The 1,073,757-nt window shown below is 52.6% G+C and overlaps 338 protein-coding genes across 338 annotated transcripts in view, besides 1 other annotated feature; 174 read left to right on the forward strand and 164 right to left on the reverse strand.

Annotated features, from left to right (window-relative positions):
- Positions 1-999: 999 nt before the first annotated feature.
- Positions 1,000-3,144, reverse strand: CABS01_04502 (uncharacterized protein; the record flags this gene model as incomplete). The annotated part of the gene is made up of 1 exon (XM_060537873.1): positions 1,000-3,144. One exon carries the CDS (start codon positions 3,142-3,144, stop codon positions 1,000-1,002), a length of 2,145 nt encoding a protein of 714 aa, XP_060389535.1.
- A 4,734-nt stretch (positions 3,145-7,878) lies between these two features.
- CABS01_04503 (profilin) lies at positions 7,879-8,702 on the forward strand (the record flags this gene model as incomplete). Its single annotated transcript, XM_060537874.1, has 5 exons — positions 7,879-7,891; positions 8,057-8,072; positions 8,170-8,254; positions 8,340-8,486; positions 8,568-8,702. The coding sequence occupies 5 exons, from the start codon at positions 7,879-7,881 to the stop codon at positions 8,700-8,702; spliced, it is 396 nt and encodes a 131-aa protein (XP_060389536.1).
- Positions 8,703-9,249: 547 nt separating this feature from the next.
- Positions 9,250-10,021, reverse strand: CABS01_04504 (Got1-like family protein; the record flags this gene model as incomplete). Its single annotated transcript, XM_060537875.1, has 5 exons — positions 9,250-9,546; positions 9,633-9,648; positions 9,720-9,768; positions 9,865-9,891; positions 10,000-10,021. The coding sequence occupies 5 exons, from the start codon at positions 10,019-10,021 to the stop codon at positions 9,250-9,252; spliced, it is 411 nt and encodes a 136-aa protein (XP_060389537.1).
- A 1,345-nt stretch (positions 10,022-11,366) lies between these two features.
- CABS01_04505 (uncharacterized protein) lies at positions 11,367-12,005 on the reverse strand (the record flags this gene model as incomplete). Its single annotated transcript, XM_060537876.1, has 1 exon — positions 11,367-12,005. One exon carries the CDS (start codon positions 12,003-12,005, stop codon positions 11,367-11,369), a length of 639 nt encoding a protein of 212 aa, XP_060389538.1.
- A 398-nt stretch (positions 12,006-12,403) lies between these two features.
- Positions 12,404-12,719, forward strand: CABS01_04506 (uncharacterized protein; the record flags this gene model as incomplete). Its single annotated transcript, XM_060537877.1, has 3 exons — positions 12,404-12,496; positions 12,552-12,636; positions 12,691-12,719. The coding sequence occupies 3 exons, from the start codon at positions 12,404-12,406 to the stop codon at positions 12,717-12,719; spliced, it is 207 nt and encodes a 68-aa protein (XP_060389539.1).
- A 602-nt stretch (positions 12,720-13,321) lies between these two features.
- CABS01_04507 (actin) lies at positions 13,322-15,768 on the forward strand (the record flags this gene model as incomplete). Its single annotated transcript, XM_060537878.1, has 4 exons — positions 13,322-13,505; positions 13,569-13,889; positions 13,943-15,666; positions 15,736-15,768. The coding sequence occupies 4 exons, from the start codon at positions 13,322-13,324 to the stop codon at positions 15,766-15,768; spliced, it is 2,262 nt and encodes a 753-aa protein (XP_060389540.1).
- Positions 15,769-16,597: 829 nt separating this feature from the next.
- Positions 16,598-18,540, reverse strand: CABS01_04508 (bZIP transcription factor; the record flags this gene model as incomplete). Its single annotated transcript, XM_060537879.1, has 3 exons — positions 16,598-17,044; positions 17,266-17,720; positions 18,492-18,540. 3 exons carry the CDS (start codon positions 18,538-18,540, stop codon positions 16,598-16,600), a joined length of 951 nt encoding a protein of 316 aa, XP_060389541.1.
- Positions 18,541-21,840: 3,300 nt separating this feature from the next.
- Positions 21,841-23,139, reverse strand: CABS01_04509 (amidohydrolase; the record flags this gene model as incomplete). Its single annotated transcript, XM_060537880.1, has 1 exon — positions 21,841-23,139. The coding sequence occupies one exon, from the start codon at positions 23,137-23,139 to the stop codon at positions 21,841-21,843; it is 1,299 nt and encodes a 432-aa protein (XP_060389542.1).
- A 1,275-nt stretch (positions 23,140-24,414) lies between these two features.
- On the forward strand, positions 24,415-25,246 carry CABS01_04510 (pterin 4 alpha carbinolamine dehydratase; the record flags this gene model as incomplete). The annotated part of the gene is made up of 2 exons (XM_060537881.1): positions 24,415-24,747; positions 25,019-25,246. 2 exons carry the CDS (start codon positions 24,415-24,417, stop codon positions 25,244-25,246), a joined length of 561 nt encoding a protein of 186 aa, XP_060389543.1.
- Positions 25,247-25,811: 565 nt separating this feature from the next.
- On the reverse strand, positions 25,812-26,976 carry CABS01_04511 (fatty acid hydroxylase; the record flags this gene model as incomplete). Its single annotated transcript, XM_060537882.1, has 4 exons — positions 25,812-26,465; positions 26,530-26,673; positions 26,745-26,856; positions 26,963-26,976. The coding sequence occupies 4 exons, from the start codon at positions 26,974-26,976 to the stop codon at positions 25,812-25,814; spliced, it is 924 nt and encodes a 307-aa protein (XP_060389544.1).
- A 2,744-nt stretch (positions 26,977-29,720) lies between these two features.
- CABS01_04512 (ATP synthase regulation protein NCA2) lies at positions 29,721-31,742 on the forward strand (the record flags this gene model as incomplete). The annotated part of the gene is made up of 1 exon (XM_060537883.1): positions 29,721-31,742. The coding sequence occupies one exon, from the start codon at positions 29,721-29,723 to the stop codon at positions 31,740-31,742; it is 2,022 nt and encodes a 673-aa protein (XP_060389545.1).
- Positions 31,743-33,296: 1,554 nt separating this feature from the next.
- Positions 33,297-34,237, forward strand: CABS01_04513 (Ras family protein; the record flags this gene model as incomplete). Its single annotated transcript, XM_060537884.1, has 3 exons — positions 33,297-33,326; positions 33,503-33,770; positions 33,927-34,237. 3 exons carry the CDS (start codon positions 33,297-33,299, stop codon positions 34,235-34,237), a joined length of 609 nt encoding a protein of 202 aa, XP_060389546.1.
- Positions 34,238-34,898: 661 nt separating this feature from the next.
- On the reverse strand, positions 34,899-36,560 carry CABS01_04514 (uncharacterized protein; the record flags this gene model as incomplete). The annotated part of the gene is made up of 1 exon (XM_060537885.1): positions 34,899-36,560. One exon carries the CDS (start codon positions 36,558-36,560, stop codon positions 34,899-34,901), a length of 1,662 nt encoding a protein of 553 aa, XP_060389547.1.
- Positions 36,561-37,403: 843 nt separating this feature from the next.
- On the forward strand, positions 37,404-39,930 carry CABS01_04515 (ATPase; the record flags this gene model as incomplete). The annotated part of the gene is made up of 2 exons (XM_060537886.1): positions 37,404-37,875; positions 38,051-39,930. The coding sequence occupies 2 exons, from the start codon at positions 37,404-37,406 to the stop codon at positions 39,928-39,930; spliced, it is 2,352 nt and encodes a 783-aa protein (XP_060389548.1).
- Positions 39,931-41,927: 1,997 nt separating this feature from the next.
- Positions 41,928-43,427, forward strand: CABS01_04516 (squalene epoxidase; the record flags this gene model as incomplete). The annotated part of the gene is made up of 1 exon (XM_060537887.1): positions 41,928-43,427. The coding sequence occupies one exon, from the start codon at positions 41,928-41,930 to the stop codon at positions 43,425-43,427; it is 1,500 nt and encodes a 499-aa protein (XP_060389549.1).
- Positions 43,428-44,455: 1,028 nt separating this feature from the next.
- On the reverse strand, positions 44,456-44,740 carry CABS01_04517 (uncharacterized protein; the record flags this gene model as incomplete). Its single annotated transcript, XM_060537888.1, has 2 exons — positions 44,456-44,550; positions 44,677-44,740. The coding sequence occupies 2 exons, from the start codon at positions 44,738-44,740 to the stop codon at positions 44,456-44,458; spliced, it is 159 nt and encodes a 52-aa protein (XP_060389550.1).
- Positions 44,741-45,708: 968 nt separating this feature from the next.
- Positions 45,709-47,263, reverse strand: CABS01_04518 (glycosyl transferase family 2; the record flags this gene model as incomplete). The annotated part of the gene is made up of 4 exons (XM_060537889.1): positions 45,709-46,110; positions 46,167-46,886; positions 46,981-47,090; positions 47,260-47,263. The coding sequence occupies 4 exons, from the start codon at positions 47,261-47,263 to the stop codon at positions 45,709-45,711; spliced, it is 1,236 nt and encodes a 411-aa protein (XP_060389551.1).
- A 3,720-nt stretch (positions 47,264-50,983) lies between these two features.
- On the reverse strand, positions 50,984-52,414 carry CABS01_04519 (uncharacterized protein; the record flags this gene model as incomplete). The annotated part of the gene is made up of 2 exons (XM_060537890.1): positions 50,984-51,858; positions 51,919-52,414. 2 exons carry the CDS (start codon positions 52,412-52,414, stop codon positions 50,984-50,986), a joined length of 1,371 nt encoding a protein of 456 aa, XP_060389552.1.
- A 512-nt stretch (positions 52,415-52,926) lies between these two features.
- CABS01_04520 (uncharacterized protein) lies at positions 52,927-53,619 on the reverse strand (the record flags this gene model as incomplete). Its single annotated transcript, XM_060537891.1, has 1 exon — positions 52,927-53,619. One exon carries the CDS (start codon positions 53,617-53,619, stop codon positions 52,927-52,929), a length of 693 nt encoding a protein of 230 aa, XP_060389553.1.
- A 7,204-nt stretch (positions 53,620-60,823) lies between these two features.
- On the forward strand, positions 60,824-64,620 carry CABS01_04521 (uncharacterized protein; the record flags this gene model as incomplete). The annotated part of the gene is made up of 8 exons (XM_060537892.1): positions 60,824-60,846; positions 60,950-61,066; positions 61,506-61,830; positions 61,942-62,078; positions 62,140-62,196; positions 62,260-62,312; positions 62,373-63,686; positions 63,740-64,620. 8 exons carry the CDS (start codon positions 60,824-60,826, stop codon positions 64,618-64,620), a joined length of 2,907 nt encoding a protein of 968 aa, XP_060389554.1.
- Positions 64,621-65,503: 883 nt separating this feature from the next.
- On the reverse strand, positions 65,504-68,719 carry CABS01_04522 (uncharacterized protein; the record flags this gene model as incomplete). The annotated part of the gene is made up of 1 exon (XM_060537893.1): positions 65,504-68,719. The coding sequence occupies one exon, from the start codon at positions 68,717-68,719 to the stop codon at positions 65,504-65,506; it is 3,216 nt and encodes a 1,071-aa protein (XP_060389555.1).
- Positions 68,720-70,028: 1,309 nt separating this feature from the next.
- CABS01_04523 (aldo/keto reductase) lies at positions 70,029-71,491 on the forward strand (the record flags this gene model as incomplete). Its single annotated transcript, XM_060537894.1, has 6 exons — positions 70,029-70,153; positions 70,210-70,376; positions 70,427-70,748; positions 70,805-70,923; positions 70,977-71,014; positions 71,075-71,491. 6 exons carry the CDS (start codon positions 70,029-70,031, stop codon positions 71,489-71,491), a joined length of 1,188 nt encoding a protein of 395 aa, XP_060389556.1.
- An 815-nt stretch (positions 71,492-72,306) lies between these two features.
- CABS01_04524 (uncharacterized protein) lies at positions 72,307-73,739 on the forward strand (the record flags this gene model as incomplete). Its single annotated transcript, XM_060537895.1, has 2 exons — positions 72,307-72,667; positions 72,715-73,739. The coding sequence occupies 2 exons, from the start codon at positions 72,307-72,309 to the stop codon at positions 73,737-73,739; spliced, it is 1,386 nt and encodes a 461-aa protein (XP_060389557.1).
- Positions 73,740-74,066: 327 nt separating this feature from the next.
- CABS01_04525 (WD domain-containing protein) lies at positions 74,067-75,310 on the reverse strand (the record flags this gene model as incomplete). Its single annotated transcript, XM_060537896.1, has 4 exons — positions 74,067-74,776; positions 74,835-74,917; positions 74,977-75,229; positions 75,301-75,310. 4 exons carry the CDS (start codon positions 75,308-75,310, stop codon positions 74,067-74,069), a joined length of 1,056 nt encoding a protein of 351 aa, XP_060389558.1.
- A 575-nt stretch (positions 75,311-75,885) lies between these two features.
- On the forward strand, positions 75,886-77,009 carry CABS01_04526 (eukaryotic translation initiation factor 2 alpha subunit; the record flags this gene model as incomplete). The annotated part of the gene is made up of 3 exons (XM_060537897.1): positions 75,886-75,972; positions 76,098-76,468; positions 76,532-77,009. The coding sequence occupies 3 exons, from the start codon at positions 75,886-75,888 to the stop codon at positions 77,007-77,009; spliced, it is 936 nt and encodes a 311-aa protein (XP_060389559.1).
- Positions 77,010-78,444: 1,435 nt separating this feature from the next.
- CABS01_04527 (uncharacterized protein) lies at positions 78,445-79,063 on the forward strand (the record flags this gene model as incomplete). The annotated part of the gene is made up of 2 exons (XM_060537898.1): positions 78,445-78,704; positions 78,784-79,063. The coding sequence occupies 2 exons, from the start codon at positions 78,445-78,447 to the stop codon at positions 79,061-79,063; spliced, it is 540 nt and encodes a 179-aa protein (XP_060389560.1).
- Positions 79,064-79,806: 743 nt separating this feature from the next.
- CABS01_04528 (uncharacterized protein) lies at positions 79,807-81,127 on the forward strand (the record flags this gene model as incomplete). The annotated part of the gene is made up of 2 exons (XM_060537899.1): positions 79,807-80,347; positions 80,406-81,127. The coding sequence occupies 2 exons, from the start codon at positions 79,807-79,809 to the stop codon at positions 81,125-81,127; spliced, it is 1,263 nt and encodes a 420-aa protein (XP_060389561.1).
- A 783-nt stretch (positions 81,128-81,910) lies between these two features.
- CABS01_04529 (SPRY domain-containing protein) lies at positions 81,911-83,689 on the forward strand (the record flags this gene model as incomplete). Its single annotated transcript, XM_060537900.1, has 2 exons — positions 81,911-82,347; positions 82,402-83,689. 2 exons carry the CDS (start codon positions 81,911-81,913, stop codon positions 83,687-83,689), a joined length of 1,725 nt encoding a protein of 574 aa, XP_060389562.1.
- A 439-nt stretch (positions 83,690-84,128) lies between these two features.
- Positions 84,129-85,603, reverse strand: CABS01_04530 (uncharacterized protein; the record flags this gene model as incomplete). The annotated part of the gene is made up of 2 exons (XM_060537901.1): positions 84,129-84,430; positions 84,511-85,603. 2 exons carry the CDS (start codon positions 85,601-85,603, stop codon positions 84,129-84,131), a joined length of 1,395 nt encoding a protein of 464 aa, XP_060389563.1.
- A 707-nt stretch (positions 85,604-86,310) lies between these two features.
- Positions 86,311-87,306, reverse strand: CABS01_04531 (RING-like domain-containing protein; the record flags this gene model as incomplete). Its single annotated transcript, XM_060537902.1, has 1 exon — positions 86,311-87,306. One exon carries the CDS (start codon positions 87,304-87,306, stop codon positions 86,311-86,313), a length of 996 nt encoding a protein of 331 aa, XP_060389564.1.
- Positions 87,307-89,724: 2,418 nt separating this feature from the next.
- CABS01_04532 (uncharacterized protein) lies at positions 89,725-91,309 on the forward strand (the record flags this gene model as incomplete). Its single annotated transcript, XM_060537903.1, has 5 exons — positions 89,725-89,851; positions 89,918-90,106; positions 90,159-90,380; positions 90,432-90,657; positions 90,757-91,309. The coding sequence occupies 5 exons, from the start codon at positions 89,725-89,727 to the stop codon at positions 91,307-91,309; spliced, it is 1,317 nt and encodes a 438-aa protein (XP_060389565.1).
- Positions 91,310-92,509: 1,200 nt separating this feature from the next.
- CABS01_04533 (uncharacterized protein) lies at positions 92,510-93,004 on the reverse strand (the record flags this gene model as incomplete). The annotated part of the gene is made up of 2 exons (XM_060537904.1): positions 92,510-92,823; positions 92,911-93,004. 2 exons carry the CDS (start codon positions 93,002-93,004, stop codon positions 92,510-92,512), a joined length of 408 nt encoding a protein of 135 aa, XP_060389566.1.
- A 1,430-nt stretch (positions 93,005-94,434) lies between these two features.
- CABS01_04534 (uncharacterized protein) lies at positions 94,435-94,728 on the reverse strand (the record flags this gene model as incomplete). The annotated part of the gene is made up of 1 exon (XM_060537905.1): positions 94,435-94,728. The coding sequence occupies one exon, from the start codon at positions 94,726-94,728 to the stop codon at positions 94,435-94,437; it is 294 nt and encodes a 97-aa protein (XP_060389567.1).
- A 1,394-nt stretch (positions 94,729-96,122) lies between these two features.
- CABS01_04535 (methyltransferase CmcJ) lies at positions 96,123-97,186 on the forward strand (the record flags this gene model as incomplete). Its single annotated transcript, XM_060537906.1, has 4 exons — positions 96,123-96,467; positions 96,533-96,714; positions 96,802-97,031; positions 97,080-97,186. The coding sequence occupies 4 exons, from the start codon at positions 96,123-96,125 to the stop codon at positions 97,184-97,186; spliced, it is 864 nt and encodes a 287-aa protein (XP_060389568.1).
- Positions 97,187-98,381: 1,195 nt separating this feature from the next.
- On the forward strand, positions 98,382-100,514 carry CABS01_04536 (uncharacterized protein; the record flags this gene model as incomplete). The annotated part of the gene is made up of 2 exons (XM_060537907.1): positions 98,382-98,619; positions 98,674-100,514. The coding sequence occupies 2 exons, from the start codon at positions 98,382-98,384 to the stop codon at positions 100,512-100,514; spliced, it is 2,079 nt and encodes a 692-aa protein (XP_060389569.1).
- Positions 100,515-103,556: 3,042 nt separating this feature from the next.
- On the reverse strand, positions 103,557-104,765 carry CABS01_04537 (uncharacterized protein; the record flags this gene model as incomplete). The annotated part of the gene is made up of 3 exons (XM_060537908.1): positions 103,557-103,809; positions 103,860-104,507; positions 104,599-104,765. 3 exons carry the CDS (start codon positions 104,763-104,765, stop codon positions 103,557-103,559), a joined length of 1,068 nt encoding a protein of 355 aa, XP_060389570.1.
- Positions 104,766-105,810: 1,045 nt separating this feature from the next.
- Positions 105,811-106,874, forward strand: CABS01_04538 (uncharacterized protein; the record flags this gene model as incomplete). The annotated part of the gene is made up of 3 exons (XM_060537909.1): positions 105,811-106,041; positions 106,235-106,361; positions 106,426-106,874. The coding sequence occupies 3 exons, from the start codon at positions 105,811-105,813 to the stop codon at positions 106,872-106,874; spliced, it is 807 nt and encodes a 268-aa protein (XP_060389571.1).
- A 3,984-nt stretch (positions 106,875-110,858) lies between these two features.
- CABS01_04539 (uncharacterized protein) lies at positions 110,859-111,589 on the reverse strand (the record flags this gene model as incomplete). Its single annotated transcript, XM_060537910.1, has 2 exons — positions 110,859-111,042; positions 111,393-111,589. 2 exons carry the CDS (start codon positions 111,587-111,589, stop codon positions 110,859-110,861), a joined length of 381 nt encoding a protein of 126 aa, XP_060389572.1.
- A 2,190-nt stretch (positions 111,590-113,779) lies between these two features.
- CABS01_04540 (uncharacterized protein) lies at positions 113,780-114,148 on the forward strand (the record flags this gene model as incomplete). Its single annotated transcript, XM_060537911.1, has 1 exon — positions 113,780-114,148. The coding sequence occupies one exon, from the start codon at positions 113,780-113,782 to the stop codon at positions 114,146-114,148; it is 369 nt and encodes a 122-aa protein (XP_060389573.1).
- A 1,508-nt stretch (positions 114,149-115,656) lies between these two features.
- CABS01_04541 (uncharacterized protein) lies at positions 115,657-117,120 on the forward strand (the record flags this gene model as incomplete). The annotated part of the gene is made up of 5 exons (XM_060537912.1): positions 115,657-115,776; positions 115,865-116,220; positions 116,374-116,430; positions 116,859-116,894; positions 116,931-117,120. 5 exons carry the CDS (start codon positions 115,657-115,659, stop codon positions 117,118-117,120), a joined length of 759 nt encoding a protein of 252 aa, XP_060389574.1.
- Positions 117,121-123,634: 6,514 nt separating this feature from the next.
- On the forward strand, positions 123,635-127,231 carry CABS01_04542 (F-box domain-containing protein; the record flags this gene model as incomplete). Its single annotated transcript, XM_060537913.1, has 2 exons — positions 123,635-124,040; positions 124,098-127,231. 2 exons carry the CDS (start codon positions 123,635-123,637, stop codon positions 127,229-127,231), a joined length of 3,540 nt encoding a protein of 1,179 aa, XP_060389575.1.
- Positions 127,232-128,339: 1,108 nt separating this feature from the next.
- On the forward strand, positions 128,340-128,771 carry CABS01_04543 (cyanamide hydratase family HD domain-containing protein; the record flags this gene model as incomplete). Its single annotated transcript, XM_060537914.1, has 1 exon — positions 128,340-128,771. A coding segment is annotated over one exon (432 nt), but the record flags the coding sequence as incomplete, so codon positions are not given.
- Positions 128,772-134,991: 6,220 nt separating this feature from the next.
- Positions 134,992-135,186, forward strand: CABS01_04544 (uncharacterized protein; the record flags this gene model as incomplete). Its single annotated transcript, XM_060537915.1, has 1 exon — positions 134,992-135,186. The coding sequence occupies one exon, from the start codon at positions 134,992-134,994 to the stop codon at positions 135,184-135,186; it is 195 nt and encodes a 64-aa protein (XP_060389577.1).
- A 4,041-nt stretch (positions 135,187-139,227) lies between these two features.
- CABS01_04545 (uncharacterized protein) lies at positions 139,228-141,668 on the reverse strand (the record flags this gene model as incomplete). The annotated part of the gene is made up of 3 exons (XM_060537916.1): positions 139,228-141,258; positions 141,322-141,536; positions 141,599-141,668. 3 exons carry the CDS (start codon positions 141,666-141,668, stop codon positions 139,228-139,230), a joined length of 2,316 nt encoding a protein of 771 aa, XP_060389578.1.
- An 879-nt stretch (positions 141,669-142,547) lies between these two features.
- Positions 142,548-143,356, reverse strand: CABS01_04546 (uncharacterized protein; the record flags this gene model as incomplete). Its single annotated transcript, XM_060537917.1, has 3 exons — positions 142,548-142,716; positions 142,919-143,087; positions 143,224-143,356. 3 exons carry the CDS (start codon positions 143,354-143,356, stop codon positions 142,548-142,550), a joined length of 471 nt encoding a protein of 156 aa, XP_060389579.1.
- Positions 143,357-146,272: 2,916 nt separating this feature from the next.
- On the reverse strand, positions 146,273-146,572 carry CABS01_04547 (uncharacterized protein; the record flags this gene model as incomplete). The annotated part of the gene is made up of 1 exon (XM_060537918.1): positions 146,273-146,572. A coding segment is annotated over one exon (300 nt), but the record flags the coding sequence as incomplete, so codon positions are not given.
- Positions 146,573-148,996: 2,424 nt separating this feature from the next.
- CABS01_04548 (eukaryotic aspartyl protease) lies at positions 148,997-151,758 on the forward strand (the record flags this gene model as incomplete). Its single annotated transcript, XM_060537919.1, has 4 exons — positions 148,997-149,088; positions 149,145-149,272; positions 149,358-149,711; positions 149,759-151,758. 4 exons carry the CDS (start codon positions 148,997-148,999, stop codon positions 151,756-151,758), a joined length of 2,574 nt encoding a protein of 857 aa, XP_060389581.1.
- A 910-nt stretch (positions 151,759-152,668) lies between these two features.
- CABS01_04549 (flavodoxin) lies at positions 152,669-155,613 on the reverse strand (the record flags this gene model as incomplete). Its single annotated transcript, XM_060537920.1, has 4 exons — positions 152,669-154,424; positions 154,951-155,049; positions 155,152-155,327; positions 155,434-155,613. 4 exons carry the CDS (start codon positions 155,611-155,613, stop codon positions 152,669-152,671), a joined length of 2,211 nt encoding a protein of 736 aa, XP_060389582.1.
- A 3,960-nt stretch (positions 155,614-159,573) lies between these two features.
- On the forward strand, positions 159,574-161,201 carry CABS01_04550 (RNA recognition domain-containing protein; the record flags this gene model as incomplete). The annotated part of the gene is made up of 4 exons (XM_060537921.1): positions 159,574-159,788; positions 160,196-160,487; positions 160,539-160,781; positions 160,836-161,201. The coding sequence occupies 4 exons, from the start codon at positions 159,574-159,576 to the stop codon at positions 161,199-161,201; spliced, it is 1,116 nt and encodes a 371-aa protein (XP_060389583.1).
- A 1,207-nt stretch (positions 161,202-162,408) lies between these two features.
- On the forward strand, positions 162,409-163,681 carry CABS01_04551 (uncharacterized protein; the record flags this gene model as incomplete). Its single annotated transcript, XM_060537922.1, has 3 exons — positions 162,409-162,456; positions 162,530-163,267; positions 163,358-163,681. 3 exons carry the CDS (start codon positions 162,409-162,411, stop codon positions 163,679-163,681), a joined length of 1,110 nt encoding a protein of 369 aa, XP_060389584.1.
- Positions 163,682-164,254: 573 nt separating this feature from the next.
- Positions 164,255-165,257, forward strand: CABS01_04552 (electron transfer flavoprotein domain-containing protein; the record flags this gene model as incomplete). The annotated part of the gene is made up of 3 exons (XM_060537923.1): positions 164,255-164,305; positions 164,415-165,057; positions 165,175-165,257. The coding sequence occupies 3 exons, from the start codon at positions 164,255-164,257 to the stop codon at positions 165,255-165,257; spliced, it is 777 nt and encodes a 258-aa protein (XP_060389585.1).
- Positions 165,258-166,467: 1,210 nt separating this feature from the next.
- CABS01_04553 (uncharacterized protein) lies at positions 166,468-167,468 on the reverse strand (the record flags this gene model as incomplete). Its single annotated transcript, XM_060537924.1, has 2 exons — positions 166,468-167,232; positions 167,310-167,468. The coding sequence occupies 2 exons, from the start codon at positions 167,466-167,468 to the stop codon at positions 166,468-166,470; spliced, it is 924 nt and encodes a 307-aa protein (XP_060389586.1).
- Positions 167,469-169,187: 1,719 nt separating this feature from the next.
- Positions 169,188-171,214, forward strand: CABS01_04554 (major facilitator superfamily transporter; the record flags this gene model as incomplete). Its single annotated transcript, XM_060537925.1, has 5 exons — positions 169,188-169,444; positions 169,579-169,662; positions 169,758-169,941; positions 170,070-170,462; positions 170,612-171,214. The coding sequence occupies 5 exons, from the start codon at positions 169,188-169,190 to the stop codon at positions 171,212-171,214; spliced, it is 1,521 nt and encodes a 506-aa protein (XP_060389587.1).
- A 2,734-nt stretch (positions 171,215-173,948) lies between these two features.
- On the forward strand, positions 173,949-175,383 carry CABS01_04555 (carbamoyl-phosphate synthase; the record flags this gene model as incomplete). Its single annotated transcript, XM_060537926.1, has 2 exons — positions 173,949-174,137; positions 174,202-175,383. 2 exons carry the CDS (start codon positions 173,949-173,951, stop codon positions 175,381-175,383), a joined length of 1,371 nt encoding a protein of 456 aa, XP_060389588.1.
- Positions 175,384-175,435: 52 nt separating this feature from the next.
- Positions 175,436-175,570, forward strand: CABS01_04556 (uncharacterized protein; the record flags this gene model as incomplete). The annotated part of the gene is made up of 1 exon (XM_060537927.1): positions 175,436-175,570. The coding sequence occupies one exon, from the start codon at positions 175,436-175,438 to the stop codon at positions 175,568-175,570; it is 135 nt and encodes a 44-aa protein (XP_060389589.1).
- Positions 175,571-175,969: 399 nt separating this feature from the next.
- CABS01_04557 (uncharacterized protein) lies at positions 175,970-177,124 on the forward strand (the record flags this gene model as incomplete). Its single annotated transcript, XM_060537928.1, has 1 exon — positions 175,970-177,124. One exon carries the CDS (start codon positions 175,970-175,972, stop codon positions 177,122-177,124), a length of 1,155 nt encoding a protein of 384 aa, XP_060389590.1.
- A 108-nt stretch (positions 177,125-177,232) lies between these two features.
- On the forward strand, positions 177,233-177,580 carry CABS01_04558 (uncharacterized protein; the record flags this gene model as incomplete). The annotated part of the gene is made up of 2 exons (XM_060537929.1): positions 177,233-177,294; positions 177,355-177,580. 2 exons carry the CDS (start codon positions 177,233-177,235, stop codon positions 177,578-177,580), a joined length of 288 nt encoding a protein of 95 aa, XP_060389591.1.
- Positions 177,581-178,865: 1,285 nt separating this feature from the next.
- On the reverse strand, positions 178,866-180,845 carry CABS01_04559 (SAP domain-containing protein; the record flags this gene model as incomplete). Its single annotated transcript, XM_060537930.1, has 1 exon — positions 178,866-180,845. The coding sequence occupies one exon, from the start codon at positions 180,843-180,845 to the stop codon at positions 178,866-178,868; it is 1,980 nt and encodes a 659-aa protein (XP_060389592.1).
- Positions 180,846-181,841: 996 nt separating this feature from the next.
- On the forward strand, positions 181,842-183,150 carry CABS01_04560 (uncharacterized protein; the record flags this gene model as incomplete). The annotated part of the gene is made up of 2 exons (XM_060537931.1): positions 181,842-182,322; positions 182,378-183,150. 2 exons carry the CDS (start codon positions 181,842-181,844, stop codon positions 183,148-183,150), a joined length of 1,254 nt encoding a protein of 417 aa, XP_060389593.1.
- A 1,109-nt stretch (positions 183,151-184,259) lies between these two features.
- CABS01_04561 (uncharacterized protein) lies at positions 184,260-185,294 on the forward strand (the record flags this gene model as incomplete). The annotated part of the gene is made up of 3 exons (XM_060537932.1): positions 184,260-184,576; positions 184,739-185,097; positions 185,164-185,294. The coding sequence occupies 3 exons, from the start codon at positions 184,260-184,262 to the stop codon at positions 185,292-185,294; spliced, it is 807 nt and encodes a 268-aa protein (XP_060389594.1).
- A 2,130-nt stretch (positions 185,295-187,424) lies between these two features.
- CABS01_04562 (GATA zinc finger) lies at positions 187,425-189,328 on the forward strand (the record flags this gene model as incomplete). Its single annotated transcript, XM_060537933.1, has 3 exons — positions 187,425-187,795; positions 187,855-188,444; positions 188,496-189,328. The coding sequence occupies 3 exons, from the start codon at positions 187,425-187,427 to the stop codon at positions 189,326-189,328; spliced, it is 1,794 nt and encodes a 597-aa protein (XP_060389595.1).
- Positions 189,329-190,871: 1,543 nt separating this feature from the next.
- CABS01_04563 (COPI associated protein) lies at positions 190,872-191,720 on the reverse strand (the record flags this gene model as incomplete). The annotated part of the gene is made up of 6 exons (XM_060537934.1): positions 190,872-191,044; positions 191,120-191,188; positions 191,240-191,254; positions 191,330-191,373; positions 191,539-191,610; positions 191,701-191,720. 6 exons carry the CDS (start codon positions 191,718-191,720, stop codon positions 190,872-190,874), a joined length of 393 nt encoding a protein of 130 aa, XP_060389596.1.
- A 743-nt stretch (positions 191,721-192,463) lies between these two features.
- Positions 192,464-195,101, forward strand: CABS01_04564 (translation elongation factor G; the record flags this gene model as incomplete). The annotated part of the gene is made up of 3 exons (XM_060537935.1): positions 192,464-192,643; positions 192,700-192,760; positions 192,886-195,101. The coding sequence occupies 3 exons, from the start codon at positions 192,464-192,466 to the stop codon at positions 195,099-195,101; spliced, it is 2,457 nt and encodes an 818-aa protein (XP_060389597.1).
- Positions 195,102-196,703: 1,602 nt separating this feature from the next.
- CABS01_04565 (uncharacterized protein) lies at positions 196,704-197,325 on the forward strand (the record flags this gene model as incomplete). The annotated part of the gene is made up of 2 exons (XM_060537936.1): positions 196,704-196,838; positions 196,903-197,325. The coding sequence occupies 2 exons, from the start codon at positions 196,704-196,706 to the stop codon at positions 197,323-197,325; spliced, it is 558 nt and encodes a 185-aa protein (XP_060389598.1).
- A 760-nt stretch (positions 197,326-198,085) lies between these two features.
- CABS01_04566 (uncharacterized protein) lies at positions 198,086-199,651 on the reverse strand (the record flags this gene model as incomplete). Its single annotated transcript, XM_060537937.1, has 9 exons — positions 198,086-198,328; positions 198,385-198,552; positions 198,619-198,827; positions 198,881-198,958; positions 199,012-199,071; positions 199,120-199,140; positions 199,197-199,311; positions 199,370-199,526; positions 199,581-199,651. 9 exons carry the CDS (start codon positions 199,649-199,651, stop codon positions 198,086-198,088), a joined length of 1,122 nt encoding a protein of 373 aa, XP_060389599.1.
- A 1,026-nt stretch (positions 199,652-200,677) lies between these two features.
- Positions 200,678-201,136, reverse strand: CABS01_04567 (uncharacterized protein; the record flags this gene model as incomplete). Its single annotated transcript, XM_060537938.1, has 1 exon — positions 200,678-201,136. The coding sequence occupies one exon, from the start codon at positions 201,134-201,136 to the stop codon at positions 200,678-200,680; it is 459 nt and encodes a 152-aa protein (XP_060389600.1).
- Positions 201,137-202,494: 1,358 nt separating this feature from the next.
- Positions 202,495-204,125, forward strand: CABS01_04568 (uncharacterized protein; the record flags this gene model as incomplete). The annotated part of the gene is made up of 9 exons (XM_060537939.1): positions 202,495-202,565; positions 202,676-202,778; positions 202,844-202,958; positions 203,090-203,149; positions 203,207-203,284; positions 203,339-203,541; positions 203,605-203,637; positions 203,693-203,827; positions 203,889-204,125. The coding sequence occupies 9 exons, from the start codon at positions 202,495-202,497 to the stop codon at positions 204,123-204,125; spliced, it is 1,035 nt and encodes a 344-aa protein (XP_060389601.1).
- Positions 204,126-205,069: 944 nt separating this feature from the next.
- Positions 205,070-206,059, forward strand: CABS01_04569 (uncharacterized protein; the record flags this gene model as incomplete). Its single annotated transcript, XM_060537940.1, has 3 exons — positions 205,070-205,462; positions 205,524-205,540; positions 205,909-206,059. 3 exons carry the CDS (start codon positions 205,070-205,072, stop codon positions 206,057-206,059), a joined length of 561 nt encoding a protein of 186 aa, XP_060389602.1.
- Positions 206,060-206,455: 396 nt separating this feature from the next.
- CABS01_04570 (cupin) lies at positions 206,456-207,265 on the forward strand (the record flags this gene model as incomplete). Its single annotated transcript, XM_060537941.1, has 2 exons — positions 206,456-206,598; positions 206,665-207,265. 2 exons carry the CDS (start codon positions 206,456-206,458, stop codon positions 207,263-207,265), a joined length of 744 nt encoding a protein of 247 aa, XP_060389603.1.
- Positions 207,266-208,678: 1,413 nt separating this feature from the next.
- On the reverse strand, positions 208,679-210,217 carry CABS01_04571 (beta-glucosidase; the record flags this gene model as incomplete). The annotated part of the gene is made up of 3 exons (XM_060537942.1): positions 208,679-209,513; positions 209,567-209,799; positions 209,852-210,217. 3 exons carry the CDS (start codon positions 210,215-210,217, stop codon positions 208,679-208,681), a joined length of 1,434 nt encoding a protein of 477 aa, XP_060389604.1.
- A 3,811-nt stretch (positions 210,218-214,028) lies between these two features.
- CABS01_04572 (uncharacterized protein) lies at positions 214,029-214,430 on the reverse strand (the record flags this gene model as incomplete). Its single annotated transcript, XM_060537943.1, has 1 exon — positions 214,029-214,430. A coding segment is annotated over one exon (402 nt), but the record flags the coding sequence as incomplete, so codon positions are not given.
- A 2,364-nt stretch (positions 214,431-216,794) lies between these two features.
- Positions 216,795-218,709, forward strand: CABS01_04573 (major facilitator superfamily transporter; the record flags this gene model as incomplete). The annotated part of the gene is made up of 6 exons (XM_060537944.1): positions 216,795-216,953; positions 217,034-217,510; positions 217,605-217,928; positions 218,023-218,206; positions 218,275-218,391; positions 218,471-218,709. Coding segments are annotated over 6 exons (1,500 nt in total), but the record flags the coding sequence as incomplete, so codon positions are not given.
- A 799-nt stretch (positions 218,710-219,508) lies between these two features.
- CABS01_04574 (uncharacterized protein) lies at positions 219,509-221,263 on the reverse strand (the record flags this gene model as incomplete). The annotated part of the gene is made up of 2 exons (XM_060537945.1): positions 219,509-219,807; positions 219,877-221,263. 2 exons carry the CDS (start codon positions 221,261-221,263, stop codon positions 219,509-219,511), a joined length of 1,686 nt encoding a protein of 561 aa, XP_060389607.1.
- A 709-nt stretch (positions 221,264-221,972) lies between these two features.
- CABS01_04575 (leucine carboxyl methyltransferase) lies at positions 221,973-223,114 on the reverse strand (the record flags this gene model as incomplete). The annotated part of the gene is made up of 2 exons (XM_060537946.1): positions 221,973-222,796; positions 222,850-223,114. 2 exons carry the CDS (start codon positions 223,112-223,114, stop codon positions 221,973-221,975), a joined length of 1,089 nt encoding a protein of 362 aa, XP_060389608.1.
- Positions 223,115-223,547: 433 nt separating this feature from the next.
- CABS01_04576 (uncharacterized protein) lies at positions 223,548-223,805 on the reverse strand (the record flags this gene model as incomplete). Its single annotated transcript, XM_060537947.1, has 1 exon — positions 223,548-223,805. The coding sequence occupies one exon, from the start codon at positions 223,803-223,805 to the stop codon at positions 223,548-223,550; it is 258 nt and encodes an 85-aa protein (XP_060389609.1).
- Positions 223,806-224,339: 534 nt separating this feature from the next.
- Positions 224,340-224,750, reverse strand: CABS01_04577 (uncharacterized protein; the record flags this gene model as incomplete). Its single annotated transcript, XM_060537948.1, has 1 exon — positions 224,340-224,750. One exon carries the CDS (start codon positions 224,748-224,750, stop codon positions 224,340-224,342), a length of 411 nt encoding a protein of 136 aa, XP_060389610.1.
- A 638-nt stretch (positions 224,751-225,388) lies between these two features.
- On the forward strand, positions 225,389-226,578 carry CABS01_04578 (ubiquitin carrier protein; the record flags this gene model as incomplete). Its single annotated transcript, XM_060537949.1, has 2 exons — positions 225,389-225,529; positions 225,622-226,578. 2 exons carry the CDS (start codon positions 225,389-225,391, stop codon positions 226,576-226,578), a joined length of 1,098 nt encoding a protein of 365 aa, XP_060389611.1.
- Positions 226,579-227,585: 1,007 nt separating this feature from the next.
- Positions 227,586-230,555, reverse strand: CABS01_04579 (kinesin heavy chain; the record flags this gene model as incomplete). The annotated part of the gene is made up of 3 exons (XM_060537950.1): positions 227,586-227,832; positions 227,940-230,362; positions 230,433-230,555. The coding sequence occupies 3 exons, from the start codon at positions 230,553-230,555 to the stop codon at positions 227,586-227,588; spliced, it is 2,793 nt and encodes a 930-aa protein (XP_060389612.1).
- A 1,423-nt stretch (positions 230,556-231,978) lies between these two features.
- Positions 231,979-232,944, reverse strand: CABS01_04580 (ubiquitin-conjugating enzyme; the record flags this gene model as incomplete). The annotated part of the gene is made up of 5 exons (XM_060537951.1): positions 231,979-232,102; positions 232,184-232,408; positions 232,473-232,537; positions 232,596-232,652; positions 232,807-232,944. 5 exons carry the CDS (start codon positions 232,942-232,944, stop codon positions 231,979-231,981), a joined length of 609 nt encoding a protein of 202 aa, XP_060389613.1.
- Positions 232,945-233,792: 848 nt separating this feature from the next.
- CABS01_04581 (acetyl-CoA acetyltransferase) lies at positions 233,793-235,194 on the forward strand (the record flags this gene model as incomplete). Its single annotated transcript, XM_060537952.1, has 3 exons — positions 233,793-233,951; positions 233,993-234,937; positions 234,997-235,194. The coding sequence occupies 3 exons, from the start codon at positions 233,793-233,795 to the stop codon at positions 235,192-235,194; spliced, it is 1,302 nt and encodes a 433-aa protein (XP_060389614.1).
- Positions 235,195-235,523: 329 nt separating this feature from the next.
- Positions 235,524-237,532, forward strand: CABS01_04582 (PCI domain-containing protein; the record flags this gene model as incomplete). The annotated part of the gene is made up of 3 exons (XM_060537953.1): positions 235,524-236,098; positions 236,204-236,507; positions 236,567-237,532. 3 exons carry the CDS (start codon positions 235,524-235,526, stop codon positions 237,530-237,532), a joined length of 1,845 nt encoding a protein of 614 aa, XP_060389615.1.
- Positions 237,533-239,177: 1,645 nt separating this feature from the next.
- CABS01_04583 (AP-2 complex subunit sigma) lies at positions 239,178-239,770 on the forward strand (the record flags this gene model as incomplete). Its single annotated transcript, XM_060537954.1, has 3 exons — positions 239,178-239,209; positions 239,290-239,359; positions 239,441-239,770. 3 exons carry the CDS (start codon positions 239,178-239,180, stop codon positions 239,768-239,770), a joined length of 432 nt encoding a protein of 143 aa, XP_060389616.1.
- Positions 239,771-240,657: 887 nt separating this feature from the next.
- Positions 240,658-242,856, reverse strand: CABS01_04584 (uncharacterized protein; the record flags this gene model as incomplete). Its single annotated transcript, XM_060537955.1, has 2 exons — positions 240,658-242,162; positions 242,226-242,856. 2 exons carry the CDS (start codon positions 242,854-242,856, stop codon positions 240,658-240,660), a joined length of 2,136 nt encoding a protein of 711 aa, XP_060389617.1.
- A 916-nt stretch (positions 242,857-243,772) lies between these two features.
- Positions 243,773-244,751, reverse strand: CABS01_04585 (uncharacterized protein; the record flags this gene model as incomplete). Its single annotated transcript, XM_060537956.1, has 2 exons — positions 243,773-244,645; positions 244,728-244,751. 2 exons carry the CDS (start codon positions 244,749-244,751, stop codon positions 243,773-243,775), a joined length of 897 nt encoding a protein of 298 aa, XP_060389618.1.
- Positions 244,752-245,320: 569 nt separating this feature from the next.
- CABS01_04586 (spt3) lies at positions 245,321-247,361 on the reverse strand (the record flags this gene model as incomplete). The annotated part of the gene is made up of 3 exons (XM_060537957.1): positions 245,321-246,328; positions 246,396-247,031; positions 247,311-247,361. The coding sequence occupies 3 exons, from the start codon at positions 247,359-247,361 to the stop codon at positions 245,321-245,323; spliced, it is 1,695 nt and encodes a 564-aa protein (XP_060389619.1).
- A 600-nt stretch (positions 247,362-247,961) lies between these two features.
- CABS01_04587 (uncharacterized protein) lies at positions 247,962-249,835 on the reverse strand (the record flags this gene model as incomplete). The annotated part of the gene is made up of 4 exons (XM_060537958.1): positions 247,962-248,619; positions 248,667-249,090; positions 249,144-249,587; positions 249,781-249,835. The coding sequence occupies 4 exons, from the start codon at positions 249,833-249,835 to the stop codon at positions 247,962-247,964; spliced, it is 1,581 nt and encodes a 526-aa protein (XP_060389620.1).
- A 131-nt stretch (positions 249,836-249,966) lies between these two features.
- Positions 249,967-251,607, reverse strand: CABS01_04588 (citrate synthase; the record flags this gene model as incomplete). Its single annotated transcript, XM_060537959.1, has 1 exon — positions 249,967-251,607. One exon carries the CDS (start codon positions 251,605-251,607, stop codon positions 249,967-249,969), a length of 1,641 nt encoding a protein of 546 aa, XP_060389621.1.
- Positions 251,608-253,424: 1,817 nt separating this feature from the next.
- CABS01_04589 (uncharacterized protein) lies at positions 253,425-255,033 on the forward strand (the record flags this gene model as incomplete). The annotated part of the gene is made up of 4 exons (XM_060537960.1): positions 253,425-253,469; positions 254,215-254,367; positions 254,425-254,592; positions 254,644-255,033. The coding sequence occupies 4 exons, from the start codon at positions 253,425-253,427 to the stop codon at positions 255,031-255,033; spliced, it is 756 nt and encodes a 251-aa protein (XP_060389622.1).
- A 712-nt stretch (positions 255,034-255,745) lies between these two features.
- Positions 255,746-257,588, forward strand: CABS01_04590 (cytochrome P450; the record flags this gene model as incomplete). The annotated part of the gene is made up of 2 exons (XM_060537961.1): positions 255,746-256,837; positions 256,896-257,588. 2 exons carry the CDS (start codon positions 255,746-255,748, stop codon positions 257,586-257,588), a joined length of 1,785 nt encoding a protein of 594 aa, XP_060389623.1.
- An 845-nt stretch (positions 257,589-258,433) lies between these two features.
- On the reverse strand, positions 258,434-258,841 carry CABS01_04591 (uncharacterized protein; the record flags this gene model as incomplete). Its single annotated transcript, XM_060537962.1, has 1 exon — positions 258,434-258,841. The coding sequence occupies one exon, from the start codon at positions 258,839-258,841 to the stop codon at positions 258,434-258,436; it is 408 nt and encodes a 135-aa protein (XP_060389624.1).
- An 814-nt stretch (positions 258,842-259,655) lies between these two features.
- On the reverse strand, positions 259,656-261,468 carry CABS01_04592 (uncharacterized protein; the record flags this gene model as incomplete). The annotated part of the gene is made up of 4 exons (XM_060537963.1): positions 259,656-259,804; positions 259,939-260,925; positions 260,997-261,166; positions 261,368-261,468. The coding sequence occupies 4 exons, from the start codon at positions 261,466-261,468 to the stop codon at positions 259,656-259,658; spliced, it is 1,407 nt and encodes a 468-aa protein (XP_060389625.1).
- Positions 261,469-262,347: 879 nt separating this feature from the next.
- CABS01_04593 (uncharacterized protein) lies at positions 262,348-263,061 on the reverse strand (the record flags this gene model as incomplete). The annotated part of the gene is made up of 1 exon (XM_060537964.1): positions 262,348-263,061. The coding sequence occupies one exon, from the start codon at positions 263,059-263,061 to the stop codon at positions 262,348-262,350; it is 714 nt and encodes a 237-aa protein (XP_060389626.1).
- Positions 263,062-263,482: 421 nt separating this feature from the next.
- Positions 263,483-265,289, forward strand: CABS01_04594 (uncharacterized protein; the record flags this gene model as incomplete). The annotated part of the gene is made up of 2 exons (XM_060537965.1): positions 263,483-264,668; positions 264,730-265,289. The coding sequence occupies 2 exons, from the start codon at positions 263,483-263,485 to the stop codon at positions 265,287-265,289; spliced, it is 1,746 nt and encodes a 581-aa protein (XP_060389627.1).
- A 1,211-nt stretch (positions 265,290-266,500) lies between these two features.
- Positions 266,501-270,132, reverse strand: CABS01_04595 (PDZ domain-containing protein; the record flags this gene model as incomplete). The annotated part of the gene is made up of 4 exons (XM_060537966.1): positions 266,501-266,742; positions 266,771-269,098; positions 269,156-269,352; positions 269,420-270,132. 4 exons carry the CDS (start codon positions 270,130-270,132, stop codon positions 266,501-266,503), a joined length of 3,480 nt encoding a protein of 1,159 aa, XP_060389628.1.
- A 1,130-nt stretch (positions 270,133-271,262) lies between these two features.
- Positions 271,263-272,934, reverse strand: CABS01_04596 (uncharacterized protein; the record flags this gene model as incomplete). The annotated part of the gene is made up of 5 exons (XM_060537967.1): positions 271,263-271,414; positions 271,478-271,609; positions 271,663-271,849; positions 271,920-272,025; positions 272,759-272,934. The coding sequence occupies 5 exons, from the start codon at positions 272,932-272,934 to the stop codon at positions 271,263-271,265; spliced, it is 753 nt and encodes a 250-aa protein (XP_060389629.1).
- A 1,246-nt stretch (positions 272,935-274,180) lies between these two features.
- Positions 274,181-276,991, reverse strand: CABS01_04597 (DnaJ domain-containing protein; the record flags this gene model as incomplete). The annotated part of the gene is made up of 3 exons (XM_060537968.1): positions 274,181-275,778; positions 275,829-276,857; positions 276,910-276,991. The coding sequence occupies 3 exons, from the start codon at positions 276,989-276,991 to the stop codon at positions 274,181-274,183; spliced, it is 2,709 nt and encodes a 902-aa protein (XP_060389630.1).
- A 3,081-nt stretch (positions 276,992-280,072) lies between these two features.
- Positions 280,073-281,348, reverse strand: CABS01_04598 (Cdc73 family RNA pol II accessory factor; the record flags this gene model as incomplete). Its single annotated transcript, XM_060537969.1, has 2 exons — positions 280,073-280,720; positions 280,779-281,348. 2 exons carry the CDS (start codon positions 281,346-281,348, stop codon positions 280,073-280,075), a joined length of 1,218 nt encoding a protein of 405 aa, XP_060389631.1.
- A 441-nt stretch (positions 281,349-281,789) lies between these two features.
- CABS01_04599 (uncharacterized protein) lies at positions 281,790-283,678 on the reverse strand (the record flags this gene model as incomplete). Its single annotated transcript, XM_060537970.1, has 6 exons — positions 281,790-282,248; positions 282,301-282,338; positions 282,389-282,665; positions 282,716-283,177; positions 283,409-283,493; positions 283,548-283,678. 6 exons carry the CDS (start codon positions 283,676-283,678, stop codon positions 281,790-281,792), a joined length of 1,452 nt encoding a protein of 483 aa, XP_060389632.1.
- A 435-nt stretch (positions 283,679-284,113) lies between these two features.
- CABS01_04600 (bystin) lies at positions 284,114-285,686 on the reverse strand (the record flags this gene model as incomplete). The annotated part of the gene is made up of 3 exons (XM_060537971.1): positions 284,114-284,534; positions 284,591-285,019; positions 285,073-285,686. 3 exons carry the CDS (start codon positions 285,684-285,686, stop codon positions 284,114-284,116), a joined length of 1,464 nt encoding a protein of 487 aa, XP_060389633.1.
- Positions 285,687-286,074: 388 nt separating this feature from the next.
- Positions 286,075-287,375, forward strand: CABS01_04601 (uncharacterized protein; the record flags this gene model as incomplete). The annotated part of the gene is made up of 4 exons (XM_060537972.1): positions 286,075-286,095; positions 286,160-286,309; positions 286,362-286,475; positions 286,551-287,375. 4 exons carry the CDS (start codon positions 286,075-286,077, stop codon positions 287,373-287,375), a joined length of 1,110 nt encoding a protein of 369 aa, XP_060389634.1.
- Positions 287,376-287,972: 597 nt separating this feature from the next.
- On the reverse strand, positions 287,973-288,457 carry CABS01_04602 (uncharacterized protein; the record flags this gene model as incomplete). The annotated part of the gene is made up of 3 exons (XM_060537973.1): positions 287,973-288,004; positions 288,089-288,169; positions 288,265-288,457. 3 exons carry the CDS (start codon positions 288,455-288,457, stop codon positions 287,973-287,975), a joined length of 306 nt encoding a protein of 101 aa, XP_060389635.1.
- Positions 288,458-288,932: 475 nt separating this feature from the next.
- Positions 288,933-292,932, reverse strand: CABS01_04603 (uncharacterized protein; the record flags this gene model as incomplete). Its single annotated transcript, XM_060537974.1, has 2 exons — positions 288,933-292,551; positions 292,604-292,932. 2 exons carry the CDS (start codon positions 292,930-292,932, stop codon positions 288,933-288,935), a joined length of 3,948 nt encoding a protein of 1,315 aa, XP_060389636.1.
- Positions 292,933-295,890: 2,958 nt separating this feature from the next.
- Positions 295,891-297,346, forward strand: CABS01_04604 (uncharacterized protein; the record flags this gene model as incomplete). Its single annotated transcript, XM_060537975.1, has 3 exons — positions 295,891-295,933; positions 295,992-296,192; positions 296,259-297,346. 3 exons carry the CDS (start codon positions 295,891-295,893, stop codon positions 297,344-297,346), a joined length of 1,332 nt encoding a protein of 443 aa, XP_060389637.1.
- An 854-nt stretch (positions 297,347-298,200) lies between these two features.
- Positions 298,201-298,581, reverse strand: CABS01_04605 (uncharacterized protein; the record flags this gene model as incomplete). The annotated part of the gene is made up of 1 exon (XM_060537976.1): positions 298,201-298,581. The coding sequence occupies one exon, from the start codon at positions 298,579-298,581 to the stop codon at positions 298,201-298,203; it is 381 nt and encodes a 126-aa protein (XP_060389638.1).
- Positions 298,582-299,818: 1,237 nt separating this feature from the next.
- On the forward strand, positions 299,819-300,328 carry CABS01_04606 (uncharacterized protein; the record flags this gene model as incomplete). Its single annotated transcript, XM_060537977.1, has 2 exons — positions 299,819-299,992; positions 300,110-300,328. 2 exons carry the CDS (start codon positions 299,819-299,821, stop codon positions 300,326-300,328), a joined length of 393 nt encoding a protein of 130 aa, XP_060389639.1.
- Positions 300,329-302,186: 1,858 nt separating this feature from the next.
- CABS01_04607 (homogentisate 1,2-dioxygenase) lies at positions 302,187-304,307 on the reverse strand (the record flags this gene model as incomplete). The annotated part of the gene is made up of 10 exons (XM_060537978.1): positions 302,187-302,305; positions 302,369-302,440; positions 302,501-302,572; positions 302,633-302,753; positions 302,813-302,996; positions 303,069-303,147; positions 303,208-303,339; positions 303,396-303,481; positions 303,536-303,819; positions 303,915-304,307. The coding sequence occupies 10 exons, from the start codon at positions 304,305-304,307 to the stop codon at positions 302,187-302,189; spliced, it is 1,542 nt and encodes a 513-aa protein (XP_060389640.1).
- Positions 304,308-306,741: 2,434 nt separating this feature from the next.
- Positions 306,742-306,987, reverse strand: CABS01_04608 (uncharacterized protein; the record flags this gene model as incomplete). Its single annotated transcript, XM_060537979.1, has 1 exon — positions 306,742-306,987. The coding sequence occupies one exon, from the start codon at positions 306,985-306,987 to the stop codon at positions 306,742-306,744; it is 246 nt and encodes an 81-aa protein (XP_060389641.1).
- A 54-nt stretch (positions 306,988-307,041) lies between these two features.
- Positions 307,042-307,278, reverse strand: CABS01_04609 (uncharacterized protein; the record flags this gene model as incomplete). Its single annotated transcript, XM_060537980.1, has 1 exon — positions 307,042-307,278. One exon carries the CDS (start codon positions 307,276-307,278, stop codon positions 307,042-307,044), a length of 237 nt encoding a protein of 78 aa, XP_060389642.1.
- A 3,323-nt stretch (positions 307,279-310,601) lies between these two features.
- CABS01_04610 (riboflavin biosynthesis protein RibD domain-containing protein) lies at positions 310,602-311,408 on the forward strand (the record flags this gene model as incomplete). The annotated part of the gene is made up of 1 exon (XM_060537981.1): positions 310,602-311,408. The coding sequence occupies one exon, from the start codon at positions 310,602-310,604 to the stop codon at positions 311,406-311,408; it is 807 nt and encodes a 268-aa protein (XP_060389643.1).
- Positions 311,409-311,788: 380 nt separating this feature from the next.
- CABS01_04611 (NCS1 nucleoside transporter) lies at positions 311,789-313,513 on the reverse strand (the record flags this gene model as incomplete). The annotated part of the gene is made up of 4 exons (XM_060537982.1): positions 311,789-312,485; positions 312,534-312,935; positions 312,997-313,164; positions 313,227-313,513. The coding sequence occupies 4 exons, from the start codon at positions 313,511-313,513 to the stop codon at positions 311,789-311,791; spliced, it is 1,554 nt and encodes a 517-aa protein (XP_060389644.1).
- A 4,047-nt stretch (positions 313,514-317,560) lies between these two features.
- On the reverse strand, positions 317,561-319,687 carry CABS01_04612 (cytochrome P450; the record flags this gene model as incomplete). Its single annotated transcript, XM_060537983.1, has 10 exons — positions 317,561-317,642; positions 317,705-317,998; positions 318,083-318,163; positions 318,229-318,395; positions 318,450-318,593; positions 318,645-318,760; positions 318,825-318,973; positions 319,027-319,215; positions 319,284-319,416; positions 319,480-319,687. 10 exons carry the CDS (start codon positions 319,685-319,687, stop codon positions 317,561-317,563), a joined length of 1,563 nt encoding a protein of 520 aa, XP_060389645.1.
- A 1,027-nt stretch (positions 319,688-320,714) lies between these two features.
- CABS01_04613 (uncharacterized protein) lies at positions 320,715-321,032 on the forward strand (the record flags this gene model as incomplete). The annotated part of the gene is made up of 1 exon (XM_060537984.1): positions 320,715-321,032. The coding sequence occupies one exon, from the start codon at positions 320,715-320,717 to the stop codon at positions 321,030-321,032; it is 318 nt and encodes a 105-aa protein (XP_060389646.1).
- Positions 321,033-322,086: 1,054 nt separating this feature from the next.
- Positions 322,087-323,076, forward strand: CABS01_04614 (ribokinase; the record flags this gene model as incomplete). The annotated part of the gene is made up of 1 exon (XM_060537985.1): positions 322,087-323,076. The coding sequence occupies one exon, from the start codon at positions 322,087-322,089 to the stop codon at positions 323,074-323,076; it is 990 nt and encodes a 329-aa protein (XP_060389647.1).
- A 251-nt stretch (positions 323,077-323,327) lies between these two features.
- Positions 323,328-324,704, reverse strand: CABS01_04615 (uncharacterized protein; the record flags this gene model as incomplete). Its single annotated transcript, XM_060537986.1, has 3 exons — positions 323,328-324,222; positions 324,272-324,371; positions 324,422-324,704. The coding sequence occupies 3 exons, from the start codon at positions 324,702-324,704 to the stop codon at positions 323,328-323,330; spliced, it is 1,278 nt and encodes a 425-aa protein (XP_060389648.1).
- Positions 324,705-324,897: 193 nt separating this feature from the next.
- CABS01_04616 (ubiquitin-conjugating enzyme) lies at positions 324,898-327,197 on the reverse strand (the record flags this gene model as incomplete). Its single annotated transcript, XM_060537987.1, has 6 exons — positions 324,898-325,167; positions 325,251-325,610; positions 325,881-325,919; positions 325,993-326,879; positions 326,969-327,063; positions 327,151-327,197. The coding sequence occupies 6 exons, from the start codon at positions 327,195-327,197 to the stop codon at positions 324,898-324,900; spliced, it is 1,698 nt and encodes a 565-aa protein (XP_060389649.1).
- Positions 327,198-327,885: 688 nt separating this feature from the next.
- On the reverse strand, positions 327,886-328,739 carry CABS01_04617 (uncharacterized protein; the record flags this gene model as incomplete). The annotated part of the gene is made up of 2 exons (XM_060537988.1): positions 327,886-328,402; positions 328,582-328,739. The coding sequence occupies 2 exons, from the start codon at positions 328,737-328,739 to the stop codon at positions 327,886-327,888; spliced, it is 675 nt and encodes a 224-aa protein (XP_060389650.1).
- Positions 328,740-334,353: 5,614 nt separating this feature from the next.
- Positions 334,354-335,013, reverse strand: CABS01_04618 (uncharacterized protein; the record flags this gene model as incomplete). The annotated part of the gene is made up of 1 exon (XM_060537989.1): positions 334,354-335,013. One exon carries the CDS (start codon positions 335,011-335,013, stop codon positions 334,354-334,356), a length of 660 nt encoding a protein of 219 aa, XP_060389651.1.
- Positions 335,014-335,455: 442 nt separating this feature from the next.
- CABS01_04619 (uncharacterized protein) lies at positions 335,456-335,752 on the forward strand (the record flags this gene model as incomplete). Its single annotated transcript, XM_060537990.1, has 1 exon — positions 335,456-335,752. One exon carries the CDS (start codon positions 335,456-335,458, stop codon positions 335,750-335,752), a length of 297 nt encoding a protein of 98 aa, XP_060389652.1.
- Positions 335,753-341,629: 5,877 nt separating this feature from the next.
- Positions 341,630-342,094, forward strand: CABS01_04620 (uncharacterized protein; the record flags this gene model as incomplete). Its single annotated transcript, XM_060537991.1, has 2 exons — positions 341,630-341,679; positions 341,770-342,094. The coding sequence occupies 2 exons, from the start codon at positions 341,630-341,632 to the stop codon at positions 342,092-342,094; spliced, it is 375 nt and encodes a 124-aa protein (XP_060389653.1).
- A 1,712-nt stretch (positions 342,095-343,806) lies between these two features.
- CABS01_04621 (uncharacterized protein) lies at positions 343,807-344,139 on the forward strand (the record flags this gene model as incomplete). The annotated part of the gene is made up of 1 exon (XM_060537992.1): positions 343,807-344,139. One exon carries the CDS (start codon positions 343,807-343,809, stop codon positions 344,137-344,139), a length of 333 nt encoding a protein of 110 aa, XP_060389654.1.
- A 471-nt stretch (positions 344,140-344,610) lies between these two features.
- On the forward strand, positions 344,611-346,642 carry CABS01_04622 (major facilitator superfamily transporter; the record flags this gene model as incomplete). The annotated part of the gene is made up of 6 exons (XM_060537993.1): positions 344,611-344,713; positions 344,786-345,095; positions 345,158-345,216; positions 345,268-345,307; positions 345,389-345,880; positions 345,937-346,642. 6 exons carry the CDS (start codon positions 344,611-344,613, stop codon positions 346,640-346,642), a joined length of 1,710 nt encoding a protein of 569 aa, XP_060389655.1.
- Positions 346,643-346,954: 312 nt separating this feature from the next.
- On the forward strand, positions 346,955-347,371 carry CABS01_04623 (uncharacterized protein; the record flags this gene model as incomplete). Its single annotated transcript, XM_060537994.1, has 1 exon — positions 346,955-347,371. One exon carries the CDS (start codon positions 346,955-346,957, stop codon positions 347,369-347,371), a length of 417 nt encoding a protein of 138 aa, XP_060389656.1.
- A 3,385-nt stretch (positions 347,372-350,756) lies between these two features.
- Positions 350,757-354,009, forward strand: CABS01_04624 (fungal specific transcription factor; the record flags this gene model as incomplete). Its single annotated transcript, XM_060537995.1, has 4 exons — positions 350,757-351,118; positions 351,240-352,115; positions 352,176-353,109; positions 353,170-354,009. The coding sequence occupies 4 exons, from the start codon at positions 350,757-350,759 to the stop codon at positions 354,007-354,009; spliced, it is 3,012 nt and encodes a 1,003-aa protein (XP_060389657.1).
- A 1,546-nt stretch (positions 354,010-355,555) lies between these two features.
- On the reverse strand, positions 355,556-357,184 carry CABS01_04625 (uncharacterized protein; the record flags this gene model as incomplete). Its single annotated transcript, XM_060537996.1, has 4 exons — positions 355,556-355,962; positions 356,057-356,299; positions 356,396-356,547; positions 357,147-357,184. 4 exons carry the CDS (start codon positions 357,182-357,184, stop codon positions 355,556-355,558), a joined length of 840 nt encoding a protein of 279 aa, XP_060389658.1.
- A 1,083-nt stretch (positions 357,185-358,267) lies between these two features.
- On the reverse strand, positions 358,268-358,828 carry CABS01_04626 (uncharacterized protein; the record flags this gene model as incomplete). The annotated part of the gene is made up of 1 exon (XM_060537997.1): positions 358,268-358,828. One exon carries the CDS (start codon positions 358,826-358,828, stop codon positions 358,268-358,270), a length of 561 nt encoding a protein of 186 aa, XP_060389659.1.
- Positions 358,829-360,128: 1,300 nt separating this feature from the next.
- CABS01_04627 (uncharacterized protein) lies at positions 360,129-361,583 on the reverse strand (the record flags this gene model as incomplete). Its single annotated transcript, XM_060537998.1, has 4 exons — positions 360,129-360,366; positions 360,421-360,782; positions 360,836-361,219; positions 361,287-361,583. The coding sequence occupies 4 exons, from the start codon at positions 361,581-361,583 to the stop codon at positions 360,129-360,131; spliced, it is 1,281 nt and encodes a 426-aa protein (XP_060389660.1).
- Positions 361,584-365,118: 3,535 nt separating this feature from the next.
- Positions 365,119-366,316, forward strand: CABS01_04628 (glutathione-dependent formaldehyde-activating enzyme; the record flags this gene model as incomplete). The annotated part of the gene is made up of 5 exons (XM_060537999.1): positions 365,119-365,355; positions 365,464-365,523; positions 365,603-365,649; positions 365,725-365,923; positions 365,993-366,316. The coding sequence occupies 5 exons, from the start codon at positions 365,119-365,121 to the stop codon at positions 366,314-366,316; spliced, it is 867 nt and encodes a 288-aa protein (XP_060389661.1).
- A 91-nt stretch (positions 366,317-366,407) lies between these two features.
- CABS01_04629 (GRF zinc finger) lies at positions 366,408-367,715 on the reverse strand (the record flags this gene model as incomplete). The annotated part of the gene is made up of 1 exon (XM_060538000.1): positions 366,408-367,715. The coding sequence occupies one exon, from the start codon at positions 367,713-367,715 to the stop codon at positions 366,408-366,410; it is 1,308 nt and encodes a 435-aa protein (XP_060389662.1).
- Positions 367,716-368,316: 601 nt separating this feature from the next.
- On the forward strand, positions 368,317-369,503 carry CABS01_04630 (WD repeat domain-containing protein; the record flags this gene model as incomplete). The annotated part of the gene is made up of 3 exons (XM_060538001.1): positions 368,317-368,489; positions 368,569-368,794; positions 368,859-369,503. The coding sequence occupies 3 exons, from the start codon at positions 368,317-368,319 to the stop codon at positions 369,501-369,503; spliced, it is 1,044 nt and encodes a 347-aa protein (XP_060389663.1).
- Positions 369,504-370,455: 952 nt separating this feature from the next.
- CABS01_04631 (DEAD/DEAH box helicase) lies at positions 370,456-372,493 on the reverse strand (the record flags this gene model as incomplete). Its single annotated transcript, XM_060538002.1, has 2 exons — positions 370,456-372,067; positions 372,132-372,493. The coding sequence occupies 2 exons, from the start codon at positions 372,491-372,493 to the stop codon at positions 370,456-370,458; spliced, it is 1,974 nt and encodes a 657-aa protein (XP_060389664.1).
- Positions 372,494-373,600: 1,107 nt separating this feature from the next.
- On the reverse strand, positions 373,601-374,653 carry CABS01_04632 (uncharacterized protein; the record flags this gene model as incomplete). The annotated part of the gene is made up of 2 exons (XM_060538003.1): positions 373,601-374,172; positions 374,227-374,653. The coding sequence occupies 2 exons, from the start codon at positions 374,651-374,653 to the stop codon at positions 373,601-373,603; spliced, it is 999 nt and encodes a 332-aa protein (XP_060389665.1).
- Positions 374,654-378,759: 4,106 nt separating this feature from the next.
- CABS01_04633 (CUE domain-containing protein) lies at positions 378,760-379,535 on the reverse strand (the record flags this gene model as incomplete). The annotated part of the gene is made up of 2 exons (XM_060538004.1): positions 378,760-379,086; positions 379,266-379,535. 2 exons carry the CDS (start codon positions 379,533-379,535, stop codon positions 378,760-378,762), a joined length of 597 nt encoding a protein of 198 aa, XP_060389666.1.
- A 794-nt stretch (positions 379,536-380,329) lies between these two features.
- On the reverse strand, positions 380,330-381,910 carry CABS01_04634 (NOT2/NOT3/NOT5 family protein; the record flags this gene model as incomplete). Its single annotated transcript, XM_060538005.1, has 6 exons — positions 380,330-380,389; positions 380,449-380,590; positions 380,638-380,841; positions 380,889-381,210; positions 381,263-381,729; positions 381,843-381,910. 6 exons carry the CDS (start codon positions 381,908-381,910, stop codon positions 380,330-380,332), a joined length of 1,263 nt encoding a protein of 420 aa, XP_060389667.1.
- A 1,534-nt stretch (positions 381,911-383,444) lies between these two features.
- CABS01_04635 (CobW/HypB/UreG) lies at positions 383,445-384,805 on the reverse strand (the record flags this gene model as incomplete). The annotated part of the gene is made up of 5 exons (XM_060538006.1): positions 383,445-383,780; positions 383,833-384,346; positions 384,393-384,489; positions 384,541-384,552; positions 384,610-384,805. The coding sequence occupies 5 exons, from the start codon at positions 384,803-384,805 to the stop codon at positions 383,445-383,447; spliced, it is 1,155 nt and encodes a 384-aa protein (XP_060389668.1).
- A 687-nt stretch (positions 384,806-385,492) lies between these two features.
- Positions 385,493-387,195, forward strand: CABS01_04636 (Mob1/phocein family protein; the record flags this gene model as incomplete). The annotated part of the gene is made up of 2 exons (XM_060538007.1): positions 385,493-385,708; positions 385,783-387,195. 2 exons carry the CDS (start codon positions 385,493-385,495, stop codon positions 387,193-387,195), a joined length of 1,629 nt encoding a protein of 542 aa, XP_060389669.1.
- An 882-nt stretch (positions 387,196-388,077) lies between these two features.
- On the reverse strand, positions 388,078-390,432 carry CABS01_04637 (uncharacterized protein; the record flags this gene model as incomplete). Its single annotated transcript, XM_060538008.1, has 5 exons — positions 388,078-388,315; positions 388,404-389,206; positions 389,264-390,006; positions 390,059-390,086; positions 390,136-390,432. The coding sequence occupies 5 exons, from the start codon at positions 390,430-390,432 to the stop codon at positions 388,078-388,080; spliced, it is 2,109 nt and encodes a 702-aa protein (XP_060389670.1).
- A 1,715-nt stretch (positions 390,433-392,147) lies between these two features.
- CABS01_04638 (uncharacterized protein) lies at positions 392,148-392,729 on the reverse strand (the record flags this gene model as incomplete). Its single annotated transcript, XM_060538009.1, has 1 exon — positions 392,148-392,729. The coding sequence occupies one exon, from the start codon at positions 392,727-392,729 to the stop codon at positions 392,148-392,150; it is 582 nt and encodes a 193-aa protein (XP_060389671.1).
- An 861-nt stretch (positions 392,730-393,590) lies between these two features.
- CABS01_04639 (uncharacterized protein) lies at positions 393,591-394,194 on the reverse strand (the record flags this gene model as incomplete). Its single annotated transcript, XM_060538010.1, has 2 exons — positions 393,591-393,783; positions 394,163-394,194. 2 exons carry the CDS (start codon positions 394,192-394,194, stop codon positions 393,591-393,593), a joined length of 225 nt encoding a protein of 74 aa, XP_060389672.1.
- Positions 394,195-398,362: 4,168 nt separating this feature from the next.
- CABS01_04640 (uncharacterized protein) lies at positions 398,363-399,148 on the reverse strand (the record flags this gene model as incomplete). Its single annotated transcript, XM_060538011.1, has 2 exons — positions 398,363-398,498; positions 398,976-399,148. 2 exons carry the CDS (start codon positions 399,146-399,148, stop codon positions 398,363-398,365), a joined length of 309 nt encoding a protein of 102 aa, XP_060389673.1.
- Positions 399,149-401,392: 2,244 nt separating this feature from the next.
- Positions 401,393-401,809, forward strand: CABS01_04641 (uncharacterized protein; the record flags this gene model as incomplete). Its single annotated transcript, XM_060538012.1, has 1 exon — positions 401,393-401,809. The coding sequence occupies one exon, from the start codon at positions 401,393-401,395 to the stop codon at positions 401,807-401,809; it is 417 nt and encodes a 138-aa protein (XP_060389674.1).
- Positions 401,810-403,005: 1,196 nt separating this feature from the next.
- Positions 403,006-404,736, forward strand: CABS01_04642 (MOSC domain-containing protein; the record flags this gene model as incomplete). The annotated part of the gene is made up of 4 exons (XM_060538013.1): positions 403,006-403,932; positions 404,075-404,186; positions 404,307-404,418; positions 404,499-404,736. 4 exons carry the CDS (start codon positions 403,006-403,008, stop codon positions 404,734-404,736), a joined length of 1,389 nt encoding a protein of 462 aa, XP_060389675.1.
- Positions 404,737-405,279: 543 nt separating this feature from the next.
- On the reverse strand, positions 405,280-409,051 carry CABS01_04643 (RecF/RecN/SMC N terminal domain-containing protein; the record flags this gene model as incomplete). Its single annotated transcript, XM_060538014.1, has 5 exons — positions 405,280-405,544; positions 405,609-408,694; positions 408,760-408,880; positions 408,934-408,974; positions 409,025-409,051. 5 exons carry the CDS (start codon positions 409,049-409,051, stop codon positions 405,280-405,282), a joined length of 3,540 nt encoding a protein of 1,179 aa, XP_060389676.1.
- Positions 409,052-409,575: 524 nt separating this feature from the next.
- CABS01_04644 (inner centromere protein) lies at positions 409,576-413,867 on the forward strand (the record flags this gene model as incomplete). Its single annotated transcript, XM_060538015.1, has 4 exons — positions 409,576-409,751; positions 409,805-409,895; positions 409,950-413,192; positions 413,250-413,867. 4 exons carry the CDS (start codon positions 409,576-409,578, stop codon positions 413,865-413,867), a joined length of 4,128 nt encoding a protein of 1,375 aa, XP_060389677.1.
- A 649-nt stretch (positions 413,868-414,516) lies between these two features.
- CABS01_04645 (PHD-finger domain-containing protein) lies at positions 414,517-417,298 on the forward strand (the record flags this gene model as incomplete). Its single annotated transcript, XM_060538016.1, has 4 exons — positions 414,517-415,965; positions 416,017-416,178; positions 416,236-416,664; positions 416,720-417,298. The coding sequence occupies 4 exons, from the start codon at positions 414,517-414,519 to the stop codon at positions 417,296-417,298; spliced, it is 2,619 nt and encodes an 872-aa protein (XP_060389678.1).
- A 3,812-nt stretch (positions 417,299-421,110) lies between these two features.
- Positions 421,111-422,226, forward strand: CABS01_04646 (uncharacterized protein; the record flags this gene model as incomplete). The annotated part of the gene is made up of 1 exon (XM_060538017.1): positions 421,111-422,226. One exon carries the CDS (start codon positions 421,111-421,113, stop codon positions 422,224-422,226), a length of 1,116 nt encoding a protein of 371 aa, XP_060389679.1.
- A 415-nt stretch (positions 422,227-422,641) lies between these two features.
- On the reverse strand, positions 422,642-423,937 carry CABS01_04647 (uncharacterized protein; the record flags this gene model as incomplete). The annotated part of the gene is made up of 1 exon (XM_060538018.1): positions 422,642-423,937. One exon carries the CDS (start codon positions 423,935-423,937, stop codon positions 422,642-422,644), a length of 1,296 nt encoding a protein of 431 aa, XP_060389680.1.
- A 3,130-nt stretch (positions 423,938-427,067) lies between these two features.
- CABS01_04648 (uncharacterized protein) lies at positions 427,068-428,126 on the forward strand (the record flags this gene model as incomplete). Its single annotated transcript, XM_060538019.1, has 3 exons — positions 427,068-427,406; positions 427,475-427,547; positions 427,630-428,126. 3 exons carry the CDS (start codon positions 427,068-427,070, stop codon positions 428,124-428,126), a joined length of 909 nt encoding a protein of 302 aa, XP_060389681.1.
- Positions 428,127-429,694: 1,568 nt separating this feature from the next.
- On the forward strand, positions 429,695-429,946 carry CABS01_04649 (uncharacterized protein; the record flags this gene model as incomplete). The annotated part of the gene is made up of 1 exon (XM_060538020.1): positions 429,695-429,946. One exon carries the CDS (start codon positions 429,695-429,697, stop codon positions 429,944-429,946), a length of 252 nt encoding a protein of 83 aa, XP_060389682.1.
- Positions 429,947-430,277: 331 nt separating this feature from the next.
- Positions 430,278-431,174, reverse strand: CABS01_04650 (uncharacterized protein; the record flags this gene model as incomplete). Its single annotated transcript, XM_060538021.1, has 1 exon — positions 430,278-431,174. The coding sequence occupies one exon, from the start codon at positions 431,172-431,174 to the stop codon at positions 430,278-430,280; it is 897 nt and encodes a 298-aa protein (XP_060389683.1).
- Positions 431,175-435,049: 3,875 nt separating this feature from the next.
- CABS01_04651 (uncharacterized protein) lies at positions 435,050-435,706 on the forward strand (the record flags this gene model as incomplete). Its single annotated transcript, XM_060538022.1, has 1 exon — positions 435,050-435,706. One exon carries the CDS (start codon positions 435,050-435,052, stop codon positions 435,704-435,706), a length of 657 nt encoding a protein of 218 aa, XP_060389684.1.
- Positions 435,707-439,059: 3,353 nt separating this feature from the next.
- Positions 439,060-439,128: a sequence feature (Short protein (CABS01_04652, KAK1472009.1) was converted to a misc_feature.).
- Positions 439,129-444,169: 5,041 nt separating this feature from the next.
- CABS01_04653 (uncharacterized protein) lies at positions 444,170-444,337 on the forward strand (the record flags this gene model as incomplete). Its single annotated transcript, XM_060538023.1, has 1 exon — positions 444,170-444,337. A coding segment is annotated over one exon (168 nt), but the record flags the coding sequence as incomplete, so codon positions are not given.
- Positions 444,338-447,709: 3,372 nt separating this feature from the next.
- CABS01_04654 (uncharacterized protein) lies at positions 447,710-448,069 on the forward strand (the record flags this gene model as incomplete). Its single annotated transcript, XM_060538024.1, has 1 exon — positions 447,710-448,069. One exon carries the CDS (start codon positions 447,710-447,712, stop codon positions 448,067-448,069), a length of 360 nt encoding a protein of 119 aa, XP_060389686.1.
- Positions 448,070-451,866: 3,797 nt separating this feature from the next.
- Positions 451,867-452,619, forward strand: CABS01_04655 (uncharacterized protein; the record flags this gene model as incomplete). The annotated part of the gene is made up of 1 exon (XM_060538025.1): positions 451,867-452,619. The coding sequence occupies one exon, from the start codon at positions 451,867-451,869 to the stop codon at positions 452,617-452,619; it is 753 nt and encodes a 250-aa protein (XP_060389687.1).
- A 2,229-nt stretch (positions 452,620-454,848) lies between these two features.
- Positions 454,849-457,269, forward strand: CABS01_04656 (domain found in Dishevelled; the record flags this gene model as incomplete). The annotated part of the gene is made up of 3 exons (XM_060538026.1): positions 454,849-455,610; positions 455,738-457,072; positions 457,144-457,269. The coding sequence occupies 3 exons, from the start codon at positions 454,849-454,851 to the stop codon at positions 457,267-457,269; spliced, it is 2,223 nt and encodes a 740-aa protein (XP_060389688.1).
- A 1,849-nt stretch (positions 457,270-459,118) lies between these two features.
- On the forward strand, positions 459,119-459,910 carry CABS01_04657 (uncharacterized protein; the record flags this gene model as incomplete). The annotated part of the gene is made up of 2 exons (XM_060538027.1): positions 459,119-459,340; positions 459,425-459,910. 2 exons carry the CDS (start codon positions 459,119-459,121, stop codon positions 459,908-459,910), a joined length of 708 nt encoding a protein of 235 aa, XP_060389689.1.
- A 1,405-nt stretch (positions 459,911-461,315) lies between these two features.
- On the reverse strand, positions 461,316-464,107 carry CABS01_04658 (uncharacterized protein; the record flags this gene model as incomplete). Its single annotated transcript, XM_060538028.1, has 5 exons — positions 461,316-461,361; positions 461,610-462,714; positions 462,763-463,137; positions 463,222-463,605; positions 463,981-464,107. The coding sequence occupies 5 exons, from the start codon at positions 464,105-464,107 to the stop codon at positions 461,316-461,318; spliced, it is 2,037 nt and encodes a 678-aa protein (XP_060389690.1).
- Positions 464,108-464,338: 231 nt separating this feature from the next.
- On the forward strand, positions 464,339-468,716 carry CABS01_04659 (beta-tubulin cofactor d; the record flags this gene model as incomplete). The annotated part of the gene is made up of 3 exons (XM_060538029.1): positions 464,339-464,500; positions 464,584-467,630; positions 467,909-468,716. 3 exons carry the CDS (start codon positions 464,339-464,341, stop codon positions 468,714-468,716), a joined length of 4,017 nt encoding a protein of 1,338 aa, XP_060389691.1.
- Positions 468,717-476,724: 8,008 nt separating this feature from the next.
- CABS01_04660 (uncharacterized protein) lies at positions 476,725-477,184 on the reverse strand (the record flags this gene model as incomplete). The annotated part of the gene is made up of 2 exons (XM_060538030.1): positions 476,725-476,971; positions 477,039-477,184. The coding sequence occupies 2 exons, from the start codon at positions 477,182-477,184 to the stop codon at positions 476,725-476,727; spliced, it is 393 nt and encodes a 130-aa protein (XP_060389692.1).
- Positions 477,185-478,481: 1,297 nt separating this feature from the next.
- Positions 478,482-480,301, forward strand: CABS01_04661 (uncharacterized protein; the record flags this gene model as incomplete). Its single annotated transcript, XM_060538031.1, has 2 exons — positions 478,482-478,948; positions 479,098-480,301. Coding segments are annotated over 2 exons (1,671 nt in total), but the record flags the coding sequence as incomplete, so codon positions are not given.
- Positions 480,302-482,842: 2,541 nt separating this feature from the next.
- Positions 482,843-483,703, reverse strand: CABS01_04662 (RNA polymerase Rpb5 domain-containing protein; the record flags this gene model as incomplete). Its single annotated transcript, XM_060538032.1, has 3 exons — positions 482,843-483,368; positions 483,426-483,508; positions 483,620-483,703. 3 exons carry the CDS (start codon positions 483,701-483,703, stop codon positions 482,843-482,845), a joined length of 693 nt encoding a protein of 230 aa, XP_060389694.1.
- Positions 483,704-484,489: 786 nt separating this feature from the next.
- On the forward strand, positions 484,490-486,137 carry CABS01_04663 (nuclear segregation protein; the record flags this gene model as incomplete). The annotated part of the gene is made up of 3 exons (XM_060538033.1): positions 484,490-484,645; positions 484,786-485,943; positions 486,009-486,137. The coding sequence occupies 3 exons, from the start codon at positions 484,490-484,492 to the stop codon at positions 486,135-486,137; spliced, it is 1,443 nt and encodes a 480-aa protein (XP_060389695.1).
- Positions 486,138-487,765: 1,628 nt separating this feature from the next.
- Positions 487,766-488,673, reverse strand: CABS01_04664 (uncharacterized protein; the record flags this gene model as incomplete). Its single annotated transcript, XM_060538034.1, has 2 exons — positions 487,766-488,411; positions 488,471-488,673. The coding sequence occupies 2 exons, from the start codon at positions 488,671-488,673 to the stop codon at positions 487,766-487,768; spliced, it is 849 nt and encodes a 282-aa protein (XP_060389696.1).
- Positions 488,674-490,162: 1,489 nt separating this feature from the next.
- On the forward strand, positions 490,163-490,711 carry CABS01_04665 (uncharacterized protein; the record flags this gene model as incomplete). Its single annotated transcript, XM_060538035.1, has 1 exon — positions 490,163-490,711. One exon carries the CDS (start codon positions 490,163-490,165, stop codon positions 490,709-490,711), a length of 549 nt encoding a protein of 182 aa, XP_060389697.1.
- A 565-nt stretch (positions 490,712-491,276) lies between these two features.
- On the forward strand, positions 491,277-493,092 carry CABS01_04666 (obg family GTPase CgtA; the record flags this gene model as incomplete). Its single annotated transcript, XM_060538036.1, has 2 exons — positions 491,277-491,312; positions 491,422-493,092. The coding sequence occupies 2 exons, from the start codon at positions 491,277-491,279 to the stop codon at positions 493,090-493,092; spliced, it is 1,707 nt and encodes a 568-aa protein (XP_060389698.1).
- A 658-nt stretch (positions 493,093-493,750) lies between these two features.
- On the reverse strand, positions 493,751-495,169 carry CABS01_04667 (glucan 1,3-beta-glucosidase; the record flags this gene model as incomplete). The annotated part of the gene is made up of 1 exon (XM_060538037.1): positions 493,751-495,169. One exon carries the CDS (start codon positions 495,167-495,169, stop codon positions 493,751-493,753), a length of 1,419 nt encoding a protein of 472 aa, XP_060389699.1.
- Positions 495,170-497,398: 2,229 nt separating this feature from the next.
- CABS01_04668 (uncharacterized protein) lies at positions 497,399-499,436 on the forward strand (the record flags this gene model as incomplete). Its single annotated transcript, XM_060538038.1, has 3 exons — positions 497,399-497,439; positions 497,498-497,588; positions 497,670-499,436. The coding sequence occupies 3 exons, from the start codon at positions 497,399-497,401 to the stop codon at positions 499,434-499,436; spliced, it is 1,899 nt and encodes a 632-aa protein (XP_060389700.1).
- A 221-nt stretch (positions 499,437-499,657) lies between these two features.
- Positions 499,658-503,754, reverse strand: CABS01_04669 (ABC transporter; the record flags this gene model as incomplete). Its single annotated transcript, XM_060538039.1, has 4 exons — positions 499,658-499,684; positions 499,754-501,988; positions 502,068-502,844; positions 502,909-503,754. The coding sequence occupies 4 exons, from the start codon at positions 503,752-503,754 to the stop codon at positions 499,658-499,660; spliced, it is 3,885 nt and encodes a 1,294-aa protein (XP_060389701.1).
- Positions 503,755-505,708: 1,954 nt separating this feature from the next.
- Positions 505,709-508,970, reverse strand: CABS01_04670 (uncharacterized protein; the record flags this gene model as incomplete). The annotated part of the gene is made up of 4 exons (XM_060538040.1): positions 505,709-505,851; positions 505,940-508,286; positions 508,342-508,882; positions 508,966-508,970. 4 exons carry the CDS (start codon positions 508,968-508,970, stop codon positions 505,709-505,711), a joined length of 3,036 nt encoding a protein of 1,011 aa, XP_060389702.1.
- A 1,326-nt stretch (positions 508,971-510,296) lies between these two features.
- On the forward strand, positions 510,297-511,352 carry CABS01_04671 (uncharacterized protein; the record flags this gene model as incomplete). Its single annotated transcript, XM_060538041.1, has 3 exons — positions 510,297-510,432; positions 510,557-511,058; positions 511,121-511,352. 3 exons carry the CDS (start codon positions 510,297-510,299, stop codon positions 511,350-511,352), a joined length of 870 nt encoding a protein of 289 aa, XP_060389703.1.
- A 1,230-nt stretch (positions 511,353-512,582) lies between these two features.
- CABS01_04672 (ribosomal protein L23) lies at positions 512,583-513,342 on the forward strand (the record flags this gene model as incomplete). The annotated part of the gene is made up of 2 exons (XM_060538042.1): positions 512,583-512,659; positions 512,775-513,342. 2 exons carry the CDS (start codon positions 512,583-512,585, stop codon positions 513,340-513,342), a joined length of 645 nt encoding a protein of 214 aa, XP_060389704.1.
- Positions 513,343-513,501: 159 nt separating this feature from the next.
- Positions 513,502-514,710, reverse strand: CABS01_04673 (uncharacterized protein; the record flags this gene model as incomplete). Its single annotated transcript, XM_060538043.1, has 1 exon — positions 513,502-514,710. One exon carries the CDS (start codon positions 514,708-514,710, stop codon positions 513,502-513,504), a length of 1,209 nt encoding a protein of 402 aa, XP_060389705.1.
- Positions 514,711-515,662: 952 nt separating this feature from the next.
- CABS01_04674 (uncharacterized protein) lies at positions 515,663-516,856 on the forward strand (the record flags this gene model as incomplete). Its single annotated transcript, XM_060538044.1, has 2 exons — positions 515,663-515,836; positions 515,906-516,856. 2 exons carry the CDS (start codon positions 515,663-515,665, stop codon positions 516,854-516,856), a joined length of 1,125 nt encoding a protein of 374 aa, XP_060389706.1.
- Positions 516,857-517,199: 343 nt separating this feature from the next.
- On the reverse strand, positions 517,200-518,332 carry CABS01_04675 (uncharacterized protein; the record flags this gene model as incomplete). The annotated part of the gene is made up of 3 exons (XM_060538045.1): positions 517,200-517,244; positions 517,309-517,887; positions 518,084-518,332. The coding sequence occupies 3 exons, from the start codon at positions 518,330-518,332 to the stop codon at positions 517,200-517,202; spliced, it is 873 nt and encodes a 290-aa protein (XP_060389707.1).
- A 2,442-nt stretch (positions 518,333-520,774) lies between these two features.
- On the forward strand, positions 520,775-522,428 carry CABS01_04676 (3-dehydroquinate synthase; the record flags this gene model as incomplete). The annotated part of the gene is made up of 4 exons (XM_060538046.1): positions 520,775-521,107; positions 521,161-521,207; positions 521,262-521,702; positions 521,762-522,428. The coding sequence occupies 4 exons, from the start codon at positions 520,775-520,777 to the stop codon at positions 522,426-522,428; spliced, it is 1,488 nt and encodes a 495-aa protein (XP_060389708.1).
- A 1,245-nt stretch (positions 522,429-523,673) lies between these two features.
- On the reverse strand, positions 523,674-526,482 carry CABS01_04677 (NOL1/NOP2/sun family protein; the record flags this gene model as incomplete). Its single annotated transcript, XM_060538047.1, has 3 exons — positions 523,674-526,083; positions 526,160-526,392; positions 526,465-526,482. The coding sequence occupies 3 exons, from the start codon at positions 526,480-526,482 to the stop codon at positions 523,674-523,676; spliced, it is 2,661 nt and encodes an 886-aa protein (XP_060389709.1).
- A 1,254-nt stretch (positions 526,483-527,736) lies between these two features.
- On the forward strand, positions 527,737-528,809 carry CABS01_04678 (class II Aldolase and Adducin domain-containing protein; the record flags this gene model as incomplete). Its single annotated transcript, XM_060538048.1, has 3 exons — positions 527,737-528,018; positions 528,098-528,236; positions 528,310-528,809. The coding sequence occupies 3 exons, from the start codon at positions 527,737-527,739 to the stop codon at positions 528,807-528,809; spliced, it is 921 nt and encodes a 306-aa protein (XP_060389710.1).
- A 1,594-nt stretch (positions 528,810-530,403) lies between these two features.
- On the reverse strand, positions 530,404-535,425 carry CABS01_04679 (ABC transporter; the record flags this gene model as incomplete). The annotated part of the gene is made up of 4 exons (XM_060538049.1): positions 530,404-531,381; positions 531,459-532,354; positions 532,412-535,056; positions 535,340-535,425. 4 exons carry the CDS (start codon positions 535,423-535,425, stop codon positions 530,404-530,406), a joined length of 4,605 nt encoding a protein of 1,534 aa, XP_060389711.1.
- Positions 535,426-537,583: 2,158 nt separating this feature from the next.
- Positions 537,584-537,733, reverse strand: CABS01_04680 (uncharacterized protein; the record flags this gene model as incomplete). The annotated part of the gene is made up of 1 exon (XM_060538050.1): positions 537,584-537,733. One exon carries the CDS (start codon positions 537,731-537,733, stop codon positions 537,584-537,586), a length of 150 nt encoding a protein of 49 aa, XP_060389712.1.
- A 197-nt stretch (positions 537,734-537,930) lies between these two features.
- CABS01_04681 (endomembrane protein 70) lies at positions 537,931-540,284 on the reverse strand (the record flags this gene model as incomplete). The annotated part of the gene is made up of 3 exons (XM_060538051.1): positions 537,931-537,949; positions 538,020-540,102; positions 540,203-540,284. 3 exons carry the CDS (start codon positions 540,282-540,284, stop codon positions 537,931-537,933), a joined length of 2,184 nt encoding a protein of 727 aa, XP_060389713.1.
- Positions 540,285-543,480: 3,196 nt separating this feature from the next.
- On the reverse strand, positions 543,481-544,968 carry CABS01_04682 (arrestin; the record flags this gene model as incomplete). The annotated part of the gene is made up of 1 exon (XM_060538052.1): positions 543,481-544,968. The coding sequence occupies one exon, from the start codon at positions 544,966-544,968 to the stop codon at positions 543,481-543,483; it is 1,488 nt and encodes a 495-aa protein (XP_060389714.1).
- A 267-nt stretch (positions 544,969-545,235) lies between these two features.
- On the reverse strand, positions 545,236-545,706 carry CABS01_04683 (uncharacterized protein; the record flags this gene model as incomplete). The annotated part of the gene is made up of 1 exon (XM_060538053.1): positions 545,236-545,706. A coding segment is annotated over one exon (471 nt), but the record flags the coding sequence as incomplete, so codon positions are not given.
- A 15,935-nt stretch (positions 545,707-561,641) lies between these two features.
- On the reverse strand, positions 561,642-563,186 carry CABS01_04684 (ZIP Zinc transporter; the record flags this gene model as incomplete). The annotated part of the gene is made up of 4 exons (XM_060538054.1): positions 561,642-561,827; positions 561,918-562,227; positions 562,309-562,931; positions 563,043-563,186. 4 exons carry the CDS (start codon positions 563,184-563,186, stop codon positions 561,642-561,644), a joined length of 1,263 nt encoding a protein of 420 aa, XP_060389716.1.
- Positions 563,187-563,959: 773 nt separating this feature from the next.
- Positions 563,960-564,292, reverse strand: CABS01_04685 (uncharacterized protein; the record flags this gene model as incomplete). The annotated part of the gene is made up of 1 exon (XM_060538055.1): positions 563,960-564,292. The coding sequence occupies one exon, from the start codon at positions 564,290-564,292 to the stop codon at positions 563,960-563,962; it is 333 nt and encodes a 110-aa protein (XP_060389717.1).
- A 1,347-nt stretch (positions 564,293-565,639) lies between these two features.
- Positions 565,640-566,344, forward strand: CABS01_04686 (uncharacterized protein; the record flags this gene model as incomplete). The annotated part of the gene is made up of 1 exon (XM_060538056.1): positions 565,640-566,344. One exon carries the CDS (start codon positions 565,640-565,642, stop codon positions 566,342-566,344), a length of 705 nt encoding a protein of 234 aa, XP_060389718.1.
- Positions 566,345-567,364: 1,020 nt separating this feature from the next.
- Positions 567,365-568,279, forward strand: CABS01_04687 (uncharacterized protein; the record flags this gene model as incomplete). Its single annotated transcript, XM_060538057.1, has 1 exon — positions 567,365-568,279. The coding sequence occupies one exon, from the start codon at positions 567,365-567,367 to the stop codon at positions 568,277-568,279; it is 915 nt and encodes a 304-aa protein (XP_060389719.1).
- Positions 568,280-568,450: 171 nt separating this feature from the next.
- Positions 568,451-569,521, forward strand: CABS01_04688 (uncharacterized protein; the record flags this gene model as incomplete). The annotated part of the gene is made up of 3 exons (XM_060538058.1): positions 568,451-568,811; positions 568,860-568,973; positions 569,352-569,521. The coding sequence occupies 3 exons, from the start codon at positions 568,451-568,453 to the stop codon at positions 569,519-569,521; spliced, it is 645 nt and encodes a 214-aa protein (XP_060389720.1).
- A 423-nt stretch (positions 569,522-569,944) lies between these two features.
- Positions 569,945-571,600, forward strand: CABS01_04689 (uncharacterized protein; the record flags this gene model as incomplete). The annotated part of the gene is made up of 2 exons (XM_060538059.1): positions 569,945-569,962; positions 570,020-571,600. 2 exons carry the CDS (start codon positions 569,945-569,947, stop codon positions 571,598-571,600), a joined length of 1,599 nt encoding a protein of 532 aa, XP_060389721.1.
- Positions 571,601-572,632: 1,032 nt separating this feature from the next.
- On the forward strand, positions 572,633-575,010 carry CABS01_04690 (Spc97/Spc98 family protein; the record flags this gene model as incomplete). Its single annotated transcript, XM_060538060.1, has 2 exons — positions 572,633-573,259; positions 573,310-575,010. The coding sequence occupies 2 exons, from the start codon at positions 572,633-572,635 to the stop codon at positions 575,008-575,010; spliced, it is 2,328 nt and encodes a 775-aa protein (XP_060389722.1).
- A 9-nt stretch (positions 575,011-575,019) lies between these two features.
- Positions 575,020-575,857, forward strand: CABS01_04691 (uncharacterized protein; the record flags this gene model as incomplete). The annotated part of the gene is made up of 2 exons (XM_060538061.1): positions 575,020-575,643; positions 575,801-575,857. The coding sequence occupies 2 exons, from the start codon at positions 575,020-575,022 to the stop codon at positions 575,855-575,857; spliced, it is 681 nt and encodes a 226-aa protein (XP_060389723.1).
- Positions 575,858-576,698: 841 nt separating this feature from the next.
- CABS01_04692 (uncharacterized protein) lies at positions 576,699-578,123 on the reverse strand (the record flags this gene model as incomplete). The annotated part of the gene is made up of 1 exon (XM_060538062.1): positions 576,699-578,123. The coding sequence occupies one exon, from the start codon at positions 578,121-578,123 to the stop codon at positions 576,699-576,701; it is 1,425 nt and encodes a 474-aa protein (XP_060389724.1).
- A 10,799-nt stretch (positions 578,124-588,922) lies between these two features.
- On the reverse strand, positions 588,923-592,599 carry CABS01_04693 (SH3 domain-containing protein; the record flags this gene model as incomplete). Its single annotated transcript, XM_060538063.1, has 3 exons — positions 588,923-590,589; positions 590,646-590,720; positions 590,772-592,599. Coding segments are annotated over 3 exons (3,570 nt in total), but the record flags the coding sequence as incomplete, so codon positions are not given.
- A 2,146-nt stretch (positions 592,600-594,745) lies between these two features.
- Positions 594,746-595,645, forward strand: CABS01_04694 (Rtr1/RPAP2 family protein; the record flags this gene model as incomplete). The annotated part of the gene is made up of 1 exon (XM_060538064.1): positions 594,746-595,645. The coding sequence occupies one exon, from the start codon at positions 594,746-594,748 to the stop codon at positions 595,643-595,645; it is 900 nt and encodes a 299-aa protein (XP_060389726.1).
- Positions 595,646-596,104: 459 nt separating this feature from the next.
- Positions 596,105-596,750, reverse strand: CABS01_04695 (40S ribosomal protein S17; the record flags this gene model as incomplete). Its single annotated transcript, XM_060538065.1, has 3 exons — positions 596,105-596,200; positions 596,266-596,466; positions 596,604-596,750. The coding sequence occupies 3 exons, from the start codon at positions 596,748-596,750 to the stop codon at positions 596,105-596,107; spliced, it is 444 nt and encodes a 147-aa protein (XP_060389727.1).
- Positions 596,751-597,461: 711 nt separating this feature from the next.
- Positions 597,462-598,835, reverse strand: CABS01_04696 (uncharacterized protein; the record flags this gene model as incomplete). Its single annotated transcript, XM_060538066.1, has 1 exon — positions 597,462-598,835. The coding sequence occupies one exon, from the start codon at positions 598,833-598,835 to the stop codon at positions 597,462-597,464; it is 1,374 nt and encodes a 457-aa protein (XP_060389728.1).
- Positions 598,836-599,446: 611 nt separating this feature from the next.
- CABS01_04697 (queuine tRNA-ribosyltransferase) lies at positions 599,447-600,815 on the forward strand (the record flags this gene model as incomplete). The annotated part of the gene is made up of 3 exons (XM_060538067.1): positions 599,447-599,509; positions 599,588-599,838; positions 599,900-600,815. 3 exons carry the CDS (start codon positions 599,447-599,449, stop codon positions 600,813-600,815), a joined length of 1,230 nt encoding a protein of 409 aa, XP_060389729.1.
- Positions 600,816-601,584: 769 nt separating this feature from the next.
- On the reverse strand, positions 601,585-602,550 carry CABS01_04698 (uncharacterized protein; the record flags this gene model as incomplete). Its single annotated transcript, XM_060538068.1, has 2 exons — positions 601,585-602,013; positions 602,095-602,550. The coding sequence occupies 2 exons, from the start codon at positions 602,548-602,550 to the stop codon at positions 601,585-601,587; spliced, it is 885 nt and encodes a 294-aa protein (XP_060389730.1).
- Positions 602,551-603,326: 776 nt separating this feature from the next.
- Positions 603,327-603,615, forward strand: CABS01_04699 (uncharacterized protein; the record flags this gene model as incomplete). Its single annotated transcript, XM_060538069.1, has 2 exons — positions 603,327-603,375; positions 603,431-603,615. The coding sequence occupies 2 exons, from the start codon at positions 603,327-603,329 to the stop codon at positions 603,613-603,615; spliced, it is 234 nt and encodes a 77-aa protein (XP_060389731.1).
- A 1,064-nt stretch (positions 603,616-604,679) lies between these two features.
- On the forward strand, positions 604,680-608,302 carry CABS01_04700 (histone deacetylase; the record flags this gene model as incomplete). The annotated part of the gene is made up of 3 exons (XM_060538070.1): positions 604,680-606,696; positions 606,772-607,121; positions 607,175-608,302. 3 exons carry the CDS (start codon positions 604,680-604,682, stop codon positions 608,300-608,302), a joined length of 3,495 nt encoding a protein of 1,164 aa, XP_060389732.1.
- Positions 608,303-609,184: 882 nt separating this feature from the next.
- CABS01_04701 (histidinol phosphate phosphatase HisJ family protein) lies at positions 609,185-610,316 on the forward strand (the record flags this gene model as incomplete). The annotated part of the gene is made up of 3 exons (XM_060538071.1): positions 609,185-609,346; positions 609,433-609,978; positions 610,092-610,316. The coding sequence occupies 3 exons, from the start codon at positions 609,185-609,187 to the stop codon at positions 610,314-610,316; spliced, it is 933 nt and encodes a 310-aa protein (XP_060389733.1).
- A 1,992-nt stretch (positions 610,317-612,308) lies between these two features.
- CABS01_04702 (lysophosphoplipase A) lies at positions 612,309-614,540 on the forward strand (the record flags this gene model as incomplete). Its single annotated transcript, XM_060538072.1, has 3 exons — positions 612,309-612,452; positions 612,513-612,835; positions 612,914-614,540. 3 exons carry the CDS (start codon positions 612,309-612,311, stop codon positions 614,538-614,540), a joined length of 2,094 nt encoding a protein of 697 aa, XP_060389734.1.
- Positions 614,541-614,796: 256 nt separating this feature from the next.
- CABS01_04703 (fungal specific transcription factor domain-containing protein) lies at positions 614,797-616,966 on the reverse strand (the record flags this gene model as incomplete). Its single annotated transcript, XM_060538073.1, has 4 exons — positions 614,797-615,142; positions 615,196-616,647; positions 616,700-616,824; positions 616,892-616,966. The coding sequence occupies 4 exons, from the start codon at positions 616,964-616,966 to the stop codon at positions 614,797-614,799; spliced, it is 1,998 nt and encodes a 665-aa protein (XP_060389735.1).
- Positions 616,967-617,650: 684 nt separating this feature from the next.
- Positions 617,651-618,611, forward strand: CABS01_04704 (uncharacterized protein; the record flags this gene model as incomplete). The annotated part of the gene is made up of 2 exons (XM_060538074.1): positions 617,651-617,683; positions 617,742-618,611. 2 exons carry the CDS (start codon positions 617,651-617,653, stop codon positions 618,609-618,611), a joined length of 903 nt encoding a protein of 300 aa, XP_060389736.1.
- Positions 618,612-623,369: 4,758 nt separating this feature from the next.
- CABS01_04705 (MOSC domain-containing protein) lies at positions 623,370-624,503 on the forward strand (the record flags this gene model as incomplete). Its single annotated transcript, XM_060538075.1, has 1 exon — positions 623,370-624,503. One exon carries the CDS (start codon positions 623,370-623,372, stop codon positions 624,501-624,503), a length of 1,134 nt encoding a protein of 377 aa, XP_060389737.1.
- Positions 624,504-629,380: 4,877 nt separating this feature from the next.
- Positions 629,381-629,748, reverse strand: CABS01_04706 (uncharacterized protein; the record flags this gene model as incomplete). The annotated part of the gene is made up of 2 exons (XM_060538076.1): positions 629,381-629,553; positions 629,625-629,748. 2 exons carry the CDS (start codon positions 629,746-629,748, stop codon positions 629,381-629,383), a joined length of 297 nt encoding a protein of 98 aa, XP_060389738.1.
- An 11,077-nt stretch (positions 629,749-640,825) lies between these two features.
- Positions 640,826-646,207, reverse strand: CABS01_04707 (histidine acid phosphatase; the record flags this gene model as incomplete). The annotated part of the gene is made up of 5 exons (XM_060538077.1): positions 640,826-641,144; positions 641,212-644,628; positions 644,859-644,880; positions 644,992-645,138; positions 645,202-646,207. The coding sequence occupies 5 exons, from the start codon at positions 646,205-646,207 to the stop codon at positions 640,826-640,828; spliced, it is 4,911 nt and encodes a 1,636-aa protein (XP_060389739.1).
- Positions 646,208-647,964: 1,757 nt separating this feature from the next.
- CABS01_04708 (WD domain-containing protein) lies at positions 647,965-651,262 on the forward strand (the record flags this gene model as incomplete). The annotated part of the gene is made up of 3 exons (XM_060538078.1): positions 647,965-648,087; positions 648,150-650,850; positions 650,937-651,262. 3 exons carry the CDS (start codon positions 647,965-647,967, stop codon positions 651,260-651,262), a joined length of 3,150 nt encoding a protein of 1,049 aa, XP_060389740.1.
- A 1,734-nt stretch (positions 651,263-652,996) lies between these two features.
- Positions 652,997-655,009, forward strand: CABS01_04709 (rhamnogalacturonate lyase; the record flags this gene model as incomplete). Its single annotated transcript, XM_060538079.1, has 1 exon — positions 652,997-655,009. The coding sequence occupies one exon, from the start codon at positions 652,997-652,999 to the stop codon at positions 655,007-655,009; it is 2,013 nt and encodes a 670-aa protein (XP_060389741.1).
- Positions 655,010-658,507: 3,498 nt separating this feature from the next.
- On the forward strand, positions 658,508-659,201 carry CABS01_04710 (uncharacterized protein; the record flags this gene model as incomplete). The annotated part of the gene is made up of 2 exons (XM_060538080.1): positions 658,508-658,631; positions 658,837-659,201. 2 exons carry the CDS (start codon positions 658,508-658,510, stop codon positions 659,199-659,201), a joined length of 489 nt encoding a protein of 162 aa, XP_060389742.1.
- A 717-nt stretch (positions 659,202-659,918) lies between these two features.
- Positions 659,919-661,106, forward strand: CABS01_04711 (glycosyl hydrolase; the record flags this gene model as incomplete). Its single annotated transcript, XM_060538081.1, has 1 exon — positions 659,919-661,106. One exon carries the CDS (start codon positions 659,919-659,921, stop codon positions 661,104-661,106), a length of 1,188 nt encoding a protein of 395 aa, XP_060389743.1.
- A 2,159-nt stretch (positions 661,107-663,265) lies between these two features.
- CABS01_04712 (uncharacterized protein) lies at positions 663,266-664,837 on the forward strand (the record flags this gene model as incomplete). Its single annotated transcript, XM_060538082.1, has 1 exon — positions 663,266-664,837. One exon carries the CDS (start codon positions 663,266-663,268, stop codon positions 664,835-664,837), a length of 1,572 nt encoding a protein of 523 aa, XP_060389744.1.
- A 931-nt stretch (positions 664,838-665,768) lies between these two features.
- On the forward strand, positions 665,769-667,378 carry CABS01_04713 (uncharacterized protein; the record flags this gene model as incomplete). The annotated part of the gene is made up of 2 exons (XM_060538083.1): positions 665,769-665,817; positions 665,931-667,378. 2 exons carry the CDS (start codon positions 665,769-665,771, stop codon positions 667,376-667,378), a joined length of 1,497 nt encoding a protein of 498 aa, XP_060389745.1.
- A 719-nt stretch (positions 667,379-668,097) lies between these two features.
- CABS01_04714 (uncharacterized protein) lies at positions 668,098-668,772 on the reverse strand (the record flags this gene model as incomplete). Its single annotated transcript, XM_060538084.1, has 1 exon — positions 668,098-668,772. The coding sequence occupies one exon, from the start codon at positions 668,770-668,772 to the stop codon at positions 668,098-668,100; it is 675 nt and encodes a 224-aa protein (XP_060389746.1).
- Positions 668,773-670,187: 1,415 nt separating this feature from the next.
- On the reverse strand, positions 670,188-675,006 carry CABS01_04715 (lysophospholipase NTE1; the record flags this gene model as incomplete). The annotated part of the gene is made up of 3 exons (XM_060538085.1): positions 670,188-671,548; positions 671,732-674,655; positions 674,714-675,006. The coding sequence occupies 3 exons, from the start codon at positions 675,004-675,006 to the stop codon at positions 670,188-670,190; spliced, it is 4,578 nt and encodes a 1,525-aa protein (XP_060389747.1).
- A 578-nt stretch (positions 675,007-675,584) lies between these two features.
- Positions 675,585-676,759, forward strand: CABS01_04716 (uncharacterized protein; the record flags this gene model as incomplete). The annotated part of the gene is made up of 3 exons (XM_060538086.1): positions 675,585-675,648; positions 675,711-676,036; positions 676,091-676,759. 3 exons carry the CDS (start codon positions 675,585-675,587, stop codon positions 676,757-676,759), a joined length of 1,059 nt encoding a protein of 352 aa, XP_060389748.1.
- A 6-nt stretch (positions 676,760-676,765) lies between these two features.
- On the reverse strand, positions 676,766-677,385 carry CABS01_04717 (Rpp14/Pop5 family protein; the record flags this gene model as incomplete). The annotated part of the gene is made up of 2 exons (XM_060538087.1): positions 676,766-677,115; positions 677,175-677,385. 2 exons carry the CDS (start codon positions 677,383-677,385, stop codon positions 676,766-676,768), a joined length of 561 nt encoding a protein of 186 aa, XP_060389749.1.
- A 355-nt stretch (positions 677,386-677,740) lies between these two features.
- On the forward strand, positions 677,741-679,914 carry CABS01_04718 (molybdenum cofactor synthesis domain-containing protein; the record flags this gene model as incomplete). Its single annotated transcript, XM_060538088.1, has 3 exons — positions 677,741-678,016; positions 678,076-678,154; positions 678,203-679,914. The coding sequence occupies 3 exons, from the start codon at positions 677,741-677,743 to the stop codon at positions 679,912-679,914; spliced, it is 2,067 nt and encodes a 688-aa protein (XP_060389750.1).
- Positions 679,915-680,352: 438 nt separating this feature from the next.
- On the reverse strand, positions 680,353-681,160 carry CABS01_04719 (ATP synthase subunit C; the record flags this gene model as incomplete). The annotated part of the gene is made up of 4 exons (XM_060538089.1): positions 680,353-680,461; positions 680,522-680,830; positions 680,903-681,029; positions 681,103-681,160. 4 exons carry the CDS (start codon positions 681,158-681,160, stop codon positions 680,353-680,355), a joined length of 603 nt encoding a protein of 200 aa, XP_060389751.1.
- A 402-nt stretch (positions 681,161-681,562) lies between these two features.
- CABS01_04720 (transcription initiation factor IIA) lies at positions 681,563-682,160 on the forward strand (the record flags this gene model as incomplete). The annotated part of the gene is made up of 3 exons (XM_060538090.1): positions 681,563-681,609; positions 681,679-681,826; positions 682,008-682,160. 3 exons carry the CDS (start codon positions 681,563-681,565, stop codon positions 682,158-682,160), a joined length of 348 nt encoding a protein of 115 aa, XP_060389752.1.
- Positions 682,161-683,494: 1,334 nt separating this feature from the next.
- Positions 683,495-684,594, forward strand: CABS01_04721 (uncharacterized protein; the record flags this gene model as incomplete). Its single annotated transcript, XM_060538091.1, has 4 exons — positions 683,495-683,778; positions 684,010-684,106; positions 684,157-684,192; positions 684,250-684,594. 4 exons carry the CDS (start codon positions 683,495-683,497, stop codon positions 684,592-684,594), a joined length of 762 nt encoding a protein of 253 aa, XP_060389753.1.
- Positions 684,595-686,433: 1,839 nt separating this feature from the next.
- Positions 686,434-689,016, reverse strand: CABS01_04722 (voltage gated chloride channel; the record flags this gene model as incomplete). The annotated part of the gene is made up of 1 exon (XM_060538092.1): positions 686,434-689,016. The coding sequence occupies one exon, from the start codon at positions 689,014-689,016 to the stop codon at positions 686,434-686,436; it is 2,583 nt and encodes an 860-aa protein (XP_060389754.1).
- A 1,097-nt stretch (positions 689,017-690,113) lies between these two features.
- CABS01_04723 (histone-like transcription factor and archaeal histone) lies at positions 690,114-690,946 on the forward strand (the record flags this gene model as incomplete). The annotated part of the gene is made up of 4 exons (XM_060538093.1): positions 690,114-690,177; positions 690,236-690,321; positions 690,395-690,485; positions 690,612-690,946. 4 exons carry the CDS (start codon positions 690,114-690,116, stop codon positions 690,944-690,946), a joined length of 576 nt encoding a protein of 191 aa, XP_060389755.1.
- Positions 690,947-691,473: 527 nt separating this feature from the next.
- CABS01_04724 (U2 small nuclear ribonucleoprotein A) lies at positions 691,474-692,580 on the reverse strand (the record flags this gene model as incomplete). The annotated part of the gene is made up of 5 exons (XM_060538094.1): positions 691,474-691,719; positions 691,796-691,930; positions 692,036-692,296; positions 692,379-692,419; positions 692,502-692,580. 5 exons carry the CDS (start codon positions 692,578-692,580, stop codon positions 691,474-691,476), a joined length of 762 nt encoding a protein of 253 aa, XP_060389756.1.
- Positions 692,581-693,196: 616 nt separating this feature from the next.
- On the reverse strand, positions 693,197-697,849 carry CABS01_04725 (uncharacterized protein; the record flags this gene model as incomplete). The annotated part of the gene is made up of 2 exons (XM_060538095.1): positions 693,197-697,575; positions 697,636-697,849. The coding sequence occupies 2 exons, from the start codon at positions 697,847-697,849 to the stop codon at positions 693,197-693,199; spliced, it is 4,593 nt and encodes a 1,530-aa protein (XP_060389757.1).
- A 2,689-nt stretch (positions 697,850-700,538) lies between these two features.
- CABS01_04726 (SH3 domain-containing protein) lies at positions 700,539-702,515 on the reverse strand (the record flags this gene model as incomplete). The annotated part of the gene is made up of 4 exons (XM_060538096.1): positions 700,539-701,858; positions 701,914-702,076; positions 702,129-702,212; positions 702,265-702,515. Coding segments are annotated over 4 exons (1,818 nt in total), but the record flags the coding sequence as incomplete, so codon positions are not given.
- Positions 702,516-706,139: 3,624 nt separating this feature from the next.
- On the reverse strand, positions 706,140-706,406 carry CABS01_04727 (uncharacterized protein; the record flags this gene model as incomplete). Its single annotated transcript, XM_060538097.1, has 1 exon — positions 706,140-706,406. The coding sequence occupies one exon, from the start codon at positions 706,404-706,406 to the stop codon at positions 706,140-706,142; it is 267 nt and encodes an 88-aa protein (XP_060389759.1).
- A 3,300-nt stretch (positions 706,407-709,706) lies between these two features.
- CABS01_04728 (uncharacterized protein) lies at positions 709,707-711,158 on the forward strand (the record flags this gene model as incomplete). Its single annotated transcript, XM_060538098.1, has 2 exons — positions 709,707-709,736; positions 709,833-711,158. The coding sequence occupies 2 exons, from the start codon at positions 709,707-709,709 to the stop codon at positions 711,156-711,158; spliced, it is 1,356 nt and encodes a 451-aa protein (XP_060389760.1).
- Positions 711,159-711,754: 596 nt separating this feature from the next.
- Positions 711,755-713,112, reverse strand: CABS01_04729 (serine/threonine-protein phosphatase PP2A catalytic subunit; the record flags this gene model as incomplete). The annotated part of the gene is made up of 6 exons (XM_060538099.1): positions 711,755-711,827; positions 711,885-711,957; positions 712,012-712,545; positions 712,602-712,707; positions 712,760-712,828; positions 712,954-713,112. The coding sequence occupies 6 exons, from the start codon at positions 713,110-713,112 to the stop codon at positions 711,755-711,757; spliced, it is 1,014 nt and encodes a 337-aa protein (XP_060389761.1).
- A 1,213-nt stretch (positions 713,113-714,325) lies between these two features.
- CABS01_04730 (uncharacterized protein) lies at positions 714,326-716,555 on the reverse strand (the record flags this gene model as incomplete). Its single annotated transcript, XM_060538100.1, has 4 exons — positions 714,326-714,674; positions 714,727-715,996; positions 716,047-716,266; positions 716,343-716,555. The coding sequence occupies 4 exons, from the start codon at positions 716,553-716,555 to the stop codon at positions 714,326-714,328; spliced, it is 2,052 nt and encodes a 683-aa protein (XP_060389762.1).
- A 740-nt stretch (positions 716,556-717,295) lies between these two features.
- CABS01_04731 (MAS20 protein import receptor) lies at positions 717,296-718,089 on the forward strand (the record flags this gene model as incomplete). Its single annotated transcript, XM_060538101.1, has 4 exons — positions 717,296-717,356; positions 717,477-717,722; positions 717,804-717,904; positions 717,973-718,089. 4 exons carry the CDS (start codon positions 717,296-717,298, stop codon positions 718,087-718,089), a joined length of 525 nt encoding a protein of 174 aa, XP_060389763.1.
- A 435-nt stretch (positions 718,090-718,524) lies between these two features.
- Positions 718,525-720,980, reverse strand: CABS01_04732 (wyosine base formation; the record flags this gene model as incomplete). Its single annotated transcript, XM_060538102.1, has 2 exons — positions 718,525-720,851; positions 720,935-720,980. 2 exons carry the CDS (start codon positions 720,978-720,980, stop codon positions 718,525-718,527), a joined length of 2,373 nt encoding a protein of 790 aa, XP_060389764.1.
- Positions 720,981-721,669: 689 nt separating this feature from the next.
- Positions 721,670-722,947, reverse strand: CABS01_04733 (uncharacterized protein; the record flags this gene model as incomplete). The annotated part of the gene is made up of 4 exons (XM_060538103.1): positions 721,670-721,816; positions 721,884-722,481; positions 722,539-722,668; positions 722,722-722,947. 4 exons carry the CDS (start codon positions 722,945-722,947, stop codon positions 721,670-721,672), a joined length of 1,101 nt encoding a protein of 366 aa, XP_060389765.1.
- Positions 722,948-724,055: 1,108 nt separating this feature from the next.
- On the forward strand, positions 724,056-724,818 carry CABS01_04734 (cysteine dioxygenase type I; the record flags this gene model as incomplete). The annotated part of the gene is made up of 3 exons (XM_060538104.1): positions 724,056-724,328; positions 724,394-724,643; positions 724,694-724,818. 3 exons carry the CDS (start codon positions 724,056-724,058, stop codon positions 724,816-724,818), a joined length of 648 nt encoding a protein of 215 aa, XP_060389766.1.
- Positions 724,819-725,586: 768 nt separating this feature from the next.
- On the forward strand, positions 725,587-728,750 carry CABS01_04735 (SNF2 family domain-containing protein; the record flags this gene model as incomplete). The annotated part of the gene is made up of 8 exons (XM_060538105.1): positions 725,587-725,869; positions 725,925-725,983; positions 726,099-726,191; positions 726,240-726,653; positions 726,773-727,353; positions 727,413-727,685; positions 727,737-727,835; positions 727,886-728,750. 8 exons carry the CDS (start codon positions 725,587-725,589, stop codon positions 728,748-728,750), a joined length of 2,667 nt encoding a protein of 888 aa, XP_060389767.1.
- A 1,184-nt stretch (positions 728,751-729,934) lies between these two features.
- CABS01_04736 (uncharacterized protein) lies at positions 729,935-730,234 on the forward strand (the record flags this gene model as incomplete). Its single annotated transcript, XM_060538106.1, has 1 exon — positions 729,935-730,234. The coding sequence occupies one exon, from the start codon at positions 729,935-729,937 to the stop codon at positions 730,232-730,234; it is 300 nt and encodes a 99-aa protein (XP_060389768.1).
- A 449-nt stretch (positions 730,235-730,683) lies between these two features.
- Positions 730,684-731,105, reverse strand: CABS01_04737 (uncharacterized protein; the record flags this gene model as incomplete). Its single annotated transcript, XM_060538107.1, has 2 exons — positions 730,684-730,900; positions 730,963-731,105. The coding sequence occupies 2 exons, from the start codon at positions 731,103-731,105 to the stop codon at positions 730,684-730,686; spliced, it is 360 nt and encodes a 119-aa protein (XP_060389769.1).
- A 1,847-nt stretch (positions 731,106-732,952) lies between these two features.
- Positions 732,953-733,252, forward strand: CABS01_04738 (uncharacterized protein; the record flags this gene model as incomplete). The annotated part of the gene is made up of 2 exons (XM_060538108.1): positions 732,953-733,105; positions 733,184-733,252. The coding sequence occupies 2 exons, from the start codon at positions 732,953-732,955 to the stop codon at positions 733,250-733,252; spliced, it is 222 nt and encodes a 73-aa protein (XP_060389770.1).
- A 1,711-nt stretch (positions 733,253-734,963) lies between these two features.
- Positions 734,964-736,555, reverse strand: CABS01_04739 (endoglucanase B; the record flags this gene model as incomplete). Its single annotated transcript, XM_060538109.1, has 2 exons — positions 734,964-736,291; positions 736,378-736,555. The coding sequence occupies 2 exons, from the start codon at positions 736,553-736,555 to the stop codon at positions 734,964-734,966; spliced, it is 1,506 nt and encodes a 501-aa protein (XP_060389771.1).
- A 3,254-nt stretch (positions 736,556-739,809) lies between these two features.
- CABS01_04740 (uncharacterized protein) lies at positions 739,810-740,001 on the reverse strand (the record flags this gene model as incomplete). Its single annotated transcript, XM_060538110.1, has 1 exon — positions 739,810-740,001. The coding sequence occupies one exon, from the start codon at positions 739,999-740,001 to the stop codon at positions 739,810-739,812; it is 192 nt and encodes a 63-aa protein (XP_060389772.1).
- Positions 740,002-742,977: 2,976 nt separating this feature from the next.
- Positions 742,978-743,843, reverse strand: CABS01_04741 (chaperonin 10 kDa subunit; the record flags this gene model as incomplete). The annotated part of the gene is made up of 4 exons (XM_060538111.1): positions 742,978-743,005; positions 743,115-743,173; positions 743,450-743,677; positions 743,841-743,843. The coding sequence occupies 4 exons, from the start codon at positions 743,841-743,843 to the stop codon at positions 742,978-742,980; spliced, it is 318 nt and encodes a 105-aa protein (XP_060389773.1).
- Positions 743,844-744,501: 658 nt separating this feature from the next.
- Positions 744,502-747,466, reverse strand: CABS01_04742 (uncharacterized protein; the record flags this gene model as incomplete). The annotated part of the gene is made up of 4 exons (XM_060538112.1): positions 744,502-745,148; positions 745,199-746,543; positions 746,904-747,205; positions 747,412-747,466. The coding sequence occupies 4 exons, from the start codon at positions 747,464-747,466 to the stop codon at positions 744,502-744,504; spliced, it is 2,349 nt and encodes a 782-aa protein (XP_060389774.1).
- Positions 747,467-750,596: 3,130 nt separating this feature from the next.
- CABS01_04743 (50S ribosomal protein L11) lies at positions 750,597-751,190 on the reverse strand (the record flags this gene model as incomplete). Its single annotated transcript, XM_060538113.1, has 2 exons — positions 750,597-750,932; positions 751,059-751,190. The coding sequence occupies 2 exons, from the start codon at positions 751,188-751,190 to the stop codon at positions 750,597-750,599; spliced, it is 468 nt and encodes a 155-aa protein (XP_060389775.1).
- A 473-nt stretch (positions 751,191-751,663) lies between these two features.
- Positions 751,664-752,992, forward strand: CABS01_04744 (uncharacterized protein; the record flags this gene model as incomplete). The annotated part of the gene is made up of 4 exons (XM_060538114.1): positions 751,664-751,686; positions 751,750-751,965; positions 752,028-752,829; positions 752,888-752,992. The coding sequence occupies 4 exons, from the start codon at positions 751,664-751,666 to the stop codon at positions 752,990-752,992; spliced, it is 1,146 nt and encodes a 381-aa protein (XP_060389776.1).
- Positions 752,993-753,779: 787 nt separating this feature from the next.
- On the forward strand, positions 753,780-754,820 carry CABS01_04745 (histone H4; the record flags this gene model as incomplete). Its single annotated transcript, XM_060538115.1, has 6 exons — positions 753,780-753,919; positions 753,989-754,020; positions 754,095-754,110; positions 754,394-754,481; positions 754,560-754,622; positions 754,713-754,820. 6 exons carry the CDS (start codon positions 753,780-753,782, stop codon positions 754,818-754,820), a joined length of 447 nt encoding a protein of 148 aa, XP_060389777.1.
- Positions 754,821-756,294: 1,474 nt separating this feature from the next.
- On the reverse strand, positions 756,295-757,864 carry CABS01_04746 (acetyltransferase; the record flags this gene model as incomplete). Its single annotated transcript, XM_060538116.1, has 2 exons — positions 756,295-757,190; positions 757,750-757,864. 2 exons carry the CDS (start codon positions 757,862-757,864, stop codon positions 756,295-756,297), a joined length of 1,011 nt encoding a protein of 336 aa, XP_060389778.1.
- Positions 757,865-762,175: 4,311 nt separating this feature from the next.
- On the reverse strand, positions 762,176-763,071 carry CABS01_04747 (uncharacterized protein; the record flags this gene model as incomplete). The annotated part of the gene is made up of 2 exons (XM_060538117.1): positions 762,176-762,489; positions 762,570-763,071. 2 exons carry the CDS (start codon positions 763,069-763,071, stop codon positions 762,176-762,178), a joined length of 816 nt encoding a protein of 271 aa, XP_060389779.1.
- A 1,185-nt stretch (positions 763,072-764,256) lies between these two features.
- Positions 764,257-764,553, forward strand: CABS01_04748 (uncharacterized protein; the record flags this gene model as incomplete). Its single annotated transcript, XM_060538118.1, has 1 exon — positions 764,257-764,553. The coding sequence occupies one exon, from the start codon at positions 764,257-764,259 to the stop codon at positions 764,551-764,553; it is 297 nt and encodes a 98-aa protein (XP_060389780.1).
- Positions 764,554-767,470: 2,917 nt separating this feature from the next.
- On the forward strand, positions 767,471-770,570 carry CABS01_04749 (uncharacterized protein; the record flags this gene model as incomplete). Its single annotated transcript, XM_060538119.1, has 4 exons — positions 767,471-767,670; positions 767,731-769,418; positions 769,473-769,747; positions 769,803-770,570. 4 exons carry the CDS (start codon positions 767,471-767,473, stop codon positions 770,568-770,570), a joined length of 2,931 nt encoding a protein of 976 aa, XP_060389781.1.
- A 2,933-nt stretch (positions 770,571-773,503) lies between these two features.
- On the forward strand, positions 773,504-775,708 carry CABS01_04750 (uncharacterized protein; the record flags this gene model as incomplete). The annotated part of the gene is made up of 2 exons (XM_060538120.1): positions 773,504-775,250; positions 775,305-775,708. The coding sequence occupies 2 exons, from the start codon at positions 773,504-773,506 to the stop codon at positions 775,706-775,708; spliced, it is 2,151 nt and encodes a 716-aa protein (XP_060389782.1).
- A 2,123-nt stretch (positions 775,709-777,831) lies between these two features.
- Positions 777,832-791,000, forward strand: CABS01_04751 (dynein heavy chain; the record flags this gene model as incomplete). Its single annotated transcript, XM_060538121.1, has 2 exons — positions 777,832-790,500; positions 790,551-791,000. The coding sequence occupies 2 exons, from the start codon at positions 777,832-777,834 to the stop codon at positions 790,998-791,000; spliced, it is 13,119 nt and encodes a 4,372-aa protein (XP_060389783.1).
- Positions 791,001-792,008: 1,008 nt separating this feature from the next.
- CABS01_04752 (uncharacterized protein) lies at positions 792,009-792,332 on the reverse strand (the record flags this gene model as incomplete). The annotated part of the gene is made up of 1 exon (XM_060538122.1): positions 792,009-792,332. The coding sequence occupies one exon, from the start codon at positions 792,330-792,332 to the stop codon at positions 792,009-792,011; it is 324 nt and encodes a 107-aa protein (XP_060389784.1).
- A 482-nt stretch (positions 792,333-792,814) lies between these two features.
- CABS01_04753 (uncharacterized protein) lies at positions 792,815-793,706 on the reverse strand (the record flags this gene model as incomplete). Its single annotated transcript, XM_060538123.1, has 2 exons — positions 792,815-793,340; positions 793,438-793,706. The coding sequence occupies 2 exons, from the start codon at positions 793,704-793,706 to the stop codon at positions 792,815-792,817; spliced, it is 795 nt and encodes a 264-aa protein (XP_060389785.1).
- Positions 793,707-794,252: 546 nt separating this feature from the next.
- Positions 794,253-795,298, reverse strand: CABS01_04754 (ATP synthase F0; the record flags this gene model as incomplete). Its single annotated transcript, XM_060538124.1, has 4 exons — positions 794,253-794,480; positions 794,537-794,939; positions 794,991-795,207; positions 795,268-795,298. 4 exons carry the CDS (start codon positions 795,296-795,298, stop codon positions 794,253-794,255), a joined length of 879 nt encoding a protein of 292 aa, XP_060389786.1.
- A 488-nt stretch (positions 795,299-795,786) lies between these two features.
- On the forward strand, positions 795,787-796,005 carry CABS01_04755 (uncharacterized protein; the record flags this gene model as incomplete). The annotated part of the gene is made up of 1 exon (XM_060538125.1): positions 795,787-796,005. The coding sequence occupies one exon, from the start codon at positions 795,787-795,789 to the stop codon at positions 796,003-796,005; it is 219 nt and encodes a 72-aa protein (XP_060389787.1).
- A 3,654-nt stretch (positions 796,006-799,659) lies between these two features.
- On the forward strand, positions 799,660-801,270 carry CABS01_04756 (uncharacterized protein; the record flags this gene model as incomplete). The annotated part of the gene is made up of 3 exons (XM_060538126.1): positions 799,660-799,748; positions 799,816-799,868; positions 799,922-801,270. 3 exons carry the CDS (start codon positions 799,660-799,662, stop codon positions 801,268-801,270), a joined length of 1,491 nt encoding a protein of 496 aa, XP_060389788.1.
- Positions 801,271-804,077: 2,807 nt separating this feature from the next.
- Positions 804,078-804,734, reverse strand: CABS01_04757 (uncharacterized protein; the record flags this gene model as incomplete). The annotated part of the gene is made up of 1 exon (XM_060538127.1): positions 804,078-804,734. The coding sequence occupies one exon, from the start codon at positions 804,732-804,734 to the stop codon at positions 804,078-804,080; it is 657 nt and encodes a 218-aa protein (XP_060389789.1).
- A 3,728-nt stretch (positions 804,735-808,462) lies between these two features.
- Positions 808,463-809,317, forward strand: CABS01_04758 (uncharacterized protein; the record flags this gene model as incomplete). The annotated part of the gene is made up of 1 exon (XM_060538128.1): positions 808,463-809,317. One exon carries the CDS (start codon positions 808,463-808,465, stop codon positions 809,315-809,317), a length of 855 nt encoding a protein of 284 aa, XP_060389790.1.
- Positions 809,318-810,822: 1,505 nt separating this feature from the next.
- On the forward strand, positions 810,823-813,210 carry CABS01_04759 (fungal specific transcription factor; the record flags this gene model as incomplete). Its single annotated transcript, XM_060538129.1, has 1 exon — positions 810,823-813,210. The coding sequence occupies one exon, from the start codon at positions 810,823-810,825 to the stop codon at positions 813,208-813,210; it is 2,388 nt and encodes a 795-aa protein (XP_060389791.1).
- A 2,436-nt stretch (positions 813,211-815,646) lies between these two features.
- Positions 815,647-815,904, forward strand: CABS01_04760 (uncharacterized protein; the record flags this gene model as incomplete). The annotated part of the gene is made up of 1 exon (XM_060538130.1): positions 815,647-815,904. One exon carries the CDS (start codon positions 815,647-815,649, stop codon positions 815,902-815,904), a length of 258 nt encoding a protein of 85 aa, XP_060389792.1.
- A 257-nt stretch (positions 815,905-816,161) lies between these two features.
- On the forward strand, positions 816,162-817,773 carry CABS01_04761 (serine carboxypeptidase S28; the record flags this gene model as incomplete). Its single annotated transcript, XM_060538131.1, has 2 exons — positions 816,162-816,534; positions 816,596-817,773. The coding sequence occupies 2 exons, from the start codon at positions 816,162-816,164 to the stop codon at positions 817,771-817,773; spliced, it is 1,551 nt and encodes a 516-aa protein (XP_060389793.1).
- Positions 817,774-821,266: 3,493 nt separating this feature from the next.
- On the forward strand, positions 821,267-824,870 carry CABS01_04762 (uncharacterized protein; the record flags this gene model as incomplete). The annotated part of the gene is made up of 13 exons (XM_060538132.1): positions 821,267-821,503; positions 821,572-821,690; positions 821,750-821,988; positions 822,048-822,162; positions 822,217-822,230; positions 822,290-822,311; positions 822,362-822,648; positions 822,938-823,631; positions 823,681-823,756; positions 823,806-824,296; positions 824,354-824,610; positions 824,664-824,745; positions 824,801-824,870. 13 exons carry the CDS (start codon positions 821,267-821,269, stop codon positions 824,868-824,870), a joined length of 2,703 nt encoding a protein of 900 aa, XP_060389794.1.
- Positions 824,871-826,464: 1,594 nt separating this feature from the next.
- Positions 826,465-827,810, reverse strand: CABS01_04763 (initiation factor 2 subunit family protein; the record flags this gene model as incomplete). Its single annotated transcript, XM_060538133.1, has 4 exons — positions 826,465-826,566; positions 826,645-827,515; positions 827,573-827,639; positions 827,732-827,810. 4 exons carry the CDS (start codon positions 827,808-827,810, stop codon positions 826,465-826,467), a joined length of 1,119 nt encoding a protein of 372 aa, XP_060389795.1.
- An 858-nt stretch (positions 827,811-828,668) lies between these two features.
- CABS01_04764 (uncharacterized protein) lies at positions 828,669-829,547 on the forward strand (the record flags this gene model as incomplete). The annotated part of the gene is made up of 1 exon (XM_060538134.1): positions 828,669-829,547. The coding sequence occupies one exon, from the start codon at positions 828,669-828,671 to the stop codon at positions 829,545-829,547; it is 879 nt and encodes a 292-aa protein (XP_060389796.1).
- Positions 829,548-830,134: 587 nt separating this feature from the next.
- Positions 830,135-831,160, reverse strand: CABS01_04765 (uncharacterized protein; the record flags this gene model as incomplete). Its single annotated transcript, XM_060538135.1, has 1 exon — positions 830,135-831,160. One exon carries the CDS (start codon positions 831,158-831,160, stop codon positions 830,135-830,137), a length of 1,026 nt encoding a protein of 341 aa, XP_060389797.1.
- An 822-nt stretch (positions 831,161-831,982) lies between these two features.
- Positions 831,983-833,161, reverse strand: CABS01_04766 (radical SAM superfamily protein; the record flags this gene model as incomplete). Its single annotated transcript, XM_060538136.1, has 2 exons — positions 831,983-832,773; positions 832,867-833,161. The coding sequence occupies 2 exons, from the start codon at positions 833,159-833,161 to the stop codon at positions 831,983-831,985; spliced, it is 1,086 nt and encodes a 361-aa protein (XP_060389798.1).
- A 1,708-nt stretch (positions 833,162-834,869) lies between these two features.
- On the forward strand, positions 834,870-837,166 carry CABS01_04767 (GMC oxidoreductase; the record flags this gene model as incomplete). Its single annotated transcript, XM_060538137.1, has 7 exons — positions 834,870-835,053; positions 835,120-835,412; positions 835,484-835,613; positions 835,665-835,930; positions 836,001-836,214; positions 836,280-836,366; positions 836,421-837,166. 7 exons carry the CDS (start codon positions 834,870-834,872, stop codon positions 837,164-837,166), a joined length of 1,920 nt encoding a protein of 639 aa, XP_060389799.1.
- A 924-nt stretch (positions 837,167-838,090) lies between these two features.
- On the reverse strand, positions 838,091-841,090 carry CABS01_04768 (ATPase; the record flags this gene model as incomplete). The annotated part of the gene is made up of 2 exons (XM_060538138.1): positions 838,091-838,547; positions 838,614-841,090. The coding sequence occupies 2 exons, from the start codon at positions 841,088-841,090 to the stop codon at positions 838,091-838,093; spliced, it is 2,934 nt and encodes a 977-aa protein (XP_060389800.1).
- A 544-nt stretch (positions 841,091-841,634) lies between these two features.
- CABS01_04769 (HIT domain-containing protein) lies at positions 841,635-842,484 on the reverse strand (the record flags this gene model as incomplete). The annotated part of the gene is made up of 2 exons (XM_060538139.1): positions 841,635-842,186; positions 842,368-842,484. 2 exons carry the CDS (start codon positions 842,482-842,484, stop codon positions 841,635-841,637), a joined length of 669 nt encoding a protein of 222 aa, XP_060389801.1.
- Positions 842,485-842,883: 399 nt separating this feature from the next.
- On the reverse strand, positions 842,884-844,253 carry CABS01_04770 (ferrochelatase; the record flags this gene model as incomplete). The annotated part of the gene is made up of 2 exons (XM_060538140.1): positions 842,884-843,948; positions 843,999-844,253. 2 exons carry the CDS (start codon positions 844,251-844,253, stop codon positions 842,884-842,886), a joined length of 1,320 nt encoding a protein of 439 aa, XP_060389802.1.
- A 568-nt stretch (positions 844,254-844,821) lies between these two features.
- CABS01_04771 (ATP-dependent DNA helicase II) lies at positions 844,822-846,877 on the forward strand (the record flags this gene model as incomplete). The annotated part of the gene is made up of 3 exons (XM_060538141.1): positions 844,822-844,893; positions 844,942-845,559; positions 845,609-846,877. The coding sequence occupies 3 exons, from the start codon at positions 844,822-844,824 to the stop codon at positions 846,875-846,877; spliced, it is 1,959 nt and encodes a 652-aa protein (XP_060389803.1).
- Positions 846,878-847,098: 221 nt separating this feature from the next.
- CABS01_04772 (uncharacterized protein) lies at positions 847,099-849,652 on the forward strand (the record flags this gene model as incomplete). Its single annotated transcript, XM_060538142.1, has 3 exons — positions 847,099-847,311; positions 847,621-847,884; positions 847,940-849,652. The coding sequence occupies 3 exons, from the start codon at positions 847,099-847,101 to the stop codon at positions 849,650-849,652; spliced, it is 2,190 nt and encodes a 729-aa protein (XP_060389804.1).
- Positions 849,653-850,870: 1,218 nt separating this feature from the next.
- Positions 850,871-851,857, reverse strand: CABS01_04773 (uncharacterized protein; the record flags this gene model as incomplete). The annotated part of the gene is made up of 1 exon (XM_060538143.1): positions 850,871-851,857. One exon carries the CDS (start codon positions 851,855-851,857, stop codon positions 850,871-850,873), a length of 987 nt encoding a protein of 328 aa, XP_060389805.1.
- Positions 851,858-852,611: 754 nt separating this feature from the next.
- Positions 852,612-854,576, reverse strand: CABS01_04774 (major facilitator superfamily transporter; the record flags this gene model as incomplete). Its single annotated transcript, XM_060538144.1, has 4 exons — positions 852,612-852,727; positions 852,789-854,167; positions 854,236-854,309; positions 854,388-854,576. 4 exons carry the CDS (start codon positions 854,574-854,576, stop codon positions 852,612-852,614), a joined length of 1,758 nt encoding a protein of 585 aa, XP_060389806.1.
- A 3,647-nt stretch (positions 854,577-858,223) lies between these two features.
- Positions 858,224-860,632, forward strand: CABS01_04775 (myb-like DNA-binding domain-containing protein; the record flags this gene model as incomplete). The annotated part of the gene is made up of 2 exons (XM_060538145.1): positions 858,224-860,227; positions 860,300-860,632. The coding sequence occupies 2 exons, from the start codon at positions 858,224-858,226 to the stop codon at positions 860,630-860,632; spliced, it is 2,337 nt and encodes a 778-aa protein (XP_060389807.1).
- A 244-nt stretch (positions 860,633-860,876) lies between these two features.
- CABS01_04776 (major facilitator superfamily transporter) lies at positions 860,877-863,218 on the reverse strand (the record flags this gene model as incomplete). The annotated part of the gene is made up of 5 exons (XM_060538146.1): positions 860,877-861,519; positions 861,611-861,797; positions 861,871-861,895; positions 862,017-862,302; positions 862,440-863,218. The coding sequence occupies 5 exons, from the start codon at positions 863,216-863,218 to the stop codon at positions 860,877-860,879; spliced, it is 1,920 nt and encodes a 639-aa protein (XP_060389808.1).
- Positions 863,219-865,120: 1,902 nt separating this feature from the next.
- Positions 865,121-866,827, reverse strand: CABS01_04777 (uncharacterized protein; the record flags this gene model as incomplete). The annotated part of the gene is made up of 3 exons (XM_060538147.1): positions 865,121-866,219; positions 866,339-866,742; positions 866,798-866,827. The coding sequence occupies 3 exons, from the start codon at positions 866,825-866,827 to the stop codon at positions 865,121-865,123; spliced, it is 1,533 nt and encodes a 510-aa protein (XP_060389809.1).
- Positions 866,828-868,775: 1,948 nt separating this feature from the next.
- On the forward strand, positions 868,776-871,874 carry CABS01_04778 (uncharacterized protein; the record flags this gene model as incomplete). Its single annotated transcript, XM_060538148.1, has 4 exons — positions 868,776-870,181; positions 870,345-870,388; positions 870,646-870,951; positions 871,012-871,874. The coding sequence occupies 4 exons, from the start codon at positions 868,776-868,778 to the stop codon at positions 871,872-871,874; spliced, it is 2,619 nt and encodes an 872-aa protein (XP_060389810.1).
- A 271-nt stretch (positions 871,875-872,145) lies between these two features.
- CABS01_04779 (uncharacterized protein) lies at positions 872,146-873,957 on the reverse strand (the record flags this gene model as incomplete). Its single annotated transcript, XM_060538149.1, has 4 exons — positions 872,146-872,304; positions 872,360-873,410; positions 873,472-873,513; positions 873,566-873,957. The coding sequence occupies 4 exons, from the start codon at positions 873,955-873,957 to the stop codon at positions 872,146-872,148; spliced, it is 1,644 nt and encodes a 547-aa protein (XP_060389811.1).
- A 998-nt stretch (positions 873,958-874,955) lies between these two features.
- On the reverse strand, positions 874,956-876,449 carry CABS01_04780 (uncharacterized protein; the record flags this gene model as incomplete). Its single annotated transcript, XM_060538150.1, has 1 exon — positions 874,956-876,449. One exon carries the CDS (start codon positions 876,447-876,449, stop codon positions 874,956-874,958), a length of 1,494 nt encoding a protein of 497 aa, XP_060389812.1.
- Positions 876,450-877,977: 1,528 nt separating this feature from the next.
- Positions 877,978-879,831, forward strand: CABS01_04781 (uncharacterized protein; the record flags this gene model as incomplete). Its single annotated transcript, XM_060538151.1, has 5 exons — positions 877,978-878,032; positions 878,155-878,242; positions 878,299-878,457; positions 878,518-878,815; positions 878,884-879,831. The coding sequence occupies 5 exons, from the start codon at positions 877,978-877,980 to the stop codon at positions 879,829-879,831; spliced, it is 1,548 nt and encodes a 515-aa protein (XP_060389813.1).
- Positions 879,832-880,210: 379 nt separating this feature from the next.
- Positions 880,211-880,819, forward strand: CABS01_04782 (carboxymuconolactone decarboxylase; the record flags this gene model as incomplete). Its single annotated transcript, XM_060538152.1, has 3 exons — positions 880,211-880,362; positions 880,426-880,487; positions 880,572-880,819. The coding sequence occupies 3 exons, from the start codon at positions 880,211-880,213 to the stop codon at positions 880,817-880,819; spliced, it is 462 nt and encodes a 153-aa protein (XP_060389814.1).
- A 56-nt stretch (positions 880,820-880,875) lies between these two features.
- CABS01_04783 (uncharacterized protein) lies at positions 880,876-882,040 on the reverse strand (the record flags this gene model as incomplete). The annotated part of the gene is made up of 3 exons (XM_060538153.1): positions 880,876-881,398; positions 881,468-881,763; positions 881,858-882,040. 3 exons carry the CDS (start codon positions 882,038-882,040, stop codon positions 880,876-880,878), a joined length of 1,002 nt encoding a protein of 333 aa, XP_060389815.1.
- Positions 882,041-883,139: 1,099 nt separating this feature from the next.
- On the forward strand, positions 883,140-884,326 carry CABS01_04784 (PAF acetylhydrolase; the record flags this gene model as incomplete). The annotated part of the gene is made up of 2 exons (XM_060538154.1): positions 883,140-883,712; positions 883,766-884,326. The coding sequence occupies 2 exons, from the start codon at positions 883,140-883,142 to the stop codon at positions 884,324-884,326; spliced, it is 1,134 nt and encodes a 377-aa protein (XP_060389816.1).
- A 269-nt stretch (positions 884,327-884,595) lies between these two features.
- On the reverse strand, positions 884,596-885,513 carry CABS01_04785 (uncharacterized protein; the record flags this gene model as incomplete). The annotated part of the gene is made up of 1 exon (XM_060538155.1): positions 884,596-885,513. The coding sequence occupies one exon, from the start codon at positions 885,511-885,513 to the stop codon at positions 884,596-884,598; it is 918 nt and encodes a 305-aa protein (XP_060389817.1).
- Positions 885,514-886,634: 1,121 nt separating this feature from the next.
- Positions 886,635-887,474, reverse strand: CABS01_04786 (uncharacterized protein; the record flags this gene model as incomplete). Its single annotated transcript, XM_060538156.1, has 2 exons — positions 886,635-886,769; positions 886,830-887,474. 2 exons carry the CDS (start codon positions 887,472-887,474, stop codon positions 886,635-886,637), a joined length of 780 nt encoding a protein of 259 aa, XP_060389818.1.
- A 4,403-nt stretch (positions 887,475-891,877) lies between these two features.
- CABS01_04787 (uncharacterized protein) lies at positions 891,878-892,249 on the reverse strand (the record flags this gene model as incomplete). Its single annotated transcript, XM_060538157.1, has 2 exons — positions 891,878-892,008; positions 892,072-892,249. 2 exons carry the CDS (start codon positions 892,247-892,249, stop codon positions 891,878-891,880), a joined length of 309 nt encoding a protein of 102 aa, XP_060389819.1.
- A 1,692-nt stretch (positions 892,250-893,941) lies between these two features.
- On the forward strand, positions 893,942-894,531 carry CABS01_04788 (uncharacterized protein; the record flags this gene model as incomplete). Its single annotated transcript, XM_060538158.1, has 2 exons — positions 893,942-893,945; positions 894,050-894,531. The coding sequence occupies 2 exons, from the start codon at positions 893,942-893,944 to the stop codon at positions 894,529-894,531; spliced, it is 486 nt and encodes a 161-aa protein (XP_060389820.1).
- A 1,573-nt stretch (positions 894,532-896,104) lies between these two features.
- CABS01_04789 (ribose 5-phosphate isomerase A) lies at positions 896,105-897,165 on the forward strand (the record flags this gene model as incomplete). The annotated part of the gene is made up of 2 exons (XM_060538159.1): positions 896,105-896,498; positions 896,723-897,165. 2 exons carry the CDS (start codon positions 896,105-896,107, stop codon positions 897,163-897,165), a joined length of 837 nt encoding a protein of 278 aa, XP_060389821.1.
- Positions 897,166-897,606: 441 nt separating this feature from the next.
- CABS01_04790 (FAD binding domain-containing protein) lies at positions 897,607-899,220 on the reverse strand (the record flags this gene model as incomplete). Its single annotated transcript, XM_060538160.1, has 2 exons — positions 897,607-898,090; positions 898,148-899,220. The coding sequence occupies 2 exons, from the start codon at positions 899,218-899,220 to the stop codon at positions 897,607-897,609; spliced, it is 1,557 nt and encodes a 518-aa protein (XP_060389822.1).
- A 769-nt stretch (positions 899,221-899,989) lies between these two features.
- Positions 899,990-901,506, forward strand: CABS01_04791 (uncharacterized protein; the record flags this gene model as incomplete). Its single annotated transcript, XM_060538161.1, has 5 exons — positions 899,990-900,025; positions 900,210-900,525; positions 900,602-900,763; positions 900,819-900,905; positions 900,965-901,506. 5 exons carry the CDS (start codon positions 899,990-899,992, stop codon positions 901,504-901,506), a joined length of 1,143 nt encoding a protein of 380 aa, XP_060389823.1.
- A 692-nt stretch (positions 901,507-902,198) lies between these two features.
- On the reverse strand, positions 902,199-904,049 carry CABS01_04792 (major facilitator superfamily transporter; the record flags this gene model as incomplete). The annotated part of the gene is made up of 3 exons (XM_060538162.1): positions 902,199-902,503; positions 902,563-903,594; positions 903,668-904,049. The coding sequence occupies 3 exons, from the start codon at positions 904,047-904,049 to the stop codon at positions 902,199-902,201; spliced, it is 1,719 nt and encodes a 572-aa protein (XP_060389824.1).
- A 3,599-nt stretch (positions 904,050-907,648) lies between these two features.
- On the forward strand, positions 907,649-909,003 carry CABS01_04793 (WD repeat domain-containing protein; the record flags this gene model as incomplete). Its single annotated transcript, XM_060538163.1, has 3 exons — positions 907,649-907,869; positions 907,922-908,165; positions 908,254-909,003. The coding sequence occupies 3 exons, from the start codon at positions 907,649-907,651 to the stop codon at positions 909,001-909,003; spliced, it is 1,215 nt and encodes a 404-aa protein (XP_060389825.1).
- An 835-nt stretch (positions 909,004-909,838) lies between these two features.
- On the forward strand, positions 909,839-910,945 carry CABS01_04794 (HpcH/HpaI aldolase/citrate lyase family protein; the record flags this gene model as incomplete). Its single annotated transcript, XM_060538164.1, has 3 exons — positions 909,839-910,093; positions 910,155-910,207; positions 910,267-910,945. The coding sequence occupies 3 exons, from the start codon at positions 909,839-909,841 to the stop codon at positions 910,943-910,945; spliced, it is 987 nt and encodes a 328-aa protein (XP_060389826.1).
- A 1,389-nt stretch (positions 910,946-912,334) lies between these two features.
- Positions 912,335-913,840, forward strand: CABS01_04795 (NMD3 family protein; the record flags this gene model as incomplete). The annotated part of the gene is made up of 1 exon (XM_060538165.1): positions 912,335-913,840. The coding sequence occupies one exon, from the start codon at positions 912,335-912,337 to the stop codon at positions 913,838-913,840; it is 1,506 nt and encodes a 501-aa protein (XP_060389827.1).
- Positions 913,841-916,645: 2,805 nt separating this feature from the next.
- On the reverse strand, positions 916,646-917,659 carry CABS01_04796 (RNA recognition domain-containing protein; the record flags this gene model as incomplete). Its single annotated transcript, XM_060538166.1, has 1 exon — positions 916,646-917,659. One exon carries the CDS (start codon positions 917,657-917,659, stop codon positions 916,646-916,648), a length of 1,014 nt encoding a protein of 337 aa, XP_060389828.1.
- Positions 917,660-918,151: 492 nt separating this feature from the next.
- On the forward strand, positions 918,152-920,089 carry CABS01_04797 (aldehyde dehydrogenase; the record flags this gene model as incomplete). Its single annotated transcript, XM_060538167.1, has 3 exons — positions 918,152-918,556; positions 918,713-919,597; positions 919,976-920,089. The coding sequence occupies 3 exons, from the start codon at positions 918,152-918,154 to the stop codon at positions 920,087-920,089; spliced, it is 1,404 nt and encodes a 467-aa protein (XP_060389829.1).
- Positions 920,090-930,146: 10,057 nt separating this feature from the next.
- Positions 930,147-930,518, forward strand: CABS01_04798 (uncharacterized protein; the record flags this gene model as incomplete). The annotated part of the gene is made up of 2 exons (XM_060538168.1): positions 930,147-930,310; positions 930,374-930,518. The coding sequence occupies 2 exons, from the start codon at positions 930,147-930,149 to the stop codon at positions 930,516-930,518; spliced, it is 309 nt and encodes a 102-aa protein (XP_060389830.1).
- A 4,985-nt stretch (positions 930,519-935,503) lies between these two features.
- CABS01_04799 (uncharacterized protein) lies at positions 935,504-935,806 on the forward strand (the record flags this gene model as incomplete). Its single annotated transcript, XM_060538169.1, has 1 exon — positions 935,504-935,806. One exon carries the CDS (start codon positions 935,504-935,506, stop codon positions 935,804-935,806), a length of 303 nt encoding a protein of 100 aa, XP_060389831.1.
- Positions 935,807-937,763: 1,957 nt separating this feature from the next.
- Positions 937,764-941,261, forward strand: CABS01_04800 (pentatricopeptide repeat domain-containing protein; the record flags this gene model as incomplete). The annotated part of the gene is made up of 1 exon (XM_060538170.1): positions 937,764-941,261. One exon carries the CDS (start codon positions 937,764-937,766, stop codon positions 941,259-941,261), a length of 3,498 nt encoding a protein of 1,165 aa, XP_060389832.1.
- Positions 941,262-942,487: 1,226 nt separating this feature from the next.
- Positions 942,488-944,282, forward strand: CABS01_04801 (phosphomevalonate kinase; the record flags this gene model as incomplete). Its single annotated transcript, XM_060538171.1, has 2 exons — positions 942,488-942,753; positions 943,175-944,282. The coding sequence occupies 2 exons, from the start codon at positions 942,488-942,490 to the stop codon at positions 944,280-944,282; spliced, it is 1,374 nt and encodes a 457-aa protein (XP_060389833.1).
- A 1,149-nt stretch (positions 944,283-945,431) lies between these two features.
- On the reverse strand, positions 945,432-946,541 carry CABS01_04802 (IBR finger domain-containing protein; the record flags this gene model as incomplete). Its single annotated transcript, XM_060538172.1, has 1 exon — positions 945,432-946,541. One exon carries the CDS (start codon positions 946,539-946,541, stop codon positions 945,432-945,434), a length of 1,110 nt encoding a protein of 369 aa, XP_060389834.1.
- A 1,892-nt stretch (positions 946,542-948,433) lies between these two features.
- Positions 948,434-950,722, forward strand: CABS01_04803 (DEAD/DEAH box helicase; the record flags this gene model as incomplete). The annotated part of the gene is made up of 1 exon (XM_060538173.1): positions 948,434-950,722. One exon carries the CDS (start codon positions 948,434-948,436, stop codon positions 950,720-950,722), a length of 2,289 nt encoding a protein of 762 aa, XP_060389835.1.
- Positions 950,723-951,169: 447 nt separating this feature from the next.
- CABS01_04804 (uncharacterized protein) lies at positions 951,170-952,417 on the forward strand (the record flags this gene model as incomplete). The annotated part of the gene is made up of 3 exons (XM_060538174.1): positions 951,170-951,356; positions 951,411-951,456; positions 951,511-952,417. 3 exons carry the CDS (start codon positions 951,170-951,172, stop codon positions 952,415-952,417), a joined length of 1,140 nt encoding a protein of 379 aa, XP_060389836.1.
- Positions 952,418-953,006: 589 nt separating this feature from the next.
- On the forward strand, positions 953,007-955,011 carry CABS01_04805 (ubiquinol-cytochrome-c reductase cytochrome c1; the record flags this gene model as incomplete). Its single annotated transcript, XM_060538175.1, has 3 exons — positions 953,007-953,402; positions 953,463-954,283; positions 954,660-955,011. 3 exons carry the CDS (start codon positions 953,007-953,009, stop codon positions 955,009-955,011), a joined length of 1,569 nt encoding a protein of 522 aa, XP_060389837.1.
- A 350-nt stretch (positions 955,012-955,361) lies between these two features.
- CABS01_04806 (peptidase family M28) lies at positions 955,362-957,092 on the reverse strand (the record flags this gene model as incomplete). The annotated part of the gene is made up of 5 exons (XM_060538176.1): positions 955,362-955,511; positions 955,549-956,054; positions 956,122-956,173; positions 956,227-956,896; positions 956,959-957,092. 5 exons carry the CDS (start codon positions 957,090-957,092, stop codon positions 955,362-955,364), a joined length of 1,512 nt encoding a protein of 503 aa, XP_060389838.1.
- A 1,761-nt stretch (positions 957,093-958,853) lies between these two features.
- CABS01_04807 (cutinase) lies at positions 958,854-959,917 on the forward strand (the record flags this gene model as incomplete). Its single annotated transcript, XM_060538177.1, has 2 exons — positions 958,854-959,319; positions 959,382-959,917. The coding sequence occupies 2 exons, from the start codon at positions 958,854-958,856 to the stop codon at positions 959,915-959,917; spliced, it is 1,002 nt and encodes a 333-aa protein (XP_060389839.1).
- Positions 959,918-960,802: 885 nt separating this feature from the next.
- On the forward strand, positions 960,803-961,366 carry CABS01_04808 (acetyltransferase; the record flags this gene model as incomplete). Its single annotated transcript, XM_060538178.1, has 1 exon — positions 960,803-961,366. One exon carries the CDS (start codon positions 960,803-960,805, stop codon positions 961,364-961,366), a length of 564 nt encoding a protein of 187 aa, XP_060389840.1.
- A 721-nt stretch (positions 961,367-962,087) lies between these two features.
- CABS01_04809 (tat pathway signal sequence) lies at positions 962,088-963,310 on the reverse strand (the record flags this gene model as incomplete). Its single annotated transcript, XM_060538179.1, has 2 exons — positions 962,088-962,675; positions 962,741-963,310. The coding sequence occupies 2 exons, from the start codon at positions 963,308-963,310 to the stop codon at positions 962,088-962,090; spliced, it is 1,158 nt and encodes a 385-aa protein (XP_060389841.1).
- Positions 963,311-964,250: 940 nt separating this feature from the next.
- CABS01_04810 (uncharacterized protein) lies at positions 964,251-964,627 on the forward strand (the record flags this gene model as incomplete). Its single annotated transcript, XM_060538180.1, has 2 exons — positions 964,251-964,340; positions 964,421-964,627. The coding sequence occupies 2 exons, from the start codon at positions 964,251-964,253 to the stop codon at positions 964,625-964,627; spliced, it is 297 nt and encodes a 98-aa protein (XP_060389842.1).
- Positions 964,628-965,651: 1,024 nt separating this feature from the next.
- On the reverse strand, positions 965,652-966,236 carry CABS01_04811 (uncharacterized protein; the record flags this gene model as incomplete). The annotated part of the gene is made up of 1 exon (XM_060538181.1): positions 965,652-966,236. The coding sequence occupies one exon, from the start codon at positions 966,234-966,236 to the stop codon at positions 965,652-965,654; it is 585 nt and encodes a 194-aa protein (XP_060389843.1).
- A 3,629-nt stretch (positions 966,237-969,865) lies between these two features.
- CABS01_04812 (catalase-peroxidase) lies at positions 969,866-972,207 on the forward strand (the record flags this gene model as incomplete). The annotated part of the gene is made up of 2 exons (XM_060538182.1): positions 969,866-970,195; positions 970,264-972,207. The coding sequence occupies 2 exons, from the start codon at positions 969,866-969,868 to the stop codon at positions 972,205-972,207; spliced, it is 2,274 nt and encodes a 757-aa protein (XP_060389844.1).
- A 1,357-nt stretch (positions 972,208-973,564) lies between these two features.
- On the reverse strand, positions 973,565-974,468 carry CABS01_04813 (uncharacterized protein; the record flags this gene model as incomplete). Its single annotated transcript, XM_060538183.1, has 2 exons — positions 973,565-974,005; positions 974,427-974,468. 2 exons carry the CDS (start codon positions 974,466-974,468, stop codon positions 973,565-973,567), a joined length of 483 nt encoding a protein of 160 aa, XP_060389845.1.
- Positions 974,469-976,520: 2,052 nt separating this feature from the next.
- CABS01_04814 (uncharacterized protein) lies at positions 976,521-977,310 on the forward strand (the record flags this gene model as incomplete). The annotated part of the gene is made up of 2 exons (XM_060538184.1): positions 976,521-976,760; positions 976,816-977,310. The coding sequence occupies 2 exons, from the start codon at positions 976,521-976,523 to the stop codon at positions 977,308-977,310; spliced, it is 735 nt and encodes a 244-aa protein (XP_060389846.1).
- A 1,830-nt stretch (positions 977,311-979,140) lies between these two features.
- CABS01_04815 (uncharacterized protein) lies at positions 979,141-980,007 on the reverse strand (the record flags this gene model as incomplete). The annotated part of the gene is made up of 3 exons (XM_060538185.1): positions 979,141-979,164; positions 979,223-979,302; positions 979,365-980,007. The coding sequence occupies 3 exons, from the start codon at positions 980,005-980,007 to the stop codon at positions 979,141-979,143; spliced, it is 747 nt and encodes a 248-aa protein (XP_060389847.1).
- Positions 980,008-981,201: 1,194 nt separating this feature from the next.
- CABS01_04816 (major facilitator superfamily transporter) lies at positions 981,202-983,429 on the forward strand (the record flags this gene model as incomplete). Its single annotated transcript, XM_060538186.1, has 5 exons — positions 981,202-981,753; positions 981,814-982,054; positions 982,159-982,227; positions 982,329-982,775; positions 982,846-983,429. 5 exons carry the CDS (start codon positions 981,202-981,204, stop codon positions 983,427-983,429), a joined length of 1,893 nt encoding a protein of 630 aa, XP_060389848.1.
- A 911-nt stretch (positions 983,430-984,340) lies between these two features.
- CABS01_04817 (aminotransferase class-III) lies at positions 984,341-985,677 on the forward strand (the record flags this gene model as incomplete). Its single annotated transcript, XM_060538187.1, has 2 exons — positions 984,341-984,826; positions 984,886-985,677. The coding sequence occupies 2 exons, from the start codon at positions 984,341-984,343 to the stop codon at positions 985,675-985,677; spliced, it is 1,278 nt and encodes a 425-aa protein (XP_060389849.1).
- Positions 985,678-986,318: 641 nt separating this feature from the next.
- CABS01_04818 (asparaginase) lies at positions 986,319-987,413 on the forward strand (the record flags this gene model as incomplete). Its single annotated transcript, XM_060538188.1, has 1 exon — positions 986,319-987,413. One exon carries the CDS (start codon positions 986,319-986,321, stop codon positions 987,411-987,413), a length of 1,095 nt encoding a protein of 364 aa, XP_060389850.1.
- A 660-nt stretch (positions 987,414-988,073) lies between these two features.
- Positions 988,074-989,838, forward strand: CABS01_04819 (major facilitator superfamily transporter; the record flags this gene model as incomplete). The annotated part of the gene is made up of 5 exons (XM_060538189.1): positions 988,074-988,209; positions 988,269-988,416; positions 988,467-988,639; positions 988,693-988,818; positions 988,889-989,838. 5 exons carry the CDS (start codon positions 988,074-988,076, stop codon positions 989,836-989,838), a joined length of 1,533 nt encoding a protein of 510 aa, XP_060389851.1.
- A 252-nt stretch (positions 989,839-990,090) lies between these two features.
- On the reverse strand, positions 990,091-991,965 carry CABS01_04820 (tannase; the record flags this gene model as incomplete). Its single annotated transcript, XM_060538190.1, has 2 exons — positions 990,091-991,848; positions 991,954-991,965. 2 exons carry the CDS (start codon positions 991,963-991,965, stop codon positions 990,091-990,093), a joined length of 1,770 nt encoding a protein of 589 aa, XP_060389852.1.
- A 2,001-nt stretch (positions 991,966-993,966) lies between these two features.
- Positions 993,967-996,140, reverse strand: CABS01_04821 (uncharacterized protein; the record flags this gene model as incomplete). Its single annotated transcript, XM_060538191.1, has 4 exons — positions 993,967-995,274; positions 995,320-995,616; positions 995,841-996,025; positions 996,077-996,140. The coding sequence occupies 4 exons, from the start codon at positions 996,138-996,140 to the stop codon at positions 993,967-993,969; spliced, it is 1,854 nt and encodes a 617-aa protein (XP_060389853.1).
- A 1,639-nt stretch (positions 996,141-997,779) lies between these two features.
- CABS01_04822 (chitin synthase) lies at positions 997,780-1,001,516 on the reverse strand (the record flags this gene model as incomplete). The annotated part of the gene is made up of 2 exons (XM_060538192.1): positions 997,780-998,987; positions 999,038-1,001,516. 2 exons carry the CDS (start codon positions 1,001,514-1,001,516, stop codon positions 997,780-997,782), a joined length of 3,687 nt encoding a protein of 1,228 aa, XP_060389854.1.
- Positions 1,001,517-1,002,780: 1,264 nt separating this feature from the next.
- On the reverse strand, positions 1,002,781-1,004,775 carry CABS01_04823 (ABC transporter; the record flags this gene model as incomplete). Its single annotated transcript, XM_060538193.1, has 1 exon — positions 1,002,781-1,004,775. The coding sequence occupies one exon, from the start codon at positions 1,004,773-1,004,775 to the stop codon at positions 1,002,781-1,002,783; it is 1,995 nt and encodes a 664-aa protein (XP_060389855.1).
- A 581-nt stretch (positions 1,004,776-1,005,356) lies between these two features.
- On the forward strand, positions 1,005,357-1,005,878 carry CABS01_04824 (proteasome maturation factor UMP1; the record flags this gene model as incomplete). The annotated part of the gene is made up of 2 exons (XM_060538194.1): positions 1,005,357-1,005,362; positions 1,005,441-1,005,878. 2 exons carry the CDS (start codon positions 1,005,357-1,005,359, stop codon positions 1,005,876-1,005,878), a joined length of 444 nt encoding a protein of 147 aa, XP_060389856.1.
- A 720-nt stretch (positions 1,005,879-1,006,598) lies between these two features.
- On the reverse strand, positions 1,006,599-1,007,446 carry CABS01_04825 (uncharacterized protein; the record flags this gene model as incomplete). The annotated part of the gene is made up of 2 exons (XM_060538195.1): positions 1,006,599-1,006,753; positions 1,006,807-1,007,446. 2 exons carry the CDS (start codon positions 1,007,444-1,007,446, stop codon positions 1,006,599-1,006,601), a joined length of 795 nt encoding a protein of 264 aa, XP_060389857.1.
- A 4,540-nt stretch (positions 1,007,447-1,011,986) lies between these two features.
- Positions 1,011,987-1,014,295, reverse strand: CABS01_04826 (uncharacterized protein; the record flags this gene model as incomplete). The annotated part of the gene is made up of 4 exons (XM_060538196.1): positions 1,011,987-1,013,454; positions 1,013,505-1,013,869; positions 1,013,923-1,013,998; positions 1,014,054-1,014,295. 4 exons carry the CDS (start codon positions 1,014,293-1,014,295, stop codon positions 1,011,987-1,011,989), a joined length of 2,151 nt encoding a protein of 716 aa, XP_060389858.1.
- Positions 1,014,296-1,015,497: 1,202 nt separating this feature from the next.
- CABS01_04827 (uncharacterized protein) lies at positions 1,015,498-1,016,163 on the forward strand (the record flags this gene model as incomplete). The annotated part of the gene is made up of 3 exons (XM_060538197.1): positions 1,015,498-1,015,626; positions 1,015,682-1,016,037; positions 1,016,091-1,016,163. 3 exons carry the CDS (start codon positions 1,015,498-1,015,500, stop codon positions 1,016,161-1,016,163), a joined length of 558 nt encoding a protein of 185 aa, XP_060389859.1.
- A 67-nt stretch (positions 1,016,164-1,016,230) lies between these two features.
- On the reverse strand, positions 1,016,231-1,016,761 carry CABS01_04828 (uncharacterized protein; the record flags this gene model as incomplete). Its single annotated transcript, XM_060538198.1, has 2 exons — positions 1,016,231-1,016,698; positions 1,016,750-1,016,761. 2 exons carry the CDS (start codon positions 1,016,759-1,016,761, stop codon positions 1,016,231-1,016,233), a joined length of 480 nt encoding a protein of 159 aa, XP_060389860.1.
- A 1,196-nt stretch (positions 1,016,762-1,017,957) lies between these two features.
- Positions 1,017,958-1,019,595, reverse strand: CABS01_04829 (major facilitator superfamily transporter; the record flags this gene model as incomplete). Its single annotated transcript, XM_060538199.1, has 1 exon — positions 1,017,958-1,019,595. The coding sequence occupies one exon, from the start codon at positions 1,019,593-1,019,595 to the stop codon at positions 1,017,958-1,017,960; it is 1,638 nt and encodes a 545-aa protein (XP_060389861.1).
- Positions 1,019,596-1,020,542: 947 nt separating this feature from the next.
- CABS01_04830 (SNARE-complex protein Syntaxin-18) lies at positions 1,020,543-1,021,987 on the forward strand (the record flags this gene model as incomplete). The annotated part of the gene is made up of 4 exons (XM_060538200.1): positions 1,020,543-1,020,676; positions 1,020,735-1,020,861; positions 1,020,928-1,021,655; positions 1,021,747-1,021,987. 4 exons carry the CDS (start codon positions 1,020,543-1,020,545, stop codon positions 1,021,985-1,021,987), a joined length of 1,230 nt encoding a protein of 409 aa, XP_060389862.1.
- Positions 1,021,988-1,023,183: 1,196 nt separating this feature from the next.
- Positions 1,023,184-1,024,167, forward strand: CABS01_04831 (uncharacterized protein; the record flags this gene model as incomplete). The annotated part of the gene is made up of 1 exon (XM_060538201.1): positions 1,023,184-1,024,167. A coding segment is annotated over one exon (984 nt), but the record flags the coding sequence as incomplete, so codon positions are not given.
- A 323-nt stretch (positions 1,024,168-1,024,490) lies between these two features.
- Positions 1,024,491-1,026,199, forward strand: CABS01_04832 (aminotransferase class I and II; the record flags this gene model as incomplete). Its single annotated transcript, XM_060538202.1, has 3 exons — positions 1,024,491-1,024,721; positions 1,024,806-1,024,865; positions 1,025,129-1,026,199. 3 exons carry the CDS (start codon positions 1,024,491-1,024,493, stop codon positions 1,026,197-1,026,199), a joined length of 1,362 nt encoding a protein of 453 aa, XP_060389864.1.
- A 4,648-nt stretch (positions 1,026,200-1,030,847) lies between these two features.
- On the forward strand, positions 1,030,848-1,032,894 carry CABS01_04833 (uncharacterized protein; the record flags this gene model as incomplete). The annotated part of the gene is made up of 8 exons (XM_060538203.1): positions 1,030,848-1,031,058; positions 1,031,112-1,031,291; positions 1,031,350-1,031,470; positions 1,031,523-1,031,663; positions 1,031,733-1,032,002; positions 1,032,066-1,032,234; positions 1,032,290-1,032,674; positions 1,032,746-1,032,894. The coding sequence occupies 8 exons, from the start codon at positions 1,030,848-1,030,850 to the stop codon at positions 1,032,892-1,032,894; spliced, it is 1,626 nt and encodes a 541-aa protein (XP_060389865.1).
- A 533-nt stretch (positions 1,032,895-1,033,427) lies between these two features.
- On the forward strand, positions 1,033,428-1,037,694 carry CABS01_04834 (uncharacterized protein; the record flags this gene model as incomplete). Its single annotated transcript, XM_060538204.1, has 3 exons — positions 1,033,428-1,034,277; positions 1,034,329-1,037,507; positions 1,037,608-1,037,694. The coding sequence occupies 3 exons, from the start codon at positions 1,033,428-1,033,430 to the stop codon at positions 1,037,692-1,037,694; spliced, it is 4,116 nt and encodes a 1,371-aa protein (XP_060389866.1).
- A 2,300-nt stretch (positions 1,037,695-1,039,994) lies between these two features.
- On the reverse strand, positions 1,039,995-1,041,886 carry CABS01_04835 (cytochrome P450; the record flags this gene model as incomplete). Its single annotated transcript, XM_060538205.1, has 2 exons — positions 1,039,995-1,040,747; positions 1,040,801-1,041,886. The coding sequence occupies 2 exons, from the start codon at positions 1,041,884-1,041,886 to the stop codon at positions 1,039,995-1,039,997; spliced, it is 1,839 nt and encodes a 612-aa protein (XP_060389867.1).
- Positions 1,041,887-1,049,026: 7,140 nt separating this feature from the next.
- CABS01_04836 (uncharacterized protein) lies at positions 1,049,027-1,050,451 on the forward strand (the record flags this gene model as incomplete). Its single annotated transcript, XM_060538206.1, has 1 exon — positions 1,049,027-1,050,451. The coding sequence occupies one exon, from the start codon at positions 1,049,027-1,049,029 to the stop codon at positions 1,050,449-1,050,451; it is 1,425 nt and encodes a 474-aa protein (XP_060389868.1).
- A 185-nt stretch (positions 1,050,452-1,050,636) lies between these two features.
- Positions 1,050,637-1,051,936, reverse strand: CABS01_04837 (uncharacterized protein; the record flags this gene model as incomplete). Its single annotated transcript, XM_060538207.1, has 4 exons — positions 1,050,637-1,051,025; positions 1,051,078-1,051,521; positions 1,051,578-1,051,686; positions 1,051,742-1,051,936. 4 exons carry the CDS (start codon positions 1,051,934-1,051,936, stop codon positions 1,050,637-1,050,639), a joined length of 1,137 nt encoding a protein of 378 aa, XP_060389869.1.
- Positions 1,051,937-1,062,199: 10,263 nt separating this feature from the next.
- On the forward strand, positions 1,062,200-1,069,270 carry CABS01_04838 (uncharacterized protein; the record flags this gene model as incomplete). The annotated part of the gene is made up of 5 exons (XM_060538208.1): positions 1,062,200-1,062,204; positions 1,067,898-1,068,082; positions 1,068,142-1,068,740; positions 1,068,818-1,069,016; positions 1,069,080-1,069,270. The coding sequence occupies 5 exons, from the start codon at positions 1,062,200-1,062,202 to the stop codon at positions 1,069,268-1,069,270; spliced, it is 1,179 nt and encodes a 392-aa protein (XP_060389870.1).
- A 1,597-nt stretch (positions 1,069,271-1,070,867) lies between these two features.
- Positions 1,070,868-1,072,155, forward strand: CABS01_04839 (alcohol dehydrogenase GroES-like domain-containing protein; the record flags this gene model as incomplete). Its single annotated transcript, XM_060538209.1, has 2 exons — positions 1,070,868-1,071,103; positions 1,071,381-1,072,155. 2 exons carry the CDS (start codon positions 1,070,868-1,070,870, stop codon positions 1,072,153-1,072,155), a joined length of 1,011 nt encoding a protein of 336 aa, XP_060389871.1.
- Positions 1,072,156-1,072,402: 247 nt separating this feature from the next.
- Positions 1,072,403-1,073,757, reverse strand: part of CABS01_04840 (uncharacterized protein) — a gene marked incomplete at both ends in the record, with an annotated part of 1,662 nt that continues 307 nt past the window's right edge. The window contains 2 exons of the mRNA XM_060538210.1: positions 1,072,403-1,073,193; positions 1,073,248-1,073,757. The exon at positions 1,073,248-1,073,757 is cut by the window's right edge and continues 62 nt beyond it. Coding sequence (XP_060389872.1) covers positions 1,072,403-1,073,193; positions 1,073,248-1,073,757 — 1,301 coding nt within the window. The remainder of the gene's footprint in view (positions 1,073,194-1,073,247) is intronic.

Raw genomic sequence — 1,073,757 nt, forward strand, 5'->3', positions numbered from 1 at the left:
CCCAAACTGGCTTGAACCACATACACCGAGGTCTTTCTAGCTAGTAGGTGCAGTGTTATCTTCCTAAGCAAGAGGGCTACAGCTCTAACCCAGGTGCTTCCAAAAGTCTTAAAAGCCACGCAGAGTCCACGCGGCTATATCTACTGCACAGCCATGGGCTGACTGAGACCGAAACTCGCCGCTGACCTTGAGACTCGAGTGTCTCGAAACCTACATGTGAGCTCCCAACTACGAACGCGAGCAAGGTGTAGACGACAGCCCAAGTTGCCCAAACGTGGTGACACAAATATTTCGACAGCGGCTTCAAAAAAGGATTGAACCTAGAAAGGGCATGTTTATTTTTAAGCTTTAGGGATTATCCAAGGAAAAAAAGGAAGATTTTCCAAGAAAGCTTTCTTCATAAAGGTGAACCAAAGGCTAACAGGTTTGAAAATGCCCTGGCCCTTGCCCGCCGTCCTTCTCCCTTCCTACACCAGATAAAAAAAAAAGAATTTCTCCCCCCAACAGTGGTATCGATTGCGCGCAAAAGAAACGAACCTTCGAGGTCGTATGACAGGAAGATCAGATACTCCATCGGGAATCCTTCTCTGTGTTTTGCTTCTCGGGAAACTCGCTTGCAAGTGACAAAAAAGACCGTTCGAACTTTGCTTTTCTGATAAGGCCACCACACACACATATCCAACCCCCATACAAGAATATGAACTCGTCAAAACCTGAAACCAGAGTGAAGAAGCCCCTCCTTTCACCAAGCGTATGAAATCCCGCTACAAGCATAGTTCGAAATGGTCCTCCAGAATAATAAGGTGAGAGTGATGACAGAAAAAGGTGGAGTAAAGGAACAAATCGGTGGATGAGAAGGTGGTCAAGTAACAAAAGAGGATTGTAAAAGTCTGATGGCGAGTCCGAGCACCATCAGTGTATGTGGACGAAGGGAATTAGAAGAATGTCCGACATGATGATAGGGATAAGAGCCTAGGCTCTAGAGAGTTTCGTGCGAGTTTACGCCAAGTCATCCTCGACGATAATCCGCGAGCTCTTGCGGTTCTGCGCGATTTGCTGCTCGAACGTCTCGCCGTGGCTGATGAGTGTTGGCGTAGAACTCTTCGTCGTGGATAGGCGCTCATTCTTGCCCACTGTGATGGTCGTCACCGGGCTTCTAACGTTGGGGCTGCCACCGGTACGAACAGCATTCGTCTTCAAGGGACGCAGCATTCGGCGCTGCTGCCGGGAAATGCTGATCTGCCGGGCAATCGAAATTTCTACCGCAGCGCGGAGCGCGTCGTCCGGCTCAGACTCGTCGAGGGACGGCTTTGTGACGTGCGTATGGACGGAGGATACCGATGCTGGGGAACGGTCTTTGGCGCTGGGCGCAGCGCTCGACGGGGCGGTGGACTCGCCTGGTGTTGAGATCATCTGCCATGCGGGTTCGTATATGGTTGGCTTCAGTTGCTCTGTCAGGTGGATCTCCTCGGATTCGTTGTCGTCTGTTGGCGAGTCGAGCATGAGGCCGGACTGCTCGGGCCCGAAGACGAAGTCGTGTACATCGGAGGGCTGGGACCGGGCGATCGTCTCGGGCGATAGAGTCTTTTGCTTGATAGACTCAGGGCTACTTTCCTCTGCGGCTGGCTCGAAGCTTGCTCTCTGCGGGGATGACAAGAAAGCGGGTGAGGTATTTGAGCGGAATCTGGGTGATTGAGGCGGGTTGTTGGCCGATTCCGAGGGCGTGGCGGGGAATAGTGAGAGCGAAAACGCCGGCGACTTGGGCGGCTGCGGTGATGTTGCCCTCCGACCCCTCATACGTTCCCTCTCCTCCTCTTCTCTAGTGACCTGATCGTTTATCGTTTTCAGTCTGTCCAGAGTAGCTTGCCGCCTTGCCAGAAGCGAAGATGAAGGCTGTAAACCTTGAGATCCCAAAGTCGAATCTTGTGATCCATGTGGCTGTTGTCCCAGGACGTTGCCGAACATTACACTGTACCTCTCCATCGTGATGCTGGGAATCTCCACGTCCAGGAACCCGCCCGACGGTTTAGGCGGCAAAGCCGGTACTCCCATCGACACATGAACCGGCGCAGAAATGTCCGACTTTTTGACGCTCTTGGTCGACCGTGTGGACGCCATTCTGCTTAGTAGTTTAGGGGGCTTTGAATCTTTCGGGCTCGGCGGGGCCACAGGGCCAGCCGTTTGTGAGCGCTTCATGGCCGGTTTGCTATCCGCTGTTCTCTTCTCAGTATTCCGTCTTCCCAAGTCCGTGGCCTGGTTCGTCGTCGGTGAAATATCGAAGTCCGTTCTCGTCGGTGCCGGATGCTGAAGATTCATAGGTTGTGAGATGGCGACTGGAGACGAGGCAAGTCTCTTGCTTTTAGAACGGCCAAACAATTTCCATCTTCCTGATTTCTGCTTCGGTGCCGGCACGGGTTCCGGTATCTCCTGCGGCGGTTCTGGTGTTGGTGAGGCCCTCATCATGGTCGTGCTGAGGCTGGATGCCTGCGGTTGCCACTCGTCTCTCGGGGCGGGCATCGGCGATGTAAGAAATTCGCGCGACGCTGTGAAGTCCGGAGGTGGATGTGTCGGGCTCCCTATGGCCATGCCTATTGCTATCGTTCCCATGTTGCTGTCCATCGAATCTGGCGTCTGAGTCCTGACTGTAAAGGTGCGCGCCGGTGAGAAGTCGTGTGAGAAGTCGCCAGGACTCTCTACCGGAGATGCTGGATTGTCCCGTATCGGGATGTGATACGACTTGTAACCACCACGTGCTGAAGACTGAGGCCTGATATACAGGTCATCCTTGGACATACGTCTATCAGCAAAGGATCTGAAGCTGGTAGTGCTGTAGTTATGAGGTGAAAGACCTCCGCTAGTGCTGGGCCGCTCAGCCATGGTCGAAGACGCCTTGGATGGAGGTGGTGTAGGCAGCGGGCGATGGCGGTATGTGTTGCGAGTTTCAACGGCAACGGCAGCAGCGGCGGCAGCGTCGGCGGCAGCGTCCTTTGCGAAGAAGGGCACGCTCTCGTTTTGAGAAGCGCTCGAGTCTTCCTTGGTCTGTTGGAAACTTGACACAAGACCCGGCGACCCCAGGACGGGGGACTCTGGGCCGTGCGTCTGCACACCACCGGGGGCCCCTCCACCAGTCCTCATGCTCTTCATAGATCTGGAACGGTTAACCAATTTGAACATGCTCCTCTAATGGCCCGGAACAGGACTTTGCAATGCTAGCGCTTGGCGGATCCTTGTTGACAGGGCTATAAGAGCAAGAACCAGGCGGGATGCCCAGAACGTGGAGCGGGGTGATCGGTTTCGAAAAAGGAGATGATGGGAAGCGGTTGCAGGAACTAGTAGAATCGGAGGACTAGAAGGCCGTCTTCCAAGTTGCGCCAAATGTGGAGGCAAAAGAAGAGAAAATGAGAAATATGGCTGCTAGTAGAAAGGCAGTTGCCGGAAAGAAAGACCAAAGACCCGATGACAGAGAACCCCCCGAAGCCCATATGCAGAGAACAGGAGAGGACCCAGACTGCAGACGGGGGGGACACTCTGACTTAACTCTACTTTGATATCATCCCCTCTGATTTCGCCTCTGCAGGGTCGACCCAGAGCCCAGAAGCCCTCGTTCTTGGTCCCCAGCACGCGACTCGCAACTTTGTCGCCTGTTTGAGATTGATAGGACGGATATTTTAGGGGGGGCTGATCAACACAAGGATGACGAACTTCAACATCCTGTCCTTGGGCCGGTCTGTGGATCGAGGGTCCCGGTCGTTTGTGAACGATAAGTCGCGTATCTTCTGCGGTCGAGTGGAGGTCTTGCGGTTTCGTGTGTCAGACTAGCGAGAACTGTAGGGAAGCACAGCGGCGAAGCATGATTGACGGAGTCGTCATCTGCAGGGTGACCGAGAGGTCTGGAGACTCTGGATAGTCTGATTTCTGTGTTGACACTGCCGTGCGGCGTGGCGGTCAAGGCTGGCTGAGGGGGCTGAGAGTCGAGAGCTGAGTGAGAAGCCTCGGATGACTCCATCGTCAAGCCGCGGCAGCTTCCGGTATTATCGTTCTGGAGCTTCTCGACGAAAAGCTCATAAGAAGCAATTTGACTTCAAATTGACTACGCCCACATGCCTTGTTGTACCCCCCGTCGTATCGTGCCGTACCTTGCCGCTAGAGAGAGCTAAAGAGGGGAGGGATTCGAGAAGGATGAGAGAAGAGGGAGGGTCGCATCCGTGCTTGGTCTGCGGGACATCCTGGAAAGGTTGGGTTACCCCAGCCTGGGGGCAACAAGCCTCAGGGTCGTCCCTGTCATACCGCACGTCCTCTCGCCTTCGTTGTCGTCGGCCCCCCGAGGCCCAAGCCTCGTCCGTCGATGTAATGATCAATTCGCTAATAATCCGAGAAGCCGTCACTGCGCTACAGTAGGTCGCAAGTGGTCGTTGAGGTTATCCAAGAACTGGATTGATCCCAATTGCAAGAAACTGGGTCCGCCGGGATCCGAATCGCCTCTGAAAGATGGGACTGGCCCAGACTCAAGATGAGTAACACGAGGACGTCCCCTCTGATGCCCAGTGCCGCCCCAAGATTTGCCCAACGGTCACCAGGCTGAAAATTGCTTCATTTGAAGTTCAATCTCCCAGCCGATGCGGTCAGCGAATGAGAGTTACACGACGTTGCAGTCGCGGATCCTCTCCGCATCGCTGGGCTAACAACGCCCTGCCCACGCATATACCGATCCCCCACTCTGACATCAAACGGGTCTCTCGTTTTAAATGAAAGGATCAGAGACATCGTTGCTCATCCGGCTTCCCACCAACCATGGTCCACAATCAAGGAAATAACCTTCTCACACTAGGCCTGCTTATCCAGCGTGACGCCAGCGCTGTCCGGTGTAATTTGATCAAATCTTGGTTATTTCCTGGTCCATTTTCCCACCGCTTCTTGGGCCTATTGTCGCACAGGTTTCCGTACGGATACGTTCGTCTCGCAGCTTTGTACGCTCACGGACATGAACACCAATTGTGTTCCCTGATACAACCATGCAACGACATTGCGAAGACAATGCAAGCCGCACACATATCTGAGAAGTTGGTTGACAGACGACGCGCCAAGTAACACGAAATTGGCAGCTTACTAAGGGCCGACGCTGAATAAGTATGCCGCTCGAGGTGTCATCGTTCGGGGGGATCTGGTCGACGACACGCCCTAGTGCCTCGTATGCGTCTGCTGTTGGAGCTTACAGGTTGTCCTGTCAGCCGGAAGAAATCAAACACCCTCCCTCTTAGAAGGTGTCGTATTGAAACAGACTTCCTGGGACACGGAGCGCTGTTGCTGAGGTGGGCGCCGCCGAGCGTTGGAAAGTTTGTTGTTCTCGATTTTTTGTTTTTTTGGGCGTTGCCTGTGTGCGCCTGCGACGTGCTGTGCGCTTGGGCCAGACGCTGACAAGCACCTCTTGTTCCTCTCAGTCCACGATAGGCCCACAGTCAGATCATCCTTCCAGGTCCTGAAATGGCTCCAAAGAATCGTAGGCTATCGAGGAGCCCTGTGTGACAAGGCTGACTAGGTATCAGGGCAAACCAGGAGCTTAGAGATGATGGGAGGATGCGGAAGGCTATCCATCGACGGGGTTTGAACTGTCTCGTCCAGGGTGGAAAGCCGAATGATCGTCTCAAGATTGCAAATCCGCCAGCCAGTGTATCCGTTAGGTGGCCAGAGCGCAAGTAAGAAGTTTACTGACCATCAGGAAGACACCCTGTCGTTTTGATCGCTTCCAAGAGACATCGTCAGTTGAGAGATGCCACGAAGACGCCCCTGAAGAAACCGTCGTCAGATGCGCCCTTGTCTTCTGAACGATAACCTTGTTGCCAGGAGGTGATCGCATTGCTGTCAAAAAGTAAAACTGGTTTGATGAGCAGCATGCAGTATACTCAAAGTTCGTCTGAAGGGATGGCTGGAACCCAATTTCGTGTTCTCTCTTGCTTGTGTGATGTCCACGAATAATGTCATCCAGATGCAGCTGGTTCTTCCCACGGGTTGAGTTTACCAAGTCGCCGTGTAAGCCGAGTCCTCCGCAGCACGTAAGTTTGCGGCAGCCGATCTCAGGCTAAGCAGTTAGTCCCCCGGCTGATTATTCTACGAATAGGATAAAGTTGGGCGCCGGTGTCTGTGTCTCTTCGATGAAGTCTAGCCCTCGTTTAGACTGTCTTCCACAGCCCGTAGATGGATCTGTGAACCCGTGCAAAATCAGGATTCGGAAGCCTGGAATTGTTGTTGAGATGACAAGACGACCAGGGCGATCAATTAGGGTGTGAGACGGCGGCGGATCAAGCGTAACGTAGGCGGTGCCCCGGGTGACGATCCGTTGACAGTGTAGCATCCCGTGAGAGGCATCGGGTGGAAACAACTCTGATAGTTTATCCAGATGATCGGACGTGTACGCTGGTGAGCGAAATTCCATCTGAAGAAGAGAGGCCAAAGCCTGAAAGAGATGCTGTACAGCCTGGACCCCGGCGTGATGGGGACAAGAAGTTCAAAGAGCCGATCGGGTTAATAGACGACTACGTAGTACGACTGTGCAGGACCGAGCTGAAGACGGAAACGTCCCGTCTTTTGGCTCCGAGCTGCGTTGCGGACGGACTTCCGTCAACCAGGCGTCCTCGATGTCGCCGTTGACCGCATGCAGGTGGATAGAGTAAAGATAGAAGACTTCGAGCGTAAGTTGGGCTGTAGTAGCTGCGGTAGCTAACATGGAATATGCGCTCCTTCTTGCATGGACGATCCAAACATATTTAGAAAGCAACTCTTTTCGCTTGATGTTGCCATTCTGCACGTCCGTCCTCACTTCTCATGTGCCGAGCGTCTGTTTCGTTCCTTCGATCCTTCTGGAAACGAAAAGCCATTGATAGCGACGTCGACGAAGACGACGATGGAGATGGAAGGCGGCATAGAGCTTTGCCGGGCCGTCGGCGGAGATGTGTTGGGCTTGGCGAAGATGGGAAACGGGGGTCGCTGCCGTGGCGCATTGAGTGTGGCGAGCTGAGGCGGTGACGGCCCTCAAATGGGTGGGGCCCAACAATGCCGTGTCTGTACTGTGCCTCCTTCCATCATACTCGCACAGTCACCCCGCCATCACGTGACTGGACAAGTGTTTGGCGGGGCACATTCCGGAAGTGGCACCTAGGTGGAAAGATACGTAAGGCGGTAAGGTAAGGTATGGTACCTATTACAAGGTAATAGCTACACAGGCGGTGATGGGAATACCCGGCGGATCGTGTGGACTCGTTGAGTTCTTTCGAGTGGATCAGCTACCTCGGGTACGAAATACAGGTAGGTAGGAAGATAGGGGATTGAATTCGTCAAGACAAGGCTAAGCCGTCGCTGTCGACTAGGAAAGGGAATCAGAAGAAACGATGAGAAACGTTCGGATAAGGTGCAGCAATTCTTTGGCAGTCCCTACCTTAGGTATCTTACTGTGGTAGCTGCATGACATTGCTGGACTTTCCTGAATAAAGCACCTCACAGTTGCCGGGGGGTGGAAGCAACGAGAAACAGAGGTATTCGCCTACGATGCTCGCGATGCTGAAGAAAGTACCCCGCACCGCTACTTTGGCGCCAGCAATGACCTCTCAGCAGGTAGCGTGATACCCCGCCCGGCCCGCTGGACCTAAAAATTGGTTTGCTAAGGTATTCCTCGGAGGAGAGAGGGGCAAACGTCAGGCAGGAAAGAGGAACAAGAAACATCAACAGTCACAAACCGAAATTCCTCCCCTCCATATCCCACACCGCGTCAAAGCTTGAGCTTTTTGCACACCCCCTTTCGACAGAGAGAAGCTTCTTGTCTCTTTTTTGTTAATTTGCACCAGCGAGCACTAGTCTCTTATTTCTTCCCGTCTTCCTTCCTTCATCATGTCGTGGCAAGGTAAGCTCACTCACTTCGCAATCTCCCACCCCCACGAAGGGCCGATGCGGGCGTTGGCAGCTCTCTCCCAAGAGAGACGGAGGGGGAGGGAGAAGCCAAACCCGAGGGGGAAACCCCCCCAGACCTCGAGAATCATCAGGATGAGCTGACAATCTCTCTCTACAGCTTACGTTGACACCAGGTAGCTTTGCACCAGCTTTTTGTTTTCGCGGCTTGCGCATCGCGAGGGATTGTTGAGCTATACAATGGGCCATGGAGAACTGACGTGGGATCTGTAGCTTGGTCGGCACCGGCCACATTGACAAGGCCGCCATCATCAGCATCGCCGGTGACAGCACGTGGGCGTCGAGCGCCGGTTTCACCGTATGTGATCCCGCCTTCAATTACCAACGAATAACTACATTTCTCTATCCGTACCACTACTAACAATATCTCTTGCGCAACATAGCTCTCCGCCACGGAGATGAAGGTTGTTGCCGACATCGTTACCGGAAAGTCGGACGTCAAGGACAAGGCCTTTGCCGATGGTCTGTTCATCGGCGGCGAGAGATACGTCATGGCCCGTGCCGAGGAGGGTGCCATTTACGCACGAAAGGTTGGACGCCCATACACTCTGAAAGCACGAAAAAAACATGGCATTGTCCGCAGAAGGGCTGACTTGAAATCACTTGAATAGGGCAAGGAGGGTATCGCCGTCGCCAAGTCTACCCAGGCCATCCTTCTCGGCCACCACGGCGAGAACGCGCAGGCCGGCAGCGCTACTCTGGCGGTGGAGAAGCTGGCAGACTATCTCGTCAGTGTGAGCTACTAAGAATACCAGCCAGGGTGGAGGAGGTGATGGCGTAGACGAGGGGGCACGCGGGGGGATTTTTGCAACTAAAGGAAACAAACCCCTGGAGTTTACTGTGTGCGAGGCAGGCTGGGCATCTCGCTCCCGCGTACACACGAGGATGTTGACACTACGAATCGACGAACACTAGATTAGCAAGAGTTTACCAATGGCGGAATCTTTGCTTAGCCGCGGCTACGTCCGAGCCCGAAATGCGCCAACCATGTATGTCAATGACATGTCTTTCCGTCCTACGTGTGCCAGATGGTTTCTCAAGTGTGTCTTTCCATTCATTCATTATCCTTGAGCGAGTTTCGTCGTCTCTAGACAAAGGTTTCGCCCTTGCTCTAAGAACCGAAAGCAAATCCGCGTATAATTACAAGCCTTTATCAAATCATAGGTTCAGGCCCCAACCTGCGCCGTTATGGTATACAATCCCGTCTATACGCTATCCTCCTCATTCCAGTGGCTTCCCCGAAAATCATTGATACGTTGATACATCCCTCCCGACCGCCTTCCAATGGAATATTTACACAGGTAACTCAGCGTTCCGGCGACCGACACCAGACCGGTCGACCGCGGTGCCGATATACGGCCCGATGACGGGGATGTTACGCGCAAAAGCGGCAATCGTGCCGAGGAAGTCACCAAAGAGGACCATGATGCCGTAGAGCTCGACGCAGAAGCCGATTAGGGGCCACCGTAGCAGGATCAGGGTAAGACCGCCAAAGAAGGCGGCCGTGCCCTTTGCCTTTTGTTTCCGCGCGAAGAAGAGGAGCGTCTTTTGGGGTCCGATGATGATGGTCAGGCCGATGAGGAAGAGAATCTATTGCATTTCAAGGGTCAGCTACTTTGCGTGTAGGTGGTCGTTGACTCTGTGGTCAGGGAGGAGGGAGGAGGGGAGTTTCGTACGTTTCCCATGGCCAGCCTGAGAAAGGATCGGGTTAGCTCTGTCGCGAAAGTCAAAGGAGGAGAACAAATCCGCAAGGAACGACTTACATTGCTCGGTCAAAGAACAGCATCACTCCACCGATGAGGAAGAAACCTCCTGTCGTAAGCGCAGAGAAGTTAGCCACCGTGAATCCTACTTGCTGTATGTGCTACTCGATGCGCCAGAGAGGTATTGGTGGCGGCGCGAACGTACCTCCGGAGCAGAAGATGACTCCAATTTCTGTAAGAACAAAGGTCAGCTACGGTCCTTGACGGTGGTGTAGAAGCTGCGCAACATGGTTCCGGTGCGGTATTGCCTGTGACGGCTTGGCGGCGCAAAAAGACGTACTTTGAGAGTCGGACATCCACATTGACGCCATCTTGGGTGTATGCTCCTAGCTTCGTTGGAGTTGGGTGGTAGGAAGAGAAGGGAGCTTCGATTCGATCGGATCGTTCGAGGGTAAAGTTTTCTTTCGTTTTCGGTAGGGAGGTAGCTGTACAATCAGAAGGGTCCGAAAAGGGCGTCGTAATCGCGAAAAGAGAGGATGAGAGATACGCGAGAGAGGATTGGCGTACACAGGGCTGTTGGACTGAGCTGCCGTAATTTTTTAGATTAGGCAAAGAACAGATCACCAGGGGGAAAGGTGCCGGCCGCTGGCACGCGAGCAGGGGTCTTTGCTGCAAGTTCCTGTTGCTTGGCCGCGCGCCGTCACACAACGAACCTAACTCTTGGGGGTTTTGGGGGGTGGTGTGCACCAAAAGCCACTAGGAATAATTGGGTCCCTCTAGCAAGGTAACCAATTACAACGTGGGTTCAAATTTCCCACGATGGATTTAACCCGCGCTGTAGTTGGAAAAAAATCAACCTGCTTCTTGTACATCAACTCAGTGTTGAGTTCGCCTTGAAGGGCTCGACGACACGCGTATCAGGACCGACCCGCTGGCGAGCACACGACCATCAACAGTACAGTCAGGAAATACTCTTCAGCCTTTCCTACACGGCGTTCATTGATGCATGGCGCAACTGGTCTCACAAACCGCTCTTCATGAGGTTATCCAGCTGGGCAACTGCGGTATAAGATTTGGGAAGATCTCATGACGGAGTGTTTGAGCTCTACCATGGAAATACATGAGCGTTCCTCTTTTGTGGACACAAGAGGATAGCATCTATACCACCAGCTCCGATATAGACGAGCAAGATCGTCCCCCGGCCGTGGTTCCGGATTCGAGCAAGTCGGAGGCTCGACAACAAAACGGTAAGGAAAACACAACTGCATAGCAGTTCCGCCGCGACGGCTGTAGCTTTAAGCTATGGCAACTGAGTATCGTCTCTCAATACGTTCTCGGTAATCTGTCGATTCACAGGCGAAGAACAACAGTTTATCACGATTAAGCCGGAGTGTCATCTAACACCCTATGCTGAAAGGCGCAGGGCTGCATAGTTGAGATTTGACTTTGTTGGTCGCACATACATAGATTCCCGCACCCTAGTAGCTCAGCCTTATGAAGAACAATCATCGTATTGACTTGAAAACGACTCGTTCCGCTCGACACCCCCAGTAACTCCGAAACTTGGTTCATGACCACAGTTGTTGACCCCCAGTAACGCCTAAACAAGGAAACCTGCAGCATCGTGCCTTATGCCTCCTGCCGCCGCCGTCATTCTCTGTCCAGTCCACAAGATGTATTCGTAAGATATAAGGCAGTAGACACCCCTTATTTGAGAACAGTATGCGCACCACGCGCTTCGAGATACTGCTCAGCCGCGCCCTGCGGCAAAGTTCGAATCAGCCCAAACACCTCCTTGTCGTGATACCTCAGCCGCGTCTTGGGATCGACATACGGCGCCGGGAGCCCCGTGATATCGCAGTACCGCTTCGTGTGCGCCAGCGACGGCGCCGACTCAACGTTGGTGTAGGTAACACTCGGGCCCGAGCCCCCGCCGGCGGCACCACCACCGTTGGGGCGCAGACTCTTTTCAAGAACAAGCTTCGACAGGCTGCGCGAGGCCTGCGCGAGGTTCGGGTTGTTGTCGTTGTTGCCGCTGCCGTTGCCGGCGGCGGGCGTCGAGGCGCCGCTGGTAGAGAGGCCGTCGTCGTCGTTGCCGCCGCGGCCGCCCCGCGTCGTCCGCGCCGGCGTGGCCGCAGCGCTGCCCTCTTCTTGTTGCGGGGTCGCCAGGGCTGAGGCCTCGCGGCGGGAGGCGTCGCCGAGGATGGTCTTGATGTTCTTGTTGCGGCGCTGGTTGGGTTTCCAGGACGGGTTGCGGAAGCTCTTGTGAATGGAGTGGATGTCGAGCTCGTCGAGGAGGGCTTGGTGGGCTAGTTGCGCCTCTGTAGCTTCTTTCGGGGCCGCCATTTTAGTTGGAATGTGGTATCGTGCGGTTTTGGGGTTTCAAATTGCGATGATACGGCTTTGCTGTACCCATTGGAGGCGGATGGCTGGTTGCGCAACAGGAGGGAAGCAGTGGCCGGGTAGCTTATTCTGCCGTTCCTCACCGCTGAGCGGGAGCTCGGTGTGATCGGTGAGTTGTGCCTAGAGCGCTGTTCGAGTTAAGTCATCTACGATTGCGGTGGGGTACATGTAACAGAGTAAACAAACACACCACAACCACAAATACGTGCCTAACAAAATGGTATGATACCAACCGTGGTCACTTGCAGCGCAGACGAATAGACATGTTAACGAATAGAGTAGGAGAGTCCTCACGAACACCAACAGAACCTGCTGCTTTCTCGCATTATTACCAATGTGGTATGTCGCTCTCTAACAACCCTAGGTCATTACGACTTACACAGTTTCAGGAGAAACTCAACGAGGCGGTGATGGTCATGAATAGATCACTGCAGGTAATTTACCCATTCTTATTCTATGACAATTTGCTGTGACTGATGTCGGTTTCAGGAGATCAACATTGAGAACATGAATGTCGAGCTCGTCGCTCAGATGTTCAAGAACTACCAGTCTAATGTCTTGTTCCATCTTGAGGGTACGTTTCTTGTCATTATGCAGACCTTCGTGAAGTAATTTGACACTGGACTAGCTACGGACAACCTGAAGCCGCCTGCATGAACATGGCGGAACTCGTCGTTAGGTGCTGGGTGTATGGATGAGGAATGAGACAAGACTGATGACATTTCCGGCGCACTTCACGAGCCATAGAGCAGATACCCACTGAGAAGCCATAACTGGAGGAAAGCTTCAGAATTCTGAATTGACCGCATTTCCCACCCTTCTTCAAATGGCCATGATTAAAGGCAGTCGCAAGTTTGGCAGACCCAAAAGTGAATGTGATAGTTCCCATTTTGAACAAAACGCCGAGGGGCGAGACGCTGGTTGCACTTGATTCACCCACGTAGTACTATTACCTTTGCTACGCTAAGATCGCGTAGCTGCGCTGCGACCCGAGTAGCACAAGCCGGTAGGGGTCCACTGAAATTTACAGCCTCGCAGCCTCGCAACAACGGCGCATCACAACTTCATCAACCGTAATCAAGTAGACGCATTGAACGCGACGCACGTGACGTAGACGCTCCCTACCTTAACGAACCTTCCCGTTGAAGACGCCACCAGCTATACAGCTTCGGAATCAATCATATACTGCCCGTAAATCCCCGAAGCATGGTCCGTCGCACTGCGACACCCTAAACCTTTCCCAACACACGAACATCGCGATGGCGCCCTCAGCTACGGGCGAGCTCCCTCCTCTGCCAGGACCTCCGGAGAGGACGTATCCTCCAGCCAAGATCTTCCAAGTCAAGGAGGCTAAGTTCGAGAAGCCGATCCCGGTACAGCAGGATGGACGGGAGAAGGCATTGGCGCAGTCCTCCCGAGGCGCGGCCATTGTAATTGACAATGGTAAGCTCGCAGGCGTTCCGAAAACGCATGTGGCGGAGCGGCTGTTTGACTGACTGTCGATAGGATCTTCGGCCGTCCGTGCAGGATGGTCATTTGAAGAGAAGCCGAGGCTCAACATCCCACCGATCATGGCCAAATACCGCGACCGAAAAGCCGGAAAGACGTATTCCTTTGCAGGCAGCGACTGCTATGCCGACACGACTGCGAGGAGTCACACACGTTATGCGCACGAGCAAGGGACGGGTATTGTGAGCAATTGGGATGTCATGGAGCATGTTCTCGACTACATCTTTCTCAAGCTCGGCTTGAACGGAGATGATGCATCCATAGACATGCCCATTATCATGACGGAGGCGGTAGCCAACTTGCCGTACTCCCGGAAATGTAAGCTGGTCTCTCGCAGCATGTGAAGACCAACAGCTAACACATCTATGAAGCCATGACAGAAATCATCTTCGAATGCTACGGCGCGCCCTCCCTAGCATACGGCATCGACTCCCTCTTCTCGTACACACACAACAAGGGAAACACAGGCATCGTAGTTTCGTCATCCTACACCTCGACACACGTGATACCCGTTTACAATCACAAGGCCCTGCTGAGCCAAGCCACAAGATTGAACTGGGGAGGATGGCATGCGGCAGAGTACCTGCTGAAGCTGATTAGGCTCAAGTACCCTGCTTTCAACGGGAAGCTCAACGTGTCCCAGGCAGAGCACATGCTCCGCGACCATGCCTACGTTTCAAAAGACTACAACACTGAGTTAGGAGGCTACTTGGATTGGACAGGCCTTGAAGACCGGGACATTGTCATCCAGTACCCCTTTACAGAGGAGGTCATTGTGCAAAAGACGGAAGAGGAGTTGGCTCGTATTGCTGAGCGGAAGAAGGAGAGCGGCAGGCGGTTACAGGAACAAGCTGCGAAGATGCGCCTCGAGAAGCTGATGCGCAAGGAGAACGAGCTCGAACAGTACAAGAAGCTCCAGATCAAGCTGGAGCAGCAGACCAACAAGAAGGAGGTCAGGCGGCTGCTCGATAGCAACGACCTCAAGGATGAAGCTGCTCTCGAGAGAGCCATCGCCACCCTTGAGAAGGCGGTCAAGAAGGCGCGCACAAAGGACGTTGGCGGTGACCCTGCAGAGGAGCAGCAAGAGCCAGTATTCGACCTGCTCGACGTACCAGACGAGGAGCTCGACGACGCCGGCATCAAGGCCAAGCGCCAGCAGAAGCTCATGAAGTCCAACCACGACGCGCGCGCCCGCGCCAAGGCCGAAAAGGAGGCCGAGAAGGCCCGCGTCGAGGAGGAGAAGCGGCTGGACGTGGAGCGCCGCGAGAACGACCTCGAGGGCTGGCTCGAGGAGAGGCGCCAGGCGCGCGAGGTCACGCTGCAAAAGATGAAGGAGCGCGAGCGCCTCAAGCAGGACCTGGGCAACCGCAAGTCGCTCGCCTCGCAGATCCGCATGAAGAGCATCGCCAACCTCGCGTCCGACAACCCGGTCAAGAAGCGGCGCCGCGGCGGCGACGACGACAATTTCGGACAAAACGACGACGACTGGGGCGTGTACCGCCAAATCACCGTCGGCGACAACAGCGACGACGAGCAGGAAGAAGAAAACCTCGAGGCGAACCTCAAGACGTACGAGGAGGACCTTCTGCGCTACGATCCGGATTTCGGCTACGAGGACACCCACGAGGCCAAGACGGACTGGTCGACGTCGATGCTTCACGCTTTCGCGCGCGGCCCGCGGCCCTTTGACGCCGGCTCCCAGGCCGAGCTGAACCAGATCCACCTCAACGTCGAGCGCATCCGCGTGCCCGAGGTCGTCTTTCAGCCGTCCATCGCAGGCGTCGACCAGGGCGGCCTCATCGAGATTGTCGGCGATATACTCAACCAGCGCCTGGGCGGCGTGTCGAACCGCGAAGATTTCCTAAAGGACGTCTTCCTCACGGGCGGCAACACGCTCTTCCAGGGCTTCGACGAGCGTCTCCGCGAGGGGCTGAGGCCTCTTCTCCCCGCCGGCGCGCCGCTCGCCATCCGCCGCGCCGAGGACGCCCTCCTCGACGCGTGGAAGGGCGCTGCCGGGTGGGCTGGGTCGGACGCCTGGAAGGCTGCTACCATTACGCGGGAGGAGTATCAGGAGAAGGGCTCTGAGTATCTCAAGGTAAGTTCACCCAAACCATTCCCCCCCATTTCTGAAACTAGACAACGGACTGACACGATGTGATTATAGGAGCACGACCTGGGCAATACTTCATATGTATGATTACTTAACAAAAGGGGAGAAAACAGAGATCACGGACGATGCGGGCGCTTTGTAGCAGTGGCGACTTATTTTACGGCTTAGGGAACGGGACGTCTCAAAGGGGTGAGGGCAAGAAAGGATGGGAGAAATTCAAATGCCGGGCCTTACATGTCAACGTATCTTTACATTTTACACGTCCTTCTTGCTAGTATGCCACCAGTCTTATTGACGAGAAAAAGCCAAGCTTTGCTATTTCTTCATGACTTCTTCGACACACTCAGACCTATGTCTGTTTGTATTTCCACGCGAGTGCAAATTGAGACGGGCTCCTTAGCTGCGTGAATGAGGGAGAATCAGAACGATGACATCCATATAAGGCCATGCAAAACAGAATTTCTGCGGAGACTAATCTGTAATGAGACTTTCGAACGTTGCCTAGGTCTTTCCTCGGCTTCATGGCAATGAAGCATTGTCCGAGGTTATGAACAAGGGCTCCTTCCTCGATGTACATTTACGTGTAGAACCGAGGGGGACAAATGACTAAAAATCAAAGACAAAGCCGGAGCTCGCCTCGAGGTTCCTATCAAGTTCCCATCAGGCCCTCGAATCTCCACCCTTTGACACTCTTCACTTCTCGTGTCAATGTTACAAGCACGAATTCCCTACATCATCTCTCTTTTGAAGAACTCAAGCCCGAGGGCATTGCAAACAAAACACCCGCAACGGGTGGATAGAAGCCATGCCGGTAACGCCAGTCCACTAGTAATATCTTGACAAACCATTGTACCGCAACGCCAGCGACGTGAAAACCATGATTCAAATGCGACGCGCCCTCGTTTTCTTGGCGCGCTCACATGGACGCAGTCGGAGCCGGAAGGCCATCCGGTAGCGATGGGTCGACGGGTCCATCAGGCTCACGTTGCGGCTCCTCCTTAGTCACCGCCTCGGGCCTTGTGAACTGATCTCTCTGCGCAAGCTGCTCCTGTGCCTGCAGACCGGCCACTGCCTGCGCAACGGCCTCAAGAGGACCAGCACCCGCATTGCTAGGCGGGGCTTCAGGACCACTTGTCGGGACCGAAGGAGGCGGAAGTGCAGGTTGCTGAAGGTTGACATTGGGCGGCGGCTGAGGGATTTCGGTCTGAAGATCGAGCAAGCGCGACTGGAGGTGAATCACGTACTCGCGCAACGCGTAATTCTCTGACTGCATCGTCTTGTACTGTCCCTCCATTTCCATGTAGTCTCTAACTTGCTGCTCAAGCTTCTTGATGTATCCCTCCTTTCGCTGACGGAAAGCTCTCTGCGGCGCATTCAAGTTAGCTCAAGCTCATCATCAGGTCGCATTGGAGAATCGATTTGAGGTGGGCGCGCCGGATGCAATTGGCGCTGTCGCAGTGATTGGTTGATGAGCCAGTAATAGTGTCCCATGTATCAAGAGCACTGCGACAGTCATCTGCGACACGCGCGAGGCATGATACGCGCCATTGACCCAGCGCACCTTCCCAATTGTTATTATCGTACCTGGGCAGCTCGGTTTTGCGCGGCGCGCTTGGATTGTGACAATTCGCGCTTAGCTTTGCGACCCTCCGCGCCGTCATCCAAGTCCATTTCTGTAGGAGAATGAGTAGGAGGCGCAATGGAAGGACCGGCAGCCGTCACGGGAGGCGCGATTTGCTGCTGCGGTTGAGGTGGTACACCAGCGGGCATCATGTTGACGGCTGGAGCTTGCGTGATTCGAGCTCGGAGGTCAGGGTGGATATGCGCTTCCGGGTCGGCCTGGTTATTAACTATCGGTGGCAAGACGTCAGTGGGCGATGTAGAGCCGTTACTATAGCCATGTGCCGGCGGCGGTGGTGACGCGGTCAAAGGGTTGGGAGCTTGAGGGCGAGCTCCACGAGCTGGGCCGGTCGCGTTGTCTGTCGAGCCGGGCGCGGTATGCTTGCTGAGTAGCTCAAGCTGCGCGCGCAAGTGGGCGTCTATGGACAACACATATCATGTCAGCAAGCAGTGTCCAGGTTCGGTATAAAATCAAAACTCGTCATCAAAGGCAAGTGAGATTCAGGGACCGTTTTGGCTTGAAAAGGTAAGATAAATCGAGGCTTGAAAGACTTGAGAGTTTGGCGTTGTCGCCGGAGCAGCAGGGATATGTGGGGATGGAAGATGCGCCGTGAGACGATGGGAGAAGGTTTGAAAATGGTCCATTCGACAGCCGCATAAGCCGGATTTCTGTCTTTGATTCGGTCTGCCTCTGTTTCAAGCTTCTGTCCATACAGAAACGAACGAGGGCAATCATGTATCTCAGACAGCTGCTGGCCTGCAGTAGTCGCTGATGGACGGAAAGCTGATGGGGGAAGGGGAGTGATTACATATCAACGCTGGCAAGAGGTAGCCAGGCCTCTCCTAGGATATAGCAGGTATTGATGATTGTAACGTAGTTTAGAGTGAGAAAGAGGGTTCGTCTCACTCAAAGTACATGAGATCCGAGCCAAGTACAATGTACTGAGTAGTGAATGAAAGATGAGGTAAGGCAAATGGCTAGGACAGCTGCCGGAGGGCGGATTTGCGAAAGAGGTGGAAGAGGGAGAGAGGGCAAAGGTCAGAGAGGAACGGTACGGGATCGACGGAGTTTGGCAGAGCGCTCGCTGGTCGGGCGAAACGGCGAGTTGGTGGGATGAATAGAACAGGACATGAGGATAGGGATCGGGAAACAGAGGAATGAGAAACGAGGAAGGTGAGTAGTAGCTTACCTGTGTTAGTGGTGGTATTCGCAGAGGACGAGGGTGAAGCGCTCTGCATCTTCAAGCTCCGGTTCTGACTCAGCATGAAGGGAACGGAGGATTGATTACTACAGGCACCCGACCAGGACTTATAAAGAGGGCCCTGATGATGAGACTGGATGAGACGGAGTACCGATGCGGCAGTTCAACGAATGTTTAGGTAATCGTCTGCGACCTTAGCGCGTCGTAGAGGAGGGGAAACCTGACGAGGGTGTGGGTAATCTGTACGCGGTAACGTAAGGTATTCCGTAGGTACCGTACCTGTTCCGGTGAGGTAAGGGCCCAAAGTATGAGGTGAGGCGGAGGTAATGGGAGGTAAGAGAAAGGTCGGGTCGCGCAGCTTGGACCTCTTTTTTTTTTTTTCGTGTGTAATCCGCGGCAGAAGCATGCAATCTGCGTCGGGTCTGATCTGCTGCTGGTCCGCTTTCTCCAGGTGCAGCCAGGTGTACCGTGTGGGAGAAGCTTTCCGAGAAGAGGTGGTTGGAGAGCACGTTCGACGCGTTGAGTGTATCGAGTTGTCCTTGTTTTGGTTCTTGTCTGCCAGTCTTTCTGTCCAAGAAATTGCAATGGGAAAAAAGGATCCAAGGTGTTGGCCGAGTGGAAGAGAGCAGAGACGAAAAAAACCGCGTGGCTGGGAATGAAGGATTCGTTGGTTGTTTGATTGATTGATTGGGAGAGAAAGAAGAGGGACGCGACGAGGAGGAATCTCGGTAGGGCGGAGGCAGGCAGGTGCAGGCAGCTCGTTGCTTCCAGGTTGTCGGGGGAAGGCAAGGTGCTTTGGCGTGTGTACCTGCTTCGAGCTTGCCGTGTTCCTTTCCTCGGTACGTACCTGACCTCACTCCTACAAGTCCTACCCCGACCCGATGTGAGGTAGGTACCTTCCAGTGTGCCGTCAAGCGGGATGAGGAAGGTGACTGAGAGTGCTCCCCGGAGCCGACGGGGCCAGGTCAGGAAACACCCCGACCACCTTAGTCAACACAGGAAGGTCCCATGAGAGCAAGTGGCTTAGCCTTGGAGATGAGGTAAGAACGCAGATAGATTGTCTGTGTTGTAAGTCAAGCTCTCGCCTGATGAAGAAATGAAAAATGTCGACCTCGAGCCATAGGTAAGCAGGCAGGCTAGAGCTGCTTGTGAGTCTGCCAACCTGCGCAGATTGACACTGAATCTACCTTACCTCACATATGTGCTTATGTACCGGGCTCGGAGCTGAAAGTCCAAACTCTGAGCTGAAAGCATATGTGCTCGCACCGCGACAGCTCACTTACATCTGCGGTGTAGCCTTACTTTCTCCTTCGGGTGGCGCTGGCGAAGATGCTGTGTTAGGCAGCACGACTCTGCCACGTGATTCCAATCGGTATGCCTCACTAGGTATTGTCTTCTGATGCTATACTCACCATCCCTATCATCATCTCTCTTCGTACTTCCATCCTATTAGAGTGAGGCGGTCCATTCCCCTAGCTACCTACCAGTGGGTAAACAGCACAAGATACGGAGATAGGAGAAGCAGGGGCGGCAGGAACAAGATTGTGGAAGCACGTTGTGATCAGCTGTTCGGAGTTTGTTGTCAGCCGCGGACCAGCGACAACTCATTCCCCAGAGGATTCATTGCATGTTCAAGTCGATGTCGTTCATGAATCCGAACAGTCAGCAAGTCTGGTTTGTCAGCATTCAGGAAATGGCACGTTCCGAGTTGCGACATTTCATCCACAGACCACAGGGAGGAAGACTATTTGCGGGCCAAACTGGCCTACTTGCGGTCTACGGTAACTTACGTCATCCAACGAATTTCTCCACAGGGACTAACCCGACGGTAGAGGCTGCTTGTGATTGGAAGGGCGACGCGACGGACTTTACGAAATGGCCGATGACAGGCAGGGCGAGACGACTGGAAAAGTCGCCGGAGCCACTCGGCACCCTAGCAGTCCGCAGACAGCAGACCAGAACGATCGTGGAAGAACTTTGCCTTTGCCGAGTACCTTATTCCCGCAAATCCGACTCCTATGAGAGGTGAGTGACTGTGAGTGCAGAAGCAGACTGAGGGAAGGTTGTCAGTCAAATAATTAGCCGACCCCTCAACGGAAGTACCAAGCTTGAGTAGGAAATATCCCGCCGAAGCACGCATGGCTTGCGCCGGGCAGTAAACACTACCTGGAGGGTACGGATGTTTGACTAAGGCCTGGTAGGCAACTCGTACAGTCGTATCCGTACGTACGGAGTATTACTGCCAGGAAATCCCTCTTTTCCTTCCCAAGCGTGCCATGCGTGCCATGCTGAGGTGGAAAGTGGTAGGAAGGGATGGGGGTACTTACGGTATGCGGGCTTTCCTCGGTCAACACGTACCGCGACTCCCGGTGTTTGACTTACATAAGCCCAATGGCTTGGCGCGTCTGGCCTGCGGCGCCAGATGCCCTGTGCTGCAGCTTTGGCGGAGTCTGTGCGCGGTTCTGGAAGACGACCGTGACAACACACACACGGCCCTTTTTTGGTCAACCAATGGCATATTACACGTATGGTGATGCGTCCCATCTGCTGTTGTTCCCGTTTGGATGTGCTGCTGGCTTGTCATCGGCGTATCGAAATTTGGAATTCAAGAAGAGGCGCCTTCAATATTGCGAGTCTGTTCTCTCTTCACTAACGCAAGGTAGGGTTCCTGGTTAACTAGGCGTCTGTCAATATCGCATGATGGAGCGGTAGTCCGCGCGCCCTTCAGTCAGCACCACTGAGTTGACTGTAACGTTGCCCAGTCTCTCTTCTTCGACATCAAGCTTGCATCTCCGAGTGCTCAGTGCGGCTTAACGCAGCTCGACCCGTCGGAAAACATCTAGTGAACATTCCGAAGCTATCGACATACTACGATCAACCTACACCCCTACCTCCCATCCCTCCACAGGTCTGTATTGATGGAATGGGGCAATGGACTGCGGCCTAGAAAGTGCAGCGTGGACTAGGATCGTTACACCGCAGTCAACATCGTTGTGCTACCGAATGCTACCTAGCCGAATGATCCTCCAAATTACGGCTTCTTAGGCGGTTCCTACAGACCATCCATCATATCCTTACTCTATAGAGTATATACGGAAACGGAGAACGGGCGATGTGTGGCTGTGATGAGGCACTTGATCCGGTTGTATCTGGGCTAGCAACTCGTTTACTGAAGCAAAGCCAGCGTATCGATACCTTCAATGAAAAAACAAGGTTTATATATGTATGGTGTCGTTCATGGAGCTATCAGTTGAGCTGACGATCGACTTTTATACTCATCACTAATCAGTGACTGACCCTTACAGTCTGAGATATGCTACAAGCATCCTCCCGACTATCATGAAGACTTGAACAACTTGCCCCCTTTCCAGACGTGGGTAATGTTGTCCTTGTCGGTCAAAATCTCAATATCCTCGAGCGGGTTCCTCGCAACAGCAATCAAATCCGCATCATACCCTTCCCTAACCTGCCCACTCAGCGGCGCCATCCCGCCCAAGACCTCGGGCGCGTTCGCCGTGCCAGCCTCGATAGCCTCGAGAGGCGTCATGCCGTTCTTGACCGCCCAGTGCAGCTCCCGCGCATTCTTCCCGTGCGCCAGCGGCTTCGTCCGGTCGCTGCTCCACGTATCCGTCCCGAGCGCGACCTTGACGCCTCTCCCGATGGCAAGCTGATACGAGTCCGTCGCCCTCTGCACGAGCTTCACCAGCTTCCTCGCCAGCGGCGGCGGCAGCTGCGACGGGTCGGCAGCCAGCGTCATGATGGCGTGCTGCGTCGGCACAAACACGGCGTCCCGCTCCAGCATGAGGTCGACGGCCTCGTCGTCGAGGTAGCACCCGTGCTCGATGCTCTTGACGCCCGCGCGCAGCGCAGCCATGATGCCCGCTTTGCCGATGGCGTGGGCGCCCACCGCGCGCCGGCTGCGGCCCGCTTCCTCGACGATAGCCCTCAGCTCCTCGTCAGAGAACTGCCTGTCCTCCGGGTCGTCTAGCAGGCTGAGCACGCCGCCGCTGGAGCAGATCTTGATGCAGCGCGCGCCGCGGCGGACGAGGAGGCGCACCTGCTTCGTGCAGTCCTCCGGCCCGTCGGCGATGGAGCAGGCGCCGCCGCCGCATTTGGCAAAGTCGAGGACCGTCTGCATGGGGAGGGTGTGCTGGTCGCCGTGTCCGCCGCTGATGGACATGGCGGCGATGGAGGAGTAGACGTTGGGGCCCACGAGGCGGCCCGAGTCGATCCCGGGGCGGAGGTCGCCGGCGTAGCCGCCCAGTTCGCGGACCGAGGTGTAGCCTGCCATGAGGGTGGCCTCGAGGTCCTGGACGATGACGGCGCCGATGAGGGCGTTGGACCCGGGGAGGACGTTGAAGATGCCGTCGCTGAAGCCGGTGACGACGTCGATGCCGAGGAAGTGGACGTGGACGTCCCAGAGGCCCGGCATGAGGACGGGGACATGAAGGGGGGTGAGGGAGCGGTATTTGGAGGGCAGGGTGTCGCGCGGGCCGACGTGGATGATCTTGTCGTCTGAGATGGCGACGGCGGCGTCTTGTACTGGGGTGCCGCGGCCTGGGATGAGGAGGTCGGCGGTGATCAGGGTGATGGCCATTCCTGCTTCTGGCTCGTTCTGTTCTTGTTGTGAAGCCATTGTCTGGGTTTGTTGGGTGTTTAAAGGTGTAGTATCCGTTGGTTTCGGGTTTGATACAGACTGCTGCATCTCATGAGGTCGATGTGGTACACGCATCTTGAACGACTTGCACGGCGTCCAAGGACTATGGCTGTCTAGGTCCCGAGTAGATTTATTCTCAATGAAGAGATATTAGCAGGCGTACGCAATTGAGCTGAATCTGCAAACAATTAGCCAAGTTAAAGCTACTTGAGATGAACTTAGAGAGTTGCGTATCTTACATCATGAAAGTCTATGTTCGGGTCGTCATCATTTAGTCAAGTCTGAACTTGTGTGGTTTGGTGAGCGCGGGGTAGCGAATCCTGACCATTCTGCTATCCACCATGTTACCAACCTCCTCCACCCCGGTATCCGGGAAACAGGCATCGTTTTCCTGATATTGGCGCTTGAGCTGATCAATGGATTGTCGCTGCAGATACATGCAGGGGGATGCGATATAGCGGCGTGGTCTGGTAATCGACCTTCCAAATGTAGGAACGTAGAGGTAACAGCTTGAGACTGATGTATATGCCCTTCGGGTGAGCATGAATCTCATAGAGCTATTCCGTCCGCCTCTATTCTAATCAGCGTCAGTCTTAGCCTCGCGATTTCCTTGACCAACATTGTCTCTGTGATTCTCGCCCTCGCTATCCTTATCCTGCTATCATACTCCGTATCCTCGATAAATGTAGAGTACCTTGGGGCAACCAGGATGCAAGACAGCAATAGAACGCATATCGGAGGTCAATGTCTCTGGCTTTCAATTATGATTTACCCATTGTGGCCTCGTCTCGAATGCCGAGTTCAGGGTACTTTACCAGTAGATTGATCTATCGATCCAACATGTAATCAAACTTGGACTCTGAAGCTACCCCGTCATGAAGTCCGACTAGCACACCTTCGTAGGAATTAAATCCTAGGTCTGGAAAGTACATCTAGTTCCCTGAGTGACCCAGGGCCCCTGAACTGTTTCTGAGCTTCTCGAGAAATACACGAAGTCAATCATCTTGGCCTAAGCATATTGAAGGGCATTAGGGATGGAGTTTACACATCATTGTAGATGTCGAGCAAAATCAACTGCTATGAGGCAACCTCGTCCATCTCATGCGTCTCCACATAAGCTCAACCGCAAGTGCCTACGACAGGGGTACACCTCTAACAACACCTCAAGCTTCAACCACACCATAGTCCTACATCTGCGACTCAACTACAAGAACAACGTCACCCAAGTCCATCGCAACAAACACACCCTCAGAGATGAGCACCCCAGCGCGTACCCTCATCCGCCGCATCGCACACTGTACCCCGCGGCCTCTCACCTCGGCACCATCCCGGCTCTCAAAAACAGCAGCATTCCCATCGCCCTTACAAAACTTCACCCAGCAGCAGTTCGCACCACGATATCAGAGAACAATGTCAACCACAACCACCACCGCCGCGCCCACGCCGCGCTTCTCCAAGGGCTCCGACGAGTCTTCCCTCTCCTCGACGCTCCAGACGCTGCTGGGACAGGGCCGGGGCTGGGCGCTCGTCAACGACGGTGAGGCCGTCGAGCGGAGCTTCAAGTTCAAGAACTTTGCAAAGACGTGGGTGCGTATTATTATCCCATCTCTTTTCTTTACTTGCATGTCTCCGTGTGGCCAAACACCATACCATCATATTTGATGACAATTCGTCTGAGGAAACATGAAATCGACTGCTGACGAGTGAAAAGGACTTCATGACAGCCGTGAGCCTACAATGTAAGATCCACAATCATCATCCAGAGTGGTCAAACGTAAGCCCCAAACACCCTGTCCTTCTCAAGAAAATCGAGCAAGAAGTCTCCGAAACCAGAAAAGAACTAAAAACAAGAGGGCAGGTCTACAACACAACCTTTATCCGGTGGACGACACATGTTCCCAAGGGCCTGTCTGACAAGGACCTCAAGCTCGCTCTCATCTGCGACGTGCTGGCAAAGGACTTTGGCGAGGTCGAGGTGCCGGCTTCCGAGGCAACCACTGGCACAGAGGCCGTGAGCTGCGGCATCCGGGGTTTGGCTGACAAGGCGGCGGGCACGGCTGGGGACTGCTGCACGCCGAAGAAGTGATGCGGCCTCGGATAGTCAGCTTCAATTCGGACCCGAGGGCCCGGGGGGTTCAGCTACTCTCCTGATCACAAAGTCACTGTCACAACAGTCCCGTACAACAACGTGAATACATAAAGAGAGCATGCAAGCCTTACAAACTGGGTATACGAAGAACGAATGTTGTGCTATGATTAAGTAATCTACTACAATGCCAGTTATATGGGCGGCCTTCCCAATATATACGACAGAATTCGCATAAGTGGTTTCGCCTTTTCGCACAACCGTCAATACCTCTTTCAAACGCCGCCCCAATGATAATTACGTGACTTTGATGGTATGGCCTCGGTTGTCCGGGCCCGTGTCGTATCGCTTTCCCTTGCGGTATTCCTTTCCTGCCGCGTTCTATACATCGTATCATGAGACACCACCCCGCGGCCGGTGTGTCCAGCAACGCGCTCTCAACCACAATTCGTGAGCGCGTCCGTCATTCTCTTCTCCCAGGGCATACACACATGGCCATGGTGCTTGGTGATGTGCGTACTTTGTGTCGCAAAAAGGGCTTCGCAGCCGCTGCAAAAAAGCGGCTTTACTGAGACTTTTGCGCCTTGATGGCCTGGATCTTCTTCTCGCGGCGCTTCTTGTGGGCCTCAAGACCGGCCTCGGTGTCGAGGCAGTAGTCCCACCAGCGGAAGCTGGAGGCGTAGTTGCCGATGAACTTCTCGTGGTGAAGATCGTGGTGGTCGGCACCGGCCCAGAAGGGCAAGAAGTGGCGCAAGCTCCAGGGGAAGTCGTAGCCGCTGTGGGCGTCGATGGCCTGGAAGAGACGGAGGACGATCCAGGCGTACATGGTCAGGAGGTGGAGGTCGCCGGTGAGGGTGACCCAGAAGATGGGCGAGCCGACGATTCCGATGCCGAGGAGCATGACTTCGATGGGTGAGGCGTACTCTGCGGCGAGACCGAAAGGCGCGGAGTAGTAGTGGTGAAGCTTATGGATCGCCTTGTAGAGGGGGCCGTAGTGCAGGGCGCGATGGAACCAGTAGTGCCAGGTATCCTCCATGACGAAGAAGATGGAGATTTGCATGGCCATCTTCCAGAGAGGAGGGAAGGGGACGTTGTACTCCATGCCGCACCACGTGGCGAGGGGGTGGAAGAGCCAGATCTGGGGGAGTTCGACGGTGAAATGGCTGATAAGGACGGCCATGGCGCAGTCCCATTGCTCCTTGAGTGTCGGCATTTTTTGCTATTTGAGCGTCAGCGGATATGTCCGGAGTATTGTGATGACAGGGTGTGGAGGATTTGCTCACAGGTTGAATCTTGTACTTGTGGAACCAGGGGATGAGGTCGAAGATGATGAAGGGCAAACTGCGGCCAAAGTAGACGGTCTCGTGCATGACGAAGCTCATGATGCCAGTGGCGAGAGTGTCGTTTTGCATCCAGAGATACCAAGCCTAGAAGGAAGGTGTCAGTCGCATTGTAATGACATTGGTTGGCACAGGCACGCGATGAGGTGTGGACATACGGCCCAGAGGCGCTCAAAGTAGTTGAGCTGGACATTGTACTTAGACACCTCCTCGAGGACACTGAAGTACGGCTGCGTGTGGTTGAAGGCGGTGTTGATGACGGTCGAGTTGCTGTTCCGCACAATACCAGGTCAGTAACTGTTCGCTTCAAGATTGTGTTCGAGGACTATAAAGGGGGCGCGCCGTGGATCGGGGAAAGAAACGGGGCCAGACTCACATGAAAGCGGCCATGATGGCGGGGAGCGCAAGTTTGCGACTTTGTGTGCTTCAACAAGTGCGGAATTACAGATGTGTATGAGGAAAGCCAAAGTTGGCGAAGAGAAAGCTGGGAGGGAAAGAAAAGACAGTCGCAACTCCTTCAACAATGCGCCGAAGGTGGTGTTTAGGTGGCGATGGGAGGTTTAAGGGAAAAAAAGGACGGCGGGCGGCAAGGTCAAGGGTCCAGGGCCGGGTCTTGTTGAGGTTTTATCCATGGATCATTTCGGTTGACGGGGAAAGGAAATGGCACCTGCGTCTCTGGTGCTTGTCACCACATATAGAGAGAGAAAAAAACCTTCCCTTACCTACTCAAGGTGACTTAAGATTAGGTTAGTTCTGGAATTGTGCTAGGTACCTTATGAAAACGCCCCTGTGCATCTCTCACCCTTTCTGGGCGACAGCGTGGGGACGTTTAGTTGCGATTTGCCCATTCTTGTGTCATGAGCCAATGAGAAGCTGCACTTGAACATCGAACCATGCAGCTCGTGGGTCCTTCCGTCTTCCGTGGTGGGTTTTGACCAGTAGGAAGCAGGCGTGCCCTGGCCACTGGGTCGGGCGGTGTGCGAGATTTCGGGAGGCAAAAGGGTGTGTGACAGCTGCACCAGGCGTTGTTGGCTCTGCCACTCTGCCAATCGTAGGGGGGCCGAGGGGGAAAAAAGCCGAACAGGCGGGAGGCACGGGGCATGGAAACATTTCATGGATGGGACAAAGCTCCTTTCTTTCTTATGCTGCTTCTGAGCTTCCATCAAAGCCAGACACCTGGATTAAGGTACGTAGAGGTAAAGCTTCTAACGAAGCCAAGCACTTGAAGTAAGGTGGCGGTAGTCTGATTCAATGTCCACCTTTTCGAACTGGTCAGCTCTCAATTGGAGTTTTGAGTTGTGTTCAACGTCGGCATCATGTTCTCAGAAGAAGCACTTATGCATGAGAATTGCGCCCCGTCGCGGGCAATCAAAGGAGGCCGATATCAGTCATCCTCCAGGTGGGCAGGGCTGTCTTATCGCCCTGCATGGAACGCCTGGCACCTCGCACCTCGACTTTTTGGCTGCTGCGCTCACCTTAGCACTGGTACGTACCCTACCTCAACCCGAATACGATGAAGGAGGGGCACGTTTCCAGGTTGCGCGTCGCACGTCTTTGCCAAAGGAATTCGCTTTGGCCTAACGCTACCCGTTTTGCCCCCATTAGCTCCAACACAGGTGCTCAATTACACAAGCCAGAACAATCTTCAATGACAGTGACATGCTCCACGCCTCCGAATCTGCCACATCCGATTGCCGATGAGATCCATCTGACCTCCTCCACGGCGCAGCCCTGACCTAGCTGTCAAGAGACCCGGCCGTACCCACCGCTGGGACGCTCCGGCAGGGCGAAGCATGGGGTGCCGTGGATGCTCATGTCAAAATGGCGTGTTCCGGTCAAGCTTGATCCGATACGTGTCTACCTCGAAGTCTACCTCGAAAAGCCCAGCTTGGTATTGGCTGGTACTACTTGCCTTTGTATGTTTTCGATTGACGACATTTCAAAAGTCCTCATGATCCTTGCGTGTCAAGCACAGGTTGAGGCCAGGAGCTCTTGATGTCTCCTCGTCCCAAGGTACATGAATGGTGAAGCCAGACTGACAAACCCGTGCTGTTGTATCAAACAAGCCTGTGATTGCCACTGACCTGTCGTCCTTAGTAATGATTCAATAGGACTACTCCAACCTACTCCTATGTTGAACATCTGAAAGCTACTAGATCTTCAGTATCTGATGCCGGAAAGTCCTTTGCGGTCTCATATCATAAACGCAACCAAAGTGCAATATAGCCGGTGACCCCAAATACATGAGATCAGAGATCGGCCTTCCCGGTTCTTGAAAGGAATCAAGAGCCAAACATAGAAGGATGTTGTACAGCTCTTTGCGGCTACACATCAAATTGGTTATTGGCTTTCTTGAGTACAAGGTGAGTTGCGACCTCTCATGACGTGGCGTTCTAATCTCAATGTCAGCGAGGCGTTACACGTGCGAGTGACAAGCGAGATGGCTCCAGGCCGCAGATCGCCATTGCTGAATGGCATTCGTCAAGTATGTCAGTAAAGATGTCTTCAAATTTGGAATTCATATGCTCCAGCATGGCCACTGGCCACGCCTCTTTGGTGTGAAACGATCTATCTGATCTGCAAAGCTAGGCAGACCTACAGTCGGGTCGCAACTGTCTAAACATAATCAAAAGACCTCAAAGAACAGAGATGTCTTTGAAGAGCTCGATTAGCTGAGTTAAACGAAACTCTTTAGCTATATATACAGACTGGGCCTTTTCGTAAGTAAAAGCAGACGTAGGATGATTAGCTCATCCTCAGCGAGAGGCACCATTCCGACAGTCAAGCTCCGTCAGCGGCGCTGGCTGACTAAGTGACCCAAGAGACCCCACCTGTCATCCCACGTTCTCTCCAGTCGCCGCTCACCGCGTTGTCGGCTGCAGGCTCGCCCAAGTTGCCCGGGGCATTCGCTTACCTGATGACGTCTAACCCAAACTTCGACTACTGCATTCTTCCATCAAATCCATCCTCACACGACTACAATCCTCACAGTCTCGAGAGTTCGACACATAACCGATCCATGAAAGTGGAGGAGGAGCGCTCTCTGAGTGAGAAGCTATAATGTCTGTTGTTGCCGAGTCAGTATTCCGTCCCATCTTTCCTTGACTTCCCGTCATCCCAAACAAAATATTTGAATGTTGACATCAACCTTCCCTGCACCTAGCCAAGTCCGCCGCTTAGATGCGCAGCTGGATCGGATTCCACTAGGCCTGAGTCTATCTCAAGAAGATGGCGAGCTGTCTGCCGAAGAGCATGGCATTTTTCACTCGGCCACCGTAGACGCCTTGTCGTCGCCAAGAATTGAGGAGCTCCTACATATTGTTAGGGCTCTGTCCACCACCTCAACTTCGTCATCTCTACTCCCCGCTCAGAGGATTCGTTCTCTACTGCAAGAATCCAAACTTGCCGAATGGGACTTCCAAGCGGAGCAGGATGACGAGGCTAGACGAGGCCCGTACCAGTCGGAGATCGAGTGGCTGCTCGTCAGCAAGGCTACCGTTCAGACTTACGGTATCATTTTGAACACACTTCTGGATCAGATTATTCCTCTCAGTGATGAGATGTGGTACTGGGACGAAGTATTGAGCTCGTATACTTACAGCAGTCTCTACACTGTCCAAACGTCACCATTGCGTTTGTGGGCCTTGACCAAGGATGTTTATCACGAAAGCAAGCACCGAATTCAGAATCTCAGCCAAACGCCAGGCGATATTGTCGCATCCACTCGTACAGGCTTATCGCAACAATGGAAACAGTTTTACGGCATCGTACGGGACAGCATTCGGGACTCATCGATCACGACCCTTCAGCGCAAGGTCCTATCGCCTGTGGCCCTTAGCCGAGGCGAGGCTCGGAGGAAACTGGCACATCTCAGGCGTCTGCGGGATATGATTGCAAGCGGTCTTGGTGTGCTCGTCGACGAAGGTTTGACTTTTGGAGGCGACGAAGACGACGATAAGAGCGAAGCCGGCGTCAACAGCCATGACTGGAAAGGCGTGGTTGAGCGAAGCGTGGCTCTCATGGACATGGTTCTCAAGGAGGCTTTGACTCTTGAGTCTGGCGTCAACGATTTCGAGGACAAGGTGTTCGCTGGAGTCGAGGAAGACCCTGAGCTTAGCATTCACATCGAGGACGCCAACGCTCTGGAGAAGCCCTCTGTGCTCGCTAGACGTCTTCTCAACCTTCTGGATAACGGCCTCCCCAACCACGTCATGTCTGCGCAGCTGCTTGTTCAAGAGAACGGCCGCCCGTCGAGATTCATCCGATACTGGTTGCCTGCAACAGCAGCACTGCTTTCTTCGACGACTGTCCTTCGACTTCTTGCCAATAGGCGCGCAGAAATAATCAGCTGGATTCGGGATATTGGATCTACGGTACGAGACTTTTGGTTCAACTGGGTTATCGAACCGACACGCAAGATTGTTGGAACTATTCGACACGACTCGAGCAGCGAGATCGCCATCATGAGCCGAGACAGCCTGAAGGCCGATCGGGAAAGCTTGGAGCGCATGGTTGTGGACTTTGCTTTGGACAAGCCCCATTTTGCAGGTGACGGGTCCTCCCTTACCGACGCCCAGATCGAGGTTATCCGCACCAAGGTCAGCGAGGGAGATGTCACCCCGGTTTTGCGTGCGTACGAAAAGGATCTGCGGACCCCCTTTGTCGGTGCGGTGAAGGGCGACCTCGTCCGATCACTGCTCATCCAAGTGCAGAAGACCAAGGTCGACCTGGAGGTGGCCATCAGCGGCATCGACTCTCTCCTCAAGAGCCAGGAACTGGTGTTTGGGTTTGTAGGTCTGACGCCTGGTGTGCTTGTCTCTATTGGCATTGTTCAGTATCTTCGCGGCATCTTTGGTGCTCGCAAGGGAGCCCGGCAAAGCCGCAAGACTGGACAGAGCATCAGAGTGCTACGCAACATTGACCGGATCTTTTCAGAGGCGACGCCGTCTCAGAACAACCTCCTCTCCTACAAGGATCACGGCCTCCTGTTGTGCGAAGTCCACGTGCTGCGCAACTTGATGCAGAGAGTGCTACCTCGCGACAGGCAGCGTGAGTTCCTCGAGGATTTGGATGATCTTGCCAACCTGAAGGGGATTCAGGTGCAAGTTAGAGCTTTGGATCGCATTCGCTGGGCGTACGCCAGGTGGCTACAGTAAAACAACGCAGGACGGAGAACCTCGGGCGCAATAATGATTCGCATGGATACACGGTCTTACGGATTTGAGCTTCAGCATTCAGGTTACTTTACTACGCACAGCGGGAACGGCCTTTTTCGGTGGAACCTGTACCACATCTGTACACCACTGGAGGCATTCATGAATTGTCAACGGAGCATCGCACATTGGTACCGGAGCTTAGCAGGCGGCATTTGTCACTAGGAAAGGTGTTTAGACCAAAAGTCGAATTGAAGTGCAATTGAACGGGTGACGTACTGGCCAGCGAGTGAACGTGAGGGAGGCTCGACAATGTCTCTTGTGACCATGGAACGACCGCCACCCAGGATGCTCGGGCGGCGGACGCGTGACTCAGTTCTGGATGGATCTGGACCTGGACCCTGAGGCGAGACAGTGCGATGACGTTTGGTGTGGCTTCGTGGGTAGCCTCCTGAGTCCTGACAAGTCTGGCAAAGGCGGGAGACCGAGCACATTTGGCAGCAAAAGGGGTGTAGTGCCACGGCAGAGACAACGCATCAAGTTTTGAGATAACGACTAGGTTGGCGGACATTTTGTTACCTGGTGGCTGAGGTGTTGTTGGCATATCGCTTCTTTGGTGAGCGAGCCTGGTAATGCCCAGCCAGGACCGTCCACGGATGGTTGCCATCATAGAATTACGCTGAGGTGCCGCCCGTGTATTTGTTCCCCAAAATTTCACTTGGTGTTCTGCAACAGGGTGCCTGGATCGACCAGGGAAGTTTTGCTTCTTTTAACCTTTCGCTCCCCTCCGACGCAGATCCGACGTCGTCGCGTCTTTTCTCTTTGGCGGGCACTGTGCCTTGGGCAGCTTAGTAGACACCGTGAGTCGTGACTACCTTAGCTATCTGATTTCACCGAGGCCTACCTTGCCTAGTGCCGGAAGCAGTTGATTTGTGCCACTCGGGATATCAACAGCGGGCTTGATTAGAACACTTTTTCGAAGCGGGATTCGCATTGCAGCAGGTACCGGCTTTCCAGCCCAAGACCGCTGTTACCTCAAGTAGCCTGCAAAGCCCACCGCCAAGTCACCAAATCCCTCAAGCCCTGTCCCAGCATAAGCACAGGTCAAGTCGGATCGGCCAAGCAAGAGGGCCGGGTCCAGTATCTTACCCCAGACGGCAGGCGCCACACTTGACACCCCCAAAGAGACCAAGCGATTCGACGCTACCTACGTACGGGGATACGTGCCTCTTCACAGTGTGCTGGACTGTACATTGCAGCGCCTCGCCTCGTCCGCAGCCCAGCACTTTACGTGCCTACCTTCACTATTCGTACATACTACTACTATTACCGCCTACCTAACTACGACAAACTACCTAGGCCCATCTCCTACCAACATCTCAATCGCCTCTCCCCCCAACCGCTGCCCGAATCCGACGACAAGATCACGACAATCACCCTCTCATTCGCATCCTCCCGATCTCAACTCGTCTGGCACGTACGTCGCCCGGAGCAGCAATACCGCCCCCTTCAGATCGGCCCCCTCGGTTTAGTCCCCCATCAACATCCGCCGCCAAAATGTCGAGCAACCGCAACTACGACTTCCTTGTATGTGTCGAATGCCGCTGCCCCTCCTTACCATCGTCCCGCCCTTTTCGCTCAAGATGCCCTCACTCTCCTCGAACCCCGTCCTTTCGAACATCCTACTTTCCCCTTCCGCCGTGCGAATCATTATGAAGGGCAAACATGACATCGTGTTCACATGTGGCTGACCAGCACCCCAGATCAAGCTTCTGCTGATCGGCGACTCGGGCGTAGGCAAGTCCTGCTGCCTGTTGCGCTTCAGCGAAGACTCGTTCACGCCGTCCTTTATCACGACCATCGGTATTGATTTCAAGATCCGTACCATCGAGTTGGACGGCAAGCGTGTCAAGCTCCAGATTTGGGATACCGCCGGCCAAGAGCGCTTCCGCACAATCACCACCGCCTACTACCGTGGTGCCATGGGCATTCTCCTTGTCTACGATGTCACCGACGAGCGCTCCTTCAACAGTACGTCGTTTCCCTTCGCTTACATTGGGACTCACTTGCACGATTACTGGCGGTTCTGTCTCGAACCGTGTACTGCAGTTGCCATTGCAAATGGAGCCGTACATGATAGGACAGACATATGAGAACAAAAGACTAATGTGTACTTTTCCCACGCAGACATCCGCACCTGGTTCGCCAACGTCGAGCAACATGCCACCGAGGGCGTCAACAAGATTCTCATCGGCAACAAGTGCGATTGGGAAGAGAAGCGTGTCGTCTCGACCGAGCGCGGTCAGCAGCTCGCCGACGAGCTCGGCATCCCCTTCCTCGAGGTCTCAGCCAAGAGCAACATCAACATCGACAAGGCCTTTTACTCACTCGCCGCCGATATCAAGAAGCGTCTAATCGACAACCAGAAGAACGAGCAACCCGCTGCCTCGGGCGTTAACGTCGGCGAGTCAAGTGGAGCCGGCGGAAAGTGCTGCTAAAGTAACGGAACGGGGCTTGGGCACGGGACCGCTCGATTTCAATGTTGTGTGTATTTTCTGAAAGCAAGATTTGATTACTTTGTGTCGATTCCGCGCTGCCGCCGGGGACAGCGACGTCCTACAGAGGCACATGAAGACGCGCATGGAAGGAGAGAGAGACATTGGCATATGGGGCTTCACAGCGGGTCTGCCCGCCGGAAAGGACACGCAGAGAAACTCGGTGAGAGAGAGGAGGACATGACAGGGGCCAAGCGAGAGGCAGGACCGGGGCTTCCGGCGAGGCAATTGGCCGAGAAAGTGAAAAACTTGGTGATGGGCCCGACCGGCTGGGCGTGCGTTGTGTGTGTGCTCGATGACGAGAAACACCGCGGGCGCTCTCTCGCTCACCAGCCTGCCCTCAAGCCCCCCTTCCTACGGGGAGAAGTATTTGTCATATGGTTTCTTGCCGACAGCGCCTTTTTATCGAACCCCCCTAGAGAGCAAATATCTGGTCTGGAGTTTCGGGATTTTCTTTCTGGGTTTTTATAATACATCGTTTTTTTCCCTCTCCCGTGCTCCAAATATGCTTGTTTGGCCTTTATTGATGTACACATGCTCCCGGGTATATCTTACAAAGAGTTACTATACACTTTTTATCGACGGTCGCTGCTACTTGCGACATTTACCACACTACGTGCGTGTTTACGATTACGCTCTGATCATTCGTCAGGATAAGCTCCTTTTTGTGCCACGCGCGAACGAAGCGCCTCGCTTCGTGCGCGTCCGGGAACGACACCACGAACCGGCCGGACGGGGCCGTTTCGTCCAGCGCGTCGGGGGTGGTGCCTCTCCGTCCCGAGTCGCCCTCCGTCACCGCCGGAGCCGCATCGTCTTCGTCGTAGACGAGGCCCTCCCCGGTCTCCGTAAGCTTTTCCGCCTTCGTCGCGGTTCTTTGGTGCACCTTGGGCGCAAAGTACGGACGCAGGTGCTGCACCGGCCAGCCCAGGTTGCGGTCGCGGGCGTCACGGCGGATCCAGTGGGAGAGGCTGCGCTGGTCGAGGGTGCCGCCGTCGAGGGAGAGGACAACGTGGGCGTTTGCGCGCGGGGGCGGTTCGGGGGTCATGCTGAGGAGGCCTTGGATGCTGAAAGTCTCGAGGCGGGCCTCGGTAGCGCGGTTGAGTTTGTAGAGGTGGAGGTTTAGGGGCGTCTTGGAGGGGGGTGCGAGGCTAAAGACTGATGTTTGGGAGGATGCGGAAGAGGTTTCTGCGGGCGTCAGGCCGGCGGCGGGGGACGCGAGGGCGCGGCCGGCGAGGGCGTGGAGGCGTTGCGCTTCGCGCTGGTACGCTGCTGCCGCGGCGTGGGAGTCAAAGAGGATGAAGTAGCGGTCCATGGGTGCCAGGGTGCCGTAGTCGTAGGCCTGCATGACCTTGGTGATGGAGGCGCTCCAGCCGTCGAGGTGCTGGCCCTGGGGGCCGATGCGGTAGAAGTCGGACTCCATGAGATTCGGGCTGGCGTTGGAGAGGATGAGCATGGCGGAGCGCTCGGCCTTGGCCGCTGCCGCCTCCTCTGGGGATGCTGCTTCCGAGGAAGCGGTGTCGGCGGCGGCGTCGTCTTTCGGAAGGGAGTCGAGCCAGGATTGGAGATCGTTGTGATCTACAGATCGCTCTTCGGATGAGTTCTGGCCGGCCTGAGATTTCCTCAACAAGGCCTCGACGCCACCTTTGCCCAGCACTGCTTCCGCCGCCGACTCTGCTTCTCCCGATCCCGGGGACGAGAAGAGCTCGTTGAAGATGGAGGAGCTCTCTCCGTCGGCGGCCTTGTCCTTTTTCTTCTTTTCACGCGCGCTCAACTCGAAAAAGTCTGCAATCTTGCCGGCCGCCTCGCCTCCTGTCTTGCTGGATTTGTTCTTGCGCTCCAGTTGCCTTAGTCTGTACTCTGTCGCCTCGGACTTTTCCGGGTCGGTGGAGGTCAGGAACCGGACCTTGACCTTGCCCTTGCCTTCTCCATCGTCCTGTTCGCCGGCCCGACGACTCGGGTGAGAGTAAATGTCATCGTTTGGGAATAGCTCCTCGAAAAGCGAAGGCGGCTTTGCCTTGGGCTCCTCTCTCCGTGACGGTTTCTTCTTGCCCCATTTATCGTCGGGTGAGCTGCGCTGGGATTGGGTCGAGAAGAGTCGTTTGCCAGGGCCGTGGTCTGCGCGAAAGAACCGTCGGAGTGTAGGTGCTGGCGTCTGTGGTAACGGCAGCTGCTGTAACAGCGGGAGCCGTCGTCGGGCTGCGATTGTGGTCATCCGGGCAACTCTGAGGGTCGAGCTGCGCAGCCCTCGAAGGTCAGCCCATTGCATGGGCCCGGAGGGACTTGGACTTCGTCGGGTCGGGTTAGAGGATGTAGGGAGAGAGGCTTCACGTATTTCGGTCGGGGTGTGTAGCTGAGACTTCTGTGGTTGAGGTGGTGAAGGCTGCTATAAGTGAAGAAAGAAGTTGAGATGCTGGACCTAACTTTCTTCCGCGCTGCAATGCGACGTTGAACAGGCGTGGCAGGGTAGGTACGTACCATTGACTTGAGCTGGTGTGGGGCCGATGTATGAGGAAAATTGGTCGGGGGTCGGGACCTGGTGGAGGGGAGGGAGGGGTCTTTGAATTTTTCATGGCTCACTTACACGAAATCTTGGGCGATTCACACAGGAAACATATCTTCATACCACGAACTCAAGAAAATAGAGAAAAACCAACAAAATATCTAGGAGATTTCATAGAGACTTGAATATTCTCGGATTACCCGCTTGACTATTAATCGGCATTGTGGCTGTCATAGTTGCTTCTCAAAATCTCATCGTTGCCGGATCTTCTTGTCGCAGGGTTTTCTCGATGCCATACCCCGGTCTGGGCCCTACACCATTGTCAACTCATGTGGGCAGTGACGGATGAAGAATAAACATCGTCTGAACAACATATATACCCCCGATAGGCCACAAGAGACGAAAGATCCAGGAACAGGAGGGTTTCGGTTTTCCCTTTTCTAGATCTGAAGTTTTTCGGTCTCACATCAAATTCGGGTCACACTCAGGCAATCCGCGATTGGATTGTCCCGCGGGCTGAGCACTCAGTGAGAGACTCGACGAAGTCAAGACAACGGCAACCAGGGGCACGACACTACCCAACCCTGCCGCCGGCTAGATCACAAAACTATGGCCAAGACCATCGATGGAAAGGTCCGCCCCCTGGCGCCTTTCGACAAGACGCTCGAAAAGTCGACGCTCAAGGGCGCCTCGAGAATCTATGTCAACCGGGACTCCCTGATCCAGCTCACGGGGAGCGTCGACAACGGCCGGCGCTGCGTCGTCACGAGGACCGCCGCTCAGGATGCGGCCAAGTCTGCGGCGACGACGACGACAACAACGGAGCCGTTGCGCCGAGAGGCCGCGCTCTGGACGCTCGCGGACAAGAATATCAGCCCCAACATCATTCTCATGAGCGAGGCGTACCGCGAGGCTTGCGGGTTCGAGCTGGGTGACCAAATCACGATCACGATGACGGAGACTTCTGCGGTGCCCGACGCTGAGTCGGTTAGTATTCTGCCTGTGACGACGTCTGAGAGGGAAAAGGCCGAGATCAAAGCATGGGAGGGGGCTTGGGTAGGAGTGATTCGGTTCTATCTTGGTGAGTTGCGCAGACCTTCCTCCTTTCAATCAAACCCGGGTGGCTGCCGTCAGCCTCTCTGTGATATTCTACTATGGCTTCTATGGGCAGTATGACATTTACGCCTTATGCTCAGATTTGAGATAGACTCTCTTCACTTCAGACTTGCTGTGAGACGAATGCTGACATATTTCAGGGCGGGCTGAGCAAGTTTTTCCGGGCATGAAGTTTGAGTGCGTGGCACCTGGGTCAAAACAAATATTCAGAATCACATCCGTAGACGGCCAGACACATAATGTAGCCCGCTATGTGGTCTCAACAGTACCCACGATCGTCTCAGGTGAGGAAGAAGAGATAGTCGAGGAAGTTCGCGACGTGACGAAGCTCGTCGTCCCGAATATCCCCGGATTACACGCAGAAGAGAAGAAGCTGCGAAGCTTCCTCCGTGGCTTCAATGCAAAGTTCGTCTACAAGGGCCAACAAAAATCATGCGGAATCGTCATCCACGGCGGACGAGGGACCGGCAAGTCGTACATCCTGAACCGGATAGCGAGCACGGGCTGGGGTCGAGTCTTCCGGATCGAAGAAAACGATAAGTCATCGACCGTTGAGGAGGTCTTCAAGCAAGCGCGGACGATGCAGCCCAGCATCATCCTCATCGATGGCCTCCAAGCTCTGATTGGGAAAGACCGGGCAAACTCCACGGCCATCACCCAGCGGTTAGGCCAGCAGCTCGACCAGCTGGCCGAGGATGCCCTCAAGAATGGCACACTACCAAAGGTCGTGGTCATCGCCACCTGTCTGGACTACATGACGGACGTACCTCCCGAGTTACAAAAGAGAACGAGATTCGAGCGCAACATCCCCCTCTCTATACCCAACGCCGATGGCCGCCTCGAGATTCTCAAGTCCTTTGAAATACCCATCCAGCCAGAGGTCAAGGACGTGATGCTGGCCAAGCTGTCACAACAAACACACGCCTACAACGCAAGCGACCTTGACAGACTCATCGAAAACGCAATGATCATCTCAGCAGAGCGCCTCGACCCCGACGAAGCCGGCTACGACGAGGAGGCACTAGGCACCCCGTACCTCTCCCGCGAGGACCTCGAGCACGCGCTCCGCTCCACCAGGCCGACGGCCATGCACGATGTGAACCTCAAGCCACCCACAATCCACTGGCAGGACGTCGGTGGGCAGGAGAGCCTCAAGAACGCGCTGCGCAACATGATCACCCTCACCACGACAAACGACCCGACGGTCCAGAAGCTCATCCTCACCCCGCCAAAGGGTCTCCTCCTCTACGGTCCGCCCGGATGCTCAAAGACGCTGTCGGCGCAGGCCATGGCCACCGAGTCCGGCTTCAACTTCTTTGCTGTCAAGGGCGCGGAGCTGCTCAACATGTACGTGGGCGAGTCGGAGCGCGCCGTCCGGCAGCTCTTTGAGCGCGCGCGCGCTGCGAGCCCGAGTATCATCTTCTTTGATGAAATTGACTCCATCGGCGGCCAGCGCGCCGGCAATGGGGGTGGTGGTGGTGCCGCAAAAAGTCAGGGTGCCGTGAACATGCTCACGACGCTGTTGACCGAGATGGACGGCTTCGAGGCGCTCTCGGGCGTGCTTATTCTGGCCGCGACGAACCGGCCCGAGGCCATGGACCCGGCTCTCCTCCGGCCCGGCCGCTTCGACCGGATCGTGTACGTTGGTCCGCCGGACGCCGCGGGCCGGGAGGCCGTGTTCAACTTGTATCTGCGCAAGCTCCCCCTCGCGGCGGACGTGGATGTTGCAGAGCTGTCGAGGCTGGCGGAAGGTTTCTCGGGTGCCGAGATTAAGCAGATTGTCAACGTGGCGACGGAGCCGGCGTTGAGCAAGACGCTGAGCAGGACGCATATTGGGGCCACAGAGGAAGGTAGTGGCGGCGGCGGCGTTAGATTGGACGGGGAGGCGGAGCAGGTCACGGTCTGCATGGAGGATATTGTGGACGCTATCAAGTCTGTCCCCAAGGGTATCACGCACCAGATGCTGGATGGCTACGAGAGGTGGTCGAAGCAGTTTATGAAGCATCAGAACCAGAAATAGAGAGTCACGGTTGCTCACAATTTGCGAACTGGGATCACTTCGATTAGCCCTCCTAATGAGTCTGCCGGATGACACTCGACACACAGGTTACTAGTATGTTGTCTCTCGGTAATTCCAACATCAGTGTGAGTGTTCTTTGCGGCTATACCGAGAGAATGGGCGTATGCGGTTCAAAACCAGTTCCTGTCTTGTCACACTTGTCTGGAGCTAGAGAGTGTTCTAAAGATGCTTCATCGACTGATAGGTTCTACAAACCTGCAAAGCTAGGTGACCCGGATCCATCGTCTCGGACCCGAACTGCTTGAAATGCTTTTCAACGGATCAATCTGATTCGCGGCTATGTTTTCACAGAAAATCGCGCCGAGGTTCTCAGTTCGGACCCGAGTTTCCCCTCTGCATTAACCATTGAGTTGTCTCAACATTGCGGTTCCGCAGACTGAACCAGCTGAGTGGTTTACTCACACTGCACCTGTGAGGTTTGCTGAGTTCCGTTTGCAAGACGGAACGCATCTGGTATTATACATTGTACATGCAGCCGCCCGAGGCTGAGCCAGCCGTGATATCAGACCATGCTTCATCTGTATTGGCGAGGCATGAAGCCAGGTATTCTCGCAAGACTCGAACGTGAAAGGCTTTCACATGCTACGATATACTCGCCCAATTGAGAGCAGTGAGACTGAAACTTTTTGGAAGGGTTGGTGGTGCAACTTCTTGAACAGGTGTGTCAGAGCCGTGATTGGCTACCGACAGATTGCATTGAGATGGGGCGACGCAGCGCCCCCTTTTTCCGCGTTAGTCTCTGGAACCCACGCACGGCGGAGTATCAATGGATCATGTCGACCAACATCTGGTGACGGCTACTCTGAGTTCTAAGGTCTTGGAGATGATGGTGTACCATTTAGGTAGAGCAATATCAGGGCGCATCAGCTCACTCACCCCCAAATTGCCAACCCTCCCTACTCGGCCCGGCTGAAGTTGACGAAGGCTTGAAGATGCGAGGTACCTTCGTAGATCTGGGGTCCTGTCAGTGTCACAGAAGCACAGAGCAACAGAAGCGAGCAATAGTCAGGAACAGCTTAACCAAAGGCACAGAGGGTGGAGTCTGAAAGTGCCTGATGTTTGGGCCGAGCAGAAATCTATTACGCATGACCGTGGTTCGACACGTGAAATGGGCGGTGTGTGGGCACTAATTGGAGCGTGGCAATTGGCTCGATTGCAACGGCGTGAGCCGCCATGGAACGACTTGTCGTTGAGATCGCCTTCTGTAATTTTTCTGGATCCTCCGCAACCTTCGCTTTTTGTCTTGATGTCCCAGGGGTTTGTCGTCTGTCTTTGTGCCTCTGAACAGAGGATTCTTGGGTGACCCGACTACCTAGTTAAGAGATTGAGCGCAATGACACCTTGATGTACCTTCTCATGTACCGTAGCTTAATGAGCTCTATACTAGAAATTACCAGACTTATTCCTGCAATGACAAAAGTCAGCGAGGAAACAAAACCAACGCGGAAAGAAACATTTTACTCACCCCCTGGCAAAAGGCTATAGTGCAGGGGCCCCAGCTAAAAGTGAGTCGTCCACTCATCACGCTTCTTTTCCTTCTTTGGATTTCATCTGCCACCATATGGTTCGAGGCGGGACGTGAACGACAAGACTAACCACCTCCCACCCTTCAACCTCTTCCAATCTCGCCTGGTCTTTCATAAAACCCGATAGCGGCAACCAGTCTCACTTTCTCTTTCCCCTCCCCTCCCGTTCTTCCCATCATCCAAAGCCAAACGCTTCCCCCAACGTTCCCAAGCGCAACTCCCAACGACCGAATCCGAGGCTCCTCTCAAAGGTGACATTCAACATCCCTTTTTGCTGCCTTTCCTACCAAAGCGTCCTTTCGCACAGGCCCATCACGACAATCGGCAACACCACGATCTCCCCCGCCACCATACGCTTCAACAGCAACTCAAGCCCAGCCAGATAGACTACCCCCTGAGAGTCGAATTGAAATGATCGAAAGTCCAACAGCAGCGGCCGACGCCCGCGCCGAGCGCCGCACCAAGTACCACGAGGCCGATGTAGTTGTCGTCGGCGCCGGCGTTTTTGGGTGCGCCATTGCATATGCACTGGGCCAGCAGGGAAGAAGTGTACTCCTACTCGAGAGATGGATGAAGGAGCCCGATCGCATTGTCGGCGAGCTGCTGCAGCCCGGCGGCATCGTCGCCCTGCGTCAGCTGGGCCTGGCCGACTGCCTCGAGGGCATTGACGCAATTCCCTGCTACGGCTACAAAGTCAGCTTTCACGGAGACGGAATCGACATCCCCTACCCTTCCTTTGACGAGAGCGGTCGCATGATCCATGCCTCGGAGAGCGAGGCCATATCCGCAAGCGCGAAGCAGAAGGAGGGCAGATGCTTCCACCACGGTCGCTTCATCAACAACCTGCGCAAGGCATGCATGAGACAGGAGAACATTACCGTTGTCGAGACCGAGGTGACAGCCACGATACAAGGCGACGATAAGGATACAGTGCTTGGTGTAAGGTCCAAGACGACAGACGCCACGGGCCAGAAGAAGGACGACTACTTCTTTGGCCAGCTGACCATCATTGCCGACGGTTATGCGTCCAAGTTCCGTAAGGAGTATCTGCCGCAAGAACCCGTCGTCAAGTCAAAGTTCTACGCCCTCGAGCTCATCGACGCCCCCATGCTCTCTCCCGGCTACGGCCACGTCTGCATCGGCAATGCCTTTCCCGTCCTTCTGTACCAGATCGGCACCCACGAGACCCGCGCGCTCATCGACGTGCCCGCCAACATCCCCGAGGCGTCGCCCGCTGCTGGTGGTGTTCGTGGCTACATTAAGAACGTTGTCATGCCCACATTGCCTCCCCAGATGCGGCCATGCTTTGAGGCTGCTCTCGCCGACGGCAAGATCCCCCGATCAATGCCCAACTCCTATCTACCTCCATCCCGCCAGACGGCGAATGGCATGCTCCTCCTCGGAGACGCCCTCAACATGCGTCACCCCCTCACTGGTGGCGGCATGACCGTCGCCTTCAACGACTGCGTCATTCTCTCCGACCTGCTCCATCCCTCGCGCGTAAGCGACCTTGCCGACCCCGTGGCTTTGAAGGGAGTCCTGCGCGAGTTCCACTGGCGCCGTAAGAGCCTCACATCCATCATCAACGTGTTGGCCATGGCACTGTACGCACTGTTCGCCGCAAACGACCGCCAGCTGCGCGCTCTGCAGATGGGATGCTTCTCCTACTTCCAGCGCGGTCACGCCTCCGAGCCCATGGCCCTCATGGGCGGCCTCATGCACCAGCCTGGCAAGCTCGCGTACCACTTCTTCAGCGTCGCCTTCCTAGCCATCTGGCTCAACGCTCTCAACCTCATGAGCGGTAGCGTTTTCGGTTTCTTGAAGGCGCCGCTGGCGCTCATTGACGGCATCCTCATTCTCTGGAGAGCGAGTGTCGTGTTCTTGCCCGTCATGTGGCGTGAGCTGAACTGAGTAGACGCCTATACATGAAGATAAGATCATCATCAGAGTTATTAGACATGAGCAAAGAGAACGTTGGCAGAATGAGTGATGAGCCAACGAAAAGGAAAAAACAAAAAGGGGGTAAATTTCCCCTCCCCACTCGCCCTGAGGTCTTCTGTCAGGAGTACCTCCCCCGGGGCTGTATATATACTCAGTTACGATAAACCATATTTGGGATGGAAGCGGATCATTGGATCACACGAGTGTAGATACAGGTGTATCAGACCATATCATAATTTTAATCATCAAGTTCAAATACGTTCCGCCTTCTGTTGCACTCGTCCATTATGTACAGCAAGCAATCGCATTGTTGACAAACATCCTTTGGTCAGTCTGTAATATAAGTCTGGCTGCGATAATCGATGTCATTGTGCTCCTCAATGGTCTCCAGTCAGGCTGCTCCGTTTGCCATCTACTGCATAAGGGATAGTTGCGAGGCATGGGCTGCTAGTATGTGTGAATGTCCTTTGTTCAGCTAGGCTTTTGCTCGTCCTTGGTCGTCTGTCGTCTTTTGCTGTATATACGTTCGTCTTCGAATACGATGTGAGAAATGTAAAATGTATCAGGTGCTAGTCGGTACGTATACGATCGTTGCAGGATGGGACACTGTTGCCAACGTGGCGGGCGACGTTCCGATCTTATTGTGAATGAGAGAGGACCGGAGCGATGGGCGTGCGGCGAAGGGGAGGAGAAGTTCTCGCTTTGAAAGGGCCCCAGACGGGGAAAGGTGATGCGGACAGAGCTCGTTGCGGCCGTGATATAGGTAGCTAGCCAAGAGGCCAGGCCAAGAACATCATCCGGGCAAAAAGTAGAGGGATTTCCTGGCAAAACTGCGTAACGTACGGATACGGCTGTACGAGTTCCCCTCCATACTTCAGCTAGATAGAGTATCTTACCGTCCCGGTAGTTTTTGATGATCGTATGTTATATGTACCTCATTCCTTCCTAAGGCTTTCCTCCTACTAAGCATGTAACGTATAGGAATGACCGATAGTCTTCTAGACACGGCGGCCCTGGGTGTCATGGAGAAGGCCAAAGTCTCCCTTCTTGATGTCCGTAAGCTCGTGGGCTTTTCTCCGGATCTCCCAAGACCCTTATCAGGTATAGCATCAGTAAAGGGTTTACCACGAGTCGGCACGCAGCAATGGGCGTATGAAGTGGGTTGAAATTGAGCTTGAATCAAACCATGTAGACGAAGAAAGAGCGCCATTCTATATACCGAACGAGTGTAAGGTCGACGCGAAATAGTACATGACAAAGTGCCTCACGAGTACTGATACCATTCTCGTTCCGTGGCAGGATATGAGGTTCGCTGTAACATTACAACAACGGTATCTAAAGCACGAGTATTCTAGAACACGCCATCCTCGTAATTGACATGCTAGGCCCAGACGTTATTAACCCAGTGACATGTGGAGCAGTTCTTGTGAATAATGAGATGGAGGAAGATTTGATCAGGTACTTGCTGGAATATGTTTATTACTTATTATTGATTAATTCGTGTACGCTCGTCCCTGAGTATGGTACGGGAATAGGGCGACGTCTAGTAGCCGTGTTCGTATAGAAGTGTTTGCAGTCTATCTGGCTTGGAGAACCTTCATCGTATCTTCGACTGTGCCTCGAGTAAAGAAAGCCACGAACACGAGCAACGATTAAGAAAGGCAGTCAGTTAGAATAGTCATACCGCGAACGAGGATTCGCAGTGATGGTTATCGTGAGCTTGAGGCTATGGAGTGATAGCCTATTCACTTGGGAGAACGGGTCATCGTAGTTCGCTTTCAGTCTTTGGCCAACCACAAATCATTATTAGTAGAAGTCTTTGACAGAGAATGGCACCACGGACGACGATAAGTAACAATAGAACCCAGGGTTTAGTATTTTGAGAACTTTGTAGCATTACCACGGGGAATCTTGGCTCAACTACTTCCCAAATAAAGGTGGTTAGGGCACATTCTCCTGCTTCTGTCAAACATCTCACGTGTGCATGACCAAGAACCAAGGCTCATGTATGGACCTCCATTGACCTAGCTAGGTTGTCTACCTGACGATGTGATGAAGTGTGGGCAAATCATCCTTGAGCTTTCTATATGCGCAGACTCCAAAGTCTGCATCACAACTTTTTTACCAGCACTTTTGACCCCAATCTAGAATAAGGGGGAACCCTGAAAGCCCTTCGGTCTCCTCCGGACAAGATGATCAAGAGGGCTGAGAATAAAACACAAAAGAAGCGAAACCCCACACAAACATTGCATCACGTCAATCTTCGACGGTAGACACCCATCATCCAGCTACCCCTGAGAATCGCCAGACCGAGGGCCATCTTGATGCTGTCCGAGATGACGCTGAGCTTGCTTCCTGGGACCTCGTGCCAGTCGACGGGCACCTCAGCTACGCGGATTCCGGGACTGGTGCCAATAACACTGCCGTCTTCTCCGAGAACGGGCGCTGGCGGGGCTGATTCGGCCAGCAGGAGCATTTCAATGTCGAAAATCCAGCCCTCGGCATGCATGTACGGGACAATGTGTGGAAGGGCGGCGCGGGTGAAGAGCTTGAAGCCGCACTGGGTGTCGCGGAGGCGGGATGTGGCGGGCGGTGTGAGAATCATAAGCACGAGGTGGAAGGATCGCATGAGGAAGTTACGCAGGGCAGATCGCTTGGTCATGTTAGCATCTTGATCTGGGATTGAGGGGCCTTGCGAGAGGAACATACCTTTACAACAGCCTCGCTGCCTACAAGGTGGGCGCGGCTGCCAATAGCAACACCGCGATGCGAGCCGTCAACAACCTCCTCGCAACCCTGAATCAGACGTCCCAGGTCGCTGAACTTTGTAGCACCGTCGGCGTCGGCAAAGAGCACATACTCGCCACGAGCGTGGCGGAAGCCATGAGTGACGGCGCCACCCTTTCCGCGGTTGCGCTCGAGCTTGATGACGCGTATGACATCGTGGAGCCCCTTCTTCTGCGCAAAGTCGAGGCAGACCTCGACGGTGTTGTCCCTGGATCCGTCGTCCACAATCAGGATTTCATAGCCGGTGAGGGCCTCGGAGGGCGGGTTCTTGTAGCGTCGGCGCGGGGTTGTAGGGCTGAGGAGGGGCTTGGTCGGGGAGGAGGGGCGGCCAAAGTTCTCGTCGAGGTATTCAACTGCTTCCTCGAGGGTTGGAAGAATGCGGGTGGCTTCATTGTAGGCGGGAAGCACGACGGTTAGGCGCACGTCCGCAGGGTCGATTGTCGCACCAGAGTCGGGGACATCGCGAGGATCGGTCAAGTGTGCGCGCGCCTCAGAGACGCTGCGCTCGGCGAACCAGCGGTCAAACCAGGAAGGGGCTGTGACCTGGACTGGCTTTCCGGAGGCAGAGGAGGTGAGGTAGACTTTCTCGGAGGGGAGTACGGCGCGGGGCTTGGGAGCGACGAGGTGGAGGGTGATGAAGATCTGTCGAAGGTAAACTGTCAGCTTCAATTGGGTTCAAATGGAGATATTTGGTTGGAAAGTCGAGCTGTCCATATTGATGGGGGAGCTAGCTTACAGTAAGAAGACCAGCAGCGGCAAGACTAAGCAGCGCGACGCCAAGGGCCGGCCACGAAGCCTGGGTTATCTGATCCATTGTGTAGTTGCGATGTTGACCATGAGCGCTGACTGGTGTCGGAATCGCCTTTGGTCAGTGCCGGCGAGGGAGAGAGTGAATATTGTGAGAATTACAATGAGAAGGAAAGAGGTATCTGTTGCACCCACAACAAAAGAACGAGAAAGAAAATTGCTGCAACTGCCGCAGCTGCAGCTTGAATTCAATGACAATGAGACGAACGCATCGACTGAATTGATGGGTATGTAACATCGGCACCACCGTTTATGGGGTTCTGGGATACGTAATGCGGAACGCGGCAGCTCGCGGGAGCCCCCCTTTTGTGGCTTAACGAGGCTGGCCAATTGGGTTGGACCCCTGGGGACACCTTCCAATGGCAAGAGCCAATTGGCATGGAGGGGTAGGTACCTGTCTTTCCTTAGCGTACCTCTCTACTATGTAGGTGCCTTCTGCAGGCAGGTAGGTCCCCTGAGGGGATGCCCTTGCCCACTATTTTCGGCTTGTGGGGGATAAGGTACACTGTAGCCTCGCATTAGCACCTTCCATTGTAAGTCCAGATGGGCCTGGGCAGCATGTTCGATGCAAATGTGCCTTTGGCATGAATCGCATTCTTCACCTACAGATACCTATTTTTGGGAGCAATATCGTATCTGTTCGGCACCAGCCGAGAGAGTCTTCTCTTGCATTTTATCAGCGTAACCCTACCTATTCGGACTCTTCTGCACATGACTGGCAGCCGAAGCCTCTTCAACGTATTCTCCGAGTCGCTCGACAACATCTCTTCTCTTGACGGATATCCTCACTGAAGTATTGTGTGTAGGGGCAATGGAGAATGGCAACGACGCGCTTCGAGCCGAGCCACAGTCAACGAACATGCTGCGTCAGTTTCCGACCCAAGACATCGCAATGCTGTACCATGAACAGACCCATTGCGGTCCGCGCCAACCCACATTCCAGGACCACAGCTTAACCCTTACCCCACGCTGCGATGAAAGAAAGCCTCAAATCGCCATACCTCTGCGGATGCCATCTCGTATATACCAAATGACGACAGTCGCTCTTAATCTTTTTCCCAATTTCTCTACTCAGGCCACATACGAGATCATAGAAGTCAAGCGTGTTGTCATCAGCGGCACCTGAGCCGCTCGCTGCAAGCCGCCATTACCGGTAAATGCCATGCGTCCCCAAAGCCACGCGACGCCTCATACGCTCGGTCCTGGGAGTGATGTGAAGAGGTGTATCTGGTACCTTTATCCCATCTTACACCGTCGTCACCTCCCGTGCCGTCCAGACAAGACCATAAATGTGGCCAGCCATCAATGGGTCGAATGCTATCCAATGACTACATCTGACAAGCCTCCAAGCGAGCGCCAAAGGACTATCGCCAACTTTAAAATTGAGGAACTCTGGAACCCCAGTCTCGCGAGGAGCGCACGATCAACCAGGGGTCATCCAGAGCCGCCCAGACGGTTCCTTTAAGCCACGGCATACCAGAGCTGAGCGCAAGTCGGTCTTCCTGTGGAAATTGCTAACCAAGCCTTTCCCGTGATCTTCCCCGGCGCCTCTCGAGTTCAGGTCTATCCAGATTCGGTCAAATGCTTGATATAGTTAGTTGTAAGCGAGGAGAGAAGAGAGAAGCACATCTGTTCCAACACTCACTCGGTCCCCGAACGCTCCGCCTGAATTTTCCCCTCCTCGATGCAAGTCAGACAGGTAGCCAAGACTGCCAACGTGAGCTGGGCCGGGCTATACCAAACGAAACGTCCGAGAACCTGCATGCAACCCATCCCAACGGAGCCAATAGACCGGGCTGCATTTGCCCAGCATTACTATCGCTCTGGGCGCTGAGGAACGCCTAATCAATGGAAAGGGGATACAGGATTGAAGCCACCGAGGCAGGGCAAAAGCGTCTGAGTTGCACCGCATATGCCATGCGGCGCACAATCCTCCGCCACCAGTCAATATTCCATCGAACCCTGCATAGCTTTGTTCGGCCGAAGACTGGCTGACAGACAGGTTGACTCAGCCCGATTATGGCCGCTGCCGCTGCCCATGTCAAAACATAGCAATTGCAATACTGGCTTGGACGATAGTATGAGCCTGCAGCTTCGAGGAAACAGAGCATCAGACGAGCATATCGGCATCGTGCATTTCCGTGTCTTTAAAGGACCTCATCCTTGGTTCCCAGTGACGAGTTGGCTTGTCGTCGACCCTGAGACAACAAGAATCCACCTATTCAAGCATCATCTTGCTCAGCCTGCTTCGCCAAACCTGACCCATCACATCTGCGGAGAGGAGCCTACCCTCAAGGCTCGAGCTACCTCTGGCGCATATGCAAGGACCCGATAACGCGTGTGTTGGCGTTGCCATCAGTCTCCACCGCTGTTGTCCAAATCCACGCGAGTGGGGGTTGAGGAGGGGATCGCCCGTTGTATCGACAACTTAAGCAAGACGGCTGGACGCGTCAAACTCGTCTTCGTTATCTACGCTAGACCCATACTCCAAAAGCTCTTCGCTCCTGACGATCCCTGGGCATTGCCTGCCGGCCACGTTCATGTGCGAAACCTCGCGTGGACCCTGACGATCTCTTTCCCTTTTACACGAGACTATTCCGGACAGTGGTATCCGTACATCTTTGACAATCGGCGTGCCCGTGGTACTGGGTCCTGGCCGCTCGGATCAAGCAGTCCGCTCCGGACGGAAAGCGACACCTTTGGCTATTTCTTGCCGTTTGCATTGGCCGAATCGTCAATAGCACCGACGATCGCAATTCGCACACGGCATCGTGATCTAGATTGGCAAAGCTTCCCAAGTTCCAGCTGCTCGTTTGCTGTGCTAACCTTACCATCTAGGGAAACACACTAAAGACACTAAACCTTGCCTCTTCTAGTCCGGTCCCGACGGACGACGGCTTTTGGTTTTAGCTTTATCAAGCTATCAGCCGGGAACAGAAGAGAGTGGGATGGCTAACCTGACGCCACACGAATCAAGGTTTTTCAAAAGCCTGGCGACCGATGGGGAAGAATGTCCATCAAGTCCTCCTGAAGGTCAAGCCTTACTAGGCTGGCTGGTGGACAAGTTAGCAAGCGTAGAAAGTCGGGTCTCTGAGCCTTGTGTCTCTCCTTCTCTTTGCCGTGCCGTGCCCCCGAGACATTCAAATTGTCTCATTCACAGAGGTAGAATTTCCACCTTCCCAGGCACGCACAGCATGCTCAGAGTGCCAATGTCTCGCCCACACGCTGACCATGATGTAAGACTCGCTGTAATGTTGTACTGGGAACGTCACTTGAACTACAAGGGGGCGAGGAAAAGAAAAAATATGAGCTTATTTTTGTCTCCATCTGTTTCTTTTTTCCTCCCGTCTGATCGATGATCGAAGGTCTCTCAACGAGACCTTCCCCACGTGAATGCGGATCTTTGTCTCGAGTCGAAATGAAGCTCGACATCAATTCATGCAAAGTGCAAGAAAAAAAAAAGGTAGACATATTGAGACTTTGTAGATGTAGGCTTCGATATTTCATTTCGCTGGTCGCTATTCTGCCAACATTGTAGTAATGGTAGTAATATGAGAGGTAAGGAAAGTGTCTATGTTATCGGTATAAGTTGTGGTCATGATATGGTCATCAAATAAATAAGAAAACAATTGGACCCGTCCCGGATCCGACCCTGAAGATGTTCAAGTCCCTGTTAAGTATCCAGTGTTGCTGAAGTCCAGCGGCAGCAACTCTGAAAGATGCCCCCTGTCGATTTTTTTCGATCCCAAAGTGTTGCATGATTAAAAGCCAAGAGACCCCGAGTCTCATGGCGTCATTGTAGTAAGACATTATCCTCAGACGCCCGCGCAAGTTTTAGAAAGAGGCTATAGTTTGGCACCCGAATCCATGAGCAAATGTTGACGTAGGAAGGGTGTGTTTGTATGGTGTAAATGGTGGCGTCTTAGTACCGTTTAAACGGCAACGGCGGATGAGCTCTTTGTTGACCAACGGCTCTTCTTAGTCAGCTTGGAGCCGGCTTGCTTCGAAAGGCGCTTTCCGGCCTTGTTGCTAGAAACGACTTCAGACGGCGCGGCGCTGACCATTTCGACGGCGACGGCGTTGTTGATGACATGCGGCGGTGTGGTGTCGCGGCGAGTGTTCTCGTAGGGGATGCCGGCTACGCTGACTGCCTTCTCCGTGTGAGAGTCGATGGTCTCCAACTCGGTGAAACGCGTGACCTTGGACTTGGAGGTGCTGCGACGGTCCTTCTGTTTCAAGGCAGACGGCGCAGCTGCAACGGGTTGCGGGGCGTAGGTGTAGGAACCGCCTTCTTCCTCTTCTTCGACGGACTCATACACTGGCTCGGGCGTTACACAAGCTGCTGGTGTAGTAGCAGCCGACGATCGTCCGGACATGGGCGCCGAGAAGGGGGCGCCGGTGTTGATATTGAAGTTGAATGAAGAGAATCCCGAGGAAGAGCGGACGCTAGCAGTCGAGGCGGCTGACGAGGCAACCATGTTTTGCTGGGTTGCCGGCGAGTTGTTGAACTGCATCGGGGGAAGAGACGTCATTGCCGGGATTGCACTGAATCCACGCATCGACGGCGGCGGCTTGCTTCGGTCTGTAGAAGGCGAAGAGTGCTCGGCTTTCGGGGAGCCATCGGCACGCTCCGATGCATCCGATGCCCGGCGAGAACTCGGGTGAAGACGGTGGGTGTGAACAGCAGCGGCCGGGTTTCGAGGTGCCTGTGAGGCAGCAGGTGGCATGGAAACATGACGAGCGGGCTTCATCTCCAGGTCCTCCTGTGAGCTGGTCGAGCGGCTTGAGCTACCCGTGGGAGATTCGGCTGCTAGGTATTAGTCTCTGGCTCTCTTCCGAACTGGCAAGATCATGTAGTGTGACCTACCTTTGATGGATGACGGACTGTTGCGCCCCGAAGCATACGACCTATCAACCTCTTTGCCCTTGAGTGAACCCTTGAGTGAGATGCGGCTGCCGTCGGGGACTCCGTAGATGGAGCTGGTATTGCGTTCCTGCCAGTAAGGCATCGGGGGCGGACCGCCGCTGTAGCTGTATGCCCTAGGCATAGTGCCCATCGGGCTGGCGTGAGCGGAAGGATAGGTGACGTGCGAGAGACTGCTTGAGACGCGAGGCAGACTTGGGCCGGGCATTCTGCTCAAGCCGCTGGCGGCCATCGCACTTCGCCGTCGGTTCTGTTCCATAATCCTGGGTCGGTCCTCATGCTTAAATGCTGATGGTGCTCCTGCAAGCGCGTCGATGGCGGCATGAGTAGGGATGTGCTTGTACGGCTGTTTCGGTGCCTCTGCGGCCTTCTCTGCCTGCTTTTGCTTGTGCTCCTTGGCCTGTTGTCTAGACTTCTTGAAAAGCGAAAAGACAGCCATCTTGGTCTTTTCTTTGGTACCGTTGGGCCCACGAGGATAATGTTGTTTAGTAGAGACGGTGCGAGCCGTCAATAATGAACCACACTTAGACTAGTAAACCAACAGTATCTCTGTTGGAAGAGAAGAGACGGTAACCGCTACGGCTCCTTGTGGTGGGAGATGAAAAGATAATAAAGGCAACGACCGGGGTACTGTTGTTCTATGACTGGCAGGATTTCGTATAAGTCGAGCCCGGACAGCTGGTTTGGGCTATACTCAGGCCGCACAGGTGAAACTCGGCCGGTACCACAGACCAAATCCCAGCTCGGATGACTCTCTGACTTGGCGATATGGGAAAGGTGTCGGCTTGGCGAAAAGTCGTCCGTTCACTTTCACTAGTAGCGGTCGTTATGGGAGATGGCTCGTGCCTCTCTGGCAGGTGGACGGATGGATGTTGGGAGGTTGAAGCGAGAGTTGGACGAGTATTGTACCACAGGTAGGGCAGGTTGGGGAGGGATATAAGCAAATAACTATCAAGCAGCCTTAGGTAATGCTTGCCCGGAAAAGCGGATTGCAAAAGCCAAAGTAATATGGATAGATGAGCGAGAGTTGGGAGGAACACCAGGCAGCTCAGAAGGGAAGCTGGGTTCGGTCGGGAGCCCAGGTTCCTTTAAGGCGTGGCGGTGGTGTGTGTCTTGGGGTTGGACATGGGATATGCATGGGGGTGGTGGCAGAAGGAGATGGGATGGGTGCATGGACGACGTGGATTGGGACAATTCCCAAGCGGGGGTCCCAGACAACGTGCAGCTCGCTCGTTTTCTCTGCAGCTTCTGGCTCCCGAGGGATCCAATGTGTGTCTTTTCTTGGCAACCAAGGCGAGTCCAGCCTTCAGGACGATCCCGACTAAGACGCTGGAAGATGGCACCGCCGTCAGTCCCGCTTCTTGGGTAGAAGAACCCGTACGATAGTGTCAATGGTGTCGCCGGGCTGCCGTCAGACTTCAGTACGTCTTCGTTCGTCCCGGTCCATCTGTCGATACCCCTGAGTCGCACGGTCAGGTCCAGGTCCAGAAGCTGACTGAGATAGCGTCCTTGGACGACTCGCGGCTTGGGATTCAAGAGAGGACGCGAATGCACCAACAAGAAGGTCACTAGCCTAAGCTTTTGACAGATTTGGAACCAACGCTCGGCACCGGCTTCTGAGGATGTGTAGGACTGGACCGGCATGGGATGGGACCTGTGACCATCGTCTCCGAACCATGGTGATAATCTACTCAGGCTGGTACTGGCCTCGCCTCGTTTCGTGTCATGACCAAAGTTGGGTTCAAGTTTCTTAATGCCTTTTCCCAGCGCCGCGCAGCAAATCACAGGTGCAGCGGCTCAGCAAGGACTGGTCGCCCGGTAAAGATTGGCGGCTGTCTATTCTGCTTGGCTTGATTGGGCCCGTAATACGTGTAGATTTGTGCAGTAGAGAGACGTTTGGCGTTCTGTGCCTTTTTTTTTTGGCTTGACCAAACGGCCCTCGTATTCGAGAGACAGGTAGCGGTACCTTGTTGCAGGGATGCGCCGGCTCCAGCACGAGCGTTGTGATCGTGGCAGTAAAAGAAAGTCTTTGGTTGGAATTCGATAGCGTCGGTGGGAGACAAGCCGCTAGACGACGCCCAGGTACCCAGTACCAGATCATCAGCACGGAAACTCGCGCGGACATTCCAGGGCCCCGATTGATGGCGCTGGTGTCGGCGTTGGCTTCACGTTTAGGTTGTTCCCCATGAGCGGAGGACCCAGCCCAGCCGCACTGGACAGGGGCACGTCGAGCTAAAGTTGCTGGTCCGCTTCAGGGGAATCAGGGCCCGGTGATGGATACTCAGTGAGGGTGGATGATGCCGATGATGAATTGGCGAATTGCTGATGGTGTGCCAATGTGCCCCTCCCCCCGTCCGTCCCGTAAGTCTCGCACTCCCACCACCAATACCGCTACCATGAGCGTGTGCCTGACCACCACCACGCATCGCCCTCGTCGTCGCCGCCGTCGACTAGGCTAGGTCAAGTAAGACCAGCGGTCGACTGTCTGACGTTGTGTCAACGGGTCTTTTGTTCTCAAAGCCGACCATGGCAACGAGCGGGGGAAGCAGAAAGCTACTGCAGCGTGGTCTATCTTTGGGCTTCCATCGTAGATGTCCTACACGCCACTCGGCATGTATTCCCATTACATCAACGACAATCCTCTTACTTGTTACACGAGGCCGAAACTTTGGCTGGACGTGACGATCTTGGTGTTGTTTTGCGTTCTCCGTTTTCTGCCTTCTTCTTCTTCGTCGTTGTCGTCATGCAATGTCGTCAGTCTTCTTCTGTACAATCAAGACTGCTGGCGTTCGAAAAAGGCAGTGAAGCAGTCAGCGACAGCGTCCCGGCGGCAACGAAGTGCTCCTTTGAAAAAGGTTCGGCCCCATGCCGAACCAAGGCCCACAGGTCTCACCCCAGGGCGGGCAGGTCGCAAACGAGACCATGGAGCGGCTGGATATCGCAAATTCCCCTTGGTCGACGGCGGTTTGCCATTTCCTGCTTTTTTGTGGGCATCGTAATTGTTGAAAGTGTTTTGGCGTGGCATGGAGTGTGAGCGTGGGAGGGTATCATGTATGTAAGATTATACCCCTGTCCGAAGCTTGCTTGTGCCGGTGGATAGCCAGCAGGGCTAGGCAGCTGGTATGAACATGGATTGCATTAAGATGTGAGACGGGTTGGCGGTACGGCCACACGGCGAAGAGACATATCGACGATTGTAAGTTGCCAACTTGCTGGGGGGTCGGATGGCGGGAACCATCTGCCGCCACGGACTGCCCTAAGGCAATGTCACAGCTGCTCGTACGTACCTCCGTACAGAGTACCAGTCAGGTAGGTAAGGTAAGGTAGGTACCTAAGGTAGGTAGGCCTGCTGGAGCAGGAAGGCATGAAGGCCAGGCGAACCGAATTTGACCTTGCGAAGGAAGGAATTATCGAATAGCAATCTTGCCTCCTTCCATGTGGTGCTCCTCGCGGGTACGTACTTACCGTATCCTCACTCAATGGAAGGTACCTTAAGGTAGGCAATGTAAGATAAGGTATTATGCATCATTGCGATTCATCCATCGTGCTTACCTTGCCTGTCTTATTGCAAGGTGCCTCATGTTGTGGAACATTCAGGTGTTCGACTCATCTTATCTTTTCATCATCTTGGATCCAGTCTTCATCCAACAAGTTCGGTCAAACGTACATCTGCATATGTACATCTCTGCTCCAACAATTGGTTCGTCTTCTTGCACTCAGAGTCAGTGTGTCTCTCAACTGCAGGGCATACCTCGCCAAAGCGGAACTGACAGCCGGACCATGCGAGGATTCCATGTCCCGTTTTCGACTGTGTACGGAGTATGTCGAGCTCAGTTCAGCCTGGTGAGCCGTGACAACCTATCAACGCGCCTCATATGCCGGCCGTCTTGACTATCAAGAACTAACCGCGGATGGTGCCTGGTTCCTGGTGCCAAGTAACCCGTCTCAAACTCACCTGGATTGTCGCTGTCATTCCCTCGGACACTTTCACAATCCTTGACGCAAGTACCAAGCCCAGCTCATCACAATCGACCAGGATGACTCAATAATTCCGAGCTCGCATGTTAAGCCCTTCATTTCACCTAATGGATTACAGATAACACCAGCCTTTCTTACCGCACAATCTGTATAAACGCCCAAACAAGCCTGCATTGCGTGCTCTCTCTGTCCCTCTTACTCGGCACCGGCACGCCACGCCACGTACATGCACACCGCAACATGGAAAGAGCAAGAAGAAGAAAAAATTCCCCGACCGTCGCCATCATCCTCGTTCGCGTTTCCGACGCACATGCTCTTGCATGATACCTAGTCCAACCCGGTTGCTTGGACCAAAAGCAGACGATACGGACAGACAGCACGCTGAGCCAAGGGTGTGCTCAACGTTCGGCCACCTGAAAGCAGCAGCAGTCAATGTCAAAGTACGTGCAGCGCGCCCGTTTGGGTCCATTCGTAGCTCGCTTTGGGAATATGGAGCTTTTCAGCTCACCTACCTATTTCCCTATCTTGAACACCCCCCCAGCAGCCTGGCCCTAGAAATATTGATTCTTCAGAGTTCTTAGCCTTGTCGAGGTGGGAAACACTGCCCTCCAAGCCTGGCTGGAAACATCCCGCGCTGAGCTTGGCTATCACCGCGAGATAGACTCGTCATGCAGGCTACTGTCGCATCACCGGGCGCCGGATTCAACCCTCTGGTTTACTCCGTACACTACGGAGTACCTCTTCCTTATCTTTGGGATCCCTGCTTCCACGGGGAGTAAGGGTAAAAAGCCACAGGACTCGTGTAAACTTGACTTCCGACGTCGAGAACATGTCCAGTCAAGTAGACTCTAGAAGTCTCTCGGCCTGGGCCTTCGAAGGGTGGCTTTTCAGCCTCACATACAAAGCAGTGTGATCATGAGGGCAGAATCTGTCCTACCAAGCATCCTCGTTACCCATGTGCAACCAAAATCTATAGACTTGTGTGGCTTGGTACCGACAAACTGGTCGGCGAAGGGATTGATACCTTCAGCCAGCCGCAGCCGCAACCAAGCTTGAAAAAGGCCTAGCTTAGCCGTCTTGGTAGAGTTTCGAAAATTGGTGAAGGGGGTTTGATGATCATTTGACGAGTCTAGCTTTGGAAAGCTCTACGGAGTACTATGGAGCTGCCGTGATAATGCCGGACGGGCGACCGAAACCCCCCCCCCCCCCCCCCACAACAACGATAAAAAGCCGCTCTTGTGAGCGTGGTTGGAGTTGTGAAAATTGTGGGGGGGGGTGTTGTGGTCTTTTGACGGGGTGCGGTTTGGAAAGTCCCCCAGGGGATTTTGGGGCGGCCGTGGTAATCCCCGACGGGGCCCCCACCCCCCCCCCCCCCCCCCCCCCCCCCAACTCGCACGCTGCCACGCACTCAGTTCGCAGTCAGCCGCGTCGAAGCCATCCAACCTTGGCCTAGCTATCATGTCTCTCTTCCAGGGTGCGTGGCACGACTGACCGTGGGATTGTGTATCTCTCAGAGGGTCTCAGTCGGCCACGGCTACGGGCCCACGGGGGGGCTATTTCAAGTTCGTGGCTGGACCGTCCCGATCAACGCATGGGTGGGTGGTGCCTATCAATATTCTGCGCCGTCCAATACGACCCTGCCATGGGATAATGTTCCGTTGCATTTCATGCCCCGGGGCCATTCCACACTCACCGAACCGTAATCATGTCAGGTAGCGAGTGTATGGGAAAGGCAAGTCGTATACCACTTTCATCGGCGATAACACGCGAGAAGTAAGGACACATCACATTCGAAAGAGATGAGGTCATTCACGTCAAAGTCAGACTCGCATGCCGCTGCCACGTTCGAATCGCTCTTGTCACACGTGCTTCCGCGACATTTGAACGGCCGTATCGAGTTGTAGAAACACGAGGTAATTTCGTCCAGTCTGACATGCATAGGTAGCAGACCGCCGTCTCCTACACCTATCAGTACGGCACAAGCACCTCCGGAAACCGACGTAGATAAGATGCTGAGTCGAAGCGCCTTTGAATCTCATCCCCTTTTCTTGCCTTCTTCATCCTCCTCGTCCTCGTCCTCGTCCTCCTCCTCCTCCAGGAAGGAAAAAAACTTGTTTGTCCTGCTTCATCAAGATTGTTGGGACTAAACAAGGCGCCGCGCTAGGTACCTGTTCCCATGTAAGTTGACAAGGACCCTGGTTTTTGGCGCGCACCCCCGAAAGGTGGAATTTTTCCGTTCGGCGAGCCTTTTCGCCAGTCAGATGGATGCCAGCAGACAGTTCCCGGCCCGCCCGGGTTGCGGTTCCCACCCCCCTGCTAGGGCATTCAATGATTGTTCCTAGGCTCCGACGCCGGTCGTTAAATAATGATTTCCAGGTTTCCGAGTTGGTTCAGGCTGCAGAGAACCCTGCTCCAGCCTCCGAGTTGTGACTGTGCACAAAGTACTGGATCTCGCTGTAAGAGAGGCCTTGTCGAGATTACCCTACGTGCACTGATGCAGTGGCAGGAGTGAGAACCGCAAAGAGATGCAAAGTGGAAGTGCTGCAACACAATACCAGCCGCTGCGATTGTCCCGTTTCCTCTCGATGCTGTCTAAATTCTTGGCGCAGGCCGATAGTTGTCTCAATTCCCACAACTTTCGCTATGCGAACCCTGACGATCAGGAGCACGCGTCAACCGGTACTTGCTTAGTTTGCTCGAGGTCCCCTGGAATGCAGCGGATCAGAGTTCGAGGGGTTGACAGCTGACAGATTCGGAAGAGTTTCTCGCTTGTAAGGGCCGTAGCTCGCGTACCATCAAGTACGCCGATCCGGCAATACCGGCTGAGCCTAAATCGTGAAACTGTAGGCTGCCGTTGGAATAGACCCGAGTCGTCTATCTTTTCTTTGTCCCCTTCTGCGCCACTGCGCCATCTCCATCTGAGCTGATCGACTTGACGTACTCGTGACTGTGGCATCACAAGCTCGAAGTGGTCCGAAAGGGAACAGTCCATGGAAGGGCTGCTTCGACAACCTTCGAAAGCATTGGGCCGGGCTCAGTGACAATGTCCATGGTCAACATGTACATTGCAATGCGCCGGTTGATTCATGGAGGCAACGATTTGGGCCGTCCAAGACTCGTACGCCAAACCGGTAAACCCTGGATCGTCAAGATCGTCAGTGCAAGGGAATTGCGGCTACGCGATTTCGGACCACTTTCGACTCTTCTGACGACATTGAAAGAAGCTAGCGAGGGCCGAAGTTCAGATTTTCCTCCATCGCAGTGACGATGACGAAAGACCATTTCGTCCAGGCTGGGGCATTGCCGCTGATCAGGCATACGTCGTGGCTTGCCTGATACTTGCATTTGAGAGGCAATACATCCAATGTGTGATAGCCTGAGCGACTTTCGCACTTGGGTTGTTGGGTGACTCGCGGCTGTGCTGTTGTTGCCCAAGAGCTCGTTGTGCGTCGCTCGCACGTATCGTGTCGATCGATGATTAAAAGTCCGCAAAGCGGACTTTTGATATGACATCAAAGCTCCTTCACTCTGTAAGTCGCATCCCTACAGGGCTCAATTAGACTTCGTCATTTCCTGAGGATTGAACAAGCAGCATTGTCAGCCGGAGAGAAAACGAATATATAAGATGCCGGAAGTGGGGGTCGAAAATGTGATATCACGAAGATGGAGCCCTCAATCCCTGCATGAAATTTAATTCTTAATTCTCAGAAAACCCAAGGGCCATTGTTCCGATGCGGCGATGCCCCAATGCCCCAATGCCCCAGTGATGTGGCACGAGCTTCTGGTGTGATCTGCACGGGAGCACCCAAGCAAGAAATGGGGTTTTGGGTCCATTGCTGTAAGCGGGCACGCACTATATCAGATGCGACGCATGCTTGTCTATCAAGACTTGGAACGGCGATGTTTCGAAACGTCGGGTTTTGGAATTGGTACTCTGCTGCCGGCCGGTGAAGATGAGTTCATGGAAGCGCTTGTTGGTATGAGCGGCACGTGGACTCAACGGATTTGCGACAGCAAGATAGCTGAGAAGCCCAGCAAGGCCAGTCAGAAGTTGAGTACCTAGGTGGGTACTCTGGTCGTGTAAGCTGATGATGAGGAATGTTGTCCCCGTCTCCATTCCGGCATTCCGGGTAATTGGGATCCCTACCTCAGGCTTCGATCATCGAACGGATGAGATGCGGGGAAGGAGTCTCTACCTGACGTAGTGGTTCGAGGAACGGCATCTTTGTCCTGGGTCCAACAAACGCTGGTTCCACGGAACAGCCCGGCCTAGCGGCTGATATCGAAAAGCAGAAACGTAGAATGACGAGGATGAGCAGTGAATAGGATAAGGCTAAATGAAGGTGTGTCCCCCGAGCGAGCATACCTAACAAAACCCTACACTAAGGTACCTTGGGCGCGCTTGCTTTCCCGCGCTTCTGCAGGGACCTCACGGTGCCGCCAACCCTTGACTTCTGACTTCTTTCATACCTTGATTTGCCTCGGAAAGGTAGGCGGGTCAGTATCTTTGAATATATGCTTTTAGATACCTTGGATAAGGTGATATGTCTGCGAAACAAGGGATACTAGTTTGACAAAAGTATCCACGATTGACGGCTCCTTGTATGGGAACCTTGAAAAACATGAGGTGGACTGTCGCTTGGTGCCCGATGGGATGTTTAGTCATCTGACCCCGCCAATCGATAAACAGCAGGCGAGCGCCTACCAAAAGCAGATAATTAGACGAGTAGCCGCACGTTGACGCAAGCCTCCCACCTTGCCCGCCCACGCTGCCCCAGTGGTTGTCGCGGGTGCGAGGTGGTAGGTGCGTCGAGTCCACAATCGGCTAGTGCGATGCGGGTACCGAACCAGAAAGCGGCGAGTGGGAGCGATGAGCGGTAGGGTCACAGTGCGGTGAGTGGGCACTTGTGGGGCCTGATCGAGCAACCAGCAAAGCTGCCAGCTCAAGGAATCACGCGCATTGGACTGTCCCGTCCCACCATACACGGCCACGCAGCACGCAGTATCCGTACGCAGAGGTGCCACCCACCTGCACCCAGTGCCAGCGACAGCAGTCCGCGCAGTTTCCGTCCCAGCGTGAGAGGTGCCAGACCAGCCAGCCCAGTCAAGTCCCGTACCCAGTCACCCAGTCCCAGAGTCCCCAGTTTGCCTCCTCTGTCCGACCAACCGACCGACCGACCGACCGAATACAGCCTCAAAGTTCTTCCATCTCATCATCATCTGCCATCCCACGCAACCCAAAAATTTTGCGCCGCGACGCCGCAGTCGACGACATCCAAACTTCAGTCTCGCCGCCTTCCATCCGTGCAAGCGCGTTGCTTATCATTGTCGCCTGCACTCCGCTATCGCTGTCGCGTCAGCCGCAGCATCCTACTTTCTCCCCAACGCATATACCGTGCCTTGCGTTGCTCAAATCCCCGGCACCCGCCAATCGCGCGACCCGACCGCCCCCTCCCATTTTGATGGCTCCCTGATCATCTCGACCCTACGTCACCCGGGCACATCTCGTGGCCACGCATTCATCGACGACGATAAACATCTTCTCGCACGAGCGAGCTCAAGACTTCTCGTCCCCGACCGACCGACCTCTCGCTAGAGAGCCGCGCCCCATTCCAGGCGCGACCGAACGACGGGAAAGTGGCGCTCACCATCCTCACCCAGACCGACGCCGAGCTTTCCCTTCAACAACACCTCGACCTCGCTCCCGATATCCTTAGCTACCCCCGTCTCACTATCGAGGGGGGCACCGAACCATTGATGATGGCACAACCCGTGCCTCATCATGCGACGGACAAGAAACGCGTCAAGGTCTATGAGCTGCGCAACAATGACTGGTTCGATCGCGGCACCGGCTTCTGTACCGCTGCTTTCATGCAGGTATGTCTTGTCACGCGCCTATACATTGTCGCGGCCTCGCCTTCTCCGCCGTCGATGCCTCCTCTATCAACATATCAAAAGTCTTGATGCTAACATAATGATGCTCGTCAGACGGCGGATGATCAGCGCGGAGACCCTAGAGTCATAGTTGAATCAGAAGACCACCCCGATAGGCTTCTATTGGAGACCAAAATTTGCAAAGAGGATGGCTTCCAGAAGCAGCAAGGCAAGTCCCACGGCATCTCAGTGTGCGGCGCAGATAGACTGACTCCTGAAAACAGAGACTCTCATTGTCTGGACAGAACCCAGCAATGGCATCGATATGGCCCTCTCATTCCAGGAGGCGGATGGCTGTGCACTGATATGGTAAGCGCTGGCTTCGTACATCCGCCATTGATGTTCATTGCTCATCACTTTTCTTTCCAATAGGAAATTCGTCAACAGCGTGCAACAGACTTTCCAGAATGGCATGGTCGCTGCCGGTAAGTCGCGTGCTAACGGGGACCGTTCTGGACGACCCCAGTCTAACGTTTTCCATTCAGACGATAGTCTTTCCGACGATCTAGCCATGGAAATGCCCAGCACCATCAGCCTTCCACCAGCCGAAATCGGGAATCTCCAGGAAATTGAGACTAGCATGCGCATAATGAGTCAGACAGTCAATGGACGAGACGCACTGGCTAAGTGCATCATGGGCGAGGACTATATTGGCAAACTGATTCCTTTGGTCGAAATGGCCGAAGATCTCGAGAGCCTATCAGATTTGCACCGACTTTGCAACATCATGAAGACCGTCATTCTTCTCAACGACACCGCCATAATAGAACATGCCGTGTCCGACGACTGCGTTCTAGGCGTCGTAGGCGCTCTCGAATACGACCCCGATTTCCCGAGCCACAAAGCCAACCACCGCCACTGGCTAGATAACCAAGGACGGTACAAGGAGGTCGTACCGATCCAGGACGACCAGATCAGGAGGAAAATCCATCAGACCTACCGACTTCAGTACTTGAAGGACGTTGTACTGGCACGCATACTGGATGATCCCACTTTTTCCGTTCTCAACTCTCTGATTTTCTTCAACCAGGTGGATATTGTCCAGCATCTGCAAGGGAATGGAGAATTTCTTGGTGACCTTTTCGGCATCTTCAAGATAACGCAAACGGATCAGAGACGGAAGAAGGAGGCTGTTCTGTTCATTCAGCAATGTTGCGCCATTGCGAAGAATCTGCAGCCGCCGGCTCGCCAAACTCTTTACAACAACTTCATCGGTCACGGCCTGCTTCAGGTCATCAACTTTGGCCTGCGTCACCCTGATGTGAGCGTTCGGGTGGGCGCTACCGACGTTCTGGTATCCCTGATAGACCACGACCCGCACATGATTAGAGGCACCATTTATCGCCAACTTCATGAAAGGCAACCGCCCTTGACAGATTCGCTCATTGATCTGCTTTTGGTGGAAGTCGACCTTGGCGTCAAGGCACAGATTTCAGATGCCTTGAAAGTCCTTCTTGACCAGGGCCCTCCGCTCCAGTCGCAGGAGGCTTTCGCGAAAGCCAATGGGGAATTCCCAGGCCGACGGCCCCAGGCAATGCAAGATCCTCAGCACGCCAACCTCCTTGACAACTTCTATGCTTCATCAGCAATAAGGCTCTTCAGGCCCCTCACCGATCTTCGAGGCCGCACCAACATGGCATTCCCATTGCAACAAGCCTCAATGTTCACATATCTCATCGAAATACTTTGCTTCTTCATCAGACAACACCAAGGGAAATGCAGACCCTTCGTTCACCAACAAGATCTACTTCGGCGAATTGCCCAGCTGTTTGCCTGCCCGGAGAAGTATCTACGACTAGGTTAGTCATTAGCTTTTCAAACGATCTCGTGCTTTGCTAACCGTAAATGCCAGTTGCCATTCGCTTCTTCCGTAACCTAGCAGGAATGCAAGATGAGTTTTACGATCGACTCATCATGGAACATGGCATCTTGGAGCCCTTGCTTGACATGGTCTCCCAATCTATGCATCGGGACAACCTCCTCAGCTCCGCTTGTGTCGAGTTTTTCGTATTCGTTACCGGACAAGAGCACAGAAAGGCCATGAACAAGTTCCTCGTCCAAAACTATCGGGAACGACTAGTCGATTTGAGTTACATGGAAACTTTCCGCAACGTCCTAGTACTCTACGACCAGACTCAGGGCCACACCGCCGAGTTCTACACGGAATCAGAAGAGGATCTGGCAAGACGGACGGCCGCCAACACCAATCAGAGGATGATGGAACACATCGCCGTAGATCAAGCCGAGGAGGATTACTTCAACACCTCGGATGACGAAGATGGACCTGAGAGCAGGGCTTTTGATAAGGTGCAGCCCACAAATGGCTCAGCAGCGTCAACATTAGCCTCAAAACCGCTGGTCGACTACCCTTCGGATGAAGAGGTGGATGAGAACGCTGATCCTGAGGTGCTGCCAACGTCTGGCGAAAAGCAAGACGGAACGGATGGCGCTTCCGATACGAGCAGTGAATCATCCTCGGTCGCACCGCCAGAACGCCTTTCTGAGAAGAGACGGCGCGAAGAAGATGATGACGATGAGCTCGGGAAGCTGATGCAGAACAAGCGCAGGAACAGTAGTTCTGCGGGGTCGAATGCATCAATGACATCAAGTATGGTCAGGAGAAAGAAAACCTTCGCAGATCGGCCAAACACAGCAGCGCCGAAAAAAATTGCTATCAGTATATCACCCTCAGTGAAGACTGGCGGGGCGGCGAGGTCGGATGATGAATCCTGAGCGTTTACCCTGGCATTCACTGCATGGCAGATTGCAGGTACGATTGGCGATGACTATTTCCATCATGCTTTAACTAGGGACCGGCGAGTTTGGGGGCGGTGAGGCGTTATTATCACAGTTCACGACACGGGAAATCGAGAAGAGTAACCAGAACTAGCTAGAGAGCCAGAAGGTGCGCCGGTGTGAGAGTGGCTAGAGGTTGATGCGAGGATCTGTCGTGCAGGACGGCAAGTTGACATTTCAGAGTGCGCCGACACCAGAAAGGGGCCCCCCTCCACCTCTTGTGGCGGTACCCTTGGTGGTAGGAGAGAACGGGAGTATGGGAGGGAGAAAGACGAAAAGAGGACAAGTCCCACTGTGGTATGTTGGGCTCTGCGGGCTGGAATCGCCAAAGTAGCATCGTGTACCATATTCCTGTTGAAGTTTTCTTGCTTCGACGCCGGGTCCTCTTGCGGGGCCGGTGAGCCTGTTTCTACAAGGCTTTATTTTGCACTCGGGCGCGTTACCGTTCCAACCCATCTCTGAGCAAATACCAATTTGGATTTAACCAATTTTTCGGACTCCTGTGTGCCGTTGTGATCCGGGTGAATGTTCGGCATCACCTGTTCACCTCTTGAGATACATTTTTTGTGCAAGAGGCACTGAAGTAGTCACTGGCCTCCTTGGTTTATGGATAATATGCATTCTATGTTGGCTATTGTTTACATGTACATATATCTATCGACGCCGTGAAGCTTACATTTGTGTGAATACATAGTTTATACGCCACTTGGTGTTGATAAATTCCAACGTTGCGTGGCATCTTACACAGGGGGGTTACCATCATTCGGAACGCAGACCCCCCCCCCCCCCCCCAAACATCCCTCGCCCAAATCTGTCATCTCTATCTAAGTGTAGTCGATCTCCACGAGTAAGATTTCTTGCCTGGCTGCGACTCGGCCCCGTTCAAACCCCTGGGCCTTGCCGAAGAGTCCACAGGCACCTCGCGCTTGCTTTGAACCCTCCTAACCAGGGTCGGCTGTGCGGAAGCAGGTGCAGGCGCAGACGCACCGGTACCGTTGTCTTCGTCCTCGCTCATCGTGGACAGCTCTTGCTCTTGTCCAAAGGCCGCCGGTGCGAGACTATCAGCCTTGCTGGTGGTCTTGGGTTTAGAAGCGGCATGGGACATGGCGTCGACGAGGACCTTCTTAACCTCTGCCTTCTGGTCGAGGTTCTCCTTTCTCAAGGCCGTGCGGACCTCGTGGACAAGGGCCAGTATTTCATTATCGGACTGGATGAGCGCCTCGTCCTTGTCGGCCTCGGCGCTCTTCCGGAGGTACTGCACCGCCCAGTAGAGGCGGTACCTGACCTCCTTGGAGGTGCGGTACTCGCGTTTCATGAGCTCGGCGAGCAGCCAGCGCACCTTGCCATACTCGTGTCGGATCACGTAGGCGGCGAGGAGGTTATTGAAGTTGTAGACGCTGTAGCAGAGGTCACCGCGACCGTTGACTTCGGCCGCGATAATGCAGAATTGGACCATCTCCCGGTAGTTGCGCAGTTTCTCGCAGATGCGAGCGGCGCGATTGAACAAGCCGTCGTCGATGTGGATATCCTTGAGGCGGAGGTCGTCGAAGACGGCCTTGATCTCAGGGTAGACCATACTTCGGCCGTCTTCACCCGCCATCCCGGCGCGGCGCTCTTCGATTTCGGCGAGTTGGCCGTGGACGATGGGATACATGGCCTCGTTGGTGTCGCAACCTTCAGACTGCGCACTACTCAGGAGTGCCATGGCCTGTCTACTTCGAGGGCCTTCGGTTTCAACGACAGCTCTGACTGCCAACTTAAGACAACGACTCGTGTGACCCATGCCGTTGTGCAGCGCACGCTTATAAAGAGCCAGCACACTATTCCACCTCCCAATCTGTGCATCCGCTCTCATGGATTCGAAGGCACCCACCTCGTGGGCAGGGCTTGCCATGTAAGCTCTCAACCGGACTTGTTTGGCCCGGGGGCTTGTGGTATTCGTCAGGTTTTTGTAACATTGATCGAGGCCAGGGAAGGCGGTGCTAATGCCAGCACCTTTCATGGCATGGTACAGGTCGGACAGCTGTTTATCGTTATACTTCCAGTTTCTGCGGCAACTGACCAACATTGCGGTCCAGAATTTGCCGTCGGCGGTGTAGCCGGAATCCATACAGAATACCAGCCATCGCTTCAGCGCCTGCGTGTCGCGACATTTTGCATGTCTGTCGGCAATGAATGTGACCAGGTGGCGGTCAAGGCCTAATCCGAATTCCGAGATGTACGTTTCCATGAAAGTCTCGACCTCGCCCCAAGTGTGAGTCTTCGCATACGTTTCTAGTACGGCCGCAAATACGCGACGAAAGTGCCGTTCGTTGTTAGGGTTGGCCGTTTGCACTGTCTTCATCGCCTCAAATTCGCTGAAGACTCCGAACCAATTCCCCTGCTTGGCGTTTTGAAGGGTGAATTGGCCGAGTATCTTGATATCAGTTTGAGCTTTTGGGTATATAGATATAAGTTCCTCCATGAGCAAATCTGCTCTCTCGGCTTGTTTAGCCTCGATGCAGACTCGCACCATCCTCGATCGAATTTCGAGAGTGTCTTGGATACCGTAAAAATCGTGATCCCTTGCGTCTTCAAAAAGCTGAAGCGTCTCCGTGAAATTGCGTGTCGACTTCCAACTCACCCAGATGAAGTCTTCCAACCATTTCCATGGCACGTCCCATCCATCGCGCTCCCTCAGCAGGTTGAATATCTGAAGAACTTCGCGACACTGGTAGCCTCCAGTTGCAACGACTGAGTTGACAACGTCCATGCAGAGACGCTTAGAGTATGTAGAGGTCTTTTTTAACTTGGCGAAGATTCCGATAAATGTGTCGATGGCCAGTGCATGCTGCTGATGCTCGAAGAGTTGCCTCATGAACCAGACCATGGTTCCAAGCTTGTCGAAACTCCAAATAGAAACTTGTTGAAAGATTTGGACAACGTCAATAGGGCGCGCATCCTCCTCTGCCAAGGCTTGACTGATCAAGTCCTTGCCCACTTTCACGTAGCCAGACCGTATTTTCGATTTCTCCAGCGGCGGCAACAGCAAGTTGCTAACATACAGCCTTGCCGCTGCTTGTAATCGTTCGGTGGCAGTTTCGTCATTTTGAGGTTGGTGCGTCGTTGGCGAGACGAGGGATGTGGCAAACTCAAGAACACACTCCGCCAGCGCGTCGTTCTCAGTGGCCACTTTGTGATGGACCGCAAATTCCAGTATCTTTCCGGCACTTCCAAAATCGCTCCACCGGGAGCAAGCTTTTGATAGCAGCGAAGACAATTCCGAAAACCATTCAGGCAGCATTTTTGACTGGTCCACAAACCGATAGGCTCGAGCAACAAGATTCAGGGCGGCGGGTGGTATGTCATTTTCGCGCCGTATAGACGTCGAGTTGCGAAGCAGTTCCTCTAACCCAGCAGTCTGAGAAATAACACCATGGTGGTTGCTTAATACACGTTCTACCGCCAGATCAATGGCGTTCTTTTGTGCTGGCCCTCCATTTGGTTGGTTTCCACACGACCTTGAAACGCAGTCTCGAGCAGACAAGTCCTGTATCGCAGGGGTTGCGGATGAGAAACGGGACACAAAGGGATCATGCCTATGTCTTTGCGTAGCGTTCAAGGTCGGCCGGCCACTCTTTTGCGTTGTCTCTCGCTTGTCTATCGTCTTTTGTGGAAGATCTCGTTCGCTTGCTGCCCTTGTTGGGCGTCGTGCGTCTGGGCTGGTTTCGTTGACGTGTTGATCCAGATATGAGCTATCGAACACCAATCTGCCGTGTTCGTGTGAGGAGTCGCGACTCCGAGACCGTGTTGGCCAGCTGACGAAATTTGGGTCAGTGGCGACCTCTTCCTGGAGAGCCTCGAGAGCAGCGACGCCACTGGTGCTGTATCGTTTCAAAGACTTCAGTCTTCTGCCATTCTCGACTGCTGATCGTGCTATCTTGATTCGCTGGCGACGCTCTTCCGCTAAGAGGACGAGAGAGCAAGAAGTCCCAAAGAGAAGACCTCGAAGTGCATGAATCGCGGCTTTCGAGGGAACGGGGGCGGGGGCAGACATCGTGCAAGCTCGACAATTGCCATGATCGTTCGCGACTTGACTATCGGATCATTTCGTAGTCGCAAGAGGTCAATCGCTCGAAGGGGGGCTGTCGCAATGTCGGACGTGGTTGCCAATGGGTCGTTGAGACTGTCAGTCAAAAGTTGAAGGACCCTTGTCACATTTACGCCCACTGTCGTACCACCCTCGGCCTTTGCTAAGGTATCTTACCTTATGCAGACGCTTTTTGCCCGCTGACTGGTGTCCCGGCGGGCTGGATTGGGATGAAGAGGAAAAGGAGTTGATCCGTTCCGCCCTCGAGCTTGGCGTCTTAGTCATTATCTGAGCAGACATGCAGGAGAACCGAACCCGAACCCGAACGCCAGCTTCCACTCGGCAGAAAGCAGCTCTAATCGCCCATATCGTGAAATCCATCCACTCCTGTTTCTAGAAGCTCTCGAATTCGAATGATCTCAGAAGCTGTATTGTCATCTTGTCCGCCGCTGATCATCTGTTCTACTTCATGCAGCAAGCCTAGCGCAAATCATGACCCAACGAATAAAAACCAGGCTCACTAGACACGCTGCTTTGTGCGATGCTTTGAACTCGTGGGCAGTCTTGAGGTCAGGTAGAGTGAAGACAGAAAGGGAGGTTTCGATTTCCAATCGTCATCTGCCGTCGGAGAAGAAAATGTACCGTCAGCTCTCAGTCATCTTGTAAGTCCACAGGGCAGACCTGCAAGTCACTGGAGACTTCATTTGGTCCGATTGCTTGACATCAGTACGCCCGGCACCTGCAGCTCGCAACCGGTAGTGCGAATCGTCGGGTTTAAGACTGGTGATTAGGCACAAAGCATCTCTAGTGTGAGCTAAGGTGGGATGCGGGACTCGCGCAGGGTCCTAATGCATGGCACTTCGGCTGGAGCATCACGGACTTGGAGACTGGCGCAGGAGCTAACTCTAAACATCCACATATCCAATTGGACTGACGGCGTCTGAAGAGACTGGAAGAGCTACCTTACAATGAGATCATCTGTGCCTTGATCTACCTACCTTACAGTCTGCCCTGCCAACTGAGGGGGGCCTGCCTGCCGTCCTGTCATGTTGCCTGTCGTACGTCCCGTTTCGTCCGGAGGGGAAAGAGCGGTCGGTATTAGTTGATCCCCCGCCTTCCTCCTCTGAGTCTCACTCTTGGAGAGATATAAATCCCACCTCAGTCAGCTCGCAAATTCGTATTCTGACCGACCTGACGACCTGAATTTATCCTAAATTCTCTTCATTCTGGGCTGCATTCGACTTACTTCCTCATACATCTCACAATACCTATCATCATGTCGGCCCTACCTATGGCAGCTCCGCCCAAGAGCCCCTTGGCTCGTTACCGCATTCTCTCTCCGACGGCTTCCGTTCGCGTGAGCCCTCTGTGTTTGGGCGCCATGAACTTTGGCGACGCCTGGTAAGATTACTTTGAAGAAACCTGTCTCAGACATCCTTTTCTAAGAAGTTTGACAGGAAGGGATACATGGGTACTTGCGATCAAAAGACTGTCGAAGAGATCCTCGACTTCTTTCATGAGCAGGGGGGCAACTTCATCGACACCGCCAACAACTACCAATTCGAAGAGTCCGAAGAGTGGATTGGCGAATGGATGAAGAAAAGAGGCGTTCGTGACCAAATGGGTAGGTTTGAGCATCTAGCCCAGTGGGAGCTGTATCTGAAATGGAGACAGTCATTGCAACCAAGTATACCACAAACTTCCAAGCGGGCCCCAACGCGCCGGGCATCATGGCCAACTTCACCGGCAACGGATCCAAGAGCTTGCATACCTCTGTAGAGGCAAGCTTACGCAAGCTGAAGACCGACTACATTGACCTCGTGAGCAGCTTTGTCTCTTATCTTTCAAGCGATGTCACTTACACAGAGCAGCTCTACGTCCACTGGTGGGACTATTCTACTTCTATTCCGGAGCTGATGCAGTCTCTCAACAACCTCGTCATCACCGGCAAGGTCCTCTTTCTCGGCATCAGTGATACCCCGGCTTGGATCGTCAGGTAAATTCTATCAGGAATCATCCCCATCAAAGGAGCTGGTCTAACCTCCTCATTAGCAAGGCCAATGAATACGCCAGAAATCATGGACTACGCCAATTCTCCGTATATCAAGGTCGATGGTCTGCTGCCTCACGAGACTTCGAGCGAGAGATCATTCCCATGACCAAGGCTGAAGGTTTGCAGCGTCTTTATAGCGAGATTGGAAAATAACTTCTGACACCATATTAGGAATGAGCTTGGCACCCTGGGGCGCGCTCGGCGGTGGCGTGAGTGCTCCTAACTCAATGTTAACTGACCAGAGAAGACAACGACTAACTTGGAAACAGGCTTTCAAGACGGAAGAGCAACGCAAGTCCCAGGAGGGCCGCAAAGTTCAGGCTAGCGAAGCGCAAATCAAGATCAGTCAGGTGCTGGAAAAGATCGCCAACAGCAAAGGGACAATCATCACGAGTGTTGCTTTGGCTTATGTCATGCAAAAGACACCTTACGTCTTCCCCATCGTTGGCGGTCGCACTGTCGATCATCTGAAGCAAAACATCGAAGCATTAGCCCTGGATCTCTCCGATGAAGAAATTCAGGAGATCGAAGGAGCTGTGCCGTTCGATATGGGCTTCCCCCACAACTTCTTATGGGGAGAGAAGGTCCCGTCGAACCCTGGCGAAGTCTGGTTGTTGAACATGGGAGGAACTTTCGACTATGTACCAGAGCCCAAGGCTATCGCACCCAAAGAAGGCGGAAAGTAGTACTATCGAGTGCGGAATCAGTACAAAAGGTGGCGGCCGATGGATTACTGAGAGGCTGTTGAAAAGCGACATGGTTCACAACCGCTGCTTGGCTGCCGTTCAAGTACAATTTCATACACGTTTCTGGCCAGATTCTGATCCAGTTTGCGATGCTGAACTCAAGGCTGGCGCCTGGAAACTCGAAATGGTGTACCCATTCTTGTGATGTCTGCGTGTTTTGCAACATTCCCTCCAATCCGCCAGAGGCAGCGAGCGCATGACAATAGACCCCCAACTACACGAGGGAAATTCACCGAAATCAAGTATACAATAGTACATCGAGAATGTGTGAAGAAAGTACAAGGTGAGTGATCATCCAGCTAGTACAATCAGACGAGCACTACATGGCTGTTTATGGACTTGCTTTCCAAACAATCCCTAGATGGGTTCGAATCAGCACCCACCGTGAGGACTTTGCCACGCGAGAAAGCAATTACTCTAGTGCCTGTTGTCGTAGCACGGGCAAGGGAGGCATAAGGTAACGGGGAGTATCGCAGGAGGTACCTTCCTCACTTTACTTACAAAGCAGGAGCAGTAGCTCCATCACTCGCTCTTTCCTAAGACGAACAACTCATCAGCTGGCAACTACTTGTGAAGCACTCTTGGGCATTTCCTGCCATGATCTGACCCCTGTTTTTCAATTTTTAACAGATTTCCTTCCACTTGTCTTGATTCCCAAGCCGTACGTTGTTTGATTCTTATTCAATTATGTCGCCGTGAGTCTAGAAGCCTGCCTCTCAAAGCTAGCTAATTAAGGTAACAGGCTTCAGGGGATTATGTCGGCTTCTAAGGATATTTTCACATTCGTCAGAAGGCAAACATTCGAATCGGAGCCCCCTAGAACATTGCATGCAGTCAACGACGCCAGACGAAGCCTGCCGGGCTTTCCACAAGACATCAACCCAGACATCCTTGCTGGGGTAACCGTGAAGGTCGAAGAGTCAGACCAGAACTTCGGCACGTGGCAGTCGGTCACTCATGACCAAAGCTCTCCGCTCCCAAGCATCGAGGAAAGCTTGTCAATTGGCGAGTCACCGCCTCAGAGTATGGGTAGCACCATGCCCGCCACGCCCCTCGACGTTGATTATAGTTTTTCGCCTTTCCCAAGATCGAGTAGTCAATTCGATCGAAACGAAGGTAAGTCTCATGCGATGAAAGGCGATTTCTTCTGACAGCTTGACTAGCATGGGACCCCGCAGGAGATGTGCCAGTTCCAAAACAATATCAGTTATCTGCGCCAAAGATATCAAGCCCCCTCAAGAGACAGCGCGGAAGGCCGTCCTTGAGATGCCATACAAAGATGACAATTGATAATTACAAGATGTTAACAGCACCGGAGAGATCCCAGGTGCCGATGTATCAGAGTATCAGGGATGGCTTTGATACAAGAGAGATCAACGGCTCCACCAAGCTACAGAGCACGAGGCGGCGAAAGAGATCACCAGCCCCGCCTGGAATAGGCTCTCTTCCTGTATCTTGCGGCATCAAATCTGCATCATTTGGAAGCAATACAAAGAGTTCGAGGATGCGCGAAAGATTTGTCATCGACTCTGATCTACAAGAAATTACCAGAGTCAGGGCTTCATCTAAAGCAGTCGATCTACCGGCGATGCCAGAGTCCCCAGGAGAGGCAACTTTGAATTACTTCCACCATACCAAGAGGAACAATATCAACGAGGATTCCGGAAGCCCCAGAGTCTTACCATCCCTCCGCACCATCGAAGTATTGCCACGGCATAGAAGATCGAGACACCGTTCCGGTATACTATTCATCTTATCTGATGATGTTGAAGAGATCGAGCCCGCAAGACACGACGCCTTACAGTCGGACCGAGCGTGCGCAGTCTCCCGTGGTGATTCTCACGTAGGCGCATCAAGCCTCTCGCGGGAAGCTTCAGCCACAGCGCTGGTTGGCGACGTTTTTGACGACGAGCTGGGTACGAATCAGCTGGCAGCAACAGACAGTACAACACCGGCCAACACCATGACTAAGATGAAGCCAGATGCCGGACATAAGACCTCCCTTGGTCTCATGAGCACCGGGGAAACATATGCAGATGGAGAAACCCCAAAGGCTTGGCCGGCTGGGTTACAGGGAGAATCGGTTTGGACTGGCGCATTCACAGACCTTAGACCACGTCCCAATGGAACCTTTTCCAGCGAAAGGCAGAGTTATCGAAAACAAGAACAAGGCGCACCTGGTTGCTAAATAGCAACACAATGGAGATGTGGGTATGCACGCGAATTTCAGGAATGCGGAGAATATGGAGGCATGCATGATCATCGTAACTGTGTACAAAGCTTCCTCGCTGGGAGACTCTTGGGAGAATTAGCTTGATGGAGACTATCAAGATTTATCAACAGCCACGCTTCTCACCCAATACCATGGGTATCATCTGATATAATAGATACCAGGCTTTTCCGTTAACCTCCCAGTCCTTTAAAAAGAAATGCTTGCATATGTAAACCACCTCAAACGCCGTGCGCCCACAAGTCTTGTAAGATTCCATCACAGGTTTCTAAAGGCCGTAGTCGATCACTTCGCACCCTTGCCCTTGGCTTCCGTTTCGCCAAGCTCACGGATGAACACGCTTGCCTTGCCTTCAGCGCTATAGTCCTCCATGCCTGTTTCGAAACCTGGGCAGACACCAACGGCGAGGTACTTGCCATCCTTGGAGAAAGCTAGAGCCGCGACGCTATCGGGGAACTTTTGGTACTGCTTCATCCTGCGCTTGGCCTCGGCGTCCCACAAGGCGACTGTCCCATCACCACCACCCGAGGCAAAGGTGCCGTAAACGGGGTGGAACGTCATGGCGTTGACCGGGTACACGATATCGCCCTCGCCATCAGGCGCAGCCGCGCGATGACACTTGAAGGCGTACTTGCGAGCCTGGGACTCAGCCGAGTCCTCAAACCATTCAACGGCGACGCGACCCTCGATACTGCTGGTGGCGTAGCCGGCGTCGTTGGGCATGCAGGAGATGGCGCGGGTGAGGAACTTGAGCGACGACTCGCGCTGCTGCCAGGGCTTGATGTCGTGAGGGCCGGGCTCGGCGAAGAGGGCGGGAATGTTGGTCAGGTCGTAGATGTTGACGAGGCGTGCGGTCATGGCAACGACGACCTTTGAGGGGCTAGCTGCCAAGGCATGGGGCTTTCCGGGCAGCTGGACGGTGATGTTCGTATCAGAGGGCGACTTTGCGTTGTGAATCTGGAGGGTGAGGTCCCAAGAGGCGGAGATGAGGAGAGCTGTGAGGTTGGTCAGAACGGCGCGGCGAAAGGTCGGCATAGCTGAGACATCACTCACAGTGCCCTGGGCTGTAAACTACACATCGTGCAGGCGCACCGTGTTGCGCAATGACTTGCTTCTCTTCTGTCTCAAGGTCGATCCTGAATAGAAAGCGTCAGCTTCGTCCAATGGCCAGTGGGAGCTTCATGATTCGCCATACTTGTAGACGCAGTGGTCTAAACACGCCGCGTAGGCCTCGTTATCTGTCGCGCCAAAGGTTACGTCCAGGACAGGCGCCCGGAACTCAATGGCTTTGATGAGAATGCCTGGCGCATCTTCGCCTCCGCTATGTGTGTCGTAGAGGTAGATCTTCTTGTCCCAGCAGGACACCAGAAGTCTGGTAGGCGACTCGGGCGCATATGAAAGCGAGGAGATGGCGTCGCTAGGCGGTTGCGCCAGCTCGAATTGGGATGCTGCTGAAGTATTAGTAGTTGGTCAATATTGTTGGAGCGAGATTTGAGGTCGAAGTCCCCCGAAAACTCACCGGGTGCCATTTTTGGGATTATTGTTCTGATGTTGTTGAAGCTCTTACGGTGAAGTAGCTCAATGCGCCTCTAACAGCAAGCAGCTCTGGGTGTACCTGGGCGTTAGCTTCTGGGGTCTGTTTACCTGAACAATTTGGTTGGAGGGGCGCTCACGTGGCGATAAGCGAAGCAGAGCTTATCGGTCGAATCAGCACCGATTCTGCCATGGACTACCGCCCCGAAAGCACCCCCCACCATTGTTCGGATTTCTGCGATTTGTGAACCGCAGTAGCAAAATTGTGACTCGATCGCCCAATCACCAACGTAACGCCGCTCACACCCAAAAGGCCGCTTCTTTCGCTTTTCGACGTCGCCCCCGAGCAACTGATCCCACCGCAAGCGATATCAAGACCGACGAGTAGGCCGACTCTCCACCGAGCACAGAGGAAACAAGCTATCCAAAGACCGGAAGGACGTGTAAAAAGCCCGCGCACCTTCTTTCGCACCCCGCCCCTCCACACCTGTTGGCCGACCACCTTCAACAACACCACCCAACCGCCACCACCACCCTTCGTACTCGACGACATCGAGCACCAGTAGCCAAGATGGCGGAACCGAACTACAGTCACTTTCGATACTTCGAAAACAAGTACCCCGAGATCGATGAGTTCGTCATGGTCAACGTCAAGCAGGTTTGTGCCCCGCCGGCCCAACGCACACGGCGAACCGAACCGCCCCAACCCACCCGGTCGCCGTGGATATGAAGGGTACATGAGAGCGAGAGAGAGGGAACATCCGGGTCTGACTGGTGATATAGATTGCCGAGATGGGTGCCTACGTCAAGCTTCTCGAGTACGACAACATTGACGGCATGATTCTGCTTTCCGAACTTTCGAGACGTCGCATCAGAAGTATCCAGAAGCTCATCCGTGTGGGCCGCAACGAGGTTGTCGTCGTCCTTCGTGTCGACAAGGAGAAGGGTTATATCGATCTTTCCAAGCGTCGTGTGTCGCCAGAGGATATCATCAAGTGCGAGGAGCGGTACAACAAGGGCAAGATGGTCCACTCCATCATGCGCCACGTTGCCGAGAAGACCCTTACCCCGATCGAGCAGCTCTACGAGACCATCGCATGGCCCCTCAACAAGAAGTACGGCCATGCGATTGACGCCTTCAAGCTGTCTATCACGTGAGTTGAGGACTATGTTTCGCTATAGCAAGAGGGATTGTGAATACTGATGCGTAAGTAAAGGAACGCCGAGGTCTGGAACGACGCCACCTTCCCCAGCGAGGCCGTCTCCGAGGAGTTGAAGTCATATATCGCGAAGCGTCTCACCCCTCAACCTACAAAGGTCCGTGCCGACGTTGAGGTCACCTGCTTCGGATACGAGGGTATCGACGCTGTCAAGAACGCCCTGCGCACCGCCGAGGCGCGCAACGACGACCAGACCCAGGTCAAGGTCAGACTCGTGTCCCCCCCTCTGTACGTTCTGACCAGCACGTGTCTGGACAAGAACCTCGGTATCACCCGCCTCGAGGAGGCCATTGTCGAGATCCGCAACAGCATCGAGGCTGCGGGCGGTTCGTTGGTGGTGAAGATGGAGCCCAAGGCCGTTACGGAGAGCGACGACGCCGAGCTGCAGGCTCTCATGGAGAAGAGGGAGCGCGAGAACGCCGAGGTCAGTGGTGACGAGAGTGTCTCTGAGAGCGACGACAACCCGGAGGTTTAGATTTTTCCTTTAGAGTCAACGTCATCACAACAAAAAAGGGGCGGCTGGTAGAATGAGCGTACTGGCAGGCTGGGAATCCAGAGTGATTCTAATGAGACGACCAAAAAAGAGTCTAAACATTTCAAAATTATTTCATTCTGGCTGATTGTGAGTGAGCGACGGACTGATGATACGATGAGACGAATGATCCGTTTCAATAAATACGATGTATGGCCGACCTTACCACAAGCTAGGGCACTTAGCGAGAAGACGAATATGTCTATCATAATCAACCCAATTGATGACAGTAGCTTTCCCCGGACACTACCTGACGGCTCATCAAAGAACAAATGTCAGTGACATCCCCCTAAGTAAAGTCGTCCTCCAATAGCCGAATCCGCATAATCCACATACAGTACCGATGCTTGTGGACTTGCCATTTTATCGGCGCGGACGTCGTTGTTGTTGCGGTGACCGAGCGGTTTGATCTCCTGCGTGGAGCAGAATGCTCCTGACGGTTTCGTTGGAGGTTCTCAATCGAGGCGAGATGCTGGGGGCAAGAACAACTAGTTCCTAGATACCTACCTGAGGACTGCTTTGCCAGCCCTTCATCCGATAACTTTCCTATCACCTGATTACACCAGAATATACACAGGAAGCCCATATAGGTAGGTCCCTCCAATTCCATTCCAGTCATCAACCAGAAGGCGCCCGTCTAGGTCGACGGATCAGGTAAAACTGGCTAGGTGGTGGAGAGGTTTATGGTCAACAATCAAAAAATTCAGTCGCGCCAACAGCCTACTCGACGACAGGCTACGAGTTCGACTTCGATTCCCAACATGAAAACCAAGAGAAGTAGCCCCCAAATCGCCACTAAGGGTTGAACTCTTTCCTTTTTGGGCTCACATTGTGATGTTCTTTGTTCGAAGTATATATTGCATGTACTAGAAATTTCGTGATTCTCGTCTCACCCTAGAGATTTAAGAATAAAGAATATTTTGATTCATTGAAGATATATATGACTAGAAGATTGGGCCTGAGCAACAGAACGTAAAGAGACGAATCGGCAGAGGCAACCGTGTCATATGATTACTACACTTCAACTCGATTGTGCGGTTCATTACTTATCTTTAAATGTTCTCTGCTGACCAAGATAAATATAAAATAATCATGATTTTCATACAATTGTCAAATAAAGAGATATCGAATCGTACGATGGAATCTCGAAAGTCCCGCATGTAGGGGGGAGTTGTTAGGCGTACCTTAGTTGATGTTCCCAAAGCTCCAGTACTTTCTGGTGATAGAATTGATAAGATAAGAGATAAGATAACAACATGAGATGATGGCGAGCTCGAAACCTTCCTCGCGACAATTCTACCTGCAACAGGAGAGAAGGCGCTGTTCCCAAGGCACAGCGCGTCAAACCTCCGCGAAAACCTGACAATATCTTGCGCCCATGGCTTCCCGGTCGCTATGGGCGCGCGCACGAGGGAGCTTCCTCGGTGACACCACGCTTCGCCTGCTCGGGCTTGCGACCTGGATCCCGGTCGTGATTACATTCAACGACCATGTTGCGACCATCACGAGCATCAGCGGCGGCTCCATGTACCCCTACTATAACGAGGATCGCAATAAGACGACTGCAAATGATATGGTGCTCAATTGGAGGTGGAAACCCTCCTACGGGCTCCAGAGAGGCATGATTGTCACATTTAGGTGCGTTTTCACTTGCGCTTCGTATCATGAAGGTTGAGAAGCCGAACGGCGAGCTGACCCTTTTGCTTGCTTTTCACAGGAGCCCTTTCCATCCCGAAACCGTAGCGATCAAGAGAGTCGTCGCGCTGGAAGGCGAATATGTCACAACGAGAGCACCGTATCCGGAGAGAGTGGTCAGGGTACCGCAGGGCCATATTTGGGTGGAGGGAGATGGGCCACAGGATCAGACGCTGGACAGTAATACGTACGGTCCGATATCTATGGCGCTGGTGACAGGAAAATGCATATGGAATATCTGGCCTTGGCGCAAGTTTGGCCGCGTGAAATGGGAAGACCACAAATTCAAGGATAGATACTGAAGCGCGAATGGCTTCGTGTATGAATAAGCATGTGAGCGGGACACTAAGAGAGTCCTGGATTTGGGTTACAGGGACATCAAAAGTTTATGTATACCATGAGGTAGTTGGTCAACGACTGGGTACTTTCAACTTCAACTCCCCTCTGAGTATTCAAGATTGTTTCTAATGACGATTGATCTATCTGGTCCTTAAGTCCGGGCATTTCAAAATCCCGCCATCTTTGAAGCGGCGCGGGCTGTCCCGCGTTACAGCTCGGAGCTCTCGGGACCGGGCTTTCAGCCCAGGGCCTTAGGTCCGGCTGATTCAGTCGACACTTGCAGCTGATGAAAGAAAGAGACGGGAGCTCACCCGACGGTGACGCAGCGGGAGTACCTACAGCATTGCATGTGGTCTGTGCACCGCCAACAAAAATTCCCAGAGTCGGGAACCCTGCATGAAATTTCGATATCATTATCTGCAGCTGCTGCTCCTCCTCGCCGCCGCCAAGTTTTTGACAGCGCCAATTAACCCACGCGACAAACAACGACGAGGAGGCATCTCCTTCAATTTCCCTCGAAGCCCGTTTACTGCGTTATTTCTCCTGTCGTCCCGCAGCGGGAACTCACCAGTGCCCAACCGCGAATCTCTCTTCTCCCCTTCGACATCGAAACCGACCGACGTCAGCATTTCAGGACCGAGAGGGACCGAACCCTTGACGCAGACCAGAGAGTGCCTGGTCAAACAACGACAGGCATCACTCGCAAATGTCCGTCGCTGACCGCATCGTCAGCTCCCTAGCTCCGGCCGACAATAACGCGCAAACGATTCAGGGGGGCATCTCGGCTTCGACCCCGGCGGCGGCGGCCTCGTTCGAGGAGGATAGATATGCGGTACAGACGGGAGGACTTTTGCCGGATATCAGAACAGTCGGACAATCTTTTAGACAGGAGGATATGAGTTTACAAGACGACTCTTTCGAAGAGGAGGGCCGCCCGCCTTACCTCCACGCCATGATTGCTGGAGGTGTCGGAGGTTCGACGGGCGACATGCTCATGCACTCCCTGGACACGGTCAAGACGCGGCAACAGGGCGACCCGCACATACCGCCAAAATACACGTCTCTGGGCTCGTCATACTACAAGATACTACGGCAAGAGGGCGTCCGACGAGGTCTTTACGGCGGATGGATACCGGCTTTGGGTGGTTCTCTTCCGGGCACGATGATGTTTTTTGGGACGTACGAATGGAGTAAACGGTTTCTCATCGACCATGGTGTGCAACAGCACCTGGCCTACCTCACAGCTGGTTCGTCGATCCTCGCGCTGTGCTGTCGAGAGACACTAACTAACTGACTGTTTTCAAGGCTTTCTCGGAGATTTAGCCGGCTCCATCGTTTACGTTCCATCCGAGGTGTTAAAGACCCGCTTGCAGTTACAAGGACGGTATAATAACCCCTATTTCAAATCGGGCTACAACTACAGAGGAACCGTTGATGCGGCGCGGACAATTGTCCGTCACGAAGGACCGGCTGCGCTCTTCCACGGTTACCAAGCAACACTGGCCCGTGACCTCCCATTTTCAGCACTTCAGTTTATGTTTTGGGAGCAATTTCACGCCTGGGCACGCACCTACAAGCAGAGCAGAGATGTTGGTGTGCCGCTAGAGCTCCTTACCGGCGGTCTCGCCGGCAGTTTGGCTGGCATTATGACATGTCCTCTGGACGTCGTCAAGACGCGTTTGCAGACGCAGGTGCACCCTGATCTGTTGCCCAAAGAGATGAAGCCGGCGGTCAAGGGCGCTGCGCACGCTTCAACGTCAAAATCTCAGACGCGCAACATTTCAACGTCTTCACCCTCGACGCATACCCCGCGACCAGGCGCGGTCAACTTGCAGACCTCGTCCGTCATCGAAGGTCTCAAAGTCATTTACCAGACGGAGGGGCTCAGTGGATGGTTCAGGGGCGTGGGTCCCCGTGGTGTCTGGACTTTTATTCAGAGCGGCACCATGCTGTTCTTGTACCAACGCATTCTCAAGTCATTAGAGACTTGGGATCCACCAGTGGAAGAGCAGGAGCGTGCCATCTAAGGAGGTTTTGAAGGTTGGGCTGGAAACGGGTGATACCAGGGTTGGATGGAGAAAAAACAAAACATTGTACAAACAACCCCCTCTGTACACTTTGTAAGGATAAACATGGGACTGGCGTTTGACGGCATAGTAGAAGGGGCATGGTGTCCGATAGAGAGCTGATAGAGCGAAAGACAAGTCCCACTTCAAGTGCTGATCTGATTTACAAAAAGCCAGAACCAATGTGTGCGATATGGTGGCCTAAAGTCGTTGTTCTCAAAGAGATTGATTCATCACAAGGCTCACTTGAGGGAAAAGTCATAATAAGGTTCATAGCTCTTGGAGTATATCTCAAAAAGCACCAAACAAAACCTCTTGTGAAAGACATGTGAGAGAGGCTGTAATAAGGTGAGCTTTCCAGGTTGGTTCTCTGGGATGACCAAGCTCCAGCTAGGTGTCATATGCAGCAACCTGCAGTACCTACCTGCCTGCCCCGCCAGGTTCTAGCCCAAGTGCCTATTGATGGCCGGGGGAGGAACTAGACCCCTGGCTACCCGCTAAGACCCCCCTGCGTGACGACAGACCGAGCTTCCATGGCTGACGCGGGGTGTGCTGAAGCTTCCCTGGTGCAACTCCCAAAATTTCGACCTGTGAAACACGCGCCTCGCGACAGGAACCAAGACCTCGAAACTCTTCCATTGTTCACCACTCCTCCACCCACTGCAGCACCCCTCCAACCGCGCACCCACTTTCACGGCTTGAACACACAAGGAAACTTCACGTTCGAATTGAATAGACGTTCCAATGGCCTCTGATTCAGGCACGCCTCCTCCTCCACGGGAGCCGACCCCGGGCGGCTCCCTTCCATCTTCAACTGCGATCCCCTTGAAGAGACCTGCTCTCGAAGAAGACTTTACTCCTTCTGTACCTTCGCCACTCAATCCCGACGTCAGATCTACACCAAAACCTCCAGGCGCCGACGAGATGCCAGCAAAGCGCAACAAGAAGGAGTCGCTGAAGAAGCGCGAATCCAAGGGCGCCTTTGGCGGCGACAGCAACCGCGGCACGCCGGACCCCAAGCATCGCGAACCTAAGCAGTCCGACTACAGTCCGATGCGCTACAAGCTGGCGCCTCCCAAGCCTTCCGACTTTGAACCTGCTCGCGGCGCCAGCTTCACTCATCACCATAACGTCCCTGCTTTGGATGGAAGCGAGATCCAGTTCTACGAGACGTCGGAGCAGTGAGTTTGCCGACAGCGGAGTGCGCCTGACTGAAAATGCTAACAAGACCAAAGTGTTCACAATAAGAAGAGCTACCACTACACTCACTGTATAGCGGACCCCGGATTCCCCTCAGCACTATACTACCGAGGTACCGAAGCAGAGCCGACAGGGCCTCATCTCAGCTTCGAGGACAGCGCAACTCATCTGTTCTTTGACCAGACGGGCCTTCATATTACGACCAACAAGGGTTTCCGCATGACGCGCGCGAATGTCGCTATCCGGGAGGGACGGTTCTACTGGGAGACCAAGATTACAAGAGGAATTGTCGACAAGACAAGCGGAGATGAGAAGCCCGAGTCGCATGGCCACGTGCGCATGGGTTTCGCGAGAAGAGAGGCAACTTTGGATGCGCCAGTAGGATTCGACGCATACAGTTACGGCTTGCGCGACGTTGGAGGCGAGAAGGTTTACATGTCACGACCCAAGTCCTTCTTCCCCGAGGGAGAGGGCATCCGGGAGGGCGATGTCATCGGCCTGGAGATCCAGCTGCCTTCGGAACGCCTGCAGCGCAAGGTCCTGGCTGGCCAGTACAACCCGGCCGTTGATACCGGCTTGGACGATGACAGCACAAATTTCGATGCGCCCAATATTGTCCGTGATCGCATCCCCATTCGCTTCAAGTCGCACATCTACTTTGAGAAGATTGATTACCACACAACCAAGGAGCTCGAGGACCTCATGAACCCTTCGCCCGTCTCCTCCGGCCCGGCCAACTCGGTCGAACCGCCCAACCCTAACCACGTCGTCCCTGCCCTCCGTACGCTTCCTGGATCCTTCATCAAGGTGTACAAGAACGGCGTGCTCATGGGCACCCCTTTCACCGACCTTCTCGCCTTCCTGCCCCCGGCCTCCAAGCCGCAGGGACAAATCGGTGCTCGCGAGGGCCTCGACAATGGTATGCTCGGCTACTATCCCGCTGTGAGCGTCTTCAGAGGCGGTGCTGCCGAGGTCAACTTTGGCCCCGACTTTTGGTTCCCGCCTCCCGGGCTAGAAGAGAGTCCCGACGACAATGAGGTGTCCATGATCGACGCCGGACAGGAAGAATCCAAGAAGGTAGCAGCGTCATCCTCGGTGCCCGCGTACCCTGGTCTGGATCAGGTGCGGCCGGTCTCGGAGCGGTACACGGAGCAGATTGTCGAAGATATCGTCTATGACATCATTGACGAGGTTGACTTTTGGGTCCAGGATGGCTGCAAAGTCATTGATCGTTTCGGTCAGGGGGGCGAGAAGGCTGGTCAGACGGGCAGTCTTGCTGCTGGTGGACGCGAGGAGATTAAGGAGTTGGTTCAGGACGATTAGAAGGGATGACCCTCACGATGGGGGAGGCAATGTTGTGAGACACAGTAGGCAATTCTTTTTCTGTTTTGCGCTCCGGAAGATACCCAGACAGACTTTGCGACTATGAAAGTCTTTGCATTCCAATTCATAGCTGTACATAAAAACTATCACTGGGTGAGAAACATTGAGTAGGGAAAATGTCCTCTCCACATAGAGGGCCCTTAATTTTCCAGAAGGTAAGGATGGTAAAAAAATATATATATAACGAGAATGAATGTATTTCATCTCTCTCATCATGTAGTTCTCATCCTTGCCTGTCCATTTCATTCAAACATCGTTCTGAATCATTCGTCGCAGAGTTCAAGGAGACGCCAGCCGTAAGGGTCATTATAAAAGAAAAGAATTGTGGAAAAGGAAGAAAAGTCGGTCAACTTCCAAAGCACGCGACAGGCCCCCCTATTTACTTCCTTGTCGACCTCCGTCTAGGGGAATCGGGGCCCGGCGACGCCCGTCGCTGAGGCGTCGTCCGTCCGGAGCTGTGTCGGCCGCTCCGCCGGCTTCGTTCGCTGCGCTGGCTGCGCGGACGATCTGACGACCGCACCACCGGCTCGGTGCGCGAGCGGGAGGGACCCGCCATGAGGGCCGGGTCATCGGGGAGTTCTTCGATGCGGCCGGAGCCGTCGATGATTTCGGGCGCGTTTTCGCGCTTGATGCGTTCTTCGCGCCCGCGCTTGTGGCAGTACCACAGGACGAAGAGGAGGACTTTTGAAGGGGAATCATGTTAGCATTCTACTCCTGATTCTGGAAGACGAAGGACTGGTCAAGGGGTAGAAAAGACTTACGGAAGATGGAAACGCTCCAGATGACGTTTGCGCCGATAAAGGCCGGCCAGCGCAGCTTGAGAGCGTTGACGATGGCCTTGAGCATGCCCACGACGGCGCCCGGCTTGGTGACGAGGTCCGCGAGGCTCGTGGGCGTGAACATCTTCTTCGCGGCGCCCTTGATGCCTTCCTCGGCGGCGAATTCCGCGTGGTTGACGCCCTGTGCTTTCGCGGCGGCGGCGAGGACCTCGGGTCCCAGGCTGGCGGTGAACTTGTCCGGGAGCTGGGTGACGAGCTTCTTCATGCTGTTGGGGAGCTTGTCAAACGTCTTTGCGAGGGTGCCGTCGCGGTCCTCGACGAGGGCCTTGAGGTCGTCTGCGGCGGTGGGCACGCCGTTGACGAGGTCCTTTAGGACGAGGGTGAATTTGGAGACGAGCTCGGAGGATTCTGCGGATAAGGGCACGGCTTTGTTGTTGCGCGCCGACAGGTTGAGGTCGTCGAGCACGCGGGAGAGGTCGTCTTCTTCGCGGGCGGCTTCCTTTGGTGGGACGTTTGTCTTTGTTGGGGCGAGCTGCTTGTCCTTGTCGTCGAGGGTTCCTTTGGCCTTGTTGAAGAGGAAGGCGATCTTGCTGGGAATTTTGGAACTGCTGCCCGAGGCATTTGCGTCTTGGGGGTCTACCGCTGCTGTCGCGGCCTTCTTGGGCGTCTGCTTCTCGGCGGCGGCGGCGGCGCGCCGGGACCCGTCAGAGTCCTCCCAGATGTACTCTGGCGTCTTGCTGCGCGGGGGCAGGGCGGGCCGGACGCTCTCGTCGTCCGAGTCGACGTCGTTGGCGTCGGCGAGGATGCGTCTGAAGAAGGCCTCATCTTTGCGGTTGAGGAGAGGCGCGGGGCCTCCGCCTCCTGTCGCTGCGCTTGCTGTTGTCGAGACGGACTGCGAGCTCGTTTGGCGTCTTGTGGCTGATGGTCGCGAGTCTGGGTGAAGCTTGCCTGGTGATGGTAATGGTGCTGGCGAACCGTTGTTGTGTTCCACCTCACCTTCTGCTGCTGCCGCCTCTTTTGCCTCCTTCTCTGTCTTGTACTTTTTGAACTTCTTGTAGCTCAGGTATTCCAACATCTTGGGCAACGAAGTTTAGGTTTCTCTGGGGAGGAACCAACAGAGTCCCAGGGTGGCGTACTGGTTGACAAGTTCTGTGATCCAGTATGCTGTCAACAAAGAATCACGGCAAAGAAAGTTGTAGTTTCCTCGAACAAGATGCAAGAGCGTTGTAGTGAGGCGGTCGGAACAGGTTTATTTTATTACAACGGCCAAGCGCTTGTTCTGAATCACATGCGGTCTGGGTCTGGGCCAGGGCCCTGCGCTCTATCATGCGGCGTCACGTCGTCCAAGTTCATGTGTTAGATTGGTTGAGCGGGCAAGCTGGGGGGTAGCTCACACAGCCACATGTGATGTCACCCTTGCAGCGGCCTCCGATGTGGCGGTGCAATGGACAAGAGTGGAGATCCGGATACAGCTGCCGGTTCGCTTAAGAGCGGTCCAGTTGTTTGAGGTTGCGCCGGAGGCATCCAATGGAAGAGCATGAATGATCACCCGTTCAGAATTCGCCTCTTTTGTTGGGGCTGGTATGGGCAAATGAAGAACCTCTAAGAGCATTGCGGCTCATCCAGTCCCCTTTGACAGTTGTCTGGGCGTTATGTAAGGTATTGTATGCTATTGGTAAATATTGAGTGGTTCGGCTGAGTTAGCCGCCATCGTGGGGTATCTTTTCTGGCAACTGCCCATCGCATCCCGCGGGTAGAGCTTCCACATCTTTCTATGCTTCATCATGCCTCATCCTCGTCTTCTTCTTCTTCGTCTCCATGCTCCCCGTTTTCGTGCATGACTTCGTCTGCCGCATTACTCTTCCTGCCACCTCCACTCCTCCGGCGGCCCCTTTGATATGCCTCTGTGCTGGTCATAGCCTGCTCTCCAACATAGTGTTCACCATCCCAGTCCTTTGAGCACCTGGGACACTTGTGACTCCGTTGAGTGCGCCAGTAACCTTCTTGACATGTATTGTGCAGGCGCGCGTTGCAGTCTCGTTCCGCGCACCGTTGTCCAACTGTGACGATTTCCCTACACGCCTCGCAGAACTTGATGCGCTGCCAATCTTGCGCGGCCGCGTCGGGGTCGTTGAACGAGTCAATCAGCCATGCCCTGAGCTCAAGCAGTGCTCTTGGGCTGAGGCTGTAGAACCCGTCCTTGGACTTCTCTAACCAACCCTGGTTCACTAGGTTCGCCAGCATGTCTTCCACTTCGCTGTGCTTAAGCCCCTTGTCCGAGGAAGACTGCGTCTGCGTGGGTTCTCCGTTCTCGTCGTTATGATTGTTGTTCTGCCGAGGAGGGCGAGCCAGCTTAATAGCCTGCATCTCCGTGATGCACATGAGCTCCATGCGCGGGGAGTTATATGTCTCGAACATGGCGTCCAATAACCTCTTTGTAAAGGCAATCTGTTCTGCGTTGTATGTGGTCGCCAGCTGCGTCATGGGGTCGGAGGCGGTGTTCACGAGAGCGTAGATGCGCTTCTTGGTGACTTGATGGATCGTGCTTCGTATCTCATAGTCAAAGAAGGAGACGCCTTCGGCTGCAGCTTGCAGATAAGAGTCGAAGTCCTCCATCGTGACCTGTTCGGGAGCGACTGGCTCGCCATCTTGGGCTTCGATGGTGAAGATTCCGGCTAGAATGGGCTGTGCGTCTTCGTATGTGAGGGTGCCCCGAGCCAGGAAGGCTTGAAGGAAGGCACGGTTGCCATCGTTGTAGTGTTCTCGGACAATGTTCATTTCGGCGTGGTAAGGCTTAAGACTGAATCGTGTATCTGGGGGTTTGACAGCGTGTCATAACGGCCGTAGTTGGCATGTCCTAGAGGCTTTTGCGAGTCGCTAAGGTTTTCGCGGGGGAATGCCTCTAGACGCGACCGGGACGCGCTTCGCTGGTGAAGAACTACACAGTAATTGAAAGCCAGAGCTTCTGGGGACCCCACCGTACCTTCCACCAAAAGTACATAGAGACCTGAGAGGAAGTTAAAGTGGAGACCTTTGGTGAGCCACAAAGTGGCTGGAAGAAGGCTGCGGTACTTCGCCGGAGAATTTCCATCTTCTTGGAATGAGATCTTCCTTTCCCAAATTGCACTGCGCATCGGCCAGCGGGCAGGGCCTCTCCGTGGCTCTGGGTCCATTCTGGACGGGATCCTCGCTCCGAGTGGAGTTCCAGATCCTCCAACCCCTGAACACCAACCTTCTTGCTGGGCAGCAGGTTGGAGAGTGCATGGTGCGCATGGCTCCTTCGGGCAGCAGCTGAAGTTCATTCCAGCGAACGAACCTTGCTCTCTCTCACAAGCTTACAGGACGAAGACGCCACATGCCGACGACACGGCACTTTGCTGTGACTGCCGATCATACTCACACCCGCCGGGCTCCCTCCAAGGTTCAGCTTTAATACAATCTCGACGACCTCGCACTCGCTCTTTATTGGACCCGGCTCACTCATCAGCACGTGGGAGTGGTCCGACCGTTACGCAGACTCGATATGCCTTAGATCCAAGATTGTGTCGCGGCAGACGTTCAGCAACCTTCCTTCTAGCAGGAATGGCAGGACTGACACCACACGCCGTCGGGCTTTCATCTCAACAATCTGCGCCTCCGCGACTAAACCTGCTTTTTGGTTTAGCACTAGGATTTCGCTGCTTGCCTTCTTGGGTCCAACACCCGAAGCCACGTCCGTCGCTCGGGCTAGATTGGGCAGTGGTGTAAGGCCTTTTTCGTGTTCATTTCTGACTCAGGAGGACCAAGGTTAATACAAAACCACTAGCCCCAATCACCTTCATGGATTCACCCTGTCCCTCTATGAGCCCAAGCACCGAGCACTCGGTAGGCGGCATGCTCCCCTGCCATCGAACTCAGCTCAACAATGAGATGATATGATGAGCATCGTATCGAACTGGTCGAAACTCTGACATGTTCGGACCTTCCTTTAAGGGGAGATTGTCTTCCAGAAGATGGAAACTGTGTTTTCAGCCACCGACTGGCTCGAATTCGCTGTCGACAACAGTGCAGCCTCCAATCAATTCCAATGGCATCGCATTGTTGGAGGTTGCCATACGCGGTATGTTGCCTCCCATCGGCCCGGTCGCCTCTGCCGGGTTGAGGCTGGTCCGGGAGACCCCATCCGCAACGTCCGTCAGTCCACACACCCTCAGTCGGCAACGAATCTTGCCTCGAGAACGCGCCTCCACTTACCAGACATGTTTCGAGCCATCGTTGCCTCAAACCCCAGCGACAATTGTGGTTGGTCTCAATATGGGAGGCGGAGAGTTCGGTCGAACTCGTACGTTGCCATGCCACTTACCCTCTAGCAGCCTTTAGTTTGACACTTGGTCGGCCTATGGACTTGTATTCCGCAACAGTTGCGACGACGCTTGCGCACTGCTGCTTCGGCCTAACCCACGCAAACTAGCGATGTCTTCTATTAGACGGAGCGTGGCGTCCAACGTTTTCATCTCGGGTCAAGCAGCCACCGAGTCTGTGGTCGGCAGATGCCGCCAGAATCGCACCCAGAAGCCAGCTAGAATGCCGTCACAATGTCAATCTGTCTCGCCATGACATATCCGAATGGACAGCCTCCGAAGCCATTTCGACCTGGTTGTAATATTGTTCTGGAGATCGCCTTCGTACACTATCGTGTTTCAACCTTTATTATCCACACTACAACAAGGTAAAACTCTTCATTACCATCCCGAGCGGCCCCGCCACCACCCCCTCGTAGGATCCCCAGCCAAGACATTTCTAGTCCGCCGGCTATACGCTGTAGGGGGGCTTGCGGTTCTCAAGTCGGCCCAAACTCCCTTGCCCTGTCTCTGGAATGCTGGGAAGTCCCATCTCGTCATTTAACCGCCTGCGCCTGCGTAGCACACCTCATATCGTTGCGAGCACCGAACAAGGTTCGTCGGCGCCTATGTCCAAACCGACCGATCTTGGGTTCCCTTTCCATTACTCTTGAGTCGGGTCCGGGGAGACAACCTTGCGTCGATCGCAGGGGGCGGATCGATCTCAGGGCCGCATGATAAACATGGCCATGCCGTTGCTTGCTCCCCAGTTCTTAATTTCTTCTTTCTCCTCGTCCCCCGTCACCTTGTTCCCTGCCTGCGGTCAACAGCTCCGTATTCATGTCTGGCCTGCTGGGCCAACATCCAAGGGGGTGATATGGCCATTCAGCTGCCTCAAGAAGAGCTAGGCACAGCTATAGCAGTACTTTCTTACTCCTTGTTCTGCCTAGCATGCAGTGTTCTCATGGCATGGCTGGTGTATGCCCATCGTGAAGGCCTTAGCTGTGAGTAGTCATGGTTTGTGGATCCAGGAAGTGATTCAGGATACTGACGTGCGCTCTTGTGAACAGATGTCGCCCTGGTATCATACTTCACTGGTTTGTCGACGGCTGCTTCTGTAGCCCAGCAAATTCACACAATTGTACGATGGAGAGACATCAAGCTTGCACAATTCAAGCATTCAAACGCCAACGTCGGCAATCCTGAGCTTGCCATCGCCGGCCAGTCAACTGGCCTGGACCTGGTACTTTTCTATATCCGTAAGATCCAATTCGCCAACAGATTTCATACCTTTCTCTGACAAGCTCCTAGAGTTCTACAGTTACAACGTCGAAGCGGCCCTGACCTTTTTTTGGGCAGTTGCTCTCACGCAATCGATCTTCCAATTGGAGCCCGTAAAGTCGACTCGCAAACGAGTCAACTACTTCGAAAAAGCCATTGCTATCTTGTTACCCGCGATCTTGATGGGAATTCTACGACTCGAGGCTGTCCAGAAGCAGACAGTACCCTTTCTAGTGTTGGCTGATGGCATCAGTAAGTCTCCTTACCCCGTTGTACATCAACTGCATCTAACCCTTTTGCCAGTGGGTTTCTGTCTGAGCGGCAGCGGAGTTCTCCTCATGGTTATTTTGGTCAAATACATCCACACGCGCCGAAACCTTCTTTCTTGGAATGTCCAATATGGTCAACGCTCCAACAGCACGAAAAGCAGCGACACGCTCGTCTTCGACAGCGGAAGCGAAACGCGCCGCCGAAGTATCTACGATCGATGGCTTGTTGTACGATTCAGCATAGCTTTCGTTGCGTTAGCGTAAGTACAGCCTCAAATGGGGGGGTTCCCCAAGCCTCAAAGTCTGTAGTGTGGAGTCGACGAAGCTAACCGGGTGGTTTTTCGTTCTTCTTCGAAAAGCATCTTTCAGGTGGTGACCATTATGTTTCAAGTTTCATCCGCAAAACAAAATTCTCGCGACTCGTTGAGCGAGAGCCCGGACCTCAGCACGGAACGACTGCATCTGGACATCATACTTTTTCTGCCCGGCGTGTCCGCTAGCCTGCTGACGTTTGTCGTTTTTGGCACGACCAAGACGTTTCGAGATTACCTGGTGGCACGGCTCGTTCCGAGGCGGCTCCGCGAGAGTAATAGTAGGAGGATGAGCAACAATAAGCAGCGACGCAACACCCGCACCCGGATGTCACAAGCGTTTTCTTCTTCGAGGATGGGGGGAAGGGGCAGGAGCTTGACGTATCCGCCGCGGATCTCCCTGACGCCCTATGTTGCGGATGACGCCGGCTTGTACACGCCCACGGCTGACGGGAACGGGATTCAGCTGAGGGAGCTGAATATGGACGGGTCGAGAAAGGTCGCCGAGGACGACCAGTGGCCGCTCGTTGGTTCTGATGCGTCTGATACGTCCGAGGGGCCTGCGAAACCTGTAAATGTGTATTTGTACCCGAAGCAATAGTTTTACGAGTTATGATCGAATGATACCACTTGGGTCGAAGGCCCGTATTGATTTCATTTTCTGCGAAAGATCTCCCTGTAGACCATGCACGCTGATAACCAGGTTAAGCTGGGGGAAGGGGACCTCCACGCCAATCCCTCCTCACGAGCCGACATAGTGACCCGGATGACTGCCCAATGGTGCGGGGCTTGAACCTCCGCGTCCTGAATCATCAAGATCTGGGGGTGCCTAGATCTGGGGTAAGAGAGCGCCAGAGACATCATCGACGATCAGGGTCACATCTTCGGCTGTTCTTGCTCAAGCAAGACGCCGGATTCGATACCGTCCCCCAGCCACGGTTACACAGGTATATGACGGATTTCTCAGTGTCTTACATGATACGGAGATTCAAAGGGCCATCCCGACGCAAATCTTTTTGGAAAGGATTTGTTGACTACGATTTAGCGGCCAAGCCATGCCATGGAAAGCAAATAAGCCAATACAACCCCCTTCCATACCGTGTGTGTTGAGGCGACTTTGGAGAGATCATGTAGAGCCAGCCAGCCAGCTCATGGGCCAGAACAGTCGATTCTCCACGAGTCACGAAGCCCGTAGTTTAGTCATCCCGCCGTCGCCTTCCACATTTTGTCAGAATAGGCATGTGTGTGTGTGTGTGTGTGTGCGTGTGTGTGCACGCGTGGTCGTTACATCCGTAGCTTTCAGAAACTGCCCGCAACTGTTGTGTGAATAAAGGTGGTGGTGGGCGTCACGGTCCTTAACCCAGATCTCTGGGTGCTGTACCCAAGTGGCTGGCAGGTAAAGAGGGATGCAACCGCGAGTCAGAATAAGCTTCATTTTGACTCCCTTGAGTCGCCAGTGCCTGCCTACTACGAGAGACATTTACATTATCGCGGTGATTTGAAGTCTGGGAAGTGCCGAGGAATGGAGGAATGTCTGACTCCAATTCTGATTTTATTGGTCTGAGCTTCGATGTCGTCTGCGCAGTGAACGCCCAATGGTCGATAAAGCCACACGAGGCTTCTCAAAACCTTGCCCATAAGTCATCCTGATTTTCATGCTCCTTGCGAAGATTTGATTTCCAGTTTGAGCAACACAGTCCAGAACAGGAAATTCTTCCCCATCGTTGCCTGGAAAACTTCCATCGAGTAGGATGAAGGACGCGGTCACTTTCCTAGCCAAAGGATTAGAACATTCAGCCCTTCACGACCTGGCAACTTGAACCCCCGCAAGGATCGTTTGTATGATGTCCAATATGATACCAGCTCCTCCAACCCACAGGACCGCCCAAAAGGTATACCACTGCAGCGGATTCCTGCGGTCCCTCCACAGGTCCGTCAACCGGCGAGGCTTATGGCGCAGGCTGAACCTCTGAAGGTTGATCAGGCGATAGCCCAACCGCGGGAAGTCGCTCTGGGCGCTGTAGACGTCGCTCTCCAGGAGCTTCTCCTGCTCAAAGTCCCTACATCCCACCGGCCAGATGCCGCGCGGCAGCTTGTCGACCTCTTTCTTGGCACCTCAGAGGGTGTACAGCATCTTATCAATCGACTGCCCGTTGTCTTTCTCGAGCTTTTCGAGCTGCGATTTGATCATCTTTCTCGAACGAGCGCTTTGCCCGAAGAGGAGGCGGTAGGAGACCAAGACTTCCTGTTCCAAGGTGATGTAGTTCTGATACCGATCATTCGTCATAAATGGCATGAAGCCTTTGTCTGTAAGATAGTGGCTGCAGCAGACAGATCAGTATTTACCGTAACATTAGACCTCAGCGCTAAACTCAAGTCAACAGATTGCCAGTGGCTTATGGTATTCGATAATGCTGAGGAATCCGCGCTCCTGCGAGAGCACTAGCCTCTCCCAGGGACTCGGGGGCAAGCACTGATTACAACGCAAAATCGTTCTCTTGCTTCCGATCTAGCTCATGAGAGACTTGAGATTCCCCCATTGAACCCGGAAGATAGTGCCCAATCTCTGTTATCCTTCTTGGCTGATCATGTCAAGGCAGATCTTCTGGAAACCGAAAAGAAGTCGGCATACATCCTATCTGAGATACTTGGTGGTTCGGTCCTGGCCCCTGCGATTGTAGGCGGACTAACTAAGAATCGGGGTCAGACTCTTTCAGAGTGTCGAAGCGCCTGTGAACGCCTGATGCATTCCCAAGACGACCCCAGTATAGTTTCCAAGGCTTCTTACTAGAAGACCTTGAGTACAACCTTCAGGGCTGGCTTCCAAGAAATCAGTCCTAACAGTGCTGCTTTCTTGGACCCGATCAGCTGCTGTACTCCAGACAATTTATTGTCTTGGCTATTTGAGTTGGAGAATGCAAATGACCTCTTCGGCAGTTTACTTCGGGACCTTGGTGCGGATAGGTAAGAAGGCCCTGATGTAACGCAAGCTTCGAGTCCGCCGATATAGTGCCTCGCAGATTTGGCAAAGCAATGGACGAATTTTTGCATAAAAGCCACATTTATCTGAATAATAAAGCCCGGACGCACAATATTTACCGGCTCGTCAAACCTCAATGTCAACTTCAAATGTCGCGGGAAACTCGGAAAAGTCTTTCCTTAGAGGCATCACATCTCATATGCAACACTTTTGCCAGTAGACCTGAAGGCAGTAGAACCTTGGCTTGTACAACAAATCTCGCCAAGAGTGCACAAGGCTCATGCTTGGGTACGTCAGGGTCCACACGTTTATCGGGAGAGAAGTTCTGGCATTGAGTTCACTCTGCCACCTTCCGCTAGATCATCTCTCTACCCCTTATTGCTAGATTCACTGCAATCTGAGAGTTCAGAGAGACTCTCCCGACCCTCTCTGGTCTATACTTACAAGCGCATAGAGAGGCGACCGAGCTCTGACTGAAGGCAAGATACTACACAGGTTCAAGGCAGCAAACCTTACAAGGTTAGTCTACAGTTGTCACTCAGAACCTGGACTGAATGCAAATTGTGCCAAGCCAAACGAATGGGACCAAACCAATTTAATGTTGTTCAGTATGAGTAAGTAGATTCCACTCTTATGCAGTTATCGCCTTGAGAATAACAACCGTCGGCCCAGAATACAAAGTCTCATTCTATCTTCCGCCACCAGCAGTTGCGTTATGTATTACATATTCTCCAGTATCTGACAAACTAAAGACTGCTTGAACCGACCATATCCTGCTCGTCGGAATTATTGCTTGGCTTGGACCGCCCGAGGTCAATGTTGCGTGGAGGGGAAGGTAGGCTTCCGTGACCATCACCGAAGCGGAGTATGATCCGCTCCCTACCATCGTCGGTCGACACTGCTTTCTCAGGAATAAACCATTCCTTCCACGGCTGAACCCTTACTTCCTGCTCTTGGCTTTGGGGAGCTTCGTCGTTGCTGTCGGTACTCATCTTGCGAGCTTCCGCGGGTTCGGTCGGTGAAAGAAAGAAATTGGACATGATTTATTGTTTGGAGTCGATCCCTTAGGGACTTCTTCGTGGTTGTGTTTCCGGTGGCTATGAGATTCGGGAGTTGGTGCTTGACTTGAACATTTTGTCTTGGGGATACTCCTCTCCCTTTATAGGCTTTCATGCTAACGACGATGGAAAAGTCTGTTTCAGCAGTACGCTACCTTGACACATGTCGATATATACTTTCATCTATTCCGTCTTTCGAGCCACAGCTTTACTCAGAAAGAGGTCAGCTCGTTTTCCTCCTTTGAGATAGGGATCCCAAACGACCATCGGGTTTCAGCGTGGCAGCACTCGGGTGCCTGAAGGAGTTTTCAGACGTCATCAAAGCGTGAAGCCGAACTCCTATCATTTGAAAATGGAACTTTACGGGGCATTAGAGATAGCGCTCATATCGCAAGTTCGGTGTTGCACGCACCAATCATACAACAAGATTCGCGGGTACAGCAGCATCGCCTATCCTATTGGCTTTGTGATGATGGTATCGTATGTGACTAAACTGGGAAAGATTCTCCAAAGAGGCAAGTTCCCAGATTTTGTGATCCTATGACACCGGCTATCAGATTTGGATCAATCAATCAACCATCAGATCACGTCTACTTACCACTCGGGCTTGAGCGCAGAGCCTCATGTCAACGTCTGGTCGCCGCATGACGTGTTTCGAGGAGCAACTTAACCCCTGTGATTTGGACTCGCAACACCTCGGGGCACCCTTGGACATGAACCTACGGTGGGTGGTCAGCAGTTCGACATACTGGAAGAGGTCTGATTAGCCCACCACCTCGTGGGTTTTCCGTCACTTTTCATAATAGCTGTGCTGGAAATCAACCCAGTTGAGATGTCGATGACAACGTGGCATAGACCGCCTAGTAGTTCTGCCTTACCCTAGAGCCTGTTAGAAAAAGATCAGGCGAGATATGTGCCTTTTTTCAATCATATGACTATTATATCGTTTAAATGCCGCACACCATGTGCCGCGTGGAGGTCAAATAGTGTTACAACACATTGTGCATCATGACATACCACAAGATGCGCAGCGGGGCTTCAAATGCTACCGAGCACAAGGCTAAGTTGATGATCGGTTACCAACGGCTGTAGACGCGAGATGGCTGTCTCGTCGCCTTGGTGGTCACCTCGGGGTTGGTCTATGTCGGCTTGGGGAAAGATGATTGGTTCTCAGAGCATGCATGTCATAACCAAAACCGCAAGTCGGCAAGCAAGCTGTTTGTTCACAACTCTATGGCTGAGGTTGCGCGGTCAAAGCCGTACAGCCTTGTAAACTCGTTATCTTGATGAGCCTCTGAAGAACAGAACACTGCGAAGAGTTAAATAGGCTGGTCACAGCGGCGAAATAGAAGCATGAAAGCAGACGTACCGCCAAGATGGATTCAACCAAAGATTTCACTACCGAGATACGCTATGTTCACAAAGATCCCCTTTTTAAGAGGGAGAAACCATACAGCGCGGACTTTGATCCTGGAGATGGCAAGCCGCAGACTAACCATGTTTCCAGCTCAACGGCAATGCTGATCCGGCACATAAGCCCTCATGAGTCATTCGATCTCAATGTTCATGGGTTTTGTGTGTTAAAATCTTCATCCACTGTGTCACCGGAGGGTATCCTCATGCGTCCTCGCGAAGTTGAAGATGTATGCTTCAAGGAGGCCGAAGCACTTCTTCAGACACACTTTCCTGAGTACGAGCGGATTGACGCGATGAGTCTCACAGTTAGCATACCGATCCTTGCTGTCTTGGAATACGTTCTAACATTTGCTATTCGACGCCTTCTTAGGTCCGCAAGAGAGACGTTCGATTTCCTGCTATACAAGGTAGCCCAGCTCACCTCGTAACGCACGAACAGCCTGCTACACGCCCGCATTGCGACTACTCGATTCGGGGTGTAGCGACACAGTTGCAAATGTGCTTCCCAGGGCAATTGGAGTTCTTCGATGGTAAAGACTATGATCTTCTGAAGTACGTCGCTCGCGAGCTCGGCAGTGTCCAGCAAGCGGGCTCCTTCGGTACATGTCACTGGGCATTTACTGACCGCGAACCTCATAGCATATGGCGCCCTCTGACAGGCCCGAACGACGATTATCCACTGACGCTTTGCGACTATACTTCAATCGCTCCAGATGATATTTTTGACAGTGATGCCGTTCACCGGGATCGAGTGAGCGAGAATTCGCTCCTTCACCCAAACAAGAAGCACAGATGGCATTATATTGCAGGGCAAATGCCAGATGATATCCTTGTGTTTAGGAACACTGATTCGAAGGGAACGCGGCCTCGTAAGCTATGCTTCATCAGAGTGAGTATTCGATGTTAATGTTGCTTAGGGGCATTTCACTGCGCAGTGAACAATCCGCTGTCCAAATCACCCCTACGCCAGAGCATGGAGATTCGTTTCGTGGCGTTCCGCCGACCCGAAGCAATTGTCTCATGAGATGTTTCTATCGTTATTTTTCCATTGCAGTTCCCATGTGTTCATCTTGTCATCCATTATATGGTGGGAGAAAGCGTGCACTTAATGTATTGGTCATACAATGGGAGGAAGCGGGTTCTTCAGGGGTCGAGGGCCAAGCGCACGCTCAACTCAGATAGTAGATATTTTCATAAGTCTCGCAGTAATGACACAGACAGCACTCACCTTACAAAATGATCACATGGAGAGGAAAACTCTGATGCTGAGGAAATGCCAGAGATATGCACCCGGGGCAACGTGCATGTTAGCTTAAGGGATCCTTGTCTCCCGTTGCAATCGCAAGACTCCATGGCTCTGTCCGTCTCCACTGAGTTGTTTGTCATAATGATTCAAAGCTAGTTGACGCGCGAAACCTCTTGAAGTCAGCTGCCTTTCAGTATAACCTCGCTATGATGAGTAAAGGCTTCATCGACGTATGACGGCAGACAGCGCGAAATCAAGCGTCACTGAGACATACATATGAAATGAAATCGGGCTACATAAGCATGCCTCAGAGATCCCCAGAGTCGTTCTTGAGAGGGGTACACGTCTAGTAGAACTTGAGCAGCATGGTGAAGGAGGCTCCCGGCGGCAGCCGTGCCCTTTCCCGGAGAAGGGAGGTTGGATTAGGCGAGGGACCCATTGCGGTACCTTCTACATGGTGTGGACACGCTGACTAAGAAAACAGGCGTGCACGTTCACCTCTGAGCTCTTTGAACCTTCAACCTCTTTCAACTTCGAAGAGCTCAACTTCACGACAAACAAATACTTGCGACAGACAGCGAATAATTGCACTTTAATCGTACTTGGCTATCTCCAAATATTTCCTGCTCCCGTACAGGATTCGAGTTGGATCGACAACTCAGGCTAATTGGGGCAGGTGCCTACTGTCCTGAGCAACATCGAACGAAGTGAACCCACCACGAGACCAGATCCACTTCATAGCTCACGACGGCCTTCATCAACAAAAGCGCAGTATGTGCTAGCACATCTAGCTTATCCCGCGGTCATCTCAGCTATTAATTCCCCATAAATTTGACTCACGGAATTACTGGCAAGCTGCCTCTGGACACCTAGGAACTGTCTGAGGCGGCCGTTCATCTCATCGGAGCTCTCATTCGGCCCTGGCGCGAACCTCACTGTCGTCGACATCTGAGCAATCACACATCAACCCAAGATGTCCGACTTAGTAGAGTACTCTGTTGTCAACGTGTGTCGAAGCGACGGCCAGGACAATGGAGCGGGTTACTGGCCAACCCCTGCCGATACGGCTGCGAAGAACGCGAAGAAGACAGCACTGGAGAAGGTACCAAGAGCGAAACCTCAAATGGTGCGGTTAGACAAAGATGACGCAAGATTTCAAGAGTGGCGCATAAAGCTGGGAATCTTGTTGAAGCAAGAACTCTCTCCGACAGGTAAGCTCGCCGTCCGCAAATGAGAAGTAGTACATTCACTGATACCCTTCCTAGAGGGTCTCCCCTGGCTCCTGCATTTTCCACGGGGCTACTGGCTGTACGAAAAGTCCAAGCATCTTTGGGTCTCGGGGCATCCAGTGAAGTCGAAGCTTTACAAGAGCCCGCAGGAATTTGGTCTTCATGTCCTATGGCTCCTGTCCGGCTCGATGGACCGAACTGACTGTCGTTGCATTCACTGCAACGTTCGCGAAATGCCAAACATGGAGGATTTGACTGTCTCGGATGTTCCTCGGCCTCTGCCAGCAGCGAACAACACTCAGCCACCGTCCAAGATGCGCAAGATTACACCTCAAATACCGCCAGGCGTTGCGGGGTCCCCGATACCCGCTCCCGCAGCGGCGTCAACGCCTCCCATCGCGAAGAAGGAGACACCTGTGCCAGTGCCCACCCCAATGGCGAAGAAGGAAACTCCAGTTCCGATACCGACGATACCTTCACGTGCGGTGCCAGCCCCCGCCCCGGCGCAAGCCCCAGTTCAGCCTAAGCCTCCTGTGCAGCAACAGCAGCAGCAGCAACAGCAGCAGCAGCAACAGCAGCAGCAACAACAGCAGCAACAACAGCAGCAGCACCCTCCTCAGCCGATCCAGGCAACTCCTGTTCATCCGCAAGCTCAGGCTCCATCACAGGTTCCCGTTCAACCTCAAGTCCAGCAACCAGTCCAGCAACAAATCCAGCAGCCGACCCAGCAGGAGCAGCAAGTTCAGCAACAGCCTGCACCAGCTCCGACCCAGGCTCAACAGCAGGTTCAACCTCAGGTACATGCGCCGGCACCGCCGGTCTATCAGCAACCGCAGTTTCTGCCTTACCCGCCGCCTTACGGTGGAATTGTAGCTCCGGCGCTGTTCCGCGTCGGAGAACTGGTTTGGTTCCAGATATCGTCAGGTTGGCGTTTGGGCATCGTGGCTGCTACAGGTATTATCAACCCTAATACCAACAAAGCCGAGCTTCAGATTCTCCCAATGTCACATGTCAACTTTAATCAGTCGCCCATCCAGACACTGGAAGCGACAACGCGCCCGTTTCTTGCATTTTCGGTGCCTAACGTCAGCATTTCGGATCTACAAAACAAGGCCTACGACGAGGTCGATTGGGATGCCTTCTTCCAGACGATTACTCCGGAAGACACGCACCGCCGCGAGGTTGCGCTACTCGACTCCTCCAAGATGGCCGCCCAGAAGGTTGGCGTGTCGTTCTCTGTTTTCAGCCGACTTTCCGAGACCAATGGAGGGAAGAAGATCGACTACCACGGTATCTTCCTGGGCGCCGAGCGGATCGAACTTGGTGATGTCCTGCGCGTGCGTCTTTCCGCTGAGCAAGGCGTACCTCCCGCGGCGGCGAATCTCCCCGACGCACTCCTCGGCCTCCGTGAGATCTGCACCGCGCCTATCGATTCACCTGGTAACGCATTCTTCAAGGGAGATATATACCAGCCCATCACCGGCGACAACCAACCCGTGGGTGGCATCCCAGTACCGGATGACAAACTCCCGCGCCCACTGCGCGACGAGATTGCGTTCCGCAATAAGTTTGCCGCGAGCGACCGCTGGCGCTGCGTGCTCCTCAAGCAGAACGCTGTCCTTCGTGAGCCGGATCTCAAGGGCCGATTCTACCCCACGCATAAGCTCCTACCCCTGCTCGATGGCCAAGCCAAAGTTCTTGCTGAGGTGCAGAAAGGCATCGTGCGTGACGTGCAGCAGCGACTCAACCAGCGCATCGACACGTTCAAGACGGCGTACATTGGCCAGAAGCGGACCCGCGTCGAGACTTTCGGGCCTGCCCTGCCTCCTGGCAGCGTGATCCAGTTTGAGCAATCCGTACGTGAGGATGGCGCCTAGGCGGGACGCCTACGACGTCGCTGAGGAGAGAAGTGTCTCATTTCTGACGAAGGAACATGAGACGGTACTTGTTAGGATAGACAGGCATCAGAACCCTGTATAGATTGGGAATACTACATAGACGCCGTTAGGATTTGATGTTACCACCCGGTTCTTTGGAGTGTTTAGTCGGACATGAACGTGCCTTTGCATTTCTTGGTATTTCCATGTGAATCATCTAGCCTGATAGGCTGTAGCTGGCTAGAGCACATCGTCATATGAGTCTTTAGCCAATACTACTTGGACAACAAGCCAAGACGGATACGCCGGGCGGCAAGATATGACCAAGATGGTAACATCTTCACTCCCCTGTGAGAGACATTGACTGTCCAAAGAGTAAGTCGACGAGTTAGGTAGGTGACACACATCCAAGCTGGGATCCGCAACATCCACAACCTCGAATGCGAGATATCAGCTAGTCGACGAGTATATCCCAGACACATACACACAGACACACACGTAAACGCCATCATCTTAACAAGAAACAACAACACCACCCAATCAGCGAAGAAGGCCCAGCCACACTCCTTCTCTTCAGCCCCGCCACTCACCTCCCCTCAAGATCATCTTAAACGAACCTCATCCTATGAACATCCTGTAAGCTAAGCTACCTACCCACAGATTAGGTTTCATAACATAGACCACCAAATCAGTGGAACGATCCATGACAGGAGGGGAGGAGGAGGAGGAGGAGGGAGAAAGAGAAGAAACGTTCCGTGGTTCCCCAGCAGCGTAACCAGCCAACCATCCATCAGAACCCAAACTGCCGGACGGGGGACAGACGCGCAACACACACGAACGGGCTGACGGGTTCACCACCACACCCACACCCCCGGCGGATAGGACCGACCGAACAAATCTTGGAAAAAGGGAAACTAAGCAAAAACGCCACCGGATTACCTTGACTTCACTACACACACCAAACCGTTCCCACTCTGTACTGCTGCTACGGTGTAGTCACACACAACCTCCCTCTTCCTATAATTCTGCAACGCTATACCCCCGTACACGTGCAGACACGAACTTTGGCCCCCAAAACCGCACGCAACGCACGTCAGCAGAGCCCGTAACCTAACCCCAAGATTGTATGCACGCTCTATGCCTGGGACCCTTATTCGTCCTACGATAACCGCCCTTTCCCACCCAACGACTAGAATCTCTGGGAGGAAAAAAAAAAAGACAACGTTGTCTAGAACCCCCCTAGGTTCTTCTCGGCCCCTTTTCTAGCTTACCTTCTAGAAGGGGTGTCTGTCATACGGCTTTACGGGTTTTTGGGGCGGCCGGGTCGGCTGAGGTCGCCCCAACCCATCCGCATACACACACACACGCATACACACGAGACCAAGTATGTAGTGTACAGATAGATGCAACTGACAACCAACCAACATACATCTTCCGCAACCACCGTGGCGAAGCCAACCAAGCCAGCGGAAACCCTTTCCAAGGCCCATCAAGAAAAAAGACCGCCCACCCATTGTAGCTTCAGAAACCTTCCATAATTTCTTGTCACGAAAATGAAAAGCCCGAGAAACCGTATCCAATCCGCCCTCACAAACGGACACCGCCCGCCAACCAAGCCCCCAATGGAACACCAACACCCACCTCACCCACACACACACACACCCCTCCATCACACCGCACCCAATGATCCCGATTCCCGCTTCCGCCACCCCCTTTCAAGGCACCACCACCTCCCGGGCTCACGGGCTCGTGGTACCAAAAAAAAAAAAAACACAGAGAGGTACGCAACAACACCACATCAACCTCGAAGGAAAAACCGTTGCCGACCGACTTCCCGGGTTTCGAAGCGGGTTCCAATGGTCCGTCCGTGCTTGGCAAATTGTCTAGACCCGTACCACGGTAGCCGACAACTCAATCAGAACCAAGAATCCCGTTTTCTGTCCAAACTTGCTTTTTTGGCACCTCGGCACGTCTTGACAGTTTTGGAATTAAGACATCCCACAGGTTACGTTACACCAAGTGACATCGTCGGGGGAAGGAAAACCACGACTCAGTCTTCGTCAACTACCGCTAGAAGGAAGAAAAAGGTCAGATGAGATTATTCTCTTAGTGTAGGACCACCCCCGAAGATTCGGGCCGATGATACGTTCTCGGACATTTCACGGTAATAGGTCGATCACAGTCTCATATGACACAATTGGGGAAAAAGGGACAATAGCCTATCCAAAAGCCAAGGTTTGGGGTCGGAAGCCCGTTCTTTGGGTATACTTTGATAAAAAGTACCAAGTAGTAGTAGTATGAGTAAATGATGATTCGTGAGAGATGGCAAGAAGGTGATGATGAGATGAAAGGAGAATAATTCGCTTTCCGCTTGTAGGCTAATCCGCCCACCCTGATTGGACCCGTCTTGTCGGTTCTGGTCCGTACGCCTAGTATCACTGCTCTGTTCTTTGTCGCTGCAATGCAACTCCTCTGCTTCATTCCAAGCCGCCAGACTCCGATTCGTCCCGTCTTCCGCGATTATGGCCTGATCCACCCCCTCCTTCCAATCCAGGTGCGTCAGGGTACGTCTCCTCTCCCTCAATTCTTTCTTTCTTTTCTCTTCGAAACAGGCTAGTTGTATGCAGTAGGTATAGGTCGCTTCGCTCGGCAGTAAAAGGTACTTTTGTTTGGTCGAGACAATGCTGGGTCATGATCGCATGGTGCGTGAATGCTTCTTGTTCATCGTCATCCCTCTGACTGGTGGTCAAGACAGAGGGGTATGTATGGCAGCGGCGGAATAAAAGGTATGATGTGATGCAGATGATGATGGTGGTGGATAGTCGTGTAGTGTCGTTGTAGTGCAAGAAAGAAAAAGATGTTGAATGCATGTGCGACATGAATAAATCGGATGAGGGACTTGTGAAGCGCCGTAGAGATGGAGGTTGACCAGTAAATGCCGTAGGCTCGCTAGTAGAGATCCACCACTCCGCCATATCCAAGAGCCTCCAATCCAACTCAATCAAGTCGGACGGTGTAAAAAAGTGATGGCTGGCTGTGTCATTACTTGAGTTTTAGACTCTCGATCTTGGCCTGTATGCTCTTGAGTATCTCTGGGTCTGGCTCGGGTTCGACCTTGCGTGGCTTCAGACGAGAGCAGTCGACACACTTCTCATGCTGACATTTCTTGCATGCGGTTCCATCTTCCACACCTCCAGGGTATATCGTCTTGCACTTATGGCATTCGTGATGCGGCACAGCATTCGGACCAAATTCGTCGCCAGGGTACCCAAACGGATACTTGTCCTTCTTGGGCCTGATACAATGTTAGCTGTCAGTCTCGGCACACGGAATGGTGCAACATACGGGTCTCTGGGACAGTCAGTGCAGCGGTTGTGGCTGCACTTGGAGCATGTCTTGCTACCAGCAGTGAACAGCGTCTGGCACTCGTGGCAAGTTCTCCTGACCCTCTGACGCGGCTTCTTGTAAATGAGATCCTGTCCTCCGGTCTTGCTGGGGCGCTTGAGGACAATGTCCTTTGCGTTCTTGGCGTCGTAAGAGTAGTCGGGAACAATGGGTGCGTTCTCCTTCTGAGCCTTGAGAATGGCGGCCCGCTTCTCCCGGCTGGCGATGCGCTCGGCCTCGGTTCGCTTGGGCGGGTGGCGGACGCACTTGGTGCAACGAACGTGCTGGCAGCCCGGGCACTCTTTGGCGGCAGCAAAGGTAGCATTGCACTTGTGGCAGGTTCGGTGTACGCGCATGCGAATGGGCTTCTCGACGCGGAGAGCAGTGCCCTCGGTAGAGATCCACTCGCTCTGCTTGATCTCGAGACCGAATCTCTCGCCCAACTTCCTGGCGCGCTCCTCAAACAGCTCGGATCGGGGAACCCTGGTGACGCCCTCGAGATCCTCGTACTTGCTCTTGGGGGCCTCCTTCTTGGTGGTGTCCTTGGCGGTCTCCTTGGTGGTGGTGGCAGCGGCAGGTTGCTCGGTCGCAGGGGCGGCGGTGGATGGGCTGTATGCACGTTAGATAGGTAAAGCAGGCAGGGTACCGTAACACCAAAAAAGAGTTGAAGATGATAAAGCATGCGAAATATCTTGCTTACCCAGGGGTAGCGGCTTGCGCAGAAGACTGCTGTCCAGTGGTAGACAGGGTCGACATGCGCTTGGAGCTATCGCCTCTCTTGAAGACAGTCTTGGCGCGAGACAGAATCTTGCCCAAACCCTTCTTCTCCTTCGGGACCGAAGGCCCGGCCTGTGCTGGCGAACTCATGTTTAGCGATGTAGTTGCAGGTTTGTGTTTTAGTCGGATCGATTGCGAAAACGTGGGATCCCTGGGTCAATTGTGGGCTGCTCTGGGGATAGACGGTAGGATCTGCAGTGCACTAAAATCCAAATGAACAGGACCGGATTGCTGCTGTTGTGGTAGGTTTGCGAGAAGGGACAATTGTATTTGAGGGAAACGAGAGGTCGGTTTATCGTTTTGTAACAAGTCGAGTGTACGGGTGGCGTGGGTGAGGTGTAATGCGAAGATGGGTGGGAGAAATGGTGCTGTGTGGTTGAGCGATGTTGGTACGTGCAGTCTTAGACAGATGGGACTAGGGACCGGAGGCGATTAACTGGGCGTCGATCGTCGGCGGTTACAGCGAAGCGGGAAAGTCGAGATGTGAGTGCTGGCGAAAGCAAGATCCTTCGCAAGACGGTGTTTGTCCTCTTCTTGCCGTGACCTTTTGGTGGGACGGGCGAGAACGAGAGCAGGAGTCGGATCACGAACGAACTGTTCAAGTTGTTCGGAATGAGTCGGCCTGGGAGAGAGGGTGTGGTGTAAGAAGGGGGAAGACGAGGAAGAAGAAGGACGGGAAAGCAAGGTAAGTTGACGGGGACGAGGTGGTTGAAAGGAAGTGTGGGAAAAAGTGGGAAAACAAGGTGCAGCGAGCTAAGAGGCAAGGTTGAGGGAGGCTAGAGTCGAGAAGGGCTAGTGCTGGGTGGAAAGGCAGGTGCCAGGCTTTGGTTTGGTTTTCCTTGGTGACTTCCATTGGGGGGGTGGTGGCTTCTGGACTCTGAGTCTCGTCTTCCATTCTCTATTCGTAAATGTACCTTTACACTACCTTACTGTGTGAGGTACGGGTACACATACCTCCTCTCCGGGCTGTCTGCAACTCCTCTTGCAACATTACTCTATCTACCGTAGGGTAGGTCCCTAGCAGGCCTTGCTCTCTCATTACCGATGGCTCTGCCTCTTTCTTCTCTTGCAGGTTGCGTCTTGCGTCGGGTTGCAGCTCCATGACACGACCAATCCAGTCCACTCACCAACGCCAATGCTAGTTCGGTCCCAGACTTTGCAGCTGTCCTCATCCACGCCCGGTGCAGCGCACCACATGTTGATGTTCACGCCCCATGCTCCATGTTCTCTGTATGCCCGGTCGGTCGGCCGGTCGGTCAATTTGGCGAACTTGATGCAAGATGCAGCGACGTATCTGTGTCTGTATCCGTACCAAGAAGAAACGGCACCACAACACAGCACAGCACAGGGTATCCGTACACTATCCGTACGCAGTGCAGACACAACAGAGGCGTGGGCAGCAGGAAAGAGACCGGGCCAGAGACGGGGCAAGGCGCAAAAGACATACTACGTAGGAACCCACCACAAAAAGACCAGACGGCGGCCAAACCAAACATGGACTCCAATGCAGTGGTAACACTAAAAACCCACCTCGCTGGGAAAGTGGTGACTGGTCACAGCACGGTGGCTCCCATGGCTCGTCGACGAGTGGAATGGCCCCATGCCGGAGACGAGATCCACAAATGGGGCGGGTCCCCCTCCTGCTGGTGCTGGTACTGGTGCTGGTGCTGCTAAAGTGTGAGAGGGGTACGTACCTACCTAGCCGTACCGGAGGGAAGGACACACCAGAATTGCGACAGACACCCGACAGCCCAGAGACACATTCCAGCCAGCCAGCACCAAGCATACCAAGCGTCAGCACAGGCACTGGGACACTTGGGACCGGGGATTGGGACTGCGACTACGACTGCGACCAGGGGTGTGTTGTGTGTGGAATCGCGAACTGTGTGGATGGCGGTGGTCGTGGCGGGTGGGGAGACGACGATACGTACCGCCAGAAACCCATCCCAGCAACAATCCACAATCCATAATCCACCTCAGAGGCTCAGGTTCTCTCTTCCATTGGGAAGCACGGAAGTTGGGTTGGACGAGGAGCCTGCCCGGAGGACGGGAGACGAGGGAGGGGCGGCGAGTGGGCGTGTTGGAAGACAACGACGAACAACAGTAAGGTATGTACATACTCCGTACTGCGTACCCGTCCCGGTCTCTGCTGCGCTCACCTCTCACCTCTGTGATTGTGAGGTGGTCACTGGTGAATGAACCATGGCCATCGGCTGGCACAAAAGGGTGGAGAAGACGAGGCCCAGAGAAGCGGGGGGCCCTGGTACCTTCCAATTGGGAAGAATGTCCGAGCTTTTCTGGGTTCTGCGATGTGCGAATCTCTGGCACTGCGAACACTGGGAGAGCGGGGCGCCCTCTCACTGGGAACAGGAAGACTGGAACCGTGTCCCCCAAGTGGGGTCTGCCTGAGAACCCTGGCAACCCTGTCCAGAACCACCAGGTTGCAGATATCCCTGTCCCAGGAAAGAGGCACGACGGGACTGTGGGAATTTGCTAGAGGTGGGTCTCCAGGCCCCGGGATTCGCACGGAGCTGGCTCTGGAATATGTCCGGAGCTTAGCCCATCGGGGACGAGGGGGGGAAGTGTCTGTCTCCCTTGTCCAATCCCATTCAAAGTCTCTGTCTTTCTCTTGCTCTCCCTCCCATGGGAAGCCGAGGAACCCAAACTCTTTGAAGGTAGTGTTCGTTCCTGAGTCTGACATCCGTGATACACGTCTTAGCTAAGACCCCTCCCCTCATCGTACATACATTGTGCCTCTGCGAACTTGCAGCAGCAGGAAGTAAGATGTGCAGAGTCTGGAACCTGGCTGATTGCATTGCATGTGAGGCTCAGAGACAGACACAGGCACACACAGGGAGTAGGACTTTTTCGAAGCCTGAAGGAAAACGACCTCTCGAAAGACATTCTCGTTGCATCCGCGGAGAAGAAACAAAAACACATGTACCGGTACGCCTCACAAACAAACAAACAAACACCCACCATCCCATCCCGCATCGTCGGGTGCGCTACCTTGGGGGGAGAGGCTCGGCATAGGCATAGGCTATATTAACATGCTCCTTACTGTCTCTCTAACTCAAGCCAGCTCACGCCCCCAGGTCATGGTTGTTGGTTGTCCAGCTGCCCAGGTGGAAAGAAACCTTCAGAAGGGGCGGTAAGCGATCAGCTAGCCTAGCTTGCCTAGAAAGATGGCGCGCGCCATTGCTCATATCCAGGCGTTCCGTAGCGTACTTGTTCCCACCTCGAGTACCTCTGAGCAACCAAGGTGTACTGTATGTACTATGGAAGACTGAGTAGACAGCTTTTTGTGGCTGATGCAAAAGTACCCTACCAAGCCAACTAAGCCCTGGATTACTATAGCCCAGACTCTGCGAATAGGGATATGGGATTGTTCGTTTGTAATTAAAAACTTTGAGGAAAACCCCCCCCTCAACTTTGTGGCTAGGTTGTTAGTTTTCAGCCTTCCCGTCCACATCCCTTCTTAGGCTCTTAGCATTCCAGCCGCTGCTGGACCTGTCTCATTGATCATTTAGATTCCGGATGGGAAAAGGGCGGTAAAGGCCAAGGAAGAGAACGGGCGTACGTGACCCGAGAGAGAGGAATGGGAAGAACGGGGTTGTGTGTTTGTTGGGTTGGGGACCAGAAAGCTGGTGTTGAAGAAAAAGCCGGCAACCAGAACCTCGGATCGAACGAGAAGAAAGACAAAAAAAAAAAAAGGTCGAAACGGATTCGTCAATTGGCTGCACACCTTTTTTTGTCGTAAGCGATGTTGCTACTCCGTACAGTACCTACCATTAGAGATATCATTTGCGGGCTGCGAAATCTAGATCGACGCGGCGCAATCAGAAAAAAAAGGGGAGATTGGAAAAAAGAAAATAAAAAGAGACCAGACCAGACAGCTACGAATTGTACGGAGTATCACCGACCACCTTATTAGTCCTAGTCCCTTCAACCTGCGGTATGTTGTGCACCACTTACTCCGTACCTCATCCCAAGGTACGGATACCTATCGTTCGAACGGGACGGACGGGGGGCCCGCCATCTTTCTGATAGCAAGCCGGACCCGAAATGGTTTAGTCGGACGGGCCTCCCTTTCCCTTCTTTTTTACCTTCCCGCACCGGGTCGCGGATATAAGTGTACTCTTTCTGGGCGTGCTAGCCCAGATACGCAGTAAGGTAGATGCGAGAGGACGCTTTCCCCGGCGCCCCGTTCCTCGGCCCATCTCCATCCTGTGGTTCCTGTGGTTCTCGAATCTCAGAACGGGTTATCCGTACGTACTTAGTTGAGAGGTACGGAACCGGGTACCGCAACGTCCTCCACTTTGTTTGACCGATGCGATATAAGATGCAGGCGCAGGTCGCAGGAAGATACGGGAAAACCCACACCACTACCAAACAAAAAGGGGAAGAAAGAAGCGTATGGGTTGGTCGTTCATTGAATGAGCCGAGGAACCTCCACTTCTTTCGTTGTCCATCCGAGCTTTTCGCGCGACATCTGTTCCCCCTCTTGGTTGAGTCTGGCCTGGGCTGATAATATCCGTTCACGCAACGAACTAGCAACGACACCCAGGAAGTAAATGCAAAACCCCATGTCAACCATCTGACGAGAAACCTGCGTGAGGAGCCAAGAGTGAGCCGCAGCCCGACAGGCCTTTGCGTGGCTTGGGTCCCGTCCTCCCCAAGCTGGAAAGAGTAATCCGCAAGAATCAATCAAGCAATGGGATTGGACACTTCATCGGAGACCAAGGGGAAGGAGGGGGGAGGATTAAAGTAAAGTAAGGCATCACGGCATCTCGCCTCGTTGGAAATCCAACCTCTAAGCTACGTACCCTTGCCCCCCTCCTCTTTCCCTTTGGGAGCCAGGCCAATGGAACGAGATGTCGGACCTAGCGTCCCCAAAGAGGAATACACCGTTCTCCGTACCTGTTCGTACATGTATTGGGGTATCGTGAGGAAGAGGGGAGGACAAGCGCGTGGTCCAGCGATCAAACGTTCAGGTACGGAGAATACGTAGGCACGCCTCTTTTTCGAGGAGAGGCTAAATGCGGGCGGTTGCACCTCGTTCATTTCAATGTGCATCCATCGTACCTTATCATCACCTCTCTCTTCCTGCTTTCCCTCAGTACGCGCGCCAAAGACGATTTGAGCATCCGGGAGACTTTAGAGAGTTGAATTGCAAACGATACGTACTTCGCAATGTAATAAGACTGTTTCCTTCTGGACTACGTACCCAGGCATTGCTCCGTCTATCATCCGAGACTCCGTCCCTTGCTGATCAGGGCAAGTTCTCTTTAGAAGTCCAGAGTCTAGACTTCACAACATGGCCCCATCTTCCAGCCAAACGAAATCTCTATTAGGTTATTAGTGAGGTTCACTTGCGCCGCGATGTGACTTCTAAACCGTTAGGCCTCCCCCTCGTCGCCCCCCTCGCCCCATTCCAATCCCAACTGAACCCCCGGGCGGATGGTATTCCCGTCCATAAACCGACGACGATCCCAGTACTTCATCCCCGAGACCACCCACCCCAGGATCAAGAAAATCCCGTCAAAGGGGAAACTTCACGTTCCACAATCCCGAGGAGAAGGATAGGATGGCAGCAGCGGTGAGGCGAAGCAGCAAGGTAAGGGTTGGGTGAGAAAAAGGAAGAGGGCGAGGAGGGATTGAAATTCCGTTACCAACAGGAAGGATTGGCGAATCCATCTTGGCAAAAGCCCGAAGCCGCAGACCTGCCTGCTGTTCGGCCCTCGTGTTTATTCGTCAGAAGTCTCCGCTTTACCGCTCCTTTACCTCCTCGTTGTCAGCACGTGTCAGATATGAGTCGATCTGGGGTGTGTATCCGTATGTGTGTGTGTGTGTGTGTGTGTGTGAGTGTGTGTGTGGTGTCCTAACGAGCGGGCGGTCTCATGAGCCCGCAGGCGGAGACTGGTTTTCCCCTTGCTCATGGCAAAAGCCCATTTCAGGTTGCGTCCTATTTTTCCTCCAGCGGTTGGGATTGTTTGCTTATTCTTCTCTTGAAATGCTGTCTTGTCTGTCTCACTCTCGTCACAGTTGGTTCTTCTGTCGGACTTGTCTCTGAGCCCACTGAGGTATCCGTAATAACCCCGTTTGCCCATTGTCCGGATACCCGATAGACTGTCCCACGTATCTGGGTGCCCTGCACTAGCCACTTTCTTATGGGTTGGTCTTTTAGGTTGGGTTTTCTCGTCGCCGGAAGGGGGGATTTGCACTGTTGTATCCCTTGGACGGGCTGGTGTGGATTTCACGTTTGGGCGGATAGGACAGGGATTGAACGGGGGCCTGGCATTCGGTACGGTTGGGCCACTTCTTTCCAAAGCTCCCGGTGTATGCGTGTGTTTTTGGGCTGTCTATTCTGTTCCAGTGTCATTTACTACGGAGCAACACTGCTCATACTGTATCTCACTCTCATGAGATTCGTCGGGGGGAACGGGACACGACTCTCTGGGCGCATCGTGGCCCAGGCGCTCTACGGAGACGGAACGAGAGACGAACTCGAGATGTCCCATGGGCCCATCAGAGATTCAGAGCCCAAGCACCGGGGCGATGCAAGCGCACTGCACATTTCATCCCGTCTTCTCCAGCACAAACCAAACATGAGCAGTCGCGGGATTATGTAAGGAGCGATCTGGACCGACCCGTCTATCAACCTTAGTCCTGAGGTAAGAGGAACCTGTGCAAGGTGTACCTGGATACTTGAGGTACCTGCTGCGTAAGGACTGGGTCCAAGCCTGTGTAAACAGCGCTGGAAGGACCGACTTCCCGAGACGCTCTGTCGCTTCATCGCCAGATGCCCCAGAGGTACTTAGCCTGCCCACCTCACGATGTATGGGGCAGGAGCCAGAGTGCGAGAGCAGGCGCAAGAAAAAGAGCAAGAGCAGAACTTCGGCAATCGCCAGCATTGGAAGGAACCAGCAGCAGCGACAAGCCAGGCAGAAGGAGCCACGAACGGTTGAATTGATGAATCACCGCCAGGCCCCTGCTGCGTTACCTCTCGCAGGGCTTGAGTATCGTACGCTTCCAGCCCGGTCATCTAGCCTGATGCTCCCGTCAAATCCCAAACTCCTTTCGACTTCCAAGCTTCCAGCCCCCAACTCCTCGAAAGGCCTTCTCTTTTGGGCCGGCATCCACGCGAACAATAACATGGCCTGCTCTTCTCCCCCACTTTCATCTTACGGCCGCAATCATATCTGGTCACGGTTTGTCTCAAGAATACACATTACACAGTGCCCTCGTCAATCCCAGCCCAGCGGTCACGACAATGCTTTTTTTTTTGTTCGAGAAGCATTGGCACGGGCGCTTAGCTGTCTAACGCGCAGAGATGCCTTCTCTGACCTCTCTCCCCCAAATCGCCCGCCTCTTTCAATGTGACCCCAAGGATCTGGTCCAAGGCAAACAGAGAACCACCGAAGCCGAACCAGCTCGTTGGGATACTCACCCGCGGGAGACGAAAGCAGCGAACGGCACAGCTCGATCAATCAATGCCAATGCACGAGGCGGTCAGTCATCACCGCCCGCAAAGCCTCAGCAGCCAGAAAACGTCAGACCTGCCAGGCCTGTAAGGCTGTCTTTGGCAACCGCAACATGCCCTGTTTGAGCTGCTCTGACCAATGCCTACATACGGACACATACTTGAATACGGAGTACAGATACCTTTGCTGTATTCTATTCTAGCCCCCAACTGCGGATACCTATTCGTTCAGAGCTACGAATATAGACACACGTCCACCGCGGACGGCTACACAGGACACGCCTTTGCTTTCACACGTACTATCTCGGCCGAAGGGGCGCTGGGTTTCTCTCCACCCCTTATTGGTCTCTTGCACCGAAACGACAATGTTCCATGCGTGCTTCTACGCCATCTTTTGCTTATTGACATGCGCACGTTGAACGACGTACCCATATGTCGACTCATCTTTGTGTCACTACCCATCAGGATAGCGGACAGTGTCAAGGTCGAATGTCAAAGTCGCTGTCGACGTTAACCTAGGGTTTCGGCGCCACGCAAACACGAGTACTGACGCATCAGACACGGGTGCAGCTACAGCTACAGGGAACCATCGCCATACACTTTGCCTCGAATTTACATCACATACACGGTAACCCAGGGACAGCCGGTGTCCACAATGCAGCGACCCGGCCAAAGGCAGACATAAAATTTTCTGGGCCAGTCAGGCACTCGCCCACTTGCCTGACACTACATAACTATAGAAGAATCATGCCACCCCGCAGCTGCACAGCGGTGCACCGCATCGCAGGTCCGGAACACCACAAGCTGCATACCGGTGACACCCACTGTTGTCACTCCTCCTGGGCCGGCCTCGGGGAGGCGGGCAATTCACCCTATGGTTGCTCTGGGTCCGCGCTGCGGGGGCGGGATTCTCGCTTGGAGATATGGCTGAATCGGCCGTAAACGATTTGACGGAACCCTGACGCCACGCCACCCGATTTACTTTGCCTCGACACGCGAACCGAAGACGGCCACCTTCTTCTACCCACGCGGCCGGGTCCAATTTCGATATGGCTGCCTCACCAAAAGGCACATTTTGGGCTTGGGGCGTTTGCAATGGATCTTATCCACGAGCTTACCTAGGCCAGACCCGGCCATCATCTCGGCGGACGATTCAAGTATTCCCACTCGGCCGACAGCGACTGACAGATTACGAGCTATATCTTCCAAGTTCCGCCTTTGCCAGACAAAGGGGCAAAGACTCCATGACACGGGAATACTAGCTACTGCCCCTGTTCCCAATCCGGACTGCGAGGCAAAAGTCAAAAGTCAAGATGCAGACCGGCTGCAACAACGTCTTTCAGTGGCAGGTGAGAGATGACACGTCCTGGTGGACGAGTTGCCGCCAACCTGCCTGTATCCAATCAAGCGTGTCGCCGGCGCTGCAGGCGGGCAACTATTGGTGCAAACATCGTTGCAGACGACCAGGACTCTGTAAAGACCTTCTTTCATGGATTAGGTACAGACAGGTGTTTTCGTCATGTGCATCAACCAGCCCCCGACTCAGGGTAAATAGAAGCAACGTGGGATCGTTCTGGCCAACGAGCAGTGACTGTTAGAACCAACCGCATAGCAGCCGCATATGACCCGCCGCCCGCCGGAGTTGGCGATCACGGCGATGATACCCCCCAAAGAAAAGAAGCCCATCTGGCCAGTCGGGTCGTTGAAATCTTCAGCAATCATATCGAAGTTCTGCCAGCCGAGGGACGACCCTCTTAGAGTTAGCGGTCCCAAGCTCTCAAGAAGTTCCCTGAGCCCCGCTCGAATACCACCCGTGGACAGCATCGATGCAACTGGCCTCAAATCCGGCTCCGAGCTTTACTGGAAACGGTTTTCTCTGCATGGTGCGGGGCCCGCGGAAGGACAGCCCTCGACAACTCTACCAGAGAAACCAGACAGAGGACTCAAACAGCTCAACTTTGTGTCGTCACGTCACGCACGACTCGAATGACTTGCAGCGGCTACATCTCCTCGACCCTTTCGTGTGCATGTATTGACCAACAAGATTTTTCTATTATTCTGCAAAGCGGCCGCTTCCCCTCTTTGTTGGTTGCTGTTACAGGATGTTCGAATCGGTTCGGACTTCATGGACTCCGTCTCACTTGTCTGTCCTTGCTCTAATGGGATGGGTCTTGGAGGTCAAGTAATTGACCGGCACCTCGGTCGCACCAAATGGAGCCCCTTTGGTGGCAGATCATACCCGCCGACTAATGAAGTCTGCGGGTTTGAGTGGCGCTACGGAAAGATTGGCTTGGATCGACGCTCCCATGTGTTGATTACCCGTCGGACCCTTTCTCTAATTACGGAGCACGTCTTGGGCATCCTAAAGACACACATCGAATGTGCATGAACTAGGAACGATTGGTATTGAATTGCGTTCTGCCTACGCAGTCGACGTCTTACACTCCATTTGTCACTGTGCCGGGTTCAACCCAGGGCAGCTGAGCCAGAGGGTCGGGAAACCCCAGCCAAGTGGTTGACGGTGTGGGCGGCAAAGGCTTTGTTCGCTCTCTGTGTCTATTTCAATCTCATCTCTCAGATCTGCCAATTGGGGCTTTCGGTGGCTTCGCAAACTCTCTACCTACCACGAAGGAGAGAAGATCTGTTTCCTCTCTCACCGCCTGTCCGAAGCCAATCAGCGGCTGAACCATTGTTTTGGGAGTTCAACTACCTTGGACGAAGGATTCTTACAACCAGGGCATCAGAGGGAGTTGAACCCAAAGAGGCAGCTTCATCCTCGATAGGTTTCAATACGCGTGCCCAGACTTGCAGGCCAGATCCACCTTAACCTCTGGATTGCCCAATTGGCTCCTTTACGTGAGAGGCTTTGTTCCTTATGGTTTTATTGCCACAACCAACACCTCGATTTGGAGATGATCCTTCAGTCAGCTGCAAAATGTTGTTGCCAAGCTCAGCTCAGCTCATTTCAAGGGGGGCCAATAGGTGTATGGAACGGCAACATCAACAAAGAATGCCGATCTAAAGTTGTGGTTTTAGAAAGTCATACCGACCTTACAACCCGACCCATTCTGGAGACCTAGGCCGAATCCTATGGTCTCACAGGGTAGCTAACCCCTACATTCCAAATGCCACGGGATAGATGGAACGTATCGACAACAACAAATACAGCCTTGCAACCTTGGCGGGGCAAAAACGCCGTCACCTCCTGCGTTTCAGGGTCGCAGACTACGGATACGCCGAACCAGGTCGCCGGCGTATCGACAGCTCCCCCAGCCGCCAGTCTCATTAGCCGCTACGAGTGCCTGGCATGGACAGATCTTGCAAATCTGCGGCGCCTTCGCGCCCACCCGCTGTTATTTCCGGAACACCTTACCACCTTAACCTACTGTGTAATACGCCACATGTCAATCCAAATTCCCAAGCAGACGGTGCGCCGCTCTCAACGGTTTCGGTGCGGCGGCTCGAGTTTGGTAGTGATTGGCGTCGGGGGCGTCCGTCATGAGACCTCCCCATACCTCCACTTTGGGATACCGCTTCGTTGCATTGATGACGTCCTCTGCGTGGCTGCGATGGGCTTGGGCGCGTCGATTTGGCTCCATCAGAGCTTCCAAATCACAGGTCAATGAATGCTTCTTCGAGCGCCTCCTGTGACCTGCCGGCTGCGTATCACGTCTGTCCTGGAAAGTACTCTTCCCTTGTTTCCTAGGCCTCTGCCATGAGTTTATGGCTGACAGGCGCAGAGGGTTACAAGTCAGTGACAATTTCCGCAAACCCCATCTATGGCATATGCGAATATCCCATTTTCACAGCAGCATACACAAGAGCGTTTCTTCTCGTGAAGACTACCCGTACTTTCTTCAGCCGTGTCGTTGAACTTGTTGCACGGGTTCCGTCTGATCGCCGCGTCTTCTGGAATTCTCAGCCTCCCCGGTCCCTGTCAAACGGGCCGAGACGAAGCGTCATCTCTACTCATTTTCCCCCTCGGGCCCCTCTCCCTTCCTCTGCGGGGACCGACACGATGAACCGCTATGGAATTTTGACTTCTGACTCTGCTATGGTACGGTAGCATTGAAATTTCGCCACCATTTAGTTTTCAGTCGATTTCTCATTGTTTGCCAATTACCAAGGTCGGGGTGTGGGCAGAAAAAGAAAAACAGAAAAACAGAAAAGATGAGCGGCACGGCGGGTATCCCGCTTGCCGGTTTTTGAATGTAGGTCGTCCCCGGGGTCCTTGTCCTTGTGCCGGCCCGGTTCGCGTGACTTTCCTGACTTGTAGGTCAACGCCGTCCGGTCACAGAAGGACTGCCCCCAAATGGCAAAACTACACAATAAGGTACCAATATCCACCCCCCTGTTTCCTTGTTGGCGATCATTACCGTGGCCGCTGCCAGGTGAGAGCCAGTTGTGAAGCTTTGTATTTCTAATCTGCTGTTTCTTGGGGGCCGTGTTAGATTGTCATCGTCGCTGGGACAGAGGTAAATCGACTCGCAGACGTTGGCGCCCGCTAACCCCGCGAACCCGGACCCGAGTTCTGGTCCGGCTTGACGTTGAGGAAACTTTTTGGTATCCTTGCTGCTCCGGGGCACAAGGCTTTGAACTTAGAGACAGCGTGGCAGCCCACCAGACGCATGTTTTCGACAGCGTGGCTCACAGGGGTCTTGGCGGCTGTGCTTAGAGTTTCCATGTTGCAACTCTATTAGAGTCGTGGTTGTCCCTGATAGCAATCGTCGCAAGGTGTAAGTCAAGCTATCGTGACTATTGTTGTATTCTAGTGGGCTAATTGATATCGAAGACTTGATAAACTCCCATGGTCTTGGCAAGGGGGCTCTGTCTTCCGAGTCCCCTTTCCCCTCGCCGGCTCACGATACTAAACAACTCTACTCTGTACGCGGCGAATATTCGGCGGATGCGATGCGATATCCCCTGAATTATTCGGATCTCGGCCACGCTGGGAAACTTTGAGGTCATCGGCGGACTGATCGGAAGATTGTGGATAATTATTGTCTGTGAAACGGGCGTTTGGGGAGAAAGCGCAATCTTGGTCCATTTCGGCCCCGGATATCGTTCATGTTGACCGCTTCGAAGAGAAGGCCGAGGCGCGCGCAGAGTTCGCAATCGACTTTCTCTTGGCCAGCGAAATTGCCATTGACAAAGTTGTCAGTGCGGTTCACTCTGGGGGGAAAACGAAGCACGCCATCTTCCGTCTCGTGATACGGTGATTGCTGCTCGTGCACCATCACAGGCTGGGTTTCATCCTCGATGCTGACGACGACACAATTTGCAGAGTTGCATGTTGAGTTTTGTTCACAAGTCGGGAATGCTCGCTCTCGCAAAGGCTGCGATCGGGTGCTGAAGAACCCGGACCACGATGGTGACATTTTGCCAGGCATGCTCACCATCGTGACTGGGGTTTGAGGGTCGCGGACCCCCTTTCTTGTCGAAGTCCATACGCGTGATTCAACTATCTAGGTCATAGACCGTAGGCCCTTCTCACCTTATCTGGATGCCGTCCAGCGTTGGTGATGGCACAAACGGAACAGGGGACTTGGTCGTTCAAGAAATAGGCAAGGGGGCTTCCAACAGCCAAAGTCTCTGTACTTGTGTGAAATGCGATAACTGTCGAGAGGTAGTCCAGTCCGCGCTCAGGTCTGCCAATAGCTATGCCGGAGGTGCCTCTAGATAGCAACAAATACGAAAAAGATGCTTAGCTTTTTGGGTGTAGAAACTTCAGACACGATATCCGCAGTCGTTTCCCCCTGAAGCACGAAGAATACTTGAGACCCTTATCAGGGCTGGTAGTGAAGGTATTCGCAGATTCGAGTTTCGAGCAGTCACCATACTGCGTATACAACTGCCGCGAACATCATCCGAACGTGCCTGATCGATAACGTACCTGTATCAAAGTGCCGGGGAGGGAACAGGCATGCGGATGGTGGTGTTCGAAATTCGACGTGCGCTTGTCCCTTGCAAAGCCTGCAAAGGGCCGATTTACTTTGCAACAGCATATCTAAACACCGATAGGCCTGGGGTTTGTTTCCCACCCTCAAACCCCCCCCATCGGCATTGTGTCCGAAGACTCGTTGACTTGGCGCCTTGGTACTCCGTGCTCCGTCCGCAGGTTGTGGTGAGGGTAGACTTTTCTGCCCAGGCGGCAATGGGAGGAAGAATCGGGAGGCGGAACGCATTGGATGACACATACAGACAGACGTGTGCATGTGCGAATCTTGCGAAGAATATCCGAAGTGTCGTCTCGTTGGTGTGTACGCTGTAATGAGGCCTTGACGAGTTTCAAACGAACAGAGAGCGCGCCAATGGGAGGAACGCGGAACTCGACGCGGGCTGGCAACGCCGAACCGGGTAGTCACCACCCACCAACGAGGCAACGACGGCTTCTGTTCCGTAGTCAGGTTCACCGTTCAGGGTGGTTGAGGGCCAATGAGACTTGCGTGCTGTTGGAGCTTGGGTTCAACCGACCCCCCGTTGCCTCGGGGGCTTGTTCCACCGCTTTAGTAAAGATGTCCCGTTTCATGATAGCTGGCCCTTTCTGCAGTGTTTTTTCTTTCTGTGCCAAGAGCGCTGTGGTTCGGGGGGTGTTCCACGGCTTCTGCCCAAGAGGGCAGGTCAGCGTCGGTTGAGGAGTCCTGCGAGGCCCCGAATGGGACATGAGTTCGGGGATGTTGGATGGGGTTTGGCACTGTCCACGTCGGGAGATGCGCCGTAAAGCCGCGGTAGAGGTGGCTCATTTCCAACGTCTTTAGTGGGGTGGTTGCGAACGCATCGTCTCGTCTCTGTCTTTTCGGACGAGAAAAGGACTCTCCCCACCTATCCCACCTATTGTGGTATGTCGACAATCGACGACGACGACAGCTACACGTAACCGTGCTGTACATATGCAGACGAGGACGAAGACGGCGATGGCCGACGGCCGGTGCGGCACTGGCGGTGCGTGGCTTCCCCAGTAGACGCGTTGAATTACGGCCAGGGGTTATGGAAATAGAACCGAGCAGAGAGAAGTTATTGACGCGCTGTATCCGTGCATGTTAATGTCACTAGGTGACTATGAAGCAGATGGAAGACTCTGCTCCGAGCCTCTGATTGCAGAGACCATGCTCATATTACCTCCCTGTCAGAGGGCTGTGATGTCCCGCGCCATCACCCGCTGCGTACGACTATACGCGACCTAGGGTGTAAATTGGCGATCAAGGGCGAGGTTGGGCGTGTTGGAGTCAAATTCTTGTTTCTCTTCCCTGCGTGCCGGTGTGATGAAGAACATGATTCTCCAGTGTTTTCTCTTATTTTTTTCGGGTTCAATGGAGCTCGTACGTTGGGCACCATTGTCGATTGGACCGGCCGGATGGCGGACATTGAGGGTGTTGAAACTCGCAACGGGGTTCCTCCCAGGGAAGTTTGGATGGGCGTTGAGAGGCGAGCGGGAGGGCCCGTGGCGCCGGACCGGGGGGTCGGGTTTTGAAAAATGGAAAATCGTTCTTTCGCTAGGGACACTGGCGTGAGGTCGTTGTATCCTCTGTTTTGAAGCCTGAATAGGGTGTTGTCAACTGCTGATCAACATTGCGAGTTTTGTCTCCTTGCAGTTTTTGCCCCGTTGCAACTCTATGCAATTGCAGACTTGCGGTGATTCGCAATAAGAGTTGACCGGGGTTCCACTTCGGACGAAGCCCCTGAAGGCTGAGTGAGAAGTCCAGTAAAGAAACTTCGGATGAGTTCCTAACTTCTTATTAAGCTGGAGAAGGGGGGGGGGGGGTTAGATTCAGGACTTGGATGCTCTTTGAGACTTGGACCGCGGGAAGACGGAATGCTGCGGTGGCTATGGCAGATACCCAAGATGTGAACAAACAGGATGGACAACGGCATCGGCGGGATACAGCTCATCTCGAATGCCTGTCCTAGGATGAATCTAGGCAGCTTTGCCAGGAATTAATTGGTGGTGATAGCTCGCGTTCATGGTGTATGTTTTTTGGCTTGTTAGAAGGGCTTGGCACATTACTTTGCCCGCGAAATGCCAGAATTGTTTCCTAGAAGGGACGGTAAGTTCAATTGGCCCTGGTTCGTGACCCCTTCATCATGAGACTTTCTCATCAGGGACAACCCAGGAGAGGGAACCCTGAATCTTGGGTCAAGGAGTCGCAGACTGCAGTCTTCTGGGCGTATCGGGAAGTTTCTTAGATGACTTTTATTTTGACTTTTTGACAGCCGTTTTGACAGGGCCCCCGTTCACCGTTGGCTCTACAACGCTAGACCTGGAAGGGAAAAAGGAAACATCCACGGGCAAGACTGGGCCCTCCGTCCGTTCTGGCCCGTACCGTCTATGGGACGTCTAATATCCGTAGTGTTTGGCTAGATGCGTGTATCCGTATGTGAGTGAACTTGTGTGCCGACAACGCCGAGGAATGCTCTCATTACCCATTTTTATTGTGTTGAAGTTTTTCTGCTCATGGTGATTGTTCAGCCTTTTCGAGCGAGTCGAGTCCAGCGCTTGCTATGCGAGGAGCGCGCGGAGTGTGATTAGGTAGCTGTCAGTTTCGTGGTATGCGATATGGGGCCCTGTGCTGTTCACAACTTCACTGTGGGATCCATATCCGCATCCGCAGATATAATGGAGACGTTCTCTTGGCCCCGAAAGAATTGCCTTTCTGTGCTCTGTTCTCCGTCCAAGCGCGGCCCAAGGGAATGGGCGACTGTGCGGAGACCTACGTCACAGGTGGCTCCTTTCTCCTACAGATTTGACTCGGCCGTTTTTCAATGAGGTGGACTTGGGAGGTGGATATCTGTATGGTTACCCTAGGATCCTGGATGTTGTTCTGGGCACCCATGCGATGGGGATGTTCGACTCTTGTGGTTCGGGGCCGGCCCCCGGAAGTCGGGAATTCTTAATCTGTGGTGTGTGCTCAGTTAACCGTCAGTGCGCTACAGTGCACGGTCTTTGTGATAGATGAGAGATCATCAAGAAAATCTGGGAATCGAGGGAAACAGTGACGAGTCCTGACTCGGCGGTGGAAGAAACTGCCTCAGATGCCATGATCTGATGATCGAGAGGGTTTGAGCCGCTTGACACCCCATGATTTGGATGGATAGAGTCGCCGAGGCATACTAGGTATCTGTCGTATCGAACAGCCCGGTAGGTTTGAGTAAGTCTCTGCTGTGCCGCACATGGGTTATTATTATAGCGACGGCTGAAGCGCGAAAAAAACGGAACTGGACCGCACCGATGGGATTTGCCTAGTGTTTGCCCTCGTGAGAAAAACAAGTAACCTGCGAGAATCGGGAGAGTGTGGGAAGAGGACCCTTGACATCCGAACGCACAAGTTCCAGGGGAGGGTTTCCCTTGTTCCACTCGTTCTTCATAGGGCTTCACCGAGGATGGAGATTTGGAGGTGCCACCGTGCCAGGGCCCAGGGACCAAGGTGGGTGCGAAAGAGAGAAGGGGAAATGGGAGGAGACTGTCCTGGTCTCATGGCACCGTTACGCGGCCCAGCCCCGGGGACCCTGTGTGTTGGTAACCGGGCTGAGATTGCCAGATTGCTCTGCCTTGGCCGCGCGACTCATGTTGTGCGGAATTGCGGCAGCATGATGAGTCGGTGTCCAAGATTTGGGGAGCTGGGGGGATGTAAGGCGTCTGTGCTTCTTCTCGTCAAGGTGGTGATGGTAGGCGATGCCGTGATGGCGGTGCCAACACGTCTCCTATGAGCTTGGGAATCGAGCCACTGGAAGTTGACTCTGTGGTGCCGTGGCTGGCGCAAACGCGAAAGGGGGTTCTTGGAGGCCGCTCTGTAATCTTTGAAGAAATACGAGGCCGAACCGAGGTACTGGGATCGGAACAGATCCGTCTTTGGAGGCGTCCCGGAAGTTCATGATACCACTTCGGGCGGCTGTGGTCGGTGGCTGTCACGGTTCAGGCTGACCGTCGGCCGCTTGATGGTGCCAGCGTTGATTTACACTCCGGGGCACAGAGGCCCGGCGCTGTTGTCTAGTAGTACCGTCTCATACGGACAGGGACCTCGAAAAGCAACTTGGTTGAGCAACATCGTAAAGTTGAAATTGTTTCAAGAAGAAGAGGGCCCGATTGTTGAGGTGGACCAAGACAAACGAGAGTAAGTCAGCAGGATGAGGCCGATATTAACTGCCATCCTTACCAACGCGGCGGGCCCTGACTGACGCCGCTAGCGTGGACTCGTTGGTTGCGAACTTGTCGTCAATAATCTGTCAGATTGTTGTCAGCCGTTGTTGTCCCTTGTCTCGGCATATCAAGCAAACTGTCAAACCTGTCAAACCTGCCGCACTCGCACATCAATTCTTCTTGGAAACTTTGGGGGTGCCGAAGGGATTTGGGAGTTGAAAGGGGAAGAAACCAAGACAGCTAGCTGAGGGAGCAGCTGACTGACGAGATAGCATTCAGCCACGCCCCTTGCCCCTTCTTTCCTGTAATTCGCTCTCTTGATCGATGCCACCTGCAGAATGTTTCCTGGATTTCCATCTGCTTCCCTTAGGCACAGCCGACCACCGCCATTTCTTTCCTCTCTCCAATGTTCGGAAGGCAGACTCTGGAGGATCCACTCCAGAAGACCAAGTCAGGGCTCCGAGATTACTCCCCACTTCGAACAGGGACTTATTCCGTTGCTGCCCCGAAGACTGCCATCGCAATTCGAAGATCGTGGCGGACATAGCTCAGTTGGGAGAGCGTCAGACTGAAGTCAACTTCAATCACTTAATCTGAAGGTCGTGTGTTCAATCCACACTGGCCGCATCTTCAACTTTTGCCGTTTGTCCTCAACATCGCATTGGCGATATCCCAACTTTTGGTCCATGCCTGCCTGGACTGCATTGAACTCGGTGCTGTGAGAGTGAATGCAGCTACTCCGTACAGCGTACCGGATTACCGCATCTCAGGAGTGAGTTCCGTTATCAGCGGCCATTGTTCCTTTTTCGTTGAGTCAATGAGGCTAATTAGTGCAGAAAGCCTTGCGAAACACACGGCAGTTGCTGCACCGAGTTGAAGTGGTAGCAGTAGCGAATACATTCGTGACATGATGGCACATGTGTGATCGATTAGCTAGGAATATCAACCAATTGAATGATTTACTGCTTGTTCAATGTGTCCAAGTGGACCTGACTGACAAAACGTTTTGGTGATGATGTTGATGACGGCATTGAAGATTCTGATAAGAACAACCGCTACACCCCGCCACTGATAAGCACCGGCCCGGGGATGTTCCATCGCCACAATCTCCCGCGACTGTAGGCCATTTCGTCACGAAACGCGACCACGAAAAGCTTCACTTAAGCACCATACACGAATTAGACACGTTATCACACCCTCAAGCCGTAATCGATTCGCAATCCTCCCGCATTTCGCGCAAATTTGTTCTCTCGAACATATCAACTTCATCTCCCAAGACTGTGCACATTGTCCTTGCACAGTCGCCCGCCACCTGCCCACGACCTCCCGTTCCACAGCTTTATGCAACATTGGCCGACAGAGTCTTCAGAAACGCAACATCAACAAGATAACCCCTCGGACACCACTACCTCAGTCCAGCATGGCTTTTCTTCGCGCCAGCAGCCCAACGGCGTCGCTGTCCTTCGCCGCGAAGAGACAGGCAGTGCATCTCCAAGATCTGTTCCAGACGGAGGGCGCCGTGACTCATTCGACGCCGTCAGCGCCGCCCAGCTCGACGAGAAGCTTCGCCGGCTGAGTTTTGACGATTCAGCTTCTGTTGATAGCCATTCAGCCGTCGCTGGTCAGCGAGTGATTGATTACGAAAATGCGCAAACCCCGTCTACTCCCCGTCAAGCTTTGGGCTTCAAGGTCATCAAGCGATCTGAGAATCGACCCGATAGCGTGCAGTTGACAGACTTTCCAAATGGTATGCAGGACAAGACAGAGGATCGCAATTGAACCCCCGCTAACGCTATGGTTGTAGAGTTGTTGACCCACGTCCTATCTCACCTACATCCCGATTCGCACTCGGCGATAGCTTTGGTGTCGAAGCGTTTCTACTCGCTCGTTACGACGCCCCATGCGTGGCGAATGGCCTTTTTACGATTCTTCCCGGGTCACGATAGTCTGACTACAAAATCTGGCGAGCAGAATCGCGCAGGGCCCTTGGACCATGACTCTTTCGAATTCGTTCGCTCAGAGTCCCGCTACTTTTCTCGCTTGACTTCTCTTGCGACGTGGCGAAGTGAATATCTACTACGAACCCGTCTTTTGAGGGGCCTCATCAGAGGTAAACCAGGTGCTAAGCCTGGCGGCATTGGAGCATCTGGCCGAAGCAGTAAGAAGACAAGCGCTGTCTTGACCTACAACTCGAAGCTGCCCTGGGCTGTGACCCACATCCATGCCGACTTCACTGTCAAGAAGGCTCCCCGGGTTATTCACGGCACTGCCAACCTTGGTGCCGCGACCTTGAGTGATTCTTTTATTGGCAAGGTGGAGAAATGGGGATTCCGAGACCCTTTCACCATTCTACAGCTGGACGAGGTGTTTCCCAATCTTGAGCCATATGGTGCTGGCGATGGACCCGCCGCTTGCCCAAACGTCATGGATGTCAGCCAGCCCTATGGCATGCTCTCCGGCGAAGGCTTTCCAGGCGGACGTGCCTACTACCGCCCGATCAATGAGATGCATGGTCGGTATCTTGGTAGCGACACTGGCGTAATCGACACCTACCCCGATATTCCCAAGATCCCTGAACTATCAGAAGCGATTTCGGCCGTTTGGGTTGCTAAATCCACTGCTGTACCCAACATTACGCACTCCACGGTCGGGATCATCACCGGCTCAACTCTCGGAATCGTCACTACGTATGCGCTCCACGGAGACGGAAGTGGCCCGCGGCATCCCAACGGCGAGATGACAGCGCGATGGGTGCTCAGCCCCGGTGTTCCGATCGTCTCAATCAAAGTCGACGATCAGTATACCCAGAAGCGCAAGACTGCCCAGCGCGTATGGGCTGTGGCTCTTAATGCCCTGGGAGAGGTGTTCTACCTGGTCGACGTGCCGAAGACAAGTCTGGAGCGATCTAAAGGCGAAGATGTCACCAAGAACGCATGGTTCGCCGGACGCTCAGTCTACTGGCGGCTCATCGACGACTCCCGTCGCCAGGCTCGGCCCGATGAGTTCGACAAGCATGCTCTCCGAGGTGCTTATTCGCCTCGATCTCCCGCAGACGCGATGAACTTGAGTAAAGAGCAACTCGTCGCGGAAGCCCGTGAGATTGAAAAATTCCTCCGTTACAAGCCGTCACATTTCCGGAAGGTCTGTGATGGCTGGGACATGCGAAGAAGACTGGAGGTCGACTTTGCGAACGATGACGCCGGCGGCGCCGGGGAGGTCATTGTCTCTATTCATTGCGGGCTGGAGGAGACACATCCCCCGAGCGTCACTCGCTATGCCCGAGCCATGTCCCAAACGCCGCGACAGACTCCAGACACTGTGGAAGATACTGCTGCAGTCTATCAGGATGTCCCTCCAGTGCAGCAGTCAATATTTGGATCGGGAAGAGACTACAAGCATGAGTCTCAGTCCCAGCCCAAGCCTACCAAGGCTGTGGTTAAGGGCGATGTGACACCCATCTCGTCCGGCTCGCTAACGCCCCAGGCAAAGCTCAATTCCATGGATGAATGGGCCGTTGCTACAATGTCACTCGGCAACTATGGAGGTTCAGAGATCACTGCGTCGGCTCTTGATTTGTCGTCACACGCACTTCTCACATTAACGGAAGACCCTCTGCAATTTGGGTCCAGACCTGCTGCCACTCCTACAATGACACCACAGACTGCCGAATCGTCGACAGAAATTCCTGGTCGGCGAACCCGTATGCTGGCTGTCGGAACCAAGGACGGATCAGTTGTTGTCTGGAACTGTCGCGAGCAGCGCAGTATGTCCACCATCTCCCCTCTTCGCATCATTCAAACAGAGTCTCCCGAGATCAGTTGCCTGGCCTTGACGGCTTTGTATCTGGTACACGGCGGAAATGATGGCTTGGTACAAGCATGGGACCCGCTGGCATCTTCGCTCGAGCCGCTCCGTACACTCAATGGACGTTCCAACGGTCGAGTACCCCGTCACATGATGACGATGAACCCTGCGCTCCCGATCGATACATACTCAGCTGCTCGAGCCATCTACCTCGACCCTGATCCTACTGTGTTGCGTGGTATTACGTCTTTCGGGGCCTTCCTGCGTTACTGGTCTTACAGCGCCACTCACCAGCCGCCTGGTCGTAAACGTCGGCTTCGACACGCCGATGTTCACGGCCGCCTTGCTACTAGGCGCCAGGGCGGGAATGTTTCTGGCTACATTGCCGCAGAGACTGCAGAGCTTCGGCGAGAGGAGGAACAGGACATTAAAGAAGAAGCCTGGTTGCGCAACAGATTTGGCGTTGGCGCTTTTGGCGACTTGACCGAGGAGGAGGCTCTCCAATATGCGGAAATGATATCCCAGGAGACACTGCTGCTCGAGGAGCAGCGTCGCACTAGCGCCAGCGACACTGGTTCTGCCGCCGATGCTAGCTTCGACACGGTATCGTCCTTCAGCGAAAGTACTGTGGACACAGTTACACCGGAGCCCAGTATTACTGGCTTTACCCCCCCGCCTCCCGTCGTTGAGGAAGAAGACGAGTACGAACAGCAGCTCCAGCAAGCTCTTCGACTTTCTCTGATGGAGGCTACCGACGATGTGGCTCAGTCTCCTCGCAAGAACAGCTCCAGTGATTTCGAGTTTGCCATCAAGTACAAGTCCAAACCGGCGAAGAAGACGACAAAGAGAACACCCTCCATGTCTCCCCCAGCAACTTACAAGCCTGTCGCTGGCGCCAAAGCAGGTTCTTCCAGCAAAGCCACGCCTAGGGACGACGACCTTGAGTTGGCTCTCTTGCTCAGTAGTGCTGGATCCGCGAGCCACCCTGCACCACGAGACGATGATTTGGAGCTGGCTTTGCGGCTGAGTCTGCAAGAGAATGGTGCCGGCGATTTCTCTGGCCTCGGTATCCAGCAGGAGCAAGAGGAGTTTCCCATGCTGGAGACTCGCGGGAAGGGCAAGGGCAAGATGTAAAGGCGGCAGTGCCTGTTCGCCGCCATGGTTCAATTGTCTGATTTGATTGTTATTTTTGTACTCTGCCATTCTGTCTCCTGCTCGACTGCGGATAATGCTTCTGATACACTTCTTCTTCATCGCACGCGGGGTTTAGACTCGACGCTTTGAGCCACTGGCATTACCTTAGGGTACTCTCAATCGAGAGTCGTTGAAATATACATTTTGAACTGCGTTAAACCAAATTCGCCTACTTGTAGGCACAAGGTTTGCCACCAATTGCTGACGGGATCTGCTTGCAAAGGGTTGACACATTCACATGAAGAAGTATAAGAGTATTTCCCAGTGCAGACACAATCTCAATGCAAGCGATGACCACCTGCCACAGGATCTCCTTCGCCGGCCTGGCTAACCAGAGCCCATAGAAACAAGGTGCATGCCACATGCCCCCGTCGCCGTGGCCTCATTCTAGGTGTACGCAGCGAGGCCTTGTATGCCCTGTATGTCTAGATCTCTCCACAACAGGCTGTTCTCGCCTACCCTCACGACACCATCATCGGCCCAGCAATGACTGACCTCTTCCTGCCCATGTGCCAATCGAGAAGTCAACTCGCACGCGCGGGAGTAGCTATACGGCATATCATTCTGACTGCAAGTGATCTCCGTTCCTGTTACTGCTCCTTGATCCGGTGCCTTTCCGCTCGCAGGCCATGTCTAGCGGGCGGGAGACCCCGAGTATCTAGACGATGCCTAGCGGCGATCTGAAGCTGGAAGGACGGAGATGTACGTCTCCAGTGGTCACCCAGAGATGAAATTTCTCAGCAGTCGATTCTCATCCCGATGACGAGTGACTTCGACTCATTTGCAGATCCCGAGGTATGATGTGAGGGATCCGGCATGATGTCGCAGCTCCCGAGTCGAGTATGATTCCTCGCCTCGATGACTTCTTCGTTGAATTGTTAGCTTCTCCTCTTCATACATCCTGCCTATATCTTGTACGTAATAATATCAAGCCGAACGCTACGTCTTTGAAGGCTCTTTATTGCCTACCAGCCCAAGATGTGTCAAGGCGGAGTTAGTCTCAGGGAATGTAACATTCTTGCCGCGATGCTCGTCACATTCCACGCCAAAACCTCACCGCAAGTCGCATGTCCTTTGGCATCTGAGGCGGCTTCAGTGCCCTCCAAGCCCTCAAGGACGACGGCGCGTCTGGAAACTAGGGCAAGGTCGTCGCAGAGGCCATCATCCGGCATCAGGACATGAGCGCCGACGGTGCCATTACTATACCGGCCAGCCGATTCATGTCGCGACGCTGTATAATAACCTTTGTAGGCATTCGCTTGCAAGTAGGTTTGAGAGAACGAGCCATGGGAACCCGCGGAGGGAGATCAATGAGGCGTGGCCGAGACTTGGTTGGTTTTTTTTGGTTGCTGGGACTGGGAAGAGGGAGGAGGGGGTGAGGGCTCGGTGCCATTCTCCGCATGTTTTTGATTTGGATAAAGAAACTGAGGGGAACAACCTAATGAGGGGAGTAGATGGTGCGGTCGTTGAGTATAGTTGAATAATCGAGGTAGATCCTTGAGCAATGGTGTGCCATGATGGTGTCCAAGAACCAGGTCTGGCCGCAGTAAAGGGGTACATAACAGACTTATGACAACAAAGGATACCTGTTCAACAAGCCACATCGCTACTTATCACTTGGCTCTTCCCACGTCATTGTCTTCGAATATCATTCATAACGTGTTCCTCCTGCTTTGGTGAGAAAGATAGGACACCTCAATCACCTATGGACGATTTAAGAATCAATCGGAAGTGTGGTGTGCATGTCACCGGCCGAAGAATCGTCCGACAGGAACAATCATTTAGGCGCCTACCTTACCGGAGCTTCACCGCCATCGGATGATCACAGAACACTCTGAAAGGCTTCTTCAAGGAAAAAGCCGTGTTCGTGGGTTTCCCTTGGCTTACGTTCATGTCGGTGCGAGAGCACTTGACAGAAACATCCAGATGAAGGTGGATGACTATTATCCAGGGAGCTCACCCATCCAACTCCTCTGTGAACTCTCGAATTACGTCCTCATTTCAGTGTGCATGTAAATTCTTTGACGCTACTTTTAATGGTTTTCTAGCTTTTAGCTTTCACTGAAAAAAAGCGAGTGGAGTTAGGCAATCTACACTGCCGGTGAAATATGACCCGGGTACTGATGAGGCATCATTCCTTGAAGATGGAGCTGGAATGACTTTAGGAACATGCTTCTAATCCGTTTCATTTTGAGGGTGGTCATGGCTGGGTGGTATTATTTGAGATGGATACGAACATCAGCACTCTCGCTCTTTCAATGTAGAGCAAGAAGCAAGCTTGAGACCACAGAATGAAGGCCTTGAATGCTTTATCAGTGGGTATCTCCAATGTAACATCACTTTTGCCCCTCATTTCCACATGATTCCTCTACCGCACCAAAGCCATGGCCCCAGTTTGCTGTGTAGACAAAGAACACTTCTTAGCTATGAGCCCATGTTTGCAGCAGTCAAAGGGCCTTACCATGAACATTCACCCGGACGCCTTTGCAGTAGTTTCATGGTCTATGCGTGTTTGAATCTAAAATTCCAAGTAAATTCGGTGTGCTTGCTTGTTTCCATTTCGTGGATGATGGTCATCTTTAGGTGACCAGATGCGCCGCACGAACATCAAAGAGCCGCAGTGTGTATTGTACCTGACAGATCCCTCCCTTAGACTTTTCAGATCCACTTACAAACTTTCTCTATCTTTGTTCATGGAACCGCCTTATTCCGCTACCACCGCTCCAGTTCAGCTGATCTAGAATAGCTGTCAACTGTAGACCCTATTCCACAATACCTTGCTCTTAAGGTTCTAGGTTATCATACGATCGACTATAAGGACCTACGAATAACCGCGGTCCATCTTCTGTCGTTGAGATTCTGCCGCACGCGCTTTGAACTCATTATCTCAGATCGTCTACACACAGCCGCTACATCCACGCCCTACAACACTACTCCACACGACATAACTGAACCACATCTACTCATTTCAGCACAACAGCTTGATCAAGAGCAAGGAAGAGCAACAAAAAGTACAAGAACTCCAAGTATAGCAGCTATAAGTCACCAAAAAAGGAAAGGGATAATCACGTCTCCTTCTCCCGCTTATCACTCTCTTACAACCTTGAAAGTCACTCGAGCGACGAAGACATGGCTGGCCCATCAACCTTAGAATTGGACAGACTTTACGACAGAATAAACGACCTTAACGCGGATATTGAAGATGCGCGGAAGGATATGGAGGAAATTAAAGCTAGAATGGAGCGGCTTGAGAAGCAATTGAAGGCGGCGGAGGAAGAAAAGGAACAGTCAGAACTGGCACAGAAGAAAGAATGAAACAGCACATTGGGCAGGAAGCAAATCATTCTGACAGAAAGCCAGGGCATGGTCAGTCAATTCGCTTCTCCACGGCCTGCATTCAAGTTGTCTTGGCCAAAAGAAATCTAGGCCGCTGGGTATCTAGTCTTTATAGCGTGCGCGTACATCAAGTTATTTAGATCTATGCGTTTGTCATGACTACCTTAGACAGTATTTACCGGCATACATCTCTCATAACGCAGTCATTACCCTCAATAACAGTCATTACCTTCACTGAGCTGAAATTTATGCTGTGAAGAAGAAGCGTTTGTATCAGGCGGTTATGCGTCTATGACGATTGACAGGTACACCATGGACATTCTCTTGATTGCTTTGATGGCAATATAGCCGCCTCCGTGTAACCCCAAGATCCATTGGAAAGCTTTTATGAATGAGAATAGACGGTCATCTGGGTCACTTGGGCAAAGGCTGTTCATCTCTGAATAGCACTGTTTTACCGACCTAAATAACAGACGCAAAACGGCGCAGTAAACCTCGAACACTACGCTTGAGGGAATTCTCCTTCACTCTTTATCCTCTGAGGCAACTCCATCTGTCATCGTTTGTCGAATTATCTTGACGGTACAACCACTGAATTCCGAGTCTTATTCGCTTATGGGAGCTTGCCTTCCCCTCCCAGCTGCTCATTCATGATGTTTACCTTGCTGCGAGGTTCCAGGTCTTTAAATTGCCGATTATAAGACCGAGCGTCCGGCCCCGTCCTCCTTGTTCCTATTAACACACTCTCTTCCGAAAAAGTATCATCCTTTTGCTTCGAATCTTCTGCACAGAGACAACGCTATCTTGACACTGCACTTGATGCCACATCTTCTTTACGCTCCAGATTTGGACAAGAGTCTCTAACCACCCGCCAACGTCAAGAGCCCCTGACTACTCCTCCCACGCTACCTCATCCTCTTCAGGAACGACCTTGTTCGTCCCTAGACCGACGACAAACATGTCTGGAAGCAAATCAACCGACGAGATGATTCAGGCTCTCAATGAAATAGCAAATAGAGGGCCCCAACCCTCAGACGCGGCGCAGATCGCGGAGGCAGCGAAGAAACTAGCGCAAATGCAGATCACGATTGACGCGGCGGCGAAAAAGAATTAGAGCCAAATTTGCATACGACTTGGTCAAAACTCCTATACAGAGCAAGACAATGGGCACCCGGCCCTCTGGTTCCTAGCTTGGACTTGAAACATCTGGGAGTCAAGCAATTGCCGGTTATACAAGTATGCGTCATGGCTAGGAAGAATTTGCTCGACATAGTCCCTCACAGCGACTCCGCAACTTTCTTGTCAGGGTCTTCTTGTCAGGGTCCTGTAATTAGCATAATTATGCAGTCAGTTGAAAACCTCTGAAAAAGATCCAAAAAAGTTTATTCTTAACATTCATTCGTACCCGAGGACCTTGATCTGCCCTTGGATACGCGATGCGTGCGTGAGGCGCTGAAGTGGGGAGTGATAAGGCGTTCCCTAGTGCCGAAAAAAGAGTTCGGCATAGCTTGAGAATGTTTCTAAAGACTTGAAGGACCAAATCACGATAAAAGCAGAACTTAAGGATAGAAAATCAGGTACGGAACTGTTGGATTACAGCCACCTTATTCACACAATACCCGAGCCGTTCTGGCAGAAGCAATATAGACTGCTAGCGATCGACGGATCAGACACGGCAAAGATATTGCCGCGTAGAGGAGAACACGGGAGCATCCCTTTTGAGGCGTAATTGAGCCATGTCGTTCCAAGTGTTGCCATGGTCGGGCGAGCTACAAATGTACAGTCTTGTTGGAACGATGTTACAGGAAAAGGGAACTTGGTGCTCAGCAATGCCACTAAGAGCGTCAGAGAGATTCAACGTTGTGGTCTTGTCTCTACATGGAAGAAGAGATAAGGAATCCAACGAGAAGGGCTAGATGCCTGGATCTCAGACCTATCTATGAGTAACATAAGCGCAACTATGGGATGTACCATTTGTTTCCTATCTGTTCCAATACTCGCTGTATTCTATACCGTCAGACTATGCCTGGTAATCAGGGGCTTTTCGTCGTAATCATCCGAATGTGGTGGTTTGAAGAGGCGGTCGATAGACCAAGGGCATCGTCGTAATATTACCGATCTGAACGATAAGCCGTTGCTGGCGTCTACTTACATCTCCCATCATACGAAGCTCGGGGATTCGGAACCATGGAACTGATGGTACCAGCTGCGGAATGCTGAGCATATCAATGAGGGCGTCGTTGTGCCGGCCTTGGCCTGGGCATACCATTGGTGGTGTGGTACCAAAACACAGCACTTCATCACTGCGGTGGCGCCGAGATACCGTACATACCGAGCACGCTGGTGTAGATTCCATGTCGTCGTGATGTCGGGCCTGTCGGTCTTCGCCGACTCTGTGATGCCGTATGTGCCGCAGAGGGGTCTGACGTCGTCGAGAGGGTCTTCCTAGGGGTCAACAGAGGTTCATCACTACCTGCCACGTCTCGTCGTGACGGCTTCTGATAAGGATGATGTCTAGTGTTAAGGTAGAGAACGCAGATTTTTCATTGATATGTAGAGCAAGAAACGGGATTAGATTTGCCATTCAGGTTCCAGAATCGTCCTTTCTGGTCGCCATATTTCGCAACCGATGAGTGACCCCTTACTACGTACACGATTAGCGCTGATCTATTGATACAAGTTCGTGCTGTTCAAAAACAGAGTTCAGTCGTAACAGAAGGCGCTTGGCAATAATTCAGAAGGGGGTGGGAGGTGTCACACATTCAGAAACACATGCTCACCAAGCTGCATTTCCACCGCCCTGGCCCGGGCCACCTCAGTACTAATCTACAAATCTCAGCGAGAATCTATTTCTCTTTCCCTAGTTGTACTAGAAGTAATGGAATTATGCGAGGCTCCAGAGGATGACTTCAGACTCACGGGACAAATGACTTTGTTCGCCAAGAGGACGGTTCGGCGCAATTTGATTACCTGTCCTATTGGCAAGCTCGTGGCTGTCAAACAGCCGTTCGTGAACAGTTGATCGAGCGCTTTCTTCGGTGGCGGTTCAAACATGGCTACGGCATAAAAATAGACTACTTGATGGTGTTGAGCGTGGGTGGTGTGCTGTTCAATGGTTTTTGTTTGGGTAAAAGCTAGGCCTTTGAGTGGCCACGATTCACCGACATGAATACCATGCAAACAGCCACACCAAAGATACTCCGTACTGGCTCTGAGAGGGACCACTGTCTCTATTATTTCCTTCAGTATTCCTTCAGTTTTCCATCGTTGTTCATCGACTCAATTTGTCGTTTATACCGCCACAGTCTAGGTGCCACGTACTTATCCACAGTAGTTGACATCCCTCTTTCTGCCCACTTCCGCAATACCTTTCTACGGGTCAGGAGATTGAACGTGACAGCTCATGGAACATGAGACTGAAGCAACTTTGAGGAGGCGTACTCGACTTGGTTTATTGGGAACTGTCATTGCCTGGGTTGGATGAGCCGGATACCTATTCGCCTACCTACCCATCCGCTTTCCTTTACCAAAGAGCAAAAAGCAAATTTGAGGATCACACGATGAGAGACATTGAATGCTTCAACAGTGGGATCTCCAGACAATAACCTTGCTTCCCTTTTCCACATGAAATGCTTTACCGGCCTCAAGCCATGGGCGCAAGTTGACGTTGTGCAGACTAAGCAGACTAGTCAGGTATAAGCCCATGTTTGCCGTAGTCAAATGCATTTGCCATGGAGGCTCACCCAGGCACGCTTCTAGCATTTTGCCGCCCTCGTACATATTCGCGATACTGCCAAGTGGAAGAGCAAGTGTACTTGCCACTTTCCATTGGGTGGCTGATCATCGTTGTGCGACCAGCTTCGCCGCGCGAACATCAAAGAAACGGGCTGGATTGGGGGTGTTTTGCTTGATAGATGCTACCCTCCCCTGAATTTCTTAGCATCATCTCACAAGATCTATCTATCACTGTTCACTGAATCGCCTGATGTTGCTATCACTGTTCAGGTACGGCTAAGGTACCCAAAGCAAGTGTTCCCCATAGTCTCCTGCCCACAACGCCATGTTGTGATGGCTCAGGTCCAAAGCCTATGGATTATAAGAACCCGCGGATAACCTCATACTATCTATTGTTCATGATTCGTTAGACGCTACCGAACGCTTCAAGATCCCTTATCAGATCGCCTCCATAAACTAAGGAAGTACGCACGCTCAACACATTTTGATCAGCAACAAGAAACAACAACTTGGAGCAAAGGCTGTCTAAAGATAACAACTGTACCATTCTCCAGCACAAAGAACATTCGCGTTTCCTTTCGCCAAAACTCAGTATTCAGCATCTTGAACACTAGTCGAGTACCTGAGAAATGTCTGGAAGTGACAGAAAGCCCGAGTGGAGAAAACAGTTAGAGAGGTTGGTAGCAGAGATCAGCCAAATGAGCCCCGAACGGCAAGCCCTCCCTGAGAACCAAGCTGTGATCGAAAGCTTGAAACATATCGAAGAATTGGAGGACGAGCTAGCATCGCACGAGCAGCGTCGAAGGGATCTTCAGCAACAGTAGAACGCCACAAGGAAACAGAGATTACCGTACGACGATGCCATTTCAAGCAATCTGGTCCGCCAGCGAGACGTGATCAAACACGACCAAGCAACCCATGAAAGGGAGGAGTATTTGATTTATTAAGGGATACAAGTCGTCTCAGCTGATGCTGGAGGAATCTTTTATTCGCCTCATTGAGCGGCAGTTTCTTCGGGCGATCTCTACAACACCACGGTCCTTACCTCCACTAAAGAACGGAAATCAAGTCTTATAAATAGTATACTTACTCAGAAGAAACCTCGAGAAAATAACCAAAAAAAACAATCATCATTATCAAAATGTTCTCAATCACTTATCTTGACATGCCGTTGTATCACCTCAGCAGGAGTGGGCGTGGAAGTGGGGTGAACAGCATCGTGAACCACCAAGATGAAAAGTGTCAAAGTGCATTAACAAAAAACATACAACTCCAGGTATTCGCTGGTCGTCACCGACCCAACTACTAATCCGGCCCTCACTGGCTTGCTTATCTATGGGAGAGCGGACGGGATCCCGAGTTTTCCAATGGGTATGGTCGTATGTGATGGCTTGTTGAGTGCAAGCTGATTATGATCTGGTGGTTCTCCGGAATGGGTCTGGGGATCAGCATCGGCGCCTCAAGTCGCGCCCTCTATGCATCTTGAGGCTCCTACATGGAGAATATGCTTTCCTGTTATGATGTAACACAAGAAATCATGGTCTTGTCAGAGGGTCGGGTCCCGTCATCTACACATCTCGTCATGGACAGCATGACGAATCGCCTATACCGAATCGTCTCACAGGATAACACTACTGCAGAAACACTCTTGAAATCCGGAAGTTGCATGATACAGACTTGGTATTGTAGAGTGACTGTAGCTATTCATACATACTTTGACATCAAGGGCCTGGAGCTTTCCTGCCTCTGTCCCCCGAAATGAGCTATTCTGTGGAATGGGTGAATCGTGAGGTCCAGACAAAAGGCCTATCGCTGAATGAAATTGTTTGAAGTGATTCTTATTTTCTTTAAAGCGTTGTTTCTGGGTATCCGTTACTGTTTGGCCCGTTGAAGGTCACTTGCTCTTCAAGTATGGACTTCCACGCGGCCAACCGGCAGTTGAAATCTTGTCATCAGGGCCCTTGTCAGCCCTCCGCGCTCAAATCGCCTTACTCTGCTAGAATACGAGCCAAAGACACTGGTTTCTTTGAGAGAGTTCTCCTTATCGTCACCACCATTCAAAGAGTTTAGTTGTGGGAGCCAAGGATCCGGACTACGGTAGCTTGGCTTGCTCCAGGGTCGAACGTCTGCGGCTCGGTAGCCAAAGAGGAAGTCATATTAACAGCGCTACAATAGAGGTCAAGAGCGAACACCTTCGCTGAGGAGTCACTCATTGGTTGCGCTAATAACCATTTACGAGTTCGAGCCATTACGCCGCTGAGTGTCATCGGTGTGCTCTCATCATGGTCACATTAGGAATAAGGAGCGGGAGACGAGAAAGTCTGCCAGAAGGCATCAGTGTTAGACATGCATCATCAAACATCTATCATCCCTGCTTCTTCGTACATGATCCAAAGACATGTCCAACAGAAGCTTGTGGATGAAGCAATGGATTTGACTTGATCCAAACTCCGGAGAGCCGATTTCCCTAGCCCCAACCACATCCGTTGATTCGTATACAACGACAGATTACCAACAACACACCGTCCACCTAGCCAAAGACTCATCCTAGCCACCTAGAACCGAAGGGCCGCGGGCACCGAGCCGGGACCGGAAGACACTTTCTTCCGTCCCCCGTGGAATCGGCCCCTAACCTCCCTCCCCGGCCCGAACCTCCGCGCCCGCAAAAGGTCCGATACCCCAGACCCCGGACCCCGTGCTCCCCTCCACTCCCAAGAGAAAATCATCTACTCTAAACCTCTGTAAATTCAGGCACATATCACTCCTACTAACATATCAGTCTTCATAGCATACTGGCCCTCCTAAGAAATGTGGCATGATGGGACGAGCATAGGCGCAGAAAATCAGGCGGTTTGAATGCCTTTTCTTGGAAAAGGGTCCAAATCGGCAGATGCCGTCAAACATTCACCCTCTGCGGTGACACCATCTAAGAAAAGAAGTTCTGGAACCCCTTCTCAGCCTTCCTATTCTTCTTCCATAATGCTCCTGAAGCTGTACTTACATTCACCCCGCAAACTAAGCCTCGTCCAGACGGGAGAGTAACATCCAACAGGAGCCAAAAACAGAAAATAGAACCCCAAACCAACGCCTCAACGTCGCACCTATCCCTCGCCAAACACTAAACACCAAAAAAGCGGATTAAACAAGACCCTCCAAAAAGGGCTGAGAGAATAATCCAATATACACAAAACCATCACCTCCCATCTCGAATCCACCCGCAAGCATGCGGCCGCATAGCGTCCGAGTGGTATAAGTCCAGTCTAGATGCCTTGGCGTTCGAAACCCTCCCCAACCCCACACAGTGAACAGTCGTGAATAGATTAGGGCCGTGTGGGATGCGAAATGCTTCAACGTCGACAGCCTGGTCTTGCGTTCTGATACGCGTCTGGGGAGCTGGCTTCTTCTGTTTCTAGCCCGTGACGTATCTGGAAGAATGGATCGGGCTGATGCAGTAGGCGGGCTAGGTGGAAGACCAGGTCGTGGTTTCAGATACCTGATAGATATTCCGGTCTCAAGATACCCTTCTATCACGACGGACGCGCGCGGGAGCGTGCGGGCGCGTAGAGGTAGGGAAGAAAGCCAGGGGGAGTATGAACGTGTACACTAATATCACGATCCCTATCCCATAGAACCAGATGCCGACCCCATGTCAACTCCACGTCCAAGGCTGAGAGACTCAAACAGCAGGATTACCTACCAACCTGGCCTACCTAACCCAAGAGAGAAGAACTAGACGTAGAGAGAACCACCAAGGCTGAAGAATAACATGGGTGTATTCTTTTTTAGAGCGAACCCACGACCGGCCGCGATGCGGCCCCCCGATTTCCAGGGGGGTGGTCCGCCGGCCAAAACAAGCCGTCGCTCGTCCTCCCCGAGACAAGGGAACCGTGACGTCTGTAAGGCAGCCATGTGAGAATCCCAAACTCGACCCCTCATTCTCTACCCCTCCACGCCCTTCCTGCCCGCACCCAGACTCTAGATCCACCTCGCCTGGAGCACATTCACACCGTGTCTACCGCCCTCCAACCCGCTAAAGAAAGAGGCTCTTTTCTCCCCCATCCTTACGCCTTTTCACCTCCCACCACCATGCGTCCAATCCGTCCGTCATCTGGTCCTCGACTCGCGCAAGTGTATCATCTGAACCACCTCGCCTTCAGCCCCAAACCTCACCAGCAGGCCATGGGCGCAAAGGCGCAGGCGCGGGGGGGATGCGACCAATCACATCACCCGTGCCCCTTTCCAGAAGCCTTCCATCCCAAATCTGGCAGGTTACTCACCCAGGACAGGACGCACAAAGATCGGATGAGATGATGCTGCGTCATATTGATCATTCGGCACTCACCCCCTCAAAAACCTGTCAGCCAGAAAGCCCGTCGGCGCCGACGGAGGCCGGCCCCATCGGCCGCGGGGTGGGGGCTTGGCATTTCATGTAACCCGCATATGGCTGTGCGTCATGTCTGAGTATGTGGCCTCGCTGCCGCTCCTGGTGGTGGCCCTGCTTGCTCTTCTACTTCTACTCTTCGTAGAATGGATTATGTTTACATTCTAAGATGTACCTTATAATAATAATACAGTTCGTCGGCGTCGTCGACGACAGGGTCGCACTGCGTCAGAACCCCGCGTTCCGCTTGTGCCGTTCCCTGCCGTATCGTGCCATCCATCGTGATTCCTTTCACTTCCCCTGGGAGGTGTCAAAAGTTCAGCCCTTCCCGTCGTTGCAGAGCCCCATTCCTGATTCTATACAATGTATGCGACCCTCGCTTATCCCATTGTGCCCTGTTTTGCACTATACCAAAGAGAAAGAAGAACCGTCCGACGCCAGTAGCACACGCTGAACATGCACATGTCATGTCCCCTGGCGTGTCTCAAAACATGTGCCCCAGAACCCAGACGCCGATCGCTATGCAAACCTCTAAATGCAACCCCGTCAATGCCCTCGCCGGCCTGACGGCACCACCGCCATTCTTCTTCGTCTCAGACGGCACCGGCGACGGCGCCGCCGCCGTCGAGGGCACGTCGATTGTCGTAATCACCGTCGGCCCAAACGGGTACGGAAGAGTAATCGTCGAAACGACCACGCCGGACGGACCGATCGTGATGGTCTCGCCGCCAAACACCTTTGTCGTTGTCCCCTTTCCTGGCCCCACGGTGAAGCTTGTGCCGTCTACGACCACCACCGATGCCCCGACTTGCGTGACTGAAGCGCCGCCCACGATCTCGTAGGTGGTGTCCGTTGCCTTTGCCCCAGGACCTCCCACAGTGATATTGCGCACAGAAACCCCCGAGGGTCCTATCGAGATAGTATCGTCATCTACAACCTTTGTGATGACTGTTGAAACTAGTCCGTATGTAAACGTGGTCGACCGGATGACGACCACGGATGGGCCAATGGCAGTAATCATCTCGCCGCCTGCCACGACGATCTCCGTTTGGACCGGGGACGCGCTGCTGATCGAAACGGTTCGTTTGGGGACGGCCACTGCGGATGGCTGGATTGTCGTCTTCTGCCCATCGATCACGGTCGTCAGTGGAGCAGCGCGGCCGGATGAAACAGTTTCCCCGGGGGCACCGGCCGCTGATGGCACAAGTGTGATGGTCTGCCCTTTCACCACTGTCGTTACCGGAGCTGCACCGCCGATTGGAGCCTTTGGATCCGGGACAATGACGGCGGATGGCTCAATAGTGATCGTCTGGCCTTCAACCACAGCCGTTATGGGAGTAGCCTGCACCCCAAACGTCGTCCCACCGACGACAACAACGTTTTGCGTTCCTGCGGGCGCAATCACAATAGGCAAGTCGCCCACCACCGTGCTGGATGGAATCATGGTGCTTCGGCCGACGTTGCCGGGCCGATCGACGACCGTACCACCCCCAATGACCTCGCTTGGGTTAATTGTGAATTCATCGCCGTTCACTGTCACCTTAGTCGTCTCTGAAGGGTCGGTCTGCGTAAAAGTCTGGTCGTTGATGATGATCTTGGTTGGCGCTACGGTAATCATGTAGGTAGCCTTGGGCGGTTCCTTGGCACTTTCACGTGGCGAGCCAGGTGGTCTCGGATCGTTATTGGGTGACTGAGTCGAAGGCGTCGGTTTCGGCGTGGATTCTGCTGTGGGTTTCGCAGATGAGCGCCTGTTTTGCGGGGCTTGTGTCTCAGGATCGTGACCATATCGGGGTGTACTGATAGGTGAGAAGACCACAGAGGGATTTTTGGCCGTAGTGACAAAGGTAACAGTCGTTTCTGGACCAAGAGTTGAACTGAAGGTTGGAAACTGAGGAGCTTCGGTTGCGCAAATATCCACACCATCCTCTGAGGTACACGAAACACTCGCAGACACTTTTGTCTTACCCTTGCCTTCTTCCAGACCTGCAGGACTGCAGGTGATTGGGATCGTGATTTCGGGTTCCAGTGGAGTGTAACCCGTCGGATCCCCGAAGATTGTCGTTGTTGTCGTGTATACTATTGACCAAGTTGTCGGTACGGCGCCTTGTGTAGTCGATATGCAGACAACAGGTGGCTCGTAACCACCCTTGAGTGTCAAAGTCACATAATCCCCCCCGCCGTCGTCTGTGGGCGAGCCGCTATAATTTCCATTCGTGTAGTTCCCGCTGGGCGACGCGGATATTGAAACGTTGCTAATAGGAAAGAATGATCTGACACTCGTGGGAGTTGCCGGTAAAGACGCCGTGAACACAGTACGAGTTTGGTTGCCAGAGGCCGCGATGTTGAGACCTACTGACGTCGAATCTCGAGTAGAAGCAGTGGACGGTGTCAATGCTCCGGTGAATGAAGATGATCTGCTGGGTTGCGAGGTCGTCACATCTGTCGCGGTGACAAGGGCTGTGGTTTGCGTTGTGCCATTGGTAAGGGTCAGTGTGCTTCCTACGGCGGCCGAGATCTGCGAACTGGTTTCGTCTGATGTCGTCGACAATGAGCTGCCTATCCCTGACTCTCCTCTTACCGAGGAGATCCCTATCGAACTTTGAGATCCTGCTAGCTGGTTGATTGAGGTAGACGAGAGTATTTCGGTCCCGACTGTGCTAGTTAACGGGTTTCCTGCTTGGGTGATTGAGCTGGTAGATGAAGACGTAATTTGCAGTGCAGAGCTTGTTGCGGCCGATGATGTCGTGCTGTTAAAGCCGACGACCTGTCTCCTGCCGTGAGGAATATGATTTACTGCCGTACAGTCAGCTTCTCGGTCTTTTGAATTAAAAAAAAATCAACATTCGCCAACTTACCCACTTGAAGGGCTTGGACTGGGTTCGAGAACGCCGCCAGGGAAAGCAACGCGAGCTTGAGGAGTTCCATATCGATGTATCGTCTCGAATCGCAGTCCCGCCTTCTCCCACGCATCCTTGCCCCCTTTGACGGTCAACTCTACTTGTAACCGCGGCGCACGAACTGATACGGCGACAACTACCAAGTACTCGTGGCTCTGAAGCAGTCATGTCAAGCCCACACACTCATTGCACGGTCTGGAATGAAGCGGGATTCACGGGCGATGAAGTTGCGAGGAAACGGCCATGGACGCCGGGCGCCGGGCGGCGATTAGGGCGTAGAGGGGGTTCATATTCTCTGCTGTCTTCGGACCGTAAGGTGGGTGCGCCGACGCGTAACCTGGCAACTTCGGGAGGAAGAACAGGGGAGCCAGCCAGCTAGTTAGTTCACCATGGCACCTTAACTTCCCGGCTTTGTGTGTGCCACTGATGTAGTGTAGCAGTGACAGGAGCCATCTCATTTGAAATGGCCCGCCGTCAATCAAAACCGACGCGGCTGGGCCTCTAGCGTCGCGGTGACCACCAAGAACTACCTTTCAAGGACAAGGGGCCGACGCGACAGAGTGGCACCGGAGCTTTAGCTGCTACCGGCGGCGGTACTGCCATCCCCAAGCTTTTGCTCTAGTTGCACTAAGTAGGAGAGCATCTTTACAGACTCTCGGTCTTCAACTACGAGCTCTGTCCAAGTAGCAAGACTTTGGTGCCAGTGCTCCTTGGAGCAGAAGACAAGAAGACGGTGTGCGGCTGCAAGGGGGAAAATGTTCATCGGAAAGTCCACCATTACTGGTCAATGACGGCTGAAAAGTATTGTCTTGGTTCGCTTCCATTCGTTGATGTTCGAGTCAAGAAACGTGCTGTAGTGTCTCTCCTCTAGTCTTTAGTGTCAACCGAAGGCAGTGCTGGCCGTGAGCTAGAAATGTCTAAGACAATCCGGCCTCCATCGAAGGGAGGGGCCAGCCACGCAGATTTGCTTGATGGCAACTTGCGTCTGTGATTGTGGATTTATGACCATAGGGACGAGCACTCCATAGATAATTTGGGGAGCTGCTTCGTAACGGACAATGAGTACGTGCGAAGACCTGGTAGCAATATAATAGTAGCTATCAGTAATTAGCGGCAGGGGAAATGATCGACATTCTGTCAAAGGCATATGGGAAGATCGCGCAGGCACACCGAGAAACCCTCGCCAACAATGCGTTTGCAGCTAGTGGTTGAAAGGCTAAGCCTATAACACTCTGTCTCCTTAAAGAGGTTGGTTGGTAGTCTCAACTAGCTTCGTACCTCGTCTGCCCATCCTCCCACCAAGACACTTCGGATAGTTGTCGGCGATGACGGTGGGTTAAGACAATTTGTTGTGGTCCGCTTGAGCCGAAGTCTACCTTAGTGTGCACGGGTGCAATCACCGTGCGTCCGGGAGATGTGCGTCTAAATGTGCGGAGTGCAAAAATGTCTAGGACATGCAGACACCTTGAATTGTTTACTACGTATGTCTCCAAAGAGGTTCAGACTTCAGAGAGGCCCGGCCTGAACCTATCCGTCGGGTGAGATTGACTGCCCAACGTGCTGGCCTATTTTGCAGTATTGACGCCGCAAGTCCACTCTATGTTCCGTGTAACGCAGCCAAGCAGCTTCCCATTGACCATTGACACGGCACGCGGATGTCGACATGCACGATAAAGTAATGTAGGGCTGATCGAAAGGTGGCGTGGAGGTAGGCATGGTATGACTATACTCTGATCCTGCGCGTGGCATGAAACTCCGGCGTCAGAGTAGTTGGTTATCATATGTTCTGCCGATTTGGACTTTGAGTATTGATTTCGAGGTCTCGATATGCCAAACTTCGTCACCTGGTGCTCGAAGAACTGTAAACAGGGTCAGCCCAGGTCTATCAAGACAGGTCTAGCGCATTTTCTCCGCTCGGCATATAGTACAGTGGGGTGTCAAAAGTTCGTGTACACCCCACCATTGTCCCCAATTGCCTAACCTCCTGTATTTTCACTACTATACTTCGACTAGCCGCAGAACTATTAATTTTTTGATTTATATAGCGAAAGTATATATAAAAAAAAGCCCTAAGTTCGCTATTTAGTATCGTATATACTAACTATATATATAAATTACTACCATAAGTTAGCGCGGTAAGGAGTTAATTAAATTCCGAATTTTTTTAATAGTATAGCCTCCTATACTACCCTTAATTACTATTTAAACTCTTCTATATCTAACTTATTCTTTCTTAAAGTAAATATTTCTAAGTATAGTTTACGTAGGTTAGACTTTATTATACGCTAATAATACTTAATTAGGTTAAGGTTTAGTAAATATGGGGGCTATTTAAGGTAGGAAATCCTATAGGCTATAAGCTATTCTATCGTCCGCTTTATAATATAAATAGGGGTATTATCCTATATAAAATAACGTATATCGTCTACGTATAGTAAATACCCTTTTTTTAAGTAATTTATATAGCTATTTATATTATACTTTTACCGTTAGGAGCGGTCGTTATAAATAAAAAAGACTAATTTAGAGCAACTATCCCTCTATATTATTACCTATACTATAATAAATATATTCGCTTTAACATAACTAATAAGGTTAATAAATCTCTTCTTTTAGTAGTCTTTTAATAACCTAAAGACTTATTCGGTTAGAGTAGAAGTATTATTTTAATAAGACGATTCGTTAGAGAACTAGTACTAAAACTATTAAGAATTAGTAAATAAATCTTTATATAAGGTCTTCGTATTAAACTATATACTACTATCAATTCTTTTAAGTTTTAGATCTAGTTTCTTATAAATTCGAGCCTTTTAGTTACTACTTTTAGTATTATAAAGGGTCTCTTTATAGCTCTCTATTTACGGTAGCTTACTTTTTTAAAAATATACTTAATAGTATTAAGGCTAGCCTAGCCCTACTACTTAATAGCTAGCTCGAAGTATAGCTACTAGTAGTTAATTTAGGTAGATCTAATTATAAAGCGTTTCTCTTTATTAAAAAGATTCTCTAGCCTTCTTTCCCGGGGTAGGGACTTAAAGTTATTACTTAAATTAAAGCGATAGACTATCTTTTATATAATCGAATATAATAAGCCAAAGAGTACTACGACCTCGCGGTAGCTCTTCTTAGTTATAATAAGTACGGTAATCGTCGCCTACTAGACTTCTATAAGTTCATAGTTAGCCTTATAGCTTCTTATTATTCGAGAGTAAAAAGCTTATAAATTAGCCTCTATTTACTAAAGATGTGGGATGTAAAAGGAAAAGTAATATTGAGGAGAAAACGCGTCGGTACGCGTTTTGGTAGGGTGTACACGAACTTTTGACACCCCACTGTAGGTGTAGGGAGAGAGATTGGATGATACCATCCAATTCTGCCACTCCAAAATGACGAATAAATCGTCCGTAATCGGCCTCCATGTTTAGCGCACCGTTGCGCGTGGGGGCAATGAGTGAACGGGCGCCACGGCATGGAAGGCTTCTCGCCATTTCCGACCTGCGTCTGACAGCTGCGGTGAAGACCGACATCAGGCCACGGCACCGCAGCAACCTGATACGCTGTACCGGTACCAGATGACGCGTTTTGACTTCTCTTCAGTGTATCGCGTTGCACTCTTGCGCGGCACTCAGCCAATGCGACGAGCCAACGCACCTTGATGCAGTTGATCAGTGTCGAGCCATGGCGCTGTGACAGGACTCTTTAGTGGCATGCTGGCGATCAATTTGACCTTGCCGACCGCTGTTTGTATTAAGCACAGACTGCGAGTCAGGGGTGTCGAAATTGGCTCTCTGCAGTTCGTTCTACGGAATTCAGTCTGTACCTTCGTGAGTGGCAGAGGGACAGATATGACACTGGAATTGGACTTCTAACCGTCACTAGTCAATCCTTATGTGAACAGGTGCAAATGGGTCGTTGACGCCGCCGGAGGTTCCAGTTCAGAGGGACGACAAGCGAGGATGTGCCGAAGACGCAGGCCTCGCGCCGACGGAGGGCGGAACAACAGGCTTGGGAATGACAAGCAGCTTTGAGTTCCGCGGCACCCTCTCTCCGGTTGCCTTTGGCTAGCGCCCCTCATGCGGCCAGGTTGTGCATGTGGTACTGTCAGTTCTGTGCCTGGCTAGGCTGATGAGGTGTATCATGTTGATGAAATTCCAACGTTGAAAGTGAAAACCTTGTTTTGTTGATCTCTCTTTCGCACGGCTCTTGACTGTCAGCTATAGCCTTTATTATAACTCAAATTGGCGTTGAGTGAAAGTGAGGTGAGGTCCGAAGAAGCCGATAGATTTTCTAGGTTTGAAGTTATCGACAGCGGGTGGAGCTTGACGAATGACAGATTCAGCGCGGGCGTTTTCCCATATCCCGGCACTGGGCTTCCATCCTGTGGGGAGGCAACGAGCAGTCAACGCACTGTCGTTATCGATGCTGGCAGTCTGAAGGAGGCGGGCCGGTCGGCAGTGGCGGTAGGTGTGGATGCCATACAGTCATCTAAGCGTCTGAGCGGAAGCTGTCAATCCTACAAACATGTCTTGACGCTAGCAGGCAATAGAGGCAAAATGTAAGAGGCGAGGCGAACAGGCGACGAGGATGGCGATGGAGTGAAGCGAAGCACAAAGTCGAAATGGCGATGCGATGTCAGAGGACGCAGGCGAACCCAGAATAGAGGTGTCCCTGGCGATTGGCATATAAGCAGCGTGATAATACGTCGGGATATCGTTCAGCTGTGGCGCAGATGTTTGGCAATGATTCCAATGAATGGCGAGAGCCCGCGAGGGCAATTGAGTTGAAGAAGGGCGCGCATAAAGGATCCATCAGTTGGCCCACGTCACATTGGGGTCGAGGCCAACCCGTCCTTGCGGGACCATGATGTGCAGTTGTTACTACGCCGTGTGGCCGCAACTGTGGTCGGTGGTCCGGGTCGATGTCTGCAAGCCGGGCCAGTGTCGCAGGCCGAATCTCTTAGGATTCGGGAAGAGGAGGAACTTGGAACGGAATGAAAATTCAGTTGCACTCGGCTACTCGTCTCACATCAGCTGTGATTCACGAGGTGTCAATGGCGGCTTGTCCGTCAATTCACCGGTGCCGTTGAGAAAATAGCGTCTTGTTAGTCGTGGTCGATGACGGATGGTTGAATATTGAATATGCAGGAAGAAGGAGAAGAGAAAGGAAGAGACGGAGACTCCGGCCAAGTGTGCTTGACTGGCAGGGCAGACTGAGCCTGTGAAGTGGGTACTAGGCAATCAATGCGGCAGTGACTACCTTCAGGTACGTAGCGACAACCTGCACCTGCTGTAGGTACCTACTACTATGCGGGAGTTTTGAGTGCACGGTTCAACCGATGGCTTGGGTCGCCAACTTCCTTCCTCCTTGAGGTAGAAGAGGCGCCGTTTGGGGTTTGGGAAAGAACAAACCAAAGTTGGGACTTGGAAGTCGCGGAAAGCCCATGGGTCGTTGTTGCTATCTCCCCGGTTTCCCCTTATTATGTAAGATCGTTGGGTGTTCTTTCTCAAGCATCCCAAGTCATGTCATGTATCTGCACCTACCTACATTAAAGGATACTTAAGGTACCTTGGACTGGAGGCCAACGGGGACGAGATCCGGCGGGAGAATCCAGGGACTTCCTCGCTTCGGACCTTCAGCTCCATGCCCCTCCAGGGCTCAGGTATATTGCCTCGCCTTTACGCCCTTGGCAACATGATCACCGTCTTGCAAGGCAAAACGAACACATCGGCATTGTCGGCGACAGTCTGTCGTCCACTGTAAGAAGGGGCTAACTCCCCTCCATCTAAGCTCAGCAAACCTGTGTCATGAACCCGTAGCTCTCTGTTTCAAAGTTGAACAGGCGACTTGATACATGTGACTGGTCATAAACCAAAGCCTGCCATCGCAAACCTTCAACGTCTATCGAGATTGCTACCCCTTGGATCATCCGCTGCAGTGGCTTGTCTACCAACATGCCTGGCTAGCAAACTGCTCGGCCGTCCCGACTGCAGCTTCGTTGGACTCCTGTAGTCTGTCGCATCTCGAGGTGCAACACCACGGATAGAGACAAAGGAGGTCTAGACACTCGAAAAGCCTTCTGTGGCCAAGCTAGCGGGTTTCCTCGCCCTTCTTACCTCACATGGAATCCTTTACCGCTGCCAGACACGCCAAAGTAGCCTATCGAGGCGCTCACGCTACACATGCTTCTTCATCACCGGTTGAGCGTCCCGCTACAGAAATGGCCAAAACTTTAAGAGACTCTGTCATGGAATCGGCAGGCTGAATGCATGCCTGTGCTACCAAGAGAAATGTCAGACCATCGCCAACAGACGAGAGGCGCCCATACTGTATTTGGCTCTTCCGGATTGAAGTGCGAGTCGTCCAAGGTCTCGACTCTCTCCTCGAATCGACGGATGAAGTTCCGTCGCCCTCGCCTACCGCGTCTAATCCCAATCCCCCCTGCTCGCCAGGTAAGCTGATGGAGTTTCTCTCCGTCGTCTCCAGAACCAGTCAACTGACGGATTGCCTCCCATGTCACTGGCCCATTACGCTACCGTGTCGAAAGACCCCTCCCGCCGCCCGCGACGGCAGCCTCATGAAGCCCCGTCGGCCATTCCCTCGGGCCTCTGCTGATTCTTATCGGCGCGGGAGGTCTCGATCCATCTGCGGGGCGGACACATGGTCGTCGATGAGGCGCGACGGCGGCAGCGCCATGCTGAGAAGGGAGGGCTTGACATGGCTCTGCCGCGCTCTGCACTTTTCCTGAAGCGGACAAAAGCACTGTGTGTCGATAAGAAGACAGGGATGCCTGCTTTGTACCCCGGTCTCCAGCTTTCCCAAGAACGACGGGACCACCAGACCGGTGCTGGACGGGGGCCTGGTCCTTGTCTCACCCCTCGTCGTGCCATTTGGCCTTCCGGCTTTCCCTTGCTTGTTGCGGCACAGCCCTTGGCCGTAGTTGGCAGAGCGCGGGCTTGTCCTTGCTTGGATGACCATGGACGCTATCTTGCTTTGGCTGCCACCCACTCAATCCGATGGATGGCAGAAGTTAGTTTTTCCTGTTGATCATCCCGCAGAGTTCAATTGCCCGTGTCCCCCTCTTCCCCTCCCAATTTTTCTGCTCTTCACGGCTGATCACTCGTTCGACCACAAAATTTCTTAGCCTTGGGATCCGTGAGGCATTGGGATAGGCACGCGGCATACGGATATACGAAAGCGTTTCCTAAACACGGTTCGACGATAGGTCTGGTTCATGGAGACGCCCCTTCGCACTGCCAGCCCTTCCCTCGGGACGCTCATGCACATCGCAAAGACGCCTTGGTGACTCGGCGCACCTCGAATGAACCACCCACCGGGTTCCGTCCCAAGATCGACGACATGCTTCCAACAATCTTTGTCGCAACGGCGCTTGCTGGCATCGTTCGCGCACAAAGTCAATCCGCAGTTGCTCTCACTCCTTCAACCGACTGGTACGCTGAGACATTTCCTAAACTGGGCCCGCAATCTCATCTCTAACTGAACCAAGGTACGGCGTCGACGGCAACTGGTCAACAGTGAAGTTCCAAGTCGGCACACCGGGACAGTCTGTCAATGTTCTTGCGAGCACGTCCTTGTCTGAATTCTGGGCTATTGGAGCCGGTGGCTGTCTTGCAAGTAAGTCTTTCAGCTGTCATTCATCAGCGTATAGATGCCAGCTCGCGCTCTGGCCTAGACATGTCAGAACTAATATCTCATGAAGAGGAGCCCTTGTGCAACACCGCCAGAGGCAACGTGTTCACCATTGCCGACTCGAAATCCTGGAATCCGTTGGGCGCATGGCAGCTTGGTCTTGATTACCTCGGCTATGGGGGAAACGGCGACTATGGACTGGACAAGCTTTCAAGCACACTTTTGACTGGGGATGGAATGAGCATGGACAACATTGTGACCGCGTCAATCAACAGCACCGACTACTATCTTGGATATCTCGGACTCGGCATCACCAAGGGCAGTTTTGGCAATCAGGTTGCCGAATCACCCTTAACGCAAGCGGTCAAGAATTACGGATGGATCCCCAGTTACAGCTACGGCTATACTGCTGGCGCCTACTATAGTGAGTGCATGCTATCCGCTTCTTTGGTCGTATACTAACTCTTGCAGTGGGCATGTCTGGCACGCCATGCTCTGTCACTCTGGGAGGCTACGACGCGAGCCGTTTTGTCCCACATAACAACGAATTTTCCCTGGATCCGAGCGATGGTCTGCCTCACGCCCTGGTCCGTGGCGTCGAAGTTACTGTGCCACAAAGCAAGGAGATGCCGAGCGGCTGGGATGCCAAGACGAGAATCTTGTCCAACATGTCCTCATCTTTCAGTGCCATGATCGACAGCTCAACCCCCTTTCTTTGGCTCCCTGACGCTATTTGCGATGAATTCGCTAGTGCATTCAACCTGACCTACAACAACACCTTCAACCTGTACACTCTCACCGATGAGCAGTATGCCAACTTTAAGGCCGGCGCATCTTCCTACTCGTTCACCTTCTCCTTTTCTAGCCATGACAACAGTGACGACTTTGGCCACCCGCTCACCGTACCGGGCGTGGTCAACATCACAATCACAGCTGCAGCTTTTGCGCAAGTTTTGCGATATCCATTTCAGAGCGAGACGATCAAATACGGCGAACCTTCAGTGCCTTACTTCCCTCTTCGAAGAGCCTCCAACTTGACCAATACGTTCATCATCGGAAGGTCGTTTCTTCAAGAGGCTTACTTGATCACCAAGTACGATACAGGCGTGTTCTCTCTCCACCAGGCCCTGTTCCCGGATGCTCCTCTGCAATCCTTTCAGCTGAAGAGTATTGTGCAGCCTAGCAATAGCCCTTTCCCACCGCCGGCCCAGGTAAATTCTCATACAGGTCTCTCGACAGCGCAAATGGGTGGCATTGCGGCAGGCGTGATCGCCGCTTGCCTGATAATGCTTGCTGGCTTCTTTTTCTACCGTCGCCGCCAGCGAAAGACGCAGGAGATGACTAGGTCGTTGGAAGATGGGAAAGATGCCGCGTCGTCAATTATGCCAGAGTCGCCAAGAAGCCCCATGGCCAAGTTCTTCACAAAAGTGCGGGGCAAAAAGAAGACTCAACGCGTATCGACACACGAGGTTATGGGCAGCACGGCCCAGCCTGTGGAAGTTGCGGCTGATGCTAACCACGCAGTGTACGAGTTGCCTGCACCGATAGGTCCGGTCGAGCTGGACGGAGACGACAACAAGTCGGTCCATGAGCACACCGAATTCGGGACGGAAGACACGCAAGATGTGAGCGCGTACGAGCTTGCGAGGAGAAAAGTAGAGTTCCAACTTCAAGGCCCTGTCCCGGCGTACTCCCCTCCAGAGAATCCGGCCGACTTTCCGCCTGCCGAGAAGCCGATGCAGTACACGAGCCCTGTCGCGACTTTCAGACCTGAACAGTTTGGGTTATTGCCTGCTTCGTCTCCAGCATCTGCCTCTTCACCTTCGTCTCCCACAGTGTGCGACAATTCTTCGTCAACCCATGGCTCCTTGCCATCGCCAATGAGCCCCCGCGCTGGAGAATGGACGAACCGCCTATCTGATCTCCCATCACCCCTGACAGAAGGTCCGTCGTACCCATCACCAACCTTCACTGTCAGCAACCCTGGCAACACACTGCCTCAACCTGTGTCCCCCGAGAGTGAGGCGTTCACAGCAACCCGCGCCACCTTCTCACCTATGCCGCCAAACGTTCCTCTGCCTGCCCTTCCTTCACCGCCTTCATCAACTCATCAAAGAGCACCAATCGACCCATCAAACATCGTCTGCTTGGGTCCTTTGCCAGAGAACGTGTCTCTTCCAGAGCCCGAGGTGGTCCCCCCTCCGCTAGCATACTCTCACGGGACCAACCTTGCCGTGCCTGAGGACCTCACTGCTCATCGCCTATCTACCGATACTTTGGGAAGCAACTGGACCGAATTCGAGGAGGAGCTAATGGCTCAGGACAACTTGACGAGACAAGTGAGCCTACCAGATGAGGAGAGGAGTCAGCAAGCGGAATCAACCTCTCTGCGAAGCCTACAACGCCTCGACGGCTCCGAATTCATCCACATTCCCCAGATGGCAGAGCGTCGCTACAGCTGGGAGAACTAACAACATGAAAAGCCTGCCATTCTTTCCAGAAAAATGACTTGATCTTTAAAAATAACCACTTATAATGCACGACTGCAGAGAAAGCGGCCGGCACTATTTCTACTTCTTTCTTTCTTTCTTTTTTTCGACAGTCCGATTTTTTCAGATTTGAATCAATCAAGATAAAGCGAAGGAGTTTGGGATAGGATGTCCCCCTAGAAAGGGGGACACAGGGATATCAGCATGCAGACATGCCGGCGTTTAGGTGCCCACAAAATTGGGCTTGGGAAAGGACTTGATTGATTGCGCGAAGCGGGAACCTTATCCCAGATGGAGATGGAGAGTACAGAGTCTAGCTACGAGCAGATCTGAACCAGGAGCTTGGATTCTGTTTGCGATATGCTCAAAAGGGAGCGAGATAGAGAGGTGGCGAGGCCACCGAAGCTGCCGTGTTCTGGCATCTAGACAAGCCTCACCATCTCTAGTTTCCACTCTCGGCATCGTAGAGAAATAAATGAATAAATCCAAAATAAAATGAATGATCTTTCTCCCCTCACGTATGATTTTCCCGTGAGTGGATTGGGTTCTGTGAAGGTCAGGAAACATCATCGAGGGCTAAGAGTACCGCTGAGTTTGATTCCAACCTCTACTGTGGATAACAAGTGCACGTTTGGAAGACGGATAATTGATGTACGTTGTCTGCTATACGCGATAGCAGGTCCAAGTCTAAGTGATAGGTAAGCCGGAGGGCGACTGCTTTGGAAAGGGTGTAATCTCATTGTCTGATCTATTGCATCTTCCCGCGTTGGGCACGTGAACGATGTGGTATACAAAATCCTCAGCCCAGACCTCCCAACGGCTCCATCTAGGAGAGGTCATCCAAGTACCTCTCCAGCAACGAGAAGACTTTCCGAGGCAGTCTTCTTGCCCGTTACCAAATCTCCTCCCACCAAGTCAGCCTCGCAAAGGCAGCCTCCACGGTCGCGTCGTCCGGGTACCTCGACGAGTCGCCGCGCAGACAGTCCTTGACGGCCTCCTTGACGGCGCGCGACATCTTGAGGCTGCCGCCGCAGACGACGAAGATGGCGTCCGAGGCGACCATGGCGCGGATGGTTTCGGGGTGGTTGCGGATCACGTCCTGGACGTAGGCTCGCGGGACGGACTTGTCGCGAGAAAAGGCCGGCAGAACGTCGAATTTGGGGTTGGCGGGGGTTGCGGATGCGGCGTCGGCGTGGTTGATTGTAGCGGCGGCAGCAGCAGCAGCAGAATCGGTAGTAGTAGTGGTAGTGGTAGGAAAAGAAGGTAGGGTATACTTCGCCTTGAGGTCTTCCCAGACGTCACTAAAGTGGAAATCTGCTTCTCTGCTGCGGCTACCGAAGAAGACGGCGGTATCGCCGACGCTCACACCTGAGGCGAGGTGGGAGAGGCGTTCTTCGATAAAGAGGCGGAGGGGCGCAACGCCGGTGCCTGTTGCGACGGCGCAAAGGGGCCGGCGGGCGTGGATGGGCCCGTGGAGGGATGCGGAGCTGCGGTGGAGGGTTATGCGGAGAGGGGTTCCGGGCGAGGTCAGGGATTCGAGGTAGCGAGAGCAGAGGCCCTGGCGGATTTTGCGGAGGATGGTCTGGTATTTGACGAGGGCTATCAGCAGGGTGATGCTCGTCTTCGTTCCTGTTGTCATTGTCGTAGTCGTCGTCGTCGACGTCGTCTCTTGAGAGGGCGGGAGGCTGGGTTGGTGGGTGATGCTGGCTATGCTAAAGTCTCGGCCGCGCATGACGGGGAACATGTCGAGGACGCGGCTCAGGGGTATCCGGACGGAGGTGAACTCCTCGAGGACCTCGAGGATGGTGCGGCGGGGCCTGGTGGTGTAGTCGTAGAACTCATCCGTGTACTCGCGCATGGTAAACTCAAGGAGGCGCTCCTTGTGGTATTCGTCGTCGGAGAAGTAGTACATCTCTTTGAGGAAGCTTCGGCGCGGGGTGCAGGTGATGTCAAGATTGTGCGTGAGCAAATCACGTAGGGTCGTCGGACGGTCGTGACTGATGTAGAGACCTCGAGGGAGATTGGTGGCCCCAGAAGAAGACCTGAAGGACAGAGGAGAGTCGGCAATGTTGTTCCATTGCATTAGGTCTATGAGCTTTTGGACGTCTTTGGGGAAGTTCTTTGGGTAAATCGTTAGGCTGTCAAACGGGTTTATTGTGGGAGGTCCATTGGCAGAAGGCTCGACGGCGAGGCGTACGAGACGGACGTCTTGGAAGTGTTTCGTAGGTGTCACTCTTTCATTGAGTTCGAGTGAGGCGGCATGGCCGTCAGGGATGGGTAAGAGAGTTGTTGGAGGAGTTTGATTTTGAGACTCGAGCCCGTTTCCCGTTGGCGAAGGTTCGGCAATAGTCATTTCATTGGTCGCATGTGTTATATCCTCGATGGCGCTCATTGTCTTTGAGTTGGGAGAAGTACCATTGGGCTGGTCGTCGTTTCCGATCTCTACCACATGCCCGTTTGTCTTATGCTCGCCACTGCTGCCAGAGGTTCCATTTTGTAGTGTCTCTGTGCTCGTGGCTAGCTCGACGGTGTACCTCGGAGGTAGAAGAGCGCCCTCTGGGATGGGAGAGACCCCTTCTGGCAGGGGGTACAGCTCGAGTAAGCGCTTTTGCAAGTCTGCGGCCCAAGGCATGTATCTTTCGTCCGCTCTGCTCGATACTCAGTAAAAATCATCAGATCAGGTAACAGTTGGGAGAATGGGTTTTATGGTATTTTCAACACGGAGTAAGATATTTGCCTTCCATCGAATGTTCGATAGACGGATACAAATGATGGGGGGAGAATAAGAAAATGTCAACAAGGTCTGAAGAAGGCTTGGGAAGACTGATAGACACACCTATCGCAGGTCGGGGCTGACAAGACGGAATAACTCAAGCACCGTCGAATCAAAAGGTAGACCGTATCGAACGCACTAGCATTTCGATGATTGGACTCTGAATATTCGTTCTCTCATGAGCAGTGTGCTGAGGAGCGAGTCCACTATAAAGCTTGTTGAAGCTCTAGATGAGAAGGATATGCACGATGGGAGAAGCACACAGAGACAAGATCCCAGGAGATGATGGTGGTCTCGCATCTTGATGTTGTGGACAGCTTTGTCACAGAACGGAACGCACAACCACCCGGAATGAAGATGGGAAATGAGGGCGAAGTAAGAGGAAGTCGACAGAAACTTACCCATCCGAGTCTTGCTCGTCTGCTTCGCCTCGTGGATAATACTCTACGGCACCCAGTTGCTCTAGCCGCTTATGCAACTTTCGAGCAGCCCAGTTAAATCTGTGGGAAATGTCAGCCGTTGAAACTATTGCTGATAATAGCAACCGTAGTCCTCAACGAAGGCGAGAAGGGGAAATAACGCCCGAGGACCAAAAGACATACTTGATGTATAGGCTATCGCCAAGTCCAAATGTCGTGAACTTCACCGCGCCGAGGCAGCCAGGTGGTAGCTTCTTCCTCAAAAGGCTTTTCCAAAAGGCAATCGAATTACGAGGCATATCACCTTGGCCCGTCGTTGATATGACAAAGATGACCATCGAGTATTGAAGCAACACGCTCTACCAGAGAAGTCAGCAATGCGTGAGGTATGGTGCCCAATGGCGTGTAGTGAAGTGCATTGGTAGACAGATCTGCAGTAGCACATTCAGGCTTAAGGAGACCTACCAACTGAGCTCCGTTCATCTCATCAACCTTGGTCTTGAAATGCAGGCGCTGGGCATTACGACCAATTTCTTCGGCAATATCCTGAGCATTGCCGGTCTCCGAGCCGTAAAGGACCAACATGGACCGGCCTGGCAGGTCAGCCACCACGGCCGGCTCGGGGCCGGTGATTTCGGTGACCATATTCCTTGAACCGAATTTGAGGCGAGGTACTTGTTGCTTGCGAAAAGCTGATGGCAGGTTCTATCCGGACTTGCTTGTATTGTGAACGTCAACTGCAGCGTGATCCGGGTGGGACCTTTCAAAATCGTGACTCTGACAAGATGTGGCTCTTGGGTCTGCTAGCGCGGGGGTGCAGCTTCTCGGAAATGTTTTTTCTCTGTCTTCCCAGCGGCATCGGAGCTGCAGGAGCCATTCGGACTCTCAAGGCGCGAAAATGCGAAAATGCATGTGCTTTGTTGAGTCACGTGTTAGCGCATTGGCTTGAGATTGAGTTATTCAAGTACAAATAGAAATTTGGGAATCTCAGTCAGACGTAAAAGCTGGAAAAAGAGAAATTCTACGTCGTGATAGTCGAGTTTAGAGACAATCCTCGAAACGTCATTGAGTGCTCGGAATTGTCTGGGGCACATGCTCTTGCGAGCGAGCGTAAGGCAGCCTGTCAAGGCCTGTGTATCGGTCAGCCACAAGCATGGATAACAGCCGACCTCCCCAAGATCCAGGTACGTCTTTTGCATGCGCCACAGGTGGGAGAGAATCCCATCGAAGAGTTGCAGGGCACCAGGACCCAGTGCCGGAACTTAGACAGTCACTAATCCCAACAAGATTAGAGCGGCGATTCATGGGCTGAGACCCCCTAACAACTAAAGATGCGGCGGTGTGCTGCCTTCCATGCAAGGTAACGGTTGGGCGGGCTGGGACCACCTCACGCACGGGAGGTCGGCGCTGGTGTCACTCTCCAGGCAGGGCGAGTAACAGCATGCCCCATACCGAAGAAGCTCCTGTGGAGAAGCTTGAGGCGCTTTACTGCGAGACGACAGATGAGGCAAAGTCAGGGAAAACCTTCACGACTCAGGTCTCCGCCTTACCACGCCTCGAGCTGCTGACACGACTGCTTCCGTCCTCACCGAATCCCACGCGAGCTCAGGATTCTTGCTGACGATGGCGTCCACAAAGCGAAATAGCAGGCGCAGGTCTGAAGACGCGGACTCATCTGTTCTGCCCGGGCAGTTGCTCTTTGCGCTATCCGAACATCCTCAATACTATCCTGGGTGGGAGATTGTCTGTCGATCTGTACGCGCGACAGTCATCCCCTTGCTGATTGGTGTTGGTCGAGCATCGGATATTCGCGCTCGTGTTGACATCAATATCGGACATGAGAGCGCGGGATTGATAGGAGTAGCTGAGTCCAGGACAAGGGACAGAGGGAATCTGCTGCCCTCGTCCCTTCTTTGCACTGTTGGCCGCCCCCCTGCATTGCACCGTTAAGACCCATGGAGCTTTAGCGCGGGTTGCTAGGGGACCCTCACCAAAATCTTCATGCGCTCCGCGAGATCCAGTGGGCCGTGGGAAATTGTATCATTCCGGACGCCAAAGCATCTCTCCGCGGTCCCATAGATACGGGAGGACGATGATGACCAGGGACGGGAGATGGGCCCTGAATTGGCATCCGCCGGAGCCACATTGCTGAACCGGCCGGGCCAGCCGTCGCGTCACTCGCGTGTGTGCAAGCTGCGAATGTCTTGTATTGCCGTAGTTGAGGCTTGGGATTGGCGACGTGTAATTACACTGCCGACTGTGACCCGTCGCTTGCTCTAGGCTCAACGTCCGGTTTGGTTGATAGACTACTGCAAGGTGCAAACCGAGCTAGAAAACAAACTGCATTGATATATGGTTTGGCTAAGATGAACCAGCGTGACCAGGTTCACTGAGGCAAGGTTAGGCAAAACAGAATCCATTCGGTAGACGCACGCATACAGGGTAGTCTCTCGCGATGGACCGTGGATTTAAATATCCGATTCATGTCTCTCGCAGCGTCGCACGAGGCAGTCCAGGAAATAAGATCGAAAAGATTGATCGTGATCGTTGACTGTGGTCATTGATAAAAAAAGGGTTTTTGCGCAATACTGGCTCTGAGAGAAATCAACTCACGTCCAGACAGGAGAGGGTACTTCGTACCAGGCCACAAATGGTGTCAATAAGCAGAGGATGAACGAGCAAGATTTGCCGGCATTAGGCTGATTGCGAGCTTTCAGAGATAATGTTGCACAAGAGCGTCCCATCCGGCTGCTCTCACAGTGTAGACATGAGAGGTTATAACCAGACCATTGCGAGCAATCTTCAAAGAACACAGCCAGCAATATGAAGTAGGAGAGTGTATACTGGGCGAGGTGATTCCTTCCAATTGTTGACAGGCGGATCCCAGGAAAATCGTGTCGTTTGATGCAAGTCTTGCCGATGTTGAGCAGTGAGGTACGAATACCGGCGGCCAATCGGGATCTGTGGATGCGGCAAACGTGGGCAAATCGGGCCAGCAAGCACCTGGGGGCCATCTTGGGGATGCCAAAATATCAGACTTCAAGGTTTGTGGACTGAAAATCGCACGTGAGCAACCACAATGGTCGCGGGTAGCTGCAAACACTTTGGGCCGACACAAAGACAAGTCAGGTCCGCTATCCGTACTCCGTAGAGACCAGACCGTAGCTGCCGAGATCTTTGTCGCATTTCTGGCGGCCGGTGGCTCCACGAACACGCACATCAGCGGGTGGGCACTGGTTCAGGCCTGGCTTGGCTAGGATCCCATCACGACCATTTTGCGGGGGAAGAGTCATACGACCGCCCTGATAGGCCGATGCTGTTGTCACCGCCTGGGCAGATCACACAGGTTTCTTCTCGTGTGAGTTGCATGTTTTTGTTGATGGGTTGCTCAGCATAAGTGTCTTTCAGCCAGTCAGGGCTTATGTTGACGACCGACGTGGCTGATAAGGTCCGATGTATAAATTAATGTTGCGGTACCGGTACTCCGCCCTCGAAAGGTACATCGATGGAAAGGGGGGGAAAGTAAGAAGAAGAAAAAGAAGCAATGGAGAAGCTGCACCTTTCTTCTCCTAGCAGGGGTTGCCGTCTGGCCCATCTCTAAAAGCCTGTGCTCTGTGGCTTGAACAGATGGCCTGTTAGGTACCTGCCATGTCCAACACTATCGTGTGGGTCTTTCCTGGATGGATGGCATTCCACCGCCTTACCTTCCCAGGGTTGGTAAGGGGACCTCCTTCCACTTCAACACTGGCAAGACGACCTTTCATGAAGGTTTAGGTTAATAAGGCACCTAGGCACCTATGGCACCTTAAAGTAGGTAAATAGTTGACGCGTGAGGAAAGAGATGAGGTGAGCAGCTTGATCCCGCCTCATGGTTCAAGGCACTTTCTGACGTGGAACTGAAGCTGTCCCTGCGTGTTTGCACAACAGAACTGTTCTGTCCTGGGTTCCTGTTGATAAATATATCGTAATCATACAAAAAAACAATAAGCCCATCGCGTCATCCGGCGAGAAACATATGGAAAGCTGCTGCGCTGCCGTCATTTCCATTCGTGCCTTCCCCCTTCCCCCTTCTCCTTACCCCATACCCCCTACCCGGCTGCTGCAGACACAATAGGCAAGTACCCACCCACACCCTCGTCTTTCCGCACCGCCACAGCATCCTAGGAGCCCGCTCTTGCCATCCCAAGGTACCCAGAACGTGGGCCGCACCTGCTGTTCGGTGGGTTTGCGCCTCGCTTACCCTCGTCCTCTGTTTCCCCTGCTCACCAGAAAAAAAATATTTGTATTTGAGGTCGCGGCTTGAGCCATCCCTTTCCTCTCTCCTTTCCCTCCACATCACAAATTCAAGATCCTGTGTCACCGCGCAACGCAACGTCGTCTGTCAACTTTTTTCAAGCTTTCTAGGGCACCAAGCTACCCTGAGAAAATTCCCCCTCATTGTTTCAGAGTTTTAATCCACCGAACTTCCATTCTCCATCAATCTCGAATCTTCGTTCCTGCCACCGGGTCCAAGTTCGCACGTCATCTGTTATCACGCACTTCACCGAAACGCAGCCTCAACCTCCACAAACCTCCGTCTCCATCCACCAGACCAACACCGCCAAAATGTCTGCTGCCGTCGAGAAGGTTTCCGAAGCCGTCAATGACGTTACCAATGCTCTGAGCAATGCCACTATCTCCGACAAGGCCGCCGATAAGCCTGCCGCCAACAACGATGCCGTCCTCGCCAGCGCTGCTGAGGGACGCCGTCTGTACATCGGCAACCTGGCCTACGCGACAACGGAGGGGGAGTTGAAGGAGTTCTTCAAGGGTTACCTTGTGTAAGTTGTCGCGAATCTTCTCATCGTCACTTTTGTCGTCACCGACCTTATTGTCGTCCTCAACCTGTCGTCATTTCATCATGGGAGCCTACTGTAGGCGGTAGTGCGAGATTGTTTCCGAGGAAGCTGTACCTTCCCAAAGCACCTGTTCCCCACATATCCTCTACGGCAATGCTTCTGACATCGCATCGATGCCCACTTGCTTGCATCGTTTGCATTTGACTCACGATGCATCGAGGTTGGGCGTCGCTTTGCGTCCGTTGCTGCCCTGGTGCTGCTGTTGCCTAGACCGCTTCTCTCAACTGTCACGATGTTGCAGCGTGGCCTCTCATCCCTCCCCTGCCCCGCAAAATTCCACCCACTTGCGTCACACATGACAACTCATACTGACCCGCCTTTTTCCATAGTGAGTCCGTCTCCATTCCCAAGAACCCTCGCACCGACCGACCTGTTGGCTACGCCTTCGTCGACCTCTCCACCCCTTCCGAGGCCGAGCGCGCCATCTCTGAGCTTTCCGGCAAGGAGATTCTCGAGCGTAAGGTCTCGGTTCAGCTTGCCCGCAAGCCTGAGCCCGCTGGAGAGAAGACCGAGGGTGCCAACGGTGAGGGTGCTGGTGAGGGTAACCGCCGCCGCGCCTCCGGTCGTGGCCGTGGACGTGGCCGCGGCCGTGGCGGTCGTGGTGCCCGCGGTGGCCGCAACGTAAGTTGAAGTCAAGGAATAGTTCGCGAGAAGCTGCTTACAAATTTACAGGAGGATGGCACTCCCATCGAGGGTGCTGCCGCCGAGGTCCCTGCCGGCGCTCCCGCTACCTCTGAGGTTCTGCCTCTGACCGATGCCACCAACAAGGATGCCGCCAAGACCCAGAAGGCCGGCGAGTCCGCTGAGGCTCGTGCCCCCCGTGAGCGTCGCGAGCGTGGCCCTCCCGCCGATGGCATTGCCTCCAAGACCAAGGTCATGGTCGCCAACCTCCCCTACGACCTGACCGAGGAGAAGGTATGATATCATCATTGGCTCTGTTTATTGCCCAGTACTGACACATTTCAATAGCTCAAGGAGCTCTTCGCCGCCTACGAGCCTTCTTCCGCCAAGATCGCTCTCCGCCCCATCCCCCGCTTCATGATCAAGAAGCTTCAGGCTCGCGGCGAGCCCCGCAAGGGCCGTGGCTTCGGCTTCGTTACCCTCGCCTCTGAGGAGCTTCAGCAGAAGGCTGTTTCCGAGATGAACGGCAAGGAGATTGAGGGCCGCGAGATCGCCGTCAAGGTCGCTATCGATAGCCCCGACAAGACCGACGAGGAGGCCAACGCCCCCAAGGAGGAGACCAAGGCCAACGGCACCCAGGAGGCTGCCACCGAGACCGCGGCTGCTCCTGCTGCTGCCGAGACCCCGGCTGCCGCTCCCGCCACCACCGCCTAAATGTGGGCGACCAACCTACAGCCCCGGCAATGCGTCTTGGCTCAACCTCCCGAGCCATTGCCTTTACGAGCTTTACGATGCGGTACCTGTTACGACGATTTCAATTTTTTGGAAGTGCCCACCAAAAAGGTGGCCAAATACATCTACGTCTGCCTTTTTACGAGATTCGCTCTCGGTAGATAGGCCAAATAAGATGTGCAGGGCTGCCACCATCCCTAAACTAATACACATGATCTTACCGGCCACCTCTTCTGTACTTGTTACCTGACCTCGCATTTTCTCCGTCACCCTATGCTGGGTTGTAAATTAGCTTAAGCTGGAGGCGGTCTAAAAGGAAGAGGAAAAGTTTGGCGCAAAACGTTTCAAATCGGGTAGCTTTTTACAGTTAAACAAAAAAATACAAAAGGGCGGTGCAACACCAAAAATCGGTTAGAGAATGCATCATCGTTGAGTGATTTTAAGGTTGCGTACTGTGGTTCGAGTTTGCAGAAATCGTCTGAACGGCTGCTAACAGAGTGCTGCCTTGCACAGTTTGCACATGGACTTCCATGGCCATGCAAATCTAGGAAGGTAAGGTATGTCGTTCCTAGGACCTTGACACTTTTCGTTGAGCATTCGGTGGGAATCAGTGGTTGGTTTCAGTGGTGCATGTATAGCGTTTCGAGGACTATCATTGGGTGGCGGCAGAGCCCCAAAAGCCAAGTGTCCCAGACCAAAGTCTGGACCTTTCCTTGACTGTCGAGTCTCCAGCAGAGCCCCATGGAGTTGAAGGCCCCCTGTCTACCTTACCTTCTTTTTTGCGCCGTGACTACCTGACCGACGTGAGAGATTCAATATGTGCTGCCTCGATTGCTTGAATGAGAATCCATACACTCGAGCATGACGATAACTCCATGGGCCTGGAAGCACAAATTGGCAGGTTGGTGTTACCAGAGACTTGGTAGCTCACGTGTCCGTTCCCTTGGGCCAAGAAACTCAAATACATGGATGAAATTGAGGGCAACGTCAGTCACTAAGAGGTACCCAACCCGACCAGACGCCCAGACTCCCGCACCCTAGTCGACTGCCAGCAAAACCCCTTATCGGCATCGAGAAAGCCCCTCCACAACTCCTCTGCGACAAGACAACCTCCCACGTACCTCAATCAGCTCTCCTTTGCCACGCGTTTCCCCTCATACCCAATCACCAGCCCTAATTCCTTCCCACGATGGCTTCCAAGGCCATGTGGGAGGTTGATCCCGAGACGCGCGCCAAGGTGAGTCTTCTCCCAAGTCGAGTGCCTCGCTTGCGACTTCGCGACTCGCCGCTAACCCAACGTCTCCTCACAGCTAGCCGCGATTCAAAAGGAGGCCAAGAACAACGTCTGCTGCGACTGCAACGCACCATCCCCGCAATGGGCCTCCCCGAAGTTCGGCATCTTCATCTGCCTCTCATGCGCCGGTGTCCATCGCGGTCTCGGTGTGCACATTTCTTTCGTGCGCAGCATTTCAATGGACGCATTTAAGCAGGTCGAGATCGAACGGATGCGCCTGGGTGGCAACGAGAACTGGCGCAACTTCTTCGAACAGCATGAGGACACCAAGATGAGAGGCATCTCGTGGGACGACGCGACGATCGCGGAGCGATACAGTGGCGAGGTCGGTGAGGAGTGGAAGGACAGGCTTTCTGCCAAGGTCGAGGGCAAGGAGTACGTTCCCGGCGAGAAGAAGCCTGCACCAGCACCGGCGGCGAAGCCCGCCAGCCGAACGGGCACACCTCTCAGCAGCACAAACAGCCGCGCCGCCAGTCCCGGCAGGAAGGTCAAGGTGGACGACAAATACTTTTCCAAGCTCGGCGCCGAGAACGCCTCCCGATCCGAAGACTTGCCTCCCAGCCAGGGAGGAAAATACGCAGGATTCGGCAGCAGCCCCATGCCCGAGAAGAAGGAAAGCAGTATCCCGACCGTGGATGATTTACAGAGGGATCCAGTGGCTGCTCTGACCAAGGGGTTCGGCTGGTTCACAACCACCGTCTCCAAGACGGCCAAGACGGTCAACGATGGCTACATTCAGCCCACAGCGAAACAGGTGGGTGACTCTTCTACTTCAATCATATCTCCTCCGGCCCCGGCCCGAACGAAGAACTCCGGACTAATCCGACGTCCTCCTTGAAATTAGCTTGCCGAATCCGACTTTGCAAAGCAAGCGCAGATGGCGGCGGCCAACGCGGGCCGCGTCGCGCAGCAGGGTGCCCGCAATGCCCATGACGGCTTCAACCGCTTCGTCGAGGGCGGTCCCAGCCAAGGGGGCCAGGGCGGAGCGTCGAGACAGGCGCCGTTGGATGAGAGCAAAAAGGACTTTTGGGACAGCTTTAGCAGTCTGGCGGACCAGAGGCAGACGCAGAGCGGTAGTTCGATTGGTACGTCTGCTATGGGCAAGAAGACTGGAGGTGCCGCGGCACCGGCTGCGAAGAAGGACAATGATGGATGGGATGACTGGTGAGTGCGGGCGTTATATACGGTGTCCGGAAAGGAGGGTTTAGGGGTTGTGTGGGTGAGCGGTTGTTGTGCTTTGGCAGGCCTGCAAGTCGAAGAATATCAATTTAGACTGCAATATCACTTGTTTCGACCTTAGAGACGCTATGCACTGGTATGTCTAGTAGGTTTGCAACTGTTAAGCTAAGTGTGTCTCATGCTTTCATGGTGACATTACTCTACTGAGTGGATAGAGTTGAGCGAAGCGAACTTCTCAAAGCCGAGATGCCTTCATGTGAGGGCGGGACTTCCAAACGAGCAATTCGACCAAAAATGGGGAGCTTCGGGATTATGAGCCTGCAAGTCGGCGTCTACGCTCGAATGACCGAAAAGGGCTTACGGTGGGGCGGTGACCCGAGGTTAGCCGGTATCGCTAACGACGGAGGTCCCATTTTCCCCAGTGACGACACGGACCTTGACCATTGAAGACCTCGAGCTCCCACCACACCCTCCAATTCCCATCTGCGCAGTACCACAAGCAGCCCCCCTCCACGCATCAACACCGGGCCATTGAAGAAGCATAACGAGAGAGAGCCCAGTCATGTCCGCCCTCCGCATCCTCGTTCCCGTGAAGCGGGTCATTGACTATGCTGTACGTCTACCAAAGCTCTGCTCACGACCGCACGCAATGGGCACTCCCGCAGAAATTGGCTTGTGATTGTGTGGTCCTCAACTAACATCAATGGTTCCGCAAAACTTAGGTCAAGCCCCGAGTCAACAAGGCCCAGACGGGCGTCGAGACGGCCGGCGTCAAACACTCCATGAACCCCTTTGACGAGCTCTCGGTCGAGGAGTCGGTCCGCATTCGCGAGAAGAAGCGGGCGCCCGGCGGCGTCGAGGACATCACCGTCATCTCGGCGGGACCCCCCAAGGCCGTCGACGTGCTGCGCACTGCCATGGCCATGGGCGCCGACCGCGCGATCCACGTCGAGACCAAGGAGGGCGACGACCTGGAGCCCCTGAGCGTGGCCAAGCTGCTGCGCAAGGCCGCCGAGGAGCACAAGTCCAACCTCGTCATCCTCGGCAAGCAGAGCATCGACGACGACGCGAACCAGACGGGCCAGATGCTCGCTGGGTTGCTGGGGTGGCCGCAGGCTACGTCGGCGAGCGTGGTGGAGTTTGGCGAGGGGGATAGCGTGAGCGTCACGCGCGAGGTTGATGGTGGCGTGGAGACGGTCAAGGCGAAGTTGCCGATGGTGATTACGACGGATCTGCGGCTCAACGAGCCGCGGTACGCGAGCTTGCCGAATATCATGAAGGCGAAGAAGAAGCCGCTTGAGAAGAAGAAGCTGGCCGACTACGGGATTGGTGTTGAGAAGAGGTTGAAGGTTTTGAAGGTTACTGGTGAGTCCTTTTTTGCGCTCTTGGCGAAACCACTGTCTTTTCCCCTACATGCCTGCTCAGAAAACGGACTGGTTATGTTTCCTTCTGGAGAAATTGCGAGCTAACCAATCTTCACAGAGCCCCCTCAGCGCCAGGGTGGCGGCAAGGTCGAGGACGTTGACGGTCTCGTTGCGAAGCTCAAGGAGCTCGGCGCCTTGTAAGGGGCGTGTCATGGCTTGTACCAATACGAAGAGACCCTTTTTTGCAATAGAAACGATTCAAACGCAGGCTCCTCGGATGTTCGGACATGATCGCGGACGCAGTATGCGGAATACGAATGCACTTTCGAGCCATAATTATATCTCGCGGCACATCTTAACCAACGCAATATGTTCGTCATGTTTATTACTGACATTGCAGCTGTTCTACAAAAGCACTAGACTCGCGGTACTGGTGGCCCTCCATTGCGTTAGATCGATGTACCAGGTCCTAGCCCGGGTGTGTCACATGAAGATTTCTTGCTGCCACACCATTTTGTGCGGCTCGAATCGGCTGACTTCTGCCATCTTGAAGTCGAGGGAGAACGATAAGCGACATAATCATCAATTGTTCAGACGGGAAAGCAAGCTGATATACCTTGCCCCCCTTAGCATCTTGGTCGAGAGCTCGGCCCAGGGTAGGTGTTACGCGGTGGTCATCCGCTTCGCTGTCGAACCTTGCAAGATAGTTGTGGACCATAGGCAAGTCAACGGAACGGTCCGGTTAGCGACGTGAAGCCGAGCACGCAATGTACCGCCCATACGGAATCGGCGAGAGTAAATTCAGATTCCGAGGCATCTCGGAGATAGGTCTCGGAATGCGAAGGCACATGGGACGCGGGATGCGGTTAACCAGCATGAACGTTTGCTGCGCTGAGTTTGCTGATTATTCTAGATTGAACTCCGCGACATGCATCGGCTCGTCTGGTTAGGTCGACCTCCAAACGAATGACGTCGAACGTATGCAGAGTTCACCATCGTAGCCTGCCAGTATCTCCTAGTATCAATCACAGAGGGTAAAAAAACAAAAGCTCGGGTGCGAGGTCCGGGAATCGAACCCTGACTACGCTACACCTACGAAGCCCTCCATCTGCTTGGGAGAGCAGACTTCTCAGGGTTTCTCACCAAGTTCGTATCCTAACGTCTCAATGCGCTATACCGCTCGGCCACCGGGCTCGATTGGGCTTGGTTGAGAAAAAGGGCGCTCGATTTGAATATAAGGTAAGGCAAGCACTCCTACGGCAGGTGCTCATCGAGATAGTATTCATAAGGCAAGTAGTCAGCCTAGGTGGGTCGAGTGTATATTCCATAGGAATAAACATGGGACCACAGAGGCCGTCGTCCAATTCTTTATATCGAATACAGTCCCCTGCGGCCCTCGGGAAATCACCCATCACACCTGGCTATACGAGCTTCCACCGGCAGCTTCATCAAAGTCCATCGCCTCCTGCAGCCCAACAATGCTAAATAGCTTCCTCGGCGAGAAATCAGACTTTGTCCCGACCACTCCCGTTTCCTTCAGCCGAGCCAACGAATCGCGGATCGCCTCGTAGGCCGGCGCAATGGCCGCAAACGGCACAATCATCATACGGTATCCTAGCTCCTTGGCCTCGGCCGCCGTCCACGACGGCGTCGCACCGTGCTCGACCATATTCAGCAGCACCGGCGTCGGCGCGAGAGCCTGACACGCCATCCTCGCCTCCTCCGCCGACGTCACGCCCTCGAGGAACGCGACGTCCGCGCCCGCCTCCACGGCCGCCCGAAGCCGGCGCAGCGCCTCTTCGAAGCCGTGCGTCTGGATCGCGTCGGTGCGGGCGATTACGACAATGTCGGAGCCGATTCTGCGGCGCGCGAGGAAGGCGGCTTTGATGCGGGAGACGAAGACGTCTGTGTCGACAACTTGTTTGCCTGTCAGGTGGCCGCAGCGTTTTGTCTGGACTTGGTCTTCGATGTGGAGGCCTGCGACGCCGCTTCGGGCGTATTGGGTCACGGTGCGGGCGACCATGTTGGGGCCGCCGTACCCTGTGTCTGCGTCTGCTACTAGGGGAATGTTAGGGTCTAGGTTGGCGAGCATTTCGGCGTGGGAGCGCATGTCGTCTAAGGTTGCGAAGCCGAGGTCTGGGAGGCCTAGTTTTGAGGCTGATGTTCCTGCGCCGGTCTGGGTTTCGCGTGTTAGTGAAGGGGTGGCAGTGAGAATGAGAGGTTGAGTTTGAGTGTGGTTTGGTAGGCTTTCACCATGTAGAGACCGTCGAAGCCAACTTCGAGTGCGATTCTGGCGCTGAAGCCATCGTATACGCCTGGTAGGAGGATCAGGTCGTCGGTCTCACTGAGGCGTTGCCGCAGCTTTGTTGCTGCCGAGACTGGGGTTGAGGAGCTATCGTTGCTTGATGTCATTTTCGGCTTCGATTGCTAGATCAATTTCACTATGATGGGTAATATCTAGTTATTCTCGACTCTTCAGGCTAGTGATAGAAAATAGTTCGTCAATTAAATGTCGGAATTTGATATCCTTATGAAATTGCGGGTGAATGACAGAGAGACAGAGAGAGAAGAAGGTCAAAGTCCGAGGAAACCCCGCCAAGACGCGCCGAGATAGTGTCCGGGGATTTTCTAACCGACATCGCCTCCCTCATGACGCAACTGCCGTGGATGCAGTTAGGCTAGTGTTGTATTCCCATCCCCACATTCCTGTGATCGTCGCTTTCTTCAACGACTGACCATTCAGAGAGCCTCACGCTCTTGCCGGGTGGAGGGGCATGGCTTGTTCCCGCCTTGTTCGCTGGGCTTTTTGCTGAATAATAAACACGACTTACTACTCACCTACTTGAACCACTGTGTACTGTGTTTGAGCGAGCGCCGAAGTCGGTTTGGTTCTAGAAATTCGGAGCCGTTGCGGCAAGTTTGCTCGGTTGTTATGAGGTTGGAGATGTACACATGTATATGAGCTAGTGAGCCGAATAGTCCCACGGCTCATTGAGCTTCGCACGACGATGGTGTGAGAACGTCATGGGTGGGTGGAATGGGCGGTTAATGTAGGTATAGCAGGCCATCATGAGACCTCTTGGTACAATACCTGCGGCGTTGGGCAAAGTGTCTCAATATCACATGTGTAACATTGGTCGAATATTTCTTAGTCAACTATAGTCAACTATGGTCAACTATAGGCCACTTGCGACGTAACTTCGTTGAGCATATACATCTCCTGTCTTGTTTGAATCTCACAGCATGAGGAACCGCCCAGCATGCTGTATGTGATTATAGCCATTCTCTCTAAATGAGAGAAAAGGATAAATGAAGACCACGATTCTGAAGGACCGTTCCCTACCATAACCCCTCACGGAAGCGCATCGGCCGAGTCAAAAAAGCCCCCGTCCGATCATACGCTCGTCCATACCACAGTAGACAGACGGTATTGGACGAATAGACTTTTCTACAAGCTTGAGCCCAAGCTTTCGTAGATGACCTACCATCCTTACCCTCCCTTCCTCCCCCAACGTCACAGCCGCGACGCGTTGTAGAGTTTGAGAGTTGCATACTTACCTTTACCTGGCGTTGGCAATTTAAGCATTTCGGGGCCGCGGGAGAAGGATCACTTTTTGACTTTGGAGTCTGGAACGTTGAGCAGGAAAGTCGTCCACCCCCCCGCCCAATGTGATGAGAACACACTCGTTATGGTGACATGCTGAGACTCGACTGTGGTAATGATAACCGGCAAAACCTGGAAGCCAAGCTCGTTATCGGGACCTATGGTTTTCGGCTTGTTGATGCCTTGCTGTTTTGCTTTGTTTTTTGAGCCATTTCCCATGTGCTGCCGTATGAGTGATGGGAAAATGTGTATGTTTTAGTGTGTAAGAGGGGGAGAGGAGAGGGGAAAGGAACACAAACCTTCTGGCTTTAACCATCCAGGTCATGTCCACGTCCGAAAGCGAGGTCGACGCCAGCCCGGTTTGACTCGATATATCAAAAGACAAAAGCTGCCACACCCACCCTCAGACCCTTTGGTCAGCGATTCATCTTCACCTCGCATTCTGAACCCCCCTTAACCATCGATTTCTAATCGTTCGCGCTGACAATCGTACACTTGGAAGCTGGAAGGAATCCGAAGTCGCCAAGATGGGCAAAATCACCTCGACGAGTAAAGAGGAGGTCTCGGTCGACACGGTCGAGAAAGGCCCGCTGCCTTCCGCCTCGTCGCCGCCGGCGTCCCCATCATCGCCGCGGCTCGTCCTCGAGACCCCCGATGAAGTGGCCATGGCACACCCCGAGTGGCGCGCGGCGGAGAAGAGCCTGGTGCGGAAGCTGGATGTGACTCTTATGCCGGTAATTTGGACGCTGTACATGTTCAATTACCTCGACAGGAATAATCTCGCGTACGTTTATTTTCCCGTCTCCTTTCCTGGGGATTTTGGTTTCCTTTGACATTGGAGTTGCTGGTCCGCAGTTCCGTAGCAGGAGGAGAGCTTTTCGCAATATGCTGACGTATGATGATCGATCCGCGGTATAGACAGGCCAAGTTAGACAAGTTTGAGGCGGATCTCGGACTCGTGGGGGAGCAGTTCAACACCGCCGTGGCGATATTCAACGTCGGGTGAGTCTTTCCTTTGGGTCATTTGCCGAGACCCTCTCTCTCTCTCTCCGTGTGTATAGGACTGTCGCTGACCCCTTGTCTTCTTGGCGAATTAGGTACATGGTCGCCCAGTTGCCGTCCAACATGCTCATCACCCGCGTGCGTCCGAGCATATACCTCCCGTGCTGCGTGCTCCTGTGGTCCTGTGTATCGGCCTCGACGGCCGCGGCGAAGAATTTCTCAAGCCTTGTCGCTATCAGAGTGATACTGGGTATTGTTGAGGCGCCGTTCTTCCCAGGGGTAAGTGACACAATTCGTGCTTCTTCTCGTGGACATTCCCTCTTTTCGAGAGGCAATCTAGCTTGTTTCTCTCCCTAAAGCGTAGAGAACCCTCGACCTCTGCTAAACCACAATTTCGTGATGGCCAGATCTTCTACGTCCTCTCCTGCTGGTACACCCAAAAAGAAATCGCCCTCCGCACAGCAATACTCTACTCGGGCATGCTCATCGCGACCGCCTTCTCGGGACTCATCGCCGCCGCCGTCTTTGCGCACCTCGACGGCGCGCGCGGGCTCGCGGGCTGGCAGTGGCTCTTCGTCATCGAGGGCGCGGGGAGCTTCGCGTCCGCGTTCGCGGCGCTGGCTTTCCTGCCGGATTACGTCGGGTCCCGGACGGGTATGTGTTCGTGGCTCATGTCAGAGCGAGAGCTGCAGGTCGCGGCGCAGAGGATGGCGGCCGATCGGGTTTCGGTGCCCGAGGAGACGTCGAGTGTGTGGAGGGGTTTGGGGCTTGCTGTTAAGGATGCGAGGACGTGGGCTTTTGTGAGTTTCCCACTCTACCCCCCCACCCCCCCTTCTTCCCTTCTCATTGATCCTGCCGCTGTTTTAAGAATCGCAGCTTCCCCCCGCCCTTTGAGAAATGCATAGTCGAAGAGAGACAGGTTCTCGACTGACTTGGACGGCGCTCGCAGGTCTGCATGATGGCCTTCTACCTCTCCTCCCATGGCCTCAACAGCTTCTTCCCGACAATCGTCCAGGGCTTCCGTCTAGGCTCGAACACAACGACCCTGATGCTCACCGCGCCCCCCTACCTTCTCGCCGCGGCCGTCGCCCTCTGCGTCGCCGTCTCCTCGGACCGCCGCGCTGATCGGGGGCTCCACATTATCGGCCCCGTCTGCGTCGCCATGCTCGGCTTCGTCATCTCGGCGGCGACGACGAACCGGCCGGCGCGGTACTTTGCGAGTTTCCTGTACCTTCCGGGAGCCTTCGCGTCGACGGGATTGATTTTCAGTTGGGCGGCGAGCGTGGCGAGCGAGACGCCCGAGAAGAGGGCGACGGCGACGTCGATTGTGTGTTTGTTGGCGCAGGTTGGGAATATTTGGAGCCCGTATTTTTTTAGGCCGGCGGATAACCCGGGGTATCTGCTTGCTTTTTTGCTTATGATGATGTTTTCCGTCATGTGTATCGGGACGGTGTTTTGGATGAGGTGGTCGCTTGGGAGGGCGAATCGGAGGATGGTGGAGGAGGCTGAGGCTGAGGGGGCGGGGAGGAGGGTGAGGTTGTATATACTCTGATTGAAGAGGACGGAAGAAAAGTGTAATGGTTGGCATTGGGTATTCTGATCTTATGAGAGCGGACCATCACTTGATGTGTGACTTGAAGCTTGTAGAAAATGAAGGGTATTAAACTTGATGGCCAACATCTCAGCAAGGTCAAAATCGTGGTCTTCAGTGGCCTCAAACTGGCTTCAGTAAAAGGTCACCGGCTCGCAGCAATGAAACTGAAGCAGTCTCCATCCTGCTGCAAGGCCATCTCATCTTGAATGCTTCGTGTGGCTTCTACTGCTTACAAGATCACTTGACGGTGAGGCGTCCGTCCCCACTTTGATAGCTTCATATAGAGTTTAAAAGAGTCCCAGCAAACGCGGTATGAGAAAGTCGTGACTTTGCCGCAAAGGTTGGTCTTTCTGTCCACAATGCTGACTTGACGTCTATTGGCGACAGCGCAATGAGAACTCCAGAGTCTCGAACACGAGATGAGGGGTCAGAAGCCAAAGTTCTTGACCGCATCCTTGGCATGTATGTAACCAGACATGTTCGACCAGGCAGCTGCTGACACGGTGAGACCACATGTCGAGGTCGAAGTCGAGGTAGCATTCCGTAGAATCTCGCAAGTCTAAACACAAAAGACGAATGGGACAAAAAGGCGGGAAAAAGAAAAGACGACAAGTACACGAAACCCCCCGACCATGATGGCCCGCTGCGCGTTGTTCGCGTGGTTGCGTGGCTACGTGCTTAGAATCATGTTGTACTAAAGTCATTGGTTGAAAGAGGCAGACCGCCTTGAGTGAGCCGGGGTTTCCGAGCAGATGGGTGCTGCAAGGTCCTGCATCTGTCTTCTTTCCAAGTTCCAAACATGCGCCCCTCCAAGAGTCCAGACAGGAACAAAAAAGGGACGCGGGAAGGCGGGCTCGAGTCGGTGTAGACTGCAGGATCCCGGAGAAAGGGTTGAAAGGGACTCTAATCGAGGGCTTCCGTTTCTGGTTGGCAAGGGAGGACCCGATAGCTTGCGATAGGCCGGCCGCCAATGCGCGTCCCCGTTTGACAGCCCCGTTCCGTTGGAAGAGGCAGGAAGAGTTGTTCAGTTTGGTTCTAGCCCAACCGGGGAGAGGTGAGGATAAATGTACACAGTAATTGCATCTAGACGATTTATGCAGGGAAACCCAGGGCTGTCTACGGTATGCAATGTCAGCAGTTTTAACTCACCCAGTGGGACGGTCACCTCTACATAGTACATAGCTGAAAGTGGGACTCCGAACCCGGCGGCGGGATGGGGAGGGCGCGAGAGAAAAGCAAGACGAGAAAGAGCCCACCAACTCTGATATTGCGTCAATTTTGGGGGAATGAAGCTTTGGAACAGTGTGTCGGGTAGCTGCAATGGCGATCCATGGGTCAAAAGCGTCTTTCCGCAGCCCAATGCCGGCTCAATGGCACGGCGTAGAATTTTTCTAGTGCTGAAGTTGTGAACAGAGCATTTCCGTACATACAAAAGTACAAAGCACGGCGGGCGGTGATGTAATTGTCCAAGAGCACTTTACTGCGTACTGATAGGACCAGTCCAATTCGGCTTCAGCAGGGCTGATAAGAAGCAGGGGCAAAATGATTAAAGGGCGGAATTGCTAAAAGGCTGGGCGAATTATGTAAAGCCCCGCGATAAGGAACGACATCGGCGGGCGGGCGGGCGCCCTTGTGCTGGGGCGGGGAGGTACCTTACCTACCTTACCTTACACTACGGTTTACCTGCCGGCTGTCAGTGCCCGCCCGGTGCTTTGGTGACAGCCCAAGCTTTGGTGCGGCGAGATTTTCCCCTGCAGGCATCCTCACAACGGGGGGCCCGTTGACCCCCCTTCACTGGTTGACTAGCTAATCAGCGACCGATCTTTCCCCAAAGGGTCCAATGACAAGCTCCCCGAAAAAAATTTGCCCAGCCCAAACCCAAGTACTGCTGCTGGCTGTGACCTGCCAGGTTGACCTTGACCTGACGTTGAATACCTGGGACTTGGACGGGGTGAGCGGTGGTGGAGGTGGAGGAAGAGGGGCCCCGTTTGCTGAGGTACCTACTGCGCTCCATCTGTGTGACTCCGTGTGCCGGCGCTCGTGCTTCCTATTTTTCTACCCGATCTCCTCCCACCGCTTCACTTCTCTTTCTTTTCTTTCCCTTTTCCCTCCTCCAGATCCAAAAATCCTGCCGCATCGTGCAACACTCTCGTCACAGATTATATCCAGCCATCATCCCTCCACAACCTCGCCTCGAGCACTTCACTACCCTTCTTCTACTGATTGACCATTTGCAAGCTGCCCTTATGAACGGGCGTCCTTCAGTCTTCACCTCTCAGGTATGTAGATGATTTTCATTCATCTCTCTTATCCAATCCTTTCCTTGGTGGTTCGTCTGAGCTCGCCCTCTTCGTGATACCTCTCGACCCCGCCGCCAAACTCTGTCTCAAGCTGGTGCTCATGGCCCAATCGAAGCTCCTTGGTGTCTAGTCGGCTTGCACTGAAGACGCATTGCTTCCTTTCAATCATTAATATTGCTAAATTTCGGTTGCTGACTCGCTATCTTCAGGATTATCTCTCAGGTTAGCATAATATCCTCGATTGACTCACCGCCCCTCCATAGTGGCACGCGAGACTGACCATGTTTCCCACCCCCCAACAGACCACTTGTGGAAGGCTGCCAGCCCCTAAAGTGTCTATCCAAACCACAAGGAACTTCTTCTACAACACCTTTACCTAAACCACAGCCAACATGTTCTCCCGATTGGCTTCCCTCACCAAGCCCGCGGCCAACGGTGCCGCCGGGTTGAGCTCCGGCCTCCGAGTTCAGACCCGATTCCTCTCCGGCCAGGCCGCTGGTAGCAAGGGCCGCAAGATGCCCTTCACCCAGACCCGTGCCACCAACCCCGTCGCCAACCTCGACGCCACCTTGACCATCCGAGTATGTCGAGAAATATCTACCTACTTCGCGATGATAGAAACAAGCTTGCTAACAATCCCTTCAGGATGGCCCTGTCTTCTCCGGCCGAGCCTTTGGAGCAAACTCCAACATCTCTGGCGAGGCCGTCTTCACTACCTCCCTGGTCGGATATCCCGAGTCCATGACCGACCCCTCCTACCGTGGCCAGATTCTGGTCTTCACCCAGCCCCTGATTGGCAACTACGGTGTGCCCTCCAACCAGCGTGATGAGTTTAACCTCCTCAAGTACTTCGAGTCCCCTCACATCCAGTGTGCCGGTGTCGTCGTCGCCGACGTTGCGACCGAGTACAGCCACTGGACCGCTGTTGAGAGCTTGGGCAACTGGTGCGCCCGTGAGGGTGTCCCGGCCATCTCTGGCGTCGACACTCGTGAGATCGTCACCTACCTCCGTGAGCAGGGTTCCTCCCTCGCTAGGATCACCATTGGTGACGAGTACGACGCCGACGAGGACGAGAGCTTCATCGACCCCGGTGCCATCAACTTGGTCAAGCGTGTCAGCACCAAGGCTCCCTTCGTTGTCGAGTCCCCTGGCGCCCGCTTCCACGTTGCCCTGATCGACTGCGGTGTCAAGGAGAACATCCTCCGCAGCTTGGTCAGCCGTGGCGCCTCCGTCACCGTCTTCCCCTACAACTACCCCATCCACAAGGTTGCTAGCAACTTCGACGGTGTCTTCATCTCCAACGGCCCTGGTGACCCGACTCACTGCCAGGAGACCATCTACAACCTTGGCCGCCTCATGGAGACCTCCCCCGTTCCCATCATGGGAATTTGCCTCGGCCACCAGCTTCTCGCCTTGGCCGTCGGTGCCCGCACCATCAAGCTCAAGTACGGCAACCGCGCCCACAACATCCCCGCCCTCGACTTGACCACCGGCCAGTGCCACATCACCAGCCAGAACCACGGTTACGCTGTTGACTCCTCCACCCTCCCCAGCGACTTCAAGGAGTACTTTGTCAACCTCAACGACGGCTCCAACGAGGGCATGATGCACAAGACCCGCCCCATCTTCTCCACCCAGTTCCACCCCGAGGCCAAGGGTGGCCCGATGGACAGCTCCTACCTCTTTGACAAGTACCTCGAGAACGTTCAGATGTTCAAGGACAGCGAGAAGATCTTCAAGGACAACCGCCCCACTCAGCTCATGCTTGACATCCTCAGCAGGGAGCGTGTTGGTGTCGAGCCCACCACCCTCGCCGCGGCTGCTTAAATGAATCCGCATTGTGTGATCAGAATAGGGGTTACTTGCGTCCTGGTGCAAAATGGGGTTTCTGGTTTTTTATCTTGTAGTTATGGGTATCGCGGCAGTTGATTTGGGGTCTATTTGGACCTTGGGCATACATATCAAGTGGGATTTGATGATTCCTTCTTCGTTTTTTTCACTACACAGTTCTTAGCAGCTGAGAAAGCTACTTTCCAAATTGAAACCCAAAACGTTCATGACATGGAAACATCATTCTTCCCCCAGTTCCTTCTCATGTGACATGAGGCTGAAAAAGCAGCAGCTAACGACCAGTACAACCATGGTGGTAGGCGCCGCGTAAGATGAAGATTGCCATTACCAGAGGGAAAGAAGAGGTGCTGATTATGGCAGGCATAGCAATTGCACAGAACGGCAATGCAAAGGAGTTGACCAGCCTAGGCCTTGACCAGTATCGTTGAGTCCTCGGACGCACATCACTCACCGTACGCACTTCATTTCCACATCACTCTAGCACATACTGCAAACGTATCGACAGCTATCTCGCCGCCTTTTCAGTCTTTCTCGACGCCTTATACCCTTTTCCGTATCCGTAATGACAACTTCAGAAGTCGAGATTCAACCAAAGGACAGCTCTTCAACATCGACCGGCATGGATGATCTCACCTACGATGACTGGGCGGACCTCATTTACGATAAATGGGAGGATCTTCACGCTGCCGACGCCTCGCAGCTGGGTCTGTTGTTCACACCAGAAGAGTCGAAGGAAGTCGACGCCCTGCTAAAAGTCTGGATATACCCAGTCTATGGTCAGCAGGCGGACTTGTGCGCAGCTGACGCCTTGCATGAAGGGCAAAGACCAATTCAAACGCCTTTTGGTAGCGAAGGCGTCTTTCCTCCTAAACCCTTCGTCCAGGCGCCTTTGTACTTTGAGAATTCGGCGCAGAGCTGCAATGTCACTGGGCTCAATTGGGGAGTATTCACCAAGTGGGTGGGCGCCTATCGAAACATCTCGCCATCGGAGTCGTCTTCTTTACCAGTGTTTTACTTTCCTCCGCCGAGCTTCGAATCTGCCTCTCCACCACCGTCTTCGCGTGTACATCTTGCATCGAGCGAATATACTGCAATCGAAGGACAGGCTTCCCACATCCCAACCTACATCGTCGGTATCGGCGGTGGCCCTTCGAGCGGCAAGTCAACACTAGCCTTACATCTTAGCTACGTGTTCAAAAAGCTTGGACAGAACAGCAGAGTCTTCACAATTTCGCAAGACGCCTATATCCTCCCTCCTGCAGATTGTCCGCAAATAACTCTGCGAAGTGGGAAGCGTGTTGTCCACACAAACTGCTTATTTTCAGTTGACTGGAAAGAGATGATCAAAGACGTCAATAAGTTGAGAGCAGGCAACTATAGTTCCCTGTCAGGTCGAACAAGGGAGACATATGCCACTGCAAAGGGTCGCCGTACTCGCATCCCGCACCTGAGAGCAGGGGATGTCACTGACCTTGTTCGTCTAAGGGAGGCCACTCTCTCCACTGCGGCCAAATCAGGTCGTCAGAGCTTCTGGCTAGCTCAATTTTGCTACAAAACACTCACAGACTACCCGGACAACCAAGAGATCTCGACATCCTTGCCATCACAGCTGATCCTGATCGAAGGCCCTCTCATGAACGCTGTTTGCCCTACAGCCTTGCCGCCTCAACAGTCGGGATTTGGAATTTTCCGCAGCGATACGCAGCAGAAGGCCTAGGAAGCTTTACGAAATATAATTGACCTCAACTTGTGTCCCAACGTTTCAGAGCGAACTGCAAGAACTTGGGCATCAGATCGGCAGGAGCAGTACAGTTAGTACCAAGGTATGCCTATGCCTCGCTTTGTCGCAGAGGGCCTCACTGAGGAATACTTTGACGAAGTCGCCTGGTAAGAACACCGCCAATAGTGACGAAAGAAATGTGGAAAGAATGGCTCATGATACGATAGGCCGGCCTACAAGGCGTACCACTCTCACCATGAGCCTGGAGATGATGGCTCCAGGCCCGCGACATACAAGGAGCTCTTGAGATGGGCTATGGACCAAATCTTCAGGGTGAATGGGGTTGTTGGACATCCATACCGGAATGGTCAAGGAGACCAGCAAAGCCAAGGACGAGAGCAAACTAATGAGCTACTCGAGGCAGGTGGGATATTGTCAGGGGGGATTGACTAGACGAGAGGGTGGAAGAGACAACTTGTCACCGAGGCTTGGTCACGGGGCCACTTCATATTGAGTTCTCGCAGTCAGTCAGGACCCTTCTTTTTGTAGGTGGCTTCTCTTTGGTATGGGGACACGGAGTACATTCCAACAGAGACGCAGCTTTTGAAGCATCATCAACCAAGGACTCTCCTTCTTTGCTTGATTTGTTGTCAACTACGCTCTTTTCCAGAATCGAAGCTGGAAGTATCGGGGCTCGACTCTACCGAAGAGTTGCTTCCATGGAGGGCCTCCATTCTGACTGCCGACGAGACGGGTGTCTGAAGAACGTATAAATCCCCTTCGTCGAGTGCAAAGATCGCCATGGATTGATCACGAGCATCAAAACAGGATGGACCTCGACGATGTTCAAGAAGCATCTTCAATTAGCTAGTGGTATCGCAACGTGGAGTTATGTGCCTGTCCCCACGTCTCTCTATGGTTTCGAATTGTCGGTTGGGGGAAAAGAAGAAGAAGAGAATAATACAGTCTAGACCTGATCTATTTTTGTGTGTTTGATCCTTTCCGCGCCCGCCCAACCGGCAGTCTGGGATGTTGTTGAGCATACAGCTAATGCTCCGTAAGTGACGCATTCCCTCGACGGGGTCCCTCGACGCATTCCCTCCACAATGACCCGTTTTCCTTCCAAGTTTTTGTATTGAATACTTGCCATGATATTCCGGTTGGCTCTGAGAAGAGCAGGATAGGAGGAGTACCATTTCCGAGATCATCGTAAAGTTGGGGATGCTCGAAGTAATCGTCCCAGCGCCTCCGCAGCCTGCTGTCTCCAAACCTCTTCACGAATGTCGTTGAGCTCAGGATCATCCTCCACCACCAACACCCCTAGTCGCCTCTGCTACGCGGGTTTCCATGCTGGGGGTGGTGTCATCACCGTCGATGACCCAGAAGGCGAAGAATACCCAGGTCCGCCTGGAATGACCAGCGGGGGCGTCACAGGGCGAGTGCGCAGGGGACAAAAGCATAAAGCATGGCCAGCGGCGTTGCGGCAATGCGGAAAATGGTCCGTAATCTGATTATGGGGATCGCTGGGATTATCGACACGCCACGGACAATTGCAGTAGTCTGTTTCCAAATGGTTGGGACATTCAGACTTGTGAAGTTGCCGTCGATTGGACTCGAGATTGCTAGGCAAACCCACTGGAGGCCTGGACGTGGTCGCGGAAGGCGTTTGGAACGCAGCCATAGGCATGATGGAAGCCGAAGCAGCCAACCGATCACTCTGAGGAGATGATTTGGGCTCCTAGTACCGGCTGCCACGGTCGTCGGAACGGAAACGGCGGCCGCCGTCAGGACGAGAACCACCAAAGTTTCCACGGTCGCCCTGGCGATAAGGGCCGCTCTCATTGATTCCCGGCAGATACCTGTCGCTGACCATGCGGGGGCCGCGACGGCCGTTGCCACCATTGCGTCTACCACCACGGCCTGGAGGTGGTCCCCTCGGCGGCGGCCCTCCGCCGGCCATTTGTCGACGACGCTCAGCCTCTCTGTGTGGGGGTCGGATGCCGACAAAGTTCTCATGGCCACGGTCAACAAACTTGTCGCCTTCTTCGAAGATGTAGCGGTTGATCTCCGTCTCCGGGCCCATGTCTCTATCAACATCTTTGGTGTAGTAAGAACGCATGTTTCGCAGTCGTCTGCTGACAAGATCATCTGAGACGGCCTGGAAGGATACCGGAGGGTGGGCTCGCGTGGTTTGTACAGGGCCTCCAGGAAAGTTTTCTATCAGTCGTGGAGGTCTAGGACCAGGACCACGCTGGGAGTCTCCTCTGGGGCCTAGGGGAGCTCCTTCAAATCCTCGACCGCCACGAGGACCGAGAGGAATGGCGTTGACGTCCTTAACAGCTGGGCCTGCAGGTGCACCCCTAGTTGGCTCGGCCGGTGTTACGCCATTACCAGAGACCAGGCGAGCGGTGACATATCCATCGTCTTCGATGTCGTAACGCACTGCGAATCGAGCGCTTCTGTTGGATTTTCCTTCAGCCTCCTCCTCATGAATCCAATCCCTCACTTTTTCTGGTGGCACAAAGTCCACCGACAGTGGCTTGCGGTTGCTTTCGTCAGGCCAGGTGACGTCATGCAACGCGTTACGGACACGCGAAGCCAAAGTCGTAGTTCTGAACACTGCAAATGCATGAGATTTGATGGAATCCAGGTATACGTCCTCGACATCGTCTAAGTTGGGTTCTGCGCCAGAAGGAGTTGATAGCTCAACAAGACGGTCATGAACTGTGGACTCCTTCAGTGGTCTCATCAAGTTCTTGATGTAGAGAGCCCTGGTAGCAGGGTGGATAGCTGGCTGCACCGTTCTTTCGTACTCCATGGCGTCATTGTTGTCTGCTGGTGCAATCTCGTGTCGCTCCTGGTCAGTGACCGGACCGTCCGTGGGGTGCTCTTGACCGTGAACTGAAGCCTGTCGATGGTCAGGATCGGCGGCAGAGACTGCGTCCACCTTTCCGTTAAGCTCATCCTGCATCTCCATGTCTTCTTCGGCGTTTGCTTCTGTCGTCGGCAGGTCCTGTTCGAAAGTGTGGCTCTCCGCGAGCTCTTCAACGTCTTTCGAAGTGTCCTTTGCCTCCTTCGCAACATCCTCAAGAAGACCGCTACCTCCCTCCAGGCTCTCCTTCAAGACATCCTTCACACCTTCCTTGACTTGGTGTATGATACCCGCAACGCTAGTTGACTCTGAGCTTGGTGCCTCGTCTGCTTTGTCTGCCTCGATACGGTCTTGATCTGCCTTGATGCGCTTGTGAGTAATCGACTCTGACGATTCGGCAGGGCTCTGGGATCGGCGCTTTCGTTTCTGTGCATCTTGTGCTATCTCAGCGGGGGCAGGAGGCGTAGGGTTCGCGGCGGCGATTGATTCCGGAATGGTCGTCTCCGTATTTTGGGTTGAGGGTTCGGCTGCCGATTGCTCGGGCTTGGGTTCAGGGCTTGCCACAGCTGCTTGCGCAGTTGTAGTCTCAGTATCGGCAGCATCTTCGGTGGTGGTATCGATGGGGGTAGGTTCGGTAGGCGCCTCCGCAGATTCGGCGGGTTGGGGCTCAGGCTCTGTGGAAGCCTCCTCCTCTTCTTCTTGTGCCTCTTCCTGCACCTCTTCCTCTACTGCCTCGTCGCTAGTGGTCAGTCGCTCGACGAGCTCCTGTTTGAGACCGGCGGTGGCGAGTCCTCGGCGTTTCAACTCCGCCTTGAGTTGAACGACGGTTTGCTTGCTCCAATTCATGATGAATAACTGCTGGTTTGGCGCAAAAGCTAGCGCATAGCTAGACTGCTTGTAGAAATGTTTTTGTAGCAGGCGCGTGTTCTGGAGGAAGCGCACAGCGTTGGTAAGATGATTTTCGTATGATGGAATAATGCGATGTTGGCCTATTCGGGTTGTAGTTGCAGGACGTGAATGAGCCTAGGTGAAGGCACTTGAGTGCTCTGAGGCGCGTCGTCGCGACCTGAAAAATTGCCCCGTCATGCAAACCAGAGCCTCTCCACTGTAAGCAGGCACGCTAATAAAGCAGGGAAGTCACTAGTGCAGGGGTTCCTTCCCACCTTTAGTGATCGATCTCGTCTGGGTAAGATGTCATTTCTGCCAGCAGACCCACAAGTTTTCGCTAGGCCGGTTATCTGCCGGGAGATCAGTCACGTGGTCTGCACCCAAAAAATATTGGACGACACAAGAGTAAAGAAGGAGCACGGGCCTTTACACTTACTTACACCTTGTCAGGCAAGTGCTGCCTGCCGTGCCTTACCTTACCTTGAGAGCGCCTGCAGCAAGCGCGGCTTTTGTCTCAATTGCCATTGTCTCACCGCGTCGCCATCGACTTTAAACAGAGGACATCAACGGCTTTTTTGTTTGGACGCCGCATCCGTCGTAAACAATACAATAGTTAGGACCTTGCTGCTTTCCTCGAAACTCACGATCAATGCGACTTGAGGGGCGGCTATCTCCTTACTTCCTGCGTATTCGCCGAGTCACTGCAAGTAGGTAGTCAAAATAGAAGTCTCCAGATGAGGACGCAATGAGAGTTGACTTGACAAAGAGATGTATATTTGTAGCTGCCATTCTCACACAGCACCTTCGTGAGATGACAAAAAGCGCGCAACTCTCGCAGCGCCACCATTTTTTGAACTTTATCCAACTTCGACTCCCACCGCAAATTGGCAAAGTGTCATTTGAATCGCACTACTAAGAATCGCGCGCAACCAATATCATTACATTCATTTTGACATGAACCGACAATCATCGGAATCTGTGGGGAGTGCCTCACCGGCGCGCACGCCGCAATTCAGTAGACCACTCGCTCGCAGTCGTCTTAGCGCCACACCGCTCACCGAAACTCCACCGACGAGCACGAGTGCTGGCAGAGACGGCACACCGGGATCAGACAAAATCTTGTCCGGTCGTGTCAAAAAGACACCGCGCAAAGTTTCTAAGAGAAAAGAAGATGTCTTGAGCGAAAAGGAAAAGGACGAGGAGAGGCGGCAGCTGGACGAGATGGACGAGGAAAGGAAACTATTCCCAGGCAGCGACGACTGGACAGACGAAGAGAACAGACTCTTCCAAATTCTGTACATGAGGCAGTACAGTCCTCTACTACCATCGCATTGGGATATGGACTTCCGAGGGATCCCCATCCCGGATGTTCTCTTCGCAAGCTCTGATGCCCACCCGCCCGTCATCAACTCGAGAAGTGGAAATGACTTCAAGGGTGAGAATCCAAAATCGAGAGAACTTAGAAAAGGTTGACGGCTAACAGTCTGAAGCTACCAGAGCACTCGCTCGGCTCATTGAGCTGACGGCGCATGTGCGAGCCTTGTGCCAGACACGCCAAAGACACAGAGCACGCGCCCACATTGAGAAGGAACTCCACGAATATGCGAAATGGGCCGAACAAGACGGGGGATACAACAGTCTCGAGTATCTGCCGAATCTCGTCATTGACATGGTGGACACGAAAGCGTCGCCTCAAGCTATTGAGGAGCACATGCAGTTACGTCTCAAGGCGGCTGCTGCTACCCATCGCGCTCATTGGAGGAATGGTCTAGCGAATCCTGACTCCCGCGAAGACGAGGATGAAAATGCCGAAATCGAGGACAATAGGGTTGTTCTTGTGCCCGACAAGTATCAGACGCCGTCGCCAAAGAAACCTCGCACATTGCGCCGCTCGACATCTCCTAGCAACGGAACCAAACACGACGATAACCAGAAGGACAAGATACCGGGCTGGAACCTCTCCAGTCCGGCAAGTCAGTCTCCGCATGGGCAGGAAGAACAGTACACCCGCCGGCCGCCCGTGATATATGGACTTTTCATCGTTAACACATCCGTCATGGTACTTACCATTGACTCCGCCAAAGAAGGAGACGAGGCCTATGTCAGTTACCAGGTCGAGGTTGGTCTCAGCAAAAACTACCAGGCAGTTTGGAATGCCATTACCATCGCCATTGTGGTATGCCTTGCGAGAGACGCAATGATGGAAATGAAGGTTGACTTCAACACTTCACTCAACGACGGGGACAGCGACCCCGACGCTTGATACGATGGAACGAAGGAATGAGGCTAGCATGCGGTTGCCAGCCGGCCTCGGGCTTTTTCTTTGTGACTCGTACGACGGGGACTTCTTTGAATGCGTATACCCCTTTCACGATTACGGGCGGACTAGATGCAGATACCCATTTACCTAGTTGATAATGACACAAACTTTGCCAAGCTATCACGCTACCTTAGTACTTGAGACCCTCCCGAAGCACAATGAGTCACCTGACGCGCGCTTTACCATTGTTTCTATTTTCAAGTAGATATTCCGCGGGCTTGGCCAAGGAGATAGCAGGCATGATATGATGAATGAAAGGCCCGAGATGACATTTTAGAATTAGGCGATTGGCTAATAATTGTCGGGAGATGGATGCGAGCCTCGGCAAGCTACTCGCCATCTTTTCTGGGCACTGTGGAGGAGAAAAAAAGTGCCCCAACCCACGAGATTTTCAACAAGCCTTGTTTTTTTTTTTATCACCGAACAAGACCGCGTATCTCACCTCGGATCCGGCATTTTGACTTCACCTTAGTTGCTGATGCCCGCTTCGAACGTCTCACCAGTTACACGAAACCTCCGCAAGTAGACAATTTGACAAACGACAGAAAATAAAACCGCAGCAAGCTCGGCGTTAAATTGCATCTCGGAGCCGTGAGACGTTGAGGAGGTTCGGTCACCGAGGGCGGAGGGGTCGTCGATTGGGGAAACGCATCCATGGGATCTCGGACCTTGGAAGGAAGTGGAAGCTCAAGCCACCACATGGCACACACAACATCAAATCACACTGCCGTTGCGGGTTGCATTGTTATCATTGATCATCCGGTCTGATCAATGGCCCTTGCTCCTATCACCGAGGGGAGGTCCCTGCCAGACCTCGGGATTACGTATCTTCTCTCGCAGGAAGGAAAGGAAGAAAAAACAAAAAGGCGTTTTTCGGGGGGTGGAAATTGGGGGAACTGGCATGACCCCCGATTGCCTCATTCGTCACCGCCTTTAAAGGACCCTGTCAGCTTATTCATGTCGATTATCACTGGACGGGAAGGAAGAAGGCTCGCCAGTTACTCGGACCCGGACTCCGGTTCTTGGTCCACCCGCTGCAAGTTTGATGGACCATGGTTCTTGCCTTCTGGGACTTTCTGGAGCCAGGTACGTCTTCTTTTTTTGTCATCTTTTTTCTTTCCGTCTACTTCTTTCGGTACCGAGGCGCTAATGGAGGAAAAAGTCCTACAGCCGACTTTACGAGAGAAGGAAGGGGCACGTGTGACTATTATACCGTGTGGTGGAATGACAGGTCAAGAGCCCAAGTTGAACGAAATCCTCGGGATCTTCGATTTGCCCTTTGTCACAATCGGGGCAACTGGAATCTCGCATCTTCCTCTGCCTGCTTCGGTGTCTCAACTTTTGCCTGCGCTAGCCGTGGCGGAAAGGTGTAAGTCGCATCCCCGGGAGACCTTGCTTCGACAAGACTTGCCAGGGCTTACAGCATCTCACCTGTATTCATACGTCCGCTCAGTGTCGGAGAGCCGACGTCGTCGGGTGTGTTGCATTGCATCTTTGGGGGGCGGATGGCTTACACTACCTACTCGGACAGCCCTGTTTCGATTCCAGAGCACTGGGGGACACATGCCTTACTGCGCACCCGCGGACACAAGAACACATGGGCGAAGTGTCTTCTGGCAATTGGAACCGGAGACCGAGCTGGCGGGCAGGAGATGGCCCCTGGGGCCCTGGGCTGCTGGGGTCGTCGCCTTGGGTTAGGTTGGCCCCCCATTAGAGGTGCTGCATCTCGCTTCGGCCGGCGGAAGAGTGCCGGTGATGTGAGAGATGATGCAGCTGTAGGATGCTGGGACCTGGGTCGACACACCCTCACGAGGTCTCTAGGCACATCTATTTGTACGCCGCACAATGGTGCCTTTTCAGCTGCCATACCGCCTATTCGAATAGGAATAGGTAAGGGAGGGAGGATGATAGATATCCTTTCTTCTTACACGAGCAAAGCTGACGCCTCATACATGGTAGAGCGATGTCAGCACACTGCAGTATCAGTCGGTGAAGCATGTCCTGAAATACGACAGGAAGATGACCTGATGGGACTGGTGCTACGTTCACAAACACGCGCGTGTCAGTCGAAGCCAATGCTGCGCTAGGCAGGGCCGTCACACTCGGCTTTAAGGTTACCGCAACAAATTCTTCGTCAATTCCGTTCTGGTCGCGGGGTGGACAGCGAAGGGCCCCCCCTCCAAGGGTTTGGCGCAGCATTGACATGGAGACGGCGTATGTTCGCCAGACGTGCCGATTGATCCATTCCAGAGTCAAGCAAATCAGAGGAGGTGTCCACCGTCTACTAGATGGAGTCGCAGCGAACCGGCGTCTTCCCCCCTAGTACCCAGTTGCTAGCATCTAGTAGCCAGCACGAGTAGGGAAGTCTGGGCGACGCCAGCCCGGGAAAGGCTAATTACGCCGTATTGTTCGGGACTAGACCTGGAGTCTGGGTACTTATCGTCTCATACGGCCCCTGCCTGTCGCTATCGTGATCCAAATGTTTGGTGACTGGTTTGGGGGGATCTTGGTTGTGGTGTCTTGGCCACGATCTGCTTTCGTCAAAGGATTTGAAAGAGAGAGTGAGATATGGCCAGATGTCGGAACAAGATTCATGGATAAAGAGGCACTCAACCTCCTGGAGCCCGGCAAGATGACGAAACAGCCGAAGCACTATTTTCCTGACATACGCGGAAACCGTAAAAAGTTGATAAGTGCACAGATTGGGTCCTATCCTTGGATCACGGAAGGAAAGAAGTGAAAAAAATAAATGAAAAAAAAAAAAAGTCTCTTGGACCCAAGTGCCATCAATGCCGCGATGTTGGACGCAGCTAGGTGGATTTTTGGACCGGCGGGTGGATTAGAAGACATTGAAGCCCCCTGTCACCCTTGTCGTTGTGCCTTAGCGACATTCCTCATCATGGCCAATCAACGACCACCTGTTGTAATCCGTGACCTCTCAGCTCAGATCACCCACGGTGACCCAGCACCTAGGCTCCGATTTTCCCCCATTTGTCGTCCGTCACTCGTCATTGGGAAGCGAGAGAGGAGAGAGCCCAGACGCGGACGCAGCAGTTCAGTCGCAGGCAGGAGCCGTAGCGTGGGCTGTCCAGTCTGTTCTCGTGATTTTCTGCCACCACCTCACGCACTTCCAGCGCCGCGGTTCCTCCTCGTCCCTCACATCATCGCCGCCCTACGCAAGTACTGGCACACACCTCACATACAAGTGGCTTCGACTACTCTCACACTAGACCAACACCCGCCCCTGTCCAAGATCAACATACGTTCACTACGTTTCCAGCCTGGCTTCCACCGTTCCAGAATTCTGGCCTGCTTCAAGACTTCACAAGCAACCTCCCACCCCCCTTTCCCACCTAACTGTTCCCCCCCAAGAGCCCACCAAACACCTGCCGATACCTCTCAGGCTCTCTCACCGCCCGGTGAACCCTCTAGAGGAACTCGCTACCCTTCACGTCGACGAGGGGCTCTTACATGTCTGCCAACGCCAGCAACGCCGGTTGTTTTCTCCTCAGCATGCACTCGAAATCACCATCATTACCCTCTTAGGCTCCCGTGCGCTCTCTCTCAACTCTTCTGCAACACTCTCACACCCCCCTCTTCCTGGTAGAGCAGAAGAAACCGAATCCGGGGCTGTAGAAGAAACCGACCCCTGGCGTACAGTAGGCCCCTCAGCCTCTCACACCACACTGTGTACCCCGTAAAGAGGCATCAGCACCTAGAGACCTTTCTGTTGCCCTTGATCAACGGTGGCGACCCTCTGGTGCTTGTTTCCTTCCCCCGGCCTCCGATTCCGCCTTCTTGCTCCGTCATCCGGTCTTCCACAGCCACTTCCTGACGTTGTCGTCTACTCGAGGACGGGCCAATTCCATTCCCTGACCCTCTCCTCCTCCGGACTGCCGACCGTCGAACCACCTTTTGCACCGTGGTGGGGTTGTCTAAGTTTGACTCGGGCCCTACTTCTCTCCTACCTACTTCTTTATACGCCATCCTACGACCGTCTCGCCGCTAGTTATCTCCCTCCTCCGAAGCCGTTTCCTTTCTCCGGGCCAAGCATTATCTCTGCCTAGCGAAGTCATCAAATCTCGATACCCCCTTTCCTACTCGTCAAGGTCCTCTTACACTTCGCCTCGACTAGTACGGTACACACGTTTTCTGCTGCTTTCAACACCACCTACGGCTAGTACATCCCACCTCGACCGAAACCACGCTCTCCACGAATGGCTATGGCCGATGGCATGTCGTCGGCGGCACAGGGGACGGCGAAACAGCCCCCCTCGACCATCCGAACCGCTCTCCCATCACGACGCATGTCCCCCAAGGCCCGCGAAGGAGGGCAGTACGCTGCCATGGAGCAGGCGAGAGGCCACAGTCCAGTAGGCCGAGGCGAGAGCCTTGAGGGACCGGCGACCTTGCGGCCAAATTCCCGACGTAGTCCGTCGAGCGACGCCATGTCGAGGTCACAGGCCAGGAGTCCGGTCTCAGTATCCAGTGATGGCTCCCCGAAGGACGTGAGATCAGAACCAAGACCTAGCCCGGCACCGTCAACGGCGACAACGTCTTCTTCAGGTCAGACGGGTCAAGTCTGCAGGTAAGAGGGCGACGGGCTTCTTCCCAACCCCCTGTGGACCGCTTGCTGACCAGCTACAGTAATTGTGGTACAACACGAACACCGTTATGGAGGAGATCTCCCCAAGGAACGACGATATGCAATGCTTGCGGCCTGTATCAGAAGGCGAGAAACGCATCACGCCCAACTAACCTCAAGAAACCCCCGCATCTTGTTGCAGCGGCACCCAGGACGGCTCCCCCAAAGATTGCGCCAGCACCAGGTCCAGGCCCAAAATATCTCAGTGCTCCCGCTCCCACGTATGTGACGGAGGAACAGGCGCCATCAGGCACCTGTCCAGGGGGTGGAAAGTGCAACGGTACCGGTGGTGCGGAAGGCTGCAGTGGTTGTCCTGCGTACAACAACCGAGTATCGAAATCCGCCCATCTGAACGTTCAGGGGCAAGGTGGTTGCGGTGGTGGTGGTGGCGGCGGCGGTTCGTCTAGCCAATCTCAGGGCGAACCCATGGCCGTCGACGACCCCGTTGCTCCTGTCGATATCGCCGCTCTGCAAATACAGCAAGCACAAAACCCAAACCATACCGTTGTGATCGCCTGCCAAAATTGCGGCACTACCATCACCCCGCTATGGAGACGAGACGAAAGTGGCCACACGATCTGCAATGCTTGCGGTACGTGCCGTCTTTTTTCTGGGGAAATCTTTAACATGCTGACATAAACAGGTCTTTACTACAAACTTCACGGAGTTCACCGGCCTGTGACTATGAAGAAGTCGATCATCAAGAGACGGAAACGAGTGATACCATCTTCGTTTGGCGGCGAGTGGACGGAAGAGATGCTTGAGGGTTCAGAGACGCAAAGCGTAGCACCAGAGGGAAGTCCGGAAAGGGGCACGATGAACGAGGACGGATCCATCAATTTGGGCTTTCGACGTCGGGAAGAGAATCCTGCCACCATGCTTCCAGATCCACTTATGCGTTCGAATCGACAAGGCTCGCCGCTGCCTTCGCATGACTTGGCTGCGTATCAATCTTCGGGTTCCCGAACTTCGAACCCCTATCCGGGATCGCTGAATGACGATAACCGCCTTGCTCCGATCACATCGCTCGCCGCCATGGGGGAACGCCAACCCTCTCTGTCACCTGGCTCTTTCTTGTCTCCATCGAGGAAACGATCACTTTCTGCAGAAGGAAATCCGTCTAGCGATGGCGGACCAGACACGTCCAAGCGATTATCGTCCATCAAGTCAATCCTCAACCCGACAACGGCAGATGACAGCCCGGCCTACCACTCGGGTAGCGATGACGCCGCGGAACATTACGCCCGATCTGCCATGTCGCCGGCCGCCTCCGCACCGAGTCCAGGTTCCTACTCGAATGCTCACATGACGCCTCTTCCATCACCTGGACCGAGCAGTCAGACGAGCAATCCGGGATTCAGGCCAGAAAACGAAAGAGTCAAGGCAGAGAAGAGGGCAGCATTGATCCGGGAAGCTGAACGGATGAGGGAGATGTTGGCCGCGAAGGAGAAGGAGCTAGCGGACATGGGAAACTAATGAAAGTTCCATCACGATACAAACGAACCACGGGATCATCGGACAACTGATTTTTTTGGGACAATATGGGCACACACACACACACACATCATGGCTTGGAGTTCCTTTTTGTGCGACGCGATCGGCTGGGGCCGTCTATTCCATCACCAAACAGGTTGAAGCTATCCTTCTTCCATTTACGGTTTCACCAGGGGCGAACGAGAAAAACAAAACGGACGGGGTCTGGCCTTACACAAAATGGGAGAGGATGGTTGTTTTTGGGACGCATTTTGGCGGCCACTCAACAAAAAATGGCATCTTTCTTTACAGGGTGTTTTTCTCCGACTCACGAAGAGGGCGTTTTCTTCTGTTTACAACAAACCGAATGGAATTACAAAATGGAATTTGCGCGCGGAAAGGGAGGGAGATGGGAGGTTTCCCCAAGGGCGGACCAGGAGTTTTTTCTTTCCGTTGTCGTTCAGGGTGGATGGGATTTCGAACGGTGTTTATTGACAGAGTACCCGACCATCTGTAAAGTGGTTATCGGGCGAGTGGAATCGGAGAGGTGAGAGGCATTCGGGAAGAACCAAGCAAGATATTTTCGTGTTCTATGGACGGTATGAAGAGGGGCAAAAACTGGCATGGCACAAGGCGTCTTTGGATGCTGTAGGGTGTATGTAGTAGCCCTTCTTTCCCAATCGGAAGTCTGCGCGTCGAAATATCAAAAGCTGAAGCAATGTATTTTGCTCGCATGGTTTAGTTATCTACCTAAAGCACAATGGGATTGTCCCCCCCTTTCACCAGAAGTCTACCTTTCGGTCACCGTAAACTGCAAGTAACCAACGTTTCGCTGAAACCTTGAACCACCGACAAGGCAATGGTGTAGCACCCGCAGTTACATCACGGAGGCTGGAATCGTCGCGGACATCATGCAAATATGAGGTAGTATGAGTAAGGCTTCTGGAGGGCAAAAATCAGGTCTGTTACGACTAGCCATTGCGAATCCCAAACAATGCCCTACTTTTCCAGGCCTCCCTTTCTCCTTTACACCATCTAAGTAAAAAGTCATACAAAGTGCCACTAGACCTGGCACAGTCTTCCGTCGTACAAGTCGAAATGCAATGAAGCATATGCTCTTTCCCTACACAACACACACACACAACCTTCGTGCCTTGCAGTGGTGAATACACACAATATATAGCCTGCTCGGTGGGGCCAAACATCATAAGGGAGCTTCGCGTCGAAATTTCCTACGCTGTCGTTCCTATCTGGTCGCTTCTCTTCTCGTTCTTTTTGTTCCCCATTGTCATGGATGAAGCTGAGGAATTGGTTGTCGTGATCGTTTTACGCGATGTCGAGTTCCCCGTCTCTTTTCAGTATCTTAAGTTTCGAAAGAAAAAAAGCCTCAGCAAATCCGGTTCATTGTCTTGTTTCGCGAATTGTAAAATGGGGGAAAAGAATCCGTGCCTTTACCTCTCTTCCAACGGTTTCAATGTTGGTAGAGTGCAAAAGGCATCCGAGATGAAATTTGGTTTCTTTGTGTGGTTGAAAAGGGGCTGCTAGCTTACACCTGCTCTGCACCCCAGCCGCCGTCGGCCTCGCGCATGTTGGCTGGCGGCTCGATCTGGGGAACAAACTCGAGGACGACGTAGGCGACGCCAATAAGGCCGACAATAGAGCCGGCAATGATCTTGAAGACACCGTCGGAGAGAAGGATGGAGCCGATGAAAATGTAGACTGCGAGGAAGGAGCCGCATTAGAACCAGTGTGCATCGACTACGAGAATATTCGGAGGGGGGCTTTGAAACTTACAGACACCGCGGCCAACGAAAGAGAAGAGGAATGAAGCGTAACGGGAGACTTGGGGAGGGATTTGGAACTCTGGTACTTTGTTAGAGGAGCTTCAGAGATTGAGGATTCATTATCAAATACCGAGCAGAGCAGTGCCTAATCGAATCGCATTAGCCATGTCACTACCAAGAATGCATCCTATGCAAGCTTCAGGAGGGGGTGAATGCTTACAGAGACCGAAGATGATCACGTAGGCGCCAACAATGATACCCTGGCTACACAGGCAGAGTTGTCAGTATAGAGTCATCAAATCGCTATGCCACCACATGTCTCCTTCGTCACGATGAAGGGGTTTGGCTGTCGCACGAGGAATCCGTGCGCGCGCGCAAGTAGAGGTCGTAGACACGGGAGGTCCGTCGGGGGGGTCGGATAAGACGTACAAGTTGAAGTTGAAGAATTGGGCAATGCCGCCCAGGACCATGATGGTCGCGGTGGCCAAGTTGACGATGCGGCTGATGCGAGTGACGCCTGGTTAGCTTTTTGCGCATGCGCAGGATAGCTACTGGGTAGCTACCGCATCGCAAAGACTAGGGACCACATACAAGGCGTCAGAAAGCTCCATTTTGGCGAGTTGTAGATTGCGTTACTGTCGGGGATGGACGGAGATTCGATGGCGGAGGGCAAGCGAGGTGGATGAGAGAAGAAGAAGAAGAAGGGAAGCTGGCGTGGATGAATTGGCCAGGCAGCTAGATATCGCGGGTTTGGAAGAAGGATGTGTTGTGATGTGGGTGTGGGTGTGAAGAAGAAGCAAGGTGGGTGCAAGGTGTGACGTCCGGACAAGAGGCTGACGAGTCAAGTTCCGTAACTCTTTGGCTCCTGAAGCTCCTAGCAGATAGAAGGAGTGTGCTGGTGGATACTTGATGGAGCAAGTATATCTACCAGGCACAGGTACACGTAGCAAGCGCATATCATAGGTACCATGAAGTCGCAGCGGTTGAGCACCAGCCACACAACCCCCCAGCCTCTTTTCTGAGGGAGGTCACTGACTTGACACTGACATCCGCTCTGGCAGGAACGAGCCAAAGCTCTGTTGACCGCCTTCCTGCTTCGGACTAGATGGGTGTATGGACATCTGCTACGCGGATTGGTTGATTGCCGCTGATCAAAGTGAAAGTGCAGTCAATTAGAGAGCTCTCATGCCATCATGTTGTGAACAGCTTCATCCATGATCTAACTTAACGACATTTGCGACGTCATTTCGCTGTTCGCGCTTATCTCATGGCACTCTAAAATGTGATTGGAGTTCGTCGCCACCTTTCACATTCGTATTTTGTACTACGAAAACCCATATTTGATGGTCTAGTCATGCTGGTCTTTCGAGCTTCAGTGCCTAGGCAAAGCCATGTCGGCCGGTTACCAGGGCGGTCTTGTTTCGCTGGGATTGTGAGCTTCCGAAGGTCAATACACACACCTCCGGTGCAATCGAAGCATCGGTCTCCTATCAAGGATATCAGAAATATTGGGATCATTGCCCATGTCGATGCTGTGCGTATTCAGTCGCTTTTTGAGCTTGAGTGATAGAATGGCTGATTTATTCTCAGGGCAAAACCACAACGACTGAGCGCATGCTGTATTATAGCGGCGTGACTCGCCGAGTTGGAGGTATGCAGGAGCCATTTTACCTTGCAATCGTTTTCATATCAACATTTTGTCTCGCGGAGTTGGATGAGAGCCGTAGCCGCGGCAAGTATGTACCAAGACCCTCTTGGCTGACCACGACACTGTAGACGTCGATGCAGGAAACACAGTGACTGACTTCCTCGACCTGGAGCGGGAACGAGGTATCACAATTCAGTCAGCAGCCATCACTTTTAACTGGCCCCTTCACGAGGAATGCGCCCCAGGCACAACCCCCAAAACGATTAATCTTATCGACACACCGGGTCATCAAGACTTCAGATTTGAGGTCGACAGGTGTCTGCCTGTTCTTGACGGTGCTGTATGTATCATCGACTCAGTGAAAGGCGTAGAAGCTCATACGGAGAGAGTGTGGGCTTCAGCACACGATCACAAGATCCCTCGCATTGTCTTCGTCAATAAGCTCGACCGAGACGGTGCTTCATTTCGAAAATCTGTGTTGGAGATTGGGTCACGTCTGAACGGGTGGCCACTTGTATGCCAAATTCCATGGTGGGAAGGAGACCAGTTTGTCGGTGTCATCGACGTCATTGACCGAGTCGGATATCGGTGGAAGGCAGAGAAGCAGAAGACGAAGTACGAGTTCGCGGAACTGCAAGAGGTGCTCAAGGGCAACTATCTTCTCGATGAAATTGAGACAGCTCGCGAGCGGCTCATTGAAGGCCTCGCTGAATGTGATGAGTCCATTATGGACCTGTTCGCAGACGATCCAAACAAAATCACAGGCAAGATGTTGAAAGACAGCGTTCGAAGCGCCATCCGCAGTGGCGACGGAAACGTTATTCCCGTTCTAGCAGGTGCCAGCTTCCGGCACATCGGTGTCGAGCCCCTGATGGACGCCATCGTTGACTACCTTCCCAGTCCTGACGAACGACCTGATCTTGAGATCCGTGCCGGCCCGGCAAAGCACAACCTCATTACGCTACTCGGTCAGAACTCGAGCAAGAAGCCAGGTCAGCAGCGTGTAGCAGCAGTCGCCTCCGTCTTCAAGGTCTATAATCACCCCAAAGAGGGAATCTTGAGCTTCGTGCGAGTCTACTTTGGCGAACTTCACAAGAACTCGTCCACCTGGAACACGCATAATCAGCAGGCAGAGCGTCCGTTCGGCTTGTTGCAGATATCCGCGGAGAAGACGGAAGATGTGCAACACCTCGCCACTGGCCAGATTGGCGCCATCAAGGGTCTAAAGAAGGCTCGTACGGGCGACACGCTGCTTGCTACTATCGCTCAGAAGCAGATCCCGGATGCCCTCAAGCATATCCAGATCAGGCCCCCAGAAATTCCTCCGCCAGTGGCTTTCCTCGCGATTGACCCCCACGGGCCCACAGCTTCCAAGGAGCTAGAGATCGCGCTCGAAAATGCGTCACGAGAAGATCCCAGCTTGAGATGGAGCCGTGACGAGAAGACAGAACAATTCATCCTGCAGGGTATGGGCAAACTCCACCTTGATATCGCCGTCTACAACCTCAAGCAGAACCCTAAGGTTCAGGCCGACTTCGGTCCTATCGAGGTCGATTACAAAGAGTGCATCACGTCCTCAATCGGACCGCATCATGTCACCTTTGACAGGGTCGTCGCGAGTAAGTCGGGCAAGGTATCATGTACAGCAACTCTGGAACCTCTGGAAGACCACCACCGCCAAGCCGCACTTGAGCCGACTGTCGAACGCGACGGGAACATGATTCACATCATCATCGATCTCCCCGAAGACGGCAACATAGCCTTTGATCCCGAGGAAGCCCGACAGCAACTCATCAATGGCGCCGTCGCAGCCGTGGCCCGCGGCCCGCGCCGCGGCTCCCCCGTCCAAGGTTGCCACATCACCATCACCGTTGACGCCGCAGCCGCCGAGAGCCCGTCCGGTGGACACTTCGCCGGCGCAGCATCTCGAGCCGTGCGCGAAGCACTCCGCGAGGCGCACATCACAAAGGGTGCCGTGGGCGTCCTCGAGCCCGTCATGCTTCTACACATCAGCTGTCCCGAGGCGGCCGCGGGCTTGGTGCAGCATGACATCAGCTCAGGAGCCGGTGGACACGTACTGGAGGTCAATGATAAGTCCGCCGAGTCGAGTTCGCACATCGACGTCAGCAGTATCTACGCGCCGCCAGATCCGTACGAGATCGTGGCTTCATTGAGGGGGAAAAAGTCGTTGGCCAGGACGGTGGAAATTGTAGCCAAGGTGCCGTTCAAGGAGGTCTTGAACTTTGACGAGCAGCTGAGAGGCAAGACTGGCGGAAGACACTCGATGACGATGGCGTTTGACAGTTTCGATCGTGTTGTTGGCCAACGAGAGAAGGCATTGTAAAGATAGAAAGTGTATATGTACTGTGTAAAGATAGAAAGCTTAAGAGGTTACAGGAACTCAGATACCTTCCCCATTTTCCCGAACGTACTGCGCAAATCGTCAGGAATAGCATTCGCATGTACAATACTCATGAATAGCCGGTTAGTGAAATTGCAAGTATTGAATACACGTAGCTCTGATGTTGCTGGACAGGTGCGATAATATCATGACTAAGCAGCGCATAAGTCTTCAGCAGTAGGGGACGCAACCCGACGTTGTTTTTCGAGCCAAAACAAAAGGAAACAGAGAATCTCGCTCCAAAGGAACAAATTGCCATGAATTGCAAAAGATTTATTAGCACAACCTGGTTTCGATCCAGGGACCTCTGGGTTATGAGCCCAGCGCTCTACCCCTGAGCTATTGTGCTCAGGCTTGTTGATGAAAAATTTTGATGGTCTTGTAACCCATATCCCGCTCGGTTGTGGAGCTGTGACTCACACATCCTCAACCAATAGTTCAACACGTCTCTTCAACCACTCGTGTTCTTCATCTGCTCTATTTTATCTCTACTCATAAAAAGCGACTGGTCATTTGTCATGGACTAGCTAGTTCTACTCAACAATCCCTCAAATTCATCCCTGGGATGGCTCGTTGACCTTGCTACTTGAATCAGGTCCAACTATAGGGATATGGGGGTAGATATCCTCGAAAGACTGCACGTCATACGGCTCAGCACCCGCGATCCTCGTCGCATCAACCCAATTCCCATGTACAGCGGAACGAAAACCTTGAATCCACAGTCAGATCGTGGCTGAATGATACGACTAGGTTCTTAGGTAGTAGACGCGCAGCGCAGCTGCGGACTTTATCCGGCTCGGTGGTCTTGTCTCCATGCGCAACGAAATGTGCTTGGGTGGGCTTCGTTCCGCGCAACGGGTTCTACTGGACTTTTTAAGTCTATTGGACGACATGAAGAATTAGCGGATAGCAGACTAGTCACGTCTGCTTTGTATGCTCTGCGAGAGCCCTGGAGACCACTGTTTGTTGATGAGTATCTTGTCAAAGGTGTAGGAGGGATAGTCCAATGACACAACAGAAGACTTCTCTCATACACATATCTCAGACATGACAATTCAGACTGAACTTACCGCATCATCCCTGACTAGAGACACTGCGCCCGAGTTTGGTTTCTTTTGAGAAACGCAAGGCCTCGCTTACGGATACTTGATAGAGAGGACACTGTCTCAGCACTGGGCTGTAAGTCTATATTTTTTCACCAAAGTCTCCTCAATGATACTCAAGACATCATCCGTCGGGCGTCACAATAGTCACCATATATGCAGGAGAGATCAGTTCAGACCTACCACCGGGTAAGATCTCTGCCACGGAGATTCGCCGTCTTCGGGTGAGGGCTGCGGCAAAACTCCGAATCCGTCTCCAGGCCAGTCGAGCCATCTTATCATCATCGTACAATAGAGGTATAATAAATAATATGAAGCTTGTCGACTCTACGGTAAGTAAGTGCATTTTCAAGTTTTTTTTTATCAAGATCCTTATTCCCAGTATTTACTACTGATTTGATGCCACTTCTTTGTCATTGAGCCAAGCAAGAGCCCAATCCCAATGGCTTCAGGAAACTACACGATGGACCTGGCGAGGTTCGCAGCTAGCCTCACTTCTAAAGCGCTGCCAAAGAGCCTATACGGCACTCCTCCTATTCTCGTGATCGACATCATCACAGCTATGCTGACCGACATGGTTAAACCTGTCTATAAGTCTTCGACGGAGGCACTCAACCGTCCACGGCAACGGCGGACCCCAGTCAGTCGCAGCCATAGACGGCTCAGAGACCACAATCTTTGGCGCGATGTATCTCAACGGTATTGCAGCCGGTGCATTACAAATCGAGCACGTCGTGCTGAACGCGCATCCGTCCTCCTCTGTCCTCCCCGCTCTGCTAGTCTACGCCTCCACTCGAAACACAAACACCAGTGGCGAGGACTTCCTCACTGCTCTCGCCGCAGGCTACGAAGGCTGCGCGCGAATCGGCCTCGCATCATGCTCCTCAGTAGAAGACGAACGTGGTTTCAAGAACCCGGCCATCAACGGACAGCTCGCCATGGCGGCGGCGGTCGGTAACCTCCTCAGCTGGGACGCCGCGACCATCGCGTCCGCTATGGGGCTCGCGGCATCAAGTTCAGGCGGTCTCGTGGCTTTCCAGACGACGGACGCCAAGACGAAGTAGATTCACCCGGGCCACGGCGGGCCATTAGGCATCGAAGCTGCGCTCATGGCTCGCGCGGGTGTCACGTGCCCGCCAGATATCTTGGAGAACGAGATGGGCTTCCTGCATGCCTTTTCGCCGGAACCGACCTATACGCAAACTCTGGCTTCCTTGAGGCCCTGGTGGACAAGTACAACCGTACTACCAAAGCTCTTAGTATTGAGGACGATGCCCAGTCTCTGCGCTCCTTAGTTGAGAATATGTGGAAGGAAGCAAACATGTCCCACGTGTATGACGGAATTGTAAAGGTTGGAAAGAGGCCCGTTGGGAATAGGATAGATTAGTATTTGTAAAGCTCACTTGATATCATAGGCCGGGACTTACACGCTCAAAGGTGTGGAGGCAAATCACTAATATCAACCTTGTGATGTTGCAACTTGCAGGAGACTTGACGTGCACCCATCTTCAAGTTATATGCTCCGATAGTTTACACAGCCGAGATACAATATGACTCATACTGACTGCGACGTGACAGCATACACAACTTGGGAATATCTCGACCACTCGGAGTAACAGTCAAAAAGAAGAGACGCATGTGACACCAGGCATTCACCAGGTGCCACCGATCTGATTATTACTCAAGCTATTTGAGGCAATTACTTCTCCTGCATTACTGAAAACTTGAGCCATTTCGCGAAATTGTAACTTCTGAAATAAGATAGGCTTTATCACTCAAAAGGAGCGTCTTTGGACATGGACGCATAATCCCAGCGCCATCGCTTTACTTCGTCTGCTTGAGCGATTCCGCCTTCTCCTTATGTATTCTGATAATGTCCTCTAGCTCAGGATCATCCCCAAGTTTCTGGTTCTGCGCCTTGTCGCCCTCACGAAGCTGGTCAAAGCTAGCCTTCAGGTCTTCACTCGGCACCAGCTTTCTCGACTTAATTACGAACTTGTCAAGCTTCTTGTTCAGCTCCTGGGTATCGTGTTCATCGAAAGCGTCAGCAATATCCTCAATGATGGTCTGTGCGCTCAAAGGTCAGCATCAAAGTCTCTCAAATAGGTCAATGTGGGACTGACAGGTAGAGATGTATAGGCCTGCGCCGTGAGCTTGGCCTGGTGAGCATAGAGACGACCTGTGGCGAGCTGCTGGATTCCGTCCTTCATCTTTTCGGCCATCTGGTGCTCTTGGTACTCCCTATAAGCCCAAGTAGCACCCATGATAACGGCCATTGCGATCAACCCGTACTGGATGCAATCGTATTAGGGTACAACCTCAAGGTCACAGGAAAAACCAGACAATAGAAGACTTACAATTCCACTTCTGACCATCCCCCTGGCCCCAGCTGCCGTTTCAGCCGCGAGCTTCTCTGCGTCACTCAACCCATTCAGTGCGAGCTTCTCCTCGGCTGCAGAAAATTTTGAAAGCTGCTCTGCATCCCATTCGAGCATACGCCGTTCGGCAACGGTTGAGATCTCTTTGCCAGTCTGCTCATTGAACTTCTTGGCGAGGGCCGCGAACGCTATATGCTGTCAGTCAATGTAGTCCACTCCGCCTCAGCTCCCAAAAACTTACCCTCCGTAGTGAGCTTCCCGGATGCAGCCTCCCTAAACGCAAGGGCTGCCTCCTCCGCCATGGCCCTGTTAACGGCGACTTTTGACGATAGTTAGCTCATGAGGTTCTTCCCATAGATGTTTAGTGTTTACCTCTAGAATACGATGGGCCCAATTTCGCAAATGCTTCCGATTCAAGCTGCAATCCGGCCTCTGTTCATCGTTAGTAGATGCCACTTATATACGTAGAGTTGTTCTCACTGATTCTCGATGCATATGAAACTATAATCACTGTCAGACCCATCCATATAATCCACGTTGTAGAAAAGTTAACTCACAGGCTGCCATAGACGCCACGAAGTCTCCCAACCAGATTGCTGCATCAAGAGCGTCCCTCAGTTCCGGATGCTTGATCATGTCCAAGACACCTTTGGGTTTGAGCTCCTCGATTGTCTATCCTTGAACGTTAGTATTCTCCTTTGTCGCTACCAAAATATAGAAGTTGGCTCACCTTTCTGTACTTCTCAGCCTCCTCCTTGGGCAATTCAGCCATTGCCTTATTGAAGAGCTCTTCCATGCTATTCATTCCATTCTTCTTGAGGGTGGCCTCGACCGTCTCCTTGGCAGCACGGCAGAGCTTGAAGAAATTATCCTGGAATCCCTTTACACTAGACATCAAGACGTCAATAATGCCAACAGCAAGAGTCAGGGGACAAGCCTACTCGTCCTGAATAACCTGAGTCTGAACGATTAGGTACAGCGAGCGTTCTTTAGCCTCTTCGTAGCCGAGCATGATTGATGTATGAAAGGTTCTGGGGATGTATTGGTTGAGCTTGAGATTTTGTTCTGCACAGATCAAATCTTGGTGTCAAAGACATTCTGACGGCACGATACGGTTTATATAGTCTTGCTTCGAAGCACGACCGATGCGTCGGCCATTAACGAAGCAATCTTTGAACACGGCGCTTCCAAAGACATCCGGTCTATGGACCAGTATCCGTGACAGCCCTTTCTCGCGTTATGTCGTCGGCCACTGCTTTGCGACTGTGAGCCATTGCGCGTGAATCGACAGGAAATATCCTCACGAGTCACCAGACGGGACGGAAATGTTCTGGGCCTGTTCAGCCGCTCTGAGCAAAGCAACCCTGGTTTTCAGCTCCTCCACTTTGCCCGACGCGTTGCCATTTTTGATGATTTAACTAGGTCAAGACTGCGTAAGCCACCCACCATCCCAACTAAGGCGAGCCTCCCGTCGATAGATCAGTAGTACACGAGGTTTGGGATGGTTCTAGACTGGATACATCCGTGAACGCAAAGAAACCATGTGGCAGAACCAAGACCGCGCGGTTCGTTGGCAATAATCAGGGGACTGGGGCCTGGACCCTGGGGCGGGCCGCGCCGCAGCGGAATGCCGGGCTCCACTTTACGGCGGTTCTCGACATAGTCAGTGCTTTAAGTGTGGAAAATGGCTGCAAACTCACGATTAAGAAGTCTTCAGCGGGGTAGTGTCCCGATACCTCGGCGTTTCTAGGGGTCAAGGTGGCAAACTCCGTCGCAGTCTAGCGGGCGCTAACTTATGTCTAAGGGCAGTGCCCGCTGACTTCTCACTAATGCTCAGCGTATCCTCCAGCATCAAGGCACAAGCTACAGCAAACGACCATCCGGATCACCAGAGTGAACGAAGCACGCCCGCTTATGTCCAGAGATCACTTTCGACACAATGTCATCCTCGGCATTGAATCAGCATATAAGATGCCCCTCGTAGTAGTGACCACAACAAATTTATGAATGTTTTCTATTATGATATCGTGTACTATGACTATTTGTCTGAGATCGAGATGGCCAGCTGCAGGGTCGTATGAGCAGCAGTGGGATGGATTCTGATCTTCCACTTGACATCTGAAGGGAAATCGTAGACGGTAGAAGGGTCGTTGACAGGTGTGAACCAGTCCTTCTTTGAGGTCGATTCGTTGCCAGTCCAGTACGAGACCTGGTAATAGGGTGCGGTGCCGATCATGAAGACCTGGACGGGTGCATGGATCTTGACGCCAAACCACTGGCCAGAGGCCGAGTCGTTCCAGTGGCAGGAGCCGTCATTGTAGGAGACGATGCTCGAGGCAGCCTGGGACCATGAGTAGGTCTCGGTGGAGAATTTGGCGAGTTCTTTGGCCGGAGATTGGTTGATGGTGTCAACGACTGGATCGGCAGGATAGTCCCCTCTCTCGTAACTGAATACGGTCTTGGAGGCGTTGGTAAATTCCATGGAAAAGTCAGGCATGGTGGGCGAATTGAAGAGTGAGTCTTGTTTTGAGTTTCGAAGAGCAGATTGAGGGAGATGTATTTGGGATTGATCTGAGGATTGAATGAATTATGAGGAAATATGAGGAAATATGAGTGCCGAGTCGCAGGCTATATACAACAGGAAGGGATCATGCAATTGCCGTGTTTCGCTCAATCAACCACTTTTGTTCAGCAACAGACCGTCGGTCCCCAGACCATCAACAGACTACCATAGCTCAGCTGACAACAACTCCAAGCTGAAGTCAAAGATGAGTTAGATCGTGTTCATTGCCACGATGCGATTGTGAGTAGTTCGTCCGGTCTAGAACCCGCATGTCGGGCACAGCGATCGGTCTCGAGTTACCTACTGGGGAAAGACAACATGCCAAAAAGGGATTGAATCGATCTGCCTGACGAAGGCCGAAATGGGGTGATGCAGTTGGGGCTTCTAGACTGCCGATTGAACGAACTAATTACCCTGGTTGTGTACCAAAATGGCTAGATCGCCAGCTGAAGAGCATCCAAACCTGGACCCTTGTCGCGGCTGAGCCGCTACTTCAGTTAGTTGGGAGTATTGGTGAGGATAACAGCATGTTGTAGACGGCACCGCCGGTGATCCGGCTCCTTAAGGACAGGGATATCGACAATTTGCCCCCCCCCCCCCCTACAGCTACCTTGACATCACCTATGTAGGTATTGGTAGTGTAAGTGCCTTACTATGGTGAATTGGCGGGTGCGCTGGCGTTTGATTTGCTAAGGAGGGCTACTGAGTGCTCTCTAGTAAGCCCTCGATATCCTCATCCCTTCTCTGCTGGCCGTCTTCAGGTGGCTTTGTGTCATGGGTATCGGAGGCAGGCTTCTACCTTATTGGCTGTACGTGGCCGAAAACCAAAAGGTCTATGTTCCAGACCTCAAGGAGATGGATTCCACGTGCCTCTTTCGGCACTTTCCCATCATCAACTAGAGCCAGCTGAGACTACCTGGCGAGAAATAAGATAGTCTCGTGATAGTACCCTGGCCAATGGTTCGAGCGTTTTGGAGCGAGCCACGGAATATCAGCTTGCTGGCGAAACTTTAGATCACAATCCATCGGAGGTTGTACTCAACAGAAACGCGCATGTACAAGCTGAACCAATGTTTAGACCTGAAAGGACATTGTTGATCTAGACTGTCATAGACCTCTTGTCTATTATTGGATGTTCGTCGACATATCTAGCTGACTGGTCACTGTCGGATCTGCCTCAAAAGCATTCTCACGTTTGTTCGCATCTTCTCGAAACTTCATTCCTGTGGCCAGTGTTCGAGTTGCATACTTTCTCTCTCTATCTGACTAGGGCATTGAAATCAATTGCCAACATGGTAAACAAAGAGAAAGCCGTCAAGCGCTGCGAGACCTTGATCACGCACACTCGGCTGCTGCAACAGACGTACGTTCCCTTTCCTCCTTTGAAGATGCATTGAGTCGAGATTGACGGGACAAAAGTACGGAGAAATATCAGGCAGAGTTTGCAGCGAATGCTAAACAGGCTTACGCGAGCACACAGACTGCGCTCAAGAAAGCAGGTCTCTCCAGCATCGATGATCTGGTGAAACAAGTCACTGCTGAGCTTCCAAAGAAGGAAGCGGATACTTTCCTGGCGGTAAATCAGTGCTACATCACAAGCCGAGTCGGTCTCCAGAAAATACTGACACTCAATCTTACCAGGAGCTCGACAAGATGAAGCCAACCGATGGCATGATAAACTTGCTCACTGGAGGAGCTAAAGAGTTCGTTGACATTGGAATCTACCTCAGCAAGACTGTTTCTTCATTCCTTGCTTGTAAGTCTCTGTTGATAATTGGTGATCGCAAAGGCACATCTAACGGTGTCACAGTACACTATGTATCCCAAATAAGTACACAAAAAGAGGCAACGACCGAAAGAGGTGCCGCAAGACTAACATTACCATAGGGAAGGGATTGGCTTTGGAGTCCAAAGCGTTCACCAGGATTGGCCACGCATACGCCAGGAGTGAGGCACCCGAGACGAAAGTCCTGATACATCATACCTGAGCTGACATTTGTGAAGCGATTGCGCAACGAGCTGTGGCTCTGGAGGCATCCCAAGCTGCGCTGGCGGCTTCGAACAGTCAAATGTCCGCAAGTGGTAAGTAAACACAACCGAATCAGACTCTTTCATAGACTTGACACGGGGAAATAGAGATTGCAAACTTGACTGAGAAGTTCAAGATTGGAACTGCGGAGGAGATCCCAATCATTGAAGAACAAAGCGGAATCGCACTTACCTCTGAGGAAATCGTTGCGCAAGACGCCCTAAGTGTTGTACGGGCGGGCATGTTGGAGGAAGAGATCATCGGGGCCGAGGCGATTGCTGCAGCTCGAGGGCTTGCGCGAGCTGGCATCGTAAGTTTTTGTGAATGGGCGCGTGTTCATATGGCTATGTGCTAATCATATGATGATTGACAGTATGGACTCATCGCAGCGGTGGTTATCTTTGGGGTAAGCATAGCAAATCCTTCCACCATTGTTCACATGCTGACCTTGTTTTCCACAGGCCATGGAACTCTTTTCCAGTCTCAGAGAAGACGCACAGGCTGCGAAACTCAAGGCAATCATTGACAAGACTTCCACTGCTCGGCTCTACGTCCAAGTCGAAGAAAAGACCGCAGTGGCGTATTCGTCTCTAAATGTACGGCTCGATAAAACGTTTTCCCCTGTGGGACAGATGACTAGGACTGACACAAGAACAGGCTGAGATTGAGAACATTGCGGAAGCATACGTTGACAGGGAGGCCAAACCCCAAAAATTCCAGAAAGCACTCGATCGATTCACGAAGTCGGCCGGCAATTTGCTACCGAACGTAGATGAGGTCTACGCCCAGCTCTTCGAGGGTGATGCGCAGGGAGGGTCATGGGTTGGGGATGACCCATCTCTGGAGCAAATGAAGAGTATGCATGATGATGAGATCAAAGTCCGTAATAGCTAGTTTCGGATATCAAAGTGAGCATAAATGTATTCGATCAAACATAGCATTGCAGTACTCGGTATGAAGCTTAGCATATAGGTACGGAGTAGCCGTGACAGAAACTCTAGCAAGAAAGGCTGCATGATTTGAAGAAGTCCCCTGCTCAACTTTCTCTTGTGTACTAAAGAAAGGTTGTATTCGCTCAGTGATGCAGAAATCGCAACACGGAGAGAGGCCTTTTCCCAGAGCACGCTACCTGAACTACATAACTTATCTTCACCAAAAACAAAATCACAAAATACATGCAACACCAGGCATTCGCCAGTCGTCACCGACCTGACTACTACTCTGGCCCTCACTGGCTTGTCTATGGGAGAGCGGACGGGATCCCGAATTCTCCAGTGGGTATGGTCGCATGTGGTGATTGTAGGGTTGGGGACGGGTCATGTCTGCATGAGCGACTTAGGCGTCCTCAGTTGGGGTCGAAGGTGAGTAACACCTAGACCAATACAACTCTCTCTTCGGTGTAGGATTCCATGTCTCGGTCGTACCGGCAAGCTGGTGACCTTACCTTGCTGACCGACGCAGTTATGGAAGTCGATATCCCGAAGGAATTGTGAACCCCTCCCGCTAGGCTCGGAAACCGCCGGTCCCGGACCCAGCCCAGAGGGGATTGGATAAGCTCCAGCTCTTCTCAAGCCAGAGGAACCAATAGGTACGTGGGTGTCTCTTTCCCAGATCACAATGGAGACTCTGTGGGTAGGGCGTCAGATTCTTGTCGGTGAAGGACCGATCCACCGGTCTAGCGTCGTCGTCATCTCGGTGTCGACCGAGCCGACACCACAGGGTTTTGCTGAGGGAGCACTGAAGAACATCCCTCTAATTCAACTCCTAAGTCTGACTGTATTCGGATTCCCGGCTGTTTTCCCTGGGTCCGATAAGCACTATGCTTGTAAAGCTTGGCCATGGTAATTTGTGTAATCTACTGGCTGCTGCCAATAACCCAAAGATCCGAACAAGGACCCAAACACTTAGCATTCACAGCAGGGTCGAGTTCACATCTCGTAGACAGCTGCTATGGAGTCTTGACTCTGGGTGTTGGCCAAGGTGCCCATACCGCAGGTGAAAGCTGCCAACAATCAGAGCTCATAAAAATAACAATATCCGCCGGCGCCGTGCGAAAGGAGACAACAACATATGAACAGCAATCCTGTCCAACATCACAGGTGCCTGTCCAAGCCCACGTGGTCGCATCCCACCTGACCCGGAGCGACACTGATCCGCGAGGCGTAGATCAGGGAAACAAGACCGACCGGCCGGGTTACGACCCTGCTGGACATCCTTCGGTGCAAGGGTATGTGAGGAAACGAAATGGCATTCGTTTCGTGTCAAACAAATTTTCTTGGGATGAATAAACAGAACAACATATGCATCCTGTTTGTCTTCTTCCCCCGTTATTTTTAGGTTGGGACGAGAAAGACAACAAGCGCCGGAGGGAGAGGGTTTGGCGGGTGCACGTTGCACAGCCGACATGTGGGGCCCGGGTAGCGGTCTCCGAGAAGCGCAGCAGCGAATGAAAAGGCATCTTCAGTGGCGCTACTCAGGGCTGAGCCTATGTGTGATTGGATCAGAGACCCGCGGCCGCAGGAAACATTTCTCCCGACTCCCCCAAAAACAAACGTCGACCGGGATTACCAATTCGACATTCCCCATCCTCCATCCTGCTTCTCCAACCTCGTGGCCGATGTACATACCTAGTGCAACGACCCAACTCCGCGCTAGTGCTGACAAGTTGACAACGAAGGAAAAAGAACTCCAAGCCCTGTCAATTCTTACCGGACTACACTGCTCCCGAGGAGGAACTTTGTGAGCCATGGCACGTGGGAGCCGTGTCTGTCCGTTTTGGTCTGGGTCTTGTCATCTTGAAAGGCTACCTTAGCTGGGCTAGCGAGTGAGTTGGTTTTTTTTTGCTGCGGACAGGATGTGAGTTGAGCCGAACGTTGGTCGAGTGCTAAGCCTAGCCATCTTCCAAGACCATGCGGGATGGCTTTTGGTCCACGATGGATGAGACCTGGAAGTTGGAAGCCATCCCAAATTAGACTATGCACACCAAACTTGAATTGTTCACGTTCATCCCATTCAATAGATGGGATGCCAGTATATAACTAGACATCAAATCCCGCTCTGATGATGGCTTCTTCTCTTGCATCTCATCACACAGTGAACGCATAATAACATCATCTCATCTTTCCTTGAGTCTCCTCTACTTTGTCTCCTTTCCCACTTTGACCAGCAATCTTTCGGCATCGTCATCTCTAGCAAGCGTCCAAAGCAACAAGAACACATTCAAAATGTACTTCACAACCAGCTCCGTCGCCCTCACCCTGGCCCTCGCCTCCTCGGCCCTCGCAGCCCCCTACAGCAGCCAGACAACCTCCGCTCCCGCTCCCACTTCCACTCTGTCCCTCACCCAGCAGCTCTTCCTCGCCGACACGTAAGTCCCTTACCCTCATTCTCAACCTCCTCCCCCTCTCCTCAACATACTAACAACTTGAAACAGCGCCGCAGACCGCTTCAAGCTCCTCCCCGACGACAAGCAATTCATCTTCGACTTCAACCAACCCCAACAAAACCCCGGCAAAGGAGGCGAACTCGTCGCCGCCAACCGCAAGACCTTCCCCGCCCTAGTCGGCACCGGCGCGGGCATGGCCGTAGGCCGCGTCGGCCCCTGCGGCATGAACACCCTGCACGTCCACCCCCGCTCCTCCGAGCTCCAGATTGTCGTCAAAGGCCGCCTCATCACCGAAATGACGCCCGAGAACGGTGTCGTCCTCGCCGCCGACGGAAAGACCCGCCGCGCCATCCGCACCGAGCTGGGCCCCTTCCAGATGACCCCCTTTTACCAGGGCTCTCTGCACACGCAGTTCAACCCGGACTGCGGCGACGCCGTGTTCGTGGCGAGCTTCGCTTCTGAGGATTTCGGCACCGGACAAGTTGCGGATAGCACCTTTGCCTTGACGGACGATGTTATCGCTGCTACGTTTGGGCAGAGCATCGCTGGTGCGGATATCGATCGCGTGCGCAAGGCTATTCCTGCTAGCATTGCGCTTGGGGTTGACGAGTGCTTGAAGAAGTGCAACATCCAGAAGCGTGCTTTGTAAGCTGGTAGGAGAAGCACTTGGGGGATAGTAATGGTGTTGGCGAGTGAGCGTTGTTGATTGCTGTAGAGAGCGTGGCATCTTGCGTCTGGCAAGCGAGCATTTGGTTTGGTATTCGGATTATTGCATGGACCCTGGGCGTTTTGCTTTGGAATTCTTTCTCATTCTGTTTGCCCCCCCTTCATCCCCTTAGCTAGCATTTGCGGTTTTGTTTTCGTTCGTTGTATCTAGATTTGGTGAGCAACTCATAAGAAATACGTAGCATCGAGGAAAAAATGAAATACCCTGTATATACGCGGTTGACTAATTGCAACTCTTCTCAAGACAATGCCTTAAGATAGCCAACTAACATCGATTTATGCATATACTGAGATATTATCATCCACATCGTACCTCATGACACCGTGCAAGCTCGCTGCCGTCATGCTCTAGCAAGCATTGTAGTCAGGGCGGCTTGCTGCGCCTGCGTCGCCTCGAGAGGGTACTCTGTTATTGGCAACTGTAGGATGGCGAATGCTAGGGCGGACACATAGAAATGATGACGCGAAAATCGGATCGAGGCATTAACACATCATTGAGCATGAACGTTCGTTGATTGGTTGGACCGGACCGTATAGCAAGTGACAGGCCCAATAACCCCTGATCAAGGTCTGAACTACCCTAGAACAAACATCAACGGACGCTTGAAAAGCCATCGTGTCTTGTCCACATACCACTCTACATCACCTCCCGTTGCTCTCGGGCAATGCTCATACACGCGGTCTCCAAGCACGTTCTCACATAATACAGTTCCCCTCATGGAATAAGATTTTCCGGTCCTAGATACCCCGCTTCCCCTCCATGTCATGACCGATATTCCGTTTCACATAAAAGCTTCCTCCACATGTTCCTCGAATAATATAATATAAGATCAAAATAATACGTGCGTAAATGGGTATAGATGAGAAGCAAGCCGATCCGAAAATATGTAAATGCTCCTCGTCAGAGGAGCCGAGTAGAAGATACCCGAAAGAAAGCTTTGCCTGCTCGTGTGGTCAACACGAGGATGCTAAGATAATAAACACTAGACTGTCGCGATAGTATCGCAGGGATTCGATGTATACGTCCAGATAAGTTATTATGGATGAAAGTGCCATGTGTTACCGGCGTGTACGCAAAATTTGCCGCATGATCGTAAGCGGCGGGTCGAAACGAAGAAGTGCCAGCAGCGCAAAAGTTACATGGCAAGCGAGCTTGCCCAAGGGGTGTGAAGGGTACATCCGATCGAGTGGGCTGGTTCCGAGACAATCGAGGTCGGCTGGTGGCAGCAAAAGGACGGCGCTGCGTCGTGTTGACAAGCATGGACGTGGAAGCGAAGAACGGGCTGCTGCTGCTGGCTATGGCGAAAGAAAGAATACGACTATCAACTGAGCACACTCAGTAGAGGAATGTGGCTGCGACGAAGGCGATGACGAGGCCCGCAATGGCACCACCGCCTTGCCTAACACCTTCGTTCTCCTTGGAGGTTGTGGCGGGTGCTGATTCTTCCGTTTCTGTGGCGGTGGCGGGCTTGGAAGTCGTGCCATCAGAGTCGGAGGACGTGGTTGTCGAATTATCGTTCTCGTGGAACATGCCGGCCATGACAGTGGGGGCGCTTGACGTCGTCGAGGAGGCGGAGGTAGCTGCGCTGGAAGCCTTGGAGCTGGAACTCTTGACAGCCTTGGAGGAAGGCGCAGCAGAAGAGGACGAGGGGGGCGTCGGGGTCGGTGTAGGCGTAGGAGTAGGAGTGGGCGTGGGAGTCGGGGTGGGAGTGGGCGATGGAGCAGCGGAAGACTTGGCGACCTTGATTTCAACCTTGGTATCCTTCTCGTTAGAGTCGTCAGAGTCGCTTCCTCCAGAACCGTCAAGAGGGAAGACGATGATGCGACCCTTCTTTCCCTTGGGAACAGTGACAACGCAGTACTTGGCATTGCCAGCGCCGGTGCCGGCTTGGTTGCTGGTCACCTCCCCAACAGCATTGGCAGAGGGGTCAATAGAGCAAGGAGTGCCATTGCAGCCGCCATCAGGGCACTCGATCCTGACTCCGTAGGTAGGCTTCGTGTTCTTGAGCGCGGAACCCTCCCAGATGGGGTTGTAACCGAGAGTGACGAAAGTTCGGCCCTGGCCGTCTTGGTTGGCTCCCGCGACGTAGGCAGCCCAGTTACCAACTGCTTTGGAGGAGTCGCCCCAGATACAACCCTCATCCGTAACTCCGGGCGGGTTGATGTAGTAGCTAGGCATCATTAGTCTCTTCGTTTTGACCCATGTTCGAGACAGTCAACTCACTGAGCACTGGTGCTGCACCAGTAACTAGGGTCGGGAACAGCAAGGGTGATTGACTTGTCAATGACGCTGGGAATGAGCATAGCCTCGTTGCCCGGCAGAACAGTTTGGCAGAAGGACAAAGTCTTGCCACACTTGTTGTAAACCTCAACGGTACCTGCTCCATCAACGCAGTAGGGAGAGCCCTTGATGGGCTTTGAGGCCTTGCCATCAGAACCACAGTACAAGCCACCGTTCTGAGCTGGTTAGCCTGCGAGCTGCCGTGCGAAAAGTCGGGGGGATTCTTACCATGGACGAGGGATACGTGTAGGTCGAATCGGGCTCCCATTGCGCCATGACTTTGCCGGCTTTGCAGGCAATAGGGCAGTAGCTTCCTTCAACACAGGCTTGATCGGGGCTCATAGCAAAGCCATTGTTCATGGCACCGGGGACCTTGACCAGATCGCCATCGCTGGGCAAACTGCAGATGGCCTTGCCATCAGAAGTTCTCTTGATGACATCCCTCTCAGCAAGCGTCTCGATCTCCTCGTTGGGGCCCAGACCGGACTTCAACTTGTGAAGGTGTCGGTGAGTTCCATCATGAGCCTCGGCGGGTTGGGCAGAGAGCAGGACCAAAGCCGAGCCCACGGCAGCCTTAATGGTAGAGAGCTTCATCTCGGAAGCGGGGTTTCGACAAGAGTCGACGTGGTTTCCTCCAAAGACAATTCAAAAAGAACAGGATCTGATTCCTGGTGGTCGGCACGTCGCGCAACGTGGTGACAATGGCGGTCGGATTTTGGCGTTCGGATTCAATGCTACAACATGGAAATGGCGAAGTGGAATGGCAACAGCGCGTGAGCGTGTTGGATTCGTAAAGAACGTGATGTCTTCGAAAGCGAATGACTAGACAGCGAATGTCGGTGTAAAGAGCGGAACGTCTCAAAGCAGAGACTGGGCAAGGCGTAAGGATGCGGTGCAAGGACAAGAGAAAGAAAGAGGAGAACGAGCGAGGGTGGAGGTGGCAGGATGGGTCGACGATAAAATGAGAGAGAGCAGCAAGGTATCCGGGGTGGGAATCGTTCAGCCTACTGGGCAAGCCGCAAAAGGCAGAGAGGTGCGTTGACAGCAACCTTGCGCGCGATCCTCACGCTGTTGGCCATAACGGGGGGAAACTCGAGGGGGACCTGGGTGGACCAGGGCCCTTTGAGGGGCAGGCGCAAGGATTCTGGCTGGTCATGGCGACATTAGGCAATGGGCAAGCGGTGATGCTTGGCTAAGCCGGGGGGCGGTTGAGGCGGACAAGCGTCGATGCGACGAGCTTGATGAGAATCGCGCAGTTGGAACTCGGAAGAGTCGAAGACTGGCCGGGGGTTAAGGAGACGCAAGGATTCGAGGCCCGGGGGGAAATGAAAATGACATGGCCCCTCGACCTTGGATGAACTCGCCAATCAGACAGGGCCATCATCTCGGCAAAGCTTGACTTGTTCTTGGAAGGAGCCAATGAGAGATGTTGCGCATCCAAGCCGTTGCTGCCGTTTGGAGCCAAACGAAATGAGGGCACTGGTGCACGGTTCCCAACGGGGTCCCAAACTGCCCGGCCGGGGTCGACGAAGCACTCCAGGCTGCTTGATACGTACCTATCTATCTACTTGTATACCTGTCTGTACCTGCATAAGTTTGCATTGTTTCCACGCTCGGCCAATGAAGTCATGCACAATCAGAATGTATCCACTACTCACATCTCAGGCATCATCTCTGATTGGTTGCATGTACCCAAAATTTCCATTGTACGTACCTTTTGCCCTTTTCCCTTTCGCTTGCATTTACTGCCAGTTCCATCGCGTCCTGTCGTCGACTCGTCCAGATGGAAACTGGGAACCATCTCCAGAAAACAGGGGGAAAGAACAGACCGCACCGCTTCGTTGGTCGGCTAGGGAGCGTTGCCTATTTGGGCGATGAATGAGATGAGCTTTCTGGCGCCATTGACAATTCGAGCGCAGAGAGGTGCACTGGATTGACAAATTGGCACTCAGCGACCACCAAAGCTGGTGAGAGACCGCCGCTCGTAATGTCACACGCGCTTCCTGTCATCCAATCTTAACCTTCAAGCTTAATTCCACGTGCTGTCACGGTAGTAAACAGGCTGCAGGCCATCGGTTGCAGTGCACTGTACCTACGGATACTTGTAGTTGTACTCGATCCAGACTCGACAGAATTTTCCTACCTCTTCCTGTCTTTAGCCGACTGACTGTCATTGACTGAGACAAATGCTGTGCCACAGCCACCTCCTTGAACTGGAACCCGCATTCTAGTGCAACGAAAGAATGGGCGAGAAAAGACCGCATGAATCACGTCGTCGGTAGGCAGCGGGCTAGTTCTAGTAGCCTACAGGGGAACACAATGTCTCGGGCGACTCTCAACGGTATCTTTCTGCCGCACTGGAACGCGGCAAAGCGCCTTCTTCAACACACAACGCCAGTAACGCCACACGACCCAGCGGTCTTGCCTTCTGCTTCTGGAAGAAAGTCTCCAGTTGTCGCGGTATCTGGCACAGATTCCACTGTGCCGAGGCCTCTCCGTAACTTACCTAAGGTACTCCGTAGTCAAGGTAGGTACTTAGGATACCTTAGATAACCGGAGAGTGGGCCGTTCCTTCTCAACCCCTTCGCGCCCCTTTCGAGCCAAGACTTAGTAAGAGAAGTCTCTCAATCGCTGGTTGTCGCTCCGCGCAGGCTGGCAGGCTCGCACCACATACCGAAACGTGCTTGCCCTTTTTGAACCTCATCCTCCGCCATCTTCAAACCTCCAGCCGGTCACCCCCAGACCAGGACGGACTTCTCTTCCCTTTGTGTATGCAATGTCGTCGACTTGCTGAGCATTTACTGCACAACTCCAGGCTCTCGAGGAAGAGGAGATGCGGACCCCTTGCCCATGTGGGCATTTTGCATGAGCCTCATGTCATGAATCTGCCTCCACTTGCAATCCACGTGCTCCGTGCTTTGCCTCTATACGCAGCAGAGACTTTGATCTGGAAAGAGACCGAGCAACCCTTCGCCAAACGTCCCCATCCGTCCATCTCCATCTCGCCTGGGTGAACGAGCCAACGGCAGGGAACCTGTCAGGCCGTCTGTCAGTCGTCAGCAAAACCGCCGAACGCGATCTATCGACCAAGCCCGTGCGATAGATCTGGGGACGTCGTCTGTGGTCACTCCCTTCTCGGCTACTGGTGACGGAGTAAGGAAATTGCGCCTACCAAATTGTGCGAGATTGCACCAGAGCTCGTGTGCCCGGCGTCCATTCCGGACCAACTAGCTTTGTATTCGTACACTTGCGGCAGTCGCCGATACGCTGTGTAGTGTTAGTGTTAACCTCCATCGGCAGACATCATGGTAGTTGCCTCACTCGATCAGCTTCACAATGTTGAGCTGAAAGCTGTGCCTCCTCGGCCAGCAATTCTTGAGCTCCTCCATGGATGAATCTCGTATCCGAAGGGTGGCCCTCACCAGTTGCTGATCATTTGCAGTATTGGGTGGAAAGAACCTGCACTGTCGCTCTTCTAGCCATCAACCGAGAAATACGGCCTGTGGCCAGATCACGCCACGCCCGCTCTGTTACTCGCTTGGTTTGATGAGTAGGAACTTGAGCAGCCCTGTGCCCCGCGCTAAGTGCTACACAACAAGCTCATATCCTCAGTCTTACTTGAGCTCTTTAAGAGTCCTGTACTGGAGCAACTCTTGACGCATGTTTCGTTGTGTCGGCCCCCTCTAGCAGCGGCTCTCGTATGGCGAAATGGAGATCACTAACCGGCCGACATCGGGTAGCAGCTAAGCTTGGCTCAACAGAGCAACCTCAACCCCACTGAGAGTGCAGGCCTTCCTGTCTTGTTGTCAGGACCCGGAATAACCGCGACCACTTCAAACCTCTTGCGACATTGTTGATGGTCTAGTATTGCTCAATGACTGTCGAGAGCCGCGTTTGTCATCCGTTGAATGGCAGCTTGGTTTCCGTGGTCGGCTCGTGGCAATTTGGTTAACCTCCCGTGAGTTAAAGTGGACTGGACGCACCAGCAGCTCATCAGCACTGAGTTCGCAGTCAACGAGCTAGTCAGGGGCCAAAGAAACCATTGGGAACTTTGACGGAACCGGTCCAAGTTCTCAACCATTAAGTTCCGACCAAGGTTGAGATAAAGCCTGGCACTGCGTCTTCTGGTCGCGTGTTGCGGTATCGAGTAGTGGCTAACATCTCAAATATCGCTTTATCATTTAGCTTGCTCTCTTCATATCGATGACGCCAGTCGGCATCCATAGCCGTATCAGTGACTTGAACTGCTTTTCCATGCGCAAAGATGGTAATCAGTCCTGCTTCATAGCGTTTACATTCAGCAGGCTGATGATTTCTTTGAGAGCCACCTCTACAAAGTATCTTGCTTAGGTCCATACTGTTCCAGTTTCACCGACTGTTTCCTACGCCTTTGATTTCTCATCGTCTACCTCAAGCCTACTCTCCTGCACTTCGCTGGTTGAGCCTCGGAGGTGCCGACCAACACCAAGCACGCCCTGCTACTGTGATATGATGGATGGCTGTACGTTATAAGCAACCGGATTCCAGACATAATCATCGATTTGATACCAGTTCTACTGGCAAATCGAGGTCGGTTGTCGTGCGCAGGAGAAGCTTTGCCGCCCCAGATCGGCACGTGGCGTATGCCGTTGTACACGCTACCTCCCGACTTACGGACGACTTGTTCGCTGTCGAGCGGGATCCCGTGGTAGGTCTCACCGGCGGGTACATTCTCGTTCTTGTCTCCGAGTATGAGTTCGTGCTTGAGTAGGGGTCTCTGCGCAGTGGTCGAGAGAGAGGATGCCCCAGTGTCTGGGCCTTTGAGACCTGGGAAGACAGTGTGCGCCGGATCATCTGCTATTCGCCATTGTCTTTCGACACTGGAAAGTCATGTAGATTCCAGCTGTCGTAAAAGTAAATTGAAGCGCTCATGGAAGTTAGATACTGCAGACGACATCTCCCAAGACCAAAGCGGAAAGTATTCCTATACGTAGCATAGGGTACCAAAACTAAACCACACGTAACTGAAGGATCTCTCGAAGCTTTCAATGGGATTTCCCCGACATCAGCGTGAGCCGTCCAGCAACCCTTCTCAGCTCCTCTTCGTCTTTTCTTCTCATATACCGGAGGCAAACGTCTTGCCGTTGGCCATGCTGGCCTAGACTCATGGCTTACTTGAAGTCCCGAATATATTCAAGATATCTCCAACACGACCAGTCCGAGCAATAAGCAGTGTAATCAAATTCTGTCGGAGAAACTAACTTGCGGCAGTCCCTACCGACCTATCCATGCAGTGGAATTACCCATGTTATGCCTCTAGCACTGGGCTGGGTTGAAGACACGATTATACGTACCTTCCATTCGAGAGTACATCGACATCATATGGTATCAGTCTCTTACCTATCACCCTCTTACCTATAGGAAGTTCCATGTCCTCATGATGAAATAAGCAAGCACCGGGCCGGATGGTCGGGGACTTCGGGCTGTAGATTCCTAAAGCCCGCTCGCATACTTCATCCATCTTATTTGCCAGGGGAAGTGCTAGAATAATAAAAAGATTTCTTGGACAAGATTAAAGCAAGCAAGGAAGGAAAAAAAGAGAGAACAGACTGATCGACGGTCGGACATGGACCCTGGAATAGAACTGGAGACTTCATGGTCTAACCGGGGCCGCCCGCTGCATCCTTGGGGCCATATAGTAGGCCATAAAATGAGCTCGCTCAAGTCTAGAAGGCTGTCGCATGAGACAACTCGAGAGAAGACAAGGAGACTTATGAATAAATAGGCATGCGCCAATCTTTGCGCCCAGATCTGTATCAAGTGATCGGCCCATCTTGCCTCGTCTTCTTTTGGTATGCCGAGCACAGCTCCGAAGGTTTCAGTAAGGAACGAGCCTGTCCTCCATATGTGCATCACCCGCAGTCCCCATACCGTCGGCACTTGTCAATGAGACGGGAGGTGGTCTTCACGTCACTTTTCCGAGCTTTTCAGTGTTATTCTCAGGCAATTTGCTCCTGGTAGTCGTTCCCAGCCTAGCGTGAAGGAGCGCAGGCGAAGGGATAGCTTCTCCAAGCAATCCCTGTGTGCTGTCTGGGATCAATACACATCATCCTCACAGACGGTAGGAAGTTGAGATGCACGCGTAGGCTGAGGTACAGTGTTGCTCATGGAAGTCTGTCTTCGTCTTTGTCACATCCTGCTACCTCTATAGAGGACGACGTCACCTGTGGAAACATGAGTTCGAGTCTTTGATCATCACCTTTCGAAGAGTGTGAAAAATAATGCTACCGCGTTCCATGCTTGAATCCTCCGCCAATGAAACTCGGAGTCTTGTTGGAGCAACATGACAGGAAGTAATACAGTAGACTTGAGCAGGCTGATATTGAGTATGTAGAAAGATACGGTCGCGTCTATCAAGGCCCCAAAAAATTCGGAAGAGTTTCCCTCGAATTTCTTTCACGGAGCTGGAGAGACACTGTCCACTACCTTGTCTTACTTCAACACGAACACTCCACATGTCTCACTGAAAGACGGAAAAGGCGGATTTATCACGGGTTCCCGAATATGGCAAGTTCAACAGTTGGAGATGGGTCAACCATTTGAGGGGTAACCTCCCTGCCTCCAAACGCACCCTGAGAGATCGGCCGCCCGCAACCTCATCTGATTGGCACGCACATCAGATCTGGAATCCACGCTCAGGCAAACATAGGTTAAACGCCCACAGACTACAACTTTGGGGATGAGATGACCCTTCAGATTGAACAAGCCCTTCCGGCTTTCATGCCGGCTCCTAGAAAGAAACGTGGAAACGTGGAAACATGGAGAGAGACATTGTCTTGGGTCGTGTGCGTCGGACGAATTGGAGTCACGCGTGGTCGCTCGGATCTGCAGCTCACCCGCATACGATGCCTGCGACACACGCGTCATAAACTCCAACCTCCTCAACCCCACGCTCGAGATCGGCGAGAATGCCGCTTCCATCGTTGCATCAACTCCCTTCGGTAGTCCATTTACCGAGCTTGATACCGCAAGCTTCCCCTCATCGTTTCCCCATGTAATTGAATTAGTTCCCGTGTTGCCCCCTCTTCCCCACGGGGTAACGGAAATCCTACTAAAAAGTAGCTTTATACCAGAGAGGTTCTGCCTTCCTGTACTACCTCATCTTGTTCCTTCTTGGGTTTAAGCTTCTCAAGGTCATCCCAACCTTTCACTCATCGTCTTCCCCTCGAACCCGACTCCCGTGGAATGGGCTCAGCATTTCACGAGCCAGGATGAGGCCTGGCATAAGGCCATGGACAAGACTCTCCTACGTCGTGTAGACCGGCGCCTCATGCCGACCCTCGTAGTCATGGTGAGTCTCAAAACATGAACGCACAAACAAAACATTCTATCAAAAGCTTCGAATAGTCCTGACATGAAGTGAAACCACAGTACCTCCTTAACTTCCTCGACCGCTCCAACTTAGCCCAAGCCCGTCAGGGCACCCTCGAACGGGACCTGGGCATGACGGGAACCGACTTCAACCTCGCCACCTCGATCTTCTTCGTCGGTTACCTCCTGATGCAGCTCCCCTCCAACCTCTTGCTCACAAAAGTCAAACCCTCCTTCTACCTCGCCGCCTCCTGCTGCCTCTGGGGCGTTGTCTCGACCTGCAACGCCGCCGCCGACTCCTTCACCCACCTCATCGTCATCCGCTTCTTCCTCGGCTTCGTCGAGGCCCCCTTTTTCCCGGGCGCCGTCTTCCTCATGTCCTCGTGGTACACCCGCGCCGAGCTCACCCGCCGCATCGCCTACCTCTACGCCGGCAACGCCCTCGCCAACATGTTTGGCGGGCTCCTTGGTGCGGGCATCCTCGGCGGTCTGGAGGGGGATTTGGGGATCGCGGGGTGGAGGTGGTTATTCATCATTGTGAGTCATTCCTGTCTCTTGTGTGGGAACGATTCCAAAGTGTTCTAGAGAGAGAGAGAGAGAGAGTGACTGACATGGAAACACATCGACACAGGAAGGCGTAGCAGCCATCGCATTCTCCCTCGTCGCAATGTGGATCCTCCCAGACTACCCTCACACGACCAAGTGGCTCTCGGAGGAGGAGCGCGCTTACGCCGCCTGGCGCCTCATCGAGGACATCCAGGAGGCCGACACGTACGGCGAGCAGAGCGTCCTCGACGGCGTCAAGATGGCCGTGCGGGACTACCGCCTCTACATCTTTGTCCTGATGCAGCACGTCTCCCTCATCTCGCAGACGTTTCAGTACTTTTTCCCGACCATTGTCGGCACGCTGGGCTACGGCAAGATCACGACGCTTTGGCTGACTGCGCCTGCTTGGGTATGTTTGTATTCTTTCCTAGATGGGATCTCCGGTTACGTTCCAGACCTGGGCGCGGGGACGATATCCAAGCTCACAATCTCTTCTTCCACAGGCCGCGACGTTCCTCATCTCGCTCTGCGTCACTTGGTCCTCTGCAAAGACTAAAGACCGTTCTCTTCACATTGTATGCCTCACGCTCGTCTCCGCCACTGGAAACGCCATCGCCACCGGCTCGAGCAACCTCGGCGCGCGATACTTTGCCATGTTCCTCATGCCCATGGGCGCCATCTCCGCATGTAAGTCTTTTGATACAGTCTCCCCAGCAACGAAAGAACAGCGTCTGACAATGGTGTAACTCCTGCAGATCAAATCATCGTCTCTTGGGTAGCAAACTCCTTCCCACGACCACTCGTCAAGCGCTCAGCCTGCATCGCCATCGCCAACATGATTGGCAACACGGCAACAATCTACGGATCTTACAGTGCGTTGATAGTTCTCACAGCCTTTCCTTCCCATCACGCTACAAGCGGTACTTGATTAGACTGACTAACCAACCCAAGTGTACCCAAGCAGCACGGGACCCCAATACGTCCCTGGCGGCAGCGCCAACACGGCAATCTGCGTCCTCGTCGCCGTTCTCGCTCTCATCCTCCGCTATCTGCACAAGTGGGAGAACAAGAAGCTCGAAAAGGCCGAGCTCGACGACGCCGCGGCGCTGGCAGAGGGAGGCGGCGAGAAGGCCGCGCCCGTCGATCTGAAGCAGGAGAGGAGGGCTGCTGGGTTCAGGTACATCTACTGAAGTAGAGGATGGGCTGATGATGAATGGGTCTTTTGTTACGGTTTTCGTCTGTTCTGTGTGGCGAGAGAGGCAGATTCTCTGTGTTTTTGTGCTGAGCCGAGTTTGAGAGATGGACCCCTCAATTCCGGTGATGGCTTGGTGGACGGGAGTTCCCCGCTGTGGAAGGCTTTGACGAGTAAAGATACCTTATAGCTTCGAGTTGAGAATGGATAATGTCAGAGACCCCGTCAAAAGGTCAGCAACGAGCTTCTCCCGTGCCTTGGTACGATCATTGAAAACCTTTTGCGTCAAGTGTCTATCGGAAGTGATGTTTCCAGTTGAACTCAGTCCTGGTACGAGGACGATTCGTGTCAAGCAGTCTCTGCCAAACTGGACCAAGCCTATTGAGACTTTCTGGGCTCCAGAACGCAGACAACGGCACGAGTACTTACCCGATGAAGTAGTGCTCATTCAATGATAAGTCAGTTTCGCATTGCAGAGGCGTTGAGTGCTGCGTTCCATCGAAATCGGAGATACGCCGCTCTTGAGAGGCGTTAACATTGTTGTAGAGGAGCCATTAATAGGTCAAGATGATTGAATTGTATGCAAAGACAAAGATACTCGATATCGGGTATAGCTCACACAGACACCAATGTCAAAAATTGGCAAATATGTCCTAAAGTGAAGTCAAGTACAAACTGTCTCGATTATATACAACCCCAACATGGTCCTTGCAAACGATATCCGCACTTTCATGTCGAGTCTCAGATGAACTCTGCCTCTAGTGAAGACGATGATGAGATCTAAGTACTCTCGTGGGTCAATCTCTCCAAAATAGTTTCCCGTTCTCTCGGAACAAGGCGGTCTCCACCAAACCTTCACCCATGGCTCCGACTCTACGAATCTGATGAACACGGTCAGACTTGCGTGTGCCACCCCAGTCACCTATAGTGTCAAGCTGAAGTAACTCCAAGCGGCAGCCTTGTCCACATATTGTCTCCCAGATCGACTTGGCAACCTCCGCGGGTGTCACCCCCGCCGCATCTGCCTCTATCGTCATTTCGAGTTTTCTCTGATACGCACGAGCTCTTCGTCTGCACCCGCCATCTCCAGCCCGCACTTTAAGTTCAGAATGTCGAAGTGTTAGGTAGAGATTTCGGAGGCTCCGCATCCGCCCAAGAGACTCACTTGCCTCTATCATCTCTGGTGAGCTCGTTTGGAACGTAGGTACAGTGATCGTGACCGTCAGATCCTGCACCCTCATGCATGTCTTAGACAGCACGCATAAGTCCTGCGGCGCGATTCTGGGATACTCCTGCATGGAATGAGAGCCGTAGGAGGGCCGAATGCTTAGTTTGCGAAGGCATCCTCCAAATTTGGACAACGCAAACTGGACGGCTGGTGAAGGTACTCTGCCCTCGAGCGAGAGGGATGTTAAGGCTGGCATGATGGCTAGGAACTCAACAGCGACGTCTCCACGGTTCGCGACCCCTTCCCAAGCAGGTCGGGGGTCAACGACAACTTCATTGTAGTTTAACTCTAGACTTTCGAGTTTGTGGAATCTGGCATGCGCTGTAAGCCATGGTAACTCTCCAGGACTTGCGGTCAATCTCAGATGACGCAGTGCCGCGAAGTCCGTTGCCCTGAACCACGCCATGAGCCTATCGGGATTGGTTTTCTGTAGTGTCAGAGAACGCAGTGAACCGAGCTCTGGTGACTTCAAAATCCTTGACAGATCCTTTCCAGGTATGAGACTGTGGTCGAGTATTTGCGCGATCAACGCTTGCAACTCATTCTCGAAATCTGCGTCGTATTTTCGCTTATGTCTGCCTCCGAAGAATGGTTCCAGCTTTACTGTCTTGAGATTCGGTAATAGGCCTCCGATGAGACGTAGCATAACCGATTCGTTTGTATGTGCAATGGACGTCTGGTAATACTCTTTTATAGAGATGCTATGCAATTGGGGTGCAAGTAGAAGTGCAACATCATGCGCATTGATCGCAGCGCCTTCGCTGCAGTGAAGATCGAAACCATTGAGTTCTAGCCGACAACTTGGGTGATGCGTGCGAATGGTTTCGAGGAGAAGAGGCGAAAAGCTGCTCTCATGCTCAATGACCATATTGGTCAGTCCGGGCAGGGCTTCGAGCAGTCTGATCATGGGAGTCCACGCTTCGGGATCGACAAAGGCATCGCGGAGGCGTCGGTTCTCGGGCGACCTATGCTTGAAATCGAACGAGGTTTCCTTTGGAACCGGTAGTATCATGTGTCGATCAGGCGAGTAGAGATCACTGTGAGGGAGCGACTTGTCCAGGAAGGTCATCTTCAGGCGCCTGACATGCCTGGCGGAGTTTGTGCGTCCCAGAATTGCGAGCCAGGAATCAACATCGCGCTGTAGTCTCCGAGGATGCTTGACGAGGATGTGGATGTCGCGGAACAAGAAGCAAGCGGCGGCGGCATGAAAGGCTTTGTTGGTGAGGGAAAAGGAGGACAAATCCGGTCCGGCAATACCGTCGAGATGCCCCGCGATGCTGATGAGAGTCTCAGCCGGAAGTATGTCTAGTATTCTCGCGGCCATTGTCGCTTCAGTCGCTCGGTAGATATCGCAGTCGAAACAGAAGCACTCGGCGAGGATGAAGAAGGATAATCAGAGACATCGCGGGTGGGCTTGCGTCAACAGAAGATAGAAACGTGTTGGATGAGGGAAAAAGCACCTCCTCGGGCGAGGTTGGCTCACTTGCATTGTTTGCTAGAGAAGAGTGGGTTTGGAGTCCTGATAGGGAAAGGGAAGGATTGGTTGGTGCAAGAACGCACACCAAGCCCGTCACCAACCAACGACAATCAGGAAGTCGGAAGCCGTGGGCCGGCTTCCAACCGACGCGGGAACGGAAAAGACGCCGGGCTGGGAAGGTGTTGGCCGAGATAGTTGGGTTAAACCGTCAAAGTAGGTGAGCTCTGCTTTTACAGCGGCCAACTGCAGCTTGGATGCTCAAAGTACTAATGATAGACGTGATTACCTCGGTAGAGACGACATGGGAGAGGTTCCTAGGACCACGCATGCAACGTCCCCGTAATCATGGTGACTCGAGAGAGAGCCATCAAATTCCAAGTCCGAGAAGCCAAGCAGAGCCTCAATTAGGTTGGTGACGAAGGGGGAATAAATCATCTGTCAGAAAGGGGGGTAGCTGACAGTTCAGCGTTGGTTTGCCGGTTTGAGACACATCTCAATTAATAATGTCTCTGCTTAAGCGAAGCGGCACAGCTGTCTTGCGGCTTGCTTGGGTCACTCACAGCTCCCCTTCGGCATTTCCCATCGTAAATCCGGCGCCTCTCCATCCCCATGCGATAACGTAGTGGTCAGCCAACAGCTTCCACTCCTCCACTTCGTCGAGGCCCTCTAAACGGTCCACTCTCTCCTTTTCCTCACTTGGCACCCAGCTTTCCCAAATCCGTTCCACGGTCAGCGCCTTGGCGTGTTCGAAGCCTGCATCGCGGAGACGCTGCGTCTGATCCTGCGGCAGCTTGTAATTCTCCAGAGTAGGCATGCGTATTCTCCTTGCTGCGAGGTTGGAGGTCATCATTTTGCCGAAAGGGTCGTCAGGCCTGATTGGTTCGTACACCACAATGGCGATATTCGGAATCTTTTGCTCAAACAAAGATACAACTTGCTTCGTTATAGATGTCTCTAGGTAGCAGAGGCAGCATTCTGAGATGAGTAGAGTAGGAATGTCTGTTCTGATACCCGCAAGAGGTGTTGCGCCGTCTTGCACCATTTCTCGGAGATCCTGTGCATGACAATAGTATTTGTCTGACGCGGATGGCTGGCAGCTCCATGAACCGTCTTCCTCGACCGAGGGGACTCCGAGGATGTTTCGCAATGGAGGGGCTGCTTGCACTATACGTGCCTTCTTGCGAACTGTGACTGAGAAGTCTATCTCATGGTAGACCAGCTGAGGCCTTTTTGCCCTGGGAAAGAGACGGAATGGGCGTGTGTCGGTGCCAGCGCCTAGTGAAATAATTTGTCTCTCATTTGAACCGGGTTGCGCACTATCAGACTCGTCCAAGAAGCTGTCAATGAGATTATCGAGAGCAACGGTCCTCGTATAAGTGCCTGAGATAGCGGTCAACCTCCATACTCGACGGAAGCAGACCAGAGACACGGACCTCGATTGATGATTGGGAGTCTCCTTGGAGGGGGTCCATTGATGTTATCGACAAAGAAGTGTGCGTATGGGTCGGCGAGATATCCCACATTGACAGAACTCAAACGTGAGCCGGCAGCGTCATCGTCAGTTCCTTGAATCGTCTGATCGTGAGTCGGGCCCGAGAATGAGGGGCCGCCGCCGGGACCTCTTCCGCGCCCGCGACCAACCCGGCCACCTCTCGCTCCGCGGAGTGAGAGCAGGTTTGGTATTGGATTTCCAGACATGAGGTATGTTGTTGCGGGGGAGCGGCCGTGAGGTGGAAGATGTTCCGGGAGCAGCGTTAGTGAAGTGTAGGTGCGGGTGACGTAGGAGGGAAACTGTTAGGTGGGGCATCGTAGTGCAACGCTGCGTGTCAATCAGTGGAATAGGGTATGGCCCGTGCCCAGACGCCTCTAACGGTCCGGAGCCGACTCCGTTGTCCACTAAGGGCCGGTGCCTGGCACTCCCCGCAACGTCGTCTTCCATCTTTTGCTAAGAGTTTACGATATATCCGCAATAGTCTTCGAAACTTAGAGTAAGTTTTGAAGTTCCTGTAGACTTGGTTGTCGGTTTGACTGACTTCTTAGTCATCAAGCTTGACCAGGTACCTATGTTCCGAGCATTAAATCGCCGAAACCACTACTCACTCATACCAGACACCCAAGCCCTTTTCGGCACTCACCTCTCGTACGAGCATTCGGATCTGAAAACCCAAGACTTGTCGAATATGTAACATCTATCAGAGCGCTGCTTGCGAATGCCGAGGATCAGAAAGATGCAGAAGCTACCTAACACCTTTGGCGTTGAAGTGGAATGAATCGCCCAGGATTGACTATTACCTGGACCGGATCCATTCATTTCTCTCTTTCCAGCCCACACGAAAAGCGTTCTACCTGATACCATGATTAGGAAGAATACGTCGAGAGCCAAAAGCATGATGACATCCGATGAGTTGACAGGACCGACCACTGGTAGATTAGGATTACAAAGTCTGACACTGACTGCTCAATGACATCACATTCCGAGTCACCGAAACATACACTTTGCCAACGAAATCAAGACATGGCAGCGAGAAGAACATCTACACAGCAATGGTACTAACACAACTGCTTACAGATCTGTCGAGCCAATTTGAGAGGAGTCTACATGCAGACACGAATGCCAGAACCTCAAAGCTCGGCTTTAATGAGTTATACTCGAATTATAATGTAGTCTTCTCGGAACGTGGTGACCAAAAGGCACAATCAACACCGAGCGTGCATGGCTCAAAATTTTACCAATGAGTTGTAAGGTAGACATCGTCAACAAAAACACTTCTAAGGGGGCCAGTGTCTGAAAGAACCCCAAACCAAATGTCCGAATCCTTTCGGATATGTCGGGGTTGGGCACCTAATGGCCGAATAAGCTTTAAGAACACGCGCCGCTCGTTATTCGATGGTCTGCAAACTTTCTTGGAGGGATCGTCCGATGTCACGGATGGCATAGAGACTTTTTCGAAACCGACGAACAGAGTCCGATGCCAATCATGCAAAGATAGGATGCTACAAATTGAGAAAGGAAAGGCCAAATAACAGGTTTCAAGCAGGCGGCCTCCTCTCCCCCAAAAGACCAAATGGCGAACAGAGCCGTCAAGGAATAAGGCGACGCAAGCGTCGAATATCCCAAAGTCAACAGCCTCGTAAAAAGGCCAACCTTGGCCGGGCGCCAAAACGTTGCCCTGATCTCGACGAACAAAATGGAAGAAGCAAGTGGAAAAGCGCGAGCCGGCGTGAAGTTGTAGACATTGCAGGTAAGCAGGCATGCAAGCTGGCGGCACAGAAACCTAGTTCCAGCAGCCCAACAGCCCTGCCCAGCGGTACCGCTCAAAGCCAGGATGGTCATGGAATGACAACTTAATTACTTTCATAATCTTGGCTTCGATCCGGAGAATCGCTTCAATGGTCTTCGCTCTTCGTCACTCGTCGCTTGTTCCTCGCTTGTCCGAGAATCAGAGACCGTATGGCGCGGTGCATCGCCATTACTCCGTTCCACGATACCGCCCATTCCGTTGGCTGCTGGGAGGCGAAATGTCCGATGTGGAAGGATTTAGTGGGGCACGGAGAGTGGCTGTGTCAGCCTGCTGCCTGGTGGAAAGCTGCCGCTATCCACTAATAGGTCGTGCATCCACGCCTCCCCAAGATCCTGGGTGGCGTACTTCCCTAGGTACTGGTAAGGTAGTAATTCCTCTGCAAGGTACTTTCCTCCCCAGTGCGTCTCACGCGTCACAACAAAGTACCTCGCCCGGTAGATTGAGGTGAGGTGACCCCCCGGCGCAGGAGCTGCGCAGTGACCAGTGACATGTTCAAGTGAATCGCCGCCTAGAGCTCGTTTCCCTTTTGACGTCTGACACCCCTCCATTTCCTAACGATTCATTCTTTCCCTTCATCTTAAAAGAACCTTCAAACTCCAACATTCGTACTTTTCCCAGCATCATCATCATTATTGCTGTCTTGATTTTGGGAGCCGAGCAAACCGCAAACATGTACACGCGGCTGCAGCACTTTGCCGACGCCGTCTACAAGAGGGCCGTCGAAGAGACTCCTCGCGAACCCCAGCTTCCTGGCTGGTCCTTTTGGGTCTTCCTCGCCGACTTCATCGTCTTCCTCCCCATCATCCTCTGGGTAAGCCTTGTCTCCCGCCTCCCTTCCGAGGCTACTTTCAGTCTAGCTCTTCATATGATGAACCCTTTATCGCTAACACATGCACTGTCTAGACATCCTACACCCTCCACCAGGTCTACCCCATCTTCGCCATCGTCGAGGACGAGAACCCGCCCGCCTACGACCCCGTCAACCTCGCCGAAGATGAAGGCGCCATCCCCTCCGCCGGCCCCGAGGTCCGCCCCGACGGCCCCGTCCCCCAGACTAAGGTGACCGGAGGCCGCCCCACCACCGTCACCTCTTCCATCCGCTCCATCAACCGCCTCTTGACCACCTACGGCGGCTGGCGCTCAAACTTCCGCGGCTTCGGCGTCTACTTTGTCCAGGCCCTCGCGACCAACTTCCTCTTTGGCATCTTCTCCTCCTTCCTCCCGGACATCCTCGCCTCCCTCGCGACCCTCCTCTCCGCTCTCGCCCTCGTCCAGCTCTCCGCCGTCTGGGTCCACATCGTCATCACCCCCTCGAGCTCCGACTACTTCTGGAAGCGTCTCCCGCCCTTCAAGCGTACCTTTGACGCCACCGCGAAGCCCGTCGCCGCCTACTGGCTCGCAGAGCAGGTCGCCACCTGGGTCCCCATCGCCGTCGGCTGGGCCCTCGGCCTCGATCTCCCCAACTTCCAGTTCGGCAAGCCCAACTCGGTCGTCTCCCGGCCCCAGAGCTCCGACGCCTGGAAGAGCATCGTCATCACCCTCATCAGCATCGCCTTCCAGATCATCATCGTCATCCCCGCCCACGTCGTCCTCGTCCGCGTCCAGGCCTCCCTCATCCCCGAGGAGGCAAACACCATCATCCCCTTTGACCGCTCCTTCGAGGGCAAGGTTGAGCCCCGCGTCGTCGGCGGCAAGGGCTACGCTACCATGGACGACGCCTGGAGCGGCTTCTCCCGCAACGCCTGGAAGCGCCTCGTCATCCTCTACGTCAAGATCTTTGCCGTCTCCTTTGCCGCTTTCGCGCTCATGGCCGCCGTTGTCATTCCCGAGATTATCGTCTTCAGCAAGCTCGCTAAATAATCATTTGGCTAGCATATGAAATCTACAGGCGCCATATCTCTCTCAAACTCTTCGGCAATTGCACTTATGTAATCGGTTACCCCCTTCAAGGCTCGCAAGGATGCGTTGATGGGAAGAAAGCGGATAAAGCTTGATAGGCTGTAGTTGTATTTGCGCATCACCATGCACTAAATCGTCTCTTAGCTAGCTGGATAGTCTCTGCTTTGTGTCTTGTGATCACAACTCCATACCCCAAATAAAACAGATTGAAAGATTGAGATCACTGCATCACCATAATCATCATCAGAACGTGAGCAGCTAAAGTCTTTCTTTCTAGTGTCATTAAACCGTCAAATGTCTTGGGTTTCATAAGTAGTGAGGTCCTTTCGTGAACAATACCAACTCCCCAGACAATGCAGCAGCGGCGGCGAGAAGGCAAAAAATGTTTTGCCCGGTCAGCCATTCTTCTCATCCATCCTGTATGTTCTCGTGGTGTCGGTTGTCCGCCCTCACACGCACAAAAGGGATCTCATCATTTCCCTTCGACCCTCCCCCCTCCCACGGCCACCAAAATCCTCCTTTCTTGACCGAAAATGACAAAAGACCGCCCAGAAACTTGCTTGTCAAGCCAGAATCCAACAGCAATGCAGACCCGCCCAAACAAAAGAAAAGGAGGAAGAAGAAAATTCAACATCAAAAGAGAGAGGGAAGCCTCTTCTTTCCCAGTTCCGTAATTTGTGCTCGAGCTTGCATGTGAATCTTTTGCGAATTTCGTCGTCTTCTTCTTTTCCAGTATACTGACCAAGAAAATCCAAGGTGAAGAAAGGCCTCTGTGAAGAGCAAGGGGGTCTTGCCGCCGCCAGGATCAACACAGCGGGGGTATAGTGGTCTAGTCCGCACCAAGCTGTAATCTAACTTGTACGTTGTCGTGTGTCTATTCGAAGGGTGAGGGCGTATCTCCCTGTACGGTCTCTCGACGTCAGGGTGCCCCAAGGATCAAGGGTATAACAGGGCATGCGGTATGCAACTTAAGACTTCTGAGAGAAGAACCAACTGCTTCGCTTGCCGGCACTGCCCTCGTTCTGCTGGATGCTGTTGATGACAGGGATGGAAGGTCCCTGGTTATCAGCACCACCGCCACGGAGGGGTTTGGCGATGCGGCTGCCAGCACCAGAGAAGCTGAAGCCGCCCAGCGAGGGAGAGTTCAGGCCGCGAGTGCTGCCAGCCTTGGCTGCCTCTAGCCTCTCCTTCACAGCAGCAAGCTGAACCTCAAACCTATAGGGTACGAATCGTTAGCAATGGTACGGCGCAAAGCAGAAATGGACAACATAGATTGAGAGATTGAAGGGTAGACGGAAAAATGGATCGCAAGGGGGTCGTACTTGTGGTTCGCAGAAGCCATCTTCTCCTGGCTATCCTGTAGCAGGCTCTCCAAGCTCTGGATGCGCTCGTTACGAGCGATGAGTTTACGCTCAGCAATGGCCACCTCCTTCTTCAGTGCCGAGTTCTGCTCGACGAGCTGGCGCTGAACCTGAGTAAGCTGCTCAAGGTTCCTCTCCAGGAAGGCCATCTTTTTCTGTTGGGCCCGGTTGTTGGATGAGCGGAGCACGTTGTTATACTGCTCTCTTGTCTCGTCAAGCGAGATTTCGAGCTCAACCACACGTTCGCAACGGTTTTGAAGATCGCGCATAAGGCTCTTCTTCATAATGTCGAACTCGGCAATCTGTTGCTGAATCGACTTGCCGTTCGCCATGGGCGCGGCGGTACCAGCCTTGACTCTCTGTTGAAGATCCTCGATAAGAGTCTTCATCTTGGAGTTCTCGGCAGCCTTCTGGGCAATCTCGGCCTTGAGCTCATCAACAAGCTCCATGGACGTGGTCTGCTTGTTGGAGTAGGCACTCTCCAGGCGAGCCTTGATCTCCTCGACATCGTTCTCCCCAAGGTTGCGGGTCAAGAGCTCCTCGTACTCCTGCTGAAGAGCCGAGAGGCGGTCTTCGAGCTCGGCTCTGCGACGGGCATCTGCTTCGCTCGAGGAAGCACTGTAGACAGACAGCTCAGCTTGTCTAACGATTCCTTGGATCTCGACGAAGCGTGACTTCAGAGCCTGAAGCTCATCTGGGTTGACAACCTCGCCAGTGGAGCTGACCTCGTGAAGGGCCTCCAGTTGGGAAATAGCCTCCGAGATGGCCTTCTCGTTGTCGCTGAACACATCGGCCCCGAGGTCGAAGCCAGCCATCATCTTGGCCATCTTCTCAGCCTTCTTCTTCTCCTTCTCATCGAGGACGGCACTTGTTTCCTTGGCGCTCATCTTCACGTCCAGAAGCTGCTGCTTGACCTCGTCCAGCTCCGCAGTCAGCTCGGCATTTTGCTCCTTGAGCGCATCCATGGTGATCTGCGCCTCCTTGCCCTCAAAGGTAAGTCGCTCAATCTGCATCTTGACCTCGTTCACCTCCCCGTTCAGCTTCTCATTTTCCTTCCCAGTCTTCGCATCGTGCTCCTTGAGGTAGGCAAGCTCCTCCTTGGTCTCCCGAAGAGTCTTTTCTGCTGCGTTGTACTGAGACTCCTTCTCGGCAATCTGGTCCTGGAGCTCGTTCTCCCGGCGCAGGAACTCGTCGCGCTCATCCTTGTCGAGTGGTAAGCTTGGTGTTCCTGACCGCTCGGAGATGGCTGGGGTCTCGGATCTGCTGTCGGGTAGGAGGCGGGATGGCGTTGAAGGACGAGGCGCCTTTGCTTCGGCTTTAGTCCCAGCTACGCCATCTGCGGACAAGGGGGCCACCCATCTGTCCTTAGGAACAGCCTCTCCGGCACGCCAGAGCTGAACTTCGCCTTCCAAATTTGAGAGATACGTTTCGAAAGTCGAAATTTGGCCTCTGGCCTTGCCGAGCAGTGCCTTGAGTTCGGAGGGACTGAGCTCGGCGTTGATCTTGGCCTTGTTCTTGATTGCCTTTGCACGAGTACCGAATCGGAGGGTGCCAAGGGTTTCAGCGTCGTTGTAACTACTGGGAGAGCAATTAATGATGAGTGTTGTCCGACTGTTACCTCCCAGAGATTCTTGGAGGATACGGGTCAACTTGGAATCGCGGTAGGGGACGTGGGATGATCTGCCGTCGGTCAAGGCGTTGATGACCATTCCGAGAGCACTCAAACTCTTGTTGATCTTCTTTGCTTCCTCCAGCGTCTGACCACTGGCGCCGGTCTTTCCAACCTTTTCGCTACCGGCCAAATCGACCAGGAAAAGCTGACCACTCTTTGCCGATCCGGTCTCGACATTCTTTTGGGTAATGGTGACGACGAAGATGGAATGAGAGCGGGAAGATTCCTGGTTCATGTTGGTTGCAGAAACGGCTCGGGCGTTTCCACCTCTTCTCATAACCTCGTAGACTTCCTGGACGCTGGAGACATAGACCTCGAGAAGGCCCTTGACGTAGACACCGCGATTCTTTTCTTCGTGGACGGGAAGGTTGTCGTTTTGAGGCGCAAGCAAATCGCGAATCCTCTCCATGTAGATTTCCATATAACTGACTCGAACCGTGTACTCGATAGTGCTGGGACTAGACATGATACTGGCGAAGATTTGTTCGACGATACGGGGGATGATACCTCGCCCCTCCTCGTCGTCGATGCTGGAACCCATCATGGTGTAGGACTTTCCGGCACCCGTCTGACCATAGGCAAAGACGGTTCCGTTGTAACCATTGAGAATATCATCGACGGTCGATCGGATGGAAAAGTCGAAAATATCGGACTGCTTACACTCCATGTCGAAGACACGGTCGAAGGTGAAGGAGCCTTGGGCCTCCTTGGACTAGAGAATTATATTTGTCAACTGAGTGCCCGCACGCGCGATATCAAGCACCGAATAGAGAGGCACTTACGTCGAGAGTACATGTTTCCTCGCTGCTGAAGGAGACAATGGGCTGGCCGCCCGACGCCAGTTCCACTTTGTTCTGTGGACGGAATCGGGCGACGACCTTGATACTGTTGTTTGCGCCAGACATAGTGATGGGTTTTCAGACCAAGCGAGGTCGAAGCCGGGGTCGTGAGGTTGCGATCGGGACAAGATGCTGCGAGATAGGGGGTTTGTGGTTGCGAGGCACTCGGCGGCCGCAGCTCGGCAACGGGGGGTTGTGTTGAAAGGACACACACAAACAAGGCGGGTGGGATGAAATGACGGTGTGCGGATGTGGAAAAGCTGCTAGAATGACATATCGCAGGTGTTGCAGGGCGATGATGCAAGGAGAAAGGAACAGCGACAGCACAAACCAGCAGCAGTAGCAGCCAGAAAGGCAGTCGGTCAGAAAGCGAGAGAGGAGGGAGATGTGGGTTGTATTGTTTGGGAAACGGGTTTTGGGGGGGCTCTTGGGGGGTTGAGATGCAAATGACGGGACGCGCTAGAAATCGCGTAGAATTATTTGATGGCAGCAAGACAAAGCACAGAATGCAGGTGCAGAGGGGGGGGAGTAAGGTCCACGGGTACCTTCCCACAGTTCCTTCAGTTCCCATGGAAAGTCACAAGTCACTGCTAAGGTGAGGTAAGGTATTCAGGCCCAAAAACAAACCAATCCCATCCTGCCATGGTCATTTCACGCTGGTCGTTTCATCCCCACCTCGTCGTCTTTCCCAAAGCACAGCCGAGGGGTCCCCGTCCCAGATGGGTAAAGTCCCCTGTTCTACTGCTGGAATGGACGGATACAGCAGCACGCATCGCCCATGCAGTGCCCAACGGGACTGGCTGCACTTGCACACTGACCATGACGGGCAGGCATGTTGGTACTACAGATGGCCCGGCGCATTGCACACTAATTAGAGGAACGTCCGGCCGAGCACGCGACAGAGATTTGCTGACGAGAGTTTGCACTTTGCACGGTTGACCAAGTGGACTGAGAGTTGGGGATTGGCCTTTTGGGCGAGTCTTGTTATGGTGGACTGCTCCGCTTTCGCCTGTGAATTCATAATAAACAACTACGGGCCGCATGTTGTTCAACAGATTTGGTATTTCGCTACTCATGAGGTCCCAAATGCACTTCCCACGAACTCCCCTGTAAAGCCAGATGAAGACGAACCTAACGTCACCGACGACGGGTGACTCAACGGATAGGAAAAGCAAAGCACGTCCACGAAACGCCTATCGCAACATGGGGTCGCCCCAAAAGCCACTTAGAGAGGACAGCACGAGCCGAAACGCCAAATCCCCCCACTCCCACCTCATCGGGTACCCCAGTTGCTTAATGCGAAGAAGATCAAGACATCTGTCTGGTCAGCCCTGGGTGTAGCTCATGTCAATCTGCCCCTCGTTCGGCCCTCTAGCATCCCCTCACAGCCCAGCAGCTTATTCCTACACGAGCCATACCCTGCTGAAGTAAGGCGCGGACATTCTTGTTCATAACTGTCGTGTGTATGTGTCGTGATAATCATGTCGATTTAATCGTCCCAGCTCTTCTCGACAGTCTCACGAACCCGCTTCGTGTACTCCTTCCGGTTGTCCTTGTAGAGGTTCGACGCTTCAACGTTCGCCGGGGAGCCCGTGTTTGGGTCGTTAAGCAAACTAATGATCCGAGTTAGCCAAACATTAGCTCCGGAGCTTGTAGAGTGGCACCCGAGATCTCTCGAGCAGGACATCTCTCACCTCTGAATGCTCGTCAACACAGCCGCGACATCATACGTGGGACTCCAGCGGTTCTGCAGGATATCCAAGCAAAGCTCTCCAGTAGCGTAGACGTTCGGGTGGAACATCTGGCTGATGAACTTGACCGCAGGTGGCTTGTTGGGGTACTGCTCCTCGAACTGCATAACGAGTCTGAAGGTACCGTCTTCGAATGGAGTATCGGCGGGACCAATAATCACGGCGTTCCTAAAGCATGCCTTGTCAGTCGCCGTTGGCACATTCGGGAAACTCGGGGTTTGGTCGAGCATACCAGGTCATGACGTTGTCGGGGACGGGCGAGGCAGAAACGCCAGCGGGAGGATCGGTCTGCATACGCTACTCATTGCGTTAGGATCAAACAAAAGATAATGGCATTCTGAGCATCGTAGCTTACTTTGAAGTCGCGCATCAAGCGACGGCGGGCGGCGGTAGACATGGTGGCGGTCGGTGACTGATTACCAAGACTGAGGGGTCAGAGGATCGCAACTGCCGCCGAGGAGGGACGGACGAGAACCGGGCGGTCGGTTCAAAGCGTGGGGAATCGGCGCGTATATCCTCGCTGGATATCGAGAATGCTGAAAATTCTGGAGATCTCCGTCACTTACGATGTGTGATGGAGAAAGTTGTAGAATGGTCGTATGGATCACGGGCGAGAGTCCAAAAGAATGGCGCGGGAAGCACTCGCCTTCACCACCGCCTTCCGCTTGGGCCAATGAGTGGGTCTTACATTTTGGTCCAATCATATTGGGCGATTTTAAGCGCGAATCACCCGATAACAGAATGACACTCAAGAGCCTCTAATAAGATAGGTACCAAACGCCTGCGGAAGTGACGACTCAAACCTCCCGTCTCTCCATGACACCGTCTGTGCCGCAAACTGGACTATGCAACTGAGGTGCTTCTGACAGACACTTGAATGGGTTGGATTCATGCATATCGCTTGCTATTTTGTCATTTGGCGAGCGTCGCACCTAACTTACCTTAAGAGGCAGCATATAGAAAGATACTCAAATACATCAACTCGCATACTGGCGGGGTATAGCTTTTCTTCCGCTTGCGCAGACTAAGACCTTGTTTGAAGGTGGGCTTGTTCAATATTTATGGTTGCGCTGCAGGACTGCCATAACGGTGATCATCCGTATGCCGCGAAATTCCGGGGGGAAATGACATCCAAAATGCAGGCAAAGAGTGGCATCGGTGCAGCAGCAGCCGGAACCGGTTCCACCCCTTTGGCCCGACGAGCTTTCCGAGCGGAATTGGCCCTACTTCCACGGTCCGGGGTGGGGGATCGGTTCCCCCAAGGACCTGGGGGAAACTTGGGAAGTGACCTCACTCCTCACTTAGAAGCTCGGCCCCGCCCTTGTACCTCTCAGGCACCCCCCTCTTAAGCCGAGGAAGACCGCAGAACCTGGGGTATTGTCATCCCGCGCCTTCCACATGCTCGCTTCATCCCTCTCGAAGTAAACTGTCAAGCCACCTTCCTATCTTTTTCTTCTTGCTCCCTTTTCTCTCTGCCAGATCGTCTCAAGTCGCCATCACTTTGTGCTATTTTGCTGCGAAATATCGGATACCATTTGTAACATATTCCACCATGTTTATCAGACAATCATCGAGGCTTCCTAGCCAATTGGCTAGGCAAGCGGCTTCCCGTCAGTTCTCCACGCGAGCTGCGCTTCGGCAAGAGATTCGGGACGCATACATTATTAGTGCCTCGAGAACACCGACAGCAAAGGCAAAAACAAACGGTTCAGTAAGCTTCTGCAAAGCTTTCATAACTAACACGGCCGACAGTTCAATGGCTCATTCACGAGTGTAACTGCGCCGCAGCTGGGCGCCGTCGCCATCAAGTCCGCAATCGAAAAGTCCAAAGTCCCCGTCAACAAGATCACCGACGTGTACATGGGTAATGTCCTACAAGGATCCGTTGGGCAGGCGCCGGCTCGCCAGGCTCTGATCTTTGCCGGTCTCCCGTCTAGTGTGGAAGCGATCACCATCAACAAGGTCTGCGCATCCGGCATGAAAGCCGTTGTTTTTGCCGCACAAAACATCCAGCTCGGTCTGTCGGAGGCGCAGGTTGCTGGTGGCATGGAGAACATGACGAGGGTGCCTTATTACGTGCCCCGCGCTTCTAGCCTGCCGCCATTCGGGCATGTCCAGATGGAGGACGGCCTGATCAAGGACGGGTTGACTGACGTCTACGACAAATTCCACATGGGCAACTGCGCCGAGAACACGGCTAAGAAGTACGAGATTTCTCGCGAGATGCAAGACGAGTACGCTATCGGGTCCTACAAGCGCGCTCAGGCTGCGTGGAAAGCCAACGCCTTTGCCGAGGAGATCGCTCCTGTTACTGTTCGCGGAAGGAAGGGCGACACAGTTATTGAGTCTGATGAGGGATACCTCGACGTCAAGTTCGACAGGGTGCCTACCCTGAAACCGGCCTTTGTGCGCGACGGCACCGGCACTGTCACTGCTGCCAACTCCTCCACGTTGAACGACGGTGCCAGTGCACTTGTTTTGGGCAGCAAGGAGATTGCGCAAAAATACGGTTCCGGTTCTCGAGTGCTGGCAAAGATCTGCGGCTCGGCTGACGCCGCGGTTGATCCTATCGACTTCCCCATCGCTCCAGCCAAGGCGGTACCCATCGCACTTGAGAGAGCGGGTATCACCAAAGACCAAGTCGCCGTATGGGAATTTAACGAAGCTTTTGCCGCTGTCATCAAGGCAAACGAAAAGGTATGATAAGCGTCCACAATCAGTCAATCAATGAAACGCGACTAACAGCCATTGGGTAGATTCTCGGATTGGAGGGTGCTCGGGTTAACCCTCTCGGCGGAGCGATCTCCCTTGGCCACGCCCTGGGTAGCTCCGGATCACGAATTATCGTCACTCTGCTGCACCAGCTGAAGCCTGGCGAATACGGTGTTGCAGCCATCTGCAACGGAGGCGGCGCGGCCACGGCGATCGTCGTGCAGCGTGTCGAGTCCGTGTAATTGGCCATGTGTCCATCGTCGCGGGTAGGCTTCCCGGCAGCGTCTAGGCTGGGTGAAAAAGGGAAGTGGCATGCACAAGATGCTTACCTTCATGCGCGAATTAGAAGCTACCTTCCGCCCATGTCAGGATGATCAAAGCGGATTCGGCGCGTTATATGAGAGGGCGTAAATTGTGAAAAATTGGAATTCAAATGGAAAAGCAGACTGTGCTCGGATGCTCTTGGAAATGCGATATCCCATGTAGAAAACTTGACGCAGATCATTCGTAAATGTTACTCTTGACAAAGTATGTTGAAGCTACCCAGGAAAAGTGACGACCGACCAGCTCCATGTACGGCTCCACTCACCGAGCACATACCCTTGTTCCCCGTACACCGAAGAATCCACCTCTACTCACTTCACCTTGTCTGGCTCGAGCTCTCTCACCTTGGACTTCCACCTTCACCACAACCCACAAGGATTCCTCACCTCTTCTTTCACGATTCGCGGCCTCGCCTCGCTCCCCGAATGAGGCATCACTTTTGGCGCTTTTCAATTCCGTGCCAACGATGTCCCTGTTAATTCAATTCCTCAGCCAGATCCGCACATTCGTCCGTGCTCAAAACATCGACGAGCTCCGGAATTGGCTCCTCGTCGAGCCCAATGCAAATCAACAATATCACGCCCTCGCCAATGAGCTGCGGACGCAGTTCCGCTCATCACGGCATGGCTCCAACGGGACAAGCAGCACAGCGCTCGAGAGCACGATAGAGAAATGCCTCCCCGAAGAGGACGACGTGCCCGAGGGCCAGGGCTCACCGTGGCCCGGCTTTGTGACTTTTATGAAGGACTACATGGTCTTCTGGCGCGACGTCGACTATGATGACCTTTTGGGTGCGCACACGTTGCTCAGTGGGCTGGTAAAGTAAGTCACCGATGAGAACTCCTCATCAGCTCTGTTGAAGCAGATCTCATGGTCCTCAACCGCGCCTTGCATAATCAAAGCAGCAATCGGCTAACACCCACACAGCTCCTGTAGTACCGCCTTTGCCCACCCTACCTATGGAGGTATGCTACTAAAGACGGCAATTTCCCTCTGCGAGTCCCTGTCGCGCCTGACAATGATGTTGTCAAAGCGTCCGGATCTTACGCGCAACATCCGTAACGTCGACGCCGACGACCGCAAGTCCATTGCCGAATCCTCGGCTGAGATCATTCAAAAGATCTTCACCACTTGCCTTACGGACCGTTCTAGCGCGCGGTACAGCAAGCCGGAAGGCAAGAAGGTTGGCGTTTACATGTTCGCCAACCTAGTGCTAAAGCTCCTCTTCGCCGTGTGTCTTCAATTTCCTTTCCCAAAACTCCAAGCGCGTTAACTGATGGATGCCTACAGTGTCGGAGAACGCATCTTGCGAAACAAATATTCACGAATATCTCCACAAATTCGCCACCATTATCGTTCTATCCGGCATCACAGCGCGTCAACTTCCTCTACTACCTAGGCCGCTTCAACCTCGCAAACTGTCACTTCCTCCGCGCAGCGCTCTGTCTCGAAGAGGCCTACCTTCAGATCCCACCACCCCTCACATCTCATCGCGCCCTGGTCCTCAGCTACCTCGTCCCTTGCAATTTCTTGCTGGGCCGTCTACCCTCCCAGCTCCTGCTCTCTCGCCCTGAGGCATCGGCCCTCGTACCAGTCTACCAGCCACTGATTCAAGCGATCCGCAAGGGAGACTTTGTCCTCTTCCAACAGACGCTGGCCCAGCACGAGAAATATCTCTTTGATAAGGGCCTCCTCCTCGTCCTCACTCATCGCCTCAGACCTCTACTCTGGCGCTCCCTCTCCCGCAGAACATTCCTCCTCACCTACGCTCCGGGCCAAGACGACGCAAACCCCTCCAACACAAACCGACGCGCCGCAACAATGGACCTTGCGGACCTCCACGCGACGTCCCAGTACCTCCAACACCGCCTCGAAGGCTACATCCCCTCCAAGTCGCCCTCCTCCTTCGCGCCGTCGACAGCGTCCCCCGCTTTCCTCAAAGCAGTAAGCCACGACGCAGCCTCGACGCTCGTCCCGCCGCCTGGCGGACCCAAGAAGCTGCGCCCCAACGAGGGACTGGTCTGGGGTAACTCCCCCGTGGAGATGGACGACGTGGAGATGAACGTCTCGGTGCTGATCCAGCTCGGCTTCATGCACGGCTTCATTGCGCACTCGCAGGGGAGGTTCGCCGTCATGGGTGCCACGAAGAAGAGTCCCGTGTTGGCCGGGTGGCCGACGCCGTGGACGGCTATTCGGGAGAGGCAGTACGAGGAGGATTTGGATTTGGATCATGTGCCTGGGTGGGTGAAGGGTTGAAACGAGGCAATCGGTGCGGGCTTATCTCAAATAGCGAGCTCGTAAAGCGCTTTTAGTAGATACAGAAGTTCAACGATCCATGGAAAAGCAGAAATGATACCCTATTCGCATCTACAACTGGACATTCGCATGCTGAGTTTGATGGCTTCAACTGATAATTTCAAAACACACTCCTGAAACTGATTACCTGGGCAAGGTTCGGCGAATGACATTCTGATACTGATGGTCTGTCTTCATGCAAATCAGACCTTAGCAAGGACTCGTGTCAAGTACTGCGTAGAGCCTCGGTATTAGCATGGTCACCAACGTTCGACAGCATTCTCTTATCCCCGTATTGTTTAGGGGTGTCTGGATCAGTGGCTGAGGTGGGATCGCAGGCCGAGAACGATATCAACACATCAACCAGACAGGCGAGAAGGACGGCAAAGAGTATCGATGTCCAGTTCAGCTCACTTTGAATCGATATAAAGAATAAATTGCAACGCGAGAATGGACACGCCAATAGAGATGCTCACAGTTTACGGGTATGTAGTTCAGTCTTTATTCTCGAAATCTATCTATAAGGTATCATGGGAAGATAGAGACATGCTTGCAGCGCAGTTGAGGACGAAGGTCAACGACACATCAATCTGAAAACCACAACCAGACGTCGATAGCAACACAAAACACCGTTCCAAAGTACCCAACGCCAAGCGACCAAGCCATCCGCACGTTACGTCCAAGGTAGATAGCCATCAATCCAGCACCACACACAAGAAGCCTTCTTCACCACGACCCAAAAAAGGGGCCGCAAGCAATGAAAATAAAACAAAAGAGCATCCTCAATAGAGAAGGGTAGGTTCCAAAGATTCCCCAGCTGACCTAGGTCAACTAGGAGACAAGCCAAACTACGAAGATAGTTTTCAACTAGCAAAAACGCGATCTAGGACTGATCCTCATGGATACGCGGATTGCCCTTGCACTCGGATGAAGAAGAAAGGAAAGAAAAAGAGATTTGAAAGATGGGCGTGGTAGAGGCGGTTTATATAGGTTTCCGTCACTTCAAATCTACAAGGTCGGGTAGAGAGACTGCGTTTGGCTTTCCATCAAGGTAAAGTCAGTTGCACTAGGTAGAAAGGAACCTTACTTCTGGCCTCAGTTGCCTGCCGGACTACGCAAGGTGTGAGGATTACATCGCTCTGAGCAGAACTGACCTTGTTAGGTTAACAGGTACTTTACCCAAATAACGTCTTTTCCCAAAGACTCAGAATGACGTAGACTGCAGATTTTGAAAGCTGATACATCTTAGCCTTTCCCCATAAGTTATCTTATTAACAGTAGGTTGTGGTAAATTCGCCATTCGAGCAGCAAAAATGCGAGGAGGAGGGCGATGTAGTCCTCACATCGCGGTGCCACACTGCCCGTGCCACACCTTCCCATCTCGACGCCTCAGTCCCCACTCGGACCCGTTAGGTCGTTCAGGGGAAAGGGAAACCACTGTCCGCTGATGGATTGAAAGCTGTCAGCACCCGCCCGTACCCCCGGTACGTACCCACACCCGAAGCTCCGTGGCCGCCGACTTCAACATCTCGAAACTTGAAGCACGCGCGCGGGGATCTGAAGTAATCCACGAGTCCGACATGCGAAGATCGCCGACGTCGCCAAAATGCTGTCATTCATCCTGATCCAGAATCGCCAGTATGTCCAGTCAATTCCAATGCGGAACGTGTAATAAAAGGGTCTCTCGCTGACATATTCCCCCCTTTCGCGCCATCCAGGGGCAAGACCCGTCTCGCGAAGTGGTACGCACCCTACAGCGACGATGAAAAGATCAAGATGAAGGGCGAGGTACGACATCCGCCCAATCCCAATCAGACCGGCCATTCCGTATCACACATATCCTAACAACCTTCCCCCCCGCGTAAACAGGTCCACCGCCTCGTCGCCCCCCGAGACCAGAAATACCAATCCAACTTCGTCGAGTTCCGCAACAACAAGATCGTCTACCGCCGCTACGCAGGCCTCTTCTTCTGCGCCTGCGTCGACACAAACGACAACGAGCTCGCCTTCCTCGAGGCCATCCACTTCTTCGTCGAGGTCCTCGACGCCTTCTTCGGCAACGTCTGCGAGCTCGACCTCGTCTTCAACTTCTACAAGGTCTACGCCATCCTCGACGAGGTGTTCTTGGCCGGCGAGATCGAGGAGACGAGCAAGCAGGTCGTGTTGACGAGGTTAGAACACTTGGATAAACTGGAATAAAGGGAAGTCTGGCTGTGTGTTGGTGTTGTTAGGGAAGGAGGGGAGGTGGAATTGCCGGCACGGTACGGTGTTGTAGAAGACTGGATTGGGTCACGCTACTCTCAGTCTGAGGCTTAATCACGTTTGGAGACTGGCGGACTTCTACACTGTCATATATGGGCGTATGGGTTGGCCGGAGTCTGGAGTTTCGTCAAGAGCGATACCTACGCGACTGGCTGCAATGTCAATTGGCAAACTTTTGATTTCGTGGGAATAAATACTATGTAAGGAATTTCAGGGACAACCTCCCCTACTGAAATCATGAAAACGGTGCATCATCTTCTCTCTCACGAATCTCGACCCAGCTGTCCTTGAAGAACCCTGCTGGGCAAATCTTGGAGGAGATGATGTGACTAGATGCTTGGGAGCATCCTAGATACACCTTCGGCACCTTAGATAGATAACCCCGTCGGCAAATGTGACCTGGTTGCACATCCATCCGAACGCCCAAATGCAAAATACCACGGAACCACCCAAAGGCCCAAAGAAAAGCCCTCTGGTCCCCAGTCCCGAGGAAACATAACTCGGGCGAGGCTTCAGAGGCAAACTTTTGCCCAAGTTATGGAACGCAATCCAGACGCATGGGAAAGAAAAGAAGAAAAAGCCGACGGCCGAGCTCGGAAAACACAAGCTGACCTCGCGAATGGTAAAGAGGTGGAAGAGCTGGCTTCTTATCATGAGCCAAGGTGTCTTGGCAAATGGTAGATCCGCAGCTCCAAAGTCGACGAAAAACAGATAAGAATGTTAAAGGTACGCAAATTGGTGCCGGGTTCAGAATCGAAGTATCTGGCCGATAATAGCCAGACCGGGACGAACTGGAACCAGCTGAGCAGCCATCGAATGCAAGGCTACTCATCTATTTTCGAGGTGGCCGAGTGTTCCTCCTCCGGCTCCCAAGCCTCATCAATCTCAATAGCGGTGCGTCGGCGAGCAATATTGACGTAAACGTTCTCGTGCCGCCTGCTTCGGAACAGAGCCAAGACGTGAGGATCGTACGGAGAACCTCTATGAAGAGGCTTCAAGGTTTGCAAAGGGATAATAACCTCCTCCGCATGAGATGAGCCATGGTTCACCTCGATGGGGGTGCTTGGAGCCTGACCCATCTCGTCAGGGGCATCTCCCATGGAAGCATCGTCGTTGTCGGTGTTGCCATTGTAGTAATCATCAGAATCGAGGTTTCTGGGCATGATAATTTCTTCCTGGAAAGTCGCAGACGGCGGAGAAGCGGACTGCATGACCATACTTCCATCGTTCGACTGAGTGATAGGCATGATCTCGAAGGCACCTGGCTGCGCTCGGAAGAAAAGCTCTCTTCCTAACGCCGCGAAAAATTCGTCCGACTCCATGCTTGCTTGCTTCCACAGCGAGTCAGTTACTCTTCCAGGCTCCATGTCTTCGGCTGAGTCTAAAGCTCCGCCTTTGTCCACGGGAATATTCTCGGATGCGCCAGCTGGCTTCGTTTCTGTGCCGACGTCCAAGTCTTTCTTGGCAGCTCCAAGGCTCTGCATAGTTCGGCCCACGAGAGCAGATTGGTGTTTCTCTTTGGGAGGCATCTCAACGTCGTCCCAAGGGAGACCGCCAGCAAAGGGGTGTTCGTGCCGCTGTCTCTTCGCCGGTCTTTCGATATCGTCCCAAGGAGAGAGTCTGCCGTCAGTGTGCCGTTTGGTCAGGCGGGATCGAAGCTTCGCCTCTTCCTCGTCAAGTTCTCTATCTAGACTCTGCTCTATGGCTTTTTTCAGGCCCAAGGCACCAGTTTTCTCCGATTCCTTAGGACGATAGGCAAGATTGAGATGAGAATGCTCATCAGAGCGGAACGTATCGTCAAGACGGCTGGAAGTATCAGGACGGTACGTATCGATGAATTGACGAGTGTCGTTGGGGCGATAAGTGTCAACGCGTTGGCGTGGTCTCTCGGGACGGCTACTATCGTCCGCAAGGCTCAAGTCGATAGGGCGATAAAAGTCCGAACGAAGTCGATGTCCGAGTGGTTGAGAGTTGCTTCCAGACTGACGAGGACCTACACTGAATTTTTGGAAATTCGGTGATTCGTCTTGGTCGCTGTCAGGGCTAGATTGCAAAAGTCGGGCTCGCTCCTCATTCATATAGCGTCCATTGATGCTGGAACTTTGGCTGAAAGATCTGGAGTGACTGCGCTTTCTCGATGAGCTCTGTCTCAGGTCTTCGCTCGATATCGCCGTGTTCCGAGACCGTTGTCGGAGGGAAGCAGTGGAAGTGTTGGCCCTCTTCTGAGGACAATCCTGGATAAGGTGATCTCTACACTCTCCGCAGATGTGGCAGACGTACTTCTTATGAAGAAGAGGCTTGGTCGAGGGGCAGTGCTGAATGAAGTGACCTGTATTGGCAAGTCCCTCGTTAGTTTTCCGACGACAATCTTCTTGGCTTCATTGTCAGCTACCTGGCATTCCGCAGCGATTGCATACGTAGCCAGCATGAGGCTTCTGCTGGTTCAAAGACAAAGTCTCAGGCGATCGGTCAACGAGCTTCCGCCGACGACTGGGACGGGAATCTTCAGCGTCAGGGCGTATGTTTCCCGATTTCCGAACTTCGGGGACTGGCTCGCTCGCTTGGGTGTAAAGTCCAGCAGGTAGGGGTGAATCTGGCAGGCGCGCGGCCAAGGCTGCCTCTTTTGTGGCAGATGAGTTCTTCACCTTATGGTGGACACCACGCAATTTGTAGTTGATTTCGATGTCCCGTCTGGCAAGGTTGAAGGTCCGCTTATCCTGAGGTCGGTCTCTGAGGTAGTCTTTTTTGTGCTGGTTGAAGGCGCTGAGCACAAGATGCTTTTCGTACTTCCTAGAGCTGAGGTAGTCGCAGGCATCTCGAATAACCCTGGAAGAGGCTGTGTGATCTGTAAGGCCCAGAAAAGGAGTCTGCCTGGCAAGCCACTTCGTGTAAAGTTCCAGAAGTGTCTCGTCATCAATGTCCTTTGAGTGTCGGTGAGTCAATTCCCACTCGACATCTCTCTGGTTCAGGCTGTAGAACTCTCGAGGGTGCATCCCAAAGATGAGGAGCTTTAGATTCGTCATCTTTGTCCGCTGTGGAAGTGTTGGGAAATTCTTGGCCAAAGGTCGAGATAGAAAATTGGCCTTTCAGAGGTGAGGTTGCTGCGAAGTTCCTTGCTCCTCTTGGGATTCTCGTGGCTCCTTCCGAAGCTAGAAATTGACTGGATATGGAAAAAGACTAGGTCGGAAAGCAGTGCACAGAGCAAGGCCTGCTGTGGAAGAAGTGAACTTTGAACGGAGTAGCAAAAGATCGTGATGAGATTGGGGGAAAAAAGCTCATTCGGGAGCCGCTTTGCTCTGGAATGTGTTGAGAATATCGTCAATATAGTGGACTTAGGGGTGGTCGATGACTGAATCCATTAGTTGTTGTGAACGGAAGGCTCGTTCGGAGCAGGCCCCGGTACGAGATAATGACAGGATAGGGGTTAGTAGACAAGGCAGACATGCTCAGTGAAGAAGGCCTCCAAGGACACGGATCGAGCCTTCTCCAATTTGATGGACTGTCTAGGTACCGTCAAGACCGCCTTCCTTCAAATTCGTTCTTGACCCTGGCGAGGTAATTGCTACGCTCCTTTCCCCCCTACATGAACCGTTTAAGTAGATACTGGAAGCTCTATTTCGGGACACGATCCCCTCTTGCTGGTTGCCTACCGTATCAACATCAAAACCGGTAGACTGCCGTCACTCATTCATCGGACGTACCTCAGGAACGATGATGATGGAACCTGCACTTGAACTTACAACACGTCGCGAAACAAACCTCATTCTATCGAGGGATAAAGATCATGCCGATGCAGAACGCCTGCAATATGAATTCATTCCGCGCCATGCCTAGACCTTTGAACAAGAAGCATACAAGCCCTCAAATACCCTCCAAATGTTCTCGCATCAAATTAACCCCGATACCTGATCCTTGGCCAAAATATGAGACGCATCAGGCTCATCGCTTCAAAGCTTGAAATCTCCTCTCCAGCTCCGTAATGTCGGGTACGTTGCCTCCTGGCCCCTTTCCAGCTGGCTTCTTCTGCGCCGCTGCGTCCATCTTTTTGTTAGGCTTCAGCTCCAGTGAGTTGAGCGTTACTTTGGGATGGACGTTATCTGTTGTCATCCTCGGCGGTGTGACAGTCAAAGGGCTACTGGGACCTCCAATCGTCCTCGGCGGTGTCGCCTTGCTCAGCTCCTCCTGTTCCTTGGCCACTTTGGAGCTGTTTCCCAACGGACCCTCCGGTATCCTCACGCCAATCCCACCACTTGGGCTATCGTCGTCGTCATCGTCCAGAAGGTCCGGCGGCTCGTCTGCCAGAGGTCGCTTCGGCCAGTCCACATTGTACGCCTTGGCAATTTCCTCCAAGTACCCTTGTACGAGCTCTTCCCGCGGCGGTGTGACGCTCAGCTTCTTGACAACCTTGTCCGACACCTTGCCATCTGAGTTATCCATCGCCGCAAGAACAAACTCCTTGCCGTACTTCTCCGCCAACAGCGTTCGCACCACCTGCAGCTCCTTGATCTCCGTCTTCGGCGCGGCGTAGATGATGCTTTTGACCGCCTCCTCCAATCCCGGATCACAGACTGAACCCTCGAGTAGCCCCGCGCGGGCGATCAGTAGTTCGCAGTACAGCTCTAGTATCTCGTGTAGCTCGGTCGTGATGTCGGATCGGATGATATTCTCGACGCGAATGCGCGCAGAGTCGATTTTGCCCACCTCGAGGAGCTGCGCCATCGCGCGTCTTTGTGTCTTGCCCATGGAGTCATCGCGCTGCTGGACCATGCGTAGCCGTGCGATGGCCAGCTTGAGCTGGACCTTGAGCTTCGTCTATTGGAGATGGGAATGGCGCGGTTAGCAAAGCCATGTCGTCATAAGTGTCAGCGGGGCATGTCAAGGATGCGCGACTCACAACGACTGATGGCTGAGGAGGCATCTTGGTGAATTTTCTGTTGAGATTTGAGAGAGGGAAATGCCACAAGGCTCGAGTCAAATGGGACAGATTCCACCTCAAATATGGAGAGTTAACTAGAGTAACAAGACACAAGGCAACAGAATTGAAGCAGGAGAGTGGGCAAGTCCGGAAGGGGTCAGTCTGCCTTATCTAATCGGCACAGGTTGGTGGGATGGCTGGAGCTTGCGCCTCACTGCGGGGTACTTGTTCGTGCCCAAGTGGGAGGGACCAGGGGGTGTTCGAAAGCGGGTGGATCTACTCCGTGGTAAGGGCCATATAGGTATACCTAGGCCCAGAATCACTGCGTAAGGTAACTTACACCTGACGTATAAACCAGTCCTCGCTACTTTTGTATCTCATCAAACTAGGTCCAATTGCTCGCTGTGAACACTTCATGGAAAATGTGATCGCGATTTCTTGCCAAGGCCACAGGTCACAGAGCAGTGGCTGAGCGGCAGAAGAACTGCACTCATCAAATGGGTGTCTTCGTCGAGCTATCAAGGTGACTATTCATCTGACGTAAACCTTGCCTGTAACGCCAACAAGAAATATCAAAATAACGGGAAAACAAAACGCCAAGTCCACCTGTCCACCCGTGGGTATCGTTGCATTGTTCCAAAGGAGAAGTTAGGGTGAAGTCGACACAACCGTTGAAAGAAGAAGAAGACATGGAACCAGCAGCCGGCATGCGATCGAGGAAAGTGTTTCAGAACTAGAAGAAGATTAGCGGGAATACTCTGCTTAATTGAGAGTAAACGTACAATATTGAGCGCGGTATGCTGTGGAAGCCTGGTTCCGTTGAGCATGGCTCGAGTTTTCTTGGGTCGCTGCTGAAGGCGCCTGAAGGCTTCCTGAACGTGACGAGGCTCAATGGGACTTCTTCCCTCGCTCGGCGGGTCGAACAGGCCGGTGGCCACCTTGCGCTTCTTTGATCCTGCATTTTCACCGCCGCTCTGTGCCTTGAATAGATCCTCTTGCTCCTTGACCTTGAGCGCGTGCTCAGTCAGGGTCTGGACCATCTCGAAGGTCAAGAAACCCAAGATATCAACGATATCGTCAGAAGGTTTGCTGTCTGTGACAATACCAAATCCAGCCCACTCTCGAAATCTTTTGCCCTTGCGGTACGTGAACGAAGCTTGACGGTATTCGGACCATGTCACATACTCCTCCTTCGTCATGGCTTTTGTGCGCTCGTCGGCCTTGCGAAGACGTTGAAGGGTAATGAAGTTCATCTCCTCCTCTTCTTCATCCTCCTCGTCGTCACGCTCAGGGACTTCCTGGCTGTAGAATGAGGACGGTTCCCAGGGCAGGCCGACCTTGGCCTTTTTGTTCTTCTTGGTAGCGTCGTCGACCGGGCCACCAGGGACCACGCCACCGCTGGGATCTTCACCAGCTCCCAGGTCCGCTTCACCTCCCTTGTCGTCGGAATCCTTGACGTTCTTCCGGACATCTTTCCATGAGAGGAACGTACGCAGACGAGAAACTTTAGCTTGATCGTGGCGGATTTGGAAGATCAGGTCATTAATCGTGATGGCTCGGGCGCCGCGGCGAGCCGCAAGCTCAGTGCAGTTTCGAAGCTAGCGAGTTATTAGCAATGTAGAGACGTATGACGCTTGCACAACTTACCAGCTCAATAACTTGCTGGCGCACAATGTCCTCAATCATGCTAGTTGTCTCAATCGACGGTTCGGCAGTCTCGCCAGAGACGTACATCATCTTGCGCGCAACATTAGTAAGACGGTCTGACCAGCCATACGGCCCCTGGTTATTCAAACGCTGAGGCAAAACGAAAGCAGGCTTGTTTGGCGCTGGACGCGTGACCCTTTGCTTCTTCTCTTCTCCATACGGGAGATCAAGGATGGACTTAAAGCCGGAGTTGACCACGATGCCACGAACTTGGTCGAAGGCGGACTGAAACAGCTCCATGCTCTGGCGCTGGACACGCGCAGTGACCGCCGCCTTTGCTCTAGAGCGCCTGGGGTATTTCGGTTTCTTCGTAATAGTCTCAGACTCGGCGCTGCTATCATCGGCCAGCGGTTTGGTGCATTGTTCAAAGATGCCGAGAGTCATTTCAAGGCATCCGACGAGTTGGCTCACGAGGCAGCCGCCTCCATCTCGATCGAAGTGAGATCTCCATCTCACAAACGATTGCTCCTCCCTGCTCCTCATTGGCGTAGATGTCTCTCTTGGGCCGAGTAGAGTGTTTTCGAAGTAGCTTTTTTGATACCAGTGATGGAGGTGAAGATGATATCTAGCCATACGCTAGGTATAGTGGATGGCAGGTACCACCTCGAGAAGATAGGAGGCGCTCATATTTGGAAAGAGCAGAGGCTGTCGTATAGGCCAGTCGAGCATCCAAGCGTGAGGGTTCGCGTGTTGAGACGGGCTGTGGTCAACTCCAGGAGGCAGGTGTCAAATCCTTGTTTCCCTCCACTGGACTTCCAGTTTTGAGGTCGCTAGCTGCCGTGTGCCTGTGGCTCCTCCAGAATGGCAAAGCAGGACGAGATCAAAAGAAACAAAATCCACAGTATCTTCACTCACCTGGCTGATCTCCTGGCGATACTTGAACGCCTTGTCATCCTTTGAAGCCATCTTGCCGGTGTTCAAAGGCGAGCCTCAAGGTTAATGTGAATAGCTTGGATGAACCGAATGTTATGTGTTCTTTTGAGTAAGGTACAGGATGGAAGCTGATGCGGGTATGGGAGTGAGATGCCCCGGAGAGAAATTCCGATAATCGCACTGTTGCCGAGCGAAGTAGATCAAGGCTAGAGATAACTCCTGTGCGAAGGCTGTAATTGCTGCTTTCTATTAAAGTCCGTATGACTACCAGAATTCCATTACTTGGTTGAAAGAGACCTATGGATTGTCGATGAAATTCGGTAAGAAGGGTAGTCGGAGAGCGAAGGCTGGAGGTGTCTTGGTCGCGGTCCGGCTCAGCGACACCAGTTGGGCGTGTTGGGTGCACTGACCAGCCTAACGTACTACCTACCTACTGTCCAATGCAAGCTGGGGCCAGAGGAGGTTCCGAGGTGCCTTCTAGGTTCCTTTCCGCTGGAATCCCGTCGGAAAAGATAACACCCGAACAGCGAGTTGCGTTTCGTTCAGCCATTACGTAAGGTACTAATTTCAAGCAATGGTCCAAAGCAATCAACATGATGGTGCTACAAGATCCAGACCAACATTAAGGATATTTCACACCCATTCTATCAAAGCAAGCTTCGCCCAAATTTTGCTGCCGAGTTCTCCCTGCAATCTGTCTATCCACATGATGGCCTGCAACCGAGATCTTGCGCTGTCCCACGACAAGCGCTCTGCTCCTGATTTCACCCACAGAGGCCGTAACCAAGCCTTCTCGGCCTCAAAGACGGAGATCGCGCACATCATCAAAAGCCAGAACAGGATGTTGTCGTCTTCAATTATTTCAATGTTGATAGTCTCGCATAAGTTTCTGAGGCTCCCAGTGAGATACTTATAAGGAAACTTGCCGCCTGGGATTTGCAAAGTGGTTGACAGAAAGGCCAACATCCCAAGTCGGAGGCATTCATCTGATCGGTCATCGATTCCGTTCTTCAGGTGTACGAGTCGTGTTTGGATTGATCCCAAAGAGTCTTGGAAAAGCGAGCCGTCAAGCAGCGAATTGCAGGCGAGGTGATCGTTGATCAAGTTCACCAAGTGTCTGAGGTCTTGCCATACAACAGCCAGCCTCCAGTCATTCACAACATTGCAAGAGAAGGGCCCAGCTTCGCAAGTTGGGTTCCCCGACTGCGCGTCAAAGCATGAGTTCCAACCGATAGGGCCGGTGAAGAAATAAGGCGTACCTCCCGTGCCAAGAGACCATGAGAGAGCCAGGCTGTGTTGTCAGAGTCGACCCCAAATTGGCAGATGACATGCACTTACCGATCGAGCTTAAAATGTAGCTTCGGATGACTTCGAAGATACTTGAGTCCTCCACGAAGGCGCACGATCTGCCGTAAGCCTGACAGGTGTACGGCTGTGGTGCTGAAGTCACCCCAAAGACCTGCCATCAAGGCTAGAGTGAGTATGACATGGAAGATTGCCTCGTTACGATGTGAGTCTGGTTGAGAAAGCACCTCGTTGAGGAGTCTGATTGTGCGTCTGAGATGAAATTGTGTCATTCTTCCTGGCTGACGACGCTGGGCATGTTCATGTACGGCGGATGAGTAGAATAAGGCGCTGTGTAGGAAGATTTTGTCCTGGAGAATCCAAGAAAATGAGAGTGCTTCGGAGTTCGCGCTGCGAGGGAGGTCGACGCAGTGCTCAATGGGATAGAAGGTGCCCTTAAGAGCATTGAAGTTGACCACTGAGCCCAGTCAGATGAAGTGAGATTTGCGGCATCCAAGGGGCATGTCTTACATCTGAAGAGTATTTCCTGAGATGGCCTTTCCAACTCGTCTGCGAAGCGAATCAGAGACATGTCGCTGGGTGGCGGACGAGGGACCGGAGGCATCAAAGCCGAGGTATCATCTTGAGCGACCTCTCCTGTGCTCGGAGCCTGAGAATGTTCTTCAGCTTGCTGCTTCTCATTATACGCGGTGCAAGGCCAAGGCTTGATAGGGGAAGCCGAATGATGAAGCGACTGGAGCCCGGCATTCTCGCTCGCAGTTTGAGCGGCTGCCCTCTGCACTTTACGAGCAGCTTGTTTGGATCGCCGCGAGCCTTCTTGTCGATTCTTACCGATCATACATCGACTACGAATTACTGATCGGTCTGTGGGCTGTGTCCGTCCCGAACTGCCGACAGTTACGAACGCGAAGTCAGCCGGCATTGCGGTAGTGAAGATGTATGGAACTGCAGCTTCTGGAAAGTATGATTGCAATAATGTTCTAAGCAACTAAATGAGTCGATTCGAGCTATGATAAATGATAAACAACATGAGTATAAGATGAATGAAGGAAACGCTTTGAAAGCAGAAGGCTGTGACTACATAAGCTGCTTTATTTGGTATCATCACACGGAGGAGCTCCGGAGTTAAGACCCCACCCCATCTGACCACATTGTTGTCCGGTTCGGGCAAGCGTCTTATCCTCGCCGGGTACTTCGCCCATGTCTCCTGCAGCCCTAAGGCCTCCGGCATCTTTCCCATTCGTCGTCGCCTCGAAGATCGCTGCGTGAGACTAGAAGAAGAAGATGACCCGGGCAACCTCCAGTCCTCCCTGAAATTAGACAGTCTTCCACACTAGTTCGAATTGCCTTCTCTAGGTGGCGGACCGGTAAAGACCTGCTGCGGTCTCCATAACATGGGACCCTTTTCGAGCATCGCCTCACGCCAGTGCGCCAACACCCCAGGCATGCGTGACAAGCTTGCCATCGCCAAGATGATGTCGGTTTCGAAGCCAAAGGCAGTGTACAGGAAACACCCGTAAAGGTCTGCATTAGCCTTCAAGTTACGGCTCGTAAAGTACTTGTCGGCATTGGCGACGCGGTCAATCTCCATCGCGATGGAAAGCAAAGGATTCGACTCCACTTTGTCCTTGTACTGGTCGATCATGGCGCGGATGAACTTGGCTCGGGGGTCCACGGCCTTGTAGATGCGGTGGCCGTACCCGAAGAGACGCTGCTTCTTGGCCTTGACGTCCGCTATCAGCAACGGCACGTTTTCCGGGGTCTTGAGATCCTCAAAGGCCTTGTAGGCTAGTTCGATGGCGCCTCCGTGGAGCGGGCCATACCCGGACACAAGACCAGAGATACAGCACGCAAGGGGATCTGTCAGGGTCGAGGCAGCGTGTAAGAAGGCGGCGGTCGAGTTGGTCATTTCATGGTCAGCGTAGAGGATCCAGAGCTTCTCGAAGCATTTGACAATCTCCTGATTAGGCTTGTTACTGTGTTTGTCCTCATGGAAGCCCATCATGCGCAACATGTTGGCGATGAAAGACTCGTCGGGATCGGCAGGGGTGAAGGTCTTATTGCGCTTGCGGCAGTATACAAGGGCGACAACAGTGGCGAGAGCAGAGATGCAGCCGATGAGAGCTTCATCGACCTTGTCAGCCTGGCCCATGAACGCTGGTCGTCCGGACTGGAGTGTGGCAATGGCACCTTCGTCATGGCTAGCATAGGCGGCCATGCCAGCAAAGACCATTGTGCTCGTCAAGGAATCTCGAGGAAAAGACTCAATGACTTCAACAACGTGAGGAGGGGGAATGCAGCCAGCAGCGATCTTACGCCGGAAGGTATTCTTCTCATTCGCGTCGGGGAGATGACCCCAGATCAAGAGAAAGACAACCTCCTCATAGTCGTGGTTCTCAAAGAGGTATTCAATCGAGTAGCCGCGGTAATGGATAGATCCATGTCCGCCATCGATATAGGTAATGTTCGACTCGACGCAGGCGGTATTCAGGTACCCAGGATCCAGGATTTTCAAACCGCAATAACTGACGGAGTTGACATCAGCCTGGACGGAAATGATCTTTTGGAGTTCGAGTGCTTTGATTGCGTTTCGGTTGATTGGGATTTCGTACCGCCGCTGGGTGCGATTGTCGCAAATTGTCAAAGTCCCACTGGATGGGTCGGCCTTAGTCCCGAAGAGTAGGCTGCGCGCAAGCTGTGTTGGCAGCATCAATGTCTGGCCGAGTTTACTGAAAGGTTGAGTTACATAGGAAGCGGTAGCGGCACCGATGTTGTAAGTCGTGCTCCAGAATGAGTTTCTTAAACGCAGGTATCCTGGATGAAGCTTCTGAGCCTCATCACTCTTGAGGATTTTCTTGATAGTAAGGCTCTCTTGAGTTGAAGTTCGTTTGATTGACTTCCGGAAGTCTTTTGCGGTATTCATTGAGTTGTCTTTAGATTGGACAACTGCCTGAGTAGTGTAATTGGTGTCCATGGTGTTGAAGTTTGTTGAAATATGGCTAATGAAGATACTTCTTCTCTCTATTTCCAACTTCAGACGAGCACCTCCATCGCTCTTAAGTATCCAGAAACCTCATCCCGCGTTTGACCAGATCGTATCACTTCATGACTGGGCGACAAGGGATACAGCTGACACTGGAAAGCATCTAAGACTCTAGCACAATGTGTCGAAGCCAGTGAATCATTTCTTTCGCCCGAGCAACTAGAAACGAAGCCGCAATAGGAAACATCTTGCACTCCGAGAATTACAGAAGGCAGCAATAGACCCCAATGGGGGCTCCATCTCGCCCGGTCATCGAGGTCTTCACACCGACGCCGGAAGCTCTCAGCGTGATTGCGGAAACGCTTGTTATCGCAATCGCGTGATGTCGAGGTGCTGACCCTCTGGGCTGAGCGTATATGGTGAAGTGGAACAATCTGGGGGCCATGAAATCCGTCGACCCCAGTGACAGTTATCGTGAGCATGGCCACTTAAGCCCACAGTTGCTCAGCTGCCAACGTAAGGCTTACATTTCATCAACACAATGTCCGTCTGGGCAGTGTCTACAGCTCCGAGTCATCGAAGAGGAGCCTCGTCAAGAGTTTAGAATTCTTGTTTCGGTATTGCATACACCGAAAAGACCCGTAAATTACTTCTGAATCCAGATAGGCGGTGCCTGATTCTGATCACGCAGGCACACCAGGCTGCAATGTGTCTACGCCGTTCTGGCACGTTAAGGCTGAGTGCGGCGCGGGGCCTTGGCCCGGGCCGGAAATAAATCCTCGGGTCGCGGAATAAAATTTGATTGTAGTCAGTACGATTGCCTTCAAATTCCCTTAGCACTCAATTTCTCCTTCACATGACGAGAGGTCGGAGGTGTACGGAGTAGTTCGGTGAAGACAAACTTGCGGCTGAAAACGCCTAATCCGGACACCTTTCCACTAAAATCAAAACTAGACCGGATTAGATCGAAGAAACAATAGGGTCAAAGTAAACTTCGCATCTGATGTATTCTTACACTTAATTGGGCAGAGGGTTTATGGACGAAACGGTGATGCTGTCCACTCTAACGGAAGGTCTGGTCGGAGCTCAACGGTGGACGGGCCCCACCAGAAGCCGATCGAGGCGGCGGTCGGACGTGAGTAAATGCCGGAAACTACAATCCGACACGGTTCGGCGCCCCTCCAGACGGACCAAAAGAGCGGGGCATCCTCAAACATGTATCACACCCGGATATCTTGTTTCCCCCAGAAGAATTTCCGAAAAACAGATCATTGCCTGATTGGTGAGGCTGAATGAGCTCAAATGGGTGATGCCGCGGAGTCTATGGAGCGCGACAAAGCTGTAGTTGACCTGACCAAGCATGTGTCAAAAGTCTATTTCAGCAGTATTTCTGCTAGCCATACGCGCTATTAGGCTAATATCAGCGCAAACTCTCCATCATGCCACATGGCCGCGTTTCTACGATAAAAAGGAGGTGAGTCTGTGAGTACAAGTACACTTCTTCCCCCAGAAGCTGGGCTGCCAGAAATCACACAAAGCTTGGCGGCGTCTTCATCGTCGATCCCAAAGTCCGCTTCCGAGACTCCGAGGTCGGCTCTTCACTGAGAACCCCGGCCCGCACATTGTAGAAGCAGGGGCTTTATGATTAACTGCGGGGAAACGTTTGTGGCAAATGTCAAGTATATGTTTGAAGGAACTCAAGTGAAATCGCAACCGATTCCGGCGGCCCTCTGCAACTATTCACCATAGCACATGCACCTACAAGTGGCCGACTCACGAAATGGAAAACACAGCAAATACACCCGCCCATGACTATAGGCGTTATGTTCCGCCAAAAGGAAAGTACTCATCAAGTAGAACTTAGCTTCATTACCTTGTTCTCCTTTGCAACAAGCGGCGTACAGCTAACAACGAGCAGACTGGTCGCGATTCAAGGGGATAGACGTCAGTGATCCTCATAAGTACTCAGAGGCTATCCTGAAAAGTCCGCATCTAGAGACTATCCGGGAAGACTGGAGAAAGAAACTTGATGCCCCATTCCACGGCGTCACAAACGATGGGAAAAGGAGAGAAGGCTTGTATCAAATTCGAGATGAAGGCGCGCCAACGAAACAGATGGTAAACACGAATGATCGGCTCCAGCTGACCCTACGTATTGCCAGCATGTATTGACTCCAAACAGGTTGACGCGGCTTGTAGAGTGCTAGACTCACTCAGTCCGTCCGAAAAAGCAAATACAGTCTACGACTTGGATTCGGATACATGGTACGTCGCTTTCCCAGACAATAGGAACCAATAGAAACCAGATTTGACCACAGTATTGATGAGGTACCTTCGTCTGAGCAGCAGAAGATGGAGTAATCCAGAGTTTGTGTTGCATCAATGCGGTATACGCCTCGAGAACCTCGAGAAAACGAAAACAGAGGCCATCATAGGTCTCTTGGAGCAATCTCTAAGCCCTAGTGGCTTTGCCAAGGTCAGAGGAGCAATGAAAGTGAACAAGTTCTTGGGGGAAATTTGTGGAAAAGAAGCCATCTTGAACGAACACAGCTATTCGTGAGAATCCCGGTGCCTTCTTTCTATTCCATCTGACTAAAGATAATGCTTGCATTCAGTTTCACGTTATTTGGTGAGCCCTCAGAAACAGAGCCCTGGGGTTACATGCTGTTTGGCCATCATCTATGCTTGAACGTTTTCATCGCTCGCCAGCAAATGGTGATAGGACCAGTCTTTATCGGCGCTGAGCCAAACGTGGGTTCTTCATCATCTGTTTAACCCAGGTCATTGATAAAGCTGACAGTGCGGAAGATCATTGACGAAGGCCTCGACAAGGGTCTCACGCTGTGCGCCAACGAGGGCCAGCTGGGCCTGCAGCTGATGCAGTCTTTACCTCCGATACTGCAACAGAAAGCTCAAATATACCCTACAATGAAAGATCCTGCAATGCCAGAAGGTCGGTGGAACCCAGCCGACCAGGTAAGATGTTGTACTCCCGTCTGCGGATTCTTGGCCAACAGATATTTATAGAGACACATGGCCGGAGCCTTCCAAGACAACCGCGTGATTCCTTACGAAGGCATCATTGTCACCGACATGTCCGAAGAGCAGCAAATACTCATCATGGCTATTGTGCATGAGTTCTTGGCCCTATGGCCTGCTGAGCCACTCCGTCACCGTCTGAAGCAGATACTCAAGCACCTCACCGAAACGCATTTTTGTTGGATTGGCGGGTTCGGAGAAGATGACCCTTTCTATTACCGTATTCAGAGTCCGGTGGCACTCTTTGAGTTTGACCACCACTCGGGGGTCTTCCTGACCAACAAAGAGCCCGCCAAGTATCACATCCACACGATCCAGAGACTTCCGAATGGCAATGACTACGGGAGGGCACTGCGGGAACTGCTCCGACCTCGATAGGAAATGGACGATCTAGTATCCTCGTGGTTTTTTCTTCCGAAGCGCACTTTGTTGGACGAATCTTGTAACATCTCCAGTTTTGAGTTTATTGAGTGCCGAGCGTAGGAATCACATCCTGTCTTGGCGTGGTGTTAGGTGCATGAGGATCGCCACGGCCCGCTCAAGGCAACCAAACGGATTATCTGATTGACTTGACCACCATTCGTACGTCATATGTCAGCCGCATGGCTGTGGATTCTCGAGGTGCAGTTTTCGTAATGTGCCAAGACGTTGTTATGGCGAAGCACTTGGCCCCGCGACCGTTGGCGGAGGTGATGCGCCGTGCTAGAGCCCGCCGTCTTGGCCCGCAGGGCTTCACGGCTCGGGATTCTGAGTCGGCGGTGATCGCCACAAGTGACATCAGCCTCCGGACAAGAATCAACGACAGCATTTTGAGAATCATGTCGATGGAATACCCTCGTGGAACGATGGGTTCTTGGGACTTCATCAGCCCCGTTCAGTTGCACTTTATTGCCCGAATAGCAACGGAGAATTGACTCTTAAGTCTTGCAGTTTTGTATCTTGCGTTCCAAACCTCAATGATATAAGAGACATGATGCAGCCAACGGCTTCAGGGAGTGATAATCAGTCTAGTCTCAAACCTTAATAATTCAGTCTCGGAGATTTATCCTCCAGTCACAATCTTCCAACAACGTCAGCCCGTGTCACTGAGATGTTGGGTACAGTACTACCGAGCCGATCCCTCGGTGAGGAGACACCGACGGAGTTTGCCATCCTTTCACCAGCCCATGCCATTCTCTTCGTAGTAGTGGGCTTGCTGCTCTTTTTTCTCTACAGACAAGCTCTTCCCAAACCGATTCCTGGCATCCCTTACAACAAGGCTTCAGCGAAGAGCATACTTGGGGATGTTGCTTCACTGCAAGAGGGCATAGCCCGAACTGGCGCGTTCCAGATATGGCTTCACGAACAAGCGGCAAAGCACAACTCGCCCCTTTTCCAAATCTTCATCCGCCCTTTCGGAAAACCAATGCTCATTCTCTCTGATTTCAGAGAGGCCCAAGATGTGCTTTTGCGGCGGGGCAAGGAATTCGACAGAGCGAGCATCGTGGGTGACATGATCTCAGGGGCTGTGCCCAATCACCACATCATCATGAAGACGAACAGCGAGTGGAAGCACCACCGAAGACTCCTTCAGGACCTCATGTCTCCCCAGTTCCTGAACGAGAACGCCGCGCCCATCCTCTACTCTGGCATCCTGCAGCTCATTCAGCTCTGGAACGACAAGGCCCGCATTGCAGAAGGCCGCCCCTTCCAGGCCGACTCCGACATCTACTACTCCATTCTTGATGCGACGACAGCCTTCTCCTTTGGAGCCGGTGCCAAAAGTGCCATTCGTCCTACCGTGGACCTTATAAAAGGCTTAAGTACTAATAACATTCGCCAGCTCCGAGGATCAACGCCTGCTGGCGGCGAGCAGCCTCTGCACTTTCCCACTGCCAAGATCGACGAGAGCCTCAGGGCATCGCTTGATGTAGCGGATGCAATTGAGCAGCTTCAAGGGTCGCCCGTCCCTAGACTCAAGTGGAAACTCAGCGTAGAGAGGCAGCCCGCTGTACGCCAAGCGATCCAGATCAAAAACGCTTTCCTCCGCGAGGAGATCAGCAAGGCCCTGGACAGAACGCAGAACTCCAAGGAGTCCAAGGAGCATTCTTCTGCCGTTGAACTCATGGTTTCAAGGGAAAAGAAGCTCGCCGATAATGATGGCAGGAAACCAGACTTCTTCTCTTCTATGATGATGGACGAGGTAAGTTTAAGTATTCGCTCCGTGATCATTGATAGTCTCTCGTCTCACACATCCCTAGATCTACGGACTCATGATAGCAGGGCACGACACTACCAGCACCACCTTAGGTTGGGGTGTCAAGCTTCTGGGAGACAACACAGACTCCCAGTCTAAGCTCCGCGAAGTCCTCGAGTCCGCCTTTCCCGACGCTGCTGCCGAAAACCGAAACCCGACAATCAAGGAGATCACTGGAACCAAGGTCCCATACCTGGATGCCGTAGTAGAGGAGATTATTCGTCACGGCAGTGCCGCTGTTCTCCTGGATCGTGAGGCTATCTGCGACACGGAACTCTTCGGTCATCGCATTCCTAAGGGCACCATCATCCTCTCGCCCGCCCGCGGACAGAGCATTCTGAAGCCCTCCATCCCAGTCGACGAGTCGACGCGCAGCAAGAGCAGCCAGAACGCAAAGGCCAGAGCCTGGGACGACGCAGACATCACTCACTTCAAGCCGGAGCGCTGGCTGGTCGATGCCAATGATTCCCCGCCCGAATTTGACCAGCAGGCCGGGCCCCAGCTTGCGTTTGGCTTTGGTACCAGAGGCTGCTATGGACGACGTCTGGCGTACCTCGAGATGCGTATTATCGTCACGATGATTGTGTGGAACTTCCAACTGCTTCCTTGCCCGAAGGAGCTGTCTGGCTACGCGCCCAAGGAAGGCTTCACGTATAAGCCCAAGGACTGTTATGTGCGCTTGCAGGCGCTTCATTGAGCTGAGGACGAGAAAGTTGTACTTGCCATGTATTCTTAAAAATTGTCTTCCCATTCGGGTATGGTGATTTCTTGCTTATTCCAGCTAGTGAAGGCAATTAGAATGAGTTAAGGCGATCCGGATCGGGATAGAGGCATGCAGGTTCTACCAAATAAAGCACTATTCGATGCAGAGTCTCCATATGTACGTATCCAAGACAATAGAAGGTGACTTGTAGAACATCTCGGTTCCGTGATAGCCTGAGAGTATTGCGCCTCATAAACACCAAGACCCCGAAGGTGGAAAGAAACTATAGCCTTGAGCAGGTCATTGATTTTGCCGATTGGTCGACTAGCCTGTTGGCCCAGTGGGAGGTATCAAAATTGAAAAAGAAAAAAACCAAAAGCTCGGGTTCTCAGTCCATGAATCGAACAGGCTACACCTACGAAACCCTCCATCTTTGCAGACTTCTCGAGATTTCATACCAAGTTCGTATACCAACGGACTAAAGCGTTGTACCGCTCAACCACACGGATCAAGGGGGCTTGGTTGACGAGTGAGCGATCCCAATCTGAATATAAGGCATACGCCTGCGGTTCCTGCCTGGGATGGATAGGATTGACGGTGCAGAAGGAAGGAAGTTTAGGCGACGGGCTTCTTTCCCATTTAGCCCATGGGAAGTATTTCACGTGCCGTTATTCACATCACTCAAATTTCTGACTGCAGCACAAGCATAATATTAGGAGCCGGATGGCTCGCTTAAAAATCGACGTTGTTTCATATCCAATTGATACGATTATTGTGAAGTATGTGACCCCCCCCTCCTTTAACATCTTAATTCTTTTCTTCTTAAATCCCAGCAACGACTAGGACGCTTGAGCTCCAGCCTCGAAAACGTTGATTACACCGTCGCCATTGAGATCAGCCGGGTCACCGGGTGCTGCGGGAGTTCCGTTGGGGTTGTTGCGGTCAAAGGTGCTCTGAAGCTGCTCGATCAAGCTTGAGCCACCGCCGCCTCCGTTTCCACCTTGCTTTGGTTCCCTCGTGTCCAAAGCGCCGATGTCTTGGCCTTCATCGTCATCTTCTTCGATGTCCCTAGCCACAAGCTCGTCAAGGTCTCTGTCGACTAGGATAGCGCCGCCTACGTCGCCACCGGGTTTGTTCGAGGCGACTCGTGCCTGGAGATCCGAAATGGCTTCATTGCCAGACAACGGTTGGGGAAGTGCAGTTACAACGCTGCTCAAGAAAAGAATGGCGACGGTGGAGAACTTCATTTTTGCTGATGATAGGAAGGACAAAAGGTGGTTGCTGGTCGGCGGTATTGTAATATGATTATGAGAGTCGTAAGACGATGACTACTGCCTGAGTAGTGAGGGAAGAAAGCTGCAAGACTAGCGGAAGTTTACTGGGAGCGAGACGAGATACTTCCGAGAGTTAATACAACTTAAGCTGCGTTACTCGTGATGCGCCTTTTATATCAATCACGCTCAAGTGTGTCTACTTTCGTTGGATACCATCAGGCATTGAGTGTGATGTTCCATGATGGTGATGCAAAACTGTTTGGGTTTTTCTCGCTTGGGCATGTCAAAGTTGCCCTGGCAAGGAGATCCTAGAATATGAGAGGGATAGCCTCTCCAGTCTCCATCGACAGAAAATGAGACGGTGTTTGACACGATGATGTGACTGCTGACTCAGGCACACCTGTGCGAGGCAGAAAAGGCACTCTTAACATGGAAGTTGCTGGGGAAAGCTCCTGACTTATATGTCGTTGAAACTACTTATTGATTCCGTCTCAACTTCCTTTGGTGTGACATATGTCAGTGTCTCAAACTGCAGCCCCTATTTCCCCATCCTCTGACGTTCCCCTCAAGCTTAAAACTATCGTTGGCTAACTAAAACAGCACCAGACGTCCACACCGGTGTTTCATCTAATCACGCGCGATCAAGCTATTGAATTCATCTTTTATTATTTCAGACGTCAACCTAGAGAAGATGCGTACCGCTTGAGCACAACGCGAAAGCGATGCATCAGACCAACCCACACGCAGTCGCATGTTCTGCGGGACTTGATATGGAAGCCCCAGCGCACTACAAGATGTCCCCCACTTTGGACATGTCAACAGGCTCTCTAAGCCTAGACTCTAGATCAAAGTAAGGCGATGGAACGCGCGGGTCAATTGCTTGTCCGAGGAAAAGGTCGCAGAAGGCCTTTGTTGACAGGAATACGCGGGCCATGCCTAGAAAGTTACCTTCCCATTAGCACAGGACGTAGAAAAGGAAACGTCCGAATGGAAATATGCGGTTCGGATTTCTCCAGCACGATTATCAAAACATGGAGGTGGGAGACGTTGAAAAGACGCATGATGCTTACCATGACCGTGATAGCCACCGATGAGGTATTGGCCAGGCTTGCCAGGCAGCTCTCCTATGAAAGGCAACAAGTCCTTGCTGAGCCCCATGATGCCGCTCCAAGCAAATGGAACAGAATCTCTGACCCCAGAACTTGGGCTTTCGAGAGACTCCTGCCAGCCCTTGAAAGTCCGAGATGGCCCTTTTTTGATGAAGTCAAGCACCTCGGTAACGGCAAAGGAGTCATCGCAGTCTCCGTAGCCGCCTTCAGGCCCGTTCGGATGTGCGCCTTCTCCTCCACCCCAGATCAGGTACTTCTGCGGACCGGGACGTTGTATGAGATAGTCGTAGTTTTCATCGGACACGAAAGCAAAAGAAGTTGACAGCGGCAAGTCGACGTATGCGGGCGGAGGCGCGATAGCCGCAACATGACCCTTAAGGGGAATGATGCGCCCATCAAGTTCCGGCAGTAGATGAGAAGCATACCCGTTAGTGGCGTGTATCACCTTATTGGCAATGATATTGCCGCGACTAGTCGCGACAGTCCAACTATCATGCTCACTGTCGGCTCGAGAAACTTTCAGCACTGGAGTGTTGGCCTCAAGCTGAAGGCCACTCTCGAGAGACTCTCGTATCAAGGCCATGGCCAGCTTATACGGCCAGAGACTTGAAGCAGGAAACGTGATGGCGCCAAAGCAACTCTTGATGCGAAGCTTTTCTTCAGCTTCAGCCTTTGGCAAAACCGTGATTTCGGAGACGTCGCCTCCAGCTTCCTTGAAGCCGTTGTAAGATGCGAGTCCTGCTTTCCAGGTGTTTTCCGTCAAATACACATCCGCGGACCGATATTCGATGAGGTCTATCTCATCATCAAGGCCATTTTCTCGGATGTATGCCAAAGTTTCGCGGTGGTTAACCGCTTCGAATGTGCATTGTGCCACAGCTACCTCGGGGCCATGTAACTTGGAGTATGCGGTAAACCCCCGATAGCAATCAGGTTTGATGTGTCCGCCTAAGGCACACAGTCAAACCTCGTTGGCCTTGAAGATTATTTGCTAGTTTGGAGACTGAAAACTTTCTTACCATTCCTACCCGTAGCGCCACTTACCGCGGCTCGGGCTTCGAGCATCAATACGGACTTTGGTCTATTGGGTGACTGATCTGTGAGCAGTCGGTGGGCAATAAAAGCACCAGAAATACCAGCTCCGATGATGACCACATCTGCTGAGGTGGGAAGTCCATGGCTAGAAGCACTCAGACGTCAGTTCACCCGCTGCTATCGGCTATTGCGATAAGAAAGGAAGTTGAAAGCTGACAAGCAACATTTGTTATCATCATGTTAGATGCAGGATTACAACGATGTTTGACAAGAACGGAAAGCACTTTAATGACTCTCTGCTCCGGAGAACACATTTCTAGTCTGTAAGATCAGGTTATGAGCTTCTTTGACTTACGACTGATGGTTGCTTATAACTGAATCTGGTTCAGATTGCCAAAACGAAGCTGTCGGATTACTGACTGGCAACGTTGCCGTGTAAGTTGGGCCCGACGCCATTGATGCCTAGGCCAGGAGAGAGTGTGAGAAAAGCTACTGGTGTAGGGTACTAAATATTGGCTGACCCCAGGTTTTCTTCGACTCCTAAGCAGACTATCCGAGGATGGTAATGGAAGATGAGATATGCACTGATAAGCCAACCGGTCACCAGAGGGAACGCGGGGAACACGGCCACCCCACCTACCCAGGCTAGAGCGTTCCCCACCATCAAGTTGGGAAGCAGACGATCCCCTCCAACACTCGATAGAGGACTGTTGCAATGGCATTGATTCCTCTCTTCATTCAGTGACTTTGTAGTTCACGTCGTGGCCTGTCACTTCGTGCTTCATTGAGAGGTACAGAAATCATTAAGGCCACTGCCAGCAACTCGAGCCTCGGAAAGGTATTTTTTCTTGCTTGACAAAGCTGAGCACAGTCGTCTATGCCTGCACGGGGTGTTTCCACGCTTGATACGAGATCCAAGCCTGGAAAATACCGACGACAAGTCCCATTATCCCAAGAATAATCGCAATGATTACTCCAATAAGCGTCGCCAACATCACGTGCCTAGCTTTACTCCGCCGTTCCAACCAGACATAGATAGGTCTTCGGGGTCTTGGGTTCTCGAGTTCGTCGTATAGGTCCATCAATCGCGAACCCCAGTAATGGTATCTAATATCTCTCTCTGAGTCGCGGAGATACGGCCGGTATCCGAGACTGAGGCAGTCGGGATCGAAGGAAGCTTTCGATACCAGAGATCGTAGAAAAGCCCGCGATTCCTTATCTAAGGGGAAAAGGATATTTTGAAGGGAGTCTAGGGTCTCTAATGCTAGCTGCCGCGGTAGGAGAGGCCTATCATATGTCAGTAATGGCATTCGATAGTCGTTTGCTTTGGAGACCCTACTCCGCATGAGTATCCTTCGATGCCTTGAGGCACTCCTTCAGAAAGGCAGTATGGTGATAAAGCTCGACGACTCCAGTTTTGAGATCCATCCGAAGGTGGTTTCGAAGGTCATCTGTGCCTTGGAACGATAGCCCAGCGACTTTCTTAAGCCTTGTTGCTTTCAAGGCTGATTTGATGTCAGGTAAGGAATCGCCAGGGTTGTTGAGGTCAGGATGGTCTCGGACTGGGAACATGGTTGATACAAGTTCCCGCGCAGATTGATCGTTCCTCCAGACGGCTGTTTCGATACCACCAGCTTGTCCTTCGTACGAGCAGCTGACCATGAGGATAGCCTTGGCAGCAAGATTGAAGGCTTGCTTCTCATCTTCTGGCAAGGTGCTCTTTCCCATTTGCCTCTTAGAGAAGTAATCTTGCGCCAACTTGATTCTCTGCGCCTCTGGATTCGACCTGATCAACCGGATAAGGTCATGCAGATCGTCGTGCGACCGCAAAGCTTGAACCTCGTCCGGCGGAAAAGCATCAGAGACATACGACGCCGTCATCTCTCTGTAGAACCGAAAATAGGGTTCGAACTTCATGCTCTCGAGCTTGGACTGCTCCTCTTCATTGTGAATGCATTGTTTCCAGCCCCATAGAGCTTTACCCAATTGCCGAAGCTGAGACTTCGTGACCGACTCCAAAGGGAATGTTTCCAAATCAAACTCATCCATACTGATCAGAATGCCTCAGAAGTATTCTGGCAAAGAAACTCAAATGAATATGTTCCACACAGATTCCTCCAAATTAGAGGAAGTATCTGCTGCATACAAGCACAAATCGTCAAGTAGCAATTGGGAGAGATAATCCTGGCTGCGGCGCAGGCATGCTGGAAGCAGGCTGCGTAATTGAGGCCTCTTATTGGACCAACCACGCGACTTTGCCGCTGAAATTGCATAAGAACCATGCGAGGCAGTCTTGAGGGCTGACTTGTCAATATGTCGCTGGCTTTTGTAATTTTGACCCGACGCGTGACCCAAGGAAGCCCTAAGTTTACTTGAGCAATCTCAGCGTGACGCAGAATCCGGCTGGCTAAAGCTTCGTATCACCCAAGAACATTTTCCTGCAGGAACTACTTTTCAAGCTGCAGTCGTCATGGCCGATGAGTCTTTGGCAGCCGCCAACCGTGCTGAGATCATCAGCTGTTTCAAGGAAACACACCAAAAACCATGGACTTCGAACCCCGCTACATGCCATGTCGCTCCTATTACAGAATCCTCATCCGTATCGGAGAACTTCACGGATTCGGGATATTCTTCCCCAGACGATCCTGCTATATTCGATTCTCGAGACAGACTTCAAGAAAGCAAAGCACGGCCTAAAGGAATTCCAGTCAAGTTGGGCGGCCGAGATCTCCTCAGATTCAAAATCACACCAGACAAGTCAACACGCGATCGCTTCAGCCATGTCATAAACCAGATAGAGCCATTGTTACTGGCTCGCTTGAAGAAGAAGACTGGGGAGCGAATAGGTCCGATCGCATTTCGATCAATGATACTCGGGACAACTGCGGAAAACGCTCATGAGCATATTGTTGTGCTTTGCCCCAGCCAGCTTCTAGACACTATCAACGAATTCTTCGAAAAGACTAAGATAATCAAAGAGCTGTGTGAGCCGAGTGACCAGATACCGTCTATCAGTATCATTGTTGAGGGTAGAGAGCCACGTATGATGGCACAGCTCTTGCATTCAGTCATGGCAATAGGTCCTGCTCCCCAAAGTCCCGATGACATTTACATGCCTTGGATGCAGAGCCTCAGTGGACAGTGTGTCGTAGCCAAAGATACTCTGGGCATCGCAATTATCGCGACTTGCGGTGGAATGATCAAAGTGGTGGACAAGACTGGTAAACGAATGCTCTATGGAATGACGGCTGGCCACGTCTTCAACGATGCGAACTCTCAAATTACTCAAGATTTAGCCAATGTATGGAGACCACAATATCGTGAAGAATGGCTGACGTCCGGTAGAGTTTGGAAGAGAGACGGGCTCCAAGAAAAAGGCCCGGATTGCGATTGGGCCTTGCTCGCACCTGAGGACGTCTGGCTGTTCGGGGCGAATAGGTACCGTACACGAGACTCTTCAGGACAGCCCATTGAGCATACCCTCACCACTGAAATTGGAACTTTTCCGCCCGACACAATCTGCCAGGAAGTGGAGATGATTGACGCTCCTCACTCCACTAAGCCCGGCCTGCTTTCATCTGAGCCAACTCGGATTCTGTTAGGAGCCGGTGATGCGTTCACACAGGCCTACATTCTCACGCTGGACGAGGGCGAAGGTTAGCCGTTCTTATTTCTGGCTATGTGTAATATTCGCATCGCACTAACAGAACTTTGCAGTCCGTAGCGGCGATTCTGGTGCTTGGGTCGTGGGATCATCCTCCCACGACGTTTTCGGCCATATAGTTGCGAGAGACATGTTTGGTGACGCTTACGTTGTTCCTTTGGACCAGACTTTTAACGACATTCGAACGAGTATGGACGCGACTTCCGTTCAATTGGCTTCGCCGCAAGACTTCGCAGCAGTAGCCGGTGACGAATCCCTCCCCGGCCATGTGCGAAGAGTTGATCCCTTTACAGTCTTGACTTCATGGCACGAGATCTGGCATCCACGGGGGTCGACACGGGGGTCGCATGGGATGGCCCAACTGCCAAATGATCGCAACAGGTCTACGACATTGCCTGATTCCGCTTACGGGTCGGCAGATTCGACTCCGCAAGTATCACTTTCCGCCATGCCTATTTGCATCAGCGATAATCTTCCCTCCGACTTCAAAGCCACCGACGATGCAACAGAGGAGTGTATATTCGGGAGTTTTGAGCCAGGTGGCATTCATTTATGGGAAGATGGTCAAGCAGGAGATGACGAAGTGCCTGACATGTCGTGGCGGGTATTCTAAGCAAGGATGAGGGTTCAGTATACTCATCCGACAGCTAAGCAGATGGGCCCAGTAGAGCTCCGGGCCGCAGTGAACATACTCTGCCGTGAGGAAGCCCTTGAGCGAAGCAGAGAATTTGGGTTATAGATGATCTGGAGAGCAAGGGGGGAAATATCCTGAGCAAGTTGGCACTAAGCATATGTGTTAGAAGCGTCAAGATGAATAAAGTCGCGAATTTAGGAGAGAGTGGCCTTTTGAGATAGTTTGGTGATTGACTACCGCTGTGATTTCTTGCAATGCATCCCCCATTCAGCGCCGCCTTATGCCTGAGTAGTTAGGATGAGGTAGCGAAATATTTACATGAGAATTGTTACCCAAGTATGCCCTCTCTTGCCCAGCACTACATTGAGTAAATGCTTCGTGCTCTGACCATGCTGTCAGAACAAGAGACAGAAGCCGGATCACGAGGTAATTTTGAATCGCGCCAGGGATTTTCAAGAGTACATCATGCATATGGCGCAGGATGCCCTCATGGCCGACTCCCCTCTACCACTCAACGTGATATTAGACACTCGACAGAAAGGTACCTATCGACTTCGTTCCCAAGACCGCTAGGTCACTCCTTTTATTTCCAAAACATACCGAACAATCTAACCATAAGCCCAGCGGGAAGCTATTCCATTACCGAGACATCCACCGGTTACTCTTTGCCATTCGCCGGCAGTCGCAAGCATCTGAAGGGTCACAATCATTTTGAGAAACGCATCATAATGTTTCCCAGAAGACGAAGCAAGATTAGATGATCGACAGACTTCTCTTTGGATGTCAAACGGGTATTCAACAGAGAATCGAGGCAAAAGAAGAAAGCTAGGGAAAAAAAAAAGGAGGACAAGATTTCCCATCGGAAACATGATCATGCCCCCTTTCCCTATAGCCCCTATTTATACATGTACATACAAGAACATCCAGTTGAGAATGCTGTCCTCACGGCCGTGCGCGTTCGCGTTTCGCCTTAGCCCATGCCCTTGAATCCCTCAGCCCCTTTGCCCGTGTCCTGTCCTGTCCTCGTCCAGAAGTTTTCCCAATGATGTGTGTGTTTGTGTGTGAATGGTGTTTTGTCATTAAAATGACCCGGATCTCGTGTGTCGAGTCCGAGTGGGATACAATGCCATCGTCGTCTATTACGACAATCGTTCTTGATTCATGAAGTGTGGGTATGGTGATCGTGTGCTCTACAAGGGGGCAGGGGGCTCATCGACCATCTCAGCGTCCTCGGTGACGGCGAGCACAGAGTCAAGCACGCCGTCGGGACCCTCGCCATCGTATGTTTTGCCGCCCTCGTACGTCTTTCGTCTCCAGCCGCAGGACTCCGACGGGTCCTTGGTCCACTCCGTTGTCGGGAAGTAGTGCTCGTTCTTCTTCATGGTGATGACCCAAGGTACACTGTCAAAGGTGACAGCCTTAAGTCGGAAGTCTGCAAGAATCACGATTAGCTGATGTACAAGAGAAGATCGGGACGGAATGCCACTTGCAGGTGTTGTCTGGGATCTTCTGGACGGAAGCGAGGAAGGTCTCCAGATCGGGTGTCGCCTTTCCGTTCACGTGGGTGATGAAGTTGGTGGGCGCGAGGCCGTACTGGTAAGAAGGCGAACCGCGAGTGCGGGCCGACACGTACACCTCGCTGTGCAGCTTGCTAATCTGCTGTCTGACGGCATGATGAGGTCGGTGCAAGATGGCACCACAGAAGGAGATGGCATGGTCAGTCTCGACATCGTCGGCGGCGACGGTGTGAGCCTTGATGTGGATCTCCTCGCAGTTACGGACGATGACGGCGTCGAGGACCTCGTGAGAGTACATGATGTCCAGCTCGGAGACCTTGGTGATGACCTTGCCGTTAAGCGTGAGCAGGATGTCACCCTCGAGCAGAGCGCTTGATTGCTCGCTGCGCTCAAAGGTCCGCTTGCTGACCATGAAGAGCTGGTGGTGTGTCTTGTTGGCTTCGGTGACCTTGCTGATCCACTCGTCGGAGACGCCCATCACTCTAGCTTGCGCCATCGCGATGGCTCTGAACTCGACGGAAAGCATGCGCAGCTTAGGAACGATGCCCTGTTGAATTTGAGAGACAACAGGCAGCAGAGTGGGCGTAGCAAGACCAAGATGGTACTCCTCATCACGGTTGCTGCAAGGAGAACGCTCGCCCAAGTAAGTGAGCCACAAGGCCTGGACCGTACCATCGTCGGCGACGAGAACACCGCTTCCGCACTGGTTGCTGAGACTCGTATCAACAGTGATGGCATCGACATTGATGGCACGGTATCTGGGTGCACCAGAGTTGGCCGGGATCGCCACAGCGGTGACTTCGGTAACTGTAGTGGAGGCGTGGACAATCTTTCCAATCCTGTTGTATCCCATGAAGTTGGTGGAAGCTCCTTGAGTGATGTTGTCCGTGCTCAACCTCGCACTTTGAACGGGAGCATTGACCAGCGCCGGGTCATACTGCACAATGGCATAGTTCTGAAGGGGATGGAGGAAAACGACCTTGCCCTCGACAATGATCGAGTCCGCAATGGTGATCGTCACATCGCACAGATCGTAAGGCACAATTGCTCTTGAGATGACAACAAGACCCTTGTCGGCGTCAATCACCAGGCCCATGCCCCACTTCCTGTTCTTAGGGAAGCCGTCCAGCTTAACAGGCATGGTGCAGTTGACGTGGACGAAGCTGCGCACTAGATCGGCAATGGCCGTGTGCTTCACATTCTCGAGTTGAATGAAAGAGGCGGAGCGAGCAACAGGCGCCTTAGGAGGAAGGGGATCAGCCAGGTCAGTGAAGTCCCAGAGGCCAGTCTCGTCGTTCCGGACAGCCATCTTCATCTTTGCTGACCAGTGACGATCGACGTAGATGATTGTGGTGTTCAGAGTGTGCAGGTCACGCAGGTGCTTGTAAGTTACGACCACGCGGGACTTGTCTGGGATTGTCTTCATCACCTCGATGAAGGTTTCCAGATCAGGGGTCTTCTTGTGGTCCACAGTCTGAATCAGCCAGCCATTGTCTGCGTTGTCGAATCTGAAAGAGCCAGTCGCCTCGCAAACGAAGACACCTTGACACGCTACGCCATACAGACGGGCCTGCTGGTATGACAGGCTGTGGAAGCTAGCGCCTGCGACGGACACGAAGCGGTCAGGGGTGATCTTGTGTAGGTCACCGACCTCAACATCGACCTCAATGTCCTCGCCGCCTCTTTGGATTTGAAGATGGATGGTCTGGCCAACGTTCGAATCCAGCAAATCATCCAGACGGATGAACTGACCGACACGCTCGCCATTCACCTTCACCAGGATGTCGCCTTCCTCAATCTTCTGGTCAGACTGTCCCTTGGGAAGGACGATTTCGGCAACAAGCATGTTGTTGTCCTTGGGGAAGTGCTGGCGAGTCGCAGCCTCCGTTTCTGGGGTAAGGCCGAGGCGTCTACATTCGTCGAAAGGCTTCAGGAGGAATTGACATTGAATGTCACCTCTTGTGACGGGCTTGCCCTGGCGGATGCATTCCAAAGCTCGTAACGGTCGGTCCAGTGGCAGGAAGTAGTCTGTCGAAGCACCATCGGATCGTCCACCAGCTTGCAGAGCCACGGCAAAGCCATCCACGTTTACAACCGGACTGCCAGAACTACCACCACTGGCGGCAGCATTGGCTTGGTAGTAGCAGGTGTTGAAGTCACTGTACCCCTCTCCGTATTCCGGCGCATTTCGATCCAGACGACTGATGAAGCCAGACAAGATACTGAGCTTCTCTCCGGCATCGTTACCCACCACTCTAATCTCAACACCAACTACCAAGCTGTCAGCGGATCCACTCCCAAAACACTACCCATCAAGGTGTTGCCTACCCTTCGCAAGGTCCGGACGCAGCACCAGCGCGTTCAGCTTCATGTACTTGACAGCCTTGGGATCGAATCGAAGAATACCGAAATCGTGAACGGGGTCGCGGTAGACGGGGTACGCATCAACCTCTTCGTGGTTGTCGAAGACGACGTAACCCCAGAACGGTCCGGATCCAACGACGTGTCGGTTCGTCAAGATGTATCTGTAGTCCACTTCGTCAGCCCCCTGCCTCCCTATGATGACTTGCCTCCGTAAAATCCTAATCTTACCCCTTCTGAGCGTCCACCACGAAGCCAGTGGCCTCACTCGTTAACGCCGCATCCGTGTCAAAGGAGCATGTCTGGCAGAAGCGAATAGAGACAACGTTGCTGACAACGTTCTCAATGGTCTTTTGCCACGCCTCCGGCTCCTGCGCCATGGGAAACATGCCATTCAGCCGCGCGGCATCCTCGAACTCGCTCTCCTCCTCAAGCTCCTCAACGCGCTCAACCTCGGGTGTGTTGTCGCCGGCAGACAGCTTGCCGTTCAGGGCGCGATGTTGCTTATGGGGTCGCAAGCCCTCGGGGCTCGTAGGGGCCTTGCGCTTGGAGCGCGGTGATGCGCTGTTGCCGTTCATGTTTGCGGTCTCGGTCGTTGTGGTCTGGGTAGAGGGTAGTTCGCTTTGCTGCTGCGCCGACAAGGGATCAGGTTCGACGGCGGCTGAGAAGGGGCGACGAGTCTGAGCGCCGATGGTTCGTCGCGTTGTCTTATAGCCGGTGTCTCTAGATGAAATGGCTCGAGCTATACGGGAGTAGCCGCGTTGTGCGAACGGGAGGAGCTCGAGTTGGCGTCGAAAAAGCTGGGGGGAGGTAAGGGTGAAGGTTGTGGTGGTGGTGGTGGTGACGGTGGTGGTGGATGCTGTCCAAGGTCGTCGTGCTAGTACTGCCGGGGTGGATGCAAGGCTCAAGCAAGTCCCTCTGCCTCCAGTAAAGACGGAGCGCATCCAGCGAGAGAAGGTGGAAGAAAAGGATGGCAACCTTCAGCTGTGGATACGAAAATGAACAATGCCTTTGTCAAATGAACGGCGGGCAATTGGCTGTCCCGGCTATCAGAGTAGGGTGTGAGTGAACCTCAAGCTGCTGCGCATGTGATCCCTCTATGAGTGTGGGAAAGGTGATCTAGCAGAGTTGTGCTGGAAACGCGAACACCTCTTGCCAACGTCGTTTGTCGTCAAAAATTTCAGGTGCGGGACGATGGCAAACAAACAGGATCTGTCCGATATGGGGGTCACCCAGGTGAGATCACCAGGCTAGATGCATAAGAGCCCGCTTAATGGGTGCATGTCCCGGGTGGGTGTCCATCCCTGCTAATTTTCTCCACTAATTCCCCGGTTGCTGATGTAATGTGACACTAGCGTCCCTATTGAGGCCTGTACAGTTCGCTAAGGCGGTCTAGCACTCTGGCAAAGTTCACTTTAACACTCTTGACGGCAGACGCCAATGAGTGTGGTGCCTGGCCCGCAGGCCGAGATGGGACGGAATGGATCATGCTCTCACGCAGCACACCACCAACGACCGAACTCCAGGCTGCAAGAATATGCAGGTCTCACAACGTCCTGCTCGAATGACCGGCCGGGATGCACCTTGAATGGGAGTCCATGTTCGGCGACCTGATTCGTTGGAGAGCCAGTTTATCGATTGTCGGGCGCGGTTTCGGGGCTTCATCACCGCCCACCAAGTCACTTGATATTGTCTTCCAATGCGGACAATCATCTGTCGCCACCGGCTTCCAGCCACATCTGACTCCAAGCTGTCCTTTCTCTCTTGGTTTCCGGACTACAGCATGGTCCCGGGAGAGGTTACGGGGAGACAGCGAATGAGCCCGAGGCCCAAGACGATGGGCACAGCAAGAGAATCAAGATATAAGAGTGAAGAGTATCCCTTTTGATTTCTGATGACCTGAGCTACCCCAGGGACGTATGTGAACGCAAGAGCAATGAGTCGCACGTTCTGTCCCCCTTCCAAGCCATTTCAGAGTAATGTCCATTCCTTGCGCGGAACCCAATGAAAACCAACCGCAGCCATGTAGAGTGAGACGGCTATCCAGCGACGGCAGCAGCAAGTATTAGATAACCTACTGCTCGCCATCCTTCTCATCCTTGGTCTCGACCTGAGTCTCAGATCCTTCAACCTTGGCCTCATCCTCATTCTCCTGAGCCTCTTCAGCCTCGGCCTTGACCTGGGCCGCCTTCTTGCCCGGGGTGCGTCTCTTCTTGGGAGTGCCATCTGGTTGGTAATAGATCAGCCTCATGCATCGTTGGGAATCGAGTATCTGGATGCGATACTTACCAGCGTTAGTCGCCGCAGCGCGCTTCTTCGGAGTAACCGGCTTGGTCTCCTCGCTGCGCTCCTGGTCGCCGTTGGCCTCCTCGCTATCCTCGGAAGCAGCGACAGCCTTCTTCTTGACGGCAGTCTTGCGGGCTTGGAGAGAAGTCAATTTGAATGTAGATATGAGTAGAATAATGATGACTTACGGGTCTTCTGCTTCGGGGCAGCGGCCTCTCCGTTCTCGCCGGTGTTGATCTCACGCATCTGAGCAATGATAGCAGTCCACTGGCCCTGCAAGGCCTTCAGAGTGCGGCCCTCCATGTTGACATTCTTCCAGTCAACTCCTTTGCCGTCAGGAAGCACGGTCGCGAGCACGCGGAGGACAAGCTGGAACTATATATCCGTGTGTTAGAGAACCTAAATGGAAGGAATGAAAATACGACTGAACTGAAGCCAGACTTACGCGCTCAGCATCGGTCCAAGCACCGACGCGACCAGCGGCAGGAGCCGCCTCGCTACCGTTGATGGACTTGGTGTCAGCCATGTTGGAACGATGGTATTCTTCTCTGCTATAAGTTTGGTTTGTCAGTAGCCAACGACGAGGAATATGTACTACTGATGGAAAGTAAGGAATGTGAGAGAAAGATGAGAATGTGAGGACAAGAGATGAAAGATGGGAAGGTAATGACGAAAGTAAAAATGGTGGTGAGAGGTGGAAGAAGGTGCGAGAGGGTGGTGATGATAACGGAAGGAGATCGAGTGAGGCAGGTAAAAGATTTGGGTTGTGAAGGTGTATTGCTCACTTGTAGTGAAAACGGTGATAGACGATGAAGTTTTTGCAGCTTCGCTGTGAAGCTGAGGTTCGATAATAACAAGTGTGAGTGTGAGAAAAAGTGTGAGGGTGAGGAAGTGAGAAGGGTAGAGTGAGAGGGTGGAAGAGCCGGGTTTTATGTGAGAGGTGGATGGGAATGAGGCAGGCATCTGGCAGTGTAAATCAGGAAGGAAGGACGGGGAAAGGTTCAAGGCGTCTCCTTCCTCGAAGAGTTCTATCTTCCCAATGTGAGTTCAAGCTATGTTGAGAGCTCTCACAGTAGGAGACGGGATTCGTCTTCAGAATAAGCTCCAGAGGAAAGAAGGAACCTGATTCTCGGGAGGAAGGCAAACCTTACCCCCCTCGACGAACCAAAGACATGCAATAAGTGTAAACCTCAGTGATGATATCTCACCACCCAGACAGATCCCCATAAACCCGAGAAAGAGAAACAAAAAACCAAAAGACTTGAGGAACCTCCCTTCACTCACATGTTGCAAGTAAGATGCTTGAGCAGAATTCCCATGTTGTGTCCGTATTGATGCCAGCACATATTGTTGGCGAAATGCTGAGGGCCCTTTCTGAAGCTCGACTTGAGGGTCGGCTTGGGAGGTCTCAGCGGAGGAAGCGTAACAGCCTCCTTCCGCGTGCCGAGGGTCTTTGCCATGACTTATTTGATTCAAGTCGAAGTCGAAAAATGCGGTGCGAGTATAAGCAAAGTAGAGCAATTTTCGCTCGGCGTTTCGATTCCGTAGAGCAAGAAACGATATCGCGGCTCGAGCCTTTCGAAGATAGGCAAGGATTGCAAACGCAAGAGGTTTGTTTCCGAAAACAATTCAGAGAAGAGAAGAAAGGCGAGCAAGGCTTTCCTTGGGTCAGAGTCACGACATAAGCGGAGCTAGACTTTTATTTCACGGGATCGTGAGATCCAGGAACGTTCCGGATCTCGAGGCACGCTCAAGTCTCCGCCTTTTCCTTCTTGATAGAGAGAGATAGAGAGAGACGTAGTAAGCAAGGCATTTGGATGTGAGCTGAGGGCCACAAAGAACAGCATGAGCTACCCGTAGAAAGGAAATTGATCACTAAGAAAAGGGCAGTAAAGAAAGAGAAAGGGGTTGGTATGTAGGAAATCAGGAACTCGCGATAACTTCAGCGTTTATTGTGTTGGTGTTGACGCAAGGATCTAGGAGAATCTACTTCATTGCATGTAAATCTACGAAACGTCCCCTTGCCATTCATCTACATGGGCAGCGGAGGACGGAGATTGCCACATCTAACACGAAAGTAGTGACATAGCGAGATATTCACGAGCATTAGGATAAACCACAAACGACACAACGCGTAATTCTAATGATGCTGGTTGTCTATTCGTCTCCTCATGCCTGTTCAGCTTGAAAAGTTCCAAGCAAGTTTAATGGGGTTAGACTCAGAAGGGCCCCAAGAATCTGATATGTATTACACAACCCGATCCACCATAGTAGCCAAGGCAAGAAACAACCAAGGCCTGGCCATGCGAGACTGTGCTGACCTACGTTCAGCACAATCGTAAAGGATCGAATCGAAGAACCCCAAAAACCCAACGTAAAAGAGCAAAGTGCAAAATGTAGCGCAAATATGGGTGTATACACACACACCTCCCTCTTCGTCTATGTCATAATGGTGTGTCGCCGTTAACGATATCGACGAGTGAGTGTATGTGCAACGCGGCCTGGTCGACTGTGCCAGCCAAGAGAGACAAGGTTGAATCGTGATTAATATCCCCCCAAATGCCGGGTATCGTTCCGTGTCGTTTCCCATTTAGTCCGAGCTGTCGTCAAAGTTGAAAAATACACCCCCGTAAGGTAAGAACAAGGATTTCGAGGGCAGTAGAATCTTTCCCAAGCAGAAGGCGCAAATAAAATAAGAGCCTTCGCTTATGCCATCTTGCCCTTGTATACCATGAACTCACGAATGCGTGCTTCATGGTCTTCGCATGCGACAGCCCACTTCCTTCGAACTTCCTTATCTTGTGCCATCCACTCAAGATATTCGTGAATCTCATCATCGCCGCGAGAGACGAGGAAGGAATAGCCCTTGCGAGCTCGGAGATCGGCGATATTTGCCTTGCGAGCGTTGAAATGCTCAATTACTTGAGCGTTGAAGATCTCCCATCTCAAAACGTAACTCTGGAAGTCCTGGGTGTACTTCTGCCAGGCACCGCCGGTCGGCTTCAAATTAACCGCGAAAGTAGGCGGGGGTCGGGGTGCTTGCGGGATGACCGGAAAATCGAGCGAGGGCTTCTTCTCCTTTTCGATCGGAGCGCGGCCTGACGGCTGACTCTCAAACGGCAGACTCATCTTGAGATCATTCAGAGAACCTAGGCCAGAAGAGTTTTGCGCGAACGGCGCCACGTTCTTGAGGTCAGCAAGGCTGGCTCTAAACTCCTCGCTGTCTTCAGAACCGGCATTGTTCGGGTTGAATTCTGGCTTGCGCGCAGGTAACTTCGGGCCGTTTTCTTGCAAGCCATTGCCTGGCCTCCATTCGGGACGAGATGGTTCCACAGGGATGTTTCTCGCGCTGTTTGAATGATCTCGCTTTTGAGAAGTCCCAGTCTGCGGGGGGTCGATGTCCATAGCATTCGGGCTGTTTGCACCAACAGGCTCCGCCATTGACTTTCGCCCCCTCCACTCGGTCTCCTCGTCACTGTCGTAGTCATCATTCACCAGTCCTGCATTCCCCCCTGCCGTCGGCTTAACCTTGGTCTTCCTAGAGTTGACTCGAGAAATTCTGGTAGGAGACGTTGATGTAGAGTGCGTCTTGTGTGGCACAAAGTTTTGGGCCCCAATCTGTTGGGTCCAGTCTTGCGCATCAAACTTTCCTTCCGCAGAAGGTGATCCTGCCGGCTGGCCCGACATGTCCTTCTGGTGTCTCAAGCTGGGGCGCTTGATCGGTGATCGACGGCCTACACGGCTTCCAGATTGTGAACGAACCTTGGCGGCTTGGTCCTGGATCGGACTGCCGGCGCTGAATTTCCAAGCATCTGGACCATCACCGTTTACAAAGCTCGTGTCAATTTCCTCGGTGCTCCTGCGGCTGAAAGTTGGCTGCTCTGGTGCGGCGGTTCGGGCGAAGGTGTCATCGTCGATCGGAAAATTGAAGCTATTGGTAATTTTCTTGTCAGCTTGGTTCGGTGCAACATCATGGTGAGTGCCAATCGTGTAGCGCTTGTCACGAGAAAGCGGCGTCAGGTCTGGCGCCTGTCTCTTCACAAGCTTGCTCAGAAGTTCGCCCTGCTTTCGCTCGAATGGTGTGAGTGAGTCTCTCCTCGACCTATCTCCACTAGGAGACGGCGAATCATGCAGGTCTGCGTTGCTCGACTGCTCAGGGAGCGGATGCTGCGTTGCACATTGTGTGCGAGCCTCGGCTGCTGATTTGCGCCGCAGGTTGGGGACCGCAAAAGGAGGAAAAGAACCTGGGGGAAAAGATGTTCCGTACATTGAAGATCCTTGTGCCGTGTGGATGTTTCCCGCTCCTGCGAAACCATTAGCTTTTGCTGGGTTATAAAGCTTTAGACAGTCCCACCATTAGGATTCTGAGAAGCAGTGGCCTTCGCCTGCGCATTGTTCGGACCAGGACCGGTGGCCGTATTAGGTGGAGTGTATCTTGCGCTTGCGCGGGATCTGAATGGGTCCTTGGGCGAGTTGGACGCAGTTGCAGCCGCCGTGTTAGGGCGGTCCTCTTGCGGCGTCGAAGTCGAAGTGCGCGGGCTCGACGGCTCAGTCCTTGCTTGACGGGGGACACTCTGGGCGCGTTGACGAGCGCTGCCAGGCGAAAGATTGGGGCCGTAGTTATCCTGAGGTGGTCGAGGGCTTTCCCGGGTGCTTTTCGCCCGTCCCACAGAGATGCCATCAAATGGATTCAGTTTCTCGCCGCCATGTGACATGTAAGGAGTGCTTTGGCGAGAATCCGAGTCCCTAAATTGCGCCAGAGGGTCTGGCACTCCTGCCTCTTGTTGTCTTCGCGCATTGTCTGCGAAAATGTTGGTGTGCCGGGATGAGGTGGAGTAGTTGGACGAGTTCACCGGAGGCTCATCTGCAGGGACGGGCGAGTGAGGAGTGTAGCCAGGTTTGCGTCCAAAGGAAGCCTCCGCCCTCTGTTTCTGAGAAGGAGTCCGGGGAACTGGTCGCTTTGGAGTCTCGGGGGCCTTGGCGGGCTTTGGCTGAGACTGGCTGGCCCGACCCTTCATATTCTCGAAAGCATGCCAGGCATTCCGCTTCGCTTCTGGGTCGTCTCTCGTCTGCGCTTTAGCCGTTGGAGCCGCACCCGAAGCAAAGTTGCGGTATCTACTTGCTCCTGAGGCTGGCGGAGGCGGCGGCGGATTGCGAGCTGTCGCATTACGACGAGGTGGGGGAGGGAAGTTGGCACCGGCATTCTGCCAGGGGTTGCCTCGAACTCCGGATGCTGTAGGATATCTCGATCGTGTTCTCCCGGCATCGTACTTGGCTCGTTGTTGAGGGTCGGTCAGAATTTCATGGGCTGACTGAATGACCTGAAATCGGGAGTTGACCTCGGCTTCTCTGCCTGGGTTTCGGTCGGGGTGGTACTTGAGTGCTAGCTCGGGTTAATCGACTCGTTCGACAGGAAAAGATCAGCTTCACCATACCTAGCTTTCGAAACTGTTTCTTGATCTCATTCGTATCTGCGTCTGCCGGGAGCTCCAGGTCCGCGTAGTAGTCGCGGCTCATGTCGACTCCTCCCATCCCGACGGTGATTGATGTTCGACAGACTAAAGACTCTGGAAATGTTGACTGTTTTGTCCAAAACGCATGCCAAGCTTAGGATATCTCGACGCGGCCAAGATTTGTAGAGCTGTAGACCAAACGAAGCACGCTCGAGGTTATCGAAAGTAGCTTCGCCGCCTGTCTGTGTTGAAGGTTGCCGGGATCTAGACACACAGCCTTGTGTTGGGTAGGTCTTGGTGTGGCGTAGCTCAGATGTGTCGCCTGCGTAATTGGTGGCTGAGCAAAGTGACGTGACAGTCGAGATTCGCAAAACGATCGGGTTCTCCAAGCACCGTTATTTCGGTCCGGGAAACGTAGTCGCAATAGCTGTCTGCAGCTTCGATTTCTACCACGTTGGCAGACGTAGGTTCGTCTTCGGAAGGTTGATCGAAAGGTTGTGGTTTTCTGTAAGGAGGGGGAAGGCAAAAGAATGAGTGGACTAAGGCAGCAAAGGAAGTCAGCAGTCGTGTCACGGGTAGTTTGGAACAAAGTAGTAGATGTTTTCGCAAGCGGAAGTTATCGTGGTAAAGGGCACGGCAGTAGTTTTAGAAGAGGTAAGCAATCGCGGAGGTAACACATGGGTAGCAGTCGCCCAGTTGTAAGATGACGGGAGGAACGTCGGCAGCTGCTCCCCACAGATCTGGAAGTTTGGTGTTTGTTGCCCCTCGCAGCTCGCAGCGTTATGTTGAACAGGCGACTACTGCACAGCAACAAGGATATGCGTTGATGCTGGATGACGGAAGCAGGCACCGTGGGGGGAGGAAGAGAAGCGATCTGAAGCAGGGTAGGCATGCCGGGCTGAGAAGTCGAGCCAACCAGTCAACGAAGGGACTGGAGCCGCAGGAAGTTCGCTGGCACTGGTTGGCCCTTCACCGTCGTTCTGCTAGACAATCTCACATAGAGGAAGACGCAGTGATGATTGGGTAGATGCGATGCGACGTGCGTGTGCGGGAAAGCAACTCACCGAGATGACGTCAAACTGGGAAGCAGCTGCTGCAGCAGGAGATGCCAAAAGCTGACTACCGTGGGCGAATGTCGGACGAGAGCCGCGGGTGCCCGACGGGAGAGGCGAGGTGGAAGAGACGCAGCTGTGATGCGACGTTGTTCCAAGGAAAGGGGTTCGCGGGTAGTTCGTCAAGACGAGAAGAAAGGAGCCGCATCGGCAGTGTGCGAAACCGAAAAGGAAGAAGCAAATATTAATTCAACGTTTGTTTTTGACGGGCCGTCTAACCCACCTCTGTCCATTCGGTTGCGCGGGCAGCAAGGAGGGATGGATGGGGTAAAAGGGTCTAGTTTTTTAGAAGGGTTCCCAGGGACTCCCCGGTTACCTCTTGCCTGAGCTGGATCCCCAGCTGCCTCGAGCTCCCCAACCGTTGCCTGCCTTGCCCGCAGCCAGTCTGCGCCTGCTTGCTTCTCTCCACTGACACGGACGCACATCCCCCCCCCTGCTTGGCGGCAAGACGCGTGTAAGTGCGCTTGACGCTATTGTGTTCTCGTTTCTGCATAACGTAAGGCATGCCAGAATGTCGTCTGGACTCTCCTTCGATTTCACCAAATACGCCTCTTCGAACAATACCCGCAATAGGTAGTGGGGAAGGGCGAGGTATCTACAGATAGCTACGCACGACTACCTAGCATCATATCGCCTCCATGGTGGGGATCTCATCGCCTCAAGCCTCACCCGAGTTGCCTAACCTTTCTTTAGTCAGCCTATCCAGCTGGGCTAAGCCACCGTTCTAGCGTGGAATATCGGCAGGCGTGATGCATTTCCAAGCATCGCCTGGATAAACCGAGCCGAGGATGGAGTTCGAGGATGGAGTTGGAGGATGGAGCTACCCAAATTGCCCTAGTTACGGATTCTTCGTATGCCCTCGACGCTGCGTGGATTCGACGGCATCTGCGCCGATGCATTCCAGTCACGGGGGGTCACCTCAAATCTGAAGAGACAAGACTTTCGAAGGAGAATCCAATCTTCGGCAACCTTGTGCCGGCCTAAGCTGACACTAAGGTAATTAGACAGTAGCCTCAAAGTCTCCGACTGGAGCTATCTGAGCTGAGGCTTCGGAACCCCCAATTGCGCCTCACATATGTTGAAGAAACAATTTCCCAAGAGGAAATCTTGAGCCAGATGGAGTCTTACGAGCTTTTTGTGATCAATCAAACAAACAATCTCTCTGCAACACATGAAGGCGGCTAATAACAAAAACTACTGAAAGATTGTCACAAAACTACCGTTGCCCGGCCTCCCAGCTTGGCTCATCTGCAGTAAGCCCGCCGGACCCCTCCCCCGCATGAACCCAAGTCCACGCGAGTTTAGAGCCCACTCCTACGCCAGCCGAAAGCTACGTAAACATCTCAAAGCCGGTTTTGTTTCTTCTATCGAACTTGAACCCCCTCCAAGTATTCGTAACGATGCGTAAGAGGGATATGATCGACCGAACACCTTGCCTTAGGATCAAACACTTATGCTAGACGACGTCAGGATCAGGACCCGCCCCCGCCATCAAGACAGACCAGGGGCATATGGATGCCCTGGGCCTCAGCTTCATTGGCGTGTTGTAAGGCAGTGGTTTTCTGCAACGGATATGATCTCAATACAACCTACTCGATGAACCCAGGTGGAACCTCCCTGGTCTTTGTCTCATCAGCGCCATTTATCTTGTATTGCCCGGCGGAAGAATGGAAGGGTACAGTTAAGACGTATCCATTGGTGCCTTTCTCAACTGAGTCGCAACCCCTCGCTTTTATCACCAAATAAGTGAGATACTTTTCAAAACTTCCTCTTCAAGACTTTGATGTCATGGTAGTCACTCTAGTCTCTGGTACCTTAAAAGTTGCCCTAGAGCAGTCCCCTCTGCTAGCCGCCTGGCACAAATCAATCCTTGAACGCCATCGCTGTGAACTTGTTTCCCAGCCCCTGTGTTTTACTTTTGCATGCATGATAGACTTTGGTTGTTATGTGGAAGTCGGATACCCTAGTCCTCGGTCCCGTAGCATCGATGACAGCCATCTCTGTGCGTCATCCTAAGAGACTCTGATGGGAACTCATAGCTGGGTTGGCGCAGTGGTTTTTGTCCATCCCTTGTTCTTCATGTTCGCCTCAATTGCCCGCCAGATCGACTCTGCAGCTTCCTTGTCCCTGAACTTGGCCGCCTCCTGAGCACCAGTTCCATCACGCCAGCGATCAACGCCGAGCTGCAACACGCGGTGGCCCCAGTCCTTTACGCTGTCTGGCGGTTGCTCCCCGCGCCAGCCGATGAAGATGCCCAAAATACGGCGGAACAGATCCGGAGGAGAGCTCCACTTGTAGTTCTTGAACTGCCATGACTGGCCAGTTGTGAAGACTGCAACAACGCGATTCCAGTACTCGGGTTTGAACTGCTCAGGGCCCTCGACGAGAATGAAACGCATGGGCCGCGACGGGTCGATATCCTTCATGACGCGGGAGACGTGCAGCATGCTAGCAGCAGCGCTGCCGTCGGGCTGCACGTAGCGCCCTGACTCGAGAAAAGAGCGGATGTTGGACAGGCGCAGAAGGGAGGAGGCCGAGGGCGAGAGGAGGATAATCGGGTCTGGTCGCCTCGTTGGGGCCTTCTGGTTGAGCGCGAGGGATGGGTTGGCGCTTATGTTCGACGAGCCATTGGGTTTCTTCTGGATGAAAGGAACAGCGAGCTTACGGACATGGGAGAAGTCCTAAAAAGAAATCGAGTCAGTCATGCGTAGCTTGGTTGTGAGGTTGATCGCGACTCACCGTGTGCTTCACGCCGCGCAACACAGAGTTGCGATCCCCCATCTTGCGCTCTCCATTGTAGATGACCGCCAATCTAGGATCCAAAGTGCCTCGTCCAGCTCGACTGGCCGCAGTTGCTGGGGCAGTCTTGGACGCGCTCGCACTAGCTCCCTCCTTGCCGTCCTTGTCGCCAGCCAAAGGCTTGATGTGTTCACTCTCCTCACTAGCGCCTTCCAGCCAAGTGAACAAGTCTAAACGTTCGACGAAGGCAAGGTTTTGGACAGTGCCTAGGCTGCCCAGTTCTTCGTTGAGGCGGGTAGCGCTTGCGTTGTATTCGGGAATTGCAACATCCTTGTTTAGCCAGGCGAAGTAGATGGATCGCAGGTCGACCGGGCGGTCGCTTGAAATGAAACGCGTCGGTGTCGAGAGCGATACAGAAACGGGAGCTGGGTGCGAGAAGAGTAGATGGGTAGCTTGCGAGAGAGGAACCTCGGTCGCAGAAGCATCGGCTGAAGCTGTGGGAACCGCAGGTCGTTTCGATGCGATGGATTGCCGCAGCAGGAGCAGTGGATCCTGCTCGTTAGCAGCCATAATGATAGGTAAAAGAAACAATAGGCTTATAAGTATCGGGCTCTTATAGAGCTTCTGAAAGCCTGGAAAGATGACCAAAAGGCTTGGATGACCGAATTGAGCGTGACTTGGGTTGTATGTGTAGATGCGACGGAGTGTTTACGAGCCTCGAAATTTGGGGCTAGAGGTTCAGCCTCAGTTGCTGGCTACCTATCGCCATTTTCAGCCACATTACATGGCCCATATTAATCACACGCCAATCTATAGAGCTGCGCCACAATTGAGCCTCCTATGTACCTTCAAGCTTCAAGCTGCTTTCTCTCGACCTTGACCCACACATCCCTATAATCATGATTTGTTTGGAGAACGCATGATTATTAGTGATGCCCACACAAGGTAATAGGACCGTGTGAATATGTCAATTTGATCTGTTCTAGGGCGTGAATAAAGGTTCAGCCAGCATCAGTCCCATATTGATCTCTCATCGGTCTCCGAGGTAATAGACACTTCTGATCCTTGGCGTCTGTCACTCATTTTATGCTCTATCTTGAGTGTTGACTCTTTCCTCCCTCTCCCATGATAAACACAAACCCCAGTACCACCCGATACGTGTTTAGGGTTCGCCGGACACATTGGACTACTGGGTAGGTGCTCCGGAAGATCAAATTCGAAATTGCGAGGTCCTGTTAGTCTCCGCTTGGGTTGTATTCGTTGCTTTGCTTCCCACCACTCCTTGGGTCTTTTTGGGAGATTGTCGTCGCATCTCGTTTGGTTTCGTTTAACGCTTGTAGATCTGGCCGGTTGAGCAGCGTCCCAGGTATCACTGTCTTCCCCAGGTGGAACCATGTCTGTGAAAAAGCCTCGTGGCTTTCCATCCGCGGTGTCCTCGTGCGTTGGCGGAGTTCTCACCCTTGTAGCTTCCTGAAGTGACGGTCAGTTGAACACTTCTCGAAGATGATCTGGATGCACTCACTCCAGCAGGGTACGGCGTCAGGGTGGAGTCTTGTTGGCCTATGTCTGATGTTAGCTTACATTAAGATCGGCAATTGTTGGTTTCCTACGACTCAAGAAGCCCTCGGGATCAGGCGTGACAGGTGGAGTTTTTCCTGCCAAAAAGTCTCGAACAGAACTTGTGGCACTGCTGATGGTGTCGTTGGAGTCTTTACGGTGCCAAGGGGCCTTGCCGAACCAGCTTGTGCCTGTGGCCGTAGATCTTTGATCTTCTTTGTTGGTGAACCAAGTCAGCGTTTTGGATATCGGAGAGCTTGAGATATTCTTCGGCACGTCGGCGAGTTGCTCGGAGGCTAGAGATTCGGATATCGACTCGGACGATTGCTTCTGCTCGACATTAGAATACACCCCGCTCGGTCTAACACCAATGTACTGACAGTCATGTTCTTGAACAAAGAAAACAGTCTGATGCTTTTCCGGCTCTGGATGCTCTGGCTTATCGATGGAGCACCGGAGCTTGCGCCATGAGTTGATTCCAACGGCTGTGCTAGCTCTGGCGGAGGTTCTTGGAGTGTCATTGCTAGTTTTTCCTCCGATGAATTGAGGGTATGCTGAATACTCGGCATCCGGTCCAAACTAGGTCGTACTGTGTGAAGCAACGTATTCTGCAACACTCTAGTCTGGAACTCCTCCGACGATGGGCTAAGCGGCCCATTGGAGCTGAGTACGGACCTTGGAGACGAGGGAACATCCGGAGGCAGCATCTCTTGCTCACTAGTGCTAACATTTCGAATCTTTGGGGATCTGTTGGCCCATCTCCAACGCTTGTTTGCGCTGCCTTGGCGCGCTTTTCCAGAGATGATCTCTCGCTCAGCCCAATATCCTTCAGGAAACCAGACCTACTCGCATCCTTCTTTGGGGGGCCTTGGAGGGTCATGATAGCTTCCAGGCCTTGGAGTCATTGGCCAATCCATTGGAGACGGCTGAGTGGGAGTTGACCTAGTGCTGGGACGGGGCAGTGACTGTGGCGTAGTAGGTGTTGCTGGCAGTGAGCCAAAGTATCCGTCACACTGTCCCCTCTTGGGCGTACTGGATCCATCCCAGCTATCTCCAGGTGCAAATTGCAAAACCTCAGGACAAGTGACTCTGAGCGCCGTTTTAAAGGACAGCCTGTGAACGTCGCGGTTGGATATGGGATAGGACTGCGAAGACGATCTGTGAATGGGGTCAGCATCAAGAGCTGTCATTACCAGCACATGGCAGACTTACGTCCGTCTGCGAGTCCGGACGGGGTCCTGAAAAGGGTCATTGAATGCCACGATACTCATCGGCAGATCATCCCTAGAGCTCTGGCGTTCTGTCACTGCATCATTGCCGTCGACTGTATGAATAGAGGCCATTAGGCTAAGGACGGCTTGCTAGGGATTCGTGGAATCAATGACCGGCCAAATGAGGAGGGCTAGGCAGGCTGCAGGGAGAACCATAAAGATAATCGAAGGTGATCAAGAGGAAAGATTTCGAAAAGAGTTTGTTCGGAATACTTACGGCAGGGACTGGACAAGTTCGATGCTGAAGACGGCACGTGGTGGTCCCCGCTAACCTCCGTTTCGGCAGGATGGGACACCTACCTCAGGTAAGGTAATTTGAGGCGAGTAAAGGGGCCCCTGCCAAGTAGGAAGTCCACAGAAACGTGAATCACGCGTCAAAATATCACGAGCTTCTCAGAATCCATTCGATTAGGATTGCGGGTATCAAATCAGACCTGCTAACGCCTTCTAATGCCCAGGGGTTGGCCAAGCTCCATTTCCCATGTCCCAGTTGTTTTCATGTGTCGTTCAATCCACGAGCATCGTATCATCACCGTCGAATGCGGCACTCTGCTGCTCAACAGCCACTCCCTTTCCTCTGCCAGCCAGCAACTCTCGCCTAATTTCAGGCGCAATAGAGTGGTGGCCGTGGGTCAACAGCAAGTCCAACAGCGCCTCTCGCTGGTCCTCGCTCAAGTCGTTTCTGTATCTCTGGGCGAATGCCAGAAGATTTTGGTGGAAGACAACGGGCAGCGACTTGACCATGTCTCCAGAGAAAGACTGACCCTCCTTGATGGATGCAGGGTCCACACTTCTGAATCGCAGGAAATGGAAGACGAGCGAGTCGATGACCTGGTACGGAAGGGCGTACTTCTTCTCCAGCAGGGCCTTGATGAAGATGTTGGCCGCACCACCGCCCTCGGTGCCCGCCGAAGCTTCCTGAGCAGCACTGCAGCCGCGTTAGCACATATTCACACCCAGAACTTGAAGAACAGGGAAGCCTACATCTCGGTGATACCCTTCAAAGCCGCAGCGGAATGAAGTACTGGCACTGACACTCTGACGAGCACAGCGGAAACAATTTGCGCCTCACGGATTGTGCAGCCGCTGGAAAGAAGGGGGAACAAGAAGCCAAGGAAGAAAGCTCGGGGCTTGTAAAGACTCTTCTTCAGCGCGTCGAACAAGTGCACATTCAGCTTCTTATTCTCGTAGATATCCTCGCGGACCTTGTCGAGGACAACAAGCTCCATGAACTTCTGGCAGACGATGGGCTTCGAAGCAGAAAAGATCCTCGTCGCTTGGTAAACAGCATTCGGCGTCCACTTTTGGGGTTCCGTAACCTCAATGATATCCTCCCAATGAGGCAGAGTCGGCAAAATTTTGAAGGGTTTTGGCAGGGGGCCGCTCTTGTATCGCGACAGAATAAATCCAACCCTATCAAACGGTTAGCAACAAACTTCCGGTGATCGCCAATCTTGGGTACATACTTTGTGTATACTTCAACGACCTTCGGGGGAAGCTCATATTCCTCATCACGAACGGGGACGCCCGCTGCTTTCCGGGCCTCGGCAGCCTCGTGCGCCGCAATCTTCTCCAGGATGAGTTCCGTCAAGTTGGTGCCACCGCCAGCCATCTCGTCGTCGGGACCCTTGCTACCCCAGCCGTGCTGGTTCAGCATTGCCGCAGGGTCATCTTCGGCCTCGGGCAAGAATTTGCGGTATGTCTCGAGGTCTTCGGGGTCGATCTCGATCTCCTCAACAACTTCGTCCTCTTCACCCCAGGCGTCCTCATCGTCGTACGCCTGTTCGTCGCCAACATCGGTGCCGTATCTCGACTCGATTCCAAAAAGGTCGACAGTGGGTTTCGCGGCGGCTTGAGGCTTCGCAGAGCCGTCCTCCTCGGCAAGCTCTCGGCCTAGCTTGAGAATGGTGCGACTCCGTGTCGCATCGACGAAGCCTTCGCCATTGTCTTCTTCGTCCGAGTTCTTGCCCTTCTTTCTCTTGGGCGCCTTGTTCTTCAAGGGACCCGTAGCAAGGATATCATCCTGCAAAGGGTTGTGTCTCCGCGACTGGCGGTCGGTCGGGGTGGTAGCCTTGCCCATTGTTGAGAATCACTCGGTGAGAAATGGTCGTGGCGGAGTACGACTGACAGGCGGGATAAGCGGTGCCTCTTTTTTTTTTTTCCTGTGAGCCAGAAATTTTTGATTTTCCTTATCGATTGCCCCGCGCCTGATTAGTGCCCAGAACCCTGGACCGGTTTGTTACGGGGCTTGTCTGGTCCTTTGTCCAATGAGGACCCCTGATGTTGACTTCATCGGCGAGCAGAGTCAATGCCCCGCCACCAAACCCCACCAAAAAGCTTCTGCAAGTGACTCTGCGAGTCTGTCTTATAGTGAAATTGAGACCTCTCCTCAAAAGGCCCCAGGAAATTAGCATATTTCACGCAGTTCTGTCTTTTCGTTCACGATATACACTAAAAAAGAACCAAAAATGCCTACAGAATTGGAAGAGGTATGCTTACTCGATCAGAAACGCCTAACTTGCACTTTGTTGGACTCGTCTCATGATGTGATAGCTCGTGGGCTTCATCGCTCATCCCAATGCGAATCTCAGAAAGGTAGCCATCGAAAACCTCGTAGGCTACTCACAGGCAGACCCGGCAATCTTCAAGACAGAGAACTTGACTCCCGTAAAGCACCTCAAGTTCCTAGTCAGAGATCACCCTGTAAGCACAAGCCTTTCATCACTTGCCTGATCCCGAGACTGACAATAGATAGAAAATCGCAGAACATGCGTTGACAATTCTCGTCAACCTCACTGCCGAGAAAGACGTTCTTGAGAACGTGGCAACAGACCAGAAGTTCATCGATATTCTCTTGGACTTGGTAGTAGTATGTCAACTTTTTAACTTGGCATAGAACCATGCAGTAATGGGACTATGCGATATGCTAACCCCGTTCCAATAGAAACCCGATGAGGCAAACGCCAACCTGATGGCAATGCTGCTTGCCAACTTGGCAAAGTGGGATGGACTCAACACTATTGTTACCAAGAAGCAAACACCGCCAGCGGAGCTCAAGTCCAACGACTTAGTTCTAAACCAGCTAGTCGATCTCTTCGTAAAGGAAAAGGGAGCCTACAACAAGGATGCCGACTACGACTACCTCGCCTACCTCTTTGCAGATCTCACCAAGCACGCTGAAGTACGCCAGCACTTTGTCACCCGGCAAGACTACGATGAGGTCATCCCCATCACCAAGCTCAAGGTCTTCACCGAGCACCAGTCCGAGATCCGGAGGAAGGGTGTCGCGAGCACGATCAAGAACGTCGCATTTGAGATCCAGTTCCACTCCACCTTCATGGACGAGGACGAGGTCGATATTCTCCCCTACATCCTCCTCCCCATCACTGGCAACGAGGAGTACGACGAGGACGACACCATGGGCATGCTGCCTGATCTGCAACTCTTGCCCCCCGACAAGAAGCGTGACTCGGATCCCAAGATCATCCAAACGCACGTCGAGACGCTTCTGCTCTTCACGACGACGAGAGGAGGCCGCGATCTGCTGAGAAGAGTCAGCGTGTACCCCATCATCCGCGAAAACCACTCCCGCGTCAACGACGAGGGCGTCAAGGATGCATGCGACCGTCTGGTGCAAGTACTGATGAGAGACGAGGAGCCAGAGGAGGGCGAGGGCGAGGCGGAGTCCAAGCCTAAGGAGCTTACCGATGGCTCAAAGGTCGAGGAGGTTGATGATGACGACGATGATGATGAGATTGTCGAAGTCTAGACGGGTAGTATCATGGTAAGGTTTGCAAGTTCTTCCCTATGGTCATGGCTTATGTAGAAAGAGGGGATACCCAGGTCCAAAATCCAAATTTTGGTATTTTTTTCATCCTATGAATATGTAACATGTCTGAGGAAGGAACCGACGCGGTGACTGACGCAGGAGGGTATATATTCAATCCTTTCGTTCGCCTCAGTAAATATCTTGGACATTTGGCTCGTCTATCTGGCCAACTGGGTTGAGGCGCATGACTACCTTCACCGCTGCCATTTATTGGCGCTGGGTTCGATCCTCATCCCGGGCGGCCTTCTTTTTGCTGTTTTTGTGCTTCCTGCTTCCTCGTTCCTTCCTTCATGACGTGAGGTGAGATATCATGACAGTATTTCAGCAAAAGTGGGGCACTCCGACGACATCCCAACAAGACCCAGAGTGGAGGAGGAGCAACACGGAGAAGTATTCAGTAAACTCGGGAAGATAGACGGCGCTGATTTGATCTGCATTGCTTTCGACATCCGACAGCCTTTCCTGCCGTTCATTTGGATAAATAGCGAAACTCAAAACCAGCCCTCACATACTCCCTAGCTTTCTCCAAGAACCCAACTACTCGACAGTGACAGTCACCTTACTCTTGTCTATCCCTCAAAGTCAGCCCTTCATTTCACCTCTATCCCTCTCTGATATCAGAAATCCTAAAGCAAACGCGGGAAACAACTCACAAAAGGCGACATGGTCCTTAATCTCCTTCGCCCCATCCTTGGGCGTAGGATAATACCAAGCAGCGTCCTTGAGCTTGTCATCTACACACATCCACGCCACCCCCCATAGTCAGCCGTTGTACATCCAAATGCATAGGAGTAGTAGACCAAAACGACATATCAGAACATGATCTCACCCCCGACTTTAACCGAGTAGTAATTCGCAGTCCCCTTCCAAGGACAAAACGTCGTCGTCTCCGTCTTCTCAAACGCCTCCGTCTTGACCGCCGAGGGCGGGAAGTAGACGTTGCCCTCGACCTCCTCCCACTCCGTCGCCTCCGCGAGCGTGGTACCGTTGACAACGGCCTTGGCTTTCCCGGTCTTGGTCATCTTGTTTCTTTCTTTCGCTGTTCGTCTTAATTCGATAGGGGAAGATATAGTCAAAAGTAGCAAATTGCTGGTTTGATAGAAGACTCTACGTTCGCAAAGATGAGATTGACCTGCAGTTGGATCAGCGACTTATTAGCAGCAACTTGATGCAAGAAGAGGGGGGGTGCGGGGAATACGTCGTCTATGTGCCTCCGAATCTTCGTCGAGTCTCCAACGTCATTGGTCTTTGATGATTTATAAGCACTAGGTAGTCGTCCAATGTTCCTCTTTCCAGGTCTTTGTTTGTGTCGGATTCACGATGTTGGCTGATGCAATGTGATAGGTGGCAGTGGGATTGTAGGTCAAGAGTATTCAAGGACTGTATTCCGATACTCCAAAACACTAACGCTATTTCTGTTCTTCTCTAATGCTAATGTTTCCCCTTAACGCCGGCTGGGTATATGCGTTTGTTTCATTACATATTCAAATACACAATTCAAAGGTTGATAATGTCAATCTCTGAGAAATCGGGCGGGTTGGCGCCGTACACCACGCGAACCTTGCTGTCGAGAGCCGTGCCCTCGTTGCTGATCCAGATGTGCTCGCTGTACTCCTTGGTGCGCCGAATCTCGTCATCACTCACCCCAATATCGTCGCGGGGCAACCAGACTGCAGGCGCGCGCGCCCGAAGAGCGTAATGCTTGAACGCGTTCTTAACGAGTGCGTCACGCTCATCGGGCGTCAAGTCTTCGATTTCGTCGTGGAAACCGCCATACAGCGCTTCTCCCAGTGCCCGTTGAGCCTCGAGATCCTTATTTCGCTGCTGACGTCGGTACTCGGCTGCCGTGTGTACGGGTGCGGGGCCCATCTTCCAGGTCTTGCTACGCAGGTTTTTGCCCTCCCTCTTAGCCCAGTGACCGACATCTTTGACCTTACGCATAGTCGAAGGCTTCCTTTTCGGTGCTCCGTTACTCATGGTTTGCATTTCGATATCGCGGTTGACCGATCCAGCACCGTCTCCATTTCTCATGGGCGTCTTCTCATCGTCTTCATCATCGTCGTCGTCGCCGAGTCCAAGGCGCTTGTTCTGTGCTCGTTGAAATGCTTCGTCTCTGATGACTGCCTCGTCTTCGACGGTGATGGGCAAGTATCGGAACAGCGGCGAGAAAGACGTATTGAGCGAAACTTGGTAAACGGCTGTAAATCCTATGGTGATGAGCATAATGATACCCTGCGGCACGGCAGTGTTGTTGTCATGCTCATCTTGCACGATGAAAAACAAGCCTGCCAAGCAAGCCTCCATCACGTACAGGCCCGTGAACGTCTGATTGATCGCGCGGGGATACAAGACGCCGCCTGTATCATTCTCGAATCGCGTAACATAGAGCATACTGTAGCGTTGAGCAAACCACAGCAAGCCAAACGTCAGGACCGCGAATAGCGAAATGAGCGGAGCAACGACGCAGTAAACAAGTGCAATGCAGGCAAAGTTGGTGTAGACGGGGAAGAATTGACCCCACGCAATCTTTGACAAGGTCGTGTTCCGCTTCCACTTGTCGCGGGCTGTAGAGTCAAGAACCCTGGCCAGAATATACCAAACCAGGACAGCACCGATCTGGAGCAATGTACCAGAACTCACAGACAATGCCTGGAGCAACATGTAGGAAAAGAAGTAGTTCGACGCTCTTGGTAGGTTGTCGGCAAGGAGATCCAAAATGTTCGTGACATTGGTAAGGCCTTCGAAGTTCTGGGCCAACTTTTCGGCCGACGCGGTAAAGAATGACGCGATGGAAACGACAAGGAAGACTTGGATGAAGAGGAAGACGAAGTAGAATCGCTGGACGAATTCTGCTTTCTGTGATCCCGTCTTGACACCCCGGAAGAGGGCAAGCTGTTCGAGGATATGAGGGACAATGAAGAGCAGGAGGGCGAGCAGAATCGCTGGCAAGACACCGGCAATCGCAGAAGCGACCTTATCGATGGGCGCCTTCTTGATCCAGTCCAGCCACGGGAACCTCTCAACCAGACCATCAATGTTGGCAATTGACGCTGTGAAGGCAATAGGAATAGCCCAGAAGAAAGCCATGGCCGCGATGATGATGGTGACGGTGCCAGATCTGATTGACTCATGCCACCACTTCATGGCCATGTTGTCCCAAATGACATCCTTTGGCGAAACTTCGTTGATTCGGGGTGACATGTGCTTTGGAATGTGGTGCATGAGACTTTGGCAAGCCATGTGCGCTGAGACCTGGTGGTTAAATTGGATAAAGGCAGAGTTCATGAGGGGATACCGCTCTGGGTGTGCTTGATCGTCTTCAATCTCGACGTTCAGACGGGCCAGCTCAGAGCGGCACCAGTAGATTGTGTCAACCTTGGGGCCAAATGTGAGCCATGCGAGCCAGTTTGGGAAACCCCAGCGTGGAAGTCGGTGAGTTGGCCTGTCCTTCTCCTTGACCCATTTGCGCCATTCTGCGTCATCATCCAAGATGTTCTTGTATTCGCCGCCGACAGCATTCCATTCGGGATAGTCGATAGGGATTTGTTCGTCGTCGCCCATGAAGGGAATATAAGACTTGATGTTCTGCCACAAGGTCTTATCTTTCTTTTGGTTGAATGGATACTCTCCGCCATCGAATCCCTGAGGCACAGGTGACGCGTAGCCACCGGCAGGGGCCTTCCAAAATTGCCAGAATTTACGCGTTTCCTGATCATACATATGATCCAGGTTGCTGACTTTGCGGACGGTGTTGCCGTTGCCAAATGGCTCGTAGCTTCGCTTGTAGTTGGGATCGGCAGTTTCCTGAGAGACAGCAGAAACATTTCTAGAGTGAGTCTTGTGCGTCTCAGTGTTTGCAAGCGGCTCGACTTGCTCCGTGGTGTCCTTTGTGCTTTTGGGCGTGGCGGGTCGGTCGCTGTCGGCCAGAATTTGAACCTTGCGCGGACGGTTGTCTGGATGCAGCATCGCGAAGCCGTTGGTGGTCTCAACGGTGTCGTCTACATCTTCAGTGAATTCCTTAATTTCTTTTTGAGCCTTTCCCAGGCCCCCAAGCAAACCTTTCCCAACCTTGGTGACGCCGTCGCCGATAAGGCCCAGTCCGAAGCCCTTAGACTGGGGTCGATTACCATCTTCGGATGAGCTCGAAGATGAAGTGCTCGAGCGCCTTGACTTTGCATCATCGCGGTTCTCGTTGATGACAGCGCTGATGTCGTGAGGGACCTCATCATGTTCGCCGGAACTAACACCTTGACCAGCTTCAGCCCTCTTCTTAGCCTCAGCGTCTTCTGCCTGTCTCCTGAGAGCCTGCTCCTGTCTCGATGGGCCCTTGGACTTGGACGCTTTTCTCGCAGCCTTCTCTTCCTGCTTCTTCCTCTTGAGTTGCTTCTTCTTCGCAGCTTTGACCAGATCTGTTTCGGCGGATTCAAGTTTCAGATGGATGTCTTCCCGCTGCTGAATCTTTTCGAGAAGTGGAGTTAGGTCGCGGTTGAGCCAGATGTTTCGAATTTGACCAGGGAAAACATCAAATAGACCACTAAGAGCCTCTTCGGTCAACCACTTGGAAGGAATGCTGTTGACGAGAATAGTTGTGGCAGAGGCACGGAGTCTATGCTCGGCACTTGTCAAGTAGTCCTGACGAACTTTGACATAAACGCGCAGCTCGAAGAAGAAGACTGTGCAGACCCAAATAATTACGAGCAATGCAAGAATCAAGTGTGCCCAGTAACGACCGGTGTGGTTCTTACCCACATTGCCCCATGCCAAAGTATCCAGGCCGGTAGGCACTGTCGTAGCGTCGTTGTTGGCTCTGGCCATGAGACGGACTGAAGAAGAGCTCGTGCCATTGGTAGTGTCATTCTTCGCCTCGTCAACGAGATCGTGGCCTTGGCCATCGCTATAGTTCAGCGGAGTCAAAATGGGAATGACGATTGCCGCAATTGGGATAAAAATGGTGAGAAGGGTTCGGAGGTATCGTAAGAAGAAGTAGGCGTCCAAACCGCACTTCTTGATGATCTCGCGGTCGTTGTATTTGACCAGCGTGCTGATTAAACTCCATGGTGCGCTAGGAGGTGATTCGGTTCTTTCGCGCTCAGGAACGAGGTACGTTTTCGGTTTGCTGCGGTTCGTTAGTGTTGTATAGCAAGGGATAGTCAAGCCGGTATACGCACAAAATACGCGCAATCTTGTTTCTTAAAAGCAGAAAGGCGAGGATTTGGATGGCGAAGACCACCAAACCGGTTGCCAGGGCAGTGAGGAACGCAACGAGCGTAATTCCTTGGTACTTCTCGCTACCTGCGACATTGAGCGCTGATGTTGTAGCAGAGGCAGTATCTGATGTTGGCGAAGCACTCGATGTGGATGTTATGGTTCCATTGGAACTCAATGTCGCAGAGAGTGTAGTAGAGAGAGCGGTCGAGAGCGAGGAGGCGAGAGACGACGCGAGGGTACCCGTCAGGGTGGCCGAGCCTGAGGGTGTCGCAGTGGGAGTCGTCGACATCGTCCACTAGTTGGCCCAACAGGTGCCGATGTGTCGAATCACCGGGTGGCTACCAGCCTCGACAGCTATGCGTTGTCGTCGTGCTCGTGCGAGCGTTAAGAAGTTGTTGTTGGGAAAGGAGATAGTCTTGGCAGAGAAGACGTAGATCGAAATGAGGTCGAGGTCGGCCGAGGAACGAAAAACGTGGGGGGAGGCGAGGGTTCAGTTCACGATACCTAGAAAATAGGCATGGTGGTCGTGTCGAGGTCTGTAGTTTTGTTCGTGTCGGGTAGTGGTCTTAAGAGAATCACCACGTGTGGCTATTTGTCGTGTCCAGGACCGATGGTATTATCGCGCAACTGGATTTCTAGCTTGGAGAAGAAGCAGATGTCAAGCAATTAACTAGATGGGCCAAGAAACGACGAGAGAAAGAGAGATTACTGCGTAAAGTTGGTAAGAGTACGAGAGGCCAGAGGCGAGCCAGTGCCAAGGAATCGCAGGCAAAGGGTTTGGCCGAAGTAGTTGTGCTTCTTTGATTGGCCGACAAGGTGCAGATACAACAACGACCAGGGCCCGGACAGGGGTACTGCAGGTGCACTTTACTGCTTCAAGTCGCCGCAGGCCCCCCAGTGACCCCCCAGAGTCCATCGCTGGGTGCGCTGTTGCTGGTTTTCCTTACTTCGCTTCAGGAGCCCTGCAACTGGTGACATCAGCGGCTTCATTGGTTGTTCGCTACAAACGAAACAGACCCCTGCCACCCTGCGGGACAAAGTGGGATCCCGCCGCGGTTCGCCCTGACTCTGGCCCAATCATCTGCCACTCACCACTGAGGTCGCCAATGTCGCCAGAACACGGAGTACGTACCCTCTGCCCAGTAGGGGACCTCGACCACGGTCCACGGATGCCTCCAAAACCTCTCTCATCCTACTTCCCTACAGATATCTTATACAGTAATCTCTCATCACACAAGAGTACAATTCTATCTTCCACCAACCGAACCAGCTATCGCTAATTTTCTTGTTGTAACAAGGATTCATATAGGCAGCACGTATTGATGCAGCACGACCCTTGGCCATCCAGTCGTCCAGTCTGTCCAACCTCCAACAGATGTGGTGTGCATGGCCAGCCTTTGACAACCCACCCCACGTTGACGCGCTATTCTGACGCATGCCTCAGAAATAGATCAGCGCGCGCTTCGTCCCAAGTACCAGCCGAAAGACACTCCTCGCTAGTCAAATCAGCTTGCTTCCCGGGTTCAAGACTTGAATACCCCTGAGAACATCGTCGTTTGTTGATTCCTCCCAGCCAGAGGAAACATTTCATTTGTCCCTCGTACGGGTGCACACAACAACATGAACACCGCCATCTGTTTGGGCATGCTACACAATGGAGCACCTGTGGCTATTTTGCCGCTCGTACTATCACATCCCTGTGCAAGCAAGGCGAATCGACAATGAACCTTATCCACATTGACAAGCTTACCGAGAGACGTTGTCGTGGCTAAATGGGGCGAGGTTGCGTGGCTGTGCCACTCTAAATATCCTTTTGGTGGACTGTGGAATTCGCCAACCCTTTCGTTGCAGCATTTCGGGCCGTGGGGTATCCCAACAATCAACTTGAATAAAACCACCTGCGCCTCGGAAAGCGAAGCTTTCGCCGAGACGCCGCCTACTCTCGTCTCCCGATGACAAGACAGCCACCACCATACTGTCTACTCTGTACGCCATAAAGCGTCCCGAAGGATGGCTAGTCTGTTCTGCCACTCTGCGTCACCAATTGTTGCCAAGGCAAGTGACTGCAGAAGCTGGTTATTGACCACCAGTGGGAACGAGGGCGTTCTGTTTCCGCGTATCGCACTGGTCCGTTGGGATCCCATTTCTTGGCACAATGTCCCGACAACAACATCAGCCGTCATTTGAAATGTCCAAAAGAGGGAGCTGGGATTGACTCCAATGATCGAAAATCCTGCTCTCGGCAAAGATTCATGAACAGGTGGCTTCGCATGTCACCGCCATACCTCCTCCGTCATCCGTTCACCCGTCCACCCGTCCACCCATACAAACCCTTGCTTTCTTCCAGCTGTCGCTTTTGGGTTCCTGGCCTCCAGATATCGGAGCAAGACTATGGATACCCACCTCGGGATTGTGCTGTTGGAGCGTTACAGAGAGAAGCGAACCATCACCAGGGGTTCCCACCCCTTAAGCGGCCGAGGCAAATCATAACAGTCCCGGCGCCGGGGCACCGTGCCGTTCTCTCGCGACATGACGACAAGATTTCGGCCCTCCCTCCGAACGCGGGGATCCCCCCCAAACCTGGATGGGCGCCCGTGAGCAAGCCACCCATCGTATGGTAACACAACACAGACTCAATCGCCGCTGTCAGCGATGAAGCTAGCGAGCCACATTTCCACACGGACGGGCCAGGCCACCTGCATATGTCTGGTTTGGAGTCTAGACGCACGCATGCCGACTTTCACATCCGACTTGCACCCGTGACTAAGCCAATTTTTTGACACGACATCTGACAGCTTCGTCAACTACCACAACCAACGCTGGCTAAACATTCAAGCAACTTTGACCGCCCGAAATTGGGGTTTGGGGTTCAGCAGTATCCTAAAGTTCGCATCACCCCCACAGCACCGTCGGCGCACCGGCAGTTGGCTCGTCTACCAATGGCAACCCCGATGAATCGTATTTACTTCCCGTTCTGCGATCCCGGCTCTCTACCAGCTCATCAAAGGACCAAGGGGAGTTAGGGAATATCGCAGCATCCCCCTCATTCTCGATCGCTTCCCCGCTTCTCCAGCTGATAATGGACCCCGAGCTTACCTCCGATCCCCCACATGCCCCTCCATATGAGGCTCCGTGCCGCCTACTTCATAAGTAACCCCTGAGACGGCATTATCAGAAACTTTGGTCCAGCTGAGCTTTGCAATTCAATACCCTTCGAGACGAATACTACAGCACCATACCAGACACAATGGCAGACCCCAAGGATCTGAAAATTGCCATTATTGGCGCAGGTACTCGCCGCCTGGCTCACGGATCTTGAAGACCGTTCACTAACACGAACTTGCGTAGGAATGGGCGGCTTGGGTTGCGCCCTTGCATTGGCCAAGAAGGGATTCAAGCACATCGATGTCTATGAGACGGCCTCCAACCTCGGCTTCGTCGGCGCCGGCATTCAGATGCCGCCAAACGTCGTCCGCGTACTCGATCGCCTAGGCTGCTGGCCTGAGATCGAGAAGACGTGTACAGACGTGAAGAGTTCAAGCATTCGACGTAAGGAGGACCTCTGCACCACCACATCACCTTGCGAAGCACAACGTTACTGACATATTAGCACAGAGGGCGCCACCAATGTTGAGCTCGCCCATGTCGAGATGCCCGACATTCGGAATTTGTACGGCTTCCCGCACTGCAACGGCCACCGCTCCTCCCTTGCCGGTGGCATGTACGACGCCTGTAAGAAGGAGTCCGCCATCACATTCCACTTCGCGACGGCACTACTATCGGTCGAATCCTTTGCGCCCAAGCCAAAGTTCGTGCTGCAGCCGCGCGACGGCGAGTCCTACGCAGTCGAGTCCGACGTTCTCATCGCTTGCGACGGCATCAAGAGCATCATTCGCGCCCAACTGCTTGAGTCTATCGGCGCCGTCGGTGGGGAAGAGGATACGGGCCAGGCTGCCTACCGCATCATGCTCAAGCGTGAGCAGATCGCTGATGACCCAGAACTCCTCGCCCTCCTCGACTCGGACGAGGTAATCCGCTGGATCGGCGAGAAGCGCCACATCATCGCCTACCCCGTCTCCTCGCACACAATCTACAACCTCTCCACCACCCAGCCTGACTCCAACTTTGCCGTCGCCACGAACGCAACCTACACCACAAAGGGCTCCAAAAAGGCCATGCTCGACGTCTTCCATGACTTCTGCCCCCTCGTCCACCGCATGCTCAACCTTGTACCGGACGGCGAGGTCTGCGAGTGGCGCCTACGCATGCACAAGCCCTTACCGACCTGGGTTCACACCGACGGGCCTGTCGCTCTTCTCGGTGACGCCTGCCATCCAACCCTCCCGCACCTGAGCCAGGGCGCCGCCATGGCCATCGAAGATGGTTCCGTCGTCGCCGAGGTCCTCGCCCGCGCGCCCGACACGTCTCCCGCGACGCTCCGGCGCTGCCTCAAAGCCTACGAGCTCTCCCGGCGCGACTGGACCTCGCAGCTCGTCAACATGGCCTTCCTCTCGGGCAAGCAGCTGCACCTCGGTGAGGGCAAAGCCAAGGAGGAGCGCGATCGCATGTTTGCCGAGTCCAAGCAGACCGGCGCTGTGCCGGATAAGTGGGCCTCGCCCGACGTGCAAAAGATGATTTATACAAATGACTGCGTGGCCAACATCCAAAGAGACTTTGACGAGTTCTTCAGTAGCGTAGCATAGAAATGGAACGGCAGATCATATGATGCTCACTTTGTAGATACCTCAATCTGTTTTATTTTTTGGTGGAGTTTCGGTCTTCACTTCTGCCCTCCGAAACCTCTCTTACACGTGTAACGTGAAAGTCTCCGTGACGTTGCGCCTAGGATGCTTGCGTCCTCGGCCAAGCCACTCTCGATGAAGCATACCCCGCACTCGAGAGCTCAGCTCACCTAAGCTTTGCCGATAGGAATTCACAGTCGTACAATTTTAGAGTTTAGTCAAGTGGACAACATGTTCCCGGGGCGTATCCGTGATGATATTATGCTATGCGATGAGAAAAGCTATCGAAACTCCCGGATCCCATCGGGTTCGAAAAACACAAAAAGGAGCACAAAAGGCCCCGAAAAAGGGCTCGTTCCCTGTAAAGCATACCCGTCTCTCAAGCCCATGACAGAAAAGATTGTTGTTCCCGGATTCCACCTCGAGGAGTTGAGAATCCCCTTCATCCCTTTGACGCCGTCCGAGACATGCAAGAGAGTCCCCCATGCCTACGACGATGAGAAAAGCGCAATGTCGGCTGTACCCCTTCAGACTCTGGTAACCCCTTATCACAGCCGGCGAAGGGTCTTCTCGTGTATCTTCCCACGCTATGCCATGCATTTCTCGGCACCGCAACGGGCCCAGACCGGGTATCATCGTACGCTCCCTCCTTACTGCGTCCCCTTCTCTCCTGCCATCATCCCGTTCGAAGTGGGTACTGCTCGCGACGTTCGAGCCGCAAAGTACTTGAGTTGTTGAGGGTATCGTGTGGTTTGTTTCGCAATGTCGCTCCGTATAATCTGGCCCCTTGAACCAGACGTTCGCAAGCCGCCCGCTTAGAACAAGCAGTCAAGACAGCAGCAGCACGCGAGCGCACCGAGCAGACCAGCCATGATGCCGCCTCCCGAGCCGCCGCCGCGGTTGTCCTGGTAGTAACCGCCTTGCGGCGGGTACTGCTGTCCGTACTGGCCCTGGGGCGGGTAGGGTCCTTGAGGAGGATATTGTCCCGGGGGGTACTGCTGTCCCGGAGGCGGGTACGGGCCCTGCTGGTGGCCGTAGTTCATCTCCGGGCCGGGGGAGTAGTATTGTCCCGGCGGAGGAGTGCCGTAGCCTCCTGGGCCGCCGGGGGGAGGCGGAGAGCCGTAGCCTTGGTAGGCCTGTTGCGGGTGTTGAGGGGGAGGACCGCCGTACGCGGGGGGCTTGTCGTGGTCGGCCATTATTTGGGATGGGAGTTGGTTGTTGTTTGTGATGGATGAAGATGAGAGTGGTAGGCGCGACGGGTTCGGGTTGTGTCGCGGGTTGGGCGAGAGGTAAAGTAAATTACTTTTCGGTTTGCCTTTCGACGACGATTGCAAAAAAAAAAATACAAAAGAAGGCAAGGAAGTCCGTTTGCTTCAAGCGGTGCGGACGAGATCCCCTTTGTCGGACGGAGGCAGCGGAGGGCTCGGAGGCGGGATTACGTGTAGAGGATGGAGGAGGAAGAATACTGCAAGCGGCGGATGGCGAAGGGGAAGAAAAACCGGTGTGAGGAGTTTAAGGAACGGGTATCGAAAAGCCACACGCACACACACACCTCTGGATAGAGAGAGTGAACACACCACCCGGAAGAACGTGGCGATGTTGGGGAAAAAGAATGGGAGGAGGAGGACGTGCGTTGCGTGCGTGGATGGATTGGGCGGGAGAGAGCCAAGCCGCGATTTTGGAGGGAGGCAACCTGCCTGACCCTTGTCGGTGAAGGTACCTTATGTTCGCCTGGCCGCACCTGGTGGTCGCCTGCGACTCTCGTTTCGACACACTCCAGGTCTCTTTCGTTTTAGCGGGCGGCGTTAAGTTTGCGGGTTTGCTCGTGACTCTAGCCTGAAATAGGCTTATGCGCACCAAGTCTCTGGGCGCGCGCCGCGGGCGAGTCTTGGGGGTCTTGGGGTCTTGGAGTGTTCGTAAGCTTGTCTTTGCCCATGTATCTTTTTGTTGGGTCTCTCTTTGCAGTGTAATTGCGATGGGTATCCGTATGTCTCCGTTTTGGACGGAGGTTCCCCGTTCACTTGCACCTTCAAGCCATACGGATTCTGGGCTACTTTACCGGATACAATTCATGGAAACAGGAAAGCAGCGGTCTAGACACACCATGGAGAAAGTAGGTTCAGCGAAGCTTCCTGCACAAGCTCTCCTCACCTCCTTCATCCCATCTTCTCCGAGTAGGTATGCGCGACACAAGGCGACAAGCGTCGGAGGGAAACAGATACACAGTAACACAGCATCAAGCAGTACCTGCCTGGCGTCCAAAGCAAGCACCTGTGACATTCGCCAGCCCCAAACTGTCCCTGTCTCAAATCCGTCCGCCTTCCCCTTCTCCTTCTCCTACCTTGCTCCCCACCAGTCAAGCGCACCCAACCATCCCGCAACGAAGAAACACCCCTGGCCCTTCGGCTCCCCGGCAAAGACCCCAGCAATCCAATGAGAGGCCAGTCGCCCATCCCAAAGGTCGCGTTCGCATTGCCCCATCTGATCACGCCCGTTGCTACTGCAGCGCTGCTGGTGCCTGAGCTCCTTCCCACGGGGCCACGACAGAGTGCTGCCGCCGTGCCGGAGCGGCATGCACCCAATCAGCGGCACCACCGGCGCAGTAGGGTACCTTGATCAAGCTGCGAGGTCATCAAGTGCTATGTTTGGAGCAGACCCGCCCTGCCCGCTCCGGCCTGCTCGGGTCACTGGGCCACTGGCGAACGTAGCATGTCACCAAACAAGGTGCCCAAAAAGGCAGGACGGGATTGGGTCGGCGCGGCGGCCCTTCGCCGACGGAGGAGAAGTAGATCCACTGTTACCGCTGACGCTTCCGGTGTCTTCGGCCCCGGCGCCGAGGTTGTAGGAAGCCTCCGGGCCGTCTTCGGTCCCCTTATCTCCGACATCTTCTCCGTCCCTTTGATTCTGCCAGAGGTACCGGTGACAACACTCACTTCGTGGTGAAATCTAAGTGGCGAGGCCTCGGAAATAATTACCCTCGTAATCCTCAACAGACTTGGTATGCTTTCAGTATACCCGGGAACACTAAGTTGGAGGGAGGAGCGCGTAGCCTCGCCGCCGTCCTTGATTTATGGGAAAACGTAATGAAGTCCAGCAACGTGAGCAGTCCAAGTTGATCACTTTATGAAAAGCGTCATTTTCGAATTAGGCCTACAGAGTGTCCATGTTTACTAAATGAGATCACCCTGTCGGATCAAGATCGAAGTCAATAGGTCTAGCCATGAAGCCCTCGGTTGTGCAAAGCAAGCAATCCGTCAAGAAAGGTACCGAACGAAAGAACAGTTGCCCAGCTTGATTACCGTAGACTTTACGCCGGGGCGGCCATACTCTGATATGATCTAGCGGTAGGCTTGTTACATTGACCAGCTCACATCAAGTATCGAAGTCTCCCCTCGCGCCACTCAGAGAATGGGGCTTAACTTCCCGTATAGGTTCGCATCACTGAGTGAGCGTCGTTCGCGTCCGTATGTCTCGACACCCCTTCGAACAGCCGACAAAGGTCATGTAAGCGAGCGTTCGATAGCCCTCCGCACATTCACTCTCATGTCCCATAACGTTACCACGACTTTTGACTTAATAACGCAAGCCACGTACTGAAAGTAACCTGGAACATGGAAACGAAAGGTAAATTATGCATAACCAGGAGAGAACGCCGGCGGAACCTTGAGGATCAAGGAACGAAGGAAGGAACAACAGGGTGGAACATCATCTCCCTCTTCTTGTGTTACTCATGAATACGTGGTTAAAATATCGTGAGGGACCGACTCTAGGGCCGGTGGAGATTTGACTTCTCCAGGTTGAAGTCATAGAAAAACGAACAAATTGCCTAAGTAGTTGCAACACCAGCACAGCCACGGCAGTAACAAGTGTCCTAAATTTGTAATGAGCTCCCTAGTAAGGTACTTTTCATTTGCGCCCGCCATAGAAGATAAACACAGCAAAGGGACACGCAGTACTCGCTGCTTGTAAGTCGACAGGGCCGGTTGTACATACACTGTGGTCAGTGGAGGCAAAATTTCAACAGTACAAACACAATCTTTGCAAAAATCAAATAACCAACCAATTATTCAAGCAAAACAGAAAAAAAGCATCGAATCAGAGTGATTAACAAGACAAAAGTTCCGAAACCGAGAATCGAACTCGGGGCTATGCCTAACCTCGCAGGTTTATGAGAGGGCATCATGTTGGCCACTACACCATATCGGATGTTGTTGAAAATCACGACAAAAAAATCACCTCAGTACCATACTTTCGCCTCGCGGCCAGAATTTCATTGGTACAGCTCAAACCACACCACAACCCACTGCATGTTTTTCCCACGTTCACGATATACGATTAATGTCGATAGCATTGAGTTTCCTCGGAGATCGGGATTCCCAGCTTTTTTTCTCTTCTTTAAATTATCACCCAGCCAAGTGTTCCTCAACATCCTGGCAACATGACCCAAGCTCTCTTCCCCAAACCGCTCTGCCTCACTCTCACTTACACCTCCGCTCGTGACCACAGACCAAAAAAAAAAAAAAAAAAAAAAAAAAGAAAGAGAAAAAGAGAAAATCTTCCGACCAAAACCCCCAGCCACCACCGAATCATTGATCATATATCCGTGACTGTAGGAAAACTTTCAGAAATCGCTGGCAAATGTTGTCATCGCTGTGCATCGCTTCGCTATTTCGGATCAAATGGAGAAGAGACGATGTGTTGGAGGACCAAAGGCACGCAAGGCTTAGGAGGTGGGAAACCAAAAAATCCCGCTTTCAGTAGGTAGTGATGATGAATGAATCGACGTCGCTTCGCTTCGCTCTCAATGGCTCAGGGTGGCCCCGAGGGTCGGTAGTCCTCGTCTTCGCAAGTCGCTATTTACTTCTTCGGCGTGCTCGAGAAAGTGTCCTTGCATTGAGTCCCAAAGAGATGCCGGCGGTACTATCAACGCTCGTTAGCCCACATCCCTCTTCGTTCTCTCCAAATCGAAAACCTCTTCCTTACCTTCCAGCACGCCGCTCCTTTCCAACGCATATTGTGTCACCGCGCAGTGAGTGCTGATTTGGAACATAAAACCTGCACAAGAATGTCAGCCGCGGTGCAATGGGTGTTAATGCTTCCCCTCGCTATCCTTACCGAGAAAGCCTTCTCCCACGCGTTGAGCCTTCAGCTCATTGGTAGTCGCTTGCACAAACGCCTCATGGGTTTCTGCAGCCCCTTGTTAGTATCTGGCCTCTTGTCTGAGAAAAGGACCTCCTGTATCCGTACCTCCATGCGGCATGAAGCTCGACTGGAAACTCAGGCCACCAGCTTCCAGATTGCGACTGGTGCCCTTGTAACCGCCATACACGATTCCCACCACCTCCGTCGACATATTTCGATGATAATACTACACCCCGTTAGCCACGACATTTGCCACACCCCAGGAAAAAGAGAAACACAACGTACGGGAGGTCGAAAGGTATTCGTCGCCGAAGACCACTTTGGCGTGAAAAACATGACATCTGTTGCAGGTATACCGGGCATCTTGGACTTCGCCGTCAAGACGGTGTACAAACTGGGGTCGGCTTGGTCCTTGTCCACGAAGGCGGCATTGACAAACTTCTCGGCGGCATATTTGAAAGGCACATAGCTATGAGACGATGTGAGCACCTAGATGGAATACACTGGGGGGAGAGGGTCTTGGAGCGGGCGTTTCTCTTACTTGCCATCCCATGCGACCACGTCAAAGGGCGTGTGGTTCTGTTTGCAGGACCACAGCTTTCCAGCCAGTTTATACACGACTAACACACCGCGTCAGTCAGCGTGGCCACGTCTTGGCAAAGATGATAGGGCAGACTTACTCTCCCACTCCGACGTATCCATGTCAAATGAGGCGACGGGGAACTCGAAATCGCGAGGCAAAGCCATCCCGTTGCTTCCGAGCGGCCCCAGTTCTGGCAGCTCGTACCGGCTTCCGAATATCTCTTGGATGTCTAAGCCCATCAGTTGGATGTCCTCTCATGCATATGGGCATCGTCAAATGACTCACAACCCCGGGCCGGACCATCCGGCAACCCGACCTTGAAGCGGATGCCACTCTGGATCACCGCCAGCTCGCCAGGCCGAACCATCATTCTGGAAAGATCGTCAACAGATTTTCGTCACCGACTGGAACAGGTGACTGCCCACCTCCCGAATTCTGTCTGAATGTCCAGCCTGCCAGTCTGAGGCACGAAAAGCATGTCGCCATCATTGCTGCAGAATGCGCGCTTTTTCATGGAAGAATTTGCAGCGTATACGTGTACAGCTAAGCCGTCCTTGGTCGTTGAGTCGCCATTCCCAACTATCGTCTTGAGTCCCTGGACGAAGTCGATAGCCGGCCCATCCGTCTTTGGCACCGAGAATGCTCTCCAACAGAGTCCTCCGGGAACAAACTCGACATTCTCATTCCCAGACGTAAATCTTGACTCAATCTTGACGGCAAAGACATGTCAGGGGTGGGCCCAGTTTGAAAGTGGTTGCGTTATGGGTAGATGGAAGGGGATCCAAGGAATGAGAAATGACTTACATCTGGGTTTCGTGGCTTCTTTGAGATATCTCCGTGAGCCACAGATGGGAAAATCCGGTAGAACCAGGCATTTTGGATGTCAGTTCGAGAGGCAACAAAGGTAGAACCGTTGAGCTGCTCGGAATAAAGGTTGTACTTTACTCTTTGCGGTACATTACATGATCGAGGTAGAGTCCCGGGACTTATTGGTGAGCTCAGACTCTTGATCAAGAATTGGGTAATGCCAACGTACATGGCTTCAGAAGAGAATCTGTTTCCAAATCCAACTTGATAGATATACGGATCCTCCGGAGAGGAGTCCGTAGTGAAAGCGTGTTGGGCAGAGGCGCCCATTGTCAATACGGGGTCTGAGGCCATAGGATACCTCTCAGAGTTGGGAATGATGGCTCCCATGGTTAGTTGATGTGTGGAGGAAGGCGAGAATAGATGTGAATCTAGACGGTAATGGCTTCTCAAGGAGGTTTGGTGAGTGTTGTGAAATGCAATGGCTGTGTTGTCACAGACGGAAGTAGACGGGCATCACGAGTGATAAATGCCATGTTCCACAAACGACATTTGTGGCGTCTCCAACCGGTCACTATTGACGGGCACAACTAACTTTGGCTCGAGAGCAGGCCCTTGCATCCGATGACACTAAAAGAGATCAATCGGACCAGCGTTCGGTCGCGCAGAGCGCCATCATAGACAGATTTATCTCATGGAAGTTTTTGGTACCAGCAGTACTTACAGTCGGTACGTATTCCCAAGTGGCCGGGCGAAGGAACGTCCCGCCCATTGCCTGCCGGCATGCAGGAGCACAAAAACTGGGTTCCTGGGCATCTGGTGTGCCTCGTCTTCCCCTCCCTTCTGCACCCCCCACCATGAACACCGATTTGCTGCAACTCAAACTGAACAAACCCCTTCAGGTATTGGCCAGATCTCAGGATGTCACCAGAAGAGCGAAACACTAGTGCAATGCCTTCTGAGAATGGGTCGATGTAAGCTTTGGCCAACATTCGCCTTTGCGCTACAGGGCGGCCTTAGTGGGAAATATCAGGTTAAAGCAGGCCCGATTTCTCGCACAACGGTCGAGTTGATGACCGCAATTTGGTCCGGGCTGGCTAATTCCCATTTCCCGTCTGGGGCACCCGTTGTGCTGCAAGATCAGTCGGTCGATATCCGAGCCAGGGTCCCGTGTTCGATTTCCAACACAACTCTGCCTCTGAAGACGTGAGATGTCTTGAAATCGCGGACGAAAGGGCCATCTACGGCCATGTCCGGCACCTACGGATGGGACCGTCACTCCCGTATGTTCCGGGAGTTTTGCTCGTGACCCGATGTGGCGGAGAGGGGGCAGGGCAGACGCAAGATTCCATGGCGAGCCGCGAATGGGGCAATGTACTTGAAATGTATCCGTACTGAAAACCTGAATGTACGGATATAGAGTGAAGGAGCTGAAAGCGCCCGGTTGACAGGTGCCATATCCCTGACAAAGGAAAGGCCACGACTGGACTCTATGTGGCGCGTAAAGATAAACCATCCACTCGCGGCCGGCAATCACTAGCCCCAGATGGTAGTTAGATTGGGATTCGGCAGTGAGTGATCGTCGGATCTTTGCGCACTGTATCCGCAGTACGAATAGGCCAAGAGCAACATCGTGTGGTACAGTAGTCGTGGAACTACTTATTGCGCTTTCACCATCGCCGGCGGCTCCAAGCAGAGTGAGACACGGAATAAGCCCGTCAGCTTCTTCGGACTGATAATTGGCCGAGCTTCCGAAGCATGCCTTTTCAGCTATTATATTCGGATGTGGATGAGTTGTCTCGGTACCAAAAGTGCGTTGCATGCGTGGGGAGCTTGATGCAAGGGCCGTCCAACCCTCACGGTCCACGAATAGGTAGTCTGTGACGACGGAATACCCAAGGACAATGTCCCTCTGCGCTAGGCACGCTCTTAAGAGAGGCCCCTGCCGATCGCCTATGGCACAAGCCGCTGTCAGGCTGGCCTAGGCCTAGAGGCTCGTGTGGCGTTGAGTCCCTGTACCTGCCCCCCCCCCCCCTATTTGACTTCATATCGGTCGCTTCAGTTGTAGTTTTTTGTCTGTTTGTAGTAAAGCTCGCTTGCTCGTATTCTGTGTGGTCATCAGTTTGCGTTATTAGCACTGAGCAAGTTTCTCCTTGAAGGCGCCGAGCTATCTAAGTGCGCCCGCTGCAACGATGTCATCGATCACCGATAACCCTTGGACAAGCCTGCTGCCCTTTTTGAATTTTTTTGTGCTTTGGGCGTGAGGTCCGACTTGATAACAGAACGCAAAGCAAGACATGCTGCAATAATGGCGTGACTTCTCGGGTGAGCTCATCTTGTCATGGGGGGTTCGTTCACGGCCCGTTCGACGACATGGGCAATGATCGAGCGTGATCGAAGATTGCATGGGCAAGTAAACTTTCTGAGGATATCTGCCCCAGAAACCAATACCGCTGCGAAGGCTCCCCGCATCCGAAGAAAGTAGGTATGGAAGGAGTCTGGTGGTGTGTGAGGTAGTGGTTCTTGTAACGCTGTTCTGTGCACGAGAGGGTGCTTAAAAAAGCCCAGTTCGGAGCGCCTAGGCACTTTTCGGGAACCGGGATGTTGCCCCAAGAGACAGAGACAGGCGGGATGAAATGCTCCAAGTCGTAGACGGAGTTACGACCGAGCCAATGGAGACAAACGGGATGAGAGCGGGAGGATGGGATGGACGTAGAAGGTATTGCAGTCTGTCTGGTGATGTGTGTGACGAAGGGGAAGCTAAGGCGGTCGAGGTTAAGGCCGAGAGTCTAACAAGCAAAGCGATGGCTGCTAACCTTGTGGCCTAAACAGTAGCCAAACTCCATGCGGCGTAGTCGCGTAAAGTGGCTTCGGGAGACTCCAGAGTTTCCTCGCGTGTGTTGCGTTGCAACCGCCCGAGAGGACCTCCAACTCCGGCCGGTGCTAGGTTGGACAACAGGTAGATGCAGTTAGCGGAGGGTACGTAGGGTAGTGTAGTGTCTCGGTCGTCAAGCGTGAGTGTAACTGCAACTGCGATTGCGATTGCAACTACCAGTGCAACTACATACATGCTGCATGCTGAAGCCCACTTGCCCACTTGGTGCCGTGTGATAGGTGGTTGACTTCAGGATAACCTCCACAAGCTGGGTATTGGAGGAAGCGAGTATCCCATAAAGATGCGAAGCGCAAAGGCAGCCAGGGAGTCCCAGGGAAACGTCCGGCCCAAGTGGCCCGAAATGGCGTGTCGGCGGCTGCAGGTGATGGCCTGGGTGTTGCGAGCTCTGCCCGAGTTGGGAGTATCCGGCAGCAGACCAAACCAGAAACTCGGAAAGGCTAAAAAGTGAGGCATCTCGACCGACATGGCTGGATGCCAAAGCAGGTAGGGATATTCCGGAGTATCGTCAGTGAAGAGAGTCCAGAGCCCTGAAGGCTACGCAGGCAAGCGCACAGAGATGTACATAGAGATGATGCCTGTCAGTCTAGGGGCGGAATTTTGGCGAATCTTGATTTCGTAAAAGCCTATGCTGTGAGGAAAGACCCATGACCTTGGGCCATGACGCCTTGGCTTGGCACGGCGGTTGCGAAGAGAGAAAACAGAGGGTTCGGAGCCGTGGTCAGTGCTCGATGGTGCCGTGTATGCGGAATTGCCTGCCCGCAACTTGCAGACTGCAAGTCGACCTCGCATGCCCCCCCTCCCCCCACTGTAACGCCGAAGTTTAGAGTTCATGGTCGGGAGGGGCAGCCCTGAGCGGTGTAAGTGGAGGGGAGGCCAGGCCAGGGATGGGATTGAGGCCATGGGAAAGGCAAAGACGACTTCAGCCGCCCGCCCGCTATATCGGAGGGGGGTGATGGACGACACATGTGGCGGAAAAGTGCCGCCTCGGAAACCGTTGTCTAGCGTACTTATTGGTGGTTTTCTCGTCATAGCTTCGTAATTCCGTACGACTCGAGGGGGAAATGAGATGCTGGGAATATCCGCAGATGAGAGATATGTTGGGGAACTAGAGGCTAGGCGCCTGTCTAGTGTAAGTGAGTGGTCCTTCTTTTCCTTTTCTCCTTCTCTCTCTCTCTCTCTCTCTCTCTCTCTCTCTCTCTCTCTTTCGCTTTCTGGCTCTTGGTCATTCAGATTCGTGGGTGTATTCGTATGTACAAGTATAGATGGGTACCCGCCGTGCCGGCAGAGTGGGTGGTGTGCTGGTTGGAAGTTGGGTCCAAGGACACGTTGCGCGCGCGCGCGCCGTCACAGCCTCACGGCCATGTGCGTGTTGTTTCCAAGGCTTGGATGATTGAAGTCTCCATGGGCTTGGCGGACCAGACCTGACTCTGCCTTGCGGTGGCCCTGTCGAGCTGGAGACTGGAATTTCGTTGTAGTATAACGTATATGGTCCGTACGGTGTGGGAGTACCTGTGTTTGGATCGTCCCAGTACTGTGCAACTTGTAAGTCAGGGTCCCAAAGAGGCGGGGCTAATAAGGCAAGGTAAGGTATGGTACCGTGTAAGTACGAAGGACGCAGCATCTTACTGTGCAGTGAGGAATCATGGGCTCCAAGTTGGTCGGTGGTCCTTGAAGAGGATCCATTCCAAGTGTCCACCTCCCGAGGAAAACGCACGTTGTAGTGGGGCTGTCGGCTATTCTGAGGTCCACCAGATTGGATACCGATGGGCGATGAGGGATGCGCGACTTGCGATTTGGTGACCTGGAAGGGCAAGGAACGAAAAGACGTTGGCACCTTACGTTGCACGTCGGGGCGCGTTGCGGCTTGGGCTCTTGGGCTTTGGGTGCGAGGCGGCAAACGACCACTTTACTGTGTAGTACCCCGTACCGTGTCTAGGGGTTTGAGGTGTTTGCCGTGTTAAGGTCGGGTAGGTGAGTGTTGGGTGTTGGGTGTTGTTGGCCTGGGGCGCAACGTTGGAGATTGGAGAATTCGGAGAAAGAGAGGTCGTGTCTGTGTCGTCGCCAGGGCAGGCAGGTGCAAGATCCAATCATCCATCGTGACTGCCTCTTGTCTTTTACACACACACACACTCCAGTCTCCAGCAATCCAGGGCAGCACACTCCACCACCAGCACTTGCATCTTGCCCTTCCACCATTTCCCATGTCATCCAGCCCACCTCATCTTCAACCCGCACCCGCTTCACGAATCATCCAGGTCCAAGTCAACACCAACCCACATTATCAAAACTTCAGCTCCAAGTCCTTCACCTGCTTTGGATCTGCATTTGCACCTGCACCTGCACTTGCATAGTGGCACCGCATCTGCATCCTGCAATTGACATTGGCAATTGGCACTTCTGGCCCTCACCAACATTGCACTTGCAGCTGATTGATTGATTACCACAGTACCTTAGTTCCTCCCTTGTCTTCCCACCTTCCCGTCAACTTCACGCAACTTTGCCCGCACCCTCCGCTGCATGTCCCACACGAATAGCACTTGCATCGTCCAGCCCAAGTCCAACCCGTCTGGCTTTTTTTCTTCTCCCCTCTACCACGAAAATCACAACCAGACAAGTCATCCACCCACCCACTCCATCCTCTGACACAGAAACTGCTAGCTCACCTGAGTCAACTCATAAATCTCCTTCCGACGACGTGTTACTTGCACTGGTCGGAACAGACGCATCAACATCTCGCCTAAAACATTCTCCCGGCGTGTCGGCCTTTCTCTGTCATCCAGCTTGTTCGTGTCGTTGACAATCGATACCACATCGCGCCTGTCGTAGCCCTTGACTCAACCCGAGTGGTGGCAGTAGCAAGGACCATCTCTGCGGACAACTCTCCGCCGCACCTAGTCTGTAGGGAAACGAAAGCCTTCGAATCAGATCACCAGGGCATCCACATCTTGCCGATCTCTCCTCAAGAGTCCAAAAGTACAAAACATCTCCAATCCTGTTTGGTTCGCCTCAGGACGGTACGAACACAGCCATAACTGTGTCGGGTACTCGCACTTGGTCACGGTACATCGACACAACTGTTGCCATCTTAGGCTCTCAGCCCCCCGCAACTCTGGTCATCAACCGCGCGTCTGCTCTCCTCTACCATAGCATCCTTGGCCATCACACCTCACTCAAGGTTTACCAAGGTGACAATCGTTGTCCGAGACGACAACGACCTCGATTGCCTCTTGCGGTCCTGCGACTGCTGACTTCAACAACGGCCCAGCCGTCCAAGTTGCTTGGAGTTCCTCCCGGCAGGCATCCGTAACCTTTTATCGTCCCAATAGTTGTAATACGTGCCCTTTTAGGGTTAGGCTTTATCACTCAAGCCTTCTGGAGGCCATTGGGTTTCGGGTCCTTGCTCAACTTCATCCCTACTACTTCCAGCCATCAGTCAACTGACTGGTGAGCCTGCTTCGCCGACCATCTACCTTAGTCAATGAGCCAGTATCGCCGCTGTGCAAAGATCCTAATTCTTGGCAAGGAAAGCATAGCCAGCGATACTGCTTCTCAGACCGCCCTTTCGATAAGCAGTCTACCTTGATCGCCGTTGGCAGTCTGAACAGGGACAACAGTCTAGGCTTCGAGACGACTAGGGGGCACCTAGCCAGTACTGCGATAGCCATAGCATCACCTCGTGCGCTACGCAGGGAGTTATTACTTGCGTAAACCCGTATCCGTACGTGCAACCCTCTTGGTTCTCGGAGCAATTCGCCCTTCTGCCCACGGAAAAGGCCACTTCAACGACAATGGCGGAAACTCTGCAGATCCCGGGCCCAGACGTGGCCTGGTTGGCTCCTCGTCTACCGTCAGAATCTGCCATCCAGTCAGCGAGATCCCAGGGCCGTCCGTTTGTTACTCTGACATTTGCAACATCACTGGATTCTTCCCTTTCCCTCGCCCCTGGTGTGCGTACGCGCCTTTCGGGTTCCGAGTCCAAGGCTATGACACACCATCTTCGTCGTCACCATGCCGCCATTCTCGTTGGCGTTGGGACTGTCCTCGCCGATGATCCAGGCTTGAACTGCCGCATCCACGGTGCAAATCTCGACGCCCAGCCACGCCCCATTGTCTTGGATCCTCGTGGCCGATGGGACTTCACCGAACGCAGCAAAGTTTTCGAAGTCGCCCGCGCCAACAACGGCTTGGCACCATTTGTGCTAGTTGGCCCGTCTGCCGTCAATCCGGAAAGAAAGGCAATTCTGGAAGCCCATGGCGGTAAATTCGTCGTCCTCGAACCTCAGACGACCGAATCGCGATTCGATTGGCCTTCCATTCTCTCTGTTCTTCACGCCGAAGGTCTGGAAAGCGTCATGATCGAAGGCGGCGGGCATGTGATCAACTCGCTTCTTGACCCTGCTTACCATCGCCTCGTTGATAGAGTTATCGTAACTATTGCGCCCACTTGGCTTGGACGCGGCGGTGTTGTTGTGTCTCCCGACCGAGTCCAGAATACCGAGGGCATGCCTGTGCCAGCCGCCAGGCTCACAGATGTTGCTTGGCACCAGTTTGGTGAAGACATAGTTCTCTCCGGTCAACCAAGTCTAGACACCTAGGTAATTGTTCCCCTTTCGACTGAGTGGCACGGCCAATGGAAGTGGCCATCAGCTCATACTAGCCAGGCTCCCGATCAAATCTGGTGATGCAAGCGGCAAGCCTCAGAGGCCGACATGGAGGACTATAACTGGCCGATCACCATTGAAGGTTTAAGCAAGAAGCCGCCGCCGCGACGCACCCGCCGTATTGCCTAAGAAACTGTGCCATTGTTGGTCAACTGTCGAAACTGCCCTATTCCGTCGGGACCCTGCAGATATCAACATGCCCCTGCTTTCCCCCCACTGGGGCGCTTAACGAAAAATACGGTCTATCATACCTCGCTTGCCTGGATATATCCCCCCTTTTCTTCTTTACTCTGCCGCTCGAACATCTGGCCGCCCTAGACGTGTCCTCGCTTCCTGATTTCCAGCCATCTCAAGGGTGCATAGGAAATTGCCGTCAGAACAAACGCGGACTCGAAGCCTATATCTCCGGTCACTCTCGCGATCGGACCAGTGTACCAGGCCTGATCCATCCCTGGTATGATGAGCCCGAAGCTCAGCAGGCTCGCTCCAAGGGCAGCGAGTCCGGAAGGCAATAGTCGGGCAACGTTCCACGCTGCAGGGTCGTACGAGCTGTAGTTCATTCGACGGAACAACACTAGTTCTTCAATAATGACAGCGTCGAAGCAGCCGGCCCAGTAACCGATCAAGCCCAAGAAGTTCTCGAGAGAATCGGCCCACGACTCAGCAGCGCGGATTGCCATGGGAATCATGATTCCGAGCGCAACGACGACAAAGACAATGCGAGGGACCTTTGTGAAGACCGGGAGCATCTGCTGCATACAGAGAGCAACGGAGTACATGGACGTCGCGATGTTGCCAATCACGCTCAGTGCGAGGACAACCAGTACGAATTTGCCAAAGCCGCCAGCAGGAGCCAACATAGCTGCCATGACGCCGCCAATGCCATACGTGTCCCATCCCAACTTCCATTCGGGGACATTGTTGAGAGCACCTCCAATCGCCGCTCCTAAGATAAGCAGCGGGACCGAGGGTGTCAAGATCCCGAGGTATATGTAGGAAAAGATCCTGAACCTGATTATTGTCAGCAGTGTAGCTAACCTGAAAATAGGCATTGCTCACTTGGTTGTCTTGTTGGGGTTGTGGTACGCAGTGAAGTCCGATGCAGTACCGCCAAAGGTTATGAAGTAACCGGCCATCAGACCTCCGTAGTTGAGTATCTGAGCTGCTGTTGGAGGCGACGTCTCGGCCTGTTTCCACAGATGTTTCCCACCGCAACCTACGGCTATGACAATTGCAACGAGGTTCGGAAGCCATTGCCAGCGTTCCCACATGTGGAGCGCGCGATACCCAATGAACGAAGCTGCAAAGCTTACAAGGCAGGCGATGACGATCCCGATCTTGACATCAATGTGTCCCGGGTTAACGGCCGCGAGAGTTTGGCCGCCAACAATCGAAGACGAGAGAGAGAATCCGGTCACAGTCGCGGCGTTGAGAAGGAGAGGAATGCCCACAAGATAGTATCTGAACCATCCGAATCGTCAGTTTGCGCGACAAGTTATTCTTCACAGAGATATCGACTTACCCAAACGAATACCTAGCTTGGACAAGCTGCCTGAGTCCGGTATGCGAGCCAGCGATGCCCATGAATGCTGGAGGCACACAGGTCAACAAAGCGAAGAAGACGATGACCAGTGAGGCATCCCTCAGACTCAGTCCGAGCTGAGCTGTGGCTAAGGCGCCGGTTGGGATCCTAACGCCGGTATCAGCAAAACAAAAGTCTCCAGCCTCCTTGGGATTGTTGAAAGCACTTACGGCAATAAGCAAAGCAGACTTGTGAAGAAAACGGTGAAGAGATTGCTGTAGTTGGTATTGGTCCGCTCATTGAGAGGTACTGGTTGGATCCCGTTTTCCTCAACGCCAGCATCTAATAGCCGCTGATACCACTTCGGATTTCTTTTCGTCTCCGTCCGGTCTTGATCGCCATCTTGGACGGTCAGCAAATGGGTGATGCCGCCATGACCTTTCGAGACAGGAGGCTGACTCTCCATATCGTACGTGTCAACCTGATCCTTCAGCGTGATCGAGGTTCGGGATGACATGGTAGCGGTTCTTGGATGCGGGATTAAGGGGACGTATGGGCGGCTGTCACCTACACTGATCCTTTTGCGGTATCCCTGGCGAAGTGAGCACCGAATTTGGACCTTTGCGGAAGCTGGCCAACCACTCCTGGAAGTTACGCCCAGAAGCACGCAGCCTTGGGAATCGATTGGGGAGCAAGTCGAGATTGGGCAGCCTTAACCGACTGAGGGCACTTTGTCGAAGCGGGGGAGCTCCCGAAAACCCGACTTTTTGGTTCTTGGAGAATAAATCGTCTTTCTCCACGAGCTTCCGGTCCTCGGTGGATGAAGAAGAAAGCCTTTATCGTCTCGAAAAATAAAAAGGCAGGACCGACGCCGCGGCCAGAGTAGTGAATGCCCCCTCGCAACAGACACGTAGAGGGAAGGAGGTCGGGAGCCTCTTGCCGCAATGTTGGAAAGAGTCTGTATATTCGGTGTATTCGGCCCGGGCTGAGGCGGACCCAGGCGGTCGTGCCTGTTTCCACGGGTATTGTAATGGGGTTCAATTGACAACTGTAGGCAAAGCAGGACCAGATGGGCGACAACCATCCGAAAAGACTTGTTGCAGGAGTCGAAGAGTACAGTTGACGCAAATGAATCGACGACGAGCGGACAGACATTGGCCCTTGGATTTGTCTCCTGGCCTCGGGGGTGATGCACAGTTTGTGCAATATGGAAGGCAGTACGGAGTACAGCAAGCAACAGCAACAGTGTCAGCGGCTCTGGCAGGCGATGATGGCCCAGATTGGCGACAATATTTAACGTTGGGATTACGAATCGCCCGTATGCAAGCTCTCGCCCTCCGAAACGGCTCGAGTCATCGTTATGCTTACGAACGGTCGAAGGTCATTCCTTGATATGACGATCCCAACCCCCCCACAGCAGCAGCACCAGCAGCAGCTACAGTTCGAAAGCACCGTTTCGCTCCAAAGGTTAAAGGAAGCGGACGGAAGAGCCAACCGGGACAAGGGGGGGGGGGGGGCGGCATGGGGGGAAAAGATGGGAGCGAGCATGGATGAGGGGTGGAGTTGCAGAGAACGAGCGAGGGTTGTGAAGGGAACTGGACTGCAACTCCCAGCGGATTGTTCCCAAGAGCCAAGACAACGGGTATCATTAATCCACGAGCTGCTATACTTTCATTTCCACAACTACACAAATTTTATTTGCAATCCATCTCTCTCCCAAGGCTTCTTTCGGGGTTTCCACGCCAGTCTTACCACCGCTACGGTACCCATCCCGAGTTAATCCCAAGTGGGGGGTTGCTTCGTCAAGCGCGAAACAGATGGGGAAAGAAAGCAGCTTTTTTAGTGAGGGGCAACTTGCAAGAGTGTGTCAAAACGTCACTGTGGGAGTCTGGCCGGTGCCGGAAGGATTTTTGGGGAAGAGCCCGAAGGGGAGGGACGAAAGGGCTGAAGCCCAAAGTCCAAGTGCAGAGGGGACGGACGGGAGCGAACAAGCAAAAAGGAAGCAAAAAAATGGCCAAGCTCTGAATTGGGTTTTGCTTGCGTGGGAATCATGATTGAGTTGCTTTCTAAAGCACCTCACAGAATCCCCGTCACCTCCTGCCCCCCGTCCGTCCACTCCATTCCTCATCTACCTGGTCCAAGCTGCCTTACCTCGTCCTCACATTCAAAGACCTTGCCAGCTTGCCTACCTACCTCAAGGTAACTTGAGCTGCCTTAGCTGCCCAAGGTGGTGGTGACCTGACTCTGCAACTCAAGGCTCCCTTCTCAAGCTCCTCCTCACATGAGCTCACATGAGGTGTGTGTTGGAGTAAGCGAATAATCCAATGCAAGCCTCGTCGATTTGGGGTACGGGGTAGCCTACCTATATCGAGGAAAGGAAAGCAAGGCACTACCTACCTAATTACCCACAGACAGCCTCCCAAGTTCACGACGAAAGAAGGGTAATTAGGTTCCCGCCTATGTTAGTGTCAGCCTGGCGGTCGATCAACAAGTCCGCAAACGCCGCCGTTCTTCACTTGTTAGGGTTGTTTTTTCCTAGTGCCTGACCTTCAGCCCGTCTCATCCCACCGCCGCCGCTGCTTTGGGTGATACGGCGTAGAGTTCGCACCATCAAGCGCACCGTCAAACGCACCGTGGCACATTGGCACATTCCTAACTGCCTTACCGTAGTAGCCCCAAGTCGTCGGGTTCCTTCGTCCGGACTTGGCGGCATTCTGGAATTCTTCTCCCGCCGGTTTTGGCCGTGCTGTTGCAATGGAGCCCGATCGGTGTCTCCTTCCTTGTGCTCTCACTTATTCATTGTCGCTTGAAATCCGCTTGTCGGACTGTCTCACGGTCTTGCCGCACGTGCCTGCAACGCCCGACGGCACTTCTTATCAGCTCGACGGACTGCCCGGGCCAAGCAAAGCTGCCTGTATAGGTGTAGCATTCACCAAAACTCTGACAGCTCAAGACCCTGTCACCTAGTACATCTCCCTCGGAACGAGATACACTTGCCGGGTTGACCAGCCTCTAGTCCTTGCAGGCTAGGACTCGGCTCGAGCGGACAGCTTCGGTGACCGTCAGGCCAAGCCCAGTAAAAGAAATTTTCGTCTTTTGCGGTCAGGTATTATTAGTCGCGCTGCTTCGCGCATCAAGTGATTGAGAAGTCTGCGACGGCGTGCTGAGCTTGTACGGCTATGACTTCCTCCGGGCCGTCACGATAGCCATTACGCAGAAGTCGCGTCTTCACTATCCTTGGCCGACGTCAAATGTGTGCAAGCAAGCTATCAGCTGCATCTGCGTCCCGTTTAGGCAAAGGAAACGAACCCCGAGTTCCCGTAATGGTGGGCGGATGGTCAATAGCGTCGCGCCTGGACTTCAGCCCCCAAGGGAGGATCGGGGGGCTTGATCCCAGTCCATCGCGTGGCTCATGACTTGCGATGATTCCTTTGATACGGCGGATTTGGCGTAATTCCAGATCTAAGTCGTTGCATCGCGGCTGGCGATCCAGATCTTTCCATGCAGGAAGAGCCTTTCCTTCCCGCTCTTTTCCACTTCCGCGAGTCGTGACCCTGTCGATAGGGCATCTCGAAAACCCTCACAATAGTATCGCAGCAGCCAGTGCTGAGTGGCAGCTTCATGCGGTGCGAGCCTGAAGGTTTGGTGCGTTTCGACTATTGAGACACTGCTAGCACAGGACATTGTGTAGTCTGCCCGCTGCCTGCCACGTTTTCGACGCGGACATCGGGTCATTGACTTACTGCGTGATGCCTCGTGGAATCTCTCCTTCCTACCGTCACAAAGATTCTACTCTTTGCCACGTTTTTCTCCCTGCCGTCAGGGTTTGGATGGAGGGTGACATGGCTTATGCAGTGGTTTGACACGGGACGAATAACGTCGCTCAAAACGCTTGTGTACATGACTCTCCAAGCGCTCGTTATCCTCTTCACCGTAACGTCGAGTGACGGTTCGCACAAGATGAAAACTCATCCCCGTCATGCGTTCTCATGGAGAAGTTGGATACGTTGAGTTGGGGCCAAGAGATATTTCTTTCTTGGTGGTGGGCAAAGCTCCAATCAGACTCGTCTCGGGGCGGATCCGGACCCTCGTTGAGAGGAGCCCTGACGCAGGCTTGATATGACTGCAGCCCGTCCTTCTGAAGTTGATAAGATCGACAAAAGAAAATGGCAAAACCCTTACGTCTAGGAGAAGTTCCGGATGACAAAATCCCATTTTTCAGAATCCTGTTCAGAAATGGTGTCAGGCTCCGCATTATTGACGTGGACGTGGCTCCTCCAGTCGGTCCAGATGCAACATCGGCTATGTTGGCTTCAACAATTGTTCATTTGGTTTTCCTTGACTTGGCTACGAAAAGCAGCCGTCGCTGAGAGTAAGGTCTTGAACCTCAAAGCCACGACTTACTCAGTCGTCATTTAGATGCAAGGAATTTCCTATGCGTACTTTGAATGTCCAGGTTCCCCCTCGAAATCGACTGTGCACGGTTTCATCAACCCGAAGCCTAAAAGCTTAGTAAATGTGTGTTGGCATGAGGGCTAGACCGCCTCACTTTGTCTTTTGCTCTTCAAGAAGAGAGCGACTGTCGCAGCAACTCCTGTGCCCTTTGGCTGCGTGGTATTATGGAGCATTCAAAATGTTCCGGATGACTAGCGGTTTGACGTCAGAATTCTAAAAGTTTTGACACTTATGGAGCAGCACACAAACTCACCAGGTTCCACCATTGGTGAAGGCAATCTTGGGCTCCATGACTTGGCCGTCTGGTCCGACTTTCTTACCAATCTTGAGAGTGGCAAGCATTGTTGCAACTGCTATCCAGACACTGTTGTCTGCCAGGAAGCGTCCAACGCAGACTCGGCGTCCAAAGCCAAACTGGCCAAGTGGCAAGGGCTCACCATGGCCTCCCGAAGACTCTGGTTGATATCTGTCCGGGTTGAAAGACTTGGGGTCCTTGTACACCCGCTCGTCCTGAGTCATTGCGCTTGAATTGAAGAAGACAATAGACCTGGGGAAAGCAGTCAGTACTTCCTTCTAGAAGCATGCAGCTTTTCGGCCCGTTGAGGGGTGAAAGGGGGGCAAGTGAACCTACCCTTTAGGGATGAACATGCCGTTATAGACGTCGTTCTCAAGAGATTTGTGGGGAATTCCTAACGGTGCCAATGGTGACCATCTGTTTCTTTCTCGTCAGAAGCTATCCCACGTGGGTCTCGACCTGAGTAGCAAGAGGAAGCTTACCGGTAGACTTCCTGAACGATATGGTCAATGTATGGGAGGGATGGCCTGTCTGAAAGATCGGGCAGTCTACCGAGCCCAACCACGCGCTCGATGCAGGCCTGCGCTTTTTCTTGAATCTCAGGATGGAGAACCATGTTCAAAACAAAGACGACCATGGTGGCCCAAGTCTGGTGCAAGTCAGAGTCAGCAGTGTATCAAATATCAGAGAGGAGCAAAGTTACCGTATCGGCCCCTGCGATGAAGATGGCGCCTGCTGCTCCTTTGATGTCGTCAAGTGTCCATTCATTGTCGAGTCCTCTCTTGGCGTTGGAGGAATAGGTTTCCAATAACCTATGTGCGAAGGAAGGGCTGTCCTTGCCGCGAGCCTTGACTTGTTAGTGCTGCGGGCATGGACTTGACTAGGAGCATACACTCACCAACTCTTCCTGCGCAACAGCAAATGGAACGTCATGCAACTTGCGTATAGCCCATCCCCATTCTCGCGCGAATTTCAGCGACCAGTCTCGAACTAGCCATACGGGCAAATGACGAGCTAGAACAAAGGCCAACGTTACCAAAAGAGTGAGGGTTGGAATTGTGTTGCATCCGTAACTTACCAGGGGGAAAGATGTCGACGATGCTGTTGGCGGGTGCACCACCATTTCCAGTTGCGTACATGGCATCTTGGGCAATCTTGACGTACGGGTCGTTATCCTCATGAACGTCAACTCCATAGCTCACTTTGAGGACGATAGCAACGGCGAATCTGGAATGGTCAGCTACGTATCAACAGTCAGCCAAAGCCTAGAAGCGGTTCACCTTTTGATGGACATTTGCCAGCTGTCAGGGTTGCTGACGATGCCATGAACGGATTTGCGGGCCTCGGCGACCTGCAGAGGGTACCACTGCCGGACATTGGTGTTACTGAAAGTGGTCTGCAGCAGCTTTCGGTGCATCTGCCAGCGGGGTCCGAAGGGCAGGAAGGTCAGCGTCTTGCCCCAGCCCATGCTAAGGAGGGGGCAGCCTGCATCAGCATGCCGACAAGATAGCTCAGGGTCGAAGTCGGGGCGACTTACACCTCAAACAGAGTGAATCTGGGTCTGTCACAGTAGTTGGCCCCCCTACGATCGAGAAGATCCTTGGCAGCCTCGACACTGTTAAGCACCACGATGGATTGGCCGAGAGATTTGACGTGAATGACATCCGAGTCTATTATTACGTTAGTCGCGAAGAACTCTCAAAGAGGTGTATAGAGGGAGAAAGCAGACTCACCATACTTTCTTGCCCACTCTGCGTATGTTTGGGCAGTGTTCTGTTTGGGTATAACACGGAGGTGGCCGAGGAGAAACTCGCCCGGCGGACCCGGAGGTAATGGCGGATGGCCCCATGATGACCGCGGTCTTATCAAGATGAGGAGGACTACAATAGCTACACAAGCGGCTGTTGTAGTCCATGCTGAGGTGCTTTGAGTCGAGTCCATTGGAATTGTGAAGTTGGACAAGTCGAAGTTGGTGGGGTTGAGGGTCCGAGTCCACCAGCAAGAGAGGCAAGAGGAGTCCGGTGATGTGATTCCGGACAAACTTGCAACGAGCACAGAGGCTCGAGAATAAGGTAAAGAGCTGTTTTGAAGTCGGAAACAGACATCCAGCAAAGGAGAGCCGTCGAAGGTGAATGAAGTCGACGCTAAGGGCATGGAGCTTGGGCAACCGGTGAATAGGAAGCCGCTTATTCGTGAAAGACACGGGAAGAAGGCGGCCATCTGGGTCTAGGACATGGCCCTTGCCTACTTGGTCCAGGAGCGCATAAGAGTGCAGTGTCGTGTGTCGTGTGTCGAGCAATGGAAGGTGGAAGCCTTCCAGGATGGGAGACGGGGCAAGCACCTCTCCACTGATGACTGGAGGCAGAAATGGGAGAGAGAGCAGGAGCGTGCCTACCTTACGTTCTCAGACAGGCAGAGGCAGATGGGTAGTGAGGTGGAAGGTAAGGGGAGGAAGGTACTTCTGTGACATAGAAAGGGAAGGCACGTCGCAAGTCACTCGTTCTCTTCTTGCCTTCTCTTGGTTTTGCTTTTCCCGGGCAGTTTCTTGAGTTGTTCAGGATGTTGGTGTTTGCTCTCGGTCTCTCTTGCTCTTTCCCATTCCGTCTCTGTCCCTTCACACACGCTGTCTCTCTCAAATAAGTCATTCATCCCATCTTGACCCAACAACATCTACACTTTTTCCTCCACACACACACCCACACATAGACACACAGACTCAGACACACACACATACGCACGCCGCACTCGCATTCCACACCAACACAACCCCGGCCTGGACCTAGGCATGACGGCGCACCAAATGCAGCATGGCGTGGCGGGCGTGGGAGACAATAGGGGATCGAGTCTAACGGTATGCCGTATGCACCCTCAAAGTCTAATCCGGCGTAATGTCGTTCACTTCCACGTGTCGAACAGAACGAAACAAACGGTCGGTTCAAGCCGGCGCCCAAACCGGCGGTGTCAGCGGATGCCGAGTGCTGCACGGCAAGAACAGCGCAGCCATTCCGCCCATGGCGCCGAAAAGATGGCTGCTGCTCTAGCACTCTTTCATCTAGGCAGCGGAGGGGAGGCCGAGATTTGTTTGCTGGGTAAGGTACGGAGTACGGACGGGGACATCAAAGGTCCAGACCCTTCTCTCTCTCCCGTCTACGGAGCAAGGCATCCATGGGTGGCTCCCCAGCAGCTGAAGATCCCGCCCGTCTCGGCGGACGTCCGGTGGCTGGTGGATGGACTGGAACTTCTGGAACTTCTGGAAGGTCTAGGAATGGACGGCAAGACAACCTGACAGGTTCCATTGCAACACCCGATCGGATTGAGCATGAACGGTACGGGTACGGAGTAAGGGGGTCGGATACGCTTCCACTAACCTTCCACTCCTTAAAAGGTGGCACCGTTCTTCGGCTCGGCTCTTTATTTGTGTATGTGCTGTGTCCGGAGTACCTGGCCCAGTGTGCCAGCCTCCCAGCTGCGAACTCCCAAGGTCATAGGTGTCAGTCTTTTCGCCTTGTTTCGGCAAGGACTAGGGATGGAAAAATTGGGGAAGGGGGACATGTTAGGCATGGCATCTGTCTCTCTAACTGACTAAGGTAAGGTGTCGGGTTGAATCTCTCTTTATTCCTGCGGATAGACATCTTGTCAGAAACCGTATCGCGTTGCCACATCAAATCACTGCACAGCACTGTGCCTCAAACGACCTGATCATGCTGACCAGAAGCGAGAAAAACTAGCCGACAGTGGACCCTGCCTTTTGTCTGTTTTCCCTGCTTTGACAGCTTTTTCTGTGGAAATTCTCCAGTAACGCCAACAACCCAAAGATGCACTATCTGCAAAGACTGCAAAGACTGGATCTCTTTCCGGTCCCTCCCGGTCCGTAGGGCCAATCCCTCGAGCAGGCCATGGAGAGGATTCCCACCCGGCCCCCCTGCAACATCACTCGGCTGCCCCTCCCACCCTTACGCTACAGAATTCCAACCGCGAACCTGGCAGCCAATGCCCCGCCAAGTGCATCATCATCCCACCTCCGTTGGCGTTGGCTTTGGCGGGGTCCTGTCACCGTTCGTCGGCTGGGAAAATTCAATGCCTCACATCCATTTCTCTGCCCCTCACCACCTGATCTACCGTTATCTCACCTCAGTACCCGAGCTGCATTCTTTCGCTCGGAAAGAGAGGCCTCTGTCTCATTAAGATACCCGATTGCGACCGCACGATCCGAATCATAAAATATCTCAGGTTGCCTTTTCAGGTTGTCTTTGACGTTGGCGACATCTTGATCATCTTTATCGCCGAGGAGGGAAAACACAAGGAACCGAACACCGAGAAAGAAGATCGAATTGCCAGAAATGGCTGCCACCAAGACCCCCCAGATCACCGTTCTCGGCTCCCTCAACATCGATTTGACCTCCTACGTCCCCCACCACCCCCTGCCGGGCGAGACCCTCACCTCGAACTCTGTTGTCATTTCGCCTGGAGGAAAGGGCGCAAACCAGGCCGTCGCCTGCGCCAAGCTCTCCCGCTCCCGCGAAGCCCCCAACGATGCCGCCGCCGAAACCGCCTCCGTCTCCATGATCGGCGCCGTTGGCAGCGACTCCTACGGCGACCTCCTCCTCAAGAACCTCGGCGAGCACGGCGTTCGCACCGATCGCATCGCCGTGGGTAGCGACCTCAAGACCGGCATGGCCATCATCGTCGTCGATGAACCCACCGGACAGAACCGCATCATCCTCGCTCCCGAGGCCAACCACGCCGTCACCCCCGAAAAGTTCGGCGCCCTCCCCGAGACCCTCGACCCCAAGCCCGACCTGCTGGTGATGCAGCTCGAGGTACCCCTCGAGACCGTCCTCGCCGCCCTCCGCTCCGCAAAGGCCGCCTCCGTCCCCGTCCTCCTCAACCCCGCTCCGGCACAGCGCCTCCCTGACGAGGCCTACGACGGACTCGCCCATCTCGTCGTCAACGAGACCGAGGCCGCCATCCTCTCCGGCTGCGACGAGTCCGAGCTCGACACCTCCGAGGGCCTCAAGCGCGTCGGCGAGTGGTTCATGGCCAAGAAGGTCAGCAACGTCATCATCACCCTCGGTGGCCGCGGCGTCTACTACGCCAACAAGGAGGGCGCCGCCGAGCTCATCGCCGCCCAAAAGGTCAAGGTCGTCGACACCACCGCCGCCGGCGACACCTTTGTCGGCTCCTACTGCGTTGCCGCCGTGACCGCCCAGGCCAAGGGTGTGGCTTTCGACATTTCCTCCGCCATCAAGAGCGCCAACAATGCGGCGGCCAAGACGGTCGAGCGTAAGGGCGCGCAAACATCCATTCCTTGGAGAGATGAGCTGCAGTAAAGAACGGCTGCATGAAATCGAGTAAAAAAAGTAAAACGTAAAACCATAAAACCGTATACCAAAACAAAAACAAAGAAAAGCATTAATCATTCAGGCGTCAGCGGACAAAATCATAGTGAAAAGGGTGAATGAACACCATACGAATCGTAATTCGGGTGCTTCTAATTCGAATACTCTTAGACGCACACGTGTGCATGTATGCCTCCTACTCCTATAAACCAAGACTGAAAAAGCACAAGCTGCGAGCCCTCTCAAGACCACCAGCTCGTCCAACTCCAACGGCTGAATGACTTTCTTCTCTGGCCGCGAGGGGACTCTCCTCCATGCGCCTGTCTGTTCTCTGCTTCATGACCTTCATCTCGGGTGCCGGCGACTGAAGATGCCAAGCCTCTCAAAACGCCCGGGCCTATCGAGCGCGGGCTTCTCAATGCGGTCAAATGATTCGCAAACCTATTCTTGAATCCGGCTCCGGTTGCCGCCTCGCCGGGGCACGTTGCAGTTGATGGCCACCGCTTCCCTTCTTCCGCGACTTCTTCCGCGCGGGGCCTACCCCAGTCCAAGTCCACTGCCAACGTCCTCCGACGCCCGGCAGACCACCCATTATACATTGCGTCTGGTTTTCTGACTGTCACGTCTCTACCGAGGCTTGCCTCTCGCCTAGGAATTACCGGAGGACTCAGCATATCGATTGGTTCGTCTCCCAAAGACAAGTCCATCCTGGACTTCGCCCTGTGGGGCCTTTGTGGTGATATACGATGAATCGCATTACGAGCTTTCGATGGCCCCCAATTTCCACAGATGATGCTCGCAATGGGATTGTATGTTGGGGCTGGACTTGGGGACCATGGTGATCGGTGATTATGTTGCTTGACGATGGCCGTAGCAAACGTTTCTAGTTTTGTGCCGCCTTCTGCTATGTTGTCGATGATGTCATTTCGACTTTGGCAAAAGAATGCTGAATGGTTGTACTTGACCGAAACGCGTATATACTCGAGGTTTGAATCTCCTAACTGATATTCCAAGTCATCAATCAGCTCATCTGACCTGTGTTTGACATGGCCTTGCTGCGTAGTCACGGCAGTGGAGCGAGGCGATTTGACTAGGACTTGCGCGAGCAGCAGTACAATGTCGTTATTACCTAGTGTTCTGTGCCACAATCAGACAATTATCAGAAACACCCGGTGAAAGTACTCACGTTTGGACAGGATCATCCCGAATTGTCTCAAGAATACAACTGTTTCCAAGCGGAACGATTTGGATATCCATGCTGTGTATACACCCATGCCTGAAAGGATCTAAGTTGATGTTAGCATGGAGATCAACATCGAAATTCACGTCTACATACCTGTAGAAGATTGATTATTGAGTCTGCTCAGCAAGGCAGACTCATGTTCAGCAGAGGTATCATCGCAGAGTAAGCCGTTGAGAGAGTGACACAATTGGCCTGAAACCTCGACGGCAACCCAGAAGCTTGCCGTGCTGCCATCGAGAGCCCTGATTTCTGGGGTGATACGAATCTTCGGTACGAGCACAAGGGAGCTGTGAGACGTGTTTCTCTCTCCTGAAATATTTGAGTGATATGAAGTGCTGGCTTGGGCAGCCAGAGACGAGTTACTAGAAGACCGCATGAAATTAGAAGCACGGCGTTGTGGTGCTTGGGACACTGCCTCAAGGCCATCATCGTCATCGAATGGCCCAGGAATAGCATGTGAAACGAACTTATCCCAAGCTGGTGGTCCTGATCGAGATTAGCAAGTCTTATTCAATCTCGAATCCAGACTCACGATGCGCTTGTGGCCGTCCGCTAGGTGAAGAATGTTCCTAGCCACCATTCTTCGAACGAGGCATCTTCCCGGTCCCATGGTTCCCTCGCTTCTTCCTCACAACGAGTGACTCGCCAAACGGTCCCGGGACACCGTCTACACCCTCGTCAGTCTCGGCAACTGATCGCGAGCCGCTTGCATCTCCTCGGGACTCCCCTCCAGAACCACGCCCGAGTCTCTTGAGAACCTTGAGCGGCTGCGGGACTTCGGGACCGCCCCTCTCCGATCCGTCCTCCGCCTTGTTGGCGAGAAACTCCAGCTCAAACGACTGGCCCTCGAGGGATGCCATGTCTCGGGCGGCGGCTGGATCTGGACCGTGGTAGTAATGGCCTGTTGGGGCACCAAGGCTACCTCGTGGATGCCGCGCTGGATCGAAGGTGTCGGCGTGTCCTGGTACGTCCTGAGACTTTCGAGATCCGGCCACGAGTCGGCGTAGCGTAGCGTGTTGGTTGCGAGGCTGGTGGTGGCGCTGTCGTTCGATTTGACGCGTCGGAGGCCGAACCAGCGTCTCGCTGGCTTGGGTTCGATGGCACCGGCTGCGTCCCTGAAGTTGCGTGAGATGAAGCGGGCGGTGAAGCCTGCGATGAGTAGCATGGGTACGACGGTGACGAGAACGATGAGAACTGCGGCTACGGGAGTTGAGAGGCCCATAGTCGAAGCAACGAGACGGTAAGTAATGTACGTGATGATCTGACGTCTTGGAATGATGATCTATTATTCAGGGGCCATTGAAAGGTTGTATGTAGTAAGGCTATGTGGAAGAGGAGAATGTACCTACGCAGGCAAGTCTACATCCCATCCGCTACAGGGGAAGGTGAACGTGCATGCTAGGTGAGCTAGGTAATGTCATGAAGTTTTAGAGGTAGTCGCTTTCAAGCAAAGTCAAATCCGTCATTCCGACGCAGGCACGCCCTGCATGCTTCTACGTTCTTCAGGTGTCGCCGGGCTGCTTCCCAGTGTACGCTGCAAGTTTTCTCTCACAGCGTCCACGTCGCCTTCCTCCATTGCAAGGAAGTTGATCTGTTATCATTCATGGTCAGCAGCCATCCTAGGTCCATGGTTCACGCATCTGAAGAGAAGAAAGGTCACTCACCAGGTCATCACCACCCGACGTCGCCCCGTACAAGACCGCCTCAGACAGGGACGTCGCGATGCCTTTCTGTACTCTATCCTCCCAAACGCCTTCCCAATTCCATTCCCCAGGCTTTCTGGAGACGGAAGGCGCACTACCGATAGGTTTCCTAACAATGGAGTGAACACTCCCGCTGGTGGAAGGCTTCCTCTCAGGCAGCGGAGGCGGCGCCTCCTCCACCTTTTCTTCCCCTTCCGCTTCGCCTTCCTTCTTCTCCTGAGCACCATCAGCAGCCTCTGCCACTTTGTCGCTCTCTTGCTCCTTTTCACTCTTCTCCTGCGGTACCGGATCGCCAGGAAAACTCTTGCCCGTCTGTCGCTGACGTGTCCGCCACGCATGCCACGCGCCGGGGTTTCCCGCAGCTTCGAGAGGCACCGAGTCTAGCACCTTTTCGTCATCGAACGTGCTCCGGATATATCGCAAGACCTCGTACGTGGAGACCTCTCGCCTCGAAGTGTCGAGATACCCAGGCCGTCCTCCGAGAGGCGTCGCCTTTGAGCTCGGCGTCGACGTAGTGCTGGGTGGCTCCCCACCGCCTCTGGCAGGCGTCGCGGGCGGTTGTTGTTGCTGCTGGCCGCTGACCTGTCGGCTCCCCGCGTTGCTTTTGCTGCCCCGCCCAAACCAAGCGGGAAACCCATGTCGTAGACTGAAACCTCCGGGCGGTAGGCGCTCTGCGTCGGTGGCGCTTACCGTGCCGTTGTCCTGAATGTCGGTGGTGTACATGTACGTGGTTAATGGTGTGATTAGGGGGTGGAAAATGTCTGTTGAAAAAGTGACCAGTGGCGGTAGTCGAGGATATGTGTCTGGGAACGAAATCTGAAATCTCAGGATAGCCGTAGCGTAGGGTCCTGCGAATAAGTCTCAGTCTTCTCTCCGTTCTTCTCTTCACTCTGGGTCTTCCTCTCTCATCGTGAATAAAGTCCGGGGGCTTCCATACCGTGCCTCACAAACATGACGCCGGACCATAGCATCGGGTCTCCTGGCGTCAAGCTCACAAAGACCCCCTCCGGACAAGCCTGCTTCAGACCAGCACTAGTGTACAGAGGTTAGCAACTTGCACGCTTAAATCAGACCTCAGGGGGTGACGCTCGATGGGGTCTGGGTTTGGGGGAAACTCACAATTCGGCCAGGAGGTGCTGTCGCCGCAACGACGGCATGCTGCCCATCCGTAGACTCGCCATTTTTTCTTATAAATAAAGCATCAAAAATAAGGGCTTGATGAGGATGAATGTGCCGCGATGAGAGGAAGCCCGTCTTGAGACATTGAACAATGTCTCATTCATGCGTGAAGCAAGGGCGGTCATGAAAAGCGGTAAGAAATTCTGCCGGCCCAAATCCTTATCGTGATAAGTGAAATCTTATCTTATCGGTGATGGCGAGGGCTGTTTTTACCCCACCTACACTGTACGTCACAAGCTACCCCGCCAAAAAGTGTTCACGGCAGGTGTAGCGATCTCGGTCATCTCGGCCGTCGCGTCGGCGTCACTCTTGTCGAGGCTGGCGGCTCGGGCGGAGAGAAATTTCAGTGGATGAGGCGTGAATTACTGAGTTCTCAATTTTCTGTGTATACGAGGGTTCGCGAATCGCAACGTGATTCGGCCATGCACACAACAATGACGTTTGGGCAAAAGGAAACCCCACGATGGCATCGATCCATTCAGAAATAGAGGGGTAAAATTTTGGTCTCATGATCTATTCACATCCGAGAGTTGATATCCCAATATGCAGGTGACTGATGCTCGTCACTCTTACAGCCCTGGCATCTTTGTGCCACGTTTACATGTAGCCCCCCAAAGCAGTGATGCCTTCGAAGGGATGAATAATGACTTGCGCGAGAGGCTTCTTACTGGGCCATTATTTCCCGAGGCGGGCCTCGATCTTGCCCTTCTCCTTCGCCTTGATCTCGGCCAACTCCTCCCTGGTACTGTCGAATCTCGCGTTCACCTGGTTGAAGGGGTTCTCCGGGCTCTTCTCAAACTCCTTTCTAATCTTGTCCTTCTTCTGCTGCTGACGCAGGCCCTGGCCCGAGCCGTCGTCCTCCATCTCCTTGAGCCGACGCTCCTCGAATGCTGCGTACGCCGCCTTGAAACGTCGCTCGGGGTGGCGGTCAATCTTTGCGTTGTTGTCGGAGCCTGTGAGGGAGAGGGCGTCGAGGGCGTTGTCGATACCGGTGGCGTTGAGCGCGGCAAGCGAGCCTCCGCTCTGATCGCCGTCCAACTGTGACAGATCGAGCCCACGTGTTTTCTTGACGGCCGTCTTGTTGTTCTTGGGTCCAGTCCGCCCGGGGGTGTTGGCCTCCTCCTCTTTCAGGAGCGCATCCTTCTCGGCCTTCTTTCTGGCTGCTTCTGCCTTCTTGGCGGCTTCCGCTTCCCTAAAGGATGGATGATGTGGTCAGCCATGGCACTGGGTTGGTTTCCTCTCTGTGGGGTACTGGAGATCTCGAGAGATGGGGAAACGTGATGCATGGAAGCCGGTGGTGTCGCATGTGGGACACCACATCGTGGCGGCCGAGGGGAGGTTGCCGTAACGTTGTTCGTGACTCCTACTCACTTCTTTCCAGCTCCCTTGGCGCCCTTGCCCCAGTCAGCGTCTTCAACGGCAGCCCTCTTCGCGTCCTCGGCAGCGGCCTTCTGTGCAGCAGCATCGGCCTTACGGGCGTTCCCGGCAGCCTTTTTGCTATTCTCACCTGCTCCCTTCTTGCCAGCCATGTTGTCTCCTTGTGATGCTGGGTGTCTGGTTCGGTCACTGGTCGGCGATATGCGCGATATGCGATGCGATGCACGGGTTTGCAACAGTCGTCCGTATGCGTGTGCTTTATGTAAGGTAGTTTGCTTCTCTGTATGGCCGCGTGCGTGGTTCGTGTCTAGTGCCCGGGATGTTGCAGTCGAGCAAGTGGTGCGTTTGAGGGATGTTGTGAAACCCGAGGGGAGATGGGAGAGGGGAGAAAACTAGTTGGATGTCGTTGTCTCCTCCGCAGACCTATGGGCTAAATGGAGAATGGGTAAAGCGGAGCGGAGCGTGAGGGAGGTAAGGTAGCGTAGCGTTGGACCCTCCGTGTTCACTGGTGTAAGGTGGTGTAAAGTAGCTAGGGCCGGTGCGGCGGGCCAGGGATGAATGGGGTGAGGTCGTCAAAAGAAGCTGGCGGGAGGGTGATGGACAGTGTAAAAGCCGGTGATTTGGACGGTACCTGCCTTGAGGTGGGTAGCCGGGTCCTTTTCCAATAAAGGCACCTCGGACTAGTACCTCTTGCAGGTATTGTTTTCAGGCTCTTTTCATCCGATGCAAATTGTGGCTCTCAAGCATTGGATGACCGGGACAGATAGCCTCTACCAGATTTGGAGACGGCGACCAACAGACACGATCGCTCGAGGACTCGGTGCGTAGGTAGCCACAGCATGGCTTTAGGGGTATGCCAGCAGCTACCACCTCGTGTTTTCCAGCTACCTCATTCTACTTCATCTACTCATGTCGCACGGATTCAAATGTCATGTCGAACCGAGGGAGCTGAAGCAGCGAGTGCCTCACACAATGAAGGTATCTCGGTGATGAAATCGCAACCGAGGTACAGTGTCGGTCTTTGTGCAACACACCGTGCGGGCGATAGTGGGGACAGCCCGCCCGTTTGCAAACGTGCGTCACACCATACGACTGACTGACTACCTACCTGACTTACCTTACGGAATACCTACATATTCATTCGAACCTACCTATCCGTATTACTTACCTACCTATACGCATCTATAAACACCTACCTTACCTTATATGGATACTTTCCCTTCAAGCTATTGGCACATGTAAAGTAAGGTAGGCAGCTACATATTATACGCCGCGCATGGCAGCATCGCCTGTCGTCCTCCCCGACCATCTAAATCCTCATTAGCACAGCATTCGATAACTCGCACGCACGAGGCAAGATTGAGTAGGCCGGCATCGATGCAAGTTACTCGCCGTTAGATTACTCTCTTTCTCTCTATTCCTCTCTTTACCGGTCCCTACAAACGGAACGAAAGCCGGATAGCGTCTTCCGTATCCCCCGACCATTGTTTGAACAGATCGAGTCATATCCCTTCGTTCCGCCTGTCCAACGCCAATCTATCCGATCCAGTCCATACATTGGGCATGAAGCGTCTTTCATTGTGCTACTCAAATCAGCATCCCGTGTTTGGTGAGCTTACATTGATGCATGTCTTCGCGCCCCCTTCGCGCCTTCTTCCGCGCCCGCGCACAAACATGTACCAGGGACCTAATCACCACGTACCGAGCTACTCATGCCTGTGCTTTCACCGAGTTGACACATCAGCCACTCAGAGGGAGCTTCGGTGAACATGACCTGCAGTACCCTGCCCTTTTCGGTATCGAGGCCTGCCATCGTAGGTCCGTCCAGTTGTGCCACGTGCCACTTTCTTTCTGGGGGCTTAGAGCTTGCAGGAATTGAGACGTTGCTAAGTCTGGCAGCTTTTCATATGTTTTCCCAGGGTTGTCTTTAGTGACTGGACGATTGACCCTGGAAATAGATCTGTCCCAGGCTCATCGGACCGCGCCTGCGTAATGAGCCCCTTGGTGCTACTGCAGTGTTGCCTCTTCACCACCACAAGCCTGACTCTCTGTCGGCAACGTCAGGAATGGAATCTTCTGTTCTTCTGTTACACAAGAATGCGCATCCATAGTTCGTTGGTTGGTTCCGCAGCAAATAAGTGGGCGATAACCAACCGGAACCCAGCGGTTACATCTACACAACAAAGGTCACACTGTCCTTCCTGGATCATACCCGCTGTGACAGAGTACTAATGGCGATCAATGTACGGATAACGTGCATACGCCCAACCTTTGCATTATGTGGGTTGCTAGAGAGGCAGGCGGATGTTTACCGAAGGTGCGCCCAATGTTATTCTCGGCAAGACATATGCCACAGTGAGTGATGAAGTACACCAAATAGGCAGCATACACGGCATAGGTTGCTGTCTGAACGCTGTGCAGTTAATCCCCTGATGCTTTCTTTGTAAAAAAAAATTCCCTGACAAAATAGGAAAACAGAACGAGTAGGAATATACTAGAGCGCGAGCAGAGACAAATGCGACTCGATTCTTGGAGGTGCAAACGACGGTCCAGCTCGCCATCACACATCTTCAAATCCATTTCAGGTGTCTTCTATCAGTGATATTATGCCGCGTGTCTCTGTCTCCAGGGTTGTCAATATATCACGGCTCCTTGTGTCCACGTCAGCCCTCCGGTCTGACGTGTCCGCGGTGTTGTGGTGCTGTGTCGATGATTGACCACACGGAAGAGCGCCTGGCAAAGACTCCACGACCTTCAGCATCCGGGGGGCAGAATAAGATTCCTGTCGGTACGGAGCAGAAGTTCCAGAATAGTCTCGGATAATTCAAAACACTTTCACCCCTGAGCCTTGTGAAGGGTGGCTCGAAAGCTTCTATGGCCCGGCCCGTCAAGGTCTGTTGTCTAGGGCTGATCAACCGTGGCATATGCCTTGATCTGAACTTCGGTGAGTCAACGGGCGAACCACCCCTTTGAGCAGGGTTCAGAACGTCGTCAACCGTATTGAGGCTCACGGTTCCCTGGGCTGACAATGAATTTTGCTTCGGTCTAATCAGCGGTGTAAGCAAGTAATCACTGGCTCTAGGACCTGGAGTGGGACCCATGGCAGCCACGTATCGCAGCAACCGTAACGTCACCTTGTTGTTTCCCGTGAAGTATTGAGCACAGAGGCATCCGGACGCCCCGGACCCCCTAGTCGACCACGGGAGTGCTCAAGGGCAGTTAGCCACCCATTTGGAGTTTCCAAGGTCAAGCATGGATGCCAAGTTGAGAGAGCAAGGCGACCTTAGCCAGGTTTGTTGCTCTTAGCCGGGCAGCCTGCGGGGATAATTGCACGACGTCTGGTCGTGACAATAGTCGTATGACGTGACGCCATCCTTTCCCCAGGCGCTTGACATCACCTGCCAGGCTTGAAGAATAGTTGTTGAATGTCTTCATATCTGTACACTCGCGGACTGACGGAACCAAGAAGCACGTGTGGAATACGGAGTTGGCCTTCGAACCCTGTTAGGATATAGTTTGAGCCCGGAAATTCCGCTCCTAGGGAGCAGGCTAGGTTGCCAAGTCCCCTTGCTCATCCTGCTGGCTCTGGTGTAGGCCACCCTTGCAAACTCCCAGCTCACGGTGTCAATGTAAGAAAAGAGATGGGCTTGCAGGCGGTGAGAGATCTATGTACAGGGCTGTAACGAGTTGGTAAGTGACATGTCACATATCGATTACGGGGAAAACTTACCAGGGGGGCGCGCGCGCGCAGAACCCAATGTGGGAGTCAAGCTTTAAGGCTTCCAGCCTAATGATTCTGCGGTGGAGAAGCACCCCCTTTCCTAGGTAGACAGAGCGAACCCTGTTTCTGGCGACCTACCGAGCCGGTGAGTCGACTGACCGAAGGTGAGTACGGACTACTTGTTCCTCTTTCATGTGTCTGAACAAGGATTCCTGAGCCGACAGTTGCACAGACTCCAATCATCAGCTATAAGGAGCAAAAAGCAAGCGTTCGAAGAGTGTAACGCCAGAGCTCAAAGGCATGAAAGGTTTGCGGCGAGGGCTACCTAGCCAGGATCAGCTGATGCCCGTGGGTATGGTCAACAACATAATCCATTTCCCTTTCCAAGGTCGCTAACAAGACAAGGCTCGCGCTCCTCCAGCAGATCAGTACTCAGCAGACCCTGCATTATTGTAGATATGAAGCTGAAACTCATACGCCATGTATATCTGCACTGAGGAGTTAGCTGATACAGCTATGGGGACATTGAGAAGCTAGGAGGACAGACACGTGCATCTAATCAATCGTCTTACACTCAAGGTATACTCTCATGCGCATGAGGTGCCACGAATGTTCTTTTATATATATACATATGTATAAAAAGCTAAACTCGCCGTGAGCTGAAGAGTGTGCCTAGCTTATAGTCAACGAAACATCAACTCAATGGGATGAGGTGCATCCAATTCGTACATACCCCAGCTCGAACATTGAAGTAAGCAGCTGGCAAAAAGATTTTGTGAAAAAGATGCGTGCCAACCCTTGTACAATGGAGTCAAACCATAGCAACTCCCCGGCGTGGGCTCGAACCACGAACCTCCAGATTAACAGTCTGACGCGCTAGCCAATTGTGCCACCGGGGATACTCGAAACGAGTCAGTAAGGAAGGGACCTGGATCGTGGAAACCGCGTCGTTTCCGGCGCATATGCATGGCGGAGCTTCGTCACTGCTCAGATTTTGAAAGTGTGCTCCAGGGTTAGGGCGTTTTTGAAGCGGGAACTTGTCGTGGACGGCATCGGGCCGCCCCATAGAAGTGGGTAGTAGTCAGTGCTGCAGACCAAAACTATGCTAACTGCAGCAGCAGATTGCTTGGTCGCATCATGAGATACATCCCACGATGTTGACATTTTGTTGCCAGATGTTGGGACAGGAAGATGACTCAGTCGTCTAGGAAGCACCGGCGCCCTTATTGAAGAAACTTAATACTGACCCGGAGTGATACTGCAAGGGTTGCCTACATTCGGGCCAGGTTTGCGAAAGTTACCAGGCTCGGAATTCGTGGCTCTTCGGTGTGCAGACCAGCCTAGTAGGTAGACATAGCAATTGCGCTCCTCGAGATGGGGGCCTGGGCGTCGTCTGTATGCCCTGAAAAATGGCAGATCGTAACATGATCTGATGGAGAGCCAGTAGATCGAGTCGAAGCAGGAGCCAGCTGCTTACGCCTCAAGAAAGCAAAGCAACTAGCATAATTTGAGAATATTGGGCAGCAAGTGGGAGGGTGCCATGATGCGAAATGGTACCATGTCGGAAGTGATGGTGTTGATTGAGGCAAGCGCCTTCGTGCATCTAGGTTAGAACGTCTGAAAGCGGCGGCAGAAGCCGACCCCAGAAAAGGTATCTCGCAGTCCAACGCCTGAATGTGAGCCGTCCCTCAAGCGTTCCTTTTGTGTGAACGGCTCGGCGGTGATGGACATGATGCATACTGGTGGGTGACGGGGTGGTCTTGGGGTTGTTTGTCGAGGTAGCGTGACCTTTAATTAGCAAGCCAGCAAGCAGTCGAGAATGGGGGCCAAAATGCCATGTTGCCAGTATGCTGTAGCTCGAAGTTTGACTTGACTTCTGCCGTCGATGCAGACGGATGCCGGGGTTGACTGCAGGGATACCGTATACTCACTTCACGGATAAGGCGTTTGATAGCGTGATCAAATCAAGGGATGAACAGCTTAGCTCAGCCCGTATGCAATGAAGTGCGGGATGAGATGCGACTCTGGGCGTGAGGATACTTGGATCAACGGCCGGTTTTCGGTTCGAATGGTTTGATGTGCTTTGGGCACGCACAGTGACAGCCATGCAGATTGGCTAGCTGGCAGGCGAGAGTGGGCGAGTAAAGGTGGCCGAGGAGGGGATTGGGTAGTATCAACACACCGAGTTGACGGTCACTGTAGGTCCCCTTGCAGGTCTCGCAGGTATCGCGAGAGAATGACGGGCCAGCGAGGCGGTAGGCGGAAAACGGCATGCGGCATGCGGCGACATGCTTGATGCTGCGGCCCAAGAAGGAAGACTGATCAGGTGATGTTCTGCGAGACATTAGTTCGTGATATGACAGACGCAGATCACGAGTTACCTGGCAGGACAAAGGTCTCAGCTTATTGACTTTTGCCGAACAGCTGGCCAATGTAGGGATGACAAGCAAGTGCCCATCTTGGCAGAAGCATGGGAAAGAAGAGCGAACGACTGCAGGACAGGGAAGAAGGCAGCCGTCTCCTGCAGCAACTGATGCCCACTGCATTGTTTTTTCCCTTTCTTTCATTTCTGAGCATCTTGAGGCATCGAGATGAGGCGGTAAGCTGCAGGAAGGCGAGAGTCGGAAGGCAGATCGAAGGTCGGGGAGGATTGAGGACTGGTAAAGAATCCCGACTGAGGGTGGGGTGGATCCCACTGAGGGCATTCGCAAGCTGCACCAAGGCCAAGGTCAGCTTGGTCCGCGTTGGTAGAAGATTGCCGAGAAACATTCCCGTCCTCGGCTGTGTCTTCCCACGTAGTTCATGCTGGAAACTGGGGGCACCTGTGGTGTTGTACTAAGGCATTGATCGCATGCGCAGAACGGCAAACGGCTGAAGGGTCAGAATCGAAACACCCAGAACGCCTTTGAACAAGGACATGCGGTCAAAATCATCTCCAGGAATGAAAGTGAGGTTAGGTGAGTTGAGTCGAGGTATTCGCGTGTACTCCGTACCTGGATACCTTTCCAAGTGCTTCGTGCCTGCCTTGTCCACTTACACCGACGTACCCAGTACCCCATGTCTTAGGTAAGCTGGGGGGGGGGGGGGTCGGATCTTGGGGAAAGCCTCGAAGGACTGGAAAGACTCGGGTGGGAAGGAGGGGATGGTATGTACATCCTCCCAGGCTGGGTACCTTTACCGCACCAAAGGTATCCGCACCTCAGCCAAACGTGGAATGAGACTCTGATCTCTGCTTCCCTTCTTTTGTGCTCCTTGCTTTTTCCAAAGGCACATGGCCTTAACGACCCGCGATCTTCGCATACAACGTGCCTTCCTTCTGCTTCGCGCAGCATGATCCCATACATACGAGGCAAGATGCGCTGCGTGTCTACTGATGTTTTTCCTAATCTCAGGCAGGTGTGTTTGTGCAGATTCACTGTCTTGGGCAGGTGCTGCTGCACCTGAGAAAACCACGACCCAGCCATTACCAGCGCCAGCATCAGCTACGCTTGCGTATCTGCATGTTCTATTGTCTGCGTGTCTAAGTTTGTGAGCTTCCTGCCCACAAGAAGAAACGTGTAAGTGGCAGGTCCACCGTCCAGGCAGAAAAAGACCAGTCAAGGATTCAGGACGGGACGTTACGTGCGTACGGCTGGTTCCTAGAGTCTACCCATACTCCCGTCCTTGTCGAACCCGTTGCCTCACCGACTGCATCCAAGTTCGGGACCCCAAAGAGACGCATCTCGGATCGACAACCACGGCTAAGAAGGGAACGAAGTCGTGTTATGCAACAGAGTGAGAAAACCAAACGGCACGACAAAGGCGGGCGGGTCGCAGAGCGGAGGAAAAAGGAAGTGGTCGAGGCGGAGAGAAGAGAACATCTTGGCCCGCAAGGCGGCTTGCTAGGTTGCCAGAGCGGAAAAAGCAACGTTGTCAGTCTCGGTCAACCCTACATCACTCCTCGCGCATCACGCCCACCGCCAAATCTCACCCTTGGACGTATGCTTCCTTTTTCCGCTCATCGATTTCCTTTTCGCCAGCAGCATTCTCCCACCACCGCCTCCGACTATGCCACCCACATCTCACCTGCCGACCACTGGGCGAAACCAAAGTCGATGGGTATCCATACCGCTGTGGTCGGAGCCATTTCTTCATGCCCAAGTCTTGAGTCTCTTGACCGATTCTTATCGGCCCGCACCCCTCAGTGGCCGCCTGGTTGTTGACCCAAGAAAGTCAATCGCCAATCGACACAACTGAGACAGACCCTCCGGATCGACGACAACTGACATGACAGAGAACACAGACAAGACAGCCTGTCAGGACTGAGACATGCCGACCTTGACTGCCCATCAATCAAGCCATCAGGCCCCATTTGGGGCACAACCTACCTGCAAAGCTCAGAGTCCAATGCGACAGCTGATACAAACGCACCTGTAACTTACGCACTACCTACGCAACACTTACACCCAAAGACCTAATCCCCAGGTTGCAGCAGCCGCCTGCTCCAGCCTCCAGCATCGTCTACCCGCTGTGCCCGCTGTGCCCGCTTCGCCGCGCACAACGTACAGCATGACCTCGATGCAAGCATTGGTACATGCAGCCCGCAGTTTCCAGTCAATTGGGACGGGAAGGACGGGACACCACATCGTGGCACGCTTCCGTCCTCTGAGGATACGGATACGTTACGCAACAAAGCTTGGGGCTCCGCTCGTGCTCGCGCCGCCTCTCCGACTTGGAAGTCGTCTCGCCTTTACGCGAAGTGATCACCGTGGGAAATGCGGTCTTACGATTCGTCCGGCAAGCGGGCGTACTCCCCCGTGCTGGATAAATTTGCTGCAAACCACGGGCTTGTTTGACCCTGAAAGTGCTCCTCGCAATCAACCCGGCCGTTGGGTTTCTTGGGAGCAACCCCTGCTATCCTCCCCCACTCAACCCGGGATCCCAGGAGTACCCGTACCCAGCAACCCAGACGACAGGTCCAGCGCCGCCAGCAAGAGATGATACCGCCGGGGGTGAGGAAACTTCCAGAGCGCTGGTCGGCAGGTCTTTTACATTGTCGTCACCTCCGCGTGCGCGGGGCTTTCCACCCGACCGGACTGCAAGTTGCTGCCCAGCGATTAACAGTCGAGCCAGGAGAGAAAGTACGTGAATTCGCTCGTATTATGATCAACAATGCAATACACTCATCTCAACCCATTTACGCTGTTCATTATCAAGCTAGCCGCTGGCTGTTATTGGGCAAAAGGCAGATAATCGGCCTGCCGACCACGCAGGCTGCACCCAAAACACCCGAGAATTGCCTCGTTGCCTCTCTCACCGTCTCGCCAACTATCCGTACTCCGTACACAATACACCGCACCATCCCTGTGGACCGAGGGCAGCAATATTCGTACGCAGCGGGTGACTTTTCAAAACCCACTCAACCTCATTTAGGAAGTGGTAGAGAAGCTCCAAAGGATCCACAGAAGTCTTCGAAGCATCAGCATGGAGACGAAATGGTGGCCACCAGGATCCCTCCCCGGCAAGACCGAAGATGATTCTGAAACCGACGACCAGGAGTCAAGGTTCTATGATCAGCCTTTCAAGCAGGGACTCATCCTGACCTGGCTTCAACTAGCGAGCCCCGTTCCTGACGTTGACAGGTCATGTGGTTGTACAATTCCAAACCGGCCGTCCCATCGGAAGTGAACCACCCCTTTTCTGGATCCCGCCTACACGCGGATTTAGCTAGGCTCGGTCAAGGGAGAACTGGGAGCACATCCCCAGCCATTCGGCTGCTCCCCTTTGATGGGTCGCCAAGCGCCGCGTGGCGAAGGGCTAGGAGACTTTCCACTACCCCTGAGATCCGGTCATCCGGGTCTAGAGAACATTGCGTAAGAGCGAGGATGCGTACTTTTTCGTACCTATACCGTTGGCCGCTCGGACAAGTTTGCAACAAGCTCGTCGGTAGTGCTTTTCGCTCCAGACCAGCGAGTGCAGTGCCAACTCTAAGGATGTGGTACGGATGCTAGTAAGATGAGCAAGCTGTTTGTCGTACGATCTCGAAAATGACAAGTTATGGCGCACTGGACCCCGGAATATTTGTTGTCTACGGAGTACTGTCTTCACTTACAAGTGGGACATGATGCTATCCGTTGAGATCACGATCCTAACCGGGCTGTCGCATCTCCTAGGACCCCGGGTGCAAGACACAATTGTCCAGTATTGATTCGTCCGGAAGAGAACTATTTACCGGCACTCCATTGCGGTGGTGAATCCATCACAACTGCTTGAACGAAGCCGATAGAGTTTGGGCGATTAGGCTGCCCCATCGATTAACGACGTCAAAGTTTTGGTAGAAAGCTGCCAACATCTGGTTGAACTTTGGAGGTCTAGTTGAGCATCACCTGCATGACATACCTACATCCATGATTTGACCCCCCTGCCTGTAGCTAGTCGCCCTCTTCCCCGGACCGGAACTCTGTTTGGCCACAGTTTTCTAAGAGCTCCACGAACTGCTTTCTACTGATGAAGCATGCACGGGACAAGATGCAGCCATCCATCGCATTTTCTCCTTGGTCTGCCGCTCTTCTGTCTACCTTAGGGGAGAAGCGAGTCACTAGGCCCTCTCCGCAACGAATACTCTCCTTGTCGTTTCCTGACGACGGAGTGAAATTTCCTGTCGAAAGATGGATATGATGATAGTCGGCGACGGAGGGCCACGAAAAAAACGGGACCGGTGAGGAGAGAACGAGAGGATACAAAACGGTACCTTTGCACTGATACATTCTCAGAACCAGCTACCTTGCGTTTCGGCACCAGTTCCGGCACTCGCCCGATCAGGGCCCAGAGGAACGGTTGTATGGGGGTGCTTGGACGCTTTACTGGGATTCGATACTGGGTACCCCTGACCTAGCGTGGAAACGAAAGCCAATTTCCCTGATTGTGATGTACCTTGGAGGGGATCACCGCCATTTCGTTTTGCGGGCCGACTTTTGTTGGTGCTCGTGGTAGCTCAGTACGGGTGCTCCAGGCTCAGCTTTCTTCTTCGGCGGTCGACATCACTCCCAAATTGCACGATAACAGTTGCCGCCAGGGCTATGGCCACCTTGAGCCAGGGTTGTTCTGGGTTCACCAACGGCGAAAGCGCGGATGCTATCCGGTCACGCTTTGTTTGGAGGAGAGCAGTAAGGGAAGATGGAAACAGTTCCACGCCGCTGCAACAACCAACCTGCCCAGCACGGCACACCTCTGCGCAGCGCGAGATCGCAGACAATGGCAAACTCTGTTTCCGGAAATGGATTGAGGGAAGAGGTATCCCGGCTTCCGGTCCCAAGAGCCCCGGCAGTGGGCATGACACAGCTGGTACAATTGCTCTGGTGTATTCAGGGTTAGCCAATACTTCCTCATTGAATACGGGTAGTTCACGACGCCACGAGAAGATCGTCCATCGCAACAAGCATCCTCTTCGCATAAGGTTACCGAAGTGTTGCCAACTGTAACTAGAATGCACCCGTGTCCCAAGTAGAGACACCAGGCAGATGTTGCCCTCACCTATCCCGTGGTGGAGGAATATTTTGGGCGCAATGATGCAGCTCGGGGAAGACTACCAGCCATGCCACATGGTTTTGGACAGGGACCAGCCGTCATCAATCCACTATATTTGTACGGAGACTCATGTCCTGCAAACTGGGGTAGACCTCGGTTCTGGGCTCAGCAGTGGAAAGCTGCGGCGCTGACGGGGGAAAGGGGGCAAGAAGAAGAGGACGAGGGACTCTGCTCTATGCGTACGAATACACTAATTACTGTTCATCCGTAGGACACTCAGGCACTTGGCTCGAAACCAGCTCGCTGTGCCCAAGCTCGAGCCCTAGCCTGTAATTCTCGCCAACGGACGCCCTCATTTTCCGCGTCTCTCAAACTTTGCGTTGACCTTCAGCCCCTTGACCTTGTCAGATGGACCATCAATGATAGGAGTGGCAAGTTGGCAAGCAGCACACTCCTGACTATCACCTACCGTCCCGGCTTCCGCGACGCCCAAACAAGCTATTTAATCAACGAGTTGTGGCCACTGTGTCCGAGCGCTCCTGCAAGATGCCGAGCAGACCAAGACCCCTATGAAGCATTGGGAAGAAAAGCAATTGAAGTGATGAACTGCGGCAGTCACCCAGAGCGACAATTAAACAGCCTCGTCTTGCTGCAACAGCCTGTCCGGCTAGAGTGGCTGGGAATGCGAGATCTAGCAGCGAGGATTCTGCGAGCAGGGTCAGAGAAATGACGGCCAACGACCAGGGTTCCTTAACCCTTGTCAAAGAAGAAAAAAAGACTTTTTCCATTCATCACAACCCCGGTTGCTTCATTTGTCGGCTCGTGTTTACAACTTCACCGACACAACGGATGCCTCTGGAGACGGGCCAACACTGCGGCCTGGTCTATGGATATTCGTAGTGTACATACCTACCCAGCCCATGCTGGCCCAGTCCGTTGGTTCGTCTCCATCGCCCACTTGTCGCTGTTAATCAAGGTGACACCAGGGCTATTTCGTGCTGCCCCATGCTGTGGGAACAATTGAGGACTGCAATTGTACGGAGTAGTACTCGACGACTCGTACCTTCAGGCTTCGCCAGGACAACGTCAACACTCAGTCACGAATCCGTACAGGATAGTAAAGTGCACTACAACAAGCACGTGAGTCCGCCGATCCTACCAGTCTATTCTCCGGGTGCCGACGTGTCGGTCGAGTGGGCAAATCCAGGATGCGAAAACGCCTGCCGAGAGTCTGAACCGGGGCAACGCGATTGTCATTGAACAGGACAGGCAGCAAACAGGCTGACTGTTTGCCAGCGCAACACAACCCTCTTTGCTGCGGAGTAAGATGCATCGTCAAGTGACCAGGCGTGCGCAAGTAAGATGCCGACATGTCACGATATGACTCTTTGAAAGAGGGGATAGTTAAAGGGACGGATGAGAGACTCAGGTTGGGCTTGCATTGCACCGCCTGAGTCGGTTCGTTTGGGTGTCCGTTCGCCTTACAACCTCTACACCGTTGAAGAGGGGGTCCCTAAATCAACCGCTCGCGCGCAACAAAGGTGTGCTGTTGTCATTCCAATCGGAAGCTGTCATGGTCAGGGTGCATGCGACCAACAGGACCTCGAGCCGTACACTGGGCGCTTGAGCAAGCAAGCTGCAGCAGTCTTGAGGGTCGCCCTCTTCAGACGTCACGGCACATACCCCATCGACGCTACCTTGGTTTACAGTCACAGGCGGAATCACGTCTCGGCCGATAGAGCTGTGCGACCTTTGAGAGGCGCCTCTCCACAATCGCATACGGCCGCTGCAAGCACCAGTACTGTGTGACTACGGATGCTCTCTCGTATTCAGCAAGACGCCGAGGCAAACACATCTACGGGGCCGTACGTTGTGTATCTAGCAACGCGTATCCTTAGTACCAAGATGAGCGAGTTGCGAGTCTATCTACACAGGCCCCTACGTCCTGATTCCAGAGATCCGGCAGAGAGGCTCCGAGTCAGGGTGCGGCGGCAGCGGCAGCGGGAAACCGTAACGGCAACGGCTTCTTTCCCTTCGAACAGCTCAAGGCCGACGACGCTGGCGCAAAAGGTGTCGATATCCGCCGGGAGGGACACTCCGCGGCCCTGGTCCTGCTTTCTTTCATTCACCGCCTCACAAAAGCGGACGACGAGGTGGTTCTATCAGCCCGGCCTTGTTACTCAGATCCTCGGCGCTCTGATGCAGGCTCTCTGGGGCGTGATAAGCTCCGCGTGCGACAGGAAGCATACCCGCGTCCCACCTCAGTTTGCCCAACAATAGGGAGTCAGGGAAAGCTCCAGAGGAATATTCAGGATGATCCGTAATGGAAGCCCACCCCTGATGTCCCAATCAAATGGCAGCAAAGCTAACGTCTTGTATTTGTGCTGCCGCTCACCGCAAAAGATCAGGCACAGGCAGCGCGGGGAACAGGATTAGTTCACCCTGCTAAGGAGGCGGTCTATTACTGAGCCACAGGGACAGCCTGGGTTTTTTCCCCATGTCGCCCTCCCTCGACAATACAGTCAACTAGCGTTTGACCAGCCCTCGGTCGGTGGTTTCTTTCATCCAACAATCCAATGTCGGACCCCCCCCCCCCTTGCTACAGCCTACAACAAAGCCAGCCATGCGACCCAAGTGCCGGGGGTTGTGAACCTTGGGCTGTAAGTACACACCTTGCACCTTGGGTGCCTCACATCGCAGACAAGATACATCATCTCGTCTTCTCGTCCGCCCATGGAAGGCCGGGAAACAACAGTACAGTGTCGAGATGCTCGTCTCGCTACCCATCAAAAGGCGTTTGACAGAAGGGCACCATACCACAATGACAGTGCGCATGGTTCTAGTATTCAAAGCACAGAACGGAGTATGCAGGTTGAGAATGGTCTGGACAGACACGGCCGAAGAACCCAAGGCTGATACATGCTGGTAAATGAAGCCCGAAACCCGGGTGGTTATTCGAGCTGGATTTTCCGAGACAAGCACATTGTGTCTAAGGCTATCCGTACACCAATACCTACTACCTATGATACTCCGTGCACCTCACGATGTAGTTGCCACCAGAGCAGACAAGGCGAGATGGGAGCAAGGGACCGGGATCAGGACGGAGCAGATGCCGTTGCGTTGCGCATCACAGGCTTTTTGGCATTACGATGCGATGCGATGCGCTGCGCTGCGATATGGGCCAGAAGAGAGTGGCGGGCACTTGATGGACGCGTAGTCGCTACACAGCGGCCATCGACGAAAGTGCAGGTAAATGTTGGCTTTCGTTTCCTTGTCCTGCTGTAACCTGTTGCGTCGGTTGGCTAATTTTCTTTTGCTTTTCTTATTTCTGGCGCCCTGCAACTACCCACACCCCAATTCCGAGTTGGCTCCATTTGCTCCAAAAAGTCTCCCTCTCCCAAATCCAGCCCAGTCCCATCGCGGCTCTAGCCTCGTTGCCTCTTGTGAAACCTTTTTTATTCCTCTGTTGATCCTTGCCCTCCGGTCTGGCGCCATCCTTCCCCGAGTCTACCACCCCTTGCCTACTTTTCCTACTCCGTCCATGTCGGTCTGGTTGAGTACGTACTCTCTTCGTCTGGTCAAGGGAAGTACTCTTGTACCCTTCGGATACTCTCTCTCTCTCTCTCTCACTCACTCTCTTACTCTCACGGCTTTTTCACTTTGTGTATGTGTGTGTGTGATGTGTGTGTGTCTCTCTCTCTAAGTCTCCCTTCCACACACACCCACACCCACATATCCGCTCGCTCCGAACCCCATCCTCCCCTTGACACCACTGAGCTGCTAACAACGGATTGCGTCTAGGGAATCTCATCCGGGTAGTACCCGTCGCGTAGGTAGTGGCCGAGCCATGGACGTACCGACTTACACTTATCCACAGTCGTAAGGCGAACACTCATGGCCTTGGGACCGTCATCTCGACATGGGTAAGGGGGCACGCCGCGCCGCACGCACACACATGCCTACACACTCACACACCCCCCGACTGCGCATGTATGGAGAAAAAAGCCCACCGAGTCTTGTCTGGGGGGTACCCCTGGATCAGGTACAGGGCTTCTCAGGCCCCACGGCCGTCATGCCGGGCAGTTGGATCCCTTCCCACGACGTGGGACCTTTCGCCGCCGCATCTCCCTGAATCCCTCCCCGGTGGACAAGTGGGAGGATCGTCTTGTTTCTTTTTTGCGCTGGACATGCCATGGTCCATGGTCACCGCCGTTCCAATCTTAGATCCAAATTTTTTTGCTTCCTCGACCCAGGCAATGGTACGGTCCCGGTGGCCTGTCCCCCAGCTGGGTCTGGTCTGTGTCTGGGGTGGCCCTGGGCTTTGACGTCTCTTGGTCCTCTCATCGTCACCGTCCGCGCTCCCTTCATATTAAGTTGCTTGCTTCCCCAGAGCTTGCTACTTTTTGTCCCATCTGATACTTTCTTTCATAAGGTAACCATCCCGCCACGCTGTCTGAATAGCTTTGGTCTCGCTCTGCTTGTTTTATCTTTGCTTTTCCACCGTTGCTTTTCATGGTTACATCATCAGTCTCGAGCATCAACACGCTTTCCTCCCTTCCACGAGACTAGCAAAACAAATTCTTGCCCACACCAATCTGGACCACCAGCTCCACGATACCGTTTTTCTCCCTCGATTCTTGAGCCCACCGAAGACGTTACAGGAACTGCAGTGCTATATATTGCAACATCGCCCACCCATCCCTTGATCCGAAATCTTTCCAACCGCCTACCGAATCTCTTTGCGCCTCACACAACATCCAGCCTGCCAACTGCGCATACACCGAGGATCAACCAAGATGAAGAGGACCGGCTACATGACGGGAGGCCGTCGAGGCGGCTCCTCGGGGAGCATGAAGTCCAAGCTTCCGCCCTTTCCCACGACACAGATGTTTGTTCTCGGTATGCATATCCTCATCCAGCGGTCTTAGATGGGCTCACCGCAGGATGCCCGCTAACACGCTCTTCAACCAGCGCTCTGCAGAATATGCGAACCGATTGCATTCATGTCCATCTTCCCCTACGTCTATAAGATGGTCGAACACTTCAACATCACCGAAGACAAGAGCAAGATTTCCGTCTACGCTGGCATGATCACATCCGCATTCACTTTGGCCGAGTTTTCGACAGGAGTCGTTTGGGGAAGACTGAGCGACAAGATTGGTCGCAAGCCTGTCCTCTTGATGGGCCTCTTTGGCACGGCCTTGAGCTCTTTGGTTTTCGGATTTGCCCCCAACTTGACGGTTGCACTCATTGCGCGAGCTCTCGGTGGTCTGTTGAACGGGTATGTCGAGTCTATGAGCCAGCCCACTGGCAAAAATTGACCTTTGGCTGACTTTGGCAAAGAAATATTGGTGTCCTGCAAACGACTGTCGCGGAGTTGGTTACGGTCAAGGAGCATCAGCGTATGTTCGGAAGTCTTTCCCGGTTACAGGTGATGAGCTAACTCTGTGCAGCCCGCGCATACACTATTATGCCCCTAGTTTGGTGTCTTGGGTAAGTTGAGTTTGTTGTGGCGAGCGTACCCCTACTACGCGACTCGCCAGAGTTCATTGACTAGTGTCTGACTTTGCACAGCTCAATTGTCGGACCTGCTCTTGGTGGCTTACTCGCCGAGCCTGTTCAAAGCTACCCGCAGTACTTCAAAGCGGGCTCGATCTGGGATCAGTACCCTTTCCTCCTGCCCAATCTTTTCAGCGCCGCCACTGTCTTCTGCGGAGTTGTCATCGGTCTGCTCTTTCTGGAAGAAACCCACGCTGAGCGCAAGAAGAGGAGAGACCCCGGTGTGGAGTTGGGAAAGCGCATTATCTCGTGGGTGTCGGCCAAGAGCTGCCAAATCCCTGCGCGGAAGGCGGAGAAGCAGGCACTGCTCGACGATGATGAGCTCCCCGGCTACCGCACGAACGAGAGCTCTCCCCAACTTGTGGGATCCGAGTCTACTATCCCCGAGCCAACCGAGACTCTGGACCTCACAGAGGCATCAATCATTGACGAAATTGCTGAGCCGCCCAAGGTGATCTTTACCAGACCTGTCATCTTGAACATCATCTCCTACGGCATCCTGGCCTTGTAAGTCATTGCTCTTCACTTTGAGACTCTCATCAACATGCTTACACTTCTACCAGCCACACCATGACCTTTGATCAACTGTTCCCCGTCTTCCTCAGCACCACGCCTCGCGAGCACCCGGACGTTCACCTTCCTTTCAAGTTCCCCGGCGGCTTCTCGATGGAGACCAAGTCCATTGGCATCATTCTCGCGGTTCAGGGTGTCTACTCCATGATCTCGACAGTCTTCATCTTCCCATGGGTTACCAGACGCCTCGGTCCTCTCCGGCTGTTCAGACTATTGGCCATTTCTTACTTCTTGCTCTACCTGACGACACCCTACCTAGCTCTGTTGCCTGAGAACTTGCGAATCATCGGCATCTATATCATGGTTATCTGGAAGTGCACCTTCTCGACCATGGCCTACCCCAGCAATGCGATTCTGCTCACAAACTCGGCACCGAGCCTCATGTCCCTCGGAACTATTAACGGCGTGGCCGCCTCGACAGCGAGCTTGTGCAGAGCGTTCGGGCCGACCATTTCGGGCTTCCTTTACACTCTTGGTATTCGAACCGGCTACTCCGGACTTGCTTGGTGGACCAGCGGTGCCATTACCATTTTCGGCGCCTTCCTAAGCATGCATCTTACCGAGCCCCGTGGACGCTTGGACGAGCCTGTCAGAGATATCGAGACGGCAGTGGAACCCACTGAGATTGAGGGTCTGCTAGTTCCCCTGGACGACGACGAACACGAGGTTGAGGCCGGCCCCAGCCGGAGATCGTGATCACCACCATGATCACACACGTTGACTACCTTATCCCCCAATTTCGATACCCCGGAAAGGCGCCATGGGATTTGCACTATTTTATTTTTATCATCATTCAACAATCGGAGTTTTCATCCTACGGCGTTATTATCGACAGGAAGGGACCACAACAAGACATAGACTATCGCTCATGGGACACGACGGAAGGAATCAGAGAAAAGAGTTATTACCATCACACGATTTAATTCGGACAGGCCGAGGAGAGAGCACATACGGAAATCTCACGACTTGTTACTTGTTTTATTCCGACCATTTCCATCAGCGGGCTGCATGACTGGATTTCAGTTCTTGTTCGTTTCGACTTTTTATCAAACCTTTAGGGGGCGCTCAACATCACATCATGTATCGGGTCAGGCGACGATCCTCGACCATTTGTTTTTGTATACGGATTGTTCTATTGGACAAGGAGTTGGAAATACCATGGAGGCCCAAGGGAACAGCCGACACTGGAAAGAGATGGGAGACAGAAGACAGGGAAACCGCAAAGGGCGCAACAAAGAGAAAAAAGCAAATGGCATTTTCGGGGGGAATACCACAGAGGACCGGACGTACCAAACCAACCCGAGGAAAGAGAAGCGGAGGAGCGGGAAGGATTTTGGCAAGGAAGGGAATTTTTCTCCTCTGCCGGGAAACTCGATTTGTTCTGTGGGGGCCTGTGAAGACTTGCAAAGGTCTAGCTGCTCTTGATGTTTTAATGATGGCTTATTTCTTAGAGAATTGATGGGAGAACAACTCCTTGACAAACAGCTTTGATTACAACTGCAATGACAACCGTGACAACTCACAACCCCAGCGGTGACTGACAAACCCCCCAATGACCTGCCTACCCCGACATGCCTCATGAGTGAGTTTGAAGGCCGCGGCGTCTTTTCTCTCGGGCGGTTTCTGTTCAGCGCCAAGCGAAACATTGGTGACGTACATGCTCGTACATGGGATTGAGCGGTTTGCGGGCGTGAGACGCATTCGCGGGGTGTGAAGCAAGTAATTGACTCTTTTATTCTTTTTTTTTGTTTTGTCTTTTGAAGAAAAACCCGGGGTAAGGTTAGGTCTCTGAATGAAATTTCGCAGGGTTCATGTGAAGGCGGTTTCCCCGGATCCCATCCCGGTCTCATGATACAACTACCTTGTCCTAGGTGCCTACCTAGTTGTACTACTGTCTACGGGTTTCCGGCCTTGGTTCATCCGAAAGATGAGGCAGTTTGGTACGGTGCTCCCCAACGGGTTTGTGGGGTGGCAGCGGGATGGTAAGAGGGAAGGGGACTAGAAGACAGAGGAATGAGAAGAAAAGAAATCGGAACCAGAGATTGGCGCTGGGCGGCTGATGCCTTGAATACCGTCATGTTTCCATTCTCTTGAAGCTCGATTGTGAAGCCGTCATCGTGAGATAGATTGTAAGACAGCTGGGCTAGATACTTGTGGGGGTCTTCACATGCGCGTTGGTCGTCAGTGTTGGCATCGCTCATTGGACGGGTACCAACAGTGCTGTTTGGGTGTTGGATCTCGTGACAGGAGAGAGGGACCAAGATTACAGTGATCGATAACGGCGAACGGGTTGTGACTTGTGATGGATTGGAGAATCCCCGTCCGTTAGCAAAGCTATACTAAGCCTATGCTGGAGCGTTGGCGCTGGGGAGTGGATACGTGAGATACGGTAGGCTCTGAGAACCGAGGGGACCTCGGTATTGCTAGTTGGGGGCAAATGAACGGTAGATGACAACGTCGAGGGTTTGGGTTGGCGAGATTGAACTTTGGTCAATCCAAAACGACGGATGGCAATTACGTATTTCGAGTGCCATCTCGGGCACATCGTGAAGTGGGCGGCGACTTCAAACTCGATTAGTAAGGTGGTATGGATAATGATCCTACCGACGTCACAACACCGCGATATTGTATAGGGAGGAGGGAAGAGGACGATTCAGAGATGAAGTTAGCAGAGAGTCAGAGGTGGCGGCCGATACCTACGGAGGAAGAAGGCACCCTCTAATGGTGTGGCGCCCTCCCACAATCGTAAACGGTCCCGGATTCGACGGATAGATAAGGGGCCCCTTCTCCTTCTGGTTCTGGTTCTGATAAAGAGGCACACACGCACACAGGTGTGTAAGAGGGTGAATTGGATCCTCGTAAAAAGGGAACCAATGCCAAGTTTCAAATGAGAGCAAAGCAATTGGCTTTTTTAGCTCGGTTTCCAAGGGTATGGTCAACTGATACCCGGCGGCCATCATGGCCAAGCGAGGGCGCGCCAAAAGGCTCAGGCCGATGCGGCAGCGCGGGATGGAGTTCCCAAACGAGGCATTGCCGGCCAGGATCTCGATGATTGGTGTACTTGGTGTATGTCGTCGTGCGGGGGGGGGGGGGGGGGGGGGGGGGGGGGGGGAGGGGGGGGGGGGTGGGGGGGGGGGGGGCGGGGGGGGGGGGGGGGTGGGGGGGGGGGGGGGGGGGGGGGGGGGGGGGGGGGGGGGGGGGGGGGGGGGGGGGGGGGGGGGGGGGGGGGGGGGGGGCAGACAGTTGGACAGTCTGCATACTCATACAGACTCCAGAGAAATTCACAGAGGGGGAGGATTCGCATTCCTTAGTAAGGCATCGTACGCTGTCTTGTTCGCTCGTTCTCGTTTGGGGGGTTGTGGTGGCTTGAGGGGGGAGGGTGGGGGCACGACAGAGATGAAGATGAATAAGAGATTTGGTCGTTGATCGTGTCCAGTCTCTTGTGGCTGATTACTTATCAAGCTCTCTGTCCGGCCCGTCAAGCTGAATGGTAAGGTAGATGGAGTTGGTTAATGATGAAGAAGAGTAATGCTGTAAGTTGCGCAGTCACTTCTCACCTGTGGCTTGACTCCTTCAATTTTCCAGCTGTCTCCAGAGACCTCCACTTTCTGTGCCAGGCGCACCACAAACTAACCGGCCGAGTGCGATGGACCCTCCTTCCTGCCATTCCTTATCAGCTGGAGGATGGAAAGAAAAAAAAAACAGGTGCTTAGGTCAACGAAAACCAATATCGCCGGCTGCAGATTGGTCCCTTCTGATTAGCGCATTCTGTCCATCAAGCTGCCCGCGCCTGCCTATCCGTCCTGTTTACCTCACCTTACTACAGTTTGGGGTGGGTGCTCTTGTCATTTCACCGACCGCCTCCCCATAACGTCGCAGTTAGCCCGCCCGCCTCTTTCTTCACGGCTCACCTATCACCGCGCATATCCCACAGCTCCAGCTCGAGTTGTCGAGGTAGCTTGACCTTTGTCTTGTGCGGGAATTCCCACCGCCGTTGAATCACTTTGTCTCTTTTCCCATCCTCCAAACAAGCTACTGGGCCTATCTATCTCTCCCTCTCGCTTGTATGCACCATCCCGCCGCCGCCGCCATCTTCCGCCGTCCGCTCTCCGCCTGTTCTCTGACCGACTCGACATGCGCAGTCTTGACCTGAATCTCGGTCAGATTCCCAACATCCAGAGCGATCCCAGCTGAAGGATCTCGCCTGCCAATCTGTATATACTTCGTGACCTTCACAGTCCCGGTCGCCTTTGCCTCTGCCTTTCCTGGGCCCGCCGCCACCCCGTTGCAGAGAACCCCCCTTCATCTTCTTCGTCGTCTGTCCGGCCTAGAACCGACCCTTGCCTCTAGCGCCGCCTTAGTCCACTGGGGTTGGGTAGACGAGACAAGAGGTCCCTTCTTCCAACTGTCTGTGCCCACTGCCGAATGATGTGTGGAGCTGTCACTGTGCAAGTCAAGATAGCGTCGCGATAACGGCCTGGTTCCAACACTTTTGTATGCCTCACCGACGTCCAGCCTTTCCCACCTTCACTCTCCCCTCTTTCTACTCCCTCTCGCAACCGCACCTTTCGCCAGTCCTGGCCGAGGGACCTGCGCTCACCAAGAAGTCTACAGGACGACCCGTTTCTCCTACTCTCTACATCATCTAGAGTCGGCTCTATAAACCGCCCCCGACTCACCCCGACTGGCCGGTAGCCGCGCCTCCGGAACTCAGTCTCAACCCTATCCTCGTCCCAACCTTCCCCGCCCCGTCTCTTCTCTCCGAAAAGCCGACTAGTACCGTCCGATCAAGAGACCTTCACCTTACACAATGCCGGCTCATTCACCGCCATCACCCACCCTCAAGCCGACGAAGCGCCCGCGCCAAGGCTCCTACGATGTCGACGTCTCCCCGCCCCCCTCCGCTGGCATCGACCAGAGCCCGTCCGCAGCCGAACAGAATGACCCGATGGCCAATGCCGGCGCGGCTCTGACTTCAGCTGAGAAGAATGGAGGAGGCGGAGGAGGAAAAGCAGGCCAGAGCAGCAACTTCCGCAACGTGAGCGCCTGCAATCGCTGTCGCCTACGGAAGAACAGATGCGACCAGAAGCTTCCCAGTTGTGCCAGCTGCGCAAAGGCCGGCGTTGCGTGCGTGGGCTACGACCCCATCACGAAGAAGGAAATTCCAAGAAGGTATGGACTACTCGCCCGTGTAGCGTATCCGTGCCTGGAGTTGCTTAGTGCGCGCGCATGTGTGCGCAGTAGCATTATCACCTCGATCGTTGACTGCGTGCTAATAATGTGACTCGTAAAGCTACGTATTCTACCTAGAAACCCGCGTCGAGCAGCTAGAGGCACTTCTCGCCAACCAGAACATACCTTTCCCACCAGCCGAGAACCTGGAGCTCTGCTCACGTCCCGGCGCCGAGATCGCGAGATCGACGACTGAGGTTGCTCCCTCGGCACGCTCCGAGAGCAATGATGGACCTGGGCCAGCGAAGAATAACATACACCGCCCTGACTTGGAGAAGGCCAAAAAGGCAGAAAGCGGTGGTACGGGAATGCTTGATATAGTCAGCCCATCGAAACCACGATCACTAGCGTCGGCTTCAGGGGTCTCCTTCAACCGCGTAGTGTTCGCCGCTGTGCAATACTCCGTGTCGGATCACAACGGAACGCAGGATCGGATTGGCGGCAAGGGCTTACCGATCGGCAGCGGGACATCTATGCGCGACTCCTTCTTTGGTTTGCACACGAAACCCACGATCCGGCCAGCAAACTTCCCTGACAAGGATGTGGGAATGAGGCTTGTGACCCTCTACTTTGAGCACGCGAATCCTCAGATCCCCATTCTGCACCGAGGGGAGTTTATGCAAATGTTCGACCAGGCGTACGCTGATCCGAGTGGGCCAAAGGGAGCTCGGGAGCTATACATGCTGAATATGGTCTTCGCAATCGGATGCGGTGTGATTGTGGGCGAGCCTGTGAAATCCGAAGGCTCGGGTGCCGGACCGCGCAATCCAGCGGATGCGAACAAGTTTGGCCAGGCACAGCCAGAGGAGTACCATGCGAGCGCCATCGTGCATCTTGAAGCTTGTCTAGGTAATAGCGGCGGTGGGTTGGAGGTGTTGCAAGCTGTGCTGCTGTTGGCCAACTTTGCGCTCCTTCGACCCGTCCCCCCCGGTCTATGGTGAGTTGTGTCCCCTCCCAGCCGAGCGTATTATGAGTAGTGATGCTGACAAGTTGACAGGTACATCATCGGCGTTGCTGTGCGCTTGGCTGTGGATCTTGGCTTGCACTACGAAGACGGAAGCGACGTAGAGCCGGCAATGCGGGATCTAATCAAGGATGAGAACGGCGAAGTCAACGAAGCGAGGAACGCCCAGTCACGCGAGAGGGGCCGACGACTTTACATCCGCGACATGAGGCGGAGGCTTTGGTGGTGCACCTACTCCTTGGATCGACTGGTGAGCACCTGCGTCGGACGACCATTCGGCATCAGCGACCAGGTCATCACGACCGAATTTCCTTCGCTCTTGGATGATCAGTACATCGCATCGACTGGATTCTTGGAGATGCCTGCCGACTCATCCGAACCGAGCTACAAGCACGTAGCTTACCATTACTTCAAGCTGCGGTTGTTGCAATCCGAGATCCTCCAAGTGCTGCAATATAACCAGACACAAGTCGTGCGGGCCTCGGGCCAGAACCTGACCAACTCGGACATGCACACTCACCTGCCGTCGCCGTTTCTCGTCAAGTTCGACTCCTTCCGCTCGTGGCGCATCGACATCGACCGCAGGTTGTACCAGTGGAAGAACTCAGCGCCGACGCGGGAAGAGACGGGTGTGGCGTTTTCGACCGAATTCCTGGAGCTCAACTACTGGCAGGCCATCATCATGCTCTACCGCCAGAGCCTGAGCGTGCCCGCCATGTTCGAGGGCGAGTACAACACCTCCACCGAAGTGAACAGCCCGACAGCGTTCCAGGCGGAGCTGCGGGAGGACGAGGACAGGATCTATCTCAAGGTCGCCGAAGCCGGGCAAAAGATTCTTCGTATCTACCGCCAGCTGCACTTGAGCGGGCTGGTCAGCTATACGTATCTGTCAACTCATCATCTTTTCATGGCTGGCATATCCTACCTCTACGCCATCTGGCACTCGCCTATTGTCAGAAGCCGACTGGTAAGTCGATTCCTCTGATTTTGAAATCAATCGAAATAGCTCTAATGTGTAATGATACAGACAATGGACGAAGTCGACTTCACTATCCTGGCCGCCAAGTCTGTCTTCACCGACCTGATCGACAAGTGCCCACCGGCTGAGACCTGCCGCGACGCCTTTGACCGCACCGCAAAGGCCACCATCAAGATGGCCAACTCGACCGGGGGCTTCAACTCGGTCCCCCCACGCAAGATGCGTGAGAGACAATTCGAGTGGAGCTCCGCCTCAGGGGACGGGGCATCGACGTCGACTGCGAGCGTCGCACCTCGCCGCCGCCACCAGCAACACCAGTCGTCGGGCCAGGGCAACTTCCAGATGGACATGGCGCTGTCCGATACCCTCTCGTCGCCAAGCCTCTCTGTTGCCGGTGACCTCCCACCACGCCATTCCCCGCGCGCAACGGACTTCAATATGATGGCCCCCAGCCAGGGCAGCCCCTCGGAAATCGACCCTTCTTTCGTGGCCTCGCCGCCAGTGCCTCGTCGTGTGGCGACTCAGCGAACCAGTAGCGGCGGATCCTTTTTGAATCAGCAGCAGCAGCAGCAAGGGTCGTCATCGTATGGCGTAGCCGACTACCCAGACATCCAAACCATGGATTTCTTCCAGAGTTTGCAGGGTGGTAACCCAAACGGCGAGCTCGGTGGGTCCGGGGATGTGACGACGCCGCAGCTTGACCTGGGATTCGGCATCAACTGGGATAACATGCACCACGACTTCAGCGAAGGCCAGCAGATGAATATTTTCGACGGCTTCTTCTTTGGAGGACAGCAGCAGTCACAGGCGCAGCAACAGCAACAGCAACAGTCCCCGGATCAGCAGCAGGGTCCAAACGGCAACGCTAATGGGCGAAACGGGATGTGAAGAGGATGAGACAAGCCAAAAACGAAAGAAAGAGAAAAGAGAAAATGGCACGACGCCGGCGGCCTCTTGGAAAGAGATTGTTCCACGATGACGCCTCCGTGCTAGAAATGCATTACTAGCCCTTATGATGATACCAACACAAAACGAAAACGGCTGGGAAACGCCAAAAATGGAAGGGCTGGCGTGTGTGTGTATAGGTCACGACGCCGGCGGCCTCTGGGAGAAATCCCAGTTGACGCCTCCGTGCCGGACACGCCATATCCTCTCTGTATGAGAGAGGAAGACGCCAGCCGGGCTTCATGACTTACAGTATATTATAATGTGACGAACCATGCCCGTACGAAAGATACGGACACAGCCCGAAAACGGATCAGAAAAAGCAGGGATGGCAGGCAAGACCTTTTTTTTTTTTTTTTACTATTTACGAACCGGATTGGCAAAAGGAGGGCATCAGATCTTGTTCAACTCACAACACAAAAAGGAAAACTCGGTGCGGTCAGATGTATATTGCGTGGATGGACATACTCAAAAATGAACGGCGAGAGTGGTTTCGTGTTGAGACGGGAAATGGGGGAGGGAGGCTGGTTCCGTGGGCGCAAGGAAAATCTGTTGCTTGCAGTCTGATTTGGTATACCCAGAAAAGCGAGTTGAGTGGAAGGGAAGGGGGGGTTAGATGTGAAGTAGTGAGCGTGAAGGGAGGAGAGCCGGCGAGACTCGTCAGTTCTTCTACTTGGTTATCCCCTTATTGGACTGAATGAGGAAATGGATATTGGATTCGCCTCCTTCCCTCTCATCGCCAGATTGATCGTGTCGTGACATTCGAGAAAGCGTCAGTACCTCACCGAGCAACGCAAGACCAAAGTCGAATCAGAAACCTCTCACCGCCATTATACGTGAACTACTTTTCAGGCAAAACTAAAAAGGAAAGGAAAGGAGGGGAATAAACTCAACCTGAACTCCACGCCACTGCTCGAAATGACAGCTTGACCTGACCTCGCCGACGTGAACGGGTGCTGCTGTGCCGGTGACGGGAAAGGGGATTAGATCCCCTAGGTAGGTACCTTTGGGAGTTCGAGGAAGGGGGGAAGGCGGTGGGGAGGGGACGACGAGGTAAGGAGAGAGTGCAGGTGCTGGTGGGGCGTGCTATAGTCGGATGGGATGAGGCGGGTCGGAGTGGGAGCTCCCCTGGGGAGCTACTTCACTACAGCTCAGCTTTCTACATTGGCTGGACTGGCCGACGATGAATGTTGTTAACTTTTACATGGGCTGATGTGCACAACAAGTACAATCAAGTCAAACTTATAGCTGCGTAGCTCAAAAGTCCAATACCCTAACACGGGTGGTGAAACGTACACGATTCCGTACCGGCAAGTCTTTACTAATGTTACAAACCCAACACCATGCCAGCTTGATTATCCATACTTCAAAGATGGCTCAACCCTCGCACAGCCAACACTAAGACTCTTCTGACACCTCATCAGCCACTCCTGCTAGGTTATCCTGCAAGGTCCCCAAAAAAGATAAACAGAGTATCGACTGCGTCATCCTACTCCCGCTTACTCTCCTGCCCGTTACCGTTACTGTTGGGCCGAGCCATCTGTCCAAAGAGCAAGGTGAGAGGATATCCAAAGAAGGCGCCGACAACGCACATCGCAGTTGCCAAGAGGGTCCAGGCGTGCCAGGCCCAGTACCCGAAGAAGGGAGCGATGAACTTGAGCCACTCGCCGACCTGGTAGTGATCCTCCTGGCTGACGATGAACTGGCGCTGGCGGGTGCCGACGGAGGCGTCGTCACCGTAGCCGCGAGGCAACGGGTTGCCGTTGGCGTCGATTGTGCGGGTCTCTAGGCGGAGGACGACGACGAAGTCGACGGGTGCCGAGTAGAAGGGAACGAACCACAGGCGGAAGTCTTGGCGCATCTTGACGTAGAGCAAGTTTGTTTTTTGGTCTTGGACTGTAAGGGGGTTAGCATGTCTTATCTCTCTTGTAAAAAGGCTCCCCAGTACAGCTTCTCTGCTGGGAGATAGCTGGCCAGGCATAGAACATACCAGAAGACTCAATCTCCATTTCAATATTGGGGCTCAAGATGCGGTACCAGCGGTAAATCATGAGGACCAACCAACGCGAGTTGATGGTGAAGAGGAACGGGATCTGGATGTTGCCAAAGGACGGTACATGGCAGAACGGGTGGGTGAAGGAGGCGTCCTCGGTGAAGTTGGAGTAGAGGGCATTCTGCTGCTTCTCTGGGGATCCCTGGACCAGGTCCCGGATGACGGTCTTGATCTCCTTGACTATAGTCGGATGTTTGTCAGTAAGGGGGACACTTTCGATTTGTCTACCTAATATGGGAGGTCGTGCAGAAACAAAGAAGGGAAACATGGCTCAACAGCTCAGGATTGAAAAGTCCATAGCTTTTGGGTTGCAGGCTTGGGGGATGGCATCCTGGGACGTGATCTGCAGCTGGGGTTGATACAGGTGTTGGCAGCGAGGCGTTGCCGTCTTCTCGGGAGTGTTATGTGCATGAGTGACGTCTGCGTACCTGGATGATCCATCTTACGCTCGTGTCAGCGTCAAGTCGAGAAAAACGTATTATTATTTGCCGTGTGGAGCTCAAAAGTCGTAGAGTGTCTACTTCAAGCTTCTGAACGGATCGATTGGTCTTGTTGAGTTCACCGATGCTCAAGTGGAATCCGGTTCGTGATGTTTGCGTGGGAAGAGCGGGAGGTGCTGTTATCCTGTGTTTGAGAAGAACACAGACGTTCGAGTTGGTGGGAAAAGATCAACGTCACAGGGAAACGCACAGAGACGATGAAAAGGGGAGGGAAAGGTCAAACGTTAAAAGGGAGGGAGAGGGCGCCTGAGCTAGGTACTCGGAGCTATATGTCGGCCGCGGGAAGGATGGAGATGGGAGCTATGATGTCTCACAAGCCAAACGCCTAGAGCTCCTAGAGGTGAGGTGGTGAGAGGTACCTTGGGTACAGTACCTGGCGTCGAAGGTGGCAGAATCGGAATTGGAGAGCAAGTCTGGTCCGCAATTGCCGGATTAGGAACGTGCCTGTGCCCGATCGTTTGATTTGTCTCGTGAAGAATTGGATACCTATCTCGTACCTGAGGTGTGGGAAGTTGTGGCGCTCTTACCCACGTCCGGGAAGCCGAAGCTCGCAGGGTGATGTCATTCTGAAACTATTTGGGAGCATGGCGTACCCTCCACACAAGTCCGGGGAAAGCATGTGAAATGCGGCTCCTGCTGCCGTCATTGGCCAATCCCATGGATAGCACTTACCAGTGCATTATTTACTTACTGTAGTACCCTAGCTTGACTTGACGGGGAAGAGCTTACAAGCAAGGTACCTGGCATCCACCTAGCTATTGCTCAGATCATCGTCGATCTTTAGTACTTACACCTTGCAGTACCTTACTCTGGCTGCAGGTTCCCAAGAACGACGATGCTACGGCTGCAAGCAACCGGCAATCACTCTTAGGCGCGATATTTCAGTCATCAGTAAACTGACGGCTTTGGCCTTAGCATTTCGTCAATGGCTTCAGTAAGTAGGAGCAATCAGATGAAATGGAAAGAATAAGTAGTCCAGATTATATATCCGTGCCTTGGTATCAATCGCCTTTCCACCTCATCACCCAAAAAAACAACCTCGAATCCCCCGCTATTTCCTTCAGATGTCCGGTCTCATGTGTGCAAGACAAAATGTGACAACGCCCGGAATATAGCAGCCTCCTCACATCGCGCACCGGCTACCGAGGCAGCACCAGCACCACAATTGCCCATCCATTGGCGTGATAACCCGATCATGGGATCACCTTAATCCGCCGTATTCGGGAAGTAATTCAAGATCATCCAATATCCCTCCCAGCGTATGGGAGTACGGACTTTCGTATCGAAACCGAACACGTCCTTCGGCACCATCCTGCTGTCCGGAGTCACCCCACACTTTGATCTTCCATCTGACAATTCCCCCATCTTTCCTAGTCATTCCCTTCCCGCTCCGATCGGTATGCCCGGTATCCACGTGCCCATCCATGTTTGACGTACAATCGCCCTAGTATATCATCCATCCATCCATACCGACAAAAAAGGTTCGTACAACATCGCTCATCGCTCACGTGAATATGCCGCACTCACAGCACCGCAGCAGAATCTATTACAAACAAGGTCCCAACAAAAGTCCAGTCGCTAGAAAGGAAAAAGGAAGAAAAAAGAACAACGCGATTTTGTACGTTGGATAGGTAAGTAGGCCAACACCTCAGTAGTCCCGGCTCCCACGCCGGCTCTCTCCCCGGTGACTGTGCCGCCGCGAGCTACTATGGCGCCGTCTCCTTCTATCCGACGGCGAATGCTCCTCAATCACCACAACCTCGTCTTCCTCATCATCCGTCACGATCCTCGGCGGCGGAGCTCGACTATGTCTCCGCTCTTGCATCGGCGGCGGCGGCGCTGCCTCAACAATAATCGGACCGCCCGGTGCCGGCGGCCTGCTCACGCTCTCCCTAACCCTCACCTCCTCCGTCGCAATCACCCTCGCCCGCGGACTGCGATGCTTACGGTGGCGATGCCGGCTCTTTGACCGCTGCCGCCGCACCGAGACGACCGACGCGGTACCCGTATATACCGACGACGACGAGGCCTCTACCGGCCGGCCAAAGTTGAGGCAGGTGTAGACCATCCACAACACGAGCAGAAACCCCGCGACGGCGCCGAGGGTAATACCCACAATCGCACCGGCGCCGAGGCTCGACCAGCCGCCGTACGTGGCGGGAACGACGACGACGCCGTTCGTGGTGGTTTGGCGAGGAAGGAGGGGCATCGTTCTCTCTCTCTCTCTCTCGCGCGCGAGCGCCTTATGTCAGAAAAGCTTGGGATGAGGCGTGATTTCTTGATGGCGTATGGTCCGTGGCGCGACGGTTAGACTCGCGCGCAGTCGTAGGGCAAAAGTCGCCTGCAGGTACGCAGTGACGGTGGATCGGATCGGTCGTTTGTTCGTAGGGCTGCCTGCACGGCTCGTGAGAGTTGTCGCAAATGTCTGTCGGATGATGCGGCCAAGTGGCGATGGGAATGCACGCGAAGACGTTGGAAAACGAAAGGATTCAGGCTAGTAGCCCAAGGTCGTGCCGAACAGCGAGCGCGCGCGTCGGCGGTCTTTGGGTTGAACGGCTTTGGCTCCGACGTTGCAGCGTCGCAAAGCCTGAGACAGATTCCGAGCGCTTGGCCGAGGGGCGCCGAGTCGATGGCGACAATAAGAATATCGCTCTAATCCGTGGATCAGTCCACGAAAATGACGGGCCGAGAAATGGCAAAATCAATGTCTGAGGCGATGGTTCAGTCCCATCAGGAAAGAATGCGGGAAGCGGATTGCTTACCAAGGCTGTTGGGTGAGAGAAGTAGGCGGGAGACGAGGGAGGGATGGATGGGATTCATGGAAGAGAATGGATGGATGGATGGAAGGCGCGGAGGGACGGGACGGGTGAGACTGAAGGGCGGGCATGCGACGTGTGATTGGAGCGCTGCGCCATTAGTTGCGTCTGCGCGACACCACCCGCAGTTTGCGCCTGCCTGTCACCCAAGTACCTAAGGTACACACTATACTGACAAGTGAAGTAAAGGCTTCCACTTGTGCCTGTCGTGCCTGCCTGGCGCACATCATCGCGGGAAACACGGATTCTGGCGTGGGTGCCACAAAAGGCGCCTTTCCCAACTGGGTGCAAAACGGGATAGCTCAGCGCGCCTATTGGACTGTGGGAAACCCCCCGTTTGGTCCACTGAAAGCCCGGGCCGAGGCAGGGGTCGAGCTCTGCGTTGCTGCTCAGCAACCACTATTACGTTCAACAGCCAACTTCCCCGCTTGCCTGTGTCTTGGGGAACCTCGTTACGACTTGAGAGGAAATGTTTCGTTTGACTCGTTTGACACGCAGCGTTTCCCTTGTCAATCAGCGTCTCACTCCGAATGCTTTGTCAAAATATCGTCATTGCCAGGCTGGCTAAGATAACTATGTGCAAGAAATCCCCTTCCAATCCGCCCATCTCTTCGCAAAGAGCTCACTCAGTTCCGGCCATGAAACCCTTCTTTACCGTTCTCAACTATGACGGTGGCACGGCTTGTCCGAACTCTAAGCAGGTACCGTAAGAACGAAAAGCTCGCCAGTAGAGTCGCTAAGCATAAACAACCTGCCCTTCTTGTCAAACGCAAGGCCAACAGGCCGGAAGCAGCTTCCGGGGCAAACAGCGTTGTTGACGTTCCACGCAACTCTAACCTCGGCCGTCTTGCTGGTAGACGCAGCAAGCGGCTGTCCATTGGCACCAAAGTCGACTCTGCTGAGACGGTAGCCGTCGCCGGGAGAGCGGTTCCTGTAAACATCGTTAACGTTTGTTGCATCACGTCCACAATCCGGAAGCACTTACCAGCTGCCGTGGAAGGAAATGTAGGCGGATGATCCATTGGGGGAGAACTTGATATCCAGCGGCGCCATGTGAGCCTGGAAAGTGAGCCGCGGTGGTGTGGGAACAGTCTGGCAGTACTGGTCTGTGACGCTGCCAGTGGCGTTTCCCTGGATAACCTGGCTTCCCACCTTCACGTTGGGTACGCCCGTGACGGTGCTGGTCTCCCAGACGGCGAAGCAGTTGGGGTAGCCATAGTTTGCACCCTTCTGTGGGTTCGACGCAGCTCTGTAGCTGCCGTGGTAGTTGAGTTCCTCGCCAGGGTTGTCGTTGTGAATGTCCACTCCGTTGCGGTCCATGTTGTCCAGAGAGTTCTCGACAGACCACTGAAATAACATTAGCTGACTGAAGGCTCTGCGGGTATGCGCCAGGCACTTACAATGCCTCCGTCCAGGGGGTTCTCTCCAACACCAACACTGTTTCGCAGTCCCCACCCAAAGAGTTCTCCCGTTGTGTAGTCCACAGCGCTGCCCGTCAATTTCGTGAGATCAAAGGCACGAATTTGACTGCGGCCGGATGAAGCCTCGGCGGTTGGAAGGTCAAGGTTCGGAGCGGAGCCGCGGGAAACTAGCAAGACGTTCGGCTTATCTTTAGGGATCAGCAACGTGCGGCTCTGGTGGCCAGTCTGCGTCATGCCGTTGATGATGGACCTCGCCTGTCCAACAGTGCCGGCAGCAGCGTCGTAAGGGTACGCGAACACTTCGGACGCCGTTGCCGCATAGATGGTCTTGCCGTCGGCAGACAGGGCCAAGCCATGAGCGAGCTAGACAAGGACAGGTCAGTTGCTGCGTTGGTCATGAAGAGGCAGACGGGATGGCTCGGCTTCCTACATTCGTGTTGGATATGAGGGTCTTCTGAGAAGCCACGCAGACGTTTACTCCGCCGTTGTCTGTGAGCTTGACGTACTTGACACCCGTGCCTCCTTGCTCGGCGATGAGCAGGTTGCCCAGAGTGTCAAACTGCAGACTGCGGGGCCTTGACAGCCCGTTAAGGATGAGCTTGGAGCTGTATCCCGCGGCTAGCTGGGGTTGCGCGACGGGAGTGAGGTTCGCGCACTGAGCGGCGACTGTCGAGAACAGAGCTGCGCCCGCGGCAGCAAACGCTGCGAGGGATGTGATGGGTGCCATTGTATCGATTCGTGGCGAGAGCAGCCGCGAGTATTCACTAGGGAGGGCTACGTGCTAGCTGATCGTCTCAGAACGACAACCTGACGGAGGCCGACTGCGATGTTCTGGAAAGCAAGATGAGGAGCACGCCTCGAGACTTCAACTCCACGGACTGGAGGTGAGGAGTATGGATAAGGTAGAGCCTAGAGACGAGAACAGCAAGCGGAGCCAGAACTAAGGAAGGGAAATCGACGTCCTTCCCGCTCTTTAAGACGAAAACTGGGGGGACAAGAAGGCAAGGACTAGCTTTCTACATCATTAACACGAAAAATTCATGGTAGGGGCAGCAGCGCGGAAGCGGTTTCCATCCGAACTCGCCTGCCCATCTGCCTTACAGATCGTTAATACTAGACCTGGATCATCACACTGACTCTCTTCCCTGGATCCTGGCAGACCGGGAGCGGGGGAATGACAATGTTGTAGATCTTGGCCACCATCCGTCCTCCCTGTATTCCACGGCATGTTCGTTCAAAGCAAAGTGCCGGCAGACCGTCGTGTACTGCATAGACTACGGAGAACATTCCTTTACACTAGACAGGATCACCCTGCAACTACAACGGAAGGTAGATCTATACTTCCCCTGGGACCATCTATCCCATGCACGTAGCCGAAGACCGAGGATGTGATGGAATCAACCTTTGTCACTTTGGCTTGAGCTACATTTGTTGCGAAGGTCCTAGGACTCCCCTTTCCTGCGCCGCCAAGCCAAATCACGTAGTACGCGATGCAACAAACTGCCGGCGGGTGACTTCCCATCAGAGCAGGTCCCAAGAGATGAAAAGGTGGAGGAGACTGGGGGGTAATTATAAACGGAAGGTAACCTTAGTTGATTCCAAGACCTGTGCAATGTTGGTTTGGGCAATCTACGGAGCTTGGGATGAATGCATAGAAGCTTGAAAGGGAGAGGCGAGTTTCCACTTTATACAGGTATGACGAGAAACAAGGTTGACAAGGTCTCAGAAAAGACGTTTGAACGAATCGGCGGCCGTCCTCCTTGGAAATGCAACCTGCTGATGTTGATCAAATCTTGGCGGCACCTGCGGGATGAATGGAATGTGGAAAGGGGGGCGCGCGGTTGAAGCAACACGGTGCTTTATCTTTGACTACGATGACTGGGGGATGGATAAAATCGAGAAGAGGGGGAAGACAGCTCAATGACTTCCAGGGGGGAAAAGAGTCAAAGTCCCCAAGACTTTAGAATGGGGGCCTTGAACAATAGCGGTTGCATTAAGGTTGTCATCCGCGGAACGGGTGCCCCGGAGTTTACGGGAGCCGGTTCGGACCTGTAAGCTTAATAAGTGACGGCTGATCCCTGGCGTGCAGGGCTTGCGAGGTGTAATTCGAAATTTCTCTATACGGGGAGGGGGAGAATCTCCTTACCTTAAATGAGACGAACTTGGGATAGTTGGGGAGCACTCGACCTGGTGCCCAGATCTTGGCGACCGTTTTTTGCATCCCGCCGATTGGACGGAGATATTGCTGCGTAACTGATTAAGCGATTATAAACCGTTCCATCTTAGATTGAAAGAACATAATGTACAGAGTAGGCATGGAGAGTAATTATGGCGCCTTTCGCGTGTTTCCATTATCCATCTACGTCAGACGGAAGGAAAACTAAAGGGATTCTGGACGTAAACTAATGAGTTACTGCCAGAGCACTACATTAGATAGACGTAGAAGAAAGCCGCGAAGAATTGATCGAAATCGGAGCATCCAGAAGTTACAGAAAAGATACCATTCGGTCCTTTTTACCGTTGATATAGCCGATACCACTGAGTACTTACCTTGGCAATTTCGTCACAATCACACGCGGACATTGTATCGGCCGACGGTCATCGGTGGTGGGTATAAGTCGGGCGAACCCTCCGCTCCGCAGTTAATGGCACTCGACCCGCTGACATTGAACATCCGCTAAAGTCCAATGGGCAAACTGGATGCAGAGCTTGAAGCGAAACCTCTCTATCACGTGTCGGAATCCGGTGTTCGATGCAGAGACAGGAAAACAAAAGGATGCACGTCTCTTTCTATACGTCGAGATAGCTTCTGTTTTTCTCTGCGAAATCCCTCCGACGCCGACGGCGCCCTTCCCCACCGAGCCCCAGTAACGGCACCTACAGTCCCGTTCGGACGGACGGAAGGATGACATAAACCCTCCCGATAAGTGGGCGCTTCCATCTCAACAATCTTTCCAAGCCTCTTACATCCAATGCTCGTTTCCTTTCGTTCGTCGTTGTCTTCACCCCCAACATGCCAGATCACCAACTCCGAATGACCCAGATCTCGCTTGCCACAACAGAGTCCCACGTTGACGAAACTTCAACAACCGAGGCACCTATGGGCCATCAACCATCCTTCACCCCAACAAACACGTCTCTTGAGTTTGATAGGCACACTTGAAGAAAAGTAACAGGGTATGACGTAGACTCCTTGCTGCCTGCTGCCTACTTCCAGCCCGTCTACCCAACTCCCGCTTCGCTTACCCGCCAGCCTCACCTCACTCTTCCCAAAAAGGTCTCATCTCATTCTCAGCTGAACCGAGTTTTGCATGCCCAGCTGTAAGATAATAAGATGACTCGGCGCCACAACGAAAGGACACGCCGTGAAGATGTCGGTAGTCAAGATGCAGGCACGATGCACAATTGATACACAAACTCTCTCTCTTTGCATATCGTGACTGTCTCACATCAAGCTACAAGAGAAACCTCCACGAAGCAATAGGCAATTGGTAATCTAGCCAGACTTTGATGTATGAAACACCTCTTTAGTGCGGGGTATAAACTGCTCCGACGCAGACACTAAGAGTCCCCACGGAAACGAAGCGTACAAAGTCACCTGACAACGTGGTAATCTGGCGTTTCCCCCAAGTCAATCGCGCGCAGAGGCGTCGTATGTGGCTTGGCCCTAGAGTTTCTTACACCCTTACCTCGTAAGATTCTAGCTCTTGCTAGCTTTGGCGTTCACGGACGATACCTTGCAGAGACGAGGAACCCCGCGCGTGTTACACCATGTTCCTGCCGTCAGCAATATTCACGGTCCTCCGGGGGTCATGTCATGTCGGTGACTCAGATTCTTGGGATCGCCAACCAGCAAAGTAAGATAACATAAGCGACAAAAAATATTTGCGCCGAAACCCTGTGTCCGGACGATAGACTTGTCCGTTTCGTGGACGATGGACACGCCCGAAAATTTCTGTCTCTACATCTCCTGTCCTGTAGGAACGTATCCTGGTTCCAAGTTACGATTGAGTCCACTTGCTTGTCTCAACAAATTGTGGCGCTCACTAGGGAGAGATGTTCCCCCTCAACTTGTCAGCTTCGCTTCGTCCCGGTGAGGTTTATGAGGTATGAAAAGCTCTTAGATCGAATCTATAAAGAACCGCGCAAATAGTCTCTTTTGACTTTGTGATTCCATGCCAATTCATTCATTCCACCCTCACAACAAACATTCTACAGCCTCCTCACAACACAAGTTATCAATACCATTTCCATCTTCCAACATGACCACCACCGCCGAAGAGCCAAAGCAGACCTACCGCGGCAACTGCCACTGCAAGACCTTCGTCTACGAGGTCCAGCTCCCAGAGATCAAGTCCGCCAGCGCCTGCAATTGCAGCCTCTGCTCCAGAAAGGGTACCCTCTGGGTCATTCCCCAGCGCGACGACCTACGCTTCGTCAAAGGCGCCGAGGATGACCTCTCGACGTACAACTTTGGTCCTGGCCAGATTACGCACAAGGTGAGCCCCGGGAATCTGAACACGCGGAAACGAACAAGATTCTCTGCAATGAGTTTGAAATTGTGGTCTGTCGGTGTCCGGTAATGCTGACGACCTTTGGCCTCAAAGTTTTGCGGAAACTGTGCTACGCCCATCCTGGCGGATTCCCCCAACGGAATCGTCCTAAACGTGAGTATCTCGCATCCTTGCCGCGCCGTCTCAAGATCTGTCCGAGGGGGAAGAAGCACTAGGGCTGACATTTATGCAGGTGCGCTCGATCCAAGACCTCGATATTTGGGGACTGGAGAAGAAGACGTATGCAACCCCAAATCTCACAAAAAGTCGTTCATCAAATTACACAGATCGAAAATGCTGACCCGGCCTTTGCAGTTACGACGGCGCGTCTTACGGCGCCAACTACGAGCCTCACACCCACAACGGTCCCAGGCCGACGGCCGAGGTCGAGGGGGGCAAAGTTTACACCGGCAGCTGCCACTGCGGCGCTCTGACGGTGGCTGTCGTCAGCAAGCCCATTGACGAGACGTACGAAAACGAAGTCATCGAGTGCAACTGCAGCATCTGCGAAAGGGTCAGCAAACACCGCCCTGCTAATGCCGGCATCGGGGAAGGAAATTGTTGTGCTAACTTTCTTGAACAGAATGGATACGTCTGGGTGTACCCCAATAGCGACCAAGTCGTGCTGACGGGAGACGACGACAAGATTGGCCGCTACATCTTTGGACACCACATTCTCGCAAAGACGTTTTGCAAGAACTGCGGCGTCCCGATCACCAACCAGTTCAACCCGCTGAGCGAGGAGGAGCAGAGTAATCTGGTGGAGCTGGCGCAGTACTGGTACGAGAAGTCGAAGACGAGGCATCCCGTCAACGCGCGGGTTCTCGACGGGGTGGATGTGAAGAGTCTGAAGATTATCCAGATCGATGGCAAGGGTGAGCATCAGCCTGGATACGTGAACCCCTGAGGGACACAGCAGCGTGTACCGGTGATATCTGATGCGGCATTTGATGGCGAGGTTGTTTCGTAGTCGATCAAGATGAGGCGTCGAAAAGAAATCAAGAATTGAGCTTTCGGGTCGTATGGGTCCATATAGGAGCTCCATCGTCGTCAAACTTGGCCCACTGGAAAAACGAGCAACTGTCCTTGCCGGGCACGTTGCCCCCGTGACACATCCAAAAGTACCTCCCATGGTTCTCCTTCTTCCTCTGCACGACCCTTAGCACACATGGGATCCCGCAGTCGCATTTTGGCGTGTGTCGCGGGTGCATGTCGGCTCTGTAATCGCGGTAGGTGATGTTAATGCGCTTGTTGCCGGCGACGGGATGCGGGTCGATAGCCTGCGCCGGCGCGATGCTGTGCTTCCACTCCTCTTGCATCTCGGCGTGCATCACGAGAAGGGAGTTGTGCGGGAGGTGAATCGAGATCTGGCCCTCTGCGTCGGCGTCCTCGGCCGTCATCGTCGTGCTATTTCCATTCTCGCCGCCGCCGTCCTTGGGGATGATCCTTCGCACGCGGAACTCCCGCGCGACGCCCAGTGATACCGACCCGATGACGGCGCGAGGTCCGAGATAGGTCAGCTGGTCGCTGTGCCACCCAACGTTCTCCTGAGGCCCATCGTAGCAGTTCACAAAGGCCATGTTGGGTGCCCAAGGGTTAGGCGACTGGTACCGAAGCTTCTTCCCCTCGGGGTAGCGGGTCTTGATTCTCGTCTGAATCTCTTCATTCACAGCCTCTGCGACTTTCGGTTTGACCTTGATGAGCTGCGGTGTGATGCGGCGAATGTCACTCAGCTTGGCACCGTTGTAGAGGTAGTCCGTCTTCTGCGTTTGAATCTCGTCGTAGCTTTCGACATAGAAGCTCGACGTGTGCGGACTAGCCACGACATTGTCGAATAGTTTGAAGGTCACATTCTTCTCAAATGACTTTGCCTCTGTCATGAGCTCTCGCAAGAGGTCGTTGGCTTCCTCTGGCGGGAGGAAGTTGTGGATGACGGTGCACGGCGTGTGTTCAGCAATGTCGACAGGATCGTACAGGTGAAGCGTGGCCCCCTTCTTGGACATGAGTTTCTTCTTTGGCTGCGGACCGTTGCTGCTATCTTCCGACCTAACACCAAAGTGCCGGAGGGAACTCTGGGCACCGTTGACTCCATTCGACTTTTTGATCGGGATTTGCGCCTTGAGAGCCTCGAGCGATTCCGTGACAGAGCCATTGTGTGCTAAGAGCACGTCCAACAGTACATCTTGCTCCAAATTTGGATGAAGAGATGAAAGGATAGCCAGTTTCACCTCGGTCGGTTCATCATCCTCCGTGGGCTTCACCTCTTCAGTGAGTTTCCGCTTCTTCCTGATAAGAAACGAGTCCATGACGTAGATAGTCGAGGACGACACGAAAGACCGACCTCGATGTAAGTCATGAAGAGAGATGGAAATGCCCACCGATCTCGTTCAAGTTTTTGGAAAGGGAATCACCCGAGTCCAAGACTGAAGTAAAAGCACCCCACTGGTCCGGACCCCATGTTTCTAGCAGGTGTCATTGCAAAGGGCGTACTGAGCAGGCGCGTGTGTAGCGCGAAAGCACGTGCTACTTCCCCCCACCTTGAAAACGCTGCCCCCGATAATCGCATCTCCAACTTTGCTGCATCTTCTGCCCCGCCATCCACACCACCCACTGCCCACTGGCGGCGTTGCCCGCAAACCCGCCTGGCCCTAGGTGCTTCCCCCCAGTCTGCCGAGGTACCCCGGATCGGGCGCGGTGATGTAACCGTCGACCGGCCAGAGCTATCCCGTCCCGCCGTCATATGCTTTTCCTGTGTGCGTTTGTAGCGGTACCTTAGCACCTTCCTTTGCCTGTGCCAACCACCAAACCTTACTTTTCCCTCGCTCTCGACCAGCGACGGACTCCAAAGAAAAGAGAAACCACGGGCCCATCGCATCGCGCATCGCGTTTGCGTGAACGTCGCCCGCCATGGCCCCAATGCTCGAATTCCGCACGCAGGGCTACAACCCCTACGCCGTAAAGTACTCGCCCTACTACGACTCGCGCATCGCCGTCGCATCGTCGGCCAACTTTGGCATCGTCGGCAACGGCCGCGTCTTCTGCCTCGGGCTGACGGCGCGAGGCATCGAAGTCGAGACGACGTGAGTCTATCCCCCCTCCGCCTTCTGCTTCTTTACCCCCTCCTTGGTTGGTAACTCACACAACCCATGGCAAAAACAGATTCGACACAAACGACTCGCAATATGACCTCGCCTGGTCCGAGATCAACGAGAACCAGCTCGTCGTCGCCTGCGGCGATGGCTCCATCAAGCTCTTCGACCTCGGCGTGAAGGACTTCCCCGTCATGAACTTTCACGAACACAAGCGCGAGACCTTTTCCGTCAACTGGAGCCCCATCACAAAGGACACCTTCGTCTCGAGCTCGTGGGACGGCACGATCAAAGTGGTATGTGTGGACAACACCAACCCACCAAAAGAGAGACCGTCATATACTGACCAACCTGCTACAGTGGTCCCCGACCCGCGACCACTCCCTCCGCACCCTCCCCGTAGGAAACTGCACCTACTCAGCCTCCTTCCAGCCCTCCAACCCGCACATCATCTCCTCCGTCTCCTCCGACTCCCAAATCCGCATCTTTGACCTCCGCACCCCGGTATCCTCCCGCTACCACCTAACCTCCATGATCCCCGTCCACGCCGCGGGCCCATCCTTCCCCTCCGCCGCCCCGGGAGAAGTCCTCACCCACGACTGGAACAAGTACCGCGACACCGTCATCGCCACGGGCGGCGTCGACCGCGCCGTGCGCACCTTTGACATCCGGAACCCGACGGCGGGACCCGTGGCCGTCATGCAGGGCCACGAGTACGCCGTCCGCAGGCTGGCGTGGAGCCCGCACGCGAGCGATTTGCTGTTGACGGCGAGTTATGATATGACGGTGCGGTTGTGGGACGATCGGTCGAATGCGCCGCCTGCTGGTGGACCTGCGGGCGGGGCGCAGATTGGCGCGCAGGTTGGGGTTATGAACAGGCATACCGAGTTCGTTGTCGGTGTCGACTGGTGTCTGTTCGGTGTTGGCGGGTGGGTGGCTACCGTCGGCTGGGATGAGAGGGTTCTTCTCTGGGATGCCAACGCGCTGTTGGGTGGTGGTCGGTGAAAGTGGGAAGCGAGAGTTGGCCAAAGATGAGCTTTGTGCTTTTTCACGATGATCAGTCCATCTTGTTTTGGGTTTTGAGGGGTGCTGATACCCTTCTCTTGGAAGAGGCGCGCATTCTAGGCTTTTGATATTTGGGCGTTTGGGAGGGAATTCTTAGAGGGCGGGCGCGCGCGTACATAACGAGGATGGTGATAATCTTCAGAAACAGAAAGGGGGGACCTGGCCAACCCCTTTTCTGGGAAAATCGTACATGGCTGTAAAATGACATTTGCCTAGCGTTACTTGGAGCTGATGGGACTCGCAATCAATACAAGTCTGATCTGATATGAACTGCTCAGGGAACTGTACGTGCAGGGCAGACCATTGCTGTCATTTAAGTTGATGAGCACACAGAGATAAGCACCGCCTTGACTTAGAATCAATGATATCGAGAAAAGTATCACGTAGTATTCAGCTCACACGAGACAAGAGTGGATTAAATGTTTGTATCTTTGAAGATGAGATTTGGAGATTCAATGTCCCTCAGTATTATTTACATGGCGCTACAACTGTGTAGCTTTTTATCACCCCGGTTAATCTCGTACAGTTGAAATCTCTCTCGAGGCGCTATAGCTCTGTCCCAATGCCGGTGGTGGTAATACAAGCACAACTCCCTCGAGTAAAGCCCCCCTTTTCCTGTGCTCCGTTACAAAAATGGTATGATACAAGCCTGTTTCCCTCTTAAAAACAGGAAGAAAGGGGAGTGGTGGTGATGGTGATGGGGGATTGGGTATGGGGTATGGTGTGACATGTCTAATTCAGTTTCCGAGGTCGTTAAAAAAAACGTCTTCCGTATCTCACAGACCTTTTCCGATTCATTGAAGCCTTTGCTTTTTTCGTTGTTGGTTGTTCTCTTCTTTCCTCCGCTCGCGCCCACTACGCTTCCGGGGCGCTGGTGTCGTCATCTTCTGCTTTACCAGGAGGATCTCTGTTGACGCTCTCTTCCACCGAAGCCACGTCCTCCGCCCCGGCTGAAACCACCTGAACGGCGGTCAGAGGAACGGCGGTCAGAGCTGGTGCTGTCCATCTCCATCTTCTCAAAAGCATCGCGGGGCTCGCGGCGGCTGAAACCACCACGATCACCGCGGTCACCACCACGGCTGAAGCCTTCACGGTCGCCACGGCCGCCGCTGTCGCTACCGTATCTAGAGCCCGGCTGTCTGACATTGAGACCCCTGATTCTACGCAGACCACGCTTCTCGATAGTGGAAGCGCTCAGGGCGGGTGTATCGTCCTGCTCCATGGCATTGACCCACCACTCGCGGAGCTCGTCAACCTTGGCCTGAACGTTGTCGCGGTTCTGGCCGAACAGGGACAGGTAGGCAACCTCCAAGACTTGGGGGTCGACCCGAGCAGTAGCCTGGGTCACCTTCTCGCAAATCGCCGTAGGCTCGTCTCCGCTGGTGAAGTCGTGCTGAGCACAGTCGATCGTCTGGTTGGGCTTCAAGGGAAGGCCTTGCAGTTCCCGGCGGGCAAGGTCCATTTCGCTGTCGGCGAGAATCAACCATCCCTCACCCTCCTTGCCTGCACGAGCCGTGCGGCCGAGTCTGTGGATGTATTGCTCACGGTCTGAGGTAGCGCCAATCTGGATAACGTGGGTGACATTGGGGAAATCGAGACCTCTGGCAGTAACGTCGGTGGAGAACAGGATGCCGGATTTGGCCTTGCGGAACAACTCTGCAGCCTTCGTGCGCTGACTCTGGGTGAGCTTGGAGTGGATTCTCCATCCCTGGACGCGGTCACGGTCGCCTCTCATCGTAATGTCGACATCGCCAGCAAGATCGACCAAGGCTGACGTAGGCAAGAATACAAGGGCCTTGAAGGGCAGCAGATCCCGGTCGGCAGTTCTCTTCTGGATTTCCTTGTCGATGAGCTCGTACATGGCAGGGAAGACATTGGCCCAGCCTCTGCAGTGGACAACGTGCTGATCAACTCTGTCGTGGGTGAGAACGTCGTCCTTGGAAATGGTCTGTATGAAGTCAAAGTTGTCGGGCCGGACCCATTGGCGGGCAAGAGCGATGACGTTCTTGGGGATGGTAGCAGAGAAGAGCAGAGTCTGGCGCGCAGAAGTCTTGGGGTCGGGCAGCTGATCGACGATAGACTGCAGCTCTCTCTCGAAACCGACGTCGAGCATGCGGTCAGCCTCGTCGAGGACAATCGCAGCCAGGTTAGGTGCCTCAATTCCGCTGTAGGGGTCCTCGAGAAGGTCGTTGAGACGTCCGGGTGTACCAACGAGCAAATGGCAACCTTCTCTACGGGTCTTGTGCAGCATCTCGCCCTTTCGTGTTCCACCGACGGCACGCTGGACGACCAGGCCTGTGCCCTGGCACAGCTTCTCGGCCTCGAGGGCGATTTGTTCGGCAAGCTCACGTGTAGGGGAGATGATGATCCCACGAATATCCTTTGAGCTGGCCTGGTAACGAGCCTTTCTGGTTGCGAGCGACGGATCCGCCGCAATCATCCTCTGCAGAATGGGAACGAGGAACGCCAGGGTCTTTCCGGTACCTGTCTTTGCTTGGGCGACACTGTGAGGTAGCGTCAGTATATTGTACGGCGTAGTCGCGCTGATGATGATTGAATTCGACTTACAGGTCCATGCCCTTCAGTGCAGGCTCGATGGTCTTGCTCTGGACGTCCGTCATGTTCTCGTACCGCATTCTGTTCGTGATGGTGTCGACAAGGGTAGAGTGAACGCCCAACTTCGTCAAATCCGCGAACTTGGTCGTCAGACCCGAAGCGTTTCCTTCATCCTCGGCGACCGGCGCGGCCGCAGCGCTGGCGGCCTCGCTAGAGTACTGTCTAAACGCATTAATGCTGAGTGGCACGCGAAGCGCGCTTGCTGGAGCCTTTGCGATTGTCTGGAGGATGGCAGGTCTGGTCGTTCGGAGAGCCGGGGCGGCGAAGGTTGCGCCGCTGATGCGAGCGCACCTTCTGAGGGATTGGCGAAACATTTGTATGTATGTGTCTTTGTAGAAAGTGATTAAAACAGTAGCTACCGAAGAAAAAGGACGATACAATACAGGTCTTTGGTTCTAGAAAGAAAAAAAGGGAGTGGGCGAAAGAGGGTGTGTAGGATGCAAATCTGTCGTCCTCTTTTTTCGCCAGTTGGATTGCGAGAAGGAGCTGGGAGACAGGAGGCGAGCCGATAAGAATTTTTTCCCGGCCTTATCTGCCCATCACTCACGTTTTCGCTGAGCTTCGGTTGGTTCCTTTGGTTTTCGGTGGGTCTTTCCTGCGACTAACAGGGGACGGGATGAAGCAGCCACTCATTGACGCGCCCCGGGGCGCTCCGGCTTCGACCCCTGCGAGGCAAGCTTTTAGCGTCTATCATCGGAGCACTCATACTTTGGCTCTCTCAACTCAACCTCAGCTAATGTGAACAATCACGAACCTTTGCCTACTCCCTTTGCTCAAACATACACTGAAGTTCCAACGATGTGCCAGAGTCGTATGACAAACCAATACCCTTTTGTAGACCGGTCAGAACGGACAGTAGAAGGTCTGGCCAAATTTATGGCGGGTAGCCGGTTTGCTGTACTCCGTATCCCTGCTCAACTTAGTCTTCCCTTACTCTGTACTTTATCTATCATAAGATTCTCGAGGGAAGCAACTCTCACTCGTTTGCACCAACAAAAACCAAAGGTCGTTGATTCATTAGTGTTGAAAATGAGTTTCTCTATAACCCAATCCTTGCGCACCACCAACATTTCGTGGCGATGCGCTGGCGAAACTCCGATTTCTTTGATCATCGCAGGAAACCTCCTAGTCAAGTAAGCTCTCAAGTGAGATGCAAATGACAAGAGGCTTTCCTAGCTAAGCTCAACCCAGCAAGCTAGTGTGAGCTATTGTAAAGCTCAGGTAGAGCCCGCTCCATCCCACACTTGGTCTAACTGAAACTTTCAAGTAGAGATGTTCCACCGAGAAAAAGTACCTGCGTTTGCAGCAACCATACCTAACCAGAAACAAGGAAACGGAGATATACGCCGAAAGTCTAAACCCGAAAAAATATGATAAAATTCCCATATCATAGTGCGTTAAATGTCCTCATGCCCGTCATCTCATTGTCTCTTGGGCGCCACGATGGACAGGCCCTCGCCGACACCATCGGATAGACCTCCCGTGAGGCCCTCAACCGTCCAGGCAACGGCCTCCGTGAGAGCCTGCCCGAGCCTGCCGTCGCCAACGTTGTACAGCGCCCCGGTTATGCGCATTCCCTTGCTGCCGATCGCGTTGGCGAGACCCATGCCCGCACCCACAAGGTTCTCCGATATGCGGTACTCCCTCTCCGTGCGGGCCGCTAACCGCAGCATGAGGATGATGTACGGCAGCGCCAGGTGGATGAGGATGAAGATGTTGACGACTGCGATTTGGACGCCCCGGTGAAGAATCGATCTGCCGTTGTTCGCACCCCGCGACGGAGAATACGCCCGGCCGCTCGGACTTGGTGGTGGGATGAAATTGGAGGGCGTCGACGTGCGTAGTCGGTGAAGCTCGTGTTCGTTTAGGTCGCTGGGAAGGGCCTTGAGGATGTACTCGACGCCGTCGAGAAACGCTTTCCTCTCAAAATCGACTGCCGGCCGCCTTGAGGGATGCCTCAACTCATCTTGGGCGACGGCGATCAAAGCAAGTCCTGCGGAGCAAAAGGTAAGTCGGAGGCATCAACCAATATCACAACGGCTCTCACCTTGCTGGGCGAAGCGCCAATCTACGTTTGAAGATTGGCTAGACGCTTGCTGTTGCTGTTGCTGTTGCTGATAATACTGTTCCGTTTGTTGCCGCTGCTGCTCATGCTTCTCGGCCGCCGATCGCACCTCATACGTCCGATGCTCTGTGGCCACCAAGCTCATGTGCTGCTCTTCCGTGCTCTCGGAGACGAGGCGCGCCTGCGTAATATTTCTGTGGACGCCGTCGTCGAGTCCCGACAGGGTGCGGGTGTGTGATTGCCTGCTCGAGGTGAGGGTTTGCATGCTTGCGCTCTTGCGGATAGACCGCAGCGGCGGTAGCCGGGACTGAAGAGATGTTGGCAGCATCGAGAAGACCGTCGATGACATTCTGTTCTGCGGGAGAGTAATCTCTTCGAAAATGGGACCCCAGGGCCGCAAGGGGGGCATTGTGTTTTTATTATTCCCCTCTTGAGCGGGAGGAAGGCGAAGGAAGGGGGTAAGTCGCTACCGTCCGTCCGTCCGCTTGTGTTGACAATCTATGGTTGTCGGGGAATTCGGTGAGATGGCGTGGCGGTCTGTTCTCGGTCTGCTATTCTGGTAAGTCCCAGGCTTGTGATGGCGAGGGCGTAGGGCGTTGTCGCCAGTGAAGGAATGTTACGGACCAAGAACGTCGAGATCTAGCCCAAGCGCCCGTTGCTTTGCGACTGAGGGAATGTTGTCGAGAAAAAGTGTTGATAAGAGAGTGCCCCGCTTGTTGTAAATCCCACGTTCAGATGTGCTTGCGGCAACGGTTGTACGCAAGTGAGAGTGGTTGGAATTTTTGAGTCTAAGATAGGTAGGATGCTACGCAGAGGAAGACGACGAAGATGAATTGGCAAAAAAAAAAACAAAAATTGTTTGGCTGATCCAGGTCGAGTCCTAGGATAATCAGTGGGTTTGAAGCTTCTTTGAGCGAGTTGCAAAATCCAAGGTGAGACAAAGAAAGCGAAGGGGGAGGGGGGGCAAGGTTTAAGAGAAGAGGCAAGGTCAAGCAAGGCCAGTCACGGAGTGCAGTACCTAGTAGAGCAAGGTAGTAGTAGGTACTTTGGAGTCTCGACTAAGAAGCGAAAGAACCTGCAAGTGGAGGTGCAGATGGAGTGTATCGGTTGGGAGTGGTGAATGACCTGTTTCTGCCCCCGGTTTGCATCTTCTTTCTTTGGTAGTCGTTCCCGCTGAGGCGGGTAGGGGGCGGGAAATCTGATGGGCGGATGGATCGAATCGGCGGTGGCCGGCTCGCAGATAGTCTGATACGAAGTGGAAAAGAAAGTCCCGTCAGATGAGGCAAAGTTTACCTCATGTTTTGGGAGATAATACGTCTCTCTACTTCTCGAGTCTCTGCAAGCACGGAACCTTGGCTGTCAAATGCAGAGTCAGAGAACGGTAAGGTACGGATAGCGATGAAAAAGGTACTTTGAAGTCCTCATGTCTTTGTTACGTACTATGCGCGTCGCACCGTATTGCGTAGCAGAACTGCGCAACATGCTGGTCGAACCATGATACAGTGACTTAACACAAAGGCCCCCCCCCTCCCGCCTCCCATCTTAGCTGACCATGCCCAAACAGCCTTTTGCAGTATTTTTCTTCCTTCTTTGCCCCATGCTAATTATCGCAGATTCGTTCGCCTTGTTTTTCTTCTTCGTTTCCTCGTCTGTGGCAGTGGATATGTCCTGCGGTGAAGGCGGGCCCCACGGGGAGGGACTTGCAGTCTAGTCAGCCAGTCCAAAAAGCATGTGAAAGACAGAAATGTTGGGTCGAAGCGGGGCTCTCTATCGGTCTTGTCTTTCTCTATCTGATCCATCCATGCTCCCATGCCCATAGCCACCCACAAAACACATGGCGCCAATGCAGCGAATGCATGAAGAGGTAGCCCTCACGCGGAAGTCTACGGATACGCCCTGTCTCTCACACGCACACTCACTCTCTGAGTCTCTCGAGGGTCTAGGTACATGCGCGCAATTAGGACGCCAAGTGTTACAAGGGTCCAGTGTCAAGAGGCTCCTGGCATTCATGGCCTCTCACACAGCGCTGTGTAGATATCGCAGCGGAGCAGCGCGTGCAGTTGAAAGGATTACAGTCTTTCGTCACGATCCTGCAGGTCATCAAGTCGCCATGTCGCGAGCCCTGGCTGTGTCACGCTGCATCTTTCTGCGGGACATTATCTTGAACCCGTTTACCCCGTTGTAGGGGGGGCTGATTCAACGGTTGAACGAGCGTCGCATGAGATCGGCAGAAAGAAGCCTCCGGTTAGGAGTGACATTCAGTGACACAACGTCTACAATCTCCAAGCCAAAGACTTGGTGGCGCTAGACAGGAACGAGAAAAACGGAATGGGAGGAGAAACCCACCCCCGAAGAAAAGAATAGAAAGAAACTAGACTCGTACAGCAAGTGAGATCCAGCCGTCAGAACACGCCGCCAAATCTTGGTACGGACACTGGGCTGTAGCATCCCGTGCCATGTACCCCTCCTTGAACCCCTCCACGCCCTCCCACAACTCTCTCACTCACCATTTCAACTACAAGATGAACCGCATTCATTCACACCTTAGTAATGAGATACTTGCCTCTGTCTCATTGACACTGGCGCTAACTTCCCTCCTACTCCTCCTGCTGTTACATAGTAGCAAAACCTCGGATTGTTTTTGATCAAAATGCGGCGTAAAGAGAGGGGTCTTGCCATCCCGAGTTTGAATTTCCAACAACCTCTTCTTATCAGTCGAACGAGACCAGTCGGAGAATTGCCTTATCTTACCTCCAGGGTGCAATACCGACGGCATGCCTAATCTGGGTAACCCAGGAAACAAATGACGAGATGTGACATTTACGCAAACAAGACAATCATCAGTGTGACGGGCCCCCATGCTGCTGTATTACGACAACTCACGCGATCGATGAAGAACGATAAAGATTGGCCCGCGGCCCAGGCCCAAGTCTCACCTCTGACTACCTACACGCCTGTACCATGTTGCGCCCACGTCTCAGTCTCTTTTCTCTGCCTCGAAGCCACCTGAACATGCATTCCATGTTGTTATCCGACTCTTTCACGGTCCACGAATCTCGGCGGAACAGAACCCCCACGTGTCTCTCAGGAATTCATGTCCGAGGAACGGGTCGTTCTCCCGAGTCATTCTCAAATCGTCCCGTGCTTTTTTCCCACCCGACTTGGGGAAACGGGAGGAAAGCCTGGACCCATGAAAACGTTGGCTCGTTCAGGTCTTCAGTCCAGCAGCATGAGAAGAACTTTGCCGTCGAGATAAGAGGCTATTCGAGGCGAGACTTCTTTTATTAAGATGGTAATGTAACGCGCATGTTGCCACCCATCATTGCATCTGGAGCCAACACGCATGTAAGACAAGATTTCATGCCCGTTGCCCCCCCCCCCCCCCCCCCCCCCCCCCCCCCCCCCCCCCCCCACCCTCCCCCTCACCCCCAACACCACCCCCCCCCGCCCACCGGCGCACGACCACGCCCCCCCACACCTCGTGTAGAGCCCCACACCAGTTAAAAACCAAGATTCCTGGCCCTTTCCCCCCCCCCCCCCCCCTCTCCTCGAGGCGAGACAGTCTGTCCGGTCACACAAACCACTATCACGCGGCTCGGCCGAGTGCGAGTGAGAGAGCCTCAATCACATGCGCTGCGTCTGCAACGTGATGCCAAGGCAGACAAACAACCGTGGTGACGAACATTCTGCTCGAATGAAATCGAGTAGCTGTGATAATGACGAGAACAACCTACCACCTCCGTCCCGTAGTCTCTACATAAGCTCCACGTACATATCTCTCACAGTATGTCATGACTTCCCGCTTGTATAAACATCACTGACGAAACGTGAAAAACCACTCCAAACTTTCCTAGTGGTGAATTTGAATAAGCGCCAAACAAAACGGACGAGTCAAGCCCACAGGAGACGTCAAGCTCGTGTCATTCAGACCCGATGGACCAAACCCCTCATGAAGATGGGCGACACTTATACGGTTGCACTTATACCAACGGCGCCTGGGTCTCCCGCTCTCCGTTTCCTTACTTGTGACAACTACCGGAGTGGCGTGCCCTTAGAATCTTATCTCGACCAAGTTCAAACCGCCCCGTTCAACCGCAGCACGTGCTTATCAAGCTCGAACCGACTCATCAGGGTCCTTCTTCTCAACGCATATTCTCACTGCATGAGGCAAGGTAGTCAAGCCAGATCCACATCGCGCCATCAGTCAGCTAAGCCCACGGTTCCGAGGAGAAAAGTGACACGTGCCAAAGTAGTGTAAGGCCAGGTAGACTTCCCCACAGCGTTGGAGGCATAAGAAATATGTGCCATTATATCCTCATCCATCCTTCTCCAAACTAGACTGAAGCCGAAGAGCTCTTCGTTCTCGGCTGTTTCTGTACGAGTATGTATGTGAGTGTGAGTGTACAGAATTCCCAAATGCACATACCCCGCCCAATCTCTTCCCATGCCTTCAACAATCAAGAGAACAATGCGCTGTGAAAGGCCCATCCCATTTCGTCTCAATCCAAGACTACCTTATGCCGCCTTCTCAGCAGCAATCTTAGCCTCCATCTTCCGCCGCGCCGCAAGAATCATTTCGTCCCTCCGCTTCTGCAACAGCGACTGCCTCTCGTCCCTGTTCGAGCTCCACCCCTTGGCCGCCTTCTCCTTCTCCTTCTCCGCGACGGCGGCGGCGTCCGCTTCCGCTTGCCGCTGTTGCTGCGCCGAGATCTTATCTTGGAGCTTGTATCTCGTAATCAGGTCCGGCTGTGTGGGCTTCTCGGGCGCCTTGGCCGGTGTCGAGGAGCTGGATGCTGCGTTATTCGCTCCCGGCGGGGGAGGGGGCTGGAAAGTGATTGGGGGCTGTTCGACGACACGTACCAAGGTTAGCAAAAAAGAGGTGCGCTACACTAGGAGAAAGTGATCCGTGTATCGCGGGGCATAGTGGCTCCCAGCCATGATGTTGTCGCCGGCGCGCGCGTACTCGGCACACCGAGCTTTCGCCCGAGATGAAGCTGGGAAAGGCAAGGATTCAGACTCACAGCTTCCATCCGTCCTGCGAGGATCCTCTCAGACGTCGCCTGAATATTTCCGCCGTTTCTCTGCAAATCCCAAAGAATCGTTCGTCTGTCTACTTGCGGGAACATCTGCTGTATCCTCTCCACGGCTGCCTCGCGCGTACGTAGTACCGCTGCAGCGCTCTGTCGCGGCGCCGGTGGCGGGGCGGGCGAAAAGAACAGGAACCGTATCACGAATGCCGTAACCAGCAGTATCATCACCAGATACGGCAGCGAGATCTGCTCGTTTGCCATGGCAACGGATTCTGTGTCTGTGTCGTGTCGCTCTGGCCGGTGAAAGTCGTTGGTTTGGCGGAAGGCCGGAGTGTTTGCGGGCTCTCGCTATCAGAAGTGGCGGTTGGAAGCTTGGAGCGGTGTAGGCCTCGTGGAGATTGCAACAAAAATAAAGAGAGTCGGAGGAGCGTATGGCCGCTGCGCGTGGTATAGGGATGTGGTCGGTTCAGATGCGTGGAGTCCCGCTGGCAGCTTTTATGGAGTTGATGAGTTCATCAGCCCTCCTCAGGGAGCAGGGGTTTGGAGCTTATGTGGACAGTGGCGCGCAGTCGGAGTTGCCCGCGCTTTCCCATGTGAGGAAGTTGAGCACGGACCGCCCAAACAACTACCAAACTCAAGCTCCCAAAGGTATCTGAGTACCTTTCTCCGTAAGGATACCTTCAAATAATGGTGCAGAGGAGATATCTCTTACTATACCAAGCGCTTCCGACGTCCAAAAGGTAACATCACGCATAATTGGAAGCACGGAAACAGAAGACAGTTCTCGTTCGCAGCATCGGCGTCGTCATTTTATTTCCCTTCGTTTGACGGCCGTGGGTAACTCCCATTGATCAGTGATTCATACACACAAAGCAGCGGCAAATATGCAGCGGCAGCCATTTGCCTGGCCAGCTTCATACCGGAAGCCTGTAAAACCATGCCGTATCAACATGACTTAACGCCTGTCGGGTCTCATGCCCAGTGCCCAGGTACCAAGTCGTTTCCAGCCTCGTCAATAAAACGAGAAAGCCAATGAACCATAAACCCCAATTCAACTATGCAACCGGTTGTGCCAGATTCGTCTCCAGGTCACCGTAGTGGAGGGTGAGTTCTCTCTGTATTCGAGATTAGTCATTTGCGCTCAATACCTGGAAGAGAGAAACCCAAGACGTACCCGCTCCTTGCGCCAGTTGGTGGTGTCCCAGACGATGTAGTAGCCGCGTTCATGGTGGGGACCAAGGCTAGCGGGCATCATGAGCTCGTCCTTAGTCAACCAGAAATGCAGCTTCTTGTGCCAACGCCAGTTTCGGCTGTGCCTGCAAGGTTGTTAGCAGTGGCCACCTTGGGTGTAAGAAATACATACAACTCAACCGCAGCCAATTGTTGCTTGACGTCCTGTGTACAGCTGTAGAAGATCCAGAATAGGGTCTCCTCGTTGAATGACGGGATCTTGGTCTCAATCGGTTGCACATTGGTCACCTTGTAACACTCAGGAAGCCGGACGCTGGGAATCGCGGGACGCGGAGGCGTGTCGTCGAAGAGAGAGTAAATCTGCGTAGAGATGAGACTGTCATGGTCAGTAGGTGTTTCTTTGTAAAAAGTCAGAGGGCTTACTCTGGTGAGTTGACGTTGAGTCCGAACTCGTTGGGATCCATTCCCTGCATCAGGGCGCCATAGCTGGGGTAGTTGTTCATGAGAACACGTAAACCCTTCATGCCGAATTTGTCAATGGGCGCCATTCCCGCCAGAGGGTCCTGCACGTCGGGCGATTGGCCTTCCTTCTCCTCTTTGGCCTTGCCATTGCCTGTGACTGCGTCGTTGCCAATGGCGCCGGGGGGGTTTCTGGTCTCTGCGGACTGAGAAGCGCTGTCGCCACCATTCTCTTCAGAGAAAGAGTTGCCTCTTTCGACGGATGCCTCTTGTATTCTTGCTTGATCTATATCGCGCCAGTGAGTGTGTTGTCGTCCGATGAGGTGGGTTCGATATACCTTGCACGCTAGCGATGGAAGGTGAGCGACCATCTGAAGTTCTGCTATTCGCGGAGAGCGCATTGAGAAGACCGTTGCCGGCACCTGCGCTTCGGGCAGGAGGTATCGCGGCGGTTGAGCCGCTCGCCTGGCTGCCACCAAAACCCAAAGAGGGCATTAGGTTAGCACTTCGCTCACCACCGATTTCGCCGTTCGAGTTTCTGTTCAAGGGCGGAAAATCGTCCACAGGATTAGACTGGGCTTGAGGCGCCGGACCTGCGCTGCTCTGACCACCGAAGCGAAAGGCGCCTTGGCGAGCCGAAGTTGGCGGGAAGAGCTCATCCTGGCCGCTCTGAGCCGACAGTGGCGTCGACTGCTGGTTGCGCGGCACTGGGCCAGCACCCAGATTCCGCGACGCTGTTGATGACCACATGTTTGACTGACCGGTGGTGTTCATCTGGGCGTTGTTGGAGAGAGATGGAAATTCGCTACTTCAGAAGTCAGTACCACTATCAGTGCTAGAAATGATGGGTGAAGCAGTCGCCCGCGATCGCGCCAGACGCAGTGATGAGGAAGGAGAGGAAGGGGAAGATAAAAATACGTCTTTAGGACATCCGCGTAGCCCTTTTTGGGCTTCTCGCGAGGCGAAGAAGACGATGCTTTATCCATCTTTTCTTGTCTCGCTGCTTTCTTTCGGACAAGACGTTGCCTTTTGCCCATGATGAAAGGAAGAGAAGAGACAAGAGCTAGAGAGACCTGAGAAAAGTAGAAAGACCAAAGTGCGGCTGGCCGTGAAGCTCGGAATGCGGCTGGTGCTACTACTTTGGGTGGTGATCGTGGGGAAAGCGGTAGGTGGATGTGCAGGGTAGCCGGTGAGAGAGGAAAGAGGAAAGAACGTACGAAAGGTCCAGCGGCGTTGCCGGTTGCGACCCGCTTAAGCTCTGTGCAAAGCTCACATTTCCTCCAAGTTGACGGGCTTGATTTGGCAAGCCAGCACCTCCCATGGGTACTCCTCCTCCAAATGCCCAGCCAGATCCATTACTGCCTGTATATTCCAAAATATTCCACGTTAACATCAGGTCTTCCCACAGGCACCGCCTTTGTACCCAATCACACCACACATATGGAGACAGAGCTGAGTGTTCCTACCTATTTTCCCATTTGGTAACCTGTTTGATACTGCCCTCCCAGCTTGTTGTTGTTGCTGTTGTTGTTGCTGCTGCTGTTGGCCACCAAAACCTGCCGGTATGCCACGCAGTGATTGAGGAGCTACTCCTACTGGTTGCGCCCATTGTCAGCTTGGAGGTCTTGCATAGTGTCGCTTAAGAGTAGCGAGGCTCGAGGCCATCATCTTCAAGAGTAGCGTGTGTACGAGGGGTCCATTATTGTCCATCCAAAGGCCGTGTTTACGTCGAGGTGTATCAGCGCTGGATCTCGAGGGTGAGGGCTACATGTCGGCGCTAACACTGGCAACGATCTACTGAGAGTATCATCGGCGGCGTGACGTTTCGCGTGCATGGTTTCGATGCTCCTCAAGGTTTCTCGACAATATAGAGGCGCGGCGACCACAATTGAGAGGTGCGACGAGATCCAAGTGGCCTTGATGGACATGCAAACGGCGGGGTACCCCGAGGCTGAAAGGGGACGACTAGAGGGTCAGGCCTACCTGGTCGATTCATGATGAAGGCTCGGGGAGTGTACGGTCGCTTTCGGGAGTCGCGTCGTATGGTTCGTCGTCGCGGGGAGTTCGGGGGTCAATTAGGATGCGTTCGTGGTCGAGGTGGCTCGAAAGATTATTCTGGCTCGAAGCTTGCACACACGAAGGAAGCTCTATGCGGATTCCTGGTGTACAGTGTACAGACGTCGAAGCCCAGCCAACACTAACGCGCGGAGGACCGGTCAAAGATGGATCCGATGGCCTGTGCGCCCAGAGCCCCTCCAAAAAACCCCTGCATCAGTGCGAACACGCGCTACTGCCGTACATTCACCTGAGGCCTTTTTTTGACATCATGTCCCTCTCAACACATGAGATGGCAGCTTCCAGCATGCATTGGCTTGATGCTTTCCACCAGCCGAGGCACTCGCTCTCTTGCTACAAAGTCACTTGCGCTGCCGTCTCTGAAAGCTATTTTCTGCACGCCTTGCAGTCGATGTCTCAATGATCACGCGCCCAGAACAACGCATCGTGTCTCAGAAGTTCTATTCATATGCTCGAGTTGATTGTATCCACCAAGCTCTTCTCGAAGTCGACGCCCTTGAGATGCCTTCCAATGAGAATGACCTTACCTCCCTGAGCTTGCGTAGCCTCGCGCGATTGGTCAGGCGAGTCAAGAATCTCGAATATCTCCCTCACGCCCTGGATGAGTTTGATATCGCCGTTGTCAAAGACGAGCCGACCCTTTGACCGATGGACCTCAAGCGTCGTCTTTTCGTCCCCAGGAAGCTTACGGTCCCAGAGGATCTTTCTCAACCACCAATCGATCTTCTCCAGTTGTGAGGGTGCCAACTTTGGCACTGGTATCGAGACGGTCGAAATGGTCTACACTTTATCAGCAAAAGAGAAATGCTGCGACTTTCGTGGAATCACTCACCGAATCTAGATGGCTGTGGCCCTTTTGGCTGGTATCGAGCTCCGTGACCTGGTCATAGGCATGCAAATCCAGCAAGAACCCCTCCAATTTCGGCACCTCGCTCTGCTTGGTGACGTGTATCTTGGCGAGTCCATTGATAGACTCTATCCTCGATCTGATCTGCCCTAACTCTTCTTCGGAAACCAGATCCGACTTATTGATGACGATGACATCAGCATGTGAGATCTGGACGTGAGCCGTCGTCATGAGCGGACCGTGACTATGGCCGTCATCCTCTTTGTGATCTTCGTCGATCTCAATCTTGCCGGCGGGGTCATCAAGGCTGCGAAGAATGTTCTTCGCATCTACCAGAGTCACGATACCGTCCAAGTAGATTGTGCTTCCTAGGCCATCGTCGACCCAGAACAGGGGCGCAAGGTTGCCAGGGTCCGCAAGACCTGTGGTCTCTAGCAAAATGTAATCGAACGCGCCCTTCTTCTCCATGAGCGACTCGATGGCGTTGACACCAGTGTCCCTGAGCGTGTTAATACAAATGCGATCAGTTGATGGGGTGTTCCTACTTTACAGAGCAGCATATGCAGCCGTTGCCGACTTCAAGCCACTCCTCAACTTGCTCGTCACCTTTGTTGACAGTGAGCGACTTTTCGATATCGAGAGCTGAAAAGCGTCAGTGGGTTCAAGTGGGTGGTTACATCCGAGGAAACCAACAGTCGCCAAACTCTGCGAATAACATCAGTATAATGCCCCGCTACACATTTGATCATGCGATCGGCTTACCGTTCATAATCACGGCAATCTTCTTTCCATGTTGCGCCGTCAAGATGTAGTTGAGCAGCGTCGTCTTCCCAGCACCGAGGTAACCCGTTACGATGGTGATCGGGACCTTGATCTGGCTCTCCGATGGTGGCAGATCATCCTCAACAACGGTTCCGGCCTCTACCAGATCAGGCGGGGCATCATCGTCGAAATCCATGCTAGGATGGAGGGGAACCCTGCGAGAGAGCTCAGACCAATTCTTTGCAGCTTAAGAGGCGAAGGAAGAAAGCAGCGAGTGCCTTGCAAGTGACTGAATTTCTTTGGTCTTGGAAAAAAGCTGTAGAGTTGAGAGAGTTCTCAGTGAAGAATACGCCCTTCAACTGACTTATCAAGCGAAGAAAGTTCCCAGGCAGGAAAGAAGTAGTATTCGAGGCTTGGAGTACGTACCTATTTGACGTCGTCTGGTCCCACACGCCGGCACTCACACTCACCCAAAAAAAAAATAGAAAGAAGGACACACGACCGTCAGTGGCCGGGGAGGACTTCCTGACTAAGCTGAGCCAGGGTGTGCCGGGGTTAACAGCAGCGACACGGCAGCACCAGGAGCTCTGGCCCCCAAAGCGCTTTCATTCGATGTGGGTGACCTGGAGCTCTTGATTAGCCGCCCGACCACGACTTTTCGCCCAGCTAGAACAACACAACCCATCCACGACATACCAACACATCTACGACAGTCTGTGACCGCGAATTCTGGAGGCGAAAGGGGGGAACACAGCAGCTCTTGAACCGCGGTTGCAAAATACTCTCCAGTCGCTCGTCCTCTCCTACATCGTCTTCATCACGGAGACCACCCCCCGATACCATACCATCCCACACCACAACCACTCCGTCACCTCCTTTCACAATGGCAATGGCGCCGAGCTCGCCCCGGCTGCCCAGTCCGCCCCCGCCCGCTGAGATCCAAATCGGTCCCAAGTCCCCTTCCACGGGTGCGCAATCGAATCGCGAAGCCTCGCCGATGGAGCAGTCTCTCATTGAAGCTAACTCGAGGCGTCGCATACACCCGGGAACGAAGGCCGCCGACATGGCTGCTGGACCGCCGCTTATCCCCCTTAATGAGGTTCGTAGCAACGTCCCTGTGAACAGCCAGATTTAATCTTGCGATTCTGCCGCTTACAAAACCCTTTTGCACAGCTCGACTCGGCCTTCCAGCTCCAGGAGCATCTCGCCGCCCTCCACTACCACCACACCAAGAGCAACAGCGTCCCGATAACCCGTACGACCGCAATCCAGCTGGCAACGCCCCCGCCGGGCATCGACCGCACTCTCTGGCTGTACGAACTGTGTCGCTTCCTCATCTCGCAATGCAACACCCTCATTGTCGGCTTCCTCTTCGACTCCCCACCCTGCAGCGCGGCGACGTGTCCCGAGATGCGCGCGTCAGAGTGGCAGTTCCTCTGTGCCGTCCACGAGCAGCCCAAGAGCTGCTGCGCCATTGATTACTGCTGCCACACGCTCGACTGGGCCGCCAACATCGTTACGGACCCCAAAATCTTCCCCTCGCGCTTCGTCGTCCTCTCCGACGTCCACAACAAGGGTGTCGCCGTCAAGAACCTCGTCAACGTCTTTCGCCGCTTGCATCGCATCTTCGCGCACGCCTGGTTCCAGCACCGCGCTGTCTTCTGGACCATTGAGGGCCAGACTGGACTGTACGTCTTCTTCAAGACCGTATGCGACATGTACGACCTCCTCCCCGCCGAGAACTACAAGCTCCCACCTGAGGCCGAGGGCCTGGAGACGGCAACGGCGGTGCCTGATGCCAACGGTGGTGATAAGAAGCCGCTTCCAATGTCCATTGTGAAGCCCAGCCACCGTGAGAGCCTCGGACAGAGCGAAGACGACAACTTTCAGCCTGTTGGCCGTACTGCTACGAGACGTCATGTCAGGGCGAGTCCCTCTGTTGGCAGTGCTGTGACGACAGTGGTGGAGGCTGACGAGGAAGACAACGTTGTAACAAATAAGTTGCGGGAGATGCGCATCTCTGCCCCCGAGACGCTCGAGGAGGAGCCCGAAGTGGCCGACGTGCCGGTGATTGTTGAAAAGGAGATTATTGGAGATGCGTCGCCCACAGAAGAAAAGGAGGAGGCCGCTGCGGCAGAGCCTCAAGTGGTCGAAACCGACTACCCTGATACAGAATCCGATGCGGAAACGACTTTGGTCTATGAAGAAACCGAGGGCGGTATGGCCCACCCAAACCAACCGCGGCTAGATCTGAACTTCGAGGAGGATGAGGACGTTCCTGCATCAGGAAGCGAGGCAGCAGCCGAAGGCGCCGACGAGCCTAAAGACGCAGATGACAAGACGGTGGATGAGGCTCCCGATGCAGCAGCTAAGGATGACGATGAATCTGGCGAGATTCCAGACGTCAGCACTCACGACTTTGCTCAGGAGTCAACCGCCAAAGTAGACGAGACTACGACGACAACAGATGCCGCAGATGCGGACAGCAAGGCTGAAGAAGCCGACAAGGCGGAGGAAACGGAGCCGAAGCAAGAGGCAAAGGAGGAGAAGGCGGAGGAGGCCGAGGGGGGTAAGAAGGAGGCATGACAGAGGGAGAAAAGGGGGTTTTAATGACTTTGCGTATTGATGAATGTTCAAGTTACAGACTTGTTGCCTATCCGTCAAACCCAGGGGGGTGGTGGTTCTGAGTTGGGCAGGATACCGGTAGACCATTTTTCTTCTTTTTTCTATTATTGTAATGAGACGAGGTCCACGTATGTGTATAATATTCTTCTTCGTTTTTGGAGGATTTCTCTTTGAAGTCTCGTGATGTCATTTTTTTTGTCAAAACGTCTCACGAGGTTGTGTGTATAAATAGGAAGGGAAAAACAGGTCTCACACAGAATCTATGTCTAACGTGGAAGCAAGAAATATGTGTGACGAAGATATGAAGAAAGAGATAAAGAGAACGAAAAAAAAAATGTCCAAGAAAATGAAAACAAGATATGATACATTAATTCTCCTACAAGGGGTGCAGAGGGGAATTTTGCTAAAACGAATAATCGGACGGGGGGGAAGAAAAGGGAGAAATGGAACAGAAAAAGACCCAACGCCAAAATGCGTGTGGCCATTGCCTGGGTATGGCATGGCCTCTATGGGTTTATAGATGTAGCCCTCTAGATAGAAGGGGGAATGAAGAAAAAAAAAATGCCGCCGCTTTGTTTTGATCCGTCCATGCTCGAACGTTTCCCCCGTCGTTTTCACCGTAACGTCCGCTTCTAACGAGCTCCCAACGAGCCCCGATCCTCCCAATCCATCTTCCATAATGTGCATCGTATGCCGTACAACTTTTCAGCCACGGCGTTTGCCGAGTCGATCAAGACTTCCCGCCACCTTTTTTGTTTTTATCGCTCCAACTTTTCCCTCCCATGTTCTCGATTCCCTTCCCTCTTTTCCCCCTTCCCCCCCAGAACATCTGGGTTCCAAGATCTATGCAGCCTGGGTTGCATTCTCCTCCGTCATTTGCATCTTTGCAAAAATGTGTCTGACTTCTCGAAGGTTCTCCGCCTGGGCGGTTGCGGCATTGGCATTGCGTTCATCGGCAAAGGTCCGTACGTCCTGGAGGATACGGCTGTAGCCCTCGTCGTTGGGCAGCCACCAGCGCACGCAGCTGGGCTCGTGGAACATTTCAGCCATCTTGGTGCGGAGTGATATCGGGTGTATATATCTGTGTAGGGTTTCGTCAAACGTCAGTGTGCCTGTCCTGTCGTGTGCGAGGTAAAAGGCAGAAGGTTGTAGCCAGCATGTCCACGTACCCCATAGTCTCTAGCAAAGCAAACTTCTTTCGGATCCAGTTGTGGTGTTTGGCGTCCTGCGGTAAGAACAAAGCCGAAAGGGCGATGCAAGCCTGGATCAGGATTAAACTGCCCCTGGGGCTCGACGGCCACCTCTCGACAGCCTCAAAAATTTGGCAGATGGCGTATGCATAACCTCTAAGCTCGCCGTGAAGGTGTTCCCGCTGCGTCGTCGACGACTGACACTTGTGCATCATCATGGTAGAGTTGAACTCGCTGGTGAGTAGCGTTGTCGAGAATATCGGGAAATCGTACAAGACTCCTGTGATAAACGGGTCGACAATGTCGTCCTCCCCCAGAGGGCCCGCGTGGCTGAAGTCGGTGACGTAGTAAGCAGGGTCCGTAAGTGCGTGATCCCATCCGTCTTTCCAGCCCTGGAGCGAGTTTTGCAGTCGTTCGTGCTCCGTCGCGAAATCTTCCGGTGTTATCTGGCCTCGGCTACCTCGGGCGAAGAGGGTAGACATTTCTCTCGAAATAACCCGCAGGCGACCTGATTCCGCTTCGAGTTTCCAGTGCAAGCTATCTGCTTCGTCCGAGACGGCTTGCTGATCGCAGTATTCTACAAAAGTAATGAACCACTCGGGGGCTAGCATCGTGGGAAAGCCGCCCATCATAGCGATGAAGATGTCGAAGCGTCCGTACCAAGACACAATCATTCTACCAAGAGGAGTCTGCGTAGCTGTCTCAGGCGTGAACAAATGTGTCAGCATCTCGAAAGCAGCCTTCTGATGCCCCATAAGGTTGATCCAGTCGCCCAGGTACTCCTGTATCATGGATTAGCCACATCTTTATTTTCCATCTAAATTCGGGGACTGCCATACCTCGATTGTGGCAAGCTGAAGGACGGTCAATAGCATAGCAATATTATGCTTCTCCTTCCTTTTCAGGGAGTTGAGCAGCAGGATAACACTCTTATTGTAGTATTTCAGAAACTCTTCCATCTTGCCATTGGGATCTTGTATCGTACGTTGGTACGCTGCGAAGCCCACAACCGCGTATAACAGAGCCTCGTTCTGCAACGCGAAATTCGGCAGAATTACACGGAAGAACTCGTGTGCGTCAGTGAGCATACAGTAATGATAGTGAGTAACGTTTTCGCAGAAGTATTCCAGATGCTGCCGGAGGTCGGGGGGCAGATGGGACCAGTCGGCGTGACCACCTAGGGATAATATCGTAAGATCCGGCATCGTATATGCGGTAGTTGTTTGGCTGCTCGCGGTAGACGTCGAAGGCGAGGCGCTCTTGGTCCCCTCGTGTGATGGCGTCTCGGAGCCGTGCCGTGTACCTCCCGTACGTTGCAGGTTGAATGACGAAGCTGTGCTGCTTCTACTCGGCCCAGAAAACTGTCTCTGGAAAGACTCTTCCTCTCCTTCGTCCTCGTCAAGGATGGTGTCTAGACCGCCGGGTTCGGTCTCGTCCTCTCCATCTTCAGCATCGTTGGAAGAATCCGGACTGGCCTGCTGTTGAGTAGGAGCTCCATCTTTGGATGAGGAGCCTTGTGCTGGAGATCCTTTGGTTGTTGGTGGTTCCGGATAGATACATTCGCGGCTACCTTTTCGACACCCTATGGTTACGTTAACGATACGAATCACAGATACCTCTTCGGCCAAACATACTATCGCAGACTGGCCGGCTTTCATCGCACTACATCGAGTTAGAAGGCTACAATCTTGAAGAGGACGCGGAGACATACCTTTACTCTTCTACTCCTACACATGTAGCAACCGGATCGTGTTCGTCGGTGCTTGACGTGATCTAAACCCGAAGCCGACTTTCTTCGGTTCCTCGAGGATTTGGGGGTAGTAAGCCCAACGGGGTCGGGGAAGCCTGTGAAATATCCAAGGTTGGGATATGGCCCAGGCATGGCACCGCCCATCATAGACATCTGGGCGCCTGGAAATTGGGGTGGATGTATGTCCTGCGGGCTTGTAGCTTGGCTAGCTGCCACCCCCGTCATGGAGGTGAGAAAATGGTGATAGTAGTCCCCCATACTTGCGGCTAGAAGGGGCCGATACCGTGGTTTTTAGGCGGAAGGCAAGGGACTGAGAAGGTGAGATTTTGTGGATCGTGTGCTACGATGACCTTGGGGGAGCTGGCATGCTCTGCCTGTACTCAGAAGGACCGCAAATCCGTATCCCTTGGAGTTCGTGGGTCGCTAATCGTGACGGCAATGCGAGCTATGGTGGGGTGGCTAGACTAGGCGGAATATGTCCAAGCAAGCCAAAGGATGGAGTGAGCCAAGTTGTTGTTAGGGAATGAATTCCTTGAGGTAAAAAGACGGAGAGCTGTGGAAGGAGGAGCCGCCCGGATAGAGGGACGCGGTGGCCCGGCTAGGTAGATCAAATCGAGAGCTTGAGACGGCGAGCTGGTAGAATCTGATCCGGGGCATGGATACTGTTCCTTCAAAGCTGTAGCTTGAGTCCGTGGCAACCTACGTATTCCATAAAATGGCTAAGGGAACAGAAACGGCGGACCCGGCATATGTCGAGAGGGGTCTGTGGTTGTAGTTGTGAGCGGACTTGGGAGGGAGATTATTCGCTCCTTGTTTTGGGGGAAGTAGTGAAAGGGCGAACTGTTCCACTCAGAAGAGGGTCTCGGTCACCCAGAGCCACACCAGTTCTTTCGATAGCCTTTACTGCGGGTGGTGATGACGGTAGTGGGGCACTGGGACGGCCACAATGTAACTGGGTTGACTGGAGAGCGGGTATCGCAGCTCGCGCTCTGTTGATCTGCTGGTAAGATTGGCGTTATGGCGGGGGCTCCTGGAAGCTACTACGCTAGGAAGGGAAATCAAGACCTAGACAGAGATGGTGAGGTGGTGTTGTCTGGCCTCCGTGTCTGAATCGATCCCGGCAGAGCTCAAAAGCACTTGGAAGCTGTTGAGAATGTGGAGGGCCGTTGTGGTTGGCCTAAGCCTAGTTGGAACTCAAGGGCCTGATGAAGCGCCAACTGGCATGAAGATTGGTCCTGAATATCGACGAGTACGAAGAATACGCCGTATTGTATAACGAAATACACGGCAACGGCTTGGTGAGTAAGGTATCGATGTGCCTCGTTCCACTCACTTGGGCCCGACAAGGGGATTAGATCGAGTGAAAGGGTTGCCGAAGAGATTCAAGCAGATGAGTACGTCAGATCTGAAGACTCGAAGCCAGCGGTAAGGCCAAAAGTGAGACGAAACTGCCCAAACATGTGGGTATTGTAACTGCGTTACAGCCAGAAGAGGCGTGGAATGTAGATTCCAAAGTCAAAAAGCCCGCTGGTGTGTGATGGTGTACGGGTGGGTGGCGCCAAGTAGGGAGCGAGAGTCGACCAGATGGGCAGCTCTGAGGTGGCCTAGAATACGTGACTTGCCGAAAATGTGAAATGTCTAGACGGTTGGACAGTCCACAACAGTAATAGGATACTCAGGAATGGACTGGGATAGAGAACGGTTGTGCTGAAAAGTGATGAAAGAAGCTGGCGCGGGGTGAAGGGGTTTTTGGCGCAGCCACCCTTGCGAGCTCTGTGTCTTGCTGGTGGTTCCCTAGCCTCGGGAGAAGCGGTTTGGAAAGACGGCCCTAGATTGATTAAGGTTCCGGGATGGCGCGTGAGTGCTGGGGCGGCTGAGGCGTGGCAGACGCTGGCAAGAGGCCGATCCAAGGCGTGATATGGAGTCCCGTCACCACCCGTGTCTACTGATGAACGTGGCAACGGCTGGTCGTCCTAAGCCCAAACGGCTGTGAATGTCCGGGCTGTGCTCGAATTGGTCTGGCCGTCTGCCCAAAGTCTTAGCATAGGGAGAAGAGTAAAGATCGTCCGACCCAGCGGTACCGGCAGACAGGTTCGACTCACCCCTCCGCCTGAAGAGATGGGTTTCCTCCTCACAAGCGTACAAAGTACAAAGGACTCTGGATCAGGAACTGGACTGAACGTCAGAACCCGGCGGAAGAAGAGGCACAGATAAGCCCTGGCAGAATGATGAGACAAGGGTCTTGTGTCTAAGGTGATGTAACGGGCCAAAGCAAGCGCCCAGGTCGGTGGTGGGGGCAAAGCTGGGAATGAGCTTGCTGGGGTTGGGCGGGAAAAGCAGATAATTGAAGCCCTGTCAACATCTGGTCGTTGAAGTTTGATCAACAGCAGTCTAGCTGAAAATGATGTGGAGGTTCCTGTTGTTGATCTGATGTTCTGATCTCGGATCCCGCGAGAGAAGAGCCGTGACAGCTGGGCATACTCGCCCTGGAATCGACATGGATGAGTGAACGGCGGCGTCCTCACTAGTTGCTTAGTACGACCCAAGTTGCACATACACGGCCGCCAGGCCCATCCTTTGAAACCGCGTTCCTTAAAAGCCTGTCCGCGCAAATTTGCCGTGTAGCCCAGATGCGTTGAGCGGCGCCAGCGCTCGTCTGGCAGTTTAAGAAAACCGTGGGCGCGTTCTTCTGTGCCACTCTAGCGCGGAACTTGTCCAAGCCCTGGCGTCCAGTCACAACTCTAGGCCTATGAGCTCGTGTTAAAAGGTCACTCTTAGACAATGTGGGCCTGGTCCTGTCTAAGACGGCGGAGATTGATGATGGGAAGCTCCCGTGGACCTGTTGACAGCTACCCGTCACAATGGGTGTATTACTTGGAATGATCGTATTCGAATTTCGAACCATATGAGCAGTATCCGCAGCAAGATGTTCCCCGCCGAGTCCGAGCTATCGTTGCTAGCAGAATTTGCAGAAAGGAGCCAAGGACCCGTGGAACACGCCCAATTTGCAGCGGGACGAACGGCCAGAGGCACGGGGGAATACCAGAAGAAGGGGACTGACTGGCCAGGCACTCATGGATGCTTTGCGTGTTCCCAGGCTGTCGGGGCGTCGAGCCATGGGCTTAGTGGAGGCATCAGGAAGAGGAGCAAGACAGAGAGACCAGCACCCCTCATCAACCCTAGCCACACCCACACTCCACACCCACTTCCAGGTCTTGGGTCCCAGGTTTCGATGTCATTGAAATGGTGAAGGGGGTGTCGTTGGAGCGGGAGCACAGACATGGGGTCGGGAGGTGCGGCCGGGGTGGTGTGGCGGAGGGCGCAAGGGCAGACAGAGATGTGAGAGCAGTACTCCGTAGCGGCAGCATAATCTAGCTTTCTTGGCTTTGGGAACCTGATGCCGCTAGCGCCCATGCTTAAAAAGGCGGCGGTCCTGAGGATGGGACGAGAAATGAGTTCAGGTCGGTGCCGTTGCCGCCGTCGTCTGTTGCTGTCGTGTAGCTGCCGGTGCCTGTGCTCAGTGACATGTCGCACTTGAGTGGAGAAGCTGGATTTGGAGAACGGGAGTCGGCGGGATCGTAGGGGGCAGGCGTTGACAATAAGATGCAGCTGAGGGAGCGACTCGATTCAGTATTGAGCCGTCTGACGGTTGAGAAAAGGAAAACGTCGCAGCTGAAGCACCACAAAGCTAGCAAGATGCCAGGGGAGAGGACTGGCCCTGGCAAAAGGGTACCTGATTGAAAGTTTCTCCGCCCTGTTGGTTCATGTAATCCCAGTGCCTGGGCGGTCCCCCCCTCCCCCCCTGTGGTCCCGAGAAGCTCGTTGAATTGTCTAACCTCCTTGAGTCTATGCCAGAATCCTTGGGTAGGTATTGCGTATCCGTACGCGATATGACGGCTATGTCGAATGAACAGAGGAGATCCCAGGGACGACGGCTGGTGTGCAAGATCGAGAATATCAATTGCTTGCAGTGAATACACCAACGGACCATTTGCTCGGGGGCGTCTGGCGCTGGCGCATCTCGACCAAAAGCGGGAGAGCAGTACTGTCTGTGTACGCAGTCCGGATATAGGGAAACTTCGTAGGAGTCGACGATCGAGACTGGCTTCCGTCCCAGGACAGTCGGGGCAGGGAGGGCCATGCCAGTGGTTGAGGCCAATGGAGGCGTCGGCTGTGGATCGAAAGCGGGCACTGATCAACAATCCCAACATGCAAGCAGAGCAACATCGTCCCATGCCAGGATGAGCGGCAGAAGGCGAGGGTGGTTTCTTGCTCCGTAATACGTACTTTGCGCAGCTAAAAAGGCAGCCAAGTGGGCGTGCCAAAGGTTGATCTGACAGGGCTCGTTCAAGGCGGGAGGTCGAGCCTGCATTAGTCGATATGCAGCAAACGCTGTCGTGCGCGGTAAGGAGGATATTTGGAAGAGGAGCAGCTGGGGACTCAGGAGATGGAGAAGTGTCCGGATTGCTTTGTACTGATGGCTAGATTCATCGAATTGATCATGGCCAGCGGGCGTAGGCATTGCATTGTGCAGTACGTCGTACCCATTTCCGTATGTAGATGTCTTGTTGAATCATCCAGATTCCAGTTGTGTCCAGATAGGTAGCTCGAGGTTACAGGGGGCTTAAATTGAGATGCGACAACGATAACCTGGGCACCGTTTACTTTGATCCAGGTTGGTTCAGACCAGGCTTTGCATATCGCGTGGCCTGACCAGCCATATCGAGAAGTGAAAAAAACGAAAAGCGTGGGAGTCACGTGGGAATTGTGTTCGTCGTGTTGTATCGCAGCACAGGCACGATGGCATGGAACTTGAAAGACCTGACGCAGAAGAGATGGCAGACGAACAAGGCATCCGCGGAACGGAAGGAAAAAAAGAAAGTGGAGAGTAGCCCGAGTGGGGATGGTGAGTTTAAAAGAGTATTATGTAATTAATGTGCTGCAAAAGAGGGCAGGAAAAGCAGGCCCCAAGCAGGCCCTCTTGGATGATCAAGTCTCGAAACAGCAGGAGTCAAAAACTGGACGGGCCGGGTCCACCTTCCAAGTTCCCACGATTCGGTCCCATGGTGCCGTCGGCGCCGGGGGCCTTTTGTCAAGACTCAACCTGCTTAGGTACGGAGTACCTTACTATGCAGTACTCCGTATGGATCATGGAATACTCCGTAGGTACCGCCTACCCTACTCCGTACTCACTTACTTCGAAGCAGAAAGCAGGCGGCCCACGGCTCGTCGAACCCCCCCCCCCCTTCCCCTCGTCTTTCCTGCCGTGCCTGCCTCAATTCTGCCAATTTGGTAATCGGAGAGAAACATGACATGGCCCCGTGGTCTATCCGAATGGAGTACCTTGGGAGCAAAGCCCTGCTCATATCCTGGACCTGAACACATTTCCATCTGCATTCGACACTCTACTTCAGGCGTACGAGGAGGGTCAAAAGGAGTTGGGGTTGAGACTCAAGAGTCAGTGACAACTCGGTATGCAGTCATGTTCATGGATTCAAGGAATGCGCGGCAACGCAAGATCCGACGATACACTGGAGACTTGATGCATTCGTCCAACCAGAGTTCGTTCCTATGGCCAAATATATATCGGTCAAAGTTTGCAACGAGTCGATCATTGGATAATCTAATGGCCAAGGAACTGTGTCTATGCATACATGGTCTTACGAACCTCGATGTTCCCTTGGACCTTCCTGAATCATTCAATTCTGTCGTCTACACTAGGTACTATTATATCTTGATACAGGAGTGGAATCCCACAAAATGAGAAGCAAAAATAAAAGAGCGGTGGGTGGCGGAACCCCAGTTAGCACCAAGCAGACTCCAGAGCAAGGTACACTGCCTTACCTCAACAATCAGTGGTCTACCATGTAATAACCATGTTTTCCTATTCCATGATTCCAGTGCCCTAAGTCATGAAGCTGCCACCATATGCCAAAGTCGGCTTCAATATCCGCAAGTCCCTCAGTGAAGAATTCAAAACTACAGCGTCCAACCTTGCACGGTGGCTTCATCTCCGCATTGCACCTGCTTTAGGGGCCGAGCTTGAGCAAGGAAGACCGAGGCTGGACAGGGACCTGCAATGTGTAGCGCGTGCTTTCAAATTCTCAGGTAAGATCCGGATGGTAGGGAAAGTGCCGGCTCTTGATCATTGCGCCTTGCCTCACATCTCACGCTGCACGCTCACACACCACTTCAGTGACTTCACTCACACAGCTCCTCACAGTCTACTTTCTCCAACAACATCCTTTTCTCTCACTTCTCCAACAAGTTGCCTCCTCTTCTTCCCACTGTGCTACGGCATACGGCACAAGCTGACTTAAGGTAGGTTGCCATTGCCCATCTTCTCACACACAGACACACACTCTCTCTCTCTCCCCCCCTCCTCACGCCGCCCCCAGCCAGTCAGATGTCGGCTTGAACTGGGATATGCCTCATTGCGGCGTTACGGTATTGTGAATTTAACGTGCAATGACCCGATCCAATGGCTTTTAGCGGCCCAGACCGATCGAAGGTGCGCTGCAGTATTGTGCACCTGCCGGTCTGTTTTTTTTTTTTTTTTTGCCTCCATTACATGTTTTCTTGGAATTTGTACACTTGTCTCTTTTCTTTTTCACGGTCGGAAGGAAACTGCAGCTGCTACTGGCAAAGGCAGCACCTGAGGTTTGGCAGCAGTCGGCTCAGTCGTATATATTCGTACCTGTGAAGCTGGGTTAAGGTAGTAATACCGATTGAGAAGGTATACGTACCCGTATCTGTACTTACCATCTATGGTCCTTCCTTCCATTTCCCCGGCCAGTCACTTCCCGCGTCTTTCCGCCCCTAGGAACTGGCCCATGGGCATAGGTACTTACTTGCCTGAGATGCATCTCATGTGGCCACACTTGCCTCATTCGCCCTCTTAGCTTGGGACGGTTGTGGACAACAATATGGAGTGTGCTGTAACTTAGATTCAGCTGCTGCAATGCCATGTCATGTCATGCACTGCGCTGCATCGCACCGCATTGCATCTTCTCTCGCACATTCAAAGCAAAATTCCATCGCGACGCAGCAATTTTTTTTAAAATAAACCACGGCTCCTGAGCGACAGCGCCAGTGAGCTTGGTCAACGAAAGGCGAATTGCGGCACTTTCCGAGACATCTCAGCTGGACCTGGACCTCAGTCATCCACTCCATTCCCATGTTTTGCTGCTTGCAGCTGTCAAGTAATACCTACCGGATAATCAGCCTTATTGCACGCCGCCACAGTTTAAACACACCTCACATCCGCCCTCACAAGTCACATCAAAGAATAAGCGCCCTGTGCGTCCGTCGCCAAAAACGGCATGCTCCAAATGCATCTCTGAGCATCTTGGCTCTACATTGCACCAAAAAGACTAGCTGAGCTGAAGCTTTAGACTTTGCTTCGCCCTACACTCTCCCACTCGACAGCGCGTTAACAAATCGATCATCCAGATGGACTGCAACGTCTCATCTTCTCCGTGTTTGCCGCACAATGGAACCCAATTCTGTCCCTGTTTCTTGCGTGGTTTGGTTCTGTCACGCCCATCACCGCCGGCCCGGCTTCTAGAACAGAAAATACCCCTCAACTTTTTTTTCCAGCATGTCAGCCTGGCCTGGTCGAAAGTTTGCAGCGCTTCTGGGCTTGTTGCGTCTTATTCCAACCGTCCTATCCGCGTCGTACCGCACCGCACCACAGTCTACTATGGCTCGGGAGAACCCGAGTCACGACGCAATCAGCTGCTCGAAGCTGCGACTTCTTACCATCCATGCTGTTTGCTTCAATATCAAAAGTAGCACCCTATAGCAGGATCTGGCCCACCGGGACGAGTCTTCAAACCCGTCATATATGACGGAGAAGACGCTTTATCCGGAAAAGATAATGCATGGTCTCATTTGCAGGATTCGCCACAAAACCGCCATCGTCTCGCAATTTTATTTGCAGCGCTCTATGTCCTACTTTGTTCCACCGTCGAGGGTGTTAGTCGTCTGGTATAGTCCCAAGCAGCAGACGCACCTCACTTTCTCCCACCGTTCTCGGTGACCCAGGTCATCCGCTGCCGGTGCAGGGTTGCAGATTTCCCGTGGCAAGGCACGCCCCGAGACAAGGGGGCCTACGACAGGCCTGAGCCCTGAAGCCTCTCGCAAGTCTTCCTTCATTGCTTTTTGCAATACCCCACCAAGGAGGCGGTCATAGTTCTGGGTCCTTGTTGGGATCATGGGTTTTGATACGGGTACCGACTGCAGATTCGTTTCTCAATATGTCGGCCGCCTCGGAACCTCGATGCTGACCACCGGGTTCAACGACGGCCAAGAGTTTTTTCCCACTACATACCCCCAGCACAGAGCAGTCAATATTGTCATTGAGAGATGACCAAGAGAAGCGCCGTTCGTATACGGATACTCCAGCAAATCACATGTTAGCCGTCAACTATGTGGCCTTCTCGTCTGTGGATCAACACTCCATAACAGGGACGGGATGCATCTACCCATAGAAAAGGGGAATACGCCCAGATAGGACCCCTCACAGAAGCACAAGCATCATGCTCAATAGTTCCCACAGTCCTGCAGCTACGGCCCCAGGCTCCCTATTCAAATCCTGACAGTGGCCTAATCTAGCGTGGCCTGGTCGATAGAGACTCCTTGCAAAGTTACGACACGGATTTGACAACTAACCCACCCCGAAATGGAGGGACTGCTTGGACAAGCAAACATGGCATACGGTTCTCAATTGGGAACGAAATCGTTGCCGAACGGCACTCGCGAGTTGCAGAAATCGAGGATGAAAAGTTTGCAAACGTTACAACAGCCGTTGAACCATCTGTGGCGCGCGGAATCTTGATCGCTGCAGATAGTCAACGGTAACGGCCGTTGGCTTATTTTGCTCAATAGTGTCACCAAAACGTCTTGCCCTTTCGAGGTTGACGCCATCGGATGAACTGCCTGCGAAAGGCTGGTAGTACCAGAAGACAGTCATGTTTGGCAGCGCGACATGGCGGATACGGTTTGCAAATCACAAGTAATAAGATGGCTTGATATAGCCTTTAGCTTTACACGCAGTGATCAAACGAGCACGACGCCGAACGAAAGTGATAATGGCTCCCTTGCTCATATCCTAGCAACCCCCGAAGGCGGGAAGCTGCTCGGTATTACAACAAATCAAGAGAAATCTGACTTCGACTCCCGCGGACCCGGAGAAGAATCCCAAATGTTAGGTATGACCTTTGCGTTAAGGGCGACAAGCGGTAGAAAATGCTCAATTGCTGCCAGCCTCGAAGCACGCTATAGCTCTTCCGGTATTCTGCCAAATATAGGCACAACCATCCATAGACTGGCAGAGTCAATCAGCCTTCACAAAAGAACGTAACATGATTGTACCTCTCTCTCAAGAGAGAGAGGTACATGCCTGAACAAAGAACGCGAACCCGCATTTGGTTAACATATATGCAGCCACTCGCCATACCACGAACGTCTTTCGTCCAAAAGTCTAGCGCGAAAACAAAAAGGCCAACGATGCTTGGCGTCTTACCAAAATTTGCCTAGCCAGGGCCTAGAAGGATCGCAAAGACGGGGGGCATGGGGGCCTCGTCCTCAGATGAACCCAAGGCTTCACATCGTTCTGTACTTCGTCCGCTTTCCCATCCTTTCACAGTGGGGCAGAAGCGGCCAGCATTGGCTTTGAAGCAATCGCAAGTGCCGTCAAGTGAGATCAGCAAAGAGGCCCTGCCGTTGTGGCTGGTCAAATCGACTGTAGGTATGTTCACCAAACCCATGTTGGCATATGCTCCGATAGCTAACTTATCTAAAAGATCAAGCGGATGGCTGACACAATGAGGAAGGCGTTTTCAGGTTGAATCAACCGGACTAGTCAACAACATGGCTCTACTACAGCCCCATGTTGACATCAACATACACGACTACCTATGAACAGGGAACAAAAGTCATCAAAGGCATCAAGGACGGCATATCAACAGAGGACCATCACTGCGTAATTACCCGGGAGATGGGAAAAGGGAGGGGGAAAACCCGCATCTTAAGAGAGGCATCAAAACACAGGGGCCAGGCATACGTCAGTCTTGGAGAGAAGGTCCTGGCCTCGACTCCCTAGGAGCCACAGCCAACCCACTGTGATGACCATCGCCGTCATTCCTCGCCTTTTGCAATCACGGTTCATTGGTCATCATCATACCCAGTTGCTATGGGGTCAGCCATGTCTTACTACGGGCGCAAAGGCCTCTAGTAATTTCTAATTCTTGTTCCATGTTCAGGAGACTTTGGTGATGGTCGCTTTAAGATGCTCCGTATCTACTCCTACTCAACCAGCTGTGTACCTTTCTACAAGATGGAGATGCTGACCTGAAGGAATATGCGGTCTGTAGCTTGTACACCCCAGCTCGTGCTGCTTGGTGAAAACCTGGTGAGGTTGTCCATCATCTGCGACCATACTCATCGTGCGCTTTGATATCAAGTTCTTACCCCGGATGGCGCTGAGTGGACCGACCGCTCCGGGATGTCGTCTTCGCTCAGCCATGCGATCTAAGCCGGGTTGTGGGATGCCTTCTCTTTCCCATCCCCAGTCAGGGTCTATGTGTTCAGACCTCAAAGCCACAGTCACAGTATCAGAGTAGCATCCTGATCTTCTCTTCGAAATCCGCGGCAAAGTACCATCCGGTGTAGGGTATATCGATACATGCGCCTTTCTTTGTCAATCTCCGACGCGATTGACGAATTACTTTCGGCATTGAGCATCGCAATGGCCTCTTCCATACGGTACCTCACACTTTAGATGGACGTGCGGCTCTTCTTCGTCCGGGCCGAATTCCTCAAAGGCTACTACCTACCTATAACGCGCGTCCCAGACGGGTCAGAGGCGCAGGAACGATGCAAATGATCTGCCGATATCTCAAAGCTTCCCTGGTCGCATAGTATCGGTGCAACCATTACCATTCTTCCTATTGGAAAGGCATTCGTGATCGATCTAATACACAGCCATACACATGGTGACATTGGCTTCGTCTTGTTGCTCCTCCGCCTCTGGTACTGGAGCTTAACATGGCGAGTAACAGTAGGACTTCCAGAGTTTTTTCAAGGGATAGTTCACATGTACTCGCATTTATCACAGCAGACCTGCGCGCATCTACCAGTCGGCAGATTGAAGAGCTGGACCAACAGTGATCAGACCATACCAGACCGTATTTGTAGATCCCATGGAACTGGATCCATGCAGCCTCAAAGTTCTTTCGCGCAGTCTCAGGGACAGCCCGCCTTCGAATTTTCCGATCCGACGAGGGGATACTACTCTGGATTTGAACATCCAATCGCAATGGGCATCAACGACATCACCTTACCTTCCTCTCCTGTTGCAATGCTACCAGTTTGGGATTTCCTCTCGGGGATTATGCAGGAGACGCCCAATGGATGCTACGCCAGGAACGGACTATGTTCGCCAGCCCGTTGTGACATTGCGATCAGACCGAGTGGCATTCACTCACACTCAACAACAGCCCAACCTCATCTGTTGCCATCAGATTACAACGGGCGCAAAGCCACTCGCGGTCGGAGGCGTTCTTCCTCGGTGATATACGAACTTAGCGTTACAGTCACTCCTGCTACGTCGGTAACACGACGACCGAGTTAGAAGCGGCGGCTAAAGCTGTCGGTACCTTGCGAATGCTATGATGCTCAGAGGTTGTCGGAAGAACCTCGTCGGGTCCTTAACAATTCGCCCTGAAGGAAGGGACGGGGTTTACACCTCCAGATCGACTTGTTGAGGTACATAGGTAATGGTTCTTTTAGACCTGGAGGCTGGCGGACGATCTCATGCGCCCTTCCCCGTTCGACATCAAATCCCAATGCTGAAGCGTCCGGGAGTCATGAAATTAATTCGTTGCACAAACCAGAAGCCAACTGAAGGAAAAAAAAAATTCAAAAGGCGCCGAGACTAATTGCCGCTAGAGATGTGTCACAGCACCTCTAAAGTTATTACGCATACGGACGTAAGAATCGACAAGGAGGCGTGGGAGGGTGATGGGGATGTTGGCGTCATTCATCTGCTGTGGCTGATAGGGGTGTAGGGGTCGCCAGTACGTGGTATCTGCAGTCCCCCGTGCTGATGGCATCATCCCGCTTTTCGCAACGAAGATCGCAACAATTCCCCTGCTTTTGTTTCGAATTGAGTATTATACGTCTCGAGGTGGCCGTGGGTGCTCCTAGGGAGCTACATACAGACACCAGTGACGGAACTGCAGATACCGTTGCCCACCGCCCACACGTGCGGCGGTTCTGAAATCAGGCGCGGGGGACTCGGGACCGAGTTTCCTTGGACCAAGTTTCGTTTCAAGCACAGACCAGCTTCCCTTGGGGGAGGGTTGAATGACTAAGCAGGGGAAACTGTCTCTTGGAAGAAGCTGGTCACTTGATTCTGCACGTGAGGCCAGCATCAAGCACGCGCCCGGGCCGTAGGGGTCTTGGACCCTGCCAAAAGGGATGAATGGAAGGTTTCAGCCGCGCTGTCAATAGGAAGCGTGGTTCTAAAAGGGTGAGATGATGTGAAGCTCATATCGTACCATGAACTGGAAGCCCTCGATTACATCGTCGACGAAATAAAACATTACGTGTGTGAAATTGGTGGTGGAGCTTCCAACCACACGTCCGATTCTCATCACAACCCACCCGTATCCGTCCTACAAGCAAGGGAGTGAGTGAGTGAGTGATCGCAGGGAGAACCAGATACTGTTGTACACAGAAAGCACACAACAAACAAAACATTGAGAATCCAAGCAACAACAGGATCAACGGCAACAACAGAGAGAGAGAGAAAGAAGCATAATCATAATGGACCCAAATATCTCGGCATCCGCTCTGGGTGAGCCACACCACCTGGGCATCGGCTTCTACCTCCTCCCCTTCGCCACGTTCATCTGCTTCCTCGTCCCGGTCCTCTACATCTTCCCCCCCATCCCGGCCACCACCAGCGACGCCCTACGCTCAACCCACACCAAGATTGGCGTCTCGCCGCCAAAGAGCAACCTCCGGGACCAGTACTCCGTCAAGGCCGACGCCGGCAGCACTTCCAATGCCGGCACCGGCACCGGCACCGGGCCCGTCGCCCGGGTCAAGGCGCTCTGCGTCTACCCCATCAAATCATGCCGCGGAATCGAAGTGACCCGGAGCAAGCTCCTCCCGACGGGCCTGGAATTCGACAGGCTGTACACTTTCGCGCAGCTCAAGTCCCGCTTCCCGGCCGCCGTGGACGACTCGGCCGAGGCGAAGGACGAACACACCTGGGAATTCGTCACGCAGCGCCAGTTCCCGCTCCTCGCGACCGTCAAGGTAGACGTCTACGTGCCCGACGCGACCAAGTCCACAGTCTTCATGGAAAAGTCCTCCGACGCGTGGATCGTGATGCGCTTCCCCTGGCGGGAACCGGGGTTCCGGGGCACCATGTCGTGGGTGGCGTCCAAGATCCGGGACGGGTGGAGGGGCCAGCCGGAGATGGAGGTGTTGTTGCCGGTCGAGTTCCCGACGGACGCGGAGATTGCGGAGCGCGGTTACACGCGCGAGGACGTCAAGGTGTGGAAGGAGGTCGTGCCGGCTCTGAATATGGAGAAGGAGCTGCCTGGGGAGCTGTGTCGGTATTTGGGGGTGAGCAACAAGCTGGCGCTGTTCCGGGTTGATCCGGGGCAGTTGAGGGAGGTGTATCGGTGTGCGCCGAGGAAGGAGGAGGCTGGGTATCAACCTATTGTTGGATTCCAGGATGCTGTGAGTTTTTGTTCCTCCTTTGGCTCTCGGTTTTGCGTCCCCTTACCCCTTTTTCGGGTTTCTCTTCGTTGAGAGGGATAAGAAATGGATGTGTGGGAAGTGAGAGAAGGAGACTTGAAGCTAACGAATCATTTGAAAAAAGTATCCCCTGCATATCATGAACATCAGCAGTCTCCAGGACTTTGACGCCAAGGTGCCCAAGGACGACGAACTCAAGCATCTCGATGTCAGGAGGTTCCGGTCCAACATCATTGGTAAGTTCGATTTGACATAGCATGAGATGATCTCCTTCCCTCGAGACTCTCTAGAGGCTCGATAGCGGGCAAACTTTGAAGGATCAAGAGCTTTACTGACGAAATCCTGTGACAACATAGTCTCTGATGCGCCAGCCTACGATGAGGAATCATGGAAATGGGTCAACTTCACCCAGGGCACCTCAAAGGTCACCGTCCCGGCCAAATTCCAAGTCTCGTGCCGTACCGTCCGGTAAGCTCCCCTCCTCCTTTCCTCACTCACTCACTCACTCACTCACTCAAAAAAACACCTTGACTAACACCCCCTCAAAGCTGCAAAATGCCAAACGTCGACCCAGTAACCGGCGCCCGCCACGGCGCCGAACCGGACCGGTCCCTCCGCAAGCTCCGCGACGTCGACGAGGGCGCCCCGCGCATGGGGTGCCTCGGCATGCAAATGTGCCCGCTCTTCGAGGGCACCGACCGCGTCGAGTACATGCAGGCCTGGCTCGAGGTCGGCATGGACGTATCCGTGCTTGAGCGCGGCGACCACGTGTACATCAAGCAGTGAAAATCCAGGCCATTTATCCTGATCTTAATCCTGAAGGAGATGAAAGAGTATCTGGGCAGCGGCTGATGAGGCGATTTGGTGCTGCTGAGGAGAGAAGAGTGGTTGGATTTTCGTCTTGCTTGATTACGGTGTGTGAAATGGCATAATAGACATAGACTTCAATCACACGCAGGAGAGAACGTTGTAGGTTAAGAACAGGAAAAAACAAATTTGATTTCCTAATATTCGCACTCGCAACCTCCATTAGATATCATGCCAATTACTCCCATATTTCCGGCTTGTTTTGCGTGAGAGAGACAAGCCCGTCCGAACCCAGTGCAGAAAAACGACAGAAAGCGTGCTCCGCTGTGGTATCCAACGAAAAGAAATTTCAGCCCGACCCAGAAACCCCGTCGAGTACTCTTGCGCCTCTACTTCAGACCGGGAGAGAAGCCCTAATGGCAAACGGAAAAGAGGAAGAAAATCCCATCATCGTCATCATCATCATGTCGCGATCCGAAAACCATTTTAGAAACATTCACGAGCAAACGCGAACAAACACGTTTACTTCATGTCAGCAGGCGTCAATGCTTGAACCATACTGGTTCCTTCGCTGAAGCGAGTCCGGAAGATGCGGTTCGCGTTCTGGAACATGCCGTCCTTGAGAGAGACGACGATGAACTGCGAGCCCTTGAAACGCGTCTTGATCAGACGACCAATATTTTGCGTGTGGGACAGATCCAGCGCGGCGTCAACCTCGTCAAGAATGTACATGGGCGCAGGCTTGAACTGCAGCAGGGCCATGATGAGTGAAAGGGCGATGAGAGATCTGAATTGCAAGCGTTAGTTTGAATTCATTGAAACTTGGTGGAAAAGATTGAGTGTATGCTTACCTCTGACCACCAGACAGCTCAGTCAAGCTCTGCTTCCACACCTTGCCAAGGGATACCTTGACTTCGAGACCATCGCTAATGGTCTTGCCTTCAGGGGGGTCCAACTTGGCGAAACTGCCGGGCAAGAGCTCGTTGAAAATCTGACCAAAGTCGCCGTTGACCTTCTCCCATGTCTCTTGCAGGGCCTTCTTTTTGTAGTCGTCCAGGCTGATGATGGTCTCCTCAATCTTGCGCTTGTCGCGGATGACAGTCTTCATCATGTGCTTGAGTGACACCTCCTTCTTCTCGACACTCTCAATCATGTTCATGACCTTGGGGTTGATCTTCTTCTTCATGCCCTGGAAGCGGTCCGTGAGGTTACGGAGCGTCGACTTGCACTCGCCAATGTTCTGACCCTTGAAGTCATACGGCGTTCCTGAACGGCCAAAGTTCTCCTTCTCGTCGGCAATCCAGTCGTGCTCCTTCTCCATGTGCGCAACAGTTTGCACGGCCGATTGCTGCTCCTTGTGGAACCTTTCGACCTGATGGCCAAGCTTCTGCATCTCGAGACTCTCCTCGGCGATGCGGGCGTTCTTGGATCGGGTAGCATCTTCAAGGGCGTGGAGTTCGTCATCAAATCCATGGAGCTTGGCCCGCTCATCGTCAAGCTCGGCCTGGACACCGTCAAGAGTCTCTTGCAGGGTGCTTTGCTGCTTGACAAGATCCTCGACGTCCTGCTGCTGGGCCTTGATGGCTACTTCAACCTCTTGCTGCTGTTCGCGGGCCGCGGACAAATCGCCAGAGACCTGTTCTGAGTCGAGCTGAGCGCCCTGTACTTCCTTCTGTAGAACCTTGACGGAAGCAGTGTTCTTGGTTAGGTCGGCCCTCAGCTTGTCCAATGACTTCTGGAGCTCAACAAGCTTGGCATCCTTGTTGTTGTCGAAGTCCTTCATGTCCTTCTCAATCCGCTTGACGTCAGCAGTGGCTTCGGAATGCCTCTTTTTGGCCTCCGCAGTGTCGCTCTTGAGCTGGGCAATGGTTTCCTTCATGTTCTGCACCTCTTGGATGATTGAAGAAGAAGAGTTGCTGCTAATCTGCTCTTCACCGAGCTTGATCTCGTGGCTCTTCAGGTCAAGTTCCTGCTTGATCTTGCGAGCGTGGTCAAGTTTTGACTTCTCACTCGCAATAGTGAGCTGAAGCTGGTGCAACGAAGACTCGGTCTCCTTGAGTTGGCGTGTGATCTCGTTAAGCTTTTGCAGCGTGACGAGCACACCACTGGAGTTGGGGGAGCTACCACCCGAGAGTGTGCCTGAAGGGTCATAAGAATCACCCTCAAGGGTGATGGACCTCATTCTAACGTTGGGGTCGAAGGTGACCCTCTTGGCCGTCTCTGCATCTGCGCAGATGAGAGTGTTGCCGAATACATACTCCATAGCGGCGGAGACCTCATTGTCGTAGCCGACGAGTGACAGGGCTAGGTCAACCTTGCCTGGTGCAATTCTTTGGGCAGCCCCGATGGCCTGAGCCGAGGCCTTGAAGGCCGCAATCTTGTTCAAAGGAATGATGGTGACACGCTTGCGAAGCTTTCCTCCTTGAAGCAGTTGAGTACCAGTGACTTCGGAGTCAACCACGACGTTGTAAAGGCGACCACCAGCGCAAATCTCGAGCGCAGTACCGGCTTGCGTGTTTTGCTTGTCGAGTGTAAACAGCTGGGCAACCAAGCCCTTGACCTTTGATCTATCGAAGCTGGGTGTCGGGTCGGCATAGTTGAAGTCAATGTTGGCGACCTTGCGCTTCAGGCCGTCGGCCTCCTGTCGAAGACCTCGGATCTGCTGCTGCAGGGCCGACTGCTTCTGGTACAATTGCTCTTCCTGGCCGGGCTCAAAGCCTAGTCGTCCGAGCTCTTTCTCGAGCTTCTGCGCCTGTGACCTTAGGCCTTCGAGATCCCTGAGAAGGTCGGCATTCTGCTCTTTCGCCTTCTTGGCTCGCGGCTCCTCCTCCTTGATACGCTTTTCGAGATGAGCAATCTTCATCTTTGCTTGCTCCTGTTCGGTAACCGATGCTGTGGCGCGGTTCCTTGCGTCTTGCAGCTGGCCTTGGTAACCGCTTTCCTGACCATCCTTGGATGCAACACCAGTCTGCAAGGTTTGCAAGAGTTCCTCCTTGGATTCGGCTTCTTGGCTTTGCTTCTCCAGGTCGTCCTTGGCTGCGTCGAATCGGGCTTTGATCTCCTCAAAGGCCTGAGTCTTTTCTTGCAGTGTCGCCTCCAGCTCCGCGACGTTCTTCTCGACAGCCGTCTTCTTCTCTTTCTCTTCCGCCATGCTGGACTTCTTCAAGTCCATGACCGTGGCAAGTCTGACCAGCTCGTTTGAGTGCTTCTTGACGGCATCCTCCAAGGCTTGCGCCTTTCCTCCTTTCTTCAACTCCTTGTCGCGCTGAGCTCGGACTCGTTTGACATCCTCTTCAAGGTGGGAGATTTCGCTCTTCAGTCGTGCCGCAGACTCCTCGAGGTCTTTTTGTCTTTGTTTCTTGCCCTCCAGGTCTGCTGCGGATTGCTCAAGCTTTTCTTGGCACCTTACGTAGTCGTGCGCCACGACCACCCGTGTAAGACGCTCGAGATCGTTCTGGGTTTGTTGGAAGTCCAGGAAGGCTCGCTTCTCCGTCCTGAGCTTCTCGAGCTTCGGCTCGATCTCGTCTCGTAGCAGCTCGGTGATTTCTTGCAGTTTCATCTCTTTCTTTGCCATGGTCTTAAGCGCCTTGTCCCTCCTGTCCTCAAACATTCTGGTTCCCGCAGCTTCTTCAATCATGGCCAGAATTTCGACTGGCTTCATGTTGAGAACCTTTGTGATTCGGCCCTGCATAATGAGGAAATTTGGGTTGTTGATGTTTAGCTGGACAGACTGGAAAAGGTTTTGTACAGTCTGTTGTTGGGCTCGGTGTCCATTGATGAGGTATTTGGATGTGCCGCCAAGGACGATTTGTCGAGTTACACTGATGGTTGAGTACTCCTCGAAGCCGATCGGCGACTTCTTCTTGTCTCTATTGTCGAAAACAATTGTAACACTCGCTTTCGTCACACCGGCTTGACCGCGCTTGTAGATAAGATCCTGTTGCGAATAGCATCAGCTTCACCTGTCACCGGCGGAATGCACCGCAATGGATGGCTACGCACCTGGAGATTTTGCGCTCGGACTGTTGTCATGTTGGTAATTCCCAAAACGAAGCAGATGGCGTCCAAGATGTTGGACTTTCCGGATCCGTTGAGACCAGTGATCGAGTTGAAACTTTCGTCCCTGTGTTGTGTGAGCTTTCGTCCCCTCACAGCCAAGGCAAGGGGTTTGTTTACCATCCCGAAATCACCGTTCGCACGGCATACGACTTGAAGCCCTGAATACTGTTAGCATCGAAAAGATAAGAGACGGAATGTGATCGCATACGTCTATAATGACCTCTATGACCCTCATGCTGCCGTAGTTAGTTGTTGACGATGGTGTTGCTGAGGAGTGTTGTCAGAGTCAAGGTCTTATTGTTTACTTTCGATCGGTCGCGTTTCCACTTCACCCCCCCTTCCCATGGACGGAAGGTTTGGACCCTCCCGCACTCCCGCCCGATAAGGCCCTTATCGGGGACAGCACACATATGGGGCGGGCAGTCACACAGGGCACCGCGAGTCTCCCGCAAGCCGCAAGCGCGACTGTCAATGTGTGATTGCCCCGGCTCAGCAGCCCCACGAGCTTCAGCCGCGCTAAGCCGAATTCGGACTCGACCAAAACATTCGGTTCGCAATGCAATTCAAATCCAGGTCCATCAACACCACCACACATCCATACAGCTTTTGTGTGCTTTCCACTTTTTGCTTTCCTCTCCCCCTTCTTTTCCAGCAACTACCTTACTACACCCAGCTACCACATTCCGAACTCGATGACCAGCTAGCGTTTCTCTTCTCTTTCACAGCGACACTCTTGCGCGTCGCGATCTACCCCTCACAATGGCGACGATGCGAGGAACGCGTGTGCCTATTGGCTCCGCGTCATGGATTAACGAAGAACGAACTACAGCCCTTAGCATCGTTCAGGCTGAGGCCGAGGAGTTCTCCTTTGCCGCGAGAAACGAGTTTGACTGGCTTAATGAGCATATGGCTGGGGTCTTCAACGAGAACGAGATGTATGGTGACCCCTAGCTAGTTGCTCTGTAACGATTGCTAACTACCTTGACAGCAATGTCGCCGAGATCTTCAAGACACCTGGAAAGCTTCGAAGCAAAACGCCCCGCACGGCGCGTAAGGTCGACAATGGCGAGCCTCGTATCGTGAGTTTACTGCTCTCACGCGCGCAAATATCAACGTCCGCTAACAAGGTGCAGCCACTATCAGATGTGTTCTCTTCCACTCCCAACGGCGCCCCAAACACTTTCACACAACATCTTACTCGCGCTACTCCCACTGCCCACCCTGCGCCATCAACATCATCACCTTTGATCAACAGGAATATTTCGCCCCTCAAGGCTGCCCCCTCCCCTAGGCCGGTTTCGAAACAGCCCGTTGCACTAGCCGATTCCGGATACTATGGCAGCCAGGATGTCGACAACATGGACAACGAAGAGGAAGACGACGACGACATGGATGTCGACCTGATTGAAGAGGAGACACAGATTGGCGAGCCACGATCGAGCCCCCCAAAGACTGCTGGACGAACCGGCCATGTCGCCTTCGAGGCCATCGAGCAAAACGCGCCTCGAAGCCCTACCGAAACACGCACTATGCGCTCTCCTGAAGTTACTTTTCAAACGGCCAAGGAGGAGCAGACAACGCGGGTTATACGCGATCTCATCGAGGAAGCTCCATCCCCGGCATCGTCCAAGACCTCAGCTGCCCCAAGCCCGGCCAAGGAAGCCAGAACGCCCTCGCCTCCTATCGTATCACCCAAGCCTCGCTCCGCAAAAAAAAGCGTGTCGCCTATCAAGGCCTCACCACAGAAGCGCTCCCCAGCGAAGCAGTCTTCACCGCCATCCTCACCTGTGCTTGGAGCTGCACCATCTCCCATGCCCGAGCCTTCGCCTGCTGCTGAATCACAGGATGATGTGGACGTCCACATAGACGATGATACACGATCACCGTCCGATGACGAGTCGAGCCCGATCCGCCCAGTCAGAAAGAGCAGCCTCAACTTTGCTTCACTTCCTGCTAGAGAGCCTCTTAAGAATAAGAGTATCGGGGCTCGTGTCTCTAGGACCAGCCACTTGGATATGAACCGTCAGAGTTACTACGGTCGGCAAACGGGAGGAAAGAGCTTGGGAAACAACATGGAACTACTTGGGGAATCAGACGACGAGGAAGGCAACGACGACGGAATGAGCATCGATGGCTCAGCCGAAGACACAAAGGAGGTCGACAACTACGCCTCCAACCACAACAAGACATACACTCAACGACTACAAGACCAAATCAACTTGCTCGGTAAATCTCAACCGAACGCAAGCCGACCTTCAAAGTCGATCCCGAGCTCAGCGGTTGCGCAACAGCTTGCACAAATGACTGTGACCCAATCAGTTGCAGATGCCAAGGCAGCAACACCCGCGAAGAGATCTGCTGCACCACCGACTCCTGGAGCGTTCCCGGAGGACGATGATGAAGAAGACGAAGTGGAAGCGGGCGAAGAGGATGACTGGATTGCACCTCCTGTGCCTGCGAAAGATACGCCCCTGGCCAGTCCACGACCGCATTTGCCTAAGAGCCACACTGCGGACGTCATGGAAGGCATCGACAGGGCAGACACCGTCAGCGGCCCTGAATTTGCTTTGCCTAAGCAGCGGCAATCTCCTGGTCGCTCAGGCTCCCCCAAGCGGGCACCTGTCATCCCCGAGCGTACTACCAGTGTGTTTGGACATGGCAAATCTGCTTCTGTTTCTGTCTTGCCTGATCTTTCCAAGGACAAGATGGTTGAAGACCTGTCTCCAGCCAAGAAGCATGTTTCAGTGTCCAACCCTCTGTCAGCCGTGCCGGAGGATGGACGCCCCGAGACTCCTCAATCGCCTACACGAAGCTTCCGGGACAGTCCATTGAAACAGGTCAAGAATAAGCTGTCTTCCATTCTGAAGAGTTCCAAAGGTCTTCTTGCGAGCAGTGCGGCCATCAGCGCTGAAGGCAAATCTTCGCTAATGTCACCTTCCACCGCTCGCTTTGGCATCAACCCCGGTCCCTCTACAGACTCAATTGTGCCCCAATCAATCGCCGCAGAGCCATTATATCCTGACCTTTCCAAGCGAATTGCAGCCGATGCTCAGACACTTTCCAGCATAGGGAGCCCCGAGAAGCCCGTTGCGCGCAGAACGCGGGCTTCCGTTGAGAAGGAGAAGGAAGATAAGCGTAAAGAGAAAGAGGCCAAGCTGATGGCTGATCAGATGAGCAAGCTGGACAAGGCTCGTGCAGATGAGCGGGAAAAGGCCCGGACTTTCAGCAAAGAACAAGAAAAGATTGCCGCAATGGAGAAGAAGATTGCTGCTCAAAAGGAGAAGGAACCTGAACAAGAGCAAGTCAGGGAGGTTGAACGACCTGCTCGAACGCCGGCGCCTAAGGAAGCACCCAAGCCCACAAGAACTAGCCCCCGCAAGGCCAAGGCTCAGGCTGAGGCCGAGGCTGCTGCCCAGGCCTCACAATCAGAAAAGCCCGATGTCGAGATGGCTGAAGCGCCAACCCCCAGGCCCCCGCCATCCGCTCCTCGCTCTGTTGGCCCTAGCCAGACGGCCAGGCAGCGGGAACTCAGACGTCCAATGAAGCCAACCAAGGAAGCACCCAGCAAGATCAAGCAAGCGCCTACCGTCATTCGCGTTAACACCGGCTCGCAACACTCACAGTTCCACCCCTCCAACAGCACATTATCATCGGGTCTGCAAGAGACACTGGGCTCGTCGGTCAAGTCCAAATCAAGCCAGCCAGGCTCACATAGCAAGCAATCTCTGGCGAGCATGAAGAGCTCTGTCTCGTCCAATGGCCGACCGAAAGCACTCGAGCTTGCCGCCAAGCGAAAGGAACAGGAAGAGCGGGAGGCTCAAAGGAAGAGAGATGCGAAGCTCGAACTCGAACGGAAACGCGCTGCGATTCAAGAGGAAGAGCGCAAGCAGGAACTGCAAAGGCGACAAGAGGCGGAGAGACAGAGGGAGAGGGAGAAGGAGCAAGCCGAGGCGAAGAAGAGTGCACAGAGACAGGCAGCAATTGAGCGTGCCAAGCAGACGCGAGCACCACCACCTGCTGTGCGCTCTCAGCCCAATGGCCCTCCCGACTACACTGCCAGTCAACGCTCCGATGGCCAACCTCCCCGGCCTCCGTCCCGAATGAACTCCATGGCCCATCGGTCTCAAGAGGATCGACCAGTCAATGTTGTTCTTTCTAACGCTTCGAAGCCAGGCTCAAAGCGCCCCCTGCCGCAAGACAGCAGAGAGGACAATGGCTCTCGCAACCCTCCCGCACGTAACGGGCAGTCTTACAAGACCCAGGAAGCCAAGCGTCGTCGCACTAGTGATGACTTTGCTGATGAGCTTGACATGGACATTCAACCACCCAACATCAAGGGCCCCCCCGTTCGCCCTCCGTCAGTGGGTTTCAAGAAGGTTAGTAACTCATTGCTCAGTACGCACGATGGGAGCTTTGCTGACGTGGATCATCAGGACATGCCCACGAAGTCGACGTACGGCTACACCAACGCACCGCCGAGTGCCTCCAGAGATTTGTTCAAGTCTACCGTCACCGCCCAGCACCACAGCACAATCAAGTCCACAAAACAAGTGGATATGAATCAGTTTGCTCAGGGACACATTCCATTCGCGCCTAATCCAAACCCTGCCGGCCCGGCTCATAAGACACCGGCGCGACCTATGGGTGCTGCAAGCACAAAGTCTACCGCCAAGGCTACGAGATCGTCTCCTCGATTCCAAGACGGCGAAAAGATTGAGCTGCCTGAAATCGATACAGATGAGGACGAGGATGATGACGACTCCCACTTTGGGGTTGCCCCTTGGGCTGATTCGCCTGATTTGAGACGCGCCCTCATGAAACAGGAAACCATGAATCCTGAGGGTATCTTTGGGCCTCCCCGCGCCCTCAACATGGAGGAAGTGTTTAACAACAAGGAGAGATGGCACAAGTTCCGCGCGCGCACATCAAGCGCCAACTGGAGTGGATCGGATCGCTTGACAGAAGACGAGATTAGGAAGGATCTTGCAGCTCGCGACAAGCTTCGCAGAGAGGGTGGTTGGTCCTACGAGATGAGCAAGGACTTGATGTGAGAGTCGCCGCAGACTTGGCGTTGGTTTTGGTGGTTGGGTGACAGCTGTGTGGTTTACACATGCGAACGAACTCACGATGGGACATATGCAAGCAGATCATACGGCTGCTCAGATGGCTGAGTAAAGCCTGGCGTATTCTTTTATTCTTGCAAGGAAGCAAGAAACCTTTTATTGCGGGCGTTGAGCAGCATAAGGCATGCAATTATGACCGTGTTAATATCGAGTAAAATGGCAATTCCGCGTTACCTTTGAAGCTATGATGAGCCTCGTGGTATGTTAGCTGCGAGTCGGACATGCACCTGAGGGTCGGCTGTCACGGTCTCCAGCTTTCATTCGATCGCATGGATGGGAGAGGTAAGGCTCCGAGTCCTGAGCTAGGGTTGTGTCATTCTCGTTGACAGGGCAACCGTCCCGGTCGCTATGACCGTACCTGCCAGGATCCGACGCGGTTGTGCACCCAGGTACCTAGGTAGTTAACGCGCTGGACCCTTGTTACTCTCCAAATTTCCTGGTGGTATCCGTAACCTCCAACAGTTTCCAGGAGCTGTCAATCCATCCACCAATTTCTTGACTCGGATTCGCGAAACGACCCTTTCTTTTGTGCTGATTCGGGTTGCGTGATCTCCTGTATCCGTGATAATCCTGGAGAATGGGTGCTAACGACAGCACGGAGAGCCGCAAGCGCAGTCGTGCCACACCAGCGAAACCAGACCACAGTATCCCATCGAGCTTCAAGAAACGGAAGCTAGACGCCAACGGCAACCCGATTGTCGCTTCTTCTCCGACGACACCCAAAAGTACTCCAGGGGCCAATTCATCCGCTCTGAAGAAGTCCGCTCGCAGTAAAATCACATCCTCGCCCGTCTCGGCATATGACGTGCCAGACTCCCCCGAGGACAACCCGCCACGTCGAATCCGCAATGTAAGAAGCGTTGACCGACCGACTGCCAAGGTTCCGATCCCGCCTCGCCGCAATGTCGACGTTGATATTTACGATATTCCCTGCTCCGACGATGAGCTGCATTCGAGCCCGAAGGAGGTGAACTCGCAGAAAGCGAGCCCTACGAAGAGAAAGAGCAACGCCGCGGCCGGCCACGATGTAAATGAGGTCAATGGAGGGGAGACCATCGAGGAGCCACAGCCTCAAAAGGGCAAGAGCAATAAGGTGCTGGGAAAGGACGAGAAGGTTGCTTCGACGGAGGAGTCTTCCTCGCAGATACGATCAAGCGGACGCCGGAGAACTCTGACAGCGAAAGCCCTCGAGCATGTGGAAAAGGTTGCGAGTCGCTCTGCGACTCCGACTTCTCACGCGAGATCTTCTGCCACTGCGAATGAAGTGCCGGAGTCCAAAAAGGCTACAGGGAAGGCGAACCGCAACATATCTATGCCTCTGAAAGGTATCTTGACACCGTCCAAGCGGGACGGTACGCCGAGAAGGAGTAAGAGCGTAGCGTTCGATTCTGCTAGTGCTTTGGCTCAAGAGGAGGTGTTTTTCGAGGATCTTCCGACAAAATCTGGGAGAAGCCGAAAACCATCACAAAAGGTGGTTGAAGCAAAAGTAGTAGCGGCGAAGACCGCGAAGTCACGAAAGGCGCCGCCCAAGGTGATTGATGAGGAGCCACAGGAGGAAGAAGATGTGGAGTCAGAGGTCGAAGAACAGCAAGATGAAGAACCGGTGGCAGAAGCGTCAAAGCAGGAGGAAGAGGAAGACGAGGACGTTTGTTCGATATGCACGAAGCCCGATTCCAAGCCTGGGAACAGAATTTTGTTCTGTGATGGCTGCGATAAGGCGTTCCATCAAAAATGCTACAACGTGCCCAAGGTTCCCCGGGGAGACTGGTTCTGCAACGATTGCGTTGGGCAGAAGCAGTCGCGAGCAGTGGCAGCAGACGAGGCGGTGAAGACTCCCAATTTCGCAAAACACCTGAGCAATCTGCAAAGGGTGCTACTAGACCGGTGTACGGGTCGCCGACGAATCAAGCTGATTGACCAGGATGACGCCTACGAAAAGGCGCATCGGCTGGTAGAGCAGACGGTACTGGCTGGGGAGGGCAACTCCATGCTCGTAATAGGGGCAAGGGGTTGCGGCAAGACCACGGTAAGTCAACACTTATGCACACTGCATCGGTGCTGTTCTAATATCAAACAGCTCCTCGAGAGCATAGTCGACGACCTGTCTTTGCAGCACAAGAAGGAATTCCATGTTGTAAGACTAAACGGGTTCATTCACACCGACGACAAGCTGGCCCTGAAGGAGATTTGGCGGCAGTTAGGCAAAGAGATGGAGGCGGAGGACGAGGCCAATGCTCGGGTTTGCAGTCCCAATACCTCAAGAGATAAAAGCCAAAGAAACTGACGAATCGTGTAGTCAAATTACGCCGACACAATGGCCTCGCTGCTTGCGCTGCTATCTCACCCGTCGGAAATGGCACAGGCGGAAGAGGGTGTGACGTCGCAAGCGGTCGTCTTCATCATTGATGAGTTTGACATGTTTGCAGCGCATCCCCGGCAAACGCTGCTCTACAACCTATTTGATATTGCACAGGCGCGTAAAGCCCCTATCGCGGTGCTGGGCTGTACGACACGCATGGACGTAGTAGAATCTCTGGAAAAGCGCGTGAAGAGTCGTTTCAGCCACCGTTATGTCTACCTGTCCCTCCCAAAAAGCTTGCCGGCATACTGGAAAGTATGCAAGCAGGGCCTTTGCGTCGATGACGAGGACATGGACGTCGAGGGCATCGATGTCAGTGTTGATGGACACGAAGCTTTCCACGCAAATTGGAAGGCTATGGTTGAGGTATGTTTCCAGGCCAGATTGCAGGAGGGCTGAAGATTGACTCACCTTTCCACAGGTTCTATACAAAGAAAAGGCATTCCAAAGTCTATTGCAATACCACTACGCAACGACAAAATCCGTCTCGGCATTCCTGTCAGCGTGCATCCTTCCCCTCTCCGCGCTCTCGTCTACATCTCTAGACCTCGTCATTCCGCCAACGCCCAGCGGCGCGGTCGTCTCTCTCACGCCACCGAACTCCAAGCTTCACCTTTTGTCGTCGCTCTCAGAGCTGGACCTGGGCCTCCTCATCGCAGCAGCGCGACTGGACATTGTGGCACATACAGACACGGTCAACTTTGCAATGGCGTACGACGAGTACGGCTCACTGATGGGTCGGCAGCGGGTGCAGTCGGCCAGCTCGGGACTGCTGGCCCTGGGTGGCGGCGTGCGGGTGTGGGGCCGCGGTGTGGCTGGTCTCTCATGGGAGAGGCTCGTTGCCCTGGGGCTGTTGGTGCCGGCGGGTCTCGGGACGGGTCGGGCTTCGGGGTACGGCGGGCTGGAGGGGAAGATGTGGAAGGTGGATATGGCGCTCGAGGAGATTCCCGCGGGGTTGAAGTTGAACAACGTGTTGGCGCGGTGGTGTAAGGAGATTTGAGCGTGAACATCATCCTCCGATGAAGATATGACCAGGGCGTATAGAATCAGGCAAAACGCCAGTTATGAGCCATTGCTAGGCTTCCATATTTGCACCCCTAGGACCTGTAACAGTAGTTGGAGGCAAAGGAGCTGCTGATAGTGAAAGTTGAGCGCCTCCTTGGCGATCTCATTTCCACAACTGGTTCCCAGGGCTTGGCGCCACATGAGTACGGCGCGGTCTAACGATTCGTAGGGCGTGGTTGGCACAAGGTGGTCTGATTGTCCATCAAGTAAGGATGCCAGACACGCCAGGCGAATATCTACCTTGGGGAGCGTGGGAGGCAAGTTAGGCACGTTTGGACCAGGCAGTTGTTTTGACGCGGCGCTAGGGAGACGACCCGGCCCGGTGTCTAGGCTGCTTTTGTCAAGGTCGGGGTGTCGTTGGGTGCTTCGTTTGGAATCATGGAAATGCAGTCTGCTTGTGAATGTAAGATGTAGGTGTGAAGAGAGGGGAATACGAGGACGGCGGGCAGTATTTCTATCTCTCTACTTTTGTTCTCCAAGTCTCTGGGCCGGTTGGTTTTGTGAGATTTTTATGTTTAGTGATCATGAGAGTAGCGCATTTCGGGTAGCGTCAGCCGGGTGATTGTAATAGTATAGCGAACTACCGATGTCTTTGAGTGTATCATGAGCCGAAGCGGACTCCATTGGTTATGGTCTGCTGTCAAGTCCCTAGTTTAAAGTCTAAATTGGTCTGTGGTAGTGCGGTGTGGTAGTTTGAAGGTTTGATGATGGTTGTTGCTTGGGGGAGGGAATTTGACAGCTGCGTAACGGCCGTAACGTCGTCGTCGTCGGACGCGGGGGGCGAAGGCCAAGATGCAGAGCACGAAGATCTTTGGCACTTTGGGTGCGGCTTTGCACTTTTTTGCGTTTTGTTTCTTGTTTCTCTATAGACAGGCACCTGAATACTGTATGCGGTCAACTTACGACCCCGGTCACGAGGCAGGGTGGGTTGGAGAAGGGAGTGTCTGGCGGAATTATAACCACATCTCCGTAGCGGAGAATGGATGAAGACATGGATTTAGATGATGTCACGATGTCACGATGTCACGATATCGCGGAGAAACACGTGCTGAATAAGATAGAGTATGATCCCTTCTGGCCGGGGGATATATCTATAAGTAAGCGATTTTCAGGAGGCAGCGGGAAGGGGAAGGGAGGGGAGGCTGGAGAGGCCAGGGTTGTGGTTGATCTGACGGGATGACGGGGTTCGTGAAACCTTTGATCATCGTAGCAGTGCATGGGCTGTAATAGCCTGTCAAAAGGTAGGGGGAGGACAGGACAGACTATCTCTCTAGATACTGCGTGAGACTGCGTGAGAAACGAGCATGATCAAACGCGGTTGTCAGCTTGTCTACCTCTCCAAGGCTGGTTGACGAATGTAAGAAGACGGTGAGTGCAGTCTGAAAGGTCCAGCGTGTTAGTCGAGAAGCGCCAAGGGACGGCGGCCGCCTCGGGTAGGTAGTTTGTGGTAGCTTAAACGACGTTGGAGGTGTCAGTGACGCTCCCTCCCTCGGGCGGCCGCGTGCCAAGAGATGTAAGCCGGCCGCGCCCACCCAAAAGAGGCTTTTCTCACCTACATTTTAAGGTACACAACATCTCCACTGCCCTCATCTACCGAAGTCTGGACCTTCATTGGATCCTTTCCGAAGTGCGCATGGTCGCGCACCGCCTGTAGCTTTACATAGGTATGAAGAAAGAGGCGTTTGTATCAAGAATCCCATTGTTCTCGTATTCGCTCATGCTGGGAAGATGGAGATTGGTGAGAGAGAGAGAGAGAGCATGCAAGCCACACGGGTGGTTGTTGGTGTAGGTACTTTGGCTGGACGGAAGGGCCCTGCAGCACCCGTCTCGATACTTTGCAGGCAAAGACGGGGTCGGGTACGGATACCTTTAGTGATCAGTCGTCCATCGGGTACAGGGTGGTCCCACAAGTCTGGGAACCCGGCGGCCGCCCGCCGCCACGTTGCGGCGGGTTGAATTCCGCACACGGGCATCCAATCTGGTGGGTTTGGGGGGGGGGGGGGTTTGGTGTGTTTCCCTTTTCTTTGAGTTCCATTAGGTTTTGAGTGTCTGGGTCCTCCAGGTGCCACTGTCATCTGTCATCGATCCGAGTTAGCCATGTGCCGAGAAACACCAGGGCAGTCTTGATCCATCATCTTCTCTCTCCCCCCCCAGGACCACTGGACCACCCGAACACAATGTCTTTTGAAAACATCCAGTGGGACACATCAGCCGCATGATCTCTTTTTGTCTCTGAGTCTGGGGAAGGGGGCTGAGCTGATGGGACGACAGAAAAGGACAAGAGAAACGTCCGAGCCGAGCTGCCTGCCTGCCTGCCTGCCTGCCTTGGTTTTAGTGGCAGCACAGAAACTTGTCCACCAACTCCCCTTGTTCTATGTACGCAGTAAGGTACTTTTTTGTATGTGTGTGTGTGCGTGCGAGAGTGAGGGAGAAGGGCGGCGGCCGCCCATGCTTCTTCCCCCCATGCCATCCCAATCCATCCCGTGGCCCCCGACGACTTTTGTACGCATACAGAAGTACGAACACCTCAGTTCAGCCAAAAAGGTGTGAGGTAAGATGTGCATGGGTCCCGTTCGCCTGATGAGATTTTTCTCGTTAATTTTCAATTTGTGATTCCCTCCGAAGCTGGGGGAAAACAAAACTACGAGGTTGACCGCATCTTTTTTATGAAGTGACATTGGGCTACAAGTACTAAACGAACTGGCATCAGTTCCTTCCTTACCCGCCCTCCGCCGCTTTCTTTTCAGTGATTGATTGGCCTTGATTTTCTTTCCGTCTTTCTGACGCTGTTCTTGATCAATCATCATCCTTGGTTTGCCATCTACTATACCCAAGGTACATATCCCTTCCTACTTCGAGGTCATCCCGAGTCTGGTTCATTTCCCTCAAATCTCCTACAACTTTACACTCCCAAAATACCTGCCTTGCCTTACATCACTCAACTACCTGGCCTTGATTAAAAAAACAACTCCGTGGTAGTGCCCCTTCTTGTTTCTTCCCACGGACACTAGACTTTCCTCACCTCCAAACCTGCTCTTCACCGGAACCCTTGCCCTGCTCCCCTTACCCAGAGCCCTGTCTTTTACCGGCTCCAACCCTTTCCGGCAGGGAACCCAGCTCAAGGGGGCACACATACCTAGTGCACACTACACAGTATATCTTACTGCGGTACAGACACAAGCATCCGTACGGATAGTGTGGGTAGTCGGGCTTCACCGTGCCATCACCGCCCACCACGCACAGCTACGCCTCGCGGAGCCAATCTCATCCGGCCGCCCTCTGCGCCTCCGTCCTCCGTCTCCGTGCCAAGCTGGCACTGCCTCCGAACCACAACGCATCGCTTCCACTTCCACCGCATAACCTGGCAAGGCCCCATTTCAATACCCTTCCGGGCTTCCATCTACCGTTTTACCGCAAACTTGACTTTTCAATTCTCGATTTTCAGACCCGAATTCTTGGGACTACACTACCAACCTAACTCACCTACCTAACCTCTCAACCGACTCCTCTACACCAAATCTATTCCATTTTCTCGTTCTTGTTCCATCCCATATCCGCTTCCGCAACAGAGCTGCTTTTCACCCCCAAACTAAAGCTCAATAACCTTAAACTCACATCACATCTTAACCCTCAAACTCGTCTCCAGATACAGACTTTCTGCACATGGGGTCGAATACCCGCATCTAAACAGAGAACCTCCTCCCTCCGCCCACCAACACATCTATTTTTCTCTCTCTTCCCTCAACCATGTCAAAACGCACAACCTTCACCACAATCTCCCCTCTACCCCCAGGCATCACCCGCGATGCCGTCCTCGACTTCCTCCACAACCACCTCGAGATGATCGACCTCAACCCCCTCATCAAAGAACGCCACCTCATCCCGCCACCACCCAACGCGCCCCCCGAAGAGCACGCCTGCGCGTGGTACTCCCTCACCGACGAGATCTCCTACCTGCCCGGCGGCCTGGCCACGGGTAACGTCAGCTACACGTGCTGCTTCCACGACCTGCCCACCGGCCTGCAGACCCACTGCTACGCGCCTATGGGCCTCGAGATCCGCGACAAGTGGACCGTCGCCGGCTCCCTGCCGGGGGAACCCGTCGAGCCCGTCGAGCTCGGCATCGGCGCCCCGCTCACGGGCCTCTACATCCGCGAGGACGTCGATATGCGCTGCAACGTCTTCACCTCGAGCTTTGTCAAGAAGACGCTCAAGAAGAGCCATGGTTTGCTGGTCGACCGCTTAAAGACAAAGGTTCACCGCACCGTCGTCGCTGCCGCGCATCAACGGCACGGCAGTCAGAACTCACTACCGGGGTCGGTCAGGTCCGGCTCCAGCGGGCACAGCGCCACGCTGCTGCAGCATCAACAAACATACCCGAACCCGGCTTACACGAACAACAACGTCCTCGGCAACCAGATCAGTCTCCCATATAGACCTTCATATCCCAACAACAGCATACCCGTGACCGCACCAACACCGGCACCGACGCCCCCAGCCAGCGACGGCTCCCAAACCTCACAAAACGCATACCCGGAACCCCTCCGTGTCCGCCGCACCGCTAACCAAACTGACTCGACGTTTTCTCATCAACACCAACATCAACATCAGCAGAAGCCGTCGTGGCCGGATATCAAATCGCAGACGTCCACCGCCAACGGGTACGCGCACGCCAATTTCTTGTCCGGCCATAACAACGCATACGACGCGAAGCCTTTGCCTCCGTCGCCGTACGCGGGTGGGAGAGCGGGAGCGGGAGGTGGTGGTGGAGGTGATGTTGGTCAGCAGCAGCACCAGCGGAATGGGTGTCAGCAGAACAGCGGCGCAACGCTGCAAGGGCCCTTTGTCGCTGAGCTGGAGTGAATGAGTGAGATTTCGGGAGTGAGTGGTGGCGGGGTGTGCCCTTTGTGTCACAGTCTTTTGTTTCCCGTCGCTTCGGCCTAAGGGTCTGTTTGTGTGGCTTATATAAACTCGATACCCCATATCTTATTGTTAATTTTTGGCAATTTATCAAGGACATGTATACCAGTACATGAGAACCTCCTTCGTTGTAAGTGAGATCTGGATGTTTTGTGTAGTTCGCGCGAGGCGCAGGTTACGTCCTTGGGCTGGTGAGATTGGTGAAGTTGACTAAGATTAAGTCTCAATTTTCCGGACATGAGGCTGAGATCTTGTCGTCTTTCATATTCAATTGAATGACTAAGATCTTATACAACAATCCGCTATTCCAAACAGGCAATCTTTTACATCACAACACCAACTAACAAACACCGTGTTGCTACAGACCGAAAATCCTTCTCAACAGAGACATCAAATCCCCCGGCAACTTTCTCATCAAGCTCATCATTCCCTCCCGAGCCAACCGAGACCCCTGAGCTTCCCGGCCCTGTCGCTTCTCCTGCTCCTTCACCTGCGTCTCCATCCCCTTCTTCGGCGTGGGCGTATACCTCCTTTCCCCATCCAACCTCTGCATCCCATATCTCTTAGTCACAAGCGTAGACCAAACCTCCATGCCCAAAATCCACGAAACGCACCCGTCCCGCAAGATGCTCAAATTCGCATCATCAACCTCGTCCTCCAACACCGGCAGCCCCTCGCAAGCTCCAAGAAACTCCTTCACGAGATCGCTAGTCTCCCCGCCCAGCTTCGTCATGGCCTCTTGCGCACCCATCCGGTCCTCCTCCATGAGGACCCTCACGCCATTATGCCCGTCCTCGCCCCTGGCCTGCTCTTTATCGAAACTGTAAATGTCGTTTTGGTTGATGATGACGTCGACGCAGAGGCCCAGCAGCGAGTCCACCGCGGGGATCCGCAAAAAGCCGGGGCGGATGGCGCGGTCGATGAGGAGGAGCGCCATGCCCGGGAGGACGCCGATGGTGCGCCGCCGGACGGCGACGTACCTCTCCCGGCTCGGCACGCAGTTGTGTCCCCCCGCCTCCCCGTCCGGCCCCGTCCTCCGGAGCGCCACCTCGTCGCCCACGCCGTCGAGGTAGTCTGCGAAACTGTCCACGAAGAAGTCCCACGAGTCGGGCGTGCCGCCCACGGCGTCGCTGCGGTAGCGTATCGCGATGTCGGCCGCCATGCGGACGCCCACCCACGCCTCGTCGTCCCCGTCTCCGTCCCGGTCTCGCCCAACCTCCTCGGGATGCCGAAACGCGCGGACCATGGCGGCGGATTGCCTCCGCACCTGGGCCTCGCCCTCCTCCGTGTCGTCCACGTTGTCCGTGAACTCGTCAATGACGAAGAAGTGGAGCATGACGAGCGCGGCGAGGAGGACGTGGCGCGCGGGCTGGTGGGCGTAGATAATGCATGCTATCTCGGGGAAGTCGCCGGCGATGATCTTGGAGATGAAGAGCTCGTTGATGCCCTTGTTGATGGAATTCGGCTTGGCGTCGCTGTGGCAGTAGCCTCGCAGCCAGCTCTCGGATTCGGCCTTGATGTACTGGGAATCTGGGTGGTTGTTTGGGGGGTAGGGAGATGGCCAGCTTGGGTGTCGGCGCCAGTCTGCTAGGAAATCTGGGATTTGGATGGTGGTGTGTTGGATGGTGTGTTTCTCAGTGATTGGGGACGCCATGATTTACGGCTTGCCAACGTAGATCCAGTTGTCTGGACTCTGGAGTAATATGACTGGATGATGGTGTAATTGAACTCTTTGAAGGGAAGAAGAGGTTGCTGTGGACAAGTGAGAGCAGCAGGATTTGGTTTAATGTCTCAGGCTTCAAACGTTTCTTTGGCCGCTGCTTGGAACTGAGAGCTTTATAGCCATCCTTCGAGGGGCTACGCCGTACTACCACCAGACTTTCGAGTCACGAGGCTCAGCAAAGACCGAGAGGAAGCCTAGAACTTGATGTCATCCAAGGTACACGATATCACATCCAAACCAACTTGTCACTTTCAGACTCGATAACGGTCATCATATCGGCACACAATCGCTTCCTAATCCGGATGTGAAACGGGGGCCTCTTCCCACTCCGGAGACAAGGGACAGAGGCCAAGGGACGCAAAAACCTGATGTGAAAAGCTTCTCCACCTCCAACACGAAGAAAGAAAAAACTACCGATACACTGCCCGTAAGGCGTCCCATCGAAGAGACTAGGCTATCGCCGTAGCCCACCGGAAAACCCCCCCTAGTGCCCCCACGCAACTCAGCCCTATCGCCATTGAGGAACTGCACAGCAGACGCTTGTTGGTTCGCAAACGCACCCAGGCCAATCGATTCGTGGCCCCCAAAGCCCGTAGGGCTGAGACTTGTTCGGTCTTGTTGAAGAATCCGGTTCCAGGTCCGCGGTAGAGTTACCTTCGGACCGGGGCTGAGGGCTCCCCGGTCCCCGGCTCTCCGCCCTTCTCTTCCTTCCTGTGCCTCGGGCGGTGGCACGGTGATGGATGACTGGCTGTTTCCACCCACACACACACACACACACACACACACACACACACACACACACACACACACATCCACTATCACTATCACTATTACACACACTCTCTCTCACATACACACTCACACAATGCCAACATCCTCTTACTTGCATGTCCCGAGAATATCCATAAGATCATAAGCATGGGACAAAACTCCATCAAAAATAAAACATGCAACACCAGGCATTCGCCGGTCGTCTCCGACCCGACTACTACTCTGGCCCTCGCTGGTTTATCAATGGGAGAGCGGACGGGATCCCGAGTTCTCCAGTGGGTATGGTCGCATGTGCTGAGACGATCTGACAATTCTCTTCTTGTTCCAACAGGCTGGTTAACCGCGGAGCGTCGTTGGACGGGCTCGGCGGGATTACCAGAACCAGGACCCCGGGCTCGACATAAGCCAGGGCGATTAGTCACAACGTATCTAAGCCCCCCCAAATTGGGGTCTGGAAAGTGGGATGTGGAGAAACATGTTGGTCACAAGTGCATGCTCTCTTTTTACTCAATTCGGCATCATCTTACCCCCTCCTCTCGTGCCACACCTTGTTCTGGCCGTGGTTGGGAGGACCGGTGGGAGCTGACTGTTTGCTTCGCCCGAGGCTAGCACACGGTGGCGGTGGTCCAGGCTTATACACATGTGGTACGGGCTGGGGGGGGCATTTGCGTCGTTCAAGGTCTCGGCCCGGGAAAAGCGGGGCCGGGGCGGGCGTCCGGCTCTAGCAGGCAGCACAAGGCAAGGCTTGGATGGCAGCCTGCCAGGCAGACATGGACGGAAAAAGTCATTCGCGGGCGATGGTTGCTCCCTTCAAAATGGTTCTAGATCGGGGATTGTGGCAGTCAAGACTTATTTTGTAGATTTGTTATCTGGCCACATGATCTTTACGGGTGAGCATTAAGCGGACAGGTTTGGAAATGACGCTTTCTCATAGTGCGAGGTTCAGAACATTAAATCTTTCGATTAAGCGGCAAGTTGCCTTACCAAAATCCCAATTGCAAAGCCAATCGCCCGAACCTTGGAGGAATGGATACAGCTTTGGCCGTCACTCAATTTATCCAAGAGCAATCTCACGGCGACGGTCCCTCGAGAGACACGTCGCACCTACATGCCAACTCCATCGCGAGGTTCTCAATCAAACACGCCCGCGCGGCATGAGACATGAGAAGCGAAAAACGAGAGAAACGACGTAGATTCGAGCTCGCAACCTCCAGAGCCCATCATCGTATTCCGTAGAAAAACGTACATTGTGAATACGCAGGTATCACATCATAAACATCGCTCGTCACCAAAAGTACTATGGAGAACGATGCCATAAAAAAACAAACTATCCATGGCATGATGTAGGACCGTGAGCCAACATACGCTTCCACCCATCCAAGGGCAAGAATCGTACCGCTCGGCCATCGACTACAACGGACGGTGTTTGTTGAAAGATGCACCACTTTTGGTCGCTATATATCATTCTCCATGTCCAACATTGTGCTCTTGGTAACTTTGAGTCATCCCGCCTCCCGAGAACCGCTTTACGCCCGAGCGATCAGCGATAAGGTAAAAATATAAAATCAAATACATCATTCTGCTATATCATTCTACTAATCTCACATGTTATTGGCCCATATCCTCATCGTCATTTTCACACAGTACCCGTTCTGAAAATACAAGACCTATAACATCGCCTCTCATTTCCTGGCACTCTAACGCTTCACAGAGCTGCAGTCAACGTGTGTGGGCGCCGGATGATGCGTTGCCAAACTGAAGTTGGAGTTTCTGCCATTGGTGTAACGAGATAGGAATCGTGAAACAGACTCGTTCCACCGAGGCAAGGGGACGAAGGTAGGCTTCACTTCCGCGCGCGCCTGTCCACTCGCCGAAGCGCCGTGCAGCTCCGCCAACGAATAGAAACAAACTCAGATATCTTCAGCTACTAGGGCCAGAGCAAAGCGGCAGTGTTGGACTCGGAGGATCAGCTCCAGTTTTGTTGGTCGTTGGGCGCTTAAGTATGGCTTTGACCAGTCGCGTGCGGTGACGCCCGCCCGGAAAAGCGGGATCTCGAGGCTGATGCCCCGACTTCACTGATCGTCTGGGGAGATTCACTGCACTCATCCTCTTTCCATTTTCAACTTCTAAACTCATACCAGGAATCATCAGAGCGAAACGCCGTTAGCCGGAATCAAGTCTATTGCTTTTCCTTTTTTTGGACTCTATCACCCGTTCGACCGTTGTTTCCGAGCGCTGAGCCCAAGTCATCACCACCTCTCTCGTTGGCCCATCACTGGCCGGATTGAATATGGAAGAGAAGGCCCCTGCAGCTGAGAACATCTTGCGCCAACTGGATCTGTTGAAGAAACTACACCTCTCAGATATTGAGGTTCAAATTCTTGATATTCTAGCCTACGACGTTCGAGCGACCAGTTGGGAGACCGCTTCAGAGGCTGCATTCTACTTGGACGCTCTGTGCCCTCCTCTAGAACAGCGCAAAGAGGCAGAAGGCTACTTCTATGTCATTTGGAGCCTCGTAACAGATATTGCAGCCAGTCATGACGTGACAAAAGAGACGCAAACTCATCTCGTCAACACCCTGTCAGCATTGCAACAATGTGCAAAAGGTGGAATCGACATCTGGGGTGTAAGTGTATTTCGCTAACGAGCACTCAAAATTGAACCACAAACGACTGATCATCTCAAACCTGACAGAACGAAGAAGACAGACAACGCGTTTGGAAAGATCTGCCATTGTTTTACATGGCCGTTGAGGCTTCTTTTAGTGGTAAGTTGCAATTGAACCACTGTCGTCCCTCATGAAGAGGGACTAGGCTGCGTGCGGAACTGAAGGCCTGACGCGAAACAAGACCCAACTCAAGAAGCGACAACAGAGAGCTTCACCTCCAAAGACGCACAAGAATGGCGCAACATCAACAGATTCGGCGCTATATTACTGAGAATGGGCGTCTTGGGCCTTCACACGCAAGCAATGGACGCATTGCGTTCGGCGCTTGAGGAGGAGCCGAGCCCCATCCCGGCGGTTGCAGAGTGCCGGCTGCGCGTCGCCTGTGAATGGATCCGTCAGAGCGCGAGGCCTCTCCTCGGGTGGGCGCGGGAGAACGCTGGCTATTCCGAGATGCCAGAGTATGAGAGGGACTTGACGGAGGAAGCGATAGCATATCAGGGGGTTCTGTACGAGGGTCCGCCCATCATGTGTCTCCAGCGGTGGGGATTCTGGATGGATCGGCTCGAGTGGCTTGCGAAAAGCGAGGATTCTGAGCTGGTTGAGGAGGCGAGGACGGAGGTGCTTGAGGCGTTTTGGGTTATGAAGGAGGTTGAAGGGCGGATAGGACATGCCCTGTGATGAAGCGACGATATGCCCAGCTTCTCACCCCAAATATCGTTGAAGTTCCACTCTAGACTCAAAGCATAGCTCAGACGCACGTAAGAGTAGATGATCTGTGAAGAATACGCAGGCTGTACAATGTCCGAGTGAAGCCAAATCTCGTAGAATTTTCCCTGCCGATTGACGTTTCTCTTCCACTTGCTGATACGAAGATTCTTGAGTCAACAATTTTACTCTCTGCCACAATTGCTTTACCTGGCTGGTTAATATCACAAGGGAGCCAACAAGACATACTGATGTCTACTACCATGACCGTATAACAAAGTTAACGGATCGTTTCTCTTGTTCAGAACTGAGGGTGGATTTGCGGTCATCAGCATTCGCTGTTGGGCATTGCTAGATGTCTAGGACCAGGCATCGCGAGACAGCGGAAATTGTGGGTGAATCGTTCTATCAGCCGAACATCAATTCATGTTACGCAGGGCAACTTGAAGACAAAAGTCCGTGTTATCACACAGCGGCTGTCTGCTTCGTGCTCACTACTGAGAGCGTACTCATAACATCCAAGGTCGAGCAATGTGCAGGTCCTAACTTGCCACCGATTCCCCTTTCGACTACAGTAGTCTCGTGGAAGATATTGGATGTCAAATCCGAAATGCACTCGTTCTTTGGTGCGGTGTGCCTAATCTTTGGAATTCGAAAAGCCATGTCCGATCAAAAGGCAACATCTTCTGTTCTGATGATGATGATCATGAGACGACATCACGAACTCCACCACACATGCCTCTTCTTAAGGAAAGAGAGGTATTTGTAAGCCAAGCATGTAGATATCATGCACCAGATTGCCCCAGAAATTCGGCGTCAACATGGACTTACTCAATCCCGAGGCGTCGACATCAGCGTGACATCAACGTCTCCCCAAAACTTGTCTCGAAAATTCTCCGTGATTCCTGCGCATCAAGAAAGCGGGAAGCAAAGCAAGGGTCCCGCCTTTTTATTTCCCCCTCTCTCTTGATCTTTACCCCTCTTCCCCATTTTCCTGCGACACGATACATAACATACAATGACCATGCATTAGCATGAACCTATTGATCCCACGTTTTTCGTTCTGGTTCCAATCGGAGGTTTTACTCCCACCAAGAAGTGAGGGAGAAACAAAGGACCGATGAACAGTGAGCCGTTGGACGGGAACCTAACCGCAACCCAAACCTAGCCAAATATTCCCATCCCTCCTGATGGCAAGGGAGAGAAAACTCTATAGGGCGGCAAGTTGGCTCGCCGTGTACCTCTACCAGCCGTCTTTTCGGGATGCTCGTCCCGCTCTCTTGCTTAAACCCTCCCTAGATCTCACTAGAAACTGGGACGAACATGGACAAGGGGCGGCTATTGCGTGATCAAATCATTGTCGTCGTCATGCTCACCCCCCCTTCCCTGGAAGTTCATGTGCAAGTCAGCCAAATGCTTTGATTTGCTTGCAAGCGGAGAAGAAGAAAAAGTATACTGTGTGGTACAAGTACAGCTGATCTATATCATAAGCAGATCCCATATGTCCCATAATTCAGACATCCTTCCCCATAACTCCCGGTATGCCAGCTTCTTTTTATATTCTTCAAGCGGATACCTCTGTCCCCAGTATTCCTGTTGGTCGCCTTATCATCTCTGTGTGTGTATATATAATCCTGTTACCGTTGTTGCCTTGTAATTCGTGTGTTCCATCCCTCTCTTGTTCGTTGCTGTTTCCCACCTTATCATCATTCATGTTTGTTTTCTTGGCGTTTCTAAGTCATCATCGTTTCGCCACAACTTCGTCCTTTTCCCTCCTCTTGAAAATCCAATAATTTCCGCCCTGGCCATCAAAGATATGTTATTCAGCTCGACCGTTCGTTTCGTCATCGACATCAAGTGTCAGGTAAAGAAAGAGATGTAAAAAGGAAAGTGGCACCGATGTCCATGGCCAGGAATCAGCGACAAGTTCGAATCGTACGCCGAGCGCAGTTCGTTGTCCACTAGAGTGGACGTTTCCCATCATATCGCCCCCGAGCCGAGGTAACGAATGGAATGAGCGCTAGGAGGGGAGAAGAAGAGAAGGAAAACCTGATGAGAGTGAGAGCCAAGGAAAGAAGAATGAAGAAAAGAGAGTCCATGTCGGACAGAACGGGAGAGACGGCGTCAGAAGTCCTCATCCATCAAACACCGATACCAGAAGAAGGCACAGCACGCAAACACCCAGAGGGCACGCATGCTGTGCCCGCCCGCGATCTGCGCCATATCGATTTGTCCATGAGGATGGCCCGCCCTAGCTCTCGCTGCCGCCTCCTCCCGCCTCCGCTCCTCGTCCGCGAACCTCACACGACTATACGGATCCTGCGATGGGGCGTACGTCGGTGGCGGATGCCGCACTTGCTGCTGCGAGGGCTGCCGCTTCACAAACTCCTCGGTCCCGGCGACGGCCGTGGCGTCCGTCCCCGCCGTGTTAGCGGTGCCGGCGGTGCCCGCCGTCCCCGGCGCCTGCGGCGTCACCATATCCATCATGGGGATACGCCGCGGCTGTTGCGCCGTGTATGGGGTCGGTGTCGGTTGACGTGGTAGTGGTGGTGGGTGCGTTGGTGGTGCTGCCCCTCCATCTCTGGCGCCAGTTGGGACCGAGCCTCGGGCCCCTCCTCCCCCGCCCCCGCCTCCTGCTCCTCCGTCTGATGAGGAGGAATAGGACGAATAGTTGGAATAGATGGAAAAGGAGCTACGGTGAGGGTGTTGTCGACCAAGGACGCCAGAGCTTGCTCGGACACTGGCTCGTTCACTGTTGCGGACTCGTCCGTTGTAGTTGAACTCCCGAACAGGGCGCTCGCCGCCGTTGTTAAGGGTCGTCGACTCGGCTTCTCCTACTCCCTGCGCAAGACCTCCCAGTCCCGTTACGCCTAGTGGTCGTTGCTGTCGCTGCTGCTGCTGTTGTTGCCGTTGCACCTCCTGCACCTGCTGGTTATGTTGCTTCTGCAGGTCCTGAAGCTCCTGCAGCTGCAGAGCCGGACGCTCCGTTTCTGGCGGGGAGTATACTTTAGAGGATAACATCATTGATGGGGGTATATGTGATCCAGGGGGAGAATGGAGGAATAAGGTCGCCGCAGGCTTTTGTCAAAGGACAGCTATTAGCGACTTACCCTTTTCTTTGACAGGATAGGGTAAAGGCGTACGTTGGGCCGCAAAGACCAAAGTGACGTCGAAGGGGGGATGGAGGGGGGAAGCGAATCTGTATCAAACAACCGAACTGGAGCCTCTACTGACTCGGCACCAGATGACGCTCAGGGCAGGATGCACTCAACGTCCAGCTTTCTCCGACGAGGTATGACGAGCACGACGGATCTCGCACTTGCGCGTACGTCTGATGCGGAGGCCTCGGATTATCATGGGCGGGAACTTCTTCGTTGTCGAACACCAGAGAACAAACGAAGAACCGGCGAAGACGGAATATTGGTGACAACGCATACACGCGGGGGTTGGTGAAAGAAAGGTAAGGCTGGTGGTGGTGGCTAACACGCCCGAAGCTCCCGTCGAACGTGTGAACGACGTGCCCGCGCATACCGAACCCATCTTCCCCGTCCCCATCCAGCCACTCCCGCCTTTCCGTCCATACTTTCTTCTGCCTCCCCTCTGCTGAGCCTCACTTGGGACGCTGGTTGGGCGGGCGGTGCACGGTGAAGCATTGAGACAGCCCCCCTCCCCCCTCCTCTCTGACCTTTGAACGAAACCCCCAGATTGACTTTGGACTTGCTTGGCTCAAGCTTTACCCTCGCAGCCTTGGCCCGCGGTTCTGAGGCGGGATTATGTTTCTTGCGGTCTCCTCGACTTGCCCCCCTCCCACCATCCAAGGCGTGTAAAAAGGGCGGCTGAGCATTACCCGTACGTCATTGGGAGGAACAAGAAAGACGGGAAGAAAGGTAAGGACCGTAAGGTGAAGAGCCTTGCAGTCCAAGTTGCATCTCAAGGGTCCGAGGGTCCCAGCTGGTTTCCACGCAGCGTAGCGTCCATTGTCTCAATGATACCAATCATAGTTCGACGTGCCGTTTCTCGGTTGCGTCTATGGTAGGTCCAGGGACGGAGGTGAGATAATAGTCGCAGTAGTAACTAGCATCCCGTCCCGTGTGCGTGCTTGTCTATCATGGATATGTGTTGACTGTAACAGCATGCTTGTATATGCATGCCTTACCCGTGATGAGTGTATGTGTAAGATCATCATGCCAACACAGCACAGGGATATACGACAAAAGAGAAGGGGGAAAGGTCTACATCCTTACCATACTAAACGAAAAAGAACGGCATTAAAGAAAGGGTCTTGGCTGACTTGAGATTATCGGGAACCACCCGGCAATCCAAATGTTTCGTGCGTCCGCCGTCGTCTCGTATGTACAGCAAACACACGCCCGCTGGTTCGCCCCCCCCTTCGTTCTCTCACTCGGGAAGCGTAGTGTGAACCACAGCAGAGAAACGATGTTGGCGTCCGGCGGGGCTCTGGGGAAATCGGGGGAAGGGGGGGGGGGGGGGGGGGGGGGGGGGCGGCGGGGGGGGGGGGGCGGCCGGGGGGGGGGCGCCGGCAGGGGGGGGCTCTCTACCACGTCGGCGGGGCCTTTTTTTGCGTTGGTTTTGGGGTGGGGAGGGGTGGGGGGGGGGGGGGGGGGGGGGGGGGGGGGGGGGGGGGAGGACCCGGCCGATGTCGACGATGCGCCGGCCGGGCGAATCCTGCAAGGGGCGATCGTATACACCGTCGGCGTCGGCTTCGTTTTGTTCGGTTTCGGAGTGTGGGGACCATTTTTCCCCTTCTACCACTCTCTCTCGTCCACCGGGTTTAAGCTATTGTAGCAGTCCTTCACCTTCGCCTGTGACCGTGCTTTCTTCCCAATCCTTCATCATCTTTGCTGATTGAATTTTTGCCACCTGGTCGAGTCAGTCGCGACATGTCATCGTCGGAACTCTGCAGTACGTCCAAAACCATGGCTTGCCTCTACAGATGGGAAGAATTAACCCCCCCCCCCCCTCCACCTCCCCTTCCCCCCGCCCCCGGGGTTTTTAGTCGATGATGTCGCCGGCGGCCGAACCGGCGATTGAAAATGATCGGAATGGATTCCGCCAAGGGTTCACGGCCTCGGCCGCCCGCCGCTCGATGTCCTCATGGCGTCCAAAAAAGTCTGGCCGCAAAATGCTCGGACGTTCCTGAGGGAAAAAGGGGAGGGAAGGAAAAAAGAAGAGACAGCGCTAGCCAAGCTGTCGTCCAACGTCGCAGGGCAGAGAATCCGGCTACATGGTGCGGCAAAGACTCGTTCGAGATAAGTCTTGACGAGTTTGACGGGTCACAGTAGTGGTGATGGTGGTACTGGTAGTTCGTTCATCCCCCTTCTTACTGCCCCCCCCCACGATACGGAAGATGACCGATAACTTGGACGCTAGGAAACGTAGCGTACGGAGAAAAGGACTTCAGTTTTTTTTCTGCTCGTCTTCTACGCAGTTCGGGATACAACGCACTACCCTAGTTCGTTTTCTTCCTCGAGGCTTCGACCGAGAAACAATAGCTTCCTTTCCTCCATGGAAGTCGTCCACGCCAGCCCCGATGCGTGGGGCCGCTTCGTTTTTTCATATTGAACTGCCGATACGCCGATTACGAAAAGAGCAACGTGAAATGAACCTGCGGGCAACGCTGGTCCCGGCAGACAGGAAAAGAAGGGAGAGCTAAAAAGAGCGGTCACGGGCCATGCAAATGGAAAGTGTGGCCATCGTCGCATTGCCTAGAGATCCGGGGCATCTCCTTGTTTTTTTTTCTTCCTTTCTCCGCACACACACACCTACACAGCACGACAGTCACACACACACACACACACCCCGGCTTTTGCTGATCACGCAAATCGCTGGCGCTGTCGATCCGGTGCTTGTTCGGCAACCGTACGGATTTACACGCAAATCGAACGGCATCTAACACAAGGGCGTGAAGGGATAGGCAGAGAGGGAAGACGGCCTGAGACTGAGAGAGAGAGAGAGAGAACGTGTCTTTAGATCGGAACCCCTAGAATGCCTCTCCGCCGTTCCAGTTCCTTTCTCCGATTGAACTAGCCTGCAGGGGGGGGGGGGGAAGGACATTTAACCTAAATCCGGAGAGAGCATGCACGTGTCCACCTGAATTCCCGGCATCTCGATCAGACGGCGGACTTCGCTGCCCGCTACGCACACGCACGACACGGAATCCGGACAAAGTTCGCCTTCTCCCCTTTTCACTGAGCCACGTGAACGACTCTATGTCTGTGAGTACCTACGTGGGATCAGATAATCAGGCCATGGAGGCTGTAAAGTGTATCAAGCAGCGTAAGGAAAACAGCAGGTCAGAAACGGGCACACGATGCAAGCTGGCCTAAAACCAGGCACGCTGTTTTTTTTTTATTCTTCTCCCCCCTCTAGCGGGCAGCCGAGGCTAATGTGGTGTAAATCCAACACAGATAGGAACACATCTGTGCTGCGCTGGTCTAGACTCTGATAGCCGCCGCCGTCAACTACCTTTAGTCAAGAAGCAGAGGCACAACATTCAACCCGGGACTGCGGTTCCTAAGCCCCGCGTCCGATGGACTTATCCTAATACCTAGGTAGGTGGGCACGGTGGGACAGCACAAGTGGTTTTTGTGATGGTTTCCCAGTGAATCTCTTGGTTCAAACGCCAAAAGCCGTCTCCTCGAAGACAGACAAGGAAAAAGGGGGGCCCGAGATGCGTGGATGCCACGGCACGTTTAGCTCGTACCCGGAAGAGCGGAAACCTGTCTTTAATCAGTCTATAGGCATGGCCATGGCGTGGACTCCCCCCCCCCCCCCCCCTCCAGTAAGCTGTCAAGCAGCGACGCCGTGGACTACCCTACGCAGTTCGCCACAGACTAGACTTTGTTTGTGATTCCATTGTGACACTTGAGCACCACATGGCTTCAAGCCACGAGCGTGGGAGAAATCTCGTTGTGCGTGTGCGCGCGCGCGTGCGATGTATGTGTTACTCTCGCGATCTCGCGAGGACAAAGCGAGGAACGAAAGATGGAAAGCTTCCCGCCCATTGGTTGGACACCCACAACATCGACGGTGGTATGGAAGGACAGAGAGAAGAAGAAATGTCTGCCCGCCACGTGAAAGATGTAGGACAGGCAGGACGCGGCGCCCAGCGGAAAGCCACAACATTCCTCTGTTCGATACCCGCGGGTAGTTGCTGCATCCTCCCGGGACACCGGGGAATGCCCAGAAGCTTGATACTGCGTATTATCAGCAAAGACGACAACTCTTATGTCTCCATTTACTCCAAAAAAGCCGCTGAGGAGGAAGAAAGGGAGGAGAACAGAGCTAGAATAGAGACTGGCCGGAACCGGCAGGTAGAAGCGTACATCATAGTACGGCATTGTGCGTCACAACATGGAATACCATCAAAGAATGTTCGGAAATGTAAGACAAGAACGGGCGCGCGCCAGGCGGAAATTCTGTATCGAAACAAAGCAAACGAAGCCCTTCCCTGCCTTCTCCTCAGCCCAGCCCACCGGCAAACCGTTTGCTTCATGGCACTTACCTGCGGGAGGTCAGCTTCCGTTGCATAACACACAACACACTCTTGTTTCCCGATAATCGGTTCAAATATAACAAAGTCCCACTGAGCAGGCTGAGAAGAGAAGTTCATCCTAACTTGCGCCTTTCTGACCCGGACGAGGCTGGGGAAAAGGGAGGCGGAAAATCTGAGGCGGGACGATGGACCAACCCGTCAGCCTTTGGGTGTGCAAATCACCTCTTGGCCAGGCGTTCACATGTCTGCCGGGCTGAGAGCATAATAACCCGTTGTTGCAATACAGCAAACAAGCAGCTCCGCGAGACCGAACGTCGATGAGAGGCTGTAATCTCACCAGAGAGATTGGTAGTCAGCATCCCGTCCCGGTAGTTGGGAATGGGGAGTGGGCTCCTGTTGCCGTTAGCCATGGCCCATGGCTCGGTAGCTTTGCGCGCGCGCAACTTATGGGTTTCTAATTTCCAAAAAGGAATGACAAAACCCTGAGCTGTGGCAGTAATCCCCTTGGAGAATGGGAGATTTCTTCTGCCCCCCCCCCCCTTAACTTGCCGTGGGATTAAGCTCAACCTTCTAATGGCATTCTAGAACTTGAATAGAACCTCCCTTGAGCCTTCCCCCTTCCTGACGGGTCCTTGACGGGGGGACCTGAGGGGGGGCTCGGGAGCCACGTAAATGCGGGTTCTCGGATGAGATCATGAGCGCGCGACGAAAAGCCCCTTCTAGCCTTTCTGAATCCCCCCTTCCTTCACCGTCACCCCTAATTGGCAATTTGTGAGGCTTCTTCAATGAAACGAAACCCCTTCTGGTCCCCTTCTGGTCCCCGAACGGAACCTAGAGAGCCTAGTAGTATACATGGATACCGGCAACCAAGTTCAAACAAGTCCTGGGAGATGAGGTCGGGCAGTTTTAAGGTGGACGAACCCCACGTCTTACAGGCTCTGCCTCTCTCTTTCTGCTAGCGACGCGACGCCCATATATCGGCACTTATGTACCGTGTACGGGAGTTCCATTATACCATGGCATGTCAAACTTCCCTTGCCTGTCCAGCCTCGGAGGGAGGCTGTGGATAGTGGAGAGGGTGAGCCCAGATATCCGTCGTCGTGTCGTACGACGGAGGGGTGCCGATCGCCTAGAAGCCCGCCGAGAAAGCCGCTGCCCTATCCGTACCCTCCCTTGCCTTGCCTTCGTCTGGTGTGTCCGTACAGAGGCAGCAGCGATGCGGTGAGACAGAGTGTGTGAGTTCGGTACTTCAAAACCGCAACCCAGAGACGGGACTGTGTGCTACCTATGGGATACGCATGGATATTGACATGGGCCATGGGGGTGTGTAACCACCTATGGCTCCGATTGTCACGAACCGGGAGCGGGGGTTGGAAAAAGGCGGTGTTGACTGATCCAGGGTCGTAAAGGGAAATAGGTTTCGAACCTTCAGGATCCATGATTGACTGTATCCATTTCGGTTCTGCTCACAGGAAAGAAGCGACGATGGACCCGGTGTCCTGGCAACCTGAGGTGGGTTACGATGTATTCTCTCTATCGGGCGGTAGCGAGGACAACAGCCATTGTCTTGACCTTCTGCAAAACTGAGGAGAGCCTATTTTGCCTTTTCATGTCTCTCTTTCGCTGGCCCGGGAGTCTCCCCGACGTGGCAGGGGTAGGGATAAAAAAAAAAGTCGTAACTCGTGGCATCCCAAGACAGAGTTGTTATGCGATGCGATTGTTTGGATGGCATCATTGGCTATCGAGCCGTAAAATGCTCGAGCTTTTCCAAACCATCCTTCTGCGTGTCTCACTGGCACATGTATATCGCGTACGTAAACCACAACCAATAGGGCACCATGCCGTCGACTTGAAATCCTGAGGTCTGTCATCGTCGTTGTCGCTAGATTTCATGGACGTCTCTGTTTTCCGAATCCCGTATGGCAAGGGATCAGGCTAGCCATCTCTAGAGTCTGTCTGGGCCGGAGAGGGCGGCACTATTGCAAACTGCATCCTCCAAGTTTGTTTGCCCCCTTCCCGATCCCAAGCTTACAAGAGGGGGTGGGGGGATTACGGAGTAGACACCGCTATTATCTCCTCAATGCCGGGGAAAGACGAAGACAGACGCGCGCGCGCGCGCAGGATTTGTGTGACATGAGATTGTGCGGCTTCGCTCTTCAAGGCCAAGGAGAAGGAAACCGCCGCCTGAACTACCGATCTCAGGCGTGACAAAGATGGCAAGGGAGCTCCCGGTCCCTTGCCATGTGGCATTGGAGATATTGGTCCCGCGATTTCCCATCGGGGCTGCAATCTAGCAGCATCCGTGGGCATGCATCATCAAGTGCGAGGAAAGCAAGCCGCGTCCGACTTGCCGTTGCCGCACCCTGTCTTTCTTGCTTCCTGCGCTGCTTCCCTGGTTTCACGCTTGATCGGCCGAGCCGGTAGCCGGTGGCCGACCGCACTGGACCGCGCGAGATTGGCGATAGCTCCCGATGAAGTTGAGCATTTCCGCTCTCTTTCAATCTCGTGAAATCCAGTGACTCCAGGCCAAGCCGGTCGGTCGTTCGGTCGTTGGGGGCCGTGCCTGTCATGTTGATATTATAACCGCACATGATGAACGATATTCAAGGTAGTTATTGGCCAACCGGACGAGGTCTCGGTGACAGTGATTGACTTTGGGGGAAGACAGGTCGTTGAGAATCGTCAGCTGCTGGGCCCCCTTGCTCATAGTCAATGTCTCTTCGTCTCAGTAAGCGGCGTCAGCTCTGTGCCTTTTTTCCCAGCCCAGCCTACCATGTGCCAGCGTACCAGCCTAACCCCAGGTGTGCCCAACCCCAAATCCTCCTTATGACCAGGGCCCTGGAAACATCGTGTTCGAATTTCCGTGTGGCTTGCCTAGCCACGTGGCAATCTCCACCTCTGAGACCGAGCCAGCCCGAATATGGCATTGGTTTCTGAATTTTGCCTTTTGCTTCAAGCTTCCCACAGTATACGGAGCCATGTTTACTACCGCTAGGCGGGCCAAGAAACGCATCGTACGGTTCGTGCCTGTACTCACTACACCAAAAAAGTAGCATCGCGAGCCGAGTCGACATTCGCGTCGTCTCAACAGCCACTAGAGGCAGAGTGTGGCAGTTGAAAATGAAATGAGGCGCTCGATCGTGCATGCCATTCAGCCGAGAGGCGAAGACCGGGATAGTTGGGGCACTTGAACTTTTTGACATCTGCAAGTCGATGGCAGGCTGTCTCGCTTCGGAGAAGCGGGATCGCGCGCTTATCAATAGGATTGTGTTGTGGACAGGGTTTGTGGTCAATAGGACGAACTGGTTTGACGCCCGATGGGTGAACGGCACCGGTAAGGTAAGCTCTTTGACTTCGATATGCGGGGGCTTGCGCGCAAAGTTTACCGTATCATGACTCTTGCCAATATCCGTATAGATGACATTGATATTGGCGCTGTATTGCGTAGGGACTAGCCATGCCGAAAGTTGCTGTAAACGTTTCTCCTGAGCCGTTAATGAGTCTAATGAACCGAGATGCCGACTAACTCGCACCAGGTCGCACGCTCGCTAGACAATGAAGCTGTACCCGTAGCGTCATGGACACAAAGTGCGGGAGCTCGCCACGCTCTCAGGGTTGACCCCCAACGAATGAACAATGGCAAGAAAAAACCAAGCGTTCGAGATAAGCCTTCCCAACACACGTGTGGCTGCAGAATGACGGAAGCCACCCCGCATATGGATTGACGGCAGAAACGGGAGAAGAAATTGCAGAGCCCCCTCACGAGATATCCACGTGGATATAAAGGGGGGGGGGTGAGCAAACTGACGAGAGGCAGGGCATCTCCAACCGCTGGACACCCATCGTACGATCTCGCGACTCCATCTCGAGTACTTCTCGCGCCCCCTAGCATGGAATCCATTTGGATATGCGCGTGATGCAAAGGAGGAGGTGGGGATTGTTTGATCCAGAGTGATTTATGCGGCCTTCTCCCTGTCAGTCGCGGGAGATTTTCCTCGACCAGCAACTGCAGCTGCCACCCACGCGCGCAGCGTAGCAGCAAGTTGTAACCGCTTTCCCTCAAGTCTGTGGAAATTGACGCATTGTGGGGTTTTGCGACGGCCCATGTAAAGTCAACGTCGAACGAATAATTTGTCGTGCTGGTATTGGGTAGATCAATCAGAAGCAAATAGCTCTCTATTTTCTTGGGATATTCGATAGTGCTATGACTGAGGAACACTCAATGATTACTTGGGTGATGGGACGATCGACGCCCAAGATCGCTAGCCCTGAGCTAGGCCGTTGAGTCTTTTCTTGCTGTAGGATCAGCCGTACGCACCTGTTGGTGAGCATCAGCCCCGAGCCAGGCCACACGAGGTGTCAAGTCGGGTAGCTTCGTAGCTACTCCTGTCGGCCCCGCGAAAGATGAGCCGTGTCTTTAATCTGTCTCCTTTTTTCTTTGCTTTTTCCTTCCAGCCTCTAATCGCCAGCGCGTCTCAGATGCCTCTGAAACGGCTTTCAGCTGATTAGCCACGAGATTCGACACGTGTTGGGTGAGCGCCACATGGCGCTGCCAGGTTTCTCCACATTTCATCATTCGGGCTCCTGTTGGGAGGAAGCATGTCGAATCGTCGATGCAGACTTCTGGCTTGATGGCAGGATCTCGTTGAGGCTACATTTCGTTACCGAAAGCCTGCCCCAAAGATGGCGTTCTCGACAGGTATCCGTGTGAAAATGCATCATGGGCTCGAATGCGGTGCGCTGGTCGGATAGGCGAATCGTGACGAATGTTGCAGAATGTTGATGACTGCGCAATCGTGCTGGCACTGTGTCAGGAATCTCGGTCCGCAAGCCGCAGTTTGGCAGGTGTCGACTTTTTCTCTACTCCGTATTGAGCTTGGTGCACACTGCCGCGACCCGTAGGGCCTGGGAAAGCGAAATGGGTAGAGGTATCCGAACCTCACGCTGCGATATTGCTTGAAGATTGGTGTACACAGTAGCGGCCTATCATGGGTAGCTCCCTGGACAGGGAGCACCCCCAGCGAAATCTGACCCGTGCTAGCAGCCTTCGACGTGTGAACCTATCTTTGACGCAAAGTCGAGGATTGCGCCCTACCAACGTCTGGTGAATGGGTGGCTACAGCGATGTGTGCTCTTGGCACCGAGGCTCATCTAGCAGTACCGCGACATTGTTCACTGTGGATGAAACGCAAACCCATATCCGTAGGACCGCCCGTTATAGGATCAATCAGAGAGACGAGAGAGGGTGCGTGTGTATTCTACACAAATCCATTGCCCGCGATAATGCGCCGCGAGGGAAGAAACAAGCCGAGATCGATGAGTGGTCTAGCAACCACCATGCCTTGCAGGTCTAGTTGCCTTTAGCATCTTCAACTTCTGATGGTGTGCTGCGGGCATAACAAAGTTGATCCGTTGCGCCGGGCGTCCGCGGGCTTTCGTTTGATCTGAAATCCGATGTGGATATAGAAAGAGTGTAAGGTTCACGTACTGCAGCAGTGCAGAAGGTTTGGCTGCCCAATCGCTGCCAAAATTTGGTTCGTGTCCATATCAGGGACAGACGCGGGAGGTCAGCGAGCGAAACGTCAGACGTTTGAAACCGAGAGATAGCAAGGTTGGCTCAAGCGAAGGTTAGAAGTCTCGGCTTCCCAAAAGGACTGATCGAGCTAGCTAGCTGTAAGCAGGACCCATCTTCCTTTTTCGTCATCATTGTGATATTCCACAGCAAGGTTGCCTGGCTGCCTTCCCCTCCGTTATGGGACTTTGAGAGTTGAGACCCATTCAGCTAGAATCAAACCGCAGTCACCGACCCCTGTATGGCCTGGGGGTGTTTAGCTCGTGTTTCCACGAAGGCTTCTAGAAGGTTGGACGTTATTGTGCGGAACTCCAAAGTGGACGTCAGCTAGCGGTGCAAGACTGCAAGTATCCTTCAACCCCACCGACCCCGTTATCACAGAAACGATAGGCCATTTGAATCTTGGAGCGAACCTATCCGTAGCACCCGCTGTCTCTGTGCTGTCAACGCGTGGCTTGTTGCTACAGGATATGCTGCTAGGTAGCGGGCCGGTAGACAAACAGCCGAGCCAGGTTATAGGCTCAGCAGGGTTTGTACCTGCGTAGGCTGTAGTCGGCAGAAGAGGTCGCAATGAAACGTGTATGATGATAGCAGCATGGCTGTCATTCGTAGGCTGTAAAAAGCTAGATATCGACCGGTCACTGCCGAAGTTCGAATAGCCTGAAGCGCCTCGTTATTGATGTTCCCTTGAGTATCTGCAAGGTGGGAAAGGCCAAAGCTTGCGGCGTGAAATGATAGACACACTGGTCTCCATGTAGCCTATCATCGCTGATTGGACGAGATCATGGAGTCGAAGATGAAATCTGTAGCAAAGCGCTAAGCTGTAGATGAGCCTGAAGAGGCTGCTTATTGCCTAGCGTTCCATCCACCCTTTGTTGGTCAATTGCAAAGGTAGACCTGGTTGGCAGCCGGCGTCCGAGTGGGCGTTTTGGGGGATGCACGGCTCCGACAACCAAGGGGGTAAGGATCGGCGTCCAGGGACCAAGGCACCAAAGCAACTTTGTCGCAAATAACGAACCACGGAGGGCCCATTTGGCAGCTCCTCCATCATTACGGTGACTCCGAAGTCTACGTGTATGGAGCATTTCCAGGTTGCGTCTGCGGATACCTGAGCACACGCCCATCAGCCAGCTCAGCGTATCCGAGCATGTGTGAGACTGAGAAAGCGTAGCACTGGGGGAAAGTATCGAATCCGCATGGTCCCGTACGGACCGTTGAGCTGTACGGATAGGCGGGCTCAGTGAGCTTCTCTCTGGTGTCAAGATAGGGTACCGTGAGGTTGGGTTTGCCAAAGGGGTACGAATAAGAAGGCTGTTATGTTACCCTCCTTTGTCAACAGCAGAGCGCCTGTGCACGAGCAAATGTGTTGCAACTTGCACGACCGTGAAGGGTTTTGAAGAAGAAAATGTAGTGAGACATCCGAGATGGATTGCCGAAGAGGATTGCCGATTGAATTGTGTTTTCTGATATTTTGCGTTTGTCGTGGTTTGTCCTCAGTATTGTGGCAGTGACTTTTTCGATTGCCGTCAGGTTGTTTCAGGCGCCCTGAATCGCCGACGGGGAAAACGCCGCCCTTGTGGTCCAGTGAGGTGGATTCGAGGTGAAGTATTCGTATCGTAAAGAAACAGAAGCTCCCAGATACGACTACTGCATCGCAGTAACGGTGGAGATGCTCTGACTCCGACAGTCTCTGTCAGTCTTGGTTGACCATGCCAGTGCAGACAAACATTGGATGACGTTGGATGCGTATTGGGCTTCCCGCACCAGCCCGTTGAGGTGAAGTGAGGGGACGGGTGTGGAAGCCAAAGAAGCATTCGTAGGCTAACGCAAGGTGGTGTATCTTAGGATGCTGTGACGCCGTGCTTGGGCAGAATGTCAATGGGCGTAGATGATAGCGCGTGTCGATTGGTAGCGTACACAGTACGACGTTGCCGGTCGGCTGGGGGTGCCAGGGCTTTCTTCAATCACTCAGCAGGTGAGTTAGAAAGGAAGGTTAGTTACGGGTACCATAGGATGCGCCACGATGGACTCCGGAGTAAGATGATTACCTACTGTGGTATTGTAAGTATCCGTAGGGGTCCGGGGGAGGGTTGAGGGTGGCGTGGGCGATTTTGGGTTTGGATGTCCTGCATGGTGACGATCAATGAGCGACGAGCATCCCGACCTTGAAGCGTCGAGAACGTGGTTGTGTCGAAAATTTGTTACTTTTGGTCAGCCTGAGCCTGCGTATCCATACTCGTGCCCGCCCCCACTTTTTTGGGCATTCGGGACTCATCACCCACTAAAGTGGGTGCTTTTCAGCCAAACGGCCACGTCAGCTATACGGGCATAATTATTATAATTTATCTCTATATATTACTACTTCTATTACTTTCTATTATAATACTTAAATTTAATACTACTAAAGAGGAGCGTATATAAGTAGCTATTATAGCTATTTATAAAGACCTAGAGTTATTAATTATAGTAGTAGCTCGGTAATACTCTATTCTATGCTAGAAGCTTAGTTAGAAGATTTTTAATAAATACTCGTTAAAAGAGCGTACTAGCTACGGCTATAAGCTTACTTAGGACTAAAAAAAAGCGATTTATAATTATATTAACCGTTTAGACCGAATTAACTTACTCATAAAGTACGAGCTAGTTATTAGTACTACTAATTATTTACTTACCGAGTTATAGGACTTAGTAGATATTAATAATACTAAGGACCTATCTCCTCTTCTAATTATTAACTCCTAATAGGCTAGTTGATTTATTAAGAAGTATAATTACTTTCTAATTAAAAAGAAAGTACTAAATACTAAGCGGCGCAAATTTAAAAATAAGAATATTATTAACTCTTATTTTTTTAAGTTAAAAGAGGTCGTTGACGAGTATAGGATCTAGCTTTTTAATATATAGAATATAGACGAGACTAGATTCTAAATAGGGGTTAGGAAATTTAGTATAGTTATTACGAAGAAAAGAAGGGCCTATTACTTTGCTTTTCTAACTAATAGAGAGTCTACTACTACTATAAAAGCTATTTCTATTATTAGAGATTACGTACTAACTTTTTTAATTTTTAGTAACTCTATTTATATAGCTAGGTAGTATAGCGTTAAAGAGCTCGAATCTAATACTATTATAGGAGTCTTATTTACTAGCTATATAAATAATATAATAATTTTAGATTAGATTAAGTACTTCGATATATATATAAAGGGTCGAACTAGGAGAGCTAAGAGACTACTACTTATAAATAGGTATAGATCTTATTATATTATTAAGTTTATTAAGTACTATAATAAATACGATATTATCCTATTTAGATTTCTATTATATAGTATATATATTTTTTAACCTCTCGATATTATAGTTTTCTAGCCCCTTAAGTACTATTACACTAAAGTACTCGACTTCGTAGTTCGAGAAGGCTATACTAATATTATTAAATTAGAATTCCTCGGCTTTATATAGTCTATTTATAAAGAGGTATTTAAATATTTTATAATTCTTTTAGTATTTAAAAAGATAGGTATTTACTTATATAATTTATAAATTGTATTTAAAAAGATCCGTAATTATAATTACGATTCTTAATTAACTATACTACCTTTTTAGGGGCTAGGTTCCTTATTATTTACTATACTTATAACTATTTAAAAACTTTGCTACGTTACTTAGTATTTATAAGAGGATATAAATACCCTTAATAAAGAGATTTAATACTTAATTAGTGAGGCTTTTTTATTTAAGCGGAATTTTGAGTAGTTTGTTTATAGAGTATTTATATAAGGCTCTGAGCTCTTTTAAATAAAAAGAGACCTCGGCCTAACTTAGCTAGTTTAATAAGTAAGTAGAGCCCGTAAGTAGGGTAAGAATAGTTAGCTATAGACTAAAGGAATTATTATAATAAAGGATAGTTAACGTATAGTTAAACGGAGGTAAGTATTTAAAATTATTAAAGTGGTAGCTCTTATTAAAGTAGTAAATATAAAGATCTACTTAGTTATTAAAAAAGGGGTTTTTAAAGTAGGAAAAAAAGCTAAGAAGATGAGGAATACTAGCTAGTTTTAGCTTATATACGTAATTAACGGTCTAGATAATGGGCGGCTATTAAAAAGGGGGTAGTCGAGGCTTATATATAATGGTGTATAATCGACGATTATCTGCCCGTTTAGCTGAGGAGGCCGTTTGGCTGAAAAGCACCCACTTTAGTGGGTGATGAGTCCCGAATGCCCAAAAAAGTGGGGGCGGGCACGAGTAGGGTATATGGAGTAGCAGCGTTTGGTAAGTGGGTAAGATGGCAGCCAAAAAGGATGGAAGGGGAAATGAGGGGAGGGGCGGCAGGTGGCAGGATCAGTTCACAGGGCAGGAAGGAGCAGGGGGTGTGGTGGCTCTGCGTGGCAGCAACGTGACGCCGCCAAAGAAAGACGCGGGCCCATCTGGATCCACTGCGTGGCTGCAGGGAAGGTGCGGGCCCAAAACAGCTTGGCTTAGTGGGAAGGATCCCTGAGGCCACGCGCCGATCTGTTCGGCCTGATGGTGAGACTTTCCAGGTGCGACCCCATAAGCCCATGCCTCATTGGTGGATACCGGGTCTTGCAGTACGGTGCACCTCCGTATGGATAGCCCACCCGTCTCTTTCTACGTAGTATGCACGACGGCGTAGGTACCTAGTGCAGGTGATTTTCCAGTATGTATGTACCTTCCCCGTATACTTACAATTAGGTTGTACCTCAGAACACGCCGCGGACAAGGAACTCGAGGCAATGTCAACCATCGCATTGCCTCGAAGGAGTGGGAATAAACGGCGCAGACCCAGCAAATACACTTTCGTTCGCTACACTACTATCGCATGTAGTATTACAGAACCGGGGGAAATTTGAGGTACATCTGACATGAGGAACGTCAAGCGTCTGGTCACTGGTAGGCGCAGACTAAGGTACCTAAGGAAGTTACGCAGTAAAGTGCCGGTGGGATAAAGTGCGGAACGTACGGTTTTGTTCCAGATCCTGATCCCAGTTTTTCTTGTAGCTTATGTAATGAGGTGTTCAGGCACGCGCGGGCAGCAGAAATAACCTGGCACGTCCGACGCCTGGGAAGGAAAGAAACGGAGGCACAGAGAGACAACGGCGGCCGGCGGACGGGCAGTTGCTCCTGCCTGCCAGGCGTGCCAGGCTGCATTAAGCTTGTCTCTCTTCCTTTCCTTTTTTTTTTTTTCTCTCTCTCTCTCAATACGTTCTTCTTTCCTTTCCGCACCTCCCTGCATTCATGGGGGGCATGAGGTAAGTACTCGTTACCGCCTGCCTTCCACCGCCTCGCCACCTTGTACGTACTCGAGAGGCATCTTGCCTCGTACCCTTGCCATATCCACCTCTCTGCGATTTAGCCCACTCTCATTGGTCGATAGATCTGGGTACCTGCCTGGATCATCCAGCGACACATGGGAGCCATGAGATGGGAGCCACCCGGTTTTGTTTCTGCACGCCTCTTGTCGATTCTTTTCTTCTCTTATTCTCTTTTTTTGCCGAAGGAGTTTGTACACAGTGCCAGGAGTGCGAGCCCCCCGCTCTCGTGCAAGTACCTTCTTTCGCCCTCTTCCCAATCCTCAAGGGCCTCAACTCATTCCCACTCAATATCCACTTTGGCCCGTCCTCAAGCATCCAATTAACACTACAATCAGTAGCAGCATGGACTATCAATCGCGACCCTTTACGGTAACCCGACGGCGTCGTCAGCCAAAGACACTTCTCGTTCGCTCGCTCTCGCTGCGCAGCATGCGATCTCAGGTGCCCAAGTGGGCTGGCGGGCGCTGCACAGCGTATTCGCATCAAAACATCATCATCACCGCCTTTTCAACGTCCCCTCTAGGCCCTCCTCCTCCTACCCCCCCAGCCTCATCCACCAGTGGGGCTACCCGCCGCGCGACGTTTCCCATTTTCTGGATCCCGCTCCATGGAGTCTGGACGTGTTCGTCTACCCGCAATCAGTGTCCTCACTGTGCCAGCTAAATGAACGGTTTGTACGTAGGTAGTAGTGTATCTGCACACTGCAAGCCCGATATAGTCGAAGCTGTGGACTCTCTCGCTTCTTCGAAATACACGCTCATGTCCCGATTTCCAAGCCAGCCTAGCCTAGTCCCTTTTCTCAACCTAAGCTTTACGGATCATAAATGCACGTGTTTTCATCAACGCCTCCCTCTCTCTACTATCCCACGCCCCGCTCTTGTTCACAACTAAACAAACCAACCCTACGTTGTGTAGGTATTCCTATCGTGAGAAATAGGTTAGGGTGGGCTAGTATAGCACAACTTATCGGCCTTCGTGTTGCCACGCCGATCCTTACTGATTTCAATCATCGTCAATCATCAAGGCACTTTGCTTCCTGGAGCCGGCATGGCGGGAGTCATTAGAGTTCAGAACCAGATATCAGACGGCGAAAGAAACCGCACGTTGCCTGCCTGGTCGCTTACATAGTAATATGCCCGCGGCACCTCACACACCCTCTTGGCCATGTCTTCCGAAGGTGCCTACCTGGTTGACCTCTCTTAACCTCTCAACTTTCTTTGGTGTCTCTCAGACGTTGGCTGCCCCGCACGTGCTGTCTTGTGCCGTGCGTGCTTACGCAGTAGATCGCTCCCCTGGTCCCCTATCCGTCCACACACCCATCCAGTTCATCGGCATCTCAGACGCCCGTTTCCCGAGTATTCCCAAAGGCAGGAGGTGCCTTACCCGGGGGCCTAGGCCCTGTCCAAAGCCCTCTGACATCGGAGTAAGGCACATCAACATAAGATGGACGTCCAGTACATGGAGCGGCGGCGGCAGGCACCGACAGAGGTAGTGTGCCTTGTGGTCTTGGAAGCATGAAAGTTCCGACATCGCAAGGTCGTACGGGGTATGTAAATCGTACCATGTTGCGCCTCCTCCTGGCCTCCTGTGAAAGGGAACACATAGATGCATTGGCCTGCAGGTGATAACTCATTCACACATTGTCTTGGTGCATCTCAATGGCGATATGGATGCTGCATACTATAGGCTGCGATATAGTACCAGAGTCAAGCCCTATTGGGAAGCGGGAGAGGCTTTCTAATAATGCGCCACAGCCATAACCTTCTCAACAGCTGCTTGCGAACCCATTCCGGGATATATGTCGTCGACAACCTTTTTTTGGTCCAGCACATGATCGGCTTGTCCTTATCAGATTATGCTAAGGCCAAGTCTTTCCGGTCATGGGGAGAGAGGGAGTATCCGTACAGTTCGATTGGCAGGGCTCGATGGGTTGCGACACGCTCTGTAACACCGTACCTGCGAGGTATATCTGCCCTTTCTTTCTTTGTGGTTGCCCATAGGTATCCTTCCTGCGTTGCCTTTGGGGGCTGGATGCATGAGGAGTAAGGGTGAGGTATATGTATAGCAACCTCAGCGCACTTAGGCGCGACCGGATGTAATGACATAGCAGATGTTCTGCCCGTCGCATCCGATCAAACGGGAACCAAGCCGTGGCTACTCTCCGTACATGGTTCTTGTTGGAGTAGCACTAGTACATACAAACGGGCGAAAGAAAAAAAAAAGAAAAGAAAAGAAACGACAAAATGGCTTAGAAGGGAGACAACCGACAACGTCGCTCCTTGAATGGAACGACGAGAGTTGGACGGACGTGTCCCTGCGTCTCTTTTGATGCCTCGGCCATGCGTCCGTCTTCCGAATCGAAATATCGGAAGTCGATATCGGAAGACGGGAGGGAGAGAAACTCAGACTTACATGACAACATGTCAGTGGGCAGCAAAGATTGATACAAGAGAAGAGTAGAGCAGAATTATCGGATCTTGAGAAGTGTTCATGACTCTTTCGCATCTATATTCGTATTATACTCTCGTAGCTTGTCAGAGGAAAGGATAGAGTAAACAAGAAGAAAAAAAAGGAGGCAAATTAACGTCAAAACACCGAGCCCACTTCTTGTCAGAGACAGAAAGACGATGTGGGTTCGAGGGGGGATGACGGCGCCGACCAGGCAGACGGGATTTCTTGCTAGCAAAAGATTGATAATTGCTGATGTGATGTCGGTGCACGCAACGGCGGCGAGCCTTTTTTTTTTTTTTTTTACGACGGGCTACGGGAGCTAGAGGAGTGATCCACTTGGTCCGACGAGAGAACCAGCGGAATGTCCGCATCACATTGACCACATGGCATCTCCGTAAAGTCGGAGCTTCGTGACGTTTTTTACATCCCGCGCGAGGTTTTTTTCGCGTCTTTTCGGGGACATGTCCGTATTGCCAACTTAAACCATTTCTGGTAGTATACACCGCGGCTTGACCATCCCTAACTAATAGTTTCCGGCCCATAGATTGAACATGAACGATCGGTTGTTGAAGAAATCAAAAATAAATCATGTACTACACAGCCGCACGGCAATAGAAAAGACGGAAAGGCTCGCGGCTGTTCAAAGATTCACTCTTCCTCTCTGGCATCGTAGCCTTTTGGTAGTTCGCACTGTAGGCAACGGCTTTTGATGGAGCTAGGCGCGATGGAGGTTGAGGAACACCTGCATGGCTCCCTGTTCCCTACCCACCACAAGGAGGGTGGGGAGGGGGGGAGGAGAGCACATGATAATCCCTACCGACCTGTCCATCGTCGTCCATTCACGACCTCACCTTTTTTTCTTTCAACACGTTGAATACGGCTCCCCTTGCCCACCACCCCCATATACCTAGTAAAGGTACAGTACGTAGACATGGCCTGGCCATGGGTCCAGCCCCGATGGCCGCGAATCTCAGCACACCGCACATCTCTGATATCACAACGGAGCCTTTGTTTCTCTTCGAAAAGATGAGGTAAGGATGAGGGACAGGGTCACACATACACACAGCCAGGACAAGGAGCCCCAGGGAAAGAGGGATGGTCCGATGGATACCTACGGCATCGACCAGGGGTAAGGGAAGGCAAGGGAAGGGGGAGGACGGAGGGAGGGATTCAATACGGCGTGCGGCGGCGGCGCAATAGTCGGGAGTTCTGCAATAAGGCGAGGTGCGGTTGCGGTTGCGGTTGCGGCAGCGCGCGGCGAGATATGATAGAAATAATCCCTACGACATGCTGCGTAAGGCGTGACTGGGGTAAAGTAGCCAGCCAGCCAGCCAGCCAGCCAGAGAGCGGCAGCACCTTTTGGGTAGGGTGAGGTGTGATTGAGTGAGGAGTTGATGGGAATGGGAGGCGCCGTGCCTCATGGCGAAGGCGCAGGCAGGGCACATGGCAGAAAGTGAGGGGACCAGGTTCAGTTGGCCCCCCCTGGGCGTGGAGTTGAGGAAAATAAAGGGGGTGGGTGTTGAGCAAGGGTAAGGTATATAGCTTTGCGATGTGGCTAGGTACAGAGCACGATACTTCATTGCTCGCATGTGCATTCGGGAAGGTGACGTTGATTAGGTAGGCTATTGCTAGCTGTAAAAGCGAATATGAGAGTATGGATATGTGAGTAAGTGAGTGAGTGAATGAGTGGATGAGAGTGAGTGAAAGGGCTATATCTTTCGAGATGAGAGGATAAGAGGAGCTTTCATGTGAGAGTGAGAGTGAGAGTTGTCTCTCACCTCCGTCCTCCCTCACGCCGTCCCGGATAGTGAGGGGTGAAGAAGGAGCCACGGCATGTGTGCTTTCCAGAGGGGGGAGTGCGGTGGAATGGAGGAGTCCTTCCATTGGGGGCAGGGTCCCCACACGACACCTTTTTTCACTGCAATGGGCCGCCGTCCAGCGGGACTTGGTGGTGGATATCTCTCTCAACCGCTCCATTCATACTCCGTACCTTCTCGCTTTCACCTCTTTACGGTGCGATACGGATACAAAGCCTTTCATTACGGATGGAAACTAGAAACCGTTCAGATACAATGACGACAGTGTATGGTTCCACCTTGTCAACCGTTAGGGAAAGACAATTTTCCGGCGGGCAAAGGAAGTTCTGGAAACGACTGAAAGAAACAACCTCGCAATAGCAAGGTCTCATCATCGGGTTAATAAAATAATTATAATAAAAAAAGGTACCCTACAGGAACAGTGGGTTAGCGGGCGATGGATGGCGGCCGGTGAGAGACGACCACGGAGGACATGCATGCAGGCGGCACCACCATTATCAATCTGCCTCGTGGCAGCAACGAGCTCTATTCATCCGTGACGGGGGTCGCGGCATGGCTGGCCACACGGCATGGCTCCCGTCTTTTGGTTTGCGTTGGCGAAGAGCCTACCTTGCATGGCTATGGTTCTATCGAATGAGAAATGCAGACAGACAGCCCGTTCCGATGGCCCACCCGGTTCACTCACACACACACGGCAGCAAGTATGTATACGGATACAAGAGCGTTGCATTAGAGTATCAAAGAATGAATCTATGAGCACGACAAAACGTGTCGGGTCTGCCCATACAAGAGGGAAACAAGAAAGTTGGGCAAAATAAGAATAAAAACACGTTGAATGGCATTTCCCCCCAAGATTTCCACCTCTTTGCTCTTATTTCTACTCCGTACGGAGTACTCCTGCTCCTATTCCTGTTCCGTCCTGCACATCGTTCCCTACTTCTCTCGCCCGTCAGCTGCCGTGGCTCGCCCCTAAGAAAGATCGGGTTCGCTGGCTTCTCTTTTTTTCCCTCGCCCCTGGTCCATGTTTGAACCCGCGCCGGCCTGGCTGACTTCTCGTCCTGGGGTCTTCTTAGTCTCGTGGCTTCTTCACGTTTCGTCCACTCTTTCTTTCACCTGTTCGTGGGACTGGTTGCTGGACAAGTTCCGACCAAAGGGGGTAAACTCTCTCTCTCTCTCTTGCTCCCCAATCTTTCCCATCCCAGCTAAGTCAGCTAGTATCCCGTACCTCTGGACTCTAGATCAATCCATCGATCCATCAGTCAAACGCCCAAAATTGCCTCCACGAGTTCCACCCCCCGGTTTTATTTCATTTTCCCCGTTTTTTTTTTTTTCGTTTTTTTTGGTACTGCGTTACTCCATACGGCGTATCTTTCTTCTTTCTCGGTTTACCTTTCCCGAATCCTACGAGAACCTAGGGGCATGCAGACGCAGACGCCGACCCAGACGAGAGAGGAACCCAACAGAGATTGAGAAAGAGAGAGAGGGGAAAATTAGTTCACACAACCCGCAAGCCAATTTTCAGTCTAATCGAACTACCGCTGACTGCCCGTCCTATATCGTACGGGGCCGGCATAGTCGCAAAATATCAAACAGGACCCTATTCCGGTCCTGCTCTAGCCTCTTACCAGCAGCAAATCCCATACGGATACTTGGCTACCATACCAAAGGCGCATTATCCCCCCCCCCCTCCATCCACACACCACGGCGCACGCCAGCCAAGCGCAAACACCTAAAACCAAAGAGAAGGGGGAACCGTCAAGTCTCACGTTGCTGAGCCTCGGTCTCAAGTCTTCGCTCTTCCCGCCTCGTCTCCTTTCTTACGGAGATAGTCCCCCCCCCCCCCTTTTTTTTTCCCTTTCCCACCCCGGGCCTGGCCTTACCGTCCACACCTCAGACCTCACTCGCACACCTTGGACCTGGAACTACGGATACCGATTATTACCTACAGGCTACCTATACTACGGAGACATTGGCTGGCCTTACCTCACCTTACCTTACCTACTACACCTTGACCTTGACCCAGCACTTCCGTAAAACCTCGACCTAGAAAAAAAGGAGAAAGGGCACTCGCCAGATCAACCCCCTCGTTTCCCATCTACGGAGTACTCCATCCCAGCGTCAGCCACCACGCTTAACTTGTCACCATCCATACACCAATCCCAAATTCCTCGTGTTCTCCTCTCTGCGGTATCCGTACCTAGCACTGTGAAGGTGCTTGGATCGGGTTGCGAGGCTGGCTTATTGCCATTTGCTACACCTGTTATTCCCGTCTCATCTCTCAGACTCTCACACACATACCTACCTACGCGCGCATCATCCGCATCGTCCACTTTACCTCGTCGGCCTTCTTTCTGAGGGGCCGTCTCCTGCTCCTGCTCCTGCTCCTGCTCCTGCTCCTGCTCGCCTCGGTTTGTCCCCTTGGCCCGCCGTCGTCCTTTTCGCACATCACCGTCGCCAAAAAACTCATCCGTCGTCCGCGCCCGCCCGCGCCGCCGCCCCGTCCGTTCCACTACACACTGGGCTGGCACACATAACACACATGTCACCAAGCGCGGCTTGAAAATCTGCAGACAGAATCCTTCAAGCCCGCAGTCCAGTCCGCCGGTGGCCATCCAGAGACGAATAGCTTTGACTATCACGTCACGCCTGGACTCTCTGGCCAAAAAAAAAAAATTAGATCGAATTGTTTGGATCATCGTGTACTTGCAGCTTCTTCGGTCAAGTCAGTAATATCTCCCGTACCGTTACCTATTACCTAGTTACCCTGCGGCAGCGCACAGGCACGACGGTCATATCCGTAGCCCGCATTTCTCAAATCTCCCCCATCCGCGTTCTTCCCAGTCATCATCCGCCCGTAACCAAAGTCTCGAACTTTTCGTTCTTTTCCCTTCCTCTATCCAATCTTGTTGAACCATTTCATCATCCGAGTACATACCACCTACCTACCCTATACCTAGTGCGAATTTACCTCTTCCCGTGGTCCTGGAAGAAAATAACCACCCCTCCCCCGTTATTTTTGTAAATCAACCTGTTTCCCACGCGTGGGTGGCCCCCTACTCCTAGCCGCAGGTGAGCAAGTCCCCCGCGGAAGCTTCATTCAAGCAGCAAAAACAAGTGTGGCGTGGATAGAGAGAAGAGGAAGAGAGCAGCCTTGTTCGCGATGTCCGACATTATCTTGTCTCTCTGTGTATGGGTGCTCTCGGTCTCACTTTCTGGAATACCTGGGTTTTGACTGCCTGTCTAATCCCATCATCTCGCTTTTTGGCTTTCGCTTCATCATCGGCATCTCATCCCTTCTTCCCTTTCACTCCCCCCCCCCCTCCCCCCAATTACCTACCTACCTACCTACACTACTCCGTACTCCATCTTCATCCTCTCAATTGTGGTCGAGGTGAGGTGGTTCGAAAATCTACTGCCCTGGGCTCTGCTCTGCTCTGCTCTCTTGCTGGCCCTGACTTAGGTACTTGAAGGTGCCTTAGTTCTGCCCGGCTACTGCCCGCTCTCTCTCTTTCTGCTTGTCGTAGCCGTAGCGTGGAGCGTCCGTCAGGCCAGGCATGGAAAGTCCACAAGTACTCCCGTACCTTACCCTCCTCCTCCCACCTACTTTGCACTCCCCCACTCCCCTTGTCAGCCAGAAGTCTCACTCCCACGCTCTTCCCACTCCCATTAGCCTGCCCCCCCTTGTATCTTTTACTTACAGGGTTCTGCCGTCTACATGTACATCAACCCCTTGAGGCCTGTGTACTCCGTACTGTACCTCGTCTCGGCCAAGTACCTTTTTTTTCCCTCTTCGCTCCATTCGCAGCCCTTGTCCCTTATTCTCCTTCTCCTCCACCACTACCACTACCACACACCTCCTCTCCTCTCCTCCTTCACGCCCTGCCTCACCAAACCACCCGCTTTCTCTTCAGTTTTTTTTCCTTCTCCATTTTCTGCGCCGTGCCTTTTATTTGAACACCCGTCTTGCCTTCTGCGCCTCTTCTAACCCTCTTCCTCCCATTAGATGGCCGCTGTCTCCAAGACATCCCGACCTCCGAACCACGAGCCATTGTCAAACGAGGCCAGCTCTCAACCTCTCACACACAAAGCCAACCCCAACCCTACCAGTGCTAATCCACGATCCACCGCTACTACTACCACCACCACCACCAGCACCGGCACCACCACCACTTCCAGCACTCCTCCTCCTTCTGCTGCTGCTGCTGCTGCAACTGCCACTGCCACCACCACTACATCATCATCGACCCATCCCTACCACGCTCAACAACAACAGGCGCCCTCGGTGAACCGACCCTATTATCGCTCTCATCACCACTCGCCTTCTACCAGTTCCCTCTACAAACTTCAGCGTTCTGGTGGTATCTTCGGCTTCGCTGCTGCTGCCTTTGACAAGACCCAATCTGCACTCGCTACCTTCTCCTCGGACCAGTCTGTCCGCCAGCGCGCCTCCAGTTCCGCATTGGGCCGCGCCTCTTTGACCCCCGACTCTGCCTCCGACTACTCTGCCAATCTGGGCTCCCAAGACAAATATCCACGATATACGAGCCCCTCCAATTACTCGTCCTCTTCCAGCAGCACCCTGAACAACATAGAGGGCAAGTATCCAAGCCAGGTGTCGCTGGTACAGGATATCCCCTCTCAGCCATATAGCGAGACCGATCCGACCAGGCCCCTTCCCATTCGATTGCCGAGTATCGAAAGCAAGATGCACCAAACATCCTCGCGGCTTCTCCGCATGACGGATGATGACCGGCCGTTCACAAAGGTCAGTCCCATTTCTCCCAATTCCCGACCTGCTCGACGAGAATCGCGCATCCAGTGCCCCGGTCGCGTTCCCGGTCGCTTTGACCGAACCCCGTGGTTCACAGATGGCTAACGTGGAACAATGACAGGACTTCAAGGATCTCTACTCAACACTGATTGTCAGCCTTTTGCCTTTGTCTGCACACCGAGTACGCTTAACACGTGTGGAAAACACGTTCTTGTCCGAAGATGCGATCAACAACTTGGGATCTCTCAAATTTTCTCAATCCAACCGTATGCCCGACCCCAAAGACCCCTCAAGGATAGTCACGACGACCACAACGACGACTTTCTCCATGGCCAAGGACATGGCACGCTCCATCTGCCAAAAGTTCCTCGAAGCGAGATTCATCGAGTCGGCCGATGGAAAGTACCAACAGGTGTACAACATGAAGGGTTCCGTGTGGCAATTGACGCCCAAGGGCGTGACCGTGTTGGATCGCTTCTGCTCACGCAACGGTATCCAACAAAAGTCGATATCCGACTTGGTTGGCGCAACACTCTCGCAACTCGTCATTCTCGAGCGGGACGGCCAGACGGACAAGCTCATCACGGATCGCGGCACGATTGAGGTCATTTTCAGGAGATTCATTGGAACACACGGCCCCAATGTCAAATCGAGCGTCAGCTCAGCCGATTCGGACTCACTCAGCGACTACAAGGATGGCTTGACTGGTGTCAAGATGGCTAGCGAGCGTAAGGTGAACGGCAAGACGTACAAAGATACCTTTACTGGCAAGGCCGCCACTGATTGGTTGATGGACTGCTGCACAACCGTAGACAGGCGGGAGACGTACGACATCGCGTCCCTGTTCGTGGAGTACGACTTGATGGAGCCCGTGGTACAAGACCGTGCTCATATGGCACAATATCCCAGCAATAACCTATTCCAGCCCACAAAGCATGCCATTTACCAATTGACGGCAAAGGGCAAGGATCTGATCAACGGTCTCGGTTCGCGGGGAAGAACGTCAGAAAGCGAGGTCGTCACACCCTCTCGTAACGCTATCGCGCGAGACTCCAACACCCAACGGCTCGACAAGATTCTCAACGACGCAGCCCTTCGTCTGCTCTTCAGAGAAAACCTGCGCGAAACACATTGCGAGGAGAATCTTTCCTTTTACCTCGACGTCGACGACTTTGTTCGAAGCTGCCGGCAGGCGATTCGGATCGCGCAGAAGAACCCCAATGCGAGCTCAATGGACGGCATCAAGGAGATCATGGCCCAGGCATACGGGATTTATAACGCATTCCTCGCCCCCGGCTCTCCCTGCGAGTTGAACATTGACCATCAGCTTCGCAACAACCTGGCGACTCGAATGACCAAGGCTGTCGGACAGGATGTAGCCATGATCGATACTTTGCAAGAGGTCATGTCTTTGTTTGAAGATGCCCAGAACGCAGTTTTTAAACTGATGGCAAGCGTATGTTTATTGTTCCGACTGATGCACCGTGGAATGTGAAGATTTTATACTAACCCAACTTGTTTTTGCAGGACTCGGTTCCCAAATTCCTGAGGAGCCCCAAGTACGAACACACCCTGAAGAACTACGATTTCGACTCAGTCACCGGCGGCGGCCGCGGCTTGGAGCGAAGCACGAGCCGATCGAACCGCAAATGAACGGAATATTTGACATTACGCAACTCTGCTCCCCCAAACTCAATATGAGACGGCATTTTTTTTTTCTTGCACAATCTCATCACAACAAGACCGATCGCGTTCCTAGGATCGACTCCATCGATACTGGCACACGCAGGCCGTTTGGCAATTCTCGGCACTTTCCTCGACCCATAATCTTGTGCATACGTAGTGGATGGTCTTTGATTCATCAACGGGCGGTGGGCAAGATCTTTCGGTTTTTTCCAACAGAGTAGCCCCCAACCAGGGCTGATCTTGGCCGCCATCTTGATTATTTTGGAAATGAAGGCGTTGGGGATGGAACTATTCTTAGAGGGAGACCCCTTGAGTCGGCGAAACCGACCCTGCTTGCGCATGACCTCGCCGTCATCATCACACGCGGACTCGACTTTTTTTATTCCGTTTTTTTTTTGGTTTTTTTCTTCTCTTCTAATTTCACATTTTGTTTCAATCATAACTGGCTGGGTGGGGCGGACGATCATAGAAGGACGGCATGAAAGAGCGCAGTCTCAACCACGACCCCCGAGACGAGCTTACGGCGACGGATGAACGATTTTGTTCGTCACAAGAGTGGAGGATGAGGGCGATTTCGCTGCCAATTGGTATGCCGGAAGTGGATGTCGTGTGGACATCGCGAAGCGAGCAACTTGCTGTGGGCTAAGGGGGAGGACAAAAAGGGAGACGAGCGGTCGAGGAGCAATTCTGGCCCAACTGTACATATCTCAGAGCTCCACGAACCGAGTGGGGGCGCACAACGCTCGACCTTTTCAACTCGCCTCCGAATGAAAGGAAAGCATATGAAAGCGGTACCACAAAACTTGCCATGCCGGTGCTCGCATGCTCGTGACCCCTGTGTGATAGGAATGCTTCAATGATGAAATCTGCAGAGCTCGGAATAGGTGGGAGAAAGGAGTCGAGACAGGAAGGTGTGTTTACTCCTGGCCCCCTTCCATGTGTTTGTCAACTCATTCGTCCCATCTACCTTTGGTTTCCGTCTTTGCCGACTTTCTTCCCTCCTGGACCTGAAATGCTGGAATGCGCCACATTACCGGCGGCCGGTGGAAACATTCTTGGCAGCTCAACGGACCACAACAAACACGGGCCCGGGGCGACTCCACCAACATTCCCGGCCGCGAGTCCGGAGCTTCTCATTGGTCCCGAAGAACCAAGATTCACAACGTCCAATCTTGCCGTGTTCCAGAGAACCAGAGGCTCCTTTTTTCGAGTGGAAAAGTGGGAAGTAGTCGTCGTGTTCCTGAGACAATTTCGTTGGTTCCCGGCTTAGCATTTCCTCTCCCTTTCCTCCGTCTTGCAGGGCTAAGCCTTTTCGTCAGCTTGTCTGGGTATCGCCAACCCCTGAGCGTGCCGTTCCGGTGGATATCTTTTGATTTATTTTGGTTCTGAGTTGAACGTTTGGTGTGTTTTCATGTGTTTTCGTATCGGTATGAGATTGACATAAGAAGGAGGCTCTTGAACCGTTTTCTTGTGACACCTCTCTTTCCCTTTCATCCCTCACACACACACACATCTCACATACATCCATCCAAGAACTCTTTCGTTTGTTCGGAGGTTCCCCCCCTTTCGTTTTATTTGCTTCAATTGGCCTCAGTCACTCTCTTGAAAAGAAAATCCAAAACATTGCAACTCACTCTCCTTAACAAGAAAACCAAAAACTTCAAACAATCATTAACTAGCTCTGTTTGCTCTCCGGACAATCCCTCACGCTCCCTCGAAACTCACTCGCTCAGCAAGTAACTCGATAACCGACAACAATCAACAACTACAGCTCACACACACACACACACTTTACACCAACCAACCAACCGACAAAATGCAGATCCAATCCGCCCTCGTCTCCCTCGCCCTCGTCGCCGGCACGGCCTCGGCCTACGAGCACGTCTACACCAACGGCACCTACACCATCACCAAGGTCTGGGACGCCGTCACGACCTACTGCCCCCAGCCCACCACCCTCTGCTTCAACAACCGCACCTACACCATTGAGCAGCCCACCACCTTCATCATCCCCGACTGCCCCTGCACCCAGACCTACGTGAGTTCACCCTTTCCTCATTCTCTACCTCTGACGAAACATCCCCCCTCTTGTCCGAAGCCGTGGCTGACACGTACGCCAAAGACCACCAACCAGTGCTCCGAGTGCGCCCACGCGACCGGCTACGTCGTCCCCGCTCCGCCCGCCCAGACCGACGTGCCCCCCGCCGTCCCCACCCAGACCGGCCTCATCACCTGCCCCGGCAGCCCCAACTGCCCGCCCGGCGCCTCGGGATCCGTCCTTCCCCCTGCTCAGACCGGCTCCGCTGGCGTCGTCTGCCCCGGTAGCCCCAACTGCCCTCCCGCTGCTTCCGGCGGTGCTGGCGGTGCTGGCGGAGCCGGTGGTGCTGGTGGTGCTGCTTCCGGTGGCGCTGGTGGTGCCGGCGGTGCTGCTACCCCCAGCCAGACCGGCGCGCTCGTCTGCCCCGGCAGCCCCAACTGCCCGGCCACCGGCACCGCTGGCACCAACGGCACCAAGCCTACGACCGTCGTCGTCGCCGGCGCCGAGAAGAACGCCGCTGCTGCTGGTGTTGCTCTCGTTGCTGGTGTCGTTGCCGTTTTGGCTCTGTAAAGGGGGGGGGGGGTTGAATGCTTCGGCTTCTCTTCCCTCTTTGGTTGCAACATTCCCACCTTTTCCGTGGCTTTTTTCCTTTCCTCCTTGGAGACTAGACATGCACTATTCTTCTTCTCTCCCTCAGCCGTTTTGGTAATGGGGGGAGACTTCCACAGAAGGAGAGGGAAACTCGAAGACTCATGTGCGTTGGGGGGGGGGAGAGCATGCTGCGGAGTTGAGGGGAGTGAAGTGAAGCCAGATTCGCCTGCGCCTTCTGCACTCCTTGAAACTTTGTGCTGTTCTCTCTCTCTCTCTCTCTGTGGTATGAGTTGGAAGGTTTTGTTTTCTCCTTCTTACAATCGTCATCTCTTCCTTGCGGACGGCTTTCGAGAGAGAAAAGAAACTTTTGTAGTTCTGGAATCCACGGGTGGGTTGGAACCCCGCTCATCCAAGCTTCGGAAAAGTGTGTGGATCCAACATCATTATTGTTTCAGTGTGTGTGTTTCTTGTTTTGTTGTTCATCATCATTGTTATCACGCCCCGTCATTGTATCACGCCGATTACGCCCAGAGATGAGGATACATCTGAACCTTGCATTGGGGGAAATTAGACGAGGAAGGAGAGTGAGAGTGAGAGAGAGAGTAGAGTGGTCGGAAGAGACAGCAGTGGCATTTTTTATGGCAGTATCCCGCTAGAACCCGGGTGAAAGACTGGGGGAAAGGGGCGGGATGGACACTGCTTCAGCGGATGGAAAGGGGACGAAATGAAGGATCTCCTTTGTTAGAATCTTGTTTTATTGCTGGGTTCTGTCATAAGGGGGGGAAGGGAGGATCGAAAAGGGGTTTCGATTGGTATTATTAACCCACTTCAGCATCATTATCACCGCCATCATCATCATTATCATCCTAATCGCCTTTATATACTTTATCCTCTTTTTTTAGACTTTATAGAATTATCACTTTTGTTGTGTGTGTGTGTCATATCTGGGCCCATGATACCTCTTTTTCCGTTCAGTGAAATGTCTGTGAATTGGGATGTATTAGGTATAGCCCTCCTTGTAACCGTGTAGTGCTTTTCTCTAGAGGCCAAGCTTATGTTATATTTCTCCTCAGTAAATTCTCGGACTCAGAAAACTTGCTTACTCATTCCTGAGGTTACTTGCAAAATATTTTGGTTTAATTAATCGTGATCTTTTCTTGGGCAGTGTTGGGACAATGGGCGGTAAGTTGAGCGAGGGACGAAAAGCAAGGGCGAAGTATGGACTTTGAGGCTCTTGATCAACTTCATAATCTTTTTGCCCAGTTGTCTACGATTGTCGAGCTGAGCCTGGGTAATTAGGGACAAGGTGGATGGGCCTAAATTGAGGAATGACTCTGGTCAAGTCTTTCTCATCGCTGTCTATCATCAGTATTCGAATATGCGACTAGAGCACTATGGGCTCGATTTCAGCTACAATGAAGTCGCAATATCTGCAGGAAAGATCTCTTCTCTATCAGGCTCGAGCTTTATAGACACGATCACATTCACTTTGTACTTTGTGAATCACAGATGTTGATGGTCTGCTATCATTACGAAAGACGGACTACTCTAAAAGTATACGGTGATTGCTCCTGTACGGGCCTTTGATTTTTTTGCCTCGGTGAAATGCGACCCGTAGAGCAATCGTTGTCCTTTCCCATCATATGGCCTGAAATTGAAGAACCCCACACGTTCGTACCTGTAGGATCCTCGAAGTGCCATGTTCCCGCAGTCGTCGATGATGTAGCCCAAAGGATGCAATATCAAACCGGCAATCTCGACGCCCTCTGCGTTGACGGGAGGTTCCCTGGTACACATGATTGGTAAGATGACCACCTCCACGGGGAGTAAATCCTTCCGATAAAAGTCAAAGACGAAAGGGTTGTAGTCCAGTCGCTCCGACCTTCCATCAAGACTCAGCGAAACCCCGTCGTTGGACATGTCTGACACTTTGAGAGTATAAACGCTGCCGCTCATGCTGATATAGCCTCCGAGTGGTATGCGGCGTCCTGCGGGAGCATCGCTATGGGCGCTATGGTAGAAATGACGCGCGAGATGTAAGATGCCCTCGTCGCTGTTCACGATGGCCTTGAACGAGACCTTGCCTTGCACGGAAGCCCACGACCAAGATGGGGCGGGATGAGCAGGTCGGGGCTTCTTTTCCGCCGCAGGGTTCAAGCTCCAGCATATTTGTCGGGCGATGTGTGTGTTCCAGATACCGGAAATGTATCGACTCAAGGAGGCATTAGAAAAGATGCCGGTCATTCCATTCAAGCCCGCGAGCTTGTCCTTTTCGTAGGTCAAGCTAAAGCCCGAGTACTCCTCAACCAGGTGCTCCCAGACAGTTGCGAACGTTTCTTCATCCTCTGGCGAATCCTCTTCCTCTTGGGGGCGCGTTCTGCGTATTCGGGCGACGCCTTTCTCGCGCTCGACCACGTCGTTGTCTGGTGCCACCGGTATGCCGTCGGGCAAGCTCTCACAGGCAAGGCGCCGTCTACATTTCCAAAAGACTTGGTCTTTACCGAAGTGAAGAGTTCTTTTGGGCAGTAAGCGCTCTTGGAAGACCCAACCGCGCTTGTACAGCGGGGCTCTGTTGTAGTCGTTTAGGATGGACGTGTGATCCCAGGGGGTGTATTCGCCAGACGGGATATCCGTCCTCTCTGAGCAAATAACAAACGATTCCAAGACGGATGGGTCTCTCGCTGTCAAGAGTCCACCATCGGGTCCCTCGGAGTGTGCGGCAACGATGTTGCAGGTGGAGTTGGAGTACACGTGGTCCATTCTGGAGGACTCTTTCTTCCAATCTAATGGGCTATCCTAAAGGATGCATAGTGAGTCGATCCAGATATGACGAATATTGAAGTGATGAGCCAGCGCGATCGTATCGCGGAAGGTCTTGGGAAGACTCTTGATAGCTGTGTTGTTCTGGAATGCGGGCAGTGTGTCCGACGTGAGCTGTACGAATGGCGAAGAGCCCCAGCGGTGACTCAGCGTGAGATAACCTCCATAATTGGCAGGCAGTTGATGATGCTCGGTGGTGATGACCTTCCACCAGTGACTATCTGGGTCTCCAACATCAATGAGCCTGGAAGGTAGCCAGGTCGAATGGCTGTAGAAAACTTTGCACTCGGGATGGTTTCGGACGCAGTCATTGAGCCACTTTTGCATTGTTATGAAAGCATCATGCGAGTCCATACGTGGACTCAACCGTGCAGGTGGCTCCTCATCTAATATCTCGTCAGTCATTTCAGTAGTAGACTACCGAGTTTCGAGTCCTCGGACCGGATGCTCATCGGGGCAGTATAACTCACCGGGGCTACGCTGGAGGAGATTGAAACAAACCAAGTCATCCAGATCATCCTCTCTCCACGCGCGTCCTGTATGCTGTTCAGAACCCGCAAAGAATAATCTCACGGGATCGGGTCTTGGATGAAGAATGAGATCCTCTTTCAGAACAGTCGAAATGCTCGGATCCGCAGAGTGACGCGCAAAGCGTTTACAGAAATAACATCCCTTTTCGACTGCCTTGGCGAGATCCTCGGATGACTCGTGATGCTGATTGCGACGCCTTCGACGGAAGTCGTCGGCCTTGACTGCCTCTTTGCTGAAAGCATCCTTGCACGCGGTGCAGAGAACGGTGTCGTTTGAGTGGGTGAAGGCTGGACGGATGGATCTGACGACGTTTTGGGGGTGGGCTGTCGTCGAATTGTATAGTCCGTTTCATAGGCCCGTTTTCGGCAGATGATTGATTTGATTCTTGAACCATTTGATGATATGACTAGGTTGGTTTTCGAATAAAGTTCAACACCGATGACTGACAGAGTGTTTGTTATCTCGAATTATACATAGGTGTTGTTGATAGACACCATACGCAGACCGCCCCTTTACCCGCAGAGTCGGTCACGACTTCGCAAGGGACGCTAGGGATTGGAGGCAATTGGTATGGAAAGCAATGCCCGACTAAAAAATTGTAACAATTAAGTGCAAAAGGTGGTCTTGAATAGAAGCTGTACTTAATAGTAGTTGGAATTATCGATGGGATAAAGGAGAAGCACCGAAAGCAACTGTACCTCCACCGGAATTGAGGAGGTACAGCTCGCGGTCGTATACAGTGCGGGTGACCCGCACACCAGTGACCGGCACTGTCCCAACTTCACTGCCTGAATTCGAGGTATCCACAACTTCAACCTCACTCATTCATCAGATCAATTTCTCATCCGAGGTCTGGTGCCCGACGTTCCTCACCCAGATAAACTGAAGATTGAAACAGGAAACTCACCGTTGGAGTTCAGATCGAATTTCTGAACTTAGTGTCCTGAAATCTTCGGTATTCTCATCCCAACCACCCCGCTACAAGACATGGAATGAAAGCCCAGCCGATTGTCTACGAACCTTTCAGCCTATTTCGAAGACCGGCGGTCAGTCAACATGGATGCTCACGAAGACGATAGCGACATCAAGTTGCAAAAGGCCTCATCAGAGCTCATTGCAGAGTTCTCTCGCTCGCTTCCACTCTTCCTGCGCAAGCCTGATGGCAAGACCCTCCGCGCCCGCGTCAGGGTGTCAGAGACCTCACGTCTGACTTCAAGCGTAGATACCTCCCCCCCTGCACTGAATCTCATATCCCTCTGCATCGAAACACATTCAATACATGATTCTGACACGTCTCATAGCTCCTTGATCCATTCCAAGAACTACCTCAGCTACTGGATCCTCATCTACCAGAGTGGCTCCCCCTCCTTGCATCAACGTATCTGGAGCACCTCAACACCCGCTCCCGGGCCCGGGCCCGGCCATCGGCTTCAACCCGCTCCCAGCTCCTGGAACCCCTGAACCTCGCCATCGCCAAAATCATCTACACCTTCACCAAGATCCGCGGTGAAAAGGTTATCGTTCGCTTCCTCAACGTCGAGTCCCGCCACATCGAGCCCCTTCTCTCGGCCCTTGAAGCCTCAGAGCGCGCCTCGTCAACCGCACGCCCCGCGCTCAACCCCCTTTCTTCGCCCCAGTCATCCTCCGCAGCGGCAACATCCTCATCGGGTGCCATAGCACAATGGTCCTGGGAAGAGCGCTACCTCGTCCTCCTCTGGCTCTCACACCTCCTCCTCGCCCCTTTTGACCTCTCAACCATCTCCTCCGCCTCCGCCGACCCGGACCTCACTCTCCCCACGATCCCAGACTTCGACTGGCCCGATGACCTCCCCGGAATCACCGTCCGCATTTTACCCCTCGCTATCAAGTACCTCGCCACCTCCGGCAAAGAGCGCGATGGCGCCCGCGCCCTGCTCATCCGCATCGCCATGCGCCGCGACATGCAATCCCAAGGCGTCCTCTCCGCCCTCGTCCACTGGTCTCTCGCCTCCCTGAAACCTTCGTCATCCTCCGACGCCGCGACACCGGCACCGCCGCAGCCGCCCTACTTTTACATCGGCGTCCTCTCCTTCCTCGCCGGCGTCCTCCGCTCGTCCATAAACACCTCCGATATGGACGCCTACCTCTCGCCCATCTTCCTCACCGCGCATGCAGTCGCCTCGGCTGAAGACCCTCAGGATACCACGGCCACGGCCACATCCACCCCGTCCCTCTCAAGCGCTATCCGCTCCGTCGCCGTAGCGCGCAAGATGCTCATCAAAGTCATTCGCTCCGTCACGGTCCTCCTTCTACGCAGCAACAGGTCCCCGTCAGATCAGCAGAGCACCGACGAACTAGTCGAATTGTCCATAGGTTACCTTCTAGAATCCCTTGCCGACAACGACACCCCCGTCCGGCTGGCCGCCTCTAAAGCCCTCAGCATCGTCACCCTCAAGCTTGACCCGGACATGGCCTCTCAAGTCGTCGACGCCGTCCTGGACTCCCTCAACCGCAACGTCTTTTGGACCCGTGACCCGGGCACTCCCAAAGGGGCCTCTTCTGCCACCACCACGCGCGACCTTACAGCCGTCGACCCCCTAGAATGGCACGGCCTAATGCTCACCCTCTCCCATCTCCTCTACCGCCGCTCTCCACCCGCGTCTCAACTTCCCGCCATCGTCCACGGCCTCCTTCTCGGCCTCTCGTTCGAAAAACGCAGCACTTCGGGCGGTTCCATCGGCACAAACGTCCGCGACGCAGCCTGCTTCGGCATCTGGGCCCTCGCACGCCGCTACACCACCCCGGAACTCCTCGACGTCCCCACCGCCGCCGTCGTCGCGGCACGCAGCTATCATCGCGCCGCATCCAACGTCACCATCCTACAAGTCCTCGCCACAGAGCTCACTGTGACAGCTTCTCTCGACCCGGCAGGCAACATCCGCCGCGGCGCCTCGGCCGCCCTGCAGGAGCTTATCGGTCGGCACCCGGATACCGTCGAAAAGGGCATCTGGGTCGTGCAGGCTGTAGACTATCACACCGTCGCCCTGCGCTCGCGTGCGGTACACGACGTCGCGCTCAGCGCGACTAAGCTTTCGTCGCAGTACGGCGCCGCTCTGCTGGATGGCCTGCTCGGCTGGCGGGGCATAGGCGACGCCGATGTCGTCTCGCGGCGCGTGGCTGGCGCGTCGTTTGGTACGCTCACGCTGGAGCTCGCGCGACAAGCTGGAGCCGGGCCTTCGTCGTCTCCGTCTGGCGGGTCTGGAAACGACGACGTTGCTCAGTTCACGGCGTCCATCGAGAGGGTGCTCGCGCGCCTGCGTACGCTCCAGACGCGCCAAGTCGACGAGCGACATGGTCTCGTTCTCTGCCTCGCGTCCGTCCTGGATAAGTTCCCTGAGCTGCTTGCCGGCAAGCCGGTCGATAGCGTCACTGGAATCGCTCACCGCATCGTCCGTGAACTGGAGGTCCTCTTCAAGGAATTCCAGACGACGTCGTATCGTCGACCGGAGCTAGTCGCCGAAGCGTACAGCCGTTTAATCACTTCATCATTCCCTATCCTACAAGCTACTTCATCTCCCAAAGGCGCAATCATAAACCTAGAGCCAGGCTACAGGGTCGTCTCAACAGATAACACCGAAGATCTACTCCATGCCATCAAGACGACCGACAACGCCCAGGATACCAACATAATCCCCGACGGCGTAACGAGCTTGGTCTCGACTTTCACCCCCATCGTCAGCGCAGGCCTCGTCCGCACAGAAAAGGAAGCCGTCGCCGCGTCCTCGGAAGCAGCCCTCGTCCTCCTCGTCTTCTCCCCCGCACAAGAGCGCGCGCGCATCGTCACAGAATGGGCCGGCGCCGTGCGGCAGCGGCCCACATCGCGCGCGGCCAGCGACACGGGCGCGCTCTATGCGCTGACGATGGCGTACCCAGTCACGACTACGTTTAGCGACGGCGGCAGCAGCGTCGTCTGCGACACCATCCTCACTCGATGGGCCGGCGACAACGACATTGACACGCGCGTGGCGATCCTGCAGGCCCTCTCGCAGAGCGGTCTGCTACGGGACCAGGCGCTCGTGTTCCTCGACCTGCTGGCGGAGGGTCTGAACGATTATACGACGAACGCGAGGGGCGACGTCGGATCGCACGTCAGGTTGGAGGCGCTCAAGGCGACGAGGTCATTGTGGACTATGGCTCTTGGTGTGGATCGCTCTCATTCTGTCATCAGGGGAACCAATGATCACAAGACGGAATGGCTTGCCGCGGCGGTCTCGAAGCTGTTCCTTCGGACGCTGCGTCTAGCTGCTGAGAAGCTGGATCGCGTACGGACTGAAGCGCACGCGGTCCTTGCTCTGACTGTTGAGCCTAGGTAAGGAATACCTCCCCCCCCCCCCCCCCCCCCCCCCCCCCCTCCCCCCACAAACCCCCCCCCAACCACCCACACAACAAAAAAAAAAAAACACAACCCAAAAAAAACAAAAAACCCCCCCCCCCCCCAACAAACCACGCACCCAACCCCCCACACAGCTAAAAAACACCCCCCCCCCCCCCCCTTTCCCCCCTTAATCACCTTTGACAGTCGCCTCATGAACGGCGAAGGAACGAAAAACAAAAAGGCCCCCAACTAACAAAGTATACACACACCAGCTTCGCAACAACCTTTACAAAGCTCACCTTTTCGTCAAAAACCTACTTCCAGACCCTCCTAAGCCTCTACGCGACAGAAAACAGCCTGCAGCCGCCCATCGCGGAGCCGGCCAGGGCCGACGCGGGGGCCTGGATGGCGGAGCTGCTGGCGGGGTACGTCACGTCGGCCGACACGGGCAACGAGGACCTGGTCATCGCGTCCCGCGCGGCGCTGGCCGACTTTTGCGCCGCGTCGCCGCGGAACCTGGACGCCGTCTGCGCGGCGCTGGTGAGCAACGTCAAGACCAGGCAGACGCCGGGCCGGGGCCAGGGAGACCGCGTGGTGGTGCCGACGCTCGAGATCGCGGCGTTCCTCTGCCACGTCGGGCTCTTCCAAAAGTGTCGCGGGGTCGACCTGCGGCACCTGTGCCTGCAGGTCCAAAGGGCGGGTTACAAGACGGGCAATGTGAGGAAGCTGGAGGCTTGTATCAAGGTGTACGGCTGCGTGGCTGGGTTCGACGAGGTGTGTGCCGGTGTGACTGAGGAGGACCTCGGAAAGGAGGAGAAGGAGGAGATACTACGGGGTAAGAGACGGGACGGTATCTCAGAGGCCAGGAAGCGGCTCGGCGCGTTGATGTTTCATCCCTGGCCGAGGGTGAGGAGCCTTGTCGTCGACGAGCTGTGGAAGCTGTTTGGGGAGCAGGAGGATGAGGGTGAGCATGGCGGCGGCGGCGGCGGCGAGTCGCTCAAGAGCGTGGACTGGAGTAAAGCCGATAAAGCCTCCATCAATCGCGTCGTGGAGCAGTTTGCATTGTCTCGGGCAGCCTAGGATAGTTCAAACCATAAACCATACGCCATCATAACGATGCGAGCGTCTGGTTTTGGGTTGTGCAGAAATGCTGCGACGAGAGATGTTCTTTTTTTCGTCCCAACTACAATTTGCAACCCGTCTAGTCAGTGCCGTCTCTGCTTTGGGGAGAAGAAAGCGGTTCATCTGCCGAACTACGACGCTTTCGCGGGAGAGGAGTGCGGGAAAAGGGGGGGGGGGGGGGATTGGCGAGCTGTCACGGCAAAGACAGCTTCCCTTCCCGCTCCCGCTCAGATTGTTTTCAAGGTTCAGCTCATCCCTGGCAAAAATCCGGCCGGCAATGCAATACCTCATGTTCAAACAAACAATACCAAGTCGGGATAGAACTCAAAAGAAGAAGCTCAGATAAAAAAAAAAACACCACGTGTGTCGGCAGGCCGCAGCATAACCTACCCAAAAGCACGCCTTCATGAGGTCCGGCGGGGGAGGGGGAGGGCGGGTATGATTTGCCTGCTCCCAGACGGTGTGTTACCGGGCAAGGAAGGTGAGAGTTTAGGGGGGGGGGGGAGGGTTGCAGCCAGACAGCTCGCTGTGGAGGGGGCCGAACCCTTTCATCTTTCATGCCCGACTTTGCTGCAGTGTGCAATTTACAGCATTGGCGAAATGTTTTCCATCATCACTGCTGGTACGGCAGTGAAATCAACACGTACAGCTATATTCTGGACACCCGTGGGGGAGGGGCTCAATGTAGTCATATCCGACTTTCGGTTTTACAAGACCGAAAACTTCACGAAAAAAAAAAAAGGCGCCAAGACGCGGTTCATCAAAGCACCTCAATGCTATTAAATGCGTAGAGACCATCCATCAGCCATCTCGCGCGCGGCCGCCGGCCACCGAGGTTAGACGGACATCTCGCCGGGATTTTGCTACCGACAAAGTACCGATGAAATCAGTCGTCCCCCCCGGGGGAGGGCAGCAAAGGCAGAAAGATTACGCCGGTAGTATTTTTTTTCTCTTCGTCAATTTCCATGTCGATCAGATTGTTTTTTAAACTTCCGCTATCCGGCGGAAACGAGATGCTGGGTCCGAAACAAAACCAGTAGAAATGTTGTTGAATAATGCCAAGACCCCGTTGGCCCTAGGCACCTACCTAATCGCAAACTCTTCGTGCAGAAGGCCGCGATGGTCGGTCGATGCCGGAATGTACGTTTACAAATGCCTAGTACAGCCTTTTAGCTTTGAAAGTCCTTGGGTTGGAGAAAATCCTTGAGCGAAAACTCCAGACCCGAGACCGAGTTTCTGACGTCCTGGAGTAGTGTGAGTGCCGATATATTGTCAGGTGCCTCCCGTTTACGAATGTAAGCCAAGCATCCCGCAAAAACAAATTGGATCCGACAATGGTGTTTCATGACCGGTGTACCCTTTCCCCCTTGATGTCCTTTACGTTGTGTAAGCTGGAGAAGCACTACGTACACGTCTTACACACGGACGTTGGTGACGTTTTGTCGATCGGATGACAACGCACGGCTAGTGAGAACCATAAGGCGTAGAGTAATTCTGCCTGATGAGCAAGCCGCCAGTATCGGATACCGAAGCAGATCATAAGAGACAGGTGCACAGGCACACAGACCAAAAGTCAACAGCCGCAGCCAACTGCTGACTACTGAGTCTGAAGATTGAGGCTGGGGCTCCTTGGACTTTGGAGGATCGTTCAGAGCGCGGAATCGGGCCGTTGTGACGGTGCCATCTTCGAAGCAGTGTGTACTAGTCAACCACGGCCTAGGAGCCGTGGGAGCGTCTACTGCGTATGGGAGGATGGGATCGGATCCTTTCATGTCTCAAGATGATGGAATGTCTGGTACAGCGGACACGCTCCTAGGTGATATGAAATTCCCGCGGGAATTTGTTTTTGCCAGTAATTCGTAGAAGCTGGAAGATTGAGGTAGCCTGCGCCGCGTTTTAGCAACGCCATCGACACGCAAGTGGCAGCGACGCTGTGGCCCTGCAGGCTTGTTCTTGGGCACCTTATCCAAGGCTGTTTTGCACACGTAACAGACAAAATCGCCGTGTTGATAACCCCAAGCATGGCTTGACGACCCCCTTGTCAACTTGTTCTTGTACCTGATGCCATTCTTCGATAGTCTGGAACTGGCTCGCCGTTCGTTTCTCCCTGGCGGTTCTCTGCTCTTCCACGTGGATTTGACACAAAGAACCCTGGAAAGCAATTTCAGCTTCGAGGGACGCGATATGATGGGCGCCGGGGGAGTTAGTCTCGATTTAGCCATGGTGTGGCGGACGAGGTTGACCTCGGATTCCCCAAGGCGCAAGCTGGTGAGACAAAAGTAAGTACGCCTGTAAGTGCTCCCCCCCGGATTGAGGGCTTGTCAGGTGGGCGCTAGGAGATGGACGGGGTGAGATACCAAGCCCGAAGAAGGAAAGGCGAGTGGCAGTAGACGGCCGAAAATGGCGAGGGGTAAGTCGGAGGCGTAGTGCGGTAGACGGATGGGGGTGCGGGCATCGATGTGGGATTTTGATAAGTACAAAGTATTATCTTGAGCTACTTTGGACGGAGAGAGAGGCTGGGATTGGTCGATTGGCGGGCGTCAGGTTAGCGTGGAACTTCCCCCAAGGACCCAAATGGTATCATTCAAAGGACCTGCTCAGTCGGGCAAGTTGGCAGATATGCAGTGAAACTCCTCAACACGTCTCCAAGGGACCGAGTGGTTGTTCTTTGATAGGTAAAACCAGCCCATGTACTTTCAGGAGTTGCGTCGATGCGGCCGATTCCGCACGAGGATTGCGAGAATTCAGCCACAGGGCCTGGCTAAGGAAGGATGTTGTTGGACTGGTGTCTGGAGGCATGCCGGACGAGCGGTTACTAGACGGATACTAGTTGCTAGTTGAAGACTCGGGCGCCATTGGAAAGGTATCGTATCTGTTGGTTGTGTGGGGTTCTCTTGTCCTCCGACTTTGGGATTGACACTATTGGTCCGAATCGAGGCTCGGAGCGGTGTCGCGTGAGCTACAGCGGTGTGAAGAGGCATACTTGGTAACGCCACTCTGCCTGTTGGTTGATGTTGTCTCGTACATCCCAATTAATTTTCGCGAGCTCTGGGCGTTGGAAAAAAGGATACATCAAGAGGGCGGTAATTGTGGGCTCGATTATCTGGAAGAGACATTGGTCAGAATGGCAATTGTCTGTTCCAACCGTATGGCCGAAGCTGGTGTAAGCCGGTAGAGATATGATTGGGAAGGCATGGCTGGGAAGGGTCGTAGAAGGAATACCTTATTACTTACTACGCAGTACGTATGCATATCTTAGGTAAGGTGCTGAGGAGGGCCATCACCAGTGGCGTGGCATGGCATGGCATGACATGACAAGGCACAGGCGGCGCGGTAACATGTCGAGGCAGAGATAGGAAGTGCCAGTGCGAAGCAGCAGGTGCAGATGCACATGAGGTACCTTTGCCCTTGCCTTGCGTTGGGGAAGCAGATTGAATCCGCAAGGCACCCTATTGCTCGATGCTGACAGCTGCTGCAACACACACTGGATGGCAGATTGCAAAAAAGGACGGGAACCTTTGAGCGCCGCTACTGCCCGTGACTACGGGCGGGACCGGATCTGACCCGCACGGCGTGGCAAGGAAGGGAGGTGCGTGAGACGGATGAGATGGCCTTGTACGGCTTACAGATACATGACATCCATAAGGCCAAGGGGTGGTGTATCCGGGCTGGAATAAGCTATGTAGCAGCTGAAGCATGATGAGTACGTAAAGACAGAAACAGAGCGAGCAACCAACCCATCTCCATTGATTGATCCATCTCGATTGTCACAGCCGAATCGGGCCACTTATGGGACCCCGTGCAAGCCGTGGACTCCATCGTGGTTCCCGGTGACAGGAAACTGGATGGATCTGGCCAGTGGGAGGCGGGAGACAGCAACCTAAGCGGTGGCCAAAGCTTTCCCCCCGATGCTCAAGACCTCTGAGTACCTTATTATCGAAAAAAGTTAATTCTTTCTAAGTTATAAATATAAGAATATAGTTTTAATAAAATAATATAGTACCTACTTAGTACTTAAATTAAGATATTTTTTTAAGCTTATTATAAAAAAAAAATAATTATATTATTAACTATTTATTATCGAGGTCTATAAGTAGCGTTATAATTTTAATTATAATAGCTTTATTTATAATAAATAAAAAGTTTAATTATAAATTTTTTAAAAACTTTTAATTAAGAGCTATAAAAGCTTTTAAATTAAATTAAAATACTTATTAAAATATTAATAACTAAACTAACTTTATAATAATAACTTTAATAAAATACTTAATAAATAATACTAAATCCTTATTAATATTAAATATAATTTATAAAATATAATAATATAGCTATAGAATATTATTAATATATTTTATATTAAAAAAAGTATTATTAATACTAATAAAATAAATAGGGCCGTATTAATATAATACCTTAGCTTCTTCTTATAGCTCGAGGATAATTATTTTAAATAGTATTAAAAATTTATTAAAAAGCTTTTTTAAGTACTCTAGTATATTTATTATTATTTTTATAATAATAAAACTTTTAGTATTTATATATAAAAATAAGTTACTTATTTTTAAATAGTAATATTAGTTTATTAATAAGCTATTAAAACTATAATTTTAATAATTTTTTAATAAGGGAGAGGGTAGAATAGAGAAAAGGATAGGTAAGAAAAGGGTTAAGGTTAAATAGTGCGGAATTCGAGGGTAGGGTAGCGTCTATATGTACTGCGGTAATCCTCTAGTAATGCAAAACGATAGAGTTAAACAGTGGCTCAAGACCTCAATGTGTGTGCTTCTTCCCAAGTTCCCACCCGTGCGTGCCGTGCCCCTTCCTCTCCCCAGAGTGGTATCCGTTCTGTGCCGTTATAATCAGTGGTCAGTGGTGGTCCGGCGGCGGGTGTCATCCACTTGTCGCTGGCTAGGGCCTTGACCAACAGATGACGAGATGGCCTCTCCCGCGCTGTCCACTGTTGGGGCCGCACGCAGGGGGAGCAGACTCCAGAGCAGGGCAGGACAGGCAAGGCAGGGTAAATCGCAAGCAAGGTACGGATACGGCAGAGACACGGGTGCATCGCTGCATCGCAGGGCAAGACATGATGGTGTGCCTTGAGTGGACTGCGACTTGCAGTTGCCGTTGCCGTGACCGTTGCGTTTCGCTCCCTGCGGTCGTGAGGACGAAGACGGCAATGGCGTTCTGATATCCGAGTCAAAGGTATCCCGAGCTCGGGGGTGAATGTCATGGTATCTTAGATACGGAGTACCGTCTCTGTACATTCTGTACAGACTGCATTCCGTACAGACATTACTCCAAATCCCCGTGGCGGGCTTGGTGCGACGCACACCACCCAAGTAGGTTTCTCACTGCCCGCCACAGTCGGTTAGTCTGGTCTCAGAATGGGGAGGAAAAGAGACACGAATGGTTTTCTCACCTGACTCGGAAACTGAAAGATATCAGCTCGTTGCCCGTATCTGTGAATACCCAGGAATAAGGCCTTGACCGAGGGTGGGAAAAGAAAATGGGCATCCGCATCCGTAATTGTGAGGAAAGGATTGATAGGCAAAAGCAGCAGGTCCACCCACACCCGACCGACTGCTCTTGCGCTTGTTCGACTTTGCTCCTGCTCTCCATACCTGCCAGCCTGCCGTGCCTGCTTCTTGCCTGCAATCTGCGTTGCTTTCCTTCCTTCCTCCCGACCCAGCCCTTGCTCAACACACGCCCCCCTCTCTTTACCCCCACGCCCAGCCCCCTCCCCCTCCTCCCCCCTTCCTCCTCCACGTCCCACGGTTCCAGTCCCTCTTCTTCCTCACCCTCAGTCCTGGATCACAGCTCTCCTCTTCTAAGTTCTCCGATCTCCAAATCCTCCCCCACCACCGCCTTATCCTACCTACTGCGTATGTTCATCGCGCGCATATACCCTGCATTTTTGACCTGCCATCGATTGAACTCAAATTTCAGCTGGACTGTCGACTATCTCGCCTTAGCACCGCTAAATTCTTCGGGACCCAAGTCACCCAACACTTGAGCATACTTTCAATTCAGGAACGGCCTAGCCTCATGTCGACCATGCTGCTCTTAAGTCTCGAGTCTTGACTTTCCCACGCGGCAACCCTCCTTCTCGGAGATCTTTCTCTAGCAAGAGTGAGACAGACAGCTTCTGATCAGGCAGGGAAGAAGGCCCCGTGACTGTTTACTGGTGTTGCTGATGTACAATTGCCAGCGCTATCGGACCGCGGTTCATGCCTGGTCTGTGCCATGGTCGGCCGATGTTGCGCACATCCCTCCTTATTAGGTAGTGTACTCGGCTGCGATCGTTAAATGCTGATACCCGAGGGAGGAACAAACGGCCTTGACCTCGAGGCATCGGACGACGCTCTGATATGGCACTTCTTTTCGATGGATTAAGTTGACTCACCTCACCCGGCGGCAACGCAACGGCCATGGCTTCCGTCTCCTGCGTCAGCCACCTTAATGGCTTGGCAACTCGTCAACCTTCCACCCCCTTGATCTTGCAGGCGTCCGCCGTGACTTTGTGCCATCCGCTTATTCCTCGCCGACCATTTGTCTACTCGGCATCAGCTGTTGCCTCCCACCCGCGCCAGCTCAACAGAACAGAGACCCAGGCATACGATGCCGACAATCGTGTACTTTGCGCCGCGCCAACGCTAGAGCATACATACTCGACTGGGCGGCTGTTTATTACATGACCCTTCCTAGAAAGCAATGATAAAATACGGGGACACACGAGATACTGCAGCTGTCCACTTTAGGACGACAGCCGAGACGCGAATGCGCTCCTCTCCAGCTCCTGCTGCGCTATCCAATTCCACATGCTCGAGTCGGCCGGCCGAGCCCACCATCGCCTCAATCCTATCACCATTCTCGCTCTATCACCGCCTGCGGTAACCTTTCGCCTGTCTACACCGTAGCGGCAATCAATGGTGCCTCTGATTCACCTCCGGTCTACCAAGAAATCCTGGCAGTGTAGCCAACACCACCAAAAAAAATCCACCACATGGTCAATATCAGACTCTCAGTCCATAAGCCCAGGCTCGGCCCCCTCGCCAAAGTCCAATTAAACAAACCGCGGTTATCTATGTCTCTTCTTCTCTAGGATTCCCAACCCTCAGCCGTGCAGCGCCATCAGGCCATGGCGGCCGTCAACTGCATCGAAGCAACCAAGGAGACATGCATCTTGCTGGCGACCATTGGTACTACCAAGTGCCAAAACCTGTATGCCCTGATCTACTAATAAAGTTGCAAAGCTTACCAACGCGTCGGACCATGCCACCGTCCTTTCTTCAGTCAGCAGGACAGTGCAGAGCAGGGCAGGGCCATTGGCAACCCAAAGACACTTTGACCCTCCACAGCCTGTGAAAGCCAACCCCTGTCGTTTTAACCTGACAGCCATTAGACATCCTTGTGGGCGACTCTTCCCCGGTAAAGAAAGAGGGCAAGGGCCAAATCGCCTCCGCATCGTCTCCGCGCGCCTGCGTAGGGACTATTACGGGGCCCTCGAATTCGCAGTACGGAGGAAAATAGTATTCGTACACAATGTTTGCTTTGTACTCGGCTCGGTTAGTCCATACAATGATTGATTCTTAAGAGGGAGTCAGCATGTGGGCTACTGTGTATACTGATTCGATGAGCCAAGGCACTGAATTCGCGACTTATCTGTTCATATCAGTCAAGGAGGGGGCGTGCGCAACGGCCGTTCAACGGCCGGTCCACCAATCCTGCGAAGAAAGGCTGGCCTCTCGTCTGCCGTCGCCTTATCTAAGTGGAGAGGCGCACACGACTGAGAAATCAAGACCACCTCCAGGCTCCCAGGCAGTTAAGACAAGACGAGACAAGTGGAGAGGGGTTTTCGTTGGCGCTCTGTCTGTATGTCGGTATACGATAACGGAGAGGCTTGCCAATGCATCCAATGGCTCTAGAGCCATGTACGATTTCTTGGGATAACAGATACTTTTGCTTCCTACGGAGTACGGATACCACGAATCGAGTTTGATAGCGGGACGTCGATGACCTGAGAGAGTGCGGCCAATCCCTTGGAAGAGCACGCGGCCAGCTCCGACACCGACGGCAAGGGCATGTATTTCTGGCTTATCGAGTAGGCCACGCCGTCAACACAGCCGATCAGACTCGGCTGGACGACATGTTCTTCGAGAATTACTCCATCGTCGAAGAGACCATTGCCAAATTCGCAAAATGGCAAGATGCAGCTGGAAAGTGCTGTGGGAAGAGATGTGGAGGCAGTTCTGAGAGCTTTTCGCGCATGCTGCAACAAACGCAGCAGCGCCGGTTCGATACCCGTTTTTCGTCGGGTTCGGACTCTTTGCCCGTCCAGCCGCAGTGTCTGCGCCGCGAGCGCCGAGGCCCCAAAAGACTATTGTCGTGTTCAAAATGGAGCCCGCCAAAGTACGCGAAGAAGCCATGCTGACTGTAAAGCGAAGGCGAGCTACAGAGTACAGAGTACTATTCTTGCCTCAACTCACCTTACCTTGGGCTCGGGTGCCGCAGCGAGTGAGACATTGTCGCGGGACACACTCGGTCGAGGCGAACGACTCGAGGCCCAAAGCTAGGTACTTGTCTTTACCACCTTAGCTCCTAGCTTCCCAGCCAACTCCGAATCACCCCCACCAGATGAGCGAATCGGTTACATCTTGAACGCGGATTAGCGTCATTCCAATGGCAGTTCTGCGATGGCTGACCGCCGTATCTTTCTGTCAGTACGGATACGTACTAGATAGACTGGAGACACGTATACATGGCCCTGGGAAAGGACCGAGGAAGGCGAGACATCAACAAACAGCAAACGACAGTGCCAATGCCACTTCCAATGCCAATGCCAATGACTGACAGCATCTTGGTCCGCCACCGGCTTGGGATATCTCTCTCCTGGAGAGAGATGGACACGGCCGGCCTTGACTGATGCCCCTGTGGTCCCTCTCTCTCTCTCGTCGAGTGCGCCGCCAATCCGTTCACCCACCCGACCTCCTCACAACCTCTCACCTGTCGCCCTCCAGCCGACAGGATCAGGATTGGCCAGCCAAGAAAAGCTGGTGATGCACACCACCAAGTCCCTGACGGCACACCCTCGCCCAGTTCCTTGTCACTCCGTCCCACACCCCCCAAACTCTTACTCCCAAGGGCCCGAATCCCCCATTCATCCCTAGCGCGCAAAGGGACCTTCACCAGGTATCCTTGACTGCCCCCCAACTTGGCCATCCCGGCCCAGCCTATCCCATTGCCCATCTCATCCTAGAAGCCGCTAGGAGGGCGGCGGTATGCTCACCAGAGACCTGCCTCTATCTGCGTCTACTCGGCGGTGCAGCTTATTACTTACATCCACTCCTCCGCAGTATCTAGACCAGGCTCCATTCCACGTTCTCCTTCCACCACATTCGACATTTGTCCGTATTTTTTTGCTTCGCCATCCAGTCGGTCCAGAGGTTTACAGGAATAGGAAGCTTTTCTGGTTATCTCTTACCGTGGCCGAGACGGTCATGCACCCGCTTCCATCACCGCTTCTAATCACAGCCGGATCCGGTCCGCTTCATGTTGCACCGTTCGTCCCTTCGCAATCGCAAAGTTCATGCATCAGACGCAACAACAAACGCTACAATACCCTCACCAACCTCCCTAGCAACACTGTGCTACTCTTCGATCAACCGATAAACTGCGCTACTTCAGCCTCGAGATAGTCATCATCGTCTTTGCCATTGGGACAGTCAGCCGAGCCGATTCCTTGCACGAAATTCGACCCGCCCGCTACGTCACGTCTCGACCTTCGACGACGCATCCTTTTCCTCGCTCGTCGTGCCCTCCGCGGAGGTCGACGGGCGTGGATTGCTCCAGTCCATCATGAGCCTCTATACTGAGCCACCCGAGTTGCGCAGTTCCTCGCAGGACAAGCCCTCGCTATTGGTTTGTTGGTGGATAACCTCATTCTGCACTGTTATTATCCTACTGCGGGTTGCCGGCCGCTTCATTCGAACCGAAAAATTATTTCAAGAGGACAAAGTCGCAGCACTCGCCCTGATCCCTCTATGGCTCCGCATGGTTTGCGTGCATTTTGTCTTGCTCTACGGGACTAACAATGCCGAATTTGACGGCATCGCATTATCCGCGGAGGTCGAGCGCAGGAAGGAAATCGCAAGTGGTCTCGTGCTTGCCAGCCGAATCTTCTACGCAGCAACGTACGTAACGGAATCCCCTTCATGAGTTCCCTTTTCATTTCTTATTCTTGTACTTTTTTTCGCCTTGCGCCCGCAACACTTTATGCAGCAATTTCATCACTGGATCCAGTGGGACGGTAGGATAGCTTGCTAACGCTTTGTCTGTGCAGACTGTGGATTCTCAAGAACACTATTTTAGAGTTCTTCAAGCGTCTGACTGGCGTCACTTGGGCACGTTCCTACGAACAGACGCTGGTGTTCATCAGATGCACCTTGGTCGCAACCTTCATCGCCATTATCATTAGCGATTTGGCGGAATGTCGGCCTTTTAATCACTACTGGCAGGTTACTCCTGACCCGGGTGGTCAATGCCGCCAAGGGTTCGCTCACCTCCTCACCATGGCGACTTGTAACATCATCACCGACTTGCTACTGGTCTTCTTCCCGATTCCCATTATTCTGCGCAGTCAGATGAATGTGAAGAGAAAGATTCAGCTCACCCTGCTCTTCTCGCTTAGCCTGGCCGTCGTCGGTGTTACTATTTATCGTGTCCCCCATGTCATGAGGGCACATGGCAAACAGCAGCTGCGTTCCGTGCTGGCATCCGTTGAGCTCCTTTTCGCAACAACGGCTGCAAATGCCCTAGTCTTGGGCTCATTTGTTCGTGATCGCGGCTTGAAGAAACAAAAGTTCAAGTACGGCTCTGTGGCAGAAGATTCAATAGATCGCAGAGGCTCCGACTCGCGCCGTCCCACTCTCCATCGTCATTGGGGAAGTGACGAAGATCTCGTCCGAGATGTCGGCCTTGGTGTTGATCCTGACCTACGAGAACGCGATGAGGAACGGGACGAGTTCGACAACGAACAACAACGGTACACTCCCGCACCAATGGCCAAACCGTTTGGCGAGGAGCTGAGACAGTGGCAATTCCCTCAGCGGCAACGAAGCAATGCCGAACGCAGCGACGCTTCTCTCTTACCCCACGACCTTTCCTCCTCAAGGAGCAACTCGACCACGACACCGCGCAGGGTCTCCTTTTTCGACGTCGGGGGTTTGTTATCAGAGGAACAGGTTGGAGTCGGCCAGACATTCCGCAGGGACAGCATTGTCTCAAGCGTGGACCCTATGGCATCTAGCGTCCACGGTGTCCCGTCACCCACCCTACCCGCCGGATCGAATGGTTTACGTCGCGGATCAACAGCACTCTTGCAAGATCTTGGCGGGCTTTTGGGGCCCACGAAACCGTCGCGACAAAGATCCAGGACTGGCACGGAATTGCAACCCATTCCTCAATCGCAACACGATGATCATCCATCTTACAACCCTCGCCCCGGCGAGCCAACACTTATCGATCCTGGTGGCTTACTCAAGTAGTTTGGCAACAACTACGCAGAAGCTGACCTGTGACATACCACACAATCACCTAATTTCAACACGTTACGACCACGAAACTACGACTATATTTTATGAGACAGTACATGTATATGTATATTGACGATCTCGGCGACATTGCTGGGGGCTCTTTTTGGACATGGGGAGTTATGGAGGTTTAGAGCCTTTGGCCGGCGTTTCTATAGGTCAATGGGGGACCGGATACGACCATACTTTACGTTTTGGAATTTTTGGAGGAAAGAACTATTTACGACCAACGGGAAACGGGCGTTGGAGGAAATCCCCGGAGCGGCCTTCACGATGATATCTGAACGCCGTCGTTTTTTGCTTCGCTGTTTATCGTTATATATACCCCGGCGCAAATAGCCGTCATGTTTTGTACCTGAACAGCTTGTTCCAATATCATCACCATCTACAAAGAATGAATGACCAATGACTCTTTATCGATAGCACTTTCCCCCCCTTCTTAATCATGTCCGCTTGCTTTTTTCCCGCAACTGCAGCAATGCGAGAAGCTCGGTCCCGGAAGGCGCTTTCCATGATGCCTGGTCCCTGCACGACGTTTGTCGCGCATCTCGGCCGACGACCCTGTTCCCTACAAAACGTCAACGACTGACTCTTGTCGCATTCTGCCCGCTGCCGGCAGAATCCCTTCTTTAATTACCCCTGAGGCACGAGTGTACCGTGACCATGGTTCTTGTATCCTTTCTTTAGAGTTTTCTTGGCCAATTACGATTTTTTCCTTTTGATTTTTCTTGGTATTCTCTTTTCCCTGCTTTGTGGTTGTTGTTCCGAGGACCGACGGGTTGACTGCTCTATCTGTTCTATCGCGGTTGTTGATCTATCTGTGTCTGCCTGACTCGATGGCGGCCGCTTGACGCTGGGCGCCTGACTCTTCCCCCCTTTTTTTGGAGGTTCAGGAATCCCTAACCTCACATTCCAGACTTCAGACTCCGCACTCCGTGCTTTATCCCTGAGTTCAGAGCTGGGTTCAGAGCTGGCCCGAGAATCCTACTACGTCGTGGGTATGGTTCGGGACAGGAAAGCATGAATCACTTTGTATATTGAGGAGTCCTGTTTTGGTGAGGAGGTTGCTGGGTTTGTGGAGGGCGATCAACCTAGGGGTTTAGTATTCCTGACTAAAACGATCAGGAGGCTGTTGATATACGCGGTACATGGGAGCCCACATGGCACGTGTTGAAGATGGATAGGAGAGGGGGGATCTTTGATAGATTGTACAGAGGTGTTGATGCCATATATTAGCACCTCCATATCTATATCCTTCTCCCCTTTGTGGAGGATATCTACTGAAAATTATACGCGGTGGATGAGGGGGCTTTTATGTTTCCTAGGTTATGATCGGTTATCTGATAAGATATAGGAAGCTCATCCGGTGGTGACGCGTAGGGTGTTCATCCAACGTCTTGGTCCCTGTCCTCTATCTCTGCAAATTTATCAGTATTATGGAGCTTTCGATTCTAGACGCGGATGGTATCACGGGTTTTGTGAAGATTTTCCGTCCTCGCACACCTCCCTCCCCTCTACCCGGGACTAGGCTCCCCGTTTCACCAGAGATGAAGATGTATCGAATGAGTAGCCCAGAAGAAGGTGAGTACCTCGGATGCTTTTCAGTCTGTTGGTTTTGTTTCGAGGCCAGTGAGGTTGGCTGCGAATCGAGACACATGATAAGGATGATGTTGCGATGTTTACGTCGTTCAGAGAAAATATGCATGTGATGAGTGGGTTAGATTGCAAAACTTTGTAAAGGTGTTGTTGACGAAGGTGGGACTTGGGCACCGGAGGCCTTGCGAAGTAGCTGAGAATAGGCACCAGGCAGTGTTTCTGTGGAGGCTTCTCTAAATTCACTGCCCTTGGAGATTGTCGTTCAACGTCATCGAGTGAGGATGCTTCCGACAACATGGCATTGGGTGACTGCCGGATCTGCAAGAACTCGGTTCAGTCCCTTGTACAATTGAGGAACATTTTCTGTCAATGGCTGGCCAATCCGGTCTCAGAGTCTCTGGTGATGGATGAACATTGAATCGACATGTAGCATAGACTTTCAGAGGGTTGCGGAATCAGCCATAACGGTACCGATTCCGTTATCGTCTCCCCCCCCCCCCCCCCCCCCGGGCAAAGCTGAAGGAGTGACGACTGTATTTAACTCACATCGTATCTCACTTAATCAGTCAAAATAACGAGACGTGGCCCCCAAGGAGAACAAAACGATGTCGAAAAAAAAGTAAGTTAGTTATATTGTCCATGCAGAGGAAGCCCTCCATCTCTTTTTTTGGTTGTCGTACACAAAACAGCAGACCGTAGCCGTACCCTCAACGCCAGACTCAAGAGTGATGCAAAGAGTATACTGAGAACTCCCTTTCCCCCGTCTACCAGGGCGTCAAGTCATCCTGCCGGAAAGGTGAGTCCCCAATCCCGGCCCCCACGTCGACCCCGTCCCTCCCGCTTTTCCCCCTCTATCTCATGTCTCGCCTCCCCCCAACCACATGCGCTAGACCCCGTTCTTTACACGCACAATCTGTAACTGGCGTAACGGCCGGCCGTCTCCGAGGTGCGGATGATCTTGACGACGTGCCCGCGCTTGAGGCCGAGGTACTTTGCGACGGGATCCTTTTGCAAGATGCGCGGCAGCTGCGTCTCCTTGAGGCGGTAGCGCTTGAGGAGGGCAATCTTCTCCTCGCGGCTGAGGAGGATGTGCTTGGGCACGAGCTCGTGCTGGGTGATGTTGACGAGCAGGTCGTCCTCGAGGAAGCACTCGACCTTGGCAAAGGACTCGATGGTGACGAGCATCTTGCGGGCGGCGGGGGAGAGGGGCACGTGGGTGACCATGATGCCGGACGAGTACTTGTTGCTGATGAGGTGGTGGATGAACTTCTTGATCTCCTTGATGCCGAACGTCGTGTCGGCGAGGAACTCGACCCAGAGGGTGCCGCAGTCGGGCGTCGGGTTCGGGTTGTTGGGCGTCGGGGGGGGTGTGAATTTGCGGATCATGTCGGCGGAGGGGTTCGCGGAGAACTGGAGCTTGCCACGGCTGAGGGGGGCCATGATGTTAGTACTGAGGACTTTGATAGATCAAGGGTAGACGTACTTGACGCTGCCGTCGGCGCTGGTGTACTCCATCTTGAAGCGGTCGAGAGAGATTGTGAGTTCGTCCTCGGCGAGTTCATAGCCCTGCGATCCGTCATCAGCACAGATGTCGCCAAGAAGTACATCGTCCGCCGGGGTAAAGATAGCATCATTCGCATGATGTTCCTCATCGATGGAAGATCAGGGAGTCCGTACGCGGTCCGCAGCCATCTCGTGGGCTGTCCTCCATGCTCTCCACAGTCTGGTGACCTCCTTATTGACGTCCTTCTGGTCCGACATCTTCGCGATGCTGCGTCGTTGAAAACTCTTCCGTCGAATTCGTGGGTCAGTAGCGATGCCTCTGTCGTCGTGGGTAATTTGGGTAGATCCAGATGAGGGCGTCGGTGGTGGATTGGTTCTTGTCGCGACGAAAAGTTCGAGAACCTCAAAAAGGATTGGCGTCGCAAAACAGATTCAGCCAAAAAGTTCTGGCGGCGGAATCAGCCTTGCAGGCCAGAGCAAAAGTTTGAGTGGGGCCTTTGGACTCCGATTGCTTAATCCTGGTTCGGTCCCGGAAAGCAGTCGGGTTCTTCTGGAATAACTTGGAAGAGGTTAATCCGAGACAGAGACAGCCCGGAACATTCTGGACTTGAAGATGAGGTACGTACCCTACTTCTGAACTGACAGATCCCCAGCAGCGTTAACCACCTAGGTGGCAGGTGCAAGGTGCACGCTCCAGCCACGGCTGCCACGGGCCTTTCAAGGGTCCAGAGTCCCAGTACACGCACGTGCCACCTTTGAGGTGAACCCCACAGTCAAAGTCCAGGATGGCAGGTGGCCTTACCTTCTGGAGAAGGTACCTGCCACGGAACCCAAAAGAGTGAATTTCAACAAAATTGGGGGATCCTTTTAACGAAAAGTTCACCCTTCGCGTGGTTAATTCCGATTCCACTTCTCCGTCCTCCATCCTCCACATCACCAATCCGACTTTGCTGTCCACCCCGACTACGGCAGTGTGCGCATTCGCCAGCTTTGTTTAATTGATCATCTTTTGCATCAATTAACAAGCTCCTCCCTACCTTCACAATGGCCGACACCAAGCAGGCACCTGCTGCTGCTCCTGCGGCAGCAGAGACTAAGACCGAGACCAAGTCAGCTCGTCCCACCATGCCCGACGAGGCCGAGTACCAGAAGAAGCTCAAGGTCGCTGAGAAGGAGCATAAGGAGGCCCTCGACCAGCTGGTAAGTTTCATCTCCAATTCCATTGGCGACTTGTTCCTCGAATCCCTTTCCCGACTGGGAGAATCGCAGCCGAGCACCAGATACCCGGAAATGACACATTGCCATTGGATCGCAAATGGCTCACACAATTCCTCCCCTAGAGCGCCATCAAGGCCAAGATCGAGATTGCCATGCCCAACAAGAACAAGGAGCAGCAATCTCCCACCCAGAAGCGTCGCGCCGAGCTCATTGCTCAGGCCAACGAGATTCGCCAGAAGCAGGGCGCCGGCAAGAACGCCCGCACCTCCAAGCTCGACCAGATCAAGCGCCTTGACGAGCAAATGCGCTCCCGCATCAACGAGCAGAAGACCGCCCGCTCCAAGGTCAACTTCAAGAGCGTCGAGGAGGTCGACCGTCAGATCGAGAAGCTCGATTCCGAGGTCAACTCTGGCCGCATGAAGATTGTCGACGAGAAGAAGGCCCTCGCCGAGATCTCCTCTCTTCGCAAGCTCAAGAAGAACTTCTCCCAGTTCGACGACTCTCAGAAGTCCATTGACGACCTCAAGGCCAAGATTAAGGAGATCAAGGACTCGATGGAAGACCCCGAGGCCAAGGCCATGTCTGAGCAGTACAACAAGATCCAGGCCGAGCTGGACGCCATCAAGGCCGAGGGCGACGAGGCCTACAAGAACCTCTCTTCCCTCCGTGACGAGCGCACTAGACTGCACAACCTCCAGAACGAGAAGTACGCCGCCCTCAAGACCATCAAGGATGAGTACTGGCAGCAGCGCAAGGCGGCTCAGGCCCACGAGCGCGAGGCTCGCGAGAAGGCCCGCGAGAGAAGGAAGAATGAGGCCGAGCGCTACCAGAAGGAGCGCAAGAAGGCTGATGCCGAGAAGTTCCTCGCCGACGCCAGCGACCCCGCCTACCTCGAGGAGATCCGCCGCGCCAACAGCCTCCTCCAGTTCCTCGACCCCACCCACAAGGTCGAGAAGGCCCCTCTCCAGGCCGCCAGCGGCCTCACCGCTCAGGCTTCGCGTACTGTTGACGACTCGGGAATCAAGGGTATGAAGGTCGTCTCCAAGAAGGACCGCGACGAGGACTTCTTCCCTGCCGTCAAGAAGGGAAAGAAGGGCAAGAAGGGTGGTGCCACCGAGGACAAGGCCGGCAAGTTCAACTGCCCGCCCTCCGTTGTTGAGGACTGCGCCTTCATGGGCATCGATCCCCCTATGGCCGCTTCCGACGTCCCCGCCGTTGCCGAGAAGGTCAAGGCCAAGCTCGACCACTGGAAGAGCGACCAGGAGGCCCAGACTCAGCGCGTAAGTTCTCCTTTGCAATCATTGTTTGATTATCTCTCCATTTTGCATACTGACCCAACTTTCAGAACATTGAGAAGGCGAAGAAGCAGCTCGAGAAGCTCGAGGCTGACGAGGCCAACGGTGTCAGCAACGGCGACTCGGTCGAGGAGGTCACCAAGGACCTCAAGGAGACCTCCGTCGAGGAGAAGGCATAGTCTTCTCACTCACTGACTCCGTATACAACTTTTGCCTGACTGAAACCCACTGACTCTCAAGCCTGTCTTATCTGCCTGACGTCCTCGCGCAGATATTATGGACTGGGGGGAACGTGAACTCTCTCACCTCTCTGCCTCTTTGTCAACACACACCTCCCAACCGATACACGCATACGACACACCCCTTTCTTACAAAAAGCACCACCCTTGGCATTTAAAAAGAGGAAAAAAGGAAACTTCTTTCGGAATCAAAACACTAAGGGGGGAGGGGAAGATTGCAAAACCTTTTTATAAACTCTCTGGCCTGTTTTTGCGTCTTCCTAGCCAAATTTGTCCCTCGAGGCAAAGTGGCTTTCTTGTACTTAGCAGCTTTCTTCCCCCCTCCCCTCTTGTACCGTTTGTAGTTCCAGCCATACACTTTGAAAACAAAAATGAGAGGTAAAAAGAGAGAGAGAGAGAAGCTTTTTCTTCGATTTTATAAAAAAACCACAACCGTTTCAGGTTTTCACTTGTCGACTGTGCCCTCACCGACCAAACGCACATGTCGGGACGGAGATTGGAGTTTGACCATGATGTTCGAACCAGATGATGTCGGCCACTCCCTCCCTGTGTGTTGGTTACAGGAAACGACTTCGTTCCAAAGTAGAGATGAGAGAGCTTGATCAAAGCATGGGAACGGCTCTGCTCAGCTCCCCATCAGAACAGGGCTGCCCAGCGTAATCATCCCACCTGGTAGGTTCATCTCTACATCAACAAAGCCAATATAGCCCAGCCGTCGACGTCCATTGATTGGCCTGTTGTATCTCGGGCTGTCCTCGTCGGGCAGGCGTGCTTGCGCAGCGGGCGAGGCATGTCATGACGTGACGTGCTGGAAACGATTCCTGGGGGTGCGGTTGGGGGGACTTTGAAGTTTGAGCAAACACGTCGCGGAGGTATCATGGCACGAGACGAGTGGTGCGCGTGTAGCCTCGGTAGTAACGCTTCGAGGTCCCATGGTGCAATCTCATGACGTCCTTTGCGTGCAGAATGATGCGTGCAGAATGATGATCATCGATCGGTCCTCTCGCTTCCCCTCCCAGTCTTTCACCACAGATCCGGTCACGAAGTTGCATGATACGTGAGACGATATTTTATATGGTTTATGGATTGTTGCTCTAGCGACCACTGGTTTGAGGGCTGTTGATCCTGTAGAGAATTCCTCCCGTAACATCCAAGAAGAGGAAAATGAAATAGTACCCGGCCTGCGCCGTCGCAAATGCCAAAGAATGCCCTCTTTCCGTGATCCGTACTCCGGTGCCTACCCAACCAAAGAGACTGGAACAGGATGAAACCCTCAAAAAGGATACAAACGTACGAGACTCGATCACAAATTCCGGGTTGTCTCGAATATAGTAAAGAGCAAATGCGTAAAAAACCGTGGGTTCTCCAAGGCTACCGCTACGCTTTGCAATGCATATATGCCTGCTTGTCCCGCTTCAATACACCAAAAAAGACCGCTGATGCAGTTCGTGGGTCTCATCAAAATAACATCGTAGGAAAATTGCAAAGACGCCGTGATTCGTACCAATATGATATTCGAACTTCAGGAGCTTCTAGCTCTGGATGGTCTCTTTCGTCGATCTCGGCTTTCATGGGGGCCCACCCCATCCATAGTATGCACCGGCACCTGGAGGTGCGGTTCGTCCATATCCAGGCGGTGGTCCTCCGGGATGTCCAGGGTGTCCCATGGGCGGTCCCATATGCGGCATGGGTGGCATTGACCTTCTTTCTCTTTCCCTCAAGGCCGGTGTTCTCCCGCCCATCCTGCTAGGCATCGGAGGCATGTCCATGCTGGGCGGCGGTGGTGTTGCTCTCCCAAATGGACCTCTGTCATGACTGCTAGGCGCAGCAATGGCCGGAGGTCCGCCTGGAGGAGGCCCGCCTCCTCCAATTCTTCTTCCAGATCTATTCTTGGACCCGCCACTGAGGGCGCTCAATGGGGGATCCTTGACAAAAGGGTCATCATCGGGAGGGACGTTCAGCTCGACCAGACTGAAGAAATACTCGAGGACTTCAGGATATCGTTGCACACTAGATTGCCAATCCTCGTCAATGCCGTGCTTCAATGCAGCCTGCGCCTGGGCAAGCTCGCTAGGATGAGGAGGGGCGTGGTAGTAATGGTATGCGGTGGCGTTGATGCGTTCGAGGTTAGCGGCGTGAGCTGTCTTTCGGCGCTCGGTGAGTAGACGAAAATATTCCAGGATGTAGTCTTGCGCGTGAGCCCGAACCCAGCTCCTGTGTGTATAGTTAGCGAAATGTGTCCTCCATAGGTAAAGATGAAAAGTCGTTCATACCGAATGTCGGTGTATATAGACTGCATCATGCGCTGCTCAGCCTGTTTTATGGCAACATCAAGTCCCTTGGCCTCGCAGTCGCAAGCTGCGGAGGCAGGGGCGTGGCATATAGCACAGTCCGGATCCATCCTTGTGGTAGTCTTGCGCACACGCGGAGTGCGTGGAGTGCGCGGCCTGTAGTCTCTGTGGGAATATGAATACATCTTAGCGAAGGGATCACCAGATGAGACACGAGTGGTCTGTCTCTAGCGGAAGTGGAGAAGAGGTGAAGATGAGAGGATATTGTACAAGGAGGTCAAGATGGGTCATCTATTACTAGTACAGATGTCATTATTTCTCCCGAGACCCTGAGCTTGGGTCTCATGGAGAGTGTTTGGAGAGATTGGGGTTGGGGATGAGGCTCGGCAGCCAGGGCAGAGGTAGTGGAAGAAGAGAAGAGAGAGGAAAGCGGTGATGGACTGACCTGACTTAAGAGATTATTAAGAGGGGCCGGATGGTTACAGCCCGGCAGAGCGTCGGCGGTAGGGTGCGAGAGTGAGGGAGAGAATATCCGTAAGGTAGTTGGGAATAAACAAAACTAGGACGAATAAAGCGAGTTGCTCCTGTGTGTTGGTGCTATGTATCCTGCAGCATCGAAGCATGAGACAATAAGGCAAGCAAGCAAGTGAGCAGGCGAGCAGCGAGAAGCAGACTAAGGTAGGCTTCCTAAGCGTGCAAGCAACAGAGAAAGTCGAATGGAGAGTAACGAAGTCGTAGTTGCGGTCGTGGTAGACAAACGGCGGGCTCTCATTCAACGAGAGGAGCAGAAGCAGAAGCAGAAGCAGAGGATGCGGAGGAGACGTGGGGAGAGAGATAGCTTGATCCACGAGGACGCAGGTAGATGAAGAGAGGATCGAATGGGAAGGGGGGTTTTGACTGCAGCGTGAGTGTCGTGGCTCGAATGCCAGCAGCTCCCGATATGCAAGTCTTGGGGGGTCTGACGATGGCCCAATGAAGGGGACGCCAAGCGAGAGAGGTCGTCTACCCGACCTAGTCTCAATGAGCTTCGATCGGGGACCCAGTGAGAGGCGGGCTTTTGTTTCTTGAGGTATACGTAGGCAAGGTAGGTCTAGACGTCTGTTTGCCAAAGGTGACGGGCCGGAAGAGAAGGGATGGATGGTAGAAGACGATAGAAAATTGTTAAAAAATTGCAGTCAGTCGGTAGGCGAGAGGAGAGGGAGAGAGAGAGAGAGAGAGCAATGAGAAGCACCTCAGGCCAATGAGTGGAGGGGCAGATTATGTGTGTGCGTTGTCGCCGCCCCTCGTTTGTCCTTCCGGTGCCGTTCCCGCCTTTAGCTTTGGGCTTCAAGGCGGTCAAGGGCCAGGGGAGGAGGGAGAAGAACGGGCAAGGACAGGCCGCAAGTAGGAGAGCTGCAGCCAAAAGAAGTCGCGGGGCGGTTTGCAGTGAAGCGGGGGTACTTTACAGGACAGGAGGTTGGGTGAACCACTTCCATTACCTTAGGTACCTGTACTCCCTACCTCCTTCTCCGTATGCTCTACGGATACAACCACTGGGGAACTAAGACACCGCCGATGGTCCAACGGGAGACACCGAAGAGGAAAGAAAGCGGAGAGGGGCAGGAGAAGTCGGGCGGGTCAGCGTTTGCAGGCCGAGACGACCGGCGGGGTGGGGTGGCTGGTCTGCACCTTCCAATGCTCCTCATCACCCAACTTAGGACAAACTGCGTAGGTACCAGGCCATCAACACCACCACCCACCTTCATTGAGGGAAAGTTTGATGCACAAGAGACGAACCAGTCCACACTACAGGAAGGAGGGGGCGAGCAACCATTGTATACCTATCGATCAGCTGGGACCCAACTGGTTCCATCTGATGCAACGTCCGAACGTGCGCTTCCAGAACGCCAACGAACGCCTGTCCAGGACCCGGCCCAACTCTACCTTACCTTAACTTGCCTTACTTACCTTACCTACCATAGGTACGGAGCACTGCCAACGCCATATCGACATCCCTCACTCGAATACCTATGCATACGCGACTACCTTCAGCAAGATCCTCTTTGCTCCGGCGATGGGTGCTGTTTTGCCAATGTCCCTACAATGTGCTGGGTCATGGGACTAGGCTGGTTGGCTCACCGCATATTGCCCTACCTCATGCACCTCGCGTCTCGATTAGAGCCCGCTGCAGGCGCGCAGAACATAACCGAACAATCCCCTTTCTGTCAGATTATGGACTCGTAGAGAAGCTGTGGCAAGCCATCATTGGTAAGCTGCAGTAGCATTGTCATACCTCTCTGTCTGGGTCGGTCGAAATAATTTGCCTCACAGTTGGCCCCTCTTGGAGCCGCATCTCAAAGTCGAGAGATGAAGGAGTGACGTCGAAGAGGCTGAAAGGACAAGCGAGCTCCCATTTCCCTTTTCAGTCTTCCCATCTTCCCCAGCCAACTCTACGGGAGCTTACGAGGCAGTGCACGCCGCCGGATTTCATATGTCAGCCCCAGTTTGTTTCCCAATGATTTGGGCACTGGCCAGTTTGACAATCCCGTCCGGTCGTTGATCCTGGTCTCACAACGGTTGCTCCCGCCCCTGCCACATTATGTAATCTCGTCTTCTTATCTTATCGTCGCAGCTAAGTTGAGGCACGTACCTTACCTTACCTCAGATGGGATGGAAGCGTCCAAAATTTCGAGGTCGTCTCATCTGTTCGCATCGCGGGCACTCGGCGACAACCCTAACGGCTGCGATTACAACGACGACGACGATCGGCATCACACGGTGCCGAACGAGAGACGAACATGGCGCCAAGATGTTCGGGTGGGCATACGGTGTTGCTCCCGTTTCTGTACCCCTCTTTATTTTTTTCAAAGAGCACCACCACGCCTCGTCTTGCTGCGAGAGCGGTTGCAAATAGTCGCCGCCATAGCTCCACCCAGGTAGCTCAAGAATCAAAGTCCACCAGACTCAACCCAGCTCCCGACGACTATTCCCAACCCATCTTCGCCGATAAAGCCTCAGTGACACTTTACGCGGGCCCCGGTGGCCACGGCTGCATCTCCTTCTTCCGCGACGCATACCTCCCCGACGGACCCCCCAACGGTGGCGACGGTGGCCATGGAGGCAACATCTACATCCAGGCTGTACACGGTGAGACGTCCCTGCACAAGTTAGCTAGGCGGCGTTTCATTCGAGCAGGGAAAGGAAAGTCTGGTCAGGGCAGCTCCAAGGGTGGTCAGCGAGGCGAGGACGTCATCATCACCGTGCCGATTGGTACTGTTGTCCGCGAGCTGGCCAGGGAAGACCCCATTGCCGAGGATGCGATCATGCAGCGCGCTATGAAAGCGCAAAGGAAGGCCGAGAAGAAGGCCAAATTGGCCCGTCAGGCTGAGTTAGCGGAGCAAGCGAGGCGAGAGTTGGAGGAAGGCATTGAAGAGGAGGATGAAGAGATGGCGGCGGAAAGGGAGGCGAAAGCGAAAAAGCAGGCCGAGGATGAATTCGACGAGCCCGAGGACCCCGATCGCAGCAAGTTCCTTCTGTACCCTGGCCTCTCAAAGTCGGATCTGAAGACGATATCCCTTCCCAAAGCCCCTACTCGCCAGCGTCTCTACCATCAACCACCCGGCCCGATCCAGCTCGACTTGTCGCGCCCGTCTCCGCAGCCCATTCTACTCGCCGTCGGCGGCATCGGCGGACTAGGCAACCCGCACTTCACGTCGCGCGAGTTCCCGCGGCCCATCTTCGCCACAAAGGGCGAGCGCGCCGTGACCATGGAGATTGAGCTCGAGCTCAAGCTCCTCGCCGACGTCGGGCTCGTGGGGCTACCCAACGCCGGCAAGAGCACCCTGCTGCGCGCCATCACGAACTCGCGCACCCGCGTAGGTAACTGGGCCTTCACGACGCTGCAGCCGAATATCGGCACCGTCGTCTTGGACAGCTACAAGGGCCGCCCCGTGATCAAGAGCTACAAGCGGTATCCCGCCGCGGACCCCGCATACGGCGGCAGCGGATCACCCGGCGCGGAAGAGGAGGTCCTGGTCGAGCAGCGGACCCGCTTTACGGTAGCCGATATTCCCGGTCTCATCGAGGGCGCCCACTTAGACCGTGGCCTCGGCATCGCGTTCTTGCGCCACGTCGAGCGTGCCGGCGTGCTCGCCTTCGTCGTCGACCTCTCCGCCGGTCCCGCCGTCAAGGCTCTCAAGGCCCTCTGGAACGAAGTCGGTCTGTACGCGCAGATGCGCGAGGAAGAAGAGCGCGCACGCGAGATCGACTCCCGCGTCGACTGGGACCTCAACGCAGGCACCACAAGCGGGGCCGCCGCTCTGCAAGGGACGCACGGCGCCATGATGGTCGCCGACGCACCGCCGGCGCCCCGGCAGGAATCGGGCCTACACATCGCGGCCAAGCCGTGGTACGTCGTCGCCACCAAGGCCGACCTCCCCGAGACCCAACAAAATTTCCGAGACCTCAAGGCCTACCTGGACGAGATCAAGCAGGGCACCGCGCCGCACCCGAGCGGGATCGAAAACGCCTGGACGGACAACGTCGCCGCTATCCCCGTCAGCGCCATCAATGGCCAGGGCGTCGATCGGATTGTCCACTGGACCGTGGGACTACTTGACGAGTAAAAGGGGGGGGAAAAGACAAGGGAAGAAGAAGAAAAATGTATCATAGCAATTTGTATCACCACCACTGTATAATGCCACTTTTGGAAGAAGCGTACTGTGCTCTTCCTGAGAACTTGCTTCCCTGGCCCAGCCCCTGAAATTGGCATGCAAGTACCTGAATGATATGAATATTTTGTACGAAAAGAGCGAATAGCAGCATGTTGCAAAACTGCCAAATTTATCTGGAATGGATACAGTCAGGCATCCCCGAGACCACGGTAGCGCCGAAGGGCTTGTACCATTTAACGAGGAAGGTCCTTTGGTTGCAATCAATAAGCAACTAATGAGGCAATTCACACTCAGGGGTTAACAAGAAACTTTTTGGCATTTCATTCGTAATGACTACTCCGTCTAGGGCGACTCTAATCGCCTTGATGGTGCGGAGGTGCTTCCATCCAACTCATTATCCAGGGTTCGACTATGTGCTCGTAAACCCAAAGCCAGGCAGCAAAAAGAACGAGTTGCTGCTCAATCGTAAGCGGTCGACCTTCCAATCCGTTTCTGCCTCCCAAGGGTACGTCCCCCCAATTTCCAAGTCAACCCAAGTAACCATTAGAATATTATAGGGTGAATAGTGATCATGCTGAGACCCGATCCTCTTCTGCTCTCCACGAAATCCTTACAACATGGCGAGAACAATCGCACCAGCCAGAACAGCAACACTGAAGGTCGTCGTGGTTGCACTGCTGCCAGGTACAACCGTCGGTCCTGTCGTGGGAACGCTGACGGTTCCATTAGTACCGGGGCGGCCCGTGCCGGAACCACCTCCGGAGCCACCGCCGGAGCCAGAGCTCTGAGAGGCAGACGGTGAAGCACCGCCAGTAGCAGTGCCGGTAGCAGCAGTGCCAGTCGCAGTAGCACCTCCACCGCCGCTTCCACCCGAGCCACCATCAGTAGTAGGCACCACAGTCGAGAGAGTCGTAGCGGTACCAGCGGCAGAACTCTGCTGGCTTGAGCCTGAGCCGGATCCACCTCCTGTAGCAGTAGCCGTTGCAGTCGCGGATGCTGAAGCTGCGCTGCTGGCCTGGGTAGAGGCACTAGCAGACGCGGTGTTTGTGGAGGAGGCCGAGGCCGAGGCTGATGAGCTAGAGCTGATGTTGTCGCATGAGAGGTCGTAGAGAGGCTTGGTAGTCAAGGTCGAGCCAATGACACCGAAGCTGGGGTTGGGTGTTGTTGGAGAAGAGTCCTGGAATGTGTACCACCAGACATTGGTCTTACCGAACATGGGGCAGCCGACGTCATTCCAGAACTTCTTTGCGTTCTCGAGAGATGGAACGGCAGCGCCGACAGTCTTGCCGCTGACGGGCCAACCAGTCTCAGTAACCCAAACGGGCTTTCCACCAACAGCTCCCTGGGTGGCAGCCAAAGCCTCGGCCCAGCGGTCCTTGCCGTCCGAAATGGAGTTGGGCTTGGTGTCCTCGAAGTAGGGGTAAGCGTCCATTCCAATCCAGTCACAGGCATCGATGACCGCCTTGTTGCTGCCATTAACCCAGGCGGTCCATGTGTCGACGTGACCAATAGGAGCGCTGCTCAGAGGCGAGTTCTTGATGACTTCTCGAACTTGCTCAAAGTACTTGACGAGAGTGCTGGGCTCGGCGCCAGAGAATTCGCCGTTGGCAATGCCGGTAGGCGAGTGGCGGTAGAGGTCCTCGCTGCCGACAGAGATACCAGCAACCAAGCCGTTGAGCTGACTGCCGTACTGAGAGACAGTCTTCTTCAGGGCCTCAAGCTCGTTGGCGAAAGCAGCATCACCGGCAGAGGCCCACAGACCGAGCAGAAGAGTTGTCTTTGTGGAAATGGCGGCTGGAATGGCAGAGATGGGATCATTAGTGCTTCCTCCCTGGACCATGGTGTAGAGACGAGCAGAGGTGAAGGCGCCATTGGTGCCCTCGAGGCTAGCTGCGGTCTTGAACTCGGATTCGAAGTCTGACTGTGCCTTTGCTTTACCGTCGGTGAAGGTAGATCCGTAGTTGAAGCCCTGGAAGGCGCTGGCCGTAGCCGCGGCGTATACAGCCGCCAGGCTCAGAGAGGCGCGCATAGTTGTGATGCCGAAGGAGTGTTTGCAATGTTGCAACAGTGACGATGTGATGCAAGGTAGGCGAGATGATGGGAGTTGGCTGGAATTGATGGCAAGGTCCAAGATTGATGGCAAGGTCCAAAGTTACCGTTGGAGGAGAGGCTGGGCACTCTGGGAGGAGTATTGACTACGGGTAAATATACAAGAGTCAGGCAGGTAGGTCCAAGGTATTGCAAAAACGAGAGACGGATGAGTGAGGTTGTCCCAGAGTCCCGTAGGTACAGAGCAGGATGAGGGTCAGATAAGGTATCGTGAGTGACAGTGAAGGTAGGTAGGGAGGAAGAAAAGTGATGAAGTCAGTCGGGCGATGAAAGGGTAGAAAAGGGAAAAGGCAAGTGACGGGGAAGGGCAGAGCAGGCAAGGAGGGATTCCCCAGACAGTAGGAGGGATGCTTGTCTAGATCACATCACAAGCTTGGGAAGTTGGGGGTGGTGTCCTACAGGGTTCCCTGTTCTTTGGGCCTCTCTATCTTCTTTTCTTGGGAAAGCTCTTCACTCTCGAGTCTCAACAAGAAAAACCTTGAAGGACGGGACGGGTGTAAAAGTCTGAAAGAGGCAAGTAAAGAAGCCAATTGAGTGGTGCCACCACACACCAACTTGACAGCACTAGTGTGTCTCTTCCTCATGCCCTCACTCCATCAAAACAACATCGAGGGCGCCACCATAGGTTCCTGAGAAACAACAACACAGTCATCGCAGTCTCATGCAGGAACGAGCCAAGGTGAGGTCACTGGTGTGGCCCGTATTCTCTATGTACACAACAAGCTTAGCACCATACAAAAGTGTGCTATAGGGTATGGTCTTGCCCCTGGAACGACGGTGGCGATGAGGTCACGCCGGGCACAGGGCAAGGCATTCGGGGCAGGCCCGGTCGAAACACCGGCCCAATCACGGCTGCCATCCTATTTTACCGGCGTCCCGGGCCTTTCCATTGCTCCCAACTGGGATGGCCGGGTCCCTGCTGGCTTGCCATATTTAGCAGTCTACACCCACTATTTTCTGTCCCCATGTCCCTGTCGCTGTCGTCCGGCCAGGCTGTGGCGCCCCTCCCCCGTATTTTCCAGCAACCACCATCATTGATGCCCCCTCCCGGATGACCAACATAAACACCTCATCTCTATGTATGCGGGACATTCCATTCGGGCCATAACACTGTCGCTCACTACTGTTTACCGAGTTGTTATGGTGCCGTTTTCCGGCGGGGTTATTCTGCAAAAATGCGAGCGAGGCTTTGATGTGTGAATTGAATGATCAGCAGCCTCTCGATTTGCTCATCCCGTTCCAAGGTGTTGTAGTGTCGCTGGCAACTATTGTCACACAGCGAACAACACGATGAGGCACCTACGCACCTGTGCAGTAGTTATGTCTTGGAAGAAAGTCTTTAACTGCAGGAGAAGTCGGTTGAGAAAGTATTGAGTGTGCGAGTCTTGACGACGGAAAGAAGTCTTGAGAAAGCCACAGAGCAGGGAGCCGGCGTGACATCTGCAGGTACCTATGCAAGCAAAGCGCCTGCTTCCCCGCCTACAATGCAGGGGCCCTGGGTAGTAGGCGCCGGGGCTGGTTCTGACTGCATTCCTGGACCTTAATTCTGCAAACAACATATCTTCTCATTGATCATTCCGGCAAAAGAAAACCTCACAACTTCTAAGGCTTTGTTGAGAAACTTCTGGCATTGCAGTCTCAGTGTACAGATACCAGTCGACCAACTTTAGCGCAGTTATTACCGGAGCATTGCCTCCTGGTCATGCAAGGCTATCAGTAAGGTACTGCCTGTAAGACACAGGACTTTCTCGCTATAACAGAACCATAGGGTCTCAGTGCTTGATATTCCGTACCATCCCATCTAATAGCAACTGCCCACATCGAGCCGAAGTTAATGGCCATCCCGTCTCCAACTGGGAAGACCGACAGAAAGTTGATAGATGTGAGAGCCGAATGGACTTTGGTATCTCTTCATTGACAGCCGGCAACTTCGGAAGACATCTGGCAACACCTGTCAGTCTATCACATTTCTTAGTCAAAGTCCTAGATTCCAAGAGCCCAACCTGGTTCACCGAACGTCGTCAGACGGGTAAAAGTGGGACGGGGAACTAGGCATCTTCACGCTGTCATCATACCGACAGATAATCACCTTGATCGACTTACGTTCTCAAAAGATGCCAACCAACGCTTATCGCGGGGACGTACCGCCATGGCAGAATACAAGGCAATATTACCCATCAGCCCTCAAGGGTAAGAAGAGGAACGAAAGCACCGGCATCAATCACAAGAATTGAGCTGACATCCTTAGGTCCATCATCTCGGACTCCAACGCGGCCCCCGAGCAAAAGCCAGTTGTCCGTGTCACTAAGGTGAAGCTATCACGTACAAGCACACGCAAGGTACGCACCGGGTGCATTACCTGTAAGAAACGTCACATCAAATGTGACGAGTCCAAACCACATTGCGGCAACTGTCTGCAGACCCGCGGCCACTGTGAAGGTTATCTCCTGGATCAGAAGAAGAACAAAAAGTCCTCAGGGCCCGCAGAGCTCTGTTGGGATTCTACCCAGGCCATCATCCCTCGAGTATCAGCAGTAGCAGTAGCATCGCCCACGGCGCAGACGAAACTGCACATCAACACGGTCGACTTCCGCGATGACCACAGCATGACCTACTTCAAGGAATTCGTCGGCCTGGTTCGCGGCCCCTGGATGAGAGCTGCCTCTACTGGCGATCTGTGGGAAGTCATGCTGCCCCAGCTGTCCCGCAACAATGGCACTCTCCGCTCCGCCGCCATGGCCATCGGCGCCTTGAGCGTGTGGTACCGCCAGTCCGCCCATATCTCCCTCCATGCCATCACCGTACCCGACCAGCCAACCGCCCAAGGAGACATCCATTACTTCCAGGCTGTAGCCCACTACTGCGACTCTCTCAAGATGCAGTGTAGACGGGCCTCCGCCCAGGACGCCGTCTTTCTATCTGTCCTCCTCCTCTTCTTCGAGACTCTCAGGGGCAACAGGAAAGCCGCCCTCGACCACGTCAACCACGCTCTGTCCCTTCTCCTCGCCATCGTGACGGACACAGATGCCCAACATCGCCTAGCCGACCTAGCCCCTAATCCGATGCCCGTCATCAGTGCCGTGGCAGATGTTTTCAATCACCTGGCAAAGCAGGCACGCACCGTCTTCAGGGGTCGTATCCTCGATGGTCCGCCCCTGCCAAACCTCGCAAAGCGCCTGCAGAGTACAAATCAAACAATGGAGACCTTCATGATGCTCCTCAATCAGACGCAGAGCGAAGCCGCCAATTCGCCAGAATCGTATCCTGACTCTTTCGGTACTCTCGAACAGTTCGAGCAGATCTGGCCCGCCATCCGACGTCACCAGGCCGCCATGGGCGCCGTCATGGAGGATACATTCAAAAAGTCTGGCCTCAGCAGCGCAGACGACGACGTCTCCATCACCAAACTCCACCTCGAGCTCTTTGGGAACCCTCGCATTCTCAGCTTCTGCGAAAACTTCCACAAGTCCATGGTCAAGCTCAACGCGGGCTTCCAACCCCTCTTCAACCAAATCATGCAAGCCGACATCGGATCCCCGACCTACCTCCGCGCCATCCTCCTGCGCATCGAGTTCATGGGCGTCTACATCTTCAGCAACGTGCCCTCCTTTATCCAAGACGCGAGCGCCCGCGCCCTAACGCCGCTGTACCGCGAGTACATCTCCCTCGCGCACATCGCCACGAGGGCCGCCAAGAAGGAGTTCGAGACGAACCCGGCCCACCACCTCTCTCTGCAGTGCAGTCTGAGCTGGTGCCTCCTCATCATCTCCCTCTTCTGCCGCGACCCCCTCGTGCGCGACGAGGCCATGTGGATCTTGAAGGAGTACCCGGGCCAGGACGGCATATGGAGCATCCGCGCCCTGTACGCCCTGGCTTTGCGGAACCGTCACGTCGAGCTGGTGAACGCCGTCGGCACGCCCGACGAACAGTGGCGCCGGCTGTGGCGCCGCGAGTTCGTCTTCGAGGACAGCGGCGACCGCGTCGTGCTGCGGTACATGGAGAGAGATGAGGTGACCGAAAAGTGGCAACTGGTGGAAGAGGCAGCCGATATCCCCAGAGATGGCGGGGAGGCCCAGTGGAAGCGGCAGGCCCTCACGATACATAGCGGACTGCTCATCTTGGACCTGTTCAATGCCGTGGCTCAGGGTGACATGGACACGAGGTTACCGATTGGCAGGCCGTGCTGAGAGACTGCAAGAGAGAGAGAGGCATGTTTCTAGATGCGATTCAAAGTGACGTCTCTAAATATGCTAGTTTGATACCCCCGACAATGAATCTGAACAAAAACGCAGTACATTTCCAACAACGCTGTCTGTTTGATGAGGATGGTTTGAGACTTCTACTTATACACTTCGTTCACTTTCGGCTACAACGTTCCTACGCCCTTCCTCCTGTCATGGACTGAAAACTACTGGTCGAGGGCCTGACTTTGACACTGATACAAACTTATGTTAGCAAAGCACGATCATTCAAGTTAGGCGGAACCAGAAGAAGCGCAACTTACCATTTCCCAGTACACGCCCTGTTTCCGAATAAGCTCGCCGTGGCTTCCCTTCTCCACCACCCGCCCCTCGCTAAACACGAAAATCACGTCTGCGTTCTGAATCGTCGACAGCCGGTGCGCCACGGCGACGACGGTGCGGCCGTCGCGCGCCCTCTCGAAAGCCGCCTGCACAATCTTCTCCGACTCGGAGTCGAGCGCCGACGTGGCCTCGTCCAACAACAAAAGCTTCGGCTCGCGGATGAGGGCGCGCGCGATGGCGATGCGCTGCTTCTGGCCACCCGACATGGAGACGCCCTTGGCGCCGACGTCGGTGTCGTACCCTTCGGGCAGCGAGATGATGAAGTCGTGGATGAAGGCGTCGATGCAGACCTCGTGGATCCTCTCGTCCGATATGCTGCTGGGGTCGTCGATGCCGAAGAGGATGTTGTCCCGGACCGTGCCGCGGAACATGATGGGCTCTTGCGGCACGAGGGAGAGGTTCCGACGGTAGTCGTAGACGTCGAGCTCGTTGATGTCTACGCCGTTGCAGAGGATGGAGCCGTGGTTCCGGTTCAGGTCGTAGAAGCGTTCCAGAAGCGAGATGATTGTGGTCTTGCCGCATCCCGAGGGTCCGACAAAGGCCGCGTACTGGCCCTTTTCGATGGTCAAGTTCAGACCCTCGAATACGACGACGTCGCGCGTGGGGTACTTGAAGTGGACATCTTGCAGCTCGATCCGCACGCCGCCTTCGGACTCGACAATGTCTTCCACCCCTCTCGTCGCACTCTGGCCGACGTCTGCCGACTCCCGAACGTCGAGGATCCGGTCCGCCGCCGCGGCTGCTTGCGCGGCGCTGGGCGCCACGGCTAGCGTTTGACTCGCTGCTTCGGCGCCCTGAATGATGGCCATGAAGCAGACGAAGAACGCCTCCATGGAATACTCGCCTGTGGCGAGGAGCCTGCCGCCGTAATAGAACACCAACGCCTGGCAACCGAGACTCACGCTGTCGGCAAATCCATACAGCGCAGCTGTCCACTGTGCTTTGCGGCGAGCCTCGAGGATGTGACCGTTTAGGAGCTTCTCGTACCGCGCATTGATTGTGGACTCCATGCCGAGAGAGGAGACCGTCCTAATTGCTCCAATGGCCTCAGTGGCAAACTGCGAGCTCTCTCCGAAAACAGCCATGTTCATCTTGTCGAATTGGACCTCGTGTCTGTACTTCCAGAGACCTGCGCCCAACATAATTGGCATCGTGATGAACATGGCAACCAGGCCGAGCTTCCAGCCAAAGATGAGAGCGATGATGACACATCCGAGAACGGTGAAGACACCAGAGAGCAACATGGCCAGGTTCAGCCCGAGGAGTTCCTCCAGCAACTTCGCGTCGCCCGAGACCCTGGCGCTGAGAGCGCCGTGGGAGTTCTTGTCCTGGTCGAAAAAGCTAATCTTCTGGTGAAGCATGTCGGTCAAATATTGCCTCTTGTACTCGGCGCTGACGAAGTACTGCAGCCGCAGGCCGACCCAACCCTGGGCGACGTACGCGAGGCCGACGCCCCCGGCGAGGGCGAGCCACATCAGACCCCAAAAGCTCGCCTGTCTCCTCAGCTCATCGCCAGTTAGTAGGAAGACGGCAATGACTTTGGAAAACAGCCATGCTTGTATCGGTGTGCCGGCCGCGGTCGCCATGCAAGATAATATGACGGCTGCATACGACGTCCACTTTGCTCGCCTCTCAAAAAGAAGCTTACCAAAGCTGCGGACCAGGCCTCGGGGCTCATGGGACGAATCACCCTCAGCAGTGTCGCTAAAGGCGGCACTTCTGAAGTGCTCATGGCCATTGACCTTCTCCTCTGTTTCCGAATCAAGCCCAGACGTAGATGCCTCGGACACCGACTTTCCAGGCGTTGACAAGTTCAGTGCTTGAGCTCTTACCAGGGAGCTGTAGACGCTGGATGGATCGCTCAGGAGGCTTTGATGGGTTCCTTGCTCGACCGCCTGTCCTTTTTGGAGAACCACAATGTTGTCTGCTTTCTTGATGGTTGAAAGCCGATGGGCGATGGTAATGGTAGTTCGGCCCTGTGTCACTCTGTCGAGTGCTGCCTGGACTATCTTCTCACTCTTGGCGTCGATAGCACTGGTCGCTTCGTCGAGAATGATGATGCGCGGCTTCTTGATGATACTTCTAGCAATGGCAAGTCGTTGTTTTTGGCCGCCTGAAAGCTTCGCTCCGCCGTCGCCGACTCGCGTATCATAGCCCTGTTAAAAAGTTTAAAGTCAGTAAAACGCTCCTTCAATGCAATCAGCTGCTAAGGAGAAGCAATTATAATTTACTCACATCAGGTAATCGGCTGATAAACTCATGAGCGTACGATTCCTGGCATGCGTCACGAACAAGCTCCCGTTTCACCGTCTCAGGCTCCTTCTCCCACTCGGTCCCAATGAGACCATTCGCAACGTTGCTGAAGATGGTGTTATTGAAGAGGAAGGGCTCCTGCTGGACCAGACCGACTTGGGATCTCCACCACTTGAGGTCGAGATCCTCCAGGTTCACGCCGCCGACGGTGATTGAGCCGGCCAACTCGGGTCGAATGAGTGACTTTGACTCGTCGGTGACGCTCTCGACCCTCTCAGCTCCCGGTTTCTCGGACGATGCATCATCCACGACCCGGGGCAAGGCGTGCTGCTCCCTCAGACTATACCACCGCTCCAGCAAGCCGACGATGGTGCTCTTGCCCGATCCGGATGGGCCAACGAGGGCGACATTCTGACCTGGTTGTATGCGGAAGCTCAGTGAGTTGAGAACCTTGACTCCAGCTCGGCTAGGGTATTCGAACGTCACGTCCTCAAAGACAATATCCTCTGCATCGATTTCTGGCTTCAGAGTACCGGAAGGAGGCAAAGGAGCGTCGATCACCGTGAATAGCTCACATGCCGCGACCATTGCCTTGCTTACAGCGATGACCGGGGTTGAAATCCTCTCCAACGAGGTCAGAATCATCATGACGGACATGAGAACCACGACAACCACGCCAGCATCGCTGAGGGCACCGGCAATATATCTCTGAGTGCCGTACCAGAAAGCCAGGCCGAACGCGCCGAATACGCCAAAGAACTGAAGTCATATTAGCTCTCACTTACACTTTGGGAACTTGGCTGAACAGGAGAGTAAAACGTACGATGAGGCCAAACTGAATTGCAACAACCGGAGCAGTTTTCTGAGCCCGTCTCCTGGCTTCATGCACCCATGCCTCGTAGCGAGAGATAATGTGCTTCTGCGCACCGCAAGCCATTACCAACCGCACTCCGCCGAGAGCCTCGCTGGCGATCGCGGTGCCCTGGGCATCAGCTTCCGTCGTTTCAGTCTCCCCCTTCACAATCACCGGTAAGCAGAAGGACAGAACCAAGAGAATGTACAAGATCAGCGACGAAGTCACCAAGGTGAGATCCCAGCTCCAAATGAAGGCAATGACCAGGGCCGCCCAGATCGTGCCGTTGAACTGCAAGAATGTCCCTAGACGATCAGAGATGCCGATTTGCAAGGTGGCAGACGTGCCAGTGATGGCCGTCGCGGCGGCGCCGGGCGGCATCGAGTCAATGACGTGGATCGACTGGTCGAACAGCGAGCGGAGGTAGTGCAGGCGGATAGCGGACGAGAGCCGGATCCCAATCATTCGGAAGCAGAACTTATTGATGGCGTTAAGGAACCAGCGACCGAGGAAGAGTGCCGTGATGTAAAGGGCCTGGCGGTTCAGGAGGCTCTCAAACTGCGCCGTGGTGACGGTCGAGCCGCTAGCAAAGTAGCCTGTGAACTGGCCGACGAGCTGGCCAAAGATGATGTTCATCAGAGGTAGCGTCACACCCGCGGCGATGGACGCGAACGCCGCAACCACGTAGACGAAGAAGTCCCATTTCGTTGCATAGGTGAAGACCCTGAGATAATCCGCAAACTTTGGCTTTCGCACCGGAGCCTGTGTACCCGTCGTCGAGGTGATCTCGTCGGTTCGGACTGGAATCTTCGCCATATTTTGGCACCACCTTCGTAGGTGTCGTCGTGCCCCTTGAGCTTGATCTTCTTTCTGGCGTATAGATATCGATGTCGTGCAAAGAGGCTTTCCGTCCTAGATTAGTGCCCCTTTTTTCGCCTTCCGTGTAAGTCTGACAGTTTCCTTCCAGACTTTGACAGGAGAAGGAAATTGAAGGTTACTTTTGGGGGTGTGAGAAAACCGTCCGTCCGGATTGCTTTCCTGCTTGCTTCATCCATCCTGATGACTTTTTTGTCCCATTGATGTTTTGACGTCAGAAGGTCCGACCTCGTGCTTCAAGGCGACGGACGTCCTTTTCCTCTGGTTCTTGGGCCTCTTTGTTGCCCTATCTTGTTTTCCTTCTGGACGGCAATGTGCATGCAGCAAATCGAAACGAGGCACTGCTGTCGATAGGCCGTGTAAGTGGAGGTCCGAGAATAAAAAACGAGCTGAGAGCTATTACATGATGAGACTATCTCTCTCGCGACGGCGAGACCGAGGTGAAAACCCGTAAAAAGTCTGATGACAAGTTGAAGTGAGATTTGTTAGTCTTCCATAGACTCGGGACCTGATGAAAGCCCGACGCAACGTCTCCCTTCCATTTTCGTACTTCTTTCCGCAGCCCGTCTCTGGGAAGCTCATCCCGCGCTGGATGCTGTCTCAGACGGACACTTGACAGATTGCGAACTACTGCAAGGGCCTCACTAGCAACCGTTTTTGGAAGGCGTAGAGCCGTGCGCTCGGGAACCCGGGTTCGATCCAGGAGACAGGCGGCGAGTTTGGGCCAATCACGGCAGTCTTCTCATACCCGACTCTCCGTAAACAATCTTTCAAGGAAGACTAAGGCAAGCAGCCCAAAGCAAAGACTTATGCATCGGTGAAAGGTGGGAAACACGTCCTCGGGGCTCGGAGTTGCGCTTGCAAGACAGATACTGATACGGGTGGCGATGCTGCAAGCTGCAGAGCGTACCGACGTGAGGAAGGAAGCTATCGCTTCCCCCTTCTTCGACTCTAAGGCATGGAACTCTGTGAAGCGGACTTTCTGCGTCAAAGTCTTTGCGCTTGCGCTTGCGCTTGATGGAAGGCAATTTCCAAGCTTCCCTTTCTGTTCTCACAATGTCGATACTGCCTTGGGCCAATTAGGCAAGGAGTCAAAGCTGAGGAACTAAGGCCAACAGTTCCGGGAACTATTGACCAAAGCTGCTGTTCATCGGAATGTCCCTCACAACGAGGTTAGCCTTTTTGCAAGCCTCACTTGATCCCTCGAGCATAGTTGCGCTCCCGTCCTATTCCTAGAGGCGCACGAATTCAGGTGACTGAATTCAGTTGGCCCTCTAAAGTTTGTCTGGAAGAGATAGAGTCATGGAAGACTATGTGTTGAGCCCAAACCGCTTCCGCCGTGTCCGTGGGAGCTCCTGCATAATGAGGCTGCGCACCACTGACTGGTTGCCAATCGTCGAGGCGGATTCTTGTAGCAGGCGAGATCTTTGGCTCATGTCGTCTGCTCCGGTGTGTTCCATCTGCTTTGTCAGCTCGGACAGATCTTGTACACCGAAAGTTGATATCTTGAAGAACACCACCGTTCCGGGGAGTCGGAAGTAACTCAGTGACTGAATGGTTATGGTAGTCAAAGGCTCCGTAGCATCTTGTGCGCTGTCGTTTTACTCGGCAGCAACTGCCTACTTTTCGGGCTCAACTTTCTACAGCTCCCTTGTCCAGCGCTTGACAGTAGTCAAATGTGCCCCCTTTGCAGCCCAACTAAATGCTAGGAGGAACCAAAACTCATAAGATGATCTGTGGCGTTTGGCCCCCGAAGAACGATGGTTATCATACGCGAAAGTGATTGCATCTTGGCCACAAATCTAGCAGAACTTTAGTCATTGGGTATCTCTCTTCATGGGCCGTGTTTCCGTCTTCTCTCGACTAGACCGACTCGTTTGTTACGCTTTGCTGATCACATGTATCCACGTATACCCCGTATCACGCCCGACTTTTTCTCCTTCTTGTCGCTGCTGCTACCGCCACCGCCGCCGCCACCACTACTTCCTTCCTCCTTCTTCTTCCCCTTTTCATCTTTCCGTCGATTCTGTACTCCGCCTGGAAAGAAAAAGAAAAACAATTCTCAATTAGTTGATCCGCCAGAACCCATCTCGGAGCCGAAGCCGGGCCGATGTTCCAGACTCACCTCTGCCGAAGTATCTCGGATCTGTCGTGGTCGGGCTAATGGCCTCGTCCGTCTCAATCGGGCTGGAAGGTACGGGTGGGAGGTGCGCGCTCGAGGGGACCGGAGTCGACGGCTTCGACATGATTGGCGGTGTCGCATTGTACGACGTCGGGTTGAGGAAGTCGTGCTCCGACAAGACCCTGTGGATCCCCGAGTGACTACCTCTCGTCGTGACCGGACTGCTCGAGTGCGTCGACCCTTCCCCGTCACCGTCCATGCGGAAGACGAAATCGCCCCGGCCGTGAGAGTTCGAAGATCCTACCGAGAACCGGTTCTCCTCTAGCTGCGACTGCAGCACCGTGTACTTCCTCATCAGGCTGGTGTATTGCTTTTGAAGCTCAGCCTGCTTTGCCCGACTCGCAGCTAGCGCGCTCTCGACCGCCGCCTTGGTTTCGGCGTTCCGTCTGTTGTGGATGCCTTCATGCGCCTCTAAGAGTTTCGAGTTAAGCACGCCAATTTGCGTTTGGAAGAGCTTCTTCGTCTTCTGGAGCTCCCCCTCGCGCGCTTGAAGCTTCAAGTCCAAGATCTCGGCTCGGTTTTCTGCTTCCGCAGCAGATGTGATTGCCGCCTGTCTTTCTGCCTCCTTGGCTTGCAGGTTTCTTTCAGAGATCGACAGCCGCTCTACATCAGCCTTCAAGCGGTCGTTCTCGGCAGCATTGATTTCCACGGACTGCATGGTCTGCTTCGAATTTAGCTCCTTGACCTCAGCGTCACACACCAATTTCTTCAGTTTCTCGCTCTCTTCGCGTGCACCCTGCAACTCTTGCTGCAGAGACTGGATCTCTGTCTTGGTCTTCCTCGACTCCTCACGCAGAGTTCGCAGTTTTGCGGATAAGTCGGATTCCCACTTCTTGGCCAACGTTCGGCTCTTTTCTGATTCTTTCCTGATTTGATTCTCGGCCTTCTTTGAGTCTTCCAACCGCTTCCTCAGCGTCCGGTTCGTCAAGATGAGATTCTGTGTTTCGGCTTCACTTGCAGCTTCCCGAACTTGTTTGCGGCGCAATTCGCCGATATGCGCCATGTGTTGCTGCTTGAGATACCTTTCAAAGTTCAAATCATTGTGGAGTAGCAGAATCTGCCTCTGCAAATGTGCGACTTGAGATTGTCCTTCAGCAACAGACGTCGGCGTAGAGATGACTGGCAGAGATGGAGGCATGTGGCCAGGAGGGGCCTTCTCCGCTGCTGAATCTGGGTGGCTCAGCGCGAGTGATGGAACGCTATCATTGGCCAAAGACTGATGGAGTCCTGACTTGATAACTTTGTTCGATTGAATCATGTCCTGCAAATGGGTGTGGGAGGTCGACGGAACTAGCTGAGGGGGCAACGTCGGACTGTCCCCAGCGATGTCTGCCTTGGGGGCCTCCAAGGAGTTTCTGTGGGAAGGCTGACTTGAAAGCGAGCTTTGACCTTGGCCAGTCGAATGCACGTGGCTGCTTGCTCTCGAGTTTTGGTCAAGATCTTGATTGCTTCTCCAGCTCTCAGCGCCAGGTTCCAAGCTGCATCCGCTGAGCAAGGCAGGACCGAGACCGTCTCGATCAGATTCATCGCTGAGAAGGGAGCTGTCGCCCTCAGCAGACTGCATGCTGTCCGGCTCGATAGCCGCGAAACCTTCGGGAGAGAAACGCAGTGCCATGCACTCGGCCACGACTTCTGCTGGTTCGCTAGTCATCCATCGACCAAAATCGGTCTTTTCAGACTCGATTGTCAGGGTATAGAAGTTTGGGTGCAGAAGATGGCTTTGCCTGTACCGCTCAGACTTGTACCTAATCTCTGTTGGTTGAACTTCCACTTCGTCCGCATTAGCCGCGTTAGCATGTCGAAGATAACGTTGCGGCTTCCTAATGTAGTCCATGAAATTGATGGGATACAAGCCGTAGAGGACGGTAAAGTAGTTGGCGAGATGAGGGACCTCGATGTCGTCGGTCTCGGGAGAGTACTGGCATGTCTCCCAGCCTGAAGGCGACGCAAGGCTCTTCTGCTCGCTTTCATCTGATGTTGCCTCGATAATACCCGTCCGTTCGCTGTCCCAGAAGAGCAACCGCGCATAGATATTGAACAAGTTCGGGAGATGTGGCACCAAGGAACTAGGCATATGTGGCAATATCATGATGAGGGCGGTGATGGCCATCGAGATGGCCGTGGTCGATGTGTCCTGTTGCAGGCATCGCAGCAGATTATTGAACAGCGGCGTCTGCAGTATCAGGTGTAGGTGTGGCGGTTGGCTCTGGACAAATTCGCACAGCAGTTTGGCCGCCCTCGCGCGGAATTCACTCCGCACAAAGCACGTATCTAATGCGAAAAGAAAATCCTGCCATAGCATAAGAATACTGGTCGCACCCACGACGGAAACGATGTTGACGTACCTTGGGCTTCTTCCTGCCATACGTAATCAAGGCCTGGCGTATTGCGCGCTCGCTGGATTGTGCAGTCAAGTCACTTTCAGACTGTATCTTATAGTACTTTTCTAGCCATGATGACAAGAGCCTCTTGGCGAAAGGGTTCACAACCCGTTCTTCATTTGGGTCGTCTTCCTTGTGCGCATCCAACATGAGAACCTCTAGCGTCGCATGGTGAGACTCCTCCATCAAGCCCTTCTCCCGAGTAAAGTTCTCCAGAATCGGGTCGTTGAGTAGATCCCACCACTTGAGAAGGCGGGACGGGGTGCGGATCGCAGGCACCAGGAGTCGGAAGACGTGGACGAAGGCAGCATACTTGGGTGGTGCACCCTTAACATGCTTATCCCAGATGCCGAGGAAGTCATCTTGTAGTCGCTCGGCGCTCGAATCCTCGTATTTCTCGTGCTTGTTCAGGTAGGCATCGATGACTTGGGCGACATCGTCGGGCAGTGGAAGAGAAGGCGAGGCAAAGAAGGACGTAAAGGCTTTGGACAGGTCCTTGAGAGACCTAGAAAGTCTGGTATTAGCCCTATCGTGTGCGTTGTCGCAAGTCGCAGGCGCAGGTACGTTGCGGGATGGAATATCGCGCACCACATTACGCAGGCGACCCAGGTTGTAGGGAAATGAAGGGAAAAGACGAAGAGGGAACACAGTCTGACCACTTACGCTGACGACGCCATTTTGTTAGCGGTGACTCTTCATCGAGCCTCACGATGTTCTTCGCTTGTGGAAAAAGCAAGGCAAGGTCCGTCTGTGGGCGCAGGTGGGCAAGTCGAGATCATGCAACTGTCAGGCAACGGCAACGGAATCTGCTGATGCAAGGTACAAGCTTTGCTGGGGACCCTCTCTCGAACAAGGCCGGGAACGCTGTAGAAGGCCGATAAGATAGGTTGGATCATTGGACGGCACGCTACAAGGCATGGGAGGGGCCTGACGGAAGACCACTGTTCGGCAGGACGCGGCCAAACAGCTTTGCAACACAGCTTGTGGTTGGTCTCGCTTAGTCTTGCTGTGGGGCCTGGCCTGCTGGGTCTCACAGTGCTCTGTCGCAACTCGCAGGGCTCAATTCATTGCCAGTGCGACACCTCCAAGGGCGGGCGACGCCGCAAGGAAAGAGAGTTCAAAGTGGAGATACTTGGATCTCGGTGTTCCGGATGCCCTGCAGGCATGTACCGGGACCCACCAGTGACCTCACGGGGAGACTAACCCCGCAATCCGCGAAAGAGCGCCATGCACCGTGGGCCACCGATGCACCCGACCCCAGAAAACGTACGGGAGACAGTGGGGCCATTGGACCACTTGAAGCTGTTGTGGGTTGTGGCCTTTTCCAGAAACGCACCTGATCAGTCACTCAATGGCCAGTTGACTCAGCTGAGCTGGACGAGGGCAAGCGGACCGTATGTAGCACGCGTGGGCAGGAGGGGTTGCTTTGGTTTGAAGCCGGCCAACTGCGTAGATCCAAAGGGGGGAAGGGGGACATACCGCCAGGAGAGGTACCTCAACGTCCACCTCAAGGTGATGCGTGAGGAGGTAGACATTCCGGAATGGAAGTCAGCTAAGGTCAGGTAAACCGTAACGAGGTAAGGAGAAGAAGAGGTCTGGTGGGTTGGTGGTGCAACTGCCAACCCCTCCTTTGACCACCTTTGACCAGATGACTCGACCCTTATTACTTCCTTCCCCTCCCCTCCTTCCATCCAAATATCTCAGAGCTTCCCTCTTCTCCTTCCACTTCCACTTCCTCTTCTTCCACCATCGTCAACCAACAAACAGCCCAATCTCATCAATCAATCGCCAATCCCCAGCAACGACCTTCTCCGAGAACTCATCTCGGTACCCCATTTACTCCAACACAGCCTTACAGCTAGCACAAGCTGTATTACTTACTCTTCCCCCCTTGAACCACTACATTAACAACCGGCACGATGGCAAACAAGAGCTCTGCAGTGGCGGACGAGCCCATTGAGGTTCTGTTCGCCCTGCAACCCAACTTCGACCTTCTTGACATGGCAGGCCCTATGGAGGCTTTGTCCACTGCCCTTCATGACCAGAAGGACAAGAGTGAGTTACCTATTTACCTTCTTGGAAGCTTCTGCGCAGCTCCTCCTCCTCACTGCCTTCCCCGCTCCATCCGCTATGCACGCCGCTGTGGTGCAGCCATGCTAACCAGTGCCCGACCCCGCAGACTCCAAGGCCTTCGAGTGTACCATTGCGGCCGCAGAGCCCAAGGTCGTCTCCGACTCCGGTGTTACCATTGGCACCCAAATCCCCTTCAAGGAGGCCTATGAGCGCCTCAGCGACTTTGACGTCCTCGTCATTGTTGGCGGCGACAGTGAGAACATTCTCAAGAACAACGCCGAGCCCCTTCCTCTCATCCAGGCCTTCTCTGAGCTGCAGCAGAAGGATCCCTCCCACGAGCGTACCCTCCTCTCCATCTGCACCGGTTCTCTCTTCCTTGCCAAGCAGGGTGTCCTCGCTGGCCTCTCCGCCACTACTCACTCAGACTACATCACCAAGTTCGAGATCCTTTGCAGCGAGGCCGCTACCCGCAACCTCACTGAGAGAACTGATGTCATTGACGATGCTCGCTACGTCGTCAACAACCTCCGCTTCGAGCTCGGAGATGAGGACGAGAACCCCTACGTCCGCCGCAAGTCCGACACCGGTCGCCGACCCTCTAACGCTAGGTACGTGGCCAGGTCTACACCCCATCTCCTGTGCTACGAGTAAAACTAACTCTTTGAAACAGAAAGGGCAGCATGTCCTTCAAGAGCTCCGGCCGCCGCGAGTCCATTACCCGCCGTGCCGCGATGCGCCTCGGCGGTCTTCGCGTCATCACCGCCGCTGGAGTCAGCGCCGGTATCGATGCCGCTCTGTACCTTATTAGCGCCCTCGTCGACGACGCTTCGGCCGAGGAGACCGCTCGCTACATGAACTGGACCTGGAACAAGGGTGTGGTTGTTGACGGCCTTGATGTCTAAGTCAGACACCAATAGCCATGACAGATGGATGGTAAAAGTTCATCATGATTCATGAAGATCTGTAAGAAGGACGGGAAAAGCCTTCCAGATGTGTACGGGATAGTTGCGTCTCCATGTTGCTAGCAATGCTGTGTTTATTAGTACAATCCACCCTTACTTGTTTCGGGAAACAAATTCTGCGGTCTATCGTGTGTGAGTCGAATCTGAGTCACCGGTCCACTTGCAGCCGACCCCATGTACCGCGGTAGTTGTGCATGCCTTCTCAATGTGCTAGAATGGCATCGCAATGAGGAAGGAGGTGAATACCAGGAAAATCGCCAGCTGTGGTGTTCCCAATTCCCCTCATAAACCAGTGGAGATTAGACTCAGGTTTGTGCGCGGCCTTACATAACCCGTCTGGTCTTGGAATCTGGGGTTGGAGCTCTGACGGACAAGGCCATTCCTTGATCGGCACTGCTCTTGCCTCGTTGGCTGCTTTCTCGTGCCAGGTAAAACATCGGATATGAACGCAATAGGCGTGTATTGTATCCGTACACTGATCTTCTTGTCCCCTCTTGCACATCTCGATGTGAAGTGGTCGAAGCTTCCTCAGATGAAGGCAGCCAAGACTCGACGTATTGTTTCTGTGGAAGTGAGGGGAGAAGCTCTGCTAGCTCTCATAATTGAACTGGTACCTTACTGGTAGTGCTAAACACTGAATTGGCGAGAGCGAGTATCAAGCTGTCCGGCTCAAACTTTCGGAGTCCGAGATCTACGCATGGCAGGACGTCGCGTGACATGCCTTGACTCCACCTTTGCTTGACACACAAGCGACCCAGCCTTGCCGTTTTTGCCGGGATAGGACTGGGTATACGTTCGCAAAAAAGCACCTTGGTTTGGAGTTCTTTGGCTTTCACTAGGAGTGCCAAGGTGACTGTTAATACCTACGTGGAATCAAGGTAAGTTGCCCATAGATTGTATCTGAAGCCGAGAGTCAAAGGCCGGGGAGCGGGCCCGGTCGGAAGAATTGACCTCGTGTGGAGACACCTTGAGGGAGCTATCGTTGACCCAATTTTCCCGCACCTGCGCCCGGCACCCGTAAATCTGGTCCCACTAGTAAGGGCGGAAATACGTGACCCCGAGTCGACCAATCATCAATCAGATCAATCCTGACGGTCAACTTTTTGGATTCTCGCATCGCAGGAGCTCCACGATCGATTAAGCTCAGCCAAATCAACGACGGACGACAAGATGGCGGAGGCATTGGCACAAGCGGTAGTCCGCCAAGGGCCGGCATCCTTCAAGCTGGGAACGAAGGCAGTGTATCTGTAGGTTCAGCTTTCCAATCACAACTACCTTCACCCGAGATCACCTTTCACCCCCTGGCGCCACGCACCTCGAAGACATCATTCACAGAAAGCTAACGTCTCTCTCCCCCCTCAGGCCGAACCATGTCGTCACTTTTGTCCGCAAGGACAAATCCCCAGCCAACATGGCCACCTTCAACGTGCCCCTGACCTTCACAAAGTTCGACATCCGCGACTACCTCTGGAACCTCTACAACGTCGAGACGACGGCGGTGCGCTCCCAAGTCAAGCAGTCGGCCATCGAGCGGCGGTCGACGGGCTCCGGCTATTTCCGCCCGCAGAGCACCAAGGTAATGACGGTGCAGCTGACGAAACCCTTCGTGTGGCCCTCCCCGCCCGCGGACCTCGAGCCCTGGAACAAGAAGCTGTGGGAGGCGCGCGAGAGCGTCTCGCGCGAGCAGTACCGCGGCGACATCCGCAAGCAGCTCGGCAGGCTGGCGAGACCGAGCAAGGACAAGGAGAGCCCCGAGAGGAAGTTTTTGCGCAAGCAGGCTGGTAGAATCTTGCGCGGTGCGGCGCCGGGCAAGTGGGATCAGGGGAACAAGGAGGTTGAGCTGGACAGCAAGTGGGATCCGCCCAAGAAGAGGAAGGCGAAGAGCTGGCGGTTGATCAAGAGACAATCGAAGAGATCGGTGAGGAAATGAGTATCCCGTTGCGCGAGTTCATGGGATGGGGGGTTGACGGAAGGGGTTGGGATATTCACGTGTACAAAAATCGAAAGAACAATAGTGTAGCATGCGGATCGGCATGTCTTGTACAACACACAACACACAACAAGGACGGCATGCGATATAGAAAAGGTGTCAATTGGTTTTGGTATCTTTGGATTCGGATTCCTCAGTCACGGTATGCCTTATTTCTTCAGATGATGCGACCCAGTGCTGAGACTCTTGAAAGCGAAGAGCTTCGTTGCCCCATGCCCACCAGCCAGCAGTCAGATTACGCGCAAACACCTCTAGGCCGCGATATCCTCGGGGCAGCAGGTCGTCAAACATGCAGCGCAGATTTGGCTTCCGTGAGTGAACGTCAGGGACCGCGGCAATGACCCTCCCGGGCACCTTCTTATTGTCACCCCGTTTTCTCGCGACGATGAGCCTCTCCCAGGGTTTCCTCCACGCAGACTCCGTGTCGAAGATGGCATCGCCTTGCGACGTGATCTTGACCCATTGCCACTCGGCAGCGACCTCGAGGCCCCAGGATGCGAGGACACCCTTGGGCGAGGTGAGCAAGTCTACAAGCGTCGCCTTGTTCGTCACCCAGACGGCAACGAGACCGCCGTCTGCGAGATGGGCGGCGACGGGGATCTGGTCCAGCAGCGCGCGCGTCTCCTTGAGACCGTAGACGGTGGCATAGCCGCCAGTCGTCTTCTTCTTTCTCCTCGCGGACTTGTTGGGCCAGGGAGGGTCCATGATAATGAGGTCAAACTTGGGCGCCGTCGAGAGGAAGGATTCCCTAGTCTCCTGGATCGAGCCGTTCAGGTACGTAGACTCTGGGGGAATAAAGTGCGCCGCAGCCGCAGCCGCAACCGGCCGAGAAGCGGCTGCGGTAGTGGCAGCGGCAGCATCGTCGCCGTTGTCCTTGCGTGCGGGATGATCCTGCGGGCTTACGCTGCTTTCACGACCGGTGGTGCTGACGACGTCGCTGCTGCTCCCGCCGCCCGTCACACGAGGGAGACAAAACGGCGCGTCACAGGTCCGTCTTAGCGTATCGAGGGCGCTCCTCACCGCTGCCTCGATCATGAGGTCTGCGAGCTGGCTCGCCGGCGTCCGGTTATTGGTTTGAGGTTCCCGGGGCTCTGGGAGGGTAAATGGCGCGGAGACGGGGTCGACCGAGAGGAGCCGTCTCTGTGGTTGTCCTGTTGTCTCGGCACCTTGGCCCGGTAAGAGCTGGCTCTCCTCTAACGAGGCGGGTATGTCGACGAGACACACGGAGCGGTCTTCATTTTGGAACAGGACGCATCTTGGCGACGAGCATGCCTGAGAGGACTTTGATGGAAGACTAGTAGAGGTCATGACTAGAATCGTATCTTCTTCTCATTCTTCACCTAAGTATAACCAGGACCAGCGTGCCTTGCCCCTGTGGCTTTGACCCGGGGCGTCTTCCCCGGAGGCTTGATCTGAGGCCCGGCTCAGTCAAAGTGCCCCTCGACCGGACCCGGGTGGGGGCTTGGCTGTGGTGGCCGTGGGAGAAAACAGTCCGGTGCTTGTAGTCCCCAATCCTACCGAGGCCCTCCTGCGTTGGTGTGGTTTCCCCTTGGACAAGCGGTCTGGTGTTAGTTAGTTTCTCTGTGTGTGAGAAAAGTCTTTGCAGTCAGTCCCCGATTCGACTGCCCACATGGAGTGAAATTGCGGAGGTATCGTGGGTATCAAAGGCCTAACCCCGGACCGGAAGTGAGTAAAAGCAGAGAAGATCCTGGAAAGACAGCCCGCTGCAGAGGTCGAGAAGTTGAAAATGACCATCCGCCCGCGTCGACGCTCGGCAATCTTCGGCTCGTGGCCCAGACCCCTGTACTCCGTACTAGAACTCTCAGCGGGCAGCCCCCAATTTACCGCTCGTGCGCCACGCTCCTCCCCCGTAGAGCACCAGTTGTGTGCAATGAGAAGGAGCCTTTTTAAAATCTCGCCTTTATGACGTCCCGCCCCGTCGCATTTCGGCTTTAGACCCTTCCCTTCCCTTCCCGCACTCTGCCTCCTTGGAACCTTCTCCGCGATCACCATTCCCCCCCACGATCCTTACCCTCCTCGCCTGCCAGCTCGTGCTGCGAGCTCCTTTAGTTTCTCCTTTACCAATCTTCGAATCCTCGACCCCGAAAGCTTCGAAACACACTTCTGGAAAACACGATTCGCGGAATGCTCCTCGAGTAACGCCGGGTCCAGCACTTTCACAAACAGCCAAAGCGAACGAGCGCGCTCGCCGGGTTGCGCTGACTAGGTGATGCCGTCAGCGCTGCTGGAACATGCCTCTATGTCGGAGGTAGCACCAAACAATCAACGAAATGCTGCGCGACCGAAGCCAGACACGAGGGCCCCTCCCGTGTGCCCGACTGACGACGACGAGACGGTAGCCGTCAGGAAGCAGACGCGGACGTTCGACTATGTCTGGCGTTCTGGCGTCGCGGGAGGCCTGGCAGGATGTGCTGTAAGTAGCAATAGGAATGAATCGGCGTGGAGAGGCTATCCGTCATGCTGACGCAGATTTGTACCACAGGCAAAGACGGTTGTCGCACCTCTTGACCGAGTCAAGATTCTGTTCCAGGCGAGTAGTCCGCAATTCGCAAAGTACACTGGGTCGTGGTTCGGTGTCGTGACGGCAATGAAGGACATTCGCTCCCACGAAGGCTTCACGGGGTTGTATAGAGGACACTCGGCCACTCTCCTCCGAATCTTCCCCTACGCCGGAATCAAGTTTCTTGCGTACGAGCAGATCCGCTCCATGATTATCAGGAGGCAAGATCAAGAGACGCCCTGGCGCCGGCTTATCAGCGGCTCCCTGGCGGGCATCACGTCCGTCTTTTTCACATATCCATTGGAGGTCATTCGGGTCCGGTTAGCGTTTGAGACAAAACACGGCGGTTCCTCGTTATCCGCGATTTGCCGGCGGATCTACAACGAGCGTTTTGTGCGGACGTCCCCCGCCTCGCAAGCGGCCGGCACCTCGGCAACTGAGGCGGCCGCCTCCGCCGTCACCGCCGTTGCCCCGCGCTCGGGTCTGATCAACTTTTACAGAGGCTTCACCCCGACCATGCTGGGTATGCTCCCTTACGCCGGCATGTCCTTTTTGACGCACGACACGGCCGGCGACGTTCTCCGCCACCCCAAGCTCGCGAAATGGACAACGCTTCCGCGGCCGGAGAACTTGCCTGCGGGCAAGCCCACGCCGCTGCGATCATGGGCCGAACTACTTGCCGGTGGTGTTGCCGGCCTCATCTCCCAGACTGCATCGTACCCGTTGGAGGTCATTCGTCGGCGAATGCAGGTTGGCGGTGCCGTGGGCGACGGCCACCGACTGCGCATCGGCGAGACGGCCGCCATGATCTTCCGGGAGAGGGGTATGCAGGGGTTCTTCGTGGGCTTGACTATCGGCTACGTCAAGGTTGTGCCCATGGCAGCGGTCGCCTTTTACACGTACGAAAGATCCAAGATCTGGCTGGGAATTTAGACTGTCTATCCTCTGTTGTGTGGGTTGCTGTTTGAATTTGGCGTTGTTGGAGCACTGGGACAAACAAGCATTTTTTGGGAGAAATTTCTTTCTTTTTCATGAAATACGCGGGTTAGAGGAGCAGTTCTCTTGGGACCAAACCAAAGGAGTAAGATGGAGTACTAGAATGGCGGCTGTTCTGCACATGCCAATCATCCAATATATTTCTGGATTTTTTGCGCTACACGCCAATACCTCGACTTCACTGCGCGATGTGGATGGTGTGAACCTTTGGATCGCTTTGTTTGATGTGACTGGAACAATTGGATGAAAGCATGGTATTCTAACTTCGTGATTCATAAACTCATTCCTTCTCCTCGCCAACACATCTTGTGATCTCAACACCATCCTAGCGAGAACTTGTCAGCACCCTCATGGGCCAGAGCAGTCAATCCAAGAGACCGAGAACTTACAGGCACACCAGTCGGCTCAAAGCTGTCGATGAGCTTACTCTCGTACCGAAGATCCGGGTTCCCGATGCGCGACAAGTCCAGCCTCTCCTCTCCCTCGCGCTTCTCGTACTGCTTCGCCGTGCGCTCGTCGTGCCACCCGGCCGCCTTCCTCGCGTCGCCGACGTCTCTCGCGGCGGCGCGCTTCTCGGCCACCGAGCTGCGGACGTACTCCAAGTAAGGCGGGTTTCCCGGCTTGATGACGTTGTCGGCGGCGAGGACGGAGCCGGGGCCGACGAGGCCTAGTTGTTCGGCGAGTTTGAGGTCTGTGGTGTAGGCGGGTTTGTAGTGGTCCAGGAACACGAGGTCGATTTTGGAAAAGGTGCCGTCGGCGTGCAGGCGCGCGATGGAGGCGTCGCTGGGGCCGACGACGACCTTGACCGTGTCGGTGAGGCCGGCGAGGTCGACGAGGGAGCCGATGACGGCGGCGAATTCGGGGTTGCGCTCGAGGGAGAAGTATTGCGCTCCGCCTCCCGGGGAGGCCTTGCGGACGGCGGCGCCGAAGAGGATGCAGGAGTAGCCTACGTAACCTCCTAATTCGACCTGTTGGCGGGTGTTAGATCTCATCCAATCTCTCTCTCTCTCTCTCTTGTCTCTATGTCTCGAAGGGGGAAAATAGTGCGGAATGATCAGATCATCCTTAGCCAGCAAGAGCGTTCGGATGGTTACAGGTGCGATTCTCAAAGTCTGCTGAACTTGCGACGGAAAGCCGCCTCTAAGAACGAAGCTCTTCTCTTACCATCACCTTGGGCTTGACCTCGGCGATCAAGTCTGTTACAATCTTGCCCTTGTCCTCGCCCACATTCATGAGGTACTTCTTGGTCCGGCCAAAATCGTCAATCGCCTTCAACACGCCCTCCGGCGAGCCGCGGATCTCATCGAGGTTGGGTTGGCTGTAGACAAAGTGCAGAAGTTCGATCTCGCGGCCGTCGTCGAAGAACACTTCCTCCTGGACGGCGTATGCCTTGCTTTCGTCAAAGTGAGGCATCTTGGCTGAGGTATGCGTGCCAACCGTTGCAAAGTCACAGTCGCTTTCTTGGTGTTTATTGTATCTCAATTGGAGACGAAAGATCTATGTAGATAAGATGATCCGAAGAAGGCGAGAAGGAAGAGAAAACGGAACAGAACGCATTCCCAGGCAGCTCATCCTCAGGGCCACCGGTCTAGTTATCATCACGATGGATGAAACAGAACAGGCCTTCCCACCAACATTAAAACGCCGCCTCCGTCGCGCGCAAGCAAGGAATTCCGAGCAAAGCAGGCACATTTGACGGGAATCGTAGCTCTCGGCGACCTTGACCACCTTTACCACACCCTCCTACCCCAACTTTCTCGTTTCCCCCCCTCACCCCTGTGGAGCTGCCCCTCCCTCCTCCGATCTTCCCAAATTAAATTGACCAGGCAATAATTGCCGGGCAAAGCACAGCAGCAGCAGCAGCAGCAGCAGGGAGAAAGCTCGGCCATCATCCATGACACGCCTTGGGCTATTTGATAGCTGTTTGAAGGCAAGGCGCCACAGGGTACCTATGTAGCTCCGGCCTAAAAAGGAAGAGAGAGAGACACATAAATCTGGTCATGGCGGGGTAACTGGCCGGACCTTGCCATCCCGCGAGATCGTGATTCGCAGCTCCCGCAATATGTTGAGGGAGAATGCGGTGGGTACCTTTTGCTGGAAGTGGAAGAAGTGGTACGCGGTACGTATAGTAGACAGGTACAAAGGTACCTGATCAGTACAAGAGTACGGGAGTACGGGAGTACAAAATCATGTGCTTTCGCGACGATTGCGGGTAGTGGCACGCGGAGAGGGGCAGTTGGCTGGGCACGGTAAGTCATGACGCGCATACCACCTCATCAACCGCGTCGACGATGTAATTGAGTTTTGCTTTCGAGCTTTCTCAACTCCACAGCAACTGCAGTCTTTTCTCAGCTCATGCCAGCTTTTCTCGGCCGACTGCGGGGTGTTCCAAACGTCTTAACTGCCTTTGGTCTTTTTCTCAATCAAGGTGCGTCAAGCCAACGGTAGCACGAAGCCAGGGGGAGGGGGACGAGGCGAAGGGACGCCGCTGATCCAACTCTAGCATGCGACTCGATGCTTTCATCCGATCCGAGGCTCCCACGCTTGACAGCATTTGAACAAACCCGATGAACCAGAAATGCAAACTGCATCCATGTCCGTAACGCAGGCTCTTCTTCCCCCAGCCAACGAGAAGCTGTCGACGTCCCGATGCGGCTCGCCGGAGGGTTGTCTCCCCCTGGTCTGTCCTCGCCCCCTCTTCCCCACGTGCGAGATCTAGATCTCCCGACTCGTGTCGATCATCTCCTGGGCGTAAAAGGCAAGCAGCACTTTGGGGCCTGGGCTTGTCTCTGAGGGCAAGCGTAGCTAGCCTGCTCTAGCTACGCTTGGCTCCGCGTTCCTACCGCAAAATTATCGAATGTCGATGACGGAATCGACTTTTCAGACTGAAACATGGGATTTCTCTAGCTCTCGTTCTGTTTGCCGTTTTGCTTGACAGGCGGCAAATAGGGAACATCGGAAGTTGCTCCGAGTACAGCACGCCATCTTCCCGCCCCGCGGACCGCATTGGTTTGTGACACAATAACCAAGCAGAGAGCCTGTGGCATGCGGAACTAACGCCAGAACGGACGCCAGGCCTCGCTTCTAGACGTCTCCGGGGCCAGAAGCTGTAAGCCCCATTGGCAAATGTCATGAGCATCATGACACTCTTTCTGCACATTGCCGTCACGCAGCAACCGTGATACGAGAGAAACGAAGAGATCTGATATGAGAAAAAACCGCGCACCAAACGAGGACGATCCCGTCAAAGCTTGTCCGTACTAGCAACTCGCTTGTGCCACCAGAGTTTGACGGCAGCATCGAGTCGAATGTACTTGTCACCGTTTCTCCTCTCTTGTCAACTACCGCGTTGCGCCAGTTGCTTCTACCCAAAGGTAAAGCAGCGTAGCTCCAAGCTTAGGCGCCCGGGACAAGCCGGGGTCTCACCTTTTGACTCCGACCCTTGCTGGTCGTCTCCGGACGACTTGCTTTCGTCTGCCTTGGGATTGTGTAACTTGATTCTCTTTTGAGGAGTCGGTCAAGCTGGAGTGGGCCTGGATGAGCGTTGGAGGCGCAAGTGATGATGTCGACAATTCGTCGACAATTCTCCGGGATTTGACATTCGCCGAAAGAGTAATGACTACTGGAACCAGAAGTATCTCATACGGCTGCGGTCTTGTATCGTAGTTCGAGCTATGGGGAGCTTAATTCATTCAAAAGCCTGATGTTGGAAGCACCTCTCTGGCAGATTCCTTTCATCACCTCTCTCATCTCATTCAACAACTCTCAACGTCTTTCATCTTGACAATCGCGCTCTCCTCTCTCCCATTGCGCAATACCTAGACCGAATCAATTTCTATTACTCCCTTTGACAAGATGGCATCAGACATGAAGGCGACGGTGGAGCCCACCAAGAAGGGTTTCTCCGTCTGCGGTTACGAGAAGATCGAGTACGACTTTGAGTTCCTCGATGGCGTTTTCAACAAGCAGAACAGTCAGCTGGCCGACTGTTACTCGCGCTGGAAGCGATGCTTGGCTGTCATGGACCTCAACATCTTCAACATCTACGGCAAGGAGATGAAGGAGTACTTTGATCACTACAACATTGAGCTCAAGATTCACAAGACCATGATTGGTGAGAAGGCCAAGTCCATGGAGACGTTGCTGAGCATCGTCGACTCCATGACTGAATTTGGTGTCTACCGCAAGGTAAGTATCTTGTCTTGATTCGAGCCATCGAAATTATCTAACACCAATTGAAGGAGCCTGTTCTTGTTGTCGGAGGTGGTCTGGTCACAGATGTTGCAGGGTACGTTTCCCTATAGAAGTTCCCTTGACTTGCTTGGCTTCTGACACAACCCAGCTTCGCATGCGCCGCTTACCGCCGCAACACGCCATTCATCCGCATTCCCACGACAGTCATTGGCCTGATCGATGCGTCCGTGTCCATCAAGGTTGCTGTCAACTACGGCAATTACAAGAACCGTCTGGGCGCGTACCACGCACCAACCCACACATTCCTCGACTTCACTTTCTTGCGAACTCTTCCCACCGCACAGATCCGCAATGGTTTCGCCGAGCTGATCAAGATCTCTACTTGCGCCCATCTGGAGACTTTCGACCTGCTTGATCGCTTCTGTGAGGAACTGATCAAGACCGGTTTCGGTCGCACTGATGGAGCTAGCAAGGAGGTCAGGGATGCGGCTGACAGGATCAACCGCAATGGTATTCACGAGATGTTGAAGCTAGAGACCCCCAACCTGCACGAGATTATGCTTGATCGTGTTATCGCATACGGCCACACGTAAGTCAACTTTCCACCCTGCATACGCCACAAGCGTTCTAGAAGCTTACCCCGCGCAGTTGGTCACCCCTCCACGAGCTCTCCCCCGATGTGCCTCTGCGCCACGGTCACGCCATCTCTATTGACATGGCCTACTCCGCAACTCTGGCCCACGTTCTCGGAAAGCTCTCCTCGGATGAGCACCGCCGCCTGCTGAACCTCTTCTCCCGCGCCGGTCTCTCCATGGACCACCCCCTCTTCGACGAGGACATGCTCGAGAAGGCTACCTCTGCCATCCTCAAGACCCGTGACGGCAAGCTCCGTGCCGCCGTTCCCTCACCTCTGGGGAACTGCGAGTTCCTCAACGATATCTCCCACGAGGACATGTGTGCTGCCCTCAAGGTGCACAAGGACTTAATGAAGGAGTACCCCCGCCAGGGTGCTGGACTTGAGGCCTACGTCGACGCCAGCGATACTGGCTACACGATCAACGGCTCTTCCGTGGAGGATGAGTCCCGCAAGTACACGAACGGTGTCGAGCAGACTGTCACCCGCGACGATACTATCTCGTCCAACGGCTCTTCGACACCCGAGTACGGCTTGTCAAATGGCAAGAACTTGGATCAGGACAAGGCTACGTATGCCGCTGCCGGCTTCGAGCCTGAGATCCTGAAGAAGCTCAACGCTGAGGAGATGAAGAGCTCCAGCACACATGGCAAGGTCCACGTTGATGAGGAGTGTTGCTAGAGCAGGCATACGGAAAAGTTTTCCTTTGTAAAGCGGCGAAACGAGCATCGTTAGGATAATTGCATCAACTTAGGGGTTATTAAAAACTCGAGCATAGCTCTTGAGGGAACTTAAGATAGATTCACTTTCAATCACAATGTTGGACACAAGTGCGCGCGCAAGTCTCCCAAGACGATATCGACTCATTATAGTGACTATCATTCTCCACATGAAGCACCTGAGAACATCCTTTTCAACCACCTCGGATATCCACGTGCTTCTTCTATCACATCAAGATCATCTCCCTACCATAGTTCGTCTCCAACCCATCATACCTTGATTCCTCTCCTCCTCCGCCTCCGCCCAAAAAGAGAGATCCAATCCCCAATCCCACAACCACGATATCCACCACTTCGTCCCCCTTTTCGACCCGCATCATAGACCCTCCCATCCTCGCACCTCGTCACCAACCAGAAACACAAAGCCTGCCCGGCTAGCTCAATCGGTAGAGCGTGAGACTCTTAATCTCAAGGTTGTGGGTTCGACCCGTAAGTTATAGCTCACTCATCATCAGGAGATGGTTCATTATTGGAACATCGTCCCTAACTCATCACCAGCCACGTCGGGCTCAATTCCCGTCCGCGATTGAAGCGCGCTCCCCTTTTTTGAAGATTCCGTTCCAAGGAACGGGTTTCTTGTTTTTTTGTTAAAGTTTGAAGTAGATTCGTGCGTATGGGTGGCTCCTCGAGCGAGGTTGACTTTGACCGTCGGAGGAACCGTGATCAGAAAGTTGAAAGTGAAATGCCGAGCTTGCAAAGAGAACTGGGTGGTGGCATCGGCCTCCAAAATGAGCGACAAATAAATGGTGTCAGCGTTGGGTCCATGATTTGATCTGTCTCTCTGTTTATTCTTCTAGACTGTGCAAATGCAAAACGCCCATCTCGACGAAATTTTTTCATGTACTCATACATTTTTTCTCATCTGCTTCTCCATCTTCCCATCCTGACTGACCCCCTATGTATCGCTACCCTTGATTCCAGGTATCATAATACTCCAGACGCTGGCGAGGATATCTACGGGAAGGGCTCAATCGTCATCGTCGACAAGCCATCCTCCCTCCGCCGCAGCGCGCATGACCAAATCCGCGCTCTTCTGCGCGTAATCCGCCATGCCCCGGCGCTTGGCTCTCGCACGCTTCGCCGCACGCTTGCCCTTTCTTCCCAGCAGGGCGTCCAGGTCCAACTCGCTCGAATTCGAGTCCGCCTCCTAAGCCTCCTCGGTGGTGGGAGCAGGTGCGGCAGCGGCGGCATCCTCAGTCTCCGCAACAACAGCAGGCACAGACGCAGGCTCGAGATCCATCTCCTCGGGCGTGGGGGCGTCCTCAATGTCAATGAGTTCCTTGTCCGCGACATGGGCGTCCTCCGCCGCCTTCTTCCTGGCAGCCTCGTCAATCGCCCTCTGCTTCTGCAGGCTGTTGTTGATGAGCGGGGTGGTGTCGTCAAAGATGCGGAGCAGCATGGCCGTCCGGTCCTCCTTGGGCAGCATGAGGTTGAGCGAGTGGATGCTCTTCCACAGCGGGAGCGCCATGCGCTCGCTGAACGCCGGGTCGGAGCCGTCGGGCTCGACGCGGAGCACGCAGCAGCCCATGCCGATGTCGCGCACGCGCTCGCCAATCTCGCCCATCTGCTCCCACTCGCCGTCGGCGATGCGGGGGAACATCTCAATCAGCAGACGGCGCAGCGTCTCCTTCTTGGTCAGGCGGACGACGCGCTGCTCGCCGACGTAGCCCTGGAGGATGGGCATGCCCTCGGACTGGATGCGCCAGCGGCAGATCTCGGCCGAGGGGGCGTCCTGCTTCATAAACATCTTTACGCCGCCGTGGATGACCTTGATGCCGCGGCCCTCGTTCTCCGTGAGGATGTCGCGCGCCAGCGCCGAGGTGTAGTAGACGGCCTTGGCGGGCTCGCCCGTGGCGTTGCGGACCATGTAGCGGTCGTCGGGGAAGCGCGACGAGATGTGGTAAAAGTCGCGAATGTTCTTGATGACCTCGTGCTTGGGGTCCAGGTACTTGAACGGCTCCTCGACACGGCCGTGGATGTTGCGGTTCGAGTTCTTGGGCTTCTCTTGTGTTGTCGTCTCGAGCTTGGCCTTCTTGGTCTCTTGGGTCTCGCCGTCAGCCGTCTCGTCTTCTCTCGGTCGCTTAACACCGTTCGTAGCATCCTGCTCCGCCTCCTCGGCCTTTTCCTCACTTTTTACTTCTTCGGTGGCCTCAGTGGTGGTCTCAGGGGCCGTCTCCGGAACCGTCTCGGGGACTGCCTCGACCGCCTCTTCGGTCTTCACGGCGTCGTCAACCTCCATGTTCGCCTCGGTGTTCTCGGTCTCAGTCGCGGGCGTGGCTTCGGCAGGTGTGGCGGCCGCAGTCGCTCCGTTTGACTTGGTGGACTCGTCGCCCTGCTTCTGATCCTCGGGGCGGATCTTGACCTCGGCCTTCTTCTGCAGAACGGTGATGAAGAAGCCTCCAGTGTCCTGCTGGTGAGCGTAGACACGCATGCAGCGCTCGAGAGGCAGGTCGGCGCAGACGCTGCCCTCCAACGGCGGGAACATGGTCTCGACGAGTCTTCCGGGAGCGACGCCCTCGGTGCTGTTCTTGGTCCACTCATCGACCTCGGCCTGAGAGCTCCACAGCCTGCCAGACTTGTCCATGATCTGCCACTTCTTCATGCCGGGGGCGCGAACGAGACCCTGCAGCTCGTTGCTGCAGTCGACGATCTCGACCTTATCCGGGCCACCAGCGCGATCGATGGCGGCCGCGACGACGGACTCGTTCTCGACGGGGTTCATACTGCAGGTGGAGTAGACGACACGGCCTCCGACCTTGAGCATGGCGAGCGCGCGCAGCAGGATTCTGACCTGGGTGACGTGAAGACCCAGCGCACTGCCAGGCTGCCAGTCCTTCCACAGATTCATGTTCTTCCTCAAGGTACCGTCACCCGAGCACGGCACATCGGCGAGGATTCGGTCGAACTTGAGGTATCGAGGCTTCGTCGGGGTCTCGGGGTTCGCGGGGAGCCTGATCGCGGGGTACTGGGTGGCGTCGTGGTTGGTAACGAGCAGGTTAGGGGATCCGAGACGCTTGAGCTGGTGGACAAGCATGTGGCCGCGCTTGTAGTCGGAGTCGTTGGCGATGAGGAGGCCGGTGGTGCGGCCAGAATCCGAGGGGTCGGCCGAGAGATCAGCCTGGCGCTCCTCCTCCGTCTCGTCGCCGAGGTCGAGGCCGTCCTCCTTGGCAAAGGCGCGCAGAACCTTTCTGACTCTCGCCTCCTCGCCCTGGTGAATCATCTCGAGAAGCTGACCGGCCTTGCTGCCGGGCGCGGCGCACATGTCCAGCACGGTCATGCCGGGGCGGACGTCCATCAAGAGGGGAGGAATCATGCTGACGACCTCCTGTCTGCTGATGTTGCCGACGGTCGTCTCGGAGACGAGGAACTTCTGGAAAGCGGCAAAGGGGGGGTATTTGCGAATAATGTTCTTCGGGGTGGTCATCCACCAAGCGAGCTCGTTGGGGTACCACGCCAAGGGCTTGGGGGGCTCGACGGTGCGTCCATCGGCGTGCTGGATGTTCTGGATCTCGGGCATGTATCGGGTTTGCAGCAGCTTCTTCACGGCCAAGGCGTGGCTGGGTTTCGGGTCAGTATGAGGTCGCGCGAGACTAGGAAACGTGTCTGTCCTCTGCCAAGTGACTGATGCCTTACCCTTTGGAGCCGCAGAAACGGAAGCTGTTGGGTAGATCTCTGCGCAGGGCATCCCAGAAGGGGCCTTGCTCCTCCTCGGAGAGACCAAAGATGGTATTGTAGTAGCGCTGGAGTCTCTCGTTCTCCTTCTTGACGGCAGGGTAGTTCTGCCACGACTCGCTGCGAGGCTGGCGACCGCGGTCACCGCCGCCCTCGGCGTTGCTGCCGCCGCGGGACTTGCCCTTCTTGCCTCCCTGATGGAATGATTGTCAGCGCGCGCGAACAGGCAGTAGGAGTCAATTGAAAAGCGACCGCAAAAAACTTACTCTGAACTTGCGACCCATGGTGTGTCGCGGGAGTGGGAAAGAGAAAATTAAGTCAACGTGCGTGGAGGGGTATGGTTGCGCACGGCGAGTGTTGTTCGAAAGGAAGGGAAATTCAGAGGTAAGAGTCGTCGCAGTCCAATCCTGTCAGCGTTGGTGGGTAGTGTCGCGCGGTGTGAAATTTTGCCGTCACCAGAAAAAGAGCAACGGAGAAAAAAAAAAAAAAAGTTGGAGGTTCGGGTGGAATGCGCGCAACATGCGGCTAGCCCCTCGATTGGAGATGATTGGCCTATCAGAGGATAGCTATGGGGAGCATCTAATCACCCCGCATCGTACCCCTGTACCCTCAGGGTCCGCCCCGGCCCCGCTGGAGCCCGCTGAGAAGTGTCCCGCACTCATCACCTCTCAGTGTGCATACGAGTCTTTCAAGATACAAGTAAGCACCAAAGGTACTCAACCTTCATCTCATCATCCTTCCATCTTCGACGTCTGTTACTGCGGTAGATGCGATCGGGATTTTGACCATATCGGCTGCGGTCCATGTAAACTCAAGTAGCTCACCTCTGCGGAATGCGGCCGCAGGCACGGCGCCGATTATTCTACTTCTGGGAGCCCAAGCTTCCTGGAGGTCTGCACCTCATAGATGCGTGACATCCGCAGGGCGTGACAGCAAAACGTAAACTGTACGCTTGTCATCGCTTTCAAGAGCCCCCGATCACCGTCGCGGAGCTCATTCCGCTTCTCCCTCACTAAACAACCAAGTAATCCTCTCCGTTGTATTAATATCTCGACTGCTATTGGATACCTGAGCTGAATGGTGGTGGGCACCGAGGCACGCATCGTCAGGGATGGGGGGCCCCAAAACGCCAGAGCGGCACAATGGACGTATAATGCGGGGTTTGCCTCGGGACCCGAGTACCGGTAGTCGGCGGAGAGCGTGGCCAACTCTTAGCAATTCCAGGCTTGATTTCCGTCTTGATAACTGCAGATTGCTGTCTCATTCTGTTAGTGACGTGGAAGTTGATCCCCCATACCTGCCAGTGGGGGTTGGCGTATCGGCAACCAAAGCTTGAGCTATCCCGCATTAAAGTCTATATGCGACCCTTTCGGATGGACATTCGCGTGGCGAGGAAATACTCATCTCTCACACTTCATCTCACTCATATAAAGCTCAAACCCACGTCCGCAATTGCCGGTACTATTCTCTATTCATATTGAAACAACATACACATACATATGTTCTGTGAAGCGATCCCTCATTGAGAGAAGAAAACCATGGCACCATCAACCTCAGTCAGCCAGATCCCCCACGCGGACGCCTCCGCCGTCAAACACACAAACGGCAACGGCGTTCTGCCCAGCTCTACCATTGCGCCTGAAAAGAAGCCCGGGCAAGACAAGTCAAAGACCCTGGAGACCAAGGGCTTCCCCCGCCCGCAAAAGTTTGACGATCCGTACCAGCAGCGCCAGCACCTTAAGGAGCGTCTGGCCCTAGGCTTCCGCATCTTTGCAAAGAACGGCTTCGACGCCGGCGTCGCTGGCCACATCACAGTCAGAGTGTGTATTCTTCCGTCTTAGAAACGATCAACATATTCTCGAACCAACTTCGTGAATCTCAAACTAACGACGTCAAAAGGACCCCGTTGAGCCGCAAACATTCTGGCTAAACCCATTTGGCGTCCCCTGGCCACTACTCAAAGCGTCAGATCTCATCCGCGTAGATGAGAATGGCGAAGTGGTCGAGGGTGGCCCCGTCAGGCTCTTGAATACCGCCGGTTCGTCCCCTCAGAACGGCCCAACTTTATTAGTTGCCTCTCGACGAATCTAGCTGACAATGTAAACTCGTAGCATACATGATCCACCACGCGGTCCATGAAGCCCGCCCCGAAATAAACTGCGTAGCCCACTCCCACTCCCTCTACGGCCAAGCCTTCTCCGCCCTCGGCCGCAACCTCGACATCACCACCCAGGACACCTGCGCCTTCTACAACGACGTCGTCCTCTACAACTCCTTCGGCGGCATCGTCCTCGGCAAAGAGGAAGGCCTGCGCATCGCCGCCGCCCTGGGCAACAAGAAGGCCGCCATCCTGCAGAACCACAGCCTCATCACCTGCGGCAAGAGCGTCGAGAGCTGCGTCTACTGGTTCCTCAGCCTCGAGCGGTGCTGTCACCAGCAGCTTTTGGCTGATGCCGCTGCGGGAGGGAGGGGCCACGAAACGGTCAAGATCGATCAGGAAGATGCTGAGTTTACATACAAGTCCATCGGGTCCGAGGTGGCAGGGTGGTTTTCGGGGAAGCCTACTTTTGATATGATGGAGCATGAGTCTGGTGTCGCTTATAAGATGTGAGAGTGGTGGAGGTGGTGGGGTTAATGATGTATGGAAATGCCAGGCAGAATGAACAGCTTTGATATTGATTATCACTGACGGAAGTTAAGAGCTTTAGCGACATGTAAGGTTTACCTGTAGCCATCGGTAGCTACCTATACAAAAGGGAGCCCATACCATGTTGAATCGTGCCTCTTCAGGACTGGGTGGGGATGTAGCCTGAACGGTCTTTTGTCTGGAGCATTATATATTCCAGATTTGGTGGCTAGCCCAAGGTACGGTACATAGGACTGAACTCCACAGCCTTCGCATCAAAGAGAGATCCAGCGGTCCGTCCGTCCTGACGTGCCTCTTCACGTATTCGTTATGTACTACGCTCGGCTTAAGGAATGACGGGACGGGAGCAAGGGTGTCTAGAATGACTCCGGCTTAACAGATATGTTGACTGCGACGGTGCAAGAACAAGGGTGTTTAGAATGACTCTTGCTTAATACATATGTTGACTGCGATAATCTTGCTACGCTCTCCAAATTCGAGACAAAGGCTAAGGACGCACCAAGCTCTGGGATTTGTGTCTGGGGCATACTTCAAGTCACTGGTCATTCTTTCAAACCGAATAATTCTCAATGTATCGGACATGGACGACAAGGGGCCAGTCTTGAAGGAAACCATGACAATTTACGAGAGACTACCACATCTACGTACCTAGAAAGCCTCAGTTTCGTCATCAAGGGTGTTCACGCTATCGGCTAAAATGTCATAGATCGATGTGGTCTCTCCTGTTCTAGGAACTGTGTCAACGTCCCAGCTCAGAAGGTTCGTCTTGCACTGTGAGGATGTACAGAACCAGTCCATTCCATCTGTCTGCATCGTTTCAAGCTTCCACCGGGTTCGGGAGGATTGTTGTAATGCCGTCTACAAGAGTTTCTGGTTTAGTTGCGACTTCTTGCACCGCTCTAGCCACGACAAAGGATGAGATATTCTTTCTTTTGTGTCACTGCCTGGCTTGATGAGTGTCGAAAGGGTCTAAGCTGCATCTTCGGAAATCATCCAGTGATATAGCATAAATCGGTTCTCCATTCTTTGTTAGTTTTGAATTTATCCTAACTATCCGTTACACAAAATATTGGGTGTTTGTAGAGGAGGACGGGAACGCAAGTCATATGTAACTACTCTCGGTTGATACTGTGTAGGAAAATCTGGCTGCTCGCCTATAATTTGCCTCACATCAAATCAAACAGACAGGAACGGAACCTAGCACGGTCTCTTCACAACTCACAAGCTCGAGTACAGTCTTACTCCCTGGACTCAAGCCCCTAGGCACAAGCTAACCATGCTATTTGTGTCGGAGGTTCAAGTATGTAGGTGATCACATGAATCATTCAATGTTTCCGATCTATATTGAGCTCACTCTCCGACTGCAGATTCGAAACACAAGTAACGGCTTCTTTCTATGTGTATGTGTACAGAATTTCCATACAGATGCCAAAAGTACACGCAGCCCGGGCACAATCTATAACATGCTGTTCTAATGCATCATATCCAACTCCCTGACTGGCTTCTCCAACCGCCTTACACATACTGAGATGCAGGAACAACCCCGGCCCCTTTTCACTTATTTTCCACCCTCAAAAAGCTCCTCCAAATCCTTCCTCTCACCACTATGATGAACCATGTCATAAAACACGCCTCTCGCTTTATACAACTCAACCGGTCGACCCGCCTCAACGACCCGTCCAGCCCCCATGACGACGACCGTATCATAATCCGCAATCGTCCGCAGGCGGTGGGCAATCGTGACCAACGTACGGTCGTCACCGCCACCATCTCCGTTAACCTCCCTCCGCAGCACAGCCTGAATGCCCCTGTCCGTCTCATAGTCCATGCTCGCCGTCGCCTCATCCAGCAACATCAACCTGCTGCCCCGCACCAGCGCGCGACACAGCGAGAGAACCTGGCGCTGCCCATGGGAGAAGTTCTCACCCTTGGCGTTCACAACCGTCGACAGCGCCAACTTGGAAGAGTCACCGTCACGCGCGACCACCGCCGCCGCGTCGTCGTCCGCGTCGGTATCCACGTCCGAAGAAGGCCGGTACTGGAACGAAGCGATCCCTTGACACGACTCGAGCGCCCTCTCGAGCACGGGCTCGGCGATCTTGCCCGTCGGGTCGAGGTTCGTCCTCAGCGTGCCGTTGAAGAGCACGGCCTCCTGCGGGATGATCGTCAACGCCTCGCGGAGCCGGCGGCGCGGGATCTTGGTGATGTCGATGCCGTCGTAGAGGATCTGGCCCGACACGATGTGCGTGAAGCGCAGGAGCGAGAGGACGAGGGTGGATTTGCCGCTGCCCGTGCGGCCGACGATGGCGACGCGCTCGCCGGCGCGGAATTTGAGGTTGACGTCTGTGAGGATGTTGGGACCGTCTTGATCGTAGCGGATGGTGACGTTGCGGAACTCGATTTCGCCTGTTGTCGGCCAGGTTTTGGGGATGACGTGGGTTGGGGTGTCGGTGTATTCGACTTGGCCTTCTTCCGGGTAGGATTCGTCGTCCTTTTCTTCGGTGTCGAGGCCGGCGTATTCCTTGATACGTACGAACTGTTCTCTGATGTTAGCCACCGGAACTCCAGAATCGCAAAGAAAGGGGGGGGGGAAAGGGGATGCGCGCAACTTACACTTTGCAGCTCTACCTCGAGGTCGTTCATGCTACGGACGAGACCCAGGATCGTCTGACTCAAACCGGTGGCATTGTGCAGCGAGAAACCCACAAGACCGGCGCCCACAAGGCCGGCCTTGGACACGGCAATGATGCCCGCGCTCAAGCCGACCAAGGCCGTGATGACATCGACGCGCATCGCGACCCACCGATTGCAGTTGAAGTGCGCCTCCGCCGCCCGAGACCAGACGCGGAGCTTGTCCGCGAGGTTATCGCCAAAAGTATCCGGCATCCCGGCCCGCGCACGAATAATAGGCAGACCCGCGAGCGTATCCGCAAACTGCGAAAAGATGGGCGACTGCGAGCTCGCGACGAGACGCTTGATAGTGACGGCCGTGCGGGTGTAGATCTCACCGACGATGAGGCCGCACGTGGACGCGACGGCGGCGGGCACGATGAAAATCGGCATGATGGAGCTGATGGCGAAGATGCGGATGACGAGCGCCAACGAGCTCTCGAGGAAGGCGCGGAGCTGCGGGCTGACGCTGAGGTCGAGCGAGGACATGTCGCTCGAGAAGCGGTTGATGATGCGGCCGACGGGCGTCTGCTTGTACCAGCTCAGGGAGACGCGCATGACGGCGCGGATGAAGTCGTTGTGCAGCTTGCGGGCGGCGTGCCAGGCGCCGTTCTCGAAGACGAGGAAGACGGCGGCGTAGAGAACCGACTCGGTGACGGTGACGGCGGCGTAGACGCCCAGGTAGAAGGCGATGTCGACGGCCGTCTGCCTGTCGTAGGCGTCTACCCAGACCGAGAGCCAGAGGGTGCCGCCCATGACGGAGAGCTGGGAGAGGAGCATCAGGAACATGCAGAATACTGCGTAACCTGGGCCGCCAAAGTAGGTCATGTACTTGAAGACTTTGTTTCTAGTTGTCAGCTTTGAAGCTTTGAAGGTGGTTAGGGGGTTGCACTTACACATTAAACGAGCGCTCTTCCCGCTGGCCTTCATCTCCTGAGCAACCACATCCTTCGTTCCCTTGTCGACGGCGACCTTTCTGGTGTCGTTGAGCGGATCCGTCTGCGTCTCAACTTCGGTATCCGAGTTGTCGGAGACCTCAGTGCTGCTCTCGCCTTCAATATCCTTGGCGACAGCGACCGGGTGCCTGACGACACCAATATTCTGCTCAACGTGCTTGACGGCACCGTCCTCGAGAGCCAGGGCAACGTCAGCCTGAGCCGCAACCCAAGGCTGCTGCGCCACCAAGACCACGGTACGCCCTTTCAACAAATCGGAGCAGAAGCACCGCTCCCAAAGCGAGGCCGCCGTCTTGGCGTCGAGCGCCGAGAAGATGTCGTCGAGGAGCAGCAGGGGCGCCTTGGAGTACAGCGCCCTAGCCAGCGCGACGCGCGCCTTCTGGCCGCCCGAGAGGGACGCGCCGTTCTCCCCGACGACGGTCTGGTCGCCGGCGTCCAGCTCCCGCAGGTCGACGGGGAGACAGCAGGCATTGACGACGGCGTCGTAGCGGACCGGCTCGAGGGGGCTGTTGAAGAGGATGTTCTCCTTGATGGTGTCGTTTTGCAGCCACGACGTCTGCGACGCGAAGGCGACGTCCTTGGGCCGCGTAATGATACCGCCCTCCTTGACCGTCTCGCCCAGGATCGCGAGCAGGAGCGTCGTCTTGCCGCTGCCGCTGACGCCCGAGACGACGTTGAGCCCGCCCTGGGCGAAGTCGATGGAGAGGTCCTTGAGCTGGAACGAGGCCGTCTTGTTGCGGCGGAAGGTGGCGTCCTGGATGCGGAGGGGTCCCTCGGGGTACTCGTCGAGCGGCGTCGTGGTGGCAAAGTACCTGTCGAGGCGGCTGATGGCGATGGCGGCGCCGGTGATCTGGCGCGACATGAAGGCGACCTGGCCGACGTTGCGGCGGATCTGCTTGACGAGGTACGTCGTAGTGAAGGCCGTGGCGGCCGTCATGGGCTGCCCGCAGACGCCGACGTAGAGGGAGAACATTGTAATCATGGAGATGTAGGGCACGAGGGCGCTGATCTGGTTGAGCATGACGAACGACAGCGACACGCGCCAGAGGTCGCGCTGCTCGCTGGCGCGCGCGTCCTCGATGGTCTCGATGACGGCGTCCTCCCACGCAAAGTACTTGACGGCGCGGATGGAGGCGAGGTATTCGGAGACGAGCGAGATGCGGGCGTCCTGCGCGCGGCGAGCTTTCCGCGTCAACCGGCCCATGAGCCGCGAGATGGTGACGGACACGGGCGCGGCGAGGAGGAGGATCAGCGTGCCCACGAGGGCGGGCCAGCCGAGCATCCTGTAAAGACCGACGACCGAGAGAATGGTGCCCACGGGCACGCCAGTCCCGGCCATGACGACGTCGCGCGCGCCAAAGATGGCCTGCACGTCAGCCGCCATGAGGTTCGCCAGGCGACCGGCCGACGTCGTAGATCGCCCGGCCTCCTCATCCTTCTTGTTCTTCTTCTTATCCTTGTCCTTGGTATTCTTGTCCCCGGCGCCATCGGGCTTGGGCGCGAAAATGTCCTCCTCGAGCTCCATGGACCCCATGGCTCGGTGGTACAGCTCCTGCGTCAGGGCGGACCGCAGACGGACGACCAGACGGGTCGACGTGAAGACGTACTGCTGGAACAGAACAGAGCGCGACAGCGGGCCGCAGAACATGAGCACCAGCCAGAGCCAAGGCTTGACGGAGGCGCCCTGGGGGTCCGCGAGGTAGCCCAGGAGGTGGTACAGGCCGTAGGGGGCGACGAGCTCCGACGCGTAGGCCGAGGAGATGTAAAAGGCCATGAGGTTGACCTCCTTGCGCAGCAGGTAAAAGAGCGTCCACGTCGTCGTGACACCCCTGGCCCTCGCCTTCTTGATCCGCGCGAGGAGCAGCAGCGGCTCGTCGTACCAGGGCAGCTGGGGCAGGTCCTCAAGGACGACCTCGCCGGTGCGGGCGCCCTTCCACATGACGGGGGTGAGCCACTCGAACGTGAGGTAGTAGTTTGCCCAGCTGCACGTCTCCTCGGGCGCGGGCCCGCGCTTCTCGTAGTCCTCGGGCATGGGCACGTCGGTTCCAAGCGAGGGGGGGACCCATTCCCTGGGCGTGATGACGGAGAGGACTACGGCGGCCGCCAAGCTCGCGAGGCCGCCCTTCACCGGCGCCGCCGCGAGGGCGCACTCGGACGAGACTTCGATGCAGGGCAGAGCGGAGGAGGCGGCGAAGATGAGGAGCTCGAGACCAAGGGCGAAGTTGACCTGGTGCAGGGCGACGTGCCGCCACTCGAGATCGTTGACGAGCCGTGAGAGGCCTAGGACGAGGGCGTAGGCGGCGACGAGGGCGTTGAGCCAGGGAGTCTGTCCGCGGGCGGCCGCGAGGGCGAGGAAGGCTAGTGCGGAAGCACGAACGAGCTGGGCGAGGAGTTCCCAGGGCCATCTGATGCTAGCGGCGCGGACAGTGGTGGTTGTGGTGGTTTGAGGTGGTGATGAGGGCTTGTTGCGGCGACGGATGAGGCGTGAAGCAGTCCAGAGCGCAGAGATGACGAGGACGAGGGCTTGAGGATACCCTGAGTCGGCGGTTTGGGTCACGTCGTTGATCCAGGGTAGTTCTGCATGGCTATTTGAGGTTCGTCAGTAACGTTCCTTTTCAACGTCTAATCAGATACGTAGGAGCAATGGACGAGAGACTGGAATCCTCCACCACACGCTCTCACGCGCCCGCACAGAAGAAATGTGCAGAAAGCACTTGATGCCATAGAGTCACTAGGTTTTTGAACCAAGCCCGGAGGAATAAGTCCCATAAGACTATCTGGTAGCAGTCTTTGCATCCCATATCTAAACCCGGAACGATTCCCCTTCCCATGGCCATGTAGCGGTCAAGCGTTCTGTATAGAACTCACCTCTGCGCAGTCGCCAGCAAAGCCTGGGATCGCAATCGCGCCTCAGCCGCGAGCGCAAAGACTCTCCGAGGTATGAGATCCATCATTGTCAGGGGCAGCGCAGCGAGAGAGGTGTTGTCGACACCACGGCCTCTTCTCCGTTGGCGCTTCTCTCGATGTGGGATTCTTGACTACTGCTATGAGCACCGCGTGTCATGAGCGAGAACGACGTTGAAACGAAGGATTGCAATTCGCTGGAGGATTAGTGCCCCTTCTGGGGAGTGAGGCAGCATGCAAGCCAAGACCGAGAAGGTCTACAGAAAAAGAGCGGAGGGGGCAGACATATATCAAAACATGTCTAGAAGGTATTCAACGTAAGAAGAACGAAAGAGAATCCCGAGACGTTGTACTCGTAAGAAAAGGTCGATAAGATACGGCGAGACAGGGGGATCCCTGGTCTTCTAGGCTGTGCACCAGCTCTGGAGCAAATGGGAAACGGTCAATGAAGGCCTTCCGCTGGGGGGGTACCCCAGCTAGGCAGCCAGAGCCTAGTCGGGATGCGTTCATCCTCATTGCTCAAATGTTCGTTTCGTCCATCCTTCCGGGGTTGTGTGGTTTGTGACGGGGAGGGGCCGATTGCTGAGAATGCGGGAATGATGACTGGACTGCAGGACTGGCAAAGAATGCTAGCAGCTAATAAGATGGGGGGCAGGGTCACCGGTTGCGAAAGCGGCATCCAGAGTGTTGCCATCCAACCCGACATGGGTTTTTGCATGCCGCCCTTGGATTGACACATTTATCAGGTAATGTACCGAATCCCGAAGCCTAGCCCGACTGATCGTCATTGTCAGCTTAATACCCTTCAAAAGGTTCTCTCTCCAGTGCATTGCCTTTTCCCCAGGCTACACTTTTGTAAGATGAACAAGAATCAAGTTCCCAACAATAGAGCTCTCGGACAACTTTGCCGGTCTCGGGACCGGAAAGTGGGGCCCTAGATTTGACCTCTTCCAAACGTCGGGAGCGGATGCGGAATGGGGTTGCCGGCCGAAGCAGGCAAGCCCAGGCAAGCCATCCCACTGACGCCACTCCCGCCTGTGAGGTCGAATTTAAACCAAAGTCCCAAACTTCAACGTACCAAAGTTCCTTTACTAGATACGAAGACCAAATTACCTAGGTATCCTAAAGTGGCCTTCCTGATAAGAGCGCTTACGGACTTCAATTCCCCAAAGAGAGTTTCGTTCAAGACGTATTCCAAGTTTCACGCCCATGCGGTCCCAAGGATAATAATATTGGCGGGCAACCCCTCGTCGCATCCCGCCCATCTAGTTCCCGTCCCGTGTAAGAAAGCTTGGCATTTCAAGGAACCAACCATTCTCGACTTCACACAGGGAGGATCATGGCCAGATTATCCCACTTGTTTGAAACGAATCGTCTCGGGGCATTGTGATTCACCAGAAATATTAATAAACGTTACCGACTGCATCGCATGAAGCCTGTCTCTGCTTTGTTTAATATGACCTTTCTTATCAATTCATCTCGCAAAGTACATATCAACATAATCAATCATCCTACAATACGCAATCATCAAAATGCAGCCATGGACGTGAAATCACCTCCTCTCCATAGATCCCAACATCAAAACGCAGCAACATAGCGGCTGCCGCATCAAGTACACCACCCCCTACACCGTTGGACCCCCCACCTTCTCGGGGCCTGTCAGCCTGCCCGACACCACCGGCATCTCGTCGCTCAAAACGGCAGGTCCAGGTTCCCCCCTCACCACACGTCTCATTGGATCATGACCGGCACCTTCAAGAGAAAGCTCATCGACCTTTGAGAGGAGAGCGGGGAGTCAAGACATGGCAATCATGTCATATGCATCTTTTCTTGTTTTCGCTCACCAATCCTTTTTTTTCCCGCGCCGTTTTATCCGTGTGTTTTCCCTTCTCAACCACTATTGCAGGATAAACGAGATTAGGCAGCAGTCGCGATTCTGACTTTGAGTTGTTGTCCGTTCCTACCGGAGCGAGCAACATCTTTCATCAGAACCTAGGAGCCTCTCTCTTTCACTCATGGCACAAACTCAAGGTCAAGGAACTAGACGGACACGCAAGGCACTCATACGTAGACAGGGAATCTAATTATACGCTAACAATCTTTACCCCAAAAACTAATCAAGTTCTTTCAAACATAATACACACTTGAGCCTCCTGGCCGTGGTAGTCTGTCTTCGTGATATGTACTTCATGTGCGTTAGAAACGTCTTCAAACGACCCCTCTCCCCCTTCTCCCGCTCCATGGTTCCCAGGCAAGGATGAGAAAGAGATAGGCAGAGAGACCGATGAACAAACGAGCACACTTCAACCACCCAGTATAAAAACGCCCCCAAAGCCAAAGCCTCAACGCACTCCCCATTGGGCTTCTTTATTTCCCACTCCCCAAAAACTTGTTTTGACGACGCCAGGCAATGCAATTAATGAGCGCCTTCCCCACCGTTTCGTCTTTCCTTCCGTTCCATTCTTTCTCTCGTTCGTGTCGAGAATCAAAACATTAAGAGAACCTCGCTGTCCAAAATAAAACATTAAAATGACGATGACAAACCCTCACGGGGTTTAGTCTGCCTTGATTGCTCTGTCCGCACAACGTCAGCTTCTTTTCCCCCATAAGAATCCGGAGAGTGAGCGAAAGGAAGAAAGCTTACCCATAAATCCTCCGAACAAACGCGTACGCGCTCAGGAACCCCACCGTCCCCGTCAGGAGACCGTACACACAACACGCCATGAAGCTGTAGCTGAAGAAGAGCATACTGCTCACGAAGCCGGTAATGTGCAGCTTGAAAAAGTAGTACCACACGCAGTACAAAAACACCCACACGGCGCTCCCACCGCCTACGGCGAACGACTGCCACCACCAGTTGTAGTTCTCGGCGCACAGCCGAACGTAAATCGTCACGACCGTCACCTCGGCAATCGTCACAATCAGAATCACCGACACCACGGCCAGGAACCCAAACACGTAGTAGTAGCCGCTCTTGTCCTGCCAGACGGACTGGAACACGAACAGCAGCTCAATAAAAATGACCGCAAAGGGAATCAGCCCCGCGAGCAGGACAGACTGCCACGACTTGATGTACCACGCCTGCCGGGGCACCTGGCGCGGCGCGACGCTCGTCTTGGTCGGGTGCTCCCATTTGGCGCTGCGGACGAAGCCGAACCAGGAGCCGGCGTAGACGAGGGGCACCTGGATGCAGAGCCAGAGGAAGATGATGGCGACGAGAGTGCCAAAGGGGATTGCCGTGCTTGAAGCCTGTGCCCAGACGAATAGGTTAAGGATAAAGACGATGCCAAAGAGGAGGCCGGGGAAGAGGACGGCGGTGACGAGCGCGTTCTTGCGGAAATCCTGGCCGTCGAACGTCTTGTAGACGCGCGCTGAGAAGTAGCCCGAGAAGAGGCCAGCGAAGACGAAGAGGCCGACGCCGACACTGATGAAGCCGCCGCGGAAGCTAGGGTTAAGGACGCCGAGGGCGCTTAGCAGAACGAGACCAACCGCCATGAAGAGCAGCTGCATGCCGGATCCGACGAGCGGGGCCAGCAGGTAGCCGTGACGGGGCGTCCGGAAGACGTCGGCGTGCAGCAGCTTCCAGCCCGTGACGTCCTCGAGTGCCTCTTCGTCAGACGACACGTCGGCGTCGTTTTCGGCGTCAATTACGGCTCCCTGATCGAGCAGTCCGCCGGTCTTCTCAGAAAGTCGGGGCGATTTGTTGCCGGCCGTCTTCTTGCGCTTCAGCTTTGGCTTGCCGTCCTCGAGGGGCACCTCCTTGTAGCCCTTGATATCGGAGCGGATCGTTCTCGCGAGAATCATCAGGACAATGCCCGTGAGCAGACCGCAGATAATGAGCGAGTTGACAATGGCCAGCCAGTGAATCTTTTGGCCCTCCTCCTGATTGACAAAGTACAGATCCCAGCGGCGCGACCACTCGACATTGTTGTCCTCGCGGAAGTAGACGGAATAGGTATAGGGCACGGTCAGCTTGGCACCGTCGTCGGCGAGGTCTTCGTCATCATCGGTAGCGGGGTGGTATGAGGAGGAATCGAGGTTCTGCTGCTGCTTTGGCGTCTCGGAGGACTTATTCGGGGCGAGGTAGAGCTCGAAATTCTGGTCAATATTCTGCAAATCCGCGGGGCACCCATTCTCGTCGCGCTTGTTATTGGGTCCGATGCTCTTGGGGTACACCTCGAAGCCGACGACGACTTTACCGCCGCGCTCGCCCGCCTTCCCGGGGGCTCTGCGCCAACGGATGACAATGGTGTGGTGGTTGTTGAGGAAGTAGCGCGGCTTGCCGCTGCTGGCCGAGTAATCCGTGAAGCCGAGCTTGAAGCCGGCGGCGTAGTACTTGCGGCTCTTGTCGACGGTTACGAAGCTCGTGGCACCGGGGAGGTTATCGACGATCCATTCGGTGACGTAGCCATCGTGTACCATGTCCTTTGCGCGGCGCATGTCCTTGCGGCTCATCTCGCGGTTGCACAGCAAGTTGCACGGCTTGTCCTGTCCGACGACCAGGTCAATGTCGGACGTCTTGATCCTGTCGCCGCGGAGGACCTCGCCGAGGTTCAGGGGGATGCTTTGTCCGCTAAGCAGTCCCGTGCCGGGCTTGCGCTGGCCCGTCGGCGGGCACACGAAGGGGAGGTCGTAGTAGGCATACTGCAGCTGAGTGTTGTCGGAGTAGACCTTGTTCACGAGTAAGGGTACCTGCTCGCCGTCCTTATAGCTCTTAATCGACCAGCCTATAGTTTGATATCAAGGTATAGTCAGCGGGCAACTGCTCGAGCGAGAGAGAGGTGTTTGAGATCATGAGCTGGGGGCTTCTTTCTGAGGGCCGCGAACCTGGAATGTAGAATGCGTCGGCTGGTGCGGCAAGCAACAGGGAGACGAGGCACCCCAAGCCGGCCTTGAGCACCTGTCGCATTGTAATTAGGTTCGGTATTTGCGAGTTCGTCGTCGTTGTCGAATTATGTCCGCATAGACCGTCTCGGCGAAGTTTGTGTAAGTGGTAAAAGAGGTGACCCGATAAGATGGGCGACCTGTCCTCTGCGGTGGTGGTTGTGGTTTAATCGGGGTACCTTTCCGGCTTGGAGGGAATTGAAGGACAATTGAGGATAAAATTAGGCCAAGTCAGGAACGCAATCAAGGTAAGACGAGTCCGGTCGCGTTCAGGTTCAGTCGAGGGTCCGTGGCTGCACGGTGTCTCTCTCCGCGCCACGCCGCCGCCGCAAATGGGTGGGAGGGCGGAATCCAAGAAAACTGGATCGGACTGGGCTGCGCAGATGTGCCGGCCCCAAAGGATCGCAAGAGGAGGAAACTCGGGGTGGTAGAAGGTGAGGTGAGGTAAGCTGAGGCGGTAACGAGTGGAATCGGTACCAAGTACCCAGGAGAGAAGTCTAAAGGTAAATTGTCAAGTATCAAGCTTCGAAATCTAGACCTCTCCCGTCTTGTTGGGAAATGACGCAAGTGAGCCCGCCGTCGGCCGTTAGCGTTTTTGTTTCGAAACGGGGTCCAACCTTGGAAGAGTGGGTGAGGATGGAAGGGCGAGTTGAGGTGTTGTTGTTGTTGGAAGTAGGCAGGTTGAGTGATGGGAGACAATGCATGCAGCACGGGGGGAAGAGGCACAAGAGGAATACAAAGACACACCCTCCAGATGGAAGGGGGGGAGGGGAGGAGAGGGGATGAAGAGGCAATTGGAAGAAACCTAGGACGTTGACGGGATGCAGCTGGCGGATGAAGGACGGGACGGAATCGGCGGGAAATAAGAACAGTTCACAAGGGGGGGGGGGGGGAGATGGACAGAGCATGGGAATGGGAATGGGAATGGAAATGGGAGATTCACTGGGATTGCATGGCATGAGCACATGGGCTGCGAGCATGGGGATGGATGGTCGGGATGGGGGGATCGATGATGGGCGCACGGTTCAAGACCACTTTACAAGTAGAAGCCCACTGAGAGGTGAAGCATCGATCAGAGAAAGGCCCGGAATAATTCATAAATTGCTTTTAATCATTCAACCTCAATCTGAGATGCCGTCTTCCAGCGTAGCATCGCGGTCGTCGAGTGCCATCCATCCCTCACTGTAGTCCCCAACCGGCATCTGTGGAGAGGGGGGGGGGAGCCTCTCTTCCCCTCTCTTCTCTTTCACAGATGGTACTTGCCTTGCCTTACATTGGATATCAGTAGCTTTGTACTTCTAATGTAGAGTGAGGCAAGGTAGGCACGCTTCCCTACGCGCTTCAGTTCCTATCTCGCGCCTGCCAAGACCAACATGTCTCTCAATGAGAAGCGCAAGACATGAGCGGGAAGGCTTGTCGCAATTCACCCATACTCATCCGTATGCGTACCTTGAAATTCTTTCCTAGACACTTTGCCCAATCCCATGAACGCAAGCGGTAGTACAGACATTTCTGCAGGTAGATACCTATGTACATACGGATAGGTTGCTCACGGTTCACCCCCCAAGACCCTCCAAAGAGCAGGCGAGAAGTGCGCCCCAACCCCTATATCTGCCGCCGCCCGCTGTCCCGCCGCACCAATCAACATCTGCTGTTGGGGAAGCTAAATTCAACCGACACGAGGGGGGTTCACTCTTTGGGGCAGGTCGCAGCCAAAGATGAAAGGGGTGTCCGCGTTGTCACGTGTAGTTCCATTGTGATTTGTGCATTGCTTGTATTTTACAGAATAGGATATCCTGCTAGAAAAAATAATTCTCACTCAAGAAGAGGGAGGAATGATTGGTTATTTGTGCACAGCTTACCTCACCTCAGAACTTGCGCCTGAGCCTCATCCTCAGCTTTGCAAGCCCTCGACTCGCGAGTCACCGCACTAGAAACGATGCCATGTGGAAACAGACGATCGATCTTATTTAGTGTGGGCAGTTTACGCGGCTCCCGCTCCCTTTAGTCAAGTTACTATCAATAGAAACAAACGAACAAACCACTTCTGTGACCTGCCTCGTAGACGATCGCTCCCTCTCTCGAACAAACAGCATCGGGAGAGTGGGCTGTTGGACAGTGACAGGCCGGGTGTTAAGAACGCCCAGATATCGTCATCTTTCTCCATTCCCAATGTGACGGGGGGAATTCGCATACATGGATAGTGATGCAGTTTGCTTGGTGTTATTGTGCTAATGCCAGCTTATGCCGGATAATCAAACCCCCACATTTCCTCACCCCCAAATCCCCCTCATTTGCCCAGTGACCCTCCAGTCCGAGCTTCTTGGAAAAATCATGCTGAGCGTCCGGGGCAAAAGAAACAGGGAAAAAGCGGGATAGCAGCAAAAACTCCACCGCAATCTCAATACTGGAGGCAACAGGGGGAAATGGAAGCAACTTAATGGGCCTAGAACTTTCTGGGTGTCCGGCACGGCATGGCGGCACCTTTCTCCCGTTTTCGTCTCCACCGGGCACTTGCTTCCGGCCAGGTATACCAGGCTCCTCCGGTCCGGGCCCCTTCACTTCCGCCCCATCATCCCGTCCCGTCTCCGGAGGTGCCACTCTGCCCCGGACCATCTCCTTCTCTTGGCATTCCGGTTGGAGACGGGTTCGGCCTCTGATTATGGATTGTACTGTCTGTGTCAAACATGCCGTGTGAGGTAGGTATTATTCGGGTATAAGTGATATGAGTAAAACCAGGACCTCGGCGCTGAGGTGTTGTCAATCTCCTAATTGATTTTAGTGTTCCTCTAGGGGTGATTCGCGCCCTTTTGTTTGGAAGAATACAAGCTTCTTCCTCCATAAATCAGTGCCATAGAGTACGTACTAGGCAGGCCTCATCAGGTCGTATAAAAAAAGTTCCAAAGGAGCCCAGATCTGAGTGATTTTGTCATATTATTACTAAGTATTGATGTGTTTATCCAATTTGCCTCTTGCTCTTTGGGTATCTTCAATTCCAATAGACAAATTTTTCAAATGAATAACAAAAAAACTCCAAATCAAGGCGTCCCGAATTTTAGTATCCAAGACTCCGGTAGCCCACCAGCTCGATTCTTTACTGGTATCATCGCCATCGAAACAAGAGAATAAAGGAAATTGCTGAAAAGGAATAACGTGCTCAAAACCCCCCATAAGTCGTAATTCGTCAATGCAAGGAAACAAGGACTTAAGCTGCAAGAATTTCAAGCAGCGGAGACCTCGCCTCGCCTTGCAGACAAATCGCCGTAGCTAGGCAGCACGGAAGTACCCTGGAATTCGGGTGCGGGTTGCTGCAACAATCTCGGCTGGAGGAAAGCGTCCGCTTCCGCCTCCTCTTGCTGTGCCATCACGGCTTCGAAGGTGGGAAGGCCCATGTCGAGCGAATCGAGCTGCATGGGCGGCTCGAGGGCGACTTGCAGAGGGATGTTCAAGTTGATCTTGGAATCGCCAACGACGATGGTCAACTGCAGCGTGTAGGTGCGGGAGATTAGGCAGGCGTGGAAGGTCGGGATAAAGGTCTTTCGGGCTGTGGGCAGCTTGAAAGGAATCTGGAGAGCGGCCTTGTGAAAGATGGGAGAGGAGCGGTCCTTGCTCGAGCGGCGGCTGTTGCTCTGACGCTGGCTGTCCGAGTCGGAGGGGCTGCCTTCACGCATGCCATCGCTGGAGTATCCGGAATCACGGCGGGCGGTGGAGGCCAGTTGCTGGCGCCAAGCAACCTTGTCAACCGATGTGGAGAAGAGGGAAACGGAGGTTTGGTATGCGAGCTGCTGGGTCATGGCATATGCCTCTTGGCTGTTCCCCATGTTGGGGAGCGACGACATGGGCGTTGCGCCATACCAGGTCTGAGCTTGGATCTTGGCCGAGACGGTGCTGACCTTGGGAGGCAGGATATCGGCAGAGGTAGGCTCAAAGTTGAGGTTGACCAAGACTGAGCCCTCGGAGGCTCCGCGGCCGTCGGCAGTCAGGTAGACAGCACCAGGCTGAGCGGTTGCGGCTGTGACAGTGCCCTGCTTGGAGGAAAAGATGTTCTTGCGAATGGTCTTTGTCTTGTTGAGGGCGTAGTTCTTGTCCTGCTTGGTGATGTTCAGAGGCGGGTCCTCGGGGGATCGAGGGAGGACTTTGATGTGGTGGGTGTCCTCCATGACCTTGATCGGCTTTCCGCCGAGCTCGTCCTGTCGCACAACGCGGGCCTTGATGACATACTGGACCTGGGCCATATCGGGGGCCATGTCATCCCTCTCCCAGCCGCCCATGGTCGGGGGCAGACGCATGTGGTAGTCTTGGATGTAATCGTACTGAGCCTTGTGAGTGCAAGCACTCATTGTCAGTTGGTGGGGAATGACGAAGTTGAAGGGAATGGTGTAAGCCCTGCCGGCCTCGAAAATCCGGGGTACGGGGTAGGCGGAAGCGGGAATGGGCATCTCGAGCTTCAGAAAGGTGTGAGAAGAGAGCTGAGGAATCTGAACGGCGTCAAGGCGAGTCCTCGAGATGCCGATCAGGATGATCTGAACAAAATCGAATCGGCTGTCATGGCTGGGCGTGATTGTGACCTCTCCAGAAATGGGGTTACCCGAGGTGTAGACCTTGGAGCTGTAGTGGTCGTTGATCTTGACCTCGATGCTCTGCTTCCTGGTGGAAGCAGGCTGTCGAGCGAAGGAGATGACCGAGCTCATGTCACTGTGGCTCGACATTTTGGCTGATTGATGGTAGATGGAGCTGGTTGGGTGTGACGATGACGATGATGGGAATGTCCCCGAGGTGGGGTGCGTAGCTTATATGTATGTAGACGAAGGCTTGAGTGAAGATCCCCCAGGTATTAGATGGGAACCAGATGGAGTCTTGTAAGTGACGATATGGTAATGAAACCAAGATGAAAGCCTGTGAGTGGTACGGAGAAATATAGACATTTCCATGACAAAAGGGTGGGCGAGGCGTGTCTCTTTAAGGTCGGGTCAATGTCAAGGATGGGAAGGGAGTAGATGGATGGGCAGGAGTGCAATGCAGCGTGATTGTTTGACTCGACTCGACTCGACTTGAGCAGATCCATGGCAGCAAACGCCAGGGCCGGAAACAACCTGGAAACCCTCCACCGTCGACGTCTTCCTCGCACTTGCAAAGGGCGGGCTCCTCATCCTCAGCCTGCGTGATGGAGGGAGGTGGGAAACGTACCGGTACCTGGCCAAGGTACATGAGGTACTCGGATGAGGTACCGACATTTTGAGAGAGGGTGGGTGGTGGGTGGCAGGCAGGTCCCCGGGCGGGAGACTTGCGGTTGCACGGGCAGTGGCCGAGACGGGAACTTGAACTGCCTGCCCTGCTGTTGACCGGTTGTTCAGTGTGTTCAGCGTGCAAAGGAAGGTGAAAAGTGGAGCAGAAGACAGCAGAAAGACAAAATCTGAAGGATGGGATCCACTAGAATGGTGGATGGCATGGCGGATGACTGGCGCTCCCAAAGGCGAGCTTAGGTGCTTGGTCTCGACAAGTGACGCCCTTCCTGTCGAGCTTACCTTATACAATTATGCGCTAGAGACATCCCCAGCGCTGTAGGGCATGCTCCGACTTCCATTTTCCTCTGTAAGGTAAGGTAGGTAGGTAGACTGAGTAACTGTACGGAGTAGCCCACCGGTTGTTGGACGCAACTAGGTGGAGACTCCGAGACTCCGACCCTCAAAACGTCGCCAGCTGCGATAGAACGGCGTGAAAGGCGTGAATGGCAGCTATGACTCCGTCTGCTGCTCCGCAACTTCTCTGGGCCATCCAGGTTTCTTGTCACAGGTTTCCCATTTTCGAATTAGCTAAGGTACCTTGGTATCGAATACCTGTTGAAGGTATTTTACCTAAGCTCATTAAAGGTTTCTCGACATCAGAGTCCATTGTTGCACAGAGAAGGATTCAACTGCAACAGACCCTGATTTCCAATGCTCCAAATGATGCCATGTAGACCATGCAAGACGAGACGCATCCAACCCCAGACTCACAAGTTAAGGTACATTAAACAGCAATGCCTCTAAGGTATTGTCTCTCCCTGCCGTTTCAAAATTAAAGGCTGCTTAGAATTCTTTGAGATTGGTAATCCATGGTTGGGAATCTCAGATTCAACTTTGCTAGCGTGTCGCACTTGCTCGCCAAAAGAGTCATCATGTCAACTTGGACGTCGTGGAAAGGCGCAGGACCCGCTTTAAAATGACGAGAACCGAGCAAGACCCTTTGACTGGACCTTCCTCCACCACCACACGGCGCCGATGATCGGCAGGTGCTCCTTACCTTCCTTTGGCAAGAACGAGACAGCAATTCCCGGCTGGTGCTAACCTCCTGGTGCTTGCTGAGGCGGTAAGGCATGGAAACCACCTCAATAGTGTCTGGATCAAGGGAAACTTTCATCTTCCCGGCCGATGCTTCTGACATGCATCTCCACCCACTCGGATTCCCGACCATCGCCAACGGAACCCGGCTCAAGCCTCTGGTACAGTCAGTCTGCTGACATGACGGATCAATTTGGACCCTGATGACTGTGACGCCAGCGCCAGCCAACTAGTGAAAGCTCAAGTCTCTCGCCGATCCATACTCGAGTAGAAAATGGGCAACCTCTGCGCAAAACCAGCGTAAACAACACGCAGCCCGCCTAGGCACTTGGCTGCAACCTTGGCCGAGAACCTGTCGTGCTTCCGGTACTCTCATTCATTCTCAGACCACCGACATGGCTCGATACGCCCTGCTGCCGTCACGCTGTCGTCCAACACCAAAAGACAGTCAGTCGAATCTCCCAGCGCCCTACCGGATGACATTGACGCAAAAGACAAAGACAGCACTAGCACCTGTTCACAACAATATTGACTTGCAATGTCGCGGACCTCTGCTCTCGGAGCTCAATCGGAGCCGTGCCAGACTCCAGCCGTTGCCATCTCCAGACTGGGGAATGGGGAATCAGAATAGAGCTAAGAGAGCCGCCCCCGCGACACCACGCAAGAAGCAACTCAAACCGAGGGTGATGCGGGCACGCGGGGAGCAATCATGGGATTCAAGATCCGCGACCCCAGCAATCTGCCAACGGCTGCAGCGAGCCAACGTCCAAAATGTCACATTATTATGTGCCTCCCTGCGGCCTGCCACTCCCTTCAACACCAAGTTGTGATAAGACGTACGAGACAGCAGGAGTACCACGGCCGGGCAGCCAGTGGCATACTTTTCAGCCTGCTGCCGAGGAGAAGTCTTGTTAGGTTCACTGTTCTTCAATGATCGACCCCAATCGCGTCGCCAGTCCGACACCGCTGTCCCAATCAGCAGCTTGAATTCGTTCCGTCACCCTCCACGACGACTGCAGGCAAGGGTGGGAAATTTCCTTCCCGAGCACTTCACTTCGTCATCGCTGCAATACGCAGTCACACGCACCAGGCGTATTTTCAAGCATAGGAGCAGGTGTGTCGTTGGTTGAAAATTTACAAGCCCGTCGAATAAACGAGGGCAGCCTGGGTAAACCGACACAGGGTACAAGCACACGACAGGTACAGCAAGTATCGCAAGTACCTCTACCTCGATTCAATCGTTTTCACCCTCAAACATACGCGAGGTGGATATCGCAATCCAACGGACAAACGACGTGGATGAGAAGAAAAAAACTAATTCAGATACAAAGTTCGCAAAAACACACGACAACCGGCTGGGCTTTACGTACACGGAATCGATGTCTAATGAGATCCATCCAGGGGCGCGGCGCTTTGCCTTTAGGTGCCTGGCGGCTGTTGCTGGCATTACACGAGATCCATGCCATCGGGTCCCCTTGACGTACACGGTTGAAAGTGGACTCCCGCGGCGGAGGCACATCGGCCACCCGGTTCGGCCTCCCGTTAGCGGTCGATGCCCTCTGTTAAGCCGGTGGATCCCCCGGTGGTATGGGGCCCTGGAGGTTGCCATGATCCATCCGAAGGGTGCGCTTATGGGGGCGTGCCTCGCGAGTTCTTAACGTTAGGGGACGCCGAAAGTAATGAGATCCATCAGAGCTACGACCATGACCATCGTGAAGTGAAAATTTTACACTCGATCCCACGCCTTCAAAGTTGCAAAGGTCTCGAATGGCCACTCGCGGCCTCGCCAAGGTAGTGGCCGCATGGACCATTGGATGGCTCACACACCATGGAACATGCAAAAGAACAAACAGAGGGAAGCCATTACTATCACATCACGAATGGTCGGGTACCGCAGGAGAGAACCCGAAGAGTACAGCTGGCCACGTTGCGGCCTACCAGGAGCGCAATTGGATGTCAAGTAACAACAGCCGCACGACGATGGTGAGCTTATGACTGATGAGATCCATCGGGGCGATGACGCTAGAATGTATGGAACGTCTGAATGGAAGGCTGGAACGAGCCAAGTACGTCAGGCCAAGGCACGGGAGCAAGCGGATCTTGAAAGTTGAGACAAGACAAACTTGAGGCTCCATCGCGGAACAGAATGGGGCTCTTCGGGTTACAGTTTACGGCGCATCACTACCTGCAATGCTGCATGGCCATGCTGTGCGGCTCCTTTGTGAGCAGCAGCTAGAGCCGCCGTGAGGTTTTGATCGACTCACCCAAATCAGGGGTGCATACGGGAAACAAGCCAATGTTGAACGGGCATGCTTGAGAACAACAGGAGACAACTGTGGGTTTGCTTGATATGGATTGTGGGTGTTAGTGACGATGGTGCAATACCACGAATATCCCGAGCAGAACATCCACTTTGAGCCGACGACAAACGAGCCGTGGATGGCCGCGGTCTACGATGGCACATGGGTGTTTGCGATGTCGACGGTCGGACAGTGTGGTTGAAGTTTTTTTTTCGAGAAAATTTTTACGAGCAATTTGTTGCCTCTATTGCGCAGAGTGGAGTGCCATAAGCGCCATCTGTCCAAGGGAAAAGGACCCACGATGCGCCTTTGGATGGACAGCACTGGAGACATGCTGGAGACATCCCACGCTCCGGAACGAGAGTCCGGAAGTATTACCTAACACTCCCGTTAACCGCCCTTCCGCACATGGCCTCATCGCCAAATGTCTATGGCCAGACCCTAGCAGGCCTACGATGATGGGATTCCGCCTCCAATTGGGACGGGGAGATCCTTCAGACGACGGATGGGACAGCCTTTTTCGATTCCGGAGTCTATACATAAACTGATAATAACCCCCCCTAGTTAAGGTAAGAGTCCCGTATATAATAGTAAGTACTTAGATATTAATAAATCCTAGCTAAATTTAACTAATCGGACTTCGTTTTTTTTTTTTTTAGGGTACTCGGGCTAGAAATATTTTAAAAATAAATTATAACTAATTAGGGTACTACTACTTAATTAATAAAAAATAATTCCGACCTATACCTTTCTTTTACCCTAACTAAGTCGCGTTCTTTTTTCTAAACTTTTACCCTTTATTACGACTTTTATTAAAAATTTTTATTACGAAACTTACTATCGTACTTAAAATTTATTAATAATTAATTAGAAATATTTCTAAATTAATTCTATAATACTTTCCTATTATTATAATAGTAATAGCTTTAAATCCTATATTAATAATAAGAGGGGCTAGCCTTAAAATCTCCCTATATTCGAGACTAATAATATAAGTTTTATCCTTATTATTATAATTAAATATACGATTTATTTACTTACTTTTATAATAATAAGGTTAAGTAATCTTATTATTAAAAGAACTTTATTACTATTACTTAGAGACTAATAGCCTTTATTTTAATAGCTATTACTAGTTGTTTCTTAGTATGCTTAAAAAGTATTTTAAAAAGGGTTATTATATTAACTTTACGATTTTTTATAAAAGATCTTTCTTAACTACTATTGACCTCGAGGTTACTTATAAATTACTTCCCATTTTATATTAATATTTTTAGCCTTATTAATAATTTTTTATAGAATATTATACTAAAATAATATTACTTATAAAGGGCTAAGATATGCCCCTAAATACTCCCTAAAAGCCTAAAACTATCGTAAGTAATAAAGCGTTATTTACTATTTTTTTTAAAGAGGACGGTACTATAAATAAAAATATTTTTAAAATATTTTTAGTTTATAAGACTAACTATTTTTAATAGGACGTCGCCCAGATAAAAATAAACGTTAAGCTCGGCCCCGAGGAGAGCTATAAAGTTTATAAATCGTAGGATATTATTAGCTATAATAAGTATAACTTATTCCTTAATTAACGCTCTTTTTAACTAGATTTTATAACTTACCCTCTTCTTAATAAGTACGAGCTAATTTACTTAGTATTTCGTAAGTACTATTACCCTAAGCTCGTACTAAATAAGGATATTTTTAGTAAGTTACTTTATTAATACCTATATATCGTTATATTTAATATTAATTATTTCTAAAAATCTTTAAAACCCCTAAGTAAATAGGCTAGAATAGTAAAGTAGTTAAGGGTAAACTAGTCTAGCCTACCCCCACTAATAATTCTAATAATAATAAGACAGATTCTTAAATAAACCCCGCTACTTCTACTTAGATCTTTATTAAGAATATAAATAAATAAAAGGTATAATTAAGGGTTAAGGGATAATAGAAAATAATTAGTCTAGGGAAGTTTATAAATAAAGAGTTTATTAAAATAGAAGTATTTTACTTACTTTTTTAAAATAGTACTATATAAATTAAGAATGCCGTAGTATTATAAATAAATATTCGTAATAAATATATAAATAAGAGTTAAGGCTATAAATACTAAGTAGATAATATATTACTCATAAATATTTCCTAAAAATTTCCTAAAAATTTCCTAAAAATTTCCTAAAAGTTTCTTAAAAATTTCTAAAGAATTTCTAAAAAATTTCCTAAATATTTCCTTAATATGTTTTAAATATTTCCTTAACATATCTTAAATACTTTTTAAATATTTCTATTTTTTTAATTTCTATAATATTTATAAATATAAATTAATTAATAAACAATAAAATAATAAATTATTAACTTATTTTAATAAATTATAAGCTTATTATATAATTATATATTTAATATAACTTACTAATTATTTATAATTAAAATATTAATATTATATAATAATATATATATTTATTATTATAATAAATAATATATATATATATATATATATATATATATATATATATAGTCCTATTATATTATTATTATTAATAATTAATTAATATTATAATTAATAATTATTTAGCTGGTTTTTTTTAGTTTATATAAGCCCTAATATTATAAATATTTCGCTAAGTAAATAAGGATTTTAAAAACTATTTTTAAATAATAATACGTATATTACGAGCCTAAATCCTAACTCGTTAGCTTATAGTTTTAATAATATTTTTAATTACTTTAGTAAATTTATAATATAAAGAATATATAGAAGTTTTAAAACTAGGGCTATAATTATATTAATTATACTAAGGGTTTAAATAATAATATAATAACTACTTATTCTTTTCTTAAGCCTTAATAATAATTTATTATTTATAACTATATTTATAAAACTTATATTATTAAATACTAGCGCTTTATATAGGCCTAGGCATATTAAACTAATTATATTAAAAAGTATATTAAATAATTTAGCCTTAAGCTTTATATTTATTCTATTTTATAATATTAAATTTATTAACTCTTATATAATAGTTTTTTTTTAATTTTATAAGTATAAAAGATTAATTTTAATAGGATTATACTTTAAAAAAAGTTATATAATACGGTATACTTTTTAACTATATAATATACGTAATATACTTTAAGTACGTACTTAACGTAATATAATAATTTTAATATAAAAACTACTATATAATTTAAAATAAATAAGCTACCCTTTTTAACTACTTATTAATAATAAGCTAAGTAATATATTTATATAAAAGAATTAATATACGGGCGTCGTAAATTAATATACGGGCGTTACTTTTATATAAGCATTACTATTCTACTTTTTAATTAGTTTAAAAAAAATTATTAGTATAGTTAAATTTTACTAAATATTTATAAAGTATCCTAAGCTTTTATTCTTTTACTCTTTTTATACTTAATTTATATTATTAAGCCTCGAAGTTTAATTTATAATATTTATTTATAATAGTTTTTATAATTAAAATTAAAAAGGTTCCTTAAAATTAATTTTAAAATAATACTCTTATTAAAAAACTTCCCCCTTTATAAAAACGATTATTAATTAATTACGGCTTCTTATTATTATTTAGTTAATTATTATTATTTCCCTTTTTAAAAAATAGCCGCTTTAGTATTAACTAATTTTATAAAATTAATAATTTTAAAAAGTAGCACAACCTTATTATTAAACTCTTAGTTAGTATATTATAAAATATATAACTTTTTATAAATAATTACTTTAATATAGAGTTTATATTATATTTTATTTACTATTTTTTTAAAAAAATAATAAAAACTTAGTAAATTACTTTTTTATAACTTTTTTTAAAATATAACTCTTTTCTCCCTAATAAATAGTCTTAGTAACCTTTTTATTTTATAATAAAATAGTTTAATAGTACTTTTTAACTTATTAAATAGGTTTTTAAAACTAATTAATAACTAATAATAGTATTATTTTAATAATAAGAATATATCCGTTAATAATAATAAATATAAGGTCTTTAAGTTAATTTATTACCTTATTTACCCCTATAACTATTCTTTATTTAAAATAAAGCGTTTTTTTAAATTATAGCTTTTTATTATATTCTAAATAACCGATCCTCCTCTTTTTTTATAATTTAAATCCTAAACTCATTAATTCTTAATAATTTAAAATAAACTTATAATACCCTTTTTAATTAAGTTAATAATTTTATAAGAGCTAATAAATTTAGTATTATAAAATAAAATAAATATAAAGTTTAAAACTAAATTATTTTATATACTTTTTAATATAATTAGTTTAGTAAGCTTAGGCTTATAAAAAATATTAATATTTAATAATATAAATCTTAAAAATATAATTATAAATATTAAGTTATTACTAAGGCTTAAAAAGAGAATAAGTAGTTATTATATTATTATTTAAATCCTTAATATAAATAATATAATTATAGCCTTAGTTTTAAAGCTTTTATATACTTTTTATATTATAAGCTTATTAAAATAGTTAAGGATATTATTAAAATTATAAACTAATAAGTTAGGATTCGAGCTTAGAATATATATATTATTATTTAAGAATAGTTCTTAAAGTCCTTATTTATTTAATAAAATATTTATAATACTAGGGCTCGTATAAACTAAAAAAAACTAGCTAAATACTCGCTAATTATAGCGTTAATTAAGCTATTTAATAAATAAGATATTTTATATATAATAAAATAGGTAAACGACGAGCTAAACTACTTTATTAACCTTATTTAAACTTTTTTTTATTATTTTTAAATATAAAAGCAATTTCCTAAGGTAATTAGCTTTAATAATACTTATAATACTAATTACTTTAAGCTCCCTCTTTTTTAAGTTACTAAGTAAACCTATTTTAAATCTATTTATAATATTACGTTTAGCTTTATTAATAATAAAAAACTAAAAGGTTTTTAGTTTCTCTTAATAAGTATTTATTAATTTATAAACTAATACTTAATCTATTATTTTATTATTATTATTATTATAAATTATAATAAATAAATAAAGGCTATACTAAATAAGTAGTTTTTAAATATTTAATAATAACTTTATATTTATTATATTAATTTTAATATTATATTTAAAGCTAAGTAAAAATAAGTTAAGGATTATAATTATAATAATAATAATAATAAGTTTAATAATAAGGAATATTAATTATTAATATAAATAATAACTATACTAAGTAATAAGAATAAGGTTTATATTAATATACTTATTAATAAACCCCCCCTTTATATATATTATAGGGTCCTTATAATATAAAAACTTATTATTTTTATTAAGACTAAGTATATTTTTAAAAAAGCCTAGACTAAGCTTTATAAAAAGTTTAATAACTAATACCTAATTCTCTAATACCTCTACGTAATATACCTATTTTTAAAAATATAATAAGCTCGTTATTTTATTTAAAAATATTAAAACTTTAATACTTACGTTATTTCTAATACTAAAGTAAGTAATAATAATATTAAAAGTTATTTTTTAAATAATTTTAATTACTTATATTAGCTTATTAATATTATATAAAATATAATTAGTAATTAAGAGCTACGTTTTTATTAAGCTTATATAGAAAATAAAGTATTTATAAGCTAAGAATATATAAGTACTTATTTTAAATATTTAAATAAACTTTAAATAATACTTTTTTTAAAATATTTTATTTTAATTAGGACGTAAAACTAGTTTATAAAAAAAGTAATATTATTTAATAAAAAGCTATTTTTAAAACTCCTTAGATCTTATAATTTAAATTATACTATTTTAATTAAGCTAAGTATTTTATAGTATTATAAGATCTATTTTAAAATATTAAATTTAGCTATTTTTAATAAATAAGAAGTATATCCTTAATAGCGTTTTTAAAAAACGTTTTTTTTAAATTTATATTACTAAATTTTTAACCTTAAGATTACTATATCTTTTTATAATAAGTTAAAAAAATATAATATAGCCTATTTTATTATAACTAGTCTTATTTAAAAAAAGCCGGTTAGCTAATTAAGCTCGTACTATTTATAATAACTAAGGCGTTAATAATAAAAAATAAAGCTACTTATTTAAAAATAAAAATAAGTTAATACTAACTAAGCTTATAAAAAAAATAAATTAGCTAAGTTAAAGCTAAATATCGAGCTTATTTTAGTAATAAATAAGGAGCTAATTTAGCGTTCTTAATAAGTAAAAAGTAATAAGGAATTATATAAATAAATAACTAATATAGCCTAATATTTAAAAAGAATAGAGTTAATAAAAAGTAGTTTATAATAATAATAAATTATTATAATTATATTAAAAAAGGTAATTAAGTAGATATTATTATAATTTACTTTTTATATATCTTAAATATATAATAAAAAAAAGCCTTACTTATTTAAAATTTATAAAAGCTTAAATTACTAACTTATTTAAGATTTATAAATTTTAAATAAGTAATATAGCAGTTCTAAACGAGTATATAAGTTATAATAATATTTTTATTTTTAAGAATTTTAAACTAAAGCTTAGGTTAAAAAGGATAATAAAAATAGTTATATTAATATAATTACCCTTATCGCTTTTATAAAGAGGTACTTTTTTTTTAAACTAATTAAAAAATAAAATAGTAACGCTTATATAAGAGCGACGCTTATATATTAATTTATAACGCCTATATATTAATTTCCTTATATAATAATACTAATTAAAAAGGTTAATAATAAAAATTAGTTATAATAATTAATTATAATAATCGGCTATAATAGTTAAAAGTAGTCTTTTTTAATTATAAAAGTTCTAAACTTTAATAATAATATAAAAGTTTTTTAAAAAAGAGCTAAATAGGCTAATATTTATTATTTTTTAGAGTTTATAAAGATTTTTTTTATTTTTATTACTTTTAATATTACCTAAAGCTACTCTTTATTTAAATTAAATAGATTTACTAAATAACTTTATTAAATAAACTTATTAATATATAAATTATTATTTAAATAGCTAGTTAAATAACTAATTAAGAAGTTAGCTAGTTAAAATATTATTTTAATAAGAATTTCTTAGTATATAGTTAGTAATTAGTAAGTTAAAAATACTTATTAATAAGTTTACTTTTTTTAAGCTAAGTACCCTTAATTAGCTTAATATTATAACTATTATAATTAACGTAAGTATATTTAAGAATTAATAAAGTACTTTTTAATAATATAAAATTTAGCTAGGTAATAATATAAATACTATAAATAGCTAGGTTAATACGGATATTAAGATTTAATATATTAATATTAACTTAAAAATTATACTTTATAGAGCTAAAACTCCCTTTAATATAAGCTATATTATAAATATAAGGGAATATATAAAGGGCCCCTTAACCCTTAATAAAAAGAAATATATAATATAAAATTTAATTATTTATATTAGCTAATACTAAGAGGTTTTATATATATTTAAATAAGTATAGCTCGCATTTTAAATAAATAAAAAAAGGTTAAAAGGTATTAATAAAAAGAAAATAACGGTCGAGTTAGTTAATTTTAATTAGTAATTAAGTATAGAGCGTAATATATTTAGTTTTTTTTAATACGTAATATATAATACGGCCCTAATAGATTACTTTATTAAAAGAATAATTTCTTTTATTATTAATACTTAAAAAAACCTATAAAACATTCTTATTTATAATTTAATAAAATATTATAAATATTAATTTATACTTTATATTAATATTATAAAAGAAATATTTTAAATTATTTAAATAAAAATAAAGTTAAAAAAGAAATAAATATAAAAATATTTTAAGAGCTTTTATTTTACTAGCTTATTTCTTATTCCTATTTTCGTTAATTAAGTACTATTTTTACTTCTATTACCCTATTTAAGTAATTTTATTTTATAATAAACTTATGCTCTTTACGGGCTTAGTTTATTAAAAACTCGCGCTTTTTACGTTCTTATTTAAGCTTAAACTCCTATTCTTTTTATTTTTTATCCTCTTAGATTTTATTAACCCTTACTTATTATTTTTTAAACGTAAAATAATTTATACTTATTTATATTTACGATTAGGTAGCTTATTTTTATAAACCGCTATAAAATACTAAGGAACTCGGGGGGTTTTAACTTCTATTTAATAAAAAAAGTACTTTAGAAAATAAAATACTTACTTTGCGTTAAGACCGAGTATTATTAAAATTATTATAATTATTAAAACTAAAGCTATTAGAGTTCTTGCCTTAAGAACTACTTTATTAATTAGTAACTAAATTCTTACGAGTTTTTTATTAAGTACGAAATAGTTCTTTAGTATTAATTTATAAACTCTTAGCCCGATCTCTTACCTTTTTTTCTAATTTAATAATTAATAAGTATTTATTAAAGCGCATTTTAAATATACTCTAACGTTATATTAGATACTAAAAACGGCTTATAATACTAGTATTTCGATATAAAGTTATAATATATTTATAACGCGTTACGAAATCCTATAATATTAAATTCTAATCTTAGTTACGAGTACTATTGAAATTAGTTAATACTTATAATAGCTAATTATTAATACGTACTTATTAATTATAGTAAGTAAAAGGAGATATTAGCTAGTTTAAATATATAAAACTAAGTAAAGGATTTTAACTATGTTTATATTATTAGGTATTAAAAGCTAGTTTTCTAAAAAAACCTTAGTTATTTTATTATAAAACCCGGTTATAATATATAGTTCTCGTTTATACTTTGCCTAGTTAGTATATTACGAAAAGTTTTTTATAAAATAATAAGTTATTATTAATTAAGCGAGGTATTAATAAAAAACATTTTAAAAACATTTTAGAAACGTTTTCCCTTTTTAAAATGTTTTTAAAATATTTCTATTATAAGCTATATATAGTAAGATATAATACTTATAATAAATTATATTATATAGCTCGTTATAATTAGGTACTATTTAATATTTTAAAAGAGATATTAATATATTATAAGTAAAATCTATACTACGAGAATAATTTTTACTTAGGAGTTCTTTAATACCTCTTTTAAAATATACGTAATATAGGTATATATAGTTTTAGACTTACGTAAGCTATGTTTATTAAGGGTTAAACTTTTTAATAAGGTATTTACCTAAACCCTTAATTACTATATTTACTTAATCTAAAATAATTTTAAAAAAGCCGGTTCTATAAACGTATTTCTATTAGACCTAAACTTAATACTTTCGCTCTAGGATATTAAATATAGCTCGAAATATATAATAATATATATTTATAGTTTTAGTATTTATATAGACCTATATAAGAGGTAGAGTTTTATAAGTAATATATTAGTAATTTTAGAATAAAGGTCAAAAAACATTTCGGAAACATTTTTAGTATTATAATATACCTTTTTCGTTATTCTAGCTATACTAGCTCTAGATAATTTCTCGCTAACTTATACCCTTTATATATTTATAGTTTATATTAACTATAAACGACTTTATATCGTCGAACTTTTATTATTCCGCTTACTCTTAAAAAAAGTAAATAATTATATAGTTAGTATTAAATTAGTACGTATATTAAATATACTATATACCTATTATAATATTAGAATAGCTATTTTTTTATATTTATAAAGAAACTTATGTATATTCGCTTATTTATTTTTCTTTGCTACTATAATATAAAAGCTAAGGTCTAACTCCCCCTAAGAAATAAAAAAATCTATTATTTATAGATAATATATTATAAAAAGTCTATTTTTATAAGGTTTTAATAAATATCTATAATTATTCGCCCCTTATTCTTAACTAAGAATTCTTAGAGTTAAGAAGATCGAAAAAAGGCGTTTAGACTCGTACTTAGTTTATTAATCCTCTAGAGAACTTAAAAGATACTTTAAATAATAGCTTTTAGAATTTTATTTAGTAATAATAAAGGATAGTTATATTTATTATAAGACGTTAAAATAATAAATAGTATTATTTTAATATCCTTTAGAATAAAGTATCGATATTTAATAAAATACTTTACTATTTTAAATTTAAGTAGTAGTCTAAAATAAGTTTTATTTAGTTAGTAATAACTTAGCCTTATCCCTTAATAAAATATTTAATAAGCTTACTATAAATAGGACGTTTTCGATAATTCGATATAAATATATAGTATTCTTAACCCCTTTTTTTTATAAATTACGTATCCGTTTTATTTATAGCTACTTTAATATATTATATATAATATTTCTAATCTAATAAAATTAAATAAAAGTAGTAATTTATAAGTCTTTATAAAGGATGCGAATTTCGGTATACTAAGATCTATTATTAAAAACTAATAAGCTCTTATTAAGTCTTTTATAAGTTATTTATATTATCTTATTAAGTAATCTTATATATATACTATATTATATCTTTTTTAGTTTAAAAAAGCATATTATATTTTGTTTTTAATATATAACGCCTTTCTCAAATCTAGCGTATACAGTATAAATAGTACTTTATTTAAAAAAAAAACGATTAGAAATATTCTTAAAACGTTTCTAAAACGTTTCTAAAATGTTTTTTAGATAACCGGACTTACTTAATAATCTTTTTTATAATATTAAATGTCTTAACTCTATTTCGTAGTATATTATACTTCTTAACGAGGTCTTTTAAAATAATTATATAATAAAAGTTATTATAGGGTGTATATAGATAGGCTTTACTACTTTAGTAAGTATAATAGTATTGCGTTATAAGTATATCTCCTAAAATAATACTAGTTATTAAAAAACCAATAATACTTCGTTAGGTATTATATTAAATCTACTATTCTTTAATAATTCTTAATATTAAGAAATAGAAAGTTAAATATACTATATCCTATAGCCGCTCGATTTTGTTTATAAATAAGGCTTTAGTTAAGATAATAAGCGCAACTCTATTATTAGTAATTAGAAAAAACTTAGGTATACCGGCTATATATTAAAGCTATTATATTATAATAATACCTTAATTATTTTAAGTTTTAATACGGATATTTAAGCTATTAGAAATAATAATATAATTATCGGAATTATTATCTATAACCTAAGTATTATATTAATATTTAGTATAGAGGTTTAATTTATATAATACTTACTCATTTAATTAACTCTTTATAAATAAGAGCTCGATATTTATAAAAATTAAGATATAAAATAAATACGCTATTATAATCTAAATTTTCTTAAATATTTTATAATAAATTAAATTCGCTTTACTAAAATAAAAGTATTAAAATAATATTATTATTATATATAATAAATAAGTTTTATAAGAATAATTTTATAAAGTCGGTTATAATAAGCGAATTTTAGTATAATTAAAAAGAGATATAATTAAAAAATATTTTTAAAATAATTTAGTAAAGCATAAAGTAGTATATTCCCTTATTATATAAAACTTATAATATTTAAACTAGCGGTAAAGCGATTATATAGTAAAATATTTTTAGCCCGTAATTAGCTAAAAATTTGCCCGGGGATCCACTAATAACTAAGTACCTACTATTATGCACAGGACTCTTACCTCAACTAGGGGGGGTCATTATTAATTTATCGAATCACTCCGATTCCGGGTCATTCCCAGACTACGAAAAGGCGTCATGCACACATGGCCATGCACCCACCAGTAGGTGTAGAAACTTTGGCGGCCAAGCCCAAAGACTCTTATTGACTCACGCGCCCAGTGCGCCCTACATACCGCTGATGTGCACCGCGCCCTGCAGAGCGCCTCATGTCAATGTCGCTATTGCACTAGTAGGCTGGTGGACAGGCCATAGACAACAACGCATATCACTTGGGCATCTCCCGGTTCATTGGCAACCGCCCCCAAACCACAAGAGCTGACCAAGCTCCATGATGAATAATTCCCCGTCTTCGCTACACCGGAAATCATGTTCCTCGAGGCTGAGGTGAACCAGAACACCATCTCCAGGACTGTATTGCGTCAACCCTCTTGACATTTGCTCACCAAGCTCATTGCGTGCTCACAGCCGCAAACTTACAGACCACCCAGGAATTGCATCATGCACGCCTCCACTGACTCCTCCCTTTCCACCTGAAATTGGGAGATGGCAAAGCAGTCAGGCCTAAGCTCAGCCAACACCAAAATGCGATACGTGCAAAATCACAAGCTTACTCGGAATACGCAAGTCTCTTTGAAACACTGGTAGTCTTTACCCCGGCTATAACAAGCTCATTCCTTCGTGGGGAGCTTCGTGTATATGTGTGTGTATTATTCAGCTTCCCCTCTGCTTCATTATGTAGTCGAAGGACGACATGTTCCTCTACATTGTCTACTTCTCTTTACCCCAACTTTTGACTCCCGTCGACGACGCCACATGCTTTCTCTTGCGCCCGCACTGCTACCAAAGCCGGTCAGACGGCCAGGGACTAGACGATCCGTCGACCGAGTTGTTGGAAATGGTGTTTGGGACGGTCTGTTGCTGTGAAGGCGCCGTTTTGGGTTGGGGTAGGTCATCACTCCTTTCGTCCAGCTTACTCTCTACCTCACATCCGTATTGCAGGTTGCATTGTATCCAGAGGTCAGCGTAACCAGATCATGGTGACGGGTGGTTTCACATCACTTTTGGCTGGAGAAATCCTCCTCATCTGGTAGTGGCAGAGCGTCTTGCTCTGTCTATTGTCTCTATATATTCTACATGGCGTGTTCGCCTTTTTCAGTAAGGGTGCATCTAACATGGACATGTTTACGTGTGCACGGGGCAGAGGTCAAGCACCATTGAAAGGGTGCATTGTCTAGTCATGCCACGAAATGTACAGCATGATACCGGCGCCGACAGCAATGGCGGCGAACTGAACGAGGGTCTTGCGCAGCTCGGCCATCTTGTTCGGGCCCGTCTCGAGCAGCTCGGGGATAACGGCGACGGTACCGACGTAGAGGAAGGTGCCCGCGGTGAAGGGCAGAAGCAAATCACCCCAAGTCTATCAGGTCCATCGTCAGCAACTTGTGATTCGTCACGCCAAACTTGCGTCGGCGGCACGAGAGAAAAGGAGTGCAGGTTTTTTACTCACCAAGCTGGTACCCCAGAGCCCCGCGTTACGCGGCATACCGCCCTCGCCGGAGCCGGAGCTGCTGCCGCCGAGCTCCTGGACGGCGATGCCGATGAGGGTGCCGAGAAGGGCGCCGAGGGCCGTGACGAATTGGGCGCCCATGGCGGCGCGCTTGCTGAAGCCGGATTGCACGAGCAGGGCAAAGTCGCCGACCTCGTGGGGGATCTCGTGGAAGAAGACGGCTACGGTGGTGGTTGCGCCGATGGTCGGGGAGGCGTAGAAGCTGGCGGACATGGCGAGGCCGTCTGTGATGTTGTGCGTGAAGTCGGCGCTGCGGGATGTAAGTCAGTACAGTCATGAGTGGAATCGCGCCCGGAGGCCGAGTGGGAGACTGGGTGGGAGGAAGTCGTACATCAGGTTCAGGTAGCCTCCGAGTCTCACGCTGGGGTTCATCTCCTTCTCCGGCTTGTCCACGGCGCCGTCGGCTCCAGATCCGGAGTCGGTCCCGGCCTTCTTGCGCGAGGTGACCTTGCCCGCCTTCTCCACAGCAGACGACACAGCCTCGGCCTTGGCCTCCCCGTGCTCCTGCACATGCGAGTGTCCACCGTGATCGTGCGAATGCCCCTCCCCGCCCGTAGCGATGCGCAGTCCCTTATCCATGGCCACGAACGTCATGAAACCGACGAGGATCGCGACGCCGAGCAGCAGATTGCGGTTCGGTTCGACGAGCACGAGGCGCGCGCGCTCGGGCTCGTCCTCGCCGAGGAAGATCTCGGGGAGCAGGTGGAACAAGGTGTCGCCCATGAGCCCTCCGACGGCGAAGGCGACCATGACGGAGAGAGAGGAGGGGTCAATGTCGGTCGGGCAGAGGGCGAGGAGGAAGTTGGGGGGCCCGGAGATGTAGAGGGTCGCCAGGAGGGCGTTCACGGCGGGGGAGCCGGGGAAGAGGGTTCCAAAGGCGCGAGAGAGGAGGGAGGGGGTTTCGGAGAGGGAGGCGAGTTTGGAGGAGGTTAGGGATTGGACTATCGAGCATTGCTGGGATGGTATCGTCAGTTGCGAAGCTCTAGGCTGATGATTTCCGGTGCTCTGAGCTCTCCCGTGCGTCCGATCGGGTTTGCTTCATATTCTTCTTCTCCTCGCACTTACCTGCAGCTGCTCGTCAATCTCCTCGAGACTGAGTGATGCCACGGGCTTGCTCGTGAGACCAATTTTCTCGGCGACGGTGGAGGCGAGGCCGAGCTGCACCATGAGGAAGAGAGCCCAGAAGGCTGGCTTCCAGGAACGAGCCATTGTCGCTACAGTTGCTTGGCAAGTTCGGTATTTGACTTTGAGCTTATCTCTCCGTTCTTCGACGTGTTTTATGTTCGATTTTCCCGAGGTTGAACGATTGTCGAGGCGGGGATGGGTGTGGAAGAAAAACGAGTGGAAGCTCTCGATTGCACGACGAGGAATTGTCGAGAGGAGCGAAGAAAGCTGTGGCGGTGATCCTAACACTTGTTGAGATCTCTCTCTCTCGTTTACTCCAATTTCCGCATAGTGCAGAAAGCCCCCCTCTCCTCCCTGGATAAGCTGTCATCTCATTCCCTCTTCCAAACCTTGGCGAGCACGTCCGCTGCCGCTGCCGCTGCCGCTGCATTGCCGGCCGAGGGAGACGCTGTAATTCCGACCATTCTCGGCCGATGACCGGTGCGAGCTGTGCCTTTCCAGGTCGCTGGAGCCTGGAGGAGCTGCTGAGAGGGTCGCGTGCCGCTGATTGTGAGGGTGCTGCTCAATGGAGGGGGTAATGCGAGCTGTGTGCAAGCTGAGAAGCATAAAAAGGCCGCTAGGCCATTTTCGGGACTTGTTGTGCAAGTCTTGCGTCCGATGTTGGAATTGGCAGGATAACTCATTCATACGACTTGCCCAATAACCGATATGGGTTGGAAGTTTGGTCCAAGAACACGGATCAAAGTTGCCAAAGACATTTGGAAACAGAATATGCAGAAGGAAGGGGGGTCTCGAAGCATTTATTCGATTTTCTCGACCTCCTTCCTGCTTGGACCCTTAAGGTACAAAAATTGAGACTAAAGCTCTTGGTACTGGGAAAGAGCTGGGGGCTCCCGAGGGTTTCGAGTACCCGGACGGGTCGGTTGGTCGTTTCCACTTTCCATCACCACCACTTGCCGCGTAAACGACATTCCCTCTTCAGCTTCGTGGGAAAGAGAGAGCAAATGCAGGACTCTGTTTGGCCCAATGCTGCTGCGGATTGTTTTGAGCACTGACAGAAGGCGGGTAATGCTTGGGAAGTGACGGGTCCTGATTTGCTGGGGAGGTTGCACCTTGGTCTTCGGGATGTGGGAGTAGAAGCGGGTGTCAGTGTCACCGAGCTTGTTGGGTGAGTTCTGACGTCGCTCCATGAACCAGGTATGGTCCGCCCCTCGAAGCTCTGTTAATTGTGTGTTTTGTCTTCAATTGATCTCCATGAGTCTGGCAAAGCATCCCCGTTGAAATTCTGGGAACCGTGCAAGAGAACGAGGGCACGTTGGCTACGTCCGTGTCCATGCTGCCTCTTCACTCTCGTTCAAAGTGCCAAAACTCCCGTGTACCATGCTGTATCTTCAAGAAATCGCATACGTGTAGCACACATTTGTTCAACTGCATGGATATCAACGACATTGAAATCCAATAGCATTATCCATGGTCTGTCCGGGATGAACTGGTGGCCCATGTCTCCCGCTAGAACCGGCCCAGATTTCACGGGGGACCAGGATCTCGGACCGGCACCTTCACCAAGAGGACACCGAGCGACCAATGATCTTGCGCTAGTGACTCATCGTTTGAAGCTCCAGGAACTCCAGCAAAGCCTTTAACCATCAGGCCTTCTGCTTTTCTTTGCGACTTCGACCTCATGGCTCTGTTGTCCTGGTGGGTGGCTTCACTAAGAATTAAAAACGATCTACTTCTCTGGTGCCGTGAAACCCCACACATCGCGATCAAGGAGCTATTCGTGACCAGTATGAACATTAACGGCAAACATCACAATTAGGATGATTGCCGTTCGTGCTCCTATTAACCACGAACAACGTCTCGGATGGATCCTCGCTCGATGCTGGCGAGACACCCCGTGTATAGCCAAGTAGACTGTCCAACAGAAGTAAAGCCGTCTTATTCTCTACACCAAATTGAACTGCTGCAAATAAGATGTTCGTCTAGCAGTCGCGTTTCGATTCGTAAGAATTGCCGTCTTCAGTCCACACGCCTAGGCACCGGGACGCACATTTCTATGCCGTGCCATATCTCGTGGAATAGGAGAGATTGCTCAGATACTTGGTGACCGATGGTTTGAACATCCTCACCGAGATGGTTTTCTCAATGGATGGGCCCTTCAGGGGTGATTATGCGACCGTTGATGACAAGAAACTGTAGTTACCAAGGTTCGATGACAACGACGAAATCCGGCCAAACGGGTGCCCAACTCTTTTCGGAGATAATGTTCTTGAGACCCATAATCAGGCGTCAAGCAGCCAGAATGTGTCAAGTCCATTTGTTCTTGTAAGTCTACCTTATTGAGCAGTTGTAGTCTTTCTCCGGCTTTGTCGGCTATAAAAGATCCAACCCACCGTCTCATCACCCTGCTTCTACTCGTTCATCTTATCCTCGTCGCCCCATCTTTCGATCACCTGATCTTCCAAAGACATACCAATCCTCGAACATATCGCCTCCTCACTCTTTTACTCGCAAATTGCAGTCAACTCGCATACAACATGTACATATACAACGTTTTCGACGCAATAGAGAGTGCCATCGATGCATACGACGGCAAACTGTCAGACTACTACTTCCTCAGCCAATGCATGCGTATTATTTGCGAGCTATACGGGATGGTTCTCCTCGGCATCATGGACTATTTCCTTGTTCTCCTCGTGCTTCGATTCGACGCCGAGGAGCAGCCGTGGCGCACACTCGGCCACGACCCCTACGGATTCATCTGGTCCAAATACACCAAGGTCTACGATGTCGGCAGTATTGAATATTTCGGCACGCAGCAGGCTGGCAATAACGGAACTATTCACGGCTTGGATCTTCTGAACGGCACAACGCCTGGTCAAGAACCTCACTATAGGCTGGTCCTGCGCAGATACGGCAAGGGATGTTGTGGAGGTATCCTTGGGCTGTATGATGGGTGGAAAATCTTTGGATTCTTCCTACACTATGCCATACATGATTTCCGCGCTCTGGCCGCTACGAGATCCGCTCTAAGAGAACGCGGCATTGACGACTCGGAAACCGCCTTGGAGCATTGCATCATATGGGCTTTGTCGCTTGTTCCCATGATCTTCAGTGGGCAGTCTTACTACGATAATCCAGTGCAGTCAATAGTTTGGCTGATCCTGCTGGAATGTATCATACAGGCGTTCGCCGTGTTAGCTCGCTCGCGATTGGAAAAGGAAGAAGAGGACGAATGGTAAAACAATAAGGGCAACGAGAGCCCGCTGATGGAGGGAGATTATGCGAGGGATGAAAGGGACTGATAAAGGGGCGATATCATCAACACTACAGGGAAAGGGGCTGAAGAAGAAAACGAAGTACTCCATTCGCTTGTGACTTGCGGCTGTTCTGCACTCACAACTCCTGGGGAAGACCAAAGAGTTACGAAGATTTCATGCGGATCAAAGTAATAAGAAGATCAAACAACGTCGTGATGAATGAGAAGCTTCTTCTAGTTTGTGTGATAAATGCCTGCTTCCATAAATTGGGATCGCGTGCATGACCTATCAGCGATATTCATCGATATGATAGCCATTGCCGAGACGTCACTGCCCAGATGAAGATAAGGATGCTGTTGCTGGGGTCGACGAGAGGGAAGGTACTGTATACGTTTCGTTCACAATGACGAGGCTCGGCACGAATGCCAGCTGAACCGTGTCGAATACGAGGAGCTGGGAAAGAGGAGTCAACATGATGAAAATCGCAGTTGTCGCAGACGTCTGCGGACCGTGGAAGTAGCAGTCGTCTCCAGATGATCATAGCCAGAGGTTTAGGCAACTACCATGCTTTAGTTATATGCATCCGGCAGGAATGTGCAGATATTGAGCAAGAATACATACCTTTCGATGAGTCCTTGCCGAATGTTTGCTCCATCAGGCATGTTGAGAAGAAGTTGCGGAAGAGATGACATGGTCAGTCACTGCCTCCAACGGCTACATATGTGCAATTTCCGCATTGAAACAGCAGGACTCAGCAGCAGTGCCAGCCAGATTGCATTACTTCCAAATATTGGAAGCAGGAAATGGCATCCCTGGGTCTCAAAGTTGGAAGGTCTGATTCTGTTCCACGAAGTCCTTGACCTGTATATCTACCCATCCTCTCCCCCCCTCTCTTCTCTTCTCTTTTTCTTCTTTTCTTCTCCAGGGAGGTCGTCTATCATTCACTACCGAATACAACAAGCGAGCCGCATAGCGATACACACTTACACCTATACTTACAACATGGACCCCCTTTACGTCATCCTCGCGGTACCGGTCGCGGTCGCCTTCTGTTTTCTCGTCATACTTCGAAAATCCCTCCGACGTGGCTGGACAAGACTCCGCCCCCAAGTCAACGAATGGGCAAGTCTGGCCATGGTCGCGCTTCTGGAGGCCTTCAAGAAGGGCATTAAGGACGCCCTGAAGGAGGTCTTCAAGGGGGTTATCTTGACAATTCTACGAGAAATGACGGGCTTTCCGAAGCCTTGTGCCGCTCAGGGCGGTGCAGGTGGACGTTGCCCTGATGAACCCTTCGTGGTTCACAGAAGGTGTCTTACCCGACGGTACCTTCATCCGACAATCTCCGACGCCCCGGTCCTTGGGCTCCAGCGGGGGACCTTACAAATTATGTGCTCTCTCGGGAGCTTTCTTGACGACATGTTTTCTTACGGCATCTTGCTTCACGACATCTTGCTTCACAACATCTTGCTTCACGACATCCTCCACATTGGCATCTTGTATGACAGCCTCTTTCATCATGGATCTCTTACCGTATGTCCTTCCATCACGGCATCTTCTAGGACGACGTTTTTGGTCAAGACATCGCCTGCCATGGTTATCCCCCTATCACGAATTGTCCCATCACTGCATTTTCCCGGCATCTTGTACATTATCATCTCTCATCCTGGATCCCCTATCACCCCGTCTCTCAAAGAAGCATTCTTCGTCATGGCTGTCTCTTATCGAAACACACTCATCACGGCATCTCGCACAACAGCATCTTCCATCATGGGTCTTCCATCACGACGTTTTCTCTCACAACATCTGTCGTCATTGCCGTCTCCTATCATGACGCTTCCTGTCATAACATCTCACGACATGTCTTCTACCAAGACGTCTACACTGGCTTTTCTCATGTCATCGGCCCATGTGCCGTGACGAAGTCATTGTACTCTATTCGGCTTGTCCAAGGTCATTGCCAAAGCTATCCGTCATGACTTCGACCCACGAGCCTGTCTTCCACCAGATGACCGACTGATCACTTCATCTCAACGACTTCCTTGTCAAGAGTCTGAACACGAAGATTTGTCATCTATGGGACGCTGTAGGATGACTATCCTTACTGGCTGTCGTGGTGTCGGTCCCTCCCGGACTGTCTCCAGAGAGCCTGCCAACATCAGGATTATCGTCGAATGCCCCTGGCCAGACTGGACTTCGGGACGAGAAGCCGTCTCTTCATCCGTGCTCTTGAAGTCCAAGTCTGAGGATGGCTATCTGCAAGCTGGCGAACTAAGACAGTGGTATGGCTTCCTTGCCTTTGCTCTTGATTACCTGAATACGCAGCTAACGTCTTCTGCAGGTTCTGTCCCTCTCAGATTGTGTCTGTTTTCCAGTATGGCTCAGTTCATGTTGGGTGAAGCTGTTCTTCGTAGCTGGGGCTGGTGGTTCGGGTCACATGCTCTACGGGTAGGTCAAGTTCTTGAGTCTCTCTGTTCAACACAGCTGACAAGAATTTGAGGCTCCGGAAGTCTTGGCCAATCAGGTGACGCATACTGCTGGACCTGTGTCGAAGGTGTTGATGCCGCCACTGTCTCCTTCACCATGGGTTGCTTCTCTTTGACTATTCGTCATTGCAGTACAATCAACCATGAGCGGGTGGGGCGCGCCAGAAAGCACATGGGGGTGTGTCAGTGCGTGTGACAGCCGCTGGAAGGAGCATCAAAAGGTGGTCAGAGCTTCCCAAGTCGCTGGTTCCCTCTGCCAAGTCTTGCACCTCCTCCTCCAAGCACCTGGAACCCCGCCATGCCCGCCTCTTTTGCAGCATCCAAGGTGGCTGTGCAAGCAATCGACACTTCAACCCCTCTTACTGAACAATCAAACTTCAAGTGACGAATCCACTGAAGAGAGAGTGGATGGGGGGCGAAAAAGGGGTCCGTCACTTGTCGTCGAGTCTCCCATCAAACAAGATGTCGTTGGGTGCAAGGACTGGGAACACCTTGAAAGTCAACAGTGGCCAATGACGTCGCTCGCCGCCCAGAGGCCTCTCGGGCACGCACCAGCGCCATCACCAAGCTAAAGCACGGCGCACCACCACCAACAGCTGCTTTAAGCGCCATGCAAGCTGTTTCGACGCACCCACAATCCAACCATATTCGCCCTCACTACACCCCCGGTCCTTGAATAGACAGAACCCGGCTCGTCGTCACAAAGTCTCAGAGCACCATCCGAAGTGCCACTCACCTTTACCGTTCCTTGCGATTCCTGCTCAGAAGTTTCCTGCTGGCGAATAGCTATTGCAGTTCCCCTACACAGTCGTCACTTTGTCTGATCGCTGGCGTCCACCTAGTGTACCAACCAGACCTTTTATCCTCCGGACCGCAACTCGCTTCAACAACTTACCGAGCAGACGCTCTCTCCCACTTGCAAACCGAGCCCCTTTGGCTTTCTGGACCCCACGGTCTCTCACCAAAGTTCTCCACGACATTTACGCGCCAGTCGCATCTCGAGACACCACCACCCAAGAGCAACCATCTTGTACGAGGCCCGACCTGACGTAACCAAGACCTCAACTTTCTGCGCCTGTTTTGCGCACCCATCTTCATCATGGCTTCGGGACACAACGTATGCCCTCCAAGACGGAAACAATATGGCGACCGCCCTCACTGACCTTGAGACCAGGACCCCAAGCTTCTGTACGCCATCAATGGCGTCCAAGCCTTCCACATCTCCAATGGCAAGGAGGAGTCGCTCACACCCGCCGGGCCCCAGACCTTGTCGCTGTTGATGGTACCGACTTCTTCGCCCTTCACCGACGCAGACTCCCCCGCCGAGGACTTCTACCTGCACCTCCATCTACCTCCCGAGCTCGATCTTCCTCTTCCTGCGACAACACAGATCTACCACCAGCCGCCAACTAGCTACCTGATTCCAAGATGGGATCTGGGCCCAGACAGTGGCGCTTTCACACGTATCGAGTTCCCAGACACTGGTAGCCGGAAAGGACTGCAGGAGGACGTCGACACCTTCGAAACGATCCTTGCGCAATGCACTGCATTCCTCGAGCGAGCCCCGCCGCCAAAGACCTCATCCAAATCGGCCAAAGCCGCCGCCGCAGCCTCCGCATACCCCTATGATGACCCCGTCACCGATCGTCCCTCTGCCAAGTCCAGAGCTGCCGCCGCCGATGGCCTCCCCGCCTACAACCCGGCCGACTACCAGCCCGGACAGGGCTATGCCCCGGGAGCCCACAGCTCCCAGCACAATGGCGGCCGGATTGTCCTGATTGACGAAGAAGACGGAAGCGTCATTGGGGAGCTGACTGAGAACTACCAAGTTGTAGAGGAGCTGGGCGTCAAGCCTGGAACAAAAGGTAAGTTTGGCGGCACCTCGGCCGAGCTTGACTCACATGGCATGCTAGATCCGGTGGAGATTACACTCCCTGCCGACAACAGCCAAGCCATTACCGTTCAGCCCGTGTCGCAGGAGTACCGCGAGATGATTATGCACCCATCGTACAAGAAGTCGTTCTTGGTGTCGAATGCTTCAAAAGCATCTCGACTCATTGTGACATCGTCGGACTTGATCACAAAGGGTTTGCAGTCCTCGGCCGACAACTTTACAAAGAAGACAAAGGCGACGACCGAACCCGTGACGTTCACTCCTGCCGCGCACGACCGTGTACGACGCATCAACCAGTTTTCCACCAAGGCGGCTGGTCTGTCGGCGACCACGGTTGGAGCGGTGGGCAAAGTTGCCCAAAACCTGGGCGCCACCCTGGCTAGAAAGAAGGATGGCAGTGGAAGAGGATACGATAAGGATGGCAACCCAATTGAGGGTTACAAGCCTGGCCTGCTGAACAGGAGCTTGATGGCGTTCAACACTGTTGCGGACGGCATCGATCAAGCAGGACGTAATCTGTTGACTGGCACCTCTTCCAGCGTGTCACAGATGGTGGAGCACCGTTGGGGTGCTGAAGCTGGCCAAGTATCCAGGAACATTGGCGGCGGCTTCAAGAACGTTGGGTTGGTGTACATCGATGTGACTGGTGTATCCCGCAGAGCAATCCTGAAGAGCGTAGCAAAGGGTATGGTCGTCGGTAAGGTAAAGGGCGGTGGACAGATCATCGTCGGAGGCGGCGATGGCGGAGCAGTGGGTTATCTGGAAGACCAGAAAACTCGCAAAGACGACCAGAGCGATACGGCCAGTATGTACACTGCGTATGAGGGCAATGGCAAGCAGCCAGCTGGCAAGAGGCCGTGAGTGTGTATTGGAGGATAATTGTTCTGAGTGAAATAGATGGGACCCTTGGACGTTTAAGAGGTACTGAGTGCAGTGTGAAAGACTTGGAACGAAGAGGGATGGATGGTGGGCCACTATGCAGTTTTGTCCAGGCAGTGCGTATTCAATACGAGTAAACGAAACCTAGGTAGCCCAATCAAAGAAACCACAAGCCACTATCCCTTAGAGTCCGCTGGCCGCATTTGTAAGGCTAGAGAATTCACAATGTAGGTGAAGAGTGTTCGTTCGGGATAAGCCTTGGACGGGTAAGACGGAGTACACATCCAGGTGCCGGTGTGCCGGAAGCCGTCGGCGATTACCTAATCTTGGATAAATAGTCACGTGGATCCGCAAACGCCTTGCCGGGTCTGATTGTCTCAGTGTAGCCACTTTAGCCCGTCCGGTCGCGTCAGATCGCGCTTTCCTCCTGGCGCCCACTTCCATCAATGCGACTACTGTGATATTGGAAGGGATCAGGCCCTCAGCATGGAGCCTTCTTGACACCGGTGCTGTTCTGTTGTGGCTCGCGCTCTCCTGTTCCCGTTCGAGAGAAAGACAGAGAGATTGGATATCCTTTTGGGTTCGTGCCACGATGCCTTAGTTCTATGCAGCCCAAACACATCAGGTAATTTATCCATTTGCCAACCATCCGTCACCTGTTGTTGCAACGCAGCCCAACTCTCCCCGTCTTTTGCTTCCTCCCGCCAACCTGCCCCGCCATCCCGCCAAATCCTGGACGACATCCACCCGGCGGTTTTCCTCTCCGCCGTATTGCCAACCTCCACTCACCGAGAAACGAGTAAATGTGTCGCTTCGAGCTATTAGGCGCTTTCATCTTGCTTCTCCGTGACTTTGGCGAAAAGTCAAGGTCCAAGAAGCCGCCGCAACCACGCGAAATGTGCCACATCCTCCTCCTCCGTCCCCTTCTTTGAACCCATGATCGAATCCCTGTCTGTAACCTAATCCCCGACTAACACCTCGATTCTCTCCCCTCACTAGAAGCAAACAGCCGGCATGCTCCACGAAGTCCTCCTCGCCCTCTCTGGGCACCCCTCCCCTCTCCTCCGAACCGACAACACAGATCCCAATGCGCTATCAACGGCAATCTCACCACCGGAGCGCGAACTCCTAGCCACCGCCGCCCACCTGAGCGACCTCCATGTCAAACTGCAGAGCTACACCGCCCCCATCGCCGCCGAGCACCCATCTACGATATGCCGCGCCACCGCCACCGCGATACAGTCCGTCCACCTAGCCGCTTTCCAGCGCAAGGTCCTCGATGTGGAGGAGACGATACTACGCAAGGACTCGAGTCTTGTCGGCGCCTACAACATTGTGCCATTGACCGCCGTTGTGGGGGAGTTTTCCGAGTGGACGAGACGCATGGAATGGTTGTGGGAGATCGTCCAGTTTATGCTGAAGAAGCAGCAAGGGCAAACGTGTCGCGGGGCACAGCTGATTGACAGGCTGAGGAGTGAGCTGCAGAGCGGCTATGTCGATATTGAGAGGACGGCTATGAGCCTCGTATCCGTAGCAGAGACGGCCTGGCTGAAGCAGGTTTCTGCTTGGATCCTCTACGGACGATTGCCGACCTTTGGAGGGGAGGACTTTTTTGTGCAAAAGTCGGAGGGAGGTGACCAGGTATGTCATCGGCAATGGGTCACTGTGAGGTTCATGACTGACCGCGACAGGAATACATCTCGGTGCCGGCTTTTCTACCCAACTTTGTAACCCTACCAACGGCATCGTCAATGCTCTTCATCGGCAGGTCGCTCAACCACGTCCGTGTCAAGGGCAGTGTTGAATCTGGCTTACAAGGCCTCGATCACCTGTCTTCGCAACTAAAAGAGCTATCCGCTTTAACCTACCCTCTCCACACGGCGAGCTTCTCGCGCGCCATTACCTCGATTCGCCTCACACTCTCACGGACGATCTTGCTCAAGCTCCTGCCTCTCGCCAAAGTTGTTGAGGCACTGCAGGTTTTGCGAGAGTTCTTCCTTCTTGGCCGCGGCGAATTTGCCATGGCTCTGACGCAGCAGGCTGACGAGAAGCTTCGGAGCAGGTGGAAGAGATCCGACAATCTCGCGTATGAGAAGCGAGAAGGCCTCGGCACCTTTGCCGTCAAGGAGGGCGAGGTCGCCGCCGTGCTGGCCAAGACATGGGCGGCCATGGGCTTGATGCAGGGACAGCACGCGGACGAAGACGAGGGGTTGGAGATTGCGAGGGAGCTTCTGCGGTTGACTCTCACAAAGTCCAAGCCGGCAGTGCCTCTCAAGCTCGAAGCAAGCGTATCACGGCCCGCGACGAAAACTCTGGCCACGACCCCTTTCCGCAACCTCCTTTTATCAGTCCCTGTCGTCTTGACGATGCAGATTCCCTCGCCCATGGACATGTTCCTTACCCCTTCCGACTTACAGATCTATTCCACCATCAACTCATACCTTCTCTCTATTCGCCGAGCACATATTCGTCTCACTGAGCTGTGGAAGATCACATCCCTACGCCGGCATCATCCGGCACCCCCAGGACCACCCGCCGGAAGCACTCGAGCGGGGCGCTCTAAGGTGATACTGCTGCGTCAGCGCTATACGCAGCGGTCCAATGCCTTGCGCAGCGCCTGGGTGACATGCAGCTCTGCTATATTCTTTCTCTCCGAGACGGAGGCATACTTACAGACGGAAGTAGTGGCTGGCCTATGGGACGGCTTTCACGACTGGCTGACTCCCAAGGCAGAGACGGACGGCACTGAAACGGGGCCTCAGGGTGTATCAACCAAGGCAGCATCTAAACCTTCGACAGTGGTCGAGGCAGAAGCTGAGGACGACGACGACATATGGCTAGCTCAGAGCACGCCAACGACAAAGTCATTCAAGCGAGCAGAACCAACCACGACCACAACTCACGACCCCCAGAGTCTCGCCACGGCCCACAGGGCCTACCTCCGCGCCCTCTCCACCCGCCTCCTCCTTACCTTTCCCACCTACACGGACCCGCTGTACAGCCTCCTCACGCACACGGATCACCTCGTCGCACTGACGCAGCGTCTCCACGCCGTCTGGACCTCGATGGACCTCGAAGCGGACGCGGGCGTCGTCGACGCTTTTGTGGACCTCGAGATTGAGGAAAAAGAGGTCCGCGCCGCGATCCGCGACGTGGAGAAGCATGTCAAGGACGGGATCCGGGACGTGATTGCTGCGTTGCGGAGCCTGGAGGCGGACCCGGCGGCGTTTGCGGACGAGGAGGAGGGCGGCGAGGAAGGGGTTCTTAGAGAGGAAGGGGAGTATGTGCCGCGGAGGGTCGGTGGCGTGGAGAGGTTGCTGATGAAGCTTGATTTGGCGGGGTGGTTTGGGGAGAGGAAGGATGATTTCGGCTTCGTGTATAGTGAGTACTGAACGCGGCGGATGGATATTGGCGGAAAGAGCGAGCATTTGCAACACGCACATCTATACACACGACACATGTGGGATGGACAAAGCCTGTTGCCACCCCCGCAAAGGGCAGATGCTGTGGAGAGGGTTCCTCGAAACACCCCCAATTCCGATGAAGACCACGGAACAGAGCGGAGAAAGATAGTACGACGATGGAAAGGGACACATTCCGTCATAAATCCGAATCTTGAAATCGCCCCAGAAAACCGGGGAACACAAAGACCGTTCATGGCACTCCGGGTGACCGTCTGCAAAATTACGATGGTGGTGGTGGTGGTGGTGGTGGTGAGATGTCACTTCCTCTGCTCGGTTAGACAAGCGAGGAAGCTCTTCCACAACACTCTGTACGCCCTCCTTTCTTCCACCTTCCTTTCTTCCACCTTCCGCTGTCAAGGTGGGAAAGGCAGAGAACGTGTTTTGTGCAGCGGTGGTGGGGTGATTTTTCGGCCGGCCGGGACCCAGCGAAGTGGTGTAAACGGCACAGGGAAAGTTTGGCATTTTGTTACCGGCGGGACGGACCGGGGGAACGTCATGGGTCACGCCAGAGCGGAGCTGGTGTCGCCAGGTCGGTGTCGTTTGTGGGGGGGGGGGGGGGGGGGGAGGGGGGGGGGAGGGGGGGGGGACGAGTGGGGGTGGGGGGTGGGGGGGGGGGGGGGGGGGCGGGGGGGGGGGGGGGGGGGGGGGGGGGGGGGGGGGGGGGGGGGGGGGGGGGGGGGGGGGGGGGGGGGGGGGGGGGGGGGGGGGGACGTTCTCGGCTGGGCTTGGCGTCGTACCGAAATCTCACGATGGGGAGTGGAGTCGTGTGGTGTGACATTGACGATGGGTAACCCGTTCCACTCGCGGCGGGAAAGCTTCAGTGTTCTTGTCCGTCGTGTAATCGAGCTTGTGCGAGCGTGTGTTCTTCCTTCTGTCATTTTTTTTTCTTCAGAGCATCGAGCATTAGCAGTGGGCGTTGACACCAACATGACCGTGGAACATTTTCTTCAGTCGTGCGCAATGAGGTAGTTTGAGCAAAATCAGAATCGAGGCAATGATGCATCTTTGTGCCTTTATTCATATTTACGAAATACCTAATCCAGAAAGGAAGAGGTTTCGAAGGTAGTCGTTTCGATTCGTACAGGGCTTGCTTGCTTGCTTTCGCAATTCATCCAATTCATCCATTCCATCCCAGCTCTTGGGGGGGTTTCCAGTCCAGCGCCTGTTTGATGCATCTTCCATGGAAGGAAAAAAGTAAGAAATTACATACAGAGAGATTGATGCACACACTCTTAAGAGAAGAAGAAGAAGAAAAAAGAAAAAGAAAGAAAGGGGGAGTCCAAAACGCCATTCCACTCCATGCTGTGAGCGGGAGGAATTGTCCCCATGGTACCGTGTCCTGCCCATCATATCCACATTGCTGTCATTGTGTGTTGTTTCCTGTTCTGTTCTGTATGTGCTGCGCATGATCCGCTGTTTGTGTTTTGCTCCCTTCTTGGAGTCTGTGTAAGTCGATCTCAAGTCGATTTGGATCTTCCATCCGAAAATGTGCTTGTTTTTGGTTCTTTTTTGTCCCCCGCAAGAGATGAGAAATCCGTAACAAAGTGATAAGTTTGGGTTTCCAATGATGAAAGAAAATAAGAGTTGATCAGAAAATGACGCCTCCTGCATTCATCTCAATAAGTCGAAATCGGACGTTGTCGCAATGGACTTGAAGCTTGATCAGAGGGGCGGCGCTGGAAGAGGTGTTGCATAAAGGCCTTGGGGCCTACATGCTCTACGTCGACAGACCGGGAGGTCATGGGCACCGGGATGCGGGTAAACTTCTTCGTTTGCCAGCGGGTCTTGATGCAGTCGTCAACAAGGGCCATGAGGCCGGTGGCGATAATCACATCGGCGACGTCGGTGACGGCGTCAAGGACGCTGCGATCGCTGATCCACATGTGGCAAGGGGGCACCCAGCCACCGGCACTTTCATCCTCAATAACCTGGTTGGGCGAACGTGTCTCGGGGACAATGTGCGCAACGGCATCGCGGGCGTCGTTGTTGCCGTCCTTGACGAGGTGGAAAGAGACGACACCGAGGTTCTTGTCAGTGACACGCTTCCACTGGTACTTGTGACCCCACCAGTCAAACTCGTAGCGCTTGTTGTTGGCACCGCCGCGGCGTGACACGTCGACGCGCGCATAATTGGAGAACTCGAGCTTCATGGTGTTGCTGGGAACCGGTCGAGCTTTGGATTTCGCTTCAAATGAGGCTGAACGCTTGAAACTTGCCGCGTCGTCGCCAAAAGTGCGCATAGACGAAGAGCTGGACTGTGGGCGCTGCGAAGCTCCGTCCTTGCCCTTGCCTCCGAAGATTGAGCCGCCCGAGTTGGTGCGCGACAGAGGAGGTCTCCTCATGGAGAGGGTCTTGATGGCGCTTGAGACGGATCGCTGGAGGGTTGGTCGCTCTTGGTTGGTTTCCTCAACGTACTTGCGTTTGGAGTTGCAGACTTCGCGGCCGGATTCGCGGCAGTAACGTCGGAGCGAGAACTCACGCTTGCTGAGGTCGTACATGCGCAGGTGGAAGAGCTGAATGTTGAAGGGGCGGCGACCGGGGGCGACGGTGTCTACTCTGAGATTCATGTTGCCGTCCGGGGTAAATTCGTCGTGGCAGATAGATAACCTGTTCATGGATGGGAACAGTTTGCCAAAGTCCTGGGGTGTGGATGGCCGTACATCAGTGTCGATGATATCACGGTAGTAGGTAGGCAAAGGCGGGATGTCGCGGTGCTTGTCGAAGTTGTCTAGTTCGGCTTCCCGTTGAAGCTCAAGCTCATCTTCGTCGTCCGAAGCCAAACTTGAGTCGAAAGTGTCGACGGAAGACCTCAAACAGTTACTAGTAGAAGGGGATATGTCTTCCTCGTAGACGGGCGGGATCTTGTTAGAGACGGTCCTAGCTTCTTTGACTGATGACGCTTCGGTGCTCGCATAGTAAGAAGTGGGTGTTGTGCTCTGTGATTCATACGTCTCGTATGAGTCGCAAGATTCGCTACTCCTGCGGAAGTCTCGGCTACTTGTCGAGCTCTTGGAGCTGTTTTTCCGATATGAATGTGACATGGCGATATGTAATTGTGTGTTGTGCTGGTTGAGCCGGAGGGGAGACTCGAGGTTGAGAGAGGAGTATTGTTGAAGTTATACAATGTAGAGAGCTGTGTCTGTATGCCAGGATTGCTAGGGGAGGGAGCAAGGCTTCATATAATCCAAATGGAACAAGGCCTCTGAGCAAGTGAGCTGGCAGATTGGGCTCCAGAGATTGGGGGAAGAGGGCGTGAAGTATTGTGCAGGTTGGTGAAGGATTGGGCAATAACGTGTGTTTGACGTGAAGCCAGGGTGTTGGTTTCCGATGAGGACCTGAGGCGATGGGGCCGGTTGGATAAAGCAGGGGGTGTATGATTCCGAGGCGGTTGGGGATGGAAAGGAGTTGAGATGTGAGAGTGATTATAAAGTGAGTATGATCAAGAGTTCGTGGATATGATACAAGTGCAAGAATATAGCCATCAGGCAGGAGGGCAGTCCGATGAGAGCAATAAAAAAAAGTGCAGGGACGGAAAGAGTAATACGTGATGCTGGGGGTCGGGGCGCGACGGGTGGGAGGTGGTTTGCTTCTTAACGGAGGGTGGGCAGCTCTGGCGCGGACGGGCAGGGAAGACGTAGGACGGGGATCGGAGATGGCAGAGGCAGCGACGGCAGAGACGGGGAAAGTCGTCCAGCTCAGGATACTTTGGTACCTGAGGTACGTAGTGAGGTATACAGAGTACCTACCTACAGAAGGACCCCAGGCGGTACGACACCACACGACTGGAATTGGAACAACCGGCCCTGCACTGCTACCTTCCCTTGGGTACAACTCAGAAGTACTTGCCATCCCCCCTGCTTGACCCAAGATGCCTTACGGTGCCCACTAATACCAGCTGCTTGCTGTATGGTCTTCTCCCTCAGAACCCCAAAAGATTGGACAAGACGGGATGGATGGGTTGGAGAGGGAGGAGGAGCGACAGGGTTTTCCGTATGGCTGGCGAGAGGCCAGGCCACCGCCAGAGGCGTGAGTCGCCCAAATGGACGGACGGTCTGCCTCTTGGGGAATGTGGATGCGTGAACGAAGGCGACGATGAGTTACAAGTCATCGACAAGTCATTCTGTGCCTCATCCTTGAGCGAGTTGGCGTGAAGGAGGACTCGGAACAGTAAAGTAGTGACATGGCGACAAGTACACAGACCCGTACTCTGTCATGTACCATGTTATCTTGCTATTTCCTTAATCCCTCCCCCATTTTTGGCGACAACGAGACACGAAGGCACTGCATGTTTGGGGGGAAAAGATGGGAGGAAGTCTCGCTCGGCTTGGCTTTACAATGCAGACAAGTCACCCGGCCGAGCGAGGGAAAAGAATCACCGGGAAGGAGCCAGCGGTCTCTCGGCCTTCTCAGTCCTCCTTCCTAAGTAATAAGGTGTCCGTAAGGTAAGGTATGGAAGATGGAAGGTACGCATACCTTGGGCAAGAAACGGGGAAAGCAGGAACGGTGGCCCGCCGTGGGATGTTCCCTGCCCCATACGGTACGAATTGCTTGTGACCTCTTGCCTTTTGATTCTGGCCTGGCCGAAGGAACTTTTAGGGGAGCAACAATGTCCCACGAATAAGGCGCCGTGTCGCATTTGCAAATTTCTCGCTGTCACCATTTTTGCGACTCCAACACTGAAGATTTCAAAGACACCCGACAGCGAATACGTCTCGCAGCATTGCTCGAAAGGGAGCCAGGGTGGCACGACAGGTCTCGCGGTTTTAGCTTCCGGTGGCATGTTTCCTAGAGACCTTGACCCTGTCTGTCTGCCCGCTAACTTCTACGCAGTACGCAGTAAGGGTCGGAGCCCACAGTCGCACCCAGATTCTTCACTGCAAGGATAGAGGGACCGAGGAAGTCTTAGGGAGTGTCCCGCTGGGACGGTCGGAATGGAGACCTGCTTTGGAGCTTATTCCTGGCATCGTTCCCGCTGGAGACGCAGGCAGGCCACAAGGCAGGTCGGGAACATTCGGTTTGCGGCTTGCCCATCAATTTTGATCGGAAAGCCCCCCAAAACTCTGTTTGTAAGCTAACGATTCCAGCCCGACGACCGCCACGTACAACCCACGTCCCCCCATGTTCACTACTACGAATACAGTCACTTGTTCTTAAACCAGCTGGCGCCTCTCGTGGCTGAGTGAAAGTCACAGTCATCGCTATCGAAACTCACGGCTGGAAACAGGCACGCCGCACACAGGCTGGCTTGGGTCCCAAAGTCAAGGCGGTCTATCGGATGGTCTCCAGGCCACTGGATATCCCAGCAGTGACCGAGAAGATTCACTCCTGCCTGCGTGCCTGCTTGGCCTGGCTCTCACGGAGCTGGTCTCTTTTCTCGCGGCCAATGACCCAATACCTCGTGGGCCGCCTGCTGTGGCTTGGGCGGCGACTAAAGCCTGAATGAACGTGTCGTGTCATCAGGAGGGAGGGACCTATCCGAATAATCCTGACGCCCGTGTCATTGCCATTTCCAGTCATCGTTGTGCTTCCTCGCGCGGCTGATGGGAAAACATGATACCTGATGACCTAATTAATACATACAACAGGAAGAATACGAAAGAAGAGGTTACTCGCCCAAAAAGAATGCAAAATGACCAAATCATCTTGCGAGGATCGTCCGTCCACCAGGGAGAATTTCCTCCTGCTGGCTTTTTCTTTTCTGCCCATCTGATTGATCCGTTGCTTCAACGATCGGCACTCGTCGCCCTTCCCGGATCGCTTCCCGTTTTCTTGGTCACCGTCTAGACTTGTCGACTCGCAGCCAAGGCAGCGCAGCTTACCCCCTCCTTGCCTCCCTGGATCTCTTGTCCCTCCAGCTTGGAAATGATCCCCTGCCAACTTCCCGACGAGACTTCGACCTGCATCTAGAACGTCCTCTTTTCCCTCACCTGCCACCCTTCTCTCCGTCATATTCTTCTCATTCGCTGGCAACCCCGTTATCTCTGTGTACGCAGTAATACACCAAACTCCACGCCGCACCACTCACTGGATCTCCAGATAGTTACTAGGTGACGTGCCACCTACCACCGTCGGCTTTGACTTCGTCTTACTACGCAATACTCCGTCTCACGCAATGAATTCATCGCGGCGCAACGTTCGACTTGCCCCGCCGCCCCGCCGCCCAATCCACGACGGCCTCCCGTCGTCACATCCGCGATGCCACCCTCAAGCGCCCCATACGACTCCATCAACACGTGTAGGCTAAAGGCCTTCTAGAAATTCCCGTCGATAGCCACTGCACTGCATAGCCGTAACCCGCGTCAGCCAGTCCAGCCCAGCTCAGGTATCCAACATGCTGATCACAGAGGGAACGGATGACACATCGTGCGCAACACCAGACCCTGCTCTGTACCCCACGGTTCACAGGCAACGCTTACTGCGCGCACACAGCCCTCAGACTGGCCCGCCCTTGGAGACCTGAGTTTGTATGTAGTGTACGGATAGACTGTGGCTGCTGCAATGGCGTCTGACAAAAGTCAATCTATCCGACTTTAGTTCTGCGTCGTCTCCATTTCGATACGGAGCACGAGGCACGCCGCAGTCCCAGAGAGTCAGGGACCGTCTTGGATGAACCCCACCAGCTTTGTTGGCCGCCTGGTCTCTTGCGCTTAATTTAGCTCCTCCATCGTCAGCCACAACCAGCCGCCATCGTTACGCCCACGATGCTGCCGCTTCACACACACCGCAACCTCGTCCTCAGCTGGCCTGGGACGACGATGGCGGTGGGATCTTTGGGGGCTTCTAGGGCTGCCTGCATCGTGCAATGAAGAAACGCCGATGGCTCCTGCGTAACACTTCAGGATTGCGAAACGGTCACCTTCGACACCGACTGCCCTTTCGCTTACAGCGGCCGCGGCGTTGAGAACCGCACTCCATCTCAAAAGCCCTGTTCGATGCTCCAATAACAACATCGTGACGAATCATCCATCGCCTCTTCATGTTTCGAGCGTCCTCGCTGATGCCCAACGGCCGAGTTAGCCCCACGATTTGGCCAGAGTCGAGGCTGCATGCCGCGCTTGATTCATTGGAGTAGGCGGTCACGATCAAAGCCCCAGAGCCCTCTCTCGCTTCGCTGTCTTCTGGATACCAGGCTCAAGTTCCTGCAGTTCCGACTCGGCAGGCATTCTTGGTATCTGGGACCTGGTAAAATTGTGCATGCTGCCTAGTTTGCATCTTTGCCTGGGGCACAAAAACATTCGAATCCCTATTTACTCGGCATGCATCTTGACTAGAGACCAATGGCAGCACTGGCGCTGGTTTGCATCGATTTGCAAAGGCTACAAGGCGGCCTTGAGGCTATACGGTTGCAGTTATCAGTACTCACGGCCTTGCGATGGAAATCCCATAATCCTCGATTCATTGTGCGGCTTGACAGCTCAGTATGACGAAGTCAATTATCCCAAAGCAGAATGCAGAGTATCCAGCTCCTGCAACCCCATCTGCAGGCGTTTGAGACACGCTTGTCTTACGAACTTGCAGCAGAATGACCGAACCTGCGTCTGCGCAGAGACCGTTTCTGCCAAATTCATTTGTTCCTTCGCTTATGCGGGTTGCTGTCATCTTGGCTTCGGACCACCGCCGTGTGTCAGACGATGATTCGCTGGATCTACTGCTTCACCACTCCCGAGAATCGGCCCTGCTCACGACAGATCTTGAGCACCCAACACGTGCTATCTCATTGCTGCTCTGGGTCTTCTCTGTTAGGTCTCTTCGACATACTCTACTCCGTAGGACGGCGCAAAGCCCCGCCCCTATCAACTGCTGCTGTGTTTTCAGGGTCTATTGTCGGCCCAACGCGCACTTCACCGTGCTACGGTGCAGGGCGAACAATCAGGCATCCAGGTTCCATCTCGTTCATAGGACAGGCGACCAGATGGTATCGAATCCGACGCCATGGGGACTATTGGTCTACCACATAATTCTCGTGCTTAATCGACCTCATCCTGCGGCCCAGATCATGCGGCGCCTCATACCCTTAAAGCCAGATTGCAAGGATTCTATCAGTGTCTGCATATGACTTCTAAACGTGTCATGGGCGGTATCAACCTTTGGGTAACTATCAATCAGTAGTTACTGCCGATCAGTGCGGGAGCGACACTTCTTCTGACTTTCTTGTACGCGTTCCTTGATCGGCGTTCCTCTCGGGCCACTATCCGGCGCTTGGCCGTCGGCAGACCTTACCAGGAATGGCAGATTATACGGAACATCTCCTTGACGTGAGGATGGATCATCATTGGCGTTCAGCGTCTCGGTTGACTCTGTCGAATTGGCTTTCAGCATCTACAGAGTACTGGATGACTCCCTCGCTACGGTACGGATGTGCGCCTACGTGCCGCTTTTCGGTCCTGACTCTCGGGTCTAGAAGATACACTCCAGCAGGATACATACAGCATGTCGTAGTGTAAGTATGGAACGGATTGGGTGACCTCATCACCCGTTGAGCCTAAGGAGGGCAACCTGCGTCCGACATGCAAAGGACCGAAGTCGGGGTTGTCATCCAGCATCTACGGCTGTATGGTGGCTGCTTTTTGCCATTGACGCAATGATGCCTTGCAAGCGCCATTTGTCTCCTGGAACTACGTACTACAGCAGCAGCAACTCGAATTCTCCTCAGTCGCCCGCCTTGGCGGTGTTTGCCAACGATCGTCAATGTTCTGTCGCCGTAATGGTACGTTGACTGCGTGGTCTCACTGAAGTCTTGACGGATAGTTGGGCATGGGATGGACATGCGTATATCGCCATGCGGCGACGTACGCACTCTTCTCACCTACCCCGTGTATGAGGAAAGTCAGTCCTCGACCAGACATATCTTTGAGCTTAAAGACACTCATTTATCCGCACGCGCGCCTATGAGCTGCCATTGCAGCGCTTATTGCCAATGTCGATCATGCCAGATCAAAGGCAAGATATCTCGCGGTATTACTGGTGTTGCCACTCTCCAGGCTGGGATATATGCTGTCTAGCGACGGCAAATGCGTGTCTGATCCCCCCGGAAAGAAAGTTCTCATCGATATACCACAGTCTAGAAATTAGACAACTGCAACAGGCGAATCTCGACTTATTCCTAGCCTCCCCAAACCTTGCTTGTCACATCAATTTTTGGGTCGGGCTTCAACGATGTTTCATTTGCTGTACGGGTGTATACCGCGCTATTCCCTGTGTTAAGACGACCTAGAAGCGCGAATAGAAAGTCTATCCGCGTTGAGTACCACGTCGGCACAACCACATCCCAAAACGGCGTTGACTGATTTGTCCCGGCCCTAGTCTTGCTGATCCGGATGCAACGGTCTGTGTTTTCAGACGATGTTCTAGGCCTCGCTATTACCTTGGTGCCTTCCTGTCTCTGGACCATTGCGACTACGGCAGCCCTGGATATTGGCCCTATGAGAGACGGAATCGAGCATTAGGTTTCCATAGGCAGCATTGTGACCAGCCACTGAGGGATCGATAAATTCTCCCGTATCGTGATTGGGCTCTCGACGGGCTCATGTGATCCATTTCCCGCCATCTTGCGGCGTCCACACACGTGGTGGAGAGAAAGCCTTCTTCCCCCGCACTCGCTGCACGGCGGGCGTCGTGCAACCCCGACCCCGTTACCGGCAGTGTAGGGGGTTTTGACACCGCAGCGACCGGCCGGCGGCGCGTCCCTCTCGACACGCTCGGCCTATGGAAGCTGCCGATCATCATCCCAGTGCAGTGGGATGCTAGGCCGAGCCGCGCCGGCAACGGAGCTTTGCCTGGTGCAGATGTTGCATCACACCATATCGAAAGCTGCATGTGTCTTGTTCTGGGGCGATGATCGGGTCCGGGGTAGGTGGACCTTTTCTTCGGGAACTAAGGAGTTGAGGAGGGGTGTTTCCGTCTGTCAAGCTTTACTCGAAATTATATTCCTACACAGAATGGCATGTTGGGGAGGAGCTGGGAGCTGGAATATGATTGATTTCAGAGTCAAGTACCTTTAATCAGGAGACCCGGCCCGGCTAATTATGGTACATGTATGGAGAAGACGAGCCTTCTATCTCTCCAAACTTATCTTCCAGCATCCATGTAGGTCTCCTACTCCGGGCTTAGACGGACGAGGTGGGAAACACATTTTCATTTATCCTTGCAGAAGCCAATCATCCAAGAATGAGAGAATTCTTTTCTTTTGCCATCATCAGCACATCATCCCATCATCCAACCTTCTCTGCGAAAAGGCTCCGGCCTTGGTGACAAGTCTAGAGCCGAACCGGACCTAGCCGAGCCCTCCCTCCCTCCCTTTTTCAAATTTTTCCCTTGGCTACCGGTATACTAGAAAAAGCCAACGACGAGTTGACGGAAATCCCGCATGGACAACCGGTTGGAGAGACGGGTGAGATGCGCTGCCACCGTCATTGGGCGTTTCCTTAGTGCGGGATGAGGATTGGGGGTGATTTGGGGGGGGGGGGGGGGGGGGGGGGGGGGGGGGGGGGGGGGGGGGGGGGGGGGGGGGGGGGGGGGGGGGAGGGGGGGGGGGGGGGGGGGGGGGGGGGGGGGGGGGGGAGGGGGGGTGGGGGGGGGGGGGGGGGGGGGGGACGGAGTTGGTCTGGATGAAAGGCTAGGTAGCAGGAGGGGGGAGAGGATGCGCAAGTGGACGTGTTTGACAGGCCACCATCTCACCACTCTAGGGGATTCTTTCAGTCTACCTTGGGTATGGTGTTGGTGGTTGGTGATTGGTTCTGGTGACTCCGATACCCTGGGAAGGAGGGCGAGTGCCTTGAGCATCCCTTTTATCTGCGGCTCTTTGCGCCTGAAGGTAGAGAGGGGGGGGGGGGTGGCTTGTGAATCTGGAGGGAGGTGATTGATGGTTGATGGAGAAGCGCCTTCTTCCGTGAGCTAGTGGTGATTGTGAGATGAGTTATGTTGGATGTTCAAGCCTCTAGATTGGGGACTCGTTCGATGAATAAGCGGGATGCGTTGTTTGTTGTTGAGTTTATTAAGGAACGGCAAGGGAGCTTTGTGCTGATCTTGGTTTGGTTCTAGGTTGATGGCATCGTTACCAGGGGAGGTCCTTCCTAGCCTTGCTCCCTGTGTGTCTGCTCTAGTGTCAAAGTATATTTTGAATAGAGCATGACCTTGTAATCGTCAGACAGAACTCTTCTATGGGTTTGTGAAGCTTGTTGTCAATATTAGCTGGCCTAGGCAGTATACAAAGGTATTTACGTCACTCAGTACATAAACAAGATCTCGTTTGTAACAACTGTTCCTTTCTCGATAGCGCATTTCGGTAGAAATTCTATTCAAAGTCTTAGATGTTTCTTAGTGACCTGTGCTACTTGATCTTGAAGGGCTCTTTGAGCAGTTAGGAGTGATCTGGTTGAGAACCTCACGCATAACGCCTCAAGAGATGTATCAAACCTTGCTTTGACTCTGACCGGTCTTATGAAACAAAAAGTAGGGTCTCTGCGTATGCCCAAGTTGTAGAGGATGGCTACGATTTCCATACTGAGCTTTTCCTCTGATAACCTCAATCTAGATAAACCCCTTATAACCCCCTTCTGAAATACCGCAAGTTAATTTGAGTGGATCTATTCTGGAAAGATACCCAAGTGTAGTCTTTCTCTTCGAGACGTGCGGACGTATTACAAGACGGCGCCGTTCTCGCGTTCAGTACTCTTCCACAACAACGATCCGAGTGAATGAGCTCCTCTCAGGCCAATCCCCTCGCCCGCTTCATGGATGCCTCAACCTACTGCCGCATGTGTTACAGGGTATATAAAGCGACTTCCGTTTCCCACGTTCAGTCCTTCTTTCTTCACAACGACCTGGAGGCAGCTCGCCGCAAGGGCCACGTCAGCCGTGGCAGGTCATACTTTCACCCCAGTATGCTACGAAGTAATTATAGTAGAGTCCGAACTGCAAGATAGACGGGGCACGCCTACTGTTTGAAGTCCTTTAGACAACTTTAAGTGTTAGAGATTACGTTCTTTGCTCACGCAGCACCTTGCTCGGTCGTATTCGTAATAAGATAGGTAGGCAGACTGGGCGGAAGCTGAAAGATCTCCTCGTTCGAAAAAGACTACTGCTTAGGGTGTGGCTTACATGCAGACAAGCTACTAAAGACTCTAAGCACTCTTGCATGAATATTAAAGAACCTATCTTATAATAGCGTCTACTTTACTTCGATTCTCAGCTTTATGTAGGAATTTGCTACACTCCACTAGCTCTATACATATTTATCAATAAATCATTTAGAGTAGCTAAGTAAAAGGAGAGAGGATAGGATTACTATCATAAAGAAAAACTAAGGAATCGGTAAGAACACATAGTTTTAGTGGAATTCTTTCTCTTATATCTATAAGCATTCATCTTCTCCTCTGACGCACGTTTGTTAAGGCGAATACGAGACGTTTTAGGAGTCCTTAGTATCGTAGGGCAACTCGTAACGAGTGGGTTTCGTTTTCTAGATGACCTTGGGTGCCTGAGGGGGGCGTGCCGGGGGGTCACTTTATATACGGCGCCAACCTGGGAAATCCCGATCACAATTTTGAGTTGGGATTAGGAGAAGACATGAATCAATAACGGCGTTGAGAACCTTTGGATCAGTGATTTTAGTATGTGCATGTGCTCAGTACGTGGTACAGAGTTTCAATTAAAAAGCCGTACTGAGGTTACCGAGAACCGCCCGAGCAACTAGCAGAGACAAAAACAAAAGACAAGCAGCAAACACAATTGAGACCTACAGAAGCTTTGAGAAGCTAGAGTTCGAAGATGTACTGTATTATTCAAACTTAGTGCATGGGCATAGGGTGTCATAGGCGTCCTTGTAGCCCTTCTTGACCCTGGTGCACTTTTGAAATTCTCGATGGCTGAACTTTACGTTCGGGCACTCAGTTTCTCGTGACCATTCCCCCCTTACCAAGATGTGAACATGTATAATGAGGATAGTATCAGAAGAACTTACAAGATGGAATAGAAAGGGAAAAGAGACATCGTGCTCTAGCTAAAAGGGCAAAATATGTCAAACAGGGTAGAGGAAGATTTCTGGGGGGGATATGGAAGGACATTCAAGCCTGCCCTACTTTATCTTCTTCTTTTTCTTTCTCACTTTGGTGCTTAAAATACGTATCATTACTAGGTAGGTCATGAATGCCCACTTCAACCAGAGGTCCAGCCTGAATGCCAAACTCTCTTCTTTGCTCCTGCAAGAACGACAGAGTAAATCCCCTTCTGCGCTGAACTAGAAGAGAAAGACCGTCTTCAATTTCCAGCGTAGTGATCCTCAATGGAAGCAAAGGCTTACGTCTCATTTCTCACAAAAGAACGCAGACTGCGAAGAACATCACAGATAACGGGGGGCCCACACACACACACCCGCCGCACTGGCTCCTTCGAGTTGGGTCGGGGACAGGTAAGAAGACTGATGTGGGCCAGATTTGAGTAAAACAATGTAAAGCAGAGACCCACCGAACGAAAGAACAGAAGACGCAAGTATATCAACATCCTCACATATCCGGACCAAGGATCACACTCAGCGGCGTCAATCAAACTACAACAGTCGACAAAATAGAATCAATGCGTTGCTACTAGGTTCCTAAAGCGAACTATGCTGCGGGAGGGGCGTATAGCCAATGAATAACACGAGGACGAGCGAGATGAAGAAAGATCCCAGTCTATCCCCCATCCTCTCCTTGAACGCGCAATAGATGCATCAGACCGATCCGTCGTAACCGTGGACTCCCAGTCGGTGTCTTCGTCGTAGAGGTGAGTAGTCCCTCTTCAGCGAGCCGACCGTCGTCCGTCTTCGCAGCGTCGGCTGCCGTGGGGGCTCCCAGCACATCTCCTAAGACGGGCTGTTCCATCCCACCCAGCTCCGGGGCATCACCCGCCAGATTTTAACCTCACCACTACGCAAGTCGTCCAGCTTGAAGCTTTCAACCTTGTTCTTCTTGCTTTCGCGGCCCTGTTCCCAGGCGCGAACCTTCTTTTTTGTGCCATCCCATTCCGATACAACCGCCACGTGGTCAGGCTTGCCGACCTCCATTGAATACTTGGCATGCATGGGGCCGTGCTTGCCCTGGAACCGAGCGTTCCGAATGGAAATGATATCTCCAGGTCGGATCTGGTCATTTTGTTGTGTGGAGGCATTGGCCATGTTGGAGTAAACGAGCGCGCCATAAGCTCTGGTTCCAATTGGCGCCAGAGCATCATTGAAAGGCTTCAAGAGTTCATGAATAAGGCCTTGCGGCGTTCCGTCGCCAACAATCGTTTCCTTCTTGGAGACGACCGCTTCAGAGATTGGTCGTCCAAATCGTTCATACGATTGCTCGAGCTCATCCTGTCGCAAGGCTCTTGGAGGCGGATCATGCCGTTGATCCAGCTGAACATCGGCAGCGTTGTTCTGATCGTACTCCACGGTGATGATCGTCTGCGAGTAATCTTGGAAGAGCACATAAATGGTGCGTGTGACAATCGAGCCTGATGTCGAGTCGTCCGTCTCATAATACAAGTCCTTTCTACCCTGGAAAATGGGAGGTACCGTCTTGTCCTGACGCCACCAACCACTTTGCTTGGCCATATCGACGTTGTTAGCGATGAAGCCTGATTCTGTGGACATGGACGGTCGGTGCGCATCCATAGAACGTCGCTGAGACATGGAGGCTCGTGACACATCCAGTGACTGGCGAGACCGGCCAGCGGGAGGGGCGGGAGGCGGGGCTCTCGTGTGAGACGGCGATGGCAACGGCGGAGCATCATCCTGGAAGTATCCCTCCTCTTCAATCTTCGGGGTTCGCTGAGAGTACGGTAGCTTTTGGGTGGAGTAGTTATAGGGGTCGTACTCGTCATCGTCCCTTGCTGGCGGAGGGGGAGGAGGAGCTGTTCGCGGTACATCCACAGAGCGGCGCTTATCAGCCGTCGGCACCGGTGGCGGAGCAGCTCTGGGCGGCGGGCCAGTCGGGATAGGTGGCGGCATGGTCGGTGGTAGGGCTGGGGATGTGGGTGATCTGACTGGCGTGTTGTCGTCGAGACTCGAGTCCCTGGCGTGAGATTTGAGTGCGTCTTTGTGGGGAACCGACGACGCAATGTCAGTATCGTAATCTCCCTCATACTCTGTAGCCTCGTCCTCATCGTCACCCTGTTGAGGAGGTCTGATCGGTGGTGATATGGGTGATGCGACGTGCATATCCTGCGTCGACTGACGGCTCAGACTACCGCCTGGAGGTGGTGGGGGAGGCGGTCGCGATTGTGCTGTAGGGATAGGAGGAGCAGCTCCAGGGATAGGAGGCGGAATTCTGCTCATCCGCTTGCCCGAGGAGCTGGTGGGAGATGTTGGTGAGAATTCGGAGCCGGGAATTGGGGGTGGCGAGCGTGCGGCAGTTGCAACTGGCGGCAGTGGCGGGGGTGCTCGCGCTTCTTCGGCCTTGGGAGTGTCTAGGACACCTCCTGATAGCTCATCGTCGGACACTGAGCCATCACTGGGAGATTTGAGCCCAGAGGTAGCGGGTCGAGCTGGAGTACTATGAGCCATTGTCTTGAAGCGAACTAACACAGGGTCAAGGACTTACAATCGCTGGGAACGGGCGGCGCCGCAGGCCGGGATCCTGGAACAGGAGGAGCTCCTGCGGGCTCACGGGCAGGGACTTTCGCAAAATTAGCAAATGCAACTAAGACAACAACCGTCTTTGACTCACGAATAGGAGGTGGGCTCGTAATTGGCTCGTCTCTGTCATCGTCGACTTCAATCGTTCGTGGAGGCGGAGGTGGCGCTCTAGGGGATGTTGGCGGCTCAGGCTCAGTAGCCTCTTCTTGACGTTTGGGTGCGCTCAGCCCTGGCAATGCCATCATGCCCGGTACGGCGACACGGCTTGTAGGCGATGTCTCCTCTTCGTGCTCCTCCGTCGGCGATGCCTCCACTGGCTTCTCGATTGTCTTCTTCTTCTTGGGTATAGCTGGAGCAGCCATTGGAATCCCAAACATGCCGTGCATTCCCATGCCGCCGCTCATTTTCGCCATCCTGGCTCTGAGCTCCTCCTTCCTGCGAACCTCGGGGTCAATATCGTCCTCCTCCTCTTCTTCCTCATCTCCGCCCTGCTCATCGGCTGCGTCCTCCTCTTTTCTTGCTTCGATAGGAGAAGCGACTTGGGGCCGCAGGACAGGCCGTGGAGCCGCGTCACTATCGTCGCGTTCGGTGAGATCCTCAGGGCCTTCGGTAGTGTCGCCAGCCCCAGACATGTCCGCTTCATTGCCGTCATGGTAGCTCTCGGTAGCAGGGCCCTTGGAAGGCTTGCGCCGGGGCGCGGGCGGCACACGAGCTGAATCTATCGAGCTCCGGCCTGCTACCTCCTCCGTATCGCCCTCAGGTGCAGGGGCAGCAGCAGCGCCGGCATCCTCAGAAGCCTCCTGGCTGTCGGTGCGCTTCTTAGGTGGTGGTCGTGCAGCCTTCTTTTTGGCAGCGGCCTCTGCGTTACGCTGTGCTTGTTCCTGTTGTTGTCTCTGAAGAAGAGCAATGCGCTCCTTCAAGGTGGTCGGCTTCGGCGCATCCTCACCATCTTCACCAGAGGGACCAGGAGCCATGCCGGCCTTCTCAGCATTCTCCTGGGCCTCTGCCTCTCTTTCCAGAATTTCCGGGTCCTCGTCTCTTCGGTAGACCTTTGCAACCGGTGCCTGCGTAGGCGGGGGAACATATGCATTGCGGCTAGGAGGAGGAGCCACAAACGGCTTCTTGATGTGATAGGAACCTTGGGCCAGCCCGCTCGGCTTAAAGGGCGTAATAGGAGCGGCCGAGGCTTTGTTGAATGCAGCAATGCGATCCTTGAAGGCATTGCTGGACGGCTTGGGCGGCGGGCCGGGCTTTGATGAAGCAGGCGCTGCCTTGGCGATGGGAGGCGACGTGGCTGCGGGGGACTCAGTTCTGGGAGCCGGAGCAACCGGGGTCGGTTCGGGGATTGGCTCAGGTGCCTTTACAGGCTCGGGCTCGGGAGCTGCGGGTGCTTCGGGCGAGGCAGGCACGGCAGCGGCCGGGGACGGCGCAGGTTTCTCGACCTCGGCGTGAGCATCTTGGGTGGGTTGAGGCTCGGATTGAGGAACTGGGGCGGGCGCCTCCGAGATGGGGGACGTGACCTCGGCCTCTTTCTTGGTTCGAGTTCTCGTTGGGCGAGGCGGGGCCTGGGGCTCGAATTTCTCGACGAAATTGCGAGGAAAGATTCCTTCGTGCTTGGCGCCAGAGTCGTCGACATACTCGCCAGTATACCAATCAGCATCCTCCTCGTCGGTCACGGTGATGATGACGCCGGCGGGGAACTGAAGGTCATCCTCGTGGGGCGAGGAGTATTCGAACAGGGCCTTGACCCTGAAAGGGGCGGTCGACATGGCCGGCAATGGTCGGGATAGTCCGTCGTCTTCGTCGATATCGTCGTTGTCGTCGGTTTGGCTTGTTGTCGGTGTGTTTGTGGGATGCGAACACCTAGACGGTCGAAAGAGGAGTTGGGTGCCGCAGGTCAGAGCGAGCGACGCTGGAGCTCTATGGTGTGGGGCAACGGAATCGGAACGTCGTCAGCAGCTTGGACCTTGCGTGGGCTGTTGGTTGCAGCAGCAGTAGCAGCAGTAAGGTACGCAGTAATAGTAGCTACGACTAGAAGCGAAAAGACACGAAAGGTCAGATTCGGGGCAGTAGCTACATCAACAACGGACTGCGATGTGCGAAGTAAGAGCCCGTGAGGGTGGAAAAACAAATGACAAAGGTGGATGATGACGGTGTGTGAGGTTGAGCGGGTTGCGTTGCGACTGCGCTGGCGATTTCTCAAACTCAGCGAGGGGGGACTTGGGGAGGAAGGGGGGGTGGGCAGTCGGAGAAGGAGGCTGTGAGGAAGAGACGGACGGGGGTGGAGGGATCTACAAGTTGGCGTGTCGACGTCAGCGCATGAACTTGTAACTCTCTTAGTTCAATGTGTCGGGGCAATTGGGGGCCCTGCCTGGGAAGTCTGCACTATGCAAACACAAGAGTCATGTATGCAGCCCCAGACACCCCGTTGACAAATGCATTCTCTTTTCCTGTTCAGGTGGCTCTTTGTCCATCTTTACCTTGGTGTGTCGTACCTAAGGTGAGCTAAGTTTTGGGGGTTGTATGTGGTGCATATTGGGTACTCTGGAGCCGCAATGCGCTATGCGGGTGAGATGGGCTCTTCGGGTAGGATGCGTCTGCCTAGACACACTGCAACCCTGGATTTGAGAACACTGTATGAATATCATGGTTGGTATTCATTTCCTGCTCTACGTGGATGGCCACTGTGTTCTGATCTGTTTTGTCGCTGTTGAACTGGACTGTCTTGGGTTCGCAAATTCATATTCAGTATCAAATGGCAGGCGATGCGATGGGGTTCTAAGGGCAGGGGTTCACCATAACGGTCATCCAAAGAACGGGCAGAGAAGTCTATCGCATGTCATTTGTCGCCTGCGTCTGCATTCTGCGCTTCGGCCGGACTTCTCATAGAATTCTATAAGAGTTGGAAGTCCATCACCGTTAGCTGCAACACTTCACAATGCTACACCCCAGGCTATGCCCTTGTGGAGGTCGGAATACCTTAGCAATATCGATACACAACAGCAGCGAACGGGAACAACGGCAGGACCAATATAGATCAGGCGCATGTGGCTCGGCCAGCTGGGGCCTCACGCAAATCGTGGTTGGCCAGAGAGGGTTCCGTAGAGAAGCAGATCAATGTAAAGGAACAGCTAGGTTAGGCACCTAACCTTCATGGCAACTGCAGTGTGAGGTCAAGTTGAGGTAAGCCAGCAAAGCCAGTTCCAGGCATTGGACGGTCCCACGACATGGTGCAACGGAACAATAGTAGTGCATTACGAGATGACCTGAAGGAGCTTGAGCAGGTCACTCGACCGTGGCGCAGGGCAAGCCCGGTGTTAACACGAGGCCAAACAGTCAAACCAAGTCCAGTTCCAGTCCAGTGTTGGAGGTGTGAGAGCGGACGGAAGATGCGCTACGTTTCTTCAGCCGCTTTAGCCAATCGAAATCCTCCCCAGAAGTCCAGTCGAGGGCCGCGGACATGGGGGAGCAGCTGGGAATGGAGGGGGGGAACTTGGAAGCGGAGGGACGGAGTTACGGCCGCTCAAGCCACCCGAGCACCCCGAGCCACACTCTCGCCAGCAAAGCGCCTGGTCAACCCGTCACACCAATGTGCCTGAGTGTAAAAGTCTTGGCGGCTGTTGACTGTTCCCCCTCAATCGTGGCGGCAGCCGGGTGGTGGCAGGAGGTACGTACTACGGCCCTGGTGCTTTGCTTCAGCTTGCGTGCTTCCATGCCGAACAGCGGATTCTCGATTGGGAGTGCTCTTGGTGCGAAGGGTGGGGTGTATATTCCCGACAGTAACACTTGCGGGATCGAACATTCTCCAATTGCTTAACAATTTTCACTTGTTCACGTCTTCAATCTACACTCACCACCACGCATCGTATCTTAATTCCAGCCTGTCTCACACGCGTAGCCACGACAACATTTTCCCTTCCGCGCACCGTATAGTCATTTTTCAAAGGCTCTACCACCTTCCATCGCCGAGCTCGAAGCTCCTACAGGGAAACATAAGACGACGCGCCGCACAGAAGCTAGACGAACCCCTCCCACAACCACCTCACGTACATAACAACATCCACCATGGCTACCGATGCCCGGCCACTGAAGGGCATCCTCAAAAAGGCAGCAGCCGGAGCCACCGCCTCCGGCAGCGGCGCCGCCAACGCCGTCCTCAATCCCCGAAAACAAGACCCCCGCGAAATCGCCCTCCAGCACGCCCGCATCATTCAGCAGCGCAAGGACCTAGAGCTCCAGATCCTCGAGAGCCTGGCCGAACTCTCCGAGTACCCCACCGAGCGCGGCAGCAGAACCTTCTCCGCCGCCAACCCTTCCCCACGCGACGTCGCCGACTTCAAGGCCGGCATCCGCCTCTTCCAGCCCTCCGACTACGACGACCTCATCGAGGAGCGCAACGTCAACGGCTTGTGCGGGTACACCCTCTGCGCGCAGCCGAAGCCGATGGCCTCCAAAGGTGGCGAGTGGAGGCTCATCAACTTTGGCAAGGCAGACTTTGATATCGTCAATCGCAAGGAGTCGGAGAAGTGGTGCTCCAAGGACTGCCAGCGCAGGGCCATGTATATCAAGGTGCAGCTGAACGAGTCGGCTGCGTGGGAGCGGGCGGGGTTGCCGGATATTGAGATTGAGCTGTATGGAGAGGAGAAGGCGAGGCAGGATGACCCTGCATCGCAGGCTTCGCGCGACCTCGCAAGTTTGAAGCTGGAGGAGGGCAGGAGGGCGGCCGAGGAGTCTACCACATTGGCCTTGGAGAGAGGAGAGACACGGGAGACGGGACAGCCTGGTAATACTTTCACTCTTGCCATTAGGGAGAGGGAGGTCAAGCCACCAACAGAGCATGGCGTGTTTGGAGATCCAGACGACTCCCATTTATTTGTTGAGGGACACAGACCGGGAGCTGGCAAGGCGCAGGCCATTGCTGAGGCTTCCCAATTTGAGGCACAACGTGACCAAGAAATGTCATAGTGTAATTCTACGGGCGGGAGGATACCAGAGATGATTGAAGCGTGGAGGAGGAGCTCATTTAGGCGTCGCAATGATCGGTCGCTCTATATAGATAGATTTGATACCCAAAGGCACACCGATTCGAAAGTTTAATCACTATATGCACAGCAGGCCTAGTTTCAGAAACCAGCTGCATTTCAACGGGAGGCTCAGTTGAGCTACAAGGTCAGAGGGACAGCATCACGGTACGCAAGAGAGGGATAGAAGATTGGCAGTCAAGCGTCATCTCCGGAATTACCCTAGAGAATCGGCGACACCTTGAGTGGGAAAACAGAACTTTTCTTTGTGGAAGTTCCTAGTGTGAACTCACTACCGTCCGTAAGACGCCTGTAGCAATGTGTATCATCATATGCCGTTTGCCGTAAAAGTCCGTTAAAAACCACCCAATTTTCCTTATCCACAATCGACCACGACTGAAATTTAGTCGCGGCGAGGGGGGCGGCCACCGAAGCGGCCTCCGCGCTCCTGGACCTGGGTCTGGCCGACGGGAGTGACGTTGACGGGGATAGCGTCGAACTGCGGGGCACGATAGTCAGTATTGGGGGACATCATTTCGAATCAAAGTAGAGGTAAAGACGTACGCCGAGGTGCTTGAGAAGGTCCTTGGTCTCGACATCGACCTCGAGCTGGCCGCTCTCGGTGTTCTGGGTGAAGTCGAGGGCGGAGACCTCGGGGACGAACTGATCCTTGCGCTCACGCTCCTCCTCCTGAAGCTTGAAGGAGATACCGCGGACGGGACCACGCTGGATACGCTTCATCAAGTGGGTGGTGTAGCCAGCAATCTGTAATTTCACTCCAGTCAGCAATTTTGCCCTCTCAACCTTTCCGTATCCCCAACACCGATGTTTGGAAGCGGTCTCGCGGGGACCTTCGTTCGTCCAACTCGTATGTTGCGTCTGGGTGGCTATCTTTTGCTGACCTTGTTGCGGAGGCGCTTGGAGGCGATGATGGCGATCTCATCGCAGATGCGCTTGTTGGTCTCGAAGTCCAGGGTGAGTCTGGGGTAGTACCGCTCAATGATGACCTTGGCGGACTTCTTGACGGTCTTGGTGCGAACGCGACCCATTTTGGCGGTACTGACTCAACGGAAGGGGGGTATTTGGCTGGGTGGAGGGAGTTGGTCGGTTAGTGAGGCTGGTCGGTCGAGATGTTCATGATAAGTTTCGCCGGGCAGATGCAATTTTGATATCTTTACACGAAATTTAGGGCCGTGGTGTGGGGTGCGGGACTTTCAGTGCACAGGCCATGGGGGCATGCATATGTAATCACACGTGACCTCGTGGATGGCTGGGACGAGACAGGAATCAGTGCCCCACTCGGATCCGGATCGGGTTCATTCCTTGGTACGGAGCCGATATAACACGAGGCTCTCGTCTTCACTGCTGGCTCCTTCCAAGGATGCACAATTGCGTCGAATTGGAAGAGTTGCGCTCCCATTCTCGGATTAGCATAATTTGACAGTTGAAGATATTTTCTGGCCTCTATTCCCGCCGACGGCCAGGTACAAGTAGGTATTGCAACAAGCTGAAGTACCTCATCTTGGCTAGATTAGTAGTACGATTGCTCCTTAACGATCATAGACTGTCAAGAAAGTGTCGAAATTTGCGTTGTATTCTTCTTATTTTACAATACCATACATAGTACACTCGGCACACATGCGAACGCCATACAAAGATGATTTCTTCATAGTGTGACTCAACTCCATGCTCTACTATCCTAGGCTCATTCGCGCCTAGTCTTATGACTAGAAGCGCTTCCAACGCTATCTTCACCACCCTCAAGAGTCAAGACCGTAGCTCTTCGAGCTGCCCACCGCGCTGGTTCCCGGTCTTTGGTTGTTGGTGTGCACATTTCGGATGAATCTGCGGGCCGGTGCGGGTGCTTCTACCTCGGTCTTGTCGTTGTAGATCTTGGCCTTTCCAACCAACTCCTTCAGAATGAGCTGGGCCTCTTCATTAGCCTCGCCAACGGTGATTTGGACACAACCGTCTGAGTCAATGCGAGCCGACGTAGGCGAAACGTAGGCCTTGGCGCCTCCCTTGATATCGGGGTCGAAAGTGACAACACCAGCCACCTTGTTGTTGCGTCCAACGAAGGCTCTGTGGTTGAAAGCTGTATCGCCCTGGGGAACATCCGTGATGAAACCGCCGACGCCCAGCTTGGCGCTGTTGGCTCCTGATCTCGGGGCGACGATACGAGCCAGGACGGGGGTATGTTGCGCCTGGGGGCCGTATACTGGGTGGTTCTCGGCGAAGTTGGATGTGCGGAGGTATGAGATACCGCCAGAGGGGTGAGAAGCGGGCGGGCCATGCTCAGCGTACAAGCTGGGGCGCTTGGTCTTCTCCGTCGACTTGCTGAAGTCGGTCAACGAGCTGGGCGGGTTCAGGGGAGCAAGGTCCAAGAATTCGCCGACAAGTGAGTACAAGGTGATGCGGTCGTTGCGCAACTTGCGAATGTACTCTGTGAGTTGCTCTTCCGTTACGTCGCCTGCGCGAAGAGCTGCGGGAGCATTCTCTCCAGCCTCCAGGGATTTCTGACGCTGCTTGCTCGTTTCATCGGATGCAATACGCTTCCGCAGGAAGTTGCGGAATGATGCTCGCTTGTTGCGGACAGCCTTGCGCAGGTATGCGTTGAATTCGCCCTCAGTGAGGCCAGCCAACCAGGGGCCCTGGAACTTCCACCTCTTCTCCTCGTTTTCGCCGTTACGCTTGACAGTAGTGAAGTCACCATCGTCTTCGAATACAGATTTCGCTCCAATGTGGATACCACCGAGACGCGACCGGTTGGTGCCAGGTAGTGTGACGGGCAGGTTGAGCTCGTGGAACTTCTGAAGAGACAAGGTGTGGTCCGCGGCGGAGGTGTAATCGGTGACGTTTTCGAAGCAGTCAATGTCCTTGATGCGGACAACGGGGGTCGATGACTTGGTCGTGGATCGAAGAGGCAGGGAGCGCTTGAAGCCCCAGTCACCAAGGGCCCTCGAGGATTCGGTAGTGGTGATGGATTGGTGCGTGGGATAAGGCGCGGTCGCCGTCGGGGATGCGTATCGAGCGATGGCGGCTGCTTGACCTCCGGGTTGAGGGAGCGGCTTGGGCACAGAGAACATCCGAGATGATCTCAGCAGCGCCCCTCCGGGCGACATTCGGGCAGACATGGCGGCTGGCGAAGCTCTCTACTGAGCTTGGTCGTCGTCAGTCGTATGTATCGCGGAACTGGTGACGAGCGTGCATCGTTGCGTGAGAAATTTCAATTGGAGTGCGGAAGAAGCCGGCGTACCTGATTGGGTGAGAGCTACCCCTGTCGTTTCTCCTGCTTCTCTCCACTGTCACCCGAAATGTCCATGTATGGTGCACAGTCTAAACCAATTAAGGGATAAGAGACACTGGGCCTTCAGTCTCAGAGGCTTCAAGTGGTAGAGACTGCGAGGGAACTTTGCGAAGTTGGATATTCCGACAATTTGCAAATTTCGAACTAGATAAAAGCCTTCGAACAGTATTTTCAGGCCTTAGCGAGGCACACAGAAGCTACCTCGGTATTTTATGGCTTAAGGTCAGGTACATAGGATGGGGTTTGAAATCTAGAGGGACATTCGGCAGGAAGGACACTCAACGGCCCCACCAACGCCGATGGGAAAGCGCATCGTCTAGCGGTTCGAATTTGGAGAATTGCATTTTGCCAACCCGCACTCAGCCCTTTCCTCCTTCCTGCCACATCGCAGCCAGCAGCCTGTGGACTGCGCGATCGCTCATGTGGATAGCGAAAAGGATGGCGTCAACCAATGTCGGGTCCTCGCCCGCTCTCACCTTCGAGCTCGTCGCTCGCTGTTCAGTAAGCATCCCCCGCCTCCGTACTTTGACTCACAATCTTCATGTGATTCCTAGTTCGCATGTTAACGGTTTAGGCTAGACAACGAGAGCCCGCGCATCCATCCTGACGCTTCCTCACGGCCAGGTCCAGCTTCCGATATTCATGCCTGTCGCGACACAAGCTTCGCTCAAAGGCTTGACTCCCGAGCAGCTTGAAGAGACGGGCTGCCGCCTGTGCCTGAACAACACTTATCATCTCGGCCTGAAGCCCGGCCAAGACGTACTGGACAAGATCGGCGGCGCGCACAAGCTCCAAGGATGGAAACACAATCTTTTGACGGATAGTGGAGGGTACATATACCTTCTTGACTGGATTGCGAAGGTCTTCACCAGTTACTGACTAAGTCTATAGCTTCCAAATGGTCAGTCTCCTCAAGTTGGCGAAAATCACCGAGGAGGGTGTGCGCTTCCTCAGCCCCCACGATGGTTCGCCCATGCTTTTGACTCCAGAGCACTCCATGTCTCTGCAAAATTCGATTGGAAGCGACATCATGATGCAGCTCGACGACGTACTTGTCACGACATCACCCGACGCAGCCCGTATGCGCGAGGCCATGGAGCGAAGTGTAAGATGGTTGGATCGGTGCATCGCAGCGCACAAGAACCCCAAGACCCAGAACCTCTTCTGCATCATCCAGGGCGGTCTCGATCTCGAAATGCGACGGGAGTGCACACGGGAGATGTTGGCGCGCGATACCCCAGGCATCGCCATTGGTGGTCTGAGTGGTGGCGAGGCCAAGACGGATTACTGCCGTGTTGTCGAGACGTGTACCGAGCTGCTGCCGGATCTCAAGCCTCGATATGTCATGGGTATCGGATACCCCGAGGATTTGGTTGTGAGCGTCGCCCTGGGAGCGGATATGTTCGACTGTGTCTGGCCGACGCGGACAGCCCGGTTTGGCAACGCAATCACGAAGCACGGCGTACTGAACATTCGCAACTGGCGATATGAGAACGACTACGGCCCTATTGAGGAAGGATGTGGCTGTATCTGTTGCCGGAAGGGCGAGGGTGGTCTAGGTGTGACTAGGGCCTTCATCAACCATAATGCGGGCAAGGAAACGGTCGCTGCTCACCTGCTGAGCATACACAACGTCTGGTATCAGCTGAACCTCATGAAAGATATCCGGCAAGCTGTTATCGAAGACAGGTACCCTGCCCTTATTAGGCAGTTCTTCGGCGATCTTTACGACTATGACAAGTCAAAGTATCCAGAGTGGGCTGTTGAGTCTCTGAAGAGAGTAGGAGTCGATTTAATAAACGAGTAAACTCACGGCTGTCGTCAAGACTATTTCACGTTGAAGATGATTGAGACACTGGTGAAATTGTTTATTGATCACTGATACCGACTAAGCCCCCGAGACCAGTGCCTGCCCATGCTATTGAGCTGTAAGTCTTCCCTTGGTTGGGCCCCTCACATTAAAAGTCAATAAGGCAAGACGGCGTGTCCGAAACCATGCAGTTGAAAACGCCCATCGCTGATAATGATTCTTTGGCGTTGACTATAAGTTCAACCTGCAGCTACTTTGCCAAATGTCCGGTCGAGCTTACTGGCTGGACTTTCCCTCTGCCCAGAGCTTCTTGTGCGGCATTGACCATCCTCTTCTGCTCCTATATCTGGACGCCAAGACTCTTTCCTCCTAGCGGCTGCCGTATCGTTGCCCCAAGTGATTTTCGACCCTAACCCAAGGTTGTCCTGTTTCGCGGTTCCCACAATCATTCGGTTGCGAACTTCGGCTTCGAAGGCCAGTCGGTCCTTAATGTTCATCCGGGGGGGGGGGGGGGGGGTGTCTTGGAGTCTGTCGTGGATTCGGCTCAGACCGTCTGCGACTTTGAAAATCTAGGTGGTGTTCGGTCGGTGTAGGTACTCCACATCTTGCTCTGTGAGGACTTCAATCTACTTGGCGAGTTTGCCATGAACTTCCCCATTGTGTCCGAGCAAACGGAGTGAGCTCTGGCTCCATTCGAGATCCTCCTTAAGAGTGTCATCTTGTCGAGCAGACTGGCACCCTTTCCGCTTGAGTAAACCTCTTTAGCTTACGTTGAGCTCTCCGTCCGTTGGCTAATAGTGGTATCTCTTCTTCGCAGACGAGGTGTATTCTGGGACGAATGCCTAGAAGACGCTACGGTGCCTTGACTAACGGTGGCATCTTGTCTGAGCAGACTGGGCGGTTCGAAGCTTCCTTGGCCGAGAGTGGCATCTTGTCTCGGTAGACTGGGTGGTGCGAATCTCTCCTGGCCAACAGTGGCATCTTGTCTTCGCAGAAGAGGTGGGCCCTCGCCTTCGTGTCGCCGAAGACCGTCGCATCGAACCACCGTCACTACCACGGTGTGAGTAGATATCCTAGGTGGCAGTCGCTCGCGGGTATACGAGACGATGGCGTCAAAGACGCAGCCCATGAGCACCTTCAGGCGGCCAGCTTCTACACAGGCCTCGACCTGCCGCTCACTGAAAGCCAGTGTATCCTAGTGCGAAGGTAAATCAGCATCACTTCACTAATTACGAGTAAAAGGGGGTTGAAACCAAGAATGTGGTGAAGTACGTACATGTACGGGCTGGTGGGTCAGCCTGTCAAGGTCCTCAAAGCCAAGGATGAGGCGCCGGAATCTCCCTACAATCTCGAGAGTCTCCTCGAGACTTAAGGTATGCATGCTGTCGTTGGGTTCAGAATCCATCTCCAGGGGGGCCGGTCGAAGTGCGCGGGTGATTCGCGTCATCGCTTCATCAAAGCCCGTCCTTGTGCCGTCTTGCTCCCGAAGGATGTTCTCATAAATATCCCCGAGCATGCAGTCTAACACAGCCATGGTATAGGGCCGCAAAATCTGCTCTACTTCGTCCACAGTGGAGGTCAAAACCCTGAGTTCCTCTGGCGTCCTGAGACCGTCGTTTCTCTTAAACTCTTGGACCCTTGCCGCTAGCAACTTGGAGCGGTCTGCGAGCTGAAGCACATGGTCGAGTGGGAGGATTTCCCCGACCGGTATGTCCTGTATTGATTGAGACATTCTGTGTGTTGTATGTTCTTTCATTGTATTTCGGGTCCGAAGTCTCTCACGTCTTGAGAAGGTTTCGTCTCTTGGTAGTCGTCTTTATCTCTGTATGGAGGGGCTATCGTATTGAAGGAAAGAAATCTGATACCAATATATAGTGCTTTTCGTAAATGATTCGAAAGGCGGGCTCATTCAGTCATGCGGTTTCCCTCTATTATAGAAACCTCATTCACCCAACGGAGACACCCTTCCCAGGTGGCCTTAAACCTTAATATGCTATAGGAGTGAATCACTCGGCGTCCAGAATTTGTGGCAGCTGCATTGAAAAGGGTGGGAAACAAGCATTTGTGGCCTGACCGAGCTGTCTCCTTTCTCCTCTTCCTGTGGCCACCAACTGCTGCAGCCACAACATTTTGCGGCTCGGTGGCTGAAGCAGGTAGCAGGTAGCATGGTACGTGGCGGTCAACGCGGAAGAAGCCTAAGAGGTGGCAGAAATATCAACGTCAAGGGCTGCGAGCAGGTGACTGAATATATAATCAGACACGAAGAAACGCCTCTGAGTCGTTCATCTGATAAAGGGGCAAGCGAGGCAGAATCTACAGAGTGGATTGAAATGAGCAAACATTAGCACAATAATTGAGTTTGCATAGAGGGGATACGCCAGGAATACTGACAATCACACCAAACAGATGTTTTAGCGTCCCTTGCCCTGTCATCTCGGTTCCGACCAACTGGATCCTCATATGTGGCTCCGATAATGTACTCCGTAGAAACGGGCAATTCAATCGTTGATGAACCTCCGTCCGACGGTGTCAGGGTTGGGTGTTACAGATCTCAAGACTCAACAACCTGTCAATAAGGTATATTATTTGTCGCCGTTATGGTGCCTGCTCACAAATGACCCCTCCATACGTCCCAGACGCGCAGAAAGACCCTCCAGGTTGGTGGACGCCTGTTTCCGCTGATCAATCTATGGTTACGGAAGGTGGTACCCACCTTACCTTGGCTGTGGTCATGGAACGAGGCGCACCACCTCCGTATTCTACCCAGGTACCTCGCCTGGCAGAAAGGAGGCGGTAGTGGCGTTCTGCTCCTTCCTTCTCATCGAAAGAGGCAGGCGTACCTTCCACACGTGCCATGAGAAGCCTTGATACACCCCCTCAAACCCATTCCTGTCACCAGCCAGCAGGCGCCCGTCTAGGTCGACGGGTCAGGTCAAACTGGCTGGGTGGTGGAGTGGTTAATGGTCAACGATCAAATCGCCAACCAGCCTACTCGACGACAGGCTAAGCGCATACGAGTACCCAGTTCGAATCCCAGCATGAGCACCAAGAGATGTAGCCCCCAGTTCAGTACCGGGGGGGTGAACTCTTTTGTCAGTCTGAATGACTTTTTGGTATTTATATAACCAGTCCTAAGGTAGGCTTGAAATGACTGATACAACCTTTCCTTTGGGTGGCTTATCTTTTGGCCCCTTCTAATGCCATGTTCTGGTCAAAACCGATACCATCTACCTCTCTGTAGTGATGACATGACTGATTTTCGGGTCTTCTCGGCAGATGGTCGTGTATTTTATTATAATAAAGGTGCTCAGAAAAGCATCGGGTATGTCGAATTGTGTTGATGCATTTGGAAGCCCGTTGAAGAATATTAAGCTCCTGGAGAAAAAGGCGTTGGTTAGATGTAAGTGGACGTTTGACTGCGGACGTTGCATTGCACGAGGGAGTGACGATCGTGCCCCCACATGGTATTGTCTGAACCCCACTTGAATCGGTAGCGCCTGCGCTTCTCTCAGCCCAAGCGGGATCAGGCGAAATGCCCCGCGCATCCCCTATTTGTTGATCCCCACGTGATCGCAATTATGCACCTTATGACGCGTGTTGTGTACACAGAACAGACGCGACGGACAAGTGACAACTGTGACGATGTGCTGGCGGGCGGTCAACTAATACGTAAAGTCCCCTACCCACCACCTCCCCTGCAGCCAGCTGCAAGTTGTCAGAAGCAGCTACACACCGCACTTATCCAAAACTTCACTTTCGGGACATTTTCTTTCGCTACCGGTTTCTCACTTTATTGTTTTCCCCAACCTTTTCTCTCATCCGAGATACCACGCAAGATTTCATGGGTCTTGCGCCTCTGCCATGGCCTCTCCATTCGAAAGAGCGCCATCGCGGCGCCCATCACTGCTGAATACATCCTCTCATGATGGGGACAAGGAGCTCGCGCATTCGCTCAAGCAGCTCTCCCTTTCGACATCATCCGCCAGCAACTCACCCCGGGCTTCGAGCGCTCTGTCTCCCATGAGACCGGCCGTAAATCGAACATCTCCGGCACCGAGTCCGCGAGCCCCGTCTCGAAGTCCCTCCTTTGCGAGAGAGCTCTCCCGCTCCCGATCTTCGACGCCGACGCTGCAGCGATCTTCAACGCCAACACTTCAGCGCAAGACCTCCACCAGTTCCTTGCACTCTGTGAGTGGCTCTTCGAGCCGAACCCCTAGCCGAGCGCCTTCGAGGCGAACTAGCATGGTGCATGCCTCTTCTCCTGTCGCCAAATCCCCTTTGCGCCCGAGCCCCCCTGAGTATATCAAGCCTGCGCCCACAGCGAATACGGTCGCCCGCGATTACTTCAAGACCGAATTGGAGGTTCACCACTCGCCAACTTCGACTCGAGCAACGGAAACCCTCGTCATTCTCCACGATGCCTGCTACGGCCACCGTTTCTCTCGACCCAAGACGTCCAAGGGCGCTCTCAGCACCATCGTTGAGCGGCCTGAGAGAATCAAGGCCGGCGTGTTGGGGGTTGCCATGGCCTACGTGCGGCTCGGGGAACGGCACTGCGATGGCGCATATGCGCTCCATCCAAGTCTGGATCCCTCTACCATCCCGACGATTCCGTTTCGCATCTACAAGACCGAACGGAGACTGCCCCTGACATCGGCAGCTGTCACCAACGTCCACGGCACCAAGTGGATGGAGGAGCTCAAGATGATGTGCGAAGGAGCAGAGATAAAGTTGGCGACTGGTGGGAAGGAGCTTCAGAGGCCAGAATTAAACAGAGGTTCAGACGGACCGCCTGCGAAATTTCACGAGGGTGACCTCTATCTTTGCTCCGAATCGCTGGAGGCTTTTGAGGGCGCGCTGGGTGCCGTTTGCGAGGCCGTAGACCGCGTTTTCACATCAGGTCCTCGACGAGCCTTTGTCGCTGTACGCCCACCGGGACATCATTGCTCAGCTTCTTTCCCGTCAGGATTTTGCTGGGTTAATAACGTCCATGTCGGTATTATGCATGGCATTCTGAACCATGGCCTTACCCATGCGGCTATCATCGATTTCGATCTTCACCACGGAGATGGCTCCCAAGCCATCACTTGGGCGCATAACTCACGGGGAGTGAATGCGGCCAAGAACACGGCAGCGTGGAAAAAGGCGTCCATCGGCTACTTTAGTCTTCACGACATCAACTCGTACCCCTGTGAGTGGGGTGATGAGGAGAAGGTCAAGAATGCCAGTCTGTGTATTGACAATGCCCACGGCCAAAACATCTACAACGTCCACCTGGAATCATATGGTTCAGAGAAGGAGTTCTGGGAGCTATACGAGACCAGGTACTCAGTAATCCTGGAGAAGACGCGCAAGTATCTGAAAAACCAAGCGGCTCGCCTTCGCGCTTTGAATCTGCCTCCCAAGGCGGCAATCTTCTTCTCGGCCGGATTCGATGCCAGTGAGTGGGAGACCAAGGGTATGCAACGTCATAATGTGAACGTTCCTACCGAGTTTTACGCTCGTATTGCTCAAGATGTTGTGAAGCTTGCCGCAGAGGAAGGATTGGGAGTTGACGGGCGCGTAATCAGCGTGCTCGAGGGCGGCTACAGCGACAGAGCTCTTTACTCTGGTATTTTCAGCCATCTGAGCGGACTCTCAGGAAATCAGACCCCGAAAGAGCCCACTCGGGGTCGCTCTTCACTCGGCGACGAAATGGCAGGGCAGATCGCTGCAGCCATTACTGGCGAACCATCTCTACATCCTTACAAACCGTCATGGTGGTCGAGCTCCGAACTCGACGAGCTAGAAGTTGCGATGGGCAACAGACCAGCCAGTCCCAAGATGATACGGCACTCAACTCCGCCGACATACTCAACTCCCACACAGGCGTCGATTGGTAAGTCCATAGATCCGGCAAGGATGAGACGAATGGCGTCCGGCTTGTCGAATGGAATGCCATATTCGCGACCAGCAACACCACCTCCCCCCGATGTGCCATGGACCATAGCAGCCCATGAGCTGAGCAGGCTACTCATTCCGTCGGATCGCCAAGTCGATAGCTGCAAACCTGAAGACCTAAATGCGGAGGCTACAAGGGCTCGGAGAGACCGGCAGTCAATTCTGAACCCTGATCTTGTGCCGCCGGCACCTGCTCCCGCGCCCGCTCCTAAGCCAGCAAGCAGGCCTACCTCGCGAATGTCTCTGAGAGAGCGGAAGCCAGCGAAGCCTGGCTTATACGTTGATGCAGACGAAGATGATGACAAGCAGTCCAAGAATCGGCGAAGAACGGTCGCGGGCCCTGCTGCGCTGTCATCTGAGAAGGTTTGTCACTCCTCGTAGTATCGCAAATAGACTCAAACTGACGACGACACTAGGCAACGGCCCGAGGCATACCCTCTGACACAAATGGAGCAGCCAAGCGACCTGGTCGACGCCTTAGTGGTGTGTCTACTGTGGCTTCGAATGCTCCTAACACAGAGTTCGAGAGCAACGGAGTTTCAGCTCAGCGTCCCGACACTTCTATGAGTGTGCGACCAGACACTGCGATGAGTGTCAGAACTCAGAGTGCTACGTCTTTGAATGTTAAGAAGACAAGAGCTCCAGCAGTCAAGAAGGAAGCCCCCAAAACCACCAGGATTGTGAAGAAGCCTGCCGCAATGGCGAAACCCTCTCCTCCTCAGCAGGCTGGACCATCTCAGCCGCCTCAAGGAAAGCCGAGCCCAGCTGCTGCATCGGAGGACGATATGGACAAGTTGACTGCCGGTATGAAGAAGGTCAAGATCAACTTAATCACAAAAACACAGAAAGAAGAGCGTGCCAAGGCAGCACAAGCAGCTCAAGCCGCTCAAGCCAAAGCTGCCACACCCCCCACAGCCGAGGAAGCAAAGACGGATTTCCCGTTTGAAGCACAGACGGCTTACTCGCCGGTGGCACCTCCGATCGTCACACCTCCGCAAGACGAGGCTTTCGCTACACCGCCAACGCAGCCTCCGGTTTTTGAAGCCCCGTCACCGTCCGCCGTTCCAGAAGGCCGGCCTGAAGTCTCAACTCCAGTGACGGAGCAAATGCCTCTCGTCGCCACCCCTGATCCTCGTTCAGTAGAGCTCCCCGCCAGCTCACCCGCCGCGATGTCGCCAACCGTAGCAACACCCTCATCGGATGTTTTCATCAACTACCAACCGGAGGGTCCTCCACCTGTGTCCGTAACGCCGTCAGAACCCCTGAAGTGGATGCCGCCCAACACCAACACGCCCGTCAAAGCCTCGCCGTCTAAGCCATCGCCAGCCAAGCTGTCTTCAGCCAAACCGTCGCCCATGAAAAAGTCTCCGGTAAAGATGATGCGTGCCGATCTTCCAGTCTTCACCTCCACATCTGCGATCCCCTTTGCGCCGCCGGGAATGAGCGCCCCGTCTGAGGTCGAGCAAGAGCCGGCAATTAAGGCCGATCCGGAGGAGCCGGCAAAGTCGGTTTGGGATATCCCGGAAACTCCGCAGAGGCAGTAGTGCGCTGTGCCACAGACCGAGAGGTTTGGGGTGGAAGCACTGACACAGATTTGGGCCGTCACAGTCTTTGAAAAGTCATTTGTTTATTTTGTCTCCTTTGCCCAACGCTTTTCTCCAAGTATAGAACTTTGTTTTCTGCGAATCCGGCTTTTGGAGCCGTGTACTTGGAGTTCGCCGTCTTGATACCCTCTCGTCCGAGTTATTCTCTTTCTTCTTGATCCTCTGATTCCTCTATAAATACTATAACTCTCTTTTCTTGTACTGATCATGTACTTCGATGCTGCCATTGAAGCCATTGGAGACGTTGTCAACGTAGAGCCATGATTGGCCGAAATGCCTATAAATGTGACATGGAACCAAGATCCCATGTAACCTCGTGGACGTCCGCGGACGCGGCCAAAAGCCTTGGCATACAGAGACTTGATTTACAAAGTAGCGGGATTATGCGCGTCAACGTGGACGGATCAACGTCAGCGATTTGCTGCGGCTACCCGCCGGGCCCCGAAATTTTTCTTTGGTGGGGAACCCATTACAGCGCATTGTTTACGCATCCCAGACTTAGTTGGCCGATTGACCAGGTTCTTATCTTGAGGTAATCGGAGATACTCGAGTCCTGTTACACATATTCGGCCGGGATATCGCATCTCATCTTCAGACATTTTGTAGATTCTGTATCTCACCGCTCACTCAATTTGTGAAGCGTGGCCCAGCTTAGTTGGAATTTTCTCTTACTGTCTCTCAAACTACGTCACCAGCCAGCCCTTTGCGAACTTAGCCAGCAACGGGGACCTGACTCATCTCGAGTTCGTCTCATCTCATCTCATCTTATTTTCTCTCACTTAGACCAACCGAATACACACACGCACAACTCATCGACTCACCATGGCGTTCACGATGCACTCCCACTCGGGGCAATTCTGCCCCGGCCACGCAAAGGACCAGCTCGAGGCCATCATCCAGCATGCCATCGGCATCGGGTACAAGACCATGGGTCTGACGGAACACATGCCCCGTCTAGAGATTGGAGACCTCTACCCTGAAGAGGTAAGAACTCACTTCAGTCTCATCACACACGCCCCGAACATAGCTCTCATGAGAAACTTAATGATCCTGACCAAAATCTTCACCAGCTCGAAGAAGGAGACCCCCAAACAGCCCTCTCCATCCTCGCCCCCCGCCACGAAGCCTACCTCGCCGAAGCCCAGCGCCTGCGCGAAAAGTACGCCCCGCAGATCGACCTCCTCATCGGCTTCGAGGGGGAGTGGTACCGCCCGGCCTACGGGCCGTTCATCAAGTCCCTCGCGTCCCACCCGGCGGTGGACTACTTCATCGGGTCGCTGCACCACGTCAACGCCATCCCCATCGACTACAGCCGGGACATGTACGTCGAGGCGATGAAGTCGGCCGGCGCCGACGAGGAGAGCATGTACGCGCGGTACTACGACCAGCAGCACGAGATGCTGACGGCGCTAGAGCCGCGCGTGGTGGGCCACTTTGACCTCGTGAGGCTCATGAGCGAGGATCCGGGGAGGGACGTGAGGCAGTGGAAGGGGGTGTGGGAGAAGATTGTGAGGAATCTGGAGGTCGTCAAGGGGTATGGGGGCTTGTTGGAGTGTAATAGCAGTGCGTTGAGGAAGGGTCTCGATGAGCCTTATCCGTGCCGACCTATTGCAGAGGTAAGTTCTTTTCCCCCTTCTCCCCTCCTGTGTTCTCGGTCCTTTCTCCAAAGCTCGAAAGACATTTTAGGTGGTGTAGCCATTGGTCTCTTGCGACTAACTCCGTACCACAGACATGGTTGGCGATGGGCGGCCGCTTCACATTCTCAGACGATAGCCACGGCATCGCACAGGTCGCGACGAATTACAAACGCAACGTGAAGTACCTCGAGAGCCTGGGCGTGAAGGAGGTCTTCACGTTTGAGCGGGGGCCGGTGGAGGGGGTCAATGGGGATGCTAAGGCCGTGTTGCGGGAAAAGGGCGTTGGGTTGGCGGCGTTTCGGGAGAACTTCACCTAGAGGAGATGAGGCGCAATAGAGTTGTAGACGAAGAAGAAGCAAGAGAAAAGAAAAGAGCTGGTGTAGAGGGTAGACGTAGAGGTGTGAGATAGATGAACGTCTGGCAAAAGGCCAAGAATATTCGGTTCCATTCTGTTGGTCATGGTGTAATTATTTTTAGCACCAACTGTCTCCCTGCGATCGATGTTCAAAGTCATTGAGCCATTGCTCATCAACATCCTTCCGGTGTATTAAATGCAGAAAGATATGAAACGCGTCAACTGAGGCGCCGGCGATAATTCATACTATGAAGAATTGAGTCCCAGAACTAGAACACAACTGGGTTCCACCTCATAACATAACACTCAACATCCTTCTTCAACAATTGTATGAAGTTGTCAGAAGGGATCGTGCTGTAACTAGAGCGTCCTGACCATTGTCTCCATCAAAAACCCTAATTTCTCCCACAAAACCCCAAAAACCGAGTTCCTGTGCAACATCACCAAAACACCACCACAACCAAAACAAAACTCACGATAGCTTCACAGAAGGCGCAAAAAGAGTGACCCCCACCCGATTTGAACGGATAACCTTTCGATCTGGAGTCGAACGCGCTACCGTTGCGCCAGAGGGCCGTGATGTCTGATTCCGGATCTCGAACTGGAGAGGCGGAGTTGACGATGCAGCCAGGAAATGGGTGTATGGATCGAAGCGGGGTGAAGTGGCGCCTGCAGAGTTGGAAAACGGAGTCTCTGAAAATGAAAGTGGGTCTTGTTTACTTCACAAAGGTCAAGTGTGCCACCTTCATGCAGGACAAGAAATGCAGAAACACACTTTCGGGTAAGACGCTGCGGAACGATTGGTGAGTCAAGACTCTCTGCATGATTCGAGTATTAAGCCCACTTGAGCAGACCTTGGGGCCTCAGTCTATAATTGCATATGGCAACTTCGACGTTTGGTCCAAACTAAGGTACAATAACTGAGACTTCGCAGGAGACAGCACTGTGCTTTTGGGACTTGACTTTGCTTGTCATCCGAAGCTACCAAGCTAGGTCAGGCAAATCACCAGTAGGCCTATCAAGAGCCTCTTGATCCAATTCAGGCGAATCAGACCTGGCTTTCGGCCAGCAGGCTTATCGACTTACACCGAAAATAGTGAAATCACATCTAGCTGTTGTCGATGCACCCAACTAGTCTCAGCCATTGCCGCTTTCGGTGCAAGTGTCTGTCACTTACTTTTCCAGCACATTTCCTTCTCCTGCCTGAAAGCTTGCCCGAACAGAAAACTACACGATCTTGAAGCCAGACTGTAGAGCAAACACGAGAGAGGAGTGGTCGGCCTTGGTATCTTCACGTCGGCTGGCGCCTCTTCGAGCGCTTTTTGTCAAATTATGCAAGATCCTTCGACTCATCCTTTGCATCGACAAGACCAATGAGAACTCACAGGTGCGCAACAAGATTTAGAATCCCACCTTTCTACTAGCGTTCCCAGAGACCCGGATCTCATCCGAGAAGAACTAAGACAGGGGGCTTGCGGGAAGCGCGTTTGCATTTTTTGACCGTGACATGGCATGCATCACTTGAGCCGGATGCGGCCAGCCTCAATGACCTCATTGGACTGACATGGTTGTAAGTCAGCCCTAAGGAAATAGCCTTGTGCTTTAACAGGAACAAGCTTTTAGCCCGTCAAGCCCGTCTGCATCTCTTATCCCAATAGGTGCTCCCGAACACAAGTGATTCAGAAGCGAGACGAGTAGTTGTTTCTACGAGACAAAGTTGTTCCATTTGCGGGGACCGCCTGATCGTACCTTGTCGATGAAGCCGGGGGTGATGCATCGGGACAAGAGGACCATGGCGAGGCGTCTTCAAGTACCTATACTACACTACAGGTAGCTCACTGGCACAGCTGGTAGATAAAGCAAGCTTTGCCTACCTTCTCACGATAGAGCTTGAGCAGCTTTCGTCTCCTCATATCTAACCTGTGTCCTGATAGCCTAGGAAGCAAAGTACACCATGCCCGTGATAAATCGCCAATTTCTTGGCGGCGTCCTCCTCTTGGCCGGCCTAGCCTCCGCCCAGGGACAAGAAGACGTCGACCCCTTTGCGCCCGTCTACACAAGCTGTCCCTCAGGCTTGGCAGTGCGGTCAGCTTCAGAGGTAACTTGAGGTTTTGCCCCCCATGAACTTTAAGCATAGCTATTGACTTTCTTCTGTAAGGGACTCTCGCGCTCGGAATCATCTTGGAGGGTAAGCCGCGGCGAAAAGGTCATCCCCGCGCTCAGCTCTTACCTCACATTGGCGAATATTTCTGGATTCGATGTCCAAGGCTACATTCAGCGTCTCAATACCTCCAACTATCCCGTCGTTGGTCTCTCCGTCTCCGGAGGAGGCACTCAGTCGGGTGTTGGAGGTCTTGGGATATGGCAGGCTTTTGATGCCCGCAACTCGGCTGCCGTTGCTGCTCGCACGGGTGGTTTGACGCAGGTTCTGTCATATATCACTGGTCTAAGTGGTGGAGGTGCCTTGACCGTGAGCACACTGTAAGTTCTGCCGACTGTTCTCTATCTGACTGCGTCTTCCCCTGTCCAACGAATGTAGAGTGCTTACATGTTACGCAGAGCTGCCAACGATTTCATATCCATAAGTGCTCTAAGAAAACAAATCAACTTCACTGTCGATTACACCCTGGGTCCGGACGGCAACATCACCACCTATCTGACAGATATCTTTGAAAATGTTGGCGCAAAGGCAGAGACAGGACTTCCTGTCTCCGTCGCCGACGCCTTTGGCCAGTTCTGGGCAACCTATCTCCCAGAGAACCGTACTTATGGCAACTACTCTGATCTTGCCCAATCAGGAACCGTCTTCTCTTCAGGCGAAGCCCCAATGCCCATCATAGCTCTCTCTGAGGTCATCCCCGGACAGTCACCCACAATCGGTGGCATCATGTGGCCTGGAAGGAACAACACCAACGGATTCAATCTGACTTCCTACGAAGTGACACCCTTTGAGTTCGGAAGTTGGCGAGGCGGAAGAATCCAGGCTTTCATGCCGACAATGTACCTTGGAACCTCCATGTCCAATGGCACGGCCCAGAACAGCAGTGAGTGCGTTCAGGGGTTCGACAAGTTCACCTTCATTCAGGGGTCTACAGCCGACGCTTTTGACGCGTGGTTCATCGACGACTGGTACGATACTCCAATATTTGCCAAGCGAGCGCTCAATACAGGCCCGCCAAACACCTCGGTCATCGTGCCTCCCCCTCAGTTCGAAGACGACGGGCGTGTGATCCTCGTCAACCAGACGGCCGAGTCCTTCAACCAGACATTCAACGAGTCTCTGTGGGCCACCTACCCGAACCCCTTTGAGAACTACAACCCCGCCATGCAAGGGATCGACGAGCTCCTCCTCGTTGACGGTAGCCTCGGCGGGGAGACGAACCCCATCCGGCCCCTCATCATCCCCGAGCGCCAGGTCGACCTGGTCATCGTCTACGAGGCCTCCTCAGACGCGCAGTACAATTGGGTCAACGGCACCAACCTCGTCAACACGGCTCAGTCGGCGGCCCAGGGCAACATTCCCTTCCCGCGCATCCCCGACGTCGCGACGCTGGTGACGCAGAACCTGACCAAGCAGCCCACCTTCTTCGGCTGCGACGCCGCCACGTCGCCGCCTACGCCGCTGGTGCTCTACCTGCCTAACTCGCCGTGGTCCGGCTACAGCAACTTTTCCTTCTTCAAGTCCTCCTTCACGGACAACGAGTTCGACCTCACCGTCGACAACGCCTTTAACCTCGCAACCTACGGCAACGGTTCGGTAGATGCAGCGTGGCCCGCCTGTCTCGCCTGCGCGACGATCCGCGGAAGTCTGATCAGGGCTGGTGTCGACCTGCCGGAGCAGTGTCAGGAGTGCTTCCGCCGCCATTGTTGGAACGGACAGGTTGCCAATCGTACCATCACGGCGGACGATCTCGATCCCAAGCTCAGACTCAATTCGAGCCTGTCATTTTCGGAGTGGAATCAGACATACTGGAGCAGTCAGAAGACCACGGGTGGTGCCGGCGGCGGAGGAAGTGGCGGGAACAGCGGCACCGGGACCGGAGGCAATGGCGGTGGTGGTGCCTCATCCACACCCTCGGCTTCGGCCACGGCGAGCCCCTCTGGTGCATCGAGTTCGGCCGAACTTGCACGAGTGGCGACTGCCGTGACTGTGGCTTCTCTTGTTGCTCTGATAGCATTGCTATAGGCTAGAATTATGGGGTATCATTTCTACAATTCTTTCTTACAGATAATAAGTCATTTCAAGAACTAAAAAAGACGTTGTGTTTGTGTGGCATTAGCAGCTCAGGGGCGAACGGCCCGTAGTCAGAATGTGTCTGCTCCATTCCAAGTACATCCGCAAAGATATCTCTTGCTTGTGTGCGTAGTAGAGGCATGTTGCTCAGTAGACCCTGGGCAAGATGCATCCAGTCCGTTACTCCAGAGAGCTTCAAGCGAAGAGCCTAGTAGTGGCGTGAGTCATCAAGGTCGTACTTCCAAACAGAGGAAAAGGACTGCGTCCGATATGATCTCACCTCAAGCTGTTCCTTGACATCATTTTCTTCCTCTAAGGGTGCCGTCACTCTCATGACTCTCTGCGTATGGACGACGTATTTGGCAATTTTGTAGATCTTGGAACAGCCGTCCAGCACGTTGTTCAGATCACATCCCTCTTCCTTCAATCCTGCTAGGAATTGGATAAATTGGCCCAAGACCCTGATATTGAGATGGGCCTCTGATCCTGTGGGTTCCTCGAGTGCTGACCATAAGAGGATTAAGCTGGCCATGATGGGATAGCCGAGAAGAACCCTATCAGAAGTGTTAGTGAGCTATATAGAAAATCAAGAATATTTGAAACTGACCATATATTCACATAAGGTTGAGGTGGCATCACCCGTAGAAGATCAATGATTGCCCGAGCCGCCGACGTACACTTGGAGTGTGACTGCTCTATGCTGGGAAAGGCGCCCCTATTCACCCAGTCTGAGTACAGCGAGCATGACGGCTGTACGCTCGTCGCATTCTTCAGTCGCGCCAGGTTGATGTTAGTCTTAATCAGAGTGCTAAAATAGATAAAATGCAACAGGGCGGTGTGCATGTCCACCGCTCCCGTCGTCGAGGGGGTAGAGGGGTCCGGCCTCGATTCTTGCGGGAGCGAGCACTTCCACTCTTCCAGCTCACAATTGGACAGTATCATCATCATGTGATGTTCCGTACCTGACTGCAGCTGGAGATTGTGTGGAGAGAACTTTCCATGGAGTGTGACTTGGGTCCTTGAGAGTTGTGCCATGCTATTAAGGAGGCACGGCGAGTGCGAGATGCCATCAAAAACGGTCGCATCCTTATCTGGGAGCTCAACGGTGACATCGTCATGAGCAAAGGGGTGAGATAGACCATACTTTGCCATCATGTCCGTGTTGAGTATATGTGTTGCCCAAAATACCCGCCTACGTCGCGCCGACTCGATGGCATCAAGGTTGGCATAAGTTTCCCTCCTGTGCAACCCGATGATCTGCGCGGTTCGGGCCGCCGCAGAAGCCAGCTGAGCCGTCGTGCGCGCATCGGCCGTCTGCAACGAGAACGTGGCTATAGCCAGCAAGGCCTCGCAGGCCAACACGTTTGTCCCCTGCAGAAGGAGTTCAGGGACGATGGCGTATGCGTTCTTGTAGTATCCCCAACTCAAGCCGCCAAAACGCTCAAAGGAGTCGTTCGCGGTCCTCCACCGCATGGCGGCCCCAAACATGGCATTTGCAATCGCGCGCCTGGCTGAAGTATCACAGTCATTTTGGTCGGCGTGAACCCCGTACTGTTTGTCAGTATGCCCTAAGAATGTCTCTCTCGTCATGGCGGGACAGAAGAGCTGCACTTCCTCCATGACGGTGACCTCCAAATCCAAAATGTAGTCTTGGGGCGGGAAGCGTGCAAATGTGGTTCGGCTGAAAGGCCTCCGGTCTACAGTTGCCTCAATCTGATTTCGAGCATTACGCAGTCCTTCTAGCACGGAAGTCCGCCCGAACAGATCTTTGGGAAGGAAAGGGAGAGCATAGGGTGGCATCCTTTCGCGCCGGCTGGGTCCAGGATCGGCCGGATCACGCTGCTGTTGTTCTACGGCATGACCCTGGATTCTTTGCGCCAGACTTTTTGGTACCTTTATGCGCCGTTCGGCAAGCTGAGAAAGTGTAGTATCGACGAGCCCTTGGGATTGCCCTCTTGGATCCTCCAAAGACAACTGGCCACCGAGAGTACCAATTTCAGCCACATCGGGCGCCTCCGCACTCAGTCGCTTTCCTCCTGGCTCGGATTCAACTTTGTTCCTGGGTAGAACGTCAGCAATTGTCGACGGAGTGACCCGCACTTGGCACTGACTTCCGCCCCGGGCCTCTCTTCCTGCGCTCAGTGTATACGCAAGGTACGCCCGATCTAGTGCAGAGTCCACAGGCCGGTTCTTGTCCGTCGCAGCGTCTCTTGCGTGATTTGCAGTGGGCACATGCCTATGGATTGTAATTAAGTAAGTTCATATCGATTCCGACTGGATGGTACGGACGCGGAGTTGCTTACACTATAGATCCGCTTCTTGGTGACTTCCTCCGCATTGCTCTCGACGGTACTGGTGGCCTCAGCGACATCGGCCATGTTTGCTAGGTGGTCTCTTCACCCTACGGAAGTACTTTGAACAGAGCAAGGAGCTGTTGTTTGATTCCGCTTGAAAGATGGGCAAACATTGTGCTTCATGCGGGAGTTGTCGTGGGTAGTCGGGGGATGTATAAGTGGGCGGATATTATTAAGCTTCCGCCCTTTGTAGTAGACGGGAGAGATAGCGGATACAACTGCGGATGTTTCTGGCATGATTAGTATCCCCCGCTATAGCCTTTCTCGACTAGCTTACCCCAGCTTTCCGCAAATCAGCGTTCAGAGCGGCCCAAGACTATCATCAAATCGGAGACACAATTACATCCGCCGAGTCGACGGAAGCTCTGGACAAAGGTGCTTCCTCCACAATTACGCCATCTCATCCTTCTTCGATTCTGCACCTTCGATGTCCAAAGTTCCGAGTCATTGCTAAATGGGTCGGCAGAAGCATCGTAAACCCGACCCAGAGTAACAATGGCGGAGTCGTATCGTTATACCGTCGGACTTTTAGTCTAAATCGCACAGACGGAAAGTCGAAGAGGAGAGTATGTTATTGTACGTATAAGAGGACATGAGGGTCGCGACGAACACACAAGCGATCAATACACAACGATAGCAGACGACAACAATCTTTTCAGCACATCATATCTAGAACGCTTGTTAGATCATCCCCTACAAATCACAAAAATGAGCTCTTTCAAGAACGTTGCTCTCCTTGGCGTAAGTCCACATCCCAGCCTCAGAAGCCAGAGCACACGAGATACTAAGAGGTCTACAGAAAGGGCTCTTGGGAAGCGCAATCACCACTGAACTTGCCAACGCTGGCTTCAATGTTACAGTATTCGGCCGCGCCGAGTCTGCCTCAGGAGACCTCCCTGCTGGGGTGCACTTCAAGACGATCGACTACTCCACAGTTGACACCATCGCCACGGCCGTCAAGGGGCAGGATGTCATCGTCTCAACCCTTAGCAAGGGCGGCCTCTTCATCCAGAGAACTGTCATTGACGGCGCTATCAAGGCTGGCGTCAAGCGCTACATCCCTTCCGACTGGGGCTCCTTCACCACCGACCCCAAGGCGGCAGCCGAGCTTACCGTCATGATGAAGCCCTTCACCGACACGCAGAACTACCTGAAGGAGAAGGCCGGCGAGATCGAGCACACAATCTTCTCCGTCGGCGGCTTCACCGACCTCATCGTCAAGTTCCCCATCGCCTTTGACTACGCGAACAAGACGGCGGCCGTGACGAACGGGGGCCACGCCCGCTTCGCCAGCACCAGTCTTGCCGGCATCGGCAAGGCGGTCGCGGGCGCTTTGAAGAACCCTGAGGCAACAAAGAATCGCAATCTGAAGATCCAAGAGTTCGAGGTCTCTCAGGCGCAGCTGCTTGCGCTCGCGAAGAAGTACTCGCCGCCCGGCACCGAGTGGAAGGAGACTGAGCTTGACGGTGAAGTTGAGCTGGAAAAGAACCTGAAAGCCGCACAGGAGGACTCCACCAACGAGTTCGCTATGATGGGTCTAATCAAGGCTGCACTACTCAGCGGCCGATACAAGTCTTCTTACGACAAGCTCGATAACGAGCTCGTGGGCCTCCCGATTCTGACCGAGAAGGATCTAGAGGCTAAGTTCGCGGCGGTGTACAGTTCCTAGACTGTTTTGCTACTCTACAGTCTACGCAGTCGGAAATGGATAGTAAGGCTTACTTGTAACAAGGCTATGATAAGTAGAGGATGAACTACATGTGCAACCATTTTTGATAGTTGAGAATAGACTTTGTTCACGCAGCTGTGGCGTCGTTGTGTGTGCCTAGAGAAATGACGAACAGACATATATGTGACAGCCGTTCCGTTGCGAGGATGCATTTCTTGCGGTGCTGAGCATGAAGAAAACAATTGTGGGTTGGTCTCCTATATGCAATATCTTGCTACGCTTCAAGAAATGTCGAATGAGCGACATCGTCAAGCGAACATGCATAAACGAGCGTTGGAATGCAGTGACTCCAATCGCCTCAACAGAACGAACGATTGACTCGGATAGAATTATACTTTGACGCCTCTAAACCATCACAACTAGTCTGCAAGTCTAGTAATGAAAATGGGCCTATCAAAGTACTGAAGAAGCAAATATAGTATATCAATCACGCCACAATAACTCGCGCAACACTGCTAGATGTTCTAGTCAGCTACAACTTTCCATTTCTACGTCTATCCACCTAGTGCATTTTGAAAACTACAGCACCCCGTGGCAAATATTCACATTAAACACGACGTAATGCAACCCTAGAAAGGAGAAAACTCTTAGAGGCTACAGCTTACATTGCCATGGGCGGTGGACCATATTGATAATCCATGCAGTGCAACGACATCTACTCCATCGCGAAAGAAAGATACATCCAGTGTACAAACACCAGAGTATCTACATGTCACAGATGCGCCCGCATGTACCCCGGGGCCATTATGATCTAGACCACTGCTCCAGCATGAGATGCAAATCGGATACTTCAGTGACAATCAAAAGCCTGTTCCATCCAAATGTGCAAAACCCCATAGTGGTCTAGATGATAAGGATGAAATGGAGGTCTGACATCTGATATCACCCGCTTCCCTCCTCATTGCAGGCGCCCTCATTTCATATCATCACATCCAGGATTGCTTCCAAGCCCGCGCCGTCGATTCTTGGCAACACATCCCCTGGGGGAGCCACCAAGATTATGCAGTGTTCCGACTTCCCGCAGGACGGCGCTCTCTCCAGTGTCCACACTTCACAAGCGCGCGAATCTTGGCAAGGGGGCAGCACCCCTTTCGATCCTGCAACCAGCCCGGGACGCCCGGTAGACAGGCCCAGCTGGTTGCCGCTGAGCATCGCAACATGAGACCCAGGGGAGGAAGGGCAAGGAGGGAGGGGTTTGTGGTGGGGATGTAGGGATGGTGTGAGAGCACTGGGCAGTCAAAACGGCTTCTTGTAGGGGGGGTGGTGTTGGCGTGCTAGTACCTTGAAGGATCACGTTGGCCGGAAGCCTGGAATGGTCTCTGAAATCAATCCGCTGGCTGCCGCTGGACAAGGGCCCTCGTCAGCCATGGGATAGCCGAACTGCATGCCCGTTAGAAGGCCAGCATGGGAGAGTGAGGTTATGTTTGGGGGAAGGTGGTTGGGTTCACGGTAGTACCATATCTTAGCCATCTTTGTACTGCCATGCTGAAGCTGCCATTATCAAACATCAAGACATCAGGCCATAATCTTGAGTCAGTTTGAGTTTCGTGATCCCTATACGTCTTCTTATACGCTGGTTTGCCGGGAGAGTTTTCGTATATGCCAGTGTGTCCTTAGCATTTTTGGACTATGATCTATCTACAGCCCCTAGGTGAATACGATTAAACCCCAGGACTCATTCGCCACACGAAACGGCTATCGAGACCATGGCAACAACAGATGGGTCCCAGAAGGCTCCATGTCAGTTGTCAATTTATCGGCCGATCGGACAAGAGAGCGAGAGGCAGCCGAGAAGCCTTTTGGTCCACTGTGACAAAGGAGCTGGCCTCGTTGGAATTTTCACAGGGCGGAGCAACTGACCCGTAGATGGGTATTTGGCCAAATATTGGCGGGCAGTCAAATATCTGATCGTAGGGAACTATATCTCAGGGTCCTCGTGGGGATCAATCTAAGCATACTATAAGAGAAAGTACGGATACTTTCTCCTTGTTGAACCTGTTGCCGTGGCTCGTGGACGCAGCTTCGCAAGCTCTTCCCACGGGGGTTGCTTCCGTCTCACCCCCTTCCCCCCAGCTCCATCTGCCTAAATTATCGAGGATGAAGCCGATAATTATCGCGTTGATCATAAGATCAAGCCGTCGTGTACGCCAGTGCTCCTCGAAGGAGGTTAAAACAGTCCAACAACCCAATGACGCTTGCAGCATCACCCAGTGCCAAGGAAATCCTACCTAGACGTTTGAGCATCAAGTCACGGAGGCGTCCCCCTTTCGGATCGGTCCGCTGACCGATGTTGCTGTTGTCGGCGTCATCGACTTTTCGGCTCCCGCATGTGCTCCCACTCCGTGCGTAAGTATTGCCCGAAAAGGTTGGACAGATAACCACCATCAACAACTACCCCTTGACCGATGACCGATGACCGTTGGCCGTTGATCGTTGATGAGCTCCAGACATACGCAGCATGGCAAATGGTTATCATCGGCAGTGCGCCGTTGGCTCCGGGTAAGTGTTCTCACGCATGAGCACGCGAGCAAGTGCGTGTAGTGGTGTACCGTAGTCTCCGGGAAGCCTTTCCTCCTCCCCGTTGCGGTGTTGATACCCCCGCCTCGCTTCACCATCTTTCCTCATCCCCCATCTCGCTGATGTCGCCGAGGCGCCGAGGCGACGCCGAGGCAAATGGGGTTTCTTGAAATCCCATCTAGACATGTCCATGCCGGCCGGGGCGTATTGCGAGAATGGGCCAATCAAGCATGGCTGCATCATATCTCCCACATCACGGACAATCGAGCGCTCGTTTCTTTCTTTTCTCTTTCTTCCTTTTTGGCTGGGTATCCAACCGAAGGGGGAGGGAGGGGAGGGGCGGTCGGCCCGCCATTCAATGTCAAGAAAAGGCCTAGAACAAGTTCAGAAGCAAGTTTGACAGCCCCCGCTAACGGGCGTTTTGGTGGCACCCCTTTTCTTTCTTGCAGCTCATGGTCGGCGATCCCCCATGCTAGCAAAGTTGCAGAAAAGCAAGGCGTGGCAGAGGAAGCTTTCCCGGAGCTAAGCTAGTAGACGGGTCCCCATTTTAGCGTTCCCGCGGGAAATTTCATGGCCGTTTGAAAAAAACATGAGTCGTGTCATTTGGTTGCCATTCTGGGTAATCTCTTCACTAGTCAGGAGGCAAAGAGTTAGGGATCATGATACTAACAAATTTGTAAATGAAAGGGAGCAAAGTGACGCGAACCTATCAAATGGCGGTGGAGTTTTGGGCAGCGAAAATGAGCTTCACTTATTCCGCGGAATTCGGAAACAATTAACATGGTATCCAGCTTTGGGCAGCGACACACCACCACCACGCCCGCCGTGCCCAGACTAAGCCTGGAGAAGCTTAGCCAATGAGTGACGCCCCGGTTGCCATTCTCGGAAGAGCCCCGTAGGTATCCCCGTGCTTCGGGTCCGGTGGATCTCGGGACACGCCAAACGGTAAGCGACAGCCGGATAAGATGGTGCGGAACAAGCGGGGGACCCACCCGGGGCTCAGTGGTTGATTTTGTCGACGTCGCTCTTTGCCCCTTCCGAGCCAGAATCCCGCCCGACCTGCATCATCGGCCTTGCAGCTTGCAGGAGCATCGCAATTGTTGGGAATGAGTTCTACCCTGCCCTTTCCTCTCGGGACCTGCCACTGCCTGTCATCACATCCCTAATTGAGATGGAACGGGCAGAATCCCGCTGTGTTTCTGTCTAATCACACTCTGCTCCCGCCTATTCGGGCTACCTTTCCGCATTTCTCCAGGTCCCCTGTATCATCAACAAACCCGTCGCGGCTCACCATTTAGGTGTTTGTCCTATCTTATCAAAGGTGCCAGCACGCGAATTCATCAGTCTGAGTAGGGCTATCCTTACGGCCCAAGAAGAGGAGTAAATGAAATGCGCCGGATCACTCAGCCCTTCCGCAGTCGGGGACCCTCTTCGGCGTGGGGAACCTTCGGATGCAGTCCCGATGTCCAGAGGCACCGGCGCTGGCTCCGTCAACAGTACCCCGTCCCCGCTATCTCTGCTATCACGCTTATCTCATTCTCACCCAGCCGTTTTCGGAACGTCCGACGTTATCCCCGACGGCATCAATACCCCTAAGCAAGCAACCACTTCGAAACGAAACATTGCGCAAACCGATTCCCCAAAAAAATGAATGACCGAAAAGAGAAAGAATGCCCAGCCCGAATCAGATATCGCGTATTTTTACCGAAATTTCTCCCCGGGCAGAATATGCCCCTTCTTTTTTCTTTACTTTTTCTGCTTACCATTCATGACCCCAGGCAAGTTAACCTTTTGCCAGACTGCTACGATATCGGCCGGTGCGGCTTCCTACTCTACGGATACGTGGGTGCATCCTTCCATCAGCCCTCCCTTTCCTACGTTCCATGTGCTGTTTTCTCCCTTGGGAAGGATCATCCTTGCTCCGTTTGTGCGTAGCTAGACCTGAATAATTAGATTAACCTTTACCCCTTCCTCTTACCCCAAAAAAGCTCCGACTGACGTGCGATCTACCCAAACTCTCAACCAACTCCAAATCAACTTCACCCCTTCACAACGTCACACCGACTTAACCCCGTGCGTATCGAAAGAGAGGGAGAAGGTCATCACCTCCAGCCGCAACTGAATCCATCCATCACCACCACATTCAGACATCGTAGCGTCACACAGTCATCTATCACCAAAATGAAGATCAAAGCACTCAACGTCTACCCCATTAAGGCTCTCCGCCCAATCCACCTTACCGAGGCAACCCTCACCCCGCAAGGCATCCTCCACGACAGGACCTACATGCTGTTCAAAGTCAATCCGGACTCGACCCTCCGCAAGATGCAACTCTCCACCTTCCCCCAATGCGCTCTCTTCTCCCAGGAGATCGTCGGCTCTCCCGACGAGGACGGCGGCGAAGAGATTCTCGTAAAGTACAACATTCCAACCCCGCCTCTTATCGACCACCACCTCCTCCAGGATACGACGCTTTCGGTGCCTCTCGTCCCGGATACATCGTCTCTGGAACCCATTTCAGTCGACCTTCACGGAAGTCCCGCCGAGGCACTCCGCATGGGGGAGCCATACGACGCCTTCTTCTCCGCTTGCTTCGGCTTCCCCACCATCCTGGTCCACATCGGCTCCGGACGCCGCCGTGTCCTCGGCACCCTCGCCCCAGGGTCATCCTCCAAGCAGCAACAACAGCAGCAGCAGTCGTCCTCTCTATTCTCATCCATCACATCGTATCTCCCCTCCCTCTCGTCTCTGTCCAAGTCTGAAGATGATGAACAAGCCTGGCTCACCTTCACCGACTGCGCCCCTTACCTCATCACATCAGATTCCTCCCTAACTTACCCATCCCTGACCTCCTTTCAGAACCCGGATGCCCCATCCACCATCATGCCCAAGATGCGCCCCAACATTGTCGTAGAAGATTCCTCCGAGGCACCCTTCGCCGAGGACTTTTGGGCGGAGCTGTCCCTCCCTGCCTCCTCCAACGCCAAGCTCCTCCTAACGGCCAACTGCGGTCGCTGCACCTCTCTTAACGTCGATTACGCCCTCGGCCGCGCAGCCCCCGGACCCGAGGGGAAGCTCCTCAACACACTGATGAAGGACCGCCGCGTCGATCCGGGTCACAAATACGCACCCGTCTTTGGCCGGTACGCCTTCCTGGAGGTCCCTTCCGTAGGAGACGGGTCCCTAGCCAGGGATGGAACTGTCCAAATCCGCGTGGGCGACCAAGTCGTCGTCACCCGACGCAACGCCGAGAGGACAGTCTTTGACTGGGACATACCGGCTCCCGCCGCAAAGAAGACCGTTGCCGTTGCATAAAGGGTCCATATCCGCAGATCAGATTTCCTGATGTTCGTGGTTGCAGCCCACTTCCCATCCGCATCATTCTCCCCTCCCCACTTGGGCAGCCATCTTTTTGGTTTCCCACTTTTCCTGCTCTAGACTAGAATAGGTAACTTTCTTCACAAGACGGCCATAACACATGTCATTTCTCACGATTCCCACATGTCCAATAGGGGGAAGAGAAGGAAAAGAAAAAATACCGCGGGAAACAGGTAGTATTCTAGATGGAGTCAAGTCGTTGGCCGCACCGTTGGCTGCACCACGAACCAAGAAAAGGAAACCGGGCACACGAAGGGGGGGGGGGGGGGGGGGGGACTCACCGGCGGCGGGGTCGTCCCACACGCGGCTTCAACAGCGGGTGGGGGGGGGGGGGGAGGGGGGGGGGGAGGCGGGGCGGGCGGGGGGGGGAGGGAACAGGAGGGGGAGGAGGGAGGGGAGGGGGGGGGGGGGGGGGGGGGGGGGGGGGGAGACTATCACATGTGAGGTTGTCGCTACATACGGCATCATACCAGGTGGACGGGCGGGGGCAAGAGGCGGGAAGCAGAAGCAGAAAGTACAGAGGAAAAAAAAGGGCAGAATGCCGTGTTACCTATCTGAACCCCTCGCGCATCACGTCTTTTCCCGGCATAAACCCACCTTTTCATCCCGAACCCCCCTCTGCATCGTGAGAATATCCGTGTCATCATCTCCTGATCTCACGAAAATGATAACGCAACTAGGAAACACCGCGGCTCTCCCATTGCCTAAGGTAGAGAGCCCTTTTTGAGGATCGAGATGAGGATCGAGATAAGGGCCTCACCGCCCTTAACACATGCACAATAGGCCTTCAAGTCAAAGCACAATTCCCCCGCTAGGCCTTGCCAATAGATACCTCATCTACGGAGTAGGTGTCTATCTGTCCTTCCCTCTCTCTCATGGGCTGGAGTTGCCAATGACACCATCCCAATCCCAAGTTTCATATGCCCGTTACCTTTGTGTAACCCGAGAAGAAGCGCCACTCACTCACCCATTTCGGCGTCAAGTACCATGGGTGATTGGGGAGAAGAAATAAAGCGGGGAAAACACACAAATTTATACCCACCAGGGTGCTTGCTCCGTCTTCTGATACCCCAGATGCCCAGAGCGAATTGATTAATAAACCACAAAAAGGGGAAGACGATGTGTGTGTGTGTGCGTGGGAATAGCGGTGCATCTCGCTGGAACTGGCACCCAGCGGATAAACATAACGATACTGACAAAAAACATCGAGAGATTCGGCGAGGCTTCCCGCGAACCTCCCCCCCCCCCCCCCCCCCCCCCAACACCACACCCCAAATCCCCTCTTCCCCTCCCCCCCCCCCCCCCCCCGCCCCCCCCCCCCACCCCCCCCCGCCCCCCCCCCCCCCCCCCCCCCCGCCCCCCCCCCCCCCCCCCCCCCCCCCCAGAACAAGAGCAAACTTTCCTAATTCCTTACTGTCTATCCCATGCCCTGCCGGCCGGCAAGGCGGGCAACAACGGCCCAGCCAGCCAGCCCCGCGCGTAACCTGGCCCCCTTGTTCCCCGGTCCTCCCGTTTGATAATGTGTGCCGCGCGGGCGCCGGCGCGATGGGAATTCCTCGACCGTTCAAGAAAGTACATAACATTGAAAGGGCAGACAGAAAGATGATTGGGAGGGGGGGGGGGGGGGCTGGCGGGAAAGGGTTAAAGCTTGAGGAGGGGGACAGCTAAGATAATTCCCCCGATCTTCGCAGCGATTGTGTGTGTGGTGCGTGTGTGTGTGATGTGCAGGTAAGGTATCTATCCGCACCCATCCCCATGCCGGTCGAAACTCACTCGAGTCGATCATTTCATGGTCCTTTTTCTGCCCGCTCTCCTAGGTACATGTTTGAGTTGGGTATCTACCGCATATCTGCCCAGCCCGTGAGCTCTCAAAGTTCATCACCATCTCGTCATACCTTCCATTGCCGCATCTTATTTGCATCTCGGCTTGAGAAAAAAAAAAAAGCCTGGCGCAGCACTACTGGGAACATCAGGTTTATGGAAAAGCAAAAAAAAAAAAAAAAAAAAAAAAAAAAAAAAAAAAAGGGCATAAACAACAATAGCAATCTTCACCGAGAACGATCGACACATCTAGTCTAGTCTCGCGAACCCATCCATCCCGCGCCAGAGCCTCATTTACCTTTCTCACTACACCATCATACGTCGTCACAAAAAAAAGCGCCTACTTACATGTTCCTCGACCAATCATCATCACAAGCCACCCATCACAATAACTCGCCCAATCCCATCACACACACGCCCGTCGTCGAATTCGTCGGCGTAAATCAGCCAAGGTTACTCCGGGGTCTAGTCCGGTCTAGTCCACCTTGGTCTGAACGACGACCACCACTCTTAACTCTCACTCTGCCTTGTCACGCAACTGCAGCACTACTCGTCTTGTAAAGTTTTCCTGGGGGCACATTTGACCCCGACTGCCTAGTTGCACCGAAAAGGATTTTCCCAGCGCAAGCCTTCGCGTGAACCTTCGCCTGTTGCGAAATTCAAGACAATGATAACGAGAAGAGATGAGGGGGGAAATGAGGGCCGTTCTTGGGAAGACTACCAAGAACGACACGACAGACTTCACCGAGAAACACTTCGGAGAAATATGGAATGCAGGCAACCGGCCGGCCCTTTCCTGTCAAATGCAGTCGTACAAGTCGTCAGTGCCAGTGTCATACCATGCCATGTGTGCCTGTACGCATGTATGTATGTATGTATGTATGTATGTATATCAATGCCATGCCGAGGTCGTGCCATGCTCTACCCGAACAACATCATCTTGTACAACCACAAAAAAAAAATTCCCCGGATCTACATTTTGTGTAACCTAAACACAACAAAAATACAGCCTTGAATCCCAGACTTGGATAAAACCACATCTCCGAATCGTGACGCACAAATGTCTCTTCACCGACTTCTTCCCGTTGAAGAAAGATCAAGGAAATTCGAGTCGAGACGAGGCGGCATGGTTACACACGCATCGCGCCATATGGTTCTTCACCGGTGACCGGCATCCTCGGGCCATGGGTGACACCGAGTGAGCGCTTCATCGGCATCCGAACGACGTACGTCCCTTTCAAACCAAAAAAGGTATCCCGCCCACATACCGAAAGGTGTCCAACGTCCCCCAGACTCACAGAGTCACAGGTGACATGACATGGCAGATTCTGAATGACACAAGGGCGGGCGCAGCGACCATGGTATGATGGCTAGACATACATTAGGGTTTTGGTTCTTTTATATTAGTGCTTGGCACCTTCTTGGTCTTTCCTGCATCATGGCACACGTAGAAGTTCCATGGTTCTTCAGACCCGGACAAGCGCTACCTATAGATTCGCTTGACCAACCGGACGCGATACCGTTCTGACCTGGTAGCATCATAGTCATACGCGAAACCGAAGCGCAAGGGGTTCGATGTGGTGCAGAGACTCCTTGAACAACACTCAGCATGATAACTGACCAAAAGGCAAGAGCGTAGCGTGAGGAAATAGAAGTATTCTGCGTCAGGAGGTAAAAAGAAAGAAAACTCGAAATTGACAAATAACCGCCGTTCCAGTCCATCAGCCTTGCGTGCTGTTGTGACGTGATCTAAGCCCATATTTTTTCTTCTGTTTGCCATGCTCCGTGAACCATTCCCAAAAGACCCGAAATCTATTGTTAGAGAAAGAAACCGTTCCTTCTCGCTAGTACCACTACCAACATTTGTCGTGCTCCCTCGCTCGCCCCCTCGCCTTACTTGCTCCTGCCCCGCCAACTTTGGCGTTTTGCCCAAAGGAAGAGAGAAAAGGAAATAACCAGGTCGTTGTTTGCCGTAGAAAAGGGGTATTGGGCATTGCGCGGCCGAAAAACTCCGTTACGTATTGATCAAAAGCGTGAAATGAAATGGAGACGGGCGATGGGCGCGTCTTCTTGCGGTCGAATCAAGGAGCTAACCGGCCGGAGCGTCGGCGAGCGAACGAGCTGTGGATGGATGATTCCTCCCTGCCGATTTAGGCTCAGTGCCTGATGGTTCCAGATTGTGACCGGGAAAGGTGCCGTCGCATCATTCCCGTCTTCAGCCAGGTACGGAAACTCGAGGGCATCATCGCACAGGGGCTCAGCTGTTGACACAGGCGCTAGGGCGTGACCCCCCTGTGGACGGGATACGCTCCCCGCCGGGACCGTTAAGCTGCAGCCAGCTGCAGAGGTGCCTGAGCCAGAGGGTCCCACGTGCGCCATGCAGCACCGAAATTCGGCACCACTGAGCTAAACCAGAGTTAAGACCGAGGACCCTGCCGCGACGGCAGGGGGGGCGGACCTGGTCCTGTCTGGGTGGTGTAATCGGCGTGCCTTCAAAACGTCCGGGGAGGGTTGCAAACAGAATGATTGAAAAAACTCAAAAATCGAAAACGGAAAGAGTTGCATGGCTTTTTTCGTGTCGACGGCCGCCGCCAAAAGTGAAGGAATCAAAGGGGGAGAACCCCGCGAAGAGGTATCCGATGTTGTCCGATCCGAAAAAAACCTGACTGTCATCGATCGCCAGGGCATTTCTCAAGCTCATGCGCGTGGTATTGCGTGTTTGGTGGTGCATCGCTGTCGGGATGAACCAATATAGTCCTGCAGCGTCTGAAGGTCTCAAAAGGGGGCCCTAGGCTTGTGTTAGTAGGTGACATCCATCAATTGCAAGATGACACAGTTTGCAACTGCCGTGCCGCATTGTCCACCGACGGGTATTTCCATCTGGAAACCTCGTAGGTAATGAAACAAGAGAGGGCAATGAGATCGGGGATCGGATAGGGCGAGACATTTGTGTCTGGGTGGTGACGGAAGGGAGTTTGCGTCATCAGAAGCAACTAACATGTAGCTGGATTTCGAACGAGGTGACTTGCTCGAGGTGAGCAGCAGTGTGTCTTTGTGAACATACCTCGAGTGCATCCAATGCCAAACCCCCACGTTGCCGGCATGCCTCCATCTTGCGTCCCCTCACGGTGAGCACCATCTTTCCCGCAGTCGGTCGTCTGGGGTGCTCAGTAACGGCGCCGACAAACGCTGCACCTCAGGCGCTTTGAGTGCAGGGCCGGCAGGTGTGTAGCTTGCAATACCGGCACTCAAAGATACTCCAGTGGGGTCCAGAATGGCATAGGTTGCAGGTCCATTGGATCAAAGTGCTGTCCGACTTGATCATTTTGAACGAGTGGGCGCAGGGGCCCGCGACGGCCATCTTGAATCGAAAGCAGCTGGAAGGCCTGGGAAGCTTAGGGTCTTAAAGGTTGTGTCTGGAAGGACCCGGACGTGCTGGAAGCGCTGTGCGTCGTGCGCGCGATGTCCTGAACCGCGTGGTTTTTGGTGCCGGCGCTGCTGTCGGAGTAGTTGGTTGGCCCTGAAGATCGAAAGTAACGTTCGCTAAAAGCTTTCGATTTTGGCCCTCTGGGAGAGAAGCCTAACGGTTCGGTGGCAGAACGACGGTCAAGCTTTTCCTGGTCTTTTCTTCTTCTTCTCTCTTGGATCTGTGAAACTGTATTAGCAATGGAATAGACTAATTTATGATCATTATTTCGGTAGGTGATGCCGCCGTCTTAAACATGATGTGAAGGCTTGCAGGCGGGTAGTTGGAACTCACATGAGAGAGAGAGGCCAAACGTTGATGTGATGTTGACGAGCAAGGGGGTGGGTGTTAAATCAAAGTGTCTGAGTTGAAGAACTGAGTCAACTCGGAGTGTTTGGAGAGGATGCTAAACGAAGCGGGTGGAGTGTGGGAAGGGAGAAAGAAAGAAGTCGGAACCATTAAGGATTCAAGAGGAATCCAAGAACACAGGAGGATGTGGTTCTTGTTTAAGAAAAAGGTGAAAGAAGGTTTGCCGGTCGGTGGTGGGTGCTATTGATGGCATGGATGTGATGGGTAAGGATGAGGGCGCGAATGAAGGAAGTGCGGGTGCAAGTGCAAGTGCAACTACCGCGAGGCAAGTGCAGTTGCAAAGTGAATCTCAAGATGAGCGAGGTATCCGTGTCCGTAAGGTCAGGTATTAAGTTAGGCCGCCCAAGGTAGAAAGAACTTCCAGGGAAGGTGAGGCCGGGTGAGGGCGAGGGCGAGTGTGAGGGTTAGAATGATGTGCCCCACGCCAAAGTGTCAAGGAAGGTACGGGATGGTCCGAGGGTTTTGGGCAGGAAAGAACGGCAGCAGGGAAGGGGCCATATAATGTCAAGGAATGTCGAGTAAGGAAGTCGCGCCGACATGGTCAGGAAAAAGGAGGAAGAAATGAAGCATATGCGCTTGCACGAGAGAAGTGGGAAATAGAGGATAGGAAAAAAACTAACAAACTTTAGGAGCTTCCAAAAACCGAGGCAATCAAGCTGCCTTTGGTCAAGGTGAGGTAGGTAGGTCGGTAGGTACCTTGGGTTGAGTACAAAGGTGAGATAGCTTAGTATTGTATGGCAAGGTACCTTGTGGTAGGTAGGTGCTGCTCGGTACGGCAGAGAAAGGCCAGTGCCGGATGTGATGATGTATGTGTGCTTTGACAGCAAAGCTTGGTGGTTTCTTCTTCTCACAAATAGCCAATGCAAGCCAGGAAAAGTCAGCAATGGCAATGGACGCCCAAGGCAATTGCCGTTGGCTAATGCTGTGTGACTGGTCGAGCAGCGAAATGAGGGAAAAAGGTCGACTGAGATGAAGGTGAAGTGAGATGACTAGCAAGCGGGTGTGAGGTGTAATGACGATAAAAAATAAATAAAAATAAAGATAAAAGTGCTGCCGAGAGCCAATGCAGTAAGTAGCTTGAGCTTGAGCTTGGGGTGTAGGCACGGAGTAATAGAGCCCTTTGGTTTTTTTTTTCTGCTCTCGATCGACTTCCGGCCAGTGGTCCTCAAGCAACCCTTATATGGATGGACCATGGTCCCACGGACGGAAAATCGTCTGATTGCAATGCAACAGAGAGGGCTAGGTATTCCTCGACAATCGCAGCTTGTATAAACTCTAAGCATTGGTATTACCGCATGTCCCGTTCTTCGGCAGAATTCTGAGGTGCTGTTTGTTGCTGACCGTCCCTGTCCGCCCGGACCCAGCCCGTCCCAAGGTTCACAGCGGGAGCGTCGGATTGGACATTGGATTGCCCTGTCCCCGTTTCCACTCCTGGTCCGTGTTGTCGTCTGTCCGTGCCGGTATTATAGAGGATGCACAACACGGTACTGGTAGGGCTGCCAGACTTTTGGCTGGCTCTGGCCGGTGCCTCTGGAAAGTCTAGTTGACATTGCCGTGATTCTGTGACGGGAAAAGGACGTAACGAATCCCGGCGGCGGGAAGCTAAGCATACACTCCGTACCAGTCGTAAGGTAGTAAACTCTTTCTTTTTCGAATTAGAGCCCGATCATAATCCAGTATGACAGCAGTAAGGGACTAATAAGGTACGAACACAGCTCTGGAAGCATACCTAGTCCATGAGTCCCGGTTTCCGATGCTCACGCAGCCACTGACGGGATATGCCTTGCAGTTCAGACTTTAGAGGCGCCTGCGCTAGGTTGGAGAAGCTCGACTTGTGGTGCCCTGCACGGTACCACAAGGTACCGCTGTCATTCCTCCCCAATTGTACCTTACCATAGCATGGATCTGGAATAGGTTGAACTTTCTGAGTGAGCTGAGCTATGTACCGCAGTAGCCGGACGTGGCATCGTTACAGCACCGAGACAGACTCATCACATCTATGGTGCCCTCTCTGTCCTTGACAGGTACCTACCTGCCAACGGTTAACCGACCCAACGATGCCGCTTTCTCGGCCCTACCGCTTTTCCCATCTCGTTTGTTCGAGCCGGGAGCACGACGTCTTTACATGGATGCCATGTCAAAACGTCTCCCGTCATCATGGCCCGGCCCGTTTCTGTTCGTCTGCACTTGGGGCCTGATGATAGACCAAGGTACTTCTTCAGTACTTTGCCCGAGAAAGACAAGACGGGCGCTACCCACCCATGGTCGCATGTCATGTCTTGTATCGCCTAAGGCTAAGGTAGAAAAAGGGCTTCCGCATTCCTAGTTGCCCATCTGCCATGCGTGCCATGCCCCTTGGGTACGCAGTGAGGTCTTGTCCGTAATGACGACAAACCATAATGATGCTTGCTAGTGCAACAGACGGTCGAATGCCGTCGCCCCTTCTTGCATACCTTGCCGTGTCTCGCCACCGTTAATGGCCAACGGCCATCGTGCGGAGCGGCAGCAAGGGATTTGACAGACAGGACCCATCAAAATGATACCTTTTGGTTGTGACTTGATCATGATGTATGGGCCGTTCCTTCGCATTGCACAATGCCTCGTGGCACATCACTACCGCTTCCACGGGAGTATTTTGTCTCTTCCGCTTTTCCCCCCATTCGCGACAAGGATAGTTGTATTGTTGTCGACCACGCTGGCTGATCTTGAGTCGTCTCGTGGGAATCCGAGCTAGAGGTCGTCATATTGCCTGGCTGTGCTCCTTTCGTCTTGGTTGCAATCAAATCTGATCCGAGCAAAACCGCCGCGTACTTGTTTTACCACGCCCGGCACCCAGGTTTTCGGACTGTTCCATTCAAAGTAATTGATCTGGTTCCCCGTTTCCAGCTGCCTTCTACGGACAACTTCGATATCGATCTGCATCTCAAGCTGCAAGCCAATAAATCTTCCAACTTCATGTAGCTCGGCTACCGTGCTCTGGGAGCTTGGGACTGTCCCCGTGCGTGGTGTACCTTGTCGTGTAAATTCAAGGCCCCTGCGCCTGACAGGTTGAGCCTCTGTGGCCCCGGGATCTCCTCCGGCAGGCTAAATTTGGTCATCATTGGGAGGGTGGGGCTTGATGAAATGTTTCTGTTTGACTTCAAAGGGAACCTGATCCGGCCACAAGGTTCCGTGGCGCAGGGCCCAGAGTTCTGACATGTAACAACCACGACCCAAAGCCAATGCGTCCCATGCGGTTGACATTTGCTGGCGGAAAAGGAGAGCAATCAACCTGTGCAGGGTATGACATGAACCAAGAATAACAGCAAATGCTCTCTCAGGTAGAGAGACGGCAGGGCGTCCAGCTCCGGCTCCCGAGTTGGTCGTCCGATTGGCTCGTTCTGCTGACGATACCATGCACGGAGCTATGTACTTGGTATCCGTAAAGGCCACTCTGGGGTCGGCAGTGGATCGGATACAGTACGACCGGGCCTCCGGATGCACCGTCCTGTCTAGAGCACCAAGTCTGAAAGTCTTTTGCGGGCATGCGTGGTGGCAGAACGGTCGACAGGGCCGGGATATGGAGAACCCATGACTTCACCACGAACACTTTCAAGGTCCAGGCCTCGTTGGAGAGCGAAAGAGGCCTGTCTGCTCGAGTGCCAATGTAACGACGTAGGTTTCCGGGCTTAAGTCTAGGCTGTATGGGCTGTTATGGCTATGGTGCGGCCTAGGTCGCAACCTTCCTTGGTGAAGATAGACTGCTTGTTGCATGGGCAGATTATCTCCAGCCTAGAGCGGTACATTTGCAGCTAAGCGGCCAAATGCGAAGATCCTTTTCGATCCGGTTGCTCGCTGTGTCTTTCCGCCACGAATCTCTCCGTGCGGCTCGGAACTCTCCCAGACAGGGCGAGTGGGTTGGGTTTGGCCATGTGTGGGGGAACGCCCCAGAAAATCATTGCAGTTTCTGGTGTCCTGTCGGGAAAAAAGCGGCATTCTGTTGCGACGAAAGCAGCATGCTTCGTACGGATAGTTGGGCAAGGAGAGAGAACCTAACCACACAGATTAAGCGACCGACAAGCGCATCGATGCCGCATGTACTTTTGCAACGCCTATCTTCTCGAGCAGAAATTGCCGTGGCCAAGCGACTGATTCTTGTTCTCCGAGATGCTGCGCGCGTATCATGAGGTGGTACTTAATATCCTCAAGTTAAGGGCAAGGAAAAAGGTTGCAAATGTGGCAGTCGAGTCTTGTCCGCATCGAGGCAAACCCGCAGGACCTTTGCAGGGGATCAGCTCGTGGCCACTGGCTGGGTCGACCATGCATTGCGTGGCAGATCTCTTCTGCTCTCCCTTCTCTTCTTCTCCCACCTTGGCTTGTACCCACTGAGACCAGATTACCTGCATCCACTGCCCAGAAGCACCCATGGCGGGGAAAATCCTTTTGTGCCCCCAATGGGAAGCCGGCCTGGGGGGCATCCAAATCTTTCATCGAATGTTCTTTGGAAGCGCAAGGCGAACGAGGCTTTAGCTTGAACGATGGGCTGGATTGGGTCGTTAGAGCGTGGCCAGTGTAGCAAACCCACTAGAAGGATACTGGGATGGTGCCGAGCGCCGGCAAGTTCTGCATCTGCCGCGTTTTACGCAGGCAGGTATCCGTGACGATATAATGTAGGATGAGCAGCGATGTTCAAACGCCGGGCCCTCAGGAGCAGAGTATCGTGAAAACATTGCGTCGTGTGGCATTGAGAGAGAGAGGAGCATCAGCGAACAGCTAGGTGACGTTCTGAGGGTCCTTTCCGTACAACGCAGACGTGAACGCTGTCCAAGCCATGAAATGAGTTGAAGGCTGGACGGAGACCGACGGATGACGGACCGTACGTTCGTAGGTACACTGCAACAAGGTACGTATGTGATTGTGAGCCGCATGACCTAAGTTTGGCCGGATTCGACCAAGGGATGATACCCGTTGGCGACGGCCAGGAGTGGGCTTAATTGCGTTCGGCGTTCTCTACTTGTCCCTGACAAGGCTCCTCGGGCCAGTAGCCTGGACGGACCGACGAGGGAGTAATCCCGAGATAGTGCTGCGAGAAACGGGGCAATGATCCATTGCGAAACAGCTGTCATGGCTTACAGAAACGGCTTCAAGGCCCTGGCGCAAACAAATAGGTTGTCTTTCCGAGTTGGCGAGCCAGGGTCTGAGCCGCCGCCGTTTGAAGCCAGGGTGATTAGCCTACCGTGGACCATAGACCATGGGCCATGTCAAAGTCAGTCCACCATGCAACGCGGAGCTTCTGGAAAACGGAGAAGGTGTGGATGGAGGCCGCTTTACCTATAGAGTATGGAGTATGGAGTAGTGTGCGGTACGGATACGCCGTGATGGAGCAGAGAGGAAAGAAGCGCGCCCGAGGCGGACAGAGACAAGAGAAAACGAGCGGCCGGAGCACTCCGGACATGAGTTGTTGTCTTCTTTTCTCTTCCTGTAAATGGAGAGCGACAAGGCATCGACACGTGTAGGTAAGGCGTGGGAAGGAAGGTAGTAAGCAGCCTTGAAGCTAGGGTCGCCAAGATGACGGCGTTTGGAATGGAGTTGAATGTGCCGAAGCGAACGTTGACCGCGGACGCTGTCTTGTTTGTTGCCAGCGGTCAGATTGGATTCTGGCTTCAGGCTTCAGGCTATAGTGTAGGAATGCCGGGCTAGAGTGAGTGGTGTGGATGTTGCAGAACCCGGACTGGAGTTGCGAAATAGCCTCGGGCGTTAGCTTGCTTACCTTAGGGTGAGGTAAAGTTCCACCTTCTGCATAGCGCCTACTTAGGCAAGGACCGGAAACTCAACGTCAAAGCTTCCTTCCCGGACAGGCCTGACAAGCAAAAACCCACACAACCTTCAGGCTGGTCTGGTGCAGTGATACTGGTGGTGGCATCCCAAAGTTGAAAGCTGCATGCTGCCCGGATTGAAGATTGTGTGTTTCTGGCAGGCGCAGGGAGACAACAGAGGGGAGCCCCAGGTGGCTGCCTTTCTTCGCCAACCTTCTTGAGGTAGGTACGGTAGCGAGTCTCGTTTGATCGATGCCTTCCCAGACCGATTGCCAACGCAGCACCACACTTTCCAGACCGGTCACAGATTTCAATGTGTCTATCCCAATGACAAACTACGTGGGTTCTTGAAAACCGAAGGAAGCCGGAAGTTTGAGGCTCGAGACTTGCACACCCATTCCCATATCTAGCAATCTTGGGTATGACAAGGCAAGGCGAACGCAGCGCACATCAGCTTTGACCGTCGACCGAGACCCCTTGGTGCCACCCACGTTCTCGCTCATGCGATACGGAGTACCTAACTTGCGGAGTACGTACGGGCAAGCGCCTGAAGAACGGGATGGAGGCAAGCAAGGGTGCAGCACATGCTAAGGTACGAATACTAATTGGGCAAGTCTAGATATCTACGGCGTAAAGCAACTTCCATTCACTCCAAGACACCTCTTCCTGGCCAGCCGAAGCCATCAATCTGGACGGAAGAGGCTCTGGAATGTCTCCCGGCACCTTCTAAGCTCGGCTCGCCCGCCTCATGCCGTGATGCCCCATCTCCAACATCAGTTCTAGTACGAAGAACGAAATGTCATCCCCTCACTCACTCCTTCCATCCCGCGCCCAGGAAAGGTACTTGGGCTTGAGGTACCTTAAGGTATTCTGCAAACACCACTGCTCTTGCCCTGGATCGTGGCTTGTCACGGTTGGCATCACATGACCTCCATGTCACGCTTCCCAAATCCACTTCTCATCCACTCTCATTGCATTGCCAATGACAATGACGGAGACAGTCACATTTGGCCCGCTGGGTCCTAGCGGCTCATCCGCGACGTTGGAACCGCCTTCCATTTTGACTTCAATCTCCCGCTGTCGGCCGCCTCCCCGCGTCCTTCCCTTTCAACATTGCCCATTGCCCATTGCTCACGGAGCTGTCTGCTGGCTGCGGGCATCTTTTTCATCTAATTTCCACATGATGCCATGCATGGGACTACGTAAGCCTTGCTTCCTTCCACCCCTCCCTCCATTCACGTAATGTCTGTTGCGTCAATACCCGGCCACCGCCGCTTCACTTGACCCTTTTGATTGCCATCGAGGGGACAAATGCATTCTCACCTATCGTCACAGAGCGTCACACTGCATTTTGCGCCTGTCAATATGATCGACAAGCATCCAACATTTGGTGTCAGCACTGAAAATCCTCAAGAGCCTCGGCCGCTAGCAATACCTACGTACAAGACGAAGTTGACTACACTACCTACACAATAGCACGGGTACGGAATACAGACACGAATAATACATACATCGAGCTATCTCGAATCCTCGGCCGCTTGTCGATTCTCAGCCTGACCTAATTCAGAGCCACTTTTCTAGGCTCTGCTAAAAGGCCGAGCTCAACTTGAACTGGCCGTGTTCGGTACTCTCCGCCCCCTCTCTCTATCTTTCCCGTTCCTTTCCAACGACACGGTCGAGGTTCTCCGCTCCGCCTTGTCTCCAGACCGGTCTCACTGACCTTACAGACGTCAAGATTCCACTTCACGAGACTCCGGGCTCGTTCCGCGCTCGCCCTCGGTTCCCCACCCACAAGACCAATTCCAGTCTTGTCCGCAGAATCTAACCCACTATGACCACGTCTTTTGGCTTTTTAACGACAAGCATGTATTTCGCCCACCTCCGATGCTCTCAATACCCGCTTACGACGACGCATCGCCGAACTGTGGGTGGTCAATATGATCATGGATTGTCCCATGTTATGATTTTACTCGCTACAGCGCAGTACGTTGCGCTGGTTCCCTCCCTCCCGGCTCGTTCAGACATGGGGGTTTGGACTGTGGTTCGATAGCGCCCCGGTAAGGACCACACTCGGTCAAGTTGGGACGATTACCTTCACACCCTTTCGACGAAGCGAAAGCAGTGCCGGTCAAATGCCAGAAGACCATGAGAATTGCAGTAGGCCGACACGACCGACCAACCAGCAAATTCGACCCCTCGAGATGATGTGACTGGCTGGCAAGGATGTACATGCACCCTGACCGTTTGATGCCGGCCAAGATCTGCACCTCGCTACAAGGGGCGACCACCGGCTCAACTCGAAAACAACGCCAAATCATATTGCCAGAGAGACATCTTTTTCTCTCGCCCCGCTCAATTTTGTTGTCCTAGAATTGGACTCAAAACCTGAGTAACATGAAAATTCGCAAATGTTGGCACCGACCCGCCTATCCTTCAGGGAACACTATCACAATTTTCAACCCCATGAGCCTCGAGGCTATGTCGAATCAACCGATAAATGATGATTTTGGTCACTCGCAATGTTCTTGACGAGTCCTTCCTTCTCCTGCCCTGCCGCGAGACAGCGTGATTGGATCCGGGTCTTACTCCGTGCCCGTATTCATAGCGCTCCCTCGCTAACGACCTAGATGGGTACTCACTGTATCCGCATAACAACATCCCAGCCGATGTACTCCACTATTCGCCATCCTACTCAACGACAGGCATTCTCCAGACCATGCCACCATCTATCTCGCTGCCAGATCTTTTCAAATCAAGGCACAACAAGAACAAAAGTGTACCGAGGCAGATTACGCGCTTCTGTATTGTCTCTAATCGAAAGCAGGAGACTCTACTCCGAGATGATTCTTATAGCGGCCTTCTCTCAAATGGCATCGGATTCCTGAATCACCGCGTTGAGCCTGTAACTTCACTATTCGCTACCCATGCGCCGGTGATGCTCACATGCAATAGATTCAGGTGGACTGCCTGAGGACGTCGACTAATAGTGCTCTTCTGCTTCTCATATTCAATTTCATCTGCGACATTTCGAGCATGTCTCGAGCCTGAATATCAAATGGCCATGTATTCCCTTAGCGAAAACCGCGGTTTACTTCGTGCTTTCCGATAGTTTGGAGGCTAAGGGAGCTTCTGCTCAGATGACCATGCCAACGACTGATCACGTCTCAAAATTGGGATTCGCCTGTTGGAATTGGTGTGTTAGCGACATAAAATGAACAACTACTTTCTTCCTCCCAGGCAAGCTTTAGCTATCCATTCTACTCACGCAGACGAGCGGAGGATCGACTAACCTAAGTGAGCTTAGAGACGTTTCTTAGCTGGCCTTAAACCCATCTATTATCTGTCTCGACGATCCTTTCTGGAGACAAAAAACTCTAGCCGAGGCAGCACGACCGTTTGGTTCCTCATCAACCATCCCTTGTGCCAGGCGTCAAGTACCCCAGACCCGATAGCTTCGAGAAGTCGAATACTTTAGGCGAGGAACAGGCCCTCTGAAGCACTTCCCTGCCTGTCCTTGCGGATCGGAAGCCTGCCCCTGCGAGACCGCTTTGCCGCTATTGGACGGCTACACTTTTCGCACACAATCGCAGCCCGGTCGTTCCAGGACTCTTTCCCTCTCCATTGACCAAATGAAGAAGAAGGAGGAGGAACGAAGACACAGGGCGCGCAACCCTCGAGGACCTATGATGAACTAAGTCACAAAACTACTTCGGGGCGCGCAACCACACCTATCTTTACAGCACGAACTATGAGAGGGGTTTCCCCTCCATCCCATAGGCAACGCTTCTATCAGGCGCAGACGTTGCGGGACTTCCAGGCCCCTTGTCCATACCTGACCATTTGCCTGATCCGACGCAGAATAAAATTCTGGGGCGTGATGAAGAATGATCCACACGCGGCACGCGGGAGCGTCTGAAGTTCGGACCTTGTCCATCGCCGTCAATCTGGGACCCCTCCCCCCTCCCCAGTCAAGGTAAGGTAGGACCAGATTTCATCATGCCTTGGACGAACTGGGCGGGACGAGCCAGGTAACCACAAGCACCGGACTTGCAATTCCGAGTCGCCAAAAAAACTAACCTTTTCACATCTGTCGATTCTGAAACCTTCTTGCCGACCCTCGTCGATATTCAGCGTCCGTATCGAACTTATAAGCGAGCCAGACAGATGACCCTGCTCGAAAAATGGTCGTAACCATGACCCATCTCCATCAGACTAGCTGTCAGCCCGTCTCAAGGTACGACGGGGGTACTTTCCGTGGAATACCACCTCAGGTCCTCTGGCCGTCTCGCTTCCGCGGTACTTGCAACGGATATCCGTACTTTGCCATGCGCTTCAAGGCAATTGAAGACCCCAGCCCCTGCAGCCGATGCTGCACCTCATGGGATTTACCACAGGGGTGATGAGGAATTGCGGTGTGCATCGTCCATTTTGTTGCCGACCTTGCGAGATGCCATGTTTTTTCCCTTTTGCCGAGCAGTGGTACGGTACCATGGATGAGACTCTCTTCTGGCTAGCACGCAAGACCAATGCTGGGGCGAGCTCGGCCCGCGTCACATCCAACTTCTGACGACAACTCCAATGACGTTGCACCTCAACATCGTCTTGCCTTCATTGCCAGCGACTTGCCAAGGTCTTGGATGATACTGTTTGATTTTCCGCTATCGTTGCTAATAATGCGCTTGAGTCTATCCATGCTATATCTCTTGCCTCCTGTCCATCGCTTGTTCTCTCACGTCTTGTACCTCCCACCGTATCTTTGTAATCCTGTCTCGATAACTACGAGACTTAAGCCAAGTATGCCGACTCAATCACTCGGCAGAGTCTGCTGCCACCTGGGAGATTGTCTCGGTTGAAGCGTCAGGCTTGGTTCTCGGGCTAACGGGCTCCTCATCATCCATGACAACCGACGAGGCTGAAGCAAGAGCCTGGCCCGCTGAGACAAGCTCCTCCTTTCCTGTTCCGCTCTCGGTTTCTGAGTGGGCAGTGGTTTGCTGCTCTGATACCTTGGGCTTAGGATGCAATCCCTTCATTTCGAGCCCCTCGCTGTCACTATCCCGTCGTTCATGGTCCTCGATAGAAAAGAGATCTGACAAGTTCACAGCGAGGAACGTCTTGGGAAGTTTGACTCTGCAATACCACTCGTTAGCATCACACCCCAAAACCCAGGTAAGCCATCTGCTGGAGCGAAACTTACTGGTTGAACTTAGCCCTCAGAGTGCGGATCACTTGCATCCAATCGCCGTGAGGGGTCAGACTGCGTCGCGGAGCGCAGCTGATGCAATGCTTGCTGTCCAATTGGACATCTAGCGGGTCGAAGACGTGGCATCCGGGGCTAATGGTGATTCTGATGCTGTAGGCAAATGTCTGCTCCTCGCCCCTGTCGGGTGTGGCGGCAGGGGCCTTGGTCTCCGATTCATACAGCTCGAAGCAGATCTGCGAAAGATAGTCAAGCTCGGGAATAGTGCTTCTCTTGATCTTCGTCTCGATCCCTCCTTCAAGGATGCAGTTGAGCAGGGTGTAAATGTGAGACTCTTTGGTAAAGTAAAAGAAGGATTTGGCATCGTTCGATGCTTGCATCTCCTCAAGATCCTGGACAATCTCCTTGAGCAGCGGCAACGATGTCAGAAGACCAATCTCCAGCTTCTCCCCATCAGAGATACCGTACTCTTGAGGGCAGATGAAGTCGAATAGAACCTTGGCAAGCTGGTACAGTTCCCGCAACGGCTCAAACCTGGCATCGGTCTTTGCCTTGGTCTGAGTGTTGCTCTTGTAGAGGTGAAAGTACTGTTCAGGCGGGGCTGCCTCGACGTGTCGGAGACCGTTGAGGAACGACCGCCGTCGGAAGATGCGTCTGACAGATGTTGAGCTCTTGCTGGCTTCGCTCTTGTCTGCCTTATCGCTAGATCCCGAGAAATCCCGTCGTTCCTCGCGGGAGTCCTGCGACGACTTCCCCTCATCGGATGTTTTCTCGGCAGTCTTCGCCTCTTTGCTACCGTCCTTGCTGTCCTTGTCCTTTTCCTTGTCCTTGATACCGTACTCCTCCTCCAGCATGGCTTTGGGCGGTGTGAATACCCATTCCAAGAACTGCCGGTTATGCAGAGCATCGAACTTCATCGTGTCGTAAAGCTCGGAGATCTTGCTTGGATCGACCTTTTCTCCGTCACAAAACTCCGCGAAAAGCTTTTCCCAGCGTTCCCTGAAGAGCTCGGCATCCTCGCCACAACACCATCTGGGTTGAATGTTGCTCACCGCATTCGCCTGAGACAGTGAGGAGGACATGGAGCTTGTCGAGCCTGATGCCTCGGCACTTGTGGGTTTCTCGGAACCCGGGTTGGCAATGGCATTATTCAAAGAAGCAACGGCACTACCGTTGTGCAGCTTGCTGTAGTTGTAGTGCATTACGCGACGATGGAAGTTCATGAGTTGAACAACGCGCGTCTGAACCTCTGAAGGCTCGGGCATTTTCTCCGGCCAAGCGAATTGGGAAGGTCGCTCGTTACCCTTGCGAAGAAGACCCTTCAACTTCTTCTTCACCTTGTCCATCTCGTCCTTGGCAGCGTTGGAGTCGTCGAGCAAATCCTTGCGGATAGTGATGAAGTCCTCAGGGAGATCTTTGCGATCCAGGAAAGCAGAAGCCCAAATTTGCGCACTGGTAGTAACGCGACGTTCAGAACTGCTGAAAACGTGAACCTCGTCAAGGACATCTCGGTTAAGCAGATTGAAATCGTTTCTCATGTTCTCACCCAGTTCCTGGGCCTGATAGCGTGCCGAATGTGTTGGCTCACCGCCCCATTTCACAATGAGCTGAAGCTTCTCTAGGACCAAGCTTTCCTCCGCTGCTGTGATGCGGGACATGGTCATACCAGAAAGTGAGTCGTGCCTCTTGGGTGGCATCCTGGACGGTGAAGAGTTTTCCGTCTTTGCGGCACCATCATCAGTCTTCTCTGCGAAGTCCGTTTCGACGCCTTCTTTCAAGACTTGTGAAAGCTCGTCGCCTGACGAAACTGCGACCTCTTCCGTCTTCTTCTTTCGGAACATTGGCTTAATTTGGACCTTGGTGCCAGCCCATCCCCCCTTCTTCACGAGGACATTACGCAGCGATTTCAACTTGGCGCGGTCTTCTACGCCAGCTCTCAACGCGACATCTACGGCCTGCAGTACGCTGGCCAGAGCGGCCTCTCCTATGAGGAGCACCTCTTCCTGATGACCCTTGAGTAATTCAATAAAGGGCGCCGTATGGAAAGTGAACTTGTACTTTTGCTTCGGAGTTCGATCAGCATGTCGAATGACGGACACGATGCCCTTGAGTTTCCAAGAGTGCTTCGGTGGCGGCGGCGGCACTGGAGCCTCCTCTGCAGGAGGCGCAGTGCCCTCCCCTTGCAGCGAAGGCGCGGCGGATGGAGTCGCTGACCCCGTTCCCACGGTGGAAGGGACGCTCGCCACTGCAGGATCTACCAGCGGAGGTGGAGGAGGAAGAGTAGGGCTGGTACACGAACTGGTGACAGCAGAGGGGAGTGCACTCTCCGACTTTTGAGGCGGTGCACTCGCTGGTATGGGCTTCGGCTCCTGGGGTAGCTTCTCAGAAACGGCCGACACGTTGGTCACGGACTTGTTCTGCGCCGGTGGCACAGGGATAGGTTGCGAAGCCTCCTTCTCCTTTCCGCGCGATGCCAATGGATCAGTCATATCCGAGGGAGAAGGTGATGGTACGGGAGAGGTGACGCCGCCTCTGCGAAGCCTCTCCTTGACAAAGACATCCTTGAGAATGTTGGCGCAGTGGTCATAGTAATCGTCGTTATCCTTGACGAAGCTCCAACCATTAACGTCGATGACATAGCTCTTGCCGCCGGCCCGCAGGAAGTCGAAGCCGCAAACTCTTTGGCCGAAAGAGGTTGAAATCTTGCTCGCAATTTCCTTCTCTTCAGGCTCCAATGCCGTGACATAGCGCAGCTCCTTGCCGTGCGTGTTTCGTCTGACGACACCGTCGACAACTGGAGATTTCCGAGTCTCTGCGTGGCAGTAGTTGGGTCCCACAGTGTAGGCTTTGACATCCTCAGCATTGTCAACTCTCATGAACTTTTCGTAAATGTAACTATTCTCTGGCTCCAGAATAGCGCGAGGAATGTTCAAGTCGGGATCATACTCGGAGCTCTTGTTGCCAATTTTGCGAAACAGCCGGCGAGCACCACCACCGGTGGACTTGGGGAAGTAGATGATGATGTTGTGATCTTCACCGCTGACAGGCTTCTCGACAAAGGGTTTCTTGAGCAGAGCGCCGTCGACGCTGAGAATGTCGCCGTCGTCGAGAAGCTCGACCTTGCGGGGAAGCCTATTGTAGCCCAGATCCTCGGCGTCCAAGGTTATACCAGTAATCTCCTTGATATGCTTTGCAGTGTCTGCGGTCAAAAGCTTAGGTCCGCCATCACGGTTCACCTCGATGCGTTTCGGCGTAGCCACACCAATTCCGTCTAAGATGTTGAGGCATAGACGACGATCCCAAAGAATCTTCTGCATCGGCACATCGTTGACGCAGAACGGTTTTCTAGCCTTGACGTAGGCAATTGCCTTATCCAGGGGGAAGCCATCCGAATAGAATGAGATGAGATAATCACTGAGGAAATTGTTAGTACCTGTACGCAAGAAAACCACTTTCGTAATGGCCTCGGCGACTATAGATGAATAGGGAGTAGAGTTGAAAGGATGCCTGTGACTGGTTGGGGATCTGTGAGAGATGGGAGATGTCTTGTGCATGGGTTGAAGGATTGGTGATGCAGGAAGAGGCTATACTGTTTTGGCTCACCGAGCCGTCAGCGAAACATAAGAAATATTCTGACTACTCACCACATGGGCCAATTCTCGACCTCTACATGACGAACACCGTGGTTAGCAAAATTTCCGACGTAATGCAGCTCCTAGATTTCCAATTTGCTCGAATCTGGGTTGCTCCTCTCTATTGAGCGAAACGGCGGCTTACCTTCGTCCAAAATGACCTTGTCACCAAACACAACGACATCGAACTCGCGATTAGCAATGAGTCGGTTCAGAATGTTCCTGCTAGGCTTGCTGCGGGCCTTGACATCCAAAGCGCAAACTCCAATAACACCCCAAGGCGCTGGCTTGACTGCAGGCGCATTAGAGCTTGTCGGTACACGTTGTCGAGGCGCGCTTGTATCTCTTGACTGACCCTCTTCTTTCTCCTTGTTGTGGTAGGGTCCTCGATCGCTGCTGGGGCTATGGCTGCTTGCACCAGTGCTTCCGCTGAACCTGCGCTTGTTGCGGCTGCGGGATCGCGTTGGCTGGGCGGGACGAGGAGGCCGTTTGATTACTTCGTGGTGCGTATGGGTATTGGTCTCGCGCGGCGCCAGGTGATGACCACCCGGGGCGGCATTGGTATTTTGACCATTCGAAGAGGTAGTTACAGTAACGTTGGAGAGCTCGGCGCCGGGTTGCGAGGCATTCGTGACTGGTTTTCCTGACGACATGATGCCGGAAACGGAGCGCGAAGGGCCACCGTCGGAGCCGTTTGTCGAAGCAGCAGAGGATTGGGTGGCGGGGACGGAAGTTGGGGCGGCGCCGCGAGCCGAGGCCAGGGAGTAGACAGAAAAGATGCTGGAGACGGATGTGCGCTTGTCCTTGAGGTCGGACTCGGAAGAAAAAGATGATCGGGAGGTGAGGGCGGGTTCGGGGAGGGGGCGATATGGGGCGGTGGTGGAATCTTGCTGGCTAGACCCAGACATGAGGCGTGGGGTATTGTCGACCTCGTCGACGTCGGCAAACTGCAAGGCGGAATCGCTCCAGGCTTCGAGCGAATTATTGGATTCTCGGCGGGTGCGGCAGAGAGAAGTTCTCGGGCTCTTTAGAGGAATCGAAGAGGGCGGGGGCATGGAAAGGCTAGCAGAGGCAGAGTGGGCGTCGGTGGTTCCAGGCTCGGCATGTCGGCTCTTCCTGCTGGCAGAAGAGGATAGATTGAGGGAATGCGAGACGGAGCGTCCGGGCCTCGATCGCAGAGGAACGTCGGTAGGAGCAGAGGAATTTACGGTCGAATGGGAAGAGGATGACGAAGTTTGGGAAGAGTGAGGGTTGAGGGGAGAAGCAGGCGCGGCGGCAGTGGCAGGGGAAGCAGGATTGGTAGCGGTAGCCGAGCGTGCACTATCTACGGATCGTCGAGTGTTAAAATTCGGTCGGTCCATGTTGCCAGATGCGCCCCGAGGCGATGGAGAGACCTTTTAGACGCGCACTGATCAGATGGAAGGTATTGGAGGGGCGGCTGCTGACTCGACGATTGCTGGGCCTGGGTCGTAGACGCTACAACCTTGCAGTTTTCTCTTCTTTTTTTTTTCTTGTTTGCTTTGTTGCTTTGTTCTCTGGTTGGTTTGTACCGTATTCGTACCTTGACTGCAAGAATTGGAGGGCGAGCAAGGTAGGAATACAGCGACCCAGCGGTCAGGGTGCTGGAACCTCTCAAGGTGGAAGAGCGCAAGACAGGATAAAAAAGGAGGGGTTTCCACCAGACGAGAAAAGGTGGCAGACTGTGTTTTTTTTTTTGGGTTACTTGAATGACGTGAAGTCTACAGCGAGGAATTTGGAGTTTGGAGTAGTTGGAGTTGAGGGCTCGCTGTTGCATCCAGATGGAAAAAGGTTATTATTGGGCAAGAAAGGTACCGTCCAAATGGCAGATGAAGAAGCGACGCCAGAACGTGGGCGTGCAGCACCTCCTGCGTGGCCTTCCCATTGGACGACCGAGGTTAGAGAATGGCAAGCAATCGTAACAGACGATAGAGCCCTGTCCCTGTCTTCTTGTTTCCCTACCTTACACATGAAAGAGTCAGTAACGTACTAGCTCGTGCTGCTCCCGTGTTCTCGCACCAAAAGAGCGATTGCGAGACTACCAATGCCTACTTGTTGCCGCGAGCGTGATGATGTATGTAGCTGTGTGTCGTGAGACAAGGTGGCGGGGCGGCGGCTGTAGGCACAAGCGAGAGCAGCTCACAATGCAGCAGAGGGACTTTCTAGAAATCCCACAAGCCAAGACATGGCACTCGAGAGGATGCAACGAGGGAGAAGTAAAAACGTTCTAGACGCAGGCGTGGCAGAAGCAAGGATGACGTTGGAGGCGGGCACACAGACAGACGGCTGACGGGTGAGAAAGAGGTGGGGGAGCTAGCAACACCAACCGAGACCTTGAAAATGCTCAGGTAGGTTTCTTATGCAGCCAGCGCTTGACAGCTGGACCTGTTCACTAACGTTGTCAAGCTGGAGGCTTCCGGCGAATCATGGAGCTGAATGCAGCTTCTGACACCTCGAGCCTCAATCAATGGCGCCTTGCTACCTTAGTCTCCCACCCCTCTTCCGCGCATGCACGATAAGGTTGTCCCAAACCCAAAGACTGGATGAAAAGTTCTAGGCTCTGCTGCTGGCGAACGCAACATCTCCGGAACTTGTAGTACCCAGCAATGGTTGTGATTTTCTAACATGTTCCTCCATACAGTCCAATACCCAAACTCCATGGAGCCGATCGAGACCCCAAGAAGAGGTACATATCATGGTCCATAGTGACTACAGTTCGGTGAAGAACTTTGTCAACTACCTACTACTTGTTTACGTGGCGCCCTCTATGGAGTATATGAGGTGATCGATGATCATCTTCCTGAAGGACATTCCTGATGCTTAGTCGAGGAATGAGTCAGCCGTTTTGGGAACCTCGCAGGAAGAGATGCAGAACCAATCAGGTAATCCCAATTGGACTTGCCCCGCGCCCCTCAATCGTCAATGGCGGGGCCAAAGAGACCCGTCGGCTAAAGCCCGGCAAATCTGTGATCGCGATAAGATAAGGCACGTCTGCTCGAAAAGATTGGAAAAAAATCTCGGGCGACGACTCGAAAGACAGTACCTCAGGGCCTTGAACGAACCGCATCCCGGAAAAGGCCTTCGAGTCCGTCAAGTCCACATGCTCGCCACAATGCCTCATTCGGAACAAGAAGGGCCTCTGGTCAAGCGACAGAAGCTTACTGTCGCCTCCAAGCCTGCCACCGCGACACGTCAATCCTCTCGCATCTTTGCGCCTTTCCGAGTATGTCTTTTGAATACTGATGATCCAGGTCTTTCCATGCTAATGCCAATGCTTTCTCCCAGACTGTTGGCCTCGTCTCCCCCACAAACGTCCCATTTACTTCGATTCCCCTCGGAAAGACGACTTTCCAAATCACGACATCTGTCGGAAGAGCCCTTCAGACCTACGATTTAAAGAGAGGTCTCAATCTAGTCTTCGTTACTCGTCCCCAGACCCCAGCCGACATCACCACGACGCTCGCATGGAAGGACAAGGTATTCGCCGCATGGGGCGACGCCAGGAAGGGCGAGAAGCAAGGACTCTGGGCATTCAAACGTGGAAAGAAGGTTGAGGAGCTCGAGCTCCCCGAAGACCTCAACGAGCCTATTCAACAGATCCTCATCTTCGGCTCCTGGATTGTTGCATGCGCTGTGACGAGACTCGAGGTTTGGAAGTCGGCCACCCTGGAGCACTACACCACACTCTACACCATGGCTGGCAATTCGGGCGCCAACGAGATCACGGGCGGGATCACGAACATGCCGACCTACCTGAACAAGATCTTTGTTGGTCGCAAGGACGGCTGGGTCGAAATCTGGAACGTCAGCACCGGCAAACTCATCTACACCATTCTCCCTCCGACCCCCGACTGCGGCGCCGTTACCTGCATGCAGCCCACCACAGCCTTGTCACTCCTTGCCATTGCCTACGCGAATGGCAACCTAGTGATCCAGAACATCCTAACCGATAAGCCAATTATCCAACTCAAGGCCGGCCACGACGATGAACCCGTTACTTCCATCTCTTTTAGATCTGACGGCATGGGAGCAGGTCATGATGGCCGCAAGGACGGTGTCATGGCGACCGCTACCGCTGCCACAGGAGACGTTACGTTCTGGGACCTAAACAATGGAGGCAGGGTCATGGGTGTTCTGAGGAGTGCACACAACCCCCCGTCCGGCGACGGTCCGTTGGTACGAGGAGGAATTAGCAAGGTTGAGTTCCTGTCAGGCCAGCCGGTTGTTGTTACCAGTGGACGGGACAACGCCCTCAAGACGTGGATCTTTGACGAGACCCCATTCTCCGCCATCCCCCGTATCTTGCACCAGCGCAGCGGCCATGCCGCGCCCGTCAAGTGCTTGGAGTTTCTCCCCTCCGACTTTGACGGAGCCGATGCAGGTAACAAGTGGCTCCTCAGTGGTGGTCAAGATCGTAGTCTCTGGGGATGGAGTATGCGACGTGATGGTCAGAGCACCGAGCTCAGCCAAGGAAACATCCGCAAGATGGCGAAGAAGACTGGTATACTTTCTGCAAAGGCGATGGCCAGGGGCCCTACGACGACTTTGGAAGATCTCAAGGCCCCCGAGATTACCTGCATCGCCAGCTCTCTCAACCGCGACGGTGGCATTGGCGCCTTGCCCGGCAACCAGCCCATCTGGCAGAAGCACAGGGAGAACAAGAAGAAGCTCGATGCCGAAGTCAGTGGCTCGACTGGCTGGGAGAGCGTCGTGACGGCACATAAGGATGACGCTTGGGCGCGTACATGGTTCTGGGGTCGCAAGAGAGCTGGCCGGTGGGCATTCCCCACGGGCGACGGCTCTTTTGTCTCTACCATCGCCATCAGTCCCTGCGGTACTTTCGCTCTGGTCGGTTCCGTAGAGGGCAGCATCGACATGTACAACTTGCAATCCGGCATTCACCGCCAGCGTTTCCCGTCCAAGCTCACTCCCGCCCAAGCGAGAGCGCTGAAGATTCAGCAGCTAAAGCAGGCCGATGATGTTGTGCAGCTTCACACCGAGAAGAACAGTGGCTTTGCGCCTGGCACAGGAAGACACACAAAGGCAGTAACGGGTATTGTGGTGGACTCGATGAACAAGAACGTCATCACCTGCTCCCTTGACGGCAAGATCAAGTTCTGGGATTTTGTCACGGGTAACCTCGTGCACCAGATCAACTGGGCACCAATGGCCGCCATCACCGGGTGCCGATACCACGCCGCAAATGACCTCATGGCCTTCACCTGCGACGACAACTCGGTCCGCGTCGTCGACCTGGAGACGAAGAGAACAATCAGAGAGTTCTGGGGCTGCCAGGACACCATCAACGACTTTTGCTTCTCCAACGACGGCCGCTGGATCATCGCCGCTTCACAGGACCGCGTCATCAGGATATGGGACCTGCCCACCAGCCATCTCATTGACGCCATCCGCCTCGAAAAGCCCTGCACCGCGCTGGCCATGTCTTCCTCGGGCGAGTACCTCGCCGCCACGATCGAGAACGAGCTCGGCGTCGCCATCTGGACCAACAAGTCCCTCTTCACGCACGTCCCGACACGGCAAATCTCGGACAAGGAGGCTGCGCTGCTCACGGGACCCACGACGTCCGGCGAAGGCAACGAGGGCCTGCTGGAGGCGGCTTTCACAGAAGACGGCGACGCAGACGCAGAGGACGAGACTATCGTCGCGCCAACGGTCGACCAGCTCAGCGCTGAGCTGACGACGCTGTCCCTGGTGCCCAAAAGTCGCTGGCAGACGCTGCTCCACCTGGACCTGATCAAGCAGCGCAACAAGCCGACCGAGGCCCCCAAGGCCCCCGAAAAGGCGCCCTTCTTCCTGCCCTCTGTCGGTGCCGGGAAGCAGCCGCAGCAGTCGCTCATCGAAGGGGCCGTTGCGCCCGAAGCCGATGCCGCAACGGAGGCAAAGTCCCGCATCACCAAGCTCGAGCGCGGCCGCATGCAAGAAGCGTTTACGAGCAAGCTGGACGACGGCGCAGCCTCAGGAGACTGTAAGATGATTTTTCCTTCTTTGAATCCCCCCACTCACCCGCGTCATCCATACGTAAAAGAAAGAAGAAGCTAACATGCAAACCAGTCGACGACTTCATCACCCACCTCAAATCCCTGTCCCCCTCGACGGCAGACCTCGAGCTCCGCTCCCTCTCGCCCGAGGACGGCGGCCTCCTCAACTTCATCCGCGCGCTGACGAGCCGCCTCGCGGCCCGTCGCGACTACGAGCTCGTCCAGGCCTGGATGACTGTGTTCTTGCGCCTGCACTTTGACCTCGTCATGGCCGACGCGGAGCTGCTGGAGGCGCTGGGCGAGTGGAAGACGCTGCAGGCGCGGGAGGCCGGGCGGCTGGACGATCTCGTCGGGTACTGTAGCGGTGTTGTCGGGTTCTTGCGGAGCCCTAGGACGTAAGGAGAGAGAGAAAGAGAGAGTGTGTGTATGTGTGTGAGGGGACGGGACAAAAAAGCGTTTGTATCTATTTGTTGTCATCTTGTGGAAAGATTTGAGACATGGAGGCCATGAAAGTTGTGTGTCATGAAAAAGGAGGAAAGGCGCCATTCCGTGTAGAGGGAATTATCTGGCGAGATGGATGAATCAATCTTAATACCCACCAAACGGTACCCAGGAGTAATGCGCCTCTCGATGTTGACTCCTTCTCTTTATCAATCCGTCTTTTCGTTGCTCCCATTCTCCCAGTCACAGGCTAATACAAGCCATGAGAGTACCGGTAAAGCAGTTGGAAGTTGAGCTATCAATCCATCTACGCATCACCAAATGGGTGGCCCCCAGTACCACCGTAATACAGACTCGCATGAACCCGGCAACTCCAAGCCGAGCCAATTCTCTTGAGTCCGGGCATCATCGAAACTTTACGGCTCGCCCTCTCTTCTGAAATAAGTCAAAATGACCCGGTCATCCGGTTCCGCCAAGGAAATACTGAACCCCACGGGGGAAGGACCCCAATACGTGGGAAATTATACCGGGGAACCGAAAGGCGGGACCATCAGCGCCTAGTACCGTACGACTCCTCCCTCGACGTGTCGTTACACCGACGCAACCTGAACACACGGCAAGCCGGCCGCAAAGTTGGGGGAGGGGGGAAGATAGGCGGGCAATCCTCTTCACGGTTCACCTCAAGTTTCCAGGGGGGCAGGCAAGTTGCTCGGTTCCTGCAGACGAAAGGAAAGGCTTCTTCTGAATCATGGAATTGAAGTCCCGGTCCTTGGCTGAGGGCGGTGACTTGCTAGTCTCAAGGTCTAGTCACCGTTGGGGTCCTTGGCCAATGTCAAAACCCCAGCTTAGCCCGGCTCGCCTCGGCGAAGAGGGCGCCGAAGTCAAGGCGGAGATCGGCGGAGGAGGTGGGTGGGCTCTTTGCGGGTGGTCTGGGGGAAAAGTTGGGCGACGTGCGGAGAAGGTCCCAACGACACAAAGGTAAATTACCTACCCCAGACTTTTGAAAAGAATTGGGCCGTGTCATTCGCCCGCCAGTCCGGACCTCAATTTCTCCACGCAGACATGGTCGTCCTTGCATGTCAAAAAAGCTCATCATGCATTCTACGTTTCCATTGCGTTTATTTCTCTGAGGTACGCCAAACAAAGGACGGACGGCCTTCCCCGCATCTCTCTCTCTCGGTTTCTGTCTAGCTGACGTACCTACCCAGCTTCGCTATCTGGCAATCTCTGCATATCTATCCGACGATCCGTAGCCCCCCCCTCGTTCGGATATGGATGGATACATCCCAACCTAACCCTGCGGCCTGCGGGGAGGGCCTGCCAGCCTAAATATGTCGCTGGGGGGGTCATGGGGTTGTATTCTCCCTCCCCCAAGAGAAATAAACAAATTCCGGAGATGAGATGCCCGAGATCCTCCTTCCTCCACACCAACGACACGCCCAGCAGGGCCGGCCCCGTTATGAACGGGGTGCCTCGGGAGAATAGCCTGCGGTCATAAAAGGAAGCAGTCTCGTCTCCATGCCGGACAGTCCTTTGTCTCTTTTTGCTGGTTAGGCAAGCGAAGAGTAGAAGTTCCGACGAGAGCATCAAGTCGAACGAAATCCTCTCTCCGGTCCCCGTATTTCCTCTGGTCGTCGAACGAGCGTCTCTACCGTGTCCACAAACCTCGTGAGACTTCCAAACGACTACAAGATGCGCGTCTTCCCCCTCCGCGGCGCCGCCCTAGGCGCAGCCCTCACCCTCGCGACCGGGGCAAGAGCAGCCCTCAACGCGACAGAGACCTCCAACCGCCTCATCATCGCCAACGACCGCCTCTACGCCGCCGTCTCCAAGCCAGGCGGTGCCGTCGTAGAACTCACCCTCGACGGTGTAAACCTCCTCGGCACCGCCTCCGGCGCGACCGGCCAAGGGCCGTACCTAGACTGCTACTGCACCCCGCAAGGCTTCTGGACGCCCGGCACCGTGAAGCCCACGTTTCAACTCTACTCCGGCACCGACTCCGCCGGTGTCGCCTACGGCGGCGTCAAGATGTCAGACACCTACGCCTCGACGGGCCAGGTCCTCGAGCAGTACTGGTTCCTCCGCGATGGCGAGACGGGCCTGCACATGTTCAGCCGCGTCGCCTACCACAACGAGACGGCACCCTTCTTGCGAAACCTCCAGGAGCTGAGGACTCTGTTCCGCCCCAACGATCCCATGTGGACGCACCTCCTCACCAACCCGACGCAGTACGCGCCCCTCCCGTCAAAGGACGCCGTCGCGCAGCAGGTCGTCGTCCAGGACGCGACGTGGTACCTAGGCAACACGCCCCAAGACCCCTACGTCCAGGAGGAAGCCGACTGGTTCACGAAATACACCTTTCAAGACACCTGGCGCGACGTCGACGCCTACGGCATGTTCGCCGACGGCTCCAAGACGGCCGACGGCTCCGCGTTCGGCGCCTGGATGGTCTTCAACACCCGCGACACTTACTTCGGCGGCCCCCTGCACTCGGACCTGACGGTCGACGGCATCGTCTACAACTACATCTCGTCCAACCACCACGGCGACCAGACGCCCAACATCACAAACGGCTTCGACCGCACCTTTGGCCCGCAGTACTACCACTTCAACAAGGGCCCCGCGGGCACCTCCATCCTCGACCTCCACGCCGACGCCGCCAAGCTCGCCGACCCGACGTGGAACGCGGACTTTTACGACGACATTGCCCACCTCGTACCCAACTACGTCCCCTCCACGCAGCGCACCACCTGGAAGCTGCACGTCGATCTCCCCGAGGGCGTGACGAAACCCATCGCCGTGCTGGCGCAGAACGGCGTCGACTTCCAGGACAACGTCTTCGACACAAAAGCCTACCAATACTGGACCGACATCGACGCCCAAGGCTACGCCACGATCCCGCGCGTAAAAGAGGGGACCTACCGCCTCACAATCTACGGCGACGGCATCTTTGGCCAATACACCAAGGACGACGTGAAAATCGTCGCCGGCAAAATCGACACCACCCACGCGCGCTGGCGCGAGGAGACATCCGGCACGGAAATCTTCCGCATCGGCACGCCAGACAAGTCCTCGGGCGAATACCGCCACGGCTTCGCGCGCGACACCACCAAGCCCCGCACGCCGGAGGAATACCGCATCTACTGGGCGCGCTACGACTTCCCCACCGAGTTCCCGGACGGCGTCCGCTTCCGCGTCGGCGAGGACGACGTCGCGCGGGACCTCAACTACGTGCACTGGGCGGCGTTCGGCGGCAAAGGGAACTCCCTCCGCCCGGACCTCTACCTCGGCGACGGCAACGTCAACAACTGGACCCTCGTCTTCGACCTCGACGAGGCGGCCGTGGAGCAGAAGCGCTACGGCACCTTCACGGTGCAGCTCGCGGGCGCCAAGACGGCGGCGGGCAACACGGACGTGTACAACGCGAGCGAGCCGCACGCCAACCTGAAGTACACCGTCAACGTCAACGGGAAAGACCTGGAGCCGTGGGTGATTCCGTACTACCAGAGCAGCTCGTGCGCGGTGCGGTCGGCGGTGGTGTGTTACAACGTCGCCAACAAGTTTGTCTTTGACTCGAAGCTGTTGAGGGCGGGCGAGAACGAGATTGTCCTGAGCTTGCCGTACGGCGCGACGAATTACGAGAGCGCCGTGCTTACGCCTGCTATTTACGTCCAATATGATGCGCTGCGATTGGAGATCAAGTAAATCCCATCGCTTGAGGTTTGAATACGGGACGGGCATTTCAGTAGATGCAATAAGCGAGGCGAGATCAACGATATCAATAAAGTTTAACATTTAATCATGAGACAACCGTCTCTCTCTTTTTTGGGTATTCCCCCCCCCCCCCTCATCCATTCCTTTCCTGTCCGGTTTTGGAGGACGAAAAGTATAAAATGGAAGCTTTGACTCTGTGCCGAAGAGCCGGGTCCCGACCAGACCAGTTAAGAATCATTGAACGAACGCAAGCAAGAGCAAGAGTTCAAAAAAAAAGAGGCTGAGTCTGATTCGGAGAAGGGACGACAAAGAATGGAACGCAGGTTTGGCGTTTGGCCCCGCCGCGCGGTCGGATGTAAAACGGTTCGTTTCAAGACACTGTTGACTGTCAAGAAAAAGGTGGGAGCGTCGTGTTTTGCGATAAGGCCCGGACCGCAAGCAGCCACGAGTACGCGTAAGAACCCCCCAAGGTGAGTAGAAACTAGAGATTGTGAAAATGGTGGTGGTGGTTTACTTTCCCAGGCCCAGGAGTAGGAGGCAGGGGCGTGTTTGGGCCTGCGATTTGGTTCATACCGTGGGCGTCGCATAGAAGTGGAAATTTTGTACGAAGAGATGGGGTTTTGTCGATTGACGTACGGAGCACGGGGTACTCTCGCGTGCTATGTGCGACCCAAAAATCAGGATTAAAGCTGTTGAACCTTGCTCAATGATACTTCTCTCTACTTTTTTGACACTGGCTGTTCAGTGTATCTTTGAAATGAGTGTGGTTAAAATACCTTATGCCAAGTGGTGATGCATGTTCACGAATGAGGAGATCAATGTTTACCCAATGTAAAAGGAGGAGGACAAAGTCTCGAACCAAGCCAAGTAGTCGGGTTCGTGCTCCAAGGGCGGGTTGGAACTTGCGGCGTTTCTTGAATCGCGGGAGAGCTACGTTAGACCGGCCTCAGAGGGTTGCGCTCGTGTTCAAGTCGCACCAATATCTGGGCATGGTAATTAGTTTCTCGGCCGGATGAGCTTCCGTAGAGGGACTGGGAAACGTCGCATTCCGATAACCGACTCGTAGTCCGTGAAAGGGATGATACTCCGAGAAATGCAGAAACCTGCGGAACCAAAGAGTTTCGTCAAACGCCGCCTTTTCCGAATCTTTTCCAATAGCTGAATCTGATGCTCTGAACAGCGTACTGCGTGAGGTAGCTGTTTGGTTTTTGTCTTGGCTGGGCGTAACCCGGCCACACAATTGCCAAAGTCCCCAGATAGCCGACACTAACACTGCCCACCCGGCCCCGCCCTCAAATCTGCATGTAAGTGCAGACGGCAGGCTGCGCCAGGCAAATCGTAGGATTTCGCGACGTAAGTGCCGCGGCCAAGGCTAATTGTATGCCGTGCAACGGCGAGCTGGTGCTCGGTATGCATCAAATTCAAGGTTGGGCGGCAGAAGAAGCGGGTGTACTAGGCCTTCGCCGGCAAAAGATCGCCGGGCTGGGAAGAAGCTGTAGTCTGTACGCCCAATATGACGGTCGGTAGGGCTGCCCATCTGCACGCAGCTATCTAGAAGGGACTTTGGAGCGATGCTGTGCCTATACCTGGTAGCTCTTAGGTTCTCCAGAATGAGTGAATGATCGTCGGGCTGCGCTGAGCAAGGCTGATGGGGCGTAATGTTGCATATGCTGTCTCTGACCAAAGATCATTCTTCTGATTATCGAATTCGTGCCCGCCAAATCCCTCACCCAAAGAACTTTGGGCAGATGACGAGAACAGTATCAACAACCGCGGTATCACCGTCTTGTCATCGCTGCCTACGGTGAGAACCTAAGTTAGGCAGCACTTTTTTGCTTGAAGGATGATAGTTGGTTGGCTTCAATCCATCCAACAGACGCACCTTTGGGCCGCAGACTCCGGGCCGCCTTGAATGTCGGTGTGACTTCTCATGTTCGAATGCCGAAACCAAAGTGATCGCCAGAACATTGAGCACGGTCACGGCTCCATTGAGGCTGATTCGTGATCTTTCCTCATCGTAGCATTGCTCTTGTTCTGCACAGGTCACTTGGCCGCCAGTACTGCGACCCTGCCACGTCGAGCATGCTGATTCAAAAGATGAGAGCTTTGTTGTCGCAAAGAGAAGAAAAGAGGTTGTTCTGATGCCAAAAACCATCATGACTGTTGTCATCCAAAGCTCCAGGTTCGACATCGGCTCCCACCTGCAGGTTGCGGGCCAGCTCGTGGTGCGAGGTGGTCCCCGGCAGTGGGAATGCGTAAAATGCCCCTCCATCCCCGCTGTCAGCTTGGGTCGTCAGCCACCCCCCGGGACCAGGGTGGCACTGATGGCTCTGGTGCCTTTGCTGGCATGTCTCTGGTGTTCTGCATGTCGAGGTAATCTTGTTGAGCTCCTCGAAACAAAGCGAGCCCTGGTTCCCCGTCTCGCCAGTCGACACTCAGGAGAAGGAAGGTACGGATACTTGGTAAAGAATTTTCCATGGCGCTCCACCGCATTGAAGATCAGCCTCTGCGCCGCTGCCGTGGGAAATAAGCTGTGAAGCGACGAATTGGAGACCTCGGCGTCAGGGCCTGGAGTTCTTGGATGGTTCTTGGTCAGTCTTGGATGACGAGCCGTACTCTGTGAACATGATTTTGCCAATATTTGACTGCACGCCGCAGTCATGCGCACGGGAAGACAAGGTTCGCGGACTTTTGTCAGTGGTCGGTCTAAATCGGACAGTCATCTGAGTCTGGAGCCCATTCATCGTCCACAAGCTTGATGATCCCTCCTGCTCGGCTACGTCAGCGGAGCAATAGCTCTGGGTGAACGATGTGGTGATGATGCATCCATGAGGCGAACGAATTGATCCCGAGGCTGCGATGCTGTGCAATGACTGAAAGGGTGACTCGGAGTGAGTGAACAGACATTACAATAAAGCGCAGATCTAGAATGCGAGTCTGGATCATGGGAATGAATCACAGCAGTCGGAGCTTGTTGGTGGGCAAGTGTAACGTGCGACTTCATCATGAGGGGTCTCTGTGGATGTTACCCTGACCATGCTGGAATAGATGCCTCTGATACTCGCGGATCAGCATCTTTTGGGATTTCGTACCTGTCCTAGGCGTTCCTAGCCAGATTGAGCTGCCCGTTGCATATCGGAGTACTACTCTATGAGGGTGGAGAGCAAAGTGTACCATTATTGTAGGGGAAAGACGCAAAAGAATGTGTACGGAAGAGAAGGAAAGAAAAGATACGTCCCCCTCTTACACCAGAAGCTTCAGGTATCTCTGGAGGACCAGACGAAGGAGGACTGGAGGAGGAAACTAAGGAAAGACCCGCACGTGGCGGTGCGCGATGTGCAGATTTTCCCAATTAGGGGCTGCAGTTGCCAGGGTATCCCCTCCTGCCCGGGGGCCAGTCCCAGATGTCCCAGCCAAGTGACCCAAGACTGAAGGGGGACATGGGGCTTGCAACACCCTTTAAGCCCCTGGTCATAGCACCCGTGGCTAATGGAAGGCCCGGATACCGATCTCTGGTTCCTGGGCGTTGGAACTTGGCGCCGCTGTGAGTGTGACAGTCTCACATTCTCACTGCTCACAGCTCAGGCGCTGGCTCGATGGGTTCGGGTTCAAGGTTCGTCACAAGTGCCTTATCGCCCGATAAGCGGTCCGGTGCAGTACGTACCTCAAGCCTGGATGGGACAAACCACCACCAGGGACCTCACAAAGTACCTTGTACCGCAGATCCAGTTGGTGCGGTCTCGCGCCGCCCGCCAACACAGCATAACGTACAATCTTGTCTGAAACACCATCTACCGCCAGTCACCTTTACACGTTCAGCTCTCAAGCTCCCCATCCCCAAAGACTCCAACGACTCCCAAGCGACCAAGACTCTCAAAGAGTCTCCGAGCTGGCGGTAGACCCTCGTCCCGTTCGAATCTCTCCCAATGAACGACAGCGCTTACCGACCCGCTCGCTCTCCAAGGAACCGCTGTTCAAACGCCCTTGTCTTGTCTTGCCCCTTTTGCTATCTGTACTCCGAGTTTGCTCTTTTGCCCTTTGCCTCTTGCTACTGAGTACGGCTACTTGGTACTTGCGACTCTTCGCGCTTTGCCTCTCTGGTCATCATCTCATCCCACGCTCCTTGGTTCTTCCTCCTTCTCTTCCCAGATACACCAACTGGCCACCACAGTCTGACCCCTGACTGTGATCTTCGTACTTCTTTGCCGGGTGGCCCCTGTCAGGGCGCAGCCGCGTGCGGTGTGCTGGCTCGACGAGAAGGCAGCTCCTGATCACAACATCAGATGAAGCCTTGTTTTGTTTTGTGCTTGTTTCCAGGCTGCGAGTAAAGACACACGCAAAAAGGATCATGGCGCTGTCATCGCAGGATCAGGACGTTGGCAAAAGCCGCGCCTGCGCCAGCTCCTGCTTACATGTATCCTTTCCTTCCTCTTCCTCGTCATCCCACCTCGACGCTGATCTTGACCTTGACGACATCTCCGCTTCTTCCAACCCATCATTTTCATGCTTCCAGTCCTGTTGCTGCCACTTCCGCCCCAGATTTCCACTTTCTCAGAGCCCTGCTACCAAGATTGCCGTCCAGGATCAGCATTACCGTCCCTCCTCATCGCCTTGTCCGTACCCGCCTTCTTCCCACCACTTCCATTACTGTTGTGCCGGTCCACCAGTTCGGAGGAAACCTGGACAAGGGGCACATGGACCGGAATCCTCGCCCGCTCCTGATATATTTAACATCCCGGCCCTCCTCTACCGGAAGTGGCCTCTCCTTGCCCTCGCCATTGCAACTAATACATATATCCTCCTCCACTACTCCTCTCACTTCTCTACCTCGAGCAGAGAAGAAGACCAGACGAACTGTTCCGCCTCCTTACTCAACTCCTTATACTTAATAATCGTCAACATGGTCGCCAACGTTGGAGGGCTCGCAGCCCGGGCAGTCTTTCTCATGTCCACTCGTCCTATTGCCCAGAGAGCAGACGTCGCCTCATACACCAATAACGCCGTTGCCGCCATTCGCACTCTCGAATCTACCTGGTACGATGTTGGCTCTGGTCTTTGGGACAACGCCTGGTGGAACAGTGCCAACGCCTTCACCACCCTCGCCGACTTCGCCAACCTGAACCGGGATGCTGCTAACGAGCTTAACATCGGAGGCATTCTCATGAACACATTCCAGCAGGCTCAGAAGGCCACAGCATCAGCTTCCAAGTCTATCAACGCCGCTGGCCTTGTCACAACCTCGTACGCCATCACCAAGCGCGAGGTACCGCTGCCTATCGAAGGTCGTCAAATGAGCGCTCAGGGCTTTCCCAACTTCATCAACGAGTTTTATGACGACGAAGGCTGGTGGGCGCTCGGCCTGATCCGCGCCTACGATGTTACCCAGAACCAAGACTACCTCGACATGGCCGTGCGCATCTTTGCCGATATGAAGACCGGCGGCAATACCAACTGCAATGGCGGCATCTACTGGAGCAAGGACCGCAAGTACGTCAACGCCATCGCCAACGAGCTCTACCTCAGCGTCGCCGCCTCGCTGGCCAACCGCATCTCGGGCGATAAGGCCAGCTACCTCAAGATCGCGACTGATCAGTGGACCTGGTTCAAGGCCACCGGCATGATCAACGCTCAGGGCACCATCAACGACGGCTTGGACGGCAACTGCAAGAACAACGGCGCCAACGTGTGGTCTTACAACCAAGGTGTCGTTCTCGGCGGTCTCGTCGAGCTCAGCAAGGCTAATGGCGACAAGTCGGTCCTGACAGACGCCACCAACATTGCCAAGGCGGCCATCAAGCAGCTGGCCGACGACAACGGCATCCTGCACGACACGTGCGAGCCCAACTGCGGCTCCGACGGCAACCAGTTCAAGGGCATCTTTGTTCGCAACCTGCGATACCTGCAAGAAGCGGCGCCCAACAACGACTTCAAGACCTTCATCACCAAAAACGCCGACAGCAACTGGAACGCCAACCGCGACTCTGCTGGCAAGATGGGTGTCGTCTGGTCGGGCCCCGCGCAAGGCGTTTCCGGGCCGACTCACAGCTCAGCACTCGACTCCATTGTTGCCGCCGTTGCCGTCGCGTGAGCGAGACTTCTTTTGAGAAATTAATTGTCCTCAGACCTTTTGGATCAACATCATCATCATCATCGGGCAGGCGTTGGAAATTTTGCTTTACTTCACATGGCCGCTCTGCAACACGCTCCTTCTTTCTAATTGGGCGCAGGGGAAAACGGCAACGAACGGATTAGACTTGATCAGGAACGGGATACCCCTCAGAACACACGGACACTCCTTTGATGCCCCGAGCTGAGCAAGACAAGACCAGCTCGGGCGGCGCACCGGAGGGTTTTGCTTATTGTTAATAATGACTCTAATGAGTAATGATACCATAGTTTCATTTTGGATAGTCGTTTGGTTAGGCTTGCACGGGAGCAAGCGAAGATACTGAGGCACAGACGTGTTGGATAATACTACATGGTCTTCCACCGTATACATACACTATTTGATGATCACCAGTTCTGCGAGACTCATGATTTCACTAAAACTGATGGTCGCCCTCCATGGATCCACAGGAGAACTCCCTCGAGCTAGATCGCCATCGATTAAAGGAGAGATTCTAGAAGGACTGAGCGCTAAGGGGTGTCTCCACGGTGGTATCGGCGCGGGAGTTTAGATTGAGGGTTGATGCAAAAACTCTCGAGAGTCAAAAAGGAGATCTCCCGGAACGATCATCCGTTGGTTCGTTGGCTCGTTCGCTCGGGAGCTGTGAGCCGGTTGTGTAGGTAGTAATAGTACTCCATATGCGAAAGAAAGTTATTTATGGCGCATTGCTGATCGCTTCCGCTTTAAATTGCCCGCGGGAGATCGTTCGGGGGGGGGGGGGGGGAGATGGGTTGGTTGGTTTTTGGTGGTTTGTTATGCGGGGGAAATTGAAATTGGAGACCATCATGGGTTGTTTCCTCCCCTTGTTCCTGTCAGGCAAAGCCTTTTTTTCTTCTTTTGGTATTAGGGACGAGATCCTGGCTTGACACAGGAAGAATGAGCGGCCTCCATGTTAGGATGGTTTGTAAGGTATCCATGCTCGTGTGCCGTTTCTTCTTCGCTTGATGGCTTGTCAGTTCATCCTTTTCCCTTTGGCATCTGCTGCCGTCCTACCTTTTTAAGGAACTTGCCTGAAGGAAGGTATTGAAGCTCAGACTACTCCGTACCCGTACCTTACTCAGTACAGTCGATCAATGCCAATTGATCATGCTTATAAGAATATTTGATCCCATCATGCCGAGGAGCAGTATTATGTATTAAAACACTATATATCAAGGTGGGGTGAAGTCTTGGCTTCCCAAGTTCCTGTGGGGCTCTGACTTCAGATATCCCTGTAGAGGCAGTCAATGATCCGCGCATCCTCCCATCTCCAACAACACATGGCACCAGCCAGCCTGCAAAGCCAGAACTCTGTCCGACGCTGACACTCAAGCCACAGCTTCAGAATGATACACAACGCGCGTATGCTCAGCCAAAGGGAAAAGATAAGAGAAGTCCCCACTCGTTGACATTTTTTGACAAAGCTTTTAGAGCTTGCGACATCTTATCCTGCACCCTCCCCCCCGCCCCATCCGGTCCGTTCCGGTTGGAAGACGGAGCTGAAGCTCCCGTCACTCGCACAACATGCCAATAATTCGACACAGTGAGACATCACTCTGGCGCGTATTTTACCTAAGGCAAGGTACGACGAGGCGAGGGGGTTAAGGTAGGTAAAGTCATGTGCGTTCGCGCCAATAGCTGCAGTAGTCCATGACGTAAGGTATACTTCTATCAACCCAAGTGGGCGGTGCGTCGGAGCCTTCGGGGAGAAGGTCATTATGATACCTATGCCGGCGTACGCGTGTAGGTAGGTATTTTTGTGCGAGAGAAACTTCGTACCTGCCACACTTTTTTTTCCAATCCCGCATTCCTCAGCCCGCCGTGTATCCTGGGACGAAGATTGGGACACGCAGCGCGAAAAGGTAGTTTCATCCCTTCCTAACCCATCTTCACCTGTTCAACCGAACTGGCTTCCCCATCCCAATTGGATGTCGTTGCTTGCTGCTCTTCCAAACCTGCGACGGCGTCACGCAGCGAACTCGCCGTCTCATCTTCGGCCCCAGCAACCTACCTACTTACACTCTCCCGTCTCCTCCTAATCCAATCACCATCTAGTGGAGCAATACTTCATTCAAAGGGACAACCGGGGCACCACCGCGACCATGAAAGCCGCCTCAGCCGACCCCTTTGGCCAGATCCTCAAGGATCTAGTCCTCATCGTCATCAGCGTCGCTTTCATCCCCTTGACGACGATCATCCTCGCCTTGACTTATGTGTGGCAGCGCTTCCTACGTCCCGGCCAGGCCTTTGACCCCGCCGCCGCCACGGACCGCCAGCAGCAGCAGCGCCGCACCATCCTCGTCACCGGCGTCGGCATGACAAAGGGCCTAACCCTCGCCCGACTGTTCCACCAAGCCGGTCACCGCGTCGTGGGCGCCGACTTCTCTCCCCACGCCTGCGGCAGCCGGTCCACCGCCCTCGCCGCCTACCACGTCCTACAGAAACCCGGCCGAGCTGGAGGCGGCGCCGACCCGTACCTCGACTCGGTGCTGAGGATTGTGGAGCGAGAGAAGGTCGACCTCTGGGTCAGCTGCTCGGGCGTCGGGTCCGCCGTCGAGGACGGCGTCGTCAAGGAGGTCGTCGAGGCCCGCACGCGGTGCCGCGCCGTGCAACCCGACGTCGCGCGCACCCGGATCCTGCACGAGAAGGATTCCTTCATGGACCACACGCGGGAGACGGGCCTGCGCGTGCCAGAGTCATATCTCGTCACGAGCCGACATGAGATGCTGGCCGCGCTGGAAGAAGCGTCGGGGGGACTGTCCTACGACGCCGAGTCCGAGACCACCGCCAAGAACACCAGGAAGCCGCCGCCGCGCTTCATCGCAAAGTCGGTGGGCGTCAACGACCGCGGCCGCGGCGACATGACGCTGCTGCCGCTGCCGACGGAGAAGCAGACGTACGATCACGTCTACCACCTCGAGTGGCTGGGCATGTCAGACAAGGAGCCCTGGCTGTTGCAGGAGTACATTGACGGCGACGAGTTCTGCACGCACGCGCTCGTGGTCCGCGGGGAGGTGAGAGCGTTTGTGGCGTGCCGCTCGGCGGAGCTGCTGATGCACTACGTCACGCTGCCGGCCTCGTCGCCGCTGTCGAGGGCGATGCTCGAGTTTACGCGGAGGCAGGCCGCGTCGTTTGGGGATGCGTATACGGGCCACCTGAGTTTCGATTTCATGGTGAGCTACGAGGACGTTGCTGCGGCGGAGGCGGGGGATGGATGTAAGCCTGAGCAGCTGAAGCTGTATCCGATCGAGTGTAACCCGCGGGCGCACACGGCTGTCGCGTTATTTGGAGAGACTCCGGACATGGTGGAGCAGTACCTGAGCGTACTTGACGAGGCGGGAACCTCTGGGGGCAGTTCGGAGATGGATGTGGTGACGCCTAGGAGGCCGTCCAAATACTACTGGATCGGACATGACCTCTTCACGCTGCTGCTGCTGCCGACGGCGAGGGTACTGCTCTTCCGGATGTCGATTGCGGCGTACTGGCGGTCTGTGAAGACGTTTGTCGAGCACGTGCTATTCTGGAAGGACGGGACGTTTGAGCTGTGGGATCCGTTGCCGGCGTGGTGGCTCTATCACGTCTACTGGCCCATGATGTTCTGGGACTGCGTTGTGAACCGGCGGAGCTGGAGCCGAATCAATGTGAGCACTACAAAGATGTTTGAGTGCGATTAAGTAATTTGGTATGAGTGTAGATGCCGTGTTGGTTGGCGGTTTGCAATCCATGGCTAGGTACCTAGTCCTTATTAGATGTCACGTGTTGTTGACTTATCAAACCATCGGAGCTTTGTGGTGGTTTTCAAATGTTTCCAGGGCCCAAATCCAGGCAGAGCATAGCCCAGAGAAGACCAATTAAAATAGAACTTCAAAGCAGTCAAACTCATGATCAAAATGGATTCGGTGGCTGCTTTCTTGTTGGGCTCACATGGCAAGTAACACCAGATACTAGGTAGATCTCGGACTTGACCCTTAGTGCCGGGATCAGCGACCCAGAAAACTCAATTGCGACGCTCATGTCACTTTAGGGCGGAGGTCCAAAACGCATTTTTGGCATCCTTTCTGTCAAAAAGGCGCCCTTTGAGCAGGGCTGGGTGCATTATGCTTATAATCGGAGCCGTTCCGAGGGCATTCCGGCCGGTGTTCCGAGCGACAAACCCCGCGTTGAGCCGCCCCGCGCGGCTGGCTGACGAGTAGTCGAGTCCTCCGTACGCCACGACGAACAGCTTTCGACACCATTGACCTATTACATTACTGCATTCGGAATCCACCTTCCAAGAACCGGGGAAATAGGAAATCGGACAATGATGTGATGGGCGGGCCATGGTGGAGTACCAGATAGAGATGCACACTTCCATGTCGTCTATGGACAGCCGACCCTAGTTTGTGAAATGCTCTTGATTGGCCGGGCTATTACTTACTACGTCCACAACACAATTGACTTCATCTCATGTGTGCGTCTCTCATACTGCTGGAAAGGTGGCATTAAAGACTCGAGATATCATTCTCTATAAGACGGATAGTCCTGCCCTCCAATACACGTACCCAGGCTCTGAGCGAAGGACATCAGTACCAGCACTTGGACATTGATTAGTAGACCTTCTTCAAGATGGATTCATCCGAATTCCGCACCGCGGCCGCAGAGGCCATAGAAGACAGTAAGTCTCTCATCACACGCTCCTGAATCTCATCACCACCAAACACCCTCACCCCAATCCTCATCCTCCAACCCCTCTCACGAAGCCCTCAAGCACTAACCACCATCCCCCAGTCACAAAATACTACGACACAATCACCTCCCAACCAAAAGTCCTCCCCTCGGTAACCCCAGGCTACCTCCGCCCCCTCCTCCCGCAATCCGCCCCCGAGGACCCGGAATCATGGCAGACCATCCACGCCGACCTCCAATCCCACATCGTGCCCGGCATAACCCACTGGCAATCCCCTTCCTTCCACGCCTTCTTCCCCTGCTCCTCCTCCTACCCGGCCATGCTCGCCGAGCTCTACTCAAACGCCTTCAACGGCGCCCACTTCAACTGGATCTGCTCCCCCGCCGTCACCGAGCTCGAGACGATCGTCCTCGACTGGCTCGCCCGGCTCCTGAACCTGCCCGCGCCGTACCTCTCCACCGCGCCCACCCGCGGCGGCGGCGTCCTCCACGGCACCGCCTCCGAGGCCATCCTCACCGTCATGGTCGCCGCCCGCGACAAGTTCCTCCGCGCCCGCACCGCCCACCTCCCCGCGGACTCGGAAGAAAAGGAGGACGAGACCTGGCGCCTGCGCTCCAAGCTCGTCGCCCTCGGCAGCGAAATGGCGCACTCGTCCACGAAGAAGGCGGCGCAGGTCCTCGGCGTCCGCTTCGCCACCGTCCCGGCCCCGGCGGAAACGGGCTACGCAATGTCCGGGGCCGCCCTCGCCTCCACCGTCGCCGCGCTCCGCGCAAAGGGGCTGGAGCCGTTCTACCTCACCGCGACCCTCGGCACCACCGACACCTGCGCCGTCGACGACTTCCCGGGCATCAAGGACGCTCTGGCCCCCGACGAGCAGGACGGCATCTGGGTCCACGTCGACGCCGCCTACGCCGGCTCAGCTCTCATCCTCCCGCAGAACGCGCACCTCACGGCGCCCTTTGCCGCCTTCCACTCCTTCAACGTGAACCCGCACAAGTGGATGCTCACAAACTTCGACTGCTCCGCCCTCTGGGTGCGCGACCGCGCCTGGCTCGTCGAGTCGCTGAGCATCAAACCCGCGTACCTGCGCAACCAGTTCTCCGAGGCGGGGTTGGTGACGGACTACCGCGACTGGCAGATCCCGCTCGGCCGGCGCTTCCGCAGCCTGAAGCTGTGGTTCGTGCTGCGGGCGTACGGCGCCAGCGGGATCCGGAAGCATCTGGAGAGGGGGATCCGGCTCGGGGAGAGGTTTGCGGAGATGGTGGAGTCGAGGGGGGATCTGTTCGAGATTGTGACGGGGCCGCGGTATGCTCTGGTCGTGTTCACGTGCAAGGCCGGCGATAGAGAGAAGAGCAACAAGGTGACGGAGGCGGTGTTGGAGAGCGTGAACGGGGAGGGCGTGATTTATTTGACGCCGACGACGCTTCATGGGCTGTATGGCATTCGCATGTGTACCGGGAGCAGCCAGGTTATTGAGGAGGGGCACGTCCAGAAGGCGTTTGATATCATTGTCGCGGCTACCGAGAAGGCGCTTGCCGATGGACAGTAGAGTTCTCTTAGAGTCCTTTATTTTGGTACGTAGAATGCATCGCGTCAATAGACTCGGATATGAGTAAACATGCTTGGACTTACGGCTCTTGAGTGCCCGATGAAGACTGCCATGTAAAAGTGGGAACGATGCTTTGGGTGCTGAAATTTCGATCTCGGCGTTCAATGTTGATCTTGAACACGACGCTGCATTATGATTCTTCTGTATAAGCTGCTTATGGTAACCAAATATCCCGTATTTCAGTCACTCCCCATTTGATCTGGGCACAATGTAGCTAGTCAACAGCCAAGAATGTAAGAAGTTGACAATGACCCACGTATCCTGCACGCAAGTGAACGAGGTGAGATGGTGATATCCACTAATTTATTTTCAGATGCAAGGCATGGTTTGAACTGCAGATATGTATGATTGAAAATTCAACGAAAGATCTGTTAAAAAGATTAACCAACGCAAAAACGTCTAAACCATGTGAATGCTTCGCTCCAACAAAAGACTCGATCCCTTACTCTGAGAAGGGTATTGTATCTGTATCTGTTTTCGATTCTTCCATATGCAGAATCCACCCTATCCCATGCTAATCATAATCATTCTCATAATGTCGTTTATTTATGCAGTGTCGTATGTCAATCAACCCCATCGCTCGTCCGTCCGAACCAGGGCATGCCGACGACGCACACCACACTAGATCCTCTATCCCTCTCTCTCTCAAAATAGAATCCTTACCAATTCGAATAATAATCTCTCGACCTCGACACAGGAATGCTCTGACTCCGCCTCCGCTCGTTATACCTAGGCCGACGGTCCCCATAGCCATAATCCCTCTCAAACTGATCCACAGCCCTCACGTACTCCCTCCCTCCAACGCCCCTCACACTAACACTCTCCTCCCTCACAGCGGTCCCCCGCGTCGCCCTCGCCTCCGAAACATCGCTCGGCGGTGGCGCATAGTCCCTCACGGACTTAAACTCCCTCTCATGCCAATCCGGGTCGTAGTAATCCCGATCGCTCCTATCATCCCGAAAACTCCTCCCGTCGTCGGTTCTGCCGTCGTCGTCGTCGTCGTGTCTGCTGCCGTACCTCTCCCTATTCCTGCCCCTGTCTCTATCATATCCAGCCTGGCTGCGACTGCTCCTCGGCGCGCGGGACCCCGACTGCCTCTCCCTCTGCCTCCGCCTCTCCTCCCTCCTCTCCTCCTCCTCGTGTTTTGCTTCTTTGCGCTTGAGCGAATTGTCGATCCCAAAGGCGACCGTCGCGCCAATGAGGCCGAGGGCGATGGCCTGGCCCCAGTCGAAGCCGGCGACCTCTTTTTCGAACTCTTTGCGTTCTTTGCGTTTTTCGGGTTCCGCTTTCCAGGGTCGTGGATCGGGCGGGAGGAGCTTGCTCGGCTTCACCATTTTGTGTAGGGGTGTGTTGGTATGTATGTGTGTGTATTGTCCTTTCCGTCGTTGACTTTGTATATGTTTCGAGCTCTTGAATATTGAGATGTAGATGGTGTATAAGTTTGACGGCAGTTTATTTTATGGTTTCGGTTTAGTGTCAAAGGCGGTTGTTCAACGTTCCCCGTACTCGAACAGTTTCTTTGTTTCCGTTGTTCTTGATATACGTCTCGAGGGTAAAGCGTGGTGAGGCTGGTGGTTTTGGCGTCCCCTCAGAACGGCATTAAAGTGCCGAAGGTGCAAAAAAGAACGCGGTGGTACGTAGGATTATATATCTCAAAGGATTGCAGGTGGCGTCAAGGCCCCTTGTCGAGGATAGGGCAAGAAAGGCACAGAAGGGAAGGGGTACGGATGCCGAATTGAGACAAAATATGCAGGGGAGACTCTGACGGCGTTGCACTTTTCAACGGCAATCGGGAAGGGATCTGGATCGACTTGTGTGGCTTGCTGGCAGGGGGGGGGGGGGATGAACCACACAAAGTGAATATCTTGGGTATGAAATGACAAGCACCACGGATAACAAGCACAAGAGAGACATTTGCTGGGCACATCTAGAAATTTAATACCTACCCAAGCTACACTAACCCAGCCCCGGGTCCCCTTCACCGCTGGACGCCGGCATTCCCCCGCATCCACTAGCTGAACAAGCCCGACACCTTTCGTGATCCATGTTTCGACTGCCGGGAGCCTAGGGGAAGCTTGCCCATTGGGCTCGAGCTGGAAAGCTTGTCGTCACCGTGCCTGCATGATGTCATGGGGTTCGGCCCCGAAATGCTCCTCACTTAGCCCCACTCACGGTATGTCGCTGGTCTTACCCCATCATTCCCGCCAAGCCGTTGACGTCAAAAGCGTTCTCGATCTGGCCATAGCTCCCGGGCTTCACCATTCTCCATCCAATTGCTCCAAAACGCAAAACGGCTCCACCAGACAACGAATGAGGCCCGGGCAGCATCAGCACTGCAGCAGTGCAACGCAGCACCCACAGGCTACAGCTCGAGAGCCCAAATGCCTTACAACAAAATCATCATGAGACCATCGTGCCATCCTTGCCATCGTATCCTCGTGAGGCATGAGTCGTGCCCTCTTATCCGAACACCTACGCAAACTCTCCCGTACACCCTCGGGGAACAGATCCTGTCTAAGCCACGAGGGCCAGCAGGCACCCCCCCCCCCCCCTCCCCTTGGTTTAGGCTGAACGCCTGTGACAAGCGGTTGACGCCGTCACCGCCAGCCGCGGGAAGCAAGCACGCAAGAAACATCAATTTTGAGGCACACATCGCAAAGGAAAACACATTGGTCCGTTGTGGCAGTGCAAAGGTGGTATCATTCATGCTCCTCGTGTAGGCAAATCATGTCTAAGGTCTGAGAATCTACTAGATGCTGGCTCTCCTGGGTGCCATGGTCCGCCGCATCGCCTTCTTTGCTTCCGTTTCTTCCATGAACGGCAACGACCCGTCGTTTCTAAGCTTCTGCAAATACTCCTGTCCATACTTGTATCCCATCTGGTAGAGCTCGTCAAACTTGCCAAAGTCGAGCGTGCCATAGTCATCAATCGGAGGCCGCATGTAAAAGCAGCCTGGCATCGTCTTCGCCCGTTCCAAGGCATCGACACTAGACACGTAAGCCAGTCTAGCCTGAATCTCGGCCAACGTCGGCGGGTTGGCTGTGCCCGAGAACGGATTCCACCTATTCCAGAATGCCCACACTCCCGACAGCGAATCACCATACGCCTGTGGAGTATCGTCGTCCAGTGACCCAACGTCAACTGAAAAGATGGTGTCCACACCCAACCTCTTCATGTGAGAGACAGTCAGATTATCAATGTAGCCACCATCTAACAGCATACTGCCCTCATCGCAGAGCGGCGGAAGCAAGCCAGCCAGTGACATGGAAGCTCTGATGTATCTCCACGCATAGCCACTGGTGTGGTATTCGATTCGGCTCTTGCTGATGTTTGTCGTGTTGCAATAGTACTCGAGCCAAAAGTCTTCAATCTGAGTCTTGCCAAACGTCTTGAAGATACCGCGATTGAACTCGTGGCCCGTGGTGTAAGAGGCAGTCGGGTATGTGAGATCGAGAGCGAAACGCCACATGCTGGCCATGCGGCCAGAAAACTTCTTGGCGAGGCCGAAGATGGGAACAACATCGGCATGGCGGGCATATAGAGCGCCGATGAACGCGCCGATTGAGGTCCCGCCAACAACGTCAATGGGGATGCCAGACTCTTCCATGGCCTGAATGATGCCGATTTGGGTGATGCCTCTTGCGCCGCCACCACCTAGGACGAGGCCAACAGATTTGCCGCAGAGACGTCTCGCCAGACGATGGAAGTCGCCCTTGTAGGGTGCATCTGGAGAGTAGAACGGACTGTGCCGAACCTTCCTCGAAGTGTACTTTTGAATCTCCGCCTGGATGATCTGAACCCTTTCCTTCAAGGTGCTCGTTCGCTTTGAGGGCGGATGCGCAGGCATGATGTTTGCCCCGAGAGGCATTTGGACGTGGTAGTGTCCACCATTGATCCACATCCGATTCCTCAGCCAGGCTCGAGTCAACCCCGACTGGGAGTACCTCTCAGAGTGGAGAAGGACGAGAAGTTTCCTCGCAGTCGACTTCATGCCCAACATGAAACGCTCATACTCTCCAATCTCCGGAGATCCTTCAGCAAGACCAACAAGAAGGATGCAATCGGCCTGAGTGATGCATGTCTGAGTCCAGGGAGAATTGACGTTGGTGTCTGATGCATAGTTAGCATCGGTGTTTGAGCAACGAGTGTCATCAACAAGCGTGAGATAGGTAGTCCAATCAGGAAAAAATTAGAGTATGTTTGGCCATCAACGGCTTTTGCCTCCGCAAACGGTGTTTGTTCATCATAAAAGGGACAGTGTAGGTGAATAGAGAGAGAAAAAAGGGATCTTACCTGCAACGTATACGACGAGGCCATACTTTTCCTCGAGGTCAGCCAAGTATTGGGAGAGCTTCAGCTTTCCCATCTTGTTGAAAGCATGCTTGCCGAGATGGTTGAGAATGGCAGATTGGTTGAGGGAGGTGGCACCGTTTGCAGGACCAACCTGAGACAAGGCGTTCATCAACCGATTACCAAACTCAACCACAGGAACACCAGAAGTCACTGGCAAGATCGCAACGGTCCTCAGGTTGAGTGACGAAGAGCCTTTGGTGATTGTGTTAGCGTTGCCTGCCTCCTTGGAGAGAAGCTGTGAGGGGTCATCGACAAGGTTCCTCATCCGCGACGCAATGATCTTGGAAATCTTGATCGTGATGTTCGGGTGCTCCTGGGCAAGACTGTTGAAGAGTGTGCGTGGGAACTTGACCAGCTCAGTCTGACGGATGGCATGGAGCGTGCCTGGTCTGACAGACTCCGTCAAGACTTCGAGTTCACCCACACTCTCGCCTTGACCGAACTCGGCTCGCACACTGACACCGCCATCTTTCCTGTCCTGCACGAGACGAAGTCGGCCATTGAGAACAATGTGAATCGCCTCGCTCTCCTCGCCCTCATGGAAAAGCACTTGACCAGCATCAACCTGCTCCCAGTCAAGGGCAAAGTCGATGTGCATAATTAGACGCGGGAGCAAGCTCGTCAGTCGCTTAGCCATTGTAAGCAGAACAATGGGATAACGGTCGACGATCCTCTCGAGAGCGGAACGCGGCAGAAAGCCGACATAGACGTCCGTCTTGGCCACGACGTCGATAAAAGATCGGTACGACGACACTGTGCCTACGTATCCAGCAAGGCCACCTGGCTTAATGAGTGACACACTGCGACGATAGGGCTGCTTCTTCTTCGCGTCCATATGATCAGGCGGATACGCAGGAGACCCATCCATACCCATATGGTCGGTGTGCAGAGTCGTTCTACTTGAGGACTGCAAAATGTCTGCTGAGGTGTCCTCCTTCGACGTGCAAATGTCGAGGAAGCCATCAACAACGTAGTAGAGGCCAGGATTGCGCTCGCCTTGCTCAACCAAAACGGAACCCTTGGGGAAGAAGACAATCTCCACATCATCCTTCATATCGCTTGCCAGGATATGCGCATTGGGTGGCGTGTTCAGTGTAAAGCCTCCAGATGTCATGGATTCCGTGTCTCCATCACCAGAGGCATCGAAAGGGCCCATTAGACCGAATGCATTGTTGCCCAGTCCAGGTCTTGATCGCCTCTGGTCGTAAGAGAAGAGCCGTGGGGATCCTTCGACAGACTCAGCCTCACGGGAGACGCTTCCGTTGCTGCTCAGACCGATCGCTTTGAACATACATTCAAGGATGGACTGACGGAAGAGGTTGTCTTCATCCAGGGACTCTCGGCCGTCGATCGAGCCTCGAGATTGCCTTTGAGTTGTGAACGGGTTGAATGCTCGCTGGGCAAGCGGGCTTGTACCCTCGTGACGGAGAGCGTCAGCGACTTGTTCGAGGTGAACACTAGCCGAACCAGATGGTCGGTGGCCAATATGCCGTGCTGACTGGATGTTGGCCAAAAGATCACCAGGACTGGTCTGAGTGGAAGCTCTCTCCCTTGGCGGTCCGATGGTAGTAGCGACCTGAGAAAATGACCTCTCCTTGGTGGTCATGGAATGCATCATTGCATCCTTGCGAAGAGTCGAGGTTGACTTCCGCCGACGATGCGCGTTTGCGTTGTGCAGTGCTATGCCTTTGCTCTCCGATTCGCCGCCCACTCTCTCCCGCTCCCGATCAAACTTCTCCTTCAGACGCTGCAAGGCATCGCCCCTAAGCATGTTGGGCAACTGACATGAGGTAAAAGAAAGCATGTTCTTCTCCGTTTGCAGGACTTCACCAGTGAGTCCCAGGTAATTGTAAGCCGTCGCCAATGTAACTCTCTGGAAACGGGAGAGAATGACTTGAACAATGTGGGAAGTGGCCTTGGGGTAGACCTTGGTGAGTCGGCGAAATGCGCTTGCTGGGATGATGGCGATAGTCGTGTCTACCGTCGCCCTTGCAATGATATCTGGGTGCGCTGAGCCAGAAGTTGCTCGACTCTGAAGAGGAGGGCGCTTCGGCTGGCGAGCACTGCTGGGGACACTGCCGCTGCTGTCAAGCGAAATAGGTGGAATTCTTGCGCTGCCAGGCAAGTTGGGTGTAGTGGCCCGCTTTGGAGGCTCCTCAATCCTTACCCCAGTCCTTTCCTCCGATGTCTCTGGAAACTCGGGAGTTGCTGGGAACGGACTGGCAGGGTCTGATGGCATGCGGCGGAAGCCTGCGGTGCGCGGGAATGGTGAGGTTCTCAGTCCACCACTGCCTGAGGTGGGTTCCGGGGTGTCGTCATCTGTCGAACGAAGCTTGACGTCTTCCGTGAACAGTGACATGATGGAGAAGAGGGACGACATGGGAGCTCCATTGCGAACCTCCGTAAGCAGTTGGTATCTCTGTTGTGGGGCTGATGACATGTCGTCGTCTTCTCCAGGATAGGCAGAATCTCCCCCGAAGCTGTCGCAAGGGTCCGGATCCATGGCTCTAGCATTTCGGCCAGATTTGACAAAGATTTCCACAAGACCGTCGACGACGATACAGAATCCCTTCTCCTCTTCCAGGTTGAAGGTCTCGCCAGCGATAAGCTTGCGAGTCTGCATGCTCCGGGTCAACTCGTGAAAGACCTGCCGCTCAAGGTAGCCAAAGATTCTGATGGCACTGAGGAACTCGTCCAAATAGCTCGAAAGGCCTGATTTCTTGCCCTCATCGTGGGATTCGGGAAACAAGTCGACGTCAGGCTCTTTCCTCTGCGGCTCCGGAGGAAGTCGAGAGTACATGTTGAGGATGCGATATCGCACCACCCAACTGACGGCGGATATGATGGCAACCATGATTACCATGCTGCGCGTCAAGTCAGCAGAAGCTCAGAGGCAGCCTGATAGAATGATGAAGCGCGTACAGAGTAGTGGCGTTCATCGTCACAGTCCAGCTTGTCGAGAACAAGGTGAAGAGGACGGTAGGAATTGTAATGGTAACGATTCGAATCGCCCAATACAGGATCGAAGAGATCAAGGACAGAATGGCGAGGATCAACCGGCCAAAAAGCCCCAGCCAGCTGGACGATCCCTGAGCTGCGACGACCTCCTGCGCACGCGTAAACGCGGACGGCAGGGCCTCGGGAGAAGCTTTCATTGTGGCCGACAAGCTCTCTGATACCGCGTGGGTGGCACTCGAAATGTCGGACGACGACATGGCTGCGGTGTGTGATGTTGGGACGGGCGTTGCAGCATAATGCAGCAAGCAGGTGAAAAGACAGATTACATGGTGCAGTGCGACCCTGAGGCTCGCAGGGTGCGGGCAAGGGAGAGCCTCTGGTTTTAAGCCGTTGTTTGGTGGCTGAGACGCAGGACCGAGGTGGAAGGTGGTTGGAGAGAGAAGAGGGAAAAAATAGAAGAGGGAGGAAGAAAAGAGCTTTTGCGCTGTGGGGGAGCTTGAAGAAGCTTGCAGCATGGAGGAACATGGGCACGGGCGGTCAGCCAGTTTGTGCCGCCCCACCCCGCCAAAATGTTTCCAGGGCGGGCGGAACGTGCGGCATGTGACGGCAGCCCGGCCTAACAGTGCGTGCCCATGGCTTTCCTTAATGTGGTGGTGTTGGTAATGCTGCATGGAGGGGCACGACTGGCCTGCACTTGTGTAAATCATACACCAGGAAACTTTGATCGTTAAAGATCAGTTCACGGTTTCCAACAACCAACTATCGACACCAAGTTGCGCACTTTCTCCCGCTATACGACGCATGTTTTGAACCTAACACCCAACAATTAGACGCGATGCCCTTTGCGCAGCTCATTCTCGGTGCTCCAGGCTCTGGAAAGAGCACCTATTGCGATGGCAGTAGGCTACCCTTGCCAACACATACAACTTTGTCGTCTACGATGCTAATACAATGCGCCTAGTGCACCAGTTTATGGGCGCCATTGGCCGCGCATGCTCCGTGGTCAACCTCGATCCCGCAAACGATCACACAAACTATCCGAAAGCTCTCGATATCCGCGACCTCGTCAAGCTAGAAGATATCATGGCTGGTGACAAGCTGGGCCCCAACGGCGGCATCCTCTATGCCCTAGAGGAGCTCGAGCACAACATGGAGTGGCTGGAGGAAGGCTTGAAAGAATTCAGCGAAGACTACATTCTCTTTGACTGCCCGGGTCAAGTCGAGCTATATACACACCACAACTCTCTGCGCAATATCTTCTCCAGGCTGCAGAAGATTGGCTTTAGAGTAAGCTGCCCACGATAATCCCCCCCCGGACCGACCTCGCTGACGTTTTCCTAGCTTGTCGTCGTACATCTCTCCGATTCCTTTTGCTTGACCCAACCCTCGCTGTACATCTCCAACCTACTCCTGGCCCTTCGCGCCATGCTCCAGATGGACATGCCACACATCAACGTCCTGACCAAGATCGATAAAGTCGCCTCCTATGACGATCTCCCCTTCAACCTCGAATACTATACCGACGTCGATGACCTCTCGTATCTGATCCCATACTTGGAAGAAGAATCGCCGGCGATGCGCAACGAAAAGTTCAGCAGACTCAATGAAGCCGTGTCAAACATGATCGAGAGCTACAGCCTAGTCCGGTTCGAGGTCCTGGCAGTCGAAGACAAGAAGAGCATGATGCATCTCCTCCGGGTGATCGACCGAGCAGGAGGATACGCCTTTGGCAGTGCAGAAGGCGCAAATGACTCCGTCTGGCAGGTCGCAATGCGCAACGAGTCGTCTATGATGGAGGTGCAGGATATCCAGGAGCGCTGGGTCGATCGTAAGGCGGAATACGACGAGCTGGAGCGGAAGGAATGGGAAGAGCAGGCCAAGATGCGGGAGGAGGATGATCCCAGCGCCGGGCAGGCGCCGCCGCCGCCGGCCGACGATTATGATCCAGACTTTGGCGACATGACGATACCTGCAGATAGTGGCATAAAAGTAGTGCGCAAGAACAAATGATACCCTTCAGCCGTCATCTTCAATCACGTCATCTTCGTCAGACACGTCCGACGCATCGAACATGACCGCGTCCTCGGCTTCGGTCCTGGGCTCTGAGAAAAGCGGCAACGCGCCGCCGGCAGCAGCCGCGGAAGAATCTTTGGCGGCAAGCACGAGCTGTCTCGCTTGACGAATGGCCTCTTCCTCGGCCTTTCGAATAGTCCCGCTGACTCTGACAACCTTGAAGGTGCAGGGCTTGCCTTCTCCGCTCTTGAGAGGCACGCGATTCATAAACGTCAGAGCAGCCCAGACTAGACGGTAGTGCGCTCTCTTCACTTTCAAGATGAAAGTCGACGTCGCCTGAGAGAGATACTTGACTACATGACTGTTAGATGCTGCTCAGCACAGACGGACTTATCCTTCTCCGTGAACTCACCGACGAGATTTCCTTCTATAGCACCAGAACCGTAATCACCGAAAAGAATAGCGACCTCAGCTCGTATCGCCTTAAGAAGTGACTGAGGTGTGAGACTTCCGGTCGTCGGTTGATGCATCACCACAAAATCTGGAACATTGGATTTTTGTTTTGAATCTTCTGGCGGGTACAGAATATTGACGAGAATGTATCTCTCTTTGATTCGGACCATCTTGGCGCGCTCAAGATCGTGTCATCCAACGAGAGGAGGAAATCGGCCTTGAAAGTTGAGTCTTGTAAAAGTTCAAGCTTGAGGTACGTATCCTGCAAGTGCAATCCGTTGGAATGGGTCCATGCAAGGACATGAGTATCATTGCTGACTAAGGCGGGGAGCTTCACCTCCGGTAGCTCCCTCCTACCACAAGCTCCCGACGTCACCAGGCATACTAGGTAATCAATCCATTGAGGTGAAAAATACCTAATTCATCTGATTTGATGTGCTTGATGGTCGCCGATTTATCTTGAAGAAAACTGTGTCTGGAAACCATCTTTCACCACTGCTTATAGCATCTCGAGCTACCTCCACTATGACTGACACCCCGCTCAAAGTAGCTATCTTGATCGTGTCGACGACAGCATCGAAGGACCCGTCGACAGACAAATCGGAACTAATCCTACGAGATGTGATTGAAAATGAGGGTGGCGGTAAATGGCAGGTCACCGATACCAAGATTGTGCAAGATCATGTCCCCCAGATCCAACGGCAAATCATGCTCTGGGCGGATTTGGGTCCCGTGGAAGGAGTCAACTTGATCCTTACTACTGGTGGAACTGGATTCGCTGTGTCAGATAACACGCCCGAGGTACGATGAACGCCATATCTGCATATATGCGATCGATGGATGCTGATCACCAAGCAAAGGCTGTCGCAACTCTCCTCCATAGGACCGCCCCAGGCCTGGTTCACGGAATGCTCGCTGCATCCCTGGCCGTGACTCCATGTAAGTGAGTATGATACTCACAAACAACCCCAAAACTGACTGCAGTAGTTGCAATGATGTCAAGACCGGTGGCAGGTACACGCAACAGCACCGTCATCGTCACTCTACCCGGCTCCCCTAAGGGCGCCAAGGAAAACTTACAAGCCATCCTCAAGACCTTGCCGCATGCGTGCGTACAGGCCGCCGGCGCTGACTCCAGGATCCTTCACTCTGGCGGGGTGAAGAAACTCGAGTCTGAGGCGGGAATCCAAGGCGCCTCTGCAGGATCAACAACCAAAAAAGAGCAGACGCACTCTCACGACCACCACAGCCATGATCACAGTCACAGCCACGGCCACGGCCATGGACACTCACATACTCACGGCCATGGCCATGGGGGCCTCGTCAGACACACCAAGCCGGAAGACAACCCCCTCTCCAACGATCCGAGTCTCGGCCCAAGTCGCAGATACAGAGAGTCACCGTACCCGATGCTGGAAGTTGACGATGCCCTGCGACTGATCAAAGACTTCACCCCTGACGCCGAGGTCGTGACGACCAAAGTAGACGTCAACATCATCAACTCGGTTCTCGCAGAAGACGTAACGGCCAGAGAAAGCGTCCCGGCCTTCAGGGCATCCATTGTGGACGGGTACGCGGTGGTGGTACCCGAGGACGGCAACATGAAGGGCGTCTTCCCCGTCACCGCAGTATCCCACGCCGCCCCAGGCGAGGTCAAGACCCTCAAGGAAGGAGAAATCGCGAGAATCACAACAGGAGCCCCCTTACCCCCGGGAGCCACCTCGGTCATTATGGTCGAGGACACCATTCTGAAATCCAAAACCAAGGACGAAAAGGAAGAAAAGGAGGTGGAGATTCTCGCTGACGGCATCAAACCCGGCGAGAACATCCGTGAAGTCGGCAGCGACATTCAAGAAAACGACACAATCCTCAGAAAGGGTGAACAAATCTCTGGCGTCGGTGGCGAAATCGGTCTCCTCGCAGCCGTCGGCGTAGCAGAAGTCCAAACCTACAAGCGCCCCGTCGTCGGCATCCTCTCCACGGGCGACGAGATCATCGAACCCTCCCGCCCGGGCGGCCTTCGCCTCGGCGAAGTCCGCGACACAAACCGCATCACCCTCATGTCTGCAGCCCGCCAGTGGGGTTTCGAAGTCGTCGACCTCGGCATCGCGCGCGACAAGGAAAAGGCCCTCGAGGAGAACCTGCGCGAAGGGCTCCGCCGCAGCGATCTGCTCATCACCACGGGCGGCGTCTCCATGGGCGAGCTGGACCTGCTCAAGCCGACCATCGAGCGGGCCCTCGGCGGCACGATCCACTTTGGCCGCGTGGCCATGAAGCCCGGCAAGCCGACCACGTTCGCCACGGTGCCCGTCAAGACGACGCTCGGGAAGCGGGTCACCAAGACCATCTTCTCGCTGCCGGGAAACCCGGCGTCCGCCCTGGTGACGTTTCACCTCTTTGTCCTGCCGGCGCTGCATAAGCTGTCTGGCATCGAGCCCGCGGGCCTGCCCAAGGTTCCCGTGACGTTGGGTCACGATTTCTCTCTCGACAAGGCTCGGCCAGAGTACCACCGTGCCATAGTCACCGTCGGAAAGGACGGGTCTCTGTCTGCGAGCAGTACCGGCGGTCAACGAAGCTCAAAGGTTGGCAGCCTAAAGTCTGCAAATACCCTGCTCGCTCTCCCGGCCGGTTCGCAGCCGTTGAAGAAGGGGGCCAAGGTGGAGGCTCTGATGATGGGGGACATCCGTGTGGAGTATTGAATCGTTAAGCTACACCCGTACTAATAATAAGAATGCGTGTATGATGACATGATCTTCGGTCTTCAGTCAGTAACGTTGATCCCTCATGTGCCTAGCTGTGCTTGCACGGAGCTCAAAGGATACTCGTCAACTCCTATACCCGATAGAATACACCAGCTACGTGTAAATGACTTGGGCCGAGATCCTATACTAAGCGAATCAGAGGTCGAAAGTTTATGACGCGCAGAAATCATCTCGATGAGGAGCTATAATACGTTGATAGTGTACAATACAAAATGTCCTCGCCCTGCCTGTATGCCATTAACGCCCGCCCAAGTAAACCTTGGTGTAATGCAGTGCTCCACTGTACATCGTGTCCGAGGTAGATAGTTGCTATGCTGTCGGTGATAAACCTCCTCTTTTCGAACCTTTCATATCGTGTGGGCAGCTTGTTATGCCTTATGCCTTGCCGAAAGCGTTGGCCTTGCCAGAGACAAGAAGTCCAACAATCAGACCGAAAAGACCGAGGACAGAGCTGAAAATCTCGACAACGAGAATCTTGACGAAACTGTACCCCGGCTAATTAGCACATGTAAAAGATCGCTCATCGTATCTGGAACAAACATACAGTGTAGGGTCGGCGGCATCGGCCAGCGCGGCTCCACTGCCGTTGATGCCGACTGCGACACCACAGATGAGGTTGCACATTCCGACGGTGATACCGGCCCAGAAGAGGGCGAAACCAGTGTAGTAGCTGTTGCCGTCGTGCAGAACCTCACCCTGGACGTTCTCGAGCTGGGCGGAGAAGACGATAGCCATGATGACGCCGTAGATGGCGACGACTTCGCAGAAAATGATGGAGATCAAGTTCTTAGTTCGCACACGCGGGGCCTTGACGCCCGCGCCGAGGATGGAGGAGCCGGTGATGAAAATACCCCTAGATTTGGTCGCCATGTTAGATTATGCATTGGCCCTGTGTCGTCAATTGCTGGGAAGCTTCGCTCCATACCATGCCGCGCCTACAACGGACAAACCGATGCAAAGGGCAATGCCCGTGTCCGCCCACGCGTAGGGTGAGATAGATTCGAGGAACTCGCCGACGTTGAAAGCCTCGCCCGATCCCGTGAAGAGCATGTCTATGTAAAAGGTGTTAGCTGGGACTGTGATTCGCGGAATAGTCGATGCCATCGCGGAGATGGGGTTTCGTACAAGCTCCTACAACGAGAAGGGTGCTCCCAATGCCTCCCAGGCCATATGTGAGACTCATCGTGCTCGATTCGGTGCGTTGCGTTGCCTGTGTCGTGGTTGTTGTTGACGGTGGAGGGCTTTGGGGGGCGTTGCAGCTACGTCGAGCTCTCTAGTCCAGGCCAGTGAGGTAAGGTATCTGAGGTAAGGCAGAGGGATCCAGAATCGGGAAGGTCACATGATGTGGCTTGATGCATCCTTAGGTAATGCGAGCCAGAGTCAAGGCAAGAAAGACTGACAGGCGTGGCAGGCACCAGGGTGTCATCAGCCACGGCAAGAGCATGTCAGCCCCACATACAGCAGATGAATAAGCAGAATCCAAGGATATCCTCAAACAATGCCACTATAAATACAACCTCGCCTCTTTCACACTCACAACCGCCTAAAACGACCCGCCCGTAGGAGATCAGAACAAATCTCCAAGATGGCCGCCGCACCTCAATCGTTCTACGAGCTTTATCGCCGTAGCAGGTACAGCGCCATCCAAATTAATTACTACATACCTGTGCTACAGATGACTAACTCATTTGCTTGATGCAGCATCGGCCTTGCGCTGACAGATATGCTGGACGATCTCATCAGCGAGGAGCGTATTCACCCTCAGTTGGCGATGAAGATTCTGGCCAACTTCGACCAGGCCATCACAGAGGCTCTGCAAAAGAGCGTCAAGGCTCGCTTGACTTTCAAGGTACGTGCTGCTTACTTACCATCTTGCTCGTTTGCGCCGGAGTTCGATCTCTGTTGCCAGCCTCCGGCGCATAACTCAGAATACTTCTAGTTTAGAAGCGATTCCCTCTTGGAATGCGCAGAAGATGCGCCCCAATTGGCACGAGAATTGTGGCTCAGAGCTAACGTTGCGCGCATCACAGGGAAGCCTGAGCACCTACCGATTCTGCGACGAAGTCTGGACGTTTCTTATCAAGAACGTTCAATTCAAGCTGGATAATGGCGGGCAGATCGTGACCGCCGACAAGGTCAAGATCGTCAGCTGCAACGCCAAGAAGCCCGGTGAAGGCCCTTGAAGGGTATGCGTCAACGATAGTGAGCATCAGAGGCGGCGTCGACCACCTTACTCGGATACACGAACGAGACGCACTTGCGGACAAGGGCGATGGGAACGACAACGAGCGCCCCCAGTGGCTGCATATTACAGGCGTTCAGGTTCATGCTCTTACGATGGCACGGTTTAAGGATACGGGAGTTTGTTCTTTCAAGATTGCCATTTTGATACCATCAGAGGTTTATACAGCATCGTTCATAGGTTTGCGTCAGCGCATCAATAGACTGGCTGCCTGCATTTGAACTATGTTACGACTGGTAATCTTGATTCATGATTCGCTGCGACCAAAACCCAAGTCCGGAATGGTATTATAGCTGGATTGTAGAAATTGGCTCAATGCAGTGATTTGGTTCTTGCCATTGTATTATTCTGCACAGTATGTAGACAAATACTGCTCGCCCATCATACGTCATCTTGTCCCGTTTGTCCCAACTGGGCCAGTCACGATGTCGGATATGACCTCCATTGGCATCTATGCGTTATACCGGTGAATTGTATAGAGACGGAGAGTTGCCGCATAATGTGCTTACAAGTTCTGGCTTCTGAGCCTCGAAGTTGAAGCAATAGCCCCTGCCACTTTGTAGAGGGGAAGCCGATGCCGGGTAACTGTTGAGCCAGCCGGGGCCCCATCTTCCGGAAACGGGGAGTACAACCGAAGTGGTTCCGCGTCGGATTTCCTCCCTGACAATTGGCGATTGGAGACTTGTAACCTGGCGCTTCTTTTCCCCTTCAGCCTCAACGGCCTGTGATTCCAACGTCTTGGTCGCCAATCGAATTCCTTTGTTCATCATAAAAACTTATTTCAAGTTCCAGTGATACTAGTACAAAGATTTTGTCAGACCCACGTTCAAACAGCGAAACAACACCTCCGAGGCTCTGAAAGACAAGGACGCGTGCCCCTGGATTTGCACGCACTGGGATGTTCCCCTTACACTAGTCGTGCGACTTCTCGAGGACTTTGTCAAACAATCCCATCCACACCATTGAGACACACACGCCAGTAGTCGCCATCAGACTTTCCCAACTCCCGCGAACCCGCTCCTCTTTTCTCTGCGCGCACACACACTCTATCCGGCACGTGGGTACATCTGTCTGCAGGAGTTGCTGCTGCACCGAAACCGCAGCAGCAGTAGCAGCGGCGCACCGAGCTACCTTACCTCATCCCCCATCGCCAAGCCCACCACCAAGGCCGTCATCCATCCCGTCCCATCCAAGCAAAGCAGTAATTAGCAGGGATCACTCACGCCAACACCCAATCTCCCTCCTTCCTCTTCCTCTCCTTTCCCTCTCCACATAATGCTCCGCCAGCGACAAGCCGCCGCAGCATCCGCCCCCGACCGCCGCTCTCAAAAGGATCAGATACCCACCATGGCGGGCGCGACGACGACGACCCTGGACCATGAGCGCAGTCCGCTGCTCCCACGCCACGAGGACGACGCACACAGCGAACCGCCAACCGAGGCAGAAGACGACGACGAGCAAGCCACTGAGAGCATGGCTTGGGCACGACGGAATCAGTGGATTGTGCTCGCCGTTGCGAGCGGCGCTTGCGCTGCTTTCAATGGCGTGTTTGCAAAGTTGTGAGTTGATATTCTCGATTCGGCTCATTCGGGGGACTATCGAGTGCGATGACAAGACTTTTTACCACTTTGAGTCGACATCGCAGCTTGAGAACCAAGTTCACTGCTTTGCTTTACCAGAGCAGCTTGTTTCTTAGTTGGTAGCTCTGTGAACTAAATGCGCTCATTTTGAGTGTCTTGGGCACACTGTCGGGCTACGGTCTGTTGAATGCTTTACTTACAACTGCATAGGACCACAACTGAGCTCACAACGACAATATCTCAAGCAATCTCCAACTTTCTTCATCTTCAAGATATCGAAGGAGCCTTTGAGGTTGTCATGCGAGCAGTGAGTTGAATTGGATACTCAACATCATCAAACTGCTAATCCTGTCTCAGGTCTTTTTCGGTCTCAACCTCGTCTTCAACGGCATCGTGAGTTGCCCAGCCTTTTATTCTCACCTACGTGAACTCAACTGACACTTACCTCAGATGTGGACTCTCTTCACAAAAGCACTTGCCAAGGGTCAGTCAACCACGCAGGTGTCCATCATGAACACGTCCTCCAACTTTGTCATCACCGCCATGCTCGGCTTCGTCATCTTCTCCGAGTCGCTGCCGCCGCTCTGGTGGGTCGGCGCCGCCATGCTCGTCGCCGGCAACGTCATCATCGGCCGCAAAGATGAGGAGGCGGACAAGTCTGGCGACTACGCGCCGGTGCCGCAGCAGCCGGGTCTCGCTCCCGTCCCGCTGGATGGCGGCGACGAGGACAAGGACTCCGAGGACGAGGATATTGTCGATTTAGGGGACTTGAACTCTGCGGAACATCGCACTTGAGTTTAGACTGAGGCGATTGCAAATAGGAGACCTTGTACATGTTTGCTTATATATATCATGCATGTTGGTTGGATAGATAGACAATACCCCGAGTCGATTAAGAGTGAACTTAGATGGGCTCCAAATACTTCTCTCTGCTTGTATACAACTGAAGCGACTGGCTCCATACATGAGTGTTTGCATGATCTGGTAGTCGCTACCTACCACTCGACGCATACCGCTCCTCAGAGTGCAAACGAGTTTCTATTAGCGATGCTTCGTCAAGCTATGCTCGTTAATCTGCATTAAGAAAGAAAGAGACAAAAAAAAAGTGAAAAAAAGTGATTCGAACCGGCATAAATAATGCTACAGCGAGACGCCAGGCATCTGTAGACTTTAAATGGCAGGTTCGCGTCAGTGAAGGAGAAGCCGCACGATGAACCACTGGCCCAAAGTGTACTTTCTCGCCCACCCCGACAGACTCTGCGACTTGGTGGGCTATGAAGGACGACGAGGAGTGTATTCGTGTGGGGCTGTGTTGAACCGCAGAGGTGCCTGGTCGTGAAGTGTCTCTCAAGGTTAGTCAGTGAGAACTGCTACCTTGCTTGCGCTTTTTACTCTACTCGACGAGGGAGATTATCCCTTGCCCATGTTATGTCGGGACCAGGCTCAGCTAGGAGATGCGAAATATCCGAGTCCAGTGTCTAAGAGAATCTATAGCCCATCGCTTCAATTAAGATGATTACTAAAGCTTCTGAAAGGGGGGATGGAGGCCGCTATCTCGCCATAAGTGAAGCATATTGATGGATGTAGTGGCTTGAGATCCGCATGACATGTAACTTATCAATATCATCACAGCTAGAAGAGTGAAAAAGAATAAGCTATCGTCCATAGCGTTGTACAGGACCGCGAGCCAACGGAGGAGGCCTTCGCCATTTCCGGCTAGAACTATATCTCTCGGTCATCGGAAGGATACTGTCTATTGATAACTCATCGATCTTTGATCCCTACAAGAGCTGGGATGCAGGGTGGTTGGATAATAGGGGATGACCTAGATGGCCTAGATGGCCTAAGTAAGAGGAGTGTGCCTTGTATTAAAGAAATAACCTCCCTGAGCTCCGAAGAAGTACTGACTCACTAGCATATGTGCCGTCAAGAAGGAGAAGACGCCTAGATCTCACCTCCTTCCCTCTTGTTACAAAATCAACGCTAGGTAGCCGAGAAGTATATCAGAAAGCGCTGACCTCAATATCGCGAGTCCTCTCAACCACCCTTAACCATTTGCTTCTTCCTTCAACCCTATGCATTTAGATATCAAAAGGGTCTCAACACCAAAGGATTCAAGACGAAAAAAGCGTTCACCCCGCCGGTGCTGAACTGGAGGCTACATCTCTTGGTGCTCATGCTGGGATTCGAACTCGGGTACTCGCTAAGCCTGTCGCCGAGTAGGTTGGTTGGCGTATGTGTAAATCGATCGTTGACCATAATCCATTCCACCACCTGTCCCAGTTTGACCTGACCTCTCGACCTAGAGAGGCGCCTGCTGGTGACTGGAATGGATTGGAAAGGGGGGGGGGGGGGGGTATATACCCTTCTCGTGTATTCATACGGGGAGGTAGGTAAGATCGGGGCCGCGAGGAGGGAAGGAACGATGAGATATGCTTTCGCAGCAATTGAACACCGCAAATCTATTCGACGTCTATGTGCCCAAACCCCTATATGTTCGTAACTAATATTGTTGTATACATACGCCCGACCTCCCAAGATGACCATGTCCCTCACCACCTGAATCACACATTTCAAACTCCAAAGTTCCGAGAATCGCCCGCGCCAAATGAACTAAATCTAGAAAACCTCCGTTTACCGGTTCTCGAGCTCCAAAGCGCCGTCATCGACGTCGTCCTCGTCGCCGTCTAATATCTGCGCCCCAGCCGGCCTTCCCCCACCGCTTCCGCTGCCGTTGTTACCACCACCACCTCTGCTTCCACCGCCCATACCTCGTCGCTCTTCAAACGACGAAAGTTGGATTCTCCCGCCGGAAGCCGTTGTCACCTTGTCAGAAACCCACCCAGCCGCACGCCGCATCGCACTCCACAACCTCTCCTGGCTCTCCGCAAAGGCAGAGTCATCGCGCGGATTCTCAGCGTGCTCGGCTGTGAATTGGTACTTGAGGCAGTCCTTGACCGTCACCAGACCCGACAGGCGGCCGTGGTACTCGACGAGCACGACTCGTGGGCCGATTTTACGGAACAGTTCCATGACGGTCTCAAGTGGTAGGCGCGGGTGCGCTGTGACGGGCGTGGTATCGATGTAGCGACTGAAGTCAACCGACATGGTCGACATCGGGTCCAGGTTGACCGTCACAGTCGGCGTAAGTGGAGTAGTTGCGTTGAGTGACGCCGGCGGAGGCGAGAAGGTGCATCGGGCCTCCGGGTTGATGGGTCTCTCTCGCCGTACGCGGTCAATGGCGTAGCGCAGCTCGGTGCGGCCGATGTAGCCGACGAGGATCTTTGAAGTTGTGTCCTCGACGATGGGGAAGCCCTGGTACTTGTCCTCCTTAAGAAGCTTCTCAAGCTCGGAGAATTCCATGCCGCTCACGGGCAAAGATGTAAGCTCCTTTCGCATCACTTCCGAGACGGGGACGCCAAAGTTGTGCTCTTCCTTGTTGTCTAAGAAGGGGAACCCGCTGAACCAGATCATCCTGTCCGCAATGCCGCCCTTGCCGAACGTTTCGCTGACGATCTTGGTCACACCCACCACGATCATGGTGGGTAGAATGTACGTCAAGGCGCCGGTGAGCTCAAACATGATGACAACGACGGATACGGTAATGTGCATGATACCACTCAGCGCGGCAGCAGCGCCAAGGAATGCGTACGTGCCGGGTGTGATACATGGCTCGTCCGGCTTGCAGGCTGCGAAGAAAGCACTCGTAGGATTGGCTTCGTGAATGGCCTGAACAATAATACCCACTGTCCGCCCAAATGAAGCCCCGATGGCCATGGACGGAACGAAGATACCAGCTGGGACTTTGCAGCCGTACGAGATGATGACCAGCAGGATTCTGAGGATCGTAGCCAGAGCCAGTGACAAGATATTGGACAGTCTCTTGTCTGGTTCGCAGAGGCCGTGGTAGTCCTCAGCTCCTTCGCATTCGAGGAACAGGATTTCCATGCTCTCGGTCATGTCAATCCTCAAAAAGACGTTGGGATAGCAGATGATGGCAGTGCCGGCCGCGAGAATCGTTGCCTCCGCGATGGCGTACTTTGACAGGTACTTCTTCCTGAATGCCTGAGCCCGCAGATTCCACTTCATCACAAAGGCGCCGTATAGACCGCCAAAGATGCCCAAGATGATGTAAAAGACAACCTCGAAGAAGTGCCACGAACGATCGTAGTGGACCTGGAACATGACGAGCTGTCCCGTCCTGAAGGGGTTCATGGCCGCAAGCACAGCCGTCGCCACAAGAGCGCAGAAGTAGCTGCGCCACAACGTCTTGAGGGGAAAGTAGTTAGACATCTCTTCCAGAGAGAAAAGCACTCCGCCAATTGGACTACCGAACGCGACGGCGACACCAGCAGCGGCGCAGGCGCTCAGTATCTCTCTCGTTTTGGAGGCGTTGCGTCGGTACTTCTCGAATAAGCGAGAAATGACGTTTCCGGTACACACGGCGTAGTGTACACTGGGACCCTCCTTGCCGACGGACAGACCAGAGGCGATGGCCAGGGGCAGACAGACGGACTTGATCAAGAGCGTCCAGAATCCCAAGAATCCCTTCATGACGAAGCCCGCAATGATGCACTTGATCTCCGAGATACCCGATCCCGCGGCGTACGGTGCAAACGACTTGACCAGAGTGGCCGACGTGAAGGCGAAGAGGGCGCCAACGACAATGTAGATAACGTAGTTGGCTGGGCCAAACCCCGTCCAGGGGTGCCACTCGTCGCATCCATTGTCCTCTCCCCAGCAGCAAAAGTTCTCGTTCAGGTAGAACGCCGTTGTGCAGTGCCCCATTTTTATATCGGACAACCACTCCGTAATGATGTTCAGGAACGCAGCGTTGAGTCCAATGGCGATACCAATCAGCGTGACGACGAGCCAGCCCTGCGCAGCGTCGTAGGACTCTCGCAGACGATACCTCCAGCCCGCCGCCTGACCTGTGTCGAGCATGCCGGCGCGCCGCCTTCGACGCAGCTTCTTGCGCGCCTGCTCCCTGGCGGCATCTTGTACCCAGTCTATGGTGGTGAAGTCCTCGTAGCGCTTGATCTCGGCGATCTCGTCCTCGATCTGCTGCTGCTGATGACTCGCGGGCGGGGCGCCGGCGGCCTCGTCATCGTGCTCGCTCTGTTCGGCGGTCGAGACGGCAAAGGAGATCCTCGAGCTGATGGAAGGGCGCGGGGGCCGGTGCGGGCTGTGCGAGAAGGATGTGCTTCGGGAAGTCATTGTCGCATCCGCGCCGTGCTCATGTTCGCGGCGGTCGAGGAGTCGTGGTGAAGGGCCGGACGTCCCAATGAGTGTCGTCCCCGAAGTTTGGCTGCTTTTTCGTTCGGTTTGGCTCTTGTTCTAACAAGGCTTCGTATGGTGTGTAGTCGTAGATGTTCTCTAGGCAGGCTTTCTTAGATTGCCAATCACCAGGAGGAGGCAGGAATATGTAGTCGCAGACTGCGGCGACGAGGCTAGCTGGGTGAGCAAGGATGATGAGGACAGTGATGGCCGATTTGCCGTCTCCCAGCTAATTGGGGTCACTGGGGACGCTGCGAACGTCTCCAATGTGGCGGGGGCTCCCCTGCAATTGGCGTTTAAGCTTCCACTTACCTCGCCTGGTACGCTGCACACCGGCGCGTTTTTAGTGGTCGCGTCCCAATGGCCTTTTTGGCGCGACCCGACTCTATCAAAAGTGATTCCCTCTCTCCTTGACGACCACGTCTGAGAAGACATCTCACATCCACGAAAACCTACGACCGACGAAACCACGGCAACTACCTAGCGAAGAAATCACTGCGTCACAGCGAATTAGCTTAGTCGAGACAAAACCAAGCAGACTCGCCCGTTGACGCCGGTATCTCTCTAACCCCTTATCCTCCTCGGCGACCACTCACGCCAAGGTTCAATCAGGTAGGCTGTTCTTCTCCTTCACCAAAATCCGCATCTCAACCCTATGGCACGGCCAATTTCGACAAGAGCATGACAACCGGTGTTTGATGTATTATGAGACGTTATGAGATAGACCTTGGATTCATTCCCGGACTCACTTACATGCACCCCATTAGACTGGATTTGCAGGAGCTGCGGAGATGGTCTCTGGTGCTTGGCTTGCGTTAGGCACCCTATAAGAGGTCGTCTACCTCAGGTACTTCAACCAACTCAGTTTGATTCCATCTTCCTGCATACTTAGGCACCTTGGGAGGTCTTACCGACTTACACCAGCTTTCATAACAATGTCCATTGTCTCGTATACCTAGTAGCTAACATCAATCAAGGCACATCATCTAAACCTCGCCTCCTGACAAGACACCACTCACATCCCATCCCAACTCACAATGCCTCCCAACAACAACGCGATACCTCCCAGAAAGGAGGTCACAGGCCAGCCGGCCCTGCCTCGTAAGTCACTCACCTCCCTGCTCACGGTCTTACGGGTTATTCTGACAGCCCCTGACAGTGGCCCGCGTGAAGAAGATCATTGGTACAGATCCAGACATTGGAATCTGCTCAAACAACGCGGCTTTTGTTATCACTCTGGCAACAGTATGATGCTCTCACCCACGCTCTTGCTCCTCATCTTTTATCGAAAGGGGCATGCTGACCCTCCACTCCAAAGGAAATGTTCATCCAGTACCTCGCCGCCGAGGGCCATAACATGGCAAAGGCAGAGCGCAAGCCCCGTCGTAACGTTCAATACAAAGACTTGTGTACGTGACTCTTGCGAAGCAATAGCTTGCTTCTTCTTGGCCTGGCTTCCCTTTGCCTCAAGCGGTTTCAAGGGGTCAGCAGAAGCATCATTGAAAAGTCACTAACAAGGCAAACGTACCCTCCAGCAACCGCAGTCAACCACCACGACAACCTCGAATTCCTCGAGGACGTCATCCCCAAGACGGTCCCCTACAAACAAATCAAGGACTCGGCCGCCGCCGCGCGCCTCAACCCCCGGAAAGCTGACCAGGAGCCCAAGAAGCGGCAATCGACCCTCAAAACGAAGGGCGCCAACGCAGGCGCTTCCAGCAGCGGCAACAGCAACGGTGTCAATGGCACAGCCGCCGCTGCCGCCTTGGATCCAGTCACAGCTGTCATTCATTCCGACGATCCCAGCGCCCAGCTGGTCGCCGAGGCTCGTCGTGCGGCTGGGGACGAGGATGTTGACATGACGGGATAGGGAAAGCTCTAGTCCGTTCTTCCTCTCCGGCCGTTCCTTGGAGGGATAGCCCCTTTTTCTTGAGCTGAGCGGGCATCTGGAAGCTTGGCAGACTGTCTTTTGCGATTGTTTGTACGGAATAGAAGCACCTTGGTCAAGGAGCTTGGGTCTGAACAGCCAATATTATAATAGCCAGGACCGCAGCATTCACCAATGAGGGAGAAAGGGACACAATATTACGAAGTGTACGATGCATAAATGGTCTCCTTTTTTTTGCCACCGAATGAATATTGAATGGGTCTTTTCTCTCCCCAGATCCAACGATCCCTTCATCCATTAGCGAAAGGGGGAAAGGTTCGTCTTCGACTCAAAATATCCCCTTTTTTTTAGTTCTTCATCAACAAAACAAACGCCAGTCCATGGATATGACCCGTTTTCTTCGCAATCATAGTTGAAGTTGCCTCTCTCCTCTCCCTCAAGTACATCCTTCTCTCTCAAATAAGAGGAATTCGAGTGGTTGACCCTGCCTCCAGCCGCAACCAAAACACTCAGTCCTCCATGGTGGCGTCCCCGTCCAGGTGTACACCCGCCGGGATAGTTCCCTCGGTCAACATCTTCTCCAGCCGGATAATCTCCTGCAGGCTGTCGGCCTTCTTGATCATCTCCTTCAGCCGCTCCTTCTCCTTGTCCGTGAGCTTTATCCTCGAGAGCTTCGAAGGCGCGGCGCCGCCACCGGCCGTGCCATTGGAGGCTGCGGCGGCGATGTCGAGCTGTTTGGACTTGTTGCCCATGATCTGAGAAAAACACGCCAGAATGAGTGTCGAGTAGACATAGAATCTGAAGGAAGGGAAGATGAGGGCGTGGACATACCTTGGCCGCCGCATCTGTAGGCTCCTCCGCCGTACCAAACAGCTCCCTCGCCTTCTCCCTCTCGGCCTCCTTGACTTTCTGGTAATCCAGGAACCGCACAGTCGGACACCTCCAGACAACCCAGTATCGGTAGTTCTAAAGCCCTCACTGTCAGCCTTCAACCCCGCCATGAATCGCCCCCTTTTTTTTCCCGTCAAAGAAATAATAAGGAAAAGGGTAAACAGTTTGCAAAAAGCGCACCTCCTTCTTGGTCACCGGGTTATCCACCAACACCAAATGCGTCAACCGCTTGAACCCCGCCAACACATCCAGGTCCGCGAGCTGCGCAATCTGGTTCGACGCCAGCACGAGCTGCTGCAGGTTCGGGATCGCGTTGGGGAGCGACGTCTGTATGCTCGCGACACGGTTGTGCGCCAGCAGCAGCGTCGAGAGGCGCGTCGAGAGCGGGAAGTTGCCCAGGACCTGGATGTCGTTGTCGGTGAAGTCGATGGAGTCGTGGGGCTGTTTTTTGCGCAATTAGAACAAACGGTCAGCCAGAGGACAAAACTCAAGGAAAGCAGAGGAGGGAAGGAGAGAAACTCACGCCTGCGACACCCAGGTTCTCAATCGCTGGGATTCGATGTCCTATTCATTCCAACCGACGCAAGACGCTATCAATTCTGGCCCTCAAAAAGTGTAGTATCTGCTCCTTTCACACAAAACGCACCTCGGAGATCAAGCTCTCGCTCCTTGAGCGGATTCAGGTAGGAGAGCGAGCCCTTGATGAGCTCCGCCGTGAGCCTCATCTTTGGTTTCTTTGGCTTTCGTTGGTGGTAGAAATGCTGGTGATTTGGTTGTGCTGGGGGTTACCTCTCTCGAAAGTTCTCGGGTTCGCCGTGGGCTCAGTGGTGATGCGACTCGGGTTTGTTCGTCGAGCTGTGTCGTCGGTCAGTGGTGCCGCCGCAATTCGTTTTTCGTTGTCGCGTCTTGGGGTTGGTCGCGTGGGTATAATACTGGGTGGACGATTCGACGAGGCTGAAAAGTTGGCGGTCGAGCAAGGCGCCCAAAATTTCCCGCCTGATTAGAGCTGCCATCCCCGCGATTTCGTACTGTGTATCTAATTCTCGACACGGCCCATTATCCACTACGGGTACGCCTGGTATGTGAATATTTTAATTTGGTTGCGCACTGTGTCTTCCGTACCTTTCAACCAAAGCATGTCTCATTCCAAAGGTATTCAAGTTGAATAGACATGAAATTGTATTCGTCAGATAACATTTTATCAATGAAGAACCTATCATTGTTACGTGATCATTGACAAGACTCAAATTTCTTCCCCCATGTGTTACGAATCTTGTATAATGTATTCACTAGGTATCTATGTTCAAAGAACCCTCGACCAAACGCCCAAGAAGCAGTCCGCTATGAAAACACAAACACCACGCCAGATCGATCCACCGACAGCGTCATGCTATACGGGAGCTCAATCAGCGCAACATCCATAATGGAATCCAAGTGAGACCGCAGAAGCTGCTGCTGCTGAAGTGAAATCACAGTCGAGCGCGGCGGTCGCCCACCAGCCGCCGTGCTCTTTCCGCTGACCGCCGCATTCGGAGCCGTCGGCGCTTGTCGCGGGATCCTTTCCGTGTTCAGCGTCATGGCCGTCGTCGGATGGGAGGCCGTGAACGTCGGCTTCGGATCCTCCCCTTGCAGCCCGCTATAGACCACCGAACTTTCTATGCGAGACAAGTCCCAGAATCGTAACTTCTTGTCCGATCCCGCGGTGACGATGAAAGCATGCCGTACGTCGCGTGAGTCCTCTGAGGCGCCTGTGCCTGCTACCATCGCACGAACACCTCGGTCCGTGTTTCCGGTACCGCTAGGCTCAATGTTGGTAGCAAATCGCCCAAGCATACCTTCAGGCTTGTCCTCGTCCACTTCCCAAGCCTCGTATCCCTTCGGGCCCTCCTTATTGCCCCCAACGCGGTAAATCTCTCTGCAGATTGTACGCTCTAGGTCCCAGACGGTGACTTCGCCCTGACCCGTTCCACCAGCGACGCAGACCCATTTGCCTCTGCCCTTGCTCGGGTGTATGCATAGTCTGTAGATGGAACTCTTGCCAGGAACGCCCCAACCCTTGAGTCTCATTCGGAACCTTAGGTCCCAAAGGTCTATGACTCCATGAGTAGTTCCTACGCATAACCAGTTTCTCTTACGATCGACACAGAAACACGTAGGTGTACCATGGTGCACAGGGTTCTCCAGCGTATACAGCAGTGACATGGTCCGCAGGTCGATGCCGAGAATCCTGGAGCGATTCGTCGCAAGGAGCATCACCGAGGTGGATTCCACTTTGAAGTGCTCGCACCACACTGCGTACTCGTCTTCTGGAAGCTGATACTCCCGGAGAAGACGAAGTTTCCCGTATCGCAATGTGCCACTTGCTGAGACGGTCTCGACCTTGACAATGTGAACGCTTCCATCGCTGGCGCAGCTGATGAAGCAGTGTGTGTTCTCAATGAAGCACAGCGCAAGCACCCTAGCGCCATCGGCATGCTTATGGCTTTGTCTTGATCGGTGCGTAATGTTCTTCTCTAGGCGCGCACTATCCCAGACTCTGACGGAGCCATCATCGCCTCCTGTGATGAAGAACACATGGTCTGGAGACACCACCAGACGGTTGATTGAGCCGGTGTGTTCAGCAAACGTGGCAACCATGCGTCCCTGTGGACGCCACGGCTCGTCGCCTGGCTGTCCCACTGAGCGATTCGTTTTCCGACGTGTGATAGGGGTAACCATCGGTCCGAACTCGGCGATATCGTGAGGATAGTTGTCCTGGTACATGGAGTCGAGCATTTTGAGAATGCTGGGGTCGGTTCCCTCATAGGAGTGATTGGGCCTTAATTTCGCCACGACACTCGCAGTGCTGGTTGAACGGTCCTGTAGATTTGGTCGAGCAAGAGGAGTAGGAGCAAACGGACCCTCCACTTGGCCAACAGCATTCGCTCCCGACATGCCAGTCTCCGGCACGCTCTTATTGCTGTCTTTGCGGTCCAGAAGACTAAGAGCGCTGGCCTGGTGGCGAATGGCCCTCCGAGTTGCGTAAGGCTGATCATGGATAGAGGCCCCATCGTCAGTCGGGCTCCCGACCGTGAGCTTACCCTGCCCAGTCGATGCGCGTCTCGCAGGATCGATCTCTCTCACACGAGAAACGTCACGCGAAGTAGACCCGTGGTCTTCCACCACGCGAGTCCGGAGACTGTTGAGAGCTGCAAACCGTCTCCTTCCTGTCGAGTCATCGATTGTCATGGAGGCATCCAGAAGAGCATCAGCAATGGTGTACGGGCCCTTCTGATTTGACTCGGGGGTGAATGTGGACTGTTGCAGTGGCTCCTCGTCAAAGAATACTGTCTGCGGCGTGATGCCGAGACTCTTCAAGGAGATCACTTCGTTGAGCTTGGCCGGTTCGCCGTCCATGCCATCTCGCGACTTCATTTTGCTGATTCGCCAAATGAATTCTCGCAAGACGAGGAGTTTGAACTCGTCGTCCGGCCCAAGGCCAAGGTTCCGAAGGCGGCCAAGCCATAACTCGTCTTCATCGTTCCGCGAGACTTTGCTCAGTGTATCCTTAGACGACCGACTGCTGATAGTCTTGGGAAGCGATCCAAACGAAAATGACCTGAGCTGCTGCGTCAGCTTCCAGAAGACGCCTTTGTCGGTCTTGAGAGCCCAGACTAGGGCCTGATCAAATACGGCTCTCGACATTGGCCGTTTCAAAGCGTCCAACAGACTGAGCTCTGAAAACGCAGGTACCATTCCAGTCTTGAGGTATTGCTTGACCAGGGGATACACGATGCACCTGACGTCTGCTGGAGACAAGAAACGAGTTGTCTCAGACAAGAACTCCGTCGCAGATTCTCGGATCCATTGGTTGGGGTGCATCGTAAATCGTGCAACAACGTCAATAAGCTCCCAAATCTTGGTTTTGGAAAGGAGGCCCAGCCGTGCCAGCTGTGCCAAAGAATGCAGGGCTGCTTGTACCACAAACTCCTCTGGATCGGTAAAGGCCTGCACCATGAGCGGCAGCATGAACTCCTCGAGGCTGACGCTTCCCACCACGCTGGCTATACTGACGATGGTTTCGAAAAAGGCACACTTTAGCATCCAGTCTCGGTCGTTTAAGTAGGTGTTCAAATGGGTTAGAAGAATGTCGTTTGCCTCTGCGGGACCAAAGAAGAGGCACAAATCGGGCACAGAAGTCAAGAACGCCCTGCGAACAGAAACATCCGAATCTTCCACGAGTGCCTTCGTATGTAGCTCAAACATTTCGTAGAGTTCGCGTTGTGCGTCGTCGAATAGCCCATCAAAGGCAGCCTCCGCTTCGATCCCTGGCTCGAGCTCAGGATCAGCTACCGTCAGGGTTCCATCCGACTTGAGGGTTGCCGCGAGCTCCAAGTAGCGAGCAGCTGTAGTCGCAAGGCTTCCGATACAAGATGCATAGGTTGCTCGTACCAGTGAGCTAGCTGGTTTCGATGGTGCAATCAAGGCACTTTGCAGTCGAGGTAAGATGTACTCGACAAAGATGTGCGAGTTGACGGGAGACACCACTCGGACTAGGTGTAACAATTGAGATATGGACCGGAGCGCTGCGATAACCACAAGTTCCGAATTATCATTAAGAAGCGTCATAAGGTATGGCAACACGCGGTCTAGTTTAGCTTCGTCCGTGATTCTCTCGGAAAAGGCGAGCAACACATCACAGGCTCTGATCTTCGACGCCGCCCTAGCCGTATTACGGAGGGATGAGACAATCAGCGTGAGGAAGATCAAAGTCCCGTCATCTTCTGGCGGGTCGGACGACCCGGTGATGTACTGTTCATGGTTTGGTATGTTGAGGCGAACAGGAAAGTGGCCCAACCCCAGCTTTCCGGCCAGGGGCTCGGCTTGCATTGGGCGTTTGTCGTTTGGATAACCGAGAAAGTAAGATATTTTGTCAAAATCGAGGAATACGCGGTCGATACGGTCGTCCGCTTCTCCCAAGTTCCTCGTCGCACCAGATATAGGACTGTTCCCAGATGAAGGATCCGTAATCAACTCCATGTACTGGTGAAGGAAGTTGTAGAAGTACTCGGGAAAGACCTTCTTCTTCCAGAAATCCAAGTATTGCTCTGCAGAGTACCGACGTTCGGGGTCAAGCTGAATCATGTGCGATATCATATCCCGCAAGTCCTTGTCCGGAATACGACTGATTTGCGAAATGACTGGGTCATACTCGCCCTTGCGGAACTTGTACAACGAACTGAGTGTGAAAATGGGCGACTCCAGGAACATCTCAGCAATGACGCAGCCAGCACTGAAAACATCCATAGCCCACGTAAGCTTCGCGTCCTTGCTGTTAACCTCCTCCGCTGCGACGAAGCGTTCAGGCGCAACATAACAGGTTCGCCGTCCGGATGTGTCAAAGTAGTACGAGAAGTCGCCTGGATTGTCATTGGGCAGCAGTATGGGCTTGAAAGGAGCAGAGAAGTCGGAGAGGTATAGCCAGTTCCAAGATGTCACTAGCGTGTTCTCCGTCTTGATGTCGCCGTGATAAATGTCTCGGGCATGGCAGTCGCGCAGGGCGCACAGCAGCTGGAAAGCAAGCCATTTCTTCTCGATGTCCTCCAGGAATGGACGGGTACTCATGCGATCGTAGAGGGAGTTGTAGAGGAACTGTCGGACTAGGTAGCCATTCGTTTCGGTCTCGACGATCCGGTGGAAGCCCAGCGCATTGGGCACATCGGCCAGGCCGCTACGTTGTTCTTGAGATAGTCAGCCATATGCTCAGCGATTTCGGGAAGACAGGTCAAAGGCTGGCTCACTCTCTATGTCGCGTTTGTACTTCCCCAGAGGCATCGGGGTGTACGGCTTGACTAGGACCTTGACAAGAGCTACTCCATCGTGATGCCTCGCGCGTATGCTCTTCATAAAGCGCGCATTTCCGATACTCTTCTCGTACACGAGGTCGGAGAGCTCGGGTATATCGATACCCGCAGAGCCCGCGGAGGGCGTCGCTAGAGAGAAACCTTGGCCCATGGCGGGCAGAGATAGCTCAACTGCTCAGGAAGCTATGCGATTACTTGGCCGGTGTGGTAGGGAGCGGTCATGTTGGGGAAGGTAAGTCGCAAAAAGCAGTCATTTGACCTAGTTGTACCGAGGGACGGGACTCTATCTGTGGTAGAGTTCTCGTTGCGTCGCGAAGATTGACGAGTTGTTGGTAAAGATGCCTTGCAGCAGTGATGCAATCACGAGTGCGTTTAGGTCACCGTCCCCAGATCAAGCAAGGTGCCTGCCGCGGGCGGGACGTAGGCTGTCCACTTAAGCAATCAGTACCTTACCTTACCTTACGTGGTACATCGGCGTCCCGCCGTCTTTAACCTCCGCACCGCGTACCCGTAAACCTGGCCCGTGCTCCCACCCCTGCCAGGCCTAAGTTGAGTGATTGAAGGTCACTCGGTAGCTTGATACCATATTCATAGCAACGAGAATTAGGTAAACGATTTACAAAGCTTGATCTGCAAACTCTCGATCAAGCACATAAGTTAAATCTGTCCGCGTCTACGAACGAACCAAGCAGGACTTATACCAAAAGCTGATCACCGGTCATGCAACCTGCAGGAGCCCTCAACGCTGGTGTGTCTTACCCCAGCGTCTTGACGGTGTCATTGCTCAATCCATACAAGAACCGTTTCGTTTACTGATATCCCCAACTTGGTGGCTGATATGTATACTCAATTTCAAGCACCGTATTATCACAGTATCATCTAGACTCAAGCAGGAGTAATGCTTCGCAAAACGTCAGCAGTAGCTGCCCCAGACAGGTGGGTTACACACAGCTCACTTACTGTAACATTAATCGGAAATCAGCTCACCCAAGAGAGCGACAGAGACACACACAAAACACAGGCTGCCCATATAACCGACAGCTTCCCAGCGAATCAGCACGCAACAAGGGCGCCCGACGATCGCCAAGTTGCGAGATGGCACATGTCAAGATCTCCCCGAAGCGGAAACCTCCTCATACCTTACCGCGTAAGGTAGGAGGAGCTTGAAGAAATTAACCCCTCCAAAAGACCTCCCCCCCCTCCCAAACCCCCACCTTGGCGCGCGCCGCAGCAATAAGAGCATGGAAGTAGAAAGGCCACCGCCTTCACCGGGAGGTAACCCGGCCGTCTCGGCGTTCCACGTCACTAGCGAAAGACAAAACCTACTTCCTTCCATTCGTACAAGATAAGGTGAGAAGAAACGACAGGTCTCAGAAGCTAGAATAAAACCGCCCCTCCTCTTCGGAGGAACACCTTGATATTGGAAAGAATAGCCCGCCGGTGTTAATCCCAAGCGGAAACCCTTTCAAACACAACAAGCTGCTCAACTTAGCAGCAAACCCTTTCACTCTTCCCTTCCCTCGCCCAATCCCAAGCCTGTTCCATGATCCCCCCAAACTGCGCAATCCGAAGCGAGCGAGAGGTAAGACAGCAAGAGTCATGCCTGTCCATCAAAAGTGGATGACTCTATAGATACAGTTCGTCTGAAGAGCTACGCCATACCTACGATGCCCATGTCATCAGTGTCAAGATCTAGGTCTAAAAGTCTCATCCCACCAAACTCTCTTTCCAGCCCTAGCCTCACCGCCAAATTCCACTTCCACAAACACCTCCTCGTTGTGTCAGCATTTTCTGTGCTTCTTAATTCGCGATCTTAATCTTCCTGGTTCAGGGACTTTCCCGACGGAGCACAAGCTGAAAGAAGCTGCTCATGCGCGCGTGACCACAAGAGTTTCAGCTCCCGATGCGGATGAAACCATTCAGGGTAGCATCAGCGGCACCAATACCACACTGTCACGTCTGCCTCACAACCGTCAGCTATAGCAAGAAGCATCATCAGTGTGAGAGAACTCTCTTTGGTATTTGAGCTAAGTAAATTGAGCGGCTATCCAGTAGGTTACAGGAGGAAGCCAAAGTAATATCGTCAGGCCATGTGTAGCAGGATAGGTTTCGCGCCGCAACGGCCAACGATTAAGACGAAATCCGAATCACCTCCTCAAAACCAAGTGCCCAGGCTTTGTCGTTGTCCTCGCCTCCACCTAGTCGATCGGGAGTCGATGTGTGACCGAGTAATACCAAGGACGACAAGCCAAACATATCCGCTGCCGCAGGCTCAGCTCTTCTGCCCAAGAGGTCCGCCATTAAGTATGTCGCATAGGCCCTCCCCGACCTCTTACTACTCCACAAACATCAGTGACTCGGCCCCGCACCATGGGTATATAAGTCGATTGTTCGAAATGAAAGGGGAGAGCGCATTGCGTGCGTGTTCGTCATAAAATTAAGATCGCGTATCGTTGTCTCATCAGAACCACTCGCATGGGGTGCTCGAATTGGTCTGTGAAGGCTTCCGAGTGGTCGTCGTGATTCGAAGCGATGCCGCGTTGAAGCAGAAAGTTTCGTTCGTTCGTCTAGGATTGATAACATTAGGCGGGTCGTCGCAGAAATGTAGTTACTTCGTCTCTATGTGCAAAATGCCAAGGGAGTCAAGTGAACTGCGGTCGGTGGAAACGTTAAGCACGTTTCATTAAGAGTCGCTGGTCAATGTCGCCCGAAGGGAACTTCGATCTCTCTGTGAGGCCGAAGTCAATACAAGCTCGATGCCTCAACGCCGTAGCCCATGCTGAAAAGACAACTATTTTCGTTTAGGTGTATGCAAAACTCAGTAAATTGGCCTTGCTTTTTCATGAAAAAGATGAGTGTCCTTGGTGAGCGCTGGAACCTTCTGTCGAGACATCCCCTTCAATAGTTTTCCTCCAGTGTTCCGGTAAGCAGACGCAAACGAGGGGGAAGGCCTTGATCTCGCCGCTCACGGGCGGCGAATTGTCCTGATGCCGGCCAGAAGTGTTGGAAACACCGCTGTCTCGTTGGGCCTGTCGTCGAGCTTCCCATTCATCGGCCCGCTCATCCACCAGAATACCCGTTGCCCAACCGTCGTCCCAGATACCCACAATCTTGAGCATATCGCCGCGTTCGAGAGTAAATTCATCGGGGGCACGGGGTTGATAGGCCCAGAGTGTAGCGACTCTATCACCGGGGTGGATATCGTCTTGAGAGTAGTAATCCTTGAAGAATGGCAGCTGCTCAGATTGCTGGCTGGCCATGCCTTGTGGAGAAGACATTCCGGCGCTCGTTGGCGATTGCGGATCCGCCAGGACTGAGCTACTAGATAGAGATCCCGTCCTCCGGATGTTAGTGGGAGGGGGCCGTAGAACACCAGCTCTGGATTCCGACTCGGGGCTGTCTCCAAATTCGGATGAAGACGGATCGTCGCCTCTCCTCCTGCCCGTCATATATCCTGCTGCTCCTCCAGCGGCGGCGGCCATGAGAGGGCCACTGTTGCGGCTAGGCGGGACAGGAGCCGGGTCTGATGCGCTCTCCAAAGCTGACATTCGGGCGATTCGGCCGCCGGGCAAGACTTCGTATCCGCTCGTGGTCTGGGCCGGCGCTATCTTAAGCGTAGACGGTCCTTGCCTAGAGGGTGACGGTTGGTTGAACACACTGCCTTTCTGGCTCCCACGTCTTCTTCTTTTGGCGAGCAAGATGCATGCGAAGATGAGGCCGGCAAGCAACAGGGCGCCTACCACGCTGCCGATAACGATACCGGCAATGGCACCACCTGATAGTCCTTTGGATGCAGCTGCCGTATTTGACGGGCTCGGGGTCGCCGTTGCCGTTGGGGGTGCGAAGGTCATGGTAGGGAAAATGGAGGGTAGCGTGACTCCGGCACAACGCTGGTCGATGTTCGAGTTGTAGCAGCATGTGTCAGTAGAGTTAATACCACCAGATGCGCAATAGGAGCACAATCCCACGGTGCTGTTGCCGTATCCACAGTTCTCCTTCTCGTTGGCGACGCCTTGAATGCAGTTGGAAGATGACAGAGAGCCGGCAGGCAGAGCGCAGTTGGTGAAGTCTGCTCGAATTTGATTGACGAGATTGCTGCCCGGGTTGCCGCAGAGACTGCTGTCCGAGGTGAGCAGAGCCTCACTTTGTGCGAATTCGGCCTTTGATTCACGTTAGCAACTGTCGCAACTGCTGCCAATTCCACGAGTCACTTACACAAGTGTCGGCGCACACGGGTCGTGAGTTGGATGCAGTCAAATTGCATGCGTCGATCGAATTCTGAACAATTGAGTTGCAGACAACTGTAGCCGTGAAACGTGCATATAGCTCGTCCGGGTTGGTAAGATTGACGTTGCTACAGCCAAGTAGTGTTTGATACCTGGTTATGTGTGAGCAAAAGCATTTACGAAATCGCTGATGGATGAGCTTACTTCTCCCGCACGTATGTTGTCTCAAGATAAGACGACATCTGCTGGTCAAATGTTTCTCTGCTGGACACATATTGAAGGAAGGGGCTATTCAGGATGGTCAGTGTAGGTCGCGGCGCTTAGTGATTGCACAACGTACAAAATCCCCGCCACAAAGCCTGTAGTCGAAACGGATGCTGACTGAAAAGCTGAACATGTCGTCGATCCCTGCAGAGAAATACAGCTTGACTGCGCCGAAACCACTGCCGCGGACAGCACTGACGAAAGTGCTGCTCTCGCTATTTGACCCATCTCTCTTCCTCTGCCTGTAGGCTTTCCTTTACCGGTGGTTGAAAATATCGTTCCGTAACTCGTGGCCACCAGCTTGGAAAGCTCGATTTGAAGTCGTTGATCAGAGAAGGATCCCGTTCATGGCTATCTTTCCAAGATTTCACAGATCGTCGTCCCGAAGGAATTTCTTGGCGGGCCGAACGGGAGATCGTCGTGAATGTTTGACAGTCAAGGTAAAGAGTGCTTGTGGCTCTGAGAGATGCTGGACGAGTGATAGTCGTAACCAAAAAGGATTCGGGCAGTCGTTCAATTGATTTTGTAAAGAGGCCGAATCGTTTGCACCGAGCTGTTGCTGTTGTTGTTGTTGTTGTTGTCGTCGGGAAAAAGAGTCAAAACGGCGGGTAGGTGGTTGATCAACTGTGTCAATTGAGAAAATAGCTCCAGGTGGGGGCCGAGGAAGGTGAGAGACTGTCGAATGCTCGGGGATTGGGTCGCGATTAACGTATTGACATGGAAATCGGATTGAGATTTCGTCGCAGGAAGGAGGTTGACCAAGAAATTTAGAAATAGGTACTCGGGGAACTGCACCACTAGATTGGTGGGTTGCGAGAGGTAAGAGGCTGAACGAGAGTAAGTAAGTGAAGGCAAACAGAGGTTGATTGACAATATTCGGGTAGGAATACAATTAGGAGGACGCAGTTAAGATCCGAGATTTGTGAGGAAATTCGACGTGTCACGGTCGGACTCGTCGAGGCGAGAGAAGAAGGGAAAGGCGATGATGTTGTTTTGAGGCGGGACGAAGCTCGCAACCACACAAACACACACACTCACGCGCGGGAGGGAAGGGGAAGGGGAGGCAAGAGGAGCACTCTGCGGCAGGTACGGGAGGACCTTGGGGAAAATAGGGAAATTTTGGAAGGCAGCAAGCAGCGCGAGGGACATGGGATGGGCACATGGGCACAGCCGATTATCAGAGGTGCGGTGGAAGGTACCCTCTCAAGTCTTCCCACGCTTCCTTCCCTCAGGTTGACCCCGGGCCGGGACCTGGGTGGTGGACCATGGACCAGGCCCTGAATGGCGACGGCACGCGGCGGGAAGGTGCAACTAAGAGGTTTGGAGGTGTGGACTTTCTTCTCTGGTAAGGATGGAAGTTCTTTCTGGACGCGAACTGGGGCCATATGAACATGGGTCATGGGACATGGATGTAAGGAGGCTGGGGCCCTTGCCTTCTTTGGGTCTTTGCGAAGAGACTCTCACACTCAGAGGGAAAAGGAAAGAGGTGAAAGCGCACCAGCAAAAAAGAAAGTTGCCCACCTCGCGGCCATCACCCATCTGCAGGAAAGCCATCCGCGCGACGTTCTCTCCAATGAGAAAGAGAGACTACCAGAGACCCGTCAGCTGTGGTCGATGTGAGTGGCTGCGCTACCCAACAGGCACAAGAGGCTACTCCAGTCTGGCCCCCCATCTGTGTGGGCAGCCGCTCAGAGACTTGGGTACATGCTATGTATTCCGTAGGTGCTGCAAGTTGTAACTAGGAAGGTAAAGAAAGTTGACGGTAGGAACAACCGGTACGTACTGCCCCCTCGTACCTGGCAACGTACCAGCTACCCCTGCCCTGCTCTTCACAATAACTTGGGAAGCAACGGCCACCGGAATTGTCAGAAACAGGCAAGGCGCTTTGAGCATTCAAAATTGGTGGAGCAGGGGAGCAACTAGCAGCTGACAGGGGTGTCTCAGGGTCTCCCCTCGTCGGCCATGGATCAAACTGCCAACACTCTTCCAATTCACTCCAGGTCCTGGCCGTCCAATCCTCTCTTATCGTTGGTTCCTACCTACTCCGTTTTCTCCCCATTCGAATCTGTCCCCTCCCGTCGCCGTGGATATATCCCATTTGCATAAACCACAATAAACCCCTTCATCGCAGTCGTGGGCCGTCGCCGCCAGCAGGAACTTCCCCCTTTCATGGGCATACGGGGTACTGCGTAGACAAGGCTTGTAGTTCGGCTCGTTAACTTAACGTCAAGGCTGTCTGTCACCGTTGTTTTTTGATCATCATCTGCTCGGAACATTTCCTAACAATGTTCCGTCCCGAGTACTTGGAATCCAAGCGCCTCGACGCTGGCAGATTCTACGGATACATCTGGAGAGACGGGAAGACGGTTGGTCACCTACCGTTTCTTTCCGCCTCCTTTTCATCTCCTAAACTTCGCGCTCAGAGACACTCAATCCTAGGGCACCAAGCCATCCTACCATCCATTTCTATTTTCAAACTTCCACTGCTCACGTCTACGTTGTATTTACGGCGTCACGACACCAATGTGCTGGCAATGGGGGCAATGAAAACAAACACCACCTGAAGCTGACGAGGAAGACTGGGAACATGAATGCAATGGCTTCCACCATGAAGGGACCATCCCTCTTTCCCCGGCTTTGTCAGGCCAGTGCGGCAATGGCGGGAAACCAGCCGTCGGCAACACGTCCTCGTCGTTGATCAATCTTCACACCACATGGTCTTCCTTGTCGAAGCTTTATTATCGCGATGGTTGGCCCGTTCGTGCCATTCGCTGCCATCCCATCTTCGATAATGGCTCTGATGGGAGGTCTAGCCAGATCGCTCAGCATGTCAACAACAAGACTGAAGAAACCCATCAACTACAAACGCTCGTGACAGCGTTGGCAAGGGAGAGCCATGTCTCGAGAAACCATGTGCCGATACACGCTTGTTGGCAGACTGTCTCACGGCTATCGACTCGTGTTTCAACTCACTTTGTCCTACACACTCAGTTCCTCAGCTTCTTCAAGACACCTCGCAGGCTCACAGTCAGTACGGATACGAATACCTACACGCCGTCCAAGCTGTTTCCCCTCATCCATCCGTTGTGATCTTGATGCATTTCCTGGGGTACGGCCGGCACCCTCCCCGTCCGAACACGATTCATTAAGACGGTTGTGGGCGACAGCTCACAAACTGGCCGGGGCAGGACGGCCGAAATCGGCAAGGTGGACAACTGCATCCACCAGAGAACGATCAATTAGGAAACGGGCAACAATCTGCACAACGAGACTCATTATGTTTGCACGGCGACTGAGCGTCGGTGTGGTGGCTTTCTCACCACCAGGCTTGTGCAGGTACATGTGTCCGCAGAGTCACACTGCAGCAGCGCGGCTGTGGCGGTTGCTGCTCACAGACTGCAGTTATGACCATGACATTGGCATTGCCATTCAAGTTCCAACAAGATAATGACGCGAGTGTCAAACTGCGGGCTTCCATCATCGTCAGCCCAAGCACAGAGCTTCATAAGCTAACTGAGCATAAACATGGTATCCATTCAGCGAAGAAACATCCACAAACTGCCGAATAGACTCGAGGGGCAACCAAGGCGGTTGACAAAGCGGAGTACTAGGCGAAATTACCACGACTTCGCGCATGTCTCAACCCAGCGATACTGTGCTCTGATTGGTGAGGCTCACAATGCTCCAGGATTACAGCAGGGGTTGCGAATACAGTGGGGGAAGAGCAGCGCAACTCCATCGCTCCCTGACCCAGAAACCGCGTCGGCTACTGGCGATACCAGCGTTTGTGAAATGAAAGATGGTCCCAGCGCTGCCTTTATCTTGCGTGGCACGGACAAGGCCTAGCCACTTCGTCGGATTGTTCCCAAGGATGAACGCGCCGTTTGGACGATCTACCCAATGACAGCTCGCCTCCATTCCAACTCCATCATATCTCAATTAGGTCGCCAGTCAGCAGCGCCGAGTTCTCGACTTGAGCGTTCGAAGCTTCGAGTGCGAATTGTCCAACACTCGAGTCCGATAATAATGCCGATCATTATTGTGCTTCTCGCCGGACCATCTGCGGAATTCAGTATCCGTAGACCAAGATTTCGGCCGTTTGTTCATCACGCGGCCAGCCGCTCCCGCTGTCACGGAGAACTCACTCAACCCTAAATTGAAGCACGTGCAATGATCAACAAACAAAAATAGAATTCGCGTGGGATGAGTGAGAAACATCGCAAATCGTCAAGCTTGAGGATCTTTACCCGCTCGTCCCATTTTCACTGCCAATCGCTTGTTACAATACACGTCAGCAGACCATGGAACAGTTCGGATCCGAGATCAAATCCCGACTTCGGGTAAGCACGCTGAAAGTCTATATACATACGGCTCGCGGCTATGAGGCACAGCTGGGTTGTGCGTAAGGAATTCCTTGCCGTCTGTCCTCAGCTGTGACGACAGTCTCATCTTCCCTATTGAGTGCCCGCGGTGCTGTGGGTGAGGATGATCCCTTGCATCGACATTTCCGTACTTGGCAGTCACATACGGAGTGTCCGCGCATACTGCCTCAGTCCAGGTTCAATCGGGCGCGACAACTCCAGGCCTTTGCCACAGTTTGGACCGCTCTTTCATACCTTGAGACACCGACGCCACGCAATATGGTTTATCTTGCACGTCGTGGGAAGTAGAAGGATCCGAGCGTGCATGTTGCCGCTGAGTCTGAGGCTACAACGCCCTCCCATTGGCTTTGTGTTGGCTCGTCGTCGAAAGCTACCAGCTACCATGCTTCCTTCTCCAAAAACGTGGCAAGCATTTGCCCCATCGAACTATAAAACCTATCCACACGTTCAACAAAGATCAACAAAGAAACGTTTCTGACTTGAGACCGTTGCTCACTACGCTACTGCACATAACGGCGTTCGAGTGACTAGTTATCTCTTAAGTACCTAGTACACTTTACAGCTCAGAGTGTCTTGATTGCCGTGTCGGAGGAAAATTTCAAAGGAAGCGGCTCCGTTGTCGAATTGAGGAACGGCGGCCGTCGGCAACTACTTGCGGAGCGGCGTCCGAGAGACGACATGCGGCAATCATTCTTCGATTGTTGCGGTCTCGCCGTTATTGCCTTTTATGCGGCGAAACGGTGGTGTCACATCGGTTGATAAACTGCGGCTGACACAGCTGCGACTCAATCATAGCAAGTTCATGCTAATCGAATAGACGCATAACTCCGGATACTACTACTCCGGACTCATCACTCGGGGGAAATTGTTCCTATGCCTCGAAGAATACGTTGCCTGATTGGTCTATAGTCCAAGAAAGCTTGAACATTGTTCTTCAATCGGTAGATGATCCTAGACGATCTGATGTCTGACATTCGGGTCTGTTAATGACATTGCATTAAGGCACTCATTTCTGATCGTTTGGTCACAGCAGTACAGTAAAGCGGCGTTGTCGCAACGTCAATATGCGTCAAACCCCCATGGGTGACGGTCATATCAACCGACACATTCATTCGAGAGGTTTTCGACGTAGTTTTGCGTTCTCTGGACAGCACGTCTGCTCCAAGTCTTTTGTTAAATCGAAGAAGATTCTACGGCGTTGGAAATCATCTCCATCCCGTCCAATGTCGATACGAAAAATTCCCATGGACATGTTCTCACGCAGTCCAACCATGCCTGACAGCCATGTTGATTTTCAAACGATAATCATCACCTGTGCCAGCTTCGAATTCTCTTCTAGGTCACAGAACTCTTCAGCACAACCCTCATGGGAAAAAGTTGTTGCGCAAGCGGTGTTAAGCTCAAGTGTCCATGGCCACACACTACATTGGGTTTTGACGATGAATTGTGTATCGACGGGTCTGATCAGCATCACGAGTCTTGGACGAAAAAGCTTGATTGTCTGGCCGTTTGACTCGACGAGGTTATACCACTGAGCTACATGTGGGCTTCATTGTCTGTCAAGCCCATGGTCCTTCAGTAGCATCATCTGACCTTCCAAGGGGCTACAGGGACATTCATTCTGACATCGATAGCCTTTTCGAGAGCGTCGCATTGTGGATTGGACACGCCTAAACGAATCACGGGACACATCTTGATGATACACATCAACAAGAAAAAGCTCGCCCATGCCATTTATTTCAATGAGTAACGGTATTCCAATATGGTCAAGGTGAGCCACATTGTTCAAAAAATGCATACGGGCGAAGACCAAAACGAGCATTCATCGCCAGACTTGCTCTTGTTCAGTTTTCCAGCAAATTACTGTCTAGAAACTCTGGATTCGACATAGCTCATAAAGAGATTTTCACGAGCCGTTATTTCCGACAATTGTACACACAAAGTCGGAGTCCGGTCAGCACCGGTCCCTCACTTTCAAGGTCCGTGAGCGTGGCTCCCCAGCCATCGACATCGCTCGCTGCGGGACTAACGGCCGCGCACGTCCAAGAGGGATGCGGACCACCGACGTTGACTGTCCCAGGTAGACCGGCAAGGGACCGATGGGAAACATGTTTCTGCACCGCGGCCCTACTGTGCAATGACATGCCCTCTTCCTCTTTTCCCGATCTATAGTTAACGGCGATGATATGGGCCCAAACACCTACAGCCTTGCTCTGCGTTAGTTTGACTGGGGCTGAGTTGTCTCGCAAGTTTCCGACATGTGCGAACTCCTTCTCTGTTCTCAAGCATCCGAGCCTACAGAGATCTTACATGTTGCGTGCCACGTGCCGCCGCAAGCGTGAAGCGAACGCGATGATCTCAAGGGGCAAGGCTCTACTTCTTAGGCTCGCGATTCGCTTCTCGGGTCGATCCTATGACTTCAAGCATGATGGGTAATAGAGGCTGAATTTAAGGAAGAGGCCGACTACTACAATTGAGGAGGAGGAGAGTATGGGGTATGAGAGGCAATATACTGTCATCTCGTTTCCTCACAACGCCATTCTATCTATGAGACGAACTCCCACCACTCGTCACTCTCTCCCATTTTTCGAGAACACCAAAAAAGACCGCACAAACTTATCAGCGAGAGCCAATCCGACCCTTTCTCGCTCTCAGCTCTTCTCAGCTCTTGCCACAGGCTGAAACCCGCATCCGCCTTTACCTTTGCCTCGTCCGTCACTCTCTCTTGCCCCATGTCCGTGCCGAATAGCTCACATAGACCAACGCACTCTTCGCCGACGCTAAGGAAGAATGCACTCGAAGCTCAGACGAATATGTTTCCGTACGGCAAACACGATGATAAAGAATTGCTCTTACCCCGGTCTTTTCCAAGAAACTAGTCGTACGCAATGGAGGGGGAGAGAGGATTCCTTCCTCTCTTTTGACTTACATTCGGCGTGGCTTTTACGTCTGGTTTGGATCCCCTCCTTCCCCTTAGCACGAGTATGAGCATGAGCACTGGCTGCCAAGCATCCTCGACTGTCCAGCTCATTCAGCCTCCTCCTCCCTGGTTATAGCTGTTCTGCAGGTGCTGCTTGGCTTGCCAGCAGCTTCAGGCCTGCGAATAGTTACTAGTCCTGACAGGTACTTTGTCAGAATGGCGGCACTCATACCCATTGGGGCTCCGGTTCGTCTACCCCCTATTCCCTCTCCCTTTCTGTCCAGCATTGCAAAGAAAAGAGGGCCTCACAGCTAACATTGTGAACTCCTTTCCGCCTACTAGCTGCCTCTGTATGGACCTCCTTACCCCCCACAAGTGGCCGCCCTGGGTCTCATCCCAGACGTGAGGGTAGACGTCCCGATCTGCATCATCCTCATCATCTTCTTCTTCGCCGCCGCCCTCCTCAACGGCGCAATCTTCCTCCGCAACAATGCCCGGGGCCACAAGTTCCTTCCCTCGGGCGTCCTCGTCGGCTTCTGCATCACCCGCATCATTGCCCTCTCCCTCCGCATCGCCTGGGCCACCCAGCCCTGGAACGTCTCCCTCAACATCGCGGCCGCCGTCTTCGCCGCCGCTGGCGTCGTCCTCCTCTTCATCCTCAACCTTCTCTTCACCCACCGCCTCCTCCGTGGCCTCCATCCCAACATTGGCTGGCTGCCCGCCGTCAACGTCTTCTTCCTCTTCACCTACTTCCTCATCTTCGTCTGCCTCGTCTGCGCCATCACCGCCCTCGTCGTCAGCTTCTACACCCTCAACCCGGTGAGCCTCTACGACTGCCGCGTCGTCCAGCTCTTCACCTCCACCACACTAGCCCTCATCGCCTTCCTCCCCATCCCCATCCTCCTCTTCGCCGCCTTCTACCCCGGTCTCCGCCGCCCCGAGCCCTTCGGCTACGGCTCCCTCACCACCAAAATCATCCTCGTCCTCACCGCCGCGACCCTCATGACCATCGGCGCCGCCTACCGCTGCGCCGTAAACTACGCCGTCCGCCCCGTCCTCTTCCCCGGCTGGTGGCATCACAAAGCCTGCTACTACATCTTCAACTATGACCTCGAACTCGTCGTCATCTTCCTCTACGCCCTCTTCCGCTTCGACCTCCGCTTCCACGTCCCCGACGGCGCCTGCAAGCCGGGCCACTACGCAAAGGGCCAGCACGCCTACAAACGCGTCAGCACCCTCACCGTCCGCGAGAGGTTCCGAGGCGGCCGCAGCGGCCGCCACGGAGGGCGCCATGGCGTCATCAGCTCCTTCTCCAGACGGACCACGACGGCGGTGCGAGGCCGAGCCTCGTCTCGCACAGAGTACTTCACCCCGAGCGGCTACCTCGCCACCGACTACACCCGGAGCAGCTACTTTACAGGGTCCGGAGATAGCCGAAGCGGCTACTTTAGCGGGACGCGCTCGTCGGGCAGCAGTCGGTCCGAGGAGATCAGCAACGAGATCAACACGGGTATAGGCGGTCTAGGTATCGGGGGAAGGAGGAGAGAGATCTTCCGGGAGCGTGTGGTCGTCGAGAAGAAGGTGAGAAGGGGTCGACCGACCAGGAGGAAGACGAGCGAGGAGAGGAGGCGAAGTCATGAACGTCGGCGTCGGCGGCATAGGAGGTGAGGAAGAATCGTAGGGTACGCTACGTCCGACATGGGGTCCAGGAGAGATAATGTGTGATGATGACGATGCATATTTGGGAGGTTCCAAATACGGACCTACAGGCGCAAGGGGATCATTTATCGTGTGCTTGAATAAAATAGTAGCTTGGAAGCTCACCTTGAAGCATTAGCCCGCAACTTGGTTGTATCCATGCGTGGCAGGTCAGGGGGTTCAACGGAAATTGGAACATCAGCTTGTCATTAACATCGACACCTTCTTTGTTGCCGGCGGTCTATGATGAGTATCTAACGTGATGACAGAGGAAAGCGTCCAGGATACACCAGGAACCTTAATGATAAGGAACTCTCGCGCTCCTAATTGAGCGTCCTGGGGCCATTCTGTATCTCTCTCGCTTTATATCATATTGCTCAACGCAGGATCTCTCTTTCTTGGGAGTACATTGGTTCTCTTGGCTTTTGTTGTAATCTTACAAGATTAGACGCCCCTAAAACACCAATGCAAGTTGAGCATGCACGCCCCCATCTCTTCGAATTCCGTCCATGGATGACATCCAGATCGATCTGGATGATGGACGGTAAGGGTATCGGATAGGTTGATCAGAGGAAGTAGTCGGGTGTGCGTCTCGAGACCATCGGCTCGCCGGCTCTGGGGCAAGGATCGAATTGCAGGCTGCGCATGGTTAGTATATGCTTGTCGACGGCACGTTGATGAGAAGTGTGTGCTTACAAAGTGTACTTGAGATGTTCGTCGATTTCCATGATCGCCGCCTGGTTACCGCATCTGTAACAATAGTTGGGTGCTGGCTCGGTTAGTCATGATTCTCCAGCCCATCAAATCAAGAAGCTCCGCTTACCAGAGAAAATCGTCACGACATTTCTGTCCTGAGACCAATTGTAGCCCTCCATCACCAGTTGATGAGCACGCGCAATAAGTGTCAGACCGTTGTTGTGGTTGAAAGCCTCGGAGATGTCCTGACCGAACGTATAACCGGCACCACGGGGTGATATCCCCCAGCCGCAGCGGTCATCCGGGTCGGACCAAAGGAGGTCGCACATGGGGCCCTCGTGGGGCACCTCCTGGATTCTGTCGAGAGCTCTGATATTGTCCAGGGTGTCGATACTAGGAGACAGACCACCGTGCAAACAGAAGATCTGGTTGTCGATGAGGGCGGTAAGGGGGAGGTAGTCGAAGAGGTCGGTGAAGTACTTCCAGACGTTGGCGTTGCCGTATTTTCTGAGGCACTCGTCGTAGAAACCGTAGACTTGGGTGATCTGGCGGGACTCGTGGTTGCCACGCAGGATGGTGATGCGCTGAGGGTATCGGATCTTGAGGGCGACGAGGAGAGTCACGGTCTCGACGGAGTAGTAACCACGGTCGACGTAGTCACCTAGTAAGGTAAGCGTCTATCCAAGAGAGTGCGAGGACATGATATGGTCAACATACCCATGAAGAGGTAGTTGGTGTCGGGGTTCGGACCGCCAATTTTGAACAACTCCATAAGATCGTGAAATTGGCCGTGGATATCACCGCACACTGTCACCGGGCATTTCTGAATGAGGGGGGTCAGCTTGAATCGCTTGCCCTGCGACGGGGATACATACGACGGGCTGGACATTGGATTCGTCCTGCAAGACTTCCCGCGCCTGTTGCTGGACGTTAGCGAGGCGTTCCTAGGGGTCACGCGAGAGGGGTGATTCGAGATGAGGGGAGGAGAGGCCGTATGGCGAACCGCAGCTGTGACGCTGTGGGAAACGCGCATCACGACCTTCATCATCGCTGGGGACGGAAGGCTTACCTTCTCGCAGAGTCTCTGGACGTCGGCCTCGACGAGCTGCTTGCAGCTCATGAGGCTCTCGATCCAACCATCTAAAGTAGGGATCGTGGTGGGCTCGAGGTTCTGGGTGGAAGGCAGATCGGCGGGGACACGGCCGACGTCCTCCATGTTCGTATCCATGCTGAAAGTCGTCTAATCGATTGAAATGCTTGGGATGTTGATAGATGACTCGATCGCACGAAGGCTGGGTCGCGGGGAGCAAGGAAGGCAGCGTCGTCGGGGTCGTCGAGTTAGGTTGGGGATGACGTTGTTTTCAGCAGCCGGTCGCGGTATTCAGATTGGCACAGCACCTCAATCGTAGCGTGGGGCTGGCGGCGAATCGTCACAGGCGGTCAGAGCTTCGTCTGAGGCCAGATAAGGAGGACGCGATCGAGTGTTTTGGGCGAGGGAGAGGAGCACAACGTTGAACGTGTTCGCGCAGGGTGGGGTTGGAAGGGATTATGTTCTCTGGATGCTGTGATGAGAACGGGGAAAGACGTCGACGTTGGGCACTGGGGATTTTTGCGATGTGGAAGGTGGTGCTCTAGTGCTGGGTGCAGGTGCGGCGGGCGTGGTGTGGTGCTTGCTGGTTGCAGCAAGACCAGCAGACTGGGGCAGGAGGGGGATTGAGAGATACACCACCACACTGGATGGGACTTTCCTGAGCCCCCAGGCAAGAAACACACCCAAGCCATGAGGCAGGAGATAAATGCCTCCTATTGGGTGACACCTCCTGGCCTAGACTCGCTTAATCCGATACACTGCACTAACGTAAGCCTCGTCACGTCTGCGTCTACTCCTTTGATGCATCAGCCTCGACATGAAGGTAAGATCCTATAGGTAGGTATGTACCTAGGTAATACGGATACCTGGGCAGCCAAAGTAAAGCATCTCAATCTAAATATCTTAATAAGACAGTACAAGTAGACACACTGAGCATCATGTCATCGATCGATTTCACGAAACTCTGGTTTCTCTGGTTGCCTTTGTCACACTGCTTGCTCCCCTTTTTTCCCATCAGTGAAGTTTCGATATAGGTCACTTGTCCTATGGCTACTTATTTCCCTATTTAGGTAACAAACGTCGTCGCAAGTAAACAGGCCAGAGGCCAAACAAGCCTCAAGTGGCCCAAAATATCTGTGCACATGCCAGTGGCCGCGGCACTTCCGTCATTTCGTCCTCAATGTCTCGGTATCATTTGCTTGACCGCGGACTCAACACAACCCGCAATCTTCAGCCCTTCCATTCATTGCCCATTACCATTACCATTGCCATTACTCAAGGCCCATCAAAACCGTCTCTAGCATGCCTATTGTAGACGTCGCAGGGTCCATGAACACTCAATCGTTGACAACTACGATAGCCCGAGACCAACGGGGCTGGTGACACCAGACGAGTGCTCCAAATCACGTCCGACCAGTGTGCGGAAATCGAGCTGCACCTCGTTCAACATCTTTGCGTGCTCTTGGGCACGCTCCATGCATTCGTTCCAGACCTTTCCGCCGCGCTCTGTTCCACTGAGCTGTCGCGCGAGGATGCTGTTGAAAGTCTCCACCTCTTCCTTGGCCCATTTGACGCAGGCGCTCATCATCGGCGGAGGGAAACATGAGTGAAAGCAGCTCACGGTGTTGCGGATCAGAGAGAAGTAAACAAACGAGAGCTCCCAGATGTACAAGTGCAAATCACCCTGGAAGATGCATTGTCTGAAAGGGGGTTAGCCAAATCCAAAAGGATACGTAGCATCGCCAATCTTACCTCGATCGCTTTGTGATAATATCATGTCTGGCGACCAGATATGCCTCGCGAGCCCTGTCTTCGTAGCCAAGCCTGGCCAACCAACTAATGTTACGCTTGTTCTTGGTAGGCGCCGTGTGTGTCGTCTCGAGCTCGCGAATGATCATGCCCGCCAACTTGGCACATCTTTCTTCGACCTTGAAGCTGATGAAGTCCTGCGCCACCGCATTGTTCTTCAGGCCTCGAGCGAGATTCTTCAGCTTCTCGACGCGGTCAACTGCCGGCTCAAAGCTCTGTAATGCAATATCAATATCGAGCTCGTCCATCTGGCTTTCGACCCATCGTAGATTTTGCTGCTTTCCATCAACGTCGATGAGCATGTCCTTGATGTCGGACAATGTTTCCAAAAGCTCAGTCTTCTGCAGCAGGCCGGGGTCACGGGACGCAAAGTAGTTGATCGTCTCCTTGGCCTTGTTGTTGGCCTCCAGTTCTGACTGTCGCTCTTTGCGCAACTCTTCCACTGCTTTGCGGATGTTGAGAAGCAGACTGTTCTTCTCCGTATCCTCTGGCTTTTCGGTTCGGTAGATGACAGATTCCTGGCCGACGCCTCTGACCATGACAGCATCTGCCAATTTGTTTCTCGTCGTCGAGCCATCGCCGGGTCCGGCCATGTCAACAACCTCAATATCAAGCAGCGGCCAGCAACGATCTGCGACCAGCTTCACCAGGGGTCCTTGAGCTTCGCGAGGCGGGACATCGGCTTTTCTCTTCTTGCGAGATGCAATAAGCAAATGGTCGCTGAGTAGGAATATCTGCATCGCTCGTCGAGACTTGTATGTGGCGTTGTCCAGCTCAATCCAAGCTCCTGCATTTTGGATGACATGGCGCCGGGCAGAATTGGGCAGGAACTTTTGGGAACCCTCGACATTCTTGTATAGTGCCTGCATCTGCGAGTTCCAAAGGGCGCTTCGGTCTGCGACCGAGCTTCGCTTGTCCCTCTTGCTCAGGCCTGTCGAGAGTTCGCCCCCAAGGCTTGAAGACTCATTGTTTCCGTTGTTCGAGGCCTGGCGAAGTGCTGTTGTATTCACTTTGAGGTCCGTCATCAGGTTCTTCAACGCTCGCATCTCGCCCTTGAGCTTCTCGGCCTCTTTGCTAATCTTGATGAACTGGGTACGGTTCTGCATGACATTCTGCTGCAAGTCTGCATTGGCCCGGCCCTTGAGATTGCGTAGGTTATCCTCAAATTCTCGGATCTGGTCTTCGTCCGCTTCGCTGAGCAATGTCGCAACATCTAGAACTGTGTTAGTTACATGCTATGAACCAAGGAGGTCCATTACTCACATTGGTCTGGTACCAACTCGGGATCTCGCAATGCCTTTATATCGACAATTGGCGCTGGTGCTGTGCCGCCACGGCTGGGAGGGGGCTGTGCTGCTCTTCGCTGGCGGGACTCGTACTTGTCGAGGGATGGCATAGACGGTACCGGCGGGTTATTCACGTCGAAGTCGTTCGGCAGGGTGTTAAACCGCGTCGAGTATCGTCGCTTGACCAAGTCCGAGGTCTATACATTCTCTCGTCAGCCTCCAATACCTTCAACTTGACTCTTCAGTTAGTTAGCCCTTGCTGGGGATGCTTACCTTTCCGCCTCCAGCTTGCGGCGGCGGGCGAAGCCGAGGCTGGACCGGCGGAGGACCTGCATCTGCCATCGGCCTTGAGCCGGGAGGCCGTACTGGGCCAGATCCATCCTGTAGAATGGGCTCTGAGATCTGGCGAGGTGCGCTGATCTGAGGGCGGCCCTTTCTCTTTCCACTTCGGAGCGAGATCTTGCTGCGCTCCCGATCTTCCGACATGGCGGGCGGTTGAGTTGGTGTTACGTGCAGAAGGGCACGAATCTAGTAGCACTTATTGTGCATAGAGAGACAGATGTTGATGGGTAGAAAGAGCGAGGACAAAGCCCCTTTGGTGAAGTCGCAGATCAGGTCGGATTGATGTTGTTTCATGCACCGTCTGTTGCCCGCGGAGTGGGAAGCTGCCGTGCTGTGGTGGCCATTGAGAGGATAAGACCCCTGCCAGTTCGACATTAAGATGGACGTGGAGTCCCAAGTCGTTATGGCACGCAGCACTTATCCCTCTACGTAATCTGGAAGGCGGGCACCTAACCTCGTCGTCCAGTGGGCAACAGCAGCCTCCTGGCGGGTGCTGCAGCAGTGCACCTACCTACCTCAGTGAGCTGTCGAATCAGTACGTACCTATCTGATCACTGTGTCTGGTCTGTGCTCTCAGGGACCCACTCCAGCGGCTGCTTGGCAAGAGAACGCGACCTGGGAACTATGGCGCAGAGGCTAAAAAAATTGGTAGAGGAAGCTCCATCAATTCCCGATAGAGCTTCTTTCCTTCGATATTTACTCCGTCAACGAATCCTCCGCCCGTTGTCTCCCCCCGGTCATTCAACCATCTCCCAGCTCACAAAGCGCAACGTTGTGAACCTGAGCACAAACCCCATCAGCTCTCATCGTCGCTATCAGCTCCGACTGCTGTAGACCGAAAGCCAAACCTTCCGTCCGCTTTTCCCCAAGTTCCAGAAAAAAAGATGTCCCAGACTTCCACGATAGTGACGGCATCAGTCGCCGCCGCCGTTACCGGCTTGGTTGGTGAGTCTGCCTCGACACCTCGACGCACCCCGATATCACAATTCTCCCTTTGCCAATTCCACAATAGGACCGAGGGACCAGTTTAATTGGAGCCGCGTTTGCTAACGTTCGTCATCAAAGCGTACGCCGCCTTCTTCGACTACCAGCGACGCAACAAGGCTGAGTTCCGGAGAGAACTGCGTCGAAACGAGCGCCGTCAGCACAAGGCCGAGAAGGAGTCGGCCCAGCAGGAGACCGTCCGACAAAGGCAAGCCATCAAGGAGGCCGTCGATGAGGCCAAGGAAGAGGGCTTCCCTACCGACGTCGAGCAGAAGGAGGCATACTTCCTCCAGCAGGTTTCCGAGGGAGAGACGCTGTCCGCCGACCGTTAGTCCAACCCCTATGCGAGAAGAAATACCCGGAATGAGGCGAGATGGCTCAGCTTACTGACAACTGTTGATGTTACAGCCACGCGCGCTGTTGAAGCCGCGCTTGCGTTCTACAAGGGCCTCAAGGTCTACCCTACGCCTGGTGACCTGATCGGCATCTACGACAAGACCGTTCCCAAGGTAAGAGACCTCCTTGGATCCCCGGAAAATTGCTACAGCATTTGATCTGAAACTGATCTTATATCTAGCCCGTCCTTGACGTTCTCGCCGAGATGATCGCCTACGACTCCTCTCTCAACATTGGCCAGTACCAGGGTGGCGTCAACGTTGACCTCGGCGGCATGCCCACCGTCGGCCTGGACTAAAAGATCTTCGTTTTGACGATGTAGCTCTCACCATAACGAGTTCCCCTCCACTCTCTCACATCCCCCAAAACCTGGACACACACATTCCGGCGCGCGCTCGCCTCCAAAGAATCCGCAGTCACTCCACCAATGGCGTGATGCTGCGAATCCACCACCCCATACGTAATCCCCCGGCATTCTGCGAGAAGAGGAAGGAGGAATTACGACTTTTCACTGTACAATACCTGGCCGGCTGGGGCTGTTTTGATAGAAGGTTTTTGTAAGAGGAAAGAAACCAAGTGTATATTGATGATCCCGGCAGGGACAAATAGGCAAGAAGATGAAGAAGATTCACGAAATTCCACAATTTCATAATGCGTGTGTAACTGGTCTCTTGAGAGCATGCAGCCGGCGCCTTTTTGATTTTCCGTTTGATGTACTCCTCTACCGAATAACCTAGGCCTCGATTTTCCTGCCCTTCCTGTCGACTCTGTCATCTCTGGGGTCGAAACCGCCTTTGCCCCAGGTAGCCCACTCGGGCGTCGCCTCGCCCATGTAATCCTCGGGCTTCCAGTCTCCATCGGCGCCCCGCTCCTCCAGCAGCTCAAAGAAGCGCTGGTAGTCGATGCGCGGGTGCCACTTGCCATCTTTGTAGAACCGATCGCTCGCGAGCAGGACGCAGCAGCTGTGGGCGTGCTCTGCGGCGATGCCGTACTTGAGCCCCTTTTCGTTGAGCCTCTTCTCCAGCGCCGTGACGAACTCTTGGACTTCCCAGTAAAAGGGGACGTTGGACATGCTCAGGCCGGCGTTGGACGCTGTCGAGGTGCCGCAATAGGTGACGCCCTTGATCTCGACGAAGCAAGGGAGGCCCTTCTCCACGAGCTGCGCGTAGCCCTCGACCTCGTCGTCGACGTTAAAGCCCTTGACCAGGGTCAGGCGGAAGACGGTGCGGTGCTTGAAGCGCTTCTCTCTGAGGATGTCGAGACACCGCTGGAAGCGCTCCCAAAAGTCTCGGTGCAGGGGGCGGTCGATCTTTCGGAGGGACTCCTTGTTGGACGCGTCGATGGAGACGTACAGCTGCGTCACAGCCTTTAGGGCGGCGAGCTGGTCCGGGTGCTGGGCATTGCAGACCAAGAAGGAGGAGATGCGCTCGGCGTGGAGCATACCGAGGAACTCGTTGATGTAAGGGTAGAAGATGGGCTCGCCGACGAGGGAGAGGGCGCAGTGCCGGATGCGCATGGCCTCGGCGAAGCGCTCGGCGCGGACACCGGGTACGCCGCGGAGCATCTTGATCTTGTTGTAGTGGTTCGCCTTGACGCCATCAAAGATGAGCTCGGGCGGGTCGACGACCCAGCGCCAGGTCGTGCCGACGGGGTTGGTGCCGTGGCGCCAGCAGAAGACGCACTTATTGGAGCACGAGAGCGACGGGGTCGTCTCCATACACTGGTGGGAGTTGATGCCGTAAAAGGAGTACTTGTAGCAGGAGCCGCGGCCGCGGAGGGCTGATTTTGTCCAACGGCAGATCTTGACGCCCGAGTGCGAGCCGACGATGGAGTAGCCCTGCTTCGTGAGCGAGGAGTACGTGGGCGAGTTCTTGGGGACCATCTCCTTGGCGGCGTTAAGAGGGGTCTTCTTCGCGACCGTCTTGCCGTATGTTGTAAAGTCCACGGCTATAGGCGCCGCTGATCCAGCCGTTGCCGTTGCCGATTTAGCTGCGCGGCCGTTTGTGGCTGCGTCGGGGTTGGAGCTCTTCATGATGCGCCCTAGGTCTTCGACGTCATCAATGTTCTTGCGGCTCTTGAGCTTCTCGGGCTTCACTTCGGAGTCCTCGATCAACACCTCGTCGTCGTCTTCAGCTGCAGACTCATCGTCACTTTCCTCAGGGGCGCCGCTTCCTGGGAGTCCTTCTCCCAGGCTGCCAGTCTTAGCCAGCATGCCGAGAACATCGACGACGCCCTCGGACCATTCAGACAAGCGTTCAGTGTAGTCTCTCTTCGTGTCGCCCATTCCGACAGGGAAGGCTCTCTTCCGGCCCGTCAGCTTCGCCATCCACTTATCGACCTGCTTGGCCTGGAAACAGAATCCATCCTCTTCCGTCGGCCAGCCCTCCCTATCACCAAAGCCAAAGACGGAGTATCCGAGCAGCGAGGACAACGGCGCGGTGTCGATACGGAAGTCGTGGTGGGTCTCCTGAAGGTGCTCCAAGAAGGTGTCGTTGATGGTGTCGATGTTGTAGCTTGGCAGGAGGAACAGGTAAAAGAGATCCGCGGGGTCCTCTTCCGACTTGGGCGGGGTGATGAAATAGTCGTCAAAGTCGACCTCGGCAAGATCCAGCACCTCAGGAGCCATGAACGAGCAGTCGGTCTCCGCAGCGACCTTTTGCAGCTCCTTCTCCAGACCCTCTGCATACCCCTTTGCGATCTTGGGCGTGTTTGCGGTGATGCTTGAAAAGAAGACCAGAGGCCTGACCTTGCGGACCAGAGCCTCTCCCTTTGCGTCGTTAGAAGAAGTTCGCTTGACGATTCCGCCTTTTATCCTTTTGGGTCCGTTCGACTTTGGCGCTTTCGACTCGACAATAGGGCTCGGGGGGCTTGGTTTGACATCCTTCTTCTTCGTCTCCTCCACAGGCTTCGTCTCGGGCTTCTCTCTATTGTAGGCCTTGGGCAGGGCCTTCAATTCGCTCTTCTCTTCGATAGAATGGAGGTAGAAGCGCAGAATCAAGAGTCCAAAGGCCGTGAACAAGATCACAGGTATGCGAATTTGCTGCCAAACATCGTGGACGTCTACGCGCAAGAAAAGCAGAATGAGCGGTTGAACGAGAAACAGAGGTGGCGGGAGGCACCAAAGGCAAGAAGAGCCAACTCACCGTTCAACATGGCCTTGAAGCCTACGGGCTGAAGAGTGGAAGCCATTGGTGCTGCGACGGAGCGCGGTGCTCGAAGACGAGCTATGCGCGGATTGTTTCGTCACTTTTTGGAGGAACGCGCCTTGAAGTTGTGATTTCTTCCAAGTTGCATATGAGCAGTGGCGGGGTGTGCGAAATGGGCTTTGACCAGTGGGTGCGAGCGCAATTGCAATAATTATTTCAAGTGTCAAACTTTCCCAGTGGCTGACCTGGGTGTTTAGTGGTGCCCCGCCAAAGAAATTTAGGCCTGGCCCTGCACCTCATCGACCCCGCCATTAGCGTCTTTGGGGTTCCCCGGTTGCTGACCATTGGCATTGAATGGCACCTCGGCCGGCTGGAGGGCATCTCAAGGTGAGAACAACATGACTAAGACAGGAGCCCGCCTTTATCGAGAAGCTGTTTGCAAAAATTAGGTTGAAGTCAAATTCTCTAAACGATTTAGGCTTGTAACTCGAACCGAAATCTACGTGTTGCACTTGAATCATGTTTCAATGCTGCTGAACACATAATAGATGCCTACATGGCTGATGGTGGATATCACACCAGATTAATCACTAATATGTACTGGTCAAGAGACCGCACCGGAGCTTGACTGGTGTACAGGAAATAGACCCAGTTGTGCCCAAGGAGGCAGCCATTTGCTCAGCATGAGACTGAGTCGTTGTTGATTTTAGTTTTTCATGTCGAACCAGTTGTTCAAACTCTTCTATCCGATCCTGCCTGCGCTTGCTTGTCTCGGATATCCTTCAGGCACGGCGCAAAGAAAATTTCCCCAGAAATAGCCTGATGAAGTGTTCTCACCGCAACCAGCAGCCAGAGGAAGCATACAGAGAGCGAGAAGATCTGCCAGGAGAGATCAGCAAAACCGGACGGACAATCATCGACAGGCACGAGAGAGAGAGAGACAAACCATGGTCATGACCCTGAAAAAGGGGCTGTCCAAGTCCTGGGCCAGCATGCCGGTGCAGGTCGCCAACACGCCCAGCGGGAACGTAAACCCCCACCAACCCATGTTGAAAGGAATCTTCTCCATTGTAGCAAGGCTGATAAGAGCAAACGACAACCAGACGAGGGCGAAGCCCCACATGACGAGCGCCAGGAAGAGTCCGATAAAGTAGAGAATCTCTCCGCCGTGCACCGCCCCCGGAGCCGCCACGGCAAGAGCCGCAGTCTGGGGGAAGAGCTTCAGGGACACCTTTCCGAGCTGCTGGATGCCGAAGCCGCCCTGGCCCAGGGGTCCGATGGGCAGGAACACGGAGACGATGGCCTCTTTGGGCGGGAGGCTGTGGATCGTCAGGCGGTGGAAGTAGAGCGCGAGGACCATGCCCGAGAAGCAGATGCCGATACCCCAGAGAACGTAGGATGCGATCAGGGTTGTGAAGGCGTGAGATGGGTTTGAGAGGGCCTCGGCGACGATGCCGCCAGTTGAAGATGCGACTACGACTGGGACGATTGGGAGAAGACTTGCGGCTGTTACTGCCTGAAGTCCCGGGCGGTGTTGATGAATCCTTCGGAACATGGTTGATCAGTCTCGAATTTGAACGTTGTGTGGTGAGGTCACTTACATGACGAAGGGCACCGAGATGCATGTTGCCATTGACAGAGCGGCATCAAGCCACCAAAATGCCCATGCCCAATTCACCACCCACTGGCCCCAGGCAGGTGCACACACGAATATCATCATGTTGATTATGGCTGGCCACAGAGATTAGTATATCCTGTGGTGTGGGGAGAACTTCGCGACTAACTGGCAAACCCCATAGGGAAACAGCCAAGAAACATGGACTGGGCAGGGTGTACAACCATGGCCTTCCAGATCTCGGGGTACAATGCGTACCGCAGCACTGTGATGACGGTGAATACGGTAAACAGAGCGATGTTGAGCACGAAAAAGGCACCGGCAAGACCATGTGAGATCCATGTTGCGTTGTAAGGCAGGTTGTGAAGGAGAACTGAGACTATCCCCGTTCCCATTGTAACCGCAAACCATCTGCATTATGTTAGACACACTTTAGTTCATCATTGCCTCTCGAAAGTTTGCTTACGAGGGTGTGAAGTTCCTGACAATTCTCCTCCAACCTACGTTTTCCTTATTACAAGGCGTACATGAGGTCGGGGCATCTTGACAACTTCGTTGCGCTCCCGACTGAATTGTCGAGGTCGCGCTAACAGTTGCCATAGCCTAGAAGAGCACCTAAGAGACCAGATGACTTCAACAAAATTCTGTTCCTGAATCTGCCTATTGGTGGCTGAACAACTCAATGGCGATTTCTTTCTGTTACAGAAGATGAAGCAAAATAATTGACAAGAGTTCACCCGCGCAACACTGAAGAAGGAATTTCAGGGCGGCAAGTGTCCCTATGACTCTGGCTCTCTTACCTAAGGTTAAGCCGTTTCCTAGCGTGAGTAATCTAGACGAACCCATTCTGGTAACTAGCCCCACACCGGATCCGCTCAGCTGACTCTGAGGCGGTGCGGCTATCGGCCAACGCCGGCAGCGATCCACCCATTCAACTGGCAAGATGAGAATTTCATGTTGTCAAGAATTCGTTTTGATATCAAAAATCTGCATGAAAATCTCTTGACTAGATATAGTCCCGTGAAACTCTAACAAGGCCCATCTCGTCTGGTGTTTGGCCATCTGACCCCCAAAAGTATCGGAGCTCACCGTCGCCTATCAGCGGCTTTGCCGGGATCCCTCGACCTTGGTAAAGTAGGTTATCTCGTCCAACCAGAGGCGCCTATTGTTGGAGACCAGTCCACCAGACGTCAAATTGGTCGCCGACTAATTGTCCGCTGCGCTCTGGCAACGTGGACAGATTGCCCTGTCTCAAAGAGAAAAGTCAGGACCGACGAGACGACCCACCCGCCGAAGTCGGATCATCCAGTAGTTCCGCCAGTCCCGCCCGTTTCCATCAGGTAATGCCAGCCAGGCCCGGTCACCGGGTAGATTCGTAACACCGACGAGCAAAAAGAGTCCAGCCCCCCGCACGACACGTTCCCAACAGAACCATCCAAAGCAACAATCGTCCAAGCACCACGACCAACAACATCACCAACTTGATAGCATTCCATAGCAACCATGGCCGTCGATATCCTGACCAAGATCACCTCCGCCTTCGGGCATAACCTCAAGACCGATGTCAATCGGTTCGACGAGCTCGTATTGGGATTGAAGGAGGCGCTTGGCCCGTCGTCGGGACTTGATTCGGCAGACGTCGATGTCAACGAGTTGATGAAATTAATGGAAGAGTATAACACAACGGAAAGCGAATGGGTACAATTTGCATTCGCCGAGAAGAGCATGGGATACACCCGCAACCTTGTTGACGAAGGCAATGGCAAGAGCAACCTGGTGAGTCGACGCGTGGCCACGACTTCGTGGCATCAGGTAGTAGTATCATGGCTAATGCCACACAGCTTGTGCTTGTCTGGTCGCCAGGCAAGGGAAGCCCCATCCACGATCACGGCAATGCGCATTGCCTGATGAAGATTCTGAAAGGCGATCTCACTGAGATCCGCTACGCCTTCCCAGAAGGCAACGAAGAACAACCAATGCAAATCATCTCTGAAAGAACACACAAGGAGAATGCGGTGGCATATATGGCAGACGAACTTGGCGTCCACCGAGTCTGCAACAAGGGCAGCGACTTCGCTGTCTCCCTTCACCGTAGGAATTACCTCGCCGTCTCTGCCGTAACATGACTGACCACTTCGTAGTCTACACCCCTCCCAACGTTGCCAAGGGTGGTTGCAACATCTTCAATGAGAAGACGAGCAAGAGTAGCCATGTAGCCAAGTGCGGCTACTACTCGGCGTACGGCCGCCGACTGCCGAAGCAGTAAATGGTGATGGTGTCGATGTTCTTTTCTCGTCCTGGGCGTTTGCGTATTTGGCTTCGACGACGATCCGAACTTGGATTTATCCTGTTTGATATACAATTGAGGGATGCCGAGAGCCGCAGAGCGCTTGTCGGTAGACTGATGAATGATGATGGCATGAATGCTCTATCCACCGTATATAGTGGATAGATACCGTCGGCAAGCTCAACCTGCCGCGTTTCCGTATGTTTTTTGGGTACCATAAGATAGCAAATTCATCACAGAATTACCTGAGACAAGAAAATATGAATGAAGTGAGGTTGTGAAGGTGCAAGAGCCGCAGAGTCGTCGTCGTTGGCCAGAGACCACCCAGACGGGCCCGGAGGCAGGTCACGTGAAATGTCGTGATTTTGCAACCCACGGTGATTGGTTTGTGTGGATCTTTTTGACGATGGCGTGCTTGCACGAGGTGACCAGATGGAGAATGACTCAGCCACAGGCCTGCATCTTTCCAGCCACAGCACCAGCCTCATGCTGCTGGTGTAAGAGAATCCCTGTGTCGATCCCATCACTCCGGGTACGCGAGAGACGCGTCTATCGCGTCTGGTTCGATTTGTGAGAGGTCCCAATTGTCCTACCCAGTTTCGGCACGCCAGATCTGGAATCGTTCGGTACCAACCTGTCACTTTCCCTTAGCTGACAGCTTTCCCCAATCCGCTCTTTTGTTTCACGAATTAGTACCCATCCGGCCCCAGAATACGGCCCCAGAGCCCGGGGGCTCGGACATTGAGGATGCCACCCAAGAAGCGCAGCATCGCTGTCATCGACCTTGTCAGTAGCGATGGCGAAGACTCATCCGTCCAACGACCCAGCAAAAGGCCGGCTAGCCATCGCTTGGGCCCCAGTCCAGCCAGCGGCAGGGTTTACGGAAATACCCCATCAAGCTCCCAGCCCCATTTGAGCTCAGGTGCTCTTGCTCCTCGCTCTTCGACTCAGTCTATTGACAACGATGACGACCTTGTCGATTTGACCCAAGCTCCGGATGGCCCACCAAGAGAACTTTATGGGATTCTCGGTACGGCATTTGCGTTTCGTAGGGGTTTTCCCAGTATGCTGATCCGATATTATAGACAACAAGATTGTCGGCGTTCGCTACTACAATGGATATGCCTCTGCAGGCGAGGTGGTCGTATGTATGAGAGAACCCAGTAATCAGGTACTAAATCACAACTATCACAAGCTCAGAGAATCCTTTTCCAATTTGAGCTTTCGTCTTTGCCGTCAGATATCTAACATGACCATAGTATGATCGCAATGCCATCCGAGTGTGTAACGTCATGGGCGCCCAGATCGGCCATCTTCCACGCAAAGTAGTTGAAAAGCTAGCGCCATACGTTGTACGTACTTTGATCCAACATTCTAATCGTTACTAAAACCTGTGCTAGGATCGGGATGAGATCGCAATAGAAGCTATTCTTACAGGGGAGAAGGGCATGTTTGACTGCCCCATTCGTCTACAGCTCTATGGTTCGAGCAACCCAGTCGACCGCTCGGCGTTGGAGGACAAGCTAAAGAAGGACAAACTGCTCAAGGCTAGAGAACTTAAGCAGACGAGAGCCGAGGCAGAAGCGCAGAGAAAGATGCTAGGCATCAAGGGCAGCCAGTCTACAATTGGTTTGAACCCTGCTGAGCCAGAGGTGTCTCTGGAGGACCTGGCCCAAGCCAGTCAGGCAATTTCGAGCCGTCCACGCGGTGATGCCGTCAAGTCGCTCGTAATGGACGAGGACTTCTTGTCCAAAATGCCGATGGCAGAGCAGCCCGCCGTTCTTGAGTCGACATTACTGCCATACCAATTACAGGTGAGCCCTCTCGAGCTTTATGCATGCTGGTCTACGGGCTACAAGCCCCTTCCCCCCCTCAATTCATACGTATCGAGAGTTTTCAGGGTCACAGTGCACTTTGGCTGATCGTGACACAGGGTCTGGCGTGGATGATGTCGAAAGAGAACCCCCAGATGCCTCCTAAGGGCTCTCAGGAGAGTGTTCAACTGTGGAAATGGCATCCGAACGGCCGTAACTTGTACCACAATATGGCCACGAACTTCGTGGTACAGAGTGCACCCAAGCTCCTTTCGGGTGGCATACTAGCGGATGACATGGGTCTTGGTAAGACTTTACAACTCATCAGCTTGATCTTGACTGGAGGGGGCGGTCCGACGCTCATCGTTGCTCCGTTGAGCGTCATGAGCAACTGGGATCAACAGATCCGCAAGCATGTCAAAAAGGAGCATCTGCCCAAGATCTTTACCTATCATGGAAATAACAAGGCCACCAAGAATGAGTTGGCCAAGTATCAAGTTGTCATCACCAGCTACAACAAGCTTGCCCAGGAGGGAGGCCAGGAAAAGGCCATCGCACCTTTACCACCCCTTGTCGCCACAAATTGGACTCGCGTTGTACTTGACGAAGGTCACACGATCCGAAACGCAAAGACCAAGGCTGCCATAGCTTGTCGAAAGCTTAACGCTAAATCCAGATGGGTCCTGACCGGAACTCCAATGTAAGTGTGCCGGGGATGGATTCAACCAAACTGAGCATACTCAGGCTTACTGTCACTAGCATCAATAATATCAAGGACTTCCAGTCCTTGCTTCAGTTTCTTGGAATAAATGGTGGCGTCGAGCAACCTGCCATTTTCACCAGCGTGATCGCACGGCCCCTTGCCCAAGGGAACGAGACGGCAGAGGCTCTCCTACAGCTATTAATGCGAGATCTCTGCCTGCGACGCAAGAAAGACATGAAATTCGTTGACTTGAAGCTTCCGCCCAAGACGGAATATGTCCACCGCATTGCCTTCAGGCCAGACGAGAAAAACAAGTACGAAGCATTGCTGTAAGTCGCCCGTGTTACCACTTGGGGGACCAAGCTCATGCATCAACATAGGTCCGAAGCACAAATTGCGCTTGAAAAGTACCAAAACAACACGGGCGGGAAGGGCCAGTTTCAAAGTGTACTGGAGCGCCTTCTCCGCCTTCGTCAGGTGTCAGTATTGCCCGCTCTTGATGAATCGGCTCTACCTAACATTCCCTCAGATGCAACCACTGGACGCTCTGCCGCAAAAGAATCTCCGATCTTCTTGAGGCCCTCGAAGGCCAATCTGTCGTTATTCTCAACTCGGAAAACACCAAGATCCTCCAAGAGGCGCTTCGTCTTTTTGTTGAAACCCAGGAAGACTGTGCCGTTTGCCTCGATACTCTGAGCGGCCCTGTCATCACTCATTGCAAGCATGTCTTCTGTCGCGGCTGTATTTCAAAGGTCATTCAGACGCAGGGCAAGTGTCCCATGTGCCGTAACAAGCTCGATGAAGACGCGCTTCTGGAGCCCGCCCCGGAGGGCGGCGAAGAGGAAGATGAGAACTTTGATGCCGACGCGAAGAGTTCCAAGACCGAGGCTCTCCTCAAGATTCTACAGGCTACAACCAAAAATCCCGACTCCAAGGTCATCATCTTCTCGCAATGGACTTCGTTCTTGACTATTATTCAGAACCAACTCGTGGAGGCCGGCTACAAGTTCACCCGCATCGACGGCTCCATGACGGCGCCGAAACGAGACGCCGCCATTCATGCCCTGGACAACGACCCGGAGACGCGCGTGATGCTCGCGAGTTTGGCCGTCTGCAGCGTCGGTCTCAATCTAGTGTCGGCGGATACGGTGATTCTTGCAGACAGCTGGTGGGCGCCGGCCATTGAGGACCAGGCAGTGGATCGTGTGCACCGCCTGGGTCAGAAGAGACCTACAACTGTGTGGCGTCTTGTTATGGAGGGGACTGTTGAGGAGCGCGTGCTGGATATTCAGCTGGAGAAGCGGACGCTGGTCGGCAAGGCGTTCCAAGAGAAGAATAAGGGGAAGAAGACTCAGGAGACCCGCATGGCGGATCTGAAGAAGCTGCTTGGTTGAAGAGCGTTGAAGGAGGTCGCATTGCTAAAGTAGTCAGAAGTCTGGCTCGTCTAAAAGTTCGATGTGCGGCAAGGCATTGCTAGAGCAACATCATGTATCCATACTTGTATTTCTCATTCAGAGCCAAAAAGGGCTTTAGACATTATTCGAGGTGACTCAAACTTGCATGTATTACCGCAAAACATATGGAACAGTCCCTCCATCAACTTTAGAACCACAGGAAAGGATATTCTTAAGTTACCTATCTGCAATCCCGGCGCTTTCACAACGGTCTACCCACCCGAGTATATTGCGAGGCCTCAGACAACTATAAGACTTCCTACCTCTAATCATAACTCCTACAACTCTTCTCGCTAGTCAGGATTCGCAGAAAACTCCCAATACGAAATAGACCATAATCGCTTCGCCACCCATTTGAACTCAAAATGAGTTATGCAAACGGCACGCTTTGGCCAGGTGGTTCAACCCAAGTTTCGTCCAGTCCGATCCCAATATCCAGGGGATCTCGCCGACGGAATATTCCAGATTGTCGGGACTCGAGACCGCCGCAGAGTGGTCTGTGCAAGGATGATATGAGGAGGTCAATCTACTACAGAGTACAACTCATATGGGGCAGATCCGAAACTCTGAGATTCTTCTTAGCACCTTATCCACTTGGCATACTTCCCACTACATCCGTACAGATCTAAGCAATACGAGGACGGATACTCGCTTCATACGTTTGCGGTGGGCCGCAAGCTGGGCCATGGCTCAGTTGTAATTACCCTCTCTACATTGCGACCTACTCGTTCTCGGCTTCGAGTCATGAATGTAAACGGAGCTAAACGAAACCTTAAGCTAGTAGGTCTTACGGATAAGTGACACTGCATCGGGAGGGATGGGAAAGAACGTAGCGTACGGGGAAGCGTAAACACCGAGCTTGCGATTACGAGAGACTTGTACCAATTACAAGCTATTCACATTGCTTCAGGCAGATGTATTTCAGGGGTATATAACTCATCGTCATGTCTCACCCTCAGAGGATGTATCCGTACCACCAGCCAACAGCTCATAGCCCTTGCTTCACATCAACTCAGCAACTTCAATTGAAAACGCAAGATACTACATCCCTTCAGCTCGAAGTAGTCCTCTCTGAAACCCCAACCATATCTCCCTTCAGACCATAACCTCAAGAACAACCCAAAATGAAGTTCACCCTCCTCCTCACCGTGGCCTCATCCCTGGCCATCGCCAGTGCCAAAACCTGCCAATGGACCCGGAAATCATGCAGTCCCAACGGCGGCCAAATCTCCATGCAAGCCTGGATCGACCACTCCCGCGAACTCTGCACGCGGATCGGCGGTTCCCCTCAAGGCATCTACAGCGACCAGGTCGTCTGTGATGCTCCAGGCACCTTTGTGCCGAGACGTCTCCCGGCGACGTTTGATGGCAAGAGTTATCAGTGCTGCATTTCTTGCCCTGGAGATGAGAGGGGGAGCTGTTAAAGAGGGAGAGCGGCTGAGAGGCTTTCAAATTTGGAACGGATTCAAGCATTGTACACGGAGCCACCAGAGCACAGACTTGCATAAGAATTGGATCTGAAGATACCTGCCTGACTACTTATAAGCCCGGTCCAGCGGCGTCTGGTCATTATAGTGATTTACTGGGAGTGATTACTGGCGAAGGCATAGCCGTCTTCTCATGGCGACCCGCCCGCCCGCCCACCGCCACTTTGCTCACAACCTTTCAGATATGTAGCTGGTGGTGCGGCTAGACGTCATAAAGGGGTGCCTTTTCCAGCAAAAGCTCTACGCGTATCATGGAGTACTATTACTTTATCAATTTCAAGCGATACGTATATGTTAGTACATACTACATAAAGGGAATCATATGTAGAGATATATTTATAAACGGTGAGCTTTTTTACGCACATAATGCATAAAATACAACACAACTAAATAGAGCCCTCCATCCCTTGCGGCCCTACACCCCAGACATCCTCGTTAAGTAGCCCGCGCCAATGATCTAGAAGGCGTTCCAGGTGGTGAGGGCGGATCTGGTCGCCGCCAAATGGCTCGTATCCATGCTGGAAGAGCTCGGCGACGCTGCCTGCCTCGACGAAATACCCCTCGCTCTTGCTTGCGCCAGCTACAAACTCCTCGTTTCGAACTCTTCGTAGAGACCGGCGGGGACTCGGGATAGATTCGAGTGACTTAGAAGTGGGCTGAGCGACCCAGTGATATCAGCCTCGAGTCCCCTTTGCGCGACAGGAAAGAGGCAGATTGAGGGGATATCCAGCAGCCCCGGTCGCTGCTGCTGTGCGAAGCGCTGCAATGCTTTGGACTCGGCTGCGTCTACGGGGGGTACGTGACCCATTCATGATACGTCGGCTCTCGAAGGGTTGTCTGCTGTTACCATCAAGTCGTCGATATTGGGGAGTCGCAGTCCGCCCATGGCGATATGAATCGGGCCGAAGTTATTGTCCGCGGTGCTCCTGTATTTGATGAGGATGAAAAACGTTGCAATAAACTAGGTTTCTCCATTCTGATGTACTCCCGTATTCCCCTCCATCAAGTCTGGAGGTGTGATGACATCTCGGTAGGGTGGTAGGTAACCCCCTCCTTGTATGCCAAAGATGGCTACGTACCATCAGCCTCCTACCCGATTGGGAGACAAGCTCTGCCGTGTGTGGGCTAAGATTGGCCGGCCGGAGGCGGGAGGCCCGTGCTCACCGGGGACGACTCCGGGATGGGTTTGACGGAGACGGGGGCTTCAACATTTGCCAGGATCGGGATGCTGGAGTGTATGCCACACGGAAGGCTGTCTAAACAGAGAATTGCCCATATTGCGTCCCGTGTCCGCCATCTTCTGCTCTTTTTTACGTGCGGCAGATCCTTGGTCGCTAGATTTTCAATGCCAGAAGAGACGGGAACTTTCGACACATGCTTATCGGTGAATACCCAGCCATCATTTGAAGAACTTCCCCGAGAGGAGAGGAACAATTGCTCGACAAACCTTCATTTGAACACCTAGGACGTGCTGAAGCTGCCCTGCAAGTTAAATCTGTCACCAGCAGCTTCGTAGAGCAGTGGCGTGGCTCATCAGCGCTCATTAGCAGTACGGCCCACGTTGATTCATACCTCAGCATGGCTTAAGCTATATTGAACCCTCAAAGCTATTGTTACAAACATCACCGACTACTTCTGGCACCTTCATCCGGCTCTCCAATCCCATGATGTCTGTGCGTCCAGCATTCGTTCAACAGCATCAATCTCTGCACGCAGCCCAAGCTTTCAAGGTGATCGGGAGGCCCGCGAGCAACATGGAACTTGCGCGTCAGCTTTCTCATACGAAACAGACGGGGCGAATAAAGGCGTTCGTCTACATGAAACTTTGTCGGAAGCCGAGTCATGTGCAGCCGTGCCGTTCACGCGTGGGCTTGGTGACTATTCCGAGCTAAAGATTCCACCGCATAGACCATTTCTAAGGGGGCTGTCGTGAGCCTATATGAGTTTCTCCATTTTGGCAGTCGATTTAGGATTGGCTTGGTGTTCATCTTGCCTCAGTGACTGCGTGAGTTTGCCGCTGGACGTCGGCTGGGGGTCCAATACGGAGGAGGTTCATCCCATCATCCATCTTGAAGTCAAAGTCTCTCTTGCAAGAATGAACAAAGTTCTCAAAGTACAAGCAAGTAAATACCACAAAATTTAAATCCAAATCAGATTATGGACAAACGGAATTCCGAGGTTTCGGAAACCCCTAGCTCCTGGCCCGTTGAAGCAGATCCCACTCCAAATACCCAGCCGAGTCGACAGCCCTATGACTCGCATCCCACCCCCCAGCCACAACGCGCAAGCGGCCACCAAGGCCACGATAATGCCTCTGCGCCCCCAAACATACCATAATAAAGCTTCATGGTACAGTACCGTAAGTATTCAACAGGGAAAACTCTAAATTGCGAGCAGAAGTTTCAATCTAAATCCACCATGTGGGATACCGAACGGCACACGTTCATCAAGGAATTTGATGCCGATCAGGCCGTGCAGTAATAATGACTTGACGGGGAAAAGAGACAAGTGGGGAGTCGTTGAAGGAATACATTAAGACGGACGACAACCGCGTCTTTATTTTCCGAGTTTCCTTCTTCATCTTCTTTACTCAACTATACCCTCCTGCAGCTGTTCATCATTCCATCCTCACAATCAAAACCGAACGAAACAAACATGCATTTCCAATCTCTCTTCGTCTTCGCAGCCGCCATCCTCGTGGGCCAGGCCGCGGCCCAGTCCCCAACAGTCAGTAGCCAGTGCACCCAGGCACCGAGCTGTACCAAGGACAACGTCGGCGTAGCGTGCAAAGTCACCTGCGAGGATTCAGTAAGTACAACCCGACCTTTACCAGATCAATGGCAAAGCCTCAGGCCTTTCGCATGGGCTGATCTCTCCTGTACACAGCCTGGCGGCACTCGCGTCACCTCGGGATTGTGCAAAAAGAGCCCTTTCGGATTCAGCTGCACTCCCTAAGAATGCCCATGTATACATGTACCTTGGACTTTTGACAACTACCTTATGGGGGTATAGTCACGGTGCGACGACTTTGATTTCCTTGAACGAACTTTTGCATCATATTTGGGGGGGGACGACAGCATATTGGGTGGCACGGTCAGCTAGCTTGAAAGAGCGGTTGAATCCAACGACTCATGCAGGACTGGAAAGGCACTCTTCAATAGTACCGAAGGATGAACAAGCGGCCAGGGATGACAGGATGGCGTTGCTGGAATTTACTTCTTTCTGTAAACGATACCTCCTCAATCGCCCGGCGCTACAATAGACATTCTTCACAACCAACCATAACGGTTTGGGTCTCACAATAAGTTCATCTCACAACAACGAGTGCTCGTATACTGAGTGGCTAGATCATCTGAAATCCGTCTCGTGATTCAAGGTGCCACGAGTAACAATGAAGTGCGCGACAACTTCAGACAGCCAGCGGGATAACTTTATTCACAGTCTATTAACACACCACAAGTCAGCCTTCCCGAAGCAACTTCCGCATTGCGGGTACTCCGTAGACTGCAAAGAATGGGAAGAATGGGAAAACAGAGTCAAGAGGAAAAAACAAAGGGAGAGTCCAACGCCACACCTTCTCAGTCTTCGCTATTCAAAAGCGCCAAACTCTCGAGACTATGAAAATGCCTGTCAAATCCTGCATCAATACTCGCGATCAAGGCGGTTGGTACCTCGACGACAAACGATCCGCCAAGGCGACGAGCCGACAACCATGCTTGAGTCGAGTAGAACGCGCTCAAGACTGAGCTAATGACGGACAAGCTAAGAAGACGAGTGTAAAAGAGCTAACAAATGGCCGTAAAACAAACTTCGCCGTCTGGAAGGCCTCAACGCCCGGGAGGGCACTATATAGATAAGGTAATGGACGGTCCAAGGATTCTTCCCTACAATATTTCAGCCCAATACTGTCACAAAACAATTGAAGACGTCATTGTTGCTGTCTAGCGCGCGGTTGCTCTGTATTCTCCAGTGAATACTTTCGTACTACCGACTGGCAAGCAACTGTATTTTCGACAACTACGTAGTTGTGGGGATATGCATATCTGTGATTGAAGGGAAACTCTAGCTCCTCCAAAAAGCCGATGGCCCAACCAATGCGAGAGTACCAATTCGTGGAAGTCATTGTCTCTCAGTTCAGGAGATGGCCACACTTACATGTAGTTATAGACGTTTGACACACATTGAATCACGATTCCGAACTCCCATGCCGTTATACAGAGGCAGAAAGGCACTTTGAAAGATCCATATTTGTTTATGATCAAATTGTACACTATATACAAGAATGGCACATGACAAAAAAACACCAGAAGTTACCCAAGCAGTGCCCATGATTTCCTGTTCCGATGTAATTTGTTTTTTTCCCACTCGCAAAAAAGAACACCATTGAACCCGGCCGTGATGTATGTGTTGTCACCAAACCCCAAAAGTTTTTTCCACCCCCTAGTTGAAGATAAATGATGCAAGCGAGGTGCATGTTGCAAAAAAAGAGCAAGACTCGTCGAAGAAAAAAGCGAAGCGAAGCGAAGGAAGTTTTTGAATCCACTGATGGAAGAAGGGGGTTTCTTTCATGTCGTCGTCATGATCACGTTCTAATGTTGTTTTGATGTCGTGATGTAGTTTGATGGAGAGGTTGGTGTGGGTCAGGAAGAAACTAAGCTTGCTTGCTTTAGTTGCTCTTCGTCAGGCTGCGGGCCTCGAGGCAGAGACCGAACTTGGTCTGGCAACCGCAAGAGGGTCTGCACTGCAGAATCTTGCTGCCGCACTTGCCGGCGGCGGAGCAGCAGGAGCCGAAGGTGCTGCCCTCGCAGGTGAAGCCGGTGCTGCCACCACAGGTACCGTCGGTGGAGGGGACAAGGGCGCCAGAGGCGGGAGCAGAGGCGGAAGGAGCGGCCGGGGCGGCAACGGAGGTGGAAGCCGGAACGGGGGCGGCCGAGGTCACGGGGGCGACAGTGGCAGCGGGCGCGCTGGTAGCGATAGGGTCCTCGGCGGCGTACTCAGCCGTAGGAGTAGCGGCGGGAGCAGAGGAAGAGGCGGCAACAGCGGTCTTGGAGGGGGTGGCGGAGGCGACGGCAGCGGCGGCGGTGTTGGCGGAGCCACCGAGGAGGTTCAGGTTGACGGCAGCGGGGATGGCGCCGGGGGCGGCGACGGTCTTGGCGGTCATCTCGATGGTGGGAGGGCCCTGCCAGTTGCCGGCCGTGCACTGGGCAGAGATGCCCTTGCACATGTTGTCGTTCCAGACGTAGCAGTTGGCGGCGCCGGTCGGAGGAGCGGAGTCGAAGCACACGTTGCCCTGGGCGTAGCAGGCGTCGACAGCGGCCCAGCAGCCGGTCTGGGTGGTGTAGGCTTCGGGAGCCTTACCGCACCAGTTGGCGTTCTTGATCAGGCAGTCAGAGGGAACGCCGCCCTCGAAGGAGGTGGACTTTGCGCTGGCGGAAGCGGTGCCGACGGGGCTGTAGGGCTCGGGGCCGGGGATGGGGTAGGGGTACTGCGGGTTGTCGTAGAGGTTGAAGTTGTTGCCGGCCTCGGAGCCGTCAATGTAGCCGGGGATGTTGACGGAGTACTGGGAGGGGATCTCGAGAGCGCCGGAGGGGCCATCGGAGACATGGATCTGGGCGCAGCCGACGTAGTACTGGGGGTCGTGAAGGCTGACGGCCTGGTGGAGGGCGAGGATCTCGGTGCGGACGAGGTAGTAACCAGCGGGAAGGCCAGAGGGGAGCTCGACGGTCAAAAGACCCTTGTTGGCGATGAGCTTGTCGGTGCACCACTGCTGAGTGGACTCATCGTAGCCCTCGTCCCAGATCTTGAACCAGTTGGGGCCAGCGGCGGCGGTGGTCATGTCGTCAACCTTCTTGACGTAGACCGAGCAGGGACCCCTGTGGGAAGGGTCGATGGAGCCCTCGGCACGGGCATCGGGCCACTGGCGGAACTCGAAGGTGAGCTTGGAGTTGCCGGGGGCAGCGCAGGTGTAAGCGGCAGCGATCTGGCCGTCCTTGCCTGTGGGTGATGTCAGTAAATATGAATATCAAAGTGAGCAGCGCCCAAGCTTGTTGTTCCTGGACGGAGGCATGGTAGTAGCTTACCGCAAGCCATGTCGTCGCTAGTCAGACCGGCAACGGGGGAGGTGGCGGTGTCTCCCTCCTTGGGCATACGGATGCAGGTAGCATCACCCTGGGACTCGCCGTTGATGTACAGCTTGGACATGAGGGTGTGGGCGTTGGCAGCGGCAGCCATGGCCAGGGCAGTGGTGAAGAACTTCATTTTGATGGGTTGAAAGTTGGGTATCCTGAGATGAGATGTTGCGTTTTTTGTGCAAGAAAGAACGTCGAGGTCCGAAAAAGATGGGTTTCTGTGTACAGCTGAGAGCAGGCCTGCTGAAGAAAGTCGAAATCGAAGATATCGAATGAAGGACTGAAATGTAGTTGGTGGTTTTGTTGCTTTGGTGTAAGCGCTTGGCTTTGCCTTGTTCAAGGAGTGGAACTGTTCAACAGTGACTTCGTGCTGGACGAGAGAGACTGAAGGAGCAAACGAACTGACGAAGAGTTGTTTGGCTCTGGTGGGTATAATGAATGTAAAGTTCGTTCAAGAAAGAGGACGAACAAGAAGGGAGTGTGGTATCAGCGGCCAGCTGTGTACAGAACGCGATGGGGGTCAAGAAACAAAAAGAGGGAGCGGCCCGATATTGAGGGCACCGAGATGGATTTATATCAACCAACCAACGGTCCATAACCCCAGCGGTCCATGACAGGGCGAGCCGCGAGAGAGGGTCGGGCTACTGCGTAGCAAGGAGGGAGGGCGGCAGCGGTTTGCACAGTTGCACTACGGATGCTCCATAGTGCCCTTGACCCTCTCCGAGGCTCCGTCATCCTGTTGGAAGAAGCACTAGCTGGGGGCGGAAGCGAATAGTGGCACTCTTGTTCAGCAAGAAGCTCAACCGCTTTGCACGCCCCCCCTTTAGACGTGCAGCTCCGCTCCTGCAAGGCCATAGACACCCCTGGTTTGGTTGCTTTCTCCATCTCTCATCTCGGGCGGCCTGGTACCTTGCAGTTGGCAACGGGCTGTGGACTGTGGGCGGTACCAGTAGCAACGGGCAGCAAGTTGGCTGTTGGCAACCACCCCCACTCGCCTTGTCCACTACTTCAGTGTCCGTTTTACAGAGAGTTTTGTGACTTCTGTCTTTCTCGTCACCTTACTATCTGTGCCTCTTCCGCGCCGCCAAGTTGCCCCCAGTTCCCGTCTTGCAGGTTACATTGGGTGGTGCGCTAGCGCGGTCATTCTGCCGAAAAAGGCATGCTTCAAGACAAATTGCCGCCGCTGGGTTGGTGGAGTTCCCACAGGACAGCCGGAAAGTATACGGGATCTGCCTTGGAGGATTGCCTCTGTTCAGTCTCTTTCTGCCTGCCTAAGCTAGCCATGGGGTGTCAGATCATGGTGCCGGGGGCGAGGGGGCGAGGGGGCACAGCAGCGAGATACCGTGAAGAGAGAGAGACAGATACGGGTGTGCGTGTGTGTGGTGGTGAGATGATTCTGCCCGAGAGGAGCGAAGTGTGAATAGCGAGAGAGAGAAGAAAAAACAGTCTGACCAACAGAAAAGAAGCCTGGGCCCTTGCCAAGAGAAAAACCACTGACAAACAGAGAGGAAGTTCATATTGCAGGGACTCGTGGCGTGCGTTAGTGGGGACAACGGAGATGGGAAGATGAAACAGAAGTGGGCGGCGCTACTGGGGGCACTTGGGGGTACGTATCGCTGGTATCTCACTTCCTTCCCATCTTGCCATCCATCCCATCTTGCCATCCATCCCATCGTCCCTTCCATGGATTTCATCCCATCCTTCCAATCCATGATCCATCCCTCTTGCCCTCGTCGTCCGGACCCGCCCCGCCCTAATGGCTACGTACCTAGCCGTGGTGACTGTCTAGTTCCATTGCCGTCGCCTTCGGGGAATTACTGCGTAGGATTTTCCAAGGCACAGAGAGCAAACAAGACCAAGTGATCGACCAAGAGCCGAACAACGAATTAGACGCGCGGTGTTATCATACCATACCACAGGATCAGAGAGGCATTTCTCTCAGCCCTGGGTCCGTGGTTTGCGGGACCGAATGGATAGCCGCGTCCACTTCTCTCTCCTCCCCGAGTGCCCGAGTCCCCCGACAACGCGCACAGTCTGGACTCTAGGGACTTGCAACGCCCCTTCTGGAGTCTGCCCACTGAATACCAGGACCGGATCATCGTCATGGAAGGAGGAAGAAGCCCGGTAGCTGCAGTTGGAGCCAGGCATTGTCACGCTAGAATCTCCCACCAAACGATGTACTGTGCTGATACGGATACGTGTGTGTACACAAATGCCTCTGACCTCAGCAGAGAGCGAGCAATGGAAACGCGCAGAGCCGAAAGTTCAGACGCCGTTTTAAGATTCGTCGATCTCCCCTGGCACTAAACCATTTCGGCCCATCTCGAAAAGCCGAATAGGTGCAGATTCGCGTGTGACGCGCGGGGTTCAGGAGAAGGAGGGGGGATTTACTCGAGTCAATACGGATACCGTCAATCAACTCCCGCGAGTGTGACTACAGGAGATAACCGTACCTCACTGTGATACCTCAGAGGCGAACCGGAACGTAAAATCTAGGGGCACCCAGGGGCTCGGGAGGGAGGCTGTCATCAGCTAGATAACTCGCACTTCAGCTTTTAAACTCGTGTTTAGTTCCGCCTCCGCCGCCACAAGTTCGGCCGTTTGACCAAGACACCAACGACACTTTGTCTCGAAAAGGTGAAGAAGGCAGGCTGGGCTGGGCTGGGCCGGCTAGCTTGCCCGTCTTTCTGATGTCTATCGCCCGAGAGGTTTCGCTTGGCTGCGTCGATTGATCGTCTCGTTGACTGATTGGCGCAAGGGGTAGCGGGAACAATTTGGAGAAGGGGGTTGGAAAGTGCTTGTGTTAACACGGAAGGGGGAAAGAAGAAACAATCTTGTCACTTGAGATCTTAGTCTGAAAAAGAATCGAAAAAATGAGACGAACCGTGATTGAGGCGAGACAAGTCAATCAACTCCTGACTTGCCTCCTGTCGGGCACGCACACCAAACGCTGCCGTGCATACCTTACAGAGTGCATCGAATGTCTGCTGAGATGCATTAGCTAATCCGTTGAAGCACCAGCGAAGGGGTTCTGGAATGACACCGAGCACAGTAAGGTTAAAACGTTTAGGCAAACTGTTTTGAAACCTGGGAAACGCACCTTAACAGCAATTAACTAAGCTGCCAGGTAAGCTTGAACTACAAAGTTGTAACGTACTAAACACATAACTGGGCCGAGGGACCCAGAGCCACGCATGTCCCGGCACCAGGTATCAACTCTTGAGCCTTTCCCACTTGCAACTCCTCGATCCAGTTTCTCCAGTGTACCAAGATCCAGAAATTCCAAGAGTCCAGCCAAGTCCTGGCCCATTCTCTTCTCAACTGTGAGTTGTGATGAGTTTTTATTCGATTGCACTCCAGCACTCCAGTAATCATTTCCCCAGGTTACATTACAGCGAAAGAAAAAAAAAAAAACACAAAAAAAAGTCTTGTTTCTTCGTCGCGGACCAGTTGGTGACCAGGCGTCACGCCCTGCCAAGAAGCCCACTCCAGATCCCACCAGTCAAGCCTGTCAGGTGTCTCCGTATAACCTGTCCCGAGCCGCTGTTTCGTTGTCGCCAATGAAGTCTGGGACATTCCACATGAACCACGCGAGAAGGAAGAGGCGACGTTCGTCTCGTCTTTTCCCCCTCCCTTTCCCTCCAGCCGCATCCGAATTCCAAAAATCTAAATCCGAACTAACCGTCGTCCCTTTTCGTTCCCGATTGCCGATTGGCAGCTGAATATAGCTAAACATCACAAACGCAGCCGCCAGCCGCCCAGCCGCCTTACTGCGTCAAACGTGCATTCTCAACCCTCAGCAGCGTTAGGTTGCTTACTGACTTTTTGGGACCGGCCCCCCCCTTGAACATGCCCCCCATATGTCCCCCCAACCCCTGAATCAGAACGAAAAGAGGACCAGCAAACGACTGGCTCCCATTCATCGCTGACAAGATCCTCGAAAATCTCGCAGCCCAACCTTGTTCTCCACAGTTTCCGCGGTATCTCTCTCTCTCTCCCTCTCTTCAATCCATGATCCACGGATCCCTGCCTTGCTGTGGACTTTCCCTGGTGGCCCGTGAGACGACATCACAGAGGCAAGAAAAGGGGTGGTGGTCTTGACTTCCTGGCAGGCCGGCGTCTAGACTTTCCGACTCGTGGCTCACTGGCCTCTCTGCCCGCCAAAATGTAGCTGGGATCCACCGTCTGCCCGGGACACCCGTCGGATCTCACATTCATTCACATAGAGCCTCACCGGCTCACTCTCATTCATCGTGTTCTCACTCTCCATCACTACCTCTCCTGCGGACCATGACCATGGGCCGTGGTGGCCCGTGAGTTATGAACCCATAAACCCGTAAGATTCCCACCTTCCATGTGGATAATGCACAATCTCGGAGCGACTCCTCTCACACCCATCTCGCTTCTTTCTTGATTTGATCAAAGTTGTTTAATTATGTTTATCCCGCTTACCGGCATCCCCCCTCTCAGCTTTCTGCTTGTGCTCTCTTTTTCTGCTCTGTTTATCGCGCGCAATTCCGTACTGCCTGGTTCCTAGTCATCTACCTTATCCATACCTATAACGGTCGAGGCTCAGCTTGCTACCAGTGGCCGCCGCACAAGTTTTTACCTATTATGTATACAGTATCCATTTTCTGTTGATTACGTCCGAATTGTCCCAGGGTCGTGCTTGCCCATTCATCACCGGGGAAGAAAGCCGCGTCCGAGAAGGACAATCCTATTGTTCTCCCTCCACTGAGGAGGGCGGGGCCCAGTAGATGGTCAGTCAGACACGTTTTCTCTCTCATCAACGAGCATTCCAGCACTGCCCAAAGTGTGACCAGGGAGGAAAGAACAATGGGCAGCGAGAAGTGTACACGAGCAGAGCTGGTCACTGGTGAGACAGGAATCAACATGATAGAAAATGACTCGGGCACAGGCCGAGCCTCAATCGCGTTTCCACAGCCCACAGCCGTACGACGGTCCGCAGCCCGAGAGTGCGCGGCGTCCCCAGATGAAAAATCTTGGTTGCAATTCCAATATCAAGCACTGCGGCACCTCCTCTCTGTGTATCCACCGATGATTAGGTTCGTCTTTCCGCCCACTCGCCCGTCCCGAAGGAAATAGCTTGTTTGTCTTGCACCGCCCACACTCGCGGGTCTCGCAGCAAGACATGCCTACCTCAACTCGCTCCCCCCTTACTGTGTACCGAGTATGTCTGTCTGTTTTGTCCGATGCCTTGCCGCTGCGTCCGCGCCATTTCTGAACTACACGGCCAAAACCTGCCAAGCCAGAATATCTCAGACATTGGTCGAATCCCAGAACTTGAAACTTTCCAGTTCCCATTCTGCTTTTTCACTAGTCGTCAAAAGTCAGACACCGTGTTTTGGTATGCACGTGTGCCCCTCGTACGTGCGCATCCGAGAGAGAAGGGATGTGTCGTACTGCGCCGCGGCTGCTTGCGCAAAACGACTGTTCCCGTCTTGGCGAAAAGGGATCAAGCCCGCCAACGTAGGTAGGCGAGTTAGATGACGTACGTCATGTCGTGGCCGTTTGTTGTTTACTGCTACTCTCCTGATGGGCTCTGCAACCATCCCAAGCCAAAGCTTTGCTTCTTATCCCCCGATCTGGCAACTTTGTCTGGGGTTTCTGGATTGTCTCTGATCGGGCTGCCTGAGCCGACGATGGTTGATACGATCTGTTTCCCTTGCTGGGCATCACCGCATGCTTAATCCATGAAGCTTGACCGGGTGCGTTCGGTGAAAAAACACCATGCCCGCTTTAGCTTCTTGGTCGTGATAAGCTGGCATGTTGTAGACGCTTGACTCTGTCTGAAAGGAGTAGAGCATTGTCTAAACTCTGCAAGACGTGCTTGAGATGGTGTCGTACTATTCACCAGGTATTCTCAATGAATGAAGATACCCTCTTGGCCGCGTCCTGAAATACACCCATCTCTGTAGTATGTTGTCTATGATTTGCTCATAGTAACTCCTCGCAGCAGTCATGCGTCGAGGTCAGTTGTCAGGTGCCACGACTACACTAAGTGCAACCACACCAGCCAACCATAGCTTGCTACGAGAACATCACATCGGACGACTTGAGGCATCAAGGCGAGAAACTTGGTGGCAGAGAGGATAGGTTTCTTGATGATTCAAACCCCGCCGAGGGAGGAGCGGTTCCAGCCTGTAAGAAGAGCAGGAGCAAAGAAGAGAGGGACACGATTTGCGTCACTCCTCTTACTCAACTCGGAGTCCCTCCACTCCGTCTCCTATGCATTTCCCCGACTCCTACTTCGCGGGAGCTAAATCACACCTACTATTACACCACACCCCAAAAAAGTCTCTATGCAAAGGGCCAAACCTATCACTCCCTCCATAATACAGTTTTCCAGCGTTCATTGGTTGAATATTCCAGGTAAATTGAATACTGGGCTGGGGCTATACACCCTCCCTTACTTCGCTCTCATTTTTGGAGTTTCTTTTGATACACGGTATTGTACACACGCCAAAGACCTCGTGGGTATCTTTTACACTTTTTTATGGGTTGAGTCGTTTCTGGCAGATTTCTCTCTGTTTATGACTCGTTGATCTTGGCGAGGATCCTAGGTGAAGGGAATCACGTTAGTGACCTTGTCTTTCTTTTGGTATAACACATCGAACTGATTGCTGGCTGAAAGGGTTTGTGTGGTAAAGGGATTGGTGTAAACTTACTCGCTGTCACGGAACAGGTGGTACTCCTCCTCACCGACCTTGACGGGGGAGCCGCCGAACTGCATCACATCTTGTCAGCCCATCGGATCCATATGTTGTGCTCGTTCAACTAAATCGCCCATCCTGTCTTCACCCGCCCCCATCATCTCATTACTCAATTTCCACTTCCGCCGACATTATGCGGCGAAAGAAATGTCAAGAGGTGCCGGCTACTGCGCATTCCCGAGTGTCACCACCTTTCACAGGCCAGGTCGCGGAAGTAGGGAAGCAGAGAAGCGGGTAGGATCGATGACTGGCGCCGCAGTTGAGGTTGCCGTCAGGGATCGAAAACGTACCTGGGGAATCAGGACGCGGTCACCAGAGGCGACACCCATGGGCAACCGCTTGCCGTCTCTGTCGAGGGCACCGGGGCCGACGGCGAGGACCTTGGCCTCGTTGAGCTCCTTGACGGAGGACTCGGGAAGGAAGATGCCGCTGGCGGTCTTGGTCTCAGCCTTGACGCGCTGCACGAGGACGCGGTCGAGAAGGGGCGCAAGGGCGCGGATGGAGCGGAAGGAGGCAGACTGCAATGCGTCTTGTCAGCGAAATGGTTTTGCGAGATGTTGCATTGCTGGCAATGGCGGCAGACAATATCAAGGGCTAACATGGGGATGCCCGTCGTGCTGCCGAGTTAAGGGGAAGGCTGCTGCCGGAATTGCGGCGTAGAATTGAGGGGTGCCAACGTACCATTGTGACTGTTGTGATGGAATTGACAGCGAAAGCGGCAACTTTGGTCTGTTTGGAGGGATTGGGCGGATGACGATCGGTGAAGTGTAGAGTCGATACGGGGGACGAACTTTAAGCCTTGAAGCTATTCCAAGAGCTTCCAGAATGTCAACAATTTTTTGGGCCGATCGGCCAAAGGATTTCCCGAACGCCCCACCGTTACATACCCCTGGATATCGTCCGATTGGCTGTATATGCCGAGGATGAATGAGGTACTTACCAATCGACCATATCGCATTTGACGTACGGACACAGACCATCCACGGATGAAGATGAGTTGCTACCTTACTGAGACTTGCCTCAGGACGGGACATCTCGTGATATCACTTCATCACGATGAGCTAGGCCAACATATTGAGTCTTTTCTGAATAGTATTATCTACCTATCTAATTCAATCGCTTGATCCAAGGCCGTGAGCGGAGCCGCAGCAGCATCTACAAAACCTCAAGACGGACTCCGATACCACCCAAGCTCCAATATCATCGCTGTGTCCCCAATCACGAGGGGCTCATGTCATTCCAAGTGTCTTCCACATCCTGTCCCATTCCAAAACCCCATCTACAACCGGTTAAACGCCTTTCAGACATGCAATTTGTGTTGACCGCGCCCGTGCTGTGAACCCTACTTCGGGGGCTGTGGTGGCTCAAGAGTGTGAATGTGATCCTCTGCGTGTACAACGCGGCCCGGCTCGGGTTGCTGGCAAATGACTGTATTGGCAACCCAGGGCTCATCGAGAATTTCTTGCATAGTCGCACGATCCTTCACCTTGATCTCCAGCATGCGACCAATGATGTGACGACTTTCGCGAGGGAGCAGGCGCAAGATCCTCCAGGGACCTCTTATGACCTCTTTCTTGTCGGCTGGTTGCTGGCCGTCAGACTTAGTCGAAGTCTGCGTCGAGCTGCCCTGTGCTGCACTCCCCTCGCCGTCCTTGGGAACTTCCTTCTGGTTCTCCTTCTGGCTTTCTTTCGGCTCGTGCTTGTGAGTATGATGCTTGCCGTCCTCGAAAATATCTCTCTGAGGAGTGTTGGAGAGGTCGTTGGCAGACTTTGACGGCATAATCAGCTTTCTGGGGTCGTGGCCTGGTGTTGGCTCAGCAGCGAAAAGCTTGAACGAGTTGTCCGTCATGCGAGGGACCTTCCACGGAAATCTGCGCAATGTCATACAGCAAAAGATAATTGCCAACGACCAAATATCGACGGCTTGGGGATCATATTTTCGTTCGTCGTAAACTTCAGGGGCCAGGTAGGGGTCGGAGCCCACGATGCCTATAATCAATCAGCAAATACGTCGAAGCAAGTTCCAATGGGCAACTAACCTGAAGCGAGGACAATGTCGCTCTCGAAAGGATACTTGTAAACGTGGGCACTACCAAAGTCGATGATTTTCATAATCCCATGCTCACTGACCACGACGTTGTCAAGCTTCAAATCCCGATGAGCAAGACCCATGCTGTGTAAATATGTCACACCGTTGAGGATCTGCAAGAAGCAGCAGCCGACTTCCTCTCGTGTCATCTTGCCAGTCATGACACACGCGAAAAGGTCAAACGGAGCGTACTCCATTACCTCGTACCACTTGCCCTTCTCCTGCAGAATATCCAATGTCTCGATAACATTGCCATGGTGTAGAGTTGAGCCAACGCAAAATTCAGCTGTCAGCTTCTTGACGTACTCTTTCTCGGTTTCATATGAATGTCTCGGTCGGAATTCCTTCACGGCGAAAACGACACCGTCATCACTGCGCTTCATCAAACGAACAGATCCTCCAGCACCCGATCCCAGGACTCTGCCGAGCTTTCCGTACTTCGAAGTAAGTCCGTGGTCGTCTCCGAAGGGAACATGTTGCGACCCTCTAGTAGGGGGTGTCTTGGTGCCTGATCGAACCGATGATGGGGAAGCTTCCCTCTTCATCTTGTGGTGTCCGCCAACCTTGAAAAACCTCTTCAGGTCGGCAAAGGAGCCTTGTCTGCTCGTGATGCTAGCCGAGTCATCGTGAGGAACCTGCAGCTCGTCGCCATGTCCCTTCATGCCCAAGAGCCCGGAGTGTCGTTTGTCGCTTACTCGGCCCAGACTTGAGGTAGAACCAGATGGCGACGACCCGTGTTTGTTTTTCCGGCGCGAGAAGACGAATCTAGAATCGATCTGGCCCCGCTGAGGAGCCGGAGCTGGTGGTTGACGTTTGTGAGCCGCATAAGGGTCGTTGGCATCTCCGCCTGGTGTCATCGGCTTAGAGTAGTACAATGAGGCCCGAGATGGACTAGATTCTCGCGAAACCGGCACTGATCCTCCAGGACCAACAGAGAACATTCCCCTCCTATGCGACCTCGTGTCGTGTGGTTGGTCTTCTGCCGAAGCTGATCGCTGAGGTACCTCCTCCGTCGACTTGCCTCGGACGGGCAACTCCTTCCTGGTAGATGATGGTGGTGAGTCCTGGGAGGACGAAGCCTGCGGGGTGATTACATGGGGGTCGCTCGTGGATGATTTGCGATCGTCATTTTGATCTCTACTCTTCCTGGCTGTCAGGTCTGAGGGATCGGTCCCCGCCGGGGTCAGAGGAGGTGACTGCATCGGATGCGCCGGACCAAACCGCGGTGATTTCGGTCCGCTGGAGTTCGGGGTTGGCAGTCGACTGTTGTCGGATTCCTCCTCTCGTGAGCCAACCTATAGGTGCCGGTGGTTAGTAAGAAGTAAGGTGTACAGGCTGGCGCGTGCGATGCAATGGCCGAGTGGTGTTGTCATGACAGATTGGGGGGTAAGTGGGATGAGCATGAGACTGATCATTGGAGGTTCCGACGAGGAGCTCCATCGAGAAGAAGCCTCGGATGATTATAGCGAAGACGAGGTGAGATGTTGGGGGAAAACAAGTCTGAACGTCGAGGCAGTGTTGGTTGGGTGGAGGGGTAGGTATGAGACTTTGAAACACAAGGCATCAGGACGCACGCCCATGCCAACAGGAAACAACGTCAAGAAGCTCCGAGACCGCGCATAAACTAGAGAGTTATGACGGAACAGACTACTTACGCGTGATGCAGGTAGTGAGTATGGTTCGAAGCCAAAGACATTCATCCGGCGCTGCTGCAACGGTGCACCTTGAAGGGACTTGGAGAGAGCTCTAATTTGATCGGGCGTTACTTCGGCCAAGGACTCTTCACCGTCTCCGGTAGCGGCATCGGTGGGAGAAAGAGTCTCGGTGGGTGATGTCGTGGTGACGGCTGGTGTTATCTCTTCGACGGAAGAAGCGAAGCGGACGGCGGGAGCATCTTGAGGGGGCATATTGTCGTCTTTGTGGAGATTTGGGTTATCTGGAGGATTGCGGGTGATTTCTAGGCATTGCGCACAGCGGTCAGCACAAGACGGGATCTGCGTTGAGGATAAGATACAGGCTTGGGGTATGAGCGTAGGTGTGAGAGTGAGCGTGGACATGGGACATTGGGCGAGTGAGTGTTTGTTTGACTGTGATATGCGCAACAGACGAACCGAGGGCGGGGTTGCGCGCGCCGGAACAGACGGAAGGATATGGCGTTTGTACCTGGGACTTTGACGTCCTCTTTCTGAGGATCGCGGGCGGGAGACGGAGTAGCCATGGGCTTGGCTGTAGCTGCGGGCGGTGACTGTTTGTCGTCTGCAGCTTCTCTGGAGTCGAAAAAGGACGATGATGACAACGGATGGCGGGGAAGAGGAGCGAGAGGAAAGAAAACCAAGACCAAACAACGACAACACGAAGGGCCGGGCCTGGGAAAGAGAAAAGTACGGATACCCAGGACTAGGTGGATGAGTGAGGTGTGGATGCCAATTGCGGATGGTGGGGCACTTTGAGATGCACTAAGACTAAGAGTCAATGGAAGTACCTAATCATTGCGTACCTGATGGGAAGGTACTGGTCAAATGCACGGCATGGGTACTAACGGAGTACCTAGACGTTGCAAAAAATCGAAGGTCCTTGCCGGAGGGTCTCTCCCTTGGCTGTGATTTGACATGTGTTGTTCAACAGCGTTGTCGCATTCATCTCACTTCTTTTTCTGTACTGACCTGGCCCAAGAACGAGGTCACCTAAAGAGACATTGCCGGTATGTAGACACCGGGACCCGAGGAGAAAATATGATAGTGAGAGCCCGAACCCGGTGCAGATACGTATCGCGGAATCTCGAGTGCGCTGTTCACGGGTCCGTCTGACCTCCCGTAACCCGTGCCGAGCCAAGTACTATGATCTGGAAGGTATTATAGAGGGGTATACAAAGGTGGGAGGGTCAGCAAGTACACGATACTTGTGCTAAGTGAGTGAGCCTGAAAAGGATGCAATCTGAATGGTCAACTGGATTGTTACCCATTCCTTATCGGGGAAGCGGTGGCCTGGATAAGACACGGTGACATGACACTGGAGCACCAGGGCCGCCGAAAGGGAGCCGAGAAAAGTGAAGGGGGGCGCCACTGGGCTGGAGACTGGAGGTGTTATTTTTACGGCTTGGGAACGGGAGAAATACTTGGCAATACCCCCCAAAATCATGGATGCATTGCGCGTATCTGCAGCAGGAACCCGGCCCAAGGAGAGAAGGCCCTTGCCTGCCCTGACCCCATGGCAGCTCCTGTCCCTGTGGTGATCGGAATCTTCTATTTTTTTTTCTACCTCATAACCAGCCGGTTCTAATTTTCTGGACTTGTCCTTTAATGGTCCCTCGGTGATCGGCTTTTTCCAAGATCCCTCCCGAGAGTGCCTTCACCTCAGACCGCCCGTCCGTCTTCAGAGTGCCCCCAATATGCGCCGGGGGTCGGTTTCTCGGCTTCGCATCCGTGACACATGCGACAGCTGTGAGGCGTTGTTATTCGGCGGCTCGGCGGTACCTGCTGGTAACATGTTAACCGTTTTTACGAACCTCGCAGCACACCAACGAAGACTCATCCATGGATGTTGATGGTTTTTGCCTGCTTCGGCCGCGGCCCGATCTCCACAAGGCCGATGACTCTTTTAATTCCTCGCGCCTCTTGAAAAATCTTTTCTTTTGGTTCAGGCTCTTCATTCCGCCGACGGTAACCAGGGCATACCCGTCCACAAGGTCAACGAACGCCAATGCGCGCCAGATGATTCGACAATGCACCTCTTGTCTAGGCCGGGACGAACGAGTCAAGCCTGCTAGAAAACAAAAGCACACCAATCCCAAGTCGTCTTCGCCCTCCTTCAGGCTTCAACATATGAACAACAGATTACCTATTACCTCTGTGAAGGTTGAACGCACATCCGACGGCCCACCAAAAGAAACCCTCGTCGCTCACCGGCTTCTACGAGCCGCGAGGTCTAGCTCTCTGTCAGCTTCCGGCAAGTAGGAGTCAAGACGGGGGTTACGATGGAGTGATGGACAGGAACAGACGGAGCTTTGCTCCCCATCTTCCCCAACTGCCCACTAGCCCGAGACTCACTTTCAGAGCACATGCCGAGACGTACCTTAACTGGCCTACCTTCGTCCCGCCCTTCCGCCCTACGAACACCGCCGCATCTCCGGTCCCAGACCGACGAGCCCAGCTGCCCCAGCACAGTGGCGTGGTTGCTGATGTGTTGCACCTGCAGCATGAAAACGGCCACTGTTCCGTCACATCACCGGCTTCGAATCGGTCCCACACTGACGAGGCTTGGAGGCGCTCTTGCAGATGACAGGCTGCTGATGATGGAGCCCTTTATCCAGGCACGCTGCAAAAGAGGACCGCCTTCCAGGGGCACCAGGTGGGAAAATCTCCATCGGCATGGCCCTGGCATTGTCTAGATCTGGGCCTGCATTTCGTCGCAACCAGCTGGCCTCCACCGACGGAGCTAAAGCATCTGCCACTGGGACTTGTTACCCAATACTGCACAGCAAGTACCTTCTTGCGCAAGCTTCTTGGAGGAACCGTCGCATTATAGGACAGGCAAGGAACTGCCTACGACACGCTTCACTGACAGTGAAGAGGAAGACGTGTAAGCCTTTCAGTCTCGACAGATTTGTCGATCTCGATTGCGAAGCTTCGAGAGACATTGAACCATCTCTTCCCCACCGATGTGCTGGCTTTGCCGCTTGCATATCAGTTCTAGACCGCTGATCGCACATTTGACTTCGGAACGACCTTGTCAACTATCCCCCAATCCTGTGGTTCAGCACGACACAATGAGACTTTCCCCTCACACCATCTCAATTCGACATACAAAGTTCTGGCGGGCCATGATCCAATCCGCCCGGCGACTTACTCAAGCAGGCGTGCAACAATTGGCATTTTGTCATAATCTCTTGGTTCTACATCGATTCTTCCCTTCCGAATCCTTAGACAACGGCCAGACAGCTAGTCGTTTCGATCTCCCACGGACGGTTGGCGTACTCGCACTATCGTGCGCAAGTAGAAGCGTGAGAACGGACTTCGCCTCAAAACGAGACATATATTCAACGTCACTGCTCAGTTGGGACTTCTGGGGCGCATGAAGCATCCCTTCAGGCGTGCCATGTTCCGACCACGCGGCGCTAGTGTATGAATAGTTTTTTTTGTCACCGTGCTCTGCCTTTGCTTGGCGGTTGAGATTCTCATCGTACAGTGCCTCCTGTCTGCTATGATAACGTCGCCTCGTCTCGATCCTCTAATAATTGTACATGGGCACGCTCTTCTTCGTTTGAGATGGTATACAAGTGGATGCTTTCTTTCCGCGCCTGACTCCGTTTTTATACGTGGTTGAAAATAGACTGTTGTAGGACACGTGCTCTATGGCACGACGTTGATACCAATGGACTTGCACTGGTAGATGACGGAGCGGCAGATGGCCTCGAGGCTGAGACCCGATAGACGCATTTCCGTCTGCTTGATCTTGGCGATCTCGTATACGTGCTTCAAGCTGACGGTGCCGACCGTCTCCTTTCCGGGGTTGGTTGCGCCCTTCCGCTTGCCCTTCTTGCCGACCGGCACCTCGGCGGCGTTGAGAAGAAGCCAAGATGTGTGAGGTGTGCGGATGTCAAAGTGGAATGATCGGTCGCCTCGGACAGTGACTCGACAAGGCATCGGCGTGCCGGTGATGATGTGTGCTGTCCTTGCATTGAACTCCTATCGATTGAGCAAAGACACGTTAGCATTGATCTCAACCATGGCATAACCAACCCCTTAAAAGCACAGATGTTGGGCAGAGAGTGGCATGTGTTGCTTCATCAGAGTCCCAAGGGCAAGTCTCACCTTGCAAAAATCCATCGACTTGACACCCTTGCTACCCAGCGCAGGACCAACAGGCGGACTCGGGCTGGCCTGCCCGGCGCCCACGATGAGCTTCACGACCTGGTCGGCAACTGTCGCTCCTCTCTTGGACATGGTGACGGATATACAGACGAGTCTGCTCGTTGGGGAAAAGGGGGGTGACGGGTGGGTGGTGATGGGCAGGTATATTGCACCGCGCGACAGACAACCAAGATTCAATCAATCAGACCTGATGCTGCACCTTTTCGGAGGTGGAAAATTTAGGAGCCTTGGAGCACCAGCCACGCGCCAAAGGTCCAAGCGACCGGGATGCTCGGGGGAGCGCAGGATCCACCCTGGTCGCATTAGCCACAGTTTCACCGTCATTGGGTCGTGGGATGACCCCTCGGCCCCTCCGCTGGCTCTTGTTTGGGGCGGTCAACTCAACTTCTTCTCAACTCGGTTTTCCTCTTAAGAACACCACCAAGAAGCTTGTTTCTCTTGTTACCCGTGTATAGACCTGCTGCATTTTACCGCCATCGACGACCACCCTTTATACCCCTCCCGTTTCCATCCGTCGTCACCCGTTCACGCGTCCTGCCGTCAACATGTTCAAGTGGGCGCAACAAAAGTAATTAGTGTTTGCCGTCCCTCAATGTTGCGTCAGCCAAGGCTAACCTTTTGATTCTGCCAGGCTCGCCGATGTGGCAGGTACCCAAGAGCCCATCTACGGCCCAACAGCTATCAGATCCGTCGCCGAAGAGGCCAAGACGACTACCCACACGGAGACCACCAAGGATGACTTGAAATGGATTGCGGCCGACTCGACCTCTGTTGAGACGCAGAGCTTCTACCTCATGGGTGACAACGGACACCTTGGGCTGGCCCAAATCATCTACAGCAACGTTGGGTATGGGATAGCTTCCTTGTCTTTCACACCTGTCTCTTTATGCTGACCCTATGTTCAAACAGTGGCATCCGCACAACATGCCAGTTCAACGCCAAGATCTTCTACCCCAACAAGTCGAAGCCGACGCTCTGGGAGACCACACAGCTCAGCCACTACGAGGTGAGCGAAGACCGGATGTCCTTCTACGCCGATGACTGCGCCGTCGAGCTGTCCGAGGACGGCACCTACTACACGATCAAGAGCATGAACTCGGAGAACGCCATTGTCAACCTCAAGGTCACCCGCATGTCGCCCGGCTTCCACGCTGGCAAGACGGGCAAGACGCTGTTCGGCACCGACATGTCGAAGCCCTGGGGCACCATGCGCCACGCCTTCTGGCCGCGCTGCATCACCGAGGGCACCATCACCACCAAGGACGGCGCCGTCGACTTCAAGGGTCGGGCCTTTTACGTGTACGCGCTGCAGGGCATGAAGCCTCACCACGCGGCGGCCAAGTGGAACTTTGTCGACTTCCAGGGCCCCAACTACTCGGCCGTCATGATGGAGTACACCACCCCTCCCTCGTATGGTTCGACCACGGTCAGCGTTGGCGGTATCGCCAAGGACGGCGAGATGATTTACGGTGGCGTCACGCAGACGGCCAAGCACACCAAGGCGAAGAACGATTCCGTCAACGAGTGGCCCGAGCCCGAGGAGATCAAGTTCACTTGGTCCGGCACGGACAAGGATGGCAAGGCCGTGGAGGGTGTCATTGAGGGCCCTCTGGGCGAGAGGCTGGACAGAGTGGACGTACTGGCTGAGGTCCCCGGCTTCGTCAAGAAGATAGTAGCTGGCACGGCCGGCACCAAGCCGTACATTTACCAGGTAAGTCCCCGGGTCGAGCCCCTAGTGGCTCAAGGAACCAAGCTGACAATGATTACAGTACTGCCCGACAGAGAAGAAGCTCACTTTGAAGCTCAAGATTGGAGACCAAGAAATCTCCGAAGAGGGTCTCTGCTTCAGCGAGGCCACCTTCATCTCCGAATAGACGTATGGACAATGAAACGACGGCGATGAAATTCTTGGGTAGTTGTTGCCGGTCTGGTTAGGCGTTCAGATGGGGGCTATGGTCACTCGTTGAGTTGGGTACGCATACTTGTTCTATAAAGTTGTTCTAATACAAATACACACTTTCAACATTCTGAATATGTCGTGCAAGTTTCTGATCACTGAAAATCCTGTGCTCCCGCGGCCAGCATAGCTCCTCGTGCCAAAGTGCTTCAGCTCTCAGCTATCCGAAAGCTGGGGCATCACATAGACCCCGACCCCGACTTCAGAGTTTCTATCTTGAAACAAGACATATGACAAACATTCGCCGGCAAGTTCCCTGCACCTGCATTGCGAGCGATGAGTTTTGACAGTGTGTGGTGTGTGGTTCTACGGTGTTTTTGCACGGGGCAGTTCAGCACGGGCCATGTTGAGCCGATAAGACTCGCGACGTGACCGATAAGGCAAGGCAGAAACGTCCCTGCCGCACCTGTCTCCATTGGATCGATGGCAGGTACCTACCTACTGCGCAGTAAAGTCCACTGCCCTGCATCCAGTGCTTCTATTGTCTCTGGGTACCTCAAAACCTCCTTAGCTTACGGTTATTCCCCCACATAATCGCTGCCAACTCCCCCGTCCCAAGTCCCCAACAACAGTCCCCAAGCGGCGCGTCCACCCACCCACGGATCCTCACCTTCACCTCCCAGTTCGGCGATTCACGATCTAAAAGAAAGCACCAGCAATATTTCTCATTCCACAGTCTACACTGACTTCATCACTATTTCACCATGCCGCCCGCGCCCGCATTTCGCGGCGGCCCGTGGGCCTCGAGCTCCGGCGGCAAGCGCGGCACCGCTTCAAAGGTGCATCAAGGCGGCAAGGGCAAGACTGTGCTGCAGAACGCGGGGACCGGTGCAAAGAGACACCGGTAAGTGGTCTCCTTTTATCGACCTTCACTTACGGCAGGTGAGATTCGGCTACTGACTAGGAGAATTAGAAAAATCATGAAGGATTGTATCCGGGGTATTAGTATGTTGCACTTGACTCAGTTGACGGCTTATACACACTTGGATTTGAGGAGCTGACCCGGATTACTCGTTTAGCTAAGCCTGCTATTCGGTATGTTTTTCTTCCTTGATTGCAGGAAGTTTTCTCCTTGATCGAGAATCCCTGAGGCTCCCGGGTGAGGCGGATGGTCTCGGGGTTTCCCTGAGATGAGGGTGATGAAGGGGACTTGAGTTGAGCTCTTCCTCGATCGAATCTCATTTCAGTCTCATCACGCACATCATCATCCTCGCCCACTTCACCTGCGTCTCTCTACCATGGCGGCTACCTACACCTACCTCCTTCCCCCTTCCCTTTGAGAAATAATTTTCAAGCTAACTGCCTTCTCTCACTTTAGTCGTCTAGCTCGTCGTGGCGGCGTCAAGCGGATTTCCGCCATGATCTACGACGACGCTCGTGAGGCCCTGAAGACCTATCTCGAGTCTGTAAGTACACACTCTCACATAAACCGAATTCTGCTTGTTTGTTTTTAGCTTCATGAAATGCTAACGAGTTACAAATAGGTCCTAAGAGACTGCGTGACATATGCGGAGCATCGGAAGGCGAAGACTATCACTATTCACGATGTAAGTCTCATGACCTGCCTCCGTCAGATTCTAGTGGCAGGGCCGGCGTTGTTCTGTGATGATTGGTATCTGAAGTTTCCCTCCCCTTAGGTCTTGCATGCTCTGGCCCGCAAAGGCAAGCCTATCTACGGCTTCGACCCCGATACCTTTGTCGACCCGAAGTCGCGCAAGGCAAAGACAGCAGGTATCAAGGATTGAGAGGGTTGGCCGGTTTACCTCCTCTTGTGTCTCTTCAAGCTTTAGACAGGCAAGATGTGAGTCAAAAACGCCAAAAAGGATTTCCACCATCAGTCAGAAAAGCGTGCCATCACCACAGCTATTTGTTGGACCTTATCACCCTTTCTCGGTCCTTCTTTACTTGTCTTGTGAGGTATAGGCACCTCTGGCGTTTACGGTTGAAGCGAGTATGGACGAGAAAGGACTACGGAACAGGGATATGTGTGTGTCTCACTTTCTTTCTGGATCCCGACGTTGGGGTTATGAGGCCTCGCAAGAGAGGATCCTCGATGGTCAGGAGAATCTCGCGCGGGGATGCGCCAAACTTATCGACCGCCTGAAACGACGGAGGAGAGAGATATCATGTCATCGCGAAGAAAAGACTGAATGAAAAGGGTTTTGGAGACTCCTCTCTGGATATCCGAGCCTCAGGAGGGAGAAAGGAATGGACATCCCGTGCATTGTCAGTTCTCGATCCTGGGCACGTGAGCAGACAAAGTCAGTAGTATACGGCGTCAGCGAGAATGAAGTGAGATTTTATCGTGAACCAGCTCTCGGCGGAGCGCGGGATGAGCGCATCGAGACGACCAGTCGTGAATGATGTAAGCCATGTCGAGGCAATCTAGATCTTTTCTAGTTTGGGATGTTCGAGTCGTATATTGACATCGGATCGTGACTGAGACTAGTTTCTGGGTAAATGGGAGAGATTGAGCGTCATGACTTGGGAAGCCATCAGGATTCGTGCTTCAGCTGCCCTGTCTGAGTAGCCAACTGTCCTCAGTGCATCCCGCTATGAAGTGTTATTTGTAGTTGATCACAGAACGGCTGCAAGTTTTCAACCATACTTTGTTCGCCGCAGTCCAAGAAAGTGTGAACAGATAGATACGTTGCCAAACGAAGGGTTTATATTAGGCAGCAGGAGGGAAGGGGACGGATGATCTGCGAGGACCTCTCTCCCACTCTTCCCTCTCCCCAAGCTGCACGTCTAGTGATATCTTCTTACCGCGTCCACGTCTCCACGCTCTTCAACGGGAAGGGTGTACCACGAAGAACTCTCGACTCCCTCCCCAAATCTTTCCGCTCTATACAAATTGTATAATCGCCACCCGAGGCGCCCAGTGTAAAGATGAAAAGCCGTTTGATATAACGAGGGGTATCGTTTGAAAAAGATGAGACAACCAAAAAGATAAGAGAGATGCCCGCGGGATCCTACACCAGTGACGTGTCAATGACACCTGGCCCGTCGTTTCCCGCAGCTCTAGGGTATAATTGTAACCAATTTCCATCGACCGTCCCTGCCTAGTTGTCCGAAAGGAGGGAACAACAGAAGAAACTCACACACGCGCGCGAACACAACAAAGGTTGCGAATAAATGGGTAGTAGCAATACGAGATAGAACAAATGTCTGTTGTGTTCTTTAGATGGAGAAGTGAGACGGCGACGACGACGACGATCTTCACCTCTTCTTCTTGGTGAGCTCCCGCTCAGCCAACACGCCATCGAGTGTCTTGGCGGCCCAGCGCTCGCGCTTCCTGAACACGCCGTTGAAGAACTCGGGCATGACCATGCGGCTGTTGGCGTGCTCGAGCGCGAAGCCGACCTCTGCGTCCTTTCCGCACCGCTCGCGCGTGATGCGGACCGCCTCGTCGAGCATGTCGGTGCCGACGCCTTTACCGCGGTACCGGAGCTTCGTCGTCCAGGCGCGGATGATGCCCTTTCCGCCGCGGAAGCTCGAGGCCTTGTTGCGGCGCCGGCTGCTGAAGGTGGAGGCGACGGCCGGGCTCGCGGGCTCCAGGTGGAGCACTAAGGCGCCGACGAGCTCGTTCCCGAAGCGGGTGCCGAGGACGAGGTCCTCTTCGTCGGCGGAGGCGTCCGGGTGGGGCCGGATGAAGGACCAGGACATTTGCTCGGCGAGGGGCAGGTAGCCGCTCGTCGCCCAGCGGATAGCGAGGAGGTAGGTCATGATAACGCCGCTGAAGAGGGTGAAGGCCAGGCCGATGTCGCCTTGGCGGGCGTAGGAGTACTGGTAGGCGACGCCGAGGGTCGCTGTGAGGCCTGCGAGCGGGACGGGGTGGAAGACGAGTGAGTAGGCGGCCTGTTGGCGCTGCTGGGCGATGGAGTCTGCTACGAGGTGGAGGGCTTCGGCCTTATCCTCGCGGGTGGAGAGGACCTCGAGCGACAAAGGAGGGATGTCGTCAAAGGGGTCGAGAGTCTGAGATGTTGCCAGCGGAGACGGGGCTGCCGGGCGGTGGGTATTGGAAGCCACCGTAGGCTGGAGGACGGGTGTGTTGGTGTTGGATGACATGGCGGATGGGTTCAGGACCAAGTTGGCGCGGAGAAATGTGAAGAAGGCTGGATAGACTGGTCAGTTTGCTTTCGTCGTGATGCCGGGTCCAAGTTGAGAGCATTAATGAAAGCCAAGTGGAAAGAGGGAGAAAAAAAAAAGAAATGTGGTCATGTAGTGAAGTGACTTGCGAGGTTGTGACAGACAGGATGAAAAGCTTGTCAATAGTTGAGATGAGATTTTTGTGTTCCACGTCCTCTTCTGGATTGGTTCTAGAGCACCGAGAGGCCGATGACCGTGAATGTGGCCGAAACTTTCGGCGCTTTTGCTGCACGTTCTGAAAAAAAGCCAGATCCCCAAACGATCCTGCCGGAGCGTTGGAAAATGAGATTGGATGAACTTGATGACGATGTTCGGGTTTTGGTGTAGGCGGTATGATTGAGTTGTGAAAGAGACACACAACACGAAGTGAGGTCGAATGAAAATGCCAAGGTGAGAGGAGAGGTAACGTTGAAGAATATGTGGTCAAGAAGAATTGATTTAAAGAGCCGCAGGGCAGAAGCGCAGGGAAGACGCAACGAGAAACCAAATGAGGGAAGAGGGAAAAAAAATCGTGTTAACTCTTACCTGCGCTTGTCTTGATTGCGGGGACCGCATGATTGAAGGTATCGGTAAGGGCATTGTGAGAGTGCCAGTTGCTCACATTGAGCTCGCGAATGCCCATGTGGTGTGGTGAATCCATCTTATTGGCCCGTTGGTCTAGTCGACTTGACGACCCAGTTTCGTTGCTGGCTGTCCGGTCCTAGAAGGAGAAATCGGTCGCTTATTAGGCGGGCAATTGTACGGATACGTCTCGTCTTCTGTTGGGGGCGGGTTTGCCGTCAAGACTAGGGAGAACCGCCGGTAACAGGGAATAAAAGACGCCGGCTCGGGGGTGGTTGGAAATTGGAGAGTTGGGGCTGGTTGAATTCTTAGTGGCGGCAGCTGGCGACAGACGATGGTAAGCGCCGCCGCGAAGCTCAAGATGGATGGTGGTCTCGTGAGGTCGTAGAGTGGAAAGAAGAGAGAGGACCCTGTCACGGGAAGGGGGCTGCAACATGGATCGATGGGTTCCGTCTCTCGTCTATATATCCTCCAGGGTTGGCCAGGTTCCTTCGTCCAAAGAAGGCCCCAAATACGTCGTTCGTTCGTGTCTTTGGCGTCGGCGTTGGGGGTGGCTGGAATGTCCAGGGAACAGAGTTGTTGGTGGCCGTTGCGTTATGCCCTTGGGTATTAGTAGTATGGTGGTTTATCGCCGGTAAGGTTGGTCTGGTCAAGGTCTGTGGTGCCTGGGTCTTGGACTGTGTCTGTTGGTTTTGAGTCGGCCGTTGGACTTGCACACAGACAGGTATCTGTAAGATGAATCGCCCGCGCACCCGTCGTCGGGGATCCCGTCCCAAAAGTGGCTGGTGAAGGGGGCTTGATGAAGAAAGAAGCCAGGGGAAGAGGGAAAGAAACAAAGCTCGGAAAAAAGGATTAAATAGAGAGTAAGAAGGGTCTTGTGGTATTTGTTACTTTGTTACTTGACCCCCGTTCCTTCGTCCAGCAAAATGGGAAGACTAATAAGTGGGAAATGAAGAAGAAAAAGGCTTGAGACCTTAAAAATCTGCAGGAAAAGGAAAATTTTGAAGAGTGGGTGGACTTTGGTTAAGTAGGATCGGTAGGCGTGGGCTGGACAGGACAGGACTGGACAGGCCCGGGGATGGATGAGAGAGAGCTGCGAGCACTGATCAATGAGCAACGAGCATGGAGCATGGGATGGGATGGATGGGGAATCGGGATGGGCATGGGAGAAGGCCAAAAAAAAAAAGAAGAGAAAGATTGTCGTCGTGTGCGCGTGCGAATGGGAACCTCCTTCAAACCAAGCTTCGAAACGAAGTACCTCCGCCGCTAGACGTTAGACGTACGGCACAGCCAAGCTACTTTGGGTCTCTTTTCCTTCAGCTCGAACCGGGGCTGCTTGCTGGTAATAGGTATTGCTACTCTTCTGTCCCTCTGCCTCTTATGATTCTTAACCAGGAGACCATGACCGTCACTCTGGAAACCTCACCCCCCAACCCAACCTGGAAGTGTCATGTATCTCTCTTCTTGCTGCGCCGGTTTTTTTGTTGGTGGCTTGATGCATGTGGGTGAGCTAGAGGTGAGGTATACCGCATGTTACCGCCATATCAACCCTAATATCCGTATCATCGGGTCGGATGGCACCACTGGTTGGTTGTTTCTGCGCTCTCTTGGCTCCTCTCTCCTGTCTATCTCTTTCCGCGGTGACGCCAGTGGTTGGATGCATTTGCAAGAGATACATGGAGACGCACACACACACACACGCACACTCTCTCTCTCTCTCTCTTCCTCCATGTCTTTCCGTCTCTTCTTCCTCACCCTCTCTCCCGCTGTATCTCTCTTTCTCAGACACATACTGACAGACAACCCCCCGGTCAACGTGCTTCTCGCGCCAGAGCCAGTGTCGCGCGTGCGGCGTGCTGCTGGGACCAGCAGAACCTAGGATGGTGATGGCAAGGGCTGGGCGGTGGGAAGGATTGCAGCAAGCAGTAACAGCTACTGCAAGAAGCAGGGCAAGCCGCAAATCCGCACCCGCCGTCTTGCAGATTTCTGATAAGGGTCCCCCCTCGCCGAGTGCGCGTGTCACCCGTGTCACCGTGTCTCCGGAGCTTCTCACAGGCTCGATAAGGCGGAACCATGGGAACGCCAATCATGACTGGCGGGGCCGCCGCCATGGCTTGTCAAGCCCAAACAAGGCGGCGAGCGTGCTGCCAGCGTCTGGGACCAACGGACGGGGTTCTTGGCTCGGCCGGAGAGTGGGTGGTGGGGGGAGCAAAGACTGAACAGAGTGAGAGACTGACAGACTGTGACCTTGCCCAGACCAAAGGGGGTGGTGGGGTGCCCAGCCTGGTGGAGGGGTCCTTGTCAGTGAGTCGAGTGTCAGGATCCGATCCAACGCGACGTGACCCAATGCATCATGGATGTGACTTGCTCCCTAGCCTCCTCTCAGGCTCCTCCCATCCCCCCCTGGTAGTGGTAGCGTAGCCCAGAGCAGCCGTCCCCTAGCCCCCCCGGTCTCCAATCGACGGCCTGGGCCCAGATTCTTTCTCCGAACCATCGTCTATTGTTTTTTTGGCGTCTGTCTAGATGTGATGGTCTTTGATGCCATCGGTTTCGAAGAGTCGTCATTCGTTGCAGCTCTTTGCTGGCAAGCAATCAGAGGGGAGCTATTGGCGATGCACAGGCCATGGATTGCGTACATATCTTTCGCGTCCTAGTTCTACGAATAGAGAGATGAGAAGTAAGAGGAGGTAGGTTAGGTGAGGTCGCATAGGTATCTCTCTCATACTCTCACCTCGCACTCTTTCACATTTGCCCTTCCGACATTTTTTCGATATCAGAGTTTCTTGGGGTTAGGCGCGGCGGACTTGGCAAACGGGTGGGTGACATTGCTTCAGACCGCAAGGTTGCTGATTGTCGATTCTGCAAGATGCTGTGTCTCTGGCGTAACTCTGTGAAGCCCCCGAAAAAACAGCTGAAGGTGTGCTGGTAACCCAACTTGGTGGTGTTGGAACTGGCACCACTGACTGACTGGGTTCGTGGTGGTGGTTGGGTGTTGGGGCCTCTTTCTTGGGTGTGGATAGCATGGACCAACGCCATTTTGAGGGTGGTGGTGGGATGAGTGGGATGGGATTGGACTCATTGGATTGGATTGGATGTCTTGGAACTGATAGCGAATTCGCCCGGTAGGCTGGCAGCAGAGAGAGCCAGAGAGCCAGCGAGCGGCTGGTCCGGCCGAAGAAGAAGCAAATCTGTCGACTCAAGCTCGACATGGGCAATGCTGCGAGTGAGGCAAGTTGCAGCTCAAGCTGCAGCACGCGAAAAAAAGGTTTGATTGCGGGCAGATCAATCAGCTCAGTTCCATTACCTACACTAAAGTAGGTAGTTGCTCGCTCTTTCCCGATGCCGTGGCACGTACGGATGTACTATGTATCTCTCTTGCAATGGCAAGTTCTCGTGGTCTGCAACTTCCTCGGGATTCACGCACGTCGCTGATTCAGTATCCATACCTTTCTTCAGCTTACAAAGTACCCCCTCGGATTGTCCTTGCCGTCAATAAACCAAATGACGTGTGCCACGGGGATCACAGCGGGGTGAGAGTTTCTGCTTTTGATTAACACGATGACTCGAGTTCTCTAGAGCAATATCAAGAAGAGAACTCAGTTTCAACCAACAATCAATATCGACACCGGCTCATCTAGGATGTAAAGTACTACCTACTATGAGCATCTGCCCTACAATGTAGTTTACGGAGTAGGTGACGTTCACCCAAGAAAGTCTCACGCCTTCAAATTGACCTCCCCCCCTCTTCTCCCCCAGATTGAGCTTCACAAGCATCCACCAGCAGCAACATCCTTGCCGGGCGCGAATCACGGCTAACCCGCACCACCAGTTTGCTGCCCTTTTCTTGCTTTTACTCCCTCTATCCTTACCTGGTTATCCGTATTTGCTGTCTGTTCGCCGGATCGCCCGCCAACATTCAATATCTAAAGTCCGTCCGCCGCCGAAGGGGGAATTGACCGGTCGTTCACGGCTGATCAAACTACTGCCTTATCTCGTGAGAAAATGCAACGCTGCAGAGTAAGAAAGACGCGAACAAGATAAGAAGAGCAGCGCCGCGCCTTGCATAATGGCGTGCCGCATCATCTTCGCGAGGCCAATTAGACAAAGATTCGAGGTGATAAGGTTGAATTCTCCGGGGCACAATCAATCCAAGGCCGTGTTGCCGCATCATTCTCAAAATGGCTAGCCAAGTAATATTGATGTTGACTTTTTGGTTAACCTTTCTATTAATGTGTCTAAATGTGACCTCAAAATTTCCCCTGCTCAAATACCACGCATCCAAGTATCCGTACTCCGTACCCCAAAGGCTGTATCCCTCGAGGTACCTCAGCCTTCTGAAATTCCCCAAATGCACGGCTTATCGACAACTGCCCTAGACAAGGAACCCATACTAGACTGAGCCGGTAGCAAGCGGGGAAAGCAATGTCGTCTGCCCAATGATCCACGACTCGGAGACGATGGAGCAGACGGCGCCTGCCGGGTTGGCGAAACCGGCTACAGTGTACAAGCCGGGCGGGAGGGTGAGGGTGCCGTTGGCCACGGCCGACGTCGTCGGCACGGTAAACGGCGGGGCGGCGGTCGTGGTGAAGCTGCTGACCGTGGTGGTGAGGCTGCCGCCCGGGCCGGTGCTGACGATGGTGCTGCCGACAGTGGTAACGCTGCCGGACGCCGTGGTGGTGCCGCCGTTGTTTCCACAAGTGGATGCTTTTCTTGGTGTTAGTGAACATGCGTCTTACAGCTTCCATCCAACAAGACAAAAAATAAGTAGAAAGGTGGAAACATACCAACAACGGGACCGAGTTGAACGGGAGCGCAGTTCGCTGGGTACGACACGGTCGGGTCAGCAAAGGTAGCATACACCTGGCCCGCCGCGTCCTGGCAGAACCCAGCCTGGCCGCCAAAGAAAGCCGGGTTTGACCAGGTCAGCGCGCCGTTGCGGAGAGCAAAGGTGACGGTGATGCTTCCTGGCGGGCTGATGGGCCGGAGGGGGATGAAGGGCGTCCCCGGGTTCACGGATATGACTGAATTGCCGACGACGAGCTGGCCGAGCGTGTTCAGGCTGAATTCCGCCGCCACGCCGCAGTCGCTGGTGATGGGGTTGGCGGCCGTGTTGATGAAGCCGCCGGCCGTCTGTCGCTTGCTGATGCCGTTGCTTCGCTCACGAAGGGCGGGGATCGAGGGCTGAGGGGACCCGTCGCCGCCGACGAGGTCGGGGATGGCGCTGGCGTAGGCCCCTGCTGCGTAGGATGCGGCGGCCAGGGCCGCGACTTGCTTGAGGCAAACCATTGTGATAGTGATTGTGAGATGCCCAAGATTTACCCCTGCAAAGTGCAAAAACTTGGTGAGTGAAAGAATGGACGAGGGCAACAAAAGCACCGACTAGCTTGATATTGAACGAGTGACGAAACGAGGGTTGTGGAAAGATCGGGCACTAATCAACGATCAGGGTGTCTAAATGGCCGGGAAGGTTTCCGTATATAAGATACTGCAGGTCATGTAAGCATGGCGATGGCCATCGGTTGGAAAGTCCGATGAATGTTAAACACCTGTTCGTCAGTCTGGAATGTGGGAAATGAAGCTCGCGGCCCAACAAGGGACGGGGGATGAAAGATCCATATGGTTCACATTCCTCAACTTCACGAGTGAAGTAGCACAGTTAGAAGGGAAGCCAACGGGAGCAACCATGTGCCTGCCCATAAGAAAGAGCCGATTCTTTGGACTGCCACTGACGGAATCGCTTCCATACAATTACAAGCAGAGTCATATCTCTTCCTGACGCGTTTTCCAGTATCATACAGGTAACCAGATCAGACTCAAAGCTCAAAACGCCAGCTATGTGTCTTCGCGGAATAGGGGAGGCTGAGACAATGGCGCTGGATAATATGAAAAGGCACGTCGTCGACCTTTGAACGTTGGAATTCAAGTATATCAGCCGCAAACAGAGTCTCGGAGGTTAGAGCAGACAGGCGGCCCGGGGCTAGGTAGGCAATTACTCCATTTGGCATTTGGGTATTGTCCACTGTGGTCTCGGCCCGAACAGATGAAAAACACACTGAAGACTTCAGTATCAGCTGTCGAGGCAACGACCGGCTGGTGGTTGATGGTCTGCCTGTAGCATGTTGCTCCCTTTCTTGCGCCAAGCATACCAGGAGGGAATCCATCATTCAGTCTGTACGACTGTTGACTTCGCATGGCATGATGTGTAACGGTTGAGCAAGAATGCGTATAAGTCGCGATGCAGACCAGCTATTGGTCAGTGCCATCAGCCAATGCTTGCTGACTAAAGGAGCGGTAGTCAAGCATCTCTACGAAAAGCACGCATGATGAGTGGCCTTAACTTACGCCTGTCAGCCCCATCCTGTACGACACCGTGAACATTTACTTAAACGCAGGTATCCGTACAGACGAATGCACATGTTGCCATATGGGGGCCAGCATCGTTCTGGCGGAGCTGACCAGTCTCCAGAGAATATGTCTGCAACTGCTGACGTACTCCAGTCGATGTCGACCCCCGTCGAGGACGATTCTGTAACCGATGCCTGCAAGCTGGAATCGACTAAAACAAAATCCCCGCATCTGGGCCACCCCCTGATGGACAACTCAAAGGCAGCTAGCCAAGCCAAGATGTTTTGGCCCGCCTCAAGTTGTGCTCTTATTCGCCCCAAGAAGTTCGCTCGAAGCTATGCGAATATGACACGATATGCAAGTGCTAGCAGAACGGACCGGCGAGTTGACAGCTCCTGGTGCATCGAATTGGGCCCGCCGTAGCCGCTATACGTGATGGTTGGTTTAGAACTCTTCTGGTCCGGGGGAGAACATCTCGAACTCTCGAATCTCGACGACTCAACGGCTCGCCATTGATGCATGTCTAAGCCCCCATCTTCTCTTTGTCGCTCTTTGGGAATCTGATTGGACCGTGTCAGCCTACAACATGAATCCTTAGCTATGCGGTTCAAAGGAACGGTCGAGGGATGCCGTGCCACCGGCGATCCGCCCACATGCCCGATATTTGAAACAGCGGTTAAGTAGCTTTGCCGCATGTATGCTGTGCCCCCTTTGACGATCGCCCTCTGCCCGAAGCATGCCCTTCTTTTGGTCTGGAGTCTGGGCCAAATGGGGCGTCTTCGTGCAGGTTCGTGTCGTGAAGTGCCAAGAATAAGATGCTTCCTTGAAGATAGGTTGCAGCATCTACTTCATACAACATCGTCCGAAAAGGGGCCCGCTTTCCCCTAACAGATCTTCGAAACGCGCGCCCCCCCCCCCATGTCACCATTCGCTGTGGAGCCCATGACGCCGCCTGATGTCGACATAAAGTCGTCGAATTGGGGCGGGCGACGGATTGAGTCGGCGAAGCCGGCCGGGAGTTGCTCTTTTGTAGATATTATCCGAAGCGGCGGGCTCCATCCGGGATTTCCACATGGTCTTTAACCAAGACAGTGATGTCCGACGGTCTTGGGGGGACTCTATGGGACAGCGCAGGTTGCTAGGCTGGACTGCAGGCGTAGATCGCATGACCACGATTGTCTATGATGGTGATGGGAGGAAACGGAATGCATCAAGACTGTCCAGTAATGCATCAGCAATCGAACTTCAGCGAGCGGTGAGATCAAGTAGGAGGGTGATGGTGCGTGGTCCAGGCCACTGAGCGTCGCTAGCAGACGGACTCTACTGTATGGAGACTTGCCGGTTGTCGACTAGGTAAGAGTCTATGAAAATGAGCGATGCCTTGGATGCAGCTAAGAGTTAGCTTTCCAGACCTCCGGTATAACCCGGAAGAGAAGTGACATGCACGAAGTGTCTGCCGTGGTGATCGTGAACTTGGGGCTGAAGGCCGGACGATTGCACGAAGTTGCAAAGCATCTGTGCTAGCCGTGCCAGGGTTGTGGCCTGCGAGGTATGGTTTAGCAGCAGGCCAACCCCAGTTGTGTGGCCCAAGGAGGGAATAAATTGAACGACGGATGACAGAAGACTTGGGACGATTGCCAGCATGATGGTTTCCGACAAGAGAGTGAGGCATCATGTCGTCAAAATGCCGTCCCGTGAGTTCGACATGCCGAGAGTTCTTTCCCTGCGTACCTGCCCTTGAGGATCCTGCCGTCTTCAGTCGGAAAGCAACACTTGGGAAGGTTCCGTCAAAGGGGCGCATTGCTGCTTTCCTTCCTTCACTGCCATGACACTCACACGATAGCCCCGTGCCTGCCATTAAAGGCTTGCAGTGGGAAAGGAAACTTCAGGGGGGGAAACTTCAGGAAAACCAAAAAATATTCAGAGAGTTCAGCTTTTACTTGATCCCGTCTTTCCCGCGAACTCAATTTTCTTCCGACACTTAGCTGAAAGAGTCTGCAGGGACAACAACTTAACGCAAAGTCATATCGCCATCCCATGTGTACGGCGTATACCTACAGCTACACGATACTGCCAGCCGACATTGAGTAGGTACTCTCATCGCTACCTCTCTGAGGCGAGGACATCACGCAGTTGCTTACTCCATCTCTCCTGTAATTCCACGGAGGATTGGTTGCGCCGGCATTCCATCCCTCTAGTGGCTGAACTCCGTGTTCATCAGCACAGCTCAATGTGCAAAGCCACTGCGGCACAGCCTACGATATCATCTCTTGACTACGGATAGCCCAGGACTTTCGGCCTGCCTCGTATCGGGCTCGGGTTCTGGAGGCTCCGAAAGCCTCAGCGTCCTGCATTCCGCCAATGCTCACCAGTATCGGTTCTCTGACCAATCGTCTATGCAAGCGCACCGCAAGGCGGATAGCAAGGCATTCTACTCCGTACTCCGTACGCTTCAAGCCTGTGTTTCCTGCACCAACCGCGGCTCGCCATCCAGTCATTGGCTGTGTGCCTTGCTGCCTCTGCGCAGCCATCAACACCGTGGTTGGCTAGATGCAGAGCGTTGCCAGGTAATATTTCGATCTCGAGATACTACCAGACTGAGACGGGGGATGATGCCGTCTACCTCATTTCTTGTCGCAAGTGTTGATGAGTGTTAGTCCTATGAGGCTACTACCTAGAAACAGAGGAAGACGAGGCCAAGCCGAGCCTATCCGTGTTCATGACCAGGAGACCTGAACGATTTATTGATTCGAAATCTGTTTGTTGAAAGAACAATAAAAGGTTCCGTGTTGACTCGAAATTGAACCTCACAAGGTAAGGTAATTCGCTAACATGCGCAGCCAAAATCTCACTCCGCCCTGTGACCCTCTGGTCCTCTCACCTTGAAGCCTCGGAGGCCTGCCACCCTGCCTGCTTACCTCACCGTGCCGTCCACTCTACAGAGTACGGATACGCGGTATGGCATTGGATGGCACCCGACCCGCACTGAATGTCTCTTCCCCCCTCTCTGGCGCTCTTTGGCGGGACGGTCTGACCAAAGTTCGCTCCGCAGCACGCACAGCATCTGCCGGTGGCCCGGGAGGAGACCACCTTTTTCAGCCAGTCCCGACCCGCAGCTCAAGTCCTAGGGATGCTACCAAGTCCTGAGAGTCCTACGAGTCTACCTACGACACCGACCAGCCTTGATACAATCTTGCAGGCTTCATCCACCTCATCCTATGGACAGATAAAACCAAAATGGGTGGCGGATCAGTCTCGACCCGTCTTTGACCGTTGCTTTCCTTGCAATTTTGTCCTTAGACTTCCACCTGTCCGTCCTTGGGAGCACCTTGGGCGCACTATGGAGTCCAAGACTTCGCTGTCGCCCTTCGGGGATGACCGCCGTTCGCTGAATCAGAGCCCTTCGCCTTCAGCCCTACGAGCTCTCACCTCGTCCCGCCTCAGTTTCGGCCGCTCACGACGGGACTCTTGCTCCACGAATTCGACTTCAACCTCTTCGGCCCGCTCATCTATTGACTCAACCACCTCGCCATCATGCGTGTAAGTCCGGTTTGCTTTCTTTGTAGCCTCGTAGATCCTGGGCTGAGATGAGAATCGCAGTACTCGTACAGTGAAACCAGACCAATGCGCTCTGCACAGGTTCATAGTATGGGCCGCCGTCCAGCGTAACAAGTCTCAAAAGATGACGGCCACTGATCGTCTCGAATGTCCAATGCTTCGCTGTCGGAAGAGGTTTCCAGACCATGCCGCTATGCTGGAGCATCTCTACGAATGCCCTCAGCTTGGCACTGGCGAGTATTGGTGCTATGAGTGTAGCAAGGCCGAGAAGTTCACCGATGGAAACTGCAAACGATGCCTCGGCCATCCTGGAAAGAGACGCAAGATCATGAGCGTCGCTAAAAACTTCTTCTCATCCCTGGGGCATAAGTCAAGAAATAACCAGAGAATTCCCGACTTCCGCCTGGACAACGTATCCGAAGTCGCCATGGCACCACCTCCGAGTTACGACGACTCCTTGCACATCCAACCACACCAAGTTGAGCTTTCTTCGTCGTCGGAGATCTTGGAGATTGACTCAGTCGAAGTTCCCTGGCCTTTACCCTCGAATGCAAACCGCAACACTATGGTTACTCAACCTCATGTATCTATGGGCATGGTTCCGGCAAATCTCCAGCACCCAAACTCGATTCTGCCCGATCCTTGGTTTGCGCAGAACAATTTGGACATCGGCGAGAATACCATGGGCAAAGCCGACCGGCCATTGTTGGCCCTTGATACTGATGTTTTTAGCCAACCCCGCAAACAACTGCAGCCCACGACAAGAACTAAGAATCTATCGCCAAGCAATTCACTTAGATCAAACGCGAGCACTGATACAACTGCTAGCTACCTCATTTCGCCCGCGTCTGCCTATAGTGGCGCATGGACAACTGCCGAGACAAATATCACATCACCGACCTCTGACGGCGGCTCTGGCGGATATCTCTCCAGAGGATGTTCTAATGCGAGTCGATACTCAAATAACAGCGTGGAGCCATATAACTTCATTTCGGAGCTTCCGGCAGATGACATTCTACTGCAACCTTTTCCTATGACACTTCCGGCCGTTGATTTCGACCAGCCGGCATCCTCATTGGAGATACCAGCCGCCGTTAGCCCAATATCCGAAGCCGCCGATGTTCCTGCTCAGCAAACATTCGACATTCGTGCGCTCAGCACTCTTTCGGAAGAGGCTTTGTTTGATCATGTTGTCGACGCCAACTCGCTTGTCGGATCGGCGTGGGATACCCTCAAGACTCACATCAGCTCCTCCCTGGAAAAGCTGCAGCATGTCCCATATAGTGCTCTCGTAGCACAGCTGAAAGATCTCTCGACGCAACAAGTAGCAGACAAGGCCCTCGTTACGTTGAAGGGCATGTCTGAGGGTAGACAACCTGCTACCAGCATCGATATCCTTTGCTTCGTTCATCTCATCTATTCCATCTCGCTCGTCGTCCACGAAGATGGTGCTCGGGACCACTCCAGGGATCTATTTGCTCAAACATCTCTGTACGGCAATGTGCTCCCTGATTGGGAGAAATCAGATTATCTTCGAGTGGCATCAGCGATTTGGCAGCCCTTGAATCTATCTGCCGGGAAACTGGATGGCGTCCTATCAAGAAATTACGGGGGTGAAGTTTCTCGGTCGTCGAGCAAAAAGGGCAAAGAACGGGATCCTGGTCTATCGACATATCAGCCGGAACCTGGACAGGATAAATTGTTGGAGGTGGCAATGTTCTTCCTAGATGGTACGTATACACTGGCTTTTGAGCTGGTTGACAACTGCTTACCCTAGATTACAGAGTTGGACTATGCTGTCCTGTCCAGCGGGCAACCCGAGTCGGACGAAGTCTTGACCTCGCTACTTTGGGCACAGCATTGGCGATACGATACCGATCGGGCTCCATTGAACGGTGCACTGTCTGCAAGCTTCAAAGGAATTCGTAGCAAACTCAACCAAGACTTCCCTCACGCCGATGGTCTAAGTGCAAAGTTGAAGCGTATTCAGAAGCGCATCAACGATGGTAATATTTGGTGCGCCAGGCAAGCAGAGATAGAGCTTATGCAAGCCGGTAAAGTAAGTATCAAGTAACAGAGGAGCTCTTACCGTACTATGCTAACATCGTGAGCAGAGTTCCATGGTGTTGTCGAACTACTTTAATCATTATGTCCCGACCGTCAGGGCGCAGTCAGAGATCCTCTACGCCAATCCAGGGACTGTCTCACGGATAAGCTATTACGCATACGCTATCAATCTGGTGGAGTCTATCATTCGCGGTATTTGCACAAAGGAGAGACTGGAGAAGGCCACTCCAAACCCTTCCAAGATGACGAGCGAAGCGGCCCTCGATGATTTCATGAATCTGACAACGACCTTGGGCGACATAACTTGGGGCGATGTCCAGACTACGACGACCGACGCGCCGCTTATCCCGTCGTCCATGCCTGATATTGATATTTGCATGGATGTAGATAGCAAAGGCTTGTCGGATCAGTTGAAGATGTTCTTTGAGGAGGGTGGAGTTCCAGCAGCGCCGGCCTTCCGGACACCACCATCCACGACACAGCCCAACAACGCACCTGACAAGTCTGGGGCCAAAGTCCAGGAAGATCTACCTTCGAGCTCAGCACCAAAGACAGAGGCTGAGGCCAACGAGAAGTGTGAAATCTGTGGATACCGGCCAAAAGGCCACCCTCAGTGGTTCAAGGGGAGCATGGCAAAGCACAAGAAAATGCAACACTCGACGGCGCCGCCAAAGATTTACAAGTGTCCGTTTCCGGGGTGCACAAGCCAGTATAAGAACCGACTAGACAATTTAAAGCAGCACCAGCAAGACAAGAACCACTTTGTGGACGGGGAAACCGAGAGGAGACCGAGCAAGAGGAAGAAGAGAGACTAGCGGAGTTTTTGAGACCTGATTACTTGGACAGTGATCCGCACGATAGAATGGGTTTTGATTTCTGGAGTTAACTGGATGGATGTAAAGATACCACATGAGCGAACAGAGCCTGGGTTCTTCCTTTGTTGCTATTTTTTTGTTGTGTTTAGCAAGACACTGTATTCTATACCCTCGGTTTCGCACTCATGGCATCCGATGACGGAAAACGAATATGACATTACAACATGATTATTCATATTGAAAACATCAGTCAATGGAGTACGTTTCGAGGCTCCAACATTGCCTACAGCAACTTATCAATGGCATTGGTTTGTATCTCTGTACGATTCAAGGGTCCCGGCTTGGTATGGAATTGACTCGAAAATTACATGTATGCTAGAATTCACTGGATGGCAATTATGTAGAGAGATATTCGAAAAGGGTGGGCTTTACCAAATCACCTATAGCCAACTTGGAATAGAACAAATTGGGCAACACATAAAGCGGATTTGTTAGTGATTGTTGACATTGAACATGCCACATTGCTAACGACTGTCTTGTCGAATACAGAAAACCGTAGCATATGAAAGGTATGGCTTCTACCCAAGAATTACCACACACACCCGGCAAACCTGAGCTTTAGCAGCTTTTGGCACAGAGCTCATTCACCTCGGTGAGGTCGGTGTAGGCAATATGAAAACACGCCACTCTTTTGATAGCCCAGCCTTGGGCAGGGATCGGACCTGGTAGGTACATCGTTGGGACTGGCAGAGGTAGGACCCCCCACTAGAAAAGCACCGCGAAAAGCACAGACAGGCCACCCAGTTCACTCACTATCCGGTCTCGATTTTGTAACATTTACGCAGGTGCCGGGGGTGGGTTGTAAGGCTGATTTGCGGGCTTCCAGGGGGAGCTTGGTGCTGTAGCGAGCCGTCGAAACCCCCGTAAATGCATGGGGTGCGGGACGGGATAGTGTTTTCGTAAGGGAGGTACGGATACCTTGGGTAGGATACCTAAGGTACGAGATGGGAGCTTCCTCTCTTGTTTGTACCTTGCGTGGCCGTGAAGAAGGCAACAGCGTTTGTAGTCCGCTCTTTGATGGCCCGATGTAGAAGGCATGATATGCAGAACCTAAAATTGTTCTTCTCGACTCGTACTGTTCAGAAATTCGGGGTTGTGGAAGGGGACCTGAACAGAGCAGTTGGAGGGGGCGTGGGCGTGTGGTCTGGTCGAGGTCCCCTGGAGCCCTGGGAGGAGCTTGTACCTGCAAAAAAAGGTGGTACAAGCGCAATCTGGATACCTGAGGTGTGCGGTGATGGTCCATCGAGGACCTGGGTACCTTATGGGTGGCTTATCTAATCAGCCTTGCCTCTAAGGAGTGCGAATAGAAAAAAGCAAGTCCATCAAGTCGCGTCCAGCGCAGCGCAGCACGCCTCAGCTGTCAGATCAGAGAGGTGTCGAGCCAGCGCAAAATGACTTTTGGAGCCCTCAAGTGACACCTTTTCCCACCCACTCGGACACTCCCGCCATCTTGCGATTTTTCCAATCTCACGCCTCTGTTCGGGGACGTGGGTAAACGCCAGGAGCTGTCACCCTCCTCTTATTCCTACGTGCACCTGGATGCCGTACCTAGTGGATGGAGTACCTGTAGGGAGCAGTCAAGATCAATCAATGAACCTTTTGAGCCTCAATTGTAGATGTGCACCAACTGTGGATTCCTCTCCCATCCCGCGTCTGCGCTTTGAACCGGCTGAACGCGCGCAAGTTCTTTAATCCGATATTCTGCTGCTCTCGTGTTCACCCTTGACGAAACACGTTGCCATTCTGGCTCTGTTATTGTTTTTTTTTTCTTTTCCCCTCTCTCTCACGCGCTGACGAGCGCCAGCACTGCCAGGCAGGCGGTTAAAAAAAGAAGTCGGCACAGCCAACAATGAGGAAGAAAAGGGGGGGCCGCTATGTCCGTTCTTAATGACATCACCGCTGGGCTACTAGTCACGTGTTGTGTGCCACTCCAGCCAATGCCAGCTGGCCCAAAGCCTCCAAGGGGGGCAAAAGGGGGTGGGGTCTCCCCCTCGAGTCTTGACTCCTCAGGCTCCGGTCCCGATCCTAACCCTTCAGGCTTCAGGTCCTTCCCTTGAGTTTGGCCGTCGCCGCCCCGTCCCTTCCCTCTCTTTGATGCGCGCCCGCCCAAAAAAAATAGTTCGGGTGCACCTTGAGGAAACTTGAGAAGGCCCGCGCCACAGAAAATTTCTCCCGGTCGCCTTTCAGCTTTACCTTAGGCTTCCCCTTCCCTGTCTCCCCCTCCTGGTCCTCACTGTTCTTCCCCATCGCCCTTTGGCTTTCTGTGTGCTTTGCTGCTGCTGCTGCCAGCGCTCTCTGGCCTTTCCCGTCAGTCCTTTTTGACTTGACACGGTCCTTGGTGTCAAGTCCCAAGTCCCAAGTCCAAGTCCACGTCCTCCCCCCCCCCAATCCGCCCAGGTCTCTTCCATGTCCGCCGCCCTTCTCTTCCTCGCACACCACCCTTCACACCTCGCATGTTTGCTCTCCCCCTTCTTTTCTGTGCACACCTCCCAGAACCCACACACACTCCACGCCTCTCCCTCCCCCCAATCCCATTATCGACACCCCCAGACCACATTCAAGGGTTCGTTTGTTGCATCCTTTTGAGCATCTCTGGGATTCGGGTTACGATAGCGGAGGCTCAACGACTTTGAGCCAACGACTCCGACGTCCAAAGTCGAAACTCCACGCGACTCTCCATCCGTTGATTCTGACGATACCCTCGCCAGACACGTTCTCCCCCGAAGCCTCGCCTCGCCTCGGCGGGTGAACGACTCCCCCCTCACCCTCACACACACGCACACGTCCGACCTCACGCTCCTTCTTCTTCGCCCTCCTCGCCCTCCCTCCCTCGTCTCCATCAAAGGCTTCGACCACCCTTCTCTCGGCACACAATGTCGAGTCTGGGGCAGTCGGGAAACAGCCATCCAGGCCTCGCCTTTCCCCAGCCGGGTAGCCTTCGACGAAGTCACGGCGGCCCAGGCGGCTTCCCGCCCCTGCAACACGCGAATCCTGCCCAAAAACCATCGCCAGGCCCTCATAACGCGTCCCCTTATCAACAACAAGCATACACGCCTCAGCAGCCGCCCCAGGCTCAATATCCTCATCACCTCTTCCAGACACCGACGCCCGTCAATGGCAACGTCAACGGAACCTCGCGTCCCCCGAGCCACGTCCCCAATGCCGCCGCCCTGGGAGCACGCCAGAGGGGGCCGCCCCAGAGGCAGCAGATGGGCCAAGGCGGCCCCAATCTGTTCCTCCCTCTAGGCAATCAGCATGGCCTCGGTCAGCAACAAGGACTCGGTCAACAACAGAGCTTGGGTCAACAGCAGGGCCTGGGAGGTCAACAAAGCCTCAGCCATCAACAGGCCCTCGGTCAGCAGCAAGGCTTGGGACAACACCAAGGTCTCGGTCAGCAGTCTGCCCTCAGCCAGCAAGGCCTCGGCCAACAGCAGGGCTTGAGCCATCAGCAGAGTCTGGGTCAACAGCAGGGACTCGGCCAGCAGCAAGGTCTGGGTCAGCATAATCAACACCCGCAGCACCAGCAGCAGCACCAGGCACATCAACAACACCAACAGCACCAGCAGCAACACCACCAGCAACAACATCAACAGCACCAACAGAGTCTGAGTCAACAGCAGACCCTAGCGCAGCAGCAACAGCAACACCAGCAAACTCTCAGCCAGCAACAAAAGCTGAGCCAGCAGCACACTCTCCATCAGCAGCAGCAGCAGCAACAGCAACAGCAACAGCAACAGCAACAACAAGCCCAGCAGCAGGCCCAGCAACAAGCCCAACAGCAGGCTCAACAGCAAGCTCAGCAGCAGGCTCAGCAACAAGCCCAGCAACAGGCTCAGCAGCAGGCTCAACAACAGCAGCAGCAGCAGCAGCAGCAGATCAAGTCTGAGCCGATCGTGCCGCAGCATACCCCTCAAGCCCAGACTCTATCACAGCCCACGCCTCCCACAGTTCAACAGCAGCTGCCGCAGGTTACCCAGGTCCAGCAGGTGCCTCAGCAAGTCCAGCAAGTTCAGCAGGCCCAACAAGTGCCCCAGGCCTCTCCAGTCCAGCAGCAGGTTCAGCAGCCTGCCCAGGCCCGACCCGAGACGCCTGCCCAGGCTAGCGATCACCATGGGGAGAGTATGGAGGTCGATGCATCCCTGGCCGAGGGTGATGATTCCCTTGAGCCAAAGATGGTTGATGGGGCGCCATTCGTTCCTCGGACGCCAATGGGAGAGATGATGTCTGCTCCTCCCGAGGGAGGCAGCTTTCCAACCTTGGAGGCGGTGCATAAGAGCGTTCTCGCATACTGCACGTCAGTCGGTTACGCAATTGTCATTGGCCGCTCCAAGAAGACAGTTCCTGGGCTCAAAAAGGTTCTGTTCGTGTGTGACCGGGCAGGCAAGCCTCCGAGTCGCGTCAGCCCCGAGTTTCGCAAGCGCAAGACGTCATCGCGTAAATGCGACTGCCAATTCGGCTTCTTTGCCATCGAGCAGCGGACCCAGTGGACGATTCGATACCGACCGGATCCTCAGCATCTGCAACACAACCACGGCCCTAGCGAAAGCCCGCTCCTCCACCCAGCAGCTCGCAAGCTAGACAGCAAGATGGTGGCCGCCGTCAAAGCTCTCAAGGAGAATGGTGAGCCGGCAAAGACAACACCACGAGAAAGAGCAGCCGCTGACTCTTCGACAGGGGTTAGTGTGAACGAGACACTGGAGATACTGCAAGGCGAAAATCCTCACGTTCCCCTCCTCCCTCGCGACATCTACAATGCCAGAGCGGCAATCAATCGCAACCCGCAAAAGGTGGCTACGGGATTGGCAGAGAACAGACCGGCTATATATAGCAAACCACACCCCACGGCAGAAGAGAGGATTCGGGCAGACCTCCGAAAGGAACTCGCCAAGGCACGCGAGGATTTTGACAAGTACAAGGAGGACAAACAAAAAGAGGTGGACGAGTTGAAGAAGAAGCTGGTGGAAAAGGACCAGATCATTGAAAGATTTGAAATGTTCATCGACATTTGCAATCAACGGGTCATGGTTCAACGGGAGAGGCTCGGCGGCCCAGAAGGGTCTGGCAACAACGGCACGTAGTGTGCGGCCGTGGACGGACGGGATTCGGCAGAGGGTATCCTTGCATGATCGGGATCGGGAAACTGGTTTGAGAAGGGGTTTGTACGATGCTTTCCTTTCTGCATCGCGGAAGCATGGCCGTCGGTATGCCGAAAGTGCAAGGCAGGATGGAAACAGGTGTTTGAACGGGGCGGAGTCGATTATTGGTTGTGTTCTGAGGTCGGTCCCATTAGAGGCTGGGGTCATCAGGCAGTTTTTTGTCCTTTATTATTTTCTTTCTGTTTATCTGGAAGTCCGGGGTTGCATTGGGTGGGATTCAACCAGCAAACTATCGCGAACATGACTGAAGCAAGCATTCGACTTTTGACCATGTTACTTGATGCAACTTTACGTGACATTGACAGGCTGCGGGAAGTCGCGTCGGGAACGTCGAATATGTAGAGACGGAGACTCCGTAGGCCATACGGATATATGAAAGCCAGCTTGACCGCGGCAAGTAGCAATCAGAAGGAACGCAACATGGGATATCAATGCGGCAATGAACAGCATCTTGAGGTCAAATATCGAACAAAGTAAAGTGAAAGGTGAAGTAGTGGTAAGGTAGTGGGGCAAGGGCGCGCGCGGGCTGGGCGGGAAGCTGCAGCTCAAGCTCGAGCTATCCAGGGGTCGCTGCTAATTAAGAGGCGATTTTAAGAGTAATTTTGGATCCCAAGGATAGCGGGCGCGGGCGTTGGATGTGGCAGATTGGATGGCCATTTTCGTACTGGTAGCCATCCAAACGGACCAGGGGGTTCTAGCGATATGTATGTAGTCAGGTGATGGCGATTTGTGAAGAGAACAGGAGCGGAAGACCATCTCAATTTTATCATGCTGCTCTCGATCTTTGAGGCAGAAGTGTTGATGGGTATTCTGTACTCCGTAGTTGTAGGTCAGGTACCTTTAGGTATTTAGACGCGTCGTTGGCTGCATTACCTAAGACATGCGCATGTGAAGAAAGAACAGCTGTTGTTTCTGAGGTACAGATAGGTATGCAAGCCCACCAGTGAAGGGGGAGGGAGGGGCTTGTTGCTGCTGCTGCTGCTGCTGCTGCTGCTGCTGACTGTTTCCTGTCCCGAAATGTAGACATGCACAGGGAGGGGACCCTGATGCAGATTTATGCCTGGTGCCAGTGGTGCAGTTGAAATGTACAGACGGGACGTGTTCTGGCCAGCGTGTCTGGGCTCCTCTTATTCCCCTTTGGCAGCATGCATTGCCAGCACAGGAGCGAAAAAAAAAAAAAAAAGAGGATTTGGTCGCGGTAGATCGGAGCTTTGATTTGGCAGACTCAGAGGATACAGCCAATCAAAAGACTCCCATAGTCCCGGGTGGATACTCCGGGCAGTCTACGTACAGTCTACGTACCTGAGCTTGAGTGGCCAGCAAACCTCCTGACACATGCTGTCGCGACAAGGGTCCTGCCTGGTCGCGTTAAAACTCGCAGACATTGGATCTCAGGGAAAGGAAAGGACCACCGCCGTGGAGCAATGTACCTTTTCCCGCCGTTTCCTGTGTAATTGTACACTACTCGCGGGAATGCTCCATTGCACTTGTACAAGAAGTTCCCAAACGAACGTGAAAGTGGAACCCGTGGACAAGTCAACCCGTCCGGGGACTCTCCAGTAATTCGTCTGGAAAGTCAACATTGCATTGCAGAAGACCGGGCACCTCACCTCCGACCTACCTACCTTATTACATAGTTGCATTTCGTAGACTCATCCCACGACAACCTCCGGAATCTGTGCTGCGCATCAAACCCGCTGCCGCAAATAATCACCCACTACCAGACGACGACAACGGGACGACGAGCACATCTCGGTTCCTGAACGCGATAATCACTTCCTCGTTCTACTCAAGGATACCACAACTCTCCTTTAGCATTCTCCATTCTCTCGCTTCTCTCCGTTTCGCTCCCCGGCTCATCACGACTCGTCCACCTCGCGGCCGACAGTCATCGCCCCTGAGGCTGCCCTTTTTTGACCCGACAGACACACTGTCCGCTCACCTACGTTACCGTCTATTCGTCGTACCCACGATGATGCCGACCTCGACCCTGTAAATATCGTCCTTCTTCGTCCGAAACCACATACCACATACCCCGAGCCGCCATGGAGGTGGCCTCCACCCCGATCCCGGGCGCGAACGGCGTCGCCTCGCCCACCGCCGAATCCTCGATCGATCCGAGCCGCGTTCTCGACCACATTGCTCTGGTCTGCCAGATAGCTCTCGGAGCGACCAACGAGGACCTCGAAAGCCCCGGGAGCTTGCTTCACAAGCACCGCTACTCTGATACTGTCCAGCGCTGCACCCGCTTCGCTACCGATACCCCGAACGCCCTATACATTCAGAAAGACATCTTGCCCGTATCCACGATACAGAATGGAACTGACGACTCAAGTTCGTTCAACCCGCGCGAGGCAGAACCCTATCCGACTTGCATAGGCACCGCTAACCGCTTGAGTGTAGAGTCTCCATCCTACACATACTCCCTGACGACCGAGATCTCTTCGTCTCCCACGACCGTGTCATGCCTCGTGCTGCTCAAGCAGCGCCCTGGCCCGATCGACCCCTCGCTGCCGCTCACGTCTCAGATACTCTTGACTAATCTCCCAGGCCCTGCGACCTTGAATGCCACCGCCGGCGAGCAAGGCCCCTCCACTTCGCCCTTCGAAATCCTGCACTCTTATGTTCATAATGCGCTGGCGCCATACTTTGATGCCAACACCCGGAGCCAAATCACCAATGGCGCCAGGGGCAGGGCGGATGTGGACTCCAAGACTGGAATTCCTGTCACCAAGAAGAGATGGAACGACTTGGAGTTGAGCTTGCTTCATCTCCAGCAGAACGTCGAAATTCCCGAGGTCTCCCTCATGTTCCATACAATGGTACAAAACGCGCTGGAAGAGGCCGATTCGCGACACTCGAAACCTACACTCGATCTCATCCCGGGCACCGTGCTCTCCGACAGTACCTTCCTCAACAGCTTGCAGAACAACGTGAACAGCTGGATCAAGTCGATTCAGGTCATTACGAGGATGACCAGGGACCCCGCCGACAGCGCTAAAGACTTTAAGTTCACGGCCAGTCAAGAGGTCAACTTTTGGCTGTCGATGGAGTCTGCATTGGAGGGCATCGAAGGACAGCTCCGTAGCGAGGGAGTCCTCCTGACTCTTGAGATTCTCAAGCACGCCAAGCGTTTCCAGGCGACTGTCAGTTTCACGGCCGATACCGGCTTGAAGGAGGCAATGGAAAAGGTGCAAAAGTACAACCAGCTCATGCGAGACTTTCCACTCGACGAACTGCTTTCCGCCACCTATCTGTCCAAGGTCAAGGACGCTATCGTGCAGATCTTTGGCCACCTGAACAGGAAGCTCAGAATCTGCCCGTACCCCATTCGGAGAGCCCTCCCTTTGGTCGAAGCTATTTCTGGAGACTTGGACGAGGTGCTGCACCGACTTTTGCCCGGTACCGAGCTTGTCAACCTCGACTACACTGAGTTCAAGGCCATTATGAAGGCAAGCGACGACATCTTCACTACATGGGATGAAAGCATCAAGGAGTTTACCAATGTCGCGCGTGAGGTAACGCGTAGGAGAAACGAAAAGTTCATTCCCATCAAGGTCAACCCGAAGCATGCCGAGCTTCAAGGCCGTCTCAAGTACGTCAGCACCTTCCGCGACAACCACGAGCAGCTGCAGCGGACCATTGTCAATGTTCTCGGTCCCAAGGCTACTGTGAGCGGCTTGACAGAAACGACCAACACCAACGGCGTAGTCGTTGTTGAAGAGATGGGCGATGTGGACGCCGTCGAAGAAGTCAAGCAGGCCTGGGAGGCGTTGAAGAACGTCGACCTCTTGGATGTTTCCCCTGAGGGCACCGAGAGATGGGCCAAGGCTGAGAACATGTACAATGAGCGGACTTCCCGGGTTGAAAACTCCATCATTGCGCGCCTGAGAGACCGCCTGGCGACGGCAAAGAACGCCAACGAGATGTTCCGCGTCTTCTCCAAATTCAACGCTCTGTTCGTGCGCCCAAAGATTCGTGGTGCTATTGCCGAGTACCAGAACCAGTTGATGGAGCACGTGAAACAAGCCATCCACGGCCTTCACGAGCGCTTCAAGCAACAGTATGGCCACTCCGAGGCTCACGCCATGGCTCAGTTGCGTGATCTGCCGCCTGTTTCTGGTGCCATTATCTGGGCGCGACAAATTGAGCATCAGCTCGACAACTACATGAAGAAGGTCGAGGACGTGCTGGGTTCCGAGTGGGCCATCCACGCCGAAGGTCAGAAGCTGCAGAGCGAGAGCAATCTCTTCCGGAAGAAGCTGGACACGCAGACCATCTACAAGGCTTGGCTCGACGATGTTCAGCGCCGCCAAATCTCTATTTCTGGTTTCCTTTTTGATATTCGTCGCCAGCGATCTACGGGCAACAGCTACGAACTCATGGTCAATTTTGATCCTCAGGTCATCACCCTCTTCAAAGAGACACGTAACCTCATGTGGCAAAACTATGCTGTTCCTCATTCAATCAACAATGTGTCCAAGGATGCCAAGCGTGTCTACCCTTTCGCAGTCAGCCTCATGGAGAGCGTTCGTACCTTTTCGCAGACCATGCGTCAAATCTCCGAGATGGGCGAGGAAGCCGTGCTTGTGTATGGATACAGGAACGACGTCTATGCTCTGGTGTCCAGAGGTGTTCCTCTTCGATGGGAGTCGTTTGTCAACTCTCACGAGATCTTCTTCTCCACCAAGAACAACGCTACCTTGCCCAACGTATCCGAATTTGGGCTTTCCAAGCCATCCGAGAGCAAGCACAGCCTTTTCATTCGAGAGTTTGCCGCGGCCGTGTCCTTGCTCCAGGCCAAGACCGCTTCACTGGCGTCAATCCACGCGACCGTGGAGAAGGCGCTTATTGAGCTCAACACTTGCCCCTACGAGGCCAGCGCCTTCACTTCACGTCTAGAGACCATCCAGACCGCCGTCGATCAGCTTAACTTGGAGCAGTACGTCAACTTGCCGTACTGGGTCGACATGATGAACCAAAAGCTCAAGGAGGTGCTTCTTACTCGTCTGCAAGACGCCATCCTGGCTTGGATTAATGCCTTTGAGGACGACTACCTCGACGATGGGCGCCGTAAACAAGTAACTGAGAATGGCGAAGAGGCTGTACAAGAAGGACCTACAATCAAGCGTCTGATTCTCGAGTTGTCCATGCGGAATCAAGTGATCTACTTGGACCCTCCACTGGAATATTCCCGCTCGAGCTGGTTCGTTCAACTCCACGAGTGGCTCGGCATCGTCTGCAATCTTAAGAAGATCAAAGCCACGCGATACCAAATGACTTTGACGACTACCACATTGGACGAACCGCACTTTGACGACCTGCCCAGCGATTGCACCGACTTACTCAGCCGCGTATACGTGTCTGTCGAGAAGAAACTACAGGAGATCGGCTCTTACGTCGACAAGTGGCTGCAGTTCCAGTCCCTCTGGGATCTTCAGTCAGAACAGGTTTACGAGGCTCTCGGAGACCAGCTTGCGAGATGGCTGCAGTTGCTCCAGGAGATCAGAAAGACGCGCCAGACCTTTGACACGCAAGAAGTCAGCCGGCAGTTCGGCCATATCACGATTGACTACGATCAGGTTCAGACAAAGGTCAATGCCAAGTACGACCAATGGCAGCACGAGATCTTGATGAAGTTCGCCAGCAGACTCGGAAACCGTATGCGTGAGGTCCACGCCGAGATTGAAAAGGCTCGTCGCGATCTCGAGAGCCAGGGCCTCGATGCATCTTCGACTGCACAAGCCGTGCAATTTATTACTGTTGTGCAGGCTTGCAGACGTAATGTCAAGCTCTGGGCTCCTGAGATCGACATGTTCAGACAGGGCCAGTCTACCCTCGTGCGCCAGCGCTACCAATTCCCCAACGACTGGCTTCATATCGAGCAGATTGACAGCTCGTGGGAGTCTCTTACTGAGATTTTGGAAAAGAAGTCCAAGATCGTCCAGGACCAGACTGACGCCCTGCGATCCAAGATCATTGCCGAGGACAAGATTGTCAACGACAGGATTGCCGAGGTCGCAGTGCAATGGAACGACGAGAAGCCCGTCTCTGGCACCACTCAGCCTGATGTTGCCACCGCAACGTTGAAGACGTTCGAGACCAAAATCTCTAAGCTGCAGTCCGATTTTGAAATGGTGGCCAAGGCAAAAGAGGCTCTCGATATTCCTACATCCGCGGACACCTCTCTCGGTACGATTTTGGAAGAAGTCCAGGACTTCCAGTCCGTTTGGTCCAACCTGTCCACCATTTGGGCGAGTCTCAACGAGACGCGAGAGGTCTTGTGGACTGCTGTCCAACCCAGAAAGATTCGGTCCAAGATTGACGACCTTATCAAGAGCACCAAGGAGATGCCTAGTCGCATGAGACAATATGCCGCCTTTGAGCACGTGCAGACTATCCTTCGCAGTCTGCTCAAGGTTAACACCATTCTTTCTGACCTCAAGTCCGAGGCCATTCGAGACCGCCACTGGACCAAGATCTACAAGCAGATCAAGCCTGGCAAGCGATACTCACCAGTGTCGATGACTCTTGGCGATGTTTGGGACCTCAATCTCGTCGCTACCGAGGTCATTGTCAGGGACATCATTGCTCAGGCGCAGGGTGAGATGGCCCTGGAGGAGTTCCTGAAGCAAGTCCGCGAGACGTGGTCCAACTATGGGCTGGAGCTCGTCAACTACCAGAACAAGTGCCGTCTCATTCGCGGTTGGGACGATCTGTTCGCCAAGTGTAGCGAAAACCTGAACTCATTGCAAGCCATGAAGCACTCGCCTTACTATAAGGAGTTCGAGGAGGAGGCGTCCTCCTGGGAAGACAAGCTCAACAGAGTGCATGTCCTCTTTGACGTCTGGATCGATGTTCAGCGTCAGTGGGTCTACCTTGAGGGTGTCTTCACTGGCAACGCCGACATCAAGCACCTTTTGCCAGTAGAGTCCTCGAGGTTCCAGAACATCAACAGCGAGTTTTCTGCTGTCATGAAGAAGGTCTACAAGCAGCCTTACGTACTCGATGTCTTGACTATTCCCAACGTTCAGAAGTCTCTCGAGAGATTGGCTGAACTCCTTAACAAGATCCAAAAGGCTCTTGGTGAATACCTTGAGAAGGAGCGTGTCTCTTTCCCTAGATTCTACTTCGTTGGTGACGAAGATCTCCTCGAGATGATCGGTAACAGCAACGACACCCTGCGTATCGCGAAGCACTTCAAGAAGATGTTTGCTGGTCTGTCCGGACTGATTATGGACGATGAGACTATCATCTCTGGCTTCACTTCGAAGGAGGGCGAGGCTGTGCGTCTCAAGAAAGAAATCTCCCTCGCCAAAACGCCCAAGATCAACGACTGGTTGGCTCTCCTGGAGAGTGGTATGAAGAACACCCTGGCTGAGCTCCTCGCGGAGGCTGTCGAGCAGTATACTCCAATCTTTGAATCCGAGAAGATCGACAAGGAGGCGATGGATGCGTTCATGGAAGCCTTTCCCAGTCAGATTGTCGTTCTGGCAACACAAGTCGTCTGGACCACATCCGTCGAAAAGTCTCTCGTTGACGGAGGAAAGTCACTGCAATCTCTCTACGAGCTCGAGGTGCAAGTGCTTCGCCTCCTCGCCGATACTGTTCTGGGTGATCTTGAGGTCATTCAGCGCAAGAAGTGCGAACAGCTCATCACTGAATGTGTGCACCAGCGCGACGCCATCGAGAAACTCATCAGCCTCAACGCAACCTCGCCTGCTCACTACTGGTGGCTTCTCCAGATGCGCTACGTCTACACTCCCGAAGGCGACTTCCCCAATCGCCTGCAGGTGAAGATGGCCAATGCCAAGCTCAGCTACGGCTTCGAGTATCTGGGAGTTCCGGAACGCCTTGTCAGAACACCTCTTACAGACCGATGCTTCCTTACTCTCACACAAGCCCTCGAGCAAAGACTGGGTGGGTCTCCCTACGGTCCAGCCGGAACGGGTAAGACGGAATCAGTCAAGGCCCTTGGTCTCCAGCTCGGTCGTTTCACTTTGGTCTTCTGCTGTGACGACACTTTCGATTTCCAGGCCATGGGCCGTATTTTCCTCGGTATTTGCCAGGTCGGAGCTTGGGGATGTTTCGACGAGTTTAACCGTCTCGAGGAGAGAATTCTATCCGCTGTCTCGCAGCAAATCCAAAACATTCAGCTTGGCCTGAAGAAGGGAGCCGAAGACGACAAGGCCCAGACCGAACTGGTTGGGCGCCAGCTCCATGTCAACGCCAACACTGGTATCTTCATCACCATGAACCCGGGCTATGCTGGCCGTTCCAACCTTCCCGACAACTTGAAGAAGTTGTTCCGCAGCGTTGCCATGTCTAAGCCTGACAAGGAGCTTATTGCCGAAGTCATGCTGTACTCTCAAGGTTTCAACCAGGCCAAGCAGTTGTCAAAGCACACGGTTCCTTTCTTCGACCAGTGTGCCGCGAGACTTTCCAAGCAAGCTCACTACGACTTTGGTCTTCGTGCTCTGAAGAGTGTTCTCGTCAGCTCCGGAGGTCTTAAGCGTGCAAGGCTTGTAGAGAGTGATGGCAGCATTGGCGCTGAGGAGGTTGTTGAGCCCGAAATTATCGTGCAGAGCATCCGCGAAACTATCGCCCCTAAACTTATCAAGAGCGATGTGGAGATCCTTGGCGAGGTCGAAGAGGACTGCTTCCCTGGCGTCAAGTACGTACCGGCCAACTTGCAGGCCCTCGAGGACGCCATCAGAACGCTCGCAGACGAGAGAAAGCTAGTGGTCAACGACACCTGGATGACAAAGGTTCTTCAACTCTACCAGATTCAGAAGATCCACCACGGTGTGATGATGGTTGGTAACTCCGGCACCGGCAAGTCTGCTGCATGGACTCTTCTGCTCGACGCTCTCCAGAAGGTCGAGGGTGTCGAGGGCGTGCAGCACGTCATTGACTCCAAGGTCATGTCCAAGGAGGCTCTTTACGGAAACCTCGACTCTACCACGCGTGAGTGGACGGATGGTCTGTTCACTAGCATTCTGCGAAAGATTGTCGACAATCTCAGAGGCGAGGACTCTAAGCGCCACTGGATCGTCTTCGACGGTGACGTTGACCCCGAATGGGTTGAGAATTTGAACAGTGTGTTGGACGACAACAAACTTCTCACCCTTCCCAACGGTGAGCGTCTCAACCTACCCGCCAACGTCCGCATCATGTTCGAGGTGGAGACGTTGAAGTATGCCACCCTCGCCACGGTCAGTCGTTGCGGTATGGTCTGGTTCAGCGAGGACACCGTTACGCCAATGATGATGCTTGAGCACTACCTCGGCACGCTCCGCTCCAAGCCCTTTGAGGACCTGGACGAAGACAGCGTCGGAGCTGGACAGAGCCCTGCCAAGGCCCTGGCCGTTCAGTCTCAAGTCGCCGATTTGCTCAACGCCTATCTCTCCGGGGAGGACTTCCTCACAGCTGCTCTCAAGGAAGCCGAGAGCTACAACCACATTATGGACTTCACTGTCGCTCGCGTTCTCAACACACTGTTCTCGCTCTTGAACAAGGCAGTCCGCGACATGATTGAGTACAACGCTCAGCACTCTGACTTCCCCTTAGACCCTGAGCAGGTTGAAGCCTATATTGCCAAGAAGCTGCTCCTCGCTTTAGTTTGGGCTCTCACTGGTGACTGCCCTCTTAACGACCGCAAAGCGTTTGGAGATGCCGTTGGCGGACTGGCCAGTTTCGGCAACCCGCCTCTTGATGGTAGCAGCTCGCTCATCGATTTCGACGTGTCTCTTCCGCAGGCCGAGTGGACACCGTGGCAGAACCAGGTACCGACCATTGAAGTCAATACTCACTCCGTCACTCAGACAGACGTGGTCATTCCTACTCTTGATACAGTGCGTCATGAGGATGTTCTCTATTCTTGGTTGGCTGAGCATAAGCCGCTGCTCCTTTGCGGTCCTCCCGGTTCCGGTAAGACGATGACGCTCTTCAGCGCTCTTCGCAAGCTTCCCAACATGGAGGTTGTTGGCCTCAACTTCTCCAGCGCGACTACTCCCGACCTTCTTATCAAGACCTTTGAGCAATACTGCGAGTACAAGAAGACGTTGAACGGAGTCATGCTTTCGCCTACACAGATTGGTAGATGGTTGGTCATCTTCTGTGATGAAATCAACTTGCCTGCCCCCGACAAGTACGGAACACAGAGAGCCATTTCCTTCTTGCGCCAGCTCGTTGAGCACAATGGTTTCTGGAGAACCTCGGACAAATCTTGGGTCACTCTCGACCGTATCCAGTTTGTCGGTGCCTGTAATCCTCCGACGGATGCTGGTCGTACACCATTGGGTGCCAGATTCCTTCGCCATGCTCCTCTCATCATGGTCGACTATCCTGGAGAGCTTTCCTTGCTCCAGATTTACGGCACCTTCAATTCGGCTGTTCTCAAGATTATCCCATCCCTGCGTGGCTACTCTGAGCCACTCACGCAGGCTATGGTCAAGTTGTATCTTGAGTCGCAACAGCGGTTCACGCCCAAGATTCAGCCTCACTATGTCTACAGTCCTCGTGAACTCACTAGATGGGTGCGCGGTATCTACGAAGCCATCAGGCCTCTGGAGACGTTGTCCATTGAGGGACTTGTCCGTATCTGGGCGCACGAAGCTCTCCGCCTCTTCCAAGATCGTCTCGTCGCTGAGGACGAGCGCCAATGGACCGATGACGCAGTCCGACGCATTGCTCTTGATCTATTCCCTACTATCGATGATCAAAAGGCACTTGGCGGTCCCATCCTCTTCTCCAACTGGCTGTCGAAGAATTACGTACCAGTCGACCGAGAGCAGCTTCGAGACTTTGTCAAGGCCAGACTCAAGACGTTCTGTGAGGAAGAAGTTGACGTACCCCTCATTCTCTTCAATGATGTCTTGGAACACGTGCTCCGCATTGATCGTGTCTTCAGACAACCCCAGGGCCATCTTATCCTCATCGGTGTGAGTGGTAGTGGAAAGACCACGCTCTCGCGCTTTGTGGCCTGGATGAACGGTCTCAAGGTCTTCCAAATCAAGGTCCACGGCAAGTACTCTGCCGAAGACTTTGACGACGATCTACGCGATGTTCTCAGGCGTTGCGGTTGCAAGGGCGAGAAGATCTGCTTCATCATGGACGAAGCCAACGTTCTGGACTCGGGTTTCCTCGAAAGAATGAATACTCTGCTCGCCAACGCCGAGGTTCCCGGTCTATTCGAGGGAGACGAGTTCGCCGCGCTCATGACAGCTTGCAAGGAGGGTGCTCAACGACAAAACCTGCACCTCGACTCGCCTGAGGAGCTGTACAAGTGGTTTACGCAACAGATTGTCAAGAACTTGCATGTTGTGTTCACCATGAACCCGCCAGAGGGTGGCCTGGGATCCAAGGCTGCTACTAGTCCTGCCTTGTTCAACCGTTGCGTTCTCAACTGGTTCGGAGACTGGTCCGATCAGGCTCTCTTCCAAGTCGGTCATGAGCTCACCCAGTCCATGGACCTTGATCGACCCAACTTCCAGGCGCCTGATACTATCCCCGTGGCGTACCGCGCCCTCAGCCTTCCCCCTACGCATCGCGAGACCATTGTTAACTCCATGGTCTACATCCACTACTCCCTCCAGAGATTCAACACAAAGCTCTTCAAGCAGCAAGGCAAGGTCACCTTCCTTACCCCCAGACACTTCTTGGATTTCGTTGCGCAGTATGTCAAGCTTTACAACGAGAAGCGCGAGGATCTGGAGGAGCAGCAGCGCCATCTCAACGTTGGTCTCGAGAAGCTTAGAGACACCGTCGACAAGGTTCGCGATCTGAGGGTCAGCCTTGCCGAGAAGAAGTCTCAGCTCGAGAAGAAGGACGCCGAGGCCAACGAGAAGCTGCAGCGTATGGTTGCAGACCAGAGAGAGGCTGAACAGAGAAAGAACACCTCGTTGGAGATTCAGGTCGCACTCGAGAAACAAGAAGCTGAGGTGGCCTCGCGAAGAACGGTTGTGCTGGAAGACCTCGCCAAGGCTGAACCCGCCGTTGAAGAGGCCAAGGCCAGTGTTAGCAACATCAAGCGTCAACATCTTACCGAAGTCCGGTCCATGGGTAACCCGCCCCAGGGTGTCAGATTGGCCCTCGAGTCCGTCTGTGCCCTGCTCGGTCACAAGGTCAACGACTGGAGAACGATCCAAGGTATTATCCGTCGCGATGACTTCATTGCCAGCATTGTCAACTTTGACAATGAACGCCAAATGACCAAGGCTCTGCGTACCAAGATGCGCAATGACTTCTTGTCGATCCCTGAATTCACTTTCGACAAAGTCAACCGTGCCAGTAAAGCATGTGGTCCTCTGGTACAATGGGTCGAGGCACAGGTCTTGTACTCTGAGATTCTCGATCGTGTTGGTCCTCTGAGGGACGAAGTCGATGCGCTCGAGGAGACCGCTCTGCAAACCAAGGCCGAGGCCAAGGCTGTGGAGAACACCATCAATACCCTCGAGTCTAGCATCGCCCAGTACAAGACGGAGTATGCTGCGCTCATTAGCGAGACGCAAGCCATCAAGTCTGAGATGTCAAAGGTCCAGTTTAAGGTCGACAGAAGCGTCAAGTTACTCGACAGTCTTTCGTCTGAGAGAGTCCGTTGGGAGGAGGGCAGCAAGTCTTTCGAGACCCAGATCAGCACGCTCGTTGGCGATGTCCTCGTCGCGGCAGCCTTCCTCGCTTACAGTGGTCTTTACGATCAAACTTTCCGAAAGTCCATGATGGATGACTGGTTGCACCAGCTGCAGCTGTCCGGTGTGCTATACAAGCAACATAACCCAGTCACCGAGTACCTGTCGACTGCTGATGAGCGTCTCAGCTGGCAGGAGAACAGTCTGCCGGTTGACGATCTGTGCACGGAGAACGCCATCGTCCTCAAGCGATTCAACCGCTACCCTCTCATCATCGATCCTTCCGGCAGAGTCACCGAATTCTTGCAGAAGGAGAGCAAGGACCGTCGCTTGACAGTCACCAGTTTCTTGGATGACTCGTTCACCAAGCAATTGGAGAGCTCCCTCCGTTTCGGCAACCCTATCCTCATCCAGGATGCCGAATACCTCGATCCAATCCTCAACCACGTCCTCAACAAGGAATACCAGAAGACTGGTGGTCGTGTCCTTATCCAGCTTGGAAAGCAGCAGATCGATTTCTCGCCATCCTTCAAGATCTATCTGTCGACCCGCGACCCGTCGGCAACCTTTGCTCCTGATATCTGCTCCCGAACCACATTTGTCAATTTCACGGTCACCCAGAGCAGTCTCCAGACCCAGTCCCTTAATGACGTACTGAAGTCTGAGAGACCAGATGTCGACGAGCGGCGATCCAACCTTATTAAGCTGCAGGGAGAGTTCAAGATTCATCTGCGACAGTTGGAGAAGCGTCTCTTGCAAGCTCTCAACGAGTCCCGCGGAAACATTCTCGATGACGACAACGTCATTGAGACCCTAGAGACATTGAAGACGGAGGCTGCGGAAATTTCTGACAAGATGAGCAACACCGAAGGCGTCATGGCAGAAGTCGAAGAGATTACCCAGCAGTACAGCATCATTGCCCGCTCTTGCAGCACTGTGTTTGCTGTGCTGGAGCAGCTCCACTACCTCAACCACTTTTACCAGTTCTCGCTCCAGTACTTCCTCGACATCTTCCACTCTGTCCTGCATGGTAACAAGAATCTCGCCAACGAGATGAACCACAACATTCGGCGAGACATCATTGTCAAGGATCTGTTCATCACCGCCTTCAAGCGGACTGCGCTCGGCCTGCTCCAAAAGGACCGGATCACGCTGGCCATGCTGCTTGCGCAAGCTTCGCCCTACAAGATGGACAAGACGCTGATCGACATCATCCTTGATGATCGCGTGGAAGGCAAGGATCTTTCTACCGACAAGGATGCCAAGGAGGAGGCTTTTACCCGAGCTGGCCGCATGAGCGTGCTCAAGGACAAGCTTGACGCTGTTTCGTCTGCTGACTGGGACAAATTCCTGACTGAGGAGCTTGCTGAGAACTTTGTTCCTCAGATCTGGGACGACAGCACAGAGGCCTTTGACCAGGCTCTACAATCTCTGCTCCTCGTCAAGCTGTTCCGTCTCGATCGCTTCGTCCCCGCTGCCGAGCGATTTGTCACTCTGGTCTTTGGCTCCGACACTTTTGACGTCGTCGAGGATCTCAAGGAGACTGTTAGCCAGGTTCCCGCCACTAGACCGATTTCTCTGGTCTCCAGCCCTGGTTTCGATGCCAGTTACAAGGTGGACAACCTCGTTGAGAGGCTTCGCGTCAAATGCACCAACATTGCCATGGGTTCCAACGAGGGCCTCGCGAGTGCCGACAAGGCCATCAACAACGCCGCGCAGTTGGGCAACTGGGTCTTGGTCAAGAACGTGCATCTCGCGCCTACATGGCTGCAGAGTCTCGAGAAGCGCATGGAGTCGCTCAACCCCCACTCCGAGTTCCGCCTCTTCCTGTCAATGGAGTCGAGTCCCAAGATCCCCGTCAACTTGCTGCGCGCCTCCAGAGTTCTCATGTACGAGCAGCCCGCCGGTGTGCGCGCCAACATGAAGGACTCCATGTCTTCCTTGTCTACGAGAGGTGCCAAGGCACCCGTGGAGCGCACGAGATTGTATCTGCTTCTTGCCTTCTTGCATGCAGTCGTGCAAGAGCGTCTGCGCTACGCTCCAAGCTTGGGATGGAAGGGCTTCTGGGAATTCAATGACAGTGACGTAAGTCTTATATCGAAGTGAACATGGAATGCATAAGCTAACCTGCTCAGTACGAATGCTCGGCATTCATCATTGACACCTGGATCGAAAACGCTGCCGGCACCCGTACGAACATTGCACCTCAGAGCATCCCTTGGGAGATGATCCGCTACCTCGTCACGGAAACCTACGGTGGCAAGATTGATAACGAGGGAGATTTCAAGCAGCTGAACCAGCTGGTGCACTCGTTCTTGACGCCATCTGCCTATGACGTCGGACACAAGCTCGTTGAGGGCACAGAGAACCAAGAGGGCAGCCTCGTTGTGCCGTCGGGTACCTCTCTGTCGGACTTTATGGCCTGGATCCACAAGCTGCCGGAGCGCGAGCCGCCTACGTACCTCGGCCTGCCCGCCAACGCAGAGAAGCTGCTCCTGGTCGGTCTTGGACGCAGCCTTATTGGTAACTTGAAGAAGGTCACGGAGTTATTGGAGGAAGGGGAGCAGCTCATGGTTGAGGCCTAGTGAGCTGATGCCTGTGAGAGCGAGGGTGGATGAATAGAGGACATTGACGATTCCCTGATGGCAGGGGTTGCTTCCTTTTCTTTTGTGTCAAGAGAGACTTGGTAGAGGTCGTCTTGATTGCGAGTTGTTAAGAGTGTGTGGCATCATTGCCGACTTTTCCTTGCTCGAGAAGGAGTACTCGGCGTGGTAGTGGGCGTGGAAATCATTGAAAAAGGAGTGGATTACTTTGTTGTTGCAGATACTACTTATACACTGATACCCTAAATTTCAGATTGTTTTTTCCTTATTTTGGGCGGTGTTGTATGACATGTCGTGATGACTTGATGATAAAATGGGTAGAGACTTCAGTTTTGGTTGGCATTGATGAGTTTGCACACTGAAGCCGCGATTGCCTGACCTGTCGTTGTTCGCTCCTTAATTGGGTCTGATTGAATGACGGGTTGCAGTCTTTGCAAAGAGCTTTGGACATATTAGTAGAGGTGCGCGAAGCTCAAGTCGCGTCGAGATAAAGGGACCAACTACCCTTGATGCGAAGAGAAGAGGGTGTAGTGATTGATGCATGCGCGGATCCCTCGGAATACGACACCACTAAAGGGGTAAAGATTATAAGACAAAGGATACCATTGTAGATGACGAAGAAGGTAAACTTGATTGGAAAGGTGTTCTAAGAAGAAACCAAAAAGAAAAAGTTCAAAAGAATGATTGCTCGTAATCTGTGTTCAGATTACCGACGACCAACCTGGGACTCGAACCCAGAATCTTCGGATGAGTTTGTATTCCTCATAGGAATCCGACGCCTTAGCCATTAGGCCAGCCGGCCTGCCAGGATCTTATTTTCTGTTGAAGCGAGGGGCGGAAGTCGGGGCCTATGTTTCGTGTCGAACGGTGAGGTGGGGGTGTGCGTGCCGCTGTGTGGGCTTGCGGTTTAGTGGAGTGTCATGTCTGTCCCCCTGTCTGTCCTGTCCTTTGAGTCCGCTGTGCGCGGGGGGCCTGTTGTGGTGGGTGGGCTCAAAGACGTGGAGCTTTTTGGTGTCCTTGTGGTTGACCTGCTTTTTGGTTGTTGTTGTAGGGGCATGGAGGATCGTGTGGTTCAAAAGGAAGAAGAAGAAGGGGGAAAAAAACCCCTACCTGAGCGCCCTGCGCGGATGGGAAAGGAAGAAATGGAAAAGAGAAGATGTGACATGTGGTAAGGTAGTGTGCGGCGGGCTTAAGTGACTTCCTCAAGGCTGTTTGATATGAGGTGGTGTGGGAGAGGAATTGCGCGGGTAGGCACATGGACGAGCCGGCACATATCCATATTCGTATTCCAAAGTGTGGACATAACAACCACATCCCACATTTTTGGGAAGGGAGTATCGTAACTTGATTGCATGCATACCCATGTGAAAGCGCTCCAGTAAAGGAAACAGACAGTTGGGGAAACGAGTTGGACTCGTCGATCGAGCAAAGCGAGAGCAGAAGTGGCAAGCGACCGCCTTGGGTCTTCATATTTACAATGTCATAGAACGTGAGCTTATAATACAGGATTACCTACACCTACATCGAGTCCCATGACATAGCCTTCTACAAATACCCTTTTTGCCATCTCTCTATCTAGGGAATCTCCTCATAGCCCCTTCAAACCGTGACGCCGTAAATCTGCTTAACGTCATCCTCCTCCTCAGCGGCCTTCTCCTCAGCCTTCTCAGCAGCCATCGCCTCACTAGTCTCCTCGGCCTTCCTCTCCTCCTCCTCCTCCTCCTCCTCCTCCTCCTCCTTCTTCTTCTTCTCAGCCCTCACCCTCGCCATACTCGTTTCCCACAATTCGTCTTCCCTTACTCTTTAGCCCTAGCCTTCCACGCCCGCCACGCCTTAAACTCCTCAAACTCCTCGTAGCTCACCTCGGCCTCCATAGCCGCCTTCGCGCTCTCCTTCTCCTTCTCAGCCTCGGTGTCGCGGGGACTGTCGCACTTCTTGCTCTCCTTGCGCTCCTCGGGCTGCTTCCGACTCGGGTAGCCTTCGCCCTGGGCCTCAAAGGCCAGACACACGGCCGTGGCGTAGTCTCCGTCGTGGCTGATGGATAACAGCGCCTCCTGCCCGGGTATCCCTTCGTGTATGCCGCGCACGATGGCGATGGGCGGGCCGCTTCCGTTGGGGGTTAATGCGGTCGGTTCTGCCTCCTTGGCCTCGAGTTCTTTCGGCTCCTCATCCTGCTTCTTGGGCTTCTCTTCTTGCTCCGTGGCCTTCTTCCGCTCCTCAATATCCTTCAGCTGCGCGGATTGCTTCCGGGCAATGGTGATGTCGTGCCATGTCAGGTTTCTCGTGGGGTGTGCTTTGAATGTCGCTTCCTTGGCTGCGAATCTATAATCATGGGGGGTTTGAAGACGTGAGCTTTCGCACACTCTCGCTCTCTCTCAATTGACCGGGAAGAGAGATGAACTCGGGAACGAAAGCTTACCTGCCAGCTAGGAAGCTAGCCTTCTTCCATAAAAGTGGGTTGCGCTTCTTCAACGCCTGGAAGTCGTCATCTTTGGAAATCTCGGACGGCGTCGCTGATGCGTCGGCCGACTTCAGGACGGCAGGGATCGCGAGGCGCTCATGCTTGGTGAGGATGCGACGGAGAAATCTGGATTCCTTGTCGCTGGCCAAAATGCGGTAGATGCGGGAGATTTGACACAAGTCAGTCCCTACTTGCAGAGGAAAAGGAAACCTCTTGGGCGGCAGCATGAGGAACAAGTTTGGGTATCAAAAAAAGGGTGGAGATCTTCAATTGGCATCCGTAAACTCAAGCTGCAACAATGACAATTGATAGATTCACTGCCAGGGGGTTCGAGGTACCTTAATCCGTTCCACCTTCAGCTCTAAGCTAAGGTAGGTAGATACTACCTTAGGTAGCTCAGGTAAGGTACTTCAAGATAGTTCAAACCGATAAGAAAGCTCGACAGCGATAACGATAACGATAAGACCGTGGCTACGTCATTCCTCCCCGTCCTCTCTTCCCTAAGTCGAATAAAACATGGGGAATTATTGTGCTGTCCTTCGCATGCATGGCCATTAAAAATGCCATGTACATTCCATACCGAAAACAGAACCAATTGTCGCAGCAACTTCAGAACGAAAACGGCTTTTTTGTCACCCATTACTGTCATGGGCGGCTTCTAACCACACTTCAGCTCGAACTCCTCCTCTCGTGCAGTGAGGGGTGCTTCTGTCGCGAGAATACGCCATTGCGCAAACTTCGGTATCGAGCCTCCAATGCGAACATAATGACATTTACTGGTCATCTGCAAGAAGGGGAGCGCGCTCCGAGTCGGCAGTGCGGCTCCTCCACGGGTAGTCTTTGCCAGTCGCAGCCGGGTAGGCAATTACGAGAGTCGAGACGAACAGCACGGCCATGATGGTGAAAGCAAAGATCCACTGAAAGGCAATGATTTGGCGGCCGAACTGTGCAACGCCAATGGCGGCGGACAGGACGCTGAGAGAAAAGCCCATGGTGTAATCCTAAAGCATGATTAGCACGGAATTTCGGAGCATCGTAGGCGCAAATTCGCTCTTACCTTGTAGGTGACGATGAAGAAACCTCCGTAAACCAGAATGGACCAGATGAAGATGTTGCCAAAGATGCGAGCAACCAGGTTGTGGGGGTGGGGAACCATGATGGCGCCGTTCCAGTAGATAGCCACGAACGTCCAGGCCAGAGGAGCGGAAACGACAGGCCAGTGGATGAAGCGAGGGTACGTGTTGTGGCGGAAGTAAAGAGACGACAGATTGGCGAAGTTGACGATCAGGATGAACTCAGCCCAGCCGAAGTGGGAGCGCACGAACAACATGACAAAGGCGAAGTGCAGGAGGTTGTTGAAGATGAAGTGCGATCCGACGCTGGCGGCGGCGTTGACATAGTCGCTGTTGCTCGAGAAGAGGTGTCCGACGTAGCCGATTTGGAGGATGAAGAGAACGACCCTGGACCATGTTAGAAGTGCCACACACCTGAAAGGACGAGACGGAATTTACCAGTATATGTCGATGATTGTGGAGTTCAGAGTGAAGGCAGTGCGGTAGAGGTAGTTCTGGTCCCAAATTCTTTTCCGAATTGTGAAGCCATCGTGGGGCTCATTGACCGTGTAGTAGAGAGTGACGACGAAAGCCAAGAGCCAACTCAGAATAGTCAAGACCTTGTAGGTGGTGATGGAGGCGGCAGTATGAGACTCCTTCTTGGAGAAGGGGTTCACTAGAGAAAATGTCAGCACAAACGAATAGTTGCATACACCGAGGATGGATAGTAGCTTACGGGCGTGAATGCGCTCTGTTGCGGTAGGCATCTTGAAGGATGATGATGGTTTTCCGGTGTTGAATCCTCAGTGGCCACGCAATCTGCGGTACTTGCGAGTCTGGTGTTGCACAAAAAGTTGTTTGATGGCAGCAGAAGCTTGGAAGTAGCAAAAAGGCATGAGTTGAGGAGGGCGGCGGTGGCTTATAAGCGAGGGACGCAGGAAGAAGGAAGCAGGAAGCATGGGGTTGGTAGATGGGACATTAAATCTGCGGGGAAAGCAGCTCGCCACAAGCACATTAGCGTGTAACGACTAACGCGGATGTAGACGGTAGACCTGAAGAGAGGTTCCTTCCTTGCTGCAGCGGTCCTCGTCCTCCAGGGCTGGCTATGAAGGCAGGAGGCATGAGGCATGAGGCAGGAGGATGGGGAGGAGGTACTGTTCCGGTCCCGACTGCGGGACCTCAATACCTAAGGTACCTCAGGTAACTACTCCGTACAGATTCCAGGCTGGGGCGGGATACATGGACCATTGGGCAAATGAGATGGGATGGCTTGGGCGTGCTTGTTTGGACTTGTTTGGACGCCTCGCTTGATCAAGTAGGCTACGGGCTGGCGCCTAGAGGATGCTACTACCGATTGGCTGTCTCGTGCAGCACGCAAGTCAATGGGAGACCTCTTCGGTCAACGATCCATTTTGGAGACATGAGGACGATGTACCAGGTAGCCGTACTGTCCCACTACCTTGAGGTATCGTAGACGAATTCAAGAAGCATAGGGTAAGAACAGCAAGTGGCCTCAGGCGTGAAGCGCTTTGGATCGGGATCGCCCCTGCGGTTTTGCGGTTCAACAACATGACACAGGGAGCCTGCGAGCGGCAGCCATGCCAGCCAATGCATGGATAGTCAGACGGGCTGACCTGGACCTGTCAACCCTGTCTGGCCGATGCTCTTCCCTGCTGTATCCGGACCGCATCAGCCACACCTTGGGTCCGGGGTTGGAGACGACGTTTGTAGCGACGCTGTCGTCAGAGCTGACGATGCCGCCCTGGGCGAGCGTGGCCGGAGTCGAGAGTAGGCTCATTTGGCTAGCACTCTGAGCTTGGTGAAGGTTTGAGACCATCCACCATCTTCTGCTCTTGTACCTACCTTGATGGGGTGGCACAGCAGCAAGCTGTTGTGAAAAATGTGCCACTCTTGAGGCTAGCGGGAAGGGTCAGTCGATTCAATCCAAGATGGCGACCACTACAAGCCACACATTGTGTCAGGAAGCCAAGAGGTAGGCTTTGGTCTTGGAAACCCCGCCTACGCTTCCTTCCTGGCACCAGCTTGAAACTGGAGGGATTTTTCGCTTGTCTAGGACATTCGTTCATAGGAAGGAAGAACAGGCAAAAAAGGGGGCGTTTGGAGTAATGGAAGAGATGAGGTGAAGCTGGAGCACCCGCACACACGCACTCGCCGCAGTGTGGAGGTACCTTGGCACCTTGCAGCTGCACCTCCAGACTTCAGTCCGATCCAATGGCTGGCAATGTGGGCGGAGTGGGGCGATCCGTGGTTGGGTCATCCTTGCACAGGTATGACGACTTGCCGCGACTTCTCGCTGAAGCTCGTCGACTTCAGTTCTTAGAGGCAAGAGCTCCTAACCTCCAGTGACTTCCTACCCGGTTGCCCCACAACGATCCCAAATGCCAAGGAGCCACTCTTTGCCGCTTCACAATTTCTCCATCGACCTTCAGACATTTCCTCCCGCATTTGCCTCCTTGCAACCTGTTGCGCAACCCATCTCCAACCGCCTCCACGTAGGTATGTTTGGTCACTAGTCCAAGTCGGAGCTGGAGCCCGTCAACCGTCACCGAGGCCGAGACACAGTCACACTTGCTCGACTAGGTCTCATGATACCGAGCTCACTACCAGACCGCCCTGAGGCTTACTACCCACAGTCTCCCACTTTGACTAAGCCAGAGGCCAACATCTCTTTTCTTAAAACAAGTTGGCATTCTACAATATACGCCCATCCATCATTCCCACGGACAGACTTTACGAGCCACAAGGTGCCCCATGCCGACTCTTTATACGGACCCAAGTCGTTGGGGCCCATCAAGAGACGAGCACCCTGGTTTTCCATCCATGGACCTTCATCATCATCACCTCATAGCTTCCCTTCCTGGCCTGATTTGCTGCTGGCGGATGGAGCAGATGAAAACATTACCCTGCGCACCTAGAGCGCCGTTTCCTCCTTCTCTCCAAACAACTCTCAATTCGACCTCATACATATGCAGTCTTCGCCCATCCCTTCCATCGCATCTAGAAAGTTGCGACTGACTGCACACCCACCCGCACAATATCCAATTCTCCAATGGAACGGTACGCCGTTCGAGGGGGCGGAAGCTATGGTGGGCGGGTAGCTCAGCACACCACCTTGCAAACCACCAAACCCAACTAAACCCGCCGGCCACAGACCGCTCCCTGCTATGCCGGGACAGGCTTTATTTTACGCAAAATGATCGGCAAAAACGCTTTCTCACCTGATTCCGATGTATAATTTCTTTGTTGCTAACGATTTCCCAGGTTCTTCTATCTCGTGAGAGAATAAAAAGTCATCGGCCAACTGCACGTCTCATGCCACTCACTCTATTCTTGGCAATGGCCTCAATGCAAAGTTCCGGAACCATACGCGGCAGGCGTCGAGTTCAGTCTCTAGAGGGCCCACCCCCGTCCGACATCTGCACCGACGCGAGCAGGGAGGTATTTCTACCCGGCCGATACATCCCCACGTCACCGCACCTTTCCCTCCGGCCTGTGGGCTAAATTGCGGGGCACACTCCAACCTGCATCACCTGGCCCTTCTCGTGTCCTGCCCCCTCACGCCTAATGACAGCATCCGCGAATCAACTCGTCTAAGAGCTGCGGCACGGCCATTACCGACTGGCTGCCACGAAGCAAGGCACCATGTTCAGGTCAACCAAGTGAGCACAATCCATCTCGATGGATCGGCCTCTTTGTGAAGATTTCCTAAGGCGTGGCGACAAAGCAAACGACTTCATTGGAATAGCATGCTACCCAGGTATCTATCTATACGGCATCCTACAATTTCGACAACAACTTTTTCTTCACACCAGTCATATTGTACACCTAATCAACCCAATATCTCTGCCATCGTCCGTTATTGCAAGAAGCCACATGAAAACGGCTCACCGCGTATCGGGTTTCGGACTCTGTTCCTGATTCTGAAGTATTCGTCGCCAGCCTTCTCTAATTTGGTCAGGCTCATCTCCGCCCTTTGGCCTGGCAGCATGTCGCTACTACCATCCTCTCTTTTCGTATTGTATGTACAGAAGATCGGCTTCTCTTTGGGGCTATAGACTGCCCTTTGTCGCTGCATCGATTGTGATTGAGGATGCGTCGAGTCCGCATGAAATGAAGTTGCCGCCGACTGTTGGCTTTGATGTTCTCGGAGTGGGGTCGGTCTCCGACGCCCGTGTGCCGATGCTCGACCCATGTTTGCGGCTGCGGGCTCCGAGGGCTCGGAGTAAGACATTTCTCTTCGAAGCATCTTCTCTCTCTGGAGACCACCTGTTGAATTTGGCTGGCAAGGACGGGCGTACAGCAAGTGCTGTTGATATTGTGGCTGAGTTGGTAACACAGAGAAAGGCGCAGTCAAAAGATCCAAGTTGAGAAGGCTCGTTTGTTGTCTGATTTGACTTCTGGGGCGAGGACCCGCTCTGAGGTTTCCTGAGCCTGGCGACTTACTTTTATATGAAAAACGTATCAATATTGGAACTTGGCTGAGTAGGCCGGTCTAGCATGCCATTCCCCAGGTGGCCAGACTTTGTCAATGGGAATTGCACTTTTCTTGGCTGGATGTAGCGGCATGCATGACCCTTCGGCTTTTTGGTATTTTGATGTAATGGTGTTGTTGAAACCCAAGTGAAATTTCAACTCCCAGAATGACAACGCCAGCTTAGTTGCTGACCCAATGGCGGTGCAGGGAAACTTGCACTTTTCGACCCCTGGCCAAGCGATGATTGGATCGTGTAAGGACTTTGCATACAGAGTGAGGTGCTATGAAATTACAATTCGGACCCAAGGCTACGTACTTGGTTCGCGGACTGGGAGCCTTCTATGAAAATCAGCCTCAAGAAGGCGACGAGTGGCGGAGCTCATTGGGCTTTCTTGGGTTATGAGGAGGACTCCAAGGCACTTCGTCTCTTGCGGAAGAATCTCGTTTGATTGTTGAAAACTACAAGTATCATACGAAATGGAAGCAGAGTATATGCCCGCATTCGAAGTTCTGGGGGACACCTTTCGGGCATTACCAACACAAAGTTATACAATCAACGAACTTGGTATGGCGAAAGGAGCAAAGAAAACGAGTCTTCGAGCGCTCCGGATCCCGGTGGAAACGTGGGACAAAATGAGGCCGACCATCTGTGAAGAATATATGACGAAGACCCTTGATGAGCTGGTCTCGTTTCTCAAAGTTGAACATGATTTCAGCGTAAAGTATGTTTTCTCCTTCAAAATTTGATTTGGCGCTGATGTTTTCCAGGAAACGCCAACTTGTCTACAGGCTGGGCACCTGGGGATGCGGGAAGTATAATAATAATCCCAAGGGTCTCAAAGGTTGGTATGGCTTGCTCGATGGCGATGGGAATTGCTGACGATGTTTTCTCAAGACGAACAAAGCGACGTGGACTCCGACCTGGACGATGAAGAACTCGATACAGACGACGGTCACTTCAACGAGGTTACCGACGCATTAGAGCTCACATCCTGTTTCGAGGCTGGCTCCTACGCGTACGATCAAGTCAATCGAAACATCCAAGCAGCGACTGCAATTTTCGCTGCTGGCGGCGGTTGTGGTGGGTTAGCTTGGACCGCATATAAAGACGGTTATCTCAACACTAAGGGGCATGCAAACCTTCTTGTGGCCCTATGTCGATCAGCCGAGACGGAACAACAATTTCAGGAAGCGTTGGATGTACTGGGGCCACACAAGCTTCAGTCGGGCGATCAACGTATCCTGATGTATGTCCACGTCTTGGAAAGCATGAATGATGAGAGATGTAGGAACGACAAATTCCAACTGGAAGGTCCTATGGCAAGAAACGTCGCCGACGCCGTTTCTTCAATCCTCGATAGGTCTGGGAAAGGCTTTATGCTCAAGGCAGATGGCACTGTTGATCTTTTTGCTTTCCATTTGCTAGACGTCATCTACGAGCGCTATTCGGCGTGTCTCGATAAGTCGCAAGAAGACAAGCTCCGAATCCTCCTGGACTGCCTGGAAGGCTGGGTCCTCTCGCGAGGCAAGAACGGGGCGACGACGTCTACGGCTCTCGATACACTCAGGGAGTGCGTGCAGTGGTGCAGCCAGAGGCTCGAGGAAGTCTGCACAGATTTCGCCCAGACAAAACAGACAAGACGGCCCAAGCTCCGCTTTCCCCACAGCCAGGATGATTTGATATGGAAGGAGCACCTTGAAGTGTATGGAACTCTATGGTATAGACTGACTTTGCAGCAAGAAGCTGAAAAGGTCGAGGAGGGCGTCAAAAAAGCAGGAGAAGAAGACGGCGCTGGCTGGCTTGGATGGGCCTGCGATGCCAGGAACGATCTCGGCATTTCGCACGCGGAGGTGCTCTCGTACGTGTGCTGGGTCCTCGTGAACTACGAAGAAAACAGCATCACCGGGCACGGTACGGGAACCGTTGACATGACGACGACGGCGAACGGGTATTATGGCGGATCGGCGGGGAACGAGTACAACGAGTCGTCCGCGGAGAGCTTGTTCCTTCGAGTCAAGGCCGCCGCCAATGTGATGAACGGAGCCGAGCCTAGGATCTTGTGGCATAGGTTCCTGTATGCCTTCAAGGATTTCAACGACCTTACGGGCGGGAACGATGAGTTTGGGGACGTCGCGGCGAGGGCGGCGGAGTATAAGCGTTTCAGGGGAGGGATCGTGGCCGAGTTTGCGAGCTTTGTGAGGGAAGCTCTGAGTGAATTTGAGATTAGCCTTTTAGATTTATAAGGCAGGCGAGGCAAGAGATTGTTCATGTTATCCATACTAGTGTGCGACTAGAAGATGAGGCCGTTCTCATGACGAAATGTTCTATCTTTATCTTACAAGCTGTGATCGCAACATGAAAGAGAGGCCCAGTCTCTTTCCTATGGTATCAGCCGGGTTTCGGGATCTGACGTTAATAGTCAAGAAAGCTGACAGTTAAAGAACCATGGAGGTTGAAAGCCGAAGCTGCTACGATAGATGCACACTCGCTTCCTTTCTTGTGGTTGTGATTAGTCTCAGCCATTTGGCGTGGAGGAGGAGCGGTGATATGACGACTGATGCCCACGTTTTGAATGAGCAGGGAACGCGTGAGACAAAGTTGTTTAGTCAATTGAATTCACGATAAGGAACATGATTTTGTCTGATTCTCGGCTTCGTGGACACATCGGGAGGTCAGACACAATAGATGTATTCTCATCCTGAGGGTTGACATTTACTCTTCTCTTGTACCGGGATGAAAAACACTTGGGTCCCCTGCTTGTTTGAGAAATTCATGCGCTTACCTATGTTCTTACCTGTATATAAAGGTGACGAGAATCCATGATTTCAACGCAGAGTTCCCATAAACAAGACATTGGCTCCGTCTTTGATCTATCATCAATGTTTTTCTATTATGAGGGCTAGAATATACAGGAAACAAGCAAAAGTGCCAGCTACTACTACTGCTGCTGCTGCTGCTGCTGCTGCTGCTGCTGCTGCTGCTGACTGTTCTCATTTAGCCAACAGATTTGACAGCAGGTCAAGGTCGCATAGCCTCAAACAACAGGAAGAAGCAATCTGGACTCATGTTTATGACACCGAAGACGACTTCGAACTTGCTTTCGGTGCTCTCCAGATTACTGTGTTCAACAAGTCAGGCGTTGATACGGCTTTGGGACTTGCTTTTATATCCACAATAGGAGTGGGTACTGTAGTCAGTAACAGAGTCTGTCAGGTAGGAGGTGTGCCATTGCGAGGTCCTCTTGCTTCGTCGTTGGTTATCGCTGTAGTGAGATGGGTCCCAGGTTACAACTTGTTTTCGAGAAGACCGCCTTGAAAACCCGTTCACATAGAACAAGAGACATCTTGGAACATTGATGTAATAGCGAAGCTTGAGTTTCCATCTTTCCTTTTGCTGGTGTACGAGACGTGCATTCGTTGGGAGCTCTATATTGTGAATTATCTCGAAACATCTGGGTACTGTACCCCCAAAGGGATAGAACCACTTCACCTTGGCATCGCCAACATGCAGGTCAGCGTGGCTGATGAGGAGTCCGAGTGTCAATGAGCAAGGCAAAGTAACTTCTGCAGGTAACGTGTGCGGGAGGCCGGAAAGTCCCAACTGTCGGCGGAACCTTCCGGCAGAACCTTCCCCGGATGATGTGTACGGCATCAAAGCTCGCCACAGACGTTGAGCAGGTTTTCTCGTTTTCGATTACCTCACTCCCCATACTTTAAGGCTTCAGTAGAGACAGCGAGCGGGCGAAAAGGTTCTGGAAACACCAGAGTCTCGGAAACATACCCCGATGATTGGCTTTCCGGCCGTAAGGGGGAAGCGGTGTCCGGTTGAGGGGTCGGTGGGAATCCCTCTGTGCTGCTGAGAAGTGAGAAGGACGTGGCAGGGTGTTCGTTCCGAGAGGCCTGGCTGGTTGTGACTTGGCGTCTTGTTGTGAGCAGCAGGCAGACGGTTGGGTTGTCCAGGGATTCCAGCTTGAGGGGGGTTTTTGAGTCTATTCGCGAAATCGGAATGGCTTCTATCCGAGAAAAGCTCGACCGCCGCACCCCAAATCCAAGCCACTTGAAGTCGTTCACGAACGCGAATAAGAATCCGAATAAAGATTTTTAAAGAAAAATACAGCAGTAAACCGGAAAACCATGGCTGTCAAGGGCTGGCTGTCAAACGATGGCAGAGCCGCGAACGGGTAGTAGCGTCATTCATTGATTGTTGGAAAGAAAGCTAGACCGAAGCAAAACCACAGCATTTCAAAGCACATTCCCAGATGGGCGTTTCTCCCCTTCCCCCTCTCCCTAAACTAGAAGTAGAATCTTTATCCAGGCGAGCACTAAGTACTAACTTTATAAATCCCACGGTACGCTAGGAAACTTTGTGAGGCGGCTTAAACGCCGACGGTGCTTTCACTGGTCAGTTCGGCTCCGGTAGATTGCTGGTTGCGAACTATGATTATTTCTTATTCCACAACATTGCAATGTAATTGCAGGGCTTGGGTTGGTACTTCCGCCAATCAGCATCAACTGTCGCTTGTTAAAACTATTGGAGTCTCCATTGCCCGGTCTTTCTTTTGGATTCCTAGTCGTCGTTGGGCGTGAACTAAGAGGGCATCTTGGTGGCTGGATCGTCGTCGTACAAAGAATGTTGTTGTTGAAGATGGGAAAGTTGATTTTCCTCGAGACGAGGATGATGTGGGGCAGGTAACCGGCGGCAGAGTTCTCGATTAGTAGACTTCCCATGTGTTTTTTTTTGTTGTATATGAGATGCCTACTTTAGATACTAAGTGTGCACCTGTCCACATGCTCACCCGCAATTCTGGATCAAGACCTTAGCGCTTAAAGGCAAATTAGACGAGCATCCGGCCGTAGGCGAGTAAACCAAGTCTCGCTTGCGCATTTTAACATGTCATGGGTGAAGCTTATCAGGCGTGACTCCGGTTACGTAGACGGCTGGTGAGGCTTGGCCGCCCATTTCTTACTTGTGACTTGTAACAACTGTAAATTCCATGAATCGAGAAGGCTCCCTTCGATCCAAAACTCGATGAACGGGATTTTCCGTGAGCCTACAATCTGAATAGTGACAAAATAGACACTGAGAGAGAATGTAGGGCCAAGTGTATCCCGCCTCCATGGAACGACTCCACATCCCGAGAACGGTATTTCTTCTCTCGGGAAAGAGCTCGTCCGCGATTCTTGAGGAGCTCTGATGACTCGCTGATATGGGAAAAGGGCAGAATGCCATCCTTTCGAAACTCGGAAGCTGTCCGGCTCCGAGATCCGGAGTGGAGACGCATGTCGAGCCGGAAAGCTAACCTGTGTTGAGCAAAATGCCATGAGGCTAGATGGACGTCCTTTAGCCGCTTTATCCGGTATGAAGGGGCGTTGAATGCCGTGCCAAATGGACTCCGTGAGCAGAACTTCTCCATATAAGGGAATCTGGGCCACTCTGCATGCGTGTTTGTTTCGTAAGGCAAACCACTCCCTCCACCTGTTGTCTCTCGCTTCTCGGTCGAGACCCTTTGAGATAGTGAGATATGCGTTACCGAGATTACCACTGGGTACGTAGCCGGCTCACTGAATAGAATTGGATATTGTTGGGCGCGGCTGAAGAAGGGATCAGAGACGGTTCCAGAGACGGTTCCAGAGATGTACCTCGTAAAGCTCAATCGGGCATTATGATCGTGAACTGACCGACTGTTCTGTTTCGTTGTGGCCAGCATGTGATCTCGATCTCGCCATTGCTGGCATTATCAACCTCTAAAAAGTATTGAGACAGCATGTGAATAACGGTTGCGACATGTGTTACATGAAATGAATGAGTCTCTGAGCGAAGTAGGTGGCGGGCAATACGTCCAAAGCCTCAGTGTCTTGCGGGTTCAGGTGTGTTTTGCGGAGGGCATGAGGGAAAACGGGCAGAGGCTCACTGCTTGTCTTAACTTTAATGGCGCCCTTTTCCACCAATTCGGTAAACTTGGCAACGATCGGTCCGGAAGGCTTCTCGTATTACGCGAGAGAAGCCAATTCATTCCCTCGCTTGCCTCGTTGGAACTGCTGGAGGGCTGAAAAATGCCTGGGAATGACGTGTGGTAATTTGTGAGACATGAGAGCTGCAGGGATGTAAGTCACCCGTGGCCGGCCTAGACAGCTGCCGTCTTGGGGGTCCTTTTGATACTTTCTTTCGGGCTGGTGAGGCTTGCGTGAAAATTGATACTTGAAAGAGTAGGCTCCTGAGTGGTTTGGAATCCTTGCTGCCCGATGCAATCGATACAGCGGCCGCCGAGCTTCGGTATGAATTTAGGAGGAATGCCGATGAGAAGAGTAGACGATAACACGCTTGCGGCTGACTTCCTTGGCTACTCCGAGTCATATATAAGAGGTTTGTGGGGAATCAAGCCTCATGATGAGTAGAATGAGAAAGAAAGTGATCATGTATGCAGTGTGGACACTCGTCCGGTAAAATTCAGGGTACAAGGCAAGAACATGATGAAGTTGACGTGACTGCCTGAGAGGCGGTGATGGTGCGATGGTGGCAGGCAGAGATATCTCAAAAAAGAATGTTAGGGAAGGCCCCGGCGAAGTTGGACTGGGCGGGATAGGTCTGTGTCTCCGTAATAGGATCGAATCATCGATCGACGGCAGGAGGAAATGAGTTCATCCGTGGAGGGAATTGGTTGGCTTTTGCCCTGCAAGCCGGTATCTTTCTCTCCCTTACCTCATTGATGTCGGGGAGAGGGAGCGCAACCACATTGCTGGGCCCTTGCCAAGGCGACCTAAACAACAGAGTTGGCTTACGGATACTGATACCTATTCTTCTTGTCTGGCATTGCTATCATGTACATGGCCGAGGTTGATAGGGCGAATGCTTAGATGCCGGGATGCGGGCAGAGTGAGACATACGAAGACATGGGAAGCGCGCATCCGTACCTCACCCAGACGGCACTCTGGCCGCCCTGAACCCAGCGGTATTCCCCCTCACCGGACATCAGCGGTGTCCGAGATGTGGCGTGCAGAAATGCTCTTCAGCCCTGCTCGAAGTGAGGTGCAAGGCGGCCCGACCATGGCAGGCAATGGGCAATCTCTCGGTCCCGGGCTCTTTGGGATGTCTACGGCCTACGGAGCCAAGGATGTACGGAGTACGGAGTATAGGTCTGGTACAAATAGGAAAGACCTGGGGACATGACCTGCATATCTGTTCATGGGTAGTGATAGCGGGGAGCCGGACCCAGACACCGAGGAAAGCTGTCTTTCACTGAGGGCATCGGGATGAAGGGGCGGTCAGACATGACTTTACTATGACGGACGATCCCTGAAGATGCTGCTGAGAGGCACAACCAACCAGGTCTCCTCCAGCCGCTCCTTTGAGGGGATGCTGGGAGTGGTCAGGAAAGGTCGGAGCTGAAAGCGCGCATTCATGGATGCTGCTGCTTGGTACCCTAATAAGATGGCTGACTTCCATTTTGAGAACTCGACTTCGAAGAGGAGGGGGAGACTGCAGAAAATGTGAGGGGTGAGGTGATGTGAGGTGAGGACGGGAGAGCTTGCCAGCTTAGAGTTGCCCCGCTTTTGTACCACGTGAGCAACGAGTGGTGCTCCCTGGGGTTACACGGAAACGGCCTCCAGCTGGCAGGCCCTGTCCGTCGAACCTGCCTCATAGATTTCCACCTGTTATCGGCTCCGGCTGCCTAAGGTACCTAGGTTGCCTGGCGTGCCTGCCCTGGCCCTGGCGCACCTGGATTCTCTTAGTAAGACGGTACGTACTGCGATTTCACGGGGTGAAGGGCACACGGCCCACGGGATGAAGTATCCGTAGGTAGGTATCCACACAGGACATCGTCAAGGTATCCATGGTACATACCTTATCCACCCTCCAGCAGCATTCGCAACCACCTGGAAGTCGTGCGCTCACAATGTTTTCTCCCTTCTCCCCCTACCTCGCCCTCTCCCTCTCTCTTTTTCCCATCCAAACGCCTCGACCCGCGACACCCGCCCAACATGGCGGTATGGCTTTCTAGTCCCCTTACTGCTACAGGGTCAACTAATGCCTATTCGGGTGAGTGGCATGGCGCGTCGCCTCCACTGGCATTCTCTGTCTCGTTTCTCGTGTAACAACCGAAACCCCCGCGAGACATACCAAGCAGCATTGTCTCTGGCGCAGACTCGTCCCGGAATCACTTCATCATTCACAATGGTTGGATCGCAGCCAGCTCCGAGCCATTCCGCTCATTCACCAAGAGACTCTTCTATGTAGACTCTTCTGCTTGCCTCCACTTACGCCTAACCGGGAAGAAGCACCGCATCTTGGGCGAGCAGAGCCATTCAGACGCAGACGCTGCTTGGCCCTTCCATCACCTGCCCTGCAAGTTGGGCCGAGTTGGGCCAAGCAAATGGAGAACCTTCAAACGACCGGGGGACGTCTCTGCGGGCTTATCCGCATCCCAAGGTGCCATCCCACGAACCTCGATATTTCGGACATGGCAGCTGGGCAAACCTTGTCTGGTTCCATCCATACATGCTTCGCACCTACAGAGTGCTGTTGCGTCGCTCCCGATGTTCCCACACTCTTGACGGAAATAGCGTATGCAAACTTTGCGAGTCTGGACGAGACACTAGAATCCATGCAACATTCATTGCCTGCGTCTTCAGTAAAACGTCTAGAGTACGGCGCTAATTTGGATCTTCGTCGTTGGAATCTGCTCGGCTGACTGTCGGCGGAGGCATACCGAATTCGGACTGCCGATTGCTTTCTTTTCAGTTTCACTTCATAGGGCCATGATTTACCGTTCTCTGACTTGTCAAATGCAGTGTCAGTGTCAACGATCGGAGCCTCGGGAAAGGAGTCTTAATGGACTTTAGGTCTGGCTGGTATACGGAGTACGCACGGCGGAGCGACAGCCAGCCTGTTGCCGACGCTACCTCTCGCCTTCGTATCGATCAATCACTAATCGACCTGAGATCGGTCGATGTGCAGCCCGGGACCAAGCATTCTGGGACGCGGACCGAAATGCAAAAGCATAGCCAAGGCAGACGCCGCCATCCACCCCTGGACATAGAGACTTCTTGTGGCCATTTAGGCTTTGGAAGGGAAGGGGGGGTCAGCATCGGCACCACCACCGTCAGCGGTCCCTTACTACGTATGCCTGGAACCCTGGGTCGTTCGGCTACGTTGCTCGCGGCGCGGGCCATATTGCGGCGCACGCTATGAATTCAGCAAACCATGCTCCATCTTATCTCATCCCCCCCGGTCTGCCACCTTGAAGTTATACGTCTTTTTTGCGGTCAACACGGGCCACTCCCGCGCCTCCTTCGGAGCAAAGAGTCAATGCGCCAGATGCCCGCTGACCGATCCGCGGCCGTCTGCGTCCCCAGACGAAGAGAACCTACGTCGGGCGGGATAATGCCTGTTCCAGTCCTGAAGCAACCCAGGTGATGTTGGCGCGGGGGCGTGGGCATGGCTGGTTTTCCCTTGATGCGCCAGACGAAAGCCGAAATGCTCTGCAGAGAGGCGACAACTAAGCAGGAAAGCCACGCCGATCATCCGTTCCTTGTCCCAGTCGCCTTGCTATTGAGAGTCACGAGTGTATCCGTATGCTCTGTCAGTCGACCTAGAAGCCGGCTGTGGAACACGCGATGGGGATGCAACCTAGAAGATGCAAATCGCCATTTGCACTTACCTCGGAAAGGACGGCGATACTGGAATCACGAGAAGCATGTAGTTGTGATCTTCACGATTATTTCACGTCACAATTGCAGCCGTCAATTGCCACCTGATGACGATACCTTTGAGATATCCCGCCTTTCATTGCCGCCAAATGTTCCACAACAGTTCTCGCTGATTAGAATCGTTCGAATGAAGGCCAATATGCCAGGATTGAGCACAACAGCCCCCCCAGCCATCTTGCGGGGCCGTCCGGTCGAATACCAAATCTGGACCAGATGTACCGCTGAGCAGAGGCACTGGAGTTGGACGGCAGACTATCAAAAAGGTACGAGGATCCGTCATATGGCCCTCGTCTCCCAAGCCAAGCGTTTGGCCCAACAAGAAGCTGTATCCCTCTGGCATATCACACGAATAATGTTCAGGCGAAAAAAAACAAAACTAAAAAAACTAAAAAAAACTCGAAGTCTCAGGCCCAAGATGCACAAAATGTTCAGCGAAAGCGGCGAAGGGACTTGTCACGCCGTCCAACAGGACCCTCGTGAATGCAAATGTACTTTCCCTCGGGGATGGAGAGCAACTTCGCTCGTCTGTTCCGGTTGGCACTATCCAGAAATCGTTCCAACATCCTTGCTTGGCCGACCTTGATCTTGACCTGGGCCGTCCACAGCGACCCCTCGTGCCCTCCCACCAATGCCCGCCTCATTCCTTCTGCGCGTGGGGTTGATCAGAGACATGGGGCCTGGTGTGTGGCCAGCATGGACATTCACACCATACGGATGGCACACCCGCCTTTTCTACAGGCTTGGTTCACTTGGCGGTGTTGCTATGCTGTTCTGACTGTGTCCCCATAGAATTACTGTAGCAGAACCAACAGCCCGGACGACGGCGACGAAGGGGTAGAAGCAAACATGCTTATTCCAGACTCTATCGATCTAGTCGGTGCCGGAGAACCCCTCCGTAATGGAGAGAGCAGAGGGACAAAGCCAGCTTAATCACGAGAGACAACAAGCAAGGGAGAGGCGGGCAAGCAATGCTAGCCGGTGACGCCCGGCACACAGTCAATCTTGGGGGCCGACAGCACGGCCGGCTAGAATTCAACCATTTGCCCACCCTCCCACGCCTCCCTGCACCCCGGCCAGTAGGTACTTCGTGGGAACGCAAGCTTCAGACCACCACTCATTGCTTATTGCTCAAGTCGGCCACATCCACCCCCGATTAAATTCGCAATCCCACTTCCCTGATTTCCCTACGAATTGTGACCTTACGCACTTCCAGCAGGGCAACTCTCTTTACCAAAACGCTTTCACCAGCACAGCGTTCATTCAGACTCATCGTTACAAGCCAAACTTCGCTTATCCAACCACTGCATGCATCATCGATCCCGAGATACCAGCCTTACCTGCCATCACCAAAGCTTCGTTCATTGAGCTCTCCACCTCCGCAAGCAAAGAAGTAGGACTGCGTCTGTCCAGTCATCGCACCTTGATCACCTGTCAAACCCGAATTCGTCCAGACACTTATCGTGGAGTGCGAGTTACCCGACACACTGCAGGTATTTCGTGTAGCACCTGGAAGCAAACACCCGTCGGTTGCAAGCTGTCAACAGCCACTGCCTGCTCATCTGTGCCACTTGAGGCCTGCCTTACTTAGCATCGCCTCGACAAACATTGGTCACAGTCGTCCAACTCTGCGTATTTTGCCCTCCCCTATCTCAAGTCACTCTGCCACGAGCACAGTCATCCTGGCGCAGCGCGGGTTCTACAGGAGGGGAGCCCACTGGTTCTTGGTGCACCGAGTATCTCGTCAAGGTTTCTGCGCTCAAACATCCGCCACCCCTCACTGGCTTCACGGGTCTATAACAGGCCCGAACCGTCACAATTTCTTCCCAACTTCGCATCCAGTCTATACTCTCTCCCGCGTCGGATTCCGATGACGCACCTACAGCGTCCTCTACTCACACCACGCCGAAGAGGAGATATCAAGAAACATTTTCGCCTTCGGAGAGAACCTCCGCGCCCCCCGCTGTAGCAGAGCCCGCAGATAGGCAAGCTTCGGGAGGGGCCAGATTTCACACTTCCGTCCTGCCCGACGACGATGACTTGAGGCCGATCTTGGCGGGAGGCTCAAGTGCCAAGAGGCCCTCTAGAGCCATGCGGCCGCCGATGAGATCCAGCATAGCTTGTTTGAGATGCAGGAAATCCAAAATCAAATGCGACAACGACAATACTGGATCGCCTTGCGACACGTGCATCAAGGCAGGACACAAGTGTGAGTTTCCTGATCCAACACCTCTTCCGGCGAAACGATCAGAACCGCCGACTGCGCCGAAGCAGGAAAGGGAAGTCGGGCATGACCGGAAGCGAGTGAAGAAGCTCGAATATGCCACGTCCTCTGATGGACGTACTGTCGCCGCGCTTGCTCAGGAAGTGCTTTCGGCGCCCTATCTTACCGTCGACTTGTGGCATCAACTCTTCGACATATATAAGCTGCACTTCGCTACCGAACTCCCGTTCTTACATCTCCCGACTCTCAAGGGTATCATTCACGACAAAGACATCAAGAAGCCGTCAACCGAATCAAATCTGATCCTTTTGGGCATTCTGGCTCTCACCGCAAGATTTCACCCCGACTTGGTCAAATATGTGGCACACATCACACATGACAAAATCGCCGGCCCAAAATCTCGCGGTGCTCTACCCAGGCCGGAGCCATCAATGGCCTCAGAGTACTTCGCAAACGCTCTTACAAAGGCACTGGGACAACTCGAATCAGCCCTGACATCAGCTACTGTCGTCCGTGTCCAAGCTTTTCTCATGCTCGGCTTGTACAAATGGAGCCAGCCGAACGGCGGCCTAGCGGCATGGATGTATGTTGGCGTTGCCATACGGATGGCTCAAGGCTTGAAATTGGGGTTCGGAGACAAGCCTTTGAGAGGGAGGAGAAATTTGACTCTGTCTCCTCGGTCGAGTAAATCTACTCAACTACCCTCAGACCGTTGGAAAGACCAGGAGATTAGGCGTCGTACCATGTTCAGTTGCTTGATACTCGACCGTCTTTTGTCCTGCGGATCTGATCGGGTTTCTATGGTTCGGTCCGACGATCTTCAAATCCAGCTGCCATGCACTGAACACGCCTTCGACCTAGGCCGCGTTGTCTATACCGGATTCTTACGACAGGTGGGACATGGCATGGAGCCACCAATCGATGACAGTGTCTTGAGTCGATTCGTGCAACTAGCAGATTTCTGGGGCGATATCACCAAGTACAGTTTCGCGGGCGGCCGCCATACGGAATCCCTTCCGCCGTGGGACCAAGAGTCGACTTTCTATCAACTGAATAAGAAGGTAGATGCCTTTTACGCTCACCTTCCGGAAGAGTTCACCTGGTCTAGCTCGAACTTCTGGAAACACGACAACAGCATGTATGTGTCACTTCACATGCTGGGTGCCCTATGCAAAATCATGCTGCATCGCGAATACATCCCGTTCATCGCCATCAAATGTTCCGAGCCGGTTGGTCCTCTGGACGAGCCCGTCTTTGACCCCGAAACTGTTCCCGACCACTTTTGGGAGCGAAGCGCAGAGCAGGTTTTCAAGGCTGGAAGGGAAATCATCGACCTCATCTCGACATGCCGAGACAAGCTTCCTCATTCGTCACTAGTCATATTCGCAATTTGGCAAGCAGCGTTTGTTGGAATATACGCACGGCACTATCCCCACATGGATACTCAAAACCACATGGTCAGCAAACAGGAGATCGAAGAACGGAATTCAGGAGCCATGTCTGAAAACACGCAGACGGGGAACACCAGTATCGCTTTCCAAGCATTGACCAAGGTTGCACCTTACTTCAGCATGGCCTCCAATTACGTCACGTATTTCAAGGACATTGATCAGTATCTCACCAAGGTCTACTCCGACTACACAAATCGAGGTTCGAAGAAGAGCGGAGACGGTTCTCTGACCATTCGACTGGGAGGAGGTGGCGGCGGACTGGAAGAGTGGAGGGCAAAGGCCGACAAGATTACGAGCAACGGCATCATCATGGACGACGACCGTCCAATAGCCTACGACGGCTCTGATGGATCGCGGGCTAGCACATTGGAAAGAAGCTCTTCCTTGGGACCTGAGTATTCTCATCTCAGCGGGAGCGGTTCGGACAGCCGGAGGGATTCCCGCCAAGCGTCGTCATTTACCGCCATCAACGCCGCCGCATTCCACCAGCAAGCCGGTCACGAAGGCTATGCCGGAGGCATTCCACATCACTCACCAACTCAGGGCTTCCCGCCAACTCCCGGCTCCCTATCAAACGAGGTTGCGATGGCTAATGTCAATGCCGAGACAGTCAGCATCGATTCATATGTGCAGCAGAACCAGGGTCAGCGATTCGGCACTATGCTTGAGGACATTCAGGAATTCACGACGGGCGGGATGGTCTGCGCGCCCAACATTGGTGACTGGGACATGCTCAAGCCCCCCTTCTACACGCAGATGGCCGGTGGCAACCCGTTGCCCCAGTTCAGCGGGAGTTATTCTTGAAGGGGTCAGATGAGCAGGTGGGAGAGGCTTCTAGGCCCCCAACCCGAGACATGATTATATGGGGAATGATGTATGGGAACGCTGTGTAAGGGAATTGTATTTGAGCGCGTGTGATATTTTCAGACAGAAGTTACGAGTGCGTTATAGTCTTGGATACGAAGCCATGACGAACCCTTCCCCCCCACCCCCTTCGCTGCGGAGCGAGAAGTCACAGGAAAATGTCGACCGGGCATAATCAGCATGAGAGAGCGTTAGAAAAAAGAAAGAAAAGATAATCATCACCGTATTTACGAAGAGTTGTTCCGCGGTGCAATAAGTTGCGCCACATAAGGGAAGGGCTCCAACAAGACGAACGCTAATAATCCATGCCGAAAGTTTACTGATAGAGAGTCCTCTCCCTCCCTTGGCACTGCCTGCCGCGAACGTTGAGCCACGTTCTCGTCACGTTCACGTCACGCAATTTCCTCGTGGTATTTCTCTCGTCTCTTTCTGCTTGCAGTTTTTTTGTTGCGTTTCGATCACGTGGGGGAAGCGTGTCAGAAGTCGAGTCGAGTCGAACTCGATTTGAGTTCGAGTCAAAAAATGAGGAACCAGCCAAGTCAGTCTTGTCAGGTCAGTCAAAGAGGTCTGTCTCTGTACGACGCCGGCCGTGTCCGTTTTCCCCTAACATGTTTCGGCACTGGAACAATGTCTCGAACTGTTTTTTCCTGGAATGAAGGTTTACCGATTCCCAGGTACGCGTTGCGTTGCGCGGTGTTTGCGTAGCCATTTTCGCATGTTCAAAAGTTGACCCGAAAGGGAGCGCATTCCAATCCACCGAACCAAACCAACCTAACCCTTGGAGGGGGGGAGGACCGTAAGTAGTACCTAGTTCTAGCCCACCAGAGGGACACACTCCCCCAGCTCCAGCCAGCCACACGGAATCCAGGGTTGACAAGGTTGCGGGCGTTGTGTTTAGGGGTTCTCTCGATGACGCGCCGACCGGCCTTTTTTCTCTGGATGGGATTTTGTATCTCACCTTACTCGAATGCGGCGCTGTTTGTCCAAGGCTCCGGCTGGCAATTACTATCGTGTTTTGTGTAATCTACGATTCATGTTGATGACGACTACCAATGTCAGTCACTCTGTCTCCCCCGACTCCCGGAGTGAGAGGGAAAAAAAGTAAATATGCGCCGGCAGCGTTACACAGGGGAAAAACACAAGCCACGTAGTCCGGCGCTCGGGAAGCCGTGGGTGATGTGGTGGGATCACTCGAATCCCGAGACCTTTTTCTTTCCCTGGTACCTTTGGTGTCGGGTGTCCAAGGTAGGCTATTGGGCTTACGGAAAACTCCATCAAACCCCCCCCCCCCCCTTCTTCCTCCCTCACACCCGACCCGCTAACATGCTACTTTTCAGTTTCTCACCTGGCTTCTGGGTTGTATCTTTGTACCACGCACACTGTTTATCGTTTTTTTTTCTCCTTTTCTTTCTGTGCGCCTCCCGAAGGAAAAGATTGTTTAATCTTGTTGAATGGCATTTTGCTGTCTCATCTGACGAACGTGTGATCGTCACCGAGTGCCAGCGGGCGGTTTGTGCGGTTCTGTGCGACTTGCCTTGTTTGTACTTATGTGTGTTGGGAAAGGGGAGGGGGGTTACTGTTACACCCGGTCCGAACCGGGCGGTGTGTTCGGACGATACCTAATGCCGACCCGATCGGAAGGTAAGGTAGTACAGGGAAGGGGGAGGACAGCGAGACTCGGATCCGGTGTGGGGTGCGGGTCCGGCCCGGGAGCTTACAGGACCGATACGGGACGGACGGAATGGGGGCGGACTGCGGTGCCTCGAGACAACAACCGGACCGTGAGTGTAAAGACACAGAAAACGGGAGCCCAGGACAGTAGGGACGGTTAGGGCAGGCAACGGCGTGTCTGAGCAAAATTCTTTTCCAACGAGGACTATTGCCCAGTATCATCGAACCGTTGTTGGTAATCAAAAAGTTCGTCCCAAAAATAGAAACTAGACCAGGTTGGTCATGCAGTCAGCTTCTCAGCCCAGCCTTGGAGGGGCTTCTTGCAGCCTAGGCAGCAGCAAACGAGAAGCAGGATCCAGCGGGCATCAGCAGCCGGCGAGAATGCACGGCCGCACAGCCCTCCATGGAAAGGAAAAACAAAATGGTAGCGAGACAGGCGACGCGGGTGGCCGCAGCTTTTTCGGGGCTGAGGCAGGCGGGGAGGATTAAACCCGACCACACCATACGAATAGCAACAACCAACGCGGTAACGCCAGCCATTCGTGCGTTGCAGGCGACCCGGGTCCATGAGCTCCAATGTAGGATTTTCCAGGATTTGAGGGTAATAATAAGCTTAGCTTACTAGCGAATCCCACGGGCTGCATGTCCATCCAACTCAACAGCCCGTCCCATGTTGGCCCTACCAGGCGACCACTTAGCTGACCGATGAACCTGAAATGCTGCAGTCAACTTGTCGCTAGTCCTTTTGCCAAGGATATTGCCTTACCTCGCCGGCCATGCTGCCATTGCATGGTGGAGGCGCACTCAGAGGAGTTGCTTTTCAACCCCCCGCCTAAGCAGGCTCTAGCCCGAATCACACCTTCGTACATGGACCGAAATCTGGTGTCCAGCGCGGAGAAAATAGAGAACAGGTCATTAGGCTGTCAGATTGCTAGATTGAGAGCCTTCTTGCGGCGATACTAGTTTCTGGGCACTGGCTGGGGTTCTCTTCCATTCTACGGTAGTTTGCACCTGCGGTTGAGGCTGAGTGATATTGCGGCCTTGTCGATGTAGGGCCCAGTGTCCGAGGCTCTCTGGAGTAACCGGAGGTTGAAGGATATATGATCGAGGAGGACACGCTTCTCTAGGTATTAGTCTAGCTGATTATCCATCAGTTTCAAACCTCTAGCAAAACCTTTCCCTTTCTCTTGTTTGTTACATTGTCGAGCACCTGTTTCATCATGAAGGCATCAATATTCGCTTCCGCAGTGGCCTTCGCAGCCACTGTGATGGCTTCAATTCCGACCCCACAACTAAAGGCGCCGCAATTATCACAATTCCCTAAGATGGGTGGCCTCCAACGTCGAGCACATTCGGGGACGCAGGTCCATAACGGCACGTTCGACCAGTATCTAGACCATACCGACTTGTCCAAGGGCACTTTCAAACAAAGATACTGGTATAATTCGGAGCACTGGGGCGGCCCAGGATATCCCGTGTTCATGTTGAATGGTGGTGAAGGTGATGCTGAGGGCCTGACCGGTTATCTGGAAAACGGCACCTTGACATACTTGTATGCTGAGACGTACAAAGGCGCGATTGTCCTGATGGAGCGTAAGTCAGCTGTTGGAAAGTCCGCAAGAAGACTTTGCTAAACTGACACTCACCGTTATAGACCGGTATTACGGAAAATCTCTCCCCTTCAAGACTTTCACAGCCGACACCTTGCAGTATCTCAATGTCCCGCAGGCCATCTATGACAACACCCACTTCGCCGAAACTGTCGAGCTTCCTTTCGACAAGAAGAAAGGTGCCAACGCAGACAAGTCTCCTTGGGTGTTGATCGGTGGCAGTTATCCTGGCGCCCTTTCCGCGTGGACATCTGTCATTGCACCTGGCACCTTTGCTGCCTACCATGCAAGCTCTGCCGTCGTGCAGGCTATTGATGATTTCTGGCAGTTCTTTACTCCCATTGAGCAAGCCCTGCCGCGAGCCTGCTCTGCCGATGTCAAGCTTGTCATCAAGCAAGTAGACAGCGTGCTTGATAAGGGCTCCGCCAAGGAGATCGATGCCATGAAGGAAGAATTTGGTTTGGAGACTCTTGAGGACAATGCCGACTTCGCTTGGTACCTGCTGAGGCCCATCATCGAGTGGGCAAGCAACGAGACCGCGGTATACGAGTTCTGTGACTATATCGAAACGAGCACGAACAACGGCAACATTATCAAGGGCACCGAAAAGTCGGGTGTTGGCTTGAAGGCTGCGTGGAAAGGATACACATCGTATATGTACAGCCGGTATAGCAAGGTTTGCGAGGGCGAGGAAGCATGCGACTTGTATGGAAAAGCGGTGGGATACAACAGACCGAACGACCTCAGCGCCGATCGCAGTTGGACTTGGCAACTTTGCAACGAGCCCTTTGGATGGTGGCATGTCGGCCCGCCCAAGTCGGACGGCACCAATATCGTGTCATCACACGTGCGGCCTGCCGACCGCCAGCGCCAGTGCGATCTCCGCTTCCCACAAACGTTTGGATTCAAGCCGGCCAGCTCCGAGGGATTCACGGCGGCCATGTTCAACGACTGGACTGGTGGTTGGAACGCCACGTTTGAGAATGTCCTCTTCTGCGATGGCGAGCATGACGGTTGGAGGTCGGCATCGATGAACTCTGATTATCGCCCTGGCGGACCGGTTAAGACCACCGAGCAGACGGCTACCTTTGTGGTCAAGGGAGCGAACCACGTCCCGGACTTTCTTCTGAACAACGGCGAAGACAACGCCGCGATCATTGAGCAAGAGGTGAAGGTCATTGGCAAGTGGATCAAGGCGTGGAAGCCGAACAAGTCGTCATAGTCAGCCGGTGTTATGAAGTATTCGGGATGTATTTATGGAATAGCATTGGGTGGCGTTTATGGAGGGTTCGGTCTGGAAGCTGTTTGCTGCATAGAGTTGTTTGGATTTAGGTGATACCTTTTGCATATTAGATAGGACTACCCATAAGAAGAGGAACTTGCATACCTGGAAGACATTTGCCACCTTGAAATACTTGAAAGCGACCGTAGATCGGACCTCCGCGAAGCCAGATGACAAGAAAATGACGTGAGGATATGTCGCATATTGACTAATCCCTGATCAAAGAACCGAGTGATACATTCTAGCAACAGACATGTTGCCCTGCGATGTCGTGGCCGGAAGTTGGGGTGGTGTGGAAGATAACTCCTTCCAGGAAACATTTGACGACTGGTGATTCTCAAGCTTTGAACGTCCCGCTGTCGACAACGGTGCTGCTTTTCCAAGTAGATAGAATTTTCTTAGTCTAGCAGGAAGGGTATCGTGCATCCAGGCAAGTACTTCTTAGGAAGCCGCGGGGTTGATCGGCCATTCCTTCCTTCGGCACATGTGGCTTTTGGTACTGCCGTAGACGTACTTTTTCTCCGTCCGGTTCGGAGGCAGATTGCGAAAGTCTTACAAACTCTTCACTACACCTAAGATTATCAATCGGCCAGTAGGGGGTTTGACGGCTTATTTGCTGACTACCACAGAGGTGAGTCATTTGTGCTGTTTGTATCCATGTATATGGCAAATGTATAGTGCTCACTCATCTTTGTTGTTCCTAGGTTTCCACTCTCCACGATGGCGAAAACGAGAACGACGGCGTAGCCTCACAGCATAGGTAGATGGCGATGTTATCGGAACGACGTCCGTCCCGATGGCCCCACGAATATCTACTGATGCGGGCCGCGGTTCCTTATCTATCCTGGAGAACTCAGGAACCTCCTCGATTGGCCCCGGCGCCCACCTTGGACTACCTTGTCACTACTCAAACCGGCCGAGCGATCTTCAGAGACAACTGATAGATAAGCTTATCAATCTGGGGAAGATCAAGCTGCTCCTCGCCGTTGGGACGTTCCCCCCAGCACCAATGTCACGGGAACTTTCCCATCTGTAGCCTTATGCAAGGCACAAGTATTCCAGCTGGTTCGCTCGAACTCGAGATTGCCGAGCAGTGTCAATCTGGCCGTCAAACAAAGGCAGATGTCGATGCTCGCCCATCTCGCTCTACCTAAACTTGACCGAGCTTCACCGAAGGTATCTGGGACCCCCCCCCCCCCCCCCCCCCCCCCCCCCCCCCCCCCCCCCGCCCCCCCGCCCCCCCCCCCCCCCCCCCCCCCCCCGCCCCCCCCCCACCGACCACACCCGCCACGCCACAGCCCCCCCCCCCCCACTGCCCCCGGGGCCCCCCCCCCCCCCCCCCCACGGCGCGCACACCGGTACCGCGCCGGATTGTCTTGACCATGCCGCCCACAGGCCCTTGTACAGATGCATATTGGCGCAAGAATCCTCGGCCATATACGATCCTCAATATCCCCGACGATGATCCCATGTCCAACATTGTCAGCATTCCTCGGGAAATACGGCAACGCGACAAAATCCTCCGTGGGCTGTTTCGGACCACAAAGCCTACTGGGGTTGGCAGACGGGAAGAGAAGCTGCACGGAGGTAACACCGACACGCAACAGCTTCCCCGCACTCGTGGACGGAAATCATGTCATGCATAAATCGCGCTTTACTGTCGAGCTTCCCTTTCGTCGCCTTGACTTTTGCCTTGCAGTATGGCATTGTCATAAATTGCGCTTTGCAACGGGGACAGTAGATCGGCACGCCCTTTGGGTAACTCAATTGGAACGGTACCTGATTTACCCCGCCCTCATGTGGAATCTTTGGCTGTTCTTTGGGTGCCAGTCACAGCATCAATAACTCCAAAGTACTATGGGAAGGTTAGCCGGGAGCCAGCACTTTTGCTGCCATGTCCCGCCAGAGGAGACATGACGTCGACATATCCTCACCCACACGCAGTATGACCCGTTGTTGTTGGCAGGATTGGTCATCTGGGTGGGCTGAGGCTCACCAAGACGTATCGTGTAAGTGTCGGAACCTCTTCTGGCCCCTCCCTCTACTTGGTCTCACCCCCACAGGCTTCAGGGAGGTTTGCAGCTAACCTGGGCCGGGGTTGCAGCCTTTGTGCCGATCTGGAAGCCCAGGCCAACAGGCGCTCCTCGTCTTTGGTGGCTCTTGGGACACCAGTTCGCACCGTGACACCCACTCATGGTAGCTAGTCACGTTAGTGTAGGCGACCTCGCCAACCGATGGAGAGCTTCTCAAGAGCTTCGGAAGAGCTTCGAAGAGCTGTGGCAACTCTGGAGTTGCAACTAAACTGGCAGATTTTCTCACTTCTGTAGCCAGCTTCACTACTGCTCTCCAAGCGCCGAATTACTCTGAATTCTGATGTTTCTCACGAGTCTCAAACTCGCGAATGAGGGCTGGCCTGGCTCGAATTGGATGCTGCGCGTTTGGTTTGTTGGAGACACCCGAAAGCTCGTTCTGGAACCTGCGAGGATAGCCTTAGCCGCGGGGAAGTTTGTATCGAGCATGCAAAGCAACCTTCCCGACACCCCTGATAATTGCGGTTTCGAGCCTCGCCAAGATGCCGCACAACTTTCTTTTTTTTCGCCAGATGTTTTTCGACCAGACAACAAATGCCAAATAAAGGTCTCTTGAAGCTTACCCTTTCCCGCGCAGTAGGGCGCAACAACGGCCGCTTCCAATACTCAAGGTACCGCAACTATGTCGAATCCGGTGATCCGCGTCAAGCTCCAGCAATAGTAGCGTGGCTGCCCCCTCGGTGGGGCGTGGGATACGCCTCAGATGACGTCCGCTGATTTGCTCAACTGCAAACCTCTCCCACTCTCTGTCAAGGATGAAGCTGTCACGCTCCTCTTCTATCTGCACGTTATGACCAAAGGAATTGCACTGACTGGTACAAGGTCCACGGAACCGGAATACCTTGAGTGTACTTCCGAACGCAGTCCTCAATGTGTTGCCGTCTCACCTGATCCCATTCTGGCGCTCAGTACCCCGATCGTACACATGCTCACGCTGGCCACCAACATCCCCAAAATACTTCTCAGCTCCGTCAAGTAGCTGCACTGTAGACCAGAATGGCAAACCATGGCACGCCGAGTCACCAATTGTACGTCTGACAATCCACACTCAGCATTTGGTGCACGTCTCGAACATGCCCTATTGCTAGCATGGCAACACCAACGTGTACCGTCGTATGCTTGCCGGCGTCTCCGCCGGTCTGGGAGAACCCAAGTAACTTTGCTGTGGCCCCTATAAGGTAAAGGTACTCGTCCGTTCTTCTCGTCTCGAAAGCATATGTTGTCTTGCACATGCTACTTTCAACATTCTTCATATAACCTTGACCTTTGTTCCTCTCTCTTGTATCCGGCCTGTATTCAACACTCAAGCCACTGTCTTTCCGTAAACCCAATTACTTGTCACGATGGGTTCTCTTGCCGTCTCTCAGGACAGCGTTTCCCACGCCAGTATCAAGGCGAATAAGCAGCTGGCAGTACAACCCGTGGGCAAGCATGGCCTTGACATCATCGATATTCGACGCGTTGCGGTTGAAACAAACTTGAAGGACGACATCATTTCCATGTGGAACCCCACAAACGGACCCCGGAGGCTGCCGACCCTGCTTCTCTACAATGAACGGGGCCTGCAATTGTTTGAGGATGTAAGTGCTGATCGAGTGCTCCTCAGCTCAGCCACATCTTGCGTGATCAACGCTAACAACTACCCTAGATCACATATCTGGAAGAGTACTACCTGACCAACAACGAAATCGAGGTTCTTGAGAAAAACTCAAAGGAGATCGCTCAGAATATCTCACCCGATTCTATGGTCATTGAGTTGGGAAGTGGGTCAGTGAATACTTGCTGAATGATGACTCGAACGAGATGATTCTGACCTTTTCTTGAAGCAATCTTCGTAAGGTTTGTTTGTTGCTGCAAGCTTTCGAGGACGCCGGCAAGAACATTGATTACTACGCACTCGACCTCTCTCGAGAGGAATTGGAACGCACGCTCGCTCAAGTTCCTGATTTTCATCACGTCAAATGCCATGGTCTTTTGGGAACCTATGATGATGGCCGGGAATGGCTGAAACAGCCGTCCAACCTGGCACGCACCAAGTGCATCTTGAGCTTGGGTTCCAGCATAGGTAGGAGAAACTGGATCTTCAATTCTCAACTCTAGGCATGTTGATGAGTTCTTGTGTAGGAAATTTCGAGCGTGATGATGCGGCCGGTTTCCTCAAGCACTTCAGCGACGTTCTGACGCAGTCGGACAAGTTGCTGATTGGGCTTGACGGATGCTGCGATCCTTCCAAGGTTTAGTAAGTCTGAATTCCCCATATATCTGGTCTACAGCTAGCTGATCTCAGACACAGCCATGGTTACAATGGTAATTGCGCTGCCTCGTAAAGTTCACTAAGTCCATGTACTAACACCTAGAATCCTAAGACCAGAAAGGAGTAACGCATGCGTAGGTGTATCATGAACCGCTGTTTGAGCCGCATTGACTGACCTATACAGGTTCATCCTCAACGGACTCGCCAACGCCAATGAGATCTTAGGAGAAGAGGCCTTCAAGCTCAAAGACTGGGAGGTCATCGGTGAGTATGTGTACGATGACGAAGGAGGACGTCACCAAGCTTTCTATTCGCCCGTTCGAGACACATACGTTCTGGGAGCACTCGTAAGGCAACACGAGCGCATCCAAGTTGAGCAGAGTCTGAAATACTCTCAACTGGGAGCCCAGAATCTGTGGAACATGGCAGGCTTGGTCGAGACGAACTGTTGGACAAAAGGAACCGAGCATGGTAAGTGGAATCTTTCCCTCGCATAAGAAACCGAGTGGTCAAGGCCGGTGGTGGCCACCCTTCGTGAGAATGGTTCTGCACCCCATAAGCCTCCCCCACGTTTGGCCGGCTACGTGGATCCAATTGCCCAAAAAGGCATTGTGCAGTCTCCGGATCGTAAGATGATGGATCTCACTGGTCCCGATGCGATCATCTGACCGAGTTTCAATCATTCTATATTTTGCAGCGAAAATCACTCGCATCTTGGCTGGAAGCCCAATCTTCATTTCCGGAGCTGACTTGATCATAGGAATCCACATGATTTCGAAGAGGAAAATGCCCTTCAGTCGTCTCCCCGAACTTTACGCTTCTTCGCCCTGTCCTACTCTGGACGATTGGCAGGCGTTGTGGGCGGCATGGGATGCTGTTACACAGGAAATGCTCCCAAGAGAGGAGTTGTTGGATCAACCCATCAAGCTTCGCAATGCTTGCATCTTCTACCTTGGGCATATCCCCGGGTTCCTAGACATTCAGTTGTGCAAAACTACAAGGACGCCTCCGACTGAGCCAGCCCACTTTCAGCCAATGTTTGAGCGGGGCATCGACCCTGATGTCGACAATCCGGAGCAATGCCACTCTCATTCCGAAATCCCTGATGAATGGCCTGCAGTGGAAGAAATTCTTCAGTACCAGCAGCGTGTACGATCCAGGCTACTTGACCAGTACAAGAATGGAATCAATAACATCCCCAGAGCTGCTGCTCAAGGGATCTGGGTGGGATTTGAGCACGAGATCATGCACATGGAGACGCTCCTTTATATGATGCTCCAGAGCGACAAGACTGTCCCTCCTCCTGATGTTCTGCGCCCGGACTTCAAGCGCTTGGCCAATAAAGCTCGCCAGTCCCGGGTATCCAACCAGTGGCACGATGTACCTGCTCAGTCTATTGTTGTAGGCATGGACGAGCCTGATCTTGACGCTGGCGTCAACGGGTACTTTGGCTGGTAAGCAACGATTCTCTGAAACGTATATTCACAACTCACGTGGTACTAGGGACAACGAAAGACCTACAAGGGTTGCCAATGTTCATGCGTTCCAGGCACAAGGACGACCGATCACAAATGAGGAGGTGAGTGACGAGATATTCTGCGAGATCAGTTCAAGGCTGACTAGAACAGTATGCGCAATACATGTTTGAAAACCACATCAAAAAGGTCCCTGCATCATGGGCCGATGTTCAAGCTGCAGAGCCCGATTCTGACACGGTCCTGGACGCGAATGGACAAACATTTCTTACCAATGGAAATACAAATGGTCATGTCAACGGGGTCAACGGGCATGCCAACGGTCACGTCAATGGCCACACAAACGGTCATGTCAATGGCACTACAAATGGACATGTGAATGGACACCAGAACGGGGATAGTGTCGTCCCCGATTCATTCCTTGACGGCATTGCAGTCCGCACGGTTTATGGCTTGGTTCCGCTGAAATATGCTCTGGACTGGCCCATCTTCGCATCTTTCGATGAACTCTCTGGATGTGCAGCATGGATGGGAGGCCGAATCCCGACGTTTGAGGAGGCTCGAAGCATCTACACTTACGTTCATAACTCGAAGAAGATGGAAGCTGAGCGTACGCTGGGCAGGACGGTACCAGCAGTCAACGGGTAAGTTGAATATTTAGCTGATCTCAATGATCTCAGAGGCTGACGTCCCTACTTTAGCCACCTGTCGAATGATGGAGTCGAGGAAACACCACCAAAGAAGAAGTCGCTTGAGGCCGCGGAGGTTCGATCGGAGCTATTCGCGGACCTCGATGGTGCCAATGTCGGCTTGCAGCATTGGCACCCGGTTCCCGTGACGGCCGACGGCGGTCGCCTCGCGGGACAGGGTGAGCTCGGCGGTGTCTGGGAGTGGACCAGCACGCCCCTTGCTCGCCATGAGGGGTTCGAGCCTATGCCTCTATACCCTCAGTACACGGGTAAGACACTTGCATTTCCCGAGAGTGATAATCTTGCTAACGATGAGCTGTAGCCGACTTCTTCGATGGCAAGCACAACATCGTGCTTGGAGGATCGTGGTCAACGCATCCCCGCATCGCCGGCCGAAGATCATTGTAAGTCGACTACTGTGTAGGCGATGTCTTGGTACAATGTGCTGATAATTTGTAGTGTCAACTGGTATCAACGAAACTACCCCTTTGCCTGGTGTGGCGCAAGACTCGTCAGGGATATCAAATAAGCAGTTGCCTTCTTTTCATTTTGCTGGTTTTCATCGACTAATGTAGTATTACCTCTCTTAATCACACCCCTTCTGGTAAAGGCTATCAGTCCAACACTGCTTTCGCCACGAGAACGACTCAACTTCGTTCGCACCATTCCCTTGGCATTTGCCCAAAAAGCTTGAGTATTTGTTGGTCTTGTCTCATTTTGCTAGGAGCATTATTGGGGGAAACGAAAAAAGGAATCAAAGGGGCATCCACACGGGTTTTCCCATATCTAGGTGTGTCGTGTTTCTTACTTTGGGTTTGTTATGGGTGGCCTGGCTATCGTTTCTTCGATTTGAGATTGGGCATCGAGAAACGTTTTCACTGTACTACTACTTTTCGCCAAACCAGGCGACGTCCGCCGACTTGAGCGGGATATCATCAATCAAGATTCACATTCGCTAAAGAAAAGCCTTACCAGAGCCTACGTTGGCTGACCGCGACGATGGTCTTTGCCACTGCTGAGTACTGACGATCCAAGATGCCGCTCACGAGCTCCCGCATCCTCGGTTCTCGGGTACCTTACCTACCTTTCAAGTTACGTATCGTTTTTCGGGAACAAGAACGAGGTGCCGGACATCCATCCATCCAATATCCATTCATCCATCCATCCCCGCCTTTTTCAACCCAACCCCGGACCATTAAAAAAAAAGTTCCTGCAAACCCCTTGGTCGGGCGTACTGCGTATGCAGGTCATACTGCGCGCGTGGACAGTTCCCACATTGGAAATTGTGACGTCAAGAGGCCGTGGGGGTCGGTCGGTCGGTTTCCCCTCCCTTTGGTCTTTTTCACCTTCTTGGACCTTCCCCGTCTTTTGTTGTATTATGGGGTAGTAGCTATCACGGACAAATTACGAGTGCAGGGCGAAGACACCTCGGGCTGTGAGGAGAAGGGAAGGGGAGGGGAGGGGGAAGGGTTGCCTTGCCCGCCCGCCTCATCGCGAGGCCGTTCGTGCGCAGTGCGTCTGGTAAGGTGAGGTAAGGTACCTTGGGTACGGTGCGAGGCGTCCGCCTCGCAGGAGTCTTGGTTGCATATTCTCGTATATCTGAGCAGGTCATTTGGTGAGAGTTCATTCCGTGTACACTGCACGTATGCGCTGTGAACGCAGGTAGCAAGTAATGATTGGAAATTTGAACTTTTTGTTTCTTCCTCACTCTATTTCGAGTTCTAAAAAGGGCATTTCTTGCCGACAAGTCTCTCCCGTCCCGTGGTCAGCAGGACAGTTTCTCCGGCAAGGCGCCTGCATCTATTCAAGTGATAGGTACCTTATACCTGCCCGATTCACGGTCATACTACCTGCCGCTGCAAAGAGCATTTTTACCAAGCGGCCATGATCGGCCAATTCCCTTACCATACGCCTGGTCATCGGACTCTGGCATTGAGACGCCGCTCTCTATCGCCGGCGAGACTTCTCTTCGTCTCCACAATCCGGACCCCGGCATGTCTGCGGCCGGCCCCAAGTGGGCATCGAGGCCCACGTTCTCATCATTTGCGATCGTGGAGAGTCTCCGAATTTTGAAACATTTGAAAATCCTAGGCGGGTATATATGTGTTGTTTTGTAGGGGGAATCAACCGTTCAAGCTACCATAGATGTCGAGGAGCTGCTCAAACACGTAGCTGGGTAGCTTGACACCATTTTCTGTCACGAGGTTGGAAATGAAATCAGGGGGCTTAGGACAATTTTGTCAGCAATTATGATCAAGTCTGAAAATGAGGAGTGTGGGATTATGGGTGTGAAAAAAACTCACAGTGTAGTCCACCGCATCCTCAGGCTGCTCGCTGGCACCGTCCGTCCGGAAGTCCAAGACGTGCTGCTGGAAACCGAGATCCCGCTGGTCCAGAGGCACCTTGCGCACAAACTTGTGGGACTCGGCGGCAACGTAGAAGGGCAGACCGGCCTGCTTTGCCAGCTTGGCGATCTGATAGGTGCCCATCCGCGAGATGATACCGCCGTTCTGCGTGACGGCCTCGGCGCCGACAAAGACCATGTGGACCTGGCGCAGCAAGCCGAGGACGTGGGCGACGGCGGGCTCGGCGATCTCGGCGACGGGAATGCCCTTGTCGCGGAGCTCCTTGACGACGCGGTCCGACTCGGCGGGGCGGTGCTCGTCGCGGACGTAGACGACCTTGAAGCGGACACCGCCGTCGCCGGACTGGTCTGCGGCGCGGAAGAGCAGGTCGGAGACGGCGCGGGAGGCGCCGTGGGTGAGAACGACCTTGCCGTCGCGGACGAAGCGCCAGCCGGCGTCGGCGATGCGGTCGCGGGCGGCGATGGCGCGGGAGGCGAAGAGGCGGCCGTTGCGGAGGAGGTGGGTGCGGACGGCTTCGAAGGACTGGTAGGGGGAGGGGGCGGCGGCGGCCGAGGCGGATGCGTTTGCGCCTTCTTGCTGCTTAAGCGAGGAGACGAGGTACTGCAGGAAGAGGTCGGTGCCGGCCTGGAGGGGAACGGGGTTGTTGACGGATGCGTGGAGGGTGTTTGAGGCGCGCTTGACGAGGTCGAGGGTCTCGAAGACGGTGGTTGTGCCCGAGGCGTTGAGGAGGGCGATGAGGGCCTCGATGGCGGCGACGGGTTTTGTCAGGTCTGGGTCCTCGAGGAGGGAGTGATATGTTGAGACGATGCTGTAGGGGAAGAGGGGTTAGCCTTGAAATGGACGTTGAGAGTGGGTTGTGCCGTACTCGATGGCATCACTTGTCTTGATACGGATAGGGATGTCGGTGGAGGACTTTTGGCTGTCGCCAGCTGCTGTAAAGTCACGTTGTCAGTATTGGGTTCCTTTAACGTGACACGTTTGAACGCAAGTAGATTGTCAGGCAGAGAGAAAGGGGGTAGCGCACGTGTCAGGTCGCCGGTGGCCATGGTGATGTATGTGAAGAAGGATTCGATTCGGAAGACGGGCAAGGCCCTGCGCAGCATGCAACTCGTGCGCTGGTTTCGGTGTCGTCAGTGCTGCTGACAGCGGTCGCCGAGAAGATTGTAGGATATCGGTAGTGTGTTTAGAGGGGAATCGGTGCGAAGTTGGTGGTGGGCCGTTGAGTTGAGAGTCGCGATGGCGGGGTTTGGTGTTGAAGCTCTGGGAAATTTTGGGCAAAAGGCAGTGACTCAATTCCCACGGGCCACGAGTGACCGAATGGAGCTTGCCGTTGCGCCCACGCCCAAAGGGATTGATGGCTCTGATTTGGCGGGGTAATTAGGAGGGGCTCTTCTTAGGTTCACCACCGGAAGCTCCGATATGGATCTACCTAATGCCACACGTCATCTACACGTATCTCACAAGTACCCACCTATCTACTCCGGAGCCTTCCAAGTCGCCCTCCGAGCCCGTACGGAAGGTGCACACCTCCGTCTAGGCCCCCCGTCGGTCCAGGGTCCCTACAACACCACAGAAATAGCGGTCTCATCGCCCTGTATCATCACCGTCACCCTGAAAGCATCCCACTACCGACAGCGGGGTCCCCTCCACTCCCGAAACACTGACACCACCCAATGCCCAGCTAATCAAGCTCCCGTCCTTGTAAGCCTTCATCTCCCCCCCTCCCCTGAACACAAGCAAGCAATTCAACCCCGTTCTCTCTTCCCTCTGCTTCTTTCTCCATCATGAAGCTTCTTCTACCTCTACCAGACCGAGACACCCGTAGAAGCTCCCAAGCACATCCTCTTACCCCTCCCTGACAGTACTTGAAGCTATATTCCTCTCCGTCAACATAACCTCCACCACCAACACCTCATCTACAACTCCATCACAGTTGTTCAGCACACAAAGAACACAGCACAATGGAACAACTCGATCCCACAACAGGCAACCCCCTCCCAGCCGACGCTATCCAGCGCATCCTCTTCATCGCCTCCGGCGCCCACGTCTACAACATCCCGCCCCTCACCTCGAACAAGGGCTACACCGCCGCCGGCTGGACCGACCGCCAAATCTTCACCGCGCGCCTCCGCGTTCTCGAAACAGCCTGGGAGACCGCCGCCGCCGCCCGCCCTACTCCAGTAGGCGTGGGCTCCGCCGTCGTCCCCGTGGCCCCCGGCGCACCCGCAGGCATAACCTCGAAAGAGAACCACATCAAGGTCGACATCGTCCTCGAGGACCCCTCCAACGGCCAGCTCTTCGCCGCCGCGCCCTACACCTCCATCAACGCCGTCGAGCCCGTGCTCGACTCGTCGCGCTTCTTCGCGGTGCGCGTCATGGACGGGCAGGGCCGGAAGGCGGTGCTGGGCGTCGGCTTCGAGGAGCGCAGCGAGGCGTTCGACTTCGGCGTCGCGCTGCAGGAGGCGCAGAAGAGTCTGGGTTTGCTGGACGCCAGCCACGCCAAGCAGGCTGCTGAGAATAGCAAGCGCGCCGAGGAGGAGAAGAATAAGGATTACAGTCTCAAGGAGGGCGAGACCATCACCATCAACTTTGGCGGGTCAAAGATTGGGCGCCGGGCGAGGACCGAGTCCGGGTCCGAGATCCCCGGCGGAGGAGCGGGAGGGTTGCAGGGGTTCTCTCTTCCGCCGCCGCCGAGCGCGCCCAAGAGCAGCGGTGGTGCTGGTAGCTTCGGATTGCCGCCGCCTCCGAGCGCTGCCAATATCCGAGACAAGAAGAGGGAGAACAGGAAATCCGCACAAGACCTGGGTTTCGACGACGGCCAGTTTGGAGAGTTTGCGTAAGGGGCTGGCTGGCTGCCGCGGAGTGTCTGTCACGCACGAGCTGAACGAATGCTACGAGGTAGCTTCGCTTTCATAGTTGGCAACAAAAGAGGAAAAATAACAAAAGCTCAGCCCCCCCTACAAGAGGAGGCTTACGAAAGATCCGAGCTACACCTCATGCGAAATGAGGCTCGGATTTTTACAAGAGAAAGCCGGGACTCGAACCCGGGACCCATGGAAGCGGGGCAATTCAGACGAGGACATTCCCCGCCACGCCATGGGCCTTGGTGACAGTATCAAACAAATTTGTTTGTTATAGAGGCATGGTGGCAGGTGGTTGGCGGTGAATGAGTGAGACTGGATGCGTTGGTGACGGTTGTGGTATATTCATGGCCAGGAATAAACACAAAACTCTAAAAAGAGGCATGTCGAGGAGTTTGGAGGCGGCCCTTATTTGATGATTATAGTAAAAAAGATTCCCTACCCTGCTTTATTGCAATTACCATCTATCTGCCTACTCCCCGGATGAGACATGAGAACACTAAAAGCACACGCAGGCTGGGCTCATCTACTTGCGCCTGTCTGCCGTACAACCATGCTTCGGGTAGTTAGTTCTGATAGACCTGCGATACTGGCTCGTTCTCCTTTTCGCCTGGTCTGCGTAGCCCCTCAACCCCTGGCCAGAGGCTTTTCAACGAGGGTAGACTACTTCTTCTGCCCGATGTCGGAGTTTCAATCTCCTGGCTTGATTTCTGGTCCTGGCCTTTGATACCATCCTGCCGCGGATCCCCCGCCCTCAACCCATAAACAAATTGTAAGCCATGATTCCCCAAGTTTTCCGCAAGAACCTCAGGATGTTGACCAAAATCGGCCCATGATCCAGCTGGCCTTGTATCATACACCTCATACCAATGCTCTCCAAAGCGAGGAGCCGCTACGTCCCACGTATTGTATACCGGATGACATCCCGCGGGAAAGAATACCGGGGAGGCCGCGTTCAGTGGCGTCGGTATCATCGATGTTACATCGGACGGTGTTGTAGCATAAGCGGAAGCACTGGGTGAATCGACGGACCACCATGCGTATCTTCTCTCGTAGAGTTCGTGTTGTATCTGCATCCAGGTCTCGCGGCTCTGAAGCTCCACGTATATATCGCCGAGCCGCAGGAGGATGATCTTCTTTTGTGCCGTGGCATCGACGATCTTGCTCTTGAGCAGAGCTATCTTCTTTCTTGCCTTGCGGCGCTCGTCAGAGGGCAACCCACTGTCAACATTCTCCTGGAGTATCGACAGCCTTCGCATGAGGTTGATCTCGCGTTCGCCCTGTTTGCTCAATGAATACATCAGATATGCCTTTTCCATGTATAATTGTTCGAAAGAAAGCGGTGATGCTGCAGTAGACCATCCAGAATCCGGTTCGGTGGTCGTGTTGACACTGGCTCTTGGATTCGGGCGACCGAGTCTCAGGGCGGCCAGGAGTGGTGATGGTACTGCCGGAGTACAAAGTATTCGTGATCCTCTGAGGCATAACAGGTCTGGGGAGTTGGTCGAGGCCGAGTCATCGGACGATGTTGTAGAATCTTGATTCTTGATGTTGGAAGGAACGAAGACTGGAGCTTCGACATGCTGATTCATGATGAGGGGCAAAGACAAACAACGGTACTAGTGTCGACAAGATTGTCTCTCGAGAGAGAACAGTTGGTCCTGTTCGATCAGATAGAGGCTATAACCGATGAGAGTCGACTCCGACTGTGTCCCGATCTGGCAAATTCGAGACAAAGGGTAGGTTAGGGGTTCAGAAGTATGAGGCCCCTTCGCCGCGACAATCCTCATATCCGAGACCGAAAGCTCTAATCGAAATTGATGAAGCAAAGATGCAGTGAACAAGGGAAATCCCGATTTAGCCTGGTACGTCTGGGAGAGAGCAGGCATTCGGCAAACAAGATGGCGCAGTTGAAGCTCCGGTGCGATCTGTGCTTCCAAACAATACCTGAATGCGCAGCAGATGCGGCTTGCTAATGAAGTATGCATGGCAGATCTGCCCATCTGCTTGCACTTGCAAATAGATATGGGCAATTTGGCCTGTATGTTCGTCAGCCCAATAGTTCTCAAACGTAGACTTGAGGTGAATGAACGGCTTAAGAGCTACTGAAACACAGTTGTGGATCTAAACATTAATATGAGGACCACACGATTATAGAGGGTACTATGCCAGAACTGATGCGATTGGTAGCAAAACAACCACGTCACTCACGTAGCTGTAGTTGTTGACGCCATCATAAAAACGGACGGGCTGTTGGTATAATCCAGACGAGCATCCCTGCTAGAGAGGCCTGGGTCGCCATACATCTGCGGCCGTCCTACCCGTGCAGGGGCATCCTACTTTCTTGAGGGAGCAAATTCAAGCCTGCTGTAAGAGCACCTACCATCGTTACTTTTGGTGTAAGGGACTTCTTTTCAGATGTTGAAGCCGTCGTGCCGAGGAGGGTCGCAGAACCGCCAAAGACCAGCCGCTTCCGCAGCCTTTCGGACCGAGGACACCTCGTCTCCCGATACGGCTCGGTTGATTTCGCTATAGCGGACCTCGTCGTCCTGGGTGTCGGTGCTCTTTTTGTTGCGTCTCTTAGACTTGCCAACGTGCGCGTCTGGGTGATACTGCTCCATAATGTTGACGAAGCAATCTCTGGAAACTTCCTCTGCCAAGAACTGCATTATGCGATGTCCCTCTTGTTTCTTTCCGGGCATGACAAGATGGCGAACTAAGAGACCGCTCTTGGCGATGCCATCTCCGGTAAAGCACAGGTCACCGACCTGATTGTGCATTGCTTTAATGCTCTCGCGAGCCGTGGCGGCATAGTCGTCTGCCTTGAGCAACCGCTTGGATGTTGCCGACTCCCATACCTTGAAGTCAGGTAAATAGATGTCTACCAAGCCATCAAGCAGCTCCAAAGACGCTAATGAATCAAAGCTGGAGGTGTTGTAGATGATTGGCACTCGCAGGCCCAGCTCCTTCGCATGCAGTATGCTGAGGACAACCTGGGGAACAACATGTTCCGGGGTGATGAGGTTGATGTTGTGAACACGGCCGATTTGCTGTAGCTTAACGTACCATTCACCCAGCTCCTCGGGTGTCAAGTCTTGGCCGTTGCGCTGATGTGCAATGTCATGATTTTGGCAGAATACGCAACGCAGATTGCAACCCGAGAAGAACACGGCGCCACTGCCATTGTGCCCTTGGACGCAAGGTTCTAGATCACATTATGGTCAGTCCAAAAGATCTCGCAGAACCTCTGAGAGGTTTAGAAAAGACGTTGAATGCGATGGAGACGTTTGCCCCAGACCTTCACCAAAATGCGGAGCAATCACGTTGACCTTGGTGTCATTGCCAATCAGACACATTCCAGTCGTCTCGAAACGATTGACACCGCAAAGTCGCGGACAGAGGTTGCACTTGGAGAGATGGGCGTAGGCCTTTGATCGCTTTTTGGATTCATCGATGGAGGTCAATGCCATGTAACGGGGCGTATAATCGTCTAGGAGGAACGGGGGCGCAAGGTGTAGGTAGCGGACAGCGCCCGCCATGCTCCGGCGAAAGACGTCGTGTCTGCTTGTGATGGTTCGTCTCAACATGCTCATCTTTTAAGTCTGGAGATAGCAGTCTGAGGTGTAGGGTAAACGATGGAAACATTTCTTGCGTCACAGGACGATTGGAAGGAGGAGAGGTGACATTACTTCATGTGTCGTTCTATTGGCCCAAACGCCTGAAGGTGGGTCCTCTCCCGATCATCCATCGTCCGACTACGAAGGAACTGTCCGTCCGCGCCGTCCTAGGTACTGTCACTTCCGTGCAACCTCCTCGCATATCTTCCTTCCCGCGTATTTCCTTCCAAATTTGCCATTCAAACGTTGCAAATCTTCTCAAGGAAATGATCCAAACTCCTGCAAGACCTACAGACAATGCCAAAGTCCAATCCACGTTTCCGCATTGAGACAATGGTTGACTTGGCGATTTCGAGAGGCCCTAGCCATCGCCGATGTCTATCTCTCAATTTATCGCATGACAGAATCTCGCACTTGTACCATGGGCTATGGTAACGCCCGAATATCTGGTACTGCTTTAAGTTTGATGGATCTAAGAATGGTATACAGCCATCATCTCTTTATTTGAGAAAAAGAAGAAGCGCCTCAGCGTTGAAGCCGTGAGGGTCGTGCGTGTATGAGTATCAGCACTTCTTTTCCTAGGTTTATCTTTGCCCATCATTTCGAAATGTAGTTTCGCCGAATCGTCTTGATTTTGAAGCTGGCCATGCTGCAGGGATCTCTATTCAGCTCTACATCAGGCTCCGGCTTCCGTGATGATCGACATAACACCATCCGAGGGGATGGCCCGACTAGATGGGCCCGTTTTCGCTTTTCAATCGATCCCCTGAGGGACTTTCCCCAGTATTGAAGCTGGATCTACGAAGATGCCGAAGATTTCAAGTGATTTCAGCTGGAGTCTTGCGCATGAAACAGCGAATGATCAGAGTCAGATATAGCAAACATCATCGACAAATTTGAAATGTCCAACAGGACGGTACGCCAAAGAATTAGCCCGCCGCGAAAGCCGATGGCTTGTGACGATCGACGGTTTGATTGCGCGAGCTGAGTCAACTTCAGATGAAGGAGGGGCAGCTGTCGGAATAAGAAAGTTGAGTCTCTCTGCAAAACAGTCTTCCATGAGTCTCTACGCTGTGACTTGCGAGCTAGAAGACTTGCAACGCGTTCTAGTGTATTTTCAGACACATTGCTGTGGGTAAGGGAACGCCAAGAATACGAACTCGTAGGTTGAGGTGGTCTCCGCAACTCTCACTTACAACACGATCTCGTGCCACTTTGTGTCTCGCTGGACTGAGGTGCTCCAGATATCTGCGTGGAGTACTCGAGAAACATCATCAAAATGGCAGAAGAAACGAGTTTGGCAATGTAGAATGGATATAATACTTGACGGGATCGAGTCTTTTGGTGCCTAGTCATGCGCTGGTGAGTCCTCAGTGACTCCCTCCTTTCACTCTTTTCTCATTGTCCGTATACATCGTCAACACCGTCAAGGCCGGGCGACTAAGCCTTGCGTCCATTCGTTTGATCAAGACGTTCACTTGGAAGAGCTCTTTCTCACTCTCATTAATCAGAAAGCTTTTGACCTTTTTTTCTTCTTTCCTTTCGCTGATTCGTAGTCAATAACTTCCACTTCATCATCTTTTCTTTTTTTGTGTTCATACACTTTGGAAGGGCATTTGTTCTTGAGCCCTGACGACGACGATTCTATTCTCAATATTACCCAGGGCGCGTTTCGACTTCAACCATGATGAATTCGACGTTGGCATTGCTGCTATTCTTATCTTGGGTGTTGCTTCCCATTTCGAACGCCCTACACATCACCGACGAGACTATCGACAAGTTCCTCCTCGAAGAGTATGACTACATCGTCGTCGGCGGTGGTCTCTCAGGCTTGGTCGTCGCCAACCGTCTGAGCGAGGATAAAAACAGTAAGTTTCTTTCTCCTTCATCGTCATTCGCGCGCGCGCGCCTTGACAAAGCTGACCATACGCCAGCGACTGTCCTCGTGATCGAGTCTGGCGAGCTCGACGGACGGGAGAGCAGGGTCATCGCGCCCGGCTACATCGGCCTCACACCGCCCTCGCCATACGGCAAGAGCGTCACGACGGCTCCTCAGACGTTTCTCGATGGCAAGACGCGCGGGATCAGCCAGGGCAGAGTCATTGGCGGCGGTTCCGTCACGAATGGCATGTGCTGGACCAGAGGATCGGCAGCGGACTTTGATGCTTGGGAAGAGCTGGGAAATCGAGGATGGGGATGGAAGAGCCTTCTTCCCTACTTCAAGAAGGTGAGTTTGATGAAATTCACATGAAGATGACAGTGAAGGAATGAGAACTTCAAAACTGACGGAAAATACAGGTTGAGACGTATACCACTAATCTTGATCAAAATACCCAAGACCGCCTCAGCATTCACCCGGATATGTCGGCTCATGGCACAGAAGGACCCATCAATGTCGCTTACCCTGAATACTTCTATAACTCGTCGGGTACAGTCCTCTCACCATCCAGTCTGTTTCATTATTCTGACTTTCTCACAGATCATGTCATTCACGGGCTGTCAGAGATGGGCATCCACCTCTCGGGCGACCTTAACACGGGCGACCCGACAGGAGCCATGATGGTCCCGTCCAGCATGTCTCCTACCAACCAGACCCGCTCCGATGCAAGAACAGGCTACTTCGATCCGGCCATCTCGCGTTCAAACCTGCACGTCGTTACCGGGCAGACCGCGACGCGTCTCATTGTGGGCTTGCCCGGCTCGCTCGCCAAGGGGGGAACCCGTCGTCGAGTCATTGGGGTTGATGTAAGTCATCATCCGTTCTCCTATGATGGGGTCTCGGATCCATGGCGACCTATTGACTAACTGTCTGTAGTTCTCATCTGAGCCCCTTGGCATCAACAGAACAATTACTACCAAAAGGGAGGTCATCTTGGCTGCCGGCGCGATTCAGTCGCCCACGCTGCTTCAGGTTTCGGGCATTGGTCCCCGCAAAGTCTTGGAGTCATTGAATATCTCTGTACAGATCGACCTGCCAGGCGTCGGAAACAACTTTCAGGATCATCCCATGGCCCAATTTGAATTCGACTGTGAGTCCTGTCGTCATTCTTCTCACTGCCTCGCAAGATGACCATGTAGCTGACTCGAACTACAGACTCCAACTCATCCATTTTCACTTCTCGCGACCTCACCGGCGCCGCCTTCGACAATGCACTCGCCACCTTTGTCACAAACCACACCGGTACGTCAATACTCTCAAAACTGCTTACACCATCATCTCTAACATTTCCAATAGGCCCTTTGACTGCTCCCTTGATCAACACAGTCGCCTTCCCAAGCCTCCAATACCACGCATCCGAATGGAAACCCCTCCTCCAGCACGCCACAAACCAATCCTCCTTCACCTTCCTCCCGCTCGACACCCCGCCAACGGTACAATCCGGCTACACCCGCCAAAAGCGCCTCATCCTCTCCCACCTAGCCCGCCCGGACGTCGGCGCCTACGAGCTCCTCGCCGCCTCCTGGGGCCAAATGTCCATCGCCAACCAGAAGCCCCTCTCCCGCGGCACCGTCCGCCCCCGCTCCGGCTCAATCTTTGACGGACCCGTGGTCGACCCGCGCTACTGCGCCGACCCTCTCGACTGCAAAATCATCCGTCTCGGCCTACAACTCATCCAACGCCTCATGCGCACGGAGGCAATGACGCCTCTCCAGCCCATCGTGGAGGATCCGCGTTTGAACTCGACGGACGAGACGGAGCTCATGGCGGCGCTGAAGCCGCTCGTCGGCACCGAATATCACCCCAGCGGTACGACGAGTATGATGCCGCTGGAGCTGGGCGGGGTCGTGGACGCGGAGCTGATGGTGTACGGGACGTGCAACCTGCGCGTTGTCGATGCCGGGATCATGCCGCTTGTTCCGGGGGCGCATATTCAGGCTGCTGTGTATGCTGTTGCCGAGAAGGCTGCGGATATCATCAAGGCTGCTGCGGGCGAACCGGACTTGTGTCCTTTGGGTCGGCCGGAGTGGCCGCCTGTGTAAGGGGCTGGATCGTTGAAGATTGAGGATTGTGGAATGAGTGTGGTGGATCACAGCACAGGATGGCAGAGAGATTATGATGAATTGAACTTCATGATCGATTCAACGTCGATAGTAATGATGATCAGGCGGTCGATCGATCGATCATATTAACTGACTATTGGTTGATTGAAATAACCAATTGTTCTCGTGATGACCCTGAGATATAAGCTCAAAACCCCCACCACAATGCCGCAATCACCAAGATACCTATGAAAGAGGGACAAAAAGAGTTCACCCCCCCGGTGCTGAACTGAGGGCTACATCTCTTGGTGCTCATGCTGGGATTCGAACTCGGGTACTATCGTATGCGCTAAGCCTGTCGTCGAGTAGGCTGGTTGGTGTAGATAATTGATTGTTGACCATTAACCACTCCACCACCCAGCCAGTTTGACCTGACCCGTCGACCTAGACGGGCGCCTGCTGGCTGGTGACAGGATTGGGATTGAGGGGGTATATAAAGGTATACGCTGGGCAGGCGAGACCGGAATACTCGTGCGTCTGGCCGTACCTGCCTTACACTGACTACGCTTTGTATACCGTATACGCTCCTCAAAGCTTTGCACGCCAGCCCGAAGAGCGATCTATCTTGCGGACACATGAGCTGTTACTTTACTTTCTTGTGGTCTGGTAGGAAATCAACGCCAAATGAAAGCTGCATGAAGGAGTATTGAAGCCCATCATCAACGGTCCAGGATTTCTACTCGGCCCTAGACGTGTCAGAGATGCAGAGTGTCGCAGATATCACTCTAATACCCGACCTTGACGCAAAGCAAAGTACTGACGATGTGTAAACAACCAAGACTTGAATGAATGTAGAAATCGGACTCAATTATATTCATCACAACCCCATATCTAGTCCAAAGAAAGAGACCGCCTTGGCCCCGCCTACAACCCCTTCATAAACTCCAGCAACGAAATCGGCTTCCTGACAGCATTATTCAATCCTTCATGGTACGTAACCCAGACCTTGTTATCACTCTTCCCGCCCTCGTGGTGATCGTGCGTCTTCTTCCTCTTGGCGTTGCCATCCATCTCGCCCAGCGGTCTTGCAGGAATCACACGCCCGAAAAAGTCCTTCTTCACGCTCGACGCGAGGATCCTCTCCTGCTCCTTGATCATGTTCTCCTTATCCGCCTGTTGTTGCTGCTGCGAAGGTGTATCCTCTGCCCCTCCTAGTGGTCCACCAACCTTGAAGCGCGCCTGGCGAGCCGCGGCTTCGCGTAAGATAATGGTCTTTTGTAGTTCCTGGTCTAGCACCTGGCGGACGGCGTATCGGGTCGGTGCTTGGCTGGAGAGTACCAGGTTCCCTGCCGTCTCGTACACCGCGAGGGCATCGAGATCACTATTTGGGACTTTGTTAGCAGAATTCCCACCAAAAGTAGTTCACAAGAGGAGAATAGTAACTCACGGTTCCATGCGGTACACCCACTGCGGCCCCCTATTAACCAACGAATCCGTCTCGATCTTGCCCTTCTGCATCTCGATCCCGACCTCCGCCATAATCTCCGCCGCCCGCTTGACCATGATCTTCTCCGTCTCTTTCCGCACGCTAGCCGTGCTGATGCCGCTGCCGCCAATGACTACCGGCTTGACGTCCGGCGACACCATCCGGACCAAGTACGGCATGAACTCGGTCGAGATGTCTTCAGCGCTCCGGAAGGACCGCCCCAGCGTGGGCGTAAGCTGCGCCTGGATGGCCTGGAGCATGGCCCTGTTCTGCTTCTGCGCTTCAAAAGCGGCATAATCAGCTCGGGGGCCCGAGAACGGCACAGGAGGCTCGCTGTCCTCCTCTGTGGCGCCCCATTTTTTGTCGTAGCCTTTGTTGACTTGATGTCGCTTGGACGAGGCGAACAAGCTGTGGCAGGCCAAGATCGGTTGGCTCAGGTACGGCGCCAATTCCCACTCCTGACTTCCAAATGTGCGTGACGAGCAGGTGTCGAGAAAGTTCATCCAGTCGTACGCCGCATTCGGCTTTGAGAGGAACGAGTCGTCGTTAAATTCTCGGTTTGGGTACTCCAGGAAGACGTCTGTCATGACGCGCTCGACCTCTCCGCTGGTGTCAATCATGTGTCGCAACCGCTCCATTGCGTTCTTCTTGTGATACTCCGCAAAGCCCAACTGAGCCTTGGGTTGCTCGTGCTGGTTCTTGAAGTTTTGTGATGTGTCCAGGGCTTGTTTCGGGAAGCCACCGCCTTCTTGAAAGACGCGCGACACGATGTCCTTTGCACTCCCTCTCCCGAGCCCTCTAGCTCCTCCAGCGCCTTCTGTAAGGTCGTGCATCACATTTTGGTCTAGCCATTGCCTTGTCAAGCGCTCGTTGAAGCCGGCGGCAGCTTTGAAGCGCCCGGCTACCCATTCGCCGACGACCATAACTCCTCGAAGATCGCCTTCAGCTCCGCTCTCTGCGCCGCGCTTGGCATCGATGCCACTCGTCATGCCCCAAGCGGCTTCACAAACCTTGCGCGCCGCATCCTTCTCACAGGGTATACCCTCCTTGTCGAATACGGTCTTGAGGCGTGTGACGACTGCATCAATGCCCGGCTTGCCGACGTGGATTACCTCCGCCATTCCCGACTGCCGAAGAGGCCTGAGAGAGGGGTGGTAGACATCGTTGCAGATGAGGATAAGGGGGCGCAGGAGGCGAAAGTCGTCCCCCTTTTTCTTTTTCTTGGAGTACGAGGAATCGGATCCGCCAGCACTATTCTTTTGATCGATGAGCACGAGGTCAATCAAAGCCTTAACGAAACCACCCTCCCCTGAAGCGCCGGATCCACCCACGACACCGTCGACCTCATCAACAATGACGCAAGCCGGTTTGGCAACCTTTTGCTGTACCTCTCCATCTTTGGACTTGACGTTCTCGACAGTCTTGACACTCTCGGTTCCTAGGGACGTTCGTATCCGGTTCTTGACGACGTCTCGGCTGCGGTCGTCGCTGGCGTTGATCTCCATCACTTCGTACCCCGCTTGTCTCGCACAGACGTGAGCCAGAGTCGTCTTGCCGAGACCCGGTGGTCCCGTCAGCATGAGAATCTTCTTGTGCGGCTTCTCCTCCTCTTGGACCTGTTTCGCGCCTGGCCTTCGTACGATCGGAGCCTTCTTCGCAATACCGGGGAATACGATTGGGTCCCACCGCTTCAGCCAGCGCAGGACCATACGATTTGTACCATCGTCACCGCAAAGATCCAGAAAGTTCTTCGCCCTGTATTTTTCGGTCCACAGGAGGGTCTTCTTTTGAGATTTGCCAGTGTGTGTCGGCTCGACTGACCGCACTGGGACATCACTTTCCTTTCTCTTTGGGCGTGGTTCTGAAGCTTCGCTCTTGGCCTTGTCGATGAGCTCATTGATAGCTATGCCGTAGTATGCGCGCTTAGCTTTTCCCTCCTTTGTCTTGGACCGCGCCGCAATGATGCTTTCGTATGATGCGTTGGCTGTCGGCTTTCGTTGCTTGATTGTGGTAGTTGTCCCGTTACAGGTAGTGAGATTGAAGGTCCTCGAAGACTTGAAGATCGATGGCGTGTCCTGGAGTAATGATGATGCAAGGCTTTGAGGTCGGGCAGGAGGAGGGACATTTCGTGTAGGCGCAACCTCAACACGGTCATTCGTCTTTTCAGGTGCTTGGGCTATCGGCTCGAGGACATCGTCGTCCGATAGGGAGGTTATGGGCGCTGGACGTTGCAAGCGGGCGCTAAAATCGAGGAGTTGCTTTTTCAGAGGAGGCTGCTGCTCATTGTTGTCGTCGGAGTCGGAATCATCGTCAAGAAGGAAACCGCTGTTGACCTTTGGCTTTGATTTCGTCGGGTCAGCCGCCGGGGCCCTTGGGCGTTTCGCTGCGGGCGGTGATGGGCTGGCGGGAAATGTGACGGGTGAAGATGCGCTAGGCATTTTGAAGGAAAGCCCAACTGAGCTCGAACGGTTCAGTTCTCTTGTTTGCTAGTTGCGACGATGTTAAGTGTTGCGCTGAGTGCCTTAATTGCAGTCTGGCAGTTTGGTGTTCCTACAGTGACAATTATTCTTGAGAGGGGAGACGCGACTCGACGCGACGACCCTGGACGCGTTAATGATTTGGTGGGGGTTCCTGGACTTGCTCCAAGCTCCTTAGTGTACCGTGCTAATTGCGAGTTTGCCAAATCAGGCACTGTCTTCACGATGAGGGAGTACCACGATCTGTAGCTTCCGCTGACTTGATAAGCTACATCCAATTGCTTGGATCATGATATGAAAGACATGCTTTATTCTTCTCTTTCATAGTGATGAGTCTTTACCTCATCTCATCAAGATCCAGACTTCTATAGGAGTCTTGTGTCACGTACCTCGATCCGCAATGACGCACACTGAGGACCTGAAGCTGAGTTCAATGTGAGAGCAACTTACAGTAATTGGCCTGTGGGAACGCTCAATTCATCGTGATATGGTCGCTATTCGATATTCAGCTCTCACTCGAAGCTCCCATATCCTTCAATAATTCCCGATACGAGTCCGCTTCAGCCACCATCTCCTCCATACTCCTCGCCTTCCTCATCGCATCCTCAATCCTCGCAAACTTCCCTCCCGCCTCCGGCCTCCTCCCTAACTCCGCATCCCACAACGCGCCACCAACATTGCCATCTTCAGCAGACATCTGCTCATAAATCTCATCTCTCGGCCCTTCCCCATCCTTGCCCGTCTCACCGGGGACGCGCGGGATGATGTGAACGTGGACGTGCGACACCGTCTGCCCCGCGTCGGCGCCGTCCTGGACCGCAATGTTAAACGATCCGGCCTCCGGCGCCGCCGGTTCTGATCTGGACGTGGCGTTGGAGAAGTAGCGACGCGCCAGCATCTTTTGGATGAGCTGTGTCGTCGTGAAGAGGTCCGTCACCTCAGCGGGCTGGAGATCCGTGAGGCGTTTGTGAGCCTGGAGGGGGCAGACGAGGACGTGTCCTGGGAGGAGGGGCTTGAGGTTGACCAGGGCGAAGGAGTGCGCCGTCTTGTAGAAGACCTGGTCTCGTGTTAGTCTATGAGTGTAGCTGTGATGCCCGAGTTCAGGTTTCTTGAAATGAAGTAGTGCCCATGTCGCATCCATAAAACGTGCCCATAGCAAGATTGCATGAGATGCCGCAAGGCCAATTTAAGATTGACGCATAACAGGATGTCATTGACTGTAATGAAATGCAACTGACCTGGCTGGTGACCTCAAACGGCCCGAAATGAATCTTATCTTGAGAGCTCATATTTCGTCGGATATCGAGGGTTTGAGCTCGAAATACCTTCTGTGCCAAAGGCCGTGTCTTAAACATAGCCAATCGTCAACTATGTAAGCGTGATGGAGTCGATTTGTAGCTTCACTAAGAGCAGATTGATTGAGGGCGATCGTTGGTGGAGCTCGGTTTGGAAATTGTTAGCACATCTCAAAAATAGAGTGGCGTCATCATCACAGGCAAAGTCCCCTTCAACATTTCGATCCTTGCTTCTTTGCAGTTGGGCATTTCACACTCATCACACATCTCCAATTCGGATACAAATTGTTCATGCAGCTGCGGGCGACACTTTGTGCATGAATGGTGGAATAGATTTGAGAGTTGATGTACTTTTGAATTCGCCTCCCTCCGATCCGAATGCCACTTTAGACCCTAGCAGATCCCCGGTTCCTGATATAATACACAATTACATGTCGCAAATTAGATGCGACTCATTCTTTATTGGGCAAGAGTCTTCTCCTGCGCGGGGAGGAGCTTCGATTGCTGTCCCGCAAAGAACTTCTTCGACTCCAAGCATCGCTCGCTCTTGCAACCAGGGCACCGCAACTCCATCTGCGGCGAGCAGGCTACACTGCTGTCGAGATGAGCCTTGGCAATGTCGGCAAGAGCCTTGATGAAGACGGGGCTGCCGTTCAAACTCTCCACTCTCTTGACCGTCTCCGGGCTTCCAGAGTCAGCGATGACTTCGAGGTCCAGCTCGAACAAAGTCTCGATGTGGTCTGATGTGAAGGCAATGGGAATCAACACAAGGTCCTTCTGGCCCTTGTGGACGTAGTTCTCAACCGAGTCGGAGGTCTGGGGTCCTAGCCAGGCGGACGGGCCGACCTGGGACTGCCAGCAGAGGCGGTAGGGGTTGGAGAACTTGAGGCGCTGCATGACAGCGTACACGGTCGCGGCAACTTCGGCCGGGTAAGGGTCGCCTCTGTTGACCACAGACATGGGCAAGCTGTGGGCGGAGAAGATCAGGACGGCGTCCTTGCGTCTTTCCTCGGGGTATTCCAACAACTTCGCCTCAATGTTCTGTGCAAACGCCTCGACCAAGCCCGGGTGTACCGGCCAGCGATCGATCACACTCCATGAAATAGTACCGTCGCCGGGTGTCGTCTCTCCGACGGCCTTGCCCTCCAGCCTTTGCCTCCACTTCCACAACTCGTTGATGCTACTTCCTGTCGTTGAGCACGAGTACTGGGGGTATTGTGTGAATGCAACCGCTCTTCCGCCTCTTCCCTTTCCAAAGCCATCCTCGAAAAGCTTGTTGTACATCTCCTCGGTCAGAGGGTCGGCGTAGCGAAAAGCTGTGTACGGCTTGTGTGGCGCTGTCTCGGGTGAGATCTCATCGAGAATCTTGCACATCTCGGCGTTCTGATACTCAGACCACTTGCGAATAGGTGAGCCGCCACCAATATCGGCGTATTGCTTCTGGATCTTGGGAGTCCGTCGCTTCGAAATCAGGGGACCGAGGTAGTTCTGGAAACGGCCAAGAGGAATCAAGTCGCCATCTGCCTGCGCATCGTTAGCTTGCGTCGCAAAATGTAGAATGACGAGAGACCTACAAAAAGCCTGCTCAGAAAGTCTCCCACTTCGTCCGTCGTTGAAGGGCCACCCATGTTCATGAATACCATCGCCGTCGGTCCCTTGGATCCAGCAGAGTTTTGCGTCACAGGTGGTACGACCGTCGCCATTGATCTAAGCTGTGCAGCCGACTGCTTCGGCAGTGCCATGGTGAGAGGCGATGAGGCATTGCGCGCAGATGTCGTCGCCTTGGACAAGCTCCGCGAGAGCTGTCCTGTGGAGTACTTGAACGCCATTGGATCGTGACAATGGTTGAATGTGAATACACGACAAGGAAAGAGTGTAGTGCGGAGGAAAAACGTGGTTGATGTTCAAGTGGCTCTAGATTCTCGCACTTGTGGCAATCCGCGAACCCCGGTGATGCGTCGATGCTGAGCGACACTTTGAGGAATTCGGGCTTCGATGACGAAGGAAATCCCGATCTGGACAGCAGCCCACCGAGCACCGAGCAGGACCCCTGTGAGGCCGAGAAGATACCTCGATACTTACAGAATCCTCTGTTCTGGCCCTGAAACAACTGGAGTCTGGGTACTCCCCTAACTCGCAGTCGAATTGGCCAATTAGACACTGCGTAATCCAAAATCACGGCAATTACGGTCACGTGGTCGCGCGCTGTGACCAGGAGCTCCTGCGAGCTTGGCGCGCGAGCTTCCCAGCTGCGCGAAGGCCCCAGTCGCGTTGGCTGCCTGGAGCGACGCCTGGTAGCTAACCTGCAAGTGCTTGCTATATCCATCCGCTTCACAGCCAGCGCAGCGAAACACATCCCATCTTCTCTTCGTACACATTTCGAGTGACCTTTCAAAGATGGCTGATCGCGGACACTTCAAAAGAGAGGATGAGGATGAGGATGATGCTGAGGAGGAGCTTGATGAGACCGTAAGTCCTATGCACTGTGGATCATGACTTATAACTGACCTGTCGCAGGACTTCAAGGCTCAAAAAGATGCCATTTTGCTCGCCATTGACGTGAGCTCATCAATGCTGCAGCATCCGCCCGCAACAAACTCCAAGAAGGCCGATAGGGACAGTGCCGTCGAGGCAGCTTTGAAATGCGCCTACCATCTCATGCAGCAGCGCATCATCTCTAACCCCAAAGACATGATGGGCATTCTCTTCTTCGGCACGGAAAAGTCAAAGTTCCAAGAAGAAAGCGGTCGAGCAGGCTTGGGCTACCCGCACTGCTACTTGTTCGCAGACCTCGACGTTCCCGCTGCTGAAGATGTCAAGGCACTAAAGACCTTGGTCGGCGCGGATGGAGAAGAGGCCGAAGATGAAGATGAGGTGCTAGTGCCGGCGGAGGAAGAAGTCCAGATGGCCAACGTCTTTTTCTGCGCAAACCAAATCTTCACTACTAAGGCGGCGAACTTTGGCAGCAGACGACTCTTCATCATCACAGACAATGATGACCCACATGGCAAGAACAAGGATGCCAAATCGGCTGCGGCTGTCCGTGCAAAAGACTTGTACGATCTTGGAGTTGTGATCGAGCTTTTCCCCATTACCAGAGACGAGAGGAAGTTCGACCTCGGCAAATTTTACGATGTAAGTACTGAGCCGTTCGATTGGAGGGGGCAGAAAGCTGACCGTGCAGGACATCATCTATCGAGACCTAGTTGCAGAGGCCAATCTCTCCGAAACCAGAAACTCAAAGTCCGGCGATGGCCTCAGTCTCCTCAACTCATTAATATCAAACATCAACTCCAAAGAAACGCCCAAGCGCTCCCTATTCTCTAACCTCCCCTTCGAGATCGCCCCTGGACTCAGAATCTCGGTCAAGGGATACAATATTCTTCACCGTCAGACCCCAGCAAGAACATCATACATCTGGCTAGACGGCGAGAAACCTCAGCTCGCCAACGGCGAAACGACACGGATAGCCGAGGATAGTGCCCGGACGGTTGAAAAGGTCGAGTTCAAGAAGGCTTACAAATTTGGCGGCGAATACGTGCACTTTGCACCAGAGGAGCAGAAGTCTCTCAAAGACTTCGGCTCCCCCATTATCCGTATTATCGGATTCAAGCCGCGCTCTATGCTTCCCTTTTGGGCGAGTATCAAGAAATCAACATTCATCTTCCCATCAGAGGAGGACTATGTCGGCTCGACTCGTGTCTTCAGTGCTCTTTGGCAAAAGCTGCTAAAAGACAAGAAGATCGGCATCGCATGGGCTGTCACCCGTGTCAACGCTAGCCCAATTCTCGTCGCCATCATCCCTTCCCATGAGAAGTCTGAAGACGATTCAGGAACGCCCTATCTACCCGCCGGTCTTTGGCTCTACCCGCTTCCTTTCGCTGACGATCTACGCGAAGGCCCCGAGCCCCCAAGTAATCACGTCGTAAGTTCCAACGAGCTTATCGACAAGATGCGCATCATCGTCCAGCAGCTACAGCTACCGAAGGCCATGTACAACCCCAAGAAATACCCCAACCCGTCGCTGCAATGGCACTACAAGATCCTCCAGGTCTTGGCTCTCGAGGAGGAGTACCCTGAAAAGGCGGAAGATCTCACCGAGCCAAAATACAAAGCCATCAGCAAGCGTGCCGGCGGTTACCTGGATGACTGGGCCGAGACCCTACAGGACGAGACCAAGATCGCGTTGGCAAAGGCTGCGATCAAGCGCGAGGCAGACGAAGGTGACGATGAGAGGCCTGCCAAGAGAGCAAAGGCTGCGCCGAAAGCTGCAAAGGTTTCCGGGTCTGGCATGACGACGGCGCAGCTTAAGGCTGCTGTGGACAGTGGTGGATTGAGCAAGATGCTAGTCGCAGATCTCAAGGAGCTGCTTGCCGCGAGGGGACAGAGCATAGCAGGCAAGAAGAGCGAGCTGGTGGAGAGAATCGAGGAATGGGTTGAGGAGAATGCTTGATGTTACAGATGACGACTTTGCGATGAAACTGTATTATACCACTTGATGACGAGTCAACGGCAGGCTTATTTATTCCCCCGGGAGCTATCCACAAGTACGCCATGCTCAAAATTGTCATCTTGATTGTTTTGCCGATCGACTAGGTTTTTGAACATCATATTCTTCTATTTCTTCCCACACACCTGAGCTTACCGACTACGAGCTCCAGCTCGCCAACCCGGATGCTGTTCAGATGGCTCAAGCCTCCTTGCTACGCCGCGCGGTTGCCCAAGAAGCTGTCAACGACGAGCAGGCGCCCAGTCATAATCAAAGGTGAAAGCCAGAATGCCCCGCCAAGCCTCTGTCAGCACAACATAAATCCTGCCAGCTTTCTGGACCTGGGCGACACATTCGGATCCTTCTTCTGCAAGCGAGCAGCGAATATGCAGGCCAGCGTTGCAAGGTGCCCTTCAATTGGTTTTGCGGCTCAGCTTGTGACATGCTCTCCCACCCTTTCTGCAACAGCCTCATTACCTGCGAGCCTGATGACAGTATATATCACATCTAGCAAAGTAGGTCACGTTTGCCACTCCGTATGTTTATTTGTTTCCATCGTGCCTCATCTCCTCATATCCTCCCGAGGCTTGAAACTTGGATTTCTTTCCACTCTGGCAACTTTTGTGTTCCACTCAGCATTACGTAGGTTCTAAAAACCAACTGTTCATATTCAATCTACGATCGCGGCAATTCTCGCTCGCAAATAGAACTTGCCGACCATGGACACATCCGGAGAGGCCAGACGCGAGGCGTCGTCAAATTCTATCAAAAGAGAATCAAGACTCTTGCAATGGCCTCCACAAAGGCTCAAGAATGGTCTATCGAAACCATCAGAACTTCTGCTTAGTATTCTTTCTTTACTCATGGTGATTGTTATTATGACATACATCGGTATCTTGCTCCTAAATGATGGCCGAGACATAGAGAGTCTCTCGACGATGTGGAAGTTCGCTAGCGAATTTTCCCGGCTCGTAAGAATCATTGCTTCCGATAAGAATTCACTGTCAGTACTAACAATGTTCCCAGGGCCCTACGGCGGTACCCTTGATGTTTGCCTTCGTCATTGGCAGGGCTGTCAGGAGCTATGGGCATTGGAGACTCCAAAGAGGAGAGCGCATCGGGACCTTAGACAGCCTCTTCGGTTCGACCACATTGACCGGCACGATCACCACTATAATCGATCTGAAGAGGATCGGGGGCTTAGGAGGCTTGCTAGTGGTCATTTGGTCCCTGTCGCCACTGGGAGGACAAGCAGCACTTCGAGTCCTGACTCCGCGGGCCGAGGAGATATCCTTTCTCACGACCTTGCCATACCTAAATAATACTGTCGTCGGGTTCCCTTCGAGATACATGGCGGCGGGGATGGCAGGTCAACAGATTCCCATCAACGCGTTGGTCCTGGGGTCACTTGGGGCTACGGATGAAGTCAAAAACTCAAGCACAGATACATGGGGCAACATCAAAATCCCGATGATCGAGCACTTTTCGCATTATCCTCAGGTCAAGAGCAATGAATGGGTTCTGCTGGACCAGAACCAGAACGAAGTTGTGTATTCAGCAATTATCGGAATTCCCGTCGCCAATATTTCTCGAAGACACAGGTCGGACTTCATTTTAGAGACTTCATATCTGAAGTTAGACTGCACTGAGCTTCGTAATTTCACAGGAAACATCTCCGAGGCGGTGGACCCCAAGCGCAAAGGATGCGCTGAGATTGACGGCTTGATCGGAGGCACCTGCAATTACAAATTCAAATGGGGAGGACTTGCCACTGTTCCCTATCCATATGGGATGCAAAACTCATCACGATCGTATGAGCGCTGTACTGAGCCTCGAGTCGCAGCTAGGGGCTTGCATTACTGGAACTATGAATCTTACAAAGGAAGAGGTGGGTATACACTTGCCAAATGTTCTATGACCACGTCATTCGTCGACGTTCGCGTCTCGTGCTTAGGATGGAACTGCAAGGCTGTGGCCGTACGACCGTCTGCGTCAGCACCAAACGTATGGCAGCACACAAACAGAACCTTCTTCGACAGCTGTCCCCTAGAACTCGTTGGTACATGGAGTTGGTTCTTCAAGTACTTCGAGACTATAGCTGACAGCAATACCGGGGGAGTAGGCTCGACTAGTATCATACAGTCGTTCTTAGTCGATCCTGATTTGGGGCTGAACGTTTCAGCAGCATGGAGCCTCCCACCGATCTACGAGGTGGGGAAAGAACTGTTTTCGGTTCGCCTGGGCCAGCTTCTGAACACCTACTGGTGGGCTATGATAGGCACCGAGCCTTTGTTCTTGGGCCATCCCGAGAACTACGACGACTTGTCAAGATGGGACAGGGGAATTGATGGTGACAATTATGTGATTGCAAAGACCCAGGCTACTGAATACGTAAACGTACAGGTCCTCCGATATAACAAAGCCTGGATGACGGTTCTTATTGTGGCAACTTTGGTGTTGCTACTTACAACAGTCTTGGATTTTGCGCTGAGCCTGAAGATTTGGGTCCCTAAGCTTCTCATGAACATATCAACTTTGACGAGGGGCAACCCAAACTTCGACGTGCCGGCTGGCGGCGGAGCGCTGCCTGATGAGGCCAGGGCTAAGCTTTTGGCCAACGTCAAAGTTAGGTTCGGAGACGCTGAAGGTGTCGATGAGTCCCATGATCTTGTCATTGGAAATTGTGTGGAGCATGGGGGTCGCGTGTCTAAATTGATGAAGGGGAAACTTTACACTTGACGGGCCAACTACTGAGATTACGACAGGTTCTTCTTGCCTTTTATCAGGCAAGATCTTCTAGACTTTAGCAAAGATCTCACAAGAGAGATAGTGCCTTGATATCATTCGAAATGAGATTCAGGATGAACGCGGTCTCCATCGTAGCGTTGTAAACCAGCCCATTTACTTACCACCTCTAAGAGGATGTGAAGACCACCAGATTTCTCAGGTGGCCTATCCTTGCGAACCAGACCTTCTCCGGCATATCGGACTTAGATAGCTGTCGCAATTCGATGAAGTGAAACCGATCGGGCACTTGTGGCGGAGAAGATTCCCGACGGACTCCTAAGGAGCTATCTCAAACCCGTGAGGGGCCGGCAAGACTGCCCCCAAAAAGAGAGTTGTGGGAGGCGCAATCAGTACCCGCGACACCCATCATTCGTCATTGTGTTTGAAATGAATTGTGACTTAAAGGCAACCTTTAGATGAGATGGCGGCGCCAGATGAGGTTCTTCGGTCTTGTTCAGACTCTCAGGTTCGCAACTTGTACGAATACTGAAGTGCTGCTCTAAACAGAAGACGGCGTGTTGCAGAGGATGGCGCTTGGACTGGCGCAGCTAGCGAGTCCAGACGTCCATGATAGGTCTGCGTAAGACCAAATGAAAGCATCAAATCCGGCATGGTGTAGCGGTTAGCATACTCCGCTTTCATAGAAAGTCCCGGAGAGATCCGAGTTCGACTCTCGGTGTCGGAACGCCTACATTTTTGCGGCTTGTGAGAAAGACCCGACGCCAAATAGCAAATACCGCTTTTACCAAATGTTGCGAGAGCATTTGGCGAGGCAGGAGATCGATTCGCTGATTGCTATACCTTTCTTTATTCATGACGTGGTAACTGAATTACTGTTTATGGTCTGTGCTATGTGGGCGACACCATCTAGCTGAACTCAAAATGTCATTTGCTGTACCGGTATTAGTGGCGCGAACCACATGGATTTCTACCCACCTTTTAGGCCTCACTCATTGAATTTGGACCAGTCTTACAACCGACATCACATATGATCATTGAGATGATATGTTTCGATGCTAGATTTTTTTCCTGTATTTCTTCTTCTTTCCGAAAGAGGACAGCGGATGAGTTGATCACAAGCACTGATCAATGTGCCTTGTAAGTGCCGTCACTGGCCAAAACCTCTGGCATATATCTACACATTGACCAACGCCCTCTCATCCAACCCTCTCAATTACACCTCCTGACATTAAACCCCCCACCGTAATTCGGAATCGGATTCGCGCTCACATGTCCAAAAAAGTACCGATGATACCGATTCGAATCCTCCCCGTCCGCGACCGCATAACACGACCCTCCCTTCCCCGGGTCGCGATCAATCACCTTCTTTCGCGCGCCAGGCCTCTCCTCTTTAACATCGACCGACATTTGGCAGTAACTGAAATACCAGTCCTGGCACTCTGCGACATAACACTGGTTCGTTAGGCCCCGTAGGGGCTCGGTGCCGAACACGTTGTTGAAGACGTCGTACATGATCAACAGAGCTTCTTTGGTGTTTCTTTGGCCGATGCGGTTGCAGGTCCAGTCTGTTTCTCCGCGCTTTTGGAGGGAGGAGGGGGAGGTGTTGGTGGTGGGTAGATCCCATGCTAGCGGGCTTGCGTTGCTGCGATTGAGAGCGTTGAGGAGGTCTGCTGGGTGCTGGCGATGAGTTCCGTTGGTGGTGGTGGTGGTGTTTGCTCGCTCAACAGAGGGCGTAGATCTCTTCCAACCATCAGAGCCACCTCTGGTATCGGAGCATCCCGCGCACTGGACGAAGCCCCCCTGTCCCTCGCGGAACTTTGGCTTCTCAAAGGGATCTTCACTGTTCCCTCTGTCTCTGAGGACCCGGTTCCACGGACCGTCCTCGACATCTCTCCTCTCAGGATCAGAGTATGCATCTTTATCCAAGGTGCCTTGCTCGTGGACTCTCCTGACAACTTCATCCTCCCCGTCCTCGGAAAGGTCGTCGTCAACCTCAACCTCCTCGATTAACGTCCACTCTAGATCATGTTCATCGATAACCGTCCGTAATGCCTCCATGTTGATCGGATCACCCCGCGCCACGCGCACTCTGCCCTCATCGTTCTCGGAGAAGCGGACGCCGTAAAAAGGCTTGTTACTATCGCTGCCATCGTTGTGTCTCGTGTTATAGGGCCGGTTGAGAATTTCTCTGAACATGTCTTCCCCGTCCCCGTTGAAGTCCACATCCAGGATGGTTTTTAGCTGCCGGGGAGGTGAAAGGGCCCGTCGCGGAGCACCGAGGGTGAGAAGGGCGGTTTGAAGGAGAAGTAGGCAAATCAGAGGAAAGATCTTATGGGAAGATGTCAGCCTTACCGCTTCAATGATCTGGAGCCCCTATTGAAAAATTTACCATTGTGCAGAGTTCGAACGGGTTCTCTAGCCAGCGAAGACGTTCGTTCTGTTTGAGTTGCCGTTACGGTGAAGAATAGGAGTGAACAGAGAGCGCATAAACCTGATCAAGAGGTAGGTGTTGACAGTCTTTTTGACTGATTCTGGACGAAGCAAGGGTCGGATGACGGTCGTACGGCCCATTCTTACACACAAAGCTCTGGTTAATGGCCAAGGTGCCGAGACCAAGGGAGGACAGAAGCCTTCATTCAGAGTCCTTCAGAGTCAATGAAAGTGGCCAGTCCAATCTCTGTGAAGTAGGCAAGACTCTGGAGCCAGTCTCTCGACAAGAACACATATGAACAATCAAGGAAAGGTGTATTGATGGTATCGAGGGATACTCTTGTATCCAGTGCGGCAAAATCGCCGATGCTCTAAATCGAAAGAACCACAACTCTCTAGCGCTCAATGGCGCTGACGTCTATGTTCTAGGTATCCCAATCCTCCTCTCGCTATTCTTGTGAAAACACAGACAATACATAGAACGTACAACTCGCCAAATCCCAAAGCCAAAACCCAGAGTTTAGTTATTGGGTATCAGCTCATCCTCCGTCAATACTTCCAGGGCCTCTGAGTTGGCGTTTGAGCTCGGCTGGGGCGCCGATGAAGGGACGGGCTCGTAAGTCTCCTCGAGGAACACTGTGTTTCCGGTTAGTAAAGGGGATTTCTGGTACGTCGCAAGCATTATTAAATGACTTACCACCGGGCCGCACAATAAAGCTGGCCAACAAAGCCAAACCAAACAGAGATGCAAGGAGGACGAAGATGGCCTGGTCAAAAACGCCGACAGTGGAGTAGTAAAGGGTGTTGAAGGCGATCGGACCCAACACCCTCGAGAGAGCATGGAGGACGCCAATGGCGCCGAGCAGCTGACCGACCTGATCCGCGGGCACATGCTTGGTGATGGCGGCTTGGATGGTCGCACTGCCGAGACCGCCAAAAGCAGTGACCATGCCAGAGAGCACGAAGACGGCCTCATTTCTCGCAAACAGGTAACCCAGGGAGCCTGTGACGTCCGAGAGCAGGGCGAAGCGGAGAATCCAGCAGTCGACGCTGTCGGCGCCGTTGTTCGCCTCGACGATGGAAACACCCGAGACCCTCCTACGGTAGGCTGCGGGCCGCACGCGGAAAACGTAGTTGACGAGGGGTAGGACGACGAGCAGCGCGACGACGCGGACCATGGAAACGGCGGAGATGTAGCGGGAGCTCTCTAGGGTGCCCCAGCCCCATGTCTCAGGGGACTCGGAGTAGAGAAGGATGACGGTGCCGGCGCTCATAGCGGAGCCCAGGAGGATCATGTCGGTAAACGAGAGCGCGGCGATGTTGAGACGCAGCCTCGAGGAGGTGCCGGGTCCCGTGGGCCACAGCGTCTTGAGGGGAGCCAGAGGGTTGGCCGCCTTGACCGTGGACCAGGTTCCGGCACCAGCCTTGGCCTCCTTTTCTTGCTTGTGCTTTTGGCGGGCGCGGAGCTGACGCTTCACGCTGAGGGACTCGGGAACGATGAATCCGACAAAGATGATGAAGTAGATGTGGCATCCCATGGTGACGTAGAAAACGGAGAGTAAGTTGCCGGTCCAGGCGGCAAAGTAACCAGTCAGAAGGGGGCCAAAGGCAAGGCCGCTGAAGAGGCAGGCGTGAAGATATCCGATGCGCACACCACGCTGAGACGGCGCGGTACAGTCGCTGGTGTACGAGTTGATGAGAACGCTACCAGCCGTGAAGGATCCAGTGAGGCCGTCGGCTACGGCGCCGAGAAGCAGCCAGTTGTAGTGGAACGTCCAGGGGAAGTTGGCACACATGATGACGATGAGCTCGGCCACGACGCCGCCGCAGGACGCCAGAGCCAGGAGTTTCCGACGGCCATAACGGTCCGAGAGCTGGCCCAACTTCGGAGCGGTGATTGCGGACAGGATGCCGGTCAACAGGTTGATGGCCAGAGTGAACATGGACACACGCTTCTTAACCTCGGGGATGAGGCATTGCGGGTTATCCGCGCCGAGTATCACGGGTGTGAAAACGAAGGCCGGGTCCAGCGCCGTCTCATCGGCAAAATGCCTTTGGCATACCAGATCGACGATTCTGTGTTGCACATGAGATTAGCGACTGCGATCGGCCGCCAAGACATCACGAGATCATTTGTGACATACAGGTTCAGCTTGGGCACCAGAGAGCCTCCAAAGGCCAGCGTGAAGAGAGCATACGGGATCAGAAGCCAGAAGACCTGGCGCACAGAAAGTCAGCACGATTGTTCGGGACCACAGGGCGGCCCGGGCCGGAGACAAAAAAGAGAGAATCCTACAGAGGGAGTCTTCCACCACGGCAAGTGTTCGAAATCCGCATAACCCGGCCATGTATCTTCGCAGGAGCTTTCGCCGTCGCGAGCGCCTGCGCTCAACAGCGATGTGGTCTCTGTTGCCTCGTTTATGGGTTTCCCGTGGACGTCCTGGTCCACCCGGGTGACAATGATGTCGTCTTTTGGTGCCGACATTTTTGACTATTTTGATGTTGTTATTGCTGCTCGTGCGCTGTATCGAGTTCGAGTGTCGTGTAGTGTAGCGTGCTTGGTGCAGAACACAGCACAACTGTCGCAAGTAGGTTCCAAAGACTTTTTGAGCTTGATAACTGACAGACAGAAGGCTGCGAAGTTTCGTATCGAGTATCCGTGTCTTTGGGAGGGCTGTATCGTCGAGTATTGGCCCTATATCCTGACTTGGACTGTATCTTTGGGGGTGAGCGCGGCAAGATGTACAGAGCGACACTGCCACGATTCCATTCCTGAAGGATCGTGTTGGACGTACACAGCAGTTAGACGCCTCTCCGAGAGTGTAACTGTCAAGTCGCAAGAGGGACCAAAGCTGGAAAGGCAGAGGGGTATGAATACATGAGCAAGGGAAGAGAAGCGCTATGCCCGGCGCAACGAGAAGTGGGAATGGGAAAAGAAATAGAAACCCGAGCTACGTAGCAGAGGACCGGGGTGCGCTGCCCACATCGAGAGATAAGGCGGGTGTGGGACAGCGATGGACGCTGGTGAAATCGAGCCAAGGGCCCGGGCGAGCGAGAGACAACTGCACGACCACACATAACCAGAACTGAACGGGGGGGGGGGGGGGGGGGCTCCGGGGGGGGGGGGGAAAGAGGGGGGGGGCCAACCGGGGGCGGGGGGGGGAGGGGGGGGGGGTGGGCGGGGGGCGGGGGGGGGGGGGGGAAGGCGAACCACGCACAAACAGAAGGGGGGGGGGGGGGGGGGGGGGGGGGGGGGGGCGGCTTCGACTTTGGGTGTGGAACAATGTGGGATGGGCCAACCTAGGTGCTAGGATGGGAATGGGATGGGATGTGTCGTGGACTCGTGGAATGGGAACAGCGCCCCCCCGGACATGGATCGTAATGTTCACTTCAGAAAGCGGAAGGTCATAGCATCTCTCGAGGCGCCAGTGATTCCTATTGGAGCGGCGTGGGGACGTTGACAAGATCAGAGAGAGACAGAGAGAGACAGAGCAGCGCAACGCTTCGTCCGGCGTCCGTAACGGCCTAAACACGTTTCGGTTGGGGCCCTTGAGGCTTGGGAGGCGTTGTATTGACGGGTCACGGGGAACTCGGGGATTCTGAAGGAGACTGGAGACCAGCAAAAAGTCCATCATATTGCGGTCATGTCTGAGAGTTTGTGAGTTGTATTGGCTGTATTGTGTGGGTGGGATTAGCCCAGCGAGGGGAACTGAAGATGGTAGTGATTTGCTTGTAAATCCTCGTAACCGAAGTAGACAGGGAGGTACTTAATTCATGGTCGGGGACTCGGGGAAGATGGACTGAGGTCTCTCAGCCTCTCTTTTCGAGCAGAATTCTCAGTAACAGACAGGATACGGTACAAGTTACAAAGACCGAGAGGAAAGGGAAGAAAGAGGTGACGACGAGACAAGACGACAGGACGCTCCCTGCCGCGGGTTGAGGAGCAACCATCCCGTGGGACGGTGGGATAGGTGCGTGCCTGCCGGACTTAAGAGTGACCCCGTGTGAGTGAACCAATCTCGTGGGACAGCAGGCGCATGAGTTGGCGTCTGCCAGGCCTATCCATGACGCAGTTTCGCAGCTTCAAGGTCGATAAGGGGGGTGCCACAGTACCTCCAGAACCTGGGAAGTTCAGCCACAACCCAGATCTGTCAGGGCCGCCGTTGCTCTGTTGGAGGGGGGGCCAAACTCTTGTCTCTCGATGCTCTGTGTACGTACTCCCCATACCTTAGTTCACTTAGTGTAGACAACTCCGCAAGCTTGAGAAGATGATTTCTAAGCTTGAGCCACTCCCGCGCGGGCACTTTGCTCCAAGTTACATCACCAGAGTCAACTCCGCAGCCCGTCTGACGAACTATCCGAAAACAGAGTGACAGAGTCCCAACGCCCACCGGCTCGCCAAAAAGACGTTGTTAACTTTCAGCCTGTCAACTCGTCGTACCTAACCACCTAGGTAGTACCATCGCTGTCGCAGTTCAGCAGGCTTCAGATGTCCGAAGTCCGGTTTATCAAAAGACAGTCAATGAACCCTCTCGTGCGCGCGCGCGCGCGGGGTGCCACGTACCTAGGTAGTTGCACAAAGACATGTTGCATACACAATTCCCGTCTCCTCCCCTTTACCTGAACGCCAGCACAAACTTTGATGCCCAAAATGGCAGCACAGCAATACTTCGTCCAACACGACTCGACAAGGTTCGGTGGTCGGCATGTTTCAGCACCGACTGGCGGACCGGTCCCGCGGAACCACTCTCCTGGAAGACGCCACGCTTTTTCCTCACATTCACTGGAAGTTTGCCCTGCTCTCTATGAATTCTGTCCAAGTTCCCCCTCTCTTTCACTGAGCTGGAAAGGTCGGCAGGTTTCGTCTCATCGTTGTCGTTATCGTATTCCGGTTTCCGATTCGGTGGCCCCTCTCAAGACAACCCGAGAGCGACTCGGACCACTTGGTCGTAGATAGATTATCCCATCTGCGTCTTGGGGGGATGTGTTTGCCGCCATCCGACGGCATATCCCCTGGGCTCCCGCGAGGGTGCGCTGTCTTGTTTGGACTCTGAGAGACGGCCACTCTTAAATTGTCAGATGGTGTTTTGCGCAAGCGACAACGTGCTGTCATTGCCTTTCTCGCCATGTGCTCGGTGCTGTTTGGATCGCCTGCTGCCGTGTTCCGCGGTGCCTGATACCAGGAAACGGCTTGTTGAACAGCATGAGTCGGCATCTTGTGTTGGCTCCGCTCAACTGCGTGAACCCCAGAAGCCACGCCATATTGCAAAGCAAGTGCTCAGAGCTCGTCACGAACAACTCATCCACCAGACATATGTCCTCTTGTAATTGATTATGGTGCTGCATCGGAGGACAGAGGAAACCCCTCTCTTTCAACCCAACAGGACGCGTGGATGCTACTATGCCTCGGCAGCAGAATAAGGAAAGTGAGGGGGTGACAAGTTGAGAGTTCATGAATGCGGCTGCTCTTATCAATCTAGTAGCGGAGCTGGGCCGCCAATCAATGCCAAGATCCATGCACCCTCACCTTGTGTCGTCGTAATTGACTTCGATCTATGCTCGCAGTACATTGCTTGAGTACCTAGGGCAGCAGCATATACGATGTTAAACTTCCAGCTCGAAACCGCGGGCTTCGTAAAAATGCCGCCGTTATCTAGAATCGGAAAGATGCAAGAATGGTGTGTTTCTGACTGTCCAGAAATGCGATTGCTACAATCGGCTTTCGTATACTTTGGGTCAAAGCATTTCTGGCAAGAGTTTATTTCGCTTGGCTTGAGACGTTCTAGCCAGAGAGAAGCTTGCACCGGTGGCCCTGTCGGACTTTCAATCCGGACAGTCAGTACTCCGTAATTACACTAGGAATTAAGTTCTCTTGGAAATTTCAATCTTCACCGAGGATACCGAAACGCCGAGGTGTGTCTCGGTGAGCTGCATTAGGCTCTCGATGTGGAGCCAATCACTACCACTCACAAGAGCTGACTAAGACATGCCAAGCCGCTCTCAGCCTTGTGTACCCATCCTTCACGATTGGCCTCGCATCACAATTTCTTTCGCGCAACGCCCTCGCGAAGGGGACTTTCGATAACCACAACCCGCGCCGCAATCCGAATATCTTCAGCACTCGTCGTCATAATGGGTGTCGTCAAGGGAGGCGTTTGGACCAACATCGAGGATGAAATCCTCAAGGCCTCAGTGTCAAAATATGGTCTGAACCAGTGGGCGCGTGTCTCGTCACTGCTCGCGCGCAAGACCCCGAAGCAGTGCAAGGCAAGATGGAACGAATGGCTGGACCCGAGCATCAAAAAGACGGAATGGAGCAAAGAGGAGGACGAGAAGCTTCTGCACCTCGCCAAGCTTATGCCAACACAATGGCGCACCATCGCTCCTGCCGTCGGCCGAACCGCCAACCAGTGTCTCGAGCGATACCAGAAGCTCCTCGACGAAGCCGAAGCAAGAGAAGCTAGCCAATTTGGACTCGCTGGTATCGATGGCGGCGAGGCATCGGCACCCAGCGCCGACGATGTTAGACGATTGCGCCCTGGCGAAGTCGACCCAGACCCAGAGAGCAAGCCCGCCCGACCCGACACGATCGATCTCGACGAGGATGAAAAGGAGATGCTGAGCGAAGCCCGAGCGCGTCTAGCCAACACACAGGGCAAAAAGGCCAAGAGAAAGGCAAGGGAACGTCAGCAGGAGGAGTCGCGCCGTTTGGCAGCGCTGCAGAAGCGACGCGAGCTCAAAACGGCCGGCATCAACATCAAGGTCGTCACGCGCAAGAAGGGCCAGATGGACTACAATGCCGACATTCCTTTTGAGAAGAAGGCTGCCCCAGGGTTCTACGATACCGCTGAAGAACAGGTCCGAAACGAGCACCAGCGAGAGGCTTTCGACCCGAGGAAACAACAGCTCGCGAGCAAGCGTAAGGGCGATGGCGACGATGATGGAGACAACAAGAGGAGGAAGAAGGAAAAGGAGGCGCCCTCAGCATCATTCCAGGCTGCCGTGAAGGCGGGACAGATGCAGAAGATCAGAGAGGCTGAGCAGAGCAGCAAGAGAAGAGCGCTGAATCTGCCTGCTCCTCAAGTCAGCGAGGGCGAGTTGGAGGAGATTGTCAAGATGGGTATGATGGGCGAGAGGGCAAGCATGATGGCGCGCCAGAGCGAGAACGATGCAACCCGTGGCCTGATTAGCGAATACTCGACCCTGAACAACAACGCCCCGATCCGAACCCCTCGAGCTCCCGCCCAGGAAGACCACATCGCAAACGAGATCCGGAATATCAGAGCCTTAACGATCACCCAGTCTTCACTACTCGGTGGCGAGAATACTCCGCTACACGAAGGAACCGAGTCGACTGGATTCGATGGCGTCGCCCCCCGCAAGCAAGTGGTTGCGACACCGAACCCCCTGGCGACACCAATGCATACAGATAGCGTAGGACAAACACCGGCACGCGTTGGACAGACTCCGATGAGGACGCCCCGCGACAGCTTTGCTTTGAACGCCGACGGTAGCCAGGCACTCGTCTCAGCGACGCCGAGAGATGTCAAGATGCGAGAGATGGCCCTACGCAGCCAGTTGAGACAAGGCCTTGCATCTTTACCCAAGCCCAAAGATACCGAGTGGGAGCTTGAACTTCCTGAGGACCAGAAGGAGGTTGCTCTGGACGAGGATCAGCTAATGGAAGACGCTGGAGAGAGAGATCGTAGGGAACGCGAAATCAAGGCCGCACAAGAAGCACTGGAGGCGCGGAGACGGACACGGGTTATGCAGAGACAGCTGCCGCGGCCGGCCAAGGTGGACGTCTCGGCTCTGCTTTCAAATGCGGAGTCTTTCCAGGACAGTGCCGAAGCGCTCATTGCGCGAGAGGCTGCTGCTTTGGTCGCCAACGATGCCGTCAAGTATCCTCTGCCCGGCTCCGAGATTAGCGGCGCTGCTCCTCGGCTAGACACCCTCAGCGACGACGACCTTGCAGAGGCACGGCTCCAGATTATGTTGGAGACGAAGCCGACTCCGTCCCCCGCCGAACTTCAAGTGTCCTTCGAGGCCAGGAGCAAGAGTTCTCTGCTCCTCGGTCTGGGATGCTACGGTGACGACGAAGAAGAGGAGGAGGTAGCCATGAAGAATGCCTTTGACGTAAGTTACACCACAGACCGCGCCGTCTTTGGTGCTTCCATTTGCTTCCCAGTACTAATCCCATCATCTCAGTCTATCCAAGATTCCATCGCCAGTACGGCCGAGGAGGGCATCAAGCTCGAGAAGAAGCTGGGCCTGCACCTGGGCGGCTACCAGAAGCGCCAAAAGATGCTCAAGGACAAGATTGGCGAGGCCGCCGAGGCCCTGGATAAGGCCAACAACGCCCTCAGCGGGTTCAAGACGCTGGCCATCTCCGAGGAGGTGGCGATCCAGCGGCGTCTGAGCGCCCTGAGGGAAGAGGTCGGGTTCGTCAGCAGGAGGGAGCGCGAGGCGCAGGAGTTGTACCGTAAGACCAAGGATGAGCTTGATGCGTTGCGCGTTAATGGGATGAATGGTCACTATTAAAGGGGGTGTGTGCGTGTATTTATAACGGGCGATGAGAACGGCAAGGCAAGGCAAGACAAGGCTTAGGCTTGGATTAAGGCAAGGCAAAATTGAAGCTTGTATGATGATGCGGAACCGCGAAATGCTTCCGTTAGAATGCTAAAAGTATCTATGCAACACAAATGCTATATTAGATGACGCAGCGACAACTTTTCCCCCCAAATTCATGATTACCAGTGGATGATAGATATTAGCCCCGGTTCCTTTACCGGCTTGTCTTTCTCGCACCCAGTCTGGGCAACTTGATCGGGACAAGCAGAGCCACCGAAACAAAAGCAATCACGACACAACACAGAAACGTCGTCCGCAATGCCGCCTCGTAGCTCATAACGACCTGCTCGCGGTACGCAGCCGGCAACTTCACAATCGACTCGACGCTCTCCCTCACCTTGCGAATCACCTCGTCCTTCTCCGGCCCCTGGACGTACTCGTCCAGATACCCCACCAGCGCATTCTGCACGACGAGACTACTGCTCGCCACGCCCAACACCATGCCGAGCGAGCGCCAGAGGATGAGGGTGCTCGTGACGACGGCCTGCTCGCGCTGTTCGCTTGCCGCCAAAACGGCCATGAAGGTACCGGGGAACTGGAAGCCCTGGCCGATGGAGGAGGGGACGAGGCAGAGGAGGTAGACCCAGGAGGGCCAGCCGCGGCGCATGGCGGAGAGGGCGATGGTGCCGACGAGGAGGCCCACTGCGCCGGTGAGGGCTGGCCATTTGAGGCGGCGGGTGTAGGTTATCAGGAAGCCTGTTGCTGTGCCTACCATGGAGGAGACGATGGAGGGGAGGACGAGGTTGAGGCCTGACGAGGTTGCTGTTGTGAGGAGGACGGCTTGGAAGAAGAGGGGGCTGTTGTGCGTCAGGTTTTGAAGTTTTCTTGGAGGAGTAACCTGTCTTCGGGGGTGTCTAGATGAATACGGGGACTACACCGGAGACTTACATGTTGAAGAGGATGGCATTGCTGAGGAGAGCCGCGAAGAAGTTGGAAAAGATAAGGTTCATTCGAGGCGAGCGCCGGACTAGGTAAAGGGGCATGATGGGTCGGCTGACGTAGGATTGGACGTAGAGGAAGACGGGGAAGCAGACGCCAAAGATGGCGAGAGATGCAATGACGAGAGGATGGGACCCTTGGATCTTCGTTAGCTCACTGTCACGAGGGGCGATATCATATCTATGGGGACTGATCTAGAAGCCACTTACATGGGAGAACATTTCCTCCGAGGTTCTACAACGTTGCGGGAAGAAGACGTTAGTTCATGTGTTCAAAGAGCCTGGCTACGCCACTGCCTAATAGATTCCCTTCATGCAATTCTACGAGGCCGGAAAGACGGGAGATAAAAACTTACAAGACCAAGAACGAAGAAGGTAATGGTCGTGGTCAGGAGGATGGAGCCCTTGAAATCAAAAGCCTTGAGGGCCTCGACGAAGCTCTCCCGCTTGGTGCCAGCCATACCCAGATCGCTGGGGACGGCGATCATGGCGATAATGCAGCAGATGATGAGGGGCGGAACCTGGATGCCGAATTCCCAGCGCCAGCCGAGGTGGTCGGCCATGGCGCCGCCCAGGGCCGCGCCGAGGGCGGATCCCACGCCGTAGATCATGTTGATGTAGGATTGGTATGCGCCGCGGTTCCTGTGTCATTGTCAGCTTCCAGACCCTTCTCACGGTGACTGTCTTCTCATGGTGAGGTAATGTCGAAGTGGACGTTCGTGTGCATTCTTACAAAAGCGCACAAGAACGACTTTTGCAGACTGAAGGGAACCACTCACTCAATCGGAACCAAATCGCTGACAATGATACTACCCAGAGTCATCATCCCGCCGGCGCCAAGTCCGCATGCCGCCCGGGCAAGGATGAAGCTCGTCATGCTTTGCGCGAGCGCGCACCACACCGTCGCGAGACAAAAGATGACCATGGTGGCGACGTACGGCGGCTTCCGGCCCACGCTGTCCGACAACCGGCCCAAGATGGGCTGAAACGCCGAAGACGTCAACAAGAACGCCGTCGACAGCCACGAAGCGCTGTTGGAGGCCTTGAAGTAGGACGTGATGACGGGGTGGGACGAGGCCATGATGGTGCCGTCGAAGCAGGCGATGAAGTAGGTGAGGAGGATCTCGGAGAAGATGAACCAGAAGCGGGAGCGGGAGATGCCGTTTAGGAAGGGTGTCGAGGCGACGCTGCTGCTGACGGAGACGGCGTCGTCGTTGTCGCTGTCATCGTCTACGGCGGCGATGCCTCCGGCCTCGGAGGCGCGGTCGGAGCGGCTTGCGAGCGAGGGCCGGCGGTGCTTGGAGGCCGTGCTGTAGCGCCGGGGACCGCGGAGGAGGGGGTTCACGGTCGACTCGGGCTCGAGGAAGGGTCCCGTGGAGGGAATGGACCTGGAGAGCAAGAGGTCGAATTCGTTTGGCGGGATGGCGTTTTCGTCTTGCGGGGTGATGGGGAGAGGGGTCGTGGGCTCGTCGACTTGGAGGAGAGGCGTGCGCTCGGTGGAGTGGTTGACGTTTGACGCCGCCGACGACGAGGCCGGGTTGGCTTTCCGGGGTGCCATTGTGACGAATTGGTTTTACGGAAGAGCAGACAAGGATGGCATTCAGAAAATTTCACGATGGGACCGGGCGGGAGATCTGCCTTCATGAATCAGTCTTGTGCGGTCTTGGTAGGTATGGGGCCGGGGGTTGAAAAGCTTACTCGAGAGATCTAGGTTCTGCAGATTTGAGATAGAATATTGCAGATGGACCGCGCGCAAGAGAAAACAAAGTCAAGCCTAACAACGTTGGTGTCCTCCGCTGCTAACAATTGCTGTTCAGTATCAAAGGATTGAGGCTCAGGAAACACAATTCGATGACATAAGTGACAGACCGCAAGCGAATGTCATGAGTCAAGAGAGATGGGATGAGGTGAAAGGAGAAAAGTAGACTGATCACCGAGAAAGAGGAAAAGAGACGAATCTCAGGTAAGGCAGGAAAGAGAAATTCCGCATTGAGATGGGACGCGAGCGCGAGGAAAGCACGCCTTTTTCTGCTCACCCTTGCCCCGGAAAGCCGTTGACTCAATAAATCGGTGTACCTACTTTTGTACCTTTTTTTTTTCTACTCTTGGGATCCGCCGTTTCCTTGTTCCCCGAGGGACCTCGCAATATTAACGTTGGTAGTAAGCAGCCATGCAGAAAAAGGACCCAAGGAGTACATGGCGCTGCGGTATTGCTCCCGCCTACCGCTTACCGCCGGTCACGGCCCCGGCCTTTGCACGCTGGCAAGCCCAAGTTTGCCGGACCTGCTGACTCTTTTCAACTGTCAGCGACGGCGTTGGCCCTCCTACAAGTCTTACGGCCTACCTCAAACCCCTCGCTTCCAACCCCCCTCCATCTGCATCACGCTCAACTCTCACTAAGACGGGATACCTTGTCGTGTACAATAAGGGCGTCGAACTAGAAAGATCCTTATCCTGCCCCTCCAACTTCCGTCGCCGTTGCCCATACCAATGGCCTCAAAAATTGTTCATTGTCCAATCACGCAATAGCGGGTATGCAAAGGCGGCAGAAGCGTACAGCGCGGACTCAAGCCGATATGTGCCCGCTTAGCTTACCTGATTAGCAGGCGCGAACACCGCTCAGCGAATGCGATGGGGGGAGGGAGGAGATATTGCCCACTTCCCCGGCTGGGTGTCTTGCTTTTCCCGCTGCAGACTTGTCTACATAGAGCGGCGTTTTTGTAGTGGGCCGAAGGATCTGATCCTAGAGTGGGGGGTTCCTTCCATCCCGGCCAGCGGGGGTCCCGTTCCGGTGCCGGGTATCGGAGCCGACCCGATGTGGTACATGGGAACCTGCCGCGATGCTGTCGTACGTGTGCCACCGTCTCGCCTTTCTGTATAACTTCACATCTCGCTGAATCTCTGCATCAATTCTGGTCTACCAATCTTCCTCAATCGCGTTCAGAGAGCCGCCGAAGTCGATGTCGCACCGATCGGAGTGTATCACCGGCAAGATTGAGAATCACTCTGGAGTTTTCTGGGCAGCACTGCATGCTGCCAGGGACCGGACCAATGTGCGGCAAAGATATTGTATATGCAACTCTCCGCCGATCGAAACACAGACTTCTGCATTGCATCTATCATGTCTGATTCTGCTTGTCTCGATTCCTTGGGCCCGGGCGGGAATGAACTTTGAAGCCGAAGCCGATGATTCGATCAATGGAGCCGAAGCCGAACTGTTGAGAACCTAGCTCCCTAGGATTTCGTATCCCTGATTAAAAGGCTGAATGCATGCGATGTTTGACCTCGTTTAGGTATTTGACCGTTTGTCTGGTTGGAACCACAATATTTCGGACTCGCACGAGACTCTGAATAAGACCAAAGATCGAATGCAGTCTGAGAGGAGCGTGCGCGCTGTGAACTGGTGTTCAGTATGCTGCGAGTCTTCGCGGCTTTTCAACTTGGGCTTTCAATGGGTTACCTATGGTTTTTCTTCCTCCATCTCAGAATCGTAATCATACACCGAAACAGGATAATCCTCCCGCGACCCAGCCTTCTTGATAAGCTTCATATCGAGCATTTGCAAGAACAGCCTATCGTTAGCGTCCTCATCGTAGTCGTCCGTCCAAATAGAATTATAGTTCTCCCACTGCCTGTTGTTGTGCTCGTAACGCGGATGGTTGGAAAAGTAGCTGAGCTGTTCTGCGCGAAAGATCTCAAGATCAGGGCAGTTCGTCCTCAGGTGCGCAAAAACGTCTTCCCAATTGCCCCCATCCCAGTGAATCTTGACGTCGTCAAAGTTGACCCGGCGGATCGCCGAATCCTGTGACGATAACGGAACCGCCGACAATAGTTGTAGAAGCGACGGTATGTTTGTCCATATCCGGCGGAGCGAGAGGTCGCGCAGATATTTGGATTTGAATCGGGGATTGTCCCACTGCTGAACGTCCAAGTAGAGATAATGCGTCGCCTCGATGCCGAGTGCCTCAAGTTTGGGGCAAGATGCCACCAAGGCCCAGAGTGCGTCCTGATGTTCTCTGTTGGGATAGGTTGCCTGCACATTACTCGGCGCAACCGATCCCAGGATAGTCGTTCTATCGCCGTCGTTATTTTCCTCCTCTATCTTGGTGTATTGTGCGCTTCCGCTCGGTCCAGTCTCGTCGACGATAACCAAGCGTAGCTTCCTAAGGCGATCCCGAACATCTTGAGAGAGGCCACCAGCCAATTGTCCAATATGCCACGTCGAAGGCACCGCAAAGCTGAGGTCCACTAAGTGTTGGAATCCCGGACTGGTCAGACCGTGTTTCACTGTTGCTAAAACTTCATCTACGCCTTGCATGTCGTAACAATTTGCCATGAGATCGTGTTTGCTGTGTGCCGCAGGGAACTCAACACTGAAGCGCTCTATGTGCTTGACAGTGTTAAAAAAGCGTCGAAGAAGCGCGTGTTCATTGTTCTTCCCGTAATGGAGCTCGTGCCTAGAGCGTGTCGGGTTCGAGGTCCACCAATCTGTCGTTCTAAGTTTGTCGACATAGGAGTTCAAGATGATGTAGTCGTCATCGACATCCTGACCTTCGAACCTGCGTCAGCCTTGAGTCAGTCGTTCGTTCTGATACAGGGAGTAGACTCGAGTAAGCTTGCTGGCGTTTTGCAAAGACGGAGAGTGCTCAGGACATGGCGGTGGGCGAGTAAATCTTACATCTCAAAGTCGTACGAGTACAACCGCGAGAAAGTTCGTAGTCCATCGAGATCGTGGAGGCTGAGACTTCTGATCCAACTACATGGACCGCCATCAGGCCCGTCGCAGATTCGGATGAGTTTCTCGAGACGATTCCGATCATCAAAGGGTACGCTCCACCATTCGTGCTTCTGCAGCATTCTGATTACGGAGGAGTTCCATTGGCGCGAGACCAAGCGCAAGTTCCAGAAGCCGCCTCCGATGGGGGGCAGTTCGCCCCGGTTAAACTTCTGCAAGGAGCCGGAACCGTGTCGCGTATTAACAGGAAGCCGCGCTGAGTGTGACGTGAAAAACTTCCAGTCGCCTAGAGAGTAGACGCCTCGGACTTTTGCCAATGGCTGGTAGACCATCAACCCATCAAGGACCTATCGAAGGCGCAGGATTAGCCGACCGCACACAGTTGAGAGAGATTCAACGGACCTGGTCAAGTATTTCGGAAGGGAGTTTCATGGTGCCCGAGATGTATCGTGACTAGCTCACCGAAGTGCGGAAAACCGATCACGATGAAGGCGGTGCCGGGTAGCTTTCCACATCTTACGTAGTCGTTTGGGATGTTGAGCTGTAGTTGCTGGGCCTCTGGGAGGTAAGTAGGGCAGGCAGCCAACAGAGGCTGGGCTTAGCGTAAAATCCAGCAACAGACCACTGTAGGATTAGTCAGACTCCCTACCTTACGGGGAGCATCTGACATCAACCACCCGGGAATGGAAATGCACAACATCGATCTTTTCTACTTCATTACCACTTCGATTCGGCATTTATTCTAGCAGGCTGTTGGGTCTATGATTGTTGTCTCATAAGAAGACTTCAGGTTCTCTTTGAACCTTTTTGACGAGAGGTTTCTGCCACTCGAAAATTGGCAGAGACTGAGGGGACGCACTTGAGTTTAAATACCTCCTGTGTGCTGCTTAACCACTCCTAACATGATCACGAAGAGTGTTTAGTGAACCAACGTTCCAAGACGAATTTGGATCCGCGTCTAGATTACTCTCGACCAATACACATTCCCATCGGTGCAACAGAACCTCCGACTGATCAAAGCCTCGAATCATGTCCAAAGCCATTCACAGATCAAAGAGCCCCTCAATCTCTCCATTCCCACCTATTTCTATATACAATACACCAACCAGGGTTGAGACTGCTGACTCGCATACTTGCAAGATCACTCAAAGTTTTCAGTATGAGGACTGATTATCGGGTGCGGGGTAAAACATGGTAAAGAGGCAATTTGGGACAGTTCAGGATTCGAGAGTGGAATCGACTTCAAGTTGCGTGAATGAGATTATTGGCGCTGCAGCGTGTGAATTAACGGCATGCCTAGGCAATGGCAACCCTCGATGTCAGGCTATCAAGCTATTAACACCCTCGGTGTTCTTGACCACTTTCAGTAGATCACCCTCCGAATTTCAATAATAGTTCTCATCGTGATTTCTTATAACACTCCACAAAGAATTTTATCCAAGATGAAAGCCTCCGCTATCGCTGTCCTTCTTTTCAGCAGTCTAGCTACAGCTGAAATCGCCAGAGTAGTTTGCCAACAACCCCCTAGAGAGTGGGGAGTATGTGTGGCCCTGGTGTGAGACTTTAAATAACGGTCGATGGAAACTAACGACTTTTCAGAGAACGGCAACTACAACGGCGACGACAGCTGGGCTTGCGGTCAGCGATGTGGCCAGGTTGGTTTCCAGGATCAAATAGACAAGTTCAAAGAACGCCTGACTAACGCAATATGGTGCATTGACGAGAACGATCATCATGGCTATGCTAGATATGGTGCGCGTTTATCTTCTCCGGAATCATTTTTGGATTGTCTACTTACAGTTTCAGGCGCTCGTCCGACAATATGTGCGATTGCTATTACTATTAGAGTCCAACTTAAGATAGGGCTCTTCTGAGCTCTATAATAATTCGATAAAACCTTTTCGATAGCTACACGCCTTTTCCCATCATCCAAGATCGAGTATTGTCCGTCATGTCTCATATGTACACCATCAACAACATGATAACATGCGTATATAGACAGAGAGAGAATTTGTGACCTCGGATCCCAGTTTGGTATAAAAGTTGCATCACTCCTTATATCTGCCGTATCGAGAAATAAGTATTATCGAAAACATGAAACCCGCCCCCCCCCCCCCCCTCTTCATTTTGGGACTTCGAATTCGAGAGGTAAAACAGAATTATTTTTCATGCTGATATAAGAACTCTCCTGGAAGGCCTAAAAGTTAAATCTTGGACTGTGAAGGTTGTCATGGGATCTCAAGCTGGAGATATCATGTGGTTGCCTTAGGTACCCCGTGCTGACAGTCACAGGCGGGAGACGTCCGGCATAAAGGTACCCACTTTACCAGGGTCACGCGCTTAGTCATCACACCGAGAATCTGCGAACCGATCTCAACCGATGCCAAGTTTTGCCGACTTGAATCTCATCCAGGATAATTCACCTGTAGGGGACGATGAAAAGCAGTATACAATGACACGACGTCTCGATGACGGCACAACGACATACGACCCGTTTACAGGCGTCCTCCCCGTCCTACCGCCCGATGCCCAGCTTCCGGACAAGAACCCGCGCAGCAACGCCGCAACCGCAGCATCGGCCGCCGGCGTGCGCGCCTTGAGCGCCCAGGCCATCGCATTTTACTTCCGCGCTCCTGTCAAGGCCTTCTTCCGCACCCGCGTCGACTACCTCGCCTATGCGCGCAGTGTGCACCAGGCCCAGATCGAGCTGCTCGCCCAGGCCGCCGCCAAGGAGCCCTCGACTAAGCTGAAGGCGACGCTGAACCAGGCATGGTTCTATCTGCGGGGCACCACGCCGGGCGTGCTCACGTCGGCGGTGAAGCAGCACGGCTGGAGCGTGCTCCCGAATCAAGTCTTGCCGCCGCTCATCGCAAACGTGGGCGTCGGGGCCGTGCTGTATACCAGCTACCTCACGATCCTTGGCAGCCTGCATGAGGAGAGCGGCAGAGCGACAAAGACTGTCTACCCACCACCGCACCCGACGCAGACCTTCACCGCAGGATTTCTCGCCGGAAGTCTCCAGAGTTTCATCGCGGCACCGTTAGATGCCATCCAGGCACGGTATGATCACCGCGACCTCATGCCAACGGAAGGTGGGAAACCCAGAAGCATGTGGGCCTTCAGTGCCGAGAAGCTGAGGGAGATTGGTGTGCGTGGCATCTTCGCGGGATGGGGTCTTTCCCTCATGAAGGACAGTTTCGGCGCAGCCGTATTCTTCAGCGTTTTCGAATACGTCAAGGCGCAAGGATACTACCGCTTTGTCTCCTGGTACTACGGCGGACTCGAGGAGCACATTGTTGACTTTATGGCCCAAAAGCGACCTGCGAAGAATGGCAAACCGGAAGATGACAACAAGCAGTCTCTCATTATTCGGCCGCACTATGCGATAGAACCCATCTTCTTGCTTCTCGGAGGACTCAGCGCATCCTTTGCCCAACAAGTTGTTCTTCATCCCTTGACTCACGTGCAAGTAGAGCACTGGGATCGCCTCGAGGAGCTTGACGCCAAGGCAGCGAAATTGAGGGAAACTAAGGGAGCCGACCCGGCGCACCGTAAAGACGGATGGAGGATGGCGAGGGCCTACTATCGGGCTTACAAAGAGACCTGGTCAGAATGCTGCGCGGAGGCCGCAAAGGAAGGTTTGGGCGTGAGGAAATGGCTATGGCGCGGTTTCTGGTGGAACACCATCCGCCAGGTTCCCAGCACAAGCGCTGGATTGATCATTTTTGAACTGGTGCGACGAAAGTACGGTCTCGGCAGCGAAGAGGTTCGCATCATGGGAGACGGGTACGATATACTACTAAATTAGAGCATTTGGCACGCGCGCAGGCGTTTGGATGGTTGCATTTTAGGGACTCTCGACTCCCCGCTAGACATTTGTACAAATTACATCAAGAGACTCTTTTTTCATATCGGTGATACGATACGGAGTCGCAGCTGTGGCCTGCAGGTGGCACGACTTTACACTGGCTGGCTGGTTTGCGGCACCTTCGGGTAAGTATTTCCTGCACCTCCAACGTCGCGTGGTGATAGAGCAATAAGCTTTCCACATTGGATGCAAAAACCCGGGGAAGTGGAGAAGACATGTTCATTTGATAATCACCGATGACGTCGGGGCACCATGCGGCTCAGGAAACTTTCTCTGGCATCTCTCCCCTCTTTATCTCCCTTAAGTCGTCCCGTAGTTTGTAAATCCACTATACTAAGATTCATCAACAAAATCGACGAAATGGCCAACATTCCAAAATCAGACAATGTTGTGCGCGTGAAGCTTGTCGATACGACAACTGCCATGGTTGGCGTCGCCGAGTCCTTCGTTCAGCCAGTCGTGAAAGGGCATGAAGTCATCAACTTTTGCTCGTTAGCTTTCCTCCTCGAACATGAGAAACTCGGCAAAAAGGCAATGTTCGATCTCGGCGTCCGAAAAGACTACTGGAACCTACCCAAGGGCGCCCAACAAGGAGTGCTGGGGCCAGATAGCGTGATCTTTGGCATGAGCGTACCAAAGGGCATCGATGAGGTGTTGGCGGATGGAGGAGTAGATCCAAAGTCGATTGGTAAGAGCCTTTGTCTCTCAATTGCTTCCCAAGAACCTTCTCTCTCACACGACCATATAGATTACTGCATCTGGTCTCACGCCCATTTTGACCACCGCGGAGATGTGTCCGTCTTTCCCAAATCAACAACGCTGGTTACTGGACCTGGATACTTCTCGTCCAAAGGAAGACCCGGGGGCAGAGATGATCCACAAGCGGCAGCAGAGTTTGAAGGTCGACCGCTCGAGGAAGCCAACTTCGACAAAGGTCTGATGGTGGGCAAGTTCAAAGCCCAAGACTTCTTCGGCGACGGTTCCTTCTACCTTCTTGATGCTCCGGGCCATCAGCCAGAGCACATATGCGGTCTCGCCCGGACGACGCCGTCTTCGTCCCCCGAGGGAGCCACATTCGTCTTTCTGGGCGGTGACATCTGCCATTTTGCGGGCGTCTTCCGGCCGTCGGAAGAGACCCCGCTCCCAAATGGGATTCCCGCTTCGGCCATTGCATTGCGCAGAGATTGGGCGTCCAAAGCCGTGTGCCCATGCTCTCACTTTACTCCTCACCATCCTAACGCGTCGGACGAAAAATCGGCGTCTACCACGCCCTGGTATGAGCTTCCTCGCGGAGGTAAACACCCTGTCTATACAGATATTGACCTGGCCACCGAGTCGGTTGCAAAGATGCGTGAGCTGGATATCAAGGACAATGTCATGGTCTGCATCGCGCACGACGCAAGTCTGCTGGATGTGTTGCCGGTCTTCAACAAGCAGCCGGAGAGGGATATTAATGACTGGAAGACTAATGGATGGAAGGCGACGACGTACTGGAGTTGGCTGAATGAGGTGTCGGTAGACGGTAATACGCCACATGGGCCGGTGGTGGAAGGCTTTTGGAGGGATGGCAAGAAGTGGGATTACGCGGGATACTTGGAAACTCTCAAGTAAGACTATACAATCCCGTAGCTAACCGGAGCAAGTAGCGTGGGAAGAAAAGTTTTCTGATGGAATGAATAAAAACGATGATGCTCTCTGATGGAGAAAAGAAAGTGGTCTCAGAAGAAAGTGATCTCAGAAAAAGTGAACAGACAAACAAGGGAGAAAACCGAGTCCCTAATGGCGAAATGGGAAAAGCTTCTCTACTTGCACTGATGCACGTACAGCCACTCCAGATGCATAAAGTAATTACAAAGCCTCGAAATGCTAGACTAACCCTCGACTATTCACTCTCCTCTGCCTTCTTTGCTTGGGAAGCGACATGTTCAAATGCAGTCATATCCGGCTCGCACGTAGTCCCGATCTCGGGCATCTTGCCATTCTGGAAATATTCACGGACGATGTTGTCCACGCAGCTAGAGGGGTGATTGGTATATCCATGCTGAAAGACATGTCAGCATTGATACTTGCGGGGAAAATGACACGAAAGTACTTACACCAACACCGTGATGAATAACAGCCCGGCTGTTCCGGAACCGCGCAGAAATCTCCCATGCCGTGTTCTCAGGGGTGACCGGATCCCAGTGGCCGTTGATGATGAGAGCCGGAAAGCTGGTCCTGACGTTCCTCAAAGCGTTGAGGTCGATCTTCTCCGCGGCATCGAACCTCCAGCGTGAGCATTGCATGCGCAGCCTGGCGCTGGCTTCGCCGAAAGAGCTACCCTCCCAGTGGGTTCGGTAGATAGAGTACAAATCATCCACGTTCTCGACGCGGAAGGAAGAGTCCGCGCACGAGATGCCCCAGACGCCAAAGGTGCCGCCTTCGTTCCATTCGGACGGTAGTGCATTCGCTGCCGAGGCGATGGCGCGGGTCCAGTTGCCTGTCAAGGCGGCGTGGACTCTTTCGACGGCCAGAGGGTATTGTAGAGGCTTGTAGAGCTCTGCCAACAGGGAAATCTTGAAGAGAGATACGATGTCGTCTTTCTCGTTGGCGGTGTCATTTTTGTCATTGATCTGCTCCTCGAGAAGAGTTTCGAGTGCCTTCATCAGGCTGTCCCCGGTAGTGTCGGCGCCGGTGAAGTTGGCTAGTACGCAGGCCTCAGGACCAGCCTCGACGCACTCGTCAAAGAGGTGGTGTAGGGCGCGCTCTGTGTCTCTTTGGCCGGTCTTCCACGTGGTATCGGCATAGTCGTCGGCGATAAGGTTACTGTCCAAGACAAGACGTCCCACGCGGTCAGGGAACATGGAAGCGAAGACTTGTCCGAGGACGGTGCCGTAGGAGACGCCCCAGTAGTTCACCTTGGGGCCTTGACCGAGGGCGTCAGCGATCGAAATCATGTCTCTGGCAACGAAAGGTGTGCCGACGAAGCGGCCGTATTTGGCATAGTCTCTGAAGCAGGCATCGGCCGTGACTTTCCAGAGTTCCCAGTCTACCGTCTTGATACTGTTCCAGATATCACCCTTGGGTAGCGTATCAAAATCACGTCGGGTAACAGAAGTCTCAGCCGATGACACGTTGCAGACATATGGAATGGTTTTGCCAGTGCCTCTGTGAATGTGTCAGTCATAATCGTAATGAAAACGGGGTGCTAAAATGGCATGATACTTACCGAGGATCAAATCCAATGATATCGTAATTTCCTCCAACGATGCTACAATCAGTGAGTCAGCAGATGAGAAGCAATGATGCTGATAACGACCTACTTTCGCAATTTGAGCCCCAGAGCAGCAACTGACTCGACGCCAGAGCCTCCTGGTCCGCCGGGGTTCCACAGCATACTTCCCATGTAGGGTTCTTTGTTTGCGCTGGCCTTGATCAATTGGAGCTGGATGGTTTCACCAGAGCTGAGACTGGTATAATCCAGCGGAACCTCGAGTTTGGCGCACTGAAATTTCTCCGGCATAGCGTCAAAACCAGCGTTGCCAGCCTCTCCAAAATCCAGGTCACACTCTGTCCATTGGATGGATGACTGGTTTGATGGCACCGAAGAATTATGGTCGTCTCTCCGTAGGGCGGTATGGGCTTCAGTCGGTACTATTAGGGCGCTGACTGATCCCAGGAGGAGATGGCTGATTAGAGCACTTTGCAATTTCATGGTGACCGATTTGAGAGTTGAAATGGTTTGATATGATGTGTGAATGAATATTCAGGAGATATGATCCTCCTCTATTGCACCGACTTGCATTCTTATATGTGCGACGAGGTGTGAGATGGATGTTAGCGATAATGACAGGATCAGCTTGAAGTGGCTAGAGGATATTGACTGCCTGGATAGTGGCTATCAATTCGAGAAAACAAGCAAAAAACAAGGTTCTAAGTTAGAGGATCGAGGCTATGCGGCTGATTCGTCAAATCATCGCAATAACTTATTCCATCAAGTCGGAACTGGCGCCTTGGCGACGAAAAGCTGAGCCCGACTGAGCCCACAGAGGACGTCCAAAGTCTCAATTTGGCAAACAAATTGCATGCGCAGTGAGCTTACATGTCGCGCCAGATTCGCATTCAGCCCTGCTTGTCTCAGACTACAAGGCACAGCTTCGAGCCGCATTGGGAAGATTGGGTGCTGTTGGGGGACTGTCAGCAATCTTGGCAGTATCTACGTAATTCCTATGCTAGGCTTTTACCCTTTTGGGAAAAAAGAAGTAGAGAGGTACAAAACAATAAGCGGGACGTTTGCTAGGCGGCCTAGCGGGGTAAACTAGCTCCCGATGATCAACATGGACTCAGAGCAGACAAATTTCCTCACAATACTGGAAAGGAAGCCTGGTGTTTTACAATTCCTCAATATCGCCTTGGCGGCGCATCATGACATAGTTGTACAAATTCCAATTATGTCTAGCCGTGAGACTCAAACTTTTGGCCCTTCTACTCGGACTCATTGTTATCATAGTGATTAAGGAGCAGTATTAGTCAACATAGCAATGGCCAAACGGAGTTGAAATTTCCTTTGAACTAAGAGCAAGATACTGAGACTCAGTTAGAGTCCATCACTATGGAATTTCGCTGCCTACTACTGTAATCCGGAAAGAAGCTTGTGCCTAATATCACTCGCTTAGGCTTGATTTTACTCAGTCGTGAGTTGGTAGAGGTTGCCTAGGGACTCTGATCAGAAAGAACATCTTCGTCCATAACCTGATCATCGTCACTGCTGTTATCAGACTCATCCCACTCTCCATCAACAATGTCGTCATCCTCGCCATTGGGAACATCCTCCATCATCTCTGTGTCTGCATCTTCATGAAGCCCATTTTGAGCTTGCTGCTCAGAAGAGACGGCTGGCGAGGGATCTTTGGCTTCTAGGTCTGGCCCATGCTCTGGCAAGTCCGATAGCGACCAAAGTTTGACGCGTTGAAGACTTCCACTCAGAAGGCTGGAAAAAGACTCCTTCATGTACATGCCGTCCAGGCAAAATAGCTCCAGCATAGCTAGAACGAGAATCACCTTCCACCACATTGATGTCCAGAAAGAAGTTGGCCATATGAAAACCATTGTAAGTGCCTCCGCCACGGCAGCAAAATGCCAACGATTGGGGTAGATATGATTCCAGAGAACCCGAGTGTCGTTTATGAGGAGCTCTATCGAACTTGGCAAGACACATGTTCGCCAGTGTTTGGCAAGCTCTCCATGATCGAAATCTTGTTTTGAGTCGGTGAACCGAACTCTATGCCGCAGTCTATGTTCCCACATTGGCAACAGCCTGCCTTGGGAATCCCACGGCTCCTGTTCACAAAACTTTGTCCATCTGCTCCAGACCTCCAGAGCGATTTCATCACTCACTTCGAAATATTCTCTGTGCTTCTTTCCGCAGCCGCAGGCCCATGATCGACAAAAGTTGGTCAACTCGGCGTGGACCAGCTTTTCGGCAAAGCCGTTCCAGGAGAATTTCACTGCTGGTGCATCTTCATGTTCAAAAAACTCTGGGTGTTTGCACTGGGACTGAATGTCTTTGCCACGCTTTTCTGGAAGGAATTTGGTGACGCCGATTTTGAGTAGACGTTGTTTGATCTCGCGTGGCTGGGTGACCTGTACATAGAGGAAGCCCGCAGACTTTGCCTTAGGGCCGGCCTTGATCATGAACTCAAGTTTGCGGTCGATTTGGGGGCCGCTAAGCTTCTTTGCTGGCGTTGAAGGTTGCTCGCTTGCACTTCGATCCTGTACGACAGGCCGTTGATTTCGTCTTTCAATTTCAGAGGTTAGGCTTGGGGAAGTGTAAGAACTGTGCAAAGATGGCTTAGCCCGAGTGACGTTGCCAAGGTCGCCAGAATTTCGCCCAAGGTTGTCAGGTCTCTCGATGTGGGGAGGTTTTGCCGATTTCAACGACATCGCAGATGTTGATCTGTTTCTGGGGACGCTTTTCTTCGACGGGGTGTCCACCTCAGATTCATCAGGCTTCTCAGAATTTGGGGTCCAACTGGGGCCGGCGAATTGATTCCAAGAAGGAACATTGACTGAAGCTCGGCGTGGTGGCTGATCGGGCGTCGTCCCCGTTGTGGCCGGTGCCAAAGGGGAAGAAGCTGTGCTCGGCTGCGCTGCTTTCACGGGCCTAGCCCTGCGCTTCGCGACCTTAAGCGGTGGGGAATTCTGCATTGTATATTAATAGTTGAAGCGGGATGATGGGTGAAATCTTGTGTATTGAAATCTGAACCTGTCAAGCGACGGCAACTGAGGGACTAATCGATGAGCAGGTGTTTTAGAAGCCCACACTCTTGAGTCCTCGGCCTCTCAGTGGTATAAATACCAGCAATCATCGGGTTCAGCACAATTTTGAGAAATATTCCGGGATGCAATTTCCTACCTACGACGTTAAGCTGTAAGCGCCCTTGTTGGTTGCGGAAGCTGCGCCCCCCTGAGCCAGTGAGGCCTGTCTGAGCATCCTTGCTCATGCATCGGGAGCTTCCAGATCAGGTCCAACAAGGCAGAATCTTGTGCCTAATGGAAACTTCAGTGCGGTGTTTCGACCAAAACGCGACCAACTTCGTGGCATTGCTGCAGAGTGCCATCGTGTGTGTGGGGTCCTCGAGTACGAGTTGAAGATGCAATGACATTTCTGTCGCTTGTGTTGGAGAGGTCGCCTACCTTGGCTAGATGGGTTCATGTCTGTAGATGATTCGAGCATTAAGGAGTATGCCTCAATGACTCGCTACGTCAGATGTACGACTCGCTATCTAGTACAACAGACATTGGCATCGGAACTCGATATTCCGTTGGTGTTCATCTCATACTTATTGCGTGAAATCATACAAATCTGGTAGTGACGAAGATCAAAACGTTTTGTTGATTCTGCGAACGGAAAGTAGTAGGTTGTATGATTGAGCTGGCGACCGACTCAAATGTGATGATGTCCGAGATGGTCGCATCGGCCCACCTCACTCGGGGTCCGAATGGACTTCAAACCCGGCACTCCGCTGAATTCGAAGTCTTGGGTAGAAGTAGTAGCGCCAGAGCAGCTTCGAAACGATCTATTTTGGTCTTATGAGCAATGTTAGGCGAGAAGGTAGTTGGAAACTGGTAATCCCAATGCCGGTCTGTGGAAAGCATTGGTTGGCTATCACCAAGCTTGTTGAGCGGTAGCTATTAGTTCGGGGGTCCCAATTTTAATCGGTGAGACGGAGCGCTCAATCAAACGAGGTAGCGGCATCCGGGCCGGCCCGGCCGGCAGAAACTGCGCCTCGGTCCTCTCGCTTTCGGCTTAGATAGAAGCTTTCAAGACCTCTCTGCATAAACTAAGCTGAGATATTATTCTAGATACAAGCAATTTGACTTTCGAAAGGCAAGGTTCAGACCTCTTATTTCAACTGTTATCTTGATTCTTCGCAATGCCGAACATAACATCCGATTCTTCACGTGACGCAGCGATGGTGAAATCGCTTCTGAGGATGGCGACAGATGGCGAATACATCCGATCAACCCAGTTTCCAACCAAAACCCCTCTTAACGTCTGATAGATGACAAATGGATCTGACCTGACTCGATTGCGAAGTTCATTTCCTTCTGGACTCTTGTGCTTTAAATACTTTGTACACCGTAAATATGCTTGTGAGACCGCTTTGACTGACAAACGGATTGAGCCATTCCTCGTAATTTGTTGGTCTGAGCTTCAAGACGCACTGTCATAATGGGAGGCGAACGGAAGATCAAGTCTGTAGCCATTATTGGCGCGGGCGCTGCGGGTAAGTACCTCTTGGGCCACGCATGGCAGCTCTCCGGATGCAAAGATGCAAGCCGCCGGCAGATCATCTGATGCAAGCATTTAGTTGAAGGTAGTGGCTAATATCTCTCCGATATCGACTAGGTGCTGTTACCGCTGCAGCTTTTCAAGCGGAAGACTACTTTGAAAGAATCCAGGTATTCGAAAGAAGAGAGTCCGCGGGCGGAACATGGTACTGGTTCCCTTTTGGTTCTCATCCTGACCATTATGACTGACTCAATCTTGTAGGATCTACGACCCAAGTCCATCAGAGCTACCTCCACTCCAACCCGGGAGCCTCCCGCCCGATGTCGATCCCGCAGTGGAGATCCCGGGCGAGCTTCCCCAGGTCAAGCCCCATAGTCAACAAGAACGCTACTCGCAGACCCCGATTTATCACTCATTGACGTAAGTCTTGCTGAAACTTCCCATGATATGCGAAAGAGGGCTTCTGATAACATCCTAAAGAACCAATGTCCCTGACATTGCGATGTCATTTTCGGATTCCAGGTTCGCTTACGGACCATTTGCGCCGCATTGGATTCCACGACAATATATTGAGAACTACTTTTCCCTGCACAAGACCGACTCAATACTGGTACTAAACACCACAGTTGAGGATGTGACAAGAATTCCGGCCAAAGACAGGCCCGAGCAGTGGAGGTTGACTCTACGCAAGTTTGACGCTGCGCGTAACGTCGACGTTTGGTGGCAAGAGGTGTTTGATGCAGTAGTTTTCGCCAACGGCCACTACTCGGTACCCTATGTGAGTACAGCCTTTTATGAATCTGCAACCCGCTTGTTCGAATCTGGATTAACTTAGTATTCTTTCAGGTTCCTCACGTCAAGGGTCTGGACGAGTACATCAAGAGATTTCCGGGCCGCGTCGTGCACTCCAAGACCTACCGCACCCCACAACCTTACACCGGAAAGAAAATTGTTACCATCGGAAACTCCGCATCTGGCCATGATGTGACAGAAGAACTGGTTCAGACAGTCCGTACCCCCGTTTATCAGTCCCGGAGGTCCAAGTCCCGCTGGGATGGCGACGAACCGCCTCCGGGCATCGCTTGGAAACCGATTATCAAGGAGTTTCGTCTCGACGGGCGTGTAATTTTTGAAGACGACTCATACCTCGACGATGTCGATCACATCATCTACTGCACAGGCTATAAACCCTCTTACCCTTTCTGGAACTCGGAAGCCAATGGAGGAAGAGCCTTGTATGATTATAAAAGTGGGAAGCTTATCAAGACTTTCTGGCATACCTTCTTCCAAGATTTCCAGACGTTGGGGATTGTTGGTATGCCAAGGGTTCTCACGTTCAGGAGTTTTGAGTATCAGGCCATCGCATTGGCAAGAGTGTTTTCTGGCAGAGAGTCCGTTGCATTGCCGTCCCTTGAGGAACAGGAGCGATGGGAGAGGGAAAGGGAAGAGCTCGTCGAGAAGGAAGGCAGAAAATTCCACGACATTGCCTGGGAAACTGGCGAGACGTTTGAGTGGCTCAACTGGCTGTTCCGTGTCGCCGGTCTTCCGACGCTAAGGGGCAAGGGGCGGACGCCGCCTGTACTTTCCGAGGAGCTAATTTGGGCGGTCGAGCATCTGAGGAAATATCCTGAGCCTGGGAACCCGGATAATGATGATGATGAGAATCAGCGGAACCACAAAGGAGCGCAGAGTCCGGGTCTTCACGAGGAAAGTCATCAACAAGACGAGCAAGGACATAAGGGAAAGTGGAAGCTGGCTCAGAGGCCAAAGAAGGACCTACTGGAGTTTATTTAAGCTGGTTTAGTAGGATCTTAGATGTGCCGAATACAGTAACGATGCTAGAGATGCAAATCTGAGACTTGAGCAGCTATCGAATGCAGCAGACGGGATAACGCGGGATAGCCCTCACACTTCGTGCGGGTTATCGGGGTAGTGCGGGGTGTGGGCTTTTTCCCCGGTTGCGGATTGATTCGGCGCCATCGGTCATTTCTATCACCTTAAGCTCGGATGTGACCCCTCAATTGGTTCCGCAGCTCTGCCGAACACGGATGATGAGTTATTCCTTGTGAAACGGGGAGAGATATTAGTATTATTCGGTCTCATGCTTTTCTGTAGCACTGGCCTTTGAACCTTCACCTGTTCATGACGTTTTCCTGCAAACCCCAGAGCAAAGATGTCATCCGAAAATAGCAGAAAGCTGCGCGCTGAACTTTTTGAAGCTGGTCTGAAGAACCGGCGCGAAGTCGTTGGAGAGGGCTATGTCGAGACCGCGATGCGCAATGGCTCTAGCGAATTCGCCTTTGCTCAACAAGAGCTGATTACGGAGTATGAATCCCGATATCGACCAATTCATTGAGCGTAATTTCAATCTAAGATCAATCGAAATAGATGGGCTTGGGGAAACATATGGTCGCGTCCTGGCCTGGAACGCAAGCAACGAAGCCTGCTAAGTAAGTTAATTCGAGCTGGGCCCTGCCGCAAGTGTGCATGGCATGCATCTAGGTGGTATGCCCTCGAGCTAACGCCTACACCAGACATCGGCATGCTCATTGCTCTGAAGAGCTGGGCTGAATTTGGAATCCATATCCGAGGGGCGATCAGAAATGGGCTGACAGAGCTTGAAATCCGCGAGGCGATTCTCCAAGCAACGGTTTATTGTGGTGCGCCAGCGGGTGTTCAGGCTATGAAGGTCGCAGACGAAGTCATCAAAGACATGATTGAGAAGGGGGAGCACCAAAGGCAATTGTCAGAAGTCTCACCGAACTACAAGAAACCCGAGTAGATCTCCAACGAAACTTGCGATCTCGACACGGCGTACCAAGATGGAATTAATATTATTCAACTGTCTAAGGGTGTCTGAGTGGGACTTAAAGACCACAACTCGTCGAGTTCGACCAACATCGCATCGGCAACAGCAAATTGCTTTTTGACTTCGAGCAGACACTCAGTCACGGCCTGCCGCTGGGAATATTCTTGGGACCTTGCCCCTGCTACTCGTAGTGGGAAAAGATGCAGAAGCGGCGATAGAGTAGAGGATCGAAGCGCTTCCCTGGTTGTCTGCAAGATGTCTTCAACATGCTTCAATATCTCATCTCGGCTTAGCACTGGTACCGCAACGGTCATCGTTTGCCAGTGATGTAGGTCGTAGTCATAGTTTCCAGAGAGATATATGCTTGTTGCCGAGTAGTAACTCATTGCGAGAAGCATCTCATTGTGTTGGGCAGATGAAAATGATGCATCAAGCTTCCAAGTATCAAGTGCATCGCGAAGATAGAAGCCCTCTGTGGCAAGTTCTAGCGCATCGATGGATGGGACCTCAACTCCGGGGAAGCTGGCGTAAGTTGTAATGAATTGGCCCGTACTGGAGTTGTATATCAGCATTATCTCTTTAACGCACATCACACTAAGAAACAGAAAGCGGTCAACTTACCGTGCTCTAAGCCTGGAGCATAACACAATTATGTTCAGGATATCATCTACAGAAGCCCGACTTTGAATGTTTGCCTCTTCCGAAAGATTTCGTGTCACCTTCATCCACTCTGGTGTTGCCAGGAAGCTGGACTGGTTGAATATTATGCTTCTACAGACTTCAAAAGTTCGTGCCTGTATGAAGAACTTTCGCATTGTTCCCGAGGTGCATGCTGACGGCCCGCTGGCGATGAGAGCCTGAGATGTGCCGAAGACCATGTGCTGTAGCCACTTCTGGCCAGAGGCGTCTTGAAGCAACTTTTGCCAATGTTAGCTCGTTGTCTTGCTATCAAAAAAGTCTCGAGGCTAAGTATACAAGAGCATTCGGATAGGTTTGTTGAGCTTTACGAACCTCGAATAGCCCTAGGAAAAAGGTTGACCAGAGAATGCTATCTTTCCGTGCCAATGTGGAGTCTAAGACAGCTCCTCGGAGAGAGGTTATGGACTGCAAGTAATGTTCAAGCGCAAAACGCAGACTATTGTGGCAGCCTGATGCGCCAAGGATATTCGCTTGCATAGCACCCAGAGCCAACATTGCGTCCAGCAGATGGTTATGTGGGCCTCTTCCTGCTTGGCCGCAAGTCTTGGCTAATTGTTGAACGTCTGCTACGTATTCAGGCCCTTGACCGGTGAAGCTGTTCTTGCGTATAAAAATATCAAAATAAAAGATGTAAGTAATGGTCTCATTCGAGAGCGGCGGGACAGGTCGTTGTGTGACAGGCGTTGCGAAAGACTTGGCCGTGAAGAGCTTCCCCTTGGCTAGCCGGATTGCAGCTCCATTGCTCGGAGCCGACACTGCCGGAAATACACATTCAATGCAGCGTTTCTGGCATTGAGCACATGGAGTTGAACCGGAACACTTCGATCGTAGAGAATTAGGAGACCATAATTCGAAGAAGCCTAATTGCTTGCGGCAATAGCAATAGCAAAGACAGGGGTGGATTGCCGTACCTTCGAGTGGCTGGTAGCGCACGGCGCGCAGCGAGAACGTCTAGTCCGACGGTCGAACGGCCCAAGATGCATTTTTGTTTTGCCAGAATACCATGAGAGACCTGTGATTTTCGTATGGCCCAAAGTCTTTGTTACTCGCCGCAAATTTTGCGAGAATAGTCATCACAGAGAGAGTGTGTATACGAAAGGTTCGCGCAAGTTGTGTAAGATGTTGAGATCGTCGGGGAGTGGATCAGGACCCCGAACTCACCAAACCCAAAGCGGAAGCAATTGAGCGACGCTAAGCAAGAATCTCCAGTAAAACGGGGTAGTATGGCCAATTGAATAACAGGCAACATCTAAGCTGAGGTGGTGCCTAGAGAGATGGGGGCCAAAGCCTCGAGTTGTCTTCAAAGTTCCGACTCAAGTTATGGCGCAGCTACTCTCTTTTTCCATCTTTCAACATTGCCCGGCCTAATCAGACTTGTCTCAAATGGGAAGCAACCACGCGAAAGGGTCTTCGAGTGTAATAATGGGCAGGACAAAGTGACAATGGATGAGTATAAGATGCATCGTCTTTCTCGTTCTGTTTCATCTTTCTCAACTCAGACAAGCACCATCTCTCTTGATTATATTACATCTGACGCACCGAGAACCTAATCAAACCTTTTACTACCACTTTCTAGCCTTTAACTTCTGGCATCATGATCCCAGCGTTGATCATAGGCGTTCTCGCCTCAGCGACTCAGGCGATTCTCGTCAACGGACCAACTGGACCTTACGCGGTTTCCATGTCGGTGGAAGCCCTGACCGATGACAGCAGGCTTGACCCTTACGCCCCAGTCAACAACACGCACTCACGACGAGTTATGACTTCGACTTTCATGCCCGTTGAGAAGGCAAAAAACTCCTGTGAGGGCATGGAAAGAGAGCCATACATGACGCCCCTCGTGGCCGCGGCCTACGATCAGCTGGGCGTCGCTGTCGGCCTACCCAACGGCACCTTCTCTTCATTCGAGATGGAGTTTTGCCAGCCTAGAGCACGTTCATGCAGGCGTCCTCCTTCGAACTTTCCGCTGGTGCTATTCTCCCCTGGCTGGGGCAACCCACGCCTCCTCTACGGCGCGATGGCTCGCGAGGTGGCCAGTTATGGCTTTGCTGTCGTTACGATCGACCACCCTTACGACCCTTCTTTTGTTGAGTTTCCTGATGGAACCGTGTATCAGGCTGTGAGTCTCGACACCGACAATACCACACAGTTGGAATCTCTCACCCAGGTTAGTTGTACCCCGAGTAGTCCGTAGCCGACGTGTAGCTGACAGAATTCCAGGTTCGAGCTGACGATGTCTCCTTTGTGCTCTCACATCTTCAAAAGAACCCCATTAACGGCGTCAACCTCAAGCGCACGATTATGTTTGGCCACTCTTTGGGGGGCGCTACGGCGGCGGCTGCAATGTTGCAAGATTCGCGCATCTTAGGTGGCATCAATTTGGACGGCAAGCTTCTCGACCCCGTACTCAACGCAGGTCTCAGTCGGCCCTTTACTCTCGTTGGCCGGCCGGGACACTCGACCGATGATCCGACCTGGGACGTCTTCTTTCCCGCTCTGCGAGGCTCAAAAGCTCTCCTGACTGTCAGCAACACCACGCACGGGGCGTTCACAGATTTCCCCAACCTCATTTCTTCACTGAACCTTACTTTGCCTGAAGCAGCACGCTCTTTGTTGGAGAGCGAACTTGGGACTCTCGAGTTTGGCAGGATTGGAAAGGTCGTTGCTGGAATTGTTGGGGCTTTTGCTGATTTGGTGTTGCATAAGCGGGTCAAGTCTGTCTTCACCAAGGCGGGTGATCCTGCTTTTCCGGAGGTTGTGAGAACCAGCATCAACGTCTAATTTCGATCAGACTTGAGTGCATAATTGCTGAAATGCCTTCAGGCTGGTATCATGATGAAGGGTACTTGAAAGCTCTATCGATACATTGTGGCTGAACTCGATGCCTCGAGAGCTGAATTGCAAAGAGGGGGATAATAACATGTTTGTCTTTTCTTCTTGCATTATCAATAATAGACTTGTTAAAAATTGGCTTTCACCTGTAATAGCGGTATACACACAGTGAAGTTTTTGTGGCTTTGGCCAAATGGGCGAGGCAAAGATATATGCCATTACTGATGTAGGTACGTTCCCATCTTAGCCAAGCCGGCATTCTTTCCAACCTCTCCAATGCACCTCTTCAGCATGCGATGGAAAAGTTCGAGTCCTTCGCTGCTGACATTCTCTTCGTGAAAGCCTCTCAAAATCGTCTCGAGCCCCTTGATCTGCATCGAGGCTGGATTCCCAAAGTTTTCTTCCCACGTTCCCTCATCCAGAGATTGGGCAACATCGGACAGATGGGATAAGAAAGTCGAAAGCAGCGGCAATACGATCTTTTCCATCGGTTCCTTGGTTGTCGAGGGTTTCACGTTGCTCTTTCTCGGCTTTTGGCGTTTGAGCAGGTTGAGAGCAACGATACCACCGGTGAAGGTTCCATACAAGGCAGCTAGGGCTGCGAGATCCCATAAGCTTGCTGCTCCAGAATCCTCAGAGATGTAGTGGACTTGTCCCAGCGGCTCCAGACAACGCCGAGATATCTTGCCGAACTCGCCCTCGCTCTCGCCGCTGAAAAACATTGAAGCGTGTTCGGTGCCTACCAAGGCCGGCGTCACCATGATGGCACCGTCAAAATACGCAGTGACTCCGTTCTTCTTCAAGAATGTCTCCATGTCGCGAGCTTCCTTGGGAGTTCCAGTTGTGATATTGATGACCGAGACTGAGCGTTCCCCTTCGCCTAAGGGAAGAGCACGTGCGAGGACATCCATGATGTTGTCGTAGGTTGAGACGCACAATACAACTACGTTGCTGTTTTGAATAGCTGCTTGGATGTCTGTCTCAAGAACGGCGCCTTGTTCGACGAGCTCGTTGAGAGATGGCCGTTGATGGTTTCGGTTCCACATGGTGACGGTTAGTCCAGCATTCACCCAGACTTTCACCATTGCGGCGCCGATGTTGCCGACTCCAATGAGCGTAATATCCGTCTTGGACATTTCTATGGCTATAGTTTCAGTCTGGATTTTGCGGTTTGGCTTGCTCGAATGGAAACAAAATGTCGTCTTCAAACAAAGGCTAGGATTGGTAAGGTATGAGAGGACACTTGACGACAGAATGGGGCTCGGGAGGCTTTTGTGTCATCTAAAAGGTAAAATAATGTCAACTATGAGTTCTATCGGAAGTCTCGTCCGATGTGCTTAGAAACTTGCCGTATGTAATGTTGCATTGCATCGGAATCTCTTTCGGTGCTACGGACCTCACGGGCTCCGAGAATGCAGGTAAGAAGCATGATATCTAAGATAATCTTCAATTACTAAATTAATACTGGCTTAGTGTGTACGGCAATACTTTGGAAACTGGACTTTGTTCTAGAGCTGTTGCGAATGTGACCTTGAAATTCCTCCATCCTAGGGCTTTTCGACAAACCTCAAACAGCTCAACGACGTGCACAGCTGGTAAACAGATATGCAATACAGTTTGATACAAACAATATCGAGACCATGGTCAGTGGTATTTAGAGCTAGTCTGTATGCGGGTGTGCTTCGCTTTCGTTCATGGTTCACCGACATCCGGCATTTGGTTGAGCATCGACGACGCGGGAGCCGAGGGATGCGTCGAACCATGACGGCGTAGAGATTTTCAGAAGTATCGCCAGAGAGAGCTGAATCTACAGCAAGGTGAGTGTTGCTTCAATTCCGTTGGCGGAGTCCGCTTGCGGAGTTTGTTGCCCGGTTAGAAATGGCATTTTGACCTTGTCATGTACGGAAATAGACAGGGAGCTTTCGGGATTCGACTTCCGATAGAATTTCTGGATCGATACCTTGGCTCACTGTGTTTTCTCGAAACCTTGTTATGGAATGATTGCAGTCCCTATGCCAGAGATTCGGTATTCTAATCGGAAGGTAATGAATGGCTGCATTAGGCATCAAATACTAGTAATCTATCTATTACAGGGCTCCCATCCTAGGATGAATTCAGTAGCTCCTATGCTATTCCCCGAAGACTCCATGAAAACACAACGCTTAACCCCTGGTTCATGAATCGTATAACGAATGGTAGAGGCCGCTAAGCCGTTTTGCCAATGCATTTAAATAATCTTGCCCGAAATCGAAGAAACTTAACACTCCATGCAGCAAGTAGAGCAGCTGGACTCTGGTGAGGCAGCCTGCGATTCCCTCTTCTTGGTCTGACGGCACCTCCTTGGGAAGAGGTTATTTCTCAACCTCTGATGAATCTTCTTGTAGTGCTCTCTCTATTGTTGTAAATTAGCTTGTGTTTCAATGGGGTTATAATAAGAATGGGCTGAACGAACCATATTGTCTTTCCGGCTGAAGATGCGATCACAGTCCGGGTGCATGCACCTCACAGCAGGCTTGTGAGAGCCCATGTGCCGTTGAAAGTCCTTGCGCGTCGCAAAACCAACGCCCGCTTGCTGGCATCTCTTTTCGGTGCAGAAGAAGTACTTTGCATGGCCCCGGAAGTGCTTTCTGAGATCGCACGCGCGCAGGAACACACGCGAGGAGCAGCAACCTGAGTAGCGGCAGCGCCAGTTGCCGGCGACGTCAAGATAACCCATTTGGTGAAGATCTGCCGGGCCCCAGCTCTCGGGCTGCACCTCTTGTGGGGGTGACCGTGGCGAGACTGGTCCGCTGCTAGTGCTAGGTGGTGATGCGAAGTCCAAAGGCTCACTGGGGATGGGCGAAAAGTCTGAGCGGGGGGAGGATGCGGTGAATGGGGTGTTGATGGTTGCGTAGTCGGTGTCCAAGGAGAGTGGAGAAGCGTTGTTCATGAGAGGCATTGATGTTTGGTATGCCGGGAATGAGTATGGATAAAAGAAATTCTCTGTGCCCTCTGATGCGGGGAAAGGAATGAACTGAGAATCGAATGTGTACACTGGACTGTTGCCCTCGACACTGGGGAAGAAGGTGTAAGATGTCTCCTCGAGATAGGAATCCATGGCGCCTGATACCTGCAGACAAAGAGTATGTTGTTGGAGTGGAAGAGTTGTAGTTGCGAGTGGTTGATGCTATCGCAAAGTATCTTGATGTGAGCTTGAGACACAGAAGAAATGAGCTTGGCGAGAACTGGATCGACGACGACGTTTATGTATCTCACGATCACAGGTTCTCCAGATTCTCAAATCACCAATGCACACCTTATGCAAGTCATATAAACACGGTAGTATAGCTCGATTCGGGATGCAACGTCGGCGGCCCCAAACGCCGGGTGCTGTTTGCGCAGTCTTCCGTCCAAGACGGACGAGGAGCGTTAGCGGCCTTACGGCGGTGGAATCATGAGATGGGAAAGTGAGAAGCGTGCAACTTGCAAGGCCCCTAGTCGGCATTTGCGTTAGACTTTGACAACCTCAGCAGATCTATCCCCAATTTAGGGACAACCAACCGACTGTTTCAATTGTCAGCCATTTGACATCGGCGTTAGACAGCGTTCCTGAGTGTTCTTGCCAAGGATCTCGTGGCACGAACAGTTGGGGAAATGAGCGGGGGTCGAAGGGAAAGGTGTGCTTCCGCAAGAATGCGATTCGCTAGTCAGAGTGCGAACCTATATGTGAAGAGTTTTGTTCGTTCCCCCGGGACGGGATGCCACCGTCTTTCATCAGCGCTGACTGAACTTAGCAGAAGGCATTAATCGATATCTGATCCCTAATTTTGTCGACACCTGGCTGGGGGATGCTGTCATGCCGCGTTTATTTGCTGGGGGGTTCAGCCGCTGTTATATCTGAAGCCCCTCCGCTCAGACTTCTCAAGTTGATTGCGATTGGCTCTTGCGATTCTGTCAACGTGAACTCTAAAGTCCAGGAAGCGCAGAGTTCCGAGATGGCTTCTGGGTAGCCAATCGGTATCCCGCAAATTTTGACAACTCGCTTGTCTCTGGGATAACCCTCTGATGCTCTCCAGTTTCCGAGATGACAGCTGGATTACAACGCAAGCCTGCCCACCAAACCGCCAAGTCATAAACACAGTAACCCAAGATGACCCCTCTCAACCCCCCTTGTCTCTTCTGACACTTGAACGTCAATCCTCGTAAGGCTAGACGACAGGCCGTCAACCGTCAATGTCTTTAAACGGATAATAGTGGGGTCCTGTCACTGTTCGTGAAATGCGATTCGCTCATGAGAATCGCCCTCAGCCACCACCACTGCATCAGTCGAGACGTCTGGCGGCAACTCCTCCTCTGCCTACCCGACTGGATTTTCGCCCTTCCTTGTTATGATCGCCGTGGCTCATCAACGTCAATTTCGTCGATGATCTAGGCCCCCCTTCGAAACGGATCATTCTTACCATAAACAATGCAATCAAGACAAGGGCGGCTACGGCGTTTGCACCATCCGCGCCGACTCTCATCCACATGCAGACCACCTGGTTCCATGAGAGTGGCTGGACCGCGAATCATCGGCCATCATGGAGGCCTCTCTTCTGGAAAAAACCTGATTGGGCTTACCTCGATGTTTTGGAGCCTGCTTTCATGAGAAGCAGTAATTCTGCTTTCTCAGGGACGGGTTCGACGATCATGGTTTCGAACATCATTCTGCAATGTGATTCCCCCAATTTCGGTGCTGATTCGGCCGTGTCTCACCTTTGTCTTCTCCGAGCCGTTGTTTATCTGCGTCTCTGCCAAGGTGCTACTCATTACAGCACTTGTATTGCACCCTAATGATGGAAACAGGTGCCAAGCAGAACGGCCTCAATGGGACCCGTGGTTGATGCAGCTCAAGACGCAGCCGCTCATCTTGTAGGGCTAAGAAAATCTCTGAATCGAAATCCGGTAGAGTCAGAAGTGGTCAGAGTCGATCTTTGGTTGAGTCAGTGTGCCATGGCTCGGTGCGCTAGCAGATCTCACCTTGACTCACCGTGCAACAACATTGACAAGAAGTCAATCTGAACCTAGATCTTCGGATTGAGTTACGTAGTAGATTGGTAGGCGCTAGCTGCACACCGTTCAATCGTGAATGAACCCGGGGGAACGGCAAAGTTTAAGTATTCTGGAGTGTAAATCCACAACGCCCCTTTTTACTGTCCAAGGGATACTAGTCTTGTGTAAGTGACCGGAGCCGGTGGGACAACATGACTCCAAGAACGATGCGACGTGTCATTCAATGTCAAGGTCCCTATGTCAATGGCCATTGACACTAGAGAACCTGCCATCGTATGTCATGGATGCAACCGGTTGACGACCATTTTTGGGTTATAGACCGAAATTCGCAAATTCGTTTGGATGAAATTTAGAGCGGTTCGTCTCGATGAAGAAATCCATCTAAGCTCTGATTTCATATGCATCATCTCAGCTAAGAGGCCTCCTTCATGTCAGTAAGAACATGGGGGTCGAAACATTGACAACAGACGTGGAAAGACGTTGTCGGAAGACACAGGACGGTAAGCACATGGGAGCCAGAGCTTGGGCTAGAGCAATATGCCCTTTGGTATGTCTTTCTTCTCAGCTGGACTCTGGTAGCCTAATAGATGGTCAAACTTGCCCCTTATTCTATTAGTAGTACTTGAACGTGTTGATCTTGTAGCTGCGGGACTCCATTGGCCTCGTGTTTCCAATAGGTAAGATTAATAATCCCTAGGTCGAAGTCAAAGTTGTTTGATAGCGACAAGCATGTAGATCCCCGTCAAGGATGATACCAATGTTTAACTTGCCAAACGAACGCCAGCCAGGTTCCAGGCAGACTTCATATGCCGGCTCCCACCCTAGCAAGCTCGTAGCCAATGGCCATCATTCTTGGGCTAGCCAAAGGCTCAGTGAAGGAACCGACTCGGCCGTATGAGATCCGGGCCAATCATTTTCAGGAAGAGTACCTTATGATGCCTCTGCCTTGAGGTTTATGTCAGCAATGCGGCTGTGTATATCAGTTCGATCTGTGGTTCACGCTCCCGCAGATTAGGAACCCGCAACATTTGAAACGGAGGCGTTACACAAGCACTGCCTCATGGAGTTCTGCGGCCTTCACTAGTCCCTTTTCAAATTTTACTTCACTGAAATGTCATCGCTGAATAAGATCCGCAAGAACCGTGAACCTGAGGAAGACCGTCTGTCCACCGAAAATAATATACTCCATTTGGGCTTTGTGAAAAGAATGGGCCGTGTAGAGGCAGTTGGAAGTCATAACTTGATACAGGCACAACTTCTCGCTGTCTTTCATTTGAAAAGGACAGTGATTGGGTATTGATTCAGCCCCGAATATGATTACGTAGTCCTATCTACCTGACCTTAGCTAGTGATAGTCATGCTGATCCCACAAGAGGGCTAGTCACGCGCTGGAAATCCTTTGTACGATTGAGCGTGTATGTATTTCAAGAACTGGCAGTGAAACTGTTGGCTGACTGGCTAAACGCTTGAGTAAGAGGATAACTTTTATACAAAAAAAGAATGGCTGAATGGAACTGAAGGAGAGGGGCACTGGCCCTATAATTCACACTCGTCTTCGGAAACGAACAGCGCAACTCTCAGTTAACTTAGACTCCAACTTCGTTGAAGAATGCATTTTTTGATTCACTCGATTGCCTCGCACAGAAATTGATCTGACCCGTCAACCGAGAGTCGAGACGGGCGCTTCCAGTGCTGTTGACAGGAACGGCATAATTAGTGGGCGCCTGAACAGGATATCACATTTCTTCTGGTGACTTGATTAGTCGACAAGATTTCTTGATTATAATAAGGCTCCGTAAGTCGATCGAAAAGAATGAAGCCCCAGCCTCAAAGGCTGAATGTGGAAATAATAAGTAAAAGGAAGCCTCAATATTTCAATGCTAATATTTTTCCGACCTTGAGCGATATCATCTGGACGGTACTTAGTCATAGTATTGTCTGCGACAGTCCGTGATGTGATCTAACTGAACTCATTGTATAACATCAAGCCCAACTCCTTTCAACATAATTACTATATTTCTCCAAATAGAACACTCGCTGGTCCTCAATCTCTAAGCCCGCTACAAGTGACACCCTTCGAAGAGATCAGTCTTTCGTTGTAGCAGACTGAAAGAATTGAGGCGAAATCCATCCTTCAACTGTACTACAAGCTGTTTTCGCAAGGAAACAAGCCCAAGCATCTTGTAATTCAAGATATCTGAAGGCACCTTGTCTTCAGAGACCCCGATGCGTCACTCATGATATAACTCCAAAATTGTCTCTACCCAGGCTTCGTAATCCGGTGGATTCTCAATATCAAACACACCCCGAAGCAGTTTTGTATGCGTTGTGCAGCCCTGGAATTCAAACATATCCCTGATGTCCTTACTTGCTGTCTTGTTGAAATGCAAGTGCCAAGTCTTGATATGGACATGAACCTTATTAGACCGTCCCAAATCGATTCGATAGTCTGTATTATTCCACACATTTCTATTGTTCGTATCGTAACGCGTTCTTTTCTTCAGCCTCTTGTGAATCTTCTTGCCATAGGCTTTGAACAGTCTTTTCAGCATCTTCTTGGGAATCTTGGACATTCTCGGAGGGGTGTCTGAGGTATTGAACTGGTGCATTCAAGGACAAACATCAGCTATGGAGATCAAGGATACAAGTAGCCCTACATATACCTACCAGTCCCATTCGGACCGCCACGGCGCCAGCACCTACGGCCAAAGCCGCAACGGGGAATGTGATTGCAGCTGCAACGGGCGCAACAGGGGCGACTGCAGCTGTAGCGACCCCTACCTCTGCGAGTGCCATGACTAGGGCCTCTGCTGAGGTGGAGAGAAGCGGTAATGCTGCCATCGCAATGAGAGAGTTTTGTTATCTCGCCACTGCACGTGGACTTCTAAAATGTGCCTCCAAAGTGAAGGAGTCGGTTTGCTTGACAAAGCTGCGACGACGGGGATGATAACAAGAGGAAGTGATCGTGTGAAGAACGGGACGGAGCAGAGCCTTCTGATTCGTATGATAGATAGCCAAATACCCCTCTCTGACTGACATGCCCAATTCGTCGACATCTGCCATGTGACAGTTCAGTAGATTTTTGATTCGATGACAACATTCCACAGTGATTGCATGAGGAAATTTTGATCCGGTTTGACTGGACCCTTTGCCATGGCTGCTCATGGCTTTTGGCCATGCAGTCGTTGTTCTTCGAGACGTAAACTCATGCTATCTATCGGGCAGTTGAACACGAGTTAACAACGCCGAACACAAAGTCTGTTCCAATCAAGCAATGCCAAGTACGTATTTGTGCCATCCAAGGAGATCGTCAGATCAGGCAACAAGTCCAGTATATGCTCTATATTAGGCGACGCCAGAATGCGTCTCCCAAATGCGCTAACTCGGAACTTCATGGCTCTTGAAGACAAAGTTCCGTGTTTACTATTACCTACACAGGCACTGAGTTCACCCTCCACACCTACATTGAGCGGGATGAGGGAGGCGGGTGGTTCGGCCGCACGTAAACCACAAGGTGTCGTTAAACCATCGATCAACTCGCCTACCTTCATTCAGTGTTAGTACAATCACTTAGAAATTCAACTTGTCTCAATGCTCTTTCACTACTTAGTGTATCGCTCATCTATGCTTATCATTTTGAACACATTAGATGACAAGTCTACTGATATGAGCGCCCTCTTAATGCCATATCCCACAATGGCGCACATAACCCTTTGATCTCATCGAATTGAACCTTAGCATTACAAATGCACTTTGTTGTTCAGGCTGTTTCCAGCCTATGTAGAGAAGCCTTCTCGGCCGCCCGGCCGCTGGAGCTGTCGTTGACCAAAAGCTCGACTCATCCTGTGCAATTTCAGACTCCTCACTAGCGTCAAATGTACTCAAACATGCTAGGAATTGGTACAGGCCATTTCAATTGTCCTGAGTGAAGTAAGACTGTGTTACCGCAAGTGGTTACACTGTGCTTTTATGATCAGAATAAGGTTTGGTATCTTGACTGCCCGGTCTAGATTAATTGGGTCACCGTCACACCCAAAGTTGTTGCTAGTACCTATATCGAGGACAAATCATCCGAATTTGGTCACTTATGTCCTGCAGGTCAGAGCTATGCTTGTTCACCAGCTCACCGGAGCGGCCTCGATCCATGGTAAGCCGGGGGCCGTGAAGCGCGATACATCGGCTGTAGGAACCAGCCGAGGCACATCGGCTTGTCGCGGAATGGCGGGCATTGTATATTCCTTCCTTGGAAGATCCTGTACTACAGGTTGGTCGCCGAGGTATACCTAGACTTTACAGTTCTTGATAGTGCCAAGACCAGCTTTGATGACCGGCAACTTCCAACGGCAAGAACTCTGGGCGTCACCAGTACAGTGCTTGCTTTCGACTGTTATATTTGTCTCACAGCTCGCTAGAGGATCGGTATTCAAGATTAAATAGCTACATCGCCCGCCTCGATTCTTGCTGTCTCCCTCTCAGTGGCCTTATCCAAGCAACGTCCCTCTGGAAACTCCTGTCCAGAAACTTTTGGCCGTGATGAGTAAGTCGGCTTCAGTCTAGAGCGAGTCGCCTTCTCCCTCCCCCATGATGTTCTCCCGGTTCATCTTGTCACCTCTTAAGACGCTGACGAGAATTGATCACCAGGAAACCTCCCAACTCCCAAAGACCTAGCCGCCATCTGGGCCGGCGTCTTCCCACTATCCAATGCCCACGGACCTCCTCAGCAGTGGATTGACCTCCACTCGAAATCGATAATCTACAACGATCACGCCTTCCGGGTTCAGCGCAAAGGGCACGCCGGCATAGCAGATCACGTCGGGATGTGGAAACATGCGAACCCCGACTTCGAAATGCACGTTGAGCTTGTCTGGCCGGAGTTGAAGAAAGGTGGGAAGGTTTATGTGACTTTCGCCTTTGTCGGAACCGGAACGTATACGAACGACCTGACGAGCCAGTATAAGGCCAGCGGAAAGACGTTCCGCTATCGAGGAAGATTGGACCTGACTATAAACGAAGATGACGGGCTTATCGAGGTTGTGGATGAGTATTATCCTCTTCACTTTGATGCGGGAACTTCGGTTGATGACTATCGGAAGCGCGAAGAAGACAATGAGTTCAATGCCTAAGGATCTCACTAGACTTTGGATCGCGAATTACTGCGTTTATATTAGCAACGTGGAGACTCTCCCTCAGTCCGTCACTTGCCTTTTATCCTGTCATCTGTGCAACATCGCACAAGAAGCTAAAGCGGGATGGGTTATTGATCCTTATCAGTAAAGCATCGTCAACACTGTCAGCACTTGTTCAATCGCAAATCAATGAGAAGCGAAATAATGATGGTTGTTCTTCGCATCCTCTCCATCCATGTTGACGTTGCTCGCTGTGCGACGATCGTAGTCGAAGACTTTGCCAGAACTGAGATGTTTCCCCAGAAGATTTGCATATTGACATCTTACAGGCGAGACGCTAGCAGAGGATCCAGCAGAGCCTATCAGAGAGATGGCCACATCATACTCAAGAGACTCCACGACGCAATCTGACCTGGTTTAGTATCGTTGAGTTGCATCTTATCGACACCAACTTGCTCGACCGAATACGAGCTTGCTAATTCATCGCGCCCGGTTCCTTAAATTCGTCTTCTAAAGCAGCAGAAGCCTTTGTTGGACCCATCCATATTCCCTCAGAACATCTACCAGTCTCCATACTTAAGCAAAATGACGTCGTCAAGCATAAAACCCTTTTACTACCCGCGAAGACCGCGAGGGTAGTTCCTTGAGAAGGATCTTCCTAATCTCCTATGAAAGGTACAGACTTTTCCCTCCTTCTCCACCGGCAATTCTCCACCGGGACGCACACCGGTGGGACTCCCGGTTTCCCCTCCGAGGTCTTGCCGTCCCGGTCTGATTCGGCGGATCCGGTTTCTGACTTCTGAGACGATAAAAGGCGGGCGTTGAGTCGGTGCTGCGTGGTGGAGAAGAACAGACGTCCCTGGAAATCACCGTTGGGTACGTCATTATGTGGAGACGGTGAAAAAAAGAAGTGGTTCCTGAGTTCTTGAGGTGCATTGACATATGATGGGTGGTGTGCCCCGCGCTCGGTGAAGGAGGGGTTCTCACCGAGGCTCACCGTGGGATCAGCCCTCTGATTTTGCGGCACTCGCCTTGGTGACCGCAAAAGACATCAATCAGATACCAGAGAATTCAATGCCTTCTAATGGTTCGGATTACAATTGACCGAACGCAATATTCCTATGCCAGCCGCAAATACCTCTTTGTCCAAGTCCATCTCTGGGATGAATCCACGACACCCTCCATCTGGAACCAGCCGTCGCCAGCCGGAGATCCGAGCCCACTCTCCCCGTCCCGCGTCACGATTCAGGTTCCTGAGTAAGCCCGGACAGCCGCAAGAGACGCAACTTTATGGCTCATCCCACTATAACACCACCACCTCATCCCGACTCCCGCCTCGCCCTCGCCTTCCATGTCCCTGACTAGCATCAGCGCAAGTAGAAGACTTATAAGATCAAAAGTCTCGTCACTCCACTTCCTCTCGTCCTCATCTACCACCTCACGCCCCTTCTCACACCTCACCACCAAAACTCATCTTTTCCACACCCTCACGCCATCCCGCACAGCCAAAACCACCCTACCATCAACCTCCCTTCACCTCCCCCGCCGCACCCTCACAACCACACCCACAATGTCCCTCGTCGAACAAGCCAAAAAGGCAGCCGCCTACCGCGCCGTAGACGAACACCTCGCCCCGGGCGCCCGCTACGTCGGCATCGGCTCCGGCAGCACAGTCGTCTACGTCGTCGACGCCATCGCCGCCAAGGGTCCCGCGTTCTACGGCGACATGACCTTCTTCCCGACGGGCAGCCAGTCAAAGGGCCTCATCCGCGCCGCCGGGTTGCGCCTGTGCAACCTCGACGACAGACCCCTCGGCCCGGACGGCAAGCTCGTCGCCATCGACGTCGCGTTTGACGGCGCCGACGAGGTGGACGCCGAGCTCAACTGCATCAAGGGCGGCGGCGCGTGTCTGTTCCAGGAGAAGCTTGTTGCTATCGCTGCGAAGAAGTTTGTCGTTGTCGCTGGTGAGTCCCCCCCCCCCCCCCCCCCCCCCCCCCCCCCCCCCCCGCCCCCCGGACACAAACAGAAAACACAAAAACACCTCCCCCCCCCCCCCCCCACCCCAGCCACACCCTGCGCGAAACCCCCCCCCACCCCCCCCACCCCCCCCCCCCCCCGCCCGCCGCCCACCCCCCCCCCCCCCCCCCCGGCAGGAAGACCTGAGAATCGAGCTGATTAAATATCCCAGATTACCGCAAGCTCTCCGCGAGACTGCTCACAAACTGGAAGGCAATCCCCATCGAAGTCCTCCCCATGTCCGCCCCCGACGTGCTGGACAGGCTCACGGCCCTCGGCGCCGTCAAGCCCGCCGTGCGGCCCGGCGCCCCCGGCAAAGCCGGCGAAGTCGTCACCGACAACGGCATGTGGCTCATCGACGCGCCCTTCCCGCAGCTCTTGCTTTCTTCAGACGTCTCCGACGGCAGCGCCCGGAACGCCAGCGGCGCGTGGGAGGTTTCCGCGCTCGCCAAGGAGCTGCTCATGATCCCCGGCATCGTCGAGATTGGCATCTTCCACGGCCTCAACGGCGTCGAGGCCGCTGCGGCCGGCAAGGTCGGGTTGGCGCAGAAGCCCGTGGCTGCGTACTTTGGTATGGAGGATGGTAGTGTCAAGGTTACGGGCGGCTCTTCATAGACTTCTTTTTTTGCTGTGGGGTGTGGGTGGGTGTACGGATTAGAGTTGCAAAGAGGTAGAAAGGACGAAGGGCGCATTTTGCATTTTATAGCGAGATTGGAATACCTACAAAAGTTGAATTTTTGTTTTCCTAGGAACAGCTGTGTCAGTGTTTTGCTGATTGCATGGTTGTACTGCGATGTTTCTGCTGATGTTTGCTCCAGGATTCGTACGGACAGGAGAAAGGAGGCGGCTAACTGAACAGTCCAGTGGCGTTACTCCAAAGTATGCGGGTTTTCATGGAAGCCTCGAATTCGCCTCATGGAAGCTCGTCGGATCACAAACACGTACACAGCAATTTTCAAGGTTGGTCATCATGCTCACATTAAGTACACATTACTATAAACATTATTCTCAGCTGATTAGTGGAAAGCGACAGCGACCGTCAGTATCAGATAATCATCAGGCGTCAAGCACCTTCCAACCCCCGACCAAGAGGTTCGTGTAAATCCTCAACGGGTCATACTTGGCGCGAATAGCCTTGAGCTTTACCAGGTTCGCCGTCGGGTAACTCTGGAAGATCTTCTGCCCCTGTCCCGCATCGTTCAAGTACAAATACCCGCCCGCGACGCCCTTGGCCACTAACCCGGCCTCGATCTCCGCCGTAACGCTGTCGGCAAAGGCCTTCACCGCGGCGTCGTCCTTGGCGTCTTGCCACGTCAGGTTCTCGACGACCCAAAAGTACGGCGCCTTGGACGGGTCCACGCCCTGGGGATTGCCGCCCTTGGCGACGCCCTGCTGGATGAACTCCTTGGTGATGGGTTGGAAGGTGACGGAGGCCGACAGGCCGACGATGCTGGTGAGGCTGGCGCTGGTGGCTGTGAGGAAGGTGTCGTGGACGTAGTCTACTGCGTCGCGGTTGACTACAAGGGACATGACGCGGAATCTTGAAGAGGGTTAGTGAGTTGGCAAGATAAGAGCTCGAGGGGTTGAGACGACTCACTCTTGTCGGAGACCGGTGGGTTGGAGTGCGTCAACGGCAGTCACATAATCGGCGAGAGGCTGCAGGGCATAGGAATCGGCCACAGGCGTCAGGGCAGGAGACGTAAAGTTCTCGAACGCAGTCGCGGGCGCGGTCTCGGAGTCGTAGAAGCGGGCAGCCGCGTACGCGGTGATGTTGTACGAAGGATAGGTGAGGATGGTGGGAATAATGGCGGCTTTGCCATCCGCGGAACCGAACTTGCCAAAGTTGTAGACGGCGTCGAGGTACTTGGCGCTGTCCGTCTGCGCGTACTGCGAGATTCCTACCCATACCTTGGGCGACACAAAGGTCTTGAGGTCGAAGCGAGTGACAATAGCAAAGGAGTTACCGCCTCCCTTGAGGGCCCAGAAGAGGTCCGAGTAGGCATTGGTAGCGGTGGCCTCGACGACTAAGCCGCTGGAGAGCACGGCCTGGTACCGAACAACGTTGTCGGCTGCGAAGCCGTACTGGTTGGAGTAGAAGGATATTCCGCCCCCAAGAAGCAGACCGGGGACGCCAACACCCCCAATACGGCCTCCGACGACTGCCAGGCCGGAAGGCGCGAGGTAGGAGTAGACATCTCTCCACCTGTAGCCAGCGCCAACAGATACAGTGGACTTGTCGCTGGAGAGAGCCAGAGTGGTCAGGTTGGACGTTGACAGCAGGACGCCAGATGATCCGATGCTGTTGTATCCCACAACTGGCATATGACCTCCGCTGCGGACGGCGAACTTGGTCAAGCTCAAAGTCAGTGTAGTAACAGCAAAAGACACCTGCTGGGCATTCTGTGGGACAAAGACGCAAGCTGGTGTGTTGTACTCCGTTGCGGACCAGTACTGCGTCTGCGTCTCGTAGGTGTAACCATCGGAGCCGGAGTAAAAGGTCTGCTTGGGGTAGCGGGAGTTGAGCAGTCCACAGGCGATCTTCTCTGAACCTGGAAGGCTGGCTACGACGGCCGAATTGGTGGCGGCGTCGGCGCTGCTCTCAGCCGCAACGACGAGGGGGTTTGTGACGACAGCCAGCAAGCTGGCGACGAGGGATGCGGCGCGAACCATGGTTGTTGACTAAGGCAACTTGGCAGGAGTCAGTCAGAGAAGCGATGAACCACGACGAAACGTGGAGGAGGTCTGGATGCAGGAGGAAAGTCAAGCATTCTTCTATCGCGGGATTCCGGGTTTCGAACCCAGTTTCGTAGCGATGGCAAGTATATTAAAATTGGGAGGAATTCGCCTCCCAGGGGATCCCATGAAGCTGCAGAAATATCGTTAGCGAAGGATGGAGGGGATCATGCAAGTTGGTTGAGGTCTGCTATCGAGTGCAGTAGTCTCATGATTTGACGACTCTCTCATTGGCAGGTCGGTAGCATCCTCGCAGACGCGAGATGAGGTGCTGCCGTTGGTGGCGAGCCCCCCGTCGATACCCAAATACCCTTGTTCAACCCCACGTCGTCCGAATCCCGACTCGGGCTAGCATGTCCGTTGACACGAGCGAGAAAGAGCACAAAAGATATTGCCCTGCTGGAATGGCGCAAACCTAGCCGGTAATCCCGCAGGTGAGTGACGAGAATCCCTTCCATCCTTCTGTCAACTCGCATGGGCAGGATGCGTCTCGGGGTAGCGCCCCTGATCCAGCAGGTCGGTTCGGGGGGGGCAAAGGCAAAAGGCAAAAAAGAGAAAAAAGCAATGTGAATGCGTTCTTTTAATGCTCTCGTGTGGCCACTTTTCCGATGCTCAGCTGCTGTGCCACTGTCGAACCTCTGCGTAAAACCAATATCCGACCCAGAGACGCAAACCGACATCGTCCGGTAGACGAACGACTCGCAATATGGCGACTCCGGTGCTCGGCTACACTGAGATGATGGTAAGCAGCAAACCGACCCGCCCGTGCCGCCCCGCCCCCCGCTTACTCGGAGTCCGGCACGGCCGGGGCAACGTCTCCGTTTGTCGATCTCTGATCCGTGCCTCGGTCGTAACCGTCGCATTGGCCATGCTACCCTATATCGCTCCGTTATCTGTTAGCTAATACGATATCTTATGTCTGACAGATACTCATCTGGGTCATGTGGGGAGCCGCCTTTGGGATGACCATCTTCCGAGGCACCTTCCAATGGATACTCCAGCGGCGCCTCTTTGCCGACGACTACTTCATCATCGCAGGACTCGTGACTCTGACGGCCTTGACCGCAGTCATCACTTGCATGCTGCCGCAGTTCTACCTCGCCGGCGAGTATACCAAGGCGGCTGCCAAAGATCCTATGACACCCGTGCCTTTAGGGCCCGAGGAGTTCATCGCCAGGACGATTGCATCTCTTAAGTTGATGTTCTGTCAGATGCTGCTGTTCTGGACGACACTGTGGGCCGGTATGTCTCTTCCTCTCTAGTTTTCACAAATGGATACGGTGGTGAACAACACTGACTGTCTTCATGTGATCAACAGCAAAGTTCTCCATTCTCTTCTTCGTACGAAGGCTGGTCACCGGACTGCCCAAATACATTCGCGCCTGGTGGATGTGCTTCGGTGCGGTCCTGGTGCTGTATCTAGCATGCATGTTTTCAAATTTCTTGACATGCACACCGTTGACGAAATATTGGAGTGCGAGTACGTTTTCGCGAACCCTAGACCGTTGGTTAAATAATTAACGCTGCAGAACCAGCCGGGTGCAGTGCGCCAGAAGACCTAGTAAGAGCTGATGCATCCATCAAGTTCGCGACTAGCGCAGATGTTGCGGCAGATATTCTCAGTACGTGACGGATCCAAAGCTGTAGTAAGCCTCCCATGTTACTTACACAACGCAAACAGTCATGATCCTGCCTCTCAACCTCCTGCGCAAGCTGAGCACCTCCCCATCCCACAAGTTCGGCCTAGCCATCCTCTTCTCCCTTGGCGGCATCATCGTAGCCTTCGCCATCGCGCGGCTCGCACAGGTGACGAAAGCCACAGGCGACGCAGCAAAGGACCCGACGACGGTGGCCAACGGGCCGGTGCTCCTGAGCATGTGGAGCCACATCGAGTCGTCCGTCAGCATCATCGTCGCCACGCTCCCCGCCTTCCGCTTCCTCCTCAGCAAGAACAGAAACGCGACGAGGAAGACGACGGCAAAGTACGTGGGTCCCACGATTGGGGGCTCGGGCGGCATGTCGCTGCGGTCGAGGAAGTGGCAGAAGGGTGCGGTACGGCTGGAAGGCGAGAGCGACGGCCGTGTCTCTTCGGCGCAGGACAGCGAGACGGAGCTGCAGCCGGTGAGGGGGATACAGAAGGATTTCGAGTACAAGGTTGAGCAGTTGCCTACTGACTCGTCTGCGGGGGAGACGAGGCGGAAGACTCAGGAGTTGTTTGCATGAGGAGGAATTGAGGTGTGCTAGAATGGAAACTCATAGATCCGCTCGTGCAATCTGAAGGAAGAACGAATGCGTGCGAGGGGTAAGAAGACCTGACTTAAGCATACCCGAAGAAGTATATTGGCACTTTCCTTCGTCGCTTCATCGCTACATCGCTCCATCGCCCCCGTTGTACTATTGCCCTTGTGCTTGTCATACCTTGCTCCTGCGTCTACCGTGCGTATCTGTCACCTTGCTACATCCGACCCTTGCCTTACACAATGTATCTGGGTGAGAACGACTCGACTATCCATTCTAGCCTCCATCGAGAATGGAACATGAATCATCGCCGAGCGGAATCACGATGATAGCGCACCGGCAGACTTAATCATCGATTCACACAGTCACAAGAATTCATATTGACACATGTCGTGCGTTGACAACGGAAATTTGACATTATCTTCGTAAAGAACAAGAGTTGGGTGGCCCTGAATTAAGCACCCTCGTAGATAGACCAAAAGTCCTCCTTCTCCCCCTAAATGCAACCAAAACTCCATGGCCCGTCTGCCTATTATCAGATTCTATAAGACTTTCCTACACAGTCGAGCATGGTATCTAGTGAAGGACAAAAGGGAAAGCTCATCGTAGTCGAACAATACCCAAAGGCTGAGAACATGGAATCTCCCACTTCTTTCTCGTGACGGAACGACAATAAGTTAGGCGGCGCCAGCCAGGTTCTTGGTGTTGAGCTTGCTCCATCTCGATCCGAGAGAGATGAGGAACGAGATGCCGGCACCGGCGACGGCCAGGGCAAAGGCGACCTTGAGACCGTCCATGTAGGCCTGGATGACGCCCGGGACGGCATCGGCGGGGAAGGCGGTGCGGATCTGGGTTGCGCCGGTGAGGGCAACGAGGTTGGGGTCTACGTTGGGCACGTTTTCGGCAACCTTCTTCAGGACAGTGATGAGGAAGCCTGACTGGGCTGCGGCGACGTAGAAGGCTCCACCGACGGTTTGGAAGACTGTGAGATTTAGTGTTAGTAAAATTCCATCGAAGATAATTTGTTAGAGATGGGCTTACAGAGCAGAACAGCGGTGGCGGATGCAAGATCACTCTCGCTAACTGTGCCCTGGACGGCAATAATGGGAACCTGGAAAGCAGCACCCCATGCGAGACCGGCGAGCACCTGGTATCCAATCCACTTATCGCTTCCAGTGCCGATGTCAAGGGTGTAGAGGAGGCCGGCGCCGACGGTAGCGAGAGCAGCGCCGACAACAAGGATCGGGGTATAAAGTCCTGTGGCGGAGATGGAGATGCCCGAGGCAACGGTGGCAATGGTGACGGCGATAATAAGCGGCAAGTTGCGGACGCCGGATTGCGTGGGAGATGCGTTGTCGACGGACTGGAAGTAAATGGGCAGGTAGTAGACCAGAACGAAGTAGGCGCCGGCGAAGAAGAAGGCGTATGCGGAGGAGATGTAGACAGTGCGGTCGCTGATGAGGCGAGGCGCGATCATGGCACGCTCGCCTTGGTACCACTCAAGGGCGATGAAAGCGACAATCATCAGGCCAAAGCCGACAAACAGACCGATGACGGTGGACGAGTTCCAGGGGTGCTGGTGGCCTCCCCACTGCAGAGCGAGCAGGAAGGAGATGGTCGCCGCCATGATGAGGGCGGTGCCAATGAGATCCATTTGAAGGAACTTCTCAAGCATGCTCGCCTTCACGGGAACGGCCTGTGGCGGGGTGTGGAAGTAGAAGAGGATGATGGCGGCAGAGAGACCTCCGATGGGGAGGTTGATGTAGAAGCACCAGCGCCAGCTGACGTGGTCGGTGAAGGCTCCGCCGATCAGAGGCCCAATGACCGAGGCAATACCGTACGAGGCTCCGATGATACCGGTGAAGGTGGGTCGCTTGTCGGGTGGAGCGGAGAAGCCGATGATGGTGTAGGCACCGGAGCCGATACCTGCGGCGCCAACACCGGCGATGGCGCGGCCGACGATGAGGGCGACGGAGTTGGGAGCGACACCGCAGATAAGACTGCCAACTTCGAAAATGAAGATGGAGAGCAGGAACGACGTCTTGAGTGGGAAGTACTTGTATGCCTTACCCCCTGTTCACGATGCTGTTAGTGATGTTCTGGCCGAAGAAAGTGCCCACTGTTTAGGGGAGATTGGATGACTTACATGTTGACTGGAAAGCGGCAACACACATGAAGAAAGCTGCTCCATACCAGGCGACCTGATCCAGACCACGGAATTCATCTGTGATTTTGGGAATGGCGGTTGCGACAATGGTCATATCGAGAGCAACCAGGAAAATGCTGAGAACGAGAGCGACGACGATGAAGGTGAGCCGGATGCCGGTGGGGTATTCGGGCTCTTTGGGTTCCGTTGGTTGTGATGAGCCGGCCTCCTCATCTGTTGCAGTGCCGGCCTCCTCCTTCTTCTCTACTACCTCTTCGTCAAGCATTGATGGTGTAGGGGTGTTCTCCCGATCTGTCTCTCCTCCTGTCTTCTCCCCGGCCTTCTCTCGGGGTGTTACTAGGGTGCTGGTAGTTGAAGTCATAGCTGCGGTGTTGTGGAGCATGTAGCTCGAGTACTCTGGCGGTAAGACTGAGAGTTTGATATGCCTGTAATAGCTTGTGGCTTCTCAAATCCAAGCAAGGATTAGATCCTAGGATGATTAGGTTGAGGCTGAATGTCTCTAAAGTGCGTGCCACTGAATAGACGAGGGTGCAAAGACCAGGGGAGGCCCGCCTCTCTTATGTATCTGATCAGACAACCCGATAAGAACCTGGAAGCGATGCGGGTCGGAGTTTGCAGAGCCTTGACGCCGGGAGCCCGCCGCTCGGAGGAAGAGAGACAACCCGCAAGTGTAGCCTTGGTTCACTCCGAAGTGCGGTAGACGCCTGGGCGCGATGGGAAGCTGACAAGGGGGGGACTCCTGAACGGAGACATTTGATGCGATGGCTCATTGTGTATGGTGCAAGGCTAACGTGTGTGCTATGTCGCGGTAACATAACGGGCAACTGATCGTTCCAACATGCTGGTGGTGCGTTCAGGTCCGAGAAGGATGCGTTAGGCTGGGCCGTTACGGTGGTACGTATGGACGACTCGAAGCGTGATGTAAGGGCGTCATTGGTAAGCCCTACTACAAACACTTCAGCACCGAGCCCAAAAGGGGAAATAACCCAAGATGTGAGCAGCTTTGCACGACTTTGGCGTTGCTGCTTGGTAACGACAGAAGTGAACGTTGTCCAATCTCCGCATGCGTGCCGCGGGTGTGGTTGCGATTCGTGATGCATCCCTCTTCTTGCACTGGATAACCGAGTATCTCATCTTAGGCTTGACCCCATTTCGTAGATCTGGAATGTTCCGAAAGTCCGCAACATCCCTTGGGGGTCTCTGAGGCTCTCTGCTTAGGCAGATTGGAGGCCAAGACAGGTTCTCCGGAGTTGCATCGCTTACTGTACATCAGCCGCCCCCCCTGTCTCTGCTCATGGGGCTGCATTTACGCAGCGTGCAGTACCGGTTCCGCCGACTCGGTGGAAGTAATGGACATAACGACATATCTGCGGAGTTTGGGTGGGCGTTAGTCGAGCGGAGGAGTCAGAGCCTTCAGTCTAGGTGTCTAGGTACGCAATGTATTGTTCTTTGGGGTCGCTCCGAGCCCCTAGAGACGCACTTGCGAACACCTGGTACAAGCCATTTGGGAGTAGCTCGAGTTTCACAGGCATCTCGTTGGATGCTGCAGACGGATAAGGCTGCGCTTGTTTCCCACTGAACGCCGCCACATCATCAAAACTTGCGCCCGTGCCTACTACTCGGACTAATGTTTCCCATGTTGATTTGTAAAGCAACCGTGTACCCGATGGTTCGCCTGCCGGTGACTCGTCCGGTGATTCAGTACTCGAGAATATCGAGACGACAAACAATAGGGACGACAGAGAAAGAAGAGAGAACCGAAAAAAGAAACGACAGCTCAATAAGCTTGATCAGACAAGCATTGCCTAGTGGTGCGGAGCAGAGAGGAACTAGGGCGAACAACCAGGATACCCAGTTCCCATTGAATAGGCTCTTGACCGGTATGCCCGATGGCAAAATGATTCATCCGCCGTGACTGCTAGGCCGAGATGGTGCTCAGTGCTAATTCGAGAATGCCGCTTGCGACGCGAATCGCCCAGCGCCCATAGCACCATAGCACAAAAGTCCATCCATCACGGGTGGATTCTCTGTGCGCTAGGTTCGGAGCAACTTTGCCGACTTGGGGTCATGGATTCATCATAACGTCCTCCGTGAACCCGGATGATGGGTGTTTTCATGTATCGAAACTGACTGAGATGCATTGGAAAGGGGTCTCGGGATGCGGAGGAACAGAGCAGACTTGAAGCAGACGAAGTGTGTGTGCAAGACCAGACCGGTGTGCCGATCTTGAAGCCAACTGGGCCGACACGTCCCCTGAGGATGATGCCAAGTTGACGCTTGAGGGTGGCTTGGGTGCTTGGGTGGATGTAAGGCGGAAGAGGGTCGTCGGCGACAATTGCGTGCCAATGTTGCCGTTGCACGTGTCGGAGAGATTGCCGTCTGTCAGATTTACGAGGGCTGCAGGAAGGGCCAATTACCAAATACAAATGAGGTAAGCAGCGATGGCGTAAGTTGTGATACGTACCGGCACCAAGAGACCGGGATAGACACACGTAGAACCAACCCTCTGAATCTGGAATGGAAGGAGCACCCAAGGAGCAGGTACCGTAAATCTGCTTGGGCACAGACGGAACGATCCAATAAGATCCCCCCACGCCGGCACACCACCAGGAAAGCAACCCTGGTACACCGAACACACCTGGACACACCGAGCTTTCACCTGGAGAGATGATAAGGCGGCGGAGAACCAGGGACTTTGTGCCATCCAAGCCAAATATTCCCGCTGACTTGGTTGTGGACGTTCCCGTCTGACCAGAAAGGATGCCCCGCCAGGATCCAACCCGCCCTGTTGGGAATCTTCCGCAACTCTGGATAGCTTACACATGGTAACTCAAGCTTCCCGTACCTTACCGTGTCTTGCCTTCAGCCCAAGGTACATTACACAACTCCACGTTGCATGCTCCTACAGGATTTAGGCATCGCGGTAAAATACAAGAGACCCTTCATTCCAAGCTGACGTGGACCGAGCGGGCGACGACTCACCTCCCTTCGCTCGTATCTATAATATCCGATGCGGTCCGGACCCTTCGGTCGACTCGGCCGCACCGTCCGCTTCCCACCACCCTCTAGTGGACAAATCTCATACCGCACTGAAGGGACGGTGACTAACTTGCGGCATTCACAGAGGCAGGGGATGCAACGTGAACCGACTTATACGGATACACTGTACATGGGCCTCACGGGCCTCTCGATCTTCTCCGCCTTACAAGAGTCATGTCGTGATAACCCCAGCTCGCGGTGGATAGGTAATGGCAACTTTAAACAGACGCCCCAATCGCAACCGAAGTAGAAAAACATTTACGGCCTCTCTCGCTCTCTCGCCTGTGCACGCATTTGCCCTCACGGTAAAGGTGAATTATAGTGCCCATTTCCCATTTTCCCACGTCACGGGCTCTATTTCGGAATTGCCAAGATATCTCACCTCACACAATATCCCTGGTCCTTATCAGGTATTTATCTCGCCAGTCATATCAACATCCGCCGCCGTGGGATCCGAGCTCTTGGGTGTAGATTATCATCAGTTCGTCCTCGAATCAAAGTGCGACACCTCACGCAAACGGGCGGTTCGGAGTAATGTGTCAGAGGTCTGACGTGAGATACCTTGTCCCCGTTGTTGTACTCGGTATCCCGAATCCCGGTAGTCAGAAATGCCATCTCTGAAATTTGTCAAATTGTCAGATTCCTAAAAGCAGAGAAAACATGGCATGGCATGGCAATCAGACGAAGCACTGTCATGATCCTGTGAACATCTTCCGGCAGGCAACAGTGGCTCACCTCTGCAGCGTTAAGTAAGCCGGTTAGAGGAGTGCAGGTGGGCCAGGACCCTTCCTTCCGCAGAAGTGTACTGTGCGTTTCCAAATTTAGAGACACTGTTTTCGACTTTTCCTCCGCCATCTCAAATCGCCGCGCTTTCACTCTGATCTTTCGCGCGACAAGATCGCAGGTCGGACAATCTAGGCCATGGCAGAATCGACCCCTCACCCAAAGTCCATCCTTCGAGGCCACAAAGCCCAAGTGCACGCTTTGTCCTTCGTCCGCGGTAACGATCGTTTAGCCAGCGGAGATGCGGAAGGCTTCGTCGTCCTCTGGGACCTCACCATTATGCGCCCGACGGCCGTATGGAGGCCACATGAGAACGCAATTTTGGGGATAAAGGGTTGGGGAGGCGACCGGATAATAACGTGAGCCTCCCTCCATTGCTGCATCGCTGATCCTCTCTCACACTCTACTCAGCCACGGCCGGGATCATAAGCTTGCCGTCTGGCAACTGGGCCTCAAGGATGAATCTCACCTGAGCAAGAAGCTACCTCTCGATGAGACAGCAGAGCCACGGCCACAGCCTTGGCTTTTGCATCTCATCGACGTCAACACCATGAATTTCTGTTCATTCGCATCATGTGCTCCGCTGCCTGGCGAAGACGCGTCCGAGTCTTCGAACTTATTACTAGCAGTCCGAAACACTCTGGCGTCGGAATCGGTCAGTTCACCATCCCCGCCAATTATCTCCGCCTTTAAGCCCGGCCTTCTGCATGAGACCGGGGACCTAACCCGTGCATCCGTGATAGGTCGACATCTACGAATTACCGTCCAAGAAGCGACTTCACACAATAAAGTCAACAGAGAAGAATGGCATGGTCATGGCCCTAGCCCTGCTGTACGTTGACGTACCCGGGTCTGCACCGTCATCCACCAATGGTCGTTTGACCCTCGTCGCCGCATACGAGAATGGGTTAGCAACGGTCTTGCAGCTCAGCAGTGGGACTTGGAATACTACCTACTTGTCTCAAGTCCATAACCAGCCCATCCTCTCCCTCGACGTCGTCACGGAGCAAGGCTACTTTCTTACCTCCGGTGCAGATGCAACAATCGCCAAACACCCTATTCCGGGCCCTAATCCGGGACCTAACGCCGATATTGGTGGGGGCATCATCCAGCAGCCGTTGAAGATTCTGAACACCAAGCATTCGGGCCAGCAGAGTTTACGCCTTCGGGACGACGGACGCATCTTTGCTACCGCTGGCTGGGATTCCATGATTCGTGTGTATTCCTCCAAGACGCTCAAGGAGGTGGCAGCTCTCAAATGGCACCAAGTGGGATGTTACGCGGTTGCCTTGGCTAGTGTCGGCGCGACATCCCGGACTGATGAAACCAGAAGCGCGTCCAGCGATCCCAATCAGCTTCCCCACGATCTTATCTCTCGTCCAGGACAACAGCAGCTCAGTGTCAAGGACAGGCGCATCCAGCAAGCTCAGAATGCTCACTGGCTGGCAGCTGGCAGCAAAGACGGCAAAATATCCATGTGGGACATTTTCTGAGGGTCCATACGATCCCCTGTCTGATCCAGGTCGTAAATGATCCTGCAGTAAGACCTACTGTGATGGACAACGCTTAGCGCGGAGCCAAAAACATGATATTCCTTTCAAAGGTCATTGGAGGCTGGTAGAAGCTTACGCCAGCTCAGCCGGCTGTTAGGACCCGACCAATTCGGCCCGTGTCCGAGAGGTAGCAATTGACGTCCCTCGAACAATGACCGTCTGGTTAATGCACCAACTTCTTGCGTTCCCCGCGTCTAGGAAGCTCGCCCATATCGCCGTTGCTTTACCCTATACTAAGCACTAAGATACCCAATAAGCCATTGGATTGATGTACGGAAGAGCGTTTACGGCTAGGGTACGGAACTTTGTTCTTTTGCAAAGTCTTATGCTTGAGCATAACGACCAAACACTTTCTTTTGCCGACACACGCTGACGTGAGAGTAGGGTATCCACCCGTCGTTGCATCCATCGTGCTGTAGAAACTCTCCTCGTCGAACAAGGTCAAAGCAAGTCAATAGTTGGGGCATCTTCTAGGGCACCATATAGGACCAATGCTGGGTCACAAAGACATACCGATAGTCCAGCTCCACGTTATCGCTGCCGGAGAGAAAGCAACTGCGAGCCCCGGCAAGCTCTGGTGGCCCCTGAAGGTCCACAAGTTGGCAGCATGCAATGTGACGTTTGATGAATCCAACGTGATATAAAAGAGTTACCATTGCCGCTCTTCTCGTCAACATTTGGACGCATCGATATCTCTTCCATTACTTGGATACCTCACCCCAGAGACTCTATTCATCTACTATCACCCATCTTCCGAGCGGACAGACTAGCCAAGATGTCAGTCATTGGCCAGGAATACAAGAATGTCCCTACGCTGGGAATGAATGCCTACGCGGCGCCCTCCCTGTTTCAACCGCACAAGGCTCGTCAAGCCATTCGCGATGCCCACGAGAAGAAGATCCCCCCATTGATGTGCTATTATGCTGGCCTCAGTTCTCTCCCCATCACACGCTTCCTTGCCCCTATGGGATACGACGCAGTTTGGATTGACTGGGAGCATACGTCCTGTAACGTCGAGACCATGACATCGGTAAGTCATCGGCCGGAACGACAACTCCCTGTGCCGAACTTCACTGATCAACGGGGGATAGATGGTCCACGAAGCCATCTTCATGAGCCAGGGACGAACCATCCCATGGGTTCGGTAGGTGTTCCCATAAACACCTCGCGACAGTGAAGCTAGTGCTGACATGCATCCCGCAGTGTTCCCGGCCACGATCACGCCGCCATCGGCTATGCCCTCGACTGCGGTGCCAGCGTCGTCATCCCCCAGGTCGAGACGGTAGAGGAGGCCAAGCACGTCCTGTCCGCAGCCAAGTACGGCACCAAGCAGCGCGGCACACGCTCTGCTCCCCCCTTCCGCCTCATCCCCTTCCTCACCGACACCCCCTACGATCCCAACCGCGACATCCACAAGTGCGTCAACGACCAGGCCGCCATCATGATCCAGATCGAGTCCGCCGAGGGCGTGCGCAACCTCGACGCGATCCTCACAGAGTGCCCCGACATCGACGTCGTCTGGTTCGGCACGCTCGACTGCCGCGTCAGCATGAACCTCGAAGCCAAGATGGGCGGCATGGGCGCCGACGAGCCCGAGTGGCTCGAGATCTCGAAGCTCTTCTTCGATACGATCGACAAGCATGACAAGCCGTACGCTGGCTTCGCGTTCTGCGCGCCGCCGTACGGAAGCCCCGAGAAGCTTCGGGAGGCGGCGAAGAGGATGAGTCTTATTTCCATGTCGGCTGATGTGCTTCACCTCGGTGCGTTGGCTCAGGATTTGATGGTTGCTCGGGAGACTATTGGTCCCGTTGGTCGGGAGAACGGCAACGGGACGAATGGACAGGAGGCGGAGAAGACTGAGGAGGTGAACGGTAAGGCGTAGAGATGACCATTTCTAACGAGTTTATGATCTGAAACCTTCTGTAGGTATACCCTTGAGAGAGAAAAAATAGATTCTTTGCGATTTGAAGGTTTTGTGGAAGTTGGAGACCTGCGGTGATGTGTTCTTAGACTAAGCGAGAATCTTGGATCACGGATGATGCCACTCATACTACACCAGAATTCCCAGCCATGTTGATGATGCCAAAAGTTCCGAGCTGCAATTTCGAATGTTTGAGTAACTTGGTTATAAATGACGGATCGCCCCTCACGATTATTCTCCTTTCGCTACCACAGACAATAGACGGAGGGGGTGTGCGCGAGAAATCTACAGGCTGACTGACGCGGCGGTTATAGCAGCTGTAGATCCCGGAAGTCGATGAAATGGGTTCGCAGAACTACGATAGGCCTAAAAGTAGTCTCGTTGCTCCCCAGGTCATCCTCGGCTGTTTATTTATACTAGTAGACTGGCCCGCTAAGAGTCAGAAGTGATGGATAATCTTCAAGACACAGTTCCGAGTATCTAGAAAGAGGTTCCCATTCAGGGGCTTGACATCTACGAGCCTGCCCCCGTGCATGAAAGCATTTACGAAGGCTTGGCCGAATCAGACGACGAATCCACACAGTTCGTGCTGTTCCCTTCCTTCTGTCTCTCTCTACTGTCCTATTTATAGTGAGGCAGGCGAAAACTCTTACAACAGCCTTGATACATGCAGAGGTCTAAGTGAAGTGTCCTGACTCCTATATTATCTATTGATTGTCCGATACTGCTGTTAACATAGATCCTACTTATGCTGCAACCATGGCGTCTCGGCTAGCTTGAGCCAGAATGGCCGCAATTCATTTCGTGAAAACCGATGTGCCAAGGGTGGGCCTTTTATTAGTCTCTCTTCACGCAAATGTAGCAAATTACCACCTTGAGGAAGCCTCTTGAACATCGACATGGCCGACAATGCCGACCTGGGAGGAGGTGCCAAGCTATTGAGCCAACGATGAGTCACAAAAGTGATTTATTGACACAGTCTTTGACTAAAGTATTCGAATTCCGTGCCCAGCTGCCGTTTTCCCCGGGGCGGGACTCCCTCTGATTTTAGGTATTTAGATGATAGAATGCACGACTGGATGCTGGTGTTAGTTGTGATTACTAATGTGACTCGAAGCTGGGCGAAACCCCGCCACTAGCGGCGTCATTATCATGTGACTCTATTGATAAGCCCCGCGCTCGTCTTATCGGCCGGGGTTCATGATTTTTTTTTCCCCCTCGATGAACAACCCCGCCATACACCGAGCCCAAATTGCCCAAGAGAGCCCCTTGTCGCCTCATTTTCCCAAACCTTTTCCCTCCTCGACATCGACAAGGACTTAGGCAGTGAGGGCAAAAAGAGACGCCAAAATGAATATGAATAGCACCCACGCCACGATTCTCTGCTGCAACTGCGGCGCTCCCATCGACGGAACGACCGCCGCCAACGCGCTCTGCTTCGACTGCATCAAGTTGACTGTCGACATCTCCCAGGGCGTCCAGCGCGAAGCCACCCTCAACTACTGCAGAGACTGCGAGCGCTGGCTGCTGCCGCCCAGCAGTTGGATCGTCGCCGCCCCCGAGTCCCGCGAACTCCTCGCCCTCTGCCTCAAGAAGCTCAAGGGCCTGAACAAGATACGCATCATCGACGCCTCCTTTGTGTGGACGGAACCCCATTCGAGACGAGTCAAGGTCAAGATTACGATCCAGGACGAGGTCCAGAGCGGCGTCCTTCTCCAGCAGGCCTTTGAGGCGGTTTACATCGTCGCATACCAGCAATGTCCCGACTGCGCAAAGTCCTACACGGCCAACGTGTGGCGCGCCTCCGTCCAGGTCCGGCAAAAGGTCCTGCATAAGAGGACGTTCCTCTACCTCGAGCAGTTGATTATGAAGCACGGCGCACACAGAGATACCCTCAACATTAAGGAAGCAAAGGACGGAATCGATTTCTTCTTTTCGGCGAGGAATCAGGCTGAAAAGTTCTGTGATTTCCTCAACTCCGTTGTGCCTTGCACGGTCAAGAAGTCGCAGGAGCTCATCTCGCAGGATATCCACACATCGACAAAATCTTTCAAGTTCACCTTTTCAGTCGAACTGATTCCTATTTGCCGTGACGATCTTGTGGCTCTGCCCATCAAGCTGGCCCGAGCATCCGGCAACATTTCCCCCCTCGTCATTTGCCATAAGATCGGAACCGCAGTATACCTTTTCGACCCCAACACCCTTCAGACCGCAGATGTCAGCGCTCCTATCTACTGGCGTGCACCGTTCCGTTCCCTCGCCGACGTCAAGTCACTCGTTGAGTTTATCGTCATGGACATCGAGCCGACGGGCATCACAAAGGGCAAGTGGCATCTCGCAGAGGTGCAAGTAGCCCGTGCCTCCGACCTGGGCTCAAACGACAAGACCTACTTTGCGAGAACGCACTTGGGCGGCCTGCTGCACGCCGGCGACTCGGTCTTGGGCTACATGCTCACGGGCACCAACTTCAACAACGAGGAGTTTGACGCCATTGAAGAGTCGCACGCCTACGGCTCGACGATACCCGACGTCATCCTCGTCAAGAAACACTACCCCAACAGAAGAAAGCACAAGAACCGTAACTGGAAGCTCAAGCGCATGGCCAAGGACGAGGGTGAGCTGCTGCCCAAGCAGGCTGACCAGGACCGCATGAACGAGGACTACGAGCAATTCTTGCGCGACGTCGAGGAGGACGACGAGCTGCGCGCGACGATGGCGCTGTACAAGTCACAACAGCCGCAGAACATCGATCCGGACGCCATGAGCATCGCCGAGACCGAGGGCGACGAGGGTGCTCCGAGGGTGGACATGGATGAACTGCTTGACGACATGGACGAACTCCAGATTCAGGATTAAGCGTCAGGTGTGGATGTCCGTCTTCCGAAAGGTGAAGGGGAGGGGCGTGTCGTCCATGGACGGACGGGACAAAGTTGGGACGTGTCTCTGTCGCGGTCCCCGACGTTTGGTGGCCCCGGGACGGTGTTAAGGTTAAGTGGCCGTCTGCGGGGAGGAAATTTGTTTCCTTACGAGATGGTACGCGGACGCGTTTGGTTTCTTGGGCAATAGAGGAAGAGAGCGGAGGTGTCTCTCTCTCGGAAAATGAATGGGATGGTTTCAAGGATGGGGTGGCAAGGCGTGTATGCATCATCAGATACCTTTGACTGAGACTGCAACGCAAGTGAAAAAGGGCGTTTGCGTTTGTCGTTGGACAAAAAAAGACTACACTACCAGATCACCGCGTGGCTCATGCGCCCGCCTTGTCTTGTTGCGTTTCTCTGCAGTGTGTTCCTCTCTGCCGTTCAACCGCCGCATCTCACGATCCCATCGCCGTTAAGCAAGGATCCAGTCTCAGAGCTGTCGGCGATGTGCCATTTCAACTTGTCCGAGCTTCTCTTCATGCACTCTTCTTGCCCTCTCTACGCTCTGTGCTCAGCACTCCCCCAGGTCCCAGTGATAGGCAACGTCGTACGTGCGTCCAGCAGCAACTCGTCGCACGGCCCTCGACAGGGGCTCCCCCGACTTATACCATTCACACCATCCACACCCTACCCTCTGGTGTTTATTCGTACAACAGCACATCGACCTTCCCATTAACAGTTGTTCGTCCGTGCTCTTCTCCCTCAGTTACCCAAAGAGGGTGCCGACTGTCTGGGACTGCCGACTTCACTGTTTCTAATCGCCGACTCCAGCGGGCTTAAGCACGCAAGTCACACCATAAACTCGGCACTTCCAGACCCCTACCTTAGTCATGAGCCTGACGAGCCCATGGCCTGTCCGTCCGTCTGTCTGTCTGTTCATTCGAGAGACGGAGAGCCTCCCCTACGCCCATCCAGCGCTGGACACTCTTGGGCCCGCGAAACCGGCCGCAGCCGACTCTAGGAGCCACGCCCTCTGAGGCTCTGCCTGGGTACCAGAGACGGCGTCGTTGTTTCAACCTTCTACGAAACCGACGTGGTCCGTCCTTCCTCATCCTACCCTCAGGCTTCCCCAGAGTCTCTCCAAGGGGCCGTTCAGACTCAGCCTTACCCTCCCCGACCCCGGGCCCGAGTCCCAGACAGCCCTCCAGGCGCCGGCGGTTAAGCGGGAGTAAGAGACCTGTCGGCACCTCCCTTTCCCCAGACTTTGGACCACTCAGACAATAGACGTGTCCGTCACACCCATGGAGGCTCTACTCACACACATACACACCCCATCCATCATGAGGTAAGCCTCCACCTCCACCGTTTCCGACCACCAGCTTTCGCTGGCGACATTGATGAGATGATGGAGGGAGGGAGGGAGGCAGTGGGTTGCCGACAGGGACCTGAATGTCGGCGCCGCACCGCACGGATTTACAGTTTCCCTGAGGTTTGTCATGATGGTGGGGAGGGCGTACGTCGTGGTCAACGTTTTGTTTCTACCTTGCTCACTCACAGGTCAAGGCGGACTCCGACGGACGGGAGGCTCATTCTCTCACCCACACGGCGACGGGCGACGGCGGCTCGGTTTACTCCATTTGGCCGGGGTGACCTCCGCGAGCGGGCAGAAGTGGGAGTGGAGACCGCCCGTGTGCGCTCGCAACAACGGGTGTTGTCTTTTTATTTTATTTTTTTATTTTTTTGCGTTTGAGGCTTTTGAAGATCGGGGTTGCTGCCATCTGATCGAGATGCTGTAGACGGGGACTTTGTTTGCTTGGTTTCTTGGACGCCGGTGGGTTGGCGCGGCGCGGTGCTTTTTGGCGATGACTACGGTTTCGTGTGAGTAGGAGTAGTGACATGTCATGGGAGGAATCCTCATTCATGGCTTGTGTCTATGAGCTTGTGCCGGTATTGTCGAGTTAGGAGGTTCGCCGAGGTTGCGTTGTGGTGAGCTCAGTGTAAGTTGGTGTGAGTTGAGGGCGAGGCTGGAGAGCTGTTGATGAGGTGGTCAAGATCGCAGCCACGGCCGACAAGGATCTCTACACAATGACGACGTATTGCAAACTACCAATGGAAGGTCGTTCCGAGCCTAGATTTTTGCAATTACGCACTCCCTCACATGCTCTTGCGTACTTTCTAACGGTAAAGTATTCATATTAGCGCTGGCTATTTTAACGACTTCATTTCGAGCAGCTTCTTCGTCCGAGTTTCCAAGGGACCATTTCATCATATCTTTCATGCCAAGTGAATAGATCGCCAAGTCAAGAGCTCTCCAAGTGTGTAGCTCGTCGCGGAGCCGAGAGTGGTGTAGAGGAAGCATTCGCATTCGCTCCGGTTATGCAGTAATATACTTCGAAGTCCAAAGGGTCTTCTTCGTGCTGGTGGGTACAGACGACACGCATCATCCTGCCTGCATACTACTGCCGGCTTCTCAACTGTGGATAGCTTCGTCCCGCAGAGGTAGACACACAAAGAAACGTCATTTCGTCTTTTCTTTTCATGCCAAGATGCCAGACATATTGCCCACCTCAGCCGTCAAAGATGGTGACCCAGTAGCTCTCGCATTCGTAGTCCGGCAAGTCGGCCAAAGATGCCTACCAGTGACACACACCGCAACATCCCGAGGCTGCCGGGCCATAGGGCTCTCGCGCTTTTCATCTCATGATTTTTGAAAGTCACATTCTATGCTTCCCATTACCAGTGACATAAGCGGCGATAACTGTTGAACGCCGAACATAAGCACACACCCCACCCCTCTCCTTCATTAGAAGATCTTCCCGAGCACCCTCGCAACATCACCTGCCGGCTTCGCAGCCGAGCCAGCCTCGCTTTTCCTATCCGCCAGGGGTATCTGCTTAAACACCGTCCGCCTCTTGTCCAGCTTCCCGTCCGCCGCCGGTGCCGCCGCCGCACCACCATCGACAGAGGCCCCCGCTTCCGTCGTCGACGCAGCCGCCTTGCCGCGCTTCTCCCTCGTCGCAGCAATACCATCCAACACCCTGGCCCTCTCCACGTTGCGCACAAACTCCTTGTTCTCCTTGCTCGCTTTGCTAATCTCGGCCCGCATCCTGCTCGTCCGCTCCGCGTTTTCGGCCGTGATCTGCTCCGTCAGGTGGCGCCACTTGAACCCCTTGAGGTACTTTAGCGTCCAGATGTCGTCGTGGTAATACGACCCCTTCTTGCCGCCAATGGTCCGCGCGTTCAGCAGCTCGCAGACGGCTTTGGCGTCCTTTTTCCGCATGAACTCGACCCAGCCCTCCGTGTAGGACTTCTTCTTGTTGCCGCCGGCTTTGACGCGGCGCGCGTGCGCGGTCGGGTCCTCGGGCGCGAGGAAGATGCGGTTGATCTTGCCGTAGGGCTCGAGGAGGGAACGCAGCTTCTGGGGCTTCATGAAGGGCGGGATGCGGGAGATGTAGACGACGCCGGATTTCTTGATGGCCTCTTCCGTCGCGACGAGGTTCTTTTTCGTGAGGGGCTTGGAGACATCGGGCAGGTCTAGCTTTGGTGCCGAGCTTGAGGACTTTTTCTTGGTTGAGGTTGAGGCTTCCGCATCTTCGTCGGAATCCTCTTCGTCGTCGTCCCTCGCTGCGTCTTCGGCGTCCTTTGTGACATTCTGCTCCTCGTCGCTGAAGTCGTCCTCGTCCTCGCTGTCGACTTTGCGCCTCTTGGCACTGCGGCCTCCTTTGCGCAGCTCCTCAGCCTCGGAGTCGTAGCCCTGGTCGAGGTCGTCGTCGCTCTCGTCTGCGTCGAGAAACTTGTTTCGTTTTTCGGGAGCCATAGCGGCTTGCTGGGACTTAGAATGGATAAACGGTGGGTCCTCAAAGTATTGGAATGCTAGCAACGGCAAGATACAATTTCCCTACTGCAGCCTTGTCGGTAGCCTCGTGGTCGGCGGTAATGCAGCTGTCGTTGTACGATATCCAAGCAAAAGTCCGCGATCCCAGGGCGCGCGGTCTGTAAAAAAATTAGAGCGGGTCTTATCGCCAATATCTTATCGGCGGTGGTACTGATTGATTACATCATCCCCTTATCTTACCGCGTTCCCCACAAGCGCGGTCCGGCAGGAGGTCACAGGTGCGGCGGTTGCCCCTCCATGCCATTGCCCCTCCACCTGCCCCTCAGTGAGCTCACGATTCATGAAGGGGGATATCTAAGCTGCGAATTGCCTCCTGATCAACAACTGTGAACTGATTCCCTTTTTCTCATTCATAGTCTTCTCTCTTCAACTTGAACCTTTTGATACCCCCGTGAAGAAGAGAATCAACTAAACATGTCTGTCGAAGTCCTCAAGACCATCTCTCCCACCACCAACGAGGCCATCCTCACCCGGAATGGCGTCTCCCAGGCCGACTTAGATGAGCTTCCCAACACCGCCACCAAGGCTTTCGAGTCATGGAGCAAGACCTCGCTGGCCGACCGCAAGACCATCGTCAAGAAGGCTCTGAGCCTCCTCCTCGAGCAAAAGGATGACCTCGCCCAAGAGCTTACCGTCCAGATGGGCCGCCCCTGTGCCTACACCGGCGTCGAAATCGCCACGGCGGTGAAGCGCGGTGAGTACCTCCTCAAGATTGCCGATGACGTCCTCAAGGACACCGACGGCGAGGCTGAGAAGGGATTCAAGCGCTTCATTCGCAAGGTTCCCGTTGGCCCGGTCCTCGTCCTCTTTGCCTGGAATGTGGGTTCTCTTTTGTCTCCTACTTTTCGTGGCTTCTCCCGTTACGTGGCGTCCGCAGCACGTTCAATGTTTCCATTGCTGTGAGACAAACGCGCAAACTGCTGAGCCACCACCACCGCGATACCGCTGTCTCTCTTACTGACATCACACTCCCAGTACCCTTACCTCATTCTGGTCAACTCGCTCATTCCCGCGCTATTGTCTGGCAACACCGTCATCTTGAAGCCCTCACCGCAGACTCCGACAATTGTGGAGCGCGTGGCCAAGGTGTTTGAGGAGGCCGGTCTCCCGGCCGGCGTGCTGCAGTACTTCCACTGCGGCTCTCCCGTCATGATTGAGTCCATCGTGCGTAACCCCAAGGTGAAGCTCGTTGCCTTCACCGGCTCCGTGGCCGGTGGTCTGGCCGTGCAGCAGGCTGCGTCAGACCGTGTCGTCAACGTCGGTTTGGAGTTGGGAGGAAAGGACCCGGCCTACATCCGTAGCGATGTAGACATTGACTGGGCCGCGGCCGAGATCGTCGACGGCGCCGTCTTCAACTCGGGACAGAGCTGCTGCTCCGTCGAGAGGGTGTATGTTGACGACAAGATTCACGATGCCTTTGTCGAAGCCGTCCAGAAGGTTCTCAAGGGGTACGTGCTCGGAGACCCGTTTGACAAGGGCACGCACGTTGGCCCCGTCATCTCAAAGCGTTCCCAGGAAGCCATCGAGTCGCACATCAAGGACGCCCTCTCCAAGGGCGCCACTGACGCAACCCCCGAGAACGAGTCCTTCAGCAACCCCCCGCCCAAGGGCAACTTTGTCAAGCCCACACTCCTCACGGGCGTGGACCACTCGATGACCGTCATGACGGAGGAGACGTTTGGGCCGGTGATTCCCATCCAGCGGGTCAAGAGTGACGAGGAGGCTGTCAAGCTCATGAACGACAGCGAGTTCGGCCTGACGGCCAGCATCTGGACCAAGGACACGGACCGCGGCTACGAGCTCGCGGACCAGGTCGAAGCAGGAACCGTCTTCGTTAACCGATGCGATTACCCCAGCCCAGTGAGTATACCCTACAAGCAACAAACATGCCATTTCTTATCTATCCTTGGCGATCATCCGACCTGTATTCTGCCCGCTCCGATCACTATCCTCCGTGTTTGTTTGTCTCCGGTCCCCACCCTTTCCCTATTCCTTAGCCCGATGCTTCCCCCCGCCCCGAACGCTAGAGTTGGCAAAGTGTTAGGAAGTTCCGACTCGGAGCGGGTAGCCGCATTTCATCTTCCTTTCCTTTTGTTGTTTTATCTGCCTGCCGGCTTTCGCAAACTCTATACACTCGCCAGTCGTTTTTGTTTCCCACCGGCCTGCAAGCCATCTTCGTCATCAAGCCACCGCCATCATCCTTCCCCTCAGAGTCTTCGGTACTGACAACTCATTTAGGACCTAGCGTGGACGGGTTGGAAGAACTCCGGCAAGGGGCAGACCCTAAGCCGCTTCGGCTACGATCAGTTTGTCAAGCTCAAGAGCTACCACTTGAAGGACTACCCCAAATGAGCGGTAGGACCGTAGCCTTCCTCCTCGCGTGAGCACGCCTTGCGCCCGCTGTCACTGGCTTCTCCCGTGTCATGTGGGAAAGCTTGGGTGAGAAGGAGGAGGAGGGGTGTTGGTGATGTTGTTAGGATGGTGTTTTGCCCGGTGAAGAGCAGAGATCGCCGCGGCGGGATATGCCAGGCGGAGGAGGCTCTATCTAGTCAGCACTGTCTCTGTCAGGAACCCGAATCCCGGGTCCCAAGGCTTTACTGCTAAACTCGAGCCCACGTCAGAGAAGACGGCGTTTCTTCAGCGCACAGGCTGCCGCTTCTCTTGTGGACACTAGCATGATGTAGTCTTCCTTGACAAGTTGTTGAAGCAGTGGGCGGCCGGATGTCTGTGTCATTGTTAGTCTGAGCCAGAGCATCGGAGACAGATGCACGATGGAGAAGTAGATGTGGCACGATCACACGATATTGTTAACGCTTGAAAAATCAAAGATACCTCTTATTTTGTTACTCTCACCTCACCTCATCTTACCTCACTCGGTTGGCCAGTACCAAGCCAAGGAGCGGGCGGAACTACCCATGACAAACCTGCTATGTGACGTGACTACTAGTCAAACTGTTTTGAAGCAAAAGCTGGCACCAAGCTAAAGCAATGGCATGATCAACACGACCCGCCGACAGCGTCAAGTTGTCAGTGTCACTCACGTCAACGGCGTTCGCTATACGCTCAGATGGCTCACGTTGGGTTGGAATCATGCCACTAAGTGAATGGTAGTCGTGATCCGTGTGTCCACGCACGATCGTTCTACCTCTCTCCTTGCATCCCCGACGAGCTGGTACGCTAATTCCCCCTCGTGTCCTCTCTGCATCTATCTTCCATTTCCGACGCCGGCCTCCGTGATTCCCACGGCCGCGCTCGGAACATGCGGTGTCGAAGACGGCAGGTAGGGTAGTAGATCACTGCAGCGTGGCAGCGTGGCATGGGCATGGGCGATTCCGAGACCGAGACTGTGAGTGGTCGGTTTGCGACGTGATGCGATGCGTTTGTGCGTTTGCATGCCGATTGTGTATCCGCTTTTGGCATCTTCACACGTTTTTCTCTCTCCCTCTTCTCTTTTGCTGCGTGGAGGAGGCGTGTGCAGCAGCAGCAGCAGTCCGAGGGCCGACAAACGGGGGACGTGTCATCATTCCCCTTGGTCCCCCCCCCTTGCATGGCGGATACAACCACACGCACGCATACGGATACAGAAAATAAGCTCAAGCTCGACACGGAAACGGCGCGGAGAAAGAAAGCATTTTTTGTCGTCTCGTTATCGCAACCGGGGTTGCTCCCACCCGTGCGGTGTCTTGTCTGCTGGCTTTCCTCATGAGACGAACGACATCTTACGGGGCTAGGCCCTGTTGTAATGTGAGAAACTCTACGAGTCTGAGTAAGTCACCAGAGAGTTATAACTATGAGTAATGCCATTCGAGGTTGAATTGTTACAAGGTCAACAGCGCAGAAAAAAAGTGTAAATACAGCCAAGACAGCTAAGCATCGAAACGACCATGCAAGACCCTTGAAACCCGGAAACCGCGAGTGCAAGATCTACCGAAAAAGCCTCGTGAAGCTTTTTTTTTTCTTTCCCTTCCTTACTGCGGTACGTCGTCTCGTCGCATTCAGACTGAAAAATGACAGAGTCTTGTTTAGATCAACGTTGGAGTTTAATTGTGACGTGTATGGTGTGTGAATTACGGCTCCGGAAGCGTCTTATAATATGTTTGAAGGAGGCAAAATAATCTCGGAGGCGAAAAATTACAGAGAAAGAGGATCCGACTCGTGCGAGACACATCCTGTAGGAAAGCTTGACAATGTGGCCAATCTCTCAAGTCGATCCTGTTTCCCATTGCGGACAGTATACGATAACGACACCTTTCACGTTATGGACTCTCTGAAGACTCTGGAAGCAAACACGAACGTTGGGCAAGGGAAGCGTGCGTGCGGGCGGCCGCGCCGGCGTGGGATATCGTCGAGTTTAAACAATGGAAAAGCTTGCGTGGCAATGGCCGAGAACATCTCGAGGGGCGATTCCAGGATTCGCCTTCAGTGTTTCTGTTAAAACCCTTTCGGAATTGTGTCTCATTGCGGACATGTACGAAACAACAAGAAGACCGCATGAGGCATACTGTTATCGTTGCGGAAACATAACGACTTTTTTCCTTCCTCTTCTACGCCGCAATAAAACCGTCGACTTGCTCGAATGCGGCCGGAGAGGGTAGGAGGGTGACGGTGATGGAGGCAATCGTCGGCCGCTGGGGAGGCGGGAAAGGAGGGCGGGAAGTGGGAGGGCGTGTCGTTCGTATGCAGCAGAGAGTGGTGATGGGGATATCTCGGAAGGTTTCAGTCGTTTCCCTGATGGTTTTCCTCCGTACGGACGCAGTGGCACACACAAGTTTCGGTACTACAGAGCGGGATGGGCGGATGGGAGTAGTCACGTAGTGAAGAAAGGCGAGAGATAGTGTAGGAGAAAAAAAAAACACGAGAATTTGCCCTGCTTTCGTGCTGCGCCCCGACGTTGGACTCTTGAAACTTTCCGCAAACGGAATATACGATGATTCTGATGCTGGCGTTTGCCAAGTTTGAGAGTGCATCGTACACTAACTACCGCAGCCATAGGAGAGAGCCGCACGATGAGAGGAAAAAACTGCCGGTTGGGTTCGTTGGGCTTTTCTTTGGGGAGCTTGGCAAGTCATCAAAGCCAAGGGCAACTGCCGCGTTCAGCCATGTTGGGGGCTACTTTTGAGGCCATCTTGGGTCGGTGATCCGTCCGTGCTTGCTTGGTGTAGTTTTGTCGATGTCGATATCGATGCATCGGGCAAGATGTCAAGATAGTCGACCGTGACTGGTGTGTGTGTTGTCTCCACTATCAAACCGATTTGGCCAATGACTTTGGCGGTGAGTGGTGGGGCCGTTCCGGAGCCGGTGATTCTCGGCGGTGAGGGGTTCAGTGGTCACGGGGGTGTGTAGTCACTTTGGTGGAAGGAGCGAAGGAGAGGAGAGCGCTGATCTGGAGAAAGAGCCACCAGACGGGACGCTTAGTTAAGCCACCGAAGGCCAGTGCTGAGCGGGAAGGGTGGGGCCTCGGCTCTCCAGGTACATAGTGTAGTCTTGGGGGCAGCCGCCATCTTTCGTAGCGTGCAATTCTCTGTGCGACGTGCCTTGCACCACGCCTAGTTGGTCGGTTTACTGGCTTGACTGGTGCCAATTCGCTGTCAGGGAGGCTCACGAGGCTCTGTCAGTCAGTAGGTACCCTACTCTGAGGTGTCACTCTGTACCTTAGTGAAGCTGGCGATGGCTTCAAGGACCGCACATCCGTTGACTGTCGAGTCTGTTAGGTAAGCTGGGCTAGACGCCGCTCTCTCACGAACTGGCCCAAACTCTACCAGCCTATTAACCCATCAATCCATCTGTGTACTCTAGCTACTATCTCTATCCAAGCTAGCTAGCTAGCTCCTCAGATCACAGATCACAGGTCCCAGAAAGATCACACACCCCTCTCCACCACTCTTCACGGGTATCCACCCTCGCTCTCCCTTCGCTTCGGCCGTAACTCAGCTGCCCTGGTAGGGCACTTGATCTGGAAAGCGGTGCTTCCGTGACGCCGTCGCCTGCCTCTGCCGCGTCCTCCATCTGCGATCCATCATCCCCTCCCCTCTCTTGATCTCTCCTCTTTCCAACTGGGTAGTCCGAGCAAGTCCCGCTGTGGCACACTGAAGCTTGCGGACGCTAACGAACAGTCGGGTTCGATCCAATGGAAATGGTTTGCAGCCACCAGGGGGGGGGAGGGGAGGGGATTTTCTTCTCTTGCAGCAGATCACGGATCGTCGAGACCTGGGCTGGGCTGGCGGACACGGCGTCGACGAGGCGAGCTGCCAAACCCTTGCCCTGGGACGCGCGAGAGAGAGAGAGATAGAGAGAGGGAGCCCAGCCAGCTGGCAAGCCTGGCAGGGCCTACGGAGTATACACTACACTACTACAGTAGGTAGGTATCCGTATATGGATCTGACCAAGGGTTGATACGTGCTGAAAAAGCCCCCGATCGGGAAGAGGCGTGGCCCCCTCCACTGTCAGCACTGACTGGCTTTGGAGGCTAGAGGGGCTTTTATTGGATCGAGTCTATTTGCTGGGTTAAATTGGCAAATGGCACATCATTTTACTGGTTTGGGGCTGAAAGAGGGATTCACGTCCCAAATCCCGATATTGAAGGGGGGGGAAAGAGTATGCGAGGAAACAAGCAAACATGCTGAGACGAGCTGGGGATAGTACCGATCCAGAGATTTCTCTCGGTTGACCCAGGTTGTCAGGCACGCCAGGCACAGGGCGAACGCGAAGGTGCAGGGGCAAGCGAGTGCAAAGCAAGCATTGCAGGCATTGCAATCCTTTTCCCGCCATGATCTGCCTATTGCAGATTGCTGGGCGAGATGAGAGTCTGCAGCCAAAGGGGGGGGGGGGGGGGCCTGCAAGCTGCAATCTGCAAAGGCAGGGGGGGCAAGCATACGTTCCAAATCATTGGGAATCAATACCTACGGATATTCGTACGTACGGGTACCGCAGTATCGGAATAAGGAAAATCGTCAGCATCAAATCATCTGCATCATGGCTTCACCGCCATCATCATCATCATCATCATCATCAATCCATCATCTAGGTGTCACCATCCCCCAGCGGGGTTCGCAACCCACCAGCTCGGAACCAGTGAGACGCGTGAGAAGCTGTGAAAGTAAGTGCTTGCGTCTTGCTTGGCCCTGCAACTATCTCTACTCCTCACACACCCCTTTGGCTTCAGCTTCGTGCAGCTTTCGTGGAGCTTGCAAAAGCCGTGGTGCCTGACGGTTCCGCTCGTGTAACTCGATCGTATATGCATTTTCGGTGATGTAGGTTACCTATCTCCATCCGTGTCTTCCGTGTGCAGCTGCCAACACACGAGTACCGTCCACTAGGTAAGGTACGCCGCACGTCTGCGTTCGAACCCGGTGATGGACGTTTGGTGATGAGGATCAACCGCCAACCAATTTAAGCCCCCATTCCTTCAGTCCGACGATGTGCAGCCCAGTCCGACAGCCCCAGTGCTCCTCCCCCATGCTCCCCTCTCCCCCTCATCCACCTCTTTTTGGTGGGCGTACGCCTGCTGCAGGCCGAGAAGCCCACGAAGCCCTCGCAGACATGTCCCAAAGCGTCCATCCTTCTTCGTTTGCTAGACTCTTCGGGGTAGGGCGGCTTGGTGCTCACCGCCCACGGGAACTGGAACTTGGCAAGATTGGGCGTTAGTCCCACGCACGTTCGGGTCTTGTAGGCTGTAGGACTCTGTCAGGGCAAGCTGGCAAACGCGGATGTGGCGCGGGAAGACAGAGATCAGAGGTGAGGGGGAAAGCAGAGAAACAGACGCCACGACAAGCCCGACATGTCCAGCATCTGCTCTGTGCACTAAACATCTTACACTGAGGACCGAATGCTCTGTGCTTCTCTTCTGACACGCTGACAAGTCTCTACCAGCGCCCGTTTCCGCGCCTCTTTTGCTTGCCTGTGTCAGCATCTCTCAAACGGTTGAGGCTTGGAAGATGTTTCCAATGCCTCAAGCTATGGCTCGCTCACTCTCTCTGGTCATGTGTTCCAAACGAAACGTGAGTTCGTTCTAGTGCTTGGCGTTGAGGCTGTGGAGGCTTCACTTCTACGACGACTACGACTACGACTACGACAGAAATGCACCTCACCCCCCTCGTCTGCTGGACGTGTACACACAGATTTGTTCCATTAATAGAAGCCAAGGGTCTTGGTATCATTGGTGAAGAAAACGATGATGATGCCTAGAGAAATGCAGAAAAAGGGCTGCAAGAAGACCCAAGGAATGCCCAAAGTGTCAGGGGTCCTTGATTACATTCCTGCAAAATTGTTCAGCCCCAAAGGGCACGGGTTTGACCATTGTCGCAGGGGTTCCGCATCGCATTCCAGCTGCTGCGTTGGCGGAGACAGGGATAGTAATTAGTACGGATACAGGTGCTGGAATGTAAACCAGCCTCTTTCGAAACTCTGCTGAAGAAAGAAGCGGTAAAGAATGGACAGCAATTGATATCCGGTTAATGAGAGTACGTGGAGCAGCAGGGCTGAGGGCTGGACTGATGCTACGCTGGAATGGCCGGATGAGATGGGATTGAGTGTTGGAATGCTTGAAGCTCCACGCTTCCCACGGCCAACGAGAGGAATGTCAGACTCAACCTCATACTCGGCCGGTTCACTACCTCGTAACACACGACGACATGTTTCCGAGCCTGGAATCCGGCACAAATGTCTCGTCGATCGCGTGTCTGAAGCTCAAACCAGAGTGTCTAGTGTCTAGCGTACGATGATGCCGCCCGTATACAGACTCAGAAAAGAGTGTACGGATTCAGAATACTAGGGAAACCGTTGCCGTACTACCACATCCGGGTTTCCCGTTACCACGCTCCGTGCCTCATGCCAACGATCATCGCGAGAGGCAACGAGTTAACCTCAGCTCTACGATCGCGATGCCGATAGCGACGGACATGAACGGAGTACGACCCTCCCAAACAAGACAGCTCGTAAAAAATCCACAAGAGAGTGAGAGCCCTATCGTCTCGTCGCGGCAGCCCTGGCCGCTGTCGCCTGAAGATGAAGGGGAAAGCTCCGATGACAAACTCTACTTGTCTCGAGAAGTTAGTGAAGAAGGTGGTGTAGCTTTCGGCATCACGCGGGCTTCTGCTGTAACCCTCTAACTCTCTCCCCCCCCCCTTGTCCCTATCCCCCCATGCCTTTCGAGTTTCCTAATCCATGCCCTGCCTTACCAATTCGTACCCATGTTCAATGATGCCACGCCCGACCCAATACAACTTTAAATCTGTTGTCGGCTTTTACGTGCGCAACACCAGGAGAAGATGCCTGCAACTTTTGGACTTGCCAGAGCTTACACCCCCCCACTGCAGCGTAGGTTGGGCTGCAAGCAGTACATACAGTAGACACTCACACACATCGCCGGCCTCCCCCCCCCCCCCCAACCGGCCCCCGGACTCCGGCCGTCTGGGTTGGCGGGCGTCGTACACACAGCGCGCGCGGCGGGGGAACCAGGGGTGTTTCGCGATCGCTTTTCTTTCTTTCCTTCTTACCTAATTACACAAATCTTCAATGCAGCAGCGGGGGCAAGGGCAAGGTAGAAATGATGAGGGACCCCGCGCGGGCACGGCCGGAGACAGATCACGGGGGGCACGCCCTGCTTCGGCGGCGGCGGCGGCGGCGGCGTGTCATCGGCCGGGGGAGTAGGTAGGGTTTCCCAAATGAGAGGAAGGATGACAGATTACCTACAGGCCAGCTCGATCTGGAATCCCGTGGACGCGGCGCGCGACGAGTAGTCGGCGGGCGGGACCTGCATGGTGCCTTGCATATGTTGATGTGTTCCTGAAAGGGTCACGGTCATCTTCAACGCTGCTCCTCCGCGATGCCTCAGAAAAATGTCCGCAGCCGGCACGACGTGATATGACGCGCCGTAAGGCCCGCGTGCGCTCTGGATAATCTGGAAGCTGGCGTATCCGTATGCAAAGCCCGTCCAAGCAAACGGCCTTCTTGGTAAGAACACCACTCGGCCGGCCGTTGGTGAAAAATATCGTCGCATCAAAGAGACCAACCCAACCGTGCGGGAGAGCAGTGTCCTTGTCTGTGTGTATGTGTATGTTGGTGTGGCGTGTCTAATTCCAAGTCCGCGATGTCACATCTCGTCCACTCACCAGCCCCGAACCGGCCGACTGCGCATCACTCGGCACCGCAGCACCGCACGTAAGAGTTGGTGACTAACAATAAAAGGCATGAAATGAAATGTTCGTTGCGCGCGTATTGCGCAGCAGCGTTACGAAGCACCACACCACCACACCCCATGACCTAACACCCATCCTCCCAATCTTGAAACAAATTCTCTTTTTTTAACACTACACAACGGACGGAACGTAGCGGTAAGCCGTGGATGAGCGAGTATGAGCGAGTGAGCCTTACGGCGCCGGGTTTCAGATTCGATGTGAGGGTGGGCAGTCAACTCTCTTTTTTGCGCACTCACTCAGCCCAGTCAGTCAGTCCGAACTCTCTCTCACTCTCACTCTTACTCTCACTCCTCACGCTCACTCACAGGGCTCTCGCACCTTGGCAAGGGTTGCAGGGGATTCCATTCCGACTGGGGGCTGCCGGTTCGGCGATCAGCGTACGGCCGGCCGTCTGTGAGCAACTGGAGCACTGGAGAATTCTCCTCCCCCACGCGCACGCGGCGATGATGATGATGATGATCCTATGCCCCCTGTCCTGCCCTGTCATGCCCTGTCCGTCTCGTGATTGGGGAATTTCCCGACGTCCCCGATCCAATGCTCGATCCAAACACGGAGTTCGAAACTTTTTACTTTGGTACTCTCTCTCGCAGCAGCAGCAGCAGCTCGTTTTCGTTGTTTTGCTTCACCAGGGACAGTCACGTAATGTAGCAAAGTGATCATTCAAACGTGGTCACAAAATGAACTGGGAAACTTTGTTGCCTATTCACCTAATGCCGTTGTCCCCGTTTGCTGCGGTACAGTCAGCCCACGTAAGATGCCTGACACTCACTCTCTCTTCTTCAAACAACCGATATTGCAACAACGTCGATGGCTCAGCCCAAAACGATAAGCCTCATCGGTATCGCTTCCTCTCGCTCAATTCCCATCACGGAACTATTCCCAAAGAAGTCGCATTTAACCCAGCAAGCGAGAATCTGTAGCAAAGGCAGCAGTAGTAGCAGTCATCGTCGTTATCGGTAGGCAGTAGCTTCTTAGTTCCCCATTGCCTCTACGTCCGTTGCAATGGATACACACCCACACACACCACACTGTACCTGTGTGTGTCCCCCTTCACGAAAATCCTCCCTGTCCTCCACATCCTTGCGGACCATCGTACTTAGCCTCTCCCGCCTAACCTTGTTCCGCGTCCGTGGCGTCCGTCGGCCGACGGACGGACACTTTTCTTTGGTCGACTTTACGATGGCATGCGTTGTGTTCGCACCTAGGCGGTCTGGCAGTCTGGCGGTCAAGTCGGTCCAGTATGGTTGTTCCTGGGAGTGCGATTCTGCACGCGGCAGTTTCATCCCACATCTCTCCTCACTCTGAGTCTTGGCCGTACGCACATCACTCTCTCGAACGCACGCACACCCCTCCACGCCATCCTCCACCCTTTCCGCTCCCCGACTGTCTTCCTCCCTCAGATGCTTTTGGCACTGATGAGATGACTGGCACACCTCAAGGGAGGCACTTCCCGAAAGTCCACGGCGAAGGACAGAGAGGCGGACGGGGACGGGGACGGGGTGTACGGTTAAGAGCCTGGAGGGGAGGGAGTGGAGCTGATGGATTCAGTGGAGGAGGGGGCGTGCGATCGTTCCCGGGGACGTACGTGCCTTACGCACGTCTTCACCATGCTAGCGCGGCCACACCCCTCACACCCTCACCCTCCTCCTCACTCACTCACTCACTCCTTGCTTCTTTTTCGCTCGTCACACACCACACGCCCCCATGGTTGTGAGTCCACCGATCTGGGAATAGATATATGCTTCTACTTCCCACCCTCTCCTTCCCGTTGCTTGCTTCTTCTCACCAGTATCCAAATCAACAACAGGAATCAAATTAAACAACGATCCAATAAGTCACCCAATCTATATCCTTGACCATCAGATTTCTCCAAGGCTGAGCCTAAACTCCACCAACAAGACACCAAGGAACCAAAGAGCTGGAAGAAAAAGCAAAGAAGTTCAGGAACACATCAAGATTATCGGGAACACAGACCAGATCCACGAGACAAGGGGGAACATCTAGGAAAGATATATCACCACTCATCCTCCCGCCATCTTCGGAAATCTTAAACATCAACAACTTGAAGAATCATCCCTTCGATCACCATCAACAAACAAACAACACATCTTATCCCTGTGAACCAACCGCGGCGCTGGAGTTACACACACATCATCAACATATAATACCATCACTCCGCACTTCAACATCTTCACCACCCACCACCATTCACAATGCAACACGATTCAGCCATGCACTCCAACGACGGCTTCAAGGTCTTCCTCAACAAGGTGATCCGCCGCAACAGGAAGGAGGTCAAGCAGCGCGGCTCCGAGATCTCTGCTCCCTTCAACTTCCAAAAATGCAACCTCGACCTCGCCGGCATCAGCGCAGATGAGTAAGTCTACAGTCCTTACACTACACTTTAACAACAAACAATATACTAACATGTCTTTCTTAGAATTGCCATGCTCAAGGAACAAGCAGTTGCGAGCCGCATCGGCATCGCCGACTTCGACTCCGACTTCCCTGCCCGCCCTCTCTTCTCCATTCAGCCCGTTCTGTTCAGCGCCTCCATCTCCACCGTCGGCAGCTCCTACCGATAGATGGTTACAGTCCTCACACGAGTACATCTCAACTTTCAACCTCTCATTTGTCGAACAACATTACTATCAACTACTACTACAACATCACTACACCACACTACTACCACCACTACACCCTAATGAGAGCTGGACCTAATGGAGCTGCAACCGGAACCACCCAGGCTGGTGCGGAGGAAGATCTTTTGAGCGACTTTTTTTTTCTTCTTGTCTTTTGAAAACTAGCGACTGCATGGTACTACGATACCTGGGATGAACATTCTTAGCAAGCGATGGCGTTTTATGGATGGGAATACTCATGGCGATGACATGACTGTCATACGCACATTGGAGAGAGTGAGAGCTGCTTTTATTTTGAAAAGAACGATACCACTAGGTACGCGAGGGAGGCCATATGCCGAGGGATGAGAAACTAGGAGAGAGGAAGAAGATGTCGAGACTGAAGTCCGACCCTGAGAACAAATAAAAACCAATCATCTCAATCAAACAAGCATGCTTCCTTGTCATACTCTGTGATGCTTTGGCGATCAAGTACTCTCCTTCATCCTTACTTCAGTCTCTTGACGCTACTTTTTGCCAAATGCTGGAATGCTGTGAGGTTGACTCCGCTCGGTTTGATTTATTCTTGAGCAATAGGTTTGTAACATTGCTCACCCTTTACACATATTTGTATCCGTGATTTTCTTCAAATAGAGTGTGAGATGAATATCGATTACCACCGCCTTCTTGCCCTTCCATTGTCCTCCCCAGGACTCTTTCGTTTCATATAGCCACGATTTCCCCAAACTTTTGCCGCATTGGAAATGATATCAATATGCCTACGCAGTGTCGTTGCAAGGGAGGCAGTCAGCCCGGAAGGAGACTTATGGCAAGCTGCTATGAAGATTGCCAGCATGATCACGAGAGGGTGTATGGGTACAGAGGCCCGACATCATATGGCATCTTTTGAGCGCAGTAGTTGTGGAGTATTATAGATATTCAAGCTGTGCCGTTGTCTTCCAAAAAGCCGAAATCATTCTCTTCACTTAGTTGGAACCCCTGAGGCTGCCATTTTCCCCGAGTTGGATCAAGATAGGCTGGATATCATTCATCCTTCATCCTCATCACCACGGCCATCCACCAGTACGGACTTTTTAAAATAACTTATCTTATGATACATTGGCATTCTTCACCGTACCCTCGTCGCGTGGGAAGAAGTCATGTCGCCACCAAACTATCCGAATACTGGGTTCATCAATGTTCCAGCGTGCAAATCCCACTTCTTGATAATGTCCCCTGCGCTTCATCTTTCCTTCCCAACTTGTGAGGGCTGTGTGTCCTTCGTCTTCGTGATGCCACTACCCTCCTCATGAACGTCTGCGTCAATCTGTTTGGTCCGAAAACGCCTGTGGGCTACGAGAGTGAACGATGAGGACCTCGGTAATTCCCTGGCTGAAAGCCACCTTTCTTCTCCTTTCTACCTTACACAGAATTGCAAACTTGAACAAGAAGATCAAGACTTTACGCTATAACTTCACCTTTTGTTTCGGAAACTCTTGTGGGCTGAACTCTTGTGGGCTGAATTCTCGCGGGCTACGAGGGTGGATCATGGGGATCTCGATAACCCTTTGACTCAAAGCGGATTATTCGTTCTTCTGCCTTACGTCTTACGCTGAACAACATTCTTGACCAAAGATAGCAACTCTGCTAGCGCAAGAAAGAGGTAAGATAATATGAGAATGTTACCTTTCTCTATCCGCTGGAGTCAAGTGGCTTCGGTGGTTCAAATATAGAGGGTGATTCGGGGAAACAACACCTACGATACGTAGTGGTTGTTCCTTTCCGGCCTCACAGGCGCGAGAGATCGAGTCTGACGGGGTTTGGCTTTCAAGGGAGATTCTCGGACACGGTATAGAATTCGACTGCACAATATGATATATACATACTATAACACAATCACACGAGTATCTGCATTATTGCACTGAGGTTATGTTAGACAGAGCTTCGAAGTTGGTATCGGTCTTGCGATTGCCGATAATCTCAAGTCCCCCTATGGACCCGTGACATTGATCTGAAGATAAACATCGTAGGGGAAGGAGCTCGTTTCCTTGCCAGTATCTCGAGTGTTCACAAACAGCTGGCGGCAGGCACGAGAGGACCACTGGCAAACGTGATACCAACAGGTTTTCGAATGTCACCGATCATGGTTTAACAGCATAGTTATACGGTGTCATTTACGAAATGCTGGGGACCTGTTACTCGCATAACCTGAACAGATCATCGGTTCAATATATCCCATGTTTGGGAGAACATAATCATGAGATGTCTACGTTTAACTCACCCTACCAAGGTAGCAATCACCGAGATAATGTACTTGTACGCGTCATGCAGGCTAACATCCCAAGATTTATGCCAAATGCTTTATGCTGGCGAATGACAGGAGCTTCGAGATTGTGGCATGGAGTCATGTACTTGAACGGATTGGCCGTATCAAAGGGGCGGAAATAGATTTATAGGACAGACTTGCAACTTCGTTTTCCAAACCAGCGAGGGCAATCACTACTCTGCAGATACGCCATGAGATATGCATTTTCAGGTTCCGTTGGTCACCTGTCAGTAACCTAGGGGTGCTGCGTATGTGGTTCAATGCAGGAGGCTCAGCCTTGCATCATCCCTGATGCCTCGTGCAACAGCCACGCGTAGTCCGAGATGATCGGATTTCCATCTCGGAGCCACCTTTCGTGAATCCACAGTGGACCTGTGACGAGCAGACATGTGCAAGCAAACTGCAAACGAAACGCGATTTTCAAGTCGGCATGTTGCGTATGTAATGATGCGCCATGCGTCTTCCCTGATGCTAGCTTCTGCACGGCACCCGCTCGCACGTTGTGAACTTGCACGGCTGCGCCCCACGTGGGAAAAAGTGTGAAGCCAAACATGTCACCTTGTCAAGACTGGGCTGGAGTCCGCTGGACTGGGTACGGGCGTCGATCCTCCACAGCCCACACCGAAGTCCCGAGCCGACACATCTCGGTGACAGGCGGAGGCGAAATCCCCGGAGGAGCGCAGGTTGCAGCGCATTAGGGGCGGGTGATGAATAAGCCGCAATTCCACGGTCGAACCGTGGTGACGGCATCAGACGCGACCAGGGCAATGACGGGAACAGGATCATCGGCCGGATAGGTAGTGGCACTACTGTATCTCTAACCCGTCGGCGGCGGTCGGCAAACAGAGAGCATATGCTGCATTATGATGGAGGCACGGGGATAAGTTTCGTTCAGTCCGTGGCGGCGGAGGTAAGCCGGCTCAACCAGAAGCCCGTTCCTCCGAGTCTGACGTGCCTGTGTTCGCGAGCTTTCGGAGCCTAAAGGGTTTCAACGGCGGCGAGTAGGTAGGTACCTGCGCCTTGCAGCGTACATCATCCATGGTCATCCATGTCTGGCGGGGGAGCTTGTGCCTGACCGAGATCCTGTTTTAGGATCTGTGAGACTGTGGCTCTGCGCCGTGCCGCAGAATCGATGGCGGCTCTTTTTCGTGGAGGAATGGCCTCGTGATGTGAAAGATTGTGAGGCGCCCCCACGAGTCGCGGGAAATTCAGGTGCTTGGCCACGTTTAACAGGGTGTCTGCCATTGGCCTGTGAAATGCTGCCGGTTATACGGAGTACGATCGTGCCTCTCTACACAGTAATTGCGGAGGAGGGGTTCCAGGGACATGTCGATTCCTCAATATTGTCTCGACGCGTCGCGTTTGTTAGGGTACGACTTTGACAACAGTCTGCGGCTTGCCATAGTAACGACAGGGAATCTGAGAAGCTTCACACCGCCAGGCCAGTTTGACTTTTGGCCCAATATGGCTCCCGCTGCCAGTTGACGAGACAATTGGCAATGAAGATCTCATCGCCATCTCCGGGCCGTGTTCGAGATTCAGAGAAATGCGGTAAGTGACCCTTGAAGCAAAGGGTCCACGGGGACTTGGAGGGGCAGATTACATTGTCAGTTTGGGCGCGCCGCCATTCGTCCGCGGAGGCAAGGGATGGACGAAGGACAGGCCCCAAGGGCATGGGATAGAAAACTACCTATGTAGGTATCCGTACCAGGCCGGGTCTCAGACAGCCCAGGAAAAGGAGTCAAACCAAGGGTTATGAGAGGGGAATTTGGGAATGCTAAAAAAAGGGTCGAAATATGATGCTGGCGTTTTGTTGTTTCTTCTTTTGCCCGTGTTGCTGGCGGAGGCGACCCATAGCTTGGTACCAACCCTCACTTCACCTGAAGTCAACGGTTGTGGCTTGGGAAGCATTGTTGGCAATGTCTGATCGTAAGTAGCAGGTCGAGGATGCGTGATATCCAGAAGTTGAAGCTGGTCCAGCTCTGCCAATCTTACCAGTGACAGATACCTTGAGCCACGATCATCGAAATAGGAGACGGTGGTAGCTGAGCAAAGGGTCCGCCTCAGCTATCATGGCCCCTGGGTTTGGTGTTGAAAAATTTGCGTACGAGGATGGACGTTTTGGTGGTGAATCACCAATGGGGACGACTAGCAGACGCTACCGGCGGGGAAGTACCGGAGCAGGGGAGCGAACTGGAGGCAAGTGTGGACGGTGCAGAGTTGTGCAGCCACTTGCCAGCCAGTATGTAGGCACTTCGTACCTCAGTGGGCGAAACATAGCAATGGGTGGGAACGGAATGGAATCGGCGGGGCTGGAGGCAGCTTCCCGACAGGACGGAACTGAGCACTTGGTCCTTCCTTGACCTTGGGTGAGTGGCTCCCGAGTGGAGGCAGAAAGGACTCCCCGACCATCCCGCGCCTTCCGGCTTCTCCCAGCATTGCACCGGTTCTGATTGGCCACGGCACGGGTACCGTCTATTCGCGTCCACGACCTTCCAAATTGGCTCTGCCAGGGGAGGAGTCGGTATCCCGTACCTTCTATCCGTTCAACCTCACGTCGATTGGACAGCCCCGGGGAAACATTGGAGATAGACCACATGCATTTCTGTCAAAAACTTCGAAAATGTCTCCAGCCTTGAAGCGGCCCCACGCAATCCAGTACACTGGTGCCGGTTTCTTCTCGCAGAAGGGGGGCCATTTGGGGGGAAGACATCAAAGAGTCATCGGCCTGATTTGGCAATCGCCTGGACTCGTGAGCCCTGGGAGGCCCCCTGCGCTACGTACCTACGCAATTCCTAAGGTACCCCTGGGACGCAGCCCCAAATTTCCCCGTGTTTTTGGTGGTCGTGTGCGTTCAGGCGTTCCAAGGCGTTGTCAAGTTGACGTTCCAGCGCAGCTTTTAGTCCGCTTCTTAGCACCAATATAGCTGGGTCTCTTTGATGCGCAGCGATGATCAGTCAATCTTGCGTCCTCAGGCGGCAGGTCAGAGTCGTCATCTCGCTGCGGGAACCATTTTGGAAAGCCGAGGGAGGTGAGGGGCTCAAAGTGAACTTGTGACCGAACGGGCTTTTCAAACTTGCGACAAGTATCTTTTTACGCCTTCAACACCTCCAGGAGTCCAGTATCCGTACCTATGACACGCATAGTCGGCCCCGGGGGCGTATACTTGACGTATCCGTCCCGTCTCCGACTTCATCTCATCCCGTATTCTAAAGCTACACGCCGTCGTCACCTGTCAGCTTCCAAGGCACAGTTTAATGGGAGGAAGAGGGCAGATCTCGGGAAGAGTTGGACATTGAGGCCATCTAGTGTCTACCTTTCTGCCCATCCCCCTTTCTCAGTCTCTTTCACGGTATCGTAGCTAGATCTTATGGATGGATGTACTGTCAGTGTCAGGGCCCATTCCAATATGAACCAGCATTGCTTTTTCAATGCTTGGTCCGTAAACCCAACAAGCGTGAACAAGGGAGTGAGCCACAGTAAAACGAGGCTAGAGACAGTGGCCAGCCACTCAGAGGTCGCAAACAGTTCGGGGTTTGCTGCCTGAGTCATTAATATCAAGGAGTAGCCACAATGTATCCACTAATGGAAAATGGCAGCAACAAGTCATCGAAAGAACATTGGAGCCTTGGGAGCTGGAACTTGGAAGGAGCTGCTCGCCCGGACGGCCACAACGGCCTTAGTAATTAAAGTTCCCGAATCCACCCTTGGCCGTCGCGTACCCGCACCTCTCCCGTCAGCGCGCAACATGACTGGACGAGGTCGGCACAGTCCATGCGCCAGCTCCGAATCCACGCGAACAAGTTCCCCAGTCTTTTGCGCATATTCTTGTTGTGGTATTTTTTCCAACTTCTCTCGAGTATGTCTCTCCCCCAGGCTTCTCAGTGCGCGCAAGTGCGAGTGAGACTCTACACTACTCCGTATGTGAAGTCCCTCGCCTTCGCCTTGCTTCCTTTCCCCTGGCCTGCGGCCTGCCACTCGCCCTTGTCTAGCGTGCCCGTAGCTGGCCCCCCTTCTGTTCCATTCTCCATTCCTTCCAGAGTCTGAAAGAGACAGCCGTGACGGGCCAAGGAGGGATTCGAGAGCCGTGGCCGGTGGACGATCCGTAGTAGCTTCAGCTGAGGTGGCAGAGGCATCAAAGTACCTACCAGAATGACAGCTGCGGCATTCACACTGTAAACCGTAGAAAAGTGACTTCCTTTGCATCGGCTGTAGTACGCCTCATCGACTCCGTCCGATCTCAAACGCGCTCCCGTTCTCTCCCATTTTCCATTCCCAGGCCCATTCCCACTCCCACCTCCCTACCGATCGGTATACCCTGCACTTCTTTTTTTCCCTTGCGGCCACCATAGACATTTGGTACGGAGCAAGCAGTAGTGGATGGCAGTATCCGTACGGGTAGTCACCAAATCTATCGGCGCCTCAGACTAATACTTCTACCTCAGGCCCCCTCCCCGTCATCATTTTGCTTTCCTCCTACTTCTTGCTTTTCAATACTCAATTCAATAACCCTTCTTTAATCAGATCGCGCGTTTATTTGGCGGCTACAGTGCTGTCAAATGAACCTGCAACGGACTCTTCATATTTCCCTATGTAAGTTGTCACCATTCAATAACCCCCGGCGACTGTCTAAGTCGCCTGTGCCGTTATCCCCGTTCGCCCGGCGTTTTTTTTATCAGGCTGTGGCGAAACAACCAACAACCCCAAATGCGTAGCTTCCTCCAAGAAACGGAGGAGGGAAAAAAACATGTGTCATCTGAACACGCGGAAAGCACAGCGCAAATCTTGTCGATCACCGTTTATGCAGCAACAACTCCAAAGGAAACCACAAATTGACTGACGATCCTGCCATACAGAATTCCCCCCTCCGCCGCGTCTTCTAAATGCCCACCATCTACTCCTCCCTCTACCAGAACTTCATCCGTCAAGGATTCGCAAAGTCATTCACCCACGGTTACGCCCAGTCCGTCGTAGCTGCCACACATCCCATCCTCAACACACAAAACCGACCTTCATTTGCGCGCCGAAACACCAACCGCTTTGGTCGTCTTCAGTCTCTCCAGCTTCAGTCCGCTTTCCACACCGCTGAGCGGACAAGTGCTGGCCTCCCCCAGCATCACCACGAGAAGCTCGACGAGAAGCTTAAGCATGGAAGCTTAGACGCCTACTTCGAGGCGCTGCAGGAGCAGCAGGCCTCTGAAGAAGATATCGACAAGGAATGGACCCAGTTCCAGTTTCAGCGCCAGATTGAGTGGAAGCCTTCACCAGCTTCCATTCTCGTTGGCGAGTCAAAGGCCCACGATGCCGAGGAGCTCGCCGCCACCCAAGATGGAGAGGCCTCGCCAATTCCGTTAGAGGCACAGGCCGCCCTGGCGCAGATTGACGCAGCACTCGAGAAAGAAATCGAATTCAGGAATCGCATGGAAGCTTTGGAAGAGGCTTCTGAGCACTCTATTCGATCTGCGTCCCACAATGGCTCCGCCGCTCGCTCATACCAGTCCCCAGCAATCGACAGATCGCGGACTCCCGTCAGCGTAGCCCGAACTGCCACTCCTCCTTTCGACCCTCAATCTCAGGTGTACGCCGACCACCTTCACAAGCTCTCTGAGGATGGCCGCTACGCTGAGATTCCGGCCGTATTCGAGGCCATGCTCGTCGCCGGCGTGCAGCCTATCGCGAGCGCCTACAACGCTCTGTTGGTTGCCGCCATTCACTTGCCCACTGCCAAGAACGAGATGGTTACTAAGGCTCTGGATGTCTACGCCGACATGCTCCGTCGCAAGATCGTGCCGGACAGCGATACCTACAACATTCTTGTTGGTCTCCTTGCCGCCCGATCCCTCGAGGTTGCCTCTTTGAAGAAGACTCTTCACGACAAGTTGGTGCGTTTCGGTGGCATGGATGAGCCCGGCAAGTTCATGTTCGCTTCCCACGAGCTTGAGCATGCCATTCTTTCCGAGGATGACAGACTCGATCTTGCCATGGACATGTTTGAGAAGTCTGTCCTCACCCAGAGGGCGTCCTACTCTGCTGAGTCATACCACCAGCTCATCTCTGCTTGTGCTCAAGCTGGGCGTGTTACTGACATGCTCCGCCTCTACGAGCACATGGAGTTGAACCGTGTCACCCCCTTCGCCGCCATGTTCCCCAGCATGATCACCGCCTTCGCGACGTCCGGCGACCTTGTCAGCGCTGTGGAGTGCTACAACGAGTACAAGGACCTTGCAGTTGCTAACGACAACGGCGAGCCTACCCTTAACGACAGGTTGGACGCCGAAGTGTACGCTTCTGTCATCCACGCCTACATCATCTCCGACAAGGTTGACGGTGCGATGAAGTTCTACGAGAAGATCATCACGGAGTATGGCGTCCGCGCCGGCGATATCAAGGACGCGATTGTCAGCTCTGGCATGGTTAAGGCTTTCACTGACCGCGGCATTTTCAATGAGGCCCTCCGCTGGGCCCAGGTTGTCGAGGCTGAGGTCAGAGCGGACCCCATGAGCAGCCTTGCCACTCGCGCTGCGGATCACGGCGACAAGCACACCGCCGTCGCTGCTTTCGCCAATCTGCCTATCAACTTCCACCAGATTGCTACCCCTGCCATGGCACTTCTTGCTTTGAGCGTTCGTCAGGGCGACGTTGCTTCCGCAGCTCGCTACTGGCACGTTCTCTGCGCTCCGGAGACCCCGGTTACCCCGGCGCTCATCGAGCCAACTGCAATGTACGCCATTGCGATGATTGGATCTGGCCAAGTTGCTGAGGGTCTGGCCGAGTTCGAGCTCATGTTCCAGCGCATTCGTGCTGCCAACCCTGAGTATGCTGACGAAATTGAGGAGGGGATTGACTTCGTTCACCAGTTCATGAGCAGCCGTGGCATCACCGATCCTCGCGAGCTGTCTTCTCAGAACCTCTCCGCATCTCCCTTCACCACATCGGCCACTGTCTCGAGCTTTGAGGATTCTTTTGACCCCTACGCGCACAACACCGACTTCAAGGGCTCTTCGTTGATCTCTGATGAACTCGAGGGTTCTCACGGCCGTAAGGGCCCTAGACTCCACGACGCTCTTGGTCGCTTCCGCAACATGCGCCGTGCTGGCCGTCACCCTCGCTACATCACCTACGCCAAGTTGATTTCTGCTGCTTCTCGCGAGGGCAAGATGGAGCTTTGCAACGACATTCTCGCGATGGCCCGCACTGATGTTCCCCTGCTGCCCCAGTATGCTGTTGTCCGTTACGGCTGGTCTAGCATCCTGGATGCTATGGTTGGCGCCTGCCTCACCATTGGTCACCGCCAGATGGCCGAGCAGTACCACCAGGAGCTGCTTGCCATGGGTGCCGCCCCCTCCGCTAACACTTTCGGCCTGTACATCACCACCCTCAAGGAATCCGCCAAGACTTTCGACGAGGCTTCCGAGGCTGTCAAAATCTTCCACCGTGCCAAGGCTGAGGGTGTCGAGCCCAGCTCTTTTCTCTACAATGCTTTGATTGGCAAGTTGGGCAAGGCTCGCCGCATCGACGACTGCCTGTTCTACTTCGCCGAGATGCGAGCTTTAGGAATCAAGCCTACCTCGGTCACCTACGGTACCATTGTTAACGCTCTCTGCCGCGTCAGCGACGAGAAGTTTGCGGAGGAGTTGTTCGATGAGATGGAGGCAATGCCCAACTACAAGGCCCGCCCTGCTCCCTACAACAGCATGATGCAGTTCTTCCTGACTACCAAGCGTGACAAGGCGAAGGTTCTTGCCTACTACGATCGCATGATGGCCAAGGGAATCGCCCCCACTGCTCACACCTACAAGCTTCTTGTCGACACCCACGCCACCCTCGAGCCCGTTGACATGGCTGCTGCCGAGAAGGTCCTTGAGGCCATCCGCACGTCCGGTCAGAAGCCCGAGGCCGTCCACTTCGCTGCGCTCATCCATGCCCGTGGCTGCAACCTCCACGACATGGAGGGCGCCCGCAAGGTCTTCGACTCTGTCATGGCCGACCGGGCTGTCACCGCCAACGCTAGCCTCTTCCAAGCATTGTTTGAGGCCATGGTTGCAAACCACAAGGTTGTCGACACTGAGGCCATCCTTGGTCAGATGCGCCGACGAGGTGTTGAGATGACTCCTTACATCGCCAACACGCTGATCCACGGCTGGGCCGCTGAGAAGCAGATCGAGAAAGCTCAGGCCATCTACGACTCTGTCGGCCATGAGAAGCGTGAGCCCAGCACATACGAGGCTATGACTCGTGCTTACCTCGCCGTCGAGGAGCGCGAGAAGGCCAAGGGCGTAGTTGGAGAGATGCTCTGCCGTGGCTACCCCAGTGCTGTTGTCAACAAGGTGCTGGAGCTTCTTGGCGGTGGCGGTGGTGAGGAAGCTGCTGCACACAACTAAGTTCACTCCAACACCTGTCTTGTCTACCTTGTTCGTCAAATCATCGAATCACGCATTGAGCAGCTGCTCTGCGTGTTCCCTCGATGAACACATTTCCTTTGTAACTGCCCTCATCTACCGCGTTGCTTGATACCCCGTTGTGCTTTGAAAGTAGGTGGACTGAGGGTGCCTGGCCAGGATCGGCGGCCAGTCTGGTTTGCGGCAGTGCGCCGAAAGCATTTCATATCGTCACATGGCTTTGGAATTTGGAGTTTGAACCGGAAGTCGAATTCATACCCCCATAATCGGGATACTGGGTCGGTACGGCGTTTGTCGGAAGCAAAAGGGTCACGGCGACTGAGCACCCGTTCAGGGGCTTTTTATCGGAAAGCGAGCGATGACGGCCAACGGCCCAAACTATAGACACAACCCCACTCAAGCATAGTATAAAAAAGAGGGCGCCGGATAGAAGCGCAACGCAGCATAGAGGATCATGAATGGACGGAAAGGGTACTGGGGGTCGGTTTACGACGACATGTCATGAGGGCATGTGATCCTGCTGTATGTATATTACCGGCAGCATCCAACAAAATAAGATTTGTCGACTGTTCAAACAATTGACCAGCAGTGTGAAGACGATGGTGATGTTTTGCTGTCGGTGTGTAAAGTTCAATAGATTTGGATAATGAAAATGTGCTGACGCACATGTAACTTGTCCTCTATAGTCTGAACAGTATGCAAACTTGAGTTCAATCCAAGTGTCTGTCCGCTGGAACCGGAATTCTGGTTGTCGTTCAGAGTGTACCAGCTTTGGCGATGATTTAAGGCTCCTCGTTGAATTGGAACCAGAGATGTGCACAGTGCATTATTGATGAATCCGCTCCCTCGCACGTGTCCCTAGCACTGTGCGCTCGTTCCTCCCACGATGCGATTTCGCATCCCAAACTTTCAACTACTTAGCTGCCCTCACCTCCATCACGCCTGCGTCATCACACAACCCACCCCTCACTGGGCCTCATCTTACAGCTGTACCGCATATTCAAGCGCACTGAGATTCCAGCCATCGCAAGCTGCGTAACGGCTTTATTTCAATTGGCGAGATTCAAAGGCCGTAGATATCTGCTATCGACCTGCAATCTGAGGTACAGATCTCACATACCCCTCACACAAACCGGACCCAACCCCGAAAAGACATACACACCACTAGATACCTAACCCAAGACCACGTTTACCGAAGAAAAGAAAAAATGACGGCTTCCACGACGACGGCCGTCTCGGCGCCCGGCAAGGTCCTCCTGGCGGGCGGCTACCTGGTGCTGGACCGGGCCTACACGGGCCTCGTCTTCGGGCTCAGCGCGCGTATCAACGTCGTGGCCGCCGAGATCCACACCATTCCGGGCGTGCACCTGACCGAGATCGTCGTCGAGAGCCCGCAGTTTGTCGACGCCGTCTGGCGGTACGGGTTCCATCTCGCGCCCGAGGATGGCGGGATTACGGTTACGCAGCTGCAGGTGTAAGTTGCTTTTGCTGCCCCTCTCTTCCCTCGGATCTTTCGGTGTGTGTGTTTTTTTTTTGGGTGGTTTTTGTGTAGTCTGTTCGTCATGAGCTTGGGGTGTGTTGAGGGGAACTGTATGTCTCAAAAGTTCTTCAAGAGTTTCGGTGCGGGGCTTTGGTGGGATGTGGTTGATGAGGGGCGGGCTTTTGAGATATTCACGCGGCAGATGAGTGTTGGGTCGTGTTGAGATTTCGCTGTGCTCTTGCTATGCTTTTGCTATGCCATGCCCTCTCATATGTGCCTGACAATGTTTCCGCTAATGATCAACTTCATCATCACATTTCGCAAGCATACTCACCCCAGATCTCATGTTGCCTCACTCACTCTCACTCTCACTCTCACTCTCACTCACCTCACCTCATCACTAACCTCCTCCCAGCGGCTCCAAAATCAGCCCAAACACATTCGTCGAGACGACGCTAAGCTACGCCCTCACCTACATCGCCCGCATCAACAAGCAGCGCCCAAGCCACGCCCTCACCTCAACCCGCCTCATCATCCTCGCCGACAACGACTACTACTCCCTGCCCTCCTCATCCAACGACCCGGACTCCGCCGTCTCCGGCACCGCCATCCCGGCAGCGAAGAAGGGAACCCGCTTCGCGCGGTACCCCCACACCATCGGCGAAGCGCACAAGACAGGCCTCGGCTCCTCCGCCGCGCTCGTCACCTCCCTGACGGCCGCGCTCCTGACGCATCACCTCCCCACGTCGCTCTTTGATATCAACTCCGAGGCGGGGAAGCACACGCTCCACAACCTCGCGCAGGCGGCGCACTGCGCCGCCCAAGGAAAGGTCGGGTCCGGGTTCGATGTCGCGGCCGCGGTGTTTGGAAGCTGTCGGTACCGCCGCTTCTCGCCCTCTCTGCTCTCTGATCTCGGGGCGGCGGGCAGCCCCGGGTTTTCGGAGGCGCTGGTGAGGAAGGTGGATGAGTTGCTCGCGTGGGACGTCGAGGTCGACAAGGCTGGGACGGGGTTGCCTGCGGGCGTGTGTCTTCGCATGTGTGATGTCGATTGCGGTAGCCAGACGGTGAGTATGGTGAAGAAGGTGCTCGAGTGGAGGAAGGCCGACGCGGAGGGGAGCAAGGCGCTGTGGGATGAGTTGCAGGGCAAGAACGAGGCTCTTGCTTCGGCGCTGAAGAACGGGGAGACCGAGAAGGTCGGCGGCGCGGTTGCGGATGTGAGGAGTCTGATTCGGGCTATGGGGGAGGGGAGCGGTGTTCCCATTGAGCCCGAGTCGCAGACGGAGCTGCTTGATGCGCTCAGTGGTGTCGAGGGCGTGTTGGGCGGCGTCGTGCCTGGCGCGGGCGGGTTTGATGCGGTGGCTTTGATCATGAGGGATGACGAGGCTACGCAGAAGAGAGTCGAGGCGTTCTTGGAGGGGTGGGGGAGGGAGAAGGGGGCGAGGGTGCGGTTGTTGGGTGTGAAGGGGGAGATGGAGGGTGCGAGGCGGGAGGAGTTGAGTACGTATGCTGGGTGGTTGGCTTGAGAGTTGCGGTTGATGCTTATCGACTGAAATATGAGGGAGAAAAAAGCGAGAAATTTGGCGCATGAGAATATAGAAGAGTATGATATTAGCTAGCGTATACGAAAGTTCGAGAGGAGATGCTCGATACACAAACAAAGTACATTGCTTGAACTCTTTCGTCAAAATTTAGTAATGCCAGCCAATACAACTTGCGAGTGACGACGAGCTCCAGGAATTCCGACGCAAGAAGAGACTGACTGCAGGGTCTCTGCCTCGAAGTCACAGGGATCATAAAAATCGAGACAACTTCAGACTTGGAAGCACACCTCACGATACCCGGAGGCGTGAGGTCGTCGTGGAAGATGCCCTTGGGTACGAAGGGTACCTCTCTCTTCTCCGGGCCTCCGGCTGCGGGCCCGGGACCACGCGCAACACTACTAGAGCTGCGGAGCTCCGAAAGATCACCAATCAAAGGTGGCGGACATAGCTCAGTTGGGAGAGCGTCAGACTGAAGTCAACTTCAATCACTTAATCTGAAGGTCGTGTGTTCAATCCACACTGGCCGCAATCACTTTTGCGGATTACGCCAATTCCGCATCTACGAGTCTATAATGGCTCTTGTTTCATATGACATCTTTTTTATTTATCTAATTCGAGCATTGAAGCTCTTCTTCTTAGCCAAGACAAGTCGAAAAGGAGTGTGCTCTTAAGGTTCCTTGAAAGATCTGAACACCATAATCGATATATCCCATCTATTTCCTCTTCCTTCGATGCACTTCAGAGTCGATTATGTCGGCACCTGTGACACGCGTGGATACGACACTGGGCACATTCATAGATGTACTCTGGTAATCTGTCGCGACACTCCTCACATCGAAAACTACCGTTGCGGCGCATCCAGGTATCGTGAGTGCATTCGTGATGTGCGACGAGGTTGCGCGCCTCTCTTTCGACACGCCGAGCTCTAGCCGCGGCGTTCAAGTTAATTGCGCCGGCCTCCCGATTGACAAGCACGTTAGCGCGGGCATAGAGCCGCTCCTCGTTCCAAAGGTCACAGGTGCATGTCTTCCACCGCAGGCTGCAGAGGTAACAGAACTCGGATCCGCAGGGACAGGCTGTTTTGTTTGTCAGGAAGGGAAAAAATACCTTTGCTCAGCTTACTCGTCGCACTCATCGTGATGTAGAGCATGCATGGATGGGCAGGGGTAACGCGAGAGGAGAGGGCTCACTGATGTGGTAACACCCGTGGTTGAGTTCCACGATCCTTCGGCAGGAGAAGCAGCGCTGCCACTTGTTGGCGGCGGCGACTTCGAGAAGCGCCTGCATCAGTGTGTCCTGCGCGCAGTCTTGGTTCCCGTGCTCGGCGCCTTTGCACATCGTGCACGTCTGCTGTTGGCACTGCGGACAGGTTCCGACGTCGGCTCTGATGAACTCCTTGGGGATGAATTTGGAGCAGGTCGGCCTGTGGCAGTACGTCCTGTCGGGCGTCGAAAACTCGACCTCCTTTGCCCGGAACTCTCCTACCAGCTTCGGGGGTAGTAGAACCCTGGCATGGCCTCCGTCCACGGGGATAGGCAACTTGCAGCATCTCGGCGGGAAGAGCGACTCGTCTGTGAGGGAGAGCTCGAAGAGGGTCCGCAGGCAGTCGCGGCAGTAGTTGTGTTTGCATGGAAGCTGAGCGACTGCTACCGGGTGGTAGGCATCCTTGCAGCTGTCGCATGTTGTCTTCTTCTCTCGCCTGGTCGGTCTAATCGCTACCGCATCGGTTTGTTTCCTGGAGGCCGCCCACGATGACGACTCTGGCTCTTCCTCCGCTTCCTCCTCTTCCTCCTCGTCGTTCCCTTCCTCGCCATAGTCAACAGAGACGTAGAGAGATGCGAGCTTTCGTAGAAACATCTCATCTTCCGCGTTTGCGGAAGACTCCTCTGACAAGACGGGAAGATTCGTAGGAGACGCGTCCTTGCCGAGTGTTGCCCCTTTGCTGAGTCGAATAGCCGCTTCTCTGTCGCGAGTGGCCTGATTCTCCTGTTTCGTGAGAATCGTAATGAGACGACCGTCGGATTGATTTGCTTTGACCATGCTCTTGCACATACACCTATCCGCCGCGAGCACAGCTTGCGACTCCAGTTCCGCGTGGTATGCATCGACGGCCAGGTCGAGATCAGAGACCTCGTCCACTCGGCACTTGCCCTTGCTACTCTCCTTGATATCCTCCAAGTCCTTCAACTGCATCTGGAGGACCAGGCGGAGCGACTCGTCGTCAATGTCGTAGCACAGCATTGGAGGCTGGGGTGGGGTTTCCGAGATACTCATCAGTTTGTACCAGATAAAGACCACAAGCAAGACAAGAAAACAGCTTTCCTGTAATAATTCGTGAGGTTCAATGGGCTCGAGTTCGAACTGAGCCGATTTGAGATCTAAAGGGAATACTCTACTCGCGAGGTGGGTGATGATCGAGTGCATCACCGAGGTTAGTCAACTGGTCGAAGGATAAGTTCTTGGAGGAAGTACAAGATTAACGAGGCAAGAGATTGCGGGACTTGCGTGATGATGCCAGTTGAAAAGGCGAGGCCTATCCTCTTACTGTTATGTTGATTTGCTCATGTGTATTTGACTTTCAGGGTGCATGTTGCGTGGAGGGCCTCCGACATGAAAGTCAAATCCAAACGCGTGGTTAGATGCTTCCGTCCAATAGCTAGGCCTAGATCACACACGGTGAACCTGGAATTCCTTCAGATATGCAAGGGCTATTGAGAAGCTTGCCGATCATGACAGAAGCTTTGCATCCGATGATGATTCCTCGTGTGCCTCTTCGGGGCTGCGCCGCCGTGTCTCCCTCCATCTTTTGAGGGCTTGCTTCTTGGCTCGGAAGTGCTCTTCATCTAGGATGATAATCCATGAAGTAAGGCCAAGAGATGTGAATATCCCGTCGATCTCGAACAAGCATCTATACCCATATGTCTTCTCCTTAAGGCTACCACGAAAATAGGTACCGCCGTCGTCCCGAACACATATTTCGATCGCTAGTTTGTCCATGGACACATCATGTTCCAATTCAGTCGCAAAGCTAGTGAAAAGGAAAAAGAGAGGAAATATCGATGTCCATGGAATTCTAGCAATCGAGAGGAAAACACAGAATAAGAATGGTTCCAAAGAGGTAGGTCAGTAGTAAAATTCCCCTCTGGAAGGGGAATCTTATCTAATGATTTGTTGGCTCGGTTTCCTAACTGAAAGCGGAAGGCCGACGATCTGGCAATGCCTTCACCAAGCGAGACAGGTCCTTTTCCTAGTCGAAAATTGATACTGCTGAGTCGGAAGAGAGCGAGGTGGAAGTCGCGCCCGTGCTTGAGGTCGGCTCTAAATTCGTACCTCAAAAGGGCACTTCCGCCCATCGCCACTCACTCTCGACGAACTCGGATACGGCGAGGAATATACGGACACGGAAGATAGACTGAGAGTCTGAGAACCATGAAGTTGGAGAAACATGGGATCGGAAAGCATTGACGAAGAGAACGCCTAATCCAGCGCGTGACCAAGGGAATAACCTGGGGGATATGCCCAATACAAGAGTTCTACCAGCAACGCTGGAGAGGACCCGTGTGCCAATGGCAAATTCTTCACACTGCCCTCTTGTAGATTTGTCTCTGCCTAATTGAGATACTGGATGAAGATGCCGAGTTGAGCGCCGATCGCGATGCCCATGAGCAAAATCTCTCGAAGACATCATCGCACCAAGCCAAGACTATCTCAGCGTAAACCGAGAAGTAAGAACGCTCGACGCAGACGACTGAGATCTGGCAGTATTAGTAGAGAACGATATTTAGCAATTCCTCAATGGGATAAGGAGAGACGAGAGTATGCCCTTCTTAGGAGGTAGAACTAGAGTATAACATGATGCAGGAGATATCTACCTTCGGCTGTCTCATCGTGATGAGAGGTGGGAACAACCAGACCGGTACTACGGAGTACAAGATGATGTCTTCCGTTGAAGGTGGGAAAAAAACGGAGCCTATTTCAACGGTGGCCCGAGCACCCCTGCATGAAGCTAAAATAGGGGTGGGGCTTATCTAAACACCGAAAGCGATAAGACTTTGCTTGCCTGAAAATTTCCACCAAGTCTCGGCAACCCAGCGCCTCAGTTTTGCGACCAACGGCAAAATCTCATCGACAAAATGGCGGACGATGGCATGATTCTCAATTTTGACATGGGCAGCGGCCCTGTCAAGCCCCATGTCAAGATTCAGGGTGGTCGCTGGCGCGACAGGAATAAAGCCAACCGGATTGCGAACAAAGGCACTGAAAAAGAGGCTTCATCAACAGCAAAAGACGATGCCCCGCTACCGCAAAGATACACGCCTGGATCCAAGAAACCCCAGAGGTCAGACCGCCTTGGCGACGACGACGACTCTTTTGAGCGCCCGGCAAAGCGAGCGCGGCCAGAGCATCCTCATGCGACGGCTTACCGGACTGGAAAAATGCCGCCTGGCAGCATCGCGAACAAGCTGAGAGACGGCCAAATCTCATCGAAGCTTTTCTCTTACAACCCCACGCCAAAGACTGTCTTCGATGAACCCGGTGCTGAGAAGGTTGAGGAGAAGGTCGCTGAGCCTTCAAACGCGCCGCTTTCCGATGAAGCTGCCAGCTTCCACGCCCTCGGTATCTCAAGACGACTGGCATTGACGCTCTCCGGCAAGATCCAGCTCAAGGCACCGACAGCTATTCAAGCCAAGGTCCTTCCTCAACTCATCAAGGAAGACAGCGATGCCTTTGTGCAGGCGCAAACAGGTTCCGGAAAGACCTTGGCGTATCTGCTGCCCATCATCCAGCGGATTCTGTCGGTTGAGGGTCAGATCAAGAGAGACTCGGGCTTGTTCGCCATTGTCATGGCGCCTACCCGTGAACTTTGCAGGCAGATCGAGCTCGTGCTCGCAAAGGTGCTCCCGCCGTACCTGGTCAGCACAACAGTCATTGGTGGCGAGAGCAAACACTCTGAGAAGAGCCGCCTGCGGAAAGGTGTGAACATCCTCATCGCAACACCCGGTCGTTTGAGCGATCACCTCGAGCATACTAAAACTCTCGACGTCGGCACTGTGAGGTGGCTGGTCCTTGACGAAGGCGATCGTTTGATGGAGATGGGTTTCGAGGCGGAACTGCGCACCATCGTCAGCAGGATCCGAGAGAACCCCCTGGCAGACAAGACAGCGAACGGCGTGTCCCTCGCCAACCTCCCGCAGCGTCGCGTGACCGTTCTTTGCTCAGCCACCATGAAGATGAACGTTCAGAAGCTTGGCGAGATCAGTCTGGAGGATGCGGTCCACATTACCACATCAGGAGAAGATCATGTCGAGGGAGAAGAGATCAAGTTCGAGGCTCCGGCGCAACTGAAGCAGAACTACTTGATTGTGCCAGCCAAGTTGCGGCTGGTGACGCTCATAGCACTTCTGAAGTCCACATTTTCAAGGAAGGGGTCGGTGATGAAAGCCATCGTCTTCTTTTCCTGCGCCGACTCAGTCGACTATCACTTTGATCTCCTCCGTCAACCGCCGAAGAAGGAAGAGAGCTCAACTGATAACGCAACGTCTGCAACCGCAAATACCGTCGCGTCTTCGGCGTACATCACATCGGCGGCGAACACAAATATTGTCCTCCACAAACTGCACGGCTCCCTCCCTCAACCAGTCCGTACGGCTACGCTGGCGTCTTACAGCAAATGCACAGACCCGACAGTCCTACTCACTACCGATATTGCCTCCCGTGGTCTCGATGTGCCCTCCGTCGAGCTCGTAGTCGAATACGACCCCGCCTTCAGCGCAGACGACCACGTCCATCGTATCGGTCGTACAGCGCGTGCCGGTAAGCCCGGTAAGGCGGTCCTCTTCCTCATGCCTGGCTGTGAAGAAGGCTACATCGACCTCCTCAAATCCAAGAACGCTTCACCTCCCAAGCCTGAACTCTACGACACTATCTTGCACAAGGGCTTCACGACAGGCATGGAGTTCCCCGTTGAGACGGATACCAAGCCCCAGCCCGCGACCGACAGGGGCTTCAGCAACCGCGCCGAGAACTTGCAGCTTCACCTTGAGCAGAGGCTTCTCCTCGAATCGGCAACGAAACTCCTGGACGAGGCTCGTAAGGCCTTCCGGTCGCACGTCAGGGCGTACGCGACCCACATCAAGGACGAGCGCGTCTACTTTGACATCAACGAGTTGCACCTGGGTCACTTGGCAAAGGCGTATGGCCTGCGTGAGGCGCCATCAGGCATCGGACGTGGCGGCCACGACAGCAAGAAGGCGGTTATGAAGCAGAAGAACGCCGGCAAGAGAAGAGGAGACAGCAGGCCCTCGGGTGGCAACGCGATGGAGGATATCGATACTGGTGCTGAGCCAAGCGAGATGGAGAGGAAGATGAAGATGAAGATGAGGGCTGTGATGAATGCGGCCAGTGAATTCAACCTGGGTTGAAGGATATAAGTTTGTGATGCGTGTATTTTGTTTGGGCTGGGTTACGGATGATAGATAAAATGGGGCATTCTCATAGCGTTCAAAATACTCATATCCCGGATCGGGTACTTTTCTTTTCTATCAAGATATCTTTTCTGCGATGCATTTCATTCGGATGATGAGTTTCTATTGATGCTTTGACAGTTATGCAGAATGCGGGGCATGCATTAGGAGATAGTTATGCAGTCTTTGCATAATTTGCGGTGCATCCGCCCAGTCTCACCTGGAAGGCGCGACGAGCTTCATCAACCACAGCGAGCTGATTGGACTGCTCATTACAGGCAGTCGTGAACGAACATCTCATTCAATTTCAACTAACTTTAATAACATCGGCTTGAAACCTCACGATAATGAGAGTTTCTCGTCTACAGCCCCATCCCCTCGGACCTTTCACACACTATCTAAGCCATGACGCGACGACTCCCCTGGGACCGTAATGCACTGGAACGGACGGCAACCCAGAAGAAACAGACTGCAACGACACCTCGCAGAACCGCGACACCGAATCGGGCTGTGTCTCGAGCAACAACAGCTGCTACATCGCCACTGGATCACTCGAATCATAAACCAGCCCGCTCAAATGGTTTCCTTGAAGGTATGAGTCGCGCCTGGTCACATTATTTCTCTCGCTGACTTGGAACTCTCATAGGCAGAAGCCCTTCGACTTCACCACCGCCAGAACCTCTCACAGAAACGTACTTATCCCAATTCCCACACTGAGACGTACGCAGCGCTCAAAAAATGCATAGGTTCATGATAGACGGTCTCGAAAGCGACGACAAGTATCGCATGGTCGAGGACGAGCTCGTCACAATCGCAGGCCACTTCACAGCACACCTCCACGCAGCAGAATACCAGCGCCTCAAAGCCCAAACACGCACCCAAAACGCAGAAACCATCAAGACCATTTCCCGCCCCGTAGTCGGGTCCCTCACCGAGCTCGCGCGCAAACGTCAGGAGGAGCTGCTCCGTAAGAAGAAGCAGCGCGAGGCGCTGCGCCGCGCAAAGAGGGACGCCGGCCGCGACGACGAGGACACTGGGGATGAGACGAGCGTGCCGTGGCGGGGTACGTCGCTGCAGGGGCTCATGCATAGTCCCAAGAAGAAGGAGGTGCCGCTGATGGCGCTGACGAGGACGGATTCGGGGGTGAGGACATCGGCTTCGGGGCTGTTTGGGGGCGTGGTGAGGTCTTCTCAGAGTAAAATGCCGGCGGCGCCGGCGAAGAGGAGCACACCAGTGGATGAGACGACGACGGAAGATGAGAGTGATGACCTTGGAGGACCCGTCAAAGCTCCGGTCAGGAGGGAGACTGAACACAGCCGACCTTCAAGATCGGCTTACCCAGCAAAAACCACGGCAAAGGTCCAAGGCCGACCCAGCAATCAGCAACGAACAACTCATACAAGCACCGCGCGGCTACCCGACGCGAAAGCGTCTTCAAATGAAGGAACAGCGGCTCCGAACCCGATCTCATCCGCTAGAGTGGCTACGAACACACCACCTACGAATGATGAAGACGATGACGATGACGACGATGATGTCTTTACTAGATTCAAGAACCGGAGAGCCAACTCGAGGCCTCAACGGCGAGCTCCCGTCAAGAAGGAAAAGCCAGACTCAAAGGAAACCGGAGACATCATTCCCTCGTTCATATGAACATCTTGTGCAAGGGAACTCAGTCAGCTACTCTGAACAATGAGTCTTTGTATAATCTTTGAGAACCGTCTCTCCAAACTCATGGGCTTGGAACCGCAGTGAGCACATGCTTTTGAGCCTTCTTCTCGACCTTCCACGGTGATCTACCATGCTCGACCGGAGTCCTAGTCTCGGCACAGTTGGAATAACCAAGTGGAAGAGTATGTATACGAATCCCGTGAGTTCTTCATTCACTTTTCCTGAGAAGATGTCGGAATTTGCTTTGTATCTGAGCCTGTAGGATCGAGAGGTTACCGTGGGATCATTATGGTGCTCTCCATCAAGGTGGCTCTCTCTCTTAAACTTGCGACTGACATTGGATCTAGTGTTTCCCGCCTACCCTACCAACCCTATCAACCGTGTAGCACCTTTCTCCGACGCACCTATTGACAGATACATGCCTGTTGAAAGACGATGCGACCCTGGGACCCTTTCATTCTCCTAGACCATCCACATCCACTTCATCAACAAACTTCTGGCCCTCCAAAACCAGACCTCGCACCCCCAGCATCCTTCTGAGATACGACAGGAAACGTCCCAACCCCCGAGTATGGCTTCGACGATGGAAGAGGAGATTTACCTCGCCATGCAACATGTCTTCTTCAAAGAGCACGCCGAGATCCGTCGCTCCAAGGCCATCCAACGCAGAATCCATTCCTGCTTGAGCCCACCGATCAACGCTCTGGACTTGAAATATACCCGCCCAGTCGTCGTCAGTACGTGCCAGGAGCTCCTTGAAAAGGGGGTCTTCAAAAGCAGATGGAAAGCAGAGCAGCGGTTTCCTCAATTATTTCAACAACCCCCACCTTCACCACAAGTAGCTACACCAGCGAATGCGCCAGAGACGCCGAAAGCTACAAGGCAAGAGAAAGATTGGAAGGAGGAGATCGTGGCGCTCATTTCTGAGAGAAAGGCGGAAAGGACATCTCGGCTGCAAGCCGCTATTGTAGGTCCAGGACGAGATGCTGAAGAAAATACAGCAATTCCGGAATCTTACATTAGTCAGGCTACAGCGGACGTGGGCGACGCGGCAAGCACCACGACAAGCAGCGACACCGTCATCTCCGAGTCAACGGCAACAGCAACAGCGCGACAGCCACATATAAAGACCGCAGATTTCCCCGTGCTTTGCACCGCCTTCCTATCATACGAAGCCCAACATGCCCTCCTCACAAGGATCCAAAGCCTTCTAGAGAAGGCCTGCTTCGACTACGCGAAGCAGGCGCACCCCAAGATCCTGGAAGCAGGACAATGGGAGTCGCCCGAGCGCGTCGAACTTCAGAAATGGATGTGGATCTTCAAAAACGAGGTATTTGATACATTCCAGGCTGAAACGGTGCCCCTGCCGCATATCGACTGGCACGCCTTCTTCGAATCGATCAAGCAGATTCGGCATAAAGCCGTCCATCGCGAGGTTCTTTGCGTCGCGGATGTGAAGGCGTACCTCGCTGACGCGGAGAGCCTTGCGAAGCTGCTGCGGCAGGACGAGTGTCTCGCTAAGCTGGGGTTCTTGAGGGAGGAGACGGAGATGGTGCTGGCGGTTTCGGAGCGAAAGAAGGACGGGCTGGCGGTCAAGTATCAGGCCAAGTTTGATGAGATTGGGGTGCGGAGGAAGGAGCTGGATGAGCTCGAGAAGCGGACGAGGGAGGAGATGGTGCGGGAGCATAGGAGGATGCAGAGTGATCTCGGGTTTGGGTTGAAGCTTGCGGTTGCGGAGATGAAGGAGACGGAGGTCCCGGGGAAGGGAGGTGAAGTCGGAGGGGATAAGGCAGAAAGCACGAGCTTCTGGGGGCTTGCCGATGGCCTCTGGAAATTAGCTTCTGGCCGGTGACCTAGGTTCCTTGCGTCTGCCACGGCGAAGCGAGTTCAAATACATGGGCTTATTAGGTTCTTTAGATGGTATATAATCATAGACGCAGGGAGCAGGTGACGGCACTTCCTACCTTGCAACGCAGCCATTTGATAATGATACCGCCTGGTTTCGATATATCATAGCTCATGTTGTGACCGAAACACTATGTCGAGAGGTATCAAGTGTCAGGTACAAGAGAGAGCATTGATTTGTCTGAGGCCGACTCCCGCCATATGGGGCTTATTCACTGTTGTATTGCATCCCAACGACGAGCAATGATGCCCCTATTTACCGAATACGTAGATATTCATTATTTAAGACACCGCAGTCCCAGACTGATCGAGTCGGAAGCCATGCTGGAATCAAGTCTGCCCATGGGAGCCTCTCTGCCAGCCCTGGCGACCTCAATGCGAAGAAGTTTAGCAAAACAATGACGACCACCTTCATGGACTTCCCGGATGCCTACGAACTCATGAAAGAAGCTCTAGACACAACTTTCCCCAAAGTTACCATCAGTGGTTCTGAGATCGCCCTTTGCCTGATTGATAAGGCTACGAATGAGACCCGTGGTTCCACCACCAGAAAGCACACCGTCATCGAGATCTCGGACGACGAGGAGCCTATCGAGACCCCGACCAAGAAGGTTCGCCGGACTCAACTTAAGGATGAGATCGCCGCTCGCACCGCTTATTACATTGGATAATGCTGTTACACTGATCCTTCGAATATGTGTGCGCCAGTCTTTCTTATAAGGCTGATCGAGCACCCAACCTCAGCGGGCGCCTAAGAAGTCGAAGAGTCGGTGAAATCCAGTGTTAGCCTCCCCAGAACCCATCATATCTTTCTTTATTGGCCTCACGAATATATGCACATGGGCTTGTAAGCTACCTGGCCGAATATCGATCGTCACGGATGAGACAGCGTGTATGAGCACGTCGTCAACAATGAGAAAAGAGAGAATGGACATCCAAATGGGAAACCACCGGCTACCGGCTGACTCTATTCATTAAGGGCGTTGGAATTGCTACGGCTTACTATCTTTACCGTACCAGATTAGCAATGGTGATGCTCGTCCACGGATTCCTCCACGGTCGCAATGAACCGTTCAGCCACAACAGCGCGGGCGGGAAGCGCGCGAGTGGTCAGCTTCTTGATCAGGTTGGTTCCGTCGAGGGCCAAGGCGGACAGAACATGGGAGGTGGTCTATCCATGAGAGTCAGTAATTAAGCAATTGAAATACTCTCGCATTGAACCTCAGACGACTTGCCTTTGCGTTGACTGTAAGCTGGTCCAGGTCCGGGTTGTTGATGTTGTCGCACGGCTGGTGATAGCAGGGATCCTGCGCAGACCCCGTTCCAGTGTGAAGGCCACCAATAGGCTTGCCCAAGACCTGCCAGAAGGAAGCGTAGTCACTGCCGTTGGTGAACCTCGCGGCAGTCACATTGATACCCTTGGCGACAAAGTCGGCGGTGAAGAGCTCCTGGATGACGTCGGAGCCGGGCGGGGCCGGGACGCCGTAAGACGCGCCGTCGCCGTCGAAGACGCCGTAGTATCCCTTGGCGACCATGTCAAAGTTGAGGTAGGCCAGGATGTTATCGCGCTCTTGCGTGGCGAGGTTGTTGACGTAGTAGCGGGATCCGATGAGGCCCTTTTCTTCGGCGCCCCACCACGCGAAGCGGATTTTGTTGTTGGTGGTGTATTTCGTGAGGGCCAGGAAGAGCTCAAGGAGGAGCGAGGTTCCGGAACCTGATATTTGTAAATATTTGAAAGTTTGTGAGCGTCAGTGAGTTTCGTGGGAAACAAGGTCTCTTACCGTTGTCGTTGATACCTGGACCCCATGCAACGCTGTCCAGATGGGCGCCGAGCTAGAAACTCGTCAGACGTCTGAACGACACTATCCAGTGCGGGCTTGACTTACGACAATCACGTTGTTCTCATCACCGCCTTCCGTTTCAGCAAATACGTTTTGCGTCACACGGCTGTCGACAACCTCAGCCTCCCAAAAGAAAGCGTTCAGCACCTCCCCAGCCGCCAACCGAGCCTGGAGCGGATTGCCAATGTGCTGGTTGACGAAGCCCGTAGGGATATACGTCCCATCATCAGCCGGACCAAGGTTCCCAGCCGTCAGATTCAGCGCGATGTCATTGACAACAATCACGGCACTCGCACCCGCCGCAGCAGCAGGTTTCATCACACCAGCGTGGAACCCATCCCGGTACCCAGGACACACCGACTCCGTCACAATCACAATCTTGCCGCTGACGTCGAGGTCGGCGTACGAAGCGGCCTCGCAGGCGGCGGTGCCCTCCGGGCCCGCGACGAGCTGCGCGGTTATGCCCTCGGCGGGTGTGTCGGGGGACCCGTAGAGGCCGTAGATGGTCGACTTCTCGCCGTTGATGGTGAGGTTGGCGCGGAGCTCGGTGTTGTAGGTGGCGGAGAAGTCCTGTTTCCAGACCTTGGCGCCGGCGGCGCTGGAGATGCGGTTGAAGATGTAGTCGACGGATGCGGCGTAGCCTGGGAGGCCGAAGGCGCGGTTACCGCCGTTTGCTGTTGCGATGTCGCTCAGTTGGACCAGGTTGGCTTGGAGGCTGTGATCATGTCAGGAACGAGTTTTGTGTGAAAGAGGGGAACATTGAGCATAGAGGCATACTTCTCCTTAGTGATCTGCTCTTGAAAGCTCGCGGAGTCGACAAGGGGCTTTGTAGTCTGCCTCTCCTGGACTGCGGCGCTGACGCCAAGAGTCGCCCAGGATGTGAGTACGGTTGTCGTAGCCAAGAACTTCATCGTGGCGGCTGGCGGGTTGTTCCTCCTGTCTTATCAAGATGGCGACAAAGTCCGAGAAGCAAGACACCACAACTCAGACTAAAGTCGCGGGACGAACCGCACCTTAAGTCATCGTCGTGGCGCCGCCACCGTCTCGCTCTCGTGTTGTGCGATGCTGCTTGAATGGCATGATGGCGCACCTCTGCGGGTACCCCTGAAGCGGTCGAGATGGAGGATGAGGAAGGTCGCAATGGGGAACCGGGCACTCTAAACCCAATCTTTATCGCATCCCGAGGAATTCATCCACAACTCTTCAATGCCAAGATGTTGTTTGCGACCATGTAATCAGCGAATCTCGTAAATGCAATGTGGGCATTGGGATTCATTCAAAGCACACGTTGGACGATATATGAATTGATGCAGTCGTATTATCGTTCTCAATGATGCGATTCTAGCTTCCCTTTGCCAAGCTATCGGTCTGTGCCATTCTGCCTTGCAACGGGATCGACATTGTAACGTCCCGGCAATGCAAGGCAATGCAACGCTTGATTTCACGTCTGGGTAATGGGCAGTTGGGCACAGCAATTGGGCTGGCGCGAATATGACTCGAAGATCTCAGAGCGACTCGAAGAGTGCATCGTGAAGTGAATAGAGGTATAAATTATCATAGCAGCACTTAGAACCTCAAAGTCAGAGTCTGTTGCAAGGATCAAAGTCGACTGTCTCCGAAAAGAGGTGTCTTTCGTGACTGGAGAAACTCGTTTGCAGCATTCTCATCCCACTCGGCATCCCTTTACGGCGAGACAATGCCCTGAGGCTTGACGATTGTGGCAGTCGCAGCTGAATTTCAAATCAACTCAGCTGCCCAGGGCCTTGGATTGCAACCCATCTGAGCTCAAATGTCAACGTGGCATTGATTGAGATGAACATGAGCGACTCAACATTGACCCAAAGTTGAACAAAAAGGAAACTTCTGCTCACCGAATAGCGGCGGTTCCACGAGCTTAAGTGCCGCGTCGGGATTCCCGTTGCCCTGAATGCGGGCTCCGAGCTTCGTTGATCCATGTTCACCGCGAGACAAACCAGCCACACTCAATCCGACACTTCCGCCAGTCTATTTTGGTCACCGTCAACTCAAGAGCCTCCAACACACAACACAGCGCACTGCGCCAATGTCAATGGTCATCTAGTGCCAGCTCTTGGTCGTGGTTGTTCCTTGTAAGCCATCACCTAAGAAGAACCACTTCAGCGAGTCATTCCATGAACCACTATCTTTGATTCTGAAAGGTTCAACGGTTCGATTTCAGGATTGTTTTCGTCTTTGTCGCTTCGTCGCGGCCGGAGCCCGACAATACCCACTTGCCGGGCGATCAGGAGGACTTCTCAGCTGCTCGTCTCGTCTTTCAGAACCTGCAAGGCCTTGTTTGACAGCGCTAAGTTCCAACATAGAGGAGAACATGACGTTGCTATGGCAGATAGACCGGGGCTGCGACAGTTGGGATCCCTGGACCTTGGTGGATCAGGGCTTATCGTTGACTCGTATTTGCCCGTAACGGACGGCCTCCGGAATGCCACCCACCGGCTCGCCGGCTCTGGGGCATCTCATCAATCTCCAGCCTTAACCGCAAGGGGTGGGAGTCCATTGCGACAGACGGACTTGTTAAAAACAGCTTGGTAGCCGATGTCGCGTGCGTTCAATTCGCCTATTGACATTTGCTTCTCCTCGCTCTTCTCTCACCAAAAACGAAACGGCCCGCTGCAGGCCCATAGATCAAGCTCACGATGGTCTCATCCCTCTCCGCGGCTCTCGCCCTCCTCTCCGCTACGCTGCCATTGACCTCGGGTACCGCGATCGTCACCCCGCGCCAGGCCACAGGCGACGCAAATTGCCAGAGCGTGCACATATTCCTCGCGCGCGGGAACAACGAGCCCTACCCCGGACGCCAGGGCAAGCTCGTCACCGCCATCTGCGACGGGCTCGACAGCTGCGACTACGAGGACATTCAGTTCTACAACCCACTCGAGGCGCCTTACTGCCAGTCCATCGAAGAAGGCGCCGCCAATGGCACCGCGCAGATCACGGCGTACAACAAGCGCTGCCCGGACGCGAAGCTCGTTGTGAGCGGATATTCCCAGGGCGGCCATGTTGTTGGTGACGTTTTGGGTGGTGGAGGTGGCACGTTCTTCCAGGGTTGTCAGCAGAAGGCGAATGCTGGGTTAGATGCCACAAAGGCGCCCGGCAATAAACGTAAGTTTGCACGTGTCGCAACTTATGAGGACGGGGAGTTGCTAATACCGGACCTTTCACAGTCGCTGCTGTGCTCATCTTTGGCGATACAAGACATACGGCCAGCCAACCGTACAACTATCTCTCGGGAGCTCCGGACAACGGACTCTTCCCACGGCCGGAGAACCAGCTTGCGGGCATGCGGGCCTTTTCCAGCGTGATGCGCTCGTACTGTGTTGAATCCGATCCGATCTGCGCCGGCGGAGACACCGCGGCCAACCACCTCAATTACTTTGATGTCTACTCCAGCGACGCGGGTAAATGGGTGCAGGAGATGGTTGGCAAGACAGACACGACGACGTCCTCATCGTCCTCGAAGACCAGTGCGACGTCGATCTCGTCAGGACCAGCGAGCTCGAGCTCACCGGCGAGCGCGACGCCTACTGCAGCATCATCGGCTGCAGGAGGATCAACCACGGCAGCCCCGACATCTGCTGATGCTGCATCTGCGTCCTCTCCTACTCCGACATCCCAGAACGCGGCTGGAGCTCTTACATGGAATGTGGCATCGCTCGGCGTCACTGTCCTTGCCTTGCTGGTGGTCGCCGGCCCTGTTTAATCACCGCGACGATTGGTGCATTGTCTTTTCAAGCGAGTCATTTTCAGGAAGAGGAAGCATTTACGCGAGTACATGAATACATGATCCAGGCATACGCAAATTAGATTCAACATACCTCCAGTACATAATACCTCAAACAGTTGGGTTGAGACATAATGTAAATATATAGAAGGCATACATACTAATGTTGCTATTGAAAGCTGAGAGTTTCGATTGCTTGGTGACCATATTCTTTTTTTGGCGATACAACTTTGAATACAAGTTTGACGCGTCTAGGCTTTGATTGAAGCAGTGAACTCAACAATGCCACCTATGAACAACCGTCAGCCAGATTCTGATCTGTATGCTCAATTACAAGCGAGACCAGTAGCTGCAATAGCATCACATCGACTGATCGATAGAGTCACACCAACCTATCGCATTTCAGGCGTTGCATCCACTTCAAATCCCGCAAATTACAAGCAAGCGAGCAACTTATTTCCTCGAACTGAACATGAGGTTATTCTTGGATGGAACGGTTTGAGTTTCGTGAAAATAAAATAAACAGCAGGCCGGTATCTCTCATTATGCAGTTGCCTGTGTTTGGCGTCCATCTGCGGGGGTTTCTTGCAACTTCAGGCAGAAGCACTGCGCCCTTGCTATTGGGCTGACAGATGGGCGCCCTTCCCGTTACACGAATTGCCCGCCCAATATCTTCGACTTGTCACGACAAACGCCCTTCAAACCACATCACAAATGCGGTATTTTTTGTAGGAGGCCCTTTCTCCTGCTTTTCGATAAAAACTCCAATTGTTCCATCTGGCAATACTCACTCGTCTTCATCATCAAGATTTCGACATCGAACCACTTCTAGCTTTGCATTCACAACCCCGCATACATTCAGACATGGCCGAGATCAACGACCTCATCTCCGTAACTTTCCGTGTTGCAACCAAGGACGACGCTCCTCAAGTCGCACAGCTCGTAGAGGCCGCATTCCGCGCCGAAGACAGCCGAGCAGATTGGACGGCCGACATGGAACTCGGCAGATCGTTCCGCTACTCAGCTGATGAGGCTCTCGCCACCATCATCAACCCGGATGCAGTAGTCCTCATGGGCTTTGACTTCCACGGCGTCCTCGCGACCTCGGTCCAAGTTGTTTTCAAGCGTGAAGCCCAAATGGCCCGAATTGCCATGCTTTCCGTGAATCCCCAGCTGCAGCGCAGCGGTGTCGGGCGTCAAACTCTTGACTCTGCCCAGGCCTACGCTTGGAAGCATTACGACATCAAGAAGCTTGGGTTGAATGCCCTTTCATCTCGCGAAAAGTTGCTCGCGTGGTATGAGCGCTGTGGATATCGAAGGACAGGAGAAACTTCGCCGTTCCCTGTTGATCGGTTCCCTCGCCTAGATCTTCCGAAAGATTTGTGCTTCATTGAGCTAGAGAAGGATGCCACGCCTGTTGTGGTTTGACCAAGGCTTTCCCAAGGAAGTTACAGAAATGAACTCAAGGTAATATTGTTTTGGGATACCTGCAGTCGAAGGACCTCTATCGTAGAGACTCCTCAGGATCTAGACGTACCAGCAACGACGGACTTGAGAATGTTAGGTCAGCACAGCTTTGAGGTGTTTCTAAGATCTCGCTAACGTCTTAAAGATCTTTCTTTATCAATCCTCAAGATGCGTTTCGAGTACAAAAAAACGCCGTTACATCCTCAACTTTTAGTCTTACGACTATCGCACCCAGCCCTACTACTCTTACCGGATGCTTCTTTTGTTACTTTCTCTGATGAAAACATCTTTGGAAGCCTACATAGGAAAATCTCAATAAGGCTGCTTATGATGGTAAGGGCTTGCTTATATGTTGATCGGCACGAGCAGTCAGGTGGTCAAAGAGCTTCTTTTGATGCAAAAGGGGCGCGGGGTTTCTCTTCCATGTCAGTCATTTCTGTGGACCAAAACATTTCCTTCTATTACATTGAGATTCAACTCGCTTAGAGAGTAGTATCTTCAGACGTAGCCACTTACGATCGCAACCTGAAATACTTACCTAGACAACGGAGTCCAACGTGCTGCATGCTTGAATTGGTGAGGTGAATAACGTCAATTTGAGGGGAGAACATGTTATTCTGTTAAGTAGAGCTTCTAAAAGCACAGAGTGGCGAGTCCCTCTCCCAACACTACCTGCACTCGTTTAAGAGCACTTCAAATTCTTGACTCGCAGCTGGCCAACACCAGGGCCGACGCTCTCAATGTTGCACAACGCTTCTTTCTTACCCTCCAAGACAAAGTCCAATGTCCTCCGTAAGAGTTCAATCTCAATCTTGGCCAACACATCGTCGTCTATGGTGCCCAAAACCTGCTTGATGAGATCGGAATACTCTATGGGCAGAGCCTTGACGGCCGGAAGTTGCGGAGCGTCAAAGAAAGACATGTGGGTTGTCCCGTTGACGACCAACATCAAGGACGGGCCGCGCAGATTAGCCCAAGTCTCGTTCCAGCCGGAAATGTAGTCAAACGTCGTCGGTGTGCCGACCAGCACCAGGGGCTTATCGATTCCCTCGGCCAGGACTGGTCCGAGCATCTGACCGTCGAAGTTGAGGCCGCCGAGGATGCGGTCATCGACATAGAGGGATGAGGCTACCGTAGCGCCTCCGAAGGAATGACCGGCGATGAAGATCTTCTCTGGGTTGATGGAAGCCTGAGTCCCAGCGAGGAGCGGTGTAGCTACCGAAGGGTCCAGAAGCTGGTCGATTATGAAAGAGACATCTTTCTGACGACTCTGTGGGATAGCGATGTTTAGCATCTTCGATTCGACATGGCTAGGCTCTGCAAAAGTAGACTCACCTCAAGAAGGCTCTTAACGTAAGCCGTGTCGCTATTCGTCGCGTTCTCCGCAAATCTGATAACTCCATCAGGGAACTCAACGATCGCGGCATCGTACGTATGGTCCAGAGTGACGACGATGTACCCATAACTAGCAAGAGACCGCGCCAGCACACCATGCGCAAGTCTTGAGCTAGCTCGTCCGTGTGAGAAGAGAACGAGAGGGTACTCTTCATTTTTCTCGGCCCCGGCGCAAGAAGTATCGATGTTGCAGAACTCAAGCTCCATCCCGGAAAAGATGGTGTCCGGTAGTCCAAACAGGGTCGCGGCCCCTTGGCCGAGGGCGACTGCTGTGGTAGGCGGCACATAGGGAACGGTTTCGATGGAACATTTCGATTCCTTCTTCAGGGGAACGTGGACGGAGACCATAACTCTGCGCTTCTCAGGTTGGTCTTGAGGGGCGTGAGGGTCCCATCGTGCTGCGTCTTCGAACGCTTTCACCCGCAAGGCAACGAGGTATGGGCCGGGAGGGCCTGGGATGACGACTGCTGAGGCCATTAAAGCGAATGAAGAAAAGATGAAGAACAACATGCCTGTGTTCCCGGTGGAGATTTTACAAGTACATGATGCTCAAATATACTTACGACCGTCTAGATATACGCTGAATCCTGTCCATGCAGTGACTCCCAGGTCATCTGAACCGCAGATGGAATGATGACATCGGCGTTTGGGATAGTGCACATGACCAGTGAAGTCTTTCTTCTATGCTGACTGTATGATGATCTTCATGAGGGGTTGAACCAAAGTCCATCCCACGTATGCAGCTGCCCGGCATGGAGACTTTCTCCGGACAGGCTGTGTCGTGTCCGAAAACCAATCGACCCCGTTCCGTCTATCGCCCACTGTCGCCGGAATCTTCCGCAGGGTGAGTGAGATTAAGGCACAGTCGTTCCTTATTGAGCCTTGGCTTTGTCGCGGACGAATTACGCCCGAGGCTGACATGTACTCTTGTTTCGACGGCACAGCAGCATCGTCTATGAGTCAAGCCGGTAAGTTGAACGAGTAATTAAGGAATCGGAATTAAGCTGATTGGCTAATATCATGTGTCCTTATGTTAACCAAACCTTGCAGTGTACATGAACTTATGTCATCGACTACCTCAAGAAGGCTTCCACTTTTGCTCGAGTATCTATGCTATTTCAATTAATCCCATCTACCTTATCTTGAGTAGGCACACCTATACAGAACATTGGCGCACTGGTCTTCCAATACCTAAGTACCAGCAATATTAATGGATGTGGAAAAAGCGCATTGAGGGCAGTTCTATGCTTCCGATTGGCATTGGAAGTAAGCTAGGACGAACTAATGGGACGAACGATGCATGTTCTAGCTGAATCAGCCAATACCAGATGAACTTCACGACGAGATCGTTGGCTCTGCAAGCGGTATGCTCCCTTTTTGAGACCAGAAACTACGTCAATCATCAGTGAACATATGTGATTAGGCTGGGTTTTGATGATAGCGCACCAAAATGTCATTTAGGCGAGATGCCGATATACGATATGCATTCGAACCAGTTAGATGCATTCGCACTAAGAACCGTGTACCCATATTAAGAACCGTATGTTTTATTGACATTCTCGCAATTATAAAAACTAAGGAAGACCAAGACGTTCACTTGGTGCTAACGAATGGCTAAAGCAAGACTTCGCAGTAGAGGCTAACATTCACTCACGTATTCCACTTACCGCCTCATCCACGTATTCCACCTGCCATCTTGTATTCTTCCTGCCGTCTTGTGTTCTATCTTCCGTCTTGTATTCTGTCTTCCGTCTTGTATTCTGTCTTCCGTTTTGTCCTCTGTCTGTCGGTGTATATTCTACCTACCGCCTTTCTGCGTATTGTTAGTAGTTCCGGGTTCTAAACGTAGCCTCGACCAAGAGGGCGGAGAATTCCGTGGAACTGGGTGAGCAGGACCGGAAAACGCCAACTACTAGATAGCGAACGCTTAATGGAATGGGAAAGGAATAGAAGGAACCGGGCTGTTGGCCAAATCAACCGCAGGCTAGCAAATCCAACCTACATCACATCCACTTATGTTCTTTCTCGTTTGAGCTCTGGCATTGCGCCGATTCTAGTGTAAGTCCATGTGACACCGCAACTGACAAAACTTGAATTTACTCTCTACCTATCAGAGCCATAAGCGTAGTGCGCCTCGTCTCATGAATTTGTTCTCCACTTTGGACCTTTACACCACTCATCTCGAGACTCTTGGGAATGCCCCGGTACCCCTATCTTGGAAACCCGGAAGCACCAGTGTAAACACCTTACTCCTCCCCGAATACTTGGAACTAGTCAGAGTACTTTGGTGTATTCAGCCCAGTCTTTACCGTTTCCACAGTTTGCGTCTTTGCACCAGAAGAGATGCTTGGTTGTGTCATCCGAATCCGGCCTGTAAGACTCAGGATCCAGCAACTTGGCTAACGGACTAGTAACAGACGAAGGCTTCTCATCAGTCACCATAATGAGATCTGAAGAAAAGCGGGATAGAAATATCTGGCGACCAACTCTTCCCCATAGGTACGAACTCGGGCATATCCTACAGCGAACTTTGTGTTCGCTATGTGGCAGGAGCTCCGCACTACTCTCTCGACCTCCCGCTCTTCTCTAGTCTCGAGACGCCCAATCCGGCTGTTTCCGCCTAGATAGCCGCAGTGACGGGGGTCGAGAGCCCTGAGTAGTTGAGAGGTGATTCCGTGTCGGCACAAGTGAGAGCAAAGGACATTGCCGTACTTGGTTTGAAATTCCTTCAGCTTCTGCGTAATGAAGCCCACAGTGATGGCTTCGTTTTCGACTATCCTAAATAACGGCAACTCCCACGTGACCATCACTCTGCGTAGCCAATTAAAGATCCTTGGTAATGCGTAGAGTGCTATTGTCGGAGGTAGAGGGATCTACCGAGAAGTAGCCCCTTTGTGATGCAGGGTGGTGGTGTCTTGGAAGTCTGTGCCTTCACACTCGCGGCAATCTTTGGCCGCAAGGAATACATTGTAGTCATATCTGATTTGACGGGCTTCATCTGAATCGGCTTGCTTCGAACGTGTCTTATCCCAGACCCAAGAGAACGGCACCGTAAGATGAGAACAAAGCCGTATGAACCCGTCGTGCGCGATACACTGACGAACATCTCGGCGCTTCTTGCGCTCTTCGGCAGAGAATACCAAGTGCCTGTGGGGCAATTCACAGCGAGAACAATGCATTTCATCCTGCTTAGTGTATCGGTAATATGACGATAGGTGGCACGCGAAAGTCTCCTTGTCAGACACTGGGAGCAAAAAGCGTGCGGTCTGGCTCGCAAGACGGTGGCTGGATCTTTCACGAAATTACCTGTCCTGCGTGCCCGGGAAATGGCCTCTGAACGCCGGAACTTCTTGACTTCTTTTCCCTGATAAATATGCCAAAAGGTAAATGATGCTTGGCGTACCATGTAAAGATCGACTGGCTCAAGACCATCCATTATGGGTAGCAGCAGCTCATCAGGCAGCCGGATGATTGGGCTTTGACGACAGTTTCTGTCAAAGTCGATCTCCCAATAAGGACGTTCGTGTGATAGTATGAGGTTCTTCCGCTTGTGGCGTCGATGTCGCTTCAGAACCTATCAATTCTGAGCTTCGGGCTCAGAGCATGCCGAATCGGGGTTGCCACCGCCCTTCTATTCACCTACTTCTACTTCGGAGGGCTTAGAAGCCTCCCCAATTCTTCTTCCCAACTAGCTAGTTGTGATACTGACTTTAGAGGTGGCTAGCTCTTCTTAATTTTGTTCTTAAACAAGCCCGCGAAGTTAATTACTCAACTGACTGCGTCGAAGATAAGAGTTAAGACGGGACCGGACCCCATATCCATAGCTTCCTTCGGCTTCTTAAGGTGTATGTTCCGCTGAATAAACAAAGACCAAAGAAGAGGGATGATGATAACGATAATAAGAAAGGCAAAATTTTGATATGATGATAAGAGTAGCAATGGGAATCTGGAACTTTTGAGCTGCGTTTTATTTCTACGTCGTTACGTACCTGCCTATGTCCCTCTTTGCGTAAGCACCAAGCTCCTATGAGGACCGTGGTATTGAATCCAATGCCCGCAGGCGCTGCACTCGTAATCAACTCAACTTTGAGTCTCAAGTTGGACTAGTTGAGAGAAACGATTTGATAGTTGTTTGTCTGAGTTGTCCAGTTAATTAGTTGATCGGGTTGAGTTGCCCAAGGTGGAACGGAACGCTCATGTCCCCAGTCATTCTGTGTCTGCGCCAGAAGGCCAAAGCTTACTGCGACTCCCTCTCCATCAGCATCGAGATTCGAGACGATAAAAGCAACAACAAGCTAGGTTTGACTGAAGTCAAGGTAAGTTTCGGCTTAAAATCTTACCTTCCGATATTAGCTTCACCCGAGCTGCGAGCCATCGGCTCCGAATGATCTGGTTTGCGTCCAGGCTCCAGCTCTGCAGTCGGCGTTGACACATGCAAGCCCTCGACGATGAAGAAATTGCCTCTTTGACTCACATGCATGCTGAAGAATTATTAATACAACGGCGCCGACATCGCTCACATTCGCAGGGGTCCATTGCACCAAATTTCGTCGTCAATCTGGAAACCCATCGTGAATTCCAATTGAGAACCTTGGCGGCTCTCACTATCAGCCTGGGAAGTTAGTCACATGCTGTGGAGCTGGAGAATTCGAGAATCGCTCTTTTATTTCAAATCAAGTCGATGAGATCAACCATTGACGAAAACCGGGGCCGACACGTGTGAGATGGGGCCCGCCCACCGGCGGTGGGAATGGAGACACTGGAAACAGAAACGGGTCTGGCAGACGGGCCGGGGGTGGGAACTTGGGAAGAGAGTGGATGGGCGACGAGAAACTGGGTCGGTGATGTTTCGCTCGAATCCCGGAATTGCCAAGAGTGTGGGGGAAAGGTTGTAGCTCGGGGGCAGTATTGGCTGACGATGGTCTCAATGGCAATGAGAGTTTGAGGTCGCAGGTCACCCGAGTCCAATGTCCTACGTAGCGAATGCTAGAATGGACGTTTTCTTCTGATCGGCGAACATAGACCTGACCCTGAACCATGGAAGGCGTCGTAAGAAAAGATATCTTCATGTTGATATCGGGAAACGGCGACCAATGGAGGGTTGTGGGTGTGTTACTGGGATATCGTTACCCTGGACACAAAGCCTTGGCCTTGTGCTCTGTGTGCTCTACACACCATCAAAGTGATTATCAAGAAGGTCCGAAAACCGGCGATTTTAGCCATGATCGTCACCCCAACAACCCGACGCGGTTTCCTTTGAGGTGCTGTCCGGCGGCTTGGTCTACTTCCTCTTCCACTTAGCGTTGATATTCACAGTGCGTGCGAGTGCCCAGCCAATGGTCTCGACTTTTCCGCGACTTTTCGCGGTGGGAGGCAGCAGTCGCAAAGTGGGGTGGGTGTGACGTCGTGGACTTTATAAGAAGCTCCTCCCCTGGCCGTTTTGCCTGCAGTTGGGTAAATATAGCTGTGGTAGTTACGTACCGAGGTCCGTATTCTGTATGAGGTACCTTATGTAAGGTAAGGTAAAGTGAGGTGATTTAATAGGGTAGGCGCGTACATGCACGTACCGCGTAGCATCAGTGGAGGGGAACGGGAAGGAAGGAGCTTCGGAAGAGCAGCAAAAACAGCTGAGGAAAAGGCGATTTGCGGGGTTGTCTCAGCCAACCAGGAGACGTCCAATTCAATTCTCCTCACGGAAGCCGTAAAGGACAACTGCAGTCTATGGGAAAGAACAGACAACAGACGCAATGGGAGTTCCTTCCTGAACCACACAGCCCCGCTTGGTCGCATAAATGGGGGATAAATGGAGCAAAACGGGGTAAAGCGATGGAGCACAGCCGGGTCGGAGCGAACGGAACACAACAGTGAACATTCAATTCCGCTGGGTTCCGATGTCACTGTCTAACGCACCTTACCCCAATGTTCCATGTAGTTGTGGTAAGGTATTGTATGGAGCAGTACCCCGTACCACACATTTCACATGGCGGCATGGCTATCCGCTGCTTATCACCTCTGTTTCAATTGGACGCAAGGGTCCTCACCTCACATTCCCGCGCTCCATACTGCGTACACCTTGACCTGCAGCTACAGACAGTCCAAACTCTGCCACATCCCATCTCTGTTCTCTTACATGCTCTTTGGCAGTACTGAACACCTACTGCCTCTTCCCCGGCTCAGAGAGCAAGCGGCAGCTGTCGAATGGGTCGATGGATCCTCCCCGCACGGCATATCGAATCGGCCCAAGCTACTGTTCCATGCTGGTCACGCAAGCTCACGGTATTGTTGCATCTTTTACAGACTGTGAGGCTAACGCACCAATGTGGCAATCTCTCCGACCTTTGCTAGGGGCCGCCGACAAACATTTGAATGTCCGCGTCATAGCTACATGAGCCTGCTCTACCCGTTCCCTAACACCGCGATAACTTCCCTCGGCCCCCCACAGCATCCAAGTGGCCTGCGCCTCCTCGAGCACATCTCGAATCTCCGAGCCGGTATCGCGCTGCAAAGCCTAGATTTCTACGTGACCAAACTGGCGGGGGCAATGAGACAACGAGACAACGACTAGCCGTTCGTCGGGCGTTCTCGAACAACCAAAGACCAAAAGACCCTTGAGAAAACATGGCCGTCGCCTCCCATCATTTGTCATTCCGCCCCGAGCTACCCTGAACGCCTTCCGCCCAAATCTCAAGAACCCCCACCCACACCAACATGACTACGGCATAGTTCCTGCTGTCACACGTTAGTGCAGCATTAATAGGAAAGAGATGAAAGTGCACAGTGGTTCTTACTATGTACTCGGCCCTTGACCACCCACCCCTCAACCGCCAACAAGATTCGGCCCATTGGTCATGCAATGAGTGAGGGGGAGGGGGGGCCATGGCATAAAACGCGGGGTCGCCTCCTTCCACTTGCCGAGGATTCCTTGGAGCGAACTCTTTTCTTTTTTGCCTTCTCTCCTTCTACACAATCCGACGATTGACGGTTCAAAAGAAACATCAATCCACCTTCTACCAGGCAACACATCGAAACACATACCAAAGAAAACAATACGCATAATCAGACACCATGGCCGAGGAAAAGTGTCCCTTCATTCGGACCATGAACACGGGAGGTGGCGGCACCAAGAACCGCGACTGGTGGCCCGATTCCCTCAAGCTCAACATCCTTCGCCAGCACACTCCTGTCACCAACCCGTTAGGTGGTGACTTTGACTACGTCTCTGCCTTCAAGACCCTTGACTACGATGGCGTCAAGAAGGACCTGACGGCTCTGATGACCGATTCTCAGGATTGGTGGCCCGCCGACTTTGGCCACTACGGAGGTCTCTTCATCCGTATGGCATGGCACAGCGCCGGCACCTACCGTGTCCACGACGGTCGCGGCGGTGGTGGTGAGGTAAGTTGCTCCGGCAAACCCAACGGATCTCTCTTAGCAGACGAGATGCTAATGATCGCTCCTCACAGGGTCAGCAACGTTTCGCCCCTCTCAACAGTTGGCCCGACAATGTCAGTCTTGACAAGGCCCGCCGCCTGTTGTGGCCCATCAAGCAAAAGTACGGTAACAAGATCTCTTGGGCTGATCTCATGATTTTGGCCGGAAACGTTGCTCTCGAGTCAATGGGCTTCCAGACCGCTGGATTCTCTGGCGGACGTCCCGACACCTGGGAGGCTGATGAGTCCGTTTACTGGGGTGGCGAAACCACATGGCTCGGCAACGACGTCCGTTACTCCCACGGTCACGAAGGCAAGTCCGAGCAGGGCGTCCTCGATGGCTCCCAGGACACCAAGAGCAAGTCAGACATTCACACCCGCGATTTGGAGTCACCACTTGGTGCTGCCCACATGGGTCTCATTTACGTGAACCCTGAGGGCCCCGATGGTAACCCCGACCCGGTTGCTGCTGCCAGAGACATTCGCGTCACCTTTGGACGCATGGCTATGAACGACGAGGAGACGGTTGCTCTCATCGCTGGTGGCCATACTTTCGGCAAGACCCACGGCGCTGCTCCCGATAGCAACGTTGGTGCCGAGCCCGAGGCCTCTGGTCTCGAGGCCCAGGGTTTTGGCTGGGCCAACAAGCACGGTACTGGCAAGGGTGCCGACACCATCACCAGTGGTCTGGAGGTCACCTGGACTGCAACTCCCACCAAGTGGAGCAACAAGTACTTCGAGTACCTGTTCAAGTTCGATTGGGAGCTTACCAAGAGTCCCGCTGGTGCCAATCAGTGGGTGGCCAAGAACGCCGAGCCCATTATTCCCCATGCCTTCGATTCCAGCAAGAAGCAGCTTCCCACTATGTTGACGACCGACTTGTCGCTCCGCTTTGACCCCGAGTACGAGAAGATTTCGAGACGTTTCCTTGAGAACCCGGATCAATTCGCCGATGCATTCGCCAAGGCTTGGTTCAAGCTCACTCACCGTGACATGGGCCCGCGCTCCCGCTATGTCGGACCTGAGGTTCCCTCTGAGGACTTCATCTGGCAGGACCCTATTCCCGCTCCTAGCTCGCCCCTCGTCAGCGAGCAGGACGTTGCAGCTCTCAAGAAGGAGGTCCTCGCCACTGGCATCGATGCATCTAAGCTCATCTCCACTGCCTGGGCTTCAGCCTCTACCTTCCGTGGAAGTGACAAGCGCGGTGGTGCCAACGGTGCCCGTATTCGCCTGGCACCTCAGAAGGACTGGGAGGTCAACAACCCTAAGCAGCTCGCCGAGGTCCTCAAGGCCCTTGAGGGTGTGCAGCAGAAGTTCAACGGTTCCGGCAAGAAGATCTCGCTAGCTGACCTTATCGTCCTCGCCGGTGCTGCTGGTGTCGAGAAGGCAGCCAAGAATGCGGGCGTCGATATCAACGTGCCCTTCACACCTGGTCGTGGCGATGCCACCCAGGAGCAGACCGATGTTGAGTCTGTCGACTACCTTCAGCCCTATGCTGATGGCTTCCGCAACTACGGCAAGTCAGGCAACCGTGCGAAGACCGAGCACTACCTTGTTGACAAGGCACACCTCCTTACGCTCACCGCACCGGAGCTCACCGTTCTCGTTGGTGGCCTGCGTGTGTTGAACACGAACTTCGATGGCTCATCAACTGGTGTCTTCACCAATCGCCCTGGTGCCTTGACCAACGACTTCTTCGTCAACTTACTCGACATGGGCAACGAGTGGAAGGCCACCAACAACCAGGATGTCTACGAGGGCTTCGACCGCAAGTCAGGCTCCAAGAAGTACACCGCCAGCCGTGTCGACCTTGTCTTTGGCTCCCACGCTGAGCTCCGCGCTGTTGCGGAGATTTACGCCCAGGCTGATGCCGGACAGAAGTTCGTCAAGGACTTCGTGACTGTTTGGGACAAGGTCATGAACCTGGACCGCTTTGATCTCAAGAAGCAGTCCGGTAGCGTGCCGAGCCGCCTTTAGATGACTAGAATGAAATCACTAAAAAAGCAATGTCGATTACGAGGAAATGAGACCGTCTCTAGCCTTCGTGCTTTGAGATAGCCTAGTGTAGTCTAGTACCTGCAGATAGGAACATGTATTTACGTTTGACGATCACCAACCTCCTTTTCCACGCCCATATTTACAGTGATGATCGAGCCGTATTGTGCATCGCATACAATGTGGTTGACCGCTGAGAAAATCGATGACTCCTTGATGGACAAATTAGTATAGTGTGCTCTCGTACCACACGAGGCGTTCCAAGTCCAGTACGTATTCCATGCTTCTTACTCTACCAGAGATTAAATTCGGAAGTTTAGAGGGCCGTTTTTCACACTTTTACCACCTCGATGGCTCTTTTGAGCTCTCAAATTGCGCCTGTTACACCATACTTTCACGTGACGCCCCAGCTGACCATCTTGAGCGCTTTCCCACTTTTCCAGGTAACGGAATAAGTATGGATAGTTGGTACGAAACTGTGAAATCTTCTGGATCATCGCACCGCCCATCTATTCCTTTGGAGACTCCCTTCCTTTTTGGATCAACAAAACACTTTACAAGAAAAACTTGAAGGTTAAAAGCCGCGTCCATGGAGTCCGCTCTCCACTGTACAGCAAAATGGAAATCAGCCGCGTCATCTTGTAAGTCGGTGTGCTCCGAGCCGACATACTCAGAGCCAGAGTCGACATCCTCGAAGGCCATTTCAATGGCTCTTTTGTACTCTCATGTACCACCAGGGCAACCTGATTGAATGACTACCTTTCAATGCAGAATCTACGACGTCGAATGAGGTATGTCGAACCTATAGTATGAACCTACTATCGTCAACCTGTTTGGGTGACGGAAAAAGTGAATGGAAGTTCTTCTAACGACCAGCACCTCAAGCCAAGCGAATCTTCAAAGCCAAGACTGTCAAGATATACCACATGAGCGATCACATCAGACAATTCATCAATTCAAGTGGATCTGGCGTCTGTCGATATGTGAGATCGATTCCAAACCCGTGCGCACGGTTGGTCTTTACGAGCTCTTTGCTCTTCCTCAATAAAGGTTTGGAGAGACAAGTTCACAAAGTCCTTCTGACGAATTACAGCTGGTATAGGTAAGTCTACGCAAATTTTCGTCTGAATAACAAGATTGAGGCTCCCAGTGCAAGATACCACTACAGGTGTGTTCCACTCATGCAGTTCTAATCTTTGCTGTGGTAGATTGGAAGACCCAAGAAAATGTCTACAGTGTTTCAGCCATAGAGCCGTTTTGCTCTTCGCAGCTACATTTGCTTCCGAATATCAGGCTATAAAACTTTGCGCTTGTCTGTTGCCAAAGCGCATAGTCTCACTCAACTTCTCCTAACACCATCTTGTACAAGAGGCTTCATCGTCGAAAAGGCATATCTCGCAATCTTCCACTCCCCATCTTCCTTCTTCATGATGAAAAGCTCCTGGTTCGCGTGCTCCTCCGAAGCCTGCGTCGCCAACATCGTCTTGGTTCCCTCGGCCGTTGTCCTCGCGAATGCCCAGTCCGGAGACATGACAATAATCTCTTCTATTGAAAACGTGATGACGAGCTGAACCGATGAGAAGATGCGCGTATAGGATTCGCGAAGTGACGCCGTGCCTACGGCAGCTGTGAAGTGAGGCGGCATGATGACGCCGTTGGACGTGTAGAGATTGACGACATCCTCGACGTTGCGGCTCTTGAGAGCTGCCCCGTACGCGTGGAGAACTGAAGTGATGGCTTCGGCTTCAGGGGAAGACACTTCGTGGGGTGTTAGAATAGGCTTGAAGTAGTAAAGACAGCTTATTTGATCACCTACTAATTCCGAGTAAATTGTGAGTGATTAACAGAATGTCCTCAATATTCAATATGTTTTACTGGTTTCTTTTGTATTGAGCCTTTGTAATGAAACTCATGCCACTTATATATCGTTTCTGAAGTGTAAGTGGAGGAGCTTATCTCGGTCGTAAGTGGGAGTCTGATGGCAAGAGTGGGGGTGGACCACGATATGCCATTTCGCGACGTGAAGATATCATCCTTCATTCCGGCTACACTAAACAACGTTTGTGTTACCAAAATATTTGACTCATCGATCATCCAACCTCTGAGATGTGGGTATCGGCAGACTTTGCAACCTGCTCGGGGCTGCAAGTTTTAGCCGTTTATGGGTTCGAACGGCGAAATACATCACATTCTTAACTTACCAAGGAATACGTTGCGTAGAACGATAGGCCTTTGAGGATCATAAAGTGAGTCCGTAGTAGTAGCAAAACGAGAAATGGAACCCCTGATCGCAGTCTGAATATACCTAGGACAAGAAGCAGCCAAGATATTCTTCTAGTCTAACGGTGACGTGGTGGTGGTAGGAGTCTGTTTAATATCCAATTCAGCCCCTGATTCCTCAGGCGTCGTAGACTACTTCAACCTAACAATACTGAATCTGAATCAAAGTCAAAACGACGAGATAGCACGAGATGACTGATATCCCTGACAGCATCCTGGAAGATCTCTCTATCGTCTCTGACTTTCCCTTATGTTACCCTTTTAAAAGTTTCGACAGTAGAGCTTGAATATCTTTGAACGAGCGTCATATTTCTTTGGTCTTTGTCATAAAAGTGAATAAAAAACTTTGTCCTGACGCTATTATCCCGCGCTCAATGGGATACTCCAGATTTAATCTGCAAGCTCATTGCTTCTTCGGCTGCCCATTATTGTAGTAAACACACGAAGACCTCAACCGCCTTCAAATTGAATTGATGTACCCCAACTCAATGAAGCCTCCCTTCATTCGAGTCTAATGGCTGATTGACTTCCCGCGCTTTGGTGCAAGCGTCTCTGCTTACCCCCTATCAGACCTTGCCCTAAGTGCTCGATGGTATTCATGTAGCTGCCGACAATACGGTATTGTTGTGATTCCCTTAAAATCTGAAATTTCACTCTCCAAATCATCCTTGTCGGAAAACTCCAGTCTTCGCTCAGAGACTGGGAAAGTAGCTACCGGCCGCGTCAGAGCACCTGTAAGCTGGGTGTTGTCACCAGTGGCTTGTAAGCTCTCTAGTCTTGAGAATAGGTAGGATTGAAGATCTTCCAAGAAAACCGCGATTCTCAGAATGAATCACATTTCTGAAAACGAATTCTCATGACGTGAGCCCCGGCACGGCAGACCCGAAGACCTCCTTGTCCTGGCGGCTGGCCTGAAGTGAAGTGACTGATGCTCGATTCATTGACGCCCGCTTGTAGCTTGTGTTCTAGATCAAATAGACCAGAGAACGAAGGCTATATGAGCAGGTCTAGACCATCGCTTAGCGCAATCACCGACAGGATGGGAGGGAATCATCAATTCCGAGGCTCTGGTCGCCTGGTAGATGTAACGGCTTTGATATTAAATTCTGGGGCTGAGTGGGTGGCACAAGCTCCCCCCGACAAGTGACCGGGGTGTGAAAAGGGCGGGGCGCTTGGGCTCCGCTGAAGAGCGAGACCCTTGACTCCCATGACTCCTCCTCCTTACATTGCCAAGTCTGCTTTTGAAGACTTGAATAAATCCTTGACTGTGTACTGTTTTGTTGTATTAATTTGTAGATCTGCTGAATTTAAATCTCCCAAGGCGAACCGACTTAACAACCATTCTTTGATTACGGTACCGGCGTCAGCGGGTGGCTTTCTCTGTTTGCTTTGTAGGATCTACTAGTAGTAGGGCTGGGCAAACTAGCAGTGCCGCATCTGTAAGGGAGCAAGCCACTCGATACTGGCGATCGGGGAATAATGCTGCGATCGCTCTGTGGCGTCTTTCCATCCAGACGCTTGAAGACTTGGCCTGGCACACTCCGGGTCCTAGCCTACCGTGCCTACGTCGGCCCCCAGAGCCCCGGAATGGATTTGTGCGACTTCACGCAAGACAATACGGGAGGGCGAGCCAGCGATTGGGCAACACTGCCAGAAGCTGGTATGATGGGCTGGGAACTAAAGTCCACTACCACGGAAGAAACCCTGTCTTTGCCCTGCCAGTCTAGCGAAATGTCCCGCGATCCTTCAAGCCAACATTGATATGATCCAATTGTGCGGTCTTGAATGCGAAGTACGAGCCGAACCAATGCCTACTTGTATGTCACTCGTGCCTCATCCCACCGGCAAATATAGTTAACCCAGCATCAGGGTCTGGGCCCACACTCTTCAGCCCGATCTGATCTTCTTCTCACGCTTCATACCTACACTAGGAACGGGTAACCAACGAATTCAGAGCGATTGCACCTGGCTGTTCTATCGTCTACAGCAGCACTCAGCAAGTGCGATGAAACAAGATGGCGGCTGAGCTTTACTTTGAGCAATGCTGGGCTATTCTGAGCACTATCGGCATCTCGAACGTTTTCCTGGGCTTCATCGTCATCAGCATCACGAAATTCTCAAGCATCGCGCTGGTCCCGATCATCACGAGCATGGCCTGTGCCATCGCGAATGGGCTATGTTTCCGAATATTCTACACGGATAGTTCACCATTGGACAGGGCGCTCGCGTCCGCGTTCGCCGATACTTTCTGGCTGGTACAACATCCGCCTGACCCCTGACCGCGAGTTCCATGATTAACACCCAGTCCAGGTCCAAGAAGCCGGCATATCATTCTACTCGTACGCCATGTTGACTCACATGTTGACGGGCCGCAGTCGGACAATTTACCTGACGGCCTTCTGGATTCTGTTTGCCGGCATCACCGGCCTTCGCGGCACGATCTTGATAGCTCGAGTCGTGGGCATTTACGACGAAACCAACAACACTGCCTCGAAGGTTGTCGACTTTGCTCACGTCGGATATTTTGTGCTCCTGGCGCTTCTGGAATGTCTGAGCGCCTTCTACTTACTCCGGAAATTCGCGTCGACGAAGAAGAGGTCGTTGAGGGCTGCGCTGAACATTAGCTTGTGGGGTCACTTGATGCGCAGCACGGAGATACGAGTGTCTTCTCTGGCATTGATCGGGGTGTCGAGGTCCATCACCTACACTTTCCACCCGTCGCTACTGAACACGCCTACCACGACTCCCAGACAGATCGACCGATTTGTGTACACCTTGGAATGCATCTTTCCTGTCATTCTTTAGTGAGTCTTCCTATCGTTTCGCAAATGGGGTCTATTTCATTGGCTTACCTTTACATGGCAGTTTCGATCTGTTAGCTTGCAAAATCCAGTCCGAGAGTCATGGAGCAATAAACAGCCATAACATACGGCACGTGGAAACACCAAACATCTTGAGAGATTCTGTTACTGGCGAGCTCAGCAGTACAATCTCGCCGTCTTCAGAAAAGCCTCTTGAGAGTTGTAGAGAAAGTAGAAGATAGGGTTAACGTTCGAAGCTATGTGGCTTGAGAAGTTTGACTGAAAATTTGTTACTGGACTGCTGCAGGTGATAACCGCACCTTGCATGAGTTGCATTCGTGGTCTTACTTATTCTGGCAGGCTCCTAGCCGTATCTCAAATCACACCTTGCTGGACTGCATGTTCCCCGGGCACAGTTCCCGAAGCCACCGCGGGTTGACGTAGTCTAGCTAAGACAGCGTAACTTGAGTGGGCCTATTGCCGAACCCCTCTTGCAAAACCCCTGCATAGGTGCGGTGAGTTGATGAACTATCATACTCTGCATCATAGTTACGATATGTCCCCACTCAAAGTTCCATTACAATCGGCATCTACACCAGGTATTTGACGCAAGGAGGCCCCCCATTTCTCGATCGGTGACCGAGCCTCACGGCTATACTTCCCGAACTCCGAGAAGCAGAACAACATCCTGGCTCTGCCCTGTAGAGCTCCTGATTAGAAGGTAGCGGTGACTATCAATGCTATGTGGCATTGAGCCCCACAAGAGTCTAGTGCAACGAGTTTATTGAAGTTGAATCCGATAGGTCCGCCGCTCTGCTGACAACTCAGACTGGACTTTTAGTGTAGGTGTCAGAGATTCTTCACATAACACAGCCGCAAGACGCGACGTTGAAAATGTGGATCACTAATACGGGTAGATGAAACAAGGTTTTGTTTGATCGTTTCACTGATAGGGTGCCTCTAAGTCTAATAAAGCGGAACTGCAGATCGGCTAGAATAGGGGTACCACAAAACCAAAGTGAACATGTTCGAATTGTGCCCCCACGTGCCTCTGACTCTTCGACTACTCTAGAATACGAAAGCTCAGGAGACAAGCTTCATTCAGTCTCCACAACCAATGTAGATGCAACTCTTGCTGCAATGCTGCCGCATCCCTTGACGACATGGATCTATGCGCGGATAACAGACACTACGCAGTAAACAGCACCAAACCGCTGACACGTGTAATCGTGGCGCCTCAAGCAATCGTAGTTGGTATTCCCTGTCTAAAGCCTACAACCTAGGAGAGACTTGATGCCTTGTTGAGGATACTACTACGTAGGAAGCTGTTGCACTTCCGGTGGGCCGCGATGTTGTATACTTGACAACGAAATTGGGCACTGCTGCATGTAATGATCCGCTCAAAACCGCTCATCTGTGAGCGTTGCGTAAAGATTTACCCTCACACCCTTGATCAAATTCTCCTCATGTTTTGTGTTCGAGTTTGCGGGAATCTCAAGGCGGCCGAAGCCTGACAAGGGTCTAATGATTGTGGTGGGGACAATCATTCAGTTGCCGGCTGAGGGAGGTTTGAGAATAGACGATGTACTGTAATTATCAATGAACTTTTCAAATTTTGATTATCCTGTAACACTAGAAATTTACTGCCAAAATCTATCCCCTCGCTCCAGAACGATAGTCTTTGGGGAGGCAGAGCTGTAGTTTGCTAGAGGCCGCCTTGTCTATGATCCCGAATTTCCCAAAGTGACACAAGAAAAGAAATTGAGGCCAGCCCGGCCGTGTGAAAACACTTCATCTTATGTCCCACTGGTTTACCTGTCGTGATCCGTCTTCTCTATTGCGACTTTCCGGTCAATATCTATCACGAGATTAGGTTAGCAGGGAAGATACCACTCGATGAGGGAAAGCGTCCATACCCCTCCCGAGCCCATGCTGTTCCGGTTCTTCCGCTTGCGCCAGAATATCAATCCAGCCATTGCTAGAATAGATGCCGCCGCTGTTTTGAAACGGGTCAGTTTATGGCAACATTACAAGATTCCACATTGTTGTCTCTCTTACCGATGCCCCCGAGTACCCCAAGGACGGCAACACCAGAACCACTGGTGAAGGAAGCGCCTTGCGTTGAGCCGATGGCTGATGGTTGAGGTTGAGGTTGGGGCTTGCTTCCACTGTCGCCGTTCAGGTCATTTGACGGTAAAGGGACAGATGGTGCAGTCACTGTAATCGTCTGGGGCGCAGCGGTGACAAATACTGTGTTTGTGGGGCTTGGGATGACTGAGATTTGAGGTTTCGTTGTTGTGATGAACACTGTAGTTTTTGATATCGACACGCTTGGGCGAAGAGTTGGTGACTTTGGGGGTGCGCTAGAGATTGGCGTTGAAGGAGGAGTAATAGCCCTTGGTGGTGCGCTCGATGAGGGTAATACCGCAGGCTGAGTGGTCGTTGGGATCTGAGGAAGCGTATCCGCTGGACCATTGGATGGAAGAGGAACATGAGTAGATGTTGTGGTGGTTCGCTCAGGAGCTGGGAGCATAGGAATTTCAGAGCCTATGAGAGGTCTGTTCGGAGTCAGAGGTCCTGGCGACTTCACGGCTCGCTCTTGATGTTTCTCTGGATCTTGGACTTGATCTTGGTCTTGAGGAATGTCGAGCCGAAGTTTGGGAGGAGGACCTCTCCTACGGTTCATCGAAAGGCCAACCATGTTGTTCCAATTAGCTGTAAGTCTGTGTGGTTGATCACTGTGAAGAGAATGTTAGTTTTTGGGTGTTCAGTCATTTTAGACCAGAGCGGGAGAGGCGTTTGACTTACACGGATGAACTGTCAATCCCAGAGCGATGGGTTCGGTGGACCCCGTGGGATACCTATCCAAGATTCTGAGGCTGGCGTGCCATGTTTCTGAGACGAGACGACTGGACTTCTCATGAAAGGACTTGGCAGCGGTAAAGTAGCCGGTCTATCAGTTGCTTAGTTGAATCCACGTGGTGGACCGATCAAAGGAGGGCTTGAGCGTCGTGAGGGGACTGTGGCAGATCTTGGAGGCATATGTGGGAGAGTGGGATCCGGAGGGGGTCGCCTGTCGTAGATATCGGCCTGTTGTCGTTGTCATTGACATATCGTGCCCAAGCTGTCGCAGGGATTGTCTATTCTTGGCATGGATTGTCTTTGATTTCTCTCCATTTTCTCTACCTCTTGCCATCTTCGTCTGAGACTTCCCTGCGCGGGTGCGGACGTGTATACTTCACAATCTGCCGCCGCAAAACCTATCAGCCCGGCAGGCGTTTTAGGCTCGGCGCTACATCCTGGAACAAGTTTCACGCTTACTGGACAACAGACCAGTAACATCCCGTAGCGAGCACGGGTTTGCGTATAACCCAACTGGTTCAGAGGGCATTGGGTCCAGAGTCAGCTCTAATCTTTTGCGGCCCCTTCGCCCCGGGACGTGGCCTAGCCGCAAATCACCCTTGGTCGATCAATAACTCTCGAGGCTCGATAAACCTTGTGCCAGTTCACTGAACTTATTTTTGGCAGTATCTGCGGGCTGTGTGGGATGATTTGTCTTGACGTGACGTCGGCAACTGGTTGCCGTTGAACCCCAGGGCGGCCACGGCCCCATCTTCCTGAAGTCGAGGAATTCTGCTGCAAGAGCCGGTGTTAGTCTGAAAATGAACTCCGCAAATTGTCTTGGCCTCAGATAGTGTTACTCTGAGAGTGAACTGTGCTTGGTTTGTGGATAATCGGGTCTCCCGAGGAGAGAGAGGATCTGTCAAATATCATCAACAGTGGTTCCTCTTGGAATTCGTCGTATCTTCTTCAGACCAAAAAGAGAACGACAAGACCTTCATTTTGACATCTCAGTCGAAGGCGCTCAAGCAACATCGCCAAACTCCTCACAGCCATGGAACGCCCTAGCAGTGAGACCTTGGAGTCTCGAGCCGCGAGACCCAGCATAGCCAGAAGGATTTCTGCCACAGCCATGGGCGGCTTGCACCTTCTCACTAGCGACACTGAGCTCTCTCAAGACCGAGACCACGACGAGTACATTTCGCCAACGAGGACGTCCGTCAGAGACCGCTCGAGATCTCTCAGCAGGAGTCTCAGCGTTGCCAGCTCGCGCAGCAGCAACTCGTCCATCTTCTTCGGCCGGCCGAACTCACTGCCTTCCATCACGGAGAGCGAGAATGATCCCCACGGCACTGAGTTCCGTGACCCGTTTGCGGATCAAAACTCAATAGAAGGGCATTCTGCTCCGCGTGAAGCTCAGAACCCGTTCGACGACAACAGCAGTGGCGATGAAGGAACTGCCGTACAGGAGCTGGAGCCAGAACCGCCTTACCACGTCTTCACGAAGAAGCAGAAATGGGTTGTTATCGTCATCATCGGAGCCGCCGGATTGTTCTCTGGTCTTTCTTCCAATATCTATTTCCCAGCTCTCGATACGATCGCACGGGTAAGTCCTGTTCATCCAGCCGGAATCCTTGGAAACTCTCTAATTCACGAAATCTCATAGGATCTCAATGTCAGCTCGCAGATGGTTTCTCTGACCATCACGTCGTACTTGATCATCCAAGGCATCTCCCCGCTAATTTGGGGCTCGATCTCGGATGCTCTGGGCAGAAGGCCAATCTACATCGCCTCGTTCGCCGTGTACATCATTGCCAACATCGGACTGAGCTTCTCTCCCAATTTCACAGTTCTTCTGCTCTTCAGGGGCTTGCAAGCCGCCGGAAGTGCCTCAACCGTGAGCATTGGTAAGTTACATACGGGAAAATACAACCCTTTGTTTTCTCCCTTGAACCTCTAAATTTAGCCAAGAAAAAGTCGTCGTAATTCCTTTTGCTGACCTGTGCAACAGGAAACGGCGTGATCCAGGATATTTCTCCCCCGGCTGAACGGGGAGCATTTATTAGTTTCTACCAGGCGAGTAAGTCACTATGGGCCCTATCGCTGTTTCACACGCATTACGGTGTTTTGCTCGGTGACTCGGTTTTATCTCCTGGTGAGCTCGGAGCTAACACCTCGTAGTCCGAAACTTCAGCATAGCAGTCGGGCCTGTGCTCGGCGGCCTGCTCGCCAACTTCCTCGGGTTCCGGTCCATCTTTGTCTTTCTCCTGATTCTTTCTTCTATAGTCACCTTGGTGATTGTGTTTTGGCTGCCTGAAACCATGCGGAGCATTGCCGGGAACGGCTCGCTTCGTTTGGGTGGCATTTACAAGCCGATCATATGGTACCTTGGCAAGGAGCCAGAGTACCTCGAAGACCCGGATGAACCCATTCCGCGGAAGAAGGTGACATTGATGACCTTTGTGGAACCGTTGCGGCTGTTGATTCAGAAGGACATTTTGATCAACTTGGTGTTTGGTGGCGTGGTCTATACCATATGGACTATGGTCACGTCGAGCACCACCATCCTGTTCAAGGAGCTGTTCGGACTTAGTGACTTACAAACGGGCCTCGCATTTCTACCTAATGGTAAGTAACCTTCCCACCTTCACCTTCTTTCTCCCTTATCAAAAAGGAGACTCGCTTACATGTAGGACAGGACTTGGAACCATTGTTGGATCCGCAATCGTGGGCAAGCTAATGACAAAAGACTATCTCGAGATGGAAGAAGAGTACAAGACATCTCATAACATAGCAGGAACAGAAAAGCTCTCAGGGAAGAACATGCCCGCTGAGTTCCCCATAGAGCGCGCCCGCCTTCGTCGTCTCCCCTGGATCGTCCTCATCTTCGTCGCTTCCACAGGCGGCTACGGCCTCTCCCTCAACTTCCCCTCCATCACTTCGCGATCAGGCTGGATCGCAGTCCCACTCGTCCTCCAGTTCTTCATCGCTGCGACCAGCAACGCCGTCTTTGCCCTCAATCAGACCCTCGTCACCGACCTGTGTCCTGGAAAGGGTGCTAGTGCCACGGCGATTAATAACTTGGTCAGGTGCGGTCTGGGAGCTATTGGCGTCGCGTTGGTAGACAACTTTGTTGCCACCACGGGGCCTGGCGCCGCGTTCTTGGGCTTGGCCCTCGTCACGGTTGCCGTTGGGCCGTTGGCGGTGATACACTGGTACTGGGGACAAACTTGGAGGGCGGCAAGGATGAGGGAGAAGACGTCGAACAACGAGAAGGCATGAGGCCACAAGGTCTCTGCGTTGCATTAGTCGTCACACCTTGTGGCTTGGTGAGGCCGCGTCTGTGACGCCTACCGGTCGATGCATTATCATAAGTCTGTAGCGTTGAGCGTGCATGATTTGGTGATTCTGCGAAAGGAAGTTGAACATCATATTTTGGGCAAAACAAAAAGCAGGATAGAACTCCATAGATTTACATTCCATAGCAGTGTTAGAGGCGGCATCAAGAGTCCACCTAGTTTCACACTTGCACAACTAGAAAATTTCTCGCTTCGTCCCCTTTCTCTTCTCTTCAATACAAGGATAAAATTCGATCCTCTTTGGTGTACAACAGGGAACGTGAGTGCCGAGTCTTGGCGGAAACGAGGTGTTTGACACATGGGTCCGGGGAGAAATCGTGTAAAACCATTGGTTCATGGGCCTCCTTTCCCACACACGATGAGCAGCACACAACCTGACACCCAACTCATGCTGCCAAGCAGTCTGTCGGCTTTCGAACCATTTCGCTTTCGGGAAAGAAACCTGACAGTTCATACATCTGGATCGATCGTATGTTGAGGTTTGAGAACGAATCCAAGCTATACTTGGAAGAAGTCTCCCCATTCTCGGGTATGAGCCCTTGGCTAGTGCATCTATCCCGAGATTTTGGCTGGCACAATCCCGAACATGATTCGGCATCCCGATGTCGCATACCCGAGCGGGGTTCATCTTATCTATAGTCCACGAAGAACACACAACATTGACAGAAGCGGTCAGATCGGACCTGGTCCCGCGCGGCAAAGTTCGCCAGTATTTAATCCATCAATTGATTAGAAAGGTATGCGGATGTTCCTATCTCCTCTTGTTCATCGATGAAAGACTCAACAGCAAGACGTGAAGCATCTTTAGACTGTGTACTCCGCAATCGAGCAATCATGGTGGAACTCCAACAAAACGGGGAGGCAGCTCAGCCTGCGGCGAACATCGAGCAGCAATTGAACACATACGTCGAACAGTATGTCGCAGAGAACCAGGGCTCGCTGCAAGTCAACAAGACAGCCTCAGGGTCGCTACCTGGGGGTACAACTAGATCCGTGCTGCATTACCTGCCTTTCCCATTGGCTTTCTCCGGAGGCCACGACTGTCACCTGATATCCGTGGACGGCGCCGAGTACCTCGACTTCGTGTCCGAATATTGCGCCGGTATGTTCGGCCACTCTCACCCAGACATCATCGCTGCGATCAACAGCGTTACCAAGTCGGGATTCACTCTGGGCGGGCCGAGTCCCAAGGAGGGCGAATTGGCTGCCCTATTGGTTGAGAGATTCCAGAGCGTCGATGCCATCAGGTTTTGCAATTCGGGAACTGAAGCGAACACCATGGCGATTGGTACGGCGTTGCATTTCATTGGAAGAAAGAAGGTAGGCTGTGACAGTTCCTCGAGCCCGAGATATTTCGCTAAATCATGCTCCACGCTCAGGTCTTGGTGTTTGAAGATGGTTATCACGGTGGCACATTATCTTTCACGCCCAACAACCCGCTGATTCTTCCCCACAATTTCGCGTACGGCCGATACAACGACATTGAGTATACCCGATCGCAAATCAGCGACGATATCGGCATCATCATTGTGGAACCGATGCAAGGCGCAGCGGGAATGCTTGAGGGGTCAAAAGAGTTCCTCCAGTTCCTCCGCGACGAAGCCACGCGCATCGGCGCCATCCTCATCTTTGACGAGGTCATCACCTCGCGACTCAACTACGGCGGCTTGCAAGAGATCTACGGCATCACGCCGGACATGACCACCATCGGCAAGCACTTCGGCGGGGGCTTCTCGTTTGGCGCGTTTGGTGGGCGCAAGGACATCATGGACCTGTACGACCCACAGGGACCGCGGAGTCTCTTCCATTCGGGAACATGGAACAACAACGTCTTCTCCATGACGGCGGGTGTCGCTGCCACCAAGCTTTTGTCGAGAACGGCGCTTGAGAGGAACAATGAGCTGGGGAACAAGCTTCGCGACGAGCTGCGTGAGGTGTTCGGCTCCAAGGATGCGTCCATTGTCAAGCTGACTGGCTATGGGAGTGCGATTGGCTTGCACTTCCAGGGCCCTTCGGCAGGCAAGTTGCAGGATCTCTTCTTCTTTTACCTTCTCAGCAAGAGGATTTACGTCGGACGTCGTGGATTCCTTGCGCTGAACCTTACTCATGGGGAAGAGCATATCAACAAGGTTCTGGATGCGGTCAAGGACTTCTGCGCAGAAATGTTGTGAGAGATCTTTGTAAGCTTCAGCCTTTGATCTCGGCCCAGACCAAAGGCATGTTGGCGTCGACATGCTGCCAGCTCATAGACAATGTCAAAATAAATGCTGTCGATTTCACCCTCTCCCTCACTCGGTTGCCGCAATTTCCACATATCGTCGTCCGCTTGGGTCATTCTTTTCAAGCCAGAGGTTATGGCCTAGGCTTCAACTAACCGCCGATATCCTCTCCAATATCCTTTCTTGGCATCACCAACCTCCTCGTCATGATACTTAGAAAGGAAGGTTGATAGCGCAGCATTGGCTTTTGCTTGGCAACCCAAGAGTAACGTGGTATCAACTGCAATTCCAACCTTTATTCGCTTCGGACCCAGCATCCAAATGCCCCCTTGACCCCTGTTTATCGGCGCAGATCAGCCTATCGCGCGGGGTAAATAACACCAACACCGGCACGGTGGTTTGCGCGACCGTGCTTTTTATTAAAGCCTCCCTACGCAAACCGGTCGGCCAGTCTCACCTCATCCTACTTGCGCCATCGTCACTCATTCTGGCAAACAGCCGCCAAGCTCATGCTATCGAGCCATTGAGCCCCTCTCATCTTCCCCTTGGACCTTCAATCACTAATCCGGCATCGTCTCCGGAAGCCGCCCACAATGCCGGACCTCCGCCCCCGCACCCTCGCCCCACTCCTTCTCTCCTTTCTCACCGGGCACCGCGTCCTCGGTCAAGCATCGCCGGGGTTTCCCATGGTCATCAACACCTGGGGCGGCCCCTTCACAGCAGCCACAGACGCCGCCTACCAGGCACTCGTCAAGCCGGGCACCTCGGCCCTCGACGCCGTCGAGATCGGCTGCGCGACCTGTGAGGCGAACCAATGCGACGGCAGCGTCGGCTTCGGCGGCTCCCCCGGCGAGAACTGCGAGACCACCCTCGACGCCATGATCATGGACGGCGTTACCATGAAATCCGGCTCCGTTGCCGCCCTGCGCCGCGTCAAGAACGCCATTGGCGTCGCTCGCCACGTGCTCGAGTATACCTCGCACACCATGCTGGCCGGGGACCTCGCGACGGAATTCGCCATTGAGAACGGCTTCGTCGCCGAGAGCTTGACTACCGAGGCCTCTGCGGAGCGGTGCGCCGCGTGGCGGGCCGGAAACTGCCAGTCGAATTACAGGCAGAACGTCACGCCGGATCCCAAGGCCGCGTGCGGGCCGTACACGCCCGTGGAGCTCGACTCCAGCTCTTCTGGTTACTTTGACCTCATTGCGCCGAATTCAGCGCAGGCGTCACACGACACCATATCCATGATGGCTCTGGACGCGAATGGGATCATGGCGGCTGGTACCTCTACCAATGGAGCCTCCTTCAAGGTACCCGGACGCGTCGGCGACGGCCCGATCACAGGTTCCGGTTCTTACGTTGACGGTGATGTCGGAGCATGCGGCGCGACTGGCGACGGCGACATCATGATGCGTTTCTTGCCTTGTTATCAGGCCGTGGAGAGCATGCGAAGGGGGATGAGCCCTCAGGAGGCAGCGAGAGATGCCGTAGTTCGCATGGTAAAGAAGTATCCGGCCGTATCGAGCGGTATTGTGGTTGTCAACAACAAGGGTGAACACGGCGGTGCTGGGTCTGGGTGGACTTTTACGTATGCCTTCAGAGGTGGTAAGATGAACGCTACTGAAGTTGTGACTGTACCGCCCGTTGTTGTCACCCGATCTTTGCGCGTCGAGTCAGAATTGAGGTAGAAAACGCTTGGGTCTACTCCATGTGAAAGTTGTTGACGAATAGATCTTATTTAATCGTACCCCCGGACAGACCGAGACTCGACTTCGCAATGAATGACCAAGTTTTCTTCAACACAAGATCCAGACTCTCTGCGCTACATGGGCCATATCCGGCTATGCGCAACGCTCGACTCGTCGAATGAGATTCAACTCCAAAAGACGCCAAAGCAAGGTTGTCTATCATCATTGTGGGGTTGCAGCACACCATTGCCATGCCTGGCTTTCGCTAGCTAACTTGCAGGACGGCCGGCCAATCTAAACATTTGAGGACCTGGTCGATAAAACTATCTACCGATATCGCAAAATCTTGTCTTCTTGGCAGTTCAAATATTCTCTCTTCCCGCGACTTGACGATACCACGAGCCCACTTTTGGCCGCATCGGCAGGATTCGCTGCGACCATCCATTGAAGTGCTAAGATTGACGCTGCTCCTCAGGAGCTCGGTAAGAATTGCGCAATGGCGGGCAACTTCCGGGCGGGATCCAGCTTGGACGAGGGCTCACGCATCGTCATTTATCAACTCGCTATCCGTCGTCGAGCGAGTATGTCTCGAACTATCTCAGTTCTCAATCGTTCTTATCTTAGAGGTCTCTGGTCGATTGCCCCAAAGACTCTGCGACGATGGCATCTGCTCTGAAAGAGTCGGTTCCAAGAGACAGGTGGTGGGAGTGGAGATGGTTCTCGCCAGATGACACGAAGGAGGAGAGGCGTCTCATCACGAAGATTGACCTTCTCTTGGTACCCTACTCGGTCCTCGGTACGATCTATCCTTCTCGCGTAGTCTCCCAGCTATCGGGCTAACATTCAGCTCGAAAGGCTATTGGGTCAAATATGTCGATCAATCCAATTTGAACAATGCCTACGTCGCCGGCATGAAGGAGGACCTCGGGTTTTACGGAAATGAGCTTGTTCAGTTACAAACGCTGTTCACTCTTGGATCGGTCTTGGGCCAGATCCCTTTCCTGTATGGATAATGATCTCCGAATCTGCTGTTGTGCACTAACAGAAAGCTAGATTCATCATGACCTATGTCCCAATCCAATATCTCATCCCAATTTGCGACGTCCTGTGGGGAGTTTTCACGCTTCTACAGTATCGCGTCCACTCTTACGCAGAACTGGCCGCTTACAGATTCATGGTCGGATGGTTCGAAGCCGCGTTCTTCCCAGCAATGCATTACGTATTCGGTACGCATTGAGGACTTGAACGATGATCGGACTTATCGCTGACTCTGAGAAAGGCTCATGGTATCGAGGCCACGAAATTGCTCGTCGCGGCGGTATCTTCTATACCGGTCTTGCTGCCGGCACATTGACAGCCGGTCTTATCCAGGCCGGCGCATCAAGCTCGCTTGAAGGAGTTCACGGTACGAAAAATCACCGCCAAAACTCATTCTCATGATCCCCTCAATCGCTAACGGGAGAAAAATACCACAGGCATGGAAGGCTGGCGATGGATGTACATCATCTGTGCGCTTATCACCATCCCCGTCGGTATTTTCGGCTTCTTCGTAATCCCCGGTACCATAGACCAGCCCAACAGGTGGTGCGTCAACAACAAGGACATCGAGACCGCCCGCGAACGCCTCGAGAAACACGGCCACGTCTTGCACGGCAAGATGAAGTTTGGCCACATCAAGCGCACCCTCCTCGGCTTCCGCTTCTGGCTCGTCATCACAACTGACGTCCTCTTCTGGAACGCAGGCATCCACAAGAACACGGGCTCCTACCTTCTCTGGATCAAGAGTCTTGGACGGTACAGCGCGGCTCGCATCAACGAGTTGGGTACAATCTCCCCCGCGCTGGGGATCGCGTACACGCTCATTGCTTGCTTCGCTTCGGATATGTTCCTCGGTCCGGCCTGGTCGATCACGATATGTTCGGTCCTCAATGCCATCGGTCTTATCTTCCTGACGATATGGACTGTTCCCGAAGGCGGTCTCTGGTTCGGGTTCGCGACCATGTATTGGTCCAATGCTCTGTCTTCTGTGTTCCATGGATGGGTCAACAACCTGCTGCGAGACAGCCCCGAGGAACGGAGCTTCACTTTGGTTCTTATTAATTTGCTGTCGCAAAGCTCGACGGCATGGACCCCCTTGCTTACTTTTCCGACGGTCGAGTCACCAAGGTACAGGAAGGGCTTCTCGTTCTGCCTGGGATGCGCAGTCGCGTTGATTGTCTTCACCTGGATCATGCACTACTATCTGAAAAGGGACAAGAAGCACGACACTGGGTCCACAGATGAGGAGACGAGCACCCAGTCCGAAGTTGGTGTAGTGTCTTCAGTAGAATTGAAAGGTAAAAGCGACCTGGACGCTAGAGACGACGATCCGGCTGCTGTAAGGGTCAACAAGGAGACAGGCGATGACAAGATCACAGCAATTTGACAGTTCTCTCATCAAAATTGTCATATGGTATGCGAACTTGGCCATCAATGTTGGAGTTCTTACGAAAGATGTATATACTGAAATGGAAGCTAAGCTATGTACAGTCGCGTCTTGGGCCTACTACATGTTACATGCCCCAGAGCGATGATGAATGAAAAAGAAACTTTGATCCTGCACCTTTCCTGTATCCTATCTCATCCCGACCTAAGATGACAGGAATACAGCCAATCTAGATATCCATCCCATGAGCACTTAGTAAACAGGGGCTTTGAAGGCAGGGAAAGTATAAGTCCAGCTGTCAATCGACTTGGCGTCGTTGACGCAGTCAAAGTCGGAGCTGTTGCCGCGCCAGACGGGACGGGTAGGCCACTGGCAAAGCATCTGGGTCTCGCCGGCGTTGATGTTGGTGGACGAGGTGACGGTGGCGTTGAGGCGGCTGGGCTTGTTGCCGTTCTCGACCCAGTCGATCATGATGTTCATGTTGTTCTGGGGGTAAGGGCCGGGCTGGAGGCTGTTGGTGCCGCAGTGGCCGGCGCCGGGGACCAGGTAGAACTGGTACCAGTCCTCGAGGGACTTGATGGCCTCGTCATCCTTGGCGTCGGGGTACATGACGGAGCGGACGGACTGCCAGTAGTGGACGGAGGAGGCGGCGGGGATGCTGGAGTCGGACTCGCCGTGGTAGTGGAGGAGCTTGCCGCCCGAGGACTGGAAGGGGGTCAGGTCGGGGAGAGTGGTCTGGAGGCTGTCGAGATAACGGATCATGCCGGTGTTCATCCACTCGACGAGAGTGTCGTAGGTGATGTTGTTCATGTCGGAGAGGTTGTCGAGGTCGAGGAGCTGGACGAACTTGGTGACGTACTCGCCGCCGGTGGAGGGGATGCTAAGCTCCCATGCGTCGGTCTCGTTGTTGTAAACAGTAGCAGCGTCGCCGAGCTCGGAACCAATTTGCCAAGAGAGGTAGGCGCGCTGACCCTGGGAGTTGAAGACACCATCGTAAATGGCCTGGGCGACGGCGACGGCCTGCTCGGTGACAGTGCCGTTCTGCTCGGGCTGGTAGCTGGTGGTGCTGCCCTGGGCCTGTCTCTTGTTGAAGCCGAAGCCAAGCGAGCTGCTGGTCTTTGCGGCACAGTAGTAGGACTCGCCGATGGTGGACTTCAGGTCGAACTGGAGCTTGCAGAGGTCAGTGCGGGAGATGACGCCGTCGACACGGCCGTCGAGGCCGTCGCAGGCGGCAATTGTGGAGTTGACAATCTTGGCCAGCTCGCAAGGAGGCGGGTAGTAGTCCTGGGTATGCTCAACGGCAGACGAGTAGACGTGGAGGACCTGCTGCTGGGCGAAGCGGAAGGCCGGAGCACCGGCGATGACACCGTCGTACTCCTCACCCCAGCGCTGGACCTGACTCATACCCTCGCGACCGCCGTCAGAGCAGCCCTCGTAGTAAGTGTAGACCTTGTCGTCGGCGCCCATGCTGTAGAATCCCTTGGTGATGGCCTTACCGACCTGGGTCATCTCCCCCAGGGCCTGGTACCCGAACATGTGGGTGGCATCCCAGTTGATGGAGCCGTTTCCGTAAAGGACGACCTCGTCGTAGCTGTTGTTGAAGGCGTCGTAGCCAGCATCGGTGGCACCTCCGGCAGCACCGTAGGAGATACCGCCAGTAGAGTCGGAGGAGAGGGAGAAACCACCACCGCCGGCAACGTAGAAGCGATTCTTGAAGACGTCGGGGCTCGGGAAGGCGTACTTGAGGTTGACGGTGTCGCCCTTGCCAGTGTGGGTATAGGCCACGGTGACGTTGCAGTATGTGAGGGGGGTGCTGCTGCCGCCCATCATGCCACCGCCGCTGGTGGCATTGTAGACCGGGCTGGCAGTGATGGAAGAGGGAACCAGATCGATGCCAAGAAGAGTTCCGTTGGAAGGCAGAGCGTTCTGCACGTTCTCGACAGTGCACACATCTGCCAGGGAGGATGTGCTGGCTCTGGCCGCCAAAGCGTGAAGAGCCGCCTTGGAGTACTTAGACATATTAGAAGGATGCGAAGTTCAAGTCGGTGTGGAGGAAAGACAAGTGAATGAAAGAGAGAAGAGAGAGCGAATGATGGTGGTGATGCCTTCTAAAACCATCAGCAACATCGTGCCCGGGCAGACATCTTTATAACAAGCTTGAAAACTTATCCCGATGCTGCGGTTCCCTAGTCCTCGGCGCCGGCGTTGCCATAGTAGACGCGGCTCCACACGTGGTCCGTCTGTACGCCTCATAGCGCCGGGGCGCAGTGTACAGACGTGCGAGCCGTATTCTCGCATCGACCCCAGTTCGCCCGTGGAGACCTACTTCGACAGGTTCAGTTTACGTCAGTCATGGCTAGCGTGAATGGAAGAGATGATGGTAGGGCTGATGGTCCGGACGAAACCTTGTTCGGGTGGGGATCCAACTCCCGACGCTTGGAGGGTTGTTTTCTGGTTCGTCCAATGATCCTAGGTACCCTGACCACCGGTATGCCGCGTCACACTGGTCCTGGACAATCTTTGAATGCAGTGTAGTTTGATTTGTGACGCGTCTTTCTACAAGACGTGGGTGGAAATGTGTTGCAGCGTTGAGTCTAATTCGGATGCGGCTTGACGATTCACGAAAGACATTGAGCTCCCGGTTTGGCACCCGACTTCGAGAACGTGTCAATCAGAACAGTGCCTCAGTACCATGCCATTTTCTCGTTGGAGTTCTCGTTGGAGCTCCTGTTTTCAGTATGATTGTATCGAAATAGGGGAAGAATCTGACACCTTGAACTCTTTAGTGAAATCTATGGGCATTTCATAAGGGGTGCGCTAGGAGCAGTGCAAGACGCCCTCAGTGGCATGAGTGAACTCCAGGCTAAGATCCAGCACCGCCTAAACGTTTCTGGTCATGTCATCCCAGCAAATAGCATAAACATGTCTATGAAGGTCCCACAGCTCTATGCCCCCTGAACAAAGTTGATAAAAAAAGATCTAAAGTCCGCCGGGGAAAAAGTGACCGCAAGCCACAACAGTAAACTTTTTTTCGGTACAACCCCACAGAGCTTCTGGGGTTTCTTGAAGAAGGGGGCTAGGCAAAACCCCCGAATGCTAGTTAAAATCTGCTCAGTTTGTGCCAACACACAGCCAACTCCCATCACGGGACCGATTCGGCCAACGGGTTGTGGGTAGTGATGATGAATTTGTCTCTCCATGAGTCCATTCACCGGCTGAGTGTAATTGCTTTCTCCAGCTTTCCTCAAATTCTAGCCGCTTCTTTCCTTTGGTGGCGGATGTTGCCGTGGGAGTAAAGAACGGGAGCACCGTTCTAGCGCTGTCTCTCGGAGGCCGTTGTGGGGGCGCCTCCGATCTACGGCCGGGATTTGGGCCGATGCTTCTAGTGGGGCTAGTCCGAGCTAGGCTCGGCCAATCACGAATTTCAGCGGACAAGCTTCTTTGCTTGATCTGGCTGAGGAACACTAATCTAGTTGTCAGTTACAGCCTACGAGACAGGCGAGGACTGCCCTGACTTAAGGTATAGGGCAAGGGAGAATGTGAAAGGGGAGGCTACTGGCCTATGGGAAGGCAAGACGGACAGCAGCAGGTGGGCATGTGAGTTGATTTACGCTTGACCTTTACGCGGTATGTGTATCCTTTAATCTACCAGAAGGATTATTTCAAGACTAATCACTATTGTTCCGGGATATTTACAGCCCACATCCCGATGTCATCCATCGAAGCTATCATTTGCTGCTAGAAGAAGGAAAGTATCGTGGTCGGAGAGAGAAACCAGCACATCTAGGCATACATTACGTGGCGCAACTCCTAAGAAGAGAACAGAAAAACGCGGTAAACGACATAAGATCTCTACAAATAGATGAAGATAAGATGGCAGGTGGGGAAATCTGCAATCTACCATCGAATGTCGTATGAATACGAAAACACACATCACCAACGCTAGCACACTTTCACGACGAAAGTCATAATGTATTCACTGCAGAGACTCTGAAATTCCAAATCAGACTTCGGGTGTAATTGCACGATATTTTCTGGAACGGTTATAATTCAAGAAATTATTTTCTGCAAATCTATCATTGCCTAACTCGAACTAGTCTTCACCGACAACATTCGCTCGCAAACCACCTAGAAGTTGCTGCCATCGTACCCAGTGCCGAAAGTTTCAGGAATTTGGTGGGTGATTTCCGGGTAAGAAGTAACCACGTCCGAGTACACCGGAATCTCCTCTGGCTTGTTGGCTTCGAAAGTGACCTCGTTGGACACAACACAGACGAGGAGGTTGTTTATCTCTTCAGGAGACTTCAGGTCCCCGTTGAGAAGTGTGATTTTCCATCGAAGGTTCGCCTTGAGGTATTTAACCACGTCCTCATGTTTGAGACTGTCGACTTGACCAGCCAAGTACCGCTCAACCAGGGCAATAGTCAGGGGAATTTGACCGGTGATCTTCTGCCTCTCCGCGCGCCCTTTCTGGCAGTTTTCACATGCGCTGTTTTCGTCCTGGCCGAATGTGGCGAATGACCCGACATGGGCATGGTCCTTCACGTACAAGAGAGGAAGTGTGCCGCTGTCAGGATCGCCGAGGAAGATGTTGACAATGTAGTTGCCGTTCAGCTCGGCCTTCTCAGCCCTGATGTTGACGAGCCATTCGAGGTACTTGCCCCCGACTGCCAGGTTCTGGATATCACGGCCCGGTGGGAGCTCAGGTTCACCGCCGCTGGCAGACTTGAGATGCACCTTTGCGCGTTCCTGGAGCTTTTGCAACGTCTCGACGTCACGCGGCTGACTTCGTAGAATGTTGGCAAAGGAGGCCCGCTTCAGGTACAGCCGGTCGACCTCGTTCATGATGAGCTTCTTGGTGTTGAAAACGCTCTGAGTCTCCGGGTAGATGTAGCCAAAGACTTTTGTGTCTCTCACTTGAGCTGACGTCCAGAACTCCTGCGTACCGTCCGCGGCAACTGAGCGCGCGAATGGGGTCAAAGGGCTATCCGCATGCTCTGGCGACCCTTTTGCCCGAACCACGGTGTTCTCTAGAGACTCTTGCGGCGTGACATATTGTTTAGGGTTGCATACTTGCCAGATGGCGAAGAGACGATCGATATTGGTATGGTGAAGCCAAAAGATGGGGTCAAAAGCAGACCACGCCGCCTCACCCATGTAATCCCCTCCAATGTAGTCGTGAACAGCATTGTGAACATCCTCGATGCTACCCCAATTGCCGAATTGACTCTTAGGAGAACCGAACTCGCCGTTGTTTGACACGGCTCCAAAGTCTTCATAGCCCTGAAGAAGAAACAGGATTCGCTCAGAAATGTTCATCCCCTTGACTCCTCGTGCCGGTTCGGTAAATTGCCTGATGGCTGCGTCCCTAGCTACTTTGTCGTTGATATTACCAAAGGTCCGCACGGTTCTCGCTTCTTCAAGTTTGACGCCATCCTAGAGGGGTAAGCCAAAGTTTCGTAGTCATGGTCAATATTTTACCTTGATGACTCCTTTAAACCTATCGTCCTTATGATGAGCCTTGGAATACTCCCCAAACATGTATCTGGCTAGGGGTTTGATCTCGGCAGGGAACTTTTCCGTGTTTCCCTTCTGGCTCTTGGGTCTCTCCACCTTCTGTGGCTCCCCGGAGAGCGCCTCTTTCGGAAACAAGGGAAGCTCAGGCCGCGCCCAATCCCAGTATGGCATCCGGAAGGTCTTGAGGGCCTTGACATACTGCGTCTTCCCCTCCTTCTCAAACTCTTTGGCGATGTATTCGGCATGCTTGTAGAGCTCATTCTACAACCTGTTGTCTTAGTATTGGTGTCATTCGTGATCCTGCGAGTAAATCCATGCACTTGCCTCAAACAGAGAGAGGTACGGGCGATGCCACGTGAGGAACAAGATTGAGCTGTGCGTGCAGTATCCGCCGTAGCCTCGACTGAGATTGATGTCTTTGGCGAGATTCCACTCCTCGTTTGGCCACTTTATAGCCGGCATTCCGTGAATGCCTGGAAAGTTACGTGAGCCTTTTTGAGACCCGACGTGCGTGGGAAGGGAGTCTCTGACGTACCAGCAATCTGGAAATAAGAAAGCGGCTGATCCTCGGGGACAGCTTGGAACCGCTCCAGTGCTAGAAGATACAGATTCCATTGATCGGGATAGTCTTTGATCATGTCACGCAGTTCCAGCCGCATGGGTGGCTCATCTTGATATTGTTAGCGTCTTTAGGTAATTGATGCTTTGCAAGGAACCGTACTGCCTTCGTATGGGGCCTTGATGCCTTCTATGATGACAGGGCCTTGAGTTCCGTCGGAAGACATGGTGATGTCTGTAGCTGTGATTCTGAAGTGTTTAATGGTGACAAAAAAAGCCCGAATAAGAGAGCCGTGGTGACGTGAAGGAGATGCTCCTCCTGACCAAGCGGGAGAAGACAGGCGGGCTTTTAAGCGATGGTTTTGCGAGCTTCTGGTCTTCTCTTCTCCCAATATCTCGTTGGCATCGGGTTTTCAGCAAGCCTCATCTATCTCTGTCTCACATTCGCGATCTCGGGTAGGCCCGCAACGGTGCATGAGCAGCCTTCAGCCAGCCACATAACTCCAGCTCCCGCTGTCAATCACTGAATCAATGATCCAACTCCCGTATCAAAATATGCACTCGCTAAAGCTCAGAAGCCTGGACCTAAGCGGTGTGTAAAGTATGCATCCACTCGGGGGACAAAATAAATGGCCGCTTTTTGGTGGCTAATGTGAGGACAGGCGGCCATTCAACCTGTCCCCCGAGTGGCATCTTACTGCATCTCAATGCATTCGAATGTCTAACCTGCCATACGAGGCAGCCGACGGGGGCGGACCTGAGAGGCGGGGGAAAAGTCTCAGCCTCAACTCACATCATTCATTGAAGTTCAAGACACACCCGCATCTCCACAAGGGATAGCTTGCGCCAAGCAGCATTGCCTACTCGCTTTGTCCATGACCGCTGACACGTTTCTGAAGCCAGTCCGCCTGCGACCTGTGGCCACTGGTCCCATGAGATTTGTGGTCTCACTAACAGCAAGCCTCATCATATTTCAACGCACAGTACCTAGCATCGCCTCGAGGCGGTGAATAGTCGAGTACTTGCAGTTGAAGTCACTGCCTAAGACGCCGGGCAAAAACTTTAACCTAAAGGTGAGTCGAGAGCTCCAAGCCTAGTATAGTTGACTCTGCAAGACTTCGGATGAAGTGGTTTGGTAGGGCAGTGTCAGGACTACCTAGATCGAATGCTCATGACTTCCTCCAAAGTCTGGAGGAAGAGACTAGGTACCGCTAAGAACGGGCTTGGAGACGGGGACAAACTAGATTAATACACATTCACCAATGAACAAGGACCTGACGGAAACAATTTTTTGTCATGAAAAGAAGAAACAACGTCCATCTCAGGCCGAAGCCGCCCTCATGACATCATTCCTATCATTCTTTTTTGGTTCGTGCTAATTCTCATCTATCTACACATGACTCTTTCAATCTTTCCTTTCGCATCTCTTCATGCTCATGTCGCTTACGACATATCCTGTATCGACATCCCCCACCATTGCTTCATGTTTCCTAATCCCCGAACATTGGGATCCAATACGTACACAACATCCCACCTGGCATTCATTACAGCAAAAAGCATTTCCTCAGCCCTCATCTCATTTCGTCTCGTTAGGACGCAAAAAACGCAAAAACCCATGTGATATCTCTGAAGAACAAAAAACAATTAACAAATCCCCAAACTTACCTTGCAACTTTTTTCGCAATAGGAGATGAAGGAGAATGCAAGCAAAACGTCGACCAATAAAACGCCTCAAAAAGCTGCAAGTCAACTCGTGACAGTCGTCAAGGAATAGCAGAAGGAAGGCCATCGCTGTGTCTATGAAGCAAAAGCAAGAGTGCAAGAAGCAAGCGCCGACAATCGGCACCGATGGTGGTTGAGTGAGGATCAACGCTTGAACACACTGCTGAGCTTGCTTCCGCCGACGCTGCTTCCAACACTACTCGATACGCTGCTCATCTTCTCGCTGACCTTTTCGCCGAATCCGCCCATCCACTTGGGCACCTTGAGACTCATACGCACCTGGCCGTCGACAATCATGCTGATGACGTTGAGAACAGCAAACGTGGTAGAGCCGATGGCGCGGAAGAGAGCCAGAAGCGCCACGGACCAGAGAATGAAGGCAAGATAGTAGTTTTCACCAATGCCGCGTTCGCTATACGCCTCAGACACGGCCATGGCGAGAATGGCGTTGCAGATAAGCCACAAGAGCACCATGTAGGTACGTACGCTCTTATAGTAGTCTTCCTGCAGCTGCGCCTCGGAGATGGGCGAAGGGGGAACCTCGACGCGATCACGGAGGTTACGAAGCGCCTCGTCGTAGCCAGAGTCGATATCAAGCTGCTCAGATGGCATTTCAAGCTCGACACTGTTGCCCTTTCCGATAGCGCCACCCAGATCAGTCTTCATAACGTTGTCTCCCTTGGTACCCCAGGTAACGTCGTGCGTGTTGCAGAAGGCGTATACTTGCAGAGTGCAGATATACGCAGGCAGAAGCATGAAGTACTGAGCCGCACTAGTGAACAAGTGCCAGGGATCCAGGTATAAGAAGGACATGACGAAGTACAAGCCGATAGTGGAGAGAATCGAGACAATGAAGTTGGTGAAGACGTTTTCGCCCATGTGAATCTCGGGGTTGTCTTTCTCCTTCAGCTGGCGGATGACAATGTAGAAGGTCGCGAACGTCGTGTAGATCATGATGATACAATACACGACGATACTGAAGAGGTACAGTTTCTTTGCTCCCTGCGGCCGATTACCTAGCGATAGGATGAATTGCGCGCAGATGAGCAAGACACAAGTGTATCGTAGGACCGTAAAGATGTATTGACCAATGTTGTGACCGAAGGGATCTACCAGGGGATCGCCTAGACCGCCTGCGACGAAGTAGAAGGTCAGGTAGAAGTTTGCCAGGGAAAAGTAGGTAAAGATAAGCTGCAGGAACTGGTAGATGAATTCGATGTGAAGGAGGATCTTGCGAGTGATTGTGTGGTCGGTGTACCAAATCTGCTTGAAGTGAACGAGCGAGTACACGGCAGCGAAGAAGGCACCGTTCAGCCAACGACGTCTCTGCGAGATGAGCTCTGGAACAGTATCTATGGGATTTGTTAGTAATTATAGACTTTGGTGGGAATAGATCTCTTACCTGGCACATCGGTTTCACCATGGCATCCCTTCACATACTTCAAGACCCAACTCTCGCCGCGCTTGGCGACAAGCTCCCAGCAGAGGATACGATCCTCGGCGAGGTACATGTTTGCCGTGAACACGTCTGCATGCTGACCGTGCAGTGTCTCTCCCTTGAAGTACTGACTGAGAGGACCATGGCCCGTCTCGTCGTTCTGCAGAGCGTGGTATCGGTAGGCACTGAGTGCACCGGGCAAGACGGTAATGTACCCGAAGATGGATTCAAGAGGCTTGTCAAGAATGTTGGACATCTTGTACTCAAAGTTCTGAGAGGCGACAAGGGGGTTCAGGAGGTTCACTCCAAACTTGCCCTTCATAGCCTTGATCTCTCCGCAAGCACCGGCAACGTTGGAGTCGTTGTCAAAAGCCTTCCAGAGATGGTACAGAGATGTACCGCCAGGTCTGGTACCAACATCGAGCAAGATGCACACGTTGGGGTTAAGAGCCTTGCCGAAAGCATTGAAGAACCAACGGTGTGAGTTGAGCTTCCTTTGGTTCTTCTCCTTCAGACAGAAGATCAACTGGCAGGGCACGATACCTTTTTCGGCACCCTTGAACTTGAGATCGGAATCGAGCGAGACTTGTGTTGTGTACTCGTAGACGTGGGCCTGCACTGCCTTCTGGTTGACGTAGTTCTTGGCGATACCGTGCTGGTAGACACCCATTGCCGCCAATGCATCGAGCGTGCGAGGATGAATCTTTTCTCTGCCGTCAGACACAATGCAGACAACAATCTTTTGCCAACCATTATCACCCCATGTGCGCGATTTTGAACGAGCGCAGAAGTGAGAGATGTTCTTCATGACGGCGTACATGGTTCTCGTGAAGCCAAACTCGTCCTCGTTGTACATGGTGACACAGATGAACAATTCCGTCTCGCGAGCAGTTTTGCCAATTGACTGGCGAAGCTTGTATCCGCGTTCGACAAAGTCATCGGGGTCGCAGGTGACGGCTGTATATCTCATGTGAGTGAACTCGACCTCGTCGCGGCGAGGCAAGAAACTGTAAAGAATCGTAGGAATTTTGCACTCCAAGACCAGCTCTCCGTTGATAAGCTGGACCTCCTTTCTCGACATCTGCGGTGCGCGAACACCTCGGCGCTCTTGCATTCCATCTGGAGCAGGGCCGTAATGCTCTACCTTCTCATTGATGTCGGTCTCTGCATCTTCCTCGCTCAGCGTAACCTGGTCATGGGACATGTACGATTCTCTCATCGGCTGGCTCTCACTGATGTCGGTCTCGGGTCCGAATACGTCGTCGTTATCGTGAAGAGGGATCGAAACGGTGGCGTCGTCAGCAAAGGCAGCAGAGTTGCGGTTCGCACCAGTCGAGAACAACGGCGCAGGCGGAAGCGGGCGTCGGGGGCTACCGCCGTATCTGGAAGATGGAGTTCCCGGTCTGGGGCTGCCATTGAGGTCTGATGGCTCGTAAATGCCCGAGGCAGGTGGCCTCGTGAAGTCTGACGAGAGGCGCGAAGGGCTGTATGTTCTCGTTGGTGAATGACGTCCTGACTGGTACTCGTACGGGTAGTCGTCTTGATACTCCTGCTCGTAGGTGCGCTCGTACTCGCGGGCGTAGTCGCGGCCCTGGAAGGGAACGTAGGTCGAGTCGGGCGGCGGCATGCTCGGGGGGTCTCGAATGGACGCGGAGCGGTCGGACAAGATGGACGACGCATAGGATCGTCTGCTGGATCGGGGCCTGTTGGTTTCCTCATGTGAGCTTGTGCTTGCGTTATTGGTAGAATCATCTGACAATGGAGGAACGGGACAACTGGAGGACTGGTGCAGTTGACTCTTCCGCAGCGAAGGGCCCTCTGGTATGGTGGGGAGACTGTCCCGAAGTTGCGACTCTCTGATGGAGTTGGGCCTGGTCCTCTTCTGCAACTTTACAGTAGAAGACCGCACCGGTATCCGAGAGATGCGCTGAGCGTCTGCAAAGTCGACAACGCCCACGCCACTTAAGTGCGGTGTGTAGACGGGTGCTGTAGACAAGGGTGAAGTTGGATTTCCTTCCTCCTGCTGCCTCAATGCGTCGAGGTGGTCCGGCGTAGAGATCACCGGGTCTGCAGCGTCCGACTTCTTCCTGCGCAGTGATAGAGGGCGTGGGAAGAGGCTGGGCGACGACTCGGGTGTCTTGTGAACCTGTCGAAGGCGAGGAATAGAAGATGCGGAAACAGGAGTAGTAGCAGAAGTGGAAGAAGCATGACGAAATTGTCGCGATGCGCCCTTGGCGCCGCTGACTGGTGTCGAAGCCGAAGTCGACTGCTGGGGCGCGGAGGGAGTTACGTACGGTGCTCTGTCCATGATGGGCTCCTCGACTGAAGTCAGTAATCGAATGGCGGCGGGATTGTTGGAGCGTCCCGTGGGAGTGTCGTCGTCGCGGTCGTCGTAGGGTGGGAGGCTGTAGTCGGGCGGTCGCGAGGGGGTATTTGGGTCCATGATGAGATGTTGTTTGCGCCGCCGGTTACCGGGACGAAACGGTTAGAGGAATGCTGTACTGGATTGTTGTTCAAGGGCCGGGTCTCGTAAGGGTGTTCTTTGTTTGCAACGGGCCGGCGCCACGATGGGATTGTGTGGGCGAGGGATCGACGTAGCTCAGGTCGGCCTCGTGGCGTCAATTCGGGTCCTAGTGAGTGTCTCAATGACTGGAATGAGGGTCCAAGACGTAGGTGTGAGGGTGTAAGTGTCGAAACTCGACAAAGGGTAGCGCCGTTGGAAATTCTGAATGGGAATCCCAAACGGCAAGGTTGGTGATGGTGGTAGTGGTTATGCTAAAGACTAGCTTTTTGGCAAAGTGGGATGGATCTCGAGAGATGATATGAGAGGGAGCAATGTGCGAGAGAGCAGTAGCAGCAAGGGAGGTAAAGCATCTGGGCAAAGCTGCGGGAAGGAGGGTCAAGTGTTGGGGAGGCTGGGGGGAGTCAGAAAAAAACGTGGATGGGCAATCACTCTGCGCCTGTAACCTGCGCCATTCTCTTTCTCACCTCTCGGGTACGCAGCACCTTAGTGTCTCTTTTGCTCCCAGCGCATCCGCGAGTGTGTTGAGGCAACAGGGCGGATCGGAGACTTCGATGGCGTTGACGGGGCAACGGGACACGACTGCAGGGGATTCGTGGTGTCCCGGCTGCGAAAAGCGGGCCGGCGATGTACAGCGCAGGGGGGCTGAGCCTGTTCGTGGGACCTCGTAGCGGTTAGCGCCTTCTTAGCGCCCCCGGGGCCCGCTGGCCGTTCCTGAACCTGTCGCCCAAAATGGATTGATTACCTCACCTTAGGTAAGGTACCAAGTACCGTGGGTCGTCACTCACCTGCACATGCACCTCATCACTCCGCCAAATCTGTCAACTCTTGCACCCATGACCACAGCACGATCTTTGCGCCAAACGGTAATGGCAATGTAGCAAGGTAGCTTTGACAGGCCCACGGTGGAGGAGGGCTTGGATGATTTGCTTTTGGTATTCAACGTCCATCTTTTCCACATGCGGCTCTTTCTACGGATACACTCTGGTGCCCAACGTCTGAGATATCTATCCCACATGGATGATGTGCAGCTCACCTCTGGGGTAAACAATCACCTACCTACTTCTATATCCACCCAAAGTCTATTCGCTTCTCTTGCCCTCGTTCTCTCAATACTGTTGTCCTTTGGGACCAGCTTGTTCTCCTTCATGTGAACTGCCAAGAAAAAACATTGGGTCCAGAGGTATCACACACCCCAAAGAGCCCTCCACCGCTTCTCATCCGTCCTCAAAGGCCCGTCAAACCGCCCAAACCGCGCCGGCAACCCTTCGTTGGCCTCGGGCAAACAAATCCACTCTCGCACACAATCCGGCACTTCCTCCTTGATGTGACTGATGCAGATCAACGCTTGCCTCTCACTCAACCCCCTGACCCGCACTCGGCCTGCCTTGGCTACCTCACTATCCACGATGCGCTCCCCGCTATACGTCTTCTCTTCTCCTTTAGCGAGGAAGAGCATACACTTGTCTCTGACAGCATCGTCCATTCCGCTGAATGCCTCGTCGAGCACCACCACGTCGGCATTCTTGATCACCGCGCGCAGGAGCAACGCGATGCGCTGGGCGCTGAAGGAGAGACCGCCAAAGAGGTAGTTATCCGACCAAGAGAGGTCACCTCCGTCATCCGTGACAGAAGACGATGGAGCCTTTTGATATCCCGGGTTCAACTCCGGCGTGAACCACCGCAACGTCGCCTCAACCTTTCCCCGTGCCTCATCATCCAACACAGGAATACCCTTGAACGTATCCGCCCAGGCATTCTCCAACACCTGTCGAACAGTCAAGCCGCGGGGCATGTGCTGGTGCACCTCGGGACTCGAGTGCCCTATCCGTGACTGTATATCCCAGAACGTGACAGGCCGCTGCCCAGACCCGGGCTCGGGCAGCCTGCTGCGGCCAAACAGCTTGATGGGGAGGGAGTACGTCTGCGGGTGATCGGAGCACAAGAGAGAAACGACGGTCGTCTTGCCCGACCCGTTCGGCCCGAAGACGCCCCATCGCTCCCCTCGCCGGACAGTCCACATCAGCCCGTCCTTGGGCCCGGACGGCGTCTCCTGAGACCAGTTGCCCAGCGCGATCTTGTTCCCGTACCGCACCTGACACCCGTCCATCTCAATCAGCGGTTCACCCACAGCCGTCTCCCCAGCAGTCGAGGATGACGCCTCAGCAGCAGAAGAAGCAGACTCAACAGCATGCGAATCCTTCTCTCCAGCCGAGAAGAGCCCATCCCCCTCCACCCCCCTCGCAGTCAAAACCTTTCCCATCTCCACAAGCGAATGCACAGGCAACCTCTCATCCTCCTTCAACCCACCCTTCCACACGCCCCTCACATACGTCCTCAGCCCCTCCAACACCTCCTCCTTAGGCCCCATCGACCCAACCTGACAGTCCCCACGCAAATACACCAAATGCGTAATCCACTCGGGCAGCGGATCCTGCGGCCGCGCACTCAACACCAGCCTCGGACTCGCCCGCTCCGCGATCCCCTCCAGCACGGGACTCAACCCGGCCACGGTCGGGGGATCGAGCCCCATGAACGGCTCATCCAGCAGCAGCACCTCCGGCGTGGCCAACAGCGCCCTCGCGATGCGCGCGCGCCGTCCTTGGCCGTTACTCAGGAACGCGACGGGGAGATCCAGCAGCGGCTCCAGCCTCAGGTCCTTCACGACCCTCTCCACGAGCTCCGGCGGCATCAGGTTCTCCTCCCCCGGTAAGGTATCGAGCGGATTCAGCTCCGTGTTGCCGACCAAGTAATCCCGCAGCGAGAAATCCGTATTCTCCCTCCTCGACTCGTACCGCGCGGCGAGGTACGCACTGGTAGTATGCCCGCCGCCCAACCCGCCGTCACCGTCGAAGCCGACATATTGTATCGCCCTATTGGCACTTCGCAGGCGTGGCGGGACGACCTCGGTGGAGAGGTACGGGTACGTCCGCGCCGTGGGCGGGATCGCGAGGTGCTGGCCGCGGAGGACCTGCAGCAGCGTCGTCTTGCCCGAGAGCGAGGGGCCGACGATGCACCAGTGGTTCTTGTTCTTGTCGGCGGCGGTGGCGGAGGACAGCTCGAGGTTCAGGTCTGTGAAGAGGGGCGGGTTCGGGTGCGTGGTGTGCGTGTTGGGGTGGCGCCGGTAAAAGGAGCCGTTGGCGATCCTTAGGATCGGGGGAGAACGATTCGGTATCCTCATTGTGATTGAACGAGTGTGCATATGTGCCTGCTTCAATGGGAGAGATTGAGCGAATCACTGTCTGAGCGAGCGGAATCAACGCCAATTGACCACCGTTACCCTTGATATCGCGTCGTTGGGATAGTCGTGGGATGACTTTCACATTGTGACTCTTCCTTCTCCTCCCAAAAAGAAAAATCCGGGGCAGCTTTCCCCGGACTTTTGGGTACAAGTACGTAAAACCAGCTGCGATCTCGGTGTCGAAGCTCGGCCGTCATCGCCCCACCCGTAATGTGGATCCGTGTCCGGGGAGCGGAAAGAAAAGACCGACAGGGATCAGGTACGCTAAGGATTGAGGTTACCGCGTCTGCATTTCAGCCTGGAAGTCACGTGCAGTTCATCTCGCTGAGGTAATGGCGGGACCGACTGGCACGACTGGGTAGCAGCAGCCAACAGGCACGCCGGAGAGCTCCAGGCACATCAACGCAGCGCAAGCTTCCATAATCGTCACCCAGCCCGTTCAGCTCCATCTCAATCAACACGATCCCCTAAACGAAACCTCTCCTCCCAACAACCACATTCCACCCCGAAGAACATTCAAGATGTCGGTATGTCGTCTCCCACCTCCAATCCACCTTCCCTCCATCACGGAACCCCCTCCCAAACTAACATCGTCCCCCCTCCAGATGCGAATCGTCCCCGCCGCAAACCAACCCACAACCTTCGCCGCAGGCGCCAACGCCCCCTCGGCACCGGGCGTCCACGACACCCTCCGCGCCGGCGTAGGCCAGTCCGCCTACGACGCCAAAGAAAACGTCGCCGCCTCCGCCCACCCTCTCGAGTCCCGCCTCAAGAACTGGGAGGCCACCCAGGAAGGCATGCGCATGGAGACGCTCCGCCGCACCTTTGGCCTCGCCGAACCCATCCGCCGCCAGATGGAGCTCAAGATTACGCAAAACGGCGAGTGGCGGCCCCTCGCCCTCGGCGGTCAAAAGGCCTCCGTCCACGAGGAGATCCTCCGCGGCAAGGACTCCAGCGTCACGTGGGAGGACGTCTACTCCGGCGAGGAGAGCGTGGGCATCGTTGGTATGCACGACGAGATGGAGAGGAAGCTCAAGATTTGAGAGTGATAGAGAGAAAGCTTGAGAGATATGACGGGGTTGGAATGACCGAGAGCGGACCTGGGCTCCTGGATCAGAGGGATGCGACAGGAGGACCAGGGTTGGAATTGTATTACTACGATATGCGTCATGACCTCAGGACGGCGCGGCAAAGGAAATGTCAAGGCCATAGAAGGAATTCACCGAAGCGTCCAGGTTCAACGGAAAGATGGAATAGAATGCGTTCTACTATCCTATGGACAACACCCATAGACGGGGCGTGGAGAAGAACCAACCAGAACAAATACACAAAGCTATGATACGCCGTTGTACTCCGAATGTCCCCTTATTGTCTTCGCTCTTTGTAATACGCTCGATGGATGTCGGGGTGGCCTCCATGGAGAGAGACACGCGAGACATGAGAAAAGATAAAAGACCCATCGCAACACCGTTACCGAAGGCCTCACCAGGCCGACTAGCCCATCCGTTCTGGGCACTTCTGGAATTGCATGCATTGTCGAAACCATGACCCCGGCTAGGCCCCTGCCTCTTTGTATCGTGTACCGTACCATGCAGAGCACTCAAGCCAGATTGGCCCAATGGAGTCTTTTCTCGCCTGCTCTTCTTCCATGCATGTCATTCTCCCCACTAGAAAGGAATGGCTCTTGTTCGGCGGGGGCGAGATGTTAAAGGAAAGGAGTGATGATCGCAGAAGAAAAGGGCCCAGATCTTGGGACCGCTCGATCATAAGATAACACAGCATCCACCGCCACCTTCTCGGTTGCGCCCGCCGCCAGAGGTTGACTTATTGCCTCCCTTAGGTTCTTCTTCCTCAACGATATCGGCTGGCCGGACGGTCATGTGTACAACGTTGGCTGCCTCAGCACTGAAGTGGTATTCTGGAACAAGGTTAGATGAATCAAGGGAAACGTAGATATCAGGGAAAACCTACGTTTCAATTGGTCCTTATCGTCCAGCAGCTTTCCGAAATGAATCAAACGTATACTGCTGGGGCTCGCAGGCTTGGCATCCCATTCTTCACGCCACTCCCTGAGGATGAGTTCCTTCAAGGTATAAACACTGATGGTGAAGGGGTCCTTCTTTCCGGCCTCGGTCAATCCAGGAACATTGACGTTTCTCTTTGTCAAGTACTTTTCGTCCAATTTGTAAGGGTGTCTTGCACCAGTAGTGAGCAACAGGGTGATGTTGCAGACTGGGCCATCTGCTGGAGAGTTGGTGACGGGCTGGACGTCATCGACAGAGGGACCGATGGCCATGGAGTCATCCTGAGTCTTGGTCGCTGGCGACGAAAGCGAGTCCTTCTCCTTTCCTTTGGTTGACGGCTCGATTGAATCGTCGGCATCGCCCACGGCCGACGTGCTGGCTTCAGGCTGTGTTGATGCCGCATCGCCGGGTGTCTTGCTTGATGAAGTAGTCGTCGGCCTCGTTGTGTCTGCTGCGGCGGCGTCGGCTTCCGTCGACGAGGATTGAGGGAGGGTCTTCATTGGAATGGTATCCTTTGGCGCCGCCGAAGAGTCCTTGGGTGATTGGCCGACGGTCGTGTTGGCGTCGGCGGGTTTGGTATCGGCCATTGCGGATCACAGGCAAGAGCAACGGCAGCGTCGAGCCTCGAGGAGCGCGGGCTCGTGGTGATTGAGATTGGAACCGAATCGGATACAGTGGCTCAATGCATGCGGCAGTCTGCGAAAAAGTTGAGGATATTTCGACGAGTGGGATCTCAGTGTTTCGCGGAAGAGAATCGGGGGGATGAATTGTAGTCTTCGGGTGAGACGGTCAGACGCAGAGGCACAGCGACGCAGAGACGCCAGTCGGGATGGTACCAGTTGGCGTGGGTAGCGAGGCCGGTGTTGTGGCAGTTGCCAGGATTTGGGGGGGTCGTTCAGGATGTTGGACGGGAACGCTGAAGGCGGAAGCGGGTGGTAAAGGCGGGTGATCAGTGCATCCAAAGCGTGGGCGTTCGACCAGTCCAAGTTCAAGCCCAACCAGCGAGGTGGGAAAAAGGAAGGATAAAATGGAGACCCGGGGCCGAGAGTTGGAGAAGGAGACGTGCGTGGGAGAGAGGACCTGACGGGAATGTCGAATGGGGAGATGGCTTGGCGGAACTTGGAAGGCGTGGCTCGTGGGCCGTGGGCCGTGGGCGTTGTCTCTCTTTTCCACCTGCACTCCAGTCTCCAGTTTCCAGTGCTGGACTCGGCTGGGCAGGCTGGGGACGCTGCTTTGCTGAAGCCGGGCGAGTGGACTGGCTTACTGACTATACTACCACACTACCTAGTAATCCAGACTAGGCAAGGTAGGTAGGTTGAGTGGACGGGCTGGGCTGGATGGCTCGGCAATGATTCCGTTCCAACTTCCAAGTTGTGCTGGAGGCGAAAGAGTCGCGGAATTTGCCAGGTACGTGTGCGAACAAATCTTCTCTGTCGTCGGTAGGGAAGATCATGTGAGTTTGCTGCTGGTAGATGATTGTATCCGTTCCTTAGTATCGGTAAGGTATGGTTACCTAAGGAAGGTCGGTCGGTAGGGGAGAGCGGTGCTTCGCTGCCGAAGCGGCGTTTGGTCGTCTCGTGTCTCGATGGTTACCCTCACGCTCTTCCAGGCAGGAATGTACCTCTAGGAACAGTACGTGAGTACCTACCTTACGGTAAGGTAATCGAGGTGGGCACGTATGTAGAGAAGACTAGACAGGGTGGTGCTATGACGATGTACCCGGCAATCACGTCGTCTCCCATCGAATTTCCGAGCGGTCGGTATTAGTCGAGTCGTGTGGGCTGTTTCGTCTATCAGGCCCTCCTTGACAAAGCTGCTACGGCGGAGGCGGCGGCGGCGATGGCGATAGACGCGGCGGCGGCGGATATCGGCAGCAAAGGGCGAAGCCGATCAAGGGTCGAGGATGTTGTGGAGGGTGTCACAAGCTTGCTCTCTTTTATCTTCTTCTCGGTCACCAAGTTCCAGCTGCTGTCCTGGTCGTCATCCTTGATGTTTGATGTTGCTTCTCGGTCGTGGGTTAGCTGCTTAGAAAAACAGAGAGTAGGACCGATCCGAAGTACCTATTTCAAATCGAGACTGGCTGGCGAGCAGAAACAACAATCGGGCATTCGAGATGTTGGCCGGAATTGCAACCGCCGCGACTGAATAGTTTGTGGGAACGGGGTGGTTCCTGTAGTTTCCCTCGGTGTTCCTCAGTTAAGGTACTCTCGCGGCCCTATGCCTCTTGTTGCAAGTTTGACTGATTCCTTCTTTCTCATTCCTTGACAACGATACTTGTCGCGAAGTACAGTCCGTCTAGTGGAAAACAATGCGAGTACCTGAGATTGTCGGGAAGGCGCACCTCAGACTTAAAGAGAAGGGGCAACCATGACGTTGGAAGAGGAAAGAACCACTTTCTCTAGGTCTTCCTTCCCGTCTCCTTTCCCAATCTGAAGTCCCTCAAGATCTTCAATTCCAGTGTTTCCCCAATGCTTCCTCCTCCCTTCATCTATTTTGCACTTGCACCATTATTCGCCATCTGATCGCATGCTCCTCGAAATCAAAGTATCCGAGTGCGCACCAATTGATAACACATCGATTCATACAGATACCATTCCGAGTATCTTCACGCCTGCTGGACTCGGCCAAGGCTAGTGCATTCGCTAACTTGACCGCGGCGTCCACGGGTGCCCTCCCCCGCCGTCACCGCTCCAGAAGACAGGACGCTATTATTTCGCAATGTGACACATTCCCAACCGCACGCACCGTTCGCATTCCTTCCGTCTCCAGATCTGGGCGTCTCGCGGGGGAAACGGGAACGGGAGCGAGGGAATGGAAAGGATCAAATGGCACACGCGCCGTAACAGAGGAAACGCACCCAGACGCTGCCTGTCAAATTTCCAACCGTCAGTGCCATTGCCACTAATCTAGACCAACCACCTAATTACCTACAACCATCTTTCAGTTCGCCTGCAGTCAGCCGCATCATCAGTCGGTCGAGGCTGTGTCAGTTCCGATACGTACCCACCGATGGTGCCCTCACCGGTTCAGTTCCCCTTCCTCGCAGGGACAGGCTAGTCTGCGGTCCCCGCCACGGCGCCCCATCTCTGGGCATCTGAAATCCCCTCATTTTCCTCAACTCAAGCGCGATATAGAAAGATAGACGTGCAATGTTTCAGCAGCACCCCATACGCGTGTGGGAAACAGATTGGTCTAGGTGTACGGCAGGCAACAAAAAACAAAAAGCGGCTGGATTGGTTACGACCTCGCAGCATTACAAGACGTACGGTTGGCTTCGTCACCGCTTTGTGTTTTTCGCACTCTCAGCCTCCCAGGACCATCAGATTAGTGTGTGAGGGTGTTATGTTGATGTTTCTGAAGATGGGATAAGACTGTCAGGAACCCGAAACTCTCCTCAGGCTTATTTCGCCTGTCGCCCCATGGCCTTATTTGACACCAATGCAACACGCAGGCACGAGGGAAACCAATGTAGTGCACGCACATACTCAAAACCCAAAGAGTCTACAGGGGAAGCATTCGAAGGCTAGCGACGCAGAGCACGAGCTTTCCATGCTTTGGCCTGTTGTCTTTCAAGCCGGTGCTCTGCAACGTCCAGACGAAGTGCGAGATCCTCGTTACAGATCTGCTAGGGCGAGGAGAACCACCTATGCCAGGTTCACATGTTCACTGGGCGGGACACAGGCCCTAGGCAGATCTGATGGCCGTAACACGAGTAGAAGAGTAATCGTTTGCTCATAGGACTGCCGCATCCAGACTCCCCAAGCTTTTCGGACCAGACCGTGTGTGTTGTCGTCGGGCGCCCAGATCCATCCACGGCTCCAGCGGAAAAGATGCCCGGGGTTCCCAACCAATCCCTTTGAGGATGGGGGACTGTCGACAATGGCCAGCCATGGCCCACCGAGAGTAGTCCGAGTCTCCTGCTCCTTTGGGTCACTGTTGACGTCTTCTTAACACCATTGTCCAGATCCTTCATCGGGGGAACCGGGAACGGTGTAGTGCCCCAATGCACGAGTTACGATTGAAGCGAATGTTTCTCGTTCTGACTCTCGTCCCGACGACTTGGAAAATAGAAAAATGCGAAGAAGACGACGTGGAAAAAGCAATATCTGAAATCCATCATTGGTGGGCGACACAATCTTCGAACCGGGATCCACGATCTCTGTCCGCACAGAAATCGCGGGGTGACGGGAGAAACAATGGAGACTCCACTCGCTTGCGCCGGTCCGTCCAAAATCCAGACACCAACATACAGCCCCAATGGACCGGCATTGCGCCCAAGTCTTAGTTGACCTGCCCGACTTGTCGACCATATCGTCGCAAACAACAGCAGAAGCTGATACCAAGTTACCGACCTTGCCGACTTTGCCTTACCTAAGGTACTGACGGGAATCAAGACCACGGCACCAACCCAAAGCCGGAGCCGGACTTGTGCGCTCCGCCACGCTCTGAGGGTCCTGATGACTGCTCTCCTTTCACATTTACGAAAAGAACTACAGCTTGCCTGCAATTCTGTAGGTAGTACGGTCCAGTAGCTTATCCCATCGGCCCCTTAGAACTGTCGATTCCTCCTAAAACTCAAGGTTCCGGCCGGACCCCTTAGACCTCCCGTCGAGGCCCGCCGCTAAACAAACATCTGTCGTGCGCCCGCATTGCACGACTTGGTCTTGTCTTTGTCTGAACTCTCCAATGGCTTTTTAAGACCAATACTCATCACATCTCAAGCCTGTAGGTCTGGCATCTGCTCGCGCATGCATCGAAGAAGTTATGAATTAGGGGAGATGACGAAAGAAGAATCTATTTTCTGCGCAGCTTCTTCTTTGGATTGTATGTTGTGTCCTTTCCTACTCCATAGGTTGAGGGAACGCCAACCTAGTTATATTAACTTGAAGATACACGAACATGCTAGTATACTCAGTCAGGTATGCTGGAGGTTGCTCTCCATCCTCGAGCACAGAGAGATCAGTACGGCCAATGACTTCCTCGAATTTGCTACTTGTCAACTTTTCCCTCACACTGCCATTACTAAAATACCGAGGATATCCTTTCGTTTCGTAGCCTACAGTCAAACAAAAATCCTACTCCTCCTCCAACACACATCCCACTGAGCTCGTCGTCTCATATGTCTTCTTACAACACCAGCAAATCACCATTGCTCCCCTGCGCTGGTTGCACCACCTGCTGCGGAGCGTGCTGATTCACCACATACCCCGTCTCGTAACCCCCAGTCTCACCAAACACGTCTCCCTGGTCGATCCTCATGGCCGCCATCTGCTGCGGTCCGATGCTGTTAAAGTACGCGTCCGCGTCGTTGACCGCCTGCGCCATTTCGCCGTTGGCCGCCGCCGGGTCGTTGGCGATGTGCTGGCCGTGCATGTTATAATCCTGGGCCTGTCCGCCCATGCCGAGCATGCTCAAGCTCTTCTGGTTTTCGATGGACGTCGGGAGGAGGTGCTTCTGCAGCGCCGGCGAGTCCGTCAGCTTCTTGGGCCGCGCTGAGCGGAAGACGGTCTGCACCGGCTTCAGGTACACCGTAGCGAGCGTGCCGACGTTGAGGCACATCTCTTCGAGTGTGGCCGGGTCGAGGCGCTCGGATTCGGCCGTGATGGGCGGCTTCTCGCCCATGACGATCTGCTTGGCTGCGGCCATGTCTGTCGACAAGAGTCGCCAGTACATGTACGCTCTGTCGCGAAGATCCGGGTTATCCGTCTCTTCCGTCGCCCACTTGAGGACGCGAGGCACCAGCTCTTGACCCTTGGTTGGTCTCTGGATAAAGAGCTTCACGGTCGCCGTGAGCAGTGCCAGTTGCACTTCTACCGGCTCCTCGGCGAACGAGTACAAAAAGTCTTCCAGGAGTGCCTCGCTGTTCTCTATTCTGTCCGCGTATTGTCCAATGACCCAAACCATTGCAGCCTTTGCTTCCGGCTCGTCGAGAGAGTCAAGGTGCTCGCAGAGAGTGCCGATGATGGACTCGTACTGGTTCGGATACTTGCGGAAGATGTTTCTAATAACGACCGTGGCCTCCTGTACAATATACGTGATCTTGGTCGCAACCAGTTCGAGGAGCAGGTTGATACACTGCCGCGCTGCCGGCTCGATCTTGATAGCCAGTTTGCCTATCGCTCGCACTGCCTTGCGAACGAAGTGAACGTCGATTTCCGTCGCGTACTCTCTAAGTTCGGTGAGGACCTCATCGATGTTGTTTTCGTTGGCGAGCATGAAGATGAGCTCGAGCTTCGTGACCTTGACGTAGATGGGGTCGTTGTACTTGCAGAAGAAGACGCGAATGTCGTTGCGCAAGACTTCAGGTCGACGCTGCAAGATCAAGAGAGCGTTTCGTAGAGCGAGGTACTGTACTTCTGGGCCCTTGGCAAGGAGCGTCACCAGGGGAGGAGATAGCTTTTTGCACAGGATTGCGATCTGTCTCTGGTCCGAGATGTAGTTCATGAGATACAGAACGACACGGATGCAGGTGAGCACGACGGCTGAGTTTGAATGTGAAAGACGCGGCGATATGCGCTCGGCAAGAAGCAAGGCTTCCCCTGACTCCTGAGGCACATATGACATGAGTGCCTCGAGGATATATGTTTGACCCCATCTGCCATGATTGTCAGCAACAGCCTTTGCAAAGCGATTGATAGTACCCACTCTGAGCAGTCGGGAAGGATAGCCACCATCTTGGAGGCATTGCTGTAGTCGATGGTAAGTTTGATGGCGTCACTACGCTCCCAAATGTCCATCAACGATGCTAGCGCACTGGCCACTACGGTAGGGTTGTCATCTCTGAGAAGCGTGTTGAGCCTGTCGATTAGATCTGAACCCTCGATCATGCGCCTATCGTGGTCATATAGCTTTGCGACGCAGAAGGCGGCCGTCTTCCTCACGTATGGATCCGCGTCCTTCAACATGTGCTTGACCAAAGGAACAGTCGCCTCGACGAATTCCCGGACATGTATGTAAGACATCGTTCGCAGGGCCAACGCTCTGACCAGCGGATTGTGATCTTCCATATCCTGGGGCGACGTTAATCAACTGACTTCTCAGGAAGTCAAGGGGCCGCGCTCACCTGCTCCAGGACAGGAATAGCCTGAACGGCAATTTCTGGTCGCATCCTTGCGTAATTGACCAGGAACAAGAAGCACCTAAATGGTTCGTCAACACCTGAATATCCCGTGGGGAGCTATCGGGAGGTAGTACATCTTCTTGATCTCGAGACTCTGGATATGCATGCAGCCGATGATGTCGGGGAATAGCGCGACCATATCATTGTTGCTCATGGTCATGTTGGCGACGATCTTCTTCAGCGCAATCTTCTTGCTCGCATAGTTCTTGTCCTTCTTGCCGCCGCTGTTGAGTTCCAGCCGCAATTCTGCGACTTTGCCCTTGGAGGTTATTAGTTTATTGACGTAAGTCGGCGGGGGCACGTAGGCCATAAACATGGCGGGCGACACATAGGACGACAGCATCCAAGGTAGAAAACGTGAGGTGAGGTGAAGACGATTGCGCCAGCAACATATGATGAGAGGGGAAGCTGAAGCTCGAGACCGGAAGGCACAGCAAGGCTGGTGGTATTGGGGACGGCGGGGCAGACAGTAGTAGGAATAACTCCCAGATAACAAGCTCAGCTTGTCTCAGACAAATATCGAAGGATTTTGGTACAGAATTCGCGAAGGACGTTGTCCAACGGCAAGACATGTATGCGCAACGAAATTAGGAGAGACAAGAACGAATTCTTACCCTGGCAAACAACTTGGAGTCTCCTCCACCCTGTGCGCTCGACATGATGGCGGCTTTCTCCTGGTATCAGACACAGCGGTCGGTGTGGTGGCGCGTAGTGCGATTCTCAGGCAGGATCCCTCCTTACGGGTGTCCCGACAAGCTCTCTGCCGGTTCTCGATCGCGTCGTGGTGGGCGATAACACCCTAGGACCCCTCACGCCCAGCTGCGCGATGTATGTCGACTTTGGCTTCCCTGTACTAGGGCCAAGCCACTCGATCGGAACGGGGTCGCAAAAGTTGGCGGGAAGACGCAGTGCTTCCTTGACTTGTCTTGGATAGTGGGAGGGGTGCAGAGGCAGAAGGGATGTCACATGCGTCGTTGGTGCCGGGGGGGTTGCGGCCAATCGAAGAGGCCTCTGCTTGATCAACGTGTCGTTGAGCTGAAATGCCGGACAACCTTCTTTTTGTCTCTACACCAGCTGCTGTGGCCGATTTCTATCGTGGGCGATTTGGGAGGATTCGCTTTGCTCGGTCCGACGGTACGGGGTGCGGTCGGCTATCGTTTGTTTCTCGCGGGCAATCCGGGGATGCGATTTCCAGTTGTTTAAGGGGAAGTTCAACGTTGGATTCCCAAAGCTCCCGCCGTTCCGCAGTGGAGTGCGACAGGTCCGAAACTGGGCCTTATCGGTCAGCCGATAAAGAATAAGCGCAGCCGCTGTCAATGGAACCGCGTGGGGTGCACGTCGGATTGTGTTTCCAGGGTTTAGCCGGCCCTTTTTGTGGGGAACTGCTTTCCAACGACCGCCCGTCATCACCCACCAGCGCGAACTGCTTGCCAGCTTTCGTTTCAACACCTGCATCCGAATCTACTGAGCTTCCGACCGCGCGCTCGACTAACGAAGCTCGACATACATACTCCGATCATGGCTTTGGTCAATGGCGATGTCCCGCGATGGGTGGCAGACCTGCAGTCTCCCCCTGCTGCTAAGTCCAAGGTCCCCGGCATATCCGATCCCCCAGGCTACCCGTCGCAATCCTCGTCCAGCTCCAAGGTAAGCTCGCTGCCGCCCCGCACAAGCGTTCATTTCCGCTGACTTGGCTTTGTAGAAGCAGAAGGACCAGAAGGCTATTCAGCCGCGCAAGCAACAGACACCCGAGGAGATGGATACTCTGAAAGTCAAGAAGGCGTGGGAGGTGGCGCTCGCCCCCGTCAAGAACCTGCCAATGACGGCAATCATGATGTACATGTCCGGCAACTCGCTCCAGATCTTCAGCATCATGATGGTCTTCATGGCTTTCAAAAATCCTCTGATGGGTCTCACCGCGGTGAACCAGGCATTCGAGAGGTTCGAGTCAGAAACAAACAAGGCCAAGATGCTGCAGGTCAAGCTGGCATACGTCGCTATGCAATTCGTGGCCCTAGCGCTGGCGGTTTGGAAGGTCAACTCGATGGGACTGCTGCCGTATGTATTCATTCACAAGTTCGGTCACAATGGCATTGCTAACGCGGGAGTAGGACAACGAGGTCAGATTGGTTGGCTTGGGAAGCTCGAAGAGAGGCTTTGGAGTCCTCGGTCCCCGCTTTATAGACGACAAAATGATATCCAGTACCACATTACCGCAAACCAATTCTCTGTCCCTATCCTCGTTTATGCATCATTGTACACTGCCATACCAGACCATGCTACTGCCAGTCGCGGGCTCATATACCCAGACGCTGTCGTTTTCTCCACTGGTCGGTATTTCATCAGAGTTTCGAGCAGGCATTTCGACTTCGCCTATTGCATTGTAAGGCTGATCAGCCATATCGTCATAGTACCAACGCTGCGATGGGTCATGTACAGATGAATCGAACGTCATGTTGAAAGAATCCAGCCTAGCCTGCTGAGCTTCCTTTCCCCTAGGCCATGGACGATCTACAGCAACCATATTCGTTCGGTTCTTTCTCTTTTTGGACGAAAGACAATTCGATTGATGTGTATCATCTACGATGCTCGTTTCTGGCCTAGAGACGCCATGCCTCTTGGCCTGGTGACGGGCTGGGTTGGGATTTTCTTGGGCCATCTGGGTCTGCTGCTTCATCGATGCCGATCCTCCTTTGGAGGTGGGCTTATTCGACTTGGTCTAGACAAAAGTCAGCTTCTGACCGAGGCACTACCGAATGGACTAACTCACTTGCTGGTGCATTGTAGCGACGGGAATCGTTTGTTGATCTTGGTATGGAATAGAGTGTTTGATCTGCGGTCTTGATTCTCTTCTCAGGACCGTCAACGGCGCCTATGGTCCTTATACCACATCGGGCAGCGGCGCATGCTCATACAGGAAGTACGGACTCTGATGCCAAGTCGCTAACCTATTCGCCTCCTAGTGTTGGCCAGCGACACAAACAACTTTGTCAGGCAGCATGAGCTGGTAGTTCCGCTCGTAGAGTCTACATCTCTCTTGGACCTTGTGGTCGTATCCAAGCGCCCTGGCCGAACAGAGAGATATCTGTATAATCTACGTGGTACGCAACTCACGGCAATTCTCTCATCCCACGGCAGGACGTGTACTCGGTACTCCATACGATACTCTGTACGATGTTATGGCCAGGAATTACCTCAAAAGAGGGGTTTCCGAGACCACGCCTACAAAGAAGTCGAGGCTATGGAACGAAAGGGATGCTGTAAGCATGAACTCTGAGCTCGGAGTTTGCTCCTATCTCAACCCGAAGCTGGGCCCGATGGTCTTGCTTCCACAACAGCCACGACATACCAGACCGTTAGCGATGCCGGATGCGGTCCGGCAACGCAGCTATTCCAACGTTCAAGACCTAGCAGCCCATCGAAGTCTAGAGTCAAGCGAAACAGCGAGCCACTTAGCGGCTCTTAAAGCTTCTGAGACATGGCTAACAGCCTCCAAGGGATGGATGACATAGCAGCAGCGTATGCGTGTTTCTCTACCTTATTGGGCGAGCGCATACACAAGACAGTGAGACAAAACAAACTTACGCTTACCTGAGCTAGGTCGACTCTATTTTGCTGTTATGTCTTGACCGCGTTTGCCTGACCCTGACGAGGGTGGTTCGCAAAGAAACCACAAGTCTGGTCCAAGCTTGTGAGCCTCTATCGATAGCAGATGATCCCCCAGGTTCAACTTTAAGTTATTCCTGGATATCACGTTTTTCAAAACATCTAGAGTGTCGATCATTCTCTGACATGGCTGGATCATGTGGCACCGGAAGTCGGTGATAATTATAGAAAACCACAATCCCAGGAGAGACGAACTTGAACCCGCTCCTGGACCTGAAACTAGAACTGAGATGTTTTGATATCATTACCCAACGCCCAAAAAGCCAGTCTCTTTTACAATGGCCGAAAGGCTGTATCCAACTCCAAACCGAATCATGACGCCTCTTCCCTCATCCGCCTCGCATTCCTCCACACGGGACCCTTCCTCGCTATCAAAAACATCATCGGGCTCAAGGCAGCACACAAGGCAGCCAGGAACGTAAACGACCACCCCCTCCCCATCCCACGAATCATGTACTCAATCACCGCCGTTCCAACAGCGCCCATGGCGCACCGCACCAGGTTATTCGCTGCCGTCGCCGTCGCCGGCGCGTCCGGGAAAAGGTCCACAATGAGCGTATTCATGACGCTAAACGACCCCGTAATCGTGAGCCCGATCACGCCCTGTAGCACCAAAGGTGCCGCGACGCCGCCGACCTCGTAATGCAGCACCCACCCGTAAGACGTCAGCGCCGCGAGCCCGACGGCGACGGCCGGGTAAACGGGCTGCAGGCGGGCCCTTTCGATGGGGAATTTCAGGAGGTCGTCGCCCCGGCGGCGGTCGATTGCGAAGCCGATTTGGGAGGCGATGCGGCGGTAGTTCCAGTCGAGGACGTAGCCCTGGCCGAGGCTGGCGACGACGCAGCCCGCGCCGTAGGGGAGGTAGCAGAGGCCGAGCTCGAGGTCGTTGAAGTGGTAGATTTCGCGGAAGAGGGTGCCGAGAGTGGCAGCTACGCAGATGAAGGCTACGTAGAGGAGGCTGTTGTAGGCGAGGACGAGGGCCATTTCTTTTTCGAAAATGATTTTGACGGAGCGGATTGGGTTCGGGAAGCGGAGCTTCCGGTGAGGGTGTGCTGGTATGGATTCGGTCTGAGAAAGAGCGCCGGTGTCCTGGTGTCTACGGTTACGGCGGCGGCGGCGGATGAGGTCGATTAGGGGCCGGTTCCACGACTGAGCCGGGATAGAGCCGTTGCCCACGACACCACGACAGGTCTCTGGGACGAAGAGGGCGTAAGGGACAAGCCAGAGGCTGATGAGCACGACGCAAAACCAAAAGATGGACGCCCAGCCGAAATACTGCGTCAAGACGCCCCCCAAGACGGGACCGATGGTGGGGCCGACGTTGATGCCCGCGCCGACGATGCCCATATACTTGCCCCGCTCCGAGCTGACCGAGATATCAGCCACCATGGCGAACCCCAGCGCAATGGCGCCGCTGCTCCCGCCGCTCTGCAGCATGCGGAGGACGAGGAGGGCGGCGTAGTCGCGCTGCAGGGCGAGTCCGACACAGGCGACGAGGTAGATGCTGAAAGCGACGAGAAAGGCTGGGCGGCGGCCGGCCATGTCGCCGAAATCGCCAAAGAGCGTCGGGGAGATGGCCTGGAGGATCATGTAGGAGGTGACGGTGAGGTTGACGAGGGCGACAGAGACGTGGAGGTCGTCTGCGATGGGGGCCAGGACCGGGTAGTAGATGTTTGCGGACATGGGCGGGACGAAGCAGGCGACGGAGGCCATGAAGGCTACCCAGCGCTTTGTGGAGGGAGAGAAGACGCTATAGGCTGGGCCGCTGGGCTGGCGGGTGAGGTTTTCGGGGTCGTCTTGATCGTGGACCGGGTTGGGGTCTTCGGTCGAGGAGACTTCATTATGTGATTTCTCGTTGGCGAGTTCTGGGTCGCTTGGTGACGAGGCCTGGATGATGGACGGACTCGGAGATGTTGTGTCTAGGCCTGTTTGATTCCTTTCCAAGTCCATTTGGCCTATGTGGTTCAACTCATCTTGTCCCATACTTATCAAGACGGCATCTCCGTATCAAGCAAAGATACAGAGAGATGACAAGGCGGGAGAAGAACGGAGATTGAAGCTTGGCTGCCGTTGCCGTCTCCAGACACTTACTTGACAGTGCTTCACGATACTCTTTTGTGATATAGCAAAGACTATAAATTGAAGTAATATTAAACCGGAGAAGATGAGCAAGTAAACTTCACAAAAATGGATGATCTTGCTTGCCTATGTAGATTTTGCAAGTAGTCCATATCCGTAAGCGGGACCATCTTGCCGCCCTGCCGCATACCTACCCAGCTTTACTACGTACAACAATGATATTATTTCCGCTACCAGATCGGCCTCCACCACTCGGCCTCTGACCGACCGCGATTAACATACAGCTTTTATGATTCGCCCGGACCGGGCCATACCTCCACAAAAGCCCGCCCATTTTGGGCAGCTGGTGCCGTCCAGCATTGACCGAGGCGGCTTCTGGGACGTGTCTATCGGTGCGGTATCGGGCGAGATGATCGCAGCCAAAAAAGAATCCGTTGGTGTTCCTTGACAAATGGCACTAAAAGATTCATCATTGCGCCTTTAGTTAGGTGGTGGAGGGCAATAGCTAGAGACGCTTGACTCTAGCATGAATTGGGTTCACTCCGAGATCGGACAGCCTCACTTCAAATGTCCAGCCCTTTTCTAGAATCCCGTTCTCGAATGTGGTCCTTTTTTCAACGAGGATGTCAAAAGTGGTTGATGGACGTCACAATTGGCGTCTTTTGCAAGCTTCGGTCTCGTTGTTGTGGAGGGGTTGGCTCGTGCGCCCTGCCGACGCCCTTGCCGACCTGCCGATGCAGCCCCGAACTCTGACTGTTAGTCCGCTTAGCTAATCCGTACAAAAAACAGCCACACCAGCCCCAAGTCCGAGGGGATAAATGTGGCTAGTGAGACCTGAGAACCCAAGCCACGTCATTGGAGAACAGCTTTCCACATCTCCAGCTGGCAGCGAGGATGTGACCACGGGGTTGAACGACGTGATATTACGGATTCCGGTGCTCCTCAACACCACGTAATTACTTCCAGATTGAAACGTTCCCTTCTCCCAGCCGCACGGCAAAGTGCGATAGGTCTCCCAAAATGGACATTACACCAGCATTCAACGACCTCCTGCGGAAGCGCAATGCGCCCACCGTCACCGAAAAGAAGCTCAGTCTCGAAGCAATTGACGGCTTCCTCAAGGAGGCTTACAGAATAGTCAGTCTCTACCAAACCACCTCTCTGTTTCTGAGAACTGTATGCCTCTGACACCTTGACATCCAGAACTCCCACATTACAAACCTCCACAACGAACTCAAAGATGTCCGACAAGCCTACCTTTCAACAGCGCAACCGCGCAAAACACACATCCACGCCGCCGCCGCCACCCAACAACGTCACCTAACAGACCGCGACCGCGAAGAAGTGGATGCAAACGCAAAGCAAATGCTCCGCGAGCTCAACGCGAGCATCACAGCCCTCAACGAAGCAGAGCTCCTCCGCCGCGAAACCGAAACGGCCGTCATCCGCAAAAAGTACGCCAGCAGGCTCGGTGCCCTCGGCGCCTGGGCTGCGGCGAGTGACAATGACAGCGGCAGCAGCAAGGGCAAGACGGCGGAGCACGCGGCGGCCGAGGCCCGCGCCAGGACGATTGAGCAGCACCGCGACGAGGTGATTCAGAGTCTGAGGTTGGGACTGCAGCGGTGCGGGAGGACGCAGCAGGATATGATGGAGGTGAGGCTCACGAGGGAGATGGAGAAGAATAGGAGTGTTTTGGCGAAGGCGGGCGGCGGCGGGGCGATGCCTGAGTTGGGCGGGTTTTATGAGTCCATGGCGAAGACTGCGGCGACCAGCAAGGGGGCGACGGGCAAGGCTGGTTTGCCGCCCGGGGATGAGGGTGCGTCGTCGTCGTATGACCCGCGAGAGGGTCTCACGGATGAGCAGATTCAGATGTTTGAGAAAGGAAACCAGGATATGCTTCAGCATTACAACAGCACGCTGGACAAAGTCAGGTATGTTTTCGATGGCTCGGCATTTTTTCACTACAAGTCGCCCAGAGGTTCCTTCGGAATACATCGCTAACCAATTGGCGCCTATGAATAGGACGGCGGAGAAATCGCTACTCGAGATTGCAGAGCTGCTGACGTTACTGGTGGGCAACTTGGCGACGCAGTCTGCGCATATTGAGCAACTCGTGGCGGACTCTGAAAACATTACGGCGGACGTGGGCGGTGGTAACAAGCAGCTGAAGAAGGCGACGCAGCGACCGAGCGCGGCGAGGTATACCTTTTTCGCGTCGGCGGGGTTGTGCACGTTTTTGATTCTTTGGGACTTGATTATCTAGTTGTGAGGCCGGAAGCATTGGGTTGAATAGAAGCTTGGCTGGGAGTTTGCCCAGTTTGGCGATACAATACCATGAGAACCATTGTCTTGGCTGTACTACGCACCACATTTCGTGGTCTGCCAGATTTCACCTCTGATTTTCAGTCTTGTAGAGTTGTGCACTTTTGACTTATTGAGGTAGCATTTCGAGTAGGTATTCCATGGCTTGAATCACAGGCTGATATTGCCATGGTGGGAGGTTGGGCTGACAGACATGTGAAAGTTTATAGATAGCAGCGTCACATGCCGGGTCGTCAAAAAGCCTGGACCAAGTGCAGGTGACCTTTTAGTTGCAAGCCATGTAAATCCAGCGAACGAGAAAATGAGAGGACTGATGCCTTGGTCTTCGGGCGCTAGGAGCATTTGATAATCTGATCTGCCTTGCCTACATTATCTAGCACCTTACGCAAGCAAACTACAGGTTCGCTTTGTCACAGTGAAGAAGCGTTGTCGCGGTGTGTTCTCCGGGACGGCTTGTACGGAGCTGGGATGCCGGGGGAGCTTCGGCGAGTGTCTGGGCAAGCTTGCGGCAGGCGAGCTTCTGATTGGCGCTGCTAACGACATTGAACATGCGAAACGGTTCGGTACCTGCGGTGTTTTGGAGGAGGGAAGCGTTGCAATACCGAGGAGTGGTCTCATCTTTGCGGTTATACTTGGAGTTGCCGAGCTCTAAATTTGTGCTGTCCATAAAACCCTCGTAGCGTAGGTAGGTATTGATTCCAAGGCAAGTCGTGAGTCTCCAAATAGGTGGTGTAAGATAAAGGAAGATGAATGTGCGTCTGTCAACCTGCAGTCCGATACAGACAAGATGGGATGATCTCGTTACTTTAGTCTGAAGTGGCACGGCAATGCACTCCATCCGATATCAACGGTTCAGAAGGAATCCAAGAAGATAAACCGGGATGAACTTCAATCGATACGGAGTACACTACCAGACTAAGCAAACGTCGAGTCGTGATGACTATCTGGCAGCAAATGGGAGAGTTTGGAGAGTCATGGGGCTGAGCCCGAGACCTCGGCCCGCCCTCCACGGGTGACCTCACAAGCGCAATTGGGAAAGGTTGGGGCAAATGGGGAAGCAGCGGGGAGCCGACAGCTAGAGGATAAAGAGAAGGCGCGCTCCTTTCCCCCGCCGATGCACAAGACACTGAAAGGAAGGTACTGCCACTGCTGCTGCTGCCAAACCTGGAAAACAACGAAACGAAATCCCCGACCATTGCCCGACACTTCGCCGATTTCTTCACTTTCGGTATCTTTCTGCATCACCGTAAACTTGAATTTACTACGATACAACCTGGCCTCAGCATCCCGGGTGACCAGCAAAAAGACAGAATCAATCTATTTTCGCAGACAAATCCGCCTATCCGCACCCGATTCGAGCAAGGCGTTACGAAATACCTTCCTCGACCTGACTATCCTGCCCGCACCTGGTGGATCCCATTTGATACAACTTTGCCCCAAAACCCAACCTTGGACGTGTCACAGTGGTACTTTTTCTCCGTCACCAGGTTCCATTCAAACTCGATTGCTTGCTGTTTCTCGAGTTTCTTCTGCCACCTGTTCAAGCCTCAGACAGCCAGAATTTCCGAACCACAAACCAAACACGCCCTCCGATCGTCCGAGCCAAAACATCACTATCTCAGCCCTTTCATCCAGGATTCCACTACTCCGTACCCAACCCCCGTATCCAAGCCGTTGCTCTGCCGTACAGTGTACCCTGCGCCCTGCATCTGTACATACCTACCTAGTGTCTGTATTCTGCAGCCCGCCCGTCCGCTGCAACCACATCAACCTTCTTGTAAGTTTCTGCAACTCCCGGAGCGCCGCGCTGTGAGGACGAGACACTCGGCCAGACCCAAGCGTCGCCGTACGGAGTACAGTACCTTAGTTAACACGTCCAGGTCTTTCTGGGATTGCTTAGCTCCCGCACCAACCAAGTCCCCCGTCTTTCATCCCCCAGGTAAGCAGTTGCAGCCCGTTTGTCCCTCACCTCAGCAACATGTCATCTTGCGGCTTGCCCTGTTCCTTGACGTCCTAGACGTTTCCCGCCTTAGCTGGAAGTCCCCCCGTCTATGGAGGCGCATGTCCGCTTCCCCCCTTCCCCTTCCCCGTCCAACCTCGAGGCGTCGGGTGACACGGTGACCCCTCCGGGAGCCCGGGCAGAAGGGGCAGCTCTCACCCCAAGGTCCCATGGTCCATGGAAGGTCCCAAAACACCCCGACCACACCGGTGACCAAGCTCCCATTCCCACTGCCCACCTGGGTCAGGTACGGAGTACTTGGGTCACCTCAGAGGCTCAGACGCCTGGACAAACGGTTGGCGCCTGTAATCGCAAAGCTTCCCATTCGCCCGTCTAAATCGTACCACTATTTGATGCCATAATAATAACCACCCTCAGACAGACCCTTTCCTCCCCCCCCGCCTCTGACTCGTTCCCCCTTCTCACGAAAGCTCCGACGCTGAAAATGCCCGGTGATTCCTCCTCTTCTTCATCAGCTTCGGCCTCTTCCTCTTCTTCCTCTTCTCCCCAGAACAACTCTACTCTTTCGAGAATACGCAACATCGCATCACACATCATGGCGCCTGTTTCAACCACGAACTTCCCCGCCAGCACGGTGCCGCAAGCTCCTGAGGATCCCCTCTTTGGCTTGATGGCCGCCTACAGGGCAGACCAGAGCAAGGACAAGGTCGATTTGGTGGGGTGAACCCTTGATTCATCAAGCAGCAGCAGCAGCTAGCTGTCTTGATGGTGTTCTGAGCTCTTTTGCTAACCATCCCAGGGAATTGGAGCTTACCGCGATGACAATGCGAAGCCTTGGGTTCTCCCCGTAGTCAAGAAGGTGCGTCATCATTCCCTTCTTTTGATTTCCCCCCTTCACCTTGTTGTGTGAATGTCCTCCGGAGACGGACCCTGCTTGCGACCCCTCCGGCTCCAGCAAGGCAAAGCCCGGCTGCGTCACGCATCGGCGGCACAACAGCTGATGTGCAGCATCGTCCTATTTTTGATGAGCTTTCCCCTCATCGCATCCCACTTCCTCCACTTTTGGCCTGCCCCTTACAAGTTACCCACCCCCGCTAACCCCGCCATGATGCAACTTTACAGGCCGACGAGATCCTCCGCAACGATCCCGAACTCAACCACGAATATGCTCCCATCGCCGGTATTCCCCAGTTCACCGGCAAGGCGAACGAGCTAATGCTCGGCGCCGACTCGCCCGCCATCCGCGAGAAGCGCACCTCCTCCGTCCAGACGATTTCCGGCACCGGTGCCGTGCATCTCGGCGCACTCTTCCTTGCAAAGTTCTACAAGGGCAACCGCACAGTCTACATCTCCAACCCGACATGGGCCAACCACAACCAGATCTTTGGCAATGTCGGTCTGCCCATCGCCCAATACCCCTACTTCTCCAAGGAGACAAAGGGCCTCGACTTTGAGGGCCTCAAGTCTACCCTGTCCTCCGCTCCCGAGCGTTCCATCATCCTTCTCCACGCCTGCGCTCACAACCCCACCGGCGTTGACCCGACGCAAGAGCAGTGGAAGGAGATTGCTGCTCTGATGCGCCAGAAGAACCACTTCCCCTTCTTCGACTGCGCCTACCAGGGCTTCGCCTCCGGCAACCTCGCCCAGGATGCCTGGGCTGTGCGCTACTTCATCGAGCAGGGCTTCGAGCTCCTCATCGCCCAGAGTTTCGCAAAGAACTTTGGACTCTACGGCGAGCGCGCCGGATGCTTCCACTTCGTCACCGCCCCGGCCTCCGACGCCGCCGAGACCACAAAACGCATCGCTTCCCAGCTCGCCATCCTCCAGCGTTCCGAGATCTCAAACCCTCCATTGTACGGCGCCCGCGTCGCAGCCACCGTGCTCAACGACCCCGCGCTCTTCGCTGAGTGGGAGGACAACCTGCGCACCATGTCCGGCCGCATCATCGAGATGCGCAAGGTCCTGCGCGCCAAGCTCGAGGAGCTCGGTACCCCCGGCACCTGGAACCACATCACCGACCAGATTGGCATGTTCAGCTTCACCGGCCTGTCAGAGACGCAGGTACTGAAGCTGCGCGAGGACGCCCACGTGTACATGACCAAGAACGGCCGCATCAGCATGGCTGGTCTCAACACAAGGAATGTCGAGTACTTTGCCAAGGCGGTTGACAAGGTTGTTCGTGAGACGAAATGAGATTGAGGTTTCTTATGACGTTTTGTATGAATGTAAATGGGTATACACGGGGACCGGATATGTCCCCCCGCAACGGTGTGGCCAGACAGCTGGCAGGAAGTGGAAAGAGGGAAAGAAAAAATCCTTAGATTTCCTAGCTCTGGAGTAATGACCATCACCTCTTGTTCATGATGCATATTGCTAGACTCTATTGCTTACTTGATGAACTGTGTGATCTGCGAGACTACTGTCAATGTCTACACTAACCTATCTGCTACTACAATTGAAAACTGGTCAGTATGTTGAGGGCTATCAACGTCAGGCTGAGTACCGGTGCCTGTCAATCGGAACTAAGTCATCCGGAATGTCCATGGCTTCCCTGTCTTAAATCTATTCAAGACCAACTTGGGGATGAAGGGAGTATCAGAAGGTAAGGTGAGACGAGGTGAAGTAGAGCTCTTTTCCTCTCTTACCCTGCTCCTTCCTCGTCTTCTCTGCTTGTCCTTTCATCCACCTCATCTCTCATTTTCTTTTATCTATGTATCTCATTTTACATCGTCTATCTCTCATGATCCGTTATCTCTTGTTTCTTGTTTTAGATCATCCCCATCCCTAATCTGATTTTACCTCTGTTTTGTATCCCCATCATTGAACTTCCGTCATGTCTGTCATTTGTATCCGATCACCCCTGTTTCTGAATTTCCATCGTTCATGGGACTGGGTTTCCATCATGTCTATGAATTTTCATTATCTATATCACTGAGTTATGTTTTCGTCATCTCCTTCCTTCACTCTATCGTTCATGCTACTGAAATTCCATCATCTCTGAGAATAACGACCCTCTCCATCGCTCTGACTCATCTAGGAGGTTTTTTTTTTTTTTTTTTGGAGATGTTGATAAAGCACGGCGCTACAGACTCCGACTCGAGTGGTAGTAGCGATGACCCTGACCTTGGCCCTGAGCACCCCCGCCAGAAGTCTTGCCGTGGTAAGGAGGATGACGATGATAGTGGAAATGGTGGCGAGGATGGTGAGGCTAACAAGACCGGTAAAACTAGTAGAGAAGATGGTGAGGGTAGTGAGGGCGGAGATGAGATAGATGTCGATGAGCCAATTGGCAACGGTGACGATGCCGGTAAACAGGACAAGCCTGCCCTGTCATTCATTCTCAATCATCTTTGTCATTCATTTCCATCCTCTCCTTCTCTCCCTTCTAACCCTTCTTCCTCTCTTTACCTTTTCTATCTCTCTTTACCTTTTCTATCTCTCTTTCCCTTTTCTATCTCTCTTTCCCGTTTCTATCTCTCTTTCCCTTTTCTATCTCTCTTTTATCTTCCCCCCTCCCCTCGTCGTAAGCACTCCCGAATACGAGAAGGCATGCCAGTACTAGCCATTCCCTAGTCTTAACCTACAACGGTGCCCAAAGGTTCATTTAATCTGCACCGGGACTCAGTATTCAAAGGCCGCCATCGACATAAGTAGGTCGGAGATGACTTGATCAGCAAGACATGGGCGGGCGCCGCGCTGCTGTTGAGCCCTGTCTCGATCGAAGCTCTCGTCGCAGCTATTGTCGATTGTGAAGACGGGTTCGTGGAGTATCGTTTTATAGGCGGCAGTAATCGAGATTCTCTGGACCAGCTAGCGCTCGATATTTCGAAGGTCACCATGTTAGTGGTTTGAGTTTGACATCTTTAACAAGAGGCATCGGGCGCCAGTATTGCTGATGAGTGGATTGTCTCAATAGAGCATTCCGTCGCAGCCATTGTGGTTTTGAAGACGAGGTCGGTGGAATGCTGCTTTATAAGTGCTTCCAAGAGGCCACAGCACTGAGGTACAGGGTTTGCTTCGACATGCTTTGAGGACGAGGTATTGTGATTCCGTGTTGTGAAGAACGGTGTTTGTGAGAGGTTGCCTTGTGGTCCTTGATCATAGTGTTTGTCATTGTCATCGTCGTCGCCGTCGTTGTGAGGGTGCTCATAACCTCTTAGGAATTCCCCTCGCCACCAAAGCAGGTTGAAGATTTCGGTATGGACGCCTTTGCAAACAAGCTTGCTATTTCCAGCAATCAAGACTACACCAAGCCCGCTGGTACCAAGCTGTTGAGTTGTCAGCCCATGCTCCCTCCCGCAATTCTCGTCGAATATCGAAATCGTTTGTATATGGTGGTCGAGTCGGGAGTATTCGGGTTGACGTAAAGAGTTCTGAATCGGACTAGATCATCTTCCTCTTCTTTCCCCACTTTGAAGCTTTCACATAGCCAAGCCAGATAGCGAAGCAACAAGAAGAAACAACGAAGACCAAAATCCTTCCGGAATTCAAGAGAGTAAAAAGGGCAAAAGCTAGGAGAGGGACGAAATTCAGGGACGACGTCCCGATTATCTAGTCCTAATCCCTCGTGGCAATCGGCCCTTCTTTCGGGACTTTACGGTTAACGGGCGCACCCCACCATCCTTATCCCCCCCGGTCTCCTACGATGCCGGTAGAGGGATTGGGGGGAGGAGCAGGGTGTGGTCTTTCGTTTTCCCGCCTCGCCCTGTTGCTATGAGCCTTTTGTGGGAGTATTTGCGTCCTCTTTTGTGGGGGAGATGGAGTCTGTCAAGGACTTTGGTTTGTTCTTTATTTGGTACGGGCGGAGGACTTATTTTCCGCGGGGGCTCTATCTTTCACGCTGTAACTGATTCGTCTCCTTCACTCGGGCTTGAACTAACAGCTGTTGCTGGAGTCCTGGAATATTGAGTTCGTTCAAGATGGACTGTGGTTGACGGCAGCCAAGTCTGCTCCAATGAGATGCCGTTGACAGTTCCCCGCAAAGCCTCACCCTCCCTCCGGGTCAAGATCAACGTCGTGGCTCGTGGGAAACTCCTGGTGCATTGAGGAATTGGAGAAGCGGCTGGCACCCTGGCACACCCTCTAAATGGTCTTTGATATTTACCCGGCTAGGTCGACCATGGAATCTTGCATCCTCGCGTTCCAATAGCTTCGACACTCCGATTCGCCGCTGACACGCGGGTTCCGTCTCCAAGTCCGAGGAGGCCAGTCGGTACTCGGTACGGATTAGAATGGTACTGTGATATGTAGAGTGGGGGGTATTGCATGACTTCTAAGTTGTCAACCGCAACGTTGGGATGAACATGAACAATGGGGTCGGACCCGATGCAATGACAGGTGAGGACAGTATGTGGTGGGCAACATCCCGAATACACAAGGCGTAGGAACTTCGCCAATCGCATTGAAAGAAATGGATACACAGACAGACGCTTGCCCGGCCGGCGGGAGAGGTAAGCACGACTTCCAACCCCAAGAACATGTGGTGACACGACAGGTCTATTCCTCTTATGCAATTAGGTTCTTTTCGTCCGCATCCCACACAGCTCGCCTTGAATAGACGAGCTGTTAGTCGAGCTGTGCCGCATTACTGCGCTGAAAAGCCTCTCGGCATCAGTCCTCATGAGCACCTGGAGTGTGGTTGGAGTAAACCGACCTTCATCGGGACGGTTGAACTGCGCAATTAAAGCATTGGATACACCATGTTTCGACGGAAGCCTCTCACTCCAAAGACACATACTTCTAGGAAGGTCTTCATGGTTCATAGCATCCGTAGACTTACCGTTGTAGATTCTAAGAGATTGAAGTGCCTAGACTCTCCACTCCTCGGACTTCCGTCATGACCTCGGCACAGGATACGAAATCTCGCTTCTGGCCATCCCGAATAACCGAATAAGGTACGGTAACGGCGCCAACCTCCCCTCCACCCCCATCCTCTGATAAAGTCACCGCCAAGCCAAGCACCTCGAGAAAACAAACCAGATGCTGATGCTGGTCCTGTTCGTTCGTTCGTTTTGCGTAAGCAACAGGCGGGAAACTAACCAATAAAACACCTTCTTGGCTCCTAGTCTTTCCCCAAACCATCCGAGTTGTTCTAGCGGAGATGCGGAGTTGAACTCCCACAATCCCTCCAAACACACCATGCCCATAAATTAAGCAGCGAACCATCTGACCAAAGCCCATGGGGAAAAGCAAAGGCCATGTGGAGAAGTGAAAGCCTTCCCCGCATATCATTGAGTGGTCGTTGCTCCATTGTTTGAGATGAATGTGGTTTCCTCACTGGATGGATAAATGCAAATAGCATTCTCAATTCAACCCCAACCCCGACCTCCTGGGCACTTCTTGGCGAGAACCATGGCCCCCGGCTCTTTGTGAGCGTGTCCCCGATGCAACAGTCATCTCATTCGGACCTTCTGCCACCTGGGATCCTGGCCGACGCCGCTTCCCTCTCCCGCTGTCCCGCCTTAGCCCTTCCTCTGGTTCTCCCTCTGCCGGAATCTGCCCATGTGTTGATAGGTTCGGGCGTATGCAAACATGGGGTAACTCCTTCACGGCAGTGCGTATGTATATAAAATACCCGGGTGGACCTCGCCGGAAGTTGGAGATGAGTGAGAGTCTACCACTAGAGATGCGTGTTGGAGTCGCGCGCCCTTGAATACATACACACCCTTGAACGCCCAGGGACAAGGACTCGGTAACATATACTTCCGTCTACTGGATAGAGAACTACTTATTCCTTATCCCATCCTCATCGACTGTCACCGTTTAGACCTTTTGACGCGTCGCTGAGACTCTCTTAACCGATCTACCGTCTTCTTCCGCGAGCCGCAGTTCATTCCTCACAATGGTCCAGATCAAGCGTGCCCAGGAGACCGGGGCGGCGGACCCCATCCTGACCCGCATCTCGGAGGAAGACAAGGTGCCATGGTACCAGAAGCCGAACCTGCGATACCTCTACCTGATGCTCTTCCCGACGTGCATGGGTATCGAGTTGACGTCCGGTTTCGATTCGCAAATGATCAATGCGTTGCAGATTGTGCCATCATGGAAAGAGTGTAAGTTGGTCCAGTGAAGACGTTTGGGAACTCAGATTGACAAAATCCGATAGACTTTGGGGATCCGCAGGGTAGTCTGAAGGGCATCATCGCCGCTGCGTATTCCCTCGGGGCAATTCTGTCTCTTCCCTTTATCCCCATCGTGAACGACAGGTTTGGACGAAGATGGTCCATCTTTGGAGGCAGCTTGGTCATGGTTGTTGGAGCCCTCATCCAGGGTTTCTCTCAGCATGGTACGTTTGGCCGTCTCATCGCCCGCACTGGTCTCGAACACAAACTAACTTTGAGAAGTTGGCATGTACATCGTTGCCCGCATGATCCTCGGCTTCGGTATCCCGACCTGTATCGTCTCCGGCTCTTCTCTCATTGGTGAATTGAGTTATCCCAAGGAACGTCCGGTTCTGACGTCTCTGTAAGCATTCGAGTTTCTGTGGGACGAAGTGAGTAGACTGATGGAATTGTAGCTTCAACGTCGCGTACTTCGTTGGTCAAATCGTGGCCGCTGGCATCTGCTTCGGCACCAACAACATCGCAAGCAACTGGGCGTGGAGAATCCCCTCCCTCCTTCAGATTTGCCCTTCTCTCTTGCAGATCACCTTTGTCTTGTAAGTGGTCTCCCACAGGAACACACAATCGCATGCTTCTTCAACAGGTCTGACTTATCATGCTTCCAGCTTCCTTCCAGAGAGTCCCCGATGGCTCATCACCAGAGACCGAAGCGAAGAAGCCCACGACATCCTCATCAAGTACCACGCCGAGGGAGACCGCAACTCCGAGTTCGTTAAGGCCGAGATGGCGCAGATGAAGACCGTCATCACCCTCGAGATGGAAGCTTCCAAGCAGTCGTGGATGGACCTCCTCAACACGGCGGGTATGCGCCGCCGTGCTCTCATCTCTTCCATGCTTGGTCTCTTTACCCAATGGTCCGGCAACACGCTCATCTCGTAAGTGTTTAAATGCCGTTCATGAATATTCACCCGAGCAATGGCTAATATGGGGGGAAATAGATATTACTTGGGTGACCTGCTCCAGATGATCGGCTTGACCGACTCCACCATCAAGCAGAAGATCAACCTCGGCATCGCCGGCTGGTCTCTCGTCTGCGGCTTCACCGTAGCCATGCTCGTGCGAACCTTCCGCCGTCGCGTCATGTACCTAGCTTGCACAATCTCACTGGTATGTCTCTTTCAACACCTCATCCCGATCTCTCGCCCGCTAACAATCCCCTCAGCTCCTCTGCTATATCAGCTGGACGATCTCAATGGAACGTGCCGTCCACGCCCTCGACAACAAGTACAAGAACCAGTCCGCCTCCGTAGCGACAATCTTCTTCATTTTCATGTACTCGCCCTGCTACAATATCGGCTACAACGCCCTAACGTACACTTACCTCGTCGAGCTGTGGCCCTACGCCCTGAGATCGCGCGGCATCTCGCTCTTCCAGCTCTTTGGAAGATTGGCTGGCTTCTTCACGACCTTTGTTAATCCCATTGGCATCAAGGACGCATCGTGGCGGTATCTCATCAGCTACTGTGTCTGGCTTGCCTTTGAGGTTGTGTTTGTGTACTTTATGTTCCCCGAGACTGCGGGACGTACGCTTGAGGAGTTGGCTTTCTGTAAGTTTCTCGATGACCCCGCTGGGTGCATAATCTTGTTGCAGAGATGGCTGACAAGTGTGCTTTACCAGTGTTTGAGGACAAGGCTCTTGCCGATCAGGCTGTTGGTGCTGTCGAGAAGGTTATCCATCACGATGACATGGATACTATTGGTGAGGTCAAGAGCGGAGGCGGTAACACTGAAGTCGTTGAGAATGTTGGTGCCAAATCGAGAGTTTGATCATTGGACGCCTGGTCTAGCGGGACGGCGTGAAGGAAGTTCAAGTAGCGTCAAATTGAACAGTTACTTAGAGTACCACAAAAGACAAAAGAGTCAACATCATCTATCTTATCCTCCAATTTCATACTTCTAACTGCCAACCAATGAGGCATTGGTGTAACACTCTACAGCTTCGTCAGTCTATCTACACTGGAACAGCGTTAAGATGTCACCCCCGCTCAGGCATCATCCGCAGCCTGCTTCATCAACTGACTTGGGGGTGTAGAGAATGAAGATATGACCGGCTGGGTTGCATCGCAGCTGATGGCCACGTAAACGTACGTATCAGAGGCTCTTCCACTGCGGGGCTCTCCTTCTGTGTGGCCATGTTGATTCTGCAGCGGCAGAGTCGGTGGTGTTTGCAAGATCAGGCTGCAGATGACAGCCAAATGGTCAACCCTACCCCTCAGTAATTTCGCATCACGTCCTCCCTCTTCAACTTTCTCTGTGGAGAAAATTGCGTTGCAAGGTCGACAGCGATCAAACCAAGCATCATGCCCGTCCGACAAAAGTCATGGGGCCTTCCTGTAAGGCCCCTGGATCGAACAGCAACGACAAACCCCGACGAGAACGAGCTCGAACAGCAAAGTACCGAAGCTGCTGTCAAATACTGGTTATCGGAGGCAGAGAAGCTCCAGCCAGAGCAGCGCCTCCTTTTTGAGCGAGGCGCGGAAGCGGACAGCTACGAAGACTATGTGTCGGGCTTGACCCGCGCGGTCCAGAATACCACCAACTCGAGCAAAGTGTCCAGGCTCTCGAGGAAGATGAAGCCCGTTTACGCACTGGTCAAGTCAGTCGCGCCGCTGGTAGCCTCCGCGGACCAGGCCAGCCCATTCCCGCCATCTCTGGTCATCGGAGGCATCACTTGCATTCTGTCGGCCAGCAACCGCGTGGACGACTACCAAAGCAAACTCATTGAGAAGATGGAGGGAATGGTCGACGAGATTGATTCTATCAATCAATATCGGAGAGAAGGGATTTTTCAGGATGATCCTGGAATCAAGGCATGCGAACTGAACCTTGCCACTGATATTTTTCGATTCTGCGTGAGAGTGGCACCCATTTTCTACGATGAGAAGGGGAAGGAAAGAAATGGTCTTTCCGTGGCTGTGAAAATGCAATTCAAGGACTTCGACACCAAGTTCGGCGACATCATGACACATTTCAAACAACACCTTCGTGCTCTGGAGAATCGGAGAGGCTTGATCAGCAATAGATGGACCAAAGAAACACATTTCGGGGTCAAAGAAATGGGACTCTTCATGGGTAAAAACTCGCAGGACAAGAAGGAAGCGATGGAAGAAAAGCTACGACAGCAAAAGCAAGATGAGGACAACGAAAGAGGTGAAGTATCGTCCTCAATTCTGCAATTGCTCTGTACTGACTACCTGGCAGCGCAAAGACGGAAAGAGTTTCTCGACTGGCTTCCCTTCATTGACTTTGGAGAATTTCACGACAACGCATTTGAGAGAAGTGTTGATGGTACAGGCGACTGGCTCACCAAGAACAACAACTACAAGGCATGGAGGAACAGTTCATCGTCATCTATGCTGTGGATTCGTGGGAAGCACGGCTCTGGAAAATCCCACTTGGCGTCCTGTATCATCGAAAAGCTATTATCGGAGGCAAAGACTGCTCCGGGCAATGCTGTAGCATTCGTCTATTGTACCACGACACAGTCAAAGACCGAAATGACACTCAATAACCTCTTGGGCTCCCTTCTGAGGCAGATTTGTAGACAGCTTCCACCAAGTCGGGATGTCAAAGACTTGATCTCGAAAGACGATTACAGCAGCAAAGACTCTCCTCGGCGAAGCGATCTCAAGAGTGGCATTCTGAAAGCTATATCGGCATGCTGCGCGAGTTCAATCATAGTCGATGGTCTTGATGAATGCAGCAAACTGAACGACAGCCATTTCAAGGAATTTTGCAATTTCATTGCTAGTCTGGTAGAAAGTTCAGGTACTGTCACAAAGGTCATAGTACTGAGCAGAGCAAATTACGGCGAGATCGACAAGATTATGGAAAATGTCTCCTATATCATAGATGTCGATACGGGCGCTAATCATGACGACATTGAGAAGTTTGTGTCACAGACTGTCTCCGAAATAAATCCAGAGCCCTCGCAAGAAGAACTGGATGATTTTGAAGAAATCAAGAGCAAACTCGTCAACAACGCAGCAGGAATGTTCTTGTATGTTCGTTTGAAGATGCGAGATTTTGGAGATCTTGGAAATGCCGAAGACATCAGAGCTTCTTTGGAAGACACCGTGGAAGACTTAAACGATTTGTACGGACATGCCATCAACTCAATACTTGAGAAGCGTCCGCCCTTCAGAGAAAGAGCCCTGATGGCACTCCTATGGATCACAAACTCTCGCCGGCCATTGTCGAAGATGGAGTTACTCGAAGCTTTATCGCTCAAGCTTAAGCGAAATGGCATCAAAAGCAGCCAGAGGTTAAAGAGCGACTACCAAATCTGCAGACAATGTGAGGATCTCATTAATGAGACTGGGGGCTTTTACTACCTCATTCATGGATCACTCGAAGATTACCTATCCTCCAATTCTGCCGGCTTATCTGACTACGTTGCACTACAATCCCAGGCTCACGATATCATAGCCGAGGCTTGCCTCAGCTATCTCAACTTTGACGACTTCCAGAAAACTCGTACGCTGGTACCAAGCGAAGTCGTTAGGTTGCAACAACAATATCCTCTGTTGCACTACACCTCGTCTCAGTGGGGGGGCCATTACAAACAGGCCACTTTGCTCGGAAGCAGAGGATCTGAAATCAGAAGGCTTTCTTTGGAGCTTTTGTCGGTAGAAAACCTTGTCCATTTATGTCTCAAGGTTATCAATTCTCATGAACTTGCTCCGGAATATCTGTTCCCTGTCGAGAACTACTTTGACCGAAAGCCAACCGCAGTTCATCTCATCTGCGCACTCGACCTGAGAAGTCTGGCTGGATCGATACCGCGCTGTGTAGATCTCATTGATCATTTCGATCATATAGGATGGGCTCCAATCCAATATGCTCTGCACTTCCACAATAAAGATATGTGTATTTGGATATTGGACACTATTCAAGAGAGACAGGACAAGCAAGCGCTGATCGACCAGCTTGTTAGCGACAGATACTGTTTGCTCCATCATGTCGTACATCGAGATTGGGACGATGCATTGCGGCAGTTGCTTTCCTTCAACTGCGATCCAGATGTTCGGGACCGCCACGGCGAAACACCTTTGCATTGCGCAATACAGTCTGGCTGCCATCGTTCTTTTGAGATGCTGCTTGCGGCGGGTGCAGATATGACCATCGAATCAAACAATGGCACAACACCCCTGATCGAAGCCGTTGATAGCGGTGAGCTGAAGTTTGTCAAAGAAATACTCGACAGAATCACAGCAAGAGATTCCGGTAGAGCCTCTCCTCCCAACTGGAAGATTCAACCCGAAAACGTGCAGAGGCTTGAGCTTATCGACCACAGTCGGCACAATGGCGAAAATGCCTTTTTGCTCAGCTGCGCTCTGGGACCTGGCTCCATGGTGGAATTGCTCCTCCAACACGGCGCAAATATCAAGGCTTTGAACGCTGACCCTGGAGGCGAAACCGGGCTGCACCTGGCCTGCACCCAAGGCCACAGGGATGTCGTTGACGTTTTGCTCTCTAGATGCGAGGCACCTGAACTAGTGAACGCAGAAGATTTCGAAGGCTTAACGCCCTTACACAAGACCATCTTCTGTCAAGATCTTGTAATTGCAATCAAACTCCTGAGACATGGAGCACAGCCCAATCACGTCTTCAAGAACAGATGCACACCTTTGATGTTATCGATTCTAGGAGGGGCATACGAAATCGCCGAAGCCCTTATTGTCGACTACAAAGTGGATGCCCTTTCACAAACTCCCTACCACACCCCGCTACACTGGGCAGCCGATGTTGGATGGTCGCAGATTCTCAAAATCATCCCGAATTTGTCCATTTGGTACCAAAATCAGCACAGGAAACATACACCTCTCCATCAGGCAGCTATGCAAAACCAGATTGAATTCATGAAAGAGTTCATAGATCTGACTTCCACGACGTGCTTATTTCCCCTCGACGAGTCTGGCAGAACACCGCTTCACACGGCTGCTAGAGGCGGTGCCATAGATGCTGTTGAATTGCTATTGAAGACCGAGCCTACCTCATTGCATCTCAGAGACGACAATCAATTTCTCCCACTACATTTCTCTGCTTATGAAGGACATCTTTCTTGCACGAAACTCTTGGTTGTAGCAGGCAATATCAACGAGCGCGACATACACGGCTGTACACCCCTCTGGCACGCCTGTAAAAGCGGACATGAAGACATCGTTCAGCATCTTCTTGAACAGAATGCTGACATGAATCTGTGCCATGTGGAGGGAGATTCACCTGTCGGTATCGCAATTTCAAAGTGCCACGAACGGATCGCGATCTGCCTTCTGGATCGAGGGGCTGAATGCCAGTCGCGGGGATTCAAAGGCAATACGCTACTCCATAATGCCGCTATCACGGGAAGCCAAGCCATTATTGAGCACCTGCTCAAGGTGGGATGCGATCCGTTGACTGTGGACGATGATGGGGAGACTCCATTGATGAGGGCGGTCTTCGGCGGTTGGCGTGAAGCTGTCTCTTTATTGCTTTCAGCAGCCCCAGAAGCTGCCCAGATTTGTGGTCGCCAAGGACAAAGCTGCGTACATATCGCCGCCGGTCTACAATCACCACAAATATTAGAGATGCTGCTTGTCAAAAGTTGTGAGCAACAACAATTAGCAGACATATTCGGATTGCACGCGATGTGTCATGCCGCGGAACGAGGAGCTGCTGCAATGATCGATGTTTTATCCGAGTTCGGGGTTCCACCCCGCGGCGTTGCGGGCAGTTCCTACAACCCACTGTGGTTGGCAGCGGCTAACGGTTGCTCCCAGTTCCTCCGAGAGCTTCTCAATCACGGGATCAATCTTGAAGAGGATCTAAGAAGTTGCTGTCGTCTTCGTGGCGCAGATGCGCTTAATATGGCCGCTATGAATGGACACATGGAGGCGACTTACGTCCTACTACAACTCAGCGCAGATCCAACAACAACAAATCGTTTGGGCCTATCCGCCATTGACTATGCTTCCAGCTTCACGTTCCTTAAGCCGCTTTTCATGGCCTGGCTCCCGACGTCCCGCTCTTTGTCTAGTAAAACCCAGCTGCAAGCTCTGCGGACGGCTATCATTGAAGATTGCAGTGGGCTAACAGATATAGTTGTGAAGGACTTCACAGAGAAACGTTATTCGAAGCTCCTGCGGAATTTGCGAGAAAACCTTATTCTTTTGAACTCAGAGACAAGTCGACAACAGTTGCAACTCCTTGTTGCCTTACAGCTTCAGGCCACTCCCAGTTTGTTTCGTTGCTTTTACGGCTGTGCCTGGCGGCCCAAAGAGAACCCTGGCAGCGCTTCCTTTCTATACTACGGGAAATTGGATTGCTCCATACTTTGCAATCAATGCCATCAAGACCACATCCGTCATGTAGAGAGTGGCCAAACTCCCTTGCTCGTATTTTTCCTCAATGAGTTGGAGAGGACTACTCTACCTGTACTAGAAGTGCTAGAAACCTCGTGGAGTAAAAAGCCTGACACGCTTTGGATATGTCTAAATTCCTTGGAGCTTATCGCCGATTGGCTCAAAGCAATCACAGAAGCATATCCGAGGTGTATTGAGAGAAGTAGGTTTTCCGCACGATTTTCTTCCCTTGACTTCCTTGGCTGGAGTTTGGCCGAAATCCTTCAGCGAGTCCAAGTGTCTGAGCTATTTCGATATGGAACAAGAGACTGTTCGGAATTTGATGTGAGAAAGCGACAAGTCTTTAACAGCAAACTCAAGAGGGACTTGATCAGGCTTATTCCATTCACAAGCCCATACCTCGAAGTTACCCATTTCTATGATCTAGGGAACAACTACATCGAATTCCCCGACACGAGTGCCTCGCCATCCCAAATACACCGTTATTTTGATGAGCAAGGTAGTTTACACAAGAATATCTTCAAAGAAATATCGGATCATTATGCAGGCTTAGACTTCAGCAGCGTATACAGGGCCACGGATTTCGATTCAATAGCTTCTCCTCCAAATGAGCCAAACTCGTCAGCTGAGCCGCCAGACCAAGAATTCGAATTAGATGAGTCATTTGAAGCAGAGTTCGAATCTTACGAGCCGTTTGAAGTAGAGTTCGATGCGATGCGTAGGGTACTAGGGCGCGACATCACGAGCCTCCTAGCAATCTTCCTTCCATCTGTTGTAAGGGAATCTATTCTTTACGACAGTGCTGAAGAACTCCTGAGGAAACTGTCCTTAGTCTACTTAAAGCGACAAAGATTGCGTGAAGGAAGCGTGGAATTCAAAAAGACAAGCAATCAGATCGAGGCATACGAGCTTTCATGGCGGCTTGTTCATGCAATCCTGAACATTGAATATACACAGCCGGTTTGGGACTTCTGTCACGAAAGATTCTTTGGTAAGAATGTGGAGTTACAGGATCCAGGAAGCAGTAAACAGACTGGAACAGCCAAGCAATCTCTGGAGCAGAAAGCCGGGTAGTTTCTAGGGATGGCTTCCACATATCTTGATTCTGAGCTGGGCTGAGATCTGATACTGATTCTACACGTCATACATACCGTTCTACACATAAGTTACCGCTTTCTCTTGGAAGTTTATTATCATGACGAAATGGCATTTATGTTCGGAGCTATACGTCTTTAGGTGATAACAGATGCGCATAGACCAATGTTTAACTCATTCTACTTCATAGAAGTCAAATACAGACATTATTGAGGAGGGGCAATCTGAATTATCCCTAAATTTCCACTAGCTTCGCCATGGCTGAGGATCGTCAGGAAGATGAAGGCAGCACGTTCAACATATATAATTATCTTGGGTATCTAAACAGACTAATCTACTCCAACTTTTCACAGGCAGATTTTCTTTTCATGATAGCACGTGATTTGCAGTTCAACCATCTTCAACCTTAGTCCGCGATAACTTCGCACTCTACCTCTCAAGCTTCCTAAGCCGCACGTAGTTCTTGATTGGTTTATGAGTCACAACATCTTTGCCCTCATATCCGGACAGGGCCTCTGGACACTTGAGTATCTCAAAATCCCACACGATCAAACTGATGAGGATCCGCAGCTCCACGTACGCAAGCCTCCTCCCAAAGCAACTGCGTCTGCCTTGACCGAATGCAATTTGAGGTCCAGCTGTAGAGTCAAACTCCAGCGTACTTGCCTCAACTGTTGACACCACGTGGACGTGTTTCTTCTCTGATGGGCTTGTGGGAGTAAGCCACCGCTCAGGCTTGAAGTCGGCAATGTCCGCAGGATCCCATTCCGGTACTCTTCCTCTATTCTTCACCGCAATTCGGCATGTCTCGTTCCGCTTTGTCTCGTCAATTTCGTATGCTGGTTTCCGAAGACTAGCCCCTTGTGTGAGACAGAAGATTTGGGTGCCTTTGGGGATGGGGTACCCAAGCAGGGCGGTATCGCAAAGAGCTTCTCGCTCTACCAATGGTGCAGTACCGGCACAACGAAGAATCTCTTCCATCGTGGCGTCAAGGTAGGGAACTTTGATCTGCATGATCTCTTCTACCGATGGTGTTCTGGCATCTCTTGATGCTTCCTTATATCCTGACTTCATACAGGTGCGAAGTCTCGACTGGATCGTCGGGTGGTCTGCTAGCAACTTGAGTCCCCACAGCACCGTAGTGCTAGTTGTATCGTGGCCTCCGGTAAGGATTCCGAATAACTAGTTGTCAAGGTCAGCGCTATTTTTAAAGATCCTGAACAGTGAATATCTACCTCGTCTCTCATTGTAGGCGAAAGGAAGTCAGGCACCCTCCCGTCATCTTGAGCGATCTTTCTTTCTCTTTGCACCATCAGGTCCACTGCCGACCGCATCCATGTGTCGTTGTCGCTGTTTGCCAGCTGCCTAGACGTAGCCTTGTTTAGTTCTCCAACAATGAACTCGTTCTTAAGCCTCATCGTCCGGCTAACCGGCGGAAACTTTTCTATAATCTTCCACTTGAGGACGGGCCAGGGCGAGCCATGTAACCGTTCAATGGCAATGGTGACATCAAGGATGGTGGATAGAACCTCGTCGCATTCCACTGAAGGAAACTCGATTGGATCGTCGATGGTTCCGGAGGTTCTCAGCTCGTTCAATTGGGTACTATTGAGACCTCGAATAAGATCTGCCACAGGTTTTGTAGCGTTGTGTGAGAAGTCGCCGCCAAACGAAAAGGCTGTAACGGCATCCAAAGCTGCGTAGAAGATATCTCCGGACACGTCAAATGGTCTACCGTCAGCTATGCGCGTCTTGTGTCGCCAAAGGTCGATTAGATTCGCCACGTTCGAGTAGATAGCAGGTGCCGCAACGTCTCGTAAAAAAGGGGGCGACATGAGATCCTGCAATAATCGTCGGTGCGCTTTCCACTCGTCCCCGAGTTCCAGAGTAATTTGGTGGTTCGGTGTAGGTCCTTTGAAAATGTTCTTGATGATTCGTCCGCGATCGAATTCCTTCCGCCGCATGCAGAGATCCTGCATCTCGCGGAAGTCACTCAGTATCACCACGGGTGGCGACATGGGACGAAGGAACATCTGGCATACTGGCGAGTCGTGCTGGTCCGCCTGACGTTGCAACCAAGTAGCTAGGTCGCCCGTCTTCAAAACCTCGCTGGCCAGGTCTGGTAAGTCACCGAGGATGCGGCCGAGGGCTTTTGGGTTATACGGGATGCCGGGGATAGGCTTGGGCAGGGCTTTCCGATACAGCCTGTACAAAAGGTAAACGGAAAGTATGCCCGAGAACAGTAGGAAGCCATAGGCTTTGCGTGGAGATATCGTCTCCCTCATGAGATGAGCCGTGTCAGACGAAGTTACGAGAGGCATTGTGACTATGGTTCTTCCAGAAGAATGGCTGCACGAACGCCAAAGTGCCAAACCGGCGTGGGAAGAACCGACAGTTTATACGTGATGTCGCGAAAGTCAGTCTGTCACAGATGGTGATGCCCAAAAGGGCAAACTGTAGTCATTCGGGTTTGAGGACTCGAACTCCTTATGGAGACTCCCGAAGGAACCCAATTTGTCGGGTCTGGGAGGTACCGCAAGCGGCATTCGCTGTGGTGATGGAAAGTCGGTAACTAGAAGCGGATCCCCACGCGCCATGAAAGCTTCCCACCATTGTGCTACGACGTGGATTCCTAAAAAGGTAACTAGCTCATTGCGAGCAGTCTAAGCCGTCAGCTCTATGGGGTGACACTCAGACCACCACCACCACCACCACCACCACTTAATTACTGGAAGTTGAGGGCAATCGACGAATCTGTAGCAACATGATTCATAAGACTCGAGAGTACGGCCAGCACAAGCCTCGTTACACGTGTGCAGCGACAAGAATACGAAAGACAGAGATCGATAATCACTAAATGGAAGGTTGTCTGCACAAGGTTTAGCTATAGTTGGTCCCGATGACCATATGTACTAATATGACCTGATGAATGATTGGGGCAATGATTACATTGGCGATTATGAAGATTGTATGTAAGATGCTTAGAATCGCCGCTCAAAAAGGTTGAGCTGTTCAAATGCTAAAGTGCCAAGCATGTGGCGAGCGATTGATCTGCTTGTAATTGCACGTTCACTCCAGAGTCCCACGTACAATTGGGCACCTGAACGCAGGTCAGTTGACGGATGCACGTCAGCGACTGAGGGAGTGGCAAGAGTCAATTGCAGGATGGGATAAGTCATCATGTCTTGTTCACAAACCTCTCAAATGTTGTCAGTCTGAATTAGCAACGCAGAATTCGTGTAATCACTTGAGAGGAGACATCTCTGAAGAACTCAGATGAGCATCATCATCAGGCCGAGTGATTGAAAAGTAGCGGCACTCCAAAAGTAAATGGAGCATATTCGGGTCTTATTGGGCATCGCAGCGCTGATAGTTCTAGCATGTTCATCCTCCCGCGATAACGAAGGTCAATGTCTCCCTCTCGCAACACTTGCCGAAAAGAAGTCGGACAGAAATAGTGATCTATGCTTTTACTAATAGGGTGAAGTGTGCTTGACAAAACTGGTAACTGCCAATGTGAGCACTCGCAGAAACTCTGTTCAGTAGAGTTTCGGTGGCGGCGATGACTATAGGAGCCGAGGGGTTCACCGAGACCGCCGAAAACATGTTCAAAAAGGCCGCTCGTCTCTAGTAACCTTTCTTCTTAGAGATGGCTCCAATAGATGACTCCAGTGTCCCAGCATTCAATGATCAGTAGGTCGGTTTCGATAAGTCATCATCCGACCGCTTGTGTCGCCCGAAATTCAGTGTTCGGAGGTTATCAAGTATCGTGAAACTTACATCTATAATTGCGGAGATGCGTATGATAAAAAAAAAACCATTAATCTTGAGGAATGCGCCGACTCGATTAGATATTCTGTGAGTCTAGAGTTTCCGTCAAGCAGCTCACGGGGCCGAATCACAGTAGCGTCCTAGTCAACCAGGCACCAGATCGCTACCAATCTCATCTCAACGCTCCCAATCTACTCATCTTGTCAACTTTTTTCTATATTATCTACGACTGCTAAGTTCTGTACCAATATATTTAATCTAACGGGTTACAATCTTGGTGAGTTAAGCATAATTGCCAAACGAGTGAGCAGATATTCTAAACATTGCCCACCTGTCAAAAGCTTCAGAGTCATAGGCATACTCGAGAGGTCTCCTCACTGTTACCTAGATGATAGACAAATAACCAGCGCATTCCAATATTTCGCAACTTTTTAACTAAAACCAATACAATTAGGCCGACCGGTTCAGTGCCCAACATCTCTGTGCCCCCTTCCTGTCCACAAATGGGCATGATCCATAAAGCACACTGTTCCGCTATGAGCATGACTTATTCCGATATGGTTTAGTGGTCAAGATGATGCCCTCTCATTCATGATCAGCAATTTGAGAGGATAGGCATTGCTCCGAGTTCGATTGTCGGTTTCGGAAACGTTGACATGCGTATTACGCGGTTTCACTTTGGATCAGCATTTTGTTCAGAGCTGACAATCGAGTCTCGTGCACCTTTTGCAAATGAGGAGTCGCAACGCCCTGGTTCATTCTTTGCCTCTAATCTTTTTGCGAGTACTTTTCAAAGCTGATGGAGAGGAGATGCCTGGTATTTTGGGAATCGATGTCACGGTCCTGTCTTCTGTGGGACGTAGTCTGTTCATAGTGAATGACTCGAAACATCACTTTCTCTGCCCTCATAATTGACATATATCAGGCTATCTATGGCAAAGATTCTCTGAAGTTCCCGTCATTTACTTCCGTTTCCTTTAGCTTCATTCGCAGGCCTGAAACTCATAACTCTGGCTTTTCCTGAACCTGCGTTGGATTTTGCGCCGCCAAGGTTAGAACAGTTGGCCAGTGTTTATGGCTGTTCCACGTCCTGTATCCGTTCATCCCACACTTCTAGGCTGCCGGACCGCTGCCTAACGCGTCCCTGCTTTGCATCCTTGTCAATCCAGATGATAATTAGAGGCGACATACTGTGCCGTTCAAGTGCAATCGCCTCACTCAGTTGCTCAACTTGTTGGTACTGTTAGATCTGGTAAAGGTGGTTAAGGTGAGCCGGGTGAGCATGCCGGCATCACGTTTGCACTAGTTTCGTAGCTTACTAAATTATGAAATAGTTTTCAGGTAACTCGATATCTACAAGTACAACTTTTGAAGGACTGAAGTAGGAGCAGCCACATTAATTTCTGCTCCTAGTATTTAAAAACTAGAGGTAACTTGACATTCCTAGGAATGGGGGTGGGAGTAGTCTACAGATCCCAGGATTCGGTATGCAGTTGTAGTTTACTGTTATAAGAATTCAGGCCTGACAACTAACTATTGAAATTACTTACCCTAGGATTCAGGAGGCCGCAGCATATTTTGACTCAGGAATCAATGTCACTCGCAGGGGTACATACCCTAGGAATAGTAACCATACAGAGTGGACGAACTCTATAACTAAGGCGTCCTTTACAGAACTTATCACTATTCCTAGCGAGGGTAGACCATATTCACTTAAAAATTCCGAGATTGATCTTGGTAAATAACGACTGCTACTCAGGCAAATATATGACAAAATGAGTGAAAGCCGCAGTCCGATCGACGTATCCAATTCTGCCTATTCCTTTTGTTCAATTAAGCCTGATAAACCTTTGGGACATACTTCGCGCTTCTGCAAGGTGCTTGAGGAGGCGAGATGTGGTTTTGTGGACAATAAACGGCGAAGAACCACTCATCGTCCAGCCCTCAGGTATCCTCACTTGCAGTGCATCAAGTATTCTCCCATACTCAATTTGAGCAGCGCCAACACGAAGATAACTTCCAGAGCCTCTTTCCTCAGACACTAAAACAGCAAAAACGGCCAAATGAGTGGCAAAGAGTGGCACCATTAAGACACCTCGGTCTTGAGTTAAACTTGTTATCTCTTCTTCAGACCCTTCTAAGTCCAAATGAGATCCACTTTGGACGGCATCATCAGTGACACGGATACCAGCCACTTCAAACTCAGTGATTGTATCCCCTGCCCACTTGATGGAGTCAAGCACCAGAGGGATACATTCTATCTCGATATGGCCCCTAGCTTGAAAAGCTGTAGTACCTACTTCCTCAGACGTTGGATACGTTAGAACCGTAGCAAAATGCTCTACCACGTCTTCCGAACCAAAAGGAAGAAATATTTCCCCTTCGACAGCCATCCAGGACCAACTGGGGGCACGGTAGGACGTGCTACTTGATGGCCATTTTTCGCTGTCGGTACCAGTACGGTACCATGCAAGATCGTAGATCAACGTGTTCTTCCAAGTCCCGGCGATGTATTCGTTTCCCGTATATAATTCCACCATTTTTGCAACGCCACTAAAGGCGATGAGCTTATCCGTTTCGTTCGTCAGCTCGCACCGGGAGTACTGGCCAACAAGGAAGCTCCACGCCTCACGAAAGTGTCGGTTCGCGGGCTCGCCAGGTGATTGGTCTCCGATGAGTGCTGATAAAATCTCCGATTTGGATTGAGGCACAACAAAAGAAGGTAGCCCGGCGGGGAACATCTCGAGCGCTGTGAGCTCATTACATTCCCATGCCAATTGTCGTTTCCCGAAATGCAACACTCTTGGAGCAAGGAACCGTTCTTGAAAAACCCATGCCCTTTGTATCAGTGGAGTCTCCTCGACCTCGTCGTTCCAGATTTCGCCGTCGATAAGCCAGTAGGACTTCCTTAGTCCATCAACTTCCATGATGACTTTCGTGGGGCGGAAAACATCCCATGGCTGCGGGAGATGTAAAGGCTTGTCCCCCTCTTCCCCCAGGTGAGAGGCAGATAGGTTGAGCATGGAATTCGAATAAACCTTTTGCATGAGCAAGGCTTCAGTTTTCCAGTCGGATAGGTCCTGGTCCTGCTTTATGCATAGAGAGTCAATCCAGAGGTAGTGTATTCCAAGACGCCAGGAAAGCGCGATTGAGTCTTGGAAGACTCTGGGAAGTCTGGGAATATCCACAAATAATTGAAATCGTTCGATATTGTCAGAAGATAGTTTGTCGTATGGAAAGTTTCCCCAACGATGGCTGAGAGTAATGTAAGGGTGGAGCGGCGGAGTGTCCTTCGTCAAGATGAGCCTTGCGCTCTGGCCTTCATTGCTGATATGCAGTAAGCGAGTTGGAAACCATTTCTCGCGGTTTTGATTTTTACACCGCTGGTGATTCCGTGTGCAATTGCTCATCCATCTTTTAAGAAGCTCAAGATTGTCGGCGTTGCTTGTGCAAGGCATCATAACCAGACCACTGGGCTCCAAGTAGTCTAAATTTTGAATCAGTCATTTTGAGCTATGAATAAAGACCAATTGTATGGGCGAAGTAAATGTACCTTCAGGGTCGAGTAAGTTAACTTCAATGAAACATCCGTGTAGAAGGTCAGTGTCGGGTGGGCAAAGACTGATCTGGAGAACCCTGGGGTCTACACGATTGTGCGTATCTCGGGTATACTGGCAGTCAATCAAAAAAAATCGAATCTCAAGAGGTTCTCGTTGCCATTGCTCAAAGAATGCCTTGTGTCGATCGGACTGCAGCCATTGCGACAACTTAGAACAAATCCAGCATGTTTCGGCAGATGATGGACTGTAAGGTGGGTATGTGCCGCTGCTGAGCTCTGGAGAGTCTGCCCCGAGACGCAGCCCGCGAATTGAATTGGCGCAGAGTGTGCATATCCCCATAAGTGCTTTTAATGAGTGTCTAAACTCAAGATATATGTCGCACGACTTTGCCTTGAGACTTCAAAAACAAAAGCAAAAGGTTCAAGAGAAGGGCTGATCAAGATTCGGCCTCGCGGCGTCTTGGATTATCAGAACGGATAAAAAGCACTAAAGAATCGATTACAAGATGCGGCAAAAGGGGACGGACGCAACTTCATAAATTTCCGCGCTGGAAATGCAGAACTGGGAAATCAACCAATCCCGAATACTAATGATGCCAAGCCGCATGGCATGCACCTCATCACATAAATGGACATTATTGGTGGGTTTGTCATCTCCAACAAGCTCTCTGTAAGCAGCACACATATTCAGCCGACCCCAATTGACGCTCCGAAAGCAGCGTACAGTAGGGTGTCAAAAGTTCGTGTACACCCTCCCAGTGCGTCACCTATAGCCCACTAACTACGTCTCTTTATTACTATAAATATCTTTCTAACTTAGGTATAAATAATATAATTTAAAATTTTAATAAAATACCTCAGTATATAAAGTATATAAAACTATTTTTTATATATTTTAAAATACGTTATATTAGTACTTTATACTATAATATAAAGCTAGAGTTTAAGATAAAAATGAATTTACTAAGAAGTACAGTGCTATTTGTACTTAAAAAGCCCTATAATCTACTATAATAAAAATCTCTTAAAACTTATTTTATAAAAGATTTATTTAACGCGTTTATAATTGAAGAAAATACAGTACAACTTAGATATATACTAATATAATAGCTAATTAGTTATATAGTGATTTTCGATTTCTTTTTCTTATTATATTCAAGTTTTTATTCGCTGTTGAAAAGTAGTACTTTTGCGGGATACTGTGCGCTGCACACGAACTTTAGACACCCCACTGTATAGAACGCGCGCTCGATGGAACGTTGATTCCGAGCGCGGCATAGGGGGTCAGGAACGCTAACCCTACTCCTACACGCCCTTGGGGCAACAAACAGACTTGGCAGATACATCACAATATATACTGATTTTTGACCCCCAACTCAACAGTATGAACTTAGAGCGGCGGGTGATTGGCGTGTACTTGAGTAATAACGTGGCACAATCTGTGCAATCGCCTCACCTACCTGCTCGCTTTCACGTGGCCGCGTTTAACTTATTTGCTGGGGTGAGTGTAGGTAGGCTACTATTCCCAGGATATTAGTGGTAACGGTACCTATCATTCCTGGGAATCATGGGTGCCGCTCACTGTTCCCAGGAATAGCAGACGCCTAGCGACCCTGGCATTGGTCTAGTGGCTATCCAGGACTAGTGTATGCGGCGCAGCGTGCTTAGGCACAGAGGGGATCGAGCCCTGTCAGCGCCCCTCAATCCTAGAAGCGGGCCCCTGTTGGCGGTCCCCAAATCCCAGGAACACCGAACTACTCCTGGGAACTGTTGACGCCCCCCCCAGTCCTAGGAGCATCAAGCTCCGTAACACCCTGAATCCTAGGATGAGTAAACTGACCCTTATTAGCTCCCTCTCAGATTCCAGGAACTGCAAGCTGTTTCCTACCTTGAATCCTAGGATCTGCCCTTCTTAGCATACCATGAATCCTGCTCACCCTCTCACCCCGATCGCGCGGTCTTACGACGGCGGGTGATCCGGCCGCACTTGAACGATAGAGTGGCAAAACTAACGTAAGGAGTCCTACTTCCATCCAAAGAACTAATTCTCTAGACACTCTTCCGACCTCGACGAATCTTGACCTTCGCGACACCTGTGGAACTTAAGAACATACCCAATGAGATCCTCAATATGATCATCGGGCAACTATTCCGACTGAAAAGTCCCAGGGACCCCGCGAATATTCGTGAAGTCCGCAAGCACCTTCTCCCCGTTCGCCTCGTTTGCCGACGATGGAATTCTATTGCGACTGAATACCTGTATCAAACCCTGGAGCTAGCACACGCTGGAGCCGTCAACAGCGATGAGAGTGGGCTTGAAGGCTGGAACAAGACTCTCGATATCAAAGCCGCCAGAAATGCTGCTGAACGAGTCATCATCCAGAGCTGCTCCAAGAAATCAAGGCAATTTGGGGACTGGGAAAACTGGAAGAATGGAGAGTATGATGCTTTCACATCAGCCATTAAACGGATCAAACAGTTGCCAAACATCAGAGTCATCGAGCTGCACTTCAGCGAGAAATGCAAAGACCGGTGGTCCAATCTTCATAGACCATGGAACGATGTTGAGCCTAGCGAGACCCGGCTAGACACACTCAAGGCAGTTTTTGAGGCCATTCGGGAACGTGCAGTTCAGCCTAATACCGAAGTCAGCACAATTCGGTCCTTGACAGTTCGAAACCTCCAAAACATGCCACATCAAGAATTCGTCAACTCTAGTCTTTTCAAAGACGTCGCCAAGGACATCGACCATCTTCACCTGGTGACCACAGAGGAGTATAATGAACACGGCCCAGACCGCGACTTGTTTATGGAAGAGCGCTTGGAGTTCGAGAGCCATCTGCAGCAACAATTTCTTCCTCACTTCGCGGCCAATCTTACTGCCCTGACCTTGAACTTCCACGAGTGTTGGGGCACCATGCCGGGATACTTTGACGGGGCAGGCCTAGAGTTCCCTCGCCTAAAGACGCTAAACCTGGGAAACTTCGTCATCAGCAACAACCGTCATTTTGACTGGGTTCTCTTGCAGAAATCGCTTGAAACTTTGCGTCTGGACAGCTGTCATATTGTTTCCCTCATTCAGGTTGACACCGAGGAAACCAAGGAGTGGGATCTTCACAAGGAAGATTGGCAGCGTCTGCCCAAAGGCTCGTACGGCATCCTTTGTGACGATGGTGAGCTCTACAGGTTCGATGGCACATGGGAGTCTACTTTCGATAAGATCCGGAACAACCTTCCCCACCTCAAGGACTTTCGCTTTGATGGACTGTCTTACGGACTTCACTTTCTCCATCCTTCCAGGATCGGCACCGTGCTGCACCCGAGTGGGTACATCAACTTCGACGCAGGAATCTGTCCTAGTCCATGGTTGACTTCAGATAGTGAGACTGGTGAGATGTACTTTGGAGACGACGAGTGTTCTATGAACCGCTCCGAAGAAACAAAGGAGGGCGACAGCAGAGCGTTCAGGGATCTTCTCAGTGCTTGCAATGAGAGGCATGAAGAGTGCGAGGTACAAGTGACGACAGGGCGACACCCATATCGCGCGGAAATTTAGAACAGACAACAGATACGGCAAATTGGAAGAATCCCATGAAGGCTTAAGGCTTTTCATAGCGTAGATTGATCTGGGTTACAAGACTCTAAGTGCTGTCGTTTTCCATTTCAAGCACACACGGCTATACATGCAGAAGAAAAATTTGTAACATGAATGCATGCTTGTCACGAACACCGTCTTTTCGCTTAGCTGTACCAAACAACGTTGGCCGGTCCAGATGTTAATGCCAGGTGCGCGACAGCTGCCGCAGTCGTGGATGAGCCAGTAGCGTCGATCTTCCATATTTCCAGGAAGTTAGAGCCGCTGTCCGTAATGGCAAAGTAATCCTCGCTGAACTTGGCGGGGGAGACGGCATTGGCGGAGCCACCGCTGTTCGTGGTGGGAGTGAGGAACAGCTGCTCGGTAATGGCACCGGTGGTGCTGTCGAGAGAAAAAGCGGAAACGTAGCCCGGAACACCAACGGTGCGGGAGCGGGTGGCAGCAATGAGGTACTTGGGTGCAGTAGCGCTGGCGTTGCTGCTGGGAATGGAGAACATGACTTCGTCGGCCCAGTAGGACGACGTGTTGGTGTATCCTGAAGAAATGTTACTTATTGGCTCCAACAAGACTTTTTGTTTAGCACATACCTGAGGGCAGGAGAGAGTAGGTGGTGTTGGTGAAAGTCAGCTTGCCGGTAGTCGTGTCGCGCTTGTAAGACGCGATGGAATTGGCCTCCTCATAGACGACATAGACCCAGTTGCCATTGGGGTGCACAGTCAAGTGTCTGGGGTTGGATCCCTCGGCTGCGGCAAGGTACTGAACTTCTGTAACCTCTCCAGTGGTGTTGTCATAGGAGTGTGCCCAGACGGCGTTGCCCATGTCATCGGCGGAGTAGATGAAATCGTTGTTAGGGCTCATCCATGTTCCGTGGACACCTCCGGCGCTGTCATATGTGACATTCGCAGTGGCCTCCTGAAGCACACCAGCGTCATCGACGGTGATGGCCAGGCTTGAGCAGCCACCTCCATAGGGAGTCCCGAAAACAGTGTAGGGAGAGGCAGAGGAAGACGTGATGTAGTTGGCGTTGCTACCTATTCACTGTAAGCAACATGCTAATCTCAAGACATTCCACTTCGGGGGTGCTCACAGTCTGAAGACAAGCTGACGTTGCTGCTGTATGTCAAGCTGAGGTCGTCTGTGATGGCATAGCTCTGAAAGTAGCCAGTCGTACCGACATACAGGTTCTTCAGGCGGGACTATCGTCAAATCGTCAGCATCCGGCCTGGTTGTCGCATTCTCAGGCATTCTTACATCGATGTGAATCCACTTGGAGCCCGAGCTCGCGCCTGTGCTGATATTGTTCTTCAAAGTGAGCGACTCTGTCTGGTCATCGAATTCGACACCGACAATAGTGCTGCCAGAAAAGAAGCCCGAGAAGAAGTAATGACTGTCGGCTAGAGCCGGAGCAGCGGCTGCCGCGAACGAAAGTAATTGGAACGAGCGCATGTTGTTGGGCTTTGGCAGATCTGCAGATGGGATGAACAGGCATGGAAAGGCAACTACAGACGAGACTGGTACTTGGCATATTTAAACGTCAATTTGTAGAAACGCCTTTACAGCTAAGATGACGACTCCCGAAGGCCTCTATCCCGCCGGCGGGAGACTGTCCACATCACGAAGATGCTAAGCCCCATATCAGGGGGCCGTTGCGCGGCTCGATAAAGTATACCAAGCTTTTTGTCATGGGGGACGTATGCCCAGGGGTTAGCAAATACCGCTATGGAGTATGGAGAACAGCAGCCAGTGGCGGTGGAGAAACAACATGGAGTTATGGACAAAGGGTTGACGTTTGGAGCGGTAAAGAAGGCCTCGCGTTCTCTGCAAATGCCAAGAATAGTTTCAGAGTGTGGCTCAATACCAGAGCTGACGAAATTCAAGGGGTCGGTCCTACCGTCCTATGAGCGACTACGCCTATGTTCTGACAGGCGCACGCGTAATCCCGAAAAGTCGGCCAAGCCGTATTCAGTAAAAGTCGGGTCGGGATCTCCATTTTTGATGGGGGAGAAATTCGTCCCGCGGCTAGGCAATGCTTGTTTCAATCTAAGTGCCGCTGGTGGACGAGTCCGGGCTCAATGTTTTCCCTAATTTGTTAGAGTTCATCCTGTGTACTGCCCACATCCCGTGCCACGGCTCTGGTAATAATTGTCCGGCGGAATCCACGGAGCTGAACCCTACAGAAAGCCGGAAGTGCCGACTTTAGATCATCTCCAGAGAACCTGCTAGCTACTCATTCAGGATGTATTCGAACCGACCTAAAGATTGGAAGGGCATTTATGCCGCCTCGCCTCCTGTCATAGTCAAACTCATCTTGAGTAAAAACCTTTTGTCTATTAAATAAGGTCTAAGTGCGACGTGCGGACATTCATGATATCAACCAAGCCTTTACTTCAGCGTCTCGGCTCTCCTCTTAGTAAAATTACATGTCAATCCTATATTGATAACAAGCACTTGGCAGCTCAATTTTACTATTCCGATCCCGTTGGAAAGAACTCAAGATCGGCGCACTTCGTTCAGCTCATCCTCTACAGACTAAATACTGACTCTTTAGTTTCCAGGCCGCCTGAATGAGGAATCCAGGAAATCGTCAGGTGAACGAACGACTAGAATGCTATCATTTCTTTCGGTTTGACTGCAATTCCCAACCGAAAGATTTGAAAAGTCATAATCGAATGTCGGTTCAATAGCTAGCTCGACCATCCACGCTGATGCCTTCGAAAACCTTGAACAAACCAGGGTCTACCGGCTTCAGTAACCATTGATTCAAGGCCACCTGGAATCAACGCGCAAAAAGTGGAAATACCCCCGCGGATTGAACGTGACAATCGATATGATACCTCAAAACTTGACATTTTCCCACGTCTCAGGTTAGTAAAGATCGCTACCAAAAGCCTTGCTTAATATAAGTCCCGTAGGATCGGACAGCCTCATTATGTTAGTCGAGGCACACCAACTCTCAATTGTGCACAGCGATTCGTCGAATCAATAAAATGAGCATGCGCGTTACAATATTTCGGCTAGCAACATGCTGCATAATCATGGATCAAGCAGCAATATTGCATACAATAAGGTCCATCCGGAGTGAAAGTGCACTTTTGTCAGCCTGGCTTTGGTTTACCCCTGTTATGTAGTAAGCCCGATCCGCCATACCGCTCGCCATTATCGTTAGATTTCTATTAGTATCTTTATTATAAAGTAGTTAGTTCGAACCGTAAGTTAATAAAGAGATTAATTAAACTATATAAATATTTATATAATAAGTATAAAAAGGAGGTTCTAACCGTAAGTTAGGCTAGCTATAATAATTATAAATAAGGCCCTTAATTAGTCCTTATATAATCGGCCGTATATTATAATTAAATTAGATTTCTAATTTAATACTAACTTTCTTTTTTTTTATTAATTTAACTATTATAATTAAAAATATAATTCGACCTCGGGCCCGTTTATTAAGTCGTTTTTTTTTTCTCCTTTTTTTTATTCTTTTTATATAACTTATCCTTTTATTTATATAATAACTTTTTTATTACTTATAAATTATTCTAATCCCTTATTTAGTATTACTTTTATAAAAGTATTTACGAGGTTATTTTTATTATTAATTTAATAGATTTTAAGTATTTTATACTTTTCGTACGATTACTTAAGGACTATAATATCGATTATAAACCTCTTTTTTTTTATTATTTTTAATTTAATAAGGTATTCGTATAGTAAATAAAAATTAGTATAAATAACTATTAAAATAGGTAAAAAGCTAAGTTAATTAGTAATTTTCTTTAGCGTTATTAAAATTATAAACCTCTAATATTAATATATTTCTCGTTATTTACTTATTTTTAATTAACGAGTAGTAGATTATATTACTATATATAATAAATTCGCTCTTATTTATACTCTTATTAACTAAGATAATAATATACCTTAATTACGAAATAAGGTTATTATTATTTATAAATAACTTATTAATAAAGATATAAAGCTTATTAATTATAAGGTTAATTAGGTAATAAACGAGGCCTCGATTAAGATTTATTTATTACTATTTAAGCTACTTATTAAGTACTTTAACGTCTCGTTTAATTAGATTTATAACTTATACTACTTTAATATAATTAAAAATTACTTCGGGTTAATAAATATTTATAATATATACTTCTTATGTAAACTTAGTTTTATATTACTTTTTAATATTAATTACGTTCGGATTAATAAAGTTAATTTTCTTACCTTACCCCTTTTATTAAAAAATAATAGTTTCTTTTTTAATTATAAAAATCCTATTATTAAATACTAAAGGGGTGTTTATTATAAGGACCTCTTTTAGTTTTATTATAAAGCCCGCTTTTTAAAGCTCTTTATTCTCTTTTTTTATAAAATTAATATTAAATAAGCTTAATATATCGTTAATTTATATTTTAATAATCCTAAATTAGTTATTTTTATATTTAAAGATTAGTAAGTACGGGTCGTATATAAAGGTAATTATTAATAATTAATTAATATAAAAATCGTAATAAGTAGCTTATTAATAAGTACCCGATTTTACGAGCTTATATAATAACTTAAGTATTTTAATAATCGTGCTTTTTAAGTACTTACTAGCTATTTTTTTTAGTAAATAGGCTAGGATTTTTTTAGTAAGCCCTATAGCTAATTAAGTATAGGCCTAGGTAATATTATAGTTCTAAATTTCGTATCCCTTTTTCTATAGCAATATTATTAATACTATTATTAATTATTAACTATAGCGCTATATAATAAGTAATTATATAAGTAATGTTACTTTTTTAACGTTACCGTACCCCTAAATTACGTATTTAGATTTCTTATATAGTTAGGGTATTCCCTTCCCTTTAATTTTACGAACTATTTATAATTTAAATATATAGAAGTTTATATACTTTTCTAAGTTATAAAAAATAAATTAATAAACCCCTTAATTATAAAAAGTATTTATTTTAATAAGATCTAATCCTTTATACGGCTTTTTAATAATTATAATTATGCCTTCTTTACGTAGTTTAACTATTAGCTCAAAATCGGCTTTTTTTTTATTATATAAAAAGTATTAATTACCTTATTACTAATAATAAATTACTATATTAAGGCTTACTATTATAATTTTCCGTAACGTTTTATTAGTAATATTAATACTTTTTTAATAATTTCCTCTTCCTCGTTATTTATTAATACTATTACGATAATTTTGTTAAGGATAATTTCTTATACCTCTACTATGGGTTATATAGTTTCCCCTAGCTCTTCTTTTTTTTATAAATTAAAAATTACTTTATTAAAATTTATATAGTACGGTCTAACTACCGTAATTAATACTTTAAGTAACTAGTTATAATCTCTTATAACTATATAAGAGCGCTTATTAATAAAAATTAACTTATATAGCCTAGCTTATTATTAAATAATTTTATACTATACTTATATATCTAAATTTAGTAATATATTTAAATTACCCCCTATATTAAGCTTATTATATATAGTAATTACTTTATTAACTTACTTTTTTATATTTACTTTGCGCAATACCCGTATTACTTTTTTAATTACTTAGGCTCGTTAACTTACGTTTAGTAATAATAGCGAGGCTAAAATCGTTTTTAAATATATTCTAAATATTAATAGCGTTAATATAAGCCCGTTAAGCCCTATAATATTATTATAATATTTAAATACTATTTAAAGGTATTTATTATTAATAAAATCGGGATTTTCCTCTTTAATAATTCTAAATACCCTTTTTAATTACTAATATACCCTTTTTACCTTTTTAATATTATAATACGCTTTAATAAATACAACTTTTAGCTATATACTATAAGCCGTTATATTTTTTCTAAATTTTACTAATTTAAAACTAATATTAACGTCGGTTCTAATACTATTTAGCGGTCTTTAATATATATCGATTTATCCCTTTTATAAGGCTATTTATATTATTTTTATTTATAAATCCTAAAAAAATTACCCTATTTAAAAAGATATAGCTACGTTAATTATATATAAGACTAGCTAACTATTTAAATAAAAGATATTAATAACGATTTCCTAATTAAAATTAAGCTTATTACGTAATTTAAATTTAAATTTATATAAGCTTTACGTATTTATTTAGTATTAATAATATACTTTTATTAACTACTCTAGTACCCCTATTTTAATATTACTATTACTTAATTATTTTAAGAGGTTATATAGCCTTATAACCGATAAGTACCCGAATCTTTAGTATAATTATCTAAGCTTATTTTTTATTAAGTAATTAATCGACTTTATATTATTAATAAGCTTTATAAATATATACCCTTATTATTATTTAACTATTTTAAAATACTTATTACTAAAAATTCTGTTCTTTATATTATTAAATATAATACTTAGTTAATTTATATTTTTTAAGTATAAGAAAAATAGGGTATTAATAAGTAAAATATAAAAAGTTATCGTTCCGAAGTATATTTTTATTTTTACCGTACCTAGGGCGACGATTTCTTTATTTAGGCCGAAACTAATTTTTATAATACTTATTATTAATATATTAAGCGTTACTAACGTAATCTTTTATAATACCTAGAATTACCCTTTTCTTCTTATTAACTATTATAATACCCTAGTATTTAAAATAATTTTATAAAAATTATTTAAGCCGTATTTTTCGCTTATATAGAATACTTATATAAACTTAGTATTTAAGTAATCTAAGTAATATAAAAAGGACCCTTTTAACTATTTCTAAATTTACTTAGTATTTTTCTTTTTTTAAATATTAAAAAAAATAGCGTTTTCTTTTTAAACGTTAAGAAAATAGACTTCGGCCTTATTAAATTTACTTTTTTAGCTACTTCTATATTTATTATCTAAAGGACCTTCTCTTATTATCTATAAATAAAAACCTATTTATTAAAAGTTTTTATTACTTTTTATTTATTTAGCCTCGTATATTTTCCGGAGGCTAATAGGGTAAAAAAAGAGTAATTAATATTATTAATTTCGTTATAATTTAATTCGTTAGTATAAGGGGTAAAATCTTTTTTATTTTTTAAATTTTTTATAGGGGGTAAATATTTTAAGCTACTATTTTAATTACTATTACTAAGTTCCGTACTTCTAAAATTACTTTTATATATAATAAGGAATTAGTTAAATTAACGAGGGCTAGTTTTATTATTTATTATTCTCAATTTTTTATACTATTTATATAATTTAGTACGCTCTTCCTTAAAATAATTACTTAACTAATATTTATTCCTTTTATAAATATAATACTAATTCTTTTATTATTTTATTTATAAATTAAATTTTAGCCTATTTAATAAATCTAGGCCTCCCTATTAGCAATTATTATATTTAGCTTTTTTTCCTTTTTTATTATACGTTCGATCGACCTAATATTATTAATAAGGGCCGTTATATACTTAGAAATAGGTTTAGTATAGTATTTTTATTTTAATATTAAAGCTTAATCTTAGCCTAAAGTAGAGCGTTTTGTAGTTTTTAAGTACTTAGTATAAGGTTATTTTTATTTTTAATATATACTAAACTATAGTATAAAAATATTTAACTTTTTATTTATTAATTCCCTTATTTAACTAGGTTTTTATTAATTTATTAATTTAATTAATAAGCTTTTTAAAGATCTTTATTTATAATTTATCCTCTATTATCCTAGCTATAAATATAAAAAAAATCGCTTATAACTTAAATAAGAGCTCTAAGTTCTTATTATAAATCTTAAAATAGTTTCGGATTACGTTAATAATACTAAAAAAGTCGTTTTAATTAAGATTATATACCGCTTTATAATAGTAATTAGAGGCTTTATTTATAAGTACGATATTAATTACTAAATAGTACTAATATTCCCTAATTCTAACCTTTTTATAATAATTATAAAATATTATTAGGGTTTTTTATAAGACCTTATACTTCCCCTTAGAGTATAATTTCTTTTTTAAAAAGATCTTTTTAAAGTTAGTAAGTTACTTCGTATTTATTACTATATTTTCGGTATTTATATACGATTCTTACGTAACTATATATTATTAATAACTTCGGGTCGTTTATTTCCTTTTTTATTAACTAATTAGTACTAAATTTTATATTAATAATAATAACGAGCTATAAATCAAAATAAATAGAATCGTTAATTATCGTATTTTTAATATTATATTTTACCTCTATATATCCTTTTATAATAATAAATTATTATTAATAATTATAAAAAGGAAATCTACGTTATTTACCCTTTTTTAAAATTCGTTAAAGCGATTATACGCCCTATTAACTTATACTTAGTTTTATAATACGAATTCCTTTTTTATAATTATTATTATTAAAATTTCGTACGGTTTTTATAATTATAATTACGCTAATAATACCCCTCGCTTATAAAAGAATTTATTAACTACTTTTATAATTCCTAAGCTTACGCTCGCGAACTATTTATTTAACTAGTTATTAAAGTCGTTTATAATTTTATAAAATAGGGGTTGCCCCTATAACCCCTTTTTTTATAAACCTTAGTTAAATAGATTAATACTATATTAATTTACTTATTATTAAGTTAATTTATAATTCTATATATTTATATCTTTTAATAATCCGGGTTAATATTTACTTATTTATAAGGGATTAGGATTTTATTTAAAATTAGGTTTTATTTTATTTTTTTTACCCTAACTTACTAAGGGTCGTACTCTAGCTTATACTTATATTAATAATCGCTAGCGTATTTAATTTTAATAAGGATATATTTAATCTGCGCACTAACTATAATAAATCTATACTTTTATTACTTAACGAATTTATTAAAGTTTAGGAAATTCCTATTTCTTTTTACTATCTTATTACTACTCTCGTTTTTATTATTTTTAGTAATTACTATTACTTTTTTAAATTACTAATTATTATACTTACTAAGATCCTCCTTTTTATTTAATATAAAAAAATAAGTTTTAATAGTTCTTTTTTTTAATAATAGTAATAAACGTTTATATTATTATAAAACGATATAGTAATTAGTCTTAGGATCTTTATTAGTTACTAATTTTCGCTATTTCGTATACTTCTAGCTTCCTAAGCCTCGTATTCTTTATAATTTCTAAATAACCTCCTTTTTTAACTTACTTTTTTTAGAGTAGTATTCTATAAAAATAGTTAAAAATAAATACTAGGCGGCTTATAAAAGAGCTATATAAGCTATTAAGAGCTATATAGGCCGTTAAGTATAGTTTAATAAAATTAAGCCCTTTTTTTTATAAAATTATAGACTTTAAGGACTTATTAAAAATACTTACTTATTATTTATATATAATAGGGTTAAATATTTTAAAAATCTCGTCTTTTATTATTATAGTAGTAGGTACTAGGGCCCTATAGGCCCTATAGCTTAGCCTTAAGTTATAAAACTAAGCTCTTAATAATTATATAACGAGCTAGACCGCTAGGCCTAAAGGGCTAGCTTATTAACTTCTATTTATTATTTTATTTTTTTTCTCTTTATATTAAGTTTTTAGTTAATTAGGTTAATATAGTAGCGTTCTAACTTACTTTAAGAGCCTTTTTATAATACTACTTAACGTTACTTAACTAACTATTTTTTAAAAATAAAACGATAATATTTTAATTAATTAATTACTTACTATCCTAACTAACTACCCTTATTAAAAAAGCGTATAAAAGAGCTAAGTAATAGCTAACTAAATTAATTATATATAAGTAGTATAATTAATACTCCCTAAGTATATACCCCTTTTATTAAATATAATAGTTAGAAAATATAGCTAGGGAGGCTAGGTCTCCCTTCGTACTAATAGTTTTTAATAAAGTTACTACTTTTATAAGTCTTAATAAAGTATTATAAACCTTAATAAAAGCGCTAAGCTCTTAGTTATTAACTTTAAAGTCGTACTATTTAACTAGTTAGTAAAGCGCTTTTTACCTTCTATTACCTAGGCCGATTACTTAGCGTACTTTAGTAATATAGCTAACTAACTTACTTTACTTATTTATATTTATAATAATATCCTCTTTAAAAAAAATACTAAGTAATATATTAACCTCGACCTTATTTAAAAACTATATTTTAAAAATAATAAAAAGACCTTACTTAAGTAGATCAAATAGTAACTAAAAATACGTATTACTTAATATTAATTAGAGCAGGTCTTAGCTTTTATTATTAACTAGCTAAGTAATAGTACTAAGTACTTATATATAATAACTTATAAAAACCTCGACTTTACGTATACTACTATTATAGAGCTCCGTATTATAAAAAAAGCTCTTACTTAAACCTATACTTATAATATAACTATAACTAAAAAGCTAAAATAATTAAAAAATAGCTCTTAGGCTAGCTCTATTTAAAATATTACTACTTTTAGTATATTAGAATAATAACTAGCGTACTTAAAAACGTAAAATAATTACGAAACTATTTTAGCCTTATCTTATTTTACTACTTACGGCTCTTAAAAAATACTTAATATACTTATTTTTATAAATAATAATACTAGCTTTAAGTTCGATTATTAGCTCTAGTATATTACGAAATATTTAAAAAATACTAATTATAATATAAATAAGTACTACTTAGAATATATTATTAATAAAATTAAAAATAGTATTACGGAGTTTATATACTTAATATTAACTTCTAACGAAATTATTATAACTAAGTAGTTATTTTACGAGCTTAAATTAGCTTATATTAGCCCGATTATTATAAATAACGCTAATTACAAGCTAGATATACTTACGATTATATTTAAAAACGTTTACTAAAAGCGCTCTATATTTACTAAGCTTATGTATATTAATAAGTTTTTAGAATTTTAATAAAAGTACCGTTTTTATAATAAGCTACTTATATATTTTCGTAACTAAGCTATATCGAAATACTTAAATAATACGACTACTTTTTAAAAATATACTAAGTACGTTACTTAGCTAGCTAACGTAATATAACCCCTTTTTATAGAGGACCGCTTAGTTAAGGCTTCTAACTAAGCCCGCTAAACTTCGAATAAAAATAATAAAAGTAATAAAAATAATAAAAGTACTAAAGGTATTAAATAGGACTAAAGTCGTACTTCTACTTATAAAACGATCCTTAAAGCCCTATATTAAAAACTTAAAAATAGTAGCGCTTATTTTATTTATAATAATATTAAATATATTTCTAAAGATTATTTTAAAAAGCTAAAGATTATTATAATCGCGGTTAACGCTACTATAAGCCCTATTAAAATAGAGTTAGGTTTAGAAAACTAAAACCCTTAGTAAAAGTAAACTCTTAGCTAGGGGATATATATAAAAAAAATAAAAAATTAATAATTAATTTAGTAAACTTATAAAATCTTATAGAGGGCTAGCCCCTTAAAATAGAGCTTATATTAGTATTTAATAAATATAGAATTTACTTAAGAGCCTTATTTAATACGAGAGCTAATAAATACGGATTTATAAATAATTACGTAACCCTTTTACTATAATAGTTCTTTATAGCCCTATTTTATAAATTATAATACTTAATCCCTATTACTAAGTTTAATAAAGAGTAATTAGATAATATTAATATAATATAAACTACTAATTTATATATTAATTAATAAGTCTTTTTAAAAATACCTCTTTTTTAACTTAATACGGGCCGCTATAACTTAATTTTAGGGTAAAAGTAGTTCGAGTACTATGGGGTAAACCTTAATATTTATTATTAATAGTTAATATAGCTTAAAGACTTATTATTATAAAAGACGCCTTTTATTATTATTAGGGATATTAAGGACTTATATACCTTAGAAATTATTAATATATAATACTAAATTAACGCTAATTATTAATAAGACCTATTTAAAATAAATATAACTTACTATAACTAAAAGCTTTGGTAATAATAAATAAAGGGTATATTAATTAGAGTATTATTATACTTATTAAAAATAATAGCTTATTAAATATAGCGGTTAAATAAAACTAAGAATATAAAAAAAATAGAGCGCGCCCTTAACGGTATTAATATTACTTTAATAAAGAGGGCTAAGTAATAAAAACTATACTTAGTAATAATATAAATAGATATTATTTTTATTAGCGCTCCCGTTTTTAAAAAGAACTTTAAATAGAACGATATTAAAATAAGCTCTATATTATTTTATAAGCTTAACTATATTATAAAAAATAAAAAAGAGGAGGTAGACCCCTTATTTAATAATAACTAGGTTATTCGTAACCTTATAATAATAAACTTATTAAAGTATTTGCGGCCTTAGACTAACGTTTTTAATAAAATAGTTAGTAATATATTAGTACTTTATAAGCTATATAACTATAAAATCGAGCTCTTAAATAGTAATAAAAAGAAGCTAACTTATTATTCTTTATATAAATAGTTAGTACCCGAGCTAGAGGCTATAAGAGCTTATTTATTAAAGTATTTATAAAAGGGATTTATTAAGCTAAGTAATACTCCTTTTACGTTATTAACACTATTTATAAAAAAGTATAATAATAATTTATATTTTTATATTAACTTTTATAAGCTTAATAAAATTATAAAAAAAAACTACTATTTATTATTACTTATTAATAAGACCCTTACGTAACTAAGTAAAGTAAAAGTATTTACTAAACTAAATATTAAGTAGGCTTTTTATTATATTTACCTCGACTTAGTTTTTAAGGATTTAATAATATTTAGAACTCGTTACGGGGCGTATAAGTATAAAATAATACCCTTCGGGCTCTATAACGGGCCTACTACGTATTAATAATATATAAACGAGATACTAATAGAGTACTTAGATAATTTTTATATAACGTATATAAATAATATCCTAATCTTTTTTAATAACCCCTTTTAGTACTAGGAGTACGTTATTAAAGTATTAGACCGTTTATAAAAAATAGGTTTATAAGTAGATATTAAGAAGTATAAATTTAGCGTTATTTTTATAAAGTACTTAGGTTTTATAATTTTTATAAAAAGTATATAGCTTAATAAGGAGAAAGTTTTTATAATTAAAAATTAGAAGTTACTTATATTATTTAAGGGTATTTAGTCCTTTCTCGGGTTCTATAACTTTTATAAGAGATTTATAAGGGATTATAGCCGTTTAGCTAGGCCCTTTATAAGATTAATAAATATAAGAGTTCTTTTTAATTTTAATATTAATTATAAAACGGCCTTTATAGCTATAAAGCTAACGCTAATATTAATACTAATTTTTTATTATTTTAAATTAGAATTATTAATATAGTTAAAAACTAACGCTTTTAACTTAGTATATACTAGAGTACTATTATAATAATAAAAGGATAATGGGTTATAGTACTTAATAGCCTTTTATTTAAAAATAATAAGTAGTATAGAGCTTAACTATACTATTTATAATAAAAAAATATTAATAATAGTATTATATTTAGAGAAATAGCGCGCGGAGCTTATAAGCTATAAATATAAGTTCGATATTATTATAGACTATTAGCTACTACTATTTTTTATAACTAAGCGCCTACTTAACTTATAATAAGCCCGCTAGGCTAGTATATTAATAGATTTTAATTTTTAAATTTATTACTACTTAAGGAAAAAGAACGTACTAACTAACGCCTTATTATAGAAAATAGAAAATATTTATACTTAGTAAGTACTAAAAGAGGTTAATAAAACCTAAGTCCTCTTATTATTAAGACTACTATTCCCTAATATTATAACAGAGCTATAGGTACTATTAAACGCTATAATTAGTTAATTATAGCTTATAATTAGCTCGTTCTTATTAAAAAACGAGCTCTAGGGGTACTTATTAATAACGAAAATTCTAAAACTTAATAAAAACCTTATTATAGTATTTTTTATATTAATACGAGTACTAGTAACTAAAGAGTACGAGCGCTAATTTATTTAAAATAACGGATTATTAATAATAAATAAAAAGCTCGTAGTACTTAAAAAAGAGAACTTTTATATTATAATTATCCGCAAGGTCTATAAGTAAAAGCTCTTTACTTATTTAGAGTATAATAAAGTTATAAAAATAATTAAATAATAATATTACTAGCCGGGCTTAATAGCGGATACTTATTAATATATATAGAACTATTATACTTATTATTAATTATAAAAGTTATATAATAAGCCCCTAGGAGAGCTAAGGCTATTTTTAGTACCTAATTACTTATAATAATATATTTTTACTAACTTTATAACTATCCTTATTAATTAAAAAGGATTTAATAATATTTAAATAGTAATAAACTACTTAGGTAAGAGAGTAATATTTATTCTTTATTATAAAACTATTATAATAAAAGATATAAGCTAAATATTTTACGAACGGGTATTATTTATTTTTAGCTTATTAAAAACTATTATATTAAACCGAGGTCCTTAATTTATTTCCGATTTTTAAAGAGAGCTTTATAAGATTTACGGGGTTAAGTTATAATTATTAATAGCCGATTACCCCTAGATAGATAGCAAAATAGAGGTACTAAACTAGTATATTTTATAATAGTTAAGATTATTAGTTAACTAATACTAAGATAATTAAAGTAATATACTATTTATAGTTAATTTTACTTATATTACTTAGCTTAATAAGATTATAAGGTTATTACTATATAAAATAAAATTCGGTCGTTAGCTATGGCTTTTTTTTAACTAGTTTAAACGAACTTACTAATTTAGCTTTATAAAAAAAAAACTAAACCGTATTAACGTATAATATATAACTTAGGGAATATACGAGGCTTAAGAAACTACTAGAAATAATATAAAAGTTATTTAAGTACGATATAAGAAGTATACTAACTACTACTAGTACCTAAATAACTTAAAGCTAAGAAACCGGGTCTTTATTAATACCTCGTATTAAAAATTTATTAATATAAATAAGCTATAATAGCTATAAGCCGGGCTATAGCTTATTATTAGTATTAAATAAGAGGGTATATAAATTATAAAATTATTAATAAATAACTAAGTATACCTAGTTTTCTACCTAAATAAATTAAAAAAGGCTACTGATAACTTACTACTTAAGTAGAACTAAGACCTATTATTACTAATTATTAATAATAATAGTAAACCGGAGTACGAAGTTTTAGAGGTTATTAAATTATGCTTATATAAAGAAAAACTATAATATTAAGCGGATTAAAAAGGGTATAATACGGACCTAATTTAGTATAACGTAAAGAGCTTTAAGTATATATTAATAGCGCTCTAAGTATTTTATTACTAATACTTAACTATTAAAAGCCTATTATAAAACCTAAGTATATAAATAGAAGCTACTGTAGCTAGTGATTTATTATTATTAAAAAACGACGATAATATAATAATAGTAATTATAGTTATAAATTTATTAAAATAAGGGGTAATTTAGAGGTTTATTTTTTAGTATTATAGATAGTACTCTTTAGTATAGAGGGGGGAGTAATATTATAATAATAAGTACTAGGGCCCTATAAGCCCTATAGCTTAGCCTTAAACTACGAAGCTAAGCTTTTAATAATTATATAACGAGCTAAACTACTAGGCCTAAAGGGCTAGCCTACTAGCTTTTACTTATTATTCTATTTTTTCCCTCTTTACGTTAAGTCTTTAGTTAATTAGGTTAATATAATAGCGTTCCGACCTACTTTAAAATCCTTTTTATAATATTATAGCCTCTCGGTACCCTATTTTATATTTTTTAAATAATTTTTTTTATAACTTAATTATAATTAAGTAATTATTATTTATTAATAATCCCTTTTATTACTTAGTTAATTTTTTAAAATTAGTAATTTTATATTAAGAGCTAGTATAAAAAGAAGCTTTTTAATAGCCCTCTAAAAAAAAACTTTCTTTTCTTTTTAAATCCTCGTTTTTTTAGCTTTTTCTTAAGCTAATAATAACTCTATCGGGAGGTTATAAAACTATTTTAAAATAATTACTTTTTTTTAAATTAATCTCTAAGATTTATAATACTCTTAACTTAATATTATTAAGACCTCTAAATCCCCTCTTTTTTTATTAAACCGTCCCCTATATTATATTTTTAAATAATATTTAGGAGGTAATTAAGGGAGCTATAAGGAGGTTATTTAAATTACGAGCTTAAAATTATACTTATAAAAACCTTATAATAATAAACTTTTTTATATATTATAAATTTCTTAACTTAATAACTCTTATACGCTTCTTATTATACTAATTAAAAATATTTATATTTAGAAATCTTTTTTTTTAATTACGTAGTACTTTTTTATATTATATTATGAAGCTTATTTATTATATTAATTAATTAAGTAAGTAGTTATTACGTAAGTATTTCTTTTTATTAAGTTAATTAGTTAATTTTTAATTACGGGCCGGCTATAAAAAAGTTATTTAGTAAAAAAGCTATTTAAAGTAATAATAAAAATCTAGTTATTTAAGTAGTTTTATTAATTAATATAGTTTAATATAATAAACGTTAACCTCTTATAAATAGTAAAAGGCTATAATTATTTAATTCTATATAATATTTAAAAATCGCTTCTTTTTTTATTTATTTTTATAAAGTTAATTAATATAAATCTTTTATTTTATATAATATTAAAAAGTCGTTTTTTTTACGTAGCGAGATACCTTACTAATTTATAATAATAAAATTTAATTACTAATTAGTATTAGTATCTTTATTATAAAATAGTTAGTTCGAACTATAAGTTAACGAAAAGATTAATTAAACTATATAAATATCTACGTAATAAGTATAAAAAAGAGGTTCTAACTATAAGTTAAGCTAGCTATGATAATCGTAAATAGGGCCCCTAATTAGCCCCTACGTAGTCGGCCGTATGCCGCGGTCGAATTAGACTTCTAATCCGACAATTTCTTCTTCTTAAAGTCCAACATCTAGGTATCCCCAATCCGTTTAATGGCCATGAGCTTCTTACTAAGCCTTAAACATTTAATAGGGCAATGGAGGAGTGCATGTTCAAAAAGCACTTGGCGAAATTTCGCCATGTCACTAAAGCAACAACTTATCTCACGCTCTACAACTACACAGCAAGTCATTGTCCCCATTGATTCGCTTTCTTGCAATAATATCCTGACCGTTCTGGCTTGACTTAGGATCCATCTTTGAACGCGACAAAAGAAGGAGATTTGACACTTGACAACCTCAATGACTTTATATACGAGCAGGTGAGACTTTTAACCCCCTTTAATTCTCTAACTACTCTTACCAGCCATCCTTTTGCTACAAAAAGATTCCTTAGCACTAAATACTATCGAAGGGCGAGTTCCATCCACCGGTCGTAGAAGAAGAAAGCAAACTTTCGAGCAAGCTTCGTTTAATGTCAGGACAGACTTCGAATGGCGAATGCCACAGTGACTGACATTTCGAGATAGCATTCAGAAAGATGCCAAGGATTTGGAAACATTCACACCGCTGAAAATTCCACTGCCACCAGCACATTATCAGCAAATGCTCAAATGCCTACGGCTCCCACTGCACGCCGTCGAACTGACCACCTTTCTTGGACCTCTCTTCTGGTACAGATATGTTCTTCTTGAAGACGATGATCCTCACCTTCGTAAGCTTTCACCACCTTATACTCATAGCCTCAAAGCTCTGGACTCACTTCGTATTTAGAGATGGTCTTTGGAAAGCATGATAGCCGTAAGAAGACCGGAACCCGCGGCTGGGAACTGATTCTATCATATTCTTTCAAGCGACGCGAGACCACAGGCTTCGTCAAATGGACACCTACCGCCGATATCGTTGAGTGCTTGTCAAATTTGCGAGATTGTGTTCTTGACATATGCCATCCACTTCTCATCCCCAGCATCATCATGTCTGATCTCGTAGCAACATCTAACGAAGTGAAACAACGAGAAGCCCGAACTAGCATTCGACAACTAGAAAAAGCAATCAGTGTCAATGACGATACTACAGGCTTTTACTACTCAAAGGACGGCACCATCGACTTACGCACAGTCGCAAGTGATCTCACAGAACACCACAGAAGAATTCTTCATAGACCACCCAAACTTTACTCCAAGGTCATTGATGCTTTGGAAGCTGCCACAGATTGCTTCTGGGCACATGTCGACCCTACTCATAAGACCAAAGCGTTGGATCAGCTCCATGCGACTTTGAAGGACCGTTTTCATTGTCACAGAGTACGACTCGTCGGGTTGGAGAAATACGTTTCCATATCCGTGGAACGCTTGAATATCCAACGAAGCATGGTCAGAGATATACCTACGCATTATATACCTTTAGCTAGTAAGGGTCGCGAAACGTTTACTAACTAAAAGTACCTTAGGTTTCTTTCATTACGGCCGAAATTGCACAGAAGGATGCGAAATTGAACCTCAAGATAGCAGGAGATCAGAGAAAAATAGCTCATGCTAGTAAGAGCGATAGTCAGGCAATGAAGGCCCTTTCTCTTCTCGGTGCTGCTTTTCTGCCTGGCACATTCATCGCCTCCATTTTCAGCATGTCATTTTTCGACTTCCAGACTCGTTAGTATCAGTGCCCTTTTAATTGTTTCCGTATTGTTCAATACTGAGACTTTCATATGATAGAAGTTCATGTTTCGTCCAAGATTTGGATTTACTTCGCGTTTATGGTCCCGTTGACGACGGCAGTCCTTCTTGGTTGGCTCTTCTGGGATCATAAGCGAAGAAGATTGCAACACTTGACAAGGTCATCTTCCAATAACAGCGGCTCTGACACAGAGAAGGCAATCATGTTTGAGATATCCAAGAGAGCGTGAACAGACTCGGCAGTTGTGTTCACTAGCTTCTAAAGGTCGTTAATTTGTTTGCAGGCTGCGAGAAACATACCCTAGTACAAAACCATTTGGGAATTTTTGTATCTTTTCGGTCGCATTTGTCCGATTTCTCGAATACAGTCACTCAGAATTTCAAGCCCACAGGGAGTTCACTTTGCGCCTCTCTTTGCGACTGTGAACGTATTAAACTTTAAGGTCATCATCAATCGAGACCCGGAGCCGAGAGCGGGGCTGGCGGGTGACTTCGGGCCCATACTGAAGTCGGAGCCGAGAAGGCCGGCTGGACTTTGCAAGTAATGGATGGGGTCTTGCGCTGCACATGCCAGCTCGTGCTGCCTCTTCTGGCTGTAGGCATTGAACATTCGTTCACATCGGGACATGCCATAACAGTGGAGACTCGGCGTAGTAGCATAGGGATGTTGCATGACTGGGACGCGCAGCAGTGGCGACGATAATGAAGCAACAGAAGGAATCCCATATTTCATCAAGGTTCCCCGTTACCTGCGAACAGATACATCGTATCGAATCGAGCTAGTCGCCGAAGCATAAATAGGAATATGGGGGGGTTCAGTTACAGAGAAGGAGCTGAGAGTATTGGAATAATCTGCCCATTGTCGGTGGGCTTGTAGGCTTGTTCGATCTTGGCGATGAAGACAGCAGTCTAGCACAGCCACGATGATTTCATAACCGCTTATGCTGTCCGAGAGACAAGAGAAACCTCCACGCCTATCACATGGCACTGACCCCTTCACTTCTGTCTGCCCTGAGTAGAATATCTGACCTTTACGCAGTACAACCTGCCAGTTTTTGGGATAATACTCTACAACATTCTTATCTACAAGCCTGAAGAAGGTAAAGCCTTTGAACCGCCCAGTCCAGCTCGGCTGCCGATCATATTGGAGTCGACTTCCGAGGGTTGGCATGATTAGCGAACAGCAAGAGACGGACTTTGGGAATCGGCGCAGCTTTCGGACAAATGACACCTTGGTTCATTGATTGAGATTCGGGCAACCCGATGTGGGGGAAGCAGAATTTCATCTTAATACCTTCAAGTTTCCACAAGGAGTTGTTCTGGCAAGAATCTTTCCTGTTTCCCTACAGCGGCTATGAAAGACGGCTGCAAGGATCTATGCGGTCGTCCAATAGGAGGCCATTCTATGCTCGATTCACCTTGTATTAGGACAAGTGGGCCGTTGCCAAATGCAATACCGAGCGAACTACCGCGCTGATATGTTGAACTAAGCTTGGGTTGACATATGCTTAAATCCGGAGGTGGGTACGGCCTCGGTCCGTTCTCAACCTCGATGGCACCATCACTATCAGTGGACAAATGATAGAATCACAACTTTGGACGTGTATCATTCGTCAACAAGAATAGCTACTGCTGCCGCGTCATGCCCATACAGACGTTGCTATGCTCTGCAGATCATGAGCCTCAAGTTGACTTCCGAACCTCCGAGGACAAGAGCCGAATAGACCGAGGTTTGTTCCTTATGCTGCCTGGCTTGAGGGCTCAAAATGCAGTTCAACCACCATTGTCAGTTCCTTGACCTCGAGAAAACGTCTAAACTTGAACACTATGTCGCTTAGCTTTCTCAACAGCACCATGCGCGCTGCCGTCATGACGGGGCCGTATCAAGTTCATCTTGATCAGTTCCCAGTGCCACGCATCATCAATACAACTGGCGCAGTAGTTCGGTTCACAACTTCGGCGCTTTGTGGTCCAGACCTGCACCGTTATCATGGCTATATGGGAGGGGAGCCACCGTGTGCGCTGCGCCACGAAGCTAGTATGAACCTACTTCTCGGGCAAGAGTATGTCCTACTTAATCACATGAAAGCTAACAGTTATACAGTGGGATATATTGAGTTTATTGGTAGTGATGCATCACATTTAGTGGTGGGACAATATGTCATGTTCCAGCTAATGGCGCTACCTTACTGGACACATCGATATGGGAGTTGCGACTGGATCTCGCATGGGCCTAGGCTTCGGAGGTCTTAACGGAGGTCTCCAAGGTTTTTACTCAGATTCTCCTCAAAAGTTTTGATTCTTCGTTACTAATGATGCTTAATCGGCTCCTTACGCCAGAATACCGTTCGCCGACATGGCTCTTATTTCCGTCCCCTTGACCGCCGAGACCACCAACACCAGCATCGAACAAGACTACCTGACCGTTTCCGATGTCTTCTCCATCGGATGGATTGTTGTCACTAGATCCGGCTTTGAGCCCGGCGACACTGTTGCTGTATTTGGCGCTGGTCCCGTGGGCCTGCTTGCTGCGTACTCCGCCATACTTCGCGGGGCATCTCGGGTGTACAGCGTAGACCATGTCCCCGTGAGACTTGAGAAGGCCGCATCCATCGGAGCCATGCCCATCAACTTCATGGACAAGGTTCCCGTACAGCAGATTCTCGCATACGAGCCCGGTGGTGTCATCCGAGCCGTCGACGCCGTCGGTATGGAAGCCATCACTGCCAACGGTACAATGCAGCAAAACATCGTGCTGAATCAGATGGTCGAACTCGTCGCTGCAGGGGGCGGATTTGGCCAGATTGTAATCTACCTGGCCCAACCAAACACTGGCTTGGCTCCGAATGCAGAGAGAATCACGCCGGAAGTCTCGTTTTCCCTCACCCAGTTCTCTTCGAAGGGTATCAGATACGAAGGTGGTATCGCAGATCCCGAGACTGTTGCTGGCGAGCTCGTCAACTTGAATCCCAGAGGTATTGCGAAACCAGGCTTCGTGGCTAGCGCATCTATCGACATTGAGGAATTCCCTGCGTACTATGAGCGGTTGAGCAATCAACAGGAGCTCAAGGTATTCATCAAGTTCCCTGGAATAATGAACTCGATGACCGACTAGCCTGTATAAATGGGCTGAGTGCATCTGCAGGATATCCAGGCACCCTTTCTGGTACTTGGAGTCACGGGTTGTATCCATCCTCGCGACATGTAGACTCAAAGAGTTTACTTGCGAGGAGTCAACGGGCTTTGCGGAAGCACAAATTTCAAGAGCACGGTATATCTGACTAGACGTTGCCCTCACTAAACTTCAACTCCTTGTACATATTACGTATTTGGAATAACTTGAGACTGGCTGCTTGTTTTCATCAAGACTTGTCCATGACCAGATCCAAAATTGTAAGATTTGGCCCAGTCCATCTCTTCCCTTTGATGAACCATAGACCTACTGCAACCAGCAGGACGAAGACCATGACTGGTCCGCAATAATTCATGTTCTCTGCAGTTACAGGAACCGTCGAAGGGAAAGGTAGGAATACAATGACATAAAGGGTGTAGACCAAGGCAAACGAGTTGATATAAAGACCGAGCCGACCAAGGTTCCACTCTCCTAGTTCAACACCTCCTTTGGAAGAGAAGCGAGCGTACAACATGCTGCTGATTGCGATCGCATAGCTGAGGTAGAGAGCCATGGATGAGAGGGAAGTGATAGCGCCGAAAGCAACGTAACTCGAACTTCCAATGTTGAGAAGACAAAGAGCACAAACAATGAACACCGTGACGATAATGGCGCGAATCGGTACGCGGTGCTTTGGGTGGACGTATGCCAGATAAGCAGGCATGCCTCCGTCCCTGGACCAGGCCCAAGTGAGACGGGATACGGATGCGATGTTGGCCAAGTTGACGCTAAACGAGACGACGAAGAGGCCGGTGATCATGGCCGTCGTGGCGCCCTTGGAGCCGGTAATGCTGAGAAGAATGGTGAGAATTGGACTAGCCGAGTTGAGGGCGTCGTCGATTGAGCCCATTGAGACGATAATGACGCAGACCATGATGAAGCCAAGGCATCCGTTCATAAAGATGGACCAGAACATGGCACGAGGGACCGCAGACTTGGCCTTTCGGGTTTCCTCGCTCATGTGAATGGCACTGTCGAACCCTGGACAGATTGTTAGTCAAAACGTTGGATTATCTCTGGAAGATTGGCTCATACCGGTGAAACTCCAAACACAAGTCAACATGCCGAGATTCCAAGCAATGAAGTTATCCGTCCATCCAGACGCAATGTTGGTTTCCAAGAAGAAGCTGCTCGAGTGTCGAGTCCCCATCACGGCCAAAACCACGACAAAGACGACGGACAAGCAGACATGAAGAACTCCAGCCACAAGCTCAACCCACGGGATCACTCTAAAGCAGTACGTGTTCATCAAACCCTGAATAACGCACATAGCGATGACGAGCACCGAGGTGTGCCAACCTCCCGGCACATAGTCGGGGTGGTTCAGCTCAATCATAGACTCCAGGAGAATTATGGTGACGTTCGCAATGCCAGCAAGGAGCGACACATAACCAAACCACGTCGACCAACCCTGAATCCAGGTTGCGAAGCGCTTGACGCGTGCGGGGGCGAGGTGGAACGTCCAGTGGTACTGGGCACCGGCGACAGGTTGGATTGAGGCCATCTCGCCCAACGAAGCGGCTTGTGCGATGGCTCCGCAAAACA

Source organism: Colletotrichum abscissum (genome assembly GCF_030869225.1).
Source record: "Colletotrichum abscissum strain IMI 504890 chromosome Unknown Scaffold_9.1, whole genome shotgun sequence".
In the NCBI taxonomy this organism is placed as follows: Eukaryota; Fungi; Ascomycota; class Sordariomycetes; order Glomerellales; family Glomerellaceae; genus Colletotrichum; species Colletotrichum abscissum.